The sequence below is a fragment of the Panthera leo genome, chromosome B1, assembly GCF_018350215.1.
Source record: "Panthera leo isolate Ple1 chromosome B1, P.leo_Ple1_pat1.1, whole genome shotgun sequence".
In the NCBI taxonomy this organism is placed as follows: Eukaryota; Metazoa; Chordata; class Mammalia; order Carnivora; family Felidae; genus Panthera; species Panthera leo.
The window spans coordinates 129,410,428-130,536,998 of record NC_056682.1 but is presented as its reverse complement, the minus strand read 5'-3'; the positions used below and the strand labels follow the sequence as shown (position 1 = coordinate 130,536,998).

Sequence of the window (1,126,571 nt, the reverse complement as noted above, 5' to 3'; positions counted from 1 at the left end):
TATTATTGCTAATGTACCACTCTTAGGATTCTCCAGCTATCTAAATAAATTAAACTGCCATCAGAGCAGTATATCTCCAAGAAATAATTTAACATCATTATTTACAAATTGCATCCAGTTTAAGCATAGATGATATTTTACTTATGTAGGTGAAATAGTTGCCATGTGCAAAGAAACATGGAATGACCAAAAAAAAAAAAAAAGACTATCTATAAAGAACAATAGCTACCTTTATAATCAAGTAATATGAAAATAATTCATCACTAAATAAAATTATTTATAATAGCAGCTGAAGAAATCCTTAGGGTAAATTAGCCATTATATAAAAATATGTCCCCGTCAAGAAATTTGTTCCTAAGTATCAGAAGCCTTTTGAGTATACAGAACTCACATTATTGAAAATCAGTACATTTCAATTGATGAAGATTAAGCATGATGAATGCTTGATTGTCTCAGATGAAATCACATGTGCTGACAGAACATCTGTTACAGCCTCCCTTCTTGTTATTTTATTGCAAATTTACAACCTATTGCAATTAAAATAACATGATTAAAATTATAGACATTTTGAATAAAGGATAATTTATAGACCTCTCTAAATAATCAAACCTACTTTGCAAATGACGGAAATTTTTAAAAAGAGAAGATTTCTGAAACCCTATACATATTGCTTTTCGTTACAAACACTGGCAGTTAGTATTTATATTCAAGAAGAGCTATGGCAGAAATTTAAAAAAAAAAAAAAAAAAAGGAAGAAAAAGAATCCCAGAAGCAGAAATACCTACTTATTTGTTATATATTTTAAAGCTATTTCACAAGGCTTTAGCATTGGTTTTCCTTGATATTTGCAACATTCACAAGGTCCAGCCCCATGGCCAACATAGAACAGGCATTTATTTATTTAGTATCTGTTTACTGAATGCCTGACTTGAAAAATAAATATATGAGTGAAACATTCATAGGACATATGTTTTCCTTGTGCACAAATGTATCATGTTGCCTAAGAAAGTAACTAAAATTCCTTCAGCAGAAGGATGCCATAAATAATTGCATAATTTATATATACAGGTGTGTGAAATATTAAAAGTCATATCAAATATGTATAAAAACAATCTTTCTTCTATAACTGCAGTTCCCACGACCTTCTGTCTGTTCAGCATAACAATCAAATTAAATCTATGGAACTGGACCAAATCCAAATAGAAGACTATATGAATCATTTAAAAACTACAGTTTGACTATTTGCATGTTGCTAAAAGTTTTTATTTCATTATTTTTTACCTTATATCAAATATTCTGACCAGAAGTAATCACAGATTTAGATGCCAAGATAATCAGGTGTTCCTTTATTAACAAGGCTGGAAAATGAGACAAGGAAACTAAAAAGACCCTGTGAAAAACTTATTTTTGCCCCTTTCCCTGCTTCTATTCTTGCTAGGTCCTACAGCCCTGCCTTATACAATCCTTATGCAATAGATATGTATGTCTATAGCTATACAATAGATAATGTATGTCCTTGTTGTAAAGGTGAAAGATTTAATGTTCTCTTTGGAGTCTCCAGAACAACAGATAACATCTAAGGAGTGACAGGGCAGCATGAATGTTTTCCAAGATGGGTGACTCATCAGAACCCCTGGCTACAGGGCATAAGTGACTTATGGAGAACATCTAAACACTTGTATTCGATCCTGGATGCCTGAGAAGACAGGTGCACCAGACCACCATCCTCAATAAAAACCCCAGACTCCAAGCAAAGATGAATGCGGCTCACTCTTCTTTCTTTTTTACTTTTTTCTTAAAAAAAATTAATGTTTATTCATTTTTGAGCGACAGAGACAGAACATGAGGGGAGAAGGGGCAAAGAGAGAGGCAGACACAGAATCCCAAGCAGGCTTCTGGCTCTGAGCTATCAGCACAGAGCTTGATGCAGGGCTTGAACCCAGGAACCATGAGATCACGACCTGAGGAGAAGTGGGACGCCTAACCAACTAAGCCATATGTGTGCCCTTCTTTCTTTTCTGAGTCTCCCAGACACTGTCTGTACCTGCACTCTTATGTCCTTAGTAAACTCTTCTCTCACTTCCTCTCTGATCATGTTTGATTTCCATACTGTGCAAAGCCAAGGACCCTCTTGGCTGGTCCTGTGGGACCCCCCCTCTGGATACTCAGACCAGCCTGCCTGCATTAAATCAGTTGTCAGCTGGACAGACCCAAAGGTCACACATATTTTGTGTGAGAGGCCATCTATAAAGGATGGGAGATCTGATGGGCAAGGATTGACTGAGTTCCAACCTCAGTCATAGGCCATTTGACTTTAACTTTCCTGTGCCTCATTTTCTTTATCTGTAAATAGACATAAAAAATAGTTTCTACTTATTGTTAAGATTCCTATGTGGATGACAATGCATGTAAAGCATTAAGCAGTGACTGGCGCTTGGCAAATATATGAGTGGCTAGCATTGTCACCCTAGAAAGAAGATTGTGAAGGGGAAGGGGAATGCACAGAAAAGAAGAGATGATTAGCCAGGTCTCAATAACTGCTTTACTGTTGGAGTCTTTTCACAGAGAAAAAGAAAAGCAACAAAATGAACAGAATTAGTAAAGTAATAAAGCTCATGAAAGTGAATAGGGCAAAAGACATCAGGTCACCAGAAAAAACTTGCACAAGCATCATGTGACAGGCTGAGAAACTGAAGGGAAAAAGATAGATAAGATATTCGCACACACTGGATTACATACATCTGAAAGTGGGCTTTAACTATCTCCATTTCGACCTCAGTCTGTACTTTCTAACTGATTAAGTTCTTCTTTCCAGCTTATCTTTTGACTCAGGCAAAAGACCCGGCAGGCAAAGCATCCTGTGATGGGAAGGGAAACTACCCCTTCAAGCAATGAGGACAGCCCTGACTTCAGCCAACCCCCCCGTGTGATTGACCCAAAGACAGTGATCGATTTGATCTCCACAGCCCACCTGCACATACCCACCAATCTTTGTCCCATGTTTTCTTAATATAAACCTGGAAGTATTTTCAGCACTTGGGAGACAGTGTTTGAGATGCTGGTCTGCTATCTTCCCATTTTGGCCTCACTGAGTTAAATTCCTTTCTTGTTTTTCCACCACTCCTGTCTACCTTCGGCTTTGTCAGTAGTGAGTGGCTGAACCTGATCTGTCTGCCCCCACACCCCAGAGCGACATGTTCTTGCACCCTCGTGCCCCAGTTACAATTCTGAAATGAAATAGCCTAATGTAACACATCCATGTTTAGGGAAGAGATACAGGGAATGAAGATACATGAAGAAGAAAATGCAACAGAAAATTACTTGTTGAATTTCAGGTGCTATATTAATTACATTAATTCTTCATTTGTCTTTATGTTTAGTAACACGTTTTAACTTTGCAGAGATGTTAAAAAAAAAGGTTAGCTACGAAAGGCTATGAAAAAAATCATTGCCAAGATAAAATTGTTCACATAAGAAAATTTTTAAAATCTACCTTTAGCTTGATTGTTGATTTTTTTAAAAAAATCAGTTTCATCATAGTTTTCATAGATTCTTTTAGGTGTTATATGAATCAGAAATGTAAAAATAACAGATCACATAGAACAGGAAGTTAAAGCAATGGAACTTCACAAGCTGTTCTAATGCATCAATGTTGCGTGAAAATTAAGGAAATAATTTTATATTGTTAAAATTGCTTTAGTTCATGGGGTGCCTGGGTGGCTCAGTCGGTTAAGTGTCTGACTTTGGCTCAGGTCATGATCTCCTGGTTGGTGAGTTGGAGCCCAAGTTGGGCTGATAGCTCAGAGCCTGGAGCCTGCTTTGTGTTCTGTCTCCCTCTCTTCCTGCCCCTCCCCCAATCAAGTGTGCACGTGCTCTTTCTCTTTCTCTCTGTCTCTCAAAAATAAATAAACATTAAAAATAAATTTTTTTAAGTTGTTTAGTTCAGTATTGGTAAAATGGTTCACTGCACTTTCTTGATTGAACTAAGATAAGAATTTTTGAATGTTGGATAAAAATATTCATCCCCCACTCTAGGACACTAGAAAAGACGTGAAAAAGAAAGATTAACTAAAAGGTATTATTTAAGAGGCAGATTGGGTAATTGCCACAAGATTCTTTACCTCAAAACCTGGCTCTGCCACTTATTTATTGTGTGACCTTTACTTAGTAACTTACTCTCTCTGAGCCTCATTTAATTGTATGTAAAATAAATAATAATGATAATATCTAACTCTTAGGGTTGGTGCAGAGATTAAACTAAATCATATGCAACATTTAGAATACTGGTTGGCACATACTAAGTACTCTTTGAGTACTCACTAGTAGTGTTTCTAGAATTCCTCATGTAAAAAATGATGGTGGGGTGCCTGGGTAGCTCAGTCGGTTGAACATCAGACTCTTGATTTTGGCTCAAGTCATGACCCCAAGGTCCTGGAATCAAGCGTCGTGTCAGGCTCTGCACTGAACATGGAGCCTGCTTGGGATTCTCTCTCTCTCCCTCTTCCCCTCTCCCCAGCTCATGCTTTCTTTCTCTCTAATATAAATAATAATAATAATGGGAACAAGTATTTGACAACCTCGAAGTTAAGAAAATGTAGTACAAACTTGTGTGTCAGTATAGTGTTGCTCAGAGCTATCCACTTCAATTTATTCCCTAACAAAATATCAATTCCTAATTTCAAAAGGATTTCACCTGAGGGTGCCTGGGTTGCTGAGTCGGTTAAGCGTCAGTCTCCTGATTTTGGCTCAGGTCAGGTTTGTGAATTCAAGCCCCACATTGGGCTCTGTGCTGACACTGTGCAGCCTGCCTGGGATTCTCTGCCTCCCTCTCTCTGCCCCTCCCCTGCTTGCTTTGTATCTCTCTTTCTCAAAATAAATAAAAGTAAAAAATAAGATTTTACCTGAAACACATATTTTGAGATTCTCCAAATCTTGCCTGAAGCAAATATAAGAACAAAGTTATAGGAAATATTTTATAAAGAATCTCTGGGGTGCCTGGGTGGCTCAGTCAGTTGGGTGTCTGACTTCAGCTCAGGTCATGAGCTCAGAGCCTGGGATCTGCTTCGGATTCTGTGTTTCCCTCTCTGTCCCTCCCCTACTCATGTTCTCTCTCTCTCTCTCTCTCTCTCTCTCTCTGTCTCTCTCTTTCTCTATGCCGCTTTCTCAAAAATAAACATTAAAAAAAAATTTTTAAATAAAAAAAGGATCTCTTGAGAGTGAGCCAATATAAAACAGAAACATTCAGATACTAAAATGAATTTCCCACTCATGATTTCCATCTCTCTCTGTTGCCCTTCTAAAGCTTTCTTTTAGCTGATGAAGTTCCTCCCCTATGGCACAGGTAAATCACAGATTTCAAACTTAATCCATTTGGATTCCTGCTTGCTTGACTTAGTTATGTGTCACTCAAGCAGAAGGTCAGAAATGTTCTGATTAGGTATTTCACAGAGTGGTTAAATCCACATGTGACGTGGGTGATATAATAAGAAATATATATTTGGTCTTTATCTCAGGTTCCTGGCACAGAGTTCCTAAAACCCTTGTAATTTCTTGAGTGATACGGTTGAGAGGATTGTCTTTTGTTATTCATCAACCCATTTCAACCACACCTAGTTTATATTAATTAGATGACTGGTGGCTGGAACTGTACAAAGCTTCAAGATGAGGGCTGGTTGCCAGAGGCACCAACCATGTGATTAAAGGGTTGAAACTTTCAGCTCCACCTGCTGGACCTCCAGGAAGGAAGAGGGGCTGAGGATTGAGTTAATCATTAAAGGCCAGTGATTAAATCAATCATGTCTAGATAATGGAAACCTCCATAAAAGGCTTAAACAAAGGTGGTTCAAAGAGCTTCTGGGGGTGACGAATACATCTACGTGTGGGAATATGGTGTACCCCAAACTTTATGGAAACAGAAGCTCCTGCACTTGGGACCATTCCATTCCTCACCCTATATAACTCAAAATCTGGCTATTCATCTCTATCCTTTATAATAACCTGATAATAGCAAGTAGAGTTTTTCTCCTGAGTTCTGTGAACCACTATCACAAGTTATCAAGCCTGAGGAGGAGGCCATGGGATCCCCCAGTTTGTAGCCCCGTTGGATAGAAATGTGGGTAATCTGGGGACCCATCACGTGTGATTGACATCTAAAGGTGGGAAGGCAGTTTTGTGGGACTGAGCCCTTACCCTGCCGCTCTACACTAACCCTGATTAGTGTCAGAATTGAATTAAGTTGCAGGAGTCCCAGTTGGTGTTCAGAGAATACAGAATTGCTTGGTGTGAAAAACCCACACATTAGGTGTCAGAAGTATCTGTATAGATAAAAAACAAATCATAGTAGTTGGCCACTATAAAAATGTATTCTGAGTCAAGGAGCTTTGATGAAGGAATAAACATATGAAAACAACCCTGCACCCACTGAGAATGAATGCAGTTAGGTAGAGCAAGATGGGGTTAAAATTAACTAGGTTAAGACTGACTCAGTTGCGCTGTCAGATTACTGATTTGGCAAAGAGAAAGAAAAGCAACAAGGTGAAAAGTGACAACATAGTAAAACAGATATTATGGGGTTTTTTTGGTCACATATATATAAATACATATATACATGTACATCTAAAAAAACTGAAATACTGAAAGAGAAAACAAACACCAAGAGAAAATGATTTTGTTGTCTGGATGTCCCATCTAGTTCTGAAATGTAAATGTGTCATTAATCTTTAGTAAAACAGTCAATCTGGGAGGAAAAAGCTGGATATTTAAAATGAGAGCACAGACAAGACATTACAATAATGTAATAGGAAATTATTTTCTAAAATTCAGAATCCCACTTATCTTTATGCTGTTGTATACAGTAAATATTTTGTTCCATTTGGAGTTGAAAATAATAACACTGGCATTAACTACAACATGATTATAGATTCAAACTATTTTTATTATATAAAAATACCTGACTTTAAGAAAAACCACAATGGTAACATTTTTTTATCGTTTTATATGATATGTATTCACTTGCCTGTAACAAAATATTGGGAACAAATTTCAACTGAACATCCAGTATGAAAAAGGGACAAAGTTACTCTTCAGGTGTAGAAGTATCAGTCTGTCACAAACAGTGTCAAATCCGTTTCCCTTCCTCCTAGTACCGGCTCCCTCCACCCCCACGTGAAACCTAACCCCTGACTTCATGATCCTGTGCAGGGAACACAATACCCTTGGGGATATAATCCAATCACACTTCTCAACCCTCATCCCCCATCTTCTTATTTCCTACACCTGCTTCTCTCTCGGAGAGCAGCTCCCCAACACAATGGCTTTTCTAAATCATTGAGAATAAAAATTTCTTCACTCAATTTGGTCTAGTCATTTGATCTGTCATGAATTAGGAGACAATGCAGAGAGTAGATACACAATCAGGGGCGGTCAACATTTTTGAAATTATTCCCAAAAAATCCATTTGCATTTTATAGTAATAAAATAGCTCTTTTATCATAGCTCTTAAGCCACACAATGGACTGCACACTTAATTCTCTGAGGAAAAAAAAGAATGCCTCGGTGTACAGTGGCTTTTATATTGAAGAGAACATAACTGCTTCATGCAAAAAGAAGTCACTAAAAAGAAGTTCTCATGTTGATTTGTAAATTATTAAACTAATAATAGTAATAAATTAATAATAAACTTAATAATCAATTATTTCAAACAATAATTTTATAATAAATTATTAGGGGTGCCTGGGTGGCTCAGCTGGTTAAGTGTCTGACTCTTGGTTCTTGGTCTCTAACGGTTTGTGAGTTCAAGCCCCGCGTCAGGCTCTGTGCTGACAGTGCGGAGTCTGCTTGGAATTCTCCCTCTCCCTCTCTCTCTGTCCCCTCCCTGCTCGTGTTCTCTCTGTCTCAAAATGAATAAATAACTTAAAAAATAAATAATAAGTTATTAAATTAAGGACAATAATATAACTATCTTATTGTATTTCAGTCTTTGCCCTTCCAAAAACCCTGAATGCCTTCAGATATTAAAAGGTTATGCAGCTTTGTACATATCCACGGGTTTCTTTTCTGTGGGTGGAGACAAATCAGTAATTACATACAGAATTTAGATAACATGTGAATAATCCAGTTACACTAACAGTAGAAATTAAAAGAGAAGAGTATTTCATGGAAGGCACTCTAGGGATAGCCTGCCTCTGAATACTTTATTGGACAGTGGGGGTTATTATATAATGAGAAGTCCATTCTATTTTAAGGCACACATATTGTTTTCAATATTAAGGTAAAATAGATTTCCTATTATTGTCACAAGTGAGTTTAGGTCTGACACATAGAGACACATAGGCCTGACACATAGAAGATAATTTCCATGGTCTTGCTATTGTTCCTCAATGCTTCTTTCAGAGTGTCACATCAGAAGGCAATGCTGTATTCCAAGGAACAATTCAAATGTCATGTGGGAGGAAACTCAGAACAGGAATTATCAGGGTTATCAGGCTCTTGACACTGAGATTGCCAATGTCCACCCCTCAACATTTCCAATTTCCCTGGAAGTGTCACTCAAGGATCGTTTGAGATAAGACTATAGACATCTTTCCCCACTTGTGTAGCAGCTGAGATCTAAAATGAGTCTAGAACCATTTCACATCATTTAGAGTATTTCTATAAATGAACATGAAACACTGAACTTAATGGTAAAATTTAGCCACTATAATCAAACTCTATGAATCATAAGATTGTACACATAATTCATATAAAATATATCGCTATGGGCTGAACTGTGCACCCCCCCCCCCAAAATTCATATGTTAAAATCCTAACTGCCAGTACCTCAGAATGTGACTGTATTTAAGAGGTTACTAAGTGAAAGGACGCCTGGGTTGCTCAGTCGGTTGAACATCCAACTCTTGACTTCAGCTCGGGTCATGATCCCAGGATTGTGGGATCAAAATTGGGATCTCTCTCTCTCTCTCTCTCTCTCTCTCTCTTTCTCTCAAAAAAAAAAAAAAAAAGAGTAACTAAGTTAAAAATTAGTCTTTGGAGTGGACCTAATCCTTTGACCTATGTCCTTATAATTAGAAGGGTGCACTCTTAGAAGAAAGACCATGTAAAGGCACAATGAAAACATGGCCATCTCTAAACCAAAGAGAGAGGCCTCAGAAGAAATTAAACCTGCTAACATCTTGGTCTGGGATTTCTTGCTTCCAGACAAAATAAATTTCTGTTGTTTAAGCCACTTAGGCTAAGGAATTTTGTTACGACAGCCCTAGCAAGCAAATACATATATAATATGTAATTATAAAATAATTATATGTAATATTATATATAATCATATATATACATGTATTAAGTATATACAATATATGCAATGACACATATATTAACATATAACATTAATTTATGTTAACATAAATTGGTAGCATTGTATCTATGCCATATCACCTATACCTTTAAGTGTTCAAATTGGATGAATTCACTAGGAGGAGATATTAAATTCTATATGACTTATTTATGTCAGCAAGCAAATTTTTATAAGTATTTGTCTATAGTGAAAAACACTAACTGTGAATTAAAAAAAAATAATAATAGAATGCAGAGATCATTTCTCATAGATAGCTTGTAGGGGAAGTTTAATTCTACTTTGCCACCAAGCAATTTGCCTTCTCCAGCCAAGAGCATTTTAAAAAGTGCTGACAACACACTTATACAATTGCCTCCAACCTAACAACCTTAATGAGAAATTTCTATCTGTGTTTCGATCTTTCCACAGCATGATGGCTGCCTCTCTTGGAGTATTGTACCAATCATTTGCTCAGGTATGCTGATAACAGCATGCTGTCAACTTCTACATTGTTGGACCTGTCTATTATATTTGACATACTTGATCACGGGTCCACACATTCCTATATAGCATATGTTACGGCCTTAAATAAGCCTGATTCTTTACTCACGCATTATATACAGCACCTTACTGCTCATATTGCTAAACGTTTTCCTATTTGTTTTAAGCATACCATTAAGACCTGTGGGATTTAATTGCTGAATAAAGGTGGTTTTGGAATTGTTGAATCTAAGTCATATTCTCCTTTTAAGATCATCATTCTGAAGTGCAGTTTCAATTGACATTGTTATGTTTATGATATATGAGTTTATTTTTCATCTCTCAAAAAGCAATTTAAAAATTGATTAAGTGCCTGAGTGTCATTTGTAAGGTAAAATTGTGAGCATCCATCCATCACTTGAATGGCACTTTTATTTATTTATTCCACAGCTATAGGGACATTTTGATTCATATATTTAGTGACGGTAAGAAATTTTACTGGATCCTACTATTGTTTAGGTTGAAGATATTTTGGTACTTTAATTTTTTAAAATGCTTACAAAAGTGGCATCTTAGAATATCATCATATTTGGGCACCTAAGTGGCTAGTCAGTTAAGTGTCTGACTCTTGATTTTCGCTCAGGTCATGGTCCCAGGGTCATGGGATTAAGCCCCACATTGGACTCCATGCTGAGCATGAAGCCTGCTTAAGATTCTCTCTCTCTGCCCATCTCCCCATCACATACTCGCTCTCTCAAACAAAAAGTAAATAAATAAATAACATCATATTAAGATATCTTATATATAACATTTAAAACTAAAAATGAGTCTACCATGTAGACATTGTCATCCCTATTTTAGAAAAGAAGTTACTGAGACACTCATAAAGTTTAGATTATCTACTATGTGCTGAATGTTAGAGGGAGGATATGAACCATTTCTGATGCCAAAATCCACTCTCTTCTCTATTAGGCTACACTAACACATAATACCCATTTAAAAAATTGGGAATGCAATCTAATTGGGTTCTGCACCTAAAGATTCATTATTTTAAGGCTGAGGTTATTCCATAAACCAGGTGTTTCAAAATAGCTATTTAAATGCATTCAAGCTGGTTGATCACATGGTTGATATCAAGCATTAAAGAAGGTTGTGTACGTCCTATCAAAATAGAAAAAAAAAATAGGTATTTCATCTGACACTAAAATTAACGATTGGTCCACATACAAAACTGACATTAAGAAACTAAAATGCAACCTACAGAATGGCAGATCATTTTCAATACCTATATCCAATTAAGGACTTATATTTGGAACATACAAAGAACTCTTATAAATCAACAAGGAAAAAAACAGCTTAAGAGAGAAATGGACATAAGTCTTCCACAGGAGCTTGACAAAATAAAGATATTCAAATGCACACAGAACATTTAAGAGGAGGCACAACATCAGGAAATGCAAAGAGAAGCAGAAGAAGGAGCAACCAGATAAGTGCACACACCACTGGATTGCTAAAAGTAAAATGATCAAATACAGCAAGTATTGGTAAGGAATGAAATTAAGAATTTTCCTGAGTATAAAATCAAGAAACAGGAATCAGAACATGGTATTTGTCAAAGCTCATCTTTCAAATGTGGCGTGGTAGGGTTGAACATGCTACCATTTGGAAAAGCTTCCTCAAGAGATACATATGACAGTTTCAAATAGCATTAAGCCCGACCCAATTATTTTCAAGATATGCCAATTTTATCTTTTCATCCTTCCCTATGACAGCTTTGAGTGACTGGAACATTCAACTTCAGTCTGAATTTTTTTTTTCTTATTTTATGGTTTTTCACCTAATAGGACTGATGTGAAACTTGGAAACATTTGCAATGATGACTGACAACAGTAATTGTACCATACCAATACCCTCAAGTGGTAGGATTTAATCATCTAAATCATCACATTTAAATCTGATGTGTGGAGTGTAAACAAATAAAATGGAAAAGTGTGCTGATCTGGCTGTAAAAATGCTTTGGGAAGCATGAAAAACCTGCTAATTCTCCAGGCTCCCTCACTAAGGGAAGATTTTGGCCACACAATGCTTAATTCTATTTCTCCAGGTAATTGAGGGGAAATAATATTTAATTATCTGAATGACTAATACATTAAAACACGGATCTACACCCTGCTTCCAAAGACTGTTTCTTTAGAAGAAAATTTTCCAGAACCCTCAAGAAAATTGTCCACAAATCCCAGTTCATAAACATTAATTGAAGACACTAAGCTCTTAATTTAACAAAACACTTTAAATTATGAATTGGTGCTATAAGTGAGAAGTTTCATCTATATAACTGTTAAAAATGGTTTTTAAGGCTATCATTGAAATGGAACCACACAATTTATGATTTCTTTTTAAATTTTTCATCCCCAGTCTCCATGTATCATTTGACTGTACAAGAACAGTTTCAGAAAACAGGACAACACGTCACCAGCTTCTAATTTAATGTGAGGTTTCTGCAGCAAAGAGGCTGGCATCTGGCTTCAGCCCTGTTTTGTTACTAAGTATGGGCCTGAATAGATCGTTTCAACTCTGCATCTTTTTCCTTCATCAGAAATGTTACATTAATCAGAAATGTTACATTAGGTGATCTCTGAGGACTTGAGTAGGCCAAATAATGCCCTTCTCCCTCAAACATAATTCCTGGAACCTGTAACGTTTATCTAATACGGAAGGTAAGGATCCTGAGATGTGGGGATGATCCTGGATTATCTCGTGGGCCCTACATGCAGCCACCGTTCTTTATAAGAGAGAGAAGAAAGACATTTGAAAAAAGAGGAAAAGGCAAGGTGACTGTGGAGTGAGGCAGCCATACCCAAGGAATACCAGAGTGACAAGAAGCAGAAGAGGCAAGGAACAGATCCTTCCTTGGTGCCTCTGGAGGGAGTATGGCCCTGCTACTGACACCTTATTTTGACTAATGATATTGATTATAGACCTCTGATCTCCAGAACTGTGAGAAAATAAATTTCTGTGTTTAAAGCCACCAAGTTTGTGATTCATTTGTTTACAGCAGTCATAAGAAATACAGGATCCTTCTATGAAGACAGGATCCTTTAAAATTGTATGACTGACAAAAACAAACTGAAGATGTGAAAGTCAGTAGGCATTCAGAGCAACTTACTTTTGCTAGTTAAAATTCTAACGTACAACTGGGAGTTAAGAGCTTCCTTGACGTCTGTGACTCTGAGGGGTAGAGAGATTGGCTTTGAATTTTGTTAGCTTTACGTGAATGCTTTTTATTTGAAAAATAAAACCAGTCATTTGTTGTTAGTCTGGAACTGACCTAATGGCCAGTTTGTGATACTTACACTCTAGATCCTTATGATATGGGCCCCTCCCGATTGTCATTTCCTACCCTACCATTCATTCTGTGGCCTGCTCAACATTTCACATTTACTGAGATACCTGCTGGTTTGTTTGGATACCCAATTCACTCAACAAATACTTCTTAGGAACTCACTCTTTCTCTGTTTTCCATTGTTGTCTAATTCTTCACCTCCTTCTCACTCTTCAATCTGCTCAGCTCTGGCTGCTGCCTCCACCATTCCGACAAAACTATTTTTCTCAAGGTCACTAACATCCTGCCTACCGCCAAGTACAAGGGATGCATTTCTGTCCTCTCTTTAACTTCACACCACCTAGCAGCACTGGCTGTAATTGATTCCCTTTCTCCATCACAAAAAAAAATTTTCTCTTCTAACTGATGACTGTGGTCTTTAACTTCATGGCTCCCAAGAACATGTTTGTATTCCTACTTCTGGATATTTCAGGTTTAGAAATCATTTGATTATTTGCTGCTGTGGAAGATGAGCATTTACTTTCTTCTCCTAAGTCCCACAGACACACATCCATCCCACCACCAAGCGTCCCAACATAGCTCAATTATTTGATTAACACTTTATGTGTATGTTATGATTATTTTGCAAATGCTAGTCACAGATGAGTTTTCTCTGGAGTTAATAATCATCTTTGTTTGCTGAGTTTTCTCTATACTCATCACTAATCCAGTCTTAAACCCTTTGCCAATTGTCTAAATCATTCTCCTAAATGATCATATCCATGAATCATTCCATCAATTTCATTTTTTTACTCCAATCTACTTTCATTGCCTTGTCAGCCTGATGTCAGTTATTAGCCAGGGACTCTTTTTACTCTCATAGTGGAGATTCCCTTCATGTCTTTCCAAATTGAAATTGTTCTGTTTTCCTCTTTCAAGGTTTAGTCCTTCATTTTAATGGATCACTTTCTCCAGCCTCTTGGAAAGAGTGCAAGAGACATAATTCTTTGTTACCCTATGTGACTAAAATATCTTTCCTCATTCTTGATTGAGTATATCTTCCCATACACCATCGTCCCTTTGAGTTCTAAAGGTTTGAAGTTGAATGAACAGGAGAGAGAGTTTCTTTGAGAAAAGCTAATAAAGTACTTTCACATTCCCCCCCTCCTTCTCCCTTCTTCCTTCTCCCAAAGGAAGAGAAGATCAGGTTATTGGGCTTTTACCATGAGCCTATAGAGTAAGTACTCAAGAGGACTACTCAGCAAGTTTAACTTGTGTCATCCAGAGTTTTTAGGAGGTATTTAGTCAATGCCATTAACATCTGGAAAGTATAAAGGTGAGATACTATTATGGATGGCTAGCTTCTCTGACCTCAGTATAAGTTGAGGTGGCTCTATTAGAAAACAAAAACTAAACTACATCTGCAGGCATGCAAATTTTGGTGAGGGCTGAGGATAAATATTTTCACTGAGCCAGAGTCATCTTGAAGGAACCTTCCCCAAGAGGGTGGCCAACAAAGGCAAAGAGTCATTGGCGTAAAAGGACAGAGGTGGGGTTAAGATGTAACAAGATCTCAGCCAGATATGTATAACCCATGTAAATGAAATGTGTATCATGCAAGTCTTCATGAAAGTGTTCCGGAGTGAAAATCAGCATTGAACACATGCCAGACTAAAAAATCATCAAAGCTAGATTGCTTTGTACTGATAAATACAGCCCTGATCCTTATGGATTAAAATCCAGTACTATGGTTATTAATATTGCTTCCCAAATAGATCCAGATATGACCACAAGGAACTCTTCCAGGCTGGATCTGGTATCCCTTTCATCTGATCCCCATATTTTTTTTTCTTCTTTTAGTATGTTTGTACATTCTGGTCCCACACAATGCTTTAAACTCCTCCTGAATTTTTTTTCTGCTACAGCCCTGAAATGACAGTTTCTCTATTTCTCTTATTGGAGAATGCATTCAAAAACCAATGCCTGGACACTAGATGTTCTCTTGGGCAATTGAGCTAGTGACTGCTTCAATCCTCTCCTTTCAGTGTTGGAGTTGGGAAATTTTTGTATGTACACTAAACCCTTACTCACACATCTACACTGCCATTTATTTATGCATCTATCTATTTGTACGTTTGTATTTTTAATTAGTTGCTACTGGTACTAACCTAATTCAACATCACAGGCTTCATTCTAGATTTTGTTTATTTGAAACCCCTTTTTCTAATAGTGAAAAACATACTGAAAACCTTTAAAGGACTTTCCTTTATACTCATAATAATATTATTGTCATGGGTTATAAGTCCTGCTTGCTGTACTCTTGCTGTTATATACTCTGCTCTGAGCTCATTGGCTTGAAAGCCTTTGTTCAAGCCAGGCTTGAAGCCCTGGCTTGAAAGCCTTTGTTCGATTGCAAATCTGGTTATTTGCTATAGAGATGCCTTCCTGTATTCTGTGTCTTGTTGGCTCAACTCAAATGTCACCTTCTCTAAGAAGGATGCCATTCCTAGCATTGACCTAAAAGTGACACTCTTCCTATATCTCTATCATATCATCCTGGTGACTCCATTTATTGTACTCCACAGTAACTAAAATTATCTTTTATATTGGTTACTTGATTATAATCTGTCTCCTGAATTGTAATGTGTCATGAGAGAAGAAACTCCTCTCTTGTTATCTTTATACCTACACAGCATAGAATGACTCCTGATGTATAATAAAGACTTAATAAGCGTCTAAAGAATGGACCATAGAGTGACCAACAGTCAGCACTGGGAGTCTGTTCCATCAAGATTTGACACCGTGAATTTGCTATCATACCAATTTATACAATTGTGACAATTCAGTATCTCCTGTGTGGGAGAAGAAAGGTGGAGTTAGGTGGATCTAGGATTGTCATTTTGCCAAAAGAATACAACAAAAAGATAATAGATTACGACTATGAATGTTGGCAAGAAAAAGCTGGGCAGCAGAAGCGGAGGATGTGAAGCACAAAGGATGATGTAGATGCAAGCTTTCCAGAATTATCAGTCAAAGCAGTATGCTGCTGGGGGTGGGGGGTGAGGGAGAAGAGATTGGAAGGTAGAGGGACTTAGATCTTTCCAAAATTACATGTTCTATATTGACTAATTGGATTTATGGTTATACCATAGAACAGGTGGGCAGCAAAGAATGTCATTTGTAATATCCTGGCCCCTACTAAGTTTTGGAAAGAAAAACAGCTTGGAAAGAGTAACAGTCTCTGATACTTGTGGAAGATAGATGTCTTGGGACTCTGTAGGAGTAAACATTGGTCAGTTTCTGAATTGCTAATTAGTACATAGCTATCTTGGTAGAATACCTTAATACATTATAATGCAAGCAGCTATGATAACTTTATTTTTTGTCTTCCTCCAGCCCATACGGAGATGAATCTTGCTAAAATTAAATCTTCCTGGGGGCTGCAATTAGATCAATGAATGCAGTCCCTGTCTTTTCCTGCTGCAATTAACTATGTCTGGTCATTTCCCAAGAATGAGTTTTGAAGTCATATGTGTTTAGACGAAGATACAGTGGGCAGATGATCTGTGAGGTTAACAGTGAAAAACCAGAGAGAGACTGAGACTGTGATCCTTGACCTGTCCTAATGGGAAACAAACAAACAAACAACAACAAAACAACTTAAAAGATCCAAACTGTCCAGAATGACCGGAACCTAATAGAATGAATTGAATGAGACATAGATATTTATTTTCTTCTAAATTTCATGATCTCTTTCAGGCCACTAAAGTACAATTTACTTCACTAGGAGTAATTTACTAAATGTATTCTGGAGGAATCCCTGAGTCCATGTATCACTGAAAATGAGCAATTTATTCCTTTCTTGTAGTAAGAGGCCCAACAAATTATATAGAGATAGGGGAAGAAGAAATGTCATTAAATGTATTGAACTGGTTGAAGTAGTGGTTTTCAAACTGTGTTCCAAGGTCAGAGGCCACTCGCAGAAGAGCAAAGCAGAGGCAGGTTCAAATAGATCAGCTCCATTTTTAACTGGTTTTTACATTCAGCTTCTATATGGTATTAAATTTAAAAAACAGGATTCTGCTCTATAGTAAATTAGGAAATCATTGGTCTTCTAATGATAGAAAAGATGAAATGTCTTGAAAATATACCACATGGCTACATTCAAATACTACATAACATATCAATAAACATAATATTTTAAATCTCTATAGCTATAATTTAAAAACTGTTTTTATATGTCTATTTAGTAACTTTATTTTTTAATGTTTTTTAATGTTTATTTATTTTTGAAAGAGAGAGAGACAGACCTAGTGTTAGCAGGAGAGGAGCAGAGAGAGGGAAACCCAAAATCCAAAGCAGGCTCCAGGCTCCAAGCTGTCAGCACAGTGCCCCACGTGGGGCTCAGACCCAGGAACCATGAGATGGTGACCTGAGCAGAAGTCGGACCCTTAACCGACTGAGCCACCCAGGCGCCCCTAATTTAGTAATTTTAAAACAAAAAGGAAGTAAGAAAGCAAAAATGAAAGGAAGGGAGGAAGACAGGTTCATCTGGATTCCAGTCTCAAATTTATTCCTTTTCAAGGTAAAATATTCATTGACAATTCTTAAAGTCTAGGACAACATGAAAATAGATTTTAACTGGCATGTGATTATTTCTTTTTATTCCCAAAGCTAATAAAACATTGCTTTTAAAAAAAGAAAAGTTCCCTAGAAGGAGGAATCAAGTAATACTAAAATTAACTAGAACATACTAAGGACCCTATGAATATTTGTTAAATAAATAAATGATGAGAAAAATCTCAAGAAAAGATACAAAACTATCATTGCATTCATTTAAATATAAGAAGATTATTAAAATTTTGTGAAAATACATATTTCCACACTTTGTTAGGAAAATTTTTACCTTTCTCTTGGTTCTCAAGAAAAAGACTTACTCGGTTCTCTTTTTTTAAATTAAGGTGACATTCAGCAAACATACTTTAAAGTGAATAATTCAGTTGGATTTATTACCAGATTCACAATGTTGTGTAATCCCTATCTGTATCCAATTCCAAAATATTTTCATCATCCCAGAAGAAAACCCGTACCCACTAAGCCATCATTCTCTGCTACCCTCTTTCCTCAGCCCCTGGCATCCACTAATTTGTTTTCTGTCTCTGTGGATTTATCTATTCTGGATATTTCATATAAGTGAGATCATGTAATATGTGAGTTTTTGCATCTGACTTATTTCATTCACTATAATGTTTTGGGGCTCATCCTTGCTGTAGCATGTATCAATACTTCATTCCTTTTTATTACTAAAAATGTGTCACTGAATGTGTACACCACAATGTGTTTGTCCGTTCATTGGTTGAAATATTTGGACTGTTTCCACTTTGGGTTACTGTAAACAGTACCACTCTGAACATTCATATGCAAATATTTTATTGAATACTTGTTTCCAATTTTCCAGGGTATACATCTAAAATGGGATTGCTGGGTCATATGGTATTTCTATTTTTAATTTTTGGAGGAACCACCAAACTGTTTACCACAGTGGCTGCACCATTTTACATTCCCCCCAGCAAAGTGTGAGGGTTCCAATTTCTCCATATCCTCACCAACACCTGTTATTTTTCCATCTGGCTGTCTTTAAATCAAACATTCCTGTGATTAATTATAATTACTAGTTTTATAGGGGAAGAAGTTATTCAAAAATGAATTTTCTTTTTCACATAGTTGCTTTGCTATTTTTCCAAAATTGAACTCCTTACTCCTCTTCATTCACTGTATATAAAAGAATAGTTTCTGGCTTTATTAAGGCCCAAATGCAGAACACCATATCATTATACTGTGGGGACCTGCTTTCTTTAAATGGAATGTCAGGATTCATTAGGGGCCCAGGTAATATTCCTAGTAGTTTTTATCACTTCCCCCTTCGTTTCCATAATGCCATATGTTTTCCTTTCTACTAACTGCTTTCCATGTAGAGTATCTAGGTCAGTTATAGTGAATGTTGAGAAAAAAAACAGGGAACAAACACAAAGATGTGAATTGGAAAATGTTTTGAAAAATCACAGTTTACACAGCTATATCCATACTATATGCTGTTTCACATATGTGTACAGAATTATTTCATGGCATAAGAAAATGTAAGGCTCAGAACAATAGAAACATGGATATTTTGGCCCATTTTTGGCATTCTACCATTATTTTATTTGATTTTGTTGGTAATGTTGCTTTTTGTTCATAGAATTTTATTTTTCTGCTCCATGTCTACTTTATCATCTAGAATTGGTTGTTTAGGTGACTCTAATGTGGCCACATATCAGTTTAATACATTTCTGCTCAAGCAGTGATCAGTCACACACCACCTGCCAAGCATTGTAAACGATCACCAAGTAGACAATTTTGACAGGCTATATTCCCGGGAGATTCCTGTGCTGTTTTGTAACAGGCGGTAGCCCAGCGGGATCACAGTCTAGGAATGTAAACCCAAAAGCAAGAATGAAAAAAGAGGGAAATAAAGAGGGAAGGTGACTAAGCACAGGTTAAAATCTTTAAAAACTAGAAATAAGAGTTGAAAGATTATAAAAAATAGACACACCAGAGAGAAACAGATTATGGGTTGGCCTCAGAATTAGAAAGAGAAGTTAAATAGATCATACAGCATGATGAACAAGGTAAATTAAATGCACGGCAAACAGAAATGCAGAAAATAACAAAGGGGAAAATATAGCATTTGGCAAATTTTGTCAAATTAAGTTGGAAGGATAGAGGATATAAAGTCTAACTTAACAGAAATAAGCAAGGAAACCCAAGTTGCATACAAACAAAGCAATAATTCCTAAAGTCTGTAGTTCATTGATAGAACACCTGCCTTCCCTGTGTGAAGCTTGGGGTTTCATCCCATCATCACACATTTCCGTGCACTTGTGGAAGAAAAGTCAATACGTTTTGGTTCTTAAAGAATGGCATGTTATGTAGAACTTTTATGTATGTAATACATAAAATAAAAAATTATTTTTTTCTCCTAACCTGTGGAAAACATATTAATTTGTATTTATTGATATTTCTTAAATATGTCCTTCCTCTGAGACAGAATAATGTGTCTTTATGATGTACTTATGAAGAAATAGTGCTAAGCAAATCATAAACATAACCAAAAGAAAGATTATTTCTTTAAGAGTCCTGTTAAGACTTGTGGGCTGGACTTCAAACGCATGACGTGGACACCCAAAGGTTTGTTCCCATTTGACTGGGAGTGGTGTGGCAGGTGGGAAGACCGCAGACACACTCTACTTCCTCCTGTCACACTGAACAGCTTGGAGAACCCACAAGCAAAGAAACTGGGACTGTTGCCTTGAATCCCGTTCAAGAAGAAGACAATGGTGTCTTTGTGCTTGCTTCTGCCCAAGGGAGAGTCTTGTGGGCACGGGATCTGTTACTGAAAACCTGCCTAGAAGGAAAACATATTTGAGACCAGACACTGGGTAATTGGAGATTCAAGCTTTTGTGAACTAGAACCTACAGGGGACAGCCCTGATTTGATTGGTAAATATCTGTTCTCATTAAACTGTATGGTAATATCTTCTTTTGGTGAAGACACTGAAGCTGGCTTTGTGGGAGGAAGCTATTCTAGTGTTACATTTGTTCACCTCATTTTTGAGTGCAGAATGAACAAGATAAAGTCACAAAGACAGAAAGTCCAGGGACACAGAAAAAAAAAAAATGACTGAATAGTTCTTTGAAGAGAGGGTGGAAAAGTATTGTAGAGTTGTACTAATGTGGGGGTTATGATTAATATGTTAGAGTCAAAAGAAGTTTGAATGAGGAGTGTCAAATAGCTATTTAATCTGCCTCTTTAGAAAAATAATGTTATAAGAATTGAAGAGGTATCTTCTAATTGCAGAAACTCCACCATTAATTCCTTAGAATTTAAATAGAACCCTATATTTATACACTACATGGATTCATTGTTTATAAACCGGTTTAAACAAAACGTGTCCACAGTGAAGTCACAACAATTCCGTAAATGTAGTGTGACTAGCTATTCACATAAAGTTAGTTTAACTCTATTATAGCTATTAATAGATGCCTTCAAAATAAGGTATTTCTGACCTCTGTGAATTTAAGGTATAGCAGAACTAAGCATAGACAGATTCAATTCAGACTAGGTAAAGAACACACCTTGCCTGGTCACACCACGGTACACCAGTTTTATGACTACAGATATGTTTGGCCCATGAATTCAGACACCTCTCTTAAGGTCAACAAAATAATGTTGACATTCATTGATGATTATAGCTTACTAAACAGAATAAGTGTTTTATAACAAATTTGAGTACTATGCAGGTATAATTACAATTTAAATTCTTGGTAATCACCAATACCTTCTTACTTAGTCCTGATGACACCTTAGCCCAATTGACGGTTCTGTAAGGATGCTTTTGTTCCTTGAATTCATGATAATTATATTCTACACAGGATTCTGCTGAAAAATGTCAGACTGGTCATTTGCTTTCGTCAGAATTGATGAGAAAATTCCAAAACCACTTAGCAATTGAGAAAAACATGGATCTTTGGCCAGACCAACCTGAGTTTAAATCTTGTTTCTGTGGCTTTGGACAAGTAACATGACCCCTCCAATCCGTGGACCCCTCAGTACAAAATGGGACTTCACCATTCAGAGTCACTTGAGGATTGGAGACATCTTGCTCAGAGTCTGGTGCAGAATAAGTACTCGATAAATGGCAAATTTATTTTCTTTCATTTTTTTTCTCCCTCCAATTGTTCTAGGTTCAATCTCAAACCTGCTATGATTTTCTTTCTCAAACATATTTTACTAATCTGATTTTTATTGCTCTATTTCTTAAATAAATTGTTAATCCTAACATCTATGTAAGAAGAGGAATTCTGGCAGCAAGGGTCTGTGAGGTGTGTAGACACAATTGACAAGTACTGGGTACATATTTCTCCCACAAAATACCTTCTACTGTAGCTGCAGTAGGGGTTTTATCAGTACTAACTTATGTGGGGGAAAACATCTTCTAGGCTAAGTGTGGCTTGAACATACAATTAATAAAAATGTCCTTTACTAATATATTTAGTGTGTCTTCACTATTTCAGAGACAGATGAATTCAAAAGCCGTTTCTTTGCTAAATTCTGAATTATCAGTATTTCACTTACTATGTTAAATGTACTAGATATGTTTTCATAAGTGTAATGCATTTATTACCTGGTATACCATCACCCCTTCAAACCTATTAAGATAAACTTGAACCCCATTTTATGCACATGTATAGTTTTCTAAGAGTTAAGAAAATTTGTTAATGTTTATTTATTTTTGAGAGAGAGAGAGAGAGGGAGGGAGAGGGAGAGAGAGAGCATGAGTGGGAGAGGGGTAGAGAGAGAAGGTGACACAGAATCTGAAGCAGGCTCCAGGCTCTGAGCTGTCAGCACAGAGCCCGACATGGGGCTCGAACTCACGGACAGCAAGATCATGACTTGAGCCAAAGTCAGCCGCTCAACGAACTGAGCCACTCAGACACCCCTCTAAGATTTATGAAAGACTTATTTGAAAATATTTATTACAATTTAAGAAAATTCTCAAGAGTTTATATTTAAATGGTCAGTTCTAGTTCCAGCGTTTTATTTACACACATGCTATGTCAACCCATTTGTGAATCTCAAGATTGTATGTTAATCTTCACTAAAATTCCATCATTCATTCAGGATCCATGCTTGAAGTAAACTTAATTAAAGACTTTGGTGGGAGTGGTGGAGTGGAGGGAGATTTACACTGCAGCAACACCAACCATTTCCAAATAGACGCTGACAACCATATTCTTTAAGATTCTTCTGGCTATCATGCTACTTGTGGCTTTCACTGGCACTGTATTCCAGGGAATGACTATACATAAACTACCTCACTCAGTTCTTCTCATTCCACAACATTTTCTCTGTTTTGTTTTCTTAATTCAGTCCCTCTAATTGTTTTCTAAAGGAGGCCTCTCGTGTTGTACATCACTGTATTATCTAAAGTTGTTGGTCAGAAAAAGTCTTTAAATTCCTTTAGGAAGCTTTAGTTGAGTGATCTTTGGCAAAAGGCGTAGTTGAGCCAGTTTGATCTTGCAGTGGGCACTATGATGTGCCACCAAGATTCTCCTTCAAGAAGGACTTCTTCCATAGCCACTGGTCATATCTATGTGGGTCCTGGAATTGGCTCAGGCATAGAGAATCTCCTTGGCCAGGGTGAGGCTGCCATTCTAGGGGCAGCTCAGAACTAATAACTGGTTTGAGTGGACATATAAAGGCCTAACCACTCACTTACACGCAGGAGATTTTAACAGGCCACCTCAGTCCTGGTGCTCCCTGAGGGACCAGCTGTCTCAACTGAAGTCTTTGCTTTGATCATATTACTGTTCAATCCCTCCCTGTCCTCAACCCTGCTTTCCTCCTTTCTTTTCCATAGTTGTTCTTCCAAAGACCACTCTCTAATCAACTTTCTAAATGGAATTTTTCATCTTAAAGTCAGCTTCTGGACAACACAACATGCAACAGTGCCTTATTAGGAATATGTAGTAAGTAAAATAAAGATGTTGGAGAGGGATGGAGAAAACCTTAGCGTGGAGAGACCTAAAAAAACAATTTAGGATAAGAGAGGGAGTATGAAGCAGAATAATTAAGGTTTGCAACACTTAAGAATGAAAATTTTAGTTGTAACATCTTGGCAGTATCAGTCTGGTAATAGGAAAGCAAGTAGCAACTGATGCTGATAAAATAGTAAGAAAGGAAATGATGTGTATTAAAAAGTGTCATTCTGGGGCGCCTGGGTGGCTCAGTCGGTTAAGCGGCGGACTTCAGCTCAGGTCACGATCTCATGGTCCGTGAGTTCGAGCCCCGCGTCGGGCTCTGGGCTGGTGGCTCAGAGCCTGGAGCCTGCTTCCAATTCTGTGTCTCCCTCTCTCTCTGCCCCTCCCCCATTCATGCTCTATCTCTCTTTGTCTCAAAAATAAATAAACGTTAAAAAAAATTAAAAAAAAAAAAGTGTCATACAAGAATATTTCTCTATAGTAGTCAAAGTGGCATAGTGGGATTTAAATTATTTTGTGCTTCCAGCAGTTTTGAAGTACACGATGTTGTATTTTCATGAGACACAATTTTTGGTTCATTGATACAAGTCCAAAGATTCTTACTCTTCGACTAAATATAGCAGCAGAGGTTAAATGCCTAATTATGAAAACAAGGAATATTTTAACAGCCTATTTCAAAAATGATTCCCAAAAGACATTGGCTGTGAAACCATCAAAAGATATTTCCTTGTGTTTGGTCACGGTAGGTTTACATCTGGCATTTGGTCAATCACTCATTAAATATTAATTAGCATTATTTATGCAATTTCAATGTTCTTTTGCCCTTCTAATGGGGGAAAACCCGAAGGAAAGGGATCTTTGTAGGACAGGTTCTTTCTTACTGATCTGTCAATGCATATCCAAGTTAAATAAATTTATTTTTCACATTTCCTTTATCCTATTAAGCCTGAAATAGAAACAGTGAATTAAGTGCAAAGAAAAGATCTTTACTTCTTATCTTGCAATTTTGCTCCAAATAAAGAAAAGATAAAGAAGAAATCACAACACTCTTTAGCATTTCCTGAGTCTGCATTTTCAGGGTTTTTTTTTTTTAATATATTTTATTTATTTTTGAGAATGAGGGAGACACAGAATCCAAAGCAGGCTGAGCTGTTAGCACAGAGCCCGACAGGGGGCTCAAACTCACGGACCTTGAGATTATGACCAAAGCTGAAGTTGGACGCATAAATGACGGAGCCACCCAAGGACCCTTTCAGTCTTTTTTAAGTATCAAATAACTTTCAAATAACATAATCCTAAATTAAGGAGTTTTATACACAGAAAGTTATGCATATGTCTAGCATTTGCTAAAATATGCTACACAAATTTGGTTCTTCAGTGCGCCAAGAGTTTAAAAACCATTCAGTGAGAATGCAGAAATTTGGAAATATTTTGGAAGAGAAACATGTCTCAATGAAGTCATATAATTCTTTTTTCCCAATACACACTTGAGCCTCTTTTTTGTGCCAAGCATGCATATTAAGGATTTCAGAAGTAAACATGACCTCCTGCCTACTCAGCAGGAGCTTGCCTTCTAGTAAGAAGACTAATGAAAAGTTAGCAATTATAATATAGTGAAAAAAGTACTGCAACAGATCTCTGCATGGAGGGTAGAGAGAAGAAAGGACTAATTAATGCATCCTGGTGAAGCGGGCATGGTTAAAGAACACTTGCTTATGAAGTCTAAAAGAATGTTAGTCTTGCACAGGTATGAAGCGGAAGAAGGGATAACCCTGGGATAAGAAGGAAAAATATGTTCAAAGCTGGAAGTTGTGAGGGATCTTGACATATTCTGAGAATGTCAAGTGTGTCATATTACTGGGCAAAAAGGGATGTGTGTGTGTCTCTGTGTGCATGTGCGTGAGTGTGCACATACATGTGTGTGTGCATGCGTGCATGTGTGCGTGGCAGAAGATGAGACTGAACATGCATCTCATGAGCAATTAATGAAGGAAGGGTCTTGTATACTCTGTTAAGAATTTTAACTTCATTCTGAAGTCCATGGAGGCCCAAAGAAAGATATTCCAAGAATTATATTCAGGAAAGATAGAAGCACTAGGATTTCAAGAGATTGAGGGAGGCTAATCTGTTGCATACTTACAGCCCTGAGGCAGTAGAAGGGTCTGTGTGGCTAATTCTTTTCAGGGGCCCTGCTTATAAATAACACACAAGACCAGACCTCCTTAGATCACCTATACCAGAGGTTCTCAATGAGAATCACCGAAATATGTGCTTTCATTTGTCCAAAGAGGTCTCTGGGTATGGGTTTCTTAAAAAGCTCTTTTGGTGACTCTAATAGGCATTAAAGGTTGGAGCTGCTAACTTTCCCTATGACGTGGAAGGTAATAAACAGACTGTTGTAAAGTTTATAAGGACTGGGGAAAAAATAGAATTGTAAAGTTCCGATATATGGGTTATACGTAGCCCCCCATAGTCTAACACTTATAGTAGGTGTTAAATAGGAGTTGTAATGAATAAATGCATTTTAAAAGAAGGTTTGTGAGCTAAAGTAAAACAATTAGATGAAGTTAGTGTTGAGGGATACCATTCCCCCAGGACACTCTACACACACCTTTCTGTAAACATTCTCTGCATTTTTATGTAAATGTGCCTCTGCTTTCTAGAATAACCTCTCTCAAACTGCTCACATCTTACCCATGCTTCCAGTCCACTTGGCTGGGTCTTTCCTAACACCACCTTTGCATCTAGGGAAGAACGGATTGTTGCATTTGCTAAGCACCTCGATCACAGGTTTACCACACTGATAAAGCACCAAGTTCACTGTGTCCGCTGTGCCTGCCGGACTGTGCACAGCAGGAAGAGTAAGACCCCTTGAATCCTGTCTGCAGTGCCTAACAGCACATGTTTGCTGAATAGCTCTGAGAATGGAAAGGGGAAGAAGAAAGTTGCAGATTATATATTCAAAGCTACATAATGGGGAAGGTGCATGAGCAGAGAACAAAGGGGCTGCATGCCATTCTGAGAAGTATTTTGCTTGACTGAGAGATTTGACAGAGTTGGAAGAAAAACAGCTTTGATTATGATGCAGATTGAGAGGGAGGGAAATCATCCCACATTTTCTACCTGTGGTGGACTTGGGCTGTTGATCTGAGTTCAAGGGACAGAGGGGCCCCACATTCCTAGCTTCAATTTGCATCAAGGCTGTGTGGAGTAGCAAACAGGTCCTCATGGAAATTCTCAAAGCTTTTTGTGACCTAAACTAAAAGCAATTACTTGGTGAAACTTGGAATACATCAACTGCTACTGTCTACTCTTTTGTGGCTTCTACACAGTAAGAAGCTTTTCTTTTTTTTTTTTTTTTTCTTATTTATTTATTTAGTTAGTTATTTCGTTATTTAAACTTGAGACTTTGGAGCATAGACAGGCAAAGGAAAATCCAAAACAAACAAACAAACAAACCTTCTTGTACCACTTTGTACAAGAAAAACAAAACAGAAACACCCGCCAGAAACAAAACCACTGTGTATGAGGGTACTGTTGCATTTCTGTGCCTGAAAGCAGAAGTTCAGACTCAGTCTTTTTTCAAAAAATTTTTAATGTTTATTTTTATTTTTGAGAGAGAGAGAGAGAGAGAGAGAGAAATCATATGCACATGCAAGTACAGGAGGGGCAGAGAGAGAGGGAGACACAGAATCTGTAGCAGGCTCCAGGCTCCAAACTGTCAGCATAAAGCCTGATGCGGGGCTTGAACCCACGACCCATGAGATCATGACCTGAGCTGAAGTGGGACACTTAACTGAGCCACCCAGGTGCCCCTAGACTCAGTCTTTAAACACACCCCTGGTGATAGAGCACATTATGTCACTCCCACATCTATTGGTGTAGATAATTTGAATGTGCTTGTATTAAGCATCATGTCTTCAGTTTTCTTCACAATTTATTTCTGGATTTATACATATCAAATCAAATCCATTCTTTACTTTTCCTTAACATATGGTGCAGTTATGTTGGGAAAGTAGAATATTCTCCCCTCTTTAGGATATCAAAATCTCTACCATTTGAAGATTATTAATTTTGGAAATAATACAAAATCTGTATCATAAACTGTTTTGTAATGTGCTAGAGATTAATAAGGCTCTGGGGTATTGCAATATTTGGTAACATTGAAAGACATATAGATGTTTGAGATTCAAAATATGCAAACATAATATGTAAGATATAATCAAACCTAAATCTTCAGATTTTATTTTCTACAAAGTGACTATAGAAGAACTTCTTATTAAGGATTAGGAAAAACTGAATAAAAAGCTAGCTTCTTATTTTGTTCCTCTTTCCTGCTGATCTGATTTTAAAATGAACTTCAGATGTCAAAGCTACTGTTGAGATAAAATAAGAAGTTTGATTCGATTCTGCCGTCGATACACTGTGCAACCATGGAATAGGCCTTTAACCTTTTTGAAATTCGCATTTACTATGTCAAAAAGGACTTTATTATGAGGTTAATAAGATCATGTCCACAGAGTATTTTAAGCTCTTTTATTTTCAGAATGTTAAGCAAATGTGAGGTTTTATTATCATTATCATTATCATTGGCTTCAAAGGGAATTTGGCTTTCATAGCTCTGTGGGGTGAAAAAAGATAAGAGCCTGGCTGCTGGTGTTCAAATAAACGTCAGGGTTAAAATTCAAGGAGAAGGTGAAGAGACAGGGAGAAAAGCCCTGTTTCATTGATACATCAGTAATGAGAGCTAGCTTGAGCAGGATTGAATCCTAAATAAACTATCAGGGCAAATTATACATTTTCGCTCTCTCTCTTTTCTCTCACAGGCTCAATCTTTTAAATTCACTCCTCTGTTATTCAATTTAATGTATTACTCATCCTCCTATGTTAAATTCAAAAGATAAGTAAAATCATTCTAAATGTATTCCTGACTGCCATTCTTACCACATACTTTAATAGAATTTCCCTACATGTTCAATGTTGCATATATTAATAAAAAATACAGCAAACCACTTCTGTTAGATTAGCCCAAAGCACAGTTTGGTCCTAAGAAGTAACATCTGTAATCTCCCAATTTGAAATGGATGGTAATATTGAGAGGAAAATCTTAACTTCTTAAGGTGGTGGGTACTCCAGTGGTAGTGAAATAAAAAGTGATACACTTTTAACATAGTTTAATATTTGAATTTTCTTTTGCTCAGTGAAAAGCAAAAAAAGAGAAAACTACTGCTCATCGAAATGTAAATCGCAGTCAATGATACTTGTAGAAATAAATGAAATAAATGGACAAACAGCAGGAAAAATAAAAATGTATTACCTCTGTATAGCCATTTGTCTTCTGGTAGCATGAGTAAAGCTTAAGTCAGATACAATTAAACGGACTGAAGCTTTAACAGTGACTTTTGAACTGCTTGAATTAACAAAATCAATCCTCATAAATTAAGCTATCAGTGATCTATGATATAATTAAGTCCCATAATCAAAAAATGCTACCGTGCATGCAGGGTCACTGTGCTGTTTCTAACACTGAATTGTAACTGCTGCTGGCTAACTCTTCCTGCAGGGCTGTGTAAAACTCCATGTGGCACACTAGAAACTCACACCATACACGGTTTCTTTTCCATTCTTCAATTTAGGCTGACATCTGGTGGTCTAGGGAAATGACAAGTAACGCTTCTGAATGTAAACCATTCACAAATGTGGCTTTTTTTCAGTTTTCCCTTTGTCTTTCTGAAGTGTTTGAAATTGCAACCAAACCAGTTAATTACGTGGAAATCCACATAGAATAACAATTTAAACAGCAGAACAATGAGTGAAGAAAGTGACCTTCACGTGATGAATTATATACCTATAAGTAAATCGAACTCTGTAGTGACTAAAAAGCATCAATAGAAAGCACCACATATTGGCCAATTAGACCCACTCAGAAAGGGTACTATTTAATGGCACCACACTGGGGATCATAATGGAAATGTTCTACATGTAAGATTTCCTCCTTTCTTTCTCCTTGTCAGGATAGTTGGAGGGAGGAAAAATGAGAATGAGGGGGAGGGGAGGAGGGAGCTACACAGGGAGCTACTGTGTATAGTCAGAAATTGATGTTTAAACAGGCATAAGGTAGTGTTCAAAAGCATTTATCTTTTATTTTTTCTTTGGGAGGAAGGGGGCACTTCCAGCAGTTAGTGGCAGTCCAGATGGCAAAACACATTGGGCCAGAAGCAGGAGCAATTTAACTTTCCCTATGCTTAGGATTAAAAAAAAAAAATACTTCCAATTAATTTACTGTGGTACATTCCACTAATTACCAAATTGTGGAGGAACAGAATGATACACTGTCAACTCTATGACTTTCATACCATTTGTACAATTTACCAGCACAGAAAAAGAGAAAAGAAAAAAAGCTGTTGTGATTTTTCTCACGTACAGCGCTTAACTATAGCATTCTATAGTATTTTGACTATGAAGAGACTTCATAAGTGGGTATTTTTATGGTCAGGTTTTGACTTTTATCTGTGTGTCTCTTGCAGTGATTGTAAATAGTACAGGCAATAAATATAATGTTCAACTGACTTTATTTTATCTCCCTATTTATAAAAGTTTCTAGATTGGCAGAATTGTAGACAGACCTCCCTGTAATGAAAATCAACCACAAAACAGGATAAAACTAAACAACAACCACCCACCCACACACACACACACACACACACCACGAAAAAGACTTTCACCTTGTTCAAGAAAGACCATTGTGGATGTTTGGTTTCGTCCCTGTTTCCACTTAACCTTGTGACTCACAAAAGGTTATTGGAACGAGTGCCAATTAGGTTGGTGCTTTTGAAATATGGCCAGGTTCCTCTAGGAGGTAGCCTCAAGCTGCCAATACCTAATCTCATAAAGGTCACTGAGAAGTTCAAATAAAATTGCTTTTAGTTACTATAAAACTCACCTGATGTGAAATGAGTTCACAAAAGGTAAAATGTTTCCATCTGCTCTCACCAGTCCTTTCTCCCTTCTTGAGGGTGCAGTTTCCTTTTAACCAGCGCCATCAGATTTCTCAAGAAAGAAGGATTTGATTTTCTTTTAATAAACTTACAACTACTTATAAACTTTTTGAAAAGGAGAATGAATACATGTTCTGTAAGGAAAATGTCTATAAAAAATGTCAACTGGAAAGGCAATGCCGTTTTGGTAGACTTGATGTGGCTATTACACTTACTAAAGGGTTAGGGCAGAGAAAAATTTAGACTGATTTTAGGAGTACTCAAGGAGCCTTTGTATCTCTTGCAAATATCTTACACTGATTACTAATGAATGAGATCTCAAATTAGAGATTGGTTCTTTTGGCTTTGGGCTTTGTGGCCTCCCTGAACGTAATATTGTTCCAAGGAATCACTTCTGGGAAATATATCTCATTTTTATCAGCTTCAGTTTCTTTAGGAAAAAAGTTAACAAACATAACTTCCATTTCTTCTAACTGCTCTGGTCCAGGTATAAAAAATGTGCCATGTTCCCAGTAAGTAAAACTATTTCATTGGAAACAGAGTATCCTTATCTTCTTCAAAGACTTTTCTGCAGAGTCCCCAAGAAGTCCTTCCTGAACGCTCTTGCGTAAGTCCTCTATTCTGAGACCTCCATTGCTGAATCACCCATCAGAAGCTTCCTCATCAGCTCTGTCAGCACCACTGCTCACTTACTATCACCTCTTTCACCACTGCTTCCTGCAGCTGCTGAAGCGGCTGGCACCAACAGAAACCACAAATGCCAACACTAGACTTGTCCACACGAACACTTGTGCCGTTGCCCACAGATGATGTTGTGGCTTTGGCTTTGGAGCACAATGGCAAAAATCCCTTTCCGGTTTCAAATTTAAATTACCTTTCTTCCTTCCTCCGTTCTTTCCTTCCTTCCTCCCTCACTGTTGTCTCTTGGTTTGTTATGATTTCAAATCCCCTTGTTTATGACTTAAGCAACATTGCTTTGATCTAAGGATGACTTTGTTTACATTGAGGGAGCTGTGTCAAGATGTTTTCACTGACATTAGCTGTTGATAAGCACTCAGTAGCCCAACTGTTGATTTAGTGGGCACCACTGAAGTCCTGTTGATGATAAATGGAAGAGCTTCTACTATGTAATTAACATTTAAACTTTAAATACCAAGAATTTGTGAGGACTTACTGGCAGTGTTAAGTCTGGGCCAGTCTACTTTTGGCTGATCTAAATAGGTCTCCAAAGATCTTGCAACCCTGTTTCTGCAGGGGGCAAGACGCTCCTGTGCATCAGTGGTGTTAAGCCACGCAGTAGTCTCAGGAGGGGAAGGGACATCTGTTCGTGGACTGGCCAGGCTACGCCTTGTAGGCAGTGGTGCAAACTGTGTGACAGTCCTTGGAGTGATAACCTTCAGAGCAGCCCACTTTGCCTGTCAGCTCCAGTGCCACCCCCCTCTGGCTAAGTACCCTAGCAGGGAGGGTCCTACGCCAGTAGCAGGTCCCCAGAGTTTAGTCATCGGAAGGGCCATATCTACTGATTATCAACTAGTAGAAAGGTACACCTCAACTAAATTTGGATTTTAGATCTTTCATTTCCCCTTTGCTCAAACAACAGTGTGATTGATCTATCATTGGTTTGAAGTATGTTATTTCTTTACTGGCTTATTTATTTTTTTATTTTTAATATGAAATTTTTTGTCAAATTGGTTTCCATACAACACCCAGTGCTCATCCCAACAGGTGCCCTCCTCAATGCCCATCACCCACCCTCCCCTCCCTCCCACCCCCCATCAATCCTCAGTTTATTCTCAGTCTTTAAGAGTCCCTTACGGTTTGCCTTCCTCCCTCTCCTAAATTTTTTTCCCCTTCCCCTCCCCCATGGTCTTCTGTCAAGTTTCTCAGGATCTACATAAGGGTGAAAATATATGGTATCTGTCTTTCTCTGTATGACTTATTTCACTTAGCATCGCACTCTCCAGTTCCATCCACGTTGCTACAAAAGGCCATATTTCATTCTTTCTCATTGCCAAGTAGTATTCCATTGTATAGATAAACCACAATTTCTTTATCCAATCATCAGTTGATGGACATTTAGGCTCTTTCTATAATTTGACTATTGTTGAAAGTGCTGCTATAAACATTGGGGTACAAGTGCCCCTATGCATCAGCACTCCTGTATCCCTTGGGTAAATTCCTAGCAGTTCTATTGCTGAGTCATAGGGTTGATCTATTTTTAAATTTTGAGGAACCTCCACACTGTTTTCTAGAGTGGCTGTACCAGTTTGCATTCTCACCAACAGTGCAAGAGGGTTCCCGTTTCTCCACATCCTCGCCAGCATCTATAGTCTCCTGATTTGTTCATTTTAGCCACTCTGACTGGCATGAGGCAGTATCTCAGTGTGGTTTTGATTTGTATTTCCCTGATGAGGAGCGACGGTGAGCATCTTTTCATGTGCCTGTTGGCCATTTGGATGTCTTCTTTAGAGAAGTGTCTATTCATGTTTTCTGCCCACTTCTTCATTGGATTATTTCTTTTTTCATGTGTGGAATTTGGTGAGTTCTTTACAGATTTTGGATACTAGCCCTTTGTCCGATATGTCGTTTGCAAATATCTTTTCCCATTCCATCGTTTGATTTTTAGTTTTGTTGATTGTTTCCTTTACAGTGCAGAAGCTTTTTATCTTCATGAGGTCCCAGTAGTTCATTTTTGCTTTCAATTCCCTTGCCTTTGGGGATGTGTCAAGTAAGAAATTGCTACGGCTGAGGTCAGAGAGGTCTTTTCCTGCTTTCTCCTCTACGGTTTTGATGGTTTCCTGTCTCACATTCAGGTCCTTTATCCATTTTGAGTTTATTTTTTGTGAATGGTGTGAGAAAGTGGTCTAGTTTCAACCTTCTGCATGTTGCTGTCCAGTTCTCCCAGCACCATTTGTTAAAGAGACTGTCTTTTTTCCATTGGATGTTCTTTCCTGCTTTGTCAAAGATTAGTTGGCCATACTTTTGTGGGTCCAGTTCTGGAGTCTCTATTCTATTCCATTGGTCCATGTGTCTGTTTTTGTGCCAATACCATGCTGTCTTAATGATTACAGCTTTGTAGTAGAGGCTAAAGTCTGGGATTTTGACGCCTCCCACTGGGATTTTGATGCCTTCTTCTTCAGTATTACTTTGGCTATTCGGGGTCTTTTTGTGGTTCCATACAAATTTTAGGATTGCTTGTTCTAGCTTCAAGAAGAAAGCTGGTGCAATTTTGATTGGGATTGCATTGAATGTGTAGATAGCTTTGGGTAGTATTGACATTTTAACAATATTTATTCTTCCAATCCATGAGCACGGAATGGTTTTTCATTTCTTTGTATCTTCTTCAATTTCCTTCATAAGCTTTCTATACCTTTCAGCATACAGATCTTTTACATCTTTGGTTAGGTTTATTCCTAGGTATTTTATCATCCTTGGTGCAATTGTGAATGGAATCAGTTTCTTTATTTTTTTTCTGTTACTTCATTATTAGTGTATAAGAATGTAACTGATTTCTGTACATTGATTTTATATCCTGTGACCTGGCTGAATTCATGTATCAGTTCTAGCAGACTTTTGGTGGAGTCTATCAGGTTTTCCATGTATAATATCATGTCATCTGCAAAAAGTGAAAGCTTGACATCATCTTTGCCAATTTTGATGCCTTTGAGTTCCTTTTGTTGTCTGATTGCTGATGCTAGAACTTCCAACACGATGTTAAACAACAGCAGTGAGAGTTGACATCCCTGTCGTGTTCTTGATCTTGCAGGGAAACTCTCAGTTTTTCCCCATTGAGGATGATATTAGCTGTGGGCTTTTCATAAATGGCTTTTATGATGGTTAAGTATGTTCCTCCTATCCTGACTTTCTCGAGGGCTTTTATTAAGAAAGGATGCTGAATTTTGCCAAATAATTTTTCTGCATTGATTGACAGGATCATATGGTTCTTTTCTTTTCGTTTATTAATGTGATGTATCACATTGATTGATTTGTGAATGTTGAACCCGCCCTGCATCCCAGGAATGAATCCCACTTGATCATGGTGAATAATTCTTTTTATATGCTGTTGAATTCGATTTGCTAGTATCTTATTGAGAAATTTGCATCCATATTCATCAGGGATATTGGCCTGTAGTTCTCTTTTTTTTCTGGGTCTCTGTCTGGTTTAGGAATCAAAGTAATGATGGCTTCATAGAATGAGTCTGGAAGTTTTCCTTCCCTTTCTATTTTTTGGAATAGCTTGAGAAGGATAGGTATTATCTCTGCTTTAAATGTCTGGTAGAATTCCCCAGGTAAGCCATCTGGTCCTGGACTCTTATTTGTTGGGAGATTTTTGATAACTGATTCAATTTCTTTGCTGGTTATGGGTCTGTTCAAATTTCCTATTTCTTCCTGTTTGGGTTTTGGAAGTGTGTGGATGTTTAGGAATTTGTCCATTCCTTCCACGTTGTCCAGTTTGTTGGCATATAACTTTTCAATAGTATTCCCTGATAATTGCTTGTATTTCTGAGGGATTGGTTGTAATAATTCCATTTTCATTCATGATTTTATCTATTTGGGTCATCTCCCTTTTCTTTTTTGAGACGCCTGGCTAGAGGTTTATCAATTTTGTTTATTTTTTCAAAAAACGAACTCTTGTTTTCGTTGATCTGCTCTTCAGTGTTTTTAGATTCTATATTGTTTATTTCTGCTCTGATCTTTATTATTTTTCTTCTTCTGCTGGGTTTGGGGTGTCTTTGCTATTCTGCTTCTATTTCCTTTAGGTGTGCTGTTAGATTTTGTAGTTGGGATTTTTCTTGTTTCTGGAGATAGGCCTGGATTGCAATGTATTTTCCTCTCAGGACTGCCTTCGCTGCATCCCAAGGGTTTGGACTGTTGTATTTTCATTTTCATTTGTTTACGTATATTTTTTAACTTCTTCTCTAATTGACTGGTTGACCCATTCACTCTTTAGTAGGGTGTTCTTTAATCTCCATGCTTTTGGAGGTTTTCCAGACTTTTTCTTGTGGTTGATTTCAAGTTTCATAGCATTGTGGTCTGCAAGTGTGCATGATATGATCTCAATTCTTGTATACTTATGAAGGGCTGTTTTGTGACCCAGTATGTGATCTATCTTGGAGAATGTTCCATGTGCACTCGAGAAGAAAGTATATTCTGTTGCTTTGGGATGCAGAGTTCTAAATATATCTGTCAAGTCCATCTGATCCAATGTATCATTCAGGGCCCTTGTTTATTTATTTATTCTGTGTCTAGATGATCTATCCATTGTTGTAAGTGGGGTATTAAAGTCCCCTGAAATTATCACATTCTTATCAATAAGGTTGCTTATGTTTGTGATTGTTTTATATATTTGGGAGCTCCCATATTCAGCGCATAGACATTTGTAATTGTTAGCTCTTCCTGATGGATAGACCCTGTAATTATTATATAATGCCCTTCTTCATCTCTTGTTACAACCTTTAATTTAAAGTCTAGTTTGTCTGATATAAATATGGCTACTCCAGCTTTCTTTTGACTTCCAGTAGCATGATAGATAGTTCTCCATCCCCTCACTTTTAATCTGAAGGTGTCCTCAGGTCTAAAATGAGTCTCATAGACACCAAATAGACGGGTCTTGTTTTTTATCCATCCTGATACCCTATGTCTTTTGGTTGGAGCATTTAGTCCATTGACATTCAATGTTATTATAGAAAGATATGGGTTTAGAGTCATTGTGATGTCTTTAGGTTTCATGCTTGTAGTGGTGTCTCTGGTCCTTTGTGGTCCTTGCAACATTTCACTCACAGAATCCCCCTTAGAATCTCTTGCAGGGCTGGTTTAGTGGTGATGAATTCCTTCAGTTTTTGTTTGTTTGGGAAGACCTTTATCTCTCCTTCTATTCTGAATGACAGACTTGCTGGATAAAGGATTCTCGGCTGCATATTTTTTCTGTTCATCACATTGAAGAATTCTGCCATTCCTTTCTGGCCTGCCAAGTTTCAGTAGATAGGTCTGCCACTAGTCCTGTGGGTCTCCCTTTATAAGTTAGAGTGTGTTTATCCCTAGCTGCTTTCAGAATTTTCTCTTTATCCTTGAATTTTGCCAGTTTCACTATGATATGTTGTGCAGAAGATCGATTCAAGTTACATCTGAAGGGAGTTCTCTGTGCCTCTTGGATTTCAATACCTGTTTCCTTCCCCAGATCAGGGAAGTTCTCAGCTATGATTTTTCAAGTACGCCTTCAGGTCTTTTCTCTCTCTCTTCTTCTTCTGGAATTCCTATGATACAGATATTGTTCCACTTGACTGCATCACTTAGTTCTCTAATTCTCCCCTCATACTCCTGGATTTTTTTAATCTCTCTTTCTCTCAGCTTCCTCTTTTTCCATAATTTTATCTTCTAATTCACCTATTTTCTCCTCTGCCTCTTCAATTTGTGCTGTGACCACCTCCATTTTATTTTGTGCCTCATTTATAGCATATTTTAGCTCCTCATGACTATTTCTTAGTCCCTTGATCTCTGTAGCAATAGATTCTCTGCTGTCCTCTATGCTATTGGCTTATTAGAGATATTATTCTCTATGCTATTGGCTTGTAAAATATTATTGTTTAAATTACAATTCCCACAGTGACCCTGTGTTAAATAAATTATTGTCAAAGACAATCTCAGTGTGTGAGCATAATTTGCCTCGAACAAAACATCCCCTTCCTTTCTTCCTTCTTTATTAAGAAAAGTGTAGCTCGACTACTATGTATAGATGCTAAGCTATTCACATAAAATGGAAATATAGTTACCATATAATATTGTAATATAATCCCCAGATTTTAAAAATAGAGAAGACTCTGGAAGGAAGCAGGTTCTATAAAATATTGAGGAAAAGAGCGAACAATGGATCTTTTCCTTTCCAGTGCAGTAGAGCTAGGTCATTTTTAGATAACATATTCCTTCATTGGTTCTATTTTTGTTGGGTAATACTTTGGTAATTCTAATCTAAATTTTGTTTCTTAGAACTGCACAGACTCATTTTCAAACTTATAAATGATGACAGGCAAAATTTAAAGATCAAGTAATATTCTATTTTGTTTATGTATATGGATTATATTCATGCCCCTCTTATTTTTCTCAGATCTTGTATGAAGTATGTTTTACAAATGTTGCCACTTGGAATACTGGATGGGAAAGGAGAAATGGAATCACTGAATCTAGGATAACGTTTTGTCTTTTTTCATTGTTCCCTCAAATACTCATGAGGGGAGATTTCAATAGAACTCTTAGCAGAATAACGTTTTGTCTTTTTTCATTGTTCCCTCAAATACTCTCGAGGGGAGATTTCAATAGAACTCTTAGCAGAATAGTTTCATTGCTTCTTTATTCTAATATATGGAACTGTTAATCATATTATAGGTATATCACTTTGCTATATATAAAAATAGTAATAAAAAGATATCTAGTAAGATAGAATTATGTTTTTTTTTAAATTTTTTTTTAATGTTTATTTTTGAGACAGAGAGAGACAGAGCATGAACGGGGGAGGGTCAGAGAGAGAGGGAGACACAGAATCTGAAACAGGCTCCAGGCTCTGAGCCATCAGCACAGAGCCCGACGTGGGGCTCGAACTCACGGACCGTGAGATCATGACCTGAGCCGAAGTCGGACGCTTAACTGACAGAGCCACCCAGGCGCCCCTAGAATTATGTTTTTTAAAAGTAGATTTATTGTGGATAATATGTTTGAAGTTTGGTTTATGTAAAAATATAAGGAATATGTTTAAAAATTAAAAAGCATTTATAATTTATATACTTGTTAATGGTTTGAATTAACATTATTTTGAAATAACAATCATTGCTTCATTTTTGAAATTAAATTTGTGCCTTTAACAAATGAAATTCAGTCGTCTATCAGTGCACAGGTATTAGGGCTTCATTCCAGAAACTTAGAGCACTTTCTGTAGCTCTAACAGTTGGACCTACTATATGGGGACCCTGGTTTGGAGCCAGGACTACTGTGCCAGTCTGTCTGGATGTCATACACACAAGGTGGCTCATCTTAGCAAGCAGATTCCATTTCCAGATGGTTAGCTTGAGTAGACAGTGAGCCTAGATGCCACTCTCCTCAGGCTGCCAAGAATTCCTGGGATGGTCTAATATTTGTGTTTAGGAAAAGCAATAGCGGGATAAAGGTAGCTGTCATAGCTGCTGAAATTTCCTTGGTTCAGAGGAAACAATGTTACTTCTTTGTTAAGATGTGGGGTTTTTATTGTTACTGCTATTGTATTTTTTAGCTGTGTAGTCACAGCAAGGATTAAAATGGTTGGCATTTGTTTATCTCCTTCAAGAGCCAGTGCTTTCCCTGCCCAGCTGTCTGTAGTTCCAGAAGTCATTATGCATGAGGTTAGAGGAGCCAAGTAGCAGCTTCCTCGATTCTTCCCTGAAAACTTTTCCTTCCATCCTCTTTCTTTCTTAGATGGCCTCATTATGGGAGCCAGGACCCAGAAAATGAATCAGCAAAAGGTGGATTCAGGTTTTCTAAATGTGGTAGTTGAATAGCAATGATTAATACTGCCATAAACACAAGTGAAGAGTTGAAAAATATTTATTTTCCTTCCCACCTGGAATATAATCTGGAGTTTCCATGATTATAATCATTATTTGGTTTAAGGTATTATCTCTGCAAAAACAAATTATACACTAATCACTATCCTAGGTATTGGCAGCAAAAGATGACTAAGGAATTGTCTACTAGTATATAATGACATAATGCTTCAATAGAAATACACAAAGTACTGAAAAAGATTGTCTCTTTAACCAATGGTGATGGGAAAACTGAACAGCTACATGCAAAAGAATGAAACTGGACCATTTTCTTACACCATACACAAAACTAAACTCAAAATGGATTAAAGACCTAAATGTGAGACCTAAAGCCACAGAAATACTAAAAGAAAGCACAAGCAGTAATATATGTGGTATTGGTCTCAGCAACATCCTTCTAGATATGTCTCCTGAGGCAAGGGAAACAAAAGCAAAAGCAAGCTATTGGGACTATATCAAAATAAAAGACTTCTGCACAGTGAAGGAAATAATCAACAAAACTAATAGGTAACCTACAGAATGGGAGAAGATATTTGCCAACAACTTATCTGATAAAGGGTTAGTATCTAAAATATACGAAGAATTTATATAACTCAAGACCCCCCCAAAAACCCAAATAATCTAATTAAAAAATGGGCAGAAAACATGAACAGATATTTCTCCAAAGAAGACATACAGATGGCCAACAGACACATGAAAAGATGCTCAACATCATTCACCATCAGGGAAATGCAAATCAAAACTACAATGAGATATCACCTCACACCTGTCAGAATGGCTAAAATCAAAAACTCAAGAAACAAGTGTTGGTGAGCATGTGGAGAAAAAGGAACCCTTGTGCACTGTTGGTGGGAATGAGAACTGGTGGAAAGCAGCATGGAGATTACTTAAAAAATTAAAAATAGATCTAACCTAAAGAAAAAAATAACAGAACTACCCTATGATCAGTAATAGCACTATTGGGTATTTACCCAAAGAATACAAAAACCTGAATTCAAAAAGATATATATATATATATATATATATATATATATATATATATATTGCTCCATTTATTGCTACATTATTTATAATAGCCAAATTATGGAATCAATCCAAGTATTCATCGAGAGATGAATGGATAAAGAAGATGTGGTATATAGGTACAATGGAATATTACTCAGCCATAAAAAAGAATGAAATCTTGCTATTTGCAGCAACATGGATGGATCTAATGCTAAGTAAAATAAATCAGAGAAAGACAAATATCATATGATTTCACTCAAATGTGGAATTTAATAAACGAAAAAAAAGAGAGAAAAAAATAGAAAAGGAGTCAAACAGAAAAACAAACTCTTAACTATAGAGAACAAATTTCTGGTTACCGAGGGGAGAAGGGGTGAAACAGGTAGGGGATTAAGAGTAAACTTACTGTGATAAGCACTGGTATGTATAGAATTGTTTAATCAATGTATTGTACTCCTGGAACTAATATAACACACTGTATATTAATTATACTTGTATTAAAATTTTTAAAAATACCTAAGTATAGAGCAAATGTTTAAAAAAAAAGAAATACACATATTACTGAGAAATGGATAAGGATGGGTTTGCCTAGGCAAGAGAAGGAGTCGGTGAAATTAAGACTTGAGGAATTAGTGCATTTAGCATGTGGGGAGAGCAGCATGGTATTTCACAAAACAGAATGAAACAACCTATGAAAATAATGGAGACAAGAGTGGAAGGCAGAGCCAGAATATGGAGGGGTGTGTATGATTCCATAAATAATCTAAATTATTTCCTGTAGTTTTAAGAACCTGGATTTTAAGTAAATGAATAGTGTGATTAGATTTTCAGCAACATGGCAGATAGATTTGAATGCTGAGGACTGAGACAGCAGTTAGGACATTGATGCAAAGAGCTGGTTGTGATGGAGAAGTACCAATGAAAGTGGAGAAGAAGGGCCACGAATAAGAGGTATTTAGGAAGGGAAAATTCTGTACCCAATTCTGATATGTCCGTTTTTAACAAACCACCAAGCAAAACAACAACAACAACAACCCACTAAGAAATTCTCTGACCCAGATGGGTGTCTAATAATTCAATTCTGATACTATCTATCTGGAGATAGCATCAGATTTCACAAATTAAAGGCTCAGTGCCACAAGACTGCCCCAACCTCAGGTGCCAAACACAAGTCCACGTTGTTATCTGTGTTTCTGACCAACTGGCTATAAATCAGAGGTTCCCACAACCCACTTCCTAAGTTTGATTAATTTGCTAAAGTGTCTCACAGAACTCAGGAAATCAGTTCACTCACTAGATTACCAGTTTATCATAAAGGATATTAGAGAATATAAACCAAAAATGAGAAGAAGAGATACAGAAGACAAGGTCCAAATTAAGGAACTTGTGTCTCTATAGAGATTAGGGCCCAAGAAAGCAGCATAAGGACGCATTTTGGTACACCAAGCTGAAAGTGCTCTGAACCCTGTCATTTTGGGTTTCTATGGAAGTTTCAATACATAGACATGATTGATCAAATCATTAGCCATGGGTTCAGTCTTCAGCTCTATGCCCTTTGTCAGGGACCAAGGGGGTGGGATTGAAAGTTCCAACTTTCTAATCACAAGGTCAGTTCCCTGAGTCACCAGCCCTGTTCGTAGTTGTCCAAAAGTCACCTCATTAACATAAATTCAGGTGTGGTTGAAAGGGGCTTGTTATGAATGTCACAACACCTTTATTATTCTTCTTTTTTTTAATTTTAAAAAAGAAAGTACATGAGGTCATGAGCCAGGGTGAAGGGCAGAGGGGGAGGGGAGAGAGAGAGAGAGAGAGAGAGAGAGAGAGAGAGAGAGAGAGAATCCTAAGCTCACACTGAGTGTGGAGCCTGATGTGGGGCTCGATCCCACAACCCTGGGATCATGACCTAAGCTGAAATCAAGAATTGGATGCTCAACCAATTGAGGCACCCAGGCATCCCAATACCTTCATCATTCTTATCACTTAACAAATCCCAACAGTTTTAGGAGCTCTGTGCTAGAAACAAGGAAGAAGCCCAAACATATATTTCTTATTATAAATCATAATATCACAGGAGGAGTATACATTTGTTTAGGGCAGGATTTTTCTTTTGAAGAACATCCATGACATAATATGAGGGACATATGCATTGGATGGGTTACCTATCAAATTGCAGAAATTAAAGAAATATAGCAGTTGGGGCACCTGGGTGGCTCAGTCGGTTAAGCATCCAACTTCAGCTCAGGTCATGATCTCACAGTTCATGAGTTCAAGCCCCGCATCAGGCTCTGTTCCCCAATGTGACAGTTCGGAGCCTGGAGCCCACTTTGGATTCTGCATCTCCCTCTCTTTATGCCCCTTCCCTGCTTGCATGCACTCTGTCTCTTAAAAATAAATAAACATTTTAAAAATTAAAAAAAAGAAATATAGCAGCTGGTCAGGTAAATTTAAAGGGCAAGATTATAATCTAGGACTTTCTCATGGAAGAGAAGAGACACCTGATTTGAGTCTGCTGGGAAAGCAGTAAGGGTATCAAATTCACAGCAACGTGCAAGGAAATCCAGGTGTGAAAAGCATCTGTTTCCCAACTGCTATACTAAGAATTTCTCATATTATAATAATAGATTTCTCAGATAAATGACACTTTTATTATTAAATTTTTAATTTTTGATTTAATAGCTAATGGTTCACCTTATTGTGGCCTTTTTACAACAGTTTGAGAAAAAAATGAAGGTAATTCTTATCAAGACCATTTTCCTCCCAAATTGAGTATGTAGCATCATGCTAGGGATATATAAAGAGAACATCAGTATTCTTAAGGAATATTTCCGTCAGAATTTAGGCAGTGAATAATTTTAAGTATTATTTCTTAATGTTTATTTATTTTTAGAGACAGAGACAGAGACAGAGAGAGTGGGTGAGGGGCAGAGAGAAGGAGAAACAGAATCTGAAGCAGGCTTCAGGCTCTGAGCCGTCAGCACAGAGCCCGACTCAAGGCTCAAACCCACAAACTGTGAGATCATCACCTGAGCTGAAATTGGATGCTCAACTGACTGAGCCACCCAGAAATCCCTTAAGCATTATTTTCTATCGAAATTACACAGAGAAGCTATTGATGAGAACACACAGTGCACATAAAACATAGGACATGGAATTAATTTAGTGTGAGGAGTTAATTCTCAATGTTACATGCCTTCTCCACTGCAGGGGGCACTTGAGTGAAACATTTCAAACAATTTCCATCAAGATATTTTCCAAATGTGGGGCACCTGGGTGACTCATTCGGTTCAGCATCTGACTTGACTCATGAGCAGTTCCTGTGTTTGAGCCCCGCGTTGGACTCTGTGCTGACAGCGTGGAGCCTGGAGCCTGCTTCGGATTCTGTGTCTCCCTCTCTCTTTTCCCCTCTCCTGGTCTCTCTCTCTCTCTCAAAAATAAATGATTAAATTTTTTTTGAAAAGATATTTTCCAAATGTTACTTTAGGTTTCTAGCTGAAAATGAAAGTATTTGAATATAATTATGGCTAATCAAATCAAAAGAATGAAATTGGTAACTAATGTGCTATTTTGTCTTATTCCAGTATCTCTAACAGGACTCAGCAAATAATGCCCCCTCATCTTTCTCATAACCAAATGTACTCATGGTGGTGTTGGTAGGCAAAAGAAAAAGATGACCTTTGGATTAAGATTGAAATTGTTGGGGAAAGCTTTCTGTTTTTAATGCAGTGAGGTTATCTCAGCCCACAAACCCCATTATTTGAAGTTTTATTTAGTTTACTAAGAATATACTTTTCTTTTTAAAATCATTTTTTATTAAGTTTATTTTATTTTGAGAGAAAAAGTGTGTGTGAGTGGGGGGGGGGGCAGAGAGAGAGGGAGAGAGAGAGAATTCCAAGCAGGCTCCACACTGTCAGCACAGAGCTTGATGTGGGGCTCAAACTCACAAACCATGAGGTCATGACCTGAGCTGAAATCAAGAGCCGGATGTTCAACTGACTGAGCCACCCAGGTGCCCCAAGAATATAGCTTTCTTAATAGGATACTTGATTTCGTTTCAGCAATGCTTTCACACTAACATAGTAGCATCACTGTAGGTATTTGCACATAGAGATGAAATGCTTCTTTTCATTCCCAAACCATGCTTCCATTTCAGGACCTCATTAATTCTTGTTTTACTTATTACAATAACCTCTTGACTGGTCTCTTTGCCTTTAATCTTTTCTGACTTAAATCCATCATTCTCCCTGTTTAATCTTCCCTTAGTACCATTCCACTCTCATCACTACTCTTCTCAAAAAGCTTCAATAACTCTTGACTCCTAATCTCAAAAAATATTTTAAAGATCAATTATTTCTAGCATTTTGGGTTTCTGCACCAATAAACCTGCTAATCTGCTGAAAGTTATTGGCCCTCTCCCAACAAAACTGTGACTGTATCTACATCTACACCAAAGTTCTAGGGGCACCTGGGTGGCTCAATTAGGCACCTGACCGGCTCAGGTCACAATCTCATGGTTCACGAGTTTGAGCCCAGCATCGGGCTCTCTGCTGTCAGCACAGATCCTCTGCCCCCCTCTCTTTATGCATCCCCCTCACTTGCATGCACACGTGTGTTCTCTCTCTCTAAAGACTAAATAAACATTTAAAAATGTTCTATATAATGTTCAGCTAATTCACAGATGCTTTGAAACACCTAGGAATAAGAACCTCTGTCGTTCATTCATTCCACAAATATTAGTGGGCTTTTACTACATGCCAGTCACTGTTTTAGGTGCTAAGGATAAAGTAGTGAGCAAAACGGATAAAAATTCCTTCCCTCATTTGGCATATGTTCTAGACAATAAAGAAGATAAATAAGTAAAGTGCAAAGTATGCCAGACCATGACGGGTGGTAAGGAGAAAATAGAAATCCAAGAGGTGGGATATAAAAGGCTAAAGGGAATATGTGAAATTGAATAGTTTAACCAGGGAAGCCCTCACTGAGAAAGTGGTTTCTGTGCAAAAGCCTGAAGGAAGTGAATGAAAAAGTCATATGACTATTTGGGAATAGTATACAGGCATTAAAATTAGCAAGTGCAGAGGCCTGTGAAGTAAGCATGCTTGGCAATTTTGAAGCAGTAAAAAGACCATCAGAGCTACAATGAAAAGAAGGAGAAAGTGAGTAGTTATAAATGAAGTCAGAGAGTAACATGCAACTAGATATATAGGGCCTTATAAGTCATAATAAGTACCATGGTGTTTATTCTGAGTCTGAGATGTCAGACTGCAAGGTATATTCCGCCAGACTGTTCAGTCTGGTTTTAACCAAATTTTTGTCTTTAACTGTGACTACTCTCCAAACCATGTAACATAATTTTATTTAATACTCACAGTATAAAGTTTAAATATGTATGTATAGACACACACATTTGTATGTATATATGTACACACATATACATACATACACATATTTTTAAAGTGAATATGTAGATATGTATATAAAAATATTTTTTCTGACATCCATAGTTAGTAATTAGCTCATGCAAACTAAAATTTCAAAATTAACATGTGCCAAAGTAACACTTGATTTTTATGGCTTCTAAATTATATATATGTTTAAGAAAATAATATTTGCCACACTGTTACCAAGGTAGAAATAAATCATATCCGATAATTCATGTTCCCATAACTATGGAAGAAAAGTTGTTTCTTATAGAAAACATTAATTTTCAGCAACCTATCCAACCATATAGTGTTATACAACCATTAAACAAAGATTTCATGCTTCTTCAAGCATTTTTTAATCATCTATGATCTTCCAGGCACTTTGCTAGGGACTTGAAGATATAATAGTATGTCAATTAGATTTTGCTGCATAATGAAGTATACAAAAACTTAATGGTCTTTATTCTTTTTGATGAACCTGTGGATCCTTTGGGCAGTTCTGATATGAACCAGCTTGGGTGATCTCTGTGGTCAAGTAGTGTCTCTGTTGAGGTTTAGGATGACCTCATGAACATGTGTGGCCACTGGCCATGTACTTGACCTTTAGAACCACATCTGAGATAACTCCTCTTAATTCTCTGTGATCACATCTTTGAGAAGGCTAATCTGGACTTCTTTACAGGGGTCAATTACAGTGATCCCAGGAGCAGCAAAGAGAGGAAACCCCACAGTGAAGTGCTTTTCAAGCCTCTGCTCAAGTCATATTTGCTACTGTATTGGCCAACACAAATCATATGGCCAAGCCCAGAGTCAGGGTGAGAAGAGACAGTTGGGGGCCATTGCTGCAATCGTTCACCATAAATGGTGTGCATTGTTGGAGGTGACAATTATGGTAAACCCTCACAGCTATAACAACTAGACATTTAATATTGCAATATGCATGGCTCGCATTTTGAAGGAAAAAAAAGAGACAAATTAAACTTTATAAAACAGTTTTTTTTTAAAGAAAGTTACTTTTCAGATAAACATGCTACTAAGAATAGCTTCTATTTATTGACTACAAGGTGCTTGACACACATTTTCTAATTTCATATTTACAGAAAATCTATCACATAGCAATTATTACTACTTTTGCATAGAAAGTAATTTGAGGGTCACAGGGTTAAGTTACTTGTCCAAAGTTGCATAGTTCTATCATGAAATTAGGATGTAAACCAAGGACCTACTGAATATAAAGTCTCTGTTCTTTTCTCTCTCTCTCCCTCTGTATTAGGAAGAGTTTGGGCTATAAATCCAGAAACAGGATCATTTTGACTACACAGACTGTAATCATGTAATCAACATTTTACTTCCTAAATTTCTCTGCACTCATTCCTCTACTCTCCATCTTGCCCACTAGCTCCTTAGTCCAAGATGAGATCTTTTACCTGAATTATTACAGCAAGGAACACCAGAGGCATTTTTTAAACATTTAAATCTGCTCATGTTCTCTTTCTTATGACTTTTTAAGGGCTCCAGAACCCCTATTTCTTTTGCTGTATCTCAGTTACAAAAATGTCACAAGACTCTGCAAGGTCTGGCCTCTAACCACTACCTCTCTAACCTTCATACTCCAGACACAAGCCTTCCTTCAGCAATCAATAAATCAGTCAATTCCACCAATGAATATTTTCTGAATGACTATTATGTATCTGTCCATGGTTTTTGGTATACATCAGCAAACCAACAGACAAAAACTGCTGCCATCAACAGAGCTTATGTTCTAGTTGAGGGGTCATAGATACACGATAAACATTATATTTAAATAAATTCTAAATATCGTGGAAAAAATGATGTCTTAAAGGGAAAAGAAAAAAGAGTGATAAAGCAGTACCAGAAAATGGATTAGAACTGGTTGTATTATTATGGAAAGTAGACTGCACTGAGAATGTAGATATGATGTATGTGAAGGAACTGGCTAAGGAGATACCTGGTGGAAGATGGCTGAAGCGGTAAGGTGGTAAGAAGCCCAGCATGCTCGGAGAATGACGGAGGTCAGACAGTGTGATTGACACTGAGAGATGAGGAGGAGAGCCGTCAAGAAATGTCAGAGGAATAATGGAGGCTGCAGACCAGGCCCTTGTTTATGCTTATGCAGTCTATTTCTACTTCCATCCAGCTCTCAGTTCAAGTTCACTTTTGCTGGGAAATCATCTTGATTAAGTCAAGGAGGTCATCCCTACTGTCAGTTCCTACAGCACCGTATATTTCTCTTGTTATCTACTGCAGTTGTGTTTCACATTATTGGCATTCTTATTTTGTAATATTCTGACTTTCCACAAGGCTATAAACTCCATGAGGACTAGGCCTGCTTCTTTTCTTTTTTAAATTTATTTATTTTGAGAGAGACATGAGTGGGAGAGGGGCAGAGAGAGGAGAGAGAGAGAATGCCAAGCAGGCTCCACACTGTCAGCACAGAGCCCCACACGGGGCTCGAACCCATGAAGCCGGGAGATTATGACCTGAGCCGAAACCAAGAGTCAGACATCTGACCTACTGAGCCAACCAGGCACCCCAAGGACTAGGGCTATTTCTATTTGTGCCTACCACAAACTCCATAGTACATAACACCCTGTCAAAAACTTAGTAGATGTGCAATAAATTGCACTGAGATAGTCAGTAGATGAAACACATATTAAGCACCTAATATGGAATGACATAGCATAGTGAATTTGAACAAATCACTACCATTTTCCAGGCCTCTATTTCTTCCATGTTAAATGGGAACATGCATTGAACTATCTCCAAGATCAAGAATCTCATGATTTTGTGAGAAAAATTTATTTATCTTCTAATATATTAAGTATTTAATATATTGCTAGTTGTTCTAATGTACTTACAAAAGATATTATTTAGGGACACCTGGGTGGCTCAGTCGGTTAAACCCCCAACTCCTGGTTTCAGCTCAGGTCATGATCTCACAGTTGATGGGATCAAGCCCCACATCAGGTTCTGCACTGAAAGCATAGAACCTGTTTGGGATTCTCTCTCTCTCTCCCTCTCTTTCTCTGCCCCTCCCCGACTTGCATGTGCACTCTCTTGCTCTCTGTCTTTCTCTCTCAAAATAAACAAATATTTTTTAAAAAGATATTATTTATAGGGGCGCCTGGGTGGCTCAGTCGGTTGAGCATCTGACTTCAGCTCAGGTCACGATCTCGCGGTCTGTGAGTTCGAGCCCCGCGTCAGGCTCTGGGCTGATGGCTCGGAGCCTGGAGCCTGCTTCCGATTCTGTGTCTCCCTCTCTCTCTGCCCCTCCCGCTTTCATGCTCTGTCTCTCTCTGTCTCAAAAATAAATAAATGTTAAAAAAATTTAAAAAAAAATAAATAAATAAAATAAAAAGATATTATTTATAAGTACTCTTTATTATGTGCCAAATTGTGCTCCTTCCAAATTTTTTATGTGGAAGTCATAACCATCAGTACCTCAGAATGTGACTGTATTTGGAGACAGTCTTAAAGAGCTAATTAAGGTAAAATGAGGTAATATGGGTGAACCCTAAATCAATGTAACTCGTGTCCTTATAAAAAAGAGATTAAGACACAGACAACATAGATCAAGGGATGACCATGTGAAGACACAGCAAGAAAGCTACATTTACAAGACAAGGAAAAAGACCTCAGAAAAGACCAAAGCTGCCAGTATCTTGACCTGGACTTCTAGCCTCCAGAACTGTGAGAAAATAAATTTCTATTCTTTAAGCCACCCAGTTGATGGTATTTTTTAATGATGACCCCAGCAAACTAATATGCACTTGAAAAAAAAATGTTTTTGGAGCGCCTGGGTGGCTCAGTGTTTAAGCGTCCAACTTCAGGCCAGGTCTCATGGTGAGTTCGAGCCCTGCATCATGTTCTCCAAGCTAACAGCTTGGAGCCTGGAGCCCACTTTGGATTCTGTGTCTCCTTCTCTCTGCTCCTCCCCAGCTCATGCTCCTACTCTGTCTCTGTCAAAAATAAGTAAACTTAAAAAAAGGGTTTATTTAATGTTTTGTTAGGTTGTTTTAATGTTTTGACCCTGGCTGGTTCAGTGGGTACAGCTTGCAACTCTTGATCTTGGGGTCATGAATTCAAGCCCCACATTAGGCATGGAGCCTACTTTAAAAAAATGTTTGTTAAAGTTCATTCTCACTTGTGCTTTACAGTGCTGTCTGATCTTCATTTCCAACCATGTTCCAACCATATTACTATTTTAGATATCAACTAAAAGAGCACTTTTCGAGAATCAGTGTTCTAGCAGTGGGGAATATGAAGCCAGCAAAATTAGTGGTTTTCCTAAGATTTCTGAGTCTGCCAGATTTTCTCTATGCATTACTACTTGCCAGGTGAACTGTCCATTCTCATGACTCTCCTGGACAGTCTTTGGGAGAATGAGTTCACAGGTCCTTACTGCTTTATAAATACATTTTGTACAAGCAACTTATGAGAAATAAAAAAGTTCAAATGCATCTGTAATCATTTTATATTTTTAATATCCTCAGTACGAGGTAATGCAAAGATGGGATTCCATTCTCTTTACGAATCCAGCAATAATCCTCCACAGTGCAGTTTATCACAATACCATTTGTTTGAAATAATTTAAATCTTGTATTTCGAATTTCTCTTATAGTTGGAAATATCTTAACAAACCAATTTGTTCAAAATGAATTGAAGATTATTCTTTCACAGTCACTATTCTTGTTTTATATTTTTATCTGAAAATATTAAATAGGATGAATTATTTTGAGCCCTAAAATAAAATGTTGTTCTTTTTGAATTACATTGCATACATAGATTATTATGAATAAACTGTTTACTGACATTAAATATGATTAAAAATTAAGATTTGTTTTGGAAATAGTTTAAGACATTCTTTCTATTTCAATATATGACTACTAAGATTCTAAATAGAATCTATTTCACTCCCTTTATGATTAGAATTAAAGATTTTACCAATATCACTAATTGTTAGCACATTGGTAATAGCTTCTATTTAAAAGGAAGTAATCACTTTTTCTCAGTTGACAGGATTTGGAATGTATTTGGGCTGAACTGCCTAGCAAATGCATGTAGTAGTATTAATCTATATTTGGTTCTATGTTTGTAAAGGAATGGTTTTCATTACTACCCTGTAGAATCACCCCTGATCAGTGTGTAAAATGGCATCCAGATCAGTCTTCAAGGTTAGTTACTATGAAAACTAGTTTTTGCTACTCATCTCTTACCTTACTGAAAATGTAGTTTCCATTTCTAAAATATACTTAAATATGTTTTATTCTCATTGTACTTCTAAGGATATCAATAAAGTCAAAATATTTCTAATCTATAACACCTTTGTGTTTAATAGTGACATTACTAAAAAACACACTTATATGGAAGATTAATTCCATTAGCCAATGGAAATTTGTTACTGCTGTACTCGTTATAGATTAATATCTCCTTTATAGCAATAATCTATATTCATTTAACTCAAACTATTATGATATCCTAGATTGCATATTGACTTTGAGGGAAGAATATTTTATCCAGGTTTATCCTTAGGATACATTTCCTCTTTGCCATTTTGAGAAAGCTTTGATTGTGGCCAGGTCCCTTTAATACAAAAAGAAACTGGGGCACCTGGATGGCTCAGGTGGTTAAGCATTGACTGTTGATTTCAGCTCAGGTCATGATTTCAAGGTTTGTGGGATTGAGTACCACACTGGGCCTGGGTGGATGGCACAGGGCCTGCTTGGGATTCTCTGTCTCCCTCTCTCTCTCTGCCCTTCCCACACTCTATGCGTGCTCTCTCTCAAAATAAGTAAATAAACATTTAAAATATACAAAAAGAAAATGATAAAATTCATGGTTTACCAACTACAAAAGAATGAAAAACTTGCACTAAAGGAGAACATTTTCAAACATCCAAGGGATAAAGAAGAAAATGATTAGATTGACTCAAGTTTAGCAGCCAGAAACTGAAAGTGAAGGCATTTATGTTTATGTTTTCCCAACATCTTCTCTGACTTTTTCTGGTAAGAACAGCTAAGTTTCATTTCAGGGATTTGGTACAACTGAATTGTGTATGATCTTGGTAAGACTTTAAATCAAGCCAAAGTATGGGCGCTTAACCCAAATAGGTGAATCGGACTTTCTGCTTACTTGTGAATATCTCCAGCCATTAAATATTGAGAGGAAAATCTCAAGAACAGACAGGAACACATAATTTATAATCCAGATGCCATGAAAAGTAAATAGTAGGGGTAATGGCATAGACTGAATGTATGCCCCAAAATTCATATATGTAAACCTAATCTCCAATGTGATAGTATTGTCAAGTGGTACCTTTGGGAGATGATTGTGTCATGAGGATAGAATCTTTATAAGGGATTAGTGCTCTTATAAAAGAGACCCTTGTTCCTGCAGACATGTGAGGACATAGTGAGAAAATGACCACATATGTACCGAGAAGCAAGCTCTCACCAGGCATTAAATCTGCTGACACTGTGAGCTTGGATTTCCCAGCCTCCAGAACTGTGAGAAATGTTTGTTGCAAATAAGCCACCAAGTCTATGATATTTTTGTTTTAGTAGCCTAGACAGACCAAGATAGATGGATGAACTCTGATTGTAGAATTCATTATGTATCTAATTAGAGCATTATGGATGAGAATGTAGTACAGTATGAACTTCATTTTATTTCTTCTCAGGGGAGGGAAGATTTTCTTGAATTGCGAGGAAATAGAGCCTCAAATTAAGAGCAGAAAGTTTGGGACCATCTCTGGCACTGTACCACTAGTGGCAATCAGCTACTTTCCTCCTGGGCCCATCCTCCCACCCACAGCTGTCCAAACGCATTAAATAGAGAAATGTGCACCTGTTAGGGAACAAGGTGGTGGGTGCATGGACAAAGATAAAGCTAGACTGGGAGAGAGTGTGATCAAGTCATTGTTTGAAAACTCTCAAAGAAATATTGTAGGGACCAATGCAGGACCAAATTGGAGGCTTTTAGAAAGAATGGCTGTTTTCATCAAAATCTACAGAACTTGCGTTCAAAATTCTCTAATAGTTTGAATATTTATCTACCAAACAGAAGTGTATTGTAAAAATAGATCTGCCTGAATGCATAGGTTATGATTTTTTTCCATTACATGCAGCTTCTTCGTAAAATTAATTTAATTTTTAAAAATTAAAAATCATCTCTGATTCAAAAGACAAATATCATGACTTCACTCATATGTGGAATTTAAGGTACAAAACAGATAGGGCAGCAAAAACAATACAAAAACAGGGAAGGGGAGAAAACACAAGAGACTCTTAGATATAGAAAACAAACTGAGGGTTGCTGGAGGGGTCATGGGTGGGAGGACGGGCTAAACAGGCAAGGGGAATTAAAGGGGACACTCGTTGGGATGAACACCGGGTGTTATATGTAGAAGAGGAATCACAGGATTCTACTCCTGAAATTATTATTGTACTATATGCTAACTAACTTGGATGCAAATTAAAAAGTAAATTAAAAAAAATAAAGAATCCATAAAAAAATAAAATATTAAAAAATAAAATAAAATACAAACAGGCTTATTTATAAAAGTTGAAAAGCTAAAATGTATATGGAAACGTCATGTATTTAAAATAGCTAAAGCAATGTTGAAAAGATTAATAAAGTTTTAGAACTTAAAAAAAATCATCTCTTAATTATAGAAGCTCACATTACTTGAACATTATAGTTTTTAAGAAACATGAAAATCACTAACAATGAGTATTGTGATAACTACTCTGGATTTCACTAGGAAATTCATAGGAATTCAAATTCACTACTGAATTTCATAGGAAACCAAAATAACCTAAACAATGAAAAAAATGGAAATAAAACCAGAATCCTTAATTTTAATAAAGCATGAAACTGTCTGTGATATTCCAATATTCCAATGGCCAGCTGTGGTTCACTTCTTGGATATTTGAAGTGAGATTAAAAAGCAGTCATATTGGGGTGCCTAGGTGGCTCAGTCAGTGAAGAGCCAGACTTTGGCTCAAGTCATGATCTCAGGGTTTGTAGTTCCAGCCCCGCATTGGGCTCTGCGCTGACAGCCCAGAGCCTAGAGCCTAGACACAGATTCTGTGTCTCCCTCTCTCTCTCTGCCCCTCTGCCACTCATGCTATGTCTCTCTCAAAAATAAACATTAAAGAAAAAAAAAAGCAGTCACATTGTCCTCACAACTAGCAAAATTTCCACTGGCAGTAAGACTTGGTCAGCTTCCTCCCTCTGAAAGTATAGTACTACAGAGCATGCCTCCCCATCCAAATTCTTCCTAAGAAATGACTGTCCCAAGAGGAAGCCTAACTCTGTTCCAGAAACTTCAGCCCCGTATATATGTTATTAAGTGGGAGGCTTATACTTGTGTTTTTGTTTTTCAATTCCACATAGTAGCTAGTATTTCCCTTTACCTTAGTGTTAGATTTTGCCACAGTTGAGGATTCATTGCAAACCGCATGGATCGTTCACAAGTGTGAAAATCTGATCATGTTTCAGTTAGGCATCTCTGCTGTTAATAGGTTTCACACATTGTTTCAGATTTTACTTTCACCCTTTCCAACATCTTCACAAAGTATGAATACCAAGAGTTAAATCTGTAGTTGTCTTCTTTTATGCTTGTGCGTCATAACACTAAGCTGTCACTCCTTAAGTTCCCATTCCTTTTATTTGGCTCATAGCTTGACCGTATTTTGTTATATTTATCAGAGCTCAGACTCCCTCCACATGCTCTTTTTCTCTGATCCAACCGTGTTGTACTTCTTGTTGAACTTCCTCATTTCAAGACACTATTATATCTTGCAGCCCTACTGTTTCATCTGGCAAATGTCCCGTTATGATTTTATACTTATCAATTATGACATGCTCCTTTGTTCTGGAGATTTTGTTTATTATGTGTACATTTTCCGCAAATATTAAAATAATTGTAAATTTTTTAACGTTACTTTTTGGAAGACATTTTTTTTTAAGGAAATAGAAACACGAAACCTGAATAGGCTGGTTGTCTTTTAAAGGTGCTAGGCCAAGAAGAAACAAACCACTGTTGAACATCAGTATTACTGTCTCCTACACTCTGATTCATTGACTACTAATGTGGTCATATAGTAAACTAGATATATTTCTGTAAAATAGACTTCAATATTTTCTCTCAGAAAATTTCATCTAATGGCCAAAATTTAACTACAGCTATAACTGACAAGGACAAATATTCAATGGCACTAAGAAAATCTGCAGGTGAAAATGGAAAAAAAAATTAATTAAAATATGATAAATGGATTGTCAACTAATTTCCTTTGATTTTTCAAACTGTTTGATGCTGAAAATTAAGTTGAGGAGGGTTTGTTTTTCTTTTTAAAAAGGGTGGAGAGCATCTGGGTGGCTCAGTCAGTTAAGCGTCCAACTTCGGCTCAGGTCATGATCTCACGGTTTGTGGGTTCGAGCCTGCGTCATACTCTATGCTGACTGTGCAGAGCCTGAAGCCTGCTTAGGATTCTGTGTCTCCCTCTCTCTCTGCTCCCTGCCTCCTCCCCACTTCCTCTGCTTGCACTCTGTCTCTCTCTCTCAAAATTAAATGAACATTACAAATTCTTAAAAAAAAAAAAAAAAAAAAGGCATGGAGACAGTGCTTTGGAATTAAGTTCTCTATTCTTCAATCCTATCATTCTAGCCACGGTAATGGAGGAGACCTTACTACTTTATTAAGGGCAATGGAAATAACAGACCGGGTTCCACTTCTCTGCCATTTACTAACTTTTAATCACACCATTTAACTTTCCTATTCCTGACTTCTGCATATTTACAAATGAAAGAATTAGAGTATCTCATATTCTAGTCATAAAACTCTGTGAATGACATGAATTCACTATATTTCTCCTTTTCTATTTCTTCTCCCTTAACAGTAATTCTCTAAATATCCCAATTTCTTTCCAACCCATTAATTAGTCTTAATTAAATTAAAAGCAACGTATTATCATGTGTGCCCCTCATAGGTAGAGGAAACTCACTTTCAGTAGGTGTACCGCATAATACTACATTGTTCATAAAAATTAATAATAGAGGGTGATCACGTAACTAGCCTGTTTATTATATATATTTAGAAAGTGGAGATCAGATATATTAAATAACTGATCAATGTTTTTAACTAATTGTTGGCAGCATAGAGAATAGAGTGTCTGACCCTGTATATATTTATTACATTTTTTGTTATACATTTTCCCTCCTTTAGAATTATCTTCAATTTGTTAATATTGTTAGTTGTTTTTTTTTTAAGAAAGTGTTTATATTCTACTCTCAGACTAATGATGCATGGTCAGCTTGTTGTGAACTATGACCCTGAGCCATTTTTTCTGCCAGATTTATGGGATATTTTTGTTTTCCCTCTCCAACGTAGAGCTGCACAACTGCCTTTATTGAACTACATTCTGTACCTCATTGTGTATCTGTATTTATTTATTCAACTGTGGTTTCTTCCCATCTTTTTACCTTACCTAATCTTTCTGGGCCTCAGTTTCCTCATTGGTAAAATAAGGGACTTAGTGTGGGTTAACTTCTGAGGCACTTTTTACTTCCAAAACACCCCCTTCCGAGTTGGGACTAAATCAATCTTTGACTCCTTAATGCCACTTTCAGGTTTAAAGAATATGTTCTGTATTTTATCATCCAGACACTTGATGAGAAGATAGACTAACACCAGGCCCCAAATCAACTCATCCAGGACACCATTTGTCATCTTCTCCTGAGTTGACACTAATGCATTGACTGCATCCCAATTGCTCATTTATATTCTCTGCAAGTGTTTGCAGTTTGGGGGCCATTTGTTGATGTTTTACACAATTTCTGGCATAGATTGATTCTATTTTCTGTATCTTTATTTGTTAAAAACTTGCTTCTTCAAATTGATGAAGTTAGACAGATTCATTTTATACATTATTTTCTGAGACTTTAAAAAGATGGAGATGTTAGATCAGTTTAATTTAGTTTAAAAGATCAATATTCCATTAATTATAGGGATACCAAATTTATGTAGTATTTAAGATTCAGAGACAAATGAACTATAATTATTGTCAGAGGTTTAAAAAGCTGGAATTCATCTCATAGAGTAATTTAGCTTTATTTTGTCTCCTGGAACCTTAATGGAATTAAACTAGATGTTTAAGCCTCATTATTTTTCAACAAATAAACATTGTTATTTTCCAATAACTTCATTTAGCCTTGCTATAGACTGCAATACCAAACTCGCCTCCAGTCCTTTCAAAACATTTCCTTAATTAATTCAAATCTGTTTTGTTCCTTCTGTAAAATGTCTTTGAATATAATGTGCTGTTCTGCTTCCAGGATTTTGTTGCTATTGTCTCTAGAAAGAGACTATGATCTTAACTTTGCCAGCAGAGGGCACATACACATATCCTTCTTTGTTTCTCCTAATCTCCAAAGAAGAAATTTAAAAAAAAAAAAAGCCACCTTTGAGGTTCTATAATATCCTACCTTATTTGAACAGAGTCTAACTTAAAAATAAAACACCACCACGACCGCAGTAAGATTTTTGTCTTAAAGGTCTAATGCTTGAATGAAAAGCAAAAGACACTCAGATACCACTGTCACTGAGCCAGGACATTCATTTAATATATCTATACTTGCTCTATAAAATTTGACTAGGAATTTTACCACTCCTTTTGTTCTGATCATATTTTGGTCTGGCCTTTCTGCTTTTGGTATTCAGTTCTGGACCTAGAATTAGCAAAAGAGTAGTCAACTGATATTTTTTACATGTTTATTTATTTGTAGAATTAGCAAAAACTCTAAAACTAATAATCTATGTTTTAGCCTAAAGTTAATATACATTTGCAGAATATTGAATTTAATTGGACAGCTATTCAAATGTTTCTGAGAGAACATTTTTAAAGAAAAATAAATTGGAATGGAATCATAAATACTAGTCTTCTGACCACTTTGAAATGCGCACAGCTGAAATGAGCATAGAAGAGCATCTATAATTTCAATATTATGCATATGCATCATGTAATTATATAATTGCAGATATGTTGTGCCTGCACACATCAAAAGGTTGTGCTTTTAAAATAGAGAAATAATGTTGAAAAGCAGAAGTCAAAGATTCATGTGTTAGTATCTATTTCCAGCAACATAAATTTTAAGTATTTTGTATAAGCCACTGTACAGCCTCAGGTATAGCAAAACCAATCCAAACAACTCAGAAATGGAAGTTCAAATGTATATCACCTTTTAAAAAATTCTAGTGACTGAGGTCAAGATGACTGATAGTCTTACAGGTTCTTCCAAACATTAGTGTTTTGGGAACAAGCGTCACCATGATAGACAAATACAATATGATTTCACTCATATGTGGAATTTAAGAAACAAAACAAATAAACATGGGGGGCGGGAAGAGGGAACACAGAATCTGAAACAGGTTCCAGGTTCTGAGCTGTCAGCACAGAGCCTGACATGGGGCTCAAACTCTGAATGGCAAGATCATGACCTGAACTGAAGTAGGACACTTAACCAGACTGAGCCACCCAGGCACCTCAAGAAGGAGAATGTTAAGCAGGCTCCATGCTGAGCCCAACTTGGGGCTTGATCCTGAGATGATCCTGGGATCATGACCTGAGTCAAAATCAAGAGTCAGAGCAGATACTTAACTGACTGAAACATGCAGGTACCCCAAGAAACAGTTTCTTAACTATAGAGAACAAACTGATGGTTATTGGAGGAGAGGTGGTTGAGGGGGGGTGGGTTAAATAGGGTATTAAGGAGGGTACTTGTGATGAGCACCAGGTGTTGTATGTAAGTAACGAATCCCTAAATTCTATACCAGAAAGCACTCTTCTACTGCATGTTAACTAACTGGAACTTAAATTAAAATTTGGGGACGAAAAAAAAAAGTCGTCATGATATTTTATTAAGTTGTATAAATCAGTACACTTTGGGCTTACTTAAAAAATAAATCATATAGGGGCGCCTGGGTGGCGCAGTCGGTTAAGCGTCCGACTTCAGCCAGGTCACGATCTCGCGGTCCGTGAGTTCCAGCCCCGCGTCGGGCTCTGGGCTGATGGCTCGGAGCCTGGAGCCTGTTTCCGATTCTGTGTCTCCCTCTCTCTCTGTCCCTCCCCCGTTCATGCTCTGTCTCTCTCTGTCCCAAAAATAAATAAAAAACGTTGAAAAAAAAATTAAAAAATAAATAAATAAATAAATCATATAAATGCTAAATACAGAAAAATAATAATAATGTAAATACAGAGTTCAGTTCAAGGCTCAGATTCGGCTATTTAAAAAATATTTTAGCAAAAGATAAAGTAATTCTTGTAAGAGGGGAGACAAAGTTCCAGACAAAAGAGGCAAAAGCACTCTGAGAATATTTCAGTTCATAAGGAGTTTTTTTTTTTCCAGTCTTTTCCAATTGGGAATAAATTCCAACACTCCTTCCATAAGGAGTTATTTTTTGTTTTTTGTTTTTTCCACACATAAAGTCCTTTCCAATAAAGCCCAATTCCAATTGCAACACTAATTGTAAGCCAGTGCGATTCCTACTAACGATACCAAGTGTTTTGTCGAATCTCAAATTCTTAAGCAATTAAAATTTTGACAGTTTTTAAGTTTATATATTTATGTACAGCTTTTGTTAACATATACTACGACATATACTACACATACAGTTATAGGTAATCATTATAATTGTTGACTTTTGAAAAGATCTAGGGTACTGAAACCCATACTATTTTAATGTCTTTGTCTTTCTCTTTAGTAAGATATGAACTTTAAACTGTCTTAAAACATTGAATCTGTCTCACATCCAGGATCTGGAATGCTGAGTAGGAAAGAGAGAGAGAAATCATAAGAACACAGGATAATCAGGAAGGTTGAGTACCTCACAAAGAAACAGATTGTGCCCACTGAGTACATAGGTCATGCATTGCTTCCTACTTATCCAACAAACATCAGGCTCAAACCATGCTTCTCTGGTAGCATAGCTTGCTTTTTCTCTCTTTGATCTCTTCTTTTGCTTTCTCCTTTTCTTTTTTTGTCTCTCCTCTCTTTCATATTTCTTTACCAAATTGGATTTCAGTATCACACTTTGCTGAATTTATGTCTAATACCTTAGGCATATTTCATTTTACTTTATAACCTGATCAGTAACGTTGAAAATTAATATGATAACTCTACAGCATGCATTGAGCAACAAGGCCTAAGGGGAGATATAGGATCAGAACCAGTGCTCCTAAGTTTTAGAAATTTATATTAAGGAACTGGATAAAGCAATAACCCTTCTTTTAGCCTCAGTTTACCTCAGTTCCTAAAACCAAACAACACAAACAAAACCTTGCTCATATGTCTATGGCCTAGTTTAAATTGGTTCTATAACGTTTTTGATTTTTAATTTATACTACTCTGGCTTATACAGATATTTTCAAATGTGCAACAATTCACTTCTCCCTTAGTAATAAGGAAGTAGAAAGAAACTTGTGGTTCCTTAAGGTATGAACTTACTGGGGTTTTCCATCATGTGATTCATCCTGAAATAAAGAAAGGGAACTTGAACATAAACATTGATTACTGCACCAATTCAGTGAATACATTTATCATTTTTGCCATTAAATTTATTTTTTAAATTACTATGCACATTTCTTTTTGACCTCTCAGGTTGTGTGAACCAACAATTTAAAGTGGTTTATAAAAGTGGTTGATAAGTCAAGTCAATGAATACCTTCACCTGAAAGATCTTGAAAAAAAGAATACTTTCTTTAGTTGACTGGGTAACTTTTCTATTAAGCTTATTATTTGGAGTATTACTCATCTTTGAAGGGAGTGAATAACCTGAACATATGTTTATTTTTATCCTATCTCGAATCTGCCTTGGTGCAAACTAAACCTGTTATACTCAAGTGCTTGTTTGGTAGCTGCTCTGGGATGATTTGGTTCTCATGATTAAATAATACAATATATGTTATAATTACAATGTGATAAAAATCTTTACAAGAGATGACATGAATAAATGGGATCAGTTTATTACTTTCCTTCCTAAACAATGGTCAAATAAGAAAAATATGGTGAGAATGGGATTGTGATAAGTACACAAATACCAAATTCCTTCTGTTAAAGTCCTCCATTTAATGACTTTCAGAATACATTGCATACACATGGGAGAGGAAGTGCTGGATCCCTTGACAAGAAGTTTTGTTTTAAAAAAAGTAAATCTTTATAGTTAAAGAAATGGAACTGGATGAAACGGAAACAGGCATACTGAAGGTAACCAGCTATAGATGAACTTTCTGATGGCCACCAGGTTCATGGAGGTCTGCCATTTAAACGATAGTGTATCTTGGAGCACCTGGGTGGCTCAGTCAATTAAGCTTCTGACTCTTGCTTTCAGCTCAGGTCATGATTCTAAGGTTCACGTGATAGAGCCCTGCAACAGACTCTGTGTTGACATCACAGAGCCTGCTTGGAATTCTCTATCTCCTTCTCTCTCTGCCCTTCCCCCTGCTCTTGCTCTCTCTCAAAATAAATACACTTAAAAAAAAAAAAAGAAGTATATCTTGAGACAATGTTACTAGTGGTGGATTGGAGGTGTGATGATAGAATCTAAGTAGGTGGTTGCTAGCAAGTTGGAAAAAAAAGGAGATCATATTCAGTAGCTAAAATGTGCTAATACCAAATTAGATGCTTAGTCAATATAACCACCTCTGCATGTGGTAAGTGCTTATACCTCAGAGAAGCAGTTAATTATCTCTCCTCAATTTACCAGCCTCCACTTGAAGCCCAACTTTAGCCATATAGTTAATGCCATATTTGAGGAAGATGTGGGTTTTTTCCCCTTTATGAAACAGAATCAATCTATTTCTTCCCCAGAGAGTGATATTTAATCACCCCTGTGTTATTAGGTTTATGATTGGGATTATGATTATTATTCTCATTTGCCTTGGAGGCTTTGTGGTTTCAAAGCCTTTACAGCAAATCTCATACTCATGTAGAAAGGTCCACAGATCACCAGTTCTCTAGCACCCTTTATCTAAGTGGATTTTGAGGAAACTTTTAGATATTTCTTAAGAGTGGATGGTCTTAAATTGTTTTTATTCTATACAGGGTAGATGCAGGCCACACATAAACACATTTCAATGTTTATACATCTGAGTAAATCTTATAAACTTGATATCTAAAAATAACATGCTGGTCAAGATTGTAGGTCATTTTTTATATCCTCCTGAATTTATTTGAATTCTAAACACTGATGGAAAATTTTTAAAAGAAGATGAATAATATTGTCTGATGTCTAAGAATTTATGTATACTTTCTTTTAGGGAAATCCATGTGCTTTACAGGCAATAAAAAATGTCAGTATTCCAAGGTTCCTATTTGCTGAATCACTATTGAAAGAATAATGTGTCAAATGAAGTATAGATGGAAATTTCTTAGGCTTTTGTCAGTAAACAGTTTTTCTTGGATACGTCTTAGTATCTTTTTAGGTTTTTTTTATTATTTAACAATTTAATTAGTATTTATTTCAACACCTATAAGACACTGTGCCAGTGAATTTAGGCATTGGGGGTATTAATATCTCAGTGTTAATCACATTATGCTAGGTAGGTATTTTACATATATCTCATTTTTCTTCAAATAATCCCACAAGATTAATATTACTATTATCTCTATTTGTTGATGGGAAAATTGAGAGGTTGACTAATTCACCAAAGTCACAGAGCTTACAAATGATTTACCCCAGATTTTAACAGAAGTAGTATAACTCCAGTGGCTTTACTCTTTTTAGTTTTAAACATGAATCTATTCCCATCCCTTATCCAGTGAAAAAGATTTCCTATTTCTACTTAAAAAAAAGACTTAGAATTATAATAAAGCAAAACTAAACCAAAACAAACACACAACTTGAACCACTACTGGTGTAACTTACTTATTATGCTGTCTTTGGTAAGTAGTTTAAAAGTCATTTACTTGTGCCAAAAACAAACAACAGCCAGAAAACACACACACCCTTCACGTTATTTGGGTAATATAATATAGAGCAAAAGTCAGCATTAGCAAGAACCAGGACTGGCTACATTAATTTGTGGTACCCAGGTCAAAATGGAAGTATGGAGTTCCTTATGCAAAAGTTTTAAAACACGTTAAGATAGAAACAGCTGAGTGTTAAAGCAAATGAGACTGCCTAGGTAACGTGCTCAGTGAAGCCAGTCCTGGCAAGAAAGCAGCATTGATCATTGAAGACCCTGTGTTGCATTATTTACATTTGGATGTCTTTCCAATAGCAGAGTGACCTGTGAGCCAAAAGAGATTCCTTGGAGACACAAAGGGCTGTGAAGACAGACTTTTAAGGTTTGCCACTCCAAATAACCTCCTTCATTTTATTTCTTTCTTGTTTTTGTTTGTATTTGTGTTTGTTTGCCTCAAAAATTTACCTGAATCTAGGGATTTCAAAGGGCAGAACAACTACTATAAACACTAAATCTTGTTACTTGTGCTAACTCCTTCCTGCCCCAAGGAGATTAAAAGTTGGTTTCTAATATCATACCTAGAATGTTACACATATAAGATGGTCAGAACTTTACAAATCTTCAAGGATTGTGACTTTATAAATAGCAAATGTGTTTCAGCTTTTCTTTTATATGGCGGTTTTGTGGATAACATGCACAAATTAGCTGATTAAAACAGGTAAGATGGTATTTGTGGAATTATGCATTGCAAGGAACACTGAATTCAATGACTTCTAAGATCCCCACTACAGTCATAAGATTCTGTGCCTCTAACAGAGTAGGATGTTATCTGTCTGAGATGAGAACCTAGAATAGCACTCCCGTGACAAAAAGATGTTGAGTACATGATAATGTCCTTGATTCTAGAATATGAATGGGCAGATAGACTATCCCAATTTCCTCCAAAGGAGGGAGAAAAGATGGAGATAAAAATATCATATTTATTGCTGACAAGGTAGTAAATGTGCTTTGACCTGCTGCTTGTCCTTCCCTCTCCCAATTAAACCAACACCCCTCGTCATACCTAGGGCAGGTGAACAAATGCTGCTTTCCCCCAGAGGAAAAAAAAATTAGGGAAAAAAGCAAGACAACATTTTTCTGCTTCCTGCAGAGAAGCTGAAATGAAACAGAAAAACTAGAAAGAGCTGAGAGGGCACTTGTTTTCCCTGAGAAAGTAAAGAAGAAGGAAGCATTTAGATCTGATTTATACCTCTGATATAAACATATACATATCTATATGTAAACAACATAGACTTGGGTCTTGTTTTCTTTTGAGAGAGAGAGAGAGAAAGAGCATGAGTAGGGGAGGGGCACAGAAAGGAGAGAATCCCAAGTAGGCTCAGTCCTGTCAGCACTGAGCCGATGCAGGGCCCGAACTCCTGAACCATGAGATCATGCATGACCTGAGCTGAAACCAAGAGTCAGACGCTTAACTGACTGAGCAACCCAGGGTTTTGTTTTCTAATAAAGTCTGACAATCTGTCCTTTAATTGATGTATTTACCACTGACATTTAAAGTAAGTATTGAAACAGTTTGATTATTATCTACCATATTTCTTACTGTTTTTCTATTTGTTGTACTACTTCTTTGTTCCGGTGTTTGTCTTTCTCTCTTTTTCTGCCTGTTTTTATTTTAACTGAGCATTTTCTATGATTCTATTTTCTCTCCCTCCTTAGCAAGTCCATCACACTGCTTTTCTTACTTTTTTTCAGTAGTTGTCCTAGAGTTTACAATATACATTTGCAACTAATCCAAGTGTAATTTCAAATGTCACCACACTGCTCCACAGATAGAGCATATACCTTATAATAACAAAATAATTCTAATACCTCATCCCTGTCCTTAATATCATTGTTGCCACTCATTTCACTTATACATGGCATAAACATATATTATATGTAAGGTATATACATACACATAATTGAACACATAAATAATCAAATATATTGTTGCAACTATTATTTTGAACAAACCATTAGCTGTTATGTCAATTATGAGTAGGAAAAATAGAAGTTTTATTTTACCTTCACTTATAATTTCTTCAATGTTCCTCTTTTTTAATGTAGATCTGAGTTTCCAAACTATATCATTTTCCTTCTTTCTGATGAGCTTCTTTTAGTACCTCTTGCAATGTAGTTCTACTGGCAACAAATTCTGTCAATTTTTGTCTGAGAGTATCTCTCTTTCGCTTTTGAAGGATAGTTTTTTGAGACATAAAATTCTTAACACTTTAAATACTTCACTCCACTCTCTTCATGCTTGCATGGGCTGTGAAGAGAACTCAGATGTTTTCTATTTTTTGCCCCTTTATAGGTAAAAGGGGGGGGTGTGTATGTGACTTCTTTCAGATTTTTTTTTGTTACCTTGATTTTTCTCCATTTTGAAGATGAATACCCAGGTGTAATTCATTTGGCATTTATTCTACTTGGCATTTTCTGGAATTCCTGCATCTATGGTTTCATGTCTGACATTAATTTGGGGGAAATTCTCAGTTGTCATTCTTCAAATAATCCTTACGTTCTTATCTCTCATTTCCCTTTTTTTCATTCCCATTATATGTGTTTTACACCTTTTATTGTTATCAGTTATTGAATACTCTGTCCTATCTTTTCCTTTTATTTTTTTCTCTTTCTTTTCAGTTTTGGCAGTCTCTGTTTAAGTATCCTTAAGCCCAGAGATTCTTTCCAGGGTTGTGTCCAATATTCTAATGAGCCCATCAAAGACAGTCTTCTTTTCTGTTACCATGTTTTTATCTCAAACATTTCTTTTTGGCTCTTTCTTAGAATTGTCCATCTTTCTGCCTACATTACCTATCTGTTCTTACATGTGGTCTACTTTGTCTATGAAAACTTAGAGTATTAATCAGATTTTTTAAATTTGTTATTACATTTATTTAGTTTTGAGGGACAGAGTGAGACAGAGCACGAGCAGGGGAGGGGCAGAGAGAGAAGGAGACACAGAATCCGAAGCAGGTTCCAGGCTCTGAGCAAGGGTTCAGTACAGAGCCTGACGCGGGGCTCGAACCCAGAAACCATGAGATCATGACCTGAGCCAAAATCGCACACTTAACTGACTGAGCCACCCAGGTGCCCCTAAAATATCAATCAGATTTTTAAAAATTACTGCTCTGGTAATTCCAACATTTCTGCCACATCTGACTTTTGTTCTGCTGTTTGTCCAGTTTCTTCAAACTGTGTTTTTTGTCTTTTAGTATGTAATCTTCTTTTGCTAGCTGGACATGAGGTACCAGTTAAAAGGAACTGGGGTAATTAGGTCAAGAGTGGAGGAGAAGAAATATTCTTTAGTCTTATGATTGGTTTGCAGTATTTTAGTGAGCCTGTGCCTTTAAAACTATGGTCGATGAACTTCACAAGTACTCTCAGTTTTTTTCACTCCCGTAAGTGAGCCAGGATGTCTGGAAGTGGCTGGAGTTGGATATTTTCCTTTGTCCGGGTGAGTTGGTTTCTGATAAAATGCCAGTAAGTTAGGCTCTGGTAAAATAGTGTCTTGAGGGAAGGCCTTGCTAAGAAGAACGTAATGCCCTGATGTATTTCAGAATTGTGCCTTTCCCCTTCTCCTACCGGAGGCATGTGGGGATTTTTCTCTAATCTTCACTATGAGAACCCAAGAGAGCTATGGGAGCGTTGTGACAACTCTCTGATGGCTGAGTGCCCCTGGAGTTTTCAACTCAAAGAAATGTCCAGTCTGCGCCTCCAGCATTTCCATGATTATAGGAGAGGTTTTCCTACCCCAGCATTGATTCCTGCAAAGGTCTTTTACTCAGGGATGCCTACTTCGCTGAGTTGTGATTCTTTATATCCAGCCTGTCTGTTTCTCTAATTTTGGAGGCAGTGGTTTGCTCTGTGACCTCACTTCTCACAAATCTAAGAAGAGATGTTGATTTTTCAGTTTGTTCAGCTTTTTACTTGTTAGGACACAGTGACAACCTCCAACCTCCTTACTTGTGGCACAGAGAAGCAGAAGTCTAAAAGTAGTTTTAACCCACAAAACAGGCTTATTATGGCAAACATTTAAAATAAAAGAAATTGGAAAACAGATGTTTAAAACCAAATGGCGCAGTGCCACCCGAAGTTCAAAATCTTGAGATTTCATTTTCAGTTGAATGTCATCTGCATTTTCTAATTTGCTTTGTTATCAGGTTTACTGTGTCAGTATATGAATATATTGCAACATGAAAATCTAAAATGTCCCCCCTCTCATTATTATTTATACTGCTTTTCTTTAACCAAATAATCAATCAAATATATGATCCTAATTGATTCTAGAGCATATTGATTAAAATAATTTTCAATAATTTTTATTAAAAGACGATAGGACTATAATTTCTAAGGTCCAAGGTCTCTTTTTCCAAGAATTTAACAAACATTTTTACTTTATGCTCAAGTTACAATTAAAAGTGCTAAAAGCCAAGGAATAATTTATTTATATTCATTAAAATTTTTAAAAACCTAGAAAAAATTAATAAGTATTTATCAAAGCATGCCTCTGAATTATACACTATAATAAACTATAATTTACATGATAAATTTATATTCAACTTTAAAAAGTATCACCTAGTAATCTACATAAAACAAAATTTTTTAAATTGAAGTAACTTGCACACAGCAAAGGTGTGTTTCACTGTCCCTTTCCCTTACTTCCTTCTAGGAAACCAGAAAAAAAGTGCTTATGAGAGATAGCAATGGTAAGGATTTTTTCTTGTTTTGTCAAGAAGAAGGTAAGATCATTTCCTACTCGCATTCATATATGGTTATGCACATAAATACATACAACCAATAAAGCAGCAGTGTTTTCTGTTTTCTATAATTTACTTATTATTAAATACTTGGTCTTCATTGAAAGACATTCTTTTGTTTTAAGAGGGCTGGGTCAGAGCGCCTCGGTGGCTCAGTAGGTTAAACATCCAACCCTTGATTTTAGCTCAGGGTTCATGGGGCTCCGTGCTGACAGTGCAGAACCTGCTTGGGATTCTCTCACTGTCCCTCTCTCTCTGCCCCCTCCCCTACTCACTCTCTTTCACCCTCTCTCTTAAAATATATAAATTTAAAAAACACTAACAAAATTTTAAAAAAGAGGGTTGGGTCAAGTAGTTGTAGGTATTTTCAGTAATAGTTTTCAACACCATACAGTTCTCTGAAGGGAAGCCATGCACACAACTGATTACAAGCATGAAACACATAAAGAAGAGAGTATGTGTCATCATCATCATGAAAAACCTCTTGAAGGGCAATGATGAGTCTATAAAATATGAGAAAAGCAGAGTTGCTACTCTCTAGTAACATGGCAGTGAATAACAGAGGTTGTGCTTTAGAAAAAAAAAAATCCTTGATGGGTGACTTGGAATTCTTGATACAAATTCAAGTATGTCTGGTGGCTCTTAAAGCCTCATGTGAAATGGCAGGAAAACTATAATTCCATTATCTGGGAAAATCCTCTTTAAATTAAGTAGAACACTGTGCTTTGGTTTATTCTTTACTCAATCATTTTCAGCTTCTGAAAGGAGGGAAGAAGGGTAGGATGCAAAAGAGATAAAATACATAGGTCTTTTGTCCTTCCCTCACTAATTCTTCAGGCAGCTTACGCTAATACATTTATATCTTTGTAATTGGCCTCATACGCAACCACGAAAACTCTAAATCATCCTGATAATCTTAATTAGGGGCTCTTAAAAAATAATCGCCATTTTAGGGGCACCTGGCTGGCTCAGTTTGTTGAGCTTCTGACTTCGGCTCTGGTCACAGTCTCTTGGTTCATGAGCTCGAGCCCCATATTGGGTTCCCTACTGTCAGAGCAGAGCCTGCTTTGGATCCTCTGTCAGTCCCTCTCTCTGCCCCTCCCCTACTTACACTTTCTCAAAAATAAATAAATATTTAAAAAAATAATAATCCCCATTTTAACATCCATCCAACTGAAGTTTCTAATGGTAAGTATGCAAACAAAACTTACTTAACAAATATTTCTATACATGAAAAGAGAAAAATGGTTTGTAAAAGGAAAGCTGAAAACTTCTTAATGACAAGGAAATTTTTTTAATGTTTATTTTATTTTGAGAAAGAGTGAGAAAGAACGTGTGCACATGGGGAAGGGACAAAAAGAGAGAGAGAGAAAGAAGAAAACTGGACTCAGGGCTTGATCTCATAACTGTGAGACCCTGACCTGAGCCAAGATACAGAATTCGACGCTTAACCTGCTGAGCCACACAGATGCCCCAACAAGCAAATTTTATATAGAGGGTACATTAAGGCAGAAATTTCTAGGTACTTTGAATTATTTATAAAGTTATTGCACGGTTGGGGCGCCTGGGTGGCTCAGTTAAGCGTCCGACTTCGTCTCAGGTCATGATCTCACGGTCCGTGAGTTCAAGCCCTGCGTCAGGCTCTGTGCTGACCGCTCAGAGCCTGGAGCCTGTTTCAGATTCTGTGTCTCCCTCTCTCTCTGACCCTCTGATGCTCTGTCTCTCTCTGTCTCAAAACTAAATAAACGTTTAAAAAGAAAATTAAAAAAATAAATAAATAAAGTTATTGCATGGAATAGTTGCAGGATGAGTTGAAGTAATCAAAGTTGAATCAAAGAAAAATAGGCCAAAAAATATTTTTGGAAAAGGCAAAGAGGAAACATAAAATTTTGCAAACAAATGTAAATTAAAAAGTCAGATTTTCAACATATTCAGATTCATAATTTTGAGTAAGAAAAATATATATTTCTAATAGGAGGATAGAAGGAAAAATTCAATAGATAAATAGATGATAGATAGATAGATAGATAGAATGGTCATTTATAGTCAAGTTTCCTGCAATGATAAAAGAACAATTTAGTGATTGAAATATAAACTATTTAATACTTCTTATTAATGACCAAAACATGCATTCATGTTAGGTTACCAAGAAGAAAAGTAATTATTGGTTTTCAATACCTATAAAGTGATAGTATTAATAGGATAACCACGTTGCTGGAATTAAAAAGTCTCTGCTTCTCTCTTTGATTTGAAACAATGGACAAATTACTAAGACTTTTTGCCATATAATTTATCCATTATAAAAGTTGATAATATTGACTTTCTTACAGAAACTATGAAAATTAATAAGATCCTAATCCTGATTTAAGGTTGAGATACATTTCAGAAAAATGCCACTTTACTTAGTATAATGAGGAACAAAATGCTGGTCCTATAAAGGAAGCAAAATCACCTTTGCTCAGCTGAATGCAAAACCACTGACCGATATATCATCTAAAAACTTCCCCCAATCTCATACATCTGTGGAATTGTTATTTTCTTTTTTGTTTAAATTTTTTTTAACTTTTTTTTTTGAGACAGAGAGAGACAGAGCATGAATGGGGGAGGGTCAGAGAGAGAGGGAGACACAGAATCTGAAACAGGCTCCAGGCTCTGAGCGGTCAGCACAGAGCCTGATGCGGGGCTTGAACCCATGGACCGCGAGATCATGACCTGAGCCGAAGTCGGACGCTTAACTGAGTGAGCCACCCAGGCGCCCCTGGAATTGTTATTTTCTAAAAGAAATTCCCTGTATAATTTTTTCATTTTCTTAGAAGATAAAGTAAATTAGAACTAAAGCACATGCAGAGCTATTTAATGAGTAATAACCACATACCTTCAACTAAGCATTCCTTATCACAAAAGACATTATTACATTATTACCTGTAGTCTCGTGTATGCCTAATTGCTCTAATACCATTTAATATGTCCCTGCCAGTGGTTATTGACAAGTAAATAACCATTGTGCATCATTTTCTTTTAAATAAATAAACATATAAATAAATAATGATAAAACAGCAAACACCTACCTGGCACATAGCAAGCACTCAAAGTGACGGCTATTATATTTGCAAGGCACTGTTCTGAGTAAGCTATTAAATTCTAAGAAATATTTACATATACTCTCTTTTTGAATCTTCCAATAATCCTCTTTGGGAAGTGTTTTATTATTACTAGTTTATAGATGAGTAAACTAAAACATAGGGAAGTCAAGTAACTTAACTAATGTATTAGGGTTCTTCAGAGTGACAAAACCAATAGGAGGTGTATGGCAAGAGAGAGATTTATTATGAGGAGTTGAGTCACATGATTCTGGAGGCGAAGAAGTCCCATGATCTGCTACCTGCAAGCTGGAGACCTAAGAAAGATGATGATGTAACGCAGTCCAAGTCCAAAAGTATGAGAACCAGGGAAGCCAATGGTGTATGTCCTAATCTGAGGTCAAGAGAACATGACATGAGATGTTCTAGCTCACCTGTGAGGCAAAAAAAAAAAAAAAAAAAAAAAAAAAAAAAAAAAAAAAAAAACAAGGGGAAAATTCCTCCTTTCTTCATCTTTTGTTCTATTCAGACCCTCAACAGATTGGATGATGCCCCACCACGCTGGGGAAAGCAATCTACTTTACTGAGTTCACTGATTCAAATGCTAACCTCACTGAAAACACCGTCACAGCCACCCCCAGAAATAACATTTAATCTGAGTATCCTGTAGCCAGTTAAAGTAACTAATAAAATTGGGGCACCTGGATGGGTTAGTCAGTTAAGCATCTGACTCTTGATTTCAGCTCAGGTCATGATCTCACAGTTCTTGAGTTTCAGCCCCACATCAGGCTCTGAACTGCTGATGGCACAGGACCTGCTTGGGATTCTCTGTCCCCCTCTCTCTGCCCCTCCCTTCTCATGTTCTTTTTTTCTCTCTCTCTCAAAAATAAATAAATATTTTTAAAAATTGATACATAAAATTAATCATCAGAACCAAAGTCTCCCAAATAACTGGCAGAGTTAAGATTTGGACCCATGTACTCTTTTTACAAAGTTTGGGCTCTTAAACCCTATGTTCAACTGCCTTTGGCATGTATAACATATAGTATGATTCAACATCTTTTTTTCAACGTTTTTTTTTTTTTTTTTTTTTTTTTTTTTTGGGACAGAGAGAGACAGAGCATGAACGGGGGAGGGGCAGAGAGAGAGGGAGACACAGAATCGGAAACAGGCTCCAGGCTCCGAGCCATCAGCCCAGAGCCCGACGCGGGGCTCGAACTCACGGACCGCGAGATCGTGACCTGGCTGAAGTCGGACGCTCAACCGACTGCGCCACCCAGGCGCCCCAGTATGATTCAACATCTTAATGTAATCTGTTAATTTCTAAGATTTAGCAAATGTTAAATATGCAAATTAGGAAAACATTAATAATACATGAGCTATGTAATGTTTTCAGAAATAACAGGCTCAGTTTGATGTTTATTAAATATTATTTAAAATGTTATTAAATATTTTATTATATATTTACAAACTGAGTAATTCAAACTATCTTTACATATGTAAGAGAATTACAATTTACTAAATGTTTGAGCAGATTTGAATAACATTTTTATGAAAAAATAACCTCCATGATTGGATTAAAATACTAGCAGGAAAACCAATTTTTATGAATCTTTTTTGGATAGATTTCTATGTGGAAAACATTTGAAAAATATGACATAGAGCTTGATGTGTCTCCCCCAAACTGCCCTCTTATAGATGTTCCCTTCTATTAGGTGCTAGAACTCTGAGGAACCATTTAAAACTAATTTTAGCCTAAACATATTATTTAGAATTTGTAAACTACCTCAAACATTATAAGTTGCAAATCTATATTATAGAGAAAGGAAACAGTTACACAGACATTATTTATTACAGCTTGCAAAAGTATTTGCCTTATACTTGCAAATATTTGTTTTGTTATTCTGACAAACCATTTTTTTTAATGTTTACTTATTTACTTTTGAGAGAGAGAGAGCACAAGGGGGTGAGGGGCAGAGAAGGAGACACAATATCTGAAGCAGGGTCCAGGCCTTGAGCTACCAGCACAGAGCCCAACATGGGGCTCGAACTCACAAACTGTGAGATCATGACCTGAGCCGAAGTTAGTCACTTTAACCGACTGAACCACCCAGGCACCCCTGACAAACCAATTTGGGCTATCTCTATTACTGACTATAGTGTACCATTTTGGACCATTTTCACAAAACATAGCATCTCCATTTTTATGTGCTGGTTTTATTATATCTTCTCTTTGGCCCATTTTTTTTTCTTTTCTCTGTTAATGCTGGTAAAATAAATATAGCACACCCAAATAATTTTTTAAGACAATCATCTAACTGGATATGAAAAAAAAAAGACCCTTTAGTGCTGAATTAACTCATCTTGACTTGCCCAGCAATCTGGTTGGGGTTGGGCATCTCTAGCCTATAAACCATCCCACAACTGTGCATTGAGTATCTACTCTGAGCTAGGAAATGGAACAGTCAAGCCAATATTTTTGTGATCTGTTTCTAGCAAGTTTTGTATTGCCATAGAAATTCTAGGTTTCATAGCTACTACAGAGAGCTAGATGAAGATCAGTTGTGTGAAGGAATAGAGAGGAACTCCTGAATGGGGTTAAGAGAAGTGAATATGGACAGACAACATGTCTGTACAGATGGGGGAAATGAAACACAAATAAGTGACACCTTGCATAGTATCTATACAATTAGAATATTAAGGTCATGCCTATTATAATGCATTTATTAAACAGCTACTAAGTGCCCTTTATTTCCCCAGCAGATGCTATGCGATATCAAGCGCATACAATTTTGTTTGTGAAATGGTTTCCTTGGAAACATGCAATCTTGACAACTGATTTGAATTTAAATTCATGAATACAATCTAACCATACTTCTTTAACAAATTCTCTTTCCCAATCTTTATCCAGTTATTAGCTTTTTATAATCCAGTGTTTATGTAAACCTTAGCACATTTTTTTTTTTATGGCAACCGAATTACAGGAAACAGTATGGCCTTATAGTCAGATAATGTGATCTCAAACTTAGCTTCCCCATTTTGTAGTTTTGTGACCTCAAGTAAGTAAAGTAATCCTCATCTCAAAAATATAGATAATAACAGTTACCCCCTCTGGTTGTTATTAGAATTAATAAGAAGACACATGTAGTGAGCCCAGGAAGCGTCAGTCCCTCCCCTACCTAAACATTTCAACATGAATTCAAGATGTACTGACTGATATTTTATATATTTTGAAATACACATTTTCTTGGAGCAGCAGCCCAAGAAATAAATGATGTGAGAAAAGTCCAGAAGGAAATGCAGGGCAGTCAGAGAGCAGTCAGCTTTCTATTCTGGGATCAGCAAGAGGCAGCCAGTAATAGTCTCTTCCACATTGTGTTTTTGCTGAAGAAATACTTAGCATAAAAATTGTCTGGATTAAGGCAGATACAGGGCTTCCCTTACGTTGCTATTGGGCAGAACCATTTGAGTGGACTTGGAAGCCCCAAATTCTAAGGAGATTAAGCTAGTGGAAATAGACCTGAGCAGGCACTGGTTATCTCCTTGTATCCAGTAGGACAAGCCTTATTCACAGTAATGCAATTTCTGATGACGTTCAGTTTTTCTAGTTTTACTTTAAATTGATTTAAGTAACAAAGTGATAATCATGAGCATGAGCCGCCGAGCGATCTTCATATCCAGGGAAAAAATGTAAAAGCTTAGCTACAGCTGCTGTTCAACATGGGGATTTAGGGAAAATCTGTGACACATGACTTCTGAGGATGAGGTCCATCCCAAGACAGCCAGCATCTGAGCAATCACATTTTAATGCAAACACCTGTAACATTTGGAAGGGTCTTTAACATCAGCTTCTTCTGATATAGAAAATATTGAAATCAAGAGAACTCATAGTTTCTTAATTTTTTCAAGTCTTTCTTAATTAAGGCAGGAAAAACAGGAATTGTTTACTCCTTAGCATCTGTTATTTTTCCTGCCTTAAGGTCTGACTGCCTCCCTACTGCCTAATAAATAAATATGATTTTATTGACCAGTTCATTTTCAAAGAAAGTTAAATAGGCATTAAGCAATCAATTCTCACATAGTGTTCACTTTGGTTGTCTCATTCACTCTTGTGCCTGAGAAGAGCTTGAACACAATATTCACACAAAACATATTCATTCAGGAAATAGACAATATTACTTTATTTACTGACACTTAGCAACTTAGTAGTATTCATGAACATTGTGTCCCATCCTGGGTGCTTTTTCTTATTTCCCTTCCCTCTTTCCCTTTTTGGTTCAATACTTAAAAATTTTTTAAGTTTATGTATTTACTTTGAAAGTGGGGAGGGGCAGAGAGAAAGGGAGAGAGAGATTCCCAAGCAGGCTTTGCACTGTCAGCCCAGAGCCCTATGCTGGGCTCGATCTCATCAACTGGTGAGATCATGACCTGAACCAAAATCAAGAATTGGACACTTAACCAACTGAGCCACCCAGTCACCCCTAATGTTTTAAATTTTATAATGGTTAAGGTTTATTTACTTTTATATGTATTGTCTTAAATTTTTTGGACAAAAGGTAATTCAAAATCTCACAGAGAAATTAAAATGCTTTCAGAGATGGTTACAGAGGCAAGGGAGTAACTTGCTCAAATACTGTTTCTTTTGACAGATGTCTTGCTTTCAATGATAATTGCATTTTTGACAGTCAAGGTCTTTCATTGTAAGCCCATGAGAATAAAGTTTATATTGTTAAATTCCATTTCTTTTTGATGCGAAATGCATTATGTGAGGAAAACAATGGTTTTATTTTCCATTACCTTTCTAGTTTAGGATATAAACCATTCACCTCAAAGTATCTGTATTATGAAAGATAATCATTTATTAAAGACTCACTTCAAATTCTAATTCCTTTGTTTCAACAAAAATATATCATATTCCTGAATTTTCTCAGTTGAAGACATAGTATAAAATCCTAAGGAAATGGTTATACATGCAAGTTGTATTATTAGCTCACTTTAAAACACAATTTTATTTTGGAAGTTATTGATAATTAAAACAGCAAGTGGCTTGATGTGCTTAGCTACCTATATTTTATTTTTCTATACTTGTATATTTATATTCTATATTTTTATATAGAAGTATATTTTCCTCCAGAAACATATTTTTCTCCAGATCCCTACAAAGCCAACAAATTTAGTATTACAATTCTTATCTGTAAAGAAAGAAACTATCCAAAAAAGCATGAAAAATTTTACTGTTATAACATATGTGAGAAGTGACTAATATATTACTGAAAGAACCAATTACATATCACTGGCTTCCTTATAGTTACAATTTACCTCTTTCAAAAAATGATGGCTTACCCTTTTCTAGAAATAGAAAAGGAGAAATGCCAAAGACAGTGGTAGAATAAATTATCTTTATTGACTTTATTTCTAATAACAAATAAATTGGATTTGAAAGTGATTTTTTTTTCAGCATGGCATAACATTAGAATGTCTGATAATGTTGGAATATATTCATCTTAAATACCATTAAAAAGAAAAAGTAAAAATAAAGAAATTGTTCCAGGTTAACACACCAAAGTTGAGGTTAGGTGGTCATGTAAGAGGTAAAATAAACATTGGGAGAGGAAGGATTCATGTTGGGATCTATGGCTCAGGCTCCATTTAATAGACACATGCATCTTTGGAAAACTATTTAATCCTTATGAGCGTTTAGTGTCCCCATCTGTAACTTTCTATCAGAGTTGTTTTGGAATAAATACTTCACTACTTCTATATCTAAAAAAAAAAAAGCAAAAATAAAAAGTCTTAAAAATTATAATATCTATGGAAATAAAAACTACTAATTTATTTGTATCATGATAATGTTCTCTTTTTACCTTTGTGTTTTTTTAAAAGTAAGATTGAAATTTTAGTACTGTAGTGCACTTATAAGGTGCAATTTCCTTAGAACAATTGACTAGCTCATATCATTATGTTGTTTTATCTGCTGTCTTTCTGTAATTTTCCTTTATAAATTTAATTCCATTACTGCTCTCTAATATTGCTACTCTATTATCATAGTCCTCATTAATTCAAAATTGCTCTTACTCCTTCATTTTTTTTTTTTTTTTTTTTTTTGCTGGAGACTAATGTAAAATTGCAGTTCATTAATTATATCATTATAAAAATCCTTGTTAATTTGATTAGTTTGTGCATTTATCTTTGAACCTCCCTTTTCTTGATTTCCCCCCACACACCAATCTAGTTAAGTTTATTTCTTATTGTCTTCATCTTTTTATCTTGTAGTTTTTATGCAACTAAAATTAATTTATTTTTTGAAGACCTGGGTATATCTCTACTTAAATATATCATTAAAAACTTGTATGCTTCAAGTGTTTAGATCAGGAGTAATCATACTAAATAGCATTCATAAAATTCCAAAGGAGATTTAAGAACTGAGAGGAGTAAAAAAAAGAAGATTTTAGAACATGACATGTACCTAAAATTCAGATTGAAACTGAAATAACATGTTGACAAAACAACAGAGAGAAAACTCATCAGGAGAAGGAAAAACAAAAAACAAAAACAATACACTGTGTTCAGGGTCATGAAGACCTTACAGCTAGAATATTGGCCAGATACTTTCCTTTCAAACAGATTTTTGTTGTGTTGTTGTTGCATTGTCTGTCTATAGGACTTGGCACTACTTTCATCACACATAACTAAAATGAAGAGAAAGCCCAACTAGAGAATTGACTTTTGACCACCTACTCCAACTCTCCCTCCCCCCAATCTCTGCTTCTTATAACCGTAAGTCTGATCTCTTTTTCTAGGAGTTTGTTTTTATTTTTGTTTTTGTTTTTTAGCTTCCACATATAAGTGAGAGTATACTGTATCTGTCTTTCTCAGTCTGACTTACTTCATTTGGTACAATGCCTTCAAGGTTCATCCATATTGTCACAAATCATAGAATATCCTTGTTGTTGTTTTTTTGCTAAATAGTATTCCATTGTGTGTGTGTATACATATGTATATATCACCAACTTCTTTATCCATTTATCCATTCATGGACACTTAAGCTGTTTCCATGTCTTGACTCTTGTAAATAAGGCTGCTATAAACATGGGAGTGCAGGTATCATTTCAAGTTAGTTTCTCATTTCCTTCAGGGATTTTTCTAGTAGTCAAATTTCTGGATCATAGTAGTTCTATTTTTATTTTTTTTGAGGATTTTCCATTCTGTTTTCCATTGTAGCTGTACCAATTTACAACCCTACCAACAGTGCACAAGGGTTCCCTTTTCTCTACAACCACACCAGCATTTCTTACCTCTTATCTTTTTGATGATGGCCATTCTAATAGGCTTAAGGTGATATCTCATTGTGATTTTAAATTGTATTTCCTTAACATCTAATGATGTTGAGCAATTTTCATGTACCTGTTGGCATTTTGTATATCTTCTTTGGAGAAATATCTCTTCAGGCCCATTGCCAGTTTTTAATTGAGTTGTTTGTTTGTTTTTTGCTATTGCTATATTTTTTGCTCTTTTGTATACTAATGCTTATCAGATATATGGCTTGCAAATATCTTTTTCTCATTCCAGAGGTCGTCTTTTCACTTTGTTGATTGTTTCTTTTGCTATGAAGAACCTTTTTTAGTTTATTGTAGTCCCACTGGTTTATTTAGTATTTTGTTGTTTGTGCTATAGATGTCTTATTTAAAAAATCATTACTGGGATCCATTTCAAGGAACGTATTTCTATGCTTTCTTATGAAATTTTGATTGTTTTTTTAGGAAAAGAAAAGGTCATTGGGATTGGTTCTTAGGACTGTTTCACTATACTTAGCCAGGTACCTTGACTTTTAGAGATTCCTAGTAGATGGAAGACTATGGCAAACACTGACAACTTGTCTCCTGACACTTCTGAGACTTTCCTGACAAACTTCTACTCCTAAACCTTCTATCCTTCCCACTAGTCTCTTACCAATGACCCTACCAGATAGTTTTCTCTAGATTTGGGGGCAAATTTGAAGGTTTGGGGATAAATATATGCTCACTATCCATACCCACTTATTTTTCCTCTGCTTTATTTTAAAGATAATGTAGAGGTTTTTTTTTTTTTTCTGAAAACATAATAAAAATGTGTCTGCCACTGTAAATTCTGTGAAATAACTTGGTTCAAATGAATTATGGCAACTACTTCTTTAATATAAGCCTTAAGTAAATCTTCTTATTGTTGGAATAACCACTTTATGATTTGTTTGTGCTTATATCTTTATATAGGAGTATCTTTCTAGATCTAGAAAACTCTTTTAAATGGCTATCATCCATACATGCCTATTCTACTACATTTTCTAATCAAAACTAGGCTTTTAGTAGGCTTTCTTCTGGCCAGCCGTTAGTGGATGAAGTCACAGTTCATGACATTTATGCTTTGTATTAGCTTCTGGGGGGTCCAGTAATAGAGAAGAGAAAGTGTTGCTATTATTATTATTGTAAATAATAACCAACATTTACATAACATTCTATAGTTTTGAATTTGCTGGCATGTGAATTACCTCATTAAATGAAACAAATGAGGAAATTCACAGTTAATAATTTCAACTCATGAATGAGATAGTTTAATTTTTTTTTCTCATTACCAGACTTGAAGAACATGTCTATTAGGTTCATGTTCATTATCTGTGAGGCTTCTAAATGCAGCTGGAATGAGGTATTGAAGTGAAGAAGAATGGCATACGGTCACGCTGTGTGATTAGAAAACAGAAAATTATTTTGGCAACAACATTAAGTCATGAGAGATTGCAGGACAGCGATAGGTAACTGAAGTAAGAAGCTAGAATCAACTAAACTTTATAAAGCAAAAAAGCATTAGAGAATTAGAATAATAAATTAAGGTATTAATACCTCTTTAGAACTTGCTTAATCTAAAAATATATCTTGAAAACATTTACACAGATAGATATGAAGATTTTATTTGAGCTGCTTAAGGAAAGATGTGTGATGGAAAAAATCACTTTACCAACCAATATTAACTAAAATTAATTTGATGCTCTTTGTAATAGAAGCCTATAGTTACATATTTTCCCTTAATTCTCTAAGGTGAAATATCTGCCATGTCACCATACAATTATAATTTATTTATATTATTCCAATATCGGTAACTGAGAGATAAACCAACCTTTATGTAACTGGAAGCTATGATATCCTTTTTGAATCTTTTTACACCATCCTCAGACCCCCGCCACCAGCCCCCCTTCCAATTATCAAAGAATATAAGATGGAGGGCTTAGAATTCCTTAGATAAGTTCTTAGAATACATAAAATGAAGGATTTATTGTTAGTGGGTTTTGTTTGTTTGTTTTGGTTGGTTTTATTTTTTTGTGTGGGGGTGTGCTCTGAGTGAAGCGAGAAAAAAGGGAAGGAATGCTGAAGAAAATAGGAGGGGAAAAATACATATAAACGAGATAAGGAAGAGAGAAAGATGGAAAGAGAACCAGAACAACAGCAAAAGAGTAAAGAAGGTTGCCATATATTAACATGGAAGGCTAACACATGAGTTTTGAAAATAGGAGTGCCTGGGTGGCTCAGTCGGTTGAGCGCCCAACTTAGGCTCAGGTCATGATCTCAAGGTTGGTGAGTTCTGCCCCGAATCAGGTTCTGTGTTGACAGCTCAGAGCCTGGAGCCTGCTTTGGATTCTGTGTCTTCTCTCTCTCTGCCCCTCCCCCTCACACTCTGTCTCTGTCTCTGTCATTCAAAAATGAATAAACATTAAAAAAATGTTTTTTAAGAAGAAAATATCTAAGGAGATTTTAAGAAATGATATCTCATATTCAATTTAGTTTGTATTGCAGCTGTATACATTTCCAAGCCCCAAAACTTCAGTGCTCTGTTATACACACAAAGTCTTCCTATATGTGTACCTGTGTGAGCATTTGTGTGTGCATGTAAAATAAGAAAAAGAGATAGTTAGAAACAGATAGATGTGAGGGTGCCTGGGTGGCTCAGTTGGTTGAGAACCCAACTCTTGATTTCAGCTCATATCATGATCCCAGGTTCATGGGATGGAGGCCTGTGTTGGGCTCTAGACTGAGCATGGACCCTGCTTATAATTCTCTCTCTCTGCCCCTCCCCACATCTAAAATAAAAAAATAAAATAAAATATTTTTTTTAAAAAGAAATGGATCAATGTGTGTACTTTGGAAGATGAATTTAGAATATTAGTAAAAATGAGAAGAACACTAATACAAATTGAACAAAGTGATAAAATTAAACATTATATAATTTAGTGTTTTCCTAGGCCCAACCCCTTATAGAAAAAGCCAGCATTCGATTTTGGGTTTTGATTCGTAACAGAAAACTAGATACTATCTTTGTATAAACTTGCCCATTAAACACTAGAAAAGGTTGACTGATAAGTTAGTTTTATAATGCTTAGGATGCTAAATAACTTCACCAGAATTTTTCTGAGTTCATAAGAACCAGGGCTTGTGGCTACGTATGTGTGCTTCTGCATCTGTTTTAGGCTGAGGCAGGTGGGCCTAAATAAATTCTTATGCTATCTTAGGCACTGAAGTTCACATTCAATGATTTAGTTCATATCTCTTTTAATCCAGACATGGAATCTAACTCTCTTCTTCTATATTTTTAAATATGGCGGGAGGAGGGGGCACTAATAAAAAGTGGACAATTCTATCTGGGTAGTTTTAAAATTCTAATTAGAAAATGTATTTTGACTGAAAGGCCTGAAAAAGCCAAATAGACCATTCCTTAATGACAGGATTTCTTCTATTTTCACAACTTGAAGTAGAAGGAGAATAAAGAGAAGGGAAGTTACCAAGATGAAAACTAATTTATTTATAATTACAACTGATAGGAAAATAATTCTTTTTATTTTTGCCTGCATGAATTGCCACTAGACTTCAACCAAGAAAAAAATATGAAGCACCTATTAATAATTTTTGTGTTCTATGCGTGGATATGGGAATAATTACCTTTAAGTTAATTCGATTCTAGATTTAAAAACTAACAAACACACAAAATCCCATGAGTTTTCTCTTGACTATTAAGTTCTAATTGTATTCTGTATTGAGGGGAATTTCACTGCAGACAGTAGACTCCTTGCTACCTAGTTTGAACATAAGAGGATTTATTCCTGGCTCTTAAGTGGCCTACAGAATTGGGGGGAATGCTAAACACACTGACTCATAACTGAACTTTGAGGAATGAGTTCTAAAGTCATACAGCTTCCAGGATAGAGTCCTAAAGCCATACAGTAGAATTGGGCCATTTAGGAAACTACCGACCTCAAAATGAGGGGAAACTGTGGAAACAGGAAGTTGATGAGTAAATTAGGAAACTTCTCTTACAGTTTCTGGCTCCAAAATATATCACTATTACTAGAATATGTATGGATAAAATGGATGCCTCCTGCTCAGTTCCTCTTCATAGTCTTTCTTCCATTTCCACATCATGAGGATAGAAACATTGGTAGAAACTAAACATAGAGGAAAAACTCAGGGGAGTCTGGTAAGGGTGCCCTTAACTTTCCAGCCTCTGCACACATAAAAGTGGAAGGAATACATTCCTGCATGAGCCAGTTCATGGTACCAGCCACATATTCATCTTGATTGTGGCCTCAGGGAGTTAGTAGGGTAATATATTCTATTAATTAAAATATTTAGAATAACCAGTACTTATGAATAAAACATGAGAATAAAATTTGAAAATCCTTACTAACGTTAGGGAAGAATGGCATGTAAACTTGAATAACATGGATTTATAGTTCTCAATTAGTGTTGTACATTCTCTACAGGGACATTTGGGAATGTGTGGGAATATTGTTGGTTATAATGACTGGGGAATGCTATGGGCATTTGGTGAACAGGGGCTAGAAGAGGTATATGGAACACTTAATAAAATTTGGCACAATAAAGAATGACCCTACCTTAAGTACCAGTGGCCTCTCACCTCAGAAATACAGGTAGTCTCCAAACAATTTTCATAGTGTACATTATCATCAGAAAAATTTGCTGAGTTGAATTAATCTGTTTTGGGTTTTTTTTCTACTCTCTTAGGAAAGGGTATGTACCCAGATGAATGTTATCATGGACATAGATTCAAAAAAAGCAGCATGAATGAAAGGGATTAACATTTTATGAACAAAAGAATCATTTGATTTTACCAAGTAGTGATCCTCAAAGTATGTTAACCCTACCCGTAGCATTGAATCACCTGGGAACTTTGTTAGAAAGGAAAATCTCTGGCCCCAGGCTGACTGAATCAGAAATTCTGGAGTTGGGGCCAGCAAATGTATGTAATAACAAAACTTCCAGGTCATTTTGATATAATCCAAGTGTTGACAACTACTAGAATAAAAACATTAAGGAGTGAATGTTGTAAAGTTTGGCATATGTAGGGAATTTGACTTTTCATCTGCAGTGAGTGTGATCAAAGGAGAAAAAAAAAATTGTGTGAAATTGGCCAGCATTGGGAAAATCTTTGGTCCCTCTAATAACGGTTTTTCCTGGAGTGCCTGGGTGGCTCAGTGGGTTACATGGAGGGCCCATGTGGCTCTGTGCTGACTGCTCAGAGCCTGGAGTCTGCTTCAGATTCTGTGTCTCTGCCCCTCCCCAGCTTGGGCTCTGTCTCTCTCTTGTATCCAAAATAAATAAACATTAAAAAAAATTTTTTTAAATAATGATTTTTCCTAGGCATGATGTCCAAGAAGACAGAGGAAAATAGATTTAAGACATGACCCACACTAGGGAATGACACCAAAGTAAACCCAGAAATGGGATGTGTAGTCCTTCTATGGCTGCAGTAAAAAAATAACCCTAAACTAAAGGGCATGGCTTTATTATCTCACAGCTTCTGTAAATTGGAATTCTGACATGGATCTCACCAGACTAAAATCAAGATGTCATTAGGGCAGCATTCCCTACTGAGGGCTCTAGACGGGAATCTACTTCCAAGCTCATTCATGTTGCTGGCCAAATTCATTTCCTCGAGGTTGTAGGACTGAGATCTTCACTTCTTGCTGGCTGTCAGCAGTTGGCCACCCTTCAACTCCCAGAGGCCTCCCTCTAGTCCATGCATACAGCTACCTACATCAAATCTTTCTCACTCTTGGACTCTCTGACTTCCCCTGTTGATGTTCCTATTCTGCCTTCTAGCCAGAGGAAATTCTCTGCTTTTAAGGGATCATATGGTTAGATTGGTTCCACCTGGACAATCTAGGTTAATCTCCTTATTTTAAGGTACATAAGTTTAACTTTTTTGTTTGTTTGTTTTGTTTTGTTTTTTTGAGAGAGACAGAGACAGAATGTGAGCGGGGAAGAGGCAGAGAGAGGGGGAATCACAGAATCTGAAGCAGGCTCCGGGCTCCAAGCTGTCAGCACAGATCCTGATGCGGGGCTCTAACTCACGAACCATTAGATCATGCCCTGAGCCAAAGTCGGACACTTAACTGATGGAGGCACCCAGGCGCCCCTAAGGTACATAACTTTAAATAAATCTGCAAACTCCTTTTTGCCAGGTAACATAATATATTCACAGGCTCCAGGATTAGGGCATGGACAGCTTTGGAAAGCCATGATAAGGGAGGAATTCATTCATTCATACCTTCAGCTACAGCATTAACTGTGTCAGGCTCTGGAGTGTAAAAAAAATAATTCCATAGTTACCTATTTCAAGGATGTTACCATCTACACTATGTAGAAGTAGATGAAGGAATCAGAGACAGTCACTGTATCCTACTGATGAGAAAATATTAATAGCTATATTAAATGATAACAAGAATCTCAGGCAGCAAAACTTCAATAGTAGGTATTTTCCATTCAGGTAGGAAACCTAGTAGCAGCTAAGTCTCCAGACCTGATGAGGAACAGGTGACAGTGACTCCCAATCATTGTATCAGAAGAGAGTTCTAGTCCCTCAAAGGGGACTGAGGCATCGTGAGTGAAACTTCTGAGAACCTAGAAATAAATAAATTATTTTAAATGTTCATTTATTTTTCAGAGAGACAGAGAGAGACAGAGAGAGAGACAGAGTGCAAGCTGTGGGGGTGGAGGAGCAGAGAGGGAGATACAGAATCTGAAACAGGCTCCAGGCTCTAAGCTGTCAGCACAGAGCCCGACGCAGGGCTTGAGCCCATGAACCATGAGATCATGACCTGAGCTGAAGTCAGTCGCCTAACTACCTGAACCACCCAGGCACCCCATGAGAACCTAGAAATTGAGATCAAGGTAGAAACAGGGATAGAACTCAAACCTATGGTAGAAAAAAGAAGGATTACTGGGATTTAGGGGAACCATGCACATACACAGGGTGGTTCTGGGTATTTTTTCTCACTGGGACCAAGGAGAGGTGGGGAAACACCTGAGAAGAACAGTGGATCATCAATGGGCCACTAGAAACCCAGTGTTTAGAAGAAAGTTAAGCTTATATCCAAACACCTGCCACAAGGTTCTAGAGCAAGAAAGGGCTGGAAACTATATCAAGAGGCCATGAACTCACAGAATATGGCAGTCCTTAATTACATTCTATCCAGATTTGGTGATTCTCTGTCAAACTGGAAGTTTTTCTCCATATTTTAGATAAAAGGTATAAAGGTCAGTAAAACGGTATGTCCAGTAATAATGAAAACTAACAGTTTAAGGTTTGGAAGCAGATTCATATGGGCCAATAACAATTTGTTGAATTCAGCAGTCTTTAAGATACTATGGGCTTGAATACATTATTTTATTTTCCTTCCTTCTTTTTTTTCATTTTAACATAGATTGTATTAATGTTTTTTACAATAATGCATTAAGAGAAAATGATTAGGAGAGGTGGGATCTTTAAATGCTTTTAATCGTTACTGAATTGAACAGAGTGATATGAGATGTGTCAAGCCCACATAACTTATTTTTTGTCCTGCCCAGCACATTTTGCTTCCTAAATACAGTGCATATATTTCTCCCCCCCAAGAAATAGGACATTTTGCATGAAAACAAAGAGAAACTAAGTGATTTTCAAAAGATTATTTTTTCAGTGAGGAAATAACAGCTAGAATGCCACTGCACAATTCTTTATCTCCCAATGTTCCTCTCTCATTAAAGTAAAAACACAGAGGAAAGAGATAAAAGATTTATCATATTTATATAGGCAAATTTTTACTACCAGTATAAAGTTGAGAAAAAAGAGACAGCCAAAGCAGGCCTTTTGGGAGAGCCTCTGATTCAGGAAGCATTGAGCATTCTGTCTACTTCTGAGAACTAAAAATAAAAGAGATGAGTTGATAGGGGATATCAAAACGTTCTGCGTGTGGGAATGACTTGCCTTCAAGATTTTTAAAAGTCACGTTTATCAGAGTTTTGAGACTTTTTTCCCTAATGAATGAAATTAGCTTTTAAAGAGCCATTGTCGTGTATATATGTTGATTATTGCTTCTATTTTAATTTTATATTAAGAATCCCACTAGAGGAGCGGGTGGGGAGCTTGTAACCATCTAACCTGATTCAGGTAACTGAAAAGTCAACCCTCAGCGGGGCATTATCCAACCCTGAAGCTGAGGCTCAGCTTTCCATGTCTTTGGGGATCGGATCTCACTTCCAGTTGTGTTCATGGTCTCCATGCGTTGTGCAAAGCTAGTGGTATCAGGCTGTTCCGATGCTATGTTTAATTGTATATGTTCACATTATGGTTTTATTGCCAATTAGCTTCTGAAGCATTATGATATTATTGGGCAGCACAAGACCATGGACAATTGGGACAGAGCTTTATGCCTGGATCTTGGGCTCATGCCAGATGTAACCTTACATAAATTACTTTTCCTTTGATTCGGCAAGTACTGCAATATGTGTTGGCTTGTGGCAAAGCTAACTGCAGGTGGCTTCAACATGCGATGTAGGATCCATAGAATTTGTTGTATTTTTCTGTAAATCTTAAGTAGCTTAACTTTTACATCATAAAACCAAAGAGAAGAGAAACTTCTAAAAATTGTTACAAAGCACTTGTGCTAAACAGTGTATATTGCTATGGAAATCGTAGCTAATGATCACTATTGGGATTGAGCTTAATAGAGGGACTAAAAAAACCTCACTCCAGGCAAAATTCACTGTGTTCTTTTAATTGTGCTAATATTATACAGAGGAAGTAAGCACAGATTTAAAGATGGAATGTTTTATTCAACAGCGTCACTAACATGATTCTCTTGGGTCTTCTCATTTGAGATTGCCTCTGCTAATTGCTTTAACATTTTCCAACAAGTATATTACTGAGACAAGAATGCCCAGTGTCCAACCCATGGATGCTTTGGGGCAGGTGAGCCACAGCTGCATGCGACATAAAATCACAGCTGGAATATACTGCTCTTTTTTGTCTAATTCTAAATATTTTAAATGCTCAAACAAGAAAATAAGTCCATTCTAGTTCTCTAGAAAAACTAACATTTCCTACTTTCCTACACTTTTAGATGAAAACCTGAGAAGTTACATTATAGTTTTGCTATTATTAATGATTATTATTACTTCTGCAACATGTAAATTATGGGAAGTCTACCTTTCATTTAAATGTTGATTTAGGGGCACCTGAGTGGCTCAGTCGGTTAAGCATCCACCTCAGCTCAGCTCATGATCTCACGGTGTGTGAGTTTGAGCCCCGTGACTGGCTCTGTGCTGACAGCTCAGAGCCTGGAGCCTGCTTTGGATTCTGTGTCTCCCTCTGTCTGCCCTCCCCTGCTTGCACTCTGTCTCCCGCTCTATCTCAAAAATAAATAAACATTTTAAAATTTTTTTAAATAAATAAATGTAGATTTAATCCATTTAGTTGATCTACAGTCATATATGTCCACTATGTTATAAACCAGAATACAATAATTTTGGCAAAATTAAGGTATAGGTTACACATGTTGTCTCCAATATAGTAAAGCCATGTCTGAATAGAATGTATTCTGAATATGAAAAAACAAAAAGGTAGGTGGAAATTATAAGACATGCACATTTAATGAGACAACATAAAGCTTTGCTACTTTTTGATTTATAGAAAAATTACAGGGAGAAACACTAAATGAATTAAGCCATTTCATTAAATAATAAACTGATTTATAATAATTTTTGTCAAATACACTTGATCAGAGACCTGTCCACAATTCTTTTCTCTGAGGAATTATAACAAAGAATCCAGACAGAAAAGTTGATTTTATTTACCTTCAGAAAAAGAAAAGTATTTAATACATGGAAAAGTTATTTCCCTTGATATTTGTCTGTTTCCATTTTTATTCCCACGTGATCTCTTTACTTCTATGAGCTATTCTTTCACTGTCCTATTTTTCTATTTCTTAACAGGAAAAGGCTCCTAGAAATAACAAGTAACATTTTCAAGTGGATATAAAAGTCTTAGCTTCCTATTAGATAATAAAGGCATTCTTGTTTCAAAATTCTATAAATAAATGATATTATGTTAATTTTCACTCAGTATGAAGGCTGGAATAAAAAGGCGAGATCTTGTTAAAGATTGTGCCACCACTAATGCACGGAGTAGGTAATCCACTGAGAAATATTGTTTAAAAAAATTAAGCAAGTTTCTATATTTCAAAATATTAATGAGTGCCCTTTACACAGTGCAGTTGACTTAAATTTGTGAATTTCCTATTTACTAAATCATCTCACTACCTTTTCTGCCAAATATAACGCACATATATTTCTAGCATCAACCTGCCATTGCATTGGTACTGATAAGTATCAGTTGTTTGCAAATAGAATCATTTTCCGTTATAAAAGGCAAAGATCCACCTCTCAATCTCTCTCTCTTTCTCTCTCTTTCTCTTAAATGACAAGTGTCTTTTACTCAATCAATTTCCTTGGAATATATCACTGTTACAGGCTGAAATTTATATATTGAAGTCCTAACCCCCTAAGTGATGGTATTTGGAAATGGGGCCTTGGGGAGGTAATTAGAGTTAGATTGAGGTCATGAGGTTAGAGCCCTCATAATGGAATTAGTGCTTTTATGAGAAAAGACACAAGAGAGCTGTGTTTCTTCCCTGGAGCCCCCCTCCCCCCATGCCCACCCTGCCTGCCATGTGGTGGGACAGAAAGAAAACAGCAGTCTGCAAGCCAGGAAGAGAGTTCTACCAGAAGCTGACCATGTTGGAGCACCCTGATCTTGGACTTCCAGACTCCAGAAATGTGAAAAATAAATGTTTTTTGTTCATAAGCCACACAGTCTATGGTATTTTCTTATAGCAGTCCAGAAGGACTGAGATACAGCCTAAGCTTACACAATGATAGTGTTCATTTTTATTGAAAATAGATGTGATAACAACATATTTAATACAAGCAGCTTTCTTGACTATACTTGCCCTGCAAAGGGCATATTTACAACCATAATTCAATGACTCATTGCTTTCATTCTTCTGTGTATTTACTCAGCATTAATGTTTTACCATGACAATGTGCTTTGCAAGTATTGCAGATGTTTTAATACTATGATACTCAAGAAGACGCAGACTCCTGCATAGGTATTTTGAAAGGTGGCAAAGGGCAAAATTTCTAAGGAGGCTGGCTTGTAAGAAGTACTCGACCTCGGGGCACCTGCGTGGTTCAGTCTGTTAAGCTTCCGTCTTCAGCTCAGGTCATGATCTCAAGGTTCGTGAGTTTGAGTCCCACATCTGGCTCTGTCCTGACAGCTCAGAGCCTGGAGCCTGCTTCAGATTCTGTGTCTCCCTCTCTTCTGCCCCTCCCCAACTTGCACTCTGTCTCTCTCTCAAAAATAAATAAACATTAAAAAAATTAAAAGAAAAAAAAAAGAAATACTGGACCTGGAAATTTGCTTATTTCTAGATGGCAGAAGATACCATGCAAAACAATATTTTTAATAAATTGTAGCCCATTCTTTTCATTAATATTATAAATTGTTTATTACCTTGCAAATTGGCTATAATATTCATTACTAAGTGGTATAATAAATAGAAACAATGAAACAAACAAGTTGCCTAATAAAGGTAATTATTTGCATCTAGAGAATTTATTATACTTCCATGCATTGCCATTCTTGAGTTGAGCAACATACCTCCCCATAGCTGAAACAAGCTAGCAATTTTTTAATCAGAGGAAACTAGCGATTTTACTATTTCAATTAGATTTTAATATATAGTCTTTTGTTGTCATTGTTGTTTTTGGTTTTTTTGGCCACAAAGCCCGGGGTCCTAAGCTGTGCTGTCATGGGCATGATCATGGAGTGGGGCAAAAATAACAGTGCTCTCATATATATGCAACTCTTTCTGCATTTTTTTAGAATATTGCAATGAACTTCATGTTATTATCCATGAGAAATGTAACTAGGCTAATTGACTACACAGAACAAATTAGTGTGAACCTCATTTATTTTATACAGTCATGAAAAATTGAAAATGTCTCTTTTAATTATCTGACACAGAAAGGACTAAAAGTATTACTAGGGAATTTTTAATGTGACATATAACCCACTGCTATTTACAAAAAAATGTTAATGTTTGTTTATTTTTGGGAGAGAGAGCTGGGCAGGGGCAGAAAGAGAGGGAGACACAGAATCCAAAGCAGGCTCCAGGCTCAGAGCTATCAGCACAGAGCCCGATGCAGGGCTTGAACCCACAAACCATGAGATAATGACCTGAGCCAAAATCAGACACTCAACAGACTCAGCCACCCAGGAGCCCCTACCCACTGATATTTAATTAATATTAAATTTATATATCATAATATACATATTATATATACATATATGTTAAATAGAATGTTGGCTAATAATAAATGCTATAAAAATATCAGTTTATTCATTATAATTTGATATATATTAATTCTAAAAGCTAAATATGTCTGGTTTATTGAATTTTATGTTTCAAAAAAGTGTTTTTGTAGAAAACCCTTTATCAAGCCTATGTTGAAATTCAACAATTTCTGGATAATCTAATCATAAAAAATAATTTTCCTTTTTTAGATAGTTATTATTATCTCTAATAATGACATAATCTAATAAATATAGAAATCAAATAGTCATTATTGTTTTGCCCTTAATTAATAGCAAAATTACAGTGAAAGAGGAAAACAGTAAATTCATGGAATTCTGAATCACAGACATATTTTAAGAATTATGGTTTTATTATATTCGCATGGATTTCAAAAATAGAGGGGGTATAGCTCAGGGGCAGAGCATTTGACTGTAAAGATAGGTTAAGAAAGTGATACCAAATAAATGTCCTGAGAAAAACTCACTTAATACATAAGAGAGAATGATTTATATAATATCCCATTTATCATTTCTTAGTTATTGTTAATACTATCTAAATTTTATTCTCTTAAACAGGATAGATGTGCTTCTTGCTAACGGTATTACTGAGGCTTATTTTTTTTAAGCTAGCTGTATTGCCAGAGGTTAGAAATAAGCTCTAAGGGAAGAAAAATAGACCCTTGAAATTCCACTCTCAAAACCAGCTCCTTGTGACAGCATAAATGAGAACATATTATTCTTGCTTCCCTAAGAATAAAAGAAATTTTCTGGCAACTTAAGTCAAGAGCTTAAAAGGTATGTACTCGATACACGTAAAAGCTATAATTTAGGTAATATGTACAATTTCTAGTCAAATCCTAGGAAAGTTACTGTGATTAAATATTGCCTAGAATATATAAATGACATCTACGTTAATAGTTATGAGAGCCACCATTTTATTTATCTTTCCTGAGAATTTTGAGATTGACACAAGGAGCCTATATAAGGCTTGACACTGCCTACCGCAAATTTTCTCCCTAAGACTTCGGTGAGAGATGCATTCATTCATTCAAAGATTTAAAGAAAGCTTGCTTTATGCCAGTTATGAAGCTAGGTGCTGAGCATACGATTAAACACAGATACAGTCCTAATTCTCAAGACACCTAGAATTAAATGGAATAGCTGGATACCAAACAATTTCTAATACAAATAAATAACTAGAGTTGTTATAATGCTATGGAGCAAACAAAAAAATGAAGCACGAATGGCAGTAAGATGATTGCCTGGATGGGTTGTCAGGAATGGACGGGTTGGATGGGTTTCAGGAATACTTTGTAATGATCTCGTCCTTTCACTTGAACCTTTGGTCATATTTCATACCACCATTAACTGCCACCTCTTTTCTCTCTGTCCACATTTGTCTATCATTCCCAAACTTTACCCTAATTTTAGTTCTAATTTTAACCCTAAATCTGTTTTACCTGGACTACCGCCATGGCCGTCTAATGTTCTTCAGTTTTCCACTTCTTATCCTTCTATCATCTTTTCTTCACAAAATAGTCAGGTCAACCCCATTGACTGAAGTCCTCGGGGGCTTTTGGTTAAATTTGGTTAAATTTAGAATTAATACATTTAGAATAAATTAATAAATTTAGAATAAAATTCAAATCCTGGCAATATGACTGCTTCTGATGCACTTTCAGTATTTTGTTTTGTTTTGTTTTGTTTTGTTTCATTTTGTTTACCTGAAGATGGGCTTATACACCATAAAATAAAAGCAGCTCACATGTGGTTAAGAGATACATGCCCTCATCTGAAAGCCATGGTCCTAGATGAAGTTAACACACCTTGCTCTTTCTCCCTTCAGTTTACCAGTCATCTTGGCAGACTTTTAGTCAAAGATGAAAGAAAATCTGTAGGTCACTGACAGGCTTTATTTGGTTTTCCAAATTGCTACTATTTCCTGATTTTCTGTTTTTCAAATTAATTTTAACTCATGAACACCTAGGCAAATATTATTGTCATGGTGGCATATATTTGATACGAATTTCTATTTGTTCATCTATCTACATATCTCTCTCTCATTCTGGCATCTCTCCAGTTAATATATCTAGATACAAAACAATATCTATCCATATGGATATCTATAATTAAAGGAACAATGTGGTGCTTAATCTGGACATTCCAGTATTTCTATTAAAATATATTTTCAAAACTACATGGATGGTGCCTGGGTGGCTCAGTTGGTTAAGCACCCAACTCTTGATTTCGACCCAGGTCATGATCTTATAGTCCATGAGATCAAGTCCAGCATCAGGCTCTGTGCTGACAGCATGGAGCCTGCTTGGGATTCTCCCTCTCTCCCTCTTTCTCTGCCCCATACCCACACTCGCATACACTCTCTCTCAAAATAAGTAAATAAACTTAAAAAAAAAAGCTACGCATGGAAGAATCAAAAATTAGAGGGGCACCTGGGTGGCTTAGTCAGTTGAGCATCCTGCTTAAGCGCAGGTCATGATCTTGTGGTTCAGGAGTTTAAGCCCTGCCTTGGGCTCACTGCTGTCAGGGTGGAGCCCTTTTTGGATCCTGTCCCCACTCTCTGCCCCTCCCCCTCTCATGCTCTGTCTCAAAAAAAAAAAAAAAGAAAAAAGAAAAAAAGAAATGAGTTTAGTACCATACCTGCTAACAAATTTCTATATGCCTTCAGCCAATTCTTATAATTTCTCTATCTCCTCAATTTGCTCTTTTATAAAGGAAAGGCATCAAAAGTCCCCTTCCATTTCTAAATTTCTTTGACTCCAGCAAGTAGTTTTCAAATTTATGAAGTGTAATTCCTTTAAGAGGAAGAGTATTTTCATGAATGCTGATAGTATATTTAAATTATTTTATTTTAATGTTAACTAGATGTGCGTAAATAAAAATATGGATTAAAACTCCTTTTTCATGTAGCTCTTACACATTTTAAAAGTGAAAATAATTAACAAATTGAACATAAATTAAGCTATAACTTTTATAAAAATGGATACAAGAACATAAATTTAATAGGCTAGGTAACATTATTTTATTTATACTGTTGGATTTAATCATTGGAAGACATATTTGCTGATTTTATGCCTCATTTTTTATTTTTATTTTTATGATTTTGATCATGTGCACTGTGATATGTGAACTTAGTTTTTATTCTTTTTTTTAAATTGAAAGTATATAACCATATATAGGAAAAATGACCAAGTCAAACATAATTAAGATCAATTGTATTACATTTTTTCTGAAAGAATGAGTTAGAATTGGAATGGTTCACCTGGACCCCAGAACAAAGAATCTGCCAGGGTTTGGTCATGTTTTTCCATTTAGCAATATTCAGAAGAAAGAAATCTTAAATCAAAAGGACATCATGAAGCCAGCCACTAGAGAGTATACTTGTTCTGGAGCACAAATAATTTCCTAAGCTTTACCTGTGACTTAAATGAAATGGACCCTAATACCATCCATCTCTCTTTTTTTCTGATTATATTCACAAAACAATATTTTAATTACTGACTTAGAATTCCTGGTAACTTTACACTGAGGAGGAAATTCTCTGAACAACACACACAGATATTTTAATGATTGGAAAAATATATTCCCCAATAAAATGTAATCTGTGAGGGCATAAAATTGTTTTTCTTCTTTTGACTTTATTGAGACGTAATTGACACATAACATATAGGTATATAATATAATGATTTGATACACATACATACTGCAGAATGATTATTCCCATAAGGCAAACCAACACTTTAATTACCTCACACAATTACCTTGTGTGTGTGTGTGTGTGTGTGTGGTAACAACACTTAAGATTTATTCTCTCAGCAACTTTTAAATATATAATATGGTGGTATTAACCATAATCACTATACTGTACATTAGAACCTCAGAATTTATTCATCTTATAACTGGCAGTTTGTGCCCTTGACCAACATATCCCCAGTCCCTGGCAACCACCATTCTACTCTCTATTTCTGTGAGTTTGGATTTTTAGATTACATATAAAAGTGAGATCATACAGTATTTGTTTTGTCTGGCTTATTTCACTTGGTATAATGTCCTCAGAGTCCATCCGTATTGTCATAAAAGACAGGATTTCCTTCCCCTTTGTGGCTGAACAGTATATATGCATACACACCATATCTTCTTTACCCATTCGTCCATTGATGGATATTTAGGTTGTTTCCATACCCTGACTACTGTGAATAATGCTGCAATGAACATGGGGGATGCATATATTTCTTTAAGATAGTGATTTAACTTCCTCCCAATATATGCCCAGAAGTGGATTGCTAGATATCATAGTTCTATTTTTAATTTTTTTCAGGAAACTTTATACTGTTTTCCACAGAAGTCAACTTGGTGGAGGACTGGGCCAGCACTGGGGTCTGTGGTGAAGTTGAGTGCCCATTTCACTCTCCTCCCACCAGGACAGGAGGTCTGCCATGGCTTGAAAGAGTGGTGATGGGGGTAATGTGAAGCAATTTCCTATCCTCATCATCAGTGAGCCTCTTCCCACCTCCGTGCTTCATCCAGGTGCTATAATCCTGCACCTGGGATCTTAGCTCTTATGAAGGTATTTTCACATGGTATGGAAAGTTACTCAAATTGATGCTTGTTTGTTTGTTCTTCACACTAAAGCTGGGTGTGGTCGTGGTTAATGTCTTTTCCCTGTATTTATTCTTTTTCTTCTTTTTTTTCTTTCATAAGGAGGGAACTACCCTGAGTAACTCTGCTAGCCTTTCTCTACCCTCACATTAACTCTGCCTGGGGAAGCAGTGATTTATTTTAATTAGGAGTTTGAAATGAGAAACTAGGCATGCTGTTCACCTACTTCCACCACTCTTTCTTTCCCAAGGAAGCATCCATTGACTTTACCTCGGCCTTACCTTTTATGTGGTACCTTCACCACGTCCCAAATCCATGGGGCAGGGCTACACTTAACCTGCTAAATGATGATGGGAATTAAGCACCTCTATTCCAACTTTATGTTTCATGAAAGAGGCCAAACTGTTTTTCTGTGACCTGAACTGTGAAAGGGAGGCTCACTTGCTTAAAAATTTCTCTTTTAGGAGTATAAAATGAAATTCCAAGGTTCTGAAAAGTAGAAATAGAGAGTAAGGATTCATTAATGGATTTCTGACGATTTTGTTGTTGCCTTTTAAGGACCATTTGTTAAAACAGAGACGGCTTTTGGGAAATAAAGTATCTTAATCTTCTCTAATCCTGTATGTGTGTATGTGCATTATTACAATGCCAAATTCTATTAACAAATATTTAAATTTGTTAAAAAATGATATACAGGTTAAATCGCTGAAGGGTAGAGTACCCAGAAGAAGGAGGTGGGATTAGGTTCTGCAAATTGGGGATCTAAGATCTTCATTAGAGGTAGATATTTCCTGCTCTCCACCATCTAGGCCCCTTACAGGATAGCATTTCCTGTGGCCCTAATAGTTTAGTGAACTATGTGCCTGAATGGAAATAATATGGGCCACTTTTATGTCACAGCATAAAAGGCCCTCTGTTATCCACTTTCCTTTTGACACGGTAATACAATGTTTCAGAAGGTGGCTTCTCTGCTCTGGATCTCCCAGACAATCTCAAAGGACATGTACTTTGAAAGACAAATAAGCCTTTGTTTTCAGCCACTGTGATTTTGAGTTTATTATGCAGCATAACATAGTCTAACCTGTATTAATATATCTAATTTCATAATTTTAAGACCTAACTTTTCTATAAGGTATGAATGTTTAGTCTGACTATATGTACTAAATTTCTTACAGAAATATAGACTGATGAACCTACTTTATATGTCTTTTAACAATTAAAAAATATTTTTGGGGCGCCTGGGTGGCTCAGTTGGTTGAGCATCCAACTTCAGCTCAGGTCATGATCTCATAGTTCATGGGTTTGAGCCCCATGTTGGGTTCTGTGCTGACAGCTCAGATCCTGGAGCCTGCTTAGGATTTTGAGTCTCCCTCTCTCTCTGCCCCTCCCCTGCTCGCGCTCTGTCTCTCTCTCAAAAATAAATAAACAATAAAAAACTAATAATATTTTTATATATACATCTTACTTATTTTATAAAATAGTCCTCTTAAAAAATATGACAAAGTGTTGCTATTGCTGTTATTTATGAATTAAATAATTGAAGTTAAGAATGGTTATAATAGTTTACTATTTAATGGTAGAACCAAGACTTAGATACTTGGATATAGTATAATTTGTTCTATCTTTCTGTCCACCACTCTCCTTCTACAAAATCATCATAAGCATTATGAAGGCCAAAAGGCCTAAGTCGTGTGCAATCACCAGTCAATGGACCAGATCCTATAATAGGAAGCGATATTAACTAAAAGAGAAACAACTTTCATTAGGATGAAATCCATGACCACTGAGGACCTTAATTAGAGAGTCAAGATCCCTACATGTAGTAACGTATGTAGTCACTTATTTTGTGCAGGAGGGAAGTAGTAGCAAATAATGCATATTTTGAATAACTTATTTATTAACCAATTATGGAAAAAACATTAAAAATGTTAGTTAAATAAGTCCCTCAAAATGGAATGATGTATTCTCTTGAAGTTAGAAGTATGGAAATCAGTCTACTGCAGTAAAATTAAGGAAGCTAGATTTTTAATTTTTATTGAAACAACTACTATTTACCGAAACTCTTTGCATTTCTGTGAATTCTGAGAGAATTCTTAAAAACGAGTAAATAATTACTGATTAGAAAGGGGCAGTTAAGAGGAATAAGAAAAGCATAATGTACTTATTATCAAAAGGTAGGAGAAGGGAGCAAAACCACAAATATAATGACTCCTGGGCATTAACATTTATCATGCTCTCAATATCATATAAATTTTGCCTAAATGGATGCTTAAGACTTGGTATTCATAGGAAATGCTTCCAGAATTTGGAGAAAAATCTTCTACCTTCGTCTTCAGAAGGAACCTTTCAAATGTTTGTAGAAATACAGTGATACTTCTGTAGGTAAATCTCTCACTGTCTTTACATCTAGCCAGATGTGAATCACAAAACCTGCATGTGTGACTTCCATACACTGGAAATGAGAAATAATTGAGGTTATTAAATGTAAACTCTCTTTAGAGAACCACTTTAACATTCTTCCCTTCAAAGACAATCTTAGTTTTTTGTTATTGGCCAACCTTATTTTTTTTAATAAAATATTCTACTTCTATAGAATATCTCAATTTTAATATAAGTTTAAGACTCAAGGTAAAATGGTATCTCATTCACCAGATTTTTGTAGTAAATATGAATTATGCACATGGACCATTTAAATATCTATGTTTCCTCATAGAACTTAGAGTATAGCCTTGCACCAAAAAAGGCTATTCAAAAGTTTTCTATTTAATTTTTCTATGCCTTCAATGACCCATGTATATACATATACAGAGTAGGAAAGGGACCAAGAAAGGATTTTTTCATGCCAGAAATGTGTACCATAGGAACCAAGGGAAAGCCCTGTCCCTACATCTGTTCCTTAGGAATCAAAAATGGAATAGCTGATACTTTCAGGGTTTAGGGGGTAAAGAATAGGATTTTTCCAACATCAGCAAGAGCAAGCTGTAATAATATATAACTCTGATGTTAGCCAGATGTCCCATTTCCCAGCTATTAAGGTCTCCTTCAGTACAGCTGATTAATTAGATTTTTTTTTAAAGTTAGGTATTGAACAACTGTGATATCCTACATCCTTTGAGGCTGATGGGACTGAAATCCTCCAGATGTTAGAGATCTTCTCAGGTATGGTTAGGAGTGAGAAGGAACAACTCCATAATCTGGTGCAATTGCACTTTTTAATAATGCTTATGGTTTATGTAAATTTTCCATAAAGGGTCAGAGGCTTATACATTAAAAAGACATTATTGGGGCGCCTGCATGGCTCAGTTGGTTGAACAACTGACTCTTGATTTCGGCTCAGCTCATGATCATGGGTTTGTGGGATCGGGTCCCATATTGGGCTCTTCCCTGAATGTGGAGCTTGTTTGTGATTCTCTTTCTCTCTCTCTCTCTCCCTCTCTCTTTCTCCTTCCCTCCACCCCTCTCACCCAGTTGTGCACTTGTGCTCTCTCTCTAAAATTAAAAAAAAAAATTATTAAGACAAGATCTGAAAGTTTTCCTCTGGTGGGAGAAAGCTTTAGCCAGCCTACATAGAATTTTTATTCTACCCTGCAAAAACAATTAGTATATGCTGGAGTGTGCCCGTATATTAGACTGTAGGCCACACAGATATGTTTAAAGTATTGAGCTTAAGTACATCAACGTGCCAATAGGAATTCTAGCCTACCTCACACAGTGTCAATCACTAAGAGGAGACCCAGGAGGAGGCTGTAGCCCAGGAACAAAAGGGAGTAAGAACATTGAGTAAAAAGAAAGTGTATTTACAAGTTAACAAAAGATCTGCTTGATTCGAATATTGCAAATACCATTATTTATTTTATTGTAATAGCTCTAATACATTTATTTTCATTATTTACCAATGGGTAAATGTTGAAGATAATTTAAAAACTCTGAACAAGTATTTCAGAAGTTGTTAGGTTTTTTAGATACTCTGAGATTGAATTTGAGATGGTAACCAGCTTCTCAAACTTCTAATTCATCTTTCTTTCCAGGAGGCAATAACACTTTTAGTAATGAAATACATGAATTCTTAGTTTTTCTTCTTCTCACAATAGATGTGGGTTTTGTCTTCCTTTGTTGCCAGTTATTAGAAGCAATAAAATATCATCAGCATCCCAAAGTTCACCATGGTCATCAATGGCAAAGCTACCATAAACTTCTCTTAATAAAAATCAATTGTTCAATTTTCCATATCAGTGAACAAGAACACTCACCCAGAAAATGAAATTTATGTATAATCTATCCATCTAGATGAAATGGCATCACAGTCATAATGAAAGCAAAGAACTCTGGACAAGGAATATGAAGATTTGGGTTTCACTCTTCTCTGCCATTTACACTATATGTGGGACCATAAGGAAATATAGAATCAAGTCTCCTTGTGCACAGTGTTAGAACTGTCTTTTCTGGTCCTATGAACTATAAAATTCTGTGAACTATGAGGGCTATGGGGCTACCTAATGTAATCTTAGTCAGCAGAGGTTAAAGTCATTAAGGGTCTAAAGCCTTTTATTTAATTCATTTGGCAGAATACAACTTAGACAGAGGGGGGAATAACTGTATCACTTGGAAATTTCCAGATATGAGCTCAGAAGCCACATTGCCTAAGAAGGAAGTACTACACAAAGTGTCAGGAGTAAAATTGATAATGTGCAACTTCTCTGCTATCTTCCCCTTGCAATAATCCTAACTAGTTCAGGTAGTCAAGGAAATAAAGCTATAATTTGGATCTAAAAGTTTGGAGAATGCCACACAATTGTCATCTTCTAGAATACATGTTATTTCCAATAAAACCCTTTTTCTTAGGAGAAAGGAATGAAATCATTTGGGATGCTAGCCTCTTTGTTATATTACCACACCTTTGAAAAGCATCTCAAGGTCACGAAAATGTCAAGAAGGAGGAATGGAAATAAGATACCAGAATTGATGGCTAGAGACATCAAAATACATTTTCTTTTTGAAAAAGCAAACTTTTGGGGGATGTTTAAAGAGACATTGATCAATTTACATTATAACCAGCTTATTTATGACTGGTAAGAACTACCATCTACCAATGACTTTGTCAGGAAACATTAGCTGCATTTAATCCTAATAATTTTATGTGGTAACTATCATTACCACTACCCCCAATTTTGGAAATGAAGAAGTGGAGAGAATTTAAATAGCCTGCCAAAGGCCACAGAGTTAATAAGTGCTGGAGGGGGAGTAAAATTTTCTATCAGATGCCAAAGTTCATGCTATCATAGTACCAACCTACTTTCTGGGAGGTGAGTATAATTTTTGATACCGTAATACATGTTTATTTATTCCCATAGTTATGTTGACATTTTCAAATTAAAATAAATAACTTTCTGCCAATTCATATTGCTGTTAGGATATTACAGGTTATGGTGAGACACTCCCCAACAGATTCTGCACTGACAGCTTGGAGTCTGCTTGGGATTCTATCTCTCCTTCTCTATCTGCCCCGCCCCCACTCACTCTCTCTCAGAATAATTTAAAAAAAAATGTTTAAATAGTTTAAAGACTTCTATAATTTTTACATGTGATTTAACTATCCTATGGGTATAAAAACTATTTAGTAGAATGGTATGTTACCTGCTAACATATTCTGGGCACTTCATTGTAGCCTAAGTCATCTATTCACTTGTTCTAAGGGATTTTCTCTGTCCTCTAATCTGACCCACCAAAAGTATGTGTCAACCAGGGTTTTAATTGAATTTGTAATTTTCAAACTTATTTCAAAATTCTGTCAGTATTAGGGGCGCCTGGGTGGCTCAGTTAGTTGAGCACCCAACTCTTGATTTTGGCTCAGGTCATGATCCTGGGGTCGTAAGATCAAGCCCCACGTTGGGCTCCATGCTGAGTATGGAGCCTGCTTGGGATTCTCTCTCTCTCTCTCTCTCTCTCTCTGTCTCTCTCATTCTTTCCCCCTTGGCCCCTCCCCCACTCGTGCTCACTCTCTCTCTATCTCTAAAATAAAATAAAATATTTTTAAACATTCTGTTGCGGGGTGCTTGGGTGGCTCAGTCGGTTAAGCATCCAACTTCTGTTTAGGTCATGATGTTGCGGTTTGTGGGTTTGAGCCCAGCATCGGGCTTTGTGCTGTCAGTGCAGAGCCCACTTCAGATCTTCTGTCTCCCTCCCTTTCTGCCCTTATACCACTCTCATGAGCATACTCTCTCAAAAATAAGTAAACATTAAAAAAAACCTGTTAATATTAGTGATTATACCCCTTTAATATGGTATGGTAAAGAAGGTAAGTTCAGTAGTCAGTTTTGAGTGATATTAAAAACTCCAGGTTTGGGGGAGAAGAAGGACTCTGCCTAGACTGCTTGTGCTTCTCTGCACAGGCATTTACTCTTCTTTCCTACCAGCCATCTCTGGAGACAAAGCCAATCAAAGCTCTGCACGTTGAAACCTGAGGGACTGAGACCAACAGCAGAGGCCTCCTTTGAGGGCTGCCTAATTCGTTGTGTCTTTACTCTTTTGTCCTCCTCCAAGGACAGATGGAAAAGGCATGACTCGTGATAGTCTGCAGCTATCAGCGCATGTATGCCACATTCAAAGGGACCCTTCATTCTACCCTGCTAACACTGTGCTTCATTCAAACACTGCAATGACTGGAGGGAGTCTAGAGATTCCTCACCCACTCCCCACAACCTTATTCTCTATTTGTTGCTTACTGTTCAGTCAGGCAATTCTACATAAATGTCAGTGTGTTCTTACAGGTGCAGAATATGTTATGCTATTCCATAGTAAATTAGCCCTGCTAGCCACTGGTAGCTATTTACTTTTACTGCAGAGAAAAATGATAGAGACACATATACACAGGCAAATATGCACCCTGGTGGAAGCTCTGAGGGAAATAAAACAAAAAGAGGAAGAAAAATGAGAGCAGTTCTAGAAGTGGCACTTGATATAGAAAGTGGAGTATCAGCTTCACATGCTCATAAAGGGAGGAAGATGGCTTATTTCAGAATTCTAAAAGCCAGGAAATCTTCACTTAGCTTGCTGGTTTGCTGATCAGTGAAGAATATGACTAGAAATGCACTTGAGTTTGACTGAAACTCATTTCCTGAGAGGATCTGGAAGTCAAGACGTTTCCTGCTGGGTAACACATCATGATGTCCCCTATACTTTCTTTGCCTGCTTTGAATCTATTGCAACCAGTAATTTTATATTGAAAACAAATGCCATTTGGTGATTTACAGGTATTATTCAAACCAAAAGCATATCCAATTTTTTTTTTTAATTTTTGGGGGTGCCTGGGTGGCTCAGTGGGTTAAGCGTCCGAGTTCGGCTCAGGTCATGATCTTGTTGTTTGTGAGTTCGAGCCCCGCGTCAGGCTCTGTGCTGACAGCGCAGAGCCTGGAGCCTGCCCCAGATCCTGTGTCTCCCTCTCTCTCTGCCCCTACCCACTCATGCTCTGTCTCTGTCTCTGTCTCTCTCTCTCTCTCTCTCAAAAATAAATAAACATTAAAGAACTATATTGTTTGCATTTTCCAATTTGGCATTGACAACACACAATCAATAGAACATATTAAAGAACATACACCTTGGGGCGCCTGGGTGGCTCATTCCCTTAAGCATCTGACTCTTCATTTGGCTCAGGTCATGATCTCATGGTTCATGAGTTGGAGCCCCAAATCAGGCTCCACACTAACAGAGTGGAGGCTGCTTGGGATTCTGTCTCTCTCTCCCTCCGCCACTTGCTTCTATCTCTCTCTCTCTCAAAGAGAAGTAAGTAAGTAAGTAAATAAATAAATAAACTTTAAAGAACATCTCTAAACATCTAAAAACATCTCTACCTTTTTATAAAATTTAGAAATGTTATCTGATTTTTATTGCTTTGAAGTGTTTTTCACATTTATGTCACAGTGTCTGACATCTTTTACATGTCCTCTCTTCCAAAAAGTCAAGAAACAAATGAAGAATAAAAAGTGAGGGATTATATCTATAATCTAGACATATTTTGACTCTCAGGTGGTTCTGTATCAGCAAAAACAAACAAACAAAACTCACCCAGGTTTGTAACATAGTTTGAAAATATTTAGAATTATTATTTCATTGTAATCTCATGTAAGTGCAAACTTTTATTACTTCATCGTGCAGAATTTCACTGTGAAAAAACTATGCAGGAACTGGCTTGGCCATTGCCATGGGGCTACTCAGTGGGTGAATGGACACAGAACCATAGAAAAAGCAAATTCCTTGGAATATATTAGATCCTTTTTGTCTCCCTTTCTCTTCCCTGGAGGTAGAAAACCTGTAATTCTGGTGGCTGATCATAAAAGAGAAGGAGATAAGTTAATATAAGATGTTTTCTCAGTAAATAGAACTGTGTGCTCACATCACTAACGATGAAGCTTTTCATAAAGAATGAAAGGTCTAAGACTCTTAATTCCATCCGGAGGTTCAGATTAATTACCCTTTCAGTCAAGGTCACTGACAGTGTAAAGAATTTCCAGGCCCCCTAGAGCCAAGTGTTATCTTTCTCATACAGCAACCATGGATGCTTAAGTAAATCAATACATGGCAATTAGCAGGTAATAGGCATGATTTTTAAGTAGAAATAAGATATGATGATCTGGCTGTAGTACACATCTGGCTAGCCATAAGTGAACAGCTGCTGCTATCTTGTTTTTTGTAATAAAAGACCTCTTTCAGTATAAAGAGAAGGGAGAGTAGCAAACAATGGAAAAGAATCAGGATAAGAAATTTTCAAATCATGCTGCTTTAAAAAAAATTGGTGGGATTTTATATATTCTTGGGATGACATACTTCTATAAAAGAGTGATTCCATTTATCATATTTTTTTTAATTTTCTAGTATAGACTTTACCTTTTAAAGCATTTTTAAGCTTACAGAAAAACTGAGCAAAAAGTATAGAGTTCTCATATTTTACCCCCTACACACCCATGTACACACACATACACACAGAGTCTCACCATTATTAACATTCCCCATTAGTGTGGCACATTTGTTACAATTCATGAATGAATATTGATACAATTATTAACTAAGGTTAATACTTTACATTAATATTTACTCTGTGTTGTACAGCTCTATAGGTTTTCACAAATGCATAATGTCATGTGTCTGCCATTATAGTTTCATACAGAATACTTTCACTACATTAAAAATTCCCAGTACTCCACCCTGTGTCTCTAGATAAGATTCTGTAATATTGTATTTCTATGTATGAAACCCTAATGTGATTGTATTTACACCATAAAATTCTGTTTTATAGGTATTTCAAGATTGATTTAGTAGCTAGAATAGTGTGATTTTTCTTCCTAGGACATCTTTGACATTTTTTCATTATATATTATTTCTATAAATTTTTCTTGGGTACTACTATAAGAAAGTAAGAATGTAATACTTTGTCCTTAACTCAAAGAATTTGTAATTTAATTCAAATTAATAAATGAACAAATGAAAAGTTAAATAATACAAGGCAAAGGATGGCAGGCTAGAAAGCAGTAGGATAAAGTGCTGGATGAATGATGTGGATAGAATTGGGGAGTGTTCAATAGAGCAATCAGAGACAAGGGCATGAGGTTAAGAGAAAGGCTTAGTGGGTTCTCAGGATCTGGAAGAGGAGTAGGATATAGACAGTCAAATAGAGTGAAGGGCAGTCAAGGCAGGTGAAAGAGCTTGGTCAAAGCCTCCGTAAAGGGCAAATTTGTGTTGTACTTCTAGGCTGATCTTGGGGTACAGGCAGTTTTTGAGGCTATATTTTGTCCCACCTGCAAAATGCCTTTGCCCACATTTCTCACTGGGAACTTGGTAATTTCCTGGTGGCATTTCATGACAGTAAGACCTCTCTTCTCTGCTTCCAGGACTTACTGTCTTTGCCTTCTCAACTCTCCTTATTTCAACCCTAGAAAATATCTTCCTAGTTTAGGGGTGCCTGGGTGGCTCAGTTGGTTAAGTGTCCAACTCTTGATCTCAGGTCAGGTTGTGATCTCACAGTTCACGGGCTCAAGCTCTGCACTGGACTCCTGCTTAGGGTTCTCTTTTCCTCTCTCTCCAACCCTCCCCTGCTTGGGATCTCTCTCTCTCTCTCTCTCAAGATAAATAAATAAACTTAAAAGAAAGAAAATATCTTCCTAGTTTAGAGAAAACCTTTTCACTTTGTATTACTACACTCAGGAATTCCAACGTGGGCTTACACTTTCATGGGGGGAAAAATGCTAAAAGGAGAAATAAATATTTTTTTTTCCCTAGCCTGGCTCAAATGCACTCTAAGGCAAAGAAATGCAAAGATCTTCATACTTGGGGTGGGTGAGAGCAAAATGAAGAAAGGGAGAATAGAGGGAGAAAATTAAAACAAAACTTTGGTTAATATTTCAAAATCCAAATAAACAACCTAACCTTACACCAAAGGCAGCTAGAAAAAGAAGAACAAACAAAGCCTGACCCCAGTAGAAGGAAATAAATATTGAAGCAGACATAAACTATATAGACGCTAAAAAAAACCAAACAATAGAACAGATCAAAGAAACCAGGAGCTGGTTCTTTGGAAAGATCAACAAGATTGATAAACCTCTAGCCAGACTCATCAAAAACAAGAGAGAGAGAGAGAGAGAGAGGACTCAAATAAACAAAATCACTAATAAAAGAGGAGAAATAACCAACAACACGGAAATATAAACAATTGTAACAGAATATTAAGAAAACCTATATGCCAACACATTGGACAACCAACAAGAAGTAGATAAATTCCTAGAAACATATAACCTAACAAAACTAAAGCTGTAAGAAATAGAAAATCTGAACAGATCAATTGCCAACAAAGAAATTGAATCAGTTATCAAAAACTCCCAAAAAGCAAAAGTCTAGGGGCAGATGGCTTCTCAAGTGAATTCTCCCAAACATTTAAAGGAGAGTTAATACCTATTCTTCTCATACTGTTCCAAAAAACGAGAAGGGAAAGGAAAACTTCTAAATTCATTCTATGAGGCCAGTATCACCCTGATACCAAAGCCAGATAGATAAAGACATCACAGAAAAAGAGAACTACATGCCAATATTTCTCATGAATACAGATACAAAAATCCTCAACAAAATATTAGAAAACTAAATCCAACAACACATTAAAAAAAAATCATACACTACAGTCAAGTGGGATTTATTCCCAGGATGCAAGGGTGGTACAGTGTTTGCAAAACAATCAACATGATACTTCATATCAATAAGAGAAAGGATAAAAACCATGTGCTCATTTCGATACATGCGGAAAAAGCATTTGACAAAATATAGCATCCCAACGAAGTAACCCCCCCATCCTGCAAAGTAGGTCTAGAAGGAACATAGCTCAACATAATAAAGGCCTTATGTGAAAAACCCACACCTGTCATCATACTCAATGGTGAAAACATTGAGAGCTTCTCTCCTAAGGTAAGGAACAAGAAAAAGATGTCCACCCTCACTACTTTTATTCAACATAGTACTGGAAGCCCTAGCTACAGGATTTTAAAGAAATAAAAGGGGTGCCTGGGTGGCTCAGTTGGTTAAACATCCAGCTTTGGCTCAGGTCATGATCTCACAGTTTGTGAGTTCAAGCCCCACATCAGGCTCTGTGCTGATAGCTCAGAGCCTGGAGCCTGCTTCAGATTTGTGTCTCCCTCTCTCTCTGCCCCTCCCCTGCTCACATTCTGTCTCTCCCTCTCAAAAATAAATAAACATTAAATAAATAAATAAATAAATAAATAAAAGACATTCAAATTGGTAAAGAAAAAGTAAAACTCTCACTATTTTCACATGTCATGATACTCTCTTTATAAAACCTGAAAGACTCCATCAAAAAACTACTAGAACTGATATTCAGTAAAATCCCAGGATACAAAATCAATGTACAGAAATTTGTTACATTTCTACACACTAATAATGAAGCAGCAGAAAGAGAAATTAAGAAAATCCCATTTACAGTTGCACCAAAAATAATAAAACATTTAGGAATAAACTTAACCAAAGACATGAAAGACCTGTACTCTGAAAACTATAAACACCGATGAAAGAAATTCAAGATGATGCGAAGAAATGGAAAGACATTCCATGTTCATTGGTTGGAAGAGCAAATATTGTTAAAATGTCTATACTATCCAATTCAATCTACACATTTAATGCACTCCCTATGAAAAAAAAACAATGGCATTTTTCACAGAACTAGAAGAATCTTAAATTTTGTGTGGAACCACAAATGACATCAAATAGCAAAAGCAATCTTGAAAAAGAAAAGCAAAACTGGAGGTATCACAATTCCAGACTTCAAGATATATTACAAAGCAGTAGTAATTGAAATAGTATGGTACTGGCACAAAAACAGACACATAGATCAATGGAATATAATAGAAATCCCAGAAACAAACTCAAAATTTTGTGGTCAATCTTCAACAAAGGAGGAAGAATGAATATCCAATTGGAAAAGTATAGTCTCTTCAACAAATGGTGCTAGGAAAACTGGAAAGCAACTTGCAAAAGAATAAAATTGGACCACTTTCTTTCACCATACACAAAAAACAAACTCAAAAAGGATTAAAGACCTAAATGTGAGACTGGAAACCATAAAAATCCTAGAAGAGAGCACAGGCAGTAACCTCTTTGACATCAGCAGCAACATTTTTCCAGATATGCCTCCTGAGGCAAGGGAAATAAAAGCAAAAATAAACTATTGGTACCACATTAAAATAAAAAGTTTCTGCACGGTGAAGCAAACAATCAAGAAAACTAAAAGGTTACTTACTGAATTGAAGAAGATATTTGCAAATGACATACCCAATCAAGGGTCAGCTTCCAAAATATATAAAGAACTGATATTGGGGTGCCTGAGTGGCCCAGTCAGTTAAGCGACTGACTTTGGCTCAGATTATAATCTCAGGGCTCATGGATTCGAATCCTGAGTCAGGCTCTGTGCTGATAGCTCCGAGCCTTGAGCCTGCTTCGGATTCTGTGTCTCCCTTTCTCTCTGTCCCTCCCCTGCTCACGCTCTGTCTCTCTCTCTCAAAAATAATAAACATTTTTTAAAACTTTTTTAAAAGAACTGATACAACTCAACATCCAAAAAACAAATAATCCAATTAAAAAATGGGCAGACGAGAGGGCACCTGGAGGGCTCAATTGGTATAGCATGCAAATTTTGGTCTCAAGGTCATGAGTTCCAGCCCCACTTTAAGCCGTAGAGCTTTCTTAAAATAAAAATAAAAATAAAAAAAAGGTAGGGGTGCCTGGGTGGCTCCATTGGTTAACCCTCCAACTTCAGCTCAGGTCATGATTTCATGGTTTCTGAGTTCAAGCCCCCCATTGGCTTCTCTGCTGTCCGTGCAGAGCCCACTTTGGATCCTCAGTCTCCTTCTCTCTCTGCCCCTCCTCCTCCTCTCTCTCTCTCTCTCAAAAATAAATAAACTTTTTAAAAAATTGGCAGAAGACATGAACAGACATTTCTCCAAAGAAACAGAAAGATGGCCAACAAACACATGAAAAGATACTCAACATTACTCATCATCAGGGAAACACAAATCAAAACTACAGTGAGATAGCATCTCACACCTGTCAGAATGGCTAAACTCAAAAACATAAGGAACAACAAGTGTTGGTAAGGAAGTGGAGAAAAAGGAACCTTCTTGCACTCTTGGTGGAAATGCAAACTGGTGTATCCATTCTGGAAAACAGTTCTTCAAAAAATTAAAAATAGAATTATATTGTGATCCAGTAATCACACTACTGGCTATTTACCCAAAATATACAAAAACACTAAGTCAAAGGGATATATGCACCCCTATGTTTATAGCAGCATTATTTACAATAGGCAAACTATGGAAGCAGCCCAAGTGTCCATATATAATACATAGTATTCAGCCATACAAAAGAATGGAATCCTGCCATTTGCAACAACGTAGATAGAGCTAAAGAGTATAATGTTAAACAAAATAAGTTAGTCAGAGAAAGACAAATACCATATGATCTCACTCATATGTGGAAATTAAGAAACAAATGAACAAAGGGGAGAAAAAGAGAGAAACAAACCAAGAAACAGATCTTAACTATAGAGAACAAACTGATGGTTAGCAGAGGAGAGAAGGGTAGGGGAATGTGTAAAATATGTGAGGGGGATTAAGGAGAGCACATGTTGTGATGAGCACTGGGTAGTGTATAGAATTGTCACTATATTGTACATGTGAAACTAATATAACATTGTATGTTAGCTATACTGGAAATAAAGTAAAAAAAATAATACAATACAATACAATACAAAATCCCTCCTGTACTAACATAAAAAAATTGATAGTTACTAGAGAGTGGGGGGGGGGGGGAGATAAAAAAAATTTCAAGAACCTCATCTTACCACAGAAGTGACCAGACTCAGGTATCTCAAACTTATTTCAAAATTAGTTTCAGAACTAGAATGTCTGATATTACTAAGATAAATCTTTTCTGATGTTGAGAGCAATTTCTAATGATAAGGGCTGAGGACTGAGGAATGACTGAATGAGTGAATGAATGGTATTAATAGCCTTCAACCACGAGGCAGAATAAGAAACAAGACAGGTTTAACTAGGAGGCCCCAGGACTGGCAAGTTGGTTTCAGAGGGATTCAGCCAGTAAGACTTGCTGTCTAGGGAGACAGATTAGAATTCTTCGGGATGTCTGGGGCCATTAGTTCAAGAAGCAAGTTTTAAGTCAGGGAAGTAGCTTATATTGAGATAAAAACAAGTATCCTAAGTCTACATGAGCACTTTGTAACATGTAGAACTTAAACAATTTGGTAAAAATATGTGTCAACGACACAAGCTCTGCTCCTTGATAAAAGCATTCCCTGTTCTATGTAAGTGAGTTAGGTAAGAGAGCCCCAGAAGTTGGTGTTGTTATTCCAGGGCGGAGAATTCAGATGTGTTAGGGGTGAATCTGGGGTGGGAGAGCAGAGATTAGGGAGAGGCTAATTAAAGGGAAACTATTTCTCTACTCACAGCACTTTTGACATCAAATGTGTAGGTTTTTCACATCAAACAATCCCCCAATTCTCTGTAAATACCCACTGGGTATTCTACAATTTAATTCATCCTGACACCCCCCAAAGTTAGCTCAGGCTCCACATGATAAGAGCTTAGCCCCACAAGACTGCCCCCTACTTCAGACAGTAATTCCAAGTAGTGGTCCCCAGATTGCTCACATTCTGCCCAACTCGGCTACAAATTGGGTGTCCTCAAGACCCCCTCATCTCTGACAATTTGCTTGCAAAATGATTCAAAAACTCAGGGGAACATTTACTTGTGTTTAACTGGTTCATTATAAAGTATACAGATGAACAGACAGATGAAGAGGTATATAGGGTGAGGTCCAGAAGGGTGCAAACCACAAGAGCTTCTGTTCCCATGGAGGTGGAATACAGAAATTCTCCTAGCACGTGGATGTGTTCACCAACCTGGAAGTTCTCTGAACCCTGTCATTCAGGGATTTTATGGAGACTTCATCAGGCAGGCATGATGGATTATTAACTCATTTTCCTCCCCAAATGGCTGGTGGGTGTGGGGGAGGAAGCTGAAAGTTACAAATTTGTAATCATGGTTTGGTCTTTCTGGTGATTAGTCCCCATCCAGAAGCACACCAAGAGTCACTTCATTAGAGCAAAAGATATTCCTGTAACCCAGGAAATTCCAAGGGATTTAGGAGCTCTGTGTCAGCAATTGAATCAGCGGGCAAAAGACCTAATATTAGAACAAAAGATGCTCTAGCACCCCTGTCACACGGGAAACTACAAAATTGGGGGCAGAGCTCAAATATATATATCTCTTACTATGTCACAGTGCTTTGTTAAATACCATATTTGTCTGAATTAAAGAAAATCCTCATTGTTTTTTAATAGTTTCATTTACACTCAGAAATGTGGTCTTCTGCCTGAAACAGTGTCTGAAACAGTGGCCTGCACACTGCTTAAAACAGTGGTCACTTAAATATATGACAAATAAATATATTAAATCCATGATTTAAATGTGGGCTTAACTAATGGAGTCATGGTTCATTAATAGTTTTTTGTTGCTGTTTCATTGTTTTTGGATTTTTTAGTAGATTAAAACAACACACATTTATTTTTTCTCACAGTTTCTGTGGGTCGGAGTCCAGGTATGGCTTGGCTGGTCCTTTGCTGTGGGTGTCATAAGGTAACAAGCAAGGTCTGAGTGGGCTGCCTTGTTTTTAGGAGCTCAACTTCTTCTTCCAAGCTGAGGTAGCTGTAGGCAGAATTCAATTCCTTGCAGGTGTAGGACTGGGGTCCTCATTTTCTTGTTCTTGTCAGTTGGGGTCCCCTCTCATCTCCTAGAAGCGACCACAGCCCCTTTCATAACGTGGCAGCTTATTTCTTAAAGGCGCTCAGGATAATTTTTCTTTAAGGCTTTTGTCTGATTAAGTCATACTTGCCTAGGATAATCTCCCTTTTGATTAACTCAAAATCAACTAATTTGGGACCTTAATCACATCTACAAAATCCTTGTACCTTTGTCATATTCTCATCACATTTTAGAATTCAGCCTGGACCAAGAAAAAAGTTGTTCAAAGTTCCTCTCTGACGTCAGCATGTAGAAAATAATATGATATTATTATCATTTCTAATCTTTCATCTAAATTGAGATATTCCAAACAGAAAACATTTTCAAATTTTCATCAGATAACCAGGTATCACAGAATCATTGAAATATTAGAGAATACATAGAAAAAATACATTAGTTCACTTCCTCCCATCTACAAACATAATTTGTTCTCCATTGTCCAAATAATGTTTTCAGAAATATAAGCATTCACTATTAAATGGAAATATTTACAAATGCTTGAAATTAGAGATTAATTGAGCTTTATTGACATTATCACAGAAACTCAAACAAAATCAGGTCAACCAAACAAGTTTACTTGTATCACAACCTCTTTTTTCAGATCTGAAGAGAACATGATGAATGTAGTAGCATCATTCAGGTCACACTCAGCTTTTTTTATTTATTTATTTTTTTTTTTTGCAAATGCTACTTGAATGAACATTTTGATCTGCGAAAATGCAAGATTAGCTCTTTTCTTGATTTCATTTTTATTTTTTGAAGTGTTCATATGTTAGGTAGAATATATTTCATGGCCACACTTTTAAACCATTCTTAAGGTGGGGTATTTTATTTTTCCATGGTGGAGGAGGGAGTGATTTATGCTGGTTTTAATACTCTCTTTAAATTTTTATATGCTCAACCTGCAAAGAATGAACTTTCAGCAAATAAAAGTATGTCAGTGGGGAAACTCACAGTGATTGTTCTCTGCTGGAAGGATTAAATAAATGTAGAGTTCCAAGCAGGCTTAGGCAATGAACTGTAAAATACTAAGAGAATGCGAGAGTAAAATAATCTATCTTCCATCACCAACTGATTGTGTTGCCAGTGCCATGCTCTGGAAATAGCACTGGGGTTACCTTTTTTTTTTTTTTTTTCTATGCCTCTCCAGCAGCTGAGAGTTGAAGCCCTCTGTACCCACAACTAGTGACAAATCAGGGCACTTCTCCCTGTTAGTAACAGGAGAGGCATGTAACCTAAGAGCCTGGCCACTGTTGGTTAGCTCTTTCAACGTGAGAGGTGACTTACAACTTATCATACCTGCCTCATGAGTTTGTTCCTGAGAATCTAACAGAGAAGATTCACAGAAGTGTTTTGTAAGCAATAATTTAAGTGTTATTTATGTGTAATATTGTCTTAGAAAGCACACAAACATATATACATGTATATACTTATGTAATATACATACATATACTTACATATGCATACACACATAGTAAGAATCTAAATCCATTCCTTCTCTTCACAGCAAAACCATTTTTAAAAACCGTTGCCTGACAATAATTTTGTGAACTTGTATAGTGTATTTCCTTTTATGTACTCTGAAAATTTTCATATTAAAATTAAATTAAATCTGTAACACTCCAGAAACTGAACTTAGGTCTTTAATAGCTTAATGCCTCATTTATTTCTCAAAACAACCATGAGACATAGGTATCATTATCTTAATTAACAAATGAGAAAATTAAATGCCAGAGGCTTTTATTAAATTTTTAATAATCATAGTCTAGATTTAGACATGAGAAAAGAAACACTAGAGGAAGGATATACAGCTTTGGATTTATGATAGTCAAAACCACAGGCTGATGACTGAGATAAAGGTAAGAATTTAATCAATAAGTAGGTGTTATTATCCTCATCAGTAGATGAGAAAATTGTAGGTTAGGAATTTTAATAATTTTTCCAAATTGAAGATGAAAACCAAGATTCCAACCTAGATAGGCTTCAACTAAAACTTGTAGTGCTTAGGGTACCTGGGTGGCTCAGTCAGTTAAGTGGTTAAGTGACCTAACTGACCTCAGCTCAGGTCATATCTCACTTCTCATGGGTTTGAGCTCCGCATCAGGCTCTGTGCTGACGGCTCAGAACGTGGAGCCTGCTTTGGATCCTGTGTCTCCCTCTCTCTCTGCCCCTACCTCGTTCATACTTTGTCTCTGTCTGTCCCTCAAAAATAAATAAACATTAAAAAATTTTAAAAATAAATTGTGTTTACAGTCGTTTGTTTATTCAAAATATTTCTAGAGGAACTTCTTCAGATGATGAATTAAAAAAAAAACAAAAACAAACCAAATATTTCTAGAAGACCTTCTAAGATACAGACTTTGTGAGCAAAATTGCCATAATTACTAGTACCATGGAGTTTACAGCTGAGTAGGAGAAAAAGAAATTTATTTAGTAATCAGACAATTAAATGTAACTGACATCATTCAAGTCTCTGCAAAATATTTCCCTAGAGAAATATTCCCCATCTCTGCTAATGGTGTGTGCTTCTCCCCCTGATAGTCTCTAGCACACTACCCTGTTACAATTTTCTCATAGCACTTATTTGCTGTTGACTTGTGTTTTTGTTTATGTATTACATATATCCCACTAGAATAGAAGCTCTTGATAGCAGGCATCTTTTCTGACTAATTGACTGTTGTTCCCCAGTGGCTGGAATCATGCCTGCTTCTTTTATAATTTAGTCATTCAATAAATATTTGTTAAAAGAAGAGAGGAAGGAAGAAGGGCTTCTGAGGAGAAGTATAGAGTACTAGGAGTACGTATTTTATCTGACAGGAGATCAGAGATATTTGAGGAAGTTATACTTGAATTGCAAATCTGAAGAATGAATGAGGTCCTAAAGGAGTAGAGTGTGTGTGTGTGTGTGTGTGTGTGTGTGTGTGTGTGTTTGGTGGGGCAGGGGGCAGCAGGGAGTTTCAAGAACTGGCAGGAAGAGTATTCAAAGGCCTGTGGTAGGACAGGACCTGCCAAATATGAAGACAGGAAAGAAGGCCAACGGGGCAATTTAAGTGTAACATGTGGTGGGAGAAGTAGGTTGGGCCAAGAGCCTTGCAGCAATTTTGACTTCACTTGAAGATGGATGAGCCATTCAAGTATTTTAACCAAAAAGGAAGTATAATGGTGTTTGCATGTGATGTGCAGAAAAAGAGAAAAGAGACAGTGGATGCAGAGATCCCAGTTCGGAGTCTCTGCAATGGTCTAGAAATTAGGTTGAAGGGGAGTTGGATGACCTTTAATGGTGGTAATAAGAAAAGTTGTTGAAATCATGAGCTCCTTAGAAGAGAAAACTATTCAGAGCCTGGGGTAGAGGGAAAACGAAAGGCAGAGAATATGAGGATGGAAGGGGTGGCTCCAGGTGTCTGGCCTGAACAGTAGAACGGACAGTAATGCCATCTCCGATAGGGATCACGGCAGAGGAGCAGGGAGGGGCTGGCTTGTACCTCCAGCCACCTCCCCCCCCCCCCCCCCGCCCCGCCGCCTTTCAAAGAAGAGTTTCAAAGAAGGAAGAAGGAAAACTGGAAATGGGTAAATATTGGACTAAGTACATCCAGCACCTAAAACATGAAAGTAGAATTGGATCTCATTTTGTAATATGAAAAGGACTACAAAACCCACAGCACAAAGGAGGTCTGTGTCTTTTCTTTTGATGTGCCTGTGTAGTGAAACTGCAATTAGTGGTAATAGGAGTTGCATGTGTAGCTCAAAGGGACTTGATGCAAGTTTGCAGCAGGGTACAAAATGGTACAACAAAATGGTAAAACCCAGTTCTGATTACCAACATTTAATTTTACTGTCTCCTTTAGATAGCATAACTTTTCCATTATCAGAATCCCTCCAACCCATTACATCACAAATGCAATTATAAATACACTATAAATTAATCCAAGCTGATAAAATCAAATGCAGCAAATTGATTCGAAGTGAAGGAGGGGGTTGGAAAGTAAATGGTGGTCAAGTTTCATATGAAATATTACCTCTCTTATTCTTATGGTTCCAAAGGAGGATACATGATTACCCTTCAGACAAATATTCTGTTCTGATATAGAAGCTTTTTTTTTTAGGTTCTGATTTTAATATGCTAGATTTTTCTCAGGCAATAAGCAATCCCTTAAATTTTGCAAACTGGCATTCATTCATCTGTTCTATAATGGTTTCTGCAGTATTTTCCTAGAATTAACCTGCTTTTAACACTCTTGCTTAGCTTTGTGTAAAATTTGCATACGTGCAAACAGGCATTGAACACAGTTGAAGATTTGTAATCATTTAAATTGGTATGCATATCATATGTGTATATAATAGATGTATAAATATGTTACTAAACCAGATGGTTCTCCACACTGAGAATTTATTTATATACACACAATATCAAAGTACACAAATAAAGCTTTTTAGTTATAAGCAAATTTGTTAAGCATATCACAGTATTTATCCTATTTCTCTTCTTTAAAAAGTATTTGATCATTTTACATTTTAAGTTAAATTTCCTTCATTGATTCAGTTTCTATTCTCTTTTACATTTTATATATTTTTTAAAGTTTATTTTAAGAGACAGAGAGAGCACAAGTAGGGGAGGGGCAGAGAAAGAGGGAGAGAGAGAAGCCTAAGCAGGCTCTGAACTGTCAGTGCAAAGCCCAATGTGGGGCTCCATCTCAAGAACCGTGAGATCATGACATGAGCCAAAATCAAGAGTTGGACGTTTAGCCAACTGAGCCACCTAGCTGCCCCTCTCTTCTGTATTTTAATGCCTATTTTTCTGTCACAGAATAAAGTAATAAATTTATTTTCATAATCTACAAGATTTTTCTGTTCATTATATAGTACACAATAAACTTTAATTCATATTAATAATTTTCCCAAGAATATCATGGTAAAAATGGGCATTAACTCAAACATTGCATCTCCTTTATTCCCCTCTAACTTATTAAGAAACTATTTGCTTAAATATTCAAAGTAGAGTCACAAATTTACTCACACCACAATTTAAACTTCAGGCAAAAATGCAGTCCCTTTATTTTGTGTACTATCAGCCTGAACTTAAAATCCCTAACTTTCTGGGTGGCAGGAGGAACGTTTTATTCAACTGTTTTTAAATTTCAGCAAAAATTTAATAGTCTATGTCATGAGTACACTCTTTAGATAAAAATTCTCAGGTTTTCAGTCACTCAGCTGACCTCCTCCCACCTCTCTAAGACAGCACTTCATAAAAAGAGAAAATGGTGCTCAGACCTGCTGTGGTTTCTGGGTTCTGCTCTGCTGCTGTGTACCTGATGGCTGTGTAACATGTTGTTGAATGTTTTTGTCAGTGATCATGAAGACAGGCTCCCATCTCCTTCTCAGTCTTTACAAAATAGTAGCCAGCTAAAATCCTTAACTTTTTGGTGAGTAAGTGTGTAGAAAGACGAGATCCTGAAGGTAGAAGCTGCATGAAAACGGAGAGGTGTGATAGATGGAAACTGCCAACTTTCCGCTACCAAATCTGCAAATCTGCCTTCATCCACACCTGGCTTTTTTCATACTGTTGTTTCAATGCAGCATATATTAGAATCACCCGGAGGGCTTGTTAAACCCCAGATTTCTGAGTCCCAACCTAGAATTTCTGATTCAGAGAGTCTTGAATGGGGCCTGATATAATTTACATGGCTGACATTCTCAAGTGATGCTAATGCTGCTGGTCTAGGCAAGTGATCATGCACAAAAAGCCAGTTTAACAAGGCAAACTTAAAAAAAATTTTTTTGTTTTAATGTTTATTTATTTTTGAGAGATAGAGAAACAGAGTGTGAGCAGGGGAGGGGCAGAGAGAAAGAGAGAGACACAGAATCCGAAACAGGCTCCAGGCTCTGAGCTGTCAGCACAGAGATTGACTCAGGGCTCCAATCCATAGTGGGCGAGATCATGACCTGAGCCAAAGTCTGAAGTCACTTAACTGACTGAGCCACCCATGTGTCCCTAACAAGGCAAACTTAAAAAACAAAAAAAAAGTTTCTTTACACTAAAAACCGTATTGAGAAAAATGTGCAAAATATTCAAATGGTAATTACATGTCTTTCTCTTGGTGTTTGCATTTTGTAAGAGATATCATGTAAAGTGACATAGGTACCTGTCACTGTCAAAGTTAAATCAAGGGGAAATGTATAGGTCAATTGCTTTTAATATCCTATTGAATTTAGGGTACAGTCTTTGGTGAGAATATTATTCTTTGTTATCAGTTTCTTTAATGAAATTTTCTTGTTATGCTATTTATCCTTTTTTTTTTCTCCAACCATTATATGTCTCCTGAACTGTGGTTTGGCTGTTTGAAAACTGGAATAAAGATAGGTTACATAGAGCTGAAATTCTCCAAGAATCCATCAAATAATTTAAACTATATTTCACAATAATTTAATGATATTATCAAGTATATACAACCCAAATTGAAATACTTAACTTCTAATCACAGCTTCACTTGAAATTGATAAACAGGGGTGCCTGGGTGGCTCAGTCGGTTGAGCATCTGACTTTGGCTCAGGTGATGATCTCATGGTTCATGAGTTCGAGCCCCGCATTAGGATCGCCACTGTCGGCACAGTGCCAGCTTCTGATCCCCTGTCCCCCTCTCTTTCCCTCCCCTGCTCATTCTCTCTCTCTCAAAAATAAATAAACATTAAAAAAAGAAAATGGTAAACAAACTTGGTTTATGTCAATACTTCACACTCTATGATTTGGAAACATTATTTTCTAAAAAGTTTTTTTTTCCAACTTTGTCTCTTCAGGTACTTGATCAAAAAGTTTTGGAGAATCCTCCACAATTATTTTCTAGAGAATGACAGCATACATCAATCTAAAAATTACTGTGAACAGTCTACAGTGAATAAATTCAATTAATGTATTCACTCACAAATTTTGAATCCCTGATTTAGAAAGTACATTTTGTATTTGGAAAGCTCTCAACCTCTATGGAGTCTAACCTGGGAATTGACATCAAAACAGAAAGTGAAAAAATGTGTTTGTATTTCATATTGGTATATATATTTGCTTGAATATGTTGCCAACTGCACTAAACTTTAGCATGAAGAGTATTAAGCCCCTGGCAAGATTTCATTCAGGTGACAGTGTTTCTTTCTTTTTCTTTTTAAATTTTTTTAATGTTTATTTATTTTTGAGGAGAGACAGAGCGTGAGTAGGAGAGGGGCAGAGAGAGAGCAAAACACAGAATCCAAAGCAGGCTCCAGGCACCGAGCTGTCAGCACAAAGCCCCATGCAGGGCTCAAACCCACAAGCTGGGAAATCATGACCTGAGCCAAAGTTGCACATTTAACTGACTGAGCCACCCAGGTGCCCCAGGTGACAGTGTTTGTAAATTTACTCCTTTGATTGTTATGTCAAGCATATTAAACAAATGAAGGACCAATTGCTGAAAAATTAGTCACAGTTCATTAAGTTCAGGATTAAACACATTGAGTAATTCAGAAACAATGGAATTTTTATACTAGGATGAAAAATTAAGAAATTTGCTATATTAAGTGAAGTATCCATGCCTTTATATTCTTGGCAGAAAACAGGTAAACTTTAAACCAGTAATATTTTATAAACATAGATAACTGATTTAGTGTTTGAAATTTATTTTTTAAATGAACTCAGTTTATTCATATACTATACTAGTATATTGTGGAATAAGCTTTATAAGAAATGAAGGGATTGTATGAAATAAAGTCAAGGTCAGGAGCACCTGGGGGCTCAGTCAGTCAAGCATCCAACTCTTGATTTCAGCTCAGGTCATGATCTCATGGTTCATGAGTTCAAGCCCCGCATCAAGCTCTGCCCTGACAGTGTGGAGCCTGCTTGTGATTCTTTCTCCCTCTCTCTCTCTGCCCCTCCCCTACTTGTGCACTATCTCTCCCTCTAAAAATAAATAAATAAGCTTAAAAAAAATTTTTTTAAATAATGACAAGTCAGATAAAGAAAGGATTTGATCATAAAGTTTTTCAGGCAATGTGTTATAACTTTCTACAGAAAAAACAAAAAATGCACTAAACATCTCTTTAGGTTATTTCATGTGCTTTAGATTGTTTCTATGTGCTTTTCATATAAAAATATGCCAGAAGCTCATTTTCATTTAAAAAGAAATGGTTGCATTAGATGTGACAAACTTTTAAGATCTGATATCATTTTTTAGGCACCTGGAGTCCGTTGATTGAATGGCAAGAAAATGCACTACCTTCTCTTTTATTTTAATAGCCAAATACTAAACTTCATTGGGAAGTTGCCCTATATCTCTCAGTTCTATTAGAACAAATAAATGTCATCTTTAGGTGACAATATTTTGAGAATCCACTTAATATCTATGCCAGTGATGGAGTGCTACTTATGCTTGAGTTCTGCAACTAATGATAAGATAAAAATCAAAACTTGTTTTTATGTAGGTGTTAGATGTCTTTTAGACAGTTAGTGATTACTTCCAGGTATCACTGAGGCACAGTGAGCTGAAGATTCTCTTGACCCATATTCTCACACAACTTACACTCCCTCCTCTACACTCTAAAAGGCCCAAATTATTCCAGGAAGGTTGGGATCTTTGTGGAACCTCTAATTACAATTTAGATGGAATCTGAACAAATTGATAAGACAAAGGGATGCAGGTAGAAAAGAAACCATAATCTGTATTACTGTATTTATTACTTTACTACAAGTTGGAGAATGTATTTAGCACAAGGACTGAATGAACTCCCTAGCTAAACTCCAAATTTGAACAGACCTAAGCACCTAGTTCTGGATAAGACTTATGGATTGGAAGTAGTGAGGAGAATCTGTGCTATCTACAGACACCTGCCTCCCAAAGGAAAAAATGGGATGAGCTTATTTAAGCAGAGCATGCTTAATTTAGTTTTCTCAGATTGACCAGCTAGGTGAATCTCACTCTTTCCTTTGGGACACAATGAATTCGGTTGTCTCAATGTGGAAAGAGACAGGAGGAGTGTGGATGGAGTATTCTCCCCTAACAATGTTATCTGAATGATATTCAGGGAGATAACTATGATGTCATTGAACATATATCAACTCCTGAAGCAAGGGACCCCGGTGAGAATTTGGTTCTACCACTGAGATGTTATTTCACCTTCAGGAAACCACCCAACCTCCAGTTTTATCATTTGTAAATTAATTACAAAATACCTACCTTTTAAAGTTATTTTAAAGGTTAAAACAAATAATGCATATCAAAATGTATGGAATGGGGAAAAGAGAAAATATTATTATATTATTAAATGGTATAGGTCAGTCAAGAGTTATTGAGCACTGTGCTAAGGATTGGAAATGTAAAGATGAGTAAGATACAGTCTCTGACCTTGAGTCTCATGTAAAAAACAAAAATATGAACAGACCATTTCAGGGAAAAGGGCAAGAATGAGAAATAGCCCGAATACTTATGGGTGCATTGAGGTATTATTCATTAAAAGCTCATTGGAATATTTAAGTTACAAATTTTAATATAGATCATATGAATCCATAGAATAAAGAGCAACTAAGCTTTATGCCCTTGGCTTTCTTTCTATACTTACTTGCTCCTCTGACATTTATATGAACATAAATTCTATGAGGCAAACATTGTACTATCTAGGTCATGTCATGTGGTGGTAACACTGGATTTATCAACATCAGGCTGCATATTGTGAAAACCTAGGAAGCAAGTCACAAGATCAGCAAGCTTATGGAATAAGATTATCATCTAAGATAAAAGCCGAAGCCAAAAGGTTGCTCCCAGTGCAATAAGAGCTTCAAAAAATGCAAAAGGAGGGGTGCCTGGCTGGCCCAGTTGGTAGAGCATGTGACTCGTGATCTTTGGGGTCATGAGTTCAAGCCATACATTGATCATAGAGCTTACTTGAAAGATAAATAAATAAGCCTTAAAAAATGCAAAAGGAAAAATTTATGCAATAGTCCAGGGGCAAAACCAAATAGGGATTAAAAATCACACACAAAAAAGATACAGGAATTATAGATTTATACAGAAGAAAGTTAGTTTATTGAACTGAGATAGTCCAATCCCTCTCACTTCCTAAACAGAGGCAGGTGTCATATACAGGCAGCTGAAAATACTCTTTGGCTTACTGTTTGCAAAATTCTCTTATTTTCAAAAAGTGTAATAAAATACACATAACATAAAGTTTACCATTTTAACCATTTTAAAGAGTACAATTTGGTGACATTAAATACATTCACGATGTCATGCAACAATTACCACTAACCATTTTTAGAATTTTTCATTATATCAAACAGAAAGTCTGTGTCCATTAAATAATTCCCTGTTCTTCCCTTCCTTTATTCCCTAGTTACTTCTATTCTACTTTTCTCTATGCATTTGTCTATTCTTTTTTTTTAAGTTTATCTATTTATTTTTGAGAGAGAGAGAGGGAGGAAGGGAGAGGCAGAAAGAAAATCCCAAGGAGGCTCCACACTATCAGCACAGAGCCCTACATGGGGCTTGAAGTCACTAACGGTGAGATCATGAGCTGAACTGAAATCAAGAGTCAGGACTCAACCGGCTGAGCCACCCAGGTGTCCCTGAATTTGTCTATTCTAAATACCTAACATAATGGAGTCATGTTTGTGTTTTGACTTATTTCATTTGGTGTAGTAGTTATGATATGCATATTGTAGCAGGGATCAGAATTTCATTCCTTTTTAAGGCTGAGTAAAATTCCATTGTATGGGTATATACCACTCTTTTAAAAAAAACACATTCATTTGGGGGTGTCTGGGTGGCTCAGTTCGTTAAGCATCCCACCCTTGATTTCAGCTCAGGTCATGATCTCACAGTTCATGATATCAAGCCCCACATTGGGCTCCATGCTAATAGAAGCGAGCCTGCTTGAGATCCTCTCTCTTTCCTTCTTTCTCTGTCCCTCCCCTTCGTGAATGTGCTTGTTCTCTCTCTCAAGATAAATAAAATACACTTTAAAATAAAGAAGCTGTTCTGTTTAAAAAAAAACAACAACAACATTTGGGGCCCCTGGGTGGCTCGGTCGGTTAATGCTCCGACTTCAGCTCAGGTCATGATCTCGTGGTTTGTGAGTTCGAGTCCTGTGTCGGGCTCTGTGCTGACAGCTGAGCCTGGAGCCTGCTTTGGATTCTGTGTTTCCCTCTCTCTCTGCCCCTCCCCCAGTCGTGCTCTTTCTCTCTCTGCCTCTCAAAAATAAATAAACGGTAAAAAAAAAAATTCATTTGTTGACAGACATTTTGGTTGTTTCCACCTCTGGGCTATTGTGAATAATGCTGCTTCTATGAACACTGGTGTACAAACACCCGCTGAGTGCTTGGTTTCATTTTTGGGGGGAATGCACTCAGAAGTGGAACAGCTGAATTATATGGCAACTATGTTTAATTTGGGGGGGAAATACCAGAATGTTTTTCACCATAGCTGTACTACTCTACATTCCCATCAGGAATGCATGAGAGTTGCAATTTCTCCACATCCTCCTTATCACTTGTTATTTCTCTTTCTGTTTGTTTCTTTGTTTATTAATTACAGCCATTCCAATGGATGTGAAGTGATAGCTCATTATGGTTTTGATTTGCATTTCCCTAATGACTAACATTACTGAGCATCTTTTCATGTGCTTATTGGCCATTTGTATATCTTCCTTGGAGAAATGTCTATTCAAATTCCTTGCCTATTTTTGAATTGGGTTGTTTGTTTTGTTGTTGTTGTTGTTGTTGTTGTTGTTGTTGTTGAAGTATAGGAGTTCTTTCTATATTCTGAATTCCCATCCCTGTCAGTTATAGGATTTGCAAATATTTTCCTCATTCTATAGATTATCTTCTCACTCTCTTCATAGTGTCCTTTGATGCACAACTGTTTTAATTTGGATGAAGTCCAACTGATCTATTATTTCTGTTGTTGCCTGTACGTTTGGTGTCATATCCAAGAAATCATTGTCAGCCTACTTTTAAAAGAAAGAAAACAGTAAGTAGAAACTAGAATGATGCCCAATTAGCTTTCGCAATATTATTCATTATTTTTATCTTTCACTTTACTAAGTAAAATTTTTTAAATGATATGGAGAAAAATCACTAAACTTAGCTAAATGTATTTTTGTTATTGCATGTGGAATTGTTATTAAAACTATCAAAATCTCTAATAAAAATATACCTAACATTGTCACTGTGCTATTCCAAATAAAAAAGACAAACTCTTTCTTCCCATTGCAAACTTGAAAAATAATATTTTTTATGATATTCATGAAATGCTATAGTGCTTAGTTTGTAGTGATACATGAAAATGACTGATTTTATTACTGATGGGGAAAATTGGCAAATATCTTGTGTTTCTTCTCAAATCTCAGCGTAATTTAAAGGTTAATTGTGCATCACAAACACAGAGTATTTATATTGGAGAGTTGCTTTCTTTATATTGCTATTGATCTAAATCCACATGAAGAAAAAAGGCATTAATTTGAGGGTAAGAGGTGTCAGAAATGATTCACAGATTTCATGGAGTGTCAGGAAGTGGACATCACTATTAGTAGCTTTTATGAATACTAAGGGTGAAATTCTGAAGGAACTAGGCTACAAAATAATCATTTCACAGAAGCAAATATTGACATAAAACAAATATGTCTTGTTCTTAAACGAATTGTAGAGATGAATCATGGAGATTATTCAGTTATCACTGCTATGAGCACCATGGTCTAACCAAAGCTGTCTTCCAAGGGTATTAAAGCCTCCTTTTGTGTTCTAAAAGAACTCTAAATTCCTGAAGGAAGAACCTGAAATAAGCTGGACTCACCCTCATAAACAGAATGCAAAAGTCGCCCATCTGTTATAGATGAATGACCTTCGTATTTACATACTCAAAAGTACCTGCTTAGAAAGCCATCTGGATAGTGTTACACTATTCTTGTTTGCCAGAATTTGTATTAAGAGGGCTAGAAGCCACCAATAAAAAACAACTCAGTTCAAATAGGAGATGTGGGGGAAAGGATATAGATTTGTATGTTTTTACCAACAAAATCAGAGCACATAACAAGAATGAATGTTTCAACATGAAAGAAAATTTTGATTGTACTGCTGCTGGTCATCATAATAGAAGTAAATATCTGATGCAACAATAGACACAGATAACAATGTTGAAATGTGGGATTTGGATGGCAGGGGAAGCAGAGGCATCCTTTATATAATTTTAAAAACCACCAATTTCAGGGGTACCTGGATGCCTTAGTGGGAAGAGTGTGTGACTCGATCTCGGGGTGGTGAGTTCAAGACCCATGTTGGATGTAGAGCTTACTAAAACAAACAAACAAACAAACAAGAAACCTTGAGAAAAACACATCGGTTTCAGTTCAAATACATAGTTGGATAGCACAAAAGAAAATATTTTTTAGAGTTCCTTCATTGATCTTCAAATGTATGCGATCTGAGTAAAGAAAATAGATTAAAACCAAATATATAGGAATCTTTATTATTTCTTTCTGCAACGTTACTGACAGTTGCTCCTTAGATGAAGAGCAAACTATTTCCTTTAACATTTTATTTCTCCAAAAATATCTCCCTCGTTCTCTATCAATTAATAGGAGCCCAGGTCACCTCATCCCAGCCTATTGCTGCCTTCCTCAGATACATCCAAGAAGTCGCCAAGTAATATGTACATTTTTCGTGAAAGCACCAACTTCCAAGCATTTTTCTTTTATAGTGTTTGTAATTGCGAGAATATTTTTCCCGGCACCTCAGCATGGTTGTGGATTTTATTGTATTCAAAATGACATCTAGTCCCAGTCATAATCTGACTTGCAGCAGGGCAGAGCAGGAGATGGATGGTATCCAAGGATGGTGATTATTCACAACTGCTGTGCTAAGAAACAATAAAGAAATACTTCTTCCACCACTCAAAACATGACACTTTGTTAACTCAAAATGATTTTGTGTTTTGAAACCGTTTCTTCTATATAAATTTGATTTTGGGGGCACCTGGGTGGCTCAGTCAGTTAATCGTCCAACTTCAGCTCAGGTCATGATCTCACAGCTCCTGAGTTGAAGCCCCGCATAGGGCTCTGTGCTGACAGCTCAGAGCCTGAAGCCTGCTTCGGATTCTGTGTCTCCCTCTCTCTGCCCCTCCTCTGCCGCTGCTCACACACTCTCTCTCTGTTCTCTCTCTCGCTTTTAAAAAATAAATAAATAAAAATAAACCTTATGTAAATATTATTTTCTGGTGGCTCATCAAATTTCAGTTTCTATAATATTTCCAAAATTCAGGTAGATAGCAGGGTACTAGCTTTGGACTTTCAAAAACAAAACAAAAAGAAAAGGTTAAAAAAATAGATACAAAGGAAATAAAATGACAGCTTAAATAAAAATTATAGTTTACTATTTGTAGAGAAATTAAAATTCTCCATGAGATATCCTTATACATGATACAAAAATATATAAATCACTGTCAAATACCACACACAAAAAAGTTCAGTGCGGTTAAGTACAACACTTCACATGTTCCATTTTTTTGACCTGTATTATCTCTAGACTGGGAAAATAGCAGCAATATCAACTTTATATGTGATCCAAGTAATATTCTGACACTTTGGGGGGTTAAGCCAAACCAGGGGGCTTATCAAAGTGTTGGAACACGTTACCTTAACATTGTCATTATGTGAAGGACCAGGACAAGTGTTAATCTACTTCATTAATGACTAATACTAAGCTGTGCAGGCATCGCATAACTGCACAATAATGTAAAAGGTCTTCCTGACTCAAAGGCATATTTATTCTGGGAGGGTTTGCATTTTTGGTTGAGGGGAGAGGGTTTGGTTGTTGGCCAGGTTGAGGTCACAGGGTAAGATTAGGTATTTGGAAGGAATGCACATCTTGTTTTCATTATCGAAAAGGTACAAAAACAAGCTTTAAAAAGACATGAAGACCAGAAAACAGACAGCTAGCTTGACTCCAACCCTCACCACCTACGTGTTTTCCCTTACCCATTCATTTTCAAGACAAAATCTTGGGAGTATTTTATGAAGTGTAATCATGCTTTATTCAAATATAATCTTTTTGTCCTTACCTTCTGGACAGAGGGGTGGTTGAGCCAGAGTTTGAGTTAAAGGTTTTTTCCTGAGTCTTTGGAAGTCATCCAAATTTGTTTGTCAGCTGCCAGTTTGTGGGCGTTTATCTAACGATGGGGTGGTCACAGCTGATTCTCATGTCACACGTGAAATCTATGATAAGCTGGAAAATCATTTAGTGTCTTGGGAAACTCACTAAATTTACAAAGGTATTAATCATTGCCTTGATATTGACTTCCATTTTAGTGTTTACCATGATAATATAGTTTATCAGTTAAAAATAAAAATTGGCAATGCTGGTGCTACTTTCGTAAAGTTCTTTGGTGCATATTATACTCTATGAAGTAGGTTTTTTTTTAAGCTTATTTATTTTTAGAGAGACAGTGCACAAAAGTGGGGAAGGGGCAGAAAGGAGAGAGAGAATCCAAAGAGAGAATCCCCTGACATGGGACTTAATCTCACAAACCATGAGATCATGACCTGAGCTAAAATCAAGAGTCATACACTTAATGAACTGAGCCAACCAGGCACCCCTCTATGAAGTAGTTTCAAAGATAGATATTTATCAATGGTCTTGATCATGTATTAGACAGAAATACTTTTTAGGATTAGCACTACAAAAAAAGTTATTTCTTTCAAAAGGCCAATTAGTAGTCTGGGATCTAAAAAAATGTTTTATTCCTAATTCAGCATTGCATATTTTATTCCTATCTGCCTTGAAAAGAGAGGATCTTGGAAGTTTTTGTGTTGGAATTTAGTATTTGCGTGCAAAAGCAATGTCCTCTATGTATCAAATATGGATGTTATTATTTTGAGGATATGTTTTAATATAAGGATAAAAATGTCATCACAAAACGTAGTATATCACAATAAAATGCATCTACTATCAAGTGTTCATTTTTTTCATCAATTCAACATTTATTTTGAATGTCTACCAAATTCCAGACACTCTTCTGCATGCTGGAATTTATAAACACTGAAAAACAAAAGAAAAAAAAAAGCCAAAATCCCTTCCCTTGTGATGAGACAACACTAAGAACGATAAATAAAATACATAGTATGTTAGTGATAAATGATCATTAAAGCAGAGGCAAGAGGGTAAGGAAAGTTACACATGGATAACAATCTCAGGGATCAGTGGTGATTCAAACAGGATGCATGGAATTCCTCACTGAAAAGGTGGAATCTGAGTAAGGACCAGGAGGAGGTAAGGGCACAAGGCTTGTGATTTCTAGAGGAGAAGCCTTCCAGACAGAGGGATACTCCAAGGACAAATGCCCTAAGGCAGTACTACACCTGGCATCAGCAGGGTGGAACAGAGTGAGCTAGAAGGAGAGCCAGGACGAGGAAGTCAGAGAAGTTAAAGAAGCCAGAGATGGCAAAACTTGTTCATCATCAGGAAACCACTGAAGGCATTTGAGCAGAGGAATAATATTACTTGATCTACATTTAACATGATTGCTCTATACACTTGGTTGTGAGTAAACTGCTCCAGACAGAGCAGGGAAACCAGTTAGAGTATTGCAATAATTAATAATATTTTATTAGGATATAAGATTTACACATATAAATTTAATAGAAAATAATGCGAAGAAGGATATAATTTTGCTGCTACATAATTATTCTTTTAATCATCTTTAATGGATTGCCAAGCACTATCAAAGTTGTTTCATATTTCTTTTCTTTCCGTAAGTTTACAACTTCTATTGGACTTTACTCTGTAGCAACCAGGAAAAAAAGGTCTCCAACTTCACAAAAAATGTTTGTTCACTTATTACTTTAACAAAAATGTATAAAGCACCAATATGTTCCAGGCATAAAGATAGTCACTAAAGATATGAAGATGAGGGGCGCCTGGGTGGCGCAGTCGGTTAAGCGTCCGACTTCAGCCAGGTCACGATCTCGCGGTCTGTGAGTTCGAGCCCCGCGTCAGGCTCTGAGCTGATGGCTCGGAGCCTGGAGCCTGTTTCCAATTCTGTGTCTCCATCTCTCTCTGCCCCTCCCCCGTTCATGCTCTGTCTCTCTCTGTCCCAAAAAAAATAAAAAAAAAAAAAAAAAAAAAAAAATGTTGAAAAAAAAAGATATGAAGATGAATAACAAGCAGCTTTTTTTTTAAATTCTTAAAGTCTCATGAGCAAAACAGAAATACGAAAAGATATATGTAATACATTTAGAAGCACAATGCCAGAGATATGTCCAGGGCACTGCTAAAGCGCAGTCAAGTGTATAGATAGTAAGGATACGTATTTTAGTCTTGTAAATCAGCATGAAGTTCCTGAGTATTGTCCCAAGTAGACTGTACTCTCCGCAAACTCTGATCCTTACACTTTTAGACATAAATAAAGCCATTGACCTAGGAAATAGTTTTCAGAGACATTAGAGAATTTAATTTTCTCTTGGATACCCAGTATTCATTTCACAATGTTTCAAACATATGAACCACTTCAAAATGTCTATTCACATATATTAAATTTCATTTTTTTCTTCTTGTCCTCATGTCATTACTACCACTTGTAAAAACGGAAAATTTTCACTAAAGTCTGTGTACATCCATCCATCAGTTTATCTCTGGAAATCATCCAATGTTGTCTTTATAATACCAGTAGGCTGCTTTCTCATAATGTGATAATTACAGCTGGTTCTTATGTCACTTATGAAAATCTATGAGGGACTGGAATATCATGCAATATATTGGAGGAAAAGAAATGACATTTGCAATTTCACTTATTAGTAGAGGTGTATTGGCTCACCAAAAAGAAGAAACACGGGACTAACATAATTTTTTTGTCTCTATCAGAGAAATGCCATAGACATAATGAGTTTGATTTCATCATGGTATTTGACAGATATCCCATGTGAATCTGGTTTGGCAATTGTATACAACTGTGTTAATAACAATCAATTTGCAGGGAAATAGTTTTAATTCTATGCCACAAAATGTTGATTTGATTTTATTTGGCTTCTCCATTCTTATAAGTAATATTTATTTATTTATTTTGTTTTATTGTCAAGTTAGCTAACATACAGTGTAGTCTTGCCGTCAAGAGTTGATTCCTGTAATTCATCACTTACATAAAATACTCAGTGCTCATCCCAACGAGTGCCCTCCTTAATGCCCATCACCCACCTTCCCCACCCCATCAACCCTCAGTTTGTTCTCACTTATGGTTTGCTTCCCTCACTATAACTTTTTTTTCCTTCCCTTCCTCTATGGCCTTCTGTTAAATAATATTTAAAAGAAGCTAATTCAAAATACATGCCACATACACCAACTGTTCAGTAATGCACATAGATGTGAAAAACATTATCAAATTAAAAATGATACAGGGGCCCCTGGGTAGCTCAGTTGGTTAAGCGTCTGACTTCAGTCAGGTCATGATCTTGTGGTTTGTGGGTCTGAGCCCCACGTCGGACTCTGTGCTGACAACTCAGAGCCTGGAGCCTGCTTCAGATTCTATCTGTCTGTCTGTCTGTCTCTCTCTCTCTCTCTGCCCCTCCCCCACTCAAATTCTGTCTCCCTCTCCCTCTCTCTCTCTCTCCTTCTCTCTCTCTCTCCAAAATAAATAAACATTAATTTTTTTTTTTAAATGATACAAAACTAGGAGCAAATCTTATCTAAATTAAAGTATCAGTTACCAAAATAATCATGATAGGTTTGAACAATAGGGGAAATTCTATAGAAATAAATTGTAAACTTCATTTGTAATTAATGGAAAAAGGAGGTGATAAGATTTCTAAGCTGAAATAGCTTGCTGTTCCTCATTTACTCTTCCTGATTTCTCATCAAAATTCTTCAAAAAAGTCACAAGAAACAAAGTGCTAATATCGTTGGGAACTAGTTATTTTAGTCAAGTTGTACCAGAATCCTGAAACACATTATCAGAAATGGCCATGAAGTTGGTCAGAAGAGAGTTCCAGTCACTCCATGGTGAACCTCTTTCTCAGGAACATATAGACATCAACATTACATATTCATTTAACACATATTTATTGGACAGTCATGATATTCTAAGAACAAGCTGAACTCTAGAGTTCAAAGGAGAGAAAGCACAGTTCTCATTGTCTAATGCAGAATATAAAAAATGATAACCAGAAATGTTAAGAGTATATTTAAGGATAGTACATGGTATCCACTGGAAGTCCTTCAAAGGGACATTGAACCAAGCTTAGAAGAGTCAGAGGGATGCTTCTGGGATACATGATCTGAAACAAAATTGGGAGCTAGCCAAAAGGTGCCGCTGAACAGTGGTACAGTGTAGTGTAGTAAAATCAGATGAGATGATGGGGAAAGTTGGTGACGAAGTTTAAAGCTTGAGTGAGCAGCATGTGCAAAAGCTTGGAAAAAAGAGAAGGACTAGACGTAGTTGGAAGAATTATCAGTAGGATTATGAGGGTGGAATAGAGACCACTGGGACAGTAATGAACAATGAGGCTAGGGTAACAATCAGAGGCCAACTCTAAAGGTGTTCTATGCCATCCCAAGAAATTTGGACTTTACATTTTATTTTGATATGAAGCCTTTAGAGGGTTTTAATCAGGCTTGACATAATGAGATTTGCATCTTATTTTATTTTTAATATAATTTATTGTCAAATTGGATTACATACAACACCCAGTGCTCATCCCAACAAGTGCCCTCCTCATTGCTAAGAGTGGAGGGTGGATTGGAGTGGGGGCAGACTGGTGTGAGAGAGACTAGTTAGGAGGATATGGAAATTCATGCTAGCAGTAATGGTGGCCTGAGCTAAGGTAATGTAGAGAAATGAAAAGCAACAAAATACTGTAAAACCTTGGTTTGTGAGCATAATTTATTCCAGAGACAGGCTTGTAATCTAAAGCACTTGTATATCAAAGGGAATTTCAAGAACTATTGCCTCAGTTGTGATCATGTGGCATTTGGCAACACATTCTACTAATATTGCAAGACGTCACTTCTTTATCAAGTTCAAATTTATTAGAAATGTTTGCTCGTCTTGCGGAACACTCACAGACCAAGTTAATAGCAATCCAACGTTTTACTGTATATTAAAAAGATATTAAATAGAAATGACAATATTCAGAGAAAATACATTAAAAAGAAAATAACTAGATCTTGGCAATCAATTCTTATAGGATCTCAGGAAGGATTTGCTAAAATGGTATCAAGACCTTGATGTAGACAGATGAATAGACTACATCAACCTTTCAAATCAGGAAAAGTGTATTTGGAGAATGAAGGGGAGAAATCGCAAATTAAGTTTCAGATATATTCAGTGAAAATTCCTGAGGACAAGTAGAGACCTCCTCTAGTAAATTACAAATCTGGGTCTGTAATGAAGAAATGGTGTGGGGTGAAAATTAAATCTCTGGAAATGGATGAAATCATCCAGGCTGAGCTGGAAAAGAGATGAGAAAAAGGCTGAAAGTAACACCTTGGAAAACATTTTAGGATAAAACAGGATATTAAGCTTACATTGAGACTGAATCAGAGTAGCCAGAGAGGTAAATATAAGTCAGATGATGACAGGAAAGAAACAAAAGATTTCAAAGAATGGTATAAAGTAATAATTTATGATGAATGAGTTAATATTTGGGAAACACATAGAATAATGCCCGACCCATGGTGATTCTCTATAAAACACATTGAATGCTATTGAAAAATTAAGTTTATGTAACTAAAATGTCCCTCACCACCACCAACCTGGCAATACAAGTAGAGACAACTTAGCAATGATACCATGTTTCTTCATTTCATGGGCATCTGGAAATACTTTTTGGGAATACAGGTTTTGGAATGCCCCTCTCAAGTAGTCCTCGTATCTTTTAGCTCCCATAACTTTGAGGCGTATTCCCTTGTCAGTCACTCCTACTTTGGCTCCCTCTTAACAAGGATTTTTACATAGGCAGTTACCTCACTATCACCACTATTAAGTAGGGCAGCTGTGTGAATCCAGTACTCATTTCCAAATGGTCACAGGTGTACTAGTCCTTGAAATGTTAAAGTATTGTTTGAACTCACTGAGAAAGATGGCTGTTTTCTCGGTGAGTTCTGGGACTCAGATGGCTGGGACTTAGCTAGAAAGAGGAAGCTGATGTTAAGTTCATAACATCACTGAATGAAAGCAGGTGACTAGAGACTGACAGGCAACGGTGATGAGGGATACAGAATTGCAAAGACTAAGAGCAGGAATATCAGTGGCATAGCAGGTTTGGCATAAGGGAGAAGGCAAATTATCTGGAAACCATACTGTGAATGAAGAAGAGGATAAGATGACTTCCACTCCCAACACTGAGGTGTGTAGAGCATGCAGGAATAATCATCAGTCGAGAGAATGCCTCCAGGAATGAGCCAGACTTTAGTGAAGATAGGAGTAAACTATGCTACAAGAGACATAGCATGCAGGGGAATTCACTTACTATAGAAAAACACACACAAAGGGGTGTAGGAAAAACAAAACAAAAAAAACAGTGAAAGGATGGACTAGGGATAAGAACAGAACTTTGTGAGGGCACCTGACTGGCTCAGTTGGCAGAGCATGCAATTCTCGATCTTGGGTTGTGAGTTCAAAATGCACATTGGGTGTAGAAGTTACTTAAGAAATAAATAAGAATACTCAAAACTTCTTAAGATAAATAAACAACAGACCATTTGTGGTTGGAACTAAGAGAAGGTGAGCATCTAGGGGAGCTCACCCAGGAAGAAAGTGGGCCAGCGTCTTAATTTTGCGCCCAAGGGAGACAAGGACAAAATGGGCAATGACAACCTCTCCCTTCCTCAAATTATATTTTCTGAGATTGGTAGACATTCTGCACCCTCTTAGGACCTCCCAGGTTGTAAAGCTAGGATTGTTTCCCTTGTCCATCCATAGTTACAATCGGGCAAGATAATACCAAGAGGCTCCAAACAGATCATCTCAGGGTCACACATGTTCCTTTTGCAGAGTGGTCCATTATCTCTTGTGGGTCAGCATCATTACTCTTGCCAAGATGGTAACCATCTCAAATAAAATTAGTTACCTTGCACTTTCCATCTTAGAGTATGTTCCCTGCTTACTCAGGTACTTCCTACAGAGAATGACAACAAGTTTTAACCTATTTTATTCAATTTTATTTTCAACTTTTTTGGCATTTTTCCAGAGCAGAGTTTCTCATCAACATTATTAACAGTTTGGGATGGATAATTCTTTGTTCTGGTGGTGAGTGGTCTTGTGCAATGTATGATGTTTAACAGAATCCCTTACCTCTACCAGAGGTGCTAGTAGCATGCAGCATGCTTTGAGTCTAATGACCAAAATGGCTCCCAGATATTGCCAAACATCCCCTGGGGAACAACACTGTTCCAGTTGAAAACCACTAGATGGAGAGCAAACCAGTCCTAGTCAACTCAGCATTAAAGTCATGGTTTTTTCAATAAGCTTACTAGATCTTCACACAAATATCCCTCTAGTCACTTGCTCTGGGAATCAGGCTTCTTAGTGAGGTATGCAAATTAGATGTTCTCTTTTACACCCTCTGATTCCCTGTCCCACGTGCATCAAGACAAGGAAGGTGATGTTAAGGCATTGCTGCCATGAAAACTTGAGTGGTTGATTCTATTCAAGAGCTGTATCTGAATTTTACAAGGCCTTTTACATCTAGGGTTTTGTTCAATCAATATATTGAGTACAATATAAGAAACCTGTCTTCCACTAAATCATTTTATAAGATTTACATTCATTTTTTATATTCCAGTTACCACAGGGGAAGTGAGACAAATTTAAGCATACAAAGGGATTATAAAACATGCTTCCCCCTGCTTCTGACCTTATGCCAACCATTTCTGGAATAATGGTGGGGAAAGGTAGACTCCCAAAGCCACAAAGCCTCACTGGCCTGGCAACAGTGACTCTTTCAGGGCTTTCTTCTATCCCCTGCTGATTTGCTCCACCCCTTGTCAGTCTGTTGATCTTACCTGATTCTCTGACAACTCAGTGCTCCAACTCCATTGTTAGGATATAGGGAGAAAAATGCTTATCTCAAATGCTTGGAAATTCAAACCTCTATCATATGGTAAAACCATTCCCACTGAGACAATTTGGTTTCCTAAGAGTTAACATTTTACCACTGTGTAAATGTTCTTAATTATAAGCTGCACACTGATTTGTTTGTATGTCATTTAGAATAAATGCTTAGATCATTCAGCTTTCAAATTTATCTCAAATTTCAAATATTCACATTAATTATAGGTAAAAACAAAAGGTGTTCATGTTATTATCAACAGCTTATCTTTTATATGTATGTCTTCCTAAATCAGATTGATTCTAAAAAATAATCCCTGAATTAAAAAAAAAAAAAAAGAAATTGGATGCTTTTCACAAACAGGAAGTAGAGTGCAATGATTTAGAGAATAAACTTTGAAAGCAGATCTGTATTCAGTTCCATTTACTAGCTGCAGGCCTTGAGCAAGTCATTTAAATTGTTTCCTCAGCTATAAGATGGAAATAACATCATACGCATTTCCATAGTTTATGTTCTGATTAAATAAAACAATGCATGTAAATTATTAACCATATTGCTTATCAAACAGTAAGCACTCAGTATTAGCTGTTTTTATTATAATGTAAGAATTAGTTATATAAGTCTATATGGAACAGAAATAAAAACTGAGCACTGGATACTTGAAAAATATGTATGATAAATGTACTTTGCTTTTTACTGACCTTAGTTTCTAAGTTGGGGAATTTTTGATGGTGAAACAAAGGTTTGGGTTCAGAGGTGGGAGAGTGAACCTTATATTGAAGTCTGGGGGATTATTTACACTCTTGGTTGAGGAATGGCCTCTGCCTTAATGTAGACCTGGCCCTGTTTAAAGTTTGAAGTGGGATATATCTTTCTTCAGTTTTCTTAAATATAATCCTTGCCTAAACTACTGAATAAATGAAAAGGATGGGGATGCAATTACTTTATGTAAAAGCAAGTGTTTCGTAGTTATATGTACAGATAATTTATAATAAAATCAGAAATACAGAAATAAAACAATAATCATATTGACTTAATATAATCTGTACTGGAAGATAAAATTAATTTCACCTAGAAGAGATGTGAGAAAAGTATAATTGATGTAATGACCTTCTTATTACTAACTTCAAATGAACCATAAATCAATGTTACATAGAAAAGTGGAAAGGTCTGGTAGGAGCAATGCTTTCTTCCCAAACAATAGCCATTTCAACAGAAATAAAAAACATGCATAATATGAAAATTCATATTTGATATGTCATATTCTGTATTTTAATATCTCCAAATTTAGATTTTCAAGTGTGATTCCTTATGTTTACTATCTGTTCAGTAGTTCTAAAAGCTATATTCATAGACAAAAATTTAAAGGAGGAAAAGAACATCATTGTGATAGTTGATAAGGCATCATAAAAATGTAGAAATAAATCTTGTCTTTCGTATTTTCATGGATGTTACCCTTGGCAGTCTTCAGTATTGATTGCTGATCTTGATATGTGTCCCAAATTTTTTATAAAGGCAGAGACCCGGCAATGGTTTTGGTTTAGGAATAAGGGCTGACTAGATCCACCCCAGATCAGAATCTTTAAGAGAGGAGCAGGCCCAATTTTTCAATTCCATTGTAGAATCTGAAGTGAGGAAGTTAACATCTCTCTTTATAGTGGTGTAATTCTGGTGGCAAGAGACTGCTAGGTACTGAAATTTGACAGATTGAGTTCAACGTGGACGATCATAAGAACTGGAGAGCTCAGAGCAAGAGAGTGGAGAGGACTATTGAGGTGGTATGGTTGCCTCCTGAGATGGAGTATTGATGCCAAAATGGCTTTCTTGACACTCCATAAGTATGTCAGATCATAAAGAAGCCAGACTGAAAAAGAGATGAAACAATATTTGTTACTCAGAAACATTTTATGAAAGGTCATTTATTCAACTTCTCAAACTATGCATTTTTTTCAGTCATCTATTCAGTTGTATTCATTAACTCGCCGAATGCATCAAGCTCTCACTAGGTCCATGTAACAGATCTCTTGACTGCTTCAAATGGCTTAACCCTACACAAAGCACCAGTTGATTCAATAGTTAGCATCACAGATCAATTCTTTCCTCCAGGTTTTCCCAAAGGTTTTACAATTGCTATAGTGCCAGCAAGGGAATTATATTTGCTCAAAACTCCCAGCATTTTCCTAAGGGATTTTGGCTTCTTAGTATGATTTAAGAGGGTATTGCTGTAGATTCTCTGATTTCCAGAATTCATATGAAAGAGCGCAGGAGTACCTTTAGTGAACAGATAAGATTCTTCACAAATCTAGATGACATTTTTTTCCAGGGGCATTAAATCGGAGTTCTCATTAGAAGGAAAGTTAGGCTAGGGCATAATGTAGGACCAATAGAGGACCAGAAAGAGTGGGATTAACATCAAGGCTAGTCTGTGACTTTCCTACCATGAAATATATGAATGGATAATAGTAGGGAAGTATTATGTGTTCCAGGGACTGTTTGGTTATAAGACCTCTAGAAAATAACTAGCTGCAAATTCTCCTGTTCCTTTGACCAGGATCCTTAGTTTGCAGTGTGCTCAGCTCAAGTGAGTGATAAATTGTTTTTGTTGTTGTTGTTTGAGGGTAGGTCTCATTCCCTTACAATGTGGCTCTTCTTCAATATTTATAACTATTTAGAAAAAAGCAAGAGAGAATAAAAAGGAAATTAAAAGTAGAAAAGTGGGGGTACTATGATGTATTAAAGGGCCTTATAAAGAGATGCCTTGATAGTGATTGAGAGAGAGAGAGAGTTGGAGAGGGAGAGAGAAAGAGAGAAAAGGAGTGAGGCAGAGAGAGAGGGAGAGAGGATGTCAAGAAGAACAAGAAAACAAAGAAACATTGGGTGATAGCGAATGGGCCTGACAGTGAGGGATGGGGAAACCAACTGAGTTCTGAAAAGCACTTTTATCTGCTTTGAATTCTCAAATTTTTCCATTCAATGTGCACAGCCTTACAGTTTTGCAAAATTTGTCAAGTTTGACAAATATTCCATACAAGGATGGGCAGGTACAGTAGTCAAGGTCACTTTTCCCTGCTCTATTCTGACTGCTGAAATGAGTTAGAATGCTGATAATAGAATAGAGCAGTTTCCAGGATTGACTGAAGGTCTACAATTACCACACTTTCTAAGAAAGCCCTCGTTTTCTGATGTTCAGACCAGTGACAAAGAGGTTATCTTTAAATTTATCCATTCCTAACTTAAAGGAAGACTGCCATTGAATGGAAAAGCAGGTTTTCTTTTTTTAATGTATATTTAGATTACTTTCCCATTTAATATTTATGCTATGCATACATCTTTCATAAATGGAATCGAAAACCTACATACAGAATCAAAAACCTTCATAAAAAGTATTCATAATACTATGAACACTCATCAAGCTATAAAAAAATTAGAAACACAGTATTTTTGGTTTAGCATTAATAAATTCCTCATAATAAACTCTTAGTTGCTAACAGTCATATAATGTATATCATTGGCCTTTGTACTTTTGTAAAACTTTAATAAATATTATCAATTGACAATGCTAAGAACCAACCTCCACTCCATCTTGGATGTTCTCCCTTTCCTCTGTCCTTACATTACCTAACTTAACCTTACTTGAGCCCCATCCAAGTTTAGCAGGGAAGAGGGATGCATCTTCTGATTTGAGTTTGTTTCTACAGATTACTTAACCTCTTTCAACTTCATTTTTTTCATTTATGAAACATAGGGAAAAATGTCTCTTATGCCTGGCTGGTATGAAGATTTAATGGAATAACATATGCTAGCTTCTTTCTAAATTAACCACCCTGTTTTAAAGAAAATATACTCCATCTACTGCTTCTCAATGTTTAGCTCTAGTATCTTTCCATGAAGCCTGGGAAAGGAGGTAAAAAAATTTCTAGAAAAAAATGATTCTTTTCCTTTAGAATACTGATGCTAGATTATAAATTTTGTACAGCAAATTCCAACTGACATAAAACAGAAAAAAACACTTAAATATACAATTTAAAAAGAAAGAAATGCAGAGATATTTATAGAAACTATTAATATTACTATTATTATTAATAGCTGTAATTCTCTTCCACTGAAGGCAAAAAGTGACTGAAACATAAATAATGGGCTCTTCCTCCACACTCCCCACATACACACATGCATCTTCACAGGGTGAGCTCAAACTCAGCCTTTGCATATGCCTTTGCAGGGGCAGAAAAATTTAACTTCTTTTCTTCTAACTTCTTTGGCTGGTCTAATAATTAAAATGATATGAAGACAGATTAACATAAGAAAAAAACAAAATTTTAAAAACTTCTAATCTAAGGGAAATAGAACCTAGGAGAACTGAGTGACTCCACAAAATGGCCAAAGCCATCACCTTACTTCATCAAAGACAAAAAATAACATTGGGGGTGGGGAGTCAGTTATGGGAGATTACCAGGAAAAGCACAATAAATAAGGATAATATTGTTATACAGATTTAATTCTAGCCTTCTTTGTTGATGAAAGTTTCTAGAGATTTACTTGGTCATCCCCCTCTTCCGGGTACAGTATTAGAGACATTCTTATACATGGAGATTTATCTTATCAAAAGAGTAGCTTTTACTCACCAATGTCTGCTATTTCTTAAAAATTTACCAGTTTAAAATAATCAATACGCCAAAGAGACATATTTTGAGGTGGCAAAAGCTGCTCCCTTTCAGTTCCTCCTTTGGAATTTCAAATAAGAAGTTTCACAATCCAGAAGCTAAGTTGACAGATTGCTCCATATCTCACTGAAGCAGTCTCAGTCTTGAGAAATCGGTCAGTTCAGTTTAACAGTTGTGTCTCATTTTAGGAAGCCGACCCAAAGTCAGGCTATATTGTGAAAGCAAGCCATCAGGGATTTAATAAGAGGCGTTTCTATAGACACAAAAGAAAAAACAAAAGTTAATGCTTGGAGCAAATTATAAACCCAGGGTCTGAGTCCTGAGAACTGCCAGTTGAGAATTCTAGATGTCAGCTTCAAAGCATCTTCAGGTGGAGTGAGAGCAGGCAGTGGCAGTCTGACAGATCTTCCTGGTTTGCAGTTTGAATGTCTCTGATGTCATGGAGCCTATCAGTCCACTTTGTCAGTGGTTCCTACAGCAAAAGTTTGTCTAACCATGAGCTACTCCAAGTCCTCTAACTTCAGTTTGCAGGGCTTCAGTAAAAGGCAATTTTCTCAGTGATTCCAAGTCAAAAGAGGGGAAGAAAATTGAAGTTTGGAGATTTGTAGGCATATGAGGAAACTGGAAGGATTTACAGATTAAAAAAGAAAAACAAAACTCAAAAACAATTAACATGAATAGAAATAACAGGACTAGAATCTGGTATCCACATAAGTTGATTACAGTTTCTACTGAAGCATGATTTTTCTCTCTACAGGCATCCCCATTTTTACTAAAGACAATTATAAGTAAAACTAAATTTTTGCAAAATTATTCTAGTCTCAATAAATTTGGCCTAAAGATAGATAGATAGGTAGAGAGAGAGGGAGAGGGAGAGAAAGAGAGAGAGAGAGATTAGATAGATTTGGCCTGATTATTTACAAAGGTACAGCAGATTGAGGCGCCTGGGTGGCTCAGTCAGTTAGGCGTCTGACTTAAGCTCAGGTCATGATCTCGAAGCTTGTGAGTTGGGCCCGCATCGGCTCTGTGCTGACAGCTCAGAGCCTGGAGCCTCTTCGGATTCTGTCTTTCACTCTCTCTCTGCCCCTCCCCCATTCACACTCTCTCCCTCAAAAATAAATAAACATTAAAAAAAAATTCAAAGGTACAGCAGATTAAATCTCTGTTACTGCAACTTTTCCCTAATGTTTATTTTTATTTTTGAGAGAGAGAGCAAAAACGGGAGGGGCAGAGAGAGAGAGGGGGACAGAGAGTCTGAAGCAGGCTCTGGACTGACAGGAGCGAGCCCAATGTGGGGCTCAATCTCAAGAACCGGGAGATCACAACCCAAGCTGAAGTTGGACACTCAACCAACTGAGTCACCCAGCCACCCCTGAAACTTTTCATTAAAAACTTCAGATAGGATTTTTAAAAGTCTGGGAAGCCAAGCCAAGGACTTGCTGTCAGACCAGCCTGAAATACTTACAAATTATAGTGACTTCCTCTCTTCTCAAGGCCCCCCAATATCTTAAGTTTCCTTCACCTGCCAGGAAGTGATGTTCCTTATTCACCCCGTAAGGTTTCTGGGAACCCCATAAGCAGGGTGCCTGGCTGTGTTTCCAAACGGCTTTATTGGCTCCATAAAGTCAATCTTAGTTCCTTAAAGCTGTCTAACATATCTGATTTTATGCACATCCTCAAATCTGACACTTCAGTCAAAGCCTTGAAAATATAACCAATTTGTGTCCTATTACAAGAACAGATTGTTATTGAACTTATGAAAATAACTAGATTGCCATGAAAATAAGAATAGTTGTTGAGAGTTTCTGAATTCGGGGGTTATCAGGTAGGGAAAAAAAGATAAATGCTTCATTTTTGTTCACAAAGATATATTTTACCAAATTGCTCTAAGTAATAGGTAGCTTAAGAGAAAAGAGAAAAATATTGCTTTTAAATCTTGAAAAAAAATATTTTTCAAACAATCAGCAACATTTCAATATATCATTTGCAAATATCTTCTCCCATTCTGTTGGTTCCCTTTTAGTTTTGTTGATTGTTTCCTTTGCTGTGCAGAAGCTTTTTATCTTGATGAGGCCCAACAGTTCATTTTTGCTTTTATTTCCCTTGCCTTCAGAGACGTGTCAAGTAAGAAGTTGCTGTGGCTGAGGTCAAAGAGGTTCTTCCCTGTTTTCCCCTCCAGGATTTTGATGGTTTCCTGTCTCACATTTGGGTCTTTCATCCATTTTGAGTTTATTCTTGTGTATGGTGTAAGAAGGTGGTACAGTTTCATTCTTTTGCATGTTGCTGTCCAGTTCTCCCAGCACCATTTGCTGAAGAGACTTTTTTCCATTGGATACTCTTTCCTGCTTTGTCAAAGATTAGTCAGCCATACATTTGTGGGCCCCATTCTGGGTTCTCTATTCTATTCCACTGGTCTATGTGTCTGTTTTTGTGCCAATACCATAGTGTCTTGATGATTACAGCTTTGTAGTAGAGGCTAAAGTCTGGGATTGTGATGCCTCCAGCTTTGGTTTCCTTTTCCAACATTACTTTGGCTATTCAGAGTCTTTTGTGGTTCCATACAAATTTGAAGATTGTTCTAGCTCTGAGAAAAATGCTGGTACTATTTTGACTGGGATTGCCTTGAATGTGTAGATTGCTTTGGGTAGTATGGACATTTTAATAATATTGTTCTTCCAGACCATGAGCATGGAATTTTTTTCCATTTCTTTCATAAGTTTTCTATAGTTTTCAGTGTACAGGTCTTTTACCTCTTTGGTTACATTTATTCCTAGGTATTTTATGGTTCTTGGTGCAATTGTAAATGGGACCCATCCTTGATATCTCTTCCTGTTGCTTCCATTATTGGTGTATAGAAATGCAAATGATTTCTATGCATTGATTTTATATCCTGAGCCTTTGTTGAATTCATGTATTAGTTCTAGCAATTTTTTTAGTGGAGTCTTTCAGGTTTTCATGTATAGTATCATCTCATCTGCAAAAAGTGAAAGTTTAACTTCTTCTTTGCCAATTTGGACGCCTTTTATTTCATTTTGTTTCAGTATCCAAAATCTATAAAGGACTTACCAAACTCAACACCCGAAAAACAAATAATCCAGGGAAGAAATGGCCAGAAGACATGAATAGACACTTCTCCAAAGAAGACATCCAGATGGCTAACAGATACATGGAAAGATGCTCAACAACGCTCATCAGCAGGGAAATACAAATCAAAACCACACTGAGATACCACCTCACACCGGTCAGAGTGGCTGAAATTAACAACTCAGGAAACAAGAGATGTTGGTGAGGATATGGAGAAATGGGAACCCTCTTGCACTGTTGGTGGGAATGCAAACTGGTACAACCACTCTGGAAAACAGTGTGGAGATTCCTCAAAAAACCAAAAATAGAATTATCCTTTGACCCACTAATAGCACTACTGGGAATTTATCCAAAGGAGTGCTGCTTCATAGCAGCACATGTACCCCAATGTTTATAACAACACTATCAATAATAGACAAAATATGGACAGAGCCCATATTATGTCCATCAACTGATGAATGGATAAAGAAGTTATGGTATATATACACAACAGAATACTACTCAGCAATGAAAAAGAATGATATCTTGTCATTTGCAACAACGTGAATGGAACTGGAGGGTATTATGCTAAGTGAAATAAGTCAGTCAGAGAAAGACAGATATCCCAGGTTTTCATTCATGTGTGGAATGTAACAAACTTAACAGAAGACTATGAAGGAAGGGAAGGGAAAATAGAGAGTGAGGCAAACCATAAGAAACTGTTAAATACAGAGAACAAACTGAGGGTTGATGAGGGGGTGGAGAGAAGGGGAAAATGGATGATGGGCATCAAGGAAGGCACTGGTTGGGATGAGCACTGGGTTTTGTATGTAAGTGATGAATCATGGGAATCTACTCCTGAAGCAAAGGGCACACTTTACACATTGTATGTTAGCCATCTTGACAATAAATTATACTTTTAAAAAAATCAGCAACATTTCAAACAAAAAGTCATACCAATTATAATCATCATTAGTTCTTTCAGTCCCATATAATTAATTCTTGTTGATCTTGATCTTTTGTTAGCAGTTTTGTAAATCCAATTTTTCCATTATAGTTCTGTAAATTCTTACCCAGTTTAATAGTCTGATCTTAAAAGTTACCAGAAACTGGTACTCAGTGCTCTTTCCTTGAGTTTCACTAAAGATAAAGCACTTTTGCAAAAGGATCAGAGTAAACAATAAACACAAAGGACAAAAGATTTAAAAGTGACCATTGTTAAAGATCTCATGAGAGTGCATTATAATGCAATTGACAGTGAAATTTGCTTTTTTTTGTGACACACAACACTTCAAGACAATAACTAGAATTATAAGTGACAGTGTTATACCAAAACATATCCAATTTCTAGGAATTTCACAAATTCTAGAACACATATTAATAATATTTCACCCAAATAATATCACCTAAGAAGGTTTATCATCACTTATTAGACAATGCTTCCCACATAATTTACCATAACAAATGAGTCTAATTAGTGTAACATCTTTTTTTTCATAGGGAGATAGCACAAATATTTTCAAATGTTCCAGAGACCCTCTGGGATATCCCAAAGTTAGTCTGAGGTCAAAAAGGCTTCATTTAGAATTTGATTTTGGGAGGCTTGTCAAAAACATCAAAGATAATTATGAAAAAATAATTGACTAAATAAGACTAAATAAGATCAAAGATAATTATGAAAAAAATACTTAATTATCCATTTAAACAGAGTAACAATAAAAGATTTCAAAGGCAAAGACAGAAGGTCACATAGTTGTGTGCAAAAAATAGCTTTTTTAATATTAAGAAGACTCAGTTTCCCTAAGTAAAGAAAGACCTGATGATAAAGAACACAGGAAATAATTTTGATTAATCACAAAACCTTTGCTTTCCAGGCAGATTACTTAAAAGGTAAAGAAAACCTTTCGTACATTCTTATCAGGAACAGACCCATAATCCAAGAAAACTGTCCTTTAAACAGATGAAAGAAAATCATATTTTGGTTTTACATAAATACACTATTGCTTTAAAACTTAGTTTTATAACTCATAATAAGCTCCTTCAATTTTAGCCAAATTACACAAAGTAAGGTACTCTCTCTTTTTCTTTTCCCAAATTTCTATTTAATTTTGTCCTCTATTCTCTTTTCCATTCTGAACTAACCAGTTTTACTTTAAAATAAATCTACTTATTTTTCCTTTAACAAAAATGCATTTCCATACCTCATTTCCATACCTTTTTTTTAAGTTTATTTATTTATTTTGAAAGAGAGAGAGAACCCAAGTAGAGTGGGCAGAGAGAGGGAGGGAGAGAATCCCAAGCAGGCTCCACACTGTCAGTGCAGAGACTGATACAGGGTTGAACCCATGAACTGTGAGATCATGGCCTGAGGTGAAATCAAGAGTCAGACACTTTACCGACTGAGCCACCCAGGTGCCCTGTTTTTTATTTTTATTTTCCCCACACCTTTTCTTAACCCAAAACACATCCTTTCCCTACATACCCAGTCATTTCTCTTATTATTGCTAGTAGTTTTAATTACATATGAATTAGAATCTTAATGCTTAGAAACCTTAAATTCTAGTGAAACTAAGAACCAATTACGGGGGCACCTGGCTAGCTCAGTCACTGGAGCGTGTGACTCTTGATCTTGGGATTGTGAGTTCTAGCCCCAAGTTGAGTGTAGAGATTATTTAAAAATAAAACCTTAAAAAAAAAAAAAGAAAAGTAAGGAATGGGGAATTATCCATTACACCAGCATTATCTGGCCTGGCAAATTTTTCAGTACATATTATAATTTCTTGAAACATGTACCATCTGTAATAGACACAAATTTATCTTTAGTTCCTTTGCAATTGGAATCCAAAAGTAAATAAATCTATGTTCAGTAATTAATATTTCACTATTTTATCTTATTTGGGAATAATCTAGATATTCAATAAATTTCCCTCACTTAACTTGGCAAAACTCCAAAGTTTCAAGTTACCAGAAAGATTTTGGAAGCAATTTTTAAGTACACATACCATAAAATAATTATTGCTTAAAAAGTGGCCAAAAAATCTTATCCCACTTACTTCTATCTGAATCATTTGCTCCCAACAATTATGTTTCGATTTCTCATGAAAATTTCGTGAAACATTAGACAAAGGACCATCTCAAGCTATTTTTCTTGCTGACCAATTTTTTTAAAGTGATTTAACATGGAACTCATGAGAACTCTAAAGACATGTTTATTTTAATTAAAATAATAAACTTAAACTAGTTTCAATACTAAATAATATCCCAGATCACATGAACCTGAAAAGCATTTGGGTTAGTTTCTATTATAATTTTGAGAATTTTTATGAATATTAAGTTTATATAAGTGCTTGATTGTTTAAGCCAATTAAAAGGCTTTTTACCGATTAATTTTGGAGGTAGAAAAATATCACACATCTGTAACACAGATACACAAAAACACATAGACAAACAGGGTGCCTGAGTGGTCAGTTGGTTGAGTTTTTGACTCTTGATTTCAGCTCAGGCCATGATCCCTGAGTCCTGGGATGGTGTCGCACCGAGTGTGGAGCCTGGTCTCTCTCTCTCTCTCTCACTCAATCTCTCTCTCTCTCTCCCTCTCCTTCTGTCTCTCTCCTCCACTCGCACTCTTTCTCTCTAAAACCAAAACAAAACAAAACAAACAAACACACAAAATCCCTAAGTAAAAAACATACAAACACAGAGACCAGATAGTCACTAATATTTATGGAGAAGGTTTTTAAGCTTTGTATTTGTTCTTGACAAATAATCTTAAAGAAGCTTGATCTAGAGTTTTTGCAATAGAACCTTTCCAGCATTTCTATTTTAAAAAGGCCTCCTTTGGGGCACCTGGCTGACTCTTGATCTCGGGGTTGTGAATTTGAACCCCATGTTGGGTGCAGAGATTACTAAATGAAAAAATCAACTTAAAAAAATAAAAAGGTCTCTTTATTACCCCAACATTTTTTTTCCTTCTGATGAAAAGTTTCTCCCTAAAGTTTGTGTTTCAAAGAATGGCTCTTAGGTCCTAGAATCGAGGGTTAAAAAAAAAAAAAAAAAAAAAAAAAAATCTATATCACAAAGACACAGGGGAATTATCTAAGTTTTCTCCAAGGAGTTTTGTGGTATATTTGCTTGAAAGTCTAGGATAGCCATTTACATGTTTCCTTCTTTTTCTTAATTGCAGGACAATTGTACTTACTGTGTCCTGAGTTTTTACAATATCTACAAATGTCTAAAGGCAAATAGGAAAGGGTCTCGGGAGATTGAGTTGCTTTTCAGAGTTATGCTTTTGTTTTTTTAAAGAGTCAAGCTGTAAATCAAGAGTTGTTACTTATTGGGGTGCCTGGGTGGCTCAGTCGGTTAAAGCATCCGACTTCAGCTCAGGTCATGATCTTCAGTTCATGGGTTCAAGCCCTGCATCAGGCTCTGTGTTGACAGCTCAGAGCCTGGAGCCTACTTCTGATTGTGTGTCTCCCATTCTCTCTCTGCCCCCTCGTGCCACCCCCCAATAAATAAACATTAAAAATTTTTAAAAAAGAAAAGAGTTGTTATTTATTTTGTCTTCATTCCTACAAGCTATCTTCAAAGAATTAGGTAGCCTTTTCCCATTCAAACACTTAGAGATTGATTTGCCCACTTAACCACACTATTTTACATTTGCCTTTTTATATCAGGTAGAAATTTTCTGAGACCGAGATAGAAACCAAAAGATTTCTATGTTCTGCTGTGCAAGGGACATTTTAAATTCTTTGTGTGGGGCATCTAGGATATATCTACAAAAGACATTGCATAGGAAGGTCTGAAACTAGCAAAGCCTGATATGGTGTCCAGTAAAATGAGCCTTATTGTCTATCCTGATACTTCTGCTAAATGTACTTCCCGGCTTTTAGCATTTGCATGAGTAATCTGTATATCCTGGGCCTAGAGATTAGGTTGGAGTGCTCTCTCTAAATCCTGTAGGGAAAAGGAATCTAAAACATGCAGATGGAGCTAGATTTTGAGAAGGGGAATTTATGTTGACTGTGGAAATGAATTTTTGTTCTAATTCCATTCTTTCATCTTATTGAGTCAGCCTCTAAGGCTAACCATTATAGTTCTCTGTATCTACTTTTGAAGCTGGTCTTTCCATAGGTATCAATAAGATGATTGCTTAGGATAAGAATGGTCTAAAATTTTATTTTTCTTTTAAATATAGCCAATTCAAAGGATCCATCATCTGACCATTGACAAGTAGGGTCTTAATAATTTCAACAGCAACTCAAACAAATAAACCTTTTTATTACTTGACCATGCACACAACAGGGTTCCAAAAGAGCGTGCAAAAGATGCATCCCTCACAAGATCCAGAAAGTTCACTCCCAGAGTTTTCCTTGTCATCAGTTACCTCAATACCAGACCTTTACAACTCACCTGCTTATACTCAGTGACCTTTGTCCCACATGTTTCCTTAAGCTGTACTTTCCACTTTATCTCTTAACTCAGGCAGATGGAAAGCAAAACTACCCCTCAAGCAATAGCAACTGCCCTGATAAGACCTCCAGCTGGCCCAGAACACCAAGACCAGTTTGAGCATAACTCCCTGCCTCACACCTACACAGATGTACCAGGAAGTGACCTAGAATGACCTAGAATGACCTCACTATAATACCCAAATCTGTGCCCAACGAGGAGCACAAGCCTCATTTACATAACATGATGAATGTACAGGTACATTTCCTTAAGATGCATGTGCAACCTTATGCCTGCCTCTACATATGGTGGCAAGGCTCTCCTTTGTAAATATTTATCCTAACCCTGAATAAAAGGAACCTATCCACCCTCCTCCGGGAATCACAACTTTGGAAGTTATTCCCTGTGATCTCTTTATTTGCTGCAAGTAAAGTTTCCTTTATACAACAACTCACCTGCTTTAGTTTCTGTGACTCACCAAGGAGTGAATTCACTTTGGTTCAGTTACAGCATAAGAAAGTAAAGCCCTCCATTGTCACTGTTGGTAAGAATGGTATAATACAGACACTGTCTGATTTCCCACATGAACTTGAGATAGTTCCAATCACAGACTTGCTAATATGTGATATTGGGCAAGTGCTACTGACGAGGTTTTGGGGTGATGGTGGGGGTTCGGAGCTGATGGCCAAGAAAGAATTCTTGAAGATGTCTTTGGTGCAAAAAGGTGATTTTATTAAAGCATGGACACAGCAGCTGTGGGTAGAAAGAGATGCACTGGGGCTATGAAGAGTGACTGGTTATATTCTGTGGAGTTGGGGGAGGTAAAGTCAAGAGGAAGTTTCTTAAAGGGATTTCCATATGCTAATGAAGAGTCACAGATTACTAGAGGTGTAGCTATTATCAAGTTAAGATTGTTTTCCCCCTGTAGCAAAGCATTAATATTAAGACAGTAGGAAGTTCCTGGACATTAGGCTATTGATAAGGTTGTCCTTTTCTTGTAATTGTACTAAGATATTGTAAACTGATGGAGACTCTATCAATTTAACCATTTGTTTTCTGTCCTCTCCTTTGTTCTTACGCAGTCAGAAGTACCTGAGGAATAGCACACATATCCCACCTGAGGGTGGGATATGTGTGCTAGCTTGTACTTTGCCTTCAGTTTGCCTTATGGTCCCTCATCACTATTGGAATGAGACTTTTTCAGTACTAAAAAGACACAAAGTTGAGACAACAAAAGCCCCTTATGTACCAAGACTCCTTAAGACAAACCCCCTTGAGAGTTAGCACAGCAGGACAAAGAGAATGCTGCCTGTGACTTTGTGTCTCAGAATCTCAGTCTATTCAACTGGTCGTTAGATGCATACCATTATGTGCACCTACTGGATGTCAGAGGCCAGAGAGAATATTCTCATAGATTACAAAGCCAAGATTTCAAGGCATAGAACAAGATGAAAGAGACAAAAGAGAACAATGATCATCTCTGGGAAGAAAGGGATCAACATAGAACAAATTTTTACCAAGGTCACTATACACAGGGAACTAGTTCACACAAATATTTTCTCCTACTAATCTAAATTTAGAAAAGGAATAAAAGGACTCTCACTTCCACTGGACTCTGCAGGCAGAAATCCATAGTAAGAATTTTTACTTTCTGTTGGCTTTTTTTCAGAGGTCTCAGGATCTCTGAACTGCAGAAGCCCCAGAACAAGGTTTCATCTGGGTTGCCAAAACTGTAAGGGAGGAAAAGTTTTCCTTGTCCCCTTCTAGGTTCTTTGGCTGGTCTAATGATTAAACTGATATTAGACAGATAAACAGAAGAGAAACAAACAAAGCTTTATGTTTTTAAAGCTTATTTGTTTTGAGAGAGAGAAGGGGGGTGGCGCACACACAGGTTGGGAGGAGCAGAGAGAGAAGAAAAGAGGGAGTCCCAAGCAGGCTCCATGCTGATAGCAAGGAGCCCAATGTAGGCCACGAAGCGTGAGATCATGACCAGAACCAAAGTCAAGAGTTGAACACTCAACCTACTGAGCCACCCAGACACTCCATACAAACAAAACTTTAATAACGTACATACTTCCTACATGTAAGGGAAAGACCCAGGAGAACTGAGAAACTCTCCAAAATAGCCAAAACCATCACCTTAAATGTTGACTTTACCTAAAGACAAAAGACAATGTTGAAGATAGGGAATCAGTTATGGGAGGCTAGCAGGAAAAGCATGGTATATAAGGTTAATGTCATTATACAGATTTAAGTTCTTGCCTTCTTCCTTATAAGAGTTTCTAGATATTGAGTCAACCTTCTTTTCCAGTTACAGTGAGGGAGACCCCTTCCAAAGGTCTCTTACAAAAGAGTTACCTCAAAAAAAAGAAACAAATGGAAAAAAAAAAAAGAGCAACTTCTACTCAGTTGTCTCACCTTCACCATTGTCTCCTGTTTCTTAAAAATAACCAGTTTAGGGGCACCTGGGTGTCTGACTCTTGATTTTCGCTCAGGTCATGATCTTACAGTCTTGAGATCCAGCCTGGAGCCAGGCTCCATCCTGGGTGTGGAGTCTGCCTAAGACCCTCTCTCTCCTTTTCCCTCTGCTCCTTACCCACTTGTGCTCTCTCTCTTGCTGTCTCTCAATAAGTAAGTAAGTAAGTAAATAAATAAATAAATAACCAGTTTAAAATAAGCAACACGTCAAAGAAACATATTTTGAAGTGGCAAAATCTGCTCTCTTTTACCGTGAGGAAAAAACAAGATGTTGTTGATTGTTAAACAGGTCTTATTTAAGTTCAATCCAAACCATTAGCATTAATGCAAAAAGAGTTTTGGAATCCTTGATATTAAGAGGAACGTTCTGGGCCTCCTGGGTGGTTCAGTCGGTTGAGCTTCCAACCCTTGTTTTCAGTATAGGTCATGATCTCACAGTCTATGGGTTTGAGCCCTACATCAGGCTCCATGCCACCAGTGCGGAGCCTGCTTGGGATTCTCTCCCTTTCTTTCTCTCTCTGCCCCTTACCCCCTCCCCCCTCAAAATAAATAAATAAACTTTAAAAAAAAAAAAAAAAAAAGGAACTTTCTGCTTTTTCAAAACGTGCACATATTTTTACCAGACTGGAAAAGGGTGAGCAGACATCATATATGTATTGGAAAAAAAATGAAATCACTTCAGATTCCATTGTACTCTCAGCTATACAATTTATTGTGGCATGATTTAGCACTCCTAATTTATGGTAATAGCCATAAATTCAGTCTATGTGTTCATCATGAATGTCTCTTCCTTAAGCCTTTATATTTTAAAATGTATTTTAATATTTTAGCTTTAATTTTGATGAAATTTCAACTCAATACTATGATGGTCTGTTAATTACAAATTCTTTTAGAAGGCAGCTGCTTACTTCTCTACATTTATAGCCTTTTAAACCTACTCAGATCAGCTTTGAAATATATAATTATGCAGCTTAAAAGTCATTTGTAATGATCATACTTCTAAGATAATCTTGTATTTTAGATATGAATAGAGTAAAAATCAAACTACATCACTAAGATTATTTGGGTTCAATTTCAAAAAGCTACATTGCTCGTTCACTTTTTTACTTTCATATAGTCATCATACAGATCACACAAAGAATTTTTTTTTCCTGGAGGCCAGTCTTTAAATTCAACAGCTAGTAGTATTAAAAAATGATTGGGAGTTGGAGGGGGGTGCCGAATATATGTAGAGAATATTGGACTGAACAGAAGCTCAGGCAGAGAGAAAAATACCTCCTGTGTATAACAAATAAACAGTGCATGATCTCATTTGTACCTCAAGACAAGCTACTAAGATCTCTATTGAATTAACAATGAAGCACTTTAACTGTAATGCTATGGAATTCACTGTGGCTATTTTAATATTTGTGGCAATTTTATTTGGAGTAAATATATATACATATATAAAGAATTAGAGGTCTTTTCTATACGTATTGTGTTAGTATGGGTGGAACAGCTGCCATTTAAGATAGGGAGCTTTAAGCAAGGTATAGTGATATTTGAAAAAGGAATTATTTTTTCTTCTCCTGGCATCAAATAGAGTCAAAAGCCTTTATCTATGATAAGCAGATTTTTAAATAAAGAGTTATGAAAATGAAGGCATATGTAGGAAGCATTTTCTTTTAGATCCTTTTTTACTGTTTCAAATTGGCTTTTATTTCCCAGTCATTTCTATGATATTTACATTCAGGTAGCTGAATCAGCAAAGGGGTTATTAGAACAGACTAGTAATGGAAATGATTTGCTCAGGGATCCCTGGCAGTAAAAGCTTCAGTATAGTGGTGCAATGCTAAATGATTTGCATGCTGGTGGGGTGAGGATACTACAGCCCTGTGTTCTTTTCCCCACTTCCCGCCTCAGTTCCTGCAGATGGAATTAGGCTCACGGAAACTTACAACTGAGATAGAGAATTATTACTTTTCAAGTAATCTCTTTAAGTTGCGTGGAACAATATTTTCTTTATAAATACCCAAGAATAATCCCCTTCTTTCCTATATTATGTAAATTGTGTTGAGTTTTTAATTTTGCTAATGTCAGAGTGCACCTAGGACATTCTGGGATATTGTAAATATCTTGGATTTAAAAAAAAAGGTTTTTGTTCTAACATCAAGAATAAATATGTCAATTAGATGGAAAGTAGTCAATGATCCAGAAAAGAAAAAAAAAAAATGGGAGGATAAAATGAATTGAGCATTATTTTTCCTCTAAAGCCCTAGGCTCCAAACACATTGGCCTAGTTTCTGTTCCTCCTACCTAGGAATATAGCAAGCTTGTTTCCACCTTAGGGTCTTTGAGCTGGCTGTAGCCGGCTCCTTTTTGTTATGCAGATCTTAGTTTAAATGTACTTTCAAAGAGAGTCCTCTTCTGACACACCCCAACCAAAGTCAGCCAATTGCACAGGGTATACTTTTGATTTCTTTTCCTTATAGCATTTACCATTTCTTGAAATTATCTTATGTATTTGTTTACCCATTTGTTATCTTTCTGCCTCCCTGCCCAGTAGCATTCTTCTACCTACTCGAAAATAAACTCCAGGAAAGAAAGAACCCCACCTTCCTTGACCACTGTTTTATACCTAGCCTGGTCTTAGAACAGTGATTAACAAATCTTGAGTGTTTAAAAAATATCTGTTGACCACTTGGAAACGTGTTATTTCTTAGCAGATGTTATGTTTAGAAAATAAAGCTAGCTACATTCTGGTCAATTCCAAAAAAATATATAATTCATGTTTTCAACACTTATTTCTACTACAGAGGGTAATTTGGAATTATTTTACATGTATTTAGTTGCACAATAAGTTGGAAGAATTTACATATTCACTGAGTTAGCAATTTGGCTTTGGTGAAAATTAATAACAATAGATACCATATACTGAATACTTGCATATGTACTGTGCTGAGCATTTCCATTCTCTCTTATTTAATTCCCTTAAACACCCAGGGACAGTAAATACTATTACTACTGTCATTTCATATATGTGGGGATTAAGAACTAGCAAAGTAACTTACCCAAAGTTGCTCAGCTAGTAAAATGTGGAGCAAGGATTGATGTCAGTTCTGTGCAACCTGCAAAGGCAGCGATCTCAATTACAACATTTTATGGCCTCTTATTGGATAAGTTGCTATGTCTAAGTGTTTTTCTTATTTGCACAGTAGAACCATATTTTTCTTTTTTTATAAGATATACCTTCTATTTAAGCAATAGTCAGCTGCAGCGCCTGGGTGTCTCAGTCCGTTAAGCATCTGACTTGGGCTCAGGTCATGATTTAGCTGTACCTGAGTTTGAGCCCCCTGTCAGGCCTGGAACCTGCTTGGGATTTTGTGTCTGTCTCTCTCTCTCTGCTCTTTCTCCCACTCATGCTCTGTCTCTGTCTCAAAAATAAATAAGCATTTAGTAATAGTCAGCTGCATGCTTTTTCCCCTGGTTTTTGTTATTGTTTTATTTTTTGAAGTAGAGATGTAAACTATCTAATCATACTTTTTCTCTTTCAACCAAGGCTAAGGTTGTCTATAAATATAGAAGAATGTGAAGGAAAAGAATTCAAATGGTGACCCTACTTCTATGATGGCATTAGCACACTGCCTAACCAGCAAATATTCCCTGAAAACTCTGCTGGATGTATACTACCATTCTATGGGACCTTGTTCTAAGGATTTGGAGGCAGGCTTCCAGATGCTGGAAATAATGTATTCAACTGGTAGTTTAATTCTTGAAAATGGAGTTACATGCTTGACTCAAGGAGTTTCAGTGTAGTCCATCTTGTGGTTGGTTTTATTTGAAAATGTATTCATTTGATTGAGACATTTGAAGGAATAAGACAGTATCCACCATATGAGTAAGACCTCTGTTGAAGGCAGCCATTGTGATTATGGTAAAGAAGAAAAAGAAATAGGAGTGTGAGGGATGGTAACAAGGAGAAGACAAGAAAGGGGGATAACAAGGAGAAGAAGAAAGACAGGAAACTATTAAAGGCATAGTAAATAAAGGAGAAATATTTTATTTACCTTTAAAAACATTTGCTTTTTTTAAAAGCAAGGAATCCTTTTCTGTAAAATGTATTATATAGAGTTGTTGTTTTTTTTTTTTTTTATACAGCTATATCTTCTGCAAAAAAATTAAAAATCCTGCAGTTACATTAAGGAAAAAAAAACTTTAGGTAAGCTCCGTCTCTCAAAAATGTGAGGGTACTAATACTACTCTATGAGTTTTACAGAGTATTGAGCGGAAGAATGTTTAGGAACATAACTTCATGCAGATTGTTGAGGCATAACTTGCTATTGTCCTGAAAATGTAAAACCACTCTCTTTTTAAATTTATTTTTGTTAATGAACACATATTTAATATGGTAGCACATTCTATATACTTCAGCACTTATGTTGCCCTTAAAATTTTTTTTTCAAGTAGTTAATCGGTGAGGCTCTAGGCATATTTTTTCTAGAACATTGAACATTAACACAACGAATGACAGATGTGCCTTCATTGGAAGAAAAAAACCAAATTGAATGGGTAACATAAAAATCACAGTCTCATGCTCTGACTTGGAAAAGCAGGTGAGTCATGTTATTGCAAGTAATACAGTATTAATCTGGACATTATAATTACAAGGAAAACGTGACTTTTTATAGGTAATCGAATCCTACAGCTGTATGATCTGATTTTATCAAGATGTGGTATTTCTAAAAGATCTAATTTAATGTATAATCCTTAAAATTTTAGATATGAATCATTTTTAGGCAGATTTTCATTGTTTACAGTTAAAGCTTATACGTGTTTATAGCTATAAGATATAGACCTTTAGGTATTTTATAACTTTACATCTAAATTTCAAAAAGTCCAATAATCTACCTCTCATTAGCTGGATCTTTAGGAAAAGAAATTTCTGAGTGTATACTTGCTCTAAGCAGTTAGTAACACCCTGACCTATATTTTGAGGCTGTCATTTATGCAGGATATGGATAAAAATAGAACTCTCAAAAAATGTATGATATATAAAAATATTGAGCGAAATATGCACATTAGCATAACCATTTGAGTTTGGGAAGAAGACTCTGATTCAATTTAAATTTGTGAATGTTCTTCAGTCTATTTCTTTCTATCTTTTATTTTTTAGTATATCTTCCAGTCTATTTTTAATTGTGTCTCCCCTAAGTAGTAGCCACAGGGTATGCACCAAACGCATAACTTAACAACTGTTCCAACATACAATGATTCCTCAAAACAGTGCATTATCTTCTTCATTGAGCCACTTTAGTTGAACAAAGGATTTCAAAATAAAACAATAAAAATAATGTTTTGATGTCAACTAAATAAAAACATTAAATAAATGAGAAGTTGACTAGAAAAATAGGTGACTTTTTTCATCTATTGATTCTCAAGATAAAAAGGGAAATTATAGAACTGTAATTTTTCATCTTTATGGTTCTCAGGAATATGTGTCCACTGTGTTATTTTTCTTGACAGAGATTCTCAAATATATAGGTGGCATAAATATTTTCTTTATGTCCATGTGAATATGTCCATGTGAATCTTGAAAAACATTTAAGACTTCTGAATTAGCAATCTCATCTTATTTTAAATGAATTTAAAAAGTAAAAAAATAAAAAGAAGTGTAGATTAAAAATAGTTTTGTATATAGAATTATTGAATCATTATATTGAAATTAACATAACACTATGTTAATTATCATCAAATAAAATTAGCTTCATAAATTTAATGTTTAATAATAATACTTCCAAACACAAGATTATTTGAATATGAAAAAATCAACAAATATTTATTAAACTCAAAGAATGGAATAATTATTTTGCTGCCATGTATCTAACATAATTTATATAGTCAAGCCGAAGGTATATTTTAGAACTCAAGCCATATATAACATCTGATAGGAATCCTTCCCTGACAACCCACCCCTTAAATTTGGGTTATTTATACCTATATTATATAATTTTAAAAATCCTGTTTTGCATCTGCTAGAGCCATCAACATACAGTTTAGTAAGTATCTATTTATTCATGTTTCCTTTTAGATTATCAGCTGTCTGGACTATATCTTTTACTTCTCTATCTCCATAGCTTACTTAGCACTCTGCCTAGTATATTGCCAATGTTTAACTAAAGTTTGTGAATATTTATTATTCACCTTTGTATCTAGTTCCTGGCACATAGTAGACACTCAATAAATATTTGTGGACTGGAGGAATAAATGAATGAATGCCATCTGCTTTTAGAATCACTGTGAAGACACATTTCTCAATTAACACATGCCTCATAAATAGTGAAATTAGAAAAAAACTTCCATAAAAATGTTTAAAGTTTATGCAAAATGGCAAAAATTTGTTTCTGTTTTTCAGAAAAGTCAGTGAAGATAGTGTTGAAACCCTCTTATCCCCTTGCTGCACTTCCTGTATGTGCTTCTGCACTGAATGTATGGTCTTGTGCTTTTATTCAGTGACTCATTATTCATTTAACAAATAATATTGAGGATCAGTATGTGCAAGGGACTCCTGTAGGCACGTGGGTAGGTACAGAAATATCCCCGTTCTCATTATCTTTTATATTAGTGGGGAAAACAGACAATGAATAAGATTAATGTATACCATATATACTGTTCAGATAGAGATAAATGCTAAGGAACAATAAAACAGACAAGAGGACTCAGAAGTGGATGTGACCATGTGTGTGGTGGTAGAATGACTATTTTAGATGTAACAGTCAGAGATGGCTTCACTGAAAGGACATTTGAGCAAAGTCTGAAAGAAAGTAAGAAGGGACTCCTGCAGGTAACCAGGAATTGATTCACAAAGGGAAATGCAACAACAAATAATGGTGGTATGGGAGGGAAATTATGAAATGCCTGGCCTGTAGACCTTTGTGACAACTTTCACTCTCAATGTGATAAAATGCCATTGCAGAATTTTGAGAACAGTAATATGATCTGATTTAGAGTTTACCATAATAACTCTGCATACTGTGCTGATAATATACTGTGAGGGACAAAGGTAAATGTAGAGATCGGTTAGAATGTTATCACAATAAGCCCGGTGAAAGATGATGGTGGCTTAAAATAAGTCAAAGCCGCTGAAGTTTGGAGAAGTGGTTGAATACTTTATATGACGTGAAGATAATGTCAACAGGATTTTCTAACATACTAGAAAAGAAAAAGAGAAACTAAGAATTCCCAAAGGTCTTTAACACAAAAAACCAGAAGAATAGGGTGGACATTGAGACAGGAAAGACCACATACAGAACAGGGGTTGGGAGGAACTCAGAAGGCTTTGCATATGTTAAGCTTGAGATGTTTCTCTATAGAAGCAGGAACACAGCATGGGCAGGTAGACGTGAATTAGGAGTTCAAAGGTAAAGATAGAAATTTGGATGTCATCAGCATTCAGATGGTACCTCAACCCTAAGCCTTAATGAGCTCACCAAAACAGTGCGTATAGATAGAAAACAGGAGTTTTAAGTCTTGAGTCTTGGAACACTCTAGATATAGAGGTCATGGAGGTCAGTTGAATCCAGCAAAGGAGACTGAGAATATATAGGGAGAGAGTTTGGAATGAAAACAGGGGACTGTGGTGTCCCAGAAGCCAAATGGAGGAAATGTCTAAAATTATGGTAATTTATGATTTAGCCATTTTTGACTCTTTTCTTTCCTCACCATCCACATCTAATCTTCAGTATTCTTTTGGTTCTTTCCACAAAATATATCCTGTAAGTACGTGTTTCATCAGAGAAACAGAAGTAATATGAGTCATATGGACTAAGTCATATGGATTTATTATAGGGATTAGATCTTATTCAATTATGTGAGCTGAGAAGTCTATGGAAGTCCATTGCCACTGAATTTACTCGTGGGTTTAAAGTCACTGAGATCAACAGAACTGGCAGTTAGGAAGAAAAGCTGTGTGGATGGTGGGGTCAGCTGGGACAAACTGGAATCATAAGGATAAATTGGACTTCCAGAAGATAATCTCTACCTACATTTGTCTCCCGCCACCCCCAACCTCAACATTACATGTGATATGCACATGGTGATGTGCAGAAGGACTCTTCACAATGGAGCTTCCTATACCCTTGTACATGTACACTCTGAGAGGTTAAAAGAGGAGTCCTAGCAGGAGCTGAGAAAGCTGCAGGTATAGCTGCTGCCCTAAACCAAAGAGGCAAGCTAGCAGATGAATAACAAGGAGTATGTGCTGAAACTGCATCTGGTTCCCTTTACTAAACTTCAGCACGCATAAAGTTGCCTCTTCCACCCAGATCTCATGAAGACTTTTTCTGACAACTCCAATGCAGGAAAGGGAATTCTGGGAAACATGGTTTCAGTTTAGCTAGATCAACACAGTACAAAGTCACTACAATCCAGAATCTACTAAAATAAAAATGAAGACTGAGAGTTAACTTTTGGAATCATTTGTTACTGTCCATTACTGTCCATAAATTGCTGTTAATGTAATTAATGGATTAATGGATTATTTCCTTGAAGACCTTTTGTATTGTACTTCATATTGTATTCTAATCATTTGTTTCCATGACTGTCTCTATGGTGAGAATTTTTCCCCCCATTTTGGTTGCCAATATTTGTCTTGTTTAACAATTTCAACACACATTTGTTGAATGATTAAGATCCCTTCAAATTTTACTTTTTTTATAATTTTAAGCGAAGATGTGTTACAGATCTTTGCTAATAAGAACACAAGATTGGTGAGAAATTAACACAGTTAATATAGATCTTGAAATAATCCTTATCTATCATGCTAGTGAATATATTCTTCCAGTATGCCTAGTCTGACTCTTAGTCTGTCACTTTTATTTAGTTTTCTAGGAAAAAAGTAATAAATATATAACTGTGTTTAACTTTTGCTATTTATGTTGCATGACTACATGAATGATTATGCTTAATTTATCTAGTAAGTCTCTCCACCAGGACTACTTGTAGAGTTATTTCATGATGGATTTTCTTGTTTTCCTCACCTCTTTTATCATTACAGGTTTTTATTCAGTATTTACTTCCTATGATTCAGCCTTATACCAGAGTCATCCAATACACCAAAATCTCATGCTATTTTTCAGATATGTGGCATTCTATTGGCTGGAACTTTCACTCATAGACGTGACCACAGTATACGAAGGAAAAGAAAACTAATTGATAGCTGTTTATTTATTAATGAGCCAAAAATGTAAACACAGTAATACAAATCTCACTTCCAGCCTCTAGGAGACAGTTGAGTTTATTCTGAGGTTTTATATATCTTCCTAAGTCTTAACCTGTGCCGAGGTCTGAATGTTTATGTCCCCCACCCCCATTTATACACTGAAATGCTGAAGTCCAATGTGATGGTGTTAGAAGGTGGGGCTTTTGGGAGGTGCTTAGGTCATGAGGGCCCACCCTCATGGATGGGATTATGGTTCTTATAAAAAGAGAGTCCACAGAGATCCTTTGTCTCTTCTACCATGTAAAGACACAGTGAGATGGCACTGGCCATGAACCAGGAATAGGTCTCTCATCAGAACACAACTGTGCTGGGACCCTGACCTCAGACTTCCCAGCCTCCAAAGGTATGAGAAATAAATTTGTCTTTTATAAACCATCTGCTAATGGTATTTTGTCCTGGAAGCCTCAATGGACTCAGACAACCTGCTCTGCTCTTGCATCAGAGCCTACCACACTGCTTCCTATGACTGAATATTATGTGTCTAGTTGCTCCAATGATTCTGCAACCATCACTTTTCCAGTCAGTTTAGAAGAAAGATAACTTACAAAATATGTTCAAAGACAAAAGACTTCTAATCGTTTGGAGGGAAACAAAGGCTTTTAAAGGAATAATGAACAAGAAGCCTTCTCTAGTACATACAATTTTCAAGAAATGATAAAAAGAGTAAATCTCAAGTCTTACACACACCACCTTGTCTCACCTGAGCACACATTATTTTGCTTCAACTGGTCACTAGGGATCTAATGAGGAGTGAATCAATCAGGAGCCCACCATTGGCTTATAGTCTAGTGGGAGAGATTTCTCTGGTTGGGGGAAAAAGATGAAGTTAAAGATTTGAAGCATGAGAAAGATTCAAAGCTGCTGTTGCTGGCTTGTAGAAGGAAGCAGCCATATGTCAATGAAACAGAGACCTTTGTACTACAACTTCAAGAACTGAATTTTGTCAACAACCAGAAAGAGCTTGGAAGCTGATTTGTACCCAGAGCCTCCAGTGAGAACTGAGCCTAACACCTTGATTTCAGGCTTGTGATATTGAGCAGAGAACTAACCACATTTTGCAAGAATTCTGACTCATAGAACTGTGATCTAATAAATCAAATTTTATTTTAGGCTACTATGTTTGTGGTAAATTTGTTATGCAGCAGTAAAAAATGACTATAGCTTGTTTTTATTCCAAATGGCTGGCTGGAGTGGTTAGCTTTGAAGCTAGAGGGTCTACTTCCAAGATGGCTCACTTACCTGGCTCACAAATTGGTACTGGGTGCATGTGGAGTCTATCAGATGGTACTGAGGGATGAAGGCATCAGTTCTTTTCCATAGGTCTATAGGTCCCTTACATGATCTCTATAACAAGTGATTATGATCCAAGAGCAATTGTCTCAAAAGAACAGGGAGAAGGTGAATGGAAATTTTTGAATTAACCTAGGAAATTACATAACATTGTTTTCATAATATTCTATTGGTGGAGGCAGTCCAAATGTTCTTCTCAGGTTCAGCAGAAGGGACATAATCATTACTTACTACTCAGTTAGAATGATTTCAGCATCTCCTTGTAAGAGGTACATATGGGATAGGATATTTTGTGGCAGTCATATTTGAAACCTACAATTACATGGTGATTTAATAATTCACTATCCTAGTACCTATCTCATTGGTTAAAATGTTGACATTTGGAGAAAAAGTTGGAAGTGAAGACATTGCAAATAAAGCATTGTTACACCCCAGTAGTTGGTTTATGATGTAAAAAATGGGTTTGGATATATAACATACATGCACGTAATAAATCTCATAATGACAAAGGTCAAGAATACTTGCTATCTTAAAAAAAAAAGTTTTTTATTTATTTTGAGAGTGGGGGAGGGGGTTGTGGGCATGAGCAGAGGACGGGCAGAGAAAGAGGGGAGAGAGAGAATCCCAAGCAGTCTCTTGGCTGTCAGTCCAGAGCCAAACACCTAGGGCTTGAACTCACCAACCATGAGATCATGACCTAAGCCAAATCCATAGTCAGGAGCTTAATCAACTGAGCCACCCATACATCCTAGAATACTTGCTATCTTTAACATTAACTTAAATTTCTAGAAAACCTCCAAGATGTTGAAGATGGGGAGTTAAAATAAAAATTAAGATCTATTTGAATGTTAATGGGTTATTTTAACTTCAGTTAATATGCTTTTAACTTGAGTTACGTCACTACTGATTTCTTAAACACTTACTCAATATTTAGCAATTGATACAGAGCATTAACAATAGTTACACTCCAAACATTGTATATTTTGATTTGTATGGTATGTAAAGGCTAAGAAATCAGAGAAACTGCTATTCACCCAGATATAAAATGTAGGCAACTATTCCATTACAGAGTTTACTATCTAATTTAGGTTTATTTTTTCCAGAAAATGAATAAAATTCAAGATTGTTCTTATTTACATAATATGATAGTAAGTAAATATTATAAAGCAATAAAATTAGTCCTCAGCAGATCTAGACTGAATAAAAATATACAAATTATTTCTCTTCATCTTCTACATTTGGATGATTAAAAATAATTGAATCTCATTACTGAGTGAACCAGACATAAAGGAAAAACACTTTAATTCATGATAGCATGTGCATTCATTACTGAAGTAAAAAATTTGGTCAAACAATGTATAGACTTGGCAAAATAAAAATGATTTTCATTTTGCATAATTTCATATGTCTAGAATTTCACAATATAAGAGAAGCTTTATACAAATCACAAAAACTAGGAAATGCATTTTTCACATTTTAATTACAATTCACATGTCTGTATCTCCTGCTGTGATGTTTTGTTAAAAAGAGTACTCATTTGTGAAACTGCCAGTATAGAAACTGACAGATGGTAAGACCAGTTTCCAACCTGCTTAAGTACTGGTTTAATATGGTTTAGATTATTTTATTTGCATTGTCTGTTTTTACTATATACCTAAGTAGTACAAAAGTACTATTACAGCTTTGTTACAGTTCTTCTATTATAATTAAATCTAGTTATATTATTTATATATAAACTTATTGTTGTAATTTCAGATTTTATCAATACACTATTTTTAGAGATGATTTAATTGATTATTTTTCTTTAAAAAAGTGTCAGTTCTATTTTTTCTTAATGAAATTCCTACAAACACATAGATGCCTGGGGACAATCATAATAGAACAACTCAAAAATTCAGAAAAAAAATCACTTTGATAGATGTAACCCATAGACATCAACAAATGAACCAATTAATTAAATACTTTTTAATATTTCAATCAGAAAAAAAGCATTTAAACATGAAAATTACCTCATGTGAAGGTGAGAAATCCTAAAGTTATACTCCAAAAGACCTCATTAATCACATTTGGATATATAAATAAAAAGAAGAAAATTATATGAAAGGAAAAGTTTCTACTGGTGAATTAGCTTATAAAAATTCCCTTTTTTTATGTTGATAAACATTATTTTTAATACAGTTCACTTCCTTTAAAAAACAGAGGAATGAATTCAGGGAACATTAATATTAATGTCATTTCTTGCCTCCTGCTATAGCTTCAGCTTCAACTTTTCTTAGCTTTCTAAAGTGGATAATCTCTCCTGGAAATTCAGGATTAACTCAGTTACTGGGTAAGTGGTGCCTCTCCACACACACCTTCTGCTTACCATTCTTACCATTAAAATGGGCTCAGAATTGGTTCACTTTGTAAACCTGGGACTTGGTAGCCCAGTGACAAGGACAGTGGCATACAAGCACCTTAATAGTCTTGCTATCACATTTGCGCATGGGATGGAACCTTGGTGTCTATGTAGTTCCCAGATCAAAGACAGCTCATGCAGAGTATTACGACCTAGTCATCTGGACTTAGATTCTGCCAAGGATTCCTCTCTGAAATCCTGATCGGTTGACCTTGCTGGCCTTTTAGTTTCATTCACAGAGTAAGAACATGAACAGACCCTGCTTTTCTGCAGGATTTCTGCTGTGAAAAGACATTTACTAGTCCCCATTCCCAGTGTTCTGAAAGATAATTCTATCTAAATTCTTGTCTACTGTGCTCTGTCTACCTGGAGGTTGCCTCAATTAATACCATATTAAAATGGAGTTTTTCCTGTGCCCTCTGGACCCTGAACTACAGTTTGGTCAATTCTCCTGTCTTCTATCTTGTACTTTTTCACCAGTCCTTGATCTTGAAGTATGTGCAAGTTTTAGCCTTGATCTCCATTAAGGCTCCTTGCTCTAAGGTACTTATAATACCACATTCATGTTATAACAGTTATCGCAAAAGGATATTTTACCAGGCTGCCTGATTTGGGCTCAGGTCATGATCTGACACTTTGTGAGATCCAGCTTGGCAAGAAGCTTGCTTGGGCCTGTTTGGGATTCTCTCTTTCTTTCTCTCCTGCCTCTGCTCCACTTGTGAGACCACGTTCTCTCGCTCAAAAATAAGTAAACATTTAGAAAAAGTATAATTTAAGAATGTTTTCTTTAATGTTTATTTTTGAGAGAGAGAGTGTGAGCAGGGGAGGCGCAGAGAGAGTGTAACAGAGGATCCAAAGCAGGCTCTGTGCTCACAGTATTAAGCCAGATGTGGGGCTCGAACTCAGGAACTCATGGAGCTGTGAAATCATGACCTGAGCCAAAGTCAGATGCTCAACCTACTGAGCCACCCAAGTGCCCCAGAAATTCAGAATGTTAATAAGAAATTTACAATTATTTTTTCATTTATTTTATACTATTGTTATACTATTGATTTTATACTATTAGGCTAAAGCAAAGAGAAGTGGCCTTCATCTAGCTTTCTTCATAAAGACTGGATAATGATGACAGGGTACGAAGTAAATCAAAGGACGATAAATAGCTAGGATAAAAAAAAAGAAATGCAAGTTTTAAATTTATTTTCTGATACTTCATCTATATTGTTTGAAAATATTTTGAAGTGAATCCACTTTCTAAAACATCTTATACAGTTCATTATAGTAACTGCATTGTAAAGAAAAATGATCTCTTTACCTTCCCTAGGCACTAATTTTACTTTTTAGGTACCACTGCTGAAGAGTTCCTAATTTGGCTCATCACTTCATTCAGTGGGAATTCAGTGCACATAAGGGGCACATATGTAATTGGCAACCTAATTTTTCTGCTTTCATCAAATGGTGCAATGCCAAATCTTCATTGAACTTGCCAGTTAAATGCACTTGGGAACCAAACAGCAGCAAGCATAAGAGATGAAAATGAACAAATTGGAAAGAATCATTAACTTTCTGTGTTTTCCTATCACAACAAAAATTGTATCATTGAGAGTGTAGCAAAGTGGGAAATTCTACTTGAAACATTAAATAATCTTAAAAGAGAATAATTCATTGACTTAACTTCTGAAATGTTCATTAGAATTTATAAATGCAGTTTCTAGTACAGATTTTTTTCAATCAAAATACAAAATAGTTAAAATGAATCAAAGTTTTAGAAGTGTTTTAGGTTACACATTTTGTCTTTCTGGTATAGTGTATATGAATGTTAGACCTTACGTTGGAAGCAAAATTGTTAGAAAATTAAGGGAGAAATGTTGGCTTATTTAATACCTTAATGAATAAAAGCAATTGACAGATTGTCATGGTTCTCACTAATTATGAATGCAATTGAGAGTGTGAAAATTACAATCAGTTGTGATTACCAAAAAATGCCCTTGAAATATCTGGTCTAATGTATAATTTTGAAGTATGCAATATAGAGTCATTATTAAATTATCATTTTTGATGACAATTAAATAGAGAACTGAGACCAAAAAACCAAAAAACTTCCTGAATATGATTAAATATTATTCTTAGGGATAGAAGGTTTTTTTTTTTGTCTTGTCTATTTGCAGCTTGTAAAAAGAAACACATCTTTACTGGCTAACTGAAATGTTCAGACCAGGAATATGTCTTCTGCAGAATTTTCTTCTGCAGTGATAGCAGGATTCCTTTCATAAGGACTTTGGAGAAAAGTTTCCTAACATTTTTCATTCATGAGTCCAAGGATTTAAGACTTTGAAAATCCTTGTTTAACTCTAAAAAATAAATTTTGTAATCCCTTCTTGCACTGGAAAAAGTAGGAGGGAGGTAGAAGGAAAATGCCACAGGGTTTAGATCAGCTTATTTCGTAATTATCAAAAGCTAAGAAACTATTAAGTCTTCCAACTAAACCAGGTGTTCTGAATAGGAGGTGGAATGGACAGTAGAGTAGGGACAACTTAGGTTGAGCTCCAGCTGTATCAATTAACCTGTATGTTACCTAATGTTAACTACCTACCCTCCCCAAACCTGACTTTCCTGGTCTGTAAGACTAAGGAAATTATAATTTCACAGGGCACACACACATTAAATCTCAACATCCTTTGTTAGTACATCCATTTTCCAGGTTTAATCAAAGGAGCTAAAATGTTCTGTATTTATATGTTATTGATGTATTTATCCACTGGTCCCAACCTTGCTTGATTATACGCTTAAGCTACTTTTAATGAACTTTATCAGGCTCTAAACTCTTTATATGAGACAGGGAAAAACTTTAGGGAGGGAAAATCAGAGTGAAGAAGGTAAAATGGAGAATAAAGGGGCGCCTGAGTGGCTCAGTCGGTTAAACGTCTGACTTCAGCTCAGGTCATGATATCATGGCTCTTGTGTTTGAGCCCCGCGTGGGGCTCTGTGCTGAGCTCAGAGCCTGGAGTCTGCTTCAGATTCTCTCCCTCTCTCTCTGCCCCTTCCCTCACTCTCTTAAAGATAAATAAACATTAACAAAAATTAAAAAAATAATACAATGGAAAATATATAATGGACAAGCATTTGATAAAAACTTGAGGACATAGCAATGGCCATGAGCTACTGATAGAGACTGAGTTGTCAACCTTTCCACCACCCTCTAGCCCCCTATCTTTTGTCACATTTATGAGAAAAAGGATTTTCCATAGCTGTCACTCCAAATCAGAGCTGTATCCATGCCAAAATACACATTATACTCATTCAAAAAGCACACCTTGCTTTTACAACCCAATATATTCATATTTCAGCAGATTTTAGCCAGTTAGATTATTTAGATTACTAGAAGCTCTTTCTCAATACAGTACTGCATGAGATCACAAAGTGTTCAGCAGTCCAGTTAGGGAGGTAATGTCAGGTGTACAAAGTTAACACTGGAGATGTATCATCTGTCTACATGCCAACAGAATGGGTTAAAAAATGTTTCCTACACACACACACACATGCACACACAGTTAAATACACTTCATCTGCTGTATTGTCTGCCAGACATAAATATATAGGAGTGGAGATAAAGAGGGGCATGGATGGGAAAGAGTTCAGGACCCAGTGCAAACCCGAAAGGAAATGAGGCAATACAATGGGAGAAAGAATCAGGAGAAATAAATCAGGTAAGCAATAGCACCATGCATCTGAAGTCTTCCCCATCTATAAACCGGAAAATTTTCTCTAGGGGCCATCAGTCAAATGATATCAAAATGGTAGCTGGTTCTGTTTGTAATTCCCGTGTGTCCAGGACGTTAGGTGTAGGAACACAAGTACCACTCCAGGTCACAGTCCCAATGCTTCCATTATCCTACAGAAGAACTGAGTACTGTCAATAATGGTTCCTGGGAAGTGTGACTTGCTTAGAGGAAAGGAGTCAGGTTTCTTTCCTTGATGCCAAGGAGTGAAGAGACGCGTCAGGATGTGAATAGGTTACCAGGGAAGGAAAAGGGGAGAAAGAACCTTATAATTTCCTCCCTGAGAGGTGGAAGAGGAGGAAGGTAACTGGTGGTCTGGAGAGAAAAGACACAGTGCATTTTCAGCATCCCCGAGGTCCCTTCGCACTGCTTCAGACTCCCCCTTCTCCTGATTTGAACTGCCAAAAGCACTTGGACTCACGCACAAGGATGGGCTAAGGGGAAAGCCAAGTCAGCGCGGTCGGAAAAGGCGTCTCTTAAAATGAAAACTCAGCAACGGGCCAGCCGTGGGTGCGCGCGCGTTAATGTATGAGTATGCGTGCGTGGTAACCAGCAGACGCAGTTGGCTGGGCGCCGCCCTCAAAGCCCCCTCCCCGTTCAGCGTTCCCCCCGCCCCGCCAATCCCTCCCTATAAAGGCCGCGCTCGCCGCCGCCCTCCTCGCAGTCGGGGAGCGCGGCCTGCCGTGGAGGTGGCCCCGGCGCTCCCCACACAGTCACACTCCGCGCACTCACACACTTGGAAGCGCCTCCCCACGTCCCTCCCCTGCCCTCCTCTGGCTCTGCTCTTCTCTCTCTCACCGCAAATAGTCGCCGACCGACTGCCAATCCGTCTCTCTCTCTCTCTCTCTCTCTCTCAACAACATGACTGACTGGGAAGCGGTGGCTCAGGCAGAGCAGCTCTGCTGGCGCAGGCAGGAGAAGGAGGATTATTAAAAAAACACAGCTCGACTCTGCAACTGGAGTGGAGAGAAGGAGCCCAACAGCCGAGAGGGGAGGGAGGACAGAGGAGGGGGACCAGGAAAGACACCCCCGTGCCCCGAAGACACACATTCCTGAGTGCCCAGGAGGAGCCTTAACAAGCGGCGCGGAGCCCTTCAAGGTAGTAACGCCCTCGGTGCCCCCGCGCCCGGAGGGTCGCGTGTTGCGTCGCTGCTGCGCTGGGGCCAGTCCCCGGCGGACGCGGGGTGACTGCCGGGCAGGTGACCGCGCCGTGCCCGGGGCCGCCCTGGAGCAGCCCCCGCCCAGGCCCGGGGCGCCGGCGGCGGGCCCGGCGTGCGCGGCGCGGAGACCTGGCCTTGCAGGCAGGGTGGGCGGGGGGCGGACGGGCTAGCTCGCTGGCGGCCCGCGACTCCTCGCGCGCTGCGTGGCCTTTTCCTCCGCGCTCCTGAGCGTTCTGCTCCGGGTGGCGGCGGCCGCCGCTCCGGGGCGATGCAGAGCGCGGCCGGCCGAAGAAGCAAGAGTTGGCGCAGGTTCCGGGCCGCTCCCCTCCCTCGCTGCTCGCGTCCCGCAGGTAGGGGCGGTCGGCCAGCTCAGGCTCCCCGGGCTGCGGGCGCCGGGGCGGGGGCGGCGCCGTAGAGGGGGAGGGGGGCGGGCGGGGAGCCGGGGGGCTCCCGGCGGAGCCGCAGTGCCCGAGCCGGGACCGCCTCTCGCCTCTGCCTGCGTGTCCTCAGGCGCCGGCTTCCTGGCTTGGAGGCGAGACCTTCCCCAGCGGAGGCAGGAACGGCAGCGACTTAGTGTGAACAAATCGCTTTGTGGTGGCGTGTCAAGGGCTGCGGGGAGGGGTGTGTGTGTGTGTGTTTGTGTGTGTGTGTGTGCGTGCGTGTGCGCGCGCGCCCATTCGTGTGTGTTCGCGCTCCTGACTAATCAATGCTTTGGCTCACCTGAAAAGATAATCAGCCTTCAGGTGAAACCCTTGGGCCCCCTCAGCTTTTGGCTTGTGTCCCAGGGATTCGTACAGGCGGTGCCATCAAGGGGTAGGGTTGCACGATAGGGTGACGGAGGGATTTGTGAATGGTGCTTCTCTGCGCGTGGAGGCTGAGCTTGCTGATGTAAAGGAGGAGGTATCCAGAGTGAGAAGAAAGGCTATTTATGGCAAAGAGTTGTGAAATTTCTCGGGGTTTCCTTTAGTGTATCCTGAGCCTCTTTCTCCCTACCCCCTTCTCTCTCCTCTTCCTCCCTATGTCGTTTCTTCCATTTGTCCTCTTCTTTCTTAGAATTAGAAGCAGTTCTGCTTTTTTTCCCACTCTCGTGGGACTTGGAATATGAAGTGAAGTCAGAAATCACTTGTTTTTTTACAGGTAGAAAAAAAAAAAATGTTTCTTAGAAGTCCGATCTCTGGGCCTTTAATGTTCTTACGTACTTGTTCTCCACTTGTCTTATCTCTTAAGGCCATCACTAGGACCCACAAGACACAAAGTACCTACTTGGTTTCAACAGCTTTCATTTTTCGTATCTTTACAGTTGAATGCCTTCCCACTGAAATGTAACACATTTTCTCCATGTCTACCCTTAAGAAAGGCTATTCAAAATAATGCTCACACATTTTACTGTAAAGCTGGTTTTATTAAAAGCCTTGGAAAGGAAAGAGAAGCAGACACCTAGGTGAGTTTATATCGATCACTACTGATTAAGGACTACCTATTTAGAAAATACCTAAAATATTATGAATCTAGACGGCAACACAGTTTGTTTCGGTTTCTTTTTCTATTTGCTTTATAATCAGTAGAGATTCCAAAGACATAACTTGAAGCTTAGAGAGGACTTGGAACAGTATCGACCAATAATGCTTTAGCAAATTTATGTTTGTTTTTAGAAGTAGGAACCTGTGCTTTCATTGAACCTAAGACTGGGTCGTGACAGAGAGTAGGACAGTAGGGTATTTTTACCATTTTAAATTGCGATGTTTTTAAGCGCCTGCCAAGCCCAGTGTTTTTAAAACATTGAAATTCCAACCACTCCTTCATTAATTTCACAGAGAAGAAAGAGTAGTTAAGTGGTCAACCTATTGTCAGAGTGATTTGTCTTCATTTGATATTAATTAAGGAGCTTCTTATTTTGATGGAAACATGCCAACTGTTGTTGGTTGTTGTTGTTGCTAAGTGTGAAAGTAGCTTTCCTTAACAGTCCTGTTCATTTTGAAAACAAAGCAGAGTTAAGGATTTGTTATTTTAATTTAGTTAGATTCCTGTTGGTTTAAAATACATTTTTGCAGTGCCTCGCTGGCTCAGTGCCAGTCCACAGAGCATGTGACTTTTGATCTGGGCGGGGGATCTCTACCCCATGTTGGGTATAGAGATTACTTCAAAAATAAATATACTTTCAACATTGGAATCTGTGCAGTTTTATATTTGACATTAGAACTTAGACTGAGTGCCCTATTCTGAGGTTTGCTACCTTAACTTTCCTGAATCATTGGAATGTAGAAATGATGGGGAATTTTAAAATGTACTTGATGAATTATATTACTGCAATCATTAAAAAGTTATGAATATTTTGTTCTTTGATACTGTCAGAGAATCAGCAACTGTTTATTAGTTTAATGATGTATTATTTATACTATAGAATATTAATTTACATCAAATTCATCAACATAGTACTTATAATAATTGACTTCGCTTGTGCAAGGTACTATCTAGGCATTGTGGAGGAACATCAGACTTCCTCCCTGCCCTTCAGGAGCTTACTCTCCAGTTGGGATGAATCTGATGCACGTGTTTGAACAAAGTTAACAATCTATGACAGTGAGAGATTGCATGTCTAACAAGGAGTGCAGTAAATCAGAGCATGATGATAACGTTTCATACTGAACATTGATAACATTTTTTTCTGAAGGGCTTCAGGGGTAGGTAAGATTTTCTTGGTCTTGGTCTTAAAGGATAAATCGGATTCATGGCTTGTTGATAAAACCGTAAGGTGTAAAATGGAAGTCTCCTAGAATTTTAGAAAACAATTCAAGACGTAAGGGGAAATAAGTTTGTTTTGAAATAGATTTATATATTGCAAAGTGGTCGAATTAGTTGTGTGAAGGGCAGGGTGAATTGGTTTTTGATGTACAACATTCTATACACTCTATTCTTGAAATTAATTGAATTTCTGTACCTAAGAGGACAACTTTTTGATTTTTTTTGTTGCCTTTTAATGAACAAAATGCTCAACATATACTTGTAGAGAATATTTACCGTAAATATTTAAAAATACCACATCACAGGAAAGTGTTGAACTTGGTATTAGTAACAAGATATCAGGTATTACCTCTTTATAGTCAGGGGTTTGAGGTACATCCTTAACCAACTCTCCTTAGATTTGTTCTAAAGAAAAAAAAGAATGAGATACATAAAAGAGCAGTTATAGTAATAGTGAGCATTCACTGAATGCTTAATATTTTTTTCTTTATATAAACTATGCAATCTATTAAATGACATTTTCTGTAATACTTTTGTTTTAAAGTTATTAGGATGCACTCACATTATAGTTAATATATCTTTACATTATTTTCCATGGATATAGAGCTAGGATGTAGGGTTTGTGGGGAATAATTTTAGAATTGTAGTGCTTTTAAAGATTTTTTAAACTTCTTGTAAATAGATGGTATTAATAATAGGAACAGGTCCTGTCTCTAAGCATTCTGAACTTAGTTTTTTTTTTTTTTTGTATATATGTTTTTGTACAAACATAAAACTGTTTAAAATACATTTCCCCATTTTAAGAACTCAAGAGGAAACATCTGAATTGACTTTGAGCCTGTCTTTTCAATATGACACCTTAGAAGTATGTTATGGTGACAGTAAAGAAATAGTACAAATATTAGATATGACTTTCAATAGATAACAGAATAGAATTACTTTCAGATTAGGTGGATTAAAAGATTTTCACATATATATTTTGTTGACAGTGACTAGATAAGAATTATTACAAAAGCGAAAAGCCTATTAAATTGCCAATTTCATATTCATGTAGGAATGGGATGATTTCCAACATAGTAACAGTACAAACTGGACTATCTATTAATTGGTTTCTTTTGAGTTTGGTTTTAGATGATATGTCACAGGTGTATCACTTTGATAATGTAATCTCTCCTCTGAATGACTGACAGCTCCTGCATTATTTCCCTATTGGATAGTGACGAGATCTGTTTGCTTTATATTGAGAAATATTATCAGAAATATTATCTTCACTATGCAAGTGTGTCAGTTAACAATAACACATGAAATCTGAGGTGGGGGAAACAGTGAGAAAAGATGTGGAGCTTGATAAAAAACACTCTAATGAAACATTCTTCAATATATGGCTTAAACTAAATGTAACATAAAAATATAAACCTGAACAATCTAAACTGCAATTGATATAGTACCAAGATAATGTTATCAGTTCTTATTTTTAAATCACTGCATTGCATTTTCAGTTGTTTTCATGTGGGCTGAATAAAATGGCCAAAAAAAAAAAAAAAAAAAAAAAAAAAAAAGGTGGTGGTTGAAAGTTCAATAGCATCTGTGGTATGATATTATGTTTTTTAAGAAAGATTTCTGCTTTGATCACTGACAGATGCAGCTTATTTGACCAAATGCCTACCCCTCTACCTAGATTAACTTAAAATATCGCTTTTGGGGGGCGCCTGGGTGGCTCAGTCGGTTAAACGGCCGACTTGGGCTCAGGTCACGATCTCGTGGTCCGTGGGTTCGGGCCCCGCGTCGGGCTCTGTGCTGACTGCTCGAGCCTGGAGCCTGTTTCAGATTCTGTGTCTCCCTCTCTCTCTGCCCCTCCCCCGTTCATGCTCTGTCTCTCTCTGTCTCAAAAATAAGTAAACGTTAAAAAAAAAAAAATCGCTTTTGGTTTTGCATATATATACTGCATTAAATAATTTTTAAACTTTAATTAAGCTAAATTAAAATTTTTGAATACTGTAACTGTTGTCTGATACCAATATAAAATTTAAAGGCCATTTAAAAGGAAACATCTTATTATCTAATGGCAAATTCTTAACCTAGAGCAGTAGTTCTCAAAAAATGCCAATCCCCAGATGATTGAATCTGAAATTCTCAGGTGGGTTCTTCAGTGTGATTCGTAAGCACTGTCAAATTTGAGAACTACTGACCTAGAGTATTTTATAGTGAAACTTGAAGTCTTTGTCTTCTGCCTGTTTTGTAGCTAAATACTTTCCTTAGCTGTTAGAGATAACTAAGGTTTAACTATTTAGATCTGAAAAGTATTACACCCTCCATCAGAAGATTTCTATCTTTATGTATATACATATGTATTTCTGTATTTAAAAAATTAAATGAGTTTCTAATTCTTGTGCATATATTTAGTGTTGATTGGGGAAACAATGTAAAAAGTGTAGAACTTAACTGGACCCTCAAGCCCTCAGGCTGGGCCTTATTTGTAGTCACAAAAATATGTACAATGTACAGAGTTTGACCATTTTCGGTTTAATCTTGTTGACTCTTATTGATAGTTTTGGACTTGGAATGTAATACTCATCTTTCTCTGTAAGATAACAGCTGCACAACAATAGCATAACACATGTGGAATGTTCTCAAAGTCTTAATGCTGGAATAAATTTTAGACCACATCTCTGTTTTTTTATTTTCAAGATTAGAGATATATGTGTTCACACCTTGTAACTCTTTTAGTATCCATCTTTCTCTCCTCCTTCTCTCCCTCCCTCCCTGCCTCTGTCTCTTTCTCTCCCTCATCCTTTTCCTCTTTTACAGTTATGTGCTCAACCAACCCTTCCCTCAGGAAACCTTCCTTGGCCTCCTTTGCTACATCAGTTTTTCTGTTATATATCGTTTGAGTTCTATATTCCTCTACCTTGTGGTACTTACTGCAGTATTAATTTTATGTGTATTTATGAGATTGGTTCAATATTATGTTATCAGGGATTAACACACAGTAGATGCCCAACACGTATTGGTTGGGTACGATGTTTTATGATTTTCCAAAGAAAGACACTTTAAAAAAGATTTTAAAATATAGGGAGTCCTAAGACCTATGTAAATGTAGGTATTGCTTTCCTTTCTGTTTTGCAAATGATGAGTTATATTTTATTAACAACAACAATGGCTCTAATGTGCTGAGCATGTCCACATGATAAGCACTTTATATGCATTATGCCATTTATTTCTTCTAACATTGTAAGTTGTTTTTGTATACGTTTTAGAGATGAGAAAACTGAGTTTCTGTTCTATGCTCTGCGAAGCTATCTAAACCAAACTGTTTTTTAAAATTTTTTAAAAGTTTAATTATTGATTATGAGAGAGAGTGAGAGAGTGGGGTAGGGGCAGGGAGACAAAATCCCAAGCAGGCCTAGTGCCGTCAGTGCAGAGCCCGATACAGGGCTTGAACTCACAAAATGTGAGGCCATGACCTGAGCTGAAATCAAGAGCTGGATGCTTAACCGACTGAGCCACCCAGGCGCCCCTAAACCAAACTATTTTTTTTTAATTACAATGATGTAAAAATCATGAAACTAGTAGACAGAGAATGTGATGGAGTGTATCTTCTCTTTATTCCTGATTTAACTTAGGACTCAACACTGTCTGTGCATTACCTATGCTGTTGCCACCCTCTTCAGTGATGCTGTTGTTGCTTTTTGGGTGATTGAACAAGTGATGGAGCACTTGCAAGGCTGAAGCTCCCATCTTCTTATTGTGTTTTTCAATACCGTTATTATGTACCCTCAGTGCCATTCAGTGATGAGTCTCTTACTCCCATCTTGTCCGAATCTCCCAATTAGCTAATAAAAATTTGAGATGTAAACAAGTATAATTTGAAGACTGAGTGCCTTTATGCACTGATATTCAAACATCAGATATCCTCTATATTTGGTGATATACAGCTTATCTTCTGAAAAGGTTGACACAGCTTTGAATATCTTACTCATATTTCCTTGGAAATATGATCACAGGGTAGTATCAATTTAGTTTCTTTTGGCTTTCAGCTTGCAAATCATTTATTTAAATGTGGGTTTAATTAATGTTCAAATGTTTGTAGCAAAGGAAATATTTAAAGGCTGATTCTGTAGAAGTCCATGGACAATTAAAGAGTTGAGTTTGGTTATTCTGAAGCCCTCTTACTAGACTGACTCTAACAAAGTTAGATATTTTACAACGTGTTTTAATCAGTCAATAACATGAGTAAATGTAGATGCATACTAACATGAAGAAAAAAAAATGGTAGTTTAAATGAGTATTTCACTTACGGCCTATTTTGTAGCTTTTGTCAGAACTTGTTTCTAGTGCCGGAATCATTTAATCATTAACTGAACCTCAGTCATGCTCTTGATTCAGGACTAATCTTTCTGTGTAGTAGGAAGATTGACTGGTTTCTAACGCAACACTTTGGGTCTTAACATCAAGCCTCCCTTGATGCCCAGCTCTAATATTATAACATTTAATATTAATCTAATATTTATAGTAATGCTTCTTTCTTATAACTGAAACTGAGGTCTCACTGAATATTTTTCTGTTAATGTTGATAAATTTACCCATTGTCACCATTTCTCTTAGCATTTGAGCAAGTCTCTTTCTCTCAGTGGAGCCTTCTTTAAAGACTGAGATCCTGTCTCTAACACTACCTCCTTTCCTGAGTTCTTTTGTGGGCCGGCAGACTGTCCCCAAAATATCACTTTTCTGGATCTCTAGACATTACCAGCTCTTAAAGGTATGCTTCATTTCCAATACTCACTTTTGGACTTCCATGAAGTCAATTATTTATGGCATATTGCCATGCTCCCAGATACTCATGCTGGTTGGACTTCTTAGCTGAGTCTCTATAGTGCCTCTATAGTGCACTATAGACCTTAGTGCCAGTCTATTACAAGGTTCTGACCATCACCAGACCATCACCTCATTTTACTACATGTAATCTTCCTTTACCCAGCTCTGTCTCACAATAGAGCTACCTCATTCATCATCATTGACAAGAAACATTTTGTAAATGCTTATTATGTATAAGTCACTCCATTTTAAAAATAATGCACCTCCTGGGCTTCCTAAAGCTCCTGACTAGCTTAATCTGTAATAAATGAAATACACATTCTTCCATGTCTTGTTTTGTACCCAAATGTGATGTGTATATAAAGATATGTAGAATGTACATATGAATTCTTCAGGGTTTGCCTTTTTTTCTAGTCAGTTGTTAATTTCAGTGTGATCTGACTTTTCTCGATTCTTCATAAACTTATTTGTATATGATACATTTGTGATAACAGCTGAAGAAGCATACTGCAGATGGTATGATATGTTCTCTGATTTTCCTTATTTGTTAATGAAAACTAGCAGTATTCCTGTGTTCAAGAAGTATTTGTTAGGCCAGGTGTAACAGTACCCTTATTCAAATCTTCCAAGAGTCTTAGTGACATTATACCTTCCCTATATCAACCAAGTTCACATTAACATGTCATGTTTCATATGTTTCCATTCCCTGCAATTAACTCTCTCCTGGAAATAGTTAAATATTGTGGTTCTGCTAATGAGTTATTATTGTCATATGTGTGGCTTTTCTTGTTTGTTTTAGGCAATAGCAGCAAGCAACGTATCACAAACCTATATCAGGTTTACAAATAAAACCAAACAAATGTGAATAAAGGTATGGCAGAAGTAAAGCAAATGTAGGCCTTAGCATTCTAATTCTAGGCAATTCTTTTTTAGAAACAAATTACCAATGCATTAAGTCTGACTGTATGAATTATGTTTAGTGAGTGATGTTTTCTAACACATAGTATTCACTAGGATATTCAAGAAAAGCTTGAAAGGGGGAAAGCATACAGAGTATACAAAATGTCAGATGAGAAAGTTAGGAAAAGGAAGAAAATAGTTCAAGTTCAATATTAGAAATGCAGATAAGAGTAACATATTTAGTAAAATATTTCAAAATATTTTATGGATAACAAAACTGATGGGTCTGTACATCAGGATTCCTAAATTTTCAAAGGATTTTAACTACTGGGAAGATAGCTGAAGCATCGTCATTTGACTTTGCTTTGTTAGTATTGTATCCATATGTACACAGACCCAGGAACACTAAAAGTATTCATTAATAAGTGAGCTACTTGAACATTAGTATGCACCTCCTGTAGGAGTATTTATAAAAATATAGATTACTGGGACACCTGGGTGGCTCAGTCAGTTAAGCATCTGACTTTGGCTTAGGTCATGATCTCATGGTTCATGGATTCAAACCCCACATCAGGCTCTGTGCTGACAGCTTAGAGCCTGGAGCCTGCTTCAGATTCTGTCTCCCTCTGTCTGCCCCTCCCCCACTTACACTCTGTCTCTCTCTCTCTCTCTCTCTCTCAAAAATAAACGTAAAAAAAATACAGATTATGAAATTGGGCCGTTAAAAAAATCATTAGAAATTTGTACATAACAAGCGTATACATTTATAGTGGCATTGTTGCTAAAATTAACTTTGAGAGGTATTTCCTATAGTGTAACGCCAGGTGTAAGTGTGGTGATATTGAGGATGTACCTTCTTCATCAACACCAGTGCAGCTTCTGCAAGGATAAAGGGCTCTACAGTAGGATGGTCTAAGTTGATTAGAGAGACAGTGTAATGTGAAGCATCCCTGTGGGAATTGTGAGTGTCCCAGGTCCAAGAACTGCTTGAAACTCTGAAGCAGTGCTAACTTTTTAGTAAGAGAAGGAAGGGATTGCCACCTGTCATATTTATGAGGGAGGAGCAATGAACCTGAGTTCATTGGATGATGATACAGAAAGCACAAAGCCCAGAGATCTATGCAGGACATGAATGAATTAGGTATTTTAAAAGCCAAAGAGTTTTAATTTGAATATAGGGCAGATTGCTAATTCTGAAGTTCTGAAGGTCCTCCAGTCCCTGTTCCAATGTGTTGTCCTTGTCTCTCTAGTCACCTTTGTGACACGGGAGCTATCCAGGGTACTAGGCTTCCGCTGAAATCCTCTCGCAAAATTGTGCAAAATATTTTGTTGGTTTTGTTTTGTTAATCCTAGAGCCTGCCTTTGCAGACACTACATCATTCACTTGGAGTTACTAGCCTGCCATTATTTGGTTTATTCAAGTGGGCCCTTCAAAGCTCAGTTCAAATGTAAATTCAAGTACACCTGCTGCAGTCCTGTGCAAGAAACCTATTCTGGGTGTCAGATTTCCATTTAAAGTTTCACAATTCACTGCTTGCTTGTGTTTTATGCCTATTAGATTGTGAGCTCTGTGAGGGCAGGAATTTTGTATTTTACTGTTTTTTTTCCAAGCAGCTGGTCTAAATCAGTGATATGAAGAGACTTAGTATTGGTAAATGAATGAATACTGCTTAAGAGTGACTTAAATTTTGTCCATCTATGTGAACTACTTCCTGTTCTAGCCACTATCCAGGCTCACTTTGAATATTGCTCGTCATAGCTTTTTCATTGACTGAATATTTGTTCTTAACTTGGAATTAAGTAACTTAAAATGGCTAAAAGTCTTGGGGGAAAAAAATAAAAGGACTGGGAGAACTCTAGTAAGTATGGTCATATATGCCACAGGGGATTAGCAAGGTTTAAGGAAGCAAGTAACAAAGGCTGATAAAGAGAATGGGGTCAAAGGAGACTCTGATTTGTCACTTCCTGAAACCACAATCCAAAACATGCACTCCACATTTACTTTCCAAGGCCCTGGAATATGGAATCTCCTCTCACATCCCATAGCCTAGATCTATATTTTGAAATGTCTGAAAATCTGAGGCCACATGAAGGTGACAGAATTCTTTTATTCAGTAAACAGATGTTATTAGGACCTGTGTATATATTGGTTAATGAGATGTGTATAGTTTCTCTCCTCCTGAAGCTTACAGTTTAGTTCCCAGTTACAGTACCCATAATACCCTTGGTCCATGCTGAGAATGGAAGTTAGTAGACTTTTCTTTTTTTTTTTTTTGTAGCCACCCTAGTGATCTCCTAGACTGCCATAAAGAGTAAGTGTACTTGTTTCCATTACTCCACCCCTGCACATAGCATTGCTGTGAAAGTCCCATCACGTCAGTAAATGACTACATCACTTTGAAAAACTTTTATTTAACTTAAGACATCCTGTCACTGGTTTTTGTAATGACGTGCTGATCACTTTACGTGATGTTAGTAAATTATGTGCCTGTATATATCTTCCCTCATAAGAATATTTCAAGGATAGTTTAGGTACCAGTTTTTCCTTTGGTCAGAAATTTCCTGTATTTCAAGGCCATGAACCATAGGAAATGGTTGTGTGGTCTATTCATAGAGGAAAAAACAAACAAACAAACAAAACCCCTAAAATCACCTGCATGATTAAAAGAAATTTATAAAGACAGACCCCACTTTATAGTTCTTTCATGTTTTTGGAATATATATACTATCCTATATGTCATGTGTTTCTCTTTCTCCCCCTCTCCCCCCCCCCCCCACTATTGTCAGAAGGAATGTTTCAGTTATGAAGCAGTAAAAGAAAAACTACATTTCTTAGTGATTTTTTTCCCCCTGGGGAACCTAGTTACAGAACTCACAGAAATATTATAGATTCAAAATAACTTAGATTTATTTTTAAAACCTTTTAAAAATGTTTTATTTTTGAGAGAGAAAGGGAGGGAGGGAAGGAGGGAGGGAGGGGGAAGGGCAGAGAGAGGGAGACACAGAATCTGAAGCAGGTTCCAGGCTTTGAGCAGTCAGCACAGAGCCAGACTTGGGGCTTGAATTCATGAACTGGGTGAGGTTATGACCTGAGCTGAAGTTGGGCACTTAACTGACTGAGCCACCCAGGACCTCCTAAAATAACTTAGATTTAAAAGAATGGATTTAAAAGTGTTAAAAGAAAAACAAAATTGAGTAAAGCAACAGTTTTCTGGACCCACCCTAAATAAACTCATAGTTTGGAAAATTAATAATTTCTTTGCTGAATATTTAGAATTATGCTAAATAATATGATCATTATTAATTTTATGGATTGAAGGCCACTACAGCCATTTTTTTTAGTAATACTAGAGATGAAATATTCCTATAAAAAGTATTTTAATCTATAAGAAAAGCTGCCTTAAAACTATTTCAGGAGTGAGTATGATGCATGCTCATGGTTAGTTGCTTTATAATCAAACTGTTAGGAGAAAGGGATAGGTTTTAGCAATCATGCAAATTATTTGTATTGTGTAAGTGCCACCACAGGAATCCTCAGCACTCATTCAAGACCAGGACTCCTTGGTAACCAAAAGTGGTGATTGCTTCCGATTTAGAGTATGGTCAGGAAAAGATGCTGTGGTTACATTCTTCTTCAATAAAAGAAGGTGATGAAGTTCACATCCCCATCAAAACCAGTTTAAGAGTCTGTACAAATATTCCTGAATTAAAAATTTTTTAGTAGAATTTTTTTGATGTTAAGCCAAAACACTTGCATCAATCTTTGTTAAATATGTGTATGTATAGAGTAATGTAATTTCTTATAATGGGATCTGTCATTATAAATTTCTTTTAATAATGCAGGTGAATTTAGTTTTATTTTTTTTTAAGAGGGAGAGGTTAGTCATTGCTTTGCAAAACAAACAAACAAACAAAACCAAAAACAACCCACCAAACAAAGCAAACCCCTAAAACACCAGAACCAATAGTGCATATACCTATGTCATTTATCTGCAATAAGATTTATTTTAAGGAATTAGCTCATGTGGTTGTAGAGGCTGGAAAATATGAAATCTGTAAGGCAGGCCAACAGGCTAGGAACTCAAGTAGCATTTCTATGTTATAGTTTGAGGTAGAATTTTTTTTTTTTCTCCAAGAAGCTTCAGTTGTTGCTTTTAAGACTTCAGCTGATTGGGTGAGACTCATGCACATTTTTGAAGGCAGTCTGCTTTACTTAAAGTCAAATGGTTGTAGATATTAATCACGTCTAAAAAAATATTTTCACAGCAACATCTAAACTAGTATTTGACAAAACAGCTGGGTACCCTAGCTAAGCCAAAATGACACATACAGTTTAGCCATCACAGAGCAGGAGGGATGTTATATTAAAAAGCCCTTTCTGGTTTATATGATAAGTTGATGTAGTATACATGTTTTCCTTTGGCCAGAGATACTTTACCATTGATCAAATATTGGCATTTGTAGACAGAGGTCATCATTCATTTGTTCCTTATTAATTTTGTAATTATTTATAAAGGATGTCTTACATGCAAGAGGCGATGCTAAGCAATTGAATACTTTAAAGAAAACGAATGATGGAGGCTGTATATTTTAAGTGTGTTAATTTTAGTGGAAGAGTCATATGTGTATTAGATGCTTGTGTGATAAGTAAATTTGAAGAGTGAAACTACTTTTCAGCCTTGTCAATTAAGTGCCATTTTCCCCATGAGCAACCTAAAACAAAATCCATGTCGGGTTAATATGCCAAGTTATTATGCTTATTAATTTAAGGATGACTCATATGTAAAATTGGATTATGAAAGGTATGCTTGCTCACTGCAGGTCAATTTCATTTAGACAATGTCGGCTATCCATAGATTCATTTTAGCACATTAGAAGATTTGCATTTGTACTCAACTTGTGCAAAGATGATTCAGTATATACTGAAACAGGTCTGACAAGTGGACTGTCATGATTTATTGGCGATCTTACTCTTCATGTAGCATAGAGCAATAAACATTTTCTTTACTGTCCCTAAATGAGTGTTTCTCCTGGTGCTTTCTCATTTCAAAACTGCATTTTGTTTCTATTTCCTTCTTCAATGAATATGAACTTGTCTGCTTGGCTTTTCAGCCCTCTGTAAACTCACCACACCTTGCTAATCCAAACATAGATCTTCCACTTTGTTAAGGTCAAGTAACTTAGAGCACCCTCATATAGCATATGCTTTTAATCCTTTCTGTTTATGCAAATCTCAGCTGTCATTACAGGTCTACTCCATGAAACCTTCCATGACGACTTTAACCTGCCTGGGGAGTTTCCTTTGCTACACTCTGAGGTGTGAACAGTATCTAGTTGGCACCAGAAAATTAAGTACAGTCTGTTCTGCTACAATGCATTTTCTGTAGTATGAATTAGCTCCTACATGATGGGTAAATATGGGAATTATGTTACTAAAATGTTGGAGTTGGTTCATGTGTGATTTTTTTTTCATAGTGTATTCATATTTATCTTTACCAAGTAATTATAACTGAATTCCGAGTGTATACTAATGCAGGCACATGCAAAATACAATAGAGGGATATCCTTCTCACAAATCTACTTTCATCTTTTTTTCTAAAAAGGGAAGAAGTTTATGCATTTCCTATAGTATTTTTTTATTAGGAACTTTACATATCCTTTCATAAAATATTTTTATAAAAAAACTGTTATGGTTTTGTTTAGAACTTTGTGTCATAAGTTGCATAGATTTTGAGTGTTTCTGCCAAGCCCTATTTTTGGGGATATAAGCTCTGTTACTGTCTAGTTTTTCAGAATGAAAGAACACATATGTTGCAAAGCAGGAGTTGAACCATTTTGCTTCTCAATATTTATTGAACATCCACTCTGTGCCAGACACTAGTACCAATGTTGGATCTTTGAACAATGAACAGGGTTCACTTTTGAGTACAAAGGAGACTTAGCAAAAATCCTGTAAGATGGTGTTTTTATTGCTTAGCTCAGTAGGTGAGGATGAAGAGAGACAATAAAAAGTAACTGTGACTTTTGTCATGTTCCTCCCTCTGCCTGGAATGCTCTTCCATTTCTGCTTTATTTACCCAGTGTCTTCCCAAACTTCATGTCTCAACTCAAACATCACTAATTTATATTAGTCTAAGCTCTTAGCTTCTTTTCTTTCTTTCTTTCTTTCTTTCTTTCTTTCTTTCTTTCTTTCTTTCTTTCTCTGACAGCATGAATCAGGGAGAGAGGGATAGAAAGAATCTTAGGGGAGAAGGGAGAATCCACACTCAGTGTGGAGTTCAATTCCAGGACCCTGGGATCATCACCTAAGCCAAAACCAAGAGTCAGATGTTCAACCTTTCAACCAACTGAGCCACCCAGGCGCCCCTATACACTTTTCTTTCATAGCACTTAAGATAGCTGTAACTTTATAATTATTTCATTTTCTTAGACTATAAGTTCTATGAGAACGGAGATCATGTTTGTTTTTTCCCATCATTGTATTCTCATTTTCCGGCAAGCACGTAAACATACGCAAATACATATACACACATACAGCAGGTATTACTATATATTATAAATTCAATCTATAATCTCATTTCTATATGTTCAGCAAGTAGGTTTTAGTGAGTTTTAGTTGCATGAATGAATGAAAGGATAAATGAAATTTTCCTTTCCTTCATTTTTTTTAACAACTAAACTTTGAGTATTCCCAGAATGAGTCAGTTTTTTTTTTTTTTTCTTTCTATCCATGTCACTTTTGTTAGCCCACATTTCCTGGTGGTGTGTGAATTTGTGGAAGTTTGTGGCTTTTATATTTGTTTTATAAATTTTTATTACATCCATTATAGACAGCAAAGTATATTAGGCCCTAGAATTTGTGTCTATCTCTTACAGAAATCAAAAATTAAAAAAAAGCACAAAACCTGAAAGTGTAGAGAAGAACGTATAGAATGGCATTTTTATTAGCTTTGAGTAGAGAAAGATAACTTGCACAAGGTCCTAAAAGAAAAAACCTAAAAGAAGTAATTGACAATTTTTGAGGAAACTATTGATATTTTTTAATTAAAATTAAGAATATCTGAGCATCAAAGGCAAGTCACAGATAAGAAGAAAATATTTGCAATAAATATAACTAGTTAAGTACCCAGAATATATAAGGAAAGCCAATAACCCAACAATAGTAGGACCACCTGCCCAACAGAAAAAAAATAGATTAAAATATATGAACTGGAAGCTCATAAGAGAGGAAACTCTCTGGAAAATAAAAATGAAAATATACTCAATCTTATTAATAGGTAAATGCACATTAAAATGGTGGAATGTTGTTTCATAGCACTCATAATGATGAAAGAAAAAGTTTGACACTACTGAGTTTTGGTGGGGCAGAGTATTATTATATTTAGAATATATACAATTATATTCTAATAATATATACAAATACATACAATAGAATATATATAATTTCTTGTGAAATTGTAAATCATTATAAAATCCTTTTGGTAACATGTAGTAAAGTTATATATTCATGAAGAATCAGTGGTCAAGCAGTTCTAGTCTTAGGTTTTACATTAAAGAAAATTTTGTACTTATGCATCAGAATACATGAATATACATTAAATACAGTTTTAAAAACTTCAATGCAGCATTTTTAAAAATAGTGAATAAATGGTAGCAATTTTAATGACTTCACAAAAAAACATTTATTAGAGTTTAAAACCATTTATATTAGTCTTAAACATGAAAATCAAAATTACATATTGTGTATAAATATATAATATGTATAAAAATGCATGTGGATAAAAATTCATGTTGTGTACCAAATCTTTGGAAGAAATTTCTTCTGGGGAGGGAGGAAAAAATCAGATTGGAAAGGAGTTGTATTAGCTGCTAAATTTAATATAGAATAAAAGGACATTTATTTTATAGAGGAATAAACTGAGGCTCAGAGAGGTTGTGAATTGTCCACAGTCACTCACCCTGAGCTGTGCCTTAGTTCCCATGTTTGCTTTTGGCTTGCTGACATCCTTAATACATGTGAGGGAACTGTAAATTCTTTTCATCCTGAATCCTCCCAAACTGTGTACCCATTGCTTATAGGACTACTTTGGCAGTGAGGCTGTAAGATATCCTTTTTTAAAGTGAAATGTAGAAAATACTTGTTAGGTTGTTCCATCTCTTGTTTTTTTTTTTTGCTCTGAAACTTGACAGTTGTGATTTATATTTTGAAATTTTACTTTAGTATAGCTCACAGCTTCCGTGAACTTGCTCCCACACTTTTCCTGGTGAAGCTATTGCTAGGTGATGTTCACAGTTTTGCTAGGGCAACCTTATTGTGGAAGGCTACCTTAGTATTGATGGAATTCTAATTTCAAGCCTTGTGGATGACACCATGTTTTTGCCCATTTAATATGACTTGTAGGTGGCTAGGTTATTTTAAGTGAAACATCATTATGTCAGGTACATGTGGATCACTGTTTACCTCTTGTGACATTCATCCCACTACCAACTGTTAATAATTACTTTACTGCCACTGCCTTGGATAGAAGTTAGAAGTGTTTGTGAATGTGGACTCCGATTTAGTGAATGCACATAGCGAAGCTGCTGAGGAAAAGCTTAAGTAGTGAGGAAAAAGCAGTGATGAAATAGTAGAATATAATTATAACCTGCATATCTAGTTATCATTTAGGGCATGAAATGCCAACTGGATTCTTAGGTGATCTTGGCTATTTGGAGAGCTTAGAGAATACAATTTCTCACATAGGATTTTTATACTTTCTGTACAACACAATTAAATGCAACCAATTTCAGAAATTCAGACTTGTAATTACTAAGTAGTATGCCTGTGGAAAAATTTCATTCAAAGTATTTTCTTCTAAGGCTTAGTTTCCCTTTGTGAATTCAAATGTTCCATTTATTCATTTTGATCAGTTATATACTTTTTTGTATCATCCAATAAACAAGCTGTTATTATCTAACATAATAAAAATCAGCCAAAGGGGTCAGCTCACCCAAATTTATTACTACTTGAGTAATATTTCTACAAAGTTTTAGAACCATTATTACGTTTCTTTTAGTAAATCTGTTCACACTATGTATAATTTTGAGAAGAAACGACTGGCCAATAAACTTCCAGTTATCAAGTAATAGACATACATTAAAAAATAATTTTCTTTGCTTTCTAGATGACATTTGAAATGCTAATCCTACCCTTTTGTTACCTTCTACCTTTAAAATATTCTGGCCTCGTAGTCCCCAATTAGATTTCAGACCAAAATCTGAGAGTAGAGCACCTTTCCAATTTAACAAACAAAATGCATCATTTTTTATGCATAGGGTAACTCCAAGTAAGTGAATGTAGAATGCCACATAATCAAAATAACACTTAAATAATTAAAGAGTTACATTAGAAAATAAAATTAGGAAGGGCAAGAGAAATAATAACTGTAGTTCTATGTTATATGTTCTTGCCTTTAACATAAAAGTTCATTGCTGTACTCTCTTCAATATTATGCTCTGCCCTCATATTTAAATTCACATTGTCCGTAGACTTGGGCTGACTCTGTATTTAGCATCTCAGTATCCATTGAGCTAACAGTGATTTTATTTTTTTAAATCATAATCTGTGGTTTTAGGAACTGATTACTAATGTCTAAACTTTTAGAGGGATATATGATCTGTATGCAGTCATTGTTTTAAAGATGATATAGATGTTTCATGATCTGACTAAATTATTTTCTATCTGTGAAGTGTCTCATAATCAAAAACTTTATTTTGCATTTACCATGTCTTTATCCTTTGGAAAATTTTAACTCTGGAGCTCACGCTTATCATTCTTGGTTAATATGTACAATAAAAATAAAATTCTACAGATTATAAAAATGAAAAATATGACCAGAGTTTTCATATTAGGATGATACATACAATCATAGGCATTTCATAGGATGCATTTTTTTTCTTGTAACATTGACAAATGATGAAAGAAGTCACAGATTTCTTGAAATATCTGTGAACCACTATTATATAGCTTTGTAGTTGGCATTCGTTGAAAGCTACCTGGTATTAGGCATCTAGGAAGCAACATTCTTACCCCCTCAAAACTTACACAGAAAATAAATTTTCAGTGAGAAAAATGTTTCAAAGTAAAATATCCACCTAAAGTAGTGAACAAGAACAAGTGAGATAAATACTGTTATTCTTTTGATATATAATTCTGTAATCTCCTTATTTTTTATATTCTTGTATTTCTAGTTTTTTGAAAAATGGAACCAAATTTATATAGCACAGATGTAGAATTTTAATCTACAGTGTAAGAGTAGAAGATTAGAAGAATATTTCAATATGTGAAGTGTCTTTAAATTTTTATAGAGTGTAAAATAATACTTTTTTTAATAATACTTTTCCTATATTATGTTTTTTCTCATGTATGAATTTAATAAATGTAGAGGACATGCTTTGGAGATTTTTTCTTTTTTTCTTAAAATCATTTGTCTTACAAAATTACTACCTGATTTCTCCTGGAAAAACAGTTACCATCATTCTGATTCCTGGCAACTTTGGTTTGGCAGCTTGTACTTGGTTCAAAGAATAGATCACCAGAAAGATCTGAGTCAAATAATAAAAGAGGGAGGTAGTGTTGGAAGATTTAGATTAGTATTGATAATTTGTTAACTTTTGTTAGTGAAATTGGCTAAATCAGTATAACTTTATATCAGCCAATTTTGAGGTTACCAAATAATGTTCATGAGATATCTTCATAGTTGGTGATTATTTATCCAAAGAGTAATATGTCTGCCAGAACAGCATGCTTTGGAAAGTATTTCACTAGATGATCCATTTTCCTTACCTTCGGGATGTGGCATCGCTGTAGCCATTCTGTCATGTATTTGACTTGTCAAATCTGCATTAATGCTGGTATTAATCTCTAACAACACACACAAATTTTTCCTTTTAAGACACTAACATATCCTTGTAAAAGTAATGTATAAAATTAAATACTCATTTTCATGATCTCAAGTTATGAAGTTAAAACATAGTGTTTCTTTTGATTATCTTTAGATTATTCTATTTTGGTTATTTTATTTATTAATTTAGTTCTATTCAGAGATTTATTTATTTTCTACTTTATTTTCAAAACTTGTTTAAAAGTTTAAAAAATTTATCAGCTTTTGAGTACTTTTTACATGCAGAGCACAGTGCTGAGGGCTCTGCTTTCATGGTCTTGTTTTATTCTCAGAACAACATTGTGAGATAGGTTGTTTTTAACTCTCATATCTGTAAAAATGGAGGCACAGAAAAATTAATATGTCAATGACTGCTTAGCTTGTGTGTGCTGGAATGAGATGTAATTTCATTTGATCTTATCTAACTGCTTATATCAAAGCGTTCCACTGTTAAAGGAACTTTACAAGCCAGAAATTATTTGTGGTTTATTAAAATAATAATATCTGTACCTAATGCCTAGGCATCTAATACCTATAGATATGAAAGTAATATTGGTCACCTGAAACTAGTGTAATATTGTGTGTCGACTATACTTCAATTAAAAAATAAAAAGAAAGGGGGAAAAAGTGATTTTGGCAATATTCAAGCACCTAAGAGGCTACTGTAGTTATTCAGAATAATTATTCTGAAAAATAATTTTATTAAATACATACCTCAAACTAGTAGTACTTGAAGAATTCAATGTATTGTGGAAGCAAAAGAGTTAAAATCCTAGAAAATCTCCTTGACAAAATTATTTCACATTTGAAAGTGGTAGATACATCAGTAAACAAACTTTTAAAGGATTGATTGATTGATTTATAAGTAGTCTCCACACACAGCACAGAACCCAATGAGGGGCTTGAACTCATGACCTTGAGATCAAGACCTGAACTGAGATCAAGAGTCAGATGCTTAACCCACTAAGCCATGCAGTTGCCCCAAATTTTGTGTTTATATTGGAAAACAGAAATGCCATTCCATTGGCTATGTTAATGTGACTTTATTAAAAGAAAAAAATAGTATTGCTTAAGATTTTGACCTTATGTAAGTTAGAATGTGATTAATTTTGAGCCAGATAATTTAGTAGAAGGTTGTTTCAAGAGGGAGTTTTAGTAATTTAACTTTTTGAATTAACAGGCACTTTTTGTACATTGAGAAAATTAATGGTCCTTCTTTTTTCCCCCAAATAAACTTGGTATATAAACAAAATAAAAATAGTGTTTGTAAGTTCCAGTAGTTTGTAGATCTCCTGGAGTGTCCATGGATTTACTTTGAAAAACCCAGTACTAGTCTCTTATACATATTCAGTCAGAATAAAAAAAAATTACAAATCTTTTGCATGGTTAGTATACTTGGGTTGACCACATAGTTAAAAAAAAAAAAAAGTACAATGGAAGGTATAGAAAATGTAGATTTTACAGTGCAGTGTTGATACAGATGTGCTTCTGGTCATGGAGTAAAGGGTTTTTTAATCAGAGAGATAGGGACGTATCTACCTACAGTAAACAGCCACAACCACAACATTTCTCAGGAGACGTTTTAGGCTATGATCGACTTTTCCATTTGAGCCTCTATCTCATTTGAGCCTTACAGTAGGACAGGTATTTTGATTTTGATTTTGTTTTTACAGTAGACATACTTGAGGATTGGAAATGTATTTCCTGTGATCTCACTTTTACTTATTTATTTAATTTTTATTTTTGAGGGAGAGAGACAGAGTGTGAGCAGGGAAGGGGCAGAGAGAGAGAGAGAAAGGGAGACACAGAATCTGAAGCAGGCTCCATCCAGGCTCTGAACTGTCAGCGTAGAGCCCCGTGCCCAACATCCGAAGTCAACGTTCAACCCTCAGAGCCACCCAGGTGCTCCGCCTGTGATCTCACTTTTCATTAGTGCCTCTGGCTTTATCTAAACCGTTCTTTTCTCTATCACATTCTTTTGTGCTATGAAGCAGGACCTCTAACAGAAACTCCTCTGTATGTCTGCTTTGCCCCATTAGGGCATAAGAATAGGAATATTGTCTTTTGATTTCTTGACACCTTTCCAGATGTTTTGTTTTACACATAGATCATATCCTTGATAAAATATGTAAGTAACGAAATGTATTTTAGAATGTGAAAGGTATATTGATTGAAAACAATTTTTCTTAATGTTTATTTATTTTTGAGAGAGAGACAGACAGAGTATGAGCAGGGGAGGGGCAGAGAGAGAGGGAGACACAGAATCTGAAGTAGGCTCCATCCAGGTTCTGAACTGTCAGCACAGAACCTGATGACGGGGTCAAACTCACAAACTGCGAGATCATGATCTGAGCCGAAGTCAGACATTTAACCGACCAAGCCACCTAGGCACCCCAAGTTATTTTGATTTTGTAAGAACTTTATCTTTGCTTCTTATGGCATCTATTTCAGAAATCCAGTGATAGTTATAACTAACTGCAGGTAATAACTAATAGGATTTAGGATTCAACAGCCAGTTCTAAGAATTTTACACACACTAACTCAGTCCTCACAATAACCTGATGGAGTAGGTGATGTTTTCCTTATTTTACAGATGAGGACATTGAGGGGTTAGAGATGTGAAGTAAATAGCCCATGTTCATACAGACAGTAGTAGAGCAGGGCTTAATCTGTGAGGTAGGGCACATAATCTGGGCTTTTAACTACTTTGTTGTGTAGACATGGAGCCTAACTATAGGTTTTCTTCATAAACATTTGCATATTTTTTTATTATTATAAGGCCATGCCATTTGGTGCCCCTTTCAAAAAATAGTGGGACTCTGATATTGGTGAAATTGTGTACTTCTATTTCATTGGTAACTAAAGAGTACCCTTGACCTTCATTTTGGAGGTAGTGCTATTAACCCAGTATAAAGTAAGAAATAACTTAGAGCAAGTGAATTAGTAGATACATGTCTGATGTTCCTTTTAGTGTAGCCCAGCATTTAGTAATCCTAAAAAAATGTGTCCATATTTGGCAAAGAGAAGTAACTAATTGAAATTGTAAATAAATTCAGGAATAACTTTGTTCTCTATTTGACAATTTTAGAAGTGCTGTTTATAATCAACTGAACAATGAAATATGTTTAGATAATTTTTTAAAATCAGAAATAGGCTTGTTCTTAGCTGAAATTTTTATTATGACAAACCTATTGATTGTGAAATTATTAGGAACTTTGCTGAAATATTTAGTGATGCAGGAAAAATAGAAACATCCAATAAAGTGGAAAGCAGATCAACATATTTTTCTTAGTTGAGTTGTCTGTATCATACTTAAAATTGATCACCTTATGTTTTCTGGTGTAAAATAGAAATTTTATAGAGGGGGCAATATGATAAAAGAAAATCTGAAATCACCAGTATTTATGCTGACTATCTGAGCTGTGTTCAATTTTCCAAAGGAATAAAAATCAATATTAGTCTGTATTAAAATTTATTTTTCTGTTCTTGTTGCAAAGGGGACCCTAGAGTAATGAAAGTTGCAGATATGTGGAAAATGTGGGGTTTCACACATTTCTAGTAAGTTCTTACCTAGTCATTAGTGGAGACACATGTCATCAATCTTGCTTCTTGCTACTTTAAATAAAAGAGATGCATGATTTTTGACCAGTTGTATATGTGTAGAAACTCAGATATTTTTAAGATCATTACCAGCTTGTGAAGCATTCTGAACATAAAGACATTTATTTCTAATTATACTCCATTCATCTTCATCATCCCTGTCAATGTCCTGAATGTAATAAGCATTATGTTGTTAAAACCTGTGCTGACTACCATGATCTTTTCATGTATAGGACACTGTAATTATTAAAAAGAAAAACCAATATCTCACTAAGTGAGCCAGCTTTAGTGGATGTAAATATCTTTGTAGAAAACCTATTTGATGTAGTGCATAGTTTTAGCACTGATGGAGAGATGGCTTTAATAACTGGTCTGTTGAAGAACCTAAATTGTTATTAGTTCAACGAGCAAATGTATGTATCCAATGTTTTTCATCATTTTGGTATTCTTTTATTGTTTTGTGGTAGGAGTTTATTTAAAATACCATCATTAAAATCTTATTGATTGGATTCTTATTATTTTTTTTCCCTCACAAAAGGAAAGCATTTAATTCAATAAAAGATGCCACAACTATGCTCTGGGTTGACAAAGACTTGCTTGATTGATTAGAATGAATGAGAATATGAAAGATTTAAAGCAAAGCTGTCAAAGCAATTAGAACTAAAGTCCTCTTATTGCTGAATAATGAAAATTTGTACCTGAAACACTTTCAAATATACCTAAGAAAATTGTACTTATGGAAAATGAAATAATGAATAAAAGAAATGGAATTTCATTTTAATATATTGTCATTGCTATATTTTAGATTTATCAAGAGACATGATGTTACATGTTTCTGAAAAAAGTATAATTATAATGTTCAATTTAGGAATTATTTAGATACAATATGTTGAATAATTGTTCGAAGATATTTAATTTTAAAATGATTCTATAGGATTTATAAAATCTACAACTTGGTATTTTTTCTTTATGATTTAAATTTAAATTGGAGCGCCTTGGTGGCTCCATCGGTTAAGCACCCAACTTCAGCTCAGGTCATGATCTCATGGTTTGTGAGTTTGAGCCCTGCGTCGGGCTCTGTGCTGACAGCTTGGAGCCTGCTTTGGATTCTGTGTCTCCTCTCTCTGCCCCTTCCCTCCTTGTGCTCTGTCTCTCTCTGTCTCTCAAAAATAAATAAATGTAATAAAAAAAATTTAAATCAGTCATTGGAAGGGAATACAGATACTGAAGCTACAAAAGAGATTAACAGGCATTTAATACTTAATATACACTTTTAATGCTTTTAAAATGTAAAATTCTAGAATACATTGATAAAGTTTCAGAATATTTTGTGTGATTGAGAAGACTCATCATGCAAAGTATACAACTGGAGAGGAAACTAAGATAATTTATATTTTTATTAAAATATAATTGATTCTAGGAGATAATTACACAAATTAATGTTTTTTCTACTTGTTTACGTATTCAGTATTGAAGCTATTTATCCTATTTTTACAATGTACAAGGTATTGTGAAAGATACCAAGATGAATTAGACATGAATCTGACATTGATGGTTCATGTTGTAAGGGAGTAGCTATGAGAACACACTGTGTAACCTTATGTACTAAATAGAATATAAATGTCATAATCATTTATATAAAAAGCTATATGATTTTGATGGAGAGCTTCTAGCTGTAGGTTGTATTTAAATTTGGTCATGAAATACGTGTTTGTGTATCAATTTAAAATGCTTTTTTGCCAGGGTGCATGGGTGACTCAGTCAGTTAAGTGTCTGACTTTGGCTCAGGTCATGATCTCACGGTTCGTAAGTTTGAGCCCCGCGTCAGGCTCTGTGCTGACAGCTCAGAGCTTGGAGCCTGCTTTGGATTCTCTGTCTCTCTCTCTTTCTCCTCCTCCCTAACTCCTGTTCTGTCTCTGTCTCTCTCAAAAAAAAACATTAAAAAAATAAAAAAAAATTTTTTTTGCCTACAAGTGGGTAAAGTATCCTAAATAGCACAAGGAATTTACTGGCTTTTATAACTGAAAAGAGTTCACACAGAAACCAGTGAATACATACTGTTCATTCAGAGTTTCTGCTCTATTTCTCTCTAATGTTATCAGCTCTGCTTTTTTCCCTTGATTGGTAGGAAGGTGGCAGGAGTGAATTCTGAGAGTCATAACTGCGTAACAATATCTAGAAGAAGAAATACTGTCCTATTTCAAGACAGTGTTCTGGGATCTACCTTGATCGGAATGCCTAGTATACATGTTCACTGTTAACCTATGGTCAGGATGGAGGAATGTGCATATTGGCCTAAGTGAACCAAGACTTATCCCTGGATTTGGAAATGGAGTTTGATTTTCCCTGAGTATTCAGCTGCATGAGCAAAGTTTTGGGATGCTGCCCTGAGAATGCATGTGCTGTTCGAGATGGGAAAAGGAAAATGAGTCCTGAGTAAGCAGTCTGCAATGTCCACATTCAGATACCAGGAAGGGCATTTAGGCAGACTGGATTGTGTAAGCATATGAAGGGGAAAAAATGCCACATATGTGCAATTCAGAACACAGCTGTAGTTCATTTTAACTGGGTAGAGAGTTTTTGAAGGGACGCAGTAGGAAATACCAGCAATAAGATAAATTGGGATCAGTTGGTGAAATACCTTGACAGGCAGGAAAATTTGGGATTTAATTTGTAGGTAGATGGGAAGGACTAAATGTTTTGTGCAGTGGAATAATAAGCTCAGAGTTGCTATTAGGATTTAAATGTGTTAGTACTAGGTTTTTAAAAACAGGGCAGTTCAAGTGAATCATGTTTTTGGCTTTGGCTTCTGGTTCAATTGGTGGTGTCATGTTTTGACATGGGGAAAAAAACATGAAGCAGTTTGTGAATGTCTACCTTAGGTGTCTAGGAATATCGTTGTTCTTTATTAGAGACAACACAGTAGGAAAAAAATTAAGGGGGGATTTGGTGAAGAGTTAATATTTGGATACACTGAATTAGCTACTCATGGAGCCATTGAATGTCAGGGCCCTTGGAGTTCAATTTTTCAATAATTTAATGTTCACAGAATGTGGCGACTTTCTCAATTCACATTGCTTTACGTTTTGGAGCTAGTTTTTACATACAGTTTTCTTGACTGTAATCTCAGTACTCTTGTTTTTTAAAAATTTTTTTAAATTAAAATTTAATTTAAAAAATTAATTTTTATTCTGTTTTAGAGAGCGCGAGTACAAGTGGAGAAGAGGGGGCAGAGAGAGACAGAGAGAGAAAGAAAATCTCAAGCAGTTTCCATGCTCAGTGAGGAGCCCTATGAGGGATCATGATACCTGGAATCATGACCTGAGTTGAAATCAAGAGTCGGGGTGCTCAATGGACTGAACCCTCAGTTCAGACACCCCTCAGTACTCTGTTTTAACATAGTTACTTCTATGCTTGATATACAGACTGATGCATTTTGCCAGAATAATGTGTAATGCTTAACGTGGGTTGAGAATCACTTTATTTCAGACATTGTATGAAGCCATTTTTTTACGATTAATTATACTTACCTGATAAGAATGATAATTAAAATCTTAGTGTCTAATGTTACTAAATACTTACAACAAGACTATTCACTATGTCAGGCAATTTGCATATATTATACAGTGTGCTTTTAATAACCATCTTATGGTAGGTAGTGTTGTTATTCTCATTTTATAGATTGGAAAATTTACACTTGAAGAGGTTATGCAATATGCCTAGGATAACACAACCTGAAGGAGCAGAGCAGGATTGGAATCTCTAAAATTTTTGTACTCAAACCAGTGCACCTTGTTAACTTAATAGTAAATCCTTAAAATTATGTTGGAGCTTATTGGAGGAGTGGGGGTAGACTGGAGACGGTTGCATTTGGAAATTGGAAATGTGAGACCTGGGCACCTGGGTGGTTCAGTTGGTTAAGCAACTGACTCTTGATTTTGGCTCAGGTCATTCTCTCAGATTCGTGAGTGCAAGCCCCACACTGGGCTTTGTGCTGACAGTGTGGAGCCTACTTGGGATTCTCTCTCTCTCCCTCCCTCTCTCTCCCTCTCTCTCTCTGCTCCTCCTGTGCTCGCTCTCTCTCAAAATAAGTAAAATAAACTAAAAAAAAATGTGAGACTGAAAATTTATCTAGAGGTCAGACCTAATAGAGTTGATGCCATAGATATCACAGTTATGTACATTAAGATAGGAGATGAAGCATGAGTTTGGGTCGTATTTACAAGAGAGGAATCAGAGAAAGAGAAGAGGTCTAGGGGTGCCTGGGTGGCTCAGTCAGTTAAAAATCTGACTGTGGATTTTGGCTCAGGTCAAGATCTCATCTTTCATTTGAGCCCTATGTCAGCAGTGCAGAGCCTCCTTGGGATTTTCTCTCAAAATAAATAAACTTTGTTTTTTTAAAAAGGAGGTTTAGAGTCAGAATCTATGGACGAGGAATAAGACTGAACAACCAAAAAATTAGGAGGACCATCAGGAGAGATCAGTGAGAAAGAATGCAATGAAGGTGAGATTTTCAAAACAAACAAGATGACCACTGGAGAGTGCTATAAGAAAAGCCTATTAAGATTGATGAGTGAGAGGTCTTTGAAAGCCCCTTGGGACACCAGTTTTTATCAAGTGGCAGTTACAAAAAGCACTGGAAATAGGGTTAATGAATGAGCGTAATGGCTGTTTATAGTCGGAGAGAAATTCCGTTGGAGAGGGAAATCTTGAAGAATCACAAGGGAGATGAAATAGGTAATGAAGCTTGATATTGGAGGCTATAGGAAGAAATAGATTGGAAAACGTTAGTAGAAAAATAGCTCTACAGAGGAGGACTAGAAAGAAAATTGATGAAGATTTAGAAAAAAAAAACAACACTGTGAAGTAAAGTGAAATTGGGAACAATCTATTGATGATCTCAGGGCTCTCAGTCAACAATGTGACTAAACCTTCAGTGTGTTATGGTATGTTTTTGCCAAATGCCACATATACCGCAGTTAATAAATTCCCTAGAAACTAAGACTTTTAAAATTCAAATCCAGCTGCCAAAAAAGATAAACCACCAAAGATATAAATCATGCAAAAATGAAACTGCCTGCCCATGAAGATGCTTGGTAAAATGCACAGCTTGTGATGTGGTATCTTAAGTGAATGTAAAGACAAAAGTGAATTTGCTCTATGTAAACTTGGGAGGTCTTCAAATTTCTTTTGTATATTTGTTCATCCTGTGTGCTTTTCCTTCTCACTGATGATTTTTATTTGAGCTATTACAAATATACAGTAACTACCTGCTCTTTACACCCTTCTTCCGTGTGGAATACGAGCAGACTGCATAGTTGGTTTTTAATAACAGTTAACATTTATTTGGCACTTACTATGTCCCAAGCACTGTTCTAATGGCTTAGATGTAATAAGTCATTCATTACTCCCACCGACTTTTTAGGTAGATATTATTTTCATTCAGGTATTGTAAATGAGAAAACAAATATAATACTTGCATATTTGTTGCTGGATTAACCATTTGTATTTTACCATAATTCAAATAAAATCACTATAAAATCACTTTAAAACTTTTAACTATGTAAAATTAAAGAGCTCCCTTCTGTACAATATAGATTTTCAAGCAATTAGAGAAATTTTTCCCTGGATATAAAGAATATCAATATGAGGTCTATTCTGATTTAGAAGATAACAGGCAGGAAACTGAAGTGTCTGGAAGGTGAAGTGTTTTGGTGAAGTGGTGACGGTGTAAGTTGGTGAAATTTGTAGGAGTGGAATGTTGTAGGTTCTCTCAGGTGACCTTCTTTCGGATGGCAAGCTCATTTTGACTGTTACCCTTTCATTGGAGTATCTGTTGACAAACAGCCTTACTTATTTCCTCCCTGAGTGTAAAGCAGAAGACCTTTCTGTCATTAACGTGCTTTCGCCTTTTTCTGTTCCCAGATTGAAAGATTGATATTTTATGTATTTATGCATTTTATTTGCTCTGGCATAGTAAGTTCTCATGTTCCATTAATATCTAATGATTATACTAGCATGGTTCATACATATTCTTTTCTTATCATTTCTGCATCTGATGATGACATTTTGGACAAATAAGTAATTAAAATTAGTGCTTTATGCTTGTATTTATCCTTCTGTATATAAAAGTTAACACCAATGGACTGTATATTTTATTTGGAAAAGAACTTCTAAAACTTATTATTCTTTATTTCAATGAGACTGCCAGTATCCTAAACAGTATTCTAGTAATCTTGAAAAAAAAAAAAAAAGTTAAGACATCAAAACCCTCACAGTGGTGGGAAGTGACTTAAGCAGTGACAAGAAGAAAGTCCAATGAGTCATAAATAAACTAAATTAATTCAGAAGCAGCAGGGTACTGCAAAGATGTGTTGCTACCTTTTGATCTATGACAGAAAACAATTCCTTTTGTTCTTCCATAGTATATAAAGATAGCTTCATGAGAATATTACCCACTGAATTTACAATAATCAGTATTTGAATACAAAAGTAAGAAGAACCATGTTCTTTAAAAATGGTGGATTAGAGAGTGTGAAGAACAGTGGCTTAGATAAGTATGTTAATATTTCAGGTTGCTAGAGAACTGCTTAATTGAATCATTTAAAACAGTTTATATCTTTACCCAGGGAGTAAGAAACCAAGGAAACTATTCAGATATGTCATAATTTGAGATTATTTTTTATTCATGTGTTTGGGTTTCTTATGTTTTAATATATTTTCATATATATTTCAAAATAAGAGAAATATATGATTATTTTCAAATGTTTTGCCACTTATTTCAGTCATGGCTTTTTACTCACAATCAGATAAAATATCTCTAAATTTATTTGTGCTTTCTCATACATCAATATTGAATTTCCTGACATTTTTCTTTATGAAGCAAAATGAAATCATTGCATTGGTAAAGGCGGGTAAAGGTGATAAAGTAGTTTTTAATGTAGTAAATATGGATAATATAAAAAGTATTTCTTAATTATTATATTTAACAGTGGAACAAATACTATATAGCAAGAAAACAATTTTTTTTAAGTTTATTTATTTTGAAAGAGAAAGCATGAGCAGGGGAGGGGCACAGAGAGAGCGAGAGAGAGAATCCCAAGCAGGCTCCATGCTGCCAGCATGGAGCCTGACTTGGGGCTCCAACTCATGAAACCATGAGATCATGACCTGAGCTGAAACCAGGAGTCAGACACTTAACTGACTGAGCCACCCAGGCACCCAGAAAGAAAACAAAATTCTTAATTGACTTAAAATTTATACATTTTAGTCTCCTAGGCCTTGGATTTGCTTTGTTTTCTTCATCTATCTGCTGCAATTACTCTTTTTTTTAAATTATTATTTTTTTTAATTTTATTTATTTTTGAAAGAGAGCACGAGCAGGGGAGGGGCAGAGAGAGAGGGAGACACAGAATCCCAAGCAGGCTCCAGGCTGAGCTGACAGCACAGAGCCCAACGCGGGGCTCAAACTCATGAACCATGAGATCATCAGTTGAGCTGAAGTCAGGTGCTTAACCGACTGAACCACCCAGGTGCCCTTATAATTACTCTTTTGATACTGGTGAAAATATGAGGGAAATTGTAATTTTACTTTTTATCAAGGAATTGGATGGTTCCTCTGTCAGTGTGTCAAGAAATAAAGAGAACTTTAATTTTGAGTTTATGAACCCACACTTTTCTACATGCTATTATTAATTCATGTTGATTAAATATTTGCTTTCTGCCTAAAGCTTTTTTAGATATGTTCAATGTATTATTTAATTCACAATGATAATTATTTTCTGTTATTACTCTTACTTAAAAATGAGTGATCTGAGATAGAGGAAGGTCAAGTAGCCTTACTGAGGTGAACATGGCAAGGGAGGTAGACACAGATTATTTCATATTCTCCAACTTTGCTTTTTCCAGATTTGTCCTCCAAAGAAAGTTAGGACTATTAAGTTAATGGATGTTTGAGAAAATACCACTTGACTTTCCAGATTTGTCAGTAATAAAGTAGGAATGAAATTGGAGGAAAAAAGTGTATTCCCTAGTAATGTTTTCTTTGTTGGCCTTGACATACTGAAAAGAAGAACATTCTTTTGAAATTTTTGGAATGTTCTAGTCATTGCTGCTAAACATCTCTTTTGGCAAAGAGTTGAATTTGGACTCACTTTTTTTTTCAGTTTTCTTAGCTAGGTGTCTGCTGCTACCCGGGTTCATATTTGTCAGGGGCTGCCATGCACCTTTACAATGACACATCTGTAGGTCAACAGCCTGCCTGGTACTTGTGACTGCTTCCTGAATTACTGCCTTTTATTAATCTAAAGGTTCTGAAACCTCTATGGCTTAGTAGCATTTCAGAAGCTATGTGAAGGTATTCCATAGCACAAATTGAATAAGGGCCTTTTCTTTTGCAAATCATGAAGGGAAATAATAGCTGCAATTTATTAAACTTCTAAGGTTTTAAAATTTTTTTCTTCAAAATGTTGTCTCTTACTATTGTTTTTCTATGCCAGAATCTATTCTAGTATTGATAGAAAAATTTATAGTTATTTAAGATATCATGACAATCACCAAGGAATAGTTATAATTTTTTCTCCTTTGTTTATGGCTAAAGAAGAATCTGTGCTTGTATTTCTGGCTTTTGAGATCTTTTTAATAATCAAGATGATGGATAGGAAGGCTGAAGTAGCAGCTATGGTAGATAGAGTTACATAAGAAAGGACATACAGGGGCATCTGGGTGGCTCAGTTGGTTGTGTCTGACTCTTGACTTTGGCTCAGGGCATGATCTCACAGTTCCTGAATTTGAGCCCCACATTGGGCCCTGCACTGACAGTGTAGAGCCTGCTTGGGATTTCTCTCTCCCCTTCTCTCTGGCCCTTCTCTCTCTCTCTCTCTCTCTCTCTTAAAATAAATAAACTTTAAAAAAGAGGAAAAGACATACAGCTAACTGGATAGTTTTAGAAGTGTACTTAAAAGAATAGGTCCAGTAAAATAATGTCAATTAATATGTCCAGAAATAAAGAGGCGAGGAAGATCAGAGGTAGCCTAGAATTCTTCTAGAAATGGAGAAAGAAGAGAGAAATTGAAGAGGCTACTGTGTAGAATGTGACTTTATTTAAAGAGGGCTTTTTGGATATTTTACTCTTTGTTGTATAGAAATACAAATTCTCTCAGCCACTACCCTTGTACCCCACTCCCACAAGTTACTCTTTGCTGTCTCTTGAAAATTGGCATGGTTTGGATTATCTTTTTTGAGTCTGTTAGACTCTGATAGTTGTTTTTAGGCTTGGATTGGTGTTTTATGAATACGGTAACACCTATAGGTGTTTCACAGTTTGGACATTTTGAAAATCACCAACTACATCTCTCTCTCTCTCTCTCTCTCTCTCTCTCTCTCTCTCTCTCTCTTTTTTTCCCCCTAGTTCTAATCATCAGCTTCAAGGCTGAATCCATTATCTACTTGGCACTGTTTATGAGGATCTAGAATCCTGACCTTGGTAATGCTTATGTCTTGTACTTGATAGCATCTTCTCTGATACCAACTGTGCCAAATACTAAGTTTCACTAAACGCAGTAGCCTGTGCTTTACCTATACTTGGAAGTCAGTGAAGGATTATTTGTTTAAAATGTGCCTGACACTATTTTAAGCCCTGTAAGAATAGGGAAAAACAAAAACAAAAACAAAACAACAAAAACACCTGTTCTTAAAAAAGGATTTTAATCTAATTGTTGGTTTGTGTATGGTTGTGCCCAAAATGTTTAGTTTAGAGAATGTGCTTGAATTGGAATTCCTGAAATTGTGCTAGTATTACCATATTATCGACCCACTCCTTTGAGGATGGCTTAGAATCAAACTATCTTGGAAAGGGGAAGAAACTGTCCACTTTCACTTATTAATTCAATGAACAGTCATTAAATTATTTTAACAGTTGTTATCTTAGTTATAGAGATACAACAATAAACAAGAACTTTTTTTGACATCATGAATCATATTGTCCATTGGAGAAGACCTATATAAGCAGATTACAATTATATGATTCTATTATAATGGCATACAGATGTGGTAAATGTTAAAATAGAGGGAAGCACAGATAATAATCTGAGAGTTGTTTTAACCTTAAAGGGATGGTTGTCTTAGGGAGGGAATCTGAATAGTGGGGGTTAATTGGGTTGAAAATTTTGTAGTGAAGGGTGAAGCAAGGTGAGTTCAAGAAGTAGAAGTATAATTGGGATGATAAACTAGGAATGAGTGAAACCAAGGATCATTAGTTCAATATTGGTATCTCTACGGAAAACCAATATAAAGCTAGAGATTTTCAATTCCAGAATTTAAGAATGGAAGTACAAGGTATGAGTTCACAAGTACAACTCATATTGCAAAGAATTGGAAAATTAAAATAGCAACACTTAGGAAAATATAAGCATGCAATCCTACATTAGAAAACAGTTTATCATATACTTACAGCCTCACCACAACAATTTTTGGAAAGACACCCTCAAGGAAGCATTTTCTTTAGATCATTAAAAGTTTATAGCATTTTTTTTTGTCAATTAAAAATAGAATAATTCTCAGATTTTAACTCTCTTGCTAATATCAGTATAAGTGAAATGTGTATATGATATGGTTAAAGAATATAATTCAATTAAACCTTCCTCCTGTGAATTTCAAAATCATTTTTACAGTAATAATTAATTACACTAAAAACAGGTCTATAGAAAAAGTACCTAATTGCATTAGTGTAGTCAAATTGCAGACATTTTTCTTGAACTTGTTAGAAGAATTCTACATATCAGCTTTTAAACTTATTTAAAGTCTCACTGTATTCCAACTTGATTTAAATAGTTTATATGTATGGTGTAATTAATATACTGGTGTTTAAACAATTTAGGATGGTGATATTCTTGGAGTTAGGCAATATAATTTAAATCCCTAAGATAATTGCTTGTTGAAAACATTAATTTAGTGAAATTCTCAGACTTTAATCAAACATAACCTTATATTTTTATGTATATTTTTATTATAATAGTCACCTAGATGAATTCCCCTTGGATTATAAAACCAAGCAAAATAAAATTCAATATAATTTTGGAGTCTCCATATGTTAAAAATATTTAAAAACTCAAGGAATTGAATGGTTGCTAAATATTAAAACATTAACAACAAATTATTTAAAATTGTTTCATTTTAGTATGTAGTTCCTTAATATGTTTTTCAATTACAAGCATTAGAATTGTGTGAATTTTGAGATATTATTACAGAGTTAAGAATACATGGTGGATTTAAGACATTTAAAACAATATTGGCAATAAGGTTGCAAATTGTCATTTTATCAGTGGCTATCAACACAGTAATGAATAGTCATTTATGCAAAAAGATAATGAGGAAAACAGTTTGGGACAAGTTTGACATATGAGAAAACCAGGTTACTCTCAGAGGGAAAAGGATATCACTTGAAAAATTGTGGAGTTGCTATAAACCATCATGTTGCTGAATGCGTTAATTTTAAAGGTCTCTCTACCCTGCAACAAAAGTTTTAATGTGGAGCATGAGAATAGCTTCTTCCATTCACCATATATACTGAACATTTCTTCCTTCTTCATTAGTTAACCTTTGTTTGTGTTTCTTTCTTTCTTCTTTTCTTTTTTTAACATTTATTCATTTTTGAGAGACTGAGACAGGGTGTGAGTCAGGGAGGGCAGAAAGAGAGGGAGACACAGGATCTGAAGCAGGCTTCAGCATCTGAGCTGTCAGAGCAGAGCATGATGTGGAGCTCGAACCCATGAACCGTGAGATTATGACCTGAGCTGAAATTGGACACTTAATCGACTGAGCCACCCAGGTGCCCCTGTCTGTGTTTCTTTACTTGGTTTCTGTGGGTGTGAATCACTGGGTTACTGTATATCCTTGTCTAGTGTCTCTCTCATGTTTTATTTCTACTTCTGAGCATAAACCCTTCTCAAAAATTTTTCAGGCTATCTTTTATGACAGTCTACTTCTCCTGCACTCCATCACCCTTTCTTCTCTCCTAGTCTCCCTCTTTCTCTGTCCTTTTGATATTTTTATGTCTCCTGAAGAGATAACCCTCTAGCCTCCATTCTGGTTCAGATCATCCAAGATTCCCTTTGATTCATTTGTTTCCTGGTTCCTCTAAAAGTTTTCAGATTTTCTCACATTCCCAGCATCTTGGCTCCTACCTAATCACGTGTATGTTTCCCTCTACTGGAATGTCTCCATTTCCAGTCAGAGGCAACTGGATCTTCTCCTCTGGGAGATAGGTAGTGTATCTGGAAACAGTGTACTTCACGCTAGTGTTTCTATTTCTGAAATTAAATTTGTATAAAAATTGTATTTGGGCATCTAAAAGATTCAGTACCTAATGTTATAGATAAGATTTATAGTGTTTTGTTGTTTCTACCTTACAAACTAATTTATTGATAGGTGAACATGGCTATGTGAAAAGAGCCTTGAAGTACCTTTCTATTCTCCGATCCCATACATGCTTATTAATAAAAGCTAACATTTTTTTATCATCTTTTATTATCTTTCTAGCATGGAACTCAATTATTTAAAAATATTAAAAAATATTTAGTTGAAGATATTCTCCAGTATCCTTTGAGCATTTATAAAAATCTCAAAAATGTTGTTATTAAAACCTTCCCACTAAAACCTAACCTGATTGTCATTGTACCTATTTTCCCTCATGAGAACAGAATATTCATAATGTAAAGTAACCATTTTATTCTATTAAACATTCAGCTTTCTCTTGACTATGATATATTCTTTTCTTAAAAGCCTTTTTAGTTATACGCTTATTAATTTGGGTTGCTTTTGGTAATCTGCCAGTGTAATTCCAAATAATAAAGATGTTTTAAGTTAAAAACACTTTAGAAGTTTTTCTTCACTTAGAAGCAAATTCCGCTGTGTAAGTCCCTTGAAGTCATTATAATTATTACAGTCTGTGGGGATTAGTATATCGTAAGGAGATTACCAGACTTCTTTACATAGAGGCACAGTGAGAGAAGGTGCACCATGAGAATACAGACCAGTAAATGTTGGTGTTGAGCAATTAAGAGAATTCTGGATAAACATGTTCCAACACCCTCTTTAAAATACAACATTAATCACACTAATTTTTATTAGGTACTACATATATATTTCTGTAAGGGATAGAAGGTACAGAAAAAAATAAGACATGATTTCCATCCTCAAGAATTCTATAAACAATTTGAGGAAGGGATGTGTTCATATTGGCATACGTATTTTTTAGAATTGTCAACAGCATTATCTTAATAAGGGCAAAGAAACTGAGAATCAGAGAAGTCAAATAGTTGCCAAAGGTTATACAGGTGGAAACTGACAGAACTGGAATTCATATTAGTCTGTCTGGGTGAAAAGGTCATGTTCTTTCCTCATTTTAAATCAATTGGGTAAGAAAAGAGAGATGATAATATGTGAAATTAACATTGGATCCTCATGTGTTGATGACTTCAGTTATGAGTAAGATCTACAGTTGCTCTAAAAGAACACAGGGAGGGTTAAAGTGACTTAAAAAGACTTCGTGAAGGAGATGAGAATTGAGTTGCATTTTGAAGGGAAGTGGAATAAAGATACATACAGAGAAAGTTGAAATCTGTGAGAAGGAATTGGTACAAAGGCATGCAAATACAAACAGGCTGACCCAGAAGGAAGGTGTCTCAGACACTGAGGGCCTCAAACCTTACAAATTCATCAGAGATAAGAACTTATCTCCCCCACCCCCATTCATTTAGGGGGATGGGGGAAGATCTGGGTGAGAGAATGTCAATCTACTTTTATTGGAAGAAACCTTGCTCTGCAAATGCCTTTAATGATGCATGCCATACTCCACCCCAGTGCCTGGTAGGTTCAGAAGATCCTTCCCACAAAATCTTACATAATAGCCTGAGAATTCTCAGGAGGCATAGCAATGGCTCAGGTACATTTAAAAAAGACAAAGCAAACCATCTTCATGTTGATATTGAGTCTCCATGCTTGCCAGATTATAATGCATAGGTTTAATCAGTGCTCTTACAGATTTCAGAACTGACCACAGCAGCCTATCATATAAGTGACCTATGAAATGACCTTGGTTATTTTGTTAAGCAAGAGAAAATTGTTTTCTTTCCTATTCTTTACTTTTTTACCTTTAACATTGTGCCTAGTCTTTTTGTATTGATGGTTTGTCTAGATTTATTTTGGTTCCATTATAAGATTCTGCCTCTTGGATTGGTCACTTTAATCACATATTACAGAAGAGCAGTGCTCTGCCCCAGTACTTGTCTGAGACTCCTAGGACATTACACTCCAGGACAAGATTAGTGACCAAGGCTCCTACTTATCAGGGAGAGGGCATTGGGATGGACAAAATGAATAAAGTGAATTCAATTGAGCTTGATCCTGAAATGCTGGAAATTGCCTCAATCTGTCTGACCATGACTGATATTGACCAGTCATTACAGTGGAGGGATATAACCATCCAGAGATATGCTTCTCAAACTATTTGTCATAAAGAGCAAGTTTTTTTTAAACCCCAGTTGCAGATAAGTACTTTTATAAAATGATATAAACATGAATTACTCTTAATTCTGACCAGTGACAATTTGTGGACAATATGTTGACAGAAGGACAGTGGTCACCCGATTGAGCCTTCATAAGTACTCAGGTTAAGTGAATTCAGGAAATAAAGATAAAGAAATGGATATAGAGGAAAGGTAAGTGAATTCAGGAAACATAAAAAAGAAATGGATGTAGGGGAGCAGTCATTATAATATCGAAGAGACCAGTTGGTAAAAGATGTTCAGAAACAAGGATATATAGTTTTTGAAAATTCAAAAGTCCTGGAGAGGAGGAAAAATGAAAGGACCATGGCTTCACTAATGAGAAGATGCTACTTTCCTAAATCAACAGAATGCATGGGTCTCTACTACGAACTGTATGGGACATATCCCATTATCCAGAGGTCGTCTGTCAGAGCACACAGGGAAAGGAATCCCTGTGGAGGTTGATGATTCCTGAGGGGTATTTATGGAGGGCAAATTTTGCCTGATATTTTTCCCCCATAAATTTGGTTTACTGTAGGACCTACTGGGGGTATCCAGAAACTGAGGACTCCTAGAACCCCAAGAACCATTCCAAGTACTATTAACACTATGATAGGTCCAAGTTATTTTGACATGCATGCATGAATTCATTTGTTCATTCATATTTCGACATCTTTAAACTTCGGAATGAGGACTATCTTGGAGGCCTTAAAATTAGAAGGGACCTCCCAAGGAGGCCTACAATTTCCCGTTGGGGGTTGAGTGGGAACCAGACAATTCTGTAGAGTATAATAAATCAAATGTAGCTTAGGCCACTGTGTTAGTCTCTGGTTACAAATTAGTTAGGCTGCTGTAAGTCACATTCTTTTATTTCAATAGAACAACCTGCTGTTGATGAATGAGTAAGCATTACATTCTGAGCAAAACATGAGGAGAGGGGTTGCAAAGTTGCATTGGTACATGAAGCAAAGATGCAGAGCTGAAATGACAGACTTTACCAGCAGCATATAAAAAGGGCCCTCTGGTAAAATTTACCATGATATTTTCAGATAAACTGTGCATCCAGGACACATGGATAATGACAAGATTGTGAACATCATCTCTGAATATGAAAGGCATGATAGATGTATGCTTAGCTATCAAAAAGCAGTTCATTTTAAAATAAGCCATATTTTCCTGTAGTTGCAGGGTAAGAGAAGGGAAAATAGTTTGTAAAGGGAATGAAGATGTTGATCTCTGACAGTTGATCTTTTCAGTGTAAGTGAAAACACCAACTGCAGCAGCAATAGCGACAAACTTACCAATTTCCCTTTTTATTTGAAAGGTTCCTTGGACATTTAAAATGATTTTACCATAGGATAAATGTACTAGGCTGTCAATTTCATCTTCAGATCCCTAACCAGGGGTGGGTAGCCCCTTCTTGAGGAGTCAGTAATCATCATTTCAATGCAGAGAAGAGTGTCGTTGGGGTAGACTTAGAGACTGCTCTTCTGTGAATATGTTGTCTTCCCAGTGGTCACTGAGACCCATCCACTGTTTTATTCCTCTCATATCACTTCCCACAAACCTCCTTGAAACATCACCCCCTTTATCCTGCAAAAATATTACTCTCATGTTGGAGGCTAAGTTCACCATTGCATTTGTAAGCCTAGAATCAAGGGAGCTATTACTGCTTTTCTTTATAAGTCTAGCTCTTTTTGTGCATTTTCCTTATAAACTGTGAAGAAACCATAAGGTTTCTCATAGAATGTTGTAAAATATGTTACATTTCAAGGAGGATGCACAGTTCTGGTTATTCTGACCATGTTTTATTTACACAGTAGGGCAAGCATGGCAAGTAGCACTGATTTCCTAAATGGGAGTATAGAGCTATTACATTTTTTGGAATGTGTTATTTTATTTTGAAAGTAAAATTGTTGTAGTGTGTTTGAATCTGAAATGTAGCAATTTAGTATAACCAACTGAACATAAACAGGAAAGTATTCCTAGAATTTTTGCAAAATTGGCATTTCTCTTTGTGTGTGTGTGTGTGTGTGTGTGTGTGTGTGTGTGTGTGTGTGTGTGTTTTGGCTTTGAAATCTTATTAAGATTATAGTAAAAATACAGTAACTGGCAGTAAATCTAGATAGCTTTAATAAATGGAAACAATTTGTCCCTGATGGAAATTTTTTTCTGTTTTTGCTATTGGTACCCTTCTGTTTTTAGGGCAGTATTCTAACCAGATGTTTTATGTGGTCTTTTTTGAAAGATCAAATATTTGATGTTAATTTTTGTTTGAAGTAGTGAAGGATTTGCTAGAAAACTATGAGTTCAAAATGTGGCATTTGTTATAGAATTATGTGTCCTTACTGAGGAATATTGAATATAAATAAGTGTTAATGAGTGTCCTGGGTATCCTGTAAAGAATAATTCATTCCTACTCAATAGGTGAGAAAACTTGGAAGCAAGGTGTGTTAAACTATAACAGATGAACATCCCAGACTTATGAAATGACAATAGTGTGGGCACAATAATACATCCTTGAAAGACAAGTGTAATTTTTCCCAGACTTATGGAATGATCATTTTGTTCCTAAGGAGAGAAGTTTGGGTGATTAAGTTATGAATATAATTTTAAGAGTGCTTATAGTTTTCAATGAAATTCTGTATGATATGTTCCCCAAATGTGAAATTCTTTTGATGTATGTATAAATAGTAATCTTTGGAAATGGCTAAATAAGTGTTGAATGCTCAGGCTTGTTTTTCCTAACCATTTGTCCTGACAGAAACTTTTGACACACAGTGTGCATATGCACACACACACATCACACACACCCTCAGGGAGATTGTTTTTTAGTTTCTGTAAATTATCATACTTCTAACGATGCTTGTGTAAGCAGTTATTCTTGTTAGTGTATTCAGCTGTTGCTTTGTGTTATAAAGAGAATAGGACACAGCAGGAACAATTAGAGTGAGTAATCAGTTTTCTTTCCTTGAAAATACCTGAGCGAGAGCCTTTGACATGGTATGTTGACGAGAAAAATTTAAGTTTAAAATAGAATGTAGCCCAGAGGTAAGCTAATAGTAACATCTGGAATAAATAGGTAATTTGACAATATAATGTCAAATGTCTGTAATGTGTAAGATATTTTCAGAGGGAGGGGTGTCTGGGTGGCTCAGTCGGTTAAGTGACTGACTCTTGATTTTGGCTCAGGTCACGATCTCACAGTCTCATGAGTTTGAGCCCCACTTCAGGCTTTGCGCCGACCAGTGAGGAGCCTGCTTGGGATTCTCTCTTTCCCTTTCTCTGCCCCTAACCTGTGCTTGCTTTCTCTCTCAGTCAGAAAATAAATAAATTAAAAAAAAGAAGAAGAAATTTTCTGAGGTATAAGTTAAAGTATTTTAACAGTTTCATCGATGCCCAGTAACTTCCTTTGAATTGTTATTACATAGCCTTTTTTTTTTTTTTTGTTTTGGTATTTTAAAATTATTTATTTATTAAATAAATTATATTTATTATTTATTATATTAAAATATAATATAGCTTTTTTATTAGAAATAATTTCCTGATGTTTAACCCTGTTTTCCATTATCCAATTAAATTCCATTATCTCTAGCTGGTTTAATTAAAAATATACTAACAAATCATTCATGGTTTTGTTTATCCAAAATGTTCTAAACGTTGTTTTATACCTTTGACATTATATTTCTAAAAGAAATCTGCAATAATCCTATTTTATCAGGTTAGAAAAGTTGAAGCACCTGTAATGTATGATGGGAAAGAAAAGATAAAAAAATTAAAAAGTAGGCTACCTTTCTTTATGGCTGCTGAAAACATTTCCATAAACATATTTGATTTTCTAAAATTGGAACACTGTTGGAGATATATTAGTACTATTATATTCTATTTTATAGAATATAAATAATTTTTATATGTCTAATTTTATTTTTTTAATTTTATTTTTTTAAATTAACAAACAACATTAGATCTTTAAAGTTGCATCTTTAGGAGTACAATACAGTATCGTTGTGCAGTGTTATAAAATAGATCTCTAGAATTTATTCATCTTGATTAACTGAAGCTTTATGCCACTTGATTACTAACTCCCTATTCTCCTTTCCTCCTGACCTCAGGTTACTATCTCTCTACTCTACAATTCTGTGAATTTGACTATTTTAGAGACCTCATATAAGTGGAGTTATGCAATATTTGTCTTTCTGTTACCGCTATATTTCCCTTAGTATAATGTTTTCAAGGTTCATCTGTGTGGTCATATATTGCAGAATATCCCTTTTTAAGGCAGATTAATATTTCATTGTGTGTATGCCATAATTTCTTGATCCAGTCATCTTTTGATGGGTATACAGGTTGTTTCCATCTCCTGGCTATTGTGAATAGTGCTGCAATGAACATGGGAGTGTTAATATCTCTTTAAGATCCTGATTTCAATACTTTTGGATAAATACTCAGTGGGATTGCTGGATGATATGGTAGTTCTATTTTGATTTTTACTTGAAAAACTTAAGATTTTATTTTTAGGTAATCTCTTCAACCAATGTGGGGCTTGAATTCACCACTGAGAACAAGAGTCACATGCTCTACCAACTGAGTCAGCGAGGTGCTCTGGTAGTTCTACTTTTAATTTTTGAGGAACTTCCATACTGTTTTTTCTCCCTTCACACTGTTTTTAATAGCAGCTACACTGTTTTTCATTTTCATCAGTAGTGTACAAAGGTTCTTATTTTTCCATATCCTAACACTTGTCTTTTTTTTTTTTTTTAATAGCCATAACTGGCAGGTGTAAAGTGATATAGATCATTGAGCTTTTGATTTGCGTTTCCCTGATGATTGATGGCATTGAGTATTTTTTTATATATATATATATATATCTGTTGGCTTTTTGTATGTCTTCTTTGGAAAAATGTTTAAGTCTTTAGCATGTTTAAAAATTGGGTTATTAGTTTTGTTGTTTTTGTTTTTGCTGATTGAGTTGTAGGAATTCCTTCTATATTGTGGCTATTAATCCTTTATCAGACAGCCACCATCTTTAAAAAAAAAATAAATGTTTTATTTATTTTTGAGAGAGAGACACACAGAGCACGAGCAGGGAAGGAGCAGAGAGAGAGGGAGACACAGAATCTGAAGTAGGCTCCAGGCTCTGAGCTGTTAGCCCAGAGCCTGATGTGGGGCTCGAACTCATGAACCATGAGATCATGACCTGAGCTAAAGTCAGATGCTTAACTTACTGAGCCACTCAGGCACCCCCAGACAGCCACCATTTTAAAATAAATTCTGTTTTGAATCAGTGAAAGCATAATCTCTCTTTCAGGCACCTAATCCTTCAATTTCAGATGTACCAGCATCACTCTCATTTAGGATTGAGAAACGGAAGGGGGTTACATAGGTATTCAGTAAGTATTTCATGGCTTGGTAACAAATAACACTTAAAAATGAGTATCATCATATAAGCGGAATGTGAGTAAGACTATAGGTCAAGACCTCGATTACATGGATTTGAATACTCTACCATTGTGCAAGCTAACTACTCTCATGCAAGTTATTTAATATCTCTTGGCCTCCATTTACTTGTCTGTATAATGAGTACAAGAATAATGCTTACTTTGTGTGTTGTGTGAATCAAATGAGTTGATACATACAAATCACAGAAAGTTTCCTGGCACAAAGAAAGCAGTTTATGATAATTAACTACTGGTAGTAGTAATAGTTACTTATGTAAAATATAATTAATTTTTCATCAAGGGAAAAGATATACAGACAATATGACATACAAAAATTAAGTTTTGATACATGCTACAACATGGATGAAACTCAAAGACATTTTTTAAGTTTGTTTGTTTGTTTGTTTGTTTATTTATTTATTTATTTATTTATTTATTTATTTACTTGAGAGAGAGAGTACAAGCGGGGAGGGCAGAGAGAGGGAGAATCCCAAGCAGACTCCACGCCCTCAATAAGGAGTCTGAGGTGCAACTCACTCCCACAACCTGTGAGATCATATCCTGAACCAGAAACAAGAATTGGGCACTTAAATGACTGAGCCACCCAGGCACCACTCAAAGACATTATTCTAAGGGAAATGAGCTGGACACAAAAGACATCAATATCTACTTATCTTCTTCCATCTTTGCTTTCTACTCCCCATCTGCAACCCATCTCAGGACAAAACAGTAGAGAGAAAAGGGTAGGGAGAATATTTAAGAAAGAGACAAGAGAAAGAAGCAAAGTAGTGAAAATGAAAGTGGTGCAGGAGAGATAGGTAATCTTTTTTTTTTCCCCATGGCTCCAGGAACTCTTCAGTTTCCCTTAACTTGATTGAAACTTAAAAGGGCCAAAATTTAAAAAATTAAAAAAAAAAAAAGAAAGGAAATTTCAAAGAGCAACTTTTTGATTAAAAAGTTACATTTCCCAGTAATTTCTGTGCCCACCAGATATATGAATTGTCAGATTCTGTGGCAGCTTCCAGATTTACTGGCAAAAGAAATTCTGAATTGATACAGCAAACCTAACTGGTGAGTCAGTCAGCTGACTTCCTTTATCTTTCTTTACTCCCAGTCCTCTGAGAGTGAATGAAAGGAACATTCCATAAATTCCAAATTACATTTAGTGAACATCTAAAGTTTGGGTTGAGAAATAATGAGTGTTTGAATCACAGGATTTGGGGTAAAATAAGGGGTCATGTGACATTAACTAGATATTTGTAATTAGAGTCTATGGGCACAGTATATCTTAAACAAATTTGTTAATTTGCCTAGGAAATGAAGGATGATAATTTGATGCTCAGTTATTTTGGAGATTAAAAGCCTTTTTTATATTAGTGTTAGAAAAATTCTTAAAGATAACTTTAAAAATGTACTTAGAAATACATTGTTTTAAGTTTCATATTTTCTTCAAATTTGGGGTAGTATTGAATTGCTTTTGTCTAATTATCATAAAATATGACCTCATGTACTTTAGAAAATAGGGTTATGGTTTTAAAATACTAAGAATATATTTGTCTGTGATTTGATTCACTCTCCTTGACCTAGAAGAAATAGAAATCAGATTATCTATGATTATGATGAATGGAATTTTGTAGGAAGCAAAATTGGTTCAATCAGAGCAATTATTGTTTTTCATTGTTGTTAGCCCAGAAGAAGTTGAACCAGTCTTTCTGCTATTCTTTGCTGACATCTCTCAGATATTATAGTCAATTTGCCTTACCCAGAGGTGAAGGAGGCAGTTTAGGATAAATTGTTATAGTATCACAGAATTACATGTGGGTAATGATGAAAGTCTTTGGTAAAAATTGCAATGTCTGAGGTTAATTTTTCAGGAAAAGAATTGACTATTTGAGCTTTTCTTACTTAGGCAATTGCAGATGATTGCCATTGAATAATTTTTGGTAAGACTTGTTCACTCCTTTTAGAAAGAAAGATTTGAGAAAATAATATAAGCTCAGAGGAAAGATGGATTTATTAAATTTTTAAGACTTTTTTTTTGTGGGGGGCAGATTTAGGATTATAATAAAGTTGTGAAGAAGGTATAGAGATTTCTTACATACCCTGTGCTCCCACACATGCATAGCCTCCCTTGTTATCAAGATAAAACCAGAATGGTATCTTTTATACCAAAGATAAACCTACATAAACACATCATAATCACCTAAAGTCCACATTTTACTTAAGTGTTAACTCTTGGTTTTGTATAGTCAGTGGGTTTAGACAAATGTATAAGGGCACATAACCATCAATATATCATATCATATCATATCATATGAGTTTTCACTGTCCTAAATATCCTCTGTGTTCTATTCACCCCCCACCCCTTTTCTGAAACTACTGATCTTTTAATTATCTTCATAGTTTTGCCTTTTCCAGAATGTCATATAGTTGGAATCAAGCAGTATGTATACAGCCTTCTCTGATTGGCTTCTTTTACTTATTAATAGAAAGATTGACATTTGAAAATGTAAATATACATCTTACGCTTTGATGAAATACATATCTAATACCTTTACCCTGAAAGAAAATTGCATTCATCACTGACATATGAATGGAAGGACAAGTTCTTAAAAAATGGGTTTAATAAGAAAGTATTATCTTTTTTACTGATGTTTAATAAAATTTAATTAAATTTTACATGTTTTTAAATAAGCTATTGCTGAAATGAAGGAAGCCCACTTACAATTAAACAAGAAAAATGATTTATTTTTTCAGTACTCCTCTCCCCTTTCTCCAGGTTTTATATCCTCAATTTTCTTGATTGTTAGTATAAAGGAAAACATAAAATTGGATATTTCTATATATTGTCCATCTGAAATAGGAAACTTCCGAAAAATCATTGGTGGATCTTGAGGAAGTGTTTAAATTATGACATCTAAAATGGTGCTGAATCAAATATTCAGTATTCTTTATAAAATTCTCCCCAGTTGTATGATTTCTATGTGCCTGTGACTTCCAAACATACATACACACACACACACACTATGCTGTATCATGTCTTAACTATCTAGTAAGGATAATAACTGATCTCTTACTATAGATGAATTGATAATGCTGATAATGGTTTAGGAGCTGTCAAGGAAAAACTAGAGCCGGGTAGTAATTAAAACAGTAAAATATTTTATTCAGAAGTATTTCAGTAGGGGAGAAAAGAATTCACTATAGTACTGGGCTCAGTTTCAAATATAGCATGGGCAAGTGGGAATTTATAGCCAACGAGCAGGGTGAGAGTCAGTGGAAGGTAGGTAACTAAAGGAAGCATCAGTAGTAAAGGGGTAATACCTGTCTACACCAACCCAGCAGGACTCTTGCTGAAGGCAAGCCAGAATGATCCAAAGTCACTGGGTGTGGGAGATGGTGGAGGATGGGGAACTCAATTAGATATTGAGAGTGATCAGATATTCAGGGTGGGGGTGATGGTTAAACTGATTTAGAGGAGTTTTTGCTAAAACTGGATTTTACAAGAAAATGCACAGATGGGCTTAAGAAAAGGGTTCAAGAACCTGACTGAGAGTTTGGCCAAGTAAAGAATCTGTCAGGAAAGTCTATAATAATTTGTTTGCATTTTGTAACAGGTAAAAGGTAGGGAGGTTCAAAAATGCATATATTGAAGACTGAACCCCTGATATGATGGTATTTAGAGGCGGGGACTTTAAGAGGTAATTGGATTAAGTTGAGGTCATGAGGAGGGGACCTTCATGTTGGGATTCGTAGCCTTATAAAGAAGAGGAAGGCAGAGATCTCTCTCTTTTGCTCTGTGCATATGCACGGAAGGCTATGTGAACACACAGCTGGAAGGCAGCTGTCACTAAGCCAAATAACTTTCTTCAGAACCCAGTTCTGACAGCACCTTAAAGAACTGTGAGAAATAAATATCTGTTGTTCAAGTTAAAAAAAAAAAATGGTGGTGAGGTTCAAAGACAGGATTGGAAAGGTAATCTCATACTGAAGTTACTTCTGGGTAGAGATCCATCAAAATTACTTAACTTTCCTACCAAGGGGTATCAGTGCTGTTTTCCTACATCTCTCTCTCTGTCTCTCTCTCTGTCTCTCTCTCTCTCTCACTCTCTCTCTCACTCTCTCTCTCTCACACACACAAACACACACACACACACACACACACACACACACACACACACACAATCTCTGTCTCTCTCACACACACACACGTACACGATAGTGGAATCGATAACGAATAATGAACTTACAGTACCTCTAGAAAGGTACTCACTTAGCTCTACAGCTATTCTGACTTGGGCTTTTCCACTGACTAAATTTTTAACCCTCAAAGGCAGTCTTTGGCGAATTTTAAATATTTTTATAAGGATGACACTAGAAATTAATATAAATTAAATTCTTCTCTATTGTCACAATGGGGCAGTGTCAAGGACAATTTCATTTTACTGCAAATCATATATTTGAAGGATGTCTTCACAAAGATTTGAGTGAAAACTTCCTTTTCAGGGTAATTGTTTGTTAATTTGTGGCACTTCATTTGGATTTTATTTATATGATAAATTGCCATAGAAGAGCCAGCAAATCAGTAAATAATACCGTAGAAATGTAAGTATATGTTGTCTGTGCCTCCGTCTAGAAAAAAGAAAACTATTTTGAAGAGCATCATAAAGCACATCTGAGTGGAAATATCTCCCCAGTGGCTGCTGTGTGCCTGAAATATTCAGCACTCATCTAGAAATAGTGTATCAGGGAGGAGATTCTGTTAAATCGTGAGTATAGTTTCTGAAACTAGTGAGACATTTAGCCATGACTGTAGAGCAACATGTTTGCACATATTCGATTATTACATTTGTTGATTGCTACTTGAGAAAGTAGGCAACAGAACACTGAGGGAATAAGACATGTGAGACTGTCATTTGAAACAAAACACAGTACTGTCCAGTCCAGCAGCATATTGATCTGTGTTGCGAACCCCTGTCGGGAGTTGACAAAAAGATTTAGCACCAAGGAACAAATTTCCGAGTGATACAAGTGATGCCACAGTGATCTGTGGAGATGGCTCAAGATCTTGACTTCTTACATTTTTTTTTTCTTTTTAAGAGAGTGAGCACTTTTTATACCCAGATGTCTATTTTTTTCTTTTTAAAGATAATATTGAAACATGGGAAGTATAGGAACTGGCAATAGAACCTTGTGGCAAAGAATATTCTGAGGAGACTGAAGATATAGGACCATTTTATTGAAGCATTTTTTAAAAATTATTAAGTAGAAGTAAAAGTGCTCTGCCTTTAACACCTAACTCTAATTAACTGCTGGAAAAGTCAAAGCTATTAAAATTGTTCTGAACTTAAGCAGGTAAAACCCTTGCTCAGCCTGTCAAGGGTTTGATACATCTGATGTAGTTTCTGGACTCCTGGGATGAGAAGTGTAAACACCGAAAAGGAATCACAATGTGATGATCTCTCCTTTTAGTGAAGTTAGGTAGAGAAAATATGAGGGTTTTGGGAGGGGAGGAAGCAGGGATGAGCAGTGGAATTGCAACTTTAGATGCCTAGAAGAATGATGTGCTTTACATATCAGATGGAAATGATACTTCAGTTACTGCTGCAGTTCTGGATTTTCCACATAGCTTGTGTGGGATGTAAGAAAACAGCAGTTCCTGTCTCTGTGCTGCAAAATCCTTATTCCCTAGCATTTGACAAGAATTTGAGGTTACTGGAATTTGAGACAGTGGGAGTGAGGATAATCAGCATCAGTCTTTAAAATCACCTGAAGACAATACTCACTTGACTGTCACTCACTGTCCCACTGTTGGATCTCCAACACCATTTAAGGTGTTTGGCATAAGGTTGGTGGTCAGCAGGATGGAGTGAAAAAGACTGATGCAGAAGGAGTGAGAGAATCCTTCACACAGTCAGTTTGTTTAGATTAAGGATCTCCAGCCTTTTGTGGGAAGAAACGGCTTTTTGTGTGTGTGTGTGTGTGTGTGTGTGTGTGTGTGTGTGGGAAGAAATGGCTCTGAAACCTTGCTTTCAACAAGGTTGAAAGTGTATTTTGAACAGGTGTTTTCTGAGGACCTCCTGTGTATTGTTTTATTGAGATGTAATGGACTTATAACATTGTGTAAGTTTAAGATGAACAATGTGTTGGTCTGATACATTAATATATTGCAATATGATTACCACTGTAGCATTAACTAACTCCTGTATCACTTCACAAACTTACTTCTTTTTCGTGGTGAGAACAATTAAGATCTAGTTTCTTAGCAACTTGAAAGTTTATAATACACTATTGTATTATGTATTATATATGAAGCATTGTATTATATTATACCAGACTGTGCATTTGATCTTCAGAGCTTATTTATCTACTAGTTGAAAGTTTGTACCCTTGAACAGCATCTCCCCAATTTCCTCACCATTAATTCCTGGTAACCACCATTCCACTTCCAGTTTTTATGAGTTTAGCTTTTTTAGATTACATATATAGATGATATCATATAGTATTCGTCTTTCTCTCCCTAATTTATCTCACTTAACATAATGCCCTCAAGGTTATCCATGTTGCTGCAAATTCATTCTTTCTTATGGCTGATATTTCAGTGTATATACATACCACCTTTTCTTTATCTGTTTGTTCATTGATGAACACTTAAGTTGTTTACATATCTTGGCTATTATGAATGATGCTATAATGAACATGAGTGTAGCAATATCTCTTTGAGATATTTATTTCAGTTCCTTTGGATATATACCCATGAGTATTATGCATATATATGATTATGTATTATATATATAATATTATATATTATATATATACACACATATATATTATATACGTACACATGAGATTGTTGGATCATATGGAAGACCAGATTTTTAATTTGATTTTTAATTTTTGTGAGGAACTTCCATACTTTTATTCATAATGGCTGGATCATAATATAGTCCCACCATCAGTATTTAAGGATTCCCTCTTCTCCATATCCTCACCATAATTTGTGATCTCTTGCTTTGTTTTTGTTTTGTTTTTAATAGCCTTCTTGATAGGTGTAAAGGGATATCCCATTGTGGTTTTGATTTGCATTTCCCTGATTAGTGATGTCGAATAGCTTTTCTTATATCTCTTGGCCATTTGTATGTCTTCTTTGGAAGAATGTCTCCTCAGGTCCTTTGCCTATTTCTTAATTGGATTATTTGCCTTTTTTTTTTTTTTTTTCTTTGAGTTGTATGAGTTCTTTATATATTTTGGATATTAATCCCTTATCAGATATATAGCTTGTGAATATTTTCTCCCATTCTGTAGGTTGCCTTTTTAATTTGTTGATTGTTTCTTTTGCTGTGCAGAACCTCTGTATTTTAATGTAGTTCTGCTTATTTATTTTAGCTTTTGTTGCTAATGAAACCATTATCAACACCAATGTCAGAGATCTTTTCCTCTGTTTTTTCTTCCAGGAGTTTTATGGTTTCTGTCCTTATATTTATGTCTTTGATCCATTTTGAGTTAAATTTTGTGAGTGGTGTAAGATATTTACGGTCTAGTGTCATTCTTTTACATATGGGTATACAGTTTTCCCAGCACCATTTACTGAAGACTGTCCTTTCCCCATTTTATATTCTTGGCACCTTTGTCAAAAATTAGTTGACCATATATGTGTAGGTTTATGTGTGGGTTCTCTATTCTGTTACACTAGTTTACATGCCTATTTTTATGCCAGTACCATACTGGTTTTGATCACCATAACCTTGTAACATAGCTTGAAATCAGTCAGTGTGATGCCTCTAGCTTTGTTCTTTCTTAGGATTGCTTTGGCTATTTGGGGTCTTTTGTGGCTCCAAACAAATTTTGGGATAGTCTTTTCTTTTTTCTGTGAAAATGTGAAAAATGCCATTGGGATTTTGCTTGGGATTGCACTGAATCTGTAGATCTTTTTGAGTAGTATGGACATTTTCACAATACTAATTGTTCCAGTATCTTTTCATTTATTTGTATCTTTAATCTCTTTTGCCAGTGTCTTTAGTTTTCATTGTCTAGATCTTTCATCTCATTGGTTAAATTTATTCCTAAGTATCCTGTTGATTTAGATGCTGTTGTAAATGGGATTGCTTTCTTAATTTCTCTTTGAGGTAGTTCGTTGTTGGTATGGAGAAATGCAGCTGATTTCTGTATGTTGAATTTGTATCCTGCCACTTTAATGAATTCATTTATTAGTTCTGTTTTTTAATGGAATCTTTATGGTTTCCTGCATGTATAATAAGATCATGTCATCTGAAAATAGAGATTTTACTTTTTCCTTTCCAATGTTGATACCTTTATTTCTTTTTCTGGCCTAGTCTCTCTGGCTAGAATTTCAATAGAACTAGAAATAGAAATGGTGAGGGTGGGCATCCCTGTCTTGTTTCTGACCTAAAGGAAAGAATCTTAACTATTCACCATTGAGTTTATTGTTAGCTATGGGCTTGTTGTATATGTCCTCTGTTATGCTGAAAAACGTTCCTTCTATACCCAGTTTGGTGAGCACTTTTATCATGAAAGGATGTATTTTGATGATTGCTTTTCTGCATCTATTGAGATGATCGTATATGATTTTTATCTTTCATTCTAGTCATGTGGTGTTTCCCATTTATTGAATTGATATGTTGAATCATCCTTGTATCCCTGGATACATCCCACTTTATCATGGCGAATGACTCTCCTATATATTAACGAAGGCTTTTCTTTTTTCTGGCAATTTCTATCATATACATAACATCTGTGGTAGATGCTTAACGTTAAACAGTAAACATGGTCTCATCTTCTGTCCTCTACATGAGCACTAGGAAGGTGGACATAAAAAAAACATGATATATTAATCATTTTAGTGTCAATTTTGATATATATCTGGAAAAATTAGTCAAATACACAATGTGTGTACACAAACTGAAGACTAAGTTTGTGATTAGAAAGCATCTCAGAGTGTAGGACGTTTGAGACCTCATAAAGTGGAGATGTTGAGTATCAGGTACTGAGGTGGGAGCACAGACAGAAAACAGATTCCACCGTTGTTTGTACTTCATTCCATTCTGAGGTACTCAGTAAAGCTCAAGGGGGAAGATGTTCACTAATGTCCCTAAGAGATCATGCAGCATTTTAGTTTTGTTCAGTGGACTACACATGCATATAATATATACATCTCCTCAGAAAATATCTAAAATAAAGTGATTTTTGGCAAATGAATGTGTAATTACATGTAAAATATTTATGCTTTTACAATTTCAAGGAAGTGAGCCATTATTATTGATGGAAGCAATTCGATTTTCACAAAGGATTTCTACATTTCTCCTTTTAGAGACAAACCTAATACAGATAATATGGTGCTTTCTTGGTGGCTAGTGGTCCACGTGTTTGCCGAGTTGAATTGCAACTTGTATTGTGCCCTATTAATTAGGTTCCCCACTATTAGGCATTTTTATCTTGAGCTGCAGAATTATCCATTTTCAAGGAATATATGCATACTGTAGCTCTCCACTATCTTACATCTCTGAGAGTAGAACAGACTAGTGAATCTTGGATCTTGATCACCAAGAAATAATCTGCTTAGGATACTATCTTTAGGCAGATATTATTAGAGATGAGGCAACTAAAAAGGTTATAAAGGACTTTCTCAGGGTCCTGTAGCACACTTCATATTTTTATATTGCCTTTCTATCATAAACTAAAAATGCTTACTGTCTTCCTCAAGGGATATATGTTGGGGAGTTTTACTCCTGTGTGGGAAGGTTAAATTGTTTTAACTTGTCTTGCAGGAAGTCGGTGGCACAGCTGTATATAAAACCTATGATGTTTGACCCTGGGTGACTTTGAACTCTGCTCTTAGTATCAAAAGCAAACACTGTGACTCATTTTAGTGTAAATCAGTGTCTTTTTGAAGTGTTAAAGAGAGAAAGTGTGTTACAGGTCATAAAATATGAAATAGAAACTACGAAGTGAGTAAACTGCTTCCAGGTCTTGAGAACCGTTGGATTTTTTGTATCATTTAATAATACAAAAATCATACATGTCCATAGGATATCCATATTTTTTTTTAAATTTTTTTTTTTTAACATTTATTTATTTTTGAGACAGAGAGAGACAGAGCATGAACGGGGGAGGGTCAGAGAGAGAGAGAGGGAGACACAGAATCCGAAACAGGCTCCAGGCTCTGAGCAGTCAGCACAGAGCCCGACGTGGGCCCTGAACCCACGGACAGTGAGATCGTGACCTGAGCCGAAGTCAGACGCTTAACGACTGAGCCACCCAGGCGCCCCTAGGATATTCATATTTTGAATGTTACTGGAAACCTTAATGGAAATGTGGTTTCCTTTCAGCTATCTCCTCTATCCTAAGCATGTCTAATTTGTCTTCACATTAGGCACAGGCAAAACTATGAAGTTTGCTTTTTTGGTTTATTTTCTACTTTTGCTTTTTTTTTTTTCCTTTTTTTTTGCTTCTCTCATACTCTGTGCTTTGTATCTTCATACCTCAACTTTGTGGCACGGGATTCCTTCATTTTCCTTTGCATTTGCACCAGAAGCCTATTTAGTGTAGCAGGCTAAGGTCTGCAAGCTGAGTGCCTACTCTTCATATCTCTTTCTGCATCCATTTTCCTCTCTTCTTTGCTCTGATAATCTGATAAATTAATATTCCTTATGGTTTTAATGACTGCTAATAGATTGATACATCTTAATGACTGTTAATGGCTTAATCTGCTACACCTCCCGGGTACAATATTTGCATTTTGAAGGGGCTTTTTGGAATTACAACCTTATTTAAAGAGATAACTTAGTGTGAGAATCCAAAACCTGTTGACAAATAACTAGGGACAAATACCATGTTAGATTTTTTTTCACATTTTAACATTTCTGAGAACAAGGATATATATATTCTTAAAATTGGTGTGATAATAAAACAGTGTCATAGTTTAATTAGATAGCATCTTTTTTCCCCATTCTTAATGATGAATAAAATAATAATATCTTAAAATCAATGACAGTCTTAGATTTGGTGAAATACAGTAGCTATCTAGTTGGCCACCCTTGAAACCATGTGTCATGGTAGGTGGTAACTATCTCCTTTATCACATTTTATTCATGCACACACAAACTGAGTCAAACACATAAATAAACTCATTTCCCAGCACCATGGACCATTGGCATTCTCTAATTGGCTGCTGTGGAAACTTCAATTAATTTTTTTTCCCCTCACTATTAAAGAAGCTTCCCAAACTTGGCTCAGGAACATTTGTAAGAAATCTACATGGGAAATGCGATTTTATTTATAACATCTATTTGCTACTAAAAAAGTCACTGATAATACTTTGATTCTTTTTATTCTGCCTTACTTTGCTTTGAGAGAGAAGTGATAAATATGAGTAAATACCACAGATGAATATAGTGTCTTGAAGGACTGGCTATCCTTTTAAAGATGAAAAGGCTTTGTATCTATAATTACTGATCATGTGATACACAATTTCAAATAAAAGAGTTAGAGTCATTCTTTCTTTTTGGAAGACATTAGAAACAATTGCAGAGTAAAAAGCAAGCTCATCAACAACAAAAAAATCAGTCAGAAAATTGGCTAAAATTCAGCTCTTTGTGCTCTTGAGACTGAAAGCGGTAGCTGAAAGAAAGCTCTCCAATTTTCTATCATGTAAATCCATTGCCTCCTTTCAGATTGGTTTACTCTTTTCAAGCAGTTAAGTAGTAGAATTTCTTAGCAAGAACAACGTTTATTTAAATAATTTTTTGCAAATTCTTTTTATTCTTCCCCCTTCCCAACCCATTCCAATGTTCATCCTGCACCATCAACTTCACACACCAGTGTGGGAATGAGGATAGTAATGTATGTTCCTCAAGATAATCTTTTTATTTCCTTTTGAGTTCACAATTGAGGTAGTGGAGTTAAGGACTTTTTAAAAAATATAATTCCAGTCATATTTTCACTATTGACAGTAAGTGTGTGTGTGTGTGTATTTTTTATTTTTAGTATTCCTTATAAATGAACACGGTTTTAATTTAACCCCTATCACCATAGTCCTATTTAGAAGTTTCCCAAATATAAGCAGGGTTGGGTTTTACAGGGTCACTGTGATGGGTATACGTTGTAGGTTGTAGAATAAGTGGTGAAGTTTGAAAATATTAAGACTATTTTTTTTTATTATATGTATGACACTTAGTAAAATTATAAACTCTAGTAACTGTGAAATGTTAATATAAATCCATTAGCTCCCCAGACATCTCAGCCTGGATTAGTGTTTTTCATATTAACAATTTCAAAGAGAAGTGACCTGAGTAAGAAATAAAACAGGAAGCTGTTACTATGAGTGTAGTTAAAACCTGACAAACCTAATGCAATGTTGATAACTAATGGCAGGAGGAGATGGCTGCAAGCAAATAAAGAAGATTTGAGAGGGTGAGAATTCAGAAAACAAATTTCACCTTCTTTATATTTTTGCCTGAGGTTAGCCCAAGGGCTCTGGAAATGAATGGCTGGCCTGTGGCTGACAGCAGTGTTGCAAAAATTAACATCATTTTTACATACACATCTGTACCTTTTGAACTGCGGGACTGGATTTTCACATGAAACTAAATTCTTTAGCTGCCATGCTGTCACAATAAGGAAGGAGGTGCATATTTAGAAGGTGCCTATGAAAGCCTGTCGGACCGAGGATCTGTGAAATGTGGTTTTGTCAAGAGAGTCACCCGTGAGTCTATTACAAGTACAATACTGTGTGGTCTATAATGAATCTCCATCCCTAGAGAGCTCTAAAAATAGATAGATAGCCAGGTCTTTGGATGGTTTAAGCACTAAACTGCCTAGAGGAAAGGATCTCCTCAGATGACCTCTCAATGCTCCTTCTAGCTCTGTAATTTCAAGTCTGAGAGAGTTGGCTTCTGAAGTGCACTGACCATATAAATGCGTGCAAGTATGTTTAGTGTGTATATATAAGCATGTGTGTATATGTATGTATATTTCTGACAGAGGCATGAGACTGTGGAGAATTAAACATTTATGTATTGTTATTTGGCTTTAATGCTTAATAACTACAGTTCATCAAGAAGCTGAAGTACAAAAATACCATGTGACTTAGCAACCACATTTAGAAAGTGAATAAAACCACCCAGCTCTGGGTCAGACACTGTCTACAGAAAGGACTCCTCCCCAAAAGTAAATATGAACATTTGTAACCATATTTGCAGTCATGAGGAAAAGCAATCTGCTCCATTATAACCCCTGTGACAGTCATTGTGGGGGAAAGTTCAAAATCTTTTACATTGTTGTGTTATGAACCACCTCAGTAACTGTTTCTTGATAATGGCATTATCCACAAGGAGCTGATCATGGCCAAAATGCAAAGATTTCATCAGAATGCAGGGAATTGCTTATAAAGCTTTGCTATTTTCATGTACACTGAAGGAAAAAGCATTTTATTTCTCAGGTCTCAAATATTCTTACTCACATTTTAATACCACAGGAGCTATTTATAGATTTGTGTCTTTGTGTGTGTGTGTGTGCATGCTTGATAACAAACATAAATTCACAAATTGCAAAGAACAGGTAAATACTTGGCCACTTGCTCCCAGACAATAGTAGTAGCATTTCAGTTATCTTGGTCTTCATTTGTTACTTTGGCCTAACTGCCATCTGGTTATTCTATTATCCCTCATTGCTATCTAATGTGATTAGGAAAGAACACTTTTTGGGCAAGATGCTAGGTGCAGCTGTTAGTGGAACCAAGGATTTCTTCCCAGCACTTGGAACAAAATGATTATTAACAGTGCAACTTGAAAATAGAAAATTTGAAATTCTGCTAGTATGACATAAAAATATTGCTGGGAATAAAATTTTTATGTTTATATAGCTAATATAAATTGAAAAAGAGCACAAAAGTTTATGCTCTGTTTTTAAAAAAATGAAAATAATGAGAATTGAGTATCCTGTTTAAAACTATTTAAAGAACTTTGCCTCTAATTTCTGGTTTCTTTTTTGAACTATGTTGATTGAGCAATTATTTATGTTCACAACTTAGTATGTGATTATGGGATTTATAGGAAAAGTGGAGGGCATAGCTAGGGAAGCCCTCCCACTGCAGGCCTCTCTAGGAAACTATTGCCAGATACTGATTAGAATTGAAGTTGAGAAGAGGCCTCTTTCTCCCTGTATCTCTGCCTAACAGGTTTGTAACAATCTGAGTGCAGGTGGGATCTAAAACTGTTGTGAAGCCTACCTACCTCCCAGAATGAGATAGGTGGTCAGAAAGAGTTATTTGTCTCCAGTGCATAATGTCAAGCTGGCCTGAACCGCCTGGTCCTGTGTTGGCCTAGATCGTTTAATCCATGAACAAGAGAGTAGTCAAGTACAAGAGATGGTAGGGGAGACTAGAGAGAGAAGGGCAGTCACACAAAGCAGTGTGTGTGAAGGATATGGTAGAAAGGATGAGAGGGCTTACCAAGAGTGGAAGCTGGCCTCTAACCCACGGTGACTCCAGCCACGTACAAAAGCACCCAAGCAATGCCTTAGGTTGATCACATGTCTCTTATCTGGGCAAGGAACTTGTAAGGAGATAGGGAGGGGAGCTGATAGTGTTTCCTGCAACAGTCCTCTCTAGTGAGGAGTGGAAATTGCGCCATTCTTATAAAATAGAAATATGTGGAGAGAAAGATTCATCACAATAATTCTTCCTACCTTTAAGAAAATTACTCTTTCTTTTGTTAGTCCAGACAAATAAAAACAAAGCAATAATAAATGTTTCTCAGTATGGACTAAGGAGCCAAACTGTGACTTTTAAAGACATTGCACTGATTAAGTTATATGTAAGGCATTGTCCTTCAATCCTGTATTACCAAAGTCAACCAAAGAAAAGGCAGTATAGTTATAAAGGTATAAAAATAATAGAATGGAGAGAATGTGAAATAAAAATTTATTTAATAAACATCTATTAAGTTTTTATTTTGAGAAGCTGTACTGCAATAGAGGGTGAGAATGTCCACTTTGGAGCCATGAAGTCGTGGGTTTGAATTCCACAGTTGCCACACAGTAGTTGTATGTCCTTGGAGAAGATACCTAACCTCACAGAGACCATTCTCTTCTATGATAAATGAGCATAATGATAGTACTTATCATTAAGATTGTTGTGAAAAAAAATACGTAAAGTACCTAGTGCATGGTTCTTGGTTTATAACAGTTAATAGTGAAGATAGTTTATATTGCCGGTATTGTATTGGATGGAACATAACGGGTAAATATAGAATCCCTCTTTTGAGTGGGAGGTGGTTTGCAACAGAAGGAAGTTAGTAAAAGACAGCAACAACAACAACAAAAAAACACAAAAAGCAAAAACAAGAAAACCACAACTGTTTTATTTCTAGAGGATTGATCTGAATAGAAAGCAATAGTAACACTTTAACAAAGTATACCACTAATATTTTCCCTTGTGTCATGAAAATGTATAGGCATAATACATTTATAAAATAAAAACAAGAACAAAAAGAATTTTTTTTCTTTCTAGAGAGCAGCTTGTGCACCACAAATAACTAAATCTTAAAATGAATTTTGTTAGCATGCCTATTATCACCTCAGCATACAAATGACTCCTCATTGAGAATCTTAAGAGCAATTCTTATGTATTGAGGGCAGTGACCTCTCACTATTTTCTAATGTCCATAATTAGTTTACTTCTGAGAAAGCAAAATCTGATATTCTTAAGCTGGGTATATGGGAACCATGGATGCATAATTCTGAACAACAAAACTGATTTGAGGAATCCTCATCTGTAGGTTCCTTAACTTAAGTTAAGGGAGTAGGTTCTTAAACACCGAAGACAGGACTAGGTCTGCCTTATTTACAGACAAACCTCAAGTGTATACCATGTTTCTGGCCAGAGTTGGTGTTCAGTGAATCTATAGAGTTGCTAGGTGAGTGAGAAATTTATGGTCATAACTCATATATTGTATGGCTATTTCCTGGTTTAGTGGTGTAAGGACATTGAATTCGGAATTGAAGAGCTAAGTATGAAAACAAGAGAGGGCATCTTGGAGATAGTTTTCTGCTCATGAAATTGTTTTGTAGATTAAGTAAGATAATGGGACAATTATGTGGGAATTGTAATTCCTAATTCCTAATTATATAGTTTTATCTACTATGTAGTTCTTAAATATCATGTGTACCTGTATTCCCTTGAATGCAACTGAGAAAGCACTTAACATTATTTAGTTTTGCTCAATAACACTAATGTTCCTGTTAGTTTTAAATATAGGTGATTAAAATGCTTAGAACACTTCTAACTACAGGAAGACATTTGTGTGTTCTTAACATTATGCTCACCTACTAAAAAGGATAAAAAAAAAAAAAACAAGAAAAAATAGATGAGGAAGATGTCGATGAATTCAATAGATTCTGTAAATGTTTAGTGCATACAATCTTAGAGAAGCTAAAGTTAAAAATATGCACTAGAAAATTTGAAGTCAGGAACTTTGGTTTTATTCTCCATATAACATATTAATGTTTATGATAGGCATTTTAAATATTTATACATTTAAATATACCATATCAACTGTAGATTTAGTAAGCATTCATTCAGCTAAAATTCATTCTTTTGGAATATGTTGATGTGTTAATTTGGGTTGTCATTGTAGGTTCGATGGATCAGTAGTCACAATAGGATGCTTTAGGAAATCAAGACCTCCCTGGCTTTTATTCTAGGACAGTGATACTATGGTTAAAAGATTGTAGTTTGGGAGGCACCTGTCTGGCTCATTGGGTACAGCATATGACTCTTGATCTTGGGGTCGTGAGTTCAAGCCCTGTGATAGGTGTAGAGATTACTTAAAAAACAAAAGAAAAAATAAATTAAAAAGAAAATGGTTATAGTTTGGAACAAATAGTCTAGATCAGAATTCTAGCCCAATTACTGATCAGTAATGTAGTTTGTGCAACTTATTTAACCTAAGCCTTTTCTCATTTATAATGTGGGCCATACTACTGTTATGAAGATTAAAGAAAATATTAAAATTGATGGTCCATTAGTACAGTGTCTAGAATGTTCAATGCCTGGCAGTTCCTGTTATTTATGTATTTATTAGTCTGAACTTTAGTGGTGGTCGTTATCTATGTAAATGCATAAGTTATGTACACTACATCTTATTTATCATACTTTAAATATAAGGAGAGGGCTGGACCTCATAGTGTTTTGAATTTTTTCCAGCTTTAAAACCTATGATTCTTTAAAGTCAGTCTGCATTCTGATAAGTAACTTGTACTGTGCATGTTTAAAGTCGGCCATGTAAATATGGAATTTATTGAATTGTAGAATATTTGATCTCTTTTCTTTTTTTAAATGACTTTTTAAAGTTTATTTATAATTAGAGAGAGAGAGAGAGACAGCACAGTTGGGGGAGAGGCAGAGAGAGAGGGAGACACAGAATCCAAAGCAGGCTCCAGGCTCTGAGCTGTCAGCAGAGAGCCCGATGCAGGGCTTGAACCTACAGACCCATAGGCTGTGAGATTATGACCTGAGCCCAAGTCAGACACTTAACTGACTGAGCCACCCAGATGCCCCTATTTGATTTCATTTCTGTGGTCTTAATTGATGCTATTACTTTATGACCTGTCAATCCCTGTGGATAACTGGAAAGCCAAAGTTTAATAGATTGTTTAAATAAAAGCACACTTTGCTTTTCAGAAACTGAAAGCAAAACAAAACATGAATCTCTGACCTTATGAGCTAATCCAAGAACAGATCAGAAAAACACTTAAATAGGGCATAAGAGGATATAATTCTTACAGTCTTCATGTAATCTTAGTAACTTGGTTACTCTTCTGAAGAAAATCTAGAAATACTTTTTGGAAGTTTACTAAGTGCTGTGGGTTTTAAGAACAGAGGAAATGTTTTCACATAAAATACAGGGAAGATTGATGCTTATATGGTCAATATGACAAAGGAAGCAAGAATGTAATAATAGGGAAAAGACAGTCTCTTCAGTAAATGGTGGTGGGAAAACTGGACAGTTACATGGAAAAGAGTGAAATTGGACCACTTTCTTACAGCATACACAAACATAAACTTAGAATGGATTAAAGACCTAAATGTAAACCTGAAACCATAAAATTCCTCTAAACTCTTGGGCATTGGCCTTAGCGATACTTTTTCTGGATTTGCCTCTACAGGCCAGGAAAAGAAAAGCAAAAATAAACAATTGGGAATATGTCAAACTAAAAAAACTTCTACACAGTGAAGGAAACTGTCAATAAAATGAAAGGCAACCTACTGAATGGGCGAAGATGTTTGCAAATGATACATCCAATAAGGGGTTAGTATTCAAAATATATAAAGAAGCACCAAAACCCTCCACAAATAATCTGATTAAAATGGTCTGAGGAACTGAATAGATATTTTTTCCCAGAGAAGACATACAGATGATCAACAGACATAGGAAGCTTGATGAACATTACTAATCATCAGGGAAATGCAAATCAAAGCCACAATGAGATACCACTTCATACCAATTAAAATGGCTAGTATCAAAAAAGGCAAGAAATGACCTATGTTGGTGAGGATGTGGAGAAAAGGGATCTCTCACGCACTGTTGGTGGGAATATAAATTGGTGCAGCCACCGTGAAAAACACTGGAAGTTCCTCAAAAAATAAAAATAGAAATACCATAATACCCAGTGATTCTACTACTGGACATATACACAAAGAAAATAAGAACCTTAATTAGAAAAGACACATGCACACCTGTATTTATTGCAGTCATAGCCAAGATATGGAAGCAACTGCAGTGTCCATTGATAGATATTTCAATAGATAAATAGATAGATAATAATAATAGATAGAATAGATAAAGAAGATGTGGTATATACACACAGTGGAATATCATTTAGCCATAAAAAAGAATGAAATCTTGCCATTGGTGATGATATGGATGGTCCTAGGGAGTATTATACTTAGTCAAATAAGTCAGAGAAAGATAAATATATGATTTCACTTACATGTTGAACCTAAAAACCAAGTGAACAAACAACAACAAAACCTAGAAACACACTCATAAGGACGGAGAATGGGCTGGTGGTTGTTGGGGGGCGGGGGATAGAGGGATGGGCAAAATGGGCGAAGGAGAGTTAGAGAGGTAAGTCACTAGGATGAAAAACAGCATAGGGAATATAGTCAATGATATTGAAATAACTCTGTATGGTGGCAGATGGTAGCTATACTTTGGTGAGCATTTTGTAATATATATATAATTGTATATAATCACTACACTGCACACCTGAAACTAACATAGTATTGTATGTCAACTATATTTCAGTTAAAAAGAAAACTCCCAACTTCAAAGTGAAAACAAATGCAGGAAAAGTTGAAATAAAGAACTCTGCTTGCATCGTCTATGTAACTGCCTTAAAATTATCAACAAACTATTCAAAATTGAGTAGCTTTTACTCAGATTTTAGGTATATGTCTTTCAAAATAACTTATAGCCAGCCATGTCTGCCATAGTTCCATAAGTGGGAAGCTTTAAATAAGTAATTGTAGCCCACTGTCTTATACATTCAGTTGTTCAAGCAATAGTATATAAAGTATTTGAGTATTTGAAATAACTTTTTTAGTGGAAACAGTGAAATATGAATTACTATAACAGAGGTTTGGTGCTATGTCATAAATAGAAACAGATTAAAAAAAACAACTCTATACCATGATGGAATGTTTTTTGACCCTTGCTGTTGCAAATCAAGACTTGTATTGGGCCTAGCATGAAATTTCAGTGAAGTTCATCTTCGTGAATTTCAACTCTAGGATTCAGCTTTTGCAGAAAACTTCAATTCACCAGCTACAGTCAGCACTAAAAGAGATGCTTACTGACCTTTAAATTTCAAAAGAACTATTTCTAATCAAACATGTAAGAGAACTTTTGATGGTAATGTACAGACCCATCAGTCCAAAAGAGCTTCTTCTTTGAAAGAAATATGAAGAATCAATAGATTCTTTTCAGAAATATCTGTCCACATGCTTTGCATGAACAGGATAGTTTTACTAACATAAATGCCTTGAACCTTTTAGATTATTCTGATTTTTTTAATTTATTGTAACTATCTTTTATATTTAGTTTGGTTACAACTTTAAGCCCATTTTTTTCAACAGATTTTTCTTTCATTTATGAAATAAAAATTTATTGATTTTATATTTTCTCTATGTAGCTTTAAGTTTTCTAAGAGTGTCTGATACACAGAAATTCAGCGATAGTCTTGAGCTTTTATAAGGAACCCATTGGTCTGTCTTCTGAAATCAGCAATCTTTAGGTGTACAAATTGATTTTAAAATATGTTGGTGATTTTGGCTTTCTTCAGATTTTTTAAAATACTTACAAAAGAACATTATAATAGAAAATTTAATCAAAATATCATGAGCCAAATCCATAAATATTTTAATATTTTGTTAATATTGGATCAGAAGAATTGATTGAAAGACTGTACGAGACTTCTACTTGTTATTTTCCTTTTCCTCAAATAAAGAACACCTTAAAGCTATGGTAATATTTGCTGAAAATCTTATTTAATCATTCGATCATTCTTTTCATTTTCCCCAAAAGTATTATCTAATATCAGTCTAATAAAAGTCACTATAATTGCTACCATGATAATTATTTGTTTAAATGAAGTAATTTTTGTAACTATGTAATAGAACAGATTATTTTGTAATCAAATTTTACACAAATCCAACTGTGTATAGCCTTTTCTTCTTTTCTTAAGGTAAGTAAAACTGATTGAACAACAATAAAATGTGTGCTTAATTCTTTAGTTACAATACTATAGCTTCAGTGCTGAAATAATTTGAAATACAGTAATTGATAGTAGGCAAAGTTTGGTTTACAACAATCTCAACTAGTATTTCTTCTTTGTCAAGCATAAAGATTAAGTTGGTATCAGACACTATGTTTTGTCTGGTTTGGAATATTCTCTGGCTCCTATATAAATGAAAGCCTCTTTATGTTTTTCCATGCTGAGTTGCTTTGGTTTTACAAAATGTTAGAATTGTTCATTCTTGTTTTTAAAAACAGTGATAGTTTTGGAGCATTGTACTTTGTGAATTTGTATGTGCATATTAGTCCCAGAGTGGACCACTCAGTGTTGCCACAGTTTCCTCTTTCACCTCTACTGGGATATAATTGTTTTGAGTTTATTTTTTTAAATTTATTTATTTTGAGAGAGAGAGAGAGACAGAGACGGGGGGGGGGGGGGAGAGGGAGAAAATGAATGAGCAGGGGGAAGGCAGAGAGAGAGTGAGAGAGAATGAATCCCAAGCAGGATCCTCACTGTCAGGGCTTGAACTCAAAAACTGTGAGATCATAAGTTGAGCCAAAATCAAGAGTCAGACGCTTAACTGACTGAGCCACCTGGACACCCCTTGAGTTTTATTTTTAAGAAATTAAGAGCAATAGCAAGTCAGAATGTTTTCAAAACCATAGGATCACAAAGTTCTAGCATTTGTAAACTTTGTGAACTTGGGTTGCTGTTGATTTTTGTTTTTCATATTTGTTTATAGCTATAATAATAATTACTGTATGTTGAAAATCTTGATATGATAGTTTCCTTACATATATTATTGCTAATGCTTATAAACATTGATGTGAGGTTCACTTCTCGCAAGAAAACAATCCTAGATTCACTTAAGAAATTTGCCCAATGTCACATAGTAAGTAAGTGGAAGAGTTAGGGTTCAAATTCATTGTGTCTGATATCAATGCAGAATTTTCCCATTGTATTATTAGGTCTGTCCCTGTCCCCCACCTTGACACGCACATACACATTCATGCATGCACACTTCCTGACAGCTGGTATAGCTTGATTCCAAGCACTCAGTTCCCTCAGTGCTGAAGCCTTGATGGCATTTTGTGGTATCTCCTTCCCCACAGTCCATATCCAGAACCATCCCACAACTAGACCTTCTTACCCCGGATTTAATTCCTTCTGACACCACCCCCTAAATTATCTTGAGGATTATATAATTTGATAATGGCTAACTATATAATTTTTTTTAGATATCCTATCACTGTTTTCAAAGGAACTTGTAATACTTTATTTAAAAATTTTTTTTTAAAGTTTACTTATTTATTTTTGAGAGAGACAGACAGCATGAGCAAGGGAGGGGCAGAGAGAGAAGGAGAGAGAAGGAATCCCAAGCAGGCTCCGTGCTCTCAGCACAGAGCATGATGCTGGGCTCGAACTCATAAAACCATGAAATCATGACCTGAGCCGAAACCAAGAGTCGAACGCTTAACCGACTGAGCCACCCAGGTGCCCAGAACTTGTAATACGTTAAACCAGGATAACTGGATATACAAATATCTTGATATTTATTTGAGATCTTTTTAAAATTTCAAGACTCTTTCAGTAACTGGAAAATCATATGAACAGCAGGGAAGCCCACTTTGCTTACAAACAAAAGGTACTCTAGACCCTTCAACACTTATTGCTACAAAGTTATGGTAATTTTTTAGGAAACAAGTATGATTGCAGTTTATCATTAGCTTAAATATTGCCAAGTGCATTAATAAATAACTTGACTGAAGAAGTTTTTTTAATGTAGTACTATATTACCAAGAGACCATCTGAAATGGTTTGCTGACCTAATTTAACATCCTTAAATATAGTCAACTTTTCTTCTTTGAGGATTATTTCACTATTTATGCAGCTCCTACTGCATGCCATGTATGATTGTGCTTTCTATAAATGTAGAGATAAATAAGAAATACTTTCTGTCCTTAAGAATTTCACAGTTTGTGGGAAAAATCAGCAGCAATTTTTATTTAACATTTATAGTGAAATATACTTACTTCAAATAAGTACTCTGAAAAGGTTTCAAAATAAGAGCCCATAACTGCAAACATACCCTATCTGGGAATGTGAGAAGGAGATTTGCAAAAATCCCTCAATTTGTCTCAACATGTTAGTTCTTGGGGTCATGATACATATAAGAGTTGGAGGAACAGCTTTGGTTGTGCCATTCACTTACCAGTCTTAAGTAAATATACAAAGTAAATTGTAATTTTGGAACTAACTTTCTAATTAAATAATTCAATATATACTTGATGTAATAAGTCAAATCCTATTTATTTGTATTCAGATTAGACTTTTCTAGGTTCTGTTTAGTTTGTAGGCCCTTGCTCCAAAGAAGCATGCTATAAAGAAAATAAATTTGTCGAAGTTATTATATAATTAGCACTGAATATTATATAACTGAAAGAAAGGGGGGTAGAGATTAGACTTGTTCAATAGAAATATAATGCAAACTACATATGTGATTTTAAGTTTTCCAGTAGCTGTATTTAAAAAAGAAACAAGTAGAATTAACTTTAATAAATTTATTTAACTTTATATATCTAAGTATTATTTCTGCATGTGGTCAATATAAAATTATTGAGACGTATAATTTTTAAAACAAATCTTTGAAATCATTATGTGTTTACACTTACACACATCCCATTTTGAACTAGTCATATTTAAAGTGCCAGTAGCCATATGTGGTCATTAGCTACTGTATTGGACATTGCTGGATAAGATTAGCATTCCAGTTCAAAGAAAGTTTAGCTCAAGCAAAAGCAGAAGTGTATAGAATATGTAAAAATTTTTTTGAGTCATGCAAGTTCAGCAGAATTTACGTAGATGGGAGGAAAGAGTATCTAACAAAGAGGAATGCTAAATTTTGAAACATAACTTACTGAAAATTATCATAGCAGTTCCAGCTGTTGAACAGATTACCAGTTTAAAATCTACTTCATGTTACTTCAGGGCGATCAGTGTACAATTTAAAGAGGATAGTGGTCAATTGGTTATTTTTACTATGTCTTCTAAGAAACATTAAGCAAAATATTTTCAAAACAGTATTCAGTTGAATAGTAAATTTGAACTATGTAGAAATAGAATCTCTAGGTTTAAATATGTGTCAAAAAAGAAATACACCTGCTTGATGATTCACAGTGAACCTGTAAATTAAACTTTTTAAATTTTGTGTAATTCAGTCTTCCCAAACTTGCTGGACAATATAAGGGGTCTTCTTTTTTACAACACCACTGTTAATATCTGTGGATCTGATGTCCCACGGAACATATGCGTGGGAGTACTTGCTGTAATGTATTTTCTATTTTCACAAGTCTCTGTAAGAAGAGTATTTTATTACTACTTCTGGAATTTAGGAATACCTTAATGATATCTTTCTAATTACATAGTCAACCTGTCACATTTAGTTAGATGATGACATTTATTCATTTATTCACTGAAATTACTACCTATCTTCTCATGTATGGAAATGCATTTTTCGTGAACCACAGCTGCTTATGTGATTTCTAATGACTCATGTAAATTGATAAATGATAGGCACAGTACTTTCTTCGTACTTCATTAAATATTCTGCAGTTAAAAGGCCCAGAATATTTGTAATCTGTGTTTGATTATCCACTGATTTTTAACTGATTTTGAAAAAAATTACAGTGACTCTAAGTTTTTCATTATTAATTTTTTTGGCGTGCATAATTACCTAACACTGTCAAAGTACTTGCCTGAAGTTTGTCTCCAGAAAAAAACTATGATTTCTACAGATATTCTTTTAGAGACACAGAGTATAAAATTATTTGCTACCTGACTCTGCTTTAAATATTTAATCGTTTATGACAAAGTAGTAGATGTTTCTTATGTGTTGTTTTTGCTACTCTTTGTATTGACAGTAGATAGAAATATTTGCTTGAGAAATTTCAGGTCTTTTTTTTTTTTTTTTTTTTGTCCTTCCAGAAGATGCCCAGAGGGCTACTTGTGCATAAGAAATGGGGCCTTTTATAGTGGCCAGTTGGAAAGAGTCTTCCATTCCTTACTGCCTTCCCTCACTCTATACAGAAGTTGTAAAGGATGATCTACTGAAACAGGTAGCTGTGTGGACACAGAAAGGAACAGACATTACTTGGTGTCTCAGGTGAGGTGCACTGAGAGCCAAACCTAGCACAAGTGAGTGGACATACCCTTGGAGCACCCTCCTTTTAGGACTGGCATAGATAGGGATCTGGGCAAAAGAAACCAAATGTCAGCAGTGAGGAGCAGAGTAGGATAGATGGTGGAGGGGCAGAATCCAATTGCATTCAGCTCTAAGGTTAAGGAGGAGAGGCAGCAGCCTGCCCACATCAGGTTTTCTTCCATGGGGTGCAAGTCTGGCCATGCTTCTCTTTGAATTGCATATGTCCTGACTACCTGAGGGGTTCATGGTGAAAAAAATCCCCAACCTTTAAGAACCTTGTTCAAAGTATTATGCTGGCTTTTCTATTGATCTAAAACATTGGGACTCTAAGATAATTCTAATTTTATTTAGGAATAATGGAATGTAGAATAACTTCTATTTTCAGTCGGTGTAATATTACACTGTGAATTTAACTTTTCCTTTACTTTGGGCCATATTGAATCCTGAAGACTTCCCTCCAAACTAAATTTCTCTGAATGATTAAGTTCATTGTGTTTGTCCATTGTTTTTTTAAAAAAAATTTTTTGGTATAGTCACTGAGAATTAATCTTTATCAATTACTGTATTTAAGGCCTACCATATTTCATTTTATTTTTTCCCCTGTAAAAGTGGGTAAACACATCTCATTCTGTAGTATTTCTTTTTGTTATGTTTGTTTGCACAGTACTTTATTCAATTTTAATTCTTCCTAATCAGTTTGTCCAATAATAAAATTGCTTCAGCCTGTCTCTGTCAGGATCTTGCTGTATTTTTGGGTTTTTTTTTTTTTTTTTTTTTTTTTACCTAATCTTAACATAGTAAAAAATTAGATTTCCTCTTACCACTGACATGAGAATTCCTTGTTTGCCCCTCTATGCATTTTGCACTCTATTTTCAATAGCCCAAGAAACAGCTATGTAGGTGAAAGGTCTTTTGTTAAAAAGAAGGAAATTAAGCAGCCATTTCTCATTTCCTTCTTTGACCAGCACCTGTAAGCAAGTGGTCTATGCTTTAGTTTTTTCTATTTACATTGTTTTAAAAGAATCAATTATTGTTTTAGAGAATGTACCTTTTGGAAAAATGTACACAAGAATAATAAAAAAATTCTTTAAAATTGTGCATAAAGCATGTTGTTTCTTAAATCAGATTGTAAAGTTTGAACAGTTGCCTTCATGTGCATTGTTTACAACTAATTTCTGTATGTACTTTCAGGTATTCTGCTGTCATTACTAATAAAATTAAATAGTGTATATGGTAGAACTTTCAAGGATTGTTTGATTTTGTTAGGCACTAGTTTTGATCAATATAGAATATTGTGAAATATTATTTAAACCATTTCGTTATGCATACCGAGCTTTAGTTAATTATCAAAAGGGAAAGCATGTAAAATTACTAAAGTTGTTTTTGTGGAGTGCAGATTCCTACTAAGAATAAAATTTAGCAGAGAAGTGATTTTCAAATGCCGTTGACACTATGAAAGTAAATTATTTGGTTTCATATAAACAATATTTAAATAAGGCTTCCAGAGTCTTTCATGACCTTCATAAATAATGAGAAATATATACATGCATGTATTAATAATCGTATAGCTTTCTTTTCCCAGTTTTCTTTTTATGAATTCAGTGGTTAAATACACATACTTATTTAAAGAATATAGAATTCACATATTTTACTTTAATTTTTAAATTGATTGCTATTAAAATAATTCTGTTTTCCACAATCATGCAATTGTTACATGACTTAATTAGCATTATGATAATTATATTGTCTTGTGGGAGAGATGTGTTTTTTTAATTTAAATTGTTTTGCTCTTACATTCAACATTTTACATTTCTCTTAAATGGTGACTCGTTAAAAAAAAAAGTCCAATTTCATAGACATTTTCTTTTGTATAACAATATAAGAATGGCTAGGAATTTAGTAGCTTTTCTGTACATCAGTGGAATAAAAAACTTCGTTAAGAAATCTTTTGAGGGGCGCCTGGGTGGCTCAGTCGGTTAAGCATCCGACTTCAGCTCAGGTCATGATCTCACGGCTTGTGAGTTCGAGCCCCGCATCGGGCTCTGTGCTGACAGCTCAGAGCTTGGAGCCTCTTCAGATTCTGTGTATTTCTCTCTCTCTCTGCCCCTCCCCTGCTCACACTCTGTCTCTCAAAAAAAAAAAAAATAAACCTTAAAAAAAAAAAGTCTTTTGATAAGTCTTTTGAATTGCTCTAGAAAGAATAAGAGCATTTGAACTCTCTGTGTGCTCCAAGATGAACAGATTAATTCTCCTTTCAGTCCTGGACTGAATACACTTCTCATCAAATATCTGCTTTTATTAAGTAGAAACATTTCACAATGTATCAGCAAATTGGGCATCTTCCATTGGAGATGTTTTGATTTGTTTATAAAACTTAAATGATCTTATAAACAGTCCAGAGATTATAAAAATACCATAAGATATTGTCATTTTTTTTAACCAGGCTCCATGCCCAATGTGGGTCTTGAACTTACAACCCCAAGACCAGGAGTCATATGCTCTAATGACTGAGCCAGCCAGGCAAGCTGTCATTTTGAATTCCTACATATTCACTGCAAACAGCCCAAGTATTGAAGCTTTCTCTGAAATCAGCTGTATTTGTTTGGATTGTCAGATATGTTAATATACAAATTAGTTGTGTTTATTTATTTTCTTTTTAAATTGAAGCATAATTAACATACAGTGTTAAATTAGTTTCAGGTGTATGATATAATGATTTTGCAATTTTATATATTACTCAGTGCTCATCAAGATAAGTGTATTCTTGATCCTCTTTATCTATCCTTCCCCCCATTTTCTCTCTGGCAACCACCAGTTTGTTCTCTGTATTTAACAGTCTATTGTTTTCTGTCTCTTATTTTCTTTCTTTGTTCATTTGCTTTGTTTCTTAAACCACACATGTGAATAAAATCATATGGTATTTGTTTTTCTCTGATTGACTTATTTCACTTAGCATTATACCCTCTAGGTGCATCGATGTTGTAAATGGCAAGAGCTCATCCTTTTATATGGCTGAGTAATATTCCATTGTGTGTGTGTAACAGTTTCACACACACACACATTGTATATATTCCTGTGTGTGTGTGTGTGTGTGTACACATCTTTATCCATTCATTTATTGATGGACACTTGGGTTGCTTCCATGTCTTGCCTATTGTAAATAATGCTGTAATAAGCATAAGGATGCGTATCTTTTTGAATTCATGTTTTTTTTGTTTTCTTTGGTTAAATACCCAGTAGTGCAATTACTAGATCATATGGTATTTCTATTTTAAACTTTTTTGAGGAACCTCCATACTATTTTCCAGAGTGGTTATATCCATTTATATTCCCACTAACAATACATGATGGTTCCCTTTTCCACACATCCTTGCTAACAATTGTTACTTCTTTTTTGATTCTGGCTATTGTGACTGGTGTGACGTGATGCCTCAGTGTGGTTTTGATTCACATTTCCTGGACAATTAGTGAAGTTGAGCATCTTTTCATGTGTATGTTGGCCATCTGCATATCTTTGGAAAAATGTCTATTCAGGTCTTTTGCCCTTTTTTTAATTGGATTATTTGTTTTTTTGGTGTTGAGTTGTATAAGTTTTTTATATATTTTGGATATTAATTCCTTACTGGGATATATCATTTGTAAATATCTTCTTCCATTCAGTAGGTTGCATTTTTGCTTTGTTGATGGTTTTCTTTGTTGTGCAGAAGGTTTTTATTTTGCTTGGTTTCCCTTGACTGAGGAGTCATATCTAGAAAAATGTTTCTACACCAAATGTCAAAGAAATTATTGCTTAGGTTTTCTTCTAGGAGTTTAATGGTTTCAGGTCTTACAGTTAGGTTTTTGATCCATTTTGAGTTTGTTTTAGTGCATGGTGTAAGAAAGTGGTCTGATTTCATTCTTTCACACATATTTGTTTAGTTTTTCCAGCGCCAGTTGTTGAAGAGGTGGTCTTTTCCCCATTAAATATTCTTGCCTCCTTTGTCACAGTTTAATTGACCTAATAAGCATGGGTTTATTTCTGGGCTCCCTATTCTGTTCTTTTGATCTATGTGTCTATTTTTGTGTCAGTACTATACTGTTTTGACTATCGTATTATGTCATGATATCATACCTTGATATCTGGAATTGTGATACCTATAGCTTTGTTCTTCTTTCTGATGATTGCTTTAGCTATCTGATGTCTTCTGTGGTTTCATAAACATTTTAGAATTATTTGTTTTAGTTCTGTGAAATATGTTGTTGACAGGATTTCATTAAATCTGTAGATTTCTTTGGGTAGTATCGACATTTTAACAATATGGATTCTTCCGATCCACAAGCATGGAATATCTTTCCATTTGTTTATGTCACCCTCAATTTCTTTCATCAATATTTTATGGTTTTTGAAGTACAGGTCTTCTAGTCCTTGGTTAAGTCCTTTTCCTAGGTATTTTATTCTTTTTGGCGAAATTGTAAAAGGGATTGTTTTCTTAATTTCTCTATTTGCTGTTTCACTATTAGTGTATAGAAATGCAACAGATTTCTGTATATTAATTTTGTATCCTGTGACTTCATTGATTTTATTTCATTTAGTTGTATTTATTTAAATATGTGATGGCAGTGAATGCAGTTGAATCTCTAATATAGCATTTTCATTGGAAATATTTTTAATACCACTGAACATTTAAAAAGTTGCTAATTCCATCTTAAGTGACTTTATACTTTTTATTTTATTTATGTCTACTGTCTTTATGTTATATCACTAAAAAAAGAGAGAAACCTTATATAGTTAAATGCATTTTTGGAGGATTGACTTTTTTATAGGAACACACAAAAAACGTGAAGAGCAGTTTTAATCTTGAATAAACTATATTAAGTATTTAATCTTATTAGAAAGTTGTTCACCAAAAATTAACTGAAAATTAAATGACTTAACTGGAAATTAATGATATTGGAGAGTTTTGAATTCTTAAGTCCAAAAGAGTGTGAATATACAGAGTATGTCTGACAGTGACAAGTGCCAAGGAGAAAAGTAGAGCAGGATGAGGAGAAATGGGAGCGCAGAAGAGTGGTTGCATTTTTATATAAGATGTTCAGGAAGGTCTTTCTGAGGTGACAGACATTTGAGTGGAGATCTTTGGGCAGCAAATTTGTGAGAAGGATATTTCAGACAAAGAAAATATAAAGTGAAAAACCCTCCTGGTAGGCAGAAACTGTCTGTAGTAGAGTGGCCTCATGAGAAATGAGGCCCAATAGGTGTACAGGGGAAATTAGATTATGAAGGCCTTTGTAAGGACTTTGGTTTTTATTCTGTTTGATATAGGAAAGGACTTGAATGCTTTTTTTTTTAAAGTTTATTTATTTATTTTGAGAGAGGAAGAAAGCTCAAGCAGGGGAGGGGCAGAGGGAGAGGGAGAGAGAGAGAATCCCAAGTAGGCTCTGCGCTGTCAGTGTGGAGCTTGATGAGGGGCTCAAACTCACAAACTGTGAGATAATGACTTGAGTCTAAACCAAGAGTTGGACGCTTAACCAGCTGAGCTACCCAGGCACTCCAGGACTTGAATGTTTTTAAGAGGAGTGAGAAGATCTAACTGAGTACTTATTTAGCACATGTACCCTGGCATCAGTCTGGAAGTGTCCTTGTGGTATGGTGATTAGGAGAATGCTTTGATGAGATTGAGAGCAGTGGCAATAGAATCATACCGAATTGCTGAAGGATTGATGTCAGGTATGAGAGAAAGGCCTCAGGGATGACTGGTTAATAGGCTGGGCTGCAAAAGATGAATTTGCCATTTACTGAGATGGAGAGCTTTGTGAGATGAGCAGGTATTTGGGAAAAACCAGGTGTTTTACTTAGGGATGTTTAGGTTGAGAGAGCTATTAAATGTCCAAATGGAATTTTCAGTAGGCTGTAGAGTATGTGAATCTGGATTTCAGAGGCTAGGTCTAGGGTTCAAATGCAGATTTGAGAGTACACACTATGTAACTGTCATTTAAAGGGTGGGGTTAGGTGAGATCACTTGGCAAGGGGTATACATAAGAAAGAGGAGAGGTCCAAGAACTGAACTCTAAGGAGTGTGCATATGTGGAGATTGTGGAAGTGATGAGGAAGAACTAGCAAGTACAGTAGGAAATAGAAGCCAAGGAGGGAGCAAGAGAACCAATAGTGTGCTAGACTGGAAGTCAAGAAAAGAAAGAGATTAGTCAGGAAGGAGATTAGTCAGTCCCGACAAATGCGGCTGATAGGTCTTAACTAAGATGAGAACTGAATTTAACAGTAGTCTTAGCAGTATAGAGATCATCCATTACATTGGCAAAAGCAGCTTTGAAATGATGGCGATTAAAAAAAACAAAACCCTGGAATATGTTTAAGAGAAAATGGGAGAAGCAGACTTGGAGACAGCAAATATGAGCAGCTCTTGAGAAGTTTTGCTACAAAAAAGGGAAGAATAATAGGGCACTTGCTAGATAGAGGCAGTGATTAAAGGATTTTTGTTCATTTGTTTTTAAGACTGAATACATTATGCAGGGAATAATTTGATGGAATAATCCAGGAAAGTAGATAAAATTTAACGGTGTAGTTAAGAAAAAGCACAATTATTGCTAGAGTAAGGTCATTGAATAGCTGAGAGGGAAGGGAACACGTTGCAAATATGGAAGAATTGACCTTGGATAGGCACGTGAAGTTTTTATGCCAGTAATAGGAAGGAAGGAGAACTTTATGGGTACAAGGGCAAGTGGGTTGGAAATATTGGGCTGGAAGTCAGGGGAAGTTCTTTTCAAAATGCTTCTGTTTTTAGTGAGAGACAAATCTGAGAGTAAGGCTGTAGGAGAAGGTATTCAAGGTTTGAAACGGTATGAATATATTGTTTAGGTGAATTGGAGAGGGACGGACAAATAGGACTGCTGGAGAGCACCCAGGAACACACTGGACAATAAAGCCAATGAGTCTGAGACAGAGTCAGTTTGCATAGTGGTCAATAAATATTTGTTCACAAAAGTGAATGAATTGTGGATTTCCCAGTTCTTTTAATAGCATCCAGCCGTACAGCTGCTAGATCATTACAATAGAAAGCAGATATATTTCTTAAAGAAGAACATTACTTTGAAAGATCCAGCCAAGTCAGTGGATTTGATAAATAGCAAAAACACCATCAGAATTATTACTCATTCAGTCTTGGGTGAAGTAAACTGTGATATTTGAACTATCAGATAGGCTTGAGATAATGGACTTTAGAGATAATCTTTAGAACATTTTCCTAATTTTATAAATGAAGAAACTGAAGTCTAGAGAGATTGAAGGAATCCCTTATCTTCTGTGAATCTTACATTATCTTTTACAGAGAAGTTTGAATATTGTAATAAGTATGCTCTCCAGGAATGTTACATTTTATTCTAATTTTACTGTTTCTAATAGGGCATTCCTGCTTGGTTTTTCAATTTGTGTTTGATTGCACAGTTATGTAAATTCTTTTTGACAGACTTATTATTAAGGGGAGAAAGATGAGTAAGAATCCTGGTTTGAAAAGCTCATTAATTTTAAAGAAATGTATCGTGAATTAATGTTTTGAGTGCTATATTTTTCTTTTTACATTATTTCTCCTGGATGAATAGAATTCTGTCAAAGAAATAGGTTACTTAAAAGTGATTATATAGGAGTTATATAAAAATTCTTCAAAGCAGGTGCATTCTATTCCCAAGAAATAGATTGAATGTAATACTCAGCTATTGAAGCATTATCATTAACAATACAATATTACGTTGTAGCCCTTCTTTACAAAGCTAGCTATAAAAATGTTTTCTTTTTAAAGCATTTTCAGTGTCTTTCACTTGAGTGGGCATTTAGTAAATGAAAGTTCTCTCATTGTGTGTGTGTGTGTATATATATATATATATTTTTTTTTTTTCTTTTCTTTAGGGTTACTGACTGGGAAAATGATGTTCTTGGCCTACTTATTTACACAAAATATAACTAGTTATGTTCTACTTTTAGCATAGTAGCAAATTTAATGATAGGTGAGTCAACAATCACTATACAGACTTCAACATAACTTGACTTTCCTGAAGTTCAGGACAAAGACAGTTGATTTCAGTTGAAAAATATGCAGTAATAATTCTGCATGCCACTTTCAAAAATCAATGTTCTGGCTTCTTGAATAGCAAATACACATTTTAAAAGTATGTTTATAGAGTAGAACACGTCAAGGTTTCCTAACTACTAAATTTAAAAATATTATCTCTGTTTGTGTAGGTGGTAGTTAGGGAAGCCTTAAACTCCTCACTTTTCTGTGTTCTATTTGACAGAGGAAATAGACATAGATACTGGTGGTCAAATGTGGTTCAAAGGATCTCTTTAATAATAGGCCAGGCACCTTCCAGTTAATTTCCAAAAGATAGAACTTTCTGCAAAAGTACAATGGAAAATGTGACTTTTTAAAAAGTGTTGTTTTTTTTTTTTAATGAAACAAATCCAAAAAAAGATGTACAGTCAGGCTCAAGTTGTACAGTTCACAAGCATGGAGGTTATAGTGAAAGTCTGTAACTCTTACCCCAGATATAATCTTTGAGATTACCTCACTATGGAAGCACTGTTCAAGTGCTTTTACTACATGGGAACATGAAGCAGGTGAGAGGGCAGGGGTGGTAATGGGAGGCTGCTCAGGAATGGGGTGCTGCAGGTTCAGAAGACAGAGGCTGTGGAATGTGTGTGGATGTGTGTGTGTGTGCGTGTGTGTGTGTGCGTGCGTGCGCACATGCGTGTGTTGTATGGATAATATTTAATGAATTACACCCATCCATTTGTGAAAAATTCTGATGGATGAAATTTTTACCTTTATTCCCTGAAGAGATATAATTAAGTTGATAGAAAGGAGCAGAACTTTATTCCCAACACAGACCTTTGCTACTGAAATGTGAGGTGGACCTTGGATTAGCAGCACCTGCACCACCTGGAAGCTTGTTAGAAATGCAGCATTTCAGGCTCCATCCCTGACATGCTGAATCGGAATGTGCTTTCTAGCAGAGCCTTCTCCACTACCAGGTGACTGGTTTGTCAATTAAATTTCAGAAGCACTTGTCTAGAAACCAGATGTGTTGTTATATATTCCTTCTTTTGTGAAGTAAGACATAATATAAGGAAAGAGTAGAAGGATCTCTACTTACAGTTGGAGTTCATACTCTTTTATCATCAAGTGTTTAGTGTTTTTAAAATTAGCCCAAGAGATTCCAGGCAAGGAGGTGTTTTGAGATTGTTCAACCACAAAACTGCAACAATTCAGATCATCTCATTTTTCAGATCTGCATGTTAGAATTTCATCTAAGATATCATTTGTAAAAGAGATATCTGCTGCTAAATTAAAAAAAAAGTTTTAGAGACAAAAAAGGGAAAAGTATTAAACTTATTATGAGGCTTTAATTATCTGGCTTTGATTATCTAGCTAACTAGCTTTATAGTAAGGGCAGGTGGTAACCTCACAGGGTCTTGATTTTTTCAGGAATAGTTTGCTATATATGGGCTGGAACACATTTGGATAAATAAAAATTGAGTAGTATACCTGGAGTGTAGGATGTCTGTCAATGTGTTTGTATGGTGGTACTGATGGGAAAGGGGGTTATATTGGTGAGATGCGATGTTGCTGATCAAGGGTTTTTATGACCAAGGAAAAGGTTTGGAATTTAGTTTGAGGCCAAGAGGTTATTGAGGGGTTTAGGAAAAAGAGTGAAGTTGGCATTTTAGAAGGCTAATTCTGGCTTTAGTGCAAAGAATATGAGTCAACAAGACCACAGACAGAGACACAAGCTGGAGCCTGTTTGAATAATGTAGGTGAGAATGATAACATGAACTAGAGATGTAGATGTGGGGATGGGAGAAATGAACAATTTGGGAAGAAATATCTATAGGATGCAATGACTGATTGTTGAGGATTGATGAGAAATAAGTTGTTGTCCCTAATTCCTATGTCTTTGGCCTTAAAAACATAATTGGAAATATAGGAGGAGTAGGTCTGGCAGGACTTGATTGATTCTGTTTTTATCAAGTTACTTTTTTTTAGATTGAACATCAATTGCAGGTTTCTGGTAAACAGGTATTCATTCCTTAAACATTTAATTATCTTGAGATTATCGTACTTTCTGTATAATTTTTGTCATTACTCTAATTTTTATATATATGTTGATGCCTTCAAATCTACATCCTTGGTCTAGATTACTCACCCAAACTCCAGTCACAAATGCACTTATGAGCTTAAATTATTTTCAATAAAAATTATGTTTTGCTATTAATTGGAAATAGAAGTGGGGATTCTTCAGGTCCTGCTACTTGTATATGATATTTGGATTATTATTCAAATGTATTAGATACTGAGAAACAAAATTATTTTTGGGCAAGGATTATGATGGAACTTACTTTTGTATCTAAAACAACACCTTACAAATACCCCATTCTCAAATACTTAGTGAATTAGACATTGGAAATCTGAAAATAAACTCTGAATCTTTAAATTGCTTCTGTTTATTAGAAGTGAGAAAATGGATCTATGGAAAATCAGCATAATAATGATGAATAAATAAGACAGATGTTATTAAATATTTCTTTGATGCTATTATTTCCTGGTCTGGAGATTACTAAAACCAAGTAGCTCAAAATGTTTGATTTCACCCACTTAGCACATGTATACAATGAAATAAAATGAAAGACTATAAACTTCTCCAATGCTTGTGCTCCCATAATATTTTCCTTTTTCTGAATTTATCACTTCTTGTCATTTCCCCCTGCACATGAATATCTGTTTATACTTTTAATTGATTTACTTTTGATTTTGGAAGAAAATATAGATAACTATTAAGGAGATTTAATGTGCTGTGTCTTTTTCAGGGACTTTAGCTATCGTTCTTAGAAAGATTTTAATGAAAAGGATTTCTGACAACATAACAAAATAGAAATCAGGTTTGATAGACTTCAGCATGTATGAAGTGTATATCCTGTCTGGAAAAAAAATTCAAGCATTCAATACAGCTGGCACCCTTTCTGTATTTGTATCCATCTCTACTAGCTGATCTTGTGTATTTGTGGAGGCAATGACATTGATGAATCACTTTAATTTACCAGGCAACCGACAGTTTGCCGAGACTATCTGTAAGAACCAGCTAGAGCTGGTCCTGATCATTATAGATATGTGTATTGTTACAAAAAAAATGTAAGTGATCAGAAGCAATTTAGATGTATCCTTGCTCCACAAATATATAAAAATATATTATTTTTATATCCTCTTGATTTTTATTTTTTCTGATTATTCCTCTCTTTTTACGGAAAGAAAATCAATACCTATTTATATAAATATATGCTAACTTAGTTATTTAGTAAAATTAATTGTTCTATAATTTGGATTTTTAAAATATTGAGGATAATTTTAGAATTAAGGTTGTATAACATGGAATTGATTTTTAGGAAATAATGTTATCTTTATGCTATTTTATATGCTTTAAAGTAAGAAATCATTATTTTGGCGATAGCCAGTTATGGTATTTTTCACTTAGGTAGACCTTAGTTGAGGAACAGAAAATATAATGCATGAACTCTCAAAGTTTTAAAGAATTTTAATTAGGATATACCCAATAGTGGTATAAGGAAAAAAAAAATCCTGGGAACACTGTGGAGAAAAAAGTTAAATGCATATAATATGCAGAAGTGATGTTTCTTGATGCTTAGCAGGTATAGAAGTTACAGACTTTTGAAATGCATTCAGAGCTAATTTAAATTTAGGTAGACTGTATACCTTGTCCATGATTACGTAGTACTCTTACAGAATTTTTAAAATTTAAAATTCAGTGTATTTATACAGAATCTATCATATGCCAAGACCTGTACCAGACAACTTCACATGTAAACAGCATATTAGGCATTATATTAAAATACACAGAAGCATCTGATGTGCACTGACTGTCTTTTGTTGTCACTTGTTGATCCCTGAAGTTCTGATCAAAACTTAAAAATTTATCATTATTAAAATATATATAATTAAATTCCTGGGAGGAGTTGTTCCTTAAGTCTTCTTAAATGTTTATGGTGTGATATGAATGATTATACTGTCTTCTGTAAGTAGGCTTTGATGGACGACATAGAAATGATTTTAGAGGTCTTGACTATTTGAACAGAACTAATAGAGGGCAAGAAATAAGAGCCAAATGATGAAGAGTTGTTTATTTGTTTTGCCTACATTACATATCAAGTAGGACTTATCCTGACTGCTTTTACTATGGTTAATTGAAAAAAATAACTAAATCAAAGTCATATCAAAACCCCTAAGTTATTCTTTTTTTTCTTCTATTCTAAGAATGACTTCTATGTTTACTCTTTTTTTTTAAATTTTTTCTTTTTTTAAATGTTTGTTTTAGAGAGAGAGACAGACAGACAGACAGAATGTGAGCAGGGGACAGATAAAGAGGGAGGGACACACAGAATCCAAAGCAGGTTCCAGGCTCCTAGCTGTCAGCACAGAGCCCGATTTAGGGTTTAAACTCACGAGTGGTAAGATCATGACCTGAGCCAAAGTCGAAAGCTTAATTGACTGAACCACTCAGGCTCCCCATGTTTACTCTTATGACAGTAATGTGAGCACACCAAAACATTAAAGAGTGAATTTCTTAGGCTAGTGTAACAAAGTACATAGGTCCATGGGAATGATTTTTGAGCTGGATATATTCATGAGAAATAATCCTGAGTTAACAGAGAAAGATGTGAGTAGCTTTGTGAAATCCCTAGATCAGAAAAGTCTTATTGCCGGTATTTTTGTGTGTTTTCACATTTTCTGCCACAGCCCTTTGTGGCGAGGTAGAAACTGGTTTTATGTTTTGGCAGGGAAAGGTAACACACCTGATTTACCTACTTAGAAAAGGACATTGTGTGCATTCAATAGGTTTTTGGCACTTAAAAAAAATATTTACAAAGCATATTCTAAGCATTGTCTATGAAATTTCAATTATGACTTTTCCTATCAAGTTAAGGAAACCTCCCTCCCTAGTTTTGTGAACAGTCTATCCAATTGGGTCTTTCAGTCCCAAGAAAGCTTGAACATTCATCACCTTCTTTTATTATTGAGGTCTGTGGGCTTGGGCTTGGGGTAGATGATAGTGATAAAAAGTATATAAAATTTTATTTAAAATAATATAATTTTAGTTTATTTTAATAAGTGAATTGGTCCACCATGTTGTTACCCTAGTCTGATTTCTTTTTATTTAGTTACTTTCCCACCAAATGGGCAAATGCCAGATTTGGGTAATAGAGGGCCACAGGCAGAATATAAACTATATCCATAATAGATAGGGTAACTTTAAAAAATATTGTTCAAACAGGAACACTTTGAACGTGAAAGGGGGCATTGTTTATAATAAAGCTGGAACAACATCTAAAAACTAAGACTGTTTCAAGCGAACTGGGACATATGGTTACCCTAAAAATAGAGTTAATGTAATTATTGAGACTAATGCTAGATGACTGAAGCCTCATTTTACTGAGCATTGATGGTCAGGTGAATGAATAAGCAACCCTGGGTTAAATGCACAGGGTTAGACAGACATGTCCTGTATTTGGGCAGGTACATATATAAGTGGGATCCTCCTAGGACCTTCTTTTCTTAAGAGGGTGTCTTAGTTTTGATTAGCATATTAAAAGAGAGACCTGCATAAAAGATTTGGAAATTAAAATATACTTTGATCCATTCTAACCTTTTGTGCTCCTGTAATTAATTTTCCTTACTTCTCTTTCACCCCATAATTCATGCCACCACATTTAAACATTCATCTTTGTTGGTAGTAGGAGTTATGTGTACAGTTCAGGGGATGAATTGTTTTAACAGTATTGCTTCTGTTCTTAACGGCAAGTTTGGGCTTGGCTGGGTTTAGGTGTTGCTTTGAAAATTTGGCTTAAGCATATTGTTTCCAAATGAAAATATGGGAATTGGGACAAGGGAACAGATCATAGAACTCAAAAATACTGTTTATATTGGTATTTACTTTCAAAGTCCTCTTTGTCCCTTTATTACTCATTTAAAAATATTTAATTTGCTTTTCTTTGTGTATTTTAATATCTTCCTTTTTAATATATTTTATATTTATATGAATACCTTTTATACTTATTTCATGTTAGTATTCTTATGAAAACATGCTGTCTGTGTTTTTTTCGATTGAAGTTTTTACTGAGTTAATTGTAGCTTCATATGCAGTTGATACAGAAATTCCGTGACTCTTGCCCAATTCTGCTCCCCCACCTCACAATGCTAACATCTTGTTTTAATTCAGTAATGCATCCAGGGTATTTTTGTTGTATAATCCACGAATCTTACTCAGATTTCACCAGTTTTGTACTCGTGTGTGTGTGTGTGTGTGTGTGTGTGTGTGTGTGTGTGTGTGTTATTGTTTAGGTATATGCATTTTTTTTCATATGTGTAGGTTGGTCAAGATCCTGAATAATTCCATCACCACAAGATCCATAAGTTGCCCTATAGAGCCGTATTCACCTCCCTTCTATCCACCTACCCCATCTTTAACCTAGGGAAATCACTAATACATTCTTCATTTTCAAACTCTTGTCATTTCTAAAATGTTATATTAATAGAATAGTACATTAATACCTTTCTGGATTGACTTTCTCTGTGTTTAAAACAAGTCATAATTATTTATCACTATATATTTTGGTCATAAGACTTTAGAATGTGATAAAAGACAATGTTTATTTCAAAGTATTTATTAGAGATGCAGGATGAAATAATATTTCTCTATATTTTAGCATATGTGGAAATAACTCTTCATTATGTGTATTAATGGAAGGAGCTGAGAGTCATTTAAGTAGTTAACAATACTATGGCCTACAAACAAGATGTATATGACTGTGGGTCACAAAAATACTGATTGCATTGATTTTTAACATGAGAGATTCATGTGGACATTGATCACTGGAATATAATATGGACTAGGTATTCTCAAGGATGTCACAACTAGAGAGAAAAGTGGATTTAGAGTCAGAACAGTTCATTATCTTGAGCTTGGTTTATTACCTTGAAAGACTTATATGGCAGGGAGTGTGTGAAATGTGAACACAATTAATCCAGTGACTTTAGTGACATTATTTTGGATCTAGAAGAAACCATATAACTAAAATCTCAGTATTGCATTTAATATGGCATAGGTAGATGGAGCTTGTGCAGTTGTAGGCCCCAAATTATAGACTGTCTTTTATATGGTTTCTCAACCTATTGTCTGATGAGAAAGGAAATAAAAAAAAAATTAGTATTCCTTGGCTATTATCAAAAAGAGATAACAAATGCTGGGGAGGATAGAGAAAAGAGAACTCTTGTGCATTGTTAGAGGGAATTGATAAAGTCACTATAGAAAGCAGTGTAGAGGTTTCTCAAAAAAAAAAATAGAATTATGATATGATCTGGCAATCTCACTTCTGCGTATATATCTGAAGGAAATTGAATCATTATCTCAATCTGCATACCTATGTTTTTGCAGCATTATTCACAATAGCCAAGACATGGACATGGAAACAACTTAAGTATCCATTGATGGATGTATAGATGAAGATGTGATCTCTGTCTCTATCGCTGTCTATATACACACATACACAATAGAAAACAGCTATGAAAAAGAAAATATGACTATTTGTGATAACATGTTGGACCTTGAGGGCATTGTGCCAGATGAAATAAGTCAGAAAAAAACAAATACTGTATGATCACACTTATATGTGAAATCTAATAAGGCTGAACTCATACAGAGTAAAATGATGGTAGCCAGAGCCTGGGGGTGGGAGACATGCAGAGATGTTGGTCAAAGCACACTAACTTCTAGTTATAAGATGAATAGGTGCTAGGGATATAATGCACAGCATGGTGATTATAGTTGACAATACTGTATTACATACTTGAAAGTTGCTAAGAGAGTAAATCTTAAAATTTTATGAAAAATGTTAATTAGGTGAGGTAATGGTGGTGTTAACTAACATTTAACCTAATTATATCACAATATATATACCTTGAATCAACACGTAATACACTTTAAACTTATACAGTGGTATATGTCGATTTTATCATAATAAATGCTGGAAGAGAAGGAAAAGACAAAAATAATCCAAAATTAATATTCTTGACTTAAGTAATTGGTAAGTTGCTCTTTGTGAATATATATTATCCTAGTATTTAAAAAAACACATTTATTTATTTATTTGAGATAGGTTGGAATTTCTGGGTAGCAGCATCATGAATATCTTACTCATAAGGGATACTGTATTTAGCTATGTGCCTAACACAGTTAATCAGTTTGAGTTCCTGTAGAGCTCCAGCATTCATTAGAAAATACAGAAAAAAGGCAGACTCTTGAGGCTGATCTATTACAATGGGATTGTCAGGATTTGCATTTTTGTTCACTTTTTTTTTTATTATACTGTTTTTTTTTCTGTTTACATTATTTTGTGGGATGTCAGCATCACCTTACAAATATTTGAAGTGATTTTAAAGATACTCTTATTAAAATAGTGGTTGCAATGGATTGTTCAAGGTGTTGCATTGTTTGATGAAAATAGGCTTGAGTTAACAACCTCTGGCTCCAATGAAAGTGGTCTTTGTAGGAGGAAATTTTTAATATAGTTTCATTATCATCTGTGTTTAATCATTTGCTATTTTGGTCTACTATACCATATTTCTTTTAATTAAAAATATATTTCTGAGAAGATGATTATAATATACAGCACATACAACGAGTAATGAATGAAATGCATAATGTGTTTATATATTCACGAGGAGGGAGTTTTTGTCTTTCTCACAGCTATGTGTATTGTTTGGCAAGTAATAGACACTCAACACAGAATTTTTTAAATTGACAAGTGATAGTATTTGTAATTTGTATATTTAAAATTGATACAGAGGGCTATTGCCAATTTTAGTATTCAAAAGGCTCAGAGGTATAAAAGCAGTTAAGAGGATCTTAATGAGCCTACCTCTTATTAGTATACTTGCAGATGACTGAGTTTCCCAAGGACACCAGGAGCTTCTAGTCACTGTCTTGTATATTTAAGAAGCCCTCAAAATTTCAGTATGCAGGCCCTCAGAACCCCCCCCCCCCATACACATAATTTTCTAGTCATAAGACAAGCCATGGTCCTGCCAAATTTGATTTGACTTACCCTGCTCTTTAATAACTAACTTGTCGTGAGTTCAAAGTGGCTTTCAAAGAAAAACGATGAGGAAAAGAAAATCCCAACTAGAAGCCACCACTTGGGAGTAGGGCAGAATTCTATAGCTCCATTACCTTATTTGATACTTATATAAACCTGAAGAGATAGATACTATATTTTCTACTTGACAGTTGAAAAAAATGAGACTCATAAAGGCTATGAAACTAGGCCACCGTCATGCATCTAGTAACGCTGGTCTTTGGTTTTATTGCAGTAAAACTCCAAAGCTGTACTTGTAGGTTATTGCTGGATTAGGTTTCAGTACTAAAATATTTTTTTTTCCTTTGCTCCTATGTTTGGTATGGAACCTACTTGCTCTGTTAGGGCCATCCCCACTTTTTGCTCTATTCCTCCCCCCCCCCCCATTTTTGTCTCTTTCCAGTTACTGAAGATTGGTGCTTCAAATGTACTACTGGCTTAATAGCTTTGCCCCAGTGGTGGGTTAAATTTAGCTACAGATACTTTGCTGCTGCTCTTATTAAGAGGTTGAATCTATGCATCCTCCTCCTGAATGTAGGAGATGGCTGTGTGACTTGCTTAACCAATATAGTGTGATTTAAGAATGCGATGCCAGTTAATGGCTTGAACTATAAGAAGTTTCTTGGACTCCTGTACTACCATGTAATGTGGTTGACTATCTTACCAGAGAGCCTGTGAGGTGTGAGAGAGAGATACGTGGTTGAATAGCAGTTGAGATCATCCCAGCTGATGCACAGGGTATGTCAATGAAACCATTTTAGACTTCAACCCAATGTGAGCCTCCAGAGGACTGCTCCTTCATAAGTGACCCTAAGTGATACCAGCCAAACAAACAAACAAAGGAATGAAACAGCCAGGGGGTATATCTCGGATTGTAGAATCATAAGCAAATAAATGCTTGTTGTTTTAAGTCACTAAGTTTTGGGGTGTTTTGTTAAGTAAAAAACAGATATCTGCAATATTTACTCACTTCCAAATTTGTCTTCGTATACTGAAGACTGACTATTATTTTTTGTCATCTCTATGCTCATTCCAAGATACTGAAACCCTGGCCAAGGTGAGGTTGTAGTTTGGAGAAAATGAATGGATTTGGAATGTTATAACTGGAAATTCAAGTGGGATAAGAAAATAATTTTCAACTGTATGAAGACTGCTTTGCTAAAAGGGATATAGCTGTTTTTGAGAATTCAAAGAATAGAAGGATGAAACATGATTGGGGAGCCATATATGAATGAATGCATTTAACTTGAAAGTGACGAAGCTTTCTTCACACTGCAATTAAATATGGAACTTTCAGAGGCAGTGGCCTATCAAACCTGGTGTAGGCACCGATGAAAGTAGTATACTCTCCATTGCTGAAGGGTCAGGGTGTTTTGGCCTACCACCTTGTTGAGATGTGTGGCAGTCCTGGAATCAAGCTGCTTAGCCTCCCTTTAGGAAAATACTTGTTCTTCAGCTATGAGAAGTATAGTTAGCCAACAAGTTGAGCTGTAGAACCTTTAGTAAACTCTGCAACATTCAAGCAAAGGCCGTGTTCTTGCAGATCATCTCCCAGCCAGTGGTGACAGCCTGGGCATTTCTGTCAGTGCAGGACTCTTCAGACAGGCTGTCTGCTCTGGAGCTCCCCATTAGATTTGTCAAGATTTCATAAGGTCTACATTGCATTTCCTTCATTCTCCTTTTGTGCATTCTTCTTCCTACCCTCTTTCCTTTCTTTGGATCTCTTTGTGGTCTGAAGTATAGGATCTCTTTGTGGTCTAAGGTTCTCCCCTGCATAATCCTGTTTCTTCCATTTTTAACTTTCAGTTAAAAGGTGTTAGTCCCCAGTGAACGTTGTACTCCTAATTCTGGTTCAACATCTGCTTCTGTTAGGGCCGGATCAAGATGCAGTTGACAGAACTAAACTGACAGATTGGTCAATTGAGAAGAATTTTAAGCTGTCTTCTAACCCTGCAGTTCTATAATGTTATGCTCTGTAGTCTAATTGCTCCTAGGCAGAGTTGAATAATCATTTTAAAATTCTAAGCAGTAAGACATGAGATACCTTTTGGGAGTAAAGAAGGCTCCTGTCTAAATTAAAAACTTTGGAAAAATCTGTATTTTCTTCAAAATTGCAAAGATACATTTGTATTGTGGTTCTTAAAATTTAATTCATTTGCTAATATTTGTAATTATCTGGAGTCATTGGAGTCTGCTAAAAGCACAAAAAGATGGAAATATTGTGCATCAGTGTCTAGTAAAAGATATCTATTTAAATTCTTTTCGCAACACACATGTTTTCTGGGCAGCTAACACTAACACTGAAGATGATTGAAGAAGGAAGAGTAGAGGGGCATCTGGGTTGCTCAGTCAGCTGTTTCGACTCTTGGTTTTGGCTCAAGTCATGATCTCATGGGTTTGTGAGTTTGAGCTGACAGGGCAGAGTGCTTGGGATTCTCTCTCTCTGCCACCGCTCCCCCCCACTCCCCCCCTCCCCCCCGCTCTCTCCATCTCCTCTCAAAATAAATGAAAAGTTTTAAAAAGAAAACAAAAAGAAGAGCAGTAGAAAAACTATCAGACCTGGTGCTCTTTATTATAATTTGGAAAATAATCTGTTTTGCTCTTCTCAATATGTGTCTTGTTAATATGAACAGTGAAGCCATATTTTGCATAGTTAGCACATAACAAATAATAATCAGTTTTGAAATACACTTAAATTATGTATTTCTGCAGATATATGTGGAATTCTAGGGATTCTAGAGGAAATCAAAATGTCCTGAAATTTATTTATTGTTGAGTTGGAATAAAGTTTTTTAAAAAATTTTTATGCTGTTCTAATGTCATTGAACAGAAAACAAATGATGACTTTGAAGGTTTGGAGTTATAAAATTCAGAAAATGTGGTTATTAGGCCAACCTGTGATTCCTAGACCTGAAATAACACAGGTTACACAGGTGTTAAAATAAGAAAAATATAAAAAGCAAAAATAACAGCTAAAATATAACATTTCTCTGGGGATGTGCATATTCCAAAAGAACTCTCTCATGTTCTTTTGAGGTAACTTGGGATTCCTGAGTACATTGTGTAAGACCTGGTAATAAGACATGGTCCTTGTTGCTCATGGAGGTTTTTATTTGTCTTTTATTTTTATTTTTTTAATTTGTTTTTAATTTTTAAATTTTTTAAAAGTTTTATTTATTTAAGTAATTCTATACCCAATATGGGGCTCGAGCTCATGACCCTGAGATCAAGAGTTGCATGCTCTTCCAACTGAGTCAGCTAGGTGCCCCTTTACTTATTTTATTTTTTAAGTAAGCTCTACACCCAGTGTGAAGTTTGAATTCATGATCCTGAGATCAAGAGTTGAATGCTCCCCTGCCTGAGCCAGCCAGGCACCCTGTTGTCTTTTATTTTCAAAGTCCCCTTTATTGAACCCCTATCATCTGCCAGGTACTAAAGCTCTCTATGTAAATTATCTCATTAATTATCACAAAAGTCATATTAGCTGGGACTGTTGTTATTTCCATTTTATACATAAGGAATCTGAGGGTTAGAAAAGTAAAATAATTTGGCCAATGTCACCATAGCTCATAAATGGTAGTGCTTGGTTTTTAGCCCAGCCATGGCTGACTGTAAGGTCCATGCTGTCATAAGCTCTGCGTTGTGTAGACTTCTCTATTCTCCTTGCTTTGCTTGCTATCAGTCACTGAGAGCCAAAGTGTCACTGGTTAGCACGGGAAGCACTGCTACCGCTGCTTCTGCTATTGTTGGCCACCTCCACTGCCATCGAGACTTGGCTGTGGATGCTCAAGAAGCAGGGAGATGATGTGCAGGGGGCTGAAGGAACTCTTGCTGCTGCCAGACATGCTGTTATCACTAACTGCACTGCTGCTGTCATTAGTGCTGCTGCCAACACGACCAGCCCTGCTGTTGCCCGTGCCAATGCTATGGATGCCTTGGGCTCTCGGGGTCCCAGGGTGATTCTGTAGACAAGCAGCTGCTTTTCAATTTCACTTGCTCATTACCTGTAGATCCTTTGCCTTAGGACTCAGGCTTAAGTCCATGGAGCCTGGGATAGAAGATGATTGGAGGTATGTTTTATCTTCCGTAGCATCTGGGACACCTGGCCTTGAACCAAACATATGCACCTCAATTCTCTTTTTTCTTCTTTCCTAGAGATTTATTTTCCTCAGAGGCTCTTTCTTCCTTCTTGCACCCACTAGCCCTGGAAAAATGAGCATAAACACTTGAATCTTAGAATGAACATAATTTAGCCTTAATGTGAAAGCCTTTTTATGTTAGGTATTTTAGTTTGAAAAAAATAATAAAAAGCACTTAAATTTTATTTTATAATCACGAATACACACTTATCTGTGCAAGAATTGAATCAGGCTAATTTTTAAAGAATTACTATGTAATTATAAAGAACTTTGCTATCTAGCATGGGTGGTTTCAGTGTGATTTACATTATTTGTAAAAAAATAATTACTAGAGCTCAAAAAGTCAAATTTTTCTTTGAAGTCCTATTGATAATTCATATAACTCCTGTCAAAAGGCTTATAGGGACAAGGTGATTTTGTTGGTGAGGGTGATTTCTTTCTTTTCTTCTTCTTTTTTTTTTTTTTTTTTAACTTTTGCTTCCAACACTGACTGGGAGGCAATGTTGTCTCAAAGCTGGAAAATAAGGAAATAGCATGAAAATTTACAAACCCTTACTCATTAAGGATATGGAAAATAAGGAATTTTAACTGGTGGAAAAGAATGTCATGTTGCTGCATTCTTTATCATCTTAACTGAAAGCAAAAGGCTGCTTGATTTCTTTTTTAGTTGAGAAAAGCATAATGGGGGGGGGGGGGAGAGCTCTTAGTTCTAAGCCAGAAGCCCTTTACTGCCTGCCTTGCTTTGCTTTGCTTTGCTTTGCTTTGCTTTGCTTTGCTTTCCTCTCTTTTGTCTCTTTTCTCTTTCTTTCTTTCTTTCTTTCTTTCTTTCTTTCTTTTCTTTTCTTTTCTTTTCTTTTATTGCTTACAAGTAGTCTAACAAGGAAAAAATAGTTTTATTAAGATCGTGATTAATATCCTCTTTATCAAGGATTACTTATTTTTTTTCCTTTAACCATAAAGCAATCAATTTTCTTGCTTGGGTACAATGCAGGTTTATATTTCCATTCCACCTACAATAATAATTGAGAGGGTTTTTTGGTGCATTTTATTTCTAATTAAGAAAATGAAGATTGGTAAATAATACTTAGACATGCATTTCAGACAGAGTGAACTTCTTGGTGTGTGAAATATATGGATTTGTAGAATGAATTTGTACCCAAGACTCATCATTTTTCCAGTCAATTGCATGAGGAATATAATTTTATTTAACAAATGTAAATATATGAATTTTAGAATGCATTTATATATTTAATATTCTGACACATGCATGTTAGGATACTGTATTTGTATGTGTGTGTTTAGTGTTTATTTTTCTTTGTGTTTTTTTTTCTTAATTTTAAAGTCGGAGTGAAAGCAAAATATGTTAGTATATAACGCATAAAGAATAGCCTAATAATGTTTCTGTGTTTAAACATCATACATAGATATGAGTTTTGTTATTTTCTGAGCTATATACCAGAATATATTGTAAAGGACTTTATGGCTAGACTAAAGATCACAAAACAGTGCAAAGAGAAATAAAATAAAGTTGCTTTGCATTTACGATCTTCATTTTTTAGTTTCTAATGAGAATTCATACCTCTTGCATGAAGATGCTAATGTTCTCCTACTGTAGTTAAAATTGTAGAGGAACAGCTTTTAAAGTTTGTAGGATGACAAATGGCATTTATAAATATTCGTGTTTATGAGTATTTAATATATTTTGTATCAACTATACTTCATGTTTAAATTTCATTTTAACAGTATGTGTAAGAAATGTTTGTGCTATGCTTAGAGACATTTTCCTAGATAGGTTTTTGTTGGTGGTGTTTTGTTTTTGTTTCTTTTTCTGTTGCTCCAGATATGTTTGAGAGTAGTTGAATTCAGAGTTCATATTTGGGCAGACTGATGGGATTATTTTTCAATAACTTTTTCAAGGAAGTATTAACTACTTTATTATTAAAATAGGTGAAATCATTTTTTTATCCTTACACAACCATAGAAAACTTTAGTTCATAAGTCCTTAGAAAATTAAAACAAAGCAAAACAATGATTCAGAAAATAGTCAAATGAAAACCATAAATTAGGGAGTCTCTAAAAATGGTAATGCTACAGAATGCTACTACAGAGCAGATTTTTTTATGTCTGAATTTATTAACGTGTGAAAGGAGAACTTTTAAATTGAAAATAATGGCAGCACCTTAATTACGGTGATTTTATCGAAAGCCTACTGCTGCAATAATAAGATGCATTCTAGGTTTCCAGAGCTGAGGCAGCTGTCAAACACCAACATTTTTCCCTGAGAATAGGTTTAGTGTAGTGTTTTTCAAGGACAAGTTGCTCAGCTATTGTCTCAGTGAGCACTGCTAGTTAATATTCAACAGTTTTCTTAATCAAAATTGTGTGTCCTGCTCCCTAGAGTGTTTGTTAAAGTGATTGTATGTTTATCAGAGCCTTCAACAGCAGAAACAGAATATTCCTGGATGAAGTGCTGGTAATGAGAACCTATATTCTCCCAGGGTGCTGATAAGAAATGTAAAATGCTGTCAAAATACATTGTTTGTAAAAAAATAATTACTGTAGCTCAAAAAGTCAAACCTTTCTTTGAAGCCCTTGTACTTTATATAACTTCAATTGTTTATCTAGGATAATGGGTAGCAAGGGTATGGTGATATCCTACTATAAACTCCAGGAATGGCATGCTAGTGATCAAATAGTCTGGGGGTTTATTAATCATTTCTTCTGTTGGAGGGCCGATTAAGGTTCTTCACAACATGTTTCCTTTAGATTACAGAAAGTTGTTAATGAAGTAAAGCTTGGGGGGGCATTTGAGAGCTCAGTCTGGCATTCTACAAATGGTATTGAAAGGTCATGTGGGGAAAACAAGCTTTGCCAAAAGAAAACTAATGCAACAGCTAACATTTTCCATGAAATACTGTGCCCAAGATGCAGGATTTGTTATTCCTTTTGTTTTTAACTTCAGATTATCCTCTAATGCTGGGTGGTACTGCCCTGGACACAGAGCTGTATTTTGGATCTGGCTTTTTCAGTCAAGGGTATTTGCTACCACTTACACACACACACACTCTCTCTCTCTATCCCTCTCTCTCTCTTTCTCCCTCTCTCTCAATTTCTAAGAAATAATCAAGGGTACATTGTTTGAAAATGTGATCCCTATAATACTAAGAAGAACATTTGCATCTTATTTGTTTTGTCTCTAATGGTGCTCTATGAGGAATGAAGTCTTCTGCAAACAGTTCATTTTAATTATTATGTTGGTTGGATTTTCCTCTAGAATCAAAACATTCAATAATAAAAACAAATTTTTAGGAATTATTTCACATAACAAAAAGCACACTTTGGACATTAATTAGGAAACAATGCACCTACATCCCATAGGAATTAATCTTCCTAAATAACAATCTTTTTGAAGGCTATAGCTGGGAATATTGATCACTTCAGTGGTACTAAGAAAAGTACTGCACTTTATGCATTGATCTCTGACATAGAAAGATGGGTGTATTAATGTAAAAGATTGCTGCTACATATTTGAAACTTAAGCCATACTATTTGCTCGTATTCATAATCACTCATTTACTTGGTGTTATGTGTAGTCTATTTCTAACTTTACCTCTTCAATAAATTGATCAATTTCATATTTTTATTCTTAGGTATAGCTTATATTGTTTCAAAATGCATATCACAATCAGGTTAATTTGATACCATGTTTTGGCAGAATTGTGTATCAGTCCAGTCAAGAGGCGGAAGCCATAGTAGGTTAAAAAAGTTTAATATAAAAATTCATTAAACTTTGACAACAGAGTAACTAAGATAGCTAGGAAAACCTATGGTATCCTAGGGCTGAGGGAGTGTACCAAGGAAGGACAAATTTGAAAGGGGTTCAGATCTTTGAAGAAAAGGTGTAATTCATCCCATTGGATAGAAGAGAAGTTTGTGGGTTTGTCTAAGCTTCCAGAGGTGGTCCATGGTCCCTGGACAACCTGGTGGCAGGGAGAGCAGGCGGAGCACCAGCAAAGCTGTGATTTTGTGTCAGAGGCCTTCCTCCCTTCTGCCCCCCTCCATTCTCAAGCCTGTGGTGGGACAGCTGAAGGAGGTTCCAGAGGCACCCAGGCATATAGAGGCAGTTCCGTTCCAGGTCTGGTGAGGTTTCCCTAGGAATGGGGCTCAGAAAGATTATTGCCAGGCTGAGGCTGCAAGGTTGGTGAGGAGCTGCATGTTCTGGGCTCCATGCATGGCTAGGGCAGAGCCCCACTGAATGTCTTCACAGCTGTATCTGAACTGCTGATCCCCCTGGAGACAGAAACCATGGGAGGACCCCTTTGTCCTTCAGTATCCCTGCAGTGTTCTCTATCAGGAAAGCTCAACATCATGCTCATTGTAAAGGAGAAATGCTAAAAGGAATCCCATCTATGATAACAAAGCATATATTTATTGAAGGGTGCATTTGCAACTGGGAAGCAATTAATTCTGAACTGGCACACACTGCCTCACATTCGGATGCTAGTTGTAGCTATACAGCAAAACTGACAATTCCAATTGCCTTGAGAATATCATGTTGTTTACATGTGCTTTACTTTTAGCCCCTTGTTCTTGTCTTCCCTGATTAGTCACATTATCCTTGCTTTCAGTAGCTGAGCTTAGGACTGTGCTTAATTTTCACTGTATTTTTCAAACACACCAACCCCAGTTCTCTACTGCGGGATGGGAAGTCTGTCTGTATATGCCACTGTATGTATGACCAAATTCTTTAGACTAAGTGTTTGAGCAATCTCAGTGGAAGGAATTCATGGAGTATCAATAAACTCTATTCTAATTAAGACATTTGGATCTCTTATAAGAAGGTGAGGAAACTGTTTACCCCTAGAGTCTGCACTAGAAATAGCACACAGTTCATTTGGCAAGGCTAAAGAGCAATATTGATTTTGAGGCACTGAGGAACATGCAAGTGCATAGATCAATTTGTTACTAGTCAGTCATTTTTTTTCCTCTGCTATTAGTACAACCATTATTGTGGTTTAGGTGAAAAAAAAGTTATTCTTAGTGACTGCTTCCTGGTGTTCTCTAGGTTCTATAATTTACATTCATATTCATATACTGTTGTAATCGTGTCAATGAGTTGTCAACTATTATATACTGTGTATATGCAGGAGATAGATATACAGGTGTACAGGTGTCAAATATAGTGTTTAAAAAATGTATAGTAATTAATAATTCCTAGAATTTTTGCTAGGCCATAGAACAATTCTGTTATAAATGGTTTATTCTTTCTTATGTTAAAGGGAAAACAAATAAAATTTTGATGGAAGACTATAATATCTTGAGCAATTTGCTTTGGATTTGTAATCTTTCCTCAGAGTCCTCCCTTTCCCCCTTTAGGTAAAAGAAGGAAGGAGAAGGTGGGCATTTTACTATCCATATTAAAAAAAAATTCCAGCTTGAATAAATCCAACAGATACATTGCTTGCAATTACATTTTTAAAAGCATTGTTACAGGAACCTGAACACTGAGAAACTAATACTTAAGTACAACTGGTTTATTTGTAGTGTGGAAAATAGGTGGTGCTATAAAAACCATTATGATCCACATCTATAAAATGAGTAATGGAATGATTATAGGGCAAGAAATATGCCTTGGTATGAAATCATTTTCTAAAATCTTCTAACATTAAGGTAAAATCTATTAACCTTGAATTTAGTGCATGATAATAAGGTCTATGAATGAATTCATCTCAATCTACCATGAATATAACAAAGCATTACATGTTATAGTGGATGTAGGAATAATCTAAGACATTATTCCCAACTTTAATGAACTTAAAATATGTAGCTTTTAATCTTTAGATATTTTTCATTTTGGCTACAGTATCAAGAAATGTACATAATAATTGGGTCAAAAATATAGAACTCATTTAGAGCAAAAAAGATAAAAGGATGGACAAGAACTAATAAATGATATGGTAGGTTACCAGTTAACATTTACAAAATGCATTATTTCCATGTCTCTGTAAAAATTAAGCTTTTTGAAAGCACTGTTTATTTTTTTTCTTTGGTTATAAAGAGTAACAGTTAATTATGGATAGCATTTATCGAGTGTGCTCTCAATACATGACTGAGATGTACAGAATTGGTTGTCTTTACCTATCCTTATACTTGTCCTCTAAAATACACATTATTTAGGACTTCTTAGTTTTAAGTGGAAGTTCAGACACAACAGGGCACTTGGGCATGGGTCACACGGCCAAAAGTAGTGAACAGAAATACAAATCCCACAGTGCACATCCCCCAAACCTAGGTTCTTTCCACCATGCAATGTGTCTTCTAAAGTTAAAAATAATTAAAGCATTTGGTTCTTTAGATGTTAAGGACTTAATAATTTTACTAATTTCTATGTTAAATTCAAAGGCAAGTTTCAATTGGTAATTCCTATTCTGTAATCACTCAGTTTATACTTCTACTTCTCTTAAAGTATAGACATAGATGAAAACTAAAATGTGATATGAGTGAGCAAGGCAAATATGTCATAATTTTTAAAAATCACTTATTTCTTACACTAGGAAATCTTCTTTTTGCTATTGAGGCTTTCACTGGTGTTTTCATGTTTCCCTCTTGGCTCACATAACAAAAAGTAAGTGTGTTGATTTCAACTTTGTGGCTTATTTATAGATTCTTACTTCTCTAACATTACTTCTTAAATAATACAGTAATGAAAATTATCACAATATTGAATTATTAAATATCCTTTTTGTTTTCTATAATCCCATTATACTAATAAATATGTCAAATATTTTCAGGTTCTTTTCTTTTTTTATTTTATTTTTTTTTAATTTTTTTTTTTAATGTTTATTTATTTTTGAGACAGAGAGAGACAGAGCATGAATGGGGGAGGGTCAGAGAGAGGGAGACACAGAATCTGAAACAGGCTCCAGGCTCTGAGCTGTCAGCACAGAGCCTGACGCGGGGCTCGAACTCACGGACCGTGAGATCATGACCTGAGCCGAAGTCGGACGCTTAACCGACTGAGCCACCCAGGCCCCCCAGTCCTTTTCTTTTTTTAAAAAAAAATTTAAATGTTTTTATTTATTTTTGAGACAGAGACAGAGCATGAGCAGAGGACGGGCAGAGAGAGAGAGGGAGACACAGAATCTGAAGCAGGCTCCAGGCTCTGAGCTGTCAGCACAGAGTCTGACGCGGGGCTCAAACTCACGGACTGTGAGATCATAACCTGAGCTGAAGTTAGACGCTTAAACGACTGAGCTGCCCCTCAGGTTCTTTTCTTACCTGTCCTATTAGAAAGTAGGTTTCTTAAAGGTTATATCAGTTTTCTCTTAATGAGTATATTGTGATTATATACATATTATATAGATGTATAACAATCCATATTACATTCTGATTAGTGAAAGCCCTGATAAATCGTCCAGCATTAGGAAAAATATCAAATTGTTTGCAATGAGGTGGTGTGATACCATTGGGTAGAAGTTAAATGCTTTGCTAAAAAGATCCAGAAACAAGTTTAAGTTCTAAAAGTTGTTTAGAAATGTGATTAGAGGTATCATGACCAAGTGAATAGAGAATGAGCTTTTGAGTCACCTGACCTGGGTTGAATTTTAGGTCTATCATTAGCTCTATGAATGTTGCCAAGTTGAGTAATCTCACTAAGCCATGTTTCTTTACTTATAAAATAAAAATAATAGCATCTCTCATGTAAGATTTTTGTAATGATTAACTAGAATAATAAAAATGTATCTGTCACAAAAGATGCTAAACAAATGTTGCTACTTTTATTTTTAAATATCAAAGTCTGTTTGATGCAGATTATTTGATATACTGAAGATTATTAACACTCTGAATATTGTGGGGAAAAAAATCAAGGAGATTTTAAATATCACAAAAGGACTGCTTATTACCTTGTATGACTCTAAAACTGTGGGTAGCAGTATTAAAATGTTTTAACTTTTGCTTTTAGGGCAAATATACATTCTTGACAAAATTTAGCCTGATATTATTTTTGGCTCTTCCATGGTGTGGTTAATTTGCTCATCTGAAAGTGTTAAACTGGTGGCTGAACCTTTCCCTAAGCTAATGGGTGTGCTGGGATCTTAAATCTGTTTCCTTTTAGCTTCCTTCCCAGAAGTCAGAGTTCAGGAAAAAGACATTCTTGGTGGGTTGTGTTTATTACATGTTCTTATGACTGCCCACTGTTGGTTGGCAAGTAACTGTAGAGTTTTATCCATTATGTATTATAAAAAATTGTAAAAATTGTGCAAAAATGAGCATTGTACATCAAGGTAACATTTGTGCTACATTTCCTAGTGGTGATATGTATCCATCTATGTGTGAAGAATTTTTAGTTGAACTGGTTGTTTAATGATACTGATTTAACCCTATTACTGAATTCCTTCAGGACAGTTTCATAACACTCTCTCCTTTACCTTCTGGTGTTTATTAAAATGGTCAGTGGCAATGATGATCTTCAGCTTTGAAATGCTGGGCTTATTTATCTAACTAAGATGTCCCAGAACACATTATAAAATATTTGTAACCACACGGACTCTAGTAGCCTAGGAAAATTGGACAGAATAAGTAGCTTTCCTTCCCACCCCCCCTCCTTAGGGAATAAATATCAACAGAAATGGTAGAGAAGATAATTAATACTGTTTTCTAAGTATTCATTTATCCTGAAATAGTTATCCTTCCCACATGAGGGGGGAATTATTATTCACTAGGATTATACACAAATTGATCAACTGATATCCTGATTGAGGAGTGGTAGGAGAATAGAAAAAAACTTTATTAAGCATTGGCAGTTTTACAGTTGCATTTCATACATAACCATTTTTGATTTTCAACACTTTTTGTGCTTAAAAATAATGTGTGTATTTATGTGTCTTTATTTTGCACGTGATGAAATTAAGGCTCATACAGGTCAAACTTATTTTTCAACATCACCCAGTTTAAAACTGGCAAATGGAATTTCAACCCACTTTAGTCTGATTTCACATCCTAATCTTTGCTGCCTTGTGCCTTTGTTTATACACTTCATTCTAAGTGGCTTGCTGACTGATGAACAAATGAATATGTTTGTCACTTGTTTTCAGTAAAAATTCATTAATTCCTCGAATATTTATCGAGTTTCTGCCAGTGCTTAGTATTCTCATTAGTGGGGATACAGCAGTGAACAAGATGGACACAATCCCTGCTTTCATGAAACTTATTTTTACTTGAGAAGGACACTAACGATCAGTTGGGAAAAAAAGGTATAAAAATACCAGGTAGTGGCAAAGGTTATCAAAAAGTTAAAATGAGGTAATGTGATTGAGAGGGACAGCGCTGCTTTGAATTGGACAGTCAGGCAAGGTTTCCCTGTGGGGGTGGTATTTTAAATTGTGGTTTTATCGGCAAAAAAGAGTCAGTCACATGACAACTGAAAGTGGGGGAGGAGGTTGTTAACTTAGGCAGAGGACCTTAGTGTTCCTGACAGTAATAACAGAATGGTTAGTAATAGCAGAATGAGGTTAGAAGTCGAGCCTGGGTCAGATTACATAAGAGGTACAGAATGTATGTGCAGCTAGAAGCCTTTACATAGAGTCAATCAGAAGGTGGGCATGAGGGTAACTCTTAGAGTGTGTATTGTGGAAACAAGAATGGGAGCAGCAATCCCAGAGAGGAGAGCTGTGCTGTTGCCAATCCAGAGGTGAAACCATGTGGCTTTCTCTGAAATGAGTTAAGATGTGGATGGTGAATGGAAACAGGAGTCCTGGATTGCTCCCTGACTTTTGTTGAATTTGATGGTGGATGATGGTGCAATTTATTGAGGAGGAGCAGGAGGTAGAACAGATTTGATGGTGGGAGTGAGAAATTCAGGATCTTGTTAGAGCCAAGTTAAGTTGAAATATTAGTTTCAACTATGTGAAAAATGCTTATATTCAATTTTTGGCCATTAAAATGGTAATTTCATGTAGTACCATGTAATACCTATTAGACACCCTTATGGAGATACGAAATAAGCCATTGCACATGCAAGTCTGGAAGCATTCTGGAAGCATTCTGTAATGAATACATAGATTGGAGAGTTATCACCATGGGCCCTGATAAGCAAGGATCAGAATCCAGAGTAATCCAAAGTGGAGGCAAGATAAATCGTATGAGTTGGCAATATGTGGAAAGTTACTAACGGGTTCATTTTCTTTGCCTCTTTGCTATCATCTGACTTTGTTACTTGTGTGTATTTCTGTTGGAATCTGAATGTGAAACCTAACATCTTATCTGCTTACACATTTTATCTATCTATCTATCTATCTATCTATCTATCTATCTATCTATCTAATTTTTTAAAATGTTTATTTATTTTTGAGAGAGAGAGAAAAACAAAGAGTGTGAGTGGAGAGGGGCAGAGAGAGATAGAGACACAGAATCTGAAGCAGGCTCCAGGCTCCGAGCTGTTAATTCAGAGCCTGATGTAGGGCTCAAACTCACAGACCATGAGAACATGACCTGAGCCAAAGTTGGACATTTAAGTGACTGAGCCACCCAGGTGCCCCTCTGCTTACACATTTTACATCCTGTAGGTTAAGTAGCCTTGGAGCTAGTCTGAATTTTTTTTTATTTTTAAAAATTTTAAAATAAGACCCATATGTGGTAGAATAAAGTCTGAGGGATAGACAGGCAGATGGTGGAAATGATAAATAGAACTTTCAAAGCCAAAGTGTTTCTGTTGTTTTTTTTTTTTTTTTTGCCAAGAGTATAACTTTCCAACTTGTTGTCAACATGCATGTACATATGCACACATGCACAAATCACCAAAAACATGGACGTAGGATTCAATACAACTTCTGAGTTTTCCTTACCAAACTGTGTATTTGGGGGAGTTTTTAAAGTATCAGTGTATTAATCAGGTTTAGAAACTAAAAGAATATACTTGATATGTATAAAATGGAAAACATTTTTATGAGCTGATATTTTTTATGTATAAATGTTTCAACTGTATAATACCAGATTTAATTATCAGAATTAGTATGTGCCTTAACAAACGTTTGGGCAAGAAAGTGCTATCAAATTCTGAACTAGTACAGAGTTGAGGAAATGTAAAAGGGAATTTGTATCATGGATATGTACTGGTTACTATCTGAATAATCATAAGCAATAATCTCAGGATAGAAAATGTAACTTCGAAAAAGTATTGAAGAAAGAATGTAGTGAGAAATGGAATGCTCTGAATACTGAAGTGACCAATACTTTCCGCACTGTCAGATTTTATTTTGAAGATTTTATTTTTAAGTAATCTCTACACCCAACGTGAGGCTACAACCCTGCGATGAAGAGTCACATGCTCTACTCAGCCAGCCAGGTGTCCCCATCAGATTTTATTTTAAAGTATTATTTTGCAAACAATTAAACTAACTCTTGTAAAAAGGGGATTTCAGGGGCGCCTGGGTGGCTCAGTTGGTTAAGCGTCCAACTTAGGCTCAGGTCATGATCTCGCAGTTCATGAGTTCAAGCCCCGCGTCGGGCTCTGTGCTGACAGCTCAGAGCCTGGAACCTGTCTCAGATTCTGTGTCTCCCTCCCTCTCTCTCTCTGGCCCTCCTCCGTTCATGCTCTGTCTCTCTCTGTCTCAAAAATAAATAAATGTTAAAAAAAATTAAAGAAAAGGGGGATTTCAGTCTGAGAAGTAACTGAAAAAAAATATAGTCAATTTAAAATTGGCATTGCTGCTACTTCAGATCTGTGGTGAATTTTGAAAACATCTATATTTATACCAAGAGAAAATAACAGTGACCATCTTAGTATAGTCTAAATTTAGACTAGATAAACATGTATAATTAGGAATACATAATAAATATTTTACATATGTTGGGGGAGATACCTGGGATACTAAATTGATTGTACAATTGTTTTCATATACATTTCATTTTCTTATATATTTCATATCTATATAAAATATTTACTCCTTTCATTTTGAAGCCATCTTGTTTTTACTTATGTTTTACTTGCTTTAAAGGAATGCATACTTGATCTGATTTTTAGAATAAAGCAGTTTCTCACCAATGTATTTTACTATAAAATTTCTAATATTTCCAACATCTTTTTAGGTTAAAAAACCCATAATATAACACAGAAAACAAAGTTTAAAAAATTAATTTGGCACATAAAATGCTGACAGGAGTTGTATACTAGAACTTAGTTTGAAAAAATTGGACAAATTTAGTTGTTTCATTGATGATTTAATTTATTGGTTTCAGAGTTCTTTCATCTATAGGTTTTGAAAGTGAAAATATGGTGAATTTGTGATTGAACTTTAGAAACCGGTATGTATAACACAGGCAAAAGAACTTCATCTCTTGTATACCATTATGTTTCTAGGGTCTGACACATAGTAGATCATTAAATACGTGTTGAACAAATGAATGTATTAAAAGGGGTAAAGATGAAAATATGGGCTTAAATAAACAATTGTGGTAATAATTGTGTTAAATAAAGCTTGTGGTAGCTTTATATGTGGCTTCTTCACCTCATTTGACTACTCCTTGCTTCCTGCTTCCTGAGTTTTGTGTTTTGCTTTGCTGGTTCTGCACTACAGCTTTCACCTCAGAATCATGATGCATTTGGTAATTTAGCAAGCAGAGGGCCCAAAACCCTTAGGCACTTAAGCGTATAAATAAATAAATAAATAAATAAATAAATAAATAAATAAATAAATATTTATATGTATATGTTAAAATATAATTATATAATGGAATATTAAGCAACCATAAAAAGGATGAGATTATGCCATTTTCAACAACATGGATGGATCTAGAGGATGTTATGGTAAATAAGTCAGACTGAGAAAAGACAAAAACCATGTGATTTCACTCATTTGTGGAATCTGAAAAACAGAAATGAATAAACAAAGCAGAATCAGACCTATAAATAGAACAAACTGATGGTTGCCAAGGGGAGGAGAGTGGCAGGGGGGTGGGCAAAATGAGTGAAGGAGAGTGAGAGATATAGGCTTCCAATTATGGAATGAATAAGTCACTAGAATAAAAGACACAGCCTAAGGAATATAGTCAATGATACGGTAATAGTCTTGTATGGTGACTTGTTGCATCACTATATTGTACATCTGAAACTAATGTAGCATTGTGTGTCAACTATACTCAAAAAAACTAGACTCTCAGCTCCCACTTCTCTCCTACATCTTACTACCTGCATCTGGCTGAGATTACATTCATATTCTTTCCTTACCATTATCTGATTTGTAGAATTTTTAAATCCCTAGTTACTTTTCCTGAGCTTTGACTGTGGGAGGAAATGTCTAAATAATAACTAAAGGAAAGTAAAAGCATTATTCTGTAACAAAGATATGGTGTACTTTTAAAAATTCCTCATAATAGAGATAGAGGAAAGCATAATGGGAAGTTGATCTTTGTAACAGTTGAACTTTCTTACTTGTCATGCTCAATAAGGAAAACATACCATTAACAGGAGTGTGTGTCTGTGTGTGTGTGTGTGTCTGTGTATTCCTAGGATTTTCTATATGCAAGATCATGTCATCTGCAAATAGAGGTGGATTTATATCTTTTGCAATCTGGATACTTTTGTTGTTTTTGTTGTTATTTAGTTTTTTTATTTTTATTTTTGCCTCCTTGTTCTAGCTAGAATCTCCAGTATAATGTTGAATAAATATGGTGAGAGTAGATACACGTATTTGTTCCTAATTTTAGAGGGAAAGTATTCGGGCTTTCACCACTAAGTATGATAATAACCATGTTTTTTTTTTTTTTTTTTTTTTTTTTTTTTTTTTTTGTACATGTAATTTATCAGAATTGAGGGACTATTCTTAGTTTATTGAGAGTTTTTATCATGAAAGTACGTTGGAATTTGTCTCATGTTTTTGCTGCATCTATGAGATAATCATGTGGTTTTGTTCTAAATTCTGTTGATATGATGTATTACATTGATTTTTGGATGTTAAACCTACCTTGCTTTCATGGAAAAATTCCATTTTGTTATGGTATATGATATTTTTATTATGACCTGCCTGTTAGTAGGGTTTTGTTGAGGATTTTGCATATAAATTCACAAAAGATCTTTGTCTTTAGTTTTCTTTTCCATGCCGTTATCTAGCTTTTGTATCAGGTATTCTGTTTTGGTATTTGGTGTTCTATTCTGTTTATGTGGAATAGGACATACTATGAAGAAAATATGCAGGCCTTATAAATTGACCTTATTCCTCCTATTTTTGGAAGGTTGTGAAGAATTGATATATTTTATAAACATATTTGTAGAATTCACTAGTGAAACCATCTCGGTATGGTCTTTTCTTTGTAGGAAGTTTTAAAATTACTAGGTAATTATCTTTACTTGTTGTAGGTCTATTCAGATTTTCTATTTATTCCTGAATCAATTTTGGTAGTTTGCATTTTTTAAGAATCTTTCCATTTCATCTGAATTATCCAATTTGTTGGCTGTATACTGCTGTTCATAGTATTCCTTACAATTCTTTTTATTTCTATAAGGTTGGTAGTAATGTTCTGTCTTTCACTTTTTAAAATAATTTTAGTCTTCCCTCTTTTTTGTTAGTCAATCTTGCTGAAGGCTTATCATTCTTTTTCTATTTTGTTGATATTTTGCATTGTTTTCCTTTATTTCAGTAAGCTGTACACTGATCTTTATTTTTTCCTTCTTTCTGTTTGCTTTAGATTTCATTTGCCTTTCCTTTGCCACTGTCTTCAGGTGAAAGGTGATGCTGTTGATTTGAGATATTTCTTCTTTATTTTTTTTTTTTCTTCTTCTTTTTTTTCCAGCATGTTTATAGCTATAATCATCCCTTCATTAATTGCTTATGCTGCATGTTATAAAATTTATTTTCTCTTCATCTCAAAGCATTTTCTAATTTTCCTTTTGATTTCTTTTTGTTTGTTTGTTTGTGTTTTGAGCCATTGGTTATTTAGGAATGTGTTCCTTTTTTAAAACCTTATTTTATCTTGGGGCACCAGGGTGGCTCAGTTGGTTAAAAGCTCCAACTTTTTTTTTGTCAGCTGTGCTGACAGCTCAGAGCCTGGAGTCTGCTTTGGATTCTGGGTTCCTTCTCTCTTTCTCTGACCTTCTCCGCTTGCACTCTGTGTCTGTGTTTCTCAAAAATAAAATAAAATAAAATAAAACATTTAAAAATTATTTTATTTTATTTATTTATTTATTTTAATGGTTTTATTTATTTTTGAGACAGAGACAAAGCATGAGCAGGGGAGGGGCCGAGAGAGGGGGAGACAGAATGTGAAGCAGGCCCCAGGCTCCGAGCTGTCAGCACAGAGCCCGATGCGGGGCTCGAACCCACGGACCGCGAGATCATGACCTGAGCCGAAGTTGGATGCTCAACCGACTGAGCCACCCCGGCGCCCCATATTTTATATATTTTTAGAGAGGCAGAGTATGAGTAAGGAGAGGGGCAAAGGAGGAGAAAACAAAGTGAGAGAGAGAGAAAGGAGGGGGAGGGAGTCACAAGCAGGCTCCACATCCAGTGTGGGGCCCAACTTGGGGCTCAATTTCATGACCATGAGACCATGACCTGAACCCAAATCAAGAGCCACCACTGAGTCACCCAGGTGCCCCAAGAGATGTTATTTATTTTCTATACATTCTTGATTTTTCAAATTTCCTTTTGTTATTAATTCCTAAATAAATTTCTTTGTGGTTGGAGAACCTAGGTCAGTTGTGCAATGACTCTCTTTACCTCTAGTAACATTTTTCTTTTTTAGTTTCAGGAATATATTTTGTCTGATATTAATGTAACTGTTTTTTTCTTTCCTGCCTTGCTGTTTGTATGGTATATTTTTCTTTCATCCTGTTTGTATCTTTGAGTCTAAAGTGTGTTTCCCATAGATAGCAAATTTTGGGTGTTATTGCTGTTTTAATCCCGTCTAACAATGTCTTTTTTTTTCATTGTTTAATACATCCAAATCTAATCTTATTGTTGGTATGGTTGGATATATGGCTGCCACTTGTTTTATAGTCACACACACTAATATATATTAGTTACTTTCTTAGTGGTTGTTCTAGGGCTTACAGTATACACAATTTATTTGAATCTACCTCAGGCTTAGGCTAACTTAATTCCAGTGATTTAAAGATATATTACTCCTAAATAACTCACTTTTGGTATATTATTGTGTACCAAACACAATAGACAGAGACAGAGAGAAATAGTCTCTGTTACAAACCAGACATCACTATAATTATTAATTTAAATAATTTATGTCTTTCAAGAAAGCTTCAAGAGTAAAGGAAAGCAAGTATATGGAGTTTTGTTGTGTTAACCTTTTTCATTACTGCTGTACTTCTCTTAATTTCTTCCTGTGGATTCACTCTACCATCTGGTGTCATTTTCTTACTCAAGCAAAGCATTGCTCCCACACACTTTCTTTGTGCTCTTATAAATATGTTACATTTCTACATGTTACAGGCCCAACAATGTAATTATACACACTGTTTTATATAATTACTTTAAAATCAGTTAAGAGAAGAAAGGAGAAGATGTAATTATATTGTCTCTTATAATTTTCTAATAATTACCTTTACTGAAACACTTTGTTTTTTTGGTATGGATTCAAATTACTGTAGGGTGTCACTTGCTTTCAGTCTTAAGAACTTTCTTTAGTATTTCTTGAAAGGCAGGTGTGTTTGCAATGAACTTTTTCAGTTTTTATTGGTCTGAGAGTGTCTTTGTCTTCATTTTTGAAAGATTATTTTGCTGAATATGATTCTTTACTGACATTTTTTTCCTTTCAACACTTTGAATATATCATCACATTGCTTCATATTTTCCATTGGTTTTCATTTAAAATGTACTGTAACAGTTTGTTAGTCTTACCGGAGTTCCCTTGTATATGACAAATTGTTTTCCTCCTGGTGCTTTCAAGATATTCTTGTGCTCATTGTTGATGTTTACTTGTCTGTTTAGTGATTTTGCTGGACTGTTTTAATAAATTCCATGTCCTCCCCAGTGTGTAGCCTCTGATTTTTGTTCCTCAGAGGCACATTCTTGGACATGTGCACTGTCACTCTGATCTCTGTTTTTCCCCTCAAGAGATAACAGTGGCTTTAGTCAGTCTCATTTTCACTGTGTCTTATTCTGATTTTTCTGCTAAATTTGTAGCTGCTCTGTATGATATTATCCCCAGCTGTTGGCTTCTATTAATTACTAGCCATTTGCTCACTTATTTTCAACAACAGCTAGGGATGTAGATTGCTGTATAGTCTTATCCAATTGAATTTACAAAGGCATTCTTTGACATCAGGCTTTGAGACTTACTCTTACCCTAGGAATACTGTCATCCTTCTTGCTTTCATGGAGCTTCCAGTCTGCTTTTAATTTCTTATGATAAAATCTTTATTCTTTTCAACATTGTTCTTTGACTTGCAGTTCCCATGCTCTGTCCCAAATAAAGTCACTCCCCTTAAGGAGACTTCTGGAGTTTTTGTTCTTATGGCTTGTCTTTCTGCTCCAGGATGAACCCCTTGAACCAGTGCTCCAGAACTGGAGATGGAGAGATGGTGGCTCATTTCTCTAGGAGTGACATGCTTGCTCTAATGAGTGGGGAACTTGGCAGGGATGGTAGCCCTTTTTCTTATCTTGATCTTGAACCTGCACCTTAGGAGCTTGATTACACAAGAGGGATCAGGGCCCAGTTTCGTCAGTCAGCCACACCTAGGGTAGTCTTCTTCCCTATGTTCTTGCTTGGAATAGAGCTTTCGCAATGCAGAGCAGGGCAGGATGAGGAATGCTGGTGAACTGCCTGCCCTGGGGAGAAACTTGCTCTAGAATAGGATCTGGGAAAGAGTGAGCCTTGTGTCTTTGATTACATGTGTCGGGAGTAGGTAAGTGGGTTATGGCTCAAATGCCAGTGTTTTTATTGGGATTTATTAGGTTAATTGAATAAGTGTTTCTCATGTCGCATGTCCTTAGGACAATTTCCCGATATTTTAAGTGGTTACTTTACATAATTATTATTGTTGTGATTGTCTCACTGAGAGAGGGTCCATAGAATTCCTTACATCCACATTTTGGAGGTACTTTCTCAGATTGGTTTTTATCCTTTTCTGCATGGTATGCTCTCTCCAAATGGTCCTTGTGAAGTTGGAATATTGTGTAAGTTAGTGAGATTTGGATGGGTACGGAAAAACCAAGGGCTTTCACACAGATTCAGTATGCATTAGTTTTCTTTTGGGTATATAAAACACCATTATTCTATTCAGGTGTTTATTGTTGTTTGGTAATACCAAAGATGTGTGGAAAGTGTAAGTTTGTACAGCTAGTTGATGGTCGAGCTGCGGCATTTATCCTGACAGCCTAACTCCAGAGTTCTCACTCTTTGCCACATTTTATCCAAAATTTTGTAAAGACTTTTCTTCGCCTTTTACAGTTTATTTCCTTAGGTTCCACAGATTTGAAAAAAAACAACAAGAAAAAACATGTTTATTGATACTGTTCCAGATCCAGCTGGAGTTCCCTCTGTTCTTTTAAGTGTCTATTTAGAATGCTGGAAACCATTCTTGTAGTCCTAGAAACTTCCACCAGGCTTTGTGACCTGGCCCATTCTGTCTATTGAAAAAATACTTAATGTACAAGGTAGTTAAGATGAAGAAAGATAAGAGTCAGAGCCAAAGCATAGTGAGCCAGACATTGTTCTAAAGACTCATGTGTGTTATCTTATTTAATCCATGGTAAAATTCTATGGAGTGTGCATTATTGCCTCCAACTTTACAGATCAAAGAAATCAGAGTCAGAGAGGCTAACCAATGTGCTTTTGACCACACAATATATAAATATTAGATCTGAATTGTTCTCATTTGTTCTGTAGACATTGCTTTTCTCAATAGTCCCTGTTAAATTCTAAACGTGTACTGAGTACTTGGCATTGCAGACACTTTGAGTAAGCTGTCATCACAGTGCTTCCCTGGAGGTAGTTATTGTTAACCCTATATTAAGGTTGAAAAACTAAGAATCAAAAAGTAGTCATTAAAATAAGCTTACATAGCTCACCTTGAGATTGTAATGGTGGATTAATAAATGGTATAAGTTGCCAAAACGTAGATCAGTAATAGTTTTATTTTATTCATGTTATAGAAATGTGGTGGTATGCATAACATATAAAAAATTTACTTGAAAACTAATATAATTTTTGCAAAAGAAAAAATAGCATAAAATATCTGTGTTATAGTAATAAACTCTAATCTGTCAATAATACAGCATTGCTATTTATTATTAAATATTAGTTACCCAAATAAGTGCTTATGATTCTAGGACAGAGACCTTGTACATTTTTTTAGAAATTTGAAAACATGACACATAATGGGCATTCAATAAATGTTTATTAAGGAAGCAAACAAAGTATATTTTGGTATATTTAAAACTCAAATGAACAGAACATGGATTTGTGTTGGTTATGGCGGTGGAAAAGAGATTAATTCTGGACTATGTAACATATAGCTTCTGTTAGTCTGAGTTCTCCAGAGAAACAGAACCAATAGAATAGATAGATCGATTGATGTTAACTCTAAAGAGATTATAGTTGAAATGTGGAGGTCTATATCCATACCATACTTTAAGCAAATCAAATATATAAAAATTTAAGATAGATACATTTATGAAAATTTTATTTATTTTAAAGGTATCTCAAAAGAATTCCTTCAAGTAGATATATATTATTGTAAGGAATTGGGCCATGTCATTATGGCGGCTGCAAAATCCCAAGATCTGCAATTGGCCACCTGAAGATCCAGGAGAGCTGGTGGTATATGTAATTTTTAGTCTGAGTCCACGTCCAAAGGCAGAAGATTGATGTTCAAGCTTAAAGACAGTCAGCCATAGAGAACAAATTCTCCCTTACTCAGCTTTTTATTCTCCTCATGTCTTTAATGGATTTGATGAAGTCCACCAGATATCTAGACAGCCTGTAGTTCAGTCAGGCTGACACATAAAATTAGCCATCACATTGATAAGTTTTCTGTTAAGTCCAATCATTTGCAAAGAGGTCATCTTGAAGTTAAGGTTCCAGGCTGATTGTAAAGTGATACACAGTTTGAGGCCAGGAACATATTTTGGTGTTTATAAAATAATGACTCCAACACTTCAACACTCCAAACACTGTTTGACAGCTATGGATGCAACTCACAGAAAAATGATTACTAATAAATAATTTATTCATTTAAAATTTTTATAAAAGTGGGATACTTATGAAGAATACAGAGAAGTTTTGAGAAGTTTATGATTTAAAAAAAAATAAAGTTTCTTATTTATATAATTATATCCCTGAAAGGAAAACAGTCATAATGGTTTGATACATTATTTTCTATTTTCTATACAAATAAAATTAAATACATATTCTATGTTAGTTTGGATTCCCCAAGAAGCAGACACACATATGTGTGAGAGGTTTAATGGAGGATAAAGTGGAGACAGAGCATTCCACTCAGCAGAACTATTTGAGTCAGTCTCAGCCAGTCCAATGGGTAGTCCTCAAGTGAAAGCTGCCAATAATAGAAATCCCTTGTCTGGCAAGAAATGGTCTGATTCTAGGAGCTCCCCAGTGCTCAGTCATTGGTTGGGAACAGACTAGGGAAAGTGTAGCTTCAACATGAAGACAGTGATGGATCTAAAGGTACAACAGCTGAAGGCTACCAATCAGTCATGTTCCCCACAGCTGGTTGTCTTAAAGGAAAGGTTTGAATGGAGCACCTGTATGGCTGCCCCACATACGTATACCATGTTTTACTCAATATAGTGTATATTTATACCATGTGTTTTTGGCACTTGAAAATTTCTTATCAAATTTCCATAATCTTTTTATATGCAAAATAATATTTAGTTGTGTATTTCTAGTGAGATTTATTCAGCCAATCCAATATCTGAATTACTTGAGAAATATTTTATATCCACTGTGTAAACTGACAGGGTATTATAATATTTGGTACTTGATTTGCGAGGTGCTTTTTTTTAAAGTTTATTTATTTATTTTGAGACAATGAGAGCATGCGTGCATGAGTCAAGGAGGGGCAGAGAGAGGGAGAGAGAGAATCCCAAGCAGGCTCCTGTCTGTCAGCTCAGAGCCCTATGTGGCGCTCAATCTCAGGAACCATGAGATCATGAGCTTAGCCAAAATAGTCGGACACTTAACCTGACTGAGCCACCCAGGCATACCATGAGGTGCTTTTTAAAATCGGAGTAGCCGTATATTTTGTCATTAAACAATCTCAGACATACACATCCACCATAACTCTCAAATTTACAAGATACAGGAAAATCCTGACATGCCCAAGCTAGTCTGTGATGCTGTAACAGAACCTTATTCCCTGAACTAGGTGTTAGTAGTTGTTTAAAGAAGAATCTTGTGTCATATTCTTACTATTTGATTTATATCTAGGTTTAATTTAATAGGATAGAAATTATTGGAGGTGGTAACTTTTTTAGATGGTGATTTTCATTTTATTCTTTGCACACCTATAATATATTAAAGGTGTCTGAATAAATCTATTTCTTAATACACTTCTATAAAAGAATAAAATCACACTTGGGTGTTATTGGAGCCGTAGGAAATTTCTGGTGATTACAGAGAACTTTTGAAAAGATTTGAATGTAAGAAGACTTTGCTTAAAGAAATTTTTATAATTTTAGTACAATTTGAGTCCCTGGATTTTTAGTTACATGGATGGGATAAGATGAACTCTTAGGAATTTCTAAACCACAGATTCATGATTTCTTTGTTTTTGTATGATTTTCTTGCCTCTGGAATAAGCAAGAGGAAACAAAAAGGCCTTCAGGTGCTAAAATCTTGGTATGTCAACAAAAGAAAAAGGGGGCTAATGTGGATGAAACAAGAACAAGCAAGGGGGGTAACCTGTTATAAGATCAAAGAGGTAGGACTTTGTTGAATGTATATAACTTATTTGGATTTAAATCTAAGCATAATGGTAAGTCTTTCAAAATCTTTACGTGAAGGGATAATAAACATGTAAAAACAACCAACAACAAAAACTCTGTCCTCAATATTCTGAAGAGATTGTGGAGGGACAGTCATGGAAGCAGAGTCCTGTTGTATACTTGAGTGGCTTGGCAGGAGATGATGGTTAGAAAGGGTTAGGCCATAAGCTGCAAAGATTCTTTCATATTCTCATTTCATGAGGTATTCTAATGCTGTAAGTGATTTTCTTGTAAATTCAGTGAAATGATTCCTTTAAGGAAAAATTTACTGTTGTAACTGGTTCCAGTATAGGTGATTTCATTCAGGAAAAACAAAACAAAACCAACGAACCAAACAAAAAACCAAACCCACAGGATAAATGCATCCAAAATAAGAAACCAGTAATCCATAGTAAATACTTTGGAGGAAAAATAAAAGTTTAGAAATTTGTTTGAGAAAAGTAAAATAAAATAAAAAGTTATCTTAGGTGATAATTGCAATGATGGCTTCAATACAAGGAATGAGTAAAGAATGATTCTATGTTGGTTTGGGGAAGAAATTTTGCAGACAGAAAGATAGAATATGGCACCTAGTTGTCTCAGTCGGTTAAACACCCAATTCTTGATTTTGGTTCATGAGTTCGAGCCCTGCATGGGTCTCTCTGCTGTGAGTGCAGAGCCTGCTTCAGATCCTCTGTCTCCTTCTCTCTCTGCCCCTCCCCTGCTTGTGTGCTGTCTCTCTCTCAAAAATAAATAAACATTAAAAAAAAGATATAATAGAATGATGCAGCAACTTTCAATTCACACCTGACTTTTAGAGCACCTTCATAAAGATTTCTTATAAAAATAAAATACTTAAGGGCTTCATCAGTTTCTTTAAGGGCATAAATGTGCTATTCAAAGAATGCTTTTCTGTTGCACAACGTCTGGTTAACTCTTCTTTTCAGTGACCTCTTCCCTAAGTCTAAGTCTTACAGTTTTCATTTGTCAATGTCTGTGTCTGTTTTGAGCAATTTTATAACTCATTTTCATCTGTTTAGTGAAATCTTACAGTTTTTACATGCTCTGCAATTCATTTTGGAATTTATTGCTTTTTTTTTTTTTTTTTTGAATTGCATTTTTGGTTATTTACAATAAAAGCCTAAATTGTAAAAATGTTGACAGGATTTCTGGAGAGTCACAAGTATTAAATGGGATGAGAAATTTTACTGACTATTAATACTATAAAAGTTTAGTTTATTACACAGTATTTTCATGGTAGGATAATTTTTGTCAGGTAGGATAATTATGTGTCACCACATAAATATCAACTAAAATGATTAGAATAAGAACATCCTTAATATTGTGATACTTTCCTATTTACTGTAGTACTTTTTATGTGTGTGCATATATACACAAACACACAAGTAAATATATATATGTTTATAAACTTTCCTTTTCTCCATCTATTTTAGTTAATCTACTGCCCTGTTTAACGCAACATAGCTGTCTAGCATTCTTCATTATTATTTTTTTCTTTGCTTCTGAGTTTTGGTGGTGTTTTGGATGGTTGGGTTTGCTAGAATATTTCTAGGTAATTAAACATTTCTACCTATCTATCTGAGCATTTAATGTTCTTCTCTGGAATATTAAAGTTATCTTGATCATTATTAATAGAATGTTTTTTCATTTTTTCATATCTTATTTGGTATATTAATTTTGAATTTATTCCTTAACAAAAAGAAGTCCTTTTAACAAATTCCACATTACATTTTCCCACCAAACATAACCCATTTTCTTTTTCTAATATCCATTGTTTATCCACCTTATTTTAAAGAAAGGATATAATTTTTCTTTCATCTCCATGAACTACAAGAATACTTTAACAATAATATCTAGTAAAGAATATTCCGTATTTCAAATAGCTCATGTCTTATAATCTTAACATTGTGAACAAATAGACCTTTATAGGGTTTATGTTGAGGAGAAGAGGACATCAACTAGTTGTAATCTGTTACCTGACCTTTTTTAAGTTTTTAAATTAATTTTGCCACAATTAGTATAATTGATATATAGTAATTATACCAAAACAATTGTGCCTGCCTATATTCCCAGGGCAATATAATATAATTAATGTTATCTTTCAAACTTTATTCTTTTGAATGGATTTCAGGATGGATATTTGCATAAAAATGCATTGAAGAAAGGTTATTTTAATATGTAAATAATACATATTTTATGTATATGTGTGTATATATATATATATTTATGTATGTGCATGTCAAAGTTAGATGACAATCACAACTAATCAGGTATTAAAAAATAACCTGGTGAATTCGTGGTAAATGATTAAATTTCACTTGTGTAAATTTAGGATTAGTTAATAATTATTTTTTAATATAATGATACAGAAATGAAAATGTGTTATTAGCTGATTACATCAAATAATTTTAAAGACACTTCTGTTCCTACTGCTGTATTTTAAAGAATGCCAGTGAAAGAGGCTATCAGAAATTGAAGTCAGATAGTCCATATTCTACTATGAGGTTATGTCCAGTGTTAGTTCAAAATGAAATGTATCTTTCTGAGTCTAGTGGGGAGAGGATATTTTATATTTAGTGCTGAATCCAGCTGTTTTACTCTATGAAATATTAATTACATGATTTTAAGGATAAAAATCTCTTACAGTACTTCTATGAGAGAAATCACTTGGTCATCATTGTCTTTCATTTTCTTGATTGAATAGACACATAGAATGAAATGCACTGCTATCTTGTGACAATCACATCCTGAAGCTCTGATTAAATACTTGTATTATAATTTTACAGTATTTTTAGCCTTTCAAATACAGGTCTAGTTCTGCTGTAGCCTTCAGATATTTTGCAGCAATATACTTAACTTCATTGGCTATTTAGCAGCCCTAGATATGAGGACCCTGAGATTTTAACATTTAGCTTTACATTATTTCACTTAAGACCCTAGCTATAAATATTTAAAACTGCAATCACCAGATAAAACACAGCTCTAACAAATGTAGTAATTATCATCACAATGGAACTGACAAGGACCACTATCATTCATCTTAGAATTCCAATATTTCGGGTTATGTGACTCAGTATAAAAGTATGAATATTAAATTAAAAAAATCTAAAATCAATCCTCCCTCTCTCTCTTCCTCCCTTCATAATTGTTGTTAGAGAACTTCATGTTAAAAATTGTCTTTATAGAACTGAAATTGACTGTCATGTGGCTTTAGAGAACTTATGGAATTATTTCCTGTATATTGTAGATGATCATTGATTTCAGGTATGTAATACTTTCATTTATATATTCCAAAAACAGATTTTTAAATTGAGATTTTTAATCTGATCAAAACATTTTCCTTTATAAATTTTATTTTATAGTAGAGAATTTTTATGCTAACTTAAAAAACAAATTTATGTAGTTAATATAACATATCAACATCACTTATCATATTGCATTATCTCTCAAACATACATAACTTTGCAGCTCTATTGAAAAACACATTCTGAAGTCAAGCTCAAGACACGAGGGGAATTCTCCCTTTTCCACAGTTCAGTCTATTAGGAATAGTCATTTCCTCTTCTGCACTAAGAGCAACAAATACTTCTTGGGACAAGAAATACATAGAAAGGAAGGAGGCATTTGTGCATACTGGCATTTTTTCAGGTTGTTGTTTTATCAACTATGTTGTGATAGGAGCAGATAAAATGACCTATGAATAAGAAAGCCTTCCCTTCGTTTAAGAGTATGCAAATTAAAAACACTCATAGGTAGATACTATTCATACATGTTTTTAAGACATTGAATCCTGTGAATCCAAGTCTTCAACATCATTTCACATCCAAACTTCCTGCTATCCTTAGCTCTCACCCCATCTGACTTTGAATGAGAAAGTTTGTCTTGAGGTGGAGCTTTATCCAAACTTCAAGGAAGCATGTTGAAGAGGGCACGTGAAACCTCTCTTTACTTTAGTAGAGTCTTGTCAGAAGGTATGGAAGTCATGGTGGAAAAAAAGAGAAAGAAACGACTAAGGATTTGTAGAGTACTGAACTTAAAAAGAATAGATTATTAAAGACATGTTGAACTGTCTTTTACATAACTGTGCATATCTTTTTGTGTTACTTTGTCCCTGTGCTTGCTTGAACACATGCTATTACATCTGTTTTGCTATTGAGGAAACTAAGACTTGACAAGGTAAAGTAGTGGAGGAAGGGAAGGATGAATAGGCAAAGCACAGAGGATGTTTTTAGGACAGTGAAAACACATTGTGTGACACCATAATGATGGATATGCATCATTATGCGTTTGTCCAACCTCGTAGAATTATGGGCACTTATTTGCCCTAAACATGAAGAATTTAGGGCAAAAATGTGATTTGACCATCATAAACCTAAGACTGTATCTTTAATAATTCTATAACATCCTAGCCCACAATTTAGGATATCCTAACAGTCTTATTGATGGTTATTAATTGATTTTTTCTCTGTGTCTCTTCAATCTTTAATGCTTTAGCAGAAAATATCTTTAAACATGTTTATAATTCAAATTTCACTAAGGAATTCTCTTTCATAAGCAGAACTGAGGAAAAGGAGAAAGAGGAAGGAATAACAGCTGTTAGTGAAAAAGAGAGGTGATAGTATAGAAGTCAAGGAAGTGAAAATTTCATGTCTTTGGGGATTGGCAAATCATGTGTTTAATCACTTTAATGACCTTAAGTTTTTCCATAAGAGAAAGTTTATACCCAGGAGAGTGCAGGTTATGGTGGAAAACACACAGCATGCAGCCTGCCAATTTTTCCTCCATTACCCATGTCACACATTGTATTCTATTAGGGTACTTTTTCCTGCTGAGCTTGGATAGACCTCACAACTATTTTCAATAGTTCACTCCAACTCCCACTGTTTAAGTTGGGCTTGAGATGAAACCTGTTTCCTACTTGGAGTGTAGTGTAATCTAGTCCTGACTGGAATGTGTAAAACTTAAGTGAATATAAAAATTTATAGGTACTTGTATTCTGCTGGATGCCTATATTCTGAAATTCTCTGGAATAAAAAATAGGTAGACTATATGCAAATAGTTTTATCAGCATGGTGTTAGAATTGAAGAAGGATATAATGAAAAGAGTGTGGCTCAAATATTAATCCACTGTTGAAGCTAAAGTGTGGGAACTAAAGCTAAGGGTTTATAATAATCTGGAAGAATTAGCTAGATAGCAATGATGCAGAGTGAAGAGCAGAATGTTTCCCGGGAAGATACTGGAATCCCCAAGGTGAGGTAAAAGAATGGAATGACAATTGAATGAAAGAACTAGCATACTATCTTGGCATTTCCATGATGAAGACAAATCTTGTGTTAGACTCTTTTTCTGCTTCTTGCTGTATTGTTTTTCAATTATTTTTTTTCTTCATTATGTAGAAGTAGCGGGGATATATCAGGGCAAACCAGCTACAGGAAATGTTTCCTTATTGAACCATCTTACACAGACAGCCATACCTACGTATCTACTGCTTCTAATGATTTGTGAAATCCATAGGCTGTAATAAGCTAAAATGTTTTAGGAACCCACCCTCTAGATGTGACCTGCTCTTTGAAGTAGCTGTATGTGGCTTGTATTAATATGAGTTGTGAATGAGAATTGCATAATATTTTAAAATTTGAGTATGTGACTTGTGATTGGTAGCTAGTCGAGTATTTAGAACTTAATGTGAAATTAGTCTTTGGCATTTTCTTTGCCAAGACAATCTAAGTAAAGAATCTAAAATTCTCATGTTATAAAACAAACGATTTGTCCCCCAGAGAAGGGGACAAATACTTTTTCAAAAGCCTATGTTAATAAATTATGAAATAAAAAGGGATTTGCTAAACAATGTGAAGAAAAAAGCAAATTCCAAAGAGTTGTTAAGAGGAGGATTACAAACTCATCCATCTTATTAACGTGTTTTTCCTATTTGATTTCAAGAATCTGAGGATTGAAGAACTACAGCCACTATTCCAAATATGGTAGATAAATTCTGATGATGAATCTTTTAGCCTGCAGAAAATATTTCTCTGAATAAATAATGAGGTCATATCACACTCTATCTGTCCTCTCTTTTCTTCCTCTTTCTCTCCCCTACTTCCTTTCTTCGTCTTCTTTTTTTTAAATCACAGGGACTAACTGAACATTGGACTCTTACATAACTGCTTGAACCCCTCCCCTCTCCCCCAGTAAATGGGCCTCTTTTTTAAGGTTGAGGTCTATGGACTCATACAAGATAACCGGGAAAGTAGAAATCTAGAGGCTATAAATCAGACCTAACCTAGGCCCTCATTTACTTGTGCATATAAATTTCCCAACTATCCTCTTCTCTCCTTCAGTGAGAGTTACCCGAATGTCTCTTTGCCAAGTTGGAAAATTAGAATAAGAAAGCCAGACTCTCTGACATATGAGAATGTCTTTAACCCATTAATCTAAATATTTTATCACATTGGTTGAGGAACCATTGGAACACTTCCAGTAAAGTAGAGATAAAGCTCTAGAGTCATGTTTCAGCATAGATTATTGTCTTAGCCAGTTCCATTCCTGGTGCTTTGCAAATCACATGGTCACATTACAGTGCCCAGTGTTTGCTCATATATAAAGTTATTTGAAATTCAATAGGCTGAAAACATTTGAAATCATACTGATATTTACATACATCTGTACTATTTTCCAACTTGAAAAGTATTTTATACACAATGGTCTCATTTTATTTACTTAACTAGTATAGCTATGTGGTAGTATAGATGTTAAAAATATTTTTGTCTATTGCTGATTTGGGTTACATAGCTTCCCTCATCCTGCCCCTGCCCAGGTAATTTTTTTATTCACCTCTTAATGAGAAAATAGAGAAAGGAAACCATAATCATGCCTAGTAAAGCAATTCATAGGAATAAATCACTGACATTCTCAAGTCTATTTTTGTCTATGTTATCTTTTTTCATAGTGTTGTAAAGTCTGGAAACTATGAATAGTAACCAGTGCCTTCAAAATATATGTATTGAAAGATACATGTATACTGTTTATAATTGGTTCATAATTCTGAACTTTAAAACTTGAACATAAGCAGAATTGTGTAATTGAGACAGCATTAGTTTATTCACTGAAAAAAATCCAACTTGAGTCACCATGGGGATACCCATGATTGATGTGCCAGTTTGGCTGCATTTCATTCTCACACATTCTGATGGAATAAAAACACTGTATTTTTGAAACCGAATTTTCAAAAGGCACTAAGGATGACTGTGCAGAGCGTTCTGTTCTCAGTAGTACTGTGTTCAGATACCAGTATATGAAATCCACATTTATGTCTGCAATTTTGGAGAACTAAGAACCATATGGTATCTTGGTTTTATACTTCCTGAATCAGCTTAATTGCATCTGCATGCTAATTAGACTTGAATTAATATGTTTGAGTGCTTTTTAGTTGTTGATATTTTGTTATAAAGCTTTTACTCCAGTTTCACTAAAAGCATTTTTAACTGTACTTGGTTTGTAAATGGGTTATCACTTTATATTAATATACATCTTTTGCTCTATTATTTATTTTTATGCCAATAAGAGTACCGTATAATGTGTCTGTTTTTCCGAATGGTTATTAATCTCAAAAGGATATTAAAAAGTATCCAATACTTCTGTGAAGTAGGTTAAATTATATATGAATACATATATACATGTATTATATATATACTTTATTGTTGTTAATAGTTAATTTCTTTAATGCAGTCTAGAATATTAATGAATTTTGTTGGCATTGGTGTTTTTATTTTTTTATTTTATTTTTTTAATTTTTTTAATGTTTATTTCTGAGACAGAGACAGAGCATGAGTGGGGGAGGGGCAGAGAGAGAGAGGGAGACACAGAATCTGAAACAGGCTCCAGGCTCTGAGCTGTCAGCACAGAGCCCTACATGGGGCTCGAACTTACAAACCGTGATATCATGACCTGAGCCCTAGTCTGTCCCTCAACCAACTGAGCCACCCAGGGACCCTGGCATTGGTGTTTTTAAAGCATTTTAATTGGTAACATAAATATAAATACAAATATAGAACCAAAATTGAGATTTATACATATTGAAGTAATTAATGTTCCAGATGTTCATCTTAACTTATCCTAATAATTATCAGCAGAACTCTGTTACAAATCCCTAAAAATTATTGCTCAATAAACCTATATCTTACCTATTTACTGTGGTCCTCTTTAGGTTACTTTGGAGGCTGCTCTCCTTATGAGTTCTTAGAAAGGAATATAAAAGCTCTTGGAGAGAAATACGTAAAGGAGTTGTATAGTTCATAAAAGAGACCTCTTAGGTCACTGTGTCTCACAAAAATCATTTTAAAATTTGTTACTCTATCCAGTTCACTCATAGATCCTATTGATGCTGATAAGGTTTTCTGTCCAGAAAAAAAAAAAAAAAAGGAAAACAGGTACGTGAGTTCTAAGTGATCAAAGTTACATCAAAACATTTGGTATAAGGAAGTAATATGATTGTCATGCAGCATTACTGTAGGGTTGGTTTCTTCTGCTTTGAAAATAAATGCCTTTGTTTTACCTGGGTATTTATTTTCCATGTATTTCTTCCTGGCAGTCTACTATGTAACAGTGAGAGATCATTATCTAGTGATAACCCATTACTCTACTAACATCTTTTAGGTAAGCTTCTTAGTGAATCATTTTTGTCAGAGAAACCCTAATACTTCATGGAATTTTGTGGTTTAAAAGCATTCCATCATTGGTGTGACTTTAAGTCAGACTCTAGCATTGTTTTGATTATGTTACATTACATACACTAAATACTCTGTATCAAATAGAATTTATGATTTCAGGTTAAATCTATTTTACTTTTGATTTGTACTTTTCTTGTATTTTGTAATTTCATTGTTTGGAAAAGGAAATGAGGCAGACTTCATGATTTCAGTTAAGGTGATAATTAAATTTCAATAAAGCATAAGAATGATTAGTTTGGTTCATTAAAAATAATTTATAGAATTCTTTGGTAATTTGTGTCATACAAATTCCTTGATAGGTGCTTTCTTTATAAACGTTTTTTTTTCCAGTGGTGAAGGTTAACATAACATAAAGAGAAGTCATTAGCTTACAATTAAATTCAGTGAGCATTTATTATAAATATATTTCTTCAATCTTGGACAGGTTTGTGTTGCCTTAGAGAAAAACTCGTACTCCTAACATTCAAAGATATTTGGACTCTAGTCCCACATCTTTATCTCGTTCTGATTTCACCCCTTTGCACCTTACATTTAGCCGTGATACTAGTAAACTAGTACAGTACACAATTTCCAGATCCTGCATGCACAGTGTTTTGTTTGTTGATCAGTTTCTTTACCTACTGGTTATCAAAGTGTGGTCTAAGACCAAAACCATCAACAACAGCTGGGGGTTTGTTAGAAATGCTGAACTTACTATATTAGAGCTGTTATTTCAGAAACTGTGGAAATGAGATTCAATAATCTGTTAACAAGCTCTCCAAGTGATTTTCATTAACACTAAAATTTGGGACTAACACTTAAAAATATACATGAATTAGAGTTAAAGATAAAAATGGGCCCTCAAATGTTTGAAGAAATGGGTGAATTTTCACCTTCTTTTAGGAAAGACAAAACTTTTCAAAGAATAAAACACTGAAAAATAATAACAGACGTGAATGTTTTAGATTACATAAAAGCAAAACAAAAATGTTAAAATATCAAAAATGAAATGGGAAAATATATAAAATAAGACAAAGAGCTATATCTTTCACATATAAAGAGAGCTAACTAATCAATCAGGAATAAAAGAAAACTACAGAAAAATAGAAAAATAACATTAAAAGGCAGTTTTCTTCTTTGTATGGTTCTTTACTATTTTTTTCAAATTCTGTTTTACAACAAATCATAAAATTTTAATTAATAAAAAATATAAAATATCTTACATTAGATTCTTAGTTTGCTTAGTTCACCTCCATGTGAAAAGGGAATACATTTTTTTTTTTTTTTTTTACAAAGTACATACTATTACAAGCAGCTTTTAAGTTTTCTAAAGTTCATGTTTGGAAATGGGAAAGATAAAGAAGTTCCTGGAACCAAAAGAAAATTTGCATTTATTTTATAGTGGAGTAAAAAGAATGTTCTCTTGTGAGTTGGAAATCATGTTTCTAGTTCTTGTTCTGCTGTTAACCATTACGTAATCACCTCATGATAGCCTCAGGTTCTTCGTTAATTTGCTTAGATCAGTGGTGTCCAATCTCTAAGATGTATCAGTGTATCAAAATCATCTGAGGGTCATCTGAGGGGGAGAGTGCTAGGTGAGACCCCTACAGGTTCTGATTGAACGTTTCTGGCTCTGTGGTTGAACAGTATAAATTTCTGATTATTTCCCAAGTAATGCTGACTTTGCTGGGGTGGGAACTATACCTTGAGAACCACTGGCTTCAGTGATCATCACTTAGTTCCTTTGTAGCTCTTGTATTCCATGATCTAATGACAGTGCATTAGGAGAGAGAGAGGGAAAAGAAAAGAACACCCTCAGTGTCCAACCTAAAACAGAGTAGGGTTTTCATTGGATGTTTATTGAATAAATGAACTAAATTTCTTACATCTCAAAACATTACGAAAACTGTTTAGTCTCAAATCTTCATATCTTTTAAGTTTCATAAGTTTGCTCCTTATTAATAGTTTCTTCTTCCAGTCTACATTGTTCTCTTCTCAGAACTATAATTGTATTTATAGTCAGTACCACAGTATCATTAACACTTAGCCTTGGTTTCCTTTAATATTAGTTTAATTAATTAGATTATAAACCTCTTAAGGGCAGGAGGGAGCGAGTCTGTATTTATTTTGAACTTTCTTTTATGCCTAATACCCAGTGCCTAATCTCCCACTTTGTAGGAGATTGAATAAAGCATGCCGAATCACTTACCTGTAAATAGATATACGTTCTTTGGAAATATCCTATCTCTGTGTCCGTATTCTTCACCTTATTGCCTGCTTTCTTGACTTGATTTGTCCAAGTGCTATAGAGAGGTGGCTCTTAGTCTGTCTACATGGCCTCGAGTGAATTAATCATTGTAGAATGGGAGAGAGACATCTTGAGGACAAATAAACATACTGTGATTAGACATTTTTGCCTCTGGTGGCTGCAACCATAGTGTGTTGCTCTGGCAATTTACTAAATAGTACTCTAGTGGCCTGAAAGAGTTTGTAGACTTTAAGCAGCTTCATTTATTACCAAGAAGAGATTTACACATAGGACTTTGGTCCAGCTATGCTGATAATAGATGCACTACTGCTGTTGGGCTAAAATCCAAAACATCACTTAGGGTTCTTTCATTAATAAAAACTCCCAACACTGGACCAGCTAAAAACGGAGACATTTAATGCCATCGAATTACTATTTAGGTGAAATGGATTACTCTTAAAATAGTATAGTATAAGATTGCTATATTTAGCAGAAATGATTGAAGCTACCTATATGTTTTACCTTAAATAATGTATGGTAAATCCCTATAAGAAATATCATCCAACTGTTAAAACTTATGAGGAGTTGATAATATGTGAGAAATTGCTTGAAAGATATATTTTTACTTTATCTTAATGACATAAAAATTACCTGAAAAAGTACACGCTCTTCATTGCTTTGAATGATTTACTGTGTTGACTCAGACTCATGAGAGTTAAGTATCACAGAATTGTGCAAAGCAAGGATGCAGTTCTCATATGCACATGCTTTAGTTAACATTGTGCCACGTGAAATGAATAATCCCTGCATTTAAAAATAAACAAGAGTACCTCGGGTGACTTTGGGTGGCTCAGTTGGTTAGGTATCTGACTCTTGATTTCGGCTCAGATCATAATATCAGAGTTTATGAGTCTGAGCCCCCTGTTGGAGGCCCCTGTTCAAACCTCCATGTTTGAGCCTGTCTCTACACTGACAGCATGGAGACTGCTTGGGATTCTCTTTCTCCCTCTCTCTCTGCCCCTCCCCTACCCACATGCACTCTCTCTCTCAAATAAACTTAAAAAAAATATAAACAGAGTACCATGATACTTTTCATCTTTTATATTTTCCTGTGTTTTCCATATTTCCCAGATTTTCTAACTTTGGGGTCAGATACGAACTTATATTTAAAAACTATATTATAGGAACACTTTACTTTCAATATGAAAAAGATTTATTATTTATGTTGAATATTCAATCATAAGTTAATACTTCTTATGTCTGTTCTTCATTTATACCATATTGACTTTACCTTTGTGATGGTCATTTTGAGTAGCATTTCTTCCTCCAGTTAAAACAAATGACAACCCAACAATCATATTTAAACAAAGCAAAACAAAAAAACACCTAAGCATTTTTTTTAATTCCTCTCTTTCTCTCCCCCCTCACATCCTATCCATCAGCAGTTCTTTTTGGTGCTCCCCACACCCCAAGATAACCAAGTCTATTACCCTGTTTGTCTGTACTATGACTATCCAGACCAGATCACCATCATCCTTCTTTGGACTATTGTAATTTCCTAATTGGCTGGCTATGTCTACTGTCCAGCCTTTATAAAGAAGTTATATAACTCTTTTAACTTAGCTCACCGTTGGCTTTTTCTAGCATTTGGAATAAAATCTAAGCATATTAACATAACCTATGAAGCCTTATAGGATCTGGTCCTCCACCTTCAGGACCCACCTCATCTCATACACTCGTTCCCTTAACTCACACTGTTACTTGGATACATGAAACTCACGCCAGCCCCAGGGAGTTTGTACTGGATGTTGCCTCTGTCAGAAATGTTCTTCCCACTGATCTTCACTCATCTCAAATACCCCTACCCCCACACTTTCCCCCTTCACTTATCTCATTACCATGATTATTTTTTTACATGGCATATACACCGTACGATAATATCTGTTAGGTACATTTGAGTTCTTACATTTTATCTCCTTTGCTGGAATAGATACTCCACCAGAAATGGAACCTAGTGTCTGTTATTCTCTTTTTCATTCTCTGTACTTAGAAGAAGGTGTATCTCCTATATTTGAATTACTTGAATGAGAGAACCCACTGTTTTGTGTATGCTAGAGTGGTGGTATTCAGACACGGGGTCTCTAGGACTCACCCTGGCCTATATAGGTATGGATACTTTTAAGAGAATCAATGTCTGAATCCTTTTCCATTTCTTTATCTTGCTTGAGAAGCTTCTGAGGTTTGTCAGTTCATTTTCTTCCCTTTGACTTTTATGATCTCCCACTTTACAAAGAAGGGCAAACTTAAATTTCTCACCTCTTCTGAATCTTTCTAGAATGCATTGTCTACTCGTTAAGGATATCCAAGGTATCAGTCAAAAATATTTTATTATTCAGGAAGTCCTGTGAGTACTTCTTAAGAGAAATATCGGAGGGGATAGTGCCTTATTTTACAGAAGCAATATTCCAAGTTATTTCTTCCTACCTTCCTCCCCCTTCCTTTTTCCTTTCAGATTCCAAATACGACTAAGTGAGAATGTTGACTTGGGGGTATTAAGAGTTTTATTTGATGATTTAAACCTTTTCTTCTGAAGAAGAATCTTCCTTGGCTGTTTGGTTTGACAATGAGGATTGCTTTTTCCAATTAGATTATAATGACATGTGTTTATATATCTTTTCCTCAAATAAGCAAAATATGTTGCTTGATAACGTTAATGACAATATATTTAAAACACATATAAAGTATATAGTAGTCCAGAAGAATACTTCCTTTGCCATATTTAAACTAATGAAAAAACCATTGGTGGTTAACTTTTAAAGTGTGCTAGGAATTATATAGCTTTTCAGTTATTTTATTTTATTTTATTTTATTTTTTTTTTTTTTTATTTTTTATTTTTTTATTTTATTTTTTAATATATGAAATTTACTGTCAAATTGGTTTCCATACAACACCCAGTGCTCATCCCAAAAGGTGCCCTCCTCAATACCCATCACCCACCCTGCCCTCCCTCCCACCCCCCATCAACCCTCAGTTTGTTCTCAGTTTTTAACAGTCTCTAATGCTTTGGCTCTCTCCCACTCTAACCTCTTTTTTTTTTTTTTTTTTTTTTTTTTCCTTCCCCTCCCCCATGGGTTTCTGTTATGTTTCTCAGGATCCACATAAGAGTGAAACCATATGGTATCTGTCTTTCTCTGTATGGCTTATTTCACTTAGCATCACACTCTCCAGTTCCATCCATGTTGCTACAAAAGGCCATATTTCATTTTTTCTCATTGCCACGTAGTATTCCATTGTGTATATAAACCACAATTTCTTTATCCATTCATCAGTTGATGGACATTTAGGCTCTTTCCATAATTTGGCTATTGTTGAGAGTGCCGCTATAAACATTGGGGTACAGGTGCCCCTATGCATCAGTACTCCTGTATCCCTTGGATAAATTCCTAGCAGTGCTATTGCTGGGTCATAGGGTAGGTCTATTTTTAATTTTCTGAGGAACCTCCACACTGCTTTCCAGAGCGGCTGCACCAATTTGCATTCCCACCAACAGTGCAAGAGGGTTCCTGTTTCTCCACATCCTCTCCAGCATCTATAGTCTCCTGATTTCTTCATTTTGGCCACTCTGACTGGCGTGAGGTGGTATCTGAGTGTGGTTTTGATTTGTATTTCCCTGATAAGGAGCGACGTTGAACATCTTTTCATGTGCCTGTTGGCCATCCGGATGTCTTCTTTAGAGAAGTGTCTATTCATGTTTTCTGCCCATTTCTTCGCTGGGTTATTTGTTTTTCGGGTGTGGAGTTTGATGAGCTCTTTATAGATTTTGGATACTAGCCCTTTGTCCGATGTGTCATTTGCAAATATCTTTTCCCATTCCGTTGGTTGCCTTTTAGTTTTGTTGGTTGTTTCCTTTGCTGTGCAGAAGCTTTTTATCTTCATAAGGTCCCAGTAATTCACTTTTGCTTTTAATTCCCTTGCCTTTGGGGATGTGCCGAGTAAGAGATTGCTACGGCTGAGGTCAGAGAGGTCTTTTCCTGCTTTCTCCTCTAAGGTTTTGATGGTTTCCTGTCTCACATTCAGGTCCTTTATCCATTTTGAGTTTATTTTTGTGAATGGTGTGAGAAAGTGGTCTAGTTTCAACCTTCTGCATGTTGCTGTCCAGTTCTCCCAGCACCATTTGTTAAAGAGACTGTCTTTTTTCCATTGGATGTTCTTTCCTGCTTTGTCAAAGATGAGTTGGCCATACGTTTGTGGGTCTAGTTCTGGGGTTTCTATTCTATTCCATTGGTCTATGTGTCTGTTTTTATGCCAATACCATGCTGTCTTGATGATGACAGCTTTGTAGTAGAGGCTAAAGTCTGGGATTGTGATGCCTCCTGCTTTGGTCTTCTTCTTCAAAATTACTTTGGCTATTCGGGGCCTTTTGTGGTTCCATATGAATTTTAGGATTGCTTGTTCTAGTTTCGAGAAGAATGCTGGTGCAATTTTCATTGGGAATGCATTGAATGTGTAGATAGCTTTGGGTAGTATTGACATTTTGACAATATTTATTCTTCCAATCCATGAGCAGGGAATGTCTTTCCATTTCTTTATATCTTCTTCAATTACCTGCATAAGCTTTCTATAGTTTTCAGCATACAGATCTTTTACATCTTTGGTTAGATTTATTCCTAGGTATTTTATGCTTCTTGGTGCAATTGTGAATGGGATCAGTTTCTTCATTTGTCTTTCTGTTGCTTCATTGTTAGTGTATAAGAATGCAACTGATTTCTGCACATTGATTTTGTATCCTGCAACTTTGCTGAATTCATGTATCAGTTCTAGCAGACTTTTGGTGGAGTCTATCGGATTTTCCATGTATAATATCATGTCATCTGCAAAAAGCGAAAGCTTGACTTCATCTTTGCCAATTTTGATGCCTTTGATTTCCTTTTGTTGTCTGATTGCTGATGCTAGAACTTCCAGCACTATATTAAACAACAGCGGTGACAGTGGGCATCCCTGTCGTGTTCCTGATCTCAGGGAAAAAGCTCTCAGTTTTTCCCCGTTGAGGATGATGTTAGCTGTGGGCTTTTCATAAATGGCCTTTATGATCTTTAAGTATGTTCCTTCTATCCCGACTTTCTCAAGGGTTTTTATTAAGAAAGGGTGCTGGATTTTGTCAAAGGCCTTTTCTGCATCGATTGACAGGATCATATGGTTCTTCTCTTTTTTTTTGTTAATGTGATGTATCACGTTGATCGATTTGCGAATGTTGAACCAGCCCTGCATCCCAGGAATGAATCCCACTTGATCATGGTGAATAATTCTTTTTATATGCTGTTGAATTCGATTTGCTAGTATCTTATTGAGATTTTTTGCATCCATATTCATCAGGGATATTGGCCTGTAGTTCTCTTTTTTTACTGGGTCTCTGTCTGGTTTAGGAATCAAAGTAATACTGGCTTCATAGAATGAGTCTGGAAGTTTTCCTTCCCTTTCTATTTCTTGGAATAGCTTGAGAAGGATAGGTATTATCTCTGCTTTAAATGTCTGGTAGAACTCCCCTGGGAAGCCATCTGGTCCTGGACTCTTATTTGTTGGGAGATTTTTGATAACCGATTCAATTTCTTCGCTGGTTATGGGTCTGTTCAAGCTTTCTATTTCCTCCTGATTGAGTTTTGGAAGAGTGTGGGTGTTTAGAAATTTGTCCATTTCTTCCAGGTTGTCCAATTTGCTGGCATATAATTTTTCATAGTATTCCCTGATAATTGTTTGTATCTCTGAGGGATTGGTTGTAATCATTCCATTTTCATTCATGATTTTATCTATTTGGGTCATCTCCCTTTTCTTTTTGAGAAGCCTGGCTAGAGGTTTGTCAATTTTGTTTATTTTTTCAAAAAACCAACTCTTGGTTTCGTTGATCTGCTCTACAGTTTTTTTAGATTCTATATTGTTTATTTCTGCTCTGATCTTTATGATTTCTCTTCTTCTGCTGGGTTTAGGCTGCCTTTGCTGTTCTGCTTCTATTTCCTTTAGGTGTGCTGTTAGATTTTGTATTTGGGATTTTTCTTGTTTCTTGAGATAGGCCTGGATTGCAATGTATTTTCCTCTCAGGACTGCCTTCGCTGCATCCCAAAGCGTTTGGATTGTTGTATTTTCATTTTCGTTTGTTTCCATATATGTTTTAATTTCTTCTCTAATTGCCTGGTTGACCCACTCATTCGTTAGTAGGGTGTTCTTTAACCTCCATGCTTTTGGAGGTTTTCCAGACTTTTTCCTGTGGTTGATTTCAAGCTTCATGGCATTGTGGTCTGAAAGTATGCATGGTATAATTTCAATTCTTGTAAACTTATGAAGGGCTGTTTTGTGACCCAGTATATGATCTATCTTGGAGAATGTTCCATGTGCACTCGAGAAGAAAGTATATTCTGTTGCTTTGGGATGCAGAGTTCTAAATATATCTGTCAAGTCCATCTGATCCAATGTATCATTCAGGGCCCTTGTTTCTTTATTGACTGTGTGTCTAGATGATCTATCCATTTCTGTAAGTGGGGTGTTAAAGTCCCCTGCAATGACCACATTCTTATCAATAAGGTTGCTTATGTTTATGAGTAATTGTTTTATATATCTGGGGGCTCGGGTATTTGGCGCATAGACATTTATAATAGTTAGCTCTTCCTGGTGGATAGACCCTGTGATTATTATATAATGCCCTTCTTCATCTCTTGTTACAGCCTTTAATTTAAAGTCTAGTTTGTCTGATATAAGTATGGCTACTCCAGCTTTCTTTTGGCTTCCAGGAGCATGATAAATAGTTCTCCATCCCCTCACTCTCAATCTAAAGGTGTCCTCAGATCTAAAATGAGTCTCTTGTAGACAGCAAATAGATGGGTCTTGTTTTTTTATCCATTCTGATACCCTATGTCTTTTAGTTGGCGCATTTAATCCATTTACATTCAGTGTTATTATAGAAAGATATGGGTTTAGAGTCATTGTGATGTCTGTATGTTTTATGCTTGTAGTGATGTCTCTGGTACTTTGTCTCACAGGATCCCCCTTAGGATCTCTTGTAGGGCTGGTTTCGTGGTGACAAATTCCTTCAGTTTTTGTTTGTTTGGGAAGACCTTTATCTCTCCTTCTATTCTAAATGACAGACTTGCTGGATAAAGGAATCTCGGCTGCATATTTTTTCTGTTTAGCACACTGTAGATATCGTGCCAAGCCTTTCTGGCCTGCCAAGTTTCAAAGGAGAGATCAGTCACGAGTCTTATAGGTCTCCCTTTATATGTGAGGGCACGTTTATCCCTTGCTGCTTTCAGAATTTTCTCTTTATCCTTGTATTTTGCCAGTTTCACTATGATATGTCGTGCAGAAGATCGATTCAAGTTACGTCTGAAGGGAGTTCTCTGTGCCCCTAGATTTCAATGCCTTTTTCCTTCCCCAGTTCAGGGAAGTTCTCAGCTATAATTTGTTCAAGTACCCCTTCAGCACCCTTCCCTCTCTCTTCCTCCTCTGGGATACCAATTATGCGTATATTATTTTTTTTTAGTGTATCACTTAGTTCTCTAATTTTCCCCTCATACTCCTGGATTTTTTTATCTCTCTTTCTTTCAGCTTCCTCTTTCTCCATAACTTTATCTTCTAGTTCACCTATTCTCTCCTCTGCCTCTTCAAGCCGAGCCATCGTGGATTCCATTTTGTTTTGCAATTCGTTTAAAGCGTTTTTCAACTCCTCGTGACTGTTCCTTAGTCCCTCGATCTTTGTGGCAAGAGATTCTCTGCTGTCCTGTATACTGTTTTCAAGCCCAGCGATTAATTTTATGACTATTATTCTAAATTCACTTTCTGTTATATTATTTAAATCCTTTTTGATCAGTTCATTAGCTGTTGTTATTTCCTGGAGATTCTTCTGAGGGGAATTCTTCCGTTTGGTCATTTTGGAGAGTCCCTGGCGTGGTGAGGACCTGCAGTGCACTTCCCCTGTGCTGTGGTGTATAACTGGAGTTAGTGGGCGGGGCCGCAGTCCGACCCGATGTCTGCCCCCAGCCCACTGCTGGGGCCACAGTCAGACTGGTGTGTGCCTTCTCTTCCCCTCTCCTAGGGGCGGGATTCACTGTGGGGTGGCGTGTCCCGTCTGGGCTACTTGCACACTGCCAGGCTTGTGTTGCTGGGGATCTGGCGTATTAGCTGGGGTGGGTAGGCAAGGTGCACGGGGGCTGGAGGGGCAGGCTTAGCTCGCTTCTCCTTAGGTGATCCACTTCAGGAGGAGCCCTGTGGCAGCGGGAGGGAGTCAGATCCGCTGCCGGAGGTTTGGCTCCGCAGAAGCACAGAGTTGGGTGTTTGCGCGGAGCGAGCAAGTTCCCTGGCAGGAACTGGTTCCCTTTGGGATTTTGGCTGGGGGATGGGCGGGGGAGATGGCGCTGGCGCCTTTGTTCCCCGCCAAGCTGAGCTCTGCCGTCCGGGGGCTCAGCAGCTCTCCCTCCCTTTGTCCTCCAGCCTTCCCGCTTTCCGAGCAGAGCTGTTAACTTATGACCTCCCAGACGCTAAGTCGCGCTTGCTGTCGGAACACAGTCCGTCTGGCCCCTCCGCTTTTGCCAGCCAGACTCGGGGGCTCTGCTTGGCCGGCGAGCCGCCCCTCCGCCCCGGCTCCCTCCCGCCAGTCCGTGGAGCGCGCACCGCCTCGCCGCCCTTCCTACCCTCTTCCGTGGGCCTCTAGTCTGCGCTTGACTCCGGAGACTCCCTTCTGCTAATCCTCTTGCGGTTTTCTGGGTTCTTTAGGCAGGTGTAGGTGGAATCTAAGTGATCGGCAGGACGCGCTGTGAGCCCCGCGTCCTCCTACACCGCCATCTTCCGGACTTTCTCCGCTTTTCAGTTATTTTAACAAAACAAGTTTGAAATTATTGTGCCAAACAGTGTGAACAACATAAAATTATCCAAGGTATCAGCATAAAATACACTTGAATAGAAGAAAACTAAAAAAAGAGTTCATCTTTCATGTAGAATGTTCAGATTTATTACCTCCATTGTCATTTCCAGGCTACAGTGCAGGTCTTTACCCTAAGGGTTTGTGGAAAATATTATCCCACTCTATCCATGTTTACAGTATCTTAACTTATAGCTCATGTAGACACAAAGCTTATTAAGAGAAAATTCTGCAAAGGGTGCTGCTTTAAGAGTTTTTACCATTTGAGGCACCGGATTCTTGATAAAGATTCCTATTTCAAATTCTTAAAATAGAAAAGTTGGACACACTTTACATAATTTCACAATAGTAAAAATAGCTAACACTTTCTCTGTGTTGGGCATGGGTCTAAGCACTCAACGCATGCTAGCTCATTTACTCCTCATAATAGTTATAATGGTAAGTGCTATTGTTCTCTCCATTTCACACATGGTGAAACTGAGGCTAAGAGGGAGAATAAGCAGTTTATCCAACGTTAACGAGTGCACAAGCCAGAATCCAAACCCAGAAGATGTGGATCCAGAAATTTAACCCTTAGATTGATTACACAGGACAAAACCAGAATGAGATATTAAGGTGTCCAGAGGAAAGCTAAAAAAATATTTTGAGATGATTATGACCCCCATTCTGTAATTATTCCATTGTACCATTGAAATGTTTATATATAGTTTATACTATAGAATATATACATGGTGTTCCAGTCTATTATGTTGTTTCTGCACAGACAAAGCAAGCAGGGCTCCCTGTAGGTTCTCCCAGTTTCTGATAACCTTCTCTTCGTTGGATGATATTTTTTCTTCATTCTTTTGAAGCTTGCATGCATGCTTCTTTCTTTTAAGATTTTATTATGAATAACAAAATATTCTTAGATCTTGCTTATGTCCTTACTTAATATTCAGTCCTGTACATGCAGCTGTTAGACTAGTTAAGTCTGTAGGATGGAACAACTATTTCTTTCTCTCTCTCTTTCTCAATGTTGAACTCAACACTCTGCACATTCTTTGCTAGTGGCTGCATTTTTTTTCTGCAGAATTAACCGTTCCCTGTGATTTGTAATTAAAGCATCATTTAAAAGTCCTCTGATTACTTTCTAATGGATCTGTCATTGGAATACTAATTTGGGATACTAAGCCATTCCCAATTACACATTCTTAAGGTAGCAATAGCCTTAAGAATATTATTATTTAATATCATATAATATTATTGTCCCTGTATCTATTTTGTGCATTTAACAGAGCGCTGTAATTTTAAAATTTATCTGTTGTATCAGAAATACCTGGATTCAAATCTCAACTTTACCTCTCTGACTCTAAATTTATTTATTTGATAAGAATTATAGTTATCTAATAAAGTTGTTAGGAAGATTAAAATGAGATGACTTGTGTACTCATTAAATATGAGGGCACCAGGGAATTTGTGACTAAGTTTTAAAAAAAGCCACAAAAAGGAAAAAAAAAAAAAAAAAAGAGAAAACTTACTATGTTGATGTAGCTTCTTGAAAATAAATTTTATTTTAAAATTATACATAAATGGGAACAATAATTATATAGATATATCAGATGTGTATAGAACAAGAGTCTTTTTGTTTGTTTGAAATAAGGACATGTTTCTGGCAATGACAGTCTCTCCTTTTGTTTGGATTAGAGTTAACTCTGTTACAGGAACTCTGAGCTCTATAAATGTTATTTTAGTCACCTATCTGTACATCTTTGAATGAGCTACTTAGCCAACTGGATTTTTATTTCTTTATCCACAAACAGAAGTTCACCTTCCAGATGAACACCAAGGTAGAACTCCTTACATGTTCCAAGATGCAAAATCTCCATCTAGTGGCAACTCAAGTCTGACACATTACTCTTGCTACCAAATACAGAGAGCTAACACAGCCCATTTGGCGGAAACAGGTCCTTCTCTCCTGAGTTCACTCTTACTAATTATTCTATCAAATTAACAGTATGTGAGTCCATATAAACTCAAGAGCAGTCCGTCATTTCATATAATGGTCTTTGATGCAGGACCACTAGAAGATAACTTAATGAATTTATTAACAAAGTTTAAAGTTGAAATCATTGTTTCACTATATGCTAACTCATTTGGATGTAAATTTAAAAAAAAATAAAAAATAAAAAAAAGCTTAAAGTGTGTGTATGTGTGTGTGTATGTGTTTAACAAAGAAAGGAATGAGCTGAATTTACTATGTTCCTTTATTGTAATATATGTTATGCGGTTTCTCTTAAAAATAAATGAATTTTAATTAAAGAACAACGTAGGTAATAGAATATACTTTAATATATTTGGTAAGTTCTACTTTTAGTTATATTTTATATATAAGTTTACTAGCGTTATAAGTTATATAAGTTTACTAGCCTCAAAAAATTAATATATTAATATAATATATTAATTGTTTATTATTTGCATTTTCTACCAATTTAAAATGTGTCTGAGCATAATCTGAAATAATTTTAATCTGATACCTTATCAGAGAAATTTATTATTAAAGTATGTTAAATATTAGCCATGTCTTCTTTCCTAGATTCTAAAAACTATATCCACCCCTGTTATAATTCATGTATTACAAACTACAATTTTAAATAATAAGAGAAAAGTAAGAAAATATATATATGATTTGGTCAATTTCAATAATTTATGTAAATAAATACACTATATGGGGAAAAAAGAAACTTGTTATCACATTTTAATTTTATCATGTGACTACTAGATTGCATTCCCAGATGTAGTCTTGCTCTCTTTTTGTAAAATATACTACATCTATGTTTGTGGCAATACTCTATGGAATTTTATTTTCACTTAACTATCAATGAAGCAATCCTGAATCTAGTTCATTATTAACTTTGAACTGAAAAAACTTTATATTCAGAATGTCGTTTTATTATCAGATGTGTGTTGTGTGTATGTGTGTATGTGAGTGTGAATCCTAAATTTCACAGATGGTGTGCATGCATTTTAATAAATTAGACTCACAAAAATCATGTATTCAGTTCTCTAATTTTATGAATGGAGAAACAGAGTCCAAGGGAAATGATTTCCACAGATATATTATGAAACAGTATCATTGACAAATGTGATCATTGCATGTTAAATTCGAAGACAACACTTAAAAAAAAAAACAAATCCAAGATTCTTTTAAAATGATTCTAACAGAATTTGTACACCATGCCAACACATAACTGAATGGAAATGAGCACGTTCTGCAACATGCTGCCATTCGCATCATAAAGGATACAGCTCTAACAGTATTTATAAGAAAAGAAGGGCAGTAATGATTTGCAAGTGTACTCATTTCTGTTTTTCCCTTTCATCAGGCCAATGCTGACTTTCACTTATATTGATCTAAGTTTATATTTTTATTGATCCAGTTTATGTTTAAACTGGAGCATACATTGAAAATGTTGAACTCCATGTTACTGCCAATGCTGATTTGTATTGTCAGATGTGTGTATTACCAATAATATACACACAGACACAGGTATAACATATTTATGTGTCAAGTGTAGCTATCTTTAAGTTTAATCTACTAATATGTATTCTAATTTGTGTTTAAAAGATTCTTTCCCTCTGGTTTTGTGTCATCTTATTTGACATATGACAGTATTTTTCTTCTCTTATTTATATTTGTGTCTGTGACCAGGAGCTGTTCTATGCAATATTGTAAATAAAATTTAAAAAATTAAGGGATAGATATTTACAACATATATAGGAACTAGAGACGCCACCATCTTTATTTATATACTATCTTTATATGCTTTATCTTTTTTATATTAATATGTATCTTATAAAGCAGTGCATATCTTTTACTCTTTAGAAAACAGTGAGAAGAAACTGTTGGAAAATAAATAATAAATTTTCATTGATATATTTGAATCTGAATTCTTTTTAAAATACTAGTTCTAGAGGCACCTGGGTGGCTCAGTAGGTTAAGCGTCCAACTTCACCTCAGGTCATGATCTCACAGTTTATGGGTTTGAGCACCGTGTAGGGCTCTGTGCTGACAGCTCAGAGCCTGGAGCCTGCATCAGTTTCTGTGTCTCCCTCTTTCTCTGCCCCTCTCCCACCTGGACTGACTCACTCTCTCTCTCTCTCTCTCTCTCTCTCTCTCTCAAAAATAAATAACATTAAAAAAATTAAAAATTAACAAAATAAAATACCAGTTCTATAAATACTTATAAGTGAATAACTAAAAAAAAATCTCTTATTTTTGCTATTCTAACTTCCAAGAATTGGAGTCTTCCTTCAATTCAAAACGCAATTTATTTTTACAAGGTGCTATCTGTTTAAAAAAAAACCACAATTTTCTAATGTATTTGGAGACTTTCATTTTTCATTTACACAAAGGACTTGATAATTAGCTGCCCAATAAATCTTAAATTGGTTTTGAAAGTTGTAAGAAAGACTTGACTGTTAGAAAGGAAGCTCTTCTGCACCCTCTGCTGGTATGTAAGCACAACTGCAGGTTATTTGTTATAAAGTTGCTCCTTTACTTTTTAGTAAAGAAAATAAAATATAAGAAATCCGGTGATTTTAATTAGTAAACAAAACATTTTAAATGTCTAAAAGAAGCATGCATTTTGAATTGAGCAAATATAAACGGACCTTTCTGGTTAGTTTACTAGCCTCAAAAAAAAAAATAGTATAATGGCCTCAATTTATTATTAATGAGAAAATGTCATAATGCCATATGCTTCCAGATCATCATGTAATTCAGTTTTATTAGCCAACTATATAAAATAATATGTAGTGGCTTAATGTTTGCATTATGAAATACCAAAACGTTAAAAAGACTGTGAAAATCTGGAATGAATCAGTTGTGTCTGACTTATCACTGACAACATTTAGATGAATTGTCATATGGTAAAGAAATAATGAAAGTTTTTTAAGAGGGAAAAATAGCTCTCAATAGCTAAACTAAAGACAATTTTAGCTGATGGAAAAGTAAATATCAATTTATAAATAGATACAGTTACAACCGACAGTCACATAAAATATGAATTTCAGTGTTAAAAATGTAGGTTCAGGAAAATACCAAGCCTTTGTATCAGTGCCAGGATTCTTAGCACTACCATAGGTTTTACTTATTTAAATATTTTGTGTTAAAATATAAAATGTTTGAAGTGATTAGTGAAATACCCAGAATTAGTATTTGCAATTTGTCATATTGGGTCAAATTATTAGTTATTTGTTTTCAAATTATTTTTAGAAAAAACATTTTCCCAGGTGTTCATTCTGCTTCTTCCAGAGGCAAGTTATTTTTAATTTTTGTGTGCCTTCCAAGTTACTTTTAGCATGTTTAATCTTTTGATAGGCTATGTATTTTTATACTATGTTAATTTGAATTTTAAAGGTTTACTTATAAAAATAATTCACGAATTCATATTGTTAAAACTTCATCATATTACACATAACACTAATGTCCTCATTGATGACAGCCCTGAATACAAAGATCCTGTTCAAAGATAATCCCTGTTCACACTTTGAAATAGGTTATTGCAGATTTTTTCCTATACATATACATGTATGTAAATTTGTAGAATATTTATTACTTTAAAAATTTCATAATACATTTGTAATTTATAAAACATGTCCTTTAGCTATTTGATTTTATTAATTAAATGCTTTGGAGATTGTTTTCTATGTCAGTTTATATCTTTTACTTTACATGTTTAGCTCTTGTGCATTATACTGTGCAATAGATAAGTAATATTTTTAAAATTCTCTTAATTGTTGCACATTTATATTTAATTAATATAAATCAGCAGTGAATATCCCTATACATATATATTTGTGCAGATGTGTGAGCATTATTCTAGGGTAGATGCTGACAAGTGAAATTACTTGGTATTTTGATACATAATTTTCTAACATTACTGTGACAATTTAGACTTCTTTGTAAGTGTCTATAAGTACCACTTTACTCACCCAAACTTGATATTATTTAGTTTTAAAATGTTAGTTGTAAGAAATAGTATCTTGCAGTTTTTTTCTGATTAATAATTACAGATTTGTGTTTCTTCTTATGAAATTCTGATTAATAATTACAGGAACTATTTTTTCTGATTTATAATTACAAATTTGTGTTTCTTCTTACGAAATTCCTGTTGTATTTCTTGCTACTTTGCTTCCTTTTTTTTTTTTCTATTTCTATTTGTGTTATAGGAGTTCTTTTTATATTCCCTAATTACTAATAGGTTTGAATATCTTTCATGTATTCATTGGTGATTTGTATTTCTTCTAGGAATTGCTTGCTCATATTCTTTACTTATTTTTCCTTTTGGATTGTCTTTTTTAAATTGATTTATAAGAATTCTTTATATATTCCAGATAATCCATTGCCTATTGCATATGGTTCAGAGTTTTTTATCTCATGTATTAAGGAAGTTTACAAATGGTTGACAGGCATGAGAATACAAAAGATCAGCCGTATCTCAGAGTATCAGTTAGTGCAGCAGATCCCCTGGGATCAGTCTGAAGTTAGTTTCCATTGGTACCACATATTTGATTAACTTTTCCCTCTGTCCATTTATCCTCCTTTCTTAACCTTCTGAGAGTCTTATAAATTATTTGAACAAGAGTCCTTTGCTCAGGGTCTGCTTCTAAGAAACCTTACTTAGAATGCTGTGAGGAATTTTTTTTCCAAAATATTTTAAAACCAATGCAAATTTCTCCATTGTGAGATATGGTTATGAAAAATAATATAAATTTTAATTATTAACAAATACGTATATTTTTAGATGTGTGCTATCCTCTTTATTTTTTTTTCAATATATGAAGTTTATTGTCAAATTGGTTTCCATACAACACCCAGTACTCATCCCAAAAGGTGCCCTCCTCAATACCCATCACCCACCCTCCCCTCCCTCCCACCCCCCATCAACCCTCAGTTTGTTCTCAGTTTTTAAGAGTCTCTTATGCTTTGGCTCTCTTCCACTCTAACCTCTTTTTTTTTTCCTTCCCCTCCCCCATGGGTTTCTGTTAAGTTTCTCAGGATCCACTTAAGAGTGAAAATATATGGTATCTGTCTTTCTCTGTATGGCTTATTTCACTTACCATAACACTCTCCAGTTCCATCTATGTTGCTACAAAGGGCCATATTTCATTCGTTCTCATTGCCACGTAGTACTCCATTGTGTATATAAACCACAATTTCTTTATCCATTCATCAGTTGATGGACATTTAGGCTCTTTCCATAATTTGGCTATTGTTGAGAGTGCCGCTATAAACATTGGGGTACAAGTGCTCCTATGCATCAGTACTCCTGTATCCCTTGGGTAAATTCCTAGCAGTGCTATTGCTGGGTCATAGGGTAGGTCTATTTTTAATTTTTTTGAGGAACCTCCACACTGTTTTCCAGAGCGGCTGCACCAGTTTGCATTCCCACCAACAGTGCAAGAGGGTTCCCGTTTCTCCACATCCTCTCCAGCATCTATAGTCTCCTGATTTGTTCATTTTGGCCACTCTGACTGGCGTGAGGTGATATCTGAGTGTGGTTTTGATTTGTATTTCCCTGATGAGGAGCGACATTGAGCATCTTTTCATGTGCCTGTTGGCCATCTGGATGTCTTCTTTAGAGAAGTATCTATTCATGTTTTCTGCCCATTTCTTCACTGGGTTATTTGTTTTTCGGGTGTGGAGTTTGGTGAGCTCTTTATAGATTTTGGATACTAGCCCTTTGTCTGATATGTCATTTGCAAATATCTTTTCCCATTCCGTTGGTTGCCTTTTAGTTTTGTTGGTTGTTTCATGTGCTATCCTCTTTAAATCTGTGTATTTGTTACATTGACATTGGCATTGCTCAACAAATTTATCAAATTCATCTTTTGGGAATCTTGTTTGGAGCCTAAGACACAGTCTTTGAATATTTATAATGTCAGTTATTTGATCCTTGAAGGCTGAATTATTTTGTTGAAAATAAAAAAACTAAGACTGATAATTGAATTCAATATTAATAAAAAATTGAACTAAACTTGTCAAGAAGGAGATCAGCATGGTCAATAATATTTTGGGTCAAAAGCATGATATAGTTGAATGGAATTATTTGTAAGAAACAAGTTAAAAAATGTAATAATGGCTACATCACTATTTATTCATACGTATCAATACTAATTCTAAGTCCCATCTACATGTAGGTACTGCAGCTTCTAATGGTCATTGTGTCCTGTTCAGAATTGACTCAGGAAATGACAGTATTAATCTATGAGTAGACAGAATTAAAACTTTGAGAGAGGTTTGGAAAGTTCTAAGTTGAATTAGAAAAAAGTTTGCTGTGAAACAACACAAGTATGGTTAATTATTCTTGATAAATAAGTTACAGTTATTAAACATTCATCACGTTAGACCCTATACTAAGTGTTGTTGTTGTTGTTGTTTTTTTTTTTTTGGTGTTTACTTGATCTGATAAAAATTCTTCAAGACAGTTGCAACTGTTTATCCTCATGAAGAAACTTTAGGCTGTGGGAATTTAAGTAACTTTTAAGCCACTGCGAAGTCACACAACTCATGTGTCATGACAAATTCAAGTCTAGACATGCTTGTGTCAGAGTCCACATTCTTAGCACTTATACATTCATAGTGTGTAAATCGCAAAACATAAACTATAACATTTTAAAAATATAAATGTAGTCTTATTTACCTAAGCCTGGTCACATGTGGATATGGCTTTTGACTTCTTTCACTATTAAATTCTCTCTAATCTCTGGCCAGAATCCATTATTTTTGTATTTCTTTTTACCCTCCATTGTCTGTTCTGGTCACTAAAGGACTAAGATCATATAGGCCTGGGTCTCAAGATTACATGTCTTTATAAATAATGTATCACGACCCCTGTTCTTCCATCAATTCAGGCAAGGAACTCATCTGCTTCCCTAAATCCTGCTAGAATAATCTCTTTGAAATGTATTCTCCTTTACTATAGTAATAGTTCCTGTTATCATGCTAATTTGGCATCTCTCTCTTTTTCCTAGGAGATTATCTATACAGTTCTTTTTTAAAATATTTATTTTAATTCAAGTTAGTTAATATATAGTGCAGTGTTGGTTTCAGGTGTAGAACCCAGTGATTCTTCGCTTACATATGATCTAATCAGGGGCCATCTATCTCTGTTTACATTTCATCTTTAGGGTCAAATCATTGTGAGTAGTGACCTTCACCTAAAGGTAGATATTTCTGATATAAGCAATGATTTTTTTGGATTATTTTTTTGTTTATTTTTTGAACAGAGCTTCATGTACTCAGTGTGGCTAAATTATATTCAAATTTAATGATTTGCGAATTAAACATATCCAATCAATTATATTATTTCTGACTCTTTCTATCTTCTGCTGACAGTCTCATTCTCTTCTCTGTGATTGATCACTTACTTGGCCCTGATCATTCAGTTTTTGAATTTATCTCATGTTGCCCTCACTGACCCTGGGGCTGAGGTGTCCCTGTTCATGTTGTGGTAGTGATTTATCTGTTAAAAATGCTTCCATTAGTTTCCCATTCATTTAAGGAAAACAGTAAAACATTTTAGAAATTCATTTAAGAATAACTTCTACCATAAAGTAAAATAATGTTGAGGTGTAAATTGCATGGCTTTGTAAAGAAAGAGTCTGGACTGGAGGGCTTTCCAGCTGAGCCCTGACCACCCAACAGGTGTGAGCCTCATTTAAATCTGTGAAAAAAAAATGACATAATTAGATTGTTTTAGAAACTTTTTCAAGCTATTATTTTATTTAATTTTAGTAAAAGTTGACCAATGCTCTTTGATATGTTTTCAGATAATTTATTTTCTGCCATCCATCACTTTCTTAATGTTGACAAATTCTTACTTAGAGAATACTTGATTTCTCTGAATTTTCATTCTTCCATTTCAACATGTATTGTAGATTTTCTTTTCAGCATGGTCACTTAGGCTGTATTGGGTTATTTTCTGAAATCTTTTCTGAGAAAGAACAGAGCTGGGACCAGATTTATTTCATCAACATTCCTCATGAACATTTCAAATATTGATCATTCTTTTTAAATTCCAATAATAATGTATACTTAGGGGAGGTTCACCATAAGGGATTGGAAACCTGATATCAATTTATATATCTTCCCCCCAAAATATTTTTAGGTGATTTTTAAAATGGAGTGATTCAGCCAGATCTTGACAAGTAGCTCATTTTTATAATCTCTTTATGTGGTGCTCCATCTTGTACCACTTGCATCAGAAAAGGAAGAAACTAGAAATTTACTCAGTAGCAGGCAGAGTGCCATTTCTTTCTGATGTTGCACCTTCTCATACTGAAAATAATTATTATCTGTGTTTCAGCTCATGCTACTAGTAAGTGACAGAGCTTGGATTTGAATCCAATTTTTCTTTTTCTTACTTATTGCATGTGTGGGTAAGTATTTTTTCTTTAGTTTTATAAACCAAACATCACCAATTTGGGGAGAAAGACAAAGGATACTTAGGACTATCTAGTATGTGGGCCATCAGGTGACTCTTCATCTTTGACTTATAGTGAAAAAAATATGAGAGGTATGCAAATTCTAGGCAAGTATTTTAAAAATGATGGGAAAGAAAAAGGTGAAGAGGATTTTGTTTTGTTTTATTTGCACCGACAGACATGCCTATTTGTGTATATGGTAATGAGTTTCTACGATGATTGCTTTAAAACCCTGCATGGTCTTTTTATGCCTTGAATCATGGAAGAAAGTGTGTGTGTGTGTGTGTGTGTGTGTGTGTGTGTGTGTGTGTGTGTGTATACACTTTTTTTTCAGTATGTCTTATTTCTTCAGTGTTTTTTACTTTTACTCTGTTTTAAATAGGTAACATTAGCAATGCATATATCCCCTTTAACTAGAAATTGTGTTTTTCTGAACCATGCCAAATAAGATTCATCTTTAACGTAATTCAGAATAGATCTACCATATGACGCTGTACTCTCTTAAGGGTAATGATAGTGTTTGCTCAAGTTGTAGAGATCACTGAATAAAATACATTCTGGGAACTTTTTGTTAAATCCTGGTGTTAAAGAGCAAAGGATACCGTTTCTTCAGTTGAGGTCAAAGTGAGTCTCACATCATGTCCAGTGGGCCTGTATCTGCATCCAGTAGGTGGTATTGGGTATAGTAGTCTAATGTTTTGTTTGTATAGGTTTAATGATATTAGATGCACTCTTATATGACGAATTTGTTTTCCCAAATAAAATAATGTTGATCATAGTAAGGCCCCTGGCAGATGGGCAGGTCTAGTTCAACCTGTGTATTATTTTGGCATCTGTTACGACTTGAGGTGATATGTCTTCTGAACCAAGAAATAGAGGAGAATTGAGAAAATATGTTTATTTTATCTCATTTGAAAATTTATAAAAATACATGAAAATATATACAGGTTTTATTAAGAAAGGATAATTGCTCTACTAAAATTATAAAAATAATATTAACATGTTGCAGTGTAACATTTGTCTTTCATTAATAGTTGTTATGATATATTGTTTTCTTCAACTTGTTCAGCATTGTGCTTCCATAACACTTTTAGATGTTAGCAAATTAAAAAAAAAATTTCTTAACGTTTATTCATTTTTGAGAGACAGAGAGAGACAGAGCATGAACTGGGAAAGGGCAGTGAGAGAGGGAGACACAGAATTCGAAGCAGGCTCCAGACTCCAAGCTGTCAGCACAGAGCTTGACTTGGGGCTCGAACTCATGAACCGCGAGATCATGACCTGAGCCTAAGTTGGACGCTCAACCGACTGAGCCACCGAGGCGCCCCTGATGTTAGCAAATTTTAGATTATTGAATGATTTTACAGTTGGAAAGCCTTTCAATTAACTTACGAATTTCTAAAAGTTGTAATTTAATAAAATTAACTTCAAAATTACAGCATTTGTTTATGGTAGTGGGCAGAAAATATGTTTATTTACGTTTGAAATATTGATGTATTCAAGTTAAAACTTTGTCCCTGAAATCCATTTGCTCTATTGGTACTAATTGTGTATTACATTAGACACTGGGGTCTCAAAGCAAAGCATAGATGGCCTTTGTCACAAAGAAACTTAAGGTAAAATAGTAAAGCCAGGTAAACAGATGTTAACTTGTAAGGTAATACTGCAGGATACGTAAAGGAATAGTATTACATCCCAAATGGAAGAGGATGGGGAAAGGGTCAGGGATGGCCTCCTGGAAAAGACAGTGTCATAGAAATATTCCTAAATATTTCAAATCAGAGTTACAGGAGGGGCATCCCAAGCAGGCGGTCCTACATCTGCAGTTTCCCAGAAGATGAACGTGAACAGAAAATGGCAAGTAGTAATCAGTCCAAATAGAGAATTAAATAGGAAGGGGATAATGAATCTGGTGATATAGAGAGCATCTGGACATTGAAGAGTCTCTCTGAAGAATATGGGTAATTCCAACCTATAGATATTTTATCTTTCTCTTTTTTAGCTGGAAAGCTCTCAGTAGGAAATCAAGACCTTCATTTAAAAGACTATCAGTAGACAAAGTGAAATCTAAAGGATTTTTATCTCCAGTAGATTTTATATCTACTTTGTGTCATCTCATTCAATGTACAAATATCTCTTAGTATCTATGATGTTTTTACTTCAATTAGGTTAAGTGTATTAGTAGCCTAAATGTATTATTTGTACCCAATAAAAGTCTTGTTTTCATTAAGCACTTAGAAAGACAGGAGTGACTACTGTAAATTTTTTTCTGAAATTTTTACTAGTTAAATCCTTTGAATACTTATTAAAGAGAGATTGAGTCACTATTTTTAAATGCTGACACAAAAGCAAGAAATAATAAAAAAGGCCAATTAATATTTCAATATACATAAATACTGAAAAAATACAATAGTAATGGTAAATATCTTGACATAAATGCATTGATAACCATAGGTGCACCACCAGCTGCAAATCGTAATGGTTGATAATACTCTAATTATAGCAAAACTCTTCACTAAGCATTAAATGGAAATCTTGCATATAAATGAAAAATCACATCTAAGAATGATGTTAATTAAAGCATTAGTAAGAGTGAAATCATGAAAAATTGTATTATTTTTTGTATCCACTTTGGAAATCAGATATTGGTTAAATTAGATTTAACCTGGGAGGAAAATTAGACTTGTTTATGTATGTATGTATGTATGTATGTATGTATGTATGTATGTATGTATGTATTCATTCATTCATTCATTCATTTTAGAGAGAGAGAGAGAGAGAGCAAGTTGGGGAGCAGGGCAGAGGAAGAAAGAGAGAGAATCTCAGGCTTTTGCTCAGTGCTGAGCCTAACGTGAGGCTCAATCCCACAACCTTGGATCATGATCTGAGCTGAAATCAAAAGTCAGCTGCTCAACTGACTGAGCCACCCAGGTCCCCCCAAATAAGATATCTCTAATTTGTGAGACTTTAAGACCTAAAATGTCTTTGTTTGTATTTTAAACTTTCTTCTCCCAAAGATTTACAAGTATATGCAAATATTTTGGGAGTGTTTTACACATAGTTTGATTTAAATTCAAATTTAGTGAATTCATCATCTAATAAAAATCATCTAATACAAATCTGTTAGATTTTATATCATTTAGGACAAAATATTAAATATTTTTGAATGCATATCTGAAAGAGAAAATATTTTTCATTTTATATACTTCTTCAGGGCCATGAAAGTATTTTACTTGATCATTCTCGTAATGTATCTGTTAATAATAATAAAATAGAGTCTGGTCACTTTATGTAGTATTTGTTATTGTTCAGTTAGGTAGTTTTGGTTGCAAAAACCAAAATGAAACAGTCTGATTAAAATTTGACAGAGGGGATGTATACATTACAGTTAAGGAATTATGTGAAATACAGAAACTAAAAACAGAAACCAAGTCACGGCGCATTATGAAAACCAGTGAAAAATAGCAGGCATCAGAATAGCCAGGTTGACTCTACAACTAAGAATCTCTGAAATGGAAGCAGAGCTGGACCTTCAGCAGCACAAGTTTTGGCTCTTTACTGAAAGCAGTCTCTGTCATGCTGATTATGAGCTGATCCTGTGGTTATATAAGGATTAGTTTCTTGCTTTACTCTTTATTGGCTCAATGACAGAAAGTTACCTTTCTGTTGTAAAATGACCATGGAAATATTATCTACTTCTACAGTTAGAAGTGTTAAAAGAGATAATCTATGTCAGAAAAGTATTTGGGACATCATGGTTGATGAACTATATAGTTGCCACCTTCACTTTTTCTTCCTTCTTTTTCTTCATCATCAGCACGTTGATGTTAATATGGTTCATAAATTTTCTATGCTTCTGCTGCTGTCACTATGTATTTTCACTCGTGTCAACATTACCAGTTGAATTAATTTTCACTGGAGTCTTTTCTTCAATTCATAGTTGTGGTTTCCTCATAACCTAATTTTGTTTATAACTCTACACTGTATCCTTCCTCATTTAGTTTCATCTATCAATGCCCTGATTACCTCTAAAAGTCCCAAAATCAAACTCCAAGGAGAAGAGTACTTCCTAATTGTTTTTTCTTTGAATGAAGATTCTAGTGTCAGATCATACCTTAGTCTGATCTGTGATTCTGTTAAGCTCAGGTGAATAACTTCTCAAGTCTTGTGATATATCTGTTTCTGGTCAAGAGAGGCAGTAGTGGGGCATATTACCCACAGGGCAATGATTATGGCTGTCACAAGACTACTGCATCTAAATATGTAGACATAAAAAGTTAGGATTAAACAATTTACCAAATTATAGAACCAGTGGGAGTAGTAAGGCTGGGTCTTGAATAGTGATCTTGTGTTTCTCAACCCAACAATCTTTTGCATAGACTAAATATTCTTGGTAATCTTGACATTGCTGAGCCATTATAAAATCATTGTGCAAATCACTGGATAATTTTGCTACTTATAAATTAAAAAAAAATCCTCATCAGAATTTTATTATCATTTTAGTATGAGCCAAGTTCTAGTCCATGTCCTGAAAAACAGTGTTTTGTTTTAAAATGTCTTATTTATAATTGATTTCTTTTGATGTGTTCTTTTTGTTTTACCTTTTTTAGGCTGCTAAATTGGCTGTCACAGCTCAAGCCTTGGAGTCCCAATGGGGGACTCAGGATCAAGACGATCTACCCTGGTCTCCCGGTTGCCAATATTCAGAAGAAGTATTAGCAGAAGACATGATTCTCTTCCTTCTTCACCCTCCTCCAGTAATACAGTTGGTGTCCACAGTTCCTCTCCTTCCAGCACGAATTCAAGCTCAGGTAGTACAGGTAAACGCAGGAGCATATTCCGTACTCCTTCCATTAGTTTCCACCATAAGAAAGGAGGTGAACCTAAGCAAGACACTACCAACCAGAACCTTAGTATTTCAAATGGTGCTCAATCTGGTCATAGCAGTATACAGAAACTGAGTTTGGAAGAACATATTAAAACCAGGGGAAGACATTCTGTTGGTTTTAGTAGTTCACGAAATAAGAAAATAACGAGATCCTTGACAGAAGATTTTGAAAAGGAAAAGGAGCACTCAACTAATAAGAATGTCTTTATAAATTGCCTAAGTTCTGGCAAAAGTGAAGGGGATGATTCTGGATTCACAGAAGAACAAACTCGCCGTTCTGTTAAGCAGTCAACAAAGAAGCTACTCACTAAATCTTTTTCATCTCACTATAAATTTTCTAAGCCAGTTCCACAGAGCCAATCCATTTCATTGGTACAACAGTCTGGATTCTCATTGGAAATTACACAGTACCAGGAGAGAGAACCTGTATTAGTAAGAGCTTCTCCATCTTGTTCTGTGGATGTAACAGAACGGGCAGGAAGCTCTTTACAATCACCCCTGCTTTCTGCTGATCTTACAACAGCTCAGACACCTTCAGAGTTCTTAGCCTTGACTGAAGATTCTGTGTCTGAAGCAGATGCATTTCCTAAAAGTGGAAGCATGGCATCCCACTGTGAGAACTTTGGCCACAATGATTCTACCTCTCAGATCTCTCCCAATCCTGCTGCTGTTACAAAGACAACAATAGACCTTATGGGAACTGTTCCCTGTGCAATTATGTCTCCTGGGAAATACAGGTTAGAAGGCCGATGTAGCACTGAATCTAATTCCTTACTAGAAACCTCTGCTGCTAATCAGAAGGAAGTGTTATTGCAAATCACTGAACTACCTGTTATGAATGGGAACAAGTCAGAGACTCATCTATCAGGAGATATGCAAAGAGAAGAACATAAGGTAGTACAAAATGGTGAAACAATGTTGGCAACAAGCTCTCCGAGGAAACTTGGATTTTATGAGCAACATAAAGCAATAAGTGATCGTGTTAAAGGGATTCATCCTATTTCAGATTCAAGGATAATACCCTCTTCTGGTGATCATCATATTTTTAACAAAACATCATATGGATACGAATCAAATCCTGCCAAAGGTATGCTGATTTTCTTTGTATGATAAACATGATTTATAATTTCATTCTAGTTTATTTAATCTTCTTATTTCATCCCATGAATAGAAACCACATTTCCTTATTTTTCATTCTCTAGTTTTTTTTTTCTGATTTATAATTTATTTTAAATCTTTTCTCTACTTGATTTTAAATTTCATACTATGGTAACAATGTAATTCAGCAATACTACTCATTTTTCTTAGTTGTGTTGCCAAGATTCTGGCCCTCAGAAGAGAGGGGAAAGAAATTATTTGTATTTGCGATGTGGCTTTGTGTAAAAGGATTCTCTTTTTTAAGGTAAACGAGTCTTGGTATTTCTTAGTCAGTAAAATGAGTATATTCCAGCCAAAATCACCCTGAAAGAAATTTTCTATAATTTAAATTCTATTTCTTATTTTACCAAAACTGTCTTTATTAAGTAGGATCCACGTTTCAGCACAAATAGTCTCTATGTCTAATTACAATAGACTTGCAGGCTTTAAAAGTACTGTTCTTGGAGCTTGGTTTTAAACTTGTGTCTGTCATTAACTACCTGTGTAACCTTGGGTACCTTCTCTTTGCTTTCTATAAAGGGGGAATGGGTGCTTGAATTACTCTAGTATGTCATTATGTTATTTAACAGAAAATTTTGTTATTTAATATAAATTTCAGTTAAGAAAACTGTTGAATTCTTACCACGTACTGGGCTGTATTTGACGTACCACTGCTGCTGCCTTTGCTGCTTCTGCTACTACTGTTACTGTCAACTAGTTCTCCCAACATTGAATGTTTATTGTGTCTCGTTTCCCATTTTGTGCTTTTTGGATACATTATTCATTGAATTCTCAGATGGTTGAAATCACTACTATTATAGTAACCCATTTTACAGTCAAGATATTTGGAACACAAATAGGCTAAGTAATGTGTCCAAAGTCACAAAGTTAGTACATAATTGTTTGGGATACAAACCTTATGAGATAGACATTTACACGTTCCATTTTACAAATGCAAAAACCGACCAAGGATCATATAGCTGTTAAGTAGCACAAGTTACAACTATCTCAGTTCAAAGCTCAGGCTCTTAGTGACTAGGCTTAGTGACATCATGACCCCAGCTCTTTCCAAACCGTTAAGGATAACACTAAAATATTATATACAACTTATAATAAGTTAAATTATAGAGTATCAAGCATCGTAAGATTATATGATTAATCCAGCTAGTCCCTCCATGAATATAACAATTTAAAAATTTTAAATGCCTGAGTGAATTATTTAGCTGTATAATTGTATAACTTAATATTTTTCACATTTGATACATCATCACTTTTATGCATCTGCCTAGTTTTTTATGTTTTGATCTTGGTGACCTTGTCTGTACTTATAACTTTAGTTGTATCTGCTTATTTCTTTAATTATAATATAATGAGAAGAACAATGATGATGATATCGATGATGCTCACCCTTTTTGTACACTTAATATGTGCCAAAAAAAATGTGTTGAGCAATTTGTATTCATTATTTCATTTAATCTTTCTTTAAATTTACTTTTCATTTATTTAAAGAAATTTTAATTCCGGTATAGTTAATACACAATGTTATATGAGATTCAAGGATACAATATAGTGATTCATGAATTCCATATCTTACTCAGTGCTCATCAAGATAAGTGTCATTTAATCTTAACTAAAAGTTTATATGGCAGTTATTAATAATTTAGGATTAAATTAAATAACTATGAAATCACATTGTCAGTAAATGGTGGATCTCAAATTGGAATCTAGGCAGTCTTTTTTTAAAGAAATGGAATACAAAAAGGGTAGAAATGTACTTACCTTGATTATATCTAATTCTTATTTAGAAACGATCATTTGCTTCAATGTCAAATTGAATACTATATATATTTATCTCTGTGGAGATATCTTGCTATTAATCTGTTCACGAAGATCCTAATCATGAGCCATTTACCACATTAAAGTAATTTCAATGAATTTGATAATATGTTGCCTATTCTTGGGACATTAGCTATTTATTCAGGTTATCTACAACTTGTAAAATAGAGACGGATAGGCAAACAAGCTGGTAATGTGGATAAGGAAAAAATAATAGAATTCAGTTCTTCATTTTGTGGAGATATTCATGTGCCATTCAGAAGGATTTTATAATTTGGAAGTTTAACATTTGAAAACCAGTTATGTAGATGTATTTTATATAAGAAAGAGTTGCTATGTGCACTAAACTCCATAATACTGAATTTATTCTGCATTTGTTATGAAACATATCTAGGCTAGTATTTAATATATATCTGAATGTATGAGATATGTAGTCATATCAAAAATAATAATATAGGGATACCTGGGTGGCTCATCCAGTTGAGCGTCCAACTTCAGCTCAGGTCATGATCTTGCGGCTGGTGAGTTCCAGCCCCGTATTGGGCTCTCTGCTGTTGGTGCAGAGCCCGCCTCAAATCCTGTCTCCCTTTCTCCTTTCTCTCTCTCTGTCTGTCTCTGTCTCTCAAAAATAAATAAACAAACAGAAAAAAATAATGTAAAGTTGAGCACTCTGGCATTTTAATTTTTATTCATTAGCTTAAAAAGTTATTTAAAAAGAACTGTTATATTTGGCCTAATAGGTTCTTGCAACCACTTTTTCTTTTCCCTTTTTCATTTTTTTCATGTTTGTATTTATGTATGTATATATGTATGTATTTAGCAAAAGCAGGGTAGGGACAGAGAGAGAGGGAGAGAGAGAATCCTAAGCAGGCTCTGCATTGACAGGGCAGAGCCCAAGGTGGGGGTCATGAAACCATGACCTGAGCCGAAATCAAGAGTTGGATGCTTAACCTACTAAGCCACCCACGGGCTCCAATTGCAACCACTTTTCTACTTTGCATTTCAATCAGTTCAACTGTTTAAAACAATTTTTTTGTTTAAGAATCCACATGTAACTGATACCATAGAGTGTTTGTCTTCCTCTCTCTGGCTTATTTTGCTTAGCTTAATGCCCTGCAGTTGTACCCATGTTGTCACAAATGACACTATTTCCTTCTTTTTAAGGGCTGAATAGTATCCCTTTATATTTACATATCACATCTTCTTGTCTCTTCATCATTGATGGGACACTTAGATTGTTTACATATCTTGGCTATTGTGCATAATGTTGCTATAAACATGGGCATACAGATAGCTCTCTGAGATAATGATTTCATTTCCTTTGAATATATACCCATAAATGGAATTCCTAGATCACATGGTAACTCTATTTAATTTCATGAAGAAACTACATACTTTTTTTCATAGTGACTGTACCAGTTTACATTCCTACCATCAGTGTATAAAGGTGCCCTTTTCTCTACACTTTCCACAACACTTGTTTGAATTTTTGCTAATAGCTACCCTGACTGGTGTGATATAATATCTCATGTGGTTTTGATTTGCATTCCCTTATAATTAGTGATGTTGAGCACCTTTTCATGTACCTCTTGGCTATTTTGTATGTCTTTTTGGAAAAAAAAAATGTCTGTTTAGTCTACTTGCTCATTTTTAAATTGGATTATTGTTATTTTCTATTGAGTTGTATGAGTTCCTTGTATATTTTGGATATTAACCTCTCAGAGGATATGATATTTGAAAATATTTTCTCCCATTCCATAATTTGCCTTTTCATTTTGTAGATTATTTACTTTCCTGTACAGAAGCTTTTTGCTTTGGAATAGTTCTATTTGTTATTTTTTGCTTTTATTGGTTTTGCTTTTGGTGTGAAATCCGAAAAGTCATTGCCAAGACTAATGTCAAGGAGCATTACCCGCTGTTTTGTTTTATTTTGTTTTGTTTTCCTAGAATTTTACATTTTCAGGTGTTATGTTCAAATATTTAAATCATTTTGAGGGTTTTTGTTTTTGTATACTGTAAGATGGGGGTCTCTGTTTATTCTTTTGCATGTGCTTATTCAGTTTCTCCAGCACCATTTACTGAAGAGACTATCCTTTCTGCATTTCATACTCATGAGTCTTTTGTCAAAAATTAATTGCTCATATATGATGCTTTTATTTCTGGGCTCTTTATTCTGTCCCATTGATCTGTGTGTCTGTCTTTATGCAAATACCATACTGTTTTGATTACTACAGCTTTGTGGTATAGTTTGTAATCAGGAAATGTGACACCTCCAGCTTTATGCTTTCTCAAGATTGCTTCAGCTATTTGGGGTCTTTTGTGGTTCTTTATACAATGGTTTTCTGTATTTTCATGAAAAATGCCATTATAATTTTGATAGAGATTGAATTGAATCTGTGGATTGCTTTGAGTAGTATGGAAATTTTAAGGACATTAATTCTTCAATCTATGAACATAGAATATCTTTCCATTTATTTGTGTCTCAACTTGTTTCATCAGTGTCTTACAGTTTTCAGTGTAAGAGATCTTTCACTCTGTGGCTAAATTTATTTCTAAGTATTTTATCCTTTTTGATGCTATTGTAAATAAGATTGTTTTCTTAATTTCATTTTCTGATAGTTCACTGTAGTTTGCATTTTTAAGTATGGTGGGCAGAGTATTAATCAAGGTAACATATTAGCAAAGAGTTGAAGATGATTTGGGAGAAGGATGTACAAATACTTAAGAGAAGTATAACTGTGCAAAGACTATGTGGTAAAGGCCACTTTGGTACTGGAGTGTGCCTGCAGTGTTCTAGCAATGGCAAGAGGTCCAGAATAGCATAAACAGAGTGAAGGAGGAGGGTGCAGCAGAAGATGAAGTTAGAAAAGTGAACAGATGAACATGGGGAGGCCCTTAAATGAAGGGATAGAGTAGGGTTATCATAAGGAAACTGATAGGACATTGGTTAAACATAGCTCTATGACTAGGGGAATGCTCATGATCAATGTTACTTATGTCTTCAGTGTATCATTCTGGTTACCATGTGGAAAGAAGGCTGTGGTTTTTGTGGGGGAGAGTCAGGTAGGAATAGGCAAAGGAAGGAGACTGTTCAGTATTATAGTAACCCAAGCTAGGGTTGATGGGAGTTTGGTCCAGGATGTTAGTGGGGAAGGTAGGAAGTAATCAGATTCTGTATACAATTTGAGGGTAATAAAGACAGGATTTGCTTATGTGATTTATATGAAGTATGGAGAAGCCAAGGATGGCTGCAGAGGTTTTGAGCTTCAAAATCATTATGTGATTAAGTAAACTAAACTTACCACTATTAATTTAAAACTTCTTTCTATGATAGAGAATTTTTGAATGACACTAAGAGTTTCTTATTTGCTTTAAATAGAACATTTGTAAAAACTACAGTTAAGCATTTGTATTAATATTTATTTATTTATTTGTTTGTTTGTTTATTTATTTTAATAGTTCTTGCCAGTAGCTTCAGTCCATATCGTGAAGGGAGATTTATAGAGAGGCGATTGCGATCCTCATCTGAAGGAACTGCAGGGAGTAGCAGAATGATTTTGAAACCAAAAGATGGAAATGTAGAAGAAGTGAACAGTCTAAGAAAGCAAAGAGCAGGTTCATCATCTTCAAAAATGAACAGCATGGTAAGTATACACATATACTTGCATTTATTAAAATAGTTATGTACAGGACTGGGATATTCCTGCCTTTTGCAATATGAAAACAGACTGAAGAATAGACATTTCATAACTTGAAGAAAAAATCTATCTCCTTAGTTGATATCCCAAGTTAAAGAGGCTATGTTTGCACTCGAAACTCTTATGGGTCTTGACACATAATAGCACACCATGATAGTTGCCCTCAATTCCTGTCTTCCTTGCTTCCATAGAAAGTTTGATACTCTGTGTTCTAGATCAAGACCCTGGGATATGCAAGCTAAGAAAAAAGCTGATCATGAGGGTACCCTTTGATAACCATTATTTCACACCATCTCTCTACCCTATAGCCACTCTAAAAAATGTCCTTTTATATTCTGCCATTATGCCAGTACCACCCATTGACTCTTCAGGGATCCTACTCTGCTTGACGTTTTACAGTTGCCCATCCACACAGGATGAGGAGCTTTTGGGGTCAAGGCAAAATGCCCATCCAAAGCTTTGACACATTCTGAATAACAGATTCCAGATTTCTGGTTCAAACTGCACGAGCCTGCTGGTGAAGGGTAAGGTAGCATGTCTATAGGGGAGTCGTTTCTGAGCTTGCACTTGAGGGCTGTGGTGTCTTAGAGGCATGTGTGTGATGCTCATTCGCAGTGAAAGATAAAGCCAGGGTGGGAAATTGATGAGTGGACTGCAAGAGGTCTAGGGGGCCTCAGGTCTCACAAATATTGGGGTGGTATTGCCTTTTGGAGTTCTCTTGTTCATTTCCTCACAGATGTATGCTTTTCCAGCAGCGTTTTTGATTCCTGGTATTTAACAGTGCTTCTTTGAAACGATATGTCTACCTGTGTACCTGCTTACCTACTTACCTATATCCCCTGTTCATGGATATGTGTGAAAAATGCTCAAAACTAAATTACTCATGTATTTTATCTCTGTGTATTTTAGATGATTTGGTTTCAAATGTAAATAGGTCATCCAGTTTTGACAATTGTATTGTGAAGAAGTCTTAAGTTACTGAGGTAACATTGAGTGATAGCCAAAACATTTCCTTGAAGTTAGAAGTTCTAACAATTAGATTAGGTTTGGCTATATCTTAATATTGGGCAAATCAGTAACTGCAAAACAACAAATGATAGTGGGATTTTTGTTTCTATCATACAATAGAATTTTGTGTATTTATATTTTTACATAGAGAATGGTGTTAAATTTCATCTTTTGGTGCATTGAAAATATTGTATTACTATTGCAGTTGCTATTGTTTAAGTGCAAGAACACGTTAAAAAAGATTTTGAGTTGATGCAGAATTAAAAATCATGGATAACTACTTATTATGAAACATTTCTCTTCACGAAATTCTTATTTTTCCTTCGTAAGATGTATTTATGTTAATAATTATGCAGTATGCATTGGACTTGCCCAGAGTTGGGCCTTTTACATATTCTTTGTAGCTCATGATTTTCATACTATATTTCAGTAATTCTCTTTGTAACATCACAAATTATTCTTCCCAATCCACAATCAAGATTTAATATTTAAAATGTCAGAACACAGAAATGCAGTTTTGTTCTTTCATTTGAGGCTTTTTACACTTTTCAAAAAGTGTCCCTGCAGTGGTACAGCTCTTCCACTAGATGGCAGAATTACATCATTGCCATGGTTGGGGAAAGGCTATCCTTGATAGAATAGAAACTCCATTAAAATATTGTACATGTTCACTGGATTTACAGATAACACTTGTTAAAATAAATACTGGTGATTTAATTTCTATATGAAACCTATCAAAATTGTTTTATGGCTTTACTTTTTTTTTTTTTTTAGATCTCACAACTACTATCTCATCCTTTAATTTTACAGTGTAATCATGAATTTAAAATGTGTAAAATATGATGTTTAACTCATAGCAAAGAGAGCAAATGTTAGGACTCTTTAAGTAATCTTAGCTATATGTGAAACGAGTGGCCTTTTTTTGAAATTATAGCTTTATGTCCGACCGTGACACATTTTCTGTATTCCTCTTCTAAAACAATTCAAGCAAATGTATATATGTAGGAAAACATTCATTTTCAGTTATTCTTTACTTTTGGAGACATAATAATAGTAACATGTATTTTCAATATTTATTTGGACCAAAGTACTTCTCTTAATGCTTCATGTGTTTTATCACATCCAGTCCTCCCAATACTATCCACCAAATGATATTATTATTTTTTAAATGTTTATTTATTTTTTGGAAAGAGGGAGGGAGAGAGAGAGAGACAGAGCACAAGTGGGGGAGGGTCAGGGAGAATGGGACACACAGAATCTGAAATAGGCTCCAGGCTAAGCTGTGAGCACAGAGCCCGACGTGGGGCTCAAGCTCATGAACCACAAGATCATGACCTGACCCAAAGTTTTATGGTTGCTTAACCATAACCACTGAGCCACCCAGACACCCCCAAGTGATACTATTATTAATCACATTTTGTAAAGGAAAATAGAACTCTAAGAAGATAAGCAGTTTACCTCAAAATACAGATAGTAGGTGGCAGAGATAGGATTCAGATTTGGATTCTACCTAACTTTAAATCTTAAATGCTTTGGGGAGAATGTAATAAGTTTAAAATTATTATTTATTTTTTGCATTATTTATTTGTAATGAAGTTAAACACAGTTAAGACGGTCTGTGCTTTTTCTGGGTCTAGGCTATAATCTTCTGTAAGGGATACAAAAAAAAAAATTTAATGCTGATTCTGTACTTAAAATGTGTACTTCTTGATATACTGATGAATGGTATAAGTGTCTTTACTGAAAAAATTGCTCTATAAACAATTATTAATGTGAGGATAGATTCATATATAACGGACAACACAGAGGCTCTGACATCATTACAGGAAGGAAAGTGCTTGAGTGTATGAATAAGGATAAGCTATGATACATGATAGCAAATAACCTCCAAATCTTAGTGGCTTTATAATATGGATTTCTCACTCAGGCTACATGTTTGTTGTAGAAGGTTCAGGAAGTTCCATTTAATGTCTCATTCTATGTCCAGGCTGTTGAACTATTGCAAATACTGCCTTTTACCATGGCAAAAAGATCTCTGGAGGTCCTCATCCCAGTAATAAATGCTCTGACCTGTAGAGACTCATTTCACCTTCTCTGACAAATTATTGACTAGATCTAATCACTTGGCCCCTCCTTGCCACAAAAGTCTCCAGGAAGTAGTCTCTTGCTTGTGTCTAGAAGGTGTTGACCCTGATATATTTGGTGGGCACTAAGGACTATCATATCCTCAAAAGATTTAGTGTACATCAGTTCTTTTAATTAACTGAGAATTCCTGCTTGCCTCCTCCCTCCCTGTTAATGGACTCTGATTTATGACTCACACTGTGTTGGTCACTGTGCTCAAAAAAGATTAAGACCTCTTTGAAAGTTAAAGATTGATTTGTAATTACAAGTTGTTTTTTGGATGTGCTCTCTTCCTGACTTATAGTCCTTGAGCTATATATCTAAATTAACTTGACTAAATTTCCGGGAACCTTAATAAATTTGGAAGTATTTATTTCTGTACATTAAAACGCTGGTTCAGAATGTTGCATTGTCTTTAGATAACTTGGCAAATGCATCACAACATTGCCCCGAACTGTTTGTGCTAAGGGATTCTGCCAGCATTCATTTATGGCTAGTTTTACTCTGATAGCATACTTTTTCTCATATGCAGTTTGGCATCCTGTTTGTTTTTGTAGGAACTGGGAATGGCAAAGTAAAAACAAAGCAAAAAATAATCTGTAGGACTTTTTTGGTAGAAGAACAGACCATATTTACCTTTGAGGGAAGAAATAGTTACTTGCAGATTATTAGCTTCTCATATCCTATTTTAATTCTTGGTGTGTTAAAATCCAGAATTTAGATATTACTGACAATAGCTAAGTAATCTCAGACGAATTAAGCCCTATATTAACTAGCGAAACACTTAACTATGAATCCACTTTTTTTTGGGGGGGGGCAACTGTTCTTTCCTTTATTAGCTTATCCTTCATTCATTCATTTACTTATCTATTCTTTTACAGTTTCTTTAAATAAATATTTATTGAGAGCCTACTCTGAAGATACAAAGATGAAAGAGAGGCCTGGAAGATAGAGTTCCAGATTAGGAGACATTGACATGATCTTGTCAATGTAACAGATTTAATAATTCTGACTATTTTATAATTTACACTGTTAAGGGGATGTTTGATTTGGATTATGGCTCTTGATATCAAATGTTTAGAATACATGAACTCCTGTGTCCCTAATTTATGTAGAGTTTTGCTCGCATGCTCAATTGGCACTGTGAATTATATGTGTAATTTATGTCTTTGGCTAATTTCTACCACTGAGGCCCAGCTACCAATGCTGTACAGTGACTCTGAGAGGCACTTGGACAGTAAAGAATAAAGTACATTAATGTTCAAGGAATCCATTTCCAAACACCCCACCTTTACCATACATCAGGAAAATGAACTCTACTGGCGTTTTGGTATATGTACTTTCACACTTCCATTCTGTGGCATAAAGGTTGTTGGAGCTCAAAATGAAGAGCAAAGAAAAGCTGATAATTAAAATATCTAATTTTATAAATGTTTCCTCCTAATCCTGAAATTCTAAATGGAACTTTAAAGTACAAAAAAAATGTTACTGGCATTTGGAGAGTTAAAATAATGATCTCAGCTTTTGGTTTAACTAATTTTCAGTGGAATTAAAGGTAATATCATTGAATGCTACAAGGACATTTAATGAGAAAAGGGAACCATTAGTATTTGTAAGGAAATGGAGCCACACAAATCATTCTTCTCAATCCTCGTAAGTTTTAAGAAGGAAAATCACAAGTATCACTCATTAAACATTAAGTTACATTTGTTGATAACTAGTATATTAATTTTAGATTAATGGCTCTAATCTATAATGCCTTTATTGATTTTTCTAGTTACTAATGATTCTTTTCCTATCAATGCCCTTCTAAGTTGTATCACATATATGGCACACCCTACTTGGTTATTTGAATAGGTCTCATTTTACCTATTAGACTTCATTCGCTTAAATGGAAGAAACTGGTACACTTGGTGGCTCAGTTGGGTAAGTGTCCGGCTTCGGCTTAGGTCATGATCTCACGGTTCATTAGTTTGAGTCCTGTGTCGGGCTCTGTGCTGACAGCTCAGAGCCTGGAGCCTGCTTCGGATTCTGTGTCTTCCTCTTTGCTCCTCCCCAACTCATACTCTATTTCTGTCTCTCAAAAATAAACATTAAAAACAATTTTAAATGGAAGAAGCATATCTTACAGCATTTAGTATAATGCCTGGTACATAATAAATATGTGTGAAATAAAGGTATAAATGCTGACTAGGTTGTGACATATGCTTATATAGAAATGAATTAAAAAGCCTTTAGTACAATCATTTTATGTGGTTTGCTTATGCACATTTTTTGGCATTTTAATTTATTATACAAATGTACAGATGTCTTTATGATGCACTGTTTGATATAGCTCTGGTTTTTTATATCATACCAATTGTGACATTGTTCCAGTAGAAACATAATTCATTTTGCGATGGTCAGACTTATAGAATGGTTTCCGGGATCACATCAGTACAATAGTTATGGACTGGCTATGCAGAGAGAAAAGAAGCAGTCAATTATTGGCAATATTTTTTGAAGCACAAATTAAAAAATATGGTCAAATCTGCCTAAGGTGATATTTTAAAACTCCCTGCATGTTTTATCTAGTCCAATTCACTTCATTTCTTATAAACTTGCAGATTCAGAAATTCCTTTATAAAAGCAGATTGGATAAAATATTCCAAAAAAGCAGAATTGGATAAAATATTCCATTCATTTTTTTTATGTCTAGCTTTGGGGATGAGTCATTTTCATTTAGAAGCTGGCACAATTTATATGTTTGGGGCACAAAATTATGAATAGCTTATTCATAGAGTTAACTCACTTCATCTAAAATGACTTGAGGACCATTTTGAGTAAATAAATAAAATTGCAGTATCATAATTATTAACATTTCTTTTCATGCAGTTCACATGAGAGATACATAGCACTTAATTTTTTCCCTTTGCAAATTTTTCCCTAATGTGAATGCCTTAGTCTATTAGGGCCACTATAGCAAAATATCCCAAATTGGGTAGCTTGTAAATGACAGAAATTTATTTCTTATAGCTCTGGAGGCTTGGAAGTCCAAGATAAAGATGCCAGCATTGTTTCTGGTTTATAACTAGCACCTTCTTGATGTGTTGTACATGGTGGAAGGGACCAGGGAGCTCTCTGGAGTCTCTTCTTTTTTTTTACATTTATTTATTTTTGAGAGAGCACAAGTAGGGGAGGGACAGAGAGAGAATGAGACACAGAATCCGAAGCAGGCTCCTGGCTCTGAGCTGCCAGCACACAGCCCTACGCAAGGCTCGAACTCACAAACCATGAGATCATGACCTGAGCTGAACTTGGACACTTAACTGACTGAGCCACCCAGGCGCCCCTGGAGTCTCTTTTATATACACAATAATGACATTCAGGAAAGTTCTACCCTTATGACTTAAGCACCTCCCATACCATGTCCAAATACCATCATTTCAACATACAAGTTTTAGGGGGACAGAAACATTCAGAACATAGCAATAAAAAATCGTATTGTAACAGTAGCAGTATTAAATATATATTAAATGCTTTATTAAGAACAGCACATATTTCTATTATTAAAACAATGAAGGACAGTAGTAGAAGGCAATTAAATATTCTTTTATTTAACCATACTACATCTAGGATAATCATAAAGCAGGTTGTATACCTTCTAAAAATAAGAAATTAGAAAATTAAGTTTACTTTTTATTCTTGGTGTTAGAATGCAAAAATGACCATTTTATTTTTAATTGGACCAAGTTATATCAATTTTCTGTGAGATGAAAAAACTCTTTTATGCCTTATTTAGGTAACCCCATGGGCTGGCACAGTTTTTATAGCGTGACAGAGAATATTTATTGATTCAGAATCCATGACAAATCTCTGGCCATCTGAACAGCTGCACAATCTGTAACACAGAATTGACCTTGTGTAAAATAACTACATTTTCTGAGGGAATAGTCATTGGAATTTGAAGCTTTTACATTATTCTAGTTAAAGAATAAAGAAAAATGTATTTTTCGTCGTTATTCTACTATTTTAAAATTTAAATTTAAATGTGACTTAATTTTAGTAAAATAAATAAAACAAATTTTGACTTCCAAGGTCAAGAAATATGTTATTATAGTAGAAATATGCCTAATACTAGGCATTATGGTCAGTTTATATACAAAAAAAATATTTTAACATATTAATATTATGTTGAAATTTCAAATTAATTTAAAAATTGAGACAAATTTTTAAAATTGTCTCAGAAACCATATTTGCAGTGTCAGGATACAAAGGTGTGATTTTTCAAATGAGTTGCGCATATATATTTTACACTTTTGCTCTGTGAGCATGTCTTTGTTTAAATTCATCACTTGTAAATTAGAGTGGCTGTCATTTTATCACTTTTATAATTTAATTCAGTGATCATTTCACTTCACTGCCACATTTTGCTCTAAAATGCCTTCTTTGTTCATATCTTTTATTGTTCTTAGCTTATTTTATCCAAGCTGAAACAATTTATTATTTTTTTTAGCTTTGTCTCTTATGCTCTTTATTGTATACGTTTGTAATTACTTTATAAAGTTATGATTTTAATATTCAGTAGTTGTCTTTAGTACTACCCAATGTTTCGTGAATGTGCCAATGAGAAACCCAAATAATTTTTTTTGTCAAGAGGGACTCACATGAATCAGAGCTTTAATCAGACATCTAGGGGCACAGGTGAAGCAGGTAGAGATCTTAATACCTTCCCAGCTTCCCATGTCCTTCCTTTCTTTATCTGATGGGTCCTGGCTCAGATTTTTGGATGAGATTTGAAGTGGTAGGTGTGTACAATCACCTCATTTACACAGAAAGAGCCATCTCAGTACAAAACATCTCCATTTTTTCCCCCTTTGAATATAGTCACCATGCTGTACATTACATCCTCAGAACTTATTTATCTTTATAACTGGAAGTTTTTACCATTTGACCATACAAAACCTCTCGATTTCATATTCAGATGTGTAGAATGCATAGAAATTTTCCATGGAGCCATATTCCATAAATCTCTGTATTCTAGCTTTATTTTTCATAAGCAACCTAGATAATTAGACACATTCTGTTAAAAGCAGTCCATAGATAAGCTGCCCTACTAGTGAAACCACTTAGTTTGCCAGTTTGTTTGCTAGGAGGTCTGTTATCAGTATGTTTACAAGGAGATTCTATTGAGTCAGCTGCCTTCTTCCTTGACAGAAAGCATACTCCCATTTCCTCCTATAACGGGAAAGTGGATCACAGACCAGCAGCTTAACTCAAGCACTGAGTATGAACTTTATTGTTATTTTTTGAGTATGAACTTTAAATGCTGTCCTCAAACTATCCATCCTGTTTTTGACACTCCCAATACATTTGTATTTTTACCCATCAGTCTTTCATTTCCTTTGATCTTAGACATTATGGTCATTCTTTCAAAGCAGTCTTTTCTACTAGTCTTCTTGAGTTCTGATCCTCATCTCCTGTAGAATAGCACTTCATAGCACTTTTCCCCTCTGGTTTCTTCTCTTCTTCATTACTGTCAGTGTACAGTATGATCAAGTTTCTGTCCTTGAAGAAAGCAAACAAAATAATTTTTTTCTATGCCCTGCTTAATCCAGAAGTTCTCCGTCCTGGCCCTCTTTTTCCTTACAAGTCAACAAGTTCTTAAAGAATAGCCTTTTCTTGGCATATTAATTTTCTCAACTGCCCATGAACTCTTCAGTTGCATATAGTTTAGCCCCTGTAATATACAGGATGTTTCTAAACTTTGCAACTATTGACATTTTGTCCTGGATAGTTCTTTGGGTACAGGGGTGTCTTGTGCAGTATATGTTTAATAGAATCTCTGACTCCTACCCATTAAATGCCGGTAGAGCCGTCAAGTTTTAATAACTAAAAATATCTCCAGGCATTGCCAAATATGCCTTTGCAGGCAAAAATCACCCCGGGTTGAGTACTACTCTAAAGTCATCAGTGACTTTACCAATTTTCATATTCTTTTTTTTTTTTTAAATCTTCATCATTAACTTCTCTTCAAGTTCTTACACTATTGAAGACTTCATATATCTATCTAAATATATCTCACTTCTTTTTTTATTTTTTTAATGCTTATTTATTTTTGAGACAGAGAGAGACAGAGCATGAATGGGGGAGGGTCAGAGAGAGAGGGAGACACAGAATCTGAAGCAGGCTCCAGGCTCTGAGCTGTCAGCACAGAGCCCGACGCAGGGCTTGAACTCGTGGACTGCGAGATCACGACCTGAGCTGAAGTAGAATGCTTAACTGACTGAGCCACCCAGATGCCCCTATATATCTATCACTTCCTCTCTTTTTCTCCTTTTTTTCTCCTTACAGTCTCCTTAGCAGGCTGCTTCTTCATATCTACATTTTAGACACAGCTATTACTTGCATTTGGCCCATCATGCTCTTGCCTTTATTTTTCACCTGTCCTATCTGAAAACTTAAGATATAGGTGAAGTCATTTGTAGATTCTAAACAAAAGGCTGGGAATCTCTATTATATCAGAAATCTGACAACATCAGTCAACATTGAAAAAAACAATATATTGGAGTTATGGAAATAGAATGAAGGCTTATGAAAGCTCTCTTTCCATAAGGAGAATAGTAGAAACTCTGAAGACTGAAACTTTGGAGTAGATGTAGAGAAATATGCAGTGAATTGGTATTTGCCCTAATAGTTAATGGCTCCTCTTCCTTTGTTCTCTGCTATTTATATTACTGTCCTGTTTTTATAGACATATAGTTCAGCCTCCTTTTAAGATATTCCAGTAATTCTCAATCTCCCTTCTGTTTCTAAAGCCACATTGGATAAACAGCAATTACATCACTTAAAATAGGACCTCCTCATTAGAGACAGTGTAATACACTGCGATAATAAATTCTACCTTCATGGCTATCACCCAGCACTACACTTTTTTGTTTTTGTTTTCCATGTTTTTTTTTAAGTTCTTACTTCCAGTTAGTTAACATATAGTGTTACATTAGTTTCAAGTGTAAATATAGTGATTCAACAAGTCCATACAATACCCATTGCTCATTATAACAAATGCACTCCTTGATCCCCATCACCTGTTTAACAATCCTTCCATCTATCTCTCCTCTGGTAACTATCAATTGTTCTCTCTAACTGAGGGTCTGTTTCTTGATTTCTCTCTCTCTCTCTTTCTCTCTCTCTCTCTCTCTCTCTCCCTCTCCCTCTCTCTCTCCTTTTCCCAGTTTGCTCATTTGTTTTGTTTTTTTAAATTCCATATATGAGTCAAATCATATGGTATTTGTCTTTCTCTGACTGACTTATTTTCCTTAACATTATACCCTCTACCTCCATCCATCTTGTTGCAAATGGCAACTTTCATTCTTTTTTATGTAGTTATCTATTTCATTCCTTTTTATCCACATCTTCTTTACCCATTATTTAGTCAATGGACACATGGGCTGTTTCCATATCTTGACTACTAAATAATTCTGCTATAAATGTTGAGGTGCATGTATCACTTTGAATTAGTGTTTTTGTATTTTTTGGGTAAATAACCATAGTGCAATTGCTGGATTGTAGGGTAGTTCTATTTTTAACTTTTGGGGAACCTCCATAGTGTTTTCCCCAGTGGCTGTACCAGTTTGCATTCCCACCAATAATGCAAGAGGGTTTCTTTTTCTCTACATCCTCACCAACACCTGTTTTGTGTGTGTGTGTGTGTGTGTGTGTGTGTGTGTGTGTATGTGTGTGTGTGTGTGGTTGATTTTAGCCATTCTGACAGGTGTGAAGTGATATCTCATTGTAGTTTTGATTTGCATTTCCCCAATGATAGGCGATCATGAAAATCTTTTCATGTCTGTTGGTCTCTGTGTCTTCTTTGGAGAAATGTTTGTTCATGTCTTCTGCCTAATTTTTTAATTGGATTATTTGTTTATTGAGTTTTATAAGTTCTTTTCAGTTTTTTTGGAGACCAACCCTTTATCTGTTATGTCTTTTGCAAATATCTTCTCCCACTCAGAAGATTGCCTTTTAGTTTTTTATTTATTTTTTTAATGTTTTCTTTTTTTTGAAAGAGAGAGACACACAGAGCACAAGTGGGGGGAGGGGCAGAGAGAGAGGGAGACATAGAATCTGAAGCAGGCTGCAGGCTCTGTGCTGACAGTTGAGCCCAATGCGGGGCTTGAACTCATGAATTTTGAGATCATGACCTGAACTGAAGTCGGACACTTAACTGACTGAGCCACCGAGGCGCCCGCCTTTTAGTTTTATTGATTGTTTTCTTTGCTGTGCAGAACATTTTTATTTTGTTGTAGTCCCAATAGTTTATTTTTGCTTTTGTTTCCATTGCCTTAGAAGACAATATCTAGAAAACGGTTGCTACAACCAATGTCAAAGAAGTTACTACCTGTGTTCTCTTCTAGGATTTTTATGGTTGTAGGTCTCACATTTACATCTTTTATCCATTTTGAATTTATTTTTGTGTATGATGTAAGGAAGTGGTCTAGTTTCATTCTTTTGAATGTTGCTGTCCAGTTTTCCTTATACCATTTGTTGAAGATAGTGTCCTTTTCCTATTGGATATTCTTTCCTGCTTTGTTGAAGATTAACTGACCATATAGTTGAGGGTTTATTTCTGGGTTTTCTATTCTGTTCCTTTGATTTATGTATCTATTTTTGTGCCACTACCATACTGTTTTGATTACTACAGCTTTGTAATATAACTTGAAGTCTAGAATTGTGATGCCTCTAGCTTTGTTTTTATTTTTCAAGATTGCTTTGGCTACTTGGGGTCTTTTGTGGGATTGAGCCCTGGGTCAAGGCCCATGTTGGTCTCTGTGCAGAGAATGGAGCCTGCTTGGGATTCTCTGTCTCTCTCTCTGTCTCTCTCTCTCTCCCTCCCCCTCTACTCCCCTGATCTCTTTCTCTCTAAAATAAAATTAAAAACAAAAAAATTAAAATAAAAAAATCAAGTTCTTTATATATTAATGTTTTGTAAGAATAACCTTGTATTTACCTGGCTTCTCATTTGCTTATTTTTTGGAAATGCATGCAGTTTTCAAAATCAATTTACATTACTTAGAAAAAATAATAGAGAAGAGCATTTAGAATTTCTGTATTTTACTATAATTATGTTGTATTTTAATTAGACCATTTATTCTACCTACTTATTTCTTGACTAAGAAGTTAAGGAAAAAGTATCTACCTTTAAGATATTGTCTTAGCTATTTAAAAAGAATTTTAATTTGCATCTTTGTTTTCTTAAACAAAAAGTTTAACCATCATGGACATCTTTGTGGACCCTTATATTACTAATCACGTCATAATTTGATAACTTACTACTTAAAAAGTGTCCTCTGTTAAATTGCAAGATAATGTTATCTAAAATAGTAATAGGTGATGACATCAAAGACCAAAATATTATGTTGAAGAAAATAGTGATTTATAGAGTACCTTATTTACTTTAAAACAAATTTTGAACTAGAGTGTCTTTTGTAAAAGTACTAGTCTATCCTAATTTTAATATTTCTAAACTCTTGTGAGAGAAAACTGTGAAACACTGAAGTGTTTGCTCTTTCTTACTTTTTCATTGTTTTGGAAGAATATACACCCACTACTAGGGTTTTTAGTTTGAATATTTAGACTACATGATTTGAATGGGAGGCAACCAGCTGTCAGATAATTCATGTCACGTATTAGGAACTAGTTGGGATGAGACAGTGTATCAGCATGCTGTTGCCTTCAGTAGATTTATGTTACAAAGAAATGCAGATACATTAATACAAGTAGTGATTTTCAATGAAAAGATCAGCCACCTAGCTATGGTTCATGAATCACAGTGATTCTCTTTCTTTTATTTTTTAATAATAATAACAGTACATGGAAACTATCGCTGAGCCAAGTGGATACCAGAGTATGCTGATCTTAAAGATTTAACTTGACCCAGCAGTCCACTGGAAGTTGCTATAGCTGAGAAAAAAGAACTGAAGCGGAGATGCTAGGTCTACATTTAGAAAAAGAGAAAGGAACTGGTAATGCCTGCTTTTTTTCCAATAGCATTCATCTCTCTAGGAAGTCCTGCATAACAAAAGGGAGTTGGGACACCATTAAGTTTTATGAAGTGATAGTATGATTTCTTGAAGGGAACTTACTGTTCCACAGCTGGAAGCCTGTAAGGTCTGTTAGCTGAAGAAGTTCAAAGGTAAAACTCTGTTGTTCAGTATATAGTTTGTTTTCTGTGTTTTGATTCAATGCAGTGGGGTTGAACATAAAAGTGCTAAGGTCTTCAGCTTTTCATGATTCTCTCCCAGTTGTTAAAAGTAGACATTTAGGTATTTTAAGGAAATCAGAACAATTGGCCCATACAAATGATTTTTACAGAAATTGGTTTTTGTTCTTATAAAACAACAATGTAAAATAAAGTGATTTCCCAATTTTGATAAAACTTTCTGTATTTACAGAAAAATAAGAATTCTTTCACAATTAAATAGCAAATTATTCTGGTTCAATAAGCAAGTGTATTTTAGTTAGCAATAGACAAAATCTTCTTTAAAAAATTTATTTCAAAAAAAAGACAAGATTGCATAATAAAATCACTGTAGAATTACTTGGGGTACAGCAGCCCAAATTAAAGAAAAACTCAGAAGATAATTATATTAAATGTACTTAAGAGTCAACCATTGTGAATTTTCAGTTGAGCTCAGTGCTATGGCTATGTATCCAGACAAGTGTCAGGTATTCTTTTTGAAGGGGACGAGGATGACAAAGTGAGCAGGAAGAGGTGTCTTTATTTATGGCAGTGGAATTATGTGATATTAAAAAAAGAAAGTATTGCTTTAAAAAAAAAAGCCTAGATTTTCTGTGAGGGCCATGCAATTCTTATATTTAAAAAAATTGGGTTCCTTACTTGGAAAGACACCTACCTAAAATAGGTAAGAAATTGCTAGTTCTGGAATCCTGACTATTACAGATGTTAAATAATGTATCAAACAGTGAGCAGTCCACTAACAACTCTGAAAAATAGAAGTGACAGGGTATAATTGGCTTTTAATTATTGGTGAGTTAGCATAAAGATTAAAGTAAGATTAATCCAAATTATTTATTCAGTGAAGAATATTACAGACTATTTTGAGTCAGAAACTGGGCTAGTCATTACATGTGGAAAGAAATGTAAAACTTTTTTTCTTACTTTATAAGGTAATATATTTTTTTCTTCAAATCATCTCTTTTCACAAACTGCCATATCCACAAAATAGAACTTGTAAGAAGTAGAACTCAGTGAAGAAGAATGAATTGTCTTCCTCTCTGTTTTTTTCTTCTGCCTTCCTATTTTTTTCTCATTTCTTAGCTTTAACTCATTTCTCAAAATAACAATAAAACATGACCCAAATGAACACAGTTCAGGTGATATTAATAGTGTCAGATTCAGGAGAGCAGGTAAACAAGGTATCATTTCTACTATTCCCTCATGTGAATCTTTTACTTAATAACAACAAAGAAAGATTCCCAAATTTACTTTGGAACTAGATAACATCATCACTTTGGTTACATCATGTCACTTTACATTTATTAAATACACTTTTTTTATTTTATAATAATTTTATATTTACAGGAAAGTTAGAAGAACTAATAAGAACTCCCACATATACTTAAATTTTTTTTTAACATTTATTTTTGAGAGAAAGAGACAGAGAGACAGCATGAGTGTGGAGGAACAGAGAGAAAGAGGCAGACACAGAATCTGAAGCAGGCTCCAGGCTCTGAGCTGTCAGCACAGAGCCCAACGCGGGTCTCAAACCCATGAACTGCGAGATCATGACCTGAGCTGAAGTCAGTCACTGTAACCAAATGAGCCACCCAGGCGCGCCCCCATATATACTTTATATAGATTTTTCAATTGTTGATCTTTAACACAAAATCTTTCTCTCTCTCTCTGCTTCTCTCACTGTGATACATACATACAAGTACATATTTATTTATATGGATTTATTTATCTTAAGCATGTGAGATTTAGTTGTATATATCATGACCCTTTACTCTTAAATACTTTACATGCATTATCTAAGAACAAAGGTATTCTTTTACATTATACTGTTAAGTATCAAAATCAGGAAATTTAATCTTGATACAATATGTTAATATTTAACATAAATCCATATTCAACTTTTTCTAATGTTTCAATTTTTTTTAAACCTAGGCTCCAATCCATAACCATGTGATATGTTTACTTATCATGTCTCCTTAGTCTCTCTTAATCTGAAAGCATTCCTCACTATTCTTTATCTCACCTGGCATTAACACTCATTATATTTATTTTGTAGAATTATTTTTTAAGTCATGTTTTTCTGGTATTTCTCTGTTAAGCGATTTTTAGGAGGAAAACTACTTGTGTGATATTGTTTTCTTAGTGGATCACATCAGGAGGTTCATAATGTCAGTTTGTTTCATTACTAGTGATGTTACCTTTGATAACTTTGGTAAACTTGGTTTACTAGGTTTTCACACTATAAAATTATTATTGTTCCCTTGTTAATTCATAAGTAATTTTTTGAAGAGATACTCTGAAGCTATGTAATACATTTCTTCTCATCAACTTTTATCCAGATATTTGCACAATAGTAATTTTATAACTCCATCATCCCTTCTATATTTATTAGTTGGCATTCTTCTGTAGGAAAGTCATTTCTCTTTTCCTATATTTAGATAAGTATGCATGTATGTACATGTATATGTATTACTCATCTGAACTGGATCATGGGTTCCTATTTTATTCAATGGATTATGATTCATTATCATCATTGTTTATTTTGATGCTTAAATGATTCCACATTTGATCTGTGAGAGTCCCTTAGGTGTTCATGGATTTCTTTAAAGAATCAATTAATATTTAGTTTTTTTTTTTTTTTTTAATTTTAGAATGTAGGAGGAGCAGAGAGAAAAGGGGGAAGGAAAAATCTTTAAAAATTTTTTTTAATTTTTTTAATTTTTTTTATTTTTGAGAGTTTGGGGAAGGGGCAGAGAGAGAGGGAGACACAGAATCCACAGTAGGCTCCAGGATGTCAGCTCAGAGTCCAATGAGGGGCTTGAACCAACGACTATGAGATCATGACTTGAGCCGTAGTCAGACAGTTAACCAACTGAGCCACCCAGTCACCCCATGAGAGAAAATCTTAATCAGCACAGAGCCACATGTGGGGCTTGATCTCACAACCCTGAAATCACAACCTGAGCCAAAAGCAAGAGTCGGATGCTCCGGGTGCCCAGTGGCTCAGTTGGTTAAGCTGACTCTTGATTTTAGCTCAGGTCATAATTGCACAGTCATGGGACTAAGCCCTGCATCAGGCTCTGTGCTGAACCTGGAGCCTGCCTGGGATTTTCTCTCTCCCTCTCTCTGCCCCACATGTGCTCGTTCCCTCTCTCTCTGTCTCTGTCTCTCAAAAAAAAAAAAAAAAAAAAAAAGAGAAAGTTGGACTCTCAACCCAACTGAGCCACCCAGGTGCCCCTAATTATCATTTATTAATTGACGTTTTATCTACTTGATTTTCTTAGGCCCTGAAGATTCAGCAAAAAGATTCAACAGTGCCTAGTACTAGGGGTACTGGGATTAACAAAGGCAGATAGATTAAATAAATTAGTAAATAAATTAGGGTAGAGTAGTGGTACAGATGAGACAGATAAATTCTTGAGTAGTCATAAAAGGTTTCATACGTTAGGTAGTGTCTTAAAATAATAGTTACTGTAAAATTGTAACTTTTAAACATTAAAAATGTGACTTTTATACACATGTCAAAGATTTATTCAAATTAATTAGTGGGGAAACCAGTGAAAATTAAAGCCGTTCAAACAATATTTGAGGAACAGGTTATTTATAGGAAGTTTAATAAAGAAATATTAGAATAAGATTGTGTGATTATAAAACTGGTTAATGTCTTGCAGGGCAATAAATTCATATTTGAGATTATCTTTTCTACAAAAACACATATATTGGGCATAAATCTGCATATTAACAAGTAACTTCAGAGAGTCTGTGCCCTTGATTAACAGCAAATAACAAAATCAAAAGCAGAACAGTCCCCTTGAGAATTAAATAATCCTTCACTGTGACATTGACAAGTCATGCAATCATCCTCTTGGCCTTATTCCTAATATTTGGATAATTTTTTCTTAACATTGTTCTCTTAGATCTCAAATATTTTCCAAAGAGTACTTTAACATTAATATTGTATACTATTATAAACATATATCACTGTGTCGTATTTATTACATAATAAGATTTTTATTTATCTCAGAAAAAAGGCTGATCTTTTTTTTTTTTAATTATGGACTCACTATTTACATTTGTTCAATATGAGATGTTAATTGTGTGTGCCTCCTTAAGCATAAAGTACTAAGCATTATAGAGAAATATCATTAAGAAATGTAGGACTAGGGTGGGTGCCTGGGTGGCTCAGTCGATTGAGTGACTGACTTCGGCTCAGGTCATGATCTCGTGGTTCGTGAGTTCGAGCCCCGGGTCAGACTCTGTGCTGACAGCTCAGAGCCTGGAGCCTGCTTTGGATTCTCCCTCTCTCTCTGTGTTCCTCCCCTTCTGGCGCTCTTTCTCTCTCTCTCAAAAATAAAGATTTAAAAAAATTAAAAAAAAAGAAATGTAGGACTAGGGATGTCTGGATGGCTCACTCAGTTGAGTGACTCACGTCGGCTCGGGTCATGATCTCACAGTTCATGGGTTTGAGCCCCATGTTGGGCTCTGTGCTGACAGCTCAGAGCCTAGAGCCTGCTTCGGATTCTGTGTCTCCCTCTTTTTCTGCTCCTCCCCTGCTCATGCTCTGTCTCTCTCTCCCTCAAAAATAAATGAACATTAAAAGAAAAAAAATAAATAAAAGAAATGTAGGACTAGATCTTTTAAAGACATTATTACTTGCTTTTTTGACCCTGAGGCTAGGAAACCAAGCCTGCCTCTCCATTAGATTTCACTTGTAATAACTATAAATTTGGTGCATTTCTTTCTTCTAAGGTCTCCAAAATTTGTTAAGGTCCTTCCAGAAAGTAACTATATTGAAGAATATAGTTGTTTCTATGAGACTCAGATGATATTTTTTGAGAACCCAGTTTCTGTCTTACCCATATCCAGATCTCAAAGAGTTGCTCTCCTTTTCAGTGGGCACACAATTTTAATTAATTTGAGCTCCCAACTAGACAGACCACAATGATGAAAAACCCTAATAAATCATATTCTCTGTTGTCTTTTACCCAGTAGAGATTACATCTCCATCACCAACCCAGTGGAGATGGCTAAATGATCAGATCATTAAATTAGATACTTCACAATCAAAGATTTATTGATCATGTAAAATCACACTCACACATACACAAGTACTTCCTTGACCATGTGGTTTAAGCTGGTTTAGGTCCATTGCTTACTAGTCCCTCACTTGGCTGTGGAAAGGAACACAGCTGAAGCAATGCCTAATGTAGAATTCTTTTTCAACTATACAGTTGAATCTGGCTTAGTGATTTGAAACCAGATATACCCAACAGTTCTGAGACTTGATTGTGAAAAGGAACACAGCCCTAACCAGGAGTTAGAAATAAGAAATACACAGAATAACAGAATTTGTTAGCAGCAAAAACAAACAAAATGAACCAAGCCAACCAACCAGTGAAACAAACAAACAAACAAAAAACCAAATCTGTATAAAACCAGAGGAAAGAGAAAAACAGAAAAAAAAAAAAGTTAACAAAGGGAAAATGCTGATGCCACTTGGGAGTCATTTTGGTATCCAAGAAGGGACATGCTTAGCTTTAAACAGACTGTGAAGTCACTTCCCTGGCAATGCTGTTTAATTGATTCTAGCTTTGGGTCCACTTGGATATCTCAGTGGGTTGTCCAAAACTTTAAGGTATAATTTTCAAAAGTTTAAAACATGACTTTATACAGATATAGATTGGGCAAGAATCAAAGATTTACTCAAACAATTAAAGGAGAAATGGCACAATGGTAAATTGGTTTAACTAGCATTAGGGACTGGGTGTTTATAGAAATTTAATAAAATAATGTTAGAATAATATTGCAAAATTGAATACAAAACCAGTTAATGTTCTACAGGGCAATAATCCATTATGAGACAAAAGCATTTGTATCTTTATTGGATGCAAATCTACAAGTTATCATGTAACTCACTTAGTTTGAAGCCTTAATTAATAGTAATAGTAAATAGCAAAATCAAATAATGGTATAATGTCCTACAGAATTCAGTAATTCTTAGGAGAGCATTTTAAACAGTGCTTCAGTGTATAGTCATCTTTTTGGCCTTCTTTCTAAGTTTAGATAATGGTACTTAGCACAACCATTAAGTGAGCTCAAGAGAGCAGCAATTTAGAAATGGAGCAACTCATGAGTAATTACATTAATGCATAAAGAATTTCTGTAAGCCAGGAGTGTTGGAATAAAGGTGAGATCTTACAATAGATAAGGGAAGAGAGACCAGGGCAGAGCTAGCTCAGACAGAGTCAGGCATGCATGCGATAGGAATTTTGTAGGAAGTCAGAATTTTGTAGGACCTTTTAAGCAGGGTAGTGGCATGAAAATGTATGCGTTTTAGTATTATTATTCACCTAAGTTTAAATGGATTAATTGAATTTAGTAAGTGGCTATAGGTTTAGTGATAATACCTTACATGAAAAATGGCAGTTTTTTAAATTATTATGTGAATGCAAAATAGTGTATTGCTTTTTTGATGATAGTGGAGGCAAACTGTTTATATTCCAACTTGGTTAAAAGACTTTGCTGCTTATTTAAGCTCTTCTCAGCACTTCATAAACCCTTCATTTTATTCATTCAATTATATTAAATTTTATGTTTCCTTGTTTCTTAAAATTGTGAAATTTTATAATTAAAATATTGCCCATTAGTGAGTAATTACTGAATAATTACGAATTTACCAATTAAACCTTTTAAGGAGAATAATGATGAAGATATTCCTAAGAGAAAGAAAAAGCACTGAGTTATGCCAGTTTTGGCTATTTTTCATTACTTGGCAATTTATTTGCCTTTCTCACAGTATATAATTACACTCAGTTATAAAGTACCATAATTCATTAGCTACTGAAGTCACACAGCCTAATTTATGAACAACCCATTTCCTAAGCAAGCCAATTTCTTTGTAGTCACTATCCGAACTGTCAACTTGTAAAATGTCCATATAGCTTTGCACCCAGGGTAGTGTGAAAGGTCACACAAAATAATAGGAGGAGTTTATAGAAACATAAAATCTTGTTTGTAGGGATTGATACTCTTATTGATTCCAAATTAGCAGTGTTACTTTTCTGTGTATTGTCTGGCTTAATAGAAGACCACTGGGCTCTTTGGTATATTTCTGCATTCAATCTATCACAGTATTTTGTTTTGTAGGAACAGTGGGCCTCCCACAGATATGTGGCTGGATATAATCTCAGCAAAGTTTTCATACTCTGAATAAATGATGCTGCTGGTATTCATATTATACTCTTGTATAATTCAAACATGTCATGTTTATTCAAACATTATTCAAACATGTCATGTTTATTTCTAGTTCTAGAATTTGACCCACCTGATTAAGCTCCCTTACCTGTATCTCATACCTGTCTCTTAACTTACCTCTTCTTACTTATTGTGGTCTAGTTTAAGTCCTTTTTTCCCTTGTAAAACTCTCTTTGATTTCTGCCTTAGCTGATTTAAACTTCTCTTTTGATTTTCTGTTACAGTGGTAGCTTATACTATATCACTCATTTATTCATATCCTATGAGATTTGGTAAGAATACTCTTCACATTTTTACAGATAGGGAAACAGAAATGATGAGTAACATGAAGTAACAAGTCATCAAACTAGGAAGTGTAAGGATGAGTCCAGAAAAGCTGACTCCAGAGTTTGTGCTTTTAATTCCTACTTGAAAGGAAGAGGATATGAATGCTCTTGATTTTAGAGCTTGAGTTTTTGGTAGTTAAATGATTTTCTACTTGAGCTTCAGAAAGCACTGACTATTGCTTGATAGTATATATCCAGATTAGCTGATTAACCATTTTTTAGAATTTTTCAGGTATTTTGAAATATTAAAACTCTAAGGTTCAGTACCCTTCTCATGATAATCAATTATGTAAGAATTACCCATTAGTTTTTAGCTATTAGCTGTGTCATCTTATTTTGTAACTAGTATCTTATAGACTTTACTAGAACTTTGTTCCTTTCCTTCAGTACCTTATCCTAGTTCATGATTATATTTATTAGTGTTATTGTTTGATTGATAACATTCACCCACACTAGACTATAGACCTGGTGAAAATGATCTCATTTCATGATCACCACTGTAATCTCAGCAAGAACAGTAGTGCCTGGCAATTATGTATACTCAATAAGTATGTAATGATTGAGTAACTTAGTCTTAATGGAACTCTTGACTTTTTCTTTGTAAAATCAGATTAGATGGTCTCAAAATATGTGTATACTTCATTGTTTGATGCTATTTACTTCTTAGTAGAGGTGCTGTTACACTATTTTTAGAAAAGTTTTCAGCATTGGGGTACCTGGGTGGCTCATTTAGTTAAGCGTCCGACTTCTGCTCAGGTCATGGTCTCATGGTTTGTGAGTTCGAGCCCTGCTCAGGCTCTGTGCTCACAGCTCAGAGCCTGGAGCCTGCTTCGGATTCTGTGTCTCCCTCTCTCTCTGCACCACCCCCCCATTCTCACTCTATCCCTCTCTGTCTCTCAAAAATGAATAAACATTAAAAAAAAAGAAAGGTTTTCAGTATTGACTCTTATTTATGAGGTATTAAGTTTTCTGTGTTTTTATAAGGTCATACAAGGTTCTTATAATGAATATAGCAAAAGCAAAATATTGAACTTTTGGAGGCCATTCATGCTTCCAGTTACCAGGGATGTAAGCTAATCAATTTAAAAAGATTTTTAACTATGCTTTTCAAGTTATTTTCTGATTGCTTTCTGTCTTTTTTCATTGCTTTTTATCTACTTTAGATTTTTTCTTCTTTTTTTAAAAACTCTGCAATTATATGAGTCTTGTTTTAAACAACTTTCTAGCTATCTTCATTTTGTTACACCTTATACAGGTAAAACAAGCAAAACACAAAAATATGCCATCTTTTTGAAGATCTAAAAATATTTCATTCTGATTAACTTCTGGCAGCTTGAGGCTTGTTCATTATTTTATCCTTAAACATGGTATTGAGTCAAGGAATCTTTGTTGAGTTTAACTTAGTTGACTACTTTCTGGTTCTGTACTTTTATTTACACAAGAAATAGTGAGAATATGTTATTTAAATCAGTCATGCTCTCTATCTGCTTCAGTTAATTATTATTCTTTTTGTTGTGAACTATGACAGCGACCAAAGCTATCTCCTATTATACATGTGCTCTTTGCTAAACAGATATTCCACATAAGGTATACATCTTATTGTATTCACAGCATAACAAAATTTAGGTCTAATCACAGTAAACAATAAAATAAGTTAGTGTAGTGATTTTCAATTTGTAGACTATATATTCCTGGTAGATAGCATACTTTCTGTAGGAAGTCCTGAGTAAAAGTGTCTGATGTGCACAACTGTGCTTCTCTAGATTTAAAATGTTTGTTGTAATTTTTAATAATACATTATTTATATATTTATGTAGTTTATCACATAATCCTTTGGGAAAGAAGAATATTTTTCTTCCTTTAGAGTCGCAGACTAGTAACTCCTACTGCCTACTTTCTCCTATTACTCATAACAAAAATCTTGAAGTCATCCTTGTCCATATTCCTCTTTCTGAGAACTTTCATTCACAAATTCTTTTGTTTATTTTTTTATAAGATATCCAGTATCTGACCAGTTTTTGTCATCCTCATGTTTTGAAACACTACCATGTTTTCAGCTCATCTTCTTGGCTGAATTATTATTTTCACTACATCGGTTCTGTTCTTGTTTACCTATAGTCTGTTTTCTTCATGTTGCTAGAGTAATTCTTCATACCTAAATTAAACTGTGTTCTGTCTATTCTTAACATTTTCCACTGGTTTCCTATTCACCCAAAGGGCTTATCATGGCCTAAATTTCCCTAAGTGACTTTGTTCCTTATTTTCACTTTATAATTATTTTCTACTACTGTATCTTTTGCTTACCCTGCTAGCCACTTTAGCTTTCCTGATTTTTCTCTATCTTTTCAAGATTTCTCATTTCAGTTTTTTGCACTTTGAATTCCTGCTGCCTGGAACCTTTCATTCAGATTTTTGCCTGTTACCCTCCCTAATCTCTTTCAGATTTCTGCTCAAATGTCACCTTATCTTAGGTCACCCTTGAGCATTCTATATACAGCACTTTTCTTATCCCTGTGATCCTCGTTACCCTGCTTTATTTTTTTCTCAATATCACTTACCATCATTTTACATATTATGTGTTTGTTTACTTATTTATTGTTGGTCTCACCCCATACTTAAAAATCCTTGAGGGCATGAACTATTTTTGTTTTTTTAAATTAAACCATTCCAAGGCCTAGTACAGGGTCTTATACCAAGAAGTCATGGAATACATATTAAATGAATGGAAGAAAGAAGAAATGAATGATTGAGGAAATGAAGGTTTGCCAGTTTGTAGTAACTTCCCCTTCCCCCTTTAAATGGTTTTATGCCGATGGAGTAGGAACTTGCTAAAACAGGCTTTTTCCTAAATCAGTTAACTACTTATTAATGTCTCTGGTGGCCACACAAAAGGAGAATTACTGCAAGTGGGTGAAGGACTTTTTTATATTAAAATATATATCCTAATTCATGATTTTAAGATTCCAACTATATTTGTTTATTTTGAAACATTGATTTATATTCATCCTCAAGCACTCAAAACAAAGGGAATTTGGCTCCTTTCTTCTTTCCTGGTAAATTTCCTGTTTAACAAAGAGACTTGTTAAAAAAAAAAAAAAAAGAAAAAAGTCCTCAGAGAAAGCTGCACTATTACTCAAATTGTTTCTGTCAAATTGAATTTCATTTGTGAATTTGTGGTAGTTTAAAACATTTAGAAATCAGACATTTTGGCATAGTTTATAGATTCAGAGGAAATTATAATTACAGCAGTTACAAAGCAATGAAAAAAATTAAAAGCTGTCAAATCAGCTATGGTGCATATTGCATAACTTGTAATTTTGGACTCTCAGTAATTCAACTAATTTAACATGCCAACTTTTCTGTGCTTTACAGCTTGGCAATTTAGAACACTTTAATAGGTTTCTTCTTTTTTTATTTCTAACTATTCCCATAAGATTCACGGATGTCTTGGAAATACTAATATCATTCAGAGTACACTTTCCATTAATTTGCAGTTTCATTGTGAACTGTAGGATTCATCCATTACACCCTAGTGGCATTTCTCAAAGTGAACATTCAATTTATCTTGCAACATTGAAAATGTAACCGAGTGATTGGACATGTTTAATAATAATAAAGTTTTGAACAAATTAACAGTGATGTTTAATACACATTATTTAAGATAGGACTTGAAAAATGCTCAAGACTTGAATATCAGTAATGAGTTTTCATTGTAAACAGAGTTATGATGTAACAAGAGAAATTGTGCTTATTTCCAAATAGAATATAATTTTTAGAACTACTGTTGTCATTGTAGGATTGAACAATTTTACACCTTTTTATGGGGGAGGGGAAGATCACTACATTTAAAAGATCAGCTGAAATATCTATTTCTTCACATGTAAACTTTTAGCATTTAGTGGCTTGGGTAAAGAAGCTTTGCACTTTTACCATGACTATCAGGGTGTTTAGATACTGAAGTTTCTTTTTTTCCTAGTCTGAAACTGATTTATAATTGCACTAAATAAAGTTAATAAATACTCTTTCATTTGAGAGTAAATGATTTGACCTGAATCTGCTTTAATCATGGAGATTAAATAAGACTGAGAAATAATCTATATGAAAGAATCATAGAGTATCTTATAGCATATTTTATTACAGAATGCTTAACTTACATGCAAAGATAAAGTCGTAAAGCACTTCTACATCAATTTCTACCCATAATTTTAAAACCCAAGGAATTGGTAGAATTGTAATTAGCTGGCACTGATCTGTTCTTCTCATGATCACCTCCCCTTGAGGTTCAAAAGAAAAAAAAAATCTGGTTCATCTTTAGTTCCAGAGTGAATTATTGACTAGCAAAATAAGACAGCAAAATATTTTCTTTTAAATGCAGATAGTGCAAGATCTGAATTTAAGATGACAGGTGAGTGAAAGTGGAGGTTAACCAAAAGAACATTTTATTTTCTGTTTTGTTTGTTTGTTGTTTTTTTTTTTAGACCAGGAAAGATTAACTTTGAGCTGAGAACAGGTTAGAACAATTTAATTGATTCAGGAATCGAAACTTTTGTGGAAACAGAGAGACTTGATATGGCATATGTGAAGCCTTCACACTTGACCTGTTCTTACCACCATGAGGCTAGTTTTCAGATCTCCTACTAACTTGCTCTCCATACCTCACTGTTTTCCGACATGGACTACTGCTACCTTTACCCCATAAGCCATTATCAGAAGGTAACCTTGTGTACCTTTCTTTCCACAAAGATTGGAGACTCTGGAAGTTCAGCTCAGTTTGCCACACTGCTTCCCACATATAAATCTATGGTTACATTCAACATCATTCCAGTCTTGAAGGAAAGTTTATTAGTTAAGAATATTGTTCACAATTCTAAAAAGCACAACATTGAATAGCCCTCTATCACCCTACTTCTTCTTTTCCGTCATAGCCAATCACCCTGAAATCTTTCATTTTGTCATCACCTGATAAGTTTTCAACAGGCCCCAGGACACTGTGGAAACTGCTATTGCTAAGGAGGCCCATAATTTCCACATTGTCATCATCAGTGGACTTTATCATCCTTCTCTTCTTTGTCATTGTATATTGCTGATTATTTCCTTATTCTTAAAACACACCTTTGGGGCTCCAGACCATTGTGTTCTTTACTCTTTTCTTATTCTCTTGCTCATTATTTCAATTTCTCTTGCTGGTACATTTTCTTAACTTGATGTTCCTGGGATTTTATTCTGAGCATTTGTCTTCTTTTAATGTCTTTTTCCCTAAATTATTTAATGTACTTAACTCTTAGTTGGTGACAGTAAAATGTGTTTCTTCAGGCTAACCTGAAGGTTAACTGGATGACCCACAGATGTGTCATCTTTAACACATTCAAAATGGACCATCTTCATTATATCGCAAACTTTCTCTTTTCCTGTATTTTTGAAGCCCTTATCAGCTCACTTATTGAAGTCATTTTTCCGTACCCTTTAAATATCAAGTTTTATTAATACAACCTCATAATTAGCAGTTAAAAGTGTCTTCTCTCCATTCTCAGTATCATTACCTGAATTCAGATAATGCATGAAGTAATTATTACCTAGTATTTGTCACCAAAGTAACTGCAATAGCCTTCAAACTAGACTATTCTTTACTTTTGATCTGCTCTAATGTATTCTTACATTGTTGTCATAAGAAGTTTTAGTGGGTCATATTACTTTTTCAGAATTTAAAGGCAGTCAAAATAAAATCCAAATTGTTTATTAAATCCTTTGGGATCTAATGGTGACCTCCATCTCTGTTCTTACTTCTAAATATCTTCCCCTTTAAACATGTATATAAACCATACCCAGCCAAATTATTTGAGACCATTTTGCTGTGTATTCATTTATCCTTCTGCCTAAAATATTCTTGACATAAAAACAATTTGTCCATGTTGTATTTCAAGATTTAACACATGGGCCTTGTTCTAAGATACTGTGTTCTGTACATGTTCCTTTTTATAATTCTTACCATGCTTATTTGCATTTATTTGTATCATATTTTTATGGGCTTCTCTCTATAGCATAAATGTAGACACTTTATATTTTGTCTGCCCTCATGACAAACCCAGTAACTTGTGCTTAATAAATACTCAATAAACATTTGAATGAGTGGATGTGTGAACATTCTAGATATAACCGAATAAGAACAAAATGGGATCACTTCAAAAGAGACCTTGTGTGTATTGCATGTGCTGATTTATTTTTGAAGAATTTACATTCAATGAGATCACTTTCTCACTGTGTATGTAAAATATTGAACATATATAAATTTGGTTTCCTCCTAAAATTCATTTGCAAAATTCCAGTCAGAGAATTCACAATTCCTACCTCCAATTTTCTGCATATTTGCCAAAGATACAGAGAAGGGAGGAAAAAAAAAAAAAAGCAGAGGAAGGAGAAGAAGGAGAAGAGGAAGGAGAAGAAGAAAAAGAAGGAAGGAAGAAGAAGGAAGAAGAAGGAAGAAGAAGACGAAGACGAAGACGAAGAAGAAAAAGAGAAAGAAATAAAACCACGTTCTCTCCATTTAGTGTTTGGCACTATCAACTGGTTTATCGTCAGAAGCTTATTTGATTTTACCAATGATAATTACCAGTGATAATTTTTTTTTTAAATTGTGCTTATATGTAAGCTGACTTTTAAGAAGAACAGTTAATAGAAATATATGCTTAACGTTGTAGTGGTAGAACCACAGAAGTTGAAGTCACTGATTGCCATGTTACTGATAAATTATTTCAATGGCAGAAACCAAAAGAGATCTTGTCTCTTAAACTGTATGGGCACTGTAGGTATTTTTTGTAGTTTCAGTATTTTGGAATTAAAAAAATTAAAAATCTTATCAATTTGTGGTGGCAAATACTAAGCAAAGAATACCTTAACATTTTTTGTTTTGGATGCTGATCCTTCCCAATGTCATACTTTATAACACAATGTTTAGGTTCTTTTTTTCATTGTTCTCAGGATAAGGAGATGATAAGTTTTTGGTGACTGTTTGAAAATATACAGTATGAAACTCTTAAATAGTTTGTAGTATAATTCATTTTAATTGGGAGAGTAATTTTCAATCGTGTAATAGAAAAAGGAACAAATAAAAACACTTACTGAACTTTGCTAAAGACACTGAGTACAACCATAAACAAAACACATGGCCCTTTATCGTTCTAAACACAACAGCATCATTTCTGTCTTGGATTAATTTAATAGTTTCCCATAGGATCTCTCTGTTTTCCTTTGCCCATCTTCCAAACCATGTTTCAGACAGACTAATCATTATAAAATACAAATTTTATTGGATTGTCTCCCTGATTAAACTGTTTCATGGATTAATCATTGTTCTTATAATCAAGAGCCAAAAAAATGTTCGTTCTCTTTGTAAGCTATGATGGTCTGGGCCCTGCCTGTTTTTGTGGTTTCATTCCATACTTGTCTTCTTCTTTCTTCCTGTTTAACCACACTTTCCTTCCTATACTTTCTTCCTCTAGAAGACCTTTGCACATGCTGCTCTTTCTGTATGGAATGCTCATAATGAGGTTAAAAAACAATCCAAAGAACAAACACCACTTGGGCCAATCATGATAGAATGTTATATAAAGAATGCTTTGTAAAATTTATAGAAATGTTATGCCTTAACAGAGGAATTTAATGCATAAATATAAGTAAGCACAATGTGATCATAAAGTATATTTGAAACTATATATATGTAGTTTGCAGGTTAATACAAACAATATGCATGTGCATAAAATTTAATCCAGATTTTATACAGTTTAGTCAATTATACATTTCATATCACCATGCAGATGTCTCCTCTTTATCCACAATGATAAAATTATGAAAATTTATATTCATTTTGTTTTGAGGCATTTCCTATAATTATGTGATATATCAGTAGTAGTTAGGTTAAGTGTCAGTGAAAGCTTAGATTACACTCAACATAATTCCACTTAAAATCAAGATTTAATTTGAATACTAAACCTGAAAGCTTTTTAACACCAAATGCTTGCCATTATCAAGTAATATTTCATTTTAATTTGTCTAAATTTGAAAAGGGCTTTGAAGTGCTTCATGAAATTTTATTTGAAAGCATCAGTGTGGTCATGATTTAGTGTTACTCAAAAATGTGTGTGTGTGTGTGTGTGTGTGTGTGTGTGTGTGTGTGTGTGTGTCTGTTTGTGGCCTGCCTCAGAAATAATGCATTATCTTGCTTGTGTGCATGTAAATACAAATTATGCTAGAAAACATATTGATCTTTCTAGCTTGACCTGGTAATGAAAATAAATACAATTATTGTAATTTTCATATTTATTATTTATAGCATTGCATCTTATTAATAAAAAGCAATAATGTAAATAATGAGCAACTCCAAAAATAATTGCATATTTTTTTCCCAAGTAGCTTTTAACTCAGGCTATAGTATGCAATATAATTACTTAAAAAAACAGAAAGAGGAAAAGTTTTAACATTGATCAGATTTCATAAGTATGTTTGTATGTCTTATAAAAGTAAATATTAAGCTGTTTTGATCTCTATGTATTTGAAAAAAAAAATTTTTCTTCCCGTAATAGTATAGCTCGGATATTTTGGAAAAATTTTGATAAGGTAAAGGATAGATTTAGTTTTGTTAGTATGTTTATCACTTAACTTTTTATTGTTTACGTTTTTTTTTTTTTTGACTTAATGGTTAAGTGCATTATAGAAGCAGTATAAAAGATACTGGAATAAGCAAAACCAATAATAGAACAGACTTACGTAGAACTTTTTCTTGTTTATCGGGTTACAAACTTGAGAGAATTAATTTCTTTTTGAGAGACTGAATACTATACAATTTAAAAAATATTCAGTAATAAGTATTAATATCTTTTTCTAAATATATCTTGATGGGTAGAATAGAGTGAACTTTTCAGTGTCCCTTATGGGAACATTAAGATTATTGCATTAATTTCCTAGGTTGTGCTTTTGTTCAAGTCTTTTTCTCTACAACCTATTGTGCATATCACTGCCATACCAGTCTTCCTAAACCACAGTATTCATCATAGCACTCAACTACATTTTCATTATCTGGCATGTGACTTTATACATATTTTTTTAAATCTCTCTTTTTTTCCCCTAACAATCTCTAAGCTTACAGAAAGTAAAAACCATTTTTCATTTATCAACATGGCCAGTACTATATCTGAAGTTTAGTAAATGTGAGGTAATGGCTTTTAAAGAATTCGCTGCAGCTTGCATAAAATCCTAATGGTTTTCCCCTAACATAAAATTGAGGACAAGCTGTGAGGAGTTCCTTCTTATGTGCCTAAGAGAAAATCAGTCTACATGAATTAGGGGGAGAGAGTGGAAGGTGAAATTTAAAATATGCAAATATATAGACTTTCTAGTTTTAGATGATCACTTATCTAGTAGGCAACAATTATTCTTTTAAATTGTATACTGTGTGTTCATTTATTCATTCAATAGATGTTAATATATGCAAAGCTCTAAGGTAAATATTTGACAAAGTAAATGTAAAATACAGAAAATTGAATTTTTAAACTTCTAATCATATAATCTTAGTTATCAAAAGGTGTTGGAAATAATGAAATAGGTAAGTAATTTTACAAAAGCATATGTGAGTAATTGCTTAAGAAATAGAATGAAACCTATAGTATATGATTCCAGAGATCCCCTTCACAGCGTGTCTCCTGGTGCTGGCCTCTAATTTTACTGAAACACCTTTTGTTTCTCAGCATACCATCCTCTTTTTTATCCCCAGCCATCATGTATATAGTTTTCCTTCCTCTATAATACTTTCTTTAAAACTCTACCCTTTTCTGTCAGATAATCTTATTTTCTTCTTTTTAGACCATCTCTTGTGGTTTCTGTAAGACTTGTTATCTCATGTGACACATTGTACGAACCTCTAATAGCTTTTGACTCTGTTAATTGTGACAATGATTATAGTTATAACAGTAACTAACATTCATTGAGCTCTATGTTCTGGCCCTGTGCTCAGAACTGTTCAAGCATCATCATGTATAACCATAAAAACCTTTATGAGGCACATCTGACTTTTATATGAGGTAAAAGAGGCTTAGTGAGATTAAGTAATTTGTCAAGTTTCCATAGATGGTAAGTATTAAAGGCCCTAAACTGTCTCAATCTAAAGTCCATTATAATAAACACTACTCCATATTGTCTCCAAAGTTACAGAAATAACAAGCAAGCAGTTCTGCTTTCTCATTGTACTTTTAGCTCCTCAAAGACAGAGACTATGCTATTTCAAGTTTTAAAACAAAACTACCTTGTTCAGCGCCCTTCATAAACTAGATGATCAATCAATATTGGGGATACATGCTAGAGGGATCACTACACGGTGAACTTGAAGGATGGAGGGACTGAAGAATGTCTTATAGGGAAGATGAAAGTAAATTGAGTATTGAAATATGTGCATGGAGAAGGAAGGAACTAAACCCAGCAGATTATCTGGGATGGTAATAATAAATTGGGGGCAAATTTTTAGAATCCTTGAGAAAAATTTCCCATTACAAAGAGGAACAGGCAAGTATGATTTTGATCATGACTATTATGTGACATTGTTCTAAAGCTATATGCCAATGTAATTAGATAATACAAAGAAATAAAAGTTTCAAAGGAAAAGGTAAAATTATTATTTGCTAATAATAAAGTTGTTTACATAGAAAACTGAAGATATATATTAGGAAAATAAAATTAACAACAAGAGAATTCAGTTTATATAGCAATATAAAATATTAATATGCAGAAATAATTTAATTGCCTAATCTTATATTCCAATAAAAATTATTTGGAAGGTATAGTGGAAGTAAATATTCCATTTAAAATAGCAACAAGGATAATAAAATACTTAAATTGTAGATGAAGTATACAAGATGATTTCAAATAAATTTTTGCAAACTTTGTGCTATGCAAAAAAAAAATTGGGGGGCACCTGGGTGGCTCAGTTGGTTAAGTGACTGACTCTTGATTTTGGCTCAGGTCATGATCTCAGGGGTCATGATCTCCTGCCCCGTGTTGGGCTCCACGCTTACAGAAGTTAAAAATGGAGACTGTTTGGGATTCTCTCTCTCCCTCACTCTCTGCCCCTTCCCTGCTCATGCATACATGCACTCTCTCTCCTCAAAATAAATAAACTTTAAAAAAAAATCTTGAAGAAATGGAATAGTAGTCTGAAGTCCTGAATAAGAAGAATCAGTTTTATAAATGTTGTTTCCTCAAGTTAACATATAAATTCACTAAATTTTAATAAATATCAATAGATTTTAAAAAGCATTATAATAGATGATATGTAGCACTTAGGAAAAAATGAAGAAATAAGGTAATTTGGGTAACTTTTGTAAAAAGAAAGAATAAGGTGGTTAGTCTATCAGATATTAAAACATATAAAGCTATAGTAATTAAAAAGGATGCTACTATAACTGAATAAAATATATTGTAAAGCTACAGAAGTAAAACTTCACTACTAGTGCAAGTACTCGTGTGTAGAACAAAATAAAAAGATCCACATATAGAAATTCAATATATAATAAAGGTTAACTCTGAAGGAAAAAATGGGTTGTTTAGAGACAGAGTAGGAATGAAACAAATTCTGTATTTTCTGTCTTCAAATACATATATGTGTACACGTATATATCCATATACATATATCCTTTTGCACATTCTGAGTTGGGTGCTGTGTCTGTATTTTACCTTTGTGTAAGAAATAATGCATAGAAACTACTTAGTTGTAATACATGAAAATGTTACCAATGTGTATCCTTGTGACCGATCTGGTTGATGGATAGTTTTAATTTATACTTTGTACTTTTTTTGTCTTTTTCAATAGAAAGAGTTCATTTACTTTATTCTTGAAGAATAGTTTCAAAAGATCTTGTCTCCCAAATGTCTTAGATAGTAAGCAGTGACTCATATTTCTAAATCTAGTTTAATTACATAATATGGGGATAATAGCATGGTTTAGTGAAAGGACCATTGAATCAGTTTCTTCATCTGTAAAGTGAGGTAATAATGTATACCTTGAGAACGAAGGAAAACAATATTGGTAAGGCACTTAGTAAAGCATACAATTTTGGACATCTATGCATTTCTTTAATAATGTTTAATTTCTGTTTAGTTTACCATTCCCACAGAGCTGTTTTTGATCCTTAACTCACCCATCTGTGATTTTTCAACAGTTACTGATAGTCTACAATATGCAGACCTATTCTAGGAACTGAGGAAATACTAACTGTCAGCACACATCCCGGTAGGTGATACCAGGGAGGGTGTTGAGAAAGTAAAGATGGGGCACATAGAAGAGGATGCCTGATTTAGTTATGGGGAGTCAGGAGATACTTCACTGAGGAGTGGACAGCTGAAGCTGCATCGTAAAGCTTGAGTCAACGTTAAAGAAAACGAGGAATGGAGCTTGCATGAATCAGATTTCAAGTAGCACATTAGCTGGAGTGATACATGCATACAGAAATGTGGTGAGAACTGAGGATTTAAAATTAGAGGACAACACATACTGTTGTATCTCATGATTGAGCTTACATGCTAAAGGCTTGTGGCTCAGTCCATTAAGCTTCCGACTCCTGATTGTTGCTTAGGTCATGGCCTTAACGTTCATGAGATTGAGCCCCACGTTGGGCTCTGTGGTGACAGTGTGGAGCCTGCTTGAGATTCTCTCTCTCTCTCTGCCCCTCCCTTGCTTGTGCTCTCTCTCTCTCAAAATAAATAAATAAACTTTAAAAAATTCTGAAAGACATTTAAAAACAAACTGAACTACATGTTAGATTTGAACATTAAAAGTCATTCAAAGAGTTGGTCATTTTGGACAAGATGAGATGGACCCATTTCTCTCTGCTCCCCCATGTTAAGTACCATTATAAACCCTGGAAATCATGTAGGAGGCAACAACAGGAAAATTCTGAAAGATAAAAAGGAGAAAGAAAATTGATTTGAAATCCCAGTACTAGAGGGACAGCATAGAGCATGGCATCTTACACCCCGTCACCCAGCAGAAAGATGTGATCCAGACCTGAATTGTCCTTGATTCCAAGCTAGCAACAGAAAGAAACCCAGGAAGGTGCATTCCTGCTTTGGATCAAATAGGAATCCCTCTGAAAACATACAGCAAGCTCTGCACCAACTGCAGGGAAGCACTGTTTTCTGTAGCACTTGAGATTCTCCTAATAGATGGGTGCAGGGAAGCCAGATGGCACCCACCAGAAGGACTCCACCACATCAAGTAGCTCAACTCTGGAAGCTTCTCTGCCCCCTCAGATTTAAGACTTCCTTCTCCCACTAGGAGATACTGGGACAGCAGGTGTTACCAGCAAGAGAGACCCCATCAAAATAATTGTCTCCATGGGCCGAAGACCTCCCGCCCCCATTCAGACATGTTATGAATACCTCAGGCACCTTTATCAGGGGTTCTGAGAATCACTTTTTGCCCTAAACAGTCAGGGAGCTTCTGCTACAAGCGTGTGACTAAGGAAGCCTCTTCATGCCTGCTGGCCTGAAGCGTGTCACTAACAAGAGGCACCCAGTGACTGGGCCTGGGAAGCATTGTTTGCCTTCTCAGGTACCAACAACAAAGATCAGCACCAAATAAACCAAGAAGACAAAAAGAACACTCTTAAGGCTCAGAAAATTAAAGTTTCACTTGTACTACAACCCCAAACACAGGCAAGGGCCTGCATGGTAAACCTAGAGAGGGCAAATTCCTGCTGAAGTAAAAGATCTGTACAGATCACAGAGGCCTATGGGCATGTAACGCAAAATATAAAACTAGAAATAAAAAAAAAAATTAACCTTTATTCACTTTTTGAAGGACAGAGTGCAAGCTGGGGTAGGGCAGAGAGAGAGGGAGACACAGAATTCAAAGCAGGCTCCAGGCTCTGAGTTGTCAGCACAGATTCCGACATGGGGTTTGTGCTCAGGAACGGTGAGATCATGACCTGAGCCAAAGTAGTATGCTTAACTGACTGAGCCACCCAGACGCCCAAACCTAGAAATTTATATGTATATTTTTTTCAATGTTTATTTTTGAGAGACGGAGACAGAGCATGAGTGGGGGAGGGGCCGAGAGAGTAGGACACAGAATCTGAAGCAGGCTCTAGGCTCTGAGATGTCAGCACAGAGCCCAATGTGGGACTAGAACCCATGAACCGTGAGACCATGACCTGAAGTGACGTTGGACGCTTAACTGACTGAGCCACCAGGTGCCCTGCCGAAATTTTTATATTTAAAAAAATGGGCCAAAACCTGAACAGACACTGCCTCAAATAAAATTTACAATGGCAAGTAAGCACATCATCTTCATCATCAAAACATCTGAGAAATACCACAATAAATCTGTTAGGTTAGTCAAAATCCACAACACTTGACAGCATTAAATGTGGATAAGATGTGGAGCAGCAGGGGGTCTCAGTTATTGTTGGTGTAATACAAAATGGGAAACTACTTTGGCAGATATTTTTGCAGCTTTTTTTTAGAAAAGTAAACATACTCTTACCAAAAGATCCAGCGTTCATGCTCTTAGTTATTTATTCAAAGGAATTGAAAACATGTCCACATAAAAACCTGTGCATAGATGTTTACAGTAGCCTTATTCATAATTGCCAAAACTTGAAAGTGGACAATAAGTCTTTAAGTAGGGAATGAATGAACACATTGTGGTACATCCAGACAATGGACTATTATATTCAATGCTAAAAAGAAATGAGCTATCAAGCCATGAAAAGACATGAAGGAAACTTAAATTTATACTTCTAAGTGAAAGGCAAATCTGAAAGGGCTACATACTGTGATTCCAACTATATGATATTCTAGAAAAGACAAAACTATGGAGACAGTAAAAAGATCCATGGTTGCCAGGGGTTGGTTGGAGAGGGGGATGAGTAGACAAGGCCCCAGGTATATTTAGAGGAGTGGTAACATTACTATGTATGATACTATATGATGGATTCGTTATACATTTGTCAAAGCCCATAACATGTACTGCAGCAACACCAAGCACTAATGTAAGGTATGGACTTTGAGTGGTAACGATGTGTCCATGTAGGTTCATCAGTTGCAATAAGGGTACTGCTTTCATAGGGGAAATTGATAATTGGGAAGGCTGCATGTGTAGTGGTTGGCAGGATATGGGAAATATCTATCTTCCTCTCAATTTTACTGTGAACTTAAATCTGCTTTAAAAATGAAGCCTAAAAATGTAACAATGGACATAAAAGTATCAATAGATTGATAGTTAATTTGCTAAAAGTCTAGCTTTTTGCCATTTGCTTATTTAAGGCTTTGACATTTTTTTTATTGTATAGAAAATATAATTCAACAAATGTGGAAAGTATATACATATAAGATAAAAAGGATAGATGAAGGTAGGACATTAACATGAATAAAAATTATTTTATGGGGAAATCAGGGCAATGAGTTTCAAATTACAGTTGTTAATTGAAAAAAAAAATTCACCATTGTTGGATTTAATAATAGAATGTACCACTTTAGTACATATTTTGGATGTATAAAGAAAATTAAATCAGAAATTTAGTATATAGTTTAACGGGACTTGGGTAGAAGTCCTCTTCAGTTATTTACTGAAAGATAGTATTTCAGATGTATCGCAGTACATTCTATTGATCATAATGATTACAGAAAATAATTTTATCAGGTAAATTTTCAGAGCTAATGTTTCTTAGTGATTTTCTTGTCTACTTTGCATTTCTGAATGACTTTAGTTATATACCAACTTATCTTTTATATGTCTTCAAATTCATATCCAATTAAAAGTATTAATGCCTTCCATTTGATAGTTCTTGTGTTGGGCATTTTTATAGACTCCTTCCCATCCTTTTAAATACTATAACAACCAGGTGGTAACAGTTTCCAGAATTTTTCAAATAAAATTTAGATCACTTTGGATCTTCTTCATAGTTCATTTTGTTGTTGCTCTTGCTTAATCTGTTTCTATAGATTTCTCTCTGAATATAAAGCATCTTCCCGCCTCAAGCAGCCTATATTACTTTCCTTGGTTTCACCATTTCATTCTTTCTGGTCAATCTCATTACCCTCTGGTAAAAGAAGAATACTGAGCCTCAAAAAATGATTTTTCAAGATTACACACCCAATTAAGGAACATATAGCCTGAATACTTTGGGACAAGAACCAATTTTCTAACTATTAAGCTGTGTCTATTAAATAAATAAATACTCTTTAAAAATAATCCATATCCCATAAATGGTTTCTTTGTAACAGTGGAACACATCATTCCCATTTATTAAATAGATGCATTTCCTTGAAAGAGGAAGGTGATGATGAATTATAGAGAAAGAGATCAGCAGGTAATGTTCTACTTTAACTTTATTTATTTTGTTACCATATAGCTGGCACAGATTTTTAACTTATTTTGTATTAAATCTCCTACTTTACATGCAGTTGATAATTTTTATTTAATTTTCACTCCTATAAGTAAGGTATATTAATATCTACATGGTAATCATTATATATAATGAAATATAAGTTATTTTTCCTATTTTCAGATGCAGAAAGCCAGGTTTCAGAGAAGACAAATAATTTGTTGAATTTCTCACACACTTTACTAAGTGGGGAAGCTGATATAGGGAGGTATAATGTTAGGACTCTAAATTCTGCCTTTTTCCCACTACTCCATGATAGAGTAGTAGAAAATATGCTCAGATATTCTTTTTACCCTGTAATTATGCATTTTGCAACATTATTGAAAGAAAATAGTTCTTAGCATCTCTGTGCAGTGCTGGTTTAATGGCACTTGTAGAATTTACTAACTTCTGTACTTGTTGAACCAACTGGAAAGAAAATAGCTATTGTGAATTATTTTATTTTTATTTTTTATTGTGAATTATTTTAAATATAAATTATCCCCTTATACAGAGATTATTTTCATGTTAGAGATAGTCAAATGTAAATTCGGCTGTTTGGTAAACATTGGTGACAAGTCCATTGTTTATTATTTTTATTCTTTTTTTTTAATGTTTTAAGTATATGACTTTGGAACATTAAGTTACAATGTCTGAGCTTCCATTTCTTTGTCTACAAAATGAGAATGATAATACCAACCTCATGGATCTGAAGTCAGGACTGAATGAGATAATGAATTTAAAACACATAGGGAGACAATAAATTTTAATGATTATCTTTGGTTTTGTTGCATTTGAATATTGTTAACTCTTGTATTTATCAAATATGTATACCATATAAACTCATGTATTAAATGTGTGTTTTTTCATGTATTTAATAATTTTGGTACAATTTTAGAAGAGAAATTAAATAGTGTCTAATATGCCACACAAAAAGTAAATCTATGATATTTTCACTGTAACTTTCAGAGCTTTTCTATATTACAAGGGTATGAAAATCCAGGAAATTTAAGACAGAAGTAGTGAGCTTGTCTAAATAAGTTCATACACAAATAGACCTGCAGAATACATTTTGATCAATCAGTTCTATTTGTAGATTCAAGGAAGTTATAAAATTACTTTTTAAGAGTCTAGTAAAAATGGTGAGGTCTGTCCTTTTTAAGTCAGTAATGAATGATTGGAAGATTCATTTTTTTTTTTTTTATCATCCAGCCTTCATTTGCAGAATCGATTTATTCAGTTGCAGAATTTCAGCTGGCATAGGGCACCTGTTGAAGAAATGTGGCTTCAGTGTTGTGTACAGCTAATCTTATTATGGTCCACTTGATGGCAGTATTACATTTGGTAAAGTCATAATCTTGTTTTTTTATGTTTGGTTTCCAGTGTAATTGTATAAAGTAAGCCTTTAAATTAAAACATAAAATACGAGAGACTTATTTTCTGCTAATACCTACCTGGTTACAATTAAGAAATGTTTTGTGGAGGAACCAAACTGGAACCTAGTAAACTGTTGCATGTCAGAGAAGAGGTACTCCTGAGAAAAGAGGAAACTGAGCTTTTCCAGAATTTAAAATCTATGGCTCTTAAAGATTGTTAATGTTCATCACTCGTAATAGTATTTTCACTTGTATAAAAAGGTAACCAGGGACTGCATTCAAAAAAGAATGTATATTATTGGTTAAGAGGTCTACAGACAAGCTTAAAACTTGAGGAATCATGACATGTTTCACCAAAGAACTGACCACTAATAGCAGGGTAAGATGTTTCTGCTTTTGTCTTAGTGATATGATTTAGTAGGTCAACCAAAGGTATCAGGTCAGCTCCTTTACTAGAAATAAATAGTTAAAGGACATTTCCTGCTTCCCAATTTTTAGAATTTGTTGTAAGTCCTATATAATGATGCTTATCAGAAATAGAAAAATTACCCCATCCTTACCATTAAAGAAAATGTTATCCCAGGGTACCTGGGTGACTTAATCATCCAACTCTTGGTTTTTGCTCAGGTCATGATCTCATGGTTCGTGGGATAGAGCCTGGCATCAGGCTCCACTTTGCACAGAGCCTGCTTGGGATTCTCTCTCTCTTCCTCTCTGCCGCTCCCCAACTCGTGTGTGTGTGTGTGTGTGTGTGTGAGCATGCATGCACAAGTAAACAAATAAACTTAAAAACAAAAGATTAAAAAATGTTATCCCAACAATTAAATAATCTTGTATAAAGTGATTCAAAGAAATGTGGAGTCTTTTGGAATCATCTGGTTTAAAACGTAATCAGTAGAACCTTTGTAAGGTATCTCAATTCTTAGCTGAAACTTAATTGTAAGAATTTTTTTTTTGTAAAATGATAACACTTTGAAAACATGTTTTGAAAATTAGCATAAATAATATGTCAAATAGTCACCTGAATATGATGATATTTTCTTCCCTGAACATTTCATTTTTATTCAGTAGACATATTACCTCAACTGGGGTTTTAGTCTGTCCTTCCTTCCTTCCTTCCTTCCTTCCTTCCTTCCTTCCTTCCTTCCTTCCTTCCTTTTTGTTTTTCTGTCTTTCTGTCTTTCTTTCGAGAGCTTGTGCCTACACATGTGGAGGGCAGGGGCAGATGGAGAGGGAGAGAGAGAATCTTAAGCTAGGTGTGGAGCCCACGATCTCATGACTGTGAGATCATGACGTGAGCCTAAGTTGGAAGTTTGACTGAGTCATCCAGGTGCTCCTTAGTACTGTAGATTAAAAAAGAAAAAAAGGAGGTACCTATTCCATGTAGTCAAAGTGTTTCTGTCTGGAGCCACGCCACTCTCCACCACCACTAACTAGCTGTGTGACTTTGGCCAGATCATTTAAGCACATTTCATCCCCTGAAATTGAAATTTTTGGAGTTATTTGATATGTGGAAATTTCTCATATAACAGTACATGGTACCAAATAGCTTTTAATAAATGCCAGTTATTTTTTCTTTGCTAATAATAATTTGAACAGAACTAACAGTATCCAATACTTGAGAATTATTTATGGACTAGTGCATTTAAAAATATATCCTAGGGGCACCTGGGTGTCTCAGTCCATTAGGCATCCAACTGTGGCTCAGGTCATGATCTCAAGGTTCATGAGATAGAGCCTGTGTCAGGCTCTGCTGACAGCTCGGATACTGTGTCTCCCTCTCTCTGCGCCTTCCCGGCTTGCGCTCTGTCGCTCTCTGAAAAGTAAACATTAAAATATGAACAAATAAGTAAAAATAAAAATATACCCTTAATTCCAGCAGAAAAAAAGATTAACTTGATATTTCATATTGATGTTTTTTGCCTCTTTCATCATATTTATATTATATGAATTACATTATTAAAATATAGAATATTTTACAAAGAAGATTATTTTGGGGGAGAAACTAATTGAAGGTTTTATAACAGCAAAAATAAATTTTCAGGAAAATATGTATAATTTCAGTTAATTGAAAACTGGTGACAAGAGGCATTATCATGCCATCCCATGGGTGGGATGCAGGTAATGAGTACTTAAATATGATAAATCAACAAATATTTATTGATTATAAAGCACTTAGATCACCATAGCACATGCCAGGAATTATAAATGATCACTTCATCCATAAGATATTTAAAAAAAAATTGGAAGATATATTCTCTAAGATTCATGAAAAGAAAGTTAAATAAAATGTGATGACAGTAATTTGATATCATATGGCATCATGTGTTCACTTGCCAAATGAGCATCATAAGGCAAGATGTATTATGAATTGAGAGGACAGATAGCATTCCTGAATACTGCTGAAAATGATTAATGGAAGAGATTATATTTTAATTCAGCCTTGAATAGTAAGATTTGAATAGGAGTAACATAAAGAAAAGACCATCTGTGGTGAGGAAATGGTATAAGAAATCATTAGTTTACATTGCTCAAAAGGGGGAGTAATGCTAATAAAGCAATGTTGATTAGAAATATAATGTCTGAAAATCCTTTAGAAATTGTAAAACACTCTAAAATTAGTTATCACTATGTACTTTCAAAAACCATCATTAATTTGTGCAGAAGGTATTATTTTCTAGAACCAGTAGTTTGCAGTTTGTATTTATTGAGCACATAACGTCTAGAGAACATCAGAGTATGTTGGTTTGTAGGATAGGATTAACCTCCAACTATAGTTTTGTGGTAGATAAATTATATAAACAATAATCTACACTTACATGAATCGAAAAGCATCTACATATGCAGCATGCGTTTGTTCTGTAAGTCAGGGATCTTGGAAATAAGGTTCATCAGTCTTTTCTGGGCTTTAGTCTAGTGTGGTCCATGAGTTCATTTGGTAGAAAGGAGCTCTTCCTGACTGTGTTTCTGTCAGTATCCACTTACCTACCTGACAGTGGTCAACTCAATGCAGGTGCATTGCCATGCAGGAAATACTGTATTCCTTTAGATACAAATTTTGTGCATTTTCAATGCAGTACTCAACATTAAGAGTTGATTAAGTTTGTTGACAGTGCTCTACTTTCATCATAATATTTTCATTACTCTAAGACCATAATCAAGAGAAACAAAATAGAATGATTTTCACTATATTAATTTACATAACTTTACATGTTGGTATATCCATACTTCATTTTATGTGGGTGAAGTCTTTAAAGAACATACAGATGATTTTTATCTTAACATATTTGGAATATAAGTTTCTCAAAATGAGTCAAATGAAGTTTTTTTAAAACATGAAAATCTCTGTTTTTCATTTCCAGAGACAGTCACTCTACAAATATATACAATTCTTTCTTTAGTAGTAGGGAACTATTTTTATAATAGTAATTAAAAAGTAAAATCTTAAAATTTTGGTTTTAAATTCTGATTTTGCCATTTTGTGACATATCACACAGTCTCAGTGTCTTTATCCACAAAGCAGAAATAACATATATGTGTATGTGAAAAAAAATTTGCGTGTATACTTGTAAGGATTAAATAAGATAATAATTGTTAATACATTTCATATTACTTCAGGTCCCAGCAGACAGTATGTATAATGCTTTGTGATTATTAACAACCGTAGTGAGTGGAATGTGTTCTATTCTCCATTGTTTCCTTCTGCTTTATCTCTCTCTCCTTTTCCATCTGGTCGACAGTATCTGCCTTAAATAAATGTACAACTTTTTCTTCTATTTGTCTTCTTTGGTTGTTTATCTGGGAACTTTAGATTATCTCCAAATGGGAAAAGACAGCCTATACCTCATGATAAATTTGGAGTAAATTCTTAATCAGTATCATGATAAGCCCAGAGGATATTGCGGGGCATTTTTCCATGGATCGCTCATATTTCTTCTTTCAGACTCCTTTTCAAGGATGCTGTATAGTGAACAATCTGTCTTTGAAAAAAAATATATATATTTTAATATAATTTATTGTCAAATTGGCTAACATACAGTGTGTAAAGTATGCTCTTGGTTTTGGGGATAGATTCCTGTGGTTCATCACTTACATACAACACCCAGTGCTCATTCCAGCAAGTGCCCTCCTCAATGCCCATCACTCATTTTCCCCTCTCCCCCACCCCCTTATCAACCCTTAGTTTGTTTTCTGTATTTAAGAGTCTCTTATGGTTTGCCTCCCTCCCTGTCTGTTTGTAATTATTTTTTTTCCCCTTCCCTTCCCCCATGGTCTTCTGCTAAGTTTCTCAAGATCCACATATGAGTGAAAACATGTATGTCTTTCTCTGACTTATTTCACTTACCATAATACTGTTGGAAGATGTATTTAGCATCTCTCTCTTGAACAAAACAGATTTCTTTACACAATAATAATGTCTCCCTCTGAGCAAAATTTAGGCAGGCTGACTTCTTACTTCTAAAAAATCAGGTTCTTGGGACTCCTAGGTGGCTCAGTTGGTTAAGCATCTGACTCTTGGTTTCAGCTCAGGTCATGATCTCACAGTTTTGTGGGTTCAAGCTCTGGTTTGGGCTCTGCACTGTCAGTTTGGAACCTGTTAGGGATTCTCTGTCTCCCTATCTCTCTTTGCCCATCCTCCCTCAAAAATATCTCTCTCAAAATAAATAAATTAACAAACTTAAAGGATTCAGGTTCTCTAAGCTCAGTGTTTCTTTCTGGTGGTATACCCTATTGCAAGTCTCTTGTTTCTAATACAGGCATTTTGTGTCATGTCAGCATTAATGAAATTAAGTTTTGGCCAGATAATACCAGGACATACAGTATTCTCAGACCTTTTACAGTTCTTGACAGGGATTGGGGAAATGGAGTGAGTTTTGATGAAAAACAACTCAGAATGCCAAAATGGCATGCAAAAGTTATTTAACATAAACTCATCTGGCCAAAATTATATCCACAGCATAAGAAAATATTTAGTATTTTTCAGATATCACAAAAGTGAAAATGATGATAAAAATGGTTTACAAGCATCAATGAATACATGAATTGCTTGATTTGCAGAGATCAAAAGCTGTTACTGAAAATGAACACAAATTGGGACACCTGGGTGGCTCAGTAGGTTGAGCGTCCGACTTCGGCTCAGGTCATGATCTCGCGGTTTGTGAGTTGGAGCCTGGTGTCGGGCTGTGTGCTGACAGCTCACAGCCTGGAGCCTGCTTCAGATTCTGTGTCTCCCTCTCTGCCCCTCCCCCGCTCATACGCACGCGCGCGTGTGCGCGCGCTCTCTGTCAAAAATAAATAAACATTTAAAAAAAAGAAAGAAAATGAACACAAATTACTCTCTAGTTTTTAAATAGAATTTCTTTCTTCAGAATATTAGAATGGTACCAAGTTAGAAAAGAGTCCCAGTTACATGCTGTCCTGCCCTGCCTCTGCAAGGAGGTCACCATAGCCACAGACATCCCTCTTTGTTTTTGGTTCTCTATCAACTCATTTTTGACTTGCCAGGGGCTTTCATAAAGCAAAGAATATCACTCTATGGGCTGTAGTCTGGTTGCGATGAACCAGGCTTTCTTCCTTTGCAATAACGACAATGTGTCATCAATAGTGTTTTATAGGAAATTCCTTCTAAGTTGTGTAAGTTAATTTTTTCAGTTTGGAGTTGTAGATTTCCCCTAGCAAAATTACAAATTTGGTAAATATACATTGTCATTCAAAGGGAATATGGATCTCATTTATTTATTTATTTACCATTTAATAGTGCTTTGACTGTCGCACTGAGTTTACAAGTATTGATTCATTAATCCACATGTTAATTCTGTTATCCTTTTTTTTTTACATATGAGACAACAGAGGCAGTAAGAGTCTACATAACTTGCCTCAAGTTGCACAACTAATATATGGCAAAGCTTGGATTCAGTATGAGTAAAGGAACAAACTTGAAAGGGCCTCTGTCATTGTATTTGTTTAGATTGATAAATTTTAGATGACTTCTGTCCTTGCCAGTTTCTGATATAGCATTGCCATAGTACTTTCTAATCATTTGATTGTATTATTTCTCTAACTAGACACTAAGCACCTGGAGAGTGGAAATATATTTTACTTGTATATTAAATTGTGTGTGTGTTTCGTTTTTATGTTTCAAGTCCTGAAGGGATACTGATAGACTTTTTGACATATAATAGGTGCTCCCTAAATGTTGTTAGTCAGTATCATTTTGGTCCCTAAAGTATGCCAGATTTTTAGAGGACTTCTCCTTGCTTTACCTTTCTTGATTTGCAGTGTACTCGTGTGTTTGAGTTTTACTCAAAAAGTAAAACCAAACAAGACAAAAAAACTGCTTACCCAAATGCAGCTTGGCCTGCCTATTGTGATTTGGCAACTATAACTTTTAAGTAAAGGAAAAAAAAAATCAAGATTATTAAATCCAGAATGTGCCTTCCAAAGAAACTAAAGAAAATTGTCAAATTGAAAAAAAAAATGAAATCATTATATGATTATATGACCTCCAATTTTAAACTTCTATAATAATAATAATTATTATTATTATTGGCAATTATCTCTAGTGTGTTTTCCCAACCACCATTGTAGTAGAGCTTTTCTGTGGAGGACTAATGTTACTGGTTATAATGTGGAAGACTTCTCTTTTAAAAACATATTTTATTCTGTGGTGTTTGGGTGGCTCAGTCGGTTCAGTGTCTGACTTCAGCTCAGGTCATGATCTTGTGGTCTGTGAGTTCGAGCCCTGTGTCGGGCTCTGTGCTGACATTTTGGAGCCTGGAGCCTGCTTCAGATTCTGTGTCTCCCTCTCTCTCTCTCTCTCTCTCTCTCTGCTGTTCCCCACTCATGCTCTATCTCTCTCTATCTGTCAAAAATAAGTAAATGTTAAAAAAAACATGTTTTATTCTATAATAGGATGAGATAATATTTTGTAATAATTTCCATGTTACATCATATTTTTACTGTTGTAGTATCCTCAAAATAAATGAACATTTAAAACAAAGAAAACTGTGTGAGGATGTAAGGGAGAAGGATGTAAAGGAGAAGATCTCCAACTTGGAGTTATTGAGAAAAATTGAAGAAAACCCTTTTTAAAGGTCAAATGAAATTTTGAAAATATGAAAAAAGTAAAAAAAAATAAAGGAAAACATTACGGTATTTACAAACACACAAATAAAAATATACATACAAGTTTTGCTCAATGAGTTCTCTTTCTTTTCTTTTTTCATGGGAACTACAGCAAAGAATCACATGAGTATTAAAATAGGTTTAAAAAGGGGAAATTGGGGGCGCCTGGGTGGCTCAGTCGGTTAAGCGTCCAACTTCAGCTCAGGTCACGATCTCGCGGTCCGTGAGTTCGAGCCCCGCATCGGGATCTGGGCTGATGGCTCAGAGCCTGGAGCCTGCTTCCGATTCTGTTTCTCCCTCTCTCTCTGCCCCTTCCCCGTTCATGCTCTGTCTCTCTCTGTCCCAAAAATAAATAAACGTTAAAAAAAAATTAAAAAATAAAATAAAAAAGGGGGAAATTGGAAAGCAGACTGGAGGAAGAAGAAGAAAAAGTGAGAACATAAAACAAGAAAATTAAGAAAAGATTGGTGTTAATATGATGGTGAAGTTGGAACACAATTCAGAATAATAGGGGCTCCTGGGTGGCTCAGTCAGTTGAGCATCTGACTCTTGATTAGGGCTCCTGTCATGATCATAGGGACATGGGATTGAGTTCTGTGTCCATGCTTAGCCTCCATGCTTAGTGTGCAGCCTTCTTAAGATTCCCTCTCTCTCCCTCTCTGCTCCTTTCTCCCACTTGTCTGTGTCTGCTCACTCTGTCTCTCTCAAAAAACAAAACAAAACAAAACAAAAAAAACAACACTATCAACAGATGGATTGCTTTTCCCTTTTGTCCCAATGTTTAGTTTGCTATAGCTACATCTGAAATTTCTTAGAAGGCCAGGACAGGAGAAAGCCTTCTCTGAAGACTTCTGCTCACAAGAGACAACCTTAAATTTTCAGATCACATATGAGGCCAGTAGCCTGGTTCTAAGCAAGGGAGTGTGTGTGCGTGTGTGTGTGTACCCATCCTATGTATGTATGCACGTATGTATGTGTATGTATGTGTATATGTACATGTATACATTTCTGATTACCTTTTTCTATTTCTCTTTCACTTTCTACTTGAATTAGTGAAAAATGTACAGACTTAAAGATCGCAGTTTAAAGAATTTCTGATTATTTTTAATTGTTTAAATACATATCGAAATATTCCCACTAGGTAATCATAATTGATAAGTGAGCACTTTCCTGCCATGTACAAGAGCCTTGGTATCATGAATTATACCTTTGAGATTATTTTTGCATTAGTTATGTTTAGCATATTATTATGACATTAAAGTATGTACATAATACTTTCTTGAATGCTATAAAATGTTTATTTCATTCTTAGTAATCTAGGCTAAAAATTAAATTTCAAAGCCAAAAATCATAAAGCTCAATTTTTCTACAAAAGGCATAATCAAAGAATGATTTAAACCTTGATAACCAGTAAAGCTGTTCAGTATTCATAGCCATGGTAACAGTAAGATTTAAAATAATGGCAATAGCATATCTATCATGACATATTCACAGTGTTATTGTTATATGTCATTGGTGATTTCTTTTATAAAATTGCAATTCTATTTCCAAATTAAAAAAAAAACTACTTTATATTCAGATTCCTTTGTACAACTGAAGATAAAAATGCCGGTGTTTTAATCACTTTCAAATCTATTGTGTATTTTAAACTATGCATTTGGGGCGCCTGGATGGCTCAGTCGGTTAAGCGCCCGACTTCGGCTCAGGTCGTGATCTCACGGTCCGTGAGTTCGAGCCCCGCATCGGGCTCTGTGCTGACAGCTCAGAACCTGGAGCCTGCTTCTGATTCTGTGTCTCCCTCTCTCTCTGACCCTCCCCCCATTCACGCTCTGTCTCTCTCTGCCTCAAAAATAAATAAACGTTAAAAAAAAAAGTTTAAAAAAAATAAACTATGCATTTAAGGTAAGGGTTTAATTAGGTTTTCATCATGCTCAGAGCAAAGTAAATTTGAGTGACATGACCCAGGTTATTTTGTACATTTTATGTGTAAAAATTTTACTAACTGAACAACAACAACAACAACAAAAAAAACGGATATTCCTGGGGTGCCTGGGTGGCTCAGTCGGTTAAGCATCCGACTTGATTTCTCAGGTCATGATCTCACGGTTTGCTGCCAGTGCAGAGCCTGCTGGGGATTCTCTGTCTCTGTCTCTATCTCTGTCTCTCTCCCTTCTGTCCCTCCCCTGCTCTTGCTCTCTCTCTCTCAAATAAACTTTAAAACAAATGGGTATTCATAGAAACCACATATAGACAACTAGGAATCTTCTGTGGTAAGATGACAGAATGAAGAGAGATCACAGAATTTCCTCAATGCACAATTTTGAAAAAAGTGTGTACAAGTCAGCAAAATCAAAACAAAACATTTTGTTAACCCATAATCATACAAAACAAAACCGTGTCTTTAAAATGAATCTCTTAAGGAAGGGCAAGTAATTGTTAGGGAAAGTCAGTGAAAATTCATGTACACTATATTATAACAATTACATAATATTGATAAAATTGTCAGCATTAAAAAAAAGAATAAGATAAAAAAATAGGTGAGAATGATGGTAATTATCTACTATTGCCAAAGCAAAAGAGGAAGGAAAGGAACAGAAGAGTGGAATAAACAAATAAACATTTAAAAATGCATTCTGGAAATGGTAAGTGTTTCACTCTGGAAAATAACAGCAACAGTAATGAATGGAAGGAAATTACACCTAGGAAGTACCATGCACTTATGTGTAGTGATTAAGTATGCAGGCTTCATAAATCAGACTGATTGGGGTTGAATGCCAACTCCAGTGTGATCTGGGGCAAGTAACTTAATACCTCTGTTTTATAGTTTTCTCATATCTTATATGAGGATAATAACATTTTCCTCTAGGATTTTTGTGGGAAAATTAAACATGTTTTATTATAAAAAGTGCCTGGAAGATAGTCAGTGCTTATTAAGTTTTAGCTAATCATATTTTGTTTTTAGAAAAGCTTAGGGAAGAAAGAACTAAAAGAGAAATGCAGTGGATAAATTAATTTAAAAATAAGGCATCAAAGACAAATAATATATCAACAGAATAAAATAGATTTTGTGGAGCTAAGAATATAAAATGAGCAAAAAAAAAAAAAAAACCCAAAACAAAACAAAACAGCAAGACCTTTTGCAGGATTAAACATAACAACGAATATAGAAGTTATGGCTGAAAACTCAGTTGGTGACAGAGATGAAAGCTTCCAGAAAATAGTCCAAGTGAACACAGAGGGAAATAACAGCAATTAAAACACTTGGTAAGGACAAACTCAACGGACAACAACATTTAAAATGATCATGATGGGGTCTGTGAAGTAAAGAATTTAACAGAAATGAACAGAAAAAAAAGTCCTGAAATCCTAAGATAGAAAATTATTGAAATGAAAGAAAACAAAAACAATAGCATGGATTAAAAGGCTTACATAGTATCTCAGGAATAAGTTAAACAAATTAAATCCAGACTACCTCAATATGAATGAATAAGACTTTTTTAAAAAAGGGAATGAATTAGATTAAATATACATGGTGTGTGGTGTACTGTGTGTGTGTGTGTGTGTGTAGCTCATCCATTTTTTTAAGCAAAACCTTATCCCTTCATATTTGGTTGATAAGACTATCAGAAGATAAAACAGAGGGCAAATGTTATAAGCCTGGTCAAGGTAATAACAACAACAGCACCAGCAATAATAATAATATAAAATAACAAATACAAAATTATGAGTTAGGGAAAAACCAAAAGGAATATAAATATACTATTTGTTTTTTCATCTTTCCATAGTTGAAGGTCATTACCTACTATTTAAATGTGATAAAATTTCTTTTTTTTTTAATTTTTTTTTAATGTTTGTTTATTTTTGAAAGAGACAGAAACAGAATGCAAGTGGGTTAGGGGCAGAGAGAGGCAGACACAGAATCCGAAGCAGGCTCCAGGCTCTGAGCCGTCAGCACAGAGCCCAATGTGGGGCTCGAACCCACAGAGCTGTGAGATCATGACCTGAGCCAAAGTCAGGCAGTCAACCGACTGAGCCACCCACGTGCCCCGATGTGATAAAATTTCAAAAATAACAGCATGTCTTATGTAATTTTTAAAGACCAGAAAAATTAAAAAATATACATTATCAAAATTTGATATATGTATCTGTTACTATGCCAGTGCCATAATGTTTTGATTACTATTGCTTTGTAACATAGTTTGGAATCAGGAAGTATGATGCCTCCAGCATTGGTCTTCTTAAGATTATTTAGCTATTAAAGGACTTTTGTTGTTCTGCAAATTTTAGGATTGCCTTTTCTTTTTCTGTGAAAAATGTCATTGGAATTTTGATAGAGGTTGCATTGAATCCATAGGTCACTTTGGGAAGTATGGACATTTTAACAATATTATTTCTTCCAATCCGTAAACACATTTTATCAGTTATTTGTGTTGTCTTCAATTTCTTTCATTAATATCTTACAGTTTTCAGTGTAGAGGTCTTTCACCTCCTTGGTTAAATTCATTCGTAAGTATTTTTGTTTTTGATGCTGTTGTAAATGGGATTATCTTCTTTATGTTTTCAGATAGTTTGCTGCTAATTAGAAGTGCAACCAATTTTCGTGTATTGATTTTGTATATTGCAACTTGACTGCATTCATTTATTAGCTTTAACAGTTAGGTAGTGTTGTTGGGAGTTTTCTGTGTATAAGCTCATGTCTTAGCAAACAGAGAAAATTTTACTTGGTTTCCAGTTTTGACACTTTTTATTTCTTTTTCTTATTCAATCACTCTATCTAGGACTTCCAGTATTATGTTAAACGGAAATGTGAGAATGGGCAACCTTGTTTTGTTCCTGATCTTAAGATAATGTTAGCTGCAGGCCTGTTATATATGGCCTTTAGTAGGTTGAGATACATTTCCTAATTACATGACCATTTTAAGGAACAAGACTGAGGATCCAGTGAGCTAACCTTATTGCTATTTGTGTCTTTTAACTGTGTTCTGTAATCCCCTCAACTAAATATTGTATTATAAAATACCCTTCATAATTGTCTCTTCCAAGACAAAGATTTAAAAGACTTGAAGTTGATTTTAGGTAGTAATACTGTATTGTAAATCTGAAATTTGCTATGAGAGTAGATTTTAAGCGTTCTTATCACACACACACAAAAAAGATAACTGCGTGAGATGATACATTAATTAGGCAACCATTTCACAATGTATATGTTTTAAAAAACATTGTGTGCCTTAAATATGTACAATTTTTATTTTCAATTATACCTCAATAAGCCTGGAAAATAATAAAAAAATTAAAAACACATTGAGGAATTACATTTTAATGAACAAGAAGCTGCTAAAGGATTTCTCTATGTTTAAGAGTCAGTACTATTTTTACAGTGATAGGCAAAAAAATACCAGTTATAAACAGAACTCTAAGGTTGGCAAAGTCTATCTCCACTTTTTTATTTAGACTTGCCTTTCTGAAAACTGATAACATTGAAAGTCTTAGCTTGCCCCTTGCCGTAACAGGAAAATGAGTCTCCGATTTTGTAATTTCAGGCTCTTTGTGCTTATGGAAGGGTTATTTTTTTGGGGGAAGGAACAGTATATATAGATTTTATATATATATATATATATATATATATATATATATATATATAATCTTCTATTATATATATAAGATTTATATATGTATATATCTTATATCTTCTATTTTCTATATATATCTTCTATTTATATATCTATATATGTGTATCTATATCTATCTATCTATCTATCTATCTATCTATCTATCTATACATAAAATCTGTATATCTCATTGGCTATCACCTGCTTGGCCTTCAGATGTTGTTCCAAAGCTGCCATTTTCAAACTCTAAATATATGATAGATGAATTTAATCCATAATTTATTAGGATGAATTATTTTACTACATAACCATAAATTTTCCTCTTACTACATAACCATAAATTTTCCTCTTAATACCTTGGTGATACATTTGAATAATGTGTGCATTCATTATTCAGTTAAAAGTAAGATTTGTTTTGGAATATGGGGATTTCAGTGAAGGCTAGGCTCCTGAGTGTCTTTGAAAGCACTCAGTCTGGGATCATGGGGGGAACAGAACCATTTAAAATGTTTTATAAGGTTACAACAAAGTAATGGTTGGACAGATAATATATTTTAGAATTCTTCTCTCACTGTAGTTACTAACCTCTTATGTTACAGGAAAAAAAAAGTGTATTTGTAAATTCATTACTACAAAAAATATTTAGTTGTTACTTCTTTAAGACATTGGGAAGAGATAAATATGTGTTTATTTTCTTAGCAGCATGTTTAAACTTAATATGACCTTAGTGTTTTAAAAACTTGAAAATGAGCTGGTATAATAGAACCTTTGCCAGTTATTTGATACAAATTAAAGAAATACCGCCACGTCATATAATTTTTTGGTCAATTTTTTAGCTTAGTTTTGGGATTTTTACCTCACAGGATTATTTATAAAACCTCAATCAAATAAATACAAGTGCTTGTGTTCTTCTTTAGTTTTTGTTTATTTTATCAAAAAAATAAATTTAAACAGTATGGCAGGAAACATGTTGGTTATCAGAGTCACCTGGGGGTAGGCAGTGGCCACCACACGCTCTGCGCTGTGTTGGCTGCTGTGTCTGGCATGGCTGGTGCCTGCGTCTTTCTTCACAACTTCAAGTTGATCTTTCCACATCTGCGGTTTCTGTGAAGATGTCACTCTTTCCACACTGAGGAGGGATGTTTTTAAATTGAGGTTATGGGAATAAGAGGGTAGCTTTTTAGAGCTTCAAAGCCAGATCTCAAAGCCCCAAAGAGTATGTTGATTTTCATTTATTTCTAGAAAATTACCATTGATGGTAGGTTGCTTTCACATCATATAACCAAAGCATCAAGAAGAGGGTATAATGATCTTGGATTAAAAATAAATGCATTCACGTATTTCATATGCTTTTGGCCATCTACATTTCTCAGCTATAAGGGTAAATTTGAACATTATTCAAAATTTAATATGTTTTGTATGTCTTCTGTGGGAAATTTGCTTATAAAAATCACATAGTTTGCATTTTATTTTCTAGCTTATTACACATTCCTTTAAGAAAACCCATTTTAAACAATCCTTTCCAACGGATAAAAGCTTTTCAGATATTTTTCCTGTGTAAAAGACATTTAAAAGCTTTACCTTATGCTCATAGCATTTTAATCATCGTAGCAAAGGGTTCTGCAAATTTCAAACTCCTGCTGTTTTTTTTTATTGTTATTTTTATTATATATTTTCTCTTCCCTTTGAAGCATGTGAAATTGCAGGAGGTGGAATATTTAATTTTGACCATGAATTATTCAGATTTGTTTTTTAAAATTAACATTAGTTTAAATGGTTTAACATTTTCCTTTAGTGCTTCTTAGATTTTCTAATGCACCTCTTAAAGCTGTATTTCTTAGCTGGTACAAAGCTTGATGAATTAGCAGCTACAAGCGATTGCAGGAAATAAACCCAGACCTTGCCTATAAATAAGTGTCTAATTTTATTCTGATTTTCTAGCGTCATATAAGGTACAGCTTCATATAGCTTTATAGGGTATGTGATCATCTCATCTATATTTTGGGGAGATGGTAGGAGCAAATGAATTCATTAATCTCCTTAAAATATCCCTGCTCCAAGAAATGCATTATTCTTCCAGAAAATAATCCCTATATTGTCTTTTTTTAATCACAAAATTGTGGAGTATAGAGATAATATGCCCTTCCATAATTAACCCTTTTGAGTTTATATTTTTCCATTATATTAATATCTATAATTTAATATGTAAATAAAATTTGTTTATAAATCATTGATATGCTTACCAACACATGATGTGTTGCACATTTCACTTTAAATAGTGAGTAAACTTTATTATTCAAAATATGAATGGGAGTTTATACATATAAAAACAAGTAATGAGTAGGAATTAACTGAAGAAGAAAATATTTATAAAAGAAGCTAATGTAAAAGCACCATAGCAGCAAAAATGCTGTTGTCTTTATTATCATTATTATGTTTGGGAATAATTTGGAGTTACAAGAGGTATTGGAGATCACCTAGTTCAAGCTGTTTTTATTATGGATGAACAGGCCAAGTTAATAGTACTATAAACTGAGTCCAGTGTTAGGATCAGGGTTATATCACAGGTCATATGATACCAAGAATTTTCTTGCTGTTATAATTTGGTGACAACCATGTGAAAAACCATCTTTAGATCATTACATGTGTTAATTTACTATAAACTAATGTGGATAACCTAGGGAACAATGAACATGTTTGGAATTAATTTAGAACACTAATGAATGAGGGGCACCTGGTTGGCTCAGTGGGTTAAATGTCCGACTCTTGATTTTGGCTCAGGTCATGATCTCATGGTTGTGAGATCGAGTCCCACGTCGGGCTCCAGGCTGGGCTTGGAGCCTGCTTGGGATTCTCTGTCTCTTCCTCTTCCCCTCTCCCCAACTTGAACTGTCTCTCTCAAAAAATAAATAAAATTAAATAAAATAATATTAAATTAAAAATTAAAAAATAAAATACGCTAATGAATGAACTACTCACGCTAACACATGTATGCAAAAGAGAATATACAAAAATAAACTACAGAAGCCAATCTAAGAATGCTTTTACATATAAACCCATACATATGGGTCTCTGAGAGCTGACATCTTGTTCAGATACTAGTCAACAATAAGATTTGAGCTGTTTGAATACACCTGTCCTGTTTAATTGCCATTTGCTTTCTTGGGGTGCAAAGGTCTAGAGGATGTAGTTTCTGCCATCAGGGAGCCAAAAGATGTTTAAATCTAAAATAAAAAACTCACAACCTAAGGCTTATATGACCACGTAATGCTGTGTCCTAGTCTATGTAATTTGTTCAATGAAAATTTGAAAATAGTGTAATTTGCTTTGAATGGAACAATAAGAAATGGTTTAAACTTTGAATAGTGATGAAATAGTCGGTAATGGGAGAAGAAAGCTATCTTGTGAAAAGCATGATATGAGTGGAGATACAGAAGGGGAATGTATAAGTGATATTAGAGCATGGTGTCGTGTGTTTAATAGGTATTTAAAAGAAGCTATTTCAAGATTAAATTGTATAGCATTCTGAATATTGTATCAATAATCTTAGAATAAATTCTTCATCTTATTAAAAGGTATTACAGTTTTTTGAATTGACAAGTGATATGATGATTCTTATGTTCAAAAGACATTAATCTAAAAACAAATAGAAGACATTAATCTGATTTTTAAAATGCTTCATCTGATCATAGTATGTGGAGCTCACTAAAGAAATGGAAGAATATTTCCTATCTCTATGAATTTGACTAAGTACCTCATATGATTGTAATGATACAGTATTTGGGGTTTTTTTTGTGTGTGTGTGTTTGTGACTGGGTTATTTTAGTTAGCATGCCTTCAAGATTCATTTTGTCAGAATTTACTTATTTTTAAGGCTGAGTAATATTACCTTGTATGTATGCATATATATGTATCACATTTTGTTTATCCATTCATCTGTGGGGATGGGCACTGACTTGTTTCTACTTTTGGCTTTTATGAATAATGCTACTATGAACATAGGCTAGAGGGAGGGGTAAGTGAGGAGTTGTTGTTTAATGGGTATAGACTTTTAGTTGCAAGGTGAAAAGGGTTTTGGAAATGGATGATGGTGAAGGCTGCACAACAATATGAATGTACTTAATACCACTGAACTGTACACTTAAAAATGGTTAAGGTGGTAAATTTTATGCTACATATATTTTACCACAATTAAAAGTAAATAAAAAAAGCAAGTATATATTTTTTTAAAAAATCAAACAAGAAAGATACGAAAAAAAATAGAGGTGATAACAAACTATTTCATTAGCTAAGATGTAGAATAATAAGGACTCAAACTTTATTAAAACACATTGCTATTCATCTATTTTGTCAATACATTCTCTGTTGAGAATCTGTTGATTTCTAAGTAGTATACCATAAACAGTAATCACTGGTGTAGTGTGTGTGTGCGTGTGTGTGTGTGTGTGTGTATGTGTGTGTGTGTGTGTGTGTGATGGGCTGTGTGTGGTGAAGGGAAGACTGACATTTAAGGTGAAGATTATCATATATTTCTCTAGTTATATTATAGAGTTATGTTTAGGCATAAAGACACAACTCACTGCCATTAGGAAGGATCTCTAGAAATGATGTTTTATAGACAAACAAATCACTCTGGTTGACAGAAATATTGGAAGCAGTAGGATTACTATGTATAAAATATAGTAGTGAAGACTATTGCACATTTGGAGAACTAAATATGCTACAATGTGGTTGGAATAAAGTGTAGAGTCAGTGAAGTAGTGAGTCATGACATTGGAAACAGGTGTATTCCTTAAAAGTATTATCAACCAATATATTGCTCTGCACTGTTCTATCAGAAATATAACTCTTGTGTTTTTTTTTTCTGTTTAATTAGGTCATTTATTTTGTGATTAATGGTTTTAAGAAATGTAATCAGGTCTATATTTTAAAAAGTGTGAAATAATAGTACAAATGAAAGTATACTATTGAGAACATTCATTTTGTCACTTTGATGGGAGATATTTCTCCATGGGTCTCTAGTGTTTTTCCATGTTCTGTGAGCAAAGTCACTGTCTTTGTTACAGAACTGTCTTTTCAAGGATATTTGTATAGAGAATAGCCTTAGAAGAGACAGTGTCTTTCCTTTGGAAGTAAGGAAAGGCATAATTACTATCCATTGTGAAATATCTGAGTTTTTAAGTTTACAGCTCCTCTCCTATAATGCAACCCACTCCATGTACAGATGTTACTTGTCTCCCTTTGTATTTCTTTGTGGGAATTTAGGCTCAGAATTGGCATTAGAGAAGGCTGATACTCTAGACATGGTGATAGCTGTGAATAATAAAGTCCTTTTTCTCTTACTGAGGAGTCTTATTGCTTCTGTGAGTATCCATGAAAGTGTGACCAGTAACTTGAAAGCTTATAAGTAAGGTAAAATCTTAGACCCTGAATAGTTACTGACAGTTTTGGCTCTGAGGATGAGATGCTGACAGAGATTTTATTTCTGGAAAGGGATGGAGGAGTGTTTATTAACAGGATTTGAGGAAAGTCTACAGGAATTGGTAACAAACCTGTTGACTAGATTATATGGTCAACAAGGCAATAAATGTTCTCGTTTCAATTGCCTTTTAATAAGGAGGTATTGGAAAGGTGGTTGCAGCTGGATACTAGGGAGTAGGTCTTCTTGACAGTGCAGGAGTTGTTGCAAGCCCTCCTCTTCACAAGTTGGGAAGGAGAATTTCCTTGCCTTTCTGGTTGTCAGTCTAAAGTATGCCTGGTTGAAACACATAGAACCAAGATTTTTCCTGGATGGACAGAGTTCCACCCCCTTTGGAAAAACAGTTACAGAATCTTGCACAGTTACTGAAGATGAAGGTAGAGGAATTTGTGCCTGAGATAGAAACAGGTAAATCATTGCAACTCTGGCTGGCTTACTTGGGAAATGAGAGCCCTGAGAATATAATAATGGCAGCACTTGGTTGTTTTATGGTTCAGTCCCTCTTTGCAGTCTACCCAACCTTATATATATTCAGACATGACAGTAAAATGTCTTGGAGTGATTTTTTAGTGGGTTCTAGAGGCTTATAGGGTGTTTTACTCAGTGAGATTTCTGAGAGAGACTCCCGTGGTAAACTGTAGATGAAGTAGTGACTAGTATTCAGGCTTATACTGCCATGGATCGGATTTGCAGTGCTAATGAAGTTGACCCACTGGGAGAATGAGACACCGACCCCAATTTTTTTAGATGAATTCTGGCTCAGAGTCCTGCTACCCAGGATAATTCCCCTAGCCTTTATGATGAAACCAGGTGAGAACTTCAGAGATGTTATGGCAGTGAGGCAGCAAGTGATATGGATTAATGTGGACTCCTTAAAAGATTTGCTGCTGTAAGGGTCAAGCCCAAGTCAGCCAAAGAAGGTGCCATGTTGGAGGCATTGTCAATTTGTGTTCCCCATTTGGAAAGGGTAAAAATGGTTAAAAACACTTTCATTCCTGGGGCACCATATGTGGCTCTGGTATTGCATTATTTGTGTAGAAGCCAGGAATTAACTTGCCTCTTGACATGCATTATAGGTATGGTCATAATTGACCTTATGGTATTTAAGGAAATATTACCAGTAGATCATGTAGCTGTCAGATGACTGTAGAGATCTCTCTCCAAATTTAGGCTGTCTGTGGTTACTGGGGGGTTTTCACAGAGGAATAAGTGACTCAGTATTAATGTGCACTTTTCGTGCAGTTATCCCTGCAATGGAAACCACCAGTTCAAAACGGTGGTACAGTATTTCTCCTTGCTTTCAGCTTCAGTGATCAATGCTATGACTTTGGCTCTTGACGGATTCAGGTTAGCTTCAACTCACTGACCAGGGTAATTATTAGGTGATAGATTTGCCCTAGACTTTCTCCTTGCCAGCCAAATGAGTCTGTGCAACCTTTAAGACTTCCTTGTTTACCTGAGTTAATGTCTTGGGTCAAATGGAAAGGTCAATACAGAAAGCCACTAGGTTTTTTAAAGACAGTTCTTGATGAGTTGTAGGATTTGTTCAGCCTTCTGGGTCTGGGACCCAGGGGGTCATGGTTGAATTCAGCTCTGCAACACAGCCTCATGTCATTACTCAGAGACTTGTTGTTAGTAGCCTTAATTAAATGGTGTATAGGATGAATTGGATGGATTTTGTCACAGCTCTGCCAGTCAAATTATATCAGAGAAGCCAACAGGGTGTTATAGTGATGGGAAATTTCTTCAAAAATTAAGCTATTCTAGAAAAGAGTTGGATATTGTTAAAAAAAAAAAAACGCAACAGTATTCTCCATCGATCTCTCATACTTTGGTATCTCTTGCAAGCAGAGGCACTCACTACTTTATGCCAGAATATTTTTCAAGAATGTTTAATTTTGGACAGACTTGGAAGATATAGTGTCTTATTCTGAAACAAATTGCAGGTATGCTTACTGTCCATTATCAAAGATTTGCATATTACCTGTACCCCTCAAGCCGGGCTATTCTTCTGTAATACAACCAAGTGCATTGCACATATCACATGGCTCTCTTTGTGTTGACTTGTGGGAATTGGTACTTAGGAAATTAGCACACATACACAGAAGTTATTTGTGTCTGACCCAAAGTCTTGTGTCTTCCTAGCAGATATAAAACTGTGGTAGGCTAAAGGTTAGCTTGCAGATAGGGTAAAATAGATACTTCATACACACTTTCTTATAGACTTGTTATATTTGAAGCTATAAAATAATATTAATGTGTTATTGAAGCTAATTTTCAGAGAGGGGATATCCCACCAACATTTATGACTAGGTAATAAAATCTCACTTTTACTGAAATTTAGCTCCATAAAATCTTTGCTATCCAAAATCTGAACATGTGCCAAACTATCAGTCAATACTGCACATAGTATAATTAGGTGAAAGTGGTAGATAAATTATGTGTAGTCTGGGTAGCAGAATCCTAAATCATTCTAATGAAAAATGGATTGTATCAGTGATATATAAATAGAAAAGAGCCATGGTCTCCAAGGAAAATACCAGTAGCACATCAAAAGCTGTCAATTTGTTGGAAAAAATAACATCTCAGAGATGGAATTAAACCAAATAATGAGACAATACATAGAAGTAAATATTGCCAAAAATCTAATAATAGGACTTACATTAAGCATGTTGTGAATATCATGTTCTACATAGGTGCAGGAAACCTAGTGGAACTCAGTGTAACGTTTTCTTAGAGATTAAAGTAACTGAGATGAGTGGTTTTACTGATTAAACAAATATGATTTGAAATAGACAATAATTAGGGAAATTAACTGTGAATGGTGAATTTCCATAGAAAAATATTTGTAGTTAAATTTTTAAAAACTATAATTTTTAATGGAAATAAGGTAAATAATAGAAATAACATCATTATCATTTTTCTTTGTCACAATTTTGTGTTTCATCTCTAATTTCTCCTTGCCATTTAGCTGTTTGCTCTTCCCTATCAATATACTTTGCCATTTCATTCATTCACTCATTCCTTCATTTGGCAAGCATTTATTAAAAATCTATTCATTGAGCATCACTTTTCAGGTATTTGTGGCATTACTTAGAATTTAATAATTTTAGATTTCTGGAAATTCCTAGATCTGCTGGCACTGAGCTGACCTCTGCCTAACAATAGAGAGTGTTTGTGAATGGGCCAGTTATTTTTAGGTCTAGCAAAACTAAAGTGCATACTTGACTTGGTAGGAAGAATTAAGAAGTAATATTTACAAAGCATTGTACAATTTTCTTTCAGAATTTTATCCTAACAACCAATGTGAGCTAGTTGAGGAGGTCTGATTGTTTCCATTTTACAGTCAAAGAACTTAAGTCTTTAAGAGGAAGTGATCCAAAGCTAGGTTGCATGGTCAAAATTAGAATTTCACAAAAAAATCGTGTGTCCTCTATGTTCTTTTGGCAGATGACAGAATGGGTTAAAATAATTCTAATTGCAATATGGAATCAGTTTTTATGTACCTACTGGCAAAGTATATTGTCAATATGAGAGTCAGTAATGCCAATGATAAAAAGAAATAGAGACCTGCCAAAAGATAGAAACACAAGACTATTTAAAGTTTATACTAGAGGGACAATTAGGAAATTGCAGAATTTAAAGACAAAATCAGAAGAATAAGGAGCATATGAAGTAAGAGTAAACACAGAATGAGAATTTATTAGGATAAACTGGGCTTATGTGGTGCTAAAAAGTAAAGCAAGAAAACTCCATTGCTTAAACACAACACAAATGTATTTCTTACCCACACAAAATCCAGCATGGATCTGGCAAGTCAGTAGGGCATTGCTGCTTTATGTTGTGACTCAGAAGCTTTCTTTATTTTGGATTGTCATCTTAATGTATGGATTTCTGGATTATCTGGACAGGGGGAGATAATTTTGGAGATTTATATGGGGTGTTTTGAAGGTCAGAACCCGGTCACATGGCTCTAAAATAACTCCAGGGCACTCTGTATTATGTAGGTTAATGTCCATCTATAAGAAAAGTGAACAAAATTGTGGGGTTATGAAACAAAAAGAATATTTCCTCAATGTGAGATAACCATGTGAAGCACACTCTGAAGAATCAGTCACGTCTCTTGGGCACCAATGACTAAACTGTTTTCCCACATGATTAGTGGTCATGAAGGAGATAAAATACTTTGAATATAAGGGAGGAGGGACAATGGTATATCAGAGGAGCTGTTTGCTTCATACGGTGAGGGTGACTGGTGATAACAGAGTTAAGATGGGGTTATGGAAACTTTTGAAGTAAACAAATGGCAATGTAACTTTCTATTGTTTTTAATGTTTGTTTATTTTTGAGACAGAGAGAGACAGAGCATGAGCAGGGGAGGGGCAGCGAGAGAGAGGGAGACACAGAATCCGAAACAGGCTCCGGGCTCTGAGCTGTCAGCACAGAGCTTGATGTGGGGCTTGAACTCATGAACCGTGAGATCATGACCTGAGCCGAAGTCAGTGCCTAACTGACTGAGCCACCCGGACGCCCCTGGCAATTTAACTTTCTATGGAAATTGGTATGCATATGACATGGTTAAGAATGAGAGATATTCTCAGAATTATATAAAAGCACCAGTAGTTGTGATAAACATTCTGTATGTCTCAGAAAGTGGTTAACAAAAAGGAAGTGGTATTTCATAGGGTGAGTGGGTGAAGAAGCTGAAATGAGAAAATGATAAAAATGGATTCCTCTCTTATAAAAATAAATACAGATTCAGTGTATCTTCTGGTACTAATTTTGATAAATTTTAAACAGTAGTATTGCATTAAATACAATAGTATGAAGCCATTAATGATGTTTACGTTCAAGACATTTGATATATTATTACTTTATTATTTGTGTCTTCACATAGATTTCTATTAATTTTTATATATTTGCCTGTTAATTATATGTGGAAAGATGAGACATTTAACCTCAATTGAAATTGTTTTGCCACCCAAAGTACATTTAAATTATTTGATTTTCATAGCTATTCAAAACATTATTCCACTGTTTTATTTTTAAAATGTCTTTTGAAATGTGTTCTTTTATTTTCTGCAAATTTTTGAACTAATTCCAAGTGTCTATTACCTAGGTCTAGCCATGTGAGGAGAAGTTGTCATTGTCCCTCTCTTTAAAACATTTAATTGACAACGATTTTCCGTCTCCATGTCCTAGGGGAGAATTAAAGTTTCATTTATGATGGCGTGACTTTCTTAGGGACAGACATCTAATGAATAGCCAATTCATTTAAGAAGTGTGAGATACTGTGCTCTCTCTCCATGTTCCCCAAAGGTTTAAAGTCTGTTAGGGACAATAAATAATTCAAGAACTGATTGCAATGAAGTAAAAAGTGCTAAAATGGAAATAAGCCTAAATGATGTGAGGACATAAAGAAGATGTTTAGCTCAGCCCAGACAGTTGGACATGAGTGGTACCTAGGACTGTTGGCCAAGCCAATGTCAAAGTCTTCAAAAAATGCGGCAGGAGCAGAGAACTAACAATGACAAAACATATGCCTCCTGTGGTCAAGGAATATTATATGAGGACTGAGTAGCTGTAGCTGGAATGTAAGTTTGGGAGACTGGTCTTACCCAGCTACCACTACACACCCGTGTGGTAATTCGGATTCTGGATAATTCGGGCAGAAGGGAACAACCAGGTAGAACTTCGTTTTAACATTCCAAATTACTTTGGAATGTTCATTTTAAGACACAAAAGATTTTTTATTTCATCCTTCTCCAAGACCTTCCTCAAATTTATGAAGCAAATTTGAAAGGTCTGAGTCTTTTAGAAATAGTAGTACATTTTATAGAAAAATGATTAAAGCGATAGCTTCATAAAAACACAAAGGCTGATTTCATGTTTACTTTGTGTGATATATATGTGGATATTATATATAAAATGCAAACAAATTAAGATGTAACTGTATCAAATCTTTTGTTTGTTTGCTTTTTAATTCTTTCACCCCAAAGAATATCATGGTGGACACAGAATTAATAATGGTCACTTTTTTTCCCACAAATGTAATGATATGCTATGAAGCAAAAAAAGAAAGAAGGGGAAAATTGCTTAATGAATGCATTTTGGGGTAATGATCATAAAATTAAGTTTTAATCTGTAATCATAAGAATGAAAGAAAAATGAGTTGCTAGAGGTTAAAAAAGTCTATAGTAATATTGTGAAGCAACTATAATTACATTTAAAAATTTAATTTGTTTAATTGATGTTTCTCTAAACCTACATTTTTAAAAATCTTCATCATTTATATACCCCCAATCATTATGATATAAATTCCATTAATGTACATATTAGTAAGTTGAATTGTTTGGTTTGTATTGATGGGGTTTGAATATTCAACTACATTTCTGTTAATTATGCAGCTCTTTAGGGGTGCTTGGGTGGCTCAGTTGGCTGAGCATCTGATTAGGCTCAGGTCATGATCTCATGGCTTGTGAGTTTGAGCACAGCATCAGGCTCTGTGCTGACAGCTCAGAACCTGGAGCTTGCTTCAGATTCTGTGTCTTCCTGTCTCTCTGACTCCTCCCCTACTTGTGGTCTGTCTCTCTCAAAAATAAATAAACATTAAAAAAATTTAAAAAAAATTATGCAGCTCTTTATTTACTTAGAATTCTTTGTAGTCTAGGTGTATATAGTAAAAACTGATGCCAGTAGTTGGATAGGATAAGGTATTCCAATTTTGTCTTTAATTTTGCAAGTGATTTAGATACAATAAAAATATTTATTTAAATTTTATATTGATCTAAGCAGAGGGATAAGTTCATTTGAAAATCCTTACATCCAGTCCATAATTTAGCAAACAAGACAAACTAAAGAAATGAACCAATTCTATTATGTCTGAATTCTCATGACAATTATTTTTCTAATTTTCACTCTAATGATATTTACTTGTTCTCTACATTTTAGATGCAGTTAATATTGACATGCGTTTGATAATTATGAATATATTTATTGTATGACTATATGTTTTTATAAGAGTATATGTCAATATTATATGTTTTATTCCTAGGTATTTTATGCTTCTTGGTGCAATTGTGAATGGGATCAGTTTCTTTATTTGTCTTTCTGTTGCTTCATTGTTAGTGTATAAGAATGCAACTGATTTCTGTACATTGATTTTGTATCCTGCAACTTTGCTGAATTCATGTATCAGTTCTAGCAGACTTTTGGTGGAGTCTATCGGATTTTCCATGTATAATATCATGTCATCTGCAAAAAGCGAAAGCTTGACTTCATCTTTGCCAATTTTGATGCCTTTGATTTCCTTTTGTTGTCTGATTGCTGATGCTAGAACTTCCAACACTATGTTAAACAACAGCGGTGAGAGTGGGCATCCCTGTCGTGTTCCTGATCTCAGGGAAAAAGCTCTCAGTTTTTCCCCATTGAGGATGATGTTAGCTGTGGGCTTTTCATAAATGGCTTTTATGATGTTTAAGTATGTTCCTTCTATCCAGACTTTCTCAAGGGTTTTTATTAAGAAACGGTGTTGGATTTTGTCAAAGGCCTTTTCTGCATCGATTGACAGGATCATATGGTTCTTATCTTTTCTTTTATTAATGTGATGTATCACGTTGATTGATTTGCGAATGTTGAACCAGTCCTGCATCCCAGGAATGAATCCCAATTGATCATGGTGAATAATTCTTTTTATATGCTGTTGAATTCGATTTGCTAGTATGTTATTGAGAATTTTTGCATCCATATTCATCAGGGATCTTGGCCTGTAGTTCTCTTTTTTTACTGGGTCTCTGTCTGGTTTAGGAATCAAAGTAATACCGGCTTCATAGAATGAGTCTGGAAGTTTTCCTTCCCTTTCTATTTCTTGGAATAACTTGAGAAGGATAGGTATTATCTCTGCTTTAAACGTCTGGTAGAACTCCCCTGGGAAGCCATCTGGTCCTGGACTCTTATTTGTTGGGAGATTTTTGATAACCGATTCAATTTCTTCGCTGGTTATGGGTCTGTTCAAGCTTTCTATTTCCTCCTGATTGAGTTTTGGAAGAGTGTGGGTGATTAGGAATTTGTCCATTTCTTCCAGGTTGTCCAATTTGTTGGCATATAATTTTTCATAGTATTCCCTGATAATTGTTTGTATCTCTGAGGGATTGGTTGTAATCATTCCATTTTCATTCATGATTTTATCTATTTGGGTCATCTCCCTTTTCTTTTTGAGAAGCCTGGCTAGAGGTTTGTCAATTTTGTTTATTTTTTCAAAAAACCAACTCTTGGTTTTGTTGATCTGCTCTACAGTTTTTTTTAGATTCTATATTGTTTATTTCTGCTCTGATCTTTATTATTTCTCTTCTTCTGCTGGGTTTAGGCTGCCTTTGCTGTTCTGCTTCTATTTCCTTTAGGTGTGCTGTTAGATTTTGTATTTGGGATTTTTCTTGTTTCTTGAGATAGGCCTGGATTGCAATGTATTTTCCTCTCAGGACTGCCTTCGCTGCATCCCAAAGCATTTGGATTGTTGTATTTTCATTTCCATTTGTTTCCATATATTTTTTAATTTCTTCTCTAATTGCCTGGTTGACCCACTCATTCGTTAGTAGGGTGTTCTTTAACCTCCATGCTTTTGGAGGTTTTCCAGACTTTTTCCTGTGGTTGATTTCAAGCTTCATGGCATTGTGGTCTGAAAGTATGCATGGTATAATTTCAATTCTTGTATACTTATGAAGGGCTGTTTTGTGACCCAGTATATGATCTATCTTGGAGAATGTTCCATGTGCACTCGAGAAGAAAGTATATTCTGTTGCTTTGGGATGCAGAGTTCTAAATATGTCTGTCAAGTCCATCTGACCCAATGTGTCATTCAGGGCCCTTGTTTCTGTATTGACCATGTGTCTAGATGACCTATCCATTTCTGTAAGTGGGGTGTTAAAGTCCCCTGCAATTACCACATTCTTATCAGTAAGGTTGCCTATGTTTGTGAGTAATTGTTTTATATATTTGGGGGCTCCGTTATTCGGCGCATAGACATTTATAATTGTTAGCTCTTCCTGATGGATAGACCCTGTAATTATTATATAATGTCCTTCTTCATCTCTTGTTACAGCCTTTAATTTGAAGTCTAGTTTGTCTGATAGAAGTATGGCTACTCCAGCTTTCTTTTGGCTTCCAGTAGCATGATAAATAGTTCTCCATCCCCTCACTCTCAATCTAAAGGTGTCCTCAGATCTAAAATGAGTCTCTTGTAGACAGCAAATAGATGGGTCTTGTTTTTTTATCCATTCTGATACCCTATGTCTTTTGGTTGGCACATTTAATCCATTTACATTCAGTGTTATTATAGAAAGATACGGGTTTAGAGTCATTGTGATGTCTGTATGTTTTATGCTTGTAGTGATGTCTCTGATACTTTGTCTCACAGGATCCCACTTAGGATCTCTTGTAGGGCTGGTTTAGTGGTGACAAATTCCTTCAGTTTTTGTTTGTTTGGGAAGACCTTTATCTCTCCTTCTATTCTAAATGACAGACTTGCTGGATAAAGGATTCTCGGCTGCATATTTTTTCTGTTTAATACATTGAAGATCTCGTGCCAATCCTTTCTGGCCTGCCAAGTTTCAAAAGAGAGATCAGTCACGAGTCTTATAGGTCTCCCTTTATAAGTTAGGGCACGTTTATCCCTTGCTGCTTTCAGAATTTTCTCTTTATCCTTGTATTTTGCCAGTTTGACTATGATATGTCGTGCAGAAGATCGATTCAAGTTCCGTCTGAAGGGAGTTCTCTGTGCCTCTTGGATTTCAATGCCTTTTTCCTTTCCCAGTTCAGGGAAGTTCTCAGCTATAATTTGTTCAAGTACCCCTTCAGCCCCTTTCCCTCTCTCTTCCTCCTCTGGGATACCAATTATGCGTATATTATTTCTTTTTAGTGTATCACTTAGTTCTCTAATTTTCCCCTCATACTCCTGGATTTTTTTATCTCTCTTTTTCTCAGCTTCCTCTTTTCCATAACTTTATCTTCTAGTTCACCTATTCTCTCCTCTGCCTCTTCAATGCGAGCCATCGTTGTTTCCATTTTGTTTTGCATGTCGTTTAAAGCGTTTTTCAGCTCCTCCTGACTGTTCCTTAGTCCCTTGATCTCTGTAGCAAGAGATTCTCTGCTGTCCTCTATACTGTTTTCAAGCCCAGCGAATAATTTTATGACTATTATTCTAAATTCACTTTCTGTTATATTATTTAAATCCTTTTTGATCAGTTCATTAGCTATTGTTATTTCCTGAAGATTCTTCTGAGGGGAATTCTTCCGTTTGGCCATTTTGGATAGTCCCTGGAGTGGTGCGGGCCTGCAGGGCACTTCCCCTGTGCTGTGGTGTATAACTGGAGTTGGTGGGCGGGGCCGCAGTCTGACCTGATGTCTGCCCCTGGCCCACTGCTGGGGCCACAGTCTGAATGGTGTGTGCCTTCTCTTCCCCTCTCCTAGGGGCGGGATTCACTGTGGGGTGGCATGGCCCGTCTGGGCTACTTGCACACAGCCAGGCTTGTGGAGCTGGGGATCTGGCGTATTAGCTGGGGTGGGTAGGCAAGGTGCACGGGGGCAGGAGGGGCAGGCTTAGCTCGCTTCTCCTTAGGTGATCCACTTCAGGAGGGGCCTTGTGGCAGTGGGAGGGAGTCAGACCCGCTGCTGGAGGGGTGGGTCCGCAGAAGCACCGCGTTGGGTGTTTGCGTGGAGCAAGCAAGTTCCCTGGCAGGAACTAGTTCCCTTTGGGATTTTGGCTGGGGGATGGGCGAGGGAGATGGCGCTGGTGAGCGCCTTTGATCCCTGCCAAACTGAACTCTCTTGTCTGGAGGCTCAGCAACTCTCCCTCCCTTTGTCTTCCAGCCTTCCCACTTTCTGAGCAGAGCTATTAACTTATGACCTCCCAGATGCTAAGTCCCGCTTGCTGTCAGAACACACTCCGTCCGGCCCCTCTGCTTTTGGGAACCAGACTCGGGGTCTCTGCTTGGCCGGTGGGCCACCCCTCAGCCCTGGCTCCCTCCTGCCAGTCCGTGGAGCGCGCACCGCCTCTCCACCCTTCCTACCCTCTTCCGTGGGCCTCTCCTCTGCACTTGGCTCCGGAGACTCCGTTCTGCTAGTTTCTGGTGGTTTTCTGGGTTAGTTAGGCAGGTGTAGGTGGAATCTAAGTGATCAGCAGGATGCGCGGTGAGCCCAGTGTCCTCCTAAGCCGCCATCTTCCAGGAACTCCCTCAATATTATATGTTTTAAACTAATCCTTCAAGTAGGATATAGGACTATGTATATCTTTATAGATCACAATAGATATTGAAGCACTAAAGATAATTGCTCTGATGATAAACCACATCTAAACTTGTTATGTCCATATCTTAATGTTGGTGAAATGTTTGTTCTTCTTTGAATGATGTAATACTATTTTTATTTTAATCATTAAAATACAATTCTTTCCATCACATAAAGCAATATAAATTTAATGTTTCAAATAGATAGGAAGTTATCATTTTATGAAGAAGAAAAAGGTACCCTGCACTTGCTTCTTGTGTGCGACTTATGAGGTTTTATTTCTTTGTATTTAAATACAAAGTACATTAATATGGAAATGATTCAGGAAGTGAAATTATTTTGCTTCCCAATCAGCTCCAATATGATACTTTCAACACATTGAAATATAAAAATTATTTAACTTAACTATAGATTTCTCATGAAGTCAGAAAATTCTCTAACTTATATACTATACTGTTCTAGTCAACAAGTTCAGAGTTCGAGACAGTGTGTTACTTGCCTAGTACCTGACATACAGAAGTTTTTCAATAAATATTAATTGAATTAAATTATTAATGTATGTGCTAAGTGCTATGGGAGCTTCAAAGGGAGAATAATACACCATGTTTACTTTTAAAATGATGTAAATAAGACTAATATTATAAGCTACATGGGAAAAATTAATGTTAGTAATTTTTTAAAGTTTTTATTTAAATTCGATTTAGTTGGGGTCCAGTAGGTTAAGTGTCAGACTCTTGATTTTGGCTCAGGTCATGATCTCTCCACTTGTGAGATCAAGTCCTGTTTGAAATTCTCTCCCTCTCTCTCTGACCCCCCCCCCCATTCTTTCCCTCCAAATAAATAAATATTAAAAGTGCCAGTTAACATACAGTGTAATATTAATTTCAAGTGAACAATATAGTTATTTAGCACGTCTATACAACACCCAGTGCTCATCACAAGTGCACTCCTTAATCCCCATCCTAATGTTAGTAATTTTTTAGCTTAGAGAAATTGTTAAGCACATGAAGATGAATCTTCAAAGGAATGGAACATTAATTGGACCTTGGTGGACGTGTAAATAGGAAACACATGTGGTTCAATTTGCAACTGTGGGAAAGAAAGGAAATGTCAAGCAACATTTGAAAGGTTACACTTTATTTTACCATATTCAAAGGGAATACGGGAGGGTCATTTGTGTGTGAAAGGAATTATGGATAGGGAAGGTAGTTTATCAGGGATGAATAGTCCTCATTTTAAAGGAAAGTGAATTATCGCCCAAAGAGATCAGTTAACTAGTTTGAGATTCCATAGAACTTAGAAAAAAATGGGAGTGTAACTGGGAAGTTTTAGGGAAGCCAGTCTAGACTTCTTTTTCAAAACTATAAATATGTCCAAACATCTAGTAAAATGCTAGTAGCCTTAAGCAAACAAACAACAGTTCTTGGTATTTGAGAGGATTTCCTTTTTTTTTTTTTTTAAGAATTTTTTCTAACGTTTATTTATTTTTGAGACAGAGAGAGACAGAGCATGAATGGGGGAGGGGCAGAGAGAGAGGGAGACACAGAATCGGAAGCAGGCTCCAGGCTCCGAGCCATCAGCCCAGAGCCCGATGCGGGGCTCGAACTCACGGACCGTGAGATCGTGACCTGAGCTGAAGTCGGACGCTTAACCGACTGAGCCACCCAGGCGCCCCGAGAATTTCCTTTAATAGCTACCAAGAACCCCTTCCCACTGCGCACACACTCAGTAGCTCACTCACATCACTTGAAGGGAAGCTTGGAGAAACTTTTATTCTTCAGGCAAGCATATTTAAATCTTGGTTCTGCAACTTTTTGTATCATGGTTTTAGGTCAGTTATTTAATTCTTCTAACCCTCAGGCTTTTCATGTGTAAGACAGTGCATGCCATTATGACTGTTAGGATCCATTAGAAAATGTTTTCTCACAATGAATTCACGGCAGAGTGGTCAGTCAGAATGACTTTCCTAAAATATATATTTAAGCATGTCAGTCTCCAATGACGTAAACGTTCCTCACTTGCCTGAAAGGTATTAACAGATGACCCAGACTGCTAATCTGTTGTGATGCCCTCACCTGTCTCCCCCGCTCAAACCATTCTAGCCTTCTGTCTGCTCTAACATACTAGCTCACACCCACCTTCGATGATTTGCATATATTATTTCTTCTGTTAGGAATGCTTTCCCTCTGGGGTTTTCATATGGCTGCTTATTATTCATGACTCAGCCCTAATGACACCTTTAGAAGGGCCTTCCCTGCCTACCTTATGTAAAGTAGCTGCCTCCCATAACAAGTGAATATTATATTAGTATTTTTTTTAAATAGCATTTATCAGTAGCTCAAATTATCTTATGTATTTGCTAATATATTTACTGTCTAGATTAGGAAACTTTTCTCTCCTATTGTTCAAAATTTAGTGCACCTGGTAAACCTTCAATAAATATTGTTAAATAAGGAAATAAATAAATTTTTGTTACCAGAATGATGAGTCCAATATGGAAAATTTGGGGATAAGTAGAAGAAGATAACCAATAAGTCTTTATCTCAGACAACACATACAGTATTTCCATATATATTGTATTTGTGAATAACTAGTTTGTTATTAAAAAGTAAACATTGATATAAAAAAAAAAACAAAACTCAGGGGTGCCTGGGTGGCTCAGTCAGTTAAGCATCCGACTTTGGCTCAATCATGATCTCAGGGCTCATGGGTTCGAGCCCCACGTTGGGCTGGGTACTGACAGCTCAGAGCCTGGAACCTGCTTCTGATTCTGTGTCTCCCTCTCTCTCTACCCCTCCCCTACTCCTGGTCTGTCTCTGCCTCTCTTTCTCAAATAAATGAACAGTAAAAAAAGAATAAAAACAACTCACTTTGATATTTTTCCACCTGCAGATATGGCTCTAGAATCTAAGAAAACATTATATGACATGTTTCTTTTTTTATTTAGGCCCAGCCCTTTAAGACAAAATTAGTTCACTAGCCACGCCCTGTCTATGGAAACATAGTATATGTGTGATGAAGAATTGAGCCTTTCCCAAAAAGAAGTGTGGCTTTTGCCCTTAGCTTATTAGGGACAGCCTATATCATACTTCATTGTATTATATTTACTTAGAGTGGGGAGCTGGCCACACCAGGTCTTAAATGGGACTGAACATAACTGGCATATCATATGAGGCTGGCCATGCTAGAAAGACTTATCAAATAATTTAGAAATTTCAGGTCATTTGATACCAGATAACCTGGAGGATAGATCAAGCATGTAGTCAGTCAATTAATTATACCTATATAATGAAGTCCAGTTAACTCTGGACACTGAAGCTTGAGTGAGTTTCTCTTGTTGGCAATACTTGCTGTGCATTGTGACGTATCGATACTGGGAGAGTAATACTTCACGTGTATGAGGGAAGCTTTGCATTTGGAACCCTCCCAGACTCTACACACCTCTTCCTTTGCCTGATTTTAGGCCTGGACTCTTTCCCTGTTACAAATCCTAATTGTGAACGTAGCTTTCAGTGAATTCTGTGAGGCTTTCCAGTGAATTATTGTACTTGAGGGTGTTTTGGAAACATTCCAAACTTTCTGTTGCTGTCAGAAGTAAGAGCAGCTTTGGGGAATGTGCCCATAGACTTTGCAGTTTGTTTGATTCTCTATAGTATATGATCGTGGGAAAGAAGCTCCCAGTTGTCTTACAGATTTTAACATTTGAAATTGTGTGGAATTACAGAGAATAACTATTCTAATCATCTCATGGAAGGGCATCAAAGAGGTTATGATTTGCTTCGGTTCACAGAGCTAGTTTGGTGCTGGATCAGGGTTCAGAATCAGGTTTATTGACCCCAGTAATTTGGATTTCCCACTGTACTGTGTTATTTGGCACAAGTTTGATACAAGTATCATTGGATATCTTTGATTCCTGTTTCATAAATAAAATTATTATAATTCTTAATTTATGAATCAGTAATATATTTATCAATTTTATAGTATCTTACATACATATAAAGATAAACCTAGAATAAAACCTAAGACTTAAATTATAGAAAAACTATCTATATCTAAAATTACCTAATTTTTCTCTGGAACAGTTATCCTCATCTGGAATGTATTGATTTTGTTCTGTGGTTAACATTGTGGTCAGTGGTTTAACAAATTTACGTATTAGATTTTCTTTGGCAAATTTTAATTCAGCATATTGGAATAGTGGAATGATGGGAATCTCCTACAATTTTCAGAACCACTGATAATGGTAAAAAATATGTATTTTCAGTGAGACTAAAATGACACCTTAAAAAAAAAAGCTCACACCTTAAAAATTCTACAACAACTAAACTAGTGTAGGCCTAGTAATTAAGAGTCCTTAAGCATTCCTCTGTATTAATCATGAATGCTTTTTCTGGATAACATATTTTCCTTAAAACAACTAATGGTTTTGTTTTTTTTTAAAACTATGTAGCACAAAGAATGAGGCAGTCCTGTATGTTTTTCTCCAGCAGGAAGTACAATGAGTTCTCCATATTATTTCCTTGGGAAAAGCACTCTGCTTAGTGTGGGTACAGTTTGTGAGTTTGTGTTTCACGAGAACCAGTACACATTGCACATAAAGGGAGTTTTTTTAGAGAAAGGTTTTTAAACTTTCCTATCAGTAAATATTCCTGTCAAGAAACATTTTTAGTACATATTAAAAGTAGTGTTGTAAAAAATGCCTTTGATATAATATAGATACGTTACCTTGTATTTGTTCTTCAGGCATATATTCAGAGGATATATTCCGTGCAATGAAAGAAATGTAAATGGCATTTTCATAAAAGAAGAAATGTGATTGGTTGTAGTAAGCTTGCAGGAAGCAATTTTGGAGAGGTAGATAGGGATCATATTATGGGGTTTCGAATGATAATAATTAGTATTTATTCTATAGACGCATACCATTGATATCTTTTTCTGTGTTAGATAAGGAGAGATATATAAAAATGAATGCTTTCATAAGGATAATCTCAGAGAAGTGTGTAGTGAAAATTGAAGAATTGTAATGGTCCTTGGCAAAAAGTTGACAGGGACACCAATTACAAGATAATATGGTATACTTCATGACTTTTGGTTAAGTGTCTAAATTTGGGTTTCAGCTGGGGTCATGATCTCGTGACTCGTCAGTTCGAGCCCGCATCAGGCTCCATGATGACAGTGCGGAGCCTACTGGGGATTCTCTCTCTCTGTCTCTGCCCCTCACCATGCTCACTCTGTCTCTCAAAATAAATAAACTCAAAAAATTATTTTTAGATATTAGGATTTCAAGCATTCTAATTATTAGAGCATTCTCTTTCACGTTACCATGTTCATCTCTAGTCAGTTACACATGGTATAATTGGAGTATTTTAAACTACATTTATACTACAAGCATACAAATGTTGCTTTCGTTGGAGATAAGACTACTTGATAAACACTATTTGTGTTACTTTATTGATAATGGAACAAACTGATATAGTCAGGTTTAGAATCTAGGAGATGGCATCTGTGACATTGGGCCTAATTTGTCATGAAAACAGAACCCCAAAAGATACTATTTTTCCCTTATTATTTTAAATGATGCTAAGGAAAAATATGCATCTTAACTTTTAAATTTTAATTTTTCAATTGAGTGCAGTTGAGATACAATGTTACATTCATTTCAGGTGTAAAATATAGTGATTCAATTTATCTATATATTATGCTGTAATATATATATATATATATATATATATATATGTAATATGTAATATATATATGTAATATGTAATATATATATTACCACAAGTGTAGCTACTCTCTGTCACAGTACAACACTATCAAAGTACTACTGCTTATGTTCCCTATGCTGTGCCTTTTATTCCTGTGACTTACTCATTCCACAACTGGAAGCCTGTGTCTCTCACTCCTCTTTACTCATTTTGCCCATCACCTCACCCCCCTTCCCTCTGGTGGCCATTAGTTTGTTATTTGTAAAAACACCCATTTTAAAACTTAACAGCAATTATTATATTTTAATTTTGAGTTATGAAGTTTGATAATTATGTAATATATCTACACTTTCTAGTTTCCTATTTTATTCCTTAATAATGAAATTAACTTTATTTCCTTGCATAGATTAAAATTTTGTGTGAATTCAGATATTGGCTTAAGATTCATAAAATGTATGGTTACATGAATCTGTATAAATGTTAAATTTCCTAAAAATATTGAAATATGAAATATTTTAGCATATTTGTTTTATTTTAGCACTTATATCATTGTTATATTAATATAAAGGGAAAAATTAGCAACTCTGGGCAGAACTTTAAGAATCTCATTTTGCTGGGGCACCTGGGTAGCTCAGTCAGTTGAGCATCAGACTCTTGATTTCAGCTCAGGTCGTGATTGCAGGGTGGTGCAAGCCCCGAGTTGGGCTCTGCACTGAGCGTGAAGCCTGCTTGAGATTCATTCTCTCTCTCTCTCTTTCTCTCCCTCTCCCTCTCTCTCTCTCTCTCCCTCCCTCCCTCCCTCTCCCTCTCCCTCTCCCTCTCCCTCTCCCTCTCCCTCTCCCTCCCTCCCTCCCTCTCCCCCTTTGCCCCTCCTCTGCTCTGAAAAATAAAAGAATCTCATTTTGTTAAATATTTCATATTTAAATACAAAAAAACACGTTAATCAAAATACAATATTATTCTTTGCACATATGTATAATGACAATATATATTTTAATGAATTCATAAGATGACTATTCGCATTTGCAAAATGTATGTCTTTGGACTTATGGGAAGTCTTATGAATAAGTGTTGATAGAATTAAGACATTTTTGAAAATATTTATTAAAAATATATTTTGAACTACATAAATTCATACAGTAAAACTATACCTAACAAAGAGCAAGCTGTGTTTAGAAATATTTCACAGCTGCTGTGTTGAAAGGTGAAGGTAATTCTATCATAATGATTGAGTGTGCTTTCTTTACCCAATCAGAAAAATCAAAATCAAATAACTATCCTCAGAGCAGGAGTTATAGAATATTATTGTGTTAATTTCTCTTTCGAAAAAATAGTGGAATCATATTGTTGAAAACATACGCATGTATTAGTGTATTTTCTTTTCGTTTTCATTGCATATATAGATGTGCATATGTAAGTGCTTAACTCATAAAATTATGAGTACCCATCCTATTCTGATGCCTGTTTTTGATGATGTGTGTACCTCACCACTTTTACACTTCTCATTTTTTTATAACTTGTGTGATTTATCTTTTGGGGATAATAGGAATTATTTAAAGACACTTGCGAAGTTAGTGGCTCTAATCATTTTTGCTGAATAAATGCAAATATAATTAATTGTAAGGCAAATCTCAAAATGTATTACTAGGTTCACACAGGGAAATTTGACTGAGGCCTTCTACAATTGTTACATCGTACATTTTTGATAATAAAATAATATTTTCCTTTTGGTTAATATTGGGAAACTTCTATGATTAGAATATTGGAGAATTATATGTATCTTCTAGACAATGCTGCTTATAATGGAAGATGATTAAAAGAAGAATGCATACCAGATTAACAATGCCTTTTTAATTTGCATAGTTATCTCTTCACTTTTAGATCAAGTAATGATCAGAGCAGTTCTATGTCAATTACATATTTTGTAAACAGCTATGAAAGTCCAGTCCAGGGTGCCATATCTTGCATCTTGCAACTTTAGAGAACTTAAGCCTATTTGGATAATCCTTTGACTAAAATACAGCAGTATAAACATGCAATTAATGACATCTTCATAATGCCACAATTAAAGAATGTGTTAATAATTTAATAATCTCCTTTGATGGAATTCTTTCTTTTTAAAGCAGTGCTTCCTTGTGTAGTGACATGTCTCAGCTTTATTTTTAGCAGGATCATAATTATTATCTTTATTGCAATAAAGTAATGCTAAAGGATTATTTTAGAGTGTGTTTAATGGATTGGTTTCATATTAATGTATGATCACAGCTTGTTTTTTCAACTTAGTAACTTTGAAAATTCAATTTTAGTATTTCAGCCAATAGCAACAAGGCTCTAGAGAATTGCTTCACACTAACCAAACACAGGAGATTGATGTTTTAAAAAAAAAAAAAACCTACTTTATTTATTTAAAAAAATGGTATTCTTTACTAGAATACCGTTATCTGTAAGGTCTATGAGGAAAGAAACTATGCTCTGTTCGGTTCGTTGTTATATCCCTAGGGTTTAGAAGATTAATTTTTGAATTACTTCCTTAAAAATTTTTTAGTTTACTTTTAATGGGTCAAAGTCATTTGGCAGATTACCTGAGTAATCAGTGCTATTGATCGATTTTTAAATGTCTATTTAGAGAATACCTAGTAGTAATTGTGCTTGATTTAATATCCAGTTTATTAATATTGTGAATTTAATAAATAATTAGTATTTTATTGCAATTAAACAATCAATTCTTTTCAAACTACCCACATGAATGTTATATACCAATAAAATAGACTATGGATTAAATTACATTTTCCATGGCCTTTTAACACTGGTTTAAATTTTATATAATTCTTCCTGATGAGTTATTAAAATACCAAATCTAACATGACAATTTATCTTTTTTAAAAAAAAGCCCTGACGCGGGGCTTGAACTCACACACAGACTGTGAGATCATGACCTGAGCTGAAGTTGGACGCTTAACCAACTGAGCCACCCAGGGGCCCCAAACATGACAATTTATCTTAAATGCTTTAGCCACTTAAAAAAAAAAAAAAAATACACACACACACACACACACACACACACACACACACACACACACACATACACACATTACAATAATCCCAAAGCCTGTCATATGTTTATCTTTAAACTGGTTACTAGTGTGCTAATACTAGGGATATCTTTTTTTCTTCTTTTACGTTGCTGATGTGGAAATTTTCCTATTTCCCTAGGATTTCAAAGATATCTGAGACTATTTCAAAGATATCGGAAGCTTTCCTAAGATTCAGTAACCATGCTAGAATTAGAAGAAAAAGAAAGTTATCTCTTAGATTTACAAATTCTGGGTTTTTTATTAGAAAATTTTTTGTCTAGTCATTGCATTGGAATTTGCTGTATATTCAGAGATGGTTCAAATAAGGATATTAGCCATCAGGTTGGACTTTCTTTTTACAATTAAAATCTACTTGTTTTATGCCCTTATGCCTTTATTTAGAGTTCAAGCCTAGTTTTTAATTTTGTGCAATATTGGTGTTTCCTCACAAAATGATTTGTTTTTTAAGTCCAAACTGCTTGTGCTACAAAACAATTTCCCTGTTATTATGATATATAGGTCTGGTGTATGAATGTTATTAAAAACTCATGCACTTTCATTAGTATATCTTCATTATGTAGAGCTACCTAACTTTTTATCTTTTAGGAGATGCGAGACTATTTCTGCTTAGTTACCACTTCTGTTTATTCCACTAATTTATCGCATGTTTCAAACACACAGTTCTGCTCTGTTAGATGTGGGGTATGATCACTAGTGTTAATTAACTGCTGGACTTCTTTTCCACTTGGTTATTATGTGTGACCATAAGTGGTGATCAATCTTTTCTGTTTCTGGTACAGAATTTTGATGTTACTACTTTGATGTTTGCAGGTCTTTCCTTTCACTAATGGAAAGAAATACATGTCTTATTATAAACATACATATAATCAGAAAAACAAAATACCTGTATATTAACTATTTATTGAAGACAATAGAAATTAAAGATACTTTTCTCTGTATGTACCTTTTGTGTATATTATGAGCAACTTTTTTAAAAAATGTTTCAAGTGTCTCTCTCTATATATATAATTTTTATATTTTATAAAAAATTTATATTTATATTATATATATGTATATAAATATTATATATATATATTTAATTTAACTTCAAGTTAGTTAATATACAGTGTAGTCTTGAATTCAGGAGTAGAACCCAGTGGTTTATCTCTTACATATGACACCTAGTGCTCATCCTAAACGTGCCTTCCTTAATGCTCATCACCCATTTAACCCATCCCCCCACCCACCTCCCTCTAGCATTCTGCAGTTTGTTCTCTGTATTTAAGAGTCTCATATGGTTTGCCTCCCTCTCCGTTTTTATCTTTTATTTATTTGTTTGTTTGTTTGTTTATTTATTTATTTATTTATTTATTTATTTATTTCTGGTCAGGTTTTAATTTAAATTCCAGTTAGTTAACATATAGTGTAATACTAGTTTCAGTAGTGGAATTTAGTGATTCATCACTTACTTAAAATTTAACCCAGTATGAGTGCCTCGTTATGCCCCTCATATCAACAATTCTGTTTAAGTATTATGAACTCTTAACCTTCAACAGATTCAAGCTGTTTAATTGAGCCACATATATATATTTTCATGTTCATATGTCAGAGATTAGCCAGGGAGAAGCCGTTTAGATTGCTTTCCTTAGCCTTTCAAAACTGCCTCTGACTTTTTTTTTGGTTAGATGAAACTTGTTTTCTGGCAACAAAAGAATGAAACAGAATTATTCTATATTTTTCTTTCCTTTTTCCCCCTTTCCTTAATACCTAAGGAGCCCTAGTTCTTTGTTGGTGGATACTGAGCAGTGAGTATCTGGTTTGCCTGTAAGTGCTGGCTGGGGGCAAAAGTATTGCTGCTGTGGTTGGTCTCTTTTAAGGAGAAATCAGGAAAACATATTATTTTTAGGTTTATGAATTCACATTGATTTTCTTCTCAAACATATCATGTTGCTGCATTTTCTCTTCTTTGATTATGAGATTTTACCAGCTTCAAAGACTCCACTACATTAACAGGAGTGCTTTGTAAGCAAGATATCAATGCAAGGCTATTTAGAATTAGGAGATTTAAGAGCAATTCATCTAGATTGGTGGCAAATAGACCCATCCTAGTCCAAATGTCAAGGGTCACTTACAAAATGTGAATAAAATTGGAACAATGCAGTTAAGTTTTCCAAATTTTATTTGTTCACTTTCTTGGTGTTACTTTCTTAAATGTAGGACAGGGTTTTTAAATATTTCCTTGTGGGGGTGCCTGTTTCTTGGTGTTACTTTCTTAAATGTAGGACAGGGTTTTTAAATATTTCCTTGTGGCTCAGTTTGTTAAGCGTCTGACTTTGGCTCAGGTCATGATCTCACGGTTCCTGAGTTCGAGCCCAGAAACAGGCTCTGTACTGACAGCTCAGAGTCTGGAACCTGCTTCAGATTCTGTGTGTGTCTCTCTCTCTGCCTCTACCCTGCTCGCACTGTCTCTCTCTCTTTCTCTCAAAAATAAAACATTTAAAAATTTTAAAAATATTTTCTTGTTAAAAAAAAAAAACAGAAACAAAAAAAACACTTCTTTAAAAAATTTATTTGTCAAACTTTTGATGGATGTATTAACTTTCAAAGTTTAATTTTTTTTTAATGTTTATTTTTGAGAGAGAGATTGAGAGAGAGAGAGAGGGAGAGACAAAGCACGAGTGGAGGAGGGGCAGAGAGGGAGACACAGAATCTAAAGCAGACTCCAGGCTCCAAGCTGGCAGCACAGAGCCTGACACGGGGATCAAACTCACAGACAGTGAGATCATAACCTGAGCTGAAGACAGACACTTAACTGACTGAGCCATCCAGGCACTCCTCAAAATTCAAAATTTAAAATTCAACCTTGAAAAGATCACGTATGCCTTTGGACCTCTGGAATTCCTAGAACCAGGAGCCAGAATACCTGCTACTATGACATTTTTAAAAATTTTCAAGTAGACTTAGAATGGTCATAGCTATATAATGAATCCCAAAGCCTCTGTGATGACATCATTTTGCTACTTGCGATATCTATCACCAAACAGAAACTTTTCTCATTTGTACAGTAAAATTGTCAGTAAGTTTGGTTATGATGTCCCATCTTCGATCATCCACCAGAGACAGGAGTTTGACTCATGTAAACACCTGGTACCTTCTTCTGGTACCCTAGCTATGTGGGTTGGGCAGTGCAGTTCCAAGTAGGAGAGGGAAATGCTGTGCAAACCATAGAATCCTACTGTTACGCCAGTCCTTACTGGGTGTAACAACAGCAAAAAGGTGACAGTCATCTATAAGGCACTCATTTCTTTCTTTTCTTTCTTTGTTCCAACTTTCATTGTTTTCTAAATGTTGTTGGCAGTATTAGTTTGCTGGGGCTGCCATAACAAAATACCACAGAGGTGGTGTTTTTAGGTGGCTTAAACAATAGAAAATTACTTTCTTACCATTTCTGTAGGATGAAAATCCAAGATCACAGTGTAGGCAGATTTGTTTTCTCCTGAATTCTCTCTCCTTGGCCTACAGATGGTTCCCTCTTGTGTCCTCACATGATTGTCCTTCTGTTTGTGTTTCCTGAGTCCTAATATTCTCTTCTTATAAGAGCACTTAGTCATATTGGATTAGGGCCCATCCATGCAACCTGATTTAACTATAATATTTTCTTTAAGGGTTCTGTGTCCAAACACGTCAATCACATTGTAAGATACTGGGTCTTAGTACTTCAGCATATGAATTTTGGATAGAAACAAGACTATAATATTATTCAATGAAATTCAAAATATAAGACTAAAATTATTTAGACTAATTTGAAGCTAGTAAAGCACTACATTTTCACTATGAAACAATTTTTTTTTTTTTAAATTACTCTGGACTCGCACATTGATTCCTTCATTTAGATAGTGCTTAATAGACATTAATACTAGTGTCTTTACCAAATCTCCCTTTCTTATCCACATTCAACTTGAATTATGCTTCTTTTGTTGTTTTAATACTCTCTTTTGTATTTTTTGAGGAAGACAGCTTATCTTTCGTTGCCTGTATCTTATATCATCTTTTGATGCTATATAAATAAGTAACTTATTCTCAGTAGACTATTCCTGCCACAGTATGTCATAAAACTACCAGTAAACAGTTGATTATCTTATAGTTTAAATTACTAGTTACCTTGTAATTAATATAGATAAAATAGAATTCAACATAATGCAATGAATAATGAGTTTTTATAACTTTCATTTGTGGAGAGAAGCAGTTGTATTTGGGGATATTTATCACTTTTGAAACTTTATTGTGCTCTATTCACAGATAACACATGATTCTAAAGTTTAATGATGTTTAATTCTTTTTTTTCTTTACAGTGAGAGTAATTTATTTAAAAGCTAGAGTGTCCTTACTTTCAATCCCCAGAACTAAGGTGTTCAGTGTTCATTTGACAATATAACTGGGCTTTCCTTAATGTGTATTTAGTTCTTTAAACTTAAATTATGGTATCATTCAAATTAGTAGAAAAAGTTGTCTAAGATGTGGTGTCATTTACTACATGTAGCGTCGTGTACATTTGTACAAAAGTATAAAACATACTTTTTTAAAATTTCAATCTAATTTTTAATACTGCTTTTTCTTAATATAGTCACTACTCATCTGTATACGTACCTCCCTCAAGAATTCCTACCTCTGCACATCACTGTTTCCCCTCAAAACTTCTCTATATACCCTTCTGTTTTCCCTCTGAGAGGAGAAAAGAAAAGAAACATGTAATCTAGCTCTAATGTTTATAGCATTATGAAAGTCAATAATTAATTTTTAATCTTATTGACATTTATTTCTTCTGTTCATCTCTCCCAATCTTAAACAAATGATTAGGAAATGGTAACTGGATCTTCACTTCCAAGTATGGTCTAAATTAATATCTCATGGTTGGCACTGTATACAAATTTGTTTGAGAAACAGTTCATTAAATGTATCAGAAGAATGTTATTCAGATTTGAAAGATAAATATAAAAAAATAATCTTAAGTTTCAGTTTACAAACTTCTATACATTTGAAAAGCCTTTATATTCTCTTTAGGAGTTTTAGTGAGAGTTAAGATTTTTATAATAATGTTTGGAATTTTTTATTGGGCTGATAATGTTAAAGCCTATGGGATAGTCAAATGATTTCTGGGATTCAGCTAAAACTTTTCATTTCTATTTTTTTTTTTCTTCATGGCATTTGTATGTGGGTATTTCCTCAATTTTTCAGTGTTTTGGTCTCTAACTATTGATTTTGCTGTTTCTTCAGGATGTTTTGAATAATTTGGGATCTTGTGAACTGGATGAAGATGATCTAATGCTTGATCTGGAATTTTTAGAGGAGCAGAATCTTCATCCTTCAGGTGAGTGCTAAATGCACCATAACATACAATTTTGATCCTACTCACTTAGCTTTCATTGATAAACTTCATATTATTTAGGATGCACTCAGTCTTTTCCATCTCCAGTTTTGTATATTATATGTGCAAGGCACATGCTAGGTACCATAGACACATGATTCTGGTGATCTTAAAATCTGTTATGAAATATAAATCCAGTGGGAAGATAATTATAAAATAAGAAAAAACCTATTAAGACATTTCAAAGAAGGAAATTATAATTTAACACATAATGGAAAAGTTAATATTTTCTCTTTCTGAAGGAAAACAAAAACAATTATAATCCCATTTTTCATTTATTTTATATAATCAAATGGAAGTTTTGCAGATCAAGGTTTACTCTTCAAAATCTTAGCCACTCCAGTAATAATTGCATAGGTTAATGTTTTTTTTAATTTTTTTTTAATGTTTATTTATTTTTGAGACAGAGAGAGAGCATGAATGGGGCAGGGTCAGAGAGAGAGGGAGACACAGAATCCGAAACATGCTCCAGGCTCTGAGCAGTCAGCACAGAGCCTGATGCGGGGCTCGAACTCACGGACCCCGAGATCATGACCTGAGCTGAAGTCGGACGCCCAACCGACTGAGCCACCCAGGCGCCCCTGCATAGGTTAATGTTGATACAATAAAGTTGACCTCAAAATTAATAACTGCCAATGGCAGCCACAAACATACACTCATAAACACATAAATACACAGAATTGTAGTATGAGATAAATTCATGTTGAATGAATTAAGAAGGGAGCCCATTATATTTGTAATACTTTAAGTTTATATCAAAGCATAAATTGCCATGTCTTCAAATACAAAAATTAATCCTGTTGAAGTAAGTTATAAGAATTAATTGTATATTCAAATTTAGATATTTGAGTACAAAGACCAGCTCTTACTTACTTTTGTAATATTGCTTTTAACACCTTTAATGTAGTCATTTTCAAATTAAAGTAGAAATAACATTAAACTGAAACTTTAAAATCTTAGTCTTACTGCATACATTTGAGAAAATCAACAGATTGGATTTCAGTGTCCTTCTTTTTAACTTTTTGGAATTAGACATAATGTCTAAGATTATAATTTTTTTTGTTTATGCACTATTTTTATATTATAGATAATACATTAAAAATTATCAAAAGAAGGCAATGCTTATATTTTAAATTTTACAATGTTTATATTTCATTACTCTGTATTGTAGGCTAATATCAAAAGAAGCTACTTAAAAATTTTTTGTTTGAATATGAATTTAGAATAATCATTTTTTAAAACATTCTTCCAGCAGTTGATTTGACAGATACTCTTTTAAAAAAATGCAGATTTTTCTCACTTTTATACAGATACAATACACAATTTTGTCATTTATGTGTATGTATCTTAAAAGAATTACATACAGTGAAAATGTACACCCTCTTGGAGGGAAATTTGTCAGTATTTAGCAAAACTATATATGCATTTGCTTTTAGATTCAACTATCCAACTTCTAGAAATTTAATCCTAAAACACTGAAACATATAATGTATGCAAACAACTCTTCATTACAAAATATTTGTAATAACAAATATTCTTCAATAGGACATTTGTTAAATATACAGTGGTATACTAAGCAGTCATTTAAAGAATAATGAAAATGTCTGTATGTGCATGGCATGGCTGTCAGGATATGTTGTTAATGAGAATTTTGTAGTGTTAGATTAGACTGGTAATACCTAAATTCACTGATCACTAACATCCCTAAAAGTGAACAACTAGACATTTTGTCTCTCTTAATGCAATGCCTGGAGAAGTACATAGTAACACCACTCCTGCCCACAAGTACTTCATTCTACTCAATTCTTTCTAATAAATTGTGATTTTATAGGAAATATTGGGATGGGGGTGGGGGACAGTGAATGTTAAATAGCATGATGAAATTGCCAGCAACCAAATATGAGAAGTGAGGAATTCTACAGGATAATGGTCTGGTTCTTTAAACAAATAAAGTGCATGATAAAAATGGGAGAGGTGTTGTAGCTTTAAAGAGGCAAATGCAGGGGTGCCTGGGTGGCTCAATCTGTTAAGTGTCTGACTCGTGATTTCTGCTCAGATCATGGTCTTGCAGTTTGTGAGTTTGTCCCCAAATGCAGCTCTGTGCTGATGGTGTGAAGCTTGCTTAGGATTCTCTCTCTCCTTCCTTCCTTCTCTCCTTCTCTCCTTCTCTCTGCCCCTTTCCTGCTTGTGCTCACTCTTTCTCAAAATAGATAAATAAACTTAAAAAAAAAAAAGACAAAAACAGGCAAATGCCATGTGACATCTTTGTTGGCACATTTCTTGAAAAATTTAAAACACTATAAAAGTATATTTCTTGGTCAATCAGAAATTTGAGAAATGAATAAATTATTATAGAAATATGTTTTCATTTTGTTGGGTATTGAACATTTTTGTTTTGTTTTATTTTTTAAAGAAAACTTTAGAGAGATGCATGTGGTTGAGACAACATGATATCTGGGATATACTTTGCCAACACGCATGGATGGAAGAGGGAATAGATAAAACAAAGTTGAAAAGTTGTTGAAAATTATCAAAGCAGAGCAGTAGGTGTTTGAGGTGAAAGGTTCATGTATTAATTATAATATTTTCTCTGTGTTTTGCATTTTTAAAGATTTTCAAAATAAAAAATAAAACTAATAATTAAAAAGAATAATAGATAATGTAGTGATCTTAGTTATGTTTGGTAGGCAATTGTGATAAAGAGCAAAGTGTGACTTAGCTCAATTTATTTGCTTGGGAACAAAAACAAACGTTATATTTGTAATTAATAAGTTTTTTAATGTTTTTATTTATTTTTGAGAGAGAGAGAGAGAGCATGTAGCAGTGAGGGGCAGAGAGAGGGGAAGGAGAGAGAGAATCCCAAGCAAGCTCTGCACTGTCACACAGAGCCTGATACGGGCTGGAACCCATGAACCATGAAATCATGACCTAAGCTGAAATCAAGAGCCAGACTCTTAACCGAATGAGCCACCCAGCATTCCAAAAGTTTATTTTTTTTTTATTTTCAGAGAAAGGGAGGTGAGGAAGGGTAGAGAGAGAGGGAGAGAGAGAAAGAATCTCGAGCAGGCTCCACATTGACAGTGTGGTGCTCAAACTGAAGAAACCGTGAGATCATGACTTGAGATGAAATCAGGGGTTGGACACTTAACCGCCAGAGCCATCTAGGTGCTCCTAAAAACAAATATTTTTAAATCTAAATTTCTTGTTTTATAAAGTAATGAGTGTTATATACTTTATTGTAAATAAAAGAATGATATGTTAAAAACCGTAAATGTCCTGAGTCTACTTCAGGATGTAGATAACTTGGTTAAAGCCAATACTAGAGTACCCTTTGAATCAATGGAGTCAACCACCTTTTTATAAAGTAAATGATGTCATTTTGCATACTTGAAGTACAATTCTGATAAATGAAATACTCCTTAGAGTAACTTGGGTGTGTTGAATGTTATTTACTAAAATATTTTTTGAAAATCTATTTCACTTTGGATGTCATATTGTAGGGTTTGAAAAAAGTCACAACTGTCTGTTGATGCACATTAGCTCAGAATGAATTTCTGCTTGAATAGGTGATACAGTTTATTTTTTTAAGCAACATAATTAAAGGTCTTCTCAGCATATAAGAAGCTCATTGATAACTGATATTGATAAAAAGCTCATTAATGCTAATCATTTTAAAATGATGATTTAAATAAAAGTTATTTTTAAAAGTCTGGAAACTAAAATAATGATACCTTTAAATTCTGTTATTTACATTAGTGAAGATCATTGGAGGGTTTAAAAAAATTTGTTAGAGTAAAACATTTCAATTTTTGGCTCTAGAGTCCTATTAAAGCACAGATTTATAGCAATTTATAGTAAGGGTTAATATAATGGCCAAGATGATTTTTGTAAAACCCCAGAGAAATATTTTTATTTTGAAAATATTCAGTCAAATATTTTTAGTAATTTTCATGTGTGACATTTATAAATTTTATTCAACTTAACATATAATTATTAATGGTTAAATTTGCAAAGACTAGAGAAATCCTCATAAATAGAAAGTGCAGAATTTCTGCTGTCCCTTTTACTATAGTAATTTGTATATAGTAGATGCTCAATTGCTATCTATTAATGTGATTTTATTTAATACAGCCAGAAATCTTTGGCCATGTATATAGTGAGTAAAAAAGGATTAAAAAATACAAACAAAAATTAGTAAACCTCAATCATTTTATTTTTTTCTACAGAAAATCAAACACTTTAATTAGGAAATCTATTTACCACACAGAGTTTGAAACTCTGAAATAAAAAAAAATTCCTTGCACTTTTTTTTTTCAACATGTATATATTGGACAGTGCTCACATTGAGTGATTTAACATGCAAAGAGACATTCTAATGTTAGTAGAATGCATAATGAGTGTACACAGTTAATATTCATATAATATTAATCATTGTTAGTTGATGTACTACTTGTAGTATTAGGGATATGAACTAAAGTATATCAACCAAGCAATTAAAATAATCAGAACGGCACAAACAAACCAGAAAACAAAACAAAACAAAACAATTTGAGTTGTGTGGTTCAAAGTTTTGTTATAGAAATGTCCATGTACTTGCATGGTTAGATGTGTCTGTATATTTCATCTTGTTGTTATTGAATTTTGTGCTTATGACTGTACCTGCCTTGATAAAGATGGCTATTTATTAGTAGTCATAATAATTTTGGAGATCTTTTCATATGCTTTTTATTTCATTCTTTGCTATTTGTATTTTCATCTAAAAGTGAATTGTAAATTTACACTTAGGTTTTAAAAAGTGTGTTTTGACCAGTGCAGTGGACAATTTGGAAAAGTTCCACAAATTCTTTAAATATATTAATGTATATATGGAGTCCTAAATTAAAACACACTCCCTTCCTAAAGGGAGAGGTAGTATAGATAATACTACAAATGAAGTATGTGTTTTATAGTGCAGTAAGTGGATATTATTAATGAAAGTAAGAAAGGACAGTTTCAATGAAGGAAAGGTATATGAATTCAAAGTGAATTCTCAAAAGGAGACTTGCCTTGAGGAAAAAAAATCAACTGTTCTGATAATTTACTTTGATCTTGGCATTATCTAACTTTATCTTTCTAAATTCTAATATAAAAGCTAAACTTTCAGATTAAAAAGCCTATGGATAAGCCTTCCAGGTGTTTTTAATCATATTTTCTTGAATTAATGCTTAAATTACTTTTCTGGAAAATATTTTTAATAAATAATTAATATGTTTCATGTTTCAAATACAGGATTATCAATTTGTTTAACGCTAGGCATTCATTTCCCCGTGGTAAAATATTATATTTATTGTTTTTTACTTAATAAATTATTTATAGTGCAAACATGGCCATACACAGTTTTGATTAAAAAAATATGCTGACATTTATATCTTAATTAAAAGATAATTTTGTGACCGTTTTCACTTTTTATATTTCTTCTCACTCTCTTATTCACTGGTATGGTGGTGGTTTTGCCTCAAATCAAATCATGAAAGATTTTAGCAGTGATATTGATTAGATATACCTCAACAGTCCTTTGGGGGGAAGAAAAGTACCAACAAAATTTACTAGCATTTAATGTCTCTAAGACTCAAATTAATGACCTTAAAACTTTCCTTACAGTGAAACATGTTATGAACTGTACAGTCTGTCAAAAGAAAAATACCAGTAATATATTTTTGCCTAATATTTCTTTATATGGTTTTACCTGTTTGTGTGGAGGATTTTTTTTCTACACATGGAAGCATCTTGCAAAGTAATCATTTGAGGAAAATAGAATAATGATAAAAGATGATATGAACAATAAGATGAAGCTACAGGTGAGGGTGGCACACAAAATGTATACTAGTATCACCATAGTGAATAGAAAATGTTACTTAGAATGCTTTACTAGCATATGTGAAGAAAGAAATACAACCAGTTGCATAATTAAAACTTTGTACCATCATTTATTCAGTCAACCAGTCAATGCATTTTATTAACTGAAGGAATTTTTGTTACTAAAGAACTGAAAGACATTTTGCTCACGTGTCTTCATAAGATATAAATGATCGATATCAGAACAATTTCCTCAGCAACTCCTTTTAGTACAAGCTAGTGGCATCACCCTGCCAATTCAGTAGGAGCAGTTCTAAATGGTGACACATCAGTGTAACAAAAACTAGGAATTTTATGAGGATCTTGCCTAACCCAGAGACAAAATTCAGTTCCTTGTACATAGTTAACATTCCTCGGGCAGTTTTAACATTGGAAATAGTTGAGGTAAACGTTGTCAAGCATTTTTCCTCATCTTATTTTAATGTAATTACGATAAAGCCCAATAGAATATCTATTGTGAAGCAGTGTTACTTCCTGGGGAGTCCTCCAAAATGAACAGCTTGCCAAGTGTTACCCTTATGTGACTAAATAAAGTAACTTTTCTACAAATAGTTATCACAAAGCCAGTTAAATACTGGATAGCGCATAGTGTTCGATAAAGAAGTAAGAGTAAGAGTTTGAGTTTTGGTTTCAGAACATTTAATCTGTAGCTGTTCTTTTCCACAGTAAACTAGAATAAGGTCGCATTTCTATTTAGACTATTAATAGTATTATCTTCAAATAATAATGGGGAAAATGCACCTGACTAATTTGACAGTGAAGCATCATAATTAAGTAAGTTAAAGTTAAAACACCTTTTGGTGTTACCTGTAGGGCACGTACTCATGAAAATGCTGTTTTCCAATTCATTTCTTGGCTACTATGAGTTGGCTGTATGTCAGTTTTAGCAAGTAGTAGCTGGAAATTTAAGTTAATGGAAAGGAAAACTGAATGCCTATAATGAGCTATGCTTTTTTTTTTTCCCCCTAAGTTGTCTCAAGTTAATGTTCACAATAACTCTCTGAGAGGAAATTGCATCTTAAAGTCCCATTTGAATTAAAGAAATGACAAATTAATATCAAAAGAGAGCAGGCACTTTGGAGACAAGACATAGCCAAGTTAGCATTCCAGCTGTACCATAGTGACCTTGGGCAAGAGACTGAATTTTCCTAAACAAAGTTTTTTTCATTGGTAAAATGACAATAAAGCTATCTCAAAATATCATCCTACCTAAATGGGAGACATATTTATATGTAAAGTGCCCTTCCAGTCATCTAGAATAAAATAGAAGCCCAGTTCGTTCTCTTGACTTCTTAAATTCCTTATCATAGAGTTTATTGAATCATTGGTTATTTTTTATAGTCCTTAGTTTCTTAATGCTTCATCATGATTATATGTTGTTTTAAAATTTGCTTTCTGATTTTATTTTTTTTATCTAAATTCTGTGTAACATTTTAAGTGATGTTTTGTTAGTATTATTTAAAATAATTAAGGTACCTTGCTTATGACAGGTGGTAAATTTCTTTGTGTTAAAACCAATGCATTTAAATGCATGGAAACATTTTTCCCCCCAGGTATTAGTCATGTGTCCAAAATACCACAACATATTTAAAATAGTAATTCTAGAGAAATAATAAATTTACTGTATTAAATAATTTAAAACTTATTAATCAAAATCATTAATGTTCAGAGACGAAGCCCTTAGGTTCTGCTTTGTCTTAAGTTTGATCTTTATAATTTGCAGATGATTTACCCAATTGAAAATATATTTTACTTATTTATCACTGTTTGATAAAACAATGCAATAGTCATTTGGATAATTGAATGAAAAAGAATTTATGTTGTTTTGTTAGTTATTTTGGACCTTATACATAAAAACACCTAGGGCAGTATCTCTTGGTATATGTCCAGATGTAAGTGGAGAAGTAATGGCCCAATGATATCAATTAGGAATTAATTAGGTAGTCGCTAAATAATTTTGAGTTTGATGAACAAGCAATATAAAATTCTGCTGTGAGTTAGGAACTCCTCCTGTGCCTATTAATTAAGGAGGTAATTTTTGTTATTAATTTTTAATGGATAATAGCACAGCAGAGCTGAGATGAAACCCTAGTGGCTTTGCTCATATGAATAGTAATGTACAAATTGCAACAACATCCACATAGGGAAAACTATAAAAATTAACCATAAGTTTTTACAAGCTTTGATATGTCTGGGTCAGGAAAAGTGTGCGTGAATTATCTTCAATATGATTATATAAAGCTGAGAAACATGTGATACTTAATTTTGGAAGTATTACACAGTAGCTACAAATCTGGATTAATAGGAACCCAATCTTGCCAATTTTGGTGATTTTTTTTTTCCAGTCTCTATTAGCGAAAGATCTCAACCACATTTTTAAGTATGGTATTTCTCACATTTTATGTATAGAATGCCACAACACATGCAATTAATTTTGTGGCTACCATACTTCAAACTTATGCAATTATAGCATTAAATAAAATAATAAAGGAATAATAAATACCAGTTATGGAGTCTTTGTGCCAATTCAGTGAGGAAAATAATTCTTTCACATTTAAGAAAATTGCAGCTTTGCGTAATAAAATACCACAGACAGTAGATGTCTCAACTGGATCCAAAGTTTTTCTGGCTCTGCAGCTCCATGTTAATAATTATGATTCTTTTGACTAATAGAAATTCATATACAGTTTTAAAATTACAACTATATAGAAGCTTTTGTTTTAAACTGGCTCACTTTTTCCTTTTTTCTTCTTTGAACATTCCAAAAAAATAATTTGATTTGAGATTTTTTTTTTCATTTCCTTCCTATTGTACACTTTATCACTCTTTATTGAGAAGAGAAAAAAATACTGAGATATAATTCATGTACCCTTCAGTTAACCCATTTAAGTTATACAATTCAGTGGTTTTCAATATATTTGCAGAGTTGTGCCTATATCGTCACAATATAAGTTTAGAACATTTTTGTCATGCCAAAAAGAAGCTGTATCCATTAGCAGGGACTCATCATTCACCACACTTCCAACTCCAGGCCATCACTAAGCCACTTTCTGTCTTTAAAGATTTGCCTCTTCTGGACATATCAATAGAATCATACAATATTGCTGTTTTGTGATGGGCTTTCTTTCCTAAGCATAATGTTTTCAAGGTTTATTCATGTTGTAGTATATATATAAGTACTCCATTCCTTCTTTATGATCAATTAACATTCCGTGATATGGATAGATCACATTTTTCTACAATGTAAATATTTAATATGTAAATATTAACACACTACTGCACAAGCAATGGGCCAAATAAATCAAATGAAAAATCAAAATATGTCTCAAAACACAAGTAAAAGTAAACATAATATTCCAAAACTTATGGGATGTAGCAAAGCAGATGTTAGAGTGAAATTTATGCTGTAAATGCTTGTATTAAGAAAAAAAAAAATTAAATAAACAACTTAACATTATACCACAAGGAACTAGAAAAGAAGAAACTTATCTGAAATTTAGAAAAAGAATGAAATAAAGAAAAATCAGAAATAAATAAAATAGTCACTAGAGTAAGCAATAACATAACATTGAAAGTAATGTCCAGTTTTGAAAAAGAAAAAAATAACAAAATTGACAATGCTTTAACTAGATTAACTATGGGAAAGAAAAAAGACTCATAAACCAAAATGAGAAGTGGAAGAGAAAAAAGTACAACAGATAACCACATAGTGAGATAACAGATTACTATAAACAATTATATACCAACAAATCAGATGAGTTAGAAAAGACCCCAGATAATTCCTAAAAACACACTAGTTACCAAGATTCAATCATAAATCTTGAATCCAAGAAGTAGGAAATCTTCTTAGACCAATAACAAGAATGAAAGTTAAATTAGGAATGAAAAATCTCCCAGCACAGAAAATCCCAAGACCAAATGGTTTCATTGGTGAATTCTACCAAATACTAAACAAATAATAATTACTGAGAATCTTTATCAAAATTGTATAAATACTGGAATAGAGGGAACCCATTCAAAATCATTCCATGAGGCCAGTATTACCCTGATACCAAAGCAGAATAAAACCAATACAAGAACAAAAAGTCTGGTTTCTCCAATATTATTGCTGCTCTATCTTTTGACATACATTTTGTGAGAAAGGTTTCTCCACCCTCTCACTTTCAATCTGCAGGTATCTTTATGTCTGAAGTGAGCCCCTTGTAGGTAGTATATAGATGTGTCTTGTTTTTTATTTTATTTTTTAATTCATTCTGACACCCAGTCTTTTTTGATTGGAGTGTTTAGTCCATTTACATTCAAAGTAATTATTGATAGATATGTATTTATTGCCATTTAATTGCTAATTTTGTCATTGTTTCTGAAGATTATCTTCGATCCTTTTCTTTGTCACTTTTGGTCTCCCTTGCACTCAGAGTCCCCTTTAATTATTTCTTGTAGGGCTGGATTAGTGGTCATAAACTCCTTTAATTTTTTGTTTGTATGGGAAACTTTATCTTGCCTTCTATTCTGAATGGTAGTCTTGCTGGATAGAGTATTCTTGGCTGTCGATTTTTCATTTTAAGCACTTTGAATATATCATGTCACTCCCTATTGGCTTACCAAGTTTCTGTTGAGAAATCTACAGCTAGCCTGTGGGTTTTTCCCTGTAAGTTAAGGACTTCTTTTGTCTTTCCTGCTTTTAATATTTTTTCTTTGTCGCTATATTTTGCAAATATAATTACAATATGTCTTGGTGTTGGCCTGCTGTTGTTGATTTTGATGGTAGTTCTCCATGCCTCCTGGTTCTGGATATCTGTTTCCTTCCTCAGATTAAGGATATTTTCAGCTATTATTTCTCCAAATAATTTTTCTACTTCCTTTCTTATCTTCGTCTTCTTCTGGGACTCACATTTGATGGAGTCACTGAGTTCCCTAAGTCTGTTCTCCTATTGTATAATTTTTAATTCTCTCTTTTGTTCAGTTTCATTATTTTCCATTATTTTGTCTTCCAGGTCACAAATTTATTCCTCTGCTTCTTCCAGCCTGTTGTTCATTGCATCAGGCATGTTTCTAATCTCATTTATTATACTTTTCATCTCTGATTATTTTTTAATTCTTTTATCTCTGTTGTAAGGGTCTCAGTGCTGTGTTCTAGTATTTTCTCAAGTCCAGTGAGTATCCTTATGATTGTTGCTTTAAATTCTCCATCAGGCATATCACTTTTATCTGTTTTGCTTAGATCTCTGGCTGTGGCCTTCTTCTCTCATTTGAGATAAATTCCTCTGTTTTGGCATTTTTTTCCAAGTCTCTGCCGCCTTTTCTGTGTTAGAAAAGCCTGTTATGTTTCCCACTCCTGAGAATAAGGACTTTATGAAGAAGCAGTCATATAGTGCCCAGGGCCTGGGCTTCAGGGAGTATCTCTGGTGTGTGCTGCATGTGCTCTCCTGTTGTGTTTTGGCTGCTCTATCCTTCAGGCTAGTTGCCTGTAGAGGCTCTCCTTGCCTGCTATGGGCAGTTTGTGATTCCTGGCCTGAATGTGTCTAGTTTAACTAGGTGTGCCCTGGTCTGCTTATAAAGTGAGACCTGACACCAACTCCACCAGAACTCAGGCCTTGCAGTACTCTATGGTCAGGAGACATGATGTGCACAGAGGTTTCTGTTGGTCTTCTGGGGGAGGAGGCTGCTGCACTGGAACTGAAGCAAGCTTGACTGAGAAGGACAGCCCCACTAGAGCACAGGGAGGGTGGAACTTGGTGTAAGCAAGTTAGTTAGTCAGTGTTGGTGTTGCACAGCATTGCTCACATGGCTCTGTGTTTATGCTGAAGGGCAGGGAAGGAGAATGGTGCCTGCCTGCTCCTTGGTTCCATGAGTGACATGGACATTGCCTCTCAGGAATCCACTCTGAGAAGAATAAATAATCTCCCCACTGTGTGCCCCAGGTACTCTTCATGTTGCTCTTTCCACACTGACCCCAGGTTGATTGTCTGCCTTCTCTCTGGGAGCAAGGCAATGCCCTCTGGGCTCTATCCCAGTCAAGCCCACTAACCTTTAAACTCCAGATTTTAATAATCCCTGCTGGTTAAAAGAACTCATGAGATTCAGCCCCTCACATTTTCCAGGCCAATGGCTTTGGAGAAATGTTCTCCATGTTCATTCCCTGTGGGTTCTTCTTTCTCTTGCTCTTCTCTGTGACAATGGCCCCCTCCCCTCTGTAGCACCCACAGTCCCTTTCTCCCCAAGACCATGTCTCTGCTTTTCCTACCTTCTTCATTGTGGCCTCTTTTCTGTCTTTAGTTGTGGAGTTTGTTCTATCAGTCTTCAGGTAAATTTCTGGAGTGATGATTTCATAGTTATCTAGTTGTGTTTGTGGGTCTAGACTAGCCTAGGGTCCTCCTGTTCTGCCGCCATCTTGTAAAAACAAACAAACAAACAAACTGACTCTCTTTCTATTAGCTTTTCTTGTTATGGCCATCACTTATATACATTTGCCTTTGACTTCATGTAAGAAGCTGAAATTAACTTATATTGGTTTACTGAAGAATCTGTGTCGTGTCAAATATTGGTCTAAGTGTTTCGTTGTTTCTTGCTTTGCTCTTTTTTAACCTTTAATTTTTTATAAACTCTTTGGATTATCACTTTTAATCCTAACAACTCTCTAGAAAGTATTACTATTTTCACTTCATAGATGAAGCAATGGAGACCCAGAAGAGCACTGTTTTTGATCCAAGGTCACAGAACTAGTAAGTGACAGAACTCGGGTTTAAATGATACTGTTGTGACTTGATGTCCACCCTCTCTTTTCACTTTACAAAGGTCTCAATGATGTTTAGTTTTTAGAAACAGAAGTTATAATGGAGGTGTGAAATGTTCTCTCAAAAGACAGTGTTGGGTAATACTGTAGTGAGGATACAATTTTGACATTAGTTGTCATTTAATGGGTTTCATCTGCTGGTGCTATTTGTCTTTTTATTTCTGCTTTAGAGATTGGAGTACCTGTTTTCTGCTTGGTGACCATTAGATGGCAATCTTGTTCTGATAATGATGATAGTAATCCTAGCATACATTTGTATTCAGCTTTACAGTTTACACGGTATTTCAAATATGTTATCTCATCACATTATCACAATAACACTCTGAAATAGGTGTTAATATATCCTGAGTACAGTGAAAGAAGCAAATACTCTGTGGTTAAAAACTTATTGAAGTTCACACAGCCAATATTAATCCTGATCTTAATGTTAAATGACAAGTTCTTTTCACTATCTTTCTAGACCTAGCTGCTTCTAATTTTACATACAGTTTTAATACATTCAGTTACATATTTTTCATAAGCCACTGAAAATCATAGTAATGTCTTATAAAGGAGAAGAGTGTTGCTTCAACCAGGCATGCTGAAAATGGTGAAAAATAAGGACCAGTAAGTACCCAAAAAGCAAGGGAAAAGGCAAAGAGCTTTGAAAAGTAGACAAAGTCATGAAGTGTAACAGTGTGTGTTCATTTAATGTAGGAACAGACATCTCCATCTGTTTCAGTAGGTCATAGGCATTACTGTATTGCAATATACTACTTCACTGCATTTTTAAAAATTAACATCATAGCCCTGATTCATAAAGAAAAAAAAATATATATTCTATATACTGTGATAAGATGGACAACTATGTAATTCACTTTGGAAACATATCTATCTGAATTGTGTCTTTTTAACCTTTAAAATGTTAAGAGGAAGAATTCCTCAGTTCTTCATAAACTTTTTACTGTCCTGAAAGTATCATTTCATAGGGATTCCATATTCTAAAAAATTTGAATGTATTTTAAAATACTTTTTATGTAATTTATATATTTTCCCCCATATTCTTTCCCTAAGTTCTTGCAAATGAGTGGCTATAAAGAGAGCTGTGTATAAAGGTTTGTTAATTGTCATCCTTGAAAAAGTAATAAATTATTTATGATCTATTGATAGCATATAGGGATCATGCTATTACATAAACACAAAACTATAGAATTAATAGTTATGCTTATTTTCAGGATAGATATTTCAAAATTTTAATAGTTTTTATTTATTGTTTCTGGTTGACCAGTTCATTAATTGACCAATTGATTAATTCATTAACTGGATAGTTTTCAATTCCCATTTTTAAAATATCAACTTATTGTTCAAGATATGACATTCACCTGGGTGAATTATTTTCCATATTCAGTTCACTGTGTTAAATGGGGTACTTAATGGACCCAACTGGAAGAGAATATCCGATATTATGAAGTAAAGCCCCTACTGCTTCTGCTCCCCGTGGATATTCAGGAATTTAAAGGTCTTGTTCAAGGTCATTAAGTCATTTTGTAGTAGAAACAGGCCTGTTAATAGGAAGTTGACTAGCTACATTTAGTACACACAACTGCAATAAATTATTTTATTTTTTAATATAGCTGCCAACAGAGGGAATCATTTGTATTTGTGGATTTAAAAATGCCTCTGTTTTTTTTGCCTGTCACACTGTCCTATACTTCAGGAGGATTGCTTTAGCTATAAAGAACCTTTTAGATGGAACAGTTCTCAAAATCTAATCAACTGTAGCTGAGAAATGTTTATGCATTCTAACCTAATTCAATATTAAGTGACAACAATTTTGATGAAGTCATAGAATTTACTTGTAACCTGCTATTGTAGCATTTCATACTGTTATAAACTGTCTTGTGCAGTGCAAAAGGGCACTCAATGGCCCAAGTTCATTAGAGGATACCGTCAAAGGAAAATATTTCTTTCACTCAGCGTGGTTTTTCTAGAGCAATTAGAAAGGAAATATGTGTCTCAATATAAAATTTCATGGCCTCTTACAATTATGTGGTGACATCTCTGTACAATTGCTTGAATAATGCCAACAACATCAGCTGTCACTGTCAAAACGAACAAGTAATTAAGAAAGCAAATGCTGTTTTTTCTTCTGAAGAAGTAGAATACTTAAGTATTTAAAACTATTCACCAATAAGAAAAATAAGCACTGACATGAAACATAATTTTCTACAATGCCTGAGGCAGAAAAGAGAGAAATAATAATGAACATTCACACTATTATAACAAATTAAATTTTGACTATACACACTAAAAACAACTACAGAGTTTCTATTCGTTGGAGTGTAAATTTTTAATAGCATCATTTTATCAGGTGTTCTATAGCATCAGGCCTCTTGTATTTATGTTCTGATTCCTATCTTATTAATCAAAATTTCCAAAAATTTATAGTGGAATTGTGGATTTCTTATTATTAGGAGGACTATCTTTTCTATAACCAGACCTTTTAGTATGCTTGGGTAACTTATGTAAGACCAAGATTTGTCTCAATAATTAGTAGATTTGAGTGGTACTATGATATGTCACATGCTGGCTCCCCAATCTTTTTTTTTTTTATTTTTTAATGTTTATTTTTGAGAGAGCAGCAGAGCATGAGTGGGGGGGAGAGGCAGAGATAGAGGGAGACAAAGAATCTGAAGCAGGCTCCAGGCTGTGAGCTGTCAGCACAGAGCCAGACACAGGGCTAGAACTCACAACCCATGAAATCATGACGAGCTGAAGTCAGACGCTTAACTGACTGAGCCACACAGGTGCCCTGGCTCCCCAATATTTTGACAAGACATTGCTCAATTTATTCCTTCTCAAGGTGAGGGGAAAATGCCACCTTTACTGAACTTTGGTTGTTTTGGGAAGGGGAAGAAGTATAAGTTAGGATTTATTGAGATTTTGAATTTGGTTTATGGCAAATCTTTCAATTTAGGAGTTTGATTGAATTGGACAAAAATCATGATGTGATAGCTTAGGAGTGTAGAATTGGTGGAAGTAGCGTGGATTTTAAGGTGAGAGTTTTAACGATTCTTAGGGCATACTCTTGTCTGTTCATGCTTTCTATTGAAGAAGCGATAGGCTTTTGAGAAATCTCTGTAATTGGCAATAAAGAATGTAGTTATTTTGAATAAGGACAATAAAATAATATAATGTTCATATATAGGCATTAACCTCTTTGGGGTTGGTGGTTTTAGCCTCAGTCTCCCCAATAAGGGAAACAGTAGGATAGACCATTTTTAACTGGAGGCATGATCAATCCAGATTTTCACAAGTGTTTTGAGGTGTCACAATCACATATCAAGTCATTGTCTCATCATCCACAAAAGTCAGTTGTTTCTGTTGTGTTTTGTTTTGTTTTTTTGATGGATCACCTTTCCATTGTTGGATCATTTGATGCAGCAGCAGATTCTAGAAATGACACATCTAAACTCTGCAACACAAACTGTAAAAGAAAGATTCTGATAAGGGATTGTTGTCCACTTTCAGCGGTAGTCAAGAGTGCCCAGATGAAACAAGAAAATAGGTTCCATCCCCATTCTGAAGAGCCTGCCGAGCCAGATATGGGTTTTTAACCAAACTACCTAATTTTCTGATATCTTTGTTTTTAGGCAGGATATTTTGGTTAAGAGGACAAAAGTGCCTTCAACCTAAGCCTCAAATGGATATTCTGAACAAATTTTAGATAGAAAGGAGCAATCTTTCCCAACCTAAAACATTTTAAATTTTTTTTACAATTATGGTCTACTCTCAACCTCCTAAAAGTGATAGGATATAGAAGAACATTATCTGAGTGATGGGTTAAGCCAGCTTATCATTGTGGTTTTGTCCATATTTGAAGATGTTTGAGAGACCTGAACAGTCTCCTTTGTGGTCTTCTGATAAGATTTTATATGTTAATTCAACATTGCTCATAGAAACAGAAATATCTGGCCTTTTGTTTTGTTTTGTTTTGTTTTTGAGAAATTGGCATTGATAGTAACTCAGGTCTGCTCCCTCAATTAAAATATTCATAGATCATTAAATTATTAAAATACATATTATTGGGGGAAAATATGGTAAAAATGTTGTAAGGAAAATGGAAATGGAGGTTATCACCAATCTTACTGAGTGGTTCTTTTTAATAACATATTTCATTTATTTGAAGATTTACATTATTTCATATTAATAATGTGTTCATAATGAAGATATTTTTACCATTATGTCTTAAATTTTTTTTTTAATGTTTACTTATTTTTGAGACAGAGAGAGACAGAGCAGGAGCAGAGGAAGGTAGAGAGAGAGAGGGAGACACAGAATCCAAAGCAGGCCGCAGGCTCTGAGCTGTCAATGCAGAGCCCCACACAGGGCTCGAACCCACAAGCCGTGATACCATGACCTGAGCCGAAGTCGGATGCTCAACCGACTGAGCCACCCAGGCACCCCTACCATTATGTCTTAGATTGACAGAAACTTTGCTTGTTTTTAAAGGGGAACCTAAATATGTCTTCCATCAAAGGTGTCTTTTAATCTTGAACCTATTATATGTAAAGCATATAACTGACATTGGATGAAATTTCTGGCAGACTGTTAAATACACATATCTGTACATCATGAGAGAGGCTTTAGCTGCAGAAAGAGACTTTGGAGTCAATATTTCTAAGCGATGGTTAGAATATATTAGATAAGGGATATATGAATCTAAGAGACCCATAGGAGTGAAATATTTACCTGTGTATTTATGACTTCAGACAGATATCATCTATTTAAAGAGTCCAGAATAGCCCCCGATTCAAACTGGACTACTTTAATAGAACCATGTTTGCTTTTACATTGTATTATTATTTTCAAAGAAAAAACATTTATTATCTTCAGTATCGTGCTACCTACAGAACTCACATTTATCTACTTGTGTACATGGAATTTATAACATTTTATGCATTTATATGTTCATATTTTTTCTTACTCCTACTTACTATGATCTCCATTATCCTTACATGTAAAATATACCATCTGTGAAGAAGAGATTTTTACTGTTAAGAATTACATTTTTTATCTATATTCTACATTTTTATCACACTGTGAAACTAAGAGAGGTCAACTACAACCATCGCTTGGAAATATTGACTCCAAAGTCTCTTTCTGCAGCTAAAGCCTCTCTCATGATGTACAGATATGTGTATTTAACAGTCTGCCAGAAATTTCATCCAATGTCAGTTATATGCTTTACATATAATAGGTTCAAGATTAAAAGATTAACCTTATTCTTCCTGCCTCTTGATTTGTTCTTGTCCTCTTTATTTTTTTCTTGGTGAATGACACCAATTGTGCAGACTACAAAATTTGAAACCAGGTGTCACTAGCTTTAATTGCTTCTACGTATCAGCTATTTTAAGTTCTATACCCTTCTTTCCACAGTTCCTGTTTCAGCCTTTATTCAGGCCAGCATTATTTTCCCCGAACTCTGTGTAACACAATTGGTTTTTGAGTTCCTTTCTCTGTCTCCAATGTACATTAGTGCCATGTTTTTTTTTTGTTTGTTTGTTTGTTTTTTGTTTTTTGTTTTTTTTTTTTTTCCCAGTGCCAACTTTGATTCAGAACTCAAGGTCTCTTTCAGTTTTGCATTTCTTATCTCCACAAAACGTTTCCATCAAATAAAACCTTTCTTGATTAATGGTGATTTCACTTCTGATTTTGAGTCACAGGAAGTAATTATTGCAAGTGAGAGCACAGCAGTTGAAAACGTGTATAGGTGAGAGAGAGTGTCGATCGAGTGTTCAGCAGTTTCATTTGCTCTGTTTTCTGGACTCTCCATTTTTTTTTTCCTTACAGCCACATTCTTCTCCATATTCTGGCCCATTTGTTCCCTTCCTTTCTTTAATTCACTCAAAGCAGGTCATCAGGTTACTTTCTGGGCTAGGTGTCAGTTGGTTCACAGGCCCAAAGGCCCTCAAATAGGTTTAGCAGAGCATATTCCCAAATTAAGCAGGGCTTTCCCAACTGGATTCTCAGAACTGCTGCTAGAGGATAATCTAGTCTGTTCCTCCTTACATATGCTTGCATCTTGTTTTATCACTAAGTTTGACCTCCTCTCATACACTCTCCATATTGCCCACAAGGTGTGCTGGCACATCAGCCTAATCTTGGTCACTGACATATTTAAAAATCTTTCAATATTCTCTACTACCTTCATTATAAATTCCAATTTCATTAGCATGCGTTACAGATTCCTGAGCTTCAGCATGAATCTTTTTCTTTCTTCTTTTTCTTTCTTTCTTTCTTTTTTTTTTTTTTTTTACATACTAAGGTTGACTTCTGGCAAATATTTATTGAAGGTGTACTTTTGACTATAGGATTGTGGTAGCAAACAGGGGCCCTGTAGCATGTGGTCTAATGGAAAATTCTATTTTCAGACAATTGTTAAGAGAAGAGCAATATGCAGTGGAAGGATATAACAATTTTAATGTTGAGTAAAGATTTCCTGAAGTGATTATATTTAAGCTCTCACATGAAGGATAAGTAAGTGTTGGATGCAGTAGCAGGGCAAAATGGCTTAGCGTATTAGAATTCCTAGGGGAAAGTGTGACACATTGAACTTCAGGGAAGCCCATCATGCACTGGTGTGGTAGGAAATAATGGTACCAAGTTAGTGACTTGAATGCACTACAATCTCTTTTACCTGTGCAATGTTTCAGTGCTGTTTTCTAATCTTGAAATATTCTTTCTTATTAACTGTCAAAGTTCAACTGCTAAAACAAAATCTGAAAACCCCTGATTTATTTGAAGAGTCAATATATGCTCATGATTAAAAAAAAGGTAATATTAGGCAATGATGATAAGGCTAAATAAATATAAGATATTATATTCAAGGGGTAGAGATATTTATGTGGACTGTAGTAGTTGGGTTCAGCTTTAGGAGAGGTTGTACTTGAACTGTACTCAAATAAAATTTAATAAAGGCTGGAGTAGAGAGGCATTCCATAAGTAGGAATCAATATAAAGAGATTAAAGAAATAAATATTTAAGTATATTAAAAAAATAAGGTTAAGCCAGCTTTTCAAGAGCAAAGATTACTTAGGAATTATACATACAACTTTAAATCCTGTTATTATTTTCTCTTCACGTGTTTTTAAGTAGTCTAAAACAGCATAAGGCTTTCTTTTTGACTTGTTATAAAATATCAAATGTATAAATATTTGAATAAAAAGATAACTTGTTTTTTTTTTAAATATGATACTGCTGATATATATATCAATAAAAATTTTCATGAAGTTTTAATCAGGAATGATAGTTCTGTGAATTGGGACTTGGCAATATGCCTTTCTAAATAACTCTGTACTTCTGTTTCTAGCAGAATTGCTTTCAAGTTGTTCTGAACAACCTTCTCCATGAAAATGTCTAAACAAATACTAGACAATTCTTTCAAGAAATCTTTTAAAATGTGTTTTATGGGACAAAAGTACTATATTTATAGGAAACAAAGATAATCTTCAAGTAGAAATCTTTAAAAGTAATTATCAAAGGTAGCTTTCTTTCTAACCAGACAGTAGCTGGTTTGTAAGTGTTAAAGACCATTTTGTGGGTCTGGTAGCCAAATATGTATTCATATTTTTTACTGTGGTTGGAACTGATACAGACACTTTTTTCTAGTTCAGTCACTTAGTTCTTTGAGAATTCTTTTTCTAACTACCACTGAGGAATCAGGACAAAAATTATGAAAGGTTTTTTTTTTTTTTTTTTTTTTTAATGATCATATCATTTTAGAAAAGGAAGAGAACTGAGACATGTTCTAAGCCAACAGTCTTTGTAAATGAGGAAATATAAATCTATGAATAGCATGAATTCATATTATCAACTTGCAAAAAGGGATATAGAATGGAAGGATTTGAATTAATTTTTTGGATATATATTTTAATACAATTAATGAGTATATTATATTGAAATATAAGTGAAAACATTGTTAAGTGACTGTGAGTTTAGATAGTGTACTACAAGGCGCTTTTATGACACATTTAAAATATTGTGGTTTACTTTAACCAACAGCTATAGTTCAAATATACAGTGATTTTTTTTAAGTTTAAGTTTTTTTTTAGAGAGAGAGAGTGCATGAGTGGGGGAGAGGAGCTGAGAGAGAGAGAGAGAGAGAGAGAGAGAGAGAGAGAGAATCTTAAATAGGCTCCATGCTCAGTGTGGAGCTCAAAGTGAGGCTTGGTCCCATGACCATGAAATCACAACCTGAGCCAAAATCAAGAGTCAGACACTTAACCGACTGAGCCACCCAGGGGCCCTAAGTAGGGATATTACTTTAGCAACTGTATATACACATAACAATGCAGATCTGAAATTCCAAGTGTATTTTAAATTTGATTTTAATATATTCAGTAATATATATTTATATGTGCTAATTTTGAGCTTAGAGGCATGATGAGATTTTTGTTATTCTGGAATAAAGCAAACTATACTCTTAATGATTAGAATGCAGTGTTAATCAGTCCCATTTTGTAATCTAGCTTTTATTATAGCCACTAGGAACAGAAACTCATTTATGTAAGAAGCATACCTGTGGTTGTGTTTTATTAGCTAGATCTTTTACTACTGACTCCTCCTGTCTGACACAGTTTGCAGATTTGATGCCCATAGGTTCTAAATCAAACAAGTGTTGCCGATGGATTTGCTAATCTAACTTTAATTTTTCCTTTTCTGTCTTTATATTTACAATACTCCTCAGGATATGACTATACTTGCCAAGAATACAAAAGCTGTAGACTGTAATGCAAAATGCAGCATTTTTATTAGGCAGAATTTTACAGTTGATCTCTCCTTTTTTTCCCCCCCTCTGTCTATATTACCATCTTTCTCCAACCCATATCTTTCTCTTTCCAACAACTACAACAAAATTCTTAGATACATTTGGTAACAGAATTTTAGAGAAAAATATCTTATTATTGAGGTAGTAAAAAATTTAAAAAAGTATGAAAATCAGAATGGCAAAATGTCTTAAATGAAGCACACTGGTAATGGTGAACCAAGCTTTTAGCCAAAGAATGCATTCTCCTGAGAGAAATACTTTATGACACATATCTCACATGTATTTACTTTAGGAGATGCTTCTTGTTTACCTTGTTTATTTATTAAATAATTAGATGGTCTTACCTTAGGCCTTTGAACTTATTCTCACACATATGATTGTTTATTATAAGTGTAGGCTTGAATGTCTTCATGGGAATGCTGCTCATTCTGTGGTAGGTGTTGTTTAGCTTAGTATTTGCAATTTTATATGTTAAATATGATATAAAGTATTCTCCTAATACTAAAGCTGTCAGAAAACTGCTTATTTAATGAAAAATTGAGAGTTAGTAACAAAAATTATACATTTAAAATTCTGTGGTAATGGAAGAATTTTTTAAAAGTGTGGGTAAATATTTTTAGAAATATTTACATAGAAGTTAATTTGTGTGTAACTAAAACAAATCAAACTGAACTCTGTTTGGTTTCTATTATAAGTCAGTGCTTTATTTTGTACATTGAGTTCAATGAATAGTTTTTAAAAATCTGCTTACAGGCAGTATAGTAAAGTATAGTAAAGAAAGGCCTATGCCCTATTCCCATAGACACGCTCTGTGCTTTTTTGTTTACAATAGAAAGAGGTGAGTGAGAGAGACTCCATCTTGGAGTATGGGGGAGAAACAGAGAGAGGGAGAAGAGGAGGGGAGAGAGAAAGAGAGGATTGAACAATAAATGAATCTGTAAATTTATTATGAGAATATAATGATAAAAATATTTATCCTTAAAAATATTATCCTTATAAAAAATGAAGGTCCAATCCAGTTACCCATAAGAATGTGAATGTTTCATAGGAAATCTATGAGAATAGTTACAGCATTTCAAATAAATTTTATGAAGAAAATAAATTTTCTATTACTATATATGCTTCTCTTCAATCATACATGTTTGTTAAAAAGCAAGTTTCATTAATCAGAGATTTGCTAGAGAATTATTTTGTAAGAAAAATCATTCATTTTCATTTACTCAGTTGCTTTAGAGAAATAAAAGTCACATTGAAAATATAGTAAGTAGTATAGTATAAATCAACCTTCATGATTAAGTTGACAGTAAATTCTTATTTTCTTTTATTGGAAGTAAATATCTTTATTTATAATACAGTTCGCTCCAAATAAATTATATACTCTACCCTAAAGAACAGAAGCATGACTTTTCTCCCCGTTAAGTGTGGGCTTAATGACTTCATTCCAAAATTATAAGTATGATAAGGGTGGATAAAAAAGCATACTGCTACAGTAGAGAAATCTGACAGATACTGTACAGTTGATATGATGTCATGAAAATGGTACTTTACCCCATAATCTTCCTCTGGAAAGTCATAACTCCAGGCTAATCATGAGAAAACTTTCAGAGAAATTTCAGTGGAGGAGAAGTTTACAATACACCTGACCGGTTATCTTCAACATCGGCAAGGCCATCAAAATCAGGAGTTCTGGGGGTGTTTGGGTGGCTCAGTCGGTTAAGCATCCTACTTCAGCTCAGGTCATGATCTCACAGTTTATAGGTTTGAGCACCGTGTAGGGCTCTGTGCTGACAGCTCAGAGCCTGGAGCCTGCTTCGGATTCTGTGTCTTCCTTCTCTTTTTGCCCCTGCTCATGCTCTGTCTCTCTAAAAAATAAATAAACATTAAAAAAATTAAAACAAAACAAAAAACAAGGGGTTCTGAGATATTGTTACAGCTCAGAGAAGACAAATGAAACATGACAACTACACGTGATGTGGTATCTTAGAACAGGAAAAGGACATTAGGTAAAAACTAAAAAAAAAAACTGCATAAACTGTATGATTTAGTTGATAATGTAACATAATTTTATTAATTGTAAGAAATTTACTATACTATTATTGAATGTTAATAATAGGATAAATTTTGTATGGGGGATGTAGGAACTCTGCATTATCTGCTTATGTTTCTGTAAATTTAAAGTATTCTAAAAATAAAGTCTATTAACAAAAAGAAAATAATATTGCTTTAAAATTATTTGTTTAGGGGTGCCTGGGTGACTCAGTTGGTTGAGGGTCGACTCCTGATGTTTGGTCGGGTCATGATCCCAGAGTTGTGGGATCAAGCTGAGCATGAAGCCTGCTTAAAATTCTCTCTCTCTCTCTCTCTCTCTCTCTCTCTCTCTCTCTCTCCCTCTCTCCCATATTCTGCCCCTTTTGCCTTGTCATGCTCTCTCTCTCTCTCTCCCAAATGAAAATCAAATAAATAAAATCATTTGTTTAGTGTCAACTTCAGAGGAATTATGGTTAGAAGTAAAGTATAAATGAAAGAAGATGTAACCACATCACCATTGTGGAATACTTACATTATTGTAAAGGCATAAGATCATAGGTTTATATGAAGAGATGTTTTAATGTCACAAGTCTGTGACAGTCTTTCGGAAGATAAGCATGTCAATTAGTAAACTATCTGTAAGCATAAAATATGAGTTTTGCCATGTAATCTTTATAATTATATATAATATGGGATAAAGAGATACATATATTTACAATTCAGAAAAATATTATATTATAGCTTATTTATTTTATTCCCAAGAATTGTAAAACACTATTTGTGAACAGAGTTTGAAATAACATCTGGGATTTGGAAAACATTGTCAGTAAACTATGTATAAATTGTGTCAAACTGTTCTTGGTGAGTTGATATTAGAGAAAGGAATTATGTCAGACTATATTTTAAGTGACATAAGCAAATAATGACTTACAGCTCAGAAAACTGTAGGCTGACAATTATTCCTCCAATGAAAAAAAACATTTCACATATCTATGTTCATAGAGATTATGTGGCTTGTTAACATTTAAGTAACATGATTAGCCTTATGTTTGAAAAATGTGTGATTGGAATGGCTTGTGAATCAGTTTTCAATGTTTAATTCTTTAGTTGCAATGAAGGTAGTAGGAGTCAGAGAAAATAAACTTTGTCATGTTAGAATTATCACTTTATATCACATATCATTTCTACAGATATTATATGTTTAGCAAATATTTGCACTAAGTCTCAGATATAATTCTTAAAATGACCCAATAGGTAACACAGGAGGATGAATCATTCATTAAATGAAAGCCAAACAGCAGTCTCTGAAAGCATAAAGAAGGAATGAGCAGGGTCATCTGGGTGGCTCAGTCGGTTAAGCATCCGACTTCAGCTCAGGTCATTATCTCATGGTTCGTGAGTTCGAGACCCATGTTGGGCTCTGTGCTGATAGTTCAGAGCCTGAAGCCTGGTTCAGATTCTGTGTCTCCCTCTCTGTCTGCCCTTGCCCTGCTCACTCTCTCATTCTCTCTCTCTCTCTCTTTCTCTCAAAAATAAAATAAAATCGTTAAAAATAAAGAAGGAATGATCAATTCTAAAGTCCAGGGATGGGAAGTATTAGGGAAATCTCCAGTCTTTATAGACCAAGTCTTGAAAATCAAATGATACATCCATGAAATAGAAGGTGGATGGAGTAGTTGTGCCACATGCCTTCCACACACTATAGGTCCTCAACAAATTTTAAGAAAATATAAATACTGGTAGTAGTTATCATTTACTTATACTTCCTACCTGGTGTACTTCTAAAAGAGGGTTTCAGTTCATACTTTCTTTGCAAAAATTAATGAGATTGCAGTTATAGGGTGGACTCATTCTATACATTGAATGAATTTCTGATAAATTGTGAAAATGAGTATTTAGCTATTAAGTTATACCTAACATTTGAATTTCTATTTCTGATGTATTCTCACTAGGGAAAAAAAAATGATCCCAACCATACAAAAAGATGAAAAATGTAAGAAAGAGCTAAAAAATCACTTGTGACAATGTCAAAATTCATTTTAAAGGAGATTTCTGCTTTGTGAGTGCAGTCTGTGTGCATTCAAACCTGCGGTACTAACTCTGGGTGAAATTCATCAAAAAGGAAATCAATCTACATTATCTCAGTCCTCTTAAAAGCATATGTAAATTAAAATACATCACATAGCTAATTCCAATTTTATTGACAGTTCTTACTGCCTCATAGGGATTTGAATATTTAAATATTTTAGCAGCTCTATCAGGTAGTGTTTTGGGAATGTCATTGCTTTAGAAGTATAGCAAAATTCACCAGATGTGAAAGCCATACAGCAAATTTTGTTTTAAGATTTTTTTTTTGCAATATATCTGTGGTTCCTGTGTTTATGTATTCACACCCCATCTTTTTCCCCTCAGAGGATTTAATTATCCCTATAATAAAATGTGTGTGTGTGTGTGTGTGTGTGTGTGTGTAATTATTGACTAATGAATAGCAAGGTGATCTTTTGTAACTGACACATCGGTTTTAGAGAACTTTATTAGAACTTTATTAGGAAAACAATTGTGGTATTGCTTGAGCTAGTAAAGGATTGAAGATATTTTCCATACTCCTGTGAGAATGAAAACAAGTTTCCCCAATAGCGGAAGTGCAAGTGAGCATTATAAAACATTAGAAATGGAAATAATATTTTTCATGCATTATTACATGCATAAATCTAAATTTATGTTAATTAAAATTGTTCAAGGAGAAGATCTCTTGTAGAAGAAAAGGGAGAAGAATTTGAGAGCAGAATATAAGTAGAAATAATATAGAACTTATGGAATTGGTTTTAATTTTAAGGAATTATGTTTATGGACTTTTAACTTTATCTCTGCAGACGTTAGCTTAAAGAAAGGTGGATTTCCTAAATGCTCACATCTTAATAGCTTAAATTTTGTAGGAGGCAGTAATGGATGGAGGATTGGCATAAAAAAAATTTGAAATTGAAAGAAAGAACGCTTGGAGCTGATTTTTCTCAGGTTAAACACTGAATTTTTTAAAAGGTAAAACTGATAGCTTTTTTTAAATTTCAGAGGAGTTTCAGTTTACAGAGATGAATGATTTGTTTTTCTTTAGATCTTTTCTTAGCCCGAAGAAAGTAATGATTTCCTAGAATGTGCATACTTTATTATCTGAATTCATTCAAATATCTAAGTCTACTCTCCAGTGAAGTACATATACAAACATAGGAAAAAAATAGAATGCAATCATAAGAATCTGAGAGATGTCTAAATAAGCTGTTAAAATTATTTAGAGAGCTAAGAGTGTCATGAGCAAACATTTTGTACCAAAAAAGAGTAAGACAGCAAGTCTCTATACTGTAACCCTCAAGTAAGTGTTGTATAAATTGATGTGAGTGACTCATTTGATGAAGTTACACTAATAAACAAATAACCAACAACAAACTAAAAAGCCTTTCCTTCCAGGAATCATTCAAATTAACTTACCTCTGCATTCACATAGATAAATCTAATGACAGAACCTTAAACTGAGTGGCAACAAAGAGCACTGTCACTATTACATAAAAACAGATGTCGACTAACAGCTCAGTTTGGGAAGAAAAGTAGTCTTTTACCTGAAATTTCAGCTGTTAATGAAGTTAACATAATTATACTGTAATTATAACGGCTAAAAAGGATGCATGAAACGAAGCCTCAAGACCCATCTTTAGAATGCATTCTATCCACCTCTAGGGAAACTCCACAAGTGACTAGCTTTTATAGGAATGGCTATACTGGGGAGTCTTAGTGTGGGGGAAGGTCTCTTACTGATAGCTCAAGAAATAATAGAGTAATGAAAGCGAGTTTCCTACTCATTGTATTTGAGGTGTTTGAGGTTTTTAAATGCCCCACCAAGTTAGTGGTAATTAGATGAAGGTGGAAATTTAGAAATCCTTCTTTCTGTACCAAGAGAGCGTGCTGGAAATAAAATGGTAGTGGTTGTTGCGTATTATTAGCATGCACTTATGTTTGCTCCATATTCCAAATTAGTTTATATAATGTTGGGGTAGTGGGTGCCTTATCCCAGCCCTTATGATCTAATTGAAATAAAGAGCATTTGCGTTTTCTTCAAAAAATGTTTTAATAAATCCCTTCCCTTCCCCTCTAAAATCTGAATTTGTTGTGAATCCTTCCAACACAACAAGCTGCTTCAGGCCACTTGGATGTAGGTGTCTTCCTATTGGCCCTCTCCCGCCCTGAAACATGGCTGTGGACACTAATGATGGAAACCCTGGCATCCTTGGGATGTGTTACTGGCTATTGATGATTCTGCTGCATGCCAGTTTACCTTTCTCCCTTTCTCATTATGAAACCCCCAGACCTCTCCATGAGTCTGGCAGTTGTGGATATTACTAGAGAATAAATGTGTTCTGGCACATAATATGTCCTTAAAATGGCATTTTAAAGAAATGAATGAATATGATTTGAATTTATTACATGATGCAGTAATTATTTAAAGTTTGTGGCATTAAACTTATAAAATAATGACATAATATTCATGGTAGGAATCTTCTTATTAAATACAATAAGATCTTCATCAGAGACAGTTACAAAGAAAATTTGCATTTTTTTGTTTTAAAAAAAAAATGAGAGAAAGGCTTAGGTTTTTTTCCTGCACAGTCTCCTATAGTGTTTTCTGTCTAGGATTGATTGCTCAGATATTAAAATCAGCCACCTCTTTTTGAAACCCACTTCTGACACAAACTCAATGAATTTAACTAGTTCCTTAACCACATTGCAATTTTCTATTACCAGTAAAATGAGTATAATATATGTCTAAGTCATAAGACATTTCTAATGGTTATATTAAACAATTAATATTAAAGTATGAAGAATTCAGTAAATATGAGTTAATACTTCTTTGTCCTTGAATTTTTCATTTGCTTTCCAGGAAACTACCTTTATCAGTTCTTCTGTCTGCCTTGAAGTCTTCTCTGCTAAGTACTTCTCATTTCCGTATTATTTAAATATTTGGCATGTCCTTAGGCTCAATTCCCAGACTTGTAAAAATTTCTTCTTGTACCTCCACCTTTGATTATTTCATCCAATCACCTAGCTTTATACAAACACCAAGTTTTTACCTCAAGCCCATAATTCTGTCCTGTTCGCCAGACACGTGTCAACTATCTACTTGAGATCTTCACTTGAATGTCTGTTAGGCGGTTGAAACATGTCCTTAATCAGTCTCCTGACTTTTTAAAATCCTTAGCCCTTGAAAATTTGTTTTATTTTTATTCATCTCAGCAACTACTAAGACTATTCTTTCAGTTGCCAAGGTTAATAACGTGGGTGCTCTTTTCTCCTCTCTCTTTAAACATGTAATCCCTTGATAAATTCTATGAACTCTAGTAGTAGGGATGAAATTGCTCATCATTGGCTCATGTACCAAGGAGATGGCATTACCATTATTACCTTCTTATACATACAGTTCTTAAAGTCAGTGGACTCTTGAATATGCCCCAAAAACTTTTCTGGGGATCCATGATGTTAAAACGATGTTCATAGAAATACCAAGACATTAAAAATTTTCTTATCTATATAATGTTACCTATATAACATTTTCTTATATATATAATGATAATAACAATAGTACCAAAACTTAGCATAGTGTCTTATACACAGTATACACAATAAATGTTGTTGAATAATGTATTAAAATATTATTAAATGTGTTAAAGCTAATGAAAGAAGTTAGTGGATTACACAGAAAGTTAGATATCATTATATCCAGAACCAGGTTCTTCATAGTAATGCTGATAGTCTCAAAAATAAAACACAGTAGATGCTTAATGGACTGAGCCACCCTGGTGTCCCTATTCCTTTTCCTTGTGAGTATACAAGGAATACATTTCTGCCCTTCAAGGGTGGGCATGCTGATGTGTTTTGCTTTGTTCTCTGAAATTCGAAAAGGATTTTAAGAGTCTATGTGAGGTTCTCAATGCTCTTCTGGTGCAGCAATTACCGACACACACACTGGGAGGCTTCTGTCATGAGACAGAAGCAGCCAGAGCACGGAGCCTTCACAGGGAGGACAGCGGATGTCATATGCAAGAAATAAATGTTTGCAGCATTTAAAAAAAATAATAAATAAATAAAACAGTAATTTTCTGGAAAATTTGCTTAATGTTGAACTTTTGACAGTTTTATATCTTTTTATAATGTCTTAATTTGTATAGTTTTGCATAAAATTGTGCTCTAATTTCATGGGAGAGGACAGATACTGGAATTTGAGAATGGAAGAGTGTTCATAGTTTTGATTCTTTGCAGATATGCAAGCAAATTATATGTCAAGAGAATTAGGTAAAATTATAAGCCAGTGGCCATGTTTAAGAAACTATTTTACCATATCCTCTTTAGGATTGTAACTATTATCAAGTTTTTGGTATTTTGATAATCACAGAGGTTTATTATTTGAATTTACAACTTTTCACTCACAGCTCTGCTTTAATCGGTTTCTTAGTTTCCATTTGTCTCATTGTTTTCTCTTTTGAGTTTTACTTATCTTTTATATCTGCCAGGTATTCTTACTAGAATCTTACTTGATCTCTAACAATGTCAGATCATGCATGATATTTCTCATGCCTTTCTCTTCTTCATTTTAATTTTGTTCTTAGAAATTAACCAAAAGTAAGTTTGACGCTGGATTTTATGTGAAAACAATACTGTAGATGGTTAAATAAGACAATGGTAAAACAATTTACTACTAGCTACAGTTGTTAAATAATTCTACCCTTCTCTATTTTTACTTGCAGCTAGATTTCTGTGTCTAGGTATTCTTAGACAATGGGAAATGGGGACACAATATTTACCAGGCTCCTAGCCTCACTACCATGTAAAATCCCCAAGTCTTTAGAATGTGCTGCGACTGCATTAGGAACAGTGACAACTACCAAAACCCAACAAAATAGAAGAACTTCAAGATAATATTTGACTTCAATTTTAATGGGTAGGGAGGAGTTTGTTGGGGTGAAAAGGAAGGAAAAGAAACACCACATTAAGGTCAAGAGAATAGTTTGGGAGAAGGAGCAGATACGTGGAAGAGAAGGTATTTGTGGTGCAGCTAGTAATCTGCTGTGATGGGAAAGGAGGATCGGAGATCAACTAGTGACACCTGACTTAAGGAAGCTTATATTCCAGACTAGGGAGGTTAGGCTTCATTCTGTGTGAGATTTTTCTGTACAATTAAAGTTGTGGTTTGAAGGAGCCCGTGCAGTTTTAGCAGCCCACTAGGTAATCTTATCCACTAAATCTTCCCAACTCCTGCCTCTCTCTTTTGTTCTTATTTTCTTGTTAGGCACCTATGTGGTCAATGTTGGCCTCTGTGTGATTGTGAATGGTACTTTGGTAGTCTCACATCAGGATCATGAGCATTCTCATTTCTTCCTCTTCTTTGTTTTCATTTTGTTCTTTCAACATAAACAAAAGTAATTTTTGACATTTGAATCTACTATGAAAACAACATTAAAAATGTCTAAACAAGCAAGTAATACTATAGCTTAATTAGCTTCCCTGGGGTTGATTATTATAAAGAGATAAGGAAATAGCAAATTTATATTTGTGAAGAACAGGAAGAAGTCCAAGTTTACTAAAATTTTTGTCAGATAATTTTCTGCCAACTTTTGTAAGCCTTTGCTCATTTAATAATAACTTCAGTGGATATTTTAAAAATATATTAATATTTAACATTAACATTGAGCTATTCAATTCTAAATTAGTTTACTTCTTAGAGAAATGAAAATATAAGGTAAAGGAACCAGAAGTCATGTTCTCCTAGAAAAAGCATAATTTCTGGAGGGATCTCACCTCTTAAAATTTATATCTGTGATTGTTTATTCATTGAGGAAGAAACGACACAAATAAACACCAATATAGTGCTCCTTCTGCTGACAAATTGTGTGGAATGTTTATCTCTTGAATAAAAGCGTAATGGAACAATAGGATTGCAGGATTCTTCTAATTTACCAAGTCAGTAAAAATTACTCCTTTGGCTTGTAATTATGCCTGTATCTTTGTGAAAAGGTGGGGAACATTAAGCAATGACAAGTTAACTATTTTACTTGTATTGGTTTATATATATCATTGACATGACAATATTTTAAGTTGTTAGTTTTTCACCTAAACTGTGTAAAAAGTCTAAACCATCCATTATTTTATAGCTTCATTTTTGTTCTTATGCTGCCAAAACATTGGGCAATTTATTTAATTCTACAAATTGATATTGTAAAGGTAATTCACACAAAGAACTGATTAGTATTATAATAGAGCAATAATGAAAGAGGTAATTGTGGGACACCTGGGTGGCTCAGTCGGTTGAGCATCCAACTCTTGATTTCAGTTCAGGTCATGATCTCATGGTTTGTGGGTTCAAACCCTGTGTAGAGGAGGGACAGAGAGAGAGAGAATTCCAAGCAGACTCTGCACTGACACAGGGCTGCCTCAGATAATTCTACTTAAAATTTCAGTCAACATTAAATATTATTCCTGGACAGTAAATGATAGAGACTCGTTGTATATTTGAAGTATCCCTTCTTGATGCCTTCTTTAAAAAAGCATAGATTTTCACTTTTAATCTATACATATTATGTAATATATTAAGTTGTTTACAAGCTTTAAGACTGGTCAAATACAAGAGCTATGTTAATTTTTTAAAATTTATTTAGTTTTAAGTACTTTATTCATTTTAAGTGGATTATAATGTTCCCAACTTAAGTCAAAATACAAAGCCAAAAAATTCCCTTTATTATCTGTGATCACACAGATTAATACAAAATCATTTTCACTTACATTTAAGATACACTTGACAGAGATTAAGACTGCATCCAGATGAAACTCATAACAAAAAATGCATAACAGTCCTTACAAACAGTATTATGTTTTTACTTACGTATACTAGCACAATCAGTTATATAAATGGAGATGCCATGCCTTGATTTAATGGCATTATTGATTGTAAATAAATAATAATGTCCTTTTCTAAAACTTAATTTGAGTTTCCTTTTAAGACAATTCTAACAGACAACATTATGAATAAAATATAGATACTAATAAATCTGTTGGTATGAATCTTCAGCAGAAAATGAAGTATGGATCAAGCTAGAAAATACAATCACACTTAGCTTAGCAGTGATGTGACTACTGTGAATACAAGGCACTTTTTTGAATACCACTTATATTTCAACACAGAAGTAAACAAAGGGGCCAGAATAAGAATTTACAGCTAGAAGGAAGTTAGATATCATCTTTTAGTCTTCAGTGCATGAGATGGAGAAATTGAGGCCTAAAGTCATACAAACAGTTAAAATCCAATCTATTTATAATAATCAAATTCCCTGACTCTAACCTAGTATGTTTATACCGTAAAAAATTGATTCATCCAACACAGTGCCATACATTCCTATAAAATTATGTAACAGTAAATATATATTATGCATAATGCATATAGGCAAATCTTATATATATGTTTGTGTACTAGCAATATACATACTAGCATATAGAATACGGTAGCTTTTATAATTAAGAAAAAGCCTCAAAATTGGAAACAAGAAGAGAAGTCCTTATTTTTATATTGTTAGATTTGGAAATATAATTTATATTTAACACACATAATGTGAAGACGTATATATGTGTATTTGTATTTAAGTACACACACATACATATACATATACATATACATATACATATACATATACATATTTATATTTATATTTATATATACATACACATCTCTTGAATGATCATCATCATTCATCATCATGGACAGAGATGGTATGATGAGATAGGAATACAGAGATGGGAAACAAAGCACTTAAAGTAAAATTCTTTTTACGTATTGGCTGGCTGTCTTTGGAAAATTGGTTAATATTCCTGAATCCATTTTGCTTTCTTTTCTGTAAAATGGGGATAATGAAACCAAATTTGCTGGTTGTAGGGAAGGTTAGAGATAATGCATATAATGTGGTCAGCAGTATCATTTCATGTTGTTCAATTTGTACTGTGACACACATCAGAACATTGAGGCCAGTGAATTCTTTGTTTATCTCTCAGTATAGTATTTCTGATGTGCTAACATGATTTAAATCTGGCAGAGATGATAATGCTGATTACTTGGGTATATAGTTACCAGGAGTGGAATTATTATGTTAGTATAAATGAAATGATCCTTGGGAATCAAATCATTAGTTGTGATTTAATGTCCACTAATCTTTGTTCTATGTGGCTAATTGTGATCTGAATTGTTACCAGAAAAGGTAAAACATGCATTTTGCAATGAGAGAGACTTGGTTTAAAGCCCTGAATTAGCCTCTTAATAGCTATATGAACAACCTATTTACATCTCCACATTTGTGTCCGAAAAGTATAATTATAATAAAACTTTACCAGAAAAGTTACTGTGAGAATTAAATGAAAGAGTGCATTTAAAAAGCTTATTACAATGCTTGTTATAGAAAACTCAATAAATGTTAACATATTATAGTCATTACCATTGTTACTACTGATGTTGTGGCACTTTTTATCTCTTTAAGAAACCAAACAATCTTTGCACAATTGTAAACGTGTAAAAGTTATGGTGACAGGGCAGATAACAATGCTTTTGGAGAAAGATATATATATAACCAGTGATCCATTGGTATTAAAATGGAAGACAGTACATGGAATCACTTATTTTAAGGGTCATCACATTTTGATTAGTTAGGATACTTTCAAAGTCTAAGCCATCCATTATTTTATAGCTTCATTTTTTTCTCATGCTGCCAAAACATTGGGCAATTTATTTATTCTACAAATTGACATTGTAAAGATAATTCACACACAAAAAAACTGATAAGTATTATAGAGCAATAATGAAAGAGATTAATTGTGGGACACCTGGGTGGCTCAGTCGGTTGAGCATCCAACTCTTGATTTCAGCTCAGGTCATGACCTTGTGGTTCATGGGTTTGAGCCCTGTGTTGGTGCAGAGCCTGTTTAGGATTCTTTGTCTCTCTCTTACTCTGTCTCTTTCTCTGCTCCTCCCCTACTTATGCTCTCTCTCTCTCAAGAAAAATAAATAATCTTTTTAAAGAGGTGATTGTAATAAAAGAAAAGGAAGGGCTAATTCATGCACTTGGAAAACATACTTGTGAAACTATTTTCCTAAGTCATAAAGTCTAAAAAAATTATGAAAATAACTCAATAAATAGATGCACAAAGATTTATTGAAGGAAAACATGATATCTCATGATAGATCAGCATCCTTGACATTAATGAAGATTGATATTATCATTAAAGAGAACAGTTACAGATTTCTACTCTCCATTAATCTTTGTATACCTATCTATCATCAATGTGTCCTTCTGTCTGTCTATCATGTATCTGCTTTACTGTCAAAGAACATGGTGATTGCACTCTGTTCCTAAATTATGAAAATTACATATCTTTATATGACACAGTATAATGATCAATGAATTGATCAATATAAGCATATTTGAAATATGAAAAAATATATTGTGATTTTTTTAACCTTATAATAGTATGTTAAAAAATTTAAAAAGACATGAGTGGTAAAATATGCAGTTCTAATTTCATTTTCATATCATCTCAGCTGTCATCATTATAACAGAACTTCAAATAAGGATATACTTGAAAAGACTTTCTTGAATAATTGAAACATATTGTCATAGTCTTTTAACTTATTGCAGAAGTATATACTTCTAATACATTACTCTCCTGAAACTTATTGATTGGAATAGAGTGAGACATCTGTTGATTTTGAGTCTTATTCTGCTCAGTTCCAAGGCTCTTTAAAAATGTCCCTTAGTGTTTATTCTTCTGTGTCTTGTGATTTTGGCTTATGGACATTTACTAAAAAAGGGTAGGGAGAGCTGTGATAACTTCAGCTTCAGAATCTCCTTCTGAATATTGTCTAAAAGAGGGTCCATCTCTAAAGTCTTGAACTTATCCTTTCTTTACTTGCTAGACTGGGTTTGAGTGCAGTCTATTTGGAAGAATGATTGAGGGTAGTTTTCAAAAGATCTTGTTTCACAGTACAGATGTTCTATCTTTCTTGCTTCCTCCCTTTATTCCTCCTGCTTCCTTCCTTCCTTCCTTCCTTCCTTCCTTCCTTCCTTCCTTCCTTCCTTCCTTTCAATTTGAGATGTTTTATGTCACTCTCAATCTTTTCTATTTGTTATTCCAATTCTTCTTTATTTTCCCAAGATTGTATTACTAACCTATGCACCTGTTGATATGGACCAGGAGTACTCAGTTATATGCTGTTATAACTATTTTAAATTTCTCTGTATTTTTCTCTTCTGACTAGCCTTTGAAAAGTCTTAGATATTTATGGACATACCTCTGAGATATTGTGGGTTCGATTACACACCATTGCGATAAAGCAAATATTGCAATAAAGCAAGTCAAATTAATTTTTTGGTTTCCCACTGCACATAAAAGTTTAAAATATACTGTAGTCTATTAACTGTGCAATAGTATTAAGTCCAAGAGAATGTACATACCTTTTTTTTTAAAATACTTTATTGCTTAAAAAAATGCTAACCACCAGCTGAACTTTCAGTGAGTTGTAATCTTTTTGCTGGTGGAGGGTCTTGCCTTGATGTTGTTGGTTGTTGACTGATCAGTGTGGTGTTTGCTGAAGGTTGAGATGACTGTGTCAGTTCCTTAAAATAAGACAAAATGAAATTTGTCACACTGATTTGACTCTTGCTTTCATGAACAGTTTCTCTATAGCATGTGATGCTGTTTGATAGTAGAGCTTCACAAAACTTTTCAAAATTAGAGTCTCTCAAACTCTGCTGCTACTTTATCAATCAAGTTTATGCAATATTCTAAATCCTTTGTTGTCATTTAACAATCTTCATAGCATCTTCATTTGGAGTAAATTCCGTCTTAAGAACTTCCTATCCATGTTGATATTTTTACATTGTCCCATGAATTATGAATGATCTTAATGGCATCTACAATCATGAGTCCTTTCCAGAAGGTTTTCAATTTTCTTTGCCCAGAGCCATTAGGGGAATCTTTATCTATGGCAGCTATAGCCTTACAAAATGTACTTGTTAAATAATATTTGAAAGTTCAAATGACTCTTTGATCCATAGGCTAAGGAATGGATGTTATGTTAGCAGACATGAAAAAAGCATGAATCTCATTGTACATCTCCATCAGAGCTCTTGGGTGACCAGGTGCATTGTCAAAGAGCAGTCATATTTTGAAAGGAATCTTTTTTTTTTTTTCTGAGCATTAGTTCTCAACAGTGAACTTAAAATATTTAGTAAACCATGTTGTATACAGATATGCTGTCATCTTTGTTGTTCCTTTTATAGAGTACAGGCAGAGTAGATTTTGCATAACTATTAAGGGTCCTGGGATTTTGAGAATGATAAATAAACATTGGTTTTCACCTTTGAGTCACCAGCTTCATTAGCCCCTGATGGGAGTGTTGCCTGTCATTTGGAGCGTTGAAGCCAGACAGTGACTTCTCTCTGGCTATGAAGGTTCTAGATGGTATCTTCTTCCAGTAGAAGGTTATTTAATGTACATTGAAAATTTGTTGTTTAGTAGCCAGCTTCATTAATTATCTTAGTTAAATCTTCTGGATAACTTGATGCAGCCTCTACATGAACACTTGCTGGTTCACCTTGCATTTTCCTATATGGGGATAGCTTCTTTCCTTAAATTTCATGAACCAACCTCTGCTAGCTTCCAACTTTTCTTCCACAGCTTCCTTATCTCTCTCAGTCTTCATAAAATTGGAAGAGTTAGAACCATGTTCTGGATTAGGCTTTGTCCTAAGGGAATGTTGTGGCTGATTTGATCTTCTCTCCAGCCTGCTAAAACTTTTTCCGTAGTAGTAATAAAACTGTTTTGCTTTGTTATCATTCGTCTTTTCACTAGAGTGGCACTTCATATTTCTTCAAGAACTTTTAGTTTGCATGCACAAGTTGGCTAACTGTTTGGCACACGATGCCTAACTTTTGGCCTATCGTGGCTTCCAACATGTCTTTCTCACTAAGCTTGATTATTTGTAGCTTTTTATTTAAAATGAGAGATGTGCCATTCTTCCTTTCACTTGAACTTTCACAGGCCAGAGTAGGTTATTAATTGGCCTAATTTCACTATTTTTGTGTCTCAAGGATTAGGAAGGCCCGAGGAGAGGGAGAGAGATGGGGGAGTGACCAGTTGGTGGAGCAGCCAGATCACACACATTTATTAAGTTCACTTTCTTGTACGGATGTGGTTTGTGGGGCCCCAAAATTATTACAATTATAACATCAAGATCACTGAGCACAGAGCACCATAATGTAGTAATAATGAAAAAACTTAAAATATTGTGAGAATTACCAAAACGTAACATAGAGATGCAAAGTGCACAAATGCCGTTGACAAATGGTGCCAATAGACTTGCATGACCCAGGGTTGCTGCAAACCTTCAGTTTGTAAAAGTCACAGTTTCTGTGAAGCATAATAAAATGAGGTATGCCTGTACTCTTCGTCTGTACTGAGAACAGGGCTTAAAGTTTAAGTCCCTTAAAACAAGGGACTTGACCTATTCTCAAAGAGCTTTAACTTTAAGAGGCAATTTAGCTTTGAGGGTATTCTTCTGGTAGAGGAAAAGGGCAGTAAGTCAGGAAAAATAACAACAAAAGATAGTAATGCAGCATAGGAGGAAGGAAGAATAGGATAAAGGCCGTCAGGTTCAAGTTATGGTTTGAAGGATCTAAAAGAGTTTCAAAATTTTCACTTTAGCCAAGGAGTCCTTTAAGAGGGTAATTTTGGAATCTGAGTTTCTTTTGGAGACTTCCTCAAACCAGAAAAACAAAACACAAACAAAACCCCAAATGGTTGAATATTTAGGACTTTGCTCTCTTTTTGTTATAAGGCCTTTTTTATAAAGGCAATTTTATTTATACTACAAATTGTTCAAATTCACCTATATTATTGCCTAAGCTCTGGCTATGATAACAAACTACAACATATTGGGTAGTTTAAACAACAGAAATTTATTTTCTCACTGTTCTGGGGGCTAGAATTCCAAGATCAAGGTGGCAGTGTGGCAGTTTTTGGTGAGAACCCTCTTCCTGGCTTGTAGACAATTATGTTCAATGAGAAAGGGAGTGAGGGAGAAAGAAGGGAGAGTGACAGGGAGAAAGACAGGGAGAGGGAGAGAGGGAGAAAGGGAGAGAGAGACCTGGTGTCTCTTCTTATAAGAGCACTAATGACATCTATAAGGGCACTCATCCCACACTCATGACCTCATCTGAACTTAATTATCTCTCAAAGGCTCCATCTCCAAATGCAATCACAAAGAGGGTTAGAGCTTTAACATATGAATTGGGGAATGGGGGCACAATTATTCAGTCCATAGCAATGATCTATGTCAATATTCCATTTAGAATAGGTAGCACTCAAGTTAGACTTATTGTGTGAATACATTTAAGAGACCTGTGAGAATCTGGCAATAGTTCGTCCAGGGACTTTTTTGTACCTTGTATCTATACTCTGGAACATAATATTTGGCTGTCTCTAATAGCAGACACAAGAAATCTTTAATCTCTGATGGATGAATATTGGGAAATTAGACATTTTGGGAACTAAACTGTTATGGACAAAACAAGACGAGCCAAGGAAAGTTCTCGTATGTTTCTGATAGGTGCCACAGCAAAGTCTGCCCTATTCAGCTGTTGATTAAACAAGATATTTTATTTGTTAGTTCTTTGGGCTGACTCAAATGTCAGTCCTGTTGAACTTACGTCTGTCCTCTGCCTTATGTATTAACCTTTATATACTCACAAAAGAAAAAGATGAGAGCAGTCAGGAAGACTAGCCATATTTTTAGTAACAAGACAGATTTCCACCAAGTATAAATTTTTAAATCTGATCAGATAATCAAAAGATCCCTAAAAGCCAAGATCAGTCTCTGACAAAATTTAGTACTACGGTCAGAGAGAGCATTCTTCATGCTTTAATAATGTCTAGCTGCCATTTGTTCTTTTTCAGCATGACAAAGAAAGGAGAAGATAAGTGAGGGTGAAGCCAAAGTGTAGCCGTTTGAAACATTGACCCTGGGCTACTTCTATAAGAATTTTACAAAGATGGCATTTTTTCTCATAGCTATTTTAGGGTTTTGCCAACTTATCAAAAAAGTCACATCTATCAAATTCCTTTAACATCTTTATCATCCATTATTTAATAAGGACTCTAATTTTTGCTTCTGTTTGCTAATATCTGTACTCCCAATAGTTAATGACAAAGCTGCTCTTACTGTGATGTCATATTCTATGGTAGCATATTGGGTCAGTATTATTAATGACATTTTCTGATAGTGTATTCATGTTTTATTTTATGCTATCACAAATGTAGCATTGATAGTCTAAGAAAGAAATATATCAGAATATATATTTGAATACTGAAAACTTATATTTTATATAAACATACTATTTGAAAAATACCCTTATCAAAAGGATGAAAAATTACTCATGTATCTGTACAAATTGTTTCTCATGCCAGAAGATTTGACTATTAACCAGTTATACTAAAGAGCTTTAAAAAAAGTGACACTTCCTTTAGGCAGAGATCAATAGCCTTTCAGAAATGATGTCCCAATGAATACCTAAAAGAAAGTTTGTGATGGCAGTGATTATCCCAAGATCTTGTGGACTGAGAATTTTCATTTCACCCTGGAATATGCTTGTGTCTTATTTAGATGTACATAATTTATGGATACTCCAGTGATGTCAAATGTAGACATGACTTCCATTTGTCCAAAAAGGCTAATGGGACTTGAGGTTAATGTTGTTACAAAGAAAATGATTCTTCAGAACTAAGTGATTTGTTAGTAAACTAGGAAAAGTTAGATCCTTTCATGTAGCTAACCCTTTAGGGAGAGACCTAGAGGAAATTAAGAGAAGTTTCATATTGCTGTGGTTGTTTCCCTCCTCTTCCATCTCTTTAAAAGGCCTGGGGCTCTTTACGGGAATTTTGGGCTGTTACAGTAACTTGTCATATTTAGTTGAAAGCACAGAATGTTGCTCTTTATCTTATTTGACTATGTGTTTCTAGAGCCTTTTATTTTACTCATTGGACTAGCAGAATACAGTTGATCCTTGAAAACACAAGGGTTAGGGGCACTGAAGTTGAAAATCTGAATATAACTTTTAACTACCCCAAAACTTAACTACTAATAGCATCTCTTGACTGGAAGTGTTACCAATAACATAATTATACAGTCAATTAACACATATTTTGTATATGTGTTATACATTGTATTTTTACAATAAAGTAAGCTAGAGCAAACAAAATATTATTATGAAAATCATAAGAGAAAATACATTTCCAGTATTATACTGTATTTACTGGAAAAATCTACATATAGGTGGGCCTGTTCATTTTAACCTGTATGATTCAAGGGTCAACTGCATATTATTCAAGATTTGTTCCTATGAAAATTTAGCATTTGTTTATGAATTAAGAACTTTGATCCTACTGGATGAAATACCAATAATTTCACTTGATATTCATGGCTTTGTGTAATTGGCCCCTATGCAATTTTTACTTACTTGGTTTTCACCAGCCCAATAGACTGTAACTATGCTAATTTCTTCAAAGGCCATCTTTATTCTGATTTCTATATTTTTACTAAGTTGGATTGTCTACCTCCTTTTCATCTAACTAAACCATACTCAAATTAGTTGATAGTGTTGCTTTTTCTTCTAAGGAAATTTAGATGTAGAACAAACAAATTCCTAAAATTAAACAATTAGCTCATATGAAGAAGACTAGAAGAATGCAAAGGGAAGACTTTTTCAGATTCAGAATCTGTCCTAATGATAGCAAGAGGTGAGCAACCTAAAACCGTCAACTTCAATATATTTGAGTTATTTGGCTTGAATCATTCGTTGAAATTATATACCTTACACTTTTCTTTGTGATTTGTAATTCATATGTAAAATTCTGAAGAGTGGGTTTTTTTCTAAGGAGGTAATTGAATAATTTATTTAACTTCTTAAAAGTGAGGATGAACATTATGTAGATTATATTATCCTCATACTTTTGCAAAGTGAAGCCCATTAAATAGCCGTCAGTACCACAGAACTAAAGACTAATCAATTATGTCTCATAACCTGGGAGAGATTCTTCATATATCTAATGTAATTTTTTCAACAAAGATTAATAATTCGTATGATACGTGTTCTTTTATTCTGAGCAGCCAAAAAGGTGTTATCAAAGAGGAACAGAGAAAAGGGAGAGGGAGAGAAGAAGGGGAGAGGGGGAGGAAAGGGGAGAAGGAGCAATAAGTCTGTGGATAAAGAGAGAGGGAGATATGATAATATTGACTATATTATGTTTGAAGTAGAAAGAGATATATAAGGAAAGAATAGAAAGATATAGCTATTAGAAAAAAAAAATTCCACTGGGGCACTTGGGTGGCCAGTTGGTTAAGCATCCGATTTCAGCTCAGGTCATGATCTTGCATTTTGTGAGTTTTAGAGATACATCGGGCTCTCTGCTGACAGTACAGAGCCTGCTTCAGATCTTCTGTCACCCTGTCTCTCTGCCCTCCCCCTCTCTCTTAAACAAAATAAAATTTAAGAGAAAAAAAAAAAAGCCCGTTTATTCAATAACTAGTTGATGAGATTATATGTGTAATAATAGTTGATGCTCCTCAACCTTGTCAGAAATTAAGGACCAAAAGATGTAAGAGAGAATTTATTGAGATCTTTCTGAAGGGGGAATGGAAGGGAAAAGGAAAGTGAAGGGGAAGGAGAAGGGAGGGAAAGAAAAGGGAAGGGAAAGAGAAGGAAAGATAAAAAGAAAAGAAAAAGAAATTACCTAGAATATTTCTTCTCAGTAGAACCTGAGTAGTCCAACCACTACCTTTCTATCAGTGTTGAAATCAAATAGCAATAATACCCCGAAGGGCAGGGATTTTTATCTGTTTTGATCTCAATTACATCTTCAGAGCCTAGAATATGGCTGGCCCAAGTATAGACTTAATAAATTTTTTAAATAAATTGTTTATTTAGGTAAATTACATGGGATACATATATGAAATTGCAAGTTACTCAGTAACTATGCTAATTTGTATTAGACTATAATTCCATGCAGATTAAAACTAAAACTTGCATTATTGCATTTGATTCATATTGTGTTGTATGTAATAATCATCAGTATTAAAAACAAGCAAACAAACACCTGACAACGTACCCAAAGCAAAACACCTTTGATTGGGCTAATAGGAGAAGAAATGTGAGGTGATCATAAAAGCTGACACACATGTAAATTAGATAATTTTTTGTGGAATAAATGGCAATACTTATAGGAAAATTATATTCAACATAGTTTTATTTATATATAATTAATAGAATATTTCCTGTGGTATAGGTTTTAAAATATTTCTTTTAAAAGATGATAATGTTAATTTATTAGTGGTGTTATTCATGGCATTAATAAATCCAAGTAGAATATGTTTCTTGACAGTGTATAATGTTTTCCAGAAAGAATGACAGTAAAATGCATTTTGGTTTAACTACCCTTCCCCTGAGGATATTGTCTATGGCCTAAATGGAATGCTTTGCAAATTCTTTGTATTCCACTGTATCAAGCACATTCTTTCTCCCCCTTTAAGATTTTTTTTCTGGGTTTTAGAGTCTCGGATATCAGATTACATAAATTTTAGGTTAGGCATAATTTAAGTGATACAGGTCTTGTTGTGCACATTTTCTTAGAAGGGATAACAACTATGATTTCATCTTCTCCTTGGAAAATTCATAAAGTGTTGTTTTGAGTGGTAGAGCAGATACTTATTTGTCTGTACTTGCTGCAGCAAGCTTGCTCCAAGGATAGCTCCAGGGCCCTTTCTAAGTTTGAAATGAGAACCATAAATGGGAAAGTCAGCATATTCACCAGACTGTTTTTTTCTCTAGGTGAATTGAGTGTGTGTGTGTGTGTGTGTGTGTGTGTGTACACACATATACATACACACACACATACATACACACTTTGCTATTTACATTACTTCTTATTTCCATAGTATTGATCTCTAAACAATTGCTGAATGAGAATTTTAATATCAGACTCTTGCAGTTGTCATTCATCAATTACCCACACACACACACAGAATGTAGGTAAAGCTTTGTGGCACTAACGTCAATATTTTTTTTCTTGTATCATTTTCATAACAATTTTAATGAAACCCTGTCCTAGAGGCATCAAAATCTATTTTTGCCATTAGTTATAAATGTTCTTTAGGAGTGTTTTGTTTGTCTATTGCTGTGTAACAAATTTTCCTAAAACTTAGTGGATAAAGACAACAAATGTCATTCATCTTGCATGATTTTTGTGGGTCAGAAATTCAGACAGGGTGTATCAGGGATAGTTTTCCTTGGCTCTGTGGAGCTTAAGTCCTCTGCTAGAATACAGAATCCTTTCATGTACATTAAGTGGTTGTTGATGGCTGATGACTGAGGGACTTCATGGGGTTGTCAGCCAGGGTATCTGTGTGGGCTTTGCTTCCTCACAGCACAGTGGCTGGGTTCCAACAGCCAGTGTCCCAAGAGAGAGCCAAACAGAAGGCATATTGCCTGTTATGACCTAGCCTTGAAAATTACATGGCATCACTTCTATCACATTCTTTTAGACAAGGCAGTCACAAAAGTCATAAACAAAAAGTTTTAGAGGAAGGGAACTAAAATCCCACCACACAAGTAGAATATCAAAGATAAGCAGGATAGGATACATATTGGTGTGACTATCTTTGGACAGTACAGTCTGCCACAATGGGTATTAACAGTCCTGCAAAATTTAAAATGGAAAGTTTAATGAACAAAATATGTACCTTCCACTTGAATTGCTCAGAATCAGTAGGCCGCAATGATGTCATTCTAATATTATGTGTGGAATCTGTGATAGTGATGATAGACTTTACAGACCTATAGTGCTGCTATTTTTCCTATGTAAAACCTTCTACGGATGCCTAGAAAACACCTAACCTAGGGTCTCATACGCTAGATGGTGGCTGTGCACATGAAGAAATGCTAATAAAGTTTTTAATACCTAAGTTAGCAGAAAGCAATAATCATTGATGACTCTATTTCTCCTGATGTTCTCTCTATATTATCTGTATCTGTGTATAAAATGTGCATACGTCTGCAGTATTTGTTTTATACATATTATGTGTATATGTAATATATAATATATATGCATATAATATATGTGTTATATTATGCATTCTAGACCACATTTGAAAGAAGGCAACCAGAATGGTAAAGTATAATAAACTAACCATGATTAGAATTATTGAAGCATGAGCTGAATAGCGACATCTGTCAGATTTCAAAATGGAAGAGGACAGTAGTAGGAGCAATATAGATTCAGTCATTAGGTTGGAATTCTGAGACTCTATGTTTTCCTTTTATTTAATTATTTATATTTTTATTTAATTATTAATATTCATGAAAGTAGTTCTTTGGTCCTTATCCTAAACTAGCCATTGTATTATTTTGCTCAGGCTGTCATAACAAAGTGTCACAAACTGAGTGGCTTAAACAACAGAAATTTATTTTTGCATAGTCTGGAAGCTAGATGTTTAAGTTCAAGGTGTCTGCAGGGTTGATTTCTTCTACGTTCTCTCCTTAGTGTGTACATGGCTGTCTTCTCTCTGTGTCTACATAAGATCTCTCCTTAGTTTTTGTCCGTGTCCTATTATTTTCTTCCTATAAGGACACCAGTCGTGTTGGATTAGGGTCCACTATGATGACTTGATTTTGACTTTATTACCTCTTTAAAGACCTTATCTCCAAATACAGTCACATTGTAAGTACTAGGGTTAGGACTTGTGGGGCGAGGCTCACTTCAGCCAATAATAGCCACTAGATAATATTTTCATATTTATTAAAATAAATAAATACTTTATCCATAAATGTCTTACTCTGCAGTCAGGAGGGGTTTATGAATGCATGTTTCCTGTTCAACGGTCAAGAAAACCGTTGGCTGTTCCAGTTTGCATTTGATGTTCCAAGGATACATTTTTGCCTGCCACAAACATTCCAGTGGTTCGACTATAGTAATAAAATAGGTAACCTTGCAAACTGAATTTACATTGTTCTGTTTTTCCCTATCATAGGTCAGGTTTCAATTTAATTCTAGAAAATATTTGTGCAATATAAGAAATTGTGAAAAGAACTGTTCAAAGGTTGAGGCAAGAAATAAATTAAGATTAAATTAGTTAAAAATATACAAATTCAAAGAACAGAATTTTATAATAAACTTGATAATGGTCCAAACATGTGTCACAAGATGAAAGGTTCCTATTGGTACACAAAAGTACCAGAATTTGGATAATGTGAGATAAGCCTGACTCAATATAGTGTTGTTTTTTACATTTTATAGTTTTGTCCAAAATTTCTAGGATATGGTTATTTTCATATTTATTTCTGTATTTTTTTCTCTAATTAGTTTTACTTAAGGGCATTAACTATTTCTATACAGTTCCTTCATATCTTTAAAAAAGATGCCTGAGATGATACTATCCTTGCATAATATGTTTGCACAAGTTATTTTTCATTTAAATTATTTTAAATTGCTTCTAATTAATTTGAAAGTCTTGGCTTGGTGCTTTTGCCAGTTCTTTCTCATCCATACACACTTTTACTCTATTTTCTGTTATTTTGATCTACTGAGAATTGTGTTTCATTTTGGCAGAGAGTAAGTAAATACAGACTGTTAATGCTCTTCTGAATGCTCTGCCTGCAGTATTTGTTTTTGCCTTTCCCTAGCCTTTCACTCCCAGTGACAAGGAGCACTCACCATTTCTCACTACATTTATTTCAGTAGTATTGCCAGGGATTTGGCCTGCTTTCGTTCCTGTACTTAGATGTTGCCAGGCCACTTGCAGAACATATAAAGCTGATCATGTTGCTTGCTTCTTTGTAAAATGATTGAAAGAGTATCCTCACTAACTTCAAAATTACATACTAATGTTTTAGAGTTACTTAGAAGGTACTTCAGGTGTTGAGAAAAGATGTATCTCCACTCTTCAACTCCTTACGTCTTTTCTAGACCCAGCCACACTGAAATATTTGAATTTCTCAAGATATATGACATTTTCTTATATCTCATTGCCTTTTAGCACAGTCTTTCCTATGCTTTGCTAGTGTCTTCTCTTTTCCCCAGTGCCTCCATTTTTCTTGAATCTCTGTCATTCATCAGACAGAGATTTATGGAGTTCCTCCTTTGTGTCTGGAACTATGCTAAGAAACAGGGAGTGGACAAGATAGCATTTGTCCTGCTCTTCCAGTCACAGTGATTACTTTACCTGGCTGGCTTCTTTGGTAGTACTTTTTATATGGTGTTCATTCCTTACTACACTAAATTATATTCATGGCAAATATTTTATCTTTTATTTTCATCAGTCTCATACCTACTACAGTGCCTGGACATGATATAGTTCAGTGAATGCTACTGATGGAATCAATATGTATCCTGCTTTTGTTCAGTGTGTGTTTATTTATAGTCATGATGCAATGACTTGTATTTTATCTGCTTATTTTTGATTCTGGACTAATATTTCATCAGAAGAGCCTTTTATAAGCACTGGATTAAGGATGTTAATTCATAAAAAGTATTGAGAGATTCACTAAAACTAGTATGTGATACCTAAATGTATGTATTGTTGGCTGGTATATTTATCAACCAGAGAAACAGAACCTTACGTGCTTCTTGGGGGTGGGGGTGGGGGTGGTGGGCGCTGGGCGCTGACTAGGCCAGGAAGGGAAGGCTGGAACTTTTGACATGGGTAGAATTTTGTCTTCATTAAGAAGCCTGAACTACTTTTAAGGCTTTTCAGTGATTGAATCAGGCCTACCCAGATTACCTATGACAGTCTTCCTTACTTGAAGTCAGCTGTAGTGGGTTGTAATCATATCTACAGAATATCTTCACAACACATACACATTCCACAGAAACATGCATTTTTGTCATTTATATTCACTGATCTACTCAAGCACCTATAAACAGTGCTAGGCAAGAAGAATCAACAGCAATTGATTACAAATAAATACGAAAAAATAATATTTTTTCTAAATTATATATTTTCCTTTGCCATAGATAAATGTATGTAATAGTGGGTTCTTCCTGACACTCAACACACATTCTGTGGAGCAAGAGGGAAATAGTTGTTGTAAATCATTTTGAAATACAGAGCTTGGAACTCAAAGCATTTTTGTGAGTCACAGCTGTGCTGTGTTGTGAGGCAAATTGCTTAATGCTTACACAGTTTTCCTAGGGTAAAGAATTCAGATATAAGAATACTCTTGAATAGAAACACAATTGGAAAAGATAAACTATTAAACTTACTCTTCAGAACACATGATAGGTATTTAAATAAGGAGCAACAGGAAGCATTGTCAGCATGGTGGGGTCAGGCAAATTGATTGAATTCTGGTTTTGCTACTCCCAATCTGTCTGACCTTGAACACTGTAAAATCGGGATAATAATATTACCCCATACAATTTTTCTGAGTGGTCAGGATGATACTGTAACTTTAATGCATATTTAGTAGTAATGCATTAATGCATAGTATGTATTATATGTAACTAATGTGTAGTTAGAAGGATGCCTACTACATAATGATATTTAAGCATTCGTTAAATAAATGTTACCCTTTTGCTGGGTTAAGCTTCACCAGTGGGTTGTTCTGTGGTAAATACATAGACCCTGGATATTTGGACAGGAAAGGGGAAGGTGAACACTTTTTCAAGTCAAAAACAAATGCTTTTCCTTTACACCTGTAATTTGTTCATTGATAGTAAACAGTTCTGGTGAATTGGGGTGGTGATTTCAAATGTAGTTACACATGATGGTTATGAGTTAATTATGATCTAGCCATATTCAGTAATTTTAATGTTCTAATTTTGCATTGAAGAGAAACATGTCTCTCCTAGAAATCTTTGGCACTTGTGTGAACATTTAAAAAATATGTTGCTTTCCCAGTGATTTAAAATTGATTTTATAAATTAAAGACCAAACAAAGATAGAAGTTCAGTAATCAAATGAAATAGTTTTGATTTATCAAACTGGAGAAAAGAATAAAACAATTTCAGTATTTAGGTCTTGCATCTCAGTTTATTATGGGTCTTAAAGAAATGTTTTGTACAATACAGTTGATATTAGAGAGTCATTTCATATAATAGCATATTTTTTGTGGTGTAATAAAAAGTTACGTGACAAAGTCAGACTACGCAGTTTTAAACCTAGAAATGATTTCTACTTTGCCATAAGATTTTTATATTTCTGATGCAGAGGTTCCAGTAGTTTTGATCATTTTTGGTGTTCATATACTTATAACTACTCAGGAATAAATAGGAGTAGTGCTTAGGAGCAAATCCTAGCATAAGTAATTTTTGTCACTCTCAAACATTTTCTCTCATTTTAAAACTCCTATTTGTGGGGCGACTGTAGGATCAAGCCTGGTGTCGAGCTCTGTGCTGACCACGTGAAGCCTGCTTGGGATTCTCTATCTCCCTCTTTCTCTGCCCCTCCCCTGCTTGTGCTCATGTTCTCTCTCTCCATATTTCAAAATAAATGAGTAAACTAAACAAACAAAAACCTTCCTATTTGTATAACTCATATTCAAATGTTAGTTTCTTATGTCCAAGTCATTGTTTTTGTAGTTGTGGGTGGTTGTGACAATGGACTTCCTCCAGATGCAGTTCAAGCATTTCTCCATGAGACCCTCTCAGAATGGCCTGATTAGTGACCCTAATATTGTTAAGAAAACCTCCATCTGTGTAGAAAGAAATGGGACTTTAATTTTTCAGTCAGGCTGACTCTGACAATTCCAAGTAACAGAAGCCTGTGATGGAATTTTCTATGGTTCATGCAATATAGTTAAACAAAGATTCTTTTCACAGAAGAACAAATTTAGCATGTAAATTTATAGGTTGGTGCCTCGAATTATTATCTGCATCTTTGGTTGGAAGTAACAGTGGAAAATTATCGATTTCTCAACTCATGGATGCTGGAAACTTACTTGAATATGCAATGCCTTGGCATGTCTTACGTTTTTTAAGTTGTATTATGAAATAATTATCTGCTGTTGCCTAAATTTAACTTTTAAAAAATTTATAAGTGAATAATATTTGCTATACATGATTGAAACTATATAAGTACAATTAAATAATGCGAATAATCAAAAGTTGGGAGTTCCTGTTTGTTTCACTCTCAACTTTTTTATAAAGCCACAGTTTTTCCCATCATGAGAGTTCGGTCTGAGTAGTGAAACATTTGCTTTTGTTTTTTAATTTTTATTTTAGTGAGAGAGAGAGCATGAGTGGGGGAGAGTGGCAGAAGGAGGGACAGAGGGAGGGAGGGAAGGAGGAAGACAGAGAGAGAGAGAATGAGAAAGAATTTCAGGCAGGCTCCATGCCCAGTACTGAGCCTGCCATGAATCTAGAACCCATGATCCTGGGATCATGACTTGAGCCAAAATCAAGAGTTAGATGCTTAACTGACTGAGCCACCCAAGCACCCGTGGAGGTCTTTTTTAAACTTGAAATTTCCCTTTAATCTGTATCATCAAGTTTATTTTAATGGCAAATATAATGTTTTCCCCTTTAGTCCTATTTATATAATTCTTCAAAAATAATTTATGCGTTTGTGTCATTGTAAAAATGAACATAATTAAATTATTATACAGAGTAGTTCAAATTATGACCATTGTTATATGAGTTTCTGATTTCCTTTTTGTATGGACCATAATTTTGAAGAATATATCTTGCTTTGTCAGAATATAATGATCACATAAATATCCATTACTCTATAGGTTCTCAGAAACTGTTTCTCTTCTCAGTGACATACTGCTAAGGTTTCCTTTATTTTTTTCTTTCTACCTCAGAATGATAGAGCCTAGGCATATTCATTGTTTTGAAAAATCTGTACTTCCCTTTTATTATTCCATTCACTTTTTTTAGGCCTTAACTTATTTAAAAAATATATTGGAATATAATTGACATATAATATTGTATTAGTTTGAGGCATATAACGATTCAATAATTCTGTACATTACTCATTGCTCATCACACATTATCCATATAACATCCTTCATCATACGACTTGATGACAATACTATTAACTATATTCCCTCTGCTATACTTTTATTTCCATGACTTATTTATTTTATTATTGCAAGTTTGTACCTCTTAATCCCCTTTATCTATTTTGCCCATCCTCCTACTGACCTCCCCTCTGGCAACCACCAGTTTGTTCTCTGTATTTATGAGTCTGTTTTGCTTTTTTGTTTGCTCTTTTTGTTTTTATTTGTTTGGTTATTTATTTTGTTTTCTAGATTCCACATATAAGTGAAATCATGGTATTTATCTTTCTCTTTTGACTTCATTTAGTGTAACACCTCTAGGTCCATTTATGTTGTTGTGCCTGGCAAAAACTCATTCTTTTTTATGGGTGTGTAATACACCAGCGTGTTTGTGTGTTTGTGTGTTTGTGTGTGTATTTCACACCTTTTTTTTTTTTTTTTGTCTGTTGATGGGCACTTGAATTGGCTGTCATAAAAATGATACTTTTTTGGTTGTCATAAATAATGCTGAAATAAGTGTGAATATATCTTTTTAAATTATTGTTTTTTCTTTCTTTGTATAAATGCCCAGTAGTAGAATTATTGGATCATAGTATTTCAATTTTTATTTTTTTCAGGAACCTCCATACTGTTTTCTCCAGTGGTTGCAACAATTTATATTCCAAAAACGGTGTATGATGGTTCCCTTTTTTCTACATCCTCACCAGCACTTGTTATTTCTTGTCTTTTTGATAGTAGTCATTCTGACTGGTGTGAGGTGATATCTCTAATTAGTGATGTTGAGCATCTTTTCATGTGTCTGTTGCCATCTCATCTGTATGTCTTCTTTGGAAAACTGTCCATTCAGTTCCTCTGCCCATCTTCTTCTTTTCTTCTTCTTCTTTTTTTTTATGTTTATTCTTGAGAGAGAGAGAGAGAGGGCGTGAGTAGGGGAGGGTCAGAGAGAGAGAGAGGGAGACACAGAATCTGAAGCAGGCTCCAGGCCCTGAGCTGTCAGCACAGAGCCCGATGGAGGGGTTGAACCCACGAACTGTGAGATCATGACCTGAGCCGAAGTCAGATGCTTAACTGACCCTGGTGCCCCTCCTCTGCCCGTTTCCTAATTGGATCGTTTGGGTTTTTTGGTGTTGCGTTGTGTAAGTATATATCATGTATACTAACCCCTTATTGGATATATCATTTACAAATATCTTCTCCACTCACTTTTTTGAAGTTATAATTTCTCTATTATTTAATGGCTTAACTGGCATTTATTACACTAATTCTTGTATTTAGTGTGAATGAAATATAAAGGTATTAAAAACTTGAATGTAATTTAATTTCCGCTAAATACAAGAGCTTTGCCATTTACATTGATTTCCTAACCATGTATCTTTAGACCAGTGTAGTGTCACTTTTATTATATAATAATTAACGGAGCTTATTTTTCATTGACTAAGTTATTCATTGTTTTTTAACCTCAATATCTATGAGAGTGCTATAACTTGTTCTAGCCTCTAGATAATAAAAACTAAGTATTGATACTAATAATTACCTTGTGTAAACAAATGCTCCCTATTTTTGAAAATTTTTCTTGTTCACCTACAGTCTTTTCCCTGCTCACTTCTCTCTTTTCATTTTTAAAGATAATTTAGCTCTATTTTCCCTCATAGAGATCTAGATAAATCCTTTTACTTAATCTGGTAAGCAGGTTACTGTTCTAACACTTGAAATATTTCTAAAAGAATTCAAAGATTTATTAAAATTATTTCTTTCTTGCCCACAGTAGAATCCTACCATTAAACATATTTCTTGGAACATACCAGTTAGTTCAGTAAATATTTATTGAATAACTGAGTGGCATACCAGAGGAATTAATTAGTTATATATATATATTTTACTACCAGTATTTAAGACAACAGGGAAAATTTCATTTTTTATTCATTTTTTTAATATATGAAATTTATTGTCAAATTAGTTTCCATACAACACCCAGTGCTTATCCCAACAGGTGCCCTCCTCAATACCCATCACCACCTCCCTCCCACCCTCCATCAGCCCTCACTTTGTTCTCAGTTTTTAAGAGTTTCTTATGCTTTGGCTGTCTCCCACTCTAACCTCTTTTTTTTTCCTTCCCCTCCCCCATGGGTTCCTGTTAAGTTTCTCAGGATCCACATAAGAGTGAAAATATATGGTACCTGTCTTTCTCTGTATGGCTTATTTCACTTAGCATCACACTCTCCAGTTCCATCCACATTGCTACAAAGGGCCATATTTCACTCTTGCTCATTGCCACTTAGTACTCCATTGTGTGTGTAAAACACAATTTCTTTATCCATTCATCAGTTGATGGACATTTAGGCTCTTTCCATAATTTGGCTAATGTTGAGAGTGCTGCTATAAACATTGGGGTACAAGTGCCCCTGTGCATCAGTACTCCTGTATCCCTTGGGTAAATTCCTAGCAGTGCTACTGCTGGGTCATAGGGTAGGTCTATTTTTAATTTTTTGAGGACCCTCCACACTGTTTTCCAGAGTGGCTGCACCAGTTTGCATTCCCACCAACAGTGCAAGAGGGTTCCCGTTTCTCCACATCCTCTCCAGCATCTATAGTCTGATTTGTTCATTTTGGCCACTCTGACTGGCGTGAGGTGATATCTGAATGTGGTTTTGATTTGTATTTCCCTGATGCAACAGGGAAAATTTTAAATGTAGTAGATTTTTCTTCTCCCAACTATGTTGGAATTGTTTGATGTAGACTCAAAGCACATGCTAAGAGTAAATTAAATTAAAAAAAAGAGAGAAGAAGAGTAGAAGAAACAAAAATCTGTTTGATGGCATTAGAGAGACAAAGAAAGCAGCTCCCCCCACACCTACTTTGACACATACTCGATACTAATGTTTGTATCTTGAGTGCCACATATTTGCTTGAGATTCAGTTCTGCTCTTGGCGGTCATCTAGTTTATATCACAGACTCCATCCCTGAGTGGATTAGTAATTCAGCAAATATTTTTAGCGGAAGGTGAAGAACATTAAGATCTGTTCTTATACTTCTTTCTCTTTGAGATCATAGTCCCACACTTCTTGGCAGACTTGTATGACCTTAATTGTATTGTTGCCTTCTCTGTCATTAATGTGGCTATCATCTTTAGTATTTGCCTCTTTCTGTATTGGGGAGAGGGTTTAATTTATTGTTTGCCACTTATTGAAGTGAGTACTTAGATCAGCAATTATTGATCTTTCATTTATAATCAATTCAAACACCACTTACATCACTAGAAGATTTCATTTCTTTGCTACACTTCTCATTTCCACCATCAAATTCCTTCCTTAGATTATCCATTTTTGTAAAGTGTCACATGAGTTCATCACTGGGAGACAAGGAAACAATGGGACTACATACTTTGAGACTTGGGCTTAAATTGAGTAGCAGATGCATCATGACCAGTTATTGATAGACTTTGAAAAAAGTGATGTGTGTGTCTAATCATGATGCACATTTCTTATTTGTACTCAAAGTACATGCTCAGAGTAAGTAGAGACTATTTGTGTAGTGATTTGCGGATCAAAGGGCTGCTAGAGAAGTTCATAGTTTGTACAATTATACACAGTATCGATAATCATGCGAACTGAAATGTGAGCCATTTTTGAGAGTTCTGGTGTTATTTAACTAAACCATGTAACTTAAATTTGTGCTTATCAGAATCATGTAAAGCAAGAATTTACAGCTTTATTGCATTAATTATCAGTAAAATTTAAATTAAAGCGACAATGTGATACCACTATATACACTTATAGGAATAGCTGTGGTAGGCAGAATTCTAAGATGACATGTGACTCTAACCCTTGTATGATTCCTTCCACTGGGAAGATGGGACATCACTACTGCAATTATATTATATTCCATGGCAAGAGAGACTTTGTAGATGTACTTATGATTACTAACCAGTTGACTTTGAGTTAATCATAAAGGCGATAATCTGTATGGGCCTAACCTAACGAGCTTTTGAAAAGCAGAGTATATCTTCCCCAGTTGTTAGCAGCAGAAGAGATCAGAGCATGAGAGAAATTTGATGCATGAGAGGGTTTTAATGTGAAGAATATTCTTCATTGCTGAGATAGACAAGCCATTGACCACTGACTTATCAGAAGCTTCTAGGAGTTCAGACTGATCCCTGGCCAATAGCCAGCTAGGTAAAGGAGACATGAGTCCAACTACCTCAATAAAGTAAATTTTGCTAACAATGTCATTAATCTCAAAAATGGATTCTTCCCCAGAAACCTAACAGCACAGCCTGGCTGTGAACCTGAAATTGGCGTTGTGGGAACTTAACTCTTGAGTGGGAATTATGTAACAAAGTTTAGGTCTTTCTTTGTAATCTGTATACCTAATCAGAGAACTCAACTGAGTTCACTGGACTTCTTACTTACAGAATTATGAGATAATAAATGGGTGCTGTTTTAAGCTGCTAAATTTGTGTTAATTTTTCATGCAGCAATAAAAAATTCGTACAGTAGTAAAATTTTAAAAAACTGGCAAAAGTTAAGTGTTGATTCAGATGTGGAACAACTGAAACTCTTCTGTTTTGGGGAATGCAAATTAGTCCAATCAGTTCAGAAAAAACGTTTGGCAATATCTACTAGAGGTGAAGGTGGGACATATGAACATATCCCAAGAGCAGTTGCTAGACATTTTTCAACACAATTTTATTTTTGCAATAAAATAAAAAAAGAAAAAAGAAAAAAAAATGTAGAGGTATGTTTATAGACATTTCAAAATAGCCTCAGAGCAGAGCAGTTCTAAATGTCCATCACCAATAAAATGCATAAATATATTTTGTAAATTCATTCAGTGCAATGCTACACAGCTATGAGAATGAACAAATACTGCTACACATGAATGGGTCTTATAGATGTATATTGAGTGAAATAAGCCACAAGTAAAATAGTACACACACAGAAGAGGATGATTTCCTTCATGCTAAGGTCAGAAATAGACCAACCTAATCTATGGTTATTTAAGTAATAATAATGGTTAAGTTTGGGGGCTGCAATAGTGATTGGGAAGAGGTACCACAGGGAGTTTTAGGGTTCTGGTAATGCTTTACTTATAGATCACAATGCTGATTAAACAGTTGTGTTCATTTTGGAAAGATTCATTTAACTGTATATGATTTATGCACTTCTTATTCTTCAATGAAAATCTTTTTTTAAACAAAGGGCTATAAAGTATTGGCAGCACCTTTTCTCCTGTGTGGCTTAAAAAAATAAAAATTACCTAAGGTCATTCAGCTAGTGAGTGGAAAGACTCAGAGTGGAAAATGATAATGAGAGATCATTTAATGGTAATTAATGTTTTAGTTAAATTATACCTTTCATTTGACTGAAAATTTAAAAAAAAAAAAACAGAAAAAGGGAACGTGTAATAGTCAATAAATAATTTTGACATTTACAATTAATTTTTTTAATAAAACAGTTTGCCGGGAGGATTCATACCACTCTGTAGTCTCATGTGCTGCTGTGGTCCTTACTCCTATGGAACCAACCATAGAAATGAAGAAAAGAGAAGAACTAAAATTTCCTGAACCTTCCAAACAGTAAGTTATTTGTTTAATGCTTTAGAACTTTGTAAAACAAATTAGATGACTGATCAGAATTGGATTGCTCAGAAATTATGATTTATAATGAATGTGTTAATGCTAGTATATCGAAAGGACAGAAATAATTTTGTATGATATTTAAAAAGTCAATCTATCCTTTATTGTGTCAGTGAATAACTTCTGCATCTTCTGCCTTCATCTGTTTGAGCTATATTCCATTCAAGTTTCGTTTTGTTACCTTAGGGACATGAAGCATTTTATTTCTTTAACACAGGTGATGGTGGATACACTGTTCTTGGATGGCTTATTTTATAGTTGTAGGCTTTGGTTGTGTAAAATGTGATCAGTTCTTAATATAAACTTACTAGCTTAAAGTTGGCTTGCATTTTTATAAGGAATGAAAGTTATTAAGTATTTTAAATAAATTACTCTGAATGAAAATTTACACTAATGCTTCTACATTTTTACTATATAAGTTTCACTTAAATTTAGATTTGGTCTTATATTGAATAAATGATACATTTTTTTTCTTACAGAGAGAATTAAATTCATGGTAAGAAATGTAAACTCCATGCACTTGACATGTCAAATAAGCTAGAATATTTCCAGGTATGCATTATATAAATGAAAAGGGGAAGCTGACTGATATTTTCCAATGAAACTAGTGCCATTCCCACTTTAAGGTCTCAGACTGGGGACTAGGTGATGGATGGTGTTGCCATGTAATCTGGCTGACCACCACATGAGCCAGGTAGTACCTTGAAGCACCTATTGTTTTCCCCATTGGTTTACACTGTATCACACTTGTTTTGTTTCTGATGCGTTTCTACTGGATGAGTTCCTGAGGACAGAGTTTCCTGGAACATGATAGTGCCTGATACTCTTTGTGAAATCAATTAGAAAATCCTTTAATGTTACATTCAATAATGTTGAATTCAAATGGAGCAATGTATATATTTGATAGCATGAAGATAGGCAGTATTAATATTCTCATTATAAAGAAATACTAACCAATTCAGGAAGTAATGATTGTAATTCAGTTTTAATACAATCTAAAAGTGAAAACAACTTAACTGCTCTTAATATAGTCTAATTTTTAGGTTCCAATTTTTTGTCTAATAGGAGGAAAATTACATCTCATGTATGCCAGTGGAATTATATTAGAAAACCCAAGTGCATTTTCTGCAATATCTGAATGAGTTTACATAAGTTACCTATATATTTATAAATAGGATCTTAAATTCTTTTAATTATGTTTTAGTGATTTTTCTTAAAGCTGGGAATAGTGTTATTTGCTTACATAAAATACCCTTTTTTCCAGTCTTCAGCTACTTCATAAATATTCATTATTCTTTATTCTGACATAAAGCAGACTATTAACTGGCTCTCTCTCTCTCTCTTTTTTTTTTTTTTTTTTGTCCTTTTCTGTTACCCTGCATTCACTCTGATGCTCCTTTGTATTATCTGAATCTACTTTCTTATTAAACATTCTCACTTAACAATATCATTCATTCATTCATTCATTCATTCACATAGCTTTGTTACTGTTTTTGTTTTCCTGAGTCAGAGAGTCCTTCGTTAAAATCTTAATTCTGCTACGATATATATTAGATGGAAATTGGGGACATTTTACTAAACTCTCTGTGCTTTCCTTTCTTCATCTGTTAATTGGGGTGATACCACCATCCTTTTGCAGTCATTGTATTATGTGAAGTCATATTGGTAAAGGACTCAAAATCTAAAAATCCACAAAAGTATTAGTCATGTTATCCCTTCCATAGCTTCAATTGTCAACATTATCAATGACTTACAAATGCGTATTCTTCTTCTGAAGGCTTTTCTGAATGCAGGTGTAATATTTAAAGTTGTTGACCCGAGTAGGTATTCTACTGAATCTTATAGTACGTATACCTAAAACCAAATTAATGACATCTATAAGCCCTTAAACATTGATTCTTTCTGACTTCTATATTTATGTACAACCACCATTTTTTTCCTTTTCTGAAAAATCTCATTATGTTTTCTCTCTCACATCTCACATTCAATTACTTACTGGTTTCTTGATTAATGTCTCCATTATATTAATACCCTTTTTGCTGACCAGGAAGGCAGATATACCACATATTTAAAATTTTTTTCTAATATTGTATATTCAATTGTGATACTAATGAAGACATTCAAATAGTGGCCATTGTATCAAATGGAGATTACATATGCCCTTCATACTTCAAACTGCTATTTTGAGAATTAATTGATACATATGAATATATGACAAAAAGACAACATAAATGCAGAGGCATAGCAATTAATTCAAAACTCTCATTTGCTAATGAGAGCAGCTGCATTGTAAATTGGTTTTAGAAAGATCAAGGGTAGTGATTCGTTTTGGCTCATGTAATTAAAAAAGTATAGAGGTAGAAACTTCCTCCAGTATGTTTGGGTCTGGTACTCAAATAGTGTCATAAAAGTTCATTCTTTCCATCTGCATCTCTTTGCTTTGCTTTCCTCTGCAGTTTTCATTTTCAAGGAGGGTCCTCTAAAGGTGACATTACTGCCTTCAGCAGCTAGTGGGGAAGATTTTTATCTTTTCAGTAAATCCAGTGGAAAGAGCTTCTCCTTCCCTTTAATCAAAACAAAGCAAAAACCAAGATTTGAATGTCACTGGCTTTGACTAGCTTAGCTTATTTGACATGATTTTGCTGAAACAATTGCTGTGTCCCAGAGTATTTGATGATGTGATTGACTAGAACCAGGTTACGTGACAGACTCTGAGGCAAAGTGTGAAGGTGAGAGGGGACGGGTGATTCCATCCTTGAAATATGGATGATGTTGATAAAACAAGGCAGGGATAGATGCTAGGAAGACAAAACAATGGATGTTCAACATAACTAATAATATTATCACCATTAGTTTTACAAGTCAGAATTCTTTATATTTTTCAAACCAAAGACGTTGAAAGACATTAAAATACAATTATGAATACCTTTGTTTCTTGTTTTAGGTGTTTATCACATAATTTTATTTCATATCAGCTAGCTGTGCTATTGAGGCCATTAGGAATTGAGGCCTTGGGTAGGTTTTTGGTAACTTTCTCAACCACAATTTATTCCTTTTCAGTGTGGAAGTTACTTTATCTACCTTATAGTGAAAGTCCTGAAGCACAATAAAAAGGAAAGAATATTAAAAAAATTTGTATTTTTTTACAACAAATATGTTAGGGAAATAACCACATCACATTTTTATAAATGAAGTTACCAAAACCCTTTATGATATTACTTTTGTGTTTTGGGCCTTCTCATTAAGAAATATAATTCACTAATATAATACTGACATATTAGAATGTTGTAAGTTGAGGCATTGTGTTTAGATACCTAGTGTTTTCTTTAAATTCAGGAAGAAATTATTTCTTGAAATAATTTTCCCCTCTATACAGACTTCATATGATAAATTCATAAACCACTGAGTCTTTGAAACATAGGACCCTTTAGAGTCATGTAATTCAGAACTCAGCAAATCTCTTGCTAAGAAGAACTTGCTAAGAACAATTGCTAAGAAGAACATATCCTCTCAGTGTATGGGCTTCAGAATACATAAGATTGTACAGGAGACAGAATATGTATGACAGTTTATTTTTGAGGATGTTATAGTCCAGGTGAGGAATGAAGTCTAGGTGAAAAACACAAACCTAAAAAAGATAAACCTCAGGCAACAGATGCTATTTATCAATGTAAGATACAGATTTAGGTTAGGTGTATGATTACTTAAAGTTATGTAAGACTTATTGATATATCAGTATAAACTTAGGAAATAAAGCCAGAATATTGGTCATAATTATGGCATTGTGTCGATATATCACTTTAGAATGTAAGAAAAATCTTATGACTGAATATTTACATTTTAAAAATTGTCATGTGTTTATCAGGTTTTAGACACATTCAACTAGGAAAATATAAGAGTTAGGAATTCCTATAAGGGATAAAGTATAAATTTGTCAGCATAGCAAATAATAGGGAGAAAACATCCAGTCTTTTAGGAAAGAAAGCTATATTCTGAGCACTACAGCGGGAAAGAATTAGAGATTTTCTCTTGTTGATGTACCTAAAGGTCATCTTAATTCTGAAAATAAGGGTGTTGATTTTACTTTATTTTTTATTTTAGTCTTATAGGTCACTAAATATCATGGAAAGAATACTCTGTAGAAAAATAGAAAAATCTTTATGATCCAAAAAGAGGCTGTACAATTTTCAGATAATTTGATCATCAACATAGAATGTTGAAATCAAAGTTTTGATGGTGAAGCTTTATAAATAAAATCATAGTATTAAACATATGTTTACATAGAGGCATCTGGTGGCTCAGTCAGTTGAGCGTCCATCTTTGGCTTGGGTCATGATCTCACAGTTCATGAGGTCAAGCCCCGCTTTGGGCTCTGTGCTGACAGCTCAGAGCCTGGAGCCTGCTTCAGATTTAGAGATTCTCTCTGCCCTTCCCCTCTTCTCACTCTGTCTCTCTCTCCCTCAAAAGTATATAAACATTAAAAAATAATAAGAAAAAATATGTCCAGATATCCAGAAACTCATAAATTTGTTACTCAAATTTATGCATTTCTTAAATCACAGTTATGTGCAAATGAGTGCTTCAAGAACTGTGTATAAAATTCAAACTCTGAAGAGTACCGCTTCCATGATAGATTATGGATTTTATTTTGTGCTTTCATTAGAAATGTGTTTGTTGCAAATCGTGCACTTTGTATGTAACATGGCTTGATACCTGAAATGAAGGGATTTTATAGCCATTGTAAATTTAGAAATAAAGAGGTAAAGGAAGAGAGAAATAATTCTATTTTTTTTGGTCATTTCCATGTTTTTATTTTATTTTATATAGACAAATCTAAACTTCCTAAGATACTTGATTTATTGTTTCAATTTGTGCAAATGAGGCGTTATGTCAACATGCTGTCATTCATTCCAAGTTTCAAGGTCTTCCTGTAATAATGCTTCATGGCCTTGACATGAAGAAGGTTCTTTGAGCTACTTCTGAAGGGACACAGATGCTATCATTCAGTACAGAAGATCTTATTTTTTAAGAATGGCTAAAACTAACCTATTTTATTCTTAGAGGATACTTGACATAAGTTTAAAGTTCTGTCAGCTCTTTTTAATTTATTTTTATCTGAATGAATAATGTATGTATGCTAAATTTGCAAAAGTTTAAGTACTCTCTAATGTCAGAGTTGTTGCACAAACTCTGTAGTTGTACTGGAGACACATCAAAGAATCCTTTTAAAAGCTAATCTCCAGCTTTTTTTTTACAAATTTCAGGGGGATATATTTATTTATGATTTCACATAGACATTTATTCATTAATCCATAAAAAATAGGTAATTCTTGAGTATTTGTTTTGATCTTTGCACTCTGTTCCAGGTTTGGATCTTAATTAAAAGGCAGGTGCGGTCTCTTATGAAAATTTAGAGTGTAGTCAGGGAGACACATGCTAATTGATTAATTGCAACAAGAAATGCAAGATTGTGGATATGACAATGGCTATAATGTAGAGGTATATCCTGTAATAAGGGCTTATAATAAGGAGCTTTAACTTAGCCAAGAAGGTGAAGAGAAAACTTCCCCGAGGAGGTGACACAAGCTAAGATCTGAAGGATATTAGTTAACTAAATGAAAAAGCAAAGGAGGACTTTGCCATCAGAGAGAAAAGCTTGAGCAAATGCTCTGTGATGGCTGGGAGCAGGGGGGATATTGAAAGAAGGTTGGTGGGGATAAAGGAAGCCAAAAACATGTTTTTTAAGCAGAGCCCAGGTGACACATGGGGACAGTGGTGTCATAGAGCCCGCTTGGGAGAGCAGGTTTGTTATTATTTCTTCCCAGCTCCAGACTCAGGTATCTCACATTGGAAACCTGAAATCAGCTGGAATGTTTTTATTTATTGCCAAAGTCTACAAATAAGGGCTTTTCCCCTCCCCGAGAGAGCTGGCTAGCTATTTAGTAACACACCCCTGATGAAGGACAGGTTGAGTGTCTGTTAGTGAGACCAGTTAGGTGATGGCTGACAGTAGCTTGGACTAGGGTGCTGGCACTGGGATGGTGAAATGTGAATAGAGAACTGAGTCAATTTATATTCCAGAACGTAGGCAAATTCACTAAGGTTATTAAAGCTAAAATTTACAGTATATTATCAAGCACTCACAGTAAGGATAAAGAAGAAATATCTACACTGCTAATTATAATTCTGATAAAAAAAAGTAATGTAATAGTGTGACAATCTTACCATATTATTGTGAATTAGTAACAGTTTTTAGTCAAGGAAGAGTTTTTATATTCTTTTAATTTATATTGTTATTAATGAAACTATCTAAATGGGAAACATGTATATATACATAAACGTGCTTTGCACAAAATTCCTTTCTGAATCTTTTTCATTGATTCTCACTGGAAATTCATATAAATATAAATAAATTCCACTTAGGTCCTTGTATAAATATTATGATTCCTTACTAGTAATTTCCCTCTTATATTTGGTCTCTACCGTTTATTACCCTCTTAGTGTCTTAAATCTCTCCAATTTAAAAAAGAAATCAGAGGGGTGCTTGTGTGGCTCAGTCGGTTAAGCGTCGACTTCAGCTCAAGTCATGATCTCACAGCTACTCGGCTAGAGCCCTGCATCGGGCTCTGTGCTGACAGCTCAGAGCCTGGAACCTGCTTCGGATTCTGTGTCTCCCTCTCTCTCTGCCCCTCCCCCACTCGTGATCTGTTTCTCTCTCTCTCAAAAATAAATAAACATTAAAAAAAATTTCTTTTAAAGAAATCAGAAATTGAGGCATGGTGTAAATGGAATCACATAGTATGTGGTCTCTTGTGTAAGGCCTCTGTCACTCAGCATGTTTTTGAGGTTCATCCACATTGTTATAGGTGCCATGGTCATGCCCTTTTATTAGTGAGCTGTGTTGCATGGGGTGAATGTGTCACAGTTTGATTATTCATTCTGCCCTGTTCTCCTTTGACCACACTTTCAAACCCACTAAATTACAAAACTACAGGACCTCTGGGTTTGCATAGAGAAGTCATAATGGCCATCCTTATCCAAACCCACCCTTATACTATTCATATCCAGTGCTTGGTTCACTGCCCATGAAGAAGTTGCCCAACCCCTGCTTACACATCTCTAATGATAGGTAGCTCATTACTTTACAGGGCAGCTTTTTCTATCTTTGGCCATCCTGGCCTGTTAGAAAACTCTTCTTCATTTTCAAATCTACCTTCCTAATTATTCCCACAGAGGACCCAGTTCTCATTCTGAGGCCATTCAAGGTCCAGCTCCCTCCTCCCCACCACAGGCCTTAGGGATCCAGAAGTCGAAACCTCTACTGGGCAATGTATTGATAATCTTTAACTTATAGGGATAGATTAGCTATTTTTTGGTAGTATATAATATTATATAAATGTATCAAAATGTATCCAGTCTTCTGTTAAAGGGTATATACATGGCTTGCAATGTTTGCTTTATAAACAGTTCTGCTATGAACATTCATGGGCTTTTAGAGTTGGTGTGAAGTTTCTCTGCAAACATGATGGCAGAGTTGTAAGGCACATATATCTTTTACTTCAACAGACAGTGCCCACACTTAGATAGGCAAAAGTATAAAGCCTTACAAGGCTTATGAGTGTGAACTGGCATCTCATGTGGCTTTGATATACATTGGCTTATTTTTTGTGATGTTGAGCATCTTAGCAAGTTTTTATTGGGCATTTATGTTTCCTATTCCACAAATTGCCTATTTTTTGTCGATTTCTCTATTGGGAGATTTGTATATTTTTTGTGTTTATGTAGAGAAGTTCTTTGTGTGTTATGATTTCCAAAGTTGAATTGCCCTGTGCATTGCAAATCTTCCTTCCAGTTTGTGGGGTGTCTTTTTAAGTTGTGACTTTTAATAAATAGTTTTTATTTGGAAAAAGCCCTGAAACTGCAGCATGAACATGATAACTATCAAGTTACTACTCTGAATATAAGACAGCCCTTTTCCCATGTAGGTTTTCAAAATAAATGGCACCAATTTTGTGATTTTGACCAGTTCCAGGGTGGAAACAACTGTTAGAAGAGATGAGTAAAGAGATTTCTCATGGAGAGAGCCTAGGAGTCTCCCCCATAGCTTTTGGGGGATTTGGAGTTGGGAGGAGTAACCTTCTAACCACAAGCCTAATGAAGGGTCTTCAGGAGAATCATTCAGAGTGTTTCACATGCGTTTTTTGCAGTTGGAAACACAAAGGACAGTTGGCTGATGTATGCCTGAGAAAACTGAAGCAGACTGTGGACTGGAATCTGACATCTGACCAGAAAAGCTAGAGGGTTAAGATGGGCTGGCCAGCTGGGAAAGCAGTGCCTTCTTGAACTCCCAGAGCTGGTCATGGAGCTCAGGTTTTTGTTACTTATCTGGAGAGTCAGGAAACCTAGGAAATAGAGACAGAGGACACCCATCGATCCTTGGTAAGGGAACTGTGGGAGAGTGGCCCAGAATACCTCTGAAGAGACCACTTGTGTGCCCATTGCGAGGCCCTGGACCCAAGCAAAATCTCTTTAAAACTCTTCTGGCCAACTGAGTACCCTTCTCCTCCACCTCTCACTCGGTGGCAGGAGTACATTGACTGTGCAGCTGAGGAAGCTTAAGTTTTAGGGCCTTCACTTGCACTGGAGCGTTCTACAAGGCCCTAGAAGGGATCCTCAAATTTTTCTCCTTCTTACTTATGTGTTATTTAAAAAAAAAATTTTAATGTTTTATTTTTGAGACAGAGAGATACAGAGCATCATCAGAGAAGGGACAGAGAGAGAGGGAGACACAGAATCCGAAGCAGGCTCCAGGCTCTGAGCTATCATCACAGAGGAGCTTGAACTCACGAGCTCTAAGATCATGACCGGAGCCAAAGTTGGACACTCAGCCGACTGAGCCACCCAGGTGTCTCCTGTTATTTTTTGAATAGACTCCACCAGATTATATAAACTCTAAGCCTCACAAAACCTGGATGTGTCCTTTAGTACCACTGCTCTTAGATCTAGGCAGGCAGAATATTTGTCTTGGGTTCTGCACTTGAGAGAATTGAGTTATGTCCCTTCTCTGACTCTGCCTCTTTCTGCAAGGCATGAGTTCCAAAGAGCCAAGGATTCCCACGCACTAGGAGCCTGTGTATCCACCAGCCACCATGCTAGGATTCCTTGCTCAAAGAGCCATGTGTCCTCCTCTCTAGGGTGTAATACCCATGGCCCACAAGGCTTCAGAGGAGCATCTGATCTCTGGCAGAGGTGGACAGAGCTTAGAAGAGTGGCTGGGGCATTCTCTCTCTGGCCTGTGAGACTGAATATGTGGGAAGAAGCCCAGGGTCAGAAGGAAAGAGGGGCAGGCTAGGTGTATGATGAATTAAGCTGTATCAATTGATATTACTTGTGAGAGGATCCTTCTATTTTTTATGGTCTCTATTCACCTTATTGGAAGATGTGGCCGCATCAGTCACTAGTTTCACTGGTTGATTAAATAACAACAACAGCAAAAAATACTCAAGGAAGTTGATTCTTTTCAGACTTCATGTGTTAGTCAAGAACCAGTGGATTTTACCAAATAAATAAATAAAAATCTCCAGAGAAACTATTCCCCTTGATTGAGTGTTGTTATTTCATTTTTCTGCAGTTTATTGCTCCTTAGTGAATCATAATATCTGGTCTCTTGTGCAGACAATTTGTCAAGCCATGAAATTTCATTGTAACATTTGCATCTGGTTTGACAATCTATCTTTATACATTGAACACACAATTGCTATTATTCAGATAAATTGGGACAGCCTGATAAGATGACTGAGGTGTTTCAGTTCACCAGTGCAATACAGTACCATTGTACTCTTCATAGTGCAATGTAAATACAATTTATCAGATCGCTGAAAAAGACTACAGGGGCATCACCATTGTTGTGAAAGTAGCTCTTATGCAGGGGTAAAAGGCAAGGTGCCAACTTCCAACTACCCCTACTAACATCATCCCATGGAAAAATTCTGTTTTCAGATAAATGAAATATTCCATTTGAATTTATCCTATAATGTAGATATTAGCATAACTTATTTAATAACACTATAAACAAATGCTATATTATTCAATTTTAATTTACTATTTTTCCCCTTCCAGGGAAGATAGACTAGTAGAAAAATGAAAAGCTTGGAAAACTAATGTATTTATATTCAATACTAATTTTATCGAATTCAAGGACCCTCATGGAAAACATAAGCACAATAGCACCTGCTTTGTAAGGTTGTTTTAATTATTCAGTATTTCAGTGTAATAATTCTGGGCGCAAAGAAGAAAAACAATAAAAAGTAACTGATTTAATATCTCTGTGTGAAAAAGTTGGGGATGAGAGTAGAGGATGGGGACCTATAAAAATATATGATATTATATGGAATTTATGATTTTAGATATTTCCTAAAGTTCACTTAATCATTACATGTGATTATCTGCTTATTTTTAAAATAAGTGATATAGTTTTTCATCTGGATTTGATAATACCTTTTATAAAAATACTGCCTTTTAAAAATCTTCTGTAATATGTAGGATATTAATAATAGGTATTCAAAAATAGTGGAAATTTTGATTTTTTTATTCGTTTTTGAAGTAAAATACATTGTCTTTGATTTAGAATGTAGAGCCAACCATTATAGTTGTCTGAAATTATCAAGTTGAAAATAGAGTTAAGTTTGATTAATGAATAACCATTGTTAATATTAACATAGTAAATATTTGAATAAGAGTAATTTTTGAACATGTCACATGGAATTCAAACAGTAATTTTATCATACATATTGAAAAGAAAGATTTCTGAACTATGAGTCTGGAAACTTGACTCCCATGTCTGGAACAGGGCAAGGTTGTTTGTGTTTCTAAACTATAGTTATCTTTAAAACAAACATTGGTGATAACAAATTTCACAGAGAATTTTGAGGAGTTAAACTATGAGAAAGCAGGTTGTAAAATGTGAAAGAATCCACTTTTCTTCTTTGCTTTTTAGAGGAATCTATATTAACATTTATGAATATTCTCAAATCTCTCTGAATTATAGGATCAATGTGATAGGAAAATCAAGGTATTTGTGGAGTAATGAACTCCCACGCACTTCTATAATATTTGCACACCTCTCATGTTACTTACTCCCCCAAAATATAATTGCCTATATTTTGTGTGCTCACCAGACATTGAAGACTGGTATTCTTTGAAGATAGATATTTTCCATAAATCTTTTCTGGTTTTGTTTTTGTTTGTTAAATCCTGTACTTAGCAGGATTTAGCAAAGTTTTATACGTTGTAGGCATTGAATTATCATTTGTTGAATCTGAAAATATATTGTTTAAAATAATGTGTTTGTCAATTCAATAGTACTTAATACAGTTCATTTTAAGAGTTGTGTCGTGTTCTAAGCTTTACAAATATTAACTCATTGAATTCTCCCTTTATGTGCTATTATTATCTTCAGGTTACAACTGTCAAAACTAGGGCACACAAAGATAAAGTAACTTACCCAAGATGACCCTTTTAAAAAGAAATAAATTATACTTTCTTTTCAGTTACTTTCATTACTAAGTGTTGAACCTGACACACTAGGCATTTTTTTTAATCTCATATTCTTTGTATAGATAGACATTTACAACCTAAAAAATATGGATGCCATAATAAACCATGGGATAATAATAAACCCATAATAATAATGGGAAAGATGATTAGCATTTGCAAATCAGAATAAATAGAACTAAAGTAACAAAATTTGTCACTGTTGATTATCATAATTAATCAGTGCCTCTTCATCTGTGCATACATTTCTCCTCAAATGAACCAAGAAGGAAAGAAAACTTTTTAATGTTTTTGTCCTACTAAGTGTAGTTAACCTTACTAGCTACTTGTTAACACTTTTTTTGTTAGCTTCTTTCTTTTTTTCATTTCTTTGGAAAATAACTTTTATTAAGATCATATCAATAAAGTTAGGATTACACATTTTGTCAAAGAATAAAAAGTAACATACAGATTTAGAGAGAGAAAATAAGATGGTGAAATAAAACAAGGGCTTTCCCCCCAATGTCTCCAGTTAAAACATCACATGCTTTAAGACATATCATAATATAACACATCACAAGATTATTAAAAGAATTTACATACTTACTCTTTTAAAAATTTAGTTACTGAATGATTTTTACTTTTTTACAGAAGTCAGCTTAGTATTTTCTCTGTAATTTGGACCAGAAATAAGGTCTTGTTAATAGTTCTGCCTGGATCTGAAAGGGATAATGAAGGGCCTACAAGGAAGATACGTATAAAGATGAATACGGTAAAAGGAAGATATGTATAAGGATGATTATGGTAAAAGGATGGGTTTTAGGGGTGCCTGGGTGGCTCAGTCGGTTCAGTGTCTGACTTCAGTTCAGGTCATGATGTCACAGCTTGTGAGTTAGAGCCCTGCATTGGGCTCTGTGCTGTCAGCTCAGAGCCTGAAGCCTGCTTTGGAGTCTGTGTCTCCCTCTCTGCCCACTCGCATTCTGTCTCTCTCAAAAATAAATAAACATAAAAGAAATTTTTTTTTAAAAGGATGGGTTTATAATAGTCAATGGATATAGGAGTCTTCCTATCACTGAAATTTTTATGTGGCTAGTATGAATGATGTAGGTGGATTCAGGCATTATAGGTGTAATGGGACCCAGTGATCTTTCAAATTTCTTCTGGTCTAGAGAAACTGTTCCAAATATTATTATTTAATTTAATAATGATTATTATTAAAGTCAAGGTATTTTATAGTTATTTGGTTTAAATATGTTATACTAAGCTTAAGACAAGACATAACATAGCTTGGTCAATTACATGATTAATGTTTTTATTTTTATCTTTTTCTAACAAAACTAAGGTAGAAGAAAAGATTTTTAAAGTGTGCTGTGTTTGTCGTTTTGGTGACTTTTTTTTTTTTTTTTTTTTTTTTGAGAGAGAGAGAAATTGAGTGAGCATGAGCAGGTGAGGGGCAGAGGGAGAGAGAGAATCTTAAGCAAGCTCCATGCCCAGTGCCAAGCCTGATGCAGGGCTTGATCTCATGACCATGAGATCATGACCTGAACTGAAATCAAGAGTGACACTTAACCAACTAAGCCATCTAGGTGCCCCAAAGTGTGCTGTGTTTTTATATTCTTTTTATTTATATTTTCTATGTGTTTCATTAGTCCATGCCAGTTATAATTTCACTGGAAGGAGTTTTTGCATTCATTTGGTTTCATTTTTAATCCGTATGAGATGGTTGAAAATTCATGTTGCACTTTTGGGTTTTCTGCACAATTAGGATGGTGGCCAATTTTTATCTACATGCCCTGAAAAATTCTATGTTGTACTTTTTACTAGTAGTTCATTACTCTTTATTAAACTGAATGTAGTTGTAATCCTTTTTATGTGAGATGTCAAGATATTAGCAAAGTTCTAAAGTGTCAAGCATTTGACATCTTAAGTTTAAAGAAACAGCCACACCATATAGTAGAAAATAAACTAAAATACACAAAATGGGATCATGACCCCATCTCTTTCATAACCTAAATGTCTTACCTTAAGTAAATAAGGTGATTCCTGTGTTCCTATCTCCTTTTTAAAATGAACATTTTTTTGAGGTCCCATAATCTTTACAGTCTAAGCTACCATTTTAACATTTCTTTGTGCTATGTAACTCCAAAAATTTGATATAATAAGCAATAAAAACTAAATATCAGTGAATTTATAATAATTTCAATTTTAAACATTTTTGTCATTTAGAAACCCGTCTATTATGTTTACATCAAACTATAAACTCTAGTGTCTTCTAAGCTAAATTCTGTCACTTTCTAGACGGAAATTTAAACATTTTTCCTGTGTTAGTAAAACATCAATGTATATTTGAATTTTTTTTTTTTTTTTTTTTTTGCATCATAACCTGATTGACTGAATAATGTCAAGGACTGTTAAGAGTATAAATGCCAAAAATCAATATTAGACTAGTGAGATTCACAGAATTATATTTTTATACACTTTTTGTCCTAAGTGCATTATTTCTATGTCATTATAAATAACTATGAAAATAATCCCATGCTTGATCACCCACTCATAATGGGATAATATAGGAAAGCTAGAGAAGTAATCTCTTTTTTCTTCCTATTTTTCCATTTGAAATTCACATATTTCACGAGAAATATACTCATCATTAAAAAAACAACTTAAAATTACTGTATTACATTGAATTGAGCACACATGCTTTATCATTTAATTGGAATAAGAACAAATTAGAAAGCATTTTTAAAATGAATGAAAGTTTACTTTCAGAACATTGATAATGTCAGAGAATATGATGGGAAGCAGCTGGCTGATAGTAAAGACAGCAATTTTGTGATTTTTGATTTAACATAGTTTCCAAATCTTTCACATCATTAATTATTGGGGCAGTTTAAATTTTTTTTTTTTTGCATGGTGAATGGCTACCCTTTAAATTTAAAACTAAATACTTGATTCAGTTTCATAGTTATAAGATTAATATGCCACAAAGAAATATTATTTTTCTCCTTATCTTAGAAAAAATAACACCAACATGAAATGACTTGTTAAATCTACTGTGGTATTATCCTAACTATTGATCACATTTTTTCCTATACCAATAGTTGACCTGGAGGGAAAATAAATTATTAGAAGCTACAAAAAGCCCTGAAAGAAATTGGAAACAATTTTATTTCCCCCATCACCATGATGGGATTGGGAATGTTATAACAATATTACAATATCTTTTACAGTTTTTATCTTCTTAACAAGACTGACATGTTAAGCCTAAGGTTGTCCTTTGATGACCCAGAGGCCCTGGAAAGTAATCTGTAACTACTTTTTGGTGTACCATACGAACTGAACTGAGAACAAAATGGAAGTTTAAAAGCATGTTAAATGAATTTTCGGGTGATATTGAACACACTGCTTTCTAACTTTGTCTTCAGGAATTTAGTTGAGTTGAAGGACTAATTCATGAAAGTTTGTCTGTCTTGTACCAGTAAAGACAAAGTTTGGTTCGAGTTTTATTGATCCTCTATTTCACTTATTAATACAGCGGATGATCTCTAATGCCAGAAAAAATTACTTAATTTTCAATAGGGCAGAGACACTTATGTATATTTTTTATTATTACTCTTTTAGATTATAGGATTAAATTAAAAAAAAATTAATGTTTATTTTGAGAGAGAGAGATAGAGAGAGAGAGAGCACGAGTGGGGGAGGAGCAGAGAGGGAGACACAGAATCCGAAGCAGGCTCCAGGCTCTGAGCTGTCAGCACAGACCCTTTCGCAAGCTAGTACTCATGAGCTGTGAGATCATGACCTGAGCCGAAGTCGGATGCTTAACTGAGTGAGCCAACCAGGGGCCGCGGTACTCTTTTAGATTATAAATGAGATATATTCAACTTAAAAAAAAATAAAGGAAAAAAATGCAGATTTACAGACGTATAGAATATATCTTTCTTCAGGGAACTTATTTCATATTTTTCTCCTGTGCATATTTTATGTATACTATTTTGTGCCTATAGGAAGAATACTGATGTAAAAATAGCTATTGTGTGTACTTTGTAAATTTAATATTCATTTGGCACTAAAGGAACTCATTGTTTCAATTTAAATAAAGGTTCAGAGATTTTACTGGGTTTGTTAAATTTATAGATGTTAAACATTGATCATTTCTCCTGTCCCAAAAAGAAATCACTAAAAATTTCAATTAAAATTTCATATTAAGGCCCCATAATTCTAGATCAATAATAATAAAAATAAATGTATAAATTATTAAAAATGTCAAAATATGAAAATTTACATAAATTTATAAAAAGTAAATTTATGAATGTTACTCTTCTTTATGTTACAAATAAATATTTCTATTTATGTGCAGCATTGTTACCTTATAGTAATAGCACACCTTTTCAAAAAACAGTATCAAAATGAACCAATGAGATATGTTACTCTGAAACCAGGAATTTATTAAGTGTAAATATTACTTCTGAGCCATTGAATTGACAGAACAATAACAAATGTGCACTATTCATGTGAAATCAAGTAACCAGGCTTACGTTTGGTAGGTCAAAAATTTGTGGAATAAGTTATGGTTTTGCTGTCTTTAAAATAAGAGCTCATGTAAACCATAAGTAAAAAGGGAACACGTATGTGCTGTTTATATGTGCTGTTTTCTGCACTGCGCACACCCTTGCTCTAAAGGAGATTTGTTGGTAAGTTGCAAGACTGCCACTTCATGCCAGAATCCATCAACATTTTAATTATGTGTTCAATGACATATGAAACCCTTTTTAAAAAGCATGGGGAAGTACTGCAATTTGTGTAGAAAACACTACGGTATTTCCTCAAAAAAGTAAATATAGAACAACCATATGAATTGGCAATTTCACTTGTGTATGTATACCCAAAGTAATTGAAAAAAAAGGACTCCTACAGGTATTTGTACACCATGTTCACAGCAGCATTATTTACAACAGCCATAGGTATTGAAGTTGTATTTACAACAACTTCAATAGGCTGAAGCAACCCAGGTGTCTGTTGACAGATTAACAGTGATATATACATACAATGGAATATTATCCTTAAAAGGAAGGAAATACTGACGCATGGTATAACATGGATGGGCCTTAAAGTCATTATGTAAAATGATATAAGCCAGTCACCAAAGTACAAATGCTATATGGTTTTACTTATATAAGGTGCTTTGAATAGTCAGATTCACCAAGGCAGAGAGTAGAAAGGTGGTCTTTAGGGGCTGAGGAAGGCAGAATGGGGAATTATTTAATGGATGTGCAGTTTCAGTTTGGGAAGATGAAAGTTCTGGAGATGTTGGTATAACAGGTCCCAAATGCCATCTATCAAAGATTAGTGCCACATTGATAATGTTCACTAAATCAGTGGTTAAACACACAGATTCTAAGAGCCTTTCCTAGGAGATTTATATATATATACACACACATATATTTTACATATATATGTATATATGTAAAAGAATATTCTCTTATAACATGTATTTGCTTGCTAAATATTTATAACAATTTTTTAAAATTATTTCCCAAAAATTATTTTTAATGATCCTATTAAGGAACTAATCTCAAAATATTATAAGAAAGGTATCACTCTATAAAATCTGGCTTAACGTTGGAAAATCAGCTTTTTTAAAAAAAATGTGAGCTTCTATGTGCAAATAGATTCACTATTTAAACACACTCACTACAATATTCAAATTTAAGAGATTAAAACCTTATATGATAACAAAGAATCACCTCTGTTGCAACTCAATTTGCCTTTCAAGTTAGAACTCACACAATCATACCATCACTGTCCCAACTTTTATAATACCATCTCCTGACAGTGTTTTTTTTTTTTTTTTTTAGAGAAGGGATTTCATTTTTTTTTCAATATATGAAATTTATTGTCAAATTGGTTTCCAAACAACACCCAGTGCTCATCCCAAAACGTGCCCTCCTCAATACCCACCACCCACCCTCCCCTCCCTCCCACCCCCCAACAACCCTCAGTTTGTTCTCAGTTTTTAACAGTCTCTTATGCTTTGGCTCTCTCCCACTCTAACCTCTTTTTTTTTTTTTTTTTCCTTCCCCTCCCCCATGGGTTTCTGTTAAGTTTCTCAGGATCCACATAAGAGTGAAAATATATGGTATCTGTCTTTCTCTGTATGGCTTATTTCACTTAGCATCACACTCTCCAGTTCCATCCACATTGCTACAAAGGGCCATATTTCGTTCTTTCTCATTGCCGAGTAGCATTCCATTGTGTATATAAACCACAATTTCTTTATCCATTCATCAGTTGATGGACATTTAGGCTCTTTCCATAATTTGGCTATTGTTGAGAGTGCTGCTATAAACATTGGGGTACAAGTGCCCCTATGCATCAGTACTCCTGTATCCCTTGGGTAAATTCCTAGTAGTGCTATTGCTGGGTCATAAGGTAGGTTGCTTTTTAATTTTTTGAGGAACCTCCACACTGTTTTCCAGAGCGGCTGCACCAGTTTGCATTCCCACCAACAGTGCAAGAGGGTTCCCGTTTCTCCACATCCTCTCCAGCATCTATAGTCTCCTGATTTGTTCATTTTGGCCACTCTGACTGGCATGAGGTGATATCTGAATGTGGTTTTGATTTGTATTTCCCTGATGAGGAGCGATGTTGAACATCTTTTCATGTGCCTGTTGGCCATCCGGATGTCTTCTTTAGAAAAGTGTCTATTCATGTTTTCTGCCCATTTCTTCACTGGGTTATTTGTTTGTCGGGTGTGGAGTTTGGTGAGCTCTTTATAGATTTTGGATACTAGCCCTTTGTCTGATATGTCACTTGCAAATATCTTTTCCCATTCCGTTGGTTGCCTTTTAATTTTGTTGGTTGTTTCCTTTGCTGTGCAGAAGCTTTTTATCTTCATGAGGTCCCAATAGTTCATTTTTGCTTTTAATTCCCTTGCCTTTGGGGATGTGTCAAGTAAGAAATTGCTACGACTGAGGTCAGAGAGGTCTTTTCCTGCTTTCTCCTCTAGGGTTTGATGGTTTCCTGTCTCACATCCAGGTCCTTTATCCATTTTGAGTTTATTTGTGTGAATGGTGTGAGAAAGTGGTCTAGTTTCAATCTTCTGTATGTTGCTGTCCAGTTCTCCCAGCACCATTTGTTAAAGAGACTGTATTTTTTCCATTGGATATTCTTTCCTGCTTTGTGAAAGATTAGTTGGCCATATGTTTGTGGGTCTAGTTCTGGGGTTTCTATTCTATTCCATTGGTCTATGTGTCTGTTTTTGTGCCAATACCATGCTGTCTTGATGATGACAGCTTTGTAGTAGAGGCTAAAGTCTGGGATTGTGATGCCTCCTGCTTTGGTCTTCTTCAAAATTACTTTGGCTATTCGGGGCCTTTTGTGGCTCCATATGAATTTTAGGATTGCTTGTTCTAGCTTTGAGAAGAATGCTGGTGCAATTTTGATTGGGATTGCACTGAATGTGTAGATACCTTTGGGTAGTATTGATATTTTGACAATATTTATTCTTCCAATCCATGAGCACGGAATGTATTTCCATTTCTTTATATTTTCTTCAATTTCCTTCATAATCTTTCTGTAGTTTTCTGCATACAGATCTTTTACATCTTTGGTTAGATTTATTCGTAGGTATTTTATGCTTCTTGGTGAAATTGTGAATGGGATCAGTTTCTTTATTTGTCTTTCTGTTGCTTCATTATTAGTGTATAAGAATGCAACTGATTTCTGTACATTGATTTTGTATCCTGCAACTTTGCTGAATTCATGTATCATTTCTAGCAGACTTTTGGTGGAGTCTATCGGATTTTCCATGTATAATATCATGTCATCTGCAAAAAGTGAAAGCTTAACTTCATCTTTGCCAATTTTGATGCCTTTGATTTCCTTTTGTTGTCTGATTACTGATGCTAGAACTTCCAACACTATGTTAAACAACAGTGAAAGTTGTTTAAACAACGGTGAGAGTGGACATCCCTGTTGTGTTCCTGATCTCAGGGAAAAAGCTCTCAGTTTTTCCCCATTGAGGATGATGTTAGCTGTGGGCTTTTCATAAGTGGCTTTTGTGATGTTTAAGTATGTTCCTTCTGTCCCGACTTTCTCGAGGGTTTTTATTAAGAAAGGTTGCTGAATTTTGTCAAATGCCTTTTGTGCATCGATTGATAGGATCATATGTTTCTTATCTTTTCTTTTATTAATGTGATGTATCACGTTGATTGATTTGCGAATATTGAACCAGCCCTGCATCCCAGGAATGAATCCCACTTGATCATGGTGAATAATTCTTTTTATATGCCGTTGAATTCAATTTGCTAGTATGTTATTGAGAATTTTTGCATCCATATTCATCAGGGATATTGGCCTGTAGTTCTCTTTTTTTACTGGGTCTCTGGTTTAGGAATCAAAGTAATGCTGGCTTCATAGAATGAGTCTGGAAGTTTTCCTTCCCTTTCTATTTCTTGGAATAGCTTGAGAAGGATAGGTATTATCTCTGCTTTAAACGTCTGGTAGAACTCCCCTGGGAAGCCATCTGGTCCTGGACTCTTATTTGTTGGGAGATTTTTGATAACTGATTCAATTTCTTCGCTGGTTATGGGTCTGTTCAAAGTTTCTATTTTCTCCTGATTGATTTTTGGGAGTGCGTGGGTGTTTAGGAATTTGTCCATTTCTTCCAGGTTGTCCAGTTTGTTGGCATATAGTTTTTCATAGTATTCCCTGATAATTGCTTGTATTTCTGAGGGATTGGTTGTAATAATTCCATTTCCATTCATGATTTTATCTACTTGGGTCATCTCCCTTTTCTTTTTGAGAAGCCTGGCCAGAGGTTTATCAATTTTGTTTATTTTTTCAAAAAACCAACTCTTGGTTTCATTGATCTGCTCTACAGTTTTTTTAGATTCTATATTGTTTATTTCTGCTCTGATCTTTATTATTTCTCTTCTTCTGCTGGGTTTAGGCTGCCTTTGCTGTTCTGGTTCTATTTCCTTTAGGTGTGCTGTTAGATTTTATATTTGGGATTTTTCTTATTTCTTGAGATAGGCCTGGATTGTGATGTATTTTCTTCTCAGGACTGCCTTCACTGCATCCCAAAGCGTTTGGATTGTTGTATTTTCATTTTCATTTGTTTCCATATATTTTTAAATTTCTTCTCTAATTGCCTCGTTGACCCATTCATTCTTTAGTTGGGTGTTCTTTAACCTCCATGCTTTTGGAGGTTTTCCAGACTTTTTCCTGTGGTTGATTTCAAGCTTCATAGCATTGTGATCTCAATTCTTGTATACTTATGAAGTGCTGTTTTGTGACCCAGTATTTGATCTATCTTGGAGAATGCGCCTTGTGCACTAGAGAAGAAAGTATATTCTGTTGCTTTGGGATGCAGGGTTCTAAATATATCTGTCAAGTCTATATGATCCAATGTATCATTCAGGGCCCTTGTTTCTGTATTGACCATGTGTCTAGACGATCTATCCATTTCTGTAAGTGGGGTGTTAAAGTCCCCTGCAATTACCACATTCTTATCAATAAGATTGCTTATGTTTGTGATTAATTGTTTTATATATTTAGGGGCTCCCGTATTCGGCGCATAGGCATTTATAATTATTAGCTCTTCCTGATGGGTAGACCCTGTAATTATTATATAATGCCCTTCTTCATCTCTTGTTACAGCCTTTAATTTAAAGTCTAGTTTGTCTGATATAAGTATGGCTACTCCAGCTTTCTTTTGACTTCCAGTAGCAGGATAAATAGTTCTCCATCCCCTCACTTTCAATCTGAAGCTGTCCTCAGGTCTAAAATGATTCTCTTGTAGACAGCAAATAGATGGATCTTTTTTTTTTATCCATTCTGATACCCTATGTCTTTTGGTTGGTGAATTTAGTCCATTTACGTTCAGTGTTATAGAAAGATATGGGTTTAGAGTCATTGTGATGTCTGTAGGTTTCATGCTTGTAGCGATGTCTCTGGTACTTTGTCTCACAGGATCCCCCTTAGGATCTCTTGTAGGGCTGGTTTAGTGGTGATGAATTCCTTCAGTTTTTGTTCCTTTGGGAAGACCTTTATCTCTCCTTCTATTCTGAAAGACAGACTTGCCGGATAAAGGATTCTTGGCTGCATATTTTTTCTGTTCATCACATTGAAGATTTCCTGCCATTCCTTTCTGGCCTGCCAAGTTTCAGTAGAGAGATCCGTCACTAGTCTTATCAGTCTCCCTTTATATGTTAGAGCATGTTTATCCCTTGCTGCTTTCAGAATTTTCTCTTTATCCTTGTATTTTTCCAGTTTCACTATGATATGTCGTGAAGAAGATCGATTCAAGTTACTTCTGAAGGGAGTTCTCTGTGCCTCTTGGATTTTAGTGCCTTTTTCCTTCCCCAGATCAGGGAAGTTCTCAGCTATTATTTCTTCAAGTACACCTTCAGCACCTTTCCCTCTCTCTTCCTCCTCTGGAATACCAATTATGCATAGATTATTTATCTGTACTGCATCACTTAGTTCTCTAATTTTCCCCTCATACTCCTGGATTTTTTTATCTCTCTTTTTCTCAGCTTCCTCTTTTTCCATAACTTTATCTTCTAGTTCACCTATTCTCTCCTCTGCCTCTTCAATCTGAGCTGTGGTTGTCTCCATTTTATTTTGCAGCTCATTTATAGCATTTTTTAGCTCCTTCTCGCTGTTCCTTAGTCCCTTGATCTCTGTAGCAAGAGATTCTCTGCTGTCCTCTATACTGTTTCTAAGCCCAGCAATTAATTTTATGACTGTTATTCTAAATCCACTTTCTGTTATATTGTTTAAATCCTTTTTGATCAGTTCATTAGCTGTTGTTATTTCCTGGAGGTTCTTTTGAGGGGAATTCTTCCATTTCGTCACTTTGGATAGTCTCTGGAGTGGTGTGGAACTGCAGGGCACTTCCCCTGTGCTGTCTTGAATAACTTGCGTTGGTGGGCGGGCTGCAGTCAGACCTGATGTCTGCCCCCAGCCCACCGCTGGGGCCACTGTCAGACTGGTGTGTACCTTCTCATCCCCTCTCCTAGGGGCAGGATTCACTGTGGGTGGCATGGCCCATCTGGGATACTTGCACATTGCCAGGCTTGTGGTGCTGGGGATCTGGCATATTAGCTGGGGTGGATCAGCAAGGTGCACAGGGGCGGGAGGGGTAGGCTCAGCTCGCTTATCCTTTGGTGATCTGCTTCAGGAGGGGCCCTGTTGCACCGGGAGGGAGTCAGACCCGCCACCAGAGGGATGGATCCGATGGATCCGCAGAAGCACAGCATTGGGTGTTTGCATGGTGCAAGCAAGTTCCCTGGCAGGAACTGGTTCCGTTTGGGATTTTGGCTGGGGATGGGCGAGGGAGATGGTGCTGGTGAGCACCTTTGTTCCCCGCCAAGCTGAGCTCTGTCCTCCAGGGCTCAGCAACTCTCCCTCCTGTTGTCCTCCAGCCCTCCTGTTCTCCGAGCAGAGCTGTTAGCTTATAACCTTCCAGATGTCAAGTCCCGCTTGATGTTAGAACGCACTCCCTCCGGCCCCTCCGCTTTTGCAAGCCAGACTGGGGGGCTCTGCTTTGCTCTGAGCTGCCCCTCTGCCCCAGCTCCCTCCCGCCAGTCCGTGGAGTGCTCACCGCCTCTCCACCCTTCCTACCCTCTTCTGTGGGCCTCTCCTCTGTGCTTGGCTCCAAAGAATCCATTTTTCTAGTCTTCTGGTGGTTTTCTGGGTTATTTAGGCAGGTGTATTTGGAATCTAAGTGATCAGCAGGACGCGGTGAGCCCAGCGTCCTCCTACACCACCATCTTTCCCTCCGTGACAACAATTTTTAATATAGTGAAAGCAAGGACCCTTTCTCTTACCCACCATTGGATTTGATGGCCTTAAGGATAGTACCAAATTTGGAGTCTGAGCCCTGATAATAAATGTTAACATGAAATAAATGGTTGAAACAATGAATATTCATCTAGTGTTATATAGGTTGTAGTAGAGATATCAACACATTCCCTGTCCCTGAATCACCATTTGTGAGGAAATTTAAGATTAATGGTTAGACTAAATGATCATTTAAGCCCTCTGTAGTCCAAGAGCTATACATAAAGCTGCACGTATCTAAATATAATATGTAAGAAAAAGTCTTCTAAATGTGAGACCTATAAACATAGAGAGAAAAATTTTATAAGAAATAGTGAGAAAAGGTTTAAGTGGCTGAAAACAGAAGCAACATGAAAATGATTTGCTAACCTTTTATTTTACATTTAGGTGTTAATTACAACTTTTGAGAAGGTGATGAATTTTGAACAAAATAGAATGATACCTCTCAAGATATGACATCACTTACTTCAATTGGATATAATTATGTTGAGAGCATCAAGAATACACCAAGATTTTACTGACCTTCCCAAAGACTGTTAAAATTTTCAATTAATGTAAAAATCATCATTCAAGCACATTGTATTGAAAATGGGGACAGGAAGGGAAAAGAGTATTTGAGAGAGGATTAATCTTGTAAGTAGTTCACTTGTGAATATTTTATTGTATGGCAGATTTTACTTTTCTATACAGAATCATAAATATGAGGACTTGGAGAATAAATACTAGGATAATGAGAATGCCGTGTACTTTATTGAGTTCTGTGATTAATAATTAATGATGTGGGTAGATAATTTTCCAAATCCATGATTAAGTTTAATATGATAACTAAAACCATTTTTCAACTTTTATTTCTTTAAAAGAACTACTTTCTTGATTCATGTTTCAGTATATTATACAGGGTCATTAACACCAGTGTACTGAGGATAGATGAAGAGAAAATATTTCCACATGGGGATGGAATATGATCTCAGGTATTAAAAATGAATTTCAGTATCTTATATTTCAATCTTGTAAGTGAAAATCCTCTTATTTTGACCTACAAGTGAGAGAAAACCAGTATGCTATTTCAAGATTTACACTTTTTAAGATATATTTAGGAAATACACAGGGCAGTGATAAAGAGCTCAGTCTTGGGGTCAACATCCTTGTGATACCAATTGAGATTTTGCTAATCTCAGGCAAAGTGAGAAATTGTGAATTTGGACTTTGCTTGTAAATTATTGTTTTGTATCTTGAAAATTTGGTGACCTTGAGTAAGCTACATAACCTCTGAATCTTACCTGCTTTTCTCAAACAACAATTAAAAAAAAATCTGCCATTTAGTCAACTCTCTATACCTTAAAACTCATGGCCCCAACTCCACCATACTTTTAGAACAGTTCTTGTCATGGACAAGAAATAGGTCTCCTGGGTTAGATAGCCATTGATTCAAAATAATGTTATTTTCCAGCTCTTAGTACATCATGTTGCTGCCTGTATACCTTACCTTGATTTCTGTCCCTGGTTCTCCTGTCTGGGCACCTGATTTCTGTAGATTCTTATTCTGATTTGACATTTTTTTCAAATGCTTTCATAATTTTTTGTTCCTGATGTTAATCTGGTTTCAACATTACCCTGCCTGCAAGTTTTCTAAATATTGAAATGATTTGATTCTTCTGTATTCTCACAATCTTGGTCTGATTGTAATCTGAAGTAACTATTTTTATGAACACTATTGTAGCATACAACCCCGTACTTCAATTTTGGATAATTGGATTCTACATTGGGAAAGTCACTTATTTTTGTCCCCTTGTCACCTCTTGTTGAAATGCTTAATATTCAGTAATCTAACCAAAGATTGTATAATTTAAAAATTGTAAGGGACAATTCAAAGGTTTATTATTGTTATGAATTTGACTTGGACTAACATGGCCACAGTTGATGCTGATCTCCTGAACTGGTTAGCGTATTAAGACTTGCTACTTTTGCCTACTAACTTTAGAAGTGGACATTTATCAATCTACTGGTAGCTGATCAACACCTACTTTATTTCATTTTTATGGGCAACCAAATGCCTGACATAACAGATGGTAATTTATTTCATGCCAGCAAATATATAAGTCATTTCCACCAATAAATAATACCCTATTGTAGAATTAATTATATTTGAGCTGAAGGATGCCCATTAATTTTTACATGGGTACTTTGAAAACTAAGCAGAAATAAAATGTAATTATAATAACACAAATGAATAATGATTTATAGCTTGTACCATTATATCCTTTATTTAAAGAAAATTTTGTTTATTCATTTTTGACAGACAGAGACAGAGTGTGAGCAGGGGAGGGCCGGAGGGAGAGGGAGACACAGATCCAAAATAGGATCCAGGTTCTGAGCTGTTAGAACAGAGCCCGATGTGGGGCTCGAACCACGAACTGTGAGATTGTGACCTCAGCTGAAGTCAGATGCTTAACCAACTGTGCCACCCAGGTGCCCCTATATAATTTATCTTTAATGATAGTGCTAAATAAAAGGGAGAGATCATCATTGTACAGATGTAGAGGTTGAGGATCCAAGACATTAAGTAAAAGAAGGGCTCACAGTTACACAATTTAGGTTTCTAGATTATAAACAGATATTTCTATAGTTATCAGGTCCCTGCAGCAGTGAAATAGAACGGGGGGAGGAACAATTTAAACTTCTTTTTTACTGCTTAAAGACAGTCTGACATTAAAGTTAATTAAGATCAATTTGTGTTTTTATTTTCCCCAGGAAAGGGGTTCATTCAAACAATATATTTTCTAAAAATGTTTTAATGTGGTTATCTGTTCAGAGTTTACAAATAAACAGAAACCTTTCAAAGATTAAATGGGACCTACTTCATGATGTAAGTTTAACAATATTGCTGGAACATAATTTAGATAACATAGGTCCAGAGTGACTCAATGAAAGCATGATAGATTCCACTTGAAGACACAACAATTAAAGAAGCTTTATAGAATGGCCTTAGTTTCTATGGTGACAGTTATAGAGCTGTTGAGGGATAGTTTTAAAAGCATCAAATAATCATTATATTCTTTTCAGAAAATGATCTCTGACAGATTTATTAAAAAGTAGAAAATAGAAAAGTCATACTTGAAATTATTTCCCTCAATATTTGTATTGAGTTGGAACTTAAGTCAAATACATTCCATATGGAGCACTGGCCCACAGATTCAAAGGAATAAATTTATCAGATTTCCTATTTTACTATTTATAAAAGGAGAACAGATTGTATTTCTTGGAACTGATTTGTACTCATAAACTGAGGTGTGACTAGTTTTCATTTTTCCAAATTTTTATGTGATCCTCTGGTTAACCTTTGATTGAATGTACTGGTCATTTAGTCAAACACCACTAAGTTTAATCAACTGTGATTAAGTCAACCAATATTTTCCTTGAAATAGATGGAAACTACAGAAATCCTGAAGAAAATGAAAGTCATCAAATACCCAGAATGGAACAAAAGACCAATATGAATCATTATTTATTTATTATGATCTTTAAGGCAACAATATTGAAATGCTAAAAGTAAAAGTAACTTTGCAAAGTTATTTTTTTTACTAAATGAAAAATGTTCAACAACACCAGTAAGTCCTTATTCTGCATGGTACCATATACCATATTAACTGAAACCCAATGCATATTGGAACCATGCCCTGGCTTTGATCAAGTTTCAGTTACCACAGAACCATGCAAAAGTGAGGCCATGATTCTGATATGTTTGAATTTCTGTCAACATGGTGCCATGCAAAGAGAGGACTGTTTTTTTTTTTTTAATTGTGAGATAATTCCTATGTATACTATAAAGACAAGGCAAGGAAGAATCATCGATCTAGATCGATCTATCTATCTATCTTTCAGGCACATGAAGAGTTGTTTCCCATTACATTCTTCTCATAACTAAGATTAAAACATACTACTAATTTACTCTAGATACAAAATTTTTTTCTACTGTTGTCTTAAATAATTTTTTAAATATTTTGGAGAGGTTTTGAATCATTTTTGTGGCACTGGATTGTTTAATCATGAAAGTTACTCAATGCTTAATTAATTTAAAATGTAGATTTTTTAAAACTTTATGGCATTCCACAACAGATTAAAAGTAATACAACCCAAACATGTGTAATGTTATATTAACTTAGAAATAGAATAAAGTCAGTATAAAGCTAGAGAAAAATAAAATTACTGTGTTAGGTTTGCTGCACTAATGTTGCAGAACAAACAACTGCATGGTGTATCTCAGAGCTCATTAGTTTCATGATTTACTGTGGTGCTGCTTTGTTTTCTGAAATCAGCTAAAGCAGCTTAACTTGGTTTTGACCAAGGGTTAGATTCAGGTGTGGTATACCCATCTCTACATTCTGGCATCAGCAGCTACTCAGGTCATTTTCTTCTTTTGGTGGAGTGCAGTAGTACAAGAAAATGAGTTGGAATCATGAAATGTCTCTTAAAGAATGAATTGATGGGGTGGCTGGTAGCTCAGTCTGTTAAGTGTCCGACTTCAGCTCAGGTCATGATCTCGCACTCATGGGTTTGAGCCTCGTGTTGGGCTCTGTGCTGACACCTAGATGCCTGGAGCCTGCTTCGGATTCTGTGTCTCTAGCTCTCTCTGCTCCTCCCCCTCTCAAAAATAAATAAATATTTAAAAAAGAATGAATTGAAAATTAGCATTCTGGGGTTGCCTGGGTGGCTCAGTCAGTAAGCATCCGACTTTTGGTTTTGGCTCAGGTCATGATCTCATGGTCGTGGGATCTAGCCCCACGTCAGTTTCCATGCTGAGGTAGAGTCTGCGTGGGATCCTCTCTCTCTGCCCCTCTCCTGCTCACACTTTTTCTTACTCTAAAATAAACATTAAAAAAAAAAAAAAGAAAAGAAAATTGGCATTCTGGCACTTCTGCCCCCATTCCACTGTTTACCTACTGCATGTCTCATGGATAAGTGCAAACTCAGTGGCGTCGGAAAATATACTACATTCATGGGAAAGCTATATACAAACAGAAAAGGGGAGGAAAGAAAAAAAGGAGATAATACCTGTGAACAATAGATGCTATCTAGTACATATACCAGCCATGAATTTTAATATACTGCTATAATTTAACTTTAAGGTGTATTTTCTTTATATTAAAAGTAAAAACAAACAGAAGCCAAAACACCACCATTTACAAAGATTTCATATAGTCAGGTTATTCACATTTTTATAAGATTTAAGAAAGTACTCATAAAATCTGATATATAACATAGGTATGAAATAAAGGTGATGAAGCCTACAACCTTAATTTGAAATCAATAGCTTGATGTGATTATTCCATCAAAATTGTCTGGTCTAATATTTCGGTATAAACAGTTTCAATAAATTTTAGATGATAAAAATCCTAAATATAGTCTATTCTATTAACAAAGGATTGTTTTCCACAAAACAATGATGCCATACCTCATATTCCTAAAGCTTTCATATTCACATCATGAAAAGAATTATTTATATGTGTTTTAAATATTAGTCTTATTTTGTTTTACGGATCACATGTAATAAATAACTGTGTCCTTTAAGATCATTAAATAGAGGCAAAAATCGAGACAAGGGTTAAAAATTAGTCATTATTTTCTCCTGAAATTTTAGTTTTAAAAAAGTGTTTACATGTTCCATTTCATGTAACTAATAATAAGTTTTCAAGAGTCTTTTAAAAAAAGTCATCTTTCTGCAAGTTATGAGTTAATGATTCTATAAGCACTAATTAATTTTTAGGAAATGCTTTATCAATACAGAAGTTCTGTGTCTCTGAAAATAAAGTTAGATATGAAATAACATGTTAGTGTCACATTTTAAGACCTTATTACCCTGTGTGTGACCCAGTGTCCTCCTTCCAGAACATTAATTTGATACGTGTGCTATGTGCAAAGTATGCATACTAAATGTATGTCTGCCAAATTGCCTAGTGAAAAAGCACCTGCTTACTACTCTGGAACTACCTGTCTTTAAAATTCCATTCCCATTGCTCAAACTTCTCCCATTACTGCTTATTGAAACATCTTTGTTTACTTAACAAATACTGGGTATGTGTGGTGAAATGTGGGACATGTGGGACATCTGGTTAATAGTTCTTAAATCATACTCTTCATTTCCCTTCACAGGTTTGTCTTTTGGTTTTTGAACATGGTTCCAGATTCATGTTGATATATACAAATTATGCAATGATCTTGCCTTTATTTTTTTTCACACCATCTATTTACTTAAGCTTGTATAATGGCTTGATAACCAGTATCAACCATACCAAAGTAGTTTCAATCCTTTTTCTAACATACTGAACAAAATGATATCCTAAGTCCAGCAACAGAAGCATTTTTATCGGATATTAATGACAGCTATAAGCAAGAAAAAAGAATAAAACTATGACTTTTCATGTTCTGTCATACCTTGTGGTTTTAGGGCATTCTCTAAAAGAAATATTTGGATTATTTTGCTGTGATCAAGCCATCAGTTGTATTCATATGGGGTTAATTTAGAAAGAAGCTAGGGAAAGGTTTATTTCATAAACATGGAGGGGCCAGATCAGTCATTTGTAAGAACAGTTAGATTTAAAACCACAATGTCACGAAGTACAAACAAGAAATTTAAAGTACTGCATATAATATTTCTTTACTAGTAATCATTTCTTCTGTCCCTGTACTCTTTTGCCCTTTTCCAGTTTATAATTAACAAAGATACAGGTATTTAGAGACAACATTAATTCTCTCTCTTATCTTCATACTGGAAAACATCTCTATAAGTTCATCATCCAGTAGATTAATTCTGAATTGCTGCTATCTAGTATTATTTTGAAGCCCCAGATAGTTGGTTTGTGTTTAAATTATCCCACCATGTTCTAAATTGAGCACATATGTATGATTTGTATAACAAGGAGAAAATAATTTAGAGTATAAAAAGGAGGTCTGTGCATTTGCTCCATAACTTTTGTTGTAGTCAATGCTAATGTTAATTTACTTTGAAATAGTTTTAGAACATAGATACATGCAGATTTGAAAAAAAAAAACAAACAACAAACCAAACAAGCAAGTAAACAAATCAATAAATAAATGTTTCTATCATAAAATATGAAAACATATTCTAAAGAGAATGTTATATGATACCTATAATCAGACTAATCATAGTAAATTAACAGCAAGCCTGCATTATTTCAGAGCTTTATGAATTTATAAATAAAATATGTATAATGACAATAATGGAGAAACAAAGGTAAAAACATCAAATTCTTCCTAAAAGCAAACAAACAAAAGATAAAATTATGTCAGTAGTGGAATATGATAAATAGAAAGGAATGTATGTGGGGGCACCTGGATGGTTCAGTCTGTTAAGCATCTGACTCTTGACTTCTGCACAGGTTATGATTTCATGATTAGTGAGTTGGAGCCCCGCATCACGCTCTGCGCTGACAGTGTGGAGCCTGCTTGGGATTCTGTCTCTCCCTTGCTTGCTCTCTATCTCCCTCTCTCAAAATAAATAAAAATAAACTTAAAAAAATAATATATGTGTAACTATGTATGATGATGGCTGTTAACTAGACTTATTAGAGTGATTGTTTCATACTATCTATAAATACCAAATCATTATGTTGTACACCTGAAACTAACACAATGTTATATGTCACTTATGGCTCAATTTAAAAAGAATATATGGAGCAATCAAGTATAGTATATAACTTTATGAAGTGTTTTCACTTTAAAAAATTTTAATAGATAAAAGTTTTTTATTCATAGAGACTAATATAAAAGAGAAAAATTAAAATTGAGGAGAATTTTATTTTTTGTACCTTTTTTGACCCTCATTAAAAGTTCAGTTTTAAAACATTTTGTTCTTAATGGTGACGATAAGTGCATTTGATAGTCAAGGAAATTTCACTTGGAAAGATAAAAGATTTTGTAATAATAGAATGTTGGTTAAGTAGCTAGTTATTGAATACTAACATTTTGGGTCTTTAAAATGACATAAAAATCCTAGATCTTGATAATTAATTATATTAATTTCTGTTGATATAAAATGAGACTTTTAATTCAGGGGTCAATGTCACATTTAGAGGATGATGTTTTAGCATGCAAATTGCTTTGACTTAAGAAAAACTGCTCATTGTCTCCACTCTTTCTTTTTGCTTTGGACTATTGATAAGCACCAGGTTGCCCTTTAGAGACATTTAAAAAAATGTTTTTAATGTTTATTTATTTTTGAAAGAGGGCAGGGTGGAGCGGGGGAGAGAGAGAGGGAGACACAGAATCTCAAGCAGACTCTCAAGCTGTCAGCCCAGAGCCCGACATGGGGCTTGAACTCATGAGCTTTGAGATCATGACCTAAGCTGAAGTGAGATGCTTAACCGACTGAGCCACCCAGGTGCCCCTAGAGACATTTCAATATTTTCTATGACAGTTGAACTACTAGTCTCTATGTTTATAAGAGGAATATGCCAATGGAAAATGTTGCTCTAAATGACTTTAGAGGATGCAAATATTTCAGAAATATAAGATATAACTATACACCTACTTGGCATAGGTTTCTAAGCTGCAGTATGTTCTTTGGGAAAGCTCCAAATGTTATTGTTGTTGTTTTGTTTTGTTTTGTTTTTTAATAACCTAGTGAATGGAGAAAACACAATTAAGAATGCTTTATCTTAAGGGTGTCTGGGTGGGTCAGTCCGTTAAACACAGGACTCTTGATGTCGGCTCAGACCATGATCCCACGGTTCGTGAGATCAAGCCCCCACTGTTAGTGCGGAGCCTGCTTGGGATTCTCTCTCTCCCTCTCACTCTGTCCCCTTTTTCTCTCTCTTTCTCTCTCAAAATAAATAAACATTTAAAAATTGACATAAAAATGTTTTTTCTAAATTTATTATTGGTCTTTTTAAATGAGATATGGGTGGCTCCAGTTATATTTTTGTCTATGTTTACAAAATAATACTTTACTAATTTACCCAAACTTAAGAAATAGGCTGGTTTAAATATGTAAAGATTTATTTATTTTAATTCTTTTTAAGTAATCTTTACACCCAATGTAGAGGTTGAACTCATGACCCTGAGATCAAGTCTCATGCTCTACTGTCTGAGCCAGCCAGGTGCACCCCAAACTGAAGAAAAAAAATTAATATCTTTATAGAAATAAACTTAAACATTTACCATATTTAATCAACTTTCTAATGACTGATAAAATTGCTGGTACAAGGCAGTGAGAGAACTACCTTTTTTAAATGTTTTAAAAATATTTTTAAATATTTTGAATAATCTCTGATACAAGAATTTAGCATATATTTTAAGCAGAATACTTCACAGTATATAAAATTCTAAAACAAAATAGGCTATTTAAAAAGCCAAGAATTAATAATTTTAGAGTCTTTGAAAGTCTATATTCTCTAAGTAGCATGGCACTTTACACATAGGCACTTTACACAGTTACCTGGGTAACTCAGTTGGTTAAGCGACTGACTCTTGATTTCGGCTCAGGTCATGATCTTGCAGTTCATGAGTTCAAGCCCCACATTGAGCTCTGCACTGGTGGTGTGGAGCCAGCTGGGGATTTTCTCTCTCTCCCTTTCTGCCCCTCCCCCGCTCGCATTTTCTCTCTCTCCCCCTCTCTCAAATAAATAAACAAAAATATTTTATTGCTTTATACAATTATCTTCCACTGTTGTGTGAATACACTAAAATTTTATAAGTCCTAACGTTTTTAGAAGAAATATTCACATGAAATGTTATTTTGTGCTCAGACATTGCACAGCTGTATTTAAATGACTGTTCAACATGAGGTTAGTGTTGTGAAAGTATCAGTGTTGTTTTTGTTTTTTCTTTTTTTCTTTTTTCCTATGTCTTCTTTATCTTGGAACTTTGGTTGTAAGGAAAAATTCTCATATGTGTCTTGAAATTTGGATTTATGTCTTCCAAAATTTCACAAATTTATTTTATAAATTGTGCCAATTCTCAATTCAATAAACAAAATTAAAATAATACAATTTTTATACTTCACTATGAAAGGATTTTTTGGTCTTATAATCATATTCAAATGATATTTGTCCCTATTAATGCAAATGTATTTCAGTTCATTTTGAAGGAGACCTTCCATAAGCTAAAACATTCTTGTAATAGCCGTGGATCTCTATGTGGATGGCTAGAAAACATTTCAAGACTCTTTTTGAAATTTTTCAAATTGGTACTGATGTCATAATTTAATAAGTATCTGATTTTCTCTGGATTAAGTTTGGCAATTTTAGCTCTGGGTATTCTGCTATATATCATGAGATTGTTAAGAGAGCTTTCTAGTTTAAAAAAGGCTTCCTGGGGTGCTTGGGTGGCTCATTCGGTGAAGGGTCCAACTTTGGCTCAGGTCATGATCTTGCATTTCATTAGTTGGTGCCCCACATTGGGCTCTGTGCTGACAGCTGGGAGCCTGGAGCCTGCTTGGGATTCTGTGTCTCCCTCTCTCTCTCTGCCCCTCCCTCACTCATGTGCGTGGTGCACGTGCACTCTCAAGAATAAATAAACATTAAAAAAAAATTGTTTAAGGCTTCCTAAATTTGCACCTGTTACTTCTTGTACTCATTAACTTTTAAAATTGGTATTTTTATTTATCTATTATGAAATTGTCATTTATATCAAATGAAGTGCCCCTGACTACTATTGTCATTATCTATCTCACTTGCTTCAAGCCTTTACTTAGAAAATTTTCAATTAAATTTTTAATGAGTGAACCCACTGGTGATTGAGGGTAATTCATATGTATATATCTTTATACAGAGAGGTTGTATATATGTATATGTGTGTGTATAAAGATGATAGTATAGAGAGATATAGATGTATAGCTCTTAAATATAGAGGTAGAAAAAGGACAAAAATATAAGACGCATTCCATTTATAGTCTAGTATAGTTGATTTAAACTGTGCAGCAGACATCCAATTCAATTATATTGAATATAATGAACAGTTTGAGACACAGAGATGGTAACTAAGGTTTGCTGAATGTTTTGTTGTTGTTTTTGTTTTGCATTAGGCACGATTATAGGCCTTTTAAAAGTCTTCGTGGTAATACTACAAAGGTATATGCTGTTTTCATCACCATGGAATGATGAAGTGAATTGAGATCCTCGCAAAATCTAACAAAATCTCTGAGTTTCAGTTTTCTAAAATGGTGGCTAAGAGTTTCATGCAAGTGCTGCACTTTCAAATTTTTTTGTTGTTGTTGAGAGACTCCAATTAGTGTTTTTTAGCTTTTTTAAAATCCTCTTGGTACGATCACTTTCTTTCTGTGCTTTCATAGCACTTCGAGCTTATCTCTATAATAACACTTAAAACTGTCTTGTAATTCTTTGTGCATGTCTCTTTAAGAACAAAGCACTGTTATATTCAACTTCTACCCTGTCTGCCTTGCTCAGACCTAGGAAATGCAATTGTTTAGTAAATGTTTATTTGAATTAGTGTAAGAGTACATAAAGCAAAGTCCTGAACTTTCTAGGGTTCTTCATAGGTGTGCAGGTTATCAGTATATAGAAAGTGATCATTTCTGAAAAAGCAGCACCAATGCAAAGCAAACCAGTGATCATTAGAAAACATCATTTATTAGAGTATTTTTCTAGTTAGTTGTTTCATGGTCAGAGGACAGTGAGTTTAGAAGATATTTCTTTTATGTCATAAAATTCCAGTGAAAGAATGTAAGTAAAATAAAAACTACTTATAGTTTTATTATTTGTGTTTTTAGACCTTTATTAAACTATTGTGCTTGGCTTGCATATTAACCCCCAATGTTTTTTTCTTTTCATGTGAGTTAAATATTTCTCGGCATTTAAATTAGAACATTGAAAAATAACGAGCATTGTTAAATTCCCTTTATATTCTGTATCATGTATTTCACTCACGTTGCCTCTCGTTTAGGCATTAGATATTCTTTAATAGTTTGTATACCAATAATTTGATTTTGTTCCTAACAGGTAGATGGGTAGGTTTAGTTGATACACTCTCTTTTCAGTTCTCTTGTCTCCTAAATAAAATCTTTAAGTAGTTATTTCATGACTTAATGCCTACATTTTATGCACAATTTTGATATTTAACATGGAAAATTGAAGAATTAAATGAAACATGAAGGAATGTGGGTTTGTACATAGAAATAAAATCTAAGCATGAAAGGACACACAAGTTTTATTCTTACGCTGATTGCTGTTTGCTAAAACAGTAGTGATTATCTATTTCCTGTATACCAAAGCAATAAAAGCAAAATGGCATAGAACAAAGCTGAAAAAAAAACCAGATATATTATAAATTGTACTGTTATTCCTTAAGTCCTTCCTTTGACCCTTGAAAATGGAAAATAAAAGAAAGAATGGAAGACATAAAGGAAAAAAAGGGGCAATTAAGAATAATAGAGGGCTTTGTATTGCCCAAACATTATTTGAAGAAAAATGTTTATCTAATTTCAATCTATGATTGTTAATCTCTGAGAGTTTTAGTTTATTTTTTTCTGAATGCAGAATCACAACATATTTCTTTCCCCTAAAAACAGAAAAGAGAAAGAGATAAAAGACATACTTTTGTGTATGATTGCCATCTTTTCTGTTAAAGTATGACTGCTCCCATACTTGGCCATTTGTTTCCGGGGCCTCTAACAGTGAAAGCCAGGAGCTAATGAAAAAGCTGTTTTAGTGATTAGTTAGGATTATCTTTGGTTGTGCAGGCTTTGCTTCCACAGAAAACCTACTTTATTTATTTATGTATTTACGTATGTATGTATGTATGTATGTATGTATGTATGTACATATGTATGTATTTATTTATTTTCAAGTTAGTTAACATACAGTGTAGTATTGGTTTCCAGAATAAAATCCAGTGATTCATCACTTACATATGACACCCAGTGCTCATCCCAATAAGTGCTCTCCTTAGTGCCCATCACCCTTTTAGCCCATTCCTCCACCCACACCCCTCAGCAATGCTCAGTTTTTTCTCTGTATTTAAGAGTCTCTTATGGTTTGCCTCCCTCTCTGTTTTTATCTTATTTTCCTTCCCTTCACCTACGTTCATCTGTTGTGTTTCTTGAATTCCACATGTGATCATTTGTTGTGTTTCTTGAATTCCACATGTGAATGAAATCATATGATATTTGGCCTTTCTCTCACTGACTTATTTCACTTAGCATAATACCCTCCAGTTCATCTATGTTGTTGCAAATGGCAAGAATTCATTCTTTTTGATCATCGAGTAGTATTCCATTGCGTGCACGTGTGTGTGTGTGTGTGTGTGTGTGTGTGTGTGTGTGTGTGTGTGTGTGTGTTGTGTATACATATACATACCACGTCTTCTTTATCCACTCATCAGTCAGTGGACATTTGGGCTCTTTCCATAGTTAAAAACCTACTCATAAAATGTGCTTTCCCTTTTCTAAAACAAACATTTGACAACTCATTGAAGGAAAAAAATTATTTTATGTAGATATAAAGTAACTTTCTAACACATAAATAAAAGAACCCTGAAAATAAAAAAAAAATTGGATAAATGGAGTAGATAATATAATGTGTCTGTATAGAAACAAATCAGGGCTTTTATGTTAATTCATGTATAAATTTGGTTTCATTTTGTGTTTTTTCGTGTTTAATACATTTAATTAATTATTTTTTTGATTGGGTAACTAAGTAATGGATGCAAAAGAATTTTTAAAATTTAAGGAAAATTGGGTGCCTGAGTGGCTCAGTCAGTTAAGCATACAACTTTTGACTTTGGCCCAGGTCATGATCTCACAGTTCATGAGTTTGAGCCCCACATCAGACTCCGTACTGACAGTGTGGAGCTTGCTTGGGATTGTCTCTCTCCCTCTCTCTCTGCCTCTTCCCTGCTTGTATATTCTCTTTCTCTCTCTCAAAATAAATAAGTAAACCTTAAAAAAAAAAGTTAAAGGAGATTTACTATAGTGGTGGACACTAAAATTGCCTCTCAAAAAGGCAGTCATACTGAGAAATGGAAAGAACAGCCATGAGTAGAAGAATGAAGTTATCCAGGGAGTGACTGATAATATTTAATATAGGAAGGATAAGATTTGGTCTGTGTACAATGCCTTATAGATGTATACCTTATAAATGTTATTCAACAATCTTATTTATTAAAATGAAGTTATTCCTTTTCTAGATTTCTTTTCTTTAGATCTCATACACTTCTTTTTAATCCAGATGAAACTCACGGTACTATCTTGCTCATTTTAGCTCCCTTTCCCTTACTCAGAATCATTTAGATCCTTTCTCTACACAGGGAATCTAAACTTTCTTTGCAATATATTCTTTTTGCCTTCCCTCCTTGAAGAAAGGAGCATATACTAAATGTTTTCTTACATCCTCATATTGAAAATTATTTTCTGAGCTTCAGTATGTTGGAGAGACATCTAGGGATGGTGTTTGGATATTGTTTTCAATTATTTCTTAATAGCTTCCCTGATGAATTCGTTCCACTATAATATCCAATGTAGTTGAAATAGTTTTGTGCTTTTGTTACTGATAGGTGGGTAATCTAGTTTAATTATAATTAATATTATATTTTTAAAACAGAGTTGATTTTAACATAATTAAACACTTATGCTTGTTGGCTATATACATAACTTTTTCTCAGCAGTTCATTGTCTTCTGTCAAATTCTGTAGCTAATTTTGAAATGTATGATTTCATGATATTTATTAAACAGTGTTATTAAAATAATATTAGCATTTTTAATGCATTTTAAGAAAGTTTTATTTTAAAATATTTTTATGGATATATGTGTATATATGTATGTGCGTATATATACAAATATGTGTGTACATATATATGTGTGTGTATATATGTGTTTAATAAATATAAAGTATTAAACTTCTGCTAGTAATCCAAATTGTAGATGAAATTGGACAGTTACATGGTTTCGCCATTGCATATTTGTATATACGTATGTGTATGAGTGTATGGGTGTGCATGTGTGTGAAAAGAGGTGTAATAATGATACACTTTTCTTGTAGCATAAAGCTGCTAATTGCTTCCTCTAACATCTAAACAAAAAGTCAACCTTTACTCCATATAGTCTTTCTGGTAGATTTAGATATATAAAGGGCAAAGATTCTTCTGCTAATTAATAACATTATAGCAGAATTTAAGTCTCTACAGTATCTGGGTGGAGGGATAAACATCAAATTACAACAAGAATAATGCATTATTATGTATCCTTTAAAAGTAACTACCTGAAATTTGCCCAGTCATTTACCTACATGTCAGATATTAAAAGAGGGCTCCACTGAGTAAAAAGAGGGATTAAATTATCTTTTCCCCTAACTACTATTGCAAGCTATTATTATTATTATTATTATTATTATTATTATTATTATTTTAACAATGTGTAACTTGATTTGCCTCAAGCCAAATACCATCATTAACTAGAAAGAGTTAGCCTGTGATTAAAAACAATTTTAGAGATTAACATTTTTATTTTGCCTTCTTCCTGGCAACTGATTCCTTGATGATTGTACTTGATCATCATTACTACAGTTATCTCCTAATTGTTTGTTTTGTGTTTTCATTTATTCTTTCTTGTTCTATCCTAAATTACAGCAAGATGCTGACTAGAGATGTAATGGGGGCGGTTATGATACCTGCATTAGTGATAGCTGGTGGGGTAACCTAACATTGATCGGCGTACTTAAATACTTAAAGTACATGCTTTGTAGAAATAAGTATTAGTTTTATGACTGTTGATATGTACACTGAGTATAAAAACAATTTTATCTTAACAATTGTCTTACTATATCAAAAAGCGTAACTAAATTTTTTATGAGACATGGAGATTCAATCTGTATCTAAAGGCAATTAATGCCCTGCATCTGTAGTAACTAAGATTTTCATGGTTTATTAATCTCACAGTATGCTAGAATTCAAACATTTCTCCTTTAGATGTGCTCGTTCACATTGGAACATGATATGTGATATTGAAGAGGTTCTTAAAGGACAAATGCAGGCAAATATAAATGAAATGCAATAAATATATCTGAGGATACACAACACAATATTCCATTACCAATAATGTCACAGTTTATATCTTTATGCTTATTTCATTCTCTCAGGTGATTATTGCTATTTAGCCTTCCCTGAAATGACATTGAGATCAGTAAAAACATTAAATGATCTTTAAATAAGCAAAAGAGAGGAAAGTAGGTTTTTTTTTTTTCTGTTTTTGTTTTGTTTTGTTTTTGGTACTTGAAGATGAAATGATTTTAATTAATTTATTTAAACTAAAAAACAAACCAACAAAATTCACCCATTTTCCCCATCCCCTTCCCCATCCCCTACCAGGGGTTCTGTTCTATGAGCTTACTCTTTGTTTATGTTTTAGACTCTGCATGTAAGTGAGATAATATGGTATCTGTCTATCTCTGTATGACATATTTCATTCACCGAATACCCTTGGAGTCCATCCATATAACCTCAATTGGCAAGATTCCACACATATGTATATATGAATTTCTTTATCCATTCATCCACCGATGGACACTTAGGCTGTTTCCATATCTTGGGTGCTGTAAATAATGTTAAATGATCATAGGGGTGCATGTATCTTTTGAGTTAGTGTTTTTGTTTTCTTTGGATAAAAACCCAGAAGTGAAATTGCTGGATTATATGGCAGCTGTATTTTCATTGTTTGAAGAACCTCAATACTATTTTTGATAGTGGCTGTACCGGTTTACATTTCCATCAATAGTGTACAAGGGCTCCCTTTTCCCCACATCCTTGGCAACATTTGTTATTTCTTTTTTAAAGATTTTATTTTTAAGTAATCTCTATACCCAACATGGGGCTCGAACTCACAGCTCCGAGATTAAGAGTTACATGCTCTACCAACTGAGCCAGCCAGGTGTTCCTCTTGCCTTTTTGACAATAGCCATTCTAACAGTTGGGAGGTAATTCTCATTTTGGTTTTGATTTACATTTCCTTGGTAATTGGTAACAGTGTGCATCTTTTCATGTGTTAGCTATCTATATGTCCTGGTGGTACTGTGGGAAAACAGACAATGAGTCATGGCCACCTCAGTAGCAGGATGCTGACCCAGAGCAGCAATGATCCAGCAGACAAGGAGAATTGACAAGGGGGGTTGATGCAGGAAGGGGAAGTTGATAGCCACTGGGGTTGGACCAAACCCTAAAGCATTCTACCATGAAGAGGTCAAAGAGATGACAATAAAACTGCAAAGTGACTTGGGAAGGATAGCCAATGAGAAGCAAAAACAAGGGAGTGACATTCTGGAAGTGAAGCAGGAAGGTGTTTCTAGCATAAGAGAGTAATCAACTGTGTCAAATATTGCTGAAAATTATAGTAAGATTAAGATGAAGTCATTAGTAACTTTAGCAGCAGCAGTTTTGGTGATATGGTGATGATTGAAGTGCTATTTGAATGAGTTCACAGAGAATGGACCAGGAGGATCTGGAGTTTCTGAATATAGGAAACTTTTTGAACCAATTTTTGTTTGTTTGGTTTTGGTAAAGTGAAACAGAAATAGGACAGTAACTTGAGGGAGAATGGGATAAATGTTTTTTTTAAGATGACCACAATAGCATCATTTTTGGATGCTGCTTTAAATAATCAAATGAAAATAGGAAAAGTGATATAATGAGAGAAAGAAAACAACTTTTGAGAGAAGAATTCCTTGAATAGGTGAGAGGGGAAGGAATTGGTTCACCATTAGAGGGGATGGTCTAACATGGAAGAACATACAGTTTATCATTAGGACAAAGACTAATACATATATAGGAATGTATGCTTCATAGCTGTAATTATGTGGTTTGGGGGTTTGCAGAAGTGTTTTGTTGTTGTTTGCTTGTCCTGGTTTTTCAGTGAAATAGGAAGCAAGATCATTAGCTGAGAGTGAGGATGAGCAAAGGAAGGTTGGAGAAGGAAGAAGAAATGAATGTAGCGATCTAGGACAGGGTCTGCAAACTGAGGAATATGTAAACGTTCCCGTGGGTATGTGGTCACAGATCGTTTTTAAAACTTTACTTTCAAAATCCTCTTCTCTATGGCATTTTTTCCTAAAATTGATCTGCCCAAGAGTGTTCCTTCTCACCTCTCCTTTTGTTGCCTTTACCATATACCTCCATCCTTTTTAGATCCACTATGCTGCACTGCTTTTGGGTGAAGAAGCCTTGGACGTAAAAACAAACAAACAAATAAACAAACAAAAACAAAACAAAAACCGAAAAACAACAGCCATTAAATTATCTTTAGAGTTAAGAAAGTGAATGACTCCAGCATTTAAGTAATAAGCCCTTTTGTGAATCAAATGGTTTCCAGTGTTATTGCTTTTATCAAAATTGAAGAAGGACCGAATCCATTTAACAGCTGTTAATTAGTAATTGCATTTGGTGATATATCATTATGTGATTTTTGGCATTCTTAGGGGTTCAATAAATGTAACAAATCTCTTTCCATTCCTATTTACTTATTTATTCTTAAAATTTATAAGAAGTTAGTGAGGAATAGGAATATTTAACGAGCTAATTTTAGCAATGATATCAATCCATGCATATACGTACAAATCAGAAAACAAAATCAGAAAAAAAAAACCCTTAACATTGCCAGGAAAAAAAAAAAAAACTTATACTGTGATAGAGTCCAATAAAGTGATATACTTGCTAATTACTAATTATGTATTTATATATTTTGATAAATTAGAAAATACTAAGGTATACTAAGGCACTGTAGCAGAAAAAAAACCTAATACTTAAAGCTTAGTGGTCACAGAGCTAATTTGTATATGTAGGTCATGTTCTGTTTCAGGCAAATGACAAATATTTATTGTTTACCAGAAATTATATCCCTTGCAACTGTTTTGATTTATGATAAATATTTTAAATTAGAAAAATGGTAGTTGCACAGAACTTTTTAAAAACTATTTTAGAAGGGTCACAAATAAAACAGCTTGTGGATAACTGGTGGAGAGTGGCAGAAAGCAGACACTAGAGAAATAAAGTTGCCAGGCAGGGCAAAAAACTCATTATAGATTAGAGAGCATTAAAAAAAAAAAAAAAAAAAAAAAAAGCTCCTTCAGCATGGTTTTCTGTTTCCCCTGTCCCCCGTCGTATTAAGTTGCATAGATAACCAACATGGAGTAGAAATAGCACTGTATTTTACCAGGGGTGTTTGGCCAAGGAATTGAGGATGTGTGCAATAAAATGATATGCTGACGGACTGGGGAATTTATGCAGAGTATGGAGGTGGGTGGGGGATACTGCAACAACAGATTTTGTCAAAAGATGGTAGCTCTCTTCAGGGTGGAAAAATTGTTGCAATCTGGTACTCACACATAATGTGCTTGAAAATTGGAATGTCTGAAGCTGCAGTTCTGGAAAGATTGCAGTTATTAACCAAGATGATGTTATGATTTTATATTATTTTTTTCCCACTAGAACTCAAGCTCCATTAGGACAGGGATTTTTTTTTTTTTTTTTGGCGGGGGCGGGGAGTGTCCTCTCCCTCCACCTGCTATACTCCTAGTACCTATTACCTGATGGATTCAGATAGGTTGAATAATAAATCTTTGTTGAATGGATGAATGTAAAGTGCATGACCACAGGAAAGAATGACAATGATTAGGAGGATAAAAAGATCATTCGAGGATACTGGGTTTAAGGACCAGAGAGGCATAGAAGAGAATTTAAATAAATTAGAAAACAAAACATTAAAAAAATCTTTAGAAAACACTTTTAACCTATGTAATGTATATGTGTGTGTATGTGTGTGTGATTTTGTATATTACAGTTATGTTAAGATATAATTCATAATTAAATTCTGAATTACGTAGTAAGGAAGACCTCCTTGTGAGGTGCAGTGATCTTCAGTCAAGAGATACAGCCAGCCAGAGAAACCCCAAAGAGAAGGAGACTGGAAAATAAATGTTGGATCACTCTTTACCACCTGCTTTCCAACATGCTAATGGGACTGACTCTCCACCCTATGAAAGGAAAGGATATGGGAGTCCGTTGATTAGTCCATTTAGTTAAGCCTCAGGGGCAGAGAGCTTAGTGAAAAAGCAGGAGAGTGTGTATATCTACTAGAATTTTTGGCAACTACATGATCATGTCCTGTACTTAGGTCATGTTATGGAATTTGTCTCTTATTTCAGGAAAAATGGTGAAACTTTGAAATAAGGACCTTTTGCTTTGAAATTGGGAGCCAGAGAGATTGTTGTTAAAGTTTCTGGCACAAGTTTCCAATGTGGGGAATGGGGGATTTCCCCATACTAGTCAACAGGTCTGGCACCAGCTCAGTGTCCTACAACTCGATTAAATTCTGACACTATCTACCTGTAGATTGTATCAGATCCTACATGGTAAGGGCTCAATCCTACAAGATTGCCCCCACTCCCACATCAGACACCTGTCACAAATCCAGGATGTCATTTGTGCTTCTGACCAATCAGCTGTAGATCAGAAGTTCCAATGAACCCCTCTTTGGGTTTGATTAATTTGCTAGAATGGCTCACAGAACTTAAGAGAAACATTTTACTTATTAGATCACCAGTTTGTCATTAGAATATACATCAGGAAGAGCCCGATGGAAGAGTTGCTTAGGGCAAAGTATGGGGAAAGGGGACAAAGCGTCTGTGCCCTCTCTGAACGCACCGCTTTCCCCAAATCTCTATGTTTTCACTGACCTGACAGCTCTCCCAACCCACTCCTTTTGGGTTTTTATGGAGACATATTACACAGGCACTGCTGAGTAAACCATTGGCCTTTGAACTCAATTTTTAGCCTCTACCCTTCCATGGAGGTCCAGTAATAGGATTGAAAGTTTCAACACTCTAACCACATACTTGGCTTCATTGGCAACTTTAGGTTACCAGTTCCCATTCTAGGTTACCTGAAGGCCTTCCAAAAGACACCTCAAAAGACACCTTTGCCACTCTTATCTCTTATAAAATTCCAAGGGTTTTAGGAGCTCTGTTCTAGAAATGGAGACAAAGACCAAATATATGTAACTTACTATAAATCACAATATCACAGTTGTGATCAGATTTGTATTTGAAAAAAAAAGTTATTCTAGCTGTTTAAGTGGCTTGTTGGAGGACTGCTGATGGGAAAATATATATATAGGAAAGATGGGGACTTTGGAGGGGCAAGAGCAGAAATGAGGGTAGGAGAAACAAAGTTATTTGGTAATATATATGATACTTTCAGTTGGCATGGATGCAGATCATTTTTGAGGGTATAATTAACAGGACTTGGTAATAGTTTGGGTGAATAGGTTGAATTAAAGTGTCACAGTGTTCTTGTATTGTGTATCTGACTTGTGTAACTGGGTAGATGCTGGTGCCATGAACTACCATAAGAAAAAAAATATTTTTTGAAGTTTATTTATTTATTGAGAGACAGAGACACAGAGAGAGAGAGAGAGGAGAGAATGCAAGACGGGCAGAGAGAGGGAGAGTGAGAGAATCCCAAGCCGACTCCACACTGTCAGTGCAGAGTCCAGTGAGGGGCTTGAACTCATGAACTGTGAGATTATGCCCTGAGACATAACCAGGAGTTTGATGAGAGCCACCCAGGTGCCCCAGAAAAATTATTTTATTAACAGAATTGGATAGGGATAGTAACCAAGAATTCAGTTTTAGACATGAAATATTCATGATAAAGTGCCAACAAGTTGAATATATAAGATTAAACCAGTCTGGTCAAGAAGCATACATTTGGGAGTCCTCTACAAATAGACTTAAACCTATGTAATGATGATATAATTTAAAGGAAGATTATGTTAAGGGATCAGGAGGGAGATGGAACTTAGCCCTGTAAAACTTGAATATTTAGAGGAGGCATGCTAGAGAGGGAGTAAGCAAAGGAATCCATATGCTAGCATTAAGCTAGGACTTTTATATACGGTATCATGAAGTAGTTATTATATAATTTTTTGAAGTAGGGATTTGAGAAACAGATTAGTCAATTTGTATTTTTTCCCTCTAAAGCTAATGCTTTTTCTATGACAAGAGGTTTTGATCTTAAGTGATAAGTGTTCATTAGTATGAAGTCAACATCTCCATAGAAGTGATAGACCAAAAAAAAAAAAAAAAAAAGCTATGAATGAGGGAAGTCATTTTAAGCACCTCTTAATTCATACATCACCTCTGTTGTAATTAACTAACCTTGTTTTTCCTGATGATACGATTGTTCATCTTTTAAAGGGGGTTAGCCAATGCAACTAAAACATACTTTAAAATGCAGTTACCACAAATTTGGCTTTACTCCCTAATGGATAGAAAATTAGGGGGACCTGGGTGGCTCAGTCGGTTAAGTGTCTGACTTCAGCTCAGGTCATGATCTCACGGTCTGTGAGTTCTAGCCCTGTGTCGGGCTCTGTGCTGACAGCTCAGAGCCTGGAGCCTGCTTCGGATTCTGTGTCTCCCTCTCTCTGACCCTCCCCTGTTCATGCTCTAGCTCTCTGTGTCTCAAAAATAGATAAACATTAAAAAAATTTTTTTAAAGAAAATTAATTTAATCCCCAAGCTACATTTATGAAGAGTTTTGATACTTATTTCCAACAACTCATTCCTAATAACTGAGCATGTAATTTATTAATAGACACAGGAGAGTGGGTGTTTGAAATGTACAGTTGAAAACAAGTCTTGGCATTTAAATCTCATCACATTAAATATGAACTCCATTATTTTCTATTAGGATATTAACAATAGCACTTTAAACATCTTTGGTGATGACTGCAGTTTCATAATCAGTCAATTAACCACAAGATAACTGTCATGAACTCAAATATGTGTCCATAATCTGTAAGTGCTTCCACTCAGGCATCCGTCTATACTTGGGAGGGGAAAGTACCTTTTAGTTTGTAATAACACAGTGACTTTAATAAGTTTTGAGTAGAAAATATTAATGAACACATAATGTTGTCCTGATTTGAGGTGTTAGAATAGAAAATTTCTGCATAATCTTAACAGTTCATGGTCTGCAAACATGTCTGGATACTGCATTTTTGCCATGTGAAAATCATTTTATACATTCTTAATATCATACTTACCTTGTAAACTTATAAAGGCTAAAAGTTTATATTAGGATATATAAGTAGGATGTATTTCCCTTTGTACATTTTATGATATTAGGTCAAACACATTTACATAGCAGACAGTATTTGAACCACTTGTTAATATTAAACACCACATCTTTGTACTAAGGGAAGATGATCACTAGAATATTTTTTTTAAATATTTGCTCACAGGCAAGGATAGAGTTTATGTTTTAAATTTGTGGTGAAAGCACTTTATCTACTCATTTTAAAGTTTATAGATTTTCTTTTCTTCCTTGATTTTTCTTTTTTGATTGAAGTTACACTTTGGAAATAGCTTTTGCATTCTCTAATCTTTTATTCTACCTTCTATGTGCTAGACACTCTTCTAGCTCTTAATGATAATAGCTTTTTCAAAAACCAAACACTAAAGTCTTCAGCAAATCAAGGATGCTTACAGCAAATCAAGGGTGGAAAATAACAGAAGCATATAAGTACATTTTATGTATGTATGTATGTATATATGTATGTATGTTTATGTATTTACTTTGAGAGGGAGGGAGGGAGGGAGGGAGAGAGAGAGAGAGAGAGAGAGAGAGAGAGAGAGACCAGCGCTAGTGGGGGAGAAGGGCAAAAGAAGAGAGAAAATCCCAAGCAGGGTCTGTGCTGTCAGCACAGAACCATGAGATCATGACCTGAGCCGAATATGAGTCAGATGTCTAACTGACTGAGCCTCTCAGACTCCCCTATAAGTACATTTTAAAGTGATTTTTACTATTGTCGTGTTGTTATAATACTGTTATCTAGCCAGATATCCAAGATGGTGTAGTTGATTAACAATGAATTATGTTAAAAAGTCTAACAATTTAAAACTTCTTAGAGGGGGCGCCTGGGTGGCTCAGTCGGTTGAGTGTTCGACTTCGGCTCAGGTCATCATCTCGAGTCTGAGTTCGAGCCCCACGTCGGGCTCTGTGCTCACAGCTCGGAGCCTGGAGCCTGCTTGGGATTCTGTGTCTCCCTTCTCTCTGCCCCTCCCCTGCTCATGCTCTGTCTCTCTCTGTCAAAGATGAATAAACATTAAAAAAATTTAAAAAAAAATAAAAATAAATAAATAAAACTTCTTAGAATTTGATGTTGGCACAAGTTGAAACTTGACATTTATAATGTATAATCCCCAAAACAAGTATTACAGAGGAAAGGACAAAAACAATAAGATGTTTCCAAAGTGGTATCAATTAATTAATGAGATATTGTCAAAGTGTTAATACATTATACTATGAAGTTTATTACAAATTCTTTATTTCTAGGTAAAGTTGACTTTACCAAATAGCATTGAGAAAAATAATCTGACTCCACTAAATGATAACTGTTATGCTTAATGTTATATTTTGGCTTTGCCAGTCTTAATGTTACTTAAAGTATTAGTTTTGATAGTGAGATGCTGTTGATAACACTTTTATCAAACCATAGCAGACATTGAGGAGTTATAACTCTTGGATTAATGGTTTGGGATTAGTGATTTGTACATTTCATTAATGTCAAATTATCTCAGAACATCTCTGTTCTGTCAATAGCAGATGGATTCATGAAAAATTAAAAGCATCTTAACTATCATGCTATTTAAAAACTAAATTTTGGGGGCCACCTGGGTGGCTAAGTCTGATAAGCGTCCAACTTTGGCTGAGGTCATGATCTCATGGTTAGCGGATCCGAGCCTTGCGTCGAGCTCTGTGTTGACAGCTCAGCCTGGGGCCTGCTTCAGTTTGTGTATCTCACTTGCTCTCTGCCCCTCCCCCACACATGCTCTGTCTGTGTCTCTCAAAAATAAGTAAATGTTTAAAAAAATAAAATAACCTAAATTTTCTTTGAGGTGAAAACTGTACATTGATTTATGTTAAAATGTGTAGTGCAGTGGTTATGGCATAAGCTCTGAAATCATACCCTCTTGGGTATGAATTTCTGTGCAAGTTTGAGCATCTCAAAATTCCATTTTCCTCTACTCAAATGAGATATTAATAGTACTTATGTCATAGGTTAAGCTAATATGAGATAACTGATATTAACCTGTGATAACAGTGCTGGGTGCAAAATTAGCTTTTAATAAATGCTAGCTGGGGCGCCTGGGTGGCTCAGTCGGTTAAGCGGCCGACTTCGGCTCAGGTCATGATCTCGCGGTCCCCGTGGGTTCGAGCCCCGCGTCGGGCTCTGTGCTGACAGCTCAGAGCCTGGAGCCTGTTTCAGATTCTGTGTCTCCCTCTCTCTGACCCTCCCCCGTTCATGCTCTGTCTCTCTCTGTCTCAAAAATAAATAAACATTAAAAATTAAAAAAAAAATGCTAGCTATTATTTTTAAGTTTTTATGGTCCTATAATATTAATATTTAGTTGTTTTAATAATATAATTACAATAATTATTTTTAAAAGATTAAGAAAATAGATGTACTTTTTCATATGAAATTTATGTAAATAAATCAGTTTCAGATTATATTACAAAGGTAGCATGGAATCTTCTGTCACCTAAAAGGGCTTATGGATATTAATGTCATCAGAACCTTACTTAGTCAGTTGGTTCTCAGTTGGTTTTATTGACATTTTGATTATGCATTATATTTCCAGCTCCTTGCTCACTTCCTCCCTAAACATCAAGGTCCTTCAGGACCATGTCTTGTGTATAGTAGAATTCCTAGCTTTTAGATATTTCCTCTTCTATGTGAATAAATGAAGAAGAAATTCCTCAAATTTATTTTAGCAACCTAAAGAGAAAGCCTTTCTCCTTAATGGTGGATTAAATGTATCATATCCTTTTATCCTTTTATGAAGGTACTGATATATGATATCTTAAAAGAATACTTGGGAACCAAAGAGATAAGACATAAATAGTCTAATGACAATATTTATTAAAATAAGTGAGTAAAAATGTATGATCTTTACCTTAAGGGAGGAGGAATATGAAACATTAAATCCAGTTTTAGCATAATTACTTATAATTGTTGCCATCATTTAAAAAACCTGAAAACCACTCTAGAAATTGATTGCTTTCATTTAATAGACTTAACTCAGGTGAAAAATAAAAGTTCAATTTCCTCTCTGATTCTCTTTGCTTTTAACAGAAAAAAAAAATTTTGTTCTTCTGTAGTTTCTAGTCTATTGCTATCAACATCTAACATATATCAAATGTATATCTATATTAATAACCTACTTACAAAACATCCTTGATAAAAAAAATATGACTGAATACACTGCTAAGGAAAAAGACTGACAAAACGACCAGATGGGAAGAATATGGTTATGATAATGCTTGTCTTTGCTAGTAAGAACATTGAGAAACATTAAGAGTTTACAAAACATGCATAGTGAAAAGGAGCATTTGGCACAATTCATGTGATGGAAAAGTACATATTTACCTTAATTTTCACCCTTGTTGTTCACCACCCATAAGCTTTTTGCCTGCAAGACCAGGATGAGCTCTGTAAAACATAATTGTGTACTGGAGAGCACAATGTATGAATGGCTTATTGCAGCAAGGGAAATGAAATGGTAACTATAAAACTAAATTGTAGTCGTGAAAAGCAAGTAGATGGAAACTCATTCCTCTCTGCAGGTTAGAGATAGAAGCACTGCAGGATTTATTTTTTAGAGCAGTCTTCTTTCTTTGAGTACAGTGGGAAAAACAAAAAACAAACAAAAAAAATTGACTTATTTTATGTTCTCTTTTGCAAGTATTATTTTTCTTTTCACATATGAGTTCGGGGCCTTTCTGAAATAGGAGTCATTAATTTTAGCCAAGAGAATGTTGGCCAAGATCGTATTTGAAATTGAAATCACTCACTATTTCTTGAAATTTTATTCTGTTTCTAACATCAGGCCAAACTGATTGGTTAATACTTTTCAGTCTTCTTCACTGACCCCTTTTCCCATTCCCTGCCTTAAATTTTCATTGTCTGTAATGGAACTCTTTTGTTTGTTTGTTTGTTTTGATCTACTTTCTAAATATTCTTCTGTTACTTAATAATTTTGATTTAGATTTTCTATTGAAAACTCCAAAGTCTGGGTCCATTATCTATCATTGAGTTCAGAACCTTATTTCCAGTTTTCTGCTTGCACAAACCTAAATTGATTTTTGCTTACTTCCATGCACTTCCTCTTGCTTCTGTATTCCCAGTTGTGTTAAATAACATTATCATCTAAACAACCTCCCAAACTAAAAAAATCTTGTTATAATATATGTCTCTTTCTTACTGCCTCATTTTAGCCTATAAATTACTAACTCCTATAGATTCTAATATAGAATTTCTTTTCTAACCAGAGCTTTTATGAGTCACAGCTTTAGGTCATACATTAATCATTTTCCTTCCGTGTTATTGATCAATCTCCTGAGCTCCCTGATGCTTTTATCAACCAGTACAGATGATGAGTCTGGTATCGGTTATCTGAAATCCAGTTTTGCTCTGTTATTACTTGCTAAACTATCTCCACATGCTTCTACTCACCATAGTCCCAAGTCCAAAATCCACTATACTTTTAAGTCTTAGACCTGAGCTTTCTCTCTGGCCTCATTTATGACTGTTCCCCGCCAAAGATGCTATAGCCTACGCTCCTATATAGGAATATCTCCCCATTTTCTGAGCCTGCCATCTCAGAATCGTTCCCATACTTTTTCTTCTATGAAATCCTTGTCTTTCTTAAATGCCTGGTAAACTGCTACATATTGTTGAAGACCTGCCATAAATATCACCCCTCTGTGAAGACTTTCCTCACCCCATTTCATGCTCCACTATAGAATGTAACACATAAATTATAATTTGCATTTGTGAATATTCCCTTATAAGAAAATAGCTTTTCTGATTATGGGAATTATATTTTTATGTTTTCTATACATGATACAGTATAAAGTAATTTTAAAGTAGGTATCACTTAAATATAAATTGAATGATTATGTTTTGTTACAGCCTTAAATAAAGTCTGTTAATGGAGTGGTTTACAATCTCTATTATATTAATGGCTGCCTGTTTTACATATTCTAATTTTAAATTCTATAATCAGTTGGCCCTCACCTTTAGCTTTATTCCTACTCTGAGCTTGATAGCCAACCTATCATTAGATTAGGGACATTATAAGGATCTCTCAGTTAAAATATATTGGTTTGGAGTTGAGAATGGCAGAATCTTATTATTATTTACAGCTATCATGATCCAAGTACTTTATTAAATATTATGAGCATTTACCTGGTAATTCTTACAGTAATACTATGAAATAACCAATAATTAAGAAAATTAGAATTGAGTAAATGGTTTAAGTTTTTATATTAGTAACTGAAAGAGCTGGGAACCAGACTCATATCAGAGTGATAGCAAAAGTACCAATATTGTAGACAATTCAGCATTAATTTAAGATTGTTTCTTGTTCTGTTGTGACTCAATGCATACTTAAGTGGACTCATGCTTCCCTTCTGTTAACCAGCTTTTATTATATTTTTAGTCAGCCTCTTAGAATTGATTTTTTGACAAATAAAGGAGAGTATTTCCACATATCTTACATGTAATAAATATTAAAATATATGTATAGTTATTCATTACACAAATGTATTAATTTAACAGAAATAGCATAGGGCTTGAGAATGTTTTTATGCTTTTATCTTTCCTGGTGGTATTTAGAGGTAAAATAGAAAGATTACCAAGTTCTGAGATTTAGGAACTTTAAGTTCCAGGTTTGGTTTTACTCCTACCAGCAGTTTAACCTTGGGCAAGTCAGTTTCATCATCTGGATGAAACAATGAGAAAATTTTCATGATTCTACAAATCCTAAATTATAATGAATCTGGGAAATCTAAAGCCTTCTTCCAAAAGAAGAATCTGGAAGAAAGGGATATCAGAAAAATCACTATAAAATGCCAAGGATAATCATTACATTGCTATAATCACAAATTCATGATGTATACAGTATTAAGCTAAAGATGCCAGTATCTGAATAGCATGGTCTGTATGTATTCATGAAGTAGAAAATCTAGCTGGAGGTATAGGACAGATTTTTAAGATACACTTAGCAATTTGAAACATTATATATAATGTTCCAAGAGATAAGAGCTAAATAGGATCTAGTTAAAAACAAGCATTCATTTATGAGAATAAGGAAGAACATTTTAAACTGGACCAAAACTAGGAAAAAAATTCTGGGAATGAGTAAGCCAATTTTTATCCTTTTGCCTGAATTCTTTAAAAGTGGGACTCTTTCTTTATAAAGTAAAGATATTTTATGAGCTTGATTAGAATTAAGTTTCATAGAGGGAAACAACATATCTTTCAACTGATAAGGAAAACTTCAGGGCTGTTTTCCAGGGAGATAAGGCATAATTCTCACCACAGCAAGCTGCCATGTTAACGTCCAGTGGTTAGCCAAGGGGAAGACAGCTAGTGCAGGGCTAGCTGATAAACAGCGGGGGCTTGCAAAACACAGGCACCTTGTGTCTAATTCTTATGTGAAGTTTAAATTTTTCACTGCTACAATAATCAGACCAATGAAATTCAGCTTCCTTTTTTTTCTGCCCTAACATGCTCTTATTGTTCCTATAACTCCTTTATTTGTTTAATTTTGTTATTTTTTTAATCTACCAAATAATAACTGCCAATATCAGAGTATCTAGTTGTAGTGACAGAAAGGAGAGTTGAAGGCAAAAAAAGAAATGAAGTTGCGCAAATGACTGAGAAATTCTACAATAATATTCCTATTTGAAATGCTAAACAGTTAATAGAATACTGTGCTTTGAAAGTTTCAATTTAATTTGAAAGTGTTAAAATTTGAGTAGAGTTGACACACAGTTTGGTTTCAGGTGTACAACAAAGGGGTTCAACATCTGTATGTTATGCTGTGCTCACTACAGGTGTAGCTACCATCTGGTACCATACAATGCTGTTACAATATCGTTGCTTACATTCCCTATGTTGTGCCTTTTATTTCTATGACTTATTCAAGTCAGACTAAGAAGCACACATAACATATGATTTCACTCATATGTGGAATCTAGAAAGCAAAATAAGTGAATCAACAAACAAACAAACAAAAAGCAGAATCAGATATACAAATACAGAGAATAAACTGATGGTTGGCAGAGGGAAAAGGACTTAGGGAATGGGCAAAACAGGTGAAGGATGTGTGGGAGATCCAGGCCTCCAGTTATGGAATGCAGAAATCATGGAGATAAAAGGCAAATCATAAGGAACACAGGCAATAATATTATAATAGTGACATAATGGAACAGATGGTAGCTACACTTGTGGTGGACATAATATAATGTATAAACTTGTCAAGTCACTAAGTTGTACATCTGAAACTAAGGTAACATTGTAACTGCACACACACACACACACACACACACAACTGTAAAAAACAAAAATAAAGGTAAAGAGTGAATCTGGAAGAGGTCAAAGCATCATAAGCAGCATTTTCTCCTTATTATGTTAATGGAAATTATATTATGTATACTTTCTCAATATATAACGGAATGTCATGCTTTTAATTAAAAATAGCCATCATATAACTTTAAACAAGTGAGAAAACTATAGGTATTATCTGAAAAACTGTCAAATGAATGAATTAGTATTTTCATTTCCCTTGGGAAATACCTGGTAGTGGAATTACTGGATCATCTGGTATTTCAATCTTAATTTTTCAAGGAACCGCCATACTGTTTTCCACAGTAGTGGTACCCATTTACCTTCTCACCAACAGTGCATGAGCATTCCTTTTTCTCCACATACTAGCCAACACTTGTTATTTCTTGTCCTTTAATTTTAGCCATTCTAACTGGTATAAGGTGATAGATCATGGTTTTGATTTTCATTTCCCTGATGATTAGTGATATTAACATCTTTTCATGTGTCTATAGGCCATCAGCATGTCTTAGAAGAATGTCTATTCGGTCATCTGCCCATTTCTCAACTGGATTTTTTATTTAATTTAATTAATTAATTTATTTATTTATTTACTTACTTATTTTTTGCTGTTGACTTGTGGAAGTTTTTTTAAAATACATTTTGGATTTAATCCCTTATTGATTATATTATTTGCAAATAACTCCTCCTATTCAGTAGGTTGTCTTTTTGTTTTGTGGATGGTTTCCTTTGCTGTGAAAAAGAGTTTTATTTTGATGTAGTCCCAATAGTTTATTTTTGCTTTTCTTTCCTTTGCCTCAGGAGACATATTAGAAAAATGTTGTTATGGCAGATTTCAGAGAAATTACTGCCTGTGCTCTCTTCTAGATTTTTTATGGTTTCAAATCTCACATTTATATCTTTAATACATTTTGAGTTTATTTGCATATGGTATTAGAAAGTAGTCCAGTTTCATTCTTTTGCATGTAGCTGTCTAGTTTTCCCAGGACCAATTGTTGAAGAGACTTGTATTTTCCCTATTGTATATTCTTGCCTCCTTTGTTATAGATTAGCTGATCATATGAACATAGATGCAAAAATCCTCAATAAAATATTAGCAAACTGCATACAACAATACATTTAAAAGATCATTCACCCAATCAGATGGGATTTATTCTAGGGATCCAAGGGTGATTCAATATTTGCAAATCAATCAATGGCATATACCACACTGACAAAATGAAGGATAAAAATCATATGATCATCTCAGTAGACGCAGAAAAAGCATTTAACAAGATTCAACATCAATTCATGATAAAAATTCTCAATACAATGGAGTTAGAGGGAATATGCCTCAACATAATAAAGGCCATCTATGAAAAAACCACAGCTAACATCATATCAATGGTGAAAAACTGAGAGTATTCCCTCTAAGGTCAGGAAAGAGACAAAGATGTCTACTCTTGCCCTCTTTATTCAACTTAGACTGGAAGTCCAAGTTATAGCAGTCAGATAAGAAAAAAAAAGAGCCATTTATTTTGGTAAAGAAGAAGTTAAATTGTCACTATTTGCAGATGACATGATACTATACATCGAAAATTCTCTCTACTTTTAATTTACACCGTGATCCTATTGTATTGGATTTGGTTCGCCAAGCAAAATAGATGCTTTAACCCATCTTGGTGTATTATTTAAAACAAAAACAATAACAATAAAGAAACCACATGGGTTTTGAAGTCAAATGAGTTTGAATCACTGCTTTCACTTAATAGCTCAAAGGCCTAATTTTTCAACTGCCATAGCCTGTTTGTTCCACCATAATATGTAAGTAACATTATAAGGCTCTTTGTGAGAATTAAATTGGACAACTAATACAGAAGTATCATCAGTGCACTTTAAATGTATAATTCTTATTAAATATTAGGTGTTATTAATTACAATAATATTGGCCATTTTTTCATAAATTAGGACAGTTTCTTACCAGCACAGTTTTTCCCCCTAGAAATCAGGGCTCATTGGACTTTTAGTATAATGTAACTTATATTAGCTAAAATTAAATCATAGCAAGATTATATACTTTTTTCCAAAAAGTATATAATTCAAGTTACTAACATAAAATATTTGTTTAACAAATTTTGTTTTTATTTATATATTCTTGATATCTCATGTGTCCTGAATTACACAGTTTACGTAAAGTACTAAATTTTAAATTTTGTTTGGCAATTATATTTCAACAAATTGATGGTATTGTTCAAGTACTAACAAAGAAAGTCTATAATACTTTTTAAAGCTTTACATAAAATATACACATCTTGGAAGGAGCACATCCTATTCTCTGTTTATTTCTTTATCACCATATTGAATCTCTTTGTTAACAGCATAGGGGAAATTACAATGATATAAAGAGTGAATCTTTATCAGTATTTGGCAGAGAAGGAAAATAATGAAACTTGCAAAGTTACTTATAACAAAACTTAACTTGAAAGTGACAGCTGTTCAGTGTTTGATTTATGCATTCATTCGAGGCAGTAGAGCAGACTTCCATAGTCCATTGGGTATCCTTAAAAGCTGACTTTTGATATATGAAAATATACATTTTGGGTGTACAATGACTATGGAAATGCAGGTGAAGAAATAATGAGGTAACTTGTTTTGCAACTTTTTGCCTTTTCTGCCCTCACTTACTTAAAAGGTAGTCCATAATTTTCGGTATTGACTTAATAAATTATAATTTGACCCTTTTGGATTCAGTAATTGATACCAACCAGTTTCTTTTTGCTAATCTATGTCCTAACAAAAGGGAAAAAATGAGTCTACACTATCAAAAATCTCAATAAAAAACAAACACATACAGTCCAGATACCCAGGTAAGTAAGAGAATTCTTGACTTTTTGCTGCCATGCTTTGATGGAGTCAGTTTGTTTTAGAACTTTGCCTTTAGCAGCAAGACTGTAAAAGTATTTTTTTCTCAGTTACTCATGGGTATTTTTGGATTGGAATTAATTTCATCCAACAAAACTTAAAATAACTCATAATATTACTTCACTTACGTTCAATAAATCTAACTGAAGAGATGCCATTTAGTTCTGCTGTATGCTATCCATTGTAAAAGTAAATATGTCTGTCGAGCACACCATTATGTCCTGTTGTTCATTGATTTTTTTTTTTTCAGTCACCTGAAAGTAAATTTGCTTGAAATTTCATCCATGCATCTAGATGTTGTGAAATGGAACTCATTCATTCTAAGTGTAGTTTAGGGGAATTTTAAAGGTATTTTAGGTCACCTTGTCTGTTTCTGCAATTGTTTTTTATGTTATATTTCTCATTGCTTTGTTAAATGACTGGTGAAATGGGATTTTAACATATCCCTTGAGGCAGTACTCAGGAAGTTAGAGATACAGTGAGTATAATTCTGTTTTTAAGAGTAAAATTAAATGTCCCTGTTTAGAAATTTGAACAATTACATCTAGTTATTCTTAGCTTACTACCTAGTTTTTGTTTTAGATTTGCCTATCATCCAAATATTTGAATGTGCTTGAACTGTCTCTCCTTTTCTACACACTTGTGTAATATTTTAAAATGTCAAGCTTGCATTTGTTATAACATATTTCTTCAGTATTTAGGCAAAGTTTTACTTACATTACAATCAATAATGGAAACTGGTGTCTGTATCATGCCTGATCTCATATTGGCTAATGGTTGAGAAGGAATTTTTACAGTCTTTTTGTGTTGTACTTTTGTTCTCAACATAATGATTTATATAGTGGACAGCTAAGATATCTGCTGTTTTATTCTTAAATTTGTGATAAATTATTCATGTAGATTAACATGTAGTAAGTGTCTTGTATAAGTCACTCTCAGGCATGATGAAAAAACAGACATAATACATATAAACCTCTTTTAAAGATTTTATACTCTGGTAAGTTCCATATCTAGGCTGAATGTAGTATATGTATCTACAGTTTGTGTTTCTGAGGCAATTTGACTTTGTAATCACTGTGTTTTAATGTATTAGTGACCTACTTTTGATGTCTCTAGAAGTAAAACTAGATCATTATTATTATTTCTCTAACAACTTGATGATTTAACTAAGAACAGTATACAGAAACCAGCAGTTTTCACAGATAAGAATATGAACACACTGATTATTTTTGCTGTTAGCCAGGTACCAACATTTAGGAAAATATGGATATTGTTAAAATATGTTCGATTTCTGGAGAGGACATAAATCTCAATTACTTTTCATCTCTTCTATTAAGAGTTCTGGTCCCATAATATTCATGCTAGGTGTATTTTATATTATCAAACTTCTCTAAAACTCAGTAGAAATAAGGCAGTTCTCTAGATGTAGGCAACATATTACAAACTGTAATATGATGATCCACTTTTCTTTTAGGAAACATTGCTCTGTCAAGAAAAGGTAGAAGGTATTTTCCTCAAGCCATTCAAAAGTTTTCATCTGCAGGGAACTCTCAGAGCCATACTTGAGTATATGTGAGAGGTAAAGCTAGAATCTCCTACATATAATTCTGTCTATAACATTATAACAGGGACATATAGAAGAGAATTTAATCAAGCCATCTATTCATAGTCTTCTCTGTAATTCTGCTAAAACGATTAACCAACTTGTTAATTTTCCTTGTTGCTGTCAATGAAACTGCCCAATATGTACTCCTATTCATAAGTAAAATTAAAATACTGTCAAAAGCAAATGTTGCACTAAAATCAGATGACTGTTTATCCTTAAAAACAGATGGACATAATTTACATTAATTAGTAATTGACTGAAAATTGTCCCACTTTAGTCATGTTTGTTTATTAGCCACATATGAAATAGTTTTATATGAGTTAACATCTTACCAAAAAAAGTAATCTTTCCTTTGTTTATTTTGTTTTGTTTTCATTTTTTCCAAGGAGCTGTAGTAGAAAATGAAAAACAGATCTGTAAAGGAAATAACATTTTCTAAGTACTCTTTTCTTCCTGCGTAAACACGTTGTTAGTTTGTTAAATTGCTTTGCCTTGTAGAAACTTCTAAAAGTCTCAAAAATGGGTATTTATTTCCCTGGAGATTTCTTCATTGAACTTAATAAAATCCTTAGTGAGTTTCTTATGCTGCAAGCTGCAGGTTTCCTTCTTTCTTTCTTTTTTTTCTTTTTCTTTTTTTTTTTTTTTTAACTTTTCTGATTTTGAGATTAGAAACTTTTTATTGACCAGGTTTCTTTTTATTAGTTTGTGTTGTCCTGAGTCTAAATATTTATTTTACAAGTCTGTTCAACAAACTGTTGAGATTTTTTAATCAGTAAGAAGAGGGGAAATACTTTCATCATACCTTTGAATGTCACTTATTTAAAAGATAATTAGAGGGGCACCCGGGTGGCTCAGTCAGTTAAGTGTCAGACTCTTGGTTTCAACTCAGGTCATGATCTCACAGTTTGTGAGTTCAAGCCCCACCAATGGTACAGAGCCTGCTTGGGATTCTTTCTGCCTCTCTCTTTCCCTGTCTCTCTCTCTCTCTCTGCCCCTCCTGTGTGTGCATGCTCATCTGTCTGAAATAAATGAACATTTAAAAATATGGCACTTACAAAATTATCTATCATTTTGTAGATTATGTTTAATCATATTTAAGACCACTAAAATTTATTTTAACATGCATAGATTTATTCTCACTGATATAGTGTCTATGTTAAGTGTTCTTTCATGTCTTGCTACTCAGAATGTGGTCCAAGGGCCAGCAATATTCTCATCACTTGGGAGTTAAAAGTGGAGAATCTGGGTTCTACTGAATCAGAATCTGCATTTTAACAAGATCCCCAAGTTATTCTTATGCATCTTAAATCTTGAGAAGCATTTTTCTAATGTTCTTAGACTTCCCAAATATGTGAAGGAAATAAATAATGACCAAATTCTGAATAACTTATTAAGCGGTAACTTAAAAAAATATATAAATAATGCTTGGACAGATGAAATATATGAAATTTTACTTAATGCTCTAAAAAGCCTATGTAATAATTTGTATCTGTAAAAAGTCTATGTAATAATTTGTTCAGTTTTTTTGGTAAAGGTTTATAGTAGGTATGAGCATTAGAGCTCATTTTATATAAATTTAATGGTAGCAAAAATCATTTGTTTTCATGAGAATTTTTAAAAACTATATTGATTTTGAATTAGCATAGAGATACACTAAAGTTGTGTAGTTCTTAGCCTACGGGGCTGTATACAGTTTTGCTTATATACTTAGAATGTAAGTAGCATAAGGGTGGAGATCTCTTTTCGCTTTATAAATCGACATATGGAATAATACCAGGCAAATAGCAGGACTTACAGAAATATTGAAAACTTACCTTCAATGAATATGAAGAGTTACAGTTGACACTGTAACATAGGATGACACAGGAAGACAGCACATGTTTTCAAAAATAAATCAGTGAGAAAAATACTTTTAGTAAATTATATGGTTAATATTAATGCACTTTGCTTCACTTGAGAATGTAATTTATTCTTTACAAGAATCCTTTTAGGTGGCATTAATCACATTTTCACAGATGAGGAAATGAAGGCTCCAGTTAAATGCCTTGACCATATTTGCCTTGACTATAATATGTCTTGAATACAATGTCTTGAATATTATTAATATAATATAATATAATATAATATAATATAATATAATATAATATAATATAATACTAGTATAATATACCACAACATGTGAGCCATTGTATGTTTACACTAATATTCCATTTTTTAGAAATGCTTTAAACTTCCCGCCTTATACAGTGAGGATTTGATAATTGGAATATCTGTACTTATTTGCAACATAGCTGGCAGGATTGAGGATATCCTATAACTTGGCGTTCATTATCATTAACTTCTTTCTCTGATTACTGTACTCTGGAGGCAACCAGGTATTTGAATGTGTAGCATTTGCTGACTTCAATGTGCATCTAGAGTCTCTAGCTTGACCTTGATTAATATAGAATGAAGAGAAAGCTGTGACTTAATTGAAAGTACACTGACCTGATAATTGAAGATGTAGGTTAGTTTCCAGTTTTCTGTTACTGATGCTGCTTTGAATTTAGTCTTCTCATTTAATCTCTCTTACCTCTGTTGCCTTTTGTATAGAATGGGGGGAGATTCTAACTACCTTATATGGCTATTACTATTATCAAATTTGTGTCAAATTCATTTGTAGTGTATCCTTTAAGGAAGACTAATGAGAGCAGAATTCCCCACGTTTCTGTCTGTTGAAAACTATTTTACTCTGTCCTCATTATTCATTGAGTTTTTTTGTTTGTGTGTTGCCTTGTTTTGTATAATAGTTTTGAAAGGTCTGGTGTTAGTCTAATTATTTTGCTTTATAAATTATTTGCCACTTTTGCCCTAGGGGCTTTGAGGATTTTGTCTTTGTCTTTGAAATTCTCAAAGATATCTGGGTCAATTTTCCCAGGTGAGCTTTTCTAATGTGCCTATTCAGGTCTTTTTCTTTCTCTGGAAGGTTTTCTTGGATTATAGTTTTAATTAATTAGTTCTGTTCCATTGTTTTGGGTATTTTTCCTATCAAATTAGTAATGGGTGGTAATTCAAATATTAGTTATTTTTTGCCTACCTTCTTTCTGACCCTTTCACTTTTTTATGGCATTTTCACTCTTTTAAACATTTCCTGTCTTTCTTCAATAACCCTTAGTAAGTTTACTTTTTTCTTTTCCTTTTTTTTTTTTTTTTTTTCTTTTCCTTCCTTGGGCATCTTGTCATATATTCTGTATTTCAGAGATAGTTTTGTCTTTTTCTTTTGTTTCTTTCTGGAGATTGATCAACTTTCCCCAGTTTATCCATTTTTTTTACACTTTGTTTTTAGATCTTGAGTTTCTGATTAAACATGCTTTTTTATGTGCATCATCAGATTCTTGCTGGAGTATATTTAATGCTGCATGAGGGAATTCTCTTCAGACGATACATGTGAAACTTTGTTAATTTTCTGCAGTAGCTCTGTAAAGACTTCAGTTTCCTCTTGTCTATCTTTATACTATAGGGATTTTATACAATATCCCTAGTTTAATAGTTCTCTTTTCTCTAGTACAGCAAATCCAGATACTTTATAGGATTTTTGTTTTGTTTTGGTGGGGATAGGTTATGAATCCTCCAAATTCCTCACTTTTTATCTTGCAGGACCCTAAATTTTCTTTTTCTTTTTTTTCAGCATCAAATTACCACAGTCTTTTTAAAATCTTTTTTCTTTTGCATAGATGTGCTTTCAAAGAGTTCCCCTTTAAATTGCATCTATCTCCTTAAACCATGTCTGTCTTTTCAATTGTGCCTGTCCCTTTAAAAGGTATCTGACCAGGGGCGCCTGGGTGGCTCAGTCGGTTGGGTGTCCGACTTCGTCTCAGGTCATGATCTCACACTCCTTGAGTTCGAGCCCCGCGTCAGGCTCTGTGCTGACAACTCAGAGCCTGGAGCCTGTTTCAGATTCTGTGTCTCCCTCTCTGTCTGACCCTCCCCCATTCATGCTCTGTCTCTCTCTGTCTCAAAAATAAATAAATGTAAAAAAAATTTAAAAAAAATTTAGAAAAAAAAAATAAAAGATATCTGACCTTTTAAATTGTACTTATTTTGATATCCATTCTCTGTAGTCCTGCTCTCATTTGCACACACATTTTCGGGTATAGGGTGTATTTTGTTTTTCAAATGATTACTTCAAATCACTCTCTTTTTCTTCCTCATAGTCTTTCTCAGCCTACATTTGCTTGCTTATGAGCAGCAATTGGGCTGTAGCATAAGTGTGCAGTTTGCCATTCTCTGTCTTCACATTAACCTGAAGAATTTATGTAGAATTTAATTTTTCTACTGATTTTTTATGGAAACTTTAATTTTCCTTTTACATTTCTCCTTATTTGATAGGAATATTGTGGAAGATGAATGGCTACATTGCCATCATAGTCCTCAGCTACAACTGCAAGTCTTTTATAAAAGTTTGCGCTTGGGGCGCCTGGGTGGCGCAGTCGGTTGGGCGTCCGACATCAGCCAGGTCATGATCTCACAGTCCGTGAGTTCGAGCCCCGCGTCAGGCTCTGGGCTGATGGCTCAGAGCCTGGAGCCTGTTTCCAATTCTATGTCTCCCTCTCTCTCTGCCCCTACCCCGTTCATGCTGTGTCTCTCTCTGTCCCAAAAATAAATAAACGTTGAAAAAAAAAAAAAAGTTTGTGCTTGTAAAACCAGAGTTCTATTATTTTATTGCTTGACAGTTCTGATTTGCCTTTGCTCAGGTTTGTTTCTTTCATAAACTTTAGCTTGGGAGCATTGTCCACTTTAGCATTGAGAGTATGCCTTTATGTGCATGATGATACTGTATTTTGTAACACCTTAACCACTGACTCATTTTAAATCATATTTTAGTTGCTTATGAAACAAATTCATTTATTGATAGATTATTCACTAGTTCTCTAATTGGAATATTTGAAATAGTTATCTTATACTGTCTCTAGAGTATGTCTGTAGAATAGTTCATTTTTCATCAGAAATAATGAAATGACGGGCACCTGGGTGGCTCGGTCGGTTGAGCATCAGACTTTGGCTCAGGTCATGATCTCATGGTTTGAGTTCAGTCCCACATCAGGGTGTCTGCTGTCAGTGCAGATCCTCTGTCCGGATCTCTCTCTGTGTCTCTTCCCCTCCCTTGCTCACATTCTCTCTCTCTCTCTCTCACATAAATAAATAAATACATGCATACATACATACATACATACATACATAAATAATGAAATAATATAATTATACTGTGAAATATGGTTAGAACTTGTGGAATGAATCACTCAGGTATAAAATATTTTTAATTGTTAAAATTTTAATTTTAAAAATTAAGTTTTGGTATTACAAAAGTTACCTTGACCTCTGATGTTTTTGTAAATGTTAATAAAATGAAACAAAATTTTCTGTCCACAGAGTTTCCAAATATTTTATTTTATTTGTATGAATATTTCTACCATTGACAACCCATGAAAAGATACAAAGTGCAGCATAATTGAATTTCATAAATTTAAATAATTTCAGAAAAGTATAATCTCTTATTCCATTTGGATATTGATACTTAATACATTTTTAGAATTTTTCTAGATTAAATATTGTAATTAGTAAGGCAAACTTGCTAGAAAATGCACACTCTCAGTTAATATATATTGCTACACCAGTAGATTAACTAGATGAAATTTGAATTCTCAGAAATTTTATAAATACCTTAAGAACACACAAATGAAGGATCACAAAATAAAAAGTTGAATAATATGTAAAAGATATCTAATGTAATATTTATAAGGATACAAGATTAAATAATTGGAAGAAAAATATAGTGCTATAATTTTTTCAGGGAAGGATAAATGGCTAAAAGATTTACAATAGATTATTGAGTACAACAGATTATTGACTGGCATTTGAGATTTTATTTGAATCAAAGACTCAGAAATATTAGGTTATATTTATATTCTGAAGTAGTATTTTAATCACTTTACATCCAGTTGTCATTATTTCATTTTGGTTATATAAGAATCATCCTTGGAATGTATTATCTCTCTGTAAAACACACACTATGCTAGATACATGAATTGGTTTCAAATGTCATATTCATCCTTCCCATCTTCATTTTCACCATGCTGGTCTCATCATCTTTCCTCCATAAAATTCTCCCTTATGGATAGCAGCATCCTTTCTTGTCCACTGTCAGTCAGTTCCCCGCACAATAACTAGGGTGATCTTTATGGAATGAAATGCAACGTGCAGTATAATCATACCATTGCTTTCTCATCCCCTACTCACTCTGTATCCACTTAAGACACATTGGTATCTTCTAGATAGGTCACTGTACAGAGATCAGAATCCTTAACTGTCTCTCCAGGCTCCCTGTGGTCTTTCCTCTGCTTTCCTCTTCAGCCAGATGTGGTGTGTTCATACTCATTATGTGTGCTGCTGTCACTTCAGTTTTCTTTTGTTTCCTCAAGTGTGCCATGTATCTTCTGACTACAAGGCCTTTCATCTCGTTGGTTTTGTTGTCTGAAAGTTCCTTTCCCACTAAGTGTGTTTGTGGGGAGGAGAGTTCAATTTTTATTCCCTCTAATCTCTAACATGTTTATTGTCTACTCTCTGCTTCTTCAGGGTGCCAGAAGTGCTGTACGTGGGGACTCACAGATCAAATCAGACCCTCTGTGAACTCAGGGAAAAAAGAAAAATGATCCACATTCTCATTAACTTCTAGATGAAACTTATCATTCCTTAAATTTAGGCAACAATCTATAGCAGTATCCACAATGCCCCTGACTTTGTCACAAATACATGTATCATATATTTTTATATAATTTAGACTTGTGGAAGATATTTCAAAATGTCATTTAAGCTCGTCAGTATATTAAATTACAGTAGCTAGTATATCTGCTACTAGATCTTGTTGTTTGTTAATAAAGAAATATATATTATTATAGCCCAAATTAAAAAATATATATTTTTATTTTTTAAGGTTTGTTTTTTATTTAATTTGAGAAAGAAAGAGGGAGAGAGAGTGGGAGAGGGGCAGAGAGATAGGGAGAGAGGGAATCTCAAGCAGATTCTATATTGTTAGCACAGAGCCCAACGCGGGGCTTGATCTAAAAAACTGTGAGATCATGACCTGAGCTGAAATCAAGAGTCAGACACTCAGCTGACTGAGCCACCCAGGTGACCCTAAAAAAATATTTTAGACGATATATTGCAATAATATAATGTCTTACTTTTGAAATCCTAGATATTTCACCTTGTGTATTTAAAAACATCATTGTAAAAAGGGGTCCATAGACTTTACAAAACTAACAAAGGGATGAAGTTCATTAAAATGTTTAAAAACCTTTCCCTAGAATATAACACTAAGAAGACAGATATTTAGCTGAAGGGCCTAAAACATTCTCTGAAACATAGTAAGTTTTCAATACGTATGGCTTAATCAAGGAATGGCAATTCAACTCAGACTTCCAGAGCAACATCTACTGTGACTTCTTGACATGGTAAAATACCCTATCTTGGGTTCTCATAGGACTGGGTACTGCTCATGTTTGGCTCTTGTTACAACTTCTAGATTACATTTTTTTTTTTACTATAACTTCATTGTCATCTGCACTAGAATACATACTCTAAGTGGGTAGAGACCGTATTTCCATTGCATACATTGCCTGTACCCCACACAGAACCTAGCAAATAAATATTTGTGGAATGAACTATGTATTATATTGAGACATAAAATAAGTAAGACTACTTCTTGCCCAGAAGTTTTATAGAGACTATGAGACCTGTAAAATAATAGCACCGGGCAATAACCATAGCAATCATTCAACCAACCAACCAACAAACCAACCAACAAACCAACCAACCAAATAAATGCATAACTGCCGAAAAGGTACAGACACAATGTTATGGGAGTCAAAGGTAGTGGTATAGCAGTCCATATGTGGTTTATGGAAGTAGTGGTAATTTACATGAATTCTGGCGAAGAGGTAGACTATCTAAGGCATTTATAGATAGAGACTCATATTCTAGCACAAGGGAAGGACAGCAAAACATATGGAAAGGGTAAGAAACAGAACAATTTCAGATATTGACAATGGGTTATGTATAAGGAATGTATTCATCTATATGGATCGTTTTTGACAATGTTCGGAATAAACCTGAATGCTAAGTTAAGGTTTGGATTTAGTTGATTTGGCAGGCATTGCTGCTCCATTGACAGTTTTTGAATCGTGAAATATTTGAAGCTAAGCAATGGGAAGATTCAACTTAGAAAAAAAAATATCGTAAAATAGTTTTCTTGATAAGTATCCAACACATTTTAAAGATTCTTAAGATTTTTAAATTTAACAATTATTTTCCATATTATTCAAAATACCTCAAATTTTATCATGATGTAAGACCATAAAAATAGATAAGTCCCATTTTTCTTTTTTTTTTTAAACCTCTAAAAGGAGAGGTCTCATTGTTGCCCTATATGCAGTGGATAATGAGAATAATATTCAATTTATCTTCAAAAAAGATCAATGTACCCATTCACTAACATTATTTTAAGGGACATAATACACAACAACAGAGCCCATGCTTGCAGATTATTTCATTTTTATATAGTTAAAATCAAGATAACATGTGAGAAGATTACCATGGTGAAAAAAATCAAAGAAATACATTTTCATAGGCTTTGGTTAATACTATTATTTTTCACTCACTCTCCTCATGGGAATGGATTTATAATCTTGCAGACCTTCAAAAGTAAGGAAGTCAAGAATATTAAGTATTCTTTACAATCCTTTGAAAAGCAATAAATAAATAAGAATGCAATATGACAATATAATTATGCTAGCATCAGTATTTTCTCATTCCAAATACAGCTATGTGGTTATAGTCCCTTTTATGCCACCCCCAAAAATATTTTAATTGCTGTATTTGCATGAATGAGTTACTAGCCCTAGGGATTTTAGGAACTTGACGAGATGATGCAACACATACCAGGGAGTTTAGGAGCTTTAGGATCTTATGGACTTTGAGACAGACCTGGGTCCCAACACCTACTCTGCTGCTTCCCAATTCTGAAACCTCAGACAAGATACATCATTATCTGGAGCCTTGGTTTCCATAACGTAAAACAGAAACAAAAATAATAGGATCTCTGTAAGAATTACTTGACATAATGTATGCCTAACAGCATGGCTGACAATTTAGTTAGCAATCAATAAATGTGTTGTTTCATGCTAAATATATTATAATCATGCATGATAGAGATTGGAAAGTACAAAACAATCTTCCCCCAATTTTCTGAAATCCTGCACTTCAGGGTGGCTCAGTTGGTTAAGTGTCAGATTTCTGATTCTTGATGTCAGCTCAGATCATGATTTCACGGTTTGTGGGTTCGAGCCCCGCATCAGGCTCTGTGCTGAGAGCGTGAACCCTGCTTTCATTTCTGTCTCCTCTGTCTGCCTCTCCCCTGCTCGCTTTAAAATCCTGCATTTCAGTTTTTCACCAGGCCTATTACTTGAAATCCCACTATTTATTGATTCATTGGGTCAGAAAAATCTCTTTGCCACTGTAACCATGGCAGAGTTACAGGTATTGGCCATTCACTCCTTTCATTAAAGTGTGTTAGGGAAGTGAAGAGGTTTGAAATGGAGAGGGTGAAACAAAATTAATTTGAAGAGAGGGACTTTAGAATTGCTCAGTGTCAAAGCAAGAAGCTGGAGAACAGTGTAAGTAAAACAAGGAAATTGAAGGAAGTCTGAGAATGGAAGATTGAAAGTAATGAATGTGCCCTTTCTCTGCTACTTAGTAAAATTATAACTTTGGTTGAGTCCATTTTCTTGTCCTTAAAGTCAGCTTTTCCCTGCCTTTCTCCTAGAATGCTAAGAAGTTACAGAGAACACAAGGTCAAGATTTGGATGGCTTAGTTTCAAATCCTATCTCAAACCCTATAAATTATCTCATTTGGAGCAAATTATTTAGCAACTACAAACATAAATTTATCAATCTATAAAATGGTGATAGTAATACCTAACTCCAAAGGACCAAAGAACCATATGTATGTATATTTATTTATAAATATAAATATGTATATTTATTTATAAATATAAATGTCTATTTATAAATATAAATATGTCTATTTATTTATATAAATATATATATTATTTATATAAATATATTTATTTAAAATATAAATATATACTTATTTATATAAGTATATATTTATAAATATAAATAAATATATACTTATTTATAGATAAATAAATATATATAAATATATACTTATATATATAAATAAGTATAAAATACTTATTTATAAATATAAATAAATATATACTGATATATATTTATAAATATAAATATATATTTATTTATAAATATATATAATATATATAACATATATAAATATATATTATATATAAATATATAAATATATAAGTATACAATATATATAAAATATATATAGATAAATTATATATAAATATATAAATATATATTTATATTTATAAATTCTATGATGTTGAACAAATACAAATTATTTTCAAAATCGGCCCTACACTTTTACTTTGCTAGGTACAAATTAATGTTTTAGTGTTTTCCTAGTATCATAAATCTTTTTCCTGGAAATAGTTTACTATATATTCAACAATAACATTATTTATCTAATATGCATATTCTGATACTTGTAGTTAAGTTTTTCATCTAATACCATTCATTTAAAGCAAATGTGAGTTATCAGATATTTCTTAATTTATTTTTTGGTTTGTATGATTTTGTTAGGTTGCAAAATATACCAGTAATAGTATGAAAATAGTGTTTCATTAGTGATATTCTCCTGTGACTCACTATCTCATTAACCATATTTTGCAACCATTTACTTAAAATATTGATTTATGATGCCCAAATTAAAACACACAAAATTGCAGAAAGCCTTTTGATGGGGATTTCCATTTATCTGTTCAAATTGAAAGAAAAAGAAACAGTCATCAAAATGACCAAGGGTGACATAGCTTCAGATTTCTCTTTGTTACCTAATGACACTATTTAAGATAGACTGTCAAAGCCCATTAGGTTTACTGATATATTCTGCAGTTTAGATGAAAACAGAGTTTTCACTCAGCAGGAGGAGAGTGAGAAGTGCACTTATTCTACTCAGGCTCAGAGATGTTATTCTTTTTCTGTTGTTGCTATGGGATAACAATTGCATCAATAATGAGAAAGCCATCAAGCAAAGCTGTGTGCACCGTAATAAAAGTTGTTTTGATGCAAATAAGTCTTGGTAGCTTAGGGTTCTCAGTTTTTACAAACTGTGGTGACAAACTCTATAAATCAAATCAGAACTGAATTGCTGATATATAGATAAAAGAGGGAGGAAGTTTGATCTTTTAGTAGCCTCAGTGGTTATTCCTATATCTAAAAACACTCTTAGAAGTATTTACTGTAAAAAAGTATGAATGTTGTTGCCAATATTTTTTTAATGTCAGTTTTCAATATCACAGAAGTCTAAATGAAGTTTTTGTTAAAACATATTATGAGGCAGGTGAACTTAACGTTATCCACTTTGGGATAGTGTATTTTTCTAGCAAATGTAAAAGAATCCCTGAATATAACTTTTTCCCCCTTTATTTTTGGCATTGGGGTTGGTCCAAAGAGGACAAAAAGGAATTTAATAAAATTGCTTGCTATTAAAAAAAATGTTTATACCTTACACATATTCACATTTACTTCAAAATTCTCATTTTTTAGGGGCGCCTGGGTGGCTGAGTCGGTTAAGCGTCCGACTTCGGCTCAGGTCACAATCTCGCAGTTTGTGAGTTCGAGCCCCGCATCAGGCTCTGTGCTGACAGCTCAGAGCCTGGAGCCTGCTTTGGATTCTGCGTCTCATTCTCTCTCTGCCCCTCCCCCACATGGGCTCTGTCTCTCTCTGTCTCTCAAAAATAATAAAAATGTGAAAAAAAAAATTTAAAAAAATTTATCTTTTAAAATTTCATGGAAACATTGGCATTTGAGACCCTTATGTTTACCTGGTTGACATTTACCTGGTTGACATTTGCTGGTAACATATGTCTTCCAATCTGAAGAATTAGAAACTGAATAGATTTCATACGAGGAGTTCAAAATACAATTGCTCATGTTTCATATTTTTGTGTCATTTGTCCACATTCCTCTCTGTGGTTGTTGAACAGAAACTGCAATGCCTATATATAGAGAGATCTTCCAGGGAGCTGGAAGAATAGCTAAGAACTGAATACATACTGAGTTACTATAAAATTATTAGCCATGTGTATCTAAGTTTTGACTTTTCACTGCTAGGTGCAATTTGAGAATGGATCTTCCCTGTATAGAAAGAGATTATAAATATGTAGATGGGCACCAAAGCCTGAATTTATAAAGCAGTATACTGTGCTAGATTGTAGTCATAAATGTTTCTAGATGGAAATTAGATTTGGGAAATTTAGCAACCAATTGAAATAAGCATTTCAAAACCTTGTAGTGTTTTTTTCTGTTTGTTTTTTTGTTTTTTGTTTTTTGTTTTTTTGCTTTTTAATTAAGTCTGAAGAGAGTGCACAGGATGTCACACAGTAAACAGGTGCTGTCACCTTAAATTACCAGACACCCCATGACAAAGTCTGGCAACAGTGCTGTAGACCTTCACACTACGAAATGAGTTTGATTATCAGGCATGGATTGAAATGTTTCTGTGTCCCACAAGACTGTCTAATATACGCTTCTTTAATTCCAGCTGTAGGACTCTTCACTGCATTTGAAAGATAATATCTCATGTAACTGAAATCATTTCCAAATTGACCACTACCTCACTCTTAGAATGTATTTTTTGTTTGTTTGTTTGTTAATAAATCTTTCTCAAGATGGGTGATGAATAATCAGTTAGATGTGGTTAGGACTAGTGTTCAACTATCAAGTCTGAAGTTGTGAAAGGGTCTGAGATTTCATCCTGAACTCAAGCTAATGAGTTAGCCTCTCATGACTTAATAGACATTGGCAGAAAGATATGAGGCATCTGGGTCAGAGACAAAATAATGTATTATTTACAAAAAAGCAGCCTCCAGAGTAACACTGTAGTGTTGTTCCCTGTGTCAGTTCTCACAGGGCAACATAATAAGGCCCAGGTGATGCCTGTACATCTGGTAAGGGTATATTTGAGAAGAAGAACCCTCACGTTAGAAGATTCTGTCTTTTATGGAAGCTTTTGGCAAAAGTGTTCATTCTTTACCCAGAAGAAACCATTTTCTTACTTACCCTGTGCAAAGTTAGGGAGCAATCCACAAGACGATCCTTATTTCTAACATTAATTACAAATCTGGGTACCATCAAAACCACTTTTGGTTTTGATAATGCACTGTATGGACTCATAGAACCCACTGAAAGCTGTTACACTCTAGGTAGTGCTTTACTGTGATGAAGAAACACAGATTAGTATCAGCCAAGGGAAGGGGTGCATATGGCAGAATCCAGGAAAGTTCCAAGCATGCAGCTTTTAGTTGTCCTCCTGCAGTAGAGTCATGGACATTGCTGTTCTCCCAGCAACTCTGTGTGACAATATGGAAAGAGGATTGCCAAACCAGGGAGACGTGCCTGAGCGTTGGTGTTCATAGTTTCACTGAAGCACAGTTACTTTTAGCAAAATTGACTGGTTACATAAGGGTAATTGACTACCCACATGACCAGTCTTTGTCTCCAGCTCCTCCAGAGGGAAAGCTGATACTCTGTGACCCAATGCTCCTGCCCCAAATCACATCTGGTGTGGCTAGCTCCTACCCAAATTCCTATTGTTAGACCATCCAGTGTGACCAGAGAACCCTAGGCAATTAAAAACATTTCTATCACCTTGCAGAAACCAAAGAAAAAGTTAAATTTAGGCAATATTGAATTCCTTACTATGTACTTTAGAAATTAAGCAAATCTCACTTGAGAGGGGAAAAGTATCTTTATCTGCATCTTTCCAGAGCTGTCTGCTTATACAAATATTTCTGATAAGCTAATAATGGAGTAAATTGCTATGAATGCATAGATGTGTAGAATAGTCTGCCGATTATTGCCATGATTCCAGTAGTCATGGAAAATAGTCTGCTAGTGCCGAGGTATTACTTTCCATTTGTTAAAACTCCTCTTTTCTGATTCCCATTCCCCAATTTATTGCCCTTCGGATGGGTTACAACCCTTTTTCTCTATGTTATATTGATTAGATCTAAAGAAAATGACCAACAGACTATTTTAACTTGTGTTAAAGTAACTTCCACTCTCGCTTTAACTTCTGTGGTTGGTAATAGAGGAAGTCTTTCATTGGGAAGTCCCTTTACATCTCTTAGACTTAGATGTAGCTTTGACAAATTTTGTGGGACTTTCAATGGGAAAATAAATCACAGATTATCTGGAGGTTATAGCGATCTCCTTTTTATGGGATGGTATTATAGAGATTTCTCTTTTTTTTTTTTCCATAACAACAATGTGATTCTTCAATAGATATAGAATTAGCAAAACATACTTGTGATTTAGAATGTAAGGAGCTAATTTCATGTGTTCCTTAAAATGCAATTTTTGACAGTGGAATCTCCTCTTTGCTCCCACCATCTACTAATTGGAAAGGAGAGGACAAGTACTCCTCTTTGCCTTCAGATGTCCCTGTCTGTGACCATTACCCTTGATTCCTATGAATGCACTTATATTTTCAGCTGTGACTCTTGCTCCTCATAATTCATTTTCCCTTTAGGTACTCCCACTGAACCAAAAGGGAAAAGCATCTGATGCTCCTTCTTATGTATTTGACTCAAGCATCGATACCTTTCCTTGATATCCCAAAGTAAAGATTGGAACACTTAAGAATATTTTCTAAAAGCTATGGCATCTTTTCCAAACAATTTTTACTAAATATGACTCCCGTAAAAAATAATTTCACTGTCAAATAAATTTGGAAAGTGTTGTAAACAGTATTTTCCTCTAGGGAAATTCAAAATACATATTATGCATAAAAGGCTGTAACAAAATCCTGCAGCAAAATCTAGACAGGAGAATAACAATAGGTAAATAAATACAGAGTACAGCATGTAACCAACATGCTTTCTTATAAGATATGATTTGCCTCCTCTGACATCAGATCTAAGTTTCCAAGGCTGCCTTTCATGAGGAAGAGTTCTGCCTTAGCTTTAATGCCCAGAAGCATTGGCTGAACTAGTCTGCCTTCTTAAGATCCAGACATAAGAATGTGAAGCTCACAGAAATTATTTTCCCTCCTGCTCAAGACTTTCCTTCTAAGTTCTTATCATTTTTTTGTGGATACTGGTATCCACAAAATACTGGGCTTATTAAGGGACAAGTGAATCCATCCTCAGACTGTGGTTTTGGTCACTGACTCCAAAAAGGATGCCAAATTTCAATGTAACACAGTGCCTTTTAATTCTTGCATTAAACGCAGTAACTAAAGCAGGGATGAGGTAGTGGAAGCATCAGTGTTCGCATCTTATTAATATTTCTTAAATGTAGCTTCTAACTATAACTCAAGGATCAGGGGATTTTTCTGCCCTGAATAAAGTCTGAATCAACTGTTTCTTTTTTAGATATGCCCTAGTATGCTTAGTTGTGCCTTAGATACTAATATTGTATGCAAAAAACTAGTGGAACATTATTTTAATAATTTATTTTCTACAAAATCTTTTATATGTTTTTACTTAGTAAATGAATGGCATTAAATATATATATACATTTTTATATATTTTATATTATATTTATACATATATATTTTTTTCCTATAAAGAATATAGGATTTTGGGGGTGCCTGGGTGGCTCAGTTGGTTAAGCATCTGACTCTTGATTTTGGTTCAGGTCATCATCTCACAGTTCATGAGATCAAACCCTGCATTAGGCTCTACAATGAAAGCATGAAGCCTGCTTGGGAATCTCTCTCTCCCTGTCTCTCTGTCCCTCCCCTGCTCTCTCTGTCTCTCCCTCTCTCTCAAAAATAAATAAACACTAAATGAAAAGAATATAGGCTTATTTTAGTGGAAACAGTACTTCAATAATTTGTCCTTTCTTTGAGAGCCTGGTATCCCCCAACTCCAAGATTCATCTACTTGAGAAACTGGAAATTTCTGAGAAGACTTAGAAGTTGTTTATAAATATACCACATTCATTCATCTTACAGTCATTCTTGTTCAGGTTTACTTTTTTTTTTTTTTTTTTAACTAATTTTTGAAGCTACCTTTTACTCTTTTAGCTGGAACATGCTGGATTTAATTTTCAAAAGGCTTTCCAAAGCCTAATTTATAAACCCAGTGTTTCATGTATGTATATTGCCTAGTTAAGCCTGTCAGAATTTGATTGAGCATGAGTTTTAATAGATTTGCAGGAAGAATTATTAAAGCATTTGATCTACATTTCATACTTCAGAGGTCAGAAAGATAAAACATATATTTGCAAATAAATTCATATGAGATGAGTTTGAGAGAAATTAATTTCATGGTATTTATGTCTTATTTGGGTGACATTTGTAGCCTTTTGTTGAGCATTGCCAGTAGAGGTCTACAGTATGACACCATTTATTATTATTATTTGCAAAAGATGGAGTATAAGTTCTGTATTTAATAATATTTATTTTGTTGTTGATATACTGTTTTGAAAGTGTTCCTAATAGGATTGTTTATTTTATATTTTAGAGTAAAATGCCTGTTTCATCACAGTTTGTATCCAAGCACTCTTATTTGCTGTTGCCAAAGACAAATAATGTTACTTCAACATATTCCCACCTTTTCACTTTTTTGTTCATATTGACGTGTTTTTTTTTTTTTTTTTTTTTTTTTTTTTTTTTTTTTTTGCTAGTATCTTAGTCCAATATCTTCTACCTGGACTTTCTTATGTACTAATTAAACTCAAAAATATATTATTTATGATAAATAGGAAAAAATGAAAACATACTTTGTGTCTTATACATTCAAAATCTTTAGAACCTGGAATTTTGAATAGAAAAACCATTCAGAAAACAAAGATATTGCAAGGAAAATATCCCAGTTCCCTCCTTAAGGTACATATCTAATAAACATTATCAGATGTACTTTCACTAACCTTAATTTAGAGAATGATTCCAAATTAAAAATGACTTCTAGGTATAAGATAATTTGATTCTACATTTCATGTGGCTTTACAAATTGATCTTAATGCCGAGGAAAAATATTTGTGAAAGGTCCACTCGTCCAGTCTATGCCAATTAGGTTTATAAGCAGTGGCAAAAATATTCCTCACTTGTATGTTATTTAAAAAGATATGTTGACTAATTTGTTCTTTGTTAAATGAATCTTTAAATAAGTAAGGCCAGGGACACCTGGGTGCTCAGTCAGTTGAATGTCTGACCCACTTCCGCTCGGGTCAGGATCTCACGGTCCATGAGTTTAAGACCCATGTCGGGCTCTGTGGTGACAGCTCAGAGCTGGGAGCCTGCTTTGGATTCTGTGTCTCCTTCTCTCTCTGCCCCTCTCCCACTCATGCTTTGTCTCTCTGTCTCAAAATAAATAAACATTAATTTTTTTTTAAATAAGTAAGGCCATTTCCTAGAAAACTTGTAATTTGTTTTAGCTAAAATTGAGCTCAAATGAACTCAAGTTGGTATATAATATGCATTTCCATATTTCTAGAAATAAGTAAAAGACAAGGACAATCACTCTGGGTTGTAATTTGCAGGCTAGAAAGCATCTCATAATGGTAGTAGAGAGGACTTTGAAGAAGCCTAAGGGTAGATCTCTTCTAGGACAGAACTCTGAAAGTGTACATGACTCTTATGCAGCTAAAGAAGAAGTAAGGTGGATTGTGCTGTTGACAGTCACATGGTCCACTCCAAGCTCAGGCTGTACAGTCCATCTCCGTCAACTCTTTAAAGCACTCCTTATCTGTGCACCACTCATTTTCCAACTCTAAATTTAACCTTCTAAGGCCTACATGTCTGTCACTTGTTAAGCCTATACAACAATGGCACAAAGTCTCCCACTAGGTTACAAACACACAGAACTATTGTTTCTGCTAACAATTTCTTAAAAAAAAAATTTTTTTTAGTGTTATATTCATTTAAAAAAAATTTTAAGTTTATTTATTTATTTTGAGACAGAGACAATGTGTGTGTTTGGTGGGGGGGGAAGAGTGGGAGACAGAGAATCCCAGACAGGCTCTGTGCTACCAATGCAGAGCCAGATGCGGGGCTCGAACCTACAAAACTGTGAGATCATGACCTGAGCCAAAATCAAGAGTCAAATGCTTAACTGACTGAGCCACCCAGGTGCCCCTGTTTTATTCATTTTCAGAGAGAGAGAGAGAGAGAGAGAGACAGACAGACATAGAATCCGAAGCAGGCTCCAGGCTCTGAGCTGTTATCACAGAGCCCAACACGGGGGATTGAACTCACAAACTGAGATCAGGACCTGAGCCAAAGTCAGTTGCTTAACTGACTGAGCCACCCAGGCTCCCCTCCACTAATGGTTTCAAAGTACAGAAAGAGAATGGAGCTTGGCACCTTGTCAGAGGTCTGGAACTGATGACTGAGAGTGGCTAGCAAGTAGAATGCCAAACATTATAAACTGTTTCCAGAAGTTCTGAGACTCTAGGTCCTTGGATTTTAGGGTAGCAATTTAATGTGACTTATCTTCTAGTGAATAGTGGCAACTGGGAAACTCCCATTAGTATTTTGTCATGGTAAACAGGATAGATTTAGAAAAGAGTTACAGTCGTAGTAACATTTTGTCAATAATTTTTTTTTTAATTTTTATTTATTTTTGAGACAGAGAGAGACAGAGCATGAATGGGGGAGGGTCAGAGACAGGGAGGCACAGAATCCGAAGCAGGCTCCAGGCTCCAAGTGTCAGAACAGAGCCCGACATGGGGCTTGAACTCACGGACCGTGAGATCATGACCTGAGCCAAAGTCAGATGCTTAACCAACTGAGCCACCCAGGCGCCCCAATAATTTTTAATATCATTTAAAGGTATATACTCGCATGTTCTCCCTCAATAAGTGCTCCCTCTCTAGTGTTTTGAAATTTCAGTGTGCAAAAGAACCATTGGGAAAGGGAAGTGAGCAAGAATGTTTACTATTCAGTTTTCTGAGCCTTATTCTTGGCTTCTGAATCAAAATTGAATTTGTCCGGTGTAAAAACTCAAAATTTGTTTGCCAAATAAATGCCCATGCTAGATCCAATCCCAGCAGCCTTTGCAGCACACTTTATGAAACATAGCCCCATTAACATCTGTATAATGTGTATTATGTGTTGCATAGCCATACAAATGTGGAAATTATTCACAGATCCCACAATGGTATTGCCTTCACTGCATTTTTTTCCTATAATGCTTCATTCAATAATATTAGTTGGATAGTGATTTAGCAAATCATGGTGTCTACTCACCAATTACATCCATTTTAATGTGATAACATTTCACTCTCTAAATGTATGCTAGGTGTCTGTAATATGGAAAATTATATAGTGAGGGGCCCTTAGTCAGTTGAATGTCCAACCCTTGATTTCAACTCAGGATATGACCTCACAGTTGTGAGATCAAGCCCTGGGTGAGGCATGGAGCCTGCTAAAATCCTCTCTGTCCGTCTGCTGTCCTCCCACACCTCTGTCACTCTACATACATACATACATACATACATACATACATAAATTTAAAGAAAAAAATGAAAAATATACAGTGAAACTTCTCATTCCATTACCTTTGTCTGTTGGGAGAATTATCACATACATAAATAATTATAATACAACGTAGAAATAATTGCCATAAAAGAAATAAAGATTAAAGGGTTTTCCCAGAAGGAAGTTGCTTTCAGCTTGGAGTTGATTTAAAAATGGGGTGTTTCAGGAATGCATTCATGAAACTGTTTGAATTTGAGTTAGGCCATGAAACACAGCATTTAATATAACTGAGCTAGGAGAGAAAACATTGGCACATGGTGGGAGAGTGCAGGGTATGCACATAGGACCTTGTACTGGATGTGTACATAAAACGATTCTGAATATTGCATAGCAATGATTGGAAAGATGAGTAAGAGACCAGGTAGGACAGCCCACGTAAAAGTCCCCTCTGAATGATAGATAAGGAATATAATCTTCATTGTATAGGTAAGGAAGTGATACTAAGGGTTAGAGGTACAGGCAATACTTCAGGATGATGTTCCAGGGAAGTATGCAGTCGATTGAAAACAAGATTGGTGTTTAGGAGACCACTGAGACAAGGTAAAAAGTACCTGAAGTTAAATAAAGAATAAGAGAAAAATAATATGAAGAGGCTTTACCCAGGTAGACTCAAAGTCTTGGCAAGTACTGTGCATGGGGGAGGGGGAGGATTAGCAGCCATCCCCAGAATTTCAAAGCTGCTCACCAGGAGTAGTGGTGACACTTAACAAAAACACAAGTTGCTACATCATCATCAAAATCATCCATTAGATTCTTTTGTGAGTATTTAGATTTCACTTTTTTTCAGAGGGGGGAGTCTTAACCATTCCATTTTTTTTTATTTGAAAGATGCAGGTTGGATACCAGAGGAAGAGTGGCCCAAGAGGAGTTGAAGAGAGCAATGGGGTATTTATTTATAAGGAAGAAATACTTCACTTGTTTTCTTATTGCAAAATGTGCACTCTCTTGGGAGGGGGGGAACTATATAACATACTCAAAATTAAGTAATCTTTGCCAGTAAAGTATGCTACCTACTGATATTTTATACTTACCAAAGATGGGAATTTTCTAAGAGGACAACAATAACTTGAGAGGTGCTTGATCCTTTTTAAAATTTATTTACTTTTGTTTAGCTGCTAATCCCATTACTTCCTGTTTTATTTGAGGTTCTGTATCATCCTGCCTTACTTAACCAAATATTTCCGGGTAGCCTTTTAGCAAATAAACTTTTCATTCATTTACATTTTTTTTTTCAAAATTACATCTTCCAATTCCTTAGAGCTACCACAAATTAATCTAGAATAGTATATTATTGTGACCAAAAACAAGTTTTGTAAAACCAGTTGAAGTTGAGAAGGATGAAGAACATCAATGACATAAGAGCCCAGTTACTGTTCTACGTATCTGTATCAAAATTGAAAAAGAAGCAAGGGAGATAGAGAACTAACATCCAAACACTTGAAAAGAAGTATGTTTGTTTAGTATCTCATCATAAGGGCTTGGGGGATGGGATAGTGGTGGATGTCATGGTAGGTGAAAATCACTTCATAGTGATTATTAACATCTTTCTAATTGGAAATTTTATTTGAATATTGTTATTTAAAACATAAGATGACCTGGCTTGCCAGTAGATTTTTAAATTTTTTTTTTCTTTAAGTTTATTTATTTGAGAGAGAGTATGAGGGAGAGCTGGGGAGAGAGGCAGAGAGAGAGGGGTACAGAGAATCCCAAGCAAATTCCACACTGTCAGCACAGAGCGCAGAGAGCTGAACCCCATGCAGGGCTTGAACTCAAGGAATTCATGAGATTATGACCTGAGTTGAAATCCAGAATCCAACACTTAATCTGCTGAGCCACCCAGGGGCCCCTGCCAGTAGATGTTTAAAACTTATTCTTCAATGTGCAATTTGAATGTGGGGAAATGATTAGTTAGGTATAGTACTGTAATAAGCATTTGAGGAGTACATTTACACTTGAGAATTTAGAAAAAAGGCAACCAAGAGTAAGCTGACATTTTACTGTTGCAGAGTTGTTTTTTTCTTTCCTTCTTTGCAATACAGTTTTGTGGGGTTTTTCGTTTGTTTGTTTATTTATTTTGCTTTTATCCTATTAAGTACTTTTTCAAAGTACCACAAAGTGGGTGGCTGAAAACAAGAGAAATTAATTTTCATACAGTTCTAGAGACTAGAAGTCCAAAAGCAGCGTGTCAGCAGGGTTGGTTCCTTCTGAGAGCTCCGAGGCAGAATCTGTCCAGGCCTGTCTTACCTTCTACTGATTGCTAACAATTCTTGGCATTCCTTGGTTTCTAGATGCATCACTCCAGTCTAGCCTTTATCTCCACATGTCACTTTCCTTGTTTCTGTGTGCCTTTTCATGGTCCTATTCTTGTAAGGACACCAGTCATATTGGATTAGGGGCCCAGTCTACTCCAATATGACCTCATCTTGACTAAGTACATCAGCAACAACTGTTATTTCTCACTAAGATCTAATTCTGAGATTTTAGGGTCTTGGACATCAACATTTGGCAGGGGGGAGGGGCAGAAATACAGACCCATAACAGTATATCTGTCTCAAGTAGGGTTCTCCATAGTAACAAAGCCAGTAGGAAATATATCTATACCTTTCTATTTAATTATTTTATACTATAAATGCATAATTTTTATCTATTATTTATCTATCTATTTATCTATAATCTATCTATTTTAGGGATTTGGCCCACAAATCTATCTATTTTAGGGATTATCTATCTATTTTGGGGCCTGGCAAAATCCATAAGGCATTACTGTCAGGCTGAAAACTTAGGCAGGATTTCTATGTTACAGTTTTAAGACAGATTTCCTTCTTCCCTGGGAAACCTCAGTTTTTGCTCTTAAGGATGTGGTCCAATTTTTTTTTTTAATATTTATTTATTTTTGAGTGAGAGAGTGTGAGAAGGTGAGTAGCAGGAGACACAAAATCTGAAGTAGGCTCCAGGCTCTGAGCTGTCCGCATAGAGCCCGACACGGGGCTTGAACCCATGAACTGTGAGATCATGACCTGAGCTGAAGTCAGTTGCTTAATCAACTGTGCCACCCAGGAGCCCCTGATGTGGCCCAATTTTTTTATGGAGAGTAGTCTGCTTTACTTAAAAGTCAACTAATTATAAATTTTAATGACATTACAAAATACCTTCAGAGTAACATCTAGACTACCAGTTTGACCAGACAGCTGGCAGATAGCCAAGTTGACACATAAAATTAACCATCACACTCAGCAAAAATAAGATAAGGAAAATCACAAAATGAAAAGAAGACAGAATATGTGTAATTAAAAATCTCTTTGGGTAGGGGCACCTATGTGGCTCAGTTGGTTGAGCATCCAACTCTTGATTTCAGCTCAGGTTATGATCCCAAGTTTGTGGGATCGAGCCCCACATTGGGCTCCACATGGAACATGGAGCCTGCTTAACATTCTGTCTCTCTTTCCCTCTGCCCTTCTTCCATGCTTTCGCCCTTTCTCTCTCTAAAAAAATAAATAAAATGAAAATAATCTTATATCACTGTGTTATTTAAATATCTTTACTTAATGCTTGCTTTGCACATCTGTTAATAGAATAATCTGATCAAGAGAAAGTTCTCTATAGTGCAAAGAGTTGGATTCCCAGATAGGAACTTAATTACTACTTGGTTCATTTAAACTCTTCGAAGTGCATTTTCTCATCTGTAAGATAACAAAACTACTACCTTAAAGAGATGTCCACATACAAGTTCATCAAATAAAATAATATAATTTAAAACATTTTAAAACCAAAGTGTTCAATGTGCTCTACATATTATTAACAAATTTTGTGTTTCCTGTCTTCTGCATAACATACTGGTCAACATACCATTATAGGTAAAAGCAGAAATTTGGAGAGAACAAATATGAATAATAAATAATTGTTAAAATAAATAATGATACATCCAAAGTGTGTGATAATGTGCTTCCATTAACACAAATACAGAGGATTTATATTTTCTACCATAGAAAGATGTCCATGACATATTATGAAATTAAAAGTAAACTTGTAACCTTGGAATCCAAGATGAGAGATTAAATGTCAAACTGTAAACATTATCTTTTCCTTGACAGTGGGGGTAAGGTGATACAGGGGGAGTTTCAGTTTTCCATGTATGCACTGTTTGAATTTTTAAAAGAATAAATTGGGTTACTTTTGTAATAAAGATTGAATTCACTCTCAAATATTAAAAATATTTAATGAATTTAAAACTACTGCAATAATCTGAGGAATATCAATTATATTTGGGTACATCTAGAGATCTACATTGTTCCTCTGGTTTGTGCATGGGAGCAACTCACATACGGAAGGAATTATATTGCTATTATATTGTTATGTATCAGCCAGCTAAAAGTGCTTCCAAAAGGACAAGGGCCAAAATATTAAGGAGCATTTCCAAATGGAAGTTCTTGAAAACATGCCAGTGTTTGGAAGAACTTTTTATTTCATTAACTGAATGCAGATTTTACTTTTCTTGTCCCAAAGCTAAAGGATTTGATTTATCACCCTATCTAGTTACTAATGGAGATATTTGGGAAGTAGAATGTGATGTTGTTGATACTATTGAACTGTTTAGCACCCAGGAGGATAGAGAGGACAGCACCTTTGAGTTTGTGAAAATGAGAAGAGAGCCAATTCCTAATTAAATATTTCCTTGAATGTGGCAAGAACAAGAGTGTTCTAAAAACTGATAAACACTTGGGTTACATCAAGGACTTTTATATTCCCATCTTTATTATGCCAGATGTGTGCTGCCAACTTAAGTAATTACTGTTTTCCCAGTAGGAAGTTTGCTGAAATGTATTTTTGCTCAAAAATATGCTAACCAAAAAACCATTTTCCCCCCTTTTGAGTTTTTCATTTTTACAAATGTGAGAAATGTATAAAACCTTTTTTAAAGCTTCACATAGTATCATTTATAGGGGAAATCTTTTTGATATAATACAGATATAGAACCCAGAGACTTGCCATGAAAAAACTTATCTGGACAGTTTTCATCTTCGATAACATAGTAGGTGGAGCATCAAAATATGCAGACATACTATAGATTAATATAAAATTATTCAGACACATTTTTTTGCAGCCAATGACTTCTGTTTATTTTCTATTAAAATAGTTACTTTTATTTGTATTTAATATTTTTAGAATATTGAAATATACAGGGATCCACTTTCCTCATTGTCTGCAAATAAGTTTTTAAAGCTCATTATTTTTAGCAGCAATTTTTGGTGTTTGTGATTAACTTCCCATGAGAATGTGCTTGTTATGAGATTGTACTCTTCCCAGTTTCAAATAACTCTTCAGTTTTCATTTCACCTTTGTAAATGTCAGAATGATTTGAATATAAGAAAAAAAAATGAGCATACTTAAAAAAATATGTATATATATACATATATATGTATATATGTATGTATATGTGTATGTATACACACACACACACACACACACACACACACACATATATATGGTTTGTTTTTGAAAATACTGTTGCCTAAATAAATTGGTAGTCATCAAAGTATACTTTGCTACATTTCATAATCTACTCATCTGAAGGTAGACAAAAACACATATTATGAAAACTTCCGCAAGTAACTAGTTTAACTAAATGATAGAAAAAAAACTTTACCTTCCCCCCATCCCCCCCCCCCGCCCCCACCTATTATGCCATGAATTCTTTAGGGAATAGGCTCCAGCAGCAGCTTGGGCTCCCTTTCATGTAGTTCTCTGGGTACTTCTTGTACTTCTCTGGGTACTTCAGTTGAACCCAAGTACCTTTCTCTTTGGCTTCCTTCTTTTTCTGACCAGTATCCATCACAGGCTTCATGAAGCTATCTAGGCTTTTAGAGTGCTTAATATGCTCAATATGTACCTTAATTCTCTTGGCAAGAATCCTGCCCCTAACTTGTTTAGTTACAATAATATTAGAAGCAAGCTAAGTAACATTGCAAACTCTTCCAGTTTTTCCATGGTGACATTTGCTGGGCATTTCTTTTTGAATAGAGTCCATTCCCTGATGTCTACAAAATCACCTCTCTTGTAAATTTGCATCTATGTGGGCCAAAGAATGACTCCCAGTTTCCTAGAAGTTCTAGAGAACATACAGCAGGAACTTCTCCTCTTTCCGTTGGTGGTAGTCATTTTGGCTCGTTACTGGAAGATCGCATTTCCAGCCAAAAGGCAGATTTCATTTTTTAAGAAGAGTAGAAAGTGGATGAGAGTTTATACTTCCACACAACTTTTTTGGCCCATACATGATGAATAAAATATTTACTAAGTCCATACATAGAACAAAAGCAATGCAGATATAAATTGTAGAAGTCAGATGTTAGAAACAGGGTATATACTTTAAAAAACTTGGGTTTATCAAGTGGAATATTATATATCTATATTTGTGTATACATATATATTTATATATATATGCATACATAAATGTATATATATTTAAGAATTTTGATGAACTAGTTCTAAGTCAAAACAGAAGACTCTATTCAGAGTAAGGAAAACAAACCTATCATCATGAGAGAGATTTGTATAATGCGTTGTTGTTTTAGGCTATGTACTAAAGGTATAAAAATGAATAGAACATAATGAACTGTGGTAGAGAAAAATATGTAAATAACAGCATACAGTAGAATAGTAATTAGAAACAAATTTTATTCTAGAATGAATCTGGGATACAATTTTAATTAGAAAATCACATGTGTAAAAGCTATGTATTTTTTTTAAACGTGAGAATGCATCAGCACTCCTGCATCCATTGCGTAAATTCCTAGCAGTGCTATTGCTGGGTCATAGGGTAGATCTATTTTTAATTTTTTGAGGAACCTCCACACTGTGTTCCAGAGTGGCTGTACCAGTTTGCATTCCCACCAAGAGAAACTCTTAAAAACTAAGAATAAACTGAAGGTAGATAGGGGTTGCTAGGGAGGGGAAAATGGGTAATGGGCAATGAGGGCAGAAGGGCACCTGTTGGGATGAGCACCGGAAACCAATGTACGGAAACCAATTTTGTATGGAAACCAATTTTACAATAAATTTCATTTTAAAAAAAGCATGAGAATGCATAAATAAAATTTCTTACATCTTTAGTTGTGAAATTCTTATGTTATACCAAGGACTTATAGGGAATATTCCATAAGGGTTTACTGCAGGCAGTAAAGTATCAGTTATATTTAATATTTTCAATCTGCTAATTAAATATATCCCATTTTACTAAATTATTGTTTATTATGATATTATTACTGGGGTTTGAATTATAATTGCAAATTGAATTTTTTTTAAGTTTATTTTGAGAACAACAGAGACAGTGCAAAGTGGGGGAAGGGCAAAGAGAGAGGGAGAGAGAATCCCATGCTGGCTCTGCACTGTCAGCACAGAGCCTGATATGGGGTATGAACCCATAAAACTGTGAGATCACAACCTGAGCCGAAACGAAGAGTTGGACACTTAACCAGCTGAGCTGCCCAGGTGCCCTGCAAATTGAGATTTAAATTGAAACAATTCTTAATCTCAAGCTCTAACATGTTTGCTTAAACTTTCATGTTTTATGACTAATCACATTTACCCCATATTTATTAGTCAATGTAAATAAAAACATATACCAACATTCAATAACAACTTGTGTTTTAAATTTAAAAGTACATATGATATGATACTTATCTACTGATTTAAAAGTATGTACTATATATGCTTTGTAGTTTTTTCTTTGTATTACTTTAAATAAATGTTTAGTAAATGTTATAGTTGGAGATAGGGTCAGAGGCAACTACTTTGTAGTAAATAGCACTATTTACTTTGTAGACATTTTCTCAAGACATTGTACCTGAATTTCAACAATATCTATCTATCTATCTATCTATCTATCTATCTATCTATGAGAGAGAGCACATGAGTGAAGGAGGGGCAGAGGGAGAGGGAGAGAGAGAATCTTAAGCAGGCTCCTCACCAGCACAGAGCCTGACATGGGATTCGAGCCCACGACTGTGAGATCATGACCTGAGCCGAAATCAAGGGTTGGATGTTCAACCAACTGAGCCATCCAGGCACCCCAACAACATAATTTAATTTAATATAAAGTATTTTATTGAAATTTGTCTTTAAATAATTCATACAAAATCAAGTGCAACAAAGAAATTTTTCTGCAGTATCTTTACTTACTTTCTTTTCCGATATTTTCCCAATACTGAGGTCATTCAAAATGTTTAAACTATTCCAGTCTTTCTCTACTAAATGCAATTACATAAAAAAGAAGTGACACATTTACATATTGACATTTATTCTTGCTACTCATTTTTCTTCAACATCCTTTGATTAATTTCTTTCTGCTTTTCAACTATAAATATAGTGTCAATAGACTTGTTCATCAGAGTCTCTGCAGGGGAGAGAAAAAAAAAAAACAGCAACACAAATTTGATAAATCAGGAAGGGCTTAACGAAGACTATTTTCAGAGATATGGGTGAAATGTAGGGAAATCACAAGGTTTTGTGCTATAGTAGAGTCATTACCTTTATTAGGACTTAAAAGATAAGTAACGGAAGAAATTGCCTTCATTAGGAAGAAGGAAGGCTTCTACAGAAAGTGAACTTGAGATAAAATTTTGTTTTAATGTTCTAGATGCATCTAATCAGACAATGCAAGTAAAGGAGCCAATGGAATAAAATCCTTGCCTCTTCCGTTCTTCTTATCTCTATTGAATGTCCCCATTGGCTAACCATAACAGGAATCCAGTGGACAAAGGATCTTTCTGATGTGGCCTATGTAGGCGAGTCCATCAAGGCAGAGAGTAGCCTATGGAGTGTGAAGATGGATCTCGAAGGGCAAATGGAAAATAGCTATAGCTTTAGTAGTATAGCCACTTCTGTGCTTCTTCAACCTGCTGTGCTTTCTCATGCCTCCTGATAAGCATTCTCTGTCTTTGTTGTCTTAACCGAGGAAAATTTTTATGTCATATTAGCAAAGCATTTTAATAGGGTAGCCCCTAAAGGGTATACCTTAAGTCATGTTGGGTCTTGTAATTCTTCCAAAAGCACAATTAAAATGGAGTCCAAGCTGGTTCCCAAGAAAAGGCTGCACATACGGCCCGGATTCTGGGAAGTATTCTGAGAATTGGCTACAACTGATATCATCAGACATTTCTCAAACTGGAGAAAAGCTGCTCAGATTTACTAAATACTCTCAATCTAGATGCTAGTCATTAATGAAAAATTACAATTAGGGAACAGTGTAAGCATAAATACAGTCTACTAATTTATTTATGACTTAGTGGCTTTGTGTGCTTCCTGAACAGTGGGCATTTTCTGTGTAAGCATAAAGAAGCATGACATTAGGATACATAAGATCATCTTATTAGTATCAAAAAATGTTGGGTTCACATCCCAGCTTTTTCACTGAATAGCTTTATGATCATAGGCAAGCCAGTTTTTCTTACAGAGTTTCAGTATACTCATATATAAGCATAAGCAATATTTGCATCTTCTGTTTGGGCTGCTGAGATTACATAAGATAAGATGCAAATAAACCAGAAGCATGCTGTTTGACATGTACTAAGCTCTTTGTAAGAGTTGGCTATTATTTCAAAATAAAAATGGAATAATTTGGTTTTATTAGGCAGCAGACTACCTCAGCAGAAATATAGCCAAACTCAAAGCAAGAGAATGAGGAAAGACAAAAGAACTGGATCAGTTGCCTTCATCCTCTGTATCAATCAAGATGGCAAAAGTGCCCAAGATACCTTCAAGCACTGAGTACAACTAAATACACTTAGATTTTATTGACAAGAATAGGATCCTGTGATCATCCCACCTATAATTGTGGCTAGAAAATCAGGGCACAGGATTGTTAAATCTTGATTAGAGCAATGATGATTCTTTATGCAGTGTGTGCACTGGACAGCAAGTATAAAATCAGACAAAATGGGGATTCTATTAACAATAAAGAAGAGAAGAATGGGTAGGAAACTAACATTGCATAGAACATTGGTTTGTCATTATTTTCTTTCTTGGAAAGATGATCTAGCAAACTCTGAAGATGTTTCTCCACAGGGACTTCCACGAAGGTGACGGTGTGTTAATGTGACATCACTTGTTAGTGTTTCTCATACTTTCAAGTGTGAATACTTTAGTATTCTCCATGCAGTGTCATATTCTTAATACGTAATTATTGTTATGTAGTGTGAGAATTTATGAAAGGATTTTAATTTAAAATATGTATTGAAAAGTTATTTTACATGTTTTTATTTCTATGAATGTTTCTTGTCAAACATAATTCCAATTGTGTTACATAAAATAATGGTAATATGGAGTTTATTTGCTATTAGATATCAAACAAAGGATACATCATTTAATAAGTTTGCAACTTCTGTTTTTTCCCTAACACTGAGATAAGGTTGAATTGGCAGAGATTCTGTAGACTAATGATTATTTCAGGAAAAAAATTGCCAGCAATCCAGAGTAGTTGCTACCATATGGTGGCAGTGTGCTCCTTTCTCTGGTGTGGTTGGGTTGCAGTCAAAATAATCAGAGATTCAGAAATGCTCTTTATAAAAACATTAATTATTATTAAACTTGAATTCGTAATGGATGCATTTAATAAACATTTAATAAAACTAACATATAATATGTAGAAATCAATGAAAAAATTTTCCTCTTTCAAATATGAGTCTCATTCTTTAATCCCTCATAGATTCCAGAACATCACCTTACTTTTGGACTCACCTGTTTCCTACCTAACCTATCCAACCTAACCTAATCTCTCTGGTATCTTCTCTTATAAGGGCATTACCCTCATGACCCTCATGTAAGGCTAATTATCTCCCAAAGGACCCTTCTCCAAATGCCATTACACTGGGTTTAGGCCTTCAACATATAAATGGGGTGGAGCACATTCAGTCCATAACAGGTATCTATACATACCTGGAAATGTGCTGGGTGTTATATTCCCAATATCTTTGTCTAAAGGTAGATAATGTTGTCCTCAGGTCACTCAAAATGCAAAATAATTTGTCAAGTAAGATAAATGGTGGAAATAGCTGTGAAACAAGAAACAATGTCAGTGTTGGAAGACAGTTTTCTTTAGTGGAGAGAAGAGAGCTGCCACTTAGCTACAATGCTTGTTGTCAGGTATGCATGGGAGCTAAGCATTATCCAGTTTTAGGTTTTTAAAAGAGAATCTGGATATTTGGTTTTTGTATGTGAAATTTTCCTATATTCATGTTGTCAGTTGAATCATGTCTTTAGCTGCATTGTGAGTGAAACAAAACCACATTTATCCCAAGGATTGCCAGTTTGCAAGGTCTACTCTGAGAGATTTTTATCAGCCACTTGGTGTCACCTAGCTGTTAGGTAACAAAGCAGGATTCCAGCCCAGGTCTGCCAGGTCCAGTGCTTTCCTTTCCTCCAATCCACACTATTTTCTGGGCTCCAACCTTGTGTAAACACCACTGTCTGATCTCTCTATTCCTATTTCTAGGCAGCTGGACATTTCTAGATATAATTATTTCTAGATAGATCAAACTGAATACTGTCCAAAGTTAACTGTCGCCCTCTGACTAATCACTTCCGATTATAACAATATTTTCACAGTTTCAAATCCCCAACATAGTGAATAACACTAGGATATGTACTAGGGAGTGATTTGGGGATTGTTAATGTTAATACCCTATCTTGAACAATAATATTAATACTATTCTAAACTTCTGGCTACTTTATCAAAATATTGATATTCTTTTTGTAGGGTGATTTTTTAATATTACAACTTACTTAATGACTGAAATGTATCTAATTTGTCCCTGGATGTTTAAAATAATTACTGGTTGTTTAAAAAGCCTTAAGAAAAATGAAATGAGGCTGACTTTAAATCATCTGGCAGGTGACTTTACATATAATCAGGAATTGGTCAATGATTCATTTTATCATAATGTGTTGGGTTAGTGTTAATCTGTTTTCACTAGGTATTTGTTTTCATTTACAATTTTATCATATTGATATAAAAAGCAGAAAGTCTGTTTTAGAAAAACATGGCAATAGATTTTCACAAGATAATATACAGTGAATACGTTATGACTCACCTTTCATAGATCTGTTCAGAAACAGAAGGGAGACATGATACCTCTCAATATCTTCTGATTCATTCTGTCCCCTACCTCTCCTCTGCCAGGTAATTTCTATTCCACAAACTCTTAGTGGCCCTCTAAAATTATTATTTTAAAGATTTTCACCAAGACTTAGTCCAAGCAGGAAATAGCTCATTTACAGATGCTTTTGTTGGTTTATGGCTGCATGATGTCCTATAGAGTATCACAAATCTTCGTGATAACCTAAGTGTTAACTTTAATGTTTGTATCTTTAATTTAGCTGAAAGATGTATAAAATATTATAAAGTCAAATAGCTCCCTCCTTGCTGAACATATAAAGTTGGGATTAAAGCATGTTATTCCAGTAGCTGTCAATCATAACTTATGCCCAATTATTTATGTTTGAATTATATTCCCAGATTATACAATGTGAAAGAGCAATTGATTTTTTTTTCCCTAGGACTTATTTGAGCCAAGTCCTGTTCCTACAAAGGTTGCCTTTGGATATGTAGACTTCCTCTGGGTTAGTTGGCTAGTTCCAGTAGTGTAGCCATTAAAGTAAATTCATTAAGTAATCTTCTATGACCACAAGAGGGCAGTTGTAAGTATGTCTGTCTTTATAAATAATATTTTCCTCTTTATCCAACTCATCACAGGACTTTAGTTTTACTCTTTTATTCCAAGATTGGAAATCAATATTAATGACAATGATTAACATGCATAGGATGGAAATTGCTGTGAAAAATTTAAAATCACAATATGTTTCACATGTGATGTACTCTCCATTAGTTTTATTGAAGCTACTATTTGGCATTACTAATGACTGACACATTCCATTTTGGTTGTCGCTCATTACATTGGTTTAATATCTACCTCTTTTAGCAAAAGTCATTCTGAAATTCCTTAGTTAGGCAGAATTAAAAATTAAAGGGAAAACACATAGTAAAACATATTTTTTTTTAAGTCTTAACGTTTATTCATTTTTTGAGAGACACAGAGACAGAGCATGAGTAGGGGAGGGGCAGAGAGAGAGGGAGACAGAGTCTGAAGCAGGCTCCAGGCTGAGCTGTCAGTATAGAGCCAGACAGGGGGTGTGAAATCACGGGCTTCAAGAAGACCTGGAGATCCTGACCTAGGCTGAAGTCGGAACCGACTGAGCCACCCAGGCACCCCAGTAAAACATATTTTAATGTTATAAATTCTATTAAAGTATCATCATATGCCTCCTCTACTTTCAAAATAAAACGAAAGTTAAAATAGGACAAATACATGTTTTTTTTGTTTTTTTTAAATATGAAATTTATTGGTAAATTGGTTTCCATACAACACCTAGTGCTCACCCCACAGGTGCCCTCCGCAACACCCATCACCCACCCTCCCCTCCCTCCCACCCCCCATCAACCCTCAGTTTGTTCTCAGTTTTTAAGAGTCTCTTATGTTTTGGTTCCCTCCCTCTCTAACCTTTTTTTTTTTTTTTTTTTTTTTTTTTTTTTACGTTCCCCTTCCCCATGGTCTTCTGTTAAGTTTCTCAGGATCCACATAGGAGTGAAAACATATGGTATCTGTCTTTCTCTGTATGACTTATTTCACTTAGAATAACATGTTTTTTAAAGAAACAAGACATACAGCTAATTTTTTAAAAATTATTTATTTATTTTGGGAGAGAGAGAATGCGCAGGAGGAACAGAGAGAGGGAGAGAGAGGGAATCCCAAGCAGGCCTCCACACTGTCAGCATGGAGCCTCATGCAGGGCTTGAACCCACTAATCCTGTGATCATGACCTGAGTGGAGATCAAGAGTTGGATGCCTAATTGATTGAGCCACCCGAGTGCACCAACATAATGGTAATTTTTAAGTTGGAAGGGATATTGATCAATTTATTACAAAATGAAAGGCTAAGAGAAGTTTTTATAATATTTAAACTATACTATTTTATAATATTTAAACTATAAGTCATATTTGACTTAACACTATAAAAAAGAATTTAGTTAAATTTCATGCCCTTTTTTAACTTTCTCTGAAATTTTACAATTTGTAAAAAAATATTGATCAGTTTTGGTAAGTTGCATATTCCATTAATACTTATATTGCTTTTACTTATATTGGGTAAAAAATATTAATTTCCCCATAATAAACAAGCAACAAATAAAGCAGCTGCTTTTATTCCTTTGTTTACCAAAATACAATTTAGACCATACCAAACCATAGTTCATAAAGACACAAAATTCTGTCCTATGTTTGCTTGTCTTCATGTATCTCTTAGAAATTACCTCATTGTAATTACCTCTTAATAAGCATCTTCTTTTTGCTGACACCATTTAAGACTGTGGAGTGAATGAGGTATATATGTTTTTTGTTTGCTGGTTTTAACAAGCAAAATGAAATATTACCTGAGCAAAGTTTCATAGAACCTTATGGGTTCACTCCCTGCATCAGTACTGATATATTCTAAAGCAATGTGGCTAGTTATTTGATAAGTTCATATTCTTATTTGTCTAAAATAAATTCTGGGGGCACCTGGATAGCTTAATTGGTTAAGTGTCTGACTTCAGCTCAGGTTGTGATCTTGCGGTTCATGAGTTTGAGCCCCATGTTGGGCTCTGTGTTGACAGCTCAGAGCCTGGAGCCTACTTCAGATTCTGTGTCTCCCTCTCTCTCTCTCTGCCCCTTCCCCACTCACGCTCTGTGTCTCTCTGTCTCTCAAAAATAAACATTAAAAAATAAAAAGATTAATGTAAAAAAATAAATAAAACAAATTCTGCAGTTATTTAGCTTGTTTTTGATCATCTCTCAATATAATTATTGTTAGAGGAGTGCCTGAGTGTCTCAGTCAGTTAAGCGTCCGACTTTGGCTCAGGTCATGGTCTCATGTTCGTGGGTTGAAGCCCCACGTCAGGCTCTGTGCTGACAGCAAAGAGCCTGGAGCCTGCTTCAATTTCTGTGTCTCATTTTCTCTCTACCCCTCCCCTGCCCACACTCTCACTCTCTCAAAAATATAATAAAAACTGGAAAAAAAATTAAAAAAATATATATAATTGGTGTTAGAGACTTAAAGTGAAACATTGTCTCTGTTAATTTAAGTAATATCATAATAAATATACAAACTTACAAGCCAGAAAATGGATTGAATCTACTTTTAAATAATAAGCTATAAGTATCGTTTAATATAATGTCATATAAGCCAGAGGAATACATTACATTTTTCCTAAATTTGTAAGAGGTTATAAACATTATGAGAATAGGAATGATACTGTTTTGTTTCTTACTATATACTAGAATATAGTACAATTTCTGATGCATAAGAGGTTCTCAGTAAATATCTGAATTGTCAACACCTAAATATATTAATAAACAGCATGATGGTAAAGCATCTTTGAATAAAATAGAATACCATCTTTAGTGTTTTCAAGGATACAATATTAAACAAAGTATTTTGACCAAACTACAACTATATAAAGAAAAACATGATATTGTAATTTCCCTCTCCTAATATCATAAACTTGCAATGTTTCTGAATAGTTTCCTCCCTTCTCATGCAGGAATATCCAGAGAGGAGCTGATCCAATGTAACCTTTTGAGATATTTTTATGTCTAGAATTGCAAATCCTTGATTGCACCATTTTTCTCCCAAACTGTTATCTACTTTCTTTAACTTTTTCCCTATTTGTTGCTCCAAGGTTCATCAATTTCTCCTTATTTCTTTTACTTTTGACCTGCTCCCTTATTTAATTCTATCTGTGATTCAGTTTAGCCACCAGTTGTTAGTAATAGCCCAGCCATTCTGTTAACCTGTGGAATCACATCATTGCAATAAATACCTGACCTGAACCTCAAAGCTACACAAGATTTTTTAATCTAATTATTTTTCTCTTTCACCTTAAAGAATAGTATAAATATTCACTATTTTTGAATTCACTACTCTCTATTTCTCTTCTCGTTCCAATCCTTACATGCTTAGAAATATTTTCATTCTACTTTCTCATTGAATGAATAGTTAGCAGGATATATAATTATTATTTTTTTTGGAGAGAAGTGACCAGTCTCCTCCTGGGAAGTGGGCAGTAAGATTTGACTCTCTTCTTAGTGGTAATTATCTTCTGTAGGACCTAAGATTTATAACTTACTCCACTGTGCTATTGGTCCCAGTTTTTTCTTTCTCATTCTTCATCTTACATAATATTTTTCTTTCTTTTGATTCTTTTAGGCTAGCATCTTTTTGATTATTCCTTGAAATAATTTCAGTGGCATTTTGGGGGACAGTGGAGAGAAATGCATTTTGTAAATCTTCCAATTTAATAGAGCCTAGTTTTTAAAAATTATGGTTTATTATAATAACTCCTTTCTGTGTCACTTAAATATTATAGGATGGATTTGAGTGAATTTTTGAAACAATGATAAATCCTCTAATCATTGACATCCTTATCTATGCCTTTACTTTAAGAAAACTCTTTATATATAATCTCATTGAATTCTCCCAATAAAACTCTAATTGACATTATTTTTATTTAGAAGACAACAAAAGTGAAACTCTTAAAGATGTTATTCACCCATTTTCACAAAATGAAAAAAAAAATGTCTTATCTGCCAGGACTACTTGATTAAAAAATCCACGTTTCATTTTGTTAATATATCCTCTTTGATTGAGGACTACTTAATGGGAATTTTTTTTGATGCTATTATGAGAAATATTAACTATTTAATTTAACAAATAATTTTATTTTATGATACACATCTGAAATTTCATGACTTTGGTGTTATGAGCTATCAGTCTCTCTAATAATATCACTACTAATAATAACAATGTTAACATTGAAGTAGTGTATTATCAACAGTTTTATTTAATATTTACCCAATAGGAAGTACTGTGATATAGTAAATGGAGAATTGACTTTGAGTTTGGCAAATTGTAGGTTAGACTTCTGTTTTTATAAATAACAAAATATCTGAGACTAAATACCCCCTCTTACAACTTGTGAATGAAATAAAGAAATAATACTTTGAAGACTTAAGAGGTAACATATGTACATTATTGTGTTAGGTTGTTTTTTTGTTACTTTCATAATAAATTGACACAAAGTGCCAATAAATACAAATTTATTATAAGTCAGAATTTCAACATCAGGTGTCAGAGGGGCTGCTCTCTTTTCTGGAACCTTTAGGAAAGAATCCATTCCTTGCCTTTTCTAGCTTCCAGAGGCCACCTGCATTTCTTGGCTTAAGGCCCTCTGTCTCCATCTTCAAAGCCAGCAAAGACAGATTGAGTCCTTTTCATGTCGTATTACCCTCATGTTATCCTTGCCTCTTCTCCCACATTTGAGAAATCATGGGATTATATTGGATCCACCTGGATAATCCAGGATTAATCTCTCCTCTCAAAGTCAGCTGATTACCAACTTTAATTGCATCTAGAACCTTAATTTTAGTTTGGATATTGACATATTTGGAGGGGGACATTGTTTGCTGACCACAAGTATCTTGGAAAATTCCTGACATAAATTATATCACTAAGTGGAATATCTTCTTATTCATTGAACAAATATTAAATTATATTAGATATAATTTATTTTATATATTATATTAAATTTTAATTTCACTACCTCAATTTCAATTAATTATCTAAATCATAGGACTCCTGGAGTTAGGCAAGGCAGGTATTACTCTAGCTTTACAAATATTTCATCTGATTTAAAACATTGGTAATAGTGATATGCAAATGCAAGCCATCTTCTCTGTTTACTTTAAATGCTTATTAAAGTTATAAATATTTTGTTGTCTGTGACTATTTGTTTACTAAATGGAAAGCTAATTGTCTAAGGTTTTTTTTTATCAAGAAAGGACATCTTTACTACTAAAAATGATTTACATTTTTAAAATATGAGACTAAAGAAAAAAAAATTGACAGTGCTTATTTTCAGTGCTACGTTACAGAGAAAATGAAATTTTATTCATGCAAAGTTAAAAGTTCACCAATGTTCATCCTATCTCTTTTTAATAATAAAACTGAGGTACTCAAATAATATTTTCATAGGCTTAGTTTGCCTGTGCTTAAAGCAGGCCTAGCAGGTCCGCTAATATTCTTGCAATGAACATAGTCATTTTAAGCAATATAGAGGTTACAACTCTACTGTTTTCTGATCTAACAATTTTATTTTTTCCTATGGGAGCAATTATTCTACAAAATGACAAAGTGGCAAGGGCGAAAATCTACTTACCAGTGGCATACAATCACTTCTTTGTTTTAGAGTTGGGATTTTTGATCTCATTAATAGCCTGAAATTGCATAGCATGCTTTTCTATTTAGACAATTAACATATTAATCTACTTCATGTGGTATCCATCTGCTCATATATAACTTTTCAGAAATATTATCCATACCTCCTTGCATTCATGTCCCATAGCTATTTTTAAAAGCAACATATAATTACTAGATGTTATAAAATATTAATATACATCACCTGGGGGGAGTTATTGGCTTTCAGAAATGAAAAATTACAGGCAAATCTTTTTGTAAATCTCTAAAACTTAGATATTAAGGGATAGTATTAGGGTAATTCATTTTCCAACTCACTTCTTCCCACTTGAACTTTTTGTGCAATTTGGAAAATCAGGACTTTTTGTGGTTACTAGTAGGTTATTTATAGAAATGAAGGATTGAAAAAAAGGATGAGTTAAGTCTTATATGTTTCTGTAAACTGAATTATTATATAGGTCTTCTCTCTTCCCCTTCTTTCAGTCTAGAGCAAAAATGCACACTTAATAAAAATAAAAACAAAAAGGTCACAGAGTATTTAAAAAATAATATATTTTTAAATTTTTCAATGCTTATTTATTTTTGAGAGACAGAGAAACAGAGACAGAGTGTGACAGGGGGAGAGCAGAGAGAGGGAGACATAGAATCTGAAGCCGACTCCAGACTCTGAGCTATCAGCACAGAGCCTGATGTGGGGCTTAAACTCATGAGCTATGAGATTATGACCTGGGCCGAAGTTGGACACTTAACTGACTGAGCCACCCAGGCTTCCCCCACCACCACCAAAATAATAGTTTTTATATAGCAAATAAAATCAGGTTTGTTTGTGCCTCAAATTTCTTGTTTATTGGAATGCAGGGGATATGGAATTATATTATTTTTCAAAATATATAAATAAATATAAATACACACAATTGTGCCACTGAATATTGTAAATGATATCACCTGGGTAGTTAATCACTATATCTGGAGTTGAACTAGTTCATGTCAATTCCAGGTTTTCTTGCTTACTGTGTGACCTCAGGGACATTATTTAACCTTTCTGTACCTTGGTTTCCTCATGTATAAAATTTGAAGCGTTGTCAACCAGAGAAACTCACGTAAGCCACGGTGTCCAGAGTTTTTCTTACAGGTCAGATACTTAATTATGCAGCTCCTGTGTGACTGACCTTAGCTACTCAGACTCCATACTCCTTGCCCCAAGAGCAAAAATGACGTATTTGTTGTGAATCACATTGTTAGCTTAAATATCTGATCAAAGTGCTACTATGCAGCTCGAGGCCTCAGGCATACAAAAATACTCTTATCAGGCAAGATATTTTAAGGGCTCAGAATTCACCTCCCAGGAGCTGACCAAGTGCCAGTCCTGTAGACATACCTTCCTCTGGGGAATGTGCAGGGTTTGAACACCATAGACCTGCTTAGTTAACACTTCCTTCTCAATGCCCCTGAATAAACTTCTCAAGTCTTTATGCTGTAAATTTTATCAAAAATATTCAAGAGCAAAGACATAGATATTTGCTAAAAACCATTTACATTTCTTACTTCATATAATACATTTTAGTTTCTATTGGTGAAAACTGTCCAAGTATATTTCATTCACTTGAAAGTACATTTGATTTAAAAAAGAAGGAAATTAAGATTTAAAACAAGATACTTTAATATTACACTGTGTGTTAACTAACTGGAATTTAAATAAAAAAGTGAAAAAAACAAATAGAAATTAAAAAAATAAAATAAAACAAGATATTCTGCCCAACAGGATCTTTGGAGAAACTTGAGTTCTGATTAATTATGTACATACTTCATTTACAAAGAGTAAAAGAGACTTTTTCATTTACACCTATTTACAGAAAATAACTCTGAAATAACTCTAAAATTTTTCTACCTGCAAAATTCTGCTTTAATATCTCATGCAATAAATTACATATTTTCTATCTATAAATATTACTTCAAACATCAGAAAAATATGGAACAAAATGGGTTAATGAATACATAGTAGCACATATAATCTGTAAATCTGTATTATACATTTGTAGCACATCAAAATTACTAACATCAACTAACATTAGAATATACAAGTGAATCAACACTGATCTACAAAGGGAGTGGTTAAAGAAAACTCTTTAAACAATTCAGTTGTGAACACATGTAGAAGATAAATTGTAATCTTTCATTCAAGGGAAAAATGAGCTTTAGAAGGCCAATTCAGCCCTTCATTTTTGTTAGGGGCATTCAAAGGAAAATTAAAAGATGGGTCAGAGGTGCCTGAGTAGCTCAGTCAGTTGTGCTTCTGACTCTTGATTTCAGCTCAGGTAGTTATGATGCTGGAGTTGTGGGATTGAGCTCCACATCTGGGCTTCATGTTGAGCGTGGAGCATGCTTGAGATTCTCATTCTCTCTCTCTCTCTCTCTCTCTCTCTCTCTCTCCCTCCCTCCCTCCCTCTCCCTCCCTCCCTCCCTCCCTCCCTCCCTCCCTCTCCCTCCCTCCCTCCCTCCCTCCCTCTCCCTCTCCCTCCCTCTCCCTCTCCCTCTCCCCCTCTCCCTCCCTCTCCCTCTCCCTCTCCCCCTCTCCCTCTCCCTCTCCCTCTCCCTCTCCCTCTCCCTCTCCCTCTCCCTCTCCCTCTCCCTCTCCCTCTCCCTCTCTCCCCTCCCTCCCTCTGCCCCTTTCCCCTGCGCGCACACGCTCTCTCTCTCTCGCTCTCTCTCAAAATAAATCTTAAAATAATAAAAATAAAAGATGGGGTAATCATTGTGAGACAGTAAGGGAAGATCAGTTTGGTCTGCTTCTACTTGATTCAAGTGCATTAAGGAAAGATACCCTTAAGAAGAAAGAATGTAATGTGTGTGTGTGTGTGTGTGTGTGTGTGTGTGAATACATATATTGCATGGTTACATATAATTAGCACCTTAAGAATTGTCAAGAATTATTTTGGGGGAGGTTCCTTTAGGGGAAATAGCTAAGGTTTTTATAACAGAAAATATGGGTCCCATGTCTGCCTCCTACTTTCTGTGTGACCTTGATCAAAGTATTTACTCCTTTAGGACCAAAGTTTTTTATACCTCAGTTTCCCCATCTGTAACTTCAGTTGAGTTTTGGTAAGGAACCTTAGTTTAAGTGGATGAAGGCATGCCCTGACTTAGATTTAAACTGTGTTCAATCCTGGAATTTACAAAAGTCCTGGCATGTTTGGCTGCCTGACGAATGGGCAGGGCAGGCCTGCCAAAAGTACATTTGCACGGGGACTAATTGATCTTCTGCACAAGAACTCCTTATTAATGAAAACAGGCAAAAAAGCTCCAAATCACTGCAAAACCTTGGTGTTTGAGGGAAATTAGTGATTCTTTGTGAAGTTTTGGTAGAAATGACAGTGATTCTCCATGGGTATCGTCATACTCCGGCAATATCACACAGGAAGGATAATATCACATGGGGGATGGTTGATGACTTTCCTGAGCCAAGTCGTTTTTTGTTGTTTTGTGTTTTGTTTTGTTTTGTTTTGTTTTACTGTATACAGAAATCTCAGAGATTACCTTAAAAATTTGGGAGAGGAGGAATCTGTTGAACAGTTGGTAAAATATGTGTCCCATGAGAATAAAATCACTACTCTTCATGATTAGTATAAAAATCAAATTAGGTAATAACTGGAAAATCACTTTGTAAACACCACCAAAAGCTAAGTAATGTTAAAATTACCATTATTTATCAATTATCGAACATATAGTCGAACACAGGTTCTACCGAAGAACCTGCCCATCAGATATGTCAGGGGAACTCTCAAAATGACAGAAGTTTTCCTTATTCTTTTCTCTTAACTATGGACCACTTGATCAAATAACTGTAATTCAAATTTGGCAATAGATCCTAGGAGACATACATATTTAAGGAATTAAATAAATAAGAAATTAAATAAATAAGGAATTAAATAATATTTTCATGTATTATCATGTTGATGATAATGTTCATACTTTAAGACATCAAGAATGAAGTGGAAAATTGATCCAGTTATCTGGTTAAGTCATGCTTGAGAAAAAAATACAACTTTCTGCATAGTCTGTGGAAAGTTGACTGTTACAAATTTACAACTTTTAGCTCTTGAGTATTTCTTAGATTCATATGCTGATAAGTAATCTTCCAAAGACTCATCATTAATTACATTTTTTTAGTTCTCCAATACATTGTTTCGTCTGTAATGAATTTATTTTTCATTATGGTTAGATCTTATTTTTCTTTCTTGTGCTTCACATTAGCCCTAACTACTACACCTTCTTCTGCCCAGTGTCTTTTGATTCATAATTATTAGATTCTTTCACATATTTAATATTTGCAAATATGCTATTTGGACAGACTTATATGAATTCTGTCTATGCTAAAAATACCTTTTTATAGATATTTAAAAAATAAAAATATGCTTTCTGTCAAATGTGTAAAATGTTAACCTATGTCTTACTGATAGACTGAACCTTTAAATAATTTTTTTGTAGAGAAATATCCTGAGTATTGATTCTCAGCTAAGCTTGTCTCTATCCCAAAGGTCACAATTCTCAGATGAGAACACCGTGTGTGTGCATGTGTGCATGCGTGCGCGTGTGTGTAAGGTTTTCTGGCACATCTGTTTCTAGTTTCAGCTAACTACAAGAGGCTAAAAGTAAACCATGGATGAAAATATTCAAGGAAAAAGTCAGATTTTGATTTTCCGAATATCAAAAGAGAGTCTTATAAATGTTAAATAAAAGTATCTTAGAAATAAAGTGTAACTCATGTTCTCTTAGAAATATGTCAGAATTTACTTCTGTGGAACATATTTTTTCATCATTTGTGCCCAATAACATAAAACATACAATTTAAGAGAAAAAATGTATCAATATAACAATTATTCCAATTAAGACAAATGTCACTAAGAATTCTAAGATGATCTCTAAGAGTCCCACTTCCTGTGTATATAAATTACAAATCCCCTCGGACTGTGTATGTAATGGTTTTTACTCCTATGATTAGGTTAAGTCATAAGGCAAAAAGGATTTTGTGATTAGAATTCTAAAGCATAGACGATGAGCTTAAGGAGAGTAATCCTAGTATACAGTACTATACTTCCAGAAAATGACTTAATTTCCTGCTTTAGTGCAAATTTCATCATCACTCGACAGAAATTAGTTCAAAATTTTCTTCTCATCACTTCAAATATGTTTTTTTTTTAATATTTTCCACACTTCTTTTTTACATTTGGTTGCTTCTAACTCTAAGATAAACTTTTCTTGCTGAGAATAACCTGTCCAATTCTTGGTTTGTCTTTTTCTACCTTCTATATTATCTATCTTCTTTCCCAATTATTTTTTTTCTATCCTTTGCATATTTAGTTTTTACTGGCTTCTTTTATTTTTGATCTAGACTCAACACTTTGGAGTCATTTTACCAGTTTTTCCGGTATATGACTGAATTTTTCCAATCTAAGGAACTTTCGTTCACTTTATTTATTTATCTATTTTTTTTAGAGAGAAAGAGAAAGCATGCAAGTGGGAGTGATGCAGAGGGAGGGAGGAAGGGAGAGAGAGGGAAAGAGAGAGAGAGAGAGAGAGAATGAATGAATCTTAAACAGGCTCCACGCTCAACAGGCTCCATTCCTCGACTCTGGGATCGTGACCTGAGCCAAAATCAAGAGTTGGACGTTCAACCGACGGAGTCACTCAGGCACCCCAGATTTTGATTCACTTCTTATAATGGCTGTCACATTCATCCCTCATAGCCATTCATAGTACCACTGCCTAATTTCAGTCCTCCTTTTCTTTCTTTCTTTTCTTTCTTTCTTGCTTTCTTTCTTTCTTTCTTTCTTTCTTTCTTTTTTTTTTTTTTAAGAGAGCGTGGGCAGGGGAGGGGCAGAGAGAGGGAGAGAGAGAATCCCAAGCCAGCTCCATGCTATCAGTGCAGAGCCCCACTTGGGTCTCTCATGAACCTTGAGATAATCACCTGAGCTGAAATCAGTAGTCAGGGCTTAACTGGCTAAGCCACCCAGGTGCCACAGGCCCCTTTTGTCTCATAGCTGGAGTCTTGTAATGGCCTTCTAACTGGCTTTATTTATTTATTTATTTATTCATTCATTCATTCATTCATTCCTTCATTCCCATTTTTGCATCCAGGTTACTCATAACACATCTTTGTTCATATTGCTTTGTTAAATACAAAATTTCAAGAACTCCCTAATGAATGGGGTATTAACATTTAATTGGGCCAGAATTTTTCTGCAATCTATTTTTCTCCAGGTGTCAGTAATGAGTCTTCAAAATCCAGGATAAAGTGCTGTGTTCTTACTTAATTCTCCTTTGCTATCCATAGACAAAAACAAATGTGATTGCTCTCTTCTAAATTTCTAAAAGTAATTCCTTTGAATCACTCTAATATATCCCAAACTGCCACTAGCATTTATCATTTATCTCCTAATGTTGTATTGTGTGAAGGGCAAGGATTACAATATGTGTATATATTTATACCACTAAAATAGCATCTTGCACATTGTAGGTACTTGATAAACATTTATTCAAAAGTTTAGTTTAAGTCTTAACATTGTATATCTTTAGGATTCTTCCATTTGCTTAAGAGTTTATTTTCTATCACATGTTAAAAATTTACAGACGATATATGTATGCTATCATCAAAGGTGTGTGTGTATTTCTTCTTCTTTTAATCTATAGGTTTATTAGATTGAAAAAAAATCCATGTACCAAGAATAAGTTGATAGTAAGACATTATTTAAAATATGACAGATATTTGGGGCTCCTGGGTGGCTCAGTTGGTTGAGCGGCCGACTTCGGCCCAGGTCATGATCTCTCGGTCTGTGAGTTCGAGCCCCGCGTCGGGCTCTGTGCTGACAGCTCAGAGCCTGGAGCTGCTTCGGATTCTGTGTCTCCCTCTCTCTCTGCCCCTCCCCTGTTCATGGTCTGCCTCTCTCTGTCTCATAAATAAACATTTAAAAAAAAATAAAATAAAATATGACAGATACTTTATTTGAAGACTTGGATTTTAATAGTCTACAGAAATCTAAAGAAAAAACACAGCACTGATATAGCAGAAATTGATATAGTTGTTAAATTCCAACAACATTCAGATATGTCACATTATGAAGATTAAAATATTGATCTATTCTTACATTACTTAAAATTACAGTGTTGCAATTCTTGAATTCATCATGTAAAACCTTGGCTTATTTCTACCTTTATTCACCAAGTATCCAATAATGACAAGCTGTAAGAGATATAATTAGTCAAAGTTTTTATAATTTTACAACTTATTGTGTAGCCTGTTTCAAAGTGTTCTGAAAAATATTACTCAGAATTTAAATGAGAAAATTCCTATCAAAATAAGGAAAGTATAGGAGACAAAGTAGATTTATGGTTATGTTTTAGAGTTGTTCACATTTTTCCTCAGTTTGAAATATAGTGGATTACTAGGATGGCTCCATTATGAATTAGCCAATTATGTTACCTATTGAAACTTCTTGTATTATAATCTCTTACTCTATGATGTCAACATTGAATTTGAACCAACACATGTTTTCCCTCTAATAGCAGGTTTGAATCTTTGAGCATATTATCGACCTTAAAGAGGGGTATTAGAATTTGGGTCAATAGTAGTTATTCATTTACTTAACTGTACTTCTGTGCTCCTTTAACAGCTTCAAAAATGTTTATAAGGACATGCAAAAATTGTTACAGGTGCACGTGTGTGAGGGTGGGTGAGCATAGGAAATACTACCTAGTAATTATGTTTCATTTCGTGACCTCACCTCCCTTGTTATGAATGAAGTGTATATTCTGAGGATACATAAACTTGTTACTTTAACCTTAAAATATAGAGCCCTGGCTACAATTAGCTGCCCAGAATTTACACACATAGCATTTTCCTTCTCTGTAACAGATAACCAATGATGATTAACTCTAATGCCTTGTTTCACATACTTCCAACTACTTTGTATTTTTATTTAGTGTTCTACTTCCCTCCCACCCCCATCTTCTGAAGTAGAGTATGAAAACTTGAAGCTCATGGATTACATCTTTTTTTTAACCTTTTGATCCCTGCCACATATCCACCACCCCCCACTCACTCCCTGTCATTGGCAACCACTGATTTGTAATTTGTTCTCTGTATCTGCAAATTTGTTTTTGTTTTTTAAGATTCCATATACTGGACCTCTGGGTGGCTCAGCTGGTTGAGCATCCGACTATAGCTCAGATCATGATTTCATGGCTTGTGAGTTTGAGCCCTGCATTGGGCTCTGTGCTGACAGCTCAGGACCTGGAGCCTGCTTCAGATTCTGTGCCTCCCTCTCTCTTTGCCCCTCCCCTACTTGTGCGCACGGTCTCTCTCTCTCTCTCTCTCTCTCTCTCTCTCTCTCTCTCTCTGTCTCTCTCAAAAATAAACATTAAAAAAATTTAAAAAGATTCCATATGAAGACAAAATGATTACAGTATCTGTCTTTCTGTCTTACTTCACTTAGCACAAATCCCTCAAGGTCCATCCATGTTCTTTTTTATGGTTATATAATATTTGTGTGTGTGTGTGTGTGTGTGTGTGTGTGTGTGTGTGAACATTTTCTTATCTGTTCATCCATTGGTGGACACTTAGGTTATTTCCATATCTTTGCTGTTGTAAATAATGAGATCTTACAGTTCTTATCTTAGTTCCTCTGAAATACTTAATACAGCATTCAATACCTACCGGGCTACATATACAGCTGGCAAGTACATAGTTTGGAGTTTAGAAGGTTTGGATTCAAGTCCTGGTTCTGTATGTTAGTTCAGCACATGGGAAAAATCTCACTCTTGCTGAGCTCCAGTTACCTCTTCTCTAACATTAAGTTGGTAGGGTAAGGTCAATAGAAGCCTCTTAAGATCAAATGAAAATATTTGTACAAAATAATTTTATAAATTCCAGACAGCTTTAATGTATATTGTGGAATTCATTATTAGATTAAAAATTATATATTAAATAAATTATATATTAAAAATTATATAATTAATATATAAATTAAATTATGTATATTAAAATATATAGATATTAATGCTTACAAAAAGTTGCTATCTCAACAAAATTTACTCTGGGGGAAAAAAGGTTACTCTGGATTTATTATATTATATTTGACCACAGAATAAATAGGTTTTCAATGGATTTAGTTGTTCTAACTTAACTTAAAAAAAAATAGAAAACAAACAAAATCCTGTGAATCTAGTGCAATCAGTTAAATTATAGAGGTTTTTTTTTTTAATTCTACTCAAATTACTATTTTGTATTGATATATTGTATATTCCCTCTGGGTGTTATGTTCTTATCTTTCTTCATTCTTAAACTCTGCCTAGATGCTTCTCCTCTGTGGTACCAAAACAATTAGATATTTCATATTATATTATATATTACAGTTTATTCATATTCTTGTGTACTTGATTATTTAGTCTATAAGAATAAAAGCTTTGTGAGAGAAAGGATCATGCTATCTTGTTCACTGATATACCCAAAATAATTAACTGTTTGGCACAATAGGAGGGACTCAGTAAATATTTTGTCAAATACATAAATTTAGATTAATACCCTAATTAAATATAATTGTAGGCTTATTTTTAAATGACTTCACTCTAGAGAAGGAACCATCTTTACAATCCAAATTTAAATTTAAATAAAACCTTTGGAACTTATGTGTTGGGGATGAGTCTGTTGATGTCCGGCTGGCAAATTTTCTAAGATTTTATAAAAAAAAAAAAAAAAAAAGGAAAACACCTCCAGCTAGCTTAAGAAAAAAAAAAATGTGTGTCTTTTTTTTAAGTTTATTTTTTTTTTTTATTTTGAGAGACAGATAACAAGCTGGGGAGGAGCTTGCAAGAGAGGGAGACAGAATCCCAAGTAGCCTCTGCACTGTCAGCACAGAGCCCAATGTGGGGCTCGAACTCACAAACTGTGGGACCATTAGATAATGACCTAAGCTGAAGTCAAGAGTCAGATGCTTAACCAACTGAGACACCCAGGTGCCCCGAGGGGAAAAAAAAAAAAAAAGTGGTTTTTTTTGGCTCTTTTAACTCACAAATAAGGAATATGACATGGCTTAAGTGATGTGATTCTATCTCTGACCCTGTCTACTCTGTTTCTCTTCATGTTTGGCCCAGGTTTTCAGAATAGGCTCTCTCCACTTAAGAGAAAATTTTGGCTTTTCTTAGGGCCAAGCTTTGCTTCTTTTCAGTACTAATTCAGTTAGAAGCTTTGCCCTCTCTCCCAAGGTACTTATAATGATATTTAGGAAAGGATTTAACTAGCTGCTTGATTCAAGTGCCTATCCTTTAACAAATTACTGCACCAAAGGTATGGATGGGGTTATGTTATTAGACACATTCTGCTTGGAGCCCGACTCAGGCTTAATCCCACAACCCTGGGATCATGACCTGAGCCAAAATCAAAAGTTAGACACTTAATAGGTTGAACCACCCAGATGCCTGCATTTCCTTATTTAAAATCAAATTCCAGGGGTCCTGGGTGGCTCAGAGGTTGAGCATCTGATTTCGGTTCAGCTCATGATCTCACAGTATTTGGGTTTGAGCTCCATGTTGGGCTCTGTGCTGACAGCTCAGAGCCTGAAGCCTGCTTTGGATTCTGTTTTTACCTCTTTCCCTGCCCCTCCCTGCTCACACTCTGTCTCTCTCTTTCTCTTAAAAAGTGAACAATGTTAATAAATGAATGAATGAATGAATGAATGAATAAATAAATAAAATACTAGGAATTAAAAGAAAGCAAATTAAAATATGCACATTAAAAATGAAAACAAACTTATAAATTAAAATTAAAAAGTTAAAGCCCAAAGTATATGTATAAGTGTTTATGTTAATTATAATTAGTAGTACTGTTTTCCTTCATTCAATGGAAACACTATTTTTTTCAGTTTATTCATATGTAATATGAATAATATAATTCTAATATTGTCATGAAATATAAGGATATAGATGTTATATATACTGGGTTCAAATACATGATAAACATCAACATTGATATAATTTTAGGCTTCTGTATTGACAATATGTAGTTACAAAACACATTCTGATCATAAGTCTACTTGATTTTTCCTAGAATTATTTAAATTATCAGCTGAATAAACTAGCTTAGGTACAGGGTTTACTGCTTTACAATTTTTTAGTGACAGTCAAGTAGAATCAATATAAAGAAATAACAGAAAGGATTTAATACTGGTTACTGGTAAGTGCAAGAATATATCCCCATAAGAAATAATTGCTAAATCAGGTGTTTTTCATTACAAAAAAGATAGACTTGAAAGCATGAAAAATAATTTATATAGCCTATTAAATGATTAAAGTCTATCATAAGATTATTCCAAAGAAAGTAGCAATTTTGGAAAACACCATGATTTTAAGATATGTCAAGGATATTGAAGTAAGAGAATATATGATTAGTGACAGACTAAAACATTAAATAATGGACCTCACATATTATGAAGGAAAGACAATGAAAAGAATAATTTGTTACAGGTTATTTAAAACTTACATTTAAAAAGTTGCAGTGTTTTATGACTTTCTTTCAATCATTTTCATTTACATGACTAATCAGTATTGACTTAAACTTCAATTTAAGTTACCAATTTCAAACACAGGAATTTTCTATAATACAATGTATTTCTATAGAATGTAAATTCTATCTTCTGAATATAAAATATCATTCAGTCAACATAATGATTTTGACATTCATCCATGATAGAGTGTTTATAAATAGTCCATTCATTTTCAATGTCTATACACTACTCCACTGTATGGGTAGATACTTAGAACTGGAATTATATGAGAGGAGTAAGTTTAAACATTTAAGAAACTATCAAACTGTTTTTCAAAATGATTGTACCATTCTACATTCCCATTAGCATATATGAGATTACCTACTTAACACTTGATATAGTCTTTTTACTTTTAGCTTTTCTAAAAAGTGTATAAGTATTTCTTTCTGGTTTTAATTAGCATTTTCCAATTGTTGAATATTTCTTCTGAGTTTTTTTTTTTTAATTTTTGCCATCTGTATATCTTCTTTGCTAGAGTTTCTGTTTAAATATTTTGCCTATTTTAAAAATACACATTTTTGAGTATAGTTGACACACAATGTTACATTAGTTTTAGATGTACATCGTAGTGATTCAGCATCTTTATACATTATGCTATTTTTACCTCAAGGTACCTACCATCTGTCACAATACAATGCTATTAACATATCGCTCACTATGTTCCCTATGCTGTGCCTTTTATTCCTACAACTTATTCAGCGTGTAACTAGAAGCCTGTATCTCCCACTTCCCTTTACCCATTTTGTCAATCCTTCTGCCCTCCTCCCCTCTGGCAATCATCAGTTCTTTTTGTTCTTTGTATTTAAAAGTATGATTCTGCTTTATTCTGTTCACTCATTTGTTTCGTCTTTTAGATACCATATGTGAATGAGATCACATAGTGTTTGTCATTCTCTGTCTTATTTCACTTAACATAATACATACTAGGTCCATCCATGTTACCACCAAATGGCAACATTTTATTCTTTTTTGTGGCTGAGTAATATTCCATTCCATTTGGTTATATTTACTTTCCCTACTTGTTGTCTGCTATTTATTACATTTATTTTTATTTTCCTATACATTTTTTTTTCTCATACATTAGGTATCATTTGCTTTTCTGTTTTCACTAGTATAAAATGGAAGCTGGATGTGTTTATTTGGGATTTTTTTTTACTTTCCAAAGTAGGTCTTTGGTGCTCTAAATTTCCCACTAGATATTACTTTTGTAAGGTCCAATAAGTTTTTATATGATCCATCTTTATTTCTCTTTAGTTAACAATCCTTTTTAATTTGTCTTCCGACTTCTCATTTGACTAATGGATTATTTTGAAGTGTGCTGTTTGTTTTCCCAAAATTTTGGTCAGAGGACATACTTTGCATGACTTGAATTCCTTAAATTTATTAAGATTTGTTTTATAGTCCTGAATATGGTCTGTCTTTGTAAATTTTCTATGTGAACTTGAAAAGAATGTGTATTGTGCTATTATTGGATAGAGTGGTCTGTAAATTCCAAGTGGGTCAAGTTGGTTGATTGTGTTATTCCAGTTTTCTGCATTATTACTAAATTGATGTCTACTTTTTTCTGTCAGTATTGAGAAAGGGATATTGAAATCCCTAACTGTAATTATAAATTTTAATTCTGTTGGTTTTTGCTTTATACGTTTTGAAATCATTTTCTTGTGTACAAAAATATTTAGAATTTTTCTTTTAAGTAATGCCCCTTTATGAAAATGAAGTATCCTTCTTTATACATGGTAATATTTTTGCTCTGATAGCTACTTTTGGTTAGTGTTAATACAGCTTCTCTTTCTTTTCATTAGTGTTTGCATAGTATCTTTTTTTTATCATTTTATTTATTTATTTATTTATTTTTATTTTTATAGGCAGTATAAGGTTAAGTCTTCCAGCTTGATCCAATCTGACAATATCTGCATTTTATTTGAGCTACATTAGCTTCCTAATTTCTTTGTATATCAATCGTATTAATTTTAGTGCATACATGGTATTCCATTATATTGCCAAGTGCCCAAGAAATTTCAAACCAGCAAGCAAATGCTAGGCCAGCTTGCCATGTTTGATAGATTTGGTTGATAAGGAAATAATAAGTTCAAGTGAATGTGGGCAGGAATTTAGGAATTTATGGCACAACAGACAGCATGATCTTCATGTTTGCATCAGGTTCTGTACCCGTGCCAAGTCCAAAATCCCATGGAGGCACTAAAGAAAGAATCTAGATGAATACTCTACACATTAGTTTCTTTTTCACATAGAAAGGGCACCTCTAATCTTATAAGGGAACTGTTAATAAACCTGTCCAGCCCTTTCCCCACCCAGAAATATCACCTGTTTGTTGTTTGTTGTTGTTGTTGTTGTCTTAATTCCACTATAGCTAGCATACAGTGTTACATTCATTTCAGGTACACAATATGGTGTTTCAACAATTGTATGTACTATTACTGATAAGTTTACCCTTAAGTCCCCTTCACCTATTTCACCCTTTCACCTCCCACACCTCCCCTTTGGTAATCAGAAATTTGTTCTCTATAGTTAAGAGTTCCTTTTTCTGTTTTTTAATATTTTTAAAAATGTTTATTTATATTTGAGAGAGGGAGAGAGAGAGTGTGATTGGCGGGAAGGCAGAGAGAGGGGGAGTCGGAATATCTGAAGTGGGCTCTGTGCTTAGGCAGTGAACCTGATCCTGTGAGATCATGACCTGAGCCACCTAGGCACCCCAAGAGCTTGTTTTTCTGTTTGACTCCTTTTCTTTCTCTCTCTCTCTTTTTTTTCTCCTTTGTTTTGTTCCTTAAATTCCACATACGAGTGAAATCATATGGTATTTGTCTTTCTCTGACTGGCTTGTTTTGCATAATGTTATACTCTCTAGTTCCATCCACGTTGTTGCAAATGGCAGGATTTAATTCTTTTTAAAGGCTGAGTAATAGTCCATGTATGCATACCACTTCTTCTTTATCCATTCATCTATCAATGAAAACTGGGGCTCCTTTCATAATTTAGCTATCACAAATAATGCTGTAATAAACATAGGGGTGCATGTATTTCTTTGAAATACTGTTTTTACATATTTTGGATAAATACCCAATAGTGTGACTACTGAATCATAGAGTAGTTTCATTTTTAACTTTTTGAGGAAACTCCCTACTGTTTTCCACAGTGCATTCCCACCAAAAGTGCACAAGGGTTTCTATTTCTCCACATCCTCTTAAACACTTGTTGTTTCTTGTTTTTGATTTTAGCCATCCTGACAAGTGGCTATTCAGAGTCTTCTGTGGTTCCATACAAATTTTCAGATTGTTTGTTCTAGTTATGTAAAAAAATGTTATTGGCATTTTGATAGGGATTGTATAAAATCTGTAGATTGCTTTGGGTAGTATGGGCATTTTTACAGTATTTGTTCTTACAGTCCATGAGCATGAAATGTTTTTCCACTTGTTTGTGTCATCTTCAAAATCTTTCATCAGTGTTTCATAGTTTTCAAACTATAGGTCTTTCAGGTCCTTGGTTAAATTTATTCCTACATATTTTATCTTTGGTGCAATTGTACATGGTATTGCTTTCTTAATTTCTCTTTCTATTGCATCATTATTAGTTAGTATGTAAAACTGCAACAGAGTTCTGTACATTGATTATATATCCTGAAATCTTACTGAATTTACTACTTCTAGTAGTTTTTTGGTGGATTTTCTAAGGTTTTTTATATATAATATCATGACATCTGCAAAGGGTTTACTTCTTTCTTACCAATTTAGATTCCTTTTATTCCTTCCTGTTGTCTGATTGCTGTGGCTAGGACTTCCAGTACTATGTTAAATAAAAGTGGTGAGAGTGGACATGTTTGTCTTGTTCCTGACTTTAGGGGAAATGCTCTCAGTTTTTCCGCATTGAGTAGGATGTTAGCTGTAGGTTTTTCATATATGGTCTTTATTATGTTAAGTAATGTGCCCTTAAATCATATTTTATTGAAGATTTATAATGAATGAATACTGTACTTTGTCTAATGCTTTTTCTGCATCTATTGAAATGATCATGTTGTTTCATCCCTGCTTTTATTGATGTGGTGTATCACATTGATTGACTTGCGAATATTAAACCATCCTTGCATCCCAGGGATAAATCCCACTTGATTGTGGTGAATACTTTTTTTAATGTATTGTTGGATTTGGTTTGCTAATATGTTTTTGAGGATTTTGCCTCTATGTTTATCAGAGATTTTGGCCTATAGTTCTCTCTTTTTTTTGGTAGTGTCTTTATCTGGTTTTGGCATCCAGGTAATGGTCTCTTCATAGAATGAATTAGGCAGTTTTCCTTCCTTTTCTATTATTTTGGAATAGTTAGAGAATCATCAATATTAAGTCTTCTTTGAATGTTTGGTTGAATTTTCCTGAGAAGCTGTCTGGCTCTGGACTTTTGTTTGCTGGGAGTTTTTTGGTTACTGATTCAATGTTATTGCTGATGATCAATCTGTTCAAATGTTCTTTTTCTGTATTGTCCTAATTTGATTTCGAGAGGTTATATGTTTTTAAGAATTTATCCATTTCTTCTAAGTTGTCCTGTTGGCATATGATTTTTCATAATATTCTCTTATCATGTTTTGTATCTGTGGTGTTGGCTATTTCTCCCCTTTTATTTCTAATTTTATTTTAGTCTTCTCTTTCTTTTTCTTTTCTTTCTTTCTTATTTCTTTCTTTTTAACGAGTCTGACTGAAGGTTTATTGATTTGGTTGATCTTTTCCAAGAACCAGCTCAAGTTTCATTCATCTGTTCTATTGTTTGTTTTTTGTTTGTTTGTTTTGTTTTGTTTTGTTTTTTGTTTTTGTTTTTTTTAGTTTCCATTTTATTTCTGTTCTAATCTTTATTCTTTCCTTATACTATTTTTAGATTTTGTTTGCTGTTCTTTTTCTAGTTCCTTTTGATGTAAGATTAGGTAGTTCATTTGGAATTTTTATTGCTTCTTAATTTAGACCTATATTGCTATAAACTTCCCTTTTAGAACAGCTTTTGCTGTAGCCCAAAGATTTTGGACTGTTGTGTTTTCATTTTCATTTTCATTTGTCTCTATGTATTTCTTAATACCTTCTTTGATTTCTTGGTTAACCCATTCATTGTTTAGGAGCATAGTATTTAACCTCCACATATTTGTGTACTTTCCAGTGTTCTTCTTGTGCTTGATTTCTAGTTTCATAGCACTGCAGTCAGAAAAGACACATGGTATGACCTCAGTCTTTTTGAATTTGTTGACACTTGTTTTGTGGCCTCATTTTTAATCTATTCTGGAGAATGTTTATGTGCACTTAAAAATGGGTTTTAGAATGGAATATTCTGAATATATCTATTGGATCCATCTAGCCCCATGTATCATTCAGAGTTACTCTTTCCTTATTGATATTCTATTTGGATGATCTGTCCATTGATCTAAGTGGGGTTTTAAAGCCCCCTATTGTTATTGCATTACTATTGATTATTTTCTTTATGTTTTTTATTAACTGCTTTGTGTATTTGGGTGCTCCAGTGTTGAGTGCATAAATATTTACAATCATTATATCATGTTGTTGGATTGTACTGTTTATGATTATGTAGTGCCCCTTCTTGTTGGATTGTATTGTTTATGATTATATAATGTCCTTCTTTGTTCCTTGTTACAGCCTTTGTTTTAAATTCTATTTTATCCAATATAAGTATTGCTACTCTTTCTTTTGACATTCATTTGCATGATGAATGTTTCCCCATCCATTCACTTTCAGTTTGCATGTGTTCTTAGGTCTGAAATGAGTCTCTTGTTGGCAGCATGTAGATGAGTCTTGTTTTTTTTGTTTGTTTGTTTTTGTTTTAAATCCAAACTGTCACCCTGTGTCTTTTGATCAGAGTGTTTATTCCATTTACATTGAAAGAAATTATTGGTATGTGTGTATTTACTGCCATTTTGTTACTTGTTTTATGGTTGTTTTGTAGTTCCTCTCTGTTCTTTTCTTCTCTTGGTCTCTTCTCTCATGATTACTTGACTTTCTTTAGGGTATTGTTTCAATTATTTACTGTTTATTCTTTGCATGTTTATTATTTTTTGATTTGTGATTACCATTAGAGTTATATGTAACATCTTCTTCATATAGTCATCTATATTAAGTTGATGGTTGCTCAATTTTGAACCCATTCTTTTACTCCTCTACCCTCCACTTTCAGATATTTAGTATCATATTTTACATCCTTTTGTTTTCTGTCTCTCTTGACTGATTTTTGCAGATAAACTTATTTATTTAGTTTTTTTTCCATCCTATTTTTCTGACTCTTATTATTTTTGCTTTTCATTCACAAACTCCCCCCTTAACCTTTGTTGAAGGGATGGTTTAGTGGTCATGAATTATTTTACCTTTTATTTGTCTGGAAAACTCTCTCTCCCTCTTTTCTGAATGATATACTTGCTGGATAGAGTATTCTTAGCTGTAGATTTTTCCCTTTCAGTACATTGGATATATCTTATATCGCTTTCTTCTGGCCTGTAAACTTTCTGTGAAAATTAGGCTTATGGGGTTTCCTTTGTATGTAACTGTCTTCTTTTTGTCTTTCAAGCTTTAAAATTCTTTCTTTATTACTTTTTTTTGCCATTTTAATTATCATATGTCTTTATGTGGACCTCCTTGGGTTGATTTTGTTGCAGGATCTCTGTGTTTCCTGAATCTGGAATTCCTTTACCCTCTCCAGGTTCAGTACGTTTTCAGCTATTGTTTCTTCAAATCCATTTTCTGCTCTCCTTTTTCTCTTTGCCTTCTGGGATCCCTATAATGCAAATGTTTTATGCTTGATGGTGTTGCTGAGTTCCCTAAGTCTATTATCATTTTGCAGTATTTGTCACCTGTTTAGCTTGATTGCTTCCCATTACTCTACCCTACAGGTCAGTGACACATTCCTCTGCTTGTAACAGCCTACAGTGTATTCCATTTATTGTATTTTTAATTTAATTCATTCAGTTCTTCATCTCAGTTTGTAATTTTTATCTCTTTGTTAAGCATCTCACTGATATCCTTCACCCTTTTCTTAAGTCCAGTGAGTATGATCATTACTTAATTTCTCTATCCAGCATATTACTTATTTCTGTTTCATTCAGATCTCCTGCTGTGATTTTATCCTGTTCTTTCATTTGTGACATATTCCTCTGTCTCCTCATTTTGTGTATCTCTCTGTGTCTGTTCTGTTACGAAAGTCAGCTACATGTTATGCCCTTGAAAGTAGTGGCTTTATGAAGAAGAGGTCCTGTAGTGCCCTGTAGTGCAGTTTTCCCTGTTCACCAGAACCTGGCACTTCAGGGAATGTCCCGTGTGTTGCTGCACCCTCTTGTTGTATCTGACTCGCTTTTCCTTTCTTCCTTACAAGAAGTAAGAGTCTTCTATTCTGACTCTCTGCCTATTGTGGGCTGTGCTTATTCTCTGTGGTATTAGTGGGAACCAGGCAGGCCAGGCATTCTACAGGGAACTTGAGGGTAGGGCAGCAATGTTAGCAAAATTTATGTTGAGCTACCAATGTTAGACCTGATTCTCCTCGACGTTCGCTGGCTGGCTGACTCAGGGTCAGGCACAGCATGGCTGTGCACAGGTGGCTAGGCACAGCATGTGGCATAACTGATGGTGCCTGGTGGCTGGGCAGGGTGTGTACACACAGTGTTAACCAATTTGCCCTGATCCCAGGGCTGAGGCCAGCAGACTTGGAGTGGGCAAGTCCTCAAGAGAACTGGTGAGGAATGAGCACTGCTAGCACATTAGGTAGCAAGTGCCTGTACAGTGCTGTCTCCCACAGGTGGCCTTGTGTTTATGCTGGAGGGTGCGGGGAGCAAAATAGCACCTGCCAGCTCCTTTGTTCCCAGAGAAGTACCCCGACAGACTCCAAAATCCATATAAACAAATCTCCTCCCTGTTTGTCCCATTGTGCAAACTGCTGTAAAAATGTTGCTTCACCATGGGCTGCTGTCTCTTTAAGGGTAAGAACCCAATTACAGCTCACCCTCCTGGTTTGCCTAGTGCTCAGTCAACTGACTTGTAAAGCTCCAGGCTCCCAAGTCCTGCTGGTTATACAAACAAGGAATTCAGCCCCTTTGGTTTTCAAAGCCAAACATTATGGAGATTTGTCTTCTCAGTGTGGGCTCCCTGGTACAAAGGACTGTTTTTCTCCCCTCTCCATACCCACAGATCTTTCTGTCCTGCAGGTAGCTCCCAACTGTGTTTCTGCCCTTACTAACTTCTCAGATGTATCTTCTTCTCCACATTTAGTTGTTGAGTTTGTTTTGTCAGCCTTCAGATTGCTCTCAGATTTATTTACATAATGTGAGTGATACCTATTTGTAAATATGGGATAGGGCTTGCTTAGGGTTGTTCTATTCTGCCATCTTCCCAAGCTTAGCACAGTACCTTCAGAAATATCATCTTCATTACCCTGGTCAGGAATCTAACCTGTCTGTTCATGTAGAGGGAGACATCACTTTGTGATTATGGAATGCCTCTGGGTAGGAGAGGAGACTCTAGCTTTATTACCCTGGAATGTATGCACATTTGTTTCCTGCCCTTGAGTAGCTTTGCAAACTTTCTTGACCAAACCTGTCAATGCTTTGTTCGGAGGTTATTCAGAAATGGCAGACTCAGGGAATTATCTCCCAAAATATCCATGTATCATTCAGAGTTCTGTCAGAAAAGTAGAAACCACTCTAAGTATTTTGAGTAAGAAGGATTTAATACAAGAAGTAAGAGGCTTATGCAATGATTAGAAGTGTGAGGACAGCAATTGTTAGGCCCCGGATTCACCATCAGGATATCTGGAAGTGCAGGCAGAGTAGGTGAGCTGATGCTGCAGATAGATCTCTGCTGCCTATAGTATAGAAGTGTTTAATTCTCAGGAGGATGCCTGAAAGCTGTTGGCAAACTCCCAAGTCTTCAGCCTGCTGCTGCCAATGCCCTTGTGCCTGTCCTCAGCAGCGCCAGAGAATAATGGCTTATCTTACTCTTTCACATCCCAGATCTCATTCAAGCGATTTTCATTGGCACAATCTTCCAGCACTCTGGGATTTGGGGAAGGGTAGCTCTTAGGCTCTTCCTCTGTATTATAGGAGAGAGTCTAGATGAAGGAAGGTGGTGCTGAATTGACAGCAAATAATCCATCAAAGTCTTTATTAATGTAAGTTCTAATCATTTTTCTCTTACAAACAATACTTTAGTAAATAACTTTGTACATCTCCCTCTGGCACATGTAAAAGGATCTCCATTGGATTGATTCCTAGAAATGGAAAGGCTCACAGTGTGTGCCTATCTTACATTTTGATGGATGGTACCAAATTACTCTCCAAAAGCAATTGCTTTCCAGGGAGTAACCACAGGAGAATGGAGGAAGGAAAAGCCTGTTTGCAGATGATTTAGGAGCAGAAGCTAGTACCCAGGTCTCTCCTTCCTGGGCATTGATTCAGTGCCTTTGGGTGGTGACTGTGAGGGAATGAGAAGGAAGTGTTGTGGCCCTTTGACTCTTTATTAAAAACCTCATATCTAACATCAATCTCTTAACTATTGAGAAGGAAAAAAAGAGAGAAAAATGACTTAGTGTCTTCTCTGATAAGCATTATACCAGCAGCTTTCACATGGCTTTTCAGTTTAATTGTCATTGTAATTCTATGAACAAGTACGTTATTCTCATCATCCTCCCTGATGAGCTACTGAGGTTTAGCAGCCAAGTACCTTGTTGAGGATCATGCATGTAAATACGGCAGGGATGAGATTCAAAAAAAGCTGTGAAAGATTACAAATCCTATGTGGTTTTTTTTGTTTGTTTGTTTTCTGATTCCCATGGACATCTTCCTTCCTGATAAACAACCTTGGGCCTTATATTTTTTACTTCCGTTTTACTCTCTTCAAGGCTACCTGTGTATGTTGGAAGGAACTCAGACTCTGGAGGTGCAAATACTTCAATTTAAATTAAACTTTGAGTCCCATCTCCACCATTTACTGTCTGTTAGATTTCTGAGCAATTCAGTTAAGCTCTCTGAATTTTAGTTCCAACATCTATAAAACATAAAATAATACAAACCTGGCAAGGTTGCTGTGAGAATTATTGATAATGTGTGCAGTGGGCTTAGGACATTGTCACAGCATTAATTGCATGTGCCTGTGGTCCTGGGGCCAGAGGGCCAAGCATATAGAGTTCAACTAGCAAATGTTGGATGTTGTGAAACTAGATGCAAAAGTGTGTGTGTTGCTGTAAATCATGTGTCCAATGGTATATGTGTGGACTACCAAAGTTGATAATTCTGACTCTTCAAAGCTATGTATTAAATCTGATATGTCTCTTCACAAACCAAAACAAGCTGAGAAAAAAAGTGGAAAAATGTTTGAAAATTTAAAAAATACATAGACTAGATAGAATATGCATATAAGACTACAATTTCTATCTAAGATATAATTAATTTACTTCCATATTTTTCTTTTTTAAAAAGAAAAATTGGGGGGCGCCTGGGTGGCGCAGTCGGTTAAGCGTCCGACTTCAGCTCAGGTCACGATCTCGCGGTCCGTGAGTTCGAGCCCCGCGTCAGGCTCTGGGCTGATGGCTCAGAGCCTGGAGCCTGCTTCCGATTCTGTGTCTCCTTCTCTCTCTGCCCCTCCCCCCTTCATGCTCTGTCTCTCTCTGTCTCAAAAATAAATAAACGTTAAAAAAAAAATTAAAAAAAAAAAAAGGAAAAAAAAAAAAGAAAAATTGGCTGGTAGCACTTTAGTAAGTCTTTTTTCTGTCATCCCTAATACAGATGAGTTAGGAAGTCAGGAACACCTTTAAAATCTTGGTGATGTGCTAGTAACATTGGTATTAGAATAAAATTTATATTTGACTACTTGCTGAGTAGTACTAAGTGCACTTTTAGAATTTTCTAAACTTGTTAGCGTCAGTGTGTTTAAACTGGCAAAAAATTTTAGTGCAAGTTTTGTGTGTGTTTTTTGCAATGTTGAGATTATAAAAATATTTAGTTTGGTTTCTACAGTACATTTAAGGAATATATTTCTAGTTTTGTAGCACTAAACTCAATTGAATGCAACTAAAATTAACATATTATACTAAATTTAATGGTTAAATTACATTGATACATTTTTCTTTTTATAATTTCTTAATCCTAAGGGGTCTTGTAAAGGGGTACTATATTTTTTTATCTTATAATATGTACATAATTTGATCATAATTTCTTTTTGCTCAGAAATTTGTGAAAGAAAAGTATTATTTCTGGGTGAATAGGTATCTCTTTAAAAATTTAAATATAGAAGAAATAAATGTATATTCTTAGAGTCTATTATCAGTAAGTTATGTCTTTTCCTCTTCTATTTTACCAGTTATTATACTTGCATTGACTAGAGTTTGTATCTCACTTTTTCACTGTATGATTATGAACAAACTATTTTTCTAAGATGTCTATAAATAACTTTTTATTACTTTTACTCTTAAACTATACATCATTTGATAGAAGATCAATGGCATGGATATGCAGCAAAAGTGGATAAAAAAACCTAATTTAATGGTCCATTTCCTGAAATTATTATGTCTCTCAGAGGTAATAATGTTCAGTGGTGTATGGACTGTCCTGCTCTAAAATAACACTGGGGCATCTGAAGCTACGAGGGTTAATGTGACACTCAGATAAATTGGGTCATAATACATAAATGTTAGCACTGATATTCAGACTCAGGCTGAGTTTTTGCATTTATACACAACAAATGGTTTTCTGTTAAAAAAATACTGTTATAGATAAGATTTGGACGAAAGATGTTTTCATGACTTTTCTGTTTATATGTTGTTGGTGAAATGAAGGATTCCAGTAAATCATAATAATCAAAGTTAATGGAAATTCACAGTAGAATTAATTCCAATCTTATGGGGAGGAAAGATGTTAAATATGGTTTTAGTTATGCATTTAGTTATGGGTGCCTCTGGTGTTCTGAAAGCACTACACCTTAACCAAAAGGTTTGAATATCTTACACTGGTTATTGACTTGGTGTCTAAAAATCAGTGTGAAAATAGTTGGCTGTTTTGGACATTCATGTGTATTTTGATGTGTACCTAATATTTAATAGACTAAATCTTAAATTTGTGAAAGAAAAGTATTATTGATAAGATAAGATTTGAGTGATAAGATTTGGTCACTCTTAAACATGATAGATATCACAAACTCCTAAGGAAGGAGGATGTATTAGTTTGTTAGGTCTGCTGTAACAAAGTTCCACAAAGTGGATCATTTAAACAGTTTATCCTCTTATGGTTCCGGAGGCTAAAAGTCTGAGATTAAGATGTCAACAGGGTTGGTTCCTTCTGAGGACTGTGAGGAAGATTCTGTCTCATGCTTCTAACATAGCTTCTGGTGGTTTGCAGGCCATCTTTGGCCTTCCTTGGATTGTAGAACCCTCAGCCTGATCTCTGTCTTCGCATGACATTTTCCTTTTGTGTCCAATGTTTCCCTTTTATAAAAATATTAGTTACATTGGAGTAGGGACCCACCCTACACCATTATGACTTCATTTTAACATCTGCAGAATCCCAATTCCTGAATAAGATCATATTCTGAGGTTCTGGGATTGGCACTTCAAGATAAATTTTGAGAAGGAATAATTCACCATAATTAAGAGAGTATTAAGCACATGTAATTACCCCCTTCTTAAAGATGGATCTTGAAATTCAACTTGTTCTCTTCCTCCTTCTGGGCTAAATTTCAGTTCAAAACATGACAGTATTTGGAGGAAATACTATACTTAAAACCTTCACATTTCAAGGCAGAAAGTAACACTTAAACACGCTAAAGTCAAGGTGAAGTTGATATCCAATGCTTACTCCAAAGCTATTTTAGTAATGTTGACTCCCAACTTTTCTCAAGTATTTTTAAACCTACAAAAGATGTTTATTTTTCACATTGCTTCCTACAAATTGACATGTTATTTGGGGATCTTGGTAAGCACAAATAAGGAAAGGATTAGATGAATACAAAGGAAGATCCTACACAGAGGTAGTAGAGGTTCATAACACCAATCAGTAATAACCATTTGAGATATATAAACAGAGAATTAACCATAGTTAGGTTGTTGCTTTATTTGTCTTAGTGAACATCATAGGGCATGAACAACTTTTATTTGTCAGATTTTTTTAAATTTAAAGATTTTAAGTTTTATTTAAATTAATAAATAGTATATGGCAGGTGTTGTTCTAGACAATTATGGTAGATCAGTGAAAAGAACAGACAAAAGACTCTCTTCTCTTGGAGCTTACATTTAAGGGAAGGAGGAAGGCCATAAACACTAGACATAATAAGTAATCTCAACTTTACCTTGTGCAAACTGGTAATACACTGGAATAACAACTGAACCTAGCTCATAGGTTAGTTGTGAGGATTCAATAAAGTAATATCCATAAAGCTCTCAGCAAAGTGTCTATCACATAGATAACGCTTGATGTTAGAAATGATAAAGATGACAATGGTGATAATGATGATAATTACTGGACATAATCCATGCTTATCTCTTACTACTTCTCTGGCTGAGAAATAATGAGAGGTACCTCAGTGGCATATAATGAGCACCATCCCTAGGATATCAACTGTGACAAGGACTAAATTCAAAGGAAAAAAAAACACACAAGATGTGATGGACATTTAAAACAAGAGATGGCTTTTATACACACACACACATGCAGACATGCATATGCACCAACCAAACCAAATATTTTTGTCTAATTCGAAAACATTTTTTATAAAGAAAACATACCCCTATTTATGGAATCTTTTGCCAGTCTGATTAGCCATTTATTTAATGTTTAATCTAGATTTGAAATTTTAATTGATAACTTCATTAAAAAGCTATGATAATCTTCTGCTTTCGTATTCATATCTCGTTGTGTGAAATTATCTGGCAAAATGATATTATCAATGATTCTTTTCCTAACCCTTTTTAGTGACCTATCAGCACCCCTTGCAAAGCTGAAGATTTCCAATGTGAATGAAGTAAGCCTAAAATATCTGATTTTCAAATATTCAGTAAATGCTGCTTTCTCTTTTAGTCTTCTCCCATCAAAGGTCTAAGGTGTAACATGGCCTGATTTCACATTTTCTTTGTTGGTATTCAAATTCAGAAAGATGAATATGATTGGATTCAGCCTGATTGGATATCCAAACATAGAATTATTAAGATATCTCACACATGCTTCTAGTTGTAAATATATTATTCACTTGATCCCTAAATTTAAAGTCATAAGCACTTAACCAAATCTGAAGGTATGCATTTTTTATAAAGCACTCTAATTCTGAATGTTCCAGCATAACTTCTGTTTTTGTTACTTATTTCCTCTATTTTTAATAATTTGTAATAGTATCATATTCTTTACAGCTGAAATTAAAAAAAAAAATTAGTGTTTATTTTTGAGAGAGAGAGAGAGAGAGAGAGGGAGGGAGAGATGGAATGTGACCAGGGGAGGGGCAGAGAGAGAGGGAGACACAGAATCCAAAGCTGGCTCCAGGCTCTGAGCTGTCAGCACAGAGCCTGACATGGGGCTTGAACTCACAAACCATGAGATCATGACCTGAGCTGAAGTCAGACACTCACCTGACTGAGCCAGCCACCCAGGTGCCCCCTTATAGCTGAAATTTAAAATGTTGCTGTGCTTCTCATGATTTTTCCTTTTGACACATAATTCCAAATAACTAATGCATATGACATTAAAAAATATAAAGAATCTCTCTTTGTGTTCCCCCATAAGAAGAAAAAAAAACACTCTGTCTCTCTCCTTTGTACTTCCCAAGTCTCAAATACATTTAATGTCAAAGAATAAAGCAAGTGTTGAGGTGTTTTATATTCATTTCATAAACTAAAAATATGGAGATTGAAGTTGTGCTCTTACTGTAGATTCTATAGTTGTACCATTAAGGAAATGGATAAAGTATTTTGTAAAAAGTGTCTTATTGTCTTATTTTTCTTCATTTTAAAAGAGCAAATAAATCTGAGTGAGACATAGCTTGGTAAAACAAAACTGAGATTTGTTTATGTAGTTATGCTCTAAATTGCTCTCCTGGGTCTTATGTGTTTTAAATATTGAGGCCATTATTACTTACTAAAGTGTTCCAGGTAAAAGCTTTTAGTTTTTATTACTCATTTTTCTGTGAAAAAGCTCTGTTTTGTAAATATAAGGAGTCTGAAAGTATTAAGATCTTCCTTAAGTATGTAGAATTAATATAAATCACTAAATGAGATTTTTATTAAAGGTACATCGCACAGGGTCTAGCACATGGTAGGAATTAAAGAATGGTAGTTGTTATATTATTTTATTTATAAATATTTTCCTCACATTGAAATTTGATTTTTTTTAATGTCAGGAAAGTTCTTTACATTTTAATAAGTAACATAATATTTTCCAAAAGTATATGGTACCTGAAAAATAAATTATGTATTTGTATATGTCATTTCCAGTAACCCTTGAGCAATGTGGAGATTAGGGGAACCAACCCACACACCCCACATAGTCAGAAATCTGAGTTTAATTTGACTCCCCCAAAACTTAACTGCTAATAACCTACTGTTGAAAAGTTACCAATAAATAGCCAATTAATATATATTTTGTATGGTGCATGTATTATGTATGTATTGTATTCTTACAATAAAGTAAACTAGAGAAGAGAACATGTTATTAAGGATGAAAAATGCATTTGCAGTACTCTATAAATATATATTTATATTATATATACATATATAGAATATTAATTATATGTTTATATTATAGTATATATACACACACGTGTGTGTTTGTGTGTGTGTGTGTGTATATATATATATATGTTCTTTACATATATATATACATATATATGTGTTCTTTACATATATATATACGTATATATACACACACACATATATATATATATATATCATTGTCTCACTATATAGACCAGATATTTACTCAGAGAGCCAGGTTTGCTGTGATAATTTTCACCCATTTAATAGTGAAGCATAGGACAATTACTTCAAACTGGATCCAGGCACTCAACAGATACTTTATCAATGAATAAATAGGCACAAGCAGAAAAAACATTGAAAATGCTTTATTGGTTATATTAACCATTTTTCCAAGACAATAGAGAACATGTAATGAAACTTCATTTTCAAGCCAGGCAGGTGCTATTATAGATGGTGGTCTGTTATACAAATACTAAACTCCTTAAATTCATTATGGCCCTTGGCTCACAAGGGTGATAAGACTTTTTGAATATACTGGCAGCAAGACACATCTTATTTCTGGAAAAAAAAATGCTTTTATGTGGACAATCCAAAAACTTGATTATTTACTAATATTAAGAATCACATTTGTATGGCATAAGTTTTATTTCTAAACATTTAGATCAGGGATCACAGTTTCTGTGGGTAAGGGGTTTGAACAGGGATTAGCTGAGTTCTCCACGCGGGGCTCACAAGGCTACAGTCATGACGCTGGCCAACTTGGGTCTCATCCAAGCTCAGGTGATTGATAGCAGAATTGGTTTCCCTATATCTGCAAAATTTGTGGTGACTGACTTCAAAGCCTTTAGGAACACATGCCTCTGATGCTTGTCTTTTTTTTAAAGGATACTCTGATTGGGTCAGGCCCATCAGGATAATGTTTTATTATTATTATTATTATTATTATTATTATTATTATTATTATTATGTGAAAGACATCTCATTATCAAACTAATCACACGATAGTCCACCATATTGACAGGCTCTATCCACTTAAAGGGAGGAAAGCATACAGAGCATGTATACCAGCAAGTGGAAGCTTAGAAGCCATCTTGCATGTCTACCTAGTATGATAACAAATATAATATACATTATTAGTAGTCAATATAAATAAAAATGAGATATATGTATAATTTTAAAACTATACAAATATTGTATTCCCATTAAACTGCCAATTTGCATAGTGTTATGATCTACAAAACGTATTCTTACTCTATACACTTTCCAATTTCCTTTTCTCTTTTTTTATTTTACTTGATCCCAGATTTTTCTGCCTTCTGTAGAGGGTTTTTAATACAGGCCTCTCTACTGTCTATTCTTTAGGAGTATCTATCTATTTTATTATAAACTAGCTTATCTTTTCACTTAATTTTAAAAGTAATATTCATATTTATAAATATCCCAAATAATAACAAAAGAAAACATGACTGTAGTATATGAAATAATTCTTACATGCCTATGAAACAAATAAGGAAATCTATTATTTTTTCTATGTTACTAATAAACTTCATTGTTACTTAATCAAACGCACAGAATTTTCACAGATCAAATATCAGTGATATCAGAGTCAGTTAGAGATAGTACTTCTAAGCATCTTTAGAAACAACAGTTTTGATAACAACCACTTTTTAAGTGTGGACAGAAGTAAATGAAACTGAGCATATTGATGAGCAGTCAATTTCTTAGGAATTTTATAACTGAGACATTTGAGATATTCTTTTGTTAATAATGTGAATAATTATTTTAACTCCCTTTTGTAACTTTATTTTGACAAAAATAGAGAAGAATTGCAAAAAAGTATTTGTGTTCTCCTGCATCCTCCATTCAGATTGCCTTAATGTTAACATCTTATATTCCCCAGCAAAGGACCAAAATTAATACATTAATATTGATATGATACATGAATTATACTGCAGACTTTGCTTGGACTACCTCTTCTTTTTCCTTTTTCTGTTATACGACCCAAGTCAGGATCCCACCTCACTTTTAGTTTTGCTGTTCTTCTTAGAAGTCTTATCCATTCTGTGCCAGTTTCTCAGTCTTTCCTTGCCTTCAGGCTTTAAGGAGGACTGGTCAGGTAATTTGTAGATAATCCATTAATTTGGAGTTGTCTGATATGTTTTCACTCATTAAGTGGAAGTTATTTATTTTTGGCCAAAAAAAAGAAAAAAGCACAGAATTAATGTAGTCTAATACGAACCATGATATTGACATGTCTGTAACTGGTGATGTTAACCTTGATCATTTGGCTAAGATGTTGTCTATCAGGTTTCTCCATTATAAAGTTACTGTTGTGCTCTTTGTAAATATTATATATCATGGGGGGAGATATTTTAATCTGTGTGCATACATATTTCTCTTTTTTTTTCTTTTCTTTTAGATAACAGTTACACATAAGCCAATGGCAAATATTTCTATTGCTAGCTCAATAAAAGTGCAATTTAAATTTACTAATATTATTTACAAATAAAATGCTTTAAAATTTAAAACAACATTAAGATATAAAATAAAATATTGTAATCCACATGAAATTCTTCTTTATCTCCAGATAGGATTTTAGTTTATAGGGAAGATTTTAGAGGATATATAAGAGGAAAAAAAAGGCAGGGAGGGGGGGTATACCAAATAGATCATTTTAAAAAATGGTGGGAAAGATATCCTAAATTTCCTGTTGGTAATTAAGTAGGGCAACATACTTGGAGAATAGGAGATAATCTATCATTTGAAAGACAAGATTATCACAGAAAGCAAAGCAGCCATTAATTTTTACCTTTCTAACGAACAAAAAACTATGAGTTAAGTTCAATGTATGGAGGTTATCAACTCAATTTAGGCTGTGTAACATAAAACTTACAAGATTTAAAGTACATGCAACTTCATTTTAGGGAAATTCCACATTAAAGCAAAGGTTATTTAATTTCCTAGTGCTGACCTCTAGCCATGTTATTTTCCTTGGCGAAAAAGGTCAGAAAACACTAGTCTTAGAACCAGTTATGTATATTTCCTTCTAAATGCAGAAGAAGTTGGTACAGAATAGGTGGCTCCTTATTTAGTATGATTTCAGAAATCTAAATGTCTGTTTTAAGCAGACAATATGCTCTAAATTTTTGTGTGTAGAATTTTTCCTTCTGGGTAGGAAGTAATCTGGTAAAATAAAAATGTTGTACCAGTCCTTTATCAGCTACCAACACATTAGCTGGATTAATTATCTATGAAGGGTCGGGGTGGTGAGGGCCCGGGCACAGCATCAGTATGTTTTGACAGAAGAGTTACAAAAAGTGAATGGCCTCCGACTTACAGCATCCCAGTAATGAATTCTGAGTATCCAGGGAGCAGTAATACTCTAAAGCAAACCTGGAGAAGATCACATAAAAGGACATGACAGGAATGTACCATAGGGTGTGAGGGCATTGGAAAAACTAGATGACATTTTACAGTTTAGTCTTGGGCATGACAAATGTGTAACACAGGGGTCACTGATACAAACCCCAGAAACCTTTCACTTAATTCATTTAAGGAAATATAAATATATATGTGTGTGTGTGTGTGCTGTGTTGCTTAAGATTCATATTTTTAGGGACCAGAGTTTATAGGCCATGCCCAAGTCACATGATCATGACAACAAGAATTAGAGGGGCCTTGTTAAGCAGTCCCATCAAAACTGCATGCAATCATGGAGGAAAGGCGGGACTTTTGTAAAGGAAAATAAAGGTATTATTACCAGAGAAAGGGGGAAAAATTCTTCATGTTCAGGAAAAAACAACAGATGTTCCCATAAGAAAGAAAAAAAGAATCAATTGATTCTCAGAAGAATTATGACTAGTTTCTAAGAAGTTGCCTCTAAGAACATGAATAGTTTTTTTTATAACATTTCTCCAGTAAAACCTCCCATGGGTCATAGATACTCAGCTTTAAGTACCCCAAAATTGTTAACTTCGATGATTCTAAGAGACATTCTTTTTCAAACAAAATTTTTTAAGTTAAATTTCCCACTATAAGTATTGTAATTTCCTACTCTTCTATGAAACTATTGAAGAATAAGATTAAAAAAAAATGTTTTGGATAGAAAAAAGAAATTTTAAAAAATCATAAAAATTACTCTGTGGTAAATTAATTTATATTTTCCAAAATTTATATTTTCCATTTTTATTTTATCAGTATGTATTTATGACTTTGAGTGTCTGACTTAGTGAGGTCATTGAATTTTTGACAATCAGATGTCTCTAGTGAGAGCAGAGGGTTAGGATATGGACTCTGGGAACAGAATCTTTGAATTTAAAGACCAGTTTTGCTATTTGCATTCTGTCTAGTCTCTGTGCCTGAGATTCCTGTTCTGTAATTTATTAATATAATAATTGATTATTAAAATATCTTAAAAGGCAACATAATTTAGGGTATAATTAGAATTGATAATTAAAGAAAACAAATTTTATTCTATTTTTAGGCAAATGATAAAATGTAAAACAACATTGTAATTTTGGGAAGACTTGTTTTAGGAATGGAACTTCATTTCTTTCTGAGGAATTTTTTTTTCCTTGTTATTCTTCCTAAATGGGTAGCTTTCTCTGGAGAGCAAAAAGTAACATGGAGGTGTTCTTTTATCAGTGCTTCTTCAGTTGTGTAAGGAAAAGGGCTGGGTATTTTCTTTTTCATCATCATCTCTGTTTCAAAAGCAATTGGACATTGATACCAATCTGTGTTTCTGCTGCTTGTGTAAAAGAGAAACAAACCTATGTTACCAGCAACCACTGTTATCTGGTTTTAAATGTCAAGTACACTTCAGCATAGAAAGAAAGAAACTGAGATAACATTCAAAGAGGAATATATTAGAGCCAAAGATAGAGTCCAAGAATCTAAGTGTCTGTGTCTTCAAGACAAGGGTTAGGAAAAGATTCATCAACAGAAGCCGAAAACATTTTGCAGCTTCTAACTTATCTAACCTTGTGATTTATAGCCACATATCACATTTATATGTATGATGGTAGTATTTGTCTGTGTTGGTGCTGTGCCGATGAATAATGGAAAAGTAATTCAGCTACTTTAAGCTGAATCATTTAAATCACTTCAGCTATGCCATTCTCACTTTATGTCATGCCTTTCAAGGTCTGGGCTCATATTCTTTTACTGGCCTCAAGGATTTTTTGTTTGTTCCTTGCAACAGATATTTATGCTTTGACAGTTCTGTGATGTATAATTATGTATAAACTATGTTATATGCTTTTCATTTACACAAATAATCTGGCCTATTATTTATATGTGGTTTCTCTATTTCAGAGAGAAAAAAGGTAGACATCCTTTATCTTTCATGTCCATCCATGGTTAAGTTTTTGATTGCTTAACAAATAATCACATTTGTAGAATCAGTATCATTTGATGGTGCTGCATATTTACAGTGTGTTTTTACTTATGACAATGTTTGTTACAATATTTTGCATTGAGATTTGAAATTAATTCAGCACCTTTTTTGAGGCAGTTTTGTAATAAGCCATCCAGACATCTTTCTATGAAATTATTTACTATGTTATTTTACTAAACCTAGTTTCCTAGGACATTAACAGCTCTTATGAGTGCTTATTAAGTATGTATTGAAAAGAAAAGAGAAAAGAAAAGAAAAGAAAAGAGAAAGAGAAAGAGAGAAAAAGATCAGATAAGTTGAGAAAATACAGGGTTGAATGAAGTTAGTAGGATTATTTACTAGGATTTTTCAGTTATTATTATGTTAATACTACACCAGGGATTCCTAAAGATTTAAACATATTTGATCATTAATATTTTTTAAATAAAAGTTTTGTATTTTTTAGTCCCTAAATTCACATCTGTGTGTTATACAGGAGCAATCATATTATAGTATTGGGTTTGCAGGGCAAGCTATGTTCTAAACACTATGCACTTGTTAACCTGAAAATAAGAGAGATAAACAAGTGTTTATTTGGGATTAAAGAATTGCAATTTGGGGAACATAGATTCAGGTTGAAACTCATATAGTGCCTGCTTATAGGTTGAAAGCAAGGGCTTTTATGAGGAAGAAAGAAAGGAGACAATTACATACTTTGAAGAAAAGAAACAAAGTTTTCTATGGATGCTAACTAAGCTACTCTGGGTTGTACATTGACTATCAGATTCTGTCTTCAGAAAATCTACAATCAGTTTGGTGATATTCATTCAGGATATTCATTCTTCCACTGACTTCTCAAGCAGTTGCTTAAAACAGTTGTCATTTTACCAAGTCCAAAGGTTTAGGCCTGGTTCAAACAAAGATGGGTAAGTGAGTTTCTCTGCAGTGGTCACTCAAGCTCAGTTCTTAAATAGCCACAGTCATATCCTTTTTTCACACTGCAACTGCACTTTGCTCTAGCCATTGAAAGCCTGGTCTATAGCTTTGTGACCCAAACCGAAGATATCTGTAAGTTTGATTAACTGAATTACAGCTCCCAATGTACTCCTAATATCATAATCGACTATTAAAATGTCTTAAACATTGATATAATTTAAGATTTAATTTAGAACTGATATTTAAAGAAAATAGTACTTACCTATTGATCACCAACTCGTTGATTTTTCAGGTGTTTTCTAATTTTTCTTAATCTTTCTTCAGGCCGAAAGTTCTTACTCATTCCAATATACTCGTGATTCCAAAAGCCACTTAATTTCTGAAATTACAGCTTTGGGACAGCTTATTGGCTAGAGCCTAATTATGTACTTTTTCATTTAGTAGGAAAGATTTTCAAGATAAGTGGGAAGGTACATTGTTTTCTATCTTACTAAAAATGAGATTATTCTCAAACAATTGTGCCCCCCACTACAACTTTATTTGACATAAAAACGTTTGCACTGAGAACTCAGAGCTCGATTTAAACCCAGAAGCCATGAAAATTCCCAGCTACACTTTGTTCTTATGCAACTACTTGATGTCTATACTCCTGTTCCATCCTAGTTTTCTTTATTAGTAGTAGTATTTCCATCGTTGTTGTTGTTTTCATTTATCTTGGTGTTAATCTCCTTTTTAAAAAAAAAAATTTTAATGTTTATTTATTTTTGAGACAGAGAGAGACAGAGCATGAACAGGGGAGGGGCAGAGAGAGAGGGAGACACAGAATCTGAAACAGGCTCCAGGCTCTGAGCTGTCAGCACAGAGCCCGACGCGGGGCTCGAACTCACAGACTGTGAGATCATGACCTGAGCCGAAGTTGGACACTTAACCGACCGAGCCACCCAGGCGCCCCTTAATCTCCTTTCTGTAGCTACCCCTAATTCACTGGTCCAGAATATTTTTACAACCTTGAAAAGTTTTGCTCTGGTAAGGTTCCAAAGATAAATCTAAAAAGTGCTTCATGGGAAATTGTGATATATAAACCTGTTACTTAGGATTAATAAGGTAGAATTTTTAGCACATGTGTTTATGTAAGACTGCCATCTATCAAATAATTCATTCAACAAATACTCATTTTTTAATTTATTTTTATTTTTTAAGTTTACTTATTTTGAGAGAGAGGCAGAGAGAGCGAGCAGGGGAGAGGCAGAGAGAGAGGGAGAGAGAGAATCCAAAGCAGGGTCCTCACTGTCAGCACAGAGCCCAACGTGGGGTTTGAATCCACAAGCCGTGAGATCATGACCTGAGCTGAAACAAAGAGTTGGACGCTTAACTGACTGAGCCATGCAGGCTCCCCAACAAATACTTATTAATTTAACCAATACTTATTGAGACACTGCTAGATGCCAGACATTTGGAAATACAGTGATCATCAAAAGAGGGACTCCACCTTTTTGGTGTTATTGTCAAACACCAATAGGTGTTTAGGCAACTCTAAAGCCTGAGGTAGTAGGAAGGATTGAAGGGGACTTCCTAGGAGAGGGGTCTTAAAGGATAAATGTAAATTAGCCACACTCTATGAAAACTCATATATATCCTTGGAAAAATTATGACCAGTGAGCATACGAAGACATGTTTATTCTGCGACTGCACTACATGTTTGCCTCGCAAAGGCTAACTGTATGCATGACACAGCAAAATGGGATTATGACACAGGGGGCTGCAGATTAAGCCCTGGAATTAACACATTTAAAATCAACCCACATCATTTGTGTGTATGTGTGAGTAGGCCTGCCAGGATATTTGGGAATACTTGATTTTGTGTCATATAGAAAATCTTATTTTTCTAGTTGAAATTGAGCATAGACTATAACAATGCCTTTGTTGCTCACCTAAAGAATGGAATATGGAGAATTTGCTTGAGAAGATAGATGTAGGCTTTATTAATTTTTCTCAAATTGATAAAGTTCTGGGACTCTAAAAGTTACTCAAAGTCATAATCTCTGACTCTTAGCTTTGAAAGTATTGAACGTTTTACAGTTTCTTAGGCACTATGTATTAGGCCAATAATTTTAGGTATTGCCTTTATGCCAAGCTACAGAAAAATAATTGATTTTCTGTTTGGGAGCCCTACTTCCTAGATTATACTTTCGTGGCTGTCACTTATCCCACTGTGATTGCCAGATCTTGAACATTTTTAAAAGGTGAAAGTCATAAAACAATCTTTTAAAAGTAAATAGTTGCCTGTAAGTTGTATAGCTTTTAGCATGTCATTAGTGGCATATATTGTATTAAAATTTTACTTAGAGACAACTTGATAGCCACTTTTGATATGTTGTGATCAACCCCAGCTGCTTATATTTGTAAAATATTTCATTTTATAAAGATTAGTTAGATACCTAGAAACAAATTGAAGACATTCTGTTGTTTTCTGTTTTGAAGAAGATCTAGCACAAATGTTCAGAACCAAATATACAGTCATATTTTTATAAACTTTTTCTTAAGTTATATATATATATTTTTAAATGTGCTCTCCTTAAATGGTCATAAATTGAGATTTTTACATACAGGATCTTAAAACAATAACATTAGGTTCTAACTATTTTCTGTGATAAATAAGATGCATTTTGTAGTGGTAGTTTCATTCCAAAAGATTAATCACATCCCTTCATGATATGGATCTGAAGCAAGACATTGTATTTTTGTGGCTTATTATCCTGATATTGAAGGGAAGAGGGCCGGAAACAAATAACATTGAAAATAAAATTATTTTCAATAATGTAATTTCAACCTAAAATTAATTCTTATTTTATTGATACTACTATACTAAAAATATGAAACTCTTATTGTTGAAAAGAAGTTTATTTAAAAAAGGAAGAAGAAAGTTCATAATAGGCAAGTCTTTACACTTGACTCAATATTTATTCTATTTTTATTAGTGAAATGCTATTTATTTTTTTAAATATTTATTAAATTTTTATTACAAAATTTATTATTAATAAATAACATATTATTTATTTGTTTTTGAGAGAAAGAGAAAGAGAGAGAGAGGGAGAGAACATGAGTGGGGGAAGGGCAGAAACAGAGAGGGAGACAGAGAATCCCAAGCTGGCTCTGGAAGTAGGGCTCATACCCATGAACCACGAGATCATGACTTGAGAGCTGCAATCAAGGGTCAGAACCTTCACCGACTGAGCCACTCAGGTGCCCCATGAAATGCTGCATCTTAAATCTCATGTGAAAACAAAAGTAGAGAATGAAAGGGAGAAATGTGAATGACATCAATGGCATGCTGGAAAGGTACCAAACACAGACAATCAAGTCATTCTTTTCTTTTTAATGCTAAACAAGTACTTTCAAACTTTTCACGAGCAGATTTGCACTTTTCTAAAATTTTAAAGAAGGACATTATGACTTTTCTATGGAACTGGAATTGTTACTGTTTATAATATCATTCCCTAAGAGTGTAACGAAATATCTCACTATTCCAGTTTACAGCTTAGAATAGATAAATGCAGGTATATTTGAAATTTTAACCTTATTAAAAGATGATGGAAACGAAGAAAACAGCACTGAACTAGGAGTCATACCAGAGTTCTTTTATACCTTCTATTGTGTGGCACTTAGAAAACTAATTTAGGCTTGAGCTTCCCTATCTATTAAACACAAATGTTAAACTAGATGTCCTATAATGCTTTTCCTATATTGATGTAATAATTTATTTCATGCAATTGTGCAATAAAGTTAGGTGGATACATTAATGAACAAGAGAGATAAGTACTGTTTCTATGTCCTTAGAACATACTAACCTCAAATATATTTACTAAACAAAGACATACACAAGTAATTATGTAATCTCACTACTATTGCTAGGCTTAATGTTCTTCTTAGGAATATATTCTTTAGTAATTATACTAGTTAGCATGGTTTCAGCTTCAAGTAAAAGAAACAACTAGCTCAAAGTGTATTAAACAGTCAAAAAAATGTCACCATGTCCAATAAGAAACCTACAGTTAGTGAGTGGGTCTTTACTGTCGGTTAATTCGAAGAAACAATGACATTATCAAGGAGCCAGGTCTACCCACTTTTTTCTCTTCAGTTTTTTTTTTTTTTTTTCACAGCTGAGTCTCTTTCTATGCAGAATCCATCAATAGTTTCAAGAAGTACATTACATCAAAATAACATTCAAAGGGAAAAAGATCTTTCCTGCCTTTTCCTGTGTCTCTTTTTACCAGAGAGGAAACATGTCCTTCAAGAACCCCACCAGTCTGTTGTTTCATGGAGCCATGATAGAGCCAGAGTTTGAACAGACTGGGGAGTTTTTTTTTTTTTTCTTGTTTCTATTTTAAAGAAGGAAGGAGGTGTGAATCAGTAGTGGACAGACAACCAACAATGTCTGCCATATATATATATATATATATATATATATATATATATATATATTTTTTTTTTTTTTTTTTTTTTTCTTTCAGAAACTGCATCAATTGATTCTAGAGTTTCCTTTGTGGTTCCTTGTTTTATAGTTTTCATTTCTCTGATGAGAACAACCATCTATTTATTCATTATGTCCACTTCTCGTTTTAAGGCTTTGAACATATTTATAATAGTTGCTTGAAATCCTTGTCTGATAGTTTCAGCATATGGGTCATATCATAATGTCTATTAATTGTTTTTGTCTCTCTTTTTTCTTCTTTGCATGTCTATTCATTTGAATAGTTGCCAGACATTGTGGATTTTTTTTTTTTTATTTGAGAGAGAGAGAGATAGACCGAATATCTTAAGCAGGCTCCACACTCTACATGGAGCTCAACACAGGACTTGATCCCATGACCCTGGGATCATGACCTAAGTCAAAATCAAGTCAGAGGCTCAAGGGATTGAACCACTCAGGTGCCCCTGGCTTACTTATTTCTGAGAGTCTGTATTTTATTGTCTTCCTTTAAAGAAGGAAGAGTATTGTTCTAGCAGATGGTTATTTTAAAAGTGAATCAGATTGATACTTGTTTTTTGGTTTGTTTTTTTTTTTGTTTGTTTTGTTTTTTGTTTTTTAAGCTTGGAACTCTCATCGAGTACTGTAATGCTTCTTTGTTCCTGGCAGATACTCTCCTAAATCTGCATGGGCACTGCAGCTTCTGTTTTTTCAGACTGCATCCAAGTTCAACACCGTGAAACCACTACAGTGGCAACTCATATAATTATTGCTGTTTTAACTTTACCCTTTTGGCATCCAGAAATTTTTGTCTTTCCTTCCTGTGCTGTAATATGTTTAAAAATAAATGTTCTTATAATTCATCCAGTATTTCTTCATATTTGGAACAGGAGGTGAAGTATAGGTCAGCTTAATCCAGTGTGTTCCCAGTGGTCTCTTCAAATTAATATTTTAACTGCATTGTGGTTAAGTGCTACAAAGGAAGGCTTAGCATAGAGAAGAGGAACCTGTGTGTTTTTACATAGATGCAAAGGGGGTTTCCTTAAGAAGTGTTGTCTTTTAAGCAGAGCTCTGAAGGCACACGTGTAAGCAAACTTTTTATGCAGATAGAAACACATACACAAAATTCCTGAGGCAAGATGAAGTTTGGCACATTGGAGGGCCTGTATGAAGGCTGGTGTACTTGGAGCTTAAAAAACAAGGAGGGGCGCCTAGGTGGCTCAGTCAGTTAAGCATCTGACTCAGGTCATGATCTCAACCTTTCCTGATTTTGAGCCCTGCTTAGGGCTCTGACAGTTCAGAGCCTGGATCCTGCTTTGGATTCTGTGTCTCCCTCTCTCTCTCTCTGCCCCTCCCAGCTCACTCTCTGTCTCTCAAAAATAAATAAACATTTAAAAAATTTTAAAAAATCCAACAATGAGACAGTTGTTAGAAAATAAGGTATGGTAAGGCAGACAGTTGCTAGATCAAAGAGGACTTTGTCTGTTATGTTATTTGTATTTTAGCTTGCCTTTCTCCATATCTTGCTTTTTTCTACCCATCACTTCAGGTGGTAGTGAAATCCTCCTCAAATGTAAATTTATATCTAAATTGAAAGTGTTAACCAGTTGTTATAACCACTATACTACTGTGGAGGGAGGGATGCCGGTTTTGTCCTTTCAGTAACGAAGCTAACTATCCAACTATAAAACAAATTTGATATACAAGTTTTCCCCCCAAATGACACTTTCAGTGAAAAATATATTTCGAAAAGAAATATGAGAAAAACAGCTTATTTATCAACAATAGGCTTCCTGTGGTTAGTTTCTTACACAGACAGTTTTTAGTTCTGGAATACCTGTCTTAGAATTATTCAAGTAAAATTGAATTTACCATAGATAACTCAATCCTTTTTAAAATGAAAATTAAATAAAAATAAGTTTCCAAAAGTAAGGTTTTCAGAAACTATTATTTTCTACAGATCTACTTAATGAAGCTTTGGAAAGAGGTGTATGCATATGTTTATTTATTATGGTGGTCAAAAAAGATTACTTTTAATTTTTCATTCCTTGGAAATCTGCTTCAGAAATTACAGCCATATTATAAAGTGTAAATCATTGAGATCCTTTATGGCCATAGATATGTGCTATAATGAAGGGTGTCAGTGCACTAAATAAGGAACAGCTCCTTTGACAGATAAGGGCATCAATCCTTTGCAACTGACATGATCTTGTATTTTGTTAGTCATTGTGGCCATTATATTGGGAGGTTTCCAAATGATGTGGGTGGAAAGAAAATTTCTCACTATCAAAATGATAGTGCTCCTTCTAACTAAATGAGAAGAAAAAAATCATGAAAATCATTTTATTTTTTTCTCCCTGATAAGGAAGACTCCTTTAATCATTCTAATTTTATTTTAAGATATCCATTTTCTTATTAAATTTGTCATATTGAAAATAGAATTGCAGCAGAACTGTTCAACCAGCTAGGTAGAAAATTCCTTTCACACAAAGAATTCCAGTGACAAAAGTACAGAGCCAGTTCACTGTAGTAGTTTAAGTTAGATGTTTGAAGTGCCAGTTAAAACTCAAGTTTTTCAAGTTGAAACTTTCAAGAATACATTTAATGTAACGTTTATGAGCTTTCCTGTTAATTTTACTCAAAACCTTCATTTTTGTGGTACTTACAGACTGAGAAAGGTCCATAAGTTTAAATTCAACTTTATCTAAATGTTGATAAATTTTTTAATTAAACTTTTTGTTTTGAGACAGTTATAGACTTACTGCAGTTGTAAGAAATAGTAACAGAATGATCCCATGTACGCTTTATCTGAACAGCTTAATTTTAATTCCTGTGCTAATCAAAATACTTTCTCTCTCTCTCTCTCTTTTTTAAGTTTATTTATTTATTTTAGTAATAAATTAAATTATTTAATTTATTATTATTAAGAGGCAGAGAGGGAGGGAAAGAGAGAGAGAATCCCAGGCAGGGTCCACTCTGTCAGCACCTGACATAGGGCTCGAACTCATGACTCCCGAGATCATGACCCCAGTCAAAATCAAGAGTCAGATGCTCAACCAACTGAGCCACGCAAGTGCCCTTCTTCTCTCTTTGATTCTAGCCATTCTGACGAGTGTAAGGTGACATCTCCCTGGGTTTTGATTTGCATTTCCCTGATGATGTATGACATTGGGCATCTTTTCATGTGTCTGTCATCTGTATATATGTCTTTTTGAAAAAAAAATGTCTATGTCCTTTGCCCACGTTTTAATTGGATTTTCTGGGGTTTTTATGGTGTTGAATTGTATAAATTCTTTATGTATTTGGATCTTAATTCCTTATTTGGTATATCATTTGTAATATATTCTCCCATTTCAGTAGGTTACCTTGCCATTTTGTTGATGGTTTCCTTTGCTGTGGAAAAACTAAGCATTAAATTTTTAGTTATAAAGACTTGAACAGTATTCATGAGCAACAAGGCAAGTGTAAATATTACTGAGCAATTCTACTGAAGATTCATGGAGTTGGCACAGAGAGGGTGAACTGTATATGTGTTCAGTGGAGATTACAATGTCTTTGTTGTTTATTTGTAGTAGTTGTGATTAGTGACCCACTGTATCAGGCCTCAGTATTCCCCCTGACCCAACCCCTACTTTTTTGGCCAAGTTAAGGGACTGTCTATCTTTTTTGTTATAATGCATATTTTTTTCACTCTTCTGAAACTATAATCATTCAGAGAGTTGGCAGACAGAGTGGTATATGTCCCAAAGTGCACAGATTTTATTATCTAGTGAGCCCTGCTAATGCAGGGACAGGAGAGTATGTGAACTAGCTTTATCCTCCTGGCATTATTATGGATGGTCTTTGTGAGAGGAAACTATGGGTTCATATTAGAGACTTTTCCTTTTCTTGTCAAATACAGGGATTTTTTTTTTTTTTAGGTGAATTTACCCAGAATCACTTGGTTATTTTTGGCCCAATAAAAGTCTATTGTTAAAAAGGTTGAATTATAAAATATTTAACAATTATAAACCTCAGGGGCCAATCAGAAGGTAGCTCATAAACATACAACAGGATGGCTGTGTTATCTTTTGCAGCTGAGTAGTAGCCCTGTTTAATAGTCTGTTTCACGACCTCAACCTAATTAAGAATGATTTTGATTATAGTGGTCTCGTAGCCAACTTTTTCATTTAGAAGTCAGATGTTTTCAGGTGAAAATGTCTGTTTTTCATATGTGAAAGAATATTGCAGTTGACCCTTGAACAACCCAGGGGTTAGAGGTGCTGACCCCCTGCACAGTCAAGAATCTGTGTGTAACTTTTGACTCTCCCCCAAAATTATCTACTAATAGCCTATTATTGAACAGAAGCCTTATCAGTAACAGTCAATTAACACATATTTTGTATGTTATGTGTATTATATACTGTTTTCTTACAATAAAGTAAACTAGGGAAAAGAAAATGTTGTGAAGAAAATCCTGAGGAAAAAACATTTATATAATGTACTATAATTATCAAAAACAATGGACCCACACAGTTCAAATCCATGTTGTTCAAGGTAACTGATATTCTTTCAGTACCACCTACTAATAAATGTGATGAGCGTCTTGAGGTCAGTGACTATATCCTGTAAGCCTGTATCCTATTATCCAACTTCAGCCATTATTGCTCGCTGGACACAATATGGATGTTTTGTATAATTGTGAAAAAATGCCATCATTGTCTCTTGTTGGAATTATGAATACATTCAGTCTTTTGAAGTATAAAACAAATAGCTAATTTATCTCCTAAATGAATTTCTGTATATAGCCCATTCTTAACTATCTGAAAATTATAGAGATTCTTAGATTTGTAAATGTTAAACTATAATCCACTGAACCTCAGTAAACTCCTGAAATTAGTCACGGAACTTCACACCTGTATGGTTTCTAAAACGTTTGTCAGTCTTCAATGATGTTTCGATATATGACTGGACAAAGAGGTTCAAAGAAATAGCAATCTAACTAAAAGGAATTTTAAAAACATGCGCCTAATTACTTTATTGTAAGAGTGTTAGGAAATTTTGAACCATGGGTGGCAGCCTTGCAATGCATAACAGATCACCTTGCAGAAAAATTTGTGTATGTAGATGACATATTGCATAGATTATTACCAAAATTTATGCTTTATTCATTCGCTCATTATCGTATTCATTTTTTCAACTTCAATTATATGCTTACTTACTGAGTCAGCCTAATATGCGCCAGACACCAGGGTAGTTCACAACTAAAACCTGATAAATTTTTGAAAATTCTGTCGTAAATGAACTATTATGCATACTGTGAAATCTAAATTTTATATTCCATTTTATTCTTATCAGTCTTAGAGAAAATAGGATAGAAGACACTAACATGGGCATTTTGACAAAGGGTCTCAGAATTTTCAAAGACTAATACTAAGAGGAATTGATACACATCACAAGGAATTTTTTTGTAGCTCACTACTGACATTGATCAACAACTTGGAAAAATACTGCTTTGAATATGCTACATTGTAATTTTTTGTTCTTTTTTTTCTTATTAGGAATCTTTCCCTGAAATTAACAAAAGACATTGATCAGGAAGTCAGGTGTTCCCATATGAGCCGAATGCCCCCCAGTCCATCTGCAGATTGGCCCCTGCAAGGTGTGGAAGAAAATGGAGGCTTAGACTCTCTGCCTTTCAGATTGATGTTACAGGACTGCACAGCTGTCAAGACATTATTATTAAAGATGAAGAGAGTTCTTCAAGAGGTAATTAATGGTTTACTCTAAGATTAATGTCTCTCAGTGCTGGTAGACAGTGGAGTCTATAGACTGGTTAGTGCCTACTTCTTTCAATAATTAAGTGAATGACACTGAGCAGAGGTCAGGCATTGTCTTGCAATTTAGCGCTCTCCTTTGTCAAATGAAGGGCATGGAGCTCTGGTTTATAAGTACTCTTAAGCTCTAGAATTCTAAGATTCTATGAAGGAAGTGAAAAAAAAAAAAAAAAAAGAATAAAGTGACACCAAACCTGGGCAAAGTGGATTAAAGAGAAACAGGCATCAGTTATTAAGTTACATTTCTATGTTGCTATAAAGCTATTGAGAGACCTATTAAATGGACTTCATTTTAATGATACTGAGGCTTTATTTATATGATACCATAAAAGTAGTTTAGTCATTTTTGTTCCAGTAAAAACAGTCTAGTAAAATGTAATCTGAATGTTTGATTTTACCCACTGAATACAGTTGCCCTTCTACATTTGTGCTGTTAGATGATGAATTTGTTAGGAGAATACATGATGGATTATTTCATCTTTAAGGCCAGTAATCAGCCATCCTTTAGGATTTAGGTATGTTATGGATTATATTATTTTTTAATGTTTATGTTTGAGAGAGAGAGAGAGTATGTGTGCATGCATGCCAGCAGAGGAGGGGCAGAGAGAGAGGGAGGCAGATGATCCAAAGCAGGCTCTGCTCTATCAGCACAGAGTCTGATACTGGAACTCGCTAACCATGAGATAATGAGCTGAGCCGAAGTCCATGCCTTACTGACTGAGCCACCCAGGCGCCCCATGGATATATTTTTATAATTACATCTATTTTGGGGGGGATTTCTATAAACAGCATACACATTAACATTATTTTAGATATGTAAAGTGAGTCGTCAGAAATGTTAAATATCTTTCCTCCACTAGGTGTGAATTCAAGACAGCAGGTTGATATTTCTGACTTCAAAGTCACTTTTTTACTATATCCCATTATTGTTCAATTGATTTGTCTTGGTAGGAGATGATAATAAATAATGTAAGAACAGAAAATATAACTATTTAGAATGAGTAGTATCATGGCTTCCTTACAAAGATGACCACTAATAACACATGGGTAATGATAATAATGCTAGCAGCTACTGCTAGAGGCCAGAATGGAATCAGAAAGAGAGAGGGAATTTAAGAGAAATGATGCCATAGACGATTGGGGTTATTCAGTCATGTGTTCTTGTCAGATGTTAAAGTAAAAACTGGAAGAAATATCTGCATTCCATACCGGTTTATATTGCTAGAATCTATGCAGGTGGGGTGCAGGAGTAGTGGTTTTATTTTCAATCACTGTTAGAATTTCAGGAATTTTATGAGCTGGCAGTTAAGGACCATCATAAAATTAAATTATATACGCTTATGATGAAGCACATTATATTTTTAGAAGGGTAATCTGTACTCAAAACCTATCATTTATTATTTATTTTACTATATTCTATTAACTACACTCATGCATTTATTTACATCTATTGGCTCTATATGTGAAAATATAAGTTACTGTGCATATTATTCCAATTTTAGATTCATTTATGTCATTTTGGCAACTTGAAATCAGCCACATGGGAGTATTATGCCACAGAAATTAACAAATACTACAAATTAGGGCTTCCAGTTTTTGGTAAGCCTATTAAGTAGTTACAGCATACCACTATATGTATGACTATGAGGTCCCTGTACTGACAACGTAAGTGTTTTGCTGCACTAGTTAAATCTCCCTGACCTTTGGCTTAACATGCAGCCTGAATCTCTTTGAACAAGGCAAGCTTAATAACAGCTGTTATATTAAAAGATATTAATCTCAAAGTCTGTAATGTTCATTTATTCATCTTTCTACCTCTCCCTTGGTCTGAGTTTTAATTAAAAAATCAACAAGTAAAAAGGAAGTAGGAAGAACATACAGGAAGTGTCAAGGGGTTTTCTTAGTGTACTTAATTTTATAATTTAAAAATATTTAGTGATATTCACTGTAGAGTTAATGTTCTGAATATATTGCAATTGTCTTTATACTTCCATCTGCTTTTATTCATTAAAGAACATTTGAAGAAACTGAAGACAATTTATTTTTAAAGCTCATGTATAATGAGCAATAATTACATGTTTGGTAAGCCATTCAGAGAGCAGGGTCTTATTCTTTATTGTCAACACGAAAAGCAATATTATGATTTGATTAACATTGGCAACTGTTCTAGTTGTTTTTATAATGAATGCCTTAAAAGAAAATTGTTTATTTAAATATTCTTAGGGCACCTGGCTGGCTCGGTCATTAGAGCAGGTGGCTATTGATCTCAGGGTTATGAGAGCCCCACACTGGGTGTAGAAATTACTTAAATAAATAAATTAAAAAAAAAAAAACTGTTCTCTAAACCAGGAATTTTCAAATGACAATCTACATTTCCTTACTTAATTTGAGTTTAATACCAATTACTCATCTTAGATTAACAAAACTTTTTTAATATAGAAAAATTATTCTTATTTGATGGTTACATTTTTATGAAATGTAGTCCCACTTTTATATACAGATTATTTTTTAGCTGCAGAAGATCTCAACTATTTGATTTTTAAAATAAAAAGGAACTAATGAGTTTAATATATCACATTAAAAAATGCTCCTATTTGATGTTTTTCCTAATGATGCTCTGTTGATGTCTTAAATTTTAATTCTGAGGTAGGTTAAATGTGAATTTTTTTTTTTCAATTTTTTTTTTTTTTTTTTTTTTTTTTTTTTAATTTTTGGGACAGAGAGAGACAGAGCATGAACGGGGGAGGGGCAGAGAGAGAGGGAGACACAGAATCGGAAACAGGCTCCAGGCTCCGAGCCATCAGCCCAGAGCCTGACGCGGGGCTCGAACTCACGGACCCGCGAGATCGTGACCTGGCTGAAGTCGGACGCTTAACCGACTGCGCCACCCAGGCGCCCCTAAATGTGAATATTTTGAGTGGAACCTCACACTTTTAATTTTGTCTCCCCTCTTTGAAGATAAGTTACCATTATTAAGATGCATGTGCATATTCCCAACAACCCAAACATTAACACCTTTATTAAAAAAAAAAAAAAAAAAAAAAGACTGACTTTGGGTCCTTAGAAATTCTATTGTCATTTTTAGCATTAGCGATAAAAGTGACTGTAGCAAACGGGGAAACTATGCCATTTTTTTTCTTCCTCTTTTGTTATTTTTTTTCCACATAATTCTATTAGCTGTAAAAGAAGAGAATGTTTAATACCTGCAGAGATAGTTTCTGTTCTGTTTCCTTTTAGTTTGCTCTGTTTCCTTTTTGTACTCCCTCATGAAATTTGTTTGCAGTATATGGTAATTAACCAAGAGGGCTACTGGGAAGAGATTTCAGGTGAGATGAGTAGTATAAATTTCTAGAAAGATAACAACTAATAAGAATATTTACCTAAGGTCATTTGTAATCCCCCACTGCTACCCATGCCGTCTTAGTTTATATTTAATAAATGAATCCTGGGAATGTACCTAGCAAAGTTCCTGAATCAAGAGACATTAAAAAAAAGTTAGAAAAATGTTAAACAAATTTTAAAAAGTTAATATCATGAGAGGAATCTATTCTAACAATGTAACTATTCTAACAATGTGAAAAGTCAGAGAACCATTTATTTGAGAATCAGTATAATTTATAAAACCATGCAAAGTTAGGCTGGTAATTGACTAAAAAGCTTATTTTCCTTTTTCTTTTCTCAACAACCTAATAATTCAAACTATTTAATTTTAATATCTCCAAAAATAATAACAAAATTTTCAAAGGTATTTTTTTCTTATTTTTAATTATAAATTTAATTCACAAATATATGATGACATTTGGAATGTTTTGAACTTCACCATTCATCACTATTCAATGGACATTTAAGAATTTTTTTGTGTTTTTTTAAAGATATTTCAGTAAAATGATTCCAACGACTTAAAATTTTTTTTTAACATTTATTCATTTTTGAGATAGAGACAGAGCATGAATGGGGGAAGGTCAGAGAGAGAGAGGGAGACACAGAATCTGAAACAGGCTCCAGGCTCTAGGCTCTGAGCTGTCAGTACAGAGCCCGACGCGGGGCTTGAACTCGCGGACCACGAGATCATGACCTGAGCCGAAGTTGGACGCCCAACCAACTGAGCCACCCAGGTGCCCCTGTTTCAAACAATTTTATAACTGACATTTTTTTCTATCAGCACATGTCAAGAGCAAATGAAAAGCCTATAGAATAGTAACACCAGCAATGGATAATTATAGACAGGAAAAGCAATTATGAAGTCATAAAGTAAGGAAATTTACCAAAAGCAAGCAATTACCCATGTAAATGCAGATAGCAGTGTAATAATTAGACTTCACTTTGTATTTATCTTGAAAATAACAAAATCACGTTTCTGCTATCTGCTTTATGTTTGTTTGTTTTTGCTTACTAAAAAATTTGTTTAAAGTAAAAATTGGTAAAGAAGTACTATTAAAACTAAAAACACAAGAAAATGAATGGCTGTACTGTCAGATATAATAAGACATGTTACCAGAATCAAAGACCTATGTTTCATACTGATGAAAGAGTTCATCAGGGAAACATAATCATATATGTGGATGGCTTATTTAAGTAGCTTGTAAATTTATGGTGTAAAATATGACAGAACTAGATGGAGAAATAGACAAATTCATATCATAGTTGATTTTAACTCCGTTCTCTAGAATTGATAAAACAACTAAACGAAATCAGAAGAGTTTCAGAATATTTGAACATTACCAACTTCTTTAACCTAACTGACATTTATAGATTACTACAATTAATAATAGAATTATACATTCTTTGCAAATGCATCACCAAGACAGAGTACATGCTGGGTCATAAAAAAGTCTCAATAAATTTCAAATGTAGAAATCTATGGAGTACATTTTTTTAGAACAATGGAATTAAATCAGGAGTCAGGAATGATAAAATAACAAGAGATCAAATACTTGGAAATTAAACAACCAATTACTATAAACCTCATGAATCAATTTCAAACCTCAAGGGAAATTTTAAAGTGATTTGAGTGAGATGATAATGATGGTAATATAAGATGAAAATCTAAACTTTGTGGTATAGCATTGCAACCATGCTTCGAAGGAAGTTTATAGTTTTAAAAGTTTATATTTAAGGGGTACCTGGGTGGCTCAGTTTATTGAGATTCTGACTCTTGATTTTGGCTCAGGTCATGATCTCACGGTCATGGAATCCAGTCTCACATTGAACTTCCACTGAGCACGGGGCCTGCTTAACATTTTTTTCCCTCTGTCCTTCTCCCTTGCTTGTGCACTTGCTCACTCTCTCTCTCTCAAAAATCAAATACATATGTAAAAAAATAAAAGTTTATTTTAAAGGAAGAAAGTGCTATAATTGACAATCTAAGTTTTTTTGTTAACTAGAAGAGCAAATTAAACCTAAGGGAGGGACTAGAAAGAAACATGAAGAACAAACTTAATAGAGTTGAAATGAGATAATAGAAAATTTATGAACCCTAGGGCGATTCAGTTGGTTAAACATCTGACTCTTGATTTCAGCTCAGATCATGATCTCGTGGTTCCTGTATTGGAGCCCCATGTTAGCTCTGTGAGTATAGTGCAAAGCCTGCTTGGGATTCTGTCTCCCTGTTTCTCTGCCCCTCTCCTGCTCACACACAAGGGCAACATACTTTCTCTCAAAAGTAAACATTTAAGGGGCACCTGGGTGGCTCAGTCGGTTAAGCGCCCGACTTCGGCTCAGGTCATGATCTGACGGTTTGTGAATTCGAGCCCTGCGTCGGGCTCTGTGCTGACAGCTCAGAGCCTGGAGCCTGCTTCAGATTCTGTGTCTCCCTCTCCCTCTGCCCCTCCCCTGATCACTCTCTGACTCTCTCTGTCTTTCAATAATAAATAAATGTTAAAAAAAAATAAACATTTAAAAAACAGGAAAATTTATGATCCCCAAATTGTTTTTTTTTGAGAAGTTAAAAAAAAAAAAAAAAAGACCGTAGAAGAAAAAATAAAAGAAGAAACACAAATTACTAATATCATCAATGAATCAAGGCAGGAATAATCAGTACAAATCTTAAAAACATTGAAAGGAAAATAAGGTGATATTATTAACAGCAGTATGACCACAAATATAACAATATTGATGAAAAGCACAAATCTCTTGAAAAATCTAATTTTCCGGGGCACCTGGGTGGCTCAGTCGGTTGAGCGTCCGACTTCAGCTCAGGTCACGATCTCGCGGTCAGTGAGTTCGAGCCCCACGTCAGGCTCTGAGCTGATGGCTCAGAGCCTGGAGCCTGCTTCCGATTCTGTGTCTCCCTCTCTCTCTGCCCCTCCCCCATTCATGCTCTGTCTCTCTCTGTCTCAAAAATAAATAAATGTTAAAAAAAAAAAAATTAAAAAAAAAAAAAGAAAAATCTAATTTTCCAAAATGACACAAGAAGAAAGTAAAAGTCTGCATAGTCCAATTTCTATTAAATAAATAGATGTTATTATTAAAGGAAGGAAAAGAAGAAGGAGAAGGAGGAGAAGAAGGAGAAAAATCATTCACATTAAAAAAAAGAAAAGCAAAGAAAAAGCCCAGGAGTTTCAGTGCTGAATTCTATCATACATTAAAAAAAACTTAAGATGGGGGTGCCTGGGTTGCTCAGTTGGTTAAGCTTCCAACTTCAGCTCAAGTCATGATCTTATGGTTCAGGAGTTCAAGCCCCATGTCAGGCTCTGTGCTGACAGCTCAGCCTGCTTTGGATTCTGTCTCCTTCTGTGCCCCTCCTCCACTCTCATTCTGTCTCTTTCTCAAAAATAAATAAACATAAAAAGAAAAAGCAAAAGCATTAAAACCTTAAATATAGGAAAGAAAATGTAAAACTACCTCTATCAGTAGATGACATGGTGGTTTATAGACAGATCCCTAAGAATTCTATTAAAAAGTTTATAATATGCCTAATAGGAACAATAAAACGTGGATTTAGGCAGGTTCAAGGATACAAAAATAGAAAGTTGTAATAAAATTATGTATTGCTCCATAGAAAATTATCTGGTGGTCCAAAACAACAAATGTTTTTATCTTATGATTTCTGTGGTCAGGACAGTGAGAGCAGCTTATGTACTGGTTCTGGCTGAAAGGCTCTCATGAGGTTGCCCTCAAAATGTCAGCCATTGCTGAGGTCATATGGAAGTTTGGCTGTATTTGAGGATTCACTTCCTAGCTCATTCATTAGCTGTGGCAGGAGGATTCAGTTCTTCACTGCTGGTGGCCAGAGCCTCAGTTCCTCACCATGTATGTTCCCATCTGGCTTCCCAAGAGTGTCTTGTCCCAAGACAATCCAAAAGAAAAAGCATGATACAAAAATGAGCAGTGTCTTTTATAATCTCATCTCAGAAGTAACATATCATCAGTTTTGTGAAATTTGTTGGTAATAAAGGCCAGCCTTGCTATTAGTGTGGGAGGGTACTATACAAAAGTGAAAAATCACTATACAAAAAAAAAAAAAAAAAAAAGTGGCCTTTGCTACACAAGCTACAATAGTCTATCTTTGGGACCCCAATGATGATGCATCCCTCACAATTCAAAGTATATTTACCCCTCGAGGGCACCCAAAGTATCATTCCATTACATCATCAGAGTCTTTTCCTGTAAAGGCATGTGAAGTTGTAGATAAGGCTTAAGTAAAGCAATCCAAGTTCAGTTCTCCATTTGAAGACCTGTGAACTAATGCATAGTTTAGCAGTTTCTTGTTTAGTCCTCAGTGCCTGGGAATGATTCTTCATGGCTTTTAGGTCTGCCCTCTGTACTCTTGGTTCTACCCTCCAAGTCATTCTTTTTTGTTTTGTTTTATAAAGTTAGCACGTTATTTGCTTCTGAATAGTTATCCCATTCTTACATGTGTTTGGAGATGTTGGTTTCCAGAGAAGTCTTCATTTTGTAATGTTTCTGTCCCTTTAAGTCCAAATTGCGGAATGTTTCTATGAATAGAATTCTCTTAAATTATTTTTAGATCTCTTATGACTCTTATTAGGAATTCATCCATTCCATTAGATATTCCATTAGATACTCCATTAGACAAAAGCCACATCACCAAACGTCTTCAAAATAAACCCTTTAACTTGAAGTAGCTGATGAACAACCTGCTTAAGCTTTAAAAAATGTCATTGTTTGGTTGAGAGGATCTGTGAGCCATACCCTAAAACCTCTAGCAGGACACCTTTTGTCTGGCTAAACTAGGTATTCTGCAGCGCTACCTTTCTAGCTTTCAGAATAGCTCTACTTCTAATAAATTTCTGTGGTAATAAAAAAAAAATGTTTACATCTGGCTTGGTATAGTTGTTGTATAGGCTTGTATTTTTATCAAAGCTCATCAAATTACACACTTAATATGACACCATGTGGAATGTCATCACATAACTGATAACTCCCCTGTCAGTGCTTCCATTTTGTGGAATTTCTGTTCTTCCTTTGTGAGACCTGTAAATGAAGTATGACCATTTATCATGCAGATGTAGTTAGAGCACTATTGTTGATTCTTATAAATTGTTATTAGAGCTTAATTTTCTTTTTCATTAGAGTAACAAGTTTAAAAAAACAGTGTAACACAATCTTCATGTGAAACAAGGGATCCCATTCTATACTTTTATACGTCTCAAAGTAACCTCTGGCTTAGACGATAGCATATCTTAGATTCACTGAGAATGCATAGGTTACTGAATAAGAATATTCTGCTTACAAGAGGTGTGGCTCTTTATAAGACTATAAAATTTGATCTGGAAAATAGATAAGAAGGGAAGGGAAGAATAATTCCATGGCTCTTCTGTTATTTAACTTTTGATAGTCCTCTAGAAAAGATTTGAAAAGGCAGTGAAAAATCATTTCCTAATTCCCAGCCCCATTTCACTAACAAAGTCCCCCTGGAGGAAATATATTAGATGGTAAAGATCACAGGTATTTGAGATCATTAAGATCTTCTAGGAGTGATTTTCACTTCTGCCACTTAATAGCTGCTACAAGTTGATTAAGGTTTTGGGTCTCTATTTCATCATATGAAACTTTATTAAATATACCATAAGGTTATTTGGACAATTAAACAATAAAAAGGTTATGACACTGAGAGTGTAGGGGAAAGTATCCATGAATATGACTTACTGCAATTACCTTGTTTGTGTGATTATTAAAGACTATGTCAAGCCAGGTGACAAATATTAGAGATTTCTTAAATACTTGGAAATATACTAGTAAATGTTCTTTACTAGGACAAAATGTTGTATTTATTGAATAACAATTCATTATTAATCATTGTTAATAAAAGTTATGTTAGTTGAAACTAAAGATAGAAGTATTGTTCCCATTTATGGTTTTCTGGACTTTCAACTGAGGCAGTACATTTAAACTGACATTCTCTGGCTAAAGAGCTACTGCATGTCAACTGAATTTCCTGTTTTCAGTCAATATATAAGAAAGGTTTTTACAAGTTAGAAATGATTGTAACAGATCATGGTGGTAGCAGTTGAGGCAGTGTGAAGGAAAAATATGTGTTATGTGTTTTGAAAGTAATGCCAACAATAATTGCTATGGATTGGAATTGGGTGGTGATGGAAAGAGGAAAACAAGTGTAACTGAGACTTGTAACTTGAGTAATGGGCACCTGTTCTTGCTACTTCCTGAGATTAGGAAGAGTAGGAGAGGAGTAACCTGTGTGAGACAGGAAGGAAACAAGTTCTGTTTTGGCCAGGTTAAGGTGGAGGTGTTCATTTAGAAATATAGGGACTGTAGCAAGTGGAAATTCAAATTAATATGTCTACGAACCCAGAAAGATTAGGGCTAGAAATATAGATAGAGTATTCAAGATTATGTAGATTCCGTTTAAAGCTATGGAAGAGAGAACTTGTATCTAAAACCAGAGCAAGATGCTCCAGTATTTAATGATGGAAAATCAAGAAAAAGAGTATCTGATAAGAAGGGAAGAATACTAAGTTTTAATGTCAAGAGGTCAAGAGAGAACATGGCTTCAAGAATGGCAAGTTGTGGGATGGTGCTGTAAAGTAAGTATGACAAGAAAAGAAAAGAAAAGAAAAGAAAAGAAAAGAAAAGAAAAGAAAAGATAACAATCAATGGATTTTGGAAATCCATTAATTCCAAAAGTAACTTACCTAAGCACTAGGAATTTCAGTATGTAAAATGACCTAGTAGAAGTGTTCATTTATAAAACAACAGCCTAGGGGCACCTGGGTGGCTTAGTTGGTTAAGCTTCCCACTTCAGTTCAGGTCATGATCTCATGGCTTGTGGGTTCCAGCCCTGCGTCGGGCTCTGCTGACAGCTCAGAGCCTGGAGCCTGCTTCAGATTCTGTCTCCCTCTCTCTCTCTGCTCCTCCCCTGTTCACTCTCTCTCTCTCTCAAAAATTAATAAACATTATAAATAAATAAATAAATAAATAGCCTAGAATAGAAATAGTAACCATTTCCACCAGGTTCTCAGTTGTTAAATTATTGGTTCATTTATTTATAAGGTGTTACTCTCTGTGTTTGAGGATATGAAAATGAATAATACATGTCCTGAAATAATTTTCAAAACTTATCTTAAAGTAAGACATGTTTAGTTTTGGAAGGATATTATAATTTTATTAGGCTACTTAAGAACGATAAACAAATTCATTTTACATGAGTATCCTCCATATTGAGGTGTTATTTTTCTTTTGAAAAATGTTATTTATATTAAGATTATTATACTGCAAAGGCAATCGAGCATAGTGATTGCAATATACTAGTCTATACTGGAATAGACTTCTCAAATTTGAGTATCAGTTCTCACTAGGTACATGTGACTCTGGGCAAGACACTAGTCTCTTCCTAAATATCCGGTCTCTTCCAGAAATGGAATTACTAAGTACATATTCAAAATTACTCAATGATATGGTTTTTCCAAAGCGCTTGTACCACATTACTCTCCCTCTGGGTATAATATATTCATATGATAGAATGGTTTATGTTTATGTATTCTTATGTCCCACAAAGAGTATTTTGAGTACAAAAACCAAGTCATAGATAAATTCATATAGAAGAGTTAAAAAATGAACAAAGTTAAATAATATATCATTAAAGAATATATATATATGCATATATACACACTAGTGTGTCTGTACATATATAGTATATACTAATACACTAATAGTACTAATATACTAATATACAGTAAAGCCATGAGAAGAAATATAAGAAGTTAAACATAATGTTCAAGATAAGATTACCTATGTAGAGATAATGGGTAGGAAGAGAGGTAAGCACATACAGTTAAGGAGAAGCCGGCAGAGGACTTTGTAGATAACATTTATTGTATTAGCAGTACATTTCCGTATATGTTTCTTCAAAATTATTACATACATATAATATTTTCTTATATGTGTTTAATGTTGCGTTAAAAAACTCAGTCTTTCTGGGGCGCCTGGGTGGCTTACTTGGTTAAGTGTCCGACCTCAGCTCAGGTCATGATCTCATGGTTCATGAGTTCGAGCCCCATGTCAGGCTCTGTGCTGACAGCTCAGACCCCAGAGCCTGCTTCAGATTCTGTATCTCTCTGTGTCTCTGCTACCCCTCCTCTGCTAGTGCTTTGTCTTTCTCCTCTCTCCAAATTATTCATACACTGAATGGCTTCCTGTCCACCAATCCCATCCCCTACAACACTACCTCTGCCTGCTAAAATTGCAGAAATATGTTGGCTATTTCTTTGCCATCAATGTATCTTGTGATATTTATTTGATGTCAAAATAAAAATGAAGCAGGATCAAGGTAAGAAAGCCTATGCCTATCAGCCAGGTAATTCTTTCCTGGTATGTGTACTTATATCGTCTGCTGGTCTTGTGTATTATTTTATTGCTTATTTAAAAATGAAAAGAGTCCAAAAAGACTGTAGCCTGTAATGTAAACAATGAACACCACCCTCATTGAACCTGTTATAATCATATTCAGTAATTAATCAAATAACCACTAATATGGTTTTGCTATGCATGTCTCTCCCTTTTCTTCATGAATCCAGCATTAATGTCTCAGTTGTAATACAACTCACATACTATTGTGTAATTTAATGGGCTAAATCTGGCATCAAGAATTTCAGGCTGCAACATAACAGACACACAGCAGATGGCACCCTGCAGAACCTCCAGGGGATACTCTGAGCTTTCAACACTTCTGGTGGGGGAGGGAGAGAGAGAACAGAGAGCCACTTAAGCAAATGGTCCTGTGGAAAGCCTGCGATTGTGTTCCTCTGAGACACATTTTTACTGAAATTGTGTTTTGTTTTTGTTTGAAAATCAGAAACAAAGGCATATTTAATTACAGTGAAAATGCCTGTTCTTAATCACTGAGTGTATAAAAGATGGCGTTACACATTTAGAAACATAATGCAATTGCTTGGAAGAAATATAAACCTTAAAGTATTCACATGTTTACAGAAGAGCAAAAAGTGTTTTAGCCTCTAGTGACTCATTTAGATGGAGGGCAGTTATTTCTTAATTATTTCATTTTAACCTTAATGAAAATAGAAACCTGAAAAAACTATCGCCATTATTTTAGTGTAAATTTACTAATAGAAATACAGATATCTACTCTTGAAAATATTATAGTTTTAAATAGTTTATTTTTTGTTGTGTTTTAGAGGAGTAGCTATTAATAAAATCAAAATGACTCTAATTATATTTATAACAAATAAGTGAGAAAAAAAGTAGATCTATTTGTCTTATTCTCTTTGATTAGACAGCTTCTGTAAGTATGAGGAGATAGAAGTTTAAAAAGAATAATGAATTATCAAGAAAGATTTGATTCACTTTCCTCAAAAATATGTAAATTGTTTTGTTATCCATGGTCTTCATTAGAGGTCAGGTAACTTTTTTTCTGTAAAGTCCTGGCCATAAAGTCTGCATTGCAACTCAACTAGTTGTAAGTAGCAAGAAAGCAGCCATGTAGCATAAACAAATGAGCATAGCTGGAGTCCTGTACAACTTTATTTAGAGAAATAGGCAGAAGGCCAGATTTGGGTTCTGGCCTGAGCCTATCATTCCATACTACTTCAAAAAGAGGTGATTAAAGTATAGTGAGGAGGCGTTGTGTAGTTAAGAGCATTACTTTTAGAAGCCAGAACATATAGTCTAAATCCCATGCCTTTACTTACTAACTGAATGACTCCAGGCAAGTTAAACTCTGGGGATAATAACATTAACATATCACTTAGGTTTGTTGAGAATATTACATGTGTTAATATGCTTAAAATTCATGGAACAGTATAGGACACAGAGCAAATGCCCAGTATATATTAGTTACTATTTTATTATCATTACAAAGTCTGAGGACCAATAGTGAAATAAAGATCATGCATTTGCCATTAAGCGAACCTGAATTCAAGTCTTAGATTTACGATAATTTAAAAATATTATTTTGTTCTATTTTATTCAGTTGCTTCAATGAGCTTTTGGTTTCCTCACATATAATAAGAGGATAAAAATTATTATAAATTTTATTGTGAAGGTTAGATTTAAATTGTGTCTGGCAATGGAGAGAATTTAAATGTTAGTTCCCTTCTCTCTCTTCTTCCCCACCTCCTTTAAAAAGCAAAAACAAAAACAGCTTATTCTAATACTAATTCTAAATTTGTTAAACAGATTGCGATTTGATTCCCAGCTCAATAGCACATTCATGAGACTTATTTCTTCTAGAATGGGCCCTTGATTTTGGTATTTCTATTTCTTACATGCTCCAGAGGTGAAGCACAGTCCTTGAGCCCCAGGTTTGTTGCAGAGATTCTTTGGTGGTTCGCAGATTTCCTAAATACTGCTTGTTCACCTCTCTAAATCTCTGATCAAATTGCATGATTTTATAGTAAATTTTTAATAGATGTCAGTGAATAATATGTCCAAATATAGTACCTATTTCTTGATTTTAAAATAATAAATTTTAGGGGCACCTATATGGCTCAGTAGGTTAGCATCTGACTCCTGATTTCAGCTCAGGTCATGATCTCCTGGTTCCTGGGATCAAGCCCCACCATAGGACTCTGTCCTGACAGCATAGAATCTACTTGAGATTCTCTCTCTCATCTTCTCTCTTTATGCCCCTCCCCCGTGTGCTCTCTCTCTCTCTCTTTCTCAAAATAAATAAACTTTTAAAAAATAAAATGAAAACAAAATAAAAAATGTTTTTAAGAAATATTTATAGATGCTGAAATATAAGTCTGGTTTATTATTATTTTTTTAATGTTTATTTACTTTTGAGAGAGAGAGGGCAAGTGGGAAAAGGACAGAGAGAGAGGGAGACACAGAATATGAAGCAGGCTCCAGGCTCTGAGCAGTCAGCACAGAGCCCAACAGGAAAAGGGCAGAAAGACAGGGAGACACAGGATATGAAGCAAGCTCCAGGCTCTGAGTGGTCAGCACAGAGCCTGACATGGGGCTCAAACTCACAGACCTCAAGATCATGACCTGAACTGAAGTCAAACGCTCAACCAACTGAGCCACCCAGGTATCCCTATAAGTCTGTTTTTATTATTTTTTAAATTTTTTTTAGTTTTTATTTTTTGAGAGAGAGAGAGAGAGTGAGAGCGCATGCATATAAGCAAGGAAGAAGCAGAGAGGGAAGGAATGAGAGAGAGAATTCCAAGCAAGCACCACACTATTAGCGCAGAGTCCAATGTGGGGCTCGAACTCACCAACCGTGAGATCATGACTTGAACCAAAATCAAGAGTCAGATGCTTAACTAGCTGAACCACCTGGGCCCCCATAAGTCTGTTTTTAAATGATTTTTTTGCAAGAAATTAAGTTATAGAAGTAATTTTCTAAGCTTCTGTTTCAGCAAGCATACAATTCCATCTTTGTCTTCCCCAAACAATTCTGCTTTCCCTCAAGGTGGCACTTTGTGTAGATTTACCACATATGATTTAAAATATGTTGTAGTATAATCTAGGATGAATTTTAATTATAATGCAGTTTAATTTTTTTTTTAATATTTTATTTTGTGAGAGAGCAGGGGAGAGGCAGAGAGAGAGGGAGACACAGAATCCAAAGCAGGATCCAGGCTCTGAGGTGTCAACACAGAACTCGATGCGGGGCTGGAACTCACGAACCGTGAGATTGTGATCTGAGCCAAAATGGGTTGCTTAACTGACTGAGCCATACAGTCACCCCAAAATGCAGTGCTATATTAATTATGTTATGATATTTATTTCTTATTTAGGGCTTTGCAAAAACTTTTCAGTTAGCATGTTGTTTTCTTTCATTTAACTCTGAATATCTAGCATGATTTGGACACATGGTTATAGATAAGGTGTGGACGAATTCTCTATCTACTGAAAGTTCTATGTCCCAGTATGCCTTTGTTGCAGCCTACGGCTGTTTTGAAACCTAAGGCTGATTTTCTAATATTATAAGGCTCCCTCATTCACTACCCATTCTTGAAAAAAAAATTAACAACTTGAGAAATTTCCTTGGCTGGAGCTTTGTCAAATTTAATTGCCACTGGAGAAAAAACAATTGCAACATGTATGTATTCTTGAATTGTTTCTTCTGGACATTTCTCTGTACTAAGATGACATCTAAGACTATTCATTTTTACTGGCAAATTGCTTTGTACCTACCAAAGTTTTATATGTATGTATGTATTTTCCCCTTAAGAAAGCATCAGAAAAGGAAACAAGTTTTTGGTAATGGATAGTGGTCAAAAAAACACTTAATATTGCTGGGGATGCTTATAACTGTGTAGACCACAGGCCAAGAAACTGCTGGCATTGATTTTGGGAGCAAAAACCCTGCATATAACACCTACCTCTTTGTGCATACAGCAAACTATAATAATTTATTGTTGAAAGATAGTCTACAATTCAAGTGTTGATTTGAGAATATTGCAATATTAAGGAATGGAAGAAATACTAGGATGCTGGTATTTGGGGGGGTATGTGGGGGTGTGTGTGGAGGTGGTTATCCACACATGTGTGTGTGTATGCACACAGTGTCTGTATGTGTTGGGAATTGTTGAGTGCATGTAATAGAATGTGTTGGGGTTGGGATGTAGGATGCAAAAGGCTCTAAAAATAGATCCAAAAAATCGCTTCTCGGCCTTTTGGCTAAGATCAAGTGTAAAAATAGACCCAAAAAGCAAACACCTTAAAATAGTTATTTGTCATGTATTTACTTCCTTCCTGTCAGATTAGATTTGACTGTATTAGTCATCCAACATTGCAGAAAATTGTGCGATGCTCTTAAAATGCACACCAGGGCATATGTCTACATTTGCAATCTTTACTTGAGTCATTTATTAGAATCTTATTGTTATCTCTTACCTCCTTTTCTTCACTAGATTCTGTTAATTTACTATTCCTCCGTGGATTTTGGCCCTGGCTTTCACCTTTGCTTCCTGTGCACTGATATTTCTTCCTATTGGTTGGAAAACAAGGAGTAGATTACCCACCTCTCTCTGTCTTTTGTATTAGGGATAGGACATTTCATATATGTGTGTGTGTATATATATATATATATATATATATATATATATATATATATATAAAATGGACATTTTTTATTGACAGCTGGTGGTTATATAACATATATATATCCATATATATGCATGTATATATGTATGTATATATACTTTTTTTCTTTTCTTTTTTTTTTTAATATTTTAAGAGAATTTTTGGTTTGTGTGGCCAGACAGTGCAGAAGTAACCCGGGCTTTACTTTAAATCTCATAAAACATCTCTTCACACAGGATTTATAATTTCCTAGTAGTCTCTACCTCCACCCTCACCCCACCACATCATTTTCATTTTTAATTACAGCCGAAGACAAATGGTGTTTTTCCATAGTATTTTTCCATGGTATATCCATGTTTTCTCAGCTCATCATGCTTCTCTCCCAAATTGAATTCCTGTTTATGAGATAATAAGTATTTAGCTTTAATTAAGAGAATTTATCTTCACTTATTACAATGATAATTATTTTTCTCAAAAATTCACCATTTCTGTGGCTATTTATTGTAGTTAGCTATTTTCCTGATTATAAACTTCGGTGAAGCTTTTACTAACTATGTACTGAGTGAATCAGGTTGACTACCCTCAGCAGGCACCATTACTGAGAGTCTGACATGGACAGGAGTCCTGACTCTATTCCTGTTACCCGGTCATGCGGTTCTTGTCCCAGATGTACCAAAGAATAGGAGACCAGAGACCAGGATGGAGAGAGTTTATTGAGTAAATAAGTATAGTATACTTTCAAGAGTGAAAGTGCGCCACTGTCAAGCAAGAGCAGCAATGGCACAGAGAAGCTCAGGCTACATCTTTTTAAGCCTGTTTTCTGCATATGTAAATTTGGCTTTGATGGACATTTTTGATTGACAGCTGGTGGTTATATAACATTTTGGCCTCTGTGCATGCGCCTAACCATGATGTATTCTGTTATAATTATTTATGTATTGTATATTTATAAGTGTCTAATGAGCTTTTCTTATGTCCTTAAAAGTAGTTAGGGGAAAGTTGCACCCCTTGTGCACATGTTCGGCTCTTAGAAGTCCCCCTGTGGTGTTAGAGCAGGCTCTGTGGCCAGGCCTTTCCTATTCTCTTATTCAGTGGTGGCTCTAAAGGTATGGCTGTTAACCATTGGGTGGCTCTGGGGCTGTGTCCAGCACCTGCCCTAACCCTCCTTGCACATGTCTAATAGCTGCCTAACATTTCTGTTTGTGTTAAAAGGTTAATAATTCTATTGATTCTGTACTTTTTTTTTATCTCCCTCAGGTAGTTACATATGACCATGTTGATCATTTTTAACAGGGCCTTATAGACACCAAAGAGCTATATTGATCAATTTAATAGCTGTTACCACTTAAAATTTTTAGAAATGTTCTTTATACTCTGCCCTGAAAATTAAAACATAAAATGTTGGAACACAAATTGTCAGAGCTTTTTTTTTCCCAAAAATATGTTGTGTAAAAGGTACTATGAATGAAATGTAGTGAATATTCGGTAATAATAAATCATTGTGAAAAATGCAATTCATTTTTAATAATTAAAAAAATAATATTGATAAGTCCCAAATGTATACAAAATATTCCTTTTTTTTCTTTAATTTTTTTAGTGTTTATTTATTTTTGAGAAAGAGAGAGAGAGTGCAAGCAGGGGAAGGGGAGAGAGAGAGAGGGAGACACAGAATCCGAAGCAGGTTCCAGGCTCTGAGCTGTCAGCACAGAACCCAACGTGGGGCTCAAACTCACGAACCACGAGATCGTGACTCGATCCAAAGTGGGACGCTTAACTGACTGAGCCACCCAGGCACCCCAAAAACATTTCTTTAAAACTAGCTTTGATTGTAGGTGAGGCGTAGGAAAATTAAAAAGGAAATCTAGATATAGTTTAGTTTATACTTGGTTAGGACAAGTTCAAATACACTCAAGTCATTTGTCCTAAGAGTTTAGGCAGTGACATAGAGAAATTCAAGGGAATAAGAAATACAATTTTAAAATATCTTCTTATGAATCAGTAAGTAATAACCAATGTTATTTGGTGTGTGATAGTGTTATTTTGATTAAAAAAAAGACCTTGTCATACCTGTTTTTAGAATCTAAATGGAGAAAGTTAAACATAGTAAACCACTTTTAAAATAAGATATTTTTAATTTTTTCATTAAAATTTTTTTTTAACATTTATTCATTTTTGAGAGCACAAACGGGTGGGGCAGAGAGAGAGGGAGACACAGAATCCAAAGCAGGCTCCATGCTCTGAGCTGTCAGCACAGACCCCTACTCAGGACTCGAACTCAAGAACTGTGAGATTATGACCTGAGCCAAAGTCAGACGTTTAACAGACTGAGCCACCCAGGTGCCCCTAAAATAAGATATTTTGTATATTTTTCATTTTACCTTCATTTATTAAGATGATTTCTTTTTTTAAATTGACTGCTTTTGAGCTTTCTAATTTATTTTTACATTTAATATTAGGTCATTATGTGGTATTTATTTAATAGACCCTTTAATATAGCTTATATGATTCAATTTATACATAGACTCACAGTCTTCTGTTAAGTTTTTCCACAAATATTCATTGAGTGACATTCTCTGAAGCCACAAAAAGAAAGCATGAAAGGAGGAAGGAAGGAAAGATGGAAGGGAAGAGGTAAAACAATATTTCCTTCCAAGAAAGAGATATGCAAAATTCTTATATTCAGAAAATAAAGTAGAGTTTAAAGCCTGAAGTTTCTATTGGTGTGGGGCACAGTGCAAGAGATAGATCCTCCCAAATTCATACATTGAAGCTCTACCCCACTATACCCCACTATACCTCCACTATATTTGGAGATAGGACCTTACAGGAGTTATTAAGATTAAATGAGGTCATAAGGATGAGGCATTAATCCAATATGACTGGTGTCCTTATACTAAGAAAGAGAGAGAGAGAGAGAGATGCCAGAGATGCACCAACATGGAGGAAATTGGGGGCACACACCAGCATAGAGAGAGAGAGCTCTGTCAACATACAAAGGGAAGGAAGACGGTCATTTGAAAACCAAAGAGACAGGTCTCAGTGAAAACTGAATTTCTCAATACCTTAATGTTGGTCTTCAGGCCTCCAGGCTGAGAAAATGAATTTAAACTACCATTTTGTTATAGGAGCTCTAGAAAACTAATATACCGGCCAACATCCCCAATAAAAGCAGATTTTCTACAGGGAACCTGAGGACTTTGTCTGTCATACTAGTACATAGAGGACCGCCAAGAGAGTGACACAGAGTTACAATATTGATCAAAAAACAGAAACTAGCTGCTTGTTCTTACACATTCACCTGTGCATGTAGTAAGAAGCCCCGACAGCTTTCTATTGGTAATAAGTAAGGGGCAATGCTTCCAGTGTGGTTTCACTGTTAAAATGACCAACAGCTTAAGTTAATTCTATGCTAATTTTTTTGTGCAGAAGCATTTTATAAAAACAGTTCTGTTCATAAATGAATCTGATGTCAATATGCAGGATTTACTGGAGTAAAGATTGCTGGGCGGGGGGAGGGGAATGGAGATCAGCTTACACTGATCCAGGTGTGAGGTAGTAAGAGTGTGGCCTGAAGCAGTGTCAACAGGTACCCAGGAAAAGAGAGGGAACTGGAAGCTGTATCAAAAGTGAAATGAGGGGCGCCTGGGTGGCGCAGTCGGTTAAGCGTCCGACTTCAGCCAGGTCACGATCTCGCGGTCTGTGAGTTCGAGCCCCGCGTCAGGCTCTGGGCTGATGGCTCGGAGCCTGGAGCCTGTTTCCGATTCTGTGTCTCCCTCTCTCTCTGCCCCTCCTCCGTTCATGCTCTGTCTCTCTCTGTCCCAAAAATAAAAAAAAAAAAAAAAAAAAAAAAGTGAAATGAAGGGAATAATGAATGATTTTGCATAGGGATTAAGGAGAAAACACATCAGACATTGTTCTGATACTATAAACCTGAGATGTGGAAAGAATGGTGCAGCCCAACATTAAGAAAGAAGTTCAAAATTTTAGTTCTGGAGACAATATCATGAGCTTGATTTTGTTTATGTTGGGTTTGAGGTAGCAGTGGCTTGTCCAAGTGGCATATTCATATGTCTTATAAATAAGTCATCAATACTGAAGAGCTAGAATAAAAGGCCGTGCTTAATGTTACATTTTTGTGAATTTGTTTGCTTTGGCATGCTTAACTGTTGATGTAATTCAGTATCACTCTGATTATGAAATGGGCAGTGTTAGGGAAAGTTAAGAAAGAAGAGTAGAAACAAGTGGGTCTGAAGAAGAAAACAAAGGTAAGTTATGGAAAGAAGCGGAGTTATCAAAAAATGAACTAACATTTATATAGTGCTTATAGTGTGCCAGACATTGTTGTAATCATTTCTAAATACTATCCCATTTAATCTTCCTAACAGCCCTATGATAATAGTATTCTTATTATCATGTGTACTTCATAGGTAAGGAAATTAAGATCCAAAGTGGTTAGATATTTTAAAGCTAGGATTTTTTTTCTTTTTTTTTTTTTCTTTTTTTTTTTTTTTAAAGTAGGCTTCATGCCCAGTGGGAGCCCAACATGGGGCTTGAACTCACAACCCTAAGATCAAGACTTGCGTCGAGATCAAGCATCCCATGCTTAACTGACAGTGCCCCAAAGCTAGAACATTATCTTTTTAAAGTTTATTTATTTTGAGAGAGAGAGTGAGAGAGAGACCAGGGGAGGGGCAGATAGACAGGGGCAAACAGAATCCCAAGCAGGCCCCTCACTGATAGCAAGGAGCCCAACACAGGGCTCGAACTCACAAACAATGAGATCATGACCTGAGCCGAGATCAAGAGTCAGATGGCTTTACCGACTGAGCCACCCAGGTGCTCCAAAGCTAGAATTTTAAATAGCCAAGGTACTCTGACCTTCAGAGTTAATGCTTTTAGCCAATATCTTATGCTACATACATCTCCTCCCTTTCCCTCAAAAAGGTATAGATTTGGTGAAAATAAAGGGTCAAAAGAATGGGAAAAAGAGAAGATATTCCTGAACAAAAAAGGAAAGAGTTGTCATAGTCAAATGTATTGAAGAAGGAAGGAGATAAAGAGTTTGTTGGATTAGATTAATAAAATGAAGCCTTTGATTTAAAAAGAAAGAAAGGAAAGAAGAAAGAAAAGAAAAGGAAAGGAAAGAAAAAAGAAAGGAAGAAAAAGAGAAGGAAGGAACATGTTAAGATAATGAAGGATATGTTGGATTCCAAACTTGTAGAAATTTTGGATGAGGATTAGGATGAGAAAAGAAAGGTTCTTAAAGCAAAACAAAACAAAACTCCCTGATTTTGGAGTAAATGGAGTAGAGAGGATTGGTGAATTGGAAGAAAGCACTGTCTCTCTGGGCCACTCTCTTTACCTGCTGATTTCTCTTCTTACATATGTCACTCTGTCTACACACTCAGCATGTTCATGAATGGTGCTTCTTAGTATTAAAATTTCCTGTCCCCAAATACCTATGTGTTATTTCCATACCTATAGGTATTTTGGTTAAACACCAAAGCTAAAATGGGGCCCCACTCGGATACAGCTTTTTTCTTAGTCAATGTTTTACTAGATCCTTTCCTTACTCTAAAATCCCTTTTTCCCACCTCATCATTTACTCTTCATTTTTTATAAGAAATGCTTTAGTCAAAATTTGCATTGCCTTAAATATATGAAATTTTACAGTAGTCATATAACCAAGAAGCAGTATTGCACAATGCTTAGAGACATAAGCTAGCAAGTCACACAGACTTTGGATAGAATCCCATCTCTGACATTTGCATATGAGTTGCCTTTGAGGAAGTTATTTAATGTTTCCAAAGTTGTTTCCTCATCTGCAGAATGAAGAATTAAATCAGAAATGTGAGAAAACTAGTAATTTATTGCACAGTAAAAGAGAGAGAGAAAATAACTATCATCTTTCTTTCTCTTCTGTAATCCAGTCTCTTCTATTTAATCATGCTATTTTTCTTCAAAATATTCCTGCAATCCCCTATTCATAAAGGATGAAATCTAACTCCTCATCCTTTTTCTAAGATTCTTGTAATCTGACTATCCAGTATTATCTCCCAGTTAATGTCTCTTCTCTGCTGTGGCCACTGTGCCCTTTTCATTTTTCTTTAGATATGCCATGCTGATTTCATAGTGCAGACTCTGGTACATTTTATTCCCTAAGGCTTGGCATGCCCTTCTTTCCTTACTTTGCCTGTACAAATTCTTAACCTTAAATTTCACCTCCTTAATAAACCTTCCATGATGTTCTTATTGCCTCTTATATGCATTTAATCATCCGCATCCCTGCTTCATAATTTAGTTGTTGGTAAGATCAGTGCAACTAAAGACCATGTATTTGTTTCCTTTGTATTTCACAGAGGACCTGGCACGACCATGTATAAAGGGGGACTTAATGAATATTCTTCAGTGTATAAAGAGAGCATACATATATGCAAAGAGAAAGGAAACAATTTTATTATTTAAATAAATATCTTAATTTTTTTTTAATTTTAACTGAGGGGATGCCACAAGTAGTTATTAAGTTCTTGTTGATTCTTATAAAATTGAATCCTGATTTCTGGATTTTACAAGATATGGTATACTAGATACATTTTGATTTTTTTTGCCTTCATTGTTATTGATATTTAAATGTGCATAGATCAAATATTAAAATACTTAACTTTGCATAATTATTTTAAACATTATTAAGCCAACAGCAAAACCATTATGCTAATACCTACATGTGTTAAATTTAATGAGAAACCCACAGAGGAAAATAAGAGATAATAATGTTTGTCTCTAGGACAAAATTTGGACAGTTTGCTAGCAGTACCTTAAAAAATGGTAGTTTCCTAAGGTGAGGGTCCTTTAGCTGTAATATGGTGTGTGTGCCACATCCACCAGGGTTGCCTCTAATTGTCCCCAGTGGTAATTGGAACACAGGATTAGGGGAGCTGATGAAAACATTAAGCTCATGCTGCCTGCTGTATCCTGAATAGTAACATCCCTGTGTTTCTGACCCAGGAGTTTCAAGTCTTCTGCAAGTATCTACGAAACTTCGGCATGCTAATTTATTTGTATTTATTGAGTAAAATCACAGACTTTTCACAGTTCTTTTCTAAGTTTATGTACAAAATGTTCTTCCTTTAGAAATAATTTATAAGGGAAATTAAGAGTCATAAGATTGTAAGTAAATTTACTTCCTAAACAAGTAAATCCAATAACTTAAATTCAAAATTATTTCAGGAACTCACACAGTAAAATAGCACTGCCACATGTTAATACTAGAATCAAGATTTACTGATTTTGTAACATCCTTTCTATAATGTTTTCATGTGATTATAGAAATAGTACTGAAGGAGCATATCTATTAATTTCATTAACACATTTTCATTAAAAATGTGGGTGATTACTTCTAAGGTAGAGACTTAGTGATCTTTGCATGCATTACAAGTATTTTAGCTGCTATATATTTCTTCCTAAATGACCTACTTGTTTTTATAAAATAGATTTCTTAGGGAATACAAATTCATATTTCTAAAAAAAATTATCTTTACATTTCCAGTTATCAGAACTATGCAAGCATTTTTATGTGTTTTTTAAAACTGAAAATAGATTATTTACTCTTAAAAACAAGTCACAAAGTCATGCATATAGAATTTTTAATAAGTTTATTTTTATACATTTATATAACTTTATATGATGGTATATATTTTTATGTTTATATTTTGCAACAGCATAGGCATATGAAGAAGGCTATATATCAAACTGTAATTATAGGTTGTCTAAGAAGGAATAGGTGTGTATAGGAAGATAGTTGACTTTCCTTTGCACATTTCTATGCAGATGTTATTTTCTCTTGCAATGTGAATTTATTGTTTTTATCTTAGAAAGGCAAGCCAGCGGGGCGCCTGGGTGGCGCAGTCGGTTAAGCGTCCGACTTCAGCCAGGTCACGATCTCGCGGTCCGTGAGTTCGAGCCCCGCGTCAGGCTCTGGGCTGATGGCTCGGAGCCTGGAGCCTGTTTCCGATTCTGTGTCTCCCTCTCTCTCTGCCCCTCCCCCGTTCATGCTCTGTCTCTCTCTGTCCCAAAAAAAATAAATAAAAAATGTTGGGAAAAAAAAAAAAAAAAAAAAAGAAAGGCAAGCCAGCAAAGTATTTTTAAGAAAACAAAAATTAAAAGAAACAAAGGATGAATTAAATTAAAATTGTGATAGATACCTCTGTCAGTCAATAATTTATGTTAATATTTAGCACAATTTATCAATTCATACATTTGAATACTATTTTGGAGTACTTTAATAAATTTTCAGTTTCCAGTAAATTTAGCCACCATAGTATCTCTTTTGTATTTTATATAACTTGAAGCATCTTTGATACTCCATTTTGCACAAATAATTTTTTCCTTATTTTAAAATGTACAGAGTGGTATGGTTTTATATTTATTTGAAAATATGTAATTCAAAAAAATTAGTTCAGTTTGAATCATGGAAGGGTGTGAGGTCTCTTAGGAATGTGTTATGGTATAAAATTGAAATCAGATTATATGAATTCCTGAAGATAATTTACTTAACAATATTTAATTATTTTGCAAGGACTAATTTTGAAAGTAGTTAATCTAGTGAAATAACTGAGACTATAATTTTTTAAAAGCTATGTGATAACATAAGAATCCTTATTACTTGAATTTACTTGAAATATTTAAATTCTTACTTTGTTTATAGTTTATATCATTTTATAAGCTGTATTCTAATTCTTATATTTTTGGTTATTTTAGATTTTTCTTATATTTTTAACATATTTTTAATATTTAATATTAAACATTTTAACGTATTTGTATTTTCCGCTCTAAATATGCATTGCTTGCTTCTAAATATGCATTGCTACATTTCTAAAAATGCATTAATATACATTTGTGTAGCATCATGAATTTTTAACAATGTGTTGCTTCTACATATTTTCTCTAATAGAAGGTACTTGCTAGACAGGTTTCCAATTTATTCATTTACTCAAGGGTCATTTATCCATTATTACATGCCTGAAATATATTAGTCACATCTCTATAAGTGAAGGAGTCACATCCAACTTAAACTTCTTTGGGAATCTATTACCATATAAAACTAGGAAGTATAAGGTTAAGTATGGTGGTGTTGCCAGAAAAAGAGATTTTGAAGGGATACAGAGCAGACCACGTAGATTTCTACTGAATGGTACAGATGGAAAGAAGATGAATAAAATTGAGATTGATTTTTGTCTTCATAAATTTTGATTCATTGCAGTAAAGAAAGGAACATTTATGATGAAATCTTATCAAATGATAAATTTGAATATTTAAACTTGTATTATTCTGATAATTGCTTATATTTTAAAATAAGAAATTTCATACATTCTGTTCTGTGCCTATAGATGGTGTTAATATCATTATAGAAAAAAAGTATGTTTGATCTCTTGCCTGGTGATTTGTGACAATATAACTATATGCATTTTAGTTTTGTGTTTCTCATGTCAGATCTAGCAGGTTCAATAAAGAATACAATGATTTTCTGCTTATCTTAGTTATGATTAGTTAATCATAATAAAGTTTTATAATAAGATTCTCGTATCAGCTGCTCTTTAAAGAGTCCTGGTTTGATTAGGAGAAAGATGCATTTTATGAAGAAATTTCTATAGCACATTTTGTGTTGTGCTCTAAAACATGACAGTGACAGTCAAGTGTTTTCATGGCTTTTGATGCATAGTAAAAAGAGAACTTTGGAAAGTTTTTATTCTCTTTTCATTCACCTTAAAACAAAAGCATTCTATTTTTCAACCTTTGTTTCTTCTGGTTCATTCTATAAAGACAAAACATTTCTCTCTTTTTCTAGTATTTGGAGTGCATTTGTGACACTCTAAAGATGAGTATGAACAGATCTAGAAAATTCTGATCTGATTTGGTCTGACTTAGGTTTTTCTGAGAAAATCTGCTGTGTTATCAGATTGGTCCTAATGATGTAGGCTGTTTCTTTATAGTTTTCCGTTTAGAGTTTCCCTGGGTCCTAGTATGGACAGTATCAAGAATATCTTTAATACTTGAGAGTTGGCACAATATAGCTTGGATAAACACATATGTAAACATTTATATATTTAAATTTAAACAAATTTAAATGACAATTAGAATTAAACATGGGTGCAAACAGGGGCGTTTTTAATTTTATATAATCTGGCTTAAACTTAAACATTTTTTAAATAATATACTTTAAATTCATGAAAATCAAAGGCATGAAAGAATAAACATCCTCACAACATATGTGACAAGATATTCTAAGAGAGTATTCATAGATATAATATTCTTAGCCTTTTTCTTTACTAGCATTCTGCCTCCCCAGGTATAGAAGAACTCACTGCATTGTATTTTATTCTCTATTACTCTCACATTGTTTTGACCACCTCTTTACTTCATTTATCTCTATAGAGAGAGAAAGAGATACTTAGGTCTTTGACATGTTGATATTGAAAGGCTTTATTTTTAAGACATTTTAAATTATTCTTATCCAACACAGCATATTTTTAAAAAAAATTAGACTTGGAATGGCTAAATGACCCCAAATAAAATATTTTTATACCCTTGGCAATTTGTTTTCCACTGCATATCACAGAAGTTTCTGAGGGTGTTATGTTGAAATCTTTTTGGACTGCTTTTTTGTTGTTATTTTGTCAGTGTTCTTCTATATTATTGGGTATATTCACCCTTTTATAATAATAATGTATTTATTTTTATCTCTATAAAAACTATGTTAGGTCTGTTTACTTTAATATTAATATTGCTATATGAGTTTCTGTTGGTTGGTATTTGCCTGGTATGTATTTTTCATTCCTTTACTTTTAATATTTCTGTATTCTTATTTCACATATGTGTCCCTAGTAAACAGAATATAGTTGGCTAGTTTTTCCTTGCATCCTCAGAATAAATCCCACTTAATTGTGGAGAATGATCCTTTTAATGTATTTTTGAATGTGGTGTGCTAATAATTTTTTGAGTATTTTTGCATCTGTGTTCATCAGGGATATAGGTCTGTGGTTTTCTTTTTTCTTTTCTCAGAAATCCATTTGTTACTGAGCTTGTGTTTGTTGGGAGTTTTTTGATTACCATTTCAGTTTCTTTGCTAGTAATTGGTCTATTCAGATTTTCTGTTTCTTTTACTTAGGCTTTTAGTAGTTTGATATACCTTTGTACGGATTTTTCATTTTTTTTCTGTCCGTTCTTATGATTCAAGTCAACGGCTAGATATAAAACATTCTGATCTAGTATCTCTTTATTTTTTATATATTTACTTTTAATATTTTTGTTTGTTTCAAGTTTTTTTTTTTTAAATTCTAGTTACGGGTGCCTGGGTGGCTCAGTTGGTTAAGCGTCCCACTTCAGCTCAGGTCATGATTTCACGGTTCGTGGGTTCGAGCACCACATTGGGCTCTGTGCTGATAGCTCAGAGCCTGGAGACTGTTTCAGATTCTGTGTCTCCCTCTCTCTCTGCCCCTCCCTCACTCACGCTCTGTCTCCCTCTGTTCCAAAAATAAATAAGCATTAAGAAATTTTTTTAATTCCAGTTAGTTAACGTATAGTGTATTAATAGTTTCAGGAGTAGAATTTAGAGATTTGGCATTTACATATAACACCCAATGCTCATCATAAGTGCCCCCTTAATACCCATCACCTATTTAGTATCTCTTTAAATATTGCTTCTGCCCATCTCCTCCCTCTCTCTCTCTGTCCTCTCTTATATTTAGGATTCCAATTACATAAATGTTGATGTTTCACCATATTCCATTTGTCTCTTATTCTTTTTATCTGTATTGCCATTATTTTTCCTCCCCATGTTTTATTCCAAATATTTTCTTCGGACCCATATTTCACTTTACTAATCCTCTCTTCAGCTCTATTGAATCTAATGATATTAAATTTCATCTAGTGATATTAAATTTCAATTATTATATCTTCCAGTCCATTTGACTTTTGATCGTAATTTTTAATTTTTTACTCAAATTGTCCATCTTGCCATGTAATTTCTTGAACGTATTAATTATAATTATGTTAAAGTTCATGTGTTTTAGGACTTTATCTGATGTCCTTTGGGTCTGTTTATATTACCTGGCTTTTTCCCTATTATTTACTTATTTGGTTCTCTCTCCTGGTAGACTGTTAGTGTTTGTTTTTCTGTTGTCTGTTTTTTTAATGTCTATTTATATTTGAGAGAGAGAGAGAGACTGTGAGCAGGGGAGGGTCAGAGAGAGATAGGAACAGAATCTGAAAGAGGCTTCAGGCTCTGAGCTGTCAGCACAGAGCCCAAAGCTGGGCTCGTATTCAACAAGCCATGATATTATGAACTGAGCTGAAGTGTGACACTTAACTGCCTGAGCCACCCAGGCACCCCTAGACTTGTTAGTGTTTAATTAAATGACAGGAGTAGTTGGAGCTTTGGATTTTGTTAACGTTTTGCAGAAAGAATTAACTTTTGCAAGAAGTTAAGATCTAGGTACTTCATCTCAATGCAATCAGGGACTGTAGTGATTCCAAGAAGAATGTGGGTCATTGGGAACTTAGGTTACCAATGGAAGGGAAGCCAAGAGTTTCCTTGGGACCTCTTCTTGTGCAATCAGAATTCCAGTATTGTTCTCTAAATGTAGTCTCACTGTGATAACTTAAGATCTCTCATTCTCAGACACTGTTTTCTACTAAACTTTTTAGATTTTGGTTTTAAATTGGCAAGTGATACTTAAAGGGCAAAGTCTGTACTACCACCACACCCAGTATTTATAACACCAAATGTATGAGGGTTTTCCTCAGACCTACTAATTCTCCAATTCTCTGCAGACAACTGAGTGTTCAATTTAATTCTGACAAAATCTACCTGGAGTTAGCATCAGATCTCACAAGTTAAGGACTCAGTCTCACAAGACTGCCCACATTTCATATGTCAATCTAAAGTCCAGATAGTTACCTATGCTTCTGACTGACTAGCTATAAATTGGAATTCCCATAGCTTCCTCTTCTCTTTTGTTAATTTGCTAGAATGGCTTACAGAACTGAGTAAAATAGTTTATTTATAATATCCCTGGTTCATATAAATGGAAACAAGTCAGGAGCAATCAGACAAAAGAAATTCATAGGGCTAGGTATGGGGGAAGGAGTATGGAACTCTCCAGGCGTTCTACCCTTCCAACATTCTGTGTATTCACCAACCTAGAAACTCTCCAAATCCCTTTAGCTGTGTTTTTTAGAGGATTTATTAAGTAGGAGTGATTGGTTGAAGCATTGGTCATTGGTGATTAAGTCAATTTCCAACCACGTTTCCTTCTTTGAAGGTGGGGGATTGGGTTGAAAATTCCAGTTACAAGGTTGGCTCCAGGGCAACTAATCTTCATTCTAAGACTCTCTGAAAGCCACCAACCACAGTCATTTCATTACCATACAAAAATATACTTATCACTTTGGAGATTTTAAGTTTTTAAGAGCTGAGTGCTAGGAAACCAGGGCAGAAATCAAATATATACTAAATTGTTACAGACTCCAAGGATAAAAGTGGCACCAAAGGTCACATTTACTTATGTTAAATAAAAAAAATTCAAACAAGTAAATTTGAAGATGTAATTGGCTTTATTAAATTATTCATAAATTGGGAAGCACTACATCTGGCAAGTAGAGAGGCACTCTGAAGAGCTATATAAAATAGGTTTTTATACACAAAGGGGAAGGGCAAGAGTGTCATTAGCAAAAGAAAAGGATTGTTTCAGAGAGGCCTGCTTGCTGGAGTAAAAAGCAAGGCAACTCACCATGCAGATTACGTCATCTTCCTATGGAGGATGGTGAACCAGGTGACAAACTCATAGGTACTGATGGAAAGAAGTTTCCTGACTGATTGGTTAAGGCCACCTTTCTCGGAGAGGTTGAAACTGCATTTTTTTTAATTTTTTAAAGTTTTTATTTAAATTCCAGTTAGTTAACATACAGTGTAATACTAATTAGTTTCAGGTATGCAATTTAGTGATTCAACACTTACATACAACAATCAGTGCCCATCACAACACATGCACACTCTACTTCCATCACCAATTTTACCCACCGCCCCCCGCCCATCACCTACCATCTGGTAACCCATTAGTTTGTTCTCTATAGTTAAGAGTCTGTGAAACTGCAATTAGATTGGGTATTAAAGCCCCAGTTTGGAAACTCCATCTAAGTGACAGCATTTGAGGCCCAAGGTTTTCTTTTTTTAACTTCTCCGGGCTTCTGTTATTTGTTTTTATTTTATTTTATTTTTTTCTTCCTGGAATCTTGAGTTTTCAGGTCATTGAGTTTTAAAGGCTACATCAGAGCCTTGTGAGGTCTCCAAACAGATTTGTTATTTGGTTAGATTTTTCTAGTTTTACTTAATAGAAGCATTGGTCTAATCCAGGAGTTTAAGAACTATGACCTGTACAGGACAAGTATATCCTGTCACCTGTTTTTATAAATAAAGTTCTATTGGAGCACAGCCATAGCAAATTTGTTACATATTGTCTATGGCCCCTTTCCTGCTGCAAAGACAGACTTGAGGCTGAGTTGGATAGTTGTGACAAAGATTTTATAGCCTGTAAAGCCTAACATGCTCACCACCTGGCCCTTTCCAGAATCTAATTTGCCAACTTCTCCTCTAATCCACCACAATCAGATAAAAAAAAAAAAAAAAACCTAACTAAAAATATTTACTATCTATCTGCTTTTTCTGTCCTTATTGGAAGAATAGCCTTATTGTCTTAAATTTAAAATTTTTATAAAAAAAATTTTAAACATAATTATACTCATATGTAACAAAAAATATAATGGTAGTTTTTTTTTTCACTGTCCAAATTGCATTATATTCTTGTTCATTAAAGACAAAATCTATTTTTCACAATTTGGGCAAATTATTTTGAAACAGAAGACTCTAGGAAAATTTCTTTCAGCAGTGAAAGAAATGCCAGAAGACAAATGTTACTTGTAACTTGAAACTATACTACTTATTTATATAATCTAAACAAAACCAATTTTGTTCACTGAACTTTTAACTAAGTCAGAGAATTGTGAACAGAGTCAAATAGCTGATCTGCCATTACCTGAATTTGTTTGAACCTTCAGTTGACTAGTGCATAGTTTACTGTCAAGCCACTAGTGTTTCTCTTTCTGAAATTTACAGTAATATTCTTAAATTAGTGGCAGGTTATTCCCACTGTCAACCATATTTATGTAAATCATTCTCTGCAACTCCCCTCTAGGAATAACTGAAAAAAGAAATGCTAACTCAGATTAAAGCTGAGCATTAAAAGAAGCAATAAACATTTAAATATACTGACAGTGGATATTTTCTCTATGTAGCATACAATTTAGTATGGAACCATAAAGTCTTATCCTTCATAGCACTTCACAAATTAGGCATTTTGAATATGTGGTACCATCTATAATTATATAGTCTTAAGTAATTTGATTATAGACCAAATAGCCATATTAGAGAGTTCTTAGTGTAGGCATTAAACATACATACAAATGTGAATATATTTGCCTTCTTATATTTTTGGCTATGTACATATTTTTAGAAAAATAGAAAAGGCAGTATGTACAATCCTTCTACTGTGAGTTTGACTCTCAAAATCATGAAAGACACACTAGGCCTTTTTTTCAAAGTTTCAAATGACCATGAAAACCTATTCCTGAAATAATGTTATGATTAGACTGGTTGAGTCATAGTAGGATTCTAAACTGATCCCAATATAAAGAATCCCTGGGAGAGCATTGCCTTCTTGTTTCTACCTTGTTAGCACAACCTCCCAAAGAAGCCAACAAATAATTAGGTGAATGAAATACTCTTCCTAGTGCCAAATTAAGAGTTCTAATTCTGGATGGGACTAAAGTGGGTAACCCAGAGCATGTAACTTTTCTTTCTCTCTGTAGATAAGAATAGTATCTACTTCATAAATTTAAAATTAAATGAGATTATGCATGCAAAGACCATGTTAGTCACTGAAAATTATTGTGTTATTTTTCATCACGACCATCTCCACCACCACCAGTACTATAGTACTTCCAACATTTTTATTGTGAGCTCAAAAAAATTATCATTCTTATATAACTTTTTTCATTGTTTTAACTATGACCATGATTCATATAGCTAGCGGGATTGTTTGTGTTTTTTTTTTTCTTCTGACATTATTTAATAAATTTTATTACCCAACTAGCTAGCCTTTTTTCTGTAATCAACACATTCCCATTATAACTTTATATAATTGCCCTTCCAAATGTATTTAAAAGCCAAAGATATAATTTTAGCAGTTAATTCTTGCTGTCCTGATTTTTAATGAAAAGTTAAAAAGGTATTTTCTTGGTACAACTTAAGACACATATATTTCATTGTATGTGAATTTTACTTTAAAAATTGTAAGCAGGCGGCGTTTGGGTGGCTCAATCAGTTAAGCAAACAACTCTTGGTGTTGGCTCAGGTCATAATTTCACAGTCATGGGATTGAGCCCTGCATTGTGCTCTGTGCTAACAACATAGAGCCTGCTTGGGATTCTCTCTCTCCCTCTCTCTGCTCCTCCCCCCATCAAAATAAATAAACTTTAAAAAAACTTGTAAGCAAATAATGAACCCTGGTTAATGGTATGCATTCTGAAATATTTAATAGTTCAGTATACTGATATATAACATATACTGATACTTTGAAATGTATCAGAGGAAAGATGGATTGAAGCTGAATATAGGGAGAGATAGATGAATGTATACTTATGCATTTATGTATGAGGCAGCAGATATAACAGAATCTTAATTGTAGAATTGGATACACACACACACACACATATATATATATATATATATATATATATATATATATATATAATTATTTAATCTTTTACTTATATTTTATATCTTTCATAATAAACTATCAGGGGAAATGTACTGAACATGCTTGAATCCAAATAGTTTTTAGTTATACATAATAAGATGACTATTTTAAAAGATCAAAATTTTATCCTTAATGGAGAAATATTAAAACTTCTGAGGATATTAAGAAAAATATGCCATAGGAACATCCAAAATTGATAAATGCTATTCTTCAGATTATGTTTTATCTAAAAACCATATAGTCATATAAGTCATACTAGTTATATAAGCCATAAAATGATATATACCAATTTTGTTGGCCCTATTAAAATGGGAAAATAAGGACAACATTAACTAATATTCTTACTTATGATAAAATAAGTTAATATTCCTTATTTCTGACTTCTTTCTAAAATGGGTTTTAGATGAATTTTAAAGCAGAGTCACAAAGTTTTGAGCCATAGTAGAAATGGTGTGTGCAACCAGGCACACTGTACAAATGGGCTGCTATCCAATCCCACCTCATGTGCAGTGTAACTTTTTAAAGGATTCCATAATCTCAGAGTCCTTCCAATCTTTCATGTGCAAAATAGTGTATTAATAATTGTCATCAGTTTTAAGATGAGGAGTGATTAAATGTATAAGAAAAAACTTGGCAGTGTTTAATAAAGGTAGCAGGCATTGTTGCTACTTTCTTGGAATAAATAAGTATAGCACTCCTCATGATGATTAAAATAAAGGATCCAATATTCACTTGGTTTCTAGATTCTGATATATTGTATCTCTTAAAATAATTCATATTAGGTAAATAGAGTGACAAGCACTTTTATCCTGTATCACTTCTTTCCCTTAAGTCTAAACAAATTGTAACTTACCTAGAAAATCCCCTTTGATGAAGTTTATTAATCTTTTTTCCTTGTTCCTTATTTTGTATGATTATTAAAACTGCTTTAGCATTTAGAATAGTTGGCAGTCAGTTATACCTTTATCCTATTAGTCACAGGAATCCCAACTGGAACAGAATTTTGCAGAATTAGAGAAAGGTTGTAGGTTAACTCCGAAATTTTCTAAAATGTGAGTGTCCCACATGTGATTGTTTGTGATTGGTCCAAGTGAAAATTACAAAAATCCAGAAATTTTATGCATATGCTTTTTTGTTCTTTATAAAATAGAAATTTAGTAATATGGAATTTAAAGCTGTTAAGTAAATGCAATTCCGGAAATATCAGAAAATGTATTCCCTTGTTGAGTACACTCAAAAAGGTAGCTTTGTATCAGTCTCACTTAAAAAAATATTTCTTGGAGTGCCTGAGCGTCTCAGTTGGATGAGTGTCCGACTCTTGATTTCGGCTGTCATGATCTCATGGCTTGGGAGTTTAAGCTCCACATCAGGCTTTGCAATCAAAGCACAGAGCCTGTTTGGGATTCTCCTTCTCTCTCTCTTTCTGCCTTAAAAATAAATAAATGTTAAAAAAAATTACTAAGACTAAAAGAATGCCAAGCTACTGTTAATTAGGAATCTCAATTTCTAAAATAAATATTCTGTCCCTTAAGGTATTAGAATATGATTTTGGTGCCTGAGAATTTCTATGGAATAAAATAATAATAATAATAATAATAATAATAATAATAATAATAATACTGCCAAAGAAAGAAAACATGATTTGAGAGGCATCTGTGGATTCTGAGATAGTAGATCCAAGTGAGATATAGTGATACCACTTCAGTGCATAACTTGTACCTTCAAGAGTAGCAGGGACAGCAGGTAGGTATAAAAGAGTAATAGATTTAGTCGTACTACTGGCTTTCAATAAAATTATTTTTCTTTGGGTGCCTTCCTGGCTCAGTTAGTACAACACGGGACTCTTGATTTCTGGGTGTTGTGAGTTTGAGCCCCGGGTTGGTGGTAGAGTTTACTTAAGAAAATTCTTTTTCCTGAAAATAGGTTTTAATTATAATGTGTTTTCTTTCCTAATTATATATACTAGCTACATGGAAATGAAAGTCAAATTTAATTCAAATATTGTGCACTTTATAAGAATTTTCTAGCCGAATAAATAACACTTTTAGAATACATATTAAACACTTTAGGAGACTGCATTTAATGTGCCTAATATAGTAGACTAAAAAAACATTCATGTTGCTTTTAAATTTAATCACAGAATGATTCAATTAAAGAATCTTAGAGATCAGTTAGTACAGTGAGTAAAAATGTAGATGCAAAAAATAAAAATGACTTATCCAAGATAACAGAATCAGTAAGTAGCAGAGCCTATATAGAACTCTGACACCTAGTTGAGATATCTCTGTTTTTTTTCCCATAAAAGGGTAACTGAGGAGAAACAAGTCAGTTCTTATACCTTATTAACTGCCATTTAGGAAAGACCTAAAATAAATTTTTTTAAGCTCATTTATTTATTTTGAGAGACAGCATGAGTAGGGGAGGAGTAGAGAGAGAGAGAGAGAGAGAGAGAGAGAGAGAGAGAGAGAGAGAGAGAGGAGAGAATCCCAAGCAGGCTTCTCATAGTTAGCCCAGAGCCCAACACAGGGCTTGAACTCACAAACTGTGAGATCGTGACCTGAACTGAAACTGAGAGTTGGATGCTTAACTGACTGAGCCACCTAGGCTTCCAGTATTCTTTTGTTCTTTATGAAAGAGGAAATTAGGATAATCATTTGGGTTGATTTTCTGATTTTTCCCAGAAATGAAAATAGATACTTTTATATGCTTTTTCATATGCTGTACGTTGTTAGTGTATTAGTATATTACCATTAAAAACCTGAAGAAAACAAAACAAAGAACTATTTTGGTAGATACTTGGAAACATTCCATACTTCTTTTTAAATCCTTTCAGGGTTTTTTGTTCGTTTGTTTTTCAAAATAAGTCGTATTTACTTTATAGATAAGTAAACTGAGGTCCAATCAGGTGCACTATTTTGGTCAAGTACCCAGGCAGTAGGCGGTTGCATACCTGCTTTGTTCCAAAGCCAAAATATTTCTACTATAGAGGTATTTCAGCTCCACATAAAAATCGATAAAGAACCTTTAAAATTTCAATGATTTGAATGATCAGAACCAGTTGAGAATTACTAAATTATACCACTTTTTTCAAAGTTTTTGAAATATTTTAACTTATTTTAAAGACACAAAGTCAAATTTAAAATATAAAATTGCCAATTATTTTATTCCCCATAGCAATACAGTATTTATGAGCAGATGTTTAGCTATTAGTTGTATTTGTATGACTAAGATGAAATGATAATGTGTTATAGTTATTACTCATATCCAAATGTCAAGAATGAGTATTGCTAATTTCAGGTACAGAATTTCTAATGTTATTTTCTAGTTGTTGCAAAACAAAAACTAATGCCTAAGAATATAAGTTACTTGTGTATTACTACCATTTTAAAGATAGGAATTCATTTTCCAATTCAGATTAAATAAATATTGAGTTCAGAGGTTTTATATATATATATATATACATACATACATATATATATATATATATATATATATATGAAAACTCAGTTTACAGTGGATTCTATGCACATAACTAATTTATAACATTCATTTTTGAGATTAACTTTAAGGACTCACAAGTTTGACTTTAAAAATAGCAATGTTATGAATATAAATAGAAATATGAAATGAATACAGTGTTGTCTATGTATTTCATTATTTACTAATGAAATAACATGATGATTTCTCATTTAATTACAAATTTCCAGCTAGATGGCAAGCAATTCAAAATAGAACTTAATGTAACGATATAATTTTGTGATTAGTGTGTTTCCTTTAAACTTTCAATCATAAATTATACTTTAATTTGGGAATGTATTCACACAGCATAAACATGGCATAAATTCTTACCATACACAGATAGAAAAAAAGCTTTTTTTTGCTAAAAGCAATTTTGTTGATAGAATTTATTAGCACCATGTTTTGTTTTGTTTTGTTTTGTTTTGTTTTGTTTTGTTTTGTTTTGTTTAGAGAGAGAGAAAGAGAGTACACTATACACATGTGCAAGCTGGGCAGAGGGCCGAGACAGACAGAGAGAGAGAGAGACTTAAGCAGGCTCTAAGCTCAGTGTGGAGCTCCACCCAAGGCTTGATCCCACAACCCTGGATCATGACCTGAGCCAAATTTAAGAGTCGGATGCTCAACTGACTTAGTTACCCAAGTACCCCTAGCACCGTATTTCATATCTTTTTATACTATCATGTGGTTTACATTAATTATTATAATAACAATAAAATAATCCTAGGAATTTATATACTTGGGTGATAGATACATGTCTATTTACAAAGTTTTCTCAGAAACTGAAGCATTAATTACATTTTTGGCATAAAGTAACATGCCTTTACTGAATTTTAGTGCTATGGCAAAGTAGATCTTTGCTAAGTTATTGTATTAAAAATGAGTCTTTCAAAATTCATGTGCATGTTCAGTGAACTTATTTTTCCATCTCTTTTATCTTTTTATTAAATTATAATCCAGCATAACTTTATTGAATGTCTACTAAGTTTAAGTACTGTGTTAGGTTGTAACATCTAGTATGGCTGCAATCACTACTATGGCTACTAACAATATAACAGGGAAGGAATACATTAAGCAACTACTTGTAAGTATCAGGTTTGTTGTGTATTTTCTGAGCCTTGGGACATTTAGTAATAATCCTGGGGGAGGGAGAGATCCTGAGGATTGAAACATGTTGAAACTCAGGGGTGAGAGAAGAGCATTTCTGAACGAGGCAATTACCATTCTGAAGGCACTGAGGCAAGTTGTTTAGAAAGCAGTGGTTTCTACTGCTGCTGTAACGAATTACCACAAACTCAGCAGCTTAAAATAACACAAATTTATTGTCATAATTCTGTAGTCAGAAGTCTGGGATGGGTGTTTGTCTGGTTCCTCTGGTATATGTCTAACAAGGCAAAAATAAGATGTCAGCAGCCTGGCCTCTTATCTGAAGGTTCTGAGGGTGGGAGAATTAGAGGAGTAAATCCATTCCCAAGCTCATTCAGGTTGGTGGCAGAATTCATTTCTTTGTGGCTGTAGGGCTGAGGTTCCCATTTCCTTGCTGGCTGCCAGCCAGAAACCATTCTCAGCAACTTAAGGCTTCCTGCATTCCTTGTCACATTGAAAGTCGCTGCCTCTGATGGTGCATGGAGTCTTTCTTACCCATAGTTGATATCTGACTTCCCTTCCTGCCACATCTCCATTTCTGCTTTTATCTGGGAAAAAGATCTGCTCTTCAGAGCCCATGTGATTATATCAGCCTAGTGAGGTAATTCAGGATAATCTCTGTATCTTAAAACCAATAGATTGATAATTTTAATTGCACTGGCAATATTCCTTTGCCATGTGATATAGCATATTAGTAGTCTTGACACCATGGGCACAGATCATGGAGCCAAAATTCTGCCCACCACAGTGGAGAGATTTCATTGCAGAAAAAGAGATCAAGGAACTTAGTGACTTAGTTGTTGTTTAGATCATACATTTAGACACTGAAGTCACTCAAATGATGGCAGGGCTGTAGTGGAGAGAAAAAGCTGAAGTCAAATGCAAAAGCCTCCAGTAAATGAAGGGCAGTAACATGGAGGTTGGCAGCTAATAGAAACAAGGATGAGTAGAGGGTGACATGAACCTCACAGATTAGAGAAATATTGTAGACTGTGGAGGGGCAATAATCAGGAAGTTGCACCGGAGTGCCGTATCAAGTGCTGAAAAAAGAGATACCTCCAACTGAGAAAACTCAGGTGAATGCAAGTGCTTGGGAGGGGGTTAGATTTCACTTAGGTCAAATGCTGAAATGGGTATTGTCACAAACAGTTTATGATGTTGAGGAGTTCATTTGCAGTAGAATAGTCTTTTTAGGGCTAAAATAGAAAATTTGAGAGAGAAACACAACCGGGAATGGATCAAGAGAGAGAACACAAATTTCGTCATGGGAATGGAAACACTGGAGAGAATTGACTACAGATTTGTCAGGGTTAGAAATTTAACATTCCCTTGGAAGTGGATACATTTTTTTCTTTTCTTTTTTTTTTTAATGTTTATTTTTGAGAGAGAGAGAGAGAGAGAGCGAGCGCAAGTGGGGGGGAGCAGAGAGAGAGAGGGAGATACAGAATCTGAAGCAGGCTCCAGGTTCTGTGCTGTCAGCACAGAGTCTGGCATGGGACTCGAACTCAGGAACGGCGAGATCGTGACCTGAGCCGAAGTCTGATGCTTAACCGAATGAGCCACCCAGGCACCCCAGAAGTGCATACATTTCTTTTAGTAGTTATTGAGTGATCAGTAAAGGAAATCCAGTAGCTGAGAACTTCATGATCTTCAATGGTGGATGGTAGCGTTGGTAACAAGCAGATTTTAGGGACTGTGAAGTCTAGAGCATGTACCATCCAGCTCACTTGTCATGTCTTATGAGAGTCAGTACATAAGGTTAAGAACACAAACTGTGGCACTGGTGTGTATGAGGTTCCGCCTTGGCCTTGTAATTGTGCACAAGTTACTTTACCTCTCGGTGCCTCTGATTCTTCAGCCACTAGGTAGAAATGGTGACAGTAGTGACTGTTTCATTAGGTAGTTTTGAAGATTAAATGAGTATGTAGTTCATTGTAAGCACTTGTAACTGTTACCTGTAGTTATTTAATGGCCACTTCTACATTTTTTTTTACCTACTCATACAAGACTTGATATTATGGATCATGCAAGACAAACCATTTTCAGACTGGAGATCTCTGCTAAACTTAATTTTATGTCATTTTGGCTCAATTGTGCTACATAAGAAACACACTAACCTGAGAGAAGTATGTATCATTGCTTGTGTGTTCCAGTGGAGTTACATCAACATAGTTGATAGGAAAATAGGTTACAGTTTTAAGTGATTTGGGTAGATTTAAAAATGCCAAACCAAGTAAACTTGCCTGAAGCATCACTTTTTCTTTAATAAAAAGAGCCATGATCTTCTAGCAGTAATACTCTTGAGAAATGTATTTGTCATTAAAAACAAAGGAGGTCAAATGATTTTCTAGGTATAGTGGTCACAATAAATATCTACTGTCACCTATATGGAGGCGGAAGAAATATGCTGTCACTTCTGTTATTGGAAAACTGTCCATCTATTTTCTAGCTCTCTCCTCCAAGCACCCTTCCATGGAGAATTACCCTTGAACAACTCAATTTGTGGCAAAATAAAAAGTTTTTAAGATAAGGAGCCATTTCCTAAAATGCTAGCCAGTTGCCAGGTCGGCTGGTTGAAACTGTGCAGTTGACAGTTTGAAGCCCCTTAAAAGCTCATTTTTATGCTGTGTGTTCGATGTGTTGTAGAATCCAATCTATTATTTTACAAAGGTAATAGTCTAAATGCATTAGAGTATTAGATGCTGAATCTGATTTTTTTAAATGATTTCAAAAGGATGTAAAAATCATTTACAGGGCATGTCAGATTAAATGTGTTCTTAAATACACCTTGATTAAAATAGTTATTTTCAATAGATTAAAACACTTCCAAGATGATGTCAGATATTAAATAACTGGTAATTTTCATTTTGGTCATTGTGTTTTTAGATCAACTTTTTTTATTCAAAACTGTAACGTTAATACTATCATTTCAGCATATTTTGATTGGACCACTTTTTTTTAATTGATGTGTACAGGGCACTTTATTAACCATTTTAAAGGATGTAAAAAGTATTCATTTAGTTCCTGCCTTAGGGTACTAATACAACTAAAGAGATAAATCATGTACATACATAAATATTGTCACAGGTACAGCATAGTAAAGATCATAGGGAAATGCAAAGCAGAGAGAAGCTAAGAAGGATGATGTTACCAGAAACTTGCCAAACAAAACTCTCCTTTGGATTGCAGATAGACAATGGAAATAGTAAGTGGAAAATAGAATACATAATTTATAATATAATCACAATATAGTAAACTCTAGTAGGGAATATTTTTATAAATATACATATACAAATAGAAAATATTAAAGGAAAGTGTCTAAAACTTTAATTGTTCATTATTTACCTCCAATAGTTTGTTGATGATGTTTCCTCAACATAAGGAAGTAAGGGAAATTAGAAAGGGCAGAGGAAGTCTCTAAGCATGAATGTGGGCATCTGCGGGAGTCTGTATTCAACCTGATCCCATGGGGACAGGAGACCCATAACATCACTTTTACCATGTACTCATTGGTCCCACCTTGAGGCAAAGAGGTGAGCCTCTTTTTTATACCTGTATGCATCGGTTATTGACCAAAGGCAAAGGGAAATTCTCTAATGAAGGAAGCAGCTATGAACCTTTTGCAGCTAACACTCATACCACCTGGACCTAATGAAGAGGCATGGGCAGCAAGCACCAAAAGTGTTCAGTATATATATACATTATTGAACAATCAGAGTACATCTATATTTAATCTCTCTCTCTCTCTCTCTCTCTCTCTCTCTCTCTCACACACACACACACACACACACACACGATGTTCAATCCTTAAATGATTATCAAGTAACCTATTAACTACTAAAAATGAACAGTAAACTGGTGTAGATTTAAAAAAAAAAACAAAAGAAGGGTGCCTGGGTCGCTAAATCTGGCAAGTGTCTAACTCTTGGTTTCGGCTCATGTCATGATCTCATAGCTCACAGTTTAATGAGTTTGAGCACCATGTCAGGCTCTGTGCTGCTTGGGATTCTCTCTGTCTCTTTCTCTCGGCTCCCTTTCTCTCTCTCCCTTTTTTTATGCTCCTCCCTCACTCATGCTATCTCTGTCTCTCTCAAAATAAATAAACTACACACACACACACACACACACACACACACACACACACACACACACACTATAACCTTCCTTATCCAGGAAGATGTCAATGTCTCTGGGGGCAGTAGTCTAGTATACCCATATTTACTTATAATAGAGTATGTGTTAAAGTAATGTACTATATTCAGCAATTATAAAAGGGCAGAGAAAGACTCAACTCTTGCTACTTTTTATTTATGAATTTTTAAAGTGTACTCAGCAAAATAATAATACTATTAATACTAATCATAAATAGATACATTTTAACTTAAAACTTTAAGCCTTGGGGCACCTGAGTGGCTCAGTCAGTTAAGCATCCGACTCTTGATTTTGGTTCAGGTCAAGATCTCACTCGTTGTGAGATCAGGCCCCATGTCGGGCTCTGCACTGACAGCATGGAACCTGCTTGGTATTCTCGTTGTCCCCCTCTTTCTCTGCCCATACCTTGCTCAAAAAAATAATATTTTTCTCTCTCAAAAAATAAACAAACATTTAAAAATAAAACACTTTAAGCCTCACTTCTCTGAAAAATCCAACTGTATGGCAGAGCTTACTTCTATGGAATGCTACATAAACCTTGTATGCCCACATAGCTGTGCTTGTGACATGACATGTGTAATAACATCTCATCTATCTAGTTGCTATTTATCTTCAAACTTAAATTAATTAAGCCATGATCTGGATCATCAGTATTTGTAAACAATAAATGAACTCCTGAGAGTGCACAAAACAACTTGCTGGCTTTGGCATATGCACTCTGCTGTTGGGAAAATATAATTAGAAACAAAATATTTTCCCAACTCAGAAATCCTCTCTACAAGGTAACAGTGAAAGAAAACATTTTCATTATTGAGTAAGCATTAAGCCAGAATGTGAAGCAAATCACTGGCAATCCCACAAATGGAGTGCAAAGGCAGAAATCTCATTCCTTTTTACAGTCAAGTAGATACAAGCCATTACATACGTGTTTTCAAAATAAACGATATCTAGTCCTCAAGTAAAGAAAACTTGACAGCACCATTTGTCACACATAATTCATCCTGAATTTACCTCGTAATTGGTGTGAAAATCAGGCTAAGCCAATTGGCTTTATCTAGAGGAGAAACAAACTTTTCATATCTTTTATGGCATGAGATAGTTTTGCGTCTTGGAGCAAGGTGCTCAGAAAGTTGGGCAACTACTGTCCCTTGGAAACTGGTGAGTAGGGTGCTATCTCCCTTGATGTTCACATTTCAAAGAGATGGGTCTGCGTTTCTGAGAAAGAAGTCCCTGGGTCTCAAAGCTGATAAAAGTTCTATCTAGCTTTCGAAATGATTTATATACATTTCAGAAACAGGAAAAAGTATCTACAATTACAAGTTTGCTAAACTCTAAGAAAACAGAAGAAGAGAAATCTCTTCTATTATTTCCAATAGGGGATATTAAGCCTCTTACTTTTAATATTTATGTGTCCTTACACTGCTCATGGTGAAGCTCCTTAGGCCCCAGGGGGATCATTTACTCTGACTTCTGACATAGTTCTAGAAGAGTTTCAAATCCCACAGCAGACTGTACATTATCTGGGATTCAGGCTTCTTGTTAGAGACAGATTTGCTGGCTACAGAATGGTGAAGGGACAACTGTCAGGTCTGACAGTGAGTGAAGAGATAATACTTAGAAAAAACAGATGGAGAAGTATGAGAGGAAGAAAGGAGGAAAGGAGAGAGTAGGGAGAATGAAACAGTCAGGAGCCTTCCAGGGGGAAGAAACAGTCCCGCCACCTTGGGAACTGCTGAGGGCATGGTTTTATTACCACACAAGAAGTGTAATTGACTTTTAAGACTATATCATTATGATCACTAAATTGTTTAATACCTTTAAACCACAGGCTGTCTGGAGGTGGCTTTGAGGTCACATTCCTGATATCTTGAATGATGCTCTTTGGCCATGTCTCCTTTGGGTTTCTCTTCTTTCCTTACAGCCTGTAAGAAAGTGTGCAATCTGTGAGTAGTGGTTTGTTTTTATAAGTATTAGGAGTTGTGTATAAACGATTGTATGTGTGGATAAGTCACTCCCAGGAAACATCAGAGAACACTGATTCAGGATGAAAGAAATGAATGATTTCTTTATTGCAACTGTGAACAAAATGTTTTTGTCTTACATTATTATGGCTATTTTTCAATGGCTGGTTTGGTAAGTGTAACATATGCTTGACAAATATAGCTGCACGGTGTCTGAAATCAAACTGCCTGAGTTCAAATCCCAGCTCTGCCATGTCCTGCTGTGTGACCTTGAGCAAGGTGTTTCAACCTCTCATATCACAGCTTTCTTATTTTTAAATGGTGATTATTAATAGTGTATACTTCATAGAGTTGTGCTGAGGATTAAATGATTTTCCAGAGAGAAAGTGAGAGAGAGAGAGAGAGAGAGGGAGGGGAGACAGGGAGAGAGAGAGAGAGAGAGAGAGGCAGAGAGAGGTTATAAAAACAAATCAACAAATATAAACTGTTATTTATAAACTGTTACTTATAGTGCAAATCTTACTTTGACCTGGAGATGATCCGTGCTTTATTTAAGGAGGAAAAAAAGAGAGGGGTGATATTTTTAGAAGAATTTCTAACCAAAATACATTTTTTTCAGTCACACATTGTGAGTGTGCTCTCTAAATATACAAGAACAAATAGTATGTTGTATAATATATATTCTGTCAGTGTTTATTGTACAGATAATTGCAGCCAAGTTTATTTTATAGATTCACAAAATATGAGAAATTATAGAAATTTTGAATTATTATATTGCATACTTGAAATTTAATGAGCCTGTATATCAATTATACTTGAATAAATAAATGAAATTAGGAACACACACAAAAAAGAAAAAAATCATATCAGTATTTTTTTAGTTTAATTATGATGAATTCAGTTTTATGATTTTAAATGTTAGTGTATAATATATAGTTAGACCGATTTTTCTGCTTTTGCTAACATATTTTGATATTAATGATGTGTTTAAAGACTTTTATGTTAGTACATGTAATCTAATAAGTTAAAATGTGTATGTTTATGTTCTGGCCCACATGTTAGCACATGTTTACCTTGGACTGAATTAAGAGGTGAGAATTGCAGAAACTCCACAGAAACTGAGGAAAATGATATTTTTAGATTTTTTTTTTTTTGTATGGCCATCTTGGAAAATAAACAGAAGAAGTGTCAAAATGTTTATGATATTTATGTATTACCTTAATGAAGCAGAGGTAATCCTCGACATGTCTCCTACTGTTGGCACTAGACTGAATAAAAATAAATTATTTCTTAAGTTTTTGTATTTTTCTGAACTACTGGTGTTAAAAGCTGTTGAGCAAGTGTGAAACAAGCTTTCCCACCTTTTTGGTATTCCAACATAGGTGTTCGGTGGCCGGCAGGTATTCTATTCTTACCCTCATTCAGCAAACTTGGGTAGGTAAGGCCTCTGGGAGGTTACATGTATGTGTATATGTATGCATATGTATATTATTATATGTGATGTACACTGTGTAAATATTACATATAAATATCACATATAATATAATTATATTTTAAAATATGAATAATGCTTCTCAGAATAGCTTTCCAAACAAATCTACTTTATACTTTAAATGCAAATAATTCTAATTATATTGATTTAATCATAAATTGCACCTGCACTAAAAAATAACAGTCATTAGGGGGCGCCTGGGTGGCTCAGTCGGTTGGGCGGCCGACTTCGGCTCAGGTCATGATCTCGCGGTCCGTGAGTTCGAGCCCCGCGTCGGGCTCTGTGCTGACAGCTCAGAGCCTGGAGCCTGTTTCGGATTCTGTGTCTCCCTCTCGCTGACCCTCCCCTGTTCATGCTCTGTCTCTCTCTGTCTCAAAAATAAATAAAACGTTAAAAAAAATAAAAAAAAAATAACAGTCATTAGACTTAAAATTTATCATCAGCATAGTTAGATCCTTTCAGATATTAAAAAAAATACTTTTTTGTGTGTGTTGAATGGCAGCAGGTGCCTTTTATTAGATACAGTATAACATGAATTGGTCAATGTGTACTTCTTTTCCCATATCTTAATACTGTAGAAAATTGTTTCTCCAAAAGCAGGAAAAGACCTCTCTGACCTCAGCCGTAGCAATCTCTTACTCGGCACATCCCCAAAGGCAAGGGAATTAAAAGCAAAAGTGAATTACTGGGACCTTATGAAGATAAAAAGCTTCTGCACAGCAAAGGAAACAACCAACAAAACTAAAAGGCAACCAACGGAATGGGAAAAGATATTTGCAAATGACACATCGGACAAAGGGCTAGTATCCAAAATCTATAAAGAGCTCATCAAACTCCACACCCGAAAAACAAATAACCCAGTGAAGAAATGGGCAGAAAACATGAATAGACACTTCTCTAAAGAAGACATCCGGATGGCCAACAGGCACATGAAAAGATGTTCAACGTCGCTCCTTATCAGGGAAATACAAATCAAAACCACACTCAGATACCACCTCACGCCAGTCAGAGTGGCCAAAATGAAGAAATCAGGAGACTATAGATGCTGGAGAGGATGTGGAGAAACAGGAACCCTCTTGCACTGTTGGTGGGAATGCAAATTGGTGCAGCCGCTCTGGAAAGCAGTGTGGAGGTTCCTCAGAAAATTAAAAATAGACCTACCCTATGACCCAGCAATAGCACTGCTAGGAATTTATCCAAGGGATACAGGAGTACTGATGCATAGGGGCACCTGTACCCCAATGTTTATAGCGGCACTCTCAACAATAGCCAAATTATGGAAAGAGCCTAAATGTCCATCAACTGATGAATGGATAAAGAAATTGTGGTTTATATACACAATGGAATACTACGTGGCAATGAGAAAAAATGAAATATGGCCTTTTGTAGCAACATGGATGGAACTGGAGAGTGTGATGCTAAGTGAAATAAGCCATACAGAGAAAGACAGATACCATATGGTTTCACTCTTATGTGGATCCTGAGAAACATAACAGAAACCCATGGGGGAGGGGAAGGAAAAAAAAAAAAAAAAGAGGTTAGAGTGGGAGAGAGCCAAAGCATAAGAGACTGTTAAAAACTGAGAACAAACTGAGGGTTGATGGGGGGTGGGAGGGAGGGCAGGGTGGGAGGGAGGGCAGGGTGGGTGATGGGTATTGAGGAGGGCACCTTTTGGGATGAGCACTGGGTGTTGTATGGAAACCAATTTGACAGTAAATTTCATATATTAAAAAATAAAAAAAAATAATAAAAAAAAAAAAAAAAAAAAAAAAAGAAAATTGTTTCTCCAAAAGATTTGTGTTAGACAGGATAGGCTAATTATGTGTCAATAACAGATTACTATAAAATTCTGGTCATTTAAACTAACAAATATTTACTTCTTGCTTCTATTACATGTTGGTTACTTAGCCAGGGCTCTGTTCTGTAAAGTCATTCAGTATGTATGAATGACATTCAGTAATCCTAGAGTATCAAAGGCATCACATATCTTGTAGCTGCATCTTCTTGGTTACCACCCCAGCAAAAGAGAATACATGGTGAGCTCAAACTTGTTCTTCAAGTAGAAGAGTCATACTTAACTTAACTACAGTTCATAGACCTCCAGTCAGAAGTAATCCCAAAGCTTCACCTAACCAAGGGGAATAAGACAAGTGGTTATCGGTGAGTACTGGTAATGTCTACTGACATCCAAGGGCTCATTTTGCCATGAATATATGTAACAGTTTGTGTAAATTCTAAGAAGTTGGTAAATACTGGGTGTTACTACGCAATAGTATTTTATTAATTACTAAATACGTATAAATTTGGAATTAAAATATCATCAAAATTTGAAAGTGTTTTCTTTTTTTAATACTTTGACAGGAAATTATAATCTTTCTCAGGTTATTTTTGAACATACAATCACAATAAATGACTGCATTGCCTAATGGCAGTCATATTATTCTTACTTCATGCAACATTTTCCACACTTCTCTATATGTGTTTTTTTAATACATAGCAAAAATGTGGATTGACTTTCACTAATCTCTGAGTAATCTTAAATTATAATTTTAAAAATCTGACTGGATGCTAAATAATCTCATCATGAAAAAAAATGCAGGGAAAAATAACAACTTATACAATGGAAAATGGTTTTAAAATAAGTAAGTGGTAATTAAATTTCTTTGGAACCAACACTTTTTATTTACTAAATATATTCATTTAAAATATTTTCTACTGTAGTGATCATTGTATGTTATTGTATTTTAAATCATTGTATGTTATGATTTTATTTTAAACTATTAAAGGAAAATAGCATACCCATTTGAATGAAGAAAAAAGTAGTATCTCCCCAAAGTAGAGAATTTGAGGTTTTGCTAAAATTAATTTAAAATATAATCTCTCAGGACACCTGGGTGGCTCAGTTAGTTAAGTGTCTGACTCTTGGTTTCAGCTCAGGTCATGATCTCATGGTTTGTGAGTTCAAGCCCCTCATCAGGCTCTGTGATGACAATGTGGAGCCTGCTTAGGATTCTCTCTCTCTCTCTCTCTCTCTCTCTCTCTCTCTGCCCCTCCCCAACTTTCTCTGTCTCAAAATAAAAAAAAAAAATTAAAAAATATATAAAATCTCTCAAGTAATAAATTAATGAGAGATTATATGCTTGACAATAGTCTGAAATTGTTTTATAAGGCATGTTTCTTTGACAGAAACAGCGGATGGAACAAAATAATTGCTATCTTCTTTCAGTCTTTTTCTCTAGCATATTTTTAAGCCTTCAGTGCTTGATAGCAATTATACAAAAGATGCTTTCCCAAAGCCTCAAACCTGTCATGTTTTCTTTTGTTTGTACTCAGAAGAATGTTCTGAGTTTGGTTGATTCAGTGATTATGTTTAAATTAACAGCTTCACAGTATCTTCTAAAATGTAAAATAAAGTCTTATAAAATTGTCAAATTAGAAAAGTAGTGATCATAGCTACAATTTTGTGTAACACAGGACTATATTTATGTTGCTTCATTTTCTTTATTTTCGGATATAATCATTTTCTTCAAGAAAATGTGTCGTGTCCGGGAAGGAAGGTTTGAAATGTGTTTCCTTTAACTTTATTGAGCTTTAATTTTCTTGTTTCCAAATGAGATTATAAATCTCTTTTGAGGAGCAAACGGTATAACTAGCATGCTCCTGAAATAGTATACCACTTAAAAAATATCATCCTGTCCATTGTTTTTGTTCTTGTTGTTTAAGCTTTGTGTTCAACTTTAAGTTCTTAGAACTAGAAAAAAAATTGTAAAGTCTTATTATTTCTTTACACCTTATATTTTAAATTATGTTTCTTGTTCTTTAAAGTTTATTTATTTTGAGAGAGAAGAGAGAGCAGGGGAGGGGCAGAGAAAGAGGGAGAAAATTCTAAGCAGGCTCCACACTTCTGGTACAGAGCCCAATGTGGGGCTTAAACCCACAAACTGTGAGATCATGACCTGAGCTAAAATCAAGAACCAGATGCTTAACCACCTGAGCCACCCCAGTGCCCCTAAATTATGTTTCTTTATTATTTTTAATAAATATATGTTTACTAGTTTAGAATTATAGAGTCAAGGAAAAAAGAAAACAATAAAATGAGCTAGGCTAGGGTTAATTATTAATATTATTACTTTTATAGACAGTAATAGGTGGTTATGGCTGTATTTGAAATTTGGGCACAATACTCCCCCTGATAACCTACTGTATAGTGTAGAATTTTTTGATCTGCAGGTCACAGAAAATCTCAGTTGGAGCCTGTTCAAATAATGTCCACAGACGGTAGTCTGAGGCAGGATACATTCTACACACAGTAGTTACTAATGTCATTCATTGCCTGAATGCTTTCCAACATTCTACCATGTTGCTGGTAATAGCATCAACTTCAGTCTAGTAACAAGATGGCAGCAGAGTTTCTAAGCCACATGTCCAGGCACAGCCACATTCTAGTAAGAACAATCAGTTATGGTATTTGATTCTTGAGATTGAAGAAACTTTCCCCTCAGAGACCCCAGTAGATTGATCAGAATTATCCCACTCCTACAAAAAATACTGGAAAGCAGAAAAATATTATCACTCATTTAGGAATATAATGGATATCAGGATATCAATCACTGACATCACTAAAGGCAATAATTTTATCTACCTTGCACAAAAATGCACATTCTTCCCATACATGCCTATCTGAAATACATTTACAACTTACCCAAATTAAAATGAGATGAGGACTCATACAGATACTAAAGCAAATTCAAGTTCAGGATTTCTGTGTTAAGTGTAGGCCTTTCTAACAAGTTGAGTCCAGTGAATAATTTATACTCTAGTTACAAAGATGTTTGAATCTCTGCCAATGTTTGAAAACTCTGATAGTAGAGAATAGGAAAGACTGCTAACATAAAAACTCTCCATCAAAAAAAAAAAAAGGCAGGAGGGGAATAAAACATAATGGTACTGATTCATAACATGTCTCATATTCTGTTAGAAAATAAGAATGAAAACTCTGAATTCTGGTAGTTGACTAAATCCCTTGTCCTACAAATCTGACAGTTCCATGTTTAGGGGAGGGGGTGATAGTGACAACTTCTTTTTTTTTTTTTTTTTAATTTTTAACGTTTTATTTATTTTTGAGACAGGGAGAGACAGAGCATGAACAGGGGAGGGTCAGAGAGAGGGAGACACAGAATCTGAAACAGGCTCCAGGCTCTGTGCTGTCAGCACAGAGCCCGACGCGGGGCTCGAACCCACGGACTGCGAGATCATGACCTGAGCTGAAGTCGGCAGCTTAACCGACTGAGCCACCCAGGCGCCCCGAGTGACAACTTCTTTGTCCATATCTACTGTGGGCATTTTGGGAGTGGGCATAGAATAATGTCTTACCATGGAACTATAGAGCTTTAACAATCTACTTCTGTTGAATGGGTTTGGTGAGCTGAATATAGGTTTAATTATGGAAATACACTCTTGTTGAGATTTATAGTCACTTTGGTAATGCGGCTCGCTTAAAAATGTGGTTGGCTTTTAACTTATTTGCGTTCAGTCCCATAGCCTGGTAATCTAGCCAGAAAGTTTGTCTTCTTTACTAGGTGAATAATGTTTAACTGGAGGTGTTTGCTAGAAGTCTGGGGCTAGAGGATTTCCTTTAGCTGCAATCAGATATTCTACTCAGTCTTCATTCCCATTGTCCCTTTGCTTATCTCAGCTTGGAAAGAAAGTTTGGCTTTTTAAGCTCCCCAAAGTTCCACATAATTGGACTCTAAATCAATTATGGTCCACAGACATGAATAAAATCTTTAAGCAGAATTGTATTTTATTCCTTCTTTGATTTCAAATACATAAACATTAGCTCAAGCATGTGTCTTTCTTGAAGGACTTAACTAAGAGTTGCAAGAAGTAGCTAGAACACTAGAATTCTAAAAATGTCCTATCAGTTCCCCAGATGAACATTTAGTCAAACCCTTCCATTTCACACAAGAAGGATCATTTACTGAACTTTGAAGAGTGGAATGGATCATCCTTTCCCTTGCTTTATCTCCTCTTTTTTACCAATTCAACATTTTAGTCTGTTACTTGTGACAATTTTTTTCTGGTGACAGATTTGATATCATGATGTTTCCATATCTTGGTTATTGGAAATAATGCTGCAGTGAACTTAGAGGTACATATATCTTTTAAAATTAGTGGTTTTGTGTTATTCAGATAAATACCCACAAGTGGAATTGCTGGATCATGTTATAGCAATATTTTTAATTTTTTGAGGAACCTCCTATCTTTTCTACAGTGGCTGTACCAATTTACACTCCCACTAATAGTGCCCAAGGGTTCCCTTTTCTCCTTATCCTTGTCAATACTTGTTGTTTCTAGTCATTTTGATAATAGAGACTCTAACATGTGTGATGTGATATCTCATTGTGGTTTTGATATGCATTTCCCTGATAATTACGTAGAACATATTTTCATTAAGCTGTTAGCTATCTGTACATCTTCTTTAGATAAATGTCTGTTCAGATCTTCTGCCCATTTTTAAATCAGATTTTGTTTTGTTTTTTACTATTGAATTGTATGAGGTTTTTATATATTTTGAATATTTGTCCTTTGTTAGACATATGATTTGTAAATATTTTCTCTCATTTAGTAGGCTGCATATTAATTTTGTTCATGATTTCCTTTGCTGTTCAGAAGCTTTTTATTTTGATGTAGTCTGACTTGTTTGCCTTTGCTTTTGTTGCTTTTGCTTTGGTTTCCGATTCAAGAAATCCTTTCCAAGACCTTGCCAAGAAGTAACCTCCTCTGTTTTCTTCTAGTAGTTTTATAGTTTTAGGTCTTACATTTAAGTCTTTAATCCATTTTGAGTTAATTTCTAGTTAATTTCTCTGTATGGTGTTATATAATGGTCCTGCTTTATTCTTTTTCCTTTTGGCTGTCCAATTTTCCCAATACCATTTATTGAAGAGTCTGTCCTTTCCCCCATTATATATTCTTCACTCCTTTGTTATAAATTAACTGACCATTTATACAAAGAATTAATTTGGGGCTTTCTATTTTGTTCCATTTGCCTATGGGTCTGTTTTTATGCCAAGACCATACTGTTTTAATTACTATAACTTTGTAATGTAGTTTGAAATCAGGGGTCATGATACCTCCAGCTTTGTTTTTCTTTCTCACGTTTCCTTTACCTATCTGAGGTCTTTTGTGAATCTATACAAATTTTAGGATTTGTTGTTGTTGTTCTATTCCTGTGGAAAATACCATTAGGATTTTGATAGAGAGTGTGTGGAAAATGTAGATTGCTTTATGTAGTATAGACATTTTAACAGTTTAAAATTTTCAATCCATGAGCATGGATTTTCCATTTATTTGTATTTTCTTCAATTTCTTTCATTAATGTCTTATAGTGTTCAGTACATAGGTCTTTCATCTCCTTGGTTGATTTATTTCTAGGTATTTTATTTCTGATGCATTTGTAAATGGGGTTGTTTTCATAATTTCTTTTTCTGATAATTCATTATTAGTGTATATAAACACAACAGATTTTAGGTATTGATTTTGAACAGGTTCTTTGCTATTTTACTAAATTAATCTATTAGTTCTAACAGTTTTTGGTGGAGTCTTTAGGATTTTCTAAATATAATGCCATCTACAAATAGTAACAGTTTTACTTTTTTCTTTCCAATTTGGATGCCTTTTTCTTGCCTAATTGCTCTGGCCAGGATTTCTAATAATATGTTGCATGAAAACAGTGAGAGTGGGCATCCTTGTCCTGTTTCCGATCTTAGAGGAAAAGTTTTCAGTTTTTTGCCATTCAATATATTAGTTGTAGCCTTGCCATCTGTGGCCTTTATCATATTGAGGTTTGTTCCCTCTGTACCTGCTTGTTGAGAATATTTATCATAAATGGATATTGAACTTTGTCAATGTTTTTCTGCATTTATTGAGATGATCATATTAATTTTATCCTTCGTTTTGTTAATTCTACATTGACTGATTTGCAGATGTTGAATCATTTTTGCATCCTTGAAACAAATCCCACTTGGTCATGGTGCAGATCCTTTTGCTGTATTTTGAATTTGGTTTGCTAATATTTTGGTGAGGATTTTTGCATCTATTCCTATCAGGGATACTGACCTATATTTTTCTTTCCTTGTGTCAGTTTAGATATTAGGGTAATGCTGGCCTCATAAAATGAGTTTGGAAGAGTTCTTCCTCTCGTATTTTCTGAAAGAGTTTGAAAAAGAATGGTGTTGATTCTTTGAAAGTTTGATAGAATTCGCCAGTGAAACTGTCTGGTCCTGGACTTTTGTTTCTTGGGAGATTTTTGATTACTGATTCAATCTTCATACGGGTGATTGGTCTAATAGAAATAGATTTTGTATTTCAACCTAATTTGGTCTTGTATGTTTCTAGGAATTTATCCATTTCTTCTAGGTCGTCAAATTTGCTAACATATAACTGTTTATAGTAGTCTCATGATCCTTTGTATTTCTGTGTCATGTGTTATAATATCTCCTCTTTCATTCTGATTTTATTTATTTGAATTTCTCACTCTTTTTTTTTTCATGGTGAATGTAACCTAAGGTTTGAAAACTGTTTACCTTTTCATAGAACCAGCTCTTATTTTTATTGATCTTTTCCACTGTCCTTTTAGTCTCTATTTTTATTTATTTTTGCTCTTATCTCTGTTATTTCCTTCCACTAACTTTGGGATTTGTTTGTTATTTTTCTAGTTCCTTAAGGTGTAAAGTTTTTAAAGAATTTTTTTGGTTCTTGAAATAGGCATTTATTGCTATGAACTTTCCTCTGAGAACTGTTTTTGGTGCATCCCATAAACTTTGGTGTACTACCTTTACATTTTTGTTTGTCTCAGGTATTTTTTAATTTTTATTTTGATTTCTTCTTTTACCTTTGGTGTTCAGTTCTGTATTGCTTAATCTCACATATTTATGAAATTTCCAGTTTTCTTTGTGGAATTAATTTCTAGTTTCATACCAGTGTGTTGGAAAAGATGCTTGATATAATTCCAGTCCTCTTAAATTTATTAAGACTTGTTTTGTGGCTTAACATATAATATATCTTGGCATATGTTCCATGTGCACTGGAGAAGAATGTGTTTTCTTTTGCTTTGGGATAGAATGTTTTGTAAGTATCCGTTAAGTCCATCTGATCTAATGTGTCATTTAAAGCTAATATTTTCTCACTGATTTTCTGTCTGGATGATCTACCCATTGATGTAAGTGACTATTATTGCTCCCCTTCTACTAGTGTATTGCTATTCCTCCCTTTAGAGCTGTTAATATTTTTTTTAATATTTGCTTTATACACACACACACACACACACACAGACACACACAGTGCCTCTATGTTGAGTACATAAATATTTTCAAATGTTCATCTTCTGGTTAGATTGAGTGCTTTATCATTATATAATGCTCTTCTTTGTCTTCTATTACAGTCTTTGGTTTTGTAAGTAAGTATAGTATGTAAGTATAGTTACTTCAGCTTTCATTTCATTTCTGTTTGCATGGAATATCTTTTTCCATTCTACTACCTTCAATATGTGTGTGTCCTTACATCTAAGGTGAGTCTCTTGTGGGCAGCAAATGGATAGGTCTTGGACTTGTTTTGTTTTGTTTGTTTTCATTTATCCATCCTGTATTTTTTTATTGCAAAATGTAGTCCGTTTCCATTTAAAGTAATTATGATAGATATATGGTTATTGGCATTTTGTTGTTTTCTGCCTATTTTTGTAGTTCCTCTTTGTTCTTCTTTTCTTGTTCTCTTCCTTTGTGGTTTGATGATTTTTTTTTGTGGTATGCTTTTTTCTTTTCACTTTTATCTTTTGTGTATCTACAGTTGGTTTTGGTTCAATATCAGGGACAGGCTCTGGTGTTGGGATGTCAAAAATGAGTACTGATGCTACCTAGATTCAAGGAGTTCCAAAGGTTGGATGTTCCAATAATTAGTTTTTGAGCTTAAGGTTCAGGTATTAGTGATTAACATAAGGAAAGTGCTCCCTGGAGAAAGCAGTAAGGGAGTGGGGAAAACAGGGTGGGAAGACAAAGAAGCCAGGGATAGAGAAAATTCAGTCGATGTTCCAGATTCTGCATGATCCTATGGGAGTCTCTGGAGGTTACATTATACTTTTTTTTTTTTTTTTTTTTTTTTTTTTAGAGAAAGAGAGATCATGCATGTGAGTGAAGGAGAGGAACAGAGGGGAAGAGAGAATCCTAAGCAGGCTCCACACTCATCATGGAGCCCAACATGGGCTCAATCCCACAACTCTGGGATCATTACCTGAGCTGAAACCAAAAGTCAGATGCTCAATTGACTGAGCCACCCAGGCATCCCACATTACACTGCAGACTTTGCCCTGCCTTTAGGTAAAGCAATAGGCCTTTTATACTCCTACTGGCCAGGGCAGGAGGCAGTGGGGGTATGGGAATGTAGTAGTGCTTAAAACTTTCAGGTATTTCCAGCAACTCCTACAGGTGAAGATACTCTAGTCCCTAAGACAGTTCCCTGAAGGTTGCAGGTATAGTCTTTAGAAGCAAAGCATGCATAAACTTGGCAAGCATACACAGAACTGACTAATGGAGTAGGAAGCAATATGTGTGGGGTACCAGCAGTAATTATTACTAGCAGAAGTTCATATTCTAGAAGAGATTCTAAGCCTTAAAAATATTAATGTAATAAGTACAATAATGGCATTCAAAGCAGAGTAATAACTCAGGAAAGAGGTTGGATAAGTCTTTGGGTGGTAGGGATGGAGGTCAAGGGATGCTTGAGTAGAAAGATGAAGAAAACAACTAAATATTAATTGGTATGCCACTAAGTGTTAAAAGTGTAAGTGTGGTTTGATTATCAGTGTTTCTTTGTGGGAAATTAATAATATTTCACTTACCCTTAGAAGAAGTTTTCTTTTAGGTAGTTTCTTATGTCCTCTTCTCAAATTCCAAATTATTCCACTGTATGAGCTAATTATTGCCCTTTAAAACCTATTAAAATTTCCTTCTTACAGAAACCTGTTGTCTTTTATATCAAATGGTCCTAAAGTTCTGTAAATTCAGTTTTATTTTTTAATGTAATTTTCTCTTCTTCTTTCAAAATTGTATTTTTCCCACCTGATCAGTGAGACCATATTCTTTCCTAATGCATAAGCTGTTATCCGTTCACCATTCCATCCTCCTGCTGCAACCAGAAACCACCATATTGCTTCCTTAGTGTTTTTTTTTTCTTTTTTCTTTTTACTCTTTAATTTAAAGTAGGAAGTTTAGTTCTCTGGAGTGATTATTCAGGATTGAAATCCCAACTTCCTGACAAAATGATACCACATAGACCATGATCCCAGGATACAAAGTTATGTGCTTTCATTTGGAGCTTCTTGTTTTTTATTTCAAGGAGTTGTACTCAAATTCTGACTTTAGACATGTAATTCCATTTCTGTCACTTACTTGGTGTATAACTTTTACAATAAATATAACCTAAGTCTAAATTCCTCATCTAGAAAATAAGAGGTGATACTCATCCATATCTCATATGATTGCTGTGAGCATTAAATACATACTCAGCACAGTGCCTAAGACATGGCAGATCTTTAGTAGATGACAGCAACTATTAATAATAAAAATAAAAACAGTAATATAAAATGTTACTTGAAGATTGTCAATGAGGTAGAAATATTTTTCTTAATAAATATACTATTAAATATTTATCCTGTGAAGATAGATAGATAGATAGATAGATAGATAGATACATTTGAACCTTGAACACAGGTTTGAACTGCACAGATCCAATTATACATAATTTTTTTTCAGTAAATACAATGCAGTATTATAAACACAGTACAGTATTCTCTCTTATGATTTTCTTAACTTTTCATTCATTTGGCTTACTTTAAGAGTACAGCCTATAATAAATATACAAAAATATGTTCATCAACTGTTTATGTTATCAGTAAGGCTTTCAGTCAATAGTAGGCTCTTAGTAGTTAAATTTTTGAGGAGTAAACAGTTATATGTAGATTTTCAACTGTTGGTGGAAGTTTGGTCAGTGTTCCTAACTCCTGTATTGTGCCAGGGTCAAGATGTGTGAGTGTGTGTGTGTGTGTGTGTGTGTGTGTGTGTGTGTATACACACACATATATGTATGTACATATATACATATATATGTATATATGTGTATATATATATATGTATATATACCTGTATATATGTATATATGTGTGTATATATATATAAAACCTCTTATATTTTACTCATAGATCTGCTACTCAGTTTCTTATAGATACATTTGCCTCCTTCAATTTAAATAGTCTTAGTTATCTTATTCCTAAATCCATCACAGATTAGACTAATATTTCTCAAGCCTTGTTCCAAAGAACTCTTATATTCAGTGAAATGTTGTTTTTAATTTTTTTAATGTTTATTTTTGAGAGAGAGACAGAGACAGAGCGTGAGGTGGGAGGGGCAGAGAGAGAGGGAGACACAGAATCGGAAGCAGGCTCAAGGCTCTGAGTCGTCAGCACAGAGCACAACGTGGGGCTCAAGCTCAAGAGCTGTGAGATCATGACCTGAGCCAAAGTCAGACACTTAACTGACTGAGCCAGCCAGGCACCCTGAAATGGTAATTGGTATTCTGAGAGAATATACCACAAAATAACTAAACAATTTTTAATTTAGCAATTATGATTTTACAATTTATTTTCAAAATATATATGAAAACTACCAAACACATTTATAGAGCTCTTGTGATCATGAGATACTTGATTTTAGAAGGCATTTTTCACTTCCAAATCATATCATAAATTTGAAAGCTAAGTTACATGAAGCATTAAACAATTATGTTTAACATATTTGTTTCATTTATAAATATTTTGCTAAATACCTGTTCAATAGCTGGCCTATGTTATGTGCCTTAAGTTATAATTTTATATGTCTCTGTTATATTACTAAATGTTTTGTTAAATACAATAATCAAATGCAGATCATTTCTGATGATCAATAAGTTTTTGGCATCTACTTTAATCCTAGATCATATTTTACCTCAACTTCTTGATTATGTTCTGTTGATACATTATCATATGAAAAATGTTACATATTCGAGTAATTTTGGAAAACCCTGGATTAAGAAGAACAAATTAGGAGGGGTTTTGTTAGGGGCATAATGACAGCAATAACATGAAGGGGCACTTGACAGAATGGCAGTAATTCAAGTTGCTGTCCCAGTGTAACAAAGCACAGGAAGTAATTGATGTTTATAATGATACTTCTAAATCATACATTAGAATGAACTGTGTGATTCAGTATACTCAAAATAATAATGCAGGAGTATATGTAATGGGTTTCAACATAATGTCTATCAAATATAAAAGTTTTAAAGGAAATCTTGATATTGAATTGGGAATCTCAGTTATCATTCATTGAAAAATGTGAAATGCCTTAGTCGATAACAATGTTGGTTAAATGACCTGTTAATTTAACTTAATTTAATTTTTTAATGTTTATTTATTTTGAGAGAGCTGCAAACAGAGAGGGAGAGAGAATTCCAAGCAGTCTCCACACTGTCAGCTGAGAGCCCCACATGGGGCTGGATCCCACAAATGGTGAGATCATGACTTAAGCCGAAATCAAGAGTCAGGTACTTAACCAACTGAGCCACCCATTTTCTGCTAATATGTTAATTTTAAAGTATGAATTCTGTTTTATGAATGACCATTACTTTTAACCATTTAAAATAGCTAATATAATTAGAACAGTGCAATTCCATGAACACATTAAAGTAACTAGAATAGAGCCTTCAGTAGGTGGGTCCAGTCTTGGGGCACATGAGTGACTCATTTGGTTGAGTGTTTGACTCTTGTTTTCAGCTCAGGTCATGATTTCATGGTTAGTGGGTTTGAGCCCTATGTCTGGCTCCACACTGGCAGTGCAAAGCCTTCCTGGTATTCTCTCCCTCCCTCTCTGTCTGCCACTCCCCCAACCCCCAAAATAAAGAAATAAACTTTAAAAAGTCATTAAAAAATAAATACGTCCAATCTTTGACATTATCAATAATAAATTACAATATTATTTTCTATTTTAGTTTTTTATAAGGAAACATAATAGTATATCAAACTAGCTCAAAAGGAAAAGATACCGTTTGCTAATTTCTCATTCAAATGTAATAGATGATCTACTGACTTTCAAAAATATTTCTGTATTTTTCTTATTTTATATGATGTTCTTGTTCTTTGTAAAGATGTTTGTCTTTTTATTTGTAGAAAGAAATAAAGAAACTAATAGTATCCCAGAAAGAAGGGCATAGTTTCACAATGTCAGGGTCAGGGTTAAAGCTAAGTAGAGCTGGACTTCAAGAGATGAGGTCAATGATGAGGTTAGGCTCATTGAATCTTATTCTACTTTACAGTGGCCTGAATTTTCAAATCCCCTTAAAGCCAACTAACATTTTTTTAATGTTCATTTTGAGAGAGAGAGAGAGAGAGAGCATGAGTGGGGGAGGGTCAGGGGGAGAGGGAGAGAAAGAGTCCCTAGCAGGCTCCATGCTGTCAGCACAGAGCCCAACGCAGGGCTCGAACTCACAAACTGTGAGATCATGACCTGAGCCAAGATCAAGTTTTATATGTATAAAGTATTTAATTTTCACAAAAATCTCATGCAATAAAAACCATAAGAACAAGTGTTAAAATTATCATTTTCATTTCAGAGATGTGAAAATGGTTTATGGTAATGGTTTAATGTAATTCTTACCCAAAATTGGTAAGTTCCTATTTACTCTTTCTCAGCTGCAAATTAGACTTGGATTTCCTAGATTGAGAAGAAACAAAAACAATTGTAAAAATTTATTTTCATTTCATTCAGGAAAAGAAAAGTTAACCGAATGAAATCAGGCAAGAGAAAATTTCACTGAAATGATAAGACTGTGAACAAATTCTAGATGGGGAAATACTCTTCATGACTTTCGAAAGATGTTCTATTGATAGTTCACTGTTTAGCTATCAGGTTTAAAACCTGGTTCTTGTCAAATTTTGCAACTTTTTTTTTTGCAAATTTTTCAAATTTTGAAATGGGAGAGGAGAGAAAGGGAAGGAGGGCAGGAGGGAGGAATGAAGGAAGGAAGATAAATTCCTGTTCTTCAGTTTATAATTTAGTTGTCAAGACAAAGGCATATGCATGTTTAAAACTCTGAATAATTCTTTGTAGCAATGAAAGTGCCATGGTGATTTAGGAATTTATGTTTGCTCTAATAAATGATCTGAAGGAGAGTAATAGCTATGGTGGTATGTAAAGAACTCAGGACTAGGAGTCAGAAAATTCCAAATTCCCATTTTACTATCTTGTCCTTGTTGAGTGGAAATAGTAATCATTATTAAGCATCTATCATCAATAAGGCATTTTGCTAATTTCTTTATATATATTAATTACCTTAACTCTATTGTACCAAAGTAAGAACCCTCAGATATTAGTGCTTAAAAGCGCAACTTACTGATTTTCCTGTAGAAAAAAATCTGTTTATGTTATGCAATTTCTCATGGGTTCTTATATTCAGGAAGCTATAGAAGTTGAGTGAGTAGTCATTTAATGTTGGATAGGCTGCTAATTTACTTAGTCTGCAGTATGATGGTTAACTCTCCCTGATTAATTGAGAGAAAAGGTCAATAGAAAGTAGGAAAGAAAGTTTTAGTATCGTTCTTTTGTGTTCATACTAGCTTTCACTGCTAGTTTTATGCCATAGACAAATGTTTTATGCCATAGACAAACCTAATGGTTCAAAATGTTCTATTCTTTGAGGGCATGGAAAATGGCTTCATGTTTGGTTTTTATTTCTTCAAGAAAAGTTCCAGGGCTTGAATTAATTCTAAAAATCTTGTTTCAGTCTTACAAAGAGTCAGAGCACTTATTAAATGTGGCAACCTCTTCCAAATGTTCCCTTCAGTATAAAAAGCTCCATTAAGCCTGTATATTGTGCATTTTTTCACTGCATGATATGTGTATGTGTGTGTGTGCCCAGTTTAATTTATGAAACCAATTTAAATACTGCATCTTAAAAAGCTGGCTATAAACCTCAATTTAATAGAGAAGCAAAAATGTTTTGGAAGTAATTTAAATCGTTTACTATACTACCAAATCTGAATGCCAGTGAGCTACAATTTATCAATAACACACATTCTTTATTAATGTTGTCTTCTTTTGCTTTCAGAGGGTGACATAGAAGGCCAAAACTGGAAAACACTTTTTTTTTTTTTTGCCAATCCAGAATTTCTGATCTCTATATACTTTGGCAACCATTAGGGAACTAAAAGATGCATAATTGAAAAAGAAATTAAAATGTTAAAATCAAGGACACAGTGCTTTGAATAAAAGCCCCAGATAATGTGAACTTGATAAGTTCATTAATTATAAATAAAAGATCTAGCATAAATGAGGAATTTTGTGACTTGCGAGACTAAAGAATTTTTAAATGCATCTAGCACAGTAAAATATTCTAGGGAATTAATTTATAAACTAAATTATTAACCTATGGAAATTGGGTAATAGCATCTCACTTTTATTACACATTTTCAATTATAGCATGCCGTGTAAGAGTCTTAGGAATTGAAGCTTAAATGGATTAGTTTACTGTTATTAGTTTATTATTTACTCTTTATTCTGTTGTAGATATCACTTGAAGTAGTATCTAGAAAATAGGAATGGAACGGGAAGAAAACGTAAAGGCAAAGCAATTGTGAATATCTAGGTTCATGTGACATTTGTCTGTAGTCACATGCCATTCAGTACTAATTGAGGTGAATCTCAACAGCTTATGAATTTGAGAAGGAAAATAAATACTCTCTTTACATTACTGTATTTTATTTTACTTCATTTACTGATACAATTAAATCAAATATATATATTTTTATTTTTCTGGTTGTGATATTTATATTTTTTTCAAAGAATTTTCTTTGTACTATTGTATAGAATTTTCATCACACTTTGTTGAGTGCAAGCACTATTGGTATTATGTGAGTGTAGTATTGATTATTTAGAAACCATTAACAAACAAAAGATATAGGTAACCTAGAATACATAAATTCCTCAACACTACTTAAATTTATTACTATGAAGTTTTGAATTAATATAAATGTTACACTGTTTTTGAAACAGTGACTCTTTTAAAAAACTCATTGGCAACTTTCCCTAAATATAAAGCTTATATCCAAATAGCAATTTTAATATATAGGCAGTGAACATTAGAGTCGGATTAGCATTCTACTGATTTTATCTTTTTATTTCATTTCAATTGAAAATTAAGTGCACTACCAGTCACAGTGAATAATGTTCACAGATACGTGTACCTGTGTTTTGTGGCTGAATTTATTTACATTCACATTAACTACTTAGCTACTGCCAAGCAGTTCCACATTCAACAATTATTCATACAAATGCTTCATTGTATTTGTTATATATTTATTAGTCTAGATAACAAGATGGGTTTTGTAACATGCTGGGTATTTTTTGTGGCTAAAATTAATTAAGAACATACTAATGTTTTTAAAGTTATGAACAGAAATTTACTTAATTCCTATGACCAAAACAAGAGCTTTCAAAAGTAATGTGAGCATGTGTTTTTGTTTATAATATCATAAATATTAAAATGTACAGAAATTATAAATAAGTATCTGAATTTATATCTCAATTTATAAAAAACGAACTGTGTAATAAACCCTAATTGAATAGTAATGGTAGTTTCTGTGATATAAAGATGAAACATACATAAACCTGTCCTGTAGGCGGCTCGCATTTTAGCAGACGCAAGTAATTTCAACAGTGTGATAATCGCTAAAACATAGCACTTATTTAGCACTTAATGTGTGCTGCCCTGCTTTTATTACTTTTACCCCATTTACTCCTCTCAACAAGCCTTAAGAGTAGGTTCTGTTACCATCTTCATTTCATCTGATTTGTAGCATTTGCCCATTTCTACAGTGTAAATAGTCCTTCCATGGCCAATTTCAGACTACCAATGTGATGTGATGGAACTTGAATTTGGAAAGTTTTGAGAGGAAGATTTTTCCTCTACCAGTTAGGACTGAGTAGCTTGCATCCCTCAAATAAACTGACCAAAGACAGCTTAACAGGGAAACAGTTTAGTATCCATGGGTTCTACTCAGTTGTGAAAAGTTCATTGAATAGTAAGAGATACAGATTTCTATACCAAATTAACCAAAATGGGGGCCCTGTTTAGGGCTTCCAAGGGAAAGTACGGGAGGTTCTGTTGGGTTTTTTGGTGGTAATGGGCAGTTGGATTGCCACTTCTAGTGCTAATTAAGAGTCCATCTTTTCCTGAACAAGAAATTCCCTAGGAGGGGTATCACTGGCAGCTGCTTTGGGGAGACACTCTCCTTAAGTTTAGGTAATGTTTTTTTCTTTGGTTACTGATTGTTCAGAAATTTCCAGTTTCACATAATTTTTGTATCACCTTGGTGGGGTGTTAATTCTTTCAGGAATATATGAACACTATCAACTCTAGGGAGCCCTGGAAAAGTGGTTCCTGCATACAATTATATATGTCCCACTTCAAAATTGCCTTTGTTCATGTGGTGAATTAAATATTTTTAAAGCAAAGAAACAAACAAAAATTCACAACCTAAAGTTTCCTTTAACAGTTGTGATTTGTGCATAGTAAAGGGGATGACACTGTCAAAAGTTAAGAAAAAACGGAAATAAAATCACTGAATCAACAAAGTAGTGATTGATGAAAGTTTATTGTGCACATACCAAAAAGACACTTAGTAAACCAGGAGCACTCAAACCAAAACATGGAATGAAGCTCAGGGGTATAAGGAACTTTTACAGTGGGAAGGCAGTTTATTCTTTACAGTGATTGGTTATATTAGACTTTTATTAAGTGGTAGGGAATTTTTTGGTGTTCACCTCATATCAGTTTTGGGTAACCAGTTTAAGTTTTGTTTATGATTTCCATAGACAAAAGCAAGAAAAGAGACAGGTCAAGTTAGTCGTGCAAAATAAGCTAAATTGAGTTTTGTTTGTATAACTAAACTGTTTTGTCTACTCGAGGTATTTTCAAGGCTGATGTATTTGTTCTCAATTTTAGCACCTTCTGTAATCAGGATTTAGCTATTAGGACTAGATAGATTTTAGCAAATGCTTACAAAGTTTCTTGAAAACTTGAGAGAGATTGGACAAGGATGAAGTATGGGAAAAGAGGTAAACCATATATTATCCTGTGAAGGTTAGAATATATAATACAGCAAAACAAAATTTAGACAATGAATAGGTAGAGTTGAAGAAAATACAGTAAAACCTTGGATTACAAGTAACTAGTTCTGCGAGTGTTTTGCAAGATGAGCAAACATTTCTAATAAATTTTAACTTGATAAACAAGCAGCATCTTGTGATACAAGTAATATGTGATGCCGAACATCACATGATCACCACTGAGCCAATGGTTCTTAAAATTCGTTTTGATATACAAGTGCTTTGGATTACAAGCATGTTTCCAGAATGAATTATGCTCACCAACCAAGGTTTTACTGTACTTTCTGTTTATTGTGTTAATTCCTTTGTCTGTTTTTTTTTTTTTTTCATAATTGGCAAAGTTGGTCCCAGGTGTATTTGCTATAGGGAGATGCAAAACTTGCTGTCCTGTTTGAGAAGGCTTATGAAGGAATAATTTGATGAAGCCATTTTGGCTTTCACGTGGCATAAGAGAAGTGGTACCTATTTTTATGACCACATGCTTCATGTTATGGAGTGTCCCATAGAAAAGAAGCAAGTGTCCTTCCTGCTTCTCCTCACAATTCCCTGACCACTGTCGTCTTGGCCTCCCTAATAAATCTTGGCTTGAAGCCCATGCCATTAGATTATACCACTCTTTATTGCAGTCTTCATTAGACCCTCATCATACTCCTTCCTCTATTCTTTGAAGTTTATAGATCCTTACTCATTTTTACTGTTTCCAATATTGCTCCTAAAATAGTTCTGAATTATATAAATTATTCCTTACCCTGGCATGTCAGCTCCTTGAACCCTTGATTTTTCCACAATCTTGTTCTCTGTCCTATCTCAGCCAGTGTATCCAAGTGTTTACCTGACATCTCTACTATGATGTCCAACTGAAATTTCATACTAACTTGAATAAACCTCTGTAACGGTGGAATGATTTTCCCTTCTTCCCTTCTAGGTTTTTGGCCAGTCTAATAATTAAATTGACATAAGACAGACTAACAGGAAAAACACAAATTTAATTTCATATCTTGCAAAGCCCTAAAGATACGAGACCCAAGAACAAGTAGCTCACTTGAGGCTTATATGCCGTCCTGGGCTAAGGAATGTGGCAGGACCTGGGACTTTAAAGTGCACGAGGATAATTCACAGGACAATAAGAAGAGCAGATTTTTGGTAATTAGATGTTTGCCCTGACATACAGATAGATCTTTCAAAGAAAAAGTTATCACTGGTAAGAGCTCTCTTTCTGGGCCATATCCCTTCTCAATTATTTTAGTTAAGGGAGAGGTAAAAGTTTTCTCAAGTCTGCTGGGTCTTGATTGCCTTCAGCTCCAGAAATTCCACATGCTCAAGTGGCATATTTTAGGGTCACATATTCTAGTCCCCCTCACTTCAAATATGTTATTGATGCAGCTTTTTTCTATGCCAGTAAATCTCTACTCAATTCTTCTGTTTGCTGAGGCAAAAACCTTAGAAATCACCTCTGACTCTATTTCCCTTATAGCCCGTATCCAGAAAATCAGGAAATTTAATCATTCTGCCTTTTAAATATATATAGTTTCAGCCAGTTTTCACCACCCACATGGATAAAAACCTTATCAAAACCACCATCATCTCTCTACATATTACAATCACCTTTTAATGGGTCTTTAACTTTCCACACAAAACTTATTGCAGTCTCTTTTAATCTAACTTTTGCTGTATTTTATTCATTATAAGTGGGTTACCAAATACAGTCCATACTTAGAGGAGGGGATTTATGCAACAATGCAAACACAAAAGCAGGTATCTTTGGAGTCCTTTCTAGAAGGTGCCTACCTCAGGCAGCATATCCTGTTTTAAGTACTAAGCCTAGAACTCAGAATTTGAAGCTAGAAACTCACTAGCCCTCTGTAGCAGACAAAGAATTTAACTGTCTTTCAGTTTAAAAGCTGCAAACGTTGTCAAACCTACCAGTACTTAAAAAGTCCAAGAATGGAAAGATGTTCTTTCCTTCCCGTTCATAGTACACCAGCCTAATCTGCTAATGAAAAGCTCCTCTGTATAGTTTAAGGTCAACCAGCAATAGCTTTCAACTCCTGAGGCCCTGGCATCTGTGTTTTGGGTGAGTCTACACATGAACTTTGTCTTTCTGAGGTTGTTGACACCAAGAGGCTCTGCTGAGGCCCATTCATCCCACAGGTCATCAGTTAAGACTCATAAGGGTCTAAAACTAGCTCCTTATCTGTGGGGTGAAAAAAAAAAAACCTCCATAAGATGAAGACAGCCTTCCAGGTTAAATTCTTATGATCTGGACTTAAAGCTCTTACTTAGAACTTAGCAGGAGCGCCTGGGTGGCTCAGTCAGTTAAGCATCTGACTCTTGATTTCAGCTCGGGTCATGATCTCAAGGTTCATGAGATCAAGCCCTGAGTCTGGCTCTCCACTGACAGCACAGAGCCTTCTTGGGATTGTCTCTCTTTCCCTCTCTCTCTGTCCCTCCCCTGCTCACGTGCCCTGACTCTCTCTCAAAATAAATAAATAAGCTTAAAAAAATATTTAAAAAAAGCTATGAAACATTAAAAAAAACTTTAACAATACTTAGCCTACTGCATAGCTGTTGAATAGAACACATGTGTTCTGCATGTGATCCTGATACAAAAAAAGAGGAATGACTGAGCCAACCACAGTGAATTCATCCATCCAAATTTATCAGCAAGAAAAAGTGATCCTTTCTTTGCTAGGCAGAGAAGCTGAGAGTAACACTATTAGACTTCCTTATCCATGAAAAGAAACACCAGGAATGAGGAACAAATGTTTCCCTCAAACTTTAAACTTTTTCAGATATTTTATTTACTTCATAATTTTGTTTTCTTTACTATGAAGAAAAGTCAACTTAATCACATCTATCAATCTTTGGCTTTATGATTTCATTATGTATATGTTTTAAAAAGTCCACTGTATTCTATGTAATTGATAGAGATACTATTATATATTCTTCAAGTACTTCCTTTTTTTAAATTTAACATTTTAATCCATTTAGAGTCTATTTGAATGGCATTTTATATACACACACACACACACACACACACACACACACACACACACACATATATGTATTTCCCCTGATAGTAACGATTGGTAAATTGCAGCCTATTAAATAACCTGATATATTTCTCTTTGTCTATTGAAGGTACAATAAATTTAGAACTATGAAACTTCTGAAGTAGAAGTAGAAATCAGTATTATAGCCTTAGAGGAAAATTTCATAATTAATGCAAAGTACAGCCTAGGATATATACATATCCTTTAACTGAGACTTTATAATTCCATAAATATTTTAAAGAAATAATCACAGAACTATTTTAAGAATGTTATCATAAAACTAATTGTAAAGAAAAAAGTGGTGGGGCACCTGGGTGACTCGGTTGGGCTTCTGACTCTTGATTTCAGCTCAGGTCATTTTCTCACAGTTGTGATATTGAACCCTGTGTCAGGCTCCATGCTCAGCTTGGGATTCTCCCTCTCCCTCTCTCTGGCCCTTCCCTGCTCTTGCACGTGCACATGCATGGTCTCTATATCAATCAGTCATCAATCAACCAATAAAAATTAAAATTAAAAAAAATGAGATTAGTAATTGGAATTGATCACAAGATCAGAATAGAGCTAAGAGCAAAGCAAACTCAGCATAGCCAGGTTACTGTTAGAATGTTTCTCTCAACTATCTTGGATAATTGATACTAAGCAGAAAATATTTTTAAAAACCATGATTTTTAAAATCTCTCAGATTTTAAGAAGGTAAACTTCAACCGGAGCTTTCACATACCTTGTAGATCTGTACTAAAAGACTTTGGAAGCAGGGAATACATAATAAGAGAGTGGAAAAACACTTAAGCTCAGGTGGATGTGTAAGTTGATAGAATCTCCACACAACTCAATTTGGGAATATCAATCAGAATTACAGTTGAGTATACCTTTAGATCTGTAATTCTACACCTGAAAAATTATTTTATAGATAAAAATGGATATAATATAAAATTAATTTTAGCTGTCTTTGTAATAGCAAAAGAGTGGGAATGTAACACTGTTTAGCTATACTGTGATGGATCCGTAAACTGAAATAATATACAGCTATGTAAAAGAATGAGGGTACTCATTATATACAAATACATGGTAATTTGAAAAATGCAAGTTGAAGAACAGCATGTAAAACATGTTATTCTATATGTATAAAAGAAAAAACTCAATGACCGTATATCTCTATGCATGTGTGTGTGTGTACGTGCAGTTGACCCTTGAGCAACTTGGGTTTGAATTGCATGGATCCACTTGCAGAAAGATTTTTTTTTACTGTACAGTATTGTAAATATAAGTTTCCTTATGATTTTTTAATCATGTTTTTTCTAGTTTTATTATAAGAATACACTATATAGTACATAGACAAAATACATTAATCAAGTCTGTATTCCATAAGGTTTCTAGTCAGCAGTAGGCTATAGGTTAAGTTTTTGGTAGAGTCAGAAGTTATATGCAGATTTTCAACTACACAGGGGTCAGCACCCAACTGTAATGTATATATGTGTGTGTGACCCCTAAGTTCAAAGGTCAACTGTAATGTTTCTATTATGTATATATAATATACACATATATAAAACATATATACAAGGTTATACAATAAATTGGTAAAATGAAGGGCCTCTGGATGACTGGGGACTAGGAGTAGAATAAAAATATTTTCCTGGAAAAAGATGTTGCACCATATGAATTTTGATTATGTAAATGTGTCACCTTGTAAAAAGCAAATTAAAAAATATATACATACTAAATTTAAAAAAATGTAAACACATTTTTATATATAGGCATTTTTTACCAAATCTCATAAATCTCCAAATTTAAAAATAAGTACTCTATGACCCCCCAATTTAGAAAATAATTTGATAAATTATGTTGCTATCACATAAACATTGCTAACTTCCCAGCTAAGAATAAAGTAGGGTCCTGATTCTCTACTCCACTTGTGCCAGCCAATTCCAAATTTTAGATTCTATGGCATGTAACTTCCCAACCACAGTAAGCACTGTGTGAATAAGTAAGCTTATTCCTATAGTAGAAAAGATGCTTAAGTGTTGGCCACACTGTTTTGTAAAAACTATTTAGCCATGTGGAACTGACTTATTAGTATGTCAGATATGTACTTAGGACTCAGTTGCTTTTTCTCCATTTATGGGATTGGCTCTGTGTTGGATTTGCTCCTAGGGATATACCATCCACTTGGTGGTTTCTAGTAATTTAGGAAGAAACACATTCTATGATCTTAGCAGCATTAGCTGAATGAGAGCATCTCTTTCTCAAAATTCCAACACAATTCCCATAGTTGAATTTCATTTAAATGATTTGGCTCATGTGCCTTGTCTTTTTGTGTCCAATAGAACAATTTGGCTAGGCCTTACTTATATGCTCACATCTATTTCAAGGATATTGGATCAGCACTACTCAAAACAAAGTGATTAAAAATTTAGGAGAAATCACTCCCCAAAGGAAAAATTCAGTTGTTGTTAACATAATAAAATGGATTAGATGCTAAGAAGGCAAAAACAGCAGATATCACCTACAAGAAGATATTATAAAGAAAAAAATAACTTGCATTTTCATTTGGAGAAAACAAGACCAATAAAAGACTTGTCTCACATTGGTAAGGTTGTTGAGCTTGGCCAAAGTACAAAGAGCTACTCTTGATTTAGACATTGAATGCAATTAACTTGCTCTCATTTTGGTTTACTGCCAAAATGATAAAGAGTAAGCAAAGGATATACACACTTAAGGAATGAAGTATGTGGAATCAACTTCTCCCTGGCTAACCTGGTTCTTCACTGAGGTGTGCCTGAAATTCAGTGGTCATCACCTGGATTGGAGGAGCCCGGGACTGTCAGTGTATTGCCATTTGTAGAACATACCTGATGAAGGACACAAATTAGCTCTCAAGAGTACACCCACTCTTGAGGCACAAGTACAGAAGTATACCCACTCGTGAGACAGAAGGACAGAAGAATGTCCTTCTGTGCCACAATTAGGTACTCTGCATTCCTTTTCTAACTAAGCCTTGGGACAGTCACATCTTAGAGTGAGAGGAGTCATGACAAAAATTAAAATCTAAGGTCAGGGAAGGCTAATGTGCCCTTACTACTCATTAGGTGGCTGAACAAATAAATGACAATCCTCGCAGAAAATTGACACATCTGAAAAAATATCCTCAAGAAAAGCAGGCCATTTATACTATAGAAATCTAAATTATCCTATGGACTTTATCAGTAATAACATCATTGATTATTAAAACAACAAAATGTTTTGATATGGCACATTTTAATATAATTTTAGAACTATTAGAATGCATGCTCAAATTAGAGTTAACACTCTTAGGTAAACATTTAATTTTATTAGGGATAGAGAATTACCTTATGAAATTTACCCTAATGGCTTAAAAATAAAATATTTCACTTATACTCAGACCTGTTTATGTACTCAACAGATTTGAGCCCAATTGATCATGTTTCACTTCAAGAAATTCTTATAAATAAATTTTAATCTCATAGTACAGATCCATTAATTATTCTTTCAGGGGAGTTATAATTAATGGATCTGTACTATAGAATTATGGCCTTCAGTAAATATTAATAATGCAAACTCACTCTACCAAGCACCTTAAGAGTACCCAAACAAATAGATCATTTTATATGGCTGAAGCTTTCCTTCAACATTCCTTAGGGAACATGAAAACATGAAAAACAATTTAACGTCAGCTTTTCATTGAGATCTTCATAGAAAATTAAAGATTCTTTGGTGGAGCTGTTACTCATCCCCAAAAAATAGTCTGTCAAAATTCATTTTTATAAAAGTGATAAAAGCTCTAATGAAAGCTTAGAAGCTGTGAGTACAATGACAGTCATGTATTATAAGCCTAAAAATCCTGCTTATATTGCTAATGAAGAATAATTTAAATATTTTTTTTTTTATTTTAAAAGTTTTGTATTTACAGAAAGGTTGCAGAGGTAGTACGGAGAACACCATTTACCCCTCATTAAGTTTCCCCTATTGTTATCTTCCTACCTGAGCAGAGTACATTTGTCACAACCAACAACCAATATGGGTACATTACTGTTAACTAAAATTAACAATTTATTCAGATGTTACCAGTTTTCTCTAATATCCTTTTTGCTATTACAGGATTGTATCCAGTATACCACAATATATTTAATCATCATGTCTCCGTAATGACATGATCTGCAATAGTTTCAGACTTTCCTTGTCCTTTAGGACCTTGACTTTGGTTAGGTTTTCTGCAGAATAACCTTCAATTTTGGTTTGTCTGATTTTTTTTTTCTCATAATTAGACTGAGGTAATTGGTTTTGAGGAGAAAGACCACAGGGGTGAAGTACCCCTCTTATCGTATTATGTCATGTTATCTACATGGTGTTAACCTTGATCACTAGAATGAAGTAATGTTTGCTGGGTTTCTCCACCATAAAGTTACCTTTCCCCTTTTCATACTCTTTGGAATTAACTCACTAAACACAGCCTGGGGGTTGGATGTGCAGTGGACTATTAAGTTCCACATCTCAAAGAAACGGAGTGTCTGCATAAATTATTTGAAGTTCTTTTGTAAGAGAGATTTGGCTTTTTTTCCCAATTATTTATTCATTCAGCTCCTTATTTATATATGAATTCATGATTTTTTTAAATTTTGTTGTATCCTTTGAGCTATACTCCAATACTATGTTATTTATTTGTTTCTCCAGTGGTTCCAGCTTTGGCAATTGGGAGCTCTTTCACATTGTCTCTTTGACATGCCCCATCCTTTTATCTTGTAAGCATTTCCTTACTTTCTGGAACAACAAGATGGTGTAGAAGTATCTAGTACATCCTTTGCCCCATCCCAGGAATCTTCTCCAAGGAGCCATGGTTCCTTTTATTAGAAGAAACTAATGTCTAAACACTGGGCATTAATAAAGAATATTTTATTTAATAAAATTAGCACATTTTTCTCCAGTATCAAAATACAATATGGGAAAATACAATATGACTTATATAAAAAACATTATCAATACTTGTGAAAAATTACTCATTTTCATGGATAAAAAAGTAACTCCCTGCATGCTTGGCTGGCTCGGTAGGTAGAGCATGTGACTCCTAATCTTAGGGTTGTAAGATTGAATCCCACACTGTGTGTAAACATTACTTAAAAAACAATAAAGTAAAATGCATTAAAAAAAAAATAACTCCCAGGGTGCCTGGGTTGCTCAGTGGTTAAGGGTCCGACTTCGGCTCAGGTCATGATTTCACGGTTTGTGAGTTTGAGCCCCACTTGAGCTGACAGCTCAGAGCCTGGAGCCTGCTTCAGATTCTGTGTCTGCCTCTCTCTCTGCACCTCCCCTGATCATGCTCTGTCTCTCTCTCTCTCAAAAATAAATAAACATTAAAAAAATGTTTTAAGTTAAAAAAACCCTAATACGTGAATTGATGAAAAAAATTCCAAAATTGAATTTTATTTATTTATTTTTTAATTTTTTAAATATTTATTTTTGACAGAGAGAGACAGAGTATGAGTGGGGGGGGGTGCAGAGAGAGAGGGAGACACAAAATCTGAGGCAGGCCCCAGGCTCCGAGGTGTCAGCACAGAGCCTGACATGGGGCTCAAACCCACAGACCGCAAGACCATGACCTGAGCTGAAGTCAGACACTCAACCGACTGAGCCACCCAGGCGCCCCCCCAAAATTGAATTTTAATTTAATTTAATTTAATTTAATTTAATTTAATTTAATTTAATTTTTGAAAATTATAAAATTTATATATTTATTTTGAGAGAGAGAGAGCTAACAGGGAGGGGCAGAGACAGAGAGAAGAGAAACCCAAGCAAGCTCCATACCATCAGCATGGAGCCTGACACAGGGCTCAAACCCACAAACTTCAAGATCATGACCTGAGCCAAAACCAAGTGTTGGATGTTTAACTGAGCCACCCAGGCAACCCTGAATTTTAATTTTAATTTTTATGTTATTATATAAATGGCTGACTTGACAATTATATAGCCATCTATACTATCAAGTATAGATCATTTCTGAATGAGCTGAGAGTTCATTACTTCATGTGAAAAGGAAGAACAGAGTACTGTTTTTCAAGGCTATTTCAGTGAGTTCATTTTTTAAGTAATAAAATAGTAGAAGCTTAAAGAAGATGTGACATTCAAAGCATCAACATTCTTTTCTGGTTTAATAAGTATTAATGAATGATGTCTCTTATCCTTTAATCTCTCCATTTCTTTAGTGACAGTATATTGAGTTAAAGCCTTCAACTGTGCACTTTGGTCATTAACAGTTCAGCAGTGTCAGTTGAGAGTGATTAGATTTTCTAGCCAAACATTTTAAGCACTGTTTATAGTAACAGATAATATACCATTCCCCTAAATTGTGGTCTGAAATTTAACCTGGGAGAAAGTCGTTATTATTGCAACAATATGTTTCTTTAATTATTTGGGTAAGAACACCTGCTATAATTTGTAAACCCTACTGTTCATTTTCTGGATTTTTTAAAATAGAAATATGTTTGAATATACTTCTATTTTGTTTTTTGTTGTTGTTGTTGCTGTTTTAAAGGTTTTTTTAAGTTTATTTTTGAGAGAGAGAGAGTGTGTGTGTGTGTGTGTGTGAGAACGGGAGAGGAACAGAGAGAGTGTGAGGGAGAGAATCTGGAGCAGGTTCTGCACTGTCAGCACAGAGCCCAAAGCAGGGCTCAGTCTCACGAACTGTGAGATCATAACCTGAGTCGAAATCAAGAGGCAGATGCTCAACCATCTGAGCCACCCAGGCACCCCTACTTATATTTTGTATACTTATTTTTGTAGGTTTATTTTTTCCATCAGCAATAATCTCAAGTAATTCTGGCATCAGTGTTGATAGTCAGTGTATATACTAGATTGTTAGTCAGAGCTGGTACCAGATACTGGAGTCTGAAAATTGCATTGAGTCTGAAATTTGCTACTTCTGGCCTTTTTGTAAGTTATCCTTGATAATTCATATGTATATTTAAGAGTCATCTCATAGGACCCAAGGAAAGTTCTAGTCAGCCTCCTGCCATTGTTTTCCTCTTATGTCGCAGCTCTTAATATGCCACAGAGGCATGGTATTTGCAGAACTTCTCTAGATGCTTAAATCATTTTTTATTCCATTGAGAAATTTGAACAAGAAGGTCATATTGCTCATCTTACCGCTTAGAATTTTATTTAAAATAACTTTTTCCATTTCTACTTGCACCCTCTTTTTTCCTCAAGGATGAGTCAACTCATCAGTCTCTGAGATGATAGACACATTGCTTTTCTTGCCATTTCTATTATCCTTCCCACCTAAAACTTTACTTCTCTCTCCTTCTCCAGTTCCTCTGCCCAGGAAGTTCCATAATCGCCAATTCTGATGAGAGTCTCATGTATTAATTTAAAATTTTTGGTATGTTAGCAAAGATTTCTTCTCTTCCCTCCACAAACCCACAAGCAGATAATATCTCCACGTTTTTGCTTATTGTAATTAAACTATGTGAAGCTACTGTTAACTGTCAGATTCCCACCAAATGAGTGAATTGGCTAAATGCTTGAGGTAACTTGCTAAATACAAATTAAGTTTTGTGAAAGTATTTTGCTAGATTGTGTACAAGTATTAATGTTATTTGATGTTTCTAGTACAACAAGAAATTGCAAAAGCATTTTCAAAGATTAGAATACTAACTATGCTGTTTTTTGGCCATGATGTTTGAACTGAAAGTTTAGTAGCCGGAAACATAAGTAAAAAAATATATATATTTGTGGACTTGAAGTTGAACAAGGTTTCTCAGGTGAATCACCAAAAGTATAAACCATAACAAAACAAACAAAAAGACAAATAAGATGGAAATCGTTGGTTCTTTTGAAGACAGTATTAAGAAAACAAAGAAATAAGCCAGAAACTGTGTGAAAATATTTATAATACACATATACAACAAATAATTTATATCCAAATAACCCACTCAAAAATAAAAATAGATGAAATAGTTTAACAGACTCTTCACAAAACAAGATATACTAATGGTCAACAAACACATGAAAGATGTTCAAAATCATTAGTTATCTATGGAAATGAAAGTTAAAGCCACAGTGAGCTACCATTAAACATCCCTTGAATGGCTAAAGTTAAAAAAAAAAAAAAAGACTAACACTACCAATATTAGTGAGATACAGTGCAAATTGAAGTGCAATGTTTTATAACCCCTTTAGAGAATATTTGTCAATTTGTTATGAAATTGGCCTAAAAATGGATATAAATTTACCACAGGACCCAGGCAATTTCACTGTTAGGTATTTATCCAAGAAAAGTGAAAATGTATGACCACAAAAAGATAGATAGATAGATAGATAGATAGATAGATAGATAGATAGATAGATAGGGGCGCCTGGGTGGCTCGGTCGGTTAAGCGTCCGACTTCGGCTCAGGTCATGATCTCGCGGTCCATGAGTTCGAGCCCCGCATCGGGCTCTGTGCTGACAGCTCAGAGCCTGGGGCCTGTTTCAGATTCTGTGTCTCCCTCTCTCTCTGCCCCTCCCCTGTTCATGCTCTGTCTCTCTCTGTCTCAAAAATAAATAAACGTTAAAAAAAAAATTAGATAGATAGATACACATACACACGCACACACAAATGTTCAGCATGGCTAATAGTTCCAGCCTGGAGACAACTCAAACTGTACCAACAGGTGATTGAATAGACAAATTGTGGTTTGCCCTTAAATACTACCTGACGTTTAAAAGGATGGATCCTGAAACATGCAACAGCATGACAGGATGCATTTCAAAATCATTTTGCTGAATGAGAGGAACTGGGTGTAAAAGAGTTCATAAAGTACATTTCCATTTATGTGACATTCTGAGGAAGGCAAAACTAACCTATAGAGATACAACATATCAGTGTTGCTCAGGACCAGGAAACGGGGTGCCATTTGAATGCAAAGGAGCATGAGGGAACAGTTTGAGGTGATGAAAATGTTCTAGATCTTGATTTTGTTAGTATACATTTGTCAAAAAGTCACATAACCACATTTAAAAGTTGCATTTTAGTATAGGTATGTTATACTTCAGTAAAGTTGATTTAAAGAAAAAGATGAATTGGAGGTGAGGGATGAGGTAGTTTGTGAAGTTAGGAGATTTATATAATGGAAACAGCAACAGCAAAGTGAGTAGTTTCTTCAAACCAAGATGAGTAGAAAGAATTCTGAAGAACAATATGCATGAGAAGAGGGTGATATTCACTAGAATATTTTTGATAGTCTCACAGGTCTTGTCTAGATTTTATTATTAAACTTATAGGTCACACTAAACATTAAGCCCAATTTGGAGAAAAATAAAAAAAAAAGAACTTAGCATATATGCAGTAGAAATAGAAGGGTGAGGGAGGTCTACCAATTGGGGTGGACAAAACATTTTGAGTACAGGAAAAATATTAAGTTCATATTATTTAATCACCCTAGTGTTGGAAAGAAGCAAGTATCTATTGGACTTAGAACCAGAAAATCAGGGTTTTAGGACACTTGTTAGAATTAGGATAGATGTCTTATATCAAGAACATCTTGTGCATTCTGTACTGGGTCGGAAAGCCAAAGTGTGTTAAATGAGAATTAGGAGACTTGTTGTTGTTGTTGTTGTTGTTGTTGTTGTTGGGATGATTTATTTTACAGAATAATTTTTCTGTATTCCAAAAATAGTCACTTTCACATTATTGAGAACCAGCCATTTCCAAAGGCTCTGAAATATATCAATAGCAGATGAAGCCATCATTCTAACAAAATATTTTATGAAGAAAATTGTGAATGAACATATAGTGTTAGCTTTTAAAAACTTCAAAGTAACTTAGGAAATACTTTGTTAATTTGTATTTAGATATGCAATTGCATTGGTATTGCTATTATTAAATGAAGGAGTAAATTAATTAAAGTATGGAGTATGGATAAGATTTATATCTGTAGGGTTTATACCATAATATCCGATACAGTATCTAAAAGTGTAAGCAAATTGGAATGGCATCTAAATTACAGGTCACTTGACAATTAAGTGCAGTATGGCAGATGTTATATAAGATTGATTTGTATTTTTAAAACATTTTTCTCAAGATTCCCTAAGAGCAATAGAATTAAAGTGTCATACTATAAGATGGATTTGAAAGTTAAAGCAGGAACACAGTTTTCTCTAAGAATGACATTCAAAGAATCAAGGTTAGATGACGCAGATTTTGAAGTCTGCTTTCCAACAGTGCTTAGAATGACACATTTTATTTCTGGGAAGTTGTTGGAGACCTCAACCCAAAAAGAAGTTAACCATGAAGCTTGATTTTGGCATATGTTCTTATGGAAGTTCAAAAATCTTCCATCTGCAAAAATGTGATAACACGCGTTTAAATTTTCACAACTGAATGTCATCTTCTGTCTTTTGAATATATGAGTTTTTAAGGGCATGATACTTTAATATGCTTTGCAGAGTATCAATAGTTCAGGGAAATACCAGATAATTCAACTGTATATGACCTGTGTTCTATTACTTGATTAATTTCTCATGAGAAATCTAATGAGAGAAACAGTTCACAAGTCTTGTTTTTTCTAGTGCGGGGGAAAAAAAAAAATTTCATTTTTTTTTTTTTAATTTAGAATCCTGCAGTAAATTCATTCCTAAGAAAGCCTTTGTTTCTCCATTACATCATATAATCAGATAGTGAAAGTCAGCATTTCAGAATATTCCCTGATTTTGATCAAATAATGGACAAGAAGCTCTGCTCTGAATAAATTTAGAAATTAAGTCAGTAGTCAATTCACTTCAGTTATCTAGTGTATATATTTTCCTGCTTCCTTCAATAGATTATTGTTCAGGTTTTTACCTAATATCCTCTGTTAGACATTTTAGGTCAATGTGCAGTCTTACATCAATTTCTGAAGTAGGTGCAGTACATGGTGTATAAAAATTATACTGAGTATCTTGGTTCCTATGTTTATAGTTCTTACACATTGCTGCTGAACTAGAGTCAGAAATAATACCACTTGAAGGATATTTTAAATGTATCCAATTTATGGTACACCTGAATCATATGAATTGAAAATGATCTCATGAGTGGAAAGAGACTCTAAGAATTGTAATAGTTGCAGCATCTTGTCTTTGAACATGTTCTTTTCTGGAACTTAAGTCAGCCAAACTTGTATGCTTATTCCTGTATCACAATCAAAATTAATCTGTTCTTTTGCTTTAATCTTTACTACAAAATGTTCTGTATTTGAGTGCATGCACAGTTGGTAACCAAGCTGGAAAATGTTGCTGTGCATTCTTTTCAGTGTTTTATTTGCTTATCTACTTAAATGGAATAATTACCCTGAGAGAGTGAGTTAAGGGTATAGTAACATAACTTCTGTTGCTCCCTATTATCAGTATTTTTTCATTCTTTTATTAGAAAAAATAGTGATAAGCTTGGGGGGGGGCCTAAAAACATTTCTTCTTATTTAAGAAATGTTAATTGATTACATTTTTACAGGACTAAAAGAACAACATTATCAACATTCCAATAATTCTCTTTTTGCATAAATCCTTTATTCAAACACTTTGTTTGTTTGTTTGTTTGTTTGTTTGTTTAGCAGTATATAAGAAAGATTGTAAAATTTCAGGGGCTATGAATATGGGAATTTAAAAATGTAATACTTCTTGATTTTGCTTTGCAGCTTGATGACAGATACCGTTTTCATAATGAATAAAAACTGGATACAATTATTTAAATCTTCATTAAATAAAAGTGAAAATACTTTTATTTTTTTTTATTTTCGTTTACATTTATTCATTTTTGAGAGACAGAGGGAGGCAGAGCACAAGTGGGGGAGGGGCTGAGAGTGAGGGAGACACAGAATCCGAAGCAGGCTCCAGGCTCTGAGCTGTCAGCATAGAGCCCAACGTGGGGCTTGAACTCACAAACTGCGAGATCATGACCTGAGCCGAAGTCGGACACAACCGACTGAGCCACCCAGGTGCCCCAAAATGAAAATACTTTTAAAAATAACATTTGAAAATCATCCTGGAAGACATCAAATAGCAACATAGTAAATCATCACAGATATAGTGTAACTTTCAAAAAAAGGTAAAAATCTAAAGTAAGCAAATATACTTTCAAATACTGCCCTAGCACAAAAGATGATCATTGTATTTAATAAAATTCTCTTGGAATGTACATTAAGAAGTCATAATTAGACTAATTTTTTCAGATAACTATTATTAAATGAGGAATGATTCAGTATATAATAATCATTCAGATTTTTCTACGCCCATATGTAATTTATTTTTTTCTATGAGGAGGGATTTTATTTTAAATTAGAAATAACAAAAATAACTACCCAAATGCATCTTTATTTAATGTTGTTTATTTATTTTGAGAGAGCGTGCACTGCTTGAGCGTGTTCCATGAACCAGGGAGGGAGAGAGAGAGAATCCCAAGCAGGCTCCCCAGCTGTCAGCTAAGAGCCAGATGTGGGGGGTGGATCTCACAAACCATGAGATCATGACCTGAGCGGAAAGTAAGAGTCAGGGTCTTCAAATGACTGAGCCACCCAGAGGTCCCTCTAAAATGTATCTTTTTGATTAAATTGTGTTTTCCTTGCAGAGTGCCGATATGAGCCCAGCAAGTAGCACAGCTTCACTTCCTGTTAGTCCTCTTACTGAAGAGCCCTTGCCTTTCAAGGTAAAATAAATAAATAATTAATTAATTTAAAAAATTATGATATTTTTAGTATAATAAAATAGTTCATGGTTTAGATAAGGTGAACTGCTTTAATATAATGATCTAATTTCAAATGGTAAAATCTTTGTTTTTGTTCTGTTGTCATTTTGGTTGGTAAAGGAAAGTCAAGATTTGGAGTAAAAGTTCATACTTTATAGAACACATCATTTGCTTTGCATGTAACAAATAGGGATTTCTTTATAATAGTTTGATGTCACATGAATTAGAGGTTTCAAATCTTTTGCATATCTTAATTTAAGCAATAAATTTAGAATGAATTCTTTCGCCCTCATTGAGTAGTTAAATTTTCATTTGCTGTTTAAATTTTCATTGATGACTCTAGGTCATAATTAATGAAATATGCAATTTTTACAAATAAAAATGAACAAAATCAAAAACTGAAATATGGAATCATTCCTCTGAACACATTATATTTTAAAAATATTTAAGTAAATATGTAAATATGTAAAATATGTATATTTTAAGCAGTATGGTTAGTAGAATTCTTCAGTTTGGGAGACTATATGCATTATAAGTGAGACATCATTTTCTCGTTTTGCTGTTTAAGATTTGATGTATCTCTTTAAACCAAAGCTTGCAGATCAGCTATTTTGTTTGTTTCAAGGGTGTTTGAATTTCATCAAAATTGTTATAAAGAAAGACAATCCTTAAGATCATGGCAAAAAACACTCGGAAGGTTGGGATTTTACACTTACATGCAATAGTTTCAGTTTAATTTGGTTTAAAGACTGGTAGATGTACATTTTGGGATGTGTTATGATTTTCATGATTTTTGGATTTTATCATAAAATGTTATTGTGTTTTTTTTCTTTTTCATGTGAAAAGTATAACTTACTCAACTTCATATTGCTTATACCTAGTACAGTGGCTGCCATTGATTTCCATACACTAAGTATTTGCTGTATTGTTAAAATGAAAATAATAGAAAGCTATGAATTTCATTGCGTGTTTTTAGCTTTCTAATTATAGATGCTTTGTATCTTAATGATGGGCAATAATAATTAAAAGGTTTTATATCAGAGAATGGTTAAATACTGTTTAGTATTCTGATTACATTGTTTATTGAGAAATCTTTATTATTCTATGACAAAGAAGAAAATGCTAACACTTCAAAGTTTAGTGTTACTTAATGTTTCCATCTTATGGCATATGGGACAAATTTACGGAAGAATCATATCTTTAACAAGATTTTAATTGAATTCTCAAAGCATTACTAGAAACCATTTTCTCTTTTTAATATATTGATAATGACTATACTCCTTGAAAATTAATGTATTTTTTAATGGAGGTAAAAGAAAAGGCCAGATATATTCCAAAATGTGCTGACACAAAGCTAATATAAATATAATTATTTTAGTTAGTTTCTCGACTGCTTCTAAGAGATCAATAGTGTTCCCATGTTAATGCGTGTAAGTGGTTTTATAAGCAATTAAAACTTCTAAGTGCTTATAATATATAATATTAGCTTTTGGTAGCCAATGTAGTTATAGTGCCTCTTAATTTACTTCTTTTGTGAAAGGAATATTATATGTATTATTTCATCATATATAAAAAACATCCTCTAATATTTAAAAGTGTCTAAAATTAGAGTTTGAAATTATGAAATAAAGCTCCTGCATTTGCTTATTCACCACTGTTCTCATCATTCCCTATTGTAGTCCTGTCTGGGCATGAAAGCATTTGAGAGAATCCCTTCATAGAAAAAGATGTATGATATGCACAATTCTCTATGTACACTACAGTAAACTCATAGACTTCCCAGTCACACTCTTGATGCTGAGATATTTCTAGGATTCCAGGTTTACATGATTGTGCAGACAACTATTATGGGTATACATTTGAAAACAATAGGTAAATGTATAATATCTGGTTTTGTTTTGTTTTTGTTTTTGTTTTTAATAAAGCATTCAGGGTTACATACACAAGCCGTCTGTTACCTACCACAGCATCATTATGGAAGGGTCAAGGTATAACTAATTTTGCATGGGTGGGAATAATATTTTATCAAATAACCATAATAGAATTATAAAATTTCAAGATCACTCATCTGAGAGTGTGATTTGAGAAAAGAGAGACAGAGAGAGAGAATAGGCTGCTTAACTGTAAATTACAATGTTTATGTTTCTTTTTATAGAATAACATTGAACCAAGTTGACATTAACTTTGATATGTCCATTCCAGCCTATTCTACCTTTTTTCATCTGCCATTCTTGATTTCTCTCAACCATCTAATTACTTCCAATCTACCCTACCTCCTTTCTTGGCTCAGATAGATATTCCACACCGAATGCCTTGGGGTCGGAAAACAATACTGTTCTTTCATAAGATGATCCTTTTAATTTATTTGTAAGTACACAGTTATTAGCAGCCTCAGTCCATTCCCAGAACTAACAGTCTTGAAGCTGAAGCTGGCTCACTGCTAGTGACCCCTCCATAAGAGTACACTTTATTATGGGCCATGTTTCTTTTGTCAACCACACTTATTCCGTATTTAAAAATTTATTTATACTCTAATGAAGTGTGATCGCTAGATTTTAGTTCCTTTTTTCTCCAAAAGAAAAGCATCTTTTCTTTAATTAGATATTTTAGCAAAAGGTATTATCCTCCTGTATGCCTTTATTCTTACCCTGTGATAAATTCAATGGCTAGAAATGAATTCAACTCTATTTTTCTTTACACTCTGCTTCAAGAATGCACAAAGGCATTAAAGAATACCCTCCATTCTTCAATCTTCAAAATCCAACTATAAACACAGTTTACTCATTGCCATTCTTGGCCCATTAAGTGATGCTTTTCTGTGATACTTGGGTTCCTGAAGTGTCTAATGAGATTGGATATCCAATGCCTAGAACATACAATACAGCCACCCTCTCTAAGGCCCAGCCACCTTCTCCAGGAGCTGACCCAGAGTGGTGCTGGTATATTTCCCGAGTCTCCTCTCCTTGTGAAATCCAAAATTCTTAGATTCCTTTTATCCTCAGAAATCACCATTTAGTCTAGACTAGAGAATTTCCCTTTTTTTTTTTCAAATTTCCCTTGGGGATTTTCCTCTTTTGTTTAATCAGCCAGGGCCTAAATCTTCTCAATGTACTTTTTAGAAACAGAATTGAGGAAAGTAATTGTCTGAACTGTCTGAAGATTTTTCTTACCTCACACAGACCTTACTTTGAGAAACATAGAGCCACATTATTGAACCAAACGTCAGAGAGATGGAATTACAGAAATAAATTAATGTCTTAAAAAATTAATCTTGTCATGCAGTGCTGGGATATTCGGAGAAGAAATGATGCTAACTCCCCTTGACTTTAGAGCCTAAACTCAGGATTTAGTAACATGTAGTAATAAACATAGTTTTTTCTCACTTATATAAATAGTGTGTAGAAAAAAAAATAGTCCTAGAAAATACACTTATCAACTATTTGGATGAATTATTCTTTAAATTTGTTTGTCTACAGTTTCTATAATGATCATTGATTTCTACTTTAAAAGCAATGTTTATTTTTAAGAGAGCAGAAAAGGAGAGTTGAGAACATTAGAGGCAATCTTAGTCTAGTTAGGAAATTACCTGGGATCAGATCTCAGTTCCGATACTTTCTAACTATATGACCTTGAGCCTGTTACCTGGTGTCTTGATTTTCCCATCTACCAAGTGGGAACAACAACAAATTTTTCTTCATTGCATTTTTATAACATTCAACAAGTTAATAAATAGAAAGTGTTTCAAATAATGCATAGTATGAAGTATATATATTAACTATTATGTTTTGTAGAACAAATATTTCTAAGTTTAAGGCAAGAGGTTCTGTATTTTATAAATAACATGAAGCAGAATTATTTCCACTTAATCTCTTGTCCTTTATTTCCAAATCTGAGAGTAGTAACGTGCTTTGAACATAAATTCTTTACTTTGCTGAAGAATAGTATTTAATATTCATTTCTAGAAGTCATGCTATTTATTTTCTACCCTTGAGTATTCAGATAAACTCATATATCAGATTCCTTATATGAAAAATAATTAATGGAAATGATCATTAATTATGAGGGAGAAGGAGTAAATACAATAATCTGTCTTCAGGGAAAAATGTTAAATATAATAACACATTACTTGGAAAAAAGAAATACATAATTAGTGGTTCTGTAACCATAAAGATATATGGTATCTTTTTTTTTTTTTTAATCGGGAATGCACTGTAGTGTATTTTCTTTAATTTCCCAAACCACCACAAGAGGTAACCTGGTAACCTCCTAAATGCAAACTCTGCTGAAGGAACATTGTTCATCACATTGGATACTGGAAAAAAGACACATTGCAAACAAAGTACTGTTGATGTTTTACTCTTTGTCAGTATACCAAGTAGGCCAGTTTATTTTGTCTGATAACATAATGGAAAAGAACACATTTGGAGACTCCAGGAAGGAGGAGTCAGATAGTGGCATGACCTTCCCAACGTCATCTGTTGTATATCTTGCATATTTGGGATTGTGTGTGTTTATTGCTGTTGTTTCTCATTGAGTGAGTATAATGGCCTCTCTTATTGCTGGAAATTACTTTTTTTTCATGTCCCAAAAATAGCCCCAAATGGTATATTCTGAATTTCTGCTAATTTTTTTTTTTTTATTGTGTCATGGATTCCTTCCTGCCTTCCTTCCTTCCTTCCTTCCTTCCTTCCTTCCTTCATTAGTGAATCAATTTACTGAGTTGTGCTTGATAATATTGTAGGCACTGGTATTTCAATGCAGATAACACAGACTAAATTCCTGCTTTCATGGTATTTGGGTTCTAGTGAGGAGGGATAGACAATAAAAAAATAAATATATAATGTGTCAGATAGGGATGTTAAATACTATGATGAAGAATAAAGCAGGGTTTGGAGAATAGAAAGTAACTCTAAAGTATGATACTGTTTCAAAATGAATGGTCCAAGAAGGCCATTCTGATTCGGGAATATTTTAGCAGAGACCGTAAGGAAGAAAGGGAGTACCACTTGTCTATGGGAAGAGGCTTGAGAACAGTGCAAAAGCTATGCAGTGGAACTCTTGGCCTTTTCAGGATCAATAAGAGGGCCATGTGGTTGGAGCAGAGTGACTGAGGGGGCAAATAGTAAGGGATCAAGTCAGAGAGAAACCAGGTCATGAAAGGCCTTGTAGGCTACAGTAAAGACTCAGGGTCTTGCTTTACATGAGATGGGAAACCATTAAAGTGTTTGCAAAAAAAGGAATGGCAGAGTTAGACTTTATTTTAAAACTATTACTTTGACTTTGGAGACATGGTAGAAGGACGTCAACGCCCCTGTAGGTGAGAGATGATGGCAGCTTAAACTGGAGTAAAAGTTGAGAGGGTAATAAGCACTGGTGGGATTTTGGACATGTTTTAAATGTGAATCTGCAGGATTTAATGGTATAGATATCAAAAAAGATCAATGTCAAATATTATCCCTGATTCTATTTTCTCTACATCACTCTAGTTTATTTATTTTGCTTTTTCTGATGTTTCAAATAAGTAGATATCATAATGTAAAGATTAATGAAATCTTATTTGTTTATTGTTTTGGTTTAATTATGTTAGTAACTGCCTTAGTAGTAAGGCAGATGGATTAAATAAGAGATGGCAAATAATGTCACTTTTACCGTGGCTAATATTCTATCTTTTAGGGAATACTAATTTCTAGTAATCTTTATTTTTCTTCCAGATAACTGAAAACCATACAAGTAAAGCTAGACTTATAATTTGAGGTAGATTCTAAGATCAATAGTTGTGGGACAGAAATATGATTCCTTGATGTTTAGTGGAAGAAATAAGCAGGAAAAAAAACTTTTTTTCCAAAGGATAGCTGATAAATTTTGAAGACAAAATCACGCTGTGATTATATATTTAAGGAATGTGCTTATGATATAGTAATAATTTTAAATACAAAAAATAGCACCAAATGTTTTCCTAATGGTAATAAATTTTAAGAGACCTATTATTAATGTGCATGTTTTAAGCCATTATTTTTGATAACTTAAAATGATTTATTTTCTTTCTTTCTTTCTTTCTTTCTTTCTCTTTATTTTTAGTTATCTATTTCTGTGTAATAAACCATTCAAAAGTTGGCAGCCTAAAATAATAATTTCTTATTGCTGTTTATGATTTTCCGGGTTGACTAAACTTACCTAGACAGTTCTTATTTGAGGTTTTACAAGTGGGTACAGTAAGAAGTAAGTGGATAATGGAGTTATCTGAAGGCTCAAGTGGAGTAGATACCCAAGATGACTCCTTATGGATTAACTTGAGTTTTCTCACAGCATTTCCCCACAATATTTTAGATTAGTTAGATTACATGAAAGCTGACTTCCCCCATAGTGAATGTTCTAAGAAGTGGAAGCTGCCAGGCCAATTATGGAAAAGACAAAGATACATACCGCTTTACCTCCACATCTTTCTTTTGGTTAAGCAGTCACATGGTGTGTCAGTGGTCCCTGAAGCTACCCCAGCATTCAGATGTTTATTAGAAGGACTCAGAATTCAGGGGCACCTGGGTGGCTCAGCCAGTTAAGCGTCCAACTTTGGCTCAGGTCATGATCTCGTGGTTCGTGGATTCAAACCCCACAAAGGGCTGTGTGCTGACAGCTCAGAGCCTGGAGCCTGCTTCAGATCCTGTTTCTCCCTCTCTTTCTGCCCCTCCCTTGCTATCTCTTTCTCTCTCCCTCTCTCTCAAAAATAAACATTAAAAAAAAAAAAAAGGACTCACAGAATCCAGTATGTCGTCATAAAGAGCACACACACATTTCTCCCAGCAATGTATGTGGTAGTTCTACCCAATAAAGCCCACTAGCAATTCAGCCTCCAAAGATTCACATAGGAACCCTGTACCTAGAGCAGAAATTCTAGACTTCTAGAAAGAAATCAGGTGTTAAGCGTTAACAATATTGTTTATATAAGTTACTTAGGCACAGTGAGCCACTCTTATTACTTTTTTTATTATTGAAGTATAATTGACTTGCAGTGTTACTTTCAGGCATATAACAGGCACTCATATTAATTATGGAAAGTTTGATATCAATATGGGGTGCTGGTTACCAGTCAGGTGCTCAGAAGCCAACCAGTGGCCAACCTTGAAAGTAAATCTTTCTAAGGATAGCATATTAGTTTGCTAGGGCTGCCATAACTAAATACCACAATTATGTGGATAAAAGAATTTTTAATATATTTTCTCACAGCTCTGAAGGTGATAATTTTATTTCTTTGTAAGTTTTTATTTTAATTTCTGTTAGCCAACATAGTGTGAGGTTTTAGTGATTCAGCACGTCCATGTATCACCTGGTGCTCATCACAACAAGTGCACTCCTTAATACCCATCACCTGTTTAACCCAACCTCCCACCCAAGTCTCCTCTGTTAACCATCAGTTTGTCATCTATAATTAAGAGTATGTTTCTTGGTTTGTCACTCTTTTTCCCCCTCTTGCTCATTTGTTTTGTTTCTTAAGTTCCATATATCAGTGAAATCATATGGTTTTTGTCTTTCTCTGACTGGCTTATTTTGCTTAGCATTATGCTCTCTAGGTCCATCCATGTCACTGCGAATGGCAAGTTCATTGTTTTTTTATGGCTGAGTAATATGTGTATGTGTGTATATATATGTGTATGTGTATATATACACACATACACATATATTTATGTGTATACATATATATACACACATATATATGTACACACACACACACACATATATATATATACTTATATACACATGTATATATGTATACATAGACACTTGGGCCACTTCCATATCATGGCTGTTGTATATAATGCTGCTATAATCATAGGGGTGCATGTATTCCTTTGAATTAGTGCTTTTGTATTCTTTAGGAAAATACCCAATAATGTAATTGCTGGATCATAAGGTAATTCTGTTTTTAACTTCTTGAAGACCTCCATACTGTTTTCCACAGTGGCTGCACCAATTTGCACTCCCATCAACAGTGCAAGAGTGTTCTTTTTTCTCCTCATCCTCTCCTGTTGTTTCTTGTATTATTGATTTTAGCTGTTCTGACAGGTATAATGTTTACTGTAGTTTATATTTGCATTTCCCTGATGGTAAGTGATGATGAACATCTTTTCATGTGTCTCTTGGCCATCTGTATGTCCCCTTTGGAGAAATGTCTGTTCATGTCTTCTGTCGATGTTTTAATTATTTGTTTTTTGGGTGTCGTTGAAGGCTGGATTTTAATGTCAAGGTGCTGGTAGGGTTGGTTTTAGGTTAGGCTCTCTCCTTGGTTTGCAGATGGCCTTCACTCATTATGTTTTCATATGGCCTTTTCTCTGTCGATGCACTTCCTTGGTATCCCTTGTCTTCTTATAGTGACAGCAGCCGTATTGAATTAGGTCTCATCCAAATGGCCTCATTTTAACTTAATCATCTGTTTAAAGACCTTATCTCCAAATATGGTTATGTTCTGAGGTACTGGGAATTGGAAGTTCAACATATGAATTTCAAGAAGACACAATTCACCCCATAACAGATAAACAGAATAAAGACTGCTATGTTAACTGTTTTTTGCATACAGGGCCAACTTGACTTAAGTGAAGGGAAAATAAACTGTATCTCTTGAAGGAGAATGACAAAAATGTATAGCAATTTTAATCAATTACACTGAATAAAAATGATGTGTGACAGTCTTTTATGTATCAGTTTTCAGCTCTGTTAAATTCTCAGTCAGGTGTAAGGAGTTTGGGATTGAGGAAATGTAGAAGGAAATAGGAGATTTCCTTAAATGTTTAAATATATTCACCAGTGTACTTCTTTGAATATATTTTCCAATGCTATTTTAATTTCCATTAAATTGGGAACTTTACTCAATTGTCTCCATATTTGAATAAACTTAGAGTCCTTAAAATATTATGGTTGAGAATATCAAAGAATCATGGTGTTAGAGAAATAGTTACTGAATTCCTGATTATAAATACTGACAGTAAAATTTAAATTGAAATAACAACTACCAAACAATACTCTCTACATTATATTATATAAATATACTGTACACATATTATTTTGTGTTAACTTTTTTCCTTCAAGTTCTGTCCAGATGCATTTTAAATGACTATTATACCTATTATTTGGCTTTTGAAGACCGTATTACTAATACAGGATGAATGCTCTAATAGTAAGAAAAATGGTAATTTTATATTCTGATAAAGAAAATTATTTTTACATAAATTAAAGCCAAAACAAATTTTGTCTAATTTGTGTTAAAAGATACGCATTATCTCTCAGACATACTAAACCTCAGGGAAAAAGATTTTAATGGAAAAAAATAAGCAAATAATTTTATGTTGCATACTAGCTTCATATTGCTGTCCAGATCTTGCTCACACACTGTCCAGATGATTTCAGGAAGTCATGTACAAGATACAGAACTTGTCAACATTAATACATGCTAAAATCCATGACATACGTCCCACTCCATCTCCAGCTCACACATCCATTTTATTTCTTTAATTTAAATCTCACTGAGTTATTGGTGCCTTAGATTTTTTGAGTTCTCCAAGTTGTACTGATGTAAGACTTTTGTTGTTGTTGTTGTTGTTGTTGTTGTTGTTAATGCCTTCTTTCAGAGCATTGGGCTTTACTCTGCTTACTCTAGTCAAAGAATCCCTTTGATGTACTTAGTGGACAAGATCTACTGAGCATCTGTTAAAGGTGATCTTGGATAATTGAATTCAGAGATCCACTTTCTATACCGTTGAGTTAAACAGAACTTCAGAAAACTACAAGATACATAGATTTGGATTGTATTTCATAACTTGCAAGTGTAGGAATTTTATAGGAAAAAGTCTGAATTTAGAGTATAGGTACAGAACATGGCAGGATAGAATTCAGGTGCAGAACATGCGAAGATATTTCTGGATTCCTTTGCACATTAAAAAAAGATGTTGAACTACTGTGGGAAAATCCTAAAGCCAGTAAAAGCCTTGAAGGTTTGAAAAATAAAAAATGACCTTCTTTTTCTGGAAAGAAAATAAATTTTAAGAAGCTTAGGGTGTCTGGGTGGCTTAGTCAGTCAAGCATTGGACTTTGGCTCAGGTCACCTCACAGTTCATGAGCATGGAGCCTGCTTCGGATTCTGTGTCTCGCTCTCTCACTGCCCCTCCCCTGCTCGTGCTCTGTCTCTCTCTCTCTCTCTTCAAAATAAATACTGAAGAAAAAAAAACTGAGTCATTATAAGTTCAACTTTGGTTTGGGAATCCACCTCAGAGAAGACTGGCATCCCTGAAACATTTGTTCTCTTTGCCAGCAAGATGCCAGGACAATTTTATTTAGAAACAGTTGAAGTCAACATGTGGTTGGTGCTGTTTTCTTCAGCACCTATTGGTCCTGAGTGTGTAGAAAATCTTAATGTAAGATAATAGCAGAGGTGGCAATCATTGCTGTGCACACCAGTATTAAAACAATCTCTTTTTACATCTGATGCAGATATCAGATTTGGAATTAGCTTAAGATAAACACTGTATTTAGGATAATGGCATCATTATCAATGATAACTTAAGCAACTGATCTCATTTATAGCACATGCAGTGTTTATTTCTTAGCCCAATTATTACCATTTCCTATATACACTGGATCATAAATACTTATATTTGTTGTTTTTATATATAATCTCTAGCATTACTTCAGAGTTTACCTGTAAGTGTGAATTATGCTGTAACATGTTTTTTCTTTAAGGAGTTAGCAATCAAGATAAAATTCAGAGACTATGATTCATTATTAATATGCCCATTTGAGACGGACCCTGAATATGAGAAGCTATCAAAAGTGGACAAAATGAGTTTAGTTTATCTAGCAAGTACTTTCATCTGCTCTACTGTGGAATTGTCTACTTGTTTAACAAACAAATTTTAGAAGTTGAATCATATAAATGGGCAATTGCGACTGTCAAATGTACATGGAATTAAGTGTAATGAATTCTACTGTACATCAAATAATTTAGAAATGGTTGTATTATCTTTGGTAACTACATGAAATTGGAGAATATTAGACTTAAAATGTTTTTTTAAGACATTGTTCATCCATTGTTTTAATTATACTATATAGAGGTGTTAAGTAGCCATGCTGATAGATGCAATAACATGAGTAAAATAAGCAAAAACTCTGTTTTGAAGTTTTTATATCACAGATTGAGCATTTCTTCAGTACAGTTTTCATACTACATATAAATAATTTTGCATAACTTATGTATCGTAATTTTGCAGGAAAAATATTGGTGACACAAATTTAAAGTTGGATAAATATGAAAAATCAGAAAATTCTGTTTACTCTTGCTATAGTAAAAATATTCTTAATAGCATAGAGAAATTTATGAACATCACCTTAAAATGCATTCCAAAGAGAAATGGAAGAGGTGCTATGTGTTTGCATAGAAATGTACTTGTATCCCTTTGGATAGTGGCTGCTTCATAGCACAGAAAACCGGAAGGTAAACAATCGCCAGATGGATGTATTAGACTCTAATCAGCAGCTTAATAGCAATAATTGGGAGGATAGATGCAATTTGAATATTCTGAGTACTGTTGATGTCAGATTCTCAGCTAAGAAAATGGTCTGCTTTCTTTTAAGTCCCTGCATTATCAGCAGTCAGCTTATATCTGTACTAGACATGTCCTTTTTCGCAGGTAATCTGTTTTACTCAGGTAAATCTAATAGGAAATCCTTATGTCAGGAGCTGTGACAAACACTTATGAAGTTGGCTAAACCTGTTATATTAGAATATTTTTGCACATATTTCTTATTAAGACTAAAGGTTAATTTAGAGCAGTTAGGTCCTGCTGAACAAGAAAGAATTTGGCAACAGTATTTGAGCCTGAAAGTTTTTAAAAAGCTGAACAGAATTGTCGAAGCAAAATTAAGGGTAGAGGAATTAAGCTCACTTTTTTCCCTTAAGTGTCTTTGCAAGGCAATAGAACCTTTGGCAACAGAGCCAAGTAGAAAAATGGAGCCATGCCAGTTGCCACACCATGATAAAGAGAAATTGGTCAGCCCCTGGGTGGCTTAGTGGGTTTAGAGAAATTGGTCATACTTTCTGGTAATAATACCCACAGGAATAAAGCTGACAGCGGTCTGTCCTCTTATTAACATTATCCATTTCTCTCCTTCTCTTTCCTGCTCTTTCTTATGGGCCTTAGTCACTTGATAATATTATCTGTCACTCTTTTTGTCATCTATCACTATTTTTGTTACGTTCCTGAATGTGGTGAGTCATTCAGAACAATTAATACCATTCATTGAGATACCACTCTGTGTAAAAGCTTATGCAAAGGTCTTGGAGCAGAAATATTTTATTCTGGCTAGAGACAGCTACAGAAAATCATAGTGCTGTTTGTATGGGGACATGACTTGGAAAAGTGCAAAGTATTTCACAAGTGCAAAGATGGAGTTGAGAATAGGGAAGTGTCATGCAATCTGAGCTAAGAGAGAAGTAAGAGCTAAGGTCTCAAGCTAGGCCCTGAGGGTCTAGAAATTGTAAATCATCAGTAGTGTTGTTTCCCATGTGGTAATGACAAAGTTGTTTGGTATGAAGGACATTATATGTTTTATAAAGAACTTAGACTACTTCAGTAGGCATTGAAGTACAGGAGGTAAGCAAGAGTTGTATCTTGGTCTGTTTGGCCTGCTCTAACAAAATATCATAAACTGGGAAGCTTATGAACAACAGAAATTTAATTCTCACAGTTCTGGAGATTGGCAAATTCAAGAGCAAAGCACCAGTAGATTTAATGTCTGATGAGGACCCACTTCCTAGACAGCCATCTTTTTGTCTTTTCACTATAACCTCACATGGTAGAAGGGGCAGGGGAGCTCTCTGGGAAATCTGTTATCAGGGCATACTTTGCATTCATGAGGACTCTGGCTTCAGTGCCTAATCACCTCCCAAACATTCCCCCCTTCTAATATTACCACGTTAGTGTGTTAGGATTTTAACATATGAAGTTTGGAGGGATACAAATATACAGACCATAGTAAGTTGAGTATATAGTAAGATACAAAATGAAGAAATGTTGATGTTTTCTGAGCTGGATTTCCATAGAATGGGTTCTGAACTTTATCTGAAATTGGCCAATTCCTAGAATATCAAATGGTACTAATCAAGTGTAAATTACAAGAAATAAGAACTTTCCTATCATACAGTATCACTGATTCCCTACATCTATACATGCCCCCAAATAAGTGAAAATTGCTTGTACTCATATTGAAATAATAGAGTTTATAGGAGATCTAGGCTATCATAAATATATACCAAAAGATCCATTCATTTGTATTTATCTAATCATTATTTATTAAAAAGTTATAGTGTATTGGTTTAATATCGCTGCTATAACAACACAAACTAAAAAAAAAAAAAAATGAACATTTAGTATGTTATAGTTTTGGAACTCAGAAATCAAAACTAGGTCTCCCTGAACTGACATCAAAGAGTTCTCGGAGAGTTAGCTTCTTTCTGGAAGCTCCAGGCACTAGTGCTTTTACTTGCTCTTTTGAGATTCTAAACTTTGCCTGCATTCCTTCGCTCATTCCTTCCTTCCATCTTAAAAACCAGCAATGGCCTGTCAAATCTTTCTCACACTACATCCAATTCTTTCCCAATAGAAGTAGATGTTTATAAATGCAGATACCGTATTTATATTCTTTATATTCCACACTTCAGTGCCTAGTATAGAATCAGTATATGCCAATTATAATAGATGAAATGAGCGAGTTATTAAACAAATGGTGAAAAAAACCTTTCAATTAACACCAAATTCCTTCTCAATTGTTTTATCCTGTTAAAATTAACGTAATCACTGGATCGCCTGGGTGGTTCAGTCAGTTAAGCATCTGACTTCCACTCAAGTCATGATCTCAGGGTTTGTGTGCTTGAGCCCCAAGTCAGGCTCTGTGCTGACAGCTCAGAGCCTGGAGCCTGCTTCGGATTCTGTGTCTCTGTCTCTCTGTGATCCTACCCTGCTCATGATGTTTCTCTCTCTCTCTTTCAAAAATAAATAAACATTAATTTTTTAATTGTGAAAATTAAGTTAATCATTTTACTAAATTAACCATCAATAATCTAAAATATCTAACAAAGCCTATCAAGCTATACATATAGTATGAGGCTACCAAATTTTTTGTAGCTTATCCTCTTTTTCTGTACAACTCTAAGAATAGTTTTCCATACAACTCTAAGATTATCTGTTACGAGTCTAACTTGATGGAAGGGAATTCAGTATTCTTTTGTCTTTGTTTGTCAGGATCTCGTCTTGTGGCTTCTGTTTAGCTGGTATTTATCTGATAACAGGGTCTAAGAGACCACTGCATTCCTGCCACTTGCCCATTTGGGTTTATAATATACCTTTCCTGAGGTTTTTCCACAGCCAAATGCTAGAAAATTCAGATATCGACTCATTACTCCAGGTTGGAGATCTTGAGTGCTGTCTACTTCTTTAGAGTATTAATCCTCAGTAAACACTGAGGTGATTTATTGTCTCAACTTACAGACAAAGAAATTGAAGCTCAGAGCAGTTATGAACTGGACTAGAGGACATAGTGTTGGTAAATAGCTCAGTTGGAACTCTAGTTCAGTTTTGTTTTGTTTTTTTGTTTGTTTGTTTTTATTCTAAAAGACTACCTTTAACTATAGTACTACAGAAAGTCTACATTGATTTGGGGTACCTGGGTGGCTCAGTCGGTTGAGCTTCCGACTTCAGCTCAGGTCATGATCTCACGGTCTGTGAGTTTGAGCCCCACGTCATGCTCTGTGCTGACAGCTCAGAGCCCAGAGCCTGTTTCAGAGTCTGTGTCTCCCTCTCTCTCTGACCCTACCCCTCATGCTCTTCTCTGTCTCAAAAATAAATAAGCATTAATTTTTTTTTAAAGAAAATCTACAGTGTTTTTATTTTAAGCATGATTCTATTGTTCATTGGTTTTATATAACTGAAGAGAGATAAAAATAGAAATGGAGGTAGAAATACAGAGAAGAGGAGGGAAAAGAAGAAAAGAGAAGTGAAGAGGGAAAGGGAAGGGAAGGGAAGGGAAGGGAAGGGAAATAAGACAGCGTACAAGAAAGCATCCCTCAATTCTTTAGGTTTGTTATCATTTGGGATCATAATCCCACTAAGATTATGTATTTCTCGAATTAATAGACTTTATAATTCGGAACCATATTTGCAATCCTGGATGGAATGCCACATGGATTGGTGGTCAGTTTTCATAGATCCAAAAATTTAATTTGCTTTAACTAGTTTTGAGGGAAGGAATTTTATTATAGGGCATTTGATAATTTATCAAATTTCTTGGAAGATCAGCACACTATTCTTGGATAGATACGGACAAAATGCCAAAAAGATTCCTTCCTGGAAGGATAGGGTATGCTGCCAGAGCAAAAGCATGAAAGGGAAAAGAGAATGGGATATGGGGTTTTCAGGAATAAATATGTAGATTTTTATTTTATTTTATTATTTTTTTAAGAGAGAGAGAGAATGAGAAAATAAGGATTTGAGAATTGGCAGTTGAATGTGTGGTTTGAGGTACTTATGGTTAGAAAAAATAAGGTTGTCTGAGAAGCGTGAGATAAGACAATATTTATCTAGTTTTCCCAACAGATTTTTTTTTAATTTTGACATTGATTATACTGTTTTATTTTATTTCATTTTTTTTTTAATCTTTTGACACCTTCACCCATTTCTTCCACCCATTACCCTCTGCCTCTGACTTCTGTATCTGTCCTCTGTGTCTACAAGTTTAGTTTTTTGTTTGTTTGGGGGCTTTTTGTTCTTTGTTTTATTTTTGTTTTTTCTTTTTTACATTCCACAAGAAAGACCATACAGTATTTGCCTTTCTCTGTCTGACTTATTTCACTTAGCATAATGCCCTTGGGGTCCATCCGTGTTATCACAAATAGATTTCATTCTTTTTTATGTCTGAATAATACTTTATTATGTGTGTGAGTATATGTGTATACATGTGTGTGCGTGTGTGTGTGTGTGTGTGTGTGTGTGTGTGTGTGTGAAATCTTATTTATCCATTCATCCATTGATGGACTTAGGTTGTTTCTGTATCTTGGCTATTGTAAATAGTGCTGCAATGAACATGGGGGGTGCAAATGTATTTATGACTTAATGTTTTCTTCGAGGGGGGTGGGGGTAAATTCCCAGAAGTGGAATTGCTGGATGATGTGGTAGCTCTGTTTTTAATTTTGTTAAGGAACCTCTGTACTGTTTTCCACAGTGGCCTTACCAGTTTACATGCCCAGCAACAGTGCAAAAGGGTTCCCTTTTCTCCACATCCTCACCAACACTTGTTATTTTTTTCTTTCTTTTTGATAATAGCCATTCTGTCAGGTGTAAGGTGATACCTCATTGTGGTTTTGAGCTGCATTTCCCTGGTTAATGATACTGAGCATCTTTTCATGTACCTGTTGGTTATCTGCATGTCTTCTTTGGAAAAACACCTATCCCTTTTAATCTATTTGTTTTCACTGTGGCGCTGCCTTCAATAATTGTGCCTGATGTTACTTTAATTCCTCTAATTTCCTTTCTGAAGAAAAAGGATGGGATGGGAGGAGAAGTTGCCTGGCTATGTGGAATACTTTCAGCCAATCCTCTGGTTGTCAGATCTGTCTTCGTTCTCATTCTAACAGTTATATAGCTTTTCTGTGGTCCCACAATACCAGGAGGTTGGTTTGTTTGGGGGTGGGGATGTGCGCTGCTGGCTCAGATTTCAGATTTCTTGTGTCCATCTGCTTTCCAATTTCCTTTTCTTGTTGCTGTCTACTCTTGAGGTGCTTAGATTTTACATGGATTTCTTAGCTTAAAATGTACTTTCTTCTCTACCATCTGCTTAAAATATATACATATAATTATCTATTTAGCTATACATATTTATTAATGTAGAGTTTTCATATTCATTTTTAAAGAACTTAAAGTCTGTGTTAAAACCAAGCTAAATACTGCATACATGGTTATAAAATGTAACAAATAATAAATACTTGATTTTATGTGAATATTGGTAAAGGGTAAGAGCTGATATTTACTTAGTTTCTCAGGACCAAATGGCAGTTAACATTATGAATTTGGTTTTAACTTTCTTCTTTCTTTGTTCATTAATGCTTAAAGAGAGAGCCAGTTTAAAAAAAAAAAATTGAAATTGTCTTTTCTTTGAAATATGTCTTAATAAAGCAATCTACTAGGAAAGAATCAGAACTTCATGAATAATCATTTCTATATAATGGTAAATATTCTGGAACTAACTGGTTTTAACACTACTTAATTTAGTGCATGCCAAGATTTGATGAAAGCTTCAATGCAGTTCTAAAAATATTGGTACATAAACTCAGACAAGTATATAGAAAGATTCATATGTTGTTCAAATTGTCTCTAAGAGATGAATATAAAGTACACATATAAAAAGTAAGACACATTTCCATAAGCCACATGGTATAATATCATTACTTTGCAGTTTTATAAGTTAGTTTTAAAGCTTTAGTGACAAATATAGAATGAAATTTATTAATGTATACAAAATTCAGTTTTTCAGTGTATTCATGTTGTATAATTAGGTTATTAGCTACATAATTTAATACACTTTTATGTGGTAAAAGCAGTTTAACTGTTAACAGCTGCCTTTAAAATAGCTTTACATTTATTCAGATTTAAATTACCTGTTGACTTGAGTAAGTAATTATAATCTCATCCTAACACTATGTAACATATGGTGTTTATATTCTTCTCAAGAACTCCTTGAGGGGAAAAAATATAGAAACATTAATATAAATAGTGATTTAAGGAACCAATGCCAAAAATATGTACAAAGATTAATGGTAGTTAGTAGGATATTAGATAGTTGTTAAAGTATTTGAATTTGTCTTATTGGATTATTGACTCATGAGATTGTATTTTCAATTTTTTGCTAGGTGTTGGAATTTTTACATAATATATTCATTTTGAGTGATCTGTTTTTTAAATTGAGGTTATATATATTTTTTATTATTATTGTTGAATTCATTTTAAGCCATGCGTTCCTCTTTCTGAATAACAAAGCATTATTTTATGTCTTTATTTACATTTTAGACTTCAACATTTACAAGGCAGATAACCTAGTATTTTTTAATTAAAAAGTATAAGACATAATATTTAAGACCACACTAAAAGTTATTAACACAAAATCCTAGCATATTTACACGTGATTTTAAAATGGGGTATGCTCAAATGTTTGCTCAGAAGTCATCTGTTTAGAATGTCGCTCTGCTAAACCACAAAGCCTCTTTAAACTCATGGTTTATCTAAAAGGTAATCATAGTACAGGATTTAATTTTGTGAGTGCTTCTAATGGGCTAGACAGATTTTAAAATGTTTACATATATTTTTCTCAGGAAAAACTCCATAAATTAGGCTGGGCATTTTGAATCCCATTTTTCCTAAGGAACCGTCTAGAGCCTTTAATATATGTATTTTTTTTTTAATTTTTTTTTTAACCTTTATTTTTGAGACAGAGAGAGACAGAGCATGAATGGGGGAGGGTCAGAGAGAGGGAGACACAGAATCCGAAACAGGCTCCAGGCTCCGAACTGTCAGCACAGAGCCCGACGCGGGGCTCGAACTCACGGACCGTGAGATCATGACCTGAGCCGAAGTCAGACGCTCAACCGACTGAGCCACCCAGGCACCCTTTTTTTTTAATGTTCATTTATTTTTGAGACAGAGAGAGACAGAGCATGAATGGGGGAGGGTCAGAGAGAGGGAGACAGAATCTGAAACAGGCTCCAGGCTCTGAGCTGTCAGCACAGAGCCCAACGCGGGGCTCGAACTCACTGACCACAAGATCAGGACCTGAGCCAAAGTCGGATGCTTAACCGACTGAGCCACCCAGGCACCCCTGATATTTCTAATACATCTCTAGTAAATGGCAGAGCCATACTGGTTTCAAAACCTATGCTTGAAGCTACCATGCTATTTTCAATATTGTACCTTGAGCTATATGCAATTGTCTATCACTTGTATTAATTGGTTGAAGATGGGGACTAGATCAGAGTACCTTTTATGACCACTCAAAGGATGTTTTGACTAGGTAATTCAGTATCATAGAAGAGCTTATTATCATAATTTTTGTTAACATGAACTATGGTAAATACTTTAAATAAATCTAAATAGCCTATAGTTCTTTCTCAAATGCAGTTAACACCTCTGCTTCTGTAGAATGATTTATGACTCATTTTACCTTGGGATTTAAGGAAACTGTTATCTTCTGAATTCATAAGAGAGGAGACTGTTTTCTCTCTAACTTTATCTAGATTGCTTTTAGGGGTTTAGATAAATATGGGCCTAAAGTAATGTGTTAGTCTACATCTGGATCAGCATATTAATGCTTAACTTTTTTTTTTTTTTAAGAATACTCTAATTTCTGGTGAGTCATTTTTCAGATATTAGGAGGAGTTTTAATCCTAGGAGGTGAAAGCTTTGGAAATTAATCTTAAATGATATTAACTAATATGTAAAGATGTAAATAATATGTTGTCTTAGTTCACAGTCCTCCCCCACTGCTGACTTTCTTTGCTCTAGACACTCACTACCTGATTGATCTCATACCATCTATGACCTGATGTCTCCAATTTTTTTTTTTTTTTTACTTCAATCCCAGACTTCTCTGAGTTGCAAACTCTTATATACAAATACCTGCTCTGTATCTCTACTTGCATATCTACCAGGAATCACCCAATAGACAAAAACATAAGAACTTTTTACTCTTAGTCCATTTTATCCATGTTACTGTCCCAAATCTATTCATCTCTGGGTCTCCATATCTCCTTCACAATTTCGATAAGTAGTTTTGACTCCTTCATTGCTCAGGCCAAAGCTAGTGGGGGAGGGGTGATGAGGGAAGGAAAGAAAGAATAGAATTTTATTCTTGATTCTTCTCATTCTTTCCCACACCCATTGCATCCTTAGCAAGTTACTTCTGCCTTGAAAATACGTAAATATATCCCAAATTTGTCCATTTCTTGCACTTACACTACCATCACCACCATCATCTCTCACCTAGGCTATCCCACCTATTTCTTACTGGTCTTCCTGTTTCCATTCTTGTCTCACCTATAATCCATTTTCCACATAGAAACCAGAATTTTCTTTATAAAAGATAAATTAGATTATGTCATTCCTCTGCTTAAAATGCTCCAGTAGTATCCCAAGGTTAAAACACAAGGTTAAAGTGAAACTACTTTCCAAGGCCTGTGAGCCTTATGTGTTCTAGCCCATGGTAGATCTCCGATCTCATCTCTGATTTCTCTTGCATATCATTTCTGGATTTGGCCAAGCTGACCTTCATGTTGTTTCTCAAACTGGCCAAGTTTTCTCTCCTTTCTCAGGACACACTAACTTTATCTTTTGTTTCTATCTTTCATTCTGTAGATTACCATATGGATCATTCTGTCATTGAATTTAAGAATCTGTACCTCTGTTAGCTCATAAGAAGAACCTTCTACAACCCTTCCTAAAAAAGCTTTCATATTCCAGCTCCTCTTCCTACTTTGTTTTTCTTCATGGCATTTATTATTTTTCATTGCACAAAACCTTTGTCATCTGGCATGGCATTTTATATGTATATTTAAAATCAGTTTTGCTCAGTGAAATAGAAGCTCAGCATGGACAGAAACCTGTTCTCTGTTGTTCCCTCAGTTCATGCAACAATGACTAGCACAGAATACCTATTTATTAAATATTTGTTAAATGAAAAAGGTATTGCTGTTTCATGTTGTATTTTTTTCATTCATATGTTTATGTGTATATGACATGCCCATATACCTAAATGTGTATGTGTATATATGTATGATATGCAGAATGAGGGTTTATTTTCATTGTTTATATTAACAGAAATGATAATATGACTTTCTATTATACTGAATTATCTAACCAAAATATCAATAAATTGAATCTAGACCTAGATTCTAGATGACCTAGAATTAGCCAGACAATTAGCCAGACAATTAGCCAGACATCTTGAACTTGTATAGTTCAAGATGCAACCTGTAGTCCAGAAAAAAAGAAAGAGTCGAGTGTTTTAATCTGATGTAACCCATTTGGTGAGGTTATTTAACACTGTTGTGTATTTTTCCCTTGACTACATCTAATTTTTTTCTGACTTGAAAATCTTGGTAACATTTTTGGTACTTTTAGTTAGAAACGGTGTTCAGCTGCAAAACAAAACAAAAACCAGAAAACAGAAAGCAGTTGTGGTTTTGGAGTGGTGTTGGGGGTCCAGAGCCAATGGCCAAGAAAGAATTTTTAAGACGCCTTTGGTACAAAAAGGTGGTTTTATTAAAGCATGGTGACAGGACCCTTAGGCAGGAAGAGTTGCACTGGAGTTGTGAAGAGTGACTGATTATTTACCTTGGAGTTGGGAGGGTAGGGTGATAAGGAAAAAGGGAGGTTTCCAAAAGGACCTTCATATGCTAAAGAGGACTCTTAAGATAATGGAGTAATGGAGGACTTGCTATTTTTGAGCTAGTTATTTTTCACTCAAGCAAAGCATTAATGGAGTTCCTGGAGGAATGTTATACTCTTATTTGCCTCAAGTATTTGTCAATGGGCTACAGATTATAAAGAAATGTGATGTTATTTACATTTTTTTTTCTTGCCTTTGTTCCCCACATCACTGTGGAGGGGAGGATGATGTTAGGGCTCCAGGAAACTGAATCTATGGGTCTAGAGGTTAGGGTATTGATAAGATCATCTTTTTCTTGTAATTTACTAGAACATTTGTAAAATGGTGGTGACTAACTTCCTGCATGACTGTGATCTCTCTCAGTTAACCCTTTGTTTTCTGTCCTTTCCTTTGTTCTTGGGCAGCCAGAAGTGCCTGAGGAATGTCACACATATCCCACCCCTGGGTGGGGGGGGGGGGGTGGTTTTTAGCTTGTGCTTTGGCCTCAGCTTGCCTTTGGCTCCCTCATCACAGTGATTTAAATTCTATTGTATTTATTCTTACAGAAAATTGGTCTGGAGATGGCAGCACAGAGTGGGTAATAGGGCTGTTCCTAGAAGTGTGTGGGACCCTAACTCCTATTATATCATTCTGCTCTGCTTTTCTTATCTCCAGCTACTGTATTAAAGGCTACTTCATAGTCTGGTGGAGTTCATTTCTTCACAAGTGTTTCAGGTAGTAGTAGGGAGAAAATGGGGAAGGAGAAAAGAGACACTCTTGCTAGTTGAGTTGGCTTCAGAATGAGGAGCCCCTTAGAGACACCACACAGCATTTCTGCTTATGTGTGATTGGCCAACCTCACTGAAAAGAAAGCTGGAAAAATGTAATCTTTTAATTAGAAATGTTGCCAGTGCCAGAATCTGCATTGTGTGAATGGAGATCTCGGTCCTTGGATTCCCCAGGAGATTTATGTGGGAATCCATACAGGAATAAAGAAGGAAAGTAGCAAGCACAAAGCAATTTATTAAAGCAAAAGTACAATCCCAAGGTGGGAGAGCAGTCGAGGTGAACTGGCCATGGGTTGTTTTGGGATTGGATGTTTGTTGCCTCTCTGGGCTGGGAAGACCTGTGAGTACAGTGGGGTGGTGCCTCCTCCAGTCATTTGGGAAACTCCTCCCCCAGGTTCAAAAGGGGAGTTTTTGACCCTCCAAGGTTTCTGTCTGAACTGTCAGCCTTCCTCCATAAAAGGGGGGGATAACCCCAATGAAAATGTATTATAATGAGGCTAGGGGTTATCCTGGGGCAGGGTTGGAAGAGGAGAGCTGCAGGCTCTGCTTCTGTGGCTCTCGGTCTGTTAGCCCTAAGGTCTTAGAAGTCACAAGGTCAGGATGCTGTGGCTCCAGGTTTTTAACCTGTAACCTATCTATCACAGTCCTTGCCTTCAGCTCATACCTGTCATTCCTTCCTCAAGGACTTGGAACACTGCCTCAGGGCCTTCCTTCCATGGCTCCTATCTAGGTTCTACCTAACACAAACACTGCTATCCCAAAATAACATCAAGTTTGTCTTGCTGGGTAGAAGAGGTATTGGATACTGGTGGACAAATAGTCTATTTCAAACATATCTCTGAGATTTTTGTAGAACCCATTCTACTGTTAGCATAGTTATTGGCATATGTTTATTTTTCCATATCTTCTTTATGCATCCCACCCCCATATGTCGCATTGTTGTGTTCTTTCTGTAATTTGCCATCTCATCTCCAGCGTATTTTACACGATAGTCAGTAAATACTTGTTAAATTTAGATTCAAATGACTGAAACCTATTAGCTTGATTTCATTAGCACCTTAATCTGGCAGATGCTGAAAAGCTGGAAAAAGTCTTTCATGTTGTCAGCACTTCTACAGTTACCTTAAAAACAAGAAAAATGAATACATTCTGTTTACTACTGGATTCTCATATAAATGGCCAAAGTGCCTACTTAACTATGAAAGAAAACACTACTGAGGTGTCAACAGACTTGGAAAGAGAAGTATTAGCAATGCAAACACAATTAACTGTGATTTGTATGAAATAAAATAAACAAAAACGTGAACCTCCTAAAGTAATTTGTGAATAAAAGGGCTATTAATTACCTTAATGAAGGTAAACAAGGAAGAAAAATCCAACAGTATTTGTTTGTGGGCTAAATTATATGCAACATGCAACTTACATTTTTAAAATGTTTCCCATTTTATTCAGAATATATTATTTTACCTAAAATCAAGCTTTTAAAATAAATAAGATAATATATAATATGAAATTGCTTACTTTCTTTTTAAATGCCAAATACCATCTCCATGGTTTGTATAAATTTGTAGTGATGTCATTAACATGACATTTGTCTCTATGTTCAACTTCTCTGCATACAAATACAAGAAACTTAAGGGGAGCCTGGATGGCTTAGTCTGTTGGGTGTCTGACTTTGGCTCAGGTCATCATCTCCCAGTTTGTGAATTTGAGCCCAGCCGTCGGACTCTGCTGATGGCTCAGAGCCTGGAGCCTGCTTCAGATTGTTTCCCTCTCTCTGTCTCTGCGCCTCCCGTCCTGGTGCTCTGTCTCTCGCTCTCTCTAAAAAATAAATAAACATTAAAAAAATTAAAAAAAAAAAAAAAGCAACTTATGAAGGTTTTTCGGGGATGATTCTTGAAGAATACCCTGTATCAAAATAATCAACTTAGGGTTTTTTGTTTGTTTATGATATTATGTAATATTATTATCCAATTATCACTGAGAGCTTTATGTCATGTGCAAAATAGCCTCTATTTTAAAATTAGAGGTTCTTATGATACACACACACACACACACACACACACATGAATTTTCTTAAATTTTATAATAATTGAAAAGGTGAAAATTATGTTCTCAGTTCAAATAATGAACTGGTAAAGGACAAGAACATATATATATGTGTGTGTGTGTATATATATATATATATACACACACACACATATATATACATATGTGTGTGTGTGTGTGTGTGTGTATATATATATATATATATATATATATATATATATGACTTTCCGATATTGAATTATCTAACCAAAACATCCTATGAGGAACACAAGTGTCCATTGATAGAAGAATGGATAAAGAAAATGTGATACACACCTACACACACACTGTAATATATATGTAACATATAATTAACATATATGTAATATAAACATACACACAGAGAACTGAATATTAGTCATAAAAAAGAATATGATTTTGCCCTTTCCACAACATGAACCTAGAGTGTATTATGCTAAGTGAAGTATATCAGACAAAGACAAATATGATTTCATGTATATGTGGAGTCTAAAAAACAAAAGAGCAAACAAATAAATAAACATACTTAAATACGGAGAATAAACTCATGGTTGCCAGAGTAAGGGTGGGTGGGGGGAACGGAACGGATGAAATAGATAAAAAGGATTAAGAGATACAAGCTTCCAGTTATAAAATAAGTATATCACAGAGATGAAAAGTACAGCATAGGGAATACAGTGAATAAGATTAAAATAATATTGTATGGTGACATATGTTGATTATGCTTATTGTGGTGAGTATGGAGTAATGTATAGGATTGTTGAATCTATATGTTGTACAACTGACATTGATGTAACATTGTGTGTCGAGTGTACTTCAGTAAAAAAGAAAAATGTAGGCAAAGCTCCAAGTGGGAAGAAAGGACTACTGAGGTATATAACAGCTCTGTTTCTTACATCAAAATTAAGCTCCCTTTTCTCTCATCAAGAGAAAAGGAACCAATTTATATTCTTAAAATCAAAATAATAAAGATGTGAAATAAAAAAATATGTAGTGCTTTTTATCTTTGATGTGCTAATGGGAAATTTGCTTGGTAACTTAAAAACACACTAATTACAGAATAAAAACCTTAAAATTTTTATGTTAGGGAAAAAAAAATAAGATGGTTATCATCTAATACACAAGTATTCGAATACATTGATAAGTTGTCAGTGGTAATTTATCAAAAAAATCCAAATAGAATTTCATAAATACAATTTAGATAGTAGTTATAAAATCCAGTATGCACCTTCTACTTGATTTTACCATTTCTCTCTCTATATATAATAGATTATATTATATATACATATATTTATATTATAACATATTATAACATATATAATAATAAATAATATTAATTTTATTATGATGCTATAGGTTTGATGAAAAGTGGACAGTTTTGGAAAGATATGAAAAGACAAAAAGTATGAGCTCAGGGTAGTAAAGGGAAGTGGGCCTGTTTGTTCACATTCCCCTCTCCTTCCCTTTTCTTCAGAAACAAGGATGCTCCTCTCCTCTAGGTATAGGAAGGGCACCTGCCACACCAGGGTTTTATGACCTGCTTTGAAGAAGGTCAGAAAGTCCTTCTTACATATGCCATTTCTGAAATTTTTTATAACTTGAAAGGCTCCTGGGTGGCTCAGTTTATTAAGCTTCTGACTTCAGCTCAGATCATTATCTCAAGGTTTGTCTCTGTGCTGACAGCTCAGAGCCTGGAACCTGCTTTGGATTCTGTGTCTTCCTTTCTTTCTGCTCCTCCCCTGCTTATGCTCTGTTTCTCTCTCTCTCAAAAATAAATAAACAATAAATAAATAAATAATTTCTTTTTGTGGCTTGAAATATTTAATATATCATGTTGCCATACTTTAGGGTAGTGTGTCCTGAACCCATCAATGCCAAATTAAATGTGATTTTTAGGTGTGTTTTCCATCATACGTTCAATGATTTTATATTATTGTGTTCAAGTCAACCAATGTGTACTCAATCCTTTTAACCAAAGATTATTGTGCCACATCCTATAAAGGATGCTAAACTGAGGAAGATACAGACCGTGTTTTCCAAAAGATTAAAAATAGTGTGTTGAATTAGAAAATAACATAAGTGGGCTGCCTGGGTAGCTCATTCAGTTAATCGTTCAACTCTTGGTCTTGGCTGAGGCCATAATCTCCAGGTTCATGAGTTCAAGCCTCTCTGCAGGCTCTGCACTGATGTCATGGAGCCTGCTTGGGATTCTCTCTCCCTTTCTCTCTCTGCTTCTCCCTCTCTCTCTCTCTCTCGCTCTCAAAATAATTAAGTAAACATTAAAAAAAAGAACAAATCCTATAATAGCATGACTAAGCTAGTGAATTGGGAGTAGTTCACATGATGATGATGGTGATGGTTAAGAGGGATAAACTGCTTGGAGGGAGGGGGAGCTTAATGATATTTGGGACTATGGTACCTGAGTTTTCCCCATTTTGTCAGGATCCTTACTACCATTCTATGTCATCCCTCCAATCTCTTTTTTCTTAAATCCTTTTTTGTCTGTATTGGAACAGCTTTTACCTTTTCCTAAGACATCTGTATGACCAAAGGTTAGGCATCCTTAAAGTCCAACAGCAACTATCAAAATCTCTTAGTAATATTTCCAGACAACAATACTTCCTCCCAAGTAGTGGCCTGTATCTTTCCTTCATGCTTATTCTTTCAAAAGGACCTCTCAAAATAAGCTTGATTGTAGTACCTGTGACAGTGCATTAGAATAATTTATGTATTTCTCCATTAGACTGTAATTGATCTAATAAGTATGTTGTCTTATTTATCTCAGAATCAGTTGTGCATAATTCATTGTCTACAGTGTCTAATCAATAATAGATTTATAATAAATCTCACTGAATAGAAAGGATAACTAGAAAATTGCATCCAGTTTTCTTTTTTTTCAGAATGTTGGGGAAGAGAAAAAAACAAACTCAAACTACCTCAGCAAAAGTGAGTGTATTTTGTAAATAAAATGGGGATTTAAGGAGGAAAATAGTCTCAGAAGTAAAATAGCTAGAGTCAGCAGTGTGCGGGTAAATAATCAACTTTAAAGCAACAACAAAAACTGAACTGTAGCATCTGACAATTACTGTTGTGTCATTGTTCCACCATGCCAGTTTCAAGCTACCAAGTCAAGTCACTGAACTTGGAGTTGGGAAAAGATAATCACAGCTCTTGCAAATTGGTACAAGACCACACGAGCAGAGAACTCCTGGTGAACTGGAAAATCATCATCTCTTAGTATTCATTGTGGTACTCATGGTTAGATAACTGAACAGCCACCAGATTAGTCTATCACCTTCCTTACTCCTCTGCTGTGCTGTTTTTCTATACTTGTCTTTTCCCCTCTGCTGTTTCTTACCTTCTCTCAATTTTCCTTTGTTTCTAGCCAGTAACTTCTACTTGAGATGGGCTTTCATTGTCCGTTCATTCCTACCATGTCATGTCTTCTGTTCACTGATGCTTCTATGCTTTGCTATCGAATATCTATTTTCTACTCTCCTACAAACATTTGGGATGGTTGATACTCAGACTATTCAGAAAAAATTTTATTGATTTGGTAAGTTACTATCTAATGCAAAATGCCAAGGTTAGTGCCCCCATGAACAGTGTCTTTGTGTGTTTTTGCCAAAGTCACCTTTGGGTCCAAGCTGCTTCCACCCACCAACACCCAGCTGTGGCTAGCATCACAGAATCACATGATATGGTAAAGCAAGACCTGTAAATAAGACATTTCTCAGAAATAACTATAGGACCAAGAAGTTCTCCAATGCTTTACTTTGTGTATATAGCTTCCTGTGAGAGAGGGCACTGGGGTAGACTATAGATTTCTCAAGGACAGAAGAAAGCATGTGCCACAATTTATAAATCTCTATGATGTTAGTGTTTTCATATGCATAAAATACTGTTAACATAAGCTGATTTTACAGAAAATTAGGATTTTCCTGTAAACTTGATCTCATGGCCATAAGTTGTGATTCCTTTTTCCTAAAATGTCCAGATGCTACCTTTAAATTTAAATACAGCGGAAAACTTATATTTATAGATTTCTGAAACATTTTAGGAAAATGAAACTATGAGATATAAGCATTTTAAACATATTAAATAATAAGATTTCTAAATGTGTATATTATCTTATATAAATGTGTGTATATGTATTACATTTATAAATGAATTAAATGTGTGTTTAGGTATGCATATATCTATTCAGAAGTAGAAAACCTATATCTGTATATAGAAAATGGGTTTAATTCTTTTCAATAGTCTCCCTACCACTACTACACATAACTGTGTGTATTAGTTAAAAAAAAAAATAAGATGAGTAGATCAAGAGCAAACTTATTAATTTCACAAGATTTACAAAATATAAGAAATTTGACTTGAAGTTATACTCATATAGTTAAATAGCTATAAAACTATTAAGTGTCATATGAATTTTCTTTAAAATTATCATTTTAATATTATAAAAGGTTATAGATGATATATAAATTTTCCACTAGGAAACTTTATAAATGTGGATTTCTTTAGTTTTACTATGAAGAAATTGTATCAAGTTAAAATAGTCTTTTAACTAATCATTATTGGCTACTTAGAATAAGACATGTAGGATGTATAATGAACAAATGAATAAATGAAGTTATATATGCCACTCTGTGTTGAAAAGTGACTATAATTTCAACCAATAAATTATTTTTAGAGTACACTCAAGTTAAGATACTATGTTCATTTACAATATAAATGCTGACTATACATAATTTTATTCTTTTTTTAACATGTGAATTAATGCTACTATTAATAAGATCTTACTGTTAACATCTAGTAGGGGCAGATATGAGCTCATTTCTATTTTCCTATCATGAAAAATTGTGCGGTCTTCTTCAATAAATTGAATCTCCTCACTTTGGGTCTTTTACAGCATTTCCTACCAGTTATAAAATTATTATTATCTATTAATATTTGAAAAGTGACAAAAAGTAAACTTGATAATACTATTTTGAATTCATTTAAGACATTGAACATATATTTTGTCTGATTTGTTGTTAGCAAGTTATAATAGCCAACTGTTAACAAAAAAACTAGTGGACTTTCAATTTATGAAAAATATTTAGGCTAAACAAATGAAAATGTTCTGTTCCACTAAGGAATAAGATATTCTAGTGATTAAAAATACAGGTTTTTGAAAAATATCTATGTTGAATTCTTGTTCCGTCTCTTTTTATGGGCTACAGGTAAGTTTGTTTATGTATTGACTGACTTATGAATGAGTTCTGTGTCTGAGGCTATAAAAATAAGGCAGACAAGGAAAAACATTCTGGTTTTTGGCAAATGCAAACAGCAAACAAATACTCCTAGGGTGACAGCAGAGAAGGACAGAGAACTATGGGAATAAATGGCAGTGTGCTTTGTCTCATTTCCAAATCAGAAAAGCTAAAAAAAAAAATGGTGTTTAAACTGACACTGGAAGGAAAAAGAAAATTAGCTGGATGGATCTGAATACATGAAATGACAAATAATAATACATAATTTATGAGTCTATAAAGTAGGTGGAAATGACACATGGAAAGTCCCCAGCACAATTCCCTGTATTTTTCATGGTAATTAATTTTTCCCCTTTTGTTTAAAAAAAATTGAAGTATGGTTAACATACAGAATGATACTAGTTTCAGATGTACATAGTGATTCAACAATTAAGTACATTACCCATACATTACTCATTACAACACACTGAGTGTAGTTACCACCTGTCACTATACAAAATTATTACAATATTATTGACTGTATTTCTTAGACTGTATACATTTTATCCCTATTGACTAATTTATTCTATAACTTGAAGTTTGTACTTTTTTATGCCCTTCATCTATTTCACCACAACTCCCCCTTTGTCTGGCACCTGCCAAATTTGTTCTCTGTATTTGAGTCTCCTTCTGTTGGTTTCCTCTTTTATTTGTCTTAGATTCCACAAATAAGTGAAATCATATGGTATTTATCCATTTCTTGATTATTTTTGATAGTGTTGGTCAGCCTTCTTATGAAATAACTGATGCTTTTGTATCTTAGTAGGAGCCATCTCTTCTCACTTTGATTGTTTACAAGCGTCTAAAATTCACTTCCTCTCTAATCTGATATTCTTACAAAGAACTGGAAGGAAAATCAGTGAGCCCACTGTTTTAATTCTCGTATTTAATGATCCCTAAAGTCAAGGCACTGCTTTTAAGGAAGCTCTACATTAGATTTCTTTCCAATTCAGTTCCAAATTGGGATAATGTTCATAGATATCGAGTCATAAAAATACCCTTCTTCAAATGCAATAGATGAAAGTAGTACATTCTTGTCATTATTGTTTTAAATCTTCTTTCTTGAAGACACTGACATTTGGATAGTTGAATAATTAGCTGGAAATTATACATACTCATCTGATAACTAGGAGGCCAGAAGACTGGAAGTAGCAAGTCATAATTATATGTATTCATTGGTTGATACAATTTCTAGGCATAAAATTGTACATTTCCATTGATGCTTAAGAGCTGTATTTTCTCCATTACTTTATGTACTTACTTGTTAAAAAAATACTTATCAGGCACCTATTAAATTCCAAATGTTATTTCTTTGAATTGGATTTATGTATTTATTGGCAGAGAATTGAAATGTTTACTATTTCTCTTCATAAAGAACATGCAGTGTTCTTCATTCATATTTTTAATTTTAACATTATGTACTAGAGATTTTACTTTTTTTTCTATAAAGGTCTTGTGTATGCCTCCTTAAATTTTATTACTGTTCAAATTGTCATCTACTTCTCTAGCAGTTTTATTTTGACAAAAAGCTACAACTTATGGTTGTTTCTCTTGTAGTTCCTTTTTTCCCCCGGGCAGCAATGAGTTCCCTAGGTTACCTTGTTGCTTTCCTTGGGGTTTAGGTCCAGCTAATGGGTACCTGCAGTTATGTGGGTCCGATGGGTAGTCAGGGGTAGAGCAGTGGAGTACCATTCTACGCAGCTGGGAGCACCGTATGTTTTTCCTCCTCACGCTTTGTGCAGCTCCCCATGATTCATAGGAGACAATGAAGCAAACAGATATACCCAAGAACAACACTGCAATTATTTAATGTTCTTTAGATTAAATTAACTTTTGACTCCAAGTACTCATCCTTTAATGATTGTAGGAGACATAACTTCAGTTATTCATGGAATGTTCTATCCTCACAGTTTTGCAAATGTCCTAAGTTTTGTACAAATTACATGGCCATTGGAAAAGCCCATCTAGTTATTGGTAATCTGTTCATATAACATTATATAAGATTTTCAGTGTCCCAGCCCATCATTTATAAGGTCCCATGGCTTTACCCATCTTGCATCCTGCTTGAGGCACAGGAAAACTTGGAAGAGAATAAAACTTATTTTCCTAGAATGTAGCATTTTAGGTTAAGAGTGAACAAGATTGCCTTTCCTTACATAGTCTTTACCACCTCCCAATGTGGTGCCAGAAACAAGAATTAAGTCTCCCCTGTTCGTGGGACCAATTGAATTCTGCTTCTATCTACTTTAAGATTCTCCCCTCACTTTCTCACTATTCCTCAAATGTTTTCTCACTTTCCTGTTACTTTCTAGTATCCTCAGTATTATTCTTTCAGGATGTTTAGGATATATGAGGAGAAAACAGACATTTCAATATTGCACTAAGTTATCCTAGCTCACCAGATCATGTGTTCCTGTAATATGCATCTCTACCCCTTGATTCTTCTTTATCAGACCACACACCGTACTTCTAGGATTTGTGTCAAGTCTGACACTCCAGATAGATTGAAATAATCAATGAAGGCAGACTTGAACTTAATACACACTTATTAAATAGCCAAATCAGAAGTATTTCAAGAGATTATTCTCCAAACAAGGTGTATGTTTTTTTGTCTGTTTGTTTTTAACAAGATTAACTTTGATTAGTAGAATCTAAGTAGAATTATAATCCAGAAAGCTGTTCATCTGCTATGGCGAAGAACCAATACTGGGAGTAGAAACATCATCATCACCAATAAAGCTACATTTCGAGAACTTATTGAAAATACTAATTAATTTGTCTTAGGTGCCTTATGCCTACAGAGACATCAGCTGTCACTTAATGATGGTAGTACCTAAGTATGGGTTGCATGGAGCATAATGGCAAAACCTTATTTAAACAGAAGACAAAGCAGAGTAGCGCACCATATTATGTTCTCTGTAAGAATTAAAATGTTTATTAAAATAAAAGTGTAAACTTTTAAATACTAATTCTAATACTAACTTGTACAACTTAAACTATTATTAAGCCATTTAAAAGAATGATAAAATTTAATTTAACTTAAGCCATTGGGAAACTTTATTTTTCTCAACTAGAGAATTAGTTGAAAATCACCAGCCTGTGATTTCTTAAAAAGTCACTTAAACTTGCATATTAGTATCACTTCATACTCTCTTTTCTGCTGACCTGTGTCACTTCCACATACTCTAATGGAGATACTGTACTGTTCACCAATATATATTCCTCACTGCCTAATAAACCAACCGATCATTTTGTATATCCAAAATAATTTTTCTTTTTTTCTATAAAGTATATCACTGTTCTCATTCTCCTTTGTTGGCCAATGCACCTTTCTTTTCCAAAATGAACAATAGAGAAAAACTTATGGCAACTCGGTGTGGCTTCAGTAGACTCTTGTAAAATGCCTCTGTCCAAGTTTCCTTCCTGTCACGAACATAATTCTTAGCAAACAGGTCACTAATTTACTTATATAACTCTCTCCTATGTTCTCAGAGGCATTGCTATATCAAATGTAAATTGGCTTAGTATTTAACAACCTATGCAAGCCCTTTGGGAAAGCTGTTTTTAACAAAAATGGCTTCTTAAATGGCCTTTGGTCTTCTTAAAGGATTCTAATTACTGCGTAAAATCCTAATACACTTATTAGCAATGCATACATATGCAGATTTAAAACACACAGAGAGAGAGAGAGAGAGAGAGAGAGATAAATTTCTTACCTATTTCCCTAAGGAGCATTCTAATATTACTTTCCTTTAAACCTACTTGACCTATGAATACCTGACACACAGACATTTTACCCAAGGATCACTCTAGCACTTTGGCAATTATGAAATATACTCGAAAACCTGTTTAGGATTGCTCTGTACTCTGTTAGGATCTGGGATACAGAGATTGAAGGAACGTCATCCCCTTCCAATTTTTCCTACTTGTACAATGCTTTTGTTTGTTTTGTCCTTAATATTGACTCTTTGCCAGTCATTCCACCATAATCAGAGCTGCAAATTTAATTACACCATGGTTTCTTTTCTCCAGGAAATTATAGTTTAGTAAGGGATAAAGTAGGAAAAAAACAAAACCAGACTATAATTATAGACTAGATTTATAAGGGTTGCAATATATGTTTAACTAAATACAAAAAAAAGGCATCTTATTTAGACCAAGTGATTCCAGATTTCCTAGAGAGGGTAATATTTAAGCTGAACTTTTAAGAATAAGTCAGACTGTGATGGAATAGGGAAACTAGACAGAAACTTTGAGAGAAAAAAGTTGTTGAAAATTTGGGGACTTTTTAGTATGCCAAAAATCTAGATGAAACTCATCAATTTCAATTAAACTGCCTACCCATATTTGAACATAGCAGGTGAGTCTAATGCAGATGGATATTCTATTTATGAAACTGATTTGCTAAAAGTTTATTTACATAGTTTTCACAGCTCATGTAAAATGTTCTTTATGCAAAATTTTTAATTTACAACTGAGATTTTTAGGATAATGGGCATTAAGCAACACTAGGTACAACTAAGTAAAGAACAGTAAAATATGTGAATGTGCAAACAAAAATTTATCTTATATTTGAATATTTTACCTATATGCAATAAATTGTATACAAAGAATATGAGGCAAATCATAATCAAACTGATCTTGTCATTATGTGATAAATGCCACTTAGTATTAAAACTCAATTTTATACACACACATATATATTTTAATGGAGTTTATTTTTATTTTTATTTTTTTTGCTGGATTTCTTCTGTTAACAAATTCTTTTTTTTTTAATTTTTTTAATGTTTATTTGTTATTGAGAGACAGAGAGAGAGGAAGAGCATGAGCATGGGAGGCGTAGAGCCAGGAGGAGATGCAGAATCTGAAGCAGCCTCCAGGCTCTGAGATGTCAGCACAGAGCCCGACGCGGGGCTCAAACTCACAAACTGCAAGATCATGACCTGAGCTGAAGTCAGACACTTAACCGACTGAGCCACCCTGGCGCCTCATTCTGTTAACAAATTCTGACAGTAACTCATATTTAGTTTCTCTTCACTGTTCCAGAAGTAGGGACAGTGTAAGGATATAAAACATTTATGAGGTCTAAGTACCCTTAGGTTTTGTGCATTAGAGCTCACATGAAATGTGAGCCAAAGCAATTTATCACTACCTTAGCACTCAGTTCAACTTAAGAAGAATTACCTGTTGAATGTGATTGTGCTACTGAGCAAGTGCTGTTTATCTGACTAGAGAATGGTGTCCAGCTACCTAATAGAGGCTCTGGGCATCATTCAAATTTTTAAAAAATGCATATGATAGTCATTATCTTAACATTACCATATTTGCTCTATAGAGCTTTCTGGACTGATTTCACAGGAGGATATTTAGAAGAAAGTGGTATGCACCAAAATCATTTTTCTGCTTTTCCGTGTTCCTATATTTAATATAAGTATATATTTAAGGTACAGTAAAATAAACTATCCTGAAAATAATTCAGCCATAGTGGAACCATTCACAATTCCAGAAGAAGCAAAATGCAAATGTAGAACAAACCTTTTTGTTTGTTCTTTCTTTTCTTTTTCTGTTTTCTTTCTTTATTTTTAAGTGGAAGGCATCATAATATGATTGTATGTGAACTTTGGACTTGCCATTTCTTTAATGATCTAAGTAATTCCACAGTTTTAAACAATTAGTTCTTCTGCTTTGAAAATTGCCGATGATGTGTTTTCTCCCTAGGGATCAGTTGAATTCCAGTTTGCTGATGCTGAGCTAAACCAAATGATCATTCTAACTTAGTAAACTCAAAAGGCTGCTATTTTGTAAATGTCTTTGTGGGTGTCATTAACTAGAGTACTGTAAAAAATATATATACTTTTTTACAAAGCTGTATGATATATTAGATCATTCGTATGCAGGTTACCTTTCTGAGATACTCTTTTTCACTCTCCTTTGGGTCACTTGCCCAGAGGAAGACGTCCATGTCTTGACACAGATCCATGAGGGCACCCACATGAGATAATAGATCTTCCGTCAGTCTATACTGGAGAAGACTACAGCCCTGGCTTACATCTTGATTACATCCTCAAAAGACCTAAGTCACAACACCCAGCTGAGGGACACTCAGATTCCTGAGATGACAGATATTCGTTCTATTTAACTTGTTACACAGTTACAGATAATACAACACTCAATAAATGTTTGCTACTAAATAATGAGAATGGAAAGTTAAAAACTGCAATTAAAAAAAGAAAAATTAAGGCATATAAGAATTACCTTTAGGACACTTGGGTGGTTGTTGATTAAGTGTCCAGCTCTTAAAGTCAGCTCAGGTCATGATCCCAGGGTTATGGCATCGAGCCCCGTATTGGGCTTTGTGCGGAACGTGGAGTCTGCTTAGGATTCTCTTTCTCCCTCTGCCCCTCCCCTGCCCCAATACCCACGCTTGCACACACACTCTCTAAAATTACCATTTTTAGACTGGTTGTGGGTTGTTTAGATCAGTAGTTCAACAATAAGATATATATATCAAAGAATGAGTTATCAAACAAAATCTTCAATATTTTAATATTATCCTCAAATAATTAGGGGAAAACCTCAAAGCATGTTGCATTCCTTATATTAATTATTATTTATTTGTTATCCTTTAGTGTGCTCAGCGGTTACCTGATCCAGTAGACCAGTCACTGTTTTCTTTATCTTTGTTTCATCCTCTCCTTCTCCACATCTCTTTCACTGATGCCCTCTCTTTTCCTCTCATATCAGTTATTTCACTTGTTTTTTCTCACATGCTGTCTTTTTTTTTTCTTTTTTCACACATGTACACACTCAAAACAACCACATGCAGTGGCAAATCGAGTTCTTGACATAGTCAAATGAAATTTTTTGTTCAGTCATTTACTGTAAGTCTGAATTGACCAAGTCATAATAATGCAGATGAAATCTATTCACTTACGTTACGAAAATAGCAGTTTTGATGTTTTTCATTTGTTTCAAAAGAAAAAAATGCTAGTGGCAAGAATCTGCTTTTTTAAAAAATCCATTCAGAACCTTCTAATTATCCTGCAAATACAAAAATTAATTTTTTTGTGGGACTACTTTTGCTATCATAAATATAGCTATGGAATGTTTAGTGCATTATTGCACTAAATGTTGCACTAATGTTTAGTGCATTATTCAACCTTTTATATAGCTATAATTTTAGAGTACTTATATGCTGCTAATATTTACATAAATTATCCTATCACTCCTGTTGGTTTTTATCTTAGCCTGGGCTGCTACAACTAAATACCACATACTGAGTGGCTTAAACAACAGATACTTATTTCTTACAGTTTTGGAGGCTAGGAAGTCCAAAAGCAAGGTGCCAAAAAATTTGGTTCCTTGTGAGGGTCTTTCCTGGCTTGCAGAGAGTCTCATTGCATTCTCACAAGGCAGGTAGAAAGGGAGCAAGGGAGGGAAGGGGGGCGGGTGTATGAAAGAGAGGAAGGGAGAAGGAGGGAGGAAGAGAGAGAGTACACACACACATGCACATGTAAGCTGTGTGTGTGTGTGTGTGTGTGTGTGTGTGTGTGTGTGTGTGTGTTGGTTTCTCTGCTTCTTAGAAGGACACTAATTCCATTATGAGGGCCCCACACTCATGACCTCATCTAACCCTAATTAGGGTTCCTAATTTTGGAGGCTCCCCCTACAAATACCATCACATTTGTGGTTAAGACTTCAAGATATGAATTTGAAGCGAATACAACCATTCAGTCCATAACATTCTTACCTTTAAGATAAAATCTCTACATTATGATTAAAATATGAAATATTTTTCATTTCTAATACTTGTTTATTTATAAAATATGTTCATCTAAGGCTATTAGTTTGATTTATTAAATTTGTCATGCAGTGTTTAAAGAATTAAATTTATTTGATTTGTAATACATAATTGTTATTTTGCTTACTAATGATTTGATAATCATCTATTTTCCTTTAAGTAACATTGAATAATCAAATTTTTATGCAGACACGGGTGTTCTTAAATGAAAATATATTTTTTTTAATTTACCCACTATAACATCATACAAATTTATAGTTGATTTGGTAAAAAATTAAAATATATTATGTGTTCATCTTATTCTTTCTTTTCCTCCCACTAGAGAGAGATATAGTGTTGAAACCTTTTTACCAAATAAAAAAATTTTTTAAGAAAATGTCATGCAATAAGAAACAAAGAAGTAGATAATAAGTATTAACTCTTGTTTAAATATTTGACAGAATTCACCTGTGAATCCATCTGGTTTTGGACTTTTCATAGTTTTGTTTGTTTGTTTGTTTTTATTACCAGTTCAATTCCATTACTAGTAATCTGTCAGTTTAGATTTTTCTGTTTCTTCCTAATTCAGTTTTGGAAGATTGTGTGTTTTTAGGAATTTATTTTTTTTCTTCTAGTTCTAGGTTGTCCAATTTGTTGGCATATAATTTTTTTTAGCATTCTCTTACAATCTTTTATATTTCTGTGGCATCAGTTGTTACCTGTCTCTCATTTCTGATTTTATTTGGGTACTTTCTTTTTTCTTCTTTTTTTTCTTTCTGATGAGTCTGGCCAAGAATTGTCAATTTTGTTTACTTTTTCAAAGAACAAGCTCTTGGTATCATTGATTTTTTTCTATTGATAGTCTACATCATTTATTTCAGCTTTGATCTTCATTAGTTCCTTCCTTCTATTCACCTTAGGCTTTTTTGTTCTTCTTTTTCTAGTTCCTTTAGGTTTAAGGTTAGATTGTCTATTTGAACTTTTCTTGTTTCGTAAGGTAAGTCTGTATTACTATATATTCTCTCTTAGATTTCCTTTCTTTATGCCCCAAAGATTTTGGATAGTTGTGTTTTCATTATCATTTGTCTCCATGTATTTTATTTATAATTTCTTCTTTGACTGCTTTGTTGATTATTTTGTATCATGTTGTTTAGCCCCCACATATTTGTGCTTTTTCCAGTTTTTTTTTCCTTGTGATTTATTTCCATTTTCACATCTTTGTGATTATTACATCAATCTTGTTGGATTGATTCCTTTATCATTATGTAATGTCCTCCTTTGTCTCCTATTCTTTACCCAAAGAAAACAAAACACTAATCTGAAAAGATTATGCACCCCTATATTTATCGCAGCATCATATACAATAGCCAAGATACGAAAGCAATTTAAGTCTCCATCGATAGACAAATGGATAAGGGAGATGTGAGATATATAAATTTGTGTGTATATGTGTATACACACATATATATATAATGTAAGAAAAACATATAGCAAACTTCACATTAATTACTATTCATTACTAGAATTAAGATCAGTTTTTAATGATTATTGACTTACCAGATATATGTTTATTGTTCATTGATGACCTTTATATATGCTAAAAAGCAAAGACAGAAAAGACTTACACTCACTACTGCAACAAAATGAAAATATTTCACTCTCATTTGAAAAATTGAGAAGGAAGTATACTTTTTTTTTTTTAATGGCACATTGGTCAATCAATCACCAGGCTGCTTTTTTACTTGAAAATGTTTCTATGCTTTGGTTTAAGTTATTGTAGTTTTCAAACATTTGAGTTGTGGTATAGCAGATAAAATGAAGCCTCAAATCATTCTCTAATCTCAAGAACATCCTGGCAGAATTACTGAGACTTGTCTGTTAAAATTGATTTCCTCTTAAAGAAAAGTAGGCTTTTTTATTGTGTTAAAAAATGATGTTATCTATTAAGTATCTTTTCTTGTGAAGATCCTTTCCTTTTATGACTCAAAAAGAAAAAAAATGTTCTTTTTCCTCCCAAGTTTTTATATCCACCATACTCACTAATCAGTAATCTACTGCAAACAAAATGAAATTTAATCCAAAAGGAGTAATATTTTTTTAAGTGACTACACAATGGACAAACATTTCTAACACTGATGATCTTAATTTTCAGGATATACATTGTTTAATTTTATGATGCTTTTGCCTTTAATAAAAGCAACAGATGGCAGACTTGTATGCTAAATCAATGTTATAGAATAGGAAATCAGAATATTTACAATATAATTTTGAAAACTACTGGTAAACCTTGGCAACTTTTTTAGGACACTTAAATCAGATTTAGATCTGATGTGCATGTTGTGTCTGTTACTGTTAGGGATGATGGTTAGGTTTGTCTGTTGTTGTTTTACTAAGACTACTCAGGAACAGGTGGATATAGTTAGATGCCTTCCCACCTTATCCACAGTGTTTTTAAAGTTAGACTTTATCTAACATAGATGACATCTATATTGAATGGAAGAATTGCTTCTGGTATTTTCTGCATTTGCTGCCAATTGATAGCTTATTGAACTATAATGCTTTATACGTAGAATATTTCTAGTAAAAACAAACAAACTACATTAGAGGAGGGGCTGGAAATTGCGGTTCCTTCCCTGAAATTACTATAATATCATTTCTGCAATAGCAGATGAAAAATTAGAATATCTTGAGTATAAAGCCTGCATATTTGGAGGAATAATTCTAAATATTGAAATAACATAATCTTAAAATTAAAGGTTAGATTGGATCGTCAGAAACTTTGACATTCTCTCAATATATGTAAAAACGTAATAACGTTCATTTCTTGATCAGTGAGATGAGAGTTGTGCTTCCTAAACACTACCTAACAAGATATGGTAAAATAAAAGTTAGTAGATTATGAATGGTATAAATACTTTAGGAGAGAGACCACATAGGGGTGAATAGTATTTTCTTTATGTTCTAGTTAGTTTATAAGTTGTAACTTCTAATATTTAATTAAGGCCAAAATCTTAAATGTGAAGTGTTTATAAGGTTAGTTTTGAAAATAGGTATAACATTTTTTAGAACATTAAAAAAAAAAAAAAAAGAATATTTTTGGGAGTGCCTGGGTAGCCCAATCAGTTAAGTGTCTGACTTGATTTCAGCCTAGGTCATGATCTCATGGTTGGTGTAGATTTGCTTCTTTCAGATTGTGACTTGATTTTTTTTTATTTGATCCAAGTGATAGGTGTATTATTCCTATAGGTGGTGATGGTTAAGAAATATCATCTGAAGGCTTACTTTGTGACTAGATCTGATTACTAACATTTTCATGATAATATATGAATCATAGAAAATTTGCACTGAGATTTGTTTTAGGAATCCGAGATACTTAAATCTTTTGCTGTAATTATGAATCTTGCACCCTGTATGCCACAGCAGTATTTTGAAGTAGTATACTTTGCATTCTGCTTCACAAAAATAGTTTACCTGATAAATTCCTTTTTGCTAGATGTTGTCATGTCCGTCTTTTTAATGCCCTCCTTGTTCATTATAAGTGCCATTAGCCATACTGCCTAATGAAAGGTACCTCATATCAAGTCTGATTACTGCTCTAATGTTTTCCAGGCGTGCTTGGTGATGAGCCTGGCATATGAAACAATTTCCTACAGTAATAAAACTAATTAAAGTAGGCAGTCATCCACATACCACTTTCTAATGAATTATAATAAGCTCATTAATCTCAACCACTCTTATTCAGAAAAGTCCATTGATAGGAGTATGTAAGAGTAAAAGTCTCAGCCAGAAAAAATGTACACCTATTACAGAATCAAAGAAGGCTTTGTGGATTTAAGTTAAAAATTACAAATTGCTGATCAGTGCATTAAATGAAATGTATAGCATCTAAACACTGCCTGGATTACTTATTGGCAAGATCCTTTTCTATTTGAGTTCTCCTATAATTGATTTAACAAAAGAAAAATGATTCATTGTTTAATAATAACTCTTCAGCACCTTGAAGACTAAAATTGAATGAACCTACTCCATATTTTTTTCTAGAGATCACATGAGAATGATGAATTTAGTACTTGAGATCAAGTGATAAAAACACAGCCTGCTTCCTCTCCAGAGAGAGGTAGAGTGTCTGCTCAAAATGTCAAAACATAATAATAATTTTTTTATTAACTCTTATCCAAATGTATGAGGTGCCCAATGAAACAACATAAGAATTATTATTCTGTTCAGTTACAAATAGTTTGGCAATGTAGACCTATTGTTCTGGAAATAACTTTACTGTCAAAGAGATAAGGTTGTGAAATGTAGCACATGGACAGACAATTTCTGAACTACAAATGTGAATAATAAGAAAATATATTTTTGAGTAGAGTGTGATTTATTCTATTTTCATTATAATTTGGTGTTTTAAAAATCTAGCAGTTTCCATTCTGAAGCTCATCGCTACTATGATACACATGTGAATTTCTGCCTTAAGAAGTTAAATAGAGACATATACATCTCAAAATTAATATAGAATGTGTGTAATGGGTTACTGGAAAATAGGCACATTTTAATTTATGGAATTAACATTTAAAATTATTTTCATTTACAAATTTTTAGCTAATATTTCATATTTTTTTTTAGAAAAGTTGAGGTTGGATTTTCTATGTTCCTTCATAAAACAGATGTTTTAAAGCTTGACCTTTGTAGGTACAGGTGTAGTGAACCTATCCTGAGTAAATTGTCTCCCAATCTGGGATTACCTATAACTGTGGTGGCCAGTTGCCACTGTATGTGATGATGAATTGGTTCCATGCTTGAACAACAATCAGAAGAAGGGCTTTTGGTACAGATTCCTCCATTATCTAGCATCATGGTCTTGAGAAAGTAATTTACACAGCATCTAATTTGGTACATTCATGTGTAAAATGTGGGGATTAAGCTAGAGCAGTGCATTCTAAAGTGTCAAAAGTGCTACTTATAGTACATGTGTTTTAAGTAACTTTTAATACATTTTAAAATATTGTACTGTGTGAAGTAAAACAATTTCCCTTTTTAATCCCAGTTCAATTTTTCCGATATCAAGGAGATAGGTTTTCTGTTATATGTCCTTAACATTTTTCCAGCACTCATATCTTTTTTTAATTTTTTTTTTAACGTTTATTTATTTTTGAGACAGAGAGAGACAGAGCATGAATGGGGGAGGGTCAGAGAGAGAGGGAGACACAGAATCTGAAACAGGCTCCAGGCTCTGAGCTGTCAGCACAGGGCCCGACGCGGGGCTCGAACTCACGGACCGTGAGATCATGACCTGAGCTGAAGTCGGACGCTTAACCGACTGAGCCACCCAGGCGCCCCTCCAGCACTCATATTTTTGACAAAGCTGGTGGATCTCCCTATAGTTTCTAAGGCACAAGAGACATGCTGCTGAGCAGAAGAATGTCGTGTGTCAGTCTTACTAAGAGAAGTGAATTTCTTGAAAGGTATCTTGAAGATCATAGAAAACTAAGTTAGAATTTTAGGAAAATCAGAGCTCCAGTTGACCGTGTTTTGAACCGAAGTGCTGTGTTTGAAAAAGACTTGCTCTAGTTAGTAGATCTGATTAGTAAGACCTGTTAAGAGCTAGCTGTACCATGAGTAAACTTTGGGAATGTGCTTTAATGTTACTAGGAAGCACGACTCATCGCCATAACGTCCAGCATTTATCAAGTGCCTAATACTAATATTTATTGAGTACTTAGAAGTCAGGCAGTCCTTTAAATGATTTATATGTATTAACACACATTACTCTTCACCGCTCATTTTATCGTTTACAGCAACCATATAAATTAAGCACCAATATTTTTCTCATTTTTTGTGTGAGGAAACTGAAGTACTAAGATGTTAAGAAGTTTCCAAAAGGTCAAACAGGTAGTAAATGACAAAGGATTTTAATTTTCATTTTAGGTATTAACTAAGTACCTCACGTATTTCTATTTCTTCATTTTCTTCATCTTGCCCCCCCTCCCCCATAAGCCTTGGTTTACTTAATCCTCTGGGTTCTCAACTGGAAGCTTATTTCTTTTTTTTTTTTTTAATTTTTTTTTTAACGTTTATTTATTTTTGAGACAGAGAGAGACAGAGCATGAACGGGGAAGGGTCAGAGAGAGGGAGGCACAGAATCTGAAACAGGCTCCAGGCTCTGAGCGGTCAGCACAGAGCCTGACGCGGGGCTTGAACTCACGGACCGCGAGATCATGACCTGAGCCAAAGTCGGCCGCTTAACCGACTGAGCCACCCAGGCGCCCCTGGAAGCTTATTTCTTTGAACACTATCTTCTCAGTGTCTGGCACATGGTAGGCACTTAAAAAGTATGTGCTGAAAACACTATGAATGGGTTAATCAATCAATAAATCTCTCCTGTAATAGACACCTTTAAAAGTACCTGTACACATAACCTGTTGAGCTCTAAGACCTCTCTCCCAGCCCTTCCTAACCCCCCTCCCATACTGAGTTTTCTCCTGCTAATTTGTCAGTGTTTCTGGTATTCATCTTGCACAATCTGGAGCCAGGATAGTTGCTTTGATATCAAAATGGATAGGTTCAAGTGAAAACTCCATTGCTTATCTTTGTCCACTACTTAAGTGTGTGGCATTGTAAGATGTATTTAAGCCTCTCTGAGTTTCAGTTTTCTTCTCTGGTCAACATAGATATTAATATCTTCTCATTAGAATTGTTGTGCTAACTAAAATGTGTTTAAAACACCCAAGACTGTTGGGCATATTACAGATGTTTTATAGCAACATACTAAAATATCAAGACCTTGGAGCCAAACACCCTAACACTATTAGAGGTTAGTTCTAGAAGACTGAGTACATGATTTAGACATTTAAAGCATTAGTTTCTCAATGTTTAATCGCAAAATACAAGTTCCTAGCTCAGTGTTATTGGAAGGTTTAAATGAGACGATGTATCCAAAGTGCCTGATATGCAATTAAAGCAAAATAAATGTTAACTGCTTCTTTTAGTAGTAATTCTCCTTTCCTTTAAACATTTTCTTATTCTTTTAGTTTAATATCTTGGCTGAAAAAAGGAAGACAGTCCACTATCTCATAATTGAATACATTTATTAGACTGTTTTCATATAGTTTTCTCTAAAATATAAGCATCGTTTTTTTGCCTAATAATAGTACAACTCATATTATCTTGAACACTGTTCTGCTTAAAGTTGCTACTGTTGGAAGTAGAAAATTCAGGTCTAACAAAAGTTAATTTGTTGAATCTGTATTTTACACACTACTGACAATTGGAAGACTATGATAGGAAGATTTATATTGTATCTCTGTATTCATAAGTTCCCCAATAGAAAGAAACACAATTCAAGCATTTGAAAAATACATTGTAGAAGATTAGTTTGAAAGTAGGATGTGCATGAGTGCAGGGATACATGTTATCTCTTGCTGGAAGATTTTAAATAAGCCTTGCTATAAAAATATCTAAGAAGCAAAATTTATTGTAATCAAGTTCTCCATTCAATACCAGTATATTTTTTGAACTCATTCTTGTAGAAACAGAAACCAAACCAACACACAAATTAAAACAAAACAAAATAAAACAAAACAAAACATGTTATTTCCAAAACCAACACCCCAGGGATTACATATTGTTTCCTATATTCTCTCTTAGATTTGGAGAGGTAGCACTCTTCTGCAAGGAAACTGGTGAACTTCATGTGGGATACCACATGTAAGCTAGAGGGAGCCCTGCATTCTTCAAGATTCCTGTTCCCTTAAGATACAGGGTTAGAAGTTCTTGGTTGAGTTTTGAAATTATTAAACCCCAGTGAATTAATTTGCAATTGTGTATTTTTTAAATGTTTATTCATTTTTGAGAGAGAGACAGAGCATGAGTAGGGGAGGGGCAGAGAGAGGGAGAGCCAGAATCCAAAGTAGGCTCCAGGCTCTGAGCTGTCAGCACAGAGCCAGATGCAGGGCTTGAAATCATGAGCCATGAGGTCCTGATCTGAGGTGAAGTCAGATGCTTACCAGACTGATCCACCCAGGTGCCGCTGCAATTACGTATTTTTAGAATCAAGTGCATTAATACTTGGTAAAAACTGCTTCCGATTGTAGTTGAGCATTTTCTTAGAAGACTTAGGACAAATTTGTAATTCAGGTCCACTATTACCAATTCAGTTAGATATGCTGTTATCCCTTTCCTGTAGCATTGTAGTAGACTCCTAATTGGCATCCTCACTGACTCTCTTACAGCTTTATCCTCTCCCTTTATATTGCCAACCATTCTTCTAGCTTTATGCATATGTTATACGTCTACTAAATGTCATATCCCAACTAAAAACTTGTCAAAATAAAGTCTAAGAACCTCCATTCCCTTGTTCTTCATAATTCAAGCAAAATACTGAGATAGTAGAAGTCATTTGTTTTTATTGTACTGGCAGGTTGTATGCTCTAGAGAAATCTAAAAACTTTCCCTGACCAATGTCAAATGGGGACCCAGTGTTAAAGAGACTTGGATTATCCCCAGTACTTGATTTATTGAAAATGAGGGCAATGGAGGAAGGAGTTTTTCAGCCTGTATCTTAAAGGAAAAGTGTTAAAGGAGAGTAGGTTTCTACATGTTGCTGATAATTCATTCAAGTGATTCTCCTAAAATAATGTTGAACTTATGGAGTTTCTATAAGCAAGACAGATGATAAAGAAGGTTCTTTGCCCAAGAACACTCCCTTGTTATGCATTGAAATACTTTATAAGGGTAACCTCAATTCACTGAAGTATCACTCTTTCTAAATATGTGTGAACATCAAGAGATCCTGAACTCTTGGAATCTTGAATAGAAAGAGTATTCCTCATAACACTGTTTATTATCTATAGAACCAGGTGTTAACCTCAACTCAGAAATTAGTCATTCAGCAAACATGTAGTGTGGAAACCTCCTTTGTGATGTATGTGTGACTGTGCATTCTTGGCTGTGGGGGTTTCTCTGAGCCACTCTGCTCTCCTGTAAAATCTTAGTAATATAACCTAATTCATAGGGTTTCTATAAAATCACATCTAATGAAATTATGCTATAATGCACATGGAATTAAGTAGGCAGTCTTCCCTTATTTCATTTTTATTTTATTTTTTATTAAAAAAATTAATATTTATTTATTTTTGAAAGAGAGAGACAGAGTGTGAACAAGGGAGGAGCAAAGAGAAAGGGGGACAGGAATCTGAAGCAGGCTCCAGGCTCTGAGCTGTCAGCACAGAGCCCAATGCAGGGGGATGCTCAAACCCACCCATGAACTGCAAGATCATGAGCTGAGCCAAAGTCGGACACTCAACTGACTGAACCACCGAGGCATCCCGGCAGTCTTCCCTTATTTTAGAAGTTAAAGTTAGATGAGTTTTTTTTCTGAATTTCTCTAATAATAAAACTAGTTAAACTGTTTGCTTTCCATATGAGGCTAAAAACAATAGGGGTTTTGTAGAATTATTTTCTGTGTTCATTAAAAATAATATATTTATGTGTTAGGCAATCTTGACTTTAGACATCAGGAAAAATAAAAATGACCACTTTTCTCAGTTTTCTATAGCTATTGTAAGTATGAATTTGTGGGTTTTGTTATTAAAATTATTAAAACAGTGTTTTGTTTTAGCTCTTTTGATAACTTTTGTGTTTGCCTTGAGCAAGTCACTTATCTTTTCTATTTCTATTTTCTATTTCAATTTACTTATGAAAGATAGAATAATGATTGTGATGTGCCTTACAAAAAACTTGAAATCATATTGAAAAGAATGGTGAAAACCAAAGCAGTGTGTTAAATGCCAGATATGGCAAAGAAAAAGTAAGAGAAAGAACATTCCTATTATAAAGTGTTCTCCTAGATGGCTTTAATGCTGCGAAAAGCAGTAAAATTATTTCCTGATAAATGCTTTCTTGAGCATTAAGGGATGAATTGTCTAGGATTAAATATATATATCTCCAGAGTCCTGATTATACAGCACATTTCCTGTCCTGCCTTCATTGAATTGTTAATTAGAATACCACCAGGAGGCAGCTACTGGCATCATTAATGGAATATATTTGTGGGCAAAATATCTTCTCTTAAAGAATTTCTGGGCTAATCTAAGAAAATCAAAATCAATTTTAACTTCAAATTTCAGCCTAATTTTTTCTACTAAAACAGCACTAACAGTGCATAGAATAGTAGATGCTTTGCCCATCCGTCCATTCATTTAATTGATATTTACAAAACTCCTCTGTGAAAGCCACTGGGCTAGATGATTTGTGATGTGCAAAGATAAAATATGGTTTCTATCCTCTCAAGAGAGCTTACGTATATTAGGGAGATAAATATACATAAAAAAAAAAAAAAAAACTCGATTAAGGTTCTCTTCCTTTGTGTTGAAACAAAGTCAAGGAGAGCAGTTCTGAGACACAAGAAGAATTCTAACCAGACATAAAGGTCTGAATTAAAGCAATGGTGATGGGAATGGAAATGAAGAAAGGGAATGAATTAAAGTAATGTTGGAGTCCGTTGTTTTTGGAATGTGAGAAGATAAGTCATGGGTAGAGACTTCTGGTTTCAGTTCCAACAGGAAAAGAGTTTGGGAGTCATCACTTCTGGTTTTTACAACAGCAAAGAAAACTGAAGGAACTGAAAATCAACAACTTTTCTTGGGCTTATCAAAGAACTAAGACACAAGGCCACAGAGCAAATTACCACCCCAGACAAATATAGAGAATCACTGCTGGAAATCAATTAACATGGAACAGAAGCCACTAAAGCCATATACTGGTAGGGACACTTAAATGGTAATTTTGATGAATTGCTGGAAGCTATGTGTAGACTAGCCCCACAGTCAGAAACTCCTGGGGGCCACATTCTTAAGAGAGGATGCACACTTGAATGAATCTTACCTCTAAAATTTCCATCACGTTCTCATGGTGAGGAACCCAAATAAAAGTCCCTTGTGTTTTGGCAGAGAGGCAGAAAAGTAACTCTTTGAAATATGCTCAAGGAAATTTCCATAGCAAAGACATGTCCTCCAGGCAAAACTTTATGTCCCCAGAGAGAGTGAAGTATACTTAACCAATTCCAGCCCTCTCTACCCTTGCTGTCTCACCTTAGGAGGGAGAATAAAGCTAAAACAGATTGGTGAAGGTCACAATCATCCCAGAGACACAGGTCTCTAAAAGACTGATATTTAATCATAAGATAATAGAATATTGCCCCCCCCCAACTCCTTATAATTACCTGCACAGAGTTCCAGTATACAGTGGATTTTAGCTGAAAGAACTGCGAAGCCCAGACTCTATTAGAAGGTGTTCATAGGTTAGCAATTGGAGTAGACAACAGAGGAGACACAAGTAAGGACAGTCAAGGAATTTGAGGCCTCTGGGACCTACAGCTATAGGAAATATTAAACACAGCCAACTTTTAGCAAGATTACCATAAAAACTCACACTATTTACCTCACTTATTATTACCCTATATGTCACCTCCAGCTTTCAAAACAATTACAAGGCATGCTAAAAGGGAAAAAGAAGAAGGAACAGAAGAAGAAGGAACAAAGCAAGCAGCAGAACTTAAGTCACACTAACGCAGATTATGAAATTATCACATAGACAATTTAAAATAATTTTAATTAATATCTTAAGGGCTTTAGTGGAAAAATAAATAAATAAATACCATGCAAGAACAAATGGGCAATGTAAGCAAAGAAATGGAAACTAAGAAAATCAAAATGAAATGCTAGAAATTGACATAAATGAAAAATGCCTTTGCTTGGCTCATTAGTGGATTAGACACTGCTGAGGAAGGAATCAGTCAGCTTGAAGATATGCCAAATGAAACAAAAAGAGAAAGGATCGGAAACAAAATAACAATATCTGATAACTCTGAGATAGTTTCATTGTATAACATGTGCATAATTGGAGTAATAGAAGAAGAGAAAGAGAAAATGGAGCAGAAGGAATGTTTAAAACCTTTTCAAAATGAATGTCAGGCATCAAACCACAGACCCATGAAGCTTGAGAATTCCAAGCAAGAATTATAAGAAATCTATACCTATACAGACCATATTGAAGCTGCAGAAAGTCAAAGACAGAGAGAAAAACCTTAAAAGAACACAAGGAAAGAAAAATCTCTTACCTCTGGAGGAAAGAAAACAACAACAACAACAAAAAAAAGAATTTCAGTGGATACCTCATCAGAACCCATTCCAGAAATATATGGAGTTAACAAAGTGTTAAAAGAAGTCAAGGAGGAATCAAGTTTCTTGATCAAGTTATAGGAGAGGTGCTATTAATTGAGACCAGAATTGTAGGAGAAATTATATGTTGCCTGTGGGGTGAAAACTGTAGATGTGAAAGTTCAAGTCTGACGTACCTGGAACAAAACAAGCGGCAAACCTCCAGGAAGGAGTTAGAAATTTGATGCAATATTTCAGAAGATTTGGGAGGAGGTTTGGCTGATAAATCGGAAAGTATTAAATTACAGGTATCGCCAATACAGTAAATTGTTGAGGTAAAGCATTTAAGGGGAGATGGGTGAGGTCTTTAGATAGGTACCTTTGAAGTATTAACTTTTAAAGAGCAAAGTGAATGGAAAAAATATTAAAGAGTTTGAAAAGTATCCAAGGAGAAAATGTGCAGAAATCCAAGCGAAAGATATTTTAAAGAAGGGATTTCGTATTGCAACTCTAAAGCATAGATCAGGCTGAGGACTGAAAAAAAGGTTTTTACTTAACACTGATGAGAGCAATTTTAATTAAGTGACTAGAGTGGAAACTAGTTTTCAGAGGCAGGGAGATTGAACAATTATTAGTTATTTATTCATGGTGGCTAAATTGCAAATGAGGGTATTGATCGTATAAGTGTAGTTGCTCTTCGAAGAATCTCATTAATCAAAGGAGGAGCAAGTCAGGGATAGAAGTTAGGAATCGCAAAGTATGTTGTTGTTTGTTGTTACGTTTGCTTTAGAGAAGGTGGAAACTTAATCCAGTTTAAAGACTGACAGAACTAATAGAGAAAATATAAGCTGAAAGTTACTGCAATTTAGAGGGCTCTTCTCTTATAGCAGTATTTTGAATATCAGTGAACAAGTGTCTAACCCTTCCCATATTGCTTATGATTTTATATAAAACTAACTCTGAGTAATTCATAGAAAACCTATATTTTCCCCCATCATCCTGGGTAATGGAAAGTGTTTGTCAGATAAGGACAATTAATGGCACACTGTGATTACAAGAAGCAAAATTAAACCTGTTGTCGTAAATGCATATGCTTTTTTTTTACATATTCTAATAAGCTTTCCTTTTTCAACTGATTTTCAACAGCAATGTGTTCCAAAGAGTAAGCTTAGAAAAATGGGGGGGGGGGGGGAAAGATGGATTCCAACTCCCACCTGCAATTGGGTCTCATAACCTGAAGGGGTAAAACTGGGGGAGCAAGAGATTATAAATCTTTTATATGCTCCCTGCATGATTTAGGTAAAGTCTTCATTTACCTGCTATTGAAAACTACCTATCTGGTTTGCTACCTGTGTATTTTGCTATTGCATTTCTTTAAAATACAGGTTTTCTAAATGAAATATGGCCTTTTGTAGCAACATGGATGGAACTGGAGAGTGTGATGCTAAGTGAAATAAGCCATACAGAGAAAGACAGATACCATATGGTTTCACTCTTATGTGGATCCTGAGAAACATAACAGAAACCCATGGGGGAGGGGAAGGAAAAAAAAAAAAAAAAGAGGTTAGAGTGGGAGAGAGCCAAAGCATAAGAGACTGTTAAAAACTGAGAACAAACTGAGGGTTGATGGGGGGTGGGAGGGAGGGCAGGGTGGGTGATGGGTATTGAGGAGGGCACCTTTTGGGATGAGCACTGGGTGTTGTATGGAAACCAATTTGACAGTAAATTTCATATATTAAAAAATAAAAAAAATAAATAAATAAATAAATAAAATAAAATAAAATACAGGTTTTCTTTTCTTTCCGGGCCTTTTTTTACTATTATGTTATAATGCTGTGACTTGACTGGCTCTCTTCTTAGGATGTTAGGTATTGCACAGCTGGACAAAATTAAAGTAGCGACAGACGGACAGAAATCATATTTAAATTCATAGTCAAAGTGAACAGCAAGGTCTATTACTTTCAAGATAGTATAATACCATTAAAGTGCAAACTCTCAATGTGACAAGGGCAGAATAAAGACCTCATGAATTACAACTACAATTTCTGTGTTCAAGCAAAATAACTTGACAATTATTGACAGAAATAAAGTACCGTTCACCTTTAAATATATTGCTTTCTAAATAAATCTCCATCTAATGCCATTTAAAACTGTATGTTAAAGTTGTACACTTTCATAAGTTGCCATTTATTTTCTTTACAATCTTAACATTTTAATAGATTTACAATAACATCTTTTTGAACAGCTTTTGTATACTGTCTTAAGCTTAATTAACAAAACTTTTATTGCTTTCTTATGTGTAAAGAGGACTTGGAATCAAAAGGATTCAAAGACAGCATGTCTTTTTACTCCATGTTTTTGGTGTCTAGTAAATAAATATTCACGTAGTTTTAAGTTTGTGAGGCTGGGGGAGAGTATTTATATAATTTTTTTCCAAAAGTTACCTTTTTCTGTATTCATTAAAAATAATTTGGGTCTTTACTTAAGTTCTTTTCCTCTTTACCCTCTGATGGGGTGGTTCCTTATCAGGTATATTCTCAAGCGTTTTATCAGAAGCAGAAGGGAAGCAGGGCTGGAAGAAGGACACATGGCCTTAAGCAAGGGTGGTAGGACACATGGGAGAACTGCTAAAGTGCATCAGGGAAACCGATGGAAGAGATTAGTGCAATAGTAAAAATTATTGTGTGAACTATGCGTTCTAGTAATTATGTTCGTGGTATGCAAATGAAAATCTCTGGCTGTTTGGAATTTCCTTTTTTTGGAATATTTTCTTTTGAACATACCGCATGTGCTGTAGACTCAGCAGGTTATGTGATTGCTAAGTATCTTTGAATAAATATTTAGGTGTAATTTAAAATTTAGGTTTAAATTTAGAAATGTATTTTTCATGTTACCATATAGACTGTGCAACCATCCTTTTTCAAAATTGCATTATTTCATTGGGTAGGTTTACCATCATATAATAACAATTCTTTCATTGTTGCATACTTACGGTTGCCTTATATATTTTGACATTATAATGATACGTATCTGTGGTTTGGCCACTAATTTTTAGTTGTCAGAGTTGTCTTTTTTCTTTCTTCTTTTTTTTTTTCTTTTCAACTAGCAGGGCTTGGATGGAATGAGGATGGGGTGTGGATATTGAGGCATTTATTTATGTTTTCCTTGATGACTGTAGATGGTATTATTCTTACCAAATTTTTATTATATGTGAAAAGGAATTTGAACAATTGTATCTCCACGAGCTTCATCACATACTGATTAGCGGTCAAAGCAAATTTGACTTTGATGAGACTAACTTGTCTAAGACATTTTGATCAGTGTCAAGTTGCCAGAATGTGGTGGTGCCTCCTAATTATATAGTGGTGTCTCCCTAGTGTTCTGCCTAAAAGTCCATAACAATAAGCCCTGCTGTTCACTTGAATGATTGAGTGTGACTGATGGCAGAACTCCTGCTACAGATACAGACTTAATAGACATCTACACCTCTACACTTGCTCAGAAATCAAGCAGTGACTAAATATGCAAAGATAAGAGTACTTTATGTTCATAACCTGAAGGAACAAAGAACTCCTGTTATATTAGATATGCTAACCGCCCCTCCATTTCAAATACTATCGTATGTTAGAAATAAAAGTGAGCATTTGGAGAACTTTGAAGTTAAGAGACATGGTAGAGAAAGGTCATGATTTATGTACTCTCTTTGTTCCATCCTTTCCTACTTCCTTCTATTTGCTCATTGGTTAATTATTAAAAAAATTATATATAAACTCAATTACTTTTATATAATCTGTAAGAAGGTGTAGCAATTGAAAACTACGTTATGTCTATGTGTTGATTTCTTAGGGTTACTGTAACAAAGTACCACTAACTGAATAGCTCAAACAACAGAAATGTATTATCTCAGTTCTGAAAGCTAGAATTCTGAGACCAAAGTGTCAGCAAGGCTGTATTTTCCTTGAAGTTGCTAGGGAAGGATCTGTTCCAGGTCTCTCTCTCGTAGCTTCTAGTAGTTCCTTGGTTTGTGACAACATAACTCCAGTCTTTACGTGGTGTTCTCCTTGTACGCATCTCTGTGTCCAAATTCCTCCTTTTTATAGACGTCAGTCATGTTGGAGTAGGGTCTTACCCTATTCTAGTATTTTCTGATCTTAACCAGTTACATCTGCAGTGACTCCATTTCCAAACAAGGTCACGTTCTGAGGTACTAGGCATTAGTACTTCAACATATGAATTTTGAGGGGACACATTCAATCCTTAGCAGTGTGTTGCATAAAGTTGTTTAGAAAGAGAATCCTTTATCATTGAAGCACTATCAACAAAAGATTATTTCATTTCCTTATGTTCATGGATACTTCTCTGCCTATGGGAAGCTCATACCTCCTTCTATGTAGTGAATCTCATTTCTTAACACTTGAAGGACTTCCTTCCCTTAATTATTCCTTCTTACCCTTGTATTTTTAACTTCTCCTTGCTTACTGAATCATTTTCATCAGTCTTTAAACCTGTTGAAGCTTTTCCATCACACACACATGCACACACACACATGCACACACCCACACACACACGCACACACACACACACCATCTCAATCCTATTAGCTACTATTCCTCATTTCTTGGAATGAGGTTATATTTTGAAAATTATATAGTTGGTAATTCCTTACTTCTCCTACATCTTCAGTTAACTTCTGAGCCACTGTAATCTGAATTCTGCTTCTAACACATCACGTGGAACTGCTTTGTTAAAGTCAATAAGGACTTACTTTTTGATAAGCCCTTCCTTTACTTTATCTCTGTTGCACCTAACACCATTGATCTCACTCTCTTTCTTAAAGTTAGTCCCTGCCGTGGCTATCGTGGCACCATGCTGTTCTTGTTTTCAACCTGTTCATTTTCAGGTTTTGTTTGTTTGGTTGTTTGTTTCCCAAAGTCACTTCTTTTCATCTTTCAGCTGTTGATTTTCCACTACATCAATATTCCAGTGATTCCCAAATCTTCATTACCTGACCAGATACCTTTCTTCTGAAGGTAGAAGATGTACCTTCCTACATCAATAGTTCATACTATATTTCTTCAGTTGGCTATTACAAGGGACATTAAAACTAAACTCATTATATTTTCTTCATCTGAAATTCTTCCACCTCAAATTAGATTTGCTCTCAACAGGAGTGAATGGCACTTGCAGTGAACGTAAGGGTGAACCCCATTAGACCTGCCAGATACTTTATATCATTCTTTACTCTTTCTTCTCTCATTTTCCCCTCCTATGCCACCCATATCTGGTAGAGCCCACCTTCTAAAAAGCTGTCAAATCTACTCCCACAGACCCATTTTAGTTTATTTATTTTTAGCTTATTTATTTATTTATTTATTTATTTATTTATTTAGAGAAAGATAGAGTGAATGATCAGGGAAGGAGCAGAGAGAGGGAGACAGAGGATCCAAAGCGGGCTCTGTGCTGACAGCAGAGGGGCTGATGGGCACTTAGTCATGAACAGTGAGATCATGACCTGAACTGAAGTTCAGTGCTTAACTGACTGAACCACCCAGTTGCTCCCCACATCTTAGTTTAAGTACTAATAGTTTCTTTCCCAGATTATTAAATCAGCCTCCTATCTCTGGTCTTGGTCTCATCCAGCACATCCTCCATAGTGTACTTACTGTAAGCTGCTTTAAGTAAATCTGATCATACCATTCCATGGATGAAAATTCTTTATTGATACATTAAAGCCTTCTGAATAAAACAACTTATTATTATGGCACAAATGTCTTTTGTGATTTGGTCCTCATTTGTATCTTCTTGCTAATGTATATCTCTCCACACTATTGTATTGAAATACTTGTTCCCTGAGTTCTTGCAGTGGTTTCCTTTGACTCCAGAAATTCCCATGGTCCTGCATTTACTTGGAAAATGTTTCCATTTCTTTAATCATTTACTAATTCTTCTGAACATTGAGATTCTGGTTAGATATTTTTTTTTTTTTTTCTCAAGAAAGGTTTCTCTAATTCTATTACCTTAGTCTCTGTATTTGTGTATGTAACTTGCTGACTTAAAAAAAAAACACAAGTCTTTTATCAGAGTTTCACAAAGCTGAAATTAAGGTCTCATTCAGCTGTTCTAATCAGGAGCTTAGGAGGTCTTTCCAGTCCATCCCTGATTTTGGAAGAATTCACTTCCTTGACATTGAAGGTTTGAGGTTCCATTTCTTTGCTGGCTGTTTCTCTCATCTCCTTCTGATATCCCTTCTCACACAGCCCTTTCAATTATCAAAACATAGTGAGTCAAATCCTTACCACGCTTGAAATATATCCGACTTCTGCTTCATATGACTGGGCCCACCCAGATCATTTCCCTATTTTAAGGTCAATTGTACTATTGAACATAATAACCACCTGAGTGATACCATATTCATAGATCCTAGAGATAAGAGAAGGACAAATTTGGGGGTGCTGTTTTAGACAGTCTACCTACTATGCCTAATTGTGGCTGTTTCCCTTATATGTACTTGGATGATCATTGTGGGAAAAAATGCATACCATGAACCTCCTTTTATGAAGAAAATTGAAGCTCTCCAAAGTAGTGCATACTACTACTGAGATACAGTGGTTTTGTGTTAATGCAGGCTTGGATTTATTTTGGTCATTGTTTTTTAGTTCCATGGTATAGGAAATTGCTAAGACCTTGAAAAATGTGCTTAATACCACCTTCCTGGTAAAAAGGTGAGTATCCACTGATGATGTATGCAAAACATTTGGGATTATTTCAGAATTTCAACTAATTGTAGTTTTGTTATCAGTAATTGATTTGTGCCAGCTCACACAGCTAAACTGTGACACAACATTCAAATACGATCTTCTCTATACTGAAAGAGAGATAGCAACAGGTAACAGGAAAAACACTGTTCGATTGATAGTTTTTTTTTTCCCTTTATTAGATAATAGTTCTTAGGGTAGTTTAGTGTTGTTTAATGATAACCTAAAACTTCTCAGTCCTCTTAACTTTAATTTATAGAATCTAAAAGCCAAAATTTTTGTTTTATCATGGAAGTTAATTATATAGTTGGGCACAGTATTCAGACATTCACTACATAAGCAGGCATTCAAAAGTATATCTATTTCATAAATTGAAAAGCTACTTATTCCAAATTCATGTATATGCCATCTTCAAAGATTCCTGTTTTACAATGTACATATAATGAGTATTTGAAGATACCACTGTGTATGCTGTTGCTATCCATTAGTGCTCTAAAAAAGAACAAAGCATGACCTTATTTCCTTTCTTTACTGTCCAATACAGATTTATATTTTGTAGCTGTGATCTGTAGCATCAGCTAATATTCATTGCTTTTTTGCAACTTAATTTCCTGACCTCCCAGACTGCCTGAAACCACTGCTTAAATTGAGTCACATTATGCACAATTCCTAGCTTTCTGCTTTTTCTCCTCCCCAGACTTCTACAAGTCTGCTAGAATCCTTGAAAAACATCCTAAAACATTACTTATTCTATATTCTTCATTATTGTCACAATTCAGCACTCTATAAAGCAGGATATAATATATTGATTTTATTCCCACTGCCCTTCCTCTCTGTCTGAAGGGCATATAAATGACCAGGGCCCAGGAGCTGGCTCAGTTCCTTTGTCCTGGGAGAATGGCAGAATGGTGCCCACTACCTGCAGCATGCCCTGCAGGCACTGTGTTTTATGAGATTTAAAGATTCTTTTAATGGAGAGACACCACACACTGACACTCCTGAAATGCAGATCTCCATTACTTACACTTCCCAAGGAGAGAAGGCCTCTAAACAGCACCATGCAGGAAGTTGCCCTCAGGCTGCAGAGTAACAGCAAACTTCAGCTGTAGGGGCCAATTTATGTATGGCAAACAGCATGGGGTTAGCTAGATGTCTAGGGCTCTCTGAGGATTGGTTAATTTCAATAATTTCAAGAACTCTGGGGAAAGAGGCCCCAGAGGCTATCCCTAGTTACCTGGTACCTCATTTGGTAGGGCTGGTATGTAATGACCCTGAAATGTGAGGGCCCAATAAGAGAAGTATTTGGAATATGGACTTAATTAGTTGTTCAAGAAGGGTATCTAACTAAATGTCCTCTAACCAAAGCCTCAAAACTGGGTCAGGATAGCATTTAAACAAAACAAAAATAACACAACTTTGTTAGACACTTCTAGGTGGGGAATGGCATGTGTTTGCTGTCTTTGATTACTTTTCCTTCTCAGAAACTAATCTTATAGTTGTGTTCAAACGTAATTCTCTTACTTCATTCAGGATGTTCAGGGATAAGAGGTTCCCTATTTCTTATTTAAAACATGAAAAGGAAGCAAGTGTGACTTCATAGCAGGAATGTTTAACAGCATATTTCTAACCCATTTCAGTTTTCTTTCTTGTAAAGTCTACATTGTGGGAAGGGTCACAATCACCTACCTTATTTAAAAAATACAGGTATAATGTAACAATTATGTCTGTCTTCTGTGAGGGAAAAAAATGCTGATATCAGAAAATCTTAAGATCTCCTAAGGATATTTTTCCCCCAAGAATTTTGTATCAAGCAAGTTCAATGGGGCAATATAAATTAATATTACTTTACCACTTGTTGGCTTTCTTTTTTGAGAAGATGATTGCTGATGAGTTTATAAGACATTTATTTATGTCTTAAGTATAGTTCATAATTGATTTTGATGAAATCCGCGGATTTAGCAGATCAGGAAACTAATTGGTCATGCCTACTAACTTATTCTATGATGCTAGGAAACTTTTTTTTTATCTTTATGCCTACAAAATACAATCACTTTAAGAAGTCTTTAGAAAATGAAACACAAATGTTTGTTTTTAATTTTACTTTTAATCAAAAATTTCCTGGATGAAACAAATAGCAAATAGTGAAAACTTTGAATAGTTTTTATAAGGATCATTAATGTGGAAATGTTGGGGTTCAGACCAAATGGTCAAGAAAGAATTCTTGAGATGTTTTTGTTGCAAAAAGTGGTTTTATTAAAGCACAGGGACAGGAATCATGGGTGAAAGAGCTGCACTAGGATTTCACTGGTGACTGATTATATACTTAAAAAAATTTTTTTAATGTTTATTTATTTTTGAGAGACAGAGAAAGACAGAGGGTGAGTGGAGGAGGGGCAGAGAGAGAGAGGGAGACAGAATCTGAAGCAGGCTCCAGGCTCCGAGCTGTTGGCACAGAGCCCAATGTGGGGCTCAAACTCAGGAACCATGAGATCATGACCTGAGCCGAAGTCAGACACTCAACCCACTGAGCCACCCAGGTGCCCCGATTATATACTTTTAAGTTGGGAGGGGGTGAGGGTAGCTTAAGTCTGTAAGCAATTTTCGAAGCAAGGTTTCCAGGACCTTGAGGAGGCTAGATTGTTAGGAAAAGATAATTTATTATTGTTTAATAAAACTTTAGTCAGGAGACCATTCAGATGTATATTAGTGGGCCATATGCTTGGAGGATGATTGCTAACATATATTTGGCTGGTAGAGATAAAGGAGGTTTCCAAAGGAATTTTTGTATGTTAAAGTAGACTTACAGAATCCTGGAAGGTTGGGATAATGTTAAGCTAAGATTGCGTTTTGCCCTTAGCAAAGTCTCATCCTGGAGGCAGCTGAGTTCCTAGAGGAAGGCCACTCTGTCTGTCTCAAGGACTTGTCAATGGGCTGTAATTAATGCAAGAAAGTGAACCTAATAGGACTATTAAGAACTTAGAAATGACAAGCCCATTGTCTCATAGAACTATTTTAACATCTCAGCACATTTCTCAGTGAGTCTAATTTTTTAAGGATTCCAAAAAATGTAGGATTACAATGAATTTTGTTGAGAGGTTATTGAGCACAGCTTAAGGGTCTTAGTATTATTATTAATGGTTTCCTTTTGTTTGACCTTTGCTGCAATTGCTTTTTCTGCTTCATTTTTATGCCTAAAGCCCTTACTTATCATAGAAATGTATGATTTTTGTCCAATAACTGGTCAAGAAATATTCTGATAGCAAAAAGAAATTCTGTAAATTAAAGTGTTTTACAAGTTATAAAGCCCCTATACAAATATCAGATATAGTCATCATTATCTTTTGAGTGATAAAGATCATTAGGAAATCTTAAGATTTCCTAAGAGTAGACTTCCAAATGAAAAGATTATGCCAGTATCCACGGAGCCTTTTCTTTGATTGCTTGAAAATCACAGCCAATATACCACTGTGTCAATGGATAATGCTGTTTCCTGATTTGTATATGTTAAAAAATACATTTCTAAGATATTCACTTTGAACACCTACTATGCCTTTTCTATTTTTATATTTCTATGAAAACAATATTTAGGAAAAAAACACTATAAATCAATGAAATGTTAGTTCATCTCTTAAGTGACTGTATAAAGTCAAATCTAGAATCTTTTCAATTGAATGTAAAAACAAACTTTTTCATCATTTAGCAATTATTGATACCGAAATGATTTATGATTTTTTTCAATTATGGTAAAACCTTAGATTTCAAGTAACTTGTTTGGTGAGTGTTCTGCACAACAAGCCAACATTCCTAATAAATTTTTACTTGATAAACGAGCAACGTCTTACAATACGAGTAGTACATGACACTAAATGTCACATGATCACAACTGAGCCAATGGTTCTTGAAATTTGCTTCAAAGTGCTTTAGATTATAAGATTGTTTCTGGAATGACTTATGCTCACAAACCAATGTTTTGGTATATTTTAAACTAAATAATAAAAAATTAGAGTGGTGTTTTTATTGGCTTTATTTATTTATTTGTTTGTTTATTAGAGGGAGATGGACACAGCATGAGCAGGGGAGGGGCAGAGAGAGGGGGAGAGAGAGAATCCCAAGTAGGCTCCATGCTCCCAGCACAGAGCCTGATGTGGGCCTGAACTCAAACTGTGAGATCATGACTTGAGCTGAAACCAAGAGTTGGTCACCTCACTTTGTTTTCAGTATTTAAAAACAGTTCCTCTTAGGGCACCTTTTGGGATGAGCACTGGGTGTTGTATGGAAACCAATTTGACAGTAAATTTCATATATTAAAAAAAAAAAAAATAAAAAAATAAAAAAATTAAAAAAAAAAAATAAATAAATAAATAAAAACAGTTCCTCTTATGGTCCTGTTTAGATGATTATGTACCTACACTGCTTTATTTCACTAGTTATTCAGATATTACAGGTAGTATGCTGCTTTAGAACTCAGTTAACCCAAGAATCAGGGGCACTTGGGTGGCTCAGTCGGTTAGTGTCTGACTCTGGATTTCAGCTAAGGTCATGGTCTCACAGCTTGTGGGTTCAGGACCTATATGAGGCTCTGTGCTGACAGCAAGGAGCCTACTTGGGATTCTCTCTCTCTCCCTCTCTGCCCCCCCCCCCGTGAATGGGCACGCACACACACACACACACACTCCCCCCCCAAATTAATTAATTTTAAAAAATGATTTAAAATCCTTTAAAAAAACATAAGAATCATTTGAGGTCAGTTATTTTGGTAGAGCTGCAAAATACATTGTTGGTTATTACACATTTTTGTGTTTTCTAACCTCTACCCTGCTGTTGGCTCCTACCATATTCCTATTTATTTCTTCTCTTTTTCCACTTACTCATAGCATTTTGTCCCTTTTTACTCTGATAGAGTTGTCTGTTTCCTTTATTTTTTAAAAAATCTTTTGACCTTTTTATTTATAAGAATTAGGAAATAAGTTGTAAATCATAAAGCCCTTCAGAGAGAAGACCAGAGGTCTATAAATAGAAAGAGTCATGATGATTCAATACGAATTTTGACGTGTTTTTGTAACTAGTAGCCAAGAATTACATTAATGATTTTACTTGAGGAATTATGTGAGGTTTATGAGTTAGAAATTATGTGATTTTTTAAATCTATATTTATAATTTTAGCATAAGATCATTTTCAAAGTGATTTACAGATTCTACTTGCCTTTTATTTTTTGGTACTTAATTTGTTTATATAATAGTCTAAAACAATGAGTTGATTCTAATTCTAGGCAAAAATAAATTATAGGATGTATGGTACTAGAGTCGGCTAACTGAATTTGGGACAAATTACCCAAATATCTATGTATCTGGCTGTGACTTTCCAAATTTATCATATAAAAGTACAAGAATAAGATAATTTGTAAGCTGTTTTTATATCTATATGTCTGATTCTCTAGTAACTTATGCAATGATGACATAAATGTTCATTTCATGCATAAAATGAGCTATGTGAAAATTACACTATTTAAACTATAACTTTAAATCACAAAAATCATAAATTAAATCACAAAATATTTCAAAATTAGCTGCATACATTTTTATACAACTATAATGAGCCATAATTTATTCTAATTCTAATTCTAATACAGAGTTTATCCACATGTGCTTGTGGTATCTATAACAAATCATCCAAAAATTAATGGCTTAAAATGATAATCTTATTTTTTTATGATTTTGCAAGTCAGGAATTTGGGAGTAATTTAAGTTAGACAATTGGTTGTGAGCTTCAGTCACCTGAAGACTCCGCTGGGCTAGATGTGCAAGATGGCTCACTCTGATGGCTGGCAATTAAAGCTGGGTGTCTTTTTGAAGCTGATAGGGGGCTGTTAACAGAAGTACATGTGTTTTTACTTTTTAGCATGGCTAGGTTAGTTTCTTTCTGCAAGGAAATAACCTGACAAAGGAGCATTCTAACTGAGCAGTCCTGGAAGCTGACCTTATCTAGTCTTGAAAGTCATGTGGACTTAATTCAGCAGTATTCATTGGTCAAACAACAAAACCAGTCCAGATCCAAGGAGAGGGCATTGGCCTCCATCTTTCAGTAGGAATAGTAAAAAAAATGATTTGTAGCCATCTTTAATCTACCACACTATGAGTTTCACATTTATAAATAATTACTGAATTTAGAAATAATGGAATTGAGTTATAGTCCTAAAAATTAATTATGCTTGAATGAGAAACAGAAGATGTCATAATTATTAAAGCATATAGTTTATGAATGAGAAATATACATTTAAATAAGCACAAGCTTAAACTGGTTACATTAGCCTACAGGTTAATGAAATAACCTCTTTTGAAAAATCAAGAATATTAAAATCCAGCTAATTCTACAATCAATATGATTTCTAACTCAGTAGATCATCCTGCCAAATACATTCCACAAATTTGCAAATACAGTGAGAATATTGAGGAAATATTGCTATTAGTTTTCCCCTAAGAGTAGGTGTGTTCAAGGACTTTTTATTTTGTTTGTTAAGCAAATACTTATGTGACTATTGGCACATGTATATATAACAAATAAGAATGAAAGTCTAGATAACTAAGATTCATTTGCACAGTCATTCATAGTGAAGGCTTTTATAAAAGTTGGCTTCTGATAACATATGATAAATATTTAATGTGTTATTCCATAAGTAAATGCAAATGATATATTATCACCTATCTGATTTAAAGCTCTGAGATTGTGAACTTCTTGAAAAAGTTTCCCAGGGGGAAAAAACATCTGAGAATTATATAAAGTGAGCATTTTTTTGGAAAACCATTTTTTTCTACAATTCTATTAGTCACAATATTGACAAATCTTCCATTTTAAATTAATTAATAAAACAATTAATATACAAAAATATTACTGATAATTAATCTACAAAAAAAATACAATTGTAGTAGATTCAGGCAGATGCCCAGATCCTCTTTCAGTAAAGGACCACTTCCTGAAGTAAGTGCAAATCCTACAGTTAGCTGACTGCCTCTGGCTGTTAGCTCCTGCCTTTAGGGCCTGCCTCAGCTCTCTAGCTGAAGTCAGTCTCATCTCTGGATGACCTGAGACAATGAATGAGTAACAGCAGCTGAGATCTAGTTCTCTCTTTTTATTTTTCTCCAAATTTTTATTGAAATTCTAGTTAGTTAACATATAGTGTGATATTGGTTTCAAGGAGTAGAATTTAGTGATTATTCTCCTATAGATAGCACCCAGTGCTCAACACAAGTACTCTTTTTAACCCATCACCCATTTAGCCCATCCCCACCCCCTCCTGTTCATCAATCCTCAGTTTGTTCTCCATCGTTACGAATCTCTTATGTTTGCTTCCCTTTTTTTTTTCTGTCCCCATATTCATCTGTTTTGTTTCTTAAATTCCACATGTAAGTGAAATCATATGGTATTGTCTTTCCCTGACTGACTTATTTTGCTTAGCAAAATACATTCTAGCTCTATCCATGTCATTGCAAATAGCAACATTTCATTCTTTTTGATGGCTTAGTAATCTTCCATTGAATATATGCACCACTTCTTTTTTAATCATTCATGAATTGATGGACATTTGGACTGTTTCCATAATTTGGCTACTGTTGATAATGCTGCTATAAATATTGGTGTGCATGTGCCTGTTCGAAGTAGTATTTTTGTATCCTTTAGGTAAATACCTAGTAGTACAACTGCTGGGTCGTAGAGTAGTTCTGTTTAGCTTTCTGAGGAACCTCTCTACTGTTTACCAGAGTGGCTGTACCAGTTTGCATTCTCATCAAGAGTGTAAGAGAGCTCCCCTTTATCCACATCCTCGCCAGCATTTCTTGTTTCTTGTGTTGTTACTTTTAACAATTCTGATAGGTATGAGGTGGTATCTCATCATGGTTTTGATTTGTATCTCCCTGATGATGAGTGATGTGGAGCATCTTTTCATGTGTCTGTTAGCCATCTGGATGTCTTCTTTGGACAAATGTCTATTCATGTCTTCTGCCCATTTCTTCACTGGATTATTTGTTTTATGGATGTTGAGTTTGGTAGGTTCTTTATAGATTTTGGATACTAACCCTTTGTCAGATATGTTGTTTGCAGATATCTTCTCCTGTTCCATAGGCTGCCTTTTAGTTTCATTGATTGTTTCCTCTGCTGTGCAGAAGGTTTTATCTTGATGACGTTCCAGTAGTTCACTTTTGCTTGTTTCCCTTGCCTTTGGCAACATGTCTAGTAAGAAGTTGCTGTGACTGAGGCCAAAGAGGTTGCTGCCTGTATTGTCCTCTAGGATTTTGATGGTTTCCTATCTCGCATTTAGGTCTTTCATCCATTTTGAATTTACTTTTGTGTATGGTGTAAGAAATTGGTCCAGTTTCATTCTTCTGCAAGTTGCTGTCCAGTTTTCCCAACACCATTTGTTGAAGAGACTTTTTCCATTGGATACACTTTCCTGCTTTGTTGAAGATTAGTTGACCATATAGTTGTGGGGACATTTAGTTCTCCTTCATGAGCCCCCAGTGACTGAACAGGGAGTGGTACAAGAGCCTGCCTACATTCTCTCAACACAGGATTCCTCTAACAGGCACCCTTGGCTCTGGACCTCTTCGTTTAGATGGCAGAGGTTTGTCAGGTATGGGTCTTGGTCCAACTTCCTCCCTAGCCAAGTCTGATTCTTCTTTTCTTTTTATGTGGGTTTACTCTCTAATGGACCTTTTATTATAAATAAACCTTAACCACACCTCAGTATATTTCTCCTGGAGAATTCACTCGTGACAACATTTTATTTTATGTTGAGAGTTCTTTTTCTTAAGTGAGATCTTATGCAAGACTTTGGGAACATAAGTACTAATACAATGCAGTTTTTGCCATCAGGTAGTTTATCATCTGATGTTATCTTCAACCTCCACAGAAAAGTTACTAGAACAGTCACAGGACTACTTAGTTGAAGTACCACGAATTTGATTCTACATCTCTGATTCTAAGAAGCTTGATTATTCTCTTACCTTCCTCTTAAGTTTGCTGTTTTTACCTTTGTGCTGTGAGGCAAGCTAAGCCATCTTTTCGTTAATATTTAAAATCTGTTAAAATATGTATTAAAAACAATGTGTGTAAACTCTATCCATGAAAACCTGTGATTTAGGGAAGAAATAGGCATAGTGCAAAAGGAAAGGTACAGAGGTAATGAGCATCTCCCAGGCAAGCTGGTTGCAAGCAGATGAAAGGAGATATTAGTCAATTCAAATCATACATTTGTTTATTACTTAGTTTAGAGGAAGTACAAATTATTAACATCATGAAAACCAGAATGAACAAGTACTATTTTTTCTAAGCCATTAGCTGTTTTCCTCCTTGTCAGTTCAGATAAGGTTAACGGATTCAGAAGAAATGGGAATTCCCTTAATGTAAACATTTCTTATTTGGTAATTTTATGGAAAGGAAATGTGTATTTGAGTAATTGCACATCAGTTACAGTGTTTGGTGCTAATGAAATAGCCTATCTGCTGAAGTGGAGGAGGCAAAAAGCCCAATGAGGCTGGGGAACAAGCAAACAACGCTGGAAGTATTAATATTGCATGAAATGACATATGTTTTAGATGCTATGGAACATGCCCTTACTCTCAAGGGGTGTCTTAGCCAACAAGGGGAAGCTTTCTAGTGGAATAAGGAGCAATGTTTGAAATGTCTCTAAAAGCACAAGATATTGTGGGGAATAGAGAGGTGCCATGTGTAGAAGACTTTATAGTCCAGACCTGTGTATGGGTAAAGCAGGATACATAAAACATTTTGTATTTCAGTTCTGTAGGAATAATCAATGGTTCTAAGAAAGTTGGAAATGAAAAACTTTGAAGCTCCAGAAATAAGCAAGTAGCAGATAATGAAAGGCACTATATACTATGCTAAAGAGTGTTTGACTTCTTTATTTTCCTGAAAGAGGTGATTAGCTATTAAATAAGAAGGGATGTAATTTATTGCCATTTAGGAAAATATCTCTAGCAGATAAGGAAGGTGATAGAAAAATCGGTTCAGAAATTCACTGCATTAAGCCAGAAAGAAACAATGGACACCTTGAGTAAGTCAATGAAGATAGAGAAGAGTGCATCTAAGAAATATCAAGGAAATAGAGATTAAAGACTTTGGTATCAGATTTGGCCAGAGTGAGTAAAAACTAAGAGTATAGGATGGCTTCCTGCTTATTTTAGGAAATAGAAACATGTGAGAAGTAAGTAGAAGTCAAGTTTTCAGGTAGAGGAAAATGATGAGACGAATGTTACCCTGGAATGTCTATGGGACAATGCTGAGTATATGCTCAGTAAATAGTTTTATTTATGAGTTGAGGCTTGGAAGGTACATGTGTCTAGATTAAGTATTTGTATTTGAGAGTTAGAAGTAATATAGGCATAGAGTAATATAGGCCACGGATGTGTATGTATTGTGTACATAGAGGCTGTGGCTGAGCATACACACACAGTGAGAAGAAAATGCCCAAAGATAGTGCTCCAGTGAAAGGGACAAGTATTATAGAGACACCATCAAAGATAAAGACCATAACTTGGTAACTGGTTTGGGAATTAATATTTAATTATAGCAGGGGAACAAATTATAGGTAAAAGTATCTCTTTTAGAGGATAGCCATTTTTCTACTCATTATGTATGCACAAGAATGGGAGGAAAGACTTTAGGATGACTCACTGGTTTGTCTTAGGCAACAAAATGGACAAATGGATATTAAAGAAAAAGACTGATTAAAAAAACATACCTGTGTATATTATATAGAATAATATCTTCAGATGCATTAGCTTGTTTATCTTGCAACTTAGAATATATTATGAAAAATACCAGACTGTAGAAAATTTGAGTTTCATTAGTCATATGCAATTATCTCCCACTGTGTGAAGCTGACTTTCCTTATCAAGAGCAAAGTGAAATGGCTAAGCCTATTATGCTGTCTCTTTGATGTTTTTATAGGATATAATGAAAGATGAATGCTCAATGCTGAAGCTGCAGCTGAAAGAGCGGGATGAACTCATTTGCCAACTTCAGGAAGAGCTGGTAAGTGATAAAAATATTGGCCCACAAACATACTTTCCTTGCAAGGTTATTTGCTATAAACCCTCCAACAACTTTTTTGTTAACAATAATATTATGTATAAACTGTTAATGCTTCAATCGGATTAATTATCAATTTTATAGTCTTACAGATGTGAGGATTTGAAAATCTGAAAAATAGAATGGTCTCTAATCTATACTAAACTTTGTATAATTCCAGAAACAGATCACTAAACCAAGATTAGACATTTTAGTTTTCTCTATCAAAAATTGTAAAGACTAAGGTCATATTTTATTTTGTAAAGTGTGTGATTTAACTTCATACTGCTCCTCCTAGAGATATGATCATGTAATATGAAGCAAAGTACTCAAAAATCTTAAACAAAAATAGATTGTACTTTTTATTTTCATAAAGCTGCCAAATATGTATTAACCTAATTTTTGTTAATGTGATATCTATATTATGTAAAATTACACAAAATATTAAAGTTTATTGATATTTTCAGGGGGTTTTAAAATGCAACATTATACAAAATTTATTAAGTTAAACTTTCATAACCTGAAAATATATTTGGTAGGTAACAAGAACAGCAGTGTGCATTACTTAAATATGTGTTTTCAACTTATATATGTATATTAACAATATTTTGCCATAAAATTTACTCTGAATTTAATAAAAAATGATCTGTAAAATAAGAATGAAAAAGAGAGGAATGAGAAAGGAATTTTAATTCATCAAAAGTTCTTAATAATACCAGTAAAATGAAGAAGTATTAAACAATAAAAGAGCCTGACTCGTTATCAAGATGAAAAAACAAATCCTATCCAATTATATTCTTTAGGATGATGTCAGAGTTGACTACATTAACAATGATATATTACCTAATTATTTGATACAATTAAATGACAAAACAGATTTTATAGACCATCAAGCTTCTGAGAATTCTCAACATATTAGTGAAATAGGGGACAGATTTAGAGCATATTTTATTGGTTCTTGACAACAGATACTGTTTTAACTGAAACCTGACCTTTATTGGGACTGTGTTATGATTGACTTGATGCTGGTTATTGGCCTCATGAGCTTATTATTGTTGCTTTAGAAAACCTATAAACCAGTATTTAAAATACTAATAGTACTACAGACAAAAGGAACATGTCTTATGTTACTTGGAATTACCTTTTCTAAATAAGTAATAGATTTACTGTAAATTTATTTTATTACATTAGGAAAACATTTCTGTAGTTAACATAACTCCAGAGGTACATGTTATGTGACCAAGCTTTGTTTATGTGGTAGACAAAAAAATATTTAAGTTGAATGAAAATCATGTAGATATTAATGGATGCAAATAATCATCAGTTTTAACACAACAGAAAATCTATTCCCTTTGTCAGAATGCTTATTCTTGGTGGATTAGCTCAGAAAGAAGTATTCATTTTTTCCCCTTAACATTAGTTGTGATTAAATTTAAAACATATACAAGACATCAGACCTTCATTTGTTGAGTGGAATGAGAAAGAAAATGATTACTCCTAAAGCTAATATTACATCATTATACTTAAAGTAATGTAATGCCCCTGCATCTGAGAAAGAAAGTCTTCTGTTGGCTGATTTAGTAAAATGACTTGCAAAAGTTTTGTTTTTGTTTTTGTTCCATTTTTATGCTATGTAGTTTGCATAACCATCTTGGATATTTAAATAAGAAAATGTTAACTTCCGAAAACAAAGTTTGTTTTATTAAAGAGGACTATAGCTGAAGAGGAAAGTGTGTAAGTGATTTAAGGACTTAAAGAAGGAGAGATGTTGCTGAAAAGAAAAGGGCATCATCAAAACTGGATTTGGAGCATAGAGGAAGGGTATAACCACATAAAAGCTATACAACCCACTTGGATGCATTAAAAATTAAGTCCTAGCACACTTGTGATCCTGATAACAAATAACTTGTGACATTTTGACAAGGTGGACATTAAACTTTACTTTTATACTTTACCTACCTACCTTTGAGAATTTGAAAACATTTCAGAGGAGTGCCTGGGTGTCTCAGTTGGTTGAGTTTTTGACTCTTGATTACGGCTCTGGTCATGATCCCAGGGTCGTGGGATCAAGCCCTACTTCAGGATTCTGCACTGAGTGTGGAGCCTACTTGGGAGCTTACTTGGGAGCCTGCTGTCTCTCTCTTGCTCCCTCTGGCCCTCTCCCTGCTCCCATGAGCTCTCTCTCTCTCAAAAAGATTTTTTTTAACTTTTTTAAAAAAATGTATTTACTTATTTTGAGGGAGCGAGAGAGAGAGAGCAGAGGAAGGGCAGACAGAGAGGGAGAGAGAGAAAGCATTGCAAAATGTCTTCTGGGGGCAAAATTTTCCCGAATTGAGAACCATTGCTTCAGGGTTATTATAATCCCCAATAAAATTGTATGCTATAGGTTTAATGTCTATCTGTTGATACCCAGTTTGAATGAAGAAAAAAAAAGTTCGGTAGAATGGATGGGCTTCTCCTTTGACCATTACATAAATAGTCCTTTGCATTGCATTTTAGGCTGCTAGAGCTGCTGTACAAAACGCCATAGACTGTATGGTTTAAAAAATTTATTTTCTCATAGTCCTGGAGGCTAGAAGTCCAAGATCAAGGTGCTAACATGGTTGGGTTCTGGTGAGAGCTCTCTTCCTGGCTGCAGATGGCTACTGTGTACTCACATGGCCTTTGCTAAGTGCATGTGCATGGAGAGGACAAGGAGAGTTCTAACTTTTTTCTTATATGGGCACGAACCCATCATGAGAGCTACATATACCCTCATGACCTCATTGAAACTGAAGCATCTCCCAAGACCCCCATTTCCAAATACCATCACACTAGGATTAGGGTTTTAATATACAAATTTGGGAGGGACACAATTTAGTTCATAGCACAAAATGTTAATGTTTATGGTTATATTTCATAGTTATATATATTTTTTTCAGGCACTAAATACACATTTTAAATAGCATTTTTACTCTGTGACTTCAGAATTATGTTGGTTTAACTTCACTTTTTTTTCTGGGTTAGTAGATTTTGCAAAGTATAAATATGCTAAGAAAACCTAATAATTCTGATTTTAGATTATATATTGATTTTGGGGCAAATTATCCACATTATTAACTGCGTTTCTAATAAGGATGTATTTTGTAATCATACTCTGAATTTATTCCTTCCTGTTTATCTTTAAGAAGAAGAAAAACAAAAAATAAGAGGTTTGTACTTTTGGGAACAATTTCAAGATGTCTTAAATTATTATCCCTGAAATTTGTATGCATCACTTACCTTGGTGAGACTTATTGGTTTTTTTTTTCAATAGCTAATTATTTGCATGTATTGTATGATGTACAGGAGAATATTAAATATCAGCATACCAGAGTGTCCTGTGGTTGTAGAAGTGTTAGGGCAACTAACTGGAGAAGACAAACTCTTTGGGCAGGAATTTTTGTTATGGGTAATCAGGAAAGAATTGGTTCATACACTTACTTCTAAGTGCTTTATAATACAACAAAATCTTCTCTGCATTGCTATGAGGTAATGTGAAGGGTACTGGCTAGCTGTACCTATGTGACATGAGCTATGCAAATAATACTTTTATGTTGATAATAAATTATCAAAATAGCTTGTATTGATATTATAAAATATTTTCACAAACAAAAATTGGAATTAACCAAACATTTGAAATTCCTTTTTCAAGTTTGAGACTATTCTCCCATCAAATGAAATCTTAATGTTTTTATTTGTTTCCTACCCTGGAAACATACATGAAATTTGCAAAGCTTTGAAGACTTTTAGTGATTTCAGTTCTTTTAGTGGTTTTCCTTTGAAACATATTTATTTTAATATTTGTGATTTACATTTGTAAATCCCTAATTATAGTGCATAGTATAAGACTTATTACACATTACTGTTTTCTCAACTTTTTATCTTTCTTTTCTATGGTCTCTGATTCATTTATGGTTTGGTTAGAATCTTTTCCCAGGGTGCCTGGGTGGCTGAGTCAGTTAAGCATCCGACTTCAGCTCAGGTCATGATCTTATGACTCATGAGTTCGAGCCCTGCGTCAGGCTCTGTGCTGACAGCTCAGAGCCTTGAGCCTGCTTGGGATTCTGTGTCTCCCTCTCTTTCTTCTCCTCACTGTGCTCTGTCTCTGTCTTTCAAAAATAAATAAACGTTAAAAAATTTAAAAAGTTTTCCTGAACGTTTCCTTCAAATGGGGTATTGATGACAGGGTCTCTAATTCTTTGAATATCTATTCACTTGAAAGATGAAAAATAGTGCTAGGGTTGAATTGTGTCCTCCCCAAAGCTAATCAATTAAAACCCTAATCCCCAATGTGGATTATCCCATCCTAAAGGCACCAATCCCATAAGGCCCTACCTTTATGACCTAATCTAATCCTAATCACTTCCCCAAATCTCCACCCCAAATACCATCACATCAAAGGGGTAAGATTTCAACATGAATTTGGGAATACAATCATTTAGTCTGAAAGGGAAGTAAAGGTATCAGAGGTCTTATGGAATTCTACTCTTTCACTACAGCCACTTAATGACATTAGTTATGATATTACTGTTTTTGCATATCAAAATTCTCTGTAAGAGTCTAGTTGACAAAAACTCACATCTGAGAATAAAAATCAAAAACCTGGACAAGATTATTACTAAAGACTGCTAGGAATTACTGGTTCAGAGTAGGAAATAAGATGAAAAACTGACATGTACTTCACTGAGAATTATTGTTAATAAGGATATTAATTGAAAGCATGGAAAAGAACAAACTTTCAGAGTCAGAAACAATAGGAAGTCTTTTTTTAAAAATAATTAAATGATATTTGGATATATATTTAAATATAAATTGTACTTACTGTGTAGAGTATGTTTAACTTTTTCAATATTAGAAATAGAACTCTTGGGGCACCTGGATGGTTCTCTCGGTTGAGCATCTGACTTGGGCTCAGGTCATGATCTCTCGGTTCGGGAGTTCAAGCCCTGTGTGGGGCTCTGTGCTGACAACTCAGAGCCTGGAGCCTGCTTCAGATTCTGTGTCCGCCTCTCTCTCCACCCCACCCATGCTTGTGCTCTGTCTCTCTGTCTTTCAAAAATGAATAAAAATAAAAAAAATTTAATAAAAAGAAAGAAATAGAACTCTTCTACCAGCACAAAGATTTAGGGATTTCATGGTATTTAATGCATTGGTATAAGTTAAGGCCAAAGGTCTAAACATATTGGCTAAAAGTAAGAATACCTAATCAGAATCAATATAACAAAAGTTATTTAAAATAAATTATTTTAACTTTAGGTTTAACTTTGACCACTGGTGACATAAAACAGATAAATATTTTTCCCACTTATGAGAAAGTTTGGCTCTTTTTCTCAGCTATTAAGTGAAGGTCACGTTGAAGATTGCAATGTAATTTTATTGCTAGTATAAAACTGAGGGACATTGTAAATATTACCTTCTTGTTCCTAAAATATATCTGAGAGATTTATCATAAACATTGATGGTGAAGTGTAGCCTTGTGTTTTGGGAGGTGGGGGGAGAATGGATACTTTCTTCTAAATGATTATTAATCTTATAAATGGCTTCAGAAACTTTATAAATGGTTTCACAGTATAGGTGAAAAGTTTACCCTATACGATTTCAGAAATTGAAGAAATTGGGTTTGGCATTTATTAATGGATTGATTAAAAATATTTTTAAAGAAGTTGAAGATAACTTAAAAGTAAAAATAACTTTAGTTGGACCTAAGACTGTAAATAGTAAAATTTAATTGCCCTAATTAGGATCAGTACACCATGCTATGCATTTAATATTATGTTTTACCAGTAATTTAAATGCCTATTACTTTGTCAATAATGAATTTGCATGGGTAACCACATTAAAAAAGGTGAATTGTCAGTAATTTATGACTCTAAACTTGCATAATGTCTATCATTTTATTCTTTCGTTTAGAAACTTTTGTTCATTTTGCAGCCCATCTGAGTAGAAAGCATCAGATTCTGCTTTTTACGGTATATTTCTTTAAAAGCATATTTCTACTTAAAAGCCAAGTTTCAACAAGTGACCTATAAATAAGACTTCGGCCAGAAAGTTTATGAACTGTCTGAAAATAAGTATGCTATAATACATCCCTCATTAAAACAAAGGAAGGCAAAACAGAAATACTTCCAGTGGTTGCCTTCATGTTTACCACATACCATTTAGACTTGTCAGAATGTAGTGAGAGCTGTTATTTTAGTCATCACATGTTTCTAATCTAATGAGTGAGGAGCGGCATTGACTGGGAAGCACTTAAAATAATAATAAAACCGACTAAAAGCATTTTGCATTTACCATAGGCCAACAATTTAAAAAATGTCAGTTGTAAGTCTCCTCCCTGAATGATGTGGGTTTTTGTTTGTTTGTTTGTTTGTTTTCTTATGGATCTGAATCCTAATTTAGTAACTTCAGGTTAGGTTGTTTACATTTTAATCACACTTTTAAAATTTCCGTTAGCACATTATTACTCATCTCTTAATAACATTGTATTTTTAAATGAAGGTTAATTGGGAGAAGTTACTGTTAAGGAGAACTTTGCACAGAGATTAACAGTTCAGAATCTTTAAACCCAATTTGTGTTTCTAACCCCTGTAGTACTACATATTAAGGTATTCAACAATAAATTCAAAATAAGAAATGAAAGCTTAGTTATAAAGATGAAAGAATCTTGAGTTACTTCAGTTCTGTCATTTGATATAACCATTTGCAGTATTTTTATTTAAGATGTAAAGAAAATAGAGTTAGAACTACAAGATACATATTTTAGTTCATACATTAAGTATTTTACTGACTTTTAATAGCTGGTTCTGAACTTATTTTAAATTGTATGTTTCCTTTTTTTTTTGTATGTTTTGCTTTAATGTTTTAAAACTAATGTACTAACCAAAAAAGTTGCATCAGGCATGATTTAATAGTTGCCTAAATTTGGGCACCTGGGCGCAGTTGGTTGAGCATCCCGTTTCATCTTAGGTTATGATCTCACAGTTTGTGAACTTGAGCCCCACATGGGGCGCTCTGCTGTCAGCGGAGAGCTGGCTTCAGATCCTCTGTTATCCTCCCTTTCTGTCCCTCCTGCTCTGTGCTCTCTCTCAAAAATAAACCTTAAAAAAAAGTTGCCTAAATTATACCTTTTGCAAAATATTCATAAATCTTATGTTTATTAAAACATTACTTTATGGCATGATAACATTTACAACGCTTTGTATGACCACCTTTCAACTAGCTGCGTTTCTTTTCTGGCTATCACTAAATCTCATTTTATGTCTTGATTATTTAAAGTAGGATTTTCTTCTAGAAATAGGATTTTTAAAATTATCTCTGTTCTAGATATCCAATAAGGTAGGTACATAGCTGAGTTTTGAAAACTTCTTCCTCCTTCAGTGTAAAGACTAAGTTGAAAAACAGATCACATAAGATAAGTATATATATGAATCTGTCTCTCTCTATATATACATACATATATGGGTGTGTGTGTGTGTGTGTGTGTGTGTGTGTATACACATATATGTTAGTGTGTTATTAAACCTTTTTTTCTCACTGAAAGCAAATATTGAAAATTCTTACTTGAATGTAAGTAAACATAAACAACCATTTTTCTCCAGTCTCTTAAGAAATCCCATTTGCTTTATTTAAATGTAAACCAAGCTCTCGGCTCATTTGTTAATACTTGAATAGCAAAGTATGGAGCTGCATAAAAGGCACTTGTAGAACTGATGAATTTTGAAAAATTGAAGGCAATTGAAGAACTGAAAGTAAAGCATTATGTATAATCAGGTTACTGTGCATAATAAAGGAGGAGCTAAAAATAAGACTCTAAGAAATACATACAGCTAAATAGCACTTTATCAAGAATCTGAAGAGAATGATTTTGATTTGGTTTAAAACATATTCAGAATTCAAATTGAATAAAATTGTATGTCCTTGAAGCTTTAATAACAGAATAATTCCTACTTGATAAGAGAAACATTCTTTTTTGCATGAAAATCATATCCTGAATTCATCTTAAAAGTAATTCCCCACTTGCTCTACATTCTATTATAACTTAGGGTATTATTTCATACCACTCATTTTAAGATAGAATATTACAGGCCCATGGATGATTTACATAAGAACAGACAGCTGTAAGTACTTTCAAATCCTCTTTCTTTCTCATATTTAGGAAACATTAGGAACAGAAAAGAAATAGATTAGGTATACTTAAACATTATTAAAGTGTCAGGCTACTCCTTTTTTTTCCAGGTGAATTAATTGCATATATTCCAGAAAAGGCTTATCGCAGCAGTAATTACATTCCTCTTCAGGTCTGTGAGACAGTTGTACGGTGTGAATGAGGCAATATCCTGTGATACATAATGGGGATTAGCCTCCAATTCCTGACACACTCTAGTAACCTGATGAAGAGCTGACAAAAAGATACAATCTTTAATATTCTGCACTTGCCTTGGCAGTAGTACATATTTGTTTAAGTCTTTATCATGAAGTGTTGTCATATTGCAGTATGGCATGGATATAGGGAAATAATTGTGGTATAATTTAAGTGCTAGTATAAAGTTGTTTTACCTTTAAGACATAAATATTTTTTAAAAGCAGCATGAAGCCATACTATGGCCAATTTAGGCATGTGGCAGAAATTAAATTGATATATAAATTTGGATGTTTTCTATATTTTTCATTTATAAGCTATGTTGTCATATAACTTAGTGGCTTTCTCTGTACTCTTTTTTTAAGTTTATTTATTTATTTTGAGAGACAGAAAGTGCAAGTAGGGGAGGGCCAGAGAGAGAGGGGAGAGTGACAATCCGAAGCAGGCTTGGCACTGACAGTGCAGAGCCCAATGTGGAACTTGAACCCACTAACTGTGAGATCATGACCTGAGCCAAAGTCAGGCTCAACCGACCGAGCCACCCAGTCTCCCCTGGTTTTCTCTGCATTCTTATTTCTTTTATTATACCAATCAAGATTTCAGTGCATAGAATAACATATGAAATAAAACTATTCAAGTAGTCAACAAGACATAAAGATAGCCAAAGACTTAGAATTGGGGGGGGGGGGGGCAGAGCTACAAATCATGTTCCCAAATTACTAGGGGGGTTAATATGCAAAAGGAGAAGATATGTGTTGGTATGTATGTGTGCATGTGTTTATGTATATGTGTGTAGATAGGTGCATAAATATAAAGCATTATAGCATAATGTTCTACTTCACAAGATTATCGTTAAGCTTTGAAAGCCAGGCTAACCTCGGACATCCCAGCAAGGGTTAAGAAGATGGAGCAGAATAGTCTCTCTTAAAGAGCCAACATTCAAATCAGGGAGACAGGCATAAACATTTCGTTTTAATAACAGCCATTATTTACTGAGCTCTTACTCCTTGGCAGGTGCTCCAGTGAATGCTTTTGGTTTATTAGTGACTTTACTTTTTATAATAAAATCAAGAAGTATGTATTATTACTTCCGGTTCATCTATAATAAAGCAGATATTCAGAGGGATTAACTGATTTGTTCAAGTCTGCATAATAAGTGATAGAGTTAGGATTTGCAGCAAAGTCAGCCTGACTCCATGAACATATTTTTCCCTAATACATAAAAATGTATAAATTATAAAGCAGTGAGGCTAGTTCTATGCAATAAGATACCATAATTCTCCTTTGCTACATGTCAATATCATAATAAAACAATGGGTCTTGTTTGTTGATTGATTAGCTGGTAGTACCATTAAAGCTCCGATGGACAGGACAGCAAGTTTTATGATACAAATAGGAAAACATATTAGATCTGTCACCTGCAGCAACTTGTCACAGTCTTAGAGGGGAGTACAGTCGCTTTCCTCAGAAAGAGCTTGGGACATTACAGGCACATTTAATGTTATTTCTTTACCATGTCCTTTTTTATGGACACTCCTTGGGGCTGGGTGAGGACACTATAGAAGCCCATTTTTTAAAGCACTTGTAAAATCATGACTTAGCATTATCAGAGCAATGAAGAGATTTAGAAAAATCTAAGTATTTTACATAAAAGCTAAGAAAACATATTTTTCACTGATCTTAAATAAATCTCTGTGTGTATATAATGTATATAAATACAATATATACATAGTCACATATATGTATTTCATATTGTGAATAAATCTACCAAAGCCCATCAAATATAGACTGAGGGAATTATCAAAAGTGAGGAAACCCACTAATCCAAACAGACATTAGTGACTATTTGATATCATGTGACAATTATTTTACTCCGTTGATCAATAAAACATGAATGACTAGGCTAGAAATGGTTTTTTTAATAATTTAGCATCATCGCATTTCCCAACTTGTTGAGCTATAACTAGGACTATTTTAAGTTCTGTAAGGAATACAAAGGAAGAGTCTGTAGAAGAGAAAAACATTTCTCTTCTTCCCTTCTAGGCTCTTTGGCTGGACTAATAATTAAATTAGCATAAAACAGATTAATAAGAAGACAAATTTAATTTCCTGTGTTCAGGAGCCTCATATAGACACTAGAGGGTCAAAGACAGGCAGTAGAGGCTTATATGCCACGATGTTAAGGAAAAGGGGAAAGAGAGAGGATGGAGTTTGGGGCTTCAAAGGGTGGGAAGACCATTCACAGGAAAACAAGAACTAATGTTTGGTAAACAAATGTTTGCCATGTCATGAGGAAAAGTCTTTCATTACCTATATAAACCTATCGATAAACTATAATTATCTTTGGTAATAGCTCTCTTCCTGGTAGAGGCTTTCTATCTAAATTCTTTTAGACAGTTAAAGAGCTAAAAACGTCTTCATGACTGTGAGCCCTTGATTGTCTCCACCTCAAACAATCCACATGACAAAGTGTCACGTTCTGGGGCAGCTTGCCTTGAATCCCATTAACTGAAAATTTAACCAGGCATCATTCTAATGAGAAGCCTGGGCTTAAGTATCCTTCTGGTGTGTGTTTCCTATCACATTCAAATGTGACTTTTACCTTGACTTGATGTCTTTCCCTTTCTCATTGATGAGCACCTTAATGATGGGGCCTTGTCATCCTTCTGGTCTCAGCAGCCAGCCAAGTGGGCATTTGGTAAGTTTTAAAGAAATGACTAAAATTTGTATCATTGTTCCTGCTCCAGTATTTGTTAAGGAAACCTTTAGAGAATAAAGCCAGATAATGTCACGATACTAAATTATATAACTTGGGAGATGAAAGATTGAAATAAAAGGGGGAAGGAGTGGTATTGGTTTTGTTGTATAATTTATTGGAGGGAGTTCTAGAGACCAAACAAACCAGTAGTGGAAACATGACACAGAGAATTGAAATACAAGATGGGTGTCACAGCAAACAAGATAAAATGGCAGAGGAAAATAGAACTATTAAGATATCTGAAGGCTAGGAACTAAAATAAATTGTAGATGCATAAGGAAAGGGCAAAGTCTAAATTGTAATAGAAAGTATTCTAAAAAACAAAGACATAAAAAAATAAATGAATAAAATTTTTAAAAAGCAAAGAAAAACTAAAACTCCAGCATTCAGTAAACCAATAAAAACTTCTTCAAAAATTTAGGTCATCCTTATGTAGTCTGCTTATCATTTTCACAAGAAAACTTTTTGACAAGGTAGTACAATTAGATTTTTTTTTTAAACTGATTTTTTAGAAGAAATGATCTCTAATGCAAACAGTATAGAAACTATCTATAGGTAGAAAGTTAATGATAGTGGGAAAAGAGCTGATATAAAAAAGGTATGAATGGAAGAGTAAAAATTTTAAATGACGAACATATTTATGACCTATATTTGTGAAAATACTAAAGAATGAGAAGTATAAGGCAAATAAGTGTCCATATTATGTGTCAATATTATTCTAGAAAATTTACTTATGTATCTCATATCACACTCAGCCATGTCATATATATAGAAGCTGAGGCTTAAAGATGGTAAATAAATTGCCCAAAGTTATAGAACTACAAGATGTTATTTAAAAAATTTATGCATATGTGAATTAAATTTGAATACATTTGTATAGAGAAGAAAAAAGTACTCCATTGTAATGTTCCTTAAATCAAATGATTTCTCACTGAGGCGTGCACAGACTGGTGGAATGTCAGGCTGAGAGGAAGAAAGAAAATAGAGACCCTGCCAAGTCGGTGGTTACAGGGGTTTCTGAGCTATTAAAGTTCATGGAACTTGGTTGTTTTAGAATAAGAACCCCTTAAAGTTCTTATAATTCCCCAGATACAAAAGCCAGTTCTCCTTTTATTAAATTCTCAGTTTCTAGGCACAACTCTTTGTTTATTCAGCAGCCAGCCAAAAGTAACTTTTTGAAAAAAATGTTTATTTATTTTGAGAGAGAAGGAGCACAAGCAGGGTAGGGGGAGAGAGAGAGGGAGAGAGAACATCTCAAGCAGGCTCTGTGCTGTCAGCACAAAGCCCCACATGGAGCTCAATCTCAGGAACCAGGAGATCATGACCTGAGCCGAAACCAAGAGTCAGATGCTTAGCTGACTGAACCACCCAGGCATCCAAAAGTAATTGAATTCAGTATTTAAAGGCTCCCAGGGTTTCCTGCTGCTGTACCCACCCTTACTTTTCTTTCAATTGCAGAATTTTTGTCAATTGTCCTTGATTTGCTAGCAAGCTAGTTTGGTAGCAACACTAAATAACTATTAAAGTGATGTGAATTTTAATAAAAAATGCAACAGTGCAAAACACATCTCACATCAACATAATAGATGTCTTATCCCCATAAACTCCTCCTCTCATTGTTCTTTGTTTATTTTAATTTTTGTTAATTTACTCATCCTGTATTCATTTACAGTTCCCAACTACTCTGTGAAATATGTGGATTTTATTGTTATTCTCCATGCGTTGCAAACAGGGTAACTAAGGTCTACCACAATTAATGAACTTTCCTATCACCTAATGAGCAGCAGAAGAGAGACTGAAGGATGCTTTAGGGTCCTGTCTTTGCTTAAGACTGACGTCTTCATGCTGGACATGCAAAGAGATGGCAAATATTGGAGGAAGGGAGGTGGGCTACAATCGAAAATATGTTTGTTTATTGATTTTTACTTCCTAGCTAATCTGACCTTTTCAATTAAAATAATTACTCTTCGTAATTCTGTCATTTTGAACACAGAGGTCTTGAACTGCATAGCCTATCTTGTCATACAATCCATCATTTAAAGAAACTATATCATGATATAAATTTCCATGGATGAGAGTCTATATATTTTCCTCTCCTGAATTTTGTCACAATAGGCATATTTGTTTTAGCAAAAAAGTCAAGTTCCTGAAAAGATGACACTGTGCCTGTTATAGTGCTCAAGATTGGCTACATTATTTGTTTGCATTATCTTCAGTATGTTGCAAAAGGCAAGACACTTGGCAAATTAATGTAATCCTTCTGATGTCATTGAACTTAAAGTTGAATGAATAACACTACAATTCATCCTTGAAACTTTATGAACCCAACTGCCAATATATCACAACAAATTCTGCTTCTTGTAGAAGTCATACTGTTTGTTTATTATAATAGAGAGTACTTTTTACTTAAAATAATCATCTTGACTAAATGTTAGGTAACCTTTATTTAGACTAGATTTTTGAAATCTTTTTTTTTCTTTCTTTTTTTTTTTTTTTTAGTTTATTTATTTTGAGAAAGAGAGAGACTGAGAATATCCCAAGCAGGACCTACACAGTCATGTAGAGCCCTATGCAGGGTTTGAACTCACAAACGATGAGATCGTGACCTAAGTCAAAATCAAGAGTTGAATGCTTAACTGACTGAGGCACACAGGCACCCCCAATTTTTTTTTAAATAAAACTTACCTAGTGGTAGAAGAGAAATAAAAAATGTTACCCATTATTCCACTACACCAACCTAATTCTTTTGAATATTCAGGTGTTTCTCCCCATTTTTTTTATACGGTTGAAATGATAATTGCTACATATTTTACACTCTGATTTTTTTCTTATTTATATTAAAGTAAATTACCAAAAGTAACAACACTGCAGTAGATGGCAAGACCTCCTTTTTCTTTTAATTGTTATTTTATTTCTGAAAATTGAGTATAGTTGACATACAATGTCACATTTGTTTCAGGTGTGTAACATAGGATTCAACTTCTCTATATATTATGCTCTGCTTACTACAAGAGTACCTACCATCTGTCACCATACAACACTAATACAAAATCATTGACTGTATTCCCTGTGCTGTGCCTTTTATTCCCATGACTTATTCCATAACTGGAAACCTGTATCTGACACTCCACCCATTTTGCCTCTCTCTCCTCCCCTTTCTCTACTGGCAACCTGTTTGTCTTCTGTTTTTAAAGGCCTGAGTCTACTTTTTGTTTATTGATTTGGTTTGGTTCTACTTCTGCATGGGTGAAATCAGGTGGTATTTCTCAGTCTGACTTACTTCATTTAGCATAATGCCTTCTAGTTCATCCATGTTGTTGCAAATGGCAAGATCTCATCTTTTTTATGGCTGTATTAATATTCCATTCATCTACCAATGGACACTTAACATTGCTTCCATATCTTGGCTTTTGTAAATGATGCTGCAGTAAACATAGAGGTTCATATGTATTTTTTTGAATTAGTGTTTTTGTTTTCTTTAGGTTAATACCTCAGTAGTCAAATTACTAGGTCATATGGTATTTCTGTTTTTAATTCTTCGAGGAGACTTCATAGTGTTTCCTACAGTGGCTGCACTAATTTGTATTCCCACCAGCAGTGCACAAAGGTTCCTTTTTTCCCACATCCTCGCCAGCACTTGTTATTTCTTGTCTTTTTTAATTTTGCCATTGTGACAGTTGTCAAGTGAAATCTCATCATGGGTATGCTTTACAATTCCTTGATAATTAGTGATGTTGAACATTTTTTCATATGTCTGTTGGCCATCTGTATGTCTTCTTTGTAAAAATGTATATTCAGGTCCTCTGCCCATTTTTCAAATTGGATGTTTGTTTGTGTTGCATAAATTCTTTATATATTTTGGATATTAACCCCTTATTGGATATATCATTTGTGAATATTTTCTCCCATTCAGTAGATTGCTTTTTTTTTGTTTTGCTGATGCTTTCCTTTACTGTACAGAAGCTTTCTATTTTGATGTAGTCCGAGTAGTTTATTTTTGCTTTTGTTTCCCTTGTCTTAAAAGACATACCTAGGCAGGTCTGGGTGGCCCAGTCAGTTGAGCATCTGACTTTGGCTCAGCTCATGATGTCACAGTTTGTGAGTTCAAGCCCCATGTGAGGTTCTGAGCTGACAGCTTGGAACCTGGAGCCTGCTTCAGATTCTATGCCTCCCTCTGTCTCTCTTCCCCCTCCCCCCCCCCCCAATTGTCCTCTCTCTCTCCCTCTCTCTCTCAAATAAACATTAAAAATAAGACATATCTAGAAAAATGTTGCTACAGCTGATGTCAGAGAAAGTACTGCCTGTGTTCTCATCTAGGATTTTTGTGGTTTCATGTCTCACATATACGTCTTTAATCTATGTTGAGTTTATTATTGTAATGGTGTTTGACAGTGGTCCAGTTTAACTCTTTTACATGTTGCTGTTCAATTTTCCCAGTGCCATTTGTTGAAGAGAATGTCTTTTCCCCATTATATATTCTTGCCTCCTTTGTCATAGATTAATTGACCATTTACTTATAGGTTTATTTCTGGGCTGTCTATTCTGTTCCATTGACCTATGTATCTGTTTCTGTGCCAGTACCATACTGTTTTGATTACTACAGCTTTTGTAATATATCTCGAAATCTGGAATTATGATACTTCCAACTTTATTCTTCTTTCTCAAGATAGCTTTGGCTATTTGAGGTCTTTTGTGGTTCCTTACAAATCTAGTTCTGTGAAAAATTCTGTTGGCATTTTATTTTAACATTTTAACAATATTATTCCAATCCATGAACATGGAATATCTTTCCATTTGTGTCAACTTTAATTGTTTTCAACAGTGTTTTATAATTTTCAGAGTACAGGTCTTTCACCTACTTGATTAAATCTATTCTTAAGTATTGTTACTCTCTTTGGTAAATGAAATTGTTTTCTTAATTTCTCTTTCTGCTACTCTGTTATTAGTATATAGAAATGAAATATATTTCTGTATATTAATTTTATATGCTGCAACTTTAGTTAATTGATTTATTACTTGTAGTAGGTTTTTTTGGTGGAATCTTTAGGATTTTCTATGTATAATATCATAAAGCCTTCTTTGTCACAAGTATGTATTTCTGTTTAACTATATTACTTTTTTTCTAATTCTGTGGTCTAAATGCACATTTACTAGTAAGATTTTGTCATTAGAATATTAAAATAAACATATATTAAATGAATCCTGTTCTTGAAACAAAAATTTTAATGACTTTATTTTTTTAGGTTTTCCATTCGTCCTGGAAGTATGTGCAAATGAGTAGAAAGTTCTTGATTTTAGTTGCATATATTCAGCTTAAGCTATAGATATAGATATAGGTAAACATTTGATAATAAAACAAAAACTGTGATAATTTTTTTTCTGAGCCATAGTAAATGGACAAGCTATATTTTTGGAAAATGAAGCTTTACTTTTTACTAATGTGTGATAATCTGATTCTTAGAAAACTATCACTTCAACATGTTAATTCTTCGAGCTGAATTCTTTTTCTTTTCACTGATTCTTCTTTTAGTGTGTAACTGAGATCCATAAAAAACAAAATTATTGTTTTCTGGAAATATGTCATATCTGTCATTAGGCAAATGAACATTATTCCTTTTTTCAATTCCAAAATCTGCAAAAATTTTCCATATTTGGATTTTACTCAAACATTTAAAACTACTAACATTTATATCAAAAATCCCTAACAAGGCCAATCTTTCCTAACAGTACAGATGTGTCCTTTGAGAACTAAATGGTGTATAGTTGAGCAAAATATTATGAAACAATGAAATTGTAACTTATTTATAGCATTCTTTCATAGATAATATATTAAATTCAGTTTGTGTAAATAATACATTTTCTGTGTATAAATAGGAAGGTTCAAACTGACTCATAAAACTTAAGTTTATTTTATTCTATTCATACTGGATCTTTGAGGAAACCAGAAAATGTTATGTATGTACTTGTAGCTTTGAAGACAAAAACAAATCTTTACTCAGTGATTTTCCAATAATCTAAGGTTTAGTTCCCCTTTCTTTAACTTAAGGACAGTGTAAAGTAGTCCCTGAAGTTATGGCGATTACTAATAACACTCTCATTGTGCCTGTTTCTTGGGACTTTTTTCTTGACAGTAAGAAAAAACAATAAAGGATTTGTGTATCCCTATAAAGACATTTCACTCAGTGCCCAGTATTAAAAACTGGTGCAGGGGCGCCTGGGTGGCTGAGTCGGTTAAGCCTCTTACTTTGGCTCAGCTCATGATCTCACAGTTTATGGGTTCAAGCCCCACATCAGGCCCTGCGCTAACAGCTCAGAGCCTCCAGCCTGCTTCCGATTCTGTGTCTCCCTCTCTCTCTGCCCCTCCCCCACTCACGCTCTTGTCTCTCTCTGTCTCTCAAAAAATAAATAAACATTAAAAAATTTTAAAAACTGGTGCATAAAACAGTGCATGACTTATAAGCACTCAAATATTTTAAATGAATAAATGAATATATTATTCCATGCAGACAGAATGCATTTCCTAAATCCTCAATTGAAATAAACCTTTCAATGTGCTATACATGCAACTCTAAAGTATTGTTTGTGTATTTTTACTATTTAATTATTTCTTTATTCATTTGTTTATTTATTTATTTTGAGAGAGAGCACAGGTGGGGGAAGAACAGTGAGATAAAGAGAGGGAGATAACTCCAAGCAGGTTCCACATTGTCAGCGCAGAGCCGGATGCGGGGTTGGAACTCATGAACTGTGAGATCATGACCTGAGCAGAAATCAAGAGTTGGACGATTAATTTATGATTAACCCAAGTGCCCCTGTTTTCACAATGTAAAGGTGTTCTCTGTAGGATCTATGTCAGTTGGCCCTCATGGAACTTACATGGCTATTTCCCTTCCTAATATTCATAGGTGATTATTAATAATCAGAATAAACTTGAGTGAATAATGTATTTCTTGCTAATAATCAACTCCACAGAATTTCATGTAGGGTTCTCAAAGTATAAACTGAATATTAGTACCTCAGTAAGCTGAATGAATTATTAATACTAAATACCATGTTGATGTTAGATGCTACTTAATAGTTTCAGTCCAATCTTTATTTTACTCTTAGATTCCTAGGCTAATTACAGTGCAGAGAAAAATAGTTAATTATATTTCAGAAGTATCAGTGGATAGCTTTAGGTGTTTATCTTCAATGCAAGTTAAAAACTGCATATATATTAAACATGTGTCATTTTGTTTTCAACTGCTTCTGATACTTAGTTTATTTTTTTTTAACGTTTATTTTATTTTTGAGATAGAGAGAGACAGAGCATGAATGGGGGAGGGTCAGAGAGAGGGAGACACAGAATCCAAAACAGGCTCCAGGCTCTGAGCTGTCAGCACAGAGCCTGACGCGGGGCTCGAACTCACAGACCGCGAGATCATGACCTGAGCCGAAGTCTGCCGCCCAACCGACTGAGCCATCCAGGCACCCCGTGATACCTACTTTAAAGTACCATTTTCATTTATACCCATCAACCTATTTTCTTATATTTTAATTTTACATTTTCCAAGCTAATGCAACCAGTTACAGCTTTATATTTGAACTTCTAAATGCAGTGATATTAGACATATTCGCCACTTCATGTTTAAAACCTCTTTTATGGTGTGAAGTATTTATTACGTTGGAGTCATGAGACCACTCTGTAAGACTGTAATCCAGTTCACTGGTATGCTTAGAATCCAGGGTGTTGGTACATGACATATGTCCCATGAGCATATTTTATTTAAATCTGTTTGCAAGACATTTTCTTTTCTTTCTCCATACATCATTGATAACATCTAATGCTTTGTCAGCAGCGCCTGGAACTCTTATCAAAGATGACAGCTTAGGAAAACTGGATTTTCCCAGAGAGACATATCCAACTAGAATATAGTTTTAATTTTGCCAAGTTGAAATAGATTATACTAGATTGTTTTAATTGTATGCAAGGCATCTGGGAGAATTTTGCTAGAGTCTAGAGAATCGTATGCCATTGTGAAATGTTTGCCTTATTACAGGCAACACAAGGTCTGGGACATAAATGGTGCATGTTTCCTAATTTTCTAGCAACTCCACTTTACTGAATTAAGCCTAGAGGGCAATAATAGAGATTCTGCCTTTTAAAGGTGGTGCACTCATATATGACTTAAGGCTATTTCAGGATTCAGGGGAAGCATTCCCATTTTGGTCAGGTTTCCAACATTCAGAGATAGTTAAACATCTGTTCTGACCTGGCATGAGATTTCTGATATTGTTATATGTGAAAATCATGCAGTACTATTGAGTTGAAGGTAAATACAAAGTTGACAAATAGAATTTCATCCATCCTCATCCACACCCCTCATTTCCTTACCTCCGTCATATTGATGAACAGAAAAATGAGCAGCAAGCACACAGAACACAGATTTAGATCAAGCTGACCTTTGGGTCTTTCTTTCATCTTGATGGAGGATTATTAATAAAATGTCAGAAACTGCAGAAAAGTTCTTGTTTATAACTCAGGTGAGCAGGCCTATTACCCTGAGCCTTCCCAACTCAGAAGACTTGCTATATGGGTCCTCTTTTCTCTTTATGGCCCCCTCTGACTTAGCCCTAGAATTCCTGACAATCTAATCTTTTTAGTCTACCAAAATTTAAGTAAGATTTCTAAATTTAACATAGTAATGTAAAATAGAGTTTACATATCTATGTAGGAAAATCATAACAGCAAATATGTTTTTAAAATTTAAGAATATGAGTAATTTTATAGTTACTGAGGGCTCATGGAATATTTCCATTATTAGAATAGAACACTATAACCTTTCTTATATAATTATTTAATTTGTTCAGTTATTTAGCTTAGTTAAAGTTGCCCAATAATTAAAGTATTGAAATATGTAAATATGCTATTTTCTATTATTTTTGTAAGTTTTTAATGTTTATTTATTTTTGAGATACAGAGAAAGAGTGCAAGTGGGGAAGGGACAGATAGACAGGGAGACACAGAATCAGAAGCAGGCTCCAGGCTCTGAACTGTCAGCACAGAGCCTGATGTGGGGCTTGAACCTACAAACTGCAAGATCAGGACCTGAGCTTAAGTCCAACACCCAACCAACTGAGTCACCCAGGCACCCCACTATTTTCTATTATTAAATACATATTTGAATATAACATATATGAACTGCTTAATGATTTTAACCTGTAAATTACCAAGTGTCTTGTATGTCTTCTATATTTTCTAAGTGCTTTGAAAAATGTTATCTTTGTTCAAGAAGTCTATAATGTAAATGATGAATCTAAAAACACAGATATAAGCAATTAATATAACTTATAATTTGGGGTTAGGCTTATAACACACCTTATAACAAATAAATGTGAATGATTTTCTCATATAGCTTTCAACTACAGGTTGTGAAACAATTGAAATCTAAACATGGGACAGGGCACAGACCTGTGCCCTCTATATCTTAGATCTTGTTTGGGCCTCTATAACAAAAGACCATAGACTGGGTGGCTTATAAACAGCAAACATTTATTTCTCACAGTTCTGGAGGCTGGAGGTCTGAGAACAGGGTGCCAGGGTATGGTTCTGGTAGGGGCTATCTTTGGGTTGCAGACTGCTGATCTCTCATCACGTCTGCACATGGCTGAAAGAAAACAGGTTAGCTCTTTGGCTCTTTCTATAAGGCACTAATCCCATTCATGGGTGTTCTACCCATATGACTTAACTACTTCCCAAAGGCCCACCTCCAAATACTAGCTCAGCTCAGTAAACTTCCTACAAGTCCATTGTTGCATTATTCCCATCAAGGCCCAAAAGTGGGACCACAAATAGAGATGACTTATTTCTACAAGGCAGACCCTAAGCCCTGCTCCAAATAAGTTTACATGGAAAGAGGAGCAAGAGGAGAAAGTCAACATCAGTAAATCCATTATTTCAAAGTAGAGACTGCTGGAAAAGCTGAAATTTTCCATATTTCATCATTTTACCAAAATCACATTTAGATAAGACAGTTCTTTTCTGTTGTTGAAGGATAGGTTAGGAGATAGAACAAATACAAAAAATTCTCCCATTCTTCCAAAAAGGTAGAAGTTCACATATAAAAACTAAGACAGAAATACTAGAAGAGAAATAAAATGGTGCCTCCAAAGGGAAGGATGTATAAAAAATCATCTCTTTATTCTTTTATCTTATAGTCATTAGTCAGCACTGTGGTCTTTGAGTTAGTGGCTTAGATTGAAATTAATTATAATAAATTAATGATATAACATAGCAAATTGTAAAAATAAACCAATACTATATATTATATAATACATACAAAATGACATATTCTATAAAGCATCCTTTTGATCTCTACTGCTTTAGTAACTTGAGATTTATTATTTTATTAAATCTGTAATTAAAATGAGCATCATTTATTTAGTAGAGGAGAGAATCATTGATTTTACTAGAGAGAAAATTTTAAACAAGTTCCACCAACATCTACTATTAAATGTGTGTAGGTAGAGAAGAATGAGGATGAAGGTTATATCTTAATTTAGAATTAGGAGACAAAATAACCATTTTCTATTACAGGAGAGGTTGACTCTATAACATTAATTTCACCATGGGAAATCTGTAATCTTCATTTTAGAGAAATTAATTGGTAGCAGTACTATTTATGAAGTGCTGTGTGCTCACATCCTTGAAGAACGTTTCTACATTATGATTAGCCTAAGATGTCTAGCCTGGAGTGTTTCACATTTTTCTAGCTTTGTGATTACATCCTCCCACTAGGTATCTGATGAACTGAAGTAGGCAGCTCTGAATTTCAACAAACTCAGCAGTAAGGTTTTATGAGTATTAAAAATAATTTAAAATGTCAATATTCAAAAAAAAAGTCAATATTCAAAATGTTTCATAGTTCATATATTTTATGTGTTCACTGAGTACAGTGCCTACGTGTGTGACATAAAGTACTGATCAACCAAGGGACATTATATTGTACAAAGGGTCATCTTCATCCATGAAAGCTATAAAGCCGCTCTCTGTTTTGTTTTGTTTTAAATAGTTGTAACCCTGTCTGCAAGATACTGAATTTCCATGCCACTTGTGATATTTCATATCAGAGAGTAAATTCTTCTTTCAGTTGATGAAATGGCATCTGGATCAGTAAGAAAAAAAATCGTTATAAAAAACATTTTAAATGACAAATAGTACCACATATCATGTAATTGTTAGATATCTACGTTGGAATACCTGATTCCTTACAGCTCTAAAACAACATGACTCTGACCTGTCCTTTTTGAGCACTTTTCCTGTATTCTGGAGACATTAGGCCAGCAACTAGAGTCTGTTGTCACTAAATAATGTTTTTCCTCCTCTTTGGAAGATAAGATCAGTGTCTAAAAATCTCTGCAGGTAATGACACTTGGCTTCGCAAAAATAAACTTTATTACATATTTGTAATAAATTAGAAATATGGAGTGTGGTTGGGGGGAAACATATGAACATAAAAATTCAGGGCTTAAAGAAGAAAATATTTCTACCTGTATTTCCTGATATAGACTGTCAGATGCATTTTGTATTAGATAGAACTACTTACAATCTAAATTTAATCCTTTACTCAGGCTTCTGGCTACTCTGTAGAAATTTAAAGGATGGATTAACTTTTAATATAAAAAAACTAAAAATTGTATTATCCCTATTTTGAGGACTGTCCCAGTACTCTGGAAGTGTGTCTGGCTTTCATTTGCACAATAACCAAAACTCTTAAGTAGAAAGAATATGGTTTATCATATCACACCAGGTTCTTCCTATGACTTGCCCAGTGAATGAGAATTTGGGAAGGAGTCACAAATGGAAACTTCACATATTTAATCTACATGGCCGCTGGTTTTCATTTTTGTTTTGCATTTTTTCTTTTCTGAATGTTGGCTTGTTTCTCTCCACACCTCCCCCCTCCCCTGCCCCCCACCATTAAAAAAGCTTGGCATTAGTGAGTACTCAGTAAATGGTAATTATTGCACTCCACTAGCCTTCACTGAACTAATTTGTTAGTCAGTACAGTTTATTTCTTCTCCCCAGCTTCTTATTTAAAACATCTTTAAACAAACTGTATTTTGGAGGCAAAATTACAAATTTTATCTTGTTTATAAGGAAGGATTTTGAAATTAACAATGTAATTAAAACTCTTGGTATTTTTCTCTGCCAGGAACAAGTTAGATGGGAGATATGGAGTGTTTTGTTTTTGTTTTTGTATGCTCACACTCTAATTTCTTGATTGGGTTATCTCTCTGGCTAAGTGGAGCCATCTCTTTGCTTGTTGGGATTCGATTGGTCTTTTCAGGAGGAATAAATAGGAAACTAGCAAGAACATGGAGCCAATGTAGGCACAGAAATGATGGCCCCAGAGATGAGCCAACATCTAGATTATATAATAGGAAACCAGTTTATTTTAGGTGAGCACTAGAGTCTGAAAGAGAAGGAGGAGGAACATTGGGTGCTGAATGTGGCATGCTTTGGATGTACAAAGGAGAGAGAACAGTGAAAACTTGTCTGAAGTGTCTGACTGGTAAAGGGAATCATCAGGAAATGAAGTAGGAAATAGCAAGAAAGGGCTCAACTGCAGGGAAAATAGCCCCTCCAACAAAGAGACAGACACAGGGGGCCCTGCCTGCTACTAGGGGAAAGGTGGAGATTCTTATGGGATTGGTACTCAAAGAAAGTGGATCATTCAGAGAACCCCCATGTCTAGTGTGACTACATTCTGGTTTACATAAAACAAACCTGATCACAAAGTCATTATTCCATCTTTATTAATAATACCCTTTCCCGTGTTCAAATATGTAACCGTTTTCATAATAAATTGCATGCTCAATTTTTATAATACCCAAGAGATGTGTATGAGGTGACTTCTGACTAATAGGCTATGAAATTGCTTATGTCTTAAAAAAAATTATATCCTGAAGTAAGAATGAAATTTTAGGTTGGGTGAATATCTGAAGACTGTTTCTAGACTTCCTAAATTCAAGGAGGTGGCATCTCTTAACAAGTCAGCATAGATTAATAATTGTGAGTTCTTTGGAGATATACTAGACAGATTAAGACTCAGTTCTCCCCCATTATTATTTTTTGACCTTGGGCATCATGTCTTTGACATAAGCTCTTATTTCCTCAGTTTTCTTACCTGTGGCCTAGACATAATAATAGTATCTGCTTCGTACAGTTTTGGTACAGATTAAATAAGTCGATGAAAAAAAGGGTGCTTATAACAGTGTGGCTGTTTTCTGCAAAGTGGTCCTCCACTGGTTCCAGGAAATCTGCTGCCTGCAGATTCTAGGTATTCTTTGATCTGCTGGATTAAAGTTTCTCCAAACTTTAAAGAAGAAATTCATAAAAGATCTGACTCTTCGTTTATTACCAATGTTGTCTAAGACTGTCTAAAGCTTTCTTCAAATGTGGAAGTATTATGAACCTCCATTCATCTTTTGAGTTTTTAAATATCATTTTGTTTTCAATATTGTATAATGTGATTTAAAATTTAAGAGTTGATCCATCCTTAATAATATATTTTTCTGTGACAACATCAAAATATTTTCTAAAGAACTATTTTTCTAACGTGGAATTTTTCTCATTATGCCCAATGTAAAACTATTTTTTCCATACTTATTTATCTTTTTTCTTCATCTTTTGCTAGTCTTCCATATGCCCTTTGTTGTGTATCTAGCCAAGCTACTTGATACAACATTTTTAAAAAAACAATTCTCTTAAGTTTCTTGGCAATATGAATTTATTTCAGGAGGGTACACATTATATTCCTCTCTCTAGGTGTAGAATCTATGTGTTACCATTTTTTTATTTAATAATAATTATTGAAGTCCATCAAGAAAGCTTAACTACATGATGAGACTAATAACATTGCTTAGTCTCTTGAAGCTTAAATTTAATAATATAAATGGTATTATTTTATGTGTTTAGTACTCCTGAGCCTAGCCAAACCTTTCAAGATTTTGTGAATTTTTTAGGCATTCTGTGACTTCATATATTATTACATGTTAGATGTTCTCCAAGAGATTGTTATAAGTCATGTCACCATCCCAATCTCTTTTTGATATATCATCTATATGAGGAAAGAGAAAGAGAGATGTAACAACTGAATTTTACTAAACTAACACTATAGTTCAGAGTTCTTAAAATGTACTTAACCATGCATGGTACAAAATAATTTCTAATCATAGAGCATTGACTCTCATTTTTGTAGCAGTCATTGGCAGTAACAAGTGTTGGTATCGTTGAAGACAATCCTCATTGTTAGAACTACTTTCCTCCACTTATTCTTCCATATCAGCCTCCTTATTCTTCGTTGAACACACAAAGCATATTCCTTTCTTTGAGTTGTTTGTCTTGGCTGCCTTTTCAAAACCCAAACATTCTTCCCCCAATTCATTTGGTTACTATCTCCAGTGCTTCAAAAATTTGTTCAAATATTACTTTTTCAAATTCCCTGACTTTACCCTATTAAAAATTTCAACCTGGAGCCCTGGCATATCATATGCTGTATTCTCATTACTCTGCTCTTTTCCCCCCACAGCATTATTACTTTCTAATACACAATATATTTACCTATTTATATGTTTGTAGTTACCATCTGCCCACCCTGCCAATATGGAAGTGCCAAGAAGCAGAGGTATTTGTCTCATTCACCGATATGCCTACCTTGTTTATAGGTAGGTGTTCATCAAACTTATTCTGTAAAGGACAGATAATAAATATTTAGGGCCATATAGTGTGTTTCTCAACTAAACTGCCACTGTGACCTGAACATAGCTCTAGACAATATGTAAGTGATAGGTGTGGCTATGTTTCAATACAATGATATTTATCAAAATAGACTATAGGCTGGATTTGGCTATAGTTGGTTGATAATATCAGGCACTGTTAATAAATATTTGTTGAATAAATGAAGCAAATATATTGAAAATAAACACATTTAAAATATGAGTATAACTAACCTAGCAAGCTTGCCTCTTCTTTCACCCTAAAATTGATTATCATTGGTTGTCTGTTAAAATGTTTGTTCTGCTCATCTTACACAAAAGAGTTCCTCATCCCGTTAAAACTAAAGTATATTCTGATCTATAACAGAGTGAGGTAACAGTAGAGTCACTAGAATCATAATGAACAGTAAAATGCTGTCCTGGGCCAGAGGATAGCAAAACCCTGAGTTCAACATCAGTATTAAGTATGTTGGTTAGGTTAGTTTTTATTTGTTTACTTTAATTCCCAAACAACAAAAATATTTTTTTGGTCTTTTCACAATTATTTTTTAGTTTTTGTATTTTGATTTGTTTGCTGTTCCTAGTTTCTGCCACAGATATGCAGTTTTATTTCGACTTTTAATTTCTCTTATTACTCAAAGATCCTCACTGATAAATAATATATGGAAGTATACATATCCCAATAGTGTATTCCTTTTTCAAACTTAGTATATGATTGTCTTATGTACTTATGATAGGATTATTATTTGCCACTCAAAATTATAAAGAGGTGGGGTTTTCTAATGCAGATTGTTATGAATTGTTCTTTATGCTTGCTATATTTGTAGTTTTTCTTATACAGTCATGAGAATTAATAACACTCATGTATTTGGTAAGTGTCAATACTGTATTCATTGGTAGGAACTGATGGCTGAAAAGATGAGTCCAAAGCAACAATGAGGCAAATATACGTCAGTTCCATGTAAAAATGGTACCTGGGGAGCCTAGGTGGTTCACTTGGTTAAACGTCCGACTTTGGCTCAGGTCATGATCTTATGGTTCATGAGTCTGAGCCTCTCATCAGGCTCTGTGCTGACAGCTCAGAGCCTGGACCCTGTTTTGGATTCGGTGTCTCCCTCTCTCTCTCTCTGCCCCTCCCCCATGCATGCACTCGCTCGCTCTCTCTTTCAAAAATAAATAAACATTAATTTTTTAAATGGCACTTAAATATTAAATATTTTAAATTAATTATTAAATAATTTAGTAAATTTAAAAATTAATTAAATTAAATATTAAATATTAAAATATTTAATTTTAATTGAAATTATAGCTGGAAACTAAGAGCAGAAAATGATCCTAAAATATAGATCTAGCAATGGAGGACATATTTAAAAAGTGTAAATGTGTAAGTGAATTTCCCTCTTCCTCCAACAAAGAGACACAGTGAACATAATCCTTTTCTCTGAGCTTGACAATGTCTCAAAATTTCTAAAAGAATTTATTGTTTTTCTAGTCAGCATCATGTTAACATGCAACATTAAGTTATTTTGCTTTACTTACAACTCATTCTTGCTACCATGAATTAACTCCCAGCAGAAACCTAGTAATAGCTGATTAATAATAGATCATGACATTTTATGGTCTTATGCATGGCTTTTCCTCAATATGGTAAATATTTTTGGAAAATATCTCCAGGGAGCAAACTCTGGAGTAAGTAGCAAAGGTGAAACAAAAAGAACTGTATAGGCAAGTATTTTAACCCTCAAGATGCTGCCCCTATGTTGGAAACAGAATTGAATTCTAGGTTTAACCAAGGGTGAGCACTTTGACCTTTTTTGTTTGTTTTCATTTTTGCTAATTATTGTGTTAATTATACTTACACATCATTGCCTGAGATACTTGGAAGTCTCTACAGCCCTCTAGATGGTCAAATTTTCCCTTTGATTCAATTCAGCCCATAAGAATCTATGTACTTGTACTACATTGTTTTGGCTAGTTATGGAACTTTTTTCTCTGATTTAACATTTACCATCATGCCATTTATCCATTGAGCTAAATTGCTGTTCTTTGGGACACTCTGAGTCTTAAAAATATTTCTTTTTAAATTTTGATTGCTAGCTAATATGTACAACCCATCTAAAAATTGTACATAACTATGTGGCAACCTTTCTGTTCACTAATACCATTCCTCTCTCTTTGATTTGGTTATCAATTGCTTTTTACAAAAAATTCAGAAATGTTTTTTCCTTTAATCATAATTTAAAAAACTTTCTCAAATCCTTTGTGGAAGAATGTATCAGTCATAGTCCTGTCAATAGATAGAAATTACACGGTGACTGAACAGAAGTTAATATACATATTAACAGATTAACAGAATAATAACAGAATTGTTACTTGTATTAGTAGATTGAGGTAATGCAGTATTAGCTAGCATATGGAAGGAAACTCTAAATTGTAGAAATAGGGGCACCTGCGTGGCTCAGTCTGTTAAACATACGACTTTTGATTTTGGCTTGGGTCATGATCCATGTTTTCTGAGTCTGAGCCCCACATCAGGTTCCACAGTGGCAGTGTGGAGCCTGTTTGGGATTCTCTGTCACCCTCTCTCTGCTCCTCCCCTGCTCATATGCTCTCTCTCTGTCTCTCCACCCCCCCCCCAAAAAAAAAAACCCAAAAACAAACACATGTAGAAATAGCAGGTATGAAGAGTAGCTACTATTCTGAAGACTGAGATAAACCAACCCTAGAAGACAGTATCCATGCCCAGGCTAACATCTAGACTTTGTGGGAGAGGACACAACTGTAACTCACTGAATGGCAGACAAGTTATCTTGGTGCTGCCCTGGCAGAATTACTGGAAGTCTTCCCTCTGGTCCTTGCTGGAATTCCACCCCCTAGAGTGCTGGGAATGCTGTCCATGGGGACTACCTTGGTGGAGGCACTCTTCAACAAGATTACCTCAGCAGGTTGCTGGGGAAATCTTCTGACTAGGTGCCACTAGCTGTGATGCACTCACTACAGGAACTGGGCAGTGGGGAGGCTATGGTGCTGCAGAAGCTACTAGATGCTTCAGAAACTTCCTACACTCTAGGAGCCTACCATGAAGAAGCTGCTCGTTTTACAAAAGCCTGCTGAAACAGCATTTTGGACCAGGCAGGAAATCCCTTTCTCCTTCAATGTCACTGTAACACCTTCTGTAGGTAAAGCTTATTAACATCATGCTAGCTGACAAAATAATATTTTTTGTCCCAATCTTTACACAACAGGCAATGAAAGGTAAATTTGGAGCTGAGAGATAATTAATTGACAACTGGCACAAAATCCTTGTCCTGTACAAATAATTGTGGTTTTGCTTTAATTTGACTATATGTAGTTTTCAGAATAATCCCAAAGACTTTATGTACAAAAAAGAAACTGATAATCTTAATGTAGAAAAATTCATAAATGTGATGGCTTAAAGCTCTCTTCGGATATCTGGCAAATGTAGTTATTTGCCCCAAGGCTAGTGATTTGAGAGAGACCCTAAGCTGCTTTCAAGATCAAACACTTGCAATTTTACTGTGATTCAGGATGGCTTTAGGCAGGAGCAAGAGATAATGCAAGCAGAAAGTAAGAAATACAGTCCAAGGTTTCATCGTATACAGAATCAAAACCACAGCAAGAGCAACAACTAAACAACAAATAAAAACCTGAGTTCCCTCTCCTGCCTCTATTCATATTGTACCTTTCACTGGCTTCTTCTCTGTAAGGTTAGCTTTTTTTGATGGATATACAAAGAATGAAAGCTTATGCATAAGATGAATGATTCTCTATAAAACCATACCTTTCATAGATGGTCATTATTTCTAATAATGGCCTTAATTATTAAGATTTGAAAATAAAAAGTCTTAGGGAAAAGAAAGTCAATGAGCCAAAGCAGTGCTGTTATAATTTATTAAGAAGTCCAAGAAAATCAGACAAGATGCGAGTGTAAACAAATCATAAATAAAAATCCAATGTAACATTTAAGCTAAGAATGAATTATTTCTGATCAATAAGTTATTGATCCATTTTAAAGGACCACCTTAAGTTTTCTTTATGGTTTGTTTTAGCTTTTATATCTGAAAAACACATTTTTAGCTATATAAGCTAATACCTATAAAGATATTTCATGAAAGATTTTATGTACTAAAATGAAAGCAACTGGAGAATGAATGTAATGGTTTAAACTAAGTATTTGAGAGAACATGCCTATGTATACTCTGGATAGTTCTGAGGAATAATGTGTAATATTTCTTTTTGTGTTTTTCTTCACATTTTACAAATGTCAGTCTCAACATGAGTATAACTCTTATGGTTGTTGAGGTAAACTAAACTCAAATTAGTATTAGTATTTGAGAAAATGTATTTACTCATGAAATCCAAGGAAAGGTAGAACAATAAAACAAGGAAGGGATGCAGTTCATTTATTCCACTTATACAATCAGCAAACCCATCCGAGAGGTACTTTTTTGTATTCATTATCTGCTCGATCTTCCAAAATGGGAGACCAGAAAAGTATATAGCATAGCTCCTGATCTCACTTAATTTGAAGTATTCTTTACTGGAATTTAACAAATGTGTAGTGAGGTCCTGAGTATATTCCGGTCACTCTTCAAGGAGCTGAGGATATAAAAATGAGTAAGTAATGATCCAAATTCCTGTAGAAATAGTTGATTTCCAAATATGATGCTTATGAAATATTTCATGGATACATTGGGATTTAATTAGGAAAGGATCGTCTTTAGTTACATGATTAGAAAATTCATGGGTTAATAGTCTAAACTGACTTACCTGTTCAAAAGGGATGTTATGGAATCTGAAGTAAATGAGTTTGGAATACAAAGCCTGAATTAAGGTAGTGAGCTAGAAGGAAAGTTTGCTTCACTCACACTCTCAAAGGGAATATTTCAAGTGGTTGTTGCTTTGTTATCACTGAGATCGTGCCTTGTAAGCAATTATCCGTGGTATTGTAGGTCATTGTTTACATTGCTATTCTATTTTAGGAAAACCTGTGCCACCTTCTAGCAGGAAACTACACTACTGTTTTTTTTTTTTTTTTAAAGTCCACTACACAATACTTCAGGCTCGAACACTTCCCTGACTTTTCTTGGCCAAAATGTAGCCCAATGACCACCAGTTTCCTGTTCTCTAAGCCCTCTGTCTCTGGAGATACTTCCTCTTCCACCCTCAGTTATGTAGGTAAATACAGCCTCTTTACCTTACTTCTTTCTTGCTGGCCAAAAAGGAGCATTCACAACTTGTTTTCATTTAAAAATTGTTGCTACTCATTATGGGACTGTTTCCATCATCTCTGGGATGATTATTTTTGCTTTCATTCTCTTGATCTTACAGCACCGCTTTGCATTTTATCACAAGCACTGCTCACCACATGTCTTAATGAAGACAACAGACAAAGCATGGTTGGAGAGCTTGAATACTATCTGACAAATCAATTTATGCTTTTAATTTTAAAATTTTGGTTTAAGTCTAGCTTCTGCAATAAATGTAGCACTATCAAACATAAATATTTTGTTCATGTCACTTACTCTAGCAATAATTAAGGCCGAAGGAGAGGTCTGAAAAACAAGTTTGGGTATTAAATCTTCTCATAACTGATTTCCATAGTCAACATTTTTTTTGCATTTTTATGCACTATAATCATTATTAATAGGGTCGTTCAATAATTTTTACTTAAAATTATTTTTTTCAACCAGATTTTTACCCCTGTAATGTTAGAAAAGCAATTATTTTTTCTTGAATACATGTGTTACTTATTAGCTGATTAATATCTTAATGTTGCAGCTTCACTATCAATTAGATGTGCATTAGCTCTAGATCCTAATATGATCATTAATTTGGAGCAATTTATATAAAGGGAAAGGCAATGTTGTTTGTTTTTTGTTTATGAAAGCTTTAACATTTATTAGCTGTGGTATTTTAAATATTTATTTACATTTTGCCTCCATGTCTTCATCTATGACATATGAATAATGTATTTATTCATTCAACATTTTTTCACCAAATGGTTTATGTGGGAACAGTTAAACAACAGTGGATGTAGAGAGAAAATGAAACATGATCGCTACGTTTAAGACACTCATATGGGGATGGCTTTGTGGTTAAACATCCAACTCTTGATTTTCTCAGGCCATGATCTCATGGTTCATGGGATTGAGCCCTGCATTGGGCTCCGTGTTGATAATGTGGAGCCTGCCTGGATTCTCTCTCTCCCTCTCTCCCTGCCCCTCCTCTGCACTTGCTTTTATTCTCTAAATAAATAAACATTTTTAAAAAGATGCTCATATGGCTACTTCTCAAATTATATAACCTCTGCAAAATATTAACTCAGTATACATTTAGCTAAATTTGGTTACTTTCTCTCCCTTTTTAATTTTTCTCCAGTATTAATTCCAAAAGATAGCTCCTTGCTAATTGGCCTCAACACGTTTGGTAGCTGCCTCATTATGTTTTGTTTGGATGACCTAATGTTGATTTCTAATTTCTTTCTTTTTTTTAATTTTTAATTTCTAACGCATTTGGTTTACTTAGAATTGTTACTGCTGCAATTTTTAGTTTGCAATACTATTTTACAAGATAATTTAACATTTGGAAAGTAACATTTTTAAGTTTTTGAAATTGTGTTTAAATTTTAAAATCTTTAGCTTCTATCCATGTGTAGGTTCACTTAAACAACATACAGAATTATTTTGAAATTTCAAAAATGGGCATGGCAGTTAAGATGAGTTTTATGGAAAATATATTTTTGATAAATTTATTCATTCTTCTAGGGTAACATGCCATGTTTTGTAACATAGTATAATTATGAAAAAAAGACATTTCATAGATCTAAATGCAGTATGGTATAGAATTTTGGACAATGAACAGAGTTTTAAGATCTAACTATTTCTAACTCATAATATTTTATTAACTTGTGACTCTAGGTAATTCACATTATTTCTTTTTCTTCATTTTCCATTTGTAAAATGGAAGTAATGCTATGTCAGCATGTTTCACAGGGCTGTTGTCCCCTTGAACATAGCTGTCCAGAGTATGATTTGAACAAAGCTGAAAGAAATACTCCAAACAGTTCTTTCAAAAATGGCTAAAATATAAATGAATGTCTAAAATAGCAGAACGTATCAGGCTTTCTCAGTTTCTCAGATACACAGGCTTTAAAGGCCATTTAAATTGAATAAGACTATTTGTACATATAGACCCTTCAACTTCAGTGCAAATATATAAAAGTTAAGCAGTTTCAATTTGTGATTTCCACAAAGTGAAATTATTTATTTTAAGGAAGCTAAATACTTTGTATTTAGAAATATTGTTTTCTGTAGTATTTCAGTTATTAATGTATACAATAGTTATTCATACAGTGAAGTGACTTTCAAAGTAGTTATCTGTAAAGGAAAATAATGCATAAAAATCACCTTTGTTACTTTCAGCACATCTGTAGTCACAACAGCAAGAAAGTATAATGTGATATCACTATATAAATTAGAAATATTTTATTATAGCATTTAATCTGTGTAAGTACTCAATAGCTTATACATTTTTCTTAGCTGATACATATATGGTTTTAGGAAATGATTCTGCCCCATTCATTTCCTTCTCCTCCTTTCCTGCTGTAGAACGAAGAAAAGGAAAATGGGAGGGAAGGAGGAAGAGCTGTGAGAAATAGTGGCTTTATCAGGTTGTGGGTAAAATAACTGTGAGAAAACAAGAACTGTGAGAAGTAACTGAAAAAGCAAAAGAAATTTTGGAGTATATCCATGGCCTTCACAAAGTTGTGGCACCGACTTGACATTTATGTCTTAAATAAAAAGAGAGAAGAATGAAAAGTGAGTGTCTGATTTCGCTAGTCTAATGTTTGAAGTGGCAGAAGTGACGAGTAGCCAGGAAAAATTCGTATAATATAGCACAAAGAATATTGGACCAGATCTAGTACCATCCCTGACCGAGTCTTTTTTTATTACAAAATATTACAATATGGACTGTATTCTCTATGCCATACTTTTCATCCCTGTGACTTCTTTATTTTCACAACTGGAAGTTTTTATCTCCTAATCCCATTCACCTATTTCACCCATTTCCCTATCCCTTTCCCTCTGCAACCACCAGTTTGTTTTTCTATTTATGAGTCTATTTTGGTTTTGTTGTTGTTTTATTCATTTGGTTTTAGGTTCTACATATAAGTGAAATCATATGATATTTGTGTGTCTCTGATTTATTTCCTTAGCATAATACCATCTAGATCCATCATGTTATTGTGAATGGCAAGATTTCATTCATTTTCTATGGCTGAGTAACCACTTCTTTAACCGTTCATCTGTCAATAGACATTTAGGTTGCTTCCATATGTTGGCTATTTTAAATAATGCTGCAATAAATTGAAGAGTGCGTACATCTTTTAAAATTAGTGTTTTCATTTCCTTTGGAGAAATACCCAGTAATGCAATCACTGGATAGTATGATATTTCTATTTTTAGTTTTTTGAAGAACTTGTCCATAGGGGCTGCATGAATTTACATTCCCACCAACAGTGCACAAGGGTCCCCTTTTCTCCACATCCAACACTTATCATTTCTCATCTTTTTGATATTAGCCATTCTGACAGGTGTGAGGTGATATCTCATTGTGGTTTTGACTTGTGTTTCCCTGTTGATTAGTGATGTTGATCATCTTTTCATGTGTCTGTTTGCAATTGTATATCTTTTTGGGGGAAAAATGTCTGTTCAGGTCCTCTGCCCATTTTTGATTGGATTATTTATTTTGATTATTTTGATTATTGGATTATTGTAGTTTAGCTATATTAGTTCTTTATATATTTTTTGATATTAATCCTTTATTGGGTATAGCATATGCAAATATCTGCTGTCAAACAAGAAAGAACTGAGGCTGCACAGCAAACCACAAGTTATTTTGGAGTTTTTAGGAATTTAAATTTGGAAGACACAGATTCAGGAGCAACTTGAAACATGTTCCAAGCTGGCGAGGAGAAAGACAGAGTTTGTAAGTGAAAGCCACAGGTAAATTATTTTGAAAGAATTATGATTGGCATAGGCAAAAATAATTAGCATTGGTCTGCATAGGGGAGGTTACTTGCTAGTTGTCAGGTTGGTGTTCAGTGAAATAGCCTCATTCTGAAAATTGTAATAGGATTGGCAAGTTGCGGTTGGCATGATCTAAAGTTTATGTACCATGTGTAGTTTTGCATAAAACCAACCTCACCAAAGGCCTCCGGCCTCCATTGTAGGGCCCCTTGATGTTCCTAACTTGATTTCAGATTTTCTGTTCACACTTCTATTCGGTAGGTTGTTTTTTCATTTTGTTGATGATTTCCTGTGCTCTATATCAATGATTTCCTGTGCTTTATAAAAACTTTTTAGTTTAATGTAGCCCAGTAGTTTATTTTGCTTTTGTTTTTCTTGCCTGAGGAGATATACCTAGGAAAATGTTGCTGAGACCAGTGTCCAAAAGATTATTGCTTACGTTTTGTTTTTTGTACCTCCCACCCCAGGAGTTTTATGTTTTCAGGACTTTCATTTAGGTCTTTAATCTATTTTAAGTATATATTTATGGTGTAAGAAAGTGGCCCAGTTTTAGGGCACCTAGGTGGCTCAGTTGGCTAAGTGTCCAGTACTTGAATTTGGCTGAGGTCATTATCTCAACAGTTCATGACATCAAGCCCTGTGTGGGGTCTGTGCTGACAGCATGGAACCTGCTTAAGATTCTATCTGTTTCTCTCTCTCTGCCCCTCCCCTACTCCTGCTCTCTCTCTGTCTCTCTCTCTCTCAAAATAAATAAACTTAAAGAAAGTTGTCCAGTTTCATTCTTTTACTTGTAGCTGTCCAGTTTCCCCTGCATCATTTAATGAAGAGACTGTCTTTTCCTTTTTGTATATTCTTGCCTCCTTTGTGATAGGTTAATTGGCCATATAAGCATGGATTTATTTCAGTACTTTCTATTCCATTGATCTATATATCTATTTTTGTGCCAGGACCATACTGTTTTGATTACTATAGCATGTAATATAGCTTGAGATCTCGGGTTATGATACCTCCAGTCTGGCACATTATATTTGTGACTCTACAGAATTTACTTTATTACTCTTTTCCTTAATCTTCTCAGGTGTAATTTCAGTCTCTTGGAAAAATGTATGAAAATATAATTTTATTCATTTAAAAATATTTTTTACTTTTCACACTGTGAGGAAAATGTTATAGTACATGGTAAAAGTACATATTTTAAAAAGCATGTTGATTCCTTATCTTTGTCCCTCTCTTTATGGGAAATATGCTCTTTTCTTTAATTAATACTAATCATTCATTAAACACTAAGATAAACTTCATGAATTTCTGACTGATCTAAATAATCAAAATTTGTATTTAATTCTTTTCTTTGAGACATTTGTTTATATGATTGTTTTCATGCTATTCCAGAGAAAGGTATTTTTCATAAAATGTAAATTTCATTTCTAAATTTCTCATAATGCTATTATTTGTATAAATATTCTTTGCAGCAGTTCTTAAATCATTTTTCTTTATTTACCAAATTATGTGGTAATAAATATTATTTAATCAAAAATGCAGCAGAACACATCCTAAACTTTCATTAGTTTAATATGTTGTCTTTTTAGGGTCTATACAAACTTTAGACTTGTAATCAGATTAGTACACTGAATTAACTTTGGATCTTTGTCCATGTTGAAATGAGTGAATGTACCTTATTAATGCAGATATTATTTCATATGTATAATTTTAGTCCTCAAATAAGTAAGACTTCACTAAGGTAATTTGTATTTAAAAATGCGATATATTTGTGAGTAAGTAGGATTGAATTTGAATAATGCTACAGTGGACTTAATGCAAGGAAATGTGAAGCTTTGCATCAAAAGGAAGTTTTATGTTTAAAAGACTACCACTGAAAAAGTGGAAAAGATAACTTACAGAGAGGGAGAAAATATTTGCAAATCACACATTTGATAAGGGACTTGTATCCAGAATATGTAACGAACTCTCACAGTTCAGTACTAAAATATAACCCTATTTTAAAATGGGCAAAGGATTTGAGTATACATTTCTCCATAAAAGATAAACAGATGACTAGTATGTACATGAAAACAATGCTCAACACCATTAGTCACTAAGGAAATCCAAATCAAAACTACAGTGATACCACTTGACACCCACTGGGATGGCTATAATAAAAAAGATGGGCAACAGAAAATATTAACAAGAATGTAGAGAAACTAGAATCTTCATACATTGCTGGTAGAGTTGTAAAATGGTGCAACTCTTTGGAAAAACTTTGGCAATGCCTCAGAAAGTTAAGTGTATAAAGTTAACATTTGAGCCAGTTATCTACTCCTAAGTATATACTCAAGAGAATTAAAAATATATATTCATCAAAATGTCCATAGCAGCATTATTCACAATATCCAAAAGTGGAAATAACCCAAGTGGCTATCAGCTGATGAATGGATAAACAAATGTGGTATAACCATGTAAGTGGAATGTTACTCAGCCATTAAAAGTAATGAAGTACTTATGATATGCTATAACATGGATGAAACTTGAAAACAGCTAAGTGAAAGAAGGCAGACAAAAGAGGGCGTATATTCTATTATTCCACTTACGTGAAATATCCAGAAAAGGCAAACTGTCATACAGATAGAAAGATGAGTGGTTGCCAGAGTATTTGGGAGTTGGGGCATGGAGAATGACAGCTAATGGCTCCTGAGTGTATCTTCAGGGTGGAGAAAATGTTTTGGAATTACATAGTGGTGAGGTTTGCACAATTCTGATTATCCTAAAACCACTGAATTGCATACTTCATAAGGGTGAATTTTATAATATGTGAATTATTACTTAAACAGTGATAAAATTAGAATGATCGAGTATTTTCTTAATTGGAATATGTATCAGGATATCCAGGAAAAAAACAGGATACAAAGAATATAATTTGAGGGGATATAATTTAAAAAGAAATTAGTTTAGGTTTTTCAGAAGCAGAAAAAAATGCAAACTTTTGAACTTTCATATGTATTATTGAACACAGAGCTGTCTACTAATTATATGAGAAAGTATAGAATTTCACTAAATCAGAAATCCAAACGCTACACACTGAGGGATGTAGTGTGTATTTAAATCAGTCCCTGAGGGTTTGTAGTTTATGATGCTAATACATAGATTTCAAAAGCATTAACACAATACTATCATGTATAATATCATACATATCACACATATCATTATCATGTATAATGATTAATGTTCCAGTACACACATATACTACAGACACACAGCTAAGAATTACTCTACTCATTTAAGTAACAGGGAAGTTATATTTTAGGGTAAAAAATACTCTTGTAAGTTCACAGGCTTAGGAATTTCCATATTTTAAAAACACACCATTGTAGCAGAATAGGTTGTTTAGTATTTTTGATGAATTCTATATTTTGTTTGAAGTCAGAAGGTCCAACAAATTAACTATTTAATTAAGTGCTATTGAGAAAACATAAAACATTTTTTGAGGTATTATAATTCGATTCACTTGTAATTTCCAATAATAATTTTAATTTGAATATTTTTTTAACTTTCTAGCACATCTTTTGAATATTATGCTCATGTGACCCTCGAGATAGAATGTATAACTATTATTCCTCAATTTTTACCAATGAGGAAACAGAGAAAATATTAAATATAATATTGTGTATTTGGATGGTTTATTATAAAACCATGATGAAAACCACAGATACCCTAATATACCCCACCCATTTTCTTATCCTGTTTGAATAGTATTGATTGAACAGTGGTGTTGGTGGAATGAAAGAAGGATATGTATGTGTATATATATATATATACATATATATATATGTATATATATATATATATATATATAATGTATATGTATATATATAAAATTGAACAATTAGATGCAACTTCTTATAATATTTTTTGTTAAGTAGGCTTTAGAGATTATAAGAGATTCAAGATGTTCTCAACATAAAAATATGTTATCAATTAGATCATGTTACCATATGTACTTAAAAAATATCTGGGCGGCTGCTGTGTCCTCAAGGCTAATAATTATGTAAGTTAGAAACAACATACCATATGGTTCCTCCTCCCAAATGAAAGCCAGTTACTCTCTAATGAAGCATTTCAGTAGAGCATTTTGGCTCTTTCCCAAATAAATCCGAATTTGTTTCTTTTTAGGAATGACTACTGATCTAATGATGGCCCTGGGTTTTAGTGCCCCCTCTGATGCCTTACGTAACTGTAAATCTGATTCTACCTTTTAAGACAATAGACTGTCACAGTGCAGTGCTCTTACTTAGTTTGCCAAACATCCCTTGGTAGAGAAATCCCTTACCATCTCAAGATGATATTATGGCATTTTTACATTACTCCAACTATAGAGACTTTCCCAATCTCCTACCTTCAAGATGGAAATTGGACAGTTGTAACGAGGACACACAAGGTGTTGTTTCATGACAGAAGTTGCAGGATAGAGATGAGTCTCCGTTCTATGTTAGGTAGCTCAGCCCCATAGAAAACACAATTACTAGTGAGCATATTGATGTTCTCAACAGATGCCTATTTTGGAATTGAGGCCAGTATTTGCCACATCAGTGAATCTTTTCTACCTTTTATTTGCTTTTTTAAATTGTAGATTTAAAAAAAAAAATTGATGTTTATTTATTTTTGAGAGACAGAGTGTGAGCAGGGGAGGGGCAGAGAGAGAAGGAGACACTGAATTCGAAGCAAGCTTCAGGCTCTGAGCTGTCAGCAGAGTCCGACGCAGGGCTCGAACCCACAGACCACGAGACTGTGACCTGAGCTGAAGTTGGATGCTTAACCAACTGAGCCACCCAATGCCCCTAAATTGTAGATTTAGAAGACAGAAACTTGACAGAGCACTCTAGTAATAAGGAACCCTTAATAAGGGTGCTGTGTGATATTTTTGTGTTTTAGAGAATACCTGGACTTAACATTTCCTCTCATTTTATTGTCCTTAGAAATTACTTAACATTTATTCTTTTTTTTTAAGTTTATTTATTTATTTTGATAGAAAGAGCCAGAGAGGGGCAGAGAGAGAGGAAAGAGAGAATCCCAAGCAGTCTTTGTGCTGTCATTGCAGAGCCTGACACAGGGCTCCAACCCAGGAACCATGAGATCATGATCTGAACTGAAACCAAGAGTTGGAGGCATAACTGTAACCACCTGAGTCATCCAGGTGCCCCAACATTTTATTCTTGTGAAGTACAGTAAATTCCTGAAATGTTAAACACATTCTTCATGGAAATTATTATTTTCTTCTCCTCACCAGTTCAATAACTATTGTCTTTTCTATGAGATAATACTTTTGCATCTTATTAAATGCTAATGTAAGAATAAATGTGATCATATATTTTCCTATTATGTACTCCCTTTTCTTCCCTTTTCTCATTTTTTCACAGCAAACTGTTTTACTTAGACACTTTTAACAATTCAGTATAATTGTAATTTTTGATAAATGTCAGCTATTGTGACTATCCCAAATAGTGCTACACATTTGAAACTTGTAATATACTCAATCAGCAAAAAGGAAAGAATGAATGAAAAAGAAGAAAGGAAAGGGAAGTGGAGGGGGGAGGAAGGGAGGAAATCAACGCTTTTTAAAATCTTCAATTCCTGAAACTTGATGCATACATTTTTCTCTGAGGAGTGGAATTGTAGTTGTACAGAATAATGATTTGTCATCATTAAACCACCAATTCATTTAGCTGACCAAGAGAATTTCCTCTTGACCAGACTTCCTGCCCTGTCCACCTCTGTGTATCATCTTTTTGTGAGTTTTTCTCTACCATAATGATCTGTGCTGGGATACCACTTTCTTGTATCAGAGGTCTTAGTCTCCATTTTCTCTTTGTGAACTTCTTTTAGCTCATCCCACTAATGTTTTAACAGGTTTGCTTGCTTCCTCCTATATTTTTTACAAACTGTTGTTTTCTTGTCATATTTACTTCTTATCTTTGATTTCAGTATGCTTGCTTAATGCTTCCCTTCTGTTCCCAGACCTTAGTGTTCAGTATTTTTTTTCTATATGCCTCTGTGATAAAGCTGCTTTTTTCTGCAGTTTTTGTCAGAAAAACATTTGATTTGGGTTTGTTGACCTTAAAAATATGTTATTTTACCAGAGAAAATGGGCTTATTTAGGAATATCAGAGAATTGCGATTTGGGGCAAACAAGCTATGGCAAAAACCATAGGCTGGTCTAACAAAAAAGGAGAACACAATTTTATGGAGAAGGAGGAAATTGGAAGGGGTTGTTTTGAAGGAAAGTCTGTTGAAGAAAAGCAGAAGTTCAGGGTGATGGATAGTTTCTCGTTGGCTGTGTTGCTGGAGTAGTCGGTTTCTTTAGGGATGCTGTGTATGTCTTTGTTGAGGCCTATGATTGATGATTCTTTCTTGTTAATGATTCTTCTTTCTGGTCTGTAATTGACAGTTCCTCTTGTAATCGTGGTACTGTGTGAGAGCTCCCCCTTCTGGCCTCATGGCTCCATTTTAGTGAGGTTTCTCTATTAAATTTTTCACAGGTTCCAAGTGAATAATTTATAGATGCAGTAACATTCCCTGAAAATCTATGAGAGCAGAGAGCTTCTTTCCTAATCATTGTTGTTCTCAAAACCAAGCTACGATGTCTGGCCCAGTAAATGTTTGGGCCTCGTCTATAGCAGGTCAGATGGCATACCTATTTATGGCATGTTCAACATTCTTGTTGGCTATAAGTATCACCAGTATCTTGACATAGACTGTGTTACAGAGGGCATGCAATTAATGACATTTATGCTACCTGGGCTAGAAAATCAAAAGATTTTGGCTACTACATATTAAGAGAGAGATTTTTCCAGATGCCTCAAAACATTTTGAAGTTATAAGACCCATGTTTTTATTTTTAACCTAACCTTTCATTTTCATGAATACAATATATTCTTTGTGAAATCATGAAAAATAAATATTCCTTTGTAGATATACTAATTGTAGTACAGACAACTCAGTTGCCCAAGGACATAGATGTATACTGACAAGAGCAAGCTAGACTTTGTCTTCTGATCCTCACTCAAAAACCAAAAGATTTTGCTGTAGTTCCAATGAAAGATAGAACATAAGAAAATAATAAAAAATAAATGTCTCTTAATTTTCTTTAAGGTTATTTCAATTTGATGTAGTTTTATTTTATCAGAGCTGACCTTTTGAGCAGTGAAAAGACAATATCACCCCCAGTTGAACATTAATTCATACTAATTAGATGTTAGGAAGTCATGTGACTGCAACAGCTGAGCAAACGGACATATCTGAGGAGATTTTAAAATGTGTACCTTCAGACTCTGATATATCTGATACCTTTGCTGGCAATTTCCTGTTGGCTGTGAAAACACTATTGTTTAGACTTACTATCTCATACACTAGGCATCTAGCAGACATATGGTACATCAGGAACAGAGTGATTTATATTATCTCTTCCTAGCATCATACCCACCTCTTTGTTTTACCTCTCTATATAGCTCTCATGATCATTTCAGTATGAAAGGCACTGTAAGTCATATATGTAATAAAATTTTTAGGGGGCAATTAACAACAGTTCAACTTTGTCTTCTCATTTCCTTTATTTTCCCATTTGCCCTCCATACACATGCTTAAGTTATTACTTCCCCTTTCTCATTTAAAAACAAGAAGATTCCCCCTTCTTGCCAATGGCTAGTGCTGCTATCCTTATAAAACTACAGATAATTAGAAATTACTTACTAATGTGACTAAATGCTTTGAGGAAATATTTGAGCATGTTATAAATGAGTTAGAAGTTGAAGTAATGAAGCAAATAACAAAGGCAAAGAAGCATTAATCTTATTTTACAAAAGGTCTTTATAGTCACATCCCAGAACAGGGTGTCTGCAGATTAAAGAAAATTAACATAGAGGAAGATTGTTTGTACAGGCATTATTCAAAATGTGTACCCACAATTTGCAATCTAGTTATTAATCCCCTACCACCTTGTCAAATACCTTTTATTTTTCCTGTTAAGATAACCCATCAAATTTAGACTTATATGTTAGACTATGAGTTGAATCTAGCAAAAGAAATTTCCTAATAGATGAAAAAGCCTGTGATCATGCCATTTCTTAAGATGACATGGAATTAATCACAGTTTACGTATGATAAACACCACTCTCACTTCTCCATTTTTTGTCACCTAATATATTTAATTAGCTGGGTTCCTTTACACCCATACACCATTCCCCTTCCACTGTATTCTATTCCATATTCCATACCCCCTCCAGAAGACTTTTTTTTTTAATTTAACTCCAAGTTAGTTCATTAACATGTAGTGTAATAATGATTTTAGGAATAGGATTTAGTGATTCATCACTTACATATATAACACCCAGAGTTCATCACAGTGAGTGCCCTCCTTAATGACCATCACCCCTTTTGCCCATTCTCCCACCTAACACCCCTCCAGCAACCCTCAGTTTATTCTCTGTATTTAGGAATCTCTTATGGTTTGTCTTCCTCTGTGTTTTTATCTTATTGTTGCTTCCCTTCCTCCATGTTCATCTGTTTTGTTTCTTAAATTCCACATATGAGTGAAATCATATGATATTTGTCTTTCTCTCGCTTATTTTGCTTAGCATGACACACTCTAGTTCCATCCACATTGTTGCAAATGGCAAGATTCCGTTCTTTCGCATTGCCAAGTAATATTCCATCATATGTACTATCTACCATTTATCTTTTGGATAAATACCTCGTAGTGCAATTGCTGGGTTGTAGGGCAGTTCTATTTTTAATTTTGACCTTTGATGGCTTACTATTGCCAATATGTGAGACCTAATAGGCAATTCATAACCAAACCTCAGAATACCTTAGAAGTGTTAACCTCCTGCCACACACTCCTATGCACTCTTACAACAGCTCACTGAGAACAAAAAAGCTGAATTAAGTGTAAAGCTCACAATCTTTAAGAGGCTTATAAATATTTAACTTTTAATTTTAATAAACTTATTAAATATGGATTTTCTTAATATACCCATGGGAATGCAAAAATTTGTATTCTAAATGACTAATCAAAATTCATTATATTAATTTTTCAAAGCTAAAAAGATGTCTAAGTTTTTATTCATATTTTATGTTTTATACATATATTTTAATTCTTTAATTTTTCCAAAATTAATTTTTATGTTCAATATTTAACAGACGTAATTTTCAGATATTTTTCTTCAATTTGTTAATATTTGAGTTATTTAGCAACATGCTGTTTTTCTTTTCTGGGAAACTTTAGGTAGGATGCAAAATAAAGATTACCAAAGTGTTGAACAGAACTTCTTCCAGATAGATCTGCCCAGGAGCGCCTGGGTGGCTCAGTTAAGCATCCGACTTCGGCTCAGCATCCGATCTTACAGCTCATGGTTTCGAGCCCCACTTTGGGCTCTAGGCTGACTGCTTGGAGCCTGGAGCCTGCTTCAGATTCTGTGTTTCCCTCTCTGTCTGCCCCTCCCCCACTCACACTCTGTCTCTCTGTCTCTCTCAAAAAAATGAATAAACATTAAAAAGAAACAAAAAACCAACGATCTGTCCAAATATATATCAGTTTGAACCATGACCTGGCATTACTGGTAGGGTAACTCTGGCTTTATTACTTAAATTCCCTGAATCACATGTGAAAATGGTGGCAATAATATATACCCTCTTGTGTGTTGCAGGGTTGAGCTAATGCATGTAGTTAACCTTCAGTCTATATCAGTTATCATCAATGATGATGGTTATTGTTTAAGCTTAAAAATATATATAAATAAGTATTTTATTTTCTTAGACTCAGAAGTAACATGAAAATTAGAAATAGATGATGATATAATACCAAAGCAGATATGGTGCTATTGAAGTAGTATTGAAAAAAATCAAAGCCAACTCAACTTGTTTTCTAATTTTTTTTTTTAAAGTGTGTATTTAAATAATGCTTCAGAAGACTATACTTTCAGGGATCACTTGTATAGTTTGTTAAATGATGCTTCAAAAGTAGAATTAAACATTTTTTCCTCAGTAATTTAGATAAATATTTTGAAAAAAACTACATGTACCTTTGAAGGTGAGGATAAGAAAAGGAAAGAGGTAAAAAGTATAATGTTAACTGAAATCTGAAATGTTCAAAATATAAAGTTTTGGGGTACCTGGGTGGCTTAATCAGTTAAGCACCAACTCTTGATTTCAGCTCAGGTCATGATCTCATTGTTCATGAGCTCAAGCCCCACATCAAGCTGTATGCCTGCAGCATGTAGACTGCTTGGAATTCTCTGTCTCCCTCTTCTCTACCTTTCCCCTCTTTGTTCTCTTTCTCTCTCACACACACACAAATAAATAAACTTAAAAAAAAAAAAAAGAACTGCTTTAAAAATAAATAAATAAATAATAAAATATAAAGTTTATAATAACACAGTTCTAGTTGGTATCATTTTTAGAATACAAATTATAATGAGGTTACTTGCATATTGTCAAGGTTTGTTTATGTGTGCATATATGTGTGAAATACATATACACATATGTATATATTTTTTTAAGTTATTTTGCAGGTATATGAAAAGCTTTCCCAAGTGTCTGTGTGAAATAATATTTTTCATTTTACAATATAATTCACAAGAAAGGAACCAGCAGTCACTTTGGGAAATGACAATCATAGCAATAATATTTGTAGTATCTAATATGTATTGTGCTTTTACCGTGTACCAAAAGTAATCCTGTAATCCTCCAATGTACATAAAAGTGTAATTTTTATAATAATTCTATAAGCTTTATTGGCACTATTTTATGGTTGAAAACACTAAGATTAATATGCTTTAGAAGTGATATAAACATAGTCCCCTTTAATTTTTTTCTTAAAAAGAGCCTTAAATTTATAAAAGTATACATTGATATCTGTATTTCTACAAACATCTTCTAGATGAAAGGCTGCTAGGCACATGTGAAGTATTGTATTTTATAGCCTTTTCTAAACTCAAGGAGGTATTTTTGGCAGAGTTAACACTAGACTACTTAATAGTGATGAAATGAATGTTTGCCTTTATTGGAAAGTAAAGTGTAATTTTAATAAGCAAATAAAAATATTAAACTTCATATGATAAATTAATAGCAAAGAACAGAAAGCTGGACCTAGCAAATTTTTACATTAAATTTTCATTACAGTATTACAAGATGGTGAAGATGCTTAACTGACCATGTCACTTCATTGGAAATGACTGAAATTTTATATTAATGTGGTATATATGTATTCTTCCAGATGGATACTGAAGATTATCTTCATTACGAAAAAGGATCAAATTACTGTTTATCAACTTCTGTGGTTTTATGTTGTATCGATACATGAAAAGTTTGATCAGTATGATCCTATATCTATAAAACCTTAAGCGATCATTGTAGCTTCCACTGATAATTCTCTCCTGTAATTTATCAACTATTTTATGGTTGTATAGTTATACTAGTAATTATAGTACCATGTGTTATTTTTCTCTTTTTAACTAGGTGGCACACCTCTGAAGTATAGACACTGTATATTTATGCTTTTGTTTTTCCCACAGGACTTAAATAAATTCTCTGCATAGTAGATGTCTAATAATTTCCTAATTCAGACTGTAAACAATAGTACTTGAGTATAAACTTTTTTGGCTAGACCCTTATTGTACTTCTTTAATGCAATATAATGAGTAATCTCTGAAATTTTAACAAATATTAAAACAAGACATCTATTGTTAAATATTTGCTGTGATGTCCAAATTCCTCAACTAGAACTCAGATTTTCTTAAAGGCTTTCATCCAGTTGATGTCTCTGCTTTTCATTTTTGGTCTTCCAATTCTTATAAATACCCAGCCAAAGCCCTTAAAATATTTACTTTTAGCATTCCAGGCAGAGCTCTAATAGTAAATGATTCATATTCTGATGCTCAGATCATTATCTTTCAAAATGTTATTAGGCCTTGCATGACAGCATGCCCTTTGACCAATAATCCTGTTGAATATGCACACAAAATGTTAAGTGATAAAAATAGCTAAGTAAAATGAACATATCTGCTGAAATGTATATATGTAAGTGGGTATATTTTTTTAATTTTTTTTTAACGTTTGTTAATTTTTGAGAGAGAGAGAGAGACACACACACAGAAAGAGTGGGGAAGGGCAGAGAAAGGGAGACACAGAATCCAAGGAGTCTCCAGACTCCGAGCTATCAGCACAGAGCCCAACAAGGGGCTCCAGGAAACGTGACCTGAGCCGAAGTCGGATGCTTAAGTGACTGAGCCACTCAGGCGTCCCATAAGTGGGTACGTTTTTAAAGAAAAAAAAAATTGCAGTGGAATGGTTACAGCAAACATTCAGGAACAAACACGAAATGCTAAACTAATCATTGGAGTGCCTTGACCTTCTTATACTAGTTCCATTATTTTGTCTGCCCCTCATTAGTGACAGATGGCATGGGTTAGGGTCTCCGTGGGCTGTTCCCATATTTCAGACTTATCAAGATACCTTATTTAATAACTGCGTTATTCAATTTCCAAAAATGCAAGCAAACAATTATGTATAACACTATGCTACTAAGTATGTGTTAATAATTTAGTTTTCAAACTTTAATCTGTTTTCAAGGTGAAAAAGAATGCTGGTGTAGTGAAAAGTGAATGATTACTTCATGTTTGGCTTTCCTTCCATCTTCAACTTAAAAATTAACTATGTACCTAGTCAGAGGTATTGAATAATGTTTCCTTCTACCTAAAATTGCTGTTGAAGCTTTTTTTTTTTTTTTTTTTTTGCCTTATACACTTCCAGTTATCTCTAGGGACAGCTTTGGGTAATATTTTAAGTTACAAAAATATTTTCTTATGATATGATTACATAAATCCTTTATCTACAAACACAAATCATTCAAGGGTTTTGTATTTGAAGTTTTCAAAATAAGCATATAAAGCCAGTGGCTATGTAGCAAACCTCTAAACTTCTTTTTTTCCTTATTCTTGTAAAAATATTTTATGTCTTTCAACTGTAGGAGAGGCGTTTCTTTCTACAAAGAAATCCCACCATGAGGTTTCTATTTTAATAATGGTCTTGTGGATGGGGCATTTGGCCGGGTCATCAAATGATCTATATCTTACCAGCTGTACCGTTTCCCCACTGCACCACCTGCCTTCCCACCTCCAGACCTTGAGAAAGTCATTTAACTTTATTAAGTACCTATTCCTGTCTTTACTTAAAAGTGCCATGAAAAATAAATTCAATAAATGCTTATAACTGACTTTGAGTAGTATTCATAGGTTGAGATTTTTTTTAAAGGGAATAGCATAATCTCTTTGTGTGTTTTTTGCTCATCCTATTTAGCCACTTAACCCAATTCCCAACTGGAAAGAAAATCTGTATCAATAGATCTAGTTATCTAGGTCTATAACTAGTTCTATTGGTATAGATTTATGGAGTGTTTTTTCAGCATCTTGAGCTTTCTAATGATGTATGGCATGGAGCAGCCTGCATCAGCTGAGCCACTTGTACAATTGTGTTGTGCATCATGTCAAACATAGAAAAGGAGGGATGATGAATGAATACCCTTTTGTTTTGGTGGTTATTAAATGTCTTCACTTTCATACAATGAGAAATTTGATAAACAGAGTTGAGCTTCATGGTTAATGACATTTCCAAATCCTAGAATGTCTGTAAATAATGGAGTAACTTCATTATAAACAATGGAAGATAAAACAAAGAGCCTCTCTTCCTGACACATGAGAATAAATTACTTCACATCTCATCTCTATTTAGAGAATGATGTTGAAGCCTCTTCATTTATCCTCTGATATACATTTTTGGATAAATGATGGTGGTCTTTTTAAACCTGAAGTCCAAATGGCTTAATACGATAAAATATGTGACATTTTATAGGCATTTTGTAATATGTCTTACATGTCACTATATTGCAGTTACGTATAATATCAATTATTCCCTAAGGTATTATGTAGTTGTAGATCATAAACTTTTTGCTTAAATTAAACATCACAGCTGGTTGCTTTAATTTGATGCATTATGCCACAAATGTTTCAACAGCTTGAGTAAAATGAGCCATACTGCAGATTCAAAAGAAGAGCGAAGGTCAACGCACACGAAGCCTAGTCATTTGCAGATTTTCTTTGGGCATATTAAAAAGCATTCTGCAGATTATAGTTTAATGGAATGTAACCAAAAAAAAAAAAGAAAAGAAAAGAAAGAAAACAGAGTAACTATTGCAATGGTGTTTTACTTATGGAAAGCAATACTATAAATTCTTAGTTTCATTTTAGTGTTTACAATAGCATTTTTTTAAATAATGAATATTGTGCTTTGAGAGTGGTGTTTACTTATTCCATTTTGAGGCCTTGCGTCTTTCAAACTTAAAACATCACTAAGTCTGCAAAGGAAGGCAGTTAGAAGAGAAGAAAGACAGGAATGATTGCCCTCCTTCTCATCCTCTACCCAAAAAGTGCCTCCCAGCCCAAGAGACTAGAAAACTGTCTTTCACTGATTATTTTTGCACTCCAGAAGTCTTTAGCTAAGAGGATTGATAATAATACCGTTAAGATTATCATTCATCATAACATAAACCCAATTTTAAAGCTGTTGTGACTTCAAGTATATTCTTGTAGCCCATAGTAATTGGCCCTAAATATTATTGTTAAGGCAGTTCATAAGTTAAAATAGTCATCACTAATGAGCAGAAAATAGTCTCCCACATTATGTATCAGTAACACAACCAACATGAAAGAAGTTAGTTGGTTAATACTGCGGCATTTCAAGATGTGATTAAAAACATTACTTCATTAGTCATAAAATTATAGCATTTTAAAGCTGAATGAGAACCAAAAGATCTCTGAGTTCCTAACAGTCATCTAATCATCATTTCTCTGTTCAGAAACACTAGTTGTCCTTAATGAGTAACTCTCATATTACGACATTTGGAGCCAAATCCAATCCCATCCATATGTCACTAAACTATACTCAGTTCCATGACTCTGATCTGGCCAGTGTGTAGTGTGTGTATGTGTGTGTCTGTGCGTGTGTATCTAGCCAGTATTTAATGTAATGTTCTTCCTTTCAACGTAGCTCAATTATTATCTCCTCCTAGAGTTATCCCAAATCCTTTCAACCAAAAATATTTTTTATTGGTGTATCTATAGAATTTTATTAAGGAATTTAAGTTATGTGATTCTTTTAGTCTCATATTCATTATTTTCACAGTGAAAGTAAAAATAAAACTCCTTTGGCTCATGTATCTATCACTCAACTCTTCCTCAGCTCGCCATTCCTCTTTGTAGTTAATGTATACTGAAGTGAATTACATCATTCTAATCTAACACTTTTCTTTAAATATATGAGGAAATTGAGTTTCAGAGATTGTATTTTCTAAACACAATAAAATAGTATTATCTCCAGGATCAAAAATTCATTTCTGGCTCACCATACGTAGTTGCCTCATAACATATAGGTGAAAAGTGTGCTCTGCTTAAAGTTACTGATACAAGTTTGGAACTATAGGTTTTGAGGTGCTCAACTCATCTTTCATTATTTTTAAGAGTAAAAAACATGGCTTGACCGCCCTATCTCTTGTCTTTTTCAAGCTGTCCTGTGGACCTGCATTTCTGTAGTTGATTTCAGCAGCAGTAATAATCCGCCTTACCACCTTGCCTGTAACTTGGGAGAAAGTATAATCAATTGAAAAGATTATGGCATTTCTGTATAGAGAAACCCAAATGTGGTCATGTTCCAACTTTGCATTTACATTTCAGTTATTTTTGGGTCACTCTTAGTCCCATGCCTTTGCACAGGTTAAGAACTCTCTTAAGATAGATATTAATCTTTTCTCAATGGAGAGGCATGTATACTCTGGAGGTAGATCTTCTTTGATCTCAACTTTGCAATCTCAAAGTTGAGTTTGAATCTCAACTATGCAACTTACTAGTTCTGTGATTTTGAGTAAGACAATGAAGTCATCTGTACCTATGACTTCTAATGTGAAAATTATAATAGTGTATAATAATTGTGAGACTTGAGTGAATTAGTAATTATGAAGCATTTTGAATACCATATGTGTTTCTGCTAGTGTTGGCATTTTCTTACAATTGAAATGGCCATTTCATTTCCTTCCAGACATAAAAAAGAATGCTTTCCAAGAAAAGGATTCTTCTTTCAAATATCCTCAATGACATTACTTCTAGAGATTTTGTTTTGTCTCAACACTTTCTTTTCCCCCTGAGCATCCAGTGTGTTTGAGCATGTATCCTGTTGCATAATTTCACTGCCTAAAATCTTTTATTGGCATAAAATTGCAAAATCCCTGGTGTGTGAACATCCCAGTTTGAAAGAAAATATTATCTTATTTTCACTTCAATGGACTTTTCTTTGTCTACATGAAATGACTAGTGTGGGAACTTCAGGTGTAGAAAAGGTGATGGTTGAGGGAATTTTAGCTGTGGGCAGATGTCCAGATAACAATATATTACTCATCATTAAGCTTAGATCTGGTCTTAAATATGCAACTAGAGGCACTGATAACACAGGCTGAAGTCTCTTTGAACAATGAACCAAGTGGGCTCTTGCAAGGACTTTTGGTAAGAGACACTGACATCAGGAGTCATTATTTGCTTTTTAGAACACCTTAAAGTTCATTGGTAACAAGCTTATTCCATTTTATGTAGATTCAGATGTGACTTCGGGAATGAAAAGTACAAACATGTTTTCGAAGAAGCATTGCCATGTTTCCACAGGGTACAGAAGATATTTTAGTGGTTTTATTTTTTAAATTAGGTATCTTAAAATCTTACATTTTATTGTGACTCTTTATACGTTGTTTTTGCATAATTGTTCTGAATATCTTTTTCTGCATAATTGTTTCTGTTTAATTTACTACCTTTCACTGTTTCATATGTAAGTTAAAACTATTGGCTCAAACTAAGCTGATAATCTTTGATACTTACTATGTAGCAGCAATTTATATTTCTAAGAATGAATAAATGGCCTTAACATTTTTTTGCAATTAAAAAGGAAAACTTCTGTGAGAAATATCAACAATTAAATTATGAATTATAAAATATTGAGAAATTTATTTACCTAATTTTAGTTACTATTACATACATTATCTTTGTCAGTGTTTTCTGGGCATTTTTAATAGCTCTTCTAGATCTTCAAGTGGTTACATACCTCCATTACATATATAGTCATTTTAGTATACTCAAGTATTATTTCTTAATCTCGTAAATTCTTAAACAGGGAAAGTCCTTTAAACTTTTTGAAACTAATAAGAACACATCATGTTTTTTTTAAATTCAGATTTAAGCATTTAAGATTTATAGTTCAGTATAAAATTCACTCACTTAAATATCAACCTCAATTTTATTTCTATAATGCTACACACACACACACACACACACACACACACACACACACATATACACATGAGTGGTGGGGGCTGAAAGGGCCAGGAGAGAGAGGTTAACACTGAACTAGAAAAAAAAAAATAGTGTGTTATTTAAACTTGGGAGAAAAGAAACCCCCAAAAGTGTGGAGATGATGCTTTTGTCCATATCATTATCCTTAATATAAAAAGAAAACAAAATAGCACTTAGAGTTAAGGCCCACTCTATCTTCCGCTCTTCCCCTATCTATACCAACCTCAAAGTGCAATTCAACTGCTGGGGAAACAGTAATCTTACATGTATTTTACAGTGATATCTTTGCCATGGAAAATTGCAAATTCTATGCACTTGTTCTTGGCGTAGAAAATAAATACTGAATTAAATACTGGAATGGGTTAATTTTAAAGAATAGCAATTCAGGGGTGCCTGGGTGGCTCAGTCGTTAAGCGTCCGACTTTGGCTCAGGTCACGATCTTGCGGTTTGTGAGTTTGAGCCCCGTGTCGGGCTCTGTGCTGACAGTTCAGAGCCTAGAGCCTGCTTCAGATTCTGTGTCTCCCTCTCTCTCTGCCCCTCCCCTGCTCACGCTCTGTCTCTTTCTGTCTCTCAATAATAAATAAACGTTACCAAAAAAAAAAAAAAAAGAATAGCAATTCAGAAATTTAGTGAACACTGTTGCAGTAAAGTTGATTTATTCCAATATGTAATGGTTTTCTTCCAAATATGATTGTATTTATTATGTATTTGTGTGAAATCACAATATTGTCTTTTGCAGTCCTTTCTTTTTTATGTAACAGCAAAGCAAAATGTGAATGAAAGTATATCATGCATAATCCCTCATCATGATAATGAGCTAAAGTCAGTAACACAAATTTACCAAAGAACATGGGCAAATATATCTGCCTGTATAAACCTTCTCATACATGAACACACACACATACACAGAGCCATTCATAAACCATAGGCAAAATATAAATTTGTGAATATAAAGATCGATATTTAGCAGAACATGGAGATTTATGTTCATTTAAGCTGTTCATTTGCTAAATATTTTATATTGGGCATTTTTTCTGAACTTTAAAACTATATTTATGATGGTATTACTTGCACTTGCACAGGGCAGTTGTGACAATCACTTGAACTAATATATGTGAAAAATCTTTAAAAACTAGGAATTGAGAAGAAATTGAAAATGTCTTTTAAAGAATTAAAAGAACCCAATTATAGCTAAGTTCCGTCTTATCATTAAAGAATGAATGATTTTTATTTTATTCATTTATTCCATACCATAAAAAGCATTGAATTGCTTTTTCTTGTTAATTCTAAAATTCTAGCCTAACTTTAATACTGAAAATAACAAAGTCAGTGCCCCCACTCCAGAATATATGGAACAATTTTACTTAAGAATAGGATACATAATTTCTCGGGGAAGTATGTGAAAAAGTCTAGCCATGAATTAAGAAGAATCACACAAGTAGTAGGCAATCTTTATCAAGTACTTACATGATCTTACTTCTTGTTTATAACTGTATGATGTAGTTTCTTTTATCATCCCAATTTGATGAGAAAATTGAAGAAACGAGGTAAAGTAACTTTCCTATCACAGTTGCTCTTTAATAAAAGTTATCAGGCAATATTTCAAGTATATAAATGCTTGACTGGTAAAATAACATCCCTGTACACAAATAGAGTAAGTAGTCAAGTGAGAATTGGAAACCCTGCAATCTGACTCCTGAGCTCATGGTCTTAGGAACTGCTATCCTTGTTTTCTTACCATGTTAGGTTCAAGGATAGTTTTTTTTTAGAGTAAATATATCAATATAATTAATGACAGCAGTAAGGTAAAGGAGACAGCTATAAATTGTTTCCATATGTCAGTAGAGGTGATGTTATTTATCAGCAAAAACAAACAACAACCTTTGTATTTAAAAACCCACAAAACTTTGTTATGCTTCCAAAATATGTATGTTCACTAAAGACAGTGCATGTGAATTTAGTTTAATTCCCACTAATATTGATTTGAGTACCTACCATATGCCAGGAATAGTGTACTTGGGATTCATAAAGAATGATGAGATGGAGAAAGGAATTCTGCTTGCCCTAAGAATAAAGGAAGAATAAAAGATAGACAAGTGAAGGCAGTCTGAGACACTTTTCAGGCAGAATGTACACAGTTCTAAAATAGCCAGATATATATGAGGAAACTAAAAATAATTCATTGTTAATGGAGAGAGGAGTGAGGTGGAGAGCGGCAGAGATGAAGCTGGCAAAAAGTCAGGTGCCAGTTAGCAGAGAGCCTCCTGTCATCCTGTCATGGTGAAGTGCTTTGGCTTCATGCTATGGAAGCTATTTGAAGCCATTTCCGCTTTCAGGTGGGTTATACCTAAAGGCTATCGGGTAAAGTTAAACATAAAGAGATTGAAATAGTACAGAAAGTTGGCAAGGGCCTTGAAAGGACAATTGGGGAGTAGGAGATGCATTTAGGATTATTTTGGGTTCAAACCATCAGATTGGTGACTAATTAGAAAGGAATATGATAAGGTGAACTCTAATATAGAATGTGAAGAGGTGACATGTGGAACCATTTCTGATCATCAGAAATAGGAGGCAGAGCCAATGAAGGAAAGGAGGAAGCTGATGTGCTCATCATGTTCATTTTTAAATGTCTAAGAGATCGCCAGTAGCTATATCCAAATACAGATAGACACAGATGCCTGGAGCTTAGAGGAGAGGTCAGTACAATGCACTTGGGAGTTGTAAACTCATGGGTGGTACTGAAACCATGCAAAGAGAATCAAAAAGGATTTGGCATAGGGGAGCCTGGATGACTTAGTCAGTTAAGCATCTGACTCTTGATCTCAGGTCTTGATCTCAGGGTCATGAATTTGGGCTCCATGTTGGGCTCCATACTGGGTGCGAAGCCTACATGTAACAAAACAAAACAAAACAAAACAAAAAACAAAACAAAACAAAAGGATTTGCCATATGGTAAGTTCTCCAAAGTTATTTATTGAAAAATTAAAGCAAGGTGTAATGAATCAAGAAAAGCACATTAAAGAATAGCACCATTTAGGGGCAAGAGGAAGCACTCATGGGACAGGGTTGATACATATAATTTATATAAGTTTTGTCTGTGGCTACAAATATATGTACTAAAATTATAAAAGAGTCCAGGGAACGTAAGCAGCAGATTACATTAGTGATCAATTCTAGATAGGGAGGCAAATTGGACAGCTGTACAGAGGACTTCAACAGTATCTCTTAATTTTATTTTATTAATAGAAATAAGCAGGGAAACATACTAAAATTTGACAAAGGTATGCAGTTAATCTATAAGTATGTGCTACTTTCAACACATTTATGTTTGCCTGAAATACTTTCTGATAGCTTTTATGAAGGAATAACTGGAAGTTGTGGTACAGAATCAGTAAGTGTGAACTACGCTTTGTAAAACCTGAGCTTGAAGGTGAAAAGATGAGAGCAAGTTAGAATGGCCTCAAGACAGGGGACTTTTTTTTAAAGATAGGAGAGACTGCAGCATTTTATAAATTGAAGAAAAAGAGAAAGACAGTTTTTGAAATACAGTTTTTGAAATATGGAGGATGTCTCAACAATATAGTTGTGAAATAAAAAATGAGAAAACTCATGTCATTCTGTATGTTTGTCCTTCAAATTCCATTACAATAGAGCTAGAACTTTTACATTTTTAATATATGCGTTAGCATGCTAAAAGCATCAACTCATTTTGTCTAGTTCTGCATTATAATAAAGAACTAAGGGGATAATGTTGTACTTCTTAGATGACATCATTCAAGAAATTATAGTAAGACAGTCACATAGTCTTTTGTTTCCCCCTCAGAGGAAAAGTGTTGCAGCACATTTATATTTTAAAACATCGGCACATGCTTACAGTACTGTCACTGATATCACATGATCACCAAAACAAACTGGAAAAAGAGCACGTACTGAAAGAAAAGGGAAGATAAATGTGTTAGCCAACATATAATCTTATATTTCTCAATATTAAGGGCTGTTGCAAAGATAATATAATTGAAGTGATGGAAATGTCACAGGATTGTAATGGAAAATTTATTATTTATAATATAGAATTTCTTAATGACTTCAAGAATTAATATCCCAGATAAAATATATTGCCTTCGACCTGCCCTGTATAACAACACCTACTGTGCTTCTGTGTCAGAAATTCTTTTAGGATTGGCAACATTTTAGTTGAAAGTACCTTTTAATTTTGCCAAATTCACCCCACATTGGGAGATGTTTTTCCATTTGGTCCTTAGAGAGATACAGAATATTTTCCTGAGAAGCATTTTCAGCTATAAGGGCGCTATTTAGCATGTTTGAACAGTAATGGAGTTGAGGAAAGGAGAACAATGATAAGAGATAGTATTTGAAAAGAATCATGGTCAGTGGTAAAGCTGGCATTACAACTATCTCCTGAGTGACAGAAGTCTGTTAATGAAATGTCCAAATTTTTGAATGCCTAAATCACATCCTCAGGTAAAGGCAAATCTGCCAAATGAGGGATAATTCAGCTGTCTCATTACTACTCATTGCATTACCACAAATCCCCTTGTTCCTTATTCTTTTCATTCCTGTTCGCTCCCTGATCCTTTTATTTTCTTTCCTTAGTCCTATCACAGATACTCTACATCTTGGTGTCAGTTCACCATTTTGGGCAAGCTGCCTTGAAATCCTGCTCACTCTTAATTTTTTTCTTTTTTTAACGTTTATTTATTTTTGACACAGAGAGAGAGTATGAACGGGGGAGGGTCAGAGAGAGGGAGACACAGAATCGAAACAGGCTCCAGGATCTGAGCTGTCAGCACAGAGCCCGATGCGGGGCTCGAACTCACAGACCGCGAGATCATGACCTGAGCCGAAGTCGGCCGCTTAACCGACTGAGCCACCCAGGTGCCCCGAAATCCTGCTCACTCTTGACTCCAGCCCTCTGTTGCTGTTCTCCAGTGATCTCTGCCCCTCTGCATTTGCCAAGGTCTCACATGAGATCTGGACAGTCTTCCTAGTCAGACAATCAGTTTTAAAAGTGCTGGCTGCTGTTATAACAGCCCAGGGATTCAAATTCCAAGGGTAGGTGGTCCCTTAACCCTTTGAGAATCCAAGCTGGAGCTATCCTTGGGAGAATGATGACCTAGGTAAAAATAATTCATGGTTCCTCCCAGGCTGTAGGTGTGGGTTCCTTTTAATCCTCTGTCTCTAATTCCATCTTTCAGGTGTGTTTTCCCACTAAGCCTCAGAGTGACCTATAATGGGAGAAATTCATCTCATGTTCTCAAAATACAATAATTACCAGTGTCATAGGGATTCCTCCCCTAAAAATACCTGTCAGGTTCCATGAAGTATTTTAGACATTATCAGGGGAGAAGTTTTTATTTGGCAGAACTCTAGATATTTCGAAATGGTACAGACAGTTGCCTACTTATGTTAATTTATAAGAAGTGATCTCTAACTTATAGCCTTTGAGATTGGTAATAACCACTAATTATTGGTAAGAATGATAATATCAAAAATCTATCATGTACCAGATTTTCTTCTCATTTAACCTGAAAACAAGTATATGATGCCACATATTATTATTCTCATTTTACTTACAAAATGTTGAGAAGCAAATACGTTCCTAAACTTGCCCAAAGTCACCCAGCAGAGGTGCTGTGGAGCTCTCTAATTTATAGTGAAGCTACCATTATAAATAGTAGTTTTTAAAAGTACTATGCTTATTCAGTTGTAACAGAGAAAATTAGGGCTCATTGTAATGCTCATGAGGTCAGAAATTTCTAAGCATTCTCCAGTGGAATTATTGCTTCTGCTTGTAGATATCCAACAAGTATTGCCTACATTGAAACAGCTCAGAAGAAGTGAAACTGATAGCCCTATTAAATAAGAATATTTAAATAAGTATGTTAAAATGGGGGGAGCTACACACACAGATATAAATATCCCTTAATGATGGAAGATATAAAACTTACACAAATGGTCACGCAGTGCAAGATGCATTGAAGATGCTCCCAGATGGAGTTTGGCCTTCCTGGGTCAGTCCACTGGGAACTGTAGTTGTTGAGGATACTGCCAGCAGAGAATAATGATTCTACAAGGAGCAGAAACTCACCTTGTTCATTCTTAAGAAGGGGAGAGAGGAAAGGGGCGATTAGGGAGAGAAGGAAGGGGGAATAGGTAGAGATGGAGATTGAATCTTAGTTCTGACTTAGAGTTTTGTTTTCTATTTTACCATTAGTGATCTGTGTTGCTTACCACAAGAATTAGTATCTGGTTCTATTTTAATTGGCAAAATAAAACTTTTGTTTATATTTTAGCTACTTACATTGGAAAAAATCACTTGTGATCTTGAAGAATGCTTTAATGTTTCTACATATCTTTTCATTCAAAACCCAGTAAAGTTCTTCAAAAGGAGCTTCAGAATTGCAAGTGAAAAACAAGGTGGTTTTGAAATGAATGGTTTTTAAAAAGAGAACAGATGTTCTCAATTTTTTATTCAGTACAATGTCTCTTGATATTACTATAGCATTAGTAAATATTTATAGCTCCATATTGAGCAATTGCCTAGGCTTCCTTTTCAGGGTCAGTAGTTATCAAAATTTATAAATAGTTTCATTTTCATTTGATTAGTAATTTTATACATGAAATATTAGAAATATTTAATATTTTAAAATCAAATTGTGATTAACATTACATAGTGTCATATATTTAAATACGCTATGCAAGTGTATGTGTTTGTGCAAATACAATTTTTTACAGTTTTTTTAAAAAATTCTCAAAATTAGCTCTTCCTTATTTGAAATGAGTAGCTCAAAGTATAAATAAAATATGAAAATAAATTTGCTCAAAAAGAACATGGAAACAAATTTATTAATGATACTCAGGACCAAATATTGCAACATGAAGAAAACCCATTACAGTATTTTTCTTTTTGCTCAATAGCAAACTTCTAATCTCTTTAGAATTAAAAAAGAAAAAGTCAAAATTAACTTTAAGTACTCTCTGGAGAAATACTGCTAAGTAATAAATACACTTAAATAAATAATAAATAAATAAATAAATAAATAAATAAATAAAAATAGAGATTATATAAAAAAAGATAGATTATTAATGTAGAGCATGGTCATTGAAACTGACCTGCCAAAAGGAGTAAAGACCTGGATCCTGTTCTTTTGTTTGCTACTTGCTGGGTTTGTGACTCTGGGAAATGTATTTTACCTCTCTGAGCTTCAGGCACCCCTCTTTTATTTCAAGAATTAGATTATAAAATCTTTTTGAGATAAACTGTAGCAAGCGCTGCCACTACTCTGCTCATATCCCTTTAGATTCCTTTATCATTTGCAAACACACACACACACACACACACACACACACACACACACACACGTGCACACACATACACACATGAAATCCCGATGAATGTTGACCCTCAGTAACCACGACCACATAGTGTTGTCAGTGAGCCATCCTTAGCTTTGCGAACCTGAGGCCACTTTGCTTTGCAGAGCAAACCTCCCTTGATCAATGACTCATCTGTGTGGCAGGATTGATACCCCAGATCCATATCACTAACTCCTTTTCCCTTGGATAGGGACAATTTTGAGATGAGACTTCCCTCTCAAGGGTAGTTTTGCAGGATGGAGCAGAAGCCACCCCCTGAGATCTTGATGTTGGTCTTTTCGATGGACTCCTTTCCTTTCCCGGTCCAACTGCCTCATTTTCCTATTATTTTTCCTGGGAGCATTTCCTAATAAATCAATTTCATAGGAATTATCAACTCAGAGTACATTTGTGGATATCTCAAATAATAATAATAATCTTGGTTTTCTTTTAATTGAGATATTACAAGCAACAGTATCCTCATTCATTTTGTTTTGGTTTGTCACATTGATTTATGTGAACTCTAGCTAACATCTCGCATTAGATAATGCACATCATCTCAGAAAAATATTGCAAGATCCACTGTACCACAGTGTGTGCCTCAAACAAATCAGAATAGATGTTGTTACAAATAAGGCCTATATGGTAATTACTTTAAATAACAAGCATGATCATATCATTGAAGGGCTCCTGTAAATCAGATATTTCTCAAGCTATTTAAAAGCTTACCAAAAAATGGGATCCATTTTGAGAATGAAATGGAAAAAGAAAAAAAAAAGAAAAATGTAAATGAAGAAACAAGCAAAAATGAAAATAAGTAAAAAACATGTGAACTGGGCAATCTTACATATGCACATAAAAATAGAAAATTAACATAGTATGTGAGATTAAGGTTTATTTTACAGAAAGATATTAGTAAATGACTAATAAAACATGTATGTGATGTCAAGGTCAAATAAACTCAAAGACTGACTCTGTTTTATGTTTCCATTTACTTTAAAATCAAAATAATACTTTAAAAATACTATTTTTATAGTACTTATAATACATAATGTATGCATACATAATCTTTGAAAGTTAGTTACAAAGTTTCAAAAAGTACTGATATGTGGAAATATTTGCATTAATGACAAAAGAAATTACCTCTGATACAGACTAATTGTGATTTTAATCAGATGAATTAAATGACATAAGTTCTTTTGAAGACTTAAAATATTTCTGAGGAAAAGAATCTTTTTAATATATGCTAATATATCAAAATACCATTTTTTCAACTAACAAGTGAAATAAGAAAAATGCTCACATTGCCTAACGTTTTCTATATTTTACAATTATTTAGCTTTAACCTGAGAGTGTGGCTTTTATTTGTTGGGGGGGGGGGGAAGTTAACAGCATGTTCATTCTTACTTTGCTTATCAATAATTTCAGATACTGCTCTAAAGTTTCACAGTTTGGCATATATCATTTTGACAGATCCTTAAAGAACCTAAATGCTACCTAGACATGTAATGTTACCGAGATCTATACTACACTGCTACACAGACTTCATTCTTGTAATGGCAGCTGTTTTCTCTATCTTCTTCATTTGATTCCAGGTAACCTGTTTTATTAATGTGTATTACCTAGCAAACTGAAATGAAAATTTGTGTTTTTTTCCTATTAAACACAGTCTTAAATTTTAAATAAAATTATTTAAAAATATATTTCATTATTGGCCTCATGTAATCTGAAGATGAGAACTGATACATAGGGTAGAGTTCCCTTTATTATTAGGCTAAGAAAGTATGATTGTCCCACTGTTATATTTTTACTAGCAATAGAATTTTAATTATAAGTTTCTCACTTTTTTACTGAGCACCTCTTATACTGTTTTTTCTCCTTCTCCTTCTTTGACTGTATCACGACCATGTGTACAAAGCACTTGTAAAGTCACGTGAAGCTTTAAATCATCCAAAGAAGGATTTTGTTTGTATGTGTGCTTGCTTATCAGAAATAAGATTGCTGCCCTTACTTTCTCTGGGTTTATCTTTATCAGCTATATGTTTTTAATCCTTTTATCTCAATCTTTCTGTCTTTTTTGTTTTTGCATACAACATGTTGTTGGTGCTTACTTTCATTTCTTCCATTTGTGTGTCTTTGTCTTTTATTTGTTAAGTTCAATCTATCTTTTTGTTTCAGGGAACCTGGGTGGTTCAGTTGGTTGAGCTTGCAACTCTTGATTTCAACTCAGGTTATGATCCTAGGGTCATGGGATCAAGCCCCATGTAGGGGGCTCCATGCTGCTTGGGATTCTCTCTTTCCCTCCCTTTCTGCCCCTCCCCCACTCAGAATAAACAAATTGTGTGTGTGTGTGTGTGTGTGTGTGTGTGTGTGTGTGTGTGTGAATATATATATATATATATATATATATATATATATATATAAAATATTAAAAATATAAAAATATTAAAGAAGATGGTAGAATTAAATCCTGGATAAAAATTGAGAAAAAAGATTCTCAATTTTTATCCAGGATTTAATTCTACCATCTTCTTTAATATTTTTCACCCTATACTTTATGTGCTCTTTTAATGAAATTCTATAAAGTTGTCTTCTGGTGTTTAAAAGTTACATAGGCTAATTTTATCATTTTTCTTAAGAAACATATGAGATAACTTCTACATCCTGAATGTACCAATGACTATACATCCTCTTATAACAGAAGCACATCAGTACACCTCGTGTCTTCTGTTCTCTCCACTTCCTATTGTATTCCTAATGTCTGAAATATTATTTCTGGTAATATAGATAAACTTTCTCTTCTGTCTCACTATTCGTTTATTTATTATATTTATTTAAAATAATTTAATTATAGGGGCGCCTGGGGGGCTCAGTCGGTTAAGCAGCCGACTTCGGCTCAGGTCATGATCTCGCGGTCCGTGAGCTCCAGCCCCGCGTCGGGCTCTGTGCTGACAGCTCAGAGCCTGGAGCCTGTTTCAGAGTCTGTGTCTCCCTCTCTCTGACCCTCCCCTGTTCATTCTCTCTCTCTGTCTCAAAAATAAATAAACGTTAAAAAAATTTTTTTTTAAATAAATAAAATAATTTAATTATATGCGTATGCTTTAAAAAACAATTATTTTGTCTAGTTCATTGTTTATCTTTGAGGTACGGGCACTCTTCTGTAGTCTAGTAATTCATTCGACCTGTGAACTTGTATTTCCTGTGGAATATTGGCTCTTTGGTCCTGGAGAAGCTCCAGAGGCCAGACCACAGTCTTTGTCAGGCTAAGCTATTTCAAGATTTGTGTATATGAGGGATGGGCATGAGGCATTCAGGCATCGTCAACCGGAGTTATCACTCTATTTTGCAGCAACCCAGCAAGAAACAACTGTATCAGGAATTCGCTCCTAAATCTGACTTCTAAAGTAGTGTCACAAGGCTGTAATTCATAAACTCTGGGGGTTGGATCTGGAAAAGTAAAGAACTGAATGCCCTTATTGGGGTGCCTGGGTGGCTCAGTCTGTTAAGCATTCGACTTGGGCTCAGGTCATGATCTCATGGTCTGTGAGTTCGAGCCCTGTGTCAGGCTCTGTGCTGACAGCTCAGAGCCTGGAGCCTGCTTCAGATTCTCTGTCTCCCTCTCTTTCTGCCTTTCCCCTGCTTGTGCCTCTCGGTCACTCAAAAATAAACATTAAAAAAAAAAAAAAAAAAAGAGCTGAATGCCCTAAGACTGGCATCTCCCTGCTACTTTCACCTCATGAAGAAAAAATCTTGCCCACAGAGATACCCACAGCAGTGGTTTAAGGAAAGGGGATAGGCAATGATTGTCCAAAGGGAAGGAAGTGGGTGGGTGAGGTGAGGAGAGACAAACAGATTTTAAATTGTCCTTCCATTGCTGCCTCCAGACCTGTCTGCCTTGAGCTGCAGTCCCCAGTCCTCACACAGAGTGATTTAAAATACTGCTTTTGTCGCTGCTGCTGCTGCTGCTGCTGCTGCCATTAAGTTTTGGATTCTGTCTCTCCCTGTTGTGTCCTCAGCATTATTTTTAGAAGTGGTAAACAGCAACTTCTGCAAGTTGGACATCTTGTTAAATTTTTGTACGTGTGGATGGTGAATTTGTATCTGTATTCAGTATGCATTATTTATGTAAAGATTTTCCATTGAGTGGTTTACAGTTTTTCCTATAACTCACTTTGCCCTTTTAAATTTTTCACATATTTTTCATTTGCTTTTATGAATTTACATATACAGACTTCATAGCTAGTATTATAGACAGCATTATTGTAGACAGTATTATTGTAGAGTTGAAAATCTGTTTATTTTACAATGAGAAAATCTCCATTTACAATGAAAATTGGTATTCTAAAACCTGACCTTATAAACATTCTTTTGAAAGGATACTTAAATGGAGTGTGAAAATGCCAAGCATCAGCTAATAAATCTTTGTGAGAATTTCTGTTTATATGCAATTTTAAATGCATCGATCACTCACAAATATAAAACCTACAATAAATAGATAATATATGATGAGACTCCTTAAATTTCATCCAAAATCTTGTTTCGTGAATGAAATTGAATATGGTAAATATTACCTCTTTTATAGCCTAAGTAATCTTCACACGTTATTTGAATGGATTAAACCACCTCATCTTTTTCAAAGTATATCAGTACACCAATCAAAAGAAAAAACCGGCATATGTTTGTCAGTAGGAGTACATGGCCTTATATTGGAAGTGCCAAGGCAGCAAATACTGCAAGACAACTAATACTTGTTTAAACTCTAGTTCATTTTATTGATTCCTCACACTTCCCCGCCCCCCCACAAGAAAGAAACCCTGGCTGCACTGTCCATTGGCTTCATCTCTCCCTGTCCCCTTTTTCCACACCACTTCCTCTTTTTTCTCTTACTTCTCAACCTGCTTCTTCTGCTTGTTTTTGCCATTTACTTCCTTCCCCTTCCTGATTCTTTCCTCTCTTTCTCTTGCTATTCTTCTTCCTATATGAAGTAGCAGTGATGGCTTTTCTCATACTTACATGTACCAATGATGTTTACATTTATTATTTATTTAATGCTTTCTATGTGCTAGGCATTGTGCTTAACATTTTACTGTATGAATAGAGTTGATAGTCCTTGGGATTCTGCTGTGGACTGAATATTTGCCCCTCCTCCCAATTTATATATTGAATTCTAACCCCCCAACGTGATAGTATTAGGAGGCAGAGCCTTCAGGAATGATTAGGTCATGAGGGCAGAGCTCTTATGAGTGGAATTGTGCCTTTATAAAAGACAACCTCAAAAGATCTCTCAACCCTCCCACCATCTGAGGACACAGCAAGAAGTTACCTTCTACCAGGCCTTCATCAGATACTAAATCTGTTGGTGCCTTGATCCTAGACTTCCCACCCTCCAGAATTGTGAGAAATAAATTGCTGCTGTTTCTAAGCCACTGTTTCTAAGTATTTTGTTCTGTTATAGGAGTCCAAACAGAGTAAGACAGATTTGTTAGAAATTTGTGTGTGATTCCATTAAAATTGTACTGTAACAACTTTGAAATTAGATTAAAATTAAGACACTAATGAATTTAGGTTAATAAATGTAGATTTAAAATCTATAAAGCTGTGTGTATACACTTGGAATATATAGTCTGTTTATGCATACTTTGTTCCTATGTTAATTTAGATGCTTTACTAAAAATGGGGCCACTATACTATACTGCAGGAATAAGTGTTAAAAAGAGAGTTGAAAATGGAACAATACTAAAATTGTTCATAAATTTATTTAATGAGTTGTTATTCTTTGAATATGCTTGCTGTATTCTTTTCTTTGCATTGGAACACCAACCATAAAGTAGACGGTCTTTCATAATAAACTCACTAGATGTCACCATACACACCAATGACATTTAGGGGTGAAAACCATCTTTTTGAATTATTAAATTCTGTATTAAATATTTTACAAGAGATTGGTAACATTGAACTGAACCCAAACTAGCTTGATCTCTCTAAGAATAAAGAAAGTTGCAAGGTTTGCTTTGCTCAGTTCTTTCAAAAGGATAAAAATATGTAAAAATGTTTGCATTGTAATTGCAGGAATCAAATTAGTTTCACGTTATACATCCAAAAAAGGTGAAATGTGTAACTTCTTTACATTTTAAATCACAAGCATCTTGAGCCAAGTGAAAAAGGTGAAATAAACATACTTTAGGCTTTGAGTGAAATATAATAATAATAATAAAGACAGTTTGGAGAATTTATCAGATTACTAGAACAGAAAGTAATGTTTGTTCTTCCTGGATCTTATAGTGCCCTGGGGAGTGGTAGACCAGATAGACAGACAGACAGAGACCAGGTCATAAGGAACCAAATAAACAATGCTAAAGAGTTTTAAAGTTATCTTGGATTTGGAGGAAACCAATGAAGCAGGATCTGTTTCATTTTAGAAAGATCAGTTTGACTGCAACATGTAGCATATAATAAGTGAAACAAAACTGGAGGAGAGAGTACTGTTGAAAGATTACTGCAGTGATTCTGGAGAAAAATTATGAGAGCCTGGAGTAAACACTGGCAGTTGAAATAGAAAGGAAGGGACACGTTTGAGGTTGATTTAGGAGGATGATTTCTTGGATTTGTGATGGTTGAAATTGGGATGCTAAGCATCCAGAGTGACTGCTTTATTGAGAGCTTCTATAACAATGATACCTTTTACTGGTACCAGGAATCCAAAAAGAAAAAAAAATGTTCAAAGATGACAAGTTTTGTTTACAATATGCTGAGATTGTGGTACGTGAGAACTATTCATGTCAGGTGGACATGTCTAGCAGGCAGTTTGGCCTATGGAATAGACTTTCAAATGATTTGCGCAGATTTTATCACAAAATGAATGAAAAGGGTAGATGTCATATTTTTCATAATTTTGATTGGTTGTGTCATAGCTTTTCTAATAGATTTAATTGAAGCCAACTTCCGTTCTTAAGCTCTGGAATCATTAGGATTTATGGAATATCCTCGAAATTAAATATGTTTTATTAACTGGTATGAAGGGAAGTAAATATAATAGGCAAAGTAGAAAATGGAAAGTTAGTGTACATATGTCTAGTGTTATTTATTCTCCTTTGTTAGTAAGCAAATAAGAGCTAAAATAAATATCATTATGTTTACTAATCTAGCCAATATTTTTTAAAATAGAAATTCAGTGCTGGGAGCATTGCTGAAAAACTGGTACATGTATATCTAGTGTCTTTTTTTTTTTTTTGTAATTCTTACAGTCTTTTAGAATACAATTTAGCAATTTCTGCCATGATCTATAAACATGTCCATACTATTTGATTAATTTTATTCTCACAATTTATCCTAAGGAACAATTCAAATACAAAAAAATAGAGGTGTATACAAAAAGTGTTTAATATGGTTCTAAATAGGCTCAATATCCTTAAGATTTAACAAATAATGTAATATCAGCAAAATGCAATAGTATGTGTCCATTACAGATTCACATGTAAGGAATGGAGGATGAAATTAAAAGTTTCTTTAGACCTTGAATCCTGGAGGGTTTTTTTTTTTTGTTTTTACTGAGAAAACTATTAATTAATAGGGTTTTATTTCCTTTTTCATTGAACTAATTATGCTACTTGTTCTGAACCCTAAATCATATTTACATATCAAATCAAAAACTTATTTTTTATAATATTTACATTAAACTTGTAGAAAAGAATGAAATACATCCTATAATTATAGAATAATGCAATTGTATCCAACAATTTGAATATTAATAATAAATAAAAATTGAAAATAGAATGAAGAGGAGAGGCAAAAAAAGGATAAGCATACCACTGTCATAGCATTTCATGATAGAGGACTACTAGATAATATCTAAATCTGACATGTCAAGAGATAGAGGTTTAAACATATCTGGGGCACCTGGGTGGCTCAGTTGGTGAAGTGTCTGGTTCTTGATTTCGGCTCAGGTCATGATCCCAGGATCATGGGATCAAGCACCACATTGAGCTCCAGGCTCAACGTGGAGACTGCTTAAGTTTCTCTCTTTCCCCTGGCCTCTCTCCCCCACTCGTGCTCTCTCTTTCTAAAATCAAAAAACAAAAACAAAACACATCTCTGAAAATTAGTGATAATTAGAAGAATTTAAATATTAATGATTATATAGTGAGTGAAAATTGAAGGTTTAGAGAAAGTGGGAAATAAATCATGCTAGTTTTTCACAATTTTCATTGAGGTATCATTGGTGTCTAAGTGTGATGAATTTAAAATATAACTTCCTCTACTTATTATTTTAACTTCAAAAAGGGATAAAACAGGAGTGTTTAAATCCATAAGTGGGACCAAGGTGAGAGGAGAATATTTTCACTTTTAATTTTATGCACTTTTACATGATTCATGTGGGAACACTTAAAGATATTGCATCTGTAATATATTTTTTTTTAATTATTAAAAGTTGCTGTTAACATTTTTTGATATTAAAATGTTTATTACAAAAAAGCTGAGCACAAAATAATATACAAAACAGGCACTGTGGTTGATAATAAATAAAAGAGATATGCATAGTAGCCAATATGAAAGTAATACACGTATGCATAATATGGTTATATATCTTTTAATATTAAAATTTCACTCTTGATATCTTAATTTTTAAGTTGAAATTTTAAACATTAAAAAAACAGCAAAACTGGACTTGAAGGCTGCTACTTTATGATGCTACCACTATTTATTCAGTTTTTGGAAATAGATATTTTTGGGGGGATTAGTTTTCTATTTCCTTGCCTTTGGTTTTGGCTTTCTCTTTATATTCCCTAGATTTCTTGATTACAAATGTCAGAAAGACAGTTTGGTCTACCTCAAACTCAAAGGGAATTTATTAAAAGTTTGACTCATGAAACCAAAAAGAAGCCTAAGGCTGGGCCCAGGAGTAACTACAATTAACAATTCATATGATAGTATCTTTCATTCTCTATGTTCATCTCTGCTGTTCTTTGATTTTCTTCTTTTGTCCTCTCTTTATCTCTCTCTCTTTCTCTCTTTCTGTTTATTTCTCTTTCTTGTAAGTTCCACTGTAAACTTGACCACCACTACCTCTCAAATTTCACAACTTTTGATCCAAGAAAGATCAACTTATTTTTCATACTTCTGGTACCAAAATTGCCAGAAAAGTTCTGTAACCTAGCTTGGGAAAACGGGTCCACTTCCTGTAAAGCAGTGAACTGTGACAGAGTGATCATATTGCATTACCTAAGTGGGAGGTTCCCCGGAAAGAATGGATGTGTGAGGAGAGTAATGCGGAGTTCTAGTTAGGAAAGGTGGTGGGGTGGCTTAGTTGATCAAACATCCGGCCCTTGATTTCAGCTCAGTTGTGATGTCAAGGTTCGTGAGAGTGTGGAGCCTGCTTGGGATTCTCTCTCTGCCCCTCCCCCACTGGTGCTTGTTCTCTCCCTTTCTCTCTCTCTCAAAATAAATAAATAAACTTAAAAAAAATATAGCTCTTACTTGAGTCTGGAAAATATATACGACTCTTCCATCTTGCCAAAAGCATTTCTTCTAGACTACTGCATTACCCTCCGAATTACCATCTTCTCATGCCTTCCTTAGCTCTATTTTCTTCTCCATATAGTAGCCAGAATAATGTTGGCTAAATGCAATTGAATTGCACTTGAAATTTCTGTGGTTTCTGCTGAGCTCAATATAGAAGTCAATGCTTAGCAGACCTATAATCATCTGATGCCAATATATATGCCTCTTGCTCACTAGGTTCTAGTCACACTGTACTTTTTCCAGTTTCTCAGAAAAAAAGGCCTGTGTTCCCGCCTCCTCCCCCAGTTCCCCAGCTTTGTCCCATCTCTTTCTGAAACAGTCCTCTGCTTGCTGCCTGGACGTGTCCTTGTCCCATAGATTTAACCTTAAGAGCCATGTCTTCAATAAGACCCACCGTGTCACCACATACAATTAAAGGGCATCCTGCATGTTATTCTCTGTCTCAACAGCTCAGTGCTTCCCTTTATATCACTTAATATTTGTAACCTTAGGCTTATTGGAAACCTATCTCCCCTATGAACTATAAGCTGTGAAACAGCAAGGAAACAATATCTGTCTTACCACTTCCTCTGTAAGAAGAGCATTGTGTTTGAGAGAGGCTGCACCCTTTGTGCCCCCTGCACAGTTGTGTCTCATTCAGAAGCTGGGTTCTACAATGGCTCACAGTAACCAACTGGCAAAAGTGTTCATAGGAATTGCTTTATTTGTAAATGATTTTATTTATATTTTATTATATTTCATATATACAAAATAATGAATATATCTTAAAATAAAATTGTATTGTATTTGTAATGACAAAGAGCAAAGTCATAGTTTAATTTGTGTAGTTAAATGTACTATAATTACTGGTGGATGAATTAATACCCTATAGATACTCTTTAAATACTTGGAATCAATTAATAAATTATACATACTCATTAAATATTTAGAATCAGTTAAGTCCAGCTTTAAATGCCTTTGCCTATCATTTCTGCTTAAAAGATGAATAAACAGACATCCAAAGCCACTAAATAATTCCTCCAGTCACATATAATCCTTCCAGATTCTGCTACATTAGATTTTGCAGTTTAGATAATATATCTGTAGGGTTATATTTTATTTGTTTTAATTTTTTACCTTTGCTTTGAATGTGCTGAAGGAAATCTGAAGGATAATGCATTTTCTGGTGTTGAGAATGTCTTGAGTTTGCCGGTAAAGTTTGATCTGTGTCTACCATTTGTCTGGTGAGGTTTGATTCATGACATCCACTGTTTTCTAGCTGATTGTTGACCTGTAATGCTGTGCTGATTCTGCAAGTCTTTAGTGATCTTCTTCTTGTCTCCCTTATGCTTGTGTTTCCTGGATGCTGTCATCAGCATATTGTTGTTAATGAACAACTGCCTTGAAGACTTTTATGTCACTTCTCAGTTTAAAAAAATTCTATATACATTAAAATTAAATCAATACCATAAAATAAAATGCTCATAGTCCCCTAAAGCAAATCTTTTCTTCAAAACAGGAATCCTGTTTTTAAACCCTAATGGTAAAGTGGGAAGGGTATTCTATCCTGACCTTCTGAGTAAAAATATCGAGCAAGAAAAAGCTAGAACAGTCTTTTCCATACTTTCATGGTGTCAATCTTAATGTTGCTGGCGGATTCCTGTGTTTAGTGATGAAGGGCTTGCTTTTTTTGTTCTTTGTTTTTCTTTGTTTTTAATAGGAACAATATTCAAGGTTGAATTAAGGTTCTGTGGTTCTAAAGTCAACACTATCAGGACTTTGCTAGAACTTCCCAGTAACTACATTGAAAGTCCATTTTTCCAAATTGATTCTGTGTGTGTGTGTGTGTGTGTGTGTGTGTGTGTGTGTGTGTGTTGGAGGCTTAAAAATTGCAACAAGAAACATCCTTGTTTGTCCTCCTGAATTCAGAACTAATTGCAAAATGGAGGATTCAGAGAAATTGACTTATAATGCAGTATAAATCTGGATTGAAATGCAGCCATATAAGCTTCCAGTACATTCTTATCTGAACTGAAGTGACCCCCTGGAGTTGCTGACACAAATGGGAAAATTGCAGACCTCTACCACAGGGCAGGAGTCTGTAAGCTTAAGTCTAGACAAGCTGAACTTTCATCTTGTGGACCGGCCATGCCAGTAAGAAGCAGAAAATGTTTATTTATTCCAAGATCACCCACCAGTTTATAGATGAAGAGGAGTGAATGAGAGGTGGGACTTCCACTAGAAGCCCCCTTCTGCAAATATGGACCAAGGGGAATGGAGGGTCCCCTAACAAATAGAAGATGTGTGTTATAGACCAGGATGTTGTTAATAAGGGAACGTTTGGGACTTAATACATCAAAAAATTCTCCTGGGCCCTATTTCCTGTAGTAGACAGTTCTCTGTTCATTATTTTTCTCCTAATTATCTTCACTGAAAGAATCAGTTTATTAATTTCTCACTCAAACTATAAAATTCAGGCAAGAATGAGGATAGAGTACATAAGCTTTTCTCGAAAAAAAAATTTAAGGGCACCTGGGTGGCTCAGTCAGTTGAGCATTCAACTCTTGGTCTGGCTTGGGCCATGGTCTCACAGTTTGTGAGTTCGAACCCCACATCAGTGCACTATCAGTACAGAGCCTGCTTGGGATTCTCTCTCTCTCTCCCTCTCTCTCTGCCCCTACCCCATTCACACTCAATCTCTCTCTCTCAAAATAAACATTTTTTAAAAAATTCTAATCTATTCTTGAAAATATTTCTCACTTGATGTTATAGCATCAAATCCCTCGACAAATTTTAGGATTTATGCCATTTCTTTAATCCTCACTTTTGTGTCTCTGTTTCCTTTCTTCTCCTTTTCTTTTGAACAGCCTAGAATTACCAGAATAACCCCTTAGTTCATATATCACTTCCAAGCTGTCCCTACTTAAATTTATATACCACCCAAATGCCAGAAATCTTACTGGATTTGTCATGTCACTAATATTAAATGCCCTAAAGCAAATGTTTCTGCAGTATGTCAGCTTTACCAGCTGGTCTGTGATGAATCCTCTCAAACCTCATGTATCATTTCTCCTTCTCCTACTTCATTTATTCAAAAAAGTATCCAGTACCTAGAATGTGCCAAAAACTACAGTAGGCTGTATGGAGTCAATATGACTCTAAGTAGACATGACCCTTGCTGTAAGGAATTTACATGGTAGTGTAGAAGACAGACAAACTATAGACAAATACCAAATAAAAGAAATAATTGACAGTTTTAAATGAGACATTTAGTGAAAAGATTAAAAGAGAATCACCTGGAGATGGGAATCTGTTTTAAAGATTATATCTGTAAAGCAATAACACTTAATATGAAGAACATTCCAGATGGAGGAAATATTATGGTAAAAGTTCAAGTGCAAAAATCTCAGTCCACTGAAGCAACTGCAAGAATATAATTATGAGTCATTTTTTTAATGTTTATATATTTATTTATTTATTTTGAGGTGGGGGAGGGGCAGAGAGGGGGAAAGAGAGAGAATCCCAAGCAGGCTCTGCACGATCTTGCAAACCTCGAAATCATGACCTGAGCCAAAACCAAGAGTTGGACGCTTAACCGACTGAGCAACCTAGGCACCCGGAGTATGAGTCATTTTTGCAAGGCGAAAGCTGATATGAGATAAAGTTAGCATAATAAGGGCCAGGAGGGGCTGGAGCTATACATCATGATAAAGGTTTACTTTTTATTATATAGACCAGAACTGTTCAATAGTAGTATAAAACAAGTAGCAAATCGTAGTCATTTATGAAATTTAATATTTAAAATACTTTTTTTTTATTTTAGTGGGGAGGTGCAGAGGGATAGAGAGAGAGAATCTTAATCAGACATCATGCTCAGAGCAGACCCTGACACGAGGCTCAATCCCATGAACCTTGGATCATGACCTGAGCAGAAACCAAGAGTCAGATACTCAACAGACTGAGCCATCCTCAAATGCATTTTATTTAACTTAATGCCCTCAAATGCCCTCAAATACATTTTATTTAACTTAATATATCCAAAAAAGTATCATTTAAGTTGTAATAAATAGAAAATTATTCATGAGATATGTTATTAATTTTGTTTTTGTACTTCAGTCTTCAAACTCTGGTGTGTATTTTACACTTACTGCACATCTCAATTTGGACCACCCACATTTCAAGTGCTCATTTGCCACATGTGTCCAGTGGCTACCATATTGGGATAGGATATTAAGTTATAAACAGAGTGATGCTATCCAAGTTACATTAGCAAGTTACTTTGGAATGGAGAAAGTATGGGTGAAGACAGGAATACCAGTCAGGAGGCTGTCATAGTTTCCTTTGGCTGCTGTAACAAAGTATGAGAGATCGGTCAACTTGAAATAACAGAAATTTATTTTCTCTCTGTTTTGGAGACTGGAAGTCTGGAATCAAGGTGCCAGGAAGACCATGTTCCCTCTGAAAGCTCTAGGGAAGGATCTTTCATTGCTTCTTCTAGCCCCTGGTGGTTGTTGGCAGTCCTTGTTGTTGCTTGACTTACAGATGCATCCTCCCTCTAATCCCTGCTTCTCTCTTCATACGGCCTTCCGTATATCTGTGTCACTGTGTCCCAATATCCCTCCTCTTGTAAGGGCACCACTCATATTGTATTTATGACTCACCCTAAAATTTCATTGTAACTTGATTGCATCTTCAGAGATCCTATTTCCAAATAAGGTCACACTCAAAAGTTCCAGGTAGACGTGAATTTTGGGGGACACTATTCAACCCAGTACAGACGCTATAATGGAATAAAAGAGAGTGGTAGCTTATGCACACTGGGCACACATCTATGCTCCATCTCCCTGCTTGTCCCTAGGTAGTGGACCCAGAGTAGTGATCATAGATATAAAAAGAAGAAATGGTTGTGAAATATATTTCAGAAATGTGTTTAGCAGATATCTTGAATGTGAAGGGAGACCAAGCTCAAGTAATCTGGGTGACAGTCTTCAAACTTCTCTCATGACTTTCTTGATCAGTCACTAAATGTCTACTATTTTTAACCCAGAACATTTGCATTCCTAGCTTCTAAAGGCATCTAACTCAAAGACATTTCCTTCAAGTTCCTCTTTATGAGGACTTAATTAGCTCCACTTTACTGAGAAGAGTATTAAACTAGAAGTAATGGATTAGTCTGTCATATGCACAAAATAAATGAAATATATATTTGTTTAATATACCATTAATGAAACTATACTGGAATTTATATATATTACAGTATGCTCTCTGAAAAGAAGGTCTGAATACCAGAAGAGTATTCTTAGAACAATTCTTGTTGGGAAAAAAAAAATCCATATGCTCTACATCTAGAATAGTGAATATAGTTATCTGGGTACAAGTATCTCCAGTGATTTCTATCTTGAAAGATATAAATTCCCAATTTACATTTTTGTTCTTATCTTTTTCTTAAATGAAGTAGCTGAAACTCTGAAATCTGGGTGTATTTTCAGTTTGTATAATGTCTTATGGATGATGAGCTCCATAAATTTATAATATGCTGTGTAACGGTATGTAATCTTCTTGAGAAAAAAATCATCTCCAATGCAGTGTCATAGTGGGTTGTTGAGGATGTCAAACAGTTTAATAGTTTAGGTATCATAAAAGTGAATGAATATAAATATGTTATTTAGATGTTTGTTTTATTGATTTACCGGGCATATCCTCCTTCTGTTTGACTGTATATTTTGGCCTATTTTAAAAAATATATAAATTTAAAATAACCGCCCTATCCCTTTGCCCTTTTCTGCAACTTTTTCAGACTTTTTAATTGTTTTTTTCACTGGTGTGGTGATAAAAAAAAACAAACAAAGAATCAGTAACAAGTCAGCTGCTAACATTTGTGAGAGTCAGGGCAAGAACATAAAATGGGGGGGCTCACACAATGTAAGTCAAAATGTTAAAATTCTAAATTTGGATTTTAAAATGATAAAGTAAAACATGTTCTGTCCTTCTATCTTGACAAACATACTTTGCTAATGACTTGGAAAGCCATGTTCCAATTATAACCTTTTTGGACTCCATAGCATTCTGTGCAGCACCTTGCCATTAGGGGGAGTCAGCCCTGCCTCTAGCTTAACCTACAACCTTTCTACCTAGGGTTCTGTCCCTCCAAGCCTTATGAACATATGTGTGATCAACCCACTGAACACCCAAGCTCTACACCAAATAGCTATCCTGTGGCCACACCTTGGGAGACCCTCAGGAGGACCTGGTCATGTTCAGAACCAGGCAGTGAATTCTAGGGTTCTGGAGTATGGTAAGAAGGGAAAATATGGCCTGTGATTAGGAAGGAAAAATTTGGCCTGTGATTGTGGCACTTACCTTCTCACCACAGAATACCCTCCTGATGGGCAGAAACATGATAAGAAGACAACCAGAACAGGGTACTCTAATGAAAACATTTCTTACCTAATTTGAAGGACTATATTGACCAATAGAGCTATTTAAGTATATAGCTAATACTAATACCTCTTTTTTAACCTCCAGTATCTGTTGGTGAAATTGGATATGAGTACATAGGGACTCTTTGTGTTATTCTCCCTTTCTGTTATATGTTAACAATTTTTAATAACAAAAAGTAAGAAAATAATATTAATAGATTTTAATGCTGTCTTGATGGTTCCAAGAAATTGTATGTTCTGTGTCAGGAGGTTTGATTTGCTTGGTCACTGCTATGCTTGTTTCTAATTCTACTGATGTCTTCAGTGGAATGCTCTCATTAAAGGTGGGTGAAAATAATCAATGTGATCTCTTTAACATAGCCTTTGCATTTCTGAGCTCATCTTTGGACTTGGCATTATTAAGCCATCTCAATGATTTCCCCTTTAGTTTTTTTTCCTTATGTTGATTTAAATATTGTATTACTGACATTGAAGTCCATTATAAGATGATGTTCAAATTCTTTTTGATCTACCTAATTTCTAGTTTAAACGGGACTCAGATCACTTTGTGAATTTTCTTGTGTTGAATTACATTGTCTTTCAATTTAAAGGTTAACTTTTCTCCACGTACCTGACAGCGTTAATTGGTAGAGCATGCGACTCTTGATCTTGGAGTCATGAGTTCAAGCCCCATGTTAGGTGAAGTTAGCTTTTCTCCTCATTTCAATACTATTTCTCTTTTCATAACCTTAACTAGTAGATCCATGATTTAGGATCTAAATTCAGGAGTATACTATTTTAAGTGGTCATTATGTCCTTTTTTAAATTATTATTTTATTATTTTTAACATAATCCTTTTTCCAACACAAATCTATTCTTCACAGTACTTTTTTTTTTGAAAATTTTGGATAATAACACAGATGCTTTTGTGTTTCTCCCTTTAACCTTATTGTATATGTTCGTGTAGATTCAAAAGCTGCATGTAGGCCCTCATGTTCTTTTTTTTTAAATTCATTTTCTTTTATTTTGAATTCATAAAAGTCTGTGTAGTCAATTAAGCTTATAATTTAAAACACAAACATACACAAAAGCACACACCCCAGAAATGACTCTAACAGCTTTAGCATAATTATTTCTAGATTATTCTGCTTGAACTGATTGATAATATCATTGCTATCAAAAGGATTTCATGCCATTTCAACATTTAGTTTTTATTTCAGTTTTGCTTTTGCACATTTTGTTTCCAATTTTGTTATAACTTACTATATTAACTTTATCATATAATTCCTAACTCATACTTCAAAATGCATTTCTGGTTTTGCATATTTATAGTATGGGGTTTCTATGGAATTACAGCTTTTGTAGGAAATAAACTGTTAATTCCTAAGCAATCTCAAATCACAACAAAGAAAAATGACTCAGTAGAGTCTATAAGACCATATACACAGGGCGGACATAAAAAACAGTTTTATTACCATACTAGCTCTTTAGCAACTATACATTTGGTATGTGATACGCAATATGTGAACAGCAATACTGCTTGTAGGGTTTTTCAGCATAGGAATATCTTTATAGAAAGGACAAGGTTTCGGAGACAAGTAGGGGAAGTTTTCATTTTGGCTGTTCCACTTACTAGCTCGTGTGACCTTCAGCAACTGATTTCAGTTTACTATGTATCAATTTCCTGTTTAAAAAAATACTCTTAATATGAAATAAAATTATTTGGAATCTAAGCACACATATGTTTTATTGATCTTGCATGAAGAAAAAAAAAAACAAGGGTGTGTTTTGTTAAGGAGTATTGATACTGTTATTACTTGGAATGGAAAACATAAAGACAAATTGATATTTTGTCAACTGTATAGATTTATTTAGAAACTTTATCTTCCAGGAGTTGAGTTGTTTCAATTCTCTATCCCTCTGGGAGAGTTTAGAAGAAGAAATTACAGTGTTTACTTAGATAGGAAAATGCCAAAGAAGAGCCACATTAAATCACACGTGTAAATGAATTCTGTACTCTCTGGCAGACTCCCTTTACCACTCTAGTCTTCTACCTCACTGTTGTCCCTTTCATAGTCTACCCTTAGACAAACTCGAACTAGTAGCTATTTATGTACATCTTTGGCACGGTCTCTCTGACTTCTAAATATTTGGAAATGTTTTGCCTAAGAAAGGACCCTCATCTCTTCTACTCCAAGTTGGCTAATAATTATTCATTTTTCTGGCTTAGCTGGGGTGTCAGTAGCTTCTCCATTTCAAGTATTTAACTGTCTTATATGTTGCTTCCACAGTGCATAAGTGTGCACCCCCACCCCCTCCAGATCTCTCCAGACATCTCTATAGTTCTTTTATTTTATATTTTGAATACTAATTGCTTTTGATATCTCTGTCTTCCACAGTGGAAATTTCATTATGAAAGAGGCTATACATTTTTTAAAAATTTTTAATGTTTATATATTTTTGAGAGAGAGACAGAGACAGAGAAAGGGGGAGACACAGAAACCCAAGCAGGTCCCAGGCTCTGAGCTGTCAGCACGGACCTGACTTGGGGCTCAAACCCATGAACTGCAAGATCATGACCTGAGCTGAAGTCTGACGCTTAGTCAACTGAGCCACCCAGGTGCCCCAGAAAATGCCATACATTTTTTTTTAATGTTTATTTATTTTTGAGAGACAGAGTGTGAGTGGAGGGGTGGGGGCAGAGAGAGAGGGAGACACAGAACCTAAAGCAGGCTCCAAGCTCTGAGCTGTTAGCACAGAGCATGATGCAGGGCTCAAACTCATGAACTGTGAGACCTTGACCTGAACCAAAGTCAGACGCCTAACCCACTGAGCCACCCAGGCATCCCATAAGCTATACATTTTTTCTAATACTTTTTTAAGTTGTGGGGCGCCTGGGTGCCTCAGTAGGTTGAGCGGCTGACTTTGGCTCGGGTCATGATCTCACGGTTTGTGAGTTCAAGCCCTGCATCAGGCTCTGTGCTGACCGCTCAGAACCTGGAGTCTGCTTCGGATTCTGTGTCTCCCTCTCTCTCTGCCCCTCCCCTGCTCATGCTTTGACTCTCTCTCTCTGTCAAAAATAAATAAACATTAAAAAAATTATACTTCTTTAAGTTGAGATGTGATTTTTTTTTTTTTTTTGAGTTTAGTTGACACAATGTTACATTAGTTTCAGGTGTAAAACTTAGTGATTTGACAAGTTCATACATTATGGGGCTATACGTTCTTTTTTTCTTTATGTTCCATGTACCATGAGCAATACCCATAATATGCATTTAATAAAAATTATAGTTGGGGGCACCTGGGTGGCTCAGTCGGTAAAGCGGCCGACTTCAGCTCAGGTCATGATCTTGCAGTCTGTGAGCTCGAGCCCCGTGTCAGACTGTGTGCTGACAGCTCAGAGCCTGGAGCCTGTTTCAGATTCTGTGTCTCCCTCTCTCTCTGACCCTCCCCTGTTCATGCTTTGTCTCTCTCTGTCTCAAAAATAAATGTTTAAAAAAAATTTTTAAAAATTATAGTTGAATGAAGGAGTATAAATACATTTGCATCATGAAGGTGAAATGTCTATTTCTCTATACCAAAATCAATAATTTAAATAAAATCTTTTATTATATCAAATCAGTGTGAAATTAAAAATACATGATGATGCTTTATTTCTATTCCACTGACATATATATATTTTATATTAATACATATTTATTTTTTTATATAAATAAAATTCAGCAACCTCACCACCTGGTAATAGCCATTTTTGTGGTATATTTTCTATTTGATTGTAATACTCTTTTTATCTCATGTTAAATTTATCAATTCATAAATATCCATCAGTCTTGCAGAAATGCAAAAGCCCCATGGAGAATTATCTGCCCATAGCTGTCGAGACTTTATTTAATTTTGAAATTTTATATTATAGAAATTGATTATAAACTTTCATATGTTTTCTTCCTACTATTACACTAAACAAAATATTTAATCTTTAAGTGTGCACACCTAAGTATGTTAGAAACTTATAATTTATTCTCCCCATTTGAATATAGTGTACAAGTGCATAGATAAAAAAATAATTCAAATATGACATATTTGTTGTGAAAATGCCGTCAAAAGGAAGTGGCAGTGAATTGCATTAGAAATGTCTGTTTTAATGTCCGAAAATAACTATTCTTGATGTAGAGATTGTTTGTTTTGCTTCGATTAGGCTATTGGTTATGAAAATTGTTGAATATTTTTGAAAATTCATGAATTGAATGTTCTAAGTGTTACAACTCAGACCAATGAACCAGAGTTTACCAATACTTCTCACTCCTCTCTTCAGGATGGGAGGCCTTGAAAATAGAATTGTGAGGAAAGCATAATGGAAGGATTTGCTCTCTATTCTTCCTTGCCTTTTGCATTAATGCATAGTCTCTAATTCATGTGCAAATGTTTGTATGTCTGGAAATTTATAACAAAACTTGCTTTTCCAATACTTATTACTCCAGCCTATTTCGAAAACAGATAAAATTTTCTGAACAGCCCTTCAATGATAGCAAACATTATTGCTTCCTCTGCTTATTACAACTTCTCCCTGCTCTTTTTCCTCAGCCCAATATAAGTCTAAATAAACACAACTTGTTACTTTTCCTTTTAAATTTAGTTTGGAAAAATGTGGCCACATTTTCAGTTATCCTTTTCAAACAGTTAAAATCTCACCTCACTTGCAAGACATCTTTCTGAATTACCTAATCTCCATTTCATTTTGGTCTGAAAAGCAGCACTAGACGTTTTGTGATAGGGAAGTTAGAAGTGAAATAATTCAAATAAAAATGTTTATGTAAATTATGTATGTGACTTGTTATATAACTCTGATTACTTGCAAATCTGAGGCAGAATTAAGGGAAAGAGAGAGGGGTTGGGCAGGGAAAGGAAATGGAAAGGAAGGGGAGGATAGAGGAGGGGAAGGTAGGAAAACAATCCTCTTAGTGAAGTTTGTGATGACCACCATCCCCTTCTGGGAAAAAAAAAAAAAAATGAATTCAATCAGTTTATATCCTTAAGCTATTATGCAACTTTTATTGAGCATTCAAAGAAAAGAAAACAAAAGAAATTATCCTTTAGAGCAAGTTAAAGCAAAAACAACCTAGTAGAATCACATAAACTTATTTGGAAAATTTGTCAAGTTACTATGCTTTCTACGGGGTGCCTGGATGGCTCAGTTGGTTAAGTGTGCGACTCTTGATTTTGGCTCAGGTCATGATCTCACAACTGTGAGATCGAGCCCCACATCCAGTTCTGGGCTGACAGCACAAAGCCTGATTGGGATTCTCTGTTTCCCTCTCTGCCCCTCTACTGCTTGTTCTCTCTCTGTCTCCCTTTGTCTCTCTCAAAATAAATAAACTTCAAAAAAAAGTATTCCGCTTTCTACATTTTATTGTTCTCATTAAAAATGGGTGATAATAATAGCAAAAATCCCAAGATGAGGTTTGATCATATGAGTACAGCACTTTCCTATGTCTCAGGCATGCAGTAAACACATTACATAACTAAGCTCAAGATCCTTTTTAAGTGACACATCTAGAAATGAGAAAAGAAGTCCCCAACCAGAAGCTCAGTCAAATTAGTAGACCAGAATAAGCGCATTTGCATTTGAGATATGAAATCCCAAACTTCCTTCATGTATTACTTCCCTTACTTATTTATAACAGGATTAGTTTAGTGTCACATCTTATATAGATTCCCAAATGTGTTGATTTCAGAAAGAGAGAATTAAGAAGGAAAAAACCTTGAAATTAAAAAGAAACTAAATGGAATCCACTGAGTAGTAGTATGTTTTGGATTTTAAATGGAAATGCTCTGAAACTAGATCAATAAAATCCTATCAATTTAATTTACAAAAAAATCCAGCCAATAAGAAACATAATACAATGCATTTGGTCTTGGATTTAAGCAATCCTGGCTCTCTAGTCTTCAACTCAGTGTCTATCTCAGTGGTTCCTGTACTAAAAGATGCCAAAGGTGGAGGACTTATGACCTGAGAATTAAAGTTATGAATATTTAAGCTGGTATGCAAAGCACCAACAGAGCAAAGTATGCATGCAGATAATCATGAATTGTACACTAATCAAATTTTAATAAGTGGGGAATATTATTGTAGAAGCACATGACTTACCAAAAATGTGTTTCTTTTCTTTTTTTTTTTTTTTTTTTTTTTCATTTTGCAGGAAAAAGTCCAGCATTTACAGAAGGCTTTTGCTTCAAGAGTAGATAAATCCACACAGACTGAACTTCTAGGCTATGATGTAAGTAGCTATATAAAACCATTTTTATCTTTATTGGTATTCAGACCTCCACAGCTTATTTACCTCTGTAGCTGCTGTGTCCATGCATTGATTTAATAGGATTTAGTGGCTCACCATTCATCTTTTTCTCTTAAATAATCCCCAAATACCTTCTGGAACTGAGAAAGATAATTACAGGCACCGACTAGCATACCAATGTCTTCTTATTTTTTTTTAAACTAACATCTCTAATATAGTCTTTTGAATTAGTAAATTTGCAGACATGTGGAAGATACATACTAGAATGCAAGAACAATTTATCTTTAAGAAAGTACTAATTTATTTGTTAACAGCTTAATAAAGTTATGTTCACAATCACCATGGGCCAGGCACATCATTTTTACATTCTGGTATGTGAAAAGAAACACAACTTTGTAGAGAAATTTACTATTTCTAAATAGTAAGCTAAAATACTATTTTAGCTTTTTAGCTCCAGTGCAAGCTACAGAAAGTAATTTAACTGAATGTTAGCATTTTTTTCTTAGTGTGAAGTACTTGTTGAATTGTCAAAATAGGATTATAAACCGTGTTGATACAAGATTGCTTCTAATAACACTGGATGATTTTGGATAACTTAGATTTACATTCCTATCTTTTCTTAAATGAAGCTATAAAGTTTTCACTTTGCCTAAGTTCATGACTTTAAACTTCCTTTTGATGAACATATAAAGAATTATCTTCTTTTTCCTGTATCTAACATATGTAAGAGCTCTCTCTTCTATTTAAAAAAAATGACATTATTTTTAGCACTTTATTGACAAGTAAAATTAGAACAGAAGTAATTTTAAGTTGTTTGATGAAAGTCTTTAATGATAAAATTTAAGTTTATCCTCATGTCCTATTATATGAAATAACATAAATATGAATGGTACTTTTGTGTTGCCTTGCAAATTATATTGATATATTTAACATAAAGCTACTTGTGTCTATTAGGAAATAAACTAAAGTTTTGAATTGCACTGCAGGTTGTTTTCCGCTATTTATATATGTTATTTTTTAATTAAAAAAAACATTAAAAGCTATGCTTTTCTTTTGAATTTTTCTGTTACATTCATTTTAAGATATGTTTGTTATAGAACCCTAAATATTTTAGATATCAGTATTGTGACTACATTTCTTGCTTAAATACCAATGTTATATATTATTTAAGTGATGTGAATATTTAATTTTTTAAAGTAGAAATGATTTCTAAGTTCAAAGAGGATTTAAGCCACAAGCATTTTTAATGTTTATCTCTTTTGAAGGAGGTTTTTTTTTCCTGTTTAAAGTTTTTTGATGTGTATTATTTATGTATCAATACCTAGGATATAAACTCAGTATGTATCTTACAAATACCCTTTATCTTTTTAAATCTGCTAGCCAGTTGTCCAGTAAGGCTAATAAATAAATAGTTTCTATTAAATTGTATTCCAACATAACAAAATTCTAAGTTAACTGAGCACCAGAAAATTGAAGTCACTTGTTCACTACCACATGAACTTTGTGGAAGTCTAGTTATTATAAGTAACGTATTCTTAAACAAGGAAAGAGGAAAACACGTGTGTACTGGGACTCAAATATTCCACTTTACTCAATAAGGAAATGATGTTTGGGAGACTTAGTTTCAAATTTTGAAAGAATTGAATATAAATATAGAATGTGAGAGAGCTATAGCACAATTAGTAACTGCAAGAGAGAAATAGTTGCTAAGAGATGAATGGTACCTGTGGGGAAATAACTAAGCTGTCTTGTATTTGCCTATCTATTCCGATAACGTTCTTGTTTCTATGAGATTTGCTATATCAATGCTACATCATTCTCTCAACTGTAAATAAAAATTCTAAATAGAGCCATGAATGTAGTTAATCCTTACTAAATGTTCATTGTTTCTGGCTTCTTTTTATATCTAACAGTGAGAGTTTAATGTATTTTACTGTATTGAATAAAGGCTAAGAATAATAATTTCTTGGTAGTGAGTCCTTTCAGGATTCCTTTGTTTAAGTGTCTTGTATGATTTAGGTAGTCATTAACATAGAATAATAATCTGTTCTAAAGGTTTCATATTTTACTTTTCCTGGTGATAGATTCTAGGATATAATCATCAGAATCAGAAAATCAGTCACCAAAGATATGCATATAGAACCTCATGTCACTACCTGGATGTAACTGTCATAGTAAACTTTGGGGCATTTTGTATGGAAAAACAGGGAAGGGAAGTATTTTAAATAAGCAAATTAGATGTAAGTAAAGCATTTTAAATGTGATGAATTGTGTGACTGTTGGGAACATATGACTCATCAACAGTGTATTTTTTTTTCCATGAATAGGATATATTTTCTATACTTTTCAATATGTATTTATACACTTTTCACTTTTCATATATGATAACAATAATTATCATTTGACTTATAATACTTTTCTCAGGGAATAGTCTGAAATTATTTTATTTTTTCATAAATACACATATTCACATATATACATACTATGTCTACTTATAATATGCAATAGTATTTTTCAGAGAAAAATATGAAAAATCTTGTAGAAATCTTACACATTATGAATGATTCTTATACTCTCTTTCTTGCTTTCTAAAGCTGTCAATATTAGCCACAAATTATTCTTTCCCGATCACTGTGGATCATGTTCCAGTGATACGATGTCAGAATATAAGAGACTACAAGTATCCTTTAATATAATTTTCTTGAGAAGATAGCTGTTGCTACACATCGCACTTAAGATAGGAAATATAATTCCTGAGTGACATTAATTATAATGAAAACTATGAAAAGAAATTTCTGAAAATCCGCTACAGCGAATAAGTTCTAAAATTCATATAATAAACTACTTCCATCCTGTAACAGATTTATCAGGAGATTTGAAACTAATGTTAGTGTACAACGTGCTTTGATTTCTAATGCACGTGACAAAAAATATTTAAAAATAAATTCAGAGTGTCTCAGGAAGGGCCTATAAACACAATAGTTCTTGAGATGATGAGGGAGATTGTTAAATAAATGATGAATGTGTCTTAAATAATCAATGACAATTTAACCTCTTTCACTTTCCTGTGTCTACACAGGCTTAGTTTATTGAAAGATCAAAGAATAATTTCTTAGGTGTCACTTGTGTTATTACAACAGGATAGAAGATGGATAGATGTAGTCAAGTAGCAATGTTGGCAATTACAAGATTACATTAAGAGGTAGGGATGATTTTTCTGGTTACATTGACTGTATACATAAATGTTTCAGCATAAAACATACGCTGTCTGTAAATATTTTATAGTTTGAACTCCTGCAAACAGCATTTTTGGATTAAATAATCGGGAATGAATAACCAAAATGCAGTGAGGATCTTATATTCTAACGGGGCAAAAATTCAGGTACTTTAATTAATTAGGCATCTTTATAGCCAGGTTTTTTTTCTTTTTAACTTCCTTTTGATGTTTTACAGGTTATCTTTTTACATGTGGCTGATTTACTTTAAGTGTAAATTTTCTTTTCAATTAGAGCTTGAATTAAACTCAGAACAATCCCAGGGTCTCCAAAGAAGTCTTCCTTTAATTAGCATATGTTTTATATTTCTATTTAATAAGAAGTGTTTCTTAGTATTGAACTTGCAATTTTTTGTTCAGATTTCTTTAAGAGTTTTGATGTTATCAAGTATTTCATCAAATATTATTAATCACTGTTAGTCTTAATATCCTTAATGGTTTTCATTTGGCCATTTAAACTGAATCGTGGCATTACATATATTTTGTCTGTGTCAGGTATGAGTGAAGCATAACTCAGTTTGGAAAAGTATGATCTTGCCACGGTGTATTTTTCAAATATTTTAACAGTTTCCAAATGGTGGGATTTTCTTTATAACTGAACTTTCCTATGTATATGCTAGGAAACTAATATTAATACTAGTTGCATTATGAGTACACATTTTGAAAGAAGAACTCAGTGCAGTTGTCTGTATATTTTCAATCTATGCTTCTTTTCTTAGATTTTATTTTGGAGGCCCTCCTGACACAGTTAATAGTGTACAGGGAATTCTAACAAATACGAAAATAGTTCATCATGTAAGGAGTAACAATGATTAGTTTTTACCATAACTGTTTTCTTAGCTCTGAGACAGAGGAAGAGAGTATTTTGTGTGATGCTACTGTATTATGCCAGCCTATGGATTAAACCTAATTGTGAGAGTTGCATAATTATCAATTAGACATTCTCATCCAGCTGCTAATAAGCTCTTGTTTGTTAAAGCTATCTATTTTGGATCCATCATTGCTATTATTTTTCATAAATTCAGTACTTCTGATCATGTCAGTGTGCCTCAGCATTTATAGATGAGTGCCTTCACCCTACATACTTCATTTACTTACATTTACTTATATCAAGTATTTCTGTTTATTTTTATAAATTAAAAAAATCAGATTTAAAAGCTGATATATCCCAAGTTTTTTTGAACTATGGTTTTTCATATTACATTAAGGGTCACTTTCAGACAAAACCATTGGTTTAAAACACAAGAAATATGATCATCTGCCGTAGGGACTTATTAATATTTAATGGAGGAACCAGTGGTGAAGTTTTAAGGGCATCACATTTGAAAATCCATACATGGATTTATTCAACAAATATTACTAAGTGCCCCCTGGAAGCCAGGCTCTGTTCTAGGTGCTTGGAATACCTCCTTTAATCAAACCACACAAATGTTTGCTTATAAAGCCTGCCTTTTTTGACAGCATACTTATAATAAATAATAAAGTTAAGTAAAGTATGTAGTGTGTTAGTAGGTGCTAAGTGCAGTCTAAAAAGGAAAAATAGCACAAGGAAAGGATAATTGTGAATGAGGGGTTGAGGGCCAAGACTATGATCAGAAATTTTAAACAGGGTGATCTAGGCCGGTCCAGGGCGAGATGTGAGGCTTGAAGGTGGTGAGGTAAAAATCACATTTAGTCAGAAATCTTTTTGTGATTATGCTCCTTGAATACCCCTCAAAGCCCCTCAGTCAGTAAGAACAAATGCTTTGTCTTTGCTGCAGCCCTAGGTAAGAATAGTTGGCTTTGTTTATAGGCCATGTGGTATGAAAAATTGCATACAGTACCATTAAACCGAAGAATCAGACTCCATGCATTGAGACTCACACGAGGGGAACACAGACCCCCTGAGGGAACAGCCCACTTGGGCTCCTTCTTTCATAGCCACTTGGCAGAAGCACAGAGAAGAGAGCTAGGTCCTATGAGCCATACCATGTAAATTGCATTGCTTTTCCTCATTCTTTTCTTGCATACACTCTGTCCACCTCCTTCTCTCTCTCTCTCTACCAGTCTTCTTACAGCTTAGGCAGAGTTGATTTTACATACTTTAAATGTATAATTAGACTTCATTGTATACCAGCACATCCCATTTGTCAGAGGTGTACCACTAAAGGAAACTAATGCAGAAAGCATACAATAGTTACTTGATGAAAAAAATAAATGAATAGAGTAACTAAAAGACTCTCATGTTAGTTTTATAATCCTAAAGACCTATTACAAATCAGTATACATTGTTTTATTTTATTCACAAATACAGAAGTGCATATTGTGATTCCATATCATTTTGTTACTTCTAACAAATGTTTCAAAATGGCTACTTTGTGCCTTTTAGAACAGAGCATTAAATGCAAATCAGCATAGATAACCAGTAGTTTTAAAACATGAGTGCCAACATGCAATTTCCTTTACAGTAGTGCATTGAATTCTTCCTTTAAAAATCCTAAATTTTTTATGTACACAATGGAGTACTATGTGGCAATGAGAAAGAATGAAATACGGCCCTTTGTAGCAACATGGATGGAACTGGAGAGTGTGATGCTAAGTGAAATAAGCCATACAGAGAAAGACAGATACCATATGGTTTCACTCTTATGTGGATCCTGAGAAACTTAACAGAAACCCATGGGGGAGGGGAAGGAAAAAAAAAAAAGAGGTTAGAGTGGAAGAGAGCCAAAGCATAAGAGACTCTTAAAAACTGAGAACAAACTGAGGGTTGATGGGGGGTGGGAGGGTGGGGAGGGTGGGTGATGGGTATTGAGGAGGGCACCTTTTGCGATGAGCACTGGGTGTTGTATGGAAACCAATTTGACAATAACTTCATATATTGAAAAAAATAAAATAAAAATAAAAATAAAAATCCTAAATTTTTATCTAGGAGCCAGATCATTCCTGGAATGCCTCCAGGTCTTTATCTCAGTTCTGACTACATAGACTCAGTATTACTTGACTGATAATTCTTTAGTTAAGATAATTTATAGCTGAAATCCTTTTGGGAAAAATAGCAAGGATAGGTGTTAAAAAAAGCTCTTGTAATTGTAAAAATATTCATCAGAATAAAACAATAAAAGAACACACAGACACATAAATTGTATATATCTTAAATTATGTGGGAGGAAAAATAACTTTCCCTCTATGCTTCTAGGTTCTTGAGTGTAGACCTACCTGTAATAAACAAATAAAGAGGAGAAAAACAAATTTAGTGACATGTATACCTCCTGTATACGTGGAGATACTTAGGAAACTAAGTAACTCCCTGAAATGGTCCAAGTCACCATCTTAAATACAACCTCCAGCTCAAGACAGAAGATGATATGGTGGGGTTGTGTGGGGGGCAGTAGGGGAGACCAGTTATGGAAGGTTACAAGGAAAAGCATAGCAAACAAGGGTAAGACTGTTGTGCAGATTTAAGACTATGCCTTCTTTATTGATAAGAGTATCTAGAGATTGAGAGTTGTCCTCTTCTTCCTGGTACAGAGAGACACCTTTACAAATGGAGATTCCCTTATAAATGTAAATTTCGTTTATAAAACAATAACTTGTTTTCCATTTTTATAGCTTCTCCTGCATCTGTGTTTCTTAAAAATACCCAGCTCAAGATAATTCTCATGCTAAAGAGGCGTATTCTGGGTTTATATTTTGCCTTCTTTAATTAGTAATAATGATTATCACATTTGCTGAAAAATATGTTGATTCTATGATAGCATTGATAAAAGAGAAATTTGATCATTGTTGAAAATAAAATTTCTTCCAACCCATTTAAAGTTCTGTCTCATATCACCACCTCTATAGGAAAACTAGATTTAATGACAAAATTTCTAAGATTTTCCAGTATGCTAAATAAGCGTTTCATGACAGGGAGTCCTGTCTGAAGGAATTTTTACCACTCTTTGGAAGAAAATACAATATATACACTAAAGGCATATTTCAGTGACTATTGGTGATCCATTATGCAATTGCAATTATTCATCGTAATTGTCAGCGAGCTCTCTTGCTCAACTATAGACCCCGAACAGTTACTTCTTATTGCATTTTCTTGAGGCATTGACAATGACTGGAATATTCCAACCACCAGACCAGAAAAGCCTGGTAGCAATGGAATACTTAGGAGACTACACACCCCCGTACCCCCTTCTCTGACAGTGATCATGTACTGAACACATACTGATCCCTTAGCAATGATCCTGTGCTCTCTGCCCACTCTCTTGTACATACCCATTCTCTTTATAAAACTCCAGGTGTCCATCTTGTAGGTGCAAAGGTTGATTATCAAGGCTTGAGCCTACCACTTACCCCGGCTGCAGGCACCTAAAATAAATTTCTCTTTGTCTTTTCCAAACCCTCATCGTTTGAGTTTTGGGCTTATCTTATGATGAGTTTGTTCAGCAACCATGTTCACAAACCCAGCGAGGAGCTTAAGCTTTTGACTTATCCAGCCCCCTCGCTATTCCCTGGGATGGAGCACTTGGCCAGCTCAGTGCACCAGGACTTACCTTCACTAAGTTACAGGCTGTGGTAGCTCACTTGGTAACATAATTTGTGTTAATTTAAGTTCTAAGACTTTGCTCAGTTACTTGGTCAACATATATCTTTATAGATTTATGTGAATTCATATCTAGGGAAAGCACTGCTTTCCTTTAATTTGATCTACAATCAAGAAAATCTGGAAAAGCAAATTTACTATTTAAATATATACAAATGTATTCTTGAAGCAATATAATACATACATCAAAACACATAGTCCCTGAACACACACACAACTGCATGACATAGGTACAAAACAAAATCTACTGTTATTCACTATTTGTATTTATTATAGATGTTAGGATTAGATGCAAATGTACACTAATACAATGTTTAAGATGATTATATGCATTTTTGAATTTTTTTTTTTTTAGAGAGAGAGAGAAAAAGTTTGAGTGGGGGAGGGGCAAAGAGAGAGGGAGACACAGAATCTGAAGTAGGCTCCGGGCTCTGAGCTGTCAGCACAGAGCCCGACATGGGGCTCAAACTTGTGAACTGCAAGATCATGACCTGAGCCAAAGTCAGACGCTTAACCAACTGAGCCACCCTGGCGCCCCGATTATGTGTATTTTAATATAATTAAATCATACTTATGCAACTATTTGTTACTGAACTTTGTTATACTTGGTATAAATTAATATTAATATATTTTCTTTTAAAGGTAAAAGTTGCACTGACTCTAGAAACATTACATTTTCAGTATGCAGAAATCATAAAACAATATATTCTAATTTGAAACAGTAATGACAAATTTTGCCATACCATAAATATGACAGTGTTTTATTTTTTCCACTATACCTGCTGATGGCATTTCTGTGTTGTCATAGTTGAGCCTTTGTTTCATTAGACCATCAGATTTAATTAATTAAATTAATTTATTTTTTCCTTTTGGTTTCCCGTGAGATTCACTATTCGCTGACAACTCTCCCACTTGTACTTGATTTAGCACCACAAATGCATAATATCTATAAAGTTCATTAGCCCTCATAATGATCTTGCTCCATCAAAAAGTTTCTCAAGCACTTGACTTATGCTTTGGGAACTGGGGATACCTAGAAGGGTACGGGGATGGAGGGAGTAATTTTTCTTTATCCTTCAAATTTCTTGGCTGAGAACCTCTGTAATAAAAGAGAGATTAAAAGAAGAGAAACGAAAGGTTAGTAACGTATAGGCCTCCTATTATACGCAGGCGATACCTAGGGAAATTAAGTTGACTCCTGAGATGGCCCAAGTCATCACCTTAAATGCCATCTCCAGCTAAAGACCAAATAAAGATGTTGGGGGTTGGGGAGGCCAGTTGTGGAAGTTTACCAGTGGGAAGAGCACAGTGAACAAGGGTAAGGGTGTTACGCAGATATAAGTCTAAGTCTTCTCTTTTGATAAGGGTTTCTAGAGATTTGGTCATCCCCTTTTCCTGGTACAGAAAGAGAGATACCCTTTCAAATGGAGATTTCCCTTATAAATATAAATAACCTTTACAAAAGGGTAACTTGTACTTGATTTTCAGAGGTTTCCCTGTGTCTGCAATCTCTTAAAAATTACCAGTTCTAGTTATGCCAAAAAGCATATTTGGGCTGGCAAATTCTGCTTCCCTTCAATTCCACCTTGAAACTTCCCCAAGAAGTTTCACAATCCAGAACCTGAGTTGATACATTGCTCCAATATTTCACTGAGCACATGTCTGACTCCTGAAAATAGATCACTTCAATTAACTGCTATGTCTCATTTTAGGAAGTGGTCTTGCAGATGGGCTCCCAAAGTTAGTCTTATATTGTGCTAGCAATCAGGTATTTAATAAGAGGCATGTCTATGGAAGAAGATAGGCAAAGTTTAACAATTAGCACAAACTATAATAATGCAGTTTGTGAGAACGGGGAGGAGGTAGGGGGGAGCCAATTGAGATTTCTATATGTCAGGTTCAAATCATCTTTCAAAGTTTGAATATCTCTGATGTCATCAGGTGTTAAGGTGAACTTTCTGAGTGGCCTACATATCAGCAGGCACAAAAGGTTGTCCATATGTGCTGTTGTGATGATTTCTCTTAAGTTTATATGAAGTTGTTCACATTCAATTCGCACAGCTTTGGGAAAAGGATAGGTTTTTTGTTTTTTGTTTTGTTTTGCTTTGCTTTGTTTCCTCTCAGTCATTTCAAGTTAGAATGGTGGGAGAGGGATGTCTGGGTGGCTCAGTCTGTTAAGCATCCAACTTTGGCTCAGGTCATGATCTCACAGTTTGTGGGTTTGAGCCCAGCATCAGGCTCTGTGCCAACATCTCAGAGCCTGAAGCCTGCTGCAGATTCTGTGTCTCCCTCTCTCTCTGCCCCTCCCCACCTTCTCTCTCTCTTTCACTCTCTATTTTTTTTTAATTTTTTTTTTTTTTACGTTTATTTTTGAGAGAGAGAGAGAGAGACAGAGCATGAACAGGGGAGGGGCAGACAGAGAGGGAGACACAGAACCGGAAGCAGGCTCCAGACTCTGAGCCATCAGCCCAGAGCCTGACGCGGGGCTCGAACTCACGGTCTGTGAGATCGTGACCTGAGCTGAAGTCGTTCGCTCAACCGACTGAGCCACCCAGGCGCCCCACACTCTCAAAAATAAATAAACAAGCATTAAAAAAAGAAAAGAAGAAGAAGGGTGGGATAAAATTGGAAATTAGTTCAGAGAGTTGTAGCAAAATATTTGAGAAAATTGTTAGAATTTAGGATTTGGTCCAATTTACAGGTAGAAAACAACATTTCTAAGACAATAAATTGGACTAGAATCTAATATCCACAAAGTTGTACTACTGAAACATAATTTTCTCTATAATCACCCTTATTTTGGCCAAATTAATCACAGTAGGACTAATTTGTTTGCAAACTAAGTTTAGTTTCATTAAACTTGACCTGATTATGTGCAGGAAGAATAGTGGTGGAATATGTATAGGTTCCTTTGAGGTCTACTTTGCTGGAACTTTCACAGGGAATTTTAGACTGAACTTTTAAAAGCCTTGAGGATAGGATGCCAAGTGAAGGGCTCACCATCAGACTTTGCCTGCAGTATCTAGAGATTTGGATTAATTTTTCTTTTCTTGAGGTCCCAGAGATATCCTATGGCTTCTGTACCATCCAGAAAGTGAGCTTTCTTAGTCATCTGGTAGGACTGCTGGGATCGCTGTAAGCAAAACACCAGGCTGCTTTTCCAAGGAGTGTTATCTGCTCCATGAAGTGAAACTTGGTTCCTTGAACCTGTTTGGTCATGTTTAATTCTATGCACATTCTCAAGGGATCAGATAGGGAGAAAAAGTAATTGTTTCATCTGTGTTCACAAAGACATACTTACCAAATTGCTGTAATTCATACTTAGCTTACTAGAAAAAAAAAAAAGTTTCCTTAAATCTAGAAAAAAACAAAACCTTAAAGAATCAACGTTGCAAACAAAGTCATAAGAATTCGCATTTTCATGAGTTTATTCAGCACCATGTTATTCTTGTTCTGCTTGGTTTTCTATTACTTGAGTCAGTTCTGGACATTCTTACCCAGTTCAGATTAAACCTATGTTCAGCAATTAATGTTCAGTATTTTATCTTATTTGCACATGATCTAGATATTCAATAAATTTACATCATTCAGCTTAACTCAAGAAAACTCTAAAGGCAGAAGTTACCTAAGAGATTTGGGAAACTATTTCAGTAGCTATATCATAAACACATAATTGTTGCTCAAAAGTTCACCTAAAAACTCTTATTCCTCTTACATCTAAATCACTTGCTCCCAACAGTTATGCTTAGACTACTCACAAAATCTTTGTGAGACATTAGGCAAAGTCTGCCATTGTTCTGTTTTCTTACCGAAGAGCTTTGTAACAGAGGTAACATGAACTTCTTTGACCTAGGTAGAATAAAAATTGTATATCTGAATTATATTTGTTGACAACATTGAATACATGTCTATTTTTATTAAACCAACAAACTTCACTTGGCTTTTATTTACTGCAAAAAAATCCCAGATCACATGAATTTGAAACAAACATTTGGGTTAGTTTTTATATTTTTGACTTTTAGAAATAATTTATATAGTGCATATTTTAAGCTATTTAAATAGAGCTTTTACAAATTAATTTTAGCAATAGCATCCAGAGGTTAATTTAAAAAATCACGCATTTCACATCATATATAGACACAGGTAAACATATAGGCTGACTGAAAAAGAGATCTTATAGCTAAAATTTTAGCTATGAGTCAGGTACAACACTAAACTCACTAGTTTATAAGAGAATATTTGGATGCAAATCGTGTTTCTGGCACTTTACCAGCTCAGATAGCTAAAGTTTTTCATACTAATATTTGTGAGGAAGACACTGGGATATTTCATCTGCCCAATTTCCAATAAATCCTTTTTTCTCCTTCTGATGAGAAATATCTTCTTAAAGTTTGCATTTTAAAGAATGGCTCTTAGAACATGGAGAAGATGGGTAGAAAATTTACGTCTCAAAAATCACAGAAAGTATCTGCATTTTCTCCAAAATGGAGTTTGGGGGTATATTTGCCCATTATCAGTGGTCTGAAGTAATTACTATTTAAAATTTCCTGATTTCTCTTAGGCAAAGGACATTCAGTTTCCAATGTATTGATCTTTTGCAAGCATTTTGAGATGGATTTTGAGAAGTTTGGAGAATTAGTAAAAAAAAGGACAGATGGATTTTGCATTGCTTCTGGAACTGTACCTCTGTTTTTACAAAGATTTGCAAGACAAAAGCAGTTGTTTCTAATTACTCAAAAGAATTGGGTTATAGCCTGAATGATATCAGGGAACTGACCCACACATCTGACTGCAATTTCAATTTGCTTTATAGCAGAAGAAGATGTCCAGTTAAGAAATCAAAATATTTCTATGTTCTGGAACTTCAGTAGGTCTTTGTGCAGGATGCATAAAGCATTCAACCAAGGCCTTCAGGTGGTCTTCTTCCCCCACCCCCCCAAATGTACCCTTCATCCTTAGACCAACTTAAACTTAAGGGGGGGAACACCTTAAACTTAGTTTTGTTTGTATCAGCCTCTGACCCTTGGCCTCCAGCTAATCCATTTCCTGATCATTTGTAGGAGGATCTGGGAGAAATTCTGATCTGTTTACTTGGTGTGTGTGTGGGGGGGGGGGGGGCAGCCAGCTTGTCTGATAACTACAGTATAATCATAGAAAGGAAGAACCTTAGCCATTAGTCAAAGTTCCTGTGAGTAGTGTTGTGAATGTCCACTGATTTTTCTAACTCTTCTCTAAATTTGGTAGTATCTTGTGAAAGTGGGATAGGTATTAAGGAGGGCACTTGTGATGAGCACTTGGTGTTTTTTGTGAGTGATGAATTACTGAATTCTATTTCTGAAACCAATATTGCACTGTATGTAAACTAACTAAAATGTAAAAATAATAATAAATAATAAATAAATAAATAAAACTTCATAATTTTATCTTGTTTAAGAAGCCCGTAATGTGAGCCATTATACTTCTTTGTGTCTTCTTTTCAATTTAGTCTTTCTGTAGATACCAATAAGATAATTCTTTAAAAAAAGAACTCTCTAATTTTTTTTTTTTTCAAATATAGAAGTTTGTTTATGTTTTCAGTTCAGAGTATCCATCATTTGGTCATTGACAAGTAGGATCTTTTATTAATTCAATAGCAACTCAAACCAATAAGGCTTAACCATAAATTTATGGTTTAACCATAAATCCAAGAGGCATCCCAAAAGAAGGTGTAAACATGCAGCCCTCACAAGATCCAGAAAATTTACTTTCAGTTATCCTAGGAAAGCAAAGACCTGTTGCCACAGGTGGTAAGAATGAGAACTTTGGATGCCTCCAGTCACAGACTCTCTAATCACTTACCCCAAACAGATGGTACTAGAATGGGACTTTTCCAGCACTAATGAGACAATGCAGGTTGAGACTACAAAGACCCCTTATGGAACCAGGATCCTTTAAGACAATCTCCCCTGAGAGGTGGCATAGTTGGACAAAGAGTATGCTGCCTTTGGGATCCACAGCCTATTGGGTTTTATGCCAAATGCATGTGGACACATTCATTTTCCAGCTGGCAGAGACCAGAGTATATTCTCACTGGTCACAAAGCCAAAGTCTTCTGACCTAAAATAAGACAAAAGGAAAACCTCCTCTAGGCTATGGTTCTTTTTGTGACCAATGACACAAAAGACAAACCACCAAAAACAAACAAAAACAATGGTCATCTCTGGGAGAAAAGAGAATCAACAGAAAACCAGATTACTCACAACAAATTTACCAAATTCACTATACCCAAGGAACTAGTTTACATAAATATTATCTCCTGTTAATTTAAATTTGGAAAGGAAGCAATAAGAATTTTTAATCTTCATCTCTTGATCAGCCACTACAGAGAGAGATACCTGCGAGAGCTGACTTTGGTAAGAATTCTTACCCTTTGTTAATTTCTGCCAGTTTTCCAGGATCCCATCTGCAGGCTCCCCCAAGAATGAGGTCTCATCAGATCCCTTCTGGAGGCACTGAACTGTAGCAGAAGGAAAATGATTTCCCCTCTACCCTCCCAGGTTCTTGGCAGAGACCTCCCCTATCATAAAAGATTAACAGTAGGAAAATACTTCCTGTATATATGGAAGATACCCAGGAAAATTTCCCAAAATGGCCAGGCCACCACCTTCTGTATCATTCCCAGCTAAAGACAAAAGAAGGCTGTTGAGGCTCAGGAGAGGTTATAACAGATAACCAGGAAGTACAGAGTAAACAAGGATAAGGTTGTTATGCAGATTTAGGTCTGTGCCTGCTCCATTGATGAGTTTCCAGAGATTCGGTCATCCTTCTCTTCCTAGTACAGGGAGAGACACACCTTACAAATGGAGATTTTTCCTTATAAATGTAAATATATTTTACTAAAAGGGTAACTTTTACTTTGTTTTCAGAACTTGTGCTGTGTCTTTGGTGCTTAAAAATAACCAGCTCAAGATAATCCTTATGTCAAAGAGGCATATTTTGGGTGGCAAATTCTCTTATACCAGCTTATATCTTCTTCCAGTGAAAGAACTGGAGAATGATTCCAGGGGGGAAAGGCATTAAATATTACATTATTAGTGTTTCAAAACAAAAACATAAGCTGTTTTCATAACTTATAAATGGTGTAGAGAATTAAAGAAAACAGTTCCATAAATATTTGACTTTGTACCAAACAGGTAAAGGAATAGGAATTTTCAGGATATTGCATTACAGAAAGTTTCCTAAAAGGGAGCCACATGTAACGTTAATCTCATGCTCTGTGAAGTAAGAGTACCAGGAAATGATACTCATGTGATGCTACATTGTTAAAATGATAATTAGAATTTTAAATTCATAAAGTTGAATTACTGTAGAGACAATTTATACCAGAGTGTAATTTGCAATGCAGAGTACTTAGAGAGTCATAGTTTTTTACATGTCAGAATAACTTCAGATTTGTCATTATTTTATGAATTTTGTGCTTGTATATTGATTATGAATTTGGGTTTAATCCATCAAATTAAAGGAAAATATATTTAAGGTACCATCTGATATAGAGGATTTTCAGAGAGAAAAATACTCTAGACAGGTTCAATATTTTCTTGCATTTAAGAGTATAACCTAAAAATTGATTAATTATTCATATTTTAAGACTATTATAGAATTGAAAATAGTGCTTTTCAACTTTTTAGGTTACAAAAAACATTCAATATTGTTCCTAAAATGTTCCTTAAAAACTTTGTTAATTTATTAGAAAGTTGCTACAAAAGCTAATTTAGTCTGAAACGATTAGTTTTTCTTCTTTGAGGGAGCATCAATAATGTGAGAAATAAGCCCACTGAACCAATCGAAGGAGGGAGTCAGAGACTGGGAGCACAGTGAAGGGAGGCTTTTTTTTTTTTTTTTTTTTTAACTTATTTTTGGGACAGAGAGAGACAGAGCATGAACGGCGGAGGGGCAGAGAGAGAGGGAGACACAGAATCGGAAACAGGCTCCAGGCTCCGAGCCATCAGCCCAGAGCCCGACGCGGGGCTCGAACTCACGGACCGCGAGATCGTGACCTGGCTGAAGTCGGACGCTTAACCGACTGCGCCACCCAGGCGCCCTGGGAGGCTTTAATCAATGTTCTTGCAACACAGAGACTTCAGTTTTTTGGCGCATGCTCATTGCAAAGCCTGTGAAGATAAGCCCACAAAAGGGAGAGGGGAAGAACCAGGAAGTTAAGTGTCTAAGGGTTTGGGACTCCATTGTGAGGGGGTGGGTGGTAGATATTTCCAATAGGTTGTAAGCCTATTGTTAACTAGACAGCCCAGCTTTTATTTGGTATTTCTGAAAATCAATCATTTCACTTATGTCTCACAATAATGACTCATCATTTAACATTAAGAAATATGAAACTAAAAGGAACTTAATGTGAATTATAAAAATACACCAAAATTACTTGGTGTTGAGTGTATGTATTTTCTACTCTTTTAAAAGCTTTCCTCAATTTTGATTATTTTAGTATGTTAAAATAAACACACAAACACTGAATCATTATAAATATATTACATGTACATAAACAAATATTTTAGTATTTCAAATATAATGGATATAATCTTACTCTAATTGTTACTGAAACCCAAGTTTAGCTGCCTGTCATTGCTGGAAGAGCCAAAACTCAAAAGTGTTGATTGGAAAGGAATATGAGCTTTATTCAGGAGGCTGGCCACCTGGAGAAAAGTTGGACTCTGGTCCAAAAGCCACCTCCAAAGTTTCTGCCTGGCCTAGGAATTTATAAAGGGGTTTAGGGTAGTTAATCAGTAAAGGGGGTGAACTGGTCCATAACATTCCTTGATTACATGTAGCCTTGATGATGCCAGCTTCAGACATTATCTCAGTGCTCAGAGGTTGTGCAAGGGGGCCTGGTTTCTGTTTCATGATTAGCAGAAGGGCAGAAAGAACCCGTGATCTATAGGTATACAAAGAAAGGGGTTAGTTAATCACATGGGCTAAGGGAATTTGCTAAAGTTAAAGACTAGTAGGTTGGTCCATGGGCCTGAGGCAGCTTCATAATATTAATGTTTTTTTTTTACTTATTGATTTAAGTGACTGAATATCATTCTATCCTGTGAACCTTTTAAATATTTTTTATATTTCTTTTTAATTTCTTTGTCCTTTTAAAGGACATTTTTATATGCACAATTCCTTATCAAGGTGAATTTTGAAAAATCAAAATTTATGTGGTTTTATCCTCCAGTCAGCAGTGCTATTTCTAGAACTCTATGCTGCGCATACACATTTGCATATACCAAATAAAATTCCCATAACTTTTTTTAATTGGCATTCATTGTAATAAAGACAAAAAATTAACACAAATGTCCATCAATAGGGGGCTGTTTTATAATGGCTCGTTTACATAATGGAGGAGCATAAAACTAAAAAAAAAGGAAAACATCAGTGTTCTAATGTGGAGTAATTTTTAGAATCTGTTAATAAGTCAAAGTGTAGTTATACAGTATTTTATTTTTTTGATGTTTTGTATAAGTACAGATAATGGAAATAATAAACATGTTTATCTACAAGGGGAAGCAAGAGAGAAAAAATAGTGTGGAAGGGATGACAAAGTGAATTTTTTAAAAGTGTATATTCTAATATAGTTCTCATGGAAGAAAAAAGAGTAAATGTACTTGAAATAGATAAACTTAACTGGACATCAAATTAGAATATAACCACAGGGGGAAAAATATTGTAAAGTGATTTGGACCCATTCTCTGGTTGTATTTCCTTAGTGGGTTATAGCCTAAGGACCAAGAGAACTGCAAAAAAATATATAACTTGACTCAGTAGAATTTTATTAGTACTGTTATAAGAATTTTGAAACTATTTGAAGGACACATACACCCCAATGTTTATAGCAGCACTATCAACAATAGCCAAAGTATGGAAAGAGCCCAAATGTCCATCGATGGATGAATGGATAAAGAAGATGTGGTACACACACACACACACACACACACACACACACACACACACACACACACACACAATGGAGTATTACTCAGCAATCAAAAAGAATGAAATCTTGCCATTTGCAACTACGTGGATGGAACTGGAGGGTATTATGCTAACCAAAATGAGTCAGAGAAGGACAAATATCATATGACTTCACTCATATGAGGACTTTAAGATACAAAACAGATAAACATAAGGGAAGGGAAGCAAAAATAATATAAAAACAGGGAGGGGGACAAAACAGAAGAGACTCATAAATATGGAGAACAAACTGAGGGTTACCGGAGGGGTTGTGGGAGGGGGGATGGGCTAAATGGGTAAGGGGCACTAAGGAATCTAGTCCTGAAATCATTGTTGCACTATATGCTAACTAACTTGGATGTAAATTAAAAAAAATAAAACTTAAAAAAAATTTTTTTAATTTATGTACATTGTAAGATTTAACTAATTAAATCAAATGCTACTAGTACTCAACATATTGAAAGATGAGAGAAAAGAAATGTAATTATGAAAATATAAATTAAAAGGGAAAAAGAAACCTATAATATAATATCCAAATAGAAACTATCAACAGGAACTCATAATTTACTACAGAATTTACTACAGTCAGAAACATGTAACCTGAAAAAATTCAGACTTATAGGCCTAACTTCCAATATACAGGCAACACAGAAAGTGGATGGATATGTAAAACAATACCATAGGTCAACTGTCAGAAAACTTCCAAATGTGCAGTATTCTGAGAAAACTGACATTGTATCCTTAAAATCTAAAGTGCTGTTAAATATCAGGAGATTATCTTAATTAAAGAGACTAAAGAGATATCACAAGAAACTCTTAACTACTGAATCCAGGTGTTAGCTCTGCCAAGCAGGTGCTAATTGTACTAGTTTTTCTATTTTTCTGTATACTTAGAAGTAAGGGGAGAGGCTAATCCAATTTTAAAAATTAGAATCTAGATTTAAAATGACATTACATTCGGCTGTGATGCATGATCCAGTTGTAACTCTTGGGTTGTACAGGTTAGTAGTTAATAGCAGCATTTACTAGTAGTATTTGAAGGGCATTTGAGGAAATTTGATTAAGGATAACTATTACAAATGAAAACATGTTGACATGGGAAGTTAGAAGCCATTAACTTAGAAAACTAAGCAGCAAGTCCAGTAATTAAAAATATATACATATATAATATATTTATATTTATATTTATATATAAATATAAAATATAATATATATTATATATTTATTATATATTTATATATATTATATATATTATAATTTATAAATATATATATATTTATATATTATAATATATATAATATATATAATATAATATATATAAATATATATTATTATATATTTATTATATATATAATATTTATATTAAAATATAAAAATATATAAATATATTTATAATATATATATTATATATGTATGGTGTGGTTTCATTTTGGTTTAAAAAAAAACGAAAAGAAATACACAAAAGTCAATGTGATCATTTCTGATCGGTAGGGGTATGACATTTTCTTTTCTTTTTTTTTTTTTTTAATTTTTTTTCAACGTTTTTTATTTATTTTTGGGACAGAGAGAGACAGAGCATGAACGGGGGAGGGGCAGAGAGAGAGGGAGACACAGAATCGGAAACAGGTTCCAGGCTCCGAGCCATCAGCCCAGAGCCTGACGCGGGGCTCGAACTCACGGACCGCGAGATCGTGACCTGGCTGAAGTCGGACGCTTAACCGACTGCGCCACCCAGGCGCCCCGACATTTTATTTCTTATTTCTGCTTCTCTTTTTCATGTTTAACAATGAACATATGTGCCTTTATAATTTGTAATTTCACTGTAGAAATATATTTTTATTTAATAACTTGATAATGACTTAATTTAATAATAATGTAAATAATTATTTAAAAGAGCAAACTCTGCCACACTGCTATAATGAATACAAAATTATGTTTGTACAACGTATTTAACTTCCAACACTACCTCTATACAAAATAAAATAACTTAGACATTTTCGAGGAACCAAAGTATTAAGATATTTTGTTCTTAAATATAATTTCTAAAAATATTAAATATTGGAGGGTTTTTTGTATCAAATTTGATGATCTGTTGAGTTCATCACATTTTAAAGCTCAAGGTGATTAATCTGTTTCTTGATATACAATATCCCCGGAGTAGTTCATTGTAAAAAAAGACGTGTATCTTTAGAGTTTTTGTTGTTCTTACAGCGAAGTCATGGGGAAACATTTATCCTCATTAGTTGAGTTTTAGTGTTTCTTGTAGTCCTCTCCATGTTCCACTCGCTAAAAAATGAGAGAAGTCCTGGGGCTTTTTGTCCTCTCCACATGACAAGTACTACAATATTGTAAACTTTTATGGCAAGAGAAATGTTAGTATCATATATTCTAGTAACATCTGGGCCTCTGAACATAGTCAACCTCTTAAGATATTTTTTCACTCTAACTTTTTTTTAGAAAATTAAAAGGCAGAACTGGGTTAGAATTTTATTAAAAATAAGAATGTTAAGAAGCTTAAAATACACTGGAAAACAGAATCCAGATTTAGGAAATACAGAAATATAACAATATATCACCTCTGTCTTTCATTCATTCAGTAGCATTTGGGGAACAAGTACTCAAATGTTCATTTGTTATTCTTAATGATTCTGCGGACTCTTTTTTTTTTAAACATGTTTGGTTGGCAGTTACATTTCTGCTTCTGTGTGTAACATGTAATTATGGTCCTGGGGTTCCTTTCATCTCAAGTTACTTCACCCTTTTTCATTTATACAGTCATTTAAAAAATAAAAATAAAAAGCTGCATTCCAGGCACTGAGATTGTATCAGTGAACAAGAGATAGACAAATGTTAAAAAACAAAATTCAATTGAGTAAATTTGAAGATCTAATTGGCTTTATTCAGTGATTCATTAATCAAGCAGTAGCCCATCTAGCAAATAGAAGGGAGTTCCAGGAGCTGTACAAACAGAAGGCTTTTCTAGGCAGAATGGGAAGTGGTATACAAAGAGGTTTTAACTAAAGAAAACAAACAATCTGGCAAGGTCACCCTCCCTTGGGGTAATGGTGGGGAGGGGGCAGGGAGGTCTTGTCTTGCAGACTACGTCACTAGTACAGATCAGGAAATTCCAGAGTGACTTTTTGAAAATTCCACTCCACTCCTGGGATAGGCTAAAGCCGAAATTAGGTTAGCTATTAAATTCTGGTGAGGCTTAGGAAAAGAAACTCCATTTTGGGGCCTGTTGTTAAATTTCTTTATAAACCTCACATTCCAGTGATAAATATAGACAATACATTTGAAATAGAAATAAGAGAATTGCACACAGTGATAAAGGTCATGATACAAATAAGCAGAAAGACAAGAATAAGAGATGAATCAGGTAAAGAGGAGAGCTTGTGTCTGGGAAAGACTCATCAGGGACTACATGAGTGTGCTGTTTTTGAGCTGTAACCTGAATGAAGGTCAATTGTTCATAAAACTGGAACAAGCATCTTGATGGGGGAAATCAGGGTTTGGAAAATAGTCACCTTCCAATACTGCTTGCCGCTTCAAGACCTCCTCACCTGGGTTTTCATCTTGCCTTCCTACTTACAGTCTCTACATGGTAAAATCTATATAGCATCACACATAAGTCTGTAAAACAAATAAACAAACAAAAAACCACAACAAACACACCCCTTTCATTGTGTTGTATTTCTACTTTAAAACTCAATGATTCACTAAGGCTTAAAAGACAAAATTCACTTTCCTCCAACAGTACCCATAGTCGCTGAAATTAAACCCTTCTCTATTTATGTTGCAAACATAAACCTTTTATTCTACTTAAACTGCACCAACACAAATTGCTATTTCTTGTCTCTGTTGTTTAGAGTTTTGTTTTTAACCATTTTATTTGGAATGTCCCTCCTCTGTAATAGATCTCTGTTTTCCAGCCATGCTCCAATTTCATATCCTTACTATGAGGACCCAAACTGGGGGTAATTTCTCTTTCCATAGAATTATGTCAGCAGTTATCAGTCCTGTATAACTTACTATCTTGTAGTTGGCAGTTACTATAAATTCTAAAAATTCTCACCAGTTTTATGTATTGACATATAACTGATGTCTTGTTATATGTCAGTCTTGTAGTAAGGCTTCTCTCTTATTTATATTCATTTATATTCAACTAAATTCTACATTCCTCAGGGGCAAGTGCTATATTCTATACTTCGTGGATTATGTATTTCTTTTTATATATATTTTCTGCACAATAGAGTTTCTCTTTTTTTTTGAAGTTGAAAAGATGGAAGATTATGAAACGTTTGCATTTCTATCACTTAAAACTATAATGAAGTATACAGGTTAAAATAATAATAATAACTGCTGCAGATAAAATTCTGTTGGAGTTTTGTTTAGGACCTTGGATGGTGACTGTGGTTTAGAAATATATCACGAAAGCCATGTGAGATTTACCTATTATTTAATTATGTAATTTTCTTTAAGCCATTTTATTTGAGAAATACATAAAGGAAAGAGTTGGGTAAAACTATTTTTTGTTTTTGTTTTTGTTTATTCACAAAACCAAAGGAAATAATAGAATTTTGCCAATCGATCTTTCCTCTTTTACTTGCATAAAATGTATTTCATTGGAAGTTAGGAACCTGTAAGCATTACTAATAAACATTCATAAATTTTAATTGGAATTTTGACTTAGAAAATCATAAGTAAAACAGTTTTTTGTTGGTCTCTGCTTTTTTAAGTGTTTATGTTTTAAATTTTCATATGAAATAAAAATTTCATTTCATTTCATTAATTTGAAGTCATTCATTTATTTACTTTTGTTTTCTTCTTTTCAAGGCCCTGTGGAATCCTACATGCACTGAAGGTTTATTTAAACCAGTAAATATTTCAACCTAGGTTAAATCATTTGACCATAAGCAATGTATCATCAGTCTGTGACATGTGAAATATTGAATAAAATCAATTTTCCATCATTCCATATGTTAGCTATTTCATGTAATATGCTAGTTTCCACTCCAAATATTTCATTTTCTGCATTTGTACACAATCGCATAAAATATTTATTTTACATATTCCTACCTTATTCTTACTGTATTTTGACAACAAAAATAGGCTTACTTAAAAATTATATGCAACGGTTTTTAAATGTAACATTCCACTTGGCAGTGCACATTTTCTGTTCAACCTTTTCATCCATCTCATTTGTCTCTCTGGTTATAGTCTTCATTTAATTTCATCACATATTCTATGCACATTAGGGAAGTTTGTAAACAGTACTAGTTTCTCCCATCCTAGTGAGATAATTCCTACTGAAGAACTAAATTCTCTCTCTGTTTCTCTTGTATTGAGATCAAAAGATGAAAGCAGGGTGTCTTCAAATGAAATACATAATGAGTCTTATTCAAACTACAGAAAGTCAGAAACCTATTTATATCTCTGAACATGTGAAAAAAGTTTATTGTACTGACTGACCTCATATTAAGGGAAGTTTCTTGAATGTATCATGAAAGAACACTTGTCTCCTGGACTTAGCCTTGCTGCCTGATTTCTGTGTTTTGTTTTGTTTATTGCCTTTCTAGAAGAGCTCACTTTAATTATTAAATGGCCAGGTAGAACAAGGCACCCTTGAATGTTGTAGTTTATTGCAAGGGTAAGTGACACAGCCCAGAAGTGTTTCAGTGTTGTGAGCAGGGTGCCCGGCAACAGAAGAGCCACAGAGCTAAGGAGAGGAAAGCAGGTCTTATGGAGTTCTCTATATTTTTTTCAAACAGACAACAAAATAATCATAATTAATGGTAGTAATATTCAGATATATGTTATAAAATGTCTTAAATTATTTGAATCATTATGTAATATGAATGATCACATGTTGGCTTTAAACCATGGTATTAAAATAAAATTATAAATATATTTATTTACTTGAAAACATTGTATGTGTCCTTGTTGACTTTGCCCCTTAATGCATTCTTTTATAACCTAAGATAGAACTATTTTGTTTCTCTAACAATTTTCTATAGTTTATTTTGTAATCCTGTTCTTATCTCTTCCTTTTTATGGCTTTATTTTATATTTGAAACCTTTAAATGTAGATAAAGTAAGAAACCCCATCACCTACAATAAAGCACTCACCTGGTAAAGATTTTTATCAACTTGAATGATCAATATCATTTTAAATAAGAAGAAAGAATTTAATGATATTTTGACTAAGATGCAAAGAAAAGAAAAACTTGTATTATTAACTGGATTCTAGATTAAGTCAATGAAGAAAATTACTTTTTTCCCTACAAGCAATGTAGCAGAAACTGTCCACACAGACAAAATGGTCACTTACCTCAAATCGTACAATTTCAAGATTGTTTTTTAACACTAGTGAGACGTTTCAGTGTTGCTTCCTTGGATGTCGGCCAAGGAAATGAAACTGTTCTTTCATTCTTCCCTTTTTCTCTTAATGGAACTTGGGCTGAGTATACATTAATGAGCATGTTTATAGTTAATAATTTTACTTTATTAAAATGTGTTTATTTGATTACATTGAAAGTGTTTTTAGAAAAATGTGCAAGAACCATTGTACTTACTGTACTATACTCCAGGGTGTTGCAAAGCTAAGGTTGGTATTTGATGACAGGCATCAGAGTATATCTGACTATTGCAAATAGTACAACAGTGTATATTGATGAAAGGAAGCATTATGTTGAACTATGACTCCTGAGTGCCTGAAATACTCTAACAGTTGCTAACTCAAAATAAGAGAATGATAAGCTTAATTATGTTTCATTTCCTAATAAGGAAAGTGGAATTTGAAGAGTATGAGCTTTCTCAAGTTCATGTAACTATTCTAATGATATCAAAGTCATAGATTATGCTCAGGTGTTCCAGATCAAAAGAATTTTGTTTTATTTTTCTGACTTCAGAATACTGGTGGATTTTATAATGACAAAACTCAATACATATTATACATGGATTACATTTACAGATATATAGATAATTGTATATTGTGTATACATTATGCATTATTAAAGATAGATTTCTCTGAAATATACATTATGGATAGGAATAATTGTGATGATAAATCTTGACTATGTGAATACCTAATTCTTTAACATGTATAACATATGAGCCAAGAAAATAGTTTTATTAACACATTTTATCTATATTTTAAATCATGAAAATTTAATTTGTCATGCTCTGTAATATATGCATGTTAAATTTTTTTATTTATCATATTTTAAAATATAGGCAACTTAAGGGCGCCTGCCTGGTTGGTTCAGTTGGTTGAGCTTCTGACTCTTAATTTTGGCTCAGGTCATAATCCCAGGGTTTTGGTTTTGAGCCCCGTGCTGGCTCTGCACTGAGTGTGGAAACTACTTGAGATTCTTTTGCTCCCTCTCCTTCTGCCCTTCTCCCCTTCTCACACGACTCTTTCTCTCTCTCTGTCTCTCTCTCTATAAAATAAATAAATAAACAAACAAATAAAACAAAAAATATTAAAACTGTTCACCTCTTTAAAAAAATGTAGGTACCTTATTCCCAGTTAGATTTATGACATATAGCTGTTTGTATTTTTTTAATGAAGAGTCTAAAATAAGTATGTTATTACACACATAAGATTTTGTTATGACACACATAACTTCCTTGCTAAAGTTTTCAAAATGGTAACATTTTTCATAATTACCTAAATTTGATGTTGTTTTGAAGTTCTGTTTATTTAGAAAACAAAATATACTTTCTTTCCCATGTTTAACTTGCTGCTAGAGGTGGAAATGTCAAATTTTAAAAAAGGATGCTTTTAATGTTGTATTTTTTTGCCTATATGTTCCTACAGGAACTCTAAATGTAGTTCTATGCTATCTTAACATTTTTTTTTCTTGAACTATAGTTGACAAAAAATGTTACATTAGTTTCAGGTGTATAACTTAGTGATTTAACAACTCTATATGTTATGCTGTGCTCACCACAATGGTAACGACCATCTGTCACCATACAATGCTATTACAGTACCACTGATTATATTCTGTATGTGGTACCTTTTATTCCAGTGATATATTCATTCCATAACTGAAAAGCTATATCTCCCACTCCCCTTTATCCATTTTGCCTATCCCCCCCTTTCCTTCTGGGAACCATCAGTTCTCTGTATTTATGGGTCTGTTTCTTTTTGTTTGCCTATTCATTTGTTTTGTGTTTTAGATTCCACATACAAGTGAAATTATATAGTATTTGTTTTTCTTTGTCTGATTTATTTCAATTAGCATGATATGCTCCAGGTCTATCCTTGTTGTCATGAATAGCAAGATCCCATTATTTTTATGTTCAAGTAATATTCCTGTGTGTGTGTGTGTGTGTGTGTGTGTGTGTGCGTGTGTGTGTAGCACATCTTTCTCCATGCATCTGTTGATGGACACTGGGTTGCTTCCATATCTTGACTATGGTAAATAATGCTGCAGTAAACATAGAAGTGCATGTATCTTTTCAATTAATGTTTTTGTTTTCCTTGAGTAAATACCGAGTAGAATTACTGGGTCATAAGACATTTCTATTTTTATTTATTTTATTTTATTTTAATTTCAGTTAACATACTGTTATAGTAGTTTCAGGTATAAACTTCTATTTTTAATTTTTTAGTAACCTCCATACTGTTTTCCACAGTTGCTGCCCCAATTTACATTCCCACCAACAATGCATAAGGGTTGCTTCCTCCACATCCTCACCAACACTTGCTATTTCTTGCCTTTTTGATTCTAGCCATTCTGACAGGTATGAGATAATATTTCAATGTGGTTTTGATTTGCATTTCCAAGATAATTAATGATGTTGGGCATTTTTTCATGTGTTTGTAGGCCATCTGTTTGCCTCCTTTGGAAGATCTCTAATCAGATCTCTGCTTATTTTTAATTCGATTTTTTGGGGGTATTGAGTTGTATAAGTTCTTGATATACTGGGGGTATTAACCTTTTATAGGATATATCATTTATGAATATCTTCTAACATTGAGTAGGTTACCTTTTCATTTTGTTGAGGATTGCTTTTGCTGTGCAAAACTTTTAGGGGTGCCTGAGTAGCTCAGTCTTTCTCTTTCTCTCTCTCTCTTTTAAAATAAACATTTTTTTTTAAAAAAAGCTTTTTTATAATGTAATCCCAATATTTCATTTTTGCAGTTGCCTGGGTGGCTTAGTTGGTTAAGCATCTGACTCTTGGTTTTGGCTCAGGTCATGATCTCACGGTTTGTGAGTTTAAGCCCCAAGTTGGTCTCTGAGCTGCCTGTGCAGGGCATGCTTGGGATTCTCTATCTTCCCACTCTCTCTCTTTTTCTCAAAATAAATAAATACACTTAAAAATTATCTTGCTTTTATTTCTCTTGCTTGAGGAGATATATCCACAAAAATGTTTCCATGGCTGATGTCCAAGAAATTACTGCCTCTGTTTCTTCTAGGAGTTTTATGGCTTCACAACTAACATTTAGGTCTTTAATACATTTGAGTTTTATTTTGTTATTTATTTATTTATTTATTTATTTATTTATTTATTTATTTATTTATAGATATTTATTTTTAAATATTTATTTTGAAGTGGGGAGGGGCAGAGAGAGGGAAAGACAGAGAATCCCAAGCAGTCTCCATACTGTCAATGCAGAGCCCAATGCAGGGCTCAATCTCACAAACCATGAGATCATGACCTGAGCTGAAATCAAGAGTCGGATGCTTAACCAACTGAGTCACAGGCACCCCTAAGATTTTATTTTTAAATAATCTCCACATCCAATTTTGAGCTTGAACTCACAACCCAAAGATTGAAAGTTGCATACTCTACTGATTGAGCCAACCACACACCTCCATTTTGAGTTTTTGTGTGTGATGTAAGAAAATGATCCAGTCTCTTCATTTGCATATAGCTGACTAGTTTTTCAGACCATCTTTTTCCTAGTGTATGTTCTTGCGTCCTTTGTTGTAGACTATTTGACCATATAAGCATGGTTTTATATCCGTACTCTCTATTCTGTTCTATTGATCTATGTCTGTTTTTGTGCCAGCACTATTCTGTTTTGATTTTTACAGCTGAGTAATATGTCTTGGCATCTGGATTTATGATACCTCCAGCTTTGTTCTTTTTCAGGATGGCTTTTGCTATTCAAGGTCTTCTGTGGTTTCCTACAAATATTAGGACTATTCTGCTTTTGTAAAAATGCTATTGATATTTATTACATTGAACTGTAGGCTGCGTTGGTTACTATGGACATCCTAACAATAGTAATTTTTCCAATCCATGAGAATAGTAGATCTTTTCATTTTGTTTTTATGTCATCTTGAATTGCTTTCATCAGTATTTTATAATTTTCAGAGTATAGGTCTTTCACTTCCTTGGTTAAGTTTATTCTAGGTATTATTTTTGGTGCAATTGTAAATGGAATTGTTTTCTTGATTTCTCTTTTTTTACTTTGTTGTTAGTGTATAGAAATGCAACTGAATTTTGTGTCCTGAAACGTTACTGATTTCATTTATTATTTCTAATAGTTTTTAGGTAGAGACCTTAGGATTTTGTATGTATAATATCATGCCATCTGCAACTAGAGACAGTTCAAATTTCTTTACCAATTTAGATGACTTTTAGTTCTTTTTGTGGTCTGATGGCTGTAGCTAGGACTTCTAAGACTATTTGAATAAAAATGGTAAAAGTGGGGGCACCTGGGTGGCTCAGTCGGTTAAGCGGCCGACTTCGGCTCAGGTCATGATCTCGCAGTCCGTGAGTTCGAGCCCCGCGTCAGGCTCTGTGGTGACAGCTCAGAGCCTGGAGCCTGTTTCAGATTCTGTGTCTCCCTCTCTCTGACCCTCCCCCGTTCATGCTCTGTCTCTCTCTGTCTCAAAAATAAATAAACATAAAAAAAATTTTTTTAAAAATGGTAAAAGTGGACATCTTTCTCTTGTTCCTGACCATAGAGAAAATTTTCTCAGCTTCTCTCCATGGAGTATGATGTTAGCTGTGTAGTTTTCACATACAGCTTTCATCATGTTGAGGTGTGTTCCTTCCAACTCCATTTTGTTGAGGGTTTTTATCAGGAATGAATGTTGAATTTTGTCTAATGATTTTCTACATTTATTGAGATCATCATATGATTTTTATCTTTCATTTTGGTGTTAATTGATTTATAGATTTGGATCAGCTGGTGTAAATCCTATTTGATCATGGTGAATAATTTTTTAATGAATTATTGAATGTGATTTGCCAACATTTTGTTGAGGATTTTTGCATGTATGTTCATGAGGGTTATTGGCCTGTAGTGTCTTTGTGTTTTTGGTATGAGGGTAATGCTGGCCTCATAGAATGGGTTTGGAAGCTTTCCTTCCGCTTCTACCTTTTGGAATAGTTTGAGGAAAAGTAGGTATTGACTCTTCTTTAAATGTTATAAGTCACCTGTGAATCCATCTGATTCTGGACTTTTGTTTGTGGTAGTTTTTTGATGACCAGCTCAATTCTGTTACTAGTAATTGGTCTGTTCATATTTTCTCATTCTTTCTCATTTAATTTTGGGAGATTGTACATTTCTAGTAACTTTTTCCATTTTTTTTCTAGTTCAGTTTTGTGGTATATAACTTTTCATTGAGTTCTCTTAAAATCCTTTGTATTTCTGTGGTGCCAATTGTTACTTCTCTATCATTTCATTTCTGATTTTATTTATCTTTTTTTCTTATCTTATTTATCTTATCTTATTTATCTTTTTTTTCTTTTTTTTTTTTTAATTTTTTTTTTAACATTTATTTATTTTTGAGACAGAGAGAGACAGAGCATGAACGGGGAAGGGTCAGAGAGAGGGAGACACAGAATCCGAAACAGGCTCCAGGCTCTGAGCTGTCAGCACAGAGCCCGACGCGGGGCTCGAACTCATGGACCGCGAGATCGTGACCTGAGCCGAAGTCGGCTGCCTAACCGACTGAGCCACCCAGGCGCCCCAAATTTCTCTTTTTTTCTTGATGAGTCTGGCTAAATGTTTACAAATTTTGTTTATCAATTCAAAAAACCAGCTCTTATTTTTTTTATCTTTTCTCCTTCCTCCCTTCCTCTTTCTTTCTTTCTTTCTTTCTTTCTTCTTTCTTTTCTTTCTTTCTTTCTTTCTTTTCTTTTTCTTTCTTTCATCTCTGTTTCATTTATTTATGTTCTGATATGTTTATCAGAGCGTTATGTTTATTATTCCCTTCCTTCTACTGTTCTTGGGCTTTTTTTTTTCTTTTTCTAGTTCCTTCAAATTAAATTGTTCATTTGAAATTTTTCTTGTTTGGGGCACCTGAGTGGCTCAGTTGGTTAAGCATGTGACTCTTGATTTAGGATCGGGTCGTGATCTCACAGTTCATGAGTTCCACCCTGCATTGGGCTGTGCACACTGATAGTGTGGGGCCTGCTTGAGATTCTCTTTCTCTCCTCTCTACCCCTCACCCACTTCCTCTCACTTTCTCTCAAAATAAATTAAAAAAAAACTCTAAAAAAAAAAGAGAACATTTTCTTATTTTTTGAGGTTTGGACCATTGTGTTTTCATTTTCATTTGTTTCCAAGTATTTTTTTTTTAATTTTCTTCTGATTTCTTTGTTGGTTGTTTGATAGCATGTTGTTTACCTTCCGTGTGTTTGTGTTTTTTCCATTTATGTTTTCTTCTGATTGATTTCCAGTTTCATGCCATTGTGGCTGGGAAAGATGCATGACATGACTTTAATTTTCTTAAATCAATGTGACTTTTTTATGCGGCCTAATATGTGATCTCTTCCGGAAAATGTTCTATGTGTACTTGAAAAGAATGTGCATTCTGCTGTTTTGGGATGGAATGATCTGTTGTGATTGTCATGGGCTGGTGTTGCAGGGCGTTCTGTGCTGAGGCTGCCTTGGTTGGGTGGAGCTGAAGTAGGCATGAGACTGGACAGTCTCTGGGATCTCTGTGCAGAGAACACCCTGGCAGGGCAGCCAAAGATGAAATGAGCATGGACCAGGATGCTCCCTGGGCTTTCCATGCAGTGGGAGCATGGCAGGGCAAATGAAGCTGAAGTGTTTGCAAACTGGGGTATCCTAGGGTACACAGTGCTGCGGACACCTAGGTGAGGCATCTGGAGCCAAAAAGCAGGTGTGAATCAGGAGGTCTTGGGGCACTCTGTGCTGGAGGTGCCCTAGCAAGCTGTCTGGATCTAAAGTGGTACAGGTCTGGAGTGTTCCATAGTGCTTTGAACCTGTGTCACCCTGATGTGATAGCTGGAACTGTAGTGAGTGCTGAAAAGGGGTGTCCCTATGTCTGCCACACTGGGGCTGGCTTGGTGGGATAGCTGGGGCTGGTGTGGTCCAGGGACCGAGGGCTCACTGAGGTGGTAGGTTAGTTAGAGTACCCAGACCATGCTCCTGTCCATGCTATCAAGGTGGAAGGGGAACATAAACCATGGTGCTCACTATGCCCCAACCCCCGCCAAACCAGAGAAAGTTCCAGTAGCTCCCCCTCCATTTGGTATGGTTCTGGGTCTCATTCTTCTATATTCTAATTTTTTTGTTTGTTTGCTTTAAACTATGTTTTTTGTTTGTTTGTTTGCTTGCTTGTTTGTTTGAGCTCCAAGGTATCTGGGGCTGGTGTAGGCTAGAGGCCTGGGTCTTGCTAAGGTGGCAGGCTGAGTATGGTGCCTGGACCCTGTTGCCATCTGCCCTATCAAGGTATAGGATGCATGTAAACCATAGTGTTCCAGCAGCTCCCCCCTCTCTGTGGTGGGAGTTCTAAGGCTGCATATTTTAAACACTAGCTGCTCTTTTACACTATGGCTTCTTTTCTGTGCCCAGGGCAGACAGATCTGCTCCCAGTCCCCTCAGTGGTATCCCTCCCCCTGCATTTCCAGGAGTGTTGGAGGTGGGAGTTCCCTTCATTACCACATCTTCGTCTCTATTGCCATTCTCTCTGTGTGTTCTATCTTTTGTTCAGTCAGCCCTCTGTTTTTCAGGAGGAATTGCTCTATAAATAGGCTTAGATGTGTTGTGTCTGTGGAGGAAGTAAATTCAGGGTCTTCCTGTCTTGCCATATTATACCATGTTATGTATGATTATTATTTCTAAAATAAATCTCTGCCCCTTGGTGCTTTTTTTTTTTGGGGGGGGGGTGTGGAACAGTAATTACCATTATGATATGCAATATTCTTTCCCCCTGTGAGGAAAAATAGCCAATAACTTGAACTTTGATAACAACCTGAAAGGCTTGTGTATTCATAAATTTTGAATATAATGTCTGTGGAGAGGGAATAGATGTCATGCCCTCCTACTCAGGTTCTTCATGGAAATTTCTTCTTCATAGGGCTGGCAAGATTTCTGACCTGGAAAGAGATTTATTTGTACCTTTTCCCACTAAGGATAGCAGAGTCAACTTAAAAGAACAAGTAACTTCACTTAGTAATAAATATTCTACACAAATTTTAATTTTATTTACCTCATGGTTTGTATAATATGTTTTAAGAAGTTATTGTGTTGTTGTTTATTTAGTGTTCAATTTATACTTTAATAAAATTTTTACACAATTTTATGATTTATGTTGTTGGAGATCTCTATCATCTGACTGCCATTTGGTTGTAGCTACATGAATTTTAAGAATAGGACCCTAGGGGCACCTGGGTGGCTCAGTCAGTTGGGCGTCCGACTTTGCCTCAGGTCATGATCTCCCGGTTCGTGGGTTCAAGCCCTGCATCGGGCTCTGTGCTGGCAGCTCGGAGCCTGGAGCCTACTTAAGATTCTGTGTCTCCCTCTCTCTCTGCCCGTCCCCACTCATGCTCTGTCTCTCTCTGTCTCTCAGAAATGAATAAACATTAACAAAACTTTTTTTAAAGAACAGGACCCTAAAAATTAATGACGAATATCTTAAAAGCTACCCTATCCATTTCATTAATGGAAATACAGAATGAATAAACATTTATATATGCATAAATTGATACTAAATATTGTTTTTCTAATGCTCTGTTACCAGAAGGTGAGCTTTAGAAACCTCCCGATTTTTTTTTAAAATTAATTTGATATAAAAAGTAGAAAGCATCTAGTAGAATTTCACATATACATTATCCATTAGAAATTTATTGTTGGTTTTTAATGAAAAAGAATATGCAATATCTGATAAGCTAACACAAAGGATCAGACTGTCCATTTAGACCAGTACAAATCATAGATCTTACCCAATATCAAGCTTTACTAATTACTTGAAAGGTTTTGACAAAAAAAGCTCAGATGAAAGAGGGACAGCTCTCCAAACTCTTTCATCTCACACTGAACACCCACTCTCTGGTCCAGAATAAAAAGATCAGATATCTAAATGAGGTTTTGTGGAGTTACCACACAGGGAAGAAAGAATGTTTCATCCATGAAACATCTCTATTTTATATTCCAACAATGACATTTTTCAAAGGGAGCTGTGCTCATAAATCCATAGATTTTGAAATTTGTTTCTCAAATCAATCCTTAATCAGGGACCTCTATTAAAAACTCCATGTATAAAGACACTTTTCCCAGGAAGTATTATTAGGTTATTTTTCTGGAGATTTAGTTTTCATGTCCGTGCAATTAGACAAGGTTACTTCCCTCTTTTCCTTCTGTGGAGAAAAGTCAGTTGCTTTAATTCCTCCTCCTCACCTGTTCCATTCCCACCAATTATTCTGAGAGTGATATTCGATTGGAATGGAATGATCAACCCAGTCTCCTGGAATTTTCATTTCTTTTTAATTGTTAAAAAAATGCCTTGTAAAAAAAGTATATCTGACCAAGATTGCAGTTATATATTTGGTTTTTCATCTGTGTTTTGAATGTTTCAAAACACAGTTTGAGGCAAGAGATAGAAGATTGCTTTTCTTGGAGATTACTTTTTGTTTCCTTTTATTTCTCACTTAAGGCAAGCTTTCAAGAATTGCAATTTTTGAAAGTCAAGAATTTCATGATTCAGTTGGAGAAAAAAAGGAAAATTCCTTTACAAAGATAACATTGTGGGTCAACTATACTAAAAAAAAAATTAAAAAACAAAAGTTACTTTTAAAAACATTCTGGATGTTTTTATAAAATAAAACAAAATTTTATTTTATAAAATTTTATTTTATAAAATAAGAGAGTAGTCCATTTTTTAACCTTATATATCATATTTAAAATTATAAGTATTTACTCATTTTATTTTTTGTTTCCATTTGCTATTTATACAAAATTACTCACACTGGAGCAGTAATGCATTCAGTTAATTAGAATAGAGTATATGCTCTCTTTGTGTTCTTCTAGTTATGATATATATACCTCATTATATATTTTACTGAATATAAAATACAATATAAATAACAAAATGTTTTGGATATAGTTTTATTCCTATAAAGTGTCTATCCTTTTTATACTTCATTTTCTCCCACTTAGTTTGTATCAAAAAGTACAGTAGAAAATTCTCTTAAGAGAAAACACATATAAGAAAAACTGAATCTAACATTTGCAGCGTGATTTGTATGTTTTCCTGCCGTTTCACAAACAGAATGTGTTATTTCTAGTCACAAGTCTCAGTGCCTTTACTTACATCATTCCCTGAACCAGTAGAGCTATGTCTTCTCTCTTGCTTTGTCATATGAAGAAGAAAACAAATTTTATTTTCCCTATTCCACCGCAGCATATAACCTGGCTTCCTTAGACATAATTGAATTCTATCTTCTTTAAAGCCCTCTATAGTTCACTGATGGCTAACATTTTTGGCTCTGTGTGTCAAGTGCTGTTCTAAAGGCTTTACATATTTTAAATGTTTTAATCCTCATAAAAGTCTGTGAGCTAGCTATTCCTATGTGGTATCCTTTGCAAGCAAGAAAACTGAAATACACCGAAATTAAGTAACTTGCCCAAATCACACAACTAGAAAGTTACTAAGCTACATTTAAGCATAGGTCTGCCAGACCCAGAACCTGCACTTTAAAACACACTTCTCTATAGCCTTGTAGGTGAATCATGGAATACTTGAATTTATCCGTGGCTATTTCATGTGTGCTACTCTTATCACCCCAAGTGAGGTATTAGCTCTTTAAAATATAGAATGTATTGTATAGGATTTTTCAGTCCTCTTTAAAAATGCGGGTGGGTGGGTGGAGGGGTGGTTAGAGGTAATTTAATTCATCCTCCTTGCTTTACAGATGTACTTACACAACTTAACAGAAAATGGATTCAAAATGTTTACTTACTTGTCCAAAGTCACGACAGAACACTTATCAGAGTGTAGACTGAAGTACTATTTTCAGGTTCTGTATGTTTGTTTGGTTTTTGTTTTGTTTTCTTTTGTTTTACAGAGCAAAGACATGCTCAACTATATTCAGAATTGAAATGTAAATCCTTATGGGCCTAAGAGGGGTACTAAAGAGAGTTGTATTCATATTCTTTGTTCTCTAAGTGTCTAGACTCTCAAGAGCTGATGTCAGTAGGCTTTACAACAGTGATTTTCAGGGTAGCAAAAGTGTTGGAAAACCGTAACAGGGACTGAGAAGCTGAAGGGGGCAAAGCTGCCTCCCAACCACAGGGTTAGTCTTCAGAGTCTTAGTCCACAATGCTTTCTGTCACTCATGCTGAGTCTACTTGTGCTGCTGTCCCTGGGAATATGCTGGTCTACTAATACCAGGGTAAAATAAATATGTTCCAAATGATGATGGCTAATAGTATTGGTATCATTGCTCTTATATTGTACTCACTCTTCTTTATCAGAATTAGAAGAGATAATATGATTATAAATCAAATATTCTGTTTAATAGAGAAATAGCATATATGCATCATTCTGGAGTGTGATGCTTCTAAAAAAAGACAATAAAACTAAAATTCTAATAAGGCAGCTATCACATTTCATTTTAAAATGATAATTATAAACAGTTATAGTGACATTACAATCATAAGCAAATGCAAGGTGCTAGAGTTCTTTTAGATGGAAAGAATAATGGCTAATATTTATTAGGTACTACTACATGCCAAGTAAACGTTTAAGTGCTCTGTGTGTGTTGACTCATCTAATCTTAAACAAAACAAGATAGATTCTATTGTTATTCTCATTTTATACGGGAGGAAATTGAGGCATAACAAGTTGACATAAAATTCCCAAGTTAATATCAAATACATGGTGATGAATCTGGGATATGAATCCAAGCAGTCTTGATTCCAGAATATAGATCCTTCATCATTATACTGTACAGCCCCCCAAATAGAGTGAAATAAACTGAATCCATGGTTATGCTGAAGAAACAACAATTCCCAAATATTAGTGACTTTAACATCATATATTGATGAATTGATTGCTCACTTAAGCTATACATCTATTGCTGGCCAACAGGCACCTGCCTGCCCTCACTGTAAGACTCAGTTTAGTGGAACAATCTTTGTATGTTATGTTGCAGCCTTTGAGGGAAAGAGAGTAAGTCACAAATTGTACATCAGATATTAAATTTCCATTCAGAAGTGGCTCATAACACTTCTCACATCTTATTGGTCAAAACAAAGTGAGTCATATGGTCATAGGTAAGGGGGCAGCAAACACCCACCAACCATGTGCCCAGAAGTGGGAAAACCAAAAAACACTGACAAACAGCACCAATGCCTATTGTACTTTTTTCTGAACTAATCTTTTTTTTTTTTTAATGTTTGTTCTTATTTTGAGAGAGAGAGTGAGCACCAGTAGGGTAAGAGCAGTGAGAGAAGGAGAGAGAGAGAATCCCAAGCAAGCTCTGTGCTGTCAGTGCAGGGTCCAGCGCAGGGTCTTTCTGATATCATAGTAGGTTGTGAGATCATGACCTGAGCTGAAACCAAGAGTCAGATGCTTAACCTACTGAGCCACCCAGGGACCCCTGAACTAATCTGCTTTTAATTAAAATGTGAAAATTATCATTTGGTAAATATGCTGACATAAAAATCCTTTGATTCCATCAGTTTTTGAGAAAAACTTAATTCAAAAATTTGTAAACCTGTGAATACCTTCTCCTTAAAATGTCACATGTACGTAATGCTATCTCAGTTTTTAAGATATGACATAAACATATTACTTACACCATATTCTTCAGGTATGTTGCAATCTTTCCATTAGTTTTTCAAATATTTCTATTTTTTATAAAAATATTTCTGCTTATAATCAACAGTCTACTGATTTGCTTAGGATGTGTTGATGTTATCTCAGCCTTATTTCAGCTTATTTTAACTTTATTTTTTAAATAAATGATCATCCCCATATCTATAATAGAGTTTTTTCAAGGCTACTTCACAATGTATTTCTAAGTATTAGTATTGTACTTGTCAGAATAATTCATGGTGACAATGTTATTCTAACAACATTTTTTAGTCATTTACCTCCTTACAACCTTATCATTAGGCACATTTTTCTTCTGTAAATATCTCTGGAGATTTTCAGTGACAAGTATAACATTTAAATGTGTGAACAAAAATGGCTTTCTTGTTCCCAAACAATATGTTATGCTTTATCTAGAAATAGATAATTTGCCTCAACCAAAACAAATAGATTTCATGTAAGTTTTTTGCCCTCTAATTTAGTGTTAAAGGCTTTCCATATTTTCTCCTAAATCATGTATCATATTTTCAACCTTTATGATATAAAAAACATGGTCTCACTCAATTCTCATGGTACATGATTCACATTTTTTACTTAATGAGAAAAGTGTCTTTGGGAATTTTCATATGTAAGCAAATCAAGCTTCATCTTTCTAAATGTGTTTTCCTACCACTTAGTATAAAGTGAAATTCTTGGCATTATTTACTTCCAGCCCATTATTAATTTGCTGATTCCTACTATACTAATTGGTTCAAACTATTTTCATCATAAGACAAATAGGTCAACATTCATTATGTCAGTATGGTAGCATTACCAAAGCTGTCACTTACTTTCAGTTTTTTTTCAATTTTTTTAAAGTTTATTTTTTAATGTTTATTTTTGTGAGAGAGAATGACAGAGCGTGAGGGAGGGAGGGCCAGGGAGAGAGGGAGACACAGATCCAAAGCAGGCTCCAGGCTCTAAGCTGTCAGCACAGAGCCCGGTGCAGGGCTTGAACTTCTGAGCCATGAGATCATGACCTGAGCCAAAGTGGATGCTCAACCTACTGAGCCACCCAGGTGCCCCACTTTCAGTTTAGTCTAAAAATAATTACAATATATATGTATATATACTAAATTAGGATTCTGATATTTTTAGGATGATCTTTTTAAAATCTATTATCAGAATAAATTATTAGAAAATAATTATGTAAGTTGGAAGAAAGCATTAATCAAAATGTTAGAAAAACATTTTGTGTTCTCAGAATTTTATTCACATTTATACTTTTAAAATATTTATACAGGATGAAAAGAAAATTTGTAAATAGTAGAAGCATTTTCAGTCTGTGTTTTACTGTCACGATTTCAAATCTTATCAATAGGATTTTAACTACACAAAATTTAAAAAGATGCTAATTCCCACTGTTCATCAGTAATTAATTTCCCAAGTTTTAAAACATAGATTTTGACATTCTTAAGCAATTTTTATGCGTTAGAAGTGTCAAAAAAAGCAAAAATAAAACCACTAAATCAATAAACAGTATTTAATAAGAGTTTATGGTGCATATAAGAACAGTTTGTAAACTGGGAGCCTTCAAATTCAAAGACTGCTGTGAAGCGCCATGGCATGAAATTATAGGATGGCTTAAAAGTGAAAATGAGGTTGTTTACCCTTTACAACAATTGGTTATTACAATAGATGTTTCCAGATGGCAGGAGATTGGTTAAGTGACTATTTCATACCATTTTGGGGAAGGTTGACTTAAGTTTCTTTTATACTTTCAGAGGCATTTACAAGAAATAACCTAGGTTTAAGTTTCAATTATGGTTATGAAATGAGATAGATTTAGTTCTAATTTATGTGAACTTTTTGTCTGCCCAAAGAGGTCGTCTCTAGTCTCCATTCTACTTAATTTTAACTAAAAAAAAAAATAATAAAATAGAATGAGGTGAAATACTTAGAAATATTGGGTTGAGTATAAGTTTGATTCATCAACCAAACTCTCCTAAGAAATCATGATTTATATGAATTGACATTATTTTTAAAATATTATTTAGCAAATGTTTGCTAGCTTAAAATGTGTTGAGCCCTGGGACATAAAATCATATAAAATGACATACCAACCAACCACAAATGAGTAGAGATTGTCAGAATACATAGGTGCAGTCACAATGCCTTTTAATGTTGTTATAATTACCATAACAAACATGTCTACTGTGAGATGTGGTAATTTCAGAAATATCATGTACTTTAGCACAATTCGAGATTTCCTATCAGCTTATTGATTTCTAGGATTATTTTACAGATTTTTATAGGGGAAGAGAAGAGATACTTATGAAATACCTCTGAGTATCAGACACAGGCACACTTAGTGCTTTTCAATATTTTCTGCTCACTTTTCTATATTTTCTTATTTCTGTATGTAAATAACACATTTTATGTCTGTTTATATGAACAGCTGTGCTGCATAGGAACCCAGTTTAACCCTGTTTAGTCCCATCAGACATTTAAAAATGCCTTCAACTTCAATAAGAATAAAACAATAATTAAATAGGCCTGAATAACACAAAAAACACATAAGTGAAAATTTAACTTGAAAGAATATCATATTCTCCAACTGGTTAAGTATAGTAACCACTGGAAAATCAGAAAACATTGTAGTAAATAAGGGAGTGTGTGGTCATGATTATTGTCACTACAGGGGGTGAAGCGCAGCATTCTGAGTACACAAATTATAGTTAAATGTCTTCCTGCAGTTATATGTTTAGTTCTCATGTGATATAGTTGGGGAAACAAATCATTACAATGCAGTAAGCTGAATGCCATGCATTTCATACATTCATTTATTTGACAAAATATGTAATGAGTATGTTATATGCCAGTTACCTGTGTAGGTGTTGGGCATACCCAGTAAGCAAAACAACTGTAATTTCCACTCTGTGGTGTTTTCACCTCATTCAGTACCCCTAACAACTGTAAGTAGTAGGCCCTGTCATTATTCCTGCTCTATAGACAAAAACATGGTGGTTTAGAGAAGATAAATAACTGGCCTGATTTCACAACAAGTACTAAGTGTGCCCCATGTTAGTCTGACAACAGAGACTAAGCCCATTATCACACCACACCTCTCTGCCAGGTACAGTGATAGAAGAGTGCTTACCGGAAAGGTGCAAAAAGCAGCGATAATGCTTTGATTTCATTGAGAGACTATTCCATAGGACCCCAATTAACATTATATTTTGATAAAAAGAGAAAGTAAAGAGAAAAAAAGACAAAAGACAATAGACATTTTTTATGACATTTTGTTGTTTTGTGTTACGTATTAATGCCTCAGACTGAATTAGCTTGAATTTCCTTTTATCATTGGTGCATCTACATTTCTGAGTTATCAGAGTGAAGCCTTATAATTTTTTTTTCTGAGACTAACTTAACTTGTTGGAGACTGAAATGTATTTTTATTACCAACTACATAATGTATTTTTATTTACCAACTACATCATCTGGTATAGGCTCTCATGAAGAAAATTGAATTATGCTGCCGCATTCTAATATCATAACCTAGTAATCAAATATAGAAACTTTAAAAATGAATACATGTTGAATTAGCACAGCTCTAGCCATTTGATTCAGAAGGGGAGGTTGGAAGTCACCTCTGTTCTTTGTACAAGCTTCTGTAGAACTGTAGAGCAAGAAGCATATTTATAGTCCTTTAACAAGCATACATGGTAATTAAAAACAGCAAGGTTTCCGCCTGCATAACCTGGTTCTTGGGTATGGAGATAACCACTTTTAGCTGACTCCAGGGTACTCTTGAAAGCAATATGATTGCACCGTGGAGTCTCTGTTTGTTTATCCTACATGTAATTGAAACAGAGCTGACATGCTACTCTGGTGCTCTCTTCTGCCCTACTCTCTGAGGCAACCATATGTTACATTTCCAACTTTCATAAATATGGTTAGAATTGTTCATCACAGACAAGTGTGAGATCTCTCATTATCACCGACTTTCATTCAGGGATCATTTGTTGGTCTCCTATGCACCTGGGATAGAACTTTAGTAAGAGGGAAGGAGTATAAAACCAGATTTCACTCAGGATTGGTAGAGAGTAATGAAATTATAAATTTCGCATGTGATATAGTTGGGAAAACAAATGTTATAATTATAAATTATAACATTTATATAATATTTATATAAATATAACATTTATATAATAAATTATTATATTTATATAATATTTATATAAATATAACATTTATATAATAAATTATTATATTTATATAATATTTATATAAATATAACATTTATATAATAAATTATTATATTTATATAATAATTATATAAATATAACATTTATATAATAAATTATTATAAATTATAATTTATAAATTATATAATTTATAAATTATAAATAATTTATAAATTATATTTATAATTTCATTTATAATGAAATTATAAATTTCATCTTACTAATAAGTCCATGAGTATGATTTCTCAGGACAATTGATATCATGAATCCTAATGGCTCACCACCTCACTGCAAAGCGTTAATGAATCAATACCTTATCTCTCAATAGTTCTGGATTTGTTAAAGCATAAAAGAAATGAGAGTGTGACCTTAACACTTAGCTTTTCATCTAGCACTCTTGTCCAAGGAGAGGTAATACAATGTACTTTTGTAGAAAGTACTCAGTAACTGAAAAGTTTGTCAAGGAATTCCACTGAGAGTTCTTTGGGCCAAAAGAGGGGAAAGTGCTATGAAGGGCATACCCCTTTTTCAACAGAAAAAGTTTTATAAAGTAAAAGACATTTTTTAGTTACTTTTCTTCCTTTTATAAAATAAGAAAGAAGAGTACTAAAAGTGGGGGTAAAATGTTCTTCTCTAACTTTTCATAAATTCTACTGGCATCATATTCTTTGGAAGGTTCACAAGGTTTGTTAGAAATCAAATACAATTTTAAAAAGAAATATATTTTGTAAATATTAATGAAGAAATGTTATAAAAAGCCACATTTTATTAACTCTTGGTATGTCTTGCAAAGAGAAATAGAATTTGATATCTGGCTTCCTATAGACACATTTGGAAGCTTTTAGCAATATTCTGGATATTGTTCTGAATTTTTCTAAATTCATTATTCTGGTTTTTATTATTGCAACCAGAAGTTAGATTTTCTAAGGAGGAAGTACTGAAGTTTTTATTACATGTGAACTCTAATGTTTAAGCTAACTTTTCCAGTCATAGTAGGATACCTCTCTAGGGATTCTCCAAATGTTAATTGGGAGAAACACACACACACACACACACACACACACACACACACACACACACACACATCCTTCTTTTCTCACTTTACTCTCATGAGTAGGGATAAAACATAACTGTCCCTTTTTTATGGAATGTCAAGAAAAACTACAACTTAAGTCACATTTCAGAAAAATTTACTGGTAAAGGAGATTTTCATGAAGCATAGATCAGAAATGATTAAAGACTTCATTTTTGTTGATTCAGTATGAAAGTATTTAAGTGTTTATAAACATGGCAGAGCAAATGTGTGAAAGGAAAATATTAAATCAAACTAAGAGAGAGAGCCAGAAAAAAAAAATCTGTAGGTAACGTATGTTAATTCTTTTTTATTATCCTATTTAGAGCAGTGATTTTCAGTTAGAAGCAATTCCCTGCTCACCACATCTCCTACCCTTCCCAGGGACACTGGGCAATGTCTGAAGGTATTTTTGATTGTCAGAATTGGAAGATACCACTGTAACCTAGTGGGTAGATGCCAGGGATGCTGCTTAATATCCCACAGTGCACAAGAAAGCTCCCCACAACAAAGAATTATCCAGCCCTGCATGGCAATAGGGCCAAGGCTGATAAACCCTTCTTTAGATGGTAGTTACTAATACTGCAATCTATTGGTAACTGAGATGTTTTATAGCACTTTTCAGGAAAATAACAAAGGGACTTGTTTACTCTCTCATGGTGTTATTTTTCTGCCTGGGGAAGCACCATAATGTCATACTGCTAGACACTTTATTTCTCTGGTTTCCCTTGTTAAAACTGACTCAGAACTGAGTCTCTTTTAGCTCAAAGTAGCCTATCATATTCTCCAAGATTACCTCTGAACAGTTCTGTTTTCAGCCCATCTCTTTCTCATGACAATGTTTGAGTTAAAGTATCTAGGGAAATACATTTTGATTACAGGTTATTTTTACATGTGCTTCTACCTGGCCCCTTTAGACTCCAGAATTGAATCATATACATATTACATTCTAGAAACACCCTTGAGACCCACCCAGACAGAAAATCTAGTATTAATCCTGTTTTAAGTATTCTTTCAAAGCTCTAAATTTAGAGACCATAGGAAAAAATTATTTAAATCATGTTATTTTAATATTTCCCTTCTTAGATCTATACCCTGGTATATTGTTTTATATGTTATTTTTCTATACAAAGGATTTCATGTGTAATTTCATATTGACACTGCAGTTGCAATTGCATATTGACATCCGTGTGTTGTATTCATATATTATTTTTAGCATCTAGTTAATTTTTGTTGTTATAGTCACAAAAAAATGACTCCAGGATATTAGTGAAAAACTTTTTATATTGACCAAAAATTAAAACACTTGAACTAAAATTAATCATAAATCAAGGAAAATTTTGCTTGCAGTTTAATTTTAGGAATGCAATTCTCAAAATAGTGTTTTATTATTTTTAATTAAAAATAGACTTGTAGAAATAAAAATATTCTATTCAATGATATTTTTGCTATCAACAAGTATTCAATAAATATTCATTGACCATTTATTGACATGGCATTGCATATCTACCCTAGAAATATTCAAAATATATTAATATTTAAATAATGAATAAGTATGAAGGTAAGGAGAGAGATAGACTGTATTTTACCCGCATCCATTTTGATATATATTTCATACACACACACACACACATACATACAAATATACACACATACATTCATACATATATATGTTTAATACTGTTACAAATCCATATTTTTTTCTTTTGTGGATAGGTGTCTGTATTTACATTCATGTATGCCAGTTTTTGTAGGTAAATTCATACATGTTTAGAGAGAATTTTGTATTGACTCACTTTTTTTGTTCCTTCATTGAGTAATTGAATCCATAGTACAGGCTTCAGTGAATTATTTGCACCTGCAAGCCTTCAAATAAAAAGCAATAGCCTTTAAAAAAAAACTCTTATCATCTTATAAGTCCACAGCACTTTTCCAGTAATCTTCTTAGCGATCTGAGAAAATGATAAAGTTCTGTAAAATTGTCATAACAGAGGAGGTTCTTAATTTTTCTTCAGTTGTATTTTATATTGATTATCAGAAAAGTCATGTATACCTCCTAGAAAGTTAACCAATTAGCTAAAAGTCTGTTGATTTTTATTGAAGATATTTCCACTAAGTCATGAATTTTATAACATTTCCTTTTAGTGATGCATTTTATAGTCCCCATTGGAAAGCATATACTTTCTGTAATATTTTACATATTATTTAATTAGTTCACATATGACTACGTAAAACAAAATTTTTATCTTGTATTTGTTGCATAAGATGCACTTTGCATGCTGCAAAATGAAAGGATTCTAGAGAATTGATAATAACACTTCTTTTTAATATATATATATATATATATATATATATATATATATATATATATATATATATATATAAGAGAGAGCATAAGTGGGGGAGGAACACAGACAGGGAGTGAGAGAGAGAGAATCCCAATCAGGCTCTGCACTGTCAGCACAGAGCCTGATGTGGGCTCAAACTAACGAACCATGAGATCATGACCTGAGCCAAAATCAAGAGTCAGACACTTAACTGACTGAGCCACCCAGGCACCCCAATAATAACGCTTCTTTATTTATTCTCTCAAAACTACATTTTATCATAATTAGGAAATTTTAGTAAACATTTTAATTTTTTGAATTTCCATCAGTAAGTTGGCCAGTTTTATAATTTATTCAATTTTTAATTTACACTTACAGTTTGCTTAATATTTCCCTTGGTATTTACCTTATGAAGGATGATTATATTAGTATAACACAAGTTGAAAGAATTCTTAACATAGTTCTCATTCCAAGTATCTCATTAAATTTTTAATGTTATTTTAATATTATTCCTTGCTATTTCACAAAGGTAGTGCTTCTGGCTTCTACCTAGTGTGGGACTGAATGAAAAATATGTATTGAATAAAAAACAAAAAATGCACAGGCACAGGTATTCTCTATCTTTGTGTGAATATTTGTAAATCCTAGCAAAGCAAGTTCCATCTAATGAAATGTGAAAACATTTGTAATCTATTATGATTAGTTATTGCAGATAAATGGCAAAAGTCCGTTTGCTTAAAAATGAGCAATGATTACTAATTCATATTGAAACTACTATTTTGTAGAGCTAACCATGACTGAAATAGCAATATCATTCAGAACAAACATTTCTGTGAAGGAATCTTTAGTATGGGGTGAAGAGTAAAAAGATACACATACACACACACACACTACAAACACAGATAGCTGGTAGGGTGAGAGACAGAGAAAGGCCTGGAAAGATATTGACCAATATTTTAATGTTGTTTATCTGTTTGTGTTAGGACTATGTGATTTCTCTCTTTCAATTTTTGGCTACAATTTTTTTTCCATCATGAACACCTGTGTTTTATGGTAATGGAATGATACTTACTTTTTAAATAATATATGAAGACAAACAAGTTTGATAACATAAAGAGTTAAATGTGTCATGTCCTTGACAATCATTATGTAGCTGGTGCTCCTCCCTTCAGTCCTCTAAGTCACCTTTATCTGTTCTCTAGAGGTCAGTTAGAGGGTTGCTACTCAGGACCCTCCAATGATTTCCAGTTTATCAATGAGTGAAATGTAAAGTCCTAACACAGCTTGGCCCACCTACCACGCCCATCCCATTCACTTCTCTAAACTTTTGCATACCAACTTTATTATTATTACACTGGCTTTGTTTCTCTTTTGTGCACCTATCTCCGGCCCCAAGGATTTTGCGCCTCTTTTCCTTCTGCCTGGAATTATCTTTTACCAGATACCTTCCTGCTCAGTACTTTACCTTTTGTGGATTTCATGGCCTAAATAATTCTGTAAATATCCAGTTTACATTCACTATTTCCCTTTCTTGCTTAATTTTTCTCCTTGGCTAAAACTTGTCACCATCTAACCTGTTAGTATTTTAAGTATTTATTCCCTGTCTCCTCATTTGAATGTAAACGTAAAGAGACAGGAATTTTAATGTTTTTTTTTTTCATTGCTGTACCTGTGCTCTTAGAAGAGTAATTCATTGGTCACAAGCTGACATTCAATAAGTGTCCTATGTATAAAAGATGCCAAGGGCTTGCAAGCACAAAGCAGATGCCACTTTCAGGAGTGTCACACTTGTTGTTGTTGTTGTTATTGTTTTAATGTTTGTTTATTTTCGAAAGAGACAGAGACAGAGTGCAAGTGGGGGAGGGGCAGAGAGAGAGAGAGGGGAAGACAGAATCCCAAGCAGGCTCCAGGCTCTGAGTTGTCAGCACAGAACCCCACGTGGGACTCAAATGCACAAACTGCGAGATCATGACCTGAGCCAAAGTCGGACTCTGAACTGACTGAGCAACCCAGGTGCCCCACATGTGTATTGGTTTTAATCCATGGTACAAGATCTGGAAAATCACTACTGAGAGGTTGCAACAGGCAAGCATTAGCTCATAGAATAAAGCAAGTTGACAGAAGGACATTAAACCAACAAATGGAGACATCCTGCAACTCCAAATCACATTAAATCAAAGTCTCAACAGTAAACACTCTCTTGCAGTGCTTTCCAATCTTTTCATAGTGTGCTGCCCAAAGAAAAGGATATTTGGATAGTATGTTGAGATTACTCAACAAAGCCGTTTGTGGCCAGAAGATAGTGCCCCAAGATATAACACTCTATCAAGTATCTCATCACACTGTAAAAAAATCTAAAATCCTTGCTCTGTTGAATAACTTATGACTCCTGATTCCCCTTCCAACTTCAAAAGCGTATCTTTTTCTTCTTGCCCTCATGATGGCCTCACTCCTTTTTTTTTAAATTAAAATATAGCTGACATACAGTATTATATTGGTTTCAGGTGTACAACATAGTGGTTTAACAATTATTTGCATTACAAAATGCTCACCACAGTCAGTATAGTTACCATCCATCACCTTACAAAGTTGTTACAATATTATTGACTATATTCCCTATGTTGTACTTTTCATCACTGTGAATTATTTTTGATCCCTGTGACTCCATTGTATGTATGTGTGTATGTGTGTGTATCTTTATCCATCTATTAGTGGAAACAGGTTAGTTCCATATTTGGCTATTGTAAATAATGCTACAGTAAACACAGGGGTGCATAATCTTTTCAAATTAATGTTTTTAGTCTCTTTGGGTAAATACCCAGAAGTGGAATTAATGGATCATGTGGTAATTCTAGTTTTAATTTTTTGAAGAACAACCGTACTGTTTTCCATACTGGCTGTACCAGTTTACATTCTTACAACAGTGCACAAGAGTGTCCTTTTCTTCATATTCTCACATCCTCACTAACACTTGTTATTGTGAGTCTTTTTCATTCTAGTCATTCTGACTCGGGTGAGGTGATATCTCATTGTATTTGCATTTCCCTGATTACTAGTGATGTTGAGCATTTTTTCATGTGTCTATTGGTCTACAATGTATTTTCTTTGGAACAGAGTCTATTAAGATCCTCTACCCATTTTTTTAATCAGATTCCTTTTTAATATTTTTTTTTTAATTTTTTGCTGTCAAGTTGTAGGTCTTTATGTATTTTGGTTATTAACCCCTATCAGATATATTAATTGCAATATATTTTACCATTCAGGAAGTTCCCTTTCATTTTCATGATGGTTTCCTTCACTGTATAGAAGCTTTTTATTTTGATGTAGTCACATTATTTATTTTGGCTTTGTTTCCCTTTGCTGAAAAAAACAGATCCAGAAAAATATTGGTAAGACTGATGCCCAATAGTTTACTGCCTATGTTTTCTTTTAGGAGTTTTATCATTTCGGGTCTCACATTTCAGTCTTTAATCCATTTTGAGTTTATTTTTCTGTGTAGTGTAAGAAAATGGTGCAGTTTCATTCTTATGCATATTGGTAGTCTGGTTTTTCCAACATCATTTAGTGAAGACATTTTATTGGCTAAATAAGCATGGGTTTATTTTTGGACTTTCTATCATATTCCATTGATCTATTTTTGTGCCAATACCATATTGTTTTGATTATTATAACTTTGAAATTTGAAATCTGGGATTGTGATACCTCCAGCTTGTTCTTTTTTCTCAAGATTACTTTGGCTATTTGGGGTCTTTTGTGGTTCATACTAATTTTAGGATTATGTGTTCTTGTTCTGTGAAAACTGCTATAGAGAGTACATTAAATCTGTAGATTACTTTGGGCAGTATGGACATTTAAACAATACTTTTCCAATTCATGAGCATGGTATAACTTTACATTTATTTGTGATATCTTCAATTTATTTCATCAAGGTCTTTAACCTGCATGGTTAATTTATTCCTAGGCATTTCATTATTTTTGATGCCATTGTAAAAGGAATTCTTTTCTTTCTTTTTTCTTTGTTTTTTTAAAACTAATTAATTAATTAATTAATTTGTTTTTTTTTTTTTAATTTACATGCAAGTTAGCATATAGTGCAACGATGATTTCAGGAGTAGATTCTTTAATGCCCCTTACCAATTTAACTTATCCCCCTCCCACAACCCCTCCAGTAACCCTCAGTTTGTTCTCCATATTTAAGAGTCTCTTATGTTTTGTCCCCCTCCCTGTTTTTATATTATTTTTGCTTCCCTTCCCTTATGTTCATCTGTTTAGTATCTTAAATTCCTCATATGAAGTCATATGATATTTGTCTTTCTCTGACTGACTAATTTCGCTTAGCATAATACCCTCCAGTTCCATCCATGTAGTTGCAAATGGCAAGATTTCATTCTTTTTCATGGCCAACCAATACTCCATTGTATATATATACCACATCTTCTTTATCCATTCATCCATCGGTGGACATTTGGGCTCTTTCCATACTTTGGCTATTGTTGATAATGCTGCTATAAACATTGGGGTGCATGTGTCCCTTCAAAACAGCACACCTGTCTCCCTTGGATTAATACCTAGTAGTTCAATTGCTGGGTCATAAGGTAGTTCTATTTTTAATTTTTTGAGGAACCTCCATACTGTTTTCCAGAGTGGCTGCATCAGTTTGCATTCCCACAGGCAGTGCAAAAGAGATCCTCTTTCTCTGTATCCTTGCCAACATCTGTTGTTCCCTGAGTTGTTAATGTTAGCCATTCTGACAGGTGTGAGGTCGTATCTCATTGTGGTTTCGACTTGTATTTCCCTGATGATGAGTGATGTTGAGCAGTTTTTCATGTGTCAGCCATCTGGATGTCTTCTTTGGAGAAGTGTCTATTCATGTTTTTTGCCCATTTCTCCCCTGGATTATTTGTTGTTTAGGTGTTGAGTTTGATAAGTTCTTTGTAGATTTTGGATACTGACCCTTTATCTGTTATGTCATTTGCAAATATCTTCTCCCATTCTGTCAGTTGCCTTTTAGTTTTGCTGATTGTTTCCTTTGCTGTGCAGAAGCTTTTTAGTTTGATGAGGTCCCAATAGTTCATTTTTGCTTTTGTTTCCCTTGCCTCCAGAGACATGTTGAGTAAGAAGTTGCTGCATCAGAGGTCAAAGAGGTTTTTGCCTATTTTCTCCTCTAGGATTTTGATGGCTTCCTTTCTTGCATTTAGGCCTTTCATCCATTTTGAGTTTATTTTTGTGTATGGTGTAAGAAAGTCATCTCCAGATTCATTTTTATGCATGTTGCTGTCCAGTTTTCCCAGAACCATTTGCTGAAGAGACTGTCTTTATTCCACTGGATATCCTTTCCTACTTTGTCAAAGATTAGTTGGCCATATGTTTGTGGGTCCATTTCTTGGTTCTCTATTCTGTTTCATTGGTGTGAGTGTCTGTTTTTGTGCCAGTACCATAGTGTCTTGATGATTACAGCTTTGTAATATGTCTTGAAGTCTGGGATTGTGATGCCTCCAGTTATAGTGTTCTTTTTCAAGATTGCTTTGGCTATTCGGGGTCTTTTCTGGTTCCATACAAATTTTAAGATTGTTTGTTCTAGCTCTGTGAAGAATGTTGGTGTTATTTTGATATGGATTGCTGTTTTCTTTTTTTAATTTTTTTAATATTTATTTATTTTTGAGAGAGAGAGAAAGCGCAAGCAGAGGAATGGCAGAGAGAGAGGGAGACACAGGGTTCAAAGCAGTCTACAGGTTCTGAGCTGTCAGCACAGAGCCCAACATGGGACTCAAACTCACAAACCATGAGATCATGACTTGAGCTGAAGTCAGACGCTTAACAAACTGAGTTACCCAGGCACCCCAAAGGTGGAATTGTTTTCTTAATTTCTGTTTCCGCTAGTTCTTTTTTACTATATAAAAATGAAACAAATTTCTGTGTATTAATTTTATATACTGAAATTTTACCGAATTCATTTATTCTAATAGTTTTTTGAGGGAGTGGATTAAGGGTATATACTGTATTGTCATCTGCAAATAATGACAGTTTAACTTCTTTACTAGTTTGGATTCCTTTTATTCATTTGTTTTCTTATATGACTGCTGTGGGTAAGACTTACAGTACTATGTTGAATGAAAGTGGCAAGAGTTTGTATCCCTGCCCTGTTCCTGGATTTAGAGAAAACACTTTCAGTCTTCACCATTGATTTATGATGTTAGCTGTGGGTCCATCACATATGGCCTTTATTATGTTGAGGCATGTTCCTTCTTACTTTGTTGAGTGTTTTTATTATGAATGGATGTTGAATTTTGTCACATGCTTTTTCTGCATCTCTTGAATTGAACATATTATTTTTACCCTTAATTTTGTTAATGTAGTGTATCACATCATTTGAGGTGTGGATATTAAACTATACTTGCATTCCGAGAATAAATCTCACTTGGTCACGGTAAATGATCCTTTTAATCTATTATTGGATTTGGTTTATTATTATTTTGTTGAGATTATTTTATCTATGTTTATCAGGAATAATGTCTGCTTTTTTGGGTTTTTTTTTTTTTTTGAGTCTGTGTTTTTGGTATTGGTAATTCTGGCCTAATAAAATGGATTTGTCAGCATTTATTTCTCTTCCATTTTTTTCTGAATAGTTTGAAAATAAATGTTAACTCTCATTTAAATAATTTGTATAATTAACCTGTGAAGCCATCTGGTCCTGGATTTTTGTTTCTTGGCAGTTTTTCTTAATTACCAGTTCAATTTTGTTACTAGTAATGAGTCTATTCAGATTTTTTATTCCTTCCTAATTCAGGTTTGGAAAATTTTATATTTCTAAAAATGTATCCAGTTCTTATAGTTTGCGCAGTTTGTCTGCATACAATTTTTAGTAGTAGTCTCATGATCCTTTGTATTTCTGGAGCATCAGTTGTAACTTCTTTTTCATTTCTGAGTTTATTTATTTGTGTCCTTTCTCTTTTTTTTTCTTGATGAATCTGGCTAAAGGTTTATTAGTTTTGTTTATATTTTTAGAGGACCAACTTTTAGTTTGATCTTTTCTATTATTTCTCTAGTCTCTAGTTTTGCTCAGAAATATATATTTTTATCCTTTCTTTTTTTTAACGTTTATTTATTTTTGAGACAGAGAGACAGAGCATGAACGGGGGAGGGTCAGAGAGAGAGGGAGACACAGAAACCGAAACAGGCTCCAGGCTTTTAGCTGTCATCACAGAGCCCGACTCAGGGCTCGAACTCACAGACCTCAAGGTCATGACCTGAGCCGAAGTTGAACGATTAACCAACTGAGCCACCCAGGCGCCCCTACTTTTTTTTTTCCTTTCAAATGACTTTGAGCTTTGTTAGTTCTTTTTGTAGTTTCTTTAGCTGTAAGGTCATATTTTTTGAGATTTTTCTTGTTTCTTGAGGTAAGCCTGTGTTGTATAAACTTCTCTCTTAGAACTACTTTTGCTGTGTTTCAAAGATTTTGAGCTATTTCGTTTCCATTTTCATTTGTCTCCATATATATTTTTTTATTTATTTCTTGATTTCTTCATCAGCTCCTTTGACTAGTAACATGTTCATTAGGCTCCATGTGTTTTTTTCTTCTAATTTTTTTTTTTTTTTGTAATTGTAATTTCTGCTTCCATATTGTGATTGGAAAAGATGCTTGATATGATTTTAAATCTTATTCAACTTACTGAGACTTGTTTTGTGGCCTAACATGACATCTATCCTGGAGAATGTTTCATGTGTACTTGAAAACAATGTGTATTCCTCTGTTTTGGAATGGAATATTCTGTATATATCTGTGAAGCCCATGTAATCTAATGTATCATTCAAAGCCACTGTTTCTTTATTGGTTTTTGTTCTGGATAACTATCCATTGATGTTGGTGGGGTATTAAAGTCCTCTATTATTATATTATTATTGTCAATTACTCTATATCTGTTAATATTTGCTTTATATATTTAGGATATCATATGTTGAGTGCATGGATATTTAAAATTGTTACATATTTCTGCTGTACCAATCCCTTTATCATTATGTAATGTCTTTGTCTCTTTTTATAGTCTTTGTTTTAAAGTTTATTTTGTCTTGTATACGTATTGCTACCCAGCTTTTTACCTTTTCCATTTCCATGAAATATCTTTTCCATCCCCTTCCTGTATGTGTATATATCTATATTTGTCTTTAGGTTTAAAATGGATCTCTTCTAGGCAACATATAATGTATCTTATTTTTTATCCATTCAGTTACTCTGTCGTTTGATTGAAACATTTAGTCCCTTTATACTTAATTATTGATAGGTATCTACAGTTGACCCTTGAACAGCACAGAGTTAGGGGCACCAAAGCTGTATGCAATAGAAAATCTACATATAACTTTGGCTTCCCAAAACTTAACTACTAACAATCTGCTGTTGACTAGAAGTCTCATTTATAACTTAAATTGTTGATTAACTCTGTATGTTATGTGTATTATACACTGAATTCTTACAATAAAGTAAGCTTGAGAAAATAAAATGTTATTAGGAAAATCATAAGAAAGGAAATGTATTTACAGTACTGTACTGTATTTATTGGAAATAGCCTGCATATAAGTGGATCCATGCAATTCAAATGTGTGTTATTCAAAGGTCAACTCATACTTATTGCATTTAATTAATTGTTTTCTGGTTGTTTTTGTAGTTCATGCTGTTATTTTCTTATTTATTATTTATTTAATTTATTTATTTACTTATTTATTTAAAATATGAAATTTATTGTCAGATTGGTCTCCATACAACACCCAGTGCTCATCCCAGCAGGTGCCCTCCTCAATACCCATCACCTACCCTCCCCTCCCTCCCACCCCCCATCAACCCTCAGTTTGTTCTCAGTTTTTAAGAGTCTTTTTTGTTTTGCCTCCCTCTCTCTCTAATGTCTTTTTTTCTTCCCCTCCCCCATGGTCTTCTGTTAAGTTTCTCAAGATCCACATAAGAGTGAAAACATAGGGTATCTGTCTTTTTCTGTATGACTTATTTCACTTAGCATAACACTCTCCAGTTCCATCCATGTTGCTACAAAAGGCCATTTCATTCTTTCTCATTGCCATGTAGTATCCCATTGTGTATATAAACCACAATTTCTTTATCCATTCATCAGTTGATAGACATTCAGGCTCTTTCCATGATTTGGCTATTGTTGAGAGTGCTGCTATAAACATTGGGGTACAAGTGCCCCTATGCATCAGCACTCCTATATCCCTTGGGTAAATTCCTAGAAGTGCTATTGCTGGGTCATAGGGTAGATCTATTTTTTATTTTTTTTTTAATTTTTTTTTAACGTTTATTTATTTTTGAGACAGAGAGAGACAGAGCATGAACGGGGGAGGGTCAGAGAGAGGGAGACACAGAAGCTGAAACAGGCTTCAGGCTCTGAGCTGTCAGCACAGAGCCCGACGCGGGGCTTGAACTCACGGACCGTGAGATCATGACCTGAGCCGAAGTCGGCCGCTTAACCAACTGAGCCACCCAGCCGCCCCTGATCTATTTTTAATTTTTTGAGGAACCTGCACACTGTATTCCAGAGCGGCTGCAACAGTTTGCATTCCCACCAACAGTGCAAGAGGGTTCCCATTTTTCCATATCCTCACCACATCTATAGTCTCCTGATGTGTTCATTTTGGCCACTCTGACTGGTGTGAGGTGGTATCTGAGTGTGGTTTTGATTTGTATTTCCCTGATGAGGAACGATGTTGAGCATCTTTTCATGTGCCTGTTGGCCATCTGGATGTCTTCTTTAGAGAAGGTCTATTCATGTTTTCTGCCCATTTCTTCACTGGATTATTTGTTTTTTGAGTGTGGAGTTTGGTGAGCTCTTTATAGATTTTGGATACTAGCCCTTTGTCCAAAATGTCATTTGCAAATATCTTTTCCCATTCCGTAGGTTGCCTTTTAGTTTTGTTGACTGTTTCCTCTGCAGTGCAGAAGCTTTTTATCTTCATGAGGTCCCAATAGTTCATTTTTGCTTTTAATTCCCTTGCCTTTGTGAATGTGTCAAGTAAGAAATTACTGCAGCTGAGGTCAGAGAGGTTTTTTCTTGCTTTCTCCCCTAGGGTTTTGATGGTTTTGTGTCTCACATTCAGGTCCTTTATCCATTTTGTAAATGGTGTAAGAAAGTGGTCTAGTTTCATCCTTCTGCATGTTGCTGTCCAGTTCTCCCAGCACCATTTGTTAAAGAGACTGTCTTTTTTCCACTGGCTATTCTTCCCTGCTTTGTCAAAGATTAGCTGTTATTTTCTTCTATGTTCTCTTCCCTTGTGTTTTGATGACTTTCTTCAGTGTTATGTTTAGATTCCTTTTTCTCTATATTTTTTGTATCTATTATAAGCTTTTGGTGTGGTTACCATGAGGATTATATATAACATCCTATGTATAAAGCAGTCTCTATCAATTTGATGGTTGCTTAAGTTCAAATACATTCTTAAAAGCACTAAAGTTTTTTACTCTTTCACTCCATACTTTATGCATATGATATAATATTATATCTTCTCATTTTGTGTATCCCTTACTTTTTGTAGATATAATTGATTTTACTATTTTTGTCTTTTAACCTTCATACTAGCTATATAAGTGATTGATCTACTATCTTTACTATTTGTTTTACCAATGATTTTTTTTTATAATTTTCTTCTAGTTATGACCTTTCATTTTCTGCTTAAAGAAATTCCTTTAACATTTCTTTTAAGGCTGGCTTTGGGTGATGAATTTAACTTTTGTTTGGGAAGCTTTTTATTTCTCCTTCATCTATGAATGATAACCTTGCCAGGTAGAGTATTCTTGTAGGTATTTTCCTTTCAGCACTTTGAGTATAACATGCCATTGTCATGCCAGAAGGCCTTTAAAGTTTCTGATGAGAAATCAGCTGATATAGCCTTATGGGATTCCCCTTATGTGTAAGTCTTTATTTTCTCTTGCTGTTTTATCAGATTCTCTTTCTTTCGCTTTTGACAATTTTACTATTATGTATCTTGGTGTGGTTCTCTGTGATTCCTTGAACTGAATGTCTGTTTCCTTCCCCTGGTTAGGGAAATTTTCAGCTATCATTTCCTCAAATAAGTTTTCTGCCCTTTTATCTCTCTCTTTTCCTTCTGGAACCACTATAATGTGAATGCTAGTGTGCTTGATATTGTCCTCAAGGTCCCTTAACCTAGCCTCATTTTTTTTAACATTCTTTTATTGTTCAGCTTGAGTGATTTCCTCTACCCTATCTTCGAGATCAACTACTTATTCTTTTGCATTCTCTAATCTGCTGCTGATTCCCTCTGGTGTATTTTTCATTTCAATGATTATATTCTTTAACCCTGATTGGTTGTTGTTGTTGTTGTTGTTGTTGTTGACGTTCTCACTGAGTTCATCTACTCTTCTCTCAAGTCTAGGGAAGCATCTTTATGACCATTTATTTGAACTCTTTATCAGGTAGATTGTGTATCTTTGTTTTATTTAGTTATTTTTCTGAAGTTTTTTTTTAATTATTATTTTGTTTGGAATGTGTTTCACTGCTTTCTCATTTTGTCTGACTCTGTGTTTGGTTTTATGTATTAGGTAGGTTAGCTATGTTTACTGATCTCAAAAGTAGTGGCCTTATGTAGGAGGTGTACTGTGGGGCCCAGTAACACAATCACTTCTGGTCATTGCAATCAGGCACTCCAGGGGTGTCCTCTCTGTGGGTTACATGCTTCCTTAATTGTGACTGGACTGTGACTGCTGTTGGTGTACTTTTGGGAGGCACTGGCCCCCACCCTGGCTGTCTAGAGTGACTGGCTGAGAGTACTATAGGCACACTGGCAGGCATGGCTGGCACTCGGCATGGCTGGCTAAGAGGTCTAGCTATAACTGCTGCAGGGGTGTTGGTGGGTGAGGTTAGTTCCTAGCTGGCTGAGAGGCCATAGAGAAACTAATTTGTAGCAATCTTCATTATGTTTCTTATGGAGAGAAACATGTAAATAAGCCAGTAACATACATTATAAGAAATGCTATGCTGTTGGTTTATGCATGCATTTCCTGGGAAAAGTGGATTTAGAATTCCATCTGATAAAGTTCTAATTGAGGGCAAATCTAAAAAAAGAATACCAGTTTGCCTGATGAACAAAAGAGAGAAAGTAATTGCAGGCACATGAAAGAGCAAAGGCACAGAATGAGGAGAGAACATGAGGAATGACAAAAATTTTTAGAACGACTTGAGGAATTACTGGTGTATATGACCAAAAATTTAAAGTTTATATATCTTTAGACCGACAATGTCATCTGGTGGAAAAGCCTTGTTTGTCTCCCTTCAAATATTTAGGTAACACCCAGGCTAACACTTCATTACATATTGACAAGAAAAATGATCGAGGACTAGGACCTCTGCCTTGGGTTCTGAAAATAATAAATTAATTTAAACTTGCATCTGCCGGGAGCTTGAAAACTCATATTCACTCAGTTGGGAAAAATAGAGAATAATGTAGTAGAGTTTGAAGAGGTACTTTCAGTTACTTGAGAGAGTTTCTAAATTAGCTAGGGGACCTATAAATTCCAGTACCTAATTAAGAGCACCGGTTGAACATTTTTGTGGAATTCTTTTGGAGATATTTTGAAAATATGTTTATGGTTTGCACCAATTTATTTAATGTTTAAGACCTCTGAGTTTTCTCTGAATTAGAAGCAATCCCCCCACACCCCCGGAGAGCTATTATCACTTACAATCCAAATGGTCATGGGCAAAGTAACTGCTCATTAAAGTAACTGTCAGTCTTTGCCATGCCACCTTGTGAGATTTATAAGTAACCAGCTCTCTGCTGGTTTTCCTATCTCCTTCTAAATTCTGCAAGGAGCCAAAAAACCCCACAACAACAACAACAAAAACCCAACAACAACAACAACAAAAACAAAAACAAAAAAACAAAAAAGAAGAAGAAAACACACAAATATAAAAACCCAGCAGAGTAACAGGCCTTCAGTCTTCAAAATGCTGTGGCTATTAGCTATATCTCATGTGGTCCCCCTTCTTACCATTTGGGTAAGATGTGATGTCTAAGATGTAGCTGGATGTCCCTGCTTGAATTTCTAGTTTGTTTGCTTGTTTCTTTCTTTCTTTCTTTCTTTCTTTCTTTCTTTTCTTTTCTTTTTTCTTTTCTTTTCTTTCTTTCTTTTCTCTGCCCTAGAATTCTGGGAAAGGTGTGTGCTGTGGGAGAGGGAGTGCTGCACTACAGTTCAGCCAGGTGACTGGCCTATGTACCAACCTTAAAGGCAGACCTCTGTCTTTCTTCTGTCCCAGTTTGTGTTTAGATTATTAAAGTATACTTTTCAAAAAGTTAAAAAAATGACTCTCACACAAATACGAAATGAATGTCTGTCAAAGATTTTATTCAATTTGGTAATTAATTATGTAGTCAATGAGATGTTAAAAATGTTTCAAATTGCATTTGAATAGGTATCTATGGGCAGTGAAGATGCTAGAATAAGATTGCTGGGTTTTCTGTTCATCAGGCAGAAATTTCCATCTCTACTATAAATTCTATAAGATAACATCTGTTTTTACTAAATTGTAAAATAGCCTCACCAATAGGAAGTGAGTGCATCATGCTATATCATAGCACTACAGTGAAAGAACACCCAGTAATCTCTTTGCTTGTTTCCAATATTTATATTGTATTTCTGAAGCCATGTCTTCAAACAGTTCCCTAAAATTGTTTTTGAGGAATATGGACTGTGAGACTTTTAGCCCTTTGTTTAGGCTAAAACAGAGTTGATGTTTAACAGTTCAAATCTGCTTTGTCTGTTACTGTTATTTTGCATATTTCCTGATAGTATTCCCCAACTTAATTTTCTTTTTTTTTTTTCATTTTTTAAAAACTTCTTTTAATGTTTATTTATTTTTGAGAAAGAAGGTGAGAGAGAATCCCAAGCAGACTCTGTGCTGTCAGTGCAAAGCCCAACATGGGGATCAAACCCACAAACCGTGAGGTTATGATCTGAGCAGAAGGTGGATGCTTAGCCTACTGAGCCACCCAGGCACCACCTAAGTGTATTTTCTTTTCTCCTAACTATCCGTGGTGCTAATTCTGACAGTAACAAACACATCTCAGACCCAAGTGGCCAACCCTCATGGCCTCGGATACATGGTAGGTTCTCAGAGAGATTCTGAGAAATACACTGTACCATATCTGCCCTTATTTGAACACTTTAGTAGTCTATTTGCTAGGCATCTTATTCATCTCCTTGCCGTAATAATGTTGCATAATAAACTTCCTCCAATCCCAGTGTCAAAAGTGCTTATGTCTTTGCTCATGAGACTGCGGTTTGGCTGTGGATGTGTTTGGTTCTGCTGGGATTTACTAAATTTGATTCTAGGCTGAGACTGTGCATGTTTCTTCATTTTCTTTAGACGATGAGCCATCCAGGGCATGGTCTTTTTGTACTGGATTATTAAAGTGCACAACCATGTCAAACTGCCTAATCATTACATCATGTTTGATAATATCCCTTTAACAAAAACAAGTTACAGAGCAAGTCCCAATATCCATGGAGTAAGAAGTATGCTTTGCCCACAGTAGGAAGAGGAGGAAAATTAATATTTGATGAACAAAAATCCACACTATTACAGCTATGTATTTTGTAAGACATATATTCCCAATATACCAATTTCTAGGTAGTGTGCCTTAGCGAAGATAAGCACCCCTAGGGTGAACATTACACACACACAGCAAATCTTTTAAGATTCTAAGTGGATACACAGAGGTTAACAGTAATGATTGTTCTATTTCTTTAGCACTTTTTCCATGACAGGCATTTGGTCCAGGCATTTCTGTCCAATGACAGACATCCATTTTCTCTGACACTAAAAATAACCCACCAAGTAAATTCTTGTAAAGAAACTTAGACTGAAGAAGGGAAAGTCGTCCATAGTGCACACCATTGGTTAATGGCAGACCTTATTTTTCTTTTTATGTATAACATGCTCATACAAGACATTGCACTAAATGACTTATAGGTCTTGCATCTTTTAATTATTTTAAAAATAGTAAGTACCCCCACTTGTTATGAAAAAACTGGGCTTAATAGGATTGAATAACATGCTAAAGATAAATTTGACACAATTACCTAGGACTTCAGCATGTAATCAATGATTAGGTCAAGGAATAGATCTCAACTCCATATCTCTGGGGCTTTTCTTTTTATTTCTGATAGCAATCAATTTTGTTTGCCTCCCTCAGTCAATCCATATCTTGATCTTAAATAATAGTACCTCTCTTCTTGCCTGTGACCTTGGAGCCCTTTACCTTAACTTTGCCATTTGATACACACGCTTTGTGCTCTGGACCTCACTTCCCCTGTACTATGTCTGCTTCACATTAATAACGTAGTTCAGACTCTTGGTCATACCTTTTACTTCAGCATTAGATTTGTCTATGCTTGTCTCTGAATTGTGCTCCAGCATGACAACTCAACAAAAATGACCTAAATGCCATTCCTTTAAGATAAGGAAATAGCTTTCCTTTGTAGTAATTAGACATTGAATGCTATGAGTTAGAATGGAAAGATACCTGAAATTATATTTCACAGGGCATGTCTGTTCACGTTGTTTCATTAATCATTCATTCTTTTTTTTAAAGATTTCATTTAATGCTTTTATATGCAGAACACAGAGAAGTACAGTTCAAGCATTCAGAGATGAAAAGTAGGTATTACTCTGAAATTAATTCACCTATTAAAATTATACTCCTAGAAAAAGTATAGTAAAATAAAACACTTGTTTCTAACCTTTGCATCTCTCCTTTTCCCATAGTATAGAGTTTTGATCTTTCATCTACATTCTGGTATCTTGTCAGTCATTATTTGTTGCTTCATTTATGTTGTACCCAGTTTCCATCATTAGGCTCAGTGATACCCTCTACTGAAACCTCAGTTGCATCTTAGCTCCTAAATAACTTTGGACTGAAGTCGGAAGTAGATTTGCGTGATCTGAATCCCTCTCAAGCTTCAAGTTTAGGTGAATTAATGTGGTCTTCCTCCTTTGCTATCTTTCTGTGAACTAACTCCTCACTGCTAACCAGTGGGTTTTCATTTTGATTTTGATTCAAGTGTCAAACCTCCACTTGACCTTTGGTAATGGAGTCACTGTACTTAGAATCCTGACTTTTTTTTTTAAGTAGGCTCTATGCCCAACATGAGGCTCAAACTCATAACCCTGAGATCGAGAGTCACAGGGTCTGCTGATTGAGCCAGCTAGGCACCCGTAGAATTCTGACTCAACTTCTTGCTTCAAGAGCCAGAACTGTTCTTAACCATTAGGCAAGGCTGGATCAAGAGGTTTCCAGGAAGTTATAAAATACTTACTTAGCACTTTAACATAATTTATCCACTGCTATAAATGCTTCACAAATACTGTGGGGGGGGGGGGCGGGCACCTGGGTGGCTCAGTCACTTAAGCGTCCATGATTTCATGGTTTGTGAGTTCTCTCTTCTTTCTCTCTGTCCCTCCTCAGCTCATACACTCTCTCTCTCTCTCTCAAAATAAATGAAATAAAATCAAATACTGTGAGGCAAATAGTGTTGTTATCCTCCTTTTACAGGTGAGGTAACTAAGGGATAAAGAGGTAAAAAAACAAAACAAAACAAAAAACAAAACCACCACCACCACCACAACTAAGCAGGTAGTCTGGCTCAGATCCCATGCACTTCACCACCATGCAACCTGCTTTCTGAATTATACCTTCCACTTACAGCTATGCTTTCATTGCCAGCCCCTGAAACTCTAACATTGTCACTAGTTCCTGTGAACTCATGCAGTCATTGTTGACTTTCAGGCCTCCATGCTATAACCTCTGTTTGCATATTGAGAAACTCTGAGATTGCTCAACAGTACTTGCCTGTAGGTCTATTTTATCTCATTTTTGTTATTATATTCTTGCACCTCCCAGGTTCATATTGCTTACCTACCATCATTCTCTCCTTGTTTAGAGTTCACTTTCTCAGTAGCTACATTCTGATTCTCCTTTACCTATCCAATTTCCGTCAAATGATTGTGCCTCGTTCCAGTATACACCTTCTAGCTGGCCCCTTTCTCCTGCTTATATATACATTCTTAAACATGTGCATCATGAGATAAACAACTGTGGCTCAATTCAGTGCCCAAGAAAGATCAACCATTATGACATCTGATTTATCTTTCAGCTTTTTCCTTTACATATGAAGGATGTAGGTACATGTGTCTACTTCTGTTAAGTGTGTTAATAAGTATATATGAAACTACAGAAAATGGGACACAATGTGTTCAAAGCAAAAATATGTTTCAACTGAACATTTGAATGGTAATAAAAAGACTCTATACCTAAAATACTGATAACTTAAGAATGTATTAGAGATCATTGACATATGATATAAATTTGGCTTCAAAATAACATTTATTAAATTGTTCATTTAAATTGTATGTTAAAATATTTGCATTCATAAATATAAAAATCAAACGCGTGCATTCATTGAATTATTGCTCAACATAATAGAAAAATATTAGAATATGTATAATACTTTAGTGTCGATATAATATAGAATTATCTTAGCTGCATTTCAGGGATGAGAAAGGCAACAAAAAACTTCCATGCTGCTCAGCCATCTTGACCCCTCCCTAGAATTATCTTAAATAGTTCGTTTATCTGAATTGATAGCAGACAAGTCCTGAAGTTAATTAATTTGATTTGATATTTTTTCTCCATTAACCTGATGGCACTAACAGGAAAAATAAATAAGATCAGAAAATATTCAGTACCCATGATGATTAGATAATCTCATTTTAGGAAACAAACATCATTTAAAGTCCTTGTTCACTGAGTACTTTTTCTGTGCTAATGCACATTCTCATTCATTTCTCAGAATCCTATAAGAAAGGCTTTGTCCCCATTTGAGAAGAGGCTAGGATTTAGAGTGGTTCAGAAATATGTGCATGGTAACACAGCCAGTAAGTAGTGGAGCCAGGAATAAGCCTCAAGTCTTTCTAAATCACTGAATGTTCTGCACCATTTATATTCCCTCCACCTCTTATTTAAGATGCCAGTGTAAAAAAAATATTTTCCATGATAAAAGATTAAAAAAAACAGATATAAGTGAGTATGAGACATAGAAGATGGCAAAATTATTGATTTTTCCTTGTTACAAAGCTGAAAAAAATAGTATTTGCCAATTCTTAGGCAAACCATGAATAAGAACTTATTATTCCTTCTGCATTTAATATGATATTTAAACAAAGCAATGAAAGAGTATTATTTTGACTGCATTGCCTTAATATTTAAATAGGGATATTTTTAATCTAAATTTAATTTGATAGTAAAATAAAGGAGGTGTTGAAATTATGAATATTTATATGCCCTTAAACTAGATGTGCAGAATGTACCTTAGTGGGCCACGTAGCTAATACTTTTAACTAAGTATAACCATATTACATCTGGGATAAATGTGGGACTTTGTAATAAGCATTTGAAATATGTAATGTTCAACTAAGCATTGTATAGTAATGTACATTACAGATGACAAAATATCAAGTAGTAGCAAAAGGCAAGATATCTGGGTGTCTTACCTGTCAATTTCTGATAGTATTATAGGCATAACAGGATTGTTTTTCCTTATTCACTATAGCCATCACGTGCATGTTTTTAATATAGGGTATTTTAAAATTCATTTATTTGCTTTTGGATAATGAATAATTCCACTAGTCACTGAAGGCAGTTTATTAGCATTAATGATAATACAACCACAGTAGCATGAAAGGAGCAAATTATAACATGAATTTAGGTAATTATATATTACTATATTTTAGAAGAAGAAAAAATCATCTTTTAAATCTGAATACTTTTTTATAAAATTATAAATCATATTAGATTTTAATGTATTGCTAACTTTTCAGATATTTTCATCTAAAGTATGTATTTTTGTAATTATTATAGTTTTATTGAAAAGCTTTTACCAATATATTTCCACAAATTGGTCTGTTTGAAGGCATTTGTAGAAACTAACATTGACTTTAAAATTATAAAATGAATTTGACCTAAAGATCTGTTGAATAGAATCTTGAATCTCTGAGGATGTGATCAAACAGAACATTGAAACTAAGTTCCCTAAGTACCAGAATTTTTAGTCTATGGATTATGGAAATTGATAGATAGGTAGATATAGACATAGACAGATATATTTTTTATATATGTTATGGATTGAAGTGTGTCCCTTTACCCCATTCATATGTTGGAATCCTAACTCCTGTTACTTTTTTTTTTATGTTTATTTTCGAGAGAGAGGGAGAGGGAGAAAGAGAGAGAGAGTGTGAGTGGAGGAGGGACAAACAGAGAGGGAGACACAGAATCTGAAGGAGGTTCCAGGCTCTGAGCTCTCAGTATGGATCCCGACATGGAGTTTGAACTCACAGAGCATGAGATAATGACCTGAGCCAAAGTCATTTGCTTAACCACTGAGCCACTCAGGTGCCCTGTAACTCCCATTACTTTAGAACGTGATGCTATTTGGAGACTGGGCTTTTAAAGGGGTAATTAAAGTTAAGAAAAGTCACCTAAATGAGGGTAGGCTCTAACCAATGTGACTAATGCTATAAGAAGGGGGAGGAACACCAGAGATGCACGTGAAGAGAGGAAAGGTTATGTGAGGGCATAGTAGGGAGGTGGCCATCTGCAAACCAAGGAGGGAGGCCTGGGGAGGTGGGGGGACAACCAGCCAATACCTTGATCTTGGACTTCTGGCCTCCAGAAATGTTAGAAAATAAGTTTGTAGCATTTAACCCGCTAGTCTTTGGTATTTTGTTGTGGCAATCCTGGGAAATTAATACAAGATCTTACCATCTATTGAAAGATTCAAATAAAATATCTATTCAGTAGGGATTCCAAAAGTTAGGAAGTAATGTCAAGGTTTTTAAAATTTTTCTCCTTTTCCTCCTCCTTTTTTTTTTGTAGGCTATTTATTAATTGAATGACCTTAAACTTCTCATTTAACTCCCCATGTATTGGTAACTTCATTTTAAAAAACTCAAGTTTATCTCTGAAGTTGGTTTATTTTGCTCTAAATTTGTCTATTTTTAGTATTACAAACATAGATATATAAAAGGCAGTTAACCTGAGGAAAATATTTTTCACTGGTTTGGGCAGACAGAGTTAATATCTTAGTTTATATTACAATATAACACACATTTTAAAGAATGATATTGAGAATAAAATCAATAAATTGGAAAAGGGAATCAATGTATAATTTCAGAACACAAATTTAAATACAACTGATGAAGAAACAAAACAAAAAAAAGAAAAATGTCCAGTCACAAAAATGCAAATAAAACAAGGTTTCATTTTTCATACACAGAACTTAATTTCAAATTATGCTAATTTAGTTGTAGATCACATGACATTTGTTGCTATTATGAGGGTATTTAGAAATAATTTGTTGTCAAGTATTTAGGCAGTAAGAATCAGGAAAAAGGTATTCATAGCTTTCAATCCAGGAATTTTATTTCTGGAAATCTATCTTAAAATATAAACCAAAATAGAATAAATACTTCAAGTTTAAAATAATTATTATAGCATTATTTATAATATTAAAAACTAGAAATGATCCAGGGATTCAACAGTAATTGAATATTTAAATAAAGTATGTTATGCTCATTTTGGAATCAATAAAAATGAAGCAAATGCACAACAGAAAATATTGCTGGAACATTCATACTATTATTTTATCAGCAGCTATAGGTGATAAAAAATTGTTTTCTCCATTAAATTTTAAACATTTTCTAAGTTTTCTGTGATTGTTCTTTATTGTGGCACATACAATTTCCTATCCAAAACTATTTTTCATTTCTTCCTAACAAAACCCTGAGTTTTTTAAACAGACATTATTCTCAGCTAAAAATATTAATTTAGCATCCCTTGAAGATAATGGTGTCATGAGATAGTTGTGCCTAAGGAAATATAAGCAGAAGAGATTGAATGAATCTCCCAAAAATTTCTCTGAAATGGGTTAGCCTTTTATAGCAACCACCTTTTGTTCTCTGTCCTTTCCCTTTTTATGCCTGGAATGAAAATGAAATACTGGAGATGAAACAAACTTTTGACCCCCAAGACCACAAATATGAAGCTAAACCTCCATGTTAAGGAAGACTTCGCAGAAAAACAGAATGCATCTGTATTTCTGATACCATTTTGGAGACTCTCCCAGCCCTGAGCTACTTACTTCCAGATTCCTTCAAGAACAAAGATTAAATCCCTAATCTGTTTAAGCCATTGTTTATTTACATTTTCTAATACTTGAAGCTAAAAGCAATCCCTGTATATATCTATTACATACATAAATACCTGTGTTTATTATTTCATATAATTGTATATATTTAAACTGATGGTACTGTAAGTTTCTATGTAATTGCAAATCATATACATATTAGGATTTCTGATATCCACAATGTGCATCTGAAATATGAAGCATTGGATCTGATGTTCATTGTTCTAGAATCTAGAGTCAAAGTGTGAGAGGATATTTTCAAATATTTATGTAGGATGCCATTTTGAGGCATGTACTAGCAACAGTGTTGTAAATGGCCTGGCACACAGGCTTCGAAACCAAAATGTATGGGTGTGGGCCTGAGCCCTACCAGTTACTTAGCTCTGTGAAATCACATTAAGATGAGCAAATCACTTAACTATGTATATCTTAGATTCCTCATTGAAAGTAGAAGGATAATAATAGCATTCCCTTATATGTTTTTGTGAGAATTTAAACACTTAGAACAGCATCGGGCATTTAGGAAGTTCTCAGTAAATGCTCTCTATAAATAATGGTTTGCAGTAAATGTGCATAATTAGATCCTAATCTACCACTTAAAAATGCTTTTCAGAAGTTTGTCTTTCCAGAATGTCTATTCTTTTTTTTTCATTGCATTAAATCTGGAATTAATTAATATACTTATGTTAAAGTAATATAATTCAGATTCAGCATTTAATGCTGAATTTCTTAACATGGCTTCTCAATGGGAAAAATAATAAATAATTCCTTAGACTGAACAAAAATGATTCAAAGTGAGATTGTAATTTTAGTCTCCAAATTAGCTTGATGATGAGGACTGTAATTCAATTCCTTTTCCTTTTTGTCTCAGGTTAGATGACATTCCCTGGGGAAATGTGAAGTTTACATATTTTGTATGCATGATTTGTATAGAAGCCAGTGATGGGAGTTGTTTATGTGATAGCCTTTAGAAAGCTTGCAATATAAACTTTATTTCTTAAAAGATATCACTTCAAAACCAGTTCTATGAATCCTGTTTCCCATTTTATAAGAAAACTTTTGAGGTCACAAAATATGATTTAAATATTAAAAACATCAAAGACAAGATTAATCATCTCCATGATTACATTAAATGTTAAATAGAATTATGAATGTATTCTGGAAGATAATTAAACAACAACTACTTCTAGGAATACTAAAATAAGTATCATTCTTTCTATATTCCTAAGTAAGTTATATTTTCTAATATGAAATGAGTCATTATAAATTGTTTTATATATATATGTGTGTGTGTGTGTGTGTGTGTGTGTGTGTGTGTGTGTGTGTGTTTATGTGTGTGTGTATTTATGTGTGTACACATTTAAAATTTGTATCTTTGAAAGCACACTGAATTGGGTACTTACTATACATTTATCAAATTACCCCTATCTTTTATTAATTTATTTATTCATCAAAGATTTATTGAGGGTCTATCATACATTGAGCATTCTAGGTGCTAGGTAAGAATAGAACAGATAGGATCCTGTTTCATGGAGCGTATATATCTACTAACATATTTTATATATTTTTTTCTCATGTGGCATCTATTTTTATTACATTTTTAATTTTAATTCCATTAGTATCAACATACAGTATCATATTAGTTTCAGGTGTAATAGAGTGATTTAATAATTCTGTGCATTACTCAGTGTTCATAATGGTAAGCCTCATCACCTATTTCACCTATCCCCCCACCTACCTCTCCTGTGGTAACCATCAATTTGTTCTCTACAGTTAAGAGTCTGTTTCTAGGTTTTTGTCTCTCTTTTTCATATTTTATATTTTAAATGCAATATATTTATCTATCTTCATTAATAGATGTTAGGAAAAATGTCTCCGGGGTACCTGGGCAGCACAGTTGGTTAAGCATCTGACTCTCAATTTAGGCTCAGGTCATGATCTCAGGGTCATGGGATAGATCCCAGAGTGGGGTTCTGCACTGGGCATGGAGACTGCTTGAGATTCTCTCTCTTTCTCTCTTTCTGCCTATCTTCCACTCATGTTCACACACATGTGCACTGTCTCTAAAACAACAAAAACAAAAACAAAAATACCTCCCAAATTTGTTCATATGGTGGGTGTGTGGCGTATTCAGCTTGCTTATTTATTTGTTCATTCTGAAAATATTTGCTGATTATCTAATAAGAGCTAAATATTTGTGGTAGGTACTAAGGCTATTCACAAGGACCCTCGAGATTACGCTTTCCTGCCCTCTGCCATGTGACTTATTTGGCTGACAAATTCTGACTGGAAGTTGTGATTTCTGTCACTTCTGAGCAGATTTAAAAGTCAAAGGGATACTGAAAGACCTGGCAAATGGGACCTCCATTTAGCCTGTGCGACTGAATGATCCTGTTTCATAGGGCTCCACCCAGATTCACATTGTCTGTAGAATGAAGTGAACGGCACTTTTACCATGTGAAGCCATGAAAAGTTAGAGCTGTTTTTGTTAATGAGGCATAACCTATGCTGACTGATCTAGCATCATTCTAAGTGCTGAGGATATAATAATGAGTAAAACAGATAAAATACCTGCCTACATGGAGATTATGTTCAAGCAATGAAACCAAATGTTAAAAGTAATAATAAATTGATACATGATATGAAAACAGGTAGTAAAAAGTCTGATAAAAATTAAGTTTCATAAAGAATAGTAGTAGATGCTCTTTTAGATAACATGGTCAGGAAAATCATTTCTGCAGAGGCGATACTTAGATCAGAGCCCTGACTTAAAGGAGGTCAGGCCTTAAAGAGTAAATGCATAACAACCGTGTAGTGAAAAGGCCTAACATGTGGGTTCTGAAACCAAACTGTGTGTATAAAGGCTTGAGCCGTCAGCCAGTAGCTCTTGCAAATATCTGGAGAAACAATGAGGAGATGTGGAGCTTTTGAGGCAAAAGAGTGCTCCGTGTGAACAGCATAGAGCCTAACATACCTGCAGAGGACTGAGCAAGGGGAAGACTTGTAGGAGTAAGCATTGAAAGGTTGTATGGGTGCACAGATCAAGTAAGACCTTGTAGACCATGATACTAAGTAAGAGAAGAAAATTCTGGACACAAGAATATGAGTTTATTTATGATTTATAAGATCACTTTGAATTTTTGGCAAAAAGTAAACCAGAGAGGAAAGAATGGGAGGAGAGCAACTAGTTAGATTGCTTTCGCAGTACTGGGTAGTTGTGATAAAGGCAACACAAAGTGTCAAAATATGAATTTTTAAAGATAAAGCCAACAGATTTGACTCTGTGGTTATGAGTTGAAGGGAGTGTGACAGGGACAGGGAGAAACAAGAGGGGGAACAGGGCATGGAAAGAGCAATTGGGGAAAAGTCCTGGAACCCTGCATTAGAAGAAGGAATGCCAGGATCAATGCAAGGAACAAATACAATGAGAAGTCAAATCTTTTCTGAATCCGAGAGCAGATGTGACCGTGATCTGTATTGCAGGGCTAACACTCTATCACAGTTTTTCTTTCTTTACAATGAGCATTATCTGAGATCCATGAAGTACAGACTGTTGGTACACTTCCCATATACCTTGGTAAGTTACCATTCCTGTGCTTGTAGGTCCAACTGCAAGTTAGTCAGCGTCTTTACCTGAGAGCTTTGTAGGTAAATGCAAAGTGCCAGGGAATAGATTCCCTTTAGGTGAAGCACTCAAACAATTACCTACAGAAGTTTGTGGGTAAATAACCCAGTTCCCTAACCCCTTGAGCAGAATTACTCTGATATACAGGTTTGGCATTGGCATCTAGAGTTGCCTGATGGAATTAAGCTCCAATTGTCCAGATTGGTAACATGTTTGATCCTATGCCCTTTATGTTTCTTTCTCTTCCCTGCCTCACCTCTGTATTCCCTGATGGCATTTCCAACTATCAGCTTTCCATATAAACTATTGTACTCAAATCCTTTTCTTAGGATCTGCTTCTAGGAGAGGGCAGATTAAGACAATGCATACATAGATACCATTTTATTGAAATAAAATAAAACCTGTGGTTTTTACATGGTGAGAGTGAGTCAACATTGGTGGTCCATAGGTACAATATTGCAAGGATTATCAAATTTAATCCTGAGATCAACCATATAATATTGTAGTTGCGAGCTGCTGTAAGAGGAAGTAATGATTTAAATGTGATTGATATATGACGAGGGCAATGTTTTGTTTTGTTTTGTTTTGTTTTCTATTTAATGATGAACCCCAAAGACCTAGAAGAGTTCTGGTCACATACAAGCACTCAATGACTATTTTAAAGAACACTTAAATTAAAAATAGTTCATCATCTGCTAAGGATGTTGCTTTTGATGGGGAACTTAGACTCAAAAGGGTATTTACCTGAGCTATAGAGAAAGGAGATTTTAAGAGATTTACTTCAACAGAAGTAATCCCAGCAGTCAGTGGAACAGCACATACAAAGTCCCTCAGTTTTGTGTATATTATAAATATGTTTTAGAGATACATTAACTAAAGTTCAGAGAAGTATAACAATTTATTCACAGTCCCATAACTGATAAATAAGAAACTAGATTTGAGTGTGCACTTGTCTCTCTGTCTCTCTTCACCTTAGCATAATCTTGAATACCTCTTGAGAATGGACCAAGTTAGGCATTTATGCTTTAGAGAGACTGGATGTGAGTCCATGTTTTGTACAACAGAGACTTTTCTTTTTTAAAATGAGTGCCTTAGTCAGCTTGGGCTGCTATAATAAAATATCATAAACTGGAAGGCTTAAACAACATGTGAGAATTTATTTATCACAATTATAGAAGCCAAGAAGAGCCCTCTTCCTGGTTTATAGGTGGTGCTTTCTGTGTCCTCTCATGGTGGAAAGAGAAAGAGCTCTGATCTCTTTCTCCTCTTAAAAGGGCACTTATTCCCTCATGGGGGCCTCATGACCTCATCTAAATCTAATTGCCTCCAATTGGACATAAGTGGTCCATGGCAATTAGCATAAATTCATAGGATAGTGTCAATAGTACTTACTAGGTATAATTAGGGATTTTTATCAAGGCTTAACATGGAACCAGGATGAGAAATATATTATGGAATGCTAGACTAGATTCAATGTGAAAGTGGGAGGAAGATGGCTGGTACTTCCTCTTTCATATTTTTTTCTTTTTATTATTATTTTTAATTTATTTTTTTTTAATTCTGGTAGAGTTAGCATACAGTGTCATATTGGTTTCAGGTCACGATTCTACACATTACTTAGTGCTCATCACAATAAATGTCCCCTAAAACTCCATCACCTATTTCACCTATCCATGCACCCTCACCCCCGCACTGTAATCTTCAGTTTGTTCTCTGTATTTAACAGTTTGGGTTTTTTTTTGTTTGTTTTTTGTGTTTTTTTTTTTTTTGTCTCATTTCCTTTATTCATTTGTTTCGTTTCTTAAATTCCACATATGAGTGAAATCATATGGTATTTCTCTTTCTATGCTGACTTATTTCACTTACCATTATGCACTCTACATCCATCCATGTTGTTGCAAATGGCAAGAATTTATTCTTTTCCATGGCTAATACTCCATCATATATATATGTGTATATCTTTGCCCATTCATCTATCAAGGGGCACTTGGGTTATTTCCATATCTTGGCTGTTGTAAATAATGCTGCAATAAACATAGGTGTGCATTTATCTTTTCAAATTAGTGTTTTCATATTCTTTGGGTAAATACCCAGTAGCGGAATTACTAAATGATATGGTAGTCTATTTTTAACTCTTTGAGGGACCTCCATACTGTTATTTACAGTGGCTGTGCCAGTTTGCATTCCCACCAGTAGGTTTCATTTTCTCCGTATCATTGCCAACACTTGTTTCTTGTCTTTTTGAACTTGACCTTTCTGGCAGGTGTGGGGTGATATTTCATCATAGTTTTGATTTACATGTCTTTGATGATGAGTGATATTGGGCATCTTTCCATGTGATGTTGGCCATCTGTATGTCTTTTTTGGAGAAATGTCTGTTCATGTCTTCTGACCATTTTTTAATTGATTTTTGTTGTTGCTGAGTGTGTAAGTTCTTTATATATTTTGGATATTAATCTTTTATCAAATATATCATTTGCAAATATCTTCTCCCATTCATTAGGCTGCCTTTTTGTTTTGTTGATTATTCCCTTTGCTGGGAAAACTTTTTTATTTTGATGTAGCCCCAATATTTTATTTTTACTTTTGTTTTCCTTGCTTTAGGAGACATATCTAGAAAAATGTTGCTTTGGCTAATGTCAAAGAAATTACTGCCTGTGCTTTCTTCAAGGATTTTTATGGTTTCCGGTCTTACATTTAGTTCTCTAATCCATTTTGAGTTTATTTTTGTGTATGGGGTAAAAAAGTGATCCAGTTTTATTCTTTTGCCAGGAGCTGTCCAGTTTTCTTAACACCATTTATTGAAAGTACGCTCTTCTCCATTACATATCCTTGCCTCATTTGTTGTACAGTGAATGACCAAATAATTGTGGGTTTACTTCTAAGCTCTCTATTCTGTTCTCTTCGTCTATGTGTTTATTTTTGTGCCAGTACAATACTGTTTTGATTACTATAGCTTTGTAGTACATCTTGAAATTTGGGACTGTGATACTTTCAGCTTTATTCTTTCTCAAGATTGCTTTGATTATTTGGGCTCTTTTGTGGTTTCATACAAAGTTTAGAATTATTTATTCTATTTCTGTGAAAAATGCTAATGGTATTTTGATAGGAATTGCATTAAAACTGTAGGCTCCTTTCAGTAATATGGACATTTTAACAATATTTGTTCTCCCAATCCATGAACATGGTATATCTTTCCATTTGTTTATGTTATCTTCAATTTCTTTCATCAGTGTTTTATAGTTTTCAGAGTACAGGTCTTTCACTTCCTTCATTAAGATTATTCCTAGGTATATTATTATTTTTGGTGCAATTATAAATGAGATCATTTTCTTAATTTCTCTCTATGTTACTTCATTATTAGTGTAAAGAAATGCAACTAGTTTCTATGTATTGATTTTGTATCCTGCTATCTCACTGAACTCATATATCAGTTCTAGTTGTTTAGTGGAGTCTCTCTATATAGCGTCATGTCATCTGCAAATAGTGAAAGTTTTACTTTTTCCTTGTCAATTTGGATGCCTTTTCTTTCTTTTCTTTTTTGTTCCTGTGATTGCTGTGCCTAGGACTTCCAGTACTATGTTGAATAAAAGTAGTGAGAGTAGACATTCTTCTCTTGTTCCTGACCTAGGGGAAAACTTCTCAGTTTTTCCCCATTGAGTATAATGTTCATTGTTTTTAATATATGGTTTTTTTATATATGGCTTTTGTTATATTGAGGTATGTTCCCTTTATCTCTACTTTGTTCAGGGTTTTTATCATGAATGGATAATTGTGCTTTGTCAAATGCTTTTTCTGGATCTATCGAAATGATTAAATGTTTTTTAGCCTTTTTCTTGTTGATGTGATGTATCTCATTGATTGATATATGAGTATTGAGCCCCTCTTGCATCCCAGGAATAAATACCACTTGATTGTGGTGAATGATTTTTTTTAATGTATTGTTGGATTTGGTTTGCTAATATTTTGTTGAGAATTTTTGCATATATGTTCATCAGTGATATTGGCCTGTAATTCTCCCTCTTTCTTTTTTTTTTTTTAATTTTTTCTGTGTCTTTATCGGTTTTGGTATCAGGGTAATGCTGGACTCATAGAATGAATTTGGTAGCTTTCCTTCCTCTTCTAATTTTTGGAATAGTTTGAGAAGAATAGGTATTAACTCTTCTTTAAATGTTTGGTAGAAATCCCCTGTGAAACCATCTGGCCCTAGACTTTTTTTTTTGATTGGAGGTTTTTGATTAGAGATTTAATTTCATTGCAGGTGATAGGTCTGTTCAAAATTTCTATTTCTTCCCAATTCTGTTATATGTTTCTAAGAATTTATCCATTTATTATAGGTTGTTCAATTTGTCAGCATATAATTTTTCATAATATCCTCTTACAATACTTTGTATTTCTGTATTTGTGTATTTCTGTGAACTGATTTCTGAAATCAGTTATTTCTCCACTTTCATTTTTTTATTTCATTTGAGTCCTTTCTGTCTCGCTCTGTCTCTGTCTCTATCTCTCTGTCTCTTTTATTTTTCTCTTTCTGTCTCTCTCTTTTATTTTTGAGTCTGACTGAAAAAAAGATCTGTTGATTTTTTCAAGAACAAATTCCTAGTTTATCTGATCTATTGTGTTTTTTGTTTTGTTGTTTCTATTTCATTTATTCTGGCTCTAATCTTTATTTTTTCCTTCTTTGTACTCTTCTGGAGTTTTGTTAGTTCTTTTCCTAGCTCTTTTTAGGTGTAAAGTTGATTGTTTATTTGAGATTTTCTTGCTTCTTGCTTTTTGAGGTTGGTCTGTATTTCTATAAACCTCCTTCTTAGAAAAGCTTTTGCTGCATCCCAAAGATTTTGGACCATTGAATTTTCTTTTTCATTTGTCTCCATGTATTTTTTTATTTCCTCTTCGATTTCTTTGTTGACCCATTTATTTGTATTACCACGTTATTTAACTTCCATGCATTTATGTTTTTTCTAGATTTTTTTTCTTGTGGGTGATTTCTAGTTTTATAGTGTTATGGGCTGAAAAGGTGCATGGAATTACTTTGCTCTTTCTGAATTTGTTGAGACATGTTTTGTGGCCTATTATGTGATCTGTTATGGAAAATGATCTGTATGCACTTGAAAAGAATGTGTATTCTGCTGTTTTAGGTTGAAATGTTCTGAATATATGTGCTAAATCCATCTAGTCCAATTTGTCACTAAAAGTCACTGTTTTGGGGGCACCTGGGTGACTTGGTTGAGCATCTGACTTTGGCTCAGGTCATGATCTCACAGCTTGTGAGTTCGAGCCCCACATCAGGCTTTGTGCTGACAGCGTGGAGTTTGGAGCCTACTTTGGATTCTGTGTCCCCCTCTCTCTCTGCCCCCTCCCCTGCTCATGCGCTCTCTCTCTCTCTCTCTCTTTCAAAAACAAACAAACAAACAAACAAACAAACAAACAATTTAAAAGCCACTGTTTTCTTGTTGATTTTCTGTGTGAATGGTTTATTCATTCGTGTAAGTGCGGTGTTAAAGTCCCCTAGTATTATTGTATTACTCTCAATTACTTTCCTTAGTTTATTTATTTGCTACTTTATGTATTTGGGTGCTTTCATGTTGGGTGCATAGATATTTACAATTGTTATATATTCTTGTTGGAGTGTCCTCTTTATGATTATATAGTGCCCATCTTTGTCTCTCATTATAGTCTGTTTAAAACTGGATTTTGTCCTATATAAGTATTGCTACCTCAGCGTTCATTTCACATCCATTTCCATGATAAATGCTTCTCCGTCCCTGCACTTTCAATCTACATGTGTCTTTAGGTCTGAAATACGTCTCTTGTAGGCAGCATATAGATGGGTATTGCTTTTTTATCCATTCCATCATCCTGTGTGTTTTCATTGGGATGTTCCACTTATATTCAAAGTAATTAGTGATTGGTATGTATTTATTGACATTTTGTTTCTTGTTTTATGGTTGCTTTTGTAGTTCTTCTCTATTTCTTTCTTCCCTTGCTCTCTTCTCTCTCAATTAGTTCCCTTTCTTTAGTGACATACTTGGATATCTCTCTCTTTACTTTTTGCATGTTTGTGGTTGCCATTAGGTTTGCATATAACATTTTCTGCATATAGCAATCTGTATTAACTTGATTGCCACTTAAGTTTGAACCCATTCTTACTACTATTCCCCCATGTTTGAGATATATAGTGTCCTACTTAGCAACCTTTTGTTTTATGAGTCCCTTGACTCACTTTTATAGATTTATTTATTATTACTGCTTTTGTGCTTTCTACTTTTCTTATTCTTATCCCCTTTTCACTCAAAGAGTTTTCTTTACCATTTCTTATAGGGCTGTTTTAGGGGTGATGAATTCCTTTAGCTTTTGTTTATCTGGGAAACTATCTCTCCTACTCTGAATGATAGCTTTGCTGGGTAGAGTATTCTTGGCTGGAGATTTTTTTTTCCTCTTAGCACTTTGACTATATCCATGCCACTCCCTTCTGCCCTGCAAAGTTTCTGTTGAAAAATCAGCTGACAGCCTTATGGGATTTCCCTTGTATGTAACTGTATTCTTTTCTCTTGTTGCTTTTAAAATTCTTTATCACTATTTTTTGCCATTTTAATTACCATATGTCTCAATATGGACCATTTTGGGATTTTGTTGGGGACTTTCTGTGCCTTCTGGATCTAGATTTCTATTTCCTTCCCCAGATTCAGGAAATTTTCAGCTATTATTTCTTCAAATAAATTTTCTGCCCCCTTTTCTCTCTTCTCCTTCTGGGATCCCTATAATGCAAATGTTATTATTACACTTGATGGTGTCATTGAGTTACCTTAATCTATTCTCATTTCTTATTAATCTTTTTTTCTCTCGCCTGTTCAGCTTGATTGCTTTCCATTACTCTTTTCTCCAAGTCACTGTTCCATTCTTCTCCTTCCTCTAGTCTACTATTTATTATCCCTAGTGAGTTTTTTTTTAATACCAGTTATTGAGTTCTTGTCTCTGATTAGTTCTTTTTAATGTTTTCTATCCCTTTGTTGAGGGACTCACTAAGATTTTCCATTCTTTTCTCAATTCCAGTGGTATCTTTATGACCGCTATTTTAAAGTCTATCTCAGGCATATTGCTTATCTGCATTTTGTTTAGCTCTCTTGCTGTGATGTTGTCCTGTACTTTCATTTGGGGAATATTCTTCTGTCTCCTAAGTTTCCCTAATAATCTGTGTCTGTTCCTACATGTTAGGAAAGTCAACTATGCTTCCTGCTCTTGAAAGCAGTGACCTGGGGTGCATGGGTGGGTCAGTTAAGCATCTGAGTCTTGATTTCAGCTCAGATCATGATCTTGTGGTTTGTGAGATCAAGCCCATTGTTGGACTTGCACTGACAGTGTGTACCCTGATTGAGATTACCTCTTTCCTCTCTCTGCCCCGCCCCCTGCTTGTGCTTTCTTTTTCTCTAGAAAGAAAGAGAGAAAGAAAGAAAGAAAGAAAGAAAGAAAGAAAGAAAGAAAAAATAAATCTTATGAAGAAGAGGTCCTGTGGTGCCCTGCAGTGTAGTGTCCCTTGTTCACTAGAACCTAGCATTTCCACAGTGTCTCCTATGTGTGCTGCATGTGCCTGCCCTACTATTGTGGTTGACTTGTTTGCCTTCAGTCCAGTAATCTGCAACAGCAATCTTTGCCTATTGAGGTAGGTTTTGGTCCCTGTGTTGTTACTTGGCCAGTCTGGGGTTGCCTTGAGCTTGAGTTGGGTCCAACTAGGCATTGAAAATGCCAGAGCTGTGGTTGCACTGAGCTGCAGGTTATTCTCCCTGTGTTTTTTTTTTTTTTTTTCCTGAGAGGCTTTTATATGTGAGTGGAGCTTGTAGTCAGACCAGATGTCTGCCTCTAGCCTACTGCTGGGGCCACAGTGGAGCTGGTATGTGTGGTTATCTTCCCCTCTCCCCAAGGGAGGAGTCACTTTGGTACAGTAGTGCTGGCCTTTATCAGGTCTGCTTGTATAATGCAAAGCTTGTAGTGCTTTAGATGGACTCCTGCTGAAGGTGGGTCGATGGGGCTGGTCTTCAAGAGAACACAAGTATGGGCCCACTGTGTTAAAGTTTTGCACTGGTCTACTGTGGGTCCAAGTTTTGCACCTGGAAAACTTTGGAAAACTGCAGATGCAGGGTTTGAGGGGGCAGGTCTGCAGGAGAATGCAGGGGTGGGGCTTACTGTTAGCAAGACAGGTGGAGAGTATTGGCACTGTCTCCTGCAGATGTCCCTGTATCTAGCCTGGGAGTGCAGGAGGGAAATGTCATCTGCCAACTCTTGTTTTGATGAAGTCTCCTAAAGATCCCTGCCCATCCTGGGCATGTTTGAAGATTAGTAAATAAATCTCCTTCCTATATACCCCAGGTCTTTTACAAACTATTGCTTCCATGCTGTATCTCAGTGTGGTTGTTTCTTATACTGTCTCTTTAAGGGTGGGAATTCAGTTTCTGATTGCCCACCACCTCTCCCAGATCTGAGCCCACTGATTTTTAAAGTTTCAGGTGGTAAGCCCCACTTATTATAAGAACTCACAAAGTTAAGCTCCTCTGGTTTTCCAAGTGAAAAATTATGGGGATTTATCTTCCTAGTGCAGGTTCCTCATGCTTGTGGTGCTGGTGTGGCTTCTGCCCTTTTCTCTTTTTCATGCTTGGGACGTGTCTCCCTCCACCATAGTTTTGTAGGCCAATTTGTTTCCTAACCATTGTTTCTGCCCTTCCTACCATTTTCACTGTGGCCTCTTCTTTATGTTTAGCTGTGGAGACTCTGTTCTGCCAGTCTTTGGGTTATTTTTTCCAGGTTATTTACACTGATGTGGTGTTATCTAGGTGTATCTGTGGGATGAGGTGAGCTTGGGATCTTCCTACTCTGCATCCTCTCTGGAAGTCCCCCACTCTTTCATATTTTAACAAGTAAATTGTAACAAAAAGTTCTTCAAAATATGAAAAATTACGGCATAGTTTAATAAAAGGGCCGAAGTAAACAAACTTACCAAGAAAGAAGGTAAAAATCAACTAAACAGGTGTTTCCACAAAGGAGAAAACAGGATTATTCCTTTGAACCTAAGATGCTGAAAAGAGCAAGAAATGATCTTCTCTAATAAGACTTCTATTTTGAGTTCCTGAGGCTTGAGACCCTAGAGCCAAAACAAAACAAGGCAGAACAGAAAAACGAAAATTGGGCAGAGTCCTTAGAAACGGACCAATGGACTCACACTCACTTGCATCCTCAGGCTGAGAACACAATTCATACTCAGAGAAGTGCTTCTAACTACATCTCCTCAGGTTTTCTATGACCTCAAACAACCGCCCTCTCTTCAGTCTCTCTCATTTCCAGTGAGCAGCATGACTTATGTTATGCATATTCATTCTGCAGCTGCTTCCAACACAAAAACCCAAGCACTTTCTCTCATGAATCACTATCACAACCTTTTAATAGTTGGGAGCATTTTGAAATAAAAACAAGGAAGAAGTTGAGATTTTTTTGAATTTCGTTTTTGCTGTTGGATAATATCAGTTAAGCTATCAGACTCTTACAGAGGATATATCATATCATTTTTAAAAAATTACATATCACTTTCTTTGTTTAAAAAACATCTTTATGTAACTCTAATTTCCATAGTCTAATCTTAGTTTTTCCTCTTTACATATTACAAAAAATGTTTTTATGACTCTGTTATTTTGTGAACTTCATTGTAAATAACTTGAGTACAGACCTGAATATGTGGCCTCCAGCGTCTCTCTTCTGTCACTGAAATTCTCTGATCCTCTGCCTAAATCTTTCTTGAATTCTTTCCAGAATTTGTCATTATTACAAATACCTGAAAAGTCTTGTTTTACACTGTTTACTGATAGTGCAGAGCCCCAGGACCCCTATTATCACATGGTTTTGGTGTATTCAAGCAAGAATAACAACCCAAAAGAATTTAAGAAACGGAATAACTAAGAGAATTTAAGGAAATAAATAACTTACAAATATCACAAAACAAAATAAGCACTAAATGGAAGGGAATAGAGGTTGTGTATTTGGGCTATTAGACATTCTTTTATGACATACTTAGTCTTTAATATGTTAGTTAATAAAATTTAACATCCAGGCATTTTTCTCAAGTGTATATTTCCCTCTTACAATGAACTATTCTTTTTCCTTAATGGATCATCTATGGTGCTTATTTGCCTAGGTATCACACAATTTGGCACATAACCATACACTGTTTATATGATTCTCTAAGTGTTTGTCTCCTTGGGAGATTACAGGTAACTGAATTTGCTAAAGTACTGTTTCTCTCCCTTTCTTTTCTTTCTTCCTTTCTTTCTCTCTTCTTCTTTCTTTCTTCTTTCTTTCTTTCTTTCTTTCTTTCTTTCTTTCTTTCTTTCTTTCTCTTCTTCAGTTATAGTCCTGAAGTAGCCATTATTATGTTTCTCATTTTAACCAATGGTTCTGGGCAAAATGCCTGTTCATAATAAATCCTCTAATATTGTTTGAGTAGATGAATAAGTGAATAAGTACTTACTGATTTGAATTAAAATTAAATGCATGCTGAATAAGAATTACCACTGGTAGGAATCAATGAAACTATTGTGTTCTAAGCTGTTTACATGCCATTCATCCTTAGATGTGTATTAAAAAAGTGCTAGATGCCAAGTACTATTAGGTGCTTTACTTATATCACCTTACTTATTACTCACAATAACCCTAAGGGAATGATTAGTCATAAATCCTTTGTTTGCAGTTGATAGGACAGTAAAATAAAATTGGCTTACACAACAAAGGGGTTATGGCACAACTTCATTCTGGGTCCATTTGGGTAAGGATAAGTCTCCTGGCTCCATATTATCTAAATAGGCTCCTGATAGTAGCTTTGAGTAGCTTTAGATTCTCCCCTCTTGGTTACAAGATAATTGTAATCACACACCTCACACTTTCAAAATACTGGAAATGTATGAAGCCTTCATTCTAAGAAGAATCAGCAAATATATTTCCAGATGAGCTATGTACCCACCCTAAACTAATCACTGTAACCCGTAGGATGGAATGTTACTGATTTAGGCTAATCAAGATCTCCCAGAATTGAGTGATGTCACATCAGTTGAAATCATGTAGACTAAATATGTGTGTGTGTGTGTGTGTGTGTGTGTGTGTGTGTGTGTGTGTTTGTGAGTGGGGGGGGGAGGGGAGGATAGATTGACAAGAATATAAAAGTATATTCATTAAAGAATGTAGAAATAGACACTAGAATGCAAAATAATAGAAAACTACTATGCCCAGTACCTCTGTTTTAAAGATAAGGAAACAAGGATTCAAAGAGTTTTTGTCATTTTCCTAAGATCACACAGCTAATAGTGGCAGAAGTGAAATTCAAAATTAAATCTATCTCCAACGCCAATATATTACATGGCCTCCCTTAAAAATTTATTACTGTCTTTCGCTTTGCAGTCTGCCATCACAAAAGTACTTCTAAAGTCTTCTGCCAATGATAGAGTATCCTGTGGACTATCAGCACTAGAAATAAATATATATTTTTATAATGCAATTTATTCTCAATGTCATGTGTCTATCCTGCTATTCATCTCTATTTAAGTGATAAAATGATCATTCACTAATTTTTTGTCCAGGAGCTAATACCCACCTATTTATATTTTAGGAAGGTATTGACTGGAAAAAAAATGTGCAAGAAAGAAAAAAGAATAGTTGTTGAAGTAACAGTGACAAAAAATTGGTAGGAGCCATATTTATGACAGTAAATATATTAGAGCATTAACCAATGCATTCAGTGCAGGATTTGTTTTGGATATAATAATTTTTGTGTTGAGTCCACAATGGTAGTTTAAGGTAAAGGAAATCAGTCAACCCATTATGAGGAATATTTTTTTCACTATGTATTCCATAACTAAAAAGCTATTCATTGACAGTTTAGCTGAATACACAAAGTGACTTGATTAGAGTACTTGCAAAAAACAAAGCAAAACAAAACAAAACAAAAATCTCATACACCTTGGTCAGTTTAATTTCAGACATGTTAAATATATCTTAATATTTATAATTTGAAGAGCATGTATTCAGGCCACATTCCCTAATGTAAGATTTATTAAATCTGAAGGTGTTTCCTTTGTCTAATGCTTTCCACAAATTCCAAAGAGAATCTTTAGATCAAGCCACCACCAGTTTCTCAAGGGCAAGAACAAAGCCCATTGCTCGAGGGGCAGGCTGCCCCACTGAGTAAAGTGCAAGGCCTTTCCACAGAACCACAGGGGATAGGACTGCCATGCCAGTGGGCCTGGAAAGCATAGTAAAGATGCTTATTCTCAAGCCTTAGGATTTAATGGAGTTTTCCCTCAGTTTAGAATTACTTGAGACCTGTCACCCCTTTCTTCTTTTCAATTGCTTTCATTTAGAATGGGAATGTCTGTCCCTTGCCTGTCCTATCATTGTATTTTAGAAGCACGTAACCTGTGTGGTTTCACAGGTTCCCAGCTGGAGAGGAACTTTCCCTCAGGGTAAACTGTACCTCAAGTCTCATTCATATCTAATATAGATAATAGTTATATGAGACTCTGGTCGTAGGCTTTTGAGTTGGTGTTAGATTGACTTAAAACTTTTGGACCTGTTGGGATGGATTGAATATATTTTACATGAGAGAAGGACATGGATTTTGGGGTCCAAGGACAGAATGCAAAGGAGTGAATGTATGTATCTACCCAAATTCATATGTTGAAGCCCTAATTTGAAATGAGGCTGTATTTGGAGTAAGAAAGTAAAGCTAAATGATGTCCTCTATGTGGGACCCTGATTTGATAGGATTAGTGTTCTTATAAGGAGAGACACCAGAGATCTATCTCTCATGACCATGTGAGGACCCTAAAAGCCAGGAAGAGAGATCTCACCAGAACTCCACCATGCTGGCACCCTAATCTCAGACTTCTAGCCTCTAGAATTATGAGAAAATAAATATCTGTTGTTTAAGCACCGTCTTCAATCTGTGATATTTTGTTATAGCAGCCTGAGCCTATTAATGCAGGAAGGTTGGCTGAATTTAAAATGCAAGGGAAAAATCACAAATCATTGGTATAATTTTATTTACAATTTTGATATCACTATGAAACAGCTATCAAAGTCCCCATACCAAGGGAAACTTGTGGATCACATAAGGCCAGATTTACTAAACTTACTGAGTAAACTTGCAGAGGGAAAGTTAAGAATCATACAGAGTTTGTGGAGCTGGGATTAGTAACAGGGTGGTTTCAGGACACATGCTTGTTAATGAGGTCTGGGCAAAGACTGATCAAAATTTGTAAGCTAAGTGAATTGTTGAAGCTATCCATAGTCTTAAATTTAGAGCACATGAACCCTGGCTATTTATGAAGTTAACCATTAAATCAGTTTGTGATTTTATCCAGGAAAATATATTTGTGAATGAGCTGGCATTAAAACAATTTAAGCTTTAGATAATTTTTCTGTCAGGACATGGTTTGTACAGTTTACCTGTGTTGCAAATCACAGTAGAATTTTGTGGTTTGTCTTTAATTTCTCATCTGATGCTCAGAATAGTGTCTTTCTTTTTCAATATACTCTTCATCCACAGGCCTTTCATAGCATTTAGGCTAGATCTTTTAATTTCTTGATTTAAATATTTTATAGTTAACCTAAAAGTCAAGCTAAACCATTATTTTCTTCCCCCATTTTTAAGATATATTTGACTTATGTATGTAATTTAAGGTGTACCGTGTGTTGATTTGATACACTCATATATTGCAAAATGATTACCACTACAAGGTTAGCTAACACTTCCATCATGTCACATAATTACTATTTCTTCTTTGTGGTGGAAATAGTGAAGATCTACTATATTAGCATCTTTTAAGTTAATAATATAGCATTAGTAATTATAACCATGTACATTAGATCTATGGGACTTACTCATCTCATGACCAGAAATTTGTATCCTTTGACTGAAATCTTCCCATTTCCCCCACAGCCTAGCCTCTGGTAACCATCATTCTACTCTGTTTCTAGGAGTAGAAAATAGGAGTAGGAATCTATGGATTCCACATACAAGTCATTTCATATAGTATTTATCTTTCTTTGCCTGACTTATTTCACTTAGCATAATACCCTTAAAGTCCATCCATGTTGCAAATGGAAGATTTTGTTTCTTGTGGTTGAATAATATTCCATTGTGTGTATGTATATGTGTGTGTATGTATATATGTGTATGTATGTGTATACCTTACATCTGCTTTACCCACTCACCCCTTGACAGACACTTAGCTTATTTCTGTATCTTTGTTATTTTGAATAATGCTACAATGAATTTGGGAGTACAGATACCTCTTCAAGATCCTGTTTTTATTTCTTTTGGATATATATTCCATAAGTGAGATTGCTGGATCATAAGGTAGTTTTATTTTTAATTTTTTAAGGGGCTTCCATACTGTTTTCCGAAGTGGTGATACCAATTTACATTCCCACCAGTGGTGAACATAGTTTCCCTTTCCTCCACATTCTCACCAACACTTATTATTTCTTTTGATGATAAGCATTCTAACAGGTGATTTTTTATTGTGGTTTTGATTTTCATTTCTCTGATGATTAGTGATGTTGAGTGTCTTTTCATGTACCTATTAGCTATGTGAAAGTCTTTTTTGGAAAAATGTCTACAGACCATTATATTTCATCACATTTGCTTAGTGACTCTTATCTGTTCTAGACTTGCTCTTTCCTATAGATCTTAATTCTAAACACTCTTTTTACCTAATTAAATATATATATATATATACATATATATATATATATATATATATGCACACACACATATATATACACAATGGTTTAAATTCTGATTAAATCATCTGGAATGTAACTTCTGTCAATATTTTGAGATTTTCAAATATTGGGAAGTTTCTTACTTATATGCTTCTTATACCAAGGTACTAGTATTCAAGATTATTAAACACTCTAGATAATTTGGGATGAAAATAATTTAATTTTTATTTTTAAATTAAATATGAATTTATTATTGCATTCAATTATCATGACTTTTTTAAAAAATTGGCACTAGACTTAAAATTATGTTTGCTTAGGTCATAGCAGTGTGCTTTGTCCCATAGATCTTTGAGGATGCAAATTCATTTTCTTTTGCTGTTAATTAGATTCCAGAGGGAAAGTTTGATAAGTACTGCTATAGCAGAATCATTATTACTAAATGGAGTCTAATTTGTTTACTTAATTTGTATACGTTTTAATATCTTTTAATTTTTGAAATATTCATCATTTCATAGGTTTCACAGGCCAAGGCAATATTTTATTTGAAATATTAGAAATGGGTATCTGGAATGGAATCAGAGCTAAAATGCACACTTTTGCAGGTTGGAATAAATAAGTACAAACTTAGAAGTCTTTGTCTTGACATTTTCATTAGTTAATATGATATATCAACGACATTCTTTTTCCTTATTCTGCCAGTTTACCTTGTTTACGAGTCCTATCTTTCTGCAATACCAAAAGGGAATTTTGATTATGTTACAATAAACCAATTATTACTGGTATTACTCATCCTTTTTTATTTAATGAAATAAAATGACAATGGTATTTCTAAAATTATGTTACTTATTATTGGAGAAGTATCAGCGATGTTTGTACTCAATATTTGTTTTTAAAAAATGTAAATTATAAATGTGTAGTGTTATATGATGGATTTAATTCATTTCCTTTCCATATTGGAACTCTCACCTGCTTTGGAGACAAAGAAGGGGAAATTAGAAGCCATAGTAATAAATAAATAACTTAATGAGATTCTATTCCTAGGTTTGGCATAAGTCAACAGCTTTGTTTTGTTTTGTTTTCTTGAAAGCAAACGAAGCAACAGCTGTGGCTAGACAAAACATCTCTAAGTTAGAAAATGAAATATTGAACACTGGGATGAAATATGAAATACATATTTTATAAATTTACTAAGACTTCCATTTAGCAATCCATGATGTCAGAACTCAAAAGTTCCTACAGTCTGCTAAGGTTTTTAAAACTTTTAGGCTTGCTGTTTTGAAGCAGATCCTGCAATTCTGAGAATATGAAATCTTCTCTGTAACCATTGTGTGTATGTGTGTGTATATGTGTATATATGTATGTGTGTGTACGCTCTCTCTTAACAGTTGTCTTCCAGTCTCCTCTTGACTATTCCAGCAAAAGTAAACCGAGAACTCTTCAATATGGAATTCCAAGCTGGAATTTCTTGGAAATATAGTCCAAATGGATATTTGTGAATGTTTGCCATGTATATGTCCTTCATCGAAGTAATGGAAGGCCTGGGGTATAAGGTTTTCAAAGGAAATAAAAAAGATCTGTTTATCCCCACTCAAAATGCACTCCATCTCTGACGGAGCATTTGAAAAGATGGAGAAACTAAGCCATCTGGAAGTTTATGAGAATTGTAGTTTCACTTTGAATTGGTGTACTATTGAGTAGATTTCTAATCTAAAGGTAAAATAAAGACTAATTTCAATGAAGAAATAGTGTCTTAGAGTAAGATGAATGAGGTTCCTTTTGAGGTGAAGCAGGAAGAATGAGTAACAATTCCAGATGCGTAAGACTAACCATGGAGATGTTTCTCTGTCTTAAACTTATGGCAATTGTTTTCAGTCTCTACGTTGGAGTCTCAGATGTTTGTAGTGTTAAAAGCTCCCCAGGTGATTCTAATCTTTAGCTATATTGAAAACCACTAAACTGGGAAAAAATAGGTCTTCCATTTGCCAGGAACAGCAGAGCGGGGGAGGGGAGAGGTGAGATAGGGAAATAGAGAAAAGCAAAGAAAGGGAGATAGAAAGAGATTGGTGGGAGGGGAATAATCTGAAAACATACAAAGCAGTAATATCAGAAATCTTATGGTTCTGGCAGTAGGTTATTGATTCCTCAGAAATTTAAATGGCTTGGAATGTCTGGAAAATGTCTAGTCCCTGAGATTTTTAGACCCAGATGAGAGTTTGAAGCATAAATAGGCTTTAAGATTGTGGGACATATGAAACTATCATCTCAAAGAGATATCTGTGTTCCCATGCTCATTGCAGCATTTTTCATAGTAACCAAGGTATGGAAACAACCAAGTGTCAACGAATGAATAGATCAAGAAAATGCGGTGTCTATATACAGTGGGATATTATTCAACATTTTAAAAAGAAGGAAATCCTGACAGCATGGATGAATGTTTCATTTATGCTAAATGAAATAAGCCAAAGATAGAAAGACAAATACTGCATAGTTTACTTATATGTGGAATCAGAAAAAAAAAGTTGAACTCTCAGAAACAGAGAAAAGAAAAGTATTTTCCAGGGACAGAGGGATGAGGGGAAATAGGGAGAGGCTGGTAAAAGGCTACAAACTTTCATTTATAAGATGAATAATGTCTGAGGATCTAATGTATAATAGTTAACACTGAACTGTATAATTGGAATTCATTAGAAGACCAGAATTTAAGTTTTCTCACCAAAAAAAAAGTAAATATGTGAAGTGATTGATGTATTAATTAATTAGGTAGAATTCTTTTACTATATATACATATATAAAATCATCACATTGTACTCTTTAATTATTTTATGATTTTGTCAGTTATATTTCAATAAAGCTAAAAAAAGAGATTGTGGAGCATTATGAAAATGGATCCTTAGTTGTCATAGTATTCCAATTACAGATTGAGTGTATTAATTATTCCTTCCTAAACATGAAGCAGTTCTACAGTGTAAATGAAAGAGTGCTTGCAGGTGGAGAACTCAGTGTGGTATTTCTTGAGTTTCTGGGAAACAGCTGCAGCTACAAGATATAGGAACACTACCCTGACAAGGACCTGAACTCTGTACCCCATAAGCATCAATGATATGAATTGCACTCTCTGGGTCAAAATGCACCACACGGTAACACTTCTTCTTATTAAAATATGATGTGTATAACCAAATACAATATTTTAAGTTCGGTTTGGCCATTGCAGGGAATAGAAACTTACCTTCTCCATCTGGATATTATATAGCTCTTAATGCTGCCAAAGATTTCATTAATATTTCTGGCTCTGTAATCATTTTAAGCTTGCAGTGAGTACTCCTCACCCCTTGGGGAGTGTTTCTGGAAAGCATGTCCAGGTTGCTCCTATTTCAACATCAGGTGAAGTACTTTCTGTGGGTTCAGATTCTTGGACTCAGATACTAAATCAGAATCTGGGAGGGTAACCCCAGGGGGAGGAGCAGAGACAAGCGGGGGAGGAGCAGAGACAGAGAGAGGGAGACACAGCATCCGAAGCAGGCTCCAGGTTCTGAGCTGTCAGCACAGAGCCCAATGCTGGGCTCGAACTCAGGAAACATGAGATTGTGACATGAGCCAATTGGAATTAGGTCTTTCTAATGTACTCGGAGAACAGTTCTTATATTCCACTGGAAAAGTTGGAGGGGCTATTACCACCTATAAATATACAGATTTGAGATGAATTTGGTATTTATGGGGAACAATAAGAAAATTAATCAAAGACCTGCAGTTAAGTCTAAGACTAGTTAGTAGAAGTGTTGTGGCAGGAAAGAACAAAAGAAATAACCAATTGAGAAGCTTTACTTGGAACCAGAATATAATCTACTTTGGTAAACAAATATAAAGCAATAGGTCTAGTTAAAGTCTGTTATTATACGTAAATATTTTTTTCTTGTGATTAGAACTTTTTTCACATTTATTATTTGTTATTTTAATTCCAGTATAGTTAACAAACAGTGTTACATTAGTTTCAGGTTACAATATAATGATTAAACAATTCTATACAGCATTCAGTACTTGTGATAAGAACTTTTAAGACGTACTCTCTTAGTAACTTTCAGTTATTAAGTATAGCAGATTAACTACAGTTAGCATGCTATATATTACATCCCCATGACATTTATTTTATAACTAGAAGTTTGTGTTTTCTGACTTCCTCCATGGATTTCTTGCCACCCTCCCCTGCCCTGCTTCTGGCAACTACAAATCTGTTCTCTGTATCTGTGATCCTGGGGAGGTTATTTTTTTATTTATTATTTTTTAAATTCCACATATAAGTGTTGATCAGTGTTTCTTAAACTTTAAAAAAATTTTTTTTTAGTTTATTTATTTTTGAGAGACAGAGACAGCGCAAATAGGGGAGAGTCAGAGAGAGAGGGAGAATCCCAAGCAGGCTCCACACTGCCAGCACAGACCCTGATGCCAGTCTGCTTGAACCCATGAAACTGCAAGATCATGGCCTGAGCCCATACCAAGAGTTGGACGTTTCACCGACTGAGCCACCCAGGTGCCCCCGTGCTTCTTAAACTTTACTGTGATCAGATCAAAATAACTGCAGAATCTCAGACTCCACATTCAGGGAACAAAATCTTTTTACTTTTTTTTGAAAGGCCCAGGAATCTGCCTTTTTAACAGTCAGTCAGGTGTTTTTGTGAGGAAATGATCTTCTCTTGATCCTTGTCCTCTTGTCTCTTCCAGGATATTCTTCCTTTCCCAATTTCCCTTTCTAATTGAATTCTACAACTTTTCTGTTGCCTTGGATTCTTCTCAGTATGAATAAGTTTAAGAAACAGGCATCATACGATTATTTCCTTTTAAACTTATGTTAGTTTCCTAAGAGTTGCCATAACAAATCATCCACAAACTAGGTGGCTTAAAACAACAGACATTTTTGTCTCATAATTCTGGAGCCTAGAAGTCTGAAACTGAGACTCAGCAGGCCAGGGTTCTTTTGAAGCCTCTAGAGAAGGATTTTTCCTTGCCTGTTCCAGGTTCTGGTAGCCTCAGGTATCCCTTGGTTTTCAGCATAACTGCATTTCTGTGCCTCAGTCTTCAGATGGCTGTGTTGTCTTCCCTTTGTGTCTACATGTGTCTGTGTCTTCACATCGTGTTCTCTTTTCTGTGTTTCCATTTTCTTCTTCTAAGGACACCAGTCATTTTGGACCAGGGCCCACCCTAATATAGTATGACCTCATCCTTACCTGATTACATCTGCAAAGATCTTATTCCCAAATAAGGTCACATGCATATCTACCAAGGGTTAGAACTTGAACATATCTTTTGGGGGACATAATGCAATGCGTAATGAAACTGTATGTTACTTTTTTTCCCCCCTCATCTCTCTCCATTCTTCAGCTAAGATTCTGGAACAAATCGTCTACACTCATTGGTATCATTTCCTTGTCACCACATTTAATCTGGCTTTGAACCCCACTAGCTCACTGAAACTGTGTTTGCTGGAGTAAGTTTTTTTGTTTTTTTTTGTTTTTTTTTTTACTGAGGAGCGGGGAGGGGCAGAGGGAGAGAATCTCCACACTGAGCCTGGAGCCCAACACAAGGTTTTATCTCACAACCCTGGGGCTCAAGCCAAAATCAAGAGTCAGATGCTCAATTGACTGAGCCATCCAGGCACCCCTGAATTTTGAACTCTTAACTGACAAAGATAAAGGGCACTTGTTAATTCTTGTCTTACTCCAGAATACTGAGCAGTCTCTTCTTAAAGCTCCTGCTATTTCAGTAAACCTAAATCAACCTGGTTACATAACAACTTTTAGTTTTGCTTTGGTAGATTGGTACAGCCATGAAGGAAGCTATAATAAAAGCAAATCTTAGGTAACATTTGCCACACATGCAGGTAATTTTAACTGAACTCTAGAAGTATTAGCACAAAAACAGTTCCTGAAATTAGTGCCATTAACTGGGGGAACTTACTGTTCCTTTCCTTTCAGCACTCCAGCAACCACTTTACATGTTCGGTTTACACAAAGCAGATGCACCAAAAGGCAGAACTGTATTATTTTGCATAATCTCATGCATCGTGTCGCACTGCCTATATAATACTATTTAAAATTAAATTTTAGATACATTATAATGTAATGCTCACCTTGTTTTCTTTCCATATCTAGGAATACTGCCTTTTTTTCCTCCAATGATCCTTTTATTCATTGTATTAATTATATACTGCTGAGTAATGATATTCCAGCTACCTTAGTGGCTTAAAACAATATGCATTTATTATCTCACAGTTTTTGTGGATCAGGAGTCGAGCTATGGTTTAGGTATGTTTTTGCTTAGAGAGTTGCAAGGCTGTGATTAAGATAGTTACCAAAACTGTGGTCACATATGAAGCTCAACTGAGGAAGGATCCACTTATAAATTCAGACTGTTGGCAGAATTCAATTCCTTGCAGTTTTATGTCTGAGGTTCTCAGTTCCTTGCTGGCTGTTAGCTGGAAGCCACCTTCAGCAACTAGAGGTAACTTGTGTTGTTGTTGTTGCTGTTGTTTATTTGTTTGTTTGTTTGTTTGTTTAGGTAATCTCTACACCCAACATGAGGCTCGAACTCATGACCCTGAGATCGAGTCACATGCTCCCCAGATTGAGTCAGCCAGACACCCTTAGAAGTCACCTGTAATTTCTCATTGCATGAATTTTCCCAACATGAGCACTTTCTTTTTCAAAGCCAGAAAGAGAAAGAACTCCAGCAAGTTGAGTGCTATAATCTTACATAGTCGTACAATGATATGTACAGAATTATGTCCATGTCATCCATTATTTAGAACCACCTCTCACGCTCAAAGAGTGGGACTCCACATTTGTATAAACACCAGGGGGTGAGCATCATGGGAGCCACCTTATATGTCTTCTGTCTCCTCACATGCAGTCTTCCTGCTCTAAATATTCTGCTTAGGTAATGTCACTTTCATATATGACTTTAACCGCTGAGTATATACTGTTTGTTCCAAAAATCGGTATCACCGCCTAAGTATCTCTCCTAAGATCTCAAACCATACAGTTAGCTCCCTTCCCTTAGATATTTTTTATGTGAATGTAGAAATTTCTATGTAGAAAACAATGCCAATCTTTTCCCTTTCTCTCCAAATTGTTCTTCCCTCTTTTTTGCCATCTCAGATGATGACACATCCTACGTGAAGTGCATGTGGATCACAAACCTGAGACTGGTTTATTTGTTCTGGAGTGGAACCCAAACATCAGTATTTTAAAGAAGTTTTCCAAGTAATTCCAATTTGTAGCTCAGATTGATAACTAATGATCTATAACATTACTGTTTCATCTGCTTCATAACATGTATCACCATCAGAAATTATCATGCTTCTTTATTGCCTTATTCTTTTTCTCTCAGAATGTAAACTCCCTGAAAGCTTGTTCATCACTGTATCTTATATATATATGTATATATATCCACTATATCTCATATATATTAATATTTCATATAAATATGACTATATGAGATATATGTGAGATATATATGTGAGAATATATGAGATATATATGAGGTTTATAAAAATTGTTTTATTCACATATATATCTCATATATATGAGTATTTCATGTATATGGATATATTCATACATACATTCATATATATCTCAATATATACAATAAGTTACTTATTTTAAACAATACTTATTATGGGTCAGTATTATTATAATTGTTTATATACATTATTAATGAATCCTCACAAGTCTCTTATGAGTCTATTTTCAATTCTATTATTCTTCTTTTATCAATTAGTGCAGCAAAGTTATTTACTCAAGGTCACATATAAAGTAGTGCTGAGATTAAAACCAGGTCTGCATGGTCTTGACCAATATGTTGTACATATGCTTTCCAGTTATATACATTTACTACTCAAATTGTTATCACTTTGAGTATGTCATTTGTGATGATTTATTAATCCGCTGTGGTAGGATTAGAAATCAAACCATCTATTGCCACCAGAATATGTTATCTTTTTTCATTTTGCTCAACATCCTTACGTATTCCATTTTCTGCCTCTGATGGTGATTCTAAATGCAATTATTATCAAGCAATGCATAGTGCTTACCAACAATATTCTAGACACAGCAGAAGCATACCATCCAACGTGCTCCCCATTCTGCACTTTGATCCACAACTTTTACCCACAACTGTCTTTGCATTTTAAAATCATGAATTCCCCAAACATCCCATGAGGTAAATGAATATTTATTATCTCCATTTTACAGGTGCATAAAGTTAGACATAGACTAATTAAGTTAGTTCTTCAAGGGCAGAGAGTGAGTTGATTAGAAAATCAAGGTTAGCATTGAACATTCCAGATTCCTGCTTGTAACAGGAATGGATGGTATCCTAAGTTGGTTTCACTATACATTGTTGGAAATATTTAAGCTTTCATGATATATCCTCCATTAGTTTTTGGACATTGCCCAGAAGAATTCACAGTAAGTTTATATTCAGCCCTTAGATATGTATGCAGTTTTTGTCTATTGGCTTCTGTGAGAGATACAAAAATGAAGCTGAAGAAAGAATTTAGCCCACAGTAATTATATCTTCCTGTAGAGATTCTGGTAATTATGTTTGGAAATTTCTTCACTATATAATTTAAAGGTTTTTATTTTGTAATATAGCTCTAATTTAGCATATAGAAGTAACTAGCTAATTAGGCTGAGATTACTTTCTACCCACAGCCAACATTTAGAACATAATCAGAGTTATTATTACAAAATTGTTTAAAGTTATATTGCTATTTATGAATATGAACTCAAACCAAAATGCATAGCATAATAACGTAATTAGGAAAAACTATATTATTTCAGTGTGGTGCCATTCAAATAACCACATTAAAACTATATGTCCTCCATTTTACCAGTGGTAGATTTTTAGACTCAAAACATTCTTAGTTGATTTGTAACCTCTTACGTCTGGCTCTTAAAAAATGATACATTTTTCTGGTTCTTTTTTTATTCTTATCTTTTAATGTAAAATTGATTGAAGAACCATATACATATATAGTGCATTGCCTCTGCATATGATATGTTCAGATTTTGAGATTTTGTTGAATCTAAATATGAATTAAGATGCATGATCAAGATCATTGTGATTGAAATGATCTTTAAGAAGTCCAACAATGCTATAAATAAGAAAAAATAAATTAACATATGAAAGGGAATTTGTTTAAGGTTAAATAGCATTTTATTTTCATCTGCATGTATCATTTCAATCACTGAGCATCTGTACTAATATACAATTTCTTGGTAATATGAAAAAATCTATTTTACAGATGTGTATCTTAGAAAGGTAGGCATTAAATATACATCTTTGTAATGAATAATGTTTTTAATCAGGGGCTTTTAAACGTTCTGTTTCACAAGTTCCTACAGAGAATTGGTTTCAACCATTTCAGAATATCTTAACAAATTTGCTGGGTTATACAATTTAAATGTTAACTTCCTAAGACAGCTGCTCCATTAATAGGTGAGTAGATGATACTTCAATTTATTTCCTATTTCTGAAGGCTTTCTACTTATTTGCATGTACCAGAAGACCTTGTCTTAAAGAAGAAAATAAAAACAGATTTAATCAGTACAACTGGCAATATGACTATTTTGGATTCTAATTAAATAGCCAAGGGAGCATTATATGATTTTCATCAGTTAGACTAAAACTTCAGTAATTCTACCGGTAGAAATCCTCTTGCTGATTTACCAAAGTTCTCAACACCAGATTTCACACCAACCTTCCTCCTTCCTCTCTTATCCTGAACCATCAGTAAAAACATAAACATGTTTTTATTGCTAAAATTGTGTCATTCCAAAATATTATATAAATGGAATTATGAATTATATAGTCTTGTGAAATTGGCTTTTTTTTTTCCCCTAAGTATAATCCCACAAAGAATAATCCAAACTGTGTATATCCATAGTTTGTTCCTTTTTTATAGAGTAGTATTCCATGGTATTTATGTACCACAGTTTGTTTAACCATTCACCCATTGAAGGACATTTGGGCTGTCTCTAGTTTTTAAATATAAATAAAACCTCTGTGAAATTCATGTACCATTTTTTTGTGCAAACTGGTTTCATTCCTCTGGAATAAATGCCCAAGAGTACAATCACTGGGTTGTATTGGATATTAGTTTCCTTCTGTTACTCTAAGAAACTACCACAGGCTTAGTGGCTTTAACAGTGAAAACTTTGTTATCTTACAGATGTGGACGTTAGAAATCTCACTGGCCTAAAACCAGGGTGACTTGCAAGCCTGTATTCCTTTTGGACACTCTGCAGAACAATCCACATCCCAGCTTTTCCAAATTCAAGGCTGTCCACTCTCCTTGATCATGACCCCTTCCTCCATCTTCAAAGATAGCAGCATAGCATCTTCAAGTCTCTCTCTTCCCAATACCCACTACCTCTGCTTCTGCCATTGCATCTCCTTCTCTGATTCTGACTTGTCCTGCTTCTTACTTTTCCTTACAAGGACCTTTGTGAACACATTGGATCCACCTGGGTCATCCCGTTTACTCTTTCCATCTCAAAATCTTTAATTTAGTCACATCTTCAAAGTACTTTTTGCCTAGTAAAATAACATGTTCACAGGCTCTAAGGACTAGAATATCAGTATCTCTTATTGGGGCAGTACAGGTTGGCGTTATTCTGCTTACCTTATACAGCAAGTGCAGACTTGGTGTTATGAAAACTGATATGTATGTGGTAATGTTTTTGAGTGGACTGGGGAGACACCCTAGCCCTGAGACCTCTGCCCAACTCATCTCTGGGACATCACCAGAGGCCCTTAGTCTCATTGCAACAAAAGCATTCAAGGACAGACCAGACAGTGGTTTAGTGGTACAAGTTAAGAGTTTATTAAAGAGAGAGTACACTCTTGAGATGTGAGAGCAGGCAAAATCAAGGGAGAACTGCACCCAGGGTTTGAGTCTTTCTTTTGTTGACAGTTGTTAACTAAAGGGTGGAATATTTATTATTCGGGTAGGGGATTTCTTTGGGAGCAGGGTTTCAAGCTTTTTCTTCCTTACTTGGCCAGAGTCTCCAACTTCTTTGTCTTGGGGCTCTCTTGTTTAATCTGGTTTCTTGTGACCTCCTTTGTGGAATGCTGCCAGGCAGGTTGCTAACTTTCCTAATAATGGGTCTTGACTCTCCCTTTGTTGGTCTCCAAGCATCTTGTTAAAGCCTAACTAACTGCTTACTCTAACAGTGATATCTCATTGTGGTTTTAATTTACATTTCCGTAATGGTTAATATTGAACATTTTATCATGTGTTTATTTGCCACTGGCATACCTTCTTTGGTGAAATGTCTGTTCACTCCTTTGCCCATGTCTACTGGATTATTTGGGTTTTTTAACTGTTGAGTTTTGAGTATTCTTTTTTTTTAAGTTTATTTTGAGACAGAGAGTGGGGGCGGGGCAAAGAGAGGAGAGAGAGAGAGAATCCTAAGCAAGCTCTGCACTGTCAACATGGAGCCCAAAGTGGGGCTTGAACCCACAAACTGTAAGATCTCTATTTGAGCTGAAGTCAGATGCTCAACTGACTGAGCCACCCAGACACCCCTTGAGTATTCTTTATATATTCTAGCTAGTAGTCCTTAGGCAGCTGTGTGATTTGCATTTTTTTTAAATTTTAGTCTGTAGCTAGTCTTCTTGCCTCATCACATGGAGTCTCACAGAGCAAAAGTTCATTATTTTGATGAGTCAAAAACATGACTTCTAAATTATTCTTGCTAATTCTTAGAGCCTTTGAATTTTTCAGGAAAGCCAATGTTATGTTATGTTTTCATTCCAATTAGTCAGAAGGACTATTAAAGGGATTATAGGATAATTGGCAAATTATAGTCATAAATTGCTACATTCAAATAAATGATCCCACATATTAATCACTTTACACTTGGGCATTTTTACATGCACTATGTCTGCTAGATTTTTCTGAAACTCTCTTGAGTTACCATATAATATCTTTTACAAAATATAAAAGTATGACACTTTTACTGCTAGAATTGATCAGTTTACTAAAAATATGGACTATGTATATATCTTTGTTAAATTAATATTTCCTTGTCGATCAAATAATTATTGTTAACTTTAGAAAACAAATGAATTGTGGGGTAAGCGCCTCTGAAAAATACCAGTGTATATTAAAAGGTCATCATAGGACTTGTATTTCTTCTTCTGTGACAAGATAATTGTGTATTCACTCCTTTCCGAGTACCTACCAATGGTTTGCAATAAGGAAAACATATGCAATAAAGTGAATAACATGGAAATAGAAAATGAAGCTTTTGGAAGGACCATGGGATTAATTAGTTTGAGTTATTTATCTTTTGTGAACTTTAGTTCCCTGAAATTCATCTCACACACAAAAACACACTCAAACACTAATAAATGTATATGAGGAAATATATATAACTTGCATAATTCTTACCCAAATGAGGGGAGTATTTCTATTTCTGAAGGGAAGCAAAGATTTCCCTCTTGCTAAAACTGCTTAAGGAAATTTCTCCCTTGGAAACTTTATGAAGGATACACTGGGGAAAAAATAAGGTACAGTTTTATAATGAACCCAGTAATAATTTTTCATTTGGCCATTTCTAACAATAATGCCTGATGAAAGCTGAGGGTATAATATTAAGGTACGGCTCTGAAAAGGCATTTCTGTTGATGTGTTCTTAGTATCCAGCTGAAAACAATATCCTCACTATAATTTCCCCAACTAAATATTTGTTTATTTAGGATAAAAATGTGCTTTAATCTTCTATTTAAACACTCCTGTTTTCTTTTAATCTTTTATTTAAACACCCCCTCTTTGGGGCAGGGAATCACTCTTGATGTATATTGAAGATAAATGTTTTAAGATTTAGTTGCATTGGACTAAACATAATTACTTTGATTAAGTGTTTTTGAAAATCAGAATTATTTCAAAAAACTACTTCTGGAAGTAATATTTAAAATAAATAACATCTCCAAAAAAGAATGACATTGAGGATGAGATAAACTAGGTATAATTTTTAATAATTCTATTGAAGTAAAGAGTTGTATGAATGCATTCTACTTTAGGTGATTTCATTTTTGTTTTGAAATTATTAAAGTCCTGACACTAAAAAGTATATGTTTTAGGGGCACCTGGGTGGCTCAGTCGGTTGGGCACCTGACTTCAGCTCAAGTCATGATCTCATGGTTAGTGAGTTCAAGCCCCGCACCTGGCTCTGTGCTGACAGCTCAAAGCCTGGAACCTGCTTCGCATTCTGTTTCCCTCTCTCTCTCTGCCTCTTCCCCACTTGCATTCTGTCTCTCTCGCTCTCAAAAATAAACAAACATAAAAAAAATAAGTAAAAAAATATATGTTTTAGATTGTTATCTTTGGTAAAGATTAGGAGGTTTAGCAGATTCCTGTATAAATTCCTTTCAGTAAAATAGAGGAAATTTTGATCAGTTAGTTGGCAGTTTAACCCAATAGAATATGATCTCTAGTAATCTAAAAAATTCTACAAATGTAAATCCTTTGAATGGTTAATGCTATTAAAGGATCAAATCTAAGAAAAACAAATTTGATTCACAAGAGAAATGTAGTCTATTTTCTTATTTCTGTGTGTGTGTGTGTGTGTGTGTGTGTGTTTTAAAGTTTATTTATTTTTCAGAGAGAATGAGAGCACAGAAGCAGGGGAGGGGCAGCGAGAGAGGGAGAGAGAATCACAAGCAGGATCACAAGCAGGTTCCACACTGACAGCGCAAAGCTCCATGTGGAGCTCGAACCCACAAACCATGAGATCATGACCTGAGCCAAAATCAAGAGTTGAATGCTTAACTGACTGAGCAACCCAGGCATTCCTTGTTTTTTTGTTTTTGTTTTTGTTTTTAAAGAGTCAGAGAGGTGGAGTGGGGCAGAAGGAGAGACAGAGAATCTTAAGAAGGCTGCATTCTCAGTGTGGAGCATGATGCTGGGCTTGACCCCATGACCCTGGGATCATGACCTGAGCCGAAATCAAGACATGTATACTCAACAGACTGAGCCACCCAGGCGCCCCTAAAAATATATTCTTCAGTGCTTTGAAAATAAATTAAGCTTTTATGAATGTTATTATTTATACATTTTATTTTGAAAGCCTAAGTTAGCTTGTCATAAATTTGTATCCACAGATATAATTTAGTATTACGTAATATATTCTTCCCATCTCCCCGTCTTTTTTGTGTGGAAAAATTCTTACTTCTCTTCTGCATCTCAGCCTCTAAATAAATTCTTCAGGGATACCTTCCCACTGTAGAATAATTCTTCAGGCTGTCTGCTCTAATAGCATCCTGTACTACCAGCTTAAAATATTTTGTTTTACTGAGATGTTTAATATCTGTTTTGCATGTATAATTTAAGCTCTATGGTGTCAGATATTCAATATATCTTATTCTACTCTCTATATCAGGGCTTAAACCCAGAGACTGGCTCATATAAATATGCAGTACAGGGGTGCCTGGGTGGCTCAGTCGGTTAAACGTCTGACTCAGGTCAGAGCTCAGGTCGTGATCTCTCAGTCCGAGAGTTCGAGCGCTGCTTTGGGCTCTGTGCTGACAGCTCAGAGCCTGGAGCCTGTTTCAGATTCTGTGTCTCCCTCTCTCTCTGACCCTCCCCCGTTCATGCTCTGTCTCTCTCTATCTCAAAAATAAATAAACATTAAAAAAATTAAAAAAAAATATGCAGTACATATTTGTGGAAAACATACCTGAATAAAATTATCACTGTCTGGTAAGAATGATTATGACTACTATCATTGGTAGTAATTGAAAAATAAAAGAAACTTATAAGAAAAGTTAAAAGCTCATCTACAGTGTATTTCTTATTGATTCTCCAGATCTTTAGTTTATTCCTAGATTTTATTAAAATAGTATAGCTACTGGATATATCAGGATGATTAAAAGCCAATGTGACTTAAAGGAATTTTCATTCCATTCATGGAGGTAGATCCCTATCCAAAAAACTATAACGTGGAGTCATAAATCCTATAACTGACACATATTTGTTAAGGGAACAAGAGGAGGTAGTATGGAATTTTAATTATTTTTTTGTTTAAATGTAAAATAAAGAGACAATGAAATATTAATTGGCTTATTGTTTCTATGTGGTAATGTGGAGCAGACTTTTCAGTTCTTTAAGGGATGTTTTCATCACTGTTAGTAAATCTGAAGATGTTTATGTAGCATCAGTTACTGTTCCTCCTGGTTTTCTCCTGGCAGTACAAACCATGCCTCTAAAGAAAGATAAGTGAATGTTTTCCTGGAAGACTGGTTTCTCTACTTTTAATCTCTTTCCATGGGCTTTAGCTACTTATGCTTCTCCAAATCAAGTGCCATCTGCATTACTCTTAGTATTGGTTGCACCTACAATCATGAAAGCACCTAACAAAGTAGCCAAATTTGTTATAGTATCTTTAGAGTTTCTGACAGTTACTGCATTGGTGGGACTGGTGTGCTTCTTCAGATCTAGGAGGATATGCTTTAGAGACATGCAATGTGGAGCCATCTTAATGGTAGGCAATAGTCCCTGGCAAAGCGGAACAACAATCCTAAAAATACAGTAACCAGAATGGTAGGCCCTACTTTTTTGCTTTTGTCCTCAGTAATCAAAATCCTCAACCCATATTCTTTTTTTTTCCCATTGATTTTCATCAAAACAAGTTATTCTTGTGGAATAATTGCATTTGACATTACTGAATTGTCTGATAGCCAGTGCTAACCAATGATTTCCATGATAATACAGGAAACCAAGATTATGAATCCTGCTAAGAATTGAATTGAGTAATAAATGTAACTTGACCCACTGCAAATTTTAGAATACAGCCAGTAGTAAGATTAAGATCCTGGGTTTGATGAAGTCTGATCGGTTTTCATATTTAGAGAACTATACTCTTAAACCTTAGAAAACTATCTCAAAACTAGTGTCAGTTACCATGACAATGGTTTAGTGTAGGGGGGATTTAATGTAGAATAGATTTATTGCCACTATCAGGTGAATCACTTTTATTTATTTAAAAAAAATTATGTTTATTTATTGTTGGGAGAGAGACAGAACCTGAGTGGGGGAGGGGCAGAGAGAGAGACACACACACAGAATCCAAAGCAGACTCCAGGCTCTGAGCCCTCAGCACAGAGCCCAATGCGGGGCTCAAACTCACCAACCACAAGATCATGACCTGAGCCTAAGTTGGACACTTAACCAACTGAGCCACCCAGGTGCCCCTCAGGTGAAACATCTTTAGATCACATTTTGGGAATAATTAGAATTATATAGATAATGGTACATTTTGAAATCCCATTTAAAACATACAGTGGTAATATTTTATTAATAGAAATTCAGGAGTATCATAATAAACTGATTATTCCGTTCTTATAGTGATAAAGATGCAAATATCTAATATGTAGCTGAGTCATCCTTTCTTTGTTGTTTTAATTTTGGTCTGTTTAATTTACTTCACAACTTAATGAGGGTTGCATCTTTTCATTTTCTTAAAATATCTAGTGACAATAATGCTGAACTCTATTTAACAATCCTTTTCACTTTCTCTCCTTAAAAATAGAAGGTCAAGATGTTTTTTTTTAATTTTTTTTAACGTTTTATTTATTTTTGAGACAGAGAGAGAGCATGAACAGGGGAGGGTCAGCGAGAGGGAGACACAGAATCTGAAACAGGTTCCAGGCTCTGAGCTGTCAGCACAGAGCCCAAAGAGAGGCTCGAACTCACGAACCACGAGATCATGACCTGAGCCGAAGTCGGACACTTAACCGACTGAGCCACCCAGGCGCCCCAAATGTCAACATGTTTGAAGAGTATTTATTTGTACTTGGGACACTCAAGTTAATCATAAATACTAAGAATCTCTTCCAATAGTATGAAAAATACTGATTTCTGAATAATATATATATTTTAAAATCCATATGTCCATTAATATGTGGTTTTTATAGAGCCTACATCATATTTTTCTGGACACAATTCTACCATTTTCAAAATAGAAGTCATTTCTCAGCTTAACATGATGACCTTGCAATTCTGATTTTATACTACTGTTTAAAAATTCCCCTTTTAGCAAAAAAGTAAAAATTAACAAGTAATAATGAAATAATTTCAGTTTCTCTGTAATGAAATCAAGTGCATATGCACAAAGTTCTATTGGTTAGTATAATTACTTTCTTGAGTTCCTTGTGCCTGGAAAATTAAAAATAATACTGTATGAAACTTAAGAATCTTCCAGAAAGGGCATCTGAATATGTTGTTTTCTGTCTAACATTAAACTGCCTGGTTTACATACATTACATAATTAAAATCTCAGTGAAAAGAACTTCAATAGGAGCTTTCAAACCCTCAAAACCTCGCTGATAAGAGCTTTTCTATTAATCCTAGATTTAATGTTTAAGCACTGCCTGCTTTGCTCATGAATAAAAAGCCTTTGTCTTTGATATTAACATTTCATGATTTCCAAGTAATTTATTTATCCAGTAATAGGTATCATTTCTAAGTTCTTTACAGCTTTATTCTGGTTGATGAAACAAGGTCACAGAGATGCCATTTCAGGTCTTGGCCTCCAAGACCTCTCAGCCTTTTGCTCTGAATTAGCATAGATGGAAGTGAATAGGAGCACATTTATATTATTCGTCACCAAGTAAAAGGACTTAAAGACAGAAGCAATTACTGAATAGGGAGAGTGTTGTCTTGGGTACCTCTTTCTATATCAAGTCTGAACATTTTACATCTGATGTCTTGGTATGTTTAAACTCTGGAATTGCCCTAGGAAATAATTTCTTGTCCACCTTTATCCACCTTTCAAGTAAATAGCCCTGAAAGCCACTCTGCCTCAATTTTGTGGCAGTAGAATTATACGAGATTTCCTTCTACCAAATAATTGCCCTGACACTGCTAAAGACAGATCCTTCTGTAGGATGAGAAAAGAAAATATTGATAGTGTTACAATGTGAAATTGCTGTGACTATTAGTCTTCAGTGAAAACTGTTGTTCTTTGACTTACATACTAAGACCACTTCCCATTGTATTGTGTTTTACATATTACAAAGCATTTTACACAGACACACACACACACACACACACACACACACACACACTTACATGATCAAAATTGATTTTCATAATTCTATGAGATGGAGATTAACCTTTAGGTTGTTACATACCCAAGGCATACCTCAGGACTGCCTGTAGCCTGGGGTCTTTCCAAAGGAAGATAATACCACAAGATAAAGAAATGATTATAGTTAACTGGATGCCACCTTACTGAGAGGTAAAAGGACTTTGTCTCAAAGAATAAATTGCTCAAGGTCACATAAGTTACATCAACCTGGGGTAGGGGGGGAAATGGAGTCACATTAAATAGAATTTAAAAACAAGAGATATAAAATATTATCTGGTATTCACAAAATTTCACTCCACTCCAGAACCACTAAAGCCTCCAACATGATTTTCTAGATCCAAGTCTTTTCTTTTTTTCCTTTGTTTTATTGAGGTATAATTGGCATACAACATTATAATTAGTTTCAGCTCTACAACATAATGATTCGATATTTATATATTGTGAAATAATCACCATAATAAATCTAGTAAATGTCCATCATCATACATTATGAATTTTTTTTCTTATGGTGAGAACTTTTAAGATTTACTTTCTTAGCAACTTCCAAATGTACAATACGGAATTACTAACTATATCACCATGTTGTACATTACATCCCCATGACTCACTTATTTTAGAACTGGGAGTTTATACCTTTTCACTTCATTCACCCACTTCACCTACCCTCTCACCCCTCCCGCCTCTGGTAACCATCAGTCTGTTCCCTGTATTTATGAGTTGGTTTTGTTTTTGTTCCTTTTATATTCCACATATAGGTGATCATATAGTATTTACATTTTTATGCCTGACTTATTTCATTACCATAATGTTCATGAAGTATATTCATGCAGTAGCAAATTGCAGAATTTCCTTCGCCTTATGGCTGAATAATATCCAGTGTGTGTGTGTGTGTGTGTGTGTGTGTGTGTGTGTACACAATATATTATCTATCCATTCATCCATTGTTGGACACGTAGATCGTTTCCATATCTTAACTGTTATAAATAATGCTACAATAAACACGAGGATATATACACCTTTTCCAGTTAGTGTTTTTTCCCTCTCCTTTGGATAAATATTCAAAAGTGGAATTGTTGGATCATATGGTATTTTTATTTTTCATTTTCTGAGTAATCTCCATACTGTTTTCAATAGTGGATACACCAATTTTCATCCCCATCAGTGGTGCACAAGTGTTCTCTTTTCTCCACAACTTGTGAACACTTGTTATTTCCTGTCTTTTGGCAGCAGCAATTCTAACAGGTGTGGGATGATATCTAATTGTGGTTTTGATTTGCATTTCCTTAATAATTAGTAATTTTGAGCTTCTTTTCATGTACCTGTTGGCCATCTGTATATCTTTTTTTAGCTTTTTTTTTCGCTATTGAGTTGTATGAACTTTTTTATACATTTTAGATATTAACCCCTTATCAGATATATGATTTACTAGTATTTTCTGCCATTCAATAGGTTGTAATTTGATGTAATCCCACTTGTTTTATTTTCCTTTTTTGGTTTTGCTTTTGGTATCCAATTTAAAAAGTCTTTGCCAAGAGCTATGTCAAGGAGCTTACTACCTATGTTTTCTTCTAGGACTTTTATGGTTTCAGGTCTTTTTGTAATTTAAGGGGACAGTATTTTTTATTTTTATTTTTGTTATTTTTAAGTTTATTTATTTATTTTGAGAGAGAGAGCACACAAGCAAGGGAGGGGCAGAGAGAGAAGGAAAGAGAGAATCCCAAGCAGGATCTCTACAAGACTTGATCCCATGAACTGTGAGATCATGATCTGAGCCAAAATCAAGAGTTGGATGCTTAACTGACTGAGCCACTCAGGTGCCCCATGGCTTTAGGTCTTATGTTCATTTTAAGCAATTTTTGTGTAAGGTAATAGTGGTCGTTTCATTCTTCCACATGTGTCTGTCCAGTTTCCCCAGCACCATTTATTGAAGAGACTGCCCATTTCTCATTGTATTTCCTGGCTCCTTTGTTGTAAATTAATTGACCATAAATGCATTGGTTTATTCCTTGGCTCTGTATTCTGTTCTATTGATCTATGTATCTGTTTTTATGCCAATACCATACTGGTTTGACAGCTACAGTTTTTTGTTATAGTTTTAAATTGGGGAATGTGATGCTTCCAGCTCTCTTCTTCTTTTTAAAGAGTACTTTGGCTATTTGGGTTTTTATGTGGTTCCACAGAAATTTTAGAAGTGTTTCTTTTATTTGTGTGAAATATGCCATTGGCATTTTGGTAGGGATTGCATTGGATCTGTAAATTACCTTGAGTAGTATGAACATTTTAATAATAATAATTCTTCCAATTCTTGCGCACAGAATATGTTTGCATTTATTGGTGTCTTATTCAGTTTCTTTTTTTAATATCTTACAATTTTCAATATACAGGTTTTTGCCTCCTTCGTTAAATTTATTCCCAGGTATTTTATTCTACATGATGCAATTGTTAATGAGATTGTTTTCTTATTTTCTCTTTTTGCTGCTTTGTTATTGGCATATAAAAATGCAACAGATTTTCACATATTGATTTTTGTATTCTGCAATTTTACTGAATTTATTCATTCTAAAGGTGTTTTTTTATGATTGTGTCTTCAGGGTTTTCTATATATAATATCATGGCATCTGCAAGTGGTGATAGTTTTACTTTCTTTTCTTTCTAATGTGGATGTCTTTTCTTTTTCCTGCCTAATCTCTCTGTCTAGAACTCACAACATTATTTTGAATAAAAGTGGCCAGAATAGGCATCCTTGTGCTGATCCTGATGTTAGAGGAAAAACGTTAAGCTTTTCACCATTGAATATCATGTTAGCTATGGGCTTGTTATATATGGCCTTTATTATTTTGAGGTATTTTCCACTATACCTACTTTGTTGAGATATGTTTCTCTTAATTCTAAATGGATATTGAATTTTGTCAAATGCTTTTTCTGTATCTATTGAGATGAACATATGATTTGTATCCTTCATTTTGTTAATGTGCTGTATCACATTGATTATTTTGCAGATGTTGAATTATTTTTCTATCCCTGGAATAAATCCCACTTGATCATGATGTATGATTCTTTTAATGTATAATGAATTTGTTTTGCTAATATTTTATTGAATATTTTTGCATTTATGTTTCATCAGAGATAATGTCCTACAATTTTGTTTTCTTGTTGCATTCCTGTCTGGTTTTGGTAAAAGGGTAATGCTACCTTTGTAAAATGAGTTTTGAAGCATTTCCTCTTCTAATTTCCTGGAAGAGTTTGAGAAAGATTGTTATTAATTCTTTAAATGTTTAGTAGAATTCACTAGTGAGGCTGTCTGGTCCTGGACTTTTTGTGATGGGAGGTTTTTGATTACCGATTCAATCTTCTTACTAGTAATTGGTCTGTTCAGAATTTGTTTCATCATGATTCCACTCTTGGTGGGTTGTATATTTCTAGGAATTTATTCATTTCTTCTAGGTTGTCAAATTTGTTGACATATAATTATTCATAGTAGTCTTATGATCTTTTGTATTTCTGTGGTATCAGTTGTAATGTCTCCTTTTTCATTTCTGATTTTATTTATTTGAGTCCTCTATTTTTTAAGTCTTGTCAATTTTATCTTTTCAAAGAACCAGCTCTTTGTTTCCTTTATCTTTTCTATTTTCTTTTTTTAGTCTCTATTTCATTTATTTCTGATCTGATCTTTGTTATTTCCAAGTATTTTCTGTCACCAAGGCTTTTTATCTATCCTGTGGTATTTCTTATTTTCCTGCTTTATTTTTGTAATGCTTTCTGACAATTCTATGAGGAAGAGGTCATGATCTCAATCTGAAATCTATGCTGCCAGTTTAAAAACCAAGCATCATGTTATAGCTTTCATGAATATATAAACCAGGTGGTCATTTATTACTTAGGAAAATGAGACTTAAAGACAAACTCTTTGTCAGGCTTTTAATTTTCTTGGGACTTTTCTTCACCTCTTACACCTGCTTGACACACAGTTAGATTTTGGTGCCCATTATTTAGTATTGCTCCTCTATTTCAAGCCTCAGACGTCTATAGCTATCTTTCACGTATATTAAAGCTTCCAAGTATTGCCATATGAAAATTAAAAACAAAAACAAAAAAACAAACCTTATAGGACTAATTCTGATAGGTTTAATAAAACAAGTGATATTAGCTTTATTTTATTTTTTGGATAGGTTTTGTTTATTTAAAAAAATTTAACATTTATTCATTTTTGAGAGACAGAGGGAGACAGAGCATGAGCGGGAAAGGAGCAGAGAGAGAGGGAGACACAGAATCTGAAGCAGGCTTCAGGCTCCCGAGCTGTCAGCACAGAGCACGATTCGGGGTTCGAACTCACCAACCTCGAAATCATGATCTGAGCCGAAGTTGGATGCTCAACCGACTGAGCCACACAGGCACCCCTATTTATTTATTTTTAACAGAGATCATGGACAAGTGAAAGACAAAGAGAGAGGGAGACAGAGAATGCCAAACCTGCTTGCCAGTTCAGAGGCCAATGTAGGGCTTGAACTCACAAACCCTGAAACCATGACCTGAGCCAAAATCATCAGTGGGTCGCTTAACCAACTGAGCCATCCAGGTGCCCTAGCCTTTTTTTTTTTTTTTTTTAATCAATCCTATAACTGACTTACTGTTTCTTCTATTCTAAAACTACCTCTGATCAGTTTTACCGCTTCTATTTTTCCACACTAGCTCTCTCACTACCACTACTTTTGGTATAAAAGCTTCCATATTCTTTAAACCTTATATTCTATAAAAGTTATATTCTGTAAACCTTAAGCATTTTATTATATAATTAATTCTTCTTAGTACTAAATAACCGAGGTTCTTATAACCAGAAGCAAATTGCTCATTCATTATATTATACAATTTTTTTTAAGTTTTTTTATTCATTTTGAGGGGGGGGGAGAGAGAGAGAGAGAGAGAGAGAGAGAGAGCGCGCGCGAGCGCATGCGCAGGAGCTCACACAAGCAGTGGGGGTGGGTAGAAAGATGGAGAGACAGAATCTCAAGCAAGCATTGTGCCATCATGCTTGAACTTGACCTGAGCAGAGATCAGGAGTCAGCAGCTTAACCTACTGAGCCACCCAGGCGCCCCTCTTTTTGTTTTTTAAATGAAGCCAGAGTATTATTTCTTGACAAATTCAAAACAAATATAAACAAAGATTTAAAAATACTAGTAGGTATCTACTTGATACAAAATCTTAAATAAGAGATTCAGAGTCAAATACTTAGCTTGATTTATGCTAAAAATACCAAATACTATAAAAATCTATTATCAATTATTATGGGTTACTGGTTTTTTTCTCTTGTACTGCAAAATTTGGATTGCCATACCAGAGATAATTAATGTCTATCCATGTAGTACTGGAAGGTGACAACAGTTGACAGAGAAAAGTTCAAGTTTAAAGAAAATTAAACCCAAAGTTTGTTTCAGTGGATAGTGTGAGGATAAATTACTCTTCAAAGATATTCCTTTTACAGAAGTACAACATAAATGCAAATACATTGGAGAGCTCACTGGCCCAAAATATATTTTTTTCTTTTTGAGGAAAATTAATAATTTGTACTTATTTCCATCCTATATTTATTAAATGATGTTAGTCTATACATCTACTTTATTATTTAAAAACTCACCTTAACTATATATAATTTGAATATAATAATATTACAGGAAAGTTATATTTTTATTATAAACCTATTTTATGTTTGTTTCATAAGTTTATATTTTCAAAAAAACATACTGTTACCTTCAAATGAATTGGGCTATGTACCAGCAAATTCTATCTGTGCTTTATATCATTAAAAGTAGGTAATATCAGAAAAATAATGCCTATTCAAAATTTTAATCAGATTTCCTCCTTTTCAAATATTTATTTTTCACCAATTTGTTTTGACTAATCTGCTTCTGTGATTAGCTGCTATCTTTGTTCATCACATGGAATTAATATGAGAGTCTTAATTACTTAAATGAAAGGAAGGAGAGAAAAGAAGGAGGAAGGGAGGAAAATAATTAATTTTAATGAAAGGACTAAATAATCCATAAAGCAGATGTTTGGAGGGCATAAATTTATAATAGTTTTATCAATCTTTAATATATACCAAGCCTTTAAATTGTAGGGGTTAATTTTTCTTAGGTGTTATTTTAAAATAGTTGCTTCATTATTACCAGAATTGATTTTTATGTTTGAGACAATACTATACTTAGATCTCTATTAATATGTTCCTGTTGTAAGGTCCATGCAAAGATTAGTAGTTAATTTGCTATGTAAATGATTGCTTTCACTAATCAAAACATAATAATCTTTTAGTTTTATACCAAATGTATTAAAGTTCATTCAGTTATAACTAGAGAATAAGCCTTAAGTGTCTGAAGATTCTTATTTAGTTCATATATTTGTTCTTCTTTACACTATTAATATATTTTGAATTCCACATTTGAATTCCATATTGAAGCCTTAGATCTAGTCAAAATTAAAATGTGAATGATTAAGTTTAATTGCATTTTTGTAAACATGAAAAAAATATGATAAACATTTAAGCTTGGTACTTGATATATTAAGATGTCATTTAAAACAGCTGATGTTCAGGGCACCTGAGTGGCTTAGTTGGTTGAGCGTCTGACTTCAGCTCAGGTCATGATCTCACAGTCTGTGAGTTTGAGCCCTGTGTTGGGCTCTCTGCTGACATCTCAGAGCCTGGAGCCTGCTTTGGATTCTGTGTCTCCCCCTTTCTCTGTTCCTCCCCTGCTTGCACTCTGTCTCTCTCGCTCTCTCTCAAAAATAAATAAAGATTAAAAACAGGTGATATTCATTTTAATTTGGTACATTATGTGTTTGTGTATACAATGCCAGGGTTTCAGTACACCTTGCTTAAAAAAAAAAAAAAAAAACTAGCCATCTTTGAAGAGGCTATGGATAACATATTTCATATAGCTGAAAATGCCATTTGCAATTTTATAAACAACTGGAATATTACTTAAAATATTGTTTTCAAAATTTTAGGGTTTATTTTTAGACTTTCTTTTCTTTCAAGATTTTATTTAAATTCAAATTAACATATGGTATGGTATTAGTTTCAGGAGTAAAATTTAGCGATTTACAACAATTTCCTTCCTTAATGCCCATCACCCATTTAGCTCATTCCCCCACCCCCCTCCTCTCCAGCAACCTTAAATTTGTTCTCTATAGTTAAGAGTCTGTTCCTTGGTTTGCCTCCCTCTCTCTCTCCCTTTCCCCCCTCTCCCCTATATATATATATATATATATATATATATATATATATACACACACACACACACACACACACACACACACACACACACATATCTGTCCTGTTTCTTAAATTCTACATATGAGTGATATCATATGATATTTGTATTTTACTGATTTATTTCACTTAGTATGATACACTTTAGCTGTATCCACATGGTGGCAAATGGCAGATTCCATTCTTTTTTATGGCTAATAATATTCCATTGCATATATACCACATCTTCTTTATCCATTCATCAGTTGATGGACATTTGGGCTCTTTCCATAATCTGGCTATTATTGATAATGTTGCTATAAACATTGGGGTGCATGCATCCCTTCAAATTAGTATTTTTGTATCCTTTGGGTAAATAGTAGTGTAATTGCTGGGTCTTAGTATAGTTCTATTTTTAACTTTTTTGAGGAACTTCCATACTGTTACCCAGGTGGCTGCACCACTTTACATTTCCATCAACAGCGTAAGAGTGTTCCCCTTTCTTATCCTCACCAACATCTATTGTTTCCAGAGTTGTTAATTTTAGCCATTCTGATAGGTGTGAGGGGGTATCTCATTACAGTTTTGATTTGTATTTCCCTGATGATGAGTGATATTGAGCATCTTTTCATGTGTCTGTTAGTCATCTGGATGTCTTCTTTGGAAAAATGACTATTCACATCTTCTGCCCATTTCTTAACTTGATTGTTTTCTGGGTGTTGAGTTTGAAAGTTCTTTATAGATTTTGGATACGAACCCTTTATCAGATATGTCATTTGCAAATACCTTCTCCCATTCTGAAGTTTGCCTTTTAGTTTCATTGATCGTTTCCTTAGTTGTGCAGAAGCTTTTTATCTTGACAAAGACCCAATAGTTCATTTTTGTTTTTGTTTCCCTTGCCTCTGGAGACGTGTCTAGTAAGAAATTGCTGCGACCTATATATAAAATCAACATAGAGAAATCTGTTGAATTTCTATATGTCAATAATGAAGCAGCAGAAAGAGAAATCCAAGGAATTGAACCCATTTACAATTGCACCAAAACCTATATGATACCTAGGAATAAACCTAACCAAGAGGTCAAAGATCTATACTCTGAAAACTATAGAACACTTATGAAATAAATTGAAGATGGCAGAAAGAAATGGAAAAACATCTTATGCCCATAGATTGAAAGAGCAAATATTGTTAAAATGTCTCTATTACCCAAAGCAACCTACACATTTTATACAATCTCTATCAAAATACCACCAGCATTTTAACAATTAGAAAAAATAATCCTAAAATTTGTATGGAAACACAAAAGACCCTGAATAGCAAAAGAAATCTTAAAAAGAAAAGGAAAGCTGGAGGCATCATAGTTCTAAACTTCAAGATATATGACAGAACTGTAATCATCAAGACAGTATGGTACTGGCACAAAAAACAGACATATAGATCAATGGAACAGAATAGAAAACCCAGAAATGGACCCACAACTTTATGGTCATTATTGAAGTAAAATGATTACCGACATTTTTGTTTATTTTATTTTATTTTTTTTCAATATATGAAATTTATTGTCAAATTGGTTTCCATACAACACCCAGTGCTCATCCCAAAAGGTGCCCTCCTCAATACCCATCACCCACCCTCCCCTCCCTCCCACCCCCCATCAACCCTCAGTTTGTTCTCAGTTTTTAAGAGTCTCTTATGCTTTGGCTCTCTCCCACTCTAACCTCTTTTTTTTTTTTCCTTCCCCTCCCCCATGGGTTTTTGTTAAGTTTCTCAGGATCCACATAAGAGTGAAACCATATGGTATCTGTCTTTCTCTGTATGGCTTACTTCACTTAGCATCACACTGTCCAGTTCCATCCATGTTGCTACAAAGGGCCATATTTCATTCTTTCTCATTGCCACGTAATACTCCATTGTGTATATAAACCACAATTTCTTTATCCATTCATCAGTTGAAGGACATTTAGGCTCTTTCCATAATTTGGCTATTGTTGAGAGTGCTGCTATAAACATTGGGGTACAAGTGCCCCTATGCATCAGTACTCCTGTATCCCTTGGATAAATTCCTAGCAGTGCTATTGCTGAGTCATAGGGTAGGTCTATTTTTAATTTTCTGAGGAACCTCCACACTGCTTTCCAGAGTGGCTGCACCAATTTGCATTCCCACCAACAGTGCAAGAGGGTTCCCGTTTCTCCACATCCTCGCCAGCATCTATAGTCTCCTGATTTGTTAATTTTGGCCACTCTGACTGGCGTGAGGTGATATCTGAGTGTGGTTTTGATTTGTATTTCCCTGATGAGGAGCGACGTTGAGCATCTTTTCATGTACCTGTTGGCCATCCGGATGTCTTCTTTAGAGAAGTGTCTATTCATGTTTTCTGCCCATTTCTTCACTGGGTTATTTGTTTTTCGGGTGTGGAGTTTGGTGAGCTCTTTATAGATTTTGGATACTAGCCCTTTCAGACATTTTTGTTTAAAAGAAAATATTTTTTTAAATAAAGAAGAGAAGAAAGAAGGAAGAAAAGTAATTAATTCTGGAAGTTTTCTATAAAGGTATTTTGTTAAACAATTTTAGTTCTTGTAGATTCTTCATTATAAAATTAAAGCTGTGTTCCCTGGGACAATAACCTATGCCCTGGATGCTTATTTCAAAAACCAATGACCATTACAAGAAAAGCAATTTACCTCCTAATTAAAAATTAAGTTGAATTTTCAATACATAAACATGCTGCTGCAAATAGTTACAAAATAAAAACTAAAACTTCTCTGCCTCCTCATACACTCAGTCTACTTCATACACTAATGGAAGATTAATTGTACTAAAAAAGGGTCATGACTCACCCTCACTCAAAATCTGCAAATGGTTCCCCATTGCCTTCAGGATATAATACAAAATTCTAAGCATTTCTTCCCCCATTATGGCTTTTATTTTTTAAATTTTGATGCATTCATTTCTTATTATTTTTAAAGATTAAAAATATATACATGTTATAGGCTAATTGGAACATATAAAACGTATAATGGAGAAAATAAAAATCTTCCTATGCAGAGAGTCATTATTCACATTTTTTTTTAAATTTCTCTTCCTTCTCATCCTCCTCTTCCTCCTCCTCCTCTTCCTTTGCCACTTTATCCATTTCTCCTATCCCCTATCCCTCTCTGGCAACCACGAATCTGTCCTCTGGATATGAGGTTATTTTTTTGTTCATTATTTTGTTTGTTTTTAGAGGGGGTTGTTTTTGTTTTTAAATTTCACATATAAGAGAGACTATATGGTATTTGTTTTTCCCTTACTTCTCTGTCTTTTAAAAATATGTTCTGATCATAGGTAGATTCATGTAGCCATGAAGAAGTTGTTTTATTCTATGTTGTCCTAAGATTCTAGGTCACCAAGAATCAAGGAATCTGTTAGTATTTTACTGAAACATTTTAACCATTATTCATAACCATTACTCATTTTTCTGGTGATTTGATTCTACATTTAGATGGGAAGGAGATAAAATAACTAGTCTCATTTAGAAAATCCTAGTACCTAAAATATATAGAGCTATCAAATAACTGTTTGTTACTTGTACAATCTCATCAACAAACATGATTCTAGGTACAAGTGAGTATTTTTCACCATTCTTTCATCTATTTCTTTAGCTTGACACTCTACCATGCACTTCACTCTTGGTTTTTTTCTTGCTTAGCATTCTTAAACTACACTCATCCTCCCCAAAAGAAAAAAAAACACTTTCTCTAGTATTTCCTCTCTTCATAAACTGTACCCGTGAAGCCATTGTTCTCTTTCATCATTCCCTGCTCCAAATAAATTTTCAAATCCTATCGAATTTATCTCTAAATACACATCATCTTCATCTCTCATTTTGCCTCTTGGTCTCTCAAATAATCTCTTTATTTATAAGTTGATGCCATTCTCCAGCCTCCTTGATAGATGTTGTCATCTTCTAAATCATACATTTGGTTCAATTATTTCCCAGTTTAAAATTATTAATGACTTTCCATTATCCTTAGGATAGTAATCTTTCTCCTTAACATTGTTTTCAAGCCTTCCATAATATGGCATCTGCCCACCTCTTTGGCTTCATTTCTTGCCATACCTCCGTACTATGCTAAACTGTTTCTCTACCATTTTTTAGGTTTGTTTCTGGTTTTTGTTTGTGTTTTTTGTTTTGTTTTTGTTTTTGTTTTGCTTTAAATTTAATACCACAGCGTTTCAGGCCTCTGAGTCTTTTCTCATGTTGCCCCTACCTTTGCCTGTTACATTACCTCCTATTCCTTATCTTTGTATGGGCCAATCCTTACCCAACAGTTGTAAATTTAAATGTTCTTTCAGATCTTGATTTCTGAGAACTTGCTGGATGCCATACTGTGTGTTCTTATAGCAAACTACATTTCCCTTAGGATTATGTTCACCCCATATTATTGTAACAATTGATCTTTACCTTCTGCCCTGCTCATTGTAGAAGATCACATCTAAGTCCTTCATCTCCCTTAGGTAGGACAGTGTCTGACAGAGCCATCAACAAATGGTTATTAATAAATTACTAGAATGTTATAAGTTCAAAAATTATATGATAATGAATATTTTCTTTTTTCCACTCAAAATTTCAGTTTATCTCTCAATATGCCATTTTATGATGCTTCATTTTAATATTAATTCCCATTTTTAAGACAGTATCCTTGCTTATGCCTCTATAAATCTATTTATAAATTGATTTATAAAATATGTATTTTGGCCTGAATCTCTTAAGTAATATGCTCCATGTTGGTGACTTTCAGATTTCAAACTTATATTCATGAGTTTTATGTAAAACTACTTAGAATTTATTTTTGTTACTATTTAGTTTTCCATTACAAAAGACATTATCATGCCTTACCATTGAGTTTAAAAACACAAATGATTTTAGCTTACTTTATGAGAATTCCTCATTGGAGTTTACCTTAGCGGCTACAAAACTTGATAATATCAAGAGAATGGAAAGGCAATATTATAAGCTTTGGACTAGTTTTTGAAAGTCCACATGATGATTAAAGGACAAATAAGGCAAACCTATGCCTCCAGTTATGTGTAATCATGCACACACCTAGCCTTTCTTCTTTTTCATAAGCAGATTAGCATCTGTTGCTTATAGCCAGAGAGAGTAATCAATAATGATGAATAATAATGTTATGTAACTGACTCAGAAAAGGCATTTTACATGGACTTTAGAAGTGATTTACATGAAAATCCCCCCTGAAATGCCACAGCAGTCATTGACAAATGGGATTCTTAGAGCAGAGTACATGGCAGACTACTTTAGGGAGCATAATGGTTTTGCCCATAAGTAAATAAGTAAATCTTTGTCATTCCACACTGCTGTTTCTTTAAGCTTGCTCTCCAATTATGGACAACTGTGAACAAATATGGTACATTCACCTGTTTTCAAAGAACAAAGAATATATATAATTTCAAACTGATGATAGCTTTCAAAAATAGAAAAATAGAAATGAGCATCAATGTTAATTAAAGAAAAGTTCGTAGAGCTATTATTTATCAAGGATGAAAAATATAATGTGCCTATAATCTCTTTGAAGGAAAAAAAAAAGGAATAAGAAAGTCAATATTAAAACTTACTAGGAAAGATTCACTTTGAAAATAAATGCTTACTTAAGATATGGTTTTATCTGTGCTTGGAATTCAAATTTAAATTTGCATATAAAACTAGAAGTAATATAACCTCAATAGCATGGATGTTGGTGTAGACCCATAGTCTCACAAAGTTGTATCTACTTATTTCTTGGAGGATATATAGCCTTTGATAACTGTTTCCTAAGTAACTTCAATAAACATGTGTCACTTGTTAAAAGTACATACCTTGGCAACTTTACAAGAGCAAGAAAATACTAAGAAATTTGGAGTTTGTACATATAAGCAAATATGTTTGGTTTTAGATCATGTCTACTTCTCAATTTGTCATTAGACAACAATACCTAAAGTGCTTATATTTTGTTTCTATTTTATGTATTTTCTTTTTCTTCTTTCTACTTGGAAACTGAGACTCAAGAAACCTTGAGGCTTGTAGAAATGTGATCTGTTACATGCTATATCATATGGAAAACTTAAACCACTTGAGCTAAGTCACACAAACTGCTTGCTTCATTCTTTTACATCAAAAAAAAGTACTTTGAAGTTAATATCTTAAAGAAATGTTCTTACAGAGAATACCTCCATATATATACCATATATATGGTATGTACTATATATATATATATATATATATATATATATATATATATATATATGGAAGAATTGACAGTTTGCTTTTAAACTCATAAGGCAATTTTTAACTTTCTTGTCATATTTTTTATGGAAATCTCTAGCTTTGCTTCTCTGTTTTTTTCTTTTCCTTTTTCTTTTCTTTCTTCCTCTGTGACTTCTAAATCAGTGTTAGAAGAGAAATTATAGCACACAATGAGCAAAGGCATGAAAGTCTCCTTTCCATCAGATAGTACATATGATTAAAAGCAAAAACTATTCCTACAGATTATTTTTATATAGTTACTATTAGAAACAGATAAAATGGAATCACCAGTCTTAGACTGATTATCTACATCACAAACATTTCAAATTGGTCTTTAGACTGTAACTCAAATAAAAAATAATTTACTAATTTGCGATGGCAACATGTACCTTTGCCATTTGTAACTGTTCAGTGCCCATATTTTTGTGAAAAACATGTGCTTTCCCCTTTAATTCATAAACACATTTCTGTGTTGTTTTTTTCAGTATAGACAATTTATAATTTCCTTTTTTCTTAATGAATTTTATTTGGAATGATTCAGTTACTCAACACTTATGTATTGACCATCAATTATGTCCCACATACTGTTAAGACACAGAAACAAATGATGTGCAGTAAGTCTCTTCTGGACTATATCCACAAATTCAGAATAATTAAATGTCTCAAGTGGTGGGAACAATTGCAATACTCTATAAGGCAAACTTCAAAGTTGCCTGGGTTTTTAAAGATCTCATGTGAATGATTCATTTGGTTTCAGTTAATATGTGTGAACACACCCAGATACAAAGAGAAATATATCAATAGAGGTAAGGGATATTTCGAATGGTTAAATTTTTCTATATCTTATAATTGTGAGAACTTTCAAAGTCAGTGTATATTGGGTCATTTAATCCAACGTCTCTCAAAGTGTGATACACAAAATGTATACTGCTAGTACAAAATAAGTATAGAATATTGAATGTAAGGTATTTACAAATATTTATGGATATTTGATGGAGTAATTTTATGTCTGTTGAATCTAACAGAGAAAAAAGAGGGGCTTCCATTTTGTTTTTGTTTTAAATTTAATTTCTGGAATTGATTTGTACTATATTTTCCAAAACACTGGTCTGTGACAGATTGAAGTTTTTAAAAATTATTCATCACTGCAGATCATCTGAGAAGCATAGATTTATTTAAGTTGTAAATAAGAACTCTAATGAAAAATTAAAACAGTTATGTCATTTATTAGTTGAACTGTATAAAGTCTGTAAATACTAACATCCTTCATTTGTTAAGCCCTGTCAACACAAAGGAGGTTTCTTAATTCTTAAATATGATTCAGTGATAATCAACCTTAACCCCAGAGGAAGAAGAAAGAAATGAGATACATATTTGAATTCTGTTATCCAAAATAAGGCTAATATATCCTAAATATAAGAGTTGTACTTCTTATTTCTATTTACAGTTGGAGACATAATGCAAACCTGTAGACACTTGAAAATATAATTTATTAGTAGTTCTTTTTTTATCTAAATTACACAGTCATATAAGGAAGCTCATGTTAGAAGAGCACAATTGTATTTGCATTTGTCAATGCAATATTTTATGAAGAAATATTTTATATTAACGTATGAATATATTAAATATTATATATTTACACATTTAAAAGTGAACAAAAATTTTAAGAGGAAATGTGGCTATCCAGCAGTTACAGCTTTAAAAAATGCCTTTGTAGGAATATGTTCATTGTGAAAATCTTCTAGCCTTGATCTAATATACACAAATATTTTTTGGAGCTAGTTTGTCTCATATAATTTGTGTTTTCTATGATGTCCAGAATGGAGGTTTAAGAAAGAGAAAGATAGAATAATAGTTGAAGAAGCAGTATTCTCTATCTGTCCCTCAGTAGCTCTTAGGGCATCTTCAGCTTTTTAGAGTCACCTTCTTATTTCTGAGAGAATCTCATATATGCTTAGAAATATATGTGGTATCTTTCATTTCCACTTCATTCATTCATTTTCGGGTTTTAGCTCTTACACTTTGAGAGGATGTTAGATGCTGAGGCCTCAGAAACCCTGGAAAGTCAGGAATTGCTGTGACGGTGCATATCTCTTCCACTGTTGCCATATGTCTGATGCCAGTAAGACGTCCTGTCAATACCGGCTGATCATTCTGTGGCAAAACCGAGCCTCTCTGAAACTTCTCTCCTCTACAAGAACTAGCATACTGCCAAAAACAGGAGGGTATTTTCAGATGTGATTATTACAACAGAAACACCTAGTATTCTTCCTAAAAATGAGCAATCTTTTGCTCTGACCTTCCTGTCATAACTACAATAGACCCCAAACTCTATACTTTCTGCTGCTGGCAGCTCATTGTGTTAAATCAGTTCCTTCAGTTTTTAATTTTACTGTGTGTGTGTGTGTGTGTGTGTGTGTGTGTGTGTGTGTTGTTTTGATTTTGATTGTTTGCCTGTTAATTTTTAATTCACAGCTTTTGTCTTTCTAGGAAACTATCATGGGTTCCTTGAGGATAAGGCTAAGGGATGAGATAGGAACAATCTGAATAGAAACTGTGACAGGCTCCTTTGCTGGGGCAATTTCAATCCAAATCTCTGCTTTGACTTTAATGGTTTACTTGTTATCTCCCTGTTAATTAGTCTTGGAATACCAAATGCATTCTGGTATGCATAATTATAGAATTATTGCATAAACAAGTATTTCTTACAGATTGTTTAAACATATATAGATTCATGTATAAGATTCATTTTAGGGTGTTTACAGATGAGACAGATTATGGAATTGTCACATAAGCAAGCATTTCTTAGAGAATCATGTGCTAAATGGGATGTATGTATACTTCACATTGCGTTATACTTCACAATACATACATATAAAATATAGGTCATCATAAATTTTGCCCTTGCTCCTTTTTTCATCTGTTTCCCTGTGGCCCCTCTTCCCTCTAACTCTTACCCAGCACCATGTCCATTGTTCAGTCTCCTACTATGGTTTCTCCTTACTGAAGAAAGATAAAGTAAGCTCAAGTATTTGACCTTAATGATTAAAGCTTTAAAAGAACTTAAATTGAAAATCATGTTTTATGTCATCTTTAAAAAAATAGCATTACTGTAATTTTCACTGTGCCAGTGAATTTGTAACATTTCTTGAAACTATTTTCTTGGTGTCCCGGTGATATTAATGGTCTTGTGGTTCATCACTGTATGAAACTAACTTTGAAATATGTGATTAGAAATGCAGTATAAATCATGGGATATTCCAAATCCTTGAAGATGTTTTGTTTTTTTATGCTATGACAAGAAAATAAAACCTTTGGTTGTACACACAAAGAATAGTAGATTGAACCAATTTGATTATTCTTCAATTAAAGTTCACTATGTACAATTTCAGCACTTACTCTGTAAGTACTTCCGAGTTAATAGCTTAGTGTAAAGTTTAAAAAGCCATCAAGCAGATTTAAACAATCTTGTTTAAAGGAAGAAGCCATGCTTTTGCACATCATTAGCTGAAATGCATTAATAAAAGATATGGCTTATTAGGCAATAAGGATGAAAAGTGGAGTCCTTCACTGTGCCAGGGCAAGTCCAGGGTTGGCACGAAACCTGTGGGCAGATTATAGTTTTAAAATAAATTCAAAATACTATATTACTCTGTCAATTTCTAAAACAAAATTATAATTGAGAGATTATTTTCTCATAGTTTTTTCCTAAAAGAGAAGTATGCAAACAAACGTAGCAGTAATCCATGGCAATCCTTAGTAACTGGGCTAAGATGACAGAGGCTGCCAATATACTAGAGGATGCCTCATTAAATCTGAACTTCAGATTAGCAACAAATAATTTTAGTGTAAGTATATCCCAAGTATTACATGATATGCATTTATACTAAAAAAATATTTATCTGAAACTCAGATTTAACTGGGTATCCTCTATTTTTATTTGCTCTACCTATAACCCTAAAAAAGGAACCAAAGAAGATAATCACAAAAGTAATGACTAGTGAATCTAGTTAAATTAGCTTAGTTGATTCTCAACTTTCTTCATTAAGAAAATAGAAATTGTCTTCAAGATATCATAATAAGTCATGCATGTACAGAAAAAAAAAAGCATTTTAAATGCTTTTTTGTTCTAATTATGAGTAGATCAGTAAAGACAGTACAGGCATACCTTGGAGATACAGTGGGTTTGGTTCCAGATACTGCAGTGAAGTAAATGCCGCAATAAAGTGAGTCAGATGAATTTTTCAGTTTCTCAGTGCATATAAAAGATATGTTCACACCATACTGCTGTCTGTTAAGTGTGCAATGGCATTATGTCTAAAAATCCAATGCATATAACCTTAATTAAAAATATTTTATTGCTAAAAAATTCCAACCATCATTTGAGCGTACAATGACTCATATATATATATTTTTTTTTTTTTGCTGTTGGAGGGTTTTGCCTTGATGTTGATGGATTTTGGCTATCAGGAGGGTTGTTGTCGAAGGTTGGGTGGCTATAGCAATTTCTTAAAATAAGACATCAATGAAGTTTGCTGCACTGATAGACTCTTCCTTTCATGAGTGACTTCTCTGCAGCATACAGTGCTGTTTGATAACATTTTACCCACAGTAGAATTGGTTTCAAAATTGGAGTCAATCCTCTCAAACTCTGCTGCTGCTTTATCAAATAAATATATGTAATATCCCAAATCTTTATTGTCATTTCAACAGTCTTCGCTGCATCTTCACCAGGAGTAAATTTCATCTCAAGAAACTGCTTTCTTTACCATCCAGAAGAAGCAACTCCTTATCTATCATGAGATTGTAGCAATTCAGAAACATTTTCAGGCTCCACTTCTAACTCTACTCCTATTGCTATTTCCACCACATTTTCACTTTCTTCCTCTTCCAAAGTCTTGAACCCCTTAATCCGTGAGGGTTGGAATCCACTTCTTCCAAATTCCTGTTACTGTTGATATTTTTACCTCTTTCTATGAATCATTAATGTTAGTAATAGTATCTAGGGTGGTGAATACTTTCCAGAAGGTTGTTAATTGAATTTGTCCATATCCATTGTAGATAGATATAGGTATCTATGGTAGCTATATAGCCTTATGAAATAATTTTTTAAATAACAAGTCTTGAATGTTGAAATTAGTCATTAATTAATGGGCTGCAGGATGGATGTCATGTTAGTAGCCATGAAAACATCATTGTCATTGTACATCTCCATCAGAGTTCTTAGGTGACCAGTGCATTATCAATGAACAGTCATATTTTGAAAGAGATCTTTGTTTTTTTTGTTTTTTTTTGTTTTTTTTTTTTTCCTCTGAGCATGAGTTCTCAATAGTGGGCCTAAAATATTCAGTAAAACATGTTGTAAACAGATGTGCTGCCATCCAGGCCTTGTTAGTCCATCAAAGTCCTAGATGGCATCTTCTTCCAATATAAAGCTATGCTATCTATATTGAAAATCTATTGTTTAGCATAGCCACCTTCATTAATTATCTTAGCTAGATCTTCAGGATACCTTGCTGCAGCTTCTACATCAACACTTGCTGTTTCACCTTGCACTTTGATGTTATGGAGATGGCTTCTTTGGCTTCTTTGCTTAAGCCTCATGAACCAACTTCTGTTAGCTTCAAACTTTTTTTTTTTTTTTTTTTTACTGTAGCTTCTTCACCTCTTTCAGGATTCATAGAATTGAAGAGAGTTAGAGTCTTGCTCTGGATTAGGGTTTAGCTTAAGGGAATGTTGTGACTGATTTGAGCTTCTATCCAGAGCACTTAAACTTTCTCCATATCAGAAACAGGGCTGTTTCACTTTCTTATCATTTGTGTGTTCACTAAGGTAGTATTTTTAATTTCCTTTAAGAACTTTTCTTTTGCATTCACAACTTGCTAACTGGCACTAGAGGCCTAGCTTTTGGCCTGTGTTAGCCTTTTTCACTGAGGTAAACTATTTTGCATTTGACTTAAAGTGAAATATTGCAAATTGTCCATTCCCTTGACCACATCAAGGTTATTGTAGAGTTATTAATTGACCTAATTCCAATATTTTTGTGTCTCAAAGAATAGGGAGGCCTGAGGAGAGGAAGAGAAACATGAACAGTCAGTCGCTGTAGCAGTCAACACACACATTTATCAGTTAAATTCACTGTTTTATATGGGTGGTGTTCATGGTACCTCCAAATAATTACAGTGGTAATATGAAAGATCAGTGATCACAGATGGCCATAACAGATACTAGATTAGCAAACTTTGCTACTGGTGCAAAAATAACTCAAAGGGTGTGTCCTAATGTCATTACCCCAGACGTTATAGAGTAGTTCTATCATTTGCATGCAATAATATGTAATACTTACCAGCATGTCAATAAGTAACAATTTGAACAAAAAAGTACGTGAATATTAGCTATACAGTCTTATTGGGTCACATAACCCTCTACTAATACACAAAAGTCATCTACTTGTTTCTTTGGTGCTTGTTAAAAGTTTGCTGATTATTCATGTGTCCAGAAAAAAATTAACGCTTGCAGCCCTAAACCTGGTGAATATAATAAGCGTGGCTTCCTACGGATCTGAAAAAAATTAGATTGTTGGTTTGAGACAGAAGCAGCTCTAACCAGGGGAATGCTTCTGCATTCACATCACAGTGTAGCAGAAGTGTTATTTAGAAGCTTTACTACATATTAATACTCTACTCAAGACAATTATAAGCATACACACAAAAAAAGTAAAAATTCAGGAGAAGAATGAAGTCAGTACTATAAGCTCTGCTAAAGACAATTATAGTCGTATGGTAATCCCATAATTAACTTTACTATATGAAGTAGAATAAAATCTTATGGGATGCACTGGAAACACATTCAAAACAGTCAGGAAAAGGAATCCACAGTGATGCTCTTCACAGTATAAAGCAAATGAAATGACCATGAATCGGTTAGTCATAGTTTTCCTATTTCTTCTCATTAAATAGAATTATATTTGTTCTCTCAAAAAGTAATCATTAGCTTAGAATTTTACTTGATCAATCTCATTAATTTTAGTAAGGGATTAATCATATAAGGTTTTTTTACATAAAAAAAAAAACATTAAAAGTACTGAAGATACTTGAGAAAATCATATACCAAGGCAAAACTCTAATCCAGGAGACTAACATTATTTTAAGTAAATACTAGATATTAAAGATAAACCATTCAGCTACTTTGAGAAGAGGAAAGGGATCTCTGTTTATTATTTATATGCTAGTGGTATGTTCTAGGCCCCTTAAAGCAATCAGTTAAGTTACCATCTGCATTTTCAAAATAGGCCGCATTTCAAAAGCCTTAAAGGGAAAACATGACTTGCCCAAAGTCACAGAAATAATAATCATAAAAGGCAGGATTAGAACATTTCAACATGCTACCTAATAGTTGTATAACCTTAGGCAAATTAACTTAATCTTTGTTTGCCTTGGTTTCCTATTCTATAAAATAAAAATAGGAATTGTACCTATCACAATGTGTGAATTAATAAATACAAAGTCCTTAGAACAGTAACAACACATAATAAGTTATACTTAAGTGTGCATATCTGTAGCTCCATGTTTGTTTCACCACACCATAGAAAAACTGTACATTGAATTCACACTGCTAACAATGTGTAAATATTTGTATCACCAAAACATTATTGTTTTATAATAGACTTACTATCTTCTGTAAGAATGTCTATGCTCCTACACATAATATTTCTCAGTCATTAATTCCCTCAAGTAAAAAATAATGAATGCGAAAGTCATAAGTGGTGTAATAACTATTATCCTTACCTGATTTTTTTAAAAAAAGCATTTCTTGGGGAGCCTGGGTGGCTCAGTCGGTTAAGCGTCTGACTTCAGCTCAGGTCATGATCTCACGGTTGGTGGGTTTGAGCCCTGCATCGGGCTCTGTGCTGACAGCTAGGAGCCTGGAGCCTGTTTCAGATTCCGTGTCTCCCTCTCTCTCTGCCCCTCCCCCACTCTCGCTGTCTCCCCCTGTCTCAGAAATAAATAAACATTAAAAAGAAGCTTTTCTTTATTTTGAGAGAGAGAGAGAGAGAGAGAGAGCGAGATTCCCAAGCAGGCTCCACCCTGTCATTGCAGAGTGTTGTCAGCTCTCCATCTCCTTGATCTCCTCCATCTCAGAACCATGAGATCATGACCTGAGCCAGAAACAAGAGTCAGATGCCTAACAGACTTAACAGATTGAGCAACCTAGGCACCCTCTACCTGATTTTTTTTTAAACACTAAATATATAAGCCAGTAAGTGTGCAAAGCAATGTGCTGGCAAACACATAAATAATGATAGAATGGAGAATTGAAGTGTATGAATTAAGAAAAAAAAAGCATTAAAAGCACATTACCAATATATTAAGAGAGTATAAAGAATTTTCACAATTAGTTGAAGAACTGAGTTACCAACACTGTCCAACTGAACATTTGGCAATGATAGAAATGTTCTTTACCTCCTCCATCCAGTAGGGGAGCCCCAAGCCACCTACAGCTACTGAGTACTAGAAATGTTGGTATTGTGACTCACATTTTGTATTTAATTGTAGTTTCATTAATTTAAATTTAAAATAACTTAGTGTGGTTGTTGGACAGCACAGGTCTGGAGAGGTACCAAGGGAGAGCCACTCTGGGGGCTAAGAGAGTCGTGGAGGCAGGACTCACGAAGGAGATCCTTGGTCATTCATTTTTGTGGAAGGAAGTGGCCTTGTGAACCTAAGAAGTAAAGGGGATTAGCAGATGGGATAAATGAAAATCAAAGTAGGAAGGATTTGCAAAAGTCTCAAACTAATAATCTTTGGTTCATGTCGCGTATGTTAAAAAGTAGAAAATTTACATAAAAGCCTCAGTTTATAGCTCCTCTGGGGGGGGAAAGAAAAGAATAGTAATATTCAGAGCAAATTAACCCCTCTGAGGCATATTTCTTCTGTAAAATGCAAAGGCTGGATGATAAGACATCATTCCATCCTGAAAGTCTACTTTATGATTATATGTTATTCTGTTAGATATATTTCTGTCTTCATTACATCTGTTTAGCACAGTTGTTTATAAGAATTGTCTAATCAAGGTCATACTTTCTTATCTCAGGAAGTTCAGTTAGTTTTGGAGTGTTAACTAATCAGACATCTCATTAATATTTGCCTTTGATTTGGGAGAAAATGAGACATGTAGGTGTATGTTTCTACTGAAAAAAGTAAAGGTGTAGATCTCTTTGACTTGGTTCATTATTGCAATCTTCTTTTATAGACAGTATACAAAATAAGTTGGACTATTACAGATGTCACTGCCTGGATGAACTTGACTTTGTCATAAAATGTTTGATTAGTTTTTCATATAACTGTTTACAACCCTAAACTGTACAAGTATATTAAGTTATCATGAAATAAATTCTTCCTCTAACACAGTGCCCTAAAATACTCTATTTGTCCTACATGGGTATCACTTTACTCCTAAACAGTAGTTTATGTACTGAGCCCACTGTAGTACCAGGAAAGACATGTGTTTGACAACAAATATTAGGTAATAAATGGATTTGATTTTCAAAAAAAAAAAATCCTTCTGGTTACTGATTTATAATAAGCGTTTGCAAATGCTCAGTGAGAGCTCCCTGGAATTTAGAAATAATTCCTGTAAAATGTATAATAAGTGTCTAACTTCTTATATAAAAAATTGTCTAAGTTTCATGTTGTTTGGTTTAACTATATGTTTCCATGAGGTTTTTAAAAATCTAGAGCTGTCAAAGTCTTTTTGACCACTTTCTGTTTTGGATAATGTAAGCCTTATTTTTCCTTTAAGATTACTCAGTTTTCTAAGAATTAAATCTTCCTTTGGAGTTATGTAAATTCTGTAAGTATTTAAAATACCATGGATTGTTTGTACTATTATTTTTAAATGGTTACATTACAGCATAGATGCATTTTGATAATGTATAGTATCAAGTAAACGGAATGAATATTAAAACATACAAATCTATGCTGTAAAAATTTATCTCTCACAAATTCATTCTTCTGTCACATCTTTTTTTTCTAATATTATTTAATCTTGATAAATGTTGTATTCTAAGTAGCACTGTTATATCTGAGCTATAAATATTATAGATGTTATTTAGTCTTCTCAGTGAGTTTTGAGTTCATTCTCTTACATCTATACATTATATTCTAGAACATTATTTGTTATAAAGCAATTGTCTAGTAATAGAAAAAAGAAAATGTGTGCTATTTTGCATAAGTACTGATTTTAATACTATAATTCCATCAATTCCCAGGCCTTTATTTATATTGTTTACATGTTATAAATTTCTTCAAAGAACTTTACCTTATGAATGAATATTTTAATGTGCATCTTCAATTGTTAACAGTATTTTTGACAGGTCAAACTATACTAGGATGTCTAACCCAACTATATCTTATAAGGCTACAATAAAGCATTCAAGGAGAATCAAAGCATCATGTGTGCTCTCAGTAACAGTCTGGTGGAGATTAAGAAAACCAAGTAAAGACAAGAAAAAAAGAAAAAGAAAACTAAATATACTGCAATGGCTAAGGGAACACAAGCAATTCCCAAAAATATCAGAAAAAAAAGAAAGATTAATCTTGCTTTTGAAGAGCAGAAAGGTTTTAAAGTCAAGTGCCTTTCATATAAGATTTTGAATAACAAATTGAAATTTGGTGGATCAGAAAAGCTTTTAGACCAAGAAGGCAGATTAGAATTAACTTCTAGCTGTTTTAAATAGCTGGATATGGGGCACCTGGTGGCTCAGTTAGTTAGGCATCTGACTCTTGATTTCCACTCAGGTCATGATCTCACAGTTCGTGAGTTCAAACCCCGCATTGGGCTCTCGGCTGACAACACAGAACCTGCTTGAGATTCTCTGTCTCCTCTCTCTCTTCCCCTCCCCTGCTCGTTCTCTCTCTCCCTCTCTCTCAAAAATAAATAAACTTAAAGAAAATAATAGCTGGATATTATTGCATGAATAGGGACACACTGGAGATTTTTAATTTACGGGAAATGAAAAAAAAAAAAAACTTGGATTGTTTCTTAATTAAAAGCCTGGTACTCAAACCTTAGCATAGTAGAGTTCCTTGGAAGGCATTTTGAAACACAGATTACTTGGCTTAATCCCCAGTGTTTCTTGCTGGTTTGCAACATCCTGGGGAGCTTCCCAGGTGTGATCTGAAACCAGTCCTCAGATGCAAAGGGCAGGAAGAGACTGAAGAGGAAGGAAGACCCCTTCATATTGGTAGATGGTAGGTTTAATAAGCAAGGGAAGTTACTCAGGCTTGTGTTAAGTGGTTGCAAGATGAGTAGATTTCTGGACCTGCTGGCCAACTCTTAAAATTTTAGATAGAGGCCTTAACTAGGTTCAGTCTCATATACTATCCAGATAGTCTCAACACCACCTTCTATCTCAAGTCTATGTCCTGGGGGCAGTTTCTGAGAGCAAGAGGATGTCATATCACAAGAACAAGGTGGTCTGTTCAGGAGCCTTTAAGTGCCCTCATCCAGCTTGAGGTTCAACCAGCAGTCACATCTCGATAACCTCCACCAACAGTTTCTAATCCAGTAAGTCTTGAGTAGGGCCTGGGAATTTGCTTTTTTTTTTTAATTTGGGTTTCCTTTTTTTTTTTTTTTTAATTTTATTTAACTTCAAGTTAGTTAACATATAGTGTAATACTGGTTTCAGGAGTAGATTTAGTGATTCATCACTTACATATAACACCCAGTGCTCATCCCAACAAGTGCGCTCCTTAATGCCCATAACCCATTTAGCCCATCACCCAACCCAAACCCCTCCCCTCCAGCAACCCTCAGTTTGTTCTCTGTATTTAAGAATCTCTTATGGCTTGCCTCCCTCTCTGTTTTTATCATATTTTTTCCTTCCCTTCCCCTATGTTCATCTGTTTTATTTCTTAAATTCCACATATGAGTGAAATAATATGGTATTTATCCTTCTCTGACTGACTTATTTTGCTTAGCATAATACCTTCTAGTTCCATTCACATTGTTGCAAATGGCAAGATTTCATTCTTTTTGATCACCAAGTAATATTCCTGTGTGTGTGTGTGTGTGTGTGTGTGTGTGTGTGTGTGTGTGTATCACATCTTCTTCATCCCTTTGTCAGTCGATGGACAATTGGGCTCTTTCCATAATTTGGCTATTGTTGACAGTGCTGCTTTAAACATTGGGGAGCATGTGCCCCTTTGAATCAGCATTTTTCTATCCTTTGGATAAATGCCTTGTAGTGCAATTGCTAGGTAATAGGGTAGCTCTATATTTAATTTTCTGAGGAACCTCCATACCATTTTCCAGAGTGGCTGCACCAGTTTGCATTCCCACTAGCAGTGCAAAAGCTTAGTTGCCTTTTTCTCCGCACCTCACCAACACCTGTTGTTTCCTGAGTTGTTAATTTTACCTATTCTGACAAGTGTGAGGTATTAGCTCACTGTGGCTTTGATTTGCATTTCCCTGATGATGAATGATGTTGAGCATCTGTTCATATGTCTGTTAGCCATTTGGATGTCTTCTTTGGAAAAGTGTCTGTTCATGTCTTTTGTCCATTTCTTCACGGGATTATTTATTTTTTGGGTGTTGAGTTTGATAAGTTCTTTATAGATTTTGGATACTGACCCTTTATCTGATATACCATTGGCAAATATCTCCTCCCATTCTATCAGTTGCCTTTTAGTTTTGTTGATTGTTTCCTTATCTTGATAAGGTCCCAATAGTTCATTTTTGTTTTTGTTTCCCTTGTCTCTGGAGTCATATCTCCAAGTTGCTGTGGCCAAGGTCAAAGAGGTTGTTGCCTGCTTTCTCCTCTAGGATTTTTATGGTTTCTTGTCCTACATATTTAGGTCTTTTGCCCACGTTGAGTTTATTTTTTGTGTATAAATAAACTGAAAGTGGTCGAGGTTCATTCTTTTGCATGTCACTGTCCAGTTTTCCCAACACCATTTGCTGAAGACACTGTCTCTTATCAATTGGATACTCTTTACTCTTTGTTGATGATTAGTTGATCACACACTTGTGGGTCCATTTCTGGGTTCTCTATTCTATTCCATTGATCTGTGTGTCTGCTTTTGTGTCAGTATCATACTGTTTTGATGATTACAGCTTTGTAATAGAGCTTTAAGTCCAGAATTGTGATGCCTCCAGTTTTGGTTTTCTTTTTCAGTATTGTTTTGGCTATTTGGGGTCTTTTCTGGTTCCACACAAATTTTAGGATTGTTTGGTCTAGCTCTGTGAAGAATGCTGGTGTCATTTTGAGAGGTATTTCATTGAATTTGTAGAATACTTTGGGTAGTATTAACATTTTAACAACATTTGTTCTTTTTATCCATAAAATGAAATGTTTTTCCATTTTTTTGTGTCTTCTTCAATTTCTTTCATAAGCTTTCTATAGAATTCAGTGTACAGACCTTTTACCTCTTAGGTGTATTCTTAGATATTTTATGGTTTTTGGCGCAATTGTAAATGGGATTGATTCTTTGATATCTGTTTCTGCTGCTTCATTATTGCTGTATAGAAATGCAGCCAATTTCATAACATTGATTTTATATTCTGTGACTTTACTGAATTCATATATAAGTTCTAGCAGTTGTTTGGTGAAATCTTTGGGTTTTGCATGTAGAGTATCATGTCGTCTGCAAAGAGTGAACGTTTGACTTCTCTCTTGCTGATTTGGATGCCTTTTATTTCTTTTGTTGTCTGATTGCTTGGCCTAGGACTTCCAACACTATGTTGAACAACAGTGGTGACAGTGGACATCACTGTCACATTCCTGACCTTAGGGGAAAAGCTGTCAATTTTTCCCATTGAGGTGATATTAGCTGTGGTTCTTTCATATATGATCTTGAGGTATGTTCATTCTATCCCTACTTTCTTGAGGGTTTTCATCAAGAAAGGATGCTATATTTTGTCAAATGCTTTTTCTGCATCTGTTGAGAGGATCATGTGGTTCTTCTTCTTTTTTTTTTTTTTTTTTTTTTTTTAATGTGATGTATCACATTGATTGATTTGTGGATGCTGAACCAGCCCTGCAGCCCATATTGTTGGACTCGGTTTGCTAGTATCTTTTTGAGAATTTTAGCGTCCATGTTCTTCAGGGAAATTGGTCTGCAATTCTCCTTTTTAGTGGGGTTTTGTCTGGTTTTGTATCAAGGTAATGCTGGCTTCCTAGAATGAGTTTGGAAGTTTTCCTTCTATTTCTATTTTTTTTTTTTTTTTTTTTTTTGTTTGTTTGGAGCAGCTTCAAAAGAATAGATATTAAATCTCTAAATGTTTGGTAGAATTCCCCTGGGAAGCCATCTGGCCCTGGCCTCTTGTTTGTTGGGAGATTTTTAATTACTGATTCAATTTTGTTACTGGTTATGGGTCTGTTCAAACTTTCTACTTCTTGTTTCAGTTTTGGTGGTATACATTTTTTTTTTTTTAGGAATTTGTCCATTTCTTCCAGATTGCCCAATTTGTTGGCATATAATTGCTCATAACATTTATTATTGTTCATATTTCTGTGGTTTTGGTTGTGATTTCTCTTTCATTCATGGTTTTATTTATTTGGGTCCTTTCCTTTTTATTTTTGATCAGTCTGTTTAGGGGTTTATCAATTTTGTTAATTCTTTCAAAGAACCAGCTCCTGTTTCATTGATCTGTTCTGTATTCTTTTTATTTCAGTATCATTGATTTCTGCTCTAATCTTTATTATTTCCCATTTTCTGCTGGTTTTGGGCTTAATTTACTGTTCTTTTTCTAGCTCCTTTAGGTGTAAGGTTAGGTTGTGTATTTAAGACTTTTTTCCTTCTTTAGGGAGACTTGGATTCCTAAATACTTCCCTCTTATGACCACCTTTGCTTCATCCCAGAGGTTTTGGACTTTTTTTTTTTTTTCATTTTTATTGGCTTCCATATAATCTTTAATTTCTTGGTTAACCAATTCACTCTTTAGGGGGTGTTCTTTAATCTCCAAGTATTTGTGGTCTTTCCAAATTTTTTTTCTTGTGGTTGATCTCAAGTTTCATAGTGTTGTGGTCTGAAAATATGCAAGGTAGTATCTCGATCTTTTTGTACTTTTTGAGGGCTGGTTTGTGACCCAGTATGTGAAATATTCTGGAGAATATTCCATGTGCACTCGAGAAGAATGTGTATTCTGCTGCTTTAGGATGAAAAAAAAAATTTAATAGGAAATTTATTGTCAAATTGGTTTCCATACAACACCCAGTGCTAGGATGAAAATTTTTAAATATATCTGTTAAGTCCATCTGGTCCAGTGTGTTATTCAAAGCTATTGTTTGCTTGTTGATTTTCTGCTTAGATGATTTGCCCATTGTTGTAGTGGGGTGTTAATGTCCCCTACTATTATGGTATTACTACCAATGAGCTTGTTTATGTTTCTGATTAATTGATTTATGTATTTGGGTTCTTCCAAGTTGGGGGTATAAATATATACAATTTTTAGATCTTCATGGTTGATAGACCCCTTAATTATGATATAATGCTCTTTTTCATTTCTCATTACAGTCTTTGTTTTAAAATCTACTTTGTCTGATATAAGTATGGCTACTTCAGCTTTTTTTTGATGTCCATTAGCATGATAGATGGTTCTCCATCCTTTCACTTTTAATCTGCAGGTGTCTTTAGGTCTAAAATGAGTCTCTTGTAGGCAGCATAAATGGGTCTTTTGTTATTATTATCATTATTATTATTCATTCTGATACCCTATATCTTTTGATTGGACCATTTACATTTAGAGTGATTATTGAAAGATACGAATTTAATGTCATTGTGTTGCTTGTAGATTTGGTGTTTCTGGTGATGTTCTCTTGTCCTCTCTAGTCTTTTTGCTTTTGGTATTTTGTTTTGTTTTGCTTTGCTTTTTCTCCACTCAAAGAGTACCACTTAAAATTTCTTGAAGGGCTGGTTTAGTGGTCATGAACTCCTTCAGTTTTTGTTTGTCTGGGATACTATCTCTCCTTCCATTTTGAATGACAGCCTTGTCAGATAAACAACTCTTGGCTGCACATTTTTCTGATTCAGCTCATTGAATACATCCTGCCATTTCTTTCTGGCCTGCCAAATTTCTGTGGACAGATCTGCTGCAAACCTGATCTGTCTTCCCTTGTAGGTTAAGGACTTTTTTTTTTCTCTTGCTGCTTTCACAATTCTGTCCTTGTCTGTTTTGTGAATTTGACTATTATATGCCTTGGTGATGGTCGGTTTTTGTTGAATCTAATGGGATTTCTCTGTGCTTTTTGGATTTTGATGTCTGTATCCTTATCCAGATTAGGGAGGTTTTCAGCTATAATTTGCTCATATAAACTTTCTGCCCCCTTTTCTCTCTCTTTATCTTCTGCAACTCCTATGATTCAAATGCTATTCCTTTTTAATTAGTCACTGAGTTCTCTAATTTTTGTATCACAATATGTTGCCTTGTTTCCCTTTTATTGCTTTATTATTTTCCATAATTTTATCTTGTATTTCAATGATTCACTGCTCTGCTTCATCCATCTTTCCTTCATGACATCCATTGAAAACTGCATCTTGAATGCAATCAATTGAATGCAGTTAATTTTGGCTTGAATAGATTTTGGTTCTTTTATCTCTGCAGAAAAGGATTCTCTGGTGTTTTCTGTGTTCTATGCTTTTTTCAACCCCAGCTAGTATTCTTATAATCATGATTTTAAATTCTAGTTCTGATATCTTACTTATATCTGTGTTGATTAAATCACTGACCATCATTTCTTCCTATTCTTTCTTTTAGGCTGAAAATTCCTCCATCTTGTAATTTTGGAGGATGATAAAGATTAATAAAATGAAATATTAAAATTAAAAAATTAGGAATGAAACAAAAGTCAAATAAAGGAAGCTAGATCCTAGTTGTGTTTCAGTCTGCTTGTTGAGAAAGCTTGATAAAATAAATAAAAAGAGTAGAAAAGAGAAAAAAAGTTAAAATTTTTAAAACTAAAAACATAATAAATAGAATAAAATAAAATAAAGAAAAATAGAATAAAAAAATTAAAAAGCACAAAAGTTTGTTCTTTGTGTATCTAAGAAAGAGGGGGAAAAAAGGAAAGAAAAAAGAAAACAACCTAAGCAAAAATAGATGCAAAGAAAATGAACAAATAAACGAACTAGCAAACAGAATGAAACCCAAATGAAGTTACATCTAGTTTCCCCTAGAACTGACACTTTGCAGCACACTCTAGTGTGTATACTAATAAGCAGTGGAAGAGATTTGTTCTGGTCTTCTGGGGGAAGTGCCTGGAAGGTGCTAGTGAACGTGGCTTGGTGTAATAGCTCTGTTCTCCACTTGGTGGCACTGGGGTCCATCCTTGGGGCGCACGCATGAACATGTGCGTGAACATTAGAAGTGAAAATGGCTTCACCCAGCTCCCTAGTCTCTGGTGCAGGAACCCCACACCCTCACCAACCTGGGATCAAGCACCACTCCTTTGTATCAGGCTTCTGTCCACTTTCTGCCTCTACCCTGTCCATGTACAAGCTATCTGCCTGCCAGGTGGCACCTTCCTCGAGAGTACTATTTCAGATGGGGCTGTGTTTCAAAACCCCACACTTTAGAGACCCCTGAGGCTTGGAGCCATACTGACTCCCTGGGTGAGGGTCTCTCTGAGTAATGGCTAGGTGCCAGCTTGTCCCAGAAAACATTCATGTGATTATGCAGTGACAGAGGTCCAGAGTTCATGGCAAATCACAACACACAGCCTGCTCCAGCTTTTGCTCCCCTCCATGTCTTTTTTTCCAATATCAGTAAACATGGCTGTTCTCCGGGGTCTGCTGGGACTTTTGCCTCTACCAAATGCACTCCAAGCAGGGGATTCACTTCTCCCTGCGTGGCACACGGACCCCCCCAAACTGTGCTGCCTGCTCCTGGGGATTCACCCTACTTCCTCACCAGAGCACTGCCAGGCACCTAGCTCAGAAACTTCCAACTCTGCCCTCCATGGTTTATCAAATCCTGGTGGTTATTGAAACCTTCTCCTGGGGCGCCTGGGTGGCGCAGTCGGTTGAGCGTCCGACTTCAGCCAGGTCACGATCTCACGGTCCGTGAGTTCGAGCCCCGCGTCGGGCTCTGGGCTGATGGCTCAGAGCCTGGAGCCTGTTTCCAATTCTGTGTCTCCCTCTTTCTCTGTCCCTCCCCCGTTCATGCTCTGTCTCTCTCTGTCCCAAAAATAAATAAACGTTGAAAAAAAAAAAAAAAAAAAAAAAAATTTAAAAAAAAAAAAAAAAAAAAAGAAACCTTCTCCTTTTTCCCCATCAATGGTTTTGGGGTACATATTTTTTGTGCAATTCCTTGCGAGTGTTTTCACTCTTTCTCTTTCTCTGCAGCTACTTTCAGGAGGAGTGCTTTTCTTGCCCCATATCATTGCGCTGCACTCTCCCCCCTTTCTCTTTTTCTCTGTCCTCTCTCTGTAAAAATGGTTCTGTACCCTCAGTGGCTCCACAGCTTTTCTCTCCCCAAATTCACCTCTCTCTGCACCATGAACCTGCCAAGTTCTCTGGCTCCAGTTATGCAGATTGTTGCATTATTGCTCAGTCAATATCCTAGGTATTCTAAATGGTTTGATGTTGACCTAGCTGTGCTTCAGGGACAAGAAAAGCTCAGGGTTCCCATACTGCTCCACCATCTTAATTCCTCCTCTCCTCAAAATTTGCTTTTTAACTAGTCCCCAGGTGATGCTGCTGCAGGTGGCTTAGAACCACACTTGGTGAACCAATTGTCTAGGTAAGTTTCCCTTAGTAGTTACTCTCATCTCCCAGGAAAGAGAGTCAAAAAGTATTGATTTTTCAAATAATATTGAATTTTTTAGCAGCTCCCATGCAATATATATTGAAACTCTCTCCGAGAGACAAACCCTAGAAGAAAATACACACAAATACAAAAAAATAAACTTTTAATTAAGTAAATGATATAGAGTAAGAAATGCTGAAAACTGTAACTACTCTTTCTATATCAATCAGAGCCTTAGCAGGATGGTTTAAATAAGGAGTTTGTAATGAAGAGATAGTTATAGAAATATGGATATAGTTGAGGCAGCTGGAAGCCACCCCTGGGTGCCAAGGGGAAAGTGGAAATTGTGTTATCAGAGTCCATAGAAAGCTGGAGCCATGAGCAGAGGCTGGCTGTTGGGATGGATTTGGAGTTTTCCTTGAGGGATGTAACCACTGTTAGAGAAGGACGTAGAAAGATATACCCCAACATCTCCTTTCCTTTGTCCTTCAGTCTCCTGTTGGTGCCTCTTTTTGGCTAAAACCAGCTTGAAGCCAGTATGTGAGGGTATACCTGGGGAGGCAGTCAGTGTGATCATGTCTGGGGTGCAGGACAAAGATAAATTCTCAGAAGGCTGAAGATTATTAGTGAGGGAGCTGATTCTACCTTCTCTCTTTTTAATTTTAAACCCTGCTTCCACTGTATTCCTTTGTATTTGGAAAACAACAGGCTAAACATCAAGCAGCATGGGGATGAGATGAGCAGTCTAATCGCTCACTTAGTAGAGATGCAGAAGTGTTTTTAGAACCTCTTTATCAATTGGGCAAAAGTTCAACTACTACTACAACAGAACCTTAAGTGTAAGTGCTCATAACTCAGAGATGCTGTTAAAAGCATGTTGTTTGCTCTGAATATAAGGAGATAAATGATTGTCAATTAAATCTGCATAGAGACAATTTACTTTCTTTCTGAGTTGTTTTCTAAGACTCTTAGAGACTCTTACATAAATACCAACAAGGCAGTGAGAGTTTAGTTGTCCCACCCTGAAAGAGGAAGCACCCGTTAGAATTTGTTTAAATACCTGACGGTAGTTCGACCTGATAAATACCAGCATTATTTTATAATTCTTAGTCACAAACAGGAGATTGCCTTTATTGTCTTATTTTAGGATCCTTTCCTATAGTGTCTCCAGGATATCTGAACCAAACACAGAGGCAGAATTTATTGCCTGGTAACAGCAATTAGACAATACTTGCCATTCAGGATGATAGAAGGATCCCAATTGTCTTCTTAGCCTTGACTCGTATGACTTTTCTGTATGTGTCCTAACTATAAGGCAAAGTAAGTAAATCATTTTATACCAAAAATGTCACATGTTTAACACACTCTGCACTTTTTCCCATGCAATTTATTTTGCTGTAACCCCCTTTTCTTATTCTGTCTGCTTATTAAAATATAGTTTCATCTCAAATTCTTGTTTTTCCATGAATCCTTCCTTGTTTCTTCTAGCATGAAGCTTAAATACGCAAAGCACAATGTTTTACTTTTAAGCCACTTTTATCCCATCTTATATTCTAGTTAAAAATAACTAAACATTTTATATGTTTAATTTGAAGCGCTCTTTACCATTTCCTGCAGTGATTTATACAGAAATATTTGTATGGGTCTTAAACATAGGCTATCTGAATAGCTGCATGAATTTCTATTTAAATCACTTAATTTAGAGTCATTATATCTCTCCAGGCTCATCTTTAAAATAATTACTGTCTAACTGCAGAGTACTAAGGTGAGATTCAAATGAATAAATGATGATGAAAATTAGCAAATGGAAGAGTAGACTATATTAGTTCACGTACTTATTATTTTTAGTGTCTCATACAGAGTAGGAAACCAGAAAGCTTGCATTAAATTCGAAGTTCACAGAAAACTGTACTGGAACTGAAAATCCTTAGTTATCCTGAGAGAATAAAGAGGAAGAGAGAGGGGAAAATATTTCAACATTTTCTTCATGATTATTAACCCACAACAAAAGTCATATGCATGTATGTGCATATACAAACATATGTGAGGCTTGTTTCAAGAAAGTTTAATTTTTTTTAATACACAAGGAATACCAAAGTGTATCGGCAGAATAGTAAGACAGAAGAGGTGAGGCACCAAGGTCACAATAAAGTCAGGGATAGAACGTGAGATAAAGTCAACATTCCAATTAGTATACTGCCAATGTGCCACAAGAGCCTCATCATCTTGGAATTGGGCCAGATTAGTTTTAAACATTTCAGAACCTGAAACAAAGTTTTATTTTAGGTGTAGGACCCTCTACCCAGAAAAATTTATGAGAGCTGAACGTAAGGAAAAAAAAAACACAGATGAACTGATTATGACAAGTATAACTATTTCCAGAACCAAGTCCAAAGAAAGAATTCATCCTTTAGCCTATTTAAGAAAATAGTGTATATTAATGTGGAGAATAATGGCATTCTTAGAGTAAATGTATGATGTTGTTGGATATTTCTCTCCATCATAGGGGGTCACCATGCCAAAGCATAGCTCTGTAAGCCTAGACCACAGGGATCATTATCCTTAAGATATGTGATTTTCTCATGGTGACAATGAAAAGACTGGTTTAATATACCCAAGAAAAAGAGACTGTATTTTTTAGAAAATACACCATAAATTTTGTTACTCAAAACTGAGCTTTTGATTACTACTCCCAACAGGTTAATATGATGGCAAGTACCCTTTTTCTGATGTAAGGCAATTTGATTTAACGGTCAGTCAAGCAGGGGCTGCAGTTGATAGGTTCTGACAGATGTGAAGTTAAAGGCTATCATATATCTTAAAATCAAGTGGGAAGGTTGATCTCAATACAGGTAAAGAAGGGCTTCTGTAAATATCTGGACAAATTAACCTCAAACTGTTAATAGAATTATCTCTGTGGTGTGAGATGATTGTTGGGATGGAGGGGGGATAAGATACATATAATTTTTTATTTACAGTTTATATTATTATTTTTACAGTATTGAATCCATTGTTTTATTATTTAAGAAGTATTCTAGAATCCCATAGCAAGTTAAAACTAAGAGTAAAGTAGTAAGTAGTTCTGTTCTTTACACAACCAACTTAATGTCTGGTTGAGGGATTCAAGTTCTCAGCCATAAATCAGTGATCCCCCAACTATTGGTTACAACTCACTAGTAGACTGCCAAAAAATAGGTATTCAATAATGAATACATTTCGGAAGTGCAACCTACCAATCATCCTCTTGGGGATTCACAATGCACATGAAGGCACTAAACCTTTGAAATCTTGTATTAAAGAGTCATTTTGGACTTTGTTTATTGCCCCAGGGTTGGAAGTGGGCAAAGTACCCCTTTTAAGGGACATCTGAAAATATGTGTATGTGAAGGTGATGTTTGGTTGTCACAAGACTGGATGGATATGATTGATATTTAGTGAGCTGGGACCAAGCATGCTAAAAATGCTACCATATATAAGACAATTTTCGTAAAATAAAGATGTCAAAGTCCTTAAAATACTAAATTTCCCTGATTGAAAACTATCATTAAAATTTTTTTTTAATGTTTATTTATTTTTGAGAAAGACAGAGAGACAGAGTGCAAGCAGGGGAGGGGCAGAGAGAGAGGGAGATACATAATCTGAAGCAGGCTCCAGGCTCTGAGCTGTCAGCACAGAGCCCAATGTGGGGCTCAGGCTCAGCAAACTGTGCTGAAGTCGAACTGAAGTCGAGCTGAAGTCGAACGCTTAATCGATTGAGCCACCCAGGTGCCCTAAAATATCATTTTTAACAAGCTGATTTGGCATGAAACAGTTATTTCACAGCATTATTATTACATGACATAGAATGGTGATTATCCTGGAATTTACATTTTAGTCTAAAGTCATAGATTCCATTATAGACCTTCTTTTTTTGATATTTCATTTGGTTGTCCTAAAGGTGTGTCAAAAGTTAGTGTCTAAAATACAATGACTGATTTCCACTCCCTGCCAAAATCACCACTTCCCCACATCAGAATATTTTTCATATTGGAATTATGCGCGCACGCGCGTGCACACACACACACACACACACACACACACACACACACTTTCCTTTGCTCAGAGCCAGGCTATTGACCTCACCTATGATCTACAAATTTAAGGTTGTCTCTGGGGAGCAGGAGTCATTAAAGAAACTTTGCCCTCCCAGCCCTGCCCTGCCCTTCCCTGCTTAGAGATTTCAAATGTAGCTATGTGAAACTAAATTTTAGGGACTAGAAATAAAAGCCATCTTCCTGCTGAGAGTTTTTATTTTATTTATTTTTAATTGTGTTCTAATTTCACCATTGTTTTTAACACCTATCTTTTCTTTTTTTTTAAATTTTTTTTTTTTTTCAACGTTTATTTATTTTTGGGACAGAGAGAGACAGAGCATGAACGGGGGAGGGGCAGAGAGAGAGGGAGACACAGAATCGGAAACAGGCTCCAGGCTCCGAGCCATCAGCCCAGAGCCTGACGCGGGGCTCGAACTCACGGACCGTGAGATCGTGACCTGGATGAAGTCGGACGCCTACCCGACTGCGCCACCCAGGCGCCCCAACACCTATCTTTTCTTAATCAATTATCTTATCTTTCTACTTTTTTCCTTTTCTTCTTTTGGTCAACTTTTCAATCTCCCTCTTTTTAAAATCTATTTTAACACTTTTATGATTCTTTGCTGTATTTCCTATGAAAATGAAATGAAAGATGACTCACAGAGAAAGATCTGTGTACATATTTTAAAATATGTGTATTTTAAGTACCTTAATCTTTTCCTTTTTTTAATGTATTTAATAGAAATAAAAATTACCATTTTCCCCCACTTTATTGAGATATAGTTGACATATAACATTGTGTACGTGTAAGGCATAAAACGTGTTGATTTGATACATTTGTATTTTGCAAAATGATCACCACAATAGCATTAGGTATTACCTCCATCACCATACATAACCATTTCTTTTTTGTGGTAAGAATCTTAAACATCTACTCTCCTAGCAATTTTCAAGTATATAAAACAGTATTATTAGCTATAATCACCACACTGTACATTAGATCCCCATAAATTGTTAAACTTATAAATGGAGGGTTGTACCCTATTATCTCCCCATTTTCCCCATCCCCAGCCCCTGGTAACCACCACTTTAATTCTTTATGTTTGACTTTTTAAAGAATCTCTATATAAGTCATATCATACAGTATTTGTTAAAAGTTATCATTTTTAATTTAATAAACAATAACTGAATATATTCAACTAAAGATAAATTTTAGAACATTATATTTACAATGAATCCATTTTTATAAAATATGTATATATATGTAGTAGCCAGATCTCTGAAGAGTGAATGAAAAACAAATGTTTCTTAAGCTACCTGTATACATACCATATTTACAATTAACATACATTACTTTTGTAATTAAAAAAATAAATGGGGGCACCTGGGTGATTCAGTAGGTTACACATTCGACTTGAGCTCAGGTCATGATCTCAGGGTTCATGAGTTCGAGCCACACATCAGGCTCCCTGCTGTTAGCATGGAGCCCACTTCAGATCCACTGTCCCACTGTCTCTCTCTGCCCTTCCCCTGCTGGCATGTACTTTCTCTCTCTCTCTCTCTCTCACTCTCTCTCACTCTCTCTCTCTGTGTCTCAAAATAATAAATAAACATTATAATATATGAATGAATATATTTCAGTGCTTTAGTTTATTTGCTACCTTGACAACTACATCACAGAGTTAACATCAGTTGAAAGGTACTCCATCTATAAGAAGTTTGCCAGCCAGGCTAAGAGGGCCAGTTGCAAGTTTTGACACAGCAAGGAGAATTCATTTCCTCTGTGTGCACGAAAAGTACAGATTGTCCTTGTTAAATGTCTGAAGTTTATTACTGGTGTAATAAATTTCCATTACATTTCATTTACAGTAAAGAAATACATAGTAAAGAAATGAAACATCGCTCATTTGAATCCTCTATAAATGAAAGATGACATATTGTTTCCTGAGGTGCTGGTAAAGAATACATAATGAAAGGAGACTATGTTGTAAATGAGAGGTTCAGAACAGTAGCTCATGTTCCTTAGCCAAGACTACAAATATTCAATCAGCAGAGGTTAAGAAAAAAAAAATTACGTGAATAGAGTGAATTTCTTTTTTTTTTTTTTTTTTTTTTTTTTAATTTTTTTTCAACGTTTTTTATTTATTTTTGGGACAGAGAGAGACAGAGCATGAATGGGGGAGGGGCAGAGAGAGAGGGAGACACAGAATCGGAAACAGGCTCCAGGCTCCGAGCCATCAGCCCAGAGCCTGACGCGGGGCTCGAACTCACGGGCCACGAGATCGTGACCTGGCTGAAGTCGGACGCTTAACCGACTGCGCCACCCAGGCGCCCCAAGTGAATTTCTTAAAAATATACCTTGATTCCAGATGTAGTTGAAATAACTTATTATCCTCATTAAGTGTGATGAATAAAGACCAAAATATCATAAATAATAATTAATTATAATTGGAACAAAGATGATCATGTTTTATTGACTTGATTTTCCAAAAATGTGGGATCAGGAAACATAAGACAACTTTATGCTTGATATTTTCCCTTTTTTAAATTCTCAGTTCATTTTATAGATTCTATGTTATGTTTCTTGTTAAAACAGCAATGTGAAATGAAATTGTAGATATCATGAGAGGAATCCTTCACTAAGGGAATGCAGGGAAAGATGGGATTGATATATATTTTTTTGGTCAGGAAGAGGAATGTGAGACCAAAACTGGTGAAGTTCAAAAGTCAACTTCAAAGGTTGTTGATCAGTGAATTCTAAGCAGTCTACTTTTAAGGATACCCATAGCTTTAAAAAAATGATAATTTCTTAGTTTCATATTAGAATCTTTTCTATATCCTTTAAGGACAAAATGGGATATAGTTTTGTGCAAAAGTTATAGTAGATATGACCTTCTGTTTTTCTTTATTATTTGTTCTGGCCATTTCTCCAATATCAGCACATTGTCTACCTTGTCTGTTTCTTTTTCTTTCTTTCTTTCTTTCTTTCTTTCTTTCTTTCTTTCTTTCTTTCTTTCTTTCTTTTCTTTCCTTTTCTTTCTTTCTTTCTTTCTTTCTTTCTTTCTTTCTTTCTTTCTTAATGTTTATTTATTTTGAGAGAGTGAGCATGAGTGAGGGAGAGGCAAGATGAGGGGAAGAGAGAGAATCCCAACTAGGGTCCACCCTGTCAGCACAGAGACAGACGCAGGGCTCAATCTCCCTGAACTGTGAGATCATGACCTGAGCTGCAATCAAGAGTCAGAGGCTTAACCAACTGAGCCACCCAGGTGCCCATACCTTGTTCTTTCTGATAGCTGTATAATAGTCTTCTGAATAAAAATAGTAAAATTGTGTTTCACTGTTACCATTTTCTTGGGAATTTAGGCTATTTTCATTTGGTTACTGTTTCTTTTTAAAATGGTGCAGGGGTGTCTGGCGGCTCAGTCAGAAGAGTATGCAACTCTTGATCTTGGAGTTGTGAGTTCGAGACCCACGTGGGGTGCAGAGATTACTAAAAAACATAAATAAAACTTCAAAGTGGTATAAAAATGTGTATTTGTGTATACATACATATGAACATATGCACATGTATCGCTATACATAAGTATATAATCGTGTACATCTAATGTTTATATGTACACTTGAGTGTGTCTGTAAAGAAAATTCTTAAACATAGGATTATAAATGTGTATACGTAGGTATATATAACATGCATATATATTATTATATAATATGTATATATACATACATATGTATGCATTACATAATATACATATATACACATACATTCAAGCATGTGGATTTGAGCAGTAATATCGCTAAGCACAATTATAAAGTAGAATTACTGTGCTGAAGGTTATTACTTTGTCTTCTCTATTTGTTCCCATACATACAAAGACCTGCTTCACTTCAAGATTAAACAGAATAAAACAAAACACTCCAGTTTTGTTCTAGTGTTTCATGACATCAACTTTTATGTTTGATTCTTTGATGCAGATTAAATTTATTGTGGAGAAAGGAATGAGAGAGGAATACAAATTTACAATGAGAAAGTCAAGGCTTAAATAATTAAATATTACTTGCTCATGGTCATGGGTCTGTGGTTATCTAGCACAATTTTAGACATAAAGACTGTGTGTGAGACTATCAAAAATAAATAAAAATAAATAAATAAAACCACTTGAAATATAGTAGCATTAATACTTCCTATGTCCTAGATATTTCAGTTGGTCATTTACTTTAGTTCTTTAATCAAAAGAAAGTTTGCCTTTTTAGAATCACTACTTTTGAGGCATAGTTAATACACTAATACTCAAACAATAATGTTCAAGGAGGAGTCCAATGAACTGATGATTTGACTCACCATAAATAGCTGCACTACACACTGTAGACTGAGTGTGAATTATGGTAAGGATATAATCCAAAGTCATATCTAAAATATTATAATTTAGAATCCAAAGAAAGAAAAGGAATTCTAAAGAGCCAAGAGAGTAATAAATCGTGTTTCAAACAAAAGAAGCATGATATAATCTGGTTAGGGCATTTAGAGGCCAAGAGCTGATAGCTTAGTCAAGTAGAATGAAAAGGCCTAGTTTTTTTTTAACAGAAGACAAAACATATGTTCAGAACGAACTGATGTATTGTGTTGGAAGAAACAGAGTTCATAGAAGGATATGATGTTAGGAACCCAACATGGAGCCAGATTCCTGAGAGCTTTTCATTGCTTCTTTTGGGCTTTCTAGTGGGCAGTTTCTAAAGGCATTTGAATCAGTGAGACACATATTTAAAAAAATAATATTTGAAGGGATTTCAGCAGGCATCAGAGTATCAAATGGATAAGGAGGGAGGAGAGGGATCAGGAAAGCAATGGAACTTGTTATGGAAATTTAATTTTCCATGGTATAATTAATCCATGCTGTGGGTCTGAGTGCTCATTATTTGAATCTCATTTAAAGAGTTGTTTAATCCCTTGAGTCCTACATATTATAAATTCTGGTCAGAGAAAACACAGCAGTCTTAGAAATGGTAAATTATGTGAGAAGTTAGTGTTCTATATTTCTGTTAGGTGTGTGTGTGTGTGTGTGTATGTGTGTGTGTGTGTGTGTGTGTGTGTTTTGTTTGTTTTTTTACTAGCATTGCTTTGTGGGTTATATTGGAGGAAGAAACCCTAAAAAGCATTTTCTTCATTTCTGATACTTAGTGCTAACTCTGATAAGGCATACATCACTTGAAGATAATTAGGAACAAAGAATACCCATGACTTTGTGCAATAGATCCCCAGATATGGACAATGTCGTCACTTGCAGTACTTGAGTTTGACATGACAGCTACCAGGTGTTACAGGCTTACTTATTTCTAAAGTAAAAGAAAGAGAAAAAGAGCAAGCAACCTTCACAAATGAAGCAGAACAGATTCTGCTAGCATAAAATGCCTGGCATACATTTCAACAAAGTAAATTCCAGCTGTTTTAACTAAGGAACAAACAACCTGTTCCTGTACACATGGATTTATTATGTACCCAGACCTTTAGTTCTCAAAAATCACTCACATGCGCCTCAGGTGTTTGAGAGGCAGTGTGGATTCTTGCCAAGCTTCTGAGGATGAACAGATATTGTCTGATTGAAATTTTCACATCTAAGGTATTCTTCGTTCTTTCTTTATGAGAAAATATGATTCTGAAACTATCAGTGATCTTCCTTTTCATGTGTTCATTGACCCTTTTCATTCAGTTATAATCCAGATTGGAGGAAACAAAAATATATCGCTTTAATTGTCCTGGTCTTTTTGTTCACTTTAGCAAACATGCTTATTTGTAAAGGTAAAAGTAGATGTATCCTTATTTGGTCCATCAGTGTATGCCTTGTGCAGGCATTAATGAAGATAGAAAAATAACTTTGGTTTTCACTAATACTCAGTATGTAATTGTTCACCTAAAATCTGTCCCTCTATTTTCCCACATTAGTAAGGGTTACCATTACCCAATTGTTTCTGCAAGAAAGTTCCATGAAAGGGAAAACTTAATCACCTGGAAAAAAAATGAAGGCAATTTTACCATCAGATTTCTCATGAGAAAGCTAGATTCTAGAAGACAATAGATAAGAAATTTAAAGCTCTAAGGGAATATTAAAATTAACCTAGAATTCTACACTCAGATAAACTGTCAATGTGGTAATACAATAAAGATATTTATACATGCAAAAGGCCCAAGACATGCAAAATACCTTTCCTAAGGAAATTACTAGTAAAAGGAAAGATGGAACCAAGAAATAGGAGGGTATGTGGTCTAGGAAAGAGTGAGACTACTCTTGACATAATAGTCACAACAGTGACTATAGAGCAGGAAATATAATTCTAGCAAGTTGTTGGTTTTACAGTGAACAAAATTTTCATAATCCTATTTTTCCTAACTCTTATAATTAATTTATAGATAAATGAATAAGGGCTTAACTATGGTTCATCATGGCTTAGGTGATGCTATAGTTTCTGGCTTTTCCTTCATTGCTTCCTCATCTTATGCATGCTTTCCATCATCCTAATACATTTCAGTTAATGTTGGTTTATCAGTCTCTCATACATACCAAGGTCTTTTCTACCTTAAGGCCTTTAGACAAGCTTTTCTGTCTGCCTAGGATTACTATTCCTCTTCTCCCAACCTACTTCTAATCTCTTTCAGATTTCTAGGATAAACCTGCCCTAATTCCCTTCTGAAAGTTAGATCCACCTGTGCCTCTCCTTCATTAGCCTGTGACCTATAAGCGTTCAAGAAGCCTTTGTTCATTATATGAATAAGTGCTATTCTTCTTCCATAAAATTTCCCATTTAAAATGCTGTTTTCCATTTCTTCATTAAAGACTATCAGTTATACATTTGCTTAGGTGACATGTCTGTTTTGCAGTCTTCAGTGTCTTGCGAAGACAATTGTTGGGCAGTCGGTTAAACATCTGACTTCAGCTCAGATCATGATCTCACAGCTTGTGAGCTCAAGCCCCGCATCAGCCACTGTGCTGACAGCTCGGAGCCCAGAGCCAGCTTCGGATTCTGTGTCTCCTTTTCTCTCTGCCCCTCCCCAACCTGTGCTCTGTCTCTCTCTGTCTCTCAAAAATAAATGTAAAAAAAATTTTTTTTTTTAAAGACAACGGAAAAGAAATTGTTGGGCTCCTAGGTGGCTCAGTTGGTTAGGGGTCCAGCTCTTGATGTTGGCTCAGGTCATGATCTCACGGTTCATCAGTTTGAGCCCCATGTCGGGCTCTGTTCTGACAGTGTGGAGCCTGCTTGGGATTCTCTCTCTCCCTGTCTCTCTGCCCCTTCCCCACTCATGCTCATGCTTATTCTCTCTCAAAAATAAATAAATGAACTTCAAAAAAAGTTCAGAAAAGAAAAAGAAAAGAACTTGCTCTACTTGATTTGTAGCATGTTCTATCCTGTGTTATTCTTTATTGGATATATCTAAATCATGAGCAGGGTAGACAGGGAGCTCTTTCAGTGAAATCCCTGACTTAAAATAAAAATAAATAAATAAATAAATAAATGTAATTGCTCAAGTAGTTCTTATTATATTAATAGTTCTTATTGTGAGAATATGCTCTTAAGTAAGTTTACATAATTTATAAAATAAATAAAAATTGCTTTTTCTTTGATATAACCCCAAGTGTTCAGAAAAGATTTGACAATCTTTTGTAGATATCATACATTTTAAAAATTGAGTTTCTCTTTTCAAAATAGAGATATTCCTTGCATTTTTAAAAAAATCTCTTAAAAATATCCTATTTCATTTTTATTCATACAAAGGGTGAAATCAAAATCCATTATCATGGCAGTATTTGTTTTCTCTCTATTGTGGAATACTCCACAGTGTCCAAAATTATAATGAGATTATTTGATAGATATCATTCTTTTAAGAAACGTGTTTCCATTATACAGTTGATAAGAAAATAACTTACAAATTTGGGATATAATAAAAACAGACACCTGTGGAAAGATGAGTAGTCTACTCTTCCTATGTATATGTTTGTTTATTTTCAGCTACTCTTGATTATTTTTATAGTCAAAAGTTGATTTTGTCACCCTTGAGTATTTAGGCTGTAAGTAAAACATAGTCTCTTGAATGTATAAAATTTAATATTCTGTGTATGTATGTTTTCTATTTGTACAAAATTATTATACATTCTACTACTTTATGTTACTAAGCTTTTGTTTTAGCAATTATCAGAAATTAAATTAAAAAATTAAACTATAATTATTTAATTGGAGTTTTTTCCACTTTTTGTTGATGTCTTTTGACGCACCATTTACTTTTTGTCTTTTTTATTGTCTTTTTTTGGTCAGACAATAAGATTCAAATCTAAAAGTCATGTTCCTAAGGTCATACAAGAGTGTCATTTCTTATTCACACTAACTCCAATATGTTTAAAGCAGATCACCTCCTTTTTGTAGCTATGATACTTGAACATGTAGCTTTGAAAGTTGTGCAGTACCAGAAGAAAAATAGTCATACACCGGTATTGAAAATGTAAATTGGGACAGCAACTGTGGAAAACAGTATGGAAACTCCTCAAAAAAAATAAAAATAGAAATACTGTATGATTCAGTAATTCCACTATGGGGTATTTATCCAAAGAAAATAAGAACCACTGATTTAAAAGATACATGAACCCCTATGTTTAGTGTAGCATTATTTACAGTAGCCAAGATGTAAAAACAACCTAAGTGTGCATTGATAGATGTATGAATAAAGAAGATGCAGTATATATATATATATATACAATGGAATATTACTTAGCCATAAAAAAGGAAGAGATCTTGTCATTTGTGACAACATGGATAGATCTAGAGGGTATTATACTAAGTGAAAGAAGTCAGACACTGAAAAACAAATGCTACATGATTTCACTCATATGGGGAATCTAAAAACAAAGGAATAAACAAACATATAGCAGAATCTGACCTGTAAATGTAGAGAATAAACTGATGGTTGCCAGAGGGAATGGAGTGAAGGGATGAACAAACATAGGCAAATGGGGGTGGGAGATACAACATATAGAATATAGTTAATTAGTTAATGATATTGTACTAGTGATGTATGGTGACAGATGGTAGATTAACAGAGTGTAACGTATAGAGAAGCTGAATCACTATGTTGTACATCTGAAACTAATGTAACACTGTATGTCAACTACTTAAGTAAAAAATATATAGGGTCACCTGGATGGCTCAGTCAGTTAAGTGTCTGACTCCTAGTTTCGTTTCAGATCATGATCTCGCAGTTTGGGGGTTCAAACCCTACATCAGGCTCCACACTCTCAGCACGGAGCCAGCTTAGGATTCTTTCTCACTCTCTTTCTCTCTCTCTCTCTCAAAAAAAAAAAAATGTGTGTGTGTGTGTGTGTGTGTGTGTGTGTGTGTGTGTGTATTCTCACCAAAATGTGAAATGTTCAAATAAATAAATAAATAAATAAAGTAAGTAAGTAAGTAAGTAAGGTGAAGCATTAGTTAACTAGATGTATATGTTACAATGTACATGTTTATCAAAGCACCTCAATATACACTTAAATATCTTCTAATTGTATTTGTCAATTTTACCTCCATAAAAGTGAAAATGGTTGTGAAAATTCACTTTTCCACCAGCAGTGTGTGCATTTTTTTTCCTGCATCCCAGGCAGCAATGCTGTTACAAGTTTTTAAGTTTTTTCACAAGTTAGGGGATATAAACTATTAATTCATTATAAATATGTTACATTCTGACAACTGCTAGGTCTGAATATCTTCTCATATTTATTTTCCACCTGAATGTGTTTCCTTTGATTTGTTTTTGATATGGTTTGCATTGTGTGCTTTGTCTCCTTGGCATTTTTTTTTCCTTGTTGGAATTTGTTAAGAGCTCTTTGCATATGATGGACATTAATGTACTGTCTGTCATCCATGTTTCAAATTTCCCTCCCTCTATTCCTTTTCCTAAAACATTTAAAAGTATATGTCTTTCTTCCTTTTTGTTCCTCACTTTGCTATAACTTGCAGAAACAAAGTTAAATCTTCTAATTTAGGGAAAATATATAGTATTCAACTATCAAAAACTATATTTTATTTATAAAGGTTTTCCAAAAAAGGTGAATTAAGTATAATAATTACAGTTAAAATATATTTTGTAGTATTTGATAGAAGAGAAACTCTATTCTCATAGATAGGCTATTGTGATGGAGGGATTATAATCAATTTCATGGGTACAATTGTACATAATAATCTAATGTCCCTCAGAAGAGCATAATTATATGCTCTTTTTCACTTTTATGATAGGCAAATGACTTCCAGAAATCCTAATCATGATGAAATCATTCTGCATTTCCAAAATTTACTGGCAGTCCAAAATAGACTCATTTGTGAAATGAGCTTAGATTGGTGGAATAGCATTTCTTGATAGCAATTATGCATTCCAAAAATCTCTAAAATGAGTTTCAAGTCCACACTGCACAATGGTTATAGGAAGATCAAATTATGGGATTACTTATAACTCTCCATAAGTTCATCCCATGCTTAATGATCCATTACTGGCATATTAAGGACTTAAACAAAAGCTATTGATAATAAAACTCTAATAATATGCTAAAGTCTGGGATACTTAAGTCTCTTAACATATTAAAGGATAATTTCAAAAGGCTCACAATTGACCTTAGAAGCACACAAGAGTACACTCATGGACATCTTAATAGCGTTTTGTAGCACTAGAAGCGACTGTCATTAATATTGATCCATTTTATAAACAAACTTTTAAATGAGAGACAAGGTCAAAACAATATATTTGTTCATCATAAGACATTAACTATCCAGGCTTTAACCAAGAGAAAAGCACCATGAATTCTAGCAACAATAATGGTAGTTACAGCATGTGCATCTGGGAATAATACAGCTAATTGGATATGTTTGGTGCACCCATTTGAGACCTTAATATGGCATATCCTATGAATTTTTGTGAATGATTAAATAAAAAATTAGAGGGGTTAAATATCTTACCCACTGTCACATAAGAAATAAATGACAAAAGCAGAAATTTAGTCCTAGTTATCTGATGCCAGAGCCTGAACTTAGTAGAAACTACTGGAAATAGAGGAAAGCAAACACAAAAAGAAAAAGATTTTTCCCTTTTTGGAGATATTATAACTTTATTGGTGGTATTTTTCCTTTCTTAGCTATGTTAATTTTTAATGGGTAAAGGGCTACATTACACAGGTAAATAAAAAGTAAGCTCAGGACTGAGGTAGAAGTATAAATCGGTAAGAGAATAGTAACCAAATCATGTCATTCTTTATGGACAAGGTAAATTTAACCACATCTCTACCCTAAAGACCTGAGGAAGCCAGGTACCAGCACTGAATCACTACAAAGAGAAATGTCTATTCTGGGTAGATGAATAACAAGTATTAATGTCATGAAATTTTATGAAATATTTCTCTTAAAGATACAGAAAAAAAGAAGTGCCATTTCATTTGTGATTTAGGAAATGCTTTCCAATTCCATATTCATACCATAACTTGATGATTTTTAATGGTTAGGATGCAGAATTAGTCACCAGAAGTCTGGACACTGGCCGAGATTACTACTCATTCACTCTTTCACTTTTCATGATAGTCACCTCTTTGAGCTTGAATGTATGTCCTCTGTTTTGAAATTATGCTTTTAATTCCTATCTTAACCTACTTCATGGTCAAGTTTTCATAATCAAGTGGGATATTTTATACATGCACATTTATGTGTGCTTGTATATATATACATAAGTATACATATCTATATAATTAAAATACACTAAGCCATTTAATTACCTACTGTATCTTTGTATAAATTAACTTCATTTAAAATAGTTCTTCACTGAAGTAATGCCTTTCACTGCCTCAGACCTATTGATTGGTAGTATAAATTTGGTATTTACAAATTGAGGTGACAAATGTACAAAGACACATGCTTAACAAAGTCACTTTGCCAATCTAAATAGTTTGCCTGTTTAGAGTAGGAGAGCAGCACATTCTTTGGAAAGGAGCTTAAAGTACTCTGGAAAGTTTGAAAGATAAAGTAGCAGAGACTAGACCAGATACCGACATACTTGTAATTTATCTTGAGTTTCTGTGTTTCTCTCTGAATTCCACTTGGTTCCATAACAACAGAGTACTATTAGCCTCTTTTTTCAGGGTTCTATGTCTTGTTTTCTAACAGCGATCTCCTTGAAAATAAATAGAAATTTGAAATACTTTCTGCACTGTTGCCATTTCATTCCTTTTGTATAAAAGTATTTTCAAAAAGGAGGGAAAGTACAAGCTTCTTCTTGATGATATTCTAGCTCTCCTCCATTTTGGAATTTCATACCAGACAGGGGTGTTCCTTTTAGAGTGCATGTCGAATGTTAGATTTATAAACAAACAGAATATGTGAAGATTTAGAGGTGTTATTTCACAAATTCCTATGTTTTTTGAGAATAGAAGTGCTTGGAAAAATATATTTGAAATATGGAGGACAGACGGTTAGATTAATGTCCATCATATGCAAAGAGCTCTTAACAAATGCCAAGAGGGAAAAGAAAATGCCAAGAAGGGACAACGCACGCAATGCAAATCATATCAAAAGCAAATCAAAGGAAACACTTTCAAATGGAAAATAAATATGGGAAGATATTGAGACTTACTAGTTGTCAGAATGTAACTTATAATGAGTTAATACCTTATATCCCTTAAACTTACAAAAAAATTTAAAAACTTGTAATGGCAATTGCTGCCTGGCATGCAGGGAATAAATGCTTATATCACTGGTGGAAAAGTGACTTTTCATGACCCTTTTTTCATTTTTATTGAGGTAAAATTAATGTATAAAATTATAAGATACTTAAAGTGTACATTAAAGGGATTTGATACATGTGTATATTGTAACATATACATCTAGTAATGTGTACATCTAGTTAACACATTACCTTATTTATTTATTTATTTATTTATTCATTTATTTATTTATTTATATTTATTTATTGTTTGTGAGAAAATTTAACATTTTGGTGAGAAAACTTTTTTTTATAAGTGTTTTTATTTGAGTATAGTTGACATATAGTGTTATATTCATTTCAGATGTAAAACACAGTGATTCAATTTCTGTATAAGTTATGCTATGCTAATCTACCATCTATCACTATACATCACTATTACAGTATCACATTCCATATGCTGTATCTCCCACCCCCATTCACCCATTTTTGTTCATCCCCCACTTCTTTCCCTCTGGCAGCCATCAGTTTATCAGATTCTGCTCTGTTTGTTTGCTTATTCCTTTGATTTTAGATTCCACATATGATCGAATTCAAGTAGCATTTGTTTTACTCTGTCTGACTTATTTCACTTAGTATAATACCATTCACTTCATGTTGTCACAAACGGCAAGATCTCATCCTTTTTTATGGCTAAGTAATATTCCATCACATATATATCATATATGTGATGTATGATATAAGATATATTATATATATATCTTACTTTATTCATATGTCTACCAAAGCACACTTGGGTTACTATTATATCTTAGCTATTGTAAATAATTCTGCAATAAACATAAGGGTGTGTGTATCTTTTAAAATTAGTGTTCTTGTTTTCTTTGGATAAAAACCCAGTAGTTGAATTATTGAATCATATGTATTTCCATTTTTATTTATTTTTTTTTTTGAGGAGCTTCCATACCGTTTTACACAGTGGCTGTCCCAATTTACATTTCATAACCAGTGCATGACTATTTTTCTTTTTTCTTTTTTCTCCATGTCCTCACCAACACTTGTTATTTCTCATCTTTTTACAGGATTAAGGTGATACTTCATTGTAGTTTTGATTTGCATTTCCCCAAAAATTAGTGATGTTGAGCATCTTTTCATGTGTCTGTTGGCCATCTGAGTGCCTTCTTTAGAAAAAATGTCTATTAAGGTCTTATGCCCATTTTTTGTTAAGTTTTTTTTTTTGTTTGGTGTTGAGTTGTGTAATTTCTTTATATAGTTTGGATATTAGCCCTTTATAATATATATTATTTACAAATATATCCTCCCATTTGGTACACCACTTTTTTGTTTTCTTGATGGTTTTCTTTGTTGTATGATTTATTTTGAAGTAGTCCCAATAGTTTGGTGTTGCTTTTGTTTCCTTATTTGAGAAGTCATATCCAGAAAAATGTTGTTGCGGCTAATGGCAGAGAAAATAGTGTCTCTGTTCTCTTCTAGAATGTTTATGGTTTTAGGTCTCACAATTAAGTATTTAATCCATTTTGAGTTTATTTATGTAGGGAGAAAGAAAGTGGTCCAGTTTCATTTGTTTGCATATAGCTGTCCAGTTTTCCCAGCACCAATTTGTTGAAAAAGCTATCTTATCCCACATTGCATATGCTTACCTCCTTTGTCAAAGATTGACTATTATTTCTGGCCTCTCTATTCCATTCTATTGAGCTATGTGTCCCTTTTTGTGCCAGTACCATACCGTTTTGATTACTACAGGTTTGTAGTACATCTTGAAATCAGAGAGTGTGATTCCTACAGGATTTATTCATCTCTCTCAGGATTTCTTTGGCTCTTTGAGGTCTTTTGTGGTTCCATACAAATTTTAGGACTTTTGTTCCAGTTCTATGAAAACTTATTCATTTAGTTTGTTTATTGGTGTGAACATTTAACATTTTGATGAAAATTTTAAAAACATTCTGAAAATATCAATTAAAACTAAAATATATTTACTCTTTGATCCAGCAATCTGCTTCTCACAATCCATCACACAGATATAAAACCAGCAGTGCTTAATGATATGTTTACAATTCTATATTGAAACATTGTTGATAGTAGCAAAACACTAAAAAATGTATTAATGGGTAATAGTTGGGTAAATTGTGCATTCACACTATGAGATATAATGCAACCTTGGAAGGAAGGAAGAGGAAGAGGAAGGAAGGTGGTTTTTTGAAGAATAGACATTTTCGAATAAGAGATTGTGTACATTTCTAAAATAATATTGCTTGATTTGTTCCATCTGATGGCTTCAAGTGAATGTTTTGATTGTGCATTGTGTCATACATGTTGCTTCATTCTGTGCAAATATTTAAAGATTAGTTTTTACATATTTAAGGTACAGTAAAACAATTTTTCATAACTGTAATATATTATAGTGATGCTATCTTCTAAATTATCATTACAGTTGTATAATCACATTTTAAAAAACTACCTCAATAAGAGCATCAGTTCATAGGAAAAGGCCTAAAATTTTATTTTCTTCATACCTCATCTGAAACTATAAACCAATTTTGAAAAGTTATTTTCTGTGAGCAAATACAAGATAATTATTTCATATAACTTTTTCATATAATTGTTATAGAAGACTAGTTTTGGGAGTTTAGGAGAAAAAACATGCTCTTGTCATGATTACAATACATTTATTGGATAGAGCAGGGATATCATCTTTAATTTTAATAATTTATGTGTTATCATTGTTATGAAATAAACATCTAGAAAGATTAACATGGCAGAATTGACTAAAATAATATAATTTTTACCATTCTCCACCTATGTAATTGGATTATTTTTAAATACTAGGTACCAGGGATTTCAAGACAGAAATCATATAGTGATAAAATGAGAGTTTTAGTTACTCACATTTTCCGTCGAAAAACCTTCATTTTGGTCATATTGAGGCTTTATAATGTAAAAATGCCTAAAGAATGCTATAAGAAGGATATATAAGCTAAAATCCAAAGAATAAAACTTTTTTTAAAAATTTATTTTAACACTCAAAGAGCATAATATACATGCATATTTAATTCTGCAGTTAAGATTTCACACACAATTCTGACCCTTGTTAATTCTAAATTTTTTGGAAATTATCATAAAGCATGCTTTTTCATGCTCCCAAAGCAAATTTTAAAATGCTGTATATATATATATATATATATATATATATATATACATATAGGTATATATATATGCTATATATATATATATATATATATATATATATACACCATATATATATATATATATACATACACAGCATATATATATATATATATATACCTATATAGGTGTGTATATATATATATATATATATATATATATATATATATATACACAGCATATATATATAGGTGTATATATATATATATTCTATAAGTACTTAGATTTTTTTATTAAGCATCCTCACTTAAATATTAAAATTTCATTTATAATATGTACTTTTCTTTTTTCAAAAGACATTTAAAATAGCACAAATAGGGGCGCCTGGGTGGCGCAGTCGGTTAAGCATCTGACTTCAGCCAGGTCACGATCTCGCGGTCCGTGAGTTCGAGCCCCGCGTCAGGCTCTGGGCTGATGGCTCGGAGCCTGGAGCCTGTTTCCGATTCTGTGTCTCCCTCTCTCTCTGCCCCTCCCCCGTTCATGCTCTGTCTCTCTCTGTCCCAAAAATAAATAAAAAAAAAAAAAAAACGTTGAAAAAAAAAAAAATTAAAAAAAAAAAAAAATAAAATAGCACAAATATATTTGTAGTGATATATGTTAAAGCTTGCTAGAAATCTAGAAAGAGTAGCAAGCATAATTAACACACTAGTCTTTGGTGTCCAGCACAAACATGCTTGCTATTCAAAAGAAATAAATGTTTTCAAGTGATTGAATTTTAAATCGTATAATGATTTAGATGATATAGATAAAAGCAATGGATAAATGCAGCCACACATTCGTTATGCGCCTGGCATTGCGCCAGTCTCTGAAAGTAATTGACAGTCTCCCACCACCATGTAAACAACCTTCAGAACTTTATTTTATGTAGGAATTCTTACATAAACCTGCAATTGAAAAAAAAAAAATAGGACTCTACAGTAAACTTAAACTTGATGAAACTATTTCTGTAAGGGTATGAGCTACTGAGCTGTATCTACATAACACTTGACTCAAATAGAGAAATTATAATAGCTAAAGGAATAGGTGTAAAGTATAGCCTTTGGATATTTTCCTTTATATAGTTTCTCTCAGCTGGACTTTTAAATGAGCTGGAGAGCAAATGAATCAAAGTTAAGATCTTTACTTACATTCTTACACACATATGTTGTATTGACTTGGGCAAGTAGGTATGTATTCTAACCGTGATGGACAGGCACAAAAACCATTTCTTCATTAGGGTAATTCAAGGTTCAACTTTGAACCTCGTTTTCTCATTGGATAAACCTTGAAAACTTAGGTTCATGATAATTACTAGGTAATCTGTACTTAGTTTTAAAAATTTTTTTAAATATTTATTTAGTTTTGAGAGAGAGAGACAGAGCATGAGCGGAGGAGGGGCAGAGAGAGAGGGAGACACAGAATCTGAAGCAGCCTCCAGGCTCTGAGCTGTCAGCACAGACCCTGATGAGATCATAACCTGAGCCAAAGTCGGATGCTTAACCGACTGAGTCACTCAGGCGCCCCTATACTTACTCTTCAATGGTAATTTCTATAAATCTTTATTTGATCCTTGTTTATGAAGTTGCAACAAGGTAACTTCCACTGCATACTTTGTTTCCTGCTGTTAACCACTTGCAGACCAGAAATCATTTTCCTAGACACCTGGGTAGCATGGGTGTAAAAAACTTTATAGAGATAACATTTTTTTTCCTGTTCTCAACTTTATTTATTTTTAAGTTTTTGTTTAAATTCCAGTTAGTTAACATACAGTGTTATATTAGTTTCAGGTATACATCATAGTGACTCAACACTCCATACCACACCCAGTGCTCATCACACAAGTGCACTCATTAATCTTTATCACCTATTTAACCCATATCCCCATGTGCCTCCCCTCTGGTAATCATCAGTTTCTTTAGAGATAACACATAAAGTAAAGGAACTTTTGTGTCATTTCACATAAATCTTTATCTCTATCTCTCTCTGCCCATCTTTCTTTTTTCTCCGAGTAGCTATAGAAAAAACAGAGCTAGAATTGTAGCTAATATGATATTGCAAGCATAGCTATTAATATTTTCTTTTATCCATACAAGTAAATGATAAAGAATATTGATTTAATATACTCTATTCAAGACAGTATTGGAAAATATAATTTTGATTGTCAACCTTCAATATTCCTTTAAATGCCTGAGATTACATCTTCACTATAATAGGGCCTGATTTTTAAAATCTATGAAACTTAATAAGATGGGGAAAGCTTGTTTACATATAAAGCTTAAAGTATTTAAAGTATATTAAATCAGTGGTTGAGCTCTGTAGGTGTTCTCCTCTGGCAAGGTTGTTTAGCATATATAAATCATTAAAATAATGGAAAATAACCCAAGCACAAGTGGAATAGGAATGACTATTTAACAAGATAGTTTTTAAAGTAGTTTGAGAATAAAACTAGAAAAACAAAAAAAATGCCCTTGAAGAAACCATAATCTTTTGGAAAGTTTTTGTTGTTGTTGTTGTCCTCAAATGTGCATATGAGTAAGAATTGTGAAGTCCCATGTTACGATGAACAAAATTTCTCCACACACCTGATGTCACTGCCAGCAACAGGGCAGCTCTCTCCAATTCAGCTTTGTTGGATTTAGACATATGGAAGAGGAGGGGAAGCAATTATAAAAGGGATCTTCCTAAACCTTGGTCTCCCACTTTGAACTGAGAGTTCTGAGCAGTGATCACATAGTTTTGGTAAATTATGACAAGGAATGGCATCACACATACAGATATTCCCCAAATGTAAGGATTCCAGGCTGATCTTAGGCTGACTTCATGTTGGTTTTTCTCTTTCCTTCTCTAAGTCCCAGAGAGTCATTCCATTTGCCTTTCTTCTTTTTTTTTTTTTAATTTTTTTTAATGTTTATTTACTTTTGAGACAGAGACAGAGTGCAAGCAGGGGAGGGGAAGAGAGAGAGGGAGACATAGAATCTGAAGCAGGCTCCAGGCTCTGAGCTGTCAGCACATAGCCCAACAAGGGGCTCAAACTCACAAATTGTGAGATCATGACCTGAGCCAAAGTCAGACGCTTAACGGACTGAGCCACCCAGGTGCCCCTCCATGTGCCTTTCTATTCATGGCTTCCACCAGACACTTTTCAAGATGCAATTTTGCATTAACAGATCTCCAGAGGATACAGTATTCTTAACTTCTTCTGTTCTGTTTAAATTGGGAGTTTTTGAGGGTTTTTACTGCTAGTAACATCAGGAAAATGGAAAGCAGGCTAATAAATAATTGGAAAATAATTGGGAAGTTACAAAGTTATAACAACAGCAAACACTTGCAGCAATAGTTATTTCTGGGCTTTGTTGAAAAGGCAAATGTAGTTAGAAAAGCTAAAGACTGTTCTTTCTACTCGCCTGTATGTTTGTGTAAGTTAATTCTTTAGTCTTGTTCAAAGAACAAATTTCCCTACTGTCTGGATTGTGATCTCACAGAACTACATGAATTTTAAGAGGTGACAGACTGAAGCTGAGAGACTATTAGTACGAGAGTGATTATAAAATGACTGTCATTTTATTCAATCAATATTACAAGATCATCACCATTTATGTGTGTAAATTTATGTATTCCTCCCTTTTGTCTGGCTCTTCAAAACAACCCTATGCAGATAATTTAGCAGGTAGATGGAGTGTCATACATTCTGTGTAAGTTTCCCATCGCCACCCATTAAATAAATGTCTGAGGTAGTGTTCATGCCAGGTCTGCTGGATTATAACATCCTCATGTCCTTTCTGTGTCATGTAAAATACAAGCTTCTTAAAATTCTCTTACTCTTCCAAGCTTAGGCTATTCTGTCTTGCACTATATTCCCTTACACAGCTATCGTGGTCTGGTGCTGAAACAAATATCTCCCATTTCCAGGTGAATCTTTAATGTTTTTCAATACACAATGATGCTTGCTGTAGGCCAGCCTTCCAACCCTGCAACCTCACTCTGACTCTCACAAACACTGCTGTGACACTCTTCTCCAGAGTCTCATTCTCTGTGTCATATTCTGCTTCCCAACCGGCTAACTATAGAAAACTCATTTCTCCCCATCCTTCCAAGAAGTCTCGTTTGCTCCAAATCTTAGAAGGCCTAAGCTTAACATCTTAGTTTATGAAACAATATAAGGTAAGTATGACTTTTCCCATCTTGTAGGGAAGAAGACCGAAGCTTATAAAGCGTAAATCACTTGCTCAGGGTTATGTATCTCCTAAGTAGAGGATCTGGGAATTGCACTATGTCTATATTTAATCAGTATACAATATTGCCTTCCCCCAATGAAGAATTGATAAGGTTCATTTATCATAATCTGTATCTTGCTTTATAATAATTCTCACAATCATTTTTCTTCCAAATACAGGATACCAAATCTATTCCCCAACTAAAAATAAGGAATATTTACTAGTGATAGAAAGCGATATGTGGTTTTTGAAAGGAAAATACTATAAAATTTGAAATATATATATTACTTTGGTAATGTTTTAATATTGTCAAAGAATCAACTTTGGGAACACTTTTATTTTGTGTCATGTCCTAATTTGGTTTATATTATCTATATAGTATTCCTAGAAATTCCCTAAACCTCACCAGTTCTTGAATTGGCTTGTACATAATGCAAAAAAATAATTTCCTTAGGGAACCAAGTAACTTGTGATAGAATGTGTGTGTGTGTGTGTGTGTGTGTGTGTGTGTGTGTGTGTGTAATGAAAGATTTGTTGTCTTTACATTTATTAAGGTCATGTGTATATATCTCCAAAGTACCAATTCTAACTTTGAATATGAAATATCTTTCCATTATAGTAATGATTTAATAATGATCTTAGTAGTTTGAATAAAAAGGTCTGAGCAAAAACTATGATTGATAGGATGTAAGTATGTTCCTTGTTTTTAAAATGAAAGCAACTTAACAGAAATTGTATTAGATTGATATGGAGTGAGCTCCTAGTCAATAACTAAAACAAACAAAGAACACCAAAAAAACTAAATAAGAAATTATGAATTTATAGGGTTTTTTTGTTTGTTTTTTGTTTTTAATTTATTTTTTGAGAGAGAGACAGAGTGAGCAGGGAGGGGCAGAGAGAGGAGAGAGAGAATTCCAAGTAAGCTCTACTCTGTCAGCATGGAGCACGATGCGGGGCTCGAATTCACAAACTGTGAGATGATGGCCTGAGTCGAAACCAAGAGTCAGACAGACACTTAACTGATTGAGCCACTGAGGTGTCCCATGAATTTATAGTTTAATTAGAGGTCCGTCAGTAATTGTTTCATTTTACGAGTCTGTTTTTCAGTGTTTATAAAACTAATTCTACCTAGTATGAGTGTATATTTGGCAAGTTTTTCTTTAAGACATTTATAGACAGTATGGCCAGTACTAAATTAAAACATGTTTGTGAGCTTTAGGACAATCATGCTTTTTGAAAAATCTTGTATTACAGATCTCTAAAAACCTCCTCAGTAGTCTGAAGAGCGACAGGCTCACACAGACCTCTCTATCATTGCTGAAATACCAACAAAAATAGTAATTGCTTTTTTTCTCTAAGATCAATTTTCGTGCCATAGTTCAGGCTGTTGAACAATCATTCAATTAGTCTTCTGGTTGCGGTTCTTTAACAAACTCCTTTTCTATCCCCTGGCTAGACTCAGTATTTGGTTCAGGAGAATTTACTAACATTTTTGTAGTTCTGCAACTTGTCTCCTTTTATTCAATATCTTTAAAATTCTTCATAAACTATGATAATATTAATAGAAACTATTCAGTCAGCCATTATTCTGTTAAAACCAATATCATTTCCTGCAGTTCGGTTGAGGAGCATTGGGCATTTTTAAGTGTAGATAGGTAAAAGACAAGCAGTATTTACTGGGAAATATTAAGAATTGTTATTCCTAATAAACAAAAACCAATTGGCTAGTTATTTTCTAAAACGCACTTTTTTTAATTCTTTACTCATGGCCAACGATGATTTAGTAAGCAATATAAATCGGATGCTCCTTACATGTAGAAGAATGCATTTTCAAAGCTACAAAGATAAAATGCAAACCTGACATTAGAATTTATGTTTCTACTGGGAAATTCCCTGAAGCAAGTTCTTGTAAAATGTCATTGAGTAAGTTCTTAACCTCCTGGCTTCTTCCACTACCAAGTAGTTCTACTTGATTTCTTCTTGCCTCTCAAATCACATCCCAGCTTGCACTTCTTCGTCAGGCCCGGTTGGCTGCTCTGTTCTCTGGAGTCTGGTTTTCTCCCCACAGCCTCAATTCTGTAGCCTGTGTTCTCCTCCAGATACCTAATGTGCTTCCTAATTAAAGAAATTAAATTGAATTGGTGATGGTGTTAGTGTTTGTATCTGCTAGCAGCTGGTGCACTTGCAAGAAAATGTTCACCTTTATTTACTGACCATGATTTTTCACGATATTTGTTTTCACATATTGTCCACCAGGGACTTTGTCTTCCTTTTGTAAAATAAATGTGAAAATGTTTTGAAATACTTAATTTCCATAAAATTTCCAGTTATATTGTGGGTAGTTGCTATAAAAAATGGTTCTTTCCTGAATTCTTCTATGTGAAAAACAGTACCCATGCATTTTAGTTTGCATAGACATGATGCTTAGTGAGAATGAACTTAAATCTGATTCCTTTTGTGTGTGTGTGAATACTCCTAAATGATGACTTTAAAATGTATTTTACTTTATGGATTGCAATGCACAGTGACAAAACATCCTCTCATTAGGTATTCATAATAAACCTCTACTATCCTTAGGGCTCATAGTAAATGGAAAAAAAAATATCGTGAGGTTGAAAGACCTGTGCAAGGCTGTTTCAGTTCAGATACTTTCAACTGCAAAGAACAAAAAACCTAATTCCAACTTGCATCAATAATAAAGAAATGTATTATTCACATGAAAGAGAAGGCAAGTTTTCAAGGCCATCTTAATCCAATGGCTCCAGGTCTAGATCCACTTTCCTGGCACTTTCTTGCATAATTTATTTTTGTGTGTTCATTGGCCTGGGAATTAAATAACTAAAGGAAGTACTGGTCTCAGTTTTATCTGAATAAATGTCCAGCCAGGAGAGAGACTATCTCTTTCTGTGGCTACGATTAAATACAAATTCCCCAGAAGCTGTAACTTCTGGTTTCTCAGCATAACCAAGTCCCTTGAACGTAGTAGATACTTGATAAATATTTGATATTAAGCTAATAAAAGTTGATGGAAATTCTTCTAATTACTTCTGCATGGGAACTAGTAGTTTATTTAGGTGGAGTGGGGAATGGAGGCTATCGACTCTTCCTGGGGGCAAAATTTACTGCGGGAAATATTTAAGCTAATTGTTGTCATGCAAGAATCCTAGTATATTTCTATACTTTTCCTCTTTAGTCTTTTACTGTCAGCATAACAAATATAAATATACCATATTCACTCATTAACAAAACACGGTCACAAAAATCATCTCACATCTGGTTTTCAAATTAATTGCAGTTAGCAGAAGTTCAGTAACTCTTGATTAAACTTTGTCTTCCTTTTAAGTATTCAGGCTGCTCCAGGGTTTATAGCCCCAAAAGGCATCAAATTTGATTTCCTTACCCAAGCAGAAGACACATTAGAATGCTTCCTTGCATCCCTGCAATTGATTCTGGCTGTTTTGTGGTGCCAATTTTTGATGCCCAGGTACATACAGTGTAAGAGATCCATGAGGACGCCTTGCTGATTTGGCTCATTGTACAGCCTCACTTTGTGCCTCCAAGATGATGATACACACCTTCAGGGCTTGTCTCTGACAAAGGTTTCTCAGACTTTGTCTTCTAACATTGCAACTCTTGCTGCTAACCTATATTAGTGGCTACATGGCCATCTCTCTGGCACCAGGTGGTCCCTGGTGCTGATTCGGAATGCTCGTGAGTATGCCACATCAGAAGCGCTTTGGCTGTCTTGAGCTGACCCATATCTAAAATCGAGCTAACTCTTATTATAATTTTAGTCCTCAATACATGAAGAATCTATGTATAGCTCTTTCTCCTAAATTTGTTCATGGAAGAGCAAGTTGGACTCACTGGACACATTCCATCTTCAATAGTTTCAGGATGATTTTTTTGGCATGTTTTTCATGAAGAAGAGAAAAAAAATTACAAATATAATCTGTAGTAGACTTTTCCACAGTGTTAAGGGCGTCTCATTTTGTTTTTGAGAGGCCAAACGCATCTTGAAAAGATGGCAAGAGCATCTTGAAAAGCAAAATCTCAGGAAAAAACAGTGATTTCATCAGGCCTGGTTTAGTGTTGTATTAGACTGTACAGAGATGTCAAATAATATACACATTTATAATTTAAAAAATTAATGGTTATTTATATTTGGGAGAGAGACGGAGAGAGAAAGAGACAGAGCACAAGTGGGAGAGAGGCAGAGAGAGAAGGAAACAGAATCTGAAGCAGACTCCAGGCTCTGAGCTGTCAGCACAGAGCCCGATGGGGGCCTCGAACACTCGAGCCATGAAATCATGACCTGAGCCAAAGTCAGACGCTTAACCACTGAGCTGCCCAGGTGCCCCAGTATTCACTTTTATATTGTGAAAATATGTTATTTTTGTAATAAAAAACTAGTGTGTAGCTATGACATGAGTAGTTACATTCAAAGAAAATAGGAAATTATGATGTTTTGTGTTCCAGACAAAAGCTGAGGAATAAGAAAGTGCTGTTATTCAAGAGGAATTATAGTACATCACTCTGCTGCTGAATTCTCACTAGTCATTTGGACATATCACATCTAAAAGTCTCAATTTCTGCATTAGCATATTGGGGTAAAAGTAATACCTACTCTTTAAAGTGGAACACAGGATTAAATAAGGCATGCAATTCACTAACCAGTTTAATACCTGGCTAACAATAAATACTTAATAAAGGTTATTACTATTACTATTATAGTGCTCTAATAACACATGTATTTGGAGATGAAAATAAACACATCCTTACATGTACATCCTGTACATCCTTATGTTATCAAACAATTTTTACTTGAACTAGATGATTTTTGCATGCTTGCTGATACATTAAAAAATAATCATTAAGGGCACCTGGGTGTCTCAGGTGGTTGTGTCAGACTCTTGATTTCAACTCAGGGCATGCATGATTCCAGGGTCGTGGGATTGAACCCCATGTCGGGCTCCATGCTCAGCGTGGAACCTGCTTAATTTCTCTCTCTCCCTCTGCCCCCTCCTCTCCTCATGTTCTCTCTCTTAAAAAAATCATTATATTTATTTTTTTACTCATCAGTACCTGCTATTTATCTCTACTCCTATTCATTTCTCTGATCCTTCCATGGTTTCCCCAAAGTAAGTTACAGGCCAGTATAATTCTAAAATTTCCTGGAGAGATCAGAATTGAATGGAACTCTAACATCCTCATGATTCTCTTTCCAGATTTCAGCCTAAAGCCTAGAATTAGAGAGGAAAGAAATCCTAATTAAATATAGTAATGTTGAACTGTATTATACACAATTTAACTTATCTTCTCAGCATCCATACAACAATGGCAGGAAAGTTTTATTATCCCATTTTACATACTCAGAATTAGTTTCCAATGAGGTTAAATGATTTCCCTAAGGTTTCATGTGTGGGAAATGGCCTGATGTTAACTTGATCATAAAACCCATTAATGTTTTCTTTCTACTACATTATCTCCCCATTATCTTTCAAAGCACAACTTAATATCTTAAAAATAATTTTACCTATCTTTTTTTTTTCACTCTCCCATCTCTTAACTAGGCAACACCATGCTTAAACTATGCCATTTTGTGAGGAAATAAAAATTGCTAATAGAAGAGAGGGGACAATTAGATTTTCTATGTAACACTTGGTTATTTGTCTGCTATAATGAGTATCTCAGCGATTGGAAGCAGTTTATCAGGAGAAGTAACAAGATAGTACATAAGTAGTTCCTTTATGTGTCATGAGTCCCAAGAAGATCTACATGTTTGGAAATTCACTAAAATGATCTCACATTACTCAGGCACTGTTGTACTTAGGGCTATTATGTTATGGTAAAAGGATTAGCAAGGGAAGACACATTGGGCTGAGTCTGGAGGAATCCATGCACAAGCTTTAGAAAGTCCTCCCTCAGAGAGTGCCACATAGAATGTGCTCCTTCCTCCAGTAGTTAAATGCAGGAACACATATGTTTCTGTCCAGAAAAGCCTGCTATAGCCTCAGCCCGACATCTTTGGCGGAAACTGGTTATACAGGCTCTCTATGCCTATGTGATCAGCCACAATTATAGAAATTCCAGATTCCCACAAGGAAAGCCGATGTTCACCATAAATCAGACTGATACAGTGAATTCAGTGCCCCAAGCAAACAAAGCAGCCTTAACAATATAGGGGACTTCAAAAGCCAAGTTCTACCAGCCCTGAAAGAGGTTCCTTCTCAAGAGTAATATTTAGACCCACTATGTTAACTTTCTCTGTACACTTTACAGGGCCAGTATATGGGGGTCAGTAGGGCACAGCAGAATTTTGAATCAAACTGTGTAATTATAATATGAGAAAGAACATGAAATAATGCCAGTAGTTTTCTGCTGTCATAGAATTCTAATAGTCTAAGCCCAAGTTTTCAAATTTTTCTTCAGAATTTCACCTACATTGTGAAGACAATAAAGATCAAGGTCTGTATTGTATTAGGTCTATTTGCCTGTTCTGTGCATCACACTAAAAAACAAACAAAAAAAAGTACAGTGCTTTTATAAATTTAAGGGCATAGTGGTTGAGAGGGATATAAATGGATATTTAATATATGGAATAGACCATGGAAAATGTTGTAAGAAGTGTTCAAAGGATTAAGAAGTGAAGGAAAGTAAATAGGATTTTCTTTAAGAAGATTTACGAAAGTTCCAGGAGACAGTGACATTTGAGCTTTGATTTCCTTAAAAATTTCTATGGCAAAGATAATACAATGACATTCTTATTATAGGGAACAAACACAGGGAGCTGTGAATGTACAAGAGATTGAGAAAATATTGAGTACTTTGATATACCACAGTGTGACACAATAATATACATCATTATATAATAATAATAAAGTTATTATATTCATATTATACTACTAATATTGCTTATAATATTAATTATAAATGAGGTCATAAGTGTGGACTGATCCAAGATTGCACATGTTTTGAATTCCATACCAAAGGGAGTGATTTACTCATTTTTTTTTATCAAAAAAGGAGAGCCCTCCCATTGGCTGTGAAGCAGCAACTTATTTCCCATAATATTGGAAAATAATGATAATTCTTATGTTCATGTTTATCACTTAGGAGATTCTAATGGTTTAAGGAGCTGTGTGCCAGCAACTTTGTCTGCTGAAAACCAATATGTATTTTGTTCCATAAGGATTTTATTTTTATCATTACCTATACAATAAAGAATGATACACTTTAGTAAGACCTGATCTGATTGTTGATCTGCTATGTTTAAACAAATTTCTTGACGAATTGTATTACATTTATTAATAAATATTTCAGTTTTGTTGGACTTAGATTATAAATCTGAAATACACATATATGTAGAAGTTATAAAAAATTGCACTCAATCATACTGAGAATTTTATATTAATCTTTTTAAAACTCGTATTTGAATATGGCTTCCTGTATTGTATGATTGAGTTAAAATGTTAGGAAGATACTAAGCGGTTCAATATGTAGTAATTTATTCTAAATGCTAGGTGCTAAGTATATGCATAAAAATGAAATTAAAGTGTCTTATTAATGTATTAAACATTCTTAATCCATTTTATTTTATTTTATTTTTTTAAATTTTTTTAACGTTTATTTTATTTATTTTTGAGACAGAGAGAGACAGAGCATGAACGGGGGAGGGTCAGAGAGAGGGAGACACAGAATCTGAAACAGGCTCCAGGCTCTGAGCTGTCAGCGCAGAGCCCGACGCGGGGCTCGAACTCACAGGCGAGATCATGACCTGAGCCGAGTGGGACGCTTAACCGACTGAGCCACCCAGGCACCCCTCTTAATCCATTTTAATTAAAATTATTTTTTGATTTTATATGTTATTTGTAGTATTTTATGTTTTCCTATCGAGTTTTTTTGTTTCTTTTCATTTGAGACGAGATGTGCTTGGGACAGTATTAGAAATAACTCAGAATGAAGGTATGGGGAGACCACTTTATTGAGGACATTATTTATATAAACTATTTTCAAAAACATCATTGAACAAGCAAAATGGGTCACATTCTACAAATGATAGATTTGGGTTTTGAAACAAATGCTGCATATTTTCCTCTTTAAAATCCATGCCATTCTGAGGAAGAACTAATTATCTTAAGGCTCTGAGTCAACTGTTGCCAAATGGTCTCACAGTTAGCAACGGAAGAGAAATGAAGCTCAAAGCAGTAAACCTTGGGGATTCACCTGGCCTCCTTTGCAGCCAAGATTGTTCCTATGGTGTCAGACAACAATTAAAGAATCTGAAATTGAAGGTGACTCAGAAAAGGGCAAACTAAAAAGCGTAACTCTCTCAACCAGGTCATCCACATCACAGTAAAAGAATAACCAGAACATAGTGAAAGAATAAGAGGAGATCATTTAAATTTAAATAAGTTCATTATTTTAGTTAACTTTAATTTACTTAATTATTTTAAAATAATTATTTAACTTTAATTAAGAATTTAAATTTAAAATAGTAATTTTAAAAGGCAGAGGTGAAGAGGTAATTGTCCTTTTTTTTTTTTAATTTTTTTTTTAACGTTTATTTATTTTTGAGACAGAGAGAGACAGAGCATGAACGGGGGAGGGTCAGAGAGAGGGAGACACAGAATCTGAAACAGGCTCCAGGCTCTGAGCTGTCAGCACAGAGCCCGATGCGGGGCTCGAACTCATGGACCGCGAGATCATGACCTGAGCCGAAGTCGGCAGCTTAACCGACTGAGCCACCCAGGCGCCCCAAGAGGTAATTGTCCTTAATGGATATGTGGAGAAGTAGAACAAATACTGGTGTCATGTATTCCATGGGCCTTCACTAACTGTAATCTTCAAGAGTCATGTTCCCTATCTCTAGGACTCAGCTTCCTCACAAATAAAATTAAAAAAATGAGCCAAATGACTTCTTAAGCTGTGTTTTTAATGCTAACACTCTGTCAATCTTTATGTAAAACTACACGTTTATGAAATATTTTAATGTTAGCACCATAAGAAATATAATTTGTCTGCATTGACCCAGCACATAGGGTAGGGCCTGGCACATAGTAGGCACTCAGAACAATATTTATTGGATGTATGAATGAATGAATGAATGAATGAACCAGAGAACAAAAGGGAGGAGTCATTGGGTTGGTTAAATAACTATTAGCAGAAGGAAAGCATATGCTGACACGAACGTTGCTGCATTTTGACTGTCTTTCCCTTCCTCTTTAAGGGAGGTAACGGTGGCACTCTTGGTGATGGTGGGACAGGGTTGGTAGAAGGGAGTCCTAGGGAATTTCAAAGTCTCTCCCAGGTGTGAATGCCTGCCGCTGGTTGGAAATGGTACAAAGTAGTTTGAAGTCCTTAAGAGGAAAGAATACCATTTCTGACAGCTTTGCTGTCCTACAGATAACCCTAGACCTTCAAGCTGTGGTCATATTGCCTAACATTTCCATGGCTACACTTTCAAGTTGAGTAAATCAGAGAACACTATCATTGGAGTTAATACACGGTATCTAATTTCAAAATATATCTTCCCAGCTGTTATAGCCTAGCTAACCCTTGCCAAATGTAGCCATAGAATTTCTTTAATTATTTCTTTCTTACTCTAGCAAATCACTGGACTAGTTTGAATGGAAACCTGATGATTACAAATGATGTATTTAAAACATCATCTGACTTTTGGAAGATGTTATTATCAGACTGGGAGGATAAAAATATGCCCAACTAGTTGTAACATTCTCTTCTTAATGTTCATAGATTTCCAAGAGCATCCAATTTCCAGAAACTCATGATACAAATGCAGTTAAATTAGAGTATTGGGTACTGGAAATTGTACCCAGGTACAGTTAGGTAGGTCTTTGGGTTTGAGAGGACATTAAATTACATTATGGAGCTTTGATCTATCAAAATTATGTAACATTGATCTGTCAGATGAAAATATAAACCTGGGTGCAATTTCTGACTTACAGTCTAAGACTACACATTATTTTTCCGTTCTGTTTTGCTGTTCCTAGAAATTAATAATGACAGAAATAAACAATTTAATAAAGTAAGATCTCCAGGAGTAGATTTTGACATAGTCTGATTTATTTGTTTAATATTGAGTGTTCAATAGAGTTGTTCGGATGATACAGAGTTGTACATAATGAAAACTATATTTAAAAGTGGAAACTTTAAATGGCTGTGCTGAAAGCTATGCCAATTTACAATGTAATAATTATTAAAAATATAAAGTATCTACAGCAAAATTTGAATAATACACTCACACTGGCACTGGTTACTTGTATAATATTTTGGAGTACCCTTAGAATGGTTAAGGGAGATTAAAAAAAAAGCAGGAAGACATTAGTATAGGCAAAGGCCACAATTATTGATACAGTTGTTGAATCGCAATTGATTAGGTAACAGAGCTCAAATGTTAAAATGGAGAGGTTTAAACCTTAATTTTCTAAAAGAAAAGAAAAGCTCCATATTTTAGAGCTTAAAGAGACTAGCCTAACTTTCTATTTTTCTGAAAAAGGAATGTGATCTCAGAGGCTTAGATAATTTTCCCAAGGTCAGTAAAAGAAAGGAACCAATTTATTCAATTCATTTTTCTTTGGAATGAATTTAAATTGCAAATATTAGAAGCTATATGTTAATACTATGTTTATGAAAAAGAGCTAATAAATATCAATTTTTAAGAGTTGTAGAGGCTTATTCATTCTAATTCATTCTATTCACTCAATAAATATTTGTTCAGCACCTACTAAGTGCCAGATCTTATGCTAAGTACTGGAGATGTCAGGATTTATAAGATAGATGTGTTGCTTACTGTCATGAACCTTACCATCTGGTGAAAGGAAATGGCCAGTCTACCAACTAATAAAAGTATTCTTTAGTGGTAAGTTTCAAGCAAAAATTTAAAATTGAGTGACATGACAACGATCAACTTGATATCTAGTTTAGATTCAGTGTTCAGGAGAGGCCTCTGACACAGTAAATTTAAGCTGAGATTTAAATGGCAAGTAGATAACCCTGTGAAGATTGTGGGGCGAGATCATTACAGGAAGAGAACAGTTGGTATAAAATCTCTAAAGCAGGAGAGATTCAGATGTTGAGAAAACGTTGAGAGCAAATTTGTGATCATAATTTAAATGTAAAAAAATACGTTTTTCTCCAACATATATAGAAGATACAGTTATATTTTATGTAGATGATACCCAGAGTTTAGTCTTTGCTAGGGAAGAACAACAGCAGAACAAAGGATCCAAAATGTTGAAAGGTTTTGTGTCAAGTCTGGTGATAATCATGGGCCTTGGCCTCTAAACTGAAGAAGAAGGACATTAGAGGGAAATTGAATGAGAAAGTGGTAGGCGCAAGTGATTGAAGATCTCCATGAGTTTGGAGAATTTTTGGATGAAAAATTTAGATTAGTAGTGAGGATGTCCCCAAAAGCATTTGACCATTTTTTAGTTGTTAAAAATAGCAACTCTAAACATCGTCTGCAAGGAATTATTAGCAGTACAAATTCAAAGAATGCTTTAGAAAAGATAAATGAGGAATATGCTTTAGGCCCTTCTTGTGGAAAGGTGGCACTTAAAGTGGAAAACCTGTATTCAAAGTATTTACTTCTGTATCTTTGGGCAGATTCTTTAACTACATGGACTAATGGCTCTCATTGTAAGAATGATGGTCCTTTCAATCCTTCAAATCCAATGTATTCAAGAGTCCCTGAAACTTCGCTAGCTAAAGTATCTGAAGTTACCCAAATCTCTGTTTACAAGTATGAGTGAACAAATGTATTAGCCCCAGGTTTCAGGGAGGGAGATGGGCCTGTTCTTCTAGAAGTTTCCTTCTAGAAATGACCTAGGTAAAGAGAGTAAAAGACAGAGAAGAATGAGAAAAGCCATCTGTTAACAAGATAGCAACTTCAGACTATGTAGTATACAAACATCATTGTACCTGAAATCTCCAATCTCCTAAAAGACTGAGTTGAAGAAAGCTGCTTTTTATGAATTATATCAGTGGTAAAGAAATCGTTTTTATTTGATAACAGGAGAATAAAATCATGATGAATTATTTGGTTTGAAATTATTTTAATAGTTAAAATAATTTTCAGCCCCATATGATCAGAATGTGCACACAAATGTCGCTGTACCTATAAGCCTTGGGAATTAGAGGTCTTAGGGTGTGCTTTCTAGAACATTTGTTCTAGATTTGTTTCTAGAACATTTGCTTAGCTAAAACAAACAAATAAATAATAAAAGACATAACCTGTTTCATTTAAAATGTGTGCAAGCCACAGTATTCAATACAATATCTGAAAGGCAAGTAATTAACAGGAGAAACACTTTACACATTTTGTTGTTTTTGCAAACCAAATAAATGCATGTGGATATCCTATTACTAATTGTCTGCTTGCATTTTTTTAAGTGCCTAAAAATATGCCCATGTAAAAAGTTGGTAACACAAGATCAGAAGAAGCAGTTAAAAATATCTCCTTACAGATCTTGCTCTGGTAGAAATCAGTTGAACCCTGTCATTGCTCTCTGCACTCCAAATCTGATGATAGAGGAAAAATTCTTTAAATATATTATCTTGTCATATAAATGGAAGCTGGAACCCAATGCACTATTTTTTTAGTGAAATAGCAGAAAATGATATTATGTCTATGCGCACACACTCACATGTAAATATATTAACACAAAGTAATAAAATCACTAGACTTTAAACTTTACAAGGATAAGAATTCTTGTCTGTTTTGTTCATGCCTATTTCGCCAGAGCCTAGAAGAGAGTCTGGCATATGGCTGATGCTCACACACATGTAACCCACACTGTCATTATAAAATGCATAAAGAGTTAAAGCCCTTAAGCTGTAGCAACCCTTAATGATGTTTATTAGTAGTAAACATCAGATCTAATACATGCTGTGTTTTGGTACAATGGTGGTTTCTTTTTGTAAAGGGTAAACTTCTTTTCCCAGAAGCAAACAGCATATAATATAAATATAAGGTAAACATAAAAATAAATATACATTTTTATCTAAATATTTCATCATGTACACTTAACATTTGAAAATACCTATTATGGGGGGCGCCTGGGTGGCTCAGTTGGTTAAGCGTTCGACTTCAGCTCAGGTCATAATCTCAAAGACCGTGAGTTTCATCCCCATGTCAGGGTCTGTGCTGCCAGCTCAGAGCCTGGAGCCTGCTTCGGATTCTGTGTCTCCCTCTCTCTCTGCCCCTCCCCAACTAATGTTCTGTCTCTTTCTCAAAAATGAATAAAAATTTAAAAAAAACCTATTGGGGCAACTAACTTGTATTTAAATAAAATAAATAAATAGGCATTCCTGGGTGGCTCAGTCGGTTAAATGGTCGACTCTTGATTTCAGCTCAGGTCATGTCTTGTGGTTCATGAGTTCAATCCCCTCATCAGACTCTGTGCTGACAGTGTGGAACCTGCTTGGGATTCTCTGTCTCCTTCTTTCTCTGCCCCTCTCCTACTTGTGTTCTCTCTCTCTCTCTCAAAAATAAATAAAACTAAAATTAATTAATTAATTAATTAAAGAAAAAGTGAAGAAAAAATAACTGTTATAGAGCGTAGGTGGTTCAGTCACTTAAGCAGCCACCTCTTGATTTCAGCTCAGGGCGTGATCTCATGGTTCATGGGATTACACTGTGCATCAAGCTCTGCACAGACAGAAAGGAGCCTGCTTGGGATTTCTCTCTCTCTCTCTCTCTGCCCCTCCCCTGTTCATGTGTGCATGCGCTCTGTCTCTTTACCAAAATAAATAAACATTTAAAAGAAAACTATATAATGTTTTCCTATTACATCAGTAAGGAAGAGAACACAGAAGCACTATACAGAGACTATTGGGCACAGAACCTGCAGACAGAGCAAAAAGAGGGCAGGATTGAGGGGTCCACCTAACAAGTAGACTGAGAAACACAGAGCCCCTTTGCAAATAGAATTCATAAAGACTCATTACTTTGAAGAACTGAGATGCTGATTTGATTTCTGTAAATAATAGTGACACTGACAAATGAAAATACATCTTAATGCCGACTGGCAGAGTAGAGAAGTGTTGGTGACACAGGAAGGAGGATGAACAGAATGTGGAGAGGTCAAGAAGTTGGAAGAATAAGTTAATATGAAAGCATTTTTCAGCTTCTCTTGGATTTTTATCAAGATATCATATTCAAGAAGGAATCCAGTGTCAGTGGTGATAGGATTGGAAGCCCTTTGAATGTCATTTAGAATTTATTACATATAATCATATGGAACTTGGCCATTTTGTAAACTGATATTCTCAATTCATAATATAGATTCAATCTTTCTGACTAAACCTTCTTAAGTTTTTTTAAATTATGATAAAACTGAATAATTACTCTAGGTCTTGTGATAGATTCCTGTAATCTATGATATTTATTTTAATTGAATTCAGTTTCTATTTCTAAATTTGAATATGCTAGTTTAATTTTCATCCTGAAATAATCATTGTCATCTTGGTAGAAAAGGGACACTGTCTAGCTGAGAATTGTGCTCGAAGATATATTTTGAAATCAACATTTTTTTTTCTTATAAGATCTTTGTCGCTGATTATTGCCTACGCATTTGAAAGAAAAGGGGCCTGTGGGTGGCTCAGTCAGTTAAGCGTGGGACTTTGGCTCAGGTCATCTTCCAGTTCTTGAGTTCTAGCCCGGCCTCTGGTTCTGTGCTGACAGCTCAGAGCCTGGAGCCTGCTTCAGATTCTGTGTCTCCCTCTCTCTCTGTCCTTCCCCAGCTCACGCTGTCTCTTTTTCTCAAAAAACGAATAAATTGTTAAAAAAAAAAAATAAAAGAAGGGACGCCTGGGTGGCTCAGTCAGATAAGAGTCAGACTTTGGCTCGGGGCCTGATCTCACGGTTCGGTTTGTGAGTTCAAGCCCCGCGTTGGGCTCTGTGCTGACAACTCAGAGCCTGGAGCCTGCTTCAGATTCTGTGTCTCCCTCTCTCTCTGCCCCTCCCCCGCTCACACTGTCTGTCTGTCTCTCTCCCACAAATAAATAAACATTAAAAAAATTTTTTTAAATATTAAAAAAAATAAAAGAAAAAACATGATGGCACACTTTGGTATTGTCAAAAGATAGTGTGATAAGAAAATGCTAAAAATCTTAATATTATAAATAAAAATTTAAGTTGATGTTGATTTAGCTTGAACAGGAATAAATGAATTTATTTTATCTGATAGATCATTAAGGCAAGTACCACTTATAAAATTTACAAATAGAAAGTAATATGGTACAGATTGAGTGGAACTCTTTAGAGACATGAACGAATAGAAAAGGAAATATTCTATGTTTTCAACAAACTTTTAGCACTTGCCGTGCTCCAGGCACTGTTTGGGCAATTGGGATAAGTTAGAAAACATAGTAACAGAAATCCCTGTCTTTGTGTCACTTAAATTCTAATGTGGAAAGATAGATAATACACATTAATAGTAAATGTATACAGTGTGTTAATAGATTTTAAGCATCCCTGGAGGTGAACTAGAGAGTAAACTATAATATTAAATAGGATTATAAAAGTAGACCTCACTGATCAGGTAAAATGTAAACAAAGACGAGAAGCTGTGGGAGTTGATCATGCAGATCCCTAGACGAGGGGCATCCCAGCTGGGATGAGCATCTAATGTAGAAGACCATCTGACATTGTTCAAGGACTACATTAGAGCCATTTTCTATAACGGAGTGATAGGAATGGGGATTCGGAAAAGACGGGATCAGAAATGATAGATGATGATAGATAGATAGATAGATAGATAGATAACCATATCTTAGCTATTAATCCTCTCTTTTGAAGTACCTCACTACATTCTTTTTTTTTAAAGGCAGCCTAGTAGACAGGTTAATGATGCAAATAGCTTAGTATAATCAAGGAATGATTTTTCAAATTTTTCACGATTCTGTATTCTACAAATCAAGTACTAATCCTGTCCATAGCTGTTTAAATTCACAGTTGGACTGATGCTACCACCATGAGAGAATTCTAAAGCATTCACCTTTCACTGACAATATTTAGGGTTACTTGTTTTCTGAAACACACATCTTTAACTTCCTATTTAAAAATTAGATTAACAGGGGTGCCTGGGTGGCTCACTTGGTCAAGCGTCTGACTCTTGATTTTGGCTCAGATCATGATCTCTCAGTTCAAGAGTTCGAGCCACTTGTCAGGGTCTGCACTGACAGTGTGAAGCCTGCTTGGGATTCTCTCTCTCCTTCTCTCTCTGCCCCTCTCTCACTCATTCTCTCTCTCTCTCTCTCTCAAAATAAATAAACTTAAAAAAAATAATTAGATTAACAAATATAAGTGGTCAGAAATAACATTACATAAAGTCTTAACAGAGGTTATATGTTCTTGATTCCTCTCATATCTGAAATGGAAGGACATGTTTATCACAAATGACCACCAAGTTACGAACATCAGAAACAATGGAAATACTCCATTTTTAGGGCCAACTTCATTGTATCTACTCATAAAATATCCTTATATTCCCTGGAGCAGGGGAAATTTAACTTATGTGCTATACCAAGATGAGCACTGCTAGAAAACTGGAGGCATGAAAGTGCTATACTTGTTTAATATTTTAGTTAGCCTGGAGCAATGATAATCACAGACAAACTCTATGAAATGTTATTTGTGCTCACATAGTTACATTAATTTTCTTTTAATCTTTGTCTGCCCCAGGAAATATTTCAATTGAATTTTACATTTCTTTCCAAGAAATCAGGAACTCTGGAATCCAGTCTCATTTACTTCAACTTTTTTTTTCCACAGTTATTGCCAAACCTAAATGAATTCAAAACCAAGAAATTATCTTGGATTTATTTCTTCAATATATAAAATTGACATGCTTTAAGTGAACTTTAATATAATTCCAGAATCAGCCTTACTCATCCAAGGTGTTACTCAACTTTTCACTTATTACACATATATTTATTTAATTCATTTTAGATATTCATCTCAATACACATAAAACATAAAGTGATAGTTTCTCCTAGAGGTAGTATGTGTAGTGGCTGCAAAAGAAACTCCGTAGTCATATACTCTGGGTTCAATACTACACCTCCTCCTAGCTGTGTATTCTTAGACAAGTTAACTAACCTCTCTTCCTCAATTATTCTGTGACAAAAATGGGAATTAATAATGGCACTTGAAACATAGTATAATGGTGAGGAATAAATTATGGTGAGTAATAAAAAATAATACTGTAAAGTGCTTAGTGTAATGCCTGTCTTCTAGTAAGAATTCAATAAATGCATACTATTGTTGTTTATATGCGTATGTGTTCATTAAAAAATATCCTATTGTGTAGTTACATTATTACTTAGGAAATCTAGGATGGTTTTCCATTTTTAAAATGTCAGAACTTGAGCAAAGAAGAATAGTGAAGTCTCTGAAACTAATGACATATCTCAGTTTTTCAAAAGGGAGATGAAGAGCAACTCAAAGCTTCCAGTGAATTGATTACAAATATCAAGGCATAGCATTTCAAAGATGATTAGAATGACTCACTTTGAAAAGAAAAAAAAAAAAGGAAAACAAAGTTTAACACATTTTGACACTTGGTTGTTTTTGGTCCTTGGATAGATTTCAGCCCATATCCTGGTACTTCTGTAAAATTTCAAACAGGTGCACTACGAATCTCTGAGTTACAATTTCAATGTAGTTTTAAAAAATTTATAATATAAGGGCAAAGAGAGGGGTGCCTGGGTGGCTCAGTCGGTTGAGGGTCTGACTTCAGCTCAGGTCGTAATCTTGTGGTTCGTGATTTCAGGCCCCACGGCAGGCTCTGGGCTGACAGCTCAGAGCCCAGAGTCTGCTTCAGATTCTGTGTTTCCCTCTCTCTCTTTCACTCCCCCACTCATGCTCTGTCTCTGTCCCTCTGTCTCTGTCTCTCTCTCAAAAATAACTAAACATTAAAAAAATAATATAAGGGCTAAGAGAGGTATAAAAGAATTACAAAGTATTTTAAAACTATGTTCATTAACTTTAAAGGAAGAGTGGACATTATATGCATGAGTGAATTCTTGCAGGTTTTAAGTAGGTTCAGCAGCCTTGGGAAAGTGTCTGAATATCTAAGTCTATTCTGTAAACCTATGATGAGTCACAAATCTCAATACTATCACTTACAAAATGAATCCTAAGTAAGGCTAAGGTTAGAAATCCATACATACAACTTAAGATTTTTTTTTTATCAGCAATGTAATTGAAACTTGACACTGAATTTCAAGTCCCTGCAGCAAGCTGATAGATGAAAAAGCAGATACCCAAATTAAGAAAACCAGAAGTTAAGAACCAGATACAATTGACAATAGATGTATCAAGTTGTGTTCAAATTCACCTGAATTTCTTTACTTCTTGAGTAGTTTCATCAGTCTCACTGAGAAGTCATACAAGATCAAAGGATACATAGCAAGAATCTGTAAGAGAATCAATCTGCCTGTCTTAAAAATAAAACAGTGCAGATAGATTTTAAAGTTCAGCAGAGATCACCCTGTACAACTCCCATTTCTTCCCATCCCCACATAATTTTCTTGGTAGGTTAAACCAAAATCTAGAGTTAACATTTTCCCCATCTTCCAAAGTGTTATTTTTTCCTTAAAATGTGTTCCTGTTTAAGATGAAGAAATATCGTGATAAGAAGCAGAGAAGCCAGAATTATTTTACTTACACTCTTGTCATTCTTTGGGGCTGTAAACCATAGCTGCAAAACGAAGTCAACAATAACAAGAACTACAGTGGCACATATTTTGTCTCAGGAAATCAGTCCCAAAACAGAGTAGAACAACTCAAAGATCATTTTAGCTCAAAGTGGGAAAAATGATTTGGTTGTAATATATAATAAGATTATTGTAAAAATTGAATCACCCAGGTCAAACGGTTGGAGCAGTGCTTGGCACAAAGAGAACACCCCCAAAATAATAATTATTTTTTATAACTCTACTAATAGTCTTTAATTTGGCTAATATCAAAAAAGGCAATATCTGGGAGCACCTGAGTGGACTAGTCGGTTGATTGACTCTTGGTTTCAGCTCAGGTCATGATCTCAGGATCATGAGATGGAGTCCTGCATCAAGCTCCACACTGACCTGACTTAAAGGCTTAGACTTACTTTGGTACTCAGACCAATTTCTGTCATCACTTAGGGAATCATATCTCCCAGATCATACTTAGAGAATTTTTAGTGAATCTCATTATACTCTAGATCATTTGAGTCCTTTATTGAGACACAATATTACCTGAGGCCCTGTAAATACATAGAGAGTCCTTTTAGATCATTTTTCCTTGCCCATGTGGCTCCCAAATTCTTGGCATCAGATTCTCTGACTCACTTCTTTGATCTTAAGATTGAAGTTCTTTCAATAAGTCAGTGCCTAAGTTATGACCAATCTTTTTACATAGTTTACACGATATACTATATCTATGCTGGAGAGCTTACCCTCCAGCCCCTATTCCATTCAAACAGGTGTGCTTTTTCTTAACATCCTGACACCCAACTCCTCTCAATCACTGCATTGCCTTGAAGAATAATCATGACTCCTGCATGAGCTGCATGTTATAATAAATTTGAGTTCTTGAGTATACAACATATTAAACATTTTGAGTGCTATGAATTTGAAGAAACTTGACTAAGGATGAATGGATGAGCTAGGTATCTGGGCTCTTAAAATATTGAATTAAGTTTTGCTTTTGTACATACTAGCTCTATATTCAGATCATATAATTCAAATTTTGAAACTTTAGATATTCTCCTTTGAAAAAATAAGTTTAAAATACACACCTTGACTTCTTCTATTCGTGAGAGCGTAATGACTATGTGACTTGCTATAATAGTTAGACATATGAACAAAACATATAATAAAATTCTCACACATTAAAAAATAGAGAAGCACTGTAATGCCTGAGAGAAGGGAAACAAATCAAGAGTGCTTACAATACTTAGATTTCAGCCTGGAGGCAATGTTTGGACCATGGTTCCTGGAGGAACAGCCTGGAGAGAATTTCAGGATCCTTACATTTTGTAGCTGAGGAGACAAATATCTGAGTTTGGAGAGAATAAGACAGCTAGAATTTGTGGGACAGATTACCAGAAAGGAGGGAAAAACACAGAGATAAAACTCTGGAAATCTATATTGGTGTACCCCTGAGAATTTTGTTTGAATAGTGATCTTTACAAATGCAGAGTGAAATTTTACAAGGCCAGGCAAAGAACAACTGCTGAAAAGGAATAATTGACAGAGAAGTTTAAGTAAATAAATTCCCAGAGATTTCACAGTTCTGGGAATCTTAATGGATATTCAGTGGAGAGCACAAATGGTCAAGCTCCAGTAATAAGAATAAGTAACTCTAACCACTTCTTCAGACCCATTCTAATTTTTTTTTTTAACAAGCCTCAGGAGGATCAGTATGACCCACAAGTAACTTAACCATTTGCCAGAATCAATTCTAACTCCTTCTAAGGTAATAAAATCTAGCATTAAACAAAATAAAAATCACAATTTCCGGCAACCAATAAAAATTTACTGGACATGAGAAGAAATAGGAAAATATGACTCATATTTAGGAGAAAATTCAGTCAATAGAAATCCACCTGGAAATGATAGATGATAGAATTAAAGAAGAGAAATTCAAAACACTATTAAAAATATATATATTTCAGGGTGCCTGAGTGGCTCAGTCAGTTAAGCCACCAACTCGATTTTGGCCCGGATCATGAGATCAAGCCCCGCTATGGGCTCCATGCCCAGTGTGGAGATTCTCCCTCTCCTTCTGCCCCTTTTCTGCTCATGTTCTCTCTCTCTCTCTCTCTCTCAATAAATAAATAAATAAATAAATAAATAAATAAAGGATTTAAAATATGAATATGATGACAGAAAAGTATATTCAAATTGAATTTCTAGAGATTAAAACCAAGATAGCTGAAGTAAAAATTTCACTGAATGAGATAAATAGATTAGACAGAAGAAAATATCAGTGAACTTGAAGATGTAGTAATAGAAAATATACAAAATGAGGCCATCAGATTCTCAAGAGAAGGGAGAAACTTTTAAACAAAGTGTCAGGGCACCTGGGTGGCTCAGTCAGTTAAGTGTCCAACTCTTGATTTCAACTCAGGTCATGATCTCACGGTTTGTGAGTTTGAGCCCCACATCGGTCTCTGCACAGTGCAGAGCCTGCTTGGGATTCTCTTTCTCTCCTCTCTCTGCTTCTATCCCACTCATGTGCTCACTCTCTTTCTCCAAATAGATAAATAAATAAACTTAAAAAAATAAAAAAACGTCAAGTGTCAGCAGCTTGTAAGACAATAACAAGCCATTTAATATTTTGAGTACCAGAATTAGATGGCAGTGGAAGTGGGAAACAGCAAAATTGGTTGAAGAACTAGTGGCAAATTTTTCCTCACAATTTTAAGAAAGTCCTAGCTACCTCAAAAGGTGGTCATGAGTGCCAAATGAGAAAGTGTGCATAGAGAACATTTTTTACTTGTGCTTAGTCGATATAAACATTCTCATTGTTTGTTGTTTATAAATATTTTCCAGATATTTTAGATTCTTCAAATAAAAGGCATGAAACAGAGGCATTTTGCTCAAGTTGGTCTCATATTTAGACATGTTATGTACATGATAATGATAATACAAATTAGAATAAGAGGAGGAAGAAGGAAAAGAAGAGAAAGAAGAAAAATATTTTGGAATATACCTTCCCTGGTCCTTTGTTAGTTATATGCTATAAACATATTCCTCATTCAACCTTCACACAAACCACATGGTATAGCTGCTCTGTTATTATTTTTTCAAGTAAAAAATGAGGTTCAGAGATAGTATATAATTTGTCAGCACATAGAAAAAGGTGGCAAGCCAGAGATTTAAACCTCTATCAGTCCAAATTCAAAAGCATATCATTATACCATTTCCCATATTCTAAAAGTATGAGCATGAATGCCTCCTTAGAATGTATTTTTAGCCTACACTGCCAGGTTTAAGAACCATGTTGATATTTTGTTTTATATCTTTTCCTATATGAGTTTTAGGCCTTTCAAAATGTATTGTGTAAATGTAGGTAATTTTCTACATGCAGAATTCAGGCTGTCATTTATTTACAAGAATAACTGATTTGCCAGATTGATTCTAGGGCCTTTTCTAGAGTCTGTAGTGTAATCATCTGTTTTTACAAATAAGTTAGTGTATTTTATATTCTGTTGTTTATCTGTCTAAACAATTCAAGAAATGAGTTTCATATGTGGAAAGATAAAATTTTAAAAACTTTTTATCAACTTTTTAAACATAAATGCTGTCACCAAATGAAAAAAAATGTATGCCATGAATTTCCTTATAACTGAATATTTAATAAGTAAGTTATCACACTTCCAAAATGCCGTTTAACAAAACCTCAAAACAGTAGCAATCTTTCTTAAATTCCAAAATATAAGACTAGAAATGCAATATTTAAGTCTAGCACATATTTCTTGTAGGCGAATTTTCTTACCAAATGTGTTGGCAATAATGTAGAATATATAGTTGGGGTTATGTCCTATTCATTTTTCATCAGAAATTGAGCAAAATTTTGACTTAGTCAAAATTCTTAATGATAATTATAAAATTGTGAAAACTGTGAGTTCTAAAGCTCTGTCAAATAATTTAGAGCCATGTAAAAATATTTATAATAAAGATATTTATTGGAGTTTTAATTTTTTTAATATTTTTTCAATTTCCCCCTGGTAGTGTTTCTAAAAGGAAAGAAAAAATGAAATGGAGATATAGACTAAATTATGAGATTATGTGAGTCCTCATTTGGTATTTTAAAAATTTACCCTCAATCTTCAGAAACTCTATCAAAGTAAACATTGACTTAAAAAATAAGTCCACACTCCTACTTTTTAAACAATTTACAATTTGGCCAGTATCTTAGCTTTATTTCCCCACCACTCCTTGGACCCCACTTCACAATGTATACCAGTTAATTCACCCACCGATTCTAGACAGCTCAGAGAGGTACTTCTCGAATTATTACATGCATATGAATCACCTGGAAAGTGTGTTAAAATGTATATTCTTGCTCAGCATGCCCTGGGTGGAGTCTGAAAGTTTGCATTTTGTAAAATAATAACAGCCATTTTTTATTAAGGTATAATTGATATATACCATTATGTTAATTTCAAATCCACAATATGATGATTCAGTATTTGTATATACTGCAGAATGATCACAGTAAGTCTAGTTGACATCCAACACCATATAGTTCCGATTTTTTTTTTCCTGTGATGAGGACTTTTAAGATTTGCTTTCTTAGCAACATTAAATATGCAGTACGGTATTATTAACTATAGTCACCATGCTGTACATTACATGCCCATGGATAGTCTGCATTTAAAAAAAAAAAATTTTAGCCTTTATTTATTTTTGAGAGAGAGACAGAGTGTGAGTGGGGGAGGAACAGAGAGAGAGGGAGACACAGAATCTGAAGCAGGCTCCAGGCTCTGAGCTGTCAGCACAGAGCCTGATGTCGGACTCAAACCCACGAACTGTGAGATCATGACCCCAGCTGATATTGGACACTTAACCGACTGAGCCACCCAGGCGTGCTGGATAGTCTGTATTTCTAATGAGCTCCCAGGTGAAATGATATATCAGACAGCACACTTTAAGTAGACTGGTTTTTAGAGGATTGCATGCTGTTCTCCTCTTAATCCTCACAGACTGTTAGATGTGACCTCCTTGGGCTGCTATGTGAATGCCCATTCCCAGACTGAATGAGCCAATGTCACCTTCTGCTCAGAGAAAATCCTGTATGTACTCCTTCAATTTGGAACAGAGCTTTTTAGATTGTGGTTTCACCAAGGGAGAGGCAAGTGCTACTAAAACAAATGCTTTACATTTTGTTTTAACTTACGATCTTAGTCTTTAGCAAGAAATGCATTGGTACCACATTTGAGGACTTACTCAGATACCAATATTGGCATATGCATGAGATTTTCATCTATATTCAGATTGTCTTTGTTAAGTGAATTATTTTACTTCAGAATGTTTGCACTACTACCAATTATTATTCGTGACTTCGTTTCCAACAATTATATATATATATATATATTTTTTTTTCTCTCTCTTTCAGGGTTTGAACCTGAAAAGACTGGAGGCAGTACAAGGAGGGAGAGAGGTAAGAAAGTCTAGAGAGAGGGAGAGGGAAGAAGAAAAAGTGGTTACAGTGTTGCAATGATGTGGTTGGTAATGGTGACTGATGATGATGGTGATGGCGATGGGGATGTGTTGAGAGGAATTTTGTGTACATATATCCCATTCACTCTGGTCATATTTTACACATTTTTCTAAATGTATCTTTGTGCTTGTTCCTCTGAAGCCTAAGAGAGTACTGATTCTCTGATTAGCTAAGCATTGTTCCTGTTAAAATGAATTTTTATAGCAGCAAGACCCTCTAGATGGGGAAGAAAAGCCTTTTAACCAAACATTACAGTGCAATATTTAAAATCCCTCACTGAGAAATTAGCAAAATTCTTACAACGCAAATGTTGTATGACATCTGGGATTTTTTTTTACTCTCCTATCCAAGGCCACTGGCATACACTATCAGCCTGGCATGCATTATTAGATAGTGGAAAGTTGCTTTGGGAAGAACAACAACTTTAAAACTTTCTTTAATTATTGTTTACCCCAGATGCTTTATAAAGAGGGGAACTTTTAATAGTATCAAACAAAATACCGTATCTCACACTTTATATATATATTATGATTTGCCTTAATCTTGCAGACTTAACCTTGATTAAATTTCTTTCCATGCTAAATATGTGAATGCTGTACTTTGTGATTTGGGTTGGTGGGGATGGAGGAAGGGTGGAATATTAACATTTAATATTTTCTTTTTGCCCAAAAGGTAAGTTTATTTTTTAATGATATTTATATAATATTTTTTGGGAAAAGTGAAGTTCTTTGTCTTACAAAAAATAATAGTAAATATTACTCCCTCCCCATCTGTGGCTTCTCTTTCTGTAAAAAGAGGTTTCTTCTGTATTAAGCTACAGAGTATTTTCCCTTCTTTCTTTGCTGTTTTAAATTCCAGTTATGTGTTCTTAGTATTTGGCATTTTAGATCCTAGTAAACTTGTTATTTAGGGACTCTTTCCTATTTATTTGCTATTTTCCATCCAGAATAATCTATTTCTTTTGAGCGGCACATAACTGGCTCACATTGGCAGGAGAGCTGGAGAAAGTGACATATAGATACATCTTTAGGTATTTTTCATGTTGTAGGAAAGCAAAGTAATAAGTATATGGTCATTTGTAAGACAGACTGTGGGGGAAAAAAAGTGTGTACCATGGGAGGAAGACCTCAGAGCCATATAGTTTCAGGAGGGTAACTGCTGTCATTCAGACATGACCAAAATGGATGTACTTAGAGAAAGAACTTAACTCATCACCTCGTAAGTGAAAGTTTGCACCCAACCAGTGCTGCCACACTTTATCTCTGCTGATCCAGTGCCTTTAAGGAAATCTGATTTGGAGTCACCCAGCTTCTCCCTGTTGGCTCCTAGTCCAATAACAACTATGTGTCCAAAGAAGGAAACTTAAATCCATATACACAAATAATGGCATTGCTAAATGGTAGCAAAATTTTACATTTCCTTATCAAGCTTTGGTGATTTCTCATGTTATTTTTAAAAGCCTTATGACTGATTTTTATTGAAAAGAGTTACTATTAAATTTTATTGCTTTTTTTCATTTTTTCTGATTTTATTTTTATTAGAAATGAACTCATGGGTAAAAGAACATGTTGATAATGTGTTTAATTTTTTTTTTTAAAACTATGTTATGATTTGCATGAAAGTCAAAATTGTAATGACCTACAATTTAATACATACATCTGTATAGAGGGGACGACATGATTTGGGTCTTGCCCTTGAGGTTAGTGGAGTAGTTGTGAAGAAGGTAAGTTTATCAAATTGATGATAGCCCAGTATTCTCTCTGGCACCTGACGCCACCAATCCATAATATAAACTAAATGCTGACTATTAAAATTCAAAACAACCACTTCACTTTATCTCTGTGCAGCACTGGATTACTTGAGCATACTTCTAATTAACCTAACAGTCACCTTAGTCTTCCCCGTGTTTATAGAGCCCGATGTATTCTGTGGTAAGAAACTTTATTTAGAAGAGTTATCAGACAATTAGATGAAATATGCTGTGAAACTGTTCTGTGAAGTCTTAGTGGTAGGTGATCTATAAACAGAGTCCAATGGCTAGGTTAAAAGTCTCCTGATCTGTCTTGTTTATGCAATGTGATATGTCTTTCTGATTCCTATTTACTGTGCTATTATATGTGCCTTACAAAGATGTATAGTATGCTTCTGATTATGTTAAATTGAAATGTGTGGGTTTAGAAAATTCTTACTCAAAGCATTCTTTTAGAATTCTTTATCCTAATGCTATTGTGATTGATGAAGATTTAATAGCAATGATTACTTCTTAAAATGAATTAATTCATCTTAGTTTAAATGACAGATACTCCCACTAGGTGTTGATGGATATAATACTAAGGGCCTGTTACCAAATATTTATAAGAAGGTTTAAAAAGCGTTGTTTAAAATGCTCTATTTACTTATTTGAGATAATGACAATGGTTAGAGCATGCATGGAAGATTGAAGCAGGCAGTAATATCCTATTTAGCTAAGTGGTAAATACTATTAAAAAGCTAATTATTAGATAGGAAGGCCAGATTTAAACACTACGTGCTGTATAAAAATATAAATTGCGAAGTGATTAAGATATAAATTACTTTTCCTGAGGGAATGGAGACAGGTAGCACCTAAATCACTTGTATTACTGTGAAATATTTGAAAATAGAGATCAACTGTATTTTTAAAACTTACATTCATATTTTTGCACATTTATACATGCATAATGTGTGTAACCTGAGAGGGCTAATCATAATAGATATTTAAAAAGGGAGATTAGTGGAATGTTGTACAAAATGTGATTATTTAACTGCTATTTCTACCTGATTGTAAATGAACTTCCTGCCACCGGTAAGATCTTGTAACTCATAGAAAAACCTTGGTAAAAAGTCACTGGCTGTGACACACAGATAAATCAAAGTGTCTCTTTTCTCAAGGAATTTCTGTTCTACCATACAGTGCTTTTGCTGTTAAATGTAGATAAAATCAAGTTATTATCATCGGTTTTCTTAAAAGACTATATAACTTTGTTACTTCAAGTGATATTATGTGTTCCAAGGTACAATTTTTGTTTGTTAACTTATTAAGGATTTGTCTATGTGCATGTGTGTGTATACACACTAATTTTTAGTGGCAAATTGTCTCTACTTCCATCCTACCTCAAAAATACTCAGTCATCCATATTCTGGATATCTTATATCACAAGTCTAAAGACACATAACATGTGACTGGATATCATGGATGAAGATAACTAATTATTATGGTTGTATATCTAAATCAGGGTTAAACATTTAATTTCAGACATTTTGCTGAGTGTGGTAAGCTAATATGAGAGACAATAGAACTTTTGGATTGTGACTGTGTTGTTCGAAGTTGACAGAGATTCCAGAACCATAGAGGTGATGGAGATAAAACACAAGTATGTGATGATCAAGGATCACTTGGTATATATAATTTGATATATATAATTTTCAGAACTCAGATCTCCCAAAGTTATGAACAGAATAAACAGAGATTATGTTGCCATTCTTTATCTGGAATTCTGAAGACAAGATTCATATTGATGTACCTGAAGAGTTTGAATAGTTTTATACTCTTATAAAACAGATTATGAACACGCTTCTCAAACATCTGAAAAAAAATAACACTTTAGATAATTTCTATCATTCCTTAGGAATATGACCAAAATACACTACAGACCTATGCATCCATTTTCTAGAAAAATTCCCTGTTGTGGTGTGAAAATATTTCAGTGGATTATATTTGGCCATGATATAAAAAATCCCAGCTAGGGGACTGCAATAACAAGCAGACAGATTCTGATAAACACATTGTTAGGAAAAAGTAGATATTTGAAATTATTAAAATAGCTGATTTATGAAAGTGTCATTCTCAAAAAAGTCATGAGCATGTCTTGCAAACTACCTGTTTTATAGTCCAAAATGTTTCACTTTGGCTATTGAACGATGATATTCCCAATTCTCTATCTTGTTTTGTTTTGTTTTGTGTTTGTTGTTGCCAAAACCATAAATAGGGAATTACAGATGACGTGAGCTTCTAATACTTAAGGAAACATAATTAGAGAACTTGGAAAATGTAGATTGAAAATTAAATGTTTAGTTAAATGCTATTTACACAACCCTACTTTATATTTAAATACATTAATCATTTAAAATAATTTAAGATTTTTCTATTTATATAAGATGCACTTAAGCATATGATCTTTCTAAAAAATAATTATTTTATTTTATAAATAGTGAATTTTATGCCTTTGCTAATATGGTTGGATAGACTGTATTGTTTATCCCTTGAAAAATTACAAATTTCTACTTGAAGCTGAAAGTCAATTTTAAATTTGAGACTTAAAAGGGAGAAAATTCAAAGAATAAGATAAATGTTACTCCATAGTTCAAAATAATTTCTCTACCTGGAATATTAGCACAAGCATTATATCAAGTAGAACAAAATAAAAGTCACCTTTGATTTTTCTTTCTATATATAACTTAATTAAAATTATTAAGCAGATCACCTTAGGTCTAGGTTATTGCTTAAGTTAGGAAAACTCACTATTACTTCCTCCAGGTCCAGCAGGTCACTGGAGAGAATGTTTTTTAATGGAATAATAATAATAATAATAATAATAATAATAATAAAGGTAAATATATTATCTCTAAGAATAGAACTAAACTTGAAGAAAGTGTATTGTTCTTGGAAATAAGAATAGCAAAAACTGTTGAAGTGCCATTGTTTTCTTAAAATCTAATATCTTATGTCATTTTGAAATTATAAAAGATAACTATACTTCTTTTGTGGCTCTCTGCATCAAATAACAGATCTTTACCAAGAAACAGATCTTGATTACCAGTTTTCTTTAATAAATTTTTCTGCAAAACTTTCTTCCATTTCCATGTTTTCTTTATTGTTCAATATGCAGAAGAGACTGAATGTTTCTACTTTTGTTCAACTTTACCTATCCCATTCTTGGTTGCTGTAGAGTTTTGTACAACAAGAAATTCTTTGATACCCTCAGTGATACAATGTTGGAAGGGAATTATATATTGGCTAATATTGTGTTCTTTTTTGAGATATAAAAGCTGATGATAACTCTTCCTTTTATAGCTAGAACTATGCAGTGGTTCAGTTTGCTGATGAGATATAACTGGTTTACAGTTTGATTTTGAGATGAAGAGACCTAAAAGGACTCAGTAAAAAATAAAATATTCACTTTTTTCCACTTCTCAGAATTGACAGGCAATAAGGGAGGTGAGAGATCTTTGTGCTTATAAATTGATAAGAATTTAATTTAAAGAATTACACAAGACCCTAATAATTATTACTGTTTTAACGGTGGTTGAGAAGACAAAATGAGTTAATATGTGCTAAGCTCTTTGAGCTGTGCCTTCCACATAGGAAGTACCCAATAAATGGCAACAATTACTATTAATTTTTCATATTCTCTGATCTTCATCTTTTCTTCTGTCAGACACAGAGTGTCTTGTTTTTGGAAGATTTTACTCTCTACATGAACTAGCCTACCGTGAAAATCAAAGAGATTCAAGGCCTAACATGACACTTAAAGGATTTTATATTCTGAATTGGTTCTGAGATGGCAAATTTCAAATAGGACAACAAAATGTACTTGGAATCCATCATTGAACCTCAGAAATTCTTTTTTTTTTTTGAATTTGAGAAATTCTTAATTTCCTTTTTATATCATAGATAACAGAAAAATGTATTTAACTTTTCCACTTAGCATTGTTTGCAGGGAGCAATGGATAAGGTCTATAAGTTTTCTAAGCTATTTTTCACATCCTCCCTATTTTCTGGGTGATCTTTAAATTGGAAGATCTCTTCCATGCTTATAGACCACTGACATTCCAAGAGACTGTCCAAAAGAAACTCGTTGATTAAGCATAACTAAGCTTATTACATCCACTTCAGTAAGAAAGAACACATTCTTAGTAGTATCTCAGATGAGGAAAAAAATCCAAAAGAGGTGCACACCATTTAATTTTTATCCTCCTCCTTTTGGAAATATTTCATTATCTATATTAGATATTCCTTGACTATGCACATAGTGACAAAACAATATTTCCCAAGAGAAGCAGTAAAAAAAAAGTGGGAGGAGAGAACAGTGAAAGGAAGCCAGCCTCAGCAGACATGACATCCCTGTGGAAGGATGAAGGAGGACTTACATAAAGGCAACCTACTACATATAAACACAGAGACCCACACTAAATAATATTTACAACATGTTTGAACAATAATTTGAAGCACAGAGAATTCCGTCAAGCAGAAATCCAATAATTATGTTCTTGTCAAAGTTTCCCAAAATTGACTCTGTAATTTCAGATTGTACTGGATGGAATTATGCCAGTTAGAGACACATGCACGTGAGTTTAAATATAAAGTAATGGGGAATTTGACCTAGAGGGCCAAATAGATTAGGAAGACCACATGAATATTTTACCGGGGCAACTTCCCGTCTTAAGAACCTGGCCTAAGCCCTGGTAGGGAACCTGATAAACTCTCTTAACTCTAAGCAAAATGAAACTAAGTGGAACCAACAAAATTAAACTGAGGAAAGTCCTTATAAAATTTGGAAAGGGTACCCAAGAGGTAAAGTTTATCTAGAGGAAATTGGTATGTCAAAACCTTCTAAACTCATGAGTGCTTGTAGTTGGACCTCTTCTTATTGACTCAGAATGGAAACTCACGAAAAGAGACCACAGGTATCTTCATATAGGACAAGAGCTTTCAATTTTAGTTAGATAACCAAATGATTACTAAAAAATATTCTCATTTCTAGGAGGCAGAAACCCTGTGTTTGGGAGATTGACAAAAAGAACTTAAAGATTAGACCAGTGCAGGGGTTACCTCACTGTTGCTCTCAGTGAGCCCTCTGAAAGAGAGACTTCAATGGCCTCAGAGGATCATGTTTCAAGTACAGGAGCTTAAGTCAGGTTGCACAGGGATTTCAATGAGACCTCTTGTGTATCTCTGTAATTTTTGGCTGTTGACCTAACAAAGCACCACAAGGAAATAAACCTTTTGATCAAGCAAAACTAAGTTTATTAGATCTGCTGAAATTAAAAAGAACACTGCATTGACGAAGTTTTAGTAGGTCTGTAAATAGGAAAGTTAGGAGGATACAGAGAATGGGAAATGTGGAGGATAGTTAGACAGTGGTAAAGTCCATGCAGGATGATTTAAAGGCAAGTCTTGTGGGGTGCCTGGGTGGCTCAGTCAGTTAAACAACTGACTTTAGCTCAGGTCACAATCTCATGGTTTGTGGGTTCGAGCCCTACATTGGGCTCTTGTGCTGACAGCTCAGAGCCTGGAGCCTGCTTCAGATTCTGTGTCTCCCTCTGTCTCTGCCCCTCCCACACTTGTGCTCTCTCTCTCTCTCTCTCTCTCTCTCTCAAAAATAAATAAAATGTAAAAAAAATATTTAACAGCAAGTCTTGTAAAGCAGGTAATAGAGACTAGGCAGGATTTATGACATGATAGCTTTGTATTGATGTGCACAAAATAAATGAAGATTTTGACTTCAGAGTTCTTAAATGCATCATATTTTCTTTGCTTATCAGTCTGTTTTCAAAAATATTTGGATATTTGTAAGGATTTTTAATTTAAAGTGGATTTTACAAAGAGATAAAGACTAAGAAGGATTACAGTAGAAGGATTTTTACTTTCAAATCAATATAAATTTAGATATATTTTTATAAGGAAGATATATTGTTTTTAGAATCAGTTAACTCTGGGGATGCCTTCAGTTAAAAAGATAAAAACAAATTATGGTTTTATTTCACTGTCTTATATGTTTCTTTGAAAGTACATTCTTAAAATCAGAGATTTCTTTTTGCATTGTTGTTGCTTTTTGTGAATATACAGTTATTTCTTGACCTTTATCTGTGTCAATTGATACAAAAGAAAATTTCTACTCCAGATGGTCTAATTAAGTCAGCCAGCTTTTATCAGAGATGTATTTATTCATATATAAATTAGGAGATCTCTTATGATTCCTTTCTTAATTACAAATAGAAGCCAATTGCCAACTCAAAAATATACAGAAGAAAATGAACATTTAAAAAAATTATGCTTAATCATAACTTAGTAAGAGAATATCTTTTCTGTTTTGTTTTAGATTTTCATGTAGAACAAATAATCCCCATAGAAATGTTCAATTGTATTAAAATTCTGTAAGCCTACAAGAACATGTTGCTTCTCCTTCCTAAAGAACTTCACTGCCTTCCTTTTCTCTACTTGGAAATAGATCCCCAAATCTCTTACTATCTTTTGGTCATTCCTTCAGTTGAGGACAGTTATTTGACATTATGTCTAATTTCTGTTTATATCCTGTGCTGAAATCTGTCCCTTTAAGACAGTTCTCTGGACATGGATACTCAGCTTACTGGAATGGAGCAATCCTGTTCAGTTCCATTGTTGTCCTTTAATTATATCACAGGACTTTCCTCAGTCCCTAATCAGTGATCATCACATTGTTACCTAGAATGTGATCTAAAACCTTTAAGTACAGTTACCTTATAATAAAATAATATATTTAGGATTCTTTAGCTTCTAAGAAACATTGTATTATTAAAATATTATTGTTTTAATTAGATTAAAATATAAAGATTAGAGAACTTCAGACTCATGAAAATAACAGTTGTGGTCAGAATAATAGCTTGAAATTCAATTGTGATGATGTAGTATATCAGAGGCCACCCTAGCGAAGTAGCACAGACCGGGTAGCTTTAACAATAGAAAATTTCTCACCCATCTAGAGTCAGAAGTCCAAGATCAGGGTGTTGACAGGTTTGGCTTCTTCTGAGACTTCTCTCCTTGGCTTGCAAAGGGCGTGGTCTTTCCTTATATGGTTTGTCCTCTGGGCATTCACATCCCCCACTGTTTTTTGTGTGTTCAAATTTCCTCTTATAAAGACACTAATCATATTGGTTTGGGTCAACCCTAATGCCTTCATTTTACCTTAATTACCTCTTTAATGGCCCTATCTTCACATTCTAGGGTACGTGGAGCTGAGGTTTCATCATATGAATTTTGGGGAGACACAATTTAGCTGATAACACACACTAAAAGTAATAGAATGGCACCAACCCATTTCCCTCAAAAGAGAAGTTTCCTTTCTGCCTTTCACTTATTTACTCAGAAGCATCTTTTCTCTTCAGTAACCTTGAAATTTGATTATATTCAAACTCCATCCATCAACAGTAAAAAATAAAATAAAATAAAATAATACATGTGAACAATTCCTTATCTGCAATTCTAACATTAATCCCAAATGCTTTGAAAACAGGTATTTCCCAAAGGGAAGTTCAACCTCATTCGGTGACCCAAACTGACCTGAACTAATATGAACCTATTTATAGTACTTTTTTTTCCAACTTAGTTTGGACATTTATATGTTTGGCTACAAAAACATCTGTACATTTGTACAGGCTGCTGCTACAAACTCTACTTAAGATATTCAAAACATATGGTATATGCTCTGTATTACGATTTTAAAATTGGGGCAATTCTGAATTACCAGATACATATGACCCTAAGAATTTTGAATAAGGAACTGTAGTTCTGTTGTAGTATACATTTTACTCTAAACCACTAGAAAAATAGAGTCCTGTGTCTTCACCATAAAAAACATTTGAATTAACACTCAGTAAGTGCTTGTCCTGTGTTTACTAAGTACTTACCATCGTTGTAAGCACTTTATACATATTCACTCATTTAATCCTCACAACAAACTTTTGAAATAACCACACCATTATTCTCATTTCAAAGAAGAAGAAAAATACACAAAAAATTAAATAACTTGCCAGAGTCTTATAATTACTAAGCGGTGAAACTGGGGTTCAAACCTAGAAAATACAACTTCAGAGTAAAACTTCAACATAGCATCATGACTCAGGATGAGTAAAATGAAAGATTTACCACAACTGGATATTTTGACTCCTGGGATTCCTCAGGAAAATTATCTAATTTTCACTCTGTAAACATTCATGTTTTCTCTCTCTCATTTCCTCTTTCCCCCTCTATCTTCTTGCCCATCTATTGATTGCATATCAAAATCATCTCATCCAAGACTGTGACCACAGCTACAATTTTGTCCTGGTTAGGGACTGATTAACCACAAAGAATAGAAATCTACTTAAAATTTATGTTAATTTAATAGTGGCAGGTGCATCTTTGCAGAGAATATTCTGGACTGTTTGGAAAATGAACAATCAGTTATTTTTCTCTATTTCTTTATTCTCTAATTCTGTCATTTTTCTGTCTTTGTAAACTAGGTAGCTTCTTTACTCTTTTAACATATACTTTGTACCCCCCCTCCCACCATTGACTACCTTCAAATGATGGTCTCAGCTGTCTACTTTACAGCTGGACAATCACTTCTAATTATAGACAATGTGGTGTGATTTCCCCCAACTCATTCATATGCTTCAGTCAAATAAATGCACTTAGCAACAGGAACTAGGGTAAGAAAACATGATGTTTTTTTTCTTTCTCTTTATTTCTTTTTTTTCTTTTATGATGTTCAAATGATAAAACACCATTTCACTCGTCCTGTTAGTTTATCACTGATGATAAACTCATGATCTGGATGTTCTCTTTAAGACCGTTCTAGTAAGGGAAGATATATTATAAGTGGCTCTTTTGGGATGGAGGGTGAGGCACTGTTTTCTGTTTCTTTTATTATTTTCACATCAATAAGAGTTGGGTTAGGAAAATACAAATGTATCTGAAACAGGCAGCCTGTGTCACTTTCTGCTTGACTGGGGTTGTCCTCTTAATTACGTCCAGATAATCATTGTGAAATTAACTTTTCAATTGTCCCTCTCTCTGACTCTATTATATCTGGAGTGGGGTGCATTTGTGGGGGGGGGATATTATCTTTCACTGCTTAAAAACAATATGTCCTATAAAGGGAGATATATAGTTGAAATGTAAGTACATTGAAGCAGTTTTCTATCCAGATGCTATCAATCCAATGTATATCTGATCCATTGTATTTCTTAAACCAAATTATTGCTGATACGTGAATGTTGAACATTAGGATGACCTATACTTCTCTTTTGTAAGAGAGAATTCACAGTACACTTGCTCGTTCATTTCTGCATGGCATCATAGACATTTACAAATAAGACCTAGAGGAATATCCTCTAAAACAGTTGCGAGAAAATAAAGGCTTATGGGAATTTGTATTCTTATTTGTAAGTACTCAAAAATGTTAGATTCAAAATGAGTAAATTAATAATATTTAGAAATTTTAAACCAAATCATGAGTATTGTCCTGTGCTTGCCCATGTAAAAATTACTTGAAATTAGATTTATTTAATATTATAGCAGTCTTAATTTTAGAAATTAGACACATTTGTTGAAGCACATGTAATCAGCTTTAACATTCTGTGCATACTGTGTATAACCATTTGGCTACCTTTTACCAAAAATGGAAAAAATGGTTTATTTTGTCTTTCTTGCTTCCAATTGCAACCTATTAAAGATGTTGTTGCTTTCTCCTCTAGCAAGTTATATTTAATAATGTATTTGCTCTAGTTTACTTTCTGGAAGTAAAGGTCACAAAGAATACTGAGAATAAGTAGTACCTAGTACAAAAATGCCAAAAGTGGACAGAGTTCGAAAGTTTCAGGGAGAGCAAACAGTCTTCCAATTTGCCTTGCAAAAGATATTACTAATCTTAGCAAACAACTTTTGATGAAATAAAGTGAGTGATAGCCATGTTGAAAATAGTTCAAGACTTGGCAACAAGAAAATGAATGTGAAAACCATATGGAAGAATCTGGAAAGTGAAGAGAATTGACAAGAACAAAGAGGTGATACCTGGAGAACATAGCAACTTCAACATTCATTTCTGAAGAATAGAGTACTTTATAGATGCTTTTGTGTAGAACATAGACAAAGCGAGGTCAAAGAAAACTGCAAATGATTTAGGTGTTAATGGAGCTTCAATAGGATCATAATACAATTTGTATGAATTTTATATATGTTTTGTAGACAAAAGACATCTGTGGCACACAAATTCATTAAATTTTCCCTAATCAAGAAATGACTGAGTAATAAGAGGCAGCATAGGATAGTAGGCTTTTTAGAGTTTATTTATTATTTTGAGAGAGAGAGAGAGAGAGAGAGAGAGAAAGCAGGAGAGGGAGACAGAGAATCACAAGCAGGGGCTTAATGTGAAGCTTGAACTCATGGACCAAGAGATGATGACCAGAGCTGAAATCAAGAGTTGGGCTTTTAACTGAGCTACCCAGGTGTCTTAGTAGGCTTTTTAGAGAACACATATGTTACAGCTTCCAATTCCAGTTATGTCCTTTGCTGAGCAATATGATGTTGAGCAAGTTGCATAACCTTTCTGTACCTCAGTTTCTTCATTTTAAAATTAAAATTTGTGGTTGTACCTTACCCCATGGAATTGTTATAAATAGATTGAGATTGATATTGCATATGAAAAATAATGGTCTCAAGGGCTCAATGTCTATAAAAATATCCAATATGGAAGTTTTTAATACTGTTATTATTTGTTATTATTACTGTTACTTTGGATTAATAAAGATAGTAGACATTCCACTCTCTGAGAATAAAGCCTCTTAACTCAGCACCACATCTCAGATGGAATGTTTTTCAAGGAAGAACTTTTCAGGGATTCCTACTTGCAAAAATTATACTTGATACATAATTCTATACCTGGTTATCTTATGCTTATCTTACTACATCCTGACTCTTTATTTGTCTCCCTACCAGGCTTTCAGGTAGACAGAGTTCCTCTCAAACAGGTTATTATTCACCTTGCACTCACAAAACCTTGTATCATTCCTGGGATATAGTAAAGCAGCAAATAAATATTTGTTGAGCTGAATATTGTTCCTTTTTGGAATCACTGAGAGTTGGGTTTAAAATATCTATGCCAGTTCCTTTTTATATTGATCACTCATTTATTCCTTTTGCCTTTCATGTATTTAATTTATATATTTTGGTTTCATTAATAAATATTAAAGTAAACTTAGTAAGTATATTTAATTTTATTTATTCCATTATTTCCTACCTAAAGAAATAAATGCTGATAATGGTTGATCATAATCTAAGTGAATCTGAGGTATAAAAATATGAAATTGTGAGAAAAATAAATATTTATGTAGCCTCAATTGTGGGGATAATTTTAATATAATTTATATTTTTTTTAACTTGTTAAGTTTCACGATTTCAAAGCTGTTGATTCAAGTGAGGTTTAACGTATATTTATGCTCAGAGCGCCTGGGTGGCTCCGTCGGTTAAGCGTCTGAGTTTGGCTCAGGTCATGATCTCACGGTTCATGGGTTTGAGCCCTGTGTCCAACTCTGTGCGGGCAGCTCAGAGCCTGGAAGCTGCTTCAGATTCCGTGTCTCCCTGTCTCTCTGCCCCTCTCCCACTGGTGCTCTGTCTCTCTCTCAAAAATAAATAAACATTAAAAAAATTAAAGTATGTTTATGCTCTTGTATAATTCAGGTGGTTAAATTATCCATTACCCTTTATCAGGATTCCATTATGCAAGGTCTTCAGGCACTCATGATATTCATCTAATATGACCACCCTCTAAACTGCAATTCCCTTTTGTACAAATAAGGCTGATTCAGGTGCAGAGAAGATTAACTGATTGCCAAAAGTTGAACAACACATGTTAATTCAGTGCGTAGATTTTGAAATGATGTAGTTAAGTGGTATTTAAACTAATCTGTAATAATTAAGAAAGGATGCTCTTTAAAATACCACATGAAGTGATATATGAATATGAAGACCAAGAGACTGAGATAAACATAGAGAAAATATTAGTCTTGGGGCAATAAAATTAATTGACAGAATAGGCATTTTTAAAATAAGTTTAACTAACATGATAAGAGATTAAAAAGTAAGAGAAGAATGTGCATTTTAAAAATAAAATAGAGTTTATATATATTTCAGGAAGCCATAAATTAGTAGGTATTAACTGACAAAATAGCACGGATAAGTCTTCTTTTCAGCCTGACAGCACAGTGAGTGTAGATTAATACCCTAAATTTGTGAGGTAGTCTGTAATAGAAAAACATTACATCTACTGGGCTCTTTTCCCAGAAAAATCAGTGAAGCAAGAAATACATGTATCAGGATAGAGGAAAAAAGAGGGGAAAAAGATGACAATAAAGCAAAAAAAAAAAAAACTGGAAAGAAAAGTAGATGACCAAATTTAATGGGAATAAGTAGAAAAGCTGTACATTTTATATGCAGTCAAATAAAATTTCCCCTTCAACCTAGGAAGGACTACACTCAAAGCATAAACCAGAGTTTTCAGTTATGAGAGGAAAATTCAAACACAACTTATTTCATGAAACTGTGGGAAAGGAACTTTATAGCTGTGCTTTTAAACCTTAAATTGAGCTTAAATGTATTTTGAAGGTTGTGTTCTGGGATAGCTGAAATAACTCCTATCACCAACCTACTTCCAAATCCAATTGAGGGGTCTAAGCACGTGTCTATAACTTACTAAAGAATTGTTATGAAAAAATTAAGAGTGAGTCCAGTTCCTATTTGGGGCTTACTTACTAAATTATGATATTCCCTAAAGTCCTGATCCTGTCTCTTAGTCCTTCCTCTTGACACATTTTTCCTGAGTGACCATATTGACTCTAGTGCCTGTAACATGGGCTATTTGCAGATGGCTCCTATGTCTCTCCAGCCCAGATCTTTCTCCAGACCTGTGTGTCAGTTCACTTATTGGACATTTCTACCTAAATATTCTTTGCGTTTTATAGATATGTACAAGGGCAGTGAATTCATAATTGTCATTATCTTTGTTCTTCCCTCCTTCATAAACTAATTGCTTCTGCTCTGTTTTCTGTGCCATTTAATGACATTATTAACAATCACCCATCCCAGAAAACATAGAACCAACCTCATTTCTTCTTTCTCCCTAATGTCCCACATCCTCAAGGTCATTATTCAGTCTCCACTCTACTTCAAATATCTCTCTCTGTTACATTTTCTCATATCTACCTCATTTTCACTAAAAGAATTTGGATCTTCATCACCTCTCAGGGGAAATAGTTTAATAACCTCTTAACCGGTTCTCCAGCTTCTGTGTTCTCCCATATCCAATTTATGCTCCACACTGTTGCCTGAATATAATTATGAGATTTCCTCACTAAAGAATGTTACTATCTTTCTGTCACACAATGATAAGGGCTAACCTCTTTAGCACATCAACCAAGACCTTAGCCTTAACTCTTCTCCAAATTCCCACAATTTCTTCTTCACTTCAAATATGAGGGAATTTTATTCATTCTTTAAGACCCAATACAAATGGAGTCTCCTTTAGCGAACTGAGTTACCCATTCTGTAGTATATTTGTATTTTTTCTTATTGCTACTGTAGAAATAATTACATTGTTATAGTAATTGGCTAACACGTGCCTGATATGCTAAAGCCAGAGCTTCTATACAGTAGGTGTTGTGTGTTTTACATATTTCAATCCTCAGAACTTGACTTGAGAACCTAGAACACAGGAGATATTTAATAACATTTGCTGATGGAAAGAATGCATGATGTGTTGGTAGGCTCTGAGTTACAGGGGTGACCTTACTGAATTTTGCAAGAATTACCACTAGATGTCACTAGCACATTTCCAATAGCAGCATCTGAGGCAAGGAGAGATAACATTTACTGAGCACCTACTATGTGGCAGTGCCTTTCTAACAATTTTTCGAAATAGGTGTTTTCATCACAAGTCTACCTTGGAGACAGACGCTTAGAATGATTAATAGAGTATACAGCTAGTATTAGGTAGAGATGGGATTAAAATTTACAACTGTCTGCTTTTAAAACCCATGGTTTTCTCACAGTGGCAGCCACATAGTTTCTTTTTTGATGATTGAGCCTATGGCCTCCAAGTGATGAATAGTGTACCTCATCCTTTATATATTCAATAAATTAAACATATATTCCATAAATTAAATATAATTAATAAATTATATATAGTTATGATTATATTAAATAATTAAATATAATTTTTAAATATAATTCAATAAATTAAATATATATTAAATAAATTAAATCCTTATTGAAAAATTAAGTTAACATTGGGCTAGACACTTTGTAAGACGCTTCAAGTTAAAAGTCAGTGACTTTGCTTCTCTAATAAGCTTATAAAACAATCATTCAAAAAATCCTTTTTTTAATCAAACATAAGGATATAGGTTTTGAACAGGTATAGGTAGATTTCTAATACATTACTATTTTTCCAGTTAGCATTTAAAAATTGCTATCTACTCTATAAAACTTGATGTCTAATTTTAGTTCAATAGAAAGAACAGAAAAAATATTATTTGTGATTTGTATCATTCCTTGTTTAGTTTCCAGCAAAATTCAATGGCCCCTTCCCTATTAACTACATTATTAAGTCTTGCCATCTATGGTATTTCACCATTTCGACCCAAAATCTGTTAGAAATTAATTTAATAGTTCTAAATTTAATTAGGTATTAGATTAGCATAACACTAGCATTATGTATGCCCAATAATATTTGGTTTTCTTGTTGTTATATCCAGTGTTCAATATTTTCTTCTAATCATTAATACCATGCTAAGGAAAGATGCATGTAACTGTATGTATGGGTATGTATATATTTAAAAGTGCAAATTTAGAAAATGTTAATTAACAATATATCTGTTTTCCTTCTCATTTGTAGTAATCTGTCTATGGCAGAAATGACAATTGCAGTTATAGCGAATGATCTTACAGTTTCTTTTAAACTGGATAACTTCATAGGAAACTGAAGCACTGAATGGAAAATAAACTTTTATGGATAAATACCTTTTTATACATCTCCAAAGAATGCCTTCTGTTTCTACGACAAAGGTTTCATTTATAATTATATTCCAGTGCTCTGTTTTGCATAATATCCAACTTGCAGCTTTCTCATTGATATATGTGTCAGATTATGTCATTTTGAAGATGAGTGTTATGATCAGCTCTTCCCAATAGATTTTTTTGTAGATGTTTTCTGTAGTGAAATTCAGGTAAATTGTTCAAATTTAGAAACTTTGATAGTATAGCCTCATTTCCTCCATGGGCAGTCTAGGTAAGGAAAATATGCTTTAGGATTCCCAGTGAATGTGCCAGTCAGTGTTTAAAAGATAACTTAAATTTCCTTCTTCAAAAGAGATGGAAAGAAGTGAATTATTGAACTTGCAATCTGCAGTTTTGATATTCATGTATAAAAGGGGGCAGATGTTCTTTTCTGCTAAATCATTCCCATAATACACTTACCCTGTATTCAGAGATGAATATGCTTACTGCCAAGCCTTGGCTGAAAGTTTCAGGGAAACACTGATTAAACTCCATTGGAGAACAAAGTAGAGAAGAAAATTAGCCATTCAAAATGTAGTGTTATGCTTTCCACCTTTTCTTAGCCTCTCCCCTCCTACAAACTATCTCTGATTCATGCTAGTAAGCTTAAAATGAACCATTATTTTAAATGTATTTTCAGGCAATCATAATTTATATATACTTAATATAATGGCCAGTATCAAATCACTCAGAACATTCATTTTTCACTCATATTTATACAATTTGCATAGCTTCTAACTATATTTTTTGAGATGTTAAAAAGAGAATAAAATAATAGTTAATGAACAAATGCAAAATACAATTTGTGTAATAAAAAATGATTTGTTAAGTCAGATTTTCAAACTGGAGGTAACTAGATGGCTGACTAATAAGTCATTTGAACTGAATACATATAAATAGAAAAAAAATGACAAATTTATGAATATTAACTATGAAACTGTAGATTAATAGGACTATCTTCAAAATTTATACAGATAAATGGATTAATGAGTTAGTTGGTATATGGTGGGTAGGTAGGAAGATGAATAAATGTGTTTATATATGAGGTATATTGTGTAATTTATATTTATAAATGTGTGTATAGCATGTTTTTAAAAAATAATTTTGAATTTGCATAAGATAAAAATTAATTAAGAGGATATACTAGGGACTGGGAAAGTTCAGAAAAATAGAGAATTTCCAAACTTAGTCTTATTTTAAATTGTTTTCACTTCCATAATTTTAAAGATAATAAAGCTGACTTGTACAACTGAACTGACATGATGCCTAAGGTAGTTTAAATTTGGCTTTAATATAAGGGATATTAATTATAATAAATATATTGAAATGGAGGAAAGTTTTTACATTACTTACTAACAATTTGTATCATAATGATTTGCATATGATATTCCAGGTTCAATGGAAATGCCAGTTTTCATCCATTAATTCAGTATTTACTAAATTCTTGCTATAACCAAAGAACTCTATTTGAGTTAAATACATTTTTGAGCAGGATACTTGCCCACATGAAGTACAGTAGAAGCAAAATTTGGCTTTAATTTATGAGGTAAGAGCCTGAGGCACACCCTTCTGAGGAGACAGAGTTCCACTATGTAATTATCTACTTATTCTTACATCAACATATGATGATGGTGTGTCAAGTCATCCTTCCTAGTAACCCTGCCCTCGCTGTCTAATTCCAGGTTATTTGAAAGGAAGAAACAAAGGTGATTTCATGGTTTTAGGTCTAACAAGGCGAACCGACTGTGTGGCAAATGTAAGGAAGCTCAGAGGAAAGCTAAACTATGGGAGGGTAGTTTAGTTTTATACTTCAAAAAACTTTTTTTTTTTCAGTTTATTCATTTTTTAGAGACAGACAGAGTGTGAGTGGAGGAGGGGTAGAGAGAGAGGGAGACAGAATCTGAAGCAGGTTCCAGGCTCTGAGCTGTCAGCAGCTGGAATCCATGAACTGCAAGATCATGACCTGAGCTGATGAACCTATGGAGTCATCCAGGCACCCCTAAACTTTTTTTTTATTAAAGATAAAGTGAGCACTTGTGAAAATACTCACTGCTTAGTTCAAGAGATTCCTATCTGTAAAGAGATAGAATAATTTGGGGGACAATGTTAGAAGTCATCTTCAGTCTGGGGATAATTGAATCCAGAAAGGAAATTTAGATCTTTAAAGTGTAGAGAAAAATAATAATCACTAGGGATAGAGCTCCGACTATATTTACACCTCTGGGATGATTAGGGAGAGAAACCTGAGGTAGAGATAGAAAAATAATAGCCAGAAACAAAATAAAACCAGGATGGTGTAGCAATCAGTGGAAGAGTTTGAAGAGGAGAGAATGAGTACCTTAAAAATATGTTTGCTTTTGTGTATTCTAGATAGGTAAATCTCTCTCTCCTTCCCTCCCTGTCCCTCTTTCCTCCCTTCCTCCCTATAAATTCTGACTTGGAAAAGAGCCATTCAAAAATGGATGTTTAATAAAAGTGTTGATGTTGTAATTTGAATATTTGGGGTTCTTAATTAAATTCTACATATTAGAATATAAGGTGTTTGCTAACATCTTTTGTCCTCCTGTGAAGACTTTAAACATCCTTCCCCACCCCGCCTCCCACTGGAGATTTATATTATCATCTAGCTCTGTAATGCAAATTATTACCTGTAAACTTTCCTGCTATTACCAATTTGATGCTTGGTTTCACGATGGCAAAATAATAATGAAAAATGAATTATTTTTGTTTCTAGTCCACATTCCTGAATATTAGTAACATTACTAATATAGATCAAAAGATTTTTCAATATCCTGACACTTTCAAAGGAGTCTCCCATTAAGAATCTATCTGCTTTGTCAGCTGACAAAGTTGTTAGCTAAGAGAAAAGTGTTCCATATTTTCTCCTTTTTATAGCAGAAGGGTATGGCTATTAATTCGTTTTATTATTTAATGACAGGTGACACAGAATATGAATAAACTGTGATATTTCACTTGGGTTATGTGCTAAATCTCCATTAATTGAATGAAAAGTTCTTTCCCTGGTTTTCAGAATATGCATTATTTAATCTTAGTATGCAATCATAAATAATGGATTTTGAGCTAAAGTATAATTACTTATTTATTTAACTTTTAGATGAATTTACACAATGTTAAAAATAATCTTTACTTTAAAAAGGAAAGCATTTTTAAGTGGTTAAGTTATGCTAGTAATATAATTACTTTAAATCATTGAGAAAATTTTATAGTATGTATTTACTTTTTCATAGCTTCTCCCCCAAAGCTATCACTTGAGTTAGATATTTAAAAAATTTTGTTTTAACTTTCTGGGCACAATAAGTTCTCTCAAGAAACTGTGGGCAGTTCATTTTTAGGTCACAAAACTAACATCTAGAGGAGATCAAAGTAACTGAATGAATAATCAAACTTTTTTCCCCATTTTGTACTTTGTAACAGAATCCACAAGTGTTTTATTTTCTCTTGGACTCTTTTAGGATAGACATTATGTTTATATTGTATCTGGTAGAAGCAGGTATATTTGAAATTTGACATGTTTCCAACCTTACTTTTAGCTAAAACTAAAATAAATGTATAATTGTTTCTGCCCGATATTTATTTAGTGCTATAATAAAAAGCACTCTTTACTTTTTTTATTCTTAGCTTTTTATAATTTCATGTATTCTTGTTTTTGTTTTTATTTTTTTGGTCACTCATGTAAAAATGGAGAATCCTATCTTCTCAAAACGACTGGAGAGACTTATTTTGGAAAATAATTAAGACTACCCCACCTAAAATAATTCCTATTATTTTCTATGTAATTTATTCCCATATATTAAACATATATTAACTACATTCTATATAATATATTCCTATGTGATATATTAAAAAATATTGAAAATTTGAAGTTATTTTGTGACATTTTAAAGACATATCCCATTTTGGTATTTGGAATGGAATTTGGATCTGACGTAGTATTCCTGATTCAGGAATATATGCATGTCTTTAAACCTTATTATAACACATTATCCTGATTGGCTAAGATGTGAATTCAAAAGTCAAAAGTAAATACTAACAGGTCCCTGGAAACTAACACCGAGTCTTAACTTGATTTCTATCAACTTTGCAGACTTGTAGTTATAGAAAATTATTGACCAAATTTAAGATAGTTTACTATTGACACTCATTTGTTGAGCTTAGCAGGTATGTAATTGAAGGTATGTAATTCATTATTAGTGTATAATATATTTCAGTAATTTTATTTTTTAGACTCTTCCATATATTTTGCTGCTTCAATAATGTATAATTTGAAAAACAATATGCATACATCAAGCATGTTTTCTCTCATTTTAATATGATTCTCAGAAGAATCCTATTTTTAAAATGATACAGCCAAAACTAGAAGGAGAAACCCTATCAAATATAATCTGAAGCAAGTGAAGACTACAACCCATCACCGTGTAAATATGAGTCAAAATCTTTTGGGAGAGTTTTTTGGTTTTTTATTCCAAAGAGATAACCATACATTTAACTCATTACCAGGAAGGTCAAAGGTAAATAATATTATTTTCTATGTGTCTGACTTAGCATATATGTTATGAAAAAGAGCAACAATGAAGACCCGACCACATTATTTTTCTGTCCTGAAGGCACACAGCCACCAAATACAGGCCTGATCTGGACACGTGAGGCAATTTTAACTTAAAGGAATACAGTAGGATTTTAGTATTGATTGCCATCTTACAAGGGACAATCTTAATTTTTAAGTAAAGTTTGTTATTTTAAGACCTTATCCAAACGTGAACAAAAATCATGAGACCTGGCTAAACTCTCATACAAGGCAGGCAACTTCTCCACTGAATAAATATTGGAAAGAGAATAGGATCAAATTATAGTTGGGCCTTTATTATGACATAATTATGCTTGTTCAATGCTATCTTTTTAGTAAAAGCAAGTATATTTTATTTCAGCTATTTAACTGTATCTATGCCAATGAATATATCCATGGATTTTATGGACAAATTGATTTTCTTTCAAATAGCATAGTTTTCATTAAATATTTCATTTTGTCTCATTACTTACTTTGCAGTTTGATTAGATTCATTACAGCACTGCTACTTAAAAATATTTTTTTATCCAAAGAATTACTCATGAGAAAAAATACAAAAGAATTGTAAAATATTTACCAAAATATCTTAATTCTTTATTGTAATCTAAATGCTCTCTAGGAATTAGAACTTTGCAGAAATGAGTGTAGTAATTTTACTAATAAATAGAGGAAGTTATTTAATATAAAATGAGGGATTCATCTTTGTATTGCAGAGATGAAGACATTTAAAGTGTCTCATGTTATAGCATAAAGGCAGGAAGCCTAGAGTCTGACACAAAGTCTGGCATAAGACTAGGCAACCACTAAATATTTCTTCATAATCTTGACTTTGACTCTGGGCAACTTGCTTAATCTCTCAGTGACTCATCTTTCTTATCACTAAATGTATTTGTGTGACATTCTTTCTTTGAGAATAACCATACAGTATCCTTAATTCTATTCCTTTGCAGTTGCTTTTGTGTTAGTTGAAGGGAGTTAATATTCAGGTGTTTAATTTTGTCACTACACAGTTTACAAAAGGAAAATACCTTCGACTCTGCTGTATGTAACTGAGATAGATTTATGTGTTTATGAAATTAAAGTCAGTGTTTTGGAGCTAACATTGATATAGTGTCAACCTAATTTAATTAAACCCAGAACTAGTGTGCTGGCTTTTGTTTATCTAATTATATACCATTCTAAAGAGTTCATATTCACTGCGGGCAGAACACACTGGCAGATTAAGTGCAATAATAGAACTGCTTTGTCTGATGGTGTCCATCTGTTCCATGACTCCTATGATTTTCATTCCTGGAATATTATACTAAAATACAATATCGATAGTACTCTAAAGTTAAGACATCTTTTTTCTGATGCACACATTATATACTAATTGTTAATGCATTTTCCTTTCTAAATGTTATTAAACTGTAATAGAGTATGACTGTCTTCAAAAAGTTCAGATATTGTCATCAATCCTCTTCAGAAGGGAGATGCATCTACGCAACTGAAAATACAATACAAATATAACTATACGAAACCCTACGTTGTTTAAAAAATGATGCATATTTTTCCTATAAGACTCATCCTACTGAATTGAATACATCATTTCTCATACCTACACGTTTTTACACAGTCAGCTATTATTCTGCCCAAAATGCAGTCCATTTGTCCTCTCCACCTCATCAGCATTTCCCACCGGGCTGACTCTGAGGAATACTTTAAGGTTGACGCAAGCATCACCATCTACTTCTTCCCATTTCAGATTGACTTCGCTGCTGCTCATCTGTGCTCCCAATCCATTATACTCTTGTCTCAATCATGTACTACACTATATAAAAATACCTGATTTAGCGAATTATATTTTCGTAATTTGACAAACTCTTTCAGTGCAGGACCCGTGTCTCATTCATTTTTATACCTTAGCACTTACAACAATCTTTGCCTTAGTAGTAGACTCTCTTTTAATGTGTGTGAAAGGATGAACAAATGAATCAGCAAAGATTTTCGTGATTGGTTCATGAAGTCTCAGTAGCCACATTTGGGAAATATCGCATGAACTTTAGCATCGTGAGCTGAGAGTCAAAGTCTCTCCTAGATGGATTTAACTTTTATGACATCAAAATTTGATCCACTTTAAACCTTTTCGCTCACTTAACTTGAAAAAGAACACGGCCTTCTTTTATGATTTAACCTAATTCTGTTATCTTCCTTTGAGCTACTTTTCTCTACATGCTACTTGTTTTAAAGGGAAAGCAAAGTTAATATGTTTTTAAAACTTCATGGAAAGTAAGTCCTATGTGAATTGAAAATACAAATAGAAATATGCAATTTGAGCTAAATTCTCGCTCAAATAGACTTAAATTTTATTTATTTTATATTTTAAAACTATTACAAAGGATTAAACTTTACTTCTAGCTCAATTAATATATTGAATTAGTACCTATGTTTTTGAAATGTACAAATTTATTATACACTTAAATTAGTACAAGTTTTAAAAAATGCATTGCATCAAGAATTATTAAATAATTAATACTTATTTTATATAAGTAATATATACTATATTTTAATTTCTATATAATTTGCATGAAACAACATGTGTAATAATATATACCTGGGGGGGAAAAACCTCATTAAAACTAGTTTATATATGGAAGCTTGCTTTGCAATAAAATCCAACATTATTCCTGCTAAAAAAATATATCTTGGCAATTTTATTGTTATTAGTGTTATAAATATTACATATCAGGAGTTCTTATAGTAAAAAGTGTTATGTATGCAGCATTGCAGGTCCATACACACCCTGCATTGAAAATATATAGTATATGAACATTCATGTTTGTACAGCAAATTAAGAAGTACCTGGCTAATGAGAGGATTTTTTGTGTTAGAATCTATTTCATGCCTAACTCACTTCCATAGTGCCTTTACTTAAATTTAAGAAAAATGTCTTACACAAAAATTTCAGAAATTCATCTATTATATCATACAGATATATCATTATACATAGCCAAGGGGATTCATCCAGAATGAAATTATTTTATAGCTTACAAATAAATACAAATTAGAAGAATAGAATGTATTTTCAGTCATAACCTAAAGAAATGAAAACTTCTGCACATAACTGTAAAATTAAGCTACATGTGTTGATTTTTTTAAAAAGTCTACTTAATCAGACATGAGAATTAGCTCTTTTTAAAACATATTTTAATTTCAGAGTTCCGATAAATCACAAGAAAGTCTTAATTGAAGCCTGGAAAATATCAAGTGTATCTTCTCCTTTCAAAACAATTTGGTTTCATGTAAATTTTAGATGGTGGATAGACTGTGAAGGTATATTCCAATATCAGGCCCTTGATATCTACCTATTTATTTTGATCACAGCAAGAAAAAATATGGATAAATTAGAGTTAGATCTATGCCTGTTTTTCTATCTAAAAATATAACTTCCATATATAATGTTTTAAAACTCCATTTTTCTAGTAAGAAAAACCATGCAAGTGTATTGTCGTGTTAGGAAATACGAATAAGCAAAATGAATACAGCAAATATTCCTGTAAACTTCAACATCTGAAAAGCCTCTGTTAACCCTACTAAACAAGTAGGAGGCTGCTTTGCTTTCTGTTTTCCCTTTTTTACTTACACAAGAAAATTTAGAAGATGAAATATACCAAACCCCTAACACCACACGAACGATTTAATTATTGTCCATGTTTCAGTGTTTTTTCTTTTACATTATTTTCCTATTTCGCAAATAGTTTACGTTTGCAATAATAGCCCCCAATATTGTATTTTTATATTTTACAATGATAAGAATTTCTAAGCACTTGTCAGTTTCCACATTAAATTAGCAAAAATACTTCAGTAGCTATTACCATAAAATACCTGAGATAATCATAGATGAAAAATAGGAAAAGTTTGAAAGCGTGAGATCATATGGCCCTAAGATAAGATGCAATATATGCCATTGTATTTATTAGGAGATAGTCATAATTTAGAATGAAATAGTACCCTTAGTTATATCATATAATGAGTTATAGACTAAATAAGATGAGAATGGAAATTTTTAGATGAGTTTTATTGAAGAACGGCTGAAACAATTGAGATTAGATCAACTATTCTGTCACAAGTTTGGGATTATCAGATATGCTTTACCAATTTACAAACTACATAACACTGAATACTTCACAACAAAGTGCGTGACACCAATATGGATGCTTGTAAAGTAAAAAAAAATAAATAAACCTAAGATTGAAGATATAGTGCCTGCATACAAAAACTTGAAGTGGACATGATAGGTTTTTCAGGATATATTTTTGTTGTCACTCAGGAATAAAACAGAGTCAGGAAAGCAGGAATGTCTAGGAAGATGCCTTGTGACAAAGACCATTTATCCTCAGTTTAGAAACAGCTCTTTGTAATTGACTCAGTCCTTGCTCTGCCATCATCTCCTGGATAGCAACAAGTTGAGCCATGTGTCACCTCATATAAAGTACAATCAGAGGGATGTGGTTGGCCAAAAAGCTACAGTGGTTTCAAATCAGAATCCGCAAATAATCCACAAATCCCTATGATTTCACTCTGAAATTACCAAGAGCACCGTATGGATAAAACAAGTCCAGTCCAGGCAATATATGAGATAGAATTGGGAAATCCTGAAAAATATGAATTCAGTCATTTCTATTCAGAAGACTATGCTTCTTTTTCAAAACAGGTTCCTGTAACCATCCTGACCATGTGCCAAATAATCGGCCTCCCCTCGTTTGTCATTCTGCTGCAGGTGCATTTCCTCAGAAAGGCCATGAGCTTAAGTATTATCATTCACACAGAGATCAATTTCTTCTGACAGCAAAGTGTTGCAGGCACAGATTTGCATTTGCCATGTGGTAATTTAAAAAATTCTACAAATTGGAGATTCTGAGTGCCCTTGCTACTTCTTTTCCTACCTTTTATGCTTCTTGCTCCTAAAAACAAACAAATAGACAAAAAAAAAAAAAAAAAACAAAAAACTTTGCTCAATTCTTTTTTATTACACATTATAGTTATATTTATTTTGTAAAATTTTTTGAGGTTTATAAAATATTTCCCAACTCAAGTTCTGCCTCATGAGTGATGACCAAGGATGTACTGACTGGTCATGGTTAATCAAAGAATTAGACAAATGTATTTGGTTCATTCAAGCAAATAGTTATTGCATACCTACTAGGTATAAGGTATTGTTATAGATGCAATAGAATATGGAGGCGCCTCAGATGTCAGCAGTCTTATTGCTTTGGGGCACCTATGGTCACATTAACATAAATGCTCAAATTTCCAACAGGAATTACACCACTCCCAGACCCTTAGCCCTTCTGAAAAATGCCCCAATGAAATATTTCTCGCAAGCCCAGAGAGGCTAAAGTATCCAACCATGAGTCCAATCCTGCTATTCCTGTTACTGTCCTCCTACTTGAAGCCGTGGGTCTCTGTCCTGTCTGTGATCTGGGCTGTGCTGCAAGAGTGTGTTCAATGTCAACTTTCACTTAAATCAGCTTTGACCCCGTCTCACATGTTTCCTTCTGAATCACTTCCTTCAGTTTCTGCCTCTCTAGACTTTCCCCCTGCAGAGTCAACAAAAAGAGAAGCAAACACAAACCAACCAAATGTATTTCATCTTTTTATTATCCTTAGTAGTTTCTTTATTTTGTAAGGCTATTTTATTTTACTTTTTAATTAATTTATTTTTAAATGTTTGCTTATTTATTTTGTGAAAAGGAGAGAGAGAGAGAGAGAGAGAGAGAGAGAGAGAGAGAGACAGGAAGGGCAGAAAGAGAGGGAGAGAGAGAGAGAGAGAGAGAGAGAGAGCCCCAAGCAGGCTTAACACGGTTATGGCAGAGCCCAATACAGGGCTCCACCTCAGGAATTGGGAGATCAAGAGTCAGACGTTTAACCAACTGAGCCACCCAGGCACCCCCTTCATGAGGCTATTATATTAAATTCTATTCTCTCCTTCCAGATAAAAACAATAATCTGTACATTTTACAAAGATAAATAGATGTAAACTTCGGTACTTCATTCGTCACTGCCTGAATTTTCTTCAGGTTTAATGAAGCCACTCCCACTAAACAAAAAGAATGTAGTGGTATACAGGGCAGGTGATGGGCGTTACTAGATGCTTGCATGATGTGATTCTTAAAGTAAAATGTAAGTAACTTGTTTTGGAGATTAAAAACACAAAGGAGGAAATGTTTAGTTCTAATCCTAAGAGTCAACTAAGATTTGGCACTGGAGATAGCATTGAAGTTGAAGATGGAAGAATGAGTCAGGTTTAAGGTTAAGAGGGGAAAGTGGAGTGGTTAGCGTGGTTCATTCAGGTTACAGTACAAAGGACACAGAGAAGTAAAACACATATAGCCCCAAATTTCTGAATGTTCCCTGGGAACAAATTTCTGAATGTTCCCTCATCTGAAAGCAGATGAGTGAAGGGGAAAACAGTCATGTGAAGACAGTTATATAGATCCAGATTGTGATGACTAAGATGCTTTGAATTCTATACCAAATATTGTGAATTTTCTCAGGTGGGTAATTAGGAAGATCATCAGGAATTCTGAATAGAATCATTTATTTATGCTTCAAGTAATAGAAAAAAGCTTGACTGAAAGAAGAATTAGGATATTTATTAACTCACATAACAGGAAGGCTTAGAGACAGAGTGGATCTAGGGATAGTAAATTCAATTGTTCAGTCTACTTCTTTGCAATTCTTTCTCCTCCATTACTTTTGTGTGAATTAATTTCAAGCATCACATTCACAAGTTAATGGTGTCCAAAAGTAAGGGCTAAAGTTATTATTTATTTTTCATGGTTTTTTTTTGACAAGGACTTTGCCTAGAAATTTTAGCCAGTAGATTCCTTCTGTGTCAATATCCAAAATCCTTCCATAAGCCTATTTAGAAAATGATCACTGATTATGGGAATGGAATTACCAATTCCTATGTGAAATATAATTCCCAGTTTCCCCAAAATGGGATTTACTCCATATAGGATCAAAATCAGGATTGTATTAGCAAGGAAGGAATTGGAGAAAGGATAGATAGCTGAGTATGGCAAAGAAATAAGAAGATGAAATTCTGCATTTTTGACATCAATTATGGAAGTAGAGTCTGGGATAGGTTAGAAGGTGTAAAGACAAGAAGCAAAGAAATCACAGGAGTTTAGTGCAATAACAATGTAAGAAATAACGGAAATTTAAACTAAGGCATGGAACCAATATAAAAAGGAGCAGAGAGGTTGGTTAAAGAATTTCAAACAACAACAACAACGACAACAACAACAACAACACAGATGTCACTAACGGTTTCTTCTGTATAAAGAGCAAGGGAAAGACAAAAGACAATTCTAGGGTTGAAATGGAAATTTAGCATTAACAGCTGAGCTGATAAAGACAACAAGAGTAGAATAGGGTAAAATGGTTGCTCTTCACATGGTAATGTGCTTTACCTTGACAAAATAAATAATGAGTCTATTCTTTTCTATTTATGTAGAAAAATATAGCCATAGACTGTACTGATTAAGAACTTCTAAGTTCTGGACATGAAATTTTCCTGTAGAAGTTAATTTACTCTTTATTTATATATTGTCTTTTTTTTTATTAAATTTTTTTAACGTTTTTTTTATTTATTTTTGAGACAGAGAGAGACAGAGCATGAATGGGGGAGGGGCAGAGAGAGAGGGAGACACAGAACCGGAAGCAGGCTCCAGGCTCTGAGCCATCAGCCCAGAGCCCGACGCAGGGCTCGAACTCACAGACTGTGAGATCGTGACCTGAGCTGAAGTCGGACGCTTAACCGACTGAGCCACCCAGGCGCCCCTATATTGTCTTTTTTTAATACCTCTTTAAATTCAATTCAAGGAATATTTTATGAATGATTATTTTAATTAAGGCTACTGATCATATAAACAGAGCTCTGACTCTTCTTAGGTATATAGTTTTAAAATACACTTTTGAATACTTATTATTTACCAAAAAGCAAATAGCTAGCAGTACAAAAATAATGTAATTATGTCTGTGATATTCAAATTCAGTTTCAATTGATTAAAAAAATGATCAGACCCTATGTCAGCAGTATTGGAGAAATTTTTTTTTATAAAGAACAAACTCCAAATGGTTTATTTCTATTTATTGTTTTAAATACATGTATTAATAATCAGCAACAAAGAATCACTATTTCAGTTAAGCCTTTATGAGTATAATTAATGAACATTCATGTAATGTCTAATTTGAACTTATAATGCTCCAACCTACACCTAAATTTCATTATATTCCACATTGTGACTAGATTAGGAAGAAAATTCGTATATACTTGAACAGATCTTTATCAATTTTGAAGATTTATTATGTTGATTTGCCTTTTTTTTTTCCTTCTGTTCTTTATAGTTTCTCCCCTTCTTGGTCGTCATGGTCATTTCTCTTTCTCTCTTGTATAGCCTTTCATCTTTACATTCTAAAATATTTTGTGTAATTAAATTTTTTATATATGTAATGGTATGAATAAAATAAACTTTATATATTTAATAATCCCAATCCATATGTCTCTGGTCTTTTGAAAGACTTGCTGTGTATATGACTGAATAGCTGGTCAAAAAAGCCGTGTTTATTGTTAAGAGCCGTGTCTATTGTCCCACTATTGGGAAGAAAATAATCATGTGTCTTCTGTAAATTGCTAGTGTTAATAATAACTAGTTAAATATCTGAACATATTTAACCTGACTTAATCTTATCTGAACATAAAACAAAGTGTCGAATTTAAATTGCTTTTTTTACCTCCATAGCTCTATCTAAAACTTTGATGTATCATAAAACGACTTATAGACATTCACATTCTGTATTTATAAAAAGAATAAAAACACATAATCCTTTTTGGTCTGTATATATATGTGCATGTATATTAGAGAAAACATAAAACCACAGTTCTTGTGAATCTCAATATGTACACAGGCAGTTTTAGAAAAAATACAGTGTTATAGACACACTTATTATTTTGGTTCTGAAAAACACTGGTATGAATAATGGAATATTACCTAACATGCCACCTATATTCATATTTTTCCGACTGTCCTCAAAATGTCATTCATAGCTGTTTTTTTTTTTTATTTTCATTTTTTTGTAAAGGATCCAATTAAAACTCCTGTTTTGTGTTTAGTTTCCATGGTACTTTATTCTCCCTTCATCTAGAATAGTCCTTCCATCCTTTTTTTGTGTGTTAATATTTTTAAAGATTCCAACTTTATTATTCTCTAGGACACTTCTTACTCTGGCTTTGTCTAATAGTTTCTTCCTTGTTTGATTCAGGTTAAATATTTGTGGCAAGAATACTATGAATACTATCAGAATATAATTTCCTTGTGCTTAGGAGATACAAGCTAAATTATTTAAGTGTGAAATATTCTGGTATATGCAACTATGTTCAGATGGTTCATCAAAGAAAAAAAATTCTATGTGCATATATGTATATATCTGTATCTCTATATATCTAGAGAAAATGTGAGAAAAAGAGAATTAGATACAGAGCAAGAGGCAAAGCAAGCAGGATAATTGGAGAGTCTTGGTGAAGCGTATAACAATGAGGACTGAACTAGCCTTTCAACTTTCCAGTAAGTTTGAAACATTTCAAAATAAAAAGCTAGGGAAACAATTGGGGTGAGATAGTGAAAGGGATGTGATTTGGAGTTTATATACTAAAGTAGATAGCCATTCAGCTACTTGTGTGATTTTGGGTAAATCATTGAAAGTATCTCAGCTCATAAATCCCAACTTTAAAATGGATATGAAAATACTGAGTTTATATGTTTTTTTAAAGATTAAAAAAGATAACCAATACCAGAACTTTATACACACACACATGATAGCTAGATATTGAATACCAAGACAACCCAGATTCGTTTTGGACTGGAGTCCAATGGACTCTAATAACTTACTGAAAGAGCTAGGAAATGGATAAGGTGTATATTCATCATTTTGTAAAATGACAGAAGTTTAAATTTGTTTGTTGTTCTATTAGAGAAATGACTTTTGCATAGTTCAAATGACCTTGGTGACTGTAAATAAAATGAAGTTCAAGGGTGAGTAGCACAGAGTTAATTAACTTAGGAAATCAATAAAAAACAAACCCACACAAATATAAGATGGATAAGGATTTTTATAGTACACAAAAGGTCATAGAGGGCATTAATGTAAACACGTGAATAATGCAGTGTTGAATTTAAATCAGGAAACCAATGTTAGGAGAGTAAGTGCTAATATTATAGCACTAGAGAACTTCTAACTTTAGATTGACTTCACAGTTGCCCTCAAACTAGAATGAGATCTAAGGAATTGATTTATTCATTCTCTGGGGAGATATGTATGCAGCACTTTTTTTTTTTTTTTTTTTTAATCCTTCCAAGCCCTCTGTTAGTGTTGTAATACAAAAACAAATGAGATAACCATTCTTGCCTTCAAAGACCTTACAGTCAAGTGGAGCAGACATAGATAGGTAATGAGAATAGGCCTTCCCTTGGAGTAACTACTGGATTAGGTGCTCATTTTGAAGAAGCATCTAATCACTTCTTGGGGTATTGGGACAGTTTTGTGGAAGTAATAATATTTAAGTTGAGATAGAACTTTTAGTTTATATCATTTCAAATATGAAAGGGGAAAAATAAAACTATTCCTGATCTGAAAATATATGACTTGTAAGAGACTTGAGATTTCTTCACTTTTTTTTTTTGTTTTTGTTTTTGTGTTTTTTTTATAAGTTCTAGGTCAATAAATAGTAAGAAAATATACAGTGAAATATTTTTTTCTTCCTAATAAACTTTAGATTTGTATTTTTGTGGGGCAGAATTCTTGCTGCCTGATTTGGCTGGGGCTTTGTATTTGGAAAAAATTCACTACTGTATTGAGACTAAACTACACATTTTAATATTCAAAAGCTGAAGAGTCCTGGGTGCTGTTATCCAAGGTAAAGTTTTTGTTTTTATTCTACCTTGTCCTTGTCTTCTATTCTTCTTACTTTTCTTTTTTAAAAATATTAATTGGTTTCTTTTTCTATTCTTTTCTTCCCTTCCCTTCCCTTCCCTTCCTTTCCCTTCCTTTCCCTTCTCTTCCCTTCACTTGCATTCCCACCCCCCACTCTCCTCCTTTCCCCTCCCTTCCCTTTCCTTCCCTTGCTTTTAAAGTAAGGTCTGATGAGCAGGAACCAAGAGTATTAGGGCTAAGAGATGCCATGATCATCAGTGGGCCTGAAGAGTTTTGGGGGTAAAGAAGCAACTAATGGAGTCAGAAACTGGTTACACAAGAAATGAGTAAACAAGTAAATGCATTAATGATAATGGGCATCAATTTCTCATTATATAGTGGAGGCCAATTGATATCTGTAGTATTGGATTGAACTTGGAGGCATTGGTGTGAACTTTGGATTTTTAACATATAGAAAGAAATATATAGAGAGATATCTATATGTTTATGTGCTTATATACATATTTATTTCCTAGATTTGTCTTTTGAAAGGGCTAAGAAGCAATGACACCCGGGAGAAATTATTTCACCAAATATGTAGATCTTAAATACCATTTTCTACTCAAAGGCACCAGGGCTCTTAGAGTAATGACTGGTTATGGGGATGTGGCTGTGAAAGTCCAAGATGAACCAGGACTATCCTAATTTACAAGGCAGTTTGTAAAAAATTTGGGTTGTTGTCAAAACAAAACAAAACAAAAAAGTAGAAACCAACTTGAAGGGTTTTCACTGAGCAAATCTAGGACAATTTTGAGCTCTAAAATAAATAGTAATAATGGCGGATTATTACCTATTAAATAAAATAGAAACCCTTGGATCCCTACCAATATAAATGAATAAATATTAAATAAGTGGAAGGAAGTGAAAACTCTCCCTTATGGAACAATGACAATTAAATGTAGAAAGAATGATGCATTAGAAAATCGCCCTTTGACAACAGTTATAAGAGTAATCGATTTAGACTAATATTGTCAACAGATGCTAACTAGAAAGTTTGTTGAGAATAGAATATTTTCAGTCTTAAAGTAGGCCCCCAAATACTTATCAATTACAAAGGGAAAAGTGTAACTTTGCAGGGATGGCTGAAGGCATCATCTTCACCAAATGATTATTAGTAATGGGACAAGTCAAAATTACTTTTGTAATATACCTAACAAAGTGCAGAATCTGAAAATGATCATAAAGAAATATCAAATAAACTAACTGGCCATACTCTTAAAGCATAAAGCTAAGATTTAGGAACAGTTCCAGATTGAAGGAGACAAAGGATATATGACCTTAAAAGTGAAACATATATTCTTGGAGTATAGTGTAGGTCAGAAAGAAAAAAAAAATTCTAAGGAGGAAATTATTGGGAAAGTTGTCAAAACTTGAGTGAGATATATATATTAAATGGTAATCTAGTTGGTGATATTGTTTTCCATGTTAATTTGCTGTTTGGGTGGTTGTACTAGGTTATGTAGAGAGTATCCTTGTAGGAAATTTCCACTAAAATTTTTAGAGGTGATGTGAAACTCTATCTGCTCTTTATGTGACACTCTATCTGCTCTATTCGTGTTCAAAAGTATGTGATATGATATTGATCATAGTGATTTTTTTCAGTTCCTCAGTCCATATTTTCTTGAGTATAATATTTAAACATTTTATCATGTATGATTTCCTCAAAACCTGATGCTTTTGAACTTTTCACCCCGTCATCCACCTTAATCCCACATAAACTTCTTGCTGCAACTGCTGTGAACATCTGGGATTCCACTGAGTAAGACATCTCTCACACCTCACACCGTGTCAATAGTTTTTCTTTTATGTACAACTTCCTCATCCTCTCCCCACACATCCTCATCCTGTCTTCACCTTGTGAATTCCTACTCTACTTTCAAGGCTTAGTTCAAGCACTACTTCCTTCAGGAGGCATCTCTTTATTCTCCACCCTTGTGTTGTTTCTTTCCCCTATGTGCCCAACCTGTGGTTACCTCTGTGATAGCATTCATGGTCCTCTGTTTTAAATGAGTTTACTTGGCTGAGCTATTGGCAGTCTCCGAGCTTCTCTAAAGTTTTTTATCTCGGCTTCTATATTCAAACTTCATCTCTCCTAGCTATCCTTGCAACCTAGAATAGACACTCTAAATATGTTTCTTTTGGTACATTATTTAATTTATATGTATATGTAAACAGTAATCTCTTTGCCATTGGAAGAATTTTCTTTTGTCTGTATTTTCTGAACATAGCGAAGGTTTTATATTTAAACCACGAGGTAGTATTACACAAGGTTACATCTAGAAAAAAATGAAAAGTATGTGTCTATTCAAGCATGCTCCCAGATGAGATACCAAAGATAATTAATAAATGAAGATTTTATTTATCTAAAAACCATGTCTTCATTGAGCATGTATTGAGACTAAACTACACGTTTTAATATTTTAAATATTTTTTTGCTTTTACAAAATTGTTTTGCTTTTACAAAATTGTGTGTTGTTTACAAAATTGCTATTGTTTTGCTTTTACAAAATTGTGTGTGAATTTTGATTTTTATTTGTTGTCACTGTCTGTGTGAAATTATACAATGTGGTAAAAAGTGAGGTTTCCTTTCCCATTTTTACTGGCTATCATCCATAAATTTGTACTGAAATACTTTGATTTTTTATAACTAGAAAATGGGAATTTTGTAGTTTTACCCAAAACTAAAAACTCAGACTAAACAGAACATTCCAAAATTCATTTAAAATGGTTATGACGCAAATGCTGATAAAAATTCTTCATCATGCATATTATTTTCCCTCTTGTAAAGGTGATAATTAACTTTCGTTTTAGATATTTGATGTGACATTATAATTCTCATGGTAATGGATTTAAAAAGACTTTCAGTTCATACCCATGTTCTTAGAGGATTAGGAGTGTTTCATTGCTAGGCAACATTGTTGAGCGTTCTAGTTCTGCTGGAGATTTGTAACAGTCATACTCAACATTTTCAACTGCTGAATTGTTTTGTTTTGTTTTGTTTTGGTTTTTATCCTAGTCTGTATTATGGGTGATTATTTTTACACTCTCCAATCCACACTATTTTTGGTTTAAAGTCCATTAAAACATAACATTTTCTCCCGTAGCTCTTTTTAATATATTGATTCCCTCTCATTACTAACCAAATATAAATATCTTAGCATCTTCATGGAGGTTTATTGTGTTCTAAATATTGAATTAGTAAAATTAGTAAAATTTTAGGAAGAATAAAGGAAGATGAGAGGAACTTTACCTTCCCATCTTACCTCCCTTTAATGTTTCCTCTGGTCTTCCTTTTTGATTCCTAAAATTTTACTGTTACTATTTTAGGTCTTTCATGCCATTCTATCTTCTGTTTCACATGCACAGAACTAGTTGAGATGCATTTAAAAACATCAAATAAAATACAGAACTTTTTTCACTGCTAATTCTTACTTTCTTCCTTAAACATGTGTGAGTACATGTGTTTGTATTTGCGTGTGTTCTAATATGATTACTGTCCTGAGATTCGAGGAAATTGAGATTGAGTTTTAGTTCTGAATCATTTCCTACATGTTATTTATATTCTTTACATCTTATTTTCTGAGATTTCAGTATATGACTGATAAAATATGATTCATCTTTCTTACAAAATTGTCTCATTACATTGATGGCTATAAACTTATTGTAGAATGTAATCAGTTTTGATTGTGTACAGCAGTCATTACTTCGTTATGAATGAATAAGATTAGGAAAGCATAACATTGAGAATCACAAATCCCAAATATTCGATAATCCCCATAGTAGTCACCAGGCTAAATTTCAGAGAGGCCTCCAGAATTTCAGCACCATGCTCATTTGGATCCTATGTGTTCATTAAGCTTTTCCACGTTAAATTGCAAATTCACAGAAGTGGTCCACAAGCAAGCTCACCATGTCTGAGACTTAGTAGCAGATATCTGATTAAGTGTCTCTTCCATTTTCTTAACCAATTTGCAAGGATCTGCTTCAAGAAAAAATGTTTCACTATCTTACTAAATGAGTTAGATTCAAGTAAGAATTGTCATGGTGCCCTGGTAGGTATTTCTACCTTGTATTGTGAATCTATTCAAATATATTTTACTGTAAGCTTATTCTGATTAATTGTAAGATTGAGGTACCTGTTTCGGTGCAAATATAAAATTTCATTGATGCCAAATTTGTATGTTAAATCCCAAGTGATATTGCTTTCTTACTTTACATTAAAAAAATAAAGTAATATTTTATGAAGCGATAGTTTAGGAAAAGAAAGTGATTGCGTGAGGTAATGATAGGTAAAAAAATACTGGTAAAAATGTGTCTGTGTAAGCCTCATGTAAATCTACCTGTTATGTGGAGAATACCTAGGGGGGAATGGCCAGAAGTACAAGTAAAATTGCTAGACTTTGGGATTAAATACAAACGCAGAGGGAAAATGATCCAAGCACTATTTATAGTCTACTTGTGCTATGCATTGTGATACATGCTTTCCTCAGAACAACCATTTGAGAAGGATTTATTTCTCTCAATTTGTGGAAGAAGGGAGTTTAGTCGTTTCTAAGTGTTCTGTCTGCAATTTGCCTTTTTAAAAATTTTTGGTATATATTGAACACAAAGAGAAAAAGGGCAAGAGGAAGCAAAATCCAGAGAATGGTATAAATGTATAATGTTTAGTGAGGATCTTAGTAAAAGTGTAAAGTTAGAGCCCTGAAGTCTTCTGATTAATAAAAGCTATATTTCAACACATCCATCAAAATTCACAAAAATATCACAAACATTTGAGGTAACGTTTAAGAGCAGAGTTGATAAGTGCAACCTAGAAAATTAAATTTAGGAAGTGATGTTAAACTAGATACTTACCTAATGTCTAATATAGATTTGTGGTAGGCAAGAAGAACAGTGATTAAAACTAAGGGTATCATAATTGATTCCCTGAAACTTCTTTTGTATAAATTTGCCAGCTACTCTTTTTCAGCTGGTCTACTGAGACTAGTTTTCTTTATAGCTTCTTGTTTTGAAAAAGGAGAAAGTTCTTGTTCATGAAAAAAGTTAGCTGAGGGAAAATTACATATGCCCTGGGAATAAGTAAAATATGTCTTATTAAAGTTTGTAAAATGAAATGACTCTTATTAAGCAGTCCCTCCATAGATACACAGAAATAGTGAAAAGTGTGCTTTATTTCTAATAAATAAATGGTTAGGTAGTGTATGTGTGTATATGGAATTATTATTTTTTAATGTAGACATTCAGCTTTTTTCATATTAGACCAATTATTTTTCTGCTCCTTTTCATATTCTGAGACCCAATTTCAGTATAGGGGAGTTGGAGTTTCACACACAATACCAAGCAATCCTCAAACATAAGCAGGGTATATGAGAGTCAACTCAGTTCTGACATTATCTATCTGGAGAGAGAATCAGATCCTGCAGGTAAAGGGCTCAGACCCACAAGACCACCCTCCACTTTAGACAATGGTTACAAGCTCAGGTTGTTACCTGTGCTTCTGGCCAACTGGCTACAAATTGGAGGTTCTAACACCCCCTTCCAACTCAAGAAGCCAACTGGAATTTCAGCTTGTTACCTGTACATCTGGCTGAATGGCTATAAATCAGAGGTTCCCATAACTCCCTCTTCAGGTTTGATTAATTTGCTAAAACAGCTTACAGAAGTCCAGAAAACCTGTTTACTCTCTAGATTACCAATTTATTACAAAGGGTATGAAAGGATATGAGTCAATAGCTAGATGAAGCGATATATAAGATGAGGGTCCCAAACAAAGGAGTTTCTGTCTTCATTGAGCTTGGGACCCAGCATGGTGACACATGGAAACATTCTGGTTCCCAATGTGGAGGCTCCTCAAACCCTCTTCTTTGGAGATTTTATGGAGTCTTTATTATGTAGGCAAAACTGATTAACTTGCTGGCCATTAGTGATTGATTCAACTTCCCCTCTCCTCTCTCTTCCCCAGAAATCAGGGTATGGGACTGAAAGTTCCAACCCTTTATTCATTTTGGTTCCCTTGGCAACCAGCCCCTCTATCCTTAGGTGCTTTGCAAGTCACTTCATTAACATAAACCCAGTTGGGGTATAAAAGGCTTGTTATGAATAATAAGATATCCATTTCACCTCTATAACTCTGAAGCATTTTTTCAGGAACTTAGGGCAAGAGACCAAATATTATAACAAAACATGCTCCCATAGCTCTTATCACTCAGGAAGCTCCAACGGTTCTGAGAGCTGTGAGCCAGGAACTATTAATGAAGGCCAAAAGTATATGAGAAATCTATTTTTGTTATCTGAATGACTAAGTATATGTATTTCTTATAAATCACAATATCACACTCCTTATACCACATCATTTGACATTTGAAAATATAGTATAGTAATGGAGAAAAGATAATAGAGAAGCAGGGAAATAAATAATAGTTTATTTTAGAGTGTTAGAGCTGTATAAACAATATCCAAAATATCAAATATATTTGATTTAAACTATTAACTTAGTGGTATTACTTAAATGTTCTTTTATTTTTTATTATTATATTTTTAATGTTTATTTATTTTGAGAGAAGGAGACAGAGAGAGAGAGAGAGCAGGGAAGGGGCAGAGGGAGAGAAGGAGAGCGAGAATTCCAAGCAGGTTCCATACTATCAGCAGAAAGCCCGATGCAGGGCTCGATCTCACAAACTTTGAGATCATGACCTGAGCCAAGATCAAGAATCAGATGCTTAACTGACTGAGCCACCCAATTGCCCCTAATAATGCTCTTTTAGAACTCCAATAATAAAATTATTTTCTAAGCCTTTATTTAATTTTTCAGGTTTAGGACGACAAGTTTTAAAAGCTATGCCTTGTGAATTACACTGTATTTTTGGTATCAGTATATATTTAATTTACATTACCTTTGAGTCAATCTAAAAAATAAAATATTTACCTTTTGAAATTAAAATAAGTATTAATCTACATGTTGATTAAGGAGAGAATTTTGAACATTCCATACAATCCTCACCTTCCTTGAAGTGAAAATTATTCATTTGGAGTGACAACATTTATGGCAATAAAAGTTAGGGCCTGCAGACCACATTTTTACATTAATTGCCTTTGATGACTACACTCCATTTCTACATGATGTTCTAATGTAGCTTGTTATTGAGGAAGCTATCTAATTAAGTCCTATTTTAATCCATCACAAAAGATACAAATGAAAATTAGAAAATGTATCATAAAATAGTTAAATATATTCATGGCAAAGTGTGACATCTGCTAGGCAAGACAAAATGCTACACATAAAATACTAAAGATGTTAATTGAGGGGATATTTTAAGGTTTAACAGCTACAGTAAATTCCTAAGCAGGATACTTTCACAAACAACTATTTCACTCCTTAAAACGTAAAATTTTCTAATATGTGTCATATATTTTCTTTAGTAGAGATAGAGTTTATTTGGGGATGCAAGCAAAAGTATATCTACCTAGAATTCAGGGTTGTTTTAATTGCATGCTTTACTCTTAGGGTAACACTAGTATTATTGCAGAATGCAGAATTGAAAAGGCTATAATAATGATTTTCATAATTTAAGTAAATTTATGATAGTACCATATATATAGTACAAAAGTCTTTACCATAGTAACCCTTAGAGACAATTCTTACATCAACGATGGAGCAATCTACATCTTTTCAGGCAGTCTAATCCATTTTTATATACCTTTAAGTGCTCTTTTTAAGCACAACAATTCAACTGAGTAAATTTAAAGATCAAGTTGGCTTTATTCATCAGTTCATGAACTGGGCAGCATTCTATCTAGCAAATAGAAAGGAGCTCTCAACAGCTGCAGAAAAGGGAAGGTCTTTAAAGGCAGAAATGAGGCAGAAAAAGGAAGTTTTTTTAGCAAACAGTTGATTCTTTCAGGTTTAGGTAACTTACCTATAGGGGATAGAAAATGTTTTATTTTTGGGGAATACCTCACTAGGGATGAGCAGGTAATTCCAGGTCGACTGGTTAAAGAATACATTCCTGGTATTAATACATTCCTGGTTAGGTATTAAGTTTTGGTTTGCTGATGTGGGGCTTAGCACAAGTGACTCGATTTTTGTTCCAGTTGTTTCTTTTTAATAATTCCTCCCTTTTGATCAGACTTTCAAGTTAAGTGAGAAATGTATTTTAAGGTATTAATCATTCTCAGCTACCATTCTGTAATTCTTGTTCTTGAAGCTTTTCAAAACTTTTTGTGTAGTATTCACAGGTCGGGACATTTTTGCTTAATCTTTGTGATATTAACAGGCCATGGCTTTAGGTTCACAGTTTTTAAGCCAGTCATTCTCTTTGTTCCTTTTCTAACTGTCCAGTTTTAGGGAGATCATTTGCTTGGTGGTTAGAAGCTGTGAACATGAATTTAAAGCCCTTGAGAGATTACAACACACCAGGGAGATTACTCTTGATTATTAGAAGCAGTATAATTTCCAATATTTGGAGTGCACTTTGGAGTCATTGTTCTCAAGACCCAAACCAAACAAAATCAAATCAATCAAAGACCCCATTGAAGGAGCCACCTTTTTAATTCAAGTGGCTTTCTAGGTGGTCTTATGTAACTGAGTTTTGACTTTCACAGAAATGTTAGTCAAGATGTAGCAGGTGGTATTGGATACCGCACAGGCAATTTCTTGTTCTGCTAAAAAAAATAAAGTCTCTCCTATTAACAAGGAAAACTTTGGCCAGAGAGTCTAAGGACTTTTGTTGGGCAGCTATTGTCTTAGCAGTAGATTCTACAATACTTTCACGAGTCAAGGAGAGATTCCTGATTATAGCCTCATTGACACTTACTCCTAGACATAGGAGCAGTGATCTACCAAAAGAAGCTAATTTTGAAACACTGCCTCCTTGTAGATCCTTTCTAACTCAGCAACAAATTCAGGGGAGTTGACCAATGAGGTATAACAGGGAAACAACTAGATAACTTAAGAGTCATTGCCTGGCTACACACCAGCCATCTAAGCATTCATTGGCCCAAGGAGAACAATAACCACCACAAAGATAAGCCCTGTTGGGCACACGCGAGTTCCACTGAGAAGGCACTGTTAATGGAATCATGTGCAGGGATGCTTGCATTTGTGCATTCAAAACAGGGGTCAGAACTGGAGAGTGTGATGCTAAGTGAAATAAGTCATACAGAGAAAGACAGATACCATATGTTTTCACTCTTATGTAGATCCTGAGAAACTTAACAGAAACCCATGGGGAGGGGAAGGAAAAAAAAAAAAAAAAGTTAGAGAGGGAGGGAGCCAAACCATAAAAGGCTCTTAAAAACTGAGAACAATCTGAGGGTTGATGGGGGGTGGGAGGGAGGGGAGGGTGGGTGGTGGGTATTAAGGAGGGCACCTGTTGGGATGAGCACTGGGTGTTGTATGGAAACCAATTCGACAATAAATTTCATATTAAAAAAAAAAAAAAACAAAAAAACAGGGGTCAGTCAGATTTTTTCCAGCCTGACATAAAAATTGTTCTAAATATCAGATATTACCCCGCTTACCAATGGCCTGGGAGGTACAAATGATGGTGTTATCTTTCCAGGCCAGTGCCAGAGTTAAGGGAAGAAGGGTTTCAAGTTCAGTTAAAGGAAGAAGTCTTCATCTGGCATCTTGGCAGGAAGCAGTCTACTTCTCTTCCTAATCAATTTGATTCAGGGTCTCTAGTGTTTGTACAGGACCAGATGTCAGGTGGAGCCTTCTTCAGCTACTGTACTCACAGTTCAAGCCCCCAATGTCTGGCAGTCATCTGGGCAGTGTGGAAAAGCTGGTATAGTCCCTTTCAAGGAGATTCAAGGGCAGTCCTTATTCTTAGTTATTCCAGATTGGAAGGGTGACAGAGACTTGAATTAAGGATCCACTTCAATTTACAGGTATACAAGAAAATCTCAAAGACAATTAATAGGACTAGAATCTAGTATCTACAAATGCACAAACTAATTGTTTCTCTCTACAGTTACCACCAGAGTAGAGCAAATTTGTTTGCATTAAACTTGGCCTAATTATTGGGGTGCCTGAGTGGCTCATTCAGTTAAGTGTCTGACTCTTGATTTCTGTTCAGGTCATGATCTCACAGTTTGCAATTTTGGGCAGTGTCTGCTTGAGATTCTCTCTCTCCTTCTATCTGCCCCCTGCCCTGTCTGTGCTCTGTCTCTCTCTCAAAATAAATAAAACAAACATTAAAAAAGTTAAACTTGGTATGATTATTTATATAAGTGCACAAGACCAGTGATTGACCATATAGGCTCTTTTAAAGACTGCTTTGCTGGAACCTTCTAAGCAAGATACCAGGTTAATTCTTCCAAGGGGCTTTATTAGCTCTGGAAAGTCAACCTTATTTTCTGAAGCTTATCTGGTCATATCTGAGTCTGTGCACATCTCTCTCAAATATGACATTCCAGCCCAAACCTTGGTAATATAACCAATGTTTCTGATTGTGTCCTATTATAGGGAGAAAGATTCTTATTGAACTTATGTAAATAACTCTTTTGCCATGAAAAGAATATTCAAGAGTTTCTGAATTCTAGGGGGATCAGGGAAGAAGGAAAAGTAAATCTTTCATCTTTATTTATAAAGGTAAGCTTTTACCCAATTATTGTATGTTGTACATAGCTTAAGAGAAAAAGTTTACTTAAATACGGAAAAACAAAACATTAAGGAAAAAGCAATGTTTCAAATAAGAAGTCTTAACAAATTATAATCAGTCTCTTCAGTTCATGTAGTTCTGTGTAATTAATAATTGATCTGCTCGAATTCAGTTTTTCCGTTAGGTCTGGAAATTCTTACCCACTTCAGTTTTGTGATAAAAGACATGTACTCTAGGGTACCTGTCTAGAAACTCCTTTCCATGAGTTTCCTTGAATATGAATCACTTTGCAGAAACATTTTTGCAAATGCATCAGAGTAAAACAGTGACTTTTTGTGAATAATAAAGACGTAAAAATGGCCATGGTTAAAAAATTCTGATAAGAGTTTATTACAATACAGCTGACAAAGAAATTTGGTTCTTTCTCTGACAAACAACATTTTAAGATAAAATGCCAAGAGATAATCAGTTTTATACTTGTTTGACAATGTTAACCCTGTAATTTAACATGTGAAATAGGTCTAATTAATGTAACATCTCTCTTTTTGTAAGGAGAGAGAACAGATCTTTTAAGATGTTCCAGAGACCCTCTTGAATATTCCAAAGTTAGTCTGAGGTCAGAAATACTTCATTTAGAATTTGATTTTGAAAAGTTTGTCAAAAATATCAAAAAAGTTTTAAAATACTTGCTTAAAAAGGGTCATAGTTCACAGAGAAACAGTGCTTAGTTATCCATTTAACCATAGTGATAATTAAAGACATTGCAGGCAAATACAGAAAGTTAAATCAGTGTCAAAAGGCCTTAACCTCTTTTAATAGAGAAAACTCAACTTTCTTAAGTAATCAAAGACCTGATAAAGATAAAATAAAGCACAAAAAATCATTTTGATAAAACACAAAATCTTTGCTTTCTAGGTAGATTACTTAAAAAGGTAAGGAAAAATCTTTTACAATTTTTTATCAAGAGCAGATCAATAGTTTGAGAAATCTTTTTTTTTTCTTTAAACAGAGACAAAATCAGACTTTAATTTTGTGCCAGCTTACTTTTGATATTAAAATTCATTTACTTAATTAAATTCATTCTAATCTTAGGCAGCACTGACCATGCATAAAATCCTTTTTCAATGATCCCTTTTCCACAAATCTTCTACAACTTTATTTTTCTTCCACAAAAATGCATCTCCATTCCTCATGCCTTCTTTCACTGAAAGCACACATCTTATTCCCCTTGAATACAGAGATGTTTCTCTTATTATTTCTAGTATTTTTAATTATATATTAGAATTTTTAAAGCTAAAAACTTTAATTTTTGTTGACCACAAAGAAGCAAAATATTACGAACTGTCTTTATATTAGCATTCTTTAGCTTGAAAAATGTAAAAATAGTTTTAGAAATATATGCTTTCTCATAGTAAATGTGTCAGTATGGCACAAAACACATTTACTAATCACCCAAATATCTTTAGTTCCTCTGTAAAAGGAGGCCAAAAGTGGCTAAGCCCATGTTAAATAATTAATATTCAGTATTTTATCGTATTTGGAAATGACCTGGATATTCAGGTCATTAAGTCATATAAGTCATTAACTTATCTTTCAACTTAGCAAAACTTTCAGATTTCAGGTTACCGAAAACTATTTGGGAAAACTATTTAAAAAGTTCACCTACAAACTTCTTATTCTATTTATATCTATTTACCTTACTTGTTAAAAATTATGTTTCAACCACCTACAAAAAATTATGAGACATTAGATAAAGTGAGCCATCATTCCAGGCTATTTTTCTTGCTGACCAATTTTGTGAGAGATAACATGAACTTATTTGACCAGTGAATCCAGGTAGAATAGAAGTATAGGTCTTCATTACATTTGATTCTCATAACTCTTAAGACCTACCTATTTTAATTAAACCAAACTTAAACTAGTTTTATTTGCCAAGGATTATCCCAAATCAAGTGGACCCAAAAAGTAGTTGGATTAGTTTCTATTATATTTTGAGAATTTTTATAAATACTTATTCATATAAGCACTTGATTTGTTTTACGCTAATTGAATTAATTTAAAAAATAATTTTGGCAATACCATCAGGTGGTAGAAAATACCAATTATCTACAACACATACATATATAGACATATATAAACATACAGATGGATATAAACAGTAACCTTATAGTTTCTTACACTTACAATGTCCTATTAGCCCAAAGTCCAAGTGGCATCCCCCCCAACGTGTTTTTCTTTTGATAAGAATTACCTCCTGAAGTTTGTGCTTTAAATTTTATATCTCAAAGGCATAGGAGGAATACAAACTAAAGCCTTTTAAGATAAATAGGGGAGGTTTGGGGATTGGTAAAAAGGAATAGGTGAACTTTGAATTGCCTATACAGCTGCATTTCTAGTTTTGCAAAGATCTGTTGAAAAGAAGAAGACAGTCACTCCTAATTCCTCAAAGAATAGAATTGCAATTTAAGTGACATCGTAGGTTAATCTACCCATAAATTCTTTTGTAAGACCTCCAGAAGTTTTTTCTTTCCTTCTGGGTATGTAGTTTTATGTTACCTTAGGGAAGAAGGCCTTAAACAATTATCTATGAGGCTCTACAATTTGACCAATTTCTGACCACAGAGCTATTTTGTAATTTTTAGCCAGGACAGACAGTACTATCTCTGGTAGTATTAGACAACCCCTTGGACTTATGAGATATCTTAAAGAGGGTGCAAAAGATATTTTATTTTCCCTTTTCTACTGGGTACTATAGGTAGATCCAGGAGAACTGACTCTGGGAAGAATTATCACCCTTAGCTAATTTCTGCCAGTTTTTCTAGGATCCCATCCGTGGCTGCGGTATTTACCAGAATTTGGCAACATTTTTCATTATTTTAAATTTTAGTTTCCTTCTTACTGTTTAAGGGAACAATGTAGCAGTTTACCAGACAACAACTCAGAGTCCTATCAGTTATGGGAGGGGCCCATTGGCCCCTTTGAGGGAAGGTGGAGTATAAAGCCACTAACCTGGCAGACTGGTTTACAGTGTAAAGGCAATTAAGACAGAGGATTACTAGAACGAGTACTCAAATAAAGGAGAGTAAAGGGGAGTGGTAGGAATTGTGCCTGTCTTAATAGTCTTTTGTTTTGGGTACACCTAAAGTCTTTAATTTTTCATTATTAAATCTTTCAATGAAATTATTTTAGAATTTTGAAGTCTTTTGGAGGCTTCTGCATGCCTATTAAAATAGATTTCTGTCCTGTTTGTTTAGAAGCCTTGCTTTAAATGCTCTTCCTAAGTGATCTTACATAATTGAAAAGTTCCTTATAATAACCATGTAATTCTAGGTTGTAATTCTCCTGAGGGCTGGAAACAGTTTGGTAGGACCCTAGCCACAAATGGAATTTAACCCACGTTTTGTGTTCAGCCATGTTTAGCCACAAATGAGGTATAACCCCCATCTCTGGCTGGACATATTTTGGTGTCCTCAGCCTGATGGTTACCTAGCCAAGTTCTCAGGACACAAAATAAGCTTAGTGAGATCTTGCCCACCCTCCCTTTTAAAAACTATTTACAGTTACTGAAACCATAGTTCTTAGACATAAAATAAGCAGAAATGCCAAAAGGTAGCACTCTTAACTCTTCAGATTTTTTAAGGGTCCCATTTTTATTATTCCCTTGCTTTATTTTACTTTATTATTTTATTAATTTTGTTTCCCATTTTCTTTTCTTTTCATCTCTCAGAGCCAAACTAATACCTAAAAAGGATGTGCTTCTGGGTTGGCAATTATGTGAATTTTTTTTTTTTTTTTTTTTAACAGTATATATCATTGCGCGGACATTTTTTTGAGGTTGGTAGGTGACCCAGTGCCAATCTAACCTGGTCCATGACTAACTTATCCTACTAAGGGAGTCTTTGGGCTAGGTGTTGAGTGTCTAGCAGTGATTACATGCTCAACCCATGCCCACTAATTTTTGTGGCTTTTTGACTTCTGCGATTTTTATTAGCTAATAGCTTTAATCTACACAAAACAAGACGTGTAAACATGTGCACCTTGACACGCCAGCAGTAGCCAACTACAGTGGACTGGTCAAGAGAAGGTCCTGAATACACTACTAACAATTCCTATAGAATCTGGGACTAAGGATAGGATTGAACCAGACCTCAACAAATGGAGACTGTGGACTGGAGGCTCCACATAAATAGAGAACTACAAACCGTCACTGCAAATAGTTCCCATGTGGATCCTGGGACAGAATCAAGGGTTGGGATTTCCAATCAAAATGGGAATTGTGGACCGAACCCAGGCTAGGCACTCAGGTTCCAGATGAAACTATCTGTTGCCTCAAGCTGACCTGCTAAACCCTGACTGGACCTGGAATTAGAATGGGAGCTCAACACAAAGAAAGCAGAGCTCAAAACAAAGAGGAATTTATCGAGTGCCCTTGGCAATGGTAAGAAAGAGAGTAAGCTCAAAGGATTTGTGGTGTACCATGCCTGTTTTTCATGTTGTTCCAAATTCCATTAGAAGTTTGCTTCGGATGCCATCACTGCCACCAAGTCTGTTAAATAACAAAAATTCAACTGAATCAATTTAAATATCAAATTGGTTTTATTCAATGATCCATGAATTGGGCATCATCCCATGTAGCAAATAGAAAGGCACTCCAAAGAGCTACATAAAAAAAAGTTTGTAAACGCTGAGAGGAGGTGAAAAGGAAGTTTATTAGCAAAGAATTCATTGTTTCAAGTTTAAGTAAACTACCTAAGGAGGATGGAAAGAATCTTATTGGGGATTATTTTACTAGAGCTGACCAGTGAATTCCAGGTTGACTGATTAAAGGTCACATTCCTGGGAGAGGTTGAAACTGCAATTAGCTTAGGTATTGTCTTGGTTTGTGGGCTTAGTACAGTGACTCCATTTTGGACCTGTTGTTTTTGCTTTGTTTTGTTTTGTTTTGTTTTGTTTTATGTTCTTTTGTGTTTTTTGTGTTCTCTCTTCATTTGAAACTTATTTATTCATTCAGCAAAGGCTTATCAATCTTTTGAGAGATTCTAGATACTTTTCTGGAGGCTAAAATCTTATCAATGAATCCCACAGACTGGACTTCTTCACTTCAGGAGCTTGACTTTGGTGGAAGCATGTTTTGTTTTTTTTTTTTAATTGTTTTCTTTTAATCCATATTTTCTGTAAAGTCTTTTAAATGTCAGTTTAAAAAGATAAGTAAGTAAACACATACACATATAAGACAATTACCAAATAATGACAAGGGCTTTATAGACAATTGAAATTGGGTGATGTAAGCATATAGATGCCTAATTTTTCTTTAGTATTGCTCTATGTCAGGTACAATTTTAACTAGATTTAATCTTTTCAACTGTGCTAGGGACTAAGTTATCATAATTCCCAATTTAAAGATGAGGAAATAGAGACAAAAACAGGTATATAACTTGCTTAATATCACATAGCTGTTAAGCAGAAAAGCTGGGATTTAACTTCAAGCAGTTTTGTTCCAGAACTCATGTTTATTATTCAAGAAATATATGCTTCCATTAGTCTTTGTAGCATTTAAAAAAAGAGAGAGAAATCCTAAAATCTAGAGACTTATAATAATATGCCATAATTCTAAGGGTCGTTCATGGTAAATTTGAGATACCTATCAGGTATTCCTTTGGAGATGCAAAGAATGTTGAAAATATGAGCCTGCAGTTCTGTTGAGATAGCACAGATGAATATAAACTTTGAGAGTCATGCACACGTAGAGAAGGTCAGCTGTCCTGTGACTTGCATCCAGTGGTCCTGGTTTTGCCTTACAGATTGATATCGAACAAACTACCTTTTTCTTCTCCTTGCTAAGTCTTCATATATTTGAACATAATCAGTTATATCTCCCTCTATTTCATTAGTCTCTTGCTGAAACTATAAAAAAACTAAGATACAAAGTGAAACAGAACATTGAAGGGGAAAGAGAACCTATCAAAATTAAAGAAGCACCAATATATAGAGTTTGGAATGAGTGACAACTTCCAATAAAGGAAATTTGTAAACACGACCATATTTGGTTAGAAACATAGAAACTTGTGATTGAAAACATCCTTAAAAATTGAAAATTTTAAGGGCGCCTACGTGGCTCAGTCAGTTGAGTGTCTGACTTCAGCTCAGGTCATGATCTCAACTTTGTGGGTTCAAACCCCATGTTGGTCTCTGTGCTGACAGGTCAGAGCCTGGAGCCTGCTTCAGATTTTGTGTCTCTCTCTCTCCCTGCCCCAACCCTGCTCTTGCGTGTGTGCGCTCTCACTTTCTCTCTCTCTCTCTCTCTCTCTCTCTCTCTCAAAAATAAATAAATATTTTTAAAAAGAAGCAGACATTGCTTTAAAAAATTGGAAAGTTTAATATATAATAATAATATCAAGAATAATATAAATTAAAAAAATATTTTAATATTATTAAATTATAAGTATTTTAACTTATGCAAATAAAACTACTTCTTTTTAACATCCTTATCTTTTAGAAATAATATTTGGGATAACTTCAAAATAATATAAAGAGTAGGTAGTTGGAGATATAGGTAAGTAATGCTCATGGATTGTTAATTGTTGAAACTGGGCAATAGCCAAATATGAGTTCATTGTACTATTCTATGATAGCATATATTTGGAGTTTTCCATTGTAAGAATTAAAAACAGATTATAATACAAATGCCGACACTTAAAAGTGAATAAATGCTATCCTTAGATGTTATCCAGTCTGATCACCCATTAGATGCTTATTTATGTTCCTCAAAATAGCTGTTACACCGTTTTTCTATGCTTCACTTTCTCTAATAATGAAAAATTACTTACTTGTTGGATTTTTGTAATTTTTTTCTGTATTATACTTTGATCTCCCTATAATTTCACATATTTATTTCAATTTTTCCAGGCATTTTTAGAGACATCAAAAGAATACATTTTAATTTAAGAAAAGTTTTACAATCTTCTGAAATATTGAACAATGGTAAGGGTCCAACTGAGGAGACTAATGATAAATAAAAGCTATAAAACAGGAGCTTCTTCATCTTTCCAAAGTCAAATCTGTAAACCTACCTGCATTTGCACACATTTTCTGTCTTCCCTTCTGTGAAATGCAAAGCCTGTTTCTCCTCTTGTCAAGACAGTTTCTTCACTTATGCCCTAACTTTCATTTGCTGACACCTTGTCTGGGCCACCTTTTGATTTACTCCTCCGTCTTTCTGCATCTTATTTCTTCCATTGACTTCTCATCAGGGTATGTATCTCTAATATTAAAAAAAAATTCTCTCCTCTCCTCTGTATTTTCTTCCATATCGATCTTCAATTTACTCTTTAATCACTTTGCTCTGTCTTCAGTGTCAATCTTTGATTATAGTGGACTCTTTCAAGGAAGAGTGTTAGGGCCTAATATTACTTGTCCGGCCATCTCTCCTTTCTCCTCTAGGCAGCCCTACATTTGTAGGCCACCCACTTGCAAGTGTTTATCTATAGGCTAAATCCATCTTTTGGAACACCCATTTGGTAGCTCTTGTTTATCTCAGAATTAACTTGTCTCTGAAATCTTGGCCTTTGCCCTCAAGCCTGGTCCTTTTATTAGAGTGTCTCCCAAATCAGTAGATTACATTGTCATCTTCATATCCAATCAGTCACCACGTTCCGGTCACATATAAAAATGTGTATCTTAAATGTATCTAATATCCAACTACTTGTCATTTTCACTGCCCCTTAATTTGAACTGCCATCATCTTTTACTTTGCCTATTGTGACAGCCTTTTATTGACTACCATCCTTGGAAGAACAGGCAGAGATCTTTTAAAATACAAATTAAATGTTTCACTCACCTGCTGAAAACCCTTCACTAACTTCCCTTTTTACTTAGCATAAAATCCAAATTAACAAAAAAAAAATAATTTGCCACATTAGTGTTTATTTTTCCTTTGATTTCCTTTCCAGGGAGCTTGTAATTGCCACTCACTGTTTATAACAACCAAATAAGTTATAATTATCAAAAGTTTCCTTTCTTTTGCATTTATTCAGTATTTCCATTGTGTAAAGTTACCCTTATAAGAAAATGAAATTACACTAAACTTTAAAATAATTTTTGTTTTAAAAACTGTGTCTGTTTCAGCACCTAGGGAGTATTGAATCTTCAAGAAGAAATGCAAACCACTTTTGACATCCTTATTGTTAAGATAATGCTCCCCTATAGAGCTTTACATGTAAGAATAATATCCGAGTATAATTTTTGCCACTAAATTGTTAGGTTAACTTTACAAATTTCAATTTAGTTTTTAAAAATTACTTTTACTGGATTAATAGTTGTATATAAGGGTAAAAAATACACCATATATCTAATTCCCTAATCTTAAAAACATTATCTAAGTAAAATATCTCCATACATAGATAAAAATTACACGGATAAAAAATTATATGAATACTAGCAAACACCAATACAGGGCTTGCTACGCTAAATACTGTTCCAAATGTGTTACATATATTAATTTATTTAATCCTCATACAACCCTTTGAGGTAGGTGTAATCCCTATTTATAGATCAGGAAACTGGGACACATCGTTTATGTAACCTGCCTAAAGTAAGTGGTATGGCAAAGTTGAAGTGATATAGTTAAATCTAAAATCTCTTACCTGCTATATAAACTGCCTCTTGTAGTAGGATGATGATGATGGTGTTTGCTATTATTTTTGTCATCTTTATTATTTCATATACTCTTGGTATTTAATTCATTTAACACTTTTTCATATTTCCTTTTACCTTGTTGAGGTTTCTGGTATTTTATTCCCTATTTTTAATCCAATGTATTAACTACTATCTATTCTCACTCAGCAGTCTTTACCTCTTGATTAATTTTGTTTAATACTTAGCTTTCTCATTCCCATGTCGTTTCCTTCTACCTCCTGTGATTTTATTTACTAGAAAATTTCCCAATACATTCCTTTATTATCCCTGGGTTGAGATACTGCTGGTTATCATAGTGTCTCTATAGAGGATGGCAGTAGTAGGCACTTTATTTAGGAAATCAGGAATCATCATAGATCTAAAACAGAGGTCAGCAAACTGTAACCAGCAAAATGTAGCTTGCTGTTTATTTTCTGTTTCTGTATGGTCTGCAAGATAAGAATATTTTTTTCTATTTTTAGATGGCTAAAAAAATAAAGAAAAATATTTTAAAACACATAAAATTATATAAAATTCAAATGTTAGCATTCTTAAATAAAATGTATTAAAACATAGACCTGCCCAATACAGACATTTACAAATTGCCTGTCACTACTTTCCTACTCCAATGACAGAGTAGTTGTGGCAAGCACTATGGTTCACAAAGGCTAAAATATTTACTCTCTGATTCTTTACAGATAAAGTCTGTCAGCCTCCAGTCTAGCATCTTTTTTCTTCTAATTGTGTTCACTCTTTCCTTTCACATGAAGAGTTCAATCTCTGCTGTGGGGTGTTCCCCAATTAATCTACCAAACAGCTCAGACCTTGCTTATATTCAAACTCCCTCTAATTCTTGTGTATCTTTGCTTTATGGATAAATAAACCACTTTAGACAGAGTAGTCTTATATTTTTCCTTGTTAATATCCTTGAGCAGTCAAAATTGTATTGTTATTGTTCAGAACCAGGCTTATTTTGCAGAACTTCAGTACTAATAGTCATTTTAAGAAAATATTGAGAAAGAAAATGCTTAATGCTATAGGTTGAAGTCAACAAGCAATAAAATGCTTTTGATTTCCCTCTTTTCACAGAACTTTATATCATAAGGCATTTATTTTTGTCTAATTATATATTAGTGTGTTGTATTTATTAGGGTTATCATCTTTACAATAGTGATTTTCTTTGATTTTCTGTTCGGATTTAAAAGTGTTACTTGATCTATAATGATAGCAAATACTTTCTTTTTTTGTTGTTTTTGACATTCAATATGCAGAAGTCTTAAACTGTCTGAACATCAAATACAATTTGATACAACAGGTAATGGCGTGCTTCATTTATATTTATATCTCCATCTATATGGTAATGTCAGGGACAGCACTTTGAGAACCTACTCCCACTTGGAGGGGTCTTGTCTTTCTAGCATTTGTAACTTTTATTGCAAATGAAATGTCAAACCTGATGGCCTAAATATGGCACCCAATCTGAGAACCCTGTCTCTCTGGCATATGCATATTCTTCTTTACAGGTAGCATAATAAGCAGTCAAACATCTTTTTGACCATCCATATCCTTTTTTCAAAGTCCTCTTATGTTTAGTAAAGAATCAGGCAGAGGAGCGATCTCCAAAAGTTATTAGATGAAACCTTTTTTTTTTTTCCACACAAAAGAAGGATTTTATTCTTTACTTACACTGAATTTGTGCTAAGTTATAGAACAGAGCTGAAGGTAATGTATTCCACTTATAGGAAAGTTTGATTTGGTAAGATGAACTATTGAATCTGATATGTACATCTGCTGAGCTTATTGTGTTGGCAAAAGAAAAGACAGATTTGTATTAGATCAGATGATATTTCAGTGTTAGATTAGGAAGTACCAGTACTGAATGCTTCTCACGCAAAGCAGCAAAGGAGCAATATTTTGTACTTCGAAATCTTGTGACTATCTATCAGCTAATATTAAATGTACTGTCTGAAGTGTAAAAAACACGGAGTACCATCTTACGCCCTTCCTTATTATTACTCTGTGAGGGTTACACTTGTTGGTACGGAACACCCTGCAAGGCAGTATCTTTTTGTAGCTCAGATGGTATTTGTGGGTCCCTTTTCAGAAAAATCACCAATCATCTTTCTTCCCGAATTTCAGTCTTCACATTTTCACATTTTTTCACTCTCTTCCTACTTTGTTAACATCCCCCCCCCCTTTATCTTTAGAGAAACTTCTGCTATATCATCATAATATTGTATCCCATATCCTCTCTACCGATTGGCACATGGTAAAATTTGGTGTTCAGTTTACTGAAATTTTCCTGTGATATGTAATGGGAAAATTTGAGAATTTAGAAACTCTCTGTCCTTCTGTCCCTTTCTCTCTCTCTCTCTGTCTCCCTCTCTCTCTCTTTCTTTCTCTCTCTCTCTCTCTCTCTCTCACACACACACACACACACACACACACACGGCTTTTTAAGACTTTAAAAAGACACTTTTGCTGTGTCTCAGTAAGACCCTTATGTACCTCAAAGTTGAATAAAGTCTCCCTTATTCTTGGTTCCATGCAGTGATTTCCCACAACATAGTAAGTACCATTGAAACAATTAACGGGAGAGTCACAAGACTATTAGGACCTAGGAATTAGTGGGAACAAAACATTGGTTTACTACCTCAAAAAAATTCTCCATTTAAACTTCTTGGGGAGCTTTTAACTTTTATCATTGCCTCCTCCTTCTCTCACCATATGTTTTCATGCAGTTTCTTCCTACAATACAGCTCAGATCATATTTCCCCACTTCTCAAGACTCTTAGTGATTTCCCACTGCCTGTTAAATTAAGGATTTATCTGAATTTTTTAGCATTCAAGACCTTACTAATAGGCCTGGGACTAGCTTTAAATTTGTCTTTCCTCTCATATGTTCCTGAGATTCAGCAACCTGCACTTTCCCACTGTGGGTAGTACTATTTACTCTGATTAGAAAGTGCCCTTTTATAACTCTGCCTGTCAAAATCTCAACCATTCTTTAATGCTTATATTAAATCAGAGACATGCCGAAAGCTCTTGACCCCACTGAAATGGAAAACCGTGTTAACTCGTTCTGTGTTCCACACTGACACTTGTGTTGTTTTCCTGTATACTTTCATGACATACTCTGAGAGAAAGTAACTTCCAAAATTAGATAAATGCAGATTAAAGACTAAATGATATTATGCATGCTAGTAGTACATACACTATTTTAAAATAAATTTGAAAACTTGAAATATGAGTTACTAAGATCGCTGAGAAGTACTATTTGTCCTCCAAGAGTAAGGAGGATTTCCTCATGAATATTCTTTTCTAATTGGGAGCAAATACACTCCTCCCATTATTTAATAGTTCCTCAGAAAGCCTGTGCAGGAGAGAATTATTTTTTATTTATTTTTTAAATTTTTTTAATGTTTATTTATTTTTGAGAAAGACAGTGTGTAAGCAGGGGAGGGCCAGAGAGAGAGGGAGACATAGAATCAGAAGCAGGCTCTAGGCTCTAAGCTGTTAGCACAGAGCCCGACACGGGGCTACAACTCACAAACTGTGAGATCATGACCTGAGCTGATGTCAGATGCTTAACTGACTGAGTCACCCAGATGCCTCAGGAGAGAATTATTTTTAAAAATTAAACACTACACATATATCAGAAATCTTTTGTTCTGTATGGAGAAAAATACAGTTTTAAATGCAACAGAAATTTTTGAGGATACTTAATCAAATTCTGAAAGATTGTAAATATTATAAATTTGTATTATATAATCAGGATTTTCAGACACTCATTCTAAGATTTTAAGTTTTTTTTTTTAAAGCTACATTATTTTTACTGAGGTCAAGTAAAGAAGTAAGGCAACCTTCAGTAATTAAACATAATAATGAAACTTGCCTGCATCTAAGTGGTAAATGATTTTGACAAGGGACACACTGTTTTACACAAAAATTAACATACCATTTTAAAAATTGAATCTTACTCTATAAATATGTCCTTCATTTCATTCATTTACTAACTCATGCATTAATTCAGCAAGTATTTGTTGAGCACTGACTACATGCCAGGTAAAAACTATGCTACATATTGGTGATAAAAGTGATCAAGATAGACATGCACTCTGACATTATCAAAAGTTGTTTCAAACTGTTGCTAGTTACTCTAATGAGGAATATTGCCCAGAGAGAAAGTCTAATTAGCTTTCAATCTGCCATGAGTAAATAATTAATTGTGACATCTTATTAGCACCTAAGTCTAAAAAATGATGTTAAGATAAAGTTTATAAAACAGTGTATCACACATACTTAATAATCATTCTAATTTATAAGTCAGTTTTTGTATACAGAACTGTCAGAGTGACAAGTTATTTTTAACGTTTTTTTCTCCCCATTTTGTGGCATGTCACTAGAGGTATTTAAAGCTGGATGAGAAAATATTTTCAGTGAAAATACAGTTTGTTTAATTCATTTTTAAAAATTTATTTATTTAAATTCAAGTTAGTTAACATACAGTGTGGTATTTGTTTCAGGAGTAGAACCTAGTGATTCATCAGTCACATAGGACACCCAGTGCTCATTCCAAGTGCCCTTCTTAATGCCCGTCACCCATTTAGCCCATCCCTTCACCCTCCTCCCCTCCAGAAACCCTCTGTTTGTTCTCTGTATGTAAGAGTCTCTTTCGTTTAATTTCTTTGTTCCACATAAAACCAGTTTTATGTAAAGAGAAATTTGACTTACGGGAAATTTAATAAGGAAATGTAAACTAATGCTTTCATTTCTTTATTCTAATTTTTCATTTCTGTTGGTGTCATTTTTTCACTTACTGGGCCAGATGGAAATAATTTTTAAAAAACTGAAAAACATTTCCTTATGACAAATACCACAATATACATTGATTTTCAACTTGCTAGTTTTCGCTAATTTTCTGTAAAACTTTACAAAGACAAGCTAAAATATTAAAGTAGAGGAAATTATATATGTTAAATGGTGCATTTAAAAAATGACAGACAATGAAATCAAAAGTGTTAAAAATACCAATATAGTATGTTAATCTAGTTTTTACCTCCTAGAGTGCAAGTATGAATATCTGTAAAATATAAATTATTCCATATATGAATGTATTTTACTATTACATATTATTTACTGATAGTCTGATTATTATTTCTCAGATTTGAATAAGTATAAAAATTAAATTCCTGACAGGAATTAAATAGAGTGCTTAAAATTAATTGTAGTATTTCATACATTTTAATTTATTTGGAAAATATGGCAGTTATGTTGCATTTGTATTTATCAGACACAAAGCAGTCTATAACATAAAACTCACTTTATGTAAATATTTAAATTAAATTGTGATTACATGTGCATTTTGTGGATAGTTCAATTGCATTTTCAATTACTATTCATTTAATGTTTGTAGATAGGAAGGGGTAAATTAGAACTGAGGAAACTGAGGCTTAGGAAATACACATAATTTGCCTAAATTCACAATTTGATTGAGAATGTCAATATGTTCCATTGGAAATACCATATCTCAGTTTCTCTTGCAAGCAGTGTTGTGCATGTCCCACAATTATGAACTATGTGGGTTAAATATAAATTGAAACATCTTTATTTTTTTTTAAGATCAAAAGTTTTATTTTTTTCAACATATGAAGTTTATTGTCAAATTGGTTTCCATACAACACCCAGTGCTCATCCCAAAAGGTGCCCTCCTCAATACCCATCACCCACCCCCCTCCCTCCCACTCCCCATCAACCCTCAATTTGTTCTCAATTTTTAAGAGTCTCTTATGAAACATCTTTAAATTAGGCAGATTCAACTGGTCTGTGCCCTTTTCAACTTTCACATATCCATCTACTTTTTGCATGAAATGAAGACATGAAGTTTGCAGCTGCAGAATCCATTTTGAAACTTGAAAAATCTAAGAGTATTAAAAGACCTGTACCCTGACATCTTAAGTCATTGCATTAGATGTCAATGCCTGTGTCCTGTCATAAGGTTATATTAGAGAAAAGCGTACTCTCCATTATCTGTAATACCCTATTATTTGGGTATTTTGTTTTATCAAGACAAAGCCAGTCCTTTAATGTAGTTCACATATACATGTTCATGGTGGATTATGCATTGTATGTAAGTCCAATAAAAAGGGGCAAGAAAAGTGATCAAAAAAGTACAGAGAAAAACATGTGAAAGAATGTGTACCTCTGCCTGGAAACTTTTGACTGTGATACTTATTACTAAAATGGGAAGAATGACAGGTAACCCAAAAATAGAAAGAGGGAGGTAACTCAAATAGCTCATACTTTGGGTGGGAAATTTTGCTGGGTATAATAAGACGTGAATTAAGGCAGCTCTGGGGTTAGCCACTTTCAACATTACATCTAAATTGATATTTTGAAGTTTATTTTTCATGCTTTCTTTTTACAGATAGAAGAAATTCCAAACCATTTTCCTAATAAATTTTTAGTATCTCTGCACTGTAAAGGTTGCACACCCCACTATTTCCCATAATTGATCTTTATTGGTGAGTTGCAGAAAATAACACAAGCCTGGAATTTATTAACCCCTAAGCAGTCCACCATATTCAGGTCAGAGAAATGGAACCATTTTCTAAGGCAGTAGCCAGTGCTGTAGAGTTTATCAGGTATGATAACATTATATGATTTTTAACTATGTTCAGAGGCACAACCCCATCTCAGAACACTTGGATGATCTGCCTGAGTTGCTGACCACATGGCCCCTCGTGACTCAGAAATGATTTCTGAGTGTTGCCATACAAAACATGTACGTGTAGACTTACATCTATCTAATCCCAGGACAAACTTTTTCCAAAAAGGGCATAATAGAAACCTCTTTGCAAAGTAATCTGTATAATAGCTTATTATTACATTCAAAACATGACTGATGATTACAACGAGGAAGTAACTCTGAATGTGTACATATATTGTATTAAATAAATTTCATCCCTAAATATTTGTCCTTTCATCTGATAGGAAAATATTGCTGGATATTTAAGCTACAAAATTATTCCTAGAGATCTAAGAGTCTAAGTTATTGTTTATACAAATACAACTAATTGTTTGATGTAAATAATTACTCAGCAGACAATATCAGCAGACATCTGTTTGCTTAATTTTAGAGAGGTTTCTCTTGACTAGTCTAGCTTCATAAATTAATGCTGAAACTTGGCTGAGTCACAAAATAAACAAAATAAACATTGATTGTAGTCAAGAGCCACAGAAATACTAAACGTCACAGAAAAATTTCTGAAATAGACTTTTAACAAATCATCAGCTTATTTTCCACTTACTCAACTTACAAACATATAGAGTATCCTGAAATTTCAGTTTTTAGAGTTTTGTCTAAACTATGATAGTACCCCAGGCCTCAAAATTTTTGATTCTTCTGAGCTCAATTTTTCATTATAAGGAATATGACACTTCTCTATATGATTTTTTACCTAAATTGTACATCTCATATAAAAGATCAGAATATCTCAGCAAAATTTGAATGTGATATTCACCTGACAATTGGATGTAATAGATAATCTAATATATGTAATTATTATCTTAATCTATGAGTCATGAAACTGTCACCATGAAAAATAATAATTTTGGATAAGACAGGTTTAAGACATTTTAATATTATTTTTATTATGTTAATCTATTTAAGTTTTTATGATGTTCTCCTTTCTGAAAAATTCAGGGTTAATCTTTGCTACTTGATACCTGTTTTTTTTTCCCCTAAAGATATTCTTACCTTCTTTACATTCAACGAAATAGAAATCCCTGGGTGCTGATATATTTTTACAAGGCAAATCACCTTACATTTATTTTTTTACCTAACGTTTATAACGATCCAGTGATATAAATTCATATTTTTAAAATATCATACGTAGTAGCAATATAAGAAAATCCATGACCTTCACAATGTCATATGACATATTATTAATTGATTTAAGTTTAGAAATAGGAATTCTAGCTTCTGTTATCTGATTTCTCTATTTAGTGAACTAAGGAGCCAAAATAATCCAGAATATTAGGGGTATACACATTTTTAAAGACAAATTTTGTTTATCCATACAAATGGATAAAAACATATTAAACATATTAATATCCAAAAAATATAAATAATACAAAGTTTTAAAAAAGGGACGCATGGGTGGCTCAGTTGGTTAAGCATTCGACTCGATTTCAGCTCAGATCATGATCTCACAGTTTGTGAGTTTGAACCCCTCATGGGGTTCCACACTGTCTCTCTCTCTCTTTCTCAAAATATATAAATACACTTAAAAATGACATTTATATAATTCTGGCTACAAAATGCATTTTGCACATTTTAATAGTATATTTTACTTAACATTTTGCCTATTTTAGTAATAAATTTAGGTTATTGAAAAAATGATTGAATAAAAAAGGGTATGTGATCCACATTTTCCTTTTGGCCTTGTTGATTTTCAAAAAGAAATGTTCATGGAATCAACATTTACTTATTGACTAATAACTATGTTTAAATAGGCCTGTTAAGTAATTAGAGATGATGCTGAAATGAAAATTTTGATACATATATTTTGTGACTTTAAAGCAATTGAGTAAGTGTTTACCCAGATCTCTCTAGTCTCGTAGGAAATGGAAATTAGTCAAGGTAAGTCTCATAAATATATACATAAAAGTGATAGCAGATTCTCAGAGGCACTCAGAGTCCTATCTATATTTTGGGAAATGACGCCATCCAGTGTACATGTCACTGCTCTCTCCAGGAAGCATGTAATTGAGCTACTTATACCTCTGTTCCTGACTACAAGGGAGGGGTTATTTTTTCTACTTTCATTTCCTATTTTGCTTCTTCATTCCAAAAGGAGAAAGAAAGAAAGAAAGAAAGAAAGAAAGAAAGAAAGAAAGAAAGAAAAAGTGGGATTTAATGTAATTTAAAGGACAACTATAATTTAATGTGCAGCTACTCAATAAACTTACTCTGTATTACCATTTCTCCAACCAAATGTAAATGGATCAGGATAAATTAGAGAAAAAAGTAAGGTAAATGTATATTTTACTTTGTTACTTGTTCCATAGCCGTAAGATTGCAGTTTTTATTTACATATTTGAACAGAATTTATTTTCATAATAATAGATACTTATTGAAAATAAATTAGAAAATAAAAATAAGCAAAAAAACACCTCTTATGACAAACATATCTACAGTTAACTGGAAGACTTTGATGGTTAGAAACTGAAAGAGGTAAATACTAATGAGAATTCTCAGCATTTAAGCCATTTGACTTTTAAGAGTTGTTTAAACAGTTAAATCAACTGACTCCTTAAATAGCATACTTTTCCCTTCACTTTCTGTTTTTTTTAAACATAGTTTAAGTAAAATAAAACTTAAATAAAGATATGCTTTTCATATCTTAGGATATTCATTTTATATTATCATCATTATACATTTTTAATATCTCAGGATGATATTATTCATTTGTGACCTACATTTCTTTTAATGGAATAAAATAATTGTAAACCATTCTCACCCTCCAAAAAGGACAGAGTTTTAAAAAAAAACAAAAATTTTACACTTTATTATTTTCATAATTTGAGCTACTCAATAAGAATGTTTTAAAATTATCTTATGTCTAATGTTTAAATAATCTCATGCTTTTGATAAAATCAGATCATTCAAATTAATTTATGTTATGATTCCTTAAATATTCACTCATATTAAAGATCTTTTGAGCACCTGCTGTGGGATAAGCCTCATATTAGTTTTCACATCTAGTACATGTCTATCAGATTATTTTTACCTGTGCAATATTAATCACCAAGTTTTAAATATGGAGGGGATTTTCAAAATTATCATTTAAATCTAACTTCTCATTTTCAGTATTAAAAAAGTAACAAACTAAGAACAAAGTCCTAGAGAACTTCAGCAGTTTCCCCAGAGGTTTGATAAACAAACCCTGAAATACGAGTAAATTATGAACATAGATATTAGGAAATGTAGCTATTTCTTGGGGCACCTGGATGGCTCAGTTCACTGAGAAATCTGTCTCTTGATTTCAACTCAGGTCATGACCCCAGGGTCCTGGGATCGAGTCTGTGTCAGGCTCTGCGTGCCCCTCTCTCCCCCTCTGTCCTTCCCCCCCAACTCATTCTCTCTCTTAAAAAAAAAAAAGAAAAGAAAAGAAACTTAGCTATTTATATTAAATCAAACTAAAATTCATTAGTGTAGGCAAGGAAAGGAAAAATTTACATAAAAGATGGTTTTTAATCATGAAAACAGGTTTTTCCCGGGAATTTGTTTAAGGTTGCTGTAGTGGTTATCCTTATAATTTCCCAATTGAATTATCTTAATATGATTAAAATGGCTCCAGAGAGTAAAAGATTTTTTTTAAAGTTTATTTATTTTTGAGAGAAAGAGAGAAAAATTGAATGAGCAGGGGAGGGGCAGAGAGAGAGGGGGACAGAGGATCTTAAAGAGGCTCTGTGCTGACAGCAAAGAGCCAGATGTCAGGCTCTAACTCACGAACCATGAGATCATGACTGAGCCAAAGTTGGACTCTTAACCAACTGAACCACCCAGACTCCCAAAGAGAATAAAAGATTTTTAAAATATATTTTACCCAAACTCAGGAAAGAAACAATTATAAATTATACTTATAAAAATGCATAAATATAAAGAACATCCATCAATTCTTCATCTCTAGTTGTTGATTAGTCTTGGCTTTTCACAAAACTCATCACTTAAGTGAACTTATTTATTTTTTAGTTTAAATAAATTGAATAAAAATTAAAAAAAATAACAAATGAAGTTATACATTAAAAAAAATAATGTAGGGCCCCTGCATAGCTCAGTTGGTTAAGTGTCCAACTCTTGATTTCAGCTCAGATCATGATCTCACAGTTGTGAGATCAAGTCCCCGTCAAGCTCCACACTGAGCATGGAGGCTGCTTAGGATTCTCTCTCTCTCTCTCTCTCTCTCTCTCTCTCTCTCTCTTTCTCTCTCTCTCTCCCCACACACCTGCTCATCTTCTTTCTCTCTCCATCAGAAAAAAAAAAATATATTAGAAAAATATAAGCGTCTACACAGTTCTGGAAATAAAATCAGGGTTAGTTTCAGTTCCAAATAATAAGTAAGGATTAGGGGCAAAGTTATCAAATATTTGCCTTTAAATTTTGCTTTATCACTTTTTAAAAAAATTGAATTTTAAGAGAGAGACAGACCCCAAGCAGGGAAAAGGGCAGAGGGAAAGAGAGAATCTTAAGCAGGCTCCATGCTCAGCACAGATTTGGGCCATATGGAGGCTTGATCCCATGAGCCTGGGATCATGATCTGAGCTGAAATCAAAAGTCTAACCCTAAACAGACTGAGCCACTCAGGAGCTTCTTTCTTTCTCATTTTTAAATTACCATTTCTTTATGATATCTTTTTAGTTGATATTAGAAACATTATATATAATTTCTGTTATTGTCCATTTTGTCTCTGTGTTAGTTAGAACTGATAACTTCTTTTCGAAGAGAATTTGGCACCTGGGTGGCTAAGCCAGTTAAACATCTGACTCTTGATCTCAACTCAGGTGGTGATCTCAGGGTTTATGAGTTTGAGCCCCACATGGGACTCTGTGCTGACAGCGCAGAGCCTATTGAGAATTTTTTCTCCCTCTCTCTCTGCCCCTACCTCACCTGTGCACGCTCTCTCTCTTTCTCAAAATAAATAAATAAACTTAAAACACTTTTTAAATTAAAAAAAAAAAAAAGAAGAGAATTTGGTCCTGCTAAATGGACCTCTAAGTGGAAGTCCTTATAAACCGTAGTTTTCAGAAAAGGAAATTCATTCTACTCTTACTCTGCAGTGAACTGGCTAATAGAACCTCTTCCTCTCTGTAACCATTACCCTGAACTCATTGTTGCTCAAAAACTTTTATAGAGCTTCCTGAGGGAACATGCTTAATTTTTTTCATTTCTTGACCTCTCAAGAATCTGGTAAATGTTCATATTATCACCTCATTAGAGAAAAGCATACCTATGGTGTGCAGTGTTGCCCCCGCTCCCAACATCAATTATCAGGAAGTTCACAGATTTTTCTGATGCTTAAACTCCTTCCCTAGAAACTCTAAAATCCTCTGGGATTAGGGCAGATCACATAGCTGGCACTGGTCTGAATTCTACTGGTGAAATTCCTTTTATTGCATCATATTCTTCTAAGAAGCCATCAACATTTATTGAGGTGCATTATAAGAAACAACCTTACAAAATCCATCACATTGTTTACTACAAGGGTTGTTTATTATATCAAACAGTAACTTTCTGTGAGGACCCACAGAAAAATGTCTCCCTGGTATCAATACCAGGAATAATTAGACTTATGCAGTTTGTTTGTTGTACCTCCTGAACCCTGCAATTAAACCCTTTTCCCTCTTCCAGAATGCTCTGTGATCCTACTTTAAGCCAGGCATAGAAACTTCAGGGGGTACATATTGTATGTTAATTTAATTCTTGGTACCATCTCACTTAGCTATCACTACTTTTTACATTGCTTCATTTAAAAAATTGATTTATTTCTATATGCTATATTTTGCTTTGGAATCCGCCTTAATTTCATTTTAGGCAAGGAGGAATGTGAATAAATAAAGTACTCTGGTTTTTTTTTTCCTTTATTGTTTTTTTTCTTTCTGGGAATGAGGAAGAAATTCTAGAAAGTTTTTATGGTTCTAATATTTCTTCCCATTAACAACATTTACAAGTGAAATGTACAAGGTAAAGGCATATGATGATACCCTATTTTTTAAAATTCAAGGAAAAAGCTGTCAAAAAGTATAACAAAAGCAGATGTAGTACTATACAAACATCACAAGGGCTGGTACAAAAATGTTAACCAACCAAGTATTTTATGTCTTTTAATATCAAAGCCTGAGGAAATGGGCTTTGATTGCAAGAAGAATGTAAATCGGACATATGGATGAGTTACTCACTTAACCAACATATGGAATACCTACTGCAAAACAGAGCATTAGACTTTGTGAGTATAAAATGAATAAGACACCATCCCTGGTCTCAGTAGATTCACATGACCAGCCGGTAATGTGGAATGGTATAAGAAGCTTGCAGAAGGCCTGTCTAGGTTTAATCCAGGTTCTTTCGCTTATTGCTATATTACCTCTCCAAAGCCTCTTTCTCATACAGTTGTGAAGTCCAGTAACACATGTGATGTGCTTAGAAGAGGAAGTTGTCGTTATTTTTTAAATTCCAGACTGTTGGAACTAGGCAATGACACAACATCTCTAGAGACCAGTGGGGAGTGACTTTGAGGCAAAAAAGGTACCGATAGGCTATATATATCAGAGACCACACACCCTCAGAACTGGTAGAAAGAACCAGAGTGGCCAATTTTGTACAGCACTGAACAGTTTGCAAAGTACTTTCGCATTCAGATTGTTTTGTTTGTTTCTCACACAGCCCCCTCTTCAGAATGAAAAACAGAGTCTCAAGGAATTTAATGCCTTTAGTACTTCGTATTGTATGGCTCTTAGACTTCTTGGATGGAGATGTAGTGCTATTTCCACTCAGCATGAGAGCTTGGGGAACATCTAGCATTACAGTCTCACTTTAAAATATTTGCTTCTTATGTGGATCAGATCAAAACACAGCCCATAAAATATAACTCCATGTTATAAATGTTTATTGAAACAGCCATTTTAGAAGACAGATATAAGTATACCCCCCCAAAAAAAAAACACCTTTATGACTGCCAGAAAAAAAAAAATACTTTCCTCTGATCGCAATGCCTTGTAATGAGGTAATTATTGTTTTAATATTACAATTGCAGTACTTACCAACGTTGATGTTTCTTCTCAGTTCAGAAAACATTGTCTAAAACAATATTATATCAGGTTTATTAGCAGTGGTCATTTCTTAGTATTGATGTTAAAGTGTTTTAGTTTTCTTGGATAGTTGTATACTAATTGCATTTTAAGCTATATTGTACAACGCTCCCCACTACTTTGATTATTTTATTTTGCCAAATATTCTGAAAGCTGAAGAAGATCTTGTTTAGCGATCTTGAGAGCAAATGCGATAAGGTTCGCTTATTCCAAACATCATATATTTACGGGAATAGCTCATGTTTAGTAAATTGCTATTATGATGCCTTTTAAAATTGCTGCTAAATCTTTTAAATATGTTTTATTGTCACTTAGGCTTAGAACAGCAGCAGAGACAGTTTTTTGTTGTTGTTGTTGTTGTTGTTGTTTTGTTTTGTTTGCTGGTTTATCCTAAAATATTACCTGACATTGAGTAGGTATCTGTAAATGTTCAATAAATATCACTTGAATGAATTAATAATATAAATATCTGTATGCTTCATGTGTTTGTGATGCAAGTGTTATATTGGGAAACTATGTCCCCAACAAAATACTTTTTCTAATTTTTTAATGTTTATTTTTGAGAGAGAAAGAGAGAAACAGAGTATGAGTGGGGGAGGAACAGAGAGAAAGGGAGACACAGAATCTGAAGCAAGCTTTAGGCTGTGAGCCGTCAGCACAGAGCCCAACGCAGGGCTCGAACCCACAAACCACAAGATCATGAGCTAAGCCAAGTCAGACTATTAACTGACTGAGCCACCCCGACACCTCTAGCCCCAACAAAGTATTAACTGGATTGTTCGCTTGTCAGAATAGTCTTAATATACCTATAGTTATTTACATTGTTAATGTTAGATCTAGCATGACTATTTATACATGCTCCAGAGGGAGATCTGTCACTCTTACTGTGAAAAACAAAAGCAAAGACAGCAACAACAACAAAAAACCTTTAGGAATTACCAGAGTGATTAATTACCATAGTAAAAGTTTATATTTCTGTATCCAGGGATGCAAATCTGTTAGAATTTTAGTTTTCTAGAAGGTATCTTCAACCCCCAAATTGTGTACATGGTGATTTTAGGTCTGTATGTGGGATCTCTACAGTAACTTAAATATAGATTGTTTGTTTTTTAATAGACATTGTTGTACTAAGCAGATAAAAGATAGCTCCTAAAACTTGCCATAACCTTAGCTTGACAGTCAGGTCATTACAATATTGCCTTTATCAACAAAAATGATTTATGATTATAACTGTTTCCTATTCTTCATTTGACATAGGTAGAATCCAAGTATTTCAAGATATATTGTGACCTGGATTTAAAATCAGGTTTAGAGAACATAGATCTACTTATTTTGATGCTGCTGTGTTCATTCTTAATTAGGACAGGGGATGCTGAAAATTTATTTAGTGATAAAGTTAATAATTCTCCTCCTCCAGCATCTGGTCTCCAGTGGCCTAGAGTCATTGTCTAACCTGAATTTGAGAGTAGTTGAGAAAGGTGTTCTATATGACCTCATTTGAATTTTAGTCATTGATGTAGCAAGTCTCTTTAAATTTATCTGGAAATTTTCTGAATATCCTGGTGTCCTTGGCCCAATATTTCTGTGAATCCAAATGATATATCTGGGGACCATAGAGAAATAAAATTTGGTTGTATTTTTACAACTTATTTCTGTAAAATTCAATTTATAAGTTGCTCCTTCCCAGAAGATTGTATAGACACTTACGTAAGCTTATGATTTATAGATCTATGGATAAAATCATGTAAAACATAAATTGAGTATTTGCTATTTGAATATTTAGGTTTTGATTAATAATCTATTAACAGTTGAATTTAAATGAATGGTTTATTTATTTTTATTTAAATTATTTTCATTAGTATATGTATTATAAATACTTAGAAATATCAGATCCAATATAACTAAACAATCTAGATTTTACATGCAATTATATTCTAGATATAAAATACCTAGAAATATAAAAATTCAGCTGAAAGTGATAAATGTAAAAATTTTATGCTCCAGATGGTTTGTTTCTGAGAGCAAGAAGATGTCATTTTAAAAACTTTATTTAACTATTTATGTGTTCAAATTTACCACAAGGATTGAATTCATTTAATATTTAATTGATAAACCCTTTTCTAGGCTTTACATACCTTTTATAAGCAGTTTCTTTTTATCCATTCAGGGTTAAAAAAAAACAGCTAATTCACCTACCATCTTCTTAGAACAGAGAAATCTCTGTTTTCAGCCTGTCAGATCAATCGCCATCTTCTTCAATACCAACTATTAACTTTACCAACTAAAGCTAAGGGTAGGAGACATAAGTTATCTCAATTTTTGCTCCTACCACCTCACATTTTCTATTATTACTCACTCACTCATTGAAGCTCCTTTTCTCTACTCCAATTTGTTTATGTTAGGATTCTGATGGGAGTGTTCCTCATAGCAGCAGCAGAACTTCATGCAAATATTGTCCTATTCTGTCCTGTGAGCAGGTCACTCAGTAGACCATAAAGATATCTGTTGGATGCTGTGGTACATGTCTAGTCTTGTGGACATCCCCTTGTCATCTACTGTTGAAACCTATGACCTCTGTCATCACGTTTGTTTACTAAGGTGCTTGCACTCCACGGTTCCCTTATGCTAAGCCAAGTCCATGCATGCCCATTAGTTCAGGTAGGACATCTGTTTCCTTCACCAAGTTTTCTTAGATGGCTAGGGTGAACTGGAGTCTTATACAGTGATAGATATATATTGGGTTTTACCTCCAATTGTCAAGTTTCTTTGGAGTTTTAGTAACCTCAGGGACTCTAACATCATCTTATCCCTACTCCAATCCCTTCCAAATGTCTGCAAGCTCCTTTGAACACCAAAGTGGCTTTTACTTTTTCCATGTGGCAAAAAATTATCTTCTTATATTTTATATCTTCTATCCTTTCTATACTGTGTCTTACAGCAAAACTATTAATAAAGACATCTAAGCCTTGCTCTTGATATGTAAAGGAAGTGTTTCAACTTAAGAATTCTTTTTATCCCCCACAAAGGCTGACTTTCAAGACTATGTCTTTTAAGGGCTTGAAAAAAGAATCTAAAGAGAAACTCAGAGCTAAGCAATGACCTCTCTGATTGAGACTGTATACACATACACTCCCTATGGAATTGAACATCATCAGTTACAGAGTGGGGAGGTGTAGGCCAATATGATTTACAGAAATTAAAAAGTACGTTTGTTTCATGTTTTCAAAATATTATCCTCTTTCAATATTCAAAATATTATCCCCTTACTTTTCTTACTATTTTATGTTTAAAACAAGTCTTGGAATCAGATAACACTTAGTTTAAATACTAACTCAGTGATTACTTAGACCTCAGTTTCCTCATCTGTAAGATGTCAGTAACAATGCTTACTTGGTTGTTAAAAGAATTAAATGAGTTAATTAGAATAATGTCTGCAACATAATTGATGCTTTATAACATATACTGTTAATATTACTATCAGGATAGTATTTAATATCTAGTACTGAATTGTTGCTTGATGATTAAAGGTAAAAATATAGGTAAATTCCAAGCACTATGTTTGGAAAACTCCCTACAGAAGTTAATTACCTTTATCCAGCTGTCCTCTTTGTCTTCAAAGCCAACTTTATTACCTCCACTCTGTATCACATGATTTTCTGCCTCCTAAATAGGCCTGTTGTCATTAAATATCTGTTACTATTGGATATTCAGTTTCTCTCTTTCCATTGACTTTTCTCATATTTAAATCCCCTCTGTCCTAAAAAAATTGCTAATTTCTACCTCAAACTTACTTCTCTTTAGTGTCAAACTTCTTTGATACATATTGAACATGTGTATTCTTGTGACTGCCCAGCATTTGAAACTACTTACTAATTTTGTAGAATTTCCTTACTTTACGAATCTTAGCAAGAAAGCATCTCTCATAAGAGAAGCTGGAAATGCCAGATATTTCCCTACCTTCCTTTACTACTAGAGTGGGGATGCAGGACCCGGGCTCCATTAATCTGATGTTTGTATTCCAAAGACCCAGTCAGTACTAGTCACAATCAAGGCTGTTTTTTTACAGTTGCAGGGAGATAGAGGGCATAGGGCAGTAGATATGTGGTGGTAATGATACCATCCTTTGTCTGGAGATCCTTTGGTTTGAAAGTCCAAATTTTACTATCTGGAACTGAGATGTGATGGCAGTGTGTGTCCTTGTTGGATCCTGACTGTAGTGCACATGGCTTTGAACTTGCTTATCCAGTCCTTTCAATTCTGATAACTACCTAATATCCTTTAAATCAATTCCTTTTGTTTCACTCAGCCAGAGTAGGTTTCTATTGCTTGCAACCAAGAACCCTGACTGAAATAAAAGAGTAGCCTATTTTTGCTGCTTCAACTCCTTCCTCTTTGTTCTGCTTTTAACTCATTGCCAACTGGGTTTCATCTCCATGGAGGCTGGTCCCTTGTATGGCAAAGTAACCCAACTATTGCCAAATAAAAATGCTGCGCTCCTAATATCGCCAAGACTTATTGTACCACAGAATAACATTGATATTCTCTTCCCATGAAACATTATCTTCCTCTCCTGATTTTCTGTCTACCCTTTTCTTTTGCCTTCCAGCATTATACCTTATCTTCTTTCCATAGATTTGCATCTTAATTGTGGTCGTGGTCCCTGATGTGGTTATTTTCTTACCACATTCCTACATTTTTCCTGGTGATTTTTTTCTTCCTTCATAACCACAATTTCTCTTTGATATCTCCAACTTTAAATCACAAGCCATATTTTTTTTAGTTTAAAATTTATTGAATAACATGCCCAATATCATACCCAGATTTCAAAATGTTTGTGAATAACTTTCTACCCTGCATATACCTCAGAATCAGTATGTTCCAAATCTGTCCTTCCCACCAAACCGGCTCCACCTGGAGATTCTCTATTTTATAGTTAATGGCATGTTCTCAGTTACTGGGAGTTGTCAAATGCTCCTTTTCCCTTTTCCTTTGTCTCTACTTCTCATTAGCAAGAAAATTTGTTTCTAACCCTGAAATGTCTTATATCACTTAGTTTTTGCCCATCCCCCTAGCAGAACCTTGGTTTGTCTCTCATGTATTAATTGCCTCCCATTGTTTTTGATTCTTTCTTGAATCTATTCTCACGTTTTTGGCAGGATTGTCTTCTTAAAATACAGCTGTGATGATGTTTCTTTCCTATTCAAAAAAAAAAATCTAGGTTTTATAAAATAACAACTAAATTATTTATTTTTCTTTTTTTTTTTTTTAATTATTTATTTATTTATTTATTTATTTTTGGGACAGAGAGAGACAGAGCATGAACGGGGGAGGGGCAGAGAGAGAGGGAGACACAGAATCGGAAACAGGCTCCAGGCTCCGAGCCATCAGCCCAGAGCCTGACGCGGGGCTGGAACTCACGGACCGCGAGATCGTGACCTGGCTGAAGTCGGACGCTTAACCGACTGCGCCACCCAGGCGCCCCAATTATTTATTTTTCAATTTTTAAACTTAATCTTTTTTTAAAAAAAAATAATGTTTATTTTTGAGAGAGAGAGAGTGAGAGAGAAACAGTGCACGAGCAGGGGAGGGGCAGAGGGAGAGGGAGACACAGAATCCAAAGCAGGCTCCAGGCTCTGAGCTGTCAGCACAGAGCCAGTCACGGGGCTCAAACTCACAAGCCGTGAGATTGTGACCTGAACCAAGGTAGGATGCTTAACCAACTGAGCCACCCAGACGCCCCTAACCTTAATCTTTCTAAATGTCTGATATGGTCAGTGTCCCTGGTGTACTCATAAAATGTATTCTCTTAAAAATGGATGTTCTAGCCCATATTGTTTGATTAAGATTTTTTTTCTGACTGAAATGTCATTTTCCTCATATCAACCTTCCAGAGGCTTACACATCTTTAAAAGCTTACTGACTTCGTACTTTTTCTAGGAGATGTCTTAATATTATACATATAGAATTCATATTTTATTTCCTTATATTCTCATAGAATTTATTATCAATATTACATGTTTTCTTAGTTATGTTGTATCTCATCTTTCCTATAACAACTGGACATAGTCTTTTACTTCAGTGTCATTTGTTTATTTGAATATAAGTAAATTTCTGTTCAGATAAGCATATATTTCTTTTCCCTGTGTGCCTTGTCTTTGAAAAAAATATTTAAATATTTAAAAATTTTTAAAAATTAAAAAAAAATTTAAAACTTAATCCATGGCAAACATCTCCCACAATGATCCAGTTCCATGATAACTAAATTTTCCTGAAAATAATGGATGTAGGAACCATGTTCTCTATCACTTATTCATAGGAAGTTAAAATCAACTTCATTTCTGCTCTTAATATTGTTAATATCATAAAGACTGATAAAAGAAAACCATCAGAAAAAAATGTTCCTCTTGTTCATTGGAAAGAACCCTGGACCAGTTCTAGCTTTGCTCTCACTGTTAACCTCAAATGAATCATTTAATATCCCAAGCTTAAATTTATTTACAATAGGAGGGGCAAATGTAGCAGATTTACTGTAAGCAATAGCACTGTGAAGACTAAAAAAAAATCACATGAATAGTTGCCATGGTCAGTAAAACTTGTTGGTGTGCTCTTACCTAAGTCCCTATTTTGAACTCAGTGCCATCTCTGAGATATCCTGACCCCTAGGTGGAAACAAAACCCCTCTAATTTTATATTTTCACTTCTACTTTAGAATCATCTTGGTTTTATTTTTTTTGAGAGGCTTCTGACCTGATGCCTCTTATGATTGTTATGAATTTGGTAATAAGGGTTTTACAACTGTGTTTTAGTTTAAGGCAATCTTAACTTTTGACTCAATAAGAAGACCCAACTATATGTTTCCTATTATAATTTTAAATGAATGTTGATTCTAAATCAACTTAGCCAATATATATTAAAATGAACATTGTGAAAGGTGCTGGTAATGTAGTGTAGATGACAGCTCTGTTTGAAAATGAGGGATACATCAGAGCAAAATATAACCACAGTACAAAGAAAAATTTAGTAAATGCCTATACAAAATAAAAATAAAATGCTGTTAGGATTCAGAACAGAAGGAGACCAAATCTGAGGCAATAAGAACAGTCATAAAAGTCCTTGTATAAGAGAGGTGACATTTAGGATAGGTCTCAAAAATTGAGAAAAATTTTATTGATCTTCATAAGCAATCTTAGCACAGCAAATCACATCATGTAAATGTGAGAGGAATAGTTTTTATCAGCATTCTCAGTTTCCTTTGTTTCATTGTAACACATGTATATAGTGCAGAATACACACCCACACATGATAGGTGTCTACAAGTGGAATGGAATTTCACTGAAGTGATTTATGATGCATCTTAGGAAGTTTCATTGTATTTGCTAGAATAAGGTCAAATGGGAAATCCACACGCTCTGTAAAGACCATGGCTTTCTCTTATTCATGGAATTCATTGGGGTCTTTACCACAGGAAAATCTCTAGAATGTTTCTGTTGCCTTAAAAATAACTCACATGGGACACCTGGGTGGCTCATTTGGTTGAGTGTCCGACTCTGGCTCAGGTCATGATCTCATGGTTTATGGGTTCAGGCCCTGCATCGGGCTCTGCGCTGAGAGCTCGGAGCCTGGACCCTGCTTCAGATTCTGTGTCTCCCTCTTTCTCTGCCCCTCCCCTGCTCATGCTTTTTCTCTTCCTCAAAAATAAATAAACATTAAAAAAAAATAACTCACATGCTCTATCTACAATAAATGAATGGTTATCTGAAAACTTACACTCAAATATCATTAAATAAAAGAAGAAAGTGATACTGAAGCTGCTATATTTATTTCTTTATTTTCCTAACTGTAAAACTTAAAAGATTTTTAAATAAATTGTTAGGTGTTGAAGTTTGCGGTTTTGAGTGTCAGTAAATGGTCAGTAGTTATAATGATTTTCCCTAATAGATGTAGATTATCTGTGCTAAGGGAACTATTAACATTGGACTCTGATACAAATGTTATTAAAAACAAACAAACAAACAAACAAACAAGGTGTGGGGAGGTGAGTTTCATTGGATGTGCTCTGTAAAGCCAGTATGGCAGATATTAAAATGTTTTTAACTGCTCTAGTCTCCCCTGACCAGTTTCCTACTTTGGTTTGTGCCCAAGTCAAATGCATAAGGTACTGGTATTTTAGCAGGCACAATGCTAATTTTGGGATCTGATAAGAGTAGAGAAGTAGCCAATCTTTACTAACTTCATGGGAAATTTTAGGGGAAGGTGTTATAAGTGACATTACAGAATCTTCTTTGTGGTCTACTTGAGAATATTAATATAATCCATGTGTAACAGATGGGAGAAATTCATTTCATGGGAAGCAATATTCTGAAAGCAGAAGGTGCCAAAGTTTCCTATCCCTACTGTGACTTAGCTATGTGCTCTGCGGCTCAAGATTTTTGTAATGCATCCATTTTAGTTATTCTCATTATTCCCCATTAGTATAAAATTTATAGTGCTTTAATTTTCATACTTGATATAAGAAAAACATATTCAGACATGTCTCTTTCTCCTATCTCTCAGATCTCAGATTATTATCTCAGATTATTGAGAGCACAGCCACCCTCAGTCTCCAGACTCCATTTTTTTCCCCCACTCTGCAGTGATTCACACCAATTCTCTTGCAACTCTGCAGTGACTGCTGGCTTTTAAGATGGAGCCCCCATTCTTTAAATAGACCTCCAAAGACTTGGCATTTCTCTTCTCCTTTGTTTCCAGCCCAGCAAGTGCAGCTGCAGGATGAGTTTACCAATGTTCTACATTGACTAAATCTGTTACTTTACCCAAAGCTTAGAAATATCTTCCTGATTATAGTCAGTGATGTATTCAACATGGAAAAATAAAAAAAAACAGAAGGTGTTCAATTGTAAAAGCTAAGGGTCAAAGATTAGATTTCTTTAAAAACTATTATTTTAATGAATATATTCTTTGTTTAAAAGTCTTCTTGAATATGATCAGAAATATTTTTTTATTAATGAATAGATCTCAAATCTTAGCATTTATTTTTTTCCAAATCTTAGCATTTAAAGAATAATTTAGATTGGGTTGGGCTCAGATCCCTGCTGTTGAGAGGCAAGTAGAGAGGGGACACCTGCCATTGTAAAGAAATAGCACATCCTTGGCTGCTCGTGCCAGAATGAGAGTCTGAGTGGCTAAGAGTGGGAGATTGGAAAGATACAGAGGAAAGACAGGCACAAGAGAAAAGTCTGAAGGGTCATGACAACCCGCCCGTCCACACTCTGCTAATTCATCTAGGCATTACTGTAAGCTTTATAAATTACTATAATAAACAAGATATTGGTAAATATATAAATATGATGAATTGATCATTTGGTGGATTGTTGCTTTCACTGAATTGCCCATTTTGTGAAGTGGCTTTCAGTGCATTGAGCCATCTGTTTTAAGACAATCTCACATTTCCCTTTATTGTTCTAATGATACTCGACTCTTCTGGACTCCTCTACTTACATTCTCTTATTTAGTAACATTTCTAAATATTTCCTCTTGTCCAAAGCACACTTCCTTTTACTTTTATGCCGAATGAACTCTGTTACTCTTCAGAAAACAGGCTTAGAAGTCTGTTCTCTGGGAGGTCTTTCTTAGTCCCCCTGTTGATCAAGGATCCTTGTTCAGAAGAGAAATCTACTCTAACAATTTTACACACAAATGGATTTATTAGAGTAACACTAACTCTTGAAAATGTGAAATTGGCTGAAATAGCAGACTCTAGGCTGGTTTTTTAAGAACAACACTTGATGCCAAACCAAAGAACTGTACTACTAAAGGATCTTTGTCCTCTGTCAAGATCAAGAAGCTTCATTATCAGGAAGCTGCCACCGAAGCTTCTGGCCCCAGAAACATACAACCCCTACCATGATCCGTGTCAGCAAAACATCTGCCATTTGCCCTTGCTTTCTCCCCACATAATTCATTTCTGAACCTAAGCCTTATGTGAATACATTTTTGATCAGCAGGACCCATCCTAGCTTCTGGAGAGACTCGGAAATAGAGTTTTAAGCTTTCCAGCCTCTGTTTTACAGGAAGGCATTCTGAAAGGGGGCTGATAGAGTCAAGTAAAAAACTATCCTAAACTTGCTCTCTATAGTGTTGCCTGACAGCATGTGCTTATGGAGCACTTAAAATGTGGCTAGTGTGCCTGAGGAACTGAATTTCTTACTTTACTTAAATTTATTTTTTTTTTCATTTAAGTTTTAAAATGGAAGTAGTACAGAATATTTTTCTGTTCAACATGACTTTATTGTTTGAGGAAGACTGTGTTTCACTTTGGCTGCTGTATTATATAAGATAATGCTGCTTAATCCTAGTGTGCATTTGTATTTTACTTTTTAAATGTGGCTACTAGAAAATTTAAAATTATATATGTGCCTTACATTACAGTTCCATTGGATAGTGCTACTCTTACCCCCTAGATGGACTAAATCTCACTATGTTCCCATGGAGTTCCTATATATTCCTAATCTTGACATCCCCATGTTTGTTTGCTTGTTTCTCATAATAATTGCTACTGTATCTTACTTCCTAGCTTGTAAAATTGATAAGTGGGCATACTACATCTTTTTGGTCACCATTATTTTCCCTAGCACAACACCCACAAAACATAGACAATTAAATTTACCAAATGAATAGGTGAATAACTCTAAGAAAGAAAGAATGTTAAGAGCTAGGAATCCATGAAGCTCAGGGTAAACCTTATGTTAAGATTTTATTATTTTTTAATCAATACAAGCCATTACTTTAAATAAGTTGTTGAGATTATCTGTTATATTTCATAGTCACTTAAATTCCAAATAATTGATAATTGAATATACCTGTTCTTTACACATTACATTACTTTCTATTAGTTTCCATTTTAAAGAAAAGATAGAGAAAAGAAAAATAGCTTTCTATGATTTTTCATTAGAGATGCCACATCAGGATTGTAATTTTAAAAATAGATTTCCATATAGAAGCAACAATGTGACACAACCCAGTGCCACCTAGAGAGTGTCTCACAGAGTTTAAAAGAGCATTTTGCTGTTTCAATATGAGAGGAAATTTATAGTGCTAATTTTAGTACAAATGAGAGATAAAATAATTATTTCAACAGTGTTGCAAAGCATAAAGAGAAAAAAAAGATTAACTCTAAATATTAAGGTTTTTTTTTATGAGGAATCCCCTTGAAAATAATATTTCAGAATTCTCATGCTTTAACGAAAATGGAGGAAGAGGCTATTTCTTACAACGTTGGGAGAATATTGATAGAGGGATTAATATCTATGCCATCACATGTGTAAATATGCGTGAGCCACAGAGATGAAACATAAAGGCGGGAGTACCAGAAGTCATGGGAAAAACATGGGACTAAAAGGAGTATCAATTAAAAAAAATATTGAAAGGGGTAGAGTGAAAAGAATGCAAATGTAGGAAGTTTTCATAAGAAAATAATTAGAACCAGGGCTCCCTGCTAACTCGGTTGGGCCTCTGACTTCAGCTCAGGTCATGATCTCATGGATCTCATGATTCATGAGTTTGAGACTGCTATTGGGCTCTCTGGTGTTAGCACAGAGCCTGCTTCAGATCCTCTGCCCCCCTCTCTCTGCCCCTCCCCACTTGTGCTCTCTCTTTCTCAAAAATGAATAAACATTAAAAAAAAGGGGGGGAAGGGAAGGGAAGGGAAGAGAAGAGAAGACAAGGGAAGAAAAAAATTAGGACCGGGACACCTGGGTGGCTCAGTTGGTTGAGCATCTGACTTTTGATTTCAGCTCAAGTCATGATCTCATACTTCGTGGGTTCAAGCTCTATGTTGGGCTCTGTGCTAACAGCACGGAGCCCACTTTGGATTCTCTTTCTTCTTCTTTCTCTACCCCTCTCCCCTCATGCTCTCTCACTCTCTCTCTCTCAAAATAAATAAACTTTAAAAGAAAGTAATTAGAACCAAATTTAAAATTAATGTACTTAAAATAGTGTATCACTTAACACTTTTAGTTTAAAAGAAATTTAATGGAGTTTAAGGAAAAGGGTATTTATTTCCTGATGAAATAAAAATATTCTGAACCATTGAATTGTCTTCTTAGTATTAATTGATAAATATATAAAAAAAACTATTTTGCACTAAGTCATTCTAAAATGATTCACTACTAGTAAATGAGGATCTTATGTTCCAGTGAACAGCAAGCAATACTCCTAAAGGCAGAGTTACTCAATTTATTAGGTCCATACACATTTTTCTTCCTCAATGATATGTTCTCAAAATGTTTGGACAATATGTATGATTAATATTCTTGTTTTTTTTTTAACTTCCACTGTCATTCTTTATATGCTATGTCTTGTTTGTTAATCTTAAATGTGCAAAAGAAAATTTTTTAAATTATTTTGTATTTAAGAAAGTTATGTATCACTAAGTATTTTTACAAGATATCTTTTGAAAGATAATATGTACAATGTATTTTTGTGAAGCTAAGAAAATATGCTTCAGAAATGTCTACATGGAGTAAAAATAGAACAAAGCCATAGACAGCAAAACCATAAACATTGCAGCTGAAGGGAGTCATTTATAAATGATGAAGAAAATCATTCAAATACTACAATGCTTTTTAGAAAATATACTATTCAGTGACAGGTATGGGACAAGGAAAAAAAAAAAAGTGTGTTTTTGGGATGTTTCAAGTAGAGCACAGTCCAGGAGCATTTCTCTTTCCATCCAAAACCATGTCCATCTTGTAAGTTGTCCCAAATCTAGGTGGCAGGAAAAAATGAAAGCAGACTTTAAGAAGGATCACACCTTTGGACTCTTCAGCATTCTCATGAATTCACAATTTTTTTTTCTTGTGATGAGAGCTCTTAGGATTTATTCTCTTAACAACTTTCATATATATCATATGGCAGTATATGTCATCTTGTACATTATATCCATAGTACTTATTTATCTTCACAATTATTAATGATGCATAACACCCTGCTAAAGTTAATAATGTTGCTTTTCTGAACTCAGGTTTCAGACTGCCCATTTTACTTCTTCTGGTTCTTCAGGGCAGAGTTCTGATTATATACTAATCTTATTTTTAGCACTTGCTGTGTGCTCTAAATGTAATCAATAGAAACATGTGTAATGTAAATATTGATCTCTATTGGTGCCTTGTTGGTATTATGGTATTAGCTAGGATATTAGTTTGGCTGTTGTGACAGGGATCCATAATAATTTTCAAAAAAAAAAAAAAGACCCAAATGGCAAAGTCTGCATACATAGTTATCAGGCTTCATGTTTCTTTTATCTTGCTCTGTTGGGTTTAGGAATTGCCTTCCTTTGCATGGTTCAAGATCACCCTGTATCACACTCACACAAAATGCAAGTTGAACACACATTTTCACTTGCCTCCTTTTATTCAAATCTTAGAATCATGATCACACCTTGCTGCAATGGAAGCCAGGAAATATTGCCTTTACTCTGTGTGGTTACAAGCCTCTGTGAAAAACTGCAGATTCCCAAACTCAGAGATTGAGATTATGGACGATAGGAAACAACTAGTAACTTTTACCACAATGTTAAGGACATTTTTCTGGTATCTACAGAGGCAGGATAATAATTTCTCTTTTTGTTAAAGAGGACTTCAAAGGTATAATTTCTACAAAGGGCAATGGATCTTGAAATTTGATGTTGAACTTCAAAAATTATAATCACTGTCAATGGATCCAGTAATTAAAAAAAAAACGAGACTGTGTTTAAAATATATTTCCTTAGTTTTCCCCCTCTTCCCTATGCAAGCTCTAAGGTACCTAAGGTATTAGGGATCTACAAGACATAAACAATAAACACTAAAATGAGAGTCAAAGAAAACAAGGAGAAAATGCAAGGTTTTTCTCTTTTTCTCTCTCTCTCTCTCTGTGCGTGTGTGTGTGTGTGTGTGTGTGTGTGTGTGTGTTGTACTCCACAGTTTTCATATATCTAGGAAGATAAATATTTCCTGGAAAGAATGTGGCTCAAATGTAATGATTTGGTCCCTGGTATCAGGGCACTGAGTAATAGTATAGCAATATTTTCAATTATAACTCTAAAATACATAAGGATGTGATGCAAATTCACAGACCATTCTGAGTAATCTTGAATTAGTTGGGGCTCAAAGATCCTTGATTCAGACATTGTGTAATAAATTATGTTTAGTAATCAGTGGTTCTCAAAGCAAGACAATTTTGCTACCCCAGGGACATTTGGCAATATCCGGAGCCTTTTTTGTTTGTAACAATTCAGAGAGGGGTGCTATGGGCATCTGATGGATAGAAAATCAAGGATGCTACAGTGCCCATGAAAGCCTCCTTAGACAACAGAGAATTATCCAGTTTGAAATGTCAATAGTTCCCTTGTTGAGAAATCCTCATCTAAATCATACAGCACTGTGAATTTGCCATTAACATATGGAAAAAACCCACATTTTTTAGTTCGATGTAATTTATCTGGTTACTATGTCCTAGAATGATTTCAACATGTATTTTCAGAAAATTATACTTTAAGAATAGTATTCTGTTAGACGTGATGAGTTAGTCAAAAAAAGACTGTTGGGGGCCTGGCTGGCTGAGTTGGTTAAGCATCCCACACTTGATTTTGGCTCTGGTTGTGTTCTCATGGTCCTGGGACTGAGCTCCATGTCAGGCTCCATGTTGAGCATGGAGCCTGCTTGGGATTCTCTCTCTCTCTCTCTCTCTGTCTCTCTCTCTGTGCCCCTCCCCCATATGTGCATGTGCACTCTCTCCCTCAAAATAAATAAATAGACTTTTTAAAAAAGGCATGTGGGGGGTGCCTGGGTGGCTCTGTCGGTTGGGCATCCAACTTTGGCTCAGGTCATGATCTCGCAGTTAGTGGGTTCGAGCTCTGTGTTGGGCTCTGTGCTGACAGCTCGGAGCCTGGCGCCTACTGCCAATTCTGTGTGTGTGTCTCTCTCTCTGCCCCTCCCCTGCTCACACTCTGTATCTCTCTCTCTCTCAATAATGAATAAACATTAAAAAAAATTTTTAAAGATGTGGTTATTTGAGAATTGAGCTTTAAAATAGACTTATTTCAGATTAACCATTTCAATATTAGTAAATATCTACCACATACATCAATTAGTTTCAAGATAAATTAGTTTTATCTTTTGATTCTGGCAATAACTAGCAAAAATGTATACACCTTAACCACTATCAATGTTTATGCTTATCTTTATGTTTGTTATACTTTGCTGTAACTACAGATGACTAGCTTTTATCTAATAAGGATATAATTTTATCAAATAAAAAATATTTTTTCTACGTGTTTCTGAAACAAAGCCCATTTGAATAATAATTTAAATTTTATTATATATAATATTTATTCTTCAGTAAATGCATAGCGATTGCCTAGTACTATACTTCTGTTCCAGGTGTTGGAGCTATAGCAAAAATGAAATGTGTTAGTGGAGTTAGATACACATACACACATACATTCATACATATAAATACATCTACATGTATATAAAACATATACATTGATAAAAATATATCTGTATATGCATTCCTATATATGTATAAATATATACCCACATGTATGCTATATTAAAACATGTGTATATATTCTATGCTATATATAAAAAAAGGGTGTGGAAAACCAAATACATATATAGGAAAATAAAGACCTTTGTGACAAAGTGATATCTGAAAAAAGACCTGATGAAAACCAAGTAGGAGATTTGATCAGATTTTGATCAAAGATTGGTACTTGGTTATTTCTTTGAAGTCTACAACTTTGTGACCATGCTAATTACTGTCTGTTGAATCTCAAGTGCACTGGATGTAAGGCTTTAATAGTGATTAGTGGTAAAAGATTACTTTCTAATTATAGAAAATGATATTTTTGAGTAATAGAATTTGATAAATCTTAATTAGGCAGAAAGTCTTATGAAAATTTTATAATAAAGTAATATACATTTAGTACCTCTAGATGTCAGATTATTGACTGAGATATGATTTTTTATAACTGTGGTTAAATAACTAAAGTTTTGAACCTGAGGTAATGTGATTGTTAAAGCCAAGTTTTTTATTACCACAGTTTATAATGTGAGTCATTTGTCCTTTATAAATGTAAAAGCCTAGGGATCATCTCTGTCCTCAAGGGAGTACTTAAAAATAAATAAATACAGTAAAGAATTGTGTAGGGCAAGATGTAGACACAAACTGGAGAAGAGAATTCTACCTGGGGGAAGCAATCAGAGACCATTGAACTGATTTTTGAACTTATCAACAATCTTGCATTAAGTTGTGAATGAGATTGATTTATACCATAGAGGACTATAAAGCCTTGAACTGCCCTGTGATAAAAGTCCTCAGGGTCTCATTTAGATGTATTACTTCAGGAAAAAAAAAAAAAAAAAAAAATATATATATATATATACGCACACAGACATACCTACATGTGTATATATTTTATATCCTTTTTAACTGTATTTTTGTATGAAAACAATATATATATATATATACACACACACACAAATATATATATATTTATACACACACACACACACACACATATATATATATATATATATATATATAATAGCTCTGTCTTTTTATATGAAAACAGAATATTAAAAACCAACCATTGTATAAAAAGTCTACTCTAATTGCATCTCAATCTCTTAAAACCTCTGGCATTATGTGAATCCTTTATACAAAGATTGTATACAAGTATGTTAACTAAAGAAAATACTGCTATTTTAATTATTAACACACTCCCATAAAATTAAGGCATTATGTTTTCTATAATATACATCTTTTCAAAAACATTTTTTAATGTTTATTTTTTGGAAGACAGACAGAGTGAAAGCAGGGGAGGGGCAGAGAGAGAGGAAGACACAGAATGAAACAGGCTCCAGGCTCTGAGATGTCCGCACAGAGCCCGATGCGGGGCTCGAACCCATGAGGTGCAGGATCAAGACCTGGGTAGAAGTCTGACACTTAACCAACTGGGCCACCCAGGCACCCCTCTATAGCATACATCTTTAGGCATATGAACATCATGAACAATATGCATTCTCCAATAATGTACATGATTATTGCTGAAAATATATTCTTTAATAAAAAGGTTCATATAGAGTGTTATTTTTGACATAAATCATAACTAAAGAAAAATATTGAAGTTATGCCATTATTAATATTGATTTGAAAATAACTTATGTTTGCAATTAAAATAAAACATTTTTCATGATCTTTAAATTAAAATGAAAGACAGTATTAAAAAACTTACATAAGGACATAATGTTTTATTCTTTATATCCTTTAATATAGCATTCTCAATCCATTAAATTTTCCACACAGATAAGTCACAACAGTGTTCATTATTGTATATAAAAATATTTTTAAGTTACCTGTGATTTACAAGGCCATTTACTTTGAAATTTAATGTGTAGTCAAATATTTACCAATAATGAAATTTGAAGGCACTCTTAAATTATTGAGATATTCTGAATATACTCGAGATGATTTGGTAATTAAAATTTTCCTTCAATATTAAATTAAAATTAAAATTAAAACCTGTAGCTGAGAGTTTTGCTCATTAAAAAGCAACTTACTGTGAATAGAATGCACACACACATTGTTTCAGGAGGAAATGCATGATCTCAATTATTACTAATATTGCTTTCTTTATTTGATATATTTCAGGCATTGCTAGGAACACTTAGAAACATTATATTTAATTACAGACATCCCATGCTTCTTTTACCAGTGGTCAATAAAAATAAGTACATTTTATGTTAGTGATATTGAAAGCAGCTAGTAATGTAGTTTTACTCCTAAATTTTCACTGATATTTTCTTATATCAAAATCCCTTCCTTCCTTCCTTCCTCCCTTTCTTCCTTCTTTCCTTCCTTCCTCTCTCTCTCTCCTTCCCTCCTTTTTCTTCCTATCTTTCTCTCTCTTTCTTTCAACCAATTACTCTTAGATTCTCTTTATTCTATTTTGTCATTGCTGGGCTCTGGAGGTATAATAATATTTTAAAGGATTATTAGGCATTCAATCATGCATTCATTCAACAAACATGGAGGACTGCTTCCTGACAGACACTGGGAAAAGTACTAGGAATAGAACAGATACTAAGATCAACATGAGCTCTAGCAAGAAAGACAATCTTTAAAAAGTAAAAGTAAAGTAACATTTTATGATGTGAGAAATGCAGACAGCAAAGAGAAAATAGAGCAAAGATAGTCAACATAATGTAAGCATACAAATAAGGCACCTTGCAGAAATTATGTTTAAACTGAAATCTAAAGGAATAGATAGATACATTGGGTATGTTCTGGGGGAAAAGAAAAATATATATGAATAGCATGGAAGAAAGAGAAATTTGTCCATTTAAAACATTGAAGAAATTTGCTATGCCTTTGTAATAGAATGAAGGTTAATTTTATATATTTGTAAGTTTTTAAAAAATGTTTATTTATTTTTGAGAGAGAGAAGAACAGAGTGTGAATGGGGGAAGGGCAGAGAGAGAGAGGGAGACACAGAACCTGAAGCAGACTCCAGGCTCTGGGCTGTCAGCACAGAGCCTGACATGGGGCTCAAACCCATGAACCATGAGATCATGACCTGAGCCAAAGTCAAAGTTGGATGCCCAACTGACTGAGCTGCCCAGGCGCCCCTATATTTGTGGGTTTTTTCTATCAAGAGAAGAAAAGAGTCATGAATTTAACCACATCCACCCAATTGTGTCAGTAATCATTCCCGCATATTTAAAAACACCCTACCTCTAATGAGTAAATAGGCCTTTGTGTTTGAAAGGTGAAACTAACCTCCTATACCTGAAAAGTGCTAAAAGGAAAAAAAAAAGGGTGTTCTTCAGAGATGGATTCTTGTAGAGTAAAACAAAACTTCCATTGAGACTAAAACTCCGTCCAAGGACTTCAACCAATATAAAACTATTTGTTTATTTTAGACAAATATTGCTTGAATACAACCATGACAATACAGACAAGGCCTTGTTTCTTTGGAACTGAAACTCTAATGGAAAAACAGTATAAGGGGCCAGAGGATCGGAAAGTAAGAAGTTTGACTTCAACATATTAAATGAGAGGCATTCTAAAAGACTTCAGTTCCTGTTTAAGGAAGAGGTCACCTATAGAGACATGTATATCTGTTCAGAGTAGAAAACCAGCAGTCAACAGCAACATGCAACATGGCAAGAAAACACTGGTAGCAATGGCTATAGCAGGTACTCAGGCTGCCATGTTTGGTAATGGATATCAGAAAGACTTCTAGTTTTCTCTGTATATACTTTAGAAGATTATTGAGGCATTCTTGATTTCATGTACCTTTTAAACATGAGTCTCTGGAATCTTCTATCTAGACATCATTTGCCTCTTTTCTTAGACATTTTAGTATTCACCTTTAAGTTCCAAACAACTGACTTGCAGGTTGATTTTTCCTTCCTTCAGTTGTGTCTACTTTGAATGGAAAATTAGGTATGTGCATGGATACTTAGAGTAATGCATATAAGATGGACCAGAGAAAGGGCAGTCTACCTAAAGGAAACAACATATGGAAAGCATGGAGACATACTGAGTATTAGGAATACATATAGATACATATTTGGGTGAAAGGAGGTAAGACTCTATTGACTCTATTCATAAAGGGAGAAGGTAGTATTGAGAATTTCAAGCATGACTGAAAAATGCAAATTTGATAAGTAAAAATGAGTAATACTCTGGGAAATGAATGACATAAATATAAAGTAACACAATGTTATTTGGTGGTAAAAATGAATCAGATAAATATTTAGAGGCTAGAAATAAAAGAACTATGTCACTCAATTTATGTCAGCAAATTCAGTGCAAAGAAAAAGACATAAAAACATTTCAGGTATTTTTTACAAAATTGCTTTACTCAACAAATCTTAATGTTGCATTAACTATGTTAGTCAATTCCTTAAACACTAGTGTTTAAAATAGATATTTTTCCTTCCTTTACATAAACTGACTAGTTTTTATTATTTAATATTAAATAATATTTAAAAATATTTTAAATGTTCACCACAATGACTAAAATTTAAAAGACTGACAAATCAATATTAGGATCAAAGTGTGGACCAAGCAGAACCAGAACTCTCATAGACTATTGGTGGGAGTGTAAAATGGCACAACCTCTTTGGAAAAATGTTGTAATAGTTTTGTATAACACAAAACATACACTTTGCAGATGACTAAGCAAAACTAAAAAGCTGATTGTAGATATTTACCCCTAAAAAATACAAAACAGGGGCGCCTGGGTGGCTCAGTCAGTTAAGCGTCCGACTTTGGCTCAGGTCTCGATCTTGTGGTCCGTGGGTTCAAGCCCCGCGTTGGGCTCTGTGCTGACAGCTCAGAGACTCAGAGCCTGGAGCCTGCTTCAGATTCTGTGTCTCCCTCTCTCTGACCCTCCCCCGTTCATGCTCTGTCTCTCTCTGTCTCAAAAATAAATAAACGTTAAAAAAAAAAAATACAAAACAAAAAACAAACAAAACAAAAAAACCCTTATGTATCCAAATAAATATGTACCAGAATGTTTACAGTAGTTTTATTTGTAATAGTCCAAAACTAGAATTCACCTAGGTGTCCATCAATGGGAGAGTAGAAATAAACTATGGCATATTCATATGAAATACTACTCAGCAATAAAAAAATATTAAAAACATTGATACAGGTAGCAACATTAATGAATTGCAAAACAATATTCTGAATGAAAGAAGCTTTACAGAAAAGCTTACGTGCTATATTATTCCATTTATATTAAATTGTAGAACAAGTAAAACTGGTTTATTGTAACAAAAAAAAATTAAAACAGTAGTGGTCTCTGGGGGTGGGTACAAGGGAAGAAAGCATGAGAAAACTTACTGGGATAATAATGTTCTATTATCTAATGTTCTAAGATAGTAGTTTCTTTACAGATACCTTTTAAAATCAGCATAACAAGAAATTCCATCTTAGTTCTTTTTGTGACGCTCCTCCCATTCCTGAATATTATTTCACTATTCAAGGAATTCTAAGATACTCATAGAATGAGAGAGAGCCCCAGTTCCAATAGCTCAATGGTTATAATATAATGTATATAATGCGGCCACTATATTGCTGTGAAGTCTGGTCCTCTATCTTCTTTGGGGCTCTGTTGGGTGGACCGAGTGGATTCATAAGTGCCAGGCCAGATGTGATTGTGGTGATTAATTTTTAAAGACACCCTGCAACCATGGTACTATTTCATGGTCCTATTTCAAAAGGGGATAAGATATATGCCATTTGATAAAATTTCTACATCCTCATCCTCTTCCTGGCAGCAGCAAATCTTTCTCTCTTCTAAGACTGGCCATTTATACCTTCTCCTCTTACAGTGTCAGCTTCTTGTCCCTCAGTAACAAGTGCCTAGTAATTTTTGTCTTTGATCCTAAAAGAAAAAAAAAAGTCATTAATAACTCTTTGAAGCAAGGGCTTCCATACTCATTAAAACAAAGCCCAGTCAACTTTGTGCTGTTGTGGAAGGAAAAATAGTTTTCATTCCTTCAATTCCCATGTAATATGGAAATCAAAATATTAACTAACATATAAATACATTATCTTGCCAAAACACCATGGTTGCAAATGCATACACCAAGAAATGACTAAGTTTCCTTATTTTGGAAATAGGAGTCTTTCCAAGCTTAAGCCAATTTATACTCTGAACATATCACCTAACTTGCACTTGTTGATTAAAAATAAAAATGAGGGAAAATACTACTAGAACAAGAAAAGTTTTTAAAAGTTTATCAATGCTGGAATCCCAGCTCTGGGATCTAAATGATATGAGATGGGGAACCTGGATAGCTCAGTTGGGTGAGCACCGACTTGAGTTCCACTCAGGTCTTGATCCTAGGGTCAGGGGATTGAACCCCATGTTGGGCTCTGCACTGAGCATGGAGCCTGCTTAAGATTCTCTCTCTCCCTCTCTTTGCTCCTCTCCCCTACTTGTGCTTTCTGTCTAAAAAGAAATAATAATAAAAAATAATACAATAAGTGAAATGAGATATATCAAGGAACTACGTAAAAGGGACAAAATATCAGTTTCTTTTATCAATTAGTGGGACTAGTCTGCCTAACAACGATTCTTAGAATTAGGCAAACTTACCTACCTAAGAGGTGGCAAACCTGAATTTGGGAGAACTTTCCTTCCATGGTGGGGGTGGGGTGGGGTGGGGAGCGGGCAGATTAAGAGATCCCAAAAAGAAGAAGCGTAGTTCTGAGCTATGACTGGTTTACCTTCCCCAAATTCACCACTCATGTAATCAGCCACTTCCTCTTGGAAAGAAAGAGCAAAGGGTGGACGGAGGCCTTTAGCTGCACTAGTGGATGCCCCTGTGCAAGGAAAGGCATCACAAGTAGGAAGGAAGCATTTCCTTTTCACAGTTAATAAGGTTTTAGTAATGCTAACTCATCATTTTGGCATTAATCTGTGTCCAAAGTGACACAGAGGAGAATGAAGACACGCTTAATCTAAGATTTTCCTTATGTAAGTACGTTTCTGGCAAATGCTTTAATGGATGCATAAATGAGAAGAAGGAAAATTTCTAAACAAAATTTTTGAAATCAGTGAATGGACTATTGGAAAGATAATGAAAGAAAACATTCATGGCAATGATTTGGCAATAAGCGTTCTAGGCCAGCTTAGGTGGATGAATTTATTATCTCTGTGGGGATAAAAATAAATGAGATTGGGCTATCCAAGGATAGATTACACAGGTCCTACCAGAATCTAGTATGAAGTCCAGTAACCCCAGTGTACCAAACAGGCCTGAGCAGACACAGACATAATGGCAGAACATGGAAGAACTAGCAGCTGTAAATTAATACTCAGTGAGATGGATAAACAAAGGCACAAGACAACAGTTCAAAGATGAAAATCCTTTGGCAGGCAGAGTCAGGGTCTGAAGTCCCAAATATCTCCTATTTACCTAAACAACATATTGAGAAACTATACATTTTGTATCAAACCTCTTCTAGGTAATGAGAATACAGCACTGAATAAAACATACACAATCTCTGTGACATTCAACTTCAAAGAAGTAGACTATAACATAATATAAAATAACATGATATAATGGAGTAAAAAGTACAACAATTCAAATAAGTCAAGGCAGGCAGATGAGAATGGCTGGGTCTGGTGAGGGGTGAGGGTGGGCCTAAAGGAATCTTGGGGGATGTATGTTCCAGGTAGAGAAAATAACAACTGCAAAGATTTTAGGCAGATTTGTGCTTGGTGTGTTCATGAAACAAGTGCTTCAAGGCCAGAGTAAGAGGAAAAGGTAAGAGATGATATTAGAAGTTAGATACTTTCTGGTGTAAGGAGGACCTTGTAGGTCCAAGAAAAAGTGTTGTCCTTTATTCAAGTTGCTATCTAAAGCTCTCCCTCTTCCTCTTCTTCCTTTCCCAAATATTTCAGGCCTAGAGCCATTATAGGGGGCAGAATAAGGTAAGCATACGCACTTGGAGGGTAGGCCAAGGTGGATCAGTCAGGTCTAAAAGCTTAAACAACAGAATATCCCCATAGGAATATGTAATAACTTGGGATATTACCGTGCAACCAGTATATCCACATGGGTGGTGTGGTATTCAGGAATTGATACGTGGTGAAAATCCCAAAAGGATGAAGGGAGTTTCCATATGTAGCAATAGTCAAGTGTGGGATGTTAGAGCCCAAAGTGGTGTGGAGGGTATAGCAGATATGAAGGCAGATTTGTTTCAAAGATGGGGATGGATAAAATAGTGAATATATTAAGGATAACAAGAGTCATGTTTGAAACAAAACATTATGGCTGCTGTGTGGATGAGGTGTTTGGGTTGAAGATGGAAGGGGGCAAGCATGAGAAAAAGAGAGGCAAGTTGAGATGCCATTTTAGTAAGTTAGAGGAAGATGGTGGCAGCTTGAATTAGGGAAACAGTGGTGAAGCTGGTGAGCATCAAGTGGATTTGAGTTATCTTTTAGAATGATGATCTACAAATTTGCTGAATGTGGAGTATGTAGGACAGACAAAAGGTATAGGATGACTTCAAGGTTACATAAAAGTTCTTAGATCCCAAAGCATTCATTGCCATTCATGGATTCATTGTCCTCTTCTTGTACTACTGTTCCCATGTCTTAAGGTGTGATAATACTGCAGCAATATTCTCAAACTAATTCAAGTCATTAAGAGATAAACTAGTCATAAGTTATAAAGCTATACCATTTACAAAAGCCTCAACAAAGAAATTGCTGTTTAAATTCCATCAACAAGAATGTGGGAAGACATGTGGCATAGTGATTGGAGTTAAGTACTATGGTATTAGACAGAAATGGTTTTAGGTTGTAGCTCAGCCAATTATAATTTTGGGCAAGTTGATTAAACTCTAGAAACTCAGCATTCTCATATGTAAAATGAGGGATAATACCACTTTAGAGGGTTGTATAAGGATTCATTGATGGTGTAAAGTGGTTAGGATTGAGCTAAATATATTTGCAGTTACTATTAGTAATAGTAGTCGTGGCAGAAGTAGCATTGGGTGATATCTCCAAAGACTGAATAGATGATTCTCTCTTTCGTTTGAAGATGTTAGGTTTAAAAATATGTGGAAAAAAAGTGGAGGAAACATAACAATTGCTTTCAAGGATTATCTTTGAAATGTATGACAATAGTTACTCATGTTTTCAAATCTTTTAAATTATGTGCATTTCTCATGGATGTGCATAATTTCTTATATTCAAAGGATAAAACATTAATTTTAATACTATGTTGGTCCAGAAAAAATTGTCTTCGATTATACCAGTGTTTCTAATAATTTAGATACAAGCATTTGATATAACATTCACTCTAGGCAGGTAAATGTTCTTGTTGCTTAGAACAGAACATACTTCTTGCAATACATTCCTTCCCAATTCTATTTTATATTCTCTATTTACTATGCCTAATCATTATGCTAAGGCTCGTTTGAAAACAGTTGTTCTTAATTGTAAAATTGAACTGTGCCCCATTAAGCTCTTGCCTAGCTGCTTTTGAGATCCTTGGTGGTTTGGAATGTGGGGATGCATCCACATTTTCTCTCTGCCAGTTCCTTTTATCTTTTCTCTCTAATGCTATCCCTTCAGTGCTTCAGCTGCTAAGTGGTTCTAGCGTATGCCTGATATAATTTTCTGATGATGGATGCATTGTTCCCACTACTGATATGTCAGCAGGAATGCCACCTGTGTCTGAGAATTTGGGACCAGAAGGGTTGTGTGTTTTACTGAAGCAAGAGGGAAAATGCAGAATTAAATAGAAAGAAACATTCCAGTTCTGTCTATTAACTTCTGATATCTAATTTTGCACCAACTATAACTGTAAAAAGAAAAAAAAAATGGAAATTATGTGAGCTTCAAAAATTAACCCACAAAAAGTTTTGAAATCTTTTTGACTCTTTTTAAAAATTGCAATATTTCAATTTTGCATACAGATGCTTATACACTTATTTATTCAATATTTGTGAATGCCTACTTTGTGCCAAGCATTTGTTCGGGTGCTGGGGATAATTTAGATATAGACTCACTCTCATAGAGCCTAGAGTCTGCTATGCAGCAAAAAAAAAAAAAAAAAAAAAAAAAAAAAAAAAAAAAAAAAATTACCATATTAGATCTCCAGCTTCAAAAATAACAACTTATTTTATTGTGATATTAAAACAATTAGCGTTACATAAAGTCATGTTAAAACTGGGTGAAATTCTTGCTACCTATATAAGCTTTATAAATTATTTAGCCATTGTGAGTTCAGGATGACAAAAAAATGAAGTGTGTTAGTTCCCCCCACCCCCCATAAAATGAACACTGAATTCTAAGGAGGCTTCTAGATATCCACAAGGCTTTTATGAAAAGGAAAGGTCCCTGTGAATAAATTTGATCTGGGAGTCAACCTGCACAATCAACCAGTGTGAAACTTGAAAGCTGGATTTACAATTTGTGTTCACAAAACTCAGTTTATTTGATACCAAAGTCATTGCAGCAATGATAGCATATGGTCCTTTAATGAACTCAGAAACCCAACTTTCTAAACCTAATGTTGGGGTTTACACTAATTCTGTTTGTTGCTACTGGATGGTGTATCATGCCATCTCCACCCCCTAGACCAACCACATTGTTACAGATTCTTCTATGGAGAAACTCAGTTTTGTACAGCACTTATTGACATGTCTTACATAGTAGCCTTCCTGTTTCCACAAAGATGCCAGAGAAGGTTTGTCTGTTTGAGTTATAGACAAGACCTTTCCAATACTCAGTGAGATCTTTTACGTGGGTTCACTGGGGGTTTTTGGGGTTAGGAAAGAGAAAGAATTTCACTCTTTTAGCATTTGCTTCACACCTGTCAACAAAAGAACACCAGAAGTATCAAAGAAAAGCACGTAACAAGAGTCAGTCAGGAATCACATGTAAGCTTCTTTTTATTCAAATTATCCTATCCACCTAACCAATACATTAAAGAATAGTTATCTTCAGTTCCATGGAGATAAAAGTGCCTATTTATGTATTTAATGAAGTTATAATGCATTTGTGTGTGTGTGTGTGTGTGTGTGTGTGTGTGTGTGTGTTGGCTGTACATTTTGTATTTTTGTTGTCATTTAAGATTAAATAAAAAATAAAACCAAATTCCAACACACTGAGATATACCCGAGAATGCAGTTAATGTCAGTTCCTTTCCTCTGTAAGGATATCATCAGCCAGTTTAAGTGGTTCCTTCCCACCTCTATTACTCACTAGCATATTAGTCTGTTTTATATCCTCATATCCCTTAATTCCTCCTGAAATTATCTTGTTTCTCTATTTGTTTATTGTTCATCTTTCTTTGCCAATTTTCACGATAGAAGAAGCTACTTACCTTTTGTTAAAACTGTGGTTAGAATAGTGGCTAGAGAAGGGTGAGGGTATACCCACTATTTTAAATGAATAATCAGTGTCCTTTAGATGAAATGAGACTGGTTTAGATGTGTTTGTTTTCATTTTTTTCATTTAAAATTGTTTTAAGTTTTATTCATTTTTTCAGAGACAGAGACAAAGCGTGAGTGGGGGTGGGGGGGCAGAGAGAGAGAGGGAGACACAAAATCCCAAGCAGGCTCAAAGCTCTGAGCCTTCAGCGCAGAGCCTGATGCGGGGCTCAAACCCACAAACCGAGATCATGACCTGAGATGAAGTTGGACGCTCAACTGACTGAACCACCCAGCCACCCCTAGATGTGAAAGTTTTCAAAAGAAAGTAAAAAGTTTCTTTAGCTACCACTTGCTATAATAAAGGTTTATTAGAGAAAAAAAAAATATATATATATATAATAAAAATTATTTTATTATTTTAAAGTAAATATTTCAATTAAATCCTCCTTTATTTGTGATTTCATTAACCAAGATATTCAGTTAAGTGAAACTTCATATGTATATAATATAATGGTGATTTAAATTCACAATGAAAAGACTGAGAAATCACAAGGTCCTGAAATATTTTCTTATCTACAGAAAGTAGAAATTTATTTAATAAAGTTTTAGAGGTTAATGGAACTATTGAAATTTCTGATCAATGGTGAAGGGTACTCAGTGTCCTTTAATTCGAATATTTAATTGGTTAGTACATTCAACTTATTATGATAAAATATGCCTTAGTACCTTGTATTTGGTGAGTCTTGTTAAAAATAACTGATTTTCTAAAATTGCTCTTATTCAAACACTAAAATATAGGACCACTTTGAACTAGATAATCACAACTGACAAATAGCATTTGTGTTTGTATTTCCCTTCAAGAACCCCATTGGTGGTGATAAGGGAAATGAGACTCTAAAAAAGATGTTTTATATTTATTAAATATGTTAGCTCTGCAGTGCCCAATAGAAATCTGTGCAGTTTTTAAGGTCTTCTGATAGATCATAAACAGTAGTGGTTATATTGCCCTACAGATTCCTAAGATAGTAGAAACTTCCTGAGGACCTGGAAACTACTTAATTCTTCCATCCCTAAGCCTTCAGACATGACTTTTTCTGTCTGTTCCTCTCTTTCATTCTTATAAAAGTGGTCTGTATTTTGATTTCATCCCTTCTTTTCTAAAGAGTTTCTTGAGTTAGCAACTTTCTCAAGTCCAAGTCATTCCCTGATTCTCTGCTCAAACATTTCAAATGAGATATCCACACTTAAGCTTCTCATTTGGTGTGATTCTTCAGGCCTACAGATGATCAAGGGAACCTTCCTTGTCTGCAGCCTCCAGGCCTGCCTCTGGCTGTTGGCTCTCCTCTGAGTTTATCTCAGTGTGCACATGATGTTATATATTTTCTATGAGGAACATGATATGATGAAGTAAGGAAACACAAATCTATACCTGGTGTCTTGACTATATGGCATCCTATTGTCACTCCTTATGTCCAGAGAGATTTCCCCTTAGTACTGTTCACCAAACACAAGGCAGGATACTTTCCTATATCATTTTCCCTGTTGCTTTTTCATAGTACATTTCACACATTGTCATTAAATATAAATGTGTCAGTTTATTCTTTTTCTGTCTCACCAATAAATGCATGAAAGGGGCAAATGCATACATTCAATATGCTTGGCTTTCAGCTCTTTTATGCTCCCCTTTTATTGTTTGGAACACAAACAATATTGTTATGAAAAAGAGAGAAAGAAATAGAGTCAGGCAGGATTGAAGAAGTATGATTAAGCTGATAAACCTAATTTTATAACATCTTAATTTTAAAAATCTTTATAAAAACTTAATGATATGTTATTACTGTTTTGCTTTGAAGAAATTTCATTGAGTTGTTGGGTATATCTCTTGTTTTTATATATTTAGAATTCTTTCCCCCTGTTTCTCAAGATAGAACCCTTCTCTTCCTTTGGGACACTGCACTCTTGCCCTCCAGATAAAAAATGTGAATTATATTGCCTCATCTGTATTATTGTAAATGACCAAGGCTGGTTCATCAGATTGTTGAATACCCCTGAGAACTGTGATTGATCTAGTTCTGACAGGTACCCAAGCAGACCCAATTACAATCTTTTTCATAGTGAATGATATGATATTAGCACTAAATAATTTGTAAGCCTAAAGCTACTACAGCCATTTTGCCACCACAAGAACACCTGATTAAGAATTTAGCAAACACAAAGGGCAAAGACATTCCAAATGACCTCTTTCCAACTTCGGATCCAATCAAGTCTAAATGCTCCTGGAATTTTCAGTTATATGAATCAATCTTATTAGCTTAACAAAGTTCCTTAAGTGTATTCCAATGATTGCTCAAAGCCCAACTCAAAATCCATTTTCAAATATAATTGTCATCAAACCCAGTATGCATTCTCCCTTACAGATGATCTCTACACTGGCCAATTTTCTTTGGGAAAGTAAAAGTAAATGGTAAATTGTTTACACATTGACTTAAATAGTATTAATTATTTATACTTTTGATGAAAGGGAAAAATAGGAATGATCCATGAGAATTTTTCCTTGGCCACATCAGCTTAGGGCAAGTGGTCCATGTTGGTAGCATATTATTTTTATCAGGACTGCTGCTTCTAAAATGGTACAATATGTTTATAAAAATTGTGGAGAATATACATTTTTTACCAACCTGAATCCATTAATTTTAGTCACAAGCCAATGCTTGCCAGCATTATTATCTGTCATTCATATCTGTCTTATAGGAAGAAATCAATATGGGTAGAAATTCACATGTTGAGCCATTCCCATACTTTTGCTTGACCAATGTTTTCATTTGTTAGCAGTTTAATTTTTAAACCAAAAGAACCTTTCTTAAGATGTAAAGTTATCCAAAAGTCCTATATAAATTATTAATTTATTCATATAAATTACTATTTTAGCTAAGCCTGGGATAGTTCTGACTGATATGAGAGTGGTAGATGTACACTTTGGCCTTTTAGACCCCTTCACTCCTATGTCACTTTGGGGAAGAACATAGGGCTTAATGAAGCTCTTTGAAATCCCCTGGGATTTTAAAAATGTGGGTCAAAGTGAAAAGGTAACCAGCACCCAGGTAGTATATTTTTATCATCATCACATCATTTGTTGGACATTGTCTTTTTAAATGTCACAAATTGAGGAACACATTTTTGTTCTGTTTTGTTTGTTTTTCTAAGAACAGTTGCCTGTGGAAATGTATGCTAGCTCCTTGCATGCTGGTCTGCTCACTGAAAAGGTGGCAGTGACCTGATAGATATGAGAAGGAATTTATTTTGCCTGAGAGATCTCACGGTTAATGGAACATTAAAAGATTGATTCTTAGGATTAACAGAACAATTTCTTAGAAAATACAGTTTGCTCAGAGCAAGAATGCAATGGAGGTTTGGAAGAGGTGTCTTAAGTGTCAAAACAGAGTAATATTTCAGAAATATCCACAATAAGTAAAGTGAATTAGTGGGAATGGCATATGAAAATTTCCATCAGTAAGGAGTTTATTGTTGCATAAGAAACATGCTACAACTGCCATAGCAAGTTTCTGTTTATTTTTGTTTTTGTTTATGGCCTACTTTGCATAACCCCCAAAGCCATCTCCCCAAAGAGAGTTCTGGAAAAAAAAAAGACATTGAAGCCTGTGTGGCTCAGTCGGTTAAGCATCCAACTCTTGATTTCAGCTCAGGTCATGATCTCATGGTTTGTAGGATCAAGCCCCACATCAGGCTCTGTATGACAGTCCTGACCCCCACTCATGGTCTCTCTCTCTCTCAAGAAATTTAAAAAATGTTTCTGTGTGTGTGTGTGTGTGTGTGTGTGTGTATGTGTGTGTGTGTATGTAAAATAGGTTCCTTTCCCTAAAGTACAGATGAAATACATGGTATATATTTTTGTAAAATATTCGTTGCTCAAACACCCTATGTTCCTAACGCATGTGTGTCTGGGAGCAGATGGTTCAGGGGAGATGGTTCATAGCACTGCAGCCAAAGGTAACCAATGATAACCTGTGCTTACACGTCAACACTCTCTTCTTTTCCTTTCTTGTGTTAATTATATGTTTCCTTCTTAAGGACCACTCTGTTTTAAAATAAGAAGCCATCAGCAATATTTATTATTAAAGCAACATAAAATACTTTTCAGATAAGAATCACATTTTATCTTCTGGTGCAGTGCTCTGAAAAGATGTGAACAAAGTTGGCTCTTTAGTAGCCTAGCAAGAGCATGTTGGTTTGAGGGAGATAATTTTTTCTGTCTTCTCTGTATTTCAGGCAATGAAATTGTATCTGGCATCAAACTTATATGTGGCTTTTGTTGATAATGTCTTCATGAACGTATTTTTACAAAGTTTATGATGTGGTCTGATTCTGAAACATTTCAAAGCTAAGGATCAGTCACACAACACCCTTTGTTTTGTGTCATAGAGGCAAAAAGTAGCCAGGAGCTTGTTAACGTGGAGAGAACCCAGGCTGGGAGTATGAAAATGTAGGTTCTTTTCTCACGTCTTCCCCTAATTGAAAACTGATGTTTTTGTCAAGTCTCTTAAGTTGCGAAATTCACAAAAGCACTCTAGCTAGCTCATACAAGAAGGACTTATGGTAAAGATTTATTAGGATGTCTAAGAGGCTACTGGGGACAGAAAATGAGATAGACTTCATGGAACCAGGAGCTGGAAATGGAAATTAAAAAAAAATATAGGGGTGCCTGGGTGGCTCATTTCATTAAGCATCCAACTCTTGATTTCATCTCAGGTCATGATTTCACAGTTCATGGGTTCAAGGCAGGCATTGGGCTCTATACTGACAGCTTGGAGCCTTCTTGGGATTCTCTCTCTCTCTCTCTCTCTGAAAAATAAATAAAAATAAACATTAAAAAAAAAGAAATTTATATATATATGTGTATATATATATATATATATATATATATATATATATATATATACACATATATATATATGGAGAGAGAGAGAGAGAGAGAGAGAGAGAGTTAAACATGGTGTCCATGTTACTAACCTTAGCTTTGACCAGATATGTTTTATCCATTCAAGTGTAAGTAATTGGGATTGTTGGGTGGCTTCTATTCTTACTATGAATCATTATATCAGAAAATAATAAATCTCTAAAATCATTGGCATGTAATGTAGATAACTATGTAGAAGGCCATATTCCACTTCACACAGTAAAACTTAGTTGGATTTTCCCACTAGATACTATAGCTATATCTCCGAAGTCTTCAAACATCTAATTCTGGAATTCTTTTTTTTTCCTCCCTTCTGTCCCTGAAACAGCTTCTAATATTCTCTCCATTTTTCAGATCTCAGCATGGCACAAAACTATCTCCTTCAAACTGCATGCTACGCACACACCCACACCCACACAAACAGAGACACAGGAATAGTAAAATTAATACTGACCATGCAGAGGTGCCTGGGTGACTCAGTTAAGATTCTGACTCAACTTCAGCTCAGGTCATGATCTCAGAGTTCATGAGTTCGAGCCCTGCATCGGGCTCAGCGGACAGTGCACAGCCTGCTTGGAATTCTCTCTCCCTCTCCGCTCCCCCCCGCCCCAATCCTACTAGTGTGTGCGCACTCTCTCTCTCTCTCTCTCTAAAAATAAATAAATAAACTTAAAAAAATATTAACCATGCATTATTCTTCAAACTTATCATCCTAGAGTGGGAACAAAAGGCTGTTCTTGGTTTATTTTGATAGTTATATTCACTGAAAGTGTTTGTCATCTGATTCCATTTGTTGAAGAGGTAGTACATTGGGATGAATTTACACTATGGATGAACTTCTCTTGCTTTAACAGGTCCTCAGTCTTGGGTCAATCTTTTATATAAAGTGTGCAGGGGAAATTGAATGTGGCTGAAAATGGACTCATATTCAAAGCAGATATAGGAATTTATGTAAGTAAATTCACATCTCTAAGGATTTAAGCTACTCCCATGATAACTTAGAATGTTAAAAAAAATTCTGTGAGATAAAAATATATAAATACATAAATATATGGCATGACATTTTATTTTACATGGCATCTTATGTAATCTGTCAAATCAATGTCAATATTTTAGTAATCACTTTAACAACAGTTCTTATTTCTATTTTAAAAATATTTTTCCATCACAATACAGTTGATTTCTCCCAACATCTCAGTAATCATAACATGAAGTCAATGCATCGTCATTATATATAAGAAGAAAGCTTCTGCTATTTTAGCAACATTTCTTTAGGTAAATGTTTATGAATTTGTTGTTGTTGTTGTTGTTGAAAATGGTCTAAGTATTGAAGTTCAAGTCCATTGTTTGGCTGATCATTATCTATAATTTGGAATCTCTATCTCTATTCCTACAACAAATAGACAGTACTGATCAAACCACATGTTTACTAAACATATTTATAATATCAAAAACTCCAATGAAAGGATATATGCATTTTCTGAATACAATTGATATTTGAGTAGTATCAGCAAAATGAAAAATCCCTAGGCATAAATTGCAAAATAAACTCAATAATATAGTTATCAGATAAGAAAGTTATGATAACTGTATCTTTTCTTTATTATCATAATGTCCTATTAGGTCAAATATATGTAGTTTAAACTGGTCTCTAAAGTAATTATGTCTTTTTAACAGGTATTTTAGTCATAAACTTAAAATTAAGTTTAAAAAAATATTCAAGTTCACCACCAACCATTGTATATATAGAGATGACCAAGTCATATAGTCCTTAGTCATATAGTCATATAGTTAGTCCTTAGTCCAAGTCATATAGTCAGATATTCAAGTTCACCACCAACCATTGTATATATAGAGATGACCAGTGTGGTAAGTACATGCTCAGAGATACACATTATTTATAACAGAAAATTTGGAACAAACATACTTTTTTTAATGTTTATTTATTTTTGAGAGACAGAGACAGAGCATGAGCAGGGGAGGGGCAGAGAGAGAGGGAGACACAGAATCCAAAGCAAGTTCCAGACTCTCAGCTGTTGGCACAGAGCCTGACCCGGGGCTTGAACCCACGACTTGCAAGATCATGAGCTGAAGTTGGAAGCTTAACAGTGAGCCATCCAGGCTCCCCTAAACATATGTTTGTTAACAAAACATTGTCCAATCAGGGAATTGTCAAATAAATTTCAAATAGATTATTATACTTTAACTTTCTGGATACATTAAATATGATGTATCCAAATGTGTGTACTATGAAGAAAACACACACAATAAAGTTGTTATGAAGAAAAGCAGGACAAAATATATTAATTCTATATTATCTCAGTTACACACACACATATTAAAAATGAAGTGAGATAAAATGTGAGGGAGAGACAACATAGCAGTTTCTGTGGGCTGGTTGTTTAGATCTGGTAAGTGGTGGAGCACAGAATACTGCCCTGCAAGGTTCCAGAAATAAGGCAGCACTTGCATGAAGGAGCACAGAGTGGAGAGGGTGTCACTACAGACTGAAGCAAAGGCTGAGACCATAGTAACACTTTGGTCCAAATATGTGGATCTTGTTCCTCTGGAGTTCAAGAGCCATGAATTACCATCCCTGAATTCTGAAAACTTCCCAGAATTATTAAAATACTCCCCTTAAAAAATGTTTCCCTTTTACTTAAACTGCTTAAATTCATTTTCTATTACTTATAGTCAAAAGAGCTTTAACTGAGGTAAAAATTTTTTCAATAAGTAAAGAATAAAAATCAATACTTTTTTAGAAGCTTATATACTTTTATTGCACCTTTTGATGTCCAAGAGTATCTAGCAGATATTTTTGCTTAATAACCTCAAACAACTCTCTTATCATAATATTTATAGTGCTATCAAATGTAGGGAGTACATTTTAAATTCAGCTTGAAAACCAGACTGCTAATTTTCAGTTTCTAAGAAGGCTGACCTTATTGAGGAAACCACTTTGAATTGCAAAACACATTCCTTGAGCATGCTATCCAATAGAATTTTCTATGATGATGGAAATATTCTATGTTGTGCTGTGGTAGTCAGTAGACATTGGTGATTATTGAGAATGTGAAAGGTTATCTAGTGTGATTGGGGAATTAATTTTTAAGTTTTGTTTAATTTTAATCAATATAAAAACAAATAGCTACATGTGGCTAGCAGCTTATAGCAGATAGTACTACCTTTAAGTGTATCTAGGAAAAGTGGAGATATAATTTAGGCTACATTACCCTCAGAAATCACAACTGTCTCTTGTTTTCTTGTGTTTGGATGGCTCCTGGTTTATGAGATTTTAGCAGATATGTTACAGATTGAATCTTGAAAATAATTTCTCTTTTATTCAGTTTATCCTATATTCAAAAAATATCAAAAGATTAAAAGAAGTCCAGAGTAGGCTTCCTACTTCAAATAATATTAGTCTTATTAAGAAAATGAAACAAAGTTAGAGGAAAAAAAGAAACAAAATGCAGGAAATAGCAAAAGCATATCAAAGAGTAACCAATTGATAAGGAGTTCCTACTGTTTTCTAGGAAAATAATATTTGTTTAGAGAATCACATAAATTTTGAAAACGTGTCTGAAAAGCACATTGTGGTTAGTAAACCATCACATTAGTAAACTCATAAGCATTTTTATACAGTATTTCTGATCTCAGGAGTTGGATAAAAAACAACAAACTATAATTATAGCTTGTGATGGGAGGAAAGGTATGATTTTTAAAAACAACTGTGTGCTATAATAATTACAAAGAGGGAAATATCACTCTGGCACAGGTGGACTAGAAAAACATAAACAACTTTAGGTAGGACCTAGATAATTGACAAGGGGAAAAAAGAGTGTATTTGAAAGGAAATATAATAAAAAATGCATAGTGAGTATATTTATCGGGCTGTGTGGAGACAACGGTGGAAAAGTTGGACAAAGAAGAATCCAGACACTTACTGGACTGAGGAGCACTGAGGTATTTAGACTTCAATGCAAAGGCAATGTAAGTCCCAGAAAGTGTTAGAATTCACCCACGTATTTAGGGTTGTCCATTTAACACTTGCAAACATGTCTAGTATCTCTACTTGGGGTTTCTTAAGGATTTTCTCTTCAACTTAGTCAGACATGCTCTATTTTATAAATAATACAATTTGATTCTTTCAAAAATAAAATATTTATTGAGCATAAAAAATTAATAGTAAGCTACTTTTTTTATAACTAAAAAATGCTCTCCAAACAATTTTCTTACTTGGAAGGAAGCCTGAATGTCACCACTTCAGATTTTGGTCAAAGTTGTTTTTTTGTTTTTTGGGTTTTATTTTGGGGGTGGCGGATGGGTTCAAATATAATGCTTTGACTGAGCTCTTACTGAAAATAATTCTTGTACCAAATGTGGGAGAAAAAACAAACAAAAACATTACCTGGCTTAGAAAGCAAATTATGTAAAACATCGTGAGTTAACATTGCTTCAAATTCACTCACATCAATCTACATTTATTTACCATGATGCTTATATACATTTAATGAAATGGTAGTTTTGTCCAAAAGCATACAGAATTCCAAACAGAAGAGCAAAATAAAATTGTAAGTATACTCTAGGAGGCAAAGAGGTGAGGCCCGTGTTTTCATGTTCATTCTAAAATCGGTCTTTGACTAAATTAAATAGTAAAAATCAAAAGGTTTTTGCATGTTCTTTTTAAGCTTGTCCAGTTGAACTTTGTGTGGTAATTGAAATATTTTCTGTCTGCACTGTCCATCAGTAGCTAATAGTCACTTGTGACTATTGAACCATTGAAATGTGACTCCTGTGACTGAATTTTTTATTTTATTTAACTTTAATTAATTTAAATTAAAATAGTCTAGGTTTGTAAGTTTATCTCTATAAACAGCCAATTCATATCACATAAGCAAAAAGTATCAATAATTAGGAAATCAGAAAAGCCAAGTGTAAGTCTTGAAATAAGCAGCATTATATTCCCTATATGCATTAGTATCCTTCTCTTTAATTGTGTCCCAACTGTGCTGAAATAATTTGGGCATTAAATACAGAGAATATTTCCCTTCTAAACCACTAGCTCCTTTTCTGGTTGTAATTTTTTTTTTTTAAGTTTAATTCCTTCAAACTGTAAGGAGAGACTATAATGAGAAAGCAAATTTAACAATAGACTTGACGTTGACTCTCAGAACTAAGAATGTAAAATATGTGGAGCACCTGGGTGGCTCAGTAGGTTAAACGTGAAACTCTTGATTTTGGCTTAGATCACAATCTCACAGTTGTGAGACTGAGCCCCGTGTTGGGCTCTGTGCTGGGCATGGAGTGCTTAAGATCCTCTCTCTCCCTCTCCCTCTGCCCCTTCCCTGCTTGAGTGTGCATGCCACGCTCTGTCTCTCTCTCTCAAAAAAAAAAAAAAAGAATTAAAAATATGTGTATTAGGGGTGCCTGGGTGGTTCAGTCAGTTAAATATCTGACTCTTGGTTTTGGTTCAGGTCATGATCTCATGGGTTTTGAGTTCGAGCCCTGTGTCAGGCTCTTCACTGATCATATGGAGCCTTCTTGGAATTTTCTGTTTCCCTCTCTGTGTGCCCTTTCCCTCTGCTCTCAAAAATAAATAAACAAACATTTAAAAAAATATGTGTATTAGATAATTTTTGGAACAGGTGATATCAAATGTCTGCAGTTTTCCATCGAATTCTATTTAGATACCACTAGAGGGCTTCCCTCTTAAAAATAAGGTTTATGTCAAAACAGAATGTTCTTAAGCAACTATAAAAATCTCTTAATTTTATTGTCAAAATAATAATGTTTTTAGAGGTTCATATCACAGTAAGTTAGAATTCTTGAAATAAAATGTTATCATGACAGGATTTTATCCTGATGAAAGAGATATGAACACCCCCACACATAGTTAACCCTTGAACAACACAGATTTGAAGTGTGTGGGTCCACTTATACATGGATATTTTTCAATATGGTACATATGGTGCTCTAAATGTATTTTCTCTTCCTTATCATCTATTAAATAACGTTTATCTAGCTTTATTGTAAGAATGCAGTATATAATGCATATAACATATGAAATTTGTGTCAGTTGACTGTTTATATTGTCATTAAGGCTTTCAGTCAACAGTAGGCTATTAGTAGTTAAGTTTTTGGGGTGTCAAAAGTTAAACATGAATTTTCAACTGTCCAGGGGTTTGGCACCCATAACTACTGTGTTGTTCAAGGCTCAACTGCATATTAGTTTAAAAATTCAAGAGTATAAATTAAAACTCAGGTGTTATCATAATGGATACACATCTATGTATTTTTCTTTTACTTAGGAATAAAAAAGAAAGGTTTATTTTGTTTCTGCATGTCAAGAGGATAAATGAGATATTCATTTTTTAAAATATACTCTAAAATAGATAACAACATTTTAACCAAATACTGGCAAGAACCCATGATAGAAGGCATAAGGTCTATACCTTCTTTCTCTCTGTTACTGACATGTATGAGTATTTGTGGCTATAACCTCATGTGAATTCGCTTTGAATCTCTTGTGTATTCAAGTGCAGGGCTTATAGTCAGAATATGGTTTAAAGGCTAATCTTGATACTTTTAATCTGTGTGATATTGGGTAAATTGAGTTACATTGTATACTCAGAGAAAAATTTGGAATGAGATTGGAAGGAGCCATTAATAAGTCATTCTTGTGGCAGAATCTGAATACCTAACCTTCTGAGGTCAGACACTGACACTGCAAGGACAGAGCAAATGGGAGATAATAATATATAGTCTGCATAAGAGAAATGAAAATAATTTGTAAATTGACAGACAAAATATATGAGCAGAACAAAATCCCTAAAATGAATGAATGAGGAAAGTAAAGGAGTAAATGAAAAAAGACAATGGGAGTGAGATACATTAAAGAATTGGTCAAGGCAAAATATAAGGTAGGAAGTAATGGTGTGTCAGAAACAGATGTCACAAAATGTATGGTGGGGTGGATTAGTTAACTTGAAAGGATTAACCCATATATTAATATAAACTAATATTATATAAATTATGTATATTAATATGTGTTAGTATTTATTACGTTTGAATTTCTGGTGTAGTTATTTGTGTGACATAGCCATGGTAAACCTTTGGAATATGCAGAAGAGAAAAATTAAGGGTTTAAAAAATCTGAAACTAAACTAAAAAATGTCCCCGCAATTTAATTTAAAGATAATGCTATTAAATACAATAGGTCAGATTTCTACATGAGTTAGTATTTGGGGGGGAATTTATCTGGGCCAGACTATTAACAGAATGCTCTTTTTTGGGATCATCAATGATAAATAATTTTGTAGTGTAGTGATTAAGTACATGGATGCACTTTGAAGTAATACTGTGCAAATATGACTAACACTGACTCTGTGACTTGAAACAATTTAATACATTTTTTCTTCTTCTTTTCCTTGTGTGAAGAGATAGCTCTAGGTATATATGGATTGCACATTGGAGCTCACTGTTTAAATAAATAGTGTGGTCCAACAGCTGGGAACATTACATACTCTAGATCAAGATTATCTCATTTTGAATATCACTTCAACTGTTACTGGTCATGTGACATTGAGCAAATATATCTCAGCCTCAACTACACCATCTGTAAAATGGCCATAATAATCATAACAGATATAGTTAGCACACAAATGTGAGAATTAAATGAAGCAATCCATATAAAACTTTTAGCAACGTGTCTAGTATGCCTGAATACTCAAAAGTTACCCCCTATAATTTTATAGATTATAAATTGTATAATTACTCATTGTTTTATCTTTGTAAATATGAATGCCATTTCATACTGATGAGCTGTTTTCTACAATTTATTTTTAGTTATTTATCTAAAACATATAAAACCTAAATGCTAGTTTTGTATAGTAGTTCACAATTTTTATACCATAAAAGAGTTGAAAAGAGCTACAATTAAACAACAGACAGTATTTAATAATAAATTAAGAAAACTAGCAAATAAGGCATCAACAAGTAGAAAATTGAGTAAAAAAATGACACTTAGTGATTTCTTTTAACTGAAGTCTAGTTATTAACTAGGAGAAGCACTGGAAAACCTTTATTTGTAAGTGTGTGTCTTGATTTTAATAGTATTTTGTTGTGTATATGTATGAAGACAAAATTTCTGTTTTGCAATGGAAAGACAGTTCATAAAATATTTAATTATAATACAGACTCTCAAAATAGTGTCTATGAATTTATTTGCTTTTTTAAAAGATACCAAGTATAAATTTTGAGAATAAATCTCAAATTGATACTAATTCTCTAGCTCAGTTGGTTAAGTATGTATTTTGTAATAGGATCAGTGTGAATAAGACAGGCTATGTATATAAGCAAAGAGAAAAAAATAACAAGAGAATAGTGTAAACTCATCACTTAATATATATATATATACACACACACACACACACACACACACACACATACACACACACATACATACATAATATACACACACACACACACACACACACACACACAAATACCATGCCTGTCCACAACCAGATTCACTCAATATCCAGGGAACTTCCCAGCTCCTTCTCCCATAATTAAAGAATCCCTAAATCCCTATACAAAACAGGAAAAGGAATAGAAAACACTTTGAGAAGATTGGAAAATTGTCACAATTTGAGTAAACTTATGTTGGGGAATCCTGCTATTTGTTTTTTTTTTTTTTTTTTCAAGTAAGGTATAATTTTAAATAAAATAATTATTCAGTATTCTTGAAAACTAACAAACACTTTTTTTTAAGAAATATATTTCTAGTTTTTAAAAGCAAGTACCTGTTTCTTTGTTTAGGAAACCAGATTTGCAAGACTGTATACAAAGGAAACACACATATTATATATATGTATATATAAGTTTGTGTGTGTGTGTGTGTATACGCACATATATTTATATATACACTAAAAATTTAAATATTTCAGCTTCTTACATAAAGTATACCAATATTAAAATTTACATAAGCATAATATAAGCTGATTATTTAAACATAACAATCTGGGGGCGCCTGGGTGGCTCAGTCGGTTGAGCGGCCGACTTCGGCTCAGGTCATGATCTCACGGTCCGTGAGTTCGAGCCCCGCGTCAGGCTCTGTGCTGACAGCTCAGAGCCTGGAGCCTGTTTCGGATTCTGTGTCTCCCTCTCTCTGACCCTCCCCTGTTCATGCTCTGTCTCTCTCTGTCTCAAAAATAAATAAACATTAAAAAAAATATAAATAAACATAACAATCTGAAAATAAATCATATTTAAAGAAAAACACTTCTTTTTTAAAAAATAAATTATTTTGGAACTATATCCCCATTGTAAATCAAATATAACCCATTAAACAACAGAAAGAATACAATCATTTTTCTATTTATGTTACAAAAAGTATTTTCATTTTTCTTTTCTAATATATTTATTAACTAACAGCATGACTGACACCATTTTTATTAACTATAAAAAACCTTTGCATTGTTTTATTTTTTATTGTAAATTGAATAAAGATGGAACGTGTCCCCTTCATTTCACAGTCAAAAACTAGCAACAAGAAAAAAATATATACAAATACGTGTAAAACAAAGACTATCTATATCAATGAACCAAAACAAATGAGGAATAGGTGAGAAATGTCTGGAGGTTCAAACAGGGTCTATGAAGATACCTTTAAGCTGGCCCTAGGAGGGTGATTTCAGCTAAAACTAGCAAAGCACAGTTCTTTAAGGTTTGTTACAAGTCTTAAGCAGGAAAGATAACAGTACTTTATCTGGAACATCAGGAAGCTGACTGAACAGGCTAGCTTTGGGAATTTTCTGTAACTGATTTGACAACAAGAAGCCTAACAGAATAGACTAGTGATAAATCACATTGAATCACCCTTGGTGTGGCAAACACACAACCTCTGCACTGTAAGCAACATGCAGCTGCCAATCTCTGATGGCAGAGGAAAAGTAAAGGCTGAAAGAATTCATTCACACACAAAGCCCTGTATTACCTGAAACTTCAGAATGAATTAGGAAGGATTATTGCCGGTTGGCAATGCAACAATGGCCTTAGAACCTCTTTCAAAGAAACAAAACGAAATCCTGCAAAAGAGAACTGAAGGAATGAAATATGAATACATTATTTTTAGATCTAATGTAATGAATACATTATTTTAGATCTAGTTTTAGATCTAGATTATTTTTAGATCTAGTCCCAGAACTAAAATAAAATAATAATAATAGTAATATAGAGAACTCTTTTGAGCATTTGGGGAAAACTCTCTAGTCGTTTGAGGGGACAAAAATTATGTTATGCTCAAACTTCTTCCTAATGGCATTTAGTTTTAGAATTTTGAAGATTAATTACAATTTTCTGAAAGTTTGATCTGATTATTTTACACACAGCCAAACATTTATTCAGGTACTGAAGCAATAAAAAAAAGTTTGTGAACATTCAGAAATGCAAAGAGACATTTCCCATGAGCTGATAAGAAAGTCCTATGTAATAAATTTCAGCCGAGTGATGGAGAAAGAAACTACACCAAAAAAAATGGGGCAATGATTGAATCATTTAAGTGTAGAGCAAGAATTACAATGAGTATGTGATTTCAGAATACTCATAAATATACAGAGTCTTTAGTGAGAAAATGATACAGCTTACAAGGTTTTGGAGAAGAGATGATAAAATAAGTGGGAGATAGCTCATTTTTTTATAGTCAAAATAAACAAATTGTTAGTTACAAGGTAAGCACTGAAAAAATGATATGTCCAATTAAAGCCAAATGGATAATGGATATAGAACAAGGTAGAATAATTGGAAACATACTGACACTGATTGAAAATATCCTAATTGCTCATTCTATTGATTAAAAAATTTCTTCTTAAGAAAACATTGTAAAACAATGGAATATATATTATTTTTAATTTCATATATATATGTATATATATATATACACATGTATATATGCAAGAGGGGGTAGAGAGACAGGAAAGAAAATATATCTTAGACTATATCTTAGAATATCTTTAAAAATATCTCAGAAAAATATCTTAGAAAATATAAGATACAGAGAGGCTAGGTGGTGCAGTAGTAGAAGGACCCTAGGCTTGCCTTGCCACTTGAACACAGCTAGATAAAAATAAAATCATTCTGAATACTCAAGAAATCTATCTGAGGACTGACAGAGAAAAATGCACAACATTGTGGAAACTGCTGCTTTTCTAGGGCAAGTGTGCCTGAGAACCAGAGCAGTGGGCCCCTCCCCCAGAAGATCAACACAACACTCCCGCCCCTGCATGCACCATGTATACTGACCATAGAGTGCGGCAGAGTTTCAGCTCTAGGGGAAATAGCATTAAGTCTCTTTTAATAAGCAGACTAAGGCACATTTGGTTAAAGCTCACCTCACTCTGGCAAGTTCCAAACACTTCCCACTGCAGGCAAGGAGAAACTCTGTAGAGGACTGACCTGAGAGAAAGAGCAGCCAAAACAGAACAGCAGAGTGCATACAGCACACACCAGAAACACTTCCTGAAGTGTCAGACCCTCTACAGTATGTGACGTCTTCTTTATAAAGCCATTGCTCTCAGGAGCAGGAAACCTAACAGGCTTTCCTAACACACAGAAGAAGACAGAGACCTAGACCAGATGACAAGCTGGAGGAATTCCTCCCAAAAGAAAGAGCAAGAAAAGGTAATGGACAGGCATCTAGTCAAAACAGATATAAATAATATGCTTAGTCCATAATTTAAAGCAAGAATCATAAGGATACTAGCTGGGCTTGAGAAAAGCATAGAAGACACCAGGGAGTCCCTTACCTTAGAGATAAAAGACCTAAAAAAGTAGTCAGGCCAAAATAAAAAATGCTGTAACCAAGTTGTGAAACTAACTAGAGGTTAGTTTCTAACCACAAGAATGGAAGAAACAGAGGAACAAATAAATGATATAGAAGATAAAATTATCGAAGATAATGAAGCTGAAAATAAAAGGGAATGAAAAATATTGGATAACGATTAAGACTTTGAGAACTTAGCAACTTCATAAAGTGTAATAACATTTGTAGCATTAGAGTTCCAGGAGAAAAAGGGAGGAGAAAAGGGACAGAAGGTTTATTTGAGGAAATTATAACTGAAAAGTTCCCTAATCTGGAGAAAGAAACAGAATCCAAATCCAGGACCCACAGAGAACTCCCATCAAAATCAACAAAAGCAAGCTAACACTAAGACATATTTGTAGTTAAATTTGCAAAATACAGAGATAAAAAAAATCCTAAAAGCAGAAACAGAAAAGAAATACCTAACTTAAAAGGGAAAACAAATAAGGTTAGCAGCATATCTATCCACAGAAACTTGGCAGACCAGAAGGGAGTGGTATAATATATTCAATGTGCTGAATGGGAAAAATATGCAGCCAAGAATATTCTATTCAACCAGGCTGTCATTCGGAATAGAAAGAGAGATGAAGAGTTTCCCAGACAAACAAAAACTAAAGGAGCCATGCAAACCATTATATCAGCCTTGCAAAAAATATTAAAAGAGACTCTTTGAGTGGGGGGAAAAAAACCCAAAAGTGACAAAGACTAGAAAGGAACAGAGGAAGTCTCCAGAAATAGTGACTTTACAGGTAATACAATGGCACTAAATTTATATCTATCAATAATCACCCTGAATGTAAATGGACTAAATTCTCCAATCAAAAGAAATAGGGTGTCATAGTGGATTTAAAAAACAAGACCCATCCATATGCTGCTTACAAGAGACTCATTTAGATCTAAAGATAACTGCAGAATGAAAATGAAAGGATGGAGAACGATTTATCATGCTAATGGATGTTGAAAGAGAGCTAGGGTAGCCATACTTATATCAAACAAACTAGATTTTAAACCAAATACTATAACAAGAGATGAAGAAGTGTATATATCATAATAAAGGGGTTTGTCCACCAGGAAGATCTAACAATCGTAATTATTTATTCCTCCAACTTGGACGCATCCAAATATATAAAACAATCACAAACATAAAGGAACTCATTGATAATAATACAATAATAGTAGGGGACTTGAACATCCATGCATGGTGATGGACAGATCATCTAAGTAGAAAATCAACAAGGAAACAATGGCTTTGATTGGCACACTGGACCAGATGGACTTAAGAGGTACATTCAGAATGTTTCATCCTAAAGCAGCAGAATACTCATTCTTTTCAAGTGCCAATGGGACATTCTCCAGAAGAGATCACATACTGGGTCACAAATCATGCCTCATCAAGTACAAAAAGATCAAGATAATAACATACATATTTTCAGACCACAGAGCTATGAAACTGTAAGTCAACCACAAGAAAAAAATTTGGAAAGACCATAGATACACAGAGGTTAAAGAACATCCTACTAAAGAATCTAGGTCAACCAGAAAAATAAAGAAAAAATAAAAGAATACATGGAAACAAATGATAATTAAAACAGGATATTTCAAAACCTTCAGATGCAGCAAAGGCAATCATATGAGAGAAGTATATAACAATACAGGGCCTACCTGAAGAAGCAAAAACAATCTCAAATATGCAACCTAACTTTACAACTAAAGGTGCTAGAAAAAGAACAACATATGAGGCCTAAATCCAGCAGAAGAAAAGAAATAATGAAGATTAGAACAGGAACAAATGATACAGAAACAACAATAAAAAAACAACAGTAGGACAGATCAATGAAACCAGAAGCTGTTTCTTTGAAAGAATTAATAAAATGGATAATCCTGTAGCCAGGCTTATCAAAAAGTGAGAAAACCCAAATTAATAAAATCACAAATGAGTGTGGAGAGATCCCCACCAACACCCCAGAAATACAATTGTAAGAGAATATTATGAAAAATTTTATGCCAACAAATTGGGCAATTTCAAAGAAATGGATAAATTCCTAGAAACATACAAACTATCAAAACTGAAACAGGAAGAAACAGAAAACTTGAACAGACTGATAACCAGCAAAGAAATTGAATTAGAAATGAAAAATCTCCCAACAAACAAAACGCTAGGGCCAGATGGCTTCCCAGGGGATTCTAGCAAACATTTAAGGGAGAGTTAGTACCTATTCTTCAACTATTAAAAAAAATAGAAATGGAAGGAAAACTTCCAAATTCAGTCTATGAGGCCAGCATTACTTCGATTCCAAAACCAAAGATCTCACTAAAAAAGAGAAATACAGGCCAATAAATCTGATGAACATGGATGCAAAAATTCTCAAGAAAATACTAGCAAATTGAATCCAACAGTACATTAAAAGAATCATTCATCATGATCAAGTGGGATTTATTCCTTGGCTGCAGGGTGGTTCAATATTCTCAAATCAATCAACATGATACACCACATTAATAAAAGAAAGGATAAGACCCATATGATCCTCTCAATAGATGCAGAAAAAGCATTTGACAAAATACTTTATAAAAATCCTCAACAAAGTAGGGATAGAGTGAACATATATCAACATTATACAGACCATATACAAAAGACCCCCAGCTAATATAATCCTTAATGGGAAAAAACAGAGAGCTTTTCCTCTATGGTCGGGATCAAGACAGGGAAGTCAGCAAGGAAGAAGTCAAACTTTCATTATTTGCACATGACATGACACTCTATGTAGAAAACCTGAAAGACTCCACCAAAATATTGTTAGATCTAATACATTAATTCAGTAAAGTCACAGGACACAAAATCAATATACAGAAATCTGTTGCACTTCTATACACCAATAATGGAGTTGCAGAAAGAGAAATGAAGGAATTGATCCCATTTATAATTGCACTAAAAACCATAAAAAACCTAGGAATAAACCTAACCAAATAGGTGAAAGGCCTGTATTCTGAAAATTATAAAACACTGATGAAAGAAACCGAAGATGATACAAAGAAGGAAAGACATTCCACGATCAGGGATTAGAAGAACAAATATTGTTAAAATGTCTATATTACCCTAAGCAATCCACAGATTAAATGCAATCCTTATCAAAATAACACCAGCATTCTCCACAGAGCTAGAACAAACAATCCTAAAATTTGTATGGAACCACAAAAGACCCCGGACAGTCAAAGCAATCTTGAAAAAACAAAGCAAAGCTGGGGGCATCGCAATTCCAGACTTCAAGTTGTGTAGCAAAACTGTAGTGATCAAGACAGTACGGTACTGGCACAAAAACAGACATATATAACAATGCAACATAATAAAAAACCCAGAAATGAACCCACAACTATATGGTCAAATAATCTCCAACAAAGCAGGAAAGAATATCCAGTGGAAAAAAGATAATCTCTTAAACAAATGGTGTCAGGAAAACTGGACACAACATGTAAAAGAAGGAAACTGGAATATTTTCTTACACCATACACAAAAATAAATTCAAAATGGATGAAAGATCTAAATGTGAGACAGGAAATCGTCAAAATCCTAGAGAGAACACAGGCAGCAACCTCTTGACCTTGGCTATAGCAACTTGTTAGTAGACACATTGCCAGATGCAAGGGAAACAAAAGCAAAAATGAACTAATAGGACCTCATCAATATAAAAAGCTCTGCATAGCAAAGCAAACAGTCAACAAAACTGAGGCAATCTTTGGAATGGGAGAATATATTTGCAAATGACATATCTGATAAAGGATTCATATCCAAAATCTATAAAGAGCTTATCAAAATCAACACCTCAAAAAACAAATAATCCAGTTAGGAAATGGGCAGAAGGCATGAACAAACATTTTTTTCAAAGAAGACATATAGATGGCTAACAGACACATGAAAAGAAAAGTCATCATCACTCATCATCAGGACCAAATCAAAACTACAATGAAATATCACCTCACACCTGTCAGAATGGCTAAAATCAATAACACAGGAAACAAAGGTGTTAGTGAGGATGTGGAGACAGGGGAACCCTCTTACACTCTTGGTGAGAATGCAAATTGGTGCAGTCACAGTGGAAAATAGTATGGAGGTTCCTCAAAAATTTAAAAATAGAACTACCCTACGATCAAGCAATTGCACTGCTAGGTATTTACACAAATGATACAAAAATACTTATTTGAAGGGATACATGTACCCCATTGTTTATAGCAGCATTATCAATAATAACCAAATTATGGAAAGCACCCAAATGTCCATCAACTAATGAATGGATAAGAAGATGTGATACACACACTCT

The 1,126,571-nt window shown here is 34.7% G+C and overlaps 1 protein-coding gene across 5 annotated transcripts; it reads left to right on the top strand.

The window, feature by feature from the left end:
- The first annotated feature begins 167,524 nt into the window (after positions 1 to 167,524).
- Positions 167,525 to 1,013,465, top strand: CCSER1 (coiled-coil serine rich protein 1). 5 transcript variants are annotated; one of them, XM_042935884.1, is made up of 11 exons: positions 167,525 to 167,771; positions 314,031 to 315,395; positions 320,741 to 320,925; positions 403,257 to 403,350; positions 459,513 to 459,633; positions 538,511 to 538,567; positions 599,645 to 599,852; positions 680,418 to 680,495; positions 747,781 to 747,864; positions 829,773 to 829,850; positions 1,012,750 to 1,013,465. In XM_042935884.1, the coding sequence occupies exons 2-11, from the start codon at positions 314,072 to 314,074 to the stop codon at positions 1,012,852 to 1,012,854; spliced, it is 2,334 nt and encodes a 777-aa protein (XP_042791818.1). In that variant the 5' UTR covers positions 167,525 to 167,771; positions 314,031 to 314,071; the 3' UTR covers positions 1,012,855 to 1,013,465. The 5 variants fall into 5 exon arrangements, with proteins under 5 accessions (XP_042791818.1, XP_042791820.1, XP_042791821.1 ...); XM_042935886.1 differs by lacking the exon at positions 1,012,750 to 1,013,465 and adding an exon at positions 852,545 to 852,826; XM_042935885.1 differs by lacking the exon at positions 167,525 to 167,771 and adding an exon at positions 167,784 to 168,182.
- The last annotated feature ends 113,106 nt before the right edge of the window (positions 1,013,466 to 1,126,571 follow it).

Excerpts from the sequence above, each read along its gene's own strand:
- CCSER1 (XM_042935884.1), top strand. The coding sequence starts at position 314,072 with ATGGGGGACTCAGGATCAAGACGATCTACCCTGGTCTCCCGGTTGCCA. Across the intron at positions 680,496-747,780 it reads AAGAGCCCTTGCCTTTCAAG|GATATAATGAAAGATGAATG; the intron begins GTAAAATAAATA and ends ATGTTTTTATAG. Across the intron at positions 829,851-1,012,749 it reads CTGAACTTCTAGGCTATGAT|GGTTTGAACCTGAAAAGACT; the intron begins GTAAGTAGCTAT and ends TCTCTCTTTCAG.